The 976,242-nt window shown below is 41.9% G+C and overlaps 29 protein-coding genes, 5 long non-coding RNA genes and 2 pseudogenes across 73 annotated transcripts in view; 24 read left to right on the forward strand and 12 right to left on the reverse strand.

The window, feature by feature from the left end:
• ttll12 (tubulin tyrosine ligase-like family, member 12) overlaps positions 1-20,511 on the forward strand; it is a 20,712-nt gene extending 201 nt beyond the window's left edge. The window contains exons 2-14 of the mRNA XM_086269327.1: positions 179-354; positions 1,770-1,968; positions 2,232-2,391; positions 2,554-2,687; positions 4,259-4,335; positions 6,867-6,983; positions 8,335-8,523; positions 9,565-9,676; positions 17,169-17,320; positions 17,811-17,892; positions 17,984-18,052; positions 18,354-18,492; positions 20,036-20,511. Of these exons, the coding sequence (XP_086125453.1) occupies positions 179-354; positions 1,770-1,968; positions 2,232-2,391; positions 2,554-2,687; positions 4,259-4,335; positions 6,867-6,983; positions 8,335-8,523; positions 9,565-9,676; positions 17,169-17,320; positions 17,811-17,892; positions 17,984-18,052; positions 18,354-18,492; positions 20,036-20,187 (1,758 nt within the window). The 3' untranslated portion in view covers positions 20,188-20,511. The remainder of the gene's footprint in view (positions 1-178; positions 355-1,769; positions 1,969-2,231; positions 2,392-2,553; positions 2,688-4,258; positions 4,336-6,866; positions 6,984-8,334; positions 8,524-9,564; positions 9,677-17,168; positions 17,321-17,810; positions 17,893-17,983; positions 18,053-18,353; positions 18,493-20,035) is intronic.
• Positions 20,512-31,593: 11,082 nt separating this feature from the next.
• On the forward strand, positions 31,594-45,720 carry LOC147309430 (uncharacterized). Of its 2 annotated transcripts, none has more exons than XM_086268609.1 (5): positions 31,594-31,733; positions 38,962-40,006; positions 40,481-43,558; positions 43,679-43,739; positions 44,966-45,720. In XM_086268609.1, the coding sequence occupies exons 2-5, from the start codon at positions 39,475-39,477 to the stop codon at positions 45,003-45,005; spliced, it is 3,711 nt and encodes a 1,236-aa protein (XP_086124735.1). In that variant the 5' UTR covers positions 31,594-31,733; positions 38,962-39,474; the 3' UTR covers positions 45,006-45,720. The 2 variants fall into 2 exon arrangements, with proteins under 2 accessions (XP_086124735.1, XP_086124734.1); XM_086268608.1 differs by having other exon boundaries at positions 31,692-31,844.
• A 148-nt stretch (positions 45,721-45,868) lies between these two features.
• On the reverse strand, positions 45,869-53,923 carry LOC147309431 (uncharacterized). The gene is made up of 4 exons (XR_015125632.1): positions 53,848-53,923; positions 52,909-53,145; positions 51,892-51,953; positions 45,869-47,351 (listed from the first exon to the last, which is right to left on the reverse strand). It is a non-coding gene; the product is annotated as an uncharacterized LOC147309431 (long non-coding RNA).
• A 42,806-nt stretch (positions 53,924-96,729) lies between these two features.
• Positions 96,730-99,219, forward strand: LOC147309432 (E3 SUMO-protein ligase KIAA1586-like). The gene is made up of 3 exons (XM_086269867.1): positions 96,730-97,796; positions 97,895-99,041; positions 99,128-99,219. Exons 1-2 carry the CDS (start codon positions 96,730-96,732, stop codon positions 99,039-99,041), a joined length of 2,214 nt encoding a protein of 737 aa, XP_086125993.1. The 3' UTR covers positions 99,128-99,219.
• A 1,266-nt stretch (positions 99,220-100,485) lies between these two features.
• Positions 100,486-120,371, forward strand: LOC147309433 (uncharacterized). Of its 2 annotated transcripts, XM_086268371.1 has the most exons (4): positions 100,486-100,847; positions 115,578-116,068; positions 116,365-119,610; positions 119,740-120,371. In XM_086268371.1, the coding sequence occupies exons 1-4, from the start codon at positions 100,843-100,845 to the stop codon at positions 119,802-119,804; spliced, it is 3,807 nt and encodes a 1,268-aa protein (XP_086124497.1). In that variant the 5' UTR covers positions 100,486-100,842; the 3' UTR covers positions 119,805-120,371. The 2 variants fall into 2 exon arrangements, with proteins under 2 accessions (XP_086124497.1, XP_086124499.1); XM_086268373.1 differs by lacking the exon at positions 115,578-116,068 and having other exon boundaries at positions 100,488-100,847.
• On the reverse strand, positions 103,972-105,169 carry LOC147309434 (uncharacterized). The gene is made up of 3 exons (XR_015125607.1): positions 104,794-105,169; positions 104,590-104,707; positions 103,972-104,458 (listed from the first exon to the last, which is right to left on the reverse strand). It is a non-coding gene; the product is annotated as an uncharacterized LOC147309434 (long non-coding RNA).
• A 10,003-nt stretch (positions 120,372-130,374) lies between the features above and the next one.
• LOC147309435 (DENN domain-containing protein 5B-like) lies at positions 130,375-212,757 on the forward strand. Of its 8 annotated transcripts, none has more exons than XM_086269010.1 (24): positions 130,378-130,728; positions 164,940-164,999; positions 172,133-172,242; positions 176,650-177,334; positions 185,230-185,417; positions 189,535-190,110; positions 191,013-191,244; positions 195,775-195,925; positions 196,453-196,543; positions 196,806-196,913; positions 198,559-198,690; positions 200,604-200,756; positions 200,949-201,027; positions 201,109-201,190; positions 201,450-201,578; positions 202,160-202,281; positions 202,706-202,851; positions 204,216-204,257; positions 204,584-204,702; positions 205,464-205,651; positions 206,220-206,302; positions 206,776-206,902; positions 207,242-207,416; positions 209,766-212,757. In XM_086269010.1, the coding sequence occupies exons 1-24, from the start codon at positions 130,620-130,622 to the stop codon at positions 209,947-209,949; spliced, it is 4,071 nt and encodes a 1,356-aa protein (XP_086125136.1). In that variant the 5' UTR covers positions 130,378-130,619; the 3' UTR covers positions 209,950-212,757. The 8 variants fall into 8 exon arrangements, with proteins under 8 accessions (XP_086125143.1, XP_086125136.1, XP_086125137.1 ...); XM_086269011.1 differs by having other exon boundaries at positions 198,562-198,690; XM_086269012.1 differs by lacking the exon at positions 204,216-204,257.
• Positions 212,758-218,492: 5,735 nt separating this feature from the next.
• On the reverse strand, positions 218,493-228,626 carry caprin2 (caprin family member 2). Of its 8 annotated transcripts, none has more exons than XM_086269705.1 (22): positions 228,495-228,626; positions 227,694-227,940; positions 227,567-227,629; positions 227,395-227,481; positions 226,785-227,023; positions 226,446-226,528; positions 226,043-226,144; positions 225,363-225,400; positions 225,073-225,255; positions 224,604-224,645; positions 224,382-224,510; positions 224,180-224,264; positions 223,563-223,664; positions 222,552-222,601; positions 222,353-222,460; positions 222,174-222,275; positions 221,949-222,089; positions 221,197-221,338; positions 220,945-221,118; positions 220,577-220,638; positions 219,800-219,851; positions 218,493-219,677 (listed from the first exon to the last, which is right to left on the reverse strand). In XM_086269705.1, exons 2-22 carry the CDS (start codon positions 227,925-227,927, stop codon positions 219,058-219,060), a joined length of 2,838 nt encoding a protein of 945 aa, XP_086125831.1. In that variant the 5' UTR covers positions 227,928-227,940; positions 228,495-228,626; the 3' UTR covers positions 218,493-219,057. The 8 variants fall into 8 exon arrangements, with proteins under 8 accessions (XP_086125831.1, XP_086125835.1, XP_086125833.1 ...); XM_086269709.1 differs by having other exon boundaries at positions 218,493-219,632; positions 221,005-221,118; positions 227,694-227,943; positions 228,495-228,610; XM_086269707.1 differs by having other exon boundaries at positions 221,005-221,118; positions 227,694-227,943; positions 228,495-228,610.
• A 1,153-nt stretch (positions 228,627-229,779) lies between these two features.
• ipo8 (importin 8) lies at positions 229,780-253,284 on the forward strand. Of its 3 annotated transcripts, none has more exons than XM_086268770.1 (25): positions 229,780-230,182; positions 231,814-231,895; positions 232,430-232,586; positions 232,732-232,890; positions 236,476-236,632; positions 237,094-237,183; positions 238,090-238,184; positions 238,280-238,364; positions 239,646-239,780; positions 240,161-240,260; positions 240,600-240,676; positions 240,926-241,042; positions 241,136-241,225; positions 241,716-241,881; positions 242,341-242,501; positions 242,813-242,938; positions 243,025-243,100; positions 243,538-243,663; positions 244,312-244,409; positions 244,523-244,618; positions 244,877-245,097; positions 245,676-245,881; positions 247,574-247,795; positions 250,519-250,648; positions 252,823-253,284. In XM_086268770.1, coding segments are annotated over exons 1-25 (3,057 nt in total). In that variant the 5' UTR covers positions 229,780-230,098; the 3' UTR covers positions 252,824-253,284. The 3 variants fall into 3 exon arrangements, with proteins under 3 accessions (XP_086124896.1, XP_086124897.1, XP_086124895.1); XM_086268771.1 differs by having other exon boundaries at positions 243,025-243,091; XM_086268769.1 differs by lacking the exon at positions 252,823-253,284 and having other exon boundaries at positions 250,519-250,652.
• Positions 253,285-258,053: 4,769 nt separating this feature from the next.
• On the forward strand, positions 258,054-266,162 carry glipr1a (GLI pathogenesis-related 1a). Of its 2 annotated transcripts, none has more exons than XM_086269019.1 (6): positions 258,054-258,305; positions 258,896-259,144; positions 259,257-259,369; positions 261,360-261,445; positions 262,662-262,688; positions 262,857-266,162. In XM_086269019.1, exons 1-6 carry the CDS (start codon positions 258,135-258,137, stop codon positions 263,006-263,008), a joined length of 798 nt encoding a protein of 265 aa, XP_086125145.1. In that variant the 5' UTR covers positions 258,054-258,134; the 3' UTR covers positions 263,009-266,162. The 2 variants fall into 2 exon arrangements, with proteins under 2 accessions (XP_086125145.1, XP_086125146.1); XM_086269020.1 differs by having other exon boundaries at positions 262,666-262,688.
• Positions 264,312-270,459, reverse strand: krr1 (KRR1 small subunit processome component homolog). Its single transcript, XM_086269018.1, has 10 exons — positions 270,355-270,459; positions 269,654-269,829; positions 268,759-268,893; positions 268,489-268,614; positions 268,096-268,179; positions 267,732-267,788; positions 265,298-265,468; positions 265,093-265,170; positions 264,879-264,975; positions 264,312-264,746 (listed from the first exon to the last, which is right to left on the reverse strand). Exons 1-10 carry the CDS (start codon positions 270,428-270,430, stop codon positions 264,586-264,588), a joined length of 1,161 nt encoding a protein of 386 aa, XP_086125144.1. The 5' UTR covers positions 270,431-270,459; the 3' UTR covers positions 264,312-264,585.
• Positions 270,460-272,640: 2,181 nt separating this feature from the next.
• On the forward strand, positions 272,641-275,877 carry LOC147309440 (uncharacterized). Its single transcript, XM_086269870.1, has 6 exons — positions 272,641-272,676; positions 272,799-272,870; positions 272,962-273,080; positions 273,138-273,198; positions 273,289-273,383; positions 274,840-275,877. Exons 1-6 carry the CDS (start codon positions 272,641-272,643, stop codon positions 275,720-275,722), a joined length of 1,266 nt encoding a protein of 421 aa, XP_086125996.1. The 3' UTR covers positions 275,723-275,877.
• A 905-nt stretch (positions 275,878-276,782) lies between these two features.
• Positions 276,783-286,319, reverse strand: LOC147309441 (uncharacterized). Its single transcript, XM_086269879.1, has 19 exons — positions 286,044-286,319; positions 285,901-285,959; positions 285,764-285,824; positions 285,042-285,202; positions 284,888-284,952; positions 284,687-284,780; positions 283,718-283,981; positions 283,198-283,488; positions 282,813-283,064; positions 282,157-282,471; positions 281,957-282,078; positions 281,177-281,390; positions 280,934-281,086; positions 280,608-280,798; positions 279,869-280,020; positions 278,550-278,807; positions 278,073-278,226; positions 277,206-277,335; positions 276,783-276,920 (listed from the first exon to the last, which is right to left on the reverse strand). Coding segments are annotated over exons 1-19 (3,063 nt in total). The 5' UTR covers positions 286,046-286,319; the 3' UTR covers positions 276,783-276,795.
• Positions 286,320-287,483: 1,164 nt separating this feature from the next.
• On the forward strand, positions 287,484-318,303 carry LOC147309442 (cAMP-regulated D2 protein). The gene is made up of 8 exons (XM_086269191.1): positions 287,484-287,988; positions 289,953-290,154; positions 290,584-290,717; positions 292,961-293,088; positions 293,250-293,368; positions 293,844-293,984; positions 294,259-294,431; positions 315,099-318,303. The coding sequence occupies exons 1-8, from the start codon at positions 287,521-287,523 to the stop codon at positions 315,549-315,551; spliced, it is 1,818 nt and encodes a 605-aa protein (XP_086125317.1). The 5' UTR covers positions 287,484-287,520; the 3' UTR covers positions 315,552-318,303.
• Positions 318,304-340,196: 21,893 nt separating this feature from the next.
• Positions 340,197-344,564, forward strand: LOC147309443 (serine/threonine-protein kinase pim-2-like). 2 transcript variants are annotated; one of them, XR_015125825.1, is made up of 11 exons: positions 340,197-340,547; positions 340,649-340,828; positions 341,073-341,261; positions 341,527-341,621; positions 341,707-341,754; positions 342,063-342,284; positions 342,366-342,546; positions 342,636-342,812; positions 342,902-343,017; positions 343,140-343,339; positions 343,849-344,564. XR_015125825.1 is itself a non-coding variant. In XM_086269822.1 (9 exons), the coding sequence occupies exons 1-9, from the start codon at positions 340,475-340,477 to the stop codon at positions 342,991-342,993; spliced, it is 1,257 nt and encodes a 418-aa protein (XP_086125948.1). In that variant the 5' UTR covers positions 340,198-340,474; the 3' UTR covers positions 342,994-344,564. The 2 variants fall into 2 exon arrangements, 1 of the variants encoding a protein (XP_086125948.1); XM_086269822.1 differs by having other exon boundaries at positions 340,198-340,547; positions 342,902-344,564.
• Positions 344,565-346,202: 1,638 nt separating this feature from the next.
• Positions 346,203-351,456, forward strand: LOC147309444 (serine/threonine-protein kinase pim-2-like). Of its 2 annotated transcripts, XM_086268487.1 has the most exons (11): positions 346,203-347,419; positions 347,521-347,700; positions 347,945-348,133; positions 348,399-348,493; positions 348,579-348,626; positions 348,935-349,156; positions 349,238-349,418; positions 349,508-349,684; positions 349,774-349,889; positions 350,012-350,211; positions 350,721-351,456. In XM_086268487.1, exons 1-9 carry the CDS (start codon positions 347,347-347,349, stop codon positions 349,863-349,865), a joined length of 1,257 nt encoding a protein of 418 aa, XP_086124613.1. In that variant the 5' UTR covers positions 346,203-347,346; the 3' UTR covers positions 349,866-349,889; positions 350,012-350,211; positions 350,721-351,456. The 2 variants fall into 2 exon arrangements, with proteins under 2 accessions (XP_086124613.1, XP_086124612.1); XM_086268486.1 differs by having other exon boundaries at positions 346,205-347,419; positions 349,774-350,211; positions 350,721-351,454.
• A 274-nt stretch (positions 351,457-351,730) lies between these two features.
• Positions 351,731-358,879, forward strand: LOC147309445 (serine/threonine-protein kinase pim-2-like). Of its 5 annotated transcripts, none has more exons than XM_086268482.1 (12): positions 351,731-351,889; positions 352,528-352,561; positions 354,706-354,814; positions 354,916-355,095; positions 355,342-355,530; positions 355,796-355,890; positions 355,976-356,023; positions 356,332-356,553; positions 356,635-356,815; positions 356,905-357,081; positions 357,171-357,286; positions 357,409-358,879. In XM_086268482.1, exons 3-11 carry the CDS (start codon positions 354,742-354,744, stop codon positions 357,260-357,262), a joined length of 1,257 nt encoding a protein of 418 aa, XP_086124608.1. In that variant the 5' UTR covers positions 351,731-351,889; positions 352,528-352,561; positions 354,706-354,741; the 3' UTR covers positions 357,263-357,286; positions 357,409-358,879. The 5 variants fall into 5 exon arrangements, 4 of the variants coding, with proteins under 4 accessions (XP_086124608.1, XP_086124606.1, XP_086124607.1 ...); XR_015125615.1 differs by having other exon boundaries at positions 351,732-351,889; positions 357,171-357,608; positions 358,118-358,877; XM_086268480.1 differs by having other exon boundaries at positions 351,732-351,889; positions 357,171-358,878.
• Positions 358,880-360,477: 1,598 nt separating this feature from the next.
• On the forward strand, positions 360,478-365,727 carry LOC147309446 (serine/threonine-protein kinase pim-2-like). 3 transcript variants are annotated; one of them, XR_015125616.1, is made up of 11 exons: positions 361,582-361,690; positions 361,792-361,971; positions 362,216-362,404; positions 362,670-362,764; positions 362,850-362,897; positions 363,206-363,427; positions 363,509-363,689; positions 363,779-363,955; positions 364,045-364,160; positions 364,283-364,482; positions 364,992-365,727. XR_015125616.1 is itself a non-coding variant. In XM_086268485.1 (9 exons), the coding sequence occupies exons 1-9, from the start codon at positions 361,618-361,620 to the stop codon at positions 364,134-364,136; spliced, it is 1,257 nt and encodes a 418-aa protein (XP_086124611.1). In that variant the 5' UTR covers positions 361,582-361,617; the 3' UTR covers positions 364,137-364,939. The 3 variants fall into 3 exon arrangements, 1 of the variants encoding a protein (XP_086124611.1); XR_015125617.1 differs by having other exon boundaries at positions 360,478-361,690; positions 364,045-364,482; positions 364,992-365,726; XM_086268485.1 differs by lacking the exon at positions 364,992-365,727 and having other exon boundaries at positions 364,045-364,939.
• Positions 365,728-367,669: 1,942 nt separating this feature from the next.
• Positions 367,670-372,611, forward strand: LOC147309447 (serine/threonine-protein kinase pim-2-like). Of its 2 annotated transcripts, XM_086269207.1 has the most exons (10): positions 367,670-368,561; positions 368,658-368,837; positions 369,082-369,270; positions 369,536-369,630; positions 369,716-369,763; positions 370,072-370,293; positions 370,375-370,555; positions 370,645-370,821; positions 370,911-371,026; positions 371,149-372,611. In XM_086269207.1, the coding sequence occupies exons 1-9, from the start codon at positions 368,489-368,491 to the stop codon at positions 371,000-371,002; spliced, it is 1,257 nt and encodes a 418-aa protein (XP_086125333.1). In that variant the 5' UTR covers positions 367,670-368,488; the 3' UTR covers positions 371,003-371,026; positions 371,149-372,611. The 2 variants fall into 2 exon arrangements, with proteins under 2 accessions (XP_086125333.1, XP_086125332.1); XM_086269206.1 differs by having other exon boundaries at positions 367,672-368,561; positions 370,911-372,609.
• A 381-nt stretch (positions 372,612-372,992) lies between these two features.
• On the forward strand, positions 372,993-379,217 carry LOC147309448 (serine/threonine-protein kinase pim-2-like). 3 transcript variants are annotated; one of them, XR_015125704.1, is made up of 12 exons: positions 372,993-373,169; positions 375,313-375,421; positions 375,523-375,702; positions 375,947-376,135; positions 376,401-376,495; positions 376,581-376,628; positions 376,937-377,158; positions 377,240-377,420; positions 377,510-377,686; positions 377,776-377,891; positions 378,014-378,213; positions 378,723-379,212. XR_015125704.1 is itself a non-coding variant. In XM_086269205.1 (10 exons), the coding sequence occupies exons 2-10, from the start codon at positions 375,349-375,351 to the stop codon at positions 377,865-377,867; spliced, it is 1,257 nt and encodes a 418-aa protein (XP_086125331.1). In that variant the 5' UTR covers positions 372,996-373,169; positions 375,313-375,348; the 3' UTR covers positions 377,868-379,217. The 3 variants fall into 3 exon arrangements, 1 of the variants encoding a protein (XP_086125331.1); XM_086269205.1 differs by having other exon boundaries at positions 372,996-373,169; positions 377,776-379,217; XR_015125705.1 differs by lacking the exon at positions 372,993-373,169 and having other exon boundaries at positions 374,340-375,421; positions 377,776-378,213; positions 378,723-379,208.
• A 213-nt stretch (positions 379,218-379,430) lies between these two features.
• LOC147309449 (serine/threonine-protein kinase pim-2-like) lies at positions 379,431-960,754 on the forward strand. The gene is made up of 12 exons (XM_086269748.1): positions 379,431-379,525; positions 954,307-954,340; positions 956,486-956,594; positions 956,696-956,875; positions 957,122-957,310; positions 957,576-957,670; positions 957,756-957,803; positions 958,112-958,333; positions 958,415-958,595; positions 958,685-958,861; positions 958,951-959,388; positions 959,898-960,754. Exons 3-11 carry the CDS (start codon positions 956,522-956,524, stop codon positions 959,040-959,042), a joined length of 1,257 nt encoding a protein of 418 aa, XP_086125874.1. The 5' UTR covers positions 379,431-379,525; positions 954,307-954,340; positions 956,486-956,521; the 3' UTR covers positions 959,043-959,388; positions 959,898-960,754.
• Positions 469,776-470,908, reverse strand: LOC147309450 (uncharacterized; annotated as a pseudogene).
• Positions 485,835-499,971, forward strand: LOC147309451 (inverted formin-2-like; annotated as a pseudogene).
• Positions 515,213-517,845, forward strand: LOC147309452 (uncharacterized). 2 transcript variants are annotated; one of them, XR_015125702.1, is made up of 5 exons: positions 515,213-515,247; positions 515,332-515,444; positions 517,095-517,189; positions 517,300-517,358; positions 517,523-517,845. It is a non-coding gene; the product is annotated as an uncharacterized LOC147309452 (long non-coding RNA). The 2 variants fall into 2 exon arrangements; XR_015125701.1 differs by having other exon boundaries at positions 517,300-517,845.
• On the forward strand, positions 528,347-530,715 carry LOC147309453 (uncharacterized). The gene is made up of 4 exons (XM_086269526.1): positions 528,347-528,490; positions 529,113-529,271; positions 529,595-529,690; positions 530,101-530,715. The coding sequence occupies exons 1-4, from the start codon at positions 528,347-528,349 to the stop codon at positions 530,407-530,409; spliced, it is 708 nt and encodes a 235-aa protein (XP_086125652.1). The 3' UTR covers positions 530,410-530,715.
• Positions 536,108-537,160, forward strand: LOC147309454 (uncharacterized). The gene is made up of 3 exons (XR_015125858.1): positions 536,108-536,166; positions 536,394-536,511; positions 536,826-537,160. It is a non-coding gene; the product is annotated as an uncharacterized LOC147309454 (long non-coding RNA).
• On the reverse strand, positions 584,824-590,276 carry phlda1 (pleckstrin homology-like domain, family A, member 1). Its single transcript, XM_086268067.1, has 2 exons — positions 589,580-590,276; positions 584,824-588,423 (listed from the first exon to the last, which is right to left on the reverse strand). Exon 1 carries the CDS (start codon positions 590,069-590,071, stop codon positions 589,619-589,621), a length of 453 nt encoding a protein of 150 aa, XP_086124193.1. The 5' UTR covers positions 590,072-590,276; the 3' UTR covers positions 584,824-588,423; positions 589,580-589,618.
• On the reverse strand, positions 591,401-614,979 carry nap1l1 (nucleosome assembly protein 1-like 1). 2 transcript variants are annotated; one of them, XM_086268065.1, is made up of 16 exons: positions 614,839-614,979; positions 610,825-610,863; positions 609,703-609,791; positions 606,865-606,967; positions 604,530-604,671; positions 602,127-602,207; positions 601,633-601,761; positions 601,407-601,478; positions 601,192-601,331; positions 600,581-600,726; positions 600,460-600,479; positions 599,851-599,973; positions 599,691-599,723; positions 599,554-599,604; positions 595,912-595,948; positions 591,401-593,243 (listed from the first exon to the last, which is right to left on the reverse strand). In XM_086268065.1, exons 2-15 carry the CDS (start codon positions 610,839-610,841, stop codon positions 595,943-595,945), a joined length of 1,152 nt encoding a protein of 383 aa, XP_086124191.1. In that variant the 5' UTR covers positions 610,842-610,863; positions 614,839-614,979; the 3' UTR covers positions 591,401-593,243; positions 595,912-595,942. The 2 variants fall into 2 exon arrangements, with proteins under 2 accessions (XP_086124191.1, XP_086124190.1); XM_086268064.1 differs by lacking the exon at positions 595,912-595,948.
• On the forward strand, positions 658,642-661,289 carry LOC147309457 (E3 ubiquitin-protein ligase TRIM39-like). The gene is made up of 2 exons (XM_086269403.1): positions 658,642-659,151; positions 659,511-661,289. Exon 2 carries the CDS (start codon positions 659,520-659,522, stop codon positions 661,149-661,151), a length of 1,632 nt encoding a protein of 543 aa, XP_086125529.1. The 5' UTR covers positions 658,642-659,151; positions 659,511-659,519; the 3' UTR covers positions 661,152-661,289.
• osbpl8 (oxysterol binding protein-like 8) lies at positions 665,373-763,153 on the reverse strand. Of its 8 annotated transcripts, none has more exons than XM_086269984.1 (24): positions 762,802-763,153; positions 727,536-727,633; positions 703,648-703,684; positions 702,279-702,467; positions 681,431-681,504; positions 680,212-680,292; positions 678,613-678,714; positions 678,203-678,406; positions 676,703-676,787; positions 675,322-675,487; positions 674,996-675,221; positions 674,245-674,429; positions 673,757-673,838; positions 673,566-673,664; positions 673,333-673,429; positions 673,120-673,218; positions 672,525-672,622; positions 671,769-671,858; positions 671,288-671,424; positions 670,817-671,002; positions 670,090-670,243; positions 668,631-668,733; positions 668,155-668,260; positions 665,373-668,068 (listed from the first exon to the last, which is right to left on the reverse strand). In XM_086269984.1, the coding sequence occupies exons 2-24, from the start codon at positions 727,578-727,580 to the stop codon at positions 667,939-667,941; spliced, it is 2,775 nt and encodes a 924-aa protein (XP_086126110.1). In that variant the 5' UTR covers positions 727,581-727,633; positions 762,802-763,153; the 3' UTR covers positions 665,373-667,938. The 8 variants fall into 8 exon arrangements, with proteins under 8 accessions (XP_086126110.1, XP_086126109.1, XP_086126107.1 ...); XM_086269983.1 differs by lacking the exons at positions 727,536-727,633; positions 762,802-763,153 and adding exons at positions 705,667-705,717; positions 705,881-705,976 and having other exon boundaries at positions 670,156-670,243; XM_086269981.1 differs by lacking the exons at positions 727,536-727,633; positions 762,802-763,153 and adding exons at positions 705,667-705,717; positions 705,881-705,976.
• Positions 765,764-801,462, forward strand: zdhhc17 (zDHHC palmitoyltransferase 17). The gene is made up of 17 exons (XM_086270302.1): positions 765,764-765,849; positions 777,652-777,755; positions 778,304-778,426; positions 781,206-781,283; positions 782,279-782,423; positions 782,720-782,784; positions 783,664-783,826; positions 783,982-784,107; positions 785,215-785,357; positions 786,285-786,385; positions 794,166-794,290; positions 794,879-794,941; positions 795,039-795,132; positions 796,803-796,886; positions 796,988-797,145; positions 797,289-797,383; positions 798,564-801,462. The coding sequence occupies exons 1-17, from the start codon at positions 765,787-765,789 to the stop codon at positions 798,700-798,702; spliced, it is 1,869 nt and encodes a 622-aa protein (XP_086126428.1). The 5' UTR covers positions 765,764-765,786; the 3' UTR covers positions 798,703-801,462.
• csrp2 (cysteine and glycine-rich protein 2) lies at positions 801,451-816,315 on the reverse strand. The gene is made up of 6 exons (XM_086270303.1): positions 816,170-816,315; positions 814,556-814,674; positions 812,461-812,629; positions 810,291-810,420; positions 808,567-808,660; positions 801,451-801,641 (listed from the first exon to the last, which is right to left on the reverse strand). Exons 2-6 carry the CDS (start codon positions 814,665-814,667, stop codon positions 801,565-801,567), a joined length of 582 nt encoding a protein of 193 aa, XP_086126429.1. The 5' UTR covers positions 814,668-814,674; positions 816,170-816,315; the 3' UTR covers positions 801,451-801,564.
• On the reverse strand, positions 822,187-832,005 carry e2f7 (E2F transcription factor 7). The gene is made up of 13 exons (XM_086269904.1): positions 831,673-832,005; positions 831,111-831,209; positions 830,346-830,654; positions 829,990-830,149; positions 829,572-829,811; positions 828,809-828,964; positions 828,566-828,709; positions 828,256-828,426; positions 827,790-827,874; positions 825,784-826,108; positions 825,126-825,291; positions 824,486-824,853; positions 822,187-823,920 (listed from the first exon to the last, which is right to left on the reverse strand). The coding sequence occupies exons 2-13, from the start codon at positions 831,207-831,209 to the stop codon at positions 823,765-823,767; spliced, it is 2,379 nt and encodes a 792-aa protein (XP_086126030.1). The 5' UTR covers positions 831,673-832,005; the 3' UTR covers positions 822,187-823,764.
• On the reverse strand, positions 876,778-879,390 carry LOC147309462 (fish-egg lectin-like). Its single transcript, XM_086269680.1, has 5 exons — positions 879,234-879,390; positions 878,863-879,099; positions 878,561-878,778; positions 878,352-878,476; positions 876,778-877,139 (listed from the first exon to the last, which is right to left on the reverse strand). The coding sequence occupies exons 1-5, from the start codon at positions 879,286-879,288 to the stop codon at positions 876,998-877,000; spliced, it is 777 nt and encodes a 258-aa protein (XP_086125806.1). The 5' UTR covers positions 879,289-879,390; the 3' UTR covers positions 876,778-876,997.
• Positions 924,730-927,289, forward strand: LOC147309463 (fish-egg lectin-like). The gene is made up of 5 exons (XM_086268815.1): positions 924,730-924,834; positions 924,972-925,208; positions 925,295-925,512; positions 925,596-925,720; positions 926,929-927,289. Exons 1-5 carry the CDS (start codon positions 924,738-924,740, stop codon positions 927,068-927,070), a joined length of 819 nt encoding a protein of 272 aa, XP_086124941.1. The 5' UTR covers positions 924,730-924,737; the 3' UTR covers positions 927,071-927,289.
• Positions 960,755-968,061: 7,307 nt separating the features above from the next.
• LOC147309464 (uncharacterized) lies at positions 968,062-970,865 on the forward strand. Its single transcript, XR_015125718.1, has 4 exons — positions 968,062-968,534; positions 968,903-969,055; positions 969,417-969,504; positions 970,084-970,865. It is a non-coding gene; the product is annotated as an uncharacterized LOC147309464 (long non-coding RNA).
• The last annotated feature ends 5,377 nt before the right edge of the window (positions 970,866-976,242 follow it).

A 976,242-nucleotide genomic window follows, 5' to 3' on the forward strand; every position in this document is an offset into this window, starting at 1 on the left:
CTGACATCACGAAGCACTGAAACACATGTTCAGTCCTAATAACTGTTTGTTTACTGTTGCAGAAAAAGCTGCTGCTGACATTTCATACACGCTGAGATGCAGCACCTTGGGGTTTGGCGTGCACACATTAAAAGACATTCTCCCAGCAGGCCCCTTCATGCCATGTCTGTTTCCGTAGATTTATGATGCCGGGGAAGTTTTCGGAATAATGCAGTTCCAACAAGAAGATGAAGATGAGAGGGAGGGAGATGAAGAAAACGGAGAGGAGAAGAAGAAGGACAATCCTGGAGATGAGATCAGATGTAAAGTGGTTGTAACCCGGGAGAGTGGTCTGCAAGCCTCGGAGCAGACCAGGTGAGGGCGCCAAACGATAACTCTTCTTCCACTGATTGCATGTTTGTCTTTGTGCTCCTTGGAGAGGAAAGGAATGCTACGACCTTAACATTTAAGTGTTTAAATGTCTTATTTATGTCACTATATACGACTGCAGACTGCACGTCAAAGGTGCGGGCTGCACTTTAGTTGTATTTATATAATGTGTTTAAATACAGGCCTTTTATATTAAAAGTTAAAGACCCTCCAATAGTACAGAGAAAACCTGAGAAACCCTTTGGGAATAGCGGGAAGGAAAAACTCCTTTTTAACCGGAAGAAGCCTCCAGCAGGACCCGGCTCAAGGAGGGGCGGGGCCATCTGCTGCGACCAATTGGTCTGATGGGAGGGGACAATTGAGCAAGAGGACCAGACAATAATAACGAATGATTAACTAATGATGTGGTGTATAAACAAAAACAGTATATTTTTTTTTATTTGATTTCAAACTAAAACTTTTTTAAATTTTGTTTCACTTTTTAGCTCAGTTTTTGTTAACTATAATAGCCGTGCCCGTGATAAGGACATAGCTATGATGATCTCCAGCCTCCAACTAACAAATCAACAAAGTAAAAGATAAATTATTTAACAGAAAATTGCTTTTCCTCTCCTCTTGGATGTTACATCATACTTTTTCATATGTGATATTTTGAGATGCTTTGATTCTGCTCCTCCAAAGCTGTGCCAAAGTCCAGGTATCTGGTATATTTATATGAGCTGAGTACTGTTTTGCTTCATATTTCCAAACTGTTAATCCTTGAACAGGTAGTTAGAGGAAGTGGATGGGGTGATGTTCAGAATAGCTGAAATTAATCAGTTGTCTTACCTCATGGTGAACAAGAATAACTGGATAGTTGTTTGTTGTGTTATTGCTGTGAACATTGAAATCCTGACCTTGTCCTTTACTGTTTTGTATTTATATAAACAAAATGACACAGAAAACCTTAAATTCATTAAAATTATAACAAAATAGTGAGAAGAGAACATCGTTAACAACTGGAATTCTTAAGAAAACCATGGAAATCCCTTTAACCCTTGGTTGTAACTACATTTCATTTTCCGAGCTAAAATGAACTATTGCTTTAGTGACAAGGTTAAAGGTTCATCCAGTAATATTTCATAGACTACAAATGATTAATAAAAGTGCCCTGCAAGTCAGGGTGTCAGCTTGAAGGAATCCAGGGGGAGAGCAGCTGCAGCTTAGTCATATTACACCGCCACAGAAATATTTAACTGCATCGTTTCTGGGCAAATTTCCTGCTGCTACTTTCCATCAGCGCTTTCTTTATGTGAATAAAGAGATTTTTAAGATTTTATTAATCGTCAGCATTTTAAAGCTCTTTAAAGGTAATTTTCCAAACGAACATCTAGCGTGAGATTGTCTCCATATTCCTGCAGCGTTTTCCTGGTGGATCACGCGTGGACGTACCGCGTGGATCATGCCCGGCAGCAGCTGGAACAGATCCCAGGCCTGTTGCCCAGAATGGCGGCCCTTATGGGGCTGGACTTCCATGGTGAGGTCCCCGACCCTGACACGGTGGAGCTGGTGATGGAGCGCATGTGGAAGTACAACCAGACTTATCAGCTCTCTCAGGGGGTGTGTGAGAAAACACTGCTCTTATCACTTAGATATGTACTACACATGATTCTCCTAATACTGTATATTAGATGATTGTGGAGCTACATGATGTGAAACTTATTTCAGTATAAAGCAGCTAATGTGTAACACAAACCTGCTGAACGCTTGTCCTTACGAGGGCTGCGCACACTTTGAACAAAAGGGAGTTTGTGATAATAATGACCTGAAAGCCAGAACCTGACCCTCCTCTGCCTCACTTCCTCCCGTGTTTTCCTGTGCAGTCCCCAGAGGACAAGGTTCCCGTGTGGTACGTCATGGATGAGTTTGGCTCTCAGGTGCGGCACTCTGATCAACCGACCTGCAGCATGGCTCCTTTCTTCTACGTGCAGGGCCAGTTAGCCTACACCGTGCTCTGGCCTCTGCAGGACCTGCACGAAGGAGGTGAAAGCGCACACAGCATACACGGAGCGATCACCATGTCACAATTCAGAAAATGAATACATCTGGTTGTCTTTGGATACAAGATACCTGAAATAGAGTTTCCCTGTTAAAACATGCAACATGATTGGATGACATAATGTTTTATTACATTATTATCCACAGATGAAGTTACCCGTGACTATACATATGGAGAGCCAGACCCTCTGGTGCGGCAGTGCCGCCTGTTACCATGGATACCTAGTGATCTAGAAGAGGTCAGCAGCGTCACAGCTGAGCCCCCGGACTCATTCTTTGAGGTGAGGAGTACCACATAAATTTATCAGCCTCAAGAATTCTATTAAACTTTATTCTCATCTCAAACTCAGATTCAGTCTTTTGGATTCTTGATAAAAAAAAAAAAGTCAAACAGTTCACAAAGTAGTAAATAATGTTAAATAAGTTTCACTAATAGGAGATTTAAATACGACAAAGTATTTTCATTCGGTACCTAAGGCACAGTCCAGTCACCCCTTCCTCATTTCCTAAATTATGATCCAACTGTGATTAACCACGTGTTTTTGAAAGGTGAGTTCAGTTTGATTAAATACACCCAGGCCTGATTACTGGCAGACCTGTTGAATTAAGAAGACACTTAAGTAGAACCAGAACATCTTCCTAACAGTAAAATATGGTGGTGGTAGTGTGATGGTCTGTGTGGCTGCCTGAGAACCTGCAGCACTTGCTGTGGTAAATGGAACCATGAATTCTGCCGTCTACCAAAACATCCTGAAGGAGAATATCCGGCCAGCTCTTTGTGACCTCGAGCTGATGCGCACTTGAGTTCTACAACAGGACAACAACCCAAAAAACACCAGCAAGTCCACCTCTGAGTGGCTGAAGAAAAACAACATATAGACTTTAGAGGCGCGGTCAAAGTCCTGACCTGAATCCGACGGGCGAACAGCATAGTGAAGGACACTCTCCACCCCTCACATGCACCGTTCTCCCTCCTCCCATCTGGCAGAAGTTTTCGCAGCATCAAAACTGTAACGACCAGACACTGCAAGAGCTTTTCCCCCCAAGCAGTCAGAGCCCTCAACTCACTACCACCAGACTGATAAACACAAACACCTTACAGTACTCACCAAAAGACTCAAACACAACACAAACTTCCACAAATGCACTACAAACCGGACCTGGGAACAATCTGCTTATTTGCACACTCAGTCACATAGTTACTGAACACATCTCAAATATATTTGCACATTTTGTCTCTTGCACGTCTTCGTCCGTTCTCGTCTAAAATATCCTGACTCATAACTTCAACCTTGTATTCAGTACCTGCTGCACAATCCACTTCATATTGTCTCTGTCCTGTCTGTGTTTATTACATAGATAAAGTTAGTAATAGTACCTTTTTATCACTTAATTTGACCCAAATTTAGCAAGTTATTATTTATGTGTAAATCCTAGTTTTATATCTCTTGGAGATATATTATTTATACTCATATAAATGCACCAGGGAGACTCGGGGTGAAACGCTGTATACTGTGTATATTGTTGTATTGACAATAAAGTTCTTGAATCGTGAATCTTGAGATGCTGTGGCATGACCTGAAAAACCCTCCAGTGTGGCTGAATTACAACAATCCTGCAAAGATGAGTGGGCCCAGCTGGTTTCCCCTTAATAAGAAACATTTAAAACTGCATTTTTAAAGGAGGTGAAATCTTTGTCCTGGATTTAAATTTGTTTGATGATCTGAAACGTTTAAGTTTGACAAACATATGAAGTCAGGAACACTTTTTCCCACCACTGTATGTGATGTATCCACAGTCAATATCTGAGCTGAACTGAAGCCTAATTGTTGGGTCGTCTCTGTGTCTGCAGAACATTGCTCGGGAAAACAAGGAGCAGCTTCCCGTGGAAATACAGCCTTACACTGTTCCGAAGGACAAAGTCTACAAGTAAGTTTGTCACTGTTACAGAAATCTTTTTTATTATATTTACCTGTAGGGCCTTTCTGAGTTGGGCACTGACTTGCTGCAGACTTCTGTATTTGGATAATATAATAATGATAATGTGACACAGAGAAAGTGGATATCTGAATATGAAGGAGAAATACTGAGCTGGTCCACAGCTTCAGACGTTGCTTGTTCACGCCTGTTCATGTGTGTCAGGAAGGTCGCTGCCTGCCTCCACTCTCTCCCTCACTAAAGATAACACATTTACTTTGTTGGGAATTTGCAGGTCGAGATGATCTCCGTGTAGTGTTTGTCTGACTATAGATAATATTTTAATCTCTACCAACATAGAGGCCAGATTTCAGTGTGTGGTGGAATGTATCTGAATACATAGTTGGTGCTCAACTGAAATCTAAGGTGCATGTACAGGATTCATTGTTTCATGCTACGTCTACAGCTAGAAAAACTTTTCTGAATTTAAAGAAACTCAAAATAACTTCTGCTCAGGGTTTTATACAGCAAATCGCTTCATATATGCTGTCGCTCTTCATCATGTCTCATTCAGTTTATATGCTGCTTTACATCAACATGAGTTCTCATTAGCTCAGTCTCATGTGAACTGAACCTGCTTTTTCCCTTTATGACGCTGTGTTTGTCAGTCACAGCATCACTTCTGTTATTCAAAATCACAGTCACATTGGACTCTGGTGCCTTTCTCACACACAGACACACACACACACACACACACACACACACACACACACACACACACACACACACCACAGAGGGAGCCGAGGACACACTGTAGTCAAAAGAATGCTTCGGGAATCTGGGTGAAAAAGTCAGGCGTTCATTACTCAAACATGATTTTCTTACTCATCCTGGTGATTAGATCTGGTCTTGATTATACTTTGAATTAGAATTAAATATGTTGAACTATTAGCAAAGTCACTGCTAAGTAAACTCTACTTTAGCGCTCTGTGTCACCGTCCCCATAAAAAGGCTGGATGTTTAATCCTTTTCCTCCACTTGTGGGTAAAGATAAGCTGGAAGAGATCAATCTCTTTGAGATCGTATATATCAGATGAAGCCGATTAAACATATACAAGAGTATACAATGAGACTGACTGGATGTTATATTTTAAACCAGACTGTTAACCAAAAACAGCTTCTTGGTTTTTCGTCTCTCCATCGAACACATCAGTCTATTTTTGCTGCGGACATAGTGACAGGATTCGTGCTTCGGTAAGAAGAACAGTTTGTGTTTGTGTTGTGATGCACATGTAATAACCCAGTGGTTCCCAAACCATGAATGGAGATTTTTTTAAAACTCCTTTTTTGCATTTAGTGTGGACGATAAAATATTTGCCTTTTTCCACATCACGCTGTGGCCACGTTATTGTTTACATGAGATGAACTGCAGAATGGCAGATAGAGACAAAATCCTGTTAATCTGACTGTCTGCAGGCTTTACACGCTTACATACACAAACAGTTACTGTCCATTTACAAAGGCAGAGGCGTCACGGTGCCATTATTTTACGTGTAGTTGTTGTTTCCTGTGTAATAATATTCAACATTGCTGTCAATACTTTTTTCAAAATCGCCTCTCTGTGCAAAATGGGTTCAAAAACATAAACAGCTGTAGGATCCTGTTCGTCCGTGATTTAGACAGGGGAACAAATCGTGGCAGGATCAGCCTGATGTTATTTGTATCCAGCTGTAACTTTACTGTATAAAGAGCAAACATCTCCAAAATGTCAGGAGCAGTTAGTCATTGCAAGAAGTGTTTGTGAACTAAAAATCAAGAATGTGGGATCCTGTTCGTCCGTGATTTGAACAGCCCAGTGCGTGCTAGCAGTGTCCAAGCGTTTTTTTTTCCCTTTTCATACGGCGCCCGCCCCCTGCAATGGCCCTGCGCCCCCCCTAGGCGGCGGCCCCACACTTTGGGAAGCTCTGTATTAAGCTGTTAGGTTGTAAACTGTCTGGATGAGAACAGACATTCCTTTATTGCATAAAATACACATAATCGTGTTAGCTGATTGTGCCACTCGCTACATACAAGGAAAAATCTGTTTTTGACTCCGCAGACATCTGACTCAAACAGGCTTTCCTTCATACAGTCTTCATTTACAAAGTGCTTTACAAATCCAAACATTACAGCTAGCAGGTGTATTTTCCCGTTTCAGTATAGCTAACCAAACAACCAAGAGCCACCAGAGACTGATTTTTAGTTTACGTCCCTTCGCTTTCCCTGAGTTATTGGGTTTGTTACCAATTACCTAACATAAACTAATGCAAGTCTACTGATCGCAACCAACCAACCCATGATGTCACATAATATACTGACACAAGATGGCGCTAAACATGTTTTCAAACTTTAAGCCCTAATTTCTTAAATCCAGCGTCACAGACAGTCTGTTTTTGAGAGCAGCGCTCAGTTTATAGATAAAGAGTTTCATGTCCACTTTAAGTGCTAATTAAAAAGCTCAACAAAAAGAGTTTTTTGTTATTGTTTTGTTCATTTGTTTCCAGGGTTTACTCTGAAATGTCACAAGTAACAAACAACCTTAGCCACCCTCGGTTCCAGCTGATAGAGGATGAGGACGAGGCAGATATCATTTGGCGCTATAATCACATCAAAGACTACAGGTGAGCAAGCGAAGCTGCATTCATAACTCGGTGACATTATGGAGCTAGACAGACATGATTTCTTCATAAGTGACTGTTTCATACATGGTAGCTGTTGGATTAAAAAAACATGTGCTCAAGGAAACCAGGAAACACCTATTTCTGCAGAGTCACAGCACACAGGTCCTTGGGGCCTTATACACTAGGCTACAGAATTCAGTGAATTGTGCATAATTCTTATGCACTAAGTATAGTGCTTTTCTGATCATTGTGTCAGTAGGTTGTATTCAGTGAACACAAAACCATCACAGTTGGTACTGGTTGGCGAGTAACCTTCTTTAATAGTAATAAATCACACAGCAATAGTACATTCATGTAGCATGACAATATATTAAGTAATCCAAAGTATTCAGAATACGTTACTCTCATTGAGTAACGTAATGGAATACCTTACAAAATAAATGTTGGGCCATGTAATCTGTAATCTGTAGTGGGATACATTTTAAAAATAACCTTCCCAACACTGGTGATGTCCATGGGTCACGTTGCAAAGGGTTTTCATTCAAGCATTTTAGATATTTTTCAGTTTGAAGTTATTTTAGTTTGCCAACTTATTTTTGAGCTTCTGAAAACGAATATGACTGTGTGTAAAAACGGCTAAACACCTGAACGTTTGTTAAACTCTTCAAAATAACACTGAAAGTCTGCACATCAGTCACATTTTGATTGTTTGATTCATGTTTGTGGTGAACAGATTTATTTATATAGCGCCCTAAGGTGCTTAATATTGTAATGTAAAGATCCAACAATAATAGAGATCAGTTGTCCAAAAGGTATGATCCTGGCTGTGTTATAATATTATTATATGTTAACTCACAGTTTGTGTATTCTGTTGGTGTGTGTGTGTGTTGAGTGACTAATAGAAAGACTTTATTAGACTTTATTTCAAAGCTAACACTGATCTTGACCAACTGTCAGGCAGGAATTATGAAAACAGGCTTTATTGTGTGTGAATGCCAAGAACATGTTTTTTTGTGTGACTTAATAAGTAAATAATTAATAATAAACTCTGTATGTTTGTTGCTAGGCTGCGCTACATTGTTGCATAAACATCCTAATCTCAGCTTTAATTGATTCCAACACAATTTTAAAAAGTGACCTGTTTTCATGCTGGGGAGGTATTTAAGTTCATAAATACCAGAAAGTTAAAAGAAGTCAGAGTTCATGAGTTAATCTCAAACTCAAACATGGGATTATTCTAAGTCTATCAGCAAAGTTATGTTGACACTTGATAAAGCAGCTATGAACCAGCGTTAGGTGAGGTTGCTGTTGGACTGTCTGAAAGGTTAAGTATCATGTTTTGATTTGGCAGCAAACTCAGTGTGGAGCGGCCTCATGTGTTGCTGAACCAGTTTCCCTGTGAGAGCATCATCACGGTGAAGGACTGCCTGGCTGCTGTGGCTCGCAGGGTGAAAGGCAGCCCAGGACCCGACTGGTTACCGCAGACCTTCAACCTACAGACAGAGCTGCCACAGTTCATCAAGCATTACCAGCAACAAAGGTTGGGATTCTGATTTTGTTTGTTTCTAGTCATCTCTAGTTTTTATGACGAATAATAAAAGGAAGGAAGAACTTAACCGCAGTGTTTCACACAGACACCCTGAATAGTATACAGAAACATCTGTGCTGAGTATGGCCTGGAAGTCCTGAGGTCAAAAAGGGACACGCTCCCCTAGGGTGCTTGAGAATGACCGAGCTAAGATCCTGTGGGACTTCCAGATACAGACAAAGTGGTGATGGCTAACATAGTGATGCTGGACAAGCAGAGGAAGACGGTCGTAGTTGTTATCAAATGGCAGCAATATCAGGAAAAAGGAGCACGAGAAGCTTGAGAAGTGCTGAAAGAAGGGAACTGGAAGCTGTACATGTGGGTCACCAGCAACCAAGTATAATCCAGGCTATACTGTAACAGCTTCTGGTAGAGGCAGTGTGATGGTGAGATATCGACCTACTGCCACAGTCTGGGACTGAACTTAAACCCCACCCTGTGTTGTCATCTTTATCAGAGATTAGAGGATGGAAGGGCCTGCCTGCAGTTCCGACCTCCGTCCCATTAAACACTTACAGGGTCTGCTTGGGCATGTTGTGACAAATGCAGATTGAAGGGTGGGATCCCACAACAGTGTGTGACCGTCCTGGTGAACAGGAGAGATCCAGTCTGTGGCTTGGTATGGTTCTTCCACATGTTCCTGTTTATTAATGTTTTAAGCTCTTTACAATGTAAAGCGCCTTGAGGCGACTGCTGTTGTGATTTGGTGCTATATAAATAAAATGGAATTGAATTGTAAAATAATAAACTTTATATTTCTTCTTTCTTCAGACTTCAATCATTAATTTAATAAACAGCAGCAAGCAAAAGTCAATAGCAGCTTAAGCTGTTTGGCATCAGCAGAGATTTTAAAGGGAACAACCCACGAATGCAAGTGTGGACCATAAACAGGCAGTGTTACAATGAAGAAATAATTGAAGTTTCCTTTTATGTATTTATTATTGTTATTATCATTATTAACTGGATAATTAAAAGTTGCCTTATATTTTTCAGGGGAGAAGATAACCACTGGATCTGTAAGCCTTGGAATTTAGCTCGTGGACTAGACACACACATAACCAACAACCTGGATTACATAATCAGGCAGCGAGAGAGTACACCAAAGGTGATGGCACACATACACAGAAACCAAGAATGACACTTATATAAACTTATATATGTATGTGTATGTGTTCAGAAAGGGCCTTCTGTATCACTTTCCAAACCGCTTCCACTTGACCTCAGTGGTGGATGAGGTCAAAGAAAGATGGGTAGAAGACTTGATAATTAATTAGGAAACGAGAAGAGCAGTGTGATGAGAGTGACCATAAACTAGTCTTACACCCTGGACAGGTCGCTGGCCTGTCGCAGGGCTAACACAGAGTTACAGACAACCAGTCACAATGACATTCACACATCAGAATTATGCATGATTAGCTGTTATTAACTACTATTGTTAACTTCATTAACTAATAGATATTCTCATTTTATAACACTGCATTACTTTACAAAAATAATACAGTCATTCTAGAATAGTTCATCTGCTAATAAGGTTTGATTTGATCCCATCTGCTCCCGTGGTGCATGCCAAATATCTCTGGGCAAGATTAACCCCCAAGCTGCTCTCTGACGCGTCCATCGGGTATGAGTGCGAGAGTGTGAATGTTAGATTAGCACAGAAAACAGTGATCAGGTAGAAAGGTGCTGTATAGGGACCACTCCATTTAACCACATAAGACATATATGATGCTATCCTTTCTATCTGTAACTCATATATTTATATTTACTGTTATCAGAACACAGGATCGATACGCTAAGGTAAAACAAATTTCCATCACAGAAATCTTCAAAGGGATACAGAGTTGCAGACTCCGTGCTGCATGACTTTAAGATTCACACGGTGTCAGGACTGTAAAGCTCACAGTTGTCAAAGGAGCTTGCAAAGAAAAGCGTCTGGACTTCTTTAGCCCTTGTGTTGTCCACGGGTCATTTTTGTCCTCTAAAGAAATCTTTTGCTATCAAAAATGTATTTGTTATTCATCAAATGGGCTGAAAATAATAGAATAGATAGAATAGAATTCAACTTTATTGTCATTGCACATGCACAGGTACAGGGCAACGAAATGCAGTTTGCATCCATCCAGAAGTGCTTTAGTGATATAGATATATTACAATATATATTAGCAATAATATAGATATGTGAGTATATTACAGAAATGGGTCTATAACAGAAGTTATTCATTACTATACTATGAATGATTGGAATAAGTTTCAAGTAATTTGATTTATTTATGTGGTTTTTATTGAATTTTATAACGTTGTTTGCCCTCGTGGACAAAAATGACCCCAAAGTACAAAGTGTTGCAAAGAGCCGTATTTTCACACCATACTGCTTTCAAACATCTTTGATCTTGGATCACTGATGTGTGGGGTCAAGCACTGGTCATAACAACCACAACAGGCAGCACAATGAGGAGGCAGGTGCTCTATATTCAATGAAATTTTATTTATACAGCGCCAAATCACAACAACAGCCGCATCAAAGTGTTTCGTATTGTAAGGTAGACTCTACAATAATACATACACAGAAAGTATCCTCAAAAGCCTCCATTGCACTGGAGATTTGCATACTTTGATGAGCATACTTTTTTTTACCATGTTGTGCAAAGCAATGACCAGTAGGACAAAGCACATATTGTCCTCTAGTATAATGAGGAGGGAGAATCAATGTTCAGGAAGATCCAGGGTTAGAAGATATAGAAAATATTGTCAATATTTAGAGCACATGCTACCCTTTCTCTGAAAAAGCACATCAGCCACCTGCAGAAGTGGAAGAAGGCTATGAAGTGAAGAAAAGTGATGAAGAATCTGAACTATGTTCAAGTAGGTTCTCAGGCATCCAGGACATGGTAGTCTGAGGAGCTTGGAGAGAAAGTGACTGGGCTTCTTGAAGTTTCTTGAATTTTCAGAATGTGAAACTGAAATAGAAGATGTGTCAGAGGACTACACATCATCCATTTCAATTATGATGAAGACAAAGAATCAAGCAGGAAAGAGGAATCAGCTGAGACAGAGGAATATTTGCAGTAATGTGAGGAAACACTGATCTGGTCTTCTAACCTTCCCAGTGACAGACGATGCATGACTCTCTCATGTGCCTCAGAGAAAGATGATCTACCACAGTCCAAGCACATGTGCCAGGTCCCATACTCCTTCAGTGGCTTTTCTACTCGAGTACTGAAAGCATTATACACAGTGTATTCTGCTTGTATTCTGCTTTTTAACGTTCACATGCCAATGGATGCATCAGAGACCAAGTTGGGGTTCAGTAACTTGCCCAAGGACACCTTGGTAAGAACTCCAGACTAGAGCACACAGAGATTGAACCAACAACCATCCAATTAGCAGATGACCTGCTCTACAGCCAACTCAATGATGAACAAGGAGGGACAACAAGAGAGGAAGAAAAATGGACCGAATGCAGCTGTAGGCATATGTGGGTGTGTTGATTCTTACTGCCGCGCATCCAGTAGAGTCGCTACGGCCAGTTTATGACATCCTGAGTCTGGTAGAGAAGTTTTCATGCTGACACAAGATTAATCATAGAAGCACAAAAAGGACATAATTTCTTGATAAAGACACAATAGATGATCGTCGTTCATGACACAAACGTGCTCCCATTTGAGGTGTATGATGTGTGTTGGTGTTGACTTGACTTGAAACACAAGTGGGTGTTCCTCCTGCTGTGATGTAAGATCCTGGTACTGATGTGACTGTATGAGCACCAAGTCCCCTTCAGAGGACTCTGTCCCCTCCAACAGAACATCCAAGTAAACCAGGGAACTTTGAGACAAAAACATGGGCAGCATGTGATGCAGGTCCAGCTGTACATGGAACATGCTCGTGTGCGATGGCAAACCGTCTGTCCTGCAGTCAGGACACGAGTTGTCCCTAACATTGCAGGTTTCCAAAAGAAAACAATCACCTTGAAGAAAATATAACCTGATCAAACATTATTCAGCTTTAGATATTGTTCAGCTTTAAAGTTACTGTGCAACTGTGTAATAAAAATGTGCTCACGACTTTGGCCTTGAGAGCGATAAGAAGCGATCGCCTCATCCTGCAGGTGCAAGATATCTGCAAGCGAAGAGACTAGAACACCCAAGGCCGATTTCCTTTTATGGAGTTGTTTTTCTGCTAATGCAGCACTTTCCTCACAACCCCCTCCTGTAAGTTTTAGAGAATGTATACCCATCCTCACAGCAAATCTTGGGAATCTCCTGATGTGAGCTGTGTTGAGAGGTTGTCTCTGTCTCAATAAAAGTTCACTGATTCCCCATCTGCAGCAGGTGTCCGGTTGTCTTCATTCTCCGCCAGCCTGGTTAAGTCAATTCCTCCTTAACATCTAAAAGAACCTATTTAATGAAGGAAGACGGGTTCACTTTGTGTTTAATATTATTCTATTGCTGTTGTTTTTTTTTATATCCTTCAACCTGTAACAGCTTGTTTACTGTATATGCCCCTTGGCCTGCAACTGCAGAAAGAATGCTGTCCATGATGGGACCAGTGCAGAGGAATAAACCTGAGCTTCCTCCTGCACTTGGGTCAAATATGGACACGCCTTTGTCCTCATGAAAGTTTGCCTTCACTCAGACTCATGCCCTCCTACCATGCCAAAATATAGAAAACTGTCAGGCAATGAGTTGGAATAAAGTTGAATAAAACCTTGAAACACAGAGATGGATGATATTTTATACTTGTTGCTTCAAAGCAAACGGGGTCATTTTTGAGCCCTGAGGACCACCAGTGTGATTATGTGCTGCCATTTAAAATTTATAAATGGTTCAAAAAAAGAATTCTCACTAAAGTTCAACATACAGCACTCTGTATGTTGAACTTTAGTGAGAATTTAAAAAAAAATTTTTTTTTTAAATATTTAATTGGGTGGATGCCATAGGCATCCACACTATTGAGATCCTGTTTCTCTTTATTCTTTATCCTTTATTATTCTAGTTGCTCCGTTTCTTTGCCGCTTAACTACTCCCTCAGTTTTCAGCCGATTTTTACCATTCAAACTCTAAACTGTTCTGCTATTTCTGCTTTCGACTGCTATATCTTTTGGTACTTATTACTATTATACTTTTTAAAATATTACACTTTTTTCCTTTAATTTGTCCCATTGAAATGAATGGGAAACTTCTACAATTCTGCTAAAACTTGCTTGTCTTTGAAACTTAACTACTTCCTCATACTTTCACCTAGAAACTCCATTCAAACTTTAAAACGTTCTCAGATGATTGGGCTATTCCTGTGTGATTCAGCTTTTTCATATCTGTTACCGTTTTCATGTAATGACTCTTTAAGTTTTCAGTTACAACTTTGTGATTTTTCAGAAAATACATGTGTTGCTATGGTTGCTATGCAATTAACTCCCACTGCACACTCGTCCGTTCTGAATTTTCTCTTCATGTCTGAACAACTCCTTGCTACTCGCTCAATTTCCACTCAACTTCCACAAATTATACATCAAAACGTAGGTATTTTTGCTGGCTTTAAGACAGTGTCACTATAATTATTGTGAGAGTTACGTTTTTTTCACAATTTGCCTCGAAGTGACACATGGTCTAAAAACTCCCCATTCAAAGTCTATGGGGAGGTTGTGAAACTCAGAGCTGAAATACTGAAACTGAAGGCATTTTCAAATCGTCATATCTCCTTAACGAAGCAAAGTTAAGACATGAGGCTTGTCCCTGTATATCTTCAGACACTCCTGACACTCACAATTCAAGAATTATTTTCTCACCTATTACCGTTCTGAGATGAGTTAGACTTGTTTGAGGGGTGGAAATCTGTCCTCCTCTCATTTTTCAAATTCCGAAAATGAAGCCGTTTCTTCTCTCGTCATATCTCCGCGACGGAGATACAAAGAGCTATGTAAATCGCAGTCAAAGTACACCAAAGTCCGCTGATTCACCCAGTGCAAGAATTATGCTTCTATCCCACCTAGTTTTTGAGTTACACGACGTTTTGTAACTCCAAAAAACGGCGTTTTTCGCGTCTCACCGCGATCTAATTCTGACTCCTCATCACCCTTTTTTTCAAAGCGCCCGCCCCCTTAGAGGTGGCGCGATTGGTAATGACACCGCTCTTCAGACCAGAGGTCGTGGGTTCGATTCCACCTTGGCCCACATGTTTTTTTTTAACTACAAATTTATACACTATCACAGACCGGTAATTCATATTGATAATTTATTACAATTCTGCAAAGTTTAATGATTTTAGCAGCTTTTCTAATATGGACCTCAGATTCTGGTTAACAGTCTATGGCAGAAATACATACAAGTACACAGCCTGATGAAGCAGACAGAAGCAGTACCTCTGATTGGTTCCGCAGTTTCACCTCTTATCAGCACAAATCTCACCCTCTTCTGCTGTTTTCACCTCTTTTCTGCTAATTTGAGCTTCTGTTCCACAGTGCACTCAGCCTCTTCTGCTGTTTTCATTAGAATTTTAAGCTTTTCCACCTTTTTTCAGTTACGTGAGAACCAGTTTGGCTCAATGAGTAGCTGAAAAATATCAGCCTCTTCTGCTGTTTTAGCAGGATTTCAGAGTTCAGCTTTTTCACTTGTTTTAAGCACAAATTTCAGTTTCTTTACCTCATTTCACAACAAAGTTCTTCCTCTTCACCTCTTTTCTGCTAATTTGAGCTGCTGCTCCACAGTGCACATTTTCCCTCTCATCATATCTTTGCTTGTGACCAGAACTCATTTGGCTCAGAGGGTAGGGCATCTGTCGTGAGACCCGGTGGCAGAGGTTCGAATCCTACCTGTGACAGCTGCTACACATGTTCACTGCTTGCATGCGCTCTGCTTTCTTGACACTCTCCAGTGTGTCATTACACATACAGCCATCTTCAGCAAGCACTTCTGCTTCTACACTTCTTTTCAACTCGGCTTTTTGCTTCTTTACCTCTTTTCAGCAGAAATTATTCCTCTTCACCTCTTTTCTGCTAATTAGAGCTCCTGCTCCACAGTGCACTTAGCCTCTTCTGCTGTTTTCATTAGAATTTTAAGCTTTTCCACCTTTTTTCAGTTACGTGAGAACCAGTTTGGCTCAGTGAGTAGCTGAAAAATATCAGCCTCTACTACTGTTTTAGCAGGATTTCAGAGTTCAGCTTTTTCACTTGTTTTAAGCACAAATTTCAGTTTCTTTACCTCATTTCACAACAAAGTTCTTCCTCTTCACCTCTTTTCTGCTAATTTGAGCTTCTGCTCCACAGTGCACATTTTCTCTCTCATCATATATTTGCTTGAGACCAGAACTCATTTGGCTCAGAGGGTAGGGCACCTGCCGTGAGACCCGGGGGCAGAGTTTCGAATCCTACCTGTGACAGTTGCTACACATGTTCCCTGCTTGCATGCGCTCTGCTTTCTTGACACTCTCCAGTGTGTCATTACACATACAGCCATCTTCAGCAAGCACTTCTACACCTCTTTTCAACTCATCTTTTTGCTTCTTTACCTCTTTTCAGCAGAACTTCTTCTGATTCACCTCTTTTCTGCTAAATGTTTAGCCTTTTCACCTCTTATTAGCACAATACTAAGCAGCTTCTGCTAATTTCACCAGAATTGTCAGTCTCTCCACCTCTTCTTTGTAAGAATCAGTTTGGTCCAGTAAGGTGAGACGCCGCCTATAGATCAGAAAGGCCAGGTTCGAATCTCGCTCAGGGCAATGTTTTTTGTTTTTTCAACTTTTTCTGCTTTTTTCAGCAGAAATCTTCAGCGTAAGGCATCCACACAGCATTTTCGCAGGAAATGCAATTTTTTCTAGTTTAATTAAATATTTAATTTTCTTGTTTTATTTTCGCTAAAAAACAGGGTGTATTTTTTGTAAACAAGGTCTGGTGGCCCTAAAATGTAAAATGTTGAGTAAATTTTGTGTTAATGTGTTGGTCTTAAGTAAAACTAAGGTGTAACACTGAATTGATTGACAATTTATACTTTTTACTTTAAAAAACAGTCAAATGAAGTGGAGACACTTTTGACCCCTGATGGCTCACATTGTATGCAAATCGGGAGGACATCACAAGGGTTAAGTTGCTTGAAGACGTTTCACCTCTCATCCGAGAAGCTTCTTCAGTTCTAAGGTCAAATGGTGGAGAGTCCCAGATATAAACCTAGTGGGAGTGACCCCCCACAGAGGGACAAAAGGACCCCCTGATGATCCTCTAATCGCCTGAGCCAAGGTGTGAAACTGGGTGTGGGTCCCAATCAGCCAGAGTTTCGGGTGTGTTCATTGTGAAACCTGGCCCCACCTTATCATGCGAATTCCTGAGGTCAGATGGCCCAGGATGTGAGTGGGCATTAAGGCGTCTGGGAAGGGATCTCAAAACTGGATTATAGATGGCAGAGAGTTGGTGTCGTAAACCCCCGCCTCTGTTCAAAGATGGTCGCTCACAGTGGACATAGATGGCTTCTTTCACTCCTCTTTCAAACCATCTGTCCTCTCTGTCCAAAATGTGAACATTGGCATCCTCGAAAGAGTGTCCTTTATCCTGTCATGACCTGGATGACTGAGAACCTTCACAGACAAAGCTCACAGTTGTTTTCATGTTCCAGGTGGTGTGCAAGTATCTCGAAGATCCAGTCCTGTTCAACAGGGAGGAAGTGGGAATGGTGAAGTTTGACATTCGCTACATGTTGATGTTGCGTTCTGTGCAGCCTCTGCGTCTCTATGCCTATAATGTCTTCTGGCTGCGCTTTGCCAACAGGTAAGAAATGCATACATACAGAAAGAGTTCTTTCCTGTAGGGTACCTTTCTCTGCACAGTCTGATTCCTCAGACTTTGCTTAGTGTCCACAGATTATTAAGTATGGATTACTTAATAATCCATACATCCATACTTAATAATCTGTGGACACTAAGCAAAGCGAAGTCAGACAGGAAAAGGCAGATGATGGCTCACACTGCTTTTGTGGCACTCATTAGTTTGTTTGTTCTTGTTCCATTTGATGTAAAAAATAACAGCACAATTTAATTAAATATATCAAAAGTTAACATAGAAGTTACAAACCAACCAAAACTAGCAAAATAATGTTTCTGTCTATTCTTTCATATTCAAAGATTGTCTTGTTTCTTATCCATCGATTGGCTCTTCACGAAGTTAAACCTGTTTGTTGTTAAACCTGGCAGTTTGTTGTTGCTCCTCCATCCTTGACCCTTTGCCGTGCTGGTGCTGATCTTTCGGTGTTTCTGCCTAGACCGTTCTCCTTGGACCATTTTGATGATTACCAAAAGCACTTCACTGTCATGAACTATGCCGAGGGGGTGGAGCTTAAGCAGGTATCTTCTCTATTTTAATTTGTATGTCTTGCCATAGCTGTTGTCGTCATCAAAGTCTAGTGATAACAGTTTGGATGGGTCCCTTTCGTAGGTGCACTATGATGAGTTCATCCCAATGTTTGAGAAGCAGTACCCACAGCATCCATGGAAAGAAGTGGAAGTGAGTGAAAATGTTAAGTGCTTTTCAGTTTAGGATGCTCTTTCTGAGAGTTTAGGGAAATGGTTTGTTTATAAGAAGTGATACCAAGCTGGTCACTGATGTTTTCAGTCATCAGTGGCATGTCAGCACAAATTATGATTCTTCCAGGAGTATCTAAAGCCCTCACACCACCTGTTGAATCTGCAGATTAGGTAGCAGCATCTGCACAGATTATGAAGCACGTGTGACAGTATCTCTAAGGCCTTAATCCTAGTATGGTTATCGTACTCAAATCTGGGTTTCTGTCCATTTTTCTTTACAGGGAGAGTTATTTAAAGCTTTCAAGGAGCTCTTTGAGGCAGCCACTTCTAGACCGGCACCATATGGTATTTGTCCCTATCCTTCATCCCGGGCCATCTATGCTGTAGACCTCATGCTAAAGTGGAGTAGAGGACAAAATGGTGAGCATTTATCCTACTGATCATCAAAGCCAGTAACATTTGTTTGAGCCTCAGAGGAATGGCACCTTAACCACATTTGTTTCAAAGGCAAGCTCTCTTCATTTGACCTGGCTCATGTTTTTTCTTCTGTGACCTTTGGGAGCATCTCTCTACATTTATTTTGTCTCCCCAAATTCATTAACACAAGATTCTGTAACTTTGAGATTCTGCTTCAATCAAGGTTGAGAGGGCGGAGGAGAGGTTGCAAATTTGTCCCGTTATGCATTCCCAGGGAGAAAAGAATCACACAGACTCATTTAAAAGCTGTGCAAAGCATGTTTTACCATCATTCAACTTTCTGGAAAGCTCGGAGGAAATCCACACTGTACAAGTACAGATTGCAAGATAAAAAGGATCATCATGTACAGCAGCCCTGACAGTAGAAAAGAGGTTAAAGTGGGTTATAAGTTTAAATACTTAACAAGCAAGTTGCATTTTAGCAGCATCTCTTGCAGCAAACTGGCTCTCAGAACCACCATCACAAGTTCAGATCAGGCTGGTGTCAGGCTGCATGAGAGGCATTTCCATCCTTCGCTCCACGTGTGAAGAAATCAGGATGTCAGTGACACAGGACGTTAGCTGTCCAATTCTGATACAAGGTTTTTTCTCTCTTAAATGATTTAGCTGCTTGGTAGACTCTTCCATGTGATTAACACTCTCCCTGATGCACAGCTAGAATTGAGTGAATGTCTGTATTTGTGTAGTAAATATGTAAAAGAGGTCGCTTTCACGACTAAATCAAAATGAGCCCTTGTAGTATCTATTAACATTTCAGAGGCCTTATTGAGCTCGAGGTCTTTTGAAGACAAAGGCTCAGAGTAAAACAAGGATTCATGAAAGTGACAGGAGAAGGGTACAGATTAAAGAAAAGAAACTCAAAACCCCTTTTTTACAACAAAACATGCAGACCCTACCCCAGAGTCTGAATCCTTGTAATCGTGCCTTGGTGCATCTGAACCAGAATAAAGTGTCTGTATCTAGACTTCAATTCAATTCAGTTTTATTTACACAGCGCCAAATCACAGCAGCAGTCGCCTCAAGGCGCTTTGTATTGTAAGGTAGACCCTACAATGATACATACAGAGAAAAATCCAACAATCACATGACCCTCTATGAGCAGCACTTTGGTGACAGTGGGAAGGAAAAACTCCCTTTTAACAGGAAGAAACCTCCAGCAGAACCAGGCTCAGGGAGGGGCGGGGCCATCTGCTGCGACCGGTTGGGGTGAGAGAAGGAGGACAGGATAAAGACATGCCATATTTTGCAGTTATTTTCTGCTTATCCAGTCTTCTTAAAATATGGCATCAAGAAATGTGTTTACTGTGAGCTTCAGAGAGCTTAATGAGACAGTGTCTTTGGAAAGTGTTTGGCTATTTCGGCCCATTTACAGTCTTTTTACAAAACTACACCTGTTGGCGGCACAACAGGTGTAGTTTTGTAACAAGACATTGCACATATCAGCTTATCAGACTAAAACTTTATTTACTGTGTTCTCATCCTTCAGGTGAACGTATAATACAACCTCAGATCCTAGAGTTGAACTTCAGCCCAGACTGTGCCCGGGCCTGCCTCTACCACCCTGACTTCTACAACCACATGTTTCAGACGCTGTTCCTGGATCAGCCTGAGGAGTGCCCTGTCACGCAAATCATGTGATTAACCGAACATGATGGAGTGTCTTTAGTTTATGTTTTCATGCTTCAAGTTGCTGAAATCTTCCCCTTATCCATCTGCGCTGCATAGGTTTGGTGGAACTCCCTGTATGCGAGATAACAACTGTGCATACTCTGCTGGTTGTGTGCTCGTAGAGTCGTATAGAGGAACACCTTGTCAACTCTGTGTTGCACAGTGAGATTAAAAATGGATAAACTTCAGTTTCTGTTAATGATTTCTCTTGATGTTCTCTCTCAGGCTTCTCAGAGAGTATAAATGTAATCTCTTTAGTTTCACTGTTCATTAAAGCCATATTGTACTCTTTCATCTGTGTCATTATAATTACTTTTTCTTTCTTTTGCTGTATGTTTCCTCATGCACACACGGCTGACATTGTTCTGCAGTTCCTGCAGACAGTAGCTCAGAAGACGTCACACATATACTGCATACAAAAAATGAAAGATATAGTTCGAAACTCCATCAAAGAAAAAATCCTACTGGACATGTGATATGTGTTGATGCAGGCCCTATTAGGATCCCAGAAAGTTGATTCTGTTTATCTGGATGCAGCGTGTTCAGTGGGAGAAATGTTTCGTCCCAAGTGACTTTTTTTAGTCTCAGGCTGAGACTGTGAAATTGCCATCAGTAATGGGAGCACCAACTGGGTGAATCAGGTCATAAAACCTGTTTTCATTCTATGCTGTAGTGTTGTAAATAGACAAATTAGAAAAGTGTAACATCATAATTCTAGAAAATAACCAAAAATATGCTGTTATTACAACTATGGTTATTTTAGGGGTGCTCTGATGATACTCAAGCACCCCCAAATGGGTCTAAATTGGCTATGTGTCAGTATAATACAACACCGACTGAACACCATCCCCACGGATACAGCAGCCAGTGGATTGCTGTGTTTTATTCATCGGGGGAACCAAACAGCCTCTGGCTAAGAGGATGACACACCACAGAAGAGCTAACTCATCAGGCCAGGACTCTGCAGTGTTTACACCTACACTCAGTGGCCAGTCTTTCAGTGATGAGGATGTACACATTCTGAACAGGCCTGGTTTGAGTCCAGGCTATCCTGAAATGTGAGGGGTAGAGTTGGTTGTAGCTCAGGAGGCAGAGCAGCATCTACTAATGCATGTTAGCTAAAAGTACTTCAGCCTAGAAAAAAAGCGCTTGTATGAAAGGGTAAGTCGGGTTGCATAATGCCTTGAGTGCTCAGGTAGAGTAGAAAGCAGCAGTGAGTCTAATGTGTTAGGAATGATGGAAACAAAGTGGAAAGATGCTGCAGCAGAGGGTCCACTTTGGTAGAAAAATGATAGTCAGTACTTTGTATGACACCCCCCCCACACACACACACACACACAGTCTTGATGCTTGCTCAGTCATCCAGGTAAGGAAATCCAAAAAAGCTGATTCTGTCGTTGTCAGTGGGAGAAAACACTACGTCCAAACGCTGTATGACTGACTTCTCCTACTGACGTCTGATATTCAATGTCCCAGAAGTTTTCTATAGGCCAGCTGAGTGTGAGGGGCAGTAACTGGTATCAGTTCCTTCATCCTCCATTACAGTTCACAACATATTACCACACACACTCACAGGCCCTTGAGGGGCCCCCCCAGAGGCTTGTGGGTGGGACTGCTGCAGTGGCCCCGTTCACCCCTTAACTGTTATCTGCCCTTCATTTTTATCTGCATCTTAGACAATGACAGGGGATGTGCGCTACTGTTCAACAGTTAGGCTAAACAGTCTGCTTGCTGGGGGGGCAAGTGGTCATTGTGTCTGCATGTGTGGCTTCGTGTGTCTGTGTGTCATTGGTGGGTATGTATGAGTGAGTGAATGGTATGTGTGGCTGGGCCTGGGTCCCTGTGGGACATGGTCACAGAGGAAAAGCAAAATGTGTTTGGCACAACAGTGCAAGCAGATCTTAATCGCAAAAGCTGCCAGACAGGACAGGGTTAATTAAATCATGTGTTAAAATTCAAAAAAGCAGAGGTTTTGGTTTCTTTGTTTTTCCCCCTTTTCCCTTCCCGCCTTTATTCTCAAATATTCACAGGAGGAATTGCCGGGCTGTCTCCACCTAAAGGCAGACCTCAGTGTTAGACTACAAGCACAGGTTCTGTTGACAGAGGAGGCCGTGCCTTTGCCGTTGCTGCACCCAGGCTATGGAATACTCTCCCTCTTCATATTCGCGCGTCAGATTCCATTCAGTCTTTTAAATCACGTTTAAAAACGTATTTGTTTGATCTGGCATTTAAGGCGAATTAGGGTAATTTACATCTGGCTCTGTATTTAGATTATGTAATTATCTTATTTTATATATTTGTAATTTATATTTTATTGTGATTTTATTTGTACTGCGATTTTAATGGAAAGCACTTTGGTGTACTTCGGTCTTAAAAATGTGCTATATAAATAAATTTTGATTGATTGATTGATTGATTGATTGATATGGTGAATCTTAAGCTGCCTCATTAACTATAAGATGACATAAACTACACAAACAAGTTGTTTTTGTAAAGTTTTAATTTGCCCTTGGAAGGGGATCAATTCTGTTCTTAGCTATAAGAATAGAATAACAGAGAAGAGCTGCCTCGACGGGGCAAGACTCGGCTGTCCATCTGCATCTGAAGGACAAAGGTCAATGTTCACATTCTGGACAGAGAAGACAGATGGTTAGAAAGAGGAGCGAAAGAAGCATCTATGTCCACTGGGTCCGTGAGTTGTTTGGTACCGGGCCGCGAGAGTTGAGGCTCAGGTGTGAAATGTTTGGTTTTCAGGGTTTTTATCAGTTTCCAGCGTGATTTTGTTATCGTTTTTATCGTTAACTCGGTTTTCCTGGGTCTTTTCACGTGTGTTATGAATAAATCTTCTTTTTTTCGGTACCGGTACTAGTTTTATTTTGTTGTATTTAAGGCCGGTCTGTGAGAATATTGTCGGGCATAAACCGGTCCGTGGCGCAAAAGAGGTTGGAGACCACTGAGGTAGAGGATCAATAAGGGGTCCATGACCCTCTTGGGGGGACACTCCCACAGGATTTAAATCTGGGACTCTCCACCATTCAACCCTAGAACTGAAGAAGCTTCTCAGATGAAACATCTTCAAGCAACTTAAAGAAGTCCAGACGCTTTTCTTTCCAAGCTCCTTAGACTACAGAGAAGGCCGAAATCCTAAAAAGAAAAACATCTATTCAAGTATGTACAAATATAGCACAACCATCACACCTACAACTCCCAGCAGGTTCAAACAAGGTCACATTGTGTCATACAGAAAGCATAGAGATGTTTTTGTGGGTCTCAGACACCCCTGGTGGTATAGCAGAATAGAAGGAGAACTAAAATAAAAATAGGAATTTTACACTGAAGTTTAAGATTCTTCAAAATCAGAAAAGGTGGAATCCAATCAGGGATTGAGGACAGGTCAGTCAGAGACTGTAGTTCAAAGTCAGGTGTACTCGGAACCAGCTGGGCTGAAAGAGATCTCTAGGAATGGACTAGGTGGTCTGTTCCCAGAGAGCCAAATAGAGATGACTTGGGGTCCAAACGGTCAGTCCTCTTCAGGTAATTTAATGGTTTTACAGGTGGAGGCCACTGACCTTTCCCTCCTCCTTTGTGTATACTCATGCACTGTATATAATGTTCTGTCTCTCTCTTTGTCTTTGCACAGTCAAGGAGCGTATCAGGTCACATTTCACTGCGTGTTATACCTGTATAACTATGCACATGACAAATAAAGAATCTTAAATCTTGAATCATTTTTTCTGACGATTTTGTTTTCACTAGTTTTGCATTTGGCTTCTAGTTCAATTCAATTCAATTCAATTTTATTTATATAGCGCCAAATCACAACAAAAGTCGCCTCAAGGCACTTCATAGATACAGAGAAAAACCCAACAATCATATGACCCCCTTATGAGCAGCACTTTGGCGACAGTGGGAAGGAAAAACTCCCTTTTAACAGGAAGAAACCTCCAGCAGAACCAGGCTCAGGGAGGGGCGGGGCCATCTGCTGTGATTGGTTGGGGTTAGAGAAGGAAGACAGGATAAAAGACATGCTTTTCCAGTTTAAGATACTCCATAACTTCTGTGATCCATTGTGAACATGAAGGGGGTGAGGAGTCTTTCAGTGCAACAGCACAAGTCTCCTGGCTAACAGAGGACAAAAGCATCTTCAGCTTGTGTTTTTTCAGATGCCTCCCCTGTGGTACCAAATAGAGCAACAAAGCAACATGGATCAAATTTTAAAAAGAGTAGAGAATTGCCAAAACTGATGTAGCATTGAATGTGTCCAGGACATATGTAGGAGGATCGCTGGAGCCTGCCTACATTTATCACAGGTAGAATCCAGATCTGGTCTAAATCAGGACAAATCTTTGACGAGTATGACATTGGCAAATTGATGATGAACAAATCTTACTTATAATTTTTAGGCAGTCTTCCCTGGAGATTTCAACATTTAAATCCACTTCAAACTTTACTTTTACGTGATTAAGAGTGGTTGAGCTGTGGATTTGTTTTTTATAAATGTTACCAATAATTCTGATCAAATGCTACTTTAAAAGTATCATCTAGCAGAGAAACAGCTGGACGAGAGGGGAAATGTCAATATAAAATTGTACTTATTAGTCAGTATAAGCTTTTAAATGATATAAGTTTGCATATGATAGAATACTGCATGATGACCTTTTTATGACTTAGACTGTTGTCCACTACAAGACTGTTTCTCACAGCGATAATAGCTGAACAAGCTGTTATTATTTCACTCCTGCTAGGAAGAGGAGAGCTGGACACTTTTATCTGCGCTCCCTAACAAGAAGAGGGGCCACGTCCTTCACAATCACACACACACACACACACACCTACATACACACTAACATTCCTCTTCCTATGAATAGACGTATTCACTGTTGTATTATTTTTGTATATAAATAAAGACAAGTGCAGGAACGGAGCGCAGATCACAGGGCCCCCACTCTGGTGTGAGCGTTCTGTGATCGCCCTTGCAAGTAAAAGCTGCAGCGTCTGTGTGTTTCTTTTTTTTCTTTTTCTTTTTTTGTTTTTTGGCCTGTCCCGTTTGGCTCTTTTGCATCAGAATTGTTGTCTAAAGGCAAAGAAAGATGCCCAACGGATTTACTTTACCAAACTGACCATCCCAGCCTTGCCGTAATGGTCCATTTGATTCACCTTTTATTGTTTATTTTATTTTCACTTACTGAATATGGGACAGACTTGACTGGGGGAAAGAAGGGGAGAAAGAAAGAGGGAAAGAGAAACAGCTGAGAAGAGGGACGGGGGAGAAGGGCAAAAGACAAAAACCAACAGAATGAGCAGAAAAAAAAAAAGAAATAAAAAATGCATATATCAATCACCTGGATCACCTGCTGAGAAAGAAAAAAGAAAACAAGCAGAAGAGAACAAGAGTAATAGAATAAACAACATCACAATGATATATGGGAATATGACAGTAAATACTAAATATTAAACATTATTGTGCAGCACATAAGATCAACAGAACACAGTGTGCTTTGAGGTAGGAGCCAAAAAGGGTGTAGTTTGTGGGTGTGATCACCCGTGTGTACACCTGTGAGCATGGACGCGCTTGTTTTTTTTTTTAAAGGTTCCTTCATGTAATGATCTGCTAGAGGGTGGGGGGGGGGGGGGGGCACAGCCACGTCCTCCAGGGCATGAAGCAGGTATGGAGGAGATCAAAACTCCAGACATCCAGAGGCCCCCAGAACACAAGAGACCAAGGACGACCAACAGAGGGGCAGCCGCGCCACTGTCCCAGAAAGAGCTGAGGAGAGTCCCAGATGAGGGCTCACTCAGCAGCCGCGGAGCAGAAGCCAGGGGGAGTTGCAGTGACGCGCCCGTGAGCTCCGCCGGCAGCCAGCCGTGCCTGAGTGACCGAGCCCCAGGCCGAGAGGCCGGGGGCACCCCACCTCCGAAGTGGCCCGAGCGAGCCCCAGGCTCCAGGCCCCGATAAGCGGCCGCCAAGGAGTGAGCCGGTGTGTACCCGGACGCCCATCCCCAGACACAAAGAACCACCAACGCACTGATGTCTGAGGGAGTCCGCCACTGGCAGGGGAAGTGGTGGTAGGGGGAGATAGGCCTCCAAACCTTGGAGGGCCTGAGGTGTCCCCAGAGAGGTGGCGCCTGACACCCAACCTGACATATAGACACAGACATACAGGCACACACATATACAAACATCCATTCCCACCCTCATGCTCTCATATGCACTTACTCCACACTCAACCAACGTGGAGACAGACATAAAGAGACGCTGTACACACGATCACACTCCCCAAGCGTACTCTACAAACCGGGTCTAGGTACCCTTGCCCCTGGAGGGGGGAACTGCACCCAGACCCAGGTGGTGTTACCCTTTTCCCTGCGGTGGGGGGAGGCAGACCGCCCCGACTCCGCAGCAGCAGGAAGGCTCCACACTCCAGACCGCAGTCGGACGGCCAACTCCTCCTCCTAGCCCCCCCGCTCCAGCAGGTCGCAGAGAATGTCTGTGTGTTTCTACCTTTAGATTCTCAGCTGAAGAAGTGTCTTTAGAATAAATCTCTTGACAGGAAGCAATCTGTATGTAAGGATACAAAGTTTTGTAATTGTAAGCATAAAAAAATAGATTTGGGTATGGAAAACCTGTTTACCAGCTGATTGAAAGAGGGAAAACTGTTTCTTATATAAATGTCCTGTATTGACAGAATACTATTTTTACACAAAACCTGAAAGCCTCCACCTGACAGGGAGGGGATGAACATGTGGTTTCCAGTAACTGGTCCAAAGAGAGAAAGACTGTGTAGCATGAAAGCCTTCTGTTATGGATTTTGTTGACAAAGTATGCAAACACAGCCAGCTGAAGTCAATACCTTTATTACCACACGTGTGAGAGCAAGCCGACAGTCAATGATGGTTACAGAGTCATGAGTGCTCCGCTTTCTGGACCCAATTTAGACACATTTTTGGTTTGCAGGGGCCCTCTATTGAAGCACCATTAATAGGGAACCATCTGTTTCCCCATCTCTACAAGACAGTGTATTCACTGGATGGGCCAGGTTGGGCATTGGGACTTTTGCAGATCTATATTTAGATTCATCTTTTGCATCTTTTCAACAATTGATCGCAAAATTTGCATTACTTAGGAGCCATTTTTTTCAGATACTTCCAGGTCCAAAACTTTGTTCACCGTTCATGTAAAGATTGTCCTGTTCTCCTTAGTCATCTATTTATGCTAAACATTATTTTGCTCGGTTTAGGATGATACACCGTACTCATTATACTAAGGACTGGCTCACTAAAATATATAATCCAATGTCTCCGTCATTCTTCTGCAAATTATGCTCATATATTCTGGCACTCTCCATCTTTGAGGGTGTCCTGATCTGGAGTCTTTGATGCCCTGTCCAAGGTAACTGGGAGAAATATTGTTCTAAATGCTGTGACTGCATAATTTGTGTATCATGAGCTTCACTCAATCTACATAAAGACTCGATAGCATCCTTAACTTTGTTGGCCAGCAGGCTGATCTTTTTGAGGTGGTACTCTTCAGTTCCACCTTCTCATATGGCCTGGGTTAAGGAAGTGCTCTATCATCTGAAGCTGGAGAAGATCAGACTGACCCTATCTGGTACTGGGCACAAATTTGAAAAGACTGGGAAACATTTTTTTTCTTATGTGAACAGCACATCTTGTCCTGTTACCCGAGCTTGTCTTGTGGGTGTATAACAAACCTTAATAATAATACTTGTTCTGTTTATTATTATTGCTATTTTTTACTTCTTTATATTATTACTTTATATTACTAAAAAAAGATTCCAGATCACCTTTTGTCTCCTTTTTGAGAGTGTTTACATGTACCCTTAGTGCAAATGAATTCCGAAAATCATTAACAAACCATTCTTTTAAAATGAATCAAAGTTTGGAAATGGGCCTGCACTTGTCTTAAAAAATCTGGAAACTTTTTGATAAATGCATATGAGTTTTAATTTGTTTCACGTTTGCTATTTCATGCATTTTTTGCAACTTATTCCTTAAAATGCAATTTATTTAGGTTTAGTTAGAAAAAAAAGACGTTTCAAAAACTCATAGATCAAATATGATAAAGTTGGAGTGAACAGGTTAAACTATGAGTAAATGGTAAATTGTGGGTATTGGACTTCCTCATTTGGTTGGACAGTACACATATAGCTGACAATGCCATTTCACAAGGGAGTGTGTGCAGCTCTTTATGGCTTAACAAAAGGACGATGGTGATATATTTTAAAATATACTTATAAAGTACTTTCTACATATTGAGAATACACACCACACTTGCAAGAATCATAGTGTCTAACTTAAGGCTTTCTGTCAAATTTAGACCAATAAATTTATTACAGTGATCTCACTCTACAACATAGGTGTCAAACTCTGGCCCGCGGGCCAAATTTGGCCAGCAGCCTAGTTACATTTGGCCCGCAAAGCCACACCAAATTATTATTAGAGCTGGCCTACTGGTATTATACAGCTAATATATATATTGTTTAGTATTAAGCTTTGCTTGTTCCATATTCAGTTTTTCAGCAAAACGTGTTTGAGTCCATAAGAAAAGATTCATTCTGGAGGAATAAATATATTTCAATAAATATTAGCGTTAGCCTGCGACTTTGTTCCAGTTTTGAATTTTGGCCCACTGTGTATTTGAGTTTGACACCCCTGCTCTACAACATAACAACGTTTCACAATTTTTTCAAAGCTTTAGTTATTGTGTTTACAAACAGAATGACGTACATGCACACACACGCTAGCAAAAACATTGTGACCTTGGCAAAGGTGGTTAAGTCTGATTGTGTCATTGTCACCTATTCCTCCCTGAAAATTTGTTAAACCATTAAACCACTTTCTCTTGTTCCTGAAAAAAAATCAAAAAGAATATCAGAAGGTGCAATAATACAAGTGTCATGAAATCAATATCCTTATTTTCCTATTAGATTGTGTTATGTACTTTAATAATGAAGGCTTGTAAAGCAAGGCCACTTTTGACTCACAAACTAAGTGCTCAGCCAGACTGAAAAACAGGAAATTTTAGTGCACAGCCATATTAATAGCTAAGACACAGAAAAGAGGAACTTTCCATATAAGCAATGTTTGAAACTGTGTGACGTCTGAAGTACAGAAATAACACCATATGAGACACATGTTGAGCTAAAAATGTTAGAGCTCTTGCAACTGGCGTTTGAGCTGTGCAGGGGTCTCTCTCTTCCGGAAGATGATTGAATAAAAAGAAATATAAATGTTTTAACACACTATGAGTCGGTTTTCTCTGTTCTGTCATGGGGACAAAAGAATCGGGGTTTCCGCCCGGTTCTTCGTGTAACAGAGAGAACAAATGTGGCCGAAGGTTGGATCTGATATGAGGCGAACAGAAGACCGGTCTAAAGAGATTTAAAGGTAGGCACAAACCTGTTCAAAAAGCAAATTTGTGCATATTGGCTGAATTCTAAATTATCTGTTCGCTGAGTGGATGATCTTAACTATTAAATTGGCTCAGTAGTGGTAAAACTAAATTCTTGAGAATAAAGTGAAGCTTTGAAGTAAGGATAATGACACTGTGAGAAAAAGACAGTACTGAGATAAAAGTAACATGAGATGTTGTGGTAAGAGAGAAAAGAGACCAATGTGTGTTTAGGAAAACACAGGATCATAGGTTATTGGTCATTTTATGGGTTAATAAGTGTCAAGTTCAGGATATGCGCTACCCGTTAAAGGGGACGAAGAAACCAGGACTAAGTTTTAAAGATGAAACGGGTTAACTTTATAGAGGTTGTTTCCAAACCAGTGACAAGAGTAAAGTAGGACCTTTTACCAGGAAAAGCTAATTGTATCTTTTGGAGTTTACAGTGTACACTGAGGGAAGTCAGGAATAGTTTTAAACTGGGATTCTAGTTGAAAAGGGGGTGAAGGACGTAGATTTAGGGCAGCTCACAGCCTGGCGTAAATGCAAGGTGCTGTCTCGCAACTTGATTTATTTGTTTGATTTATTTTTATGACAAAAATAATAAGGAAACATTGAAAACATACAACCCGTTGAGGGGACAGATAGGGTTGGGCAATTGAAAGGTTTTGTTTTGTTTAGCATGATTTTTTTTGTTATATTTTAGCTTTTAACATGGAACACGCCTCTCTGCAGCTTCTCTCCTAATGCTACCCCAAATAAAACCCATCTCCATAGAGACTGTGTCAGCTCCCAAACAGACAAAAACAAACTAAAAGCCAGCAGTAAACAACGTAAACATAAACAATCACAACGAAAGAACAATACAGAATCCACATCTGAACCAAAGAGTAAAACAGTGAAATGTGGATTATTAAATATTAGGTCTCTCTCTTCAAAGTCTCTGTTATCTCACCCCAACCAATCACAGCAGATGGCCCCGCCCCTCCCTGAGCCTGGTTCTGCTGGAGGTTTCTTCCTGTTAAAAGGGAGTTTTTCCTTCCCACTGTCACCAAAGTGCTGCTCACAGGGGGTCATATGATTGTTGGGTTTTTCTCTGTATCTATGAAGCGCCTTGAGGCGACTTTTGTTGTGATTTGGCGCTATATAAATAAAATTGAATTGGATTGAATTGAAGTAAACTTAATGGGATAAATTAGGAATTATGTTGTGTTTCTTCTGTCATGGGGACAAAAGAATCGGGGTTTAATACAAGAGTATAAAGATCAACAGCAATTCAAAGAAAATATATATTTACTGATGAGTACTGCAAGTACTGTTTTTTATATCCCTCAATATGTAGCAGTGAAGAATAGAACAGATCTTTTTTCAGGATACAGCATAAAAGTAATGGGAATAATGTTTGCACTGCAGTAGGTCAAAGAAAGTAACCAAAATCAAAGTTCCATCATACATATAGCTTTTCAGCACATTTCAATCAGTCTGGAAAATTATCATGTAGACTGAATATTATTATTATCACATCTTTCACATGCTTTTGGAATTCCACAGCAGGGTTTCAGAAATGTAATTTACCCAAATTATTGCTCATGTACTGTTAAAGGGAACGGAAAGGTAGAGATGCAAATGCACATTTCATTAAAATAATAGGAAGTTAACAAGCAGAGCTGAGGATAAAATATAATTTAGAATCATATATGGAAAATTACTGGTGTATATAACTAACAATATCCAAAAGGAGTTGAATATAATAAGGCAGGAACTCAAAGAACACGATGCTTATTACTCCCTTGAAAAGAGAACATATAGGATTAAACCATGTACTCCATAAAAAAGCAAAACACCCAACAGGTCTCTGTCTTTAACGTAATACACCAGAAAGCGTTAAACATGTATGGACCAATTGCACAAAGCATGTGGAAGAGAGACGAGAATTAGTTATATTCCCCACCGCACGCTGTACTCCATCACCACGCCCTTCCCGTAGGTGGCGCTAATGCGCATGCCAGTCGGTTCTCCACTCGCCATTAACGTCCGAAGAAAACGAAAAGAAACGGAAGAAGACAGTTCAGCGGGACCAAGATATAAAAACGTATTTACTGTGGTACGTAAGTTTGCTGGTAGCAAGCATCATCATTGAATTTGATCTTTCAGCCGTTGCATTGTTTTGTGTGCACGCTTCAAAGACGATGAGAATTGCATTGTGAAAAACGCGGTAAGGATGAGTGACATGAGCACCTCGACGTGTTTGTTTTTTATAACCTTTTAATTACCGTTCAAAAGACATAACACGCCTCTGTTTGCATGTGACGCAGCGTGACTGGCGCGTTTTCTTTAAAAAGAAGAAGAAGAAGAAGTTAAAAATATAGAATGGAATAGAATAGAATTCAACTTTATTGTCATTGCACATGCACATGCACAGGGCAACGAAACGGGACGTTAACGAATCACACAGCCCCGTTAGCGTAGGTAGGTTGAGCCAAAGTCTTTGTTCTTGAGCATGTGACATATTCTTAATCTGAAATGCGAAAGTCAAGAGCTGCGTTCCTGGTAACCAGTTTAACTCAAATGGTTCCCCAACGTACTCATGGTTCCCCTTCAGTCGACCCACTCCATATGGGATCACGCTTCCGGGTGCCCTGGCTGAAACCCCACAGCTACGATGACGTATGTGGCTCCCGCTCGTGGCATCATCCCTCAGTTCTTGCACTCTTCACCTTAATAAAGAACACCTATGCTGAACTGGGCTAGATAACTACTGCTAGTTAGCTCCGTTGCCTGCCGCCCCTGTTGTTTTACTGGTGTTTTGATGGCAGAGCTGCGGGGGCGCGTTCGCTGTATTGTTCCTCTGCTGTCAGATGGAGGCAGTGTAGGAAGTCTGTGCTGGTCAGTGGACGGCTCTTGCTCCAGCTGCGGAGGAGAGGGAAGTTATAACGTATAGAAGGCCTAAGAGAAACAGTGTTTGACTACAATGACCTAGATGACTGAGAACCTTCACAGACATAGTGTTAAACATTGAAAATTGTAACTACGGCCACTGGCTGTGCTACTTTTTTAAAATCTTTCAGGCTGTAATCAAATCTACTGTCTTTGGCTTTACTTTTGCAAGTAGATGGAAAGCATTCCTCTGTTTCAGAGACTTGGAGAGCGATCCATGCTTTCATTGTATCTCGACTTTTGTCGTCTGTTAGCTGACTGCAGCTACATTGGTTAGCACCCTCATACCTTTCTGATCTTTTGAACTGGTAGATCTTTCAATATCATCTGCAGACTACCAAAGCACAGAGGAGGTCGGCCTTTGCTGTGACTGCTCCTAAACTGTGAAACAAACTGCCTCTTCACATCAGGACCTCCCCAACATTAGGCACTTTCAAAACATGTTTGAAAACCCACATTTATTCCTTGGCTTTTAAAGCAGAATGAGTTCTGACTACTTGTTCTTGTACTGCTTTACTGCTTGTTCTGACTGCTTGCTGCAGCACTTGAGTCAGCAGCAATGTGCTATATAAATAAATGTGACTGACTTTTGTTGTTGTACGCTTGTTCATAATATCAGTCTGTACATGCTCCAGAGAGCTTTTCTTCAAATTCTTTAATTCTCACTCGCTTTTGCAACTTTGTACTTTTGTGTTACTCACAGCAACAACTCCACCTCATTGTTAGTCCATTTAAAAAGCTCGCTGCTTTTCCTCAACATTTTGCTGCCACATTTCAACAAGTAAATAAACAGCAGACGGAAATGAGGCAGGTCGAATCTTCTTGCGTTTCACGCATGCGCAGGACTGGAACGTAAGCGTTTTCAGCCGTTTCAACTCCGTGAAAACGACTGAAAATGCTAGTGTGGACGCGGAGGCGAAAACGCCGTTTTCACATTTATCCAGGCTAGTGTGGTTGTAGCGTCAGTCTCTACCACTCAAAGCGGTTGGTGCCTGCAGAGTGCTAATTCAGAATCATCTTGTGCAGCATTTTTGCTTTGATCCTTTTGGTACTCATTCCACATCTCTACCAACTGCCTTTGGGTTGTATGCCTCTCCCTTCTTAAACATGAGCACTGTCTCCATGTCCAAAGAGCTCTAGTTTCATCTCATGTGAGAAAGGAAGTGCTACCAGTGTGTAGAAGCTTTCTCCCAAGTTATCCTTAGCATACTTTAGTCTGGCTTGAAGGTGTTTCTTCTACAGAAGTGTAGTTTTTCTTGCTCTGCATTCTCAGTCTCTTCCTGTACAGTGTCCTGGTGATTGTCTTCGATCCATCTTAGTTTAATAAATACCACACATTATCTGAAGTTAATTTTGAACTTTTCCATAACTTTGTTGTTCTACTGTAGTTAAATTACTTAGATGGGTTAGCTGTTGTTTGTTGCATCCTTTGCAGATTCATGAATTTGAATATATATTTAATATTAGTCTGTAATGAAATAACAGGGCTCGCAAAATCTCTATTTTCCAGTCGGGCCCTGCCCTGCCCATCGGGCTATCATAGGAAGGAAAAATATATGTCAATGCTTTTGTGTTCTTTCAGAAATGTAGCTGGGTAATTATGTCATTGACATCGGTGAGCCACTGTCAATATGTGACATATTGAAATCGTGTTTGAATTTGCGCTTGTTTTTTTGCTTTCACTTTGCAATCGCGCGAACTGTGTATAGAGAGCGACAGCACTGATCTGTGAGTGATGATAATTTGTGCACCAATCCCTCTGACGTCGTCTTATCAATCGTTAGCTTACTATGCAAACATGACAAGTGAAATCTCCCGCAGCAAGCTTAAACATGTGAGAGGTAGGGCTGGGCAAAACGATTATTTTCCTAATCGATTAATCTAACGATTCATTTTTCAATCTGATTCGATTTCGATTCGATTCGATTAACGATTTTTTTTCCCCATTATTTGACTTGTATAGCAATTTCACATTTACTAATTTATGTATATAAATGAAAAACACAAATTTATTCATTTGAAGACCTTTTAATAAAAAAAAATTGCAAAATAAAGTTGTAGAGGTCGTACAATCAATACAATAGAGATAGCATTTAACAAGAAATGAAATGTGCAAACATATATAAAATTAAGGAAAAGTTAACAAAACATTTCAAATAAATAGCAACAATGGTGTCTTTAAACAAACAAAATGTAACATTCACTTTGCTTTCTGCCAAAAAGTGCTCTTCATTCACAAAACAAAATCCACAATAACATTGTACTACAATCTTCTGTTTTTAACAAAAAATTAAATGTTTTGCAAAACAAATATAACAAAGGAAATCATAGCAAAAAATTTATAATATACAAACAGCAGAAATGGCGTCTTTGAACAAATAATGAAATGACAAGTTACCCCTAAGTAGGACTCTGTGACCAGACTTGTCCAAGCATCAGTGGTAAGGGAGATTTTGGATGTGGCTTTTTTTTAGTTCATTCCTTAGTTTCTCCACTGAAGTTTCATACTTTCTCTCCATCATGCTTGTAAAATGACGCTTAGACGGCAGAGTGTAACCTGGTTGGAAAGTGGTCAGCATTTCTTTGAATCCCTCACCCACAGCAAGTGGTCTCTTGTCTTTTAAAATCATAGATAAGACGCTCTCAGTAAGTACAGCCACCTCCTGGGGGGTGCATGGTGTACTTCGTCTCTGACAGTAGTCCTCCAGACTTCTCTGTTTATTCCTGAAATCATAAATCACACACAGCACACAGATGTGTGCTGTGTGTGATTATCTCTGTGTTTATCTCTGTGTCTATGAGTGAGTGTACGTCTACGTGGGGGGGGGGGTCTGGATGAATTAACGGGTAAAAACTAGCGTTAGTAAACAAGTTGAAAACTTACGGTGGTTTGTCCTTTGCAGAAGCGGCTCCTGGATGCAGTCGTTTGAGGTGCTGGTGTATAGCCGTCGTGCTTTTATGATAGGCCATTTCCACCTCACAAAGCCGGCAAACGACTGAATCACTTCCTTTTCTGTTAAAATATCCCCATACTGTAGAACTGCGTGTTCGGGTGGAGTGATTTAAGTTGACTGCAACGGCCTCACTCATGATTCCGCTACTCGCTGCCGCCATGTCTTTTTTTGAAAGTGACGACGCATCGACGCAGATTTTTTTACGTCGATGTATTTTTTGCGTCGACGTAATCGATTACGTCGACGCGTTGTCCCAGCCCTAATGCGGACCACTTATGTGCACCCGTGTAAATAACATAATGTTCTGCCGGGTGTGTTGTTGGTTTTCTCTCGATTTCTGAGTCGACAAGCGCCTTTGTTACTGGGACCAGTCATTTTAAGAAAGGCCCCATTAGAACCCATGAGAAATGCAAGAAATGCATTATTGCTCAGTCTGCAATATCTTTCCCAGAACAAACACCAATTGCAAATAACATACTAAAAATAAACCTGAAAAATCAGTTTAAAACAGCTACTATGTTGCAAAGAGTGAACTACCACTGGCACAATTTAGCAGTCTTTGCAAACTTTAAAAAGCAAATGGCCTCGATCTTGGTTCCACTTGCCTCTTACCCGAGACTTCAGTGGAAATTTCAAATTCAGGATCTGACACAGACTGATTCATGTCCTACACAGTTCTTACAAGTTCATAGAAATGTCTGTTCAATCAGAACCAAGTATTTGAGTTGATGATTGTAATTTTTATACAATGTTGTAATTTGTGTTTCAACAATTTTTTGATTAATATTTTGTTTCCGTTACAATATTATACATTAATGTATAATATTGTACATTAATGTATAATATTGTAACGGAAACAAAACAGGAAACAAAACATCAATCAAAAAATTGCTCTTTTTTTTATTCGGGCTACTTAAATTTATTTTGGGCTACCAAAAACTGAAGAGTCCCTGCCCGAAGGGCTACCAGGGATTTAGAAATTTTGCGAGCCCTGAATAATCAACATTTTTAAGCTAACAAAACCTTAAAACTGAACCTTAAATACCTTTTTGTGAAATTTTGGTTATCGTTATTTTATAAAATTGAAAGTACATCAGAATTAACAACTTTGTCCAAAATTAGTTTCTCTTGCCATTACTGCTGTTGTTGCAGGAAATTCGTCAGTATGACCACCACAGATAGTTCCAGAGAGTTTCTGGGAGGTTTAGCGTTAGTAAAGTATCTCAGTGTCTTTATAATATTTTTTTAATAAAGTTTTAGTTTCTATCCTTAGGCAGGGAGGAATTATAGCATCATCTGAGAATTCTGAAGGCCCTTTCACATAAGACACGGCATGCTCTGCGCTGGCTGCTGCCCTCTGCTTGTACGTCGTTTTTTTGTGCCCGGTCTATAGCTACTTTTTTCATTAGTACTTATTAAGATCAGCTCGCCGTGACTAAACTCAGATCGACTGGTTTTCCATTACAATGCATGTTTGTTGTTATAGCAATGCGGCCAAGTGTCCAATGACGTAATTAGTATGTGACATGAACCCTACAACAAAGGTGGACGTCGAGGCAACGATATACCCGGTGCTCGATCTATGGCTGTTTGTCAGACTCGGGGGACCATGTCCTTGTTTTGTGTTTTGTTTTTTTGCTTTTTTTGTAGCCATTTTCCCTCATTGCCAGGTTTCAAAACTGGCAGTTTTGATTTGCATAAGTAAGACTTTCTCATGACTCATTGAATGACGCCACTGATCAGCCAATCGGGGGCACGCAGTCTGACTCTAAATATTGTGGCAAATTGTGGCGAGATGATCCAAGTAGGTACTAATGAAAAAGAGGTTATGTACCAGATTGCTTTGTTTCCACAACACTGCTTTCCTTCCAAGGTCCCCAGAGCTGTTGAATGGAATGACTTACTCAACGGCTTGGAGGGAAACTTCTGTCATAACGTTCATTGAACTGCACAGAATGTTTTCGTTGCATGCTTGAACTTAGGGTGACTGTAGTTTTAGTTTCAAAACTTGTGTGAAGGTATGTCAGCAGGCATGAGGACTCCTCGCTGGCGTGCTTGTGCTGTGCTTTGCTCGCTGCCGCTGGAAAACGTCCCAGGATTCCAAGTTTATCCGCTCTGCACAAAGCGCTCTGCCTCCTGTATCGTAGATGTACACACTGAACACGATGAATGCAGGGTTAAAGGGTTTGTCTGTGCTAGGGGTGGGTGATAGAGATTTTGACTATACCGCTCTATCGCGATAGCGCATGTTGATGATGTCATCAAGCTGCGCCTGTTTTGGTCGAAAGCATCGCAGCGGCTACAACCATTATCATCTGCAAATTGTGGCGGGCGACAGTCACAGCAAAGAGATGAAGCACTTCTGGAATATGGGGAAAGCTGAAAACTGCGCTTCCTCCACTTCCATAACATTGATTCATTAATGTTGAATTCTCTCGCAGCTGCTCTGTTCCCATGTTGTTGCAGTATATTAATAACTAACCTCGTATTGTGGATGAATGATCTCAGTTGTTCTCTTGACTGAAGTTTGGCCCGTGTACAGCATCCTGCTATGCGACTGCATTTGTCCTTGACCACCAGAATCCGTCACGTTAACTTTTATCGAGTGGGAAAAAAAGTTGGCGTTCATCCTCCAGCTTCACTGTGCTAATGTTATGCTAACATAGCTGTGTCGCTAGCAATCACGTAGCACATCATTATATACCAGGTAGTCCAACTTCAGTAACCCTGCAAACGCCACTGCTGTTTAGTTTTCTGTCTTCATTTATGTTGGAAGTGGTAGCAGAGCTGTACGTTTGAATTAGTTTCAAAAATCTCTGTCAGAACATGGTATGAAATGTTTAGGTGGAAACTAGCGAGCCAACTTCCTGTTAACTTCTAACTCCGTTAAATTTAATAAATTCTGTTTTCATGGATGCATGGATGTAAAACTTAATTGTTACACCAGATGATTTAATTAAAGATGAAAGAATTTAGACCGTTTTTAACTCTTAGTTTTCGTTTGACTTTGGGACCTGATTTCTGCACGCCAAAATCGGTTCGAGGTCAGTAAGCACAACCAGAATTCATACATAAGGCACACTCGATTTTTGAGAAAATTAAAGGATTTTGTGTGGAAAATACGTTATACAGAAGAAAAGAATATATCGTGATATATATCGTTACCGCACGTGCTTCAAATTATATCGCGATATGGATTTTAGGCCATATTGCCCAGCACTAGTCTGTGCTACACACAGCTGGATCATGTTTGTTCCTTCTCAGAACGTTGTGGACCTTCTGCTCAGTCATTTCTGATTTAATTTTGTACAGTTTAGACATGTATCATGATTGCTGTAAAATTTCAGCTTCATAGATCAAAAATGTTTTTTAAAAATGGTCTATTGTTAAATATATGCAGATTTTTAATTTTCACTTTCATTTATTTGTCTTGTTTCCTAGACAAGGGGACTACTTAACTGAAGTCATCGTTTGAAAGACTGCTCTTCAGGCAATACTTTCTGAATGTTCCAACAGTCAAGGAAGTCTCAGGACAGCCTGGTTCTCCTGACAATTGGAACTCAAATCAGGGTAGCCTTTCTGCATCTTGAAAAATCAGAAGTGACTTGCTGTCAAGAAAGCAGTGCACAATCCCACCAAAATTCCATGGAATCCACTGTCTACAAAAATCACAATTGTGCACTGAATTACAGCACCCCAAACCCAAGGATTTTGCATTTAGTGTGTATAGCAGTGACAATCAAACAAAAAGAAATACTGGCTTGAGTTCATCAGCACATGTCCTTGTTTAACACAAAGGAATATCCTCTCTTGAGAACTTCATAAGACAGCCTTCTAACAAAAGTGGACAGCTTGTGGGATTTTTAACTGAGACTTTAACTTTTCCTAAAAGTTTCTAATATACAATGCTGGGCTGAAGCAAGGGCTGCTCCACTTCATAGAGAGAGAGCCCAAATGTTTTCTTTACAAGATCAGTCTTCTTCTGTACCTGAGAACAACGCCTCCACATCATCCCCATTATTTTGCATCTCTCCAAAAAAGGAATCTGCTCATTTCAAATCTTCCAAGATTGAACCTAATGTTGATGATTTTTCAGAGGAAAAATGTTTCGAGAATCAGGAAGTGGGAAGTTTCCTCCCACGAGTTTGTGAGCAGAAGGAACAAATCCTAGATCATTCAGAAGGAAATGTTTCCACCCCTTCTCAGAAGCTCTCCCCTTCTTCTCTCAGGGATCAGCCAGCCGAAGGTGAAGTCTTGGAAGCTAAAAAAACCAAACGGATCACAGATGATGAAATATTAGACTTTATCGAGAAAGAGGTTGCGTTACTATATTCTACCAAGCGGCAAAGTTTCAGCCCTGTTCTTACTGAGCAGTGCACTACTGCAACTGGACAAGAAGATGAAGTGAAGGAAAGCAAAGGAGCTGAGTTCTCTCCCACGTCTCAAGAGAAATGTGATATATCTGCATCAGAGAAACATGTAGCAGGTACACCAAACTCTGCTGTTGACAGCTCAAGACATGTTCATAAAAATGTTGAGAAGTATTCCAGTGTAAATTTTACCAGTATGAAAACATGACCTTGTTTCATGGCAAACCCCCAAAAGTGGATTCTGTCCATCTGGACGTAGCGTTTTCAGTGGGAGAAACGTTTCATCCAACTGACTTCTTCAGTCTGAGCTGACTGCAGGTTTCCCCAATCTTAATGATCAAGGAACTGACCCCCTAGCCCATTGTTCCTTCGGTGCTGCTAGTGTCAGTCATTATGCAAATGTACTGTTTATAAGATTGGGGAAACCTGCAGTCAGCTCAGACTGAAGAAGTCAGTTGGATGAAACGTTTCTTCCACTGAAAACGCTACGTCCCGATGGACAGAATCAACTTTTAGGGATTTACTTATCTGGGTGATTGAGCATGCATCAAGACATTTCATGGGTAACTTTCATCTCTTTACATCCACAGATTATCAACGTGTCGTCTTGGACGTTGCTCCCACTTGCATAAATAATGAAGCAGAGCATCCAGTGACTGTGACAGCAGTTTCTGGAGTCACCGTGCCAGAAGAGACTGAGAAGTACCCAGGATTAACGGTCAGCTGCAGTTCCTCACAAGGAGAGCGTGAGAGAGTCAAAGAAACCGAAGGCACTGGAGATCAAGATCAAAATGTAAACGAACAGACACCTCCATCTAGACCTGAAGGTGCAGATACATTCTCTGCTGCAGTTAGAAATGATCCAGAATATGAACAGGGTTCATCAAAGCCAGACATGCATCTTTTAAACACAAACCAAGAGGAAGTAAGGTTTGAGGACCCTTCATATGAAGATATAAGTGAAGATGAGAATCCAGAAGTTGATAATAATGACGAGGAGATGCCTTCACCTTCATGTGACGTGTCTGAAGCCAGTAATACGCAGTTTGGACATGTGCAGAGTCAGGCCGAGCTTCCAAAGAACCAAACACTTGGCATAGCACAAGATTGCTCTTGTCCATGTTTTGTTGAAACTGAGGATGGGTTTGAACGTTTCTTATGTCCTAAATGTGACGGTGAGAAACATTTAGATTGGCAAGCAAGCTGCTCTTTGAGCCCCCTTTCTGACGCGCAAGATCAAGAGGAGACTGATGAGGACGATGATTGGCTTGTTATGCCTATTAGCGTATTAGATGTTAAATGGGAACCAGCAGATGAAGGCCAGGCTGACCCAGAAACTGTTTCACAGCATGATGGTGAGCATGAAGACCAGGTAAAACAAAGTGACACAAATCCAGCTGTCTGTGAGGTACCCGGATCTGTTCCAAACCATGTTCCAGCTTCTGCTTTTTCCATGATGGAGGTTTTTGAAACACCTTCTCATCTAGCAAAAGTCATACAATCTAGAGAGACAATGCAACAGTCCTTCATGGTGCCTTCTTCCTGGGGCACAACTGAGACTAAAGCTCAGAGACCACAAAATAGGGAGTCACATAGTGCTCCTGATGACAGTTGTGAAACTGACGATAGTTCCGATTACTCTGCTGATTCAGGACGTAACTATCTGACCGTGTCCAAACAGTGGTTAAGTAACCTGTCAGCGCCTGCGTCAGCAGAGAAAAATGACTCTGGTTCTGTAAAAGAAAATGAAGACCATGAGATGGCAAACTTACAACCAAGTCAAACGGGGAACAGAAGCAAGTCTTCAGAAAAGGATGACATCATCAACCTTGATTCTGACACCGAGGATGAAGGTGTCCAAAGCTGTCCAGAGACAAAAACAAAGAGATTATTCTCTACGCGCACAGAGAACAGTGGAGCTGCCAGCCTTAATCAACTGAAGAAACCTTCTCCTGAAACTGTGGAAGGAAACTGTCAAACCAATGGACGTACATCTATAGATTTATCCAGATGTTGTAATGAAGTGATCCAGAGTGGGAACCCTGACCTTTCACAAAGGACAGAAAAGTGTAATAATACTGGATCTCACCATGGTAGAAAAGCACGAAGCATTTCAGATGATCCTGCTGTTATAGTAATATTTGACAGTGATGATGAAGAAAAACAAAGCAGCAGATGGGTAAAGAGGAAAGGTGCATTCTCTGAGTCAATGAGTGGAGGCAGTACTTCATGTGGAGAACAAGTGAGGGATATTGAAAAGAAGGGAAGTCCTAAAGCAAACAGCAGAAAGCCGAGTATGCCTTGTGCAGATTCACCAAAGTCACAGCATCAGTCCAAACCTCAGCAAACACAGATAAAAGAAAAGAAACAGGATGTAACCTTTAGCCAATCAGATAGTATAAAGAAGAGAAAACTGATTAAAGTTAAAGTGCGTCCTGAGCGTGTTCAACAAAACGACAACAGACAGACTACTTCAAAAATCATGGAACAACATCGTGATGATGCACAAAATAGTCTTCATGTCAGCCAAAACACCCAAATCAATTTATCATCAAAGAACCGCTGTGAGAAGCAGTCTGTGGACACGGAGGTAGACATCACTAAAGCTCACTATCACCACGTTCAACAAAAGGCACAAAGGCAAACCTCAGAAATGGTGCAAAGAGAAGTAGAAAAACACCTTAACAACAAGGAAAGAGAGACTAGAGTTCTCTCGTCAGAAACGGAGGACAGCGATGATACCTTGATTTATATACAAACCAGTCCACCGTTCATGAACTACCAACACAAGAACCCCCAGTCTGCGGACAAGGGAATGGGCTCCATTTGCCATCAGCATGTTGAACAAAAGGCCAGTGAACATATGACATCAAAAACAATGGACAGGAAGGTTAAACAAGCCTTGAAGAAGCAGAAGAGAAAGACTAGAGTTCTCTCATCTCAAACTGAGGACAGCGATGATACCTTAATTTATGCACAAACTAGTCCATCCTGTTCTGATAGCGAGGATGACTCCACTATGACTCCCGTGATTCCTCGCTTTGTTGTTCAGAAGTCTTCTTCATCTAGTGATTCCCTTAAACTTCTAAAACAGTCTACAGTCCAAAGGCGAGGCAAAAATGAATCCCAGCCAACTCCAGAGACCCCCACAGAAACCAGCAAGACTGACTCTAAAAAGAAGAAACAACAAGGGGCTAAAGGAAAGCTTGTATCCAACCCAAAGCCTATAAGTGATGCACACCATACAGAACCGTTGTCTAGGTCTGCGGATAGCTCATCTAGTTCCAGGCACTGCTCGTCCTCATCCAAACTACAGCGATCTCACTCTGACAGAAACTCTTCAACATTACATCAGTCTCGCACTCCTACAGAGGGCCCGTCATCTTCCACATCCATGCAGTCATCAGCAAAGGAACAAGTGTTCAGTGACTGGCGAAAGAGCTTTGTCCCAACCAGGAGAGACCGAAAGAGTAGTCTGGAGAGTAACCTGAGACCAAGGCACAATTACGAGTCGCTAAGAGAAGCCAGAGCTGGACCAAGTCAATGTGACAAGCCACACAAACGGAGACACAGCTCCTATGAGTCTGTACCTCCTCTGATGAAGAGGCCCAAGGATGAAGCCATACAGATAACGAAGGCCAGACATCAGGACGCTCCATTAGTGCGAAGTGTGTACTTTTGAAGTCTCTAAAATGTTTTAATTGATTTGATTCATATATTAATAATAGTCAAGTTCCAAATTGTTATTTTAAATGTGTTTGATCTTGACTGCATGTTTCTAAATGTAGGATTTCCTCTGAGACAAGGCTACAAGTGGAAGAATGAAACGAGCGTCATGGCCGACAAAAGGTGATGCTCAACATTTAATATCGACTGCATATAAAAGAGTGGTCAAGCCTCCGGGTATGAGCAGTAAAACCAATACGGAGATCCCTCTAACTTTCCTTTGGCCAGCAGAGAGAAGTAACTTGTGTAGGGCTGTGCGATATGACCAAAATCTCATATATATAGATGTCTTAATATCCCAATATTAAGACATCTATCGTCCGATAACGATATAAATCACAAAAATGTAACATTTTCTGTAAATTCTGTGAATCTCGGGCAGCTCGACTTGCGTGAAGTGTTTCCAGCTGCGCGTCATGTACCTGGAGTCCAGTGTTTTAGCCGATGCATGAAACGATACATTTTTAGACATAAGTTGTAACGGCCGCAGTTTTCTTTGTGAGTATTTATTACACGGCGTGCTGCGGGGAGAAGCCTGTTCTGACGTTTGAGTCTAAGGTTTATTTTTTAGCACCTGGCGGCTCTTTTTTACTTCTCATCCATAAACAATCTGCTCTTTCACGTGATTCAGTTTATTTTGAAAAGTCTCAACAGGATCTTGAGCTTTATTGTGAAAGGTTTATGTGGAACAAGCGGACACGCGGTGGTTTTACCGTTGTTGTTGCTAACGACAACGCATAAAAGCAGGCGCTTGTCCGTCCGTAGTGTGGTTATATTAAATATAAGAGAAAGAAGAAATGAATATAGCCGCTACAGTGACCATAATGATGATAATGAAAAAATATCGCTGTAAACAGTTTATTTTGCGACACCACGAAACAATCGACAGCGTAAAATGAAACGACAGACGTTTTTATATCGTCATCCGATATATATCGTTATATCGAGCAGCCCTAACTTGTAGTTGTTTCGACATGTGGGAAAACTGCCTTGGCTCCGGACTCTGAGTATTTGATCTGCTGCTGAATTTGAATCTGCTTTTTTAACTCATGCTCAAGTCCAAAAGGTTTATTTAACCAATTTAACGTCCGTGTAAAATCACTAGTATTGGTCAGTTTACAGGTTGAATGAGGCCATGTCAAAGATAATGTGAAAATTGTGGTCTGGGCTTGTTATGTCTGGTTTTAAATAGCTAAGATAACACGTGAATATGCTTAGCTTGAGGCTTCACAACAGAGCTTTAGTAAAGAGTCATTGATAACTTGCTGTTTTGTTTTCAAAGTCAAAGCAATGCAGTGTACAGTATGACCAGGTTTTCTGAGGTGTGTCCTGTGTTTCACTGTGTGCAGACCAAGGAAAAGGTTCAGCTCTCCAAGACCTCACCACTGAAGGGAAAAACGCTCTGCCAAAGAGGCATTCTGTTGTTTTTGTTATGACTGGTTCTGTGTTTGATTTAATAAAGCACTTGTGTAAAACAAGTGACGTTACATATAAAACTATAAGAAGTTCAGCATTTTATGTGTTGTACTTGCTATATTATATACACTCAAAAAATACAGGAACACTGAAGTTGCACACCAGACAATCTTGAAAATGAAAGTTGGAAATGGGATGGAAACTAAAGTCATCAACGTTTTGATGGGTCCATTCTAATTCTAAGCAAACACTGACTTGTTCCCGTATTTTCTGAGCAGTATACAAACATTATTCTTTGTTTTCTTTGGAAACAGAAGTGCCTGTATGAAAACCCAACATGCAGCTGTTTACTGTATTTTCTCTGAATACTGTTCATACTTGAAACTTTGTAAATAGTTTGTTGAATTTTTTTATCTATTCATTTATAAGCTTTTTTTCTTACTCAGAAAATTCTATGCACCACTTAAAATAGCTGCATATAAAAAAAAAAAGAAGCCTTATTACAAGAAGTGCTAATAGATTCACAATTGTTTGAATGTCTGTTTCACGGGATTTTAAATGCAGTATTATGCTCACTCTGTTTAAGTGATGTTCCCCAGTGCCTGTGTGAGTCCTAAACCCATCAGAAGGTTTCAAACCGCTGACAGGTGAAATGAATAAAAGTTGGTACAATGTTCTGCTAGAAAAACATGGGCGCTGTTATTTGCGTGATTGTTATTTCCTCATGTATTGCTCACCTGTGGTTGGGGAAATAAGTACTTGATCTGTTGCTGAATTTGTTAGTTTGCTCACGTACAAAGAACTGAAAAGTCTCTTATTTTTATTGTAGTTTTATTTTAATAGTGAGAGGGGATATCTGAAAAATATAGCAGATTCTTTGCATAATCGCAGAGAATACAGATGTAAAATCCATAGACATGGACATAGCGATAGACAGGAAAACAGCCCCAAAGCATGTTTCCATGTCTGCGCTTTGCTGTAATGTAATTTGAGGTCATACTCTGCAGGCCAGTTGTCAAGTCCAGAAGGAGAAAAAATAAAAACGACAGGTGCAAAGGAAGCGGTTCCAGCCCATTTTAAGATAAGATACCTTTATTAGTCCCACGAGTGAGAAATTTCATGTTAAGGCTGCCGACCTATTGCACGCGGTGCCATCTTACCCTCCGACCATACATACGTTACACAAAAACATCACAAGGGGAAGACAGGTCAGAGAGGTACAACAATGGAAAATGCACCACATGAGGAAAGATAAGGAGAAAAAAATAACTCCCCCCAGACTGAGCTCCAACAGGGAGATCAGTTTGAGAACAGAGAAAAACACCTCTGCACATGAAAAAACTCTTAATACACCAAAGAAGCACATGACAAGCAACAGGGGGGGTAAAGGTGAGAGACAGCCAATGTAGACAGGACATCCGGGCCTGCAGCCTGTGCGCTGGTCTCCTTGATCCACCGTCAGCATCGGAAAATCAAAACTTGCACCGTAACCTGCACATGACCAGGTTATGTGGTAAATATAATGCTTTATTTGTCTACACCCTGTGGGCACTTTTTCGTAGAACTGCAATAAACTTTGACCCAACTGTAGAACCTCTGGAGAAAAGCAAAAACTGAAGCTGTAGACTATTGCTACTTCAGTCAAAACCAAACTAAATGAACATTGGACATGCAACTTCAAATTTGCAGAAAAATAGTTCCTCGAAATACATTTTCACTAAACTCAAAAGCATAGACAAAATATGTTAAGGCTGTCCAATTTTCTGAGAAGCATACCGAGTTGCCCAAATGGTGACCTTCTCGCCCTGCCGGATTCAGAAAATTTGGTACTTTCCAGTTCTCTCCCTATTTCTCATCCCTATTTGGGATCTCTGACAAGTGTCTGAAGGTTGAGAAGACCTTGAGGTGTGCAAAAAATTAAGTTAAATACTGCAAATGTATAACTAAGATTATGAATTATAGAATTGTGCATCATAGTTAGATGATCAATGTGTAAAATAATAATGGCACAGTGGTTAGCACTGTTGCCGCACAGCAAGAAGGTCCTGAGTTCAATTCTACCATTAGGTCTTTCTGTGTGGAGTTTGCATGTTCTCCCCGTGTTTGCGTGGGTTCTCTCCGGGTACTCCGGCTTCCTCCCACCGTCCAAAGACATGCAGCTTGTGGGGATAGGTTAATTGGATAATCCAAATTGTCACTAGGTGCGAATGGTTGTCTGTCCCTGTGTGTTGGCTCTGCGACAGACTGGCGACCTGTCCAGGGTGTACCCCGCCTCTCGCCCTATGACAGCTGGGATAGGCTCCAGCGCCCCCCGCGACCCTGAAAGGGATAAGCAGAAGTGAATGGATGGATAACATAATAATAAAACTTTATTAGAAAACTAAAAACGGTTGTACAACAACTGTTGCTGCGTGAAAACATTTATTACTTCCTGCATAATGCTTTGTGTTATGTGTGACCCTGACCCGTAAAACTGTAAGGTGAATATCAATACATTTTCTCTAGTGCCTTTATGAATTAAATTATTGAATGACTGAAAAGGTTCAATATTGAATCAGCTTATTAACTCAAAACACTTGCAGAAGCCTTTAGATTGTATCTCAGTCTAGTTCTGTAGGCTACACAATCATGGGGAAGATAGTTGTCCAAAAGACGACCATTGACACCTTGCACAAGGATGGCAAGACACAAAAGGTCGTTGCAAAAGAGGCTGGCTATTCACAGAGCTCTGTCTCCAAGCACATTAATAGAGAAGCGAAGGGAAGGAAAAGATGCAGGGCTCGCAAAATCGCTAGCCCGATGTCCCGGGGCTAGCGATTTTTCCAGTCGGGCTACCAAAATCTATCTCTGCCCTGCCCGTCGGGCTATAATAGGAAGGAAAGATATATGTCAATGCTTTTGCATTCTTTCGGAAATGTCTTCTACTTCTGCTTCGAATGGTTTGCATTTTAAACTCCCAGCCTTTCAGGTTGTTATGAACGGCTTATATTTCTAACATTTTGTGATGTAAAAGTGAACCACGTGGCTTTTTTTATTTTCTGTGTGATGGAAGGACTTAAGACACGAGTTATTTAAACAATTATAAATGACAGTGTGATGGCCATGGTACTTTATGTGGACCAAATATGTTAAGGATAATGTTTATCAATGTAAAACTGCAAAGAACCTTTGGTTAGATTATAACATCCAAAGGCTTTAAACATGTGCTTTGTCTGTAACGACGGCATCAACCTACAGAGCATTGTTTTTACTAAAATTCAGCATCTTCAGATTAAAATTTGGTTGCTTTTTTTTTTCACTGTAACACCCCCTCAATGCTATTTTTGTGATATTCTTCTTTTTTATATTTATAAATGGCCTGTATTTATATAGCGCTTTACTAGTCCCTAAGGACCCCAAAGCGCTTTACATATCCAGTCATCCACCCACACACACACACACTGGTGATGGCAGCTACATTGTAGCCACAGCCACCCTGGGGCGCACTGACAGAGGCGAGGCTGCCGGACACTGGCGCCACCGGGCCCTCTGACCACCACCAGTAGGCAACGGGTGAGGTGTCTTGCCCAAGGACACAACGACCGAGACTGTCCAAGCCGGGGCTCGAACCGGCAACCTTCCGATTACAAGGCGAACTCCCAACTCTTGAGCCACGATCGCCCCGATTGCTTTTTGGTGTGAGGGACGTAACATTTTAACAACAAAAGTATAGCAATCCAAAATGGTTTCTTCCAGCTCGCCTCTCCCCTACTGTGATTCTAGCGCTCGAGTGGCTGAGATGCAGCGCAGCGGAGGTGTGAGTGTCTGGCTTAAAACAGGACATATTAGCTGCATTTAACATTCAGTTACTCTTTATATAGTTAGGTAGTTATCAGACCATGTTTCTTTTTAGCTGAAAAACATTACACCAGGTAACCTGCAGTGTTGAGTGTGTGTGTGTGTGTGTGTGTGTGTGTGTGTGTGTGTACAGAGAGACAGGTTCATAATGGATATAAGGAAGTTTTTTCAAAAAAGGAGCCACATTCAGGTAAAAGTGTAAAATCAAATGACCTGTGATTCAGGAATAATGTTGGATCAGTGTTTCAATATTTATATCTTTTATTAGATGTTCGTGTGGTTTGGTTATTTTCCTTTTGGTTGAAAGTACACTGAGAGAGGACTTTTTGTTAGTGATCTTACAGTTTTTTCTGAATGCTTAAACCCTAACTGTGATTCCTGTAGCACAATCTCTAAAACTATTCAGACTTATAGCAAAACCACTCACTGAGTTTGCAAAACTAAAAGCACAAAAACTGCTTTGCACTCAGTTTGCAATTTTGTAACACACACTTTGCAAAACTGTAGGCACAATTCACTGCACAACACTAAATTACCAAATTTCCAACACACTCCTAGCAAAAGTATACACATGTATGGCTATCATTAACACTAATTTGCCAACTGTCTGGCACACTTTCACATGTGAAAACTTTTTTAGATAATTAGTTCACTTTGCAATCAGCCTAAGCACTATAATACAGGTAAGCTGTGTGTGCGGAGTACAATGGAGGGAGCAGGAAGAGTGAGAAGTAGAGGAGGCCGAGGAAGAGGACGTGGAGGTGAAGAAGTAGGATGAAGAGGACGACAAGGACAAGGAGGAGCAAGAGGAAGACGAGAAGGGGGGAGAGGAAGATGAGGAGGGGGGAGAGGAAGGGTAGGAAGAGTAAGAAATAGAATTGCTGATGACATCAGAGCTACAATAGTGGACCATGTCATCAACCGTGGAATGACCCTGAGGGTAGCTGGCCAACGGGTCCAGCCTAACTCGAGCCGCTACACTGGAGCAAGCATCATAAGGACATCTTGAAATGAGAATCGGTGAGTACAGTCACTTCGCACTAAGATCTGTAGCACTGCCGTATGCCAATGAGAAACACACCAATACCATTGATGTAAAAATACTGAAATTGTTACTTTACAGAATTGCTAGATGACCAGATGCTGGGGCAGAGGAAGCATGTTCACTGCAGACCAAGTAACCCATAGAGTCATTATGGCGATTGCAAATAATCCTATACTTGGAAATAAACACTTGTGTTTGTTTTGATGTGTGTGAATAAACAGCAGTACTTGAAGTTTGGATCCCTCTATGCTTATGGATCTATGACAGAAGTATGAGCTCAAACTGACATAGCCTACCTTGTGCACAGAGAAAGCAAAAGCCAGATGTGTTTTGTATTCATACCATCAGTGTGCAGTTGGCGCATTGTGTGCTTAGTAGATGATGGCTTGTGTGTACTGTTTGATACGGAAACACCATTTTTACGAAGGTGTGAAGAGTTAATCTAGCTGTGTTTGCTTTTGCAAGAGAACTACAATGTTTTGATGATTGGGTGACAGGTTTTCTTATTTGTGTGAAGAGTTTTGCAAAATTAGCCAATAGTTACAAAAAATGTGCTTACGCAATCAGAAAAAACTGTAATAGAATTTTTTCATATTAATGTAATTTTTCATCTAATTGAATACAATCTATTTGTGTATGATTGTCAGTCCAAAGAGGGAGAGAGGAAAGAGGGAACGTGAGGAGAAAGTACAAGGTCAGGAAGAACCAGGTAAGCAAACAGACAGGGAGCAGTGACAGGCACAACACAAACTGTTAAACTGACAAAGAGAAAAAACCTGATTTTACTCACAGTCTGGAAGTTGTGTCCTCCCTATATTAAAGCTGCTGTACAGAATCTGCTAAACAAACTGGGTTGAAGCATTTTGACCCTCTTTAACAACATTCCAACATAACATTATCACTGATTGGGGAGATTAAAATTAATGATATATTTTTATGTGGTTCAGCCACAACTCTACTGAAACCTCAGCCAGTAATAGGTCGGCCAACCTTTGGACCGTCCAGTTGTCTGTATGACTGCCGCAGTACGTGCATCACATGTGCTCACTATCAGAAAGAGCCAAACAGCCCTGGTGGAGTGAGCAGCTGTAAAGAGAAGCAGATGCTCTGTTTCTAAAAATGTTTTAAGCTTGTTTCAAAGATTCTGTACAGCAGCTTTAAATGTTTTCCAAAAGCACACAGACACTTATCAGTGTTTCTCACACTTTTTACAGTGTGGGCCACCTGATAACAATGTCAAGCTCTCCCAAGCACCACTATGAAAGCATGAAACTCATAAATCTTGCAACACAAAATTAGTATTATTAAATTAGTAAAATTAGCATCTGCAGTAACGATTTTTTCATACATTGTAGACATTCTACCACAGGCAAAGTTGCCTCCATTTTTATAGTTTTTTTAAATTAATATTTTGTAATAATTTATTTGTAATAATTTATGCTGTTTTGGGAGTGTTTTTGTATGTATCCAAAAATGCACTCAGTTTACTTCTTACTCACTGTGAGCATCGTTCATTATTCTCCCCCAGTAATTAAGGTCAGGATGTGTATTTTTCTATTCCAATCCATTCTTCTTTTGCAGCATTTAAATAACCTTTATCAGATTTGATGGTTTTGTTACAGACTTTTCAAAAAAGTGTTTTGCTTTTCTTTCACAAATGTGGGATTAAATTGTGTTAAAATGTACAAAACAGTGATGTCATGTTTTGTGACGAGGACCCAGGCACAGAGAGACTTGATGAATTTAAGAATCTTATGATTTAATAAAGAAATTTGCAGACTTGCACAGAGATGGTAAAATTATGATGACTGATAGCAGAGACGAAGATAACAGACGACAAGGACAGGGAGGAACAGGGGTTTAAATGCACCAAGGAGACATTCAGAGACAACTTGGGACAACTGGAGACATTTAAGGATGCAGGGACTGACAGAGACGGGGAAGACATCTCATCGTGATGAGTAAAGTTTATCTTACCTGGCTGGGCAGCTCTCTGGGTGCTCAGCACCCCCAAAGCTCTGATCCTAGAATCGCCCCTGCTGCAGACAGTGAGAGTCTGGTTTATTTCATGAATACAATGAAACATTTTACAGTCCACAGAGCAAAGTAGCATACATGATAATGGATACACATAACACGGACAGTGAAAAGTAAATCTCATCGTCTTACCAGTTGTTATATTCTGTAAACTTAAAATAAACCATTGAAATTAGAGTTTGGTGTTTTAAGTCGTCCATTACTGAAGTCACACTTTAACAATGCTTCATTTCACAGTCTTTATGATGACAAAACATGCTTTCGCGTTAGCAAATGTCTGTGCTGTCACTTGAACCCTGGCTCAAATGTCCAGAGCCAGGGTTCAAGCTTCCTCTTCAATTATCTTTGATCATTAATAGGGACACAAAAGATTCGTCATATTATGCCCATAAACAACATGTTTTTATAGAAATCATTGTGACACAAATATTTATATTCTTGTTTCACAATGTGCATGAACTCAAAATCTTCAGAGTTTCATATTTTTAAAGTATTGAAAAGAATACATTTATACCATTGTATGAGCTACACTTCTTGTAAAAAGAAAAACTGATTGGAAATGCACTCAAAAAAGCAGGAGCTATGACCTTCCTTCTGTGAGCACAGCACACACACACACACACACACGCACACACACACGCACACACACACACACACGCACACACACACACACACACACTGGTTGGTCATACCAGTCTCTTTGTTTTCTTTGAAGTTAAGTTGTTGTCCTGCAACCCAGAGACTTTACAGTTCATCCTTTAACCACAGGTGTATGTTAAGTTTCCCTGCTTTAATCTTGCTGAAAAAATCTTCACGTGTCCATGAGTGTAAGCTGCTTTTTCATTGCGTGTGTGTGCATTTGTAGGCGGGTTACTTTTAACTTTTTCTCCAACAAGGCGTTTCCTTAAAAGGTGCTTTTCTCTCACATTTCTCTGCTTGTGTGTGTTTTTGTTTCACCTTTTGTTGCGATGCTCCGGACGCTTTCCCAACCTCCACAAGTCCCTTGGCCCAAAATCCAACCCAATTTTGTGTACTCTTAAAGCTTTAGTTTCTCCTTTAATTCTCTCCTCGCTGCAGTCTCTTCCACAGCTGCTGATTCTTGCTGGGTGTGGCTCCCATTGCTATCATTTTGCTTCGGCCACTGTGCTTGTGGTGGGCGGTTGGTCCAGGTCTGTAGCCTCCTGTATTAACACACTAAGAGATTTCTTTCTTTCATTTTCATCACTGTTAAACAGACAAGCAGGCAACACGCCCACCTTTACAGCGCAAACTGCACTCTCACAACACATTCCTCTCTCTGCTTCTCCATAATTCTCCACTCTCCCTTTATTTCTCCATGTCAATGGAAAATTGTACTTAGTAGTCAGTATAATCTTTTAATGATATAAGTTTGCATATGGTAGAATGCTGCATGTAATCATTTGTGTTTAGAAGTATATAGTTGGTGGCATATTGAAAGAATGTCTCATCCTAGGAGGTCTGTAACATTCCAGGGTGTTCACCCCCACATTCTGGGAGCATGGGAGAGGTCGTACCTTGTCTTATTGTTTTACGGTAGGACTATGTCAGTTTTAGTTTAAGTGCTTCTTTACATATAGATGAACTGTTGGATTTTCCAGACCAGCAGGTGAAAGGAAGTCGTTTATGGGGCCACACTCTGACCCCACACACACGCACACACGCACACACACGCGCACACACACACACACACACACACACACACACACACACACACACACACACACACACACACACACACACACATTCCAATGTAAGGAACAAACGCTCACTGAAGTATAAATAAAGACCAGGGCAGTTTCTCAGTGCGAGCCTCAGTGCTGGAGGCTGCCCTTGCTAGCAAGAAGTTGTATGCCGATGACTGTCAGCTTTACTTACCTTTTAGTCATTTGGATACCTCCCCATGTCAATCACTGCTTGACTGTCTTAGCGATATTAAATGTCATGGTCCCTGTGCCCCGCTGGTCAATCCTCTATTGGGCAATATGTTTGTGGTTTGTTTGCTCTCTCGCTCTCGCCCTCTCTCTCTCACTCTCTCTCTCTCTCGCCACGGCGATGCTCACTGCGGGCTCCCGCTGCTGGCCCACACACCTGCTCATCACCACACCGGCCGCTGATCCCAGCTGATTACTGCACTACTTAGATGGCGAGTCTGCACTAGTCTTCGCTGGATCGTTGAGCTATCAGTGTCAGTTAGACTTGTGTTTCTGCTAACCTGTACTTTGAGAATTTCTTATAATTATCCTGCTAACCCGACGTTTTGTGTGTAGATCGTTTTTGGAACCCGATGCGGAGAGGAGTGATTGAGGGGGAACGTTTTTGTACAGAAAGTGTGGAACACCCTTCTCCCAACCCTGTTTCCCACGGACCCTGGCGACCCGGACCCGTTTCCCCTGCATGTTGTATATAGCCACTTGGTGTATGTGTTCACTGTAAATAAACGCACTGTCCTTCGCTTAAAGGAAAACCCTGGCCTGCGCCTGAGTCTCTTTCGGAAACCTTATCAGAACGATCCAGCCATTATGGACTCAGCAGGACAGGACCCCGTGGGCCGGGCTCTGGCCGCCCAGGAAGCCGCGCTGGCCCGCCATGAACAAATGCTCGGGCAGCTACGGCAGGATGTCGCCGCATTGACCCTGGCGGTGGCGCAGTTAATACCGCTGGAGGGAAATGCGCAACCAGGGAATCCCCAGCCACCCAGCCCGGCTCCCCAGGCGGCACCGCCCGCCGTAGCGTCAGGTAGCTCACCGTGGGTCGGTACGCCGTCTGATGGACCTTTACCCACACCGGAACCATTCTCGGGTGAGTCTGACAAATGTGCCGGATTTTTGGCTCAGGTGTCTCTGACGTTTCGCGAGCTGCAGCGTTTTCATAGCAACGATGGGGCAAAGATCACTTATTTAGTTCAACTTCTGAGGGGCCGCGCACTAAAATGGGCCCAGGTTGTGTTGAACTCTGATCCTGTCATCACCTACGCTGACTTTCTCTCCAAATTTAAGAGTGTGTTTAACCCAGGCACCGGGGCAGAGGCCGCTGCTCTCCGTCTCCTCAACTTCAAACAAGGTAGGAGAAGCATGTCTGAATACGCTATCGACTTCTGGATTCTGGCAGAAGAGGCAGGGTGGAATCAGGAGGGGCTACGGAGCACGTTGCTGAACAATATCAGAGAAGAATTAAGGGACGAGCTAATCATGCGTGATCTCCCTGCCTCCTTTAATGAGCTAATGTCCCTGTGCATTAAGGTGGATGAGCGGCTACGGGCTCACCGGTCGCAGCGGAACTACAACTTCCATGAGGCTGCGGGAGTCTCTGGCACCGGCGCCATGGCGGATGCCGGCCCCTCCCGGACTCACGAGAGCGGGGACGGAGAGGAACCCATGCAGCTGGGCGGCTCCCATCTCACCGCAGCGGAGCGTCAGCGCAGGATTACGGCCGGTGAGTGCCTCTATTGTGGTCACAGGGGACATGTTGTGGCTACCTGCCCTTCGCGGGCAAAAGGGCGCGCCCGCCAGTGATGGTAGGAGTACTGGTGGGCGAGCTGAGCCAGGAAGAAGCTCCTACCCGTTTAACACTACCGACCATGCTTTCCATTCACTCTAAGAGCCGCTCCCTATCGGTGTTAATCGACTCTGGGGCGGAACAAAACTTTATTGACTGTCAGTTAGCCCGGCAACTTGGGTTACTATTGGAGCCCCTGCCTCATGCATTACGTGTTACGGCGTTGTCTGTCAGGTCAACGCCTTCCAGACATCACTCTGGTGACGGAGCCTGTCGAGCTCACCCTCTCTGGCAATCATTCTGAAGAAATCTGTTTTTTGGTGTTTAAAGCAACTCGCACTCCACTAGTTCTCGGCCATCCTTGGCTACAACAGCACAACCCTCACATAGATTGGCTAAAGGGGCGTGTCACTGGGTGGGGGGAGGACTGCCACATGACCTGCCTTAAAGCTGCCTCGCCTCCAAGCACTGAAACGCCCTCTCCTGGGGAATTGAAATCAGCTGATTTAACTAATGTGCCCTCTGTTTATCACGACCTAGCTGAGGTGTTTCAAAAGGCCCGCGCCCAGTCACTTCCTCCGCATAGGCCCTATGACTGTGCTATCGAACTGCTCCCGGGAGCTCCTTTACCCACCAGTCGGCTCTATAGCATCTCACTTCCAGAACGAGACGCTATGGACAAGTACATCACGGAATCCCTGGCTGCCGGCCTCATTCGGGCCTCCACCTCTCCAGTCTTCTTCTTTGTCGAAAAGAAGGATAAAACCCTCCGGCCATGCATTGACTATCGCGGATTAAACAACATCACAGTAAAAAATAAATACCCTCTGCCGCTCCTCAGTTCGGCCTTCGAGCTCCTCCAGGGGGCTACTGTTTTCACCAAACTGGATTTGCGAAACGCATACCATCTGGTTCGCATCCGTGAGGGCGATGAGTGGAAGACCGCCTTCACACACACTCCGGCGCCCCCCGTGTGCGGCAGCCTGTTACAGCAGCTCTGCTCATTCTGAGTTTCTTTCTTTCTTATCTTTTCTTCTCGTAATTTTTTATAACTAACGTATCAGTAATTAGACTCTGCAACCATGTTCTACCGTTTTGTGCTAGTTCTGGTCGTTTTTCTTCGTTTATTTCTACTTTTTTCACGCGTGTCTGGGGACCCAGAGCAGGGATCCTTTGTTTACAGTAAGGATCAGCTGTTAGCGCTGCGTCCCGCAGCGGTACTGCCGGCGGACAGACCCGACATTCCCAGCGAGCTGAGGAGGAAAAGACGGGGGTGTCGTGCTGGGAAGGAGCGCCGTCGCCCGAGAAGGAGACGTTATCGACCATCTCTTCCTTCTGTAATCATTGGAAACGTAAGATCTTTGCCCAATAAGATGGATGAGCTCACGTCGCTAACCTGGTCACAGAGGGAGTACCGGCAATGTAGCATCATGATGCTAACGGAGTCGTGGCTAACACCGCTAACTCCGGACACAAGCGTGACACTACCGGGATTTCAGATGCTGCGAGCGGACAGGACGAGAGAGAGCGGTAAGAGGAAAGGAGGGGGACTGGCAGTTTTTGTGAACGACAGATGGTGTAACCCTGGGCACATCACTGTGAAAGAACAACTATGCAGCAGAGACATTGAGCTGTTAGCCGTTAGCATGCGTCCGTACTATCTGCCCCGGGAATTCTCGCATGTTATCGCAATAACAGCGTATGTCCCCCCCTCGGCCAACGCGGATGCAGCCTGTGACTCTCTCCACTCAGTGGTCAGCAGACTGCAAACACAATCTCCGAGAGCCCTTCTCATAATATCAGGGGACTTCAATCATGCCTCTTTGGACTCCACACTGCCCACCTTCACCCAGTATGTGACCTGCTCAACCAGAGACAATAAAACACTGGACTTACTGTATGCCAATGCTGAAGAGGCATACAGTTCATCACCTCTCCCTCCACTGGGCAAATCTGACCACAACCTGGTGCACCTTGTCCCTGTGTATGAGCCCTTAGTGCGCAGGGTGCCACCAGCCACCCGCACAGTGCAGAGATGGTCAGAGGAGAGCGAGGAGGCTCTTAAGGACTGTTTTGAGTCGACTGTGTGGGAGGTGATCTGTGACGACCATGGAGAGGACATCGACAGCCTTACTACATGCATTACTGACTATATTAATTTCTGTGTGGATAACACCGTACCTACCAGGACTGTACGGTGTTTCTCCAACAACAAACCTTGGATTACCCCAGAAATTAAAGCTGTCCTCAAGCAGAAGAGGGGGGCCTTCAAATCCAAAGACAAAGAGGAGTTGAAAAGGGTGCAGAGAGAGTTGAGGGGACTGATAAGGAATGGGAAGGACAGCTACAGGCAGAAGATGGAGAACCAGCTTCAACAAAAATCAAATCAAATCAAATCAAATCACTTTTTATTGTCACATCACATGTGCAGGCACACTGGCACAGCACATGCGAGTGAAATTCTTGTGTGCGAGCCCCACAAGCTTTTTACAAAACAACGTTGGTGAAGTCTGGAGAGGCCTCAGAACCATCTCAGGCCACAAACAGCAGAACTCTCTGCCTGGGAGGGATGTGAGGTGGGCAAATGAACTGAATCATTTCTTCAACAGATTTGATTCAACCATGAGACAGTCTACAACATCGGCTGCAGACTCACCCACCCCCACTGCTGCTGTTCCACCTCTGACACCTCAGACACTTCACACCTCCTCTATTCACCCTGCTCACTCCTCCCCACCCCCAACAACAGCATCCAATACACACTCAACACAAGGCTCCAGCCTGTCTCTCTCAACCACCCAGGTTAGGAGGGAACTGAGGAGGATTAATGGCAAGAAGGCAGCGGGCCCAGATGGCATCAGCTCGAGGGTCGTCAGGTCCTGCGCGGACCAACTGTGTGGGGTGATGGAGCACCTCTTCAACCTGAGCCTGAGGTTGGGAAGAGTCCCACAGCTCTGGAAAACCTCCTGTGTTGTACCAGTGCCAAAGACTTCACGCCCCAAGGACCTCAACAGCTACAGGCCGGTGGCTCTGACATCCCACCTGATGAAGACCCTGGAGCGGTTGGTCCTGGCTCAGCTTCGGCGCCTAACAAGCTCATCACTGGACCTACTTCAGTTTGCCTACCAGCCTGGCATTGGAGCGGATGATGCCGTCATTCACCTCCTACATCGTTCCCTCGCTCACCTGGAGACCGCTGGAAGCACTGTGAGAATCATGTTCTTTGATTTCTCCAGTGCCTTCAACACTATTCTTCCCTCGGTTCTGAAGGACAAGCTGGAGAACTCTGGAGTGGACCTCACTACCTGGATTTTGGACTACCTCACCGACCGACCACAGTATGTGAGGACTCAGGGCTGTGTGTCGGACAGGGTCGTCTGCAGTACGGGGGCCCCACAGGGAACGGTTCTGGCTCCGTTCCTCTTCACCATCTACACTGCAGACTTCTCCCACAATTCCACCCAGTGCTTCCTGCAGAAGTTCTCTGATGACTCTGCAATAGTCGGCCTCATCACTGATGGGGACGACAAGGAGTACAGAGGACTGACTCAAGACTTTGTGGACTGGTGCCAGCTGAACTACCTCCAGATCAACGCCAGTAAAACCAAGGAGCTGGTGGTAGACTTCCGCAGGCACAAGCATTCTCCACTGCAACCACTGAACATCCAAGGTATGGACATTGAGGCTGTGGACAGCTACAGGTACCTTGGTGTTCATCTGAACAACAGACTGGACTGGACTCATAACTCAGACGCCCTCTACAGGAAAGGGCAGAGCAGGTTGTACCTGCTGCGGAGACTCAGGTCGTTTGGGGTGGAGGGCCCACTCCTGAAGACCTTCTATGACTCTGTGGTGGCTTCTGCTATCTTTTATGGTGTGGTCTGCTGGGGCGGCAGCATCTCTGCTGGGGACAGGAAGAGACTGAACAGGGTGATCCGAAGGGCCAGCTCTGTTCTAGGATGCCCTCTGGACCCAGTGGAGGTGGTGAGTGACAGGAGAACGGCGGCTAAGCTGTCATCCCTGATGGACAACATCTCCCACCCCATGCAGCAGACTGTGACAGCACTGAGCAGCTCCTTCAGTGGGAGACTGCGGCACCCACGGTGTGGGACGGAGAGATTTCGCAGGTCTTTCCTCCCCACTGCTGTCAGACTCCACAACAAAGACTTTAACTGAACAAACACACACATCCACACATGTGCAATAACACTAAGTGCAATAATCCTTTCTGGCATCGTTGTATTTTTACTCAGTTGTATATAGCATTCGTATTCTATTTTTATCTTATTGTATATTTTTATTCTATTTTATTCTACTGTATATAGTATATTATTTTATTCTATTCTGTACAGCTGTGTACTGTATTTATTCTTATTGTATTCTAATTTTTGCGTCATAACTTTTGCACTGTCCACTTCCTGCTGTGACAAAACAAATTTCCCACGTGTGGGACTAATAAAGGTTATCTTATCTTATCTTATCTTCAACACCCACCTTGGCCACTTCGAGTACCTTGTCATGCCCTTTGGTCTCACTAATGCCCCTGCGGTGTTCCAAGCCCTGGTGAATGACGTGCTCAGAGACTTCATTAACCGTTTTGTTTTTGTCTATCTAGATGACATCCTGATCTTTTCCAGAAACCAATCCGAGCACGAGACCCATGTCAGACAGGTCCTGCAACGACTCCTCGAAAACCGATTGTTCGTCAAAGGAGAAAAGTGTGAGTTCCACGTCTCCACCGTTGCATTCCTGGGGTACATAATCGACCAAGGAAACCTCCGCCAGGACCCAGTGAAGGTAAAAGCCGTTGTTGAGTGGCCGGAACCTCCTAATAGGCACCAACTGCAACGGTTCCTTGGGTTTTCCAACTTTTACCGGCGGTTCATTCGGGACTTCAGCCGAGTTGCCTTTCCGCTGACCCAGCTAACCTCTCCCAAGCTTCCTTTTCAGTTGAACAAAGAAGCTCAGGTAGCTTTCCAAGAACTGAAGAAACGATTCGCCTCAGCCCCCATCCTGATCCAACCCGACCTCACGCAGCCATTTGTGGTCGAGGTCGACGTGTCCGACTCAGGGGTTGGAGCGGTTCTGTCGCAACGGAAGGATGGTAAGCTCCACCCTTGTGCCTTCTTCTCCCGCCGTCTGTCCCCTGCAGAGAGAAACTATGATGTCAGGGATCGGGAACTGCTGGCGATAAAACTAGCCCTGGAGGAGTGGCGGCACTAGTTGGAGGGCACGGCTCAGCCTTTCCTCGTCTGGACAGACCACAAGAACCTGGCATACCTGCAATCAGCTAAGAGGCTCAACGCCCGACAGGCCAGGTGGGCCCTGTTTTTCACCCGTTTCCACTTCTCCATCTCTTACAGACCCGGTTCCCGGAATGTCAAACCCGACGCCCTGTCCCGTCAGTTCTCAGTCTCGGAGGACCCCACTGAGCCCGCTCTCCCCGCCACCTGTGTCGTGGGCGCCATCTCCTGGGGGATCGAAGCAGCCATTCGGGAGGCTCATATCAACTTCCTCCAGCGCTACTTCTGGTGGCCCTCTCTGACTAAAGACGCTCGGGAGTACGTCTCCGCCTGCGCGACCTGTGCCCGGAATAAACCGTCTCATCAGCCGCCCGCTGGACAGCTCAATCCCCTGCCGACTCCGTCCAGGCCGTGGTCCCATATAGCTTTGGACTTTGTGACCGGACTGCCGCCATCAGCAGGCAACACTTTCATACTTACTATCGTAGACCGTTTTTCTAAAGCTGCCCACTTCATAGCTCTACCCAAGCTTCCCACGGCCATGGAGACCGCACGACTGCTTACCCGTCATGTGTTTCGTTTGCATGGGATCCCGGAAGACATTGTGTCTGACAGAGGCCCCCAGTTCACGTCTGGCGTCTGGAAGGAATTCTGCTCCTCATTAGGAGCAAAGGTCAGTCTGACCTCCGGTTACCATCCCCAAAGCAACGGTCAGTGTGAGCGAGCTAATCAAGAGCTCGAGGCAATGTTGCGGTGCATAGCGTCCTCCAACCAGTCCATCTGGAGTGATGAACTACCCTGGATTGAGTACGCCCATAACAGTCTGACTTCCTCCGCCACTGGTCTGTCTCCCTTCGAGGTCTCACTGGGTTTCCAGCCACCTCTCTTCCCCTCTGTCGAGGGTGAGCATTCTGTACCATCTGTCCAGGCCCATCTACGTAGGTGCCGACGAGCTTGGCGGGCCGCACGGACGGCGTTGCTGCGCACAAAGGACCGAACCAAACAGACCGCAGATCGCCGCCGCACACCAGCTCCAGCATACAGCGTGGGACAAAAGGTATGGCTGTCCACACGCTTTGTTCCTCTCAGGACTGAGTCCAAGAAGCTCAACCCAAACTTCATTGGTCCGTTTGAGGTTTCGGCGCTGATCAACCCCGTCTCTGTGAAACTCCGGCTGCCGCGCAACATGAGGATTCACAATGTGTTCCACGTCTCCCAAATCAAACCTGTCCGGAATAGCCCTCTGTGCCCTCCTTCCAGGCCCCCTCCACCCGCCCGGCTTGTGGACGGCTTGCCTGCCTATTCCATCACGCGGATTATGGACTCTCGCCGCCGCGGGCGTGGCTTCCAGTACCTTGTGGACTGGGAGGGCTATGGCATTGAGGAGCGGTCCTGGGTTCCGCGGGCCGCTGTCCTGGACAAGCGTATGCTGCAGGCCTTCCATCAGTCTCATCCTGGTAAGCCTGGTGGGTCGCCGGGGGGCTCCCGTTGAGGGGGGGGGTACTGTCATGGTCCCTGTGCCCCGCTGGTCAAGCCTCTATTGGGCAATATGTTTGTGGTTTGTTTGCTCTCTCGCTCTCGCCCTCTCTCTCTCACTCTCTCTCTCTCGCCACGGCGATGCTCACTGCAGGCTCCCGCTGCTGGCCCACACACCTGCTCATCACCACACCGGCCGCTGATCCCAGCTGATTACTGCACTACTTAGATGGCGAGTCTGCACTAGTCTTCGCTGGATCGTTGAGCTATCAGTGTCAGTTAGACTTGTGTTTCTGCTAACCTGTACTTTGAGAATTTCTTATAATTATCCTGCTAACCCGACGTTTTGTGTGTAGATCGTTTTTGGAACCCGATGCGGAGAGGAGTGATTGAGGGGGAACGTTTTTGTACAGAAAGTGTGGAACACCCTTCTCCCAACCCTGTTTCCCACGGACCCTGGCGACCCGGACCCGTTTCCCCTGCATGTTGTATATAGCCACTTGGTGTATGTGTTCACTGTAAATAAACGCACTGTCCTTCGCTTAAAGGAAAACCCTGGCCTGCGCCTGAGTCTCTTTCGGAAACCTTATCATTAAATTATGGATGGCAAATAATTTTTTGAATTTTAATGGTCGCCCACATCACTCTACTGATTCTCAAGATGTTGATTTTGGTGATTTGACCTCTCATCTGAAAAGTTCAGTCACTAATCTTGGTGTTAAACTTGATTCTGCGCTTACTTTTGAAGGTCATGTAAATGGGGTGGTGAAATCAGATTTTATCACCTCAGACGCCTGTCGAAGGTTAAGCCTTTCCTTTCCAACCCCAATTTGGAAACTCTTATTCGTGCTTTTATCAGCTCACGTCTGGACTATTGTAATTCCCTTTTAAAAGGGGTCGGGTCGGGCACCTTGTCACGCCTGCAGTTGGTGCAAAATGCAGCGGCGCGATTTTTAACCGGTAGTAGGAAATTCGATCACATCACTCCGGTTCTGGCTTCCTTGCATTGGCTTCCCATTCAATTTAGGGTTCGTTTTAAAGTCCTTTTATTGGTTTTTAAATCTTTAAATGGTCTGGCTCCTGTGTACTTATCTGATTTGCTGAAGCCACATGTTCCTCCTCGCTCGCTCCGTTCAGCTGAGCAGCTGCTGCTGTCGGTCGCTAAGTCGCGGCTGAAATGCAGAGGAGACCGAGCGTTTTCAATTGCGGATCCGATGCTCTGGAATAACCTTCCCCTCCAAATTAGACAAGCGTCATCAGTGCAGGTCTTTAAGTCCAGATTGAAAACCTATTTTTATTCCCTGGCTTTTAACTCTGTAGGAAACTGACACCTTCTTATTAATTTTATTGTATGTAATGATTTGATGGTATTTTTAATTTGGTTGTTGGTTTGATCGGTGTTGTTCAGCACTTTGGTCTGCCTGGTGTGTTCTTAAAGTGCTATACAAATAAACGATGATGAAGAAGTTCTGTGTTTCTCTTCTCTGACTCTTTACTGAAGAAGTGTTTTAGAGTATATTTCTTAACACTCCATTCTCTACGTCAGATTTATAACCCAATATATTTCACACCACTACTCACCTCTTACAGTTTTTTACACCACAGAGTATCACACCCAATTACGCCCGTCTATCTCTATGTGGCTCCAAATTTCCCTCTTTACTCTCTGTTATTTTAATTTTCCACACTCGTCAGGGGACAGGCACAAAGCAATCAACAATTTCAACCACTGAAACGAGGAATGCAACCTTTTCGACTAATATAGAACTTAACCTTTGATTTCAAAACGTGTCTTGCTCTAGTCCAGAATAAATGTAAACCCGTGATTGCACAGCGGTTTCAGTGTTATTCTGTTATTATTTGAGAGCCCTGAGTCCTCAGGTTATAAACCTGGATCACCAGACGCCGCTGGACCGTACCTTGTGTCCAAAGTACGGTGAGGGAACCAACCCCAGGACAAAGCTTTTTTAGGTGTCCTCACCTCCAAGGTTGCTATCCTAGTTACATCCGGGTCGCGTCCGAACTACCAGTTGAGGGAACCACTCCTAGGACAAAATCCACAAGGCCCACTAGGCGTCAACCTTAGATCCTAAAATGTGTCTCCGCTCTAGTGCCCTCCAATTCACACATCAACCGTCACTGTCACCATGTTCATATTTCACACACAGAAACACACACAGAAACCTCTGAGCTCACCTTTGAAATGCAAGCGCACCACAAGCCAGACTCTATTTCATATGTTGAACTTTGGCCGCGTCTTAGAAATTTTCCCCGTTTCTTGCAACAGAAGCCAGTCATACACAAAATTAAATGTGGAAGGTAACGTGGGCTGCAACTCTAGTCTCAACGTAGAATGTTTTTAGTTTCTTGCTAGAGCCAGTTCCTATGACACTGGAATTCAGCCTCAACTTATGATGTTAGTATCTCACACCGAAAACCAGACACCGACAATTTAATGCGAAAATACGTGTAACTCAGCGAACACATTAATTTGGAAAGCCCAATATGCACATTTGGTATTTACAACAGGCTGTGCTTAGCTTTTTATATTTGGACCGGTCCTCTGCTCGCCTCGCCTCACGATCTCACCACAGGCCAATCTGCCTTCCTCAGCACACCAAAGATCCGGGTCACCAGGCACCAAATTGTTTAATTCTCCCAATTCTTTCGCTCTTTGGGCTGAAGGAAGGACACTACTCGGCATATAAATGCTCAATCAACAATCTTTTATTCCATACAATTCAACACTTCATGAGCATAAACCATCCGGATGGGGAGACATGCATGAAGAAAACCTAAACATTCACATTCTTTCTAACTCCCAGCGAGCCTGACTTATGGCCTTGGCGCCCTATTTTGTCTGCCTTCAACAACGGTGGGGGTGATGTGCTCTCTGTCTCCTCTACTATCAGAAGAAGCAAAGTCCTGACTCTCTGAAAACAGCAGTATAATGCATCATAAACAATATCATTCACTCACACTGAATCAGCAGTCTAATGTAATACAAATCAGTTTAATAACTGTAATAGTTATCACCTTCTAATTCAGGAGAATACTGCAAACTAAAACTACATAATAATTTCACAATCTTTAATTAGGGGTATAAAATAGCATAAGAGAATATTATAATCCCACAGTGTCCATGTGAAAAATTCTACAAGCTCTAGAAAAGTGCCAACTGAGGTGGCAACAGTGCAGGCACTTTTTTTTTTTTACTTAAGTAGAAGTTTAGCTGCTAGTGTCAGAAATACTCAAGTAAAAGTTTGATCATGTATGGGCTCAGAAATGTAAAGAAAAAAGTAAGAAAGTCAAAGTGGTAACCTAACAGCACCTTACGCTGTAATAAAATAATATTAGCAGATCAGACTACAAACTTAGTCTGGTGGTAAAAAGAAGGGCCTCGCAGGCACATTTGGCAACCAGGGTTAGAGGTCAGACACCTGGAGCCTGCGGGTTGGGGGTAGCAACACGGTTTGGTAAAAGAGTCATCATCCATGTTTTGCATGGTGTTGCGGCTGATAAAGAGCCATAACCTACACCCCTTGTTTAGAGGTGATTGCCAGTTTGTTGGGTTTTTTAGAGACACAGAGAGTGAGAGAGATCATGTTCTACATTACTTTAAAAAAGGGGGTTTTCAGAGCTGTTGATATATGAAGCAGTGTTTATAGAAACACAGAACAACTCTGTTTATGGCATTGAGTGTTAAATTGTGACAGTTTCAATAAAGCCTGCAAATTCATGCATTTAAACTGGAGAGCAAAGAAAAGTTAGACGCTAGTTGCACTATTGAAAATCAGTTTCATAAAAACCACATAAACAGACAAGACGACGAATGTGTTTGTGAAACGAATGGTCACGTGTGAGAACTATGAGACAAACTGTTTCAGCCATCGAAACAGTTTGTGTCGTTAATCCTGAATGATTCTTGGTCACTGCATTTGCATGATCAGAGAATGGTCGTTTTACTCCACACACATTTGGAAAATCGCAGTTTGACAATAAAAATCCCAGAATAATTAGTATTTGAGATGGCTGCAGCAACATCATTAAGGAAAAATATCTTTCCATGTCACTTTGCTTTCATTTTAAAATAGAATTTTTTTAATGTAAAACATAAAAACAGCAAAACTTAAGACATTAAAGATGGACTGATGAAATTTGTGAATATTTAAATCATTGGTGTTTCCATCTGAGAGTCTACAGGGCATATGCTGTTAGATTTGTATTGTTGATTCTCATTTATGCTTAGAGTTTTATAATCAATGTCATGTTGGTAGAGCTTTGATCCTTAGTAGTCTGTGGAGACTCCCAGAGCACTCTGGCATGCACACACAACTGCAGGTCAGGAGAGAGTTTACTGCTCTTACTGATTTATGGTATAGAAGGACACCTACTCTGTATCTGGTTAAGTATAAGAGCCTTTTGTTTAGATGGACCACTAGACTCCTGATGGACCAGCTTTGGGGAGTCTTCATGGGGTCACATCTTGACCCCCCCCCCCACACACACACACACACACACACTTACACGACACACACAGACAAGGTATTCTTTGTCCACATGTATACCTATATGAAACGTCATATGTTAATGAACCTATGCATATTCATGTAACCACAATAAAAGGAGTGTTACAGGGAACCTGGCTGAGAGTCTGACGGAGGTCAAGTGGGTGGAACGACACTTGGCTCCAGGCAGGCCTCCCTCATGCATGAGTAACACAAAGAACTTTGCCTACTCGTGTCTTGCTTTTGCTGTGTAGTTAAATTGTCTTGAACGTTCCAGCGAATAGGTTTAAGCTACAAACCTATCATATGCCAAGGCTGTGTTTTAGAAATACAAGATGGTAACATGAGACATGTTAACTTCAATAGCACTAACATCAAGTTTAAGGTGTGAGAAGTATATGCATCACAGAAGCTAAAAAGGAGTTGCTTCTCCCTTGATTTGATCAAATAAGTGACAACTGATTTGCGTAAGTTTGATGCATAATACAAAAAAAAGGTCCATGAAATAGTTCACATCACCTAAGCAAGACTTGTTCAGAATCTCAAATGTTAAAGTACATTTACTGATTGTACTTGAGTACATGAGCTAGTGTAGATGCTCTAAAAGTACACTGACTGAAAAAGAAGCTCTGCTGTAACTTCACATATTGGGAAGTTTTCTGTCTTTTGTTTGATAAAAACTGCTTTCCATACTGATATTAAGTAATGCACACAGACATCGTATGATAAACAAAATAGGTGAGCTTCACAGTTAAGGTACGGTCCCCCACACAGTCCATACATGCTTTGTCGTATATGTAAGAGCACTGGAAAAAGGTGTAATAATAATAAATAAAAGCATAAATGTTAATTGAGTCATTTTCTTTTTTTCTAAATTCAAAAATTACTTTCTGTCCACCATGTGTGTGACTAACAGTCTCACTATCAGGTGACTGTTGTAATTTGGTGCTGTATAGATAAAAGTGAACTGAAATTTCTGCTGTACAGCTTACTAGGGGTCCTGTGATGGGCCATGTGCAGTCACACAATAGAACAACTTAAAGTTCATTATAACCCTCACTGGAGAAAAGGGCAGTTTGGAATTGTAATTGACATTACAACTGTTGCACATTACTGTAAAATCAGTGCAGTGAGAGTGACTGTGAGCACGCACACACACACACACGCGCGCACACACACGCACATGCACACACAGAGAGCGAGACATCAATAATACAAAGGATTGCTGCAGCTTTTGGATTTTCACTCTTTGTTGGATTTACAGTTTTTTCTGATGGCTTGAGCACATTTTTTGTAACTATTGGCTATTTTTGCAAAACTCTACACACAAATAAGTAAACTCTTCACCCAATCAGCAAAACATAGTTTCCTTGTAAAAACGAACAACCCTTGCTTATCTCTCCACACCTTTGTAAAAATGGTATTTTTGTATCCAACAGTTAACACAAGCCATCATATTACAGTTTTTTACAGACGCTAGGACACATTTCTCAATACTTCCAGTTTTTTTCTGATTGCTTACAGTTTTTCTCAAATGCTAAAACACAAAAGCCAATCCTGTAACCCAAATGACCAGTAGTCTAAACACATTTACTAAATGTAGCCACCATATTCCAGTACCATAAACACATGTCACATGAAGACACAAAACACAACCCTCTGTACTCATAAATCTAAACACATTTTTCCTTGCTAAAACACATGTTGCAAAACAACTCTGCTCATATTCTCAAATGAAAGCCCATGTGATGCAAAATGCTTGCCACAGTCACCAATCTTTGAACACAGGGAACACACCTGGCGTCAGTCACTACACACAATGACTCAAAATTGAAGACACTTGTTGCTAATGCTGTACCCACATGTAAAAGCAAGTTCAGAGTGCACAGTATGCTGAAGGTTCCAAACAAACACAATGGATGAAGGCAGAGTCAGGGGAAGAGGAATTTGATGCAGAGGAGGGAGAAGAGCTGGCCCTGGAAGAAGAGGAGCAGGCCAATGAGGAAGAGGAGTTCAAATGAGAGGAGGAAGAGGAGCGACCAACGAGGAAGAGGAGAAGGCCAACATGGGAGAGGAGAAGGTCCAGGAGGGAGAGCAAGACAACCTCGCACCATCATTACGGACGAGATGCGAGCAACAGCTCAGCGACATGATGCCGCACAGTGATTGTGGTGTGTGTGGTGTGAATAACGTAAATAAAAAAACTTCACACCCTGTTCATGTTTTCAAGATTACTGTTGTGTGCAATAGATTCTGTTTTTGCATTGAGTTGTGTTACAGTAGTGTACGTACATGCAGGATTTTCCATAGATTTATACTACTCATATGAAACTCACAAATCTAAATGCCTAATCCTCTGCAGAGATCTACGACGATCCGTTACTGTATAGTTTCTAAAATATGCATTGGCAGTTATGAAACAAAGAACCTTCTCACAAATTGAGCATTGTGTTTTCAATTGTTTTGCTGTAGTGTGTAATGCTGTGTATAGTGTTTACAGTTTTGACAGCTTCGAGCTGCTCTCTTGGTGTGGGAGTTTGAGTTTTGCAGTGGGAAGGTGTGGTTGTGTTTATGTAGCTTTAGAGAAGGGTGTTGTGTTTGGACATTGGAGAACATGGTGGTAACGTTTGTGACATGTGTTTTAGCATTTGAGAAAAACTGTAATTACACTGTATTATGGTTGCACCTTAGTAACTAGCTGATAATTCACCAGCTGTCCCAAAACGTCCAAATATGTTCATGTCTATTTCCAAAAAAGGGGGAAAAATCAAGATGGTGATGGCCCACTTGCCAAACAGCAATCCACACACCAGCAGATGATCTGATGTGTGTGTCTTTACTCCATCTACACATCTCTGATCCATGTTCCCTTTTCTACCTTTCTTTTTATTCTTTAATCTTACACCCCCCCCCCCCATTTTCTCTTCCTCAAAGTAATACCTGTTATTTTTCATCCTGTCATTGTTGCTCGTTTTATTTCTTGTCTGCTCAGCTCCCCTAACCTTCTTTCCAATTGTTCATCATTTTCTCCTCATTTCCTCTCCTTTCCCTCCTCTCGTCTTCTCACCTTTCCTTGCCACCATTCGTTTTAATCTTTATTCCATCCTTATTCTTCTCCTTTGAAGACTTATCATCTTTTCTATCCGCCATTGCAGTTTTTCTCCTCCTACCCTCTTTTCATCCTCTCCTATTTTCCAATTCTCTTCCTTCTTCGCTGTCGTCTCATTCCCTCCCGATTCCTGTTAGTTCACCTTTCATTTTCATTCCACATTCCTTCTCCTCACCCCTCCCCAGGCCGTCCTCCTGTACGCCGCTGTGTCGAAGGACAATGATCTCATTCACGCCCACCTTGGGAAAATGTTTGACGCTCCCGAGTGCTGACAGGTACTCGTGCAATGCCACTGGATGGCTGGGGGACCCTCACTGATGGGGAAAAATTGAGATGGGGCGAGAGTCAGTATGTTGAGATGGATGATGTGTGGGAAGTGAAGAGTGCACAGAGAGTGAATCATGGGATAGAAAGATGGAGTGAAAAGGGACAGAGAGGCTTCTTTCAATGTCACCCTGTAATCCAACACACTTTATCGTTGCCTCTCCTCCCCCACTTTATTTCTTTTCCTCTCTCTCTTTCACTTACATATTCCCTCTCACAGACAGGTACATGCATTTTTCTCACAGCAATACTGTCACATTTATGAATGTTCACAGACTGCAGAGTGAGGTACGTGAGCGAAAAAGAGGCCGTCTGTGTGAAATTAAAGTAATTGTCACTGCGAGGGCTGCTGCCAGTGACGATTCAGCTATAGCTCAAGAGCAGCTGACCCGGAACTGCTTGATTTTACCAGTTTTAATCCAGAGTGTGTCTAATTGCACCGAACTGAAGAAGAAGTCTGTCTTTCTCACTCACCTCTTGTCCCTCTCTATATCTTTATATACCACTCTGCATTTATTATTATGAAGAAAAGCATCATTTCTATGTGTGAATTTATACATGTGTTTACTAAAAGTAGTTCAGTTATTATTAATCTCTGGCTCTCTTCCACAGTGTGCCTTTTGTCCTGTCTCCCTCCCCTCACCTCCAAGCGGTCGTGGCAGATGGCCTCCCCTCCCTGAGCCTGGTTCTGTGGAGGTTTCTTCTTTTAAAAGACAGTTTTTCCTTCCCACTGTCACCAAGTGCTTGCACATAAGGGTTTGACTGATTGTTGGGGTTTTTCTAATATTTTAGCGTGTTTACTTTAACATTATAAAGGACCTCGAGGCAGCTGTTGTTGGGATCTGGTGCTATATAAATTAAACTGAACTGGATTGAAGTGAAATGTGTTTGGGGCTGGACCCAGCTGAGTCCACAGTTTTCTTAGTTATCTTTAGTTTTGTCATCTTCAAGTTTGAGCTTTCCCGTTTATTTTTTACATTTTTCTCCAGCTTTTAAATTTTGTCCAAACTGCAACTAGTCAGCAATGAACCACTGTTGCAATGACAAATCAAAAGAAACCTGGACTCTTAAACTGTTTAACAGTTTCACCACTCAGTTGATCATCACATACTGGAAGCACCGAGCTATGAGAAACTTGAATTTTTGTAACTTTACCAAAAAAGTATCTTCCAATTTCAAGCAAAACAAGAAGGAAGACAGGACGGAGCGAGGCTCCTGCAGTCAGCATTTAGAGAACTCGAGCACCACTTATTAACGCTGACACATGCAAGAGTCATCCTGTAGTAAAAGACTGAACCTGAACCAGTCTGTGGGAGTCATTCGTACATCTCCAAGTTCTTTCAGCAAAAATCCCATTTCATGCTGCTTTAAACTCAATTCTTCAGCAAGACATCGATGAATTTCAGCTCACATTTACATCCGTGAATTATTCTGAAACTCTCTAGCTGCAAGCTGATTTCTTTCCCCACCACATGCTGTAACCTTTTTGAAACAGTAATGACTCTAAATGGTTATGGCATTTTTCTCTGAAAATCTACAACATTTGGGAGCCCTAGACACACTGACATGCAGTCAGTGCGCATATACCCCATGTATAATTCATCATCCTCTCTGAAGCCTTTTCTGCACATCTATCAACATCTGACTTTAAACTCATTCTGTTTAGGCTGCTGCATCAAACATTTCTGTTTTCAAGCGCACCCTGCTGCAAATACGCGAAAGTGACGTCTCATTGTCTGTAACTGAAGTGCTCTGTTTATTTCAGCGTTCCTGTAGAACGGCGGGGGGGAAATGAAGACGCGGAAACAGGACAAGCGACAGTTACATCACAACTTCATATGTTGTGAAATTGTAAATGCAGCATGTGTGTGCTCTGGGCATGGCTGCTACACACTTGCGATGCAGGCAGTGTTTGGTAAATGAGCTCTCAGACAACGTGCACACTCCGACTGTGAGTGTGTGATCAAAATTAAACCAGCGTATTCTGAAACAGGGGCAAGCCATTCATTATTGATGATCCCGTCCCTCTGAAGATGCCCTAAATAGGCTTGTGTGGTTGCATAACAAATGTGTAGCCTGTGAGGCACTGATGAGACTTCACTGCCATCAGCAGCTTTTATGAATGAGAGCAACATGTCACACCTAGCTGCAACTCGATAAAAGTAAGGAGCCCCTTTTCTCCATTTAATTTGTTCATTTCTGCTCTGTTAGCCAGTTAGCTCATGATTGCCTACCTCCTTTTTGCCTGTGTTAATAACATATGCTCTTTATGTTGCGCTCTTTTCCCTTCCTGCTTGCTGCTTTAATGCTTCTTCAAAGACTCTTTTTGAGTCTTTGAACAAAGAAAAAAAAACAGGCTTTGCTTTCCTTTCAGCGAGAACTTACAACAAACCAGTGACTGACAGGCGGCTAAAATTTGAGCTTCGATTTTACGGCATATCTCCCCAAAACCCAGCTGCCTGCAGTGCAAGGATAAACGCAGAGGAGTGGGACCACTGCGATGACTTTTGTTGTGTTACAAAAGCTTTGGTGGCAAAGCTCGAAACCTTTATTTATGCTGTGAAATTCGACATAACAGGCTTACACTTTTCCAGCAGTGCCCTGGGTGTGTATCAAACTGCTCCCCACACTAATGCGATAGTTGGATATTCACTGTCTGGCAGAGAACAACAAACCACAGTCAGTTGTATGTTAACTTGGCTCACATCGTGAGTGAGGAAAGATAGTCACTATGCAAGTATATCAGAGTAGTATTCCTACCAGTACTAACACTGGTATGAATACTATCAGTATCTGGAACCAGTCTGTGCTGGTCTCACTTGTGCTGGTGTCGGTCCATCAGCCAGCTGGAAAGAAGAGCTGACATTTATTTTAATGTTGTTTTCCTGTTTCTCCCATTCACAGCGATCTGTGATGGGATTTCGGAGGACTACACTGGACCAAGTTTTGTTTGCTGTCCAACATACGCAGACGGACACATTTTTGTGGGGGCATAAATGACACTTGAGCCTTACGGCATGTGGGTCATCTGCTCTGCCTGGTCAGCTCAACCAGCCCTCAGAATGCATGTTTTAATTGCTCTTTTCAAGTCTTGAAATGAATACACAGAATTGTTAATTAGTTAAATTATGGTCCCTGTTACTGATCAGAAATCCTTTTAGATGACTGACAAATCCACTCTGAGCTTGCAGTACCCCTCAGTAAGAGCCAGCATAAAAACAAGACTGTGAGATGGTGAGGCTTCAGTATGGAACCTTACTAATAAATTGTTGCCTATGTCCATCTTTTATATCTACGAGCAAAACACATACAAACAGTTGCAATGCTCAGCTTAACAGCAACGTTGTAATGTGCAAGCTTGTGTTGCATCTCCCTCCAGAATTGCTTTTGGTTTTGCAAATGTAATTTAGCAGATTTTTTTTCTTATCTTGATCATACGCAGTTCTACCCTACTCATATTTATTTAGTGGAAACATGTGACAGAAAAACGGGAGAGTATTGGGCTGCTAAGCTCTAGTTTCCTAGCTGTAGACATGCAATGGTTGTCCGATACAAAACAAGCCTGACTGTGCCTGAAACATTTAAACCGCCCGTGTACTTTCTGCACTACACGCTGTTCCTGGATGTCTGGGTGGAAGGGAATGGCTAAAGTGTTATTACTGTTATTACTTCATACTTTAATGTTCTAAAACCTCCAGAACCTTCTGATTATCTGGACATCAGCAGTAGACCCCAAGGATCCTCAGACCCTTTTTCACAGCTGCCTCGCAGTGTGGCATGGCCAAATATCGCTGTCCTTTACCCAGAGAATCCACTCACTTGTACTTTTCCACAGCCATCGGTTTCTATGGCAACTAAAGGGGAGGAAGATGATGGTGGGGCTTGACAGAGCACTGTCAAGCAGACAGCACAGGAGCGGCTGGGATCGTTGAGAGGTAGGAGAATACCCACAGGGAGGACAGAAAGGAGGAAGAAAACAGGGAACTGGTTAGAGAAAGAGAGCTCAGGAGAAACAGAGCTGCATGATTCAAGCTTGTTCTAAGCTCTTTGCCGACCTTATGCAATATCAGTCAAATCTGACTCTCAGTTTTATATCATATAAATAGATCTAGTGCTCAGTGGAAGTGCAAACCTAGCAAAAAATCACAGTCTGCAGACATGTTAATATCAAAGTGCTGTGTCTTTTTGCACTTTCACTCGGCTAATTATCAAAGCGAGACAGAGAGGCTGAAAAGTACACAGCCCATCAGGTATCAAGGGTACATTTTTTTATAATTGCGTGCACAAAGTAGCAATTTGTTCCCTCAAATTAATAATTTGCAGTTTCCAATTAAATTACCAGGTTCTTCAAATGACTCACTTCCTCAAATGAATGGCATGAGGTTTTGATCGTAGTTGGTAGCAGCAGTTGGTGCTGGTCTGACAGAAAGGAGAACCCAGAGTGTTAGCAGGAGTCAAGCAGATGTTTTTAATGTAAACTAAAACACTTGAGACATGTAAGAACCTTGGAGTGGAGCGATAAACAGAACACTTTGAAGGTCAGCAGTAGTGATAACTCATTCCCCCGACCCGTCTCATCAAGTGCAGCTAGAACTGGAACTTGCTTATCCAGCTGCTTATCATCACACTAAACTTCACCCTAGAAATTTTAATTCTGCATTACGTGGCGGTTATGGTGGTTATAAATCTAAAATGCTCTATGAAAACAAAATACATTTAAATGTTTATCTAAAGATGATGTTTTAGATCTATGTAGTTACAATGTTCAGGCCCTTTGCTCTGCTGAGCAGGACAACAGGACAGTGAACCCACACACAAAAGACTCAGGGTGGTGGAAAGGCCCAGTCCAAGTCCAGACTGCCGTCTGACTGAAATGCTGTTGTTTGACCTCAGAGACCTATGCATAAATGGAGCTCACTGAACTGAAGCATAGGCCACTATTCTTCCACAGTAATGTAAGAGGCTTACTTTGTGTTACTGCAATAAAGGAGGTTCTCCAAGCTGCAGAATCATGGGGTGTACTTAGTTGTTCACAGGACTTTTTCTGCAAATATCAGTGTGTGAGAGTGATTACACCTGCAACACTCACAAACTCCAAGTATCCCAAGACGAATATGATGAGAACACGGTACCAGCTAGACTTTACATGTCTCTTACATTAGTCCTTGGCTCAGATTGTGTTGCAGATGCAATTTGTTTCCTATTCTAGTGGTCAATTCTTTGAGCAGTGTCTCTAGTCTTCTTTTAATTACTTTTATTTCTTTCCCCCCCCAGTCCTCAGTTTTCTCAGCTTTATATCCGCCCACTTGATAACAAGCTAGTTAAAATCAAACTGGGGGGGGGGGGGGGGGGGGGGGGGTCTCAGAGAGAGAGAGAGCTCTGAAATGAACATCAGATTGGTGCAGTCTGTAAATTTCTGAAGTCGTTTTTGATCCTTTGTGCTGCCAACATATGCACAGAACAAACTTGCATCTGTTATGATCACAGATGTCTTAATGAGTTTCTTTATTGTAGTAAACACACCACTGTGTTTGTGTAACACAGTCGCTACAAACTGTTGAAATGAAAATTAAGCATATGAGTCACTGGGAAGCATGACTTGCCTGAGCACTGCTAACTCTGGCTGAGCTTATATTACACTGGAAGTGTATCAGTGGCTTTTCAAGCTTCTCTGCACCACAGAGAGAGCAGCTCTCAGAGGATTTTTATTTTTTTGCTTCTACCTGCTCTCTAATTCAACAAATGCAGATCTGATTTTTTTTTCTGTAGTCAAAAAGTTTGTCTCCTTTAAATTTGTCACCATTAAGAGAGCTGAACATATCCTCCTCTGCAGATGTATTGTGGGATATCAATTATGGCATTCCTGCGATTACGATGATGTGACAGAAGCCCACAAAAATGAAACTCTGACAGGATAGCCTGCATGTCACGGAAACAGTCACATTATGTAAAACGTGTAAGAAAACAAAAGCAGGATATTATAGAATAACATACAGATTTCTGTCGTACTTCATATTTGGAGAAGTACCAGCGAGCTAAAAATAGCTCCATAACAATTGTGGCACGGCCTACTGAAGAAGAGAATAATGACGCTACAGCTCTGAAAGAGAGCTTTTAGCTCATTTAACCTCCTAAGACCCGAACTCTTCCAGAGCATGCATTTTTAATTTCTCTTTGATCTTTGGGCATATTGGGGCCCGATGAATGTAAAAACAAAGAATTATCAAATGTTATTTTTATTTTACCTGATTTTTGTTTCTAAGAAAAATGAGAGCCACAAATGAGGATATTTGTTAGAATTTTGATAGAACAGTGGCAGCATTATCTCCTCGTAAGTGGACATCAGGCCCTTGTAGAGCAAAATTCAGTATTTTGGTCTAAATAACCCAAAATGTGATGTCCACATATGTGGACGCCAGGTCCTAGGAGGTTTAAAGTTGCGACTCTAAAGAAATGCTACTGATATGGGTAGCACAGTCAGTAAGTTTAACGGTTATTCTAGCAGAACCACTAAGAGGTGCTCATTAGGGGTGGGCCGACTGAGCCAAATAATGATGATATCAGACCGATACTAGCACCATAGGGTCAATACTTTACTTCCAATAAGTTCAGTAGTTTTTTCCCATTCATCAGAAAGTAGACATGTCTGTGCAAACACCACTCCTCCCATGTATTCATAGTTTGCTTCATTGTGTTTAGTTGTGCGGCCACACGACTCAGTGGCACTGAGCCGCCAGTAGGCTCCAGTGAGTGAGAAAGCAAAGCATTATGCTTCAGGGATGTGAAAGGAAAAAACTGGAAACAACGATACATGCTGGAAGGAAATTCTCCACTGTGGAAACACCATCGACTTGTATAAAGACACAAAAGACCATGAGAAAGAGGGTTTTGCCCAGAACAAACAGCAAAGAAAGGAAGAGAGGAAGATGGAAATCCCTCACACAGACCCCAGTAATTAGACAGAGCCCACTGTCACAGTCAGAGACAGAGAGGCAAAGAATAACCAGGTAGCTCTTACTTGCATTAGTTATTGCTCATCATAGTTGTTACAGCTGATTCTACATAGAAATTCAATGAATATATTCAACCAACTGAATTGTTTTAATTTACTACATTAAAATAAGTTATTTTATTGGAAATTAATTAATTACCCCAAATAGAAACAACTATATTTAAAAATATCTGAATGTAATTTCCTTTTTATGTTGTCAACATGTGCAATCAACAGACGTTAACTCAAAGTGCTGTAAAGACAGGCACATTTACATTCCAGGTCTTTGAATACATGAAAAGCTGAAAGATGTGTTAACTTATGTCTATGGAAAGTGAAAATCAAAGGTAAATGTGTTGGACTGGTTCTTACATAGTGCTTTTCTACTCTATCTGAGCACTCAAAGCACTTTATACAACTTGGCCCATTCACCTATTCACACAATAACTTTTTTCTTTCTATCTGACATCCACATGCATTCCTACTCCAATGGATGCCATTAAATTGTGTTTAGATTTGGCAAAGTGATGATGATTCATCTCATAAATCATGACAAATTAAAAGTAATAGTATCAGTATTAGTACAAGTAATACTGGCTGTGTATTTACTTGGTACTCGGTACTTGGTATTTGCAGTATTGCACACCACTAGTGCTCATTACACAAACAAATTGCTTTTCTCAGTAGGTTCTGAAGACTTTTTAAAAGTATTTTGTTACAGTGTAATGTGGTAAGTTACTGTTAAAAGTAATATACCCACCACTGGTTACCTGCAATAAAAAACCACCTTTTTGAAATGCTGAAAGAGGAAGCTGCTTCTATATTTTTTAGCAGCTAGCACATGATTGGCTTAGGTGTGAGATCTGCTATTTAGGTCACTACAAATGTGGCTTTTGAAAAACTTCCAGTGGAAAAAGTAAAGATTCTGTCTTGCAGGGTCAATAATAATTTAATAATCAAATACTGGAAAAGATCCACTGCTGTGTGACTGTGTGTCACACGGCACACACAAACACATTTATATACATCCAACTTGTAACCCCCCTCCCCAGCTTCCAGACCTGTTCTGCCTCTGAAGAGCTTTAACATGAACAGGAAGTGAAGGCAACATGTGACAGCCACTGGCCAGCAGGCAGCTGTCAGGGAGCAGCGGCGAACACTCCAGAATTAGATCAGACAGAGCCGACACGCTCATACTTACATAGGGGGAAGCACAAACACAGAAGAAAGGAAGCAGAAGGCCAGTTAGAGCCATTTCCTCTACTGCTGAGTGGGCTAATTGGTAAGTAAAGTCGTTAATCTGCTCCAGGGCTCTGGTTGCACCCTCTATAAACAGTGTGTGTGTGTGTGAGTGTGTGCTCACACATTTGAATTTGCACTATAGCTGTCTCTATCCATCAGCAGCATTTGTGTTGGCTTGTACTGCAGGAGCTTGCAGTGTTTGACAGGTAGATGGGAGGAGAGTGGAGGAAAAAGGCAGATCTGAGGAACACGTCTGCAGCTCGAACAGTCTGCGAAAATATAACCTGGGGCGCCAGAACACAGGCTATAACACTTTGCTAGGAATCACGAATCCACCTTGATACATCATAGATAAGAGTTAACATCCCCGAGGCCATTGCCGGCACTTAGTTGTGGCCGGAAGACAGCAGATATCTGTTTTAAATACCCTCTTCAGGGATTCTATCGAAAGACTCATCATTTAGTTACTGTCATCTGTGCAGCGGTCAGCTCAGGCCTCAGATCGATATTTCACCAGAGCCCTCCATGAATCCGAGAGGGCTGAGTGGAGCTGGGCCTGGCAATTTAATAAAAATGAGCTTGTCCATGCTTTGGTCTATTCTCAAACACGATGAAAAACAAGTTTAGAGGTTATGACGGGCTGATTTTTATGTGGTGCTTTTCTACTGTGCTTGGGCACACAAAGTGTTTTATCCCAACAACAGACTGTTCTCTCTGTTGAGGTCAGGAAAGCGATTCCGCTCCCTGAAGACCAACACAGAGAGACTGAGGAGGAGCTTCTTCCCGCAGGCGATACGGTCTCTCAATCACACCACCACACAGTACTGACCCACACATACAGTTCTTACACACACACTGGACTTTCTGGACTTTGGTTTTGCACAACACTGGTCACTATAGTCTTCATTTCCGGTTAATACTTGTACAGCTGCTGTTATTGTGTATATATTTATTTATATTTAGATTTCTTCATACATTCTTATATAGTTCTATATTGTGTATTGTGTATTTTGTTGTACAGTTATTTTATTTTCAACTTTAATTTATATATTTATCTTTATCTTATTCTTCCCAGTTAAATTTACCCTTCATTCTAATTTGTGTTGTACAGTTATTTCATTTTTAACCTTAATTTATATTTTATTCCTTCCTAGTTAAATTTACCCTTTTTAATTTTTCATATTTATTTCCTATCTTATTCATAGCCTTTTCCTTTTTTGTTCTCTTTAGGTCACGAGCAGTTGTCCAAGCATTTCACTACATATCGTACTGTGTATGACTGTGTACGTGACAAATAAAATTTGAATTTGAATTTGAATTTGAATACAGCATCCCTCATTTACCTGTGATCTCACACGTTTTTCTACATCTTTGTGTTTTCTATCTACTTCATGTGCTGACTGGAGAAGTCAGGAATCGAACCACCAACTTTCCAATTAGTTGATGACCTGTCTACCTCCTGAGCCATGGCTACCCAGTGGACAGCGGAAATAGGCAGAAATGCTGTAATGCGATTACTTTTTCAAGTAATGAGTAAAGTAAGGGATTACTATAGCAAAAAAGTAATTAGATTACTGTTACTTTCCCTTTAGCACACTGCGTTACTGTGTTACTAAACCGTGATTTTGTTTGTGAGAGTGTCTCATGACAATGACATACGAGTCAGATCAACAACAATATGGAGAGAGTACAACCATTCAGTGTTTAAAGCTGGGAAGCACTGACATTATATATATCTATATTACCGTTCAGTTCAATTCAATTCAATTCAATTCAATTCAATTCAATTCATCCATCCATCCATCCATCTTCATCCGCTTTATCCGAGGCCGGGTCGCGGGGGCAGCAGCCTAAGCAAAGAGGCCCAGACCTCCCTCTCCCCAGTCACCTCCTCCAGCTTATCCGGGGTAATACCAAGGCGTTCCCAGGCCAGCCGAGAGATATAATCTCTCCAGCGTGTCCTGGGTCTTCCCCGGGGCCTCCTCCCGGTGGGACATGCCTGGAACACCTCACCCAGGAGGCATCCTTGTCAGATGCCCGAACCACCTCAGCTGGCTCCTTTCGATGTGGAGCAGCAGCTGCTCTACTCTGAGCCCCTCCCGGATGGCCGACCTTCTCACCCTATCTCTAAGGGAGAGGCCAGCCACCCTTCGGAGGAAGCTCATTTCTGCCGCTTGTATCCGCGATCTCGTTCTTTCGGTCACTACCCACAGCTCGTGGCCATAGGTGAGGGTAGGGACGTAGATCGACCGGTAAATTGAGAGCTTCGCTTTTACACTCAGCTCCCTCTTCACCACGACGGACCGGTGCAGCGTCCGCATTACTGCAGCTGCAGCCCCAATCCGTCTGTCGATCTCCGGCCCCCTTCTCCCATTACTCGCGAACAAGACCCCGAGATACTTGAACTCCTCCACTTGGGGCAGGAACTCATCCCCGACTCATCCTATATTTCCGTTTTTATATTTCTAATGTTTGCCTTGTTTTCTTCACTGTCTAGTCTGCCTCTGTCTTGCCTGTATGGATGCATTTACACCGAAATGTCCCCAACAAAGGATGTTTTAATTCACCACTATTCCAGTGAAACACGAGTCTCCCATCTTCCTGCTACCAGTCTGGAGTTTTTGTTCACCAAAGCACACACCAACTTCATACTGACGGACAGATCACTGCCCTTTTGCCGCCTTGTCTGACCGTGTTTTGTGGCTGTGGTTCACTTCACCTCACTCTTCCCCATTCTTGTCATTAAATCAGGCTGTTCTGCAACCATGGCAGCCATTCACTCTATGGCTTTATTCATGGTGTATTTTACCCCTTCACCAAAGGCCGTTCTCTTTTCCAACATTATATTTGCAGTGTTCGTCTATCTATCAATATCTGCGGAGTATTTTTTTTAACGAGTATCCTATTTTCTAAAGCACAGCATGTAAAGGGTAGCTCGGTTAGCAGGATGCTAGCATGTAGCGCTTAGTGAGACACGCCTCAGACGAGTTGAGCAAAGACCCCGTCTGTGTACTTTATACGTGAGCAACGGATTTAAATAAAATTAAGGTTTCAAAAGACAAACTTGAAGATAAAAAAATATATATACTCACCGGAGAGCCGCCAGGGTTTGCCGCTGCCATCTTGGCGCTCCTAAATTCAAAACTGCCTCTGCAGTCAGGCAGGGGAGGCGTGGAAATTGTCTTTGAGTTAGTCAAACGTTTTCCTTAGTTCGAGTAGATGATAAAAAAAAAATAATAATAAATGGGATTTTAAGTAGGACTAGGCGTTCTGTAATGATCTCTATTTAGGAGAAAAACTTAATCACTCACCTTTAAACAGCTCTCTTTTAGGAGACACACTGCTGGCTCTACTTCTCACTCTTCCTGCTCCCTCCATTGTACTCCGCACACACAGCTTACCTGTATTATAGTGCTTAGGCTGATTGCAAAGTGAACTAATTATCTAAAAAAGTTTTCACATGTGAAAGTGTGCCAGACAGTTGGCAAATTAGTGTTAATGATAGCCATACATGTGTATACTTTTGCTAGGAGTGTGTTGGAAATTTGGTAATTGAGTGTTGTGCAGTGAATTGTGCCTAAAGTTTTGCAAAGTGTGTGTTACAAAATTGCAAACTGAGTGCAAAGCAGTTTTTGTGCTTTTAGTTTTGCAAACTCAGTGAGTGGTTTTGCTATAAGTCTGAATAGTTTTAGAGATTGTGCTACAGGAATCACAGTTAGGGTTTAAGCATTCACAAAAAACTGTAGGTCACTTTTGCAAAACTCCTCACACAGTGAGCACAACAGAAGTCTATGTGGGCTAAACTGAGGATCAGTTATCATTGTTTTGGCACAAAATGCATTCAATGACTACATCTCTCAAATTTCATGAATTATCTTCTCACTCAGACACAACAACTGCCAATAACCTTTGTACGTACAGGACATTTTGCATGTGCTTACATACTGTTTTCAAAAATGTTAAACTTATGGCCAAAACAATAACACAATGCAAAACTTGAAAAGAGCAAAATCCAACAGCAATATTTTATTGAAACATATTTTAAATCTAAAAATGCAGTTTAACCAGCCACAGCTGATTCTCATTGTAGATGAACATCTGCACAGGTGTTACTCCTTCAATTTTTCAACTCCTTCAATTCTGGCAGCCAGAAGATTCTTTCCTAGGTGTGTTGCCCAAGATGACATAAGATGTGATGTGGATGAGAACCTGTGGCCAAATGGAGAAGACCGAGTAGATTAGCATTACTATTGTATGTGTATCAGTGGATGGTGTGTATACAAATTCTTGTATTTTGGGATTACTTAGTGCAAAAACATAAAAATACATAAATTCAAATTCAAATTCAAATTCAAATTTTATTTGTCACGTACACAGTCATACACAGTACGATATGTAGTGAAATGCTTGGACAACTGCTCGTGACCTAAAGAAAACAAAAAAGGAAAAGGCTATGAATAAGATAGGAAATAAATATGAAAAATTAAAAAGGGTAAATTTAACTAAGAAGGAATAAAATATAAATTAAGGTTAAAAATGAAATAACTGTACAACACAAATTAGAATGAAGGGTAAATTTAACTGGGAGAATAAGATAAAATATATAAATTAAAGTTGAAAATAAAATAACTGTACAACAAAATACACAATATAGAACTATATAAGAATGTATGAAGAAATCTAAATATAAATAAATATATACACAATAACAGCAGCGTGATTTAAGTAATGAAGTGAAAACAATGTCCAGAAAGTCCAGTGTGTGTAAGAACCATATGTGTGGGTCAGTACTGTGTGGTGGTGTGATTGAGAGACCGTATCGCCTGCGGGAAGAAGCTCCTCCTCAGTCTCTCTGTGTTGGTCTTCAGGGAGCGGAATCGCTTTCCTGACCTCAGCAGAGAGAACAGTCTGTTGTTGGGATGGCTGAGGTCCTTCACCATCTTCCTGGCCTTGGTCCAGCACCGCCTGCTGTAGATTGAGTGCAGGTCAGGGAGCTCGGAGCGGATGGTGCGCTCAGCTGACCGCACAACCCTCTGTAGAGCTCGTCTGTCCTGCATGGTGCTGTTCCCGAACCAGGTTAAGATGTTTCCCGTCAGGATGCTCTCTATGGTGCACGAGTAAAAGTTCCTGAGCACCTTGGAGGGCAGTTGGAAGTCTCTCAAGCGTCTGAGGTGGTAGAGACGCTGACGGGCCTTTTTCACCACGGTGTTGATGTGACAGGACCATGACAGGTCCTGCGTGATGTGAACTCCGAGGTATTTGAAGCTGTCCACTCTCTCCACTGGGCACTCGTTGATGACGGGGGTCTGGTAGTTCCTCTCCTGCTTAGTGCTGAAGTCCACTATCAGCTCCTTTGTCTTACTGACGTTTAGAAGGAGGTTGTTCCTCTGGCACCAGTTCTCCAGATTCCTAATCTCCTTCAGGTAGGCCGTCTCGTTGTTATCAGAGATCAGGCCCACCACGACGGTGTCGTCAGCAAACTTGATGATGGTGGTGGAGCTGGTAGTGGCCACACAGTCATATGTGTACAAAGAGTACAGCAGGGGGCTCAGAACACACCCCTGGGGGGCTCCAGTGCTGAGAGTGGTGGAGGCTGAGACATGTCCGCCCATCCTTACTGCCTGTGGTCTGCCAGTTAGGAAGTTGGAGATCCACTGACACATAGATGAGCTGAGTCCCAGATGCTCCAGCTTGGTGGTGAGTGTGGAGGGAATTATGGTATTAAATGCAGAGCTGTAGTCTATGAAGAGCATTTTAACATAATTCCCCCTTCTAGTGTCCAAGTGAGTGAGTGATGTGTGGAGGAGATGAGAGATGGCATCGTCTGTGGAACGATGTGGACGGTAAGCGAACTGTAGTGGGTCCAGTGTGTCTGGTAGTGAAGAAATGATGAAGTCTCTGACCAGGCGTTCAAAGCACTTCATCACTACTGAGGTGAGGGCTACAGGGCGATAGTCATTGAGAGAAGCAGGGTGGGGTTTCTTCGGGACAGGAACAATGATGGACTCTTTGAAGCATGTGGGGATCACCGACTGAGATAAAGAGATGTTGAATATCTCAGTGAACACAGGAGCTAGCTGGTATGCGCAGTCTCTTAGGATACGACCTGGGATGCCGTCTGGTCCTGCTGCTTTCCTGGTGTTCACTCTCTTGAAGGCTCTCCTTACTTCATGCTCGGAGATGACGAGCACGTTTCTGGTGCTGGCAGTATCTTCCTGTCTGCAGCCGTTAGCGCCGCTAACACTAGCATTGTTGGAGACCTTAGCTGCAGCCTCGAAGCGAGCATAGAAAGTGTTCAGCTCGTCTGCCAGAGTCACGGCCGCGTTCGTCATACCGGTTGTTGGTGCTTTATAGTCCGTTATTGTCCTTAGTCCCCGCCACAGGCTCCTAGAGTCACTCTGTTGGAGTTGTGACTCTAGTTTCCTCCCGTAGCGCTGCTTCGCCTCTTTCACCGCCCTCCGCACGTTATATGACGCGGCTTTGTACGGGTCCATGTCCCCCGTTGTGAGTCCCGTGTTGTAGGCAGCGGTGCGGGATCTCAGAGCGTTGCGGATGGTTTTATCCACCCACGGCTTCTGGTTGGGAAACGTTGTGATAGTCTTTGTCTCCACGGTATCATCCGCTAGTTTCCCGATGAATCCCACAACTGCTTCCGTAAACACGTTGACATCATCATCGGAGCTGTTTCTGAACATGCCCCAGTCTGCGTCATCGAGTGCGTCCTGTAACGCGGCCACCGATTGATCCGTCCAGCGCGCAACCTTCCTCTGAACCGGAACTTCCTGTTTCAGCCTTTGTTTATATTTTGGCATGAGGAAGATGGCGGCGTGATCAGATTTGCCAAACGGAGGGCGGGATTGTGCCTTGTAGCCGTCCTTGACCGTAGTGTAGCAGTGGTCCAGTGTCCTTTCACCTCTGGTGGGGCAGGTGATGTGTTGATAAAAGTTCGGCGCTGCGCGTTTGAGGTTGGCGCTATTAAAGTCCCCCGTCACAATAAGCGCAGCGTCCCGGTGTTGTGTCTGGTGCTGTGTGAGTGCCTCATGCAGCTCGCATAAGGCGGTGACCGTGTCCGCTTGTGGTGGAATATAAACGGCACTTACAATGACCGATGTAAATTCCCGAGGTAGATAAAAAGGACGACACATGATGGACAGTAGTTCCAGATTTGGTGTGCAGGAGCGTGTAAGAGGAACAACGTTCGCACTGTTGCACCAGTTGTTGTTCACCATTAAACACACGCCGCCTCCCCTTGACTTCCCCGAGTCCCGTGTCCTGTCCATGCGGTGAACCGAGAAGAACTCGGCCGGCTGGATGGCGTGGTCCGGCACCGCTGGGTTCAGCCATGTCTCGGTGAAGCAGAGGAGATTGCAGTCCCGAATGTCTCTCTGGAACTTTATCCTGGCCCTGAGGTCGTCAAGCTTGTTCTCCAGTGACTGGACGTTGGCGAGCAGGATGCTAGGCAGAGGTGTGCGGTGTGCACGAGCTCTCAGCCTGTTCCTGACGCCGGCTCGCTTCCCTCTAGGCCGCCGCCGCCGCTTCCCTTTGTTCTCCCTCGAGATCTCACTCGGCCAGCTCGGATCCGGAGTTAAAAACTTCGAATTGTGAGTACATTGTATACCAATAGAAACAAGAGTGTCACTGTCATACCTAATGTACCCAATGGTGATGATTTTGCCGATTTAGAAACGCTGAAAACTAACTTAAAAAACAAAGACAAAGAAAAAGTGGTCGGAGCAGTCGTGACGGCAGCCGACCTCACCGGCGCCATCTTCATTTAAACAAATATTAACGAATTCTGCATGATGTCTGATTCATTCCAGTAACATATATTGAAATTATAAACAGAGATGTGTCCTTGTTTTAGACAACAACCTGGACCTCAATACCACCAAACAAAAGAACTGGTAGTTGACTTCAGAAGGAGGAAGTCCGAGCTGCAGCCTGTCAGCATCAACGGGGAGTGCGTGGAAAGGGTCTCCAGTTTCAAGTTTCTGGGTGTGCACATAGACACAGACCTCCAATGGAGCTCTAACACCTCTGCGGTCTTAAAGAAGGCCCAACAGCGTCTCCACTTTCTGAGAATCCTCAGAAAAATGGACCTGAAGAAGGAGCTGCTGACCGTCTTCTACCGCTGCTCCATTGAAAGTGTGCTGACATATTGCATCGGTGTGTGGTTCTCCAGCTGCACCACAGCACACAGAAAGGCACTCCAGAGGGTCATCAACATGGCCCAAAAAATCATTGGACATCCTCTTCCCTCCCTGAAGGACCTGTACAGCACTCGCTGTCTCAAGAGGGCACGCAGCATCCTACGGGACTGCACACACCCAGGACACCGGGTGTTTAAGCTGCTGCCGTCTGGCAGGAGGTTCAGGCTGCTGAGGTCCCGAACAAATAGACTCAAGGACAGCTTTTACAACAGGGCAACAGCCCTGATCAATGTAAATAGCTGACCTGACTGGATACCTCCCTGGACTTTTTAGGGGGAGGTAACAATGTTTAAAACAATAACAATAATATTTATATTTATAACAAGGTGCAATAATAATTAATGTGCAATAATAACAGTGTGCAATACACTTATTCTTCTTTTTTATACTAAGTTACAGTTTTTTCCAGTCGCTAACAAGTGTTTGTCCAAACAGTTGTCACATTTGCAAAACTCTAAACACAATTAGCACAGCATCGGTCTGTTGTGGCCATACCATTCACACATTTCATGTCGTGTTCACCCAATATGCAGTCAGTGAACACATTTCCACAATGCTTACATTTTCTTAACAGACAAGCTATACCTCCCAACAAAATTATGGACTGTTTTTGTAGTATTTACGAATGTTAACACACAACATCCCACAATAGCAAAAACAATATTCCAAACCGTAGATACAGTATAAAAACCTCTGCTTCTGCAATGATATCAGTACAAAAACAATATCAATATCAAAAATATATCTCAGCTGTAAACAAACAAACAATTGAATAATTGACACACAGCTGATTTATGTTGGGTAAATTGGGCCAACCACACCTTCTTCCATTCTGGCTTAGACTCAGTGGGGTTTATAAGGCAAGACCTTGAGGAGTGATGTTTTTGGAAACAAAAAAAAGACAAACACTGTAATGTCTGGTCGAGGAAGAGTAAGAGCAAGGGGCCCAGGGAGAAGAGCAGGCCCAAGGAGAGGGCAAGGTAGAGGTGTAAGAATGCGTGGTGGTGGCATTCCAAGGGCTGCAAGAACAGTAGTCAGTGATGAAATTCGTGCCACTATCATTGACCATGTAATCAACCATGGTCTTTCACTAAGAGAGGCTGGTGAAAGAGTGCAGCCCAATTTGAGGCGGTCAACAGTTGCCTCCATTATACGCATCTTTCAACAAACCAACAGGTAAGTATTGCATTTTACATGGATTGTTTCTATTCTCACTTGACATGTCAATATGGTCATACAGTAATGCATATGTTGAATTTTTTGTCTTTCTAAAGAATGCAATGTCTTCCACCCTCTGGGGGAAGAGGAAAGCTCCTCAGTAATGATCAGGAGCTTGCCATTGTAGAAATGGTTACTGCAAATAATGCAATAAAACTGCGTGAAATTCAAACTAGAATTGTGGCGGACCATGAGATATTTGACAATATCGATAGAATCAGCCTCACAACCATTACGCGGACATTGTCCAAACACAGAGTGCGGATGAAGCAGCTCTACACTGTTCCCTTTGAGAGGAACAGTGAGAGGGTCAAGGAGCTACGACGACAATATGTCCAGGTATAGTGTATATTCAATCCAATGTCCAGTTCTATAAGCTTTGCACTTTGCAAGTAGGTAACCTACACAATACTAGGTTACAGTACAGTATGGTATACAGTAATAACATGACTTACATAAACTTTGTTTCAGAGAGTTATGGAATTGGAGGCCAACCAGGCCCCTCATGAATTCATATACATCGATGAGGCAGGATTCAATCTGGCCAAAAGGCGTCGACGTGGACGAAATGTAATTGGAAAAAGGGCCACAGTTGATGTGCCAGGACAGAGAGGGGCAAACATTACCATGTGTGCAGCAATTGCAAATGCAGGATTACTCCTTCACAGATGTCAGGTTGGACCCTATAATACAGAGCGCTTGCTTGCCTTTCTCAATGATCTCCACCAGCGCCTGGTTCCAGAGCAGGGTCAGGAGGGTGAAAACATGAGGACCTTTGTAATTACCTGGGACAATGTGGCTTTCCATCACTCGCAAGCAATAACAACATGGTTTGAAGTCCACCCAAGACTGGTGAGTCTCTTCCTTCCACCCTATTCACCTTTCCTCAACCCCATAGAGGAGTTCTTTTCTGCATGGAGGTGGAAGGTTTATGACCATCAGCCACATGACCAGATGTCCCTCCTTGAAGCCATGGATGCTGGCTCCAGGGACATCACAGTTGACGATTGCCAAGGGTGGATCCGACATACCAGGCGATTCTATCCCAGGTGCATCGACTTGGATAACATCAGATGTGATGTTGATGAAAACATGTGGCCTAACCCTGAAGATCGCAGAGATTAGATGCAAAGTTTTTGCCTTTTTTTAGCCCCCCTCCCCCCCTTTTGATCTTGGCTTTTTGCTGTTGTTTTTTTGTTCAGAATGCTCTTGTGTGTTTCATGGATATTTTGTTCACTGTAAGCAATACTGTAAAACTTTCTCTGTCCTATCATACCGTGTTTCTACTGTACCTCCTGTAGTAAACAGTAGAGAAACAAAAACTTGTTTGCTTTTTACTGGAATGCTTTTGAATGTGAACATTACTGTACATGTGGACATACAGTTACCAACCAAGACATTTCTGGTGTCAATATGGTGGATTGCATGTTTCGCATGCAAATACCTGTAAAACTGAAACATAAAAGTCTATGCAGTTTTTGTAATGTCAATAATAGCCAGTATTTTGAAACCTGGTGTACTTTGATTGACTGCATGTACCTTGTGAAGTGAAAACAAGTGTTATTCTTTGACAGACTAATTTCATTTTGAGTCAGATTTATAGTGTTTTTGTACAGTTAGTGTGTGCAGAGAAAGATGTGTTCTATTTTGAAATGAAGAGGTAGTATATATTTAACAAAATGTATTTTTGAGAAGAAAATTATCCATTTGGCCAATTGTGTTTTGTAGGTGTGAGTCTGTGTTAAGAGTTTAGAAAAAGTATCTGAAGTATGGGTAGGCGCTTGTTAGCGATTGAAAAAAACTGTAATATACTGTGTTGTGTTGTTTGTTACGTTGTGATGTGTCATATCGTGTCGTGTTGTGTTATATGTAGTGCCGACGTAGGACAGTTTTTCCAATTTCATTGTACTACTGTATTATGTATGGCTGTGCAATGACAATAAAGAGTTATCTTATCTTTTCTTATCTTATCTTATCTTTTACACAAGAAAACACTGTGTAATGCTACATGTTGTTAGTGTCTTTAGGTCATTGTTTTGTGGGTGACAAAGTGTGTTTGTCGGCTGTCAACCTTTGCTAGTGTTCTGGAAGAATGAGTTTATTTGAGACCTGAATGAAGTGTTTTGGTAGTTGTAGTGCATTTTGAATGTGAAATGAACTGCTTTGCCAAGCTGACGGTCAGTTAGGAGGATTGTGTGAAGAGTTTTGCAAAAGTGACCTAAGTATTGAGACATGTGTCCTAGCTTACCTGTATTATAGTGCTTAGGCTGATTGCAAAGTGAACTAATTATCTAAAAAAGTTTTCACATGTGACAGTGTGCCAGACAGTTGGCAAATGAGTGTAAATAATGGCCGTAAATGTGTATAGTTTTGCTAGGAGTGCGTTGATCATTTGGAAATTGAGTGTAAAGCAGTGAGTTGTGTTTACAGTTCTGCAAAGAGAGTGCTGTGCAGTGGATTGTAGCTACAGGTTTGCAAAGTGTGCGCTACAAAATGGCAAACTGAGTGCAAAGCAGTGTTTCTGCTTTTAGTTTTGCAAACTCAGTGAGTGGTTTTGCTATAAGTATTAATAGTTTTAGAAATTGTGCTGTAAGAATCACAGTTAGGGTTTAAGCATTCAGAAAAAACTGTAACATACAGTTGAAAGGCCTGCATTTGTGTGCATTGGTGCATGCTGAGGTTTTCTTTTGTTCAGCATGGTTATACCATTGTGAATTTTGCTATATAAATATGCTTCAGAGTCTTTCATATGTTTGACATCCAACTAAAAAATTTGAAAATATATAAATGTTTTAAATCAGTAACATTGCATATCTGGAGGAAATGTTTTTGTTTTTTAACAACAAATGAGTCACGTTTTAAACACACTTTAAATAACCAGCACTGGCAGTCAGACATTGATGAAGCGCTGCCTGTAACAGACGTGGTTTCCGTGTGAAAGGACCGCGGATGTGTTGGTGCAGAGACACACGCTGTATTGTTGCTATTCTCTTTTGCATAATCAATGCCTAACTGCCAGAAATGCTCTCATTTCACAAGTTGGCATACGTTTTGCCAGAAAGACGGTAAGACTACACAGTTAAAAACTGTAAAAATGCTGAATTAAGAAGAAAAAAAAAAGATTTACACTGTTTCACCAAGTTAAAAACAAATCCAGCAAAGCTGCTTCTAACACACACTTTTATATTTCAGATCAGTGTCTAAAAAAGCACCATTAAATTAATTTGATGTTGTCTGCAGGTTACTGAGAAGTTGTTCTGAACCTGTCTCCTGGAATACGATATAATAGTGCGGGTTTTAATAGAAAATGTTTTATCTCGGTTGTCTAACAAGATCCTTACTCTGGTTGGCATTGCCTTGAGCCGACTGCTGTAGTGATTTGGCGCATTATAACTAAAATTGAAGCACACAACGGCAACATTTATTTATATACAAAAAGAAAAATGCTTTTTTACATAAAAGAATTCTTACTTCACAATTCATCACCATACTGAAACCGATTTTGTGGATACATAGTGTAAGTCCTCATCTTTAACCCATAGTGATTTGGGTAATTTCTCAGGGACTTGGAAGGGTGGCCATGCCCAGTCTACCTCATCGATGTTGGGGGAGTCGTCAAAATACAAAAAATCTTCCTCATCGTCGGTGTCCATAGTCCAGAGTTGTGGTGATGAGGAGGGTGCGCTCCACTTTGACAATATGGTGCATCTTCAGTCCAATCTTCAAATGTAGGGTTCGTGGACAGACCTTCAGAGACTGAAGTTTGGCCAGCATCCCTTTCACAGTCTTTCTGTTGTGGTGCTGCTTGTACCCAGTTCTGCCAATTTGATGGCTGTTTGAGCAGAAGGGCTACGAGATGTCATCGTTTGCTGGCCCATTCTCACGTGCTCCTACAAATCAGGCTTTTGTTTTAGAAAAGAAAACAGATTGAATATCCTATGATATACATTTAAAAATTACAATAATAGTCTTGCTTTACTTACCATTTATGAAGTCCATGTTAAAAAAAGAACGATGTTGGCCTCGCTGACCGACCGACCAAAATGCTGTAATCGCGAGGGCAGTTATTGTTGTGATATTTTGATACCATGGTAGCATTTACAGGATATTGCTTTATAGTGATATTATTAAACAGGAAAACTGTTACTCAATAAGGCCCATTTACTAGTTGTTTTTCTCTTTCTCTGTGACCCAAGAATTAATGTGTAAGAATCACAGGCTGGTACCAAGGTCGAAAATACCACAGCGATCACTTCCTTACTCCCATCTTCCCTTCTTTATCTCTTAGAAAAAGGCTTGTTAAAGGCCAGGTGGTTTGTTTCAGAATTCACTAATGAAAGAACTCTGTATTCTATGTCTAGGAGTGTATTTTGCTGGGATAATCATAAATTGTAGCTGAACTGATAAACTACACAAAGGATACTTCTTTGCTCAGAGGGCAGGAAGACGTTTCCTTATTTGGTCTGTATCGGTTTGAACTGAGAATCTGCTGACACACGAACCTTTTTCCTCTATATAAACTGTTGTATGATGAATAAACCTTTGAGTTGATTTTGGGAAAGCAACCTGAACAGTCTCTGTGTCACTTTGTTCTCCTAACTACTCCCGACGTCGTAACTAACCTGCTGAACGGCATACCTGTGTCATGGTTCGGCTGTGTGGCAGGCAGGAGAGGACCCAAACGCAAACTCACGGAGACAAAAACGTAAACTCAAAACACAGCTTTAATGCTGGCATAAAGTGAAACACAAAAAACAGTACTAAACTTAAACTGGGGAGACTAAAGTACAAGGAGCCACAGGGGAAAAATCACACAGCTATGAGGGAGAACGCGACGCCGAACAGAGGGAGACGCAGACAGAAATACACAGAGGGTTAACGAGGAAAGTGGGAACACACGGGGAACACAGCTGACACAGATAACCATAACGAGACAGGGCGGGGTGAACATAACACTGACGGGAGACGGGCAGAGTCAAACAGGAAGTACAGAGGTTCAGACAGGAGGAGAGAGCACGGGGAGAACACAGTCATAACGGGCTGGGGAAACATGGAATAAAACATAAGGAGAGACGAGGGCTCACAGATACACAGAGGGGCACACAGGGGGTAAAAGCCACAAAGGGAAAACACTTAGGGAACAACACAACAGGGCAACTCAGGAAACATGGCCTAAATAGGGAACAAAATACAAACATACAAGAAAACTAAGAATACTGGGCCAACATGGCCCAGGACCATGACAACCTGAGTGTTACTTTGAATAATTTTGAATCTTATAGGGTAAAGACAAAAACTCTGCTTATAGGTGCCCACGCCTCGGAGGAAAACCCGATCCACGGATGACCCGGGACAGAGATTTCTTTCAGTTATGAAGTAGGAAAATGCCGTGTGTCTGATGGGGTGTTTTTATATAGGTGGGTATAAACGACCAGGTGCAAATTCATTCTTTCCAGCATACTTTATTGACTCACACGGTTGCTGTTCACAATGCTCACAGAGCTGCAGCTCTCCCGCTGCCCGCTCAACATTATCACCACAACAACCCAGCCACAGGACCCAGTACAATATTTAATTCGGCGGGGCGTGATTGCGGTGCCGTGCAGAGGAGGCGGACGCACCTGCACGGCACCGCAGGCCACGCCCTGCCACAGTGAGCTTGGTTTCAGTTGCCCTCTGACATGCAGAGATAAAGAGCAGGTTGTAAAGAAAAGGTGGAAACTACAGAGGTGCAGTTGGGGAGTGTACCTTTCTTTGTGAACGTTAGGGTGTGTGTCCTCAGATGCTCTTGATAAGGAAACAGCATGTATTCTTTTTATGACTTGTTTTGATGACTGTTGTGGACCCACCTGTAACCCATGTGTCTAATCATTGAGTCTTATTGTTGCAGTATGTTTGTGTGACTAGTAGATAAGGGCTTTGGAGTTGACGTCACGCCGCAATGCATTGTGGGAGCGCGGCACCATTTTCGGGGTCTACGAATCAAAACAAACACACTGTGTTGGATCGACGATTACAAGATGCTTAAAAGCAGCTCAAAAGAGAATGGACTGCATAGAGACCGATTGCGTCCAGAGGCGAAGCAGCGGTACTTGCAGAAAATAGCCTGCATTGGAAATGTGGACCCGTATGAAATACGGCCGTGGAGTAAAAACCCTGGAGACCAACCGCTATTGACGTAGCCTGACATATTCTCGTACCTTATCTGTGGAGTCAGCGCGTACAAGTCGTCATTCAAACAAAGGTAAGTCAGCTCGAGTACTGCGAGTGAAATGCGTTTGATTTCCATCCGAACATTCACATTAGTGCAGCATAAATTCATTCATACATTTTATTTTAATTTTATACATTGATTAATGACCTGCAGAATCTCCTTATCATATTAAGTGGTTCATAATTGTCACTTTATGCTTTCTCCATCTCTAAAGTGATGACATCCTTGCATTACATACTTTAGGTTCATTTTCTGCAGGCAGGTTTCTGACAGAGAACAGGCAGGTTTACACTATAACCTGCAGCGATGGACACATAAAGAAATGAAAAATGACATGTATGTGCTAACTTTCTAAACACTTTGTTACATTTATGATAAAGTAGATTAAGCACATTTGTGTCGGCCTTGGCTCATAGTTCTTGTCTTTAAATGAACTTTGTCTGTGTGTGTTTCAGGTCCTGCACTCTAAGACTGAATGAACCAGCATTGCAGCCATGGGTCACTGTGAGCATCACAGGGAAGGTTGAAGCCGCCCGCTGCACCTGCATGGCCGGAGTCGCAGAGACCTGCACCCACGTCACTGCTCTTCTGTTTAAAGTAGAAGCAACAGTGTTGATCCGTGGCACAAGGACTGTTACAGATGAACCTGCATACTGGGTTTTGCTGGGTAATGTGACCAAGATACAGTCAGAGGTTGGCCATAAGATAGACTTCTCCTCTTCAGCTGCCCAAAAAAGGCTCTTGATCAAAACATTCACAGACCATCTGTAGTGACAGGTAAAAGGAGCCGTCCTCAAAAAAGAAAAACCCCACCTGCTACTGTGGAGGAGTCGTCACTGCTATAATGCCATCATGTTTTATCTAGGGGTCTAGATTTATGCCTGTAGTGCACTGCCGTGTAAATAATTTGCATTTACTGAATATGTACTGACTGAGTCCCGCTGTTCAAAAGTTGAATAAAGAAACAAAGTAATTTTTGCCTCTTTTTTTAAAATTAAAACCACTTCATAGAACATCACATCAGTTACAATGATGATGTCATTTATAGTTTACAAATGACAAAATGTTTACACAAAATCATGACAGTGTTTACATGATATCACCCACTACTAACATTACTTTATTTACTGTGTCTTTTGAAAAAATACAGCTATTTATACAGCAAAAGACTAAAGAATATTTAACAGGAGCAGGTTTCATTTTCCCTGGTTTTATTATCACACTGTTCACTAAACGCAGCAAACCTTCACCATCTTATCCAGAAGGGTCACCTCTTCACCCTCACATGGAAGAAGTAATCTGATTGGCATGGTGGTATGTTTGAAGCAGGTCCCTCGTGTAGCGCTGGAACTCAGTCACGATGTTTCATCCATTTCATCGGCTGGTTTGCTGCAATAATGCCAAATAATTAGCATCTCTATAGATAGAAGGTAGTTCTGCAAAATCACTCAGTAGGATGTTTGTTCTAATTTGCTATGAGCTCAGAGCGCATAGAAAATAAAACTAAAAGGCTATAAAGATATGAACATATTTAGAACTTACCGGAATGAAAATGTCCGGAGCACCAACAGATATTTGGAGATGGAAGAGAACTGGATATCAGCTCGTCTCACCGCTGCTATCCAGGCTGGACGCCTTCGTTTGGTAACATCGATACACGAGCTGCCTCATGTTGCTTCCAGGTTGGGGAAGAATGAAAAGATAAACCCTTTTCGAGCTTATTCTCTTGCCGGTCGTGTGATCGAACATTGCAGCGGACCACACAGCAAGAACGAACCATGGCTATGCTTTCGCTCCTTTTTCACTTAGACCCCCAAAATGGCGGATCGGGCCAAAATTCTTTCCACGCCCACCCCCGTGACATCACGCTCCAAAGCCCTATAAGGGCAAGAAAAGGTACAGGTATATTACTACTCATAATAATAATAATAATTGATTGGATTTATATAGCGCTTTTCTAGGCACCCAAAGCGCTTTACAATACCACTATTCATTCACTCTCACATTCATACACTGGTGGAGGCAAGCTACAGTCATCTGCTGGTGTTGCTCCACTGTCAACACAGCCATAAACCAGGAAGTTTTAGAGCACTTCATGCTTCCTGCTGCTGATCAACTTTATGGAGATGCAAATTTCATTTTCCAACAAGACTTGGCACCTGCACACAGTGCCAAAGCTTCCAGTATCTGGTTTAAGGACCATGGTGTCCCTGTTCTTAATTGGCCAGCAAACTCGCCTGACCTTAACCCCACAGAAAATCTATGGGGTATTGTGAAAAGGAAGATGCGATATGCCAAACAGTGCAGAAGAACTTAAGACCACTATCAGAGCAACCTGGGCTCTCATAACACCTGAGCCAGTGCTTTAAGTGGGCCGGTACGCGCCGGTACTCAGTACCGCCACTTCTAAATATAGCTCTTGAGAGTACCGCCACCTCTCCATGCGCCCAGGACGTGCTTTTAGCGTACCGGTACTCTCATTTGCACATCTGTTATAATCGTTTGGCTGCGCTGCCGCTTTTCAGAGCGCCCTTCACAAGCACGCTTCCTAATTCGTCCCACCGAGAGCAGAGACTACATTACCCATACACCAATGTGTTTTACAAGTGAAAAGCGCATGCGTCGCTTTTGCCGTTGTCATGTCAACAACTCAACGTGGTCCGGAGAGGGTGTGTAAAACGCGTAAACAGCTGCTCGGTTAAAATACAAAAACAATGAACACTTAATATGCTCTCCTGGCATCAGACTCTGAGTAGTAAAAGAACAAGGTCAGAATCAGAGGACTCGCTGGCTGACACCCCACCAAGCCAGAATGATATCGCTGCAGGTCAGACGCAAGCTAATGAAAGCTGCACTAGTGCCGCAGCCGCGGACGACGGCACTTTTTGCGACGACGAGGACGAGAATGACACCATTTCTACCGACGACAACAGCCGCGTTAGCGAGCATGAGTGGCCAGAATGTTGGTCCCAAGCACAAGTCCCGTATTTCTCCACAAATTACAAGTGGCTGATCAGCAGAAATCAAAAGTTGGGTTGTAGTGTGTGTAGTCAAGTTTGTGCTCGCGTGGATATGCAGCAAGGGCAGAGAGTGTCGCAGGAGTGGAGTGGGTGCTTAATGTCGTCTTTTGGAAGGGACAAGGCTGCACAACAAAACTCACTACGAAAGAAAATAAAAGAGCACAGAGACTCAATTTATCACAAGAAAGCAGTTGAAATAAAAGAGAAGGCAACACAAAATACAATGCAAAAACACACTGAAGATATGAGAAAGGCTGACTACGCTTCAACTTGCAATGTGTTTAGAACAGCTTATAAGATTGGCAAGCATGGGCGTCCCTTTACAGACATGCCAATAGATGTCCAGTTGCAAGTTTTAAATGGTGTCAAGATGGGCAGAGTTTTGCACTCTAATAACTCATGTGCAAATATACTGGATCACATTGCAGCTGAAATGAAAAAGAAGGTAGTCAATGACATAGTGATGAATGAAAGAAAATTGTGTGTGCTCATTGATGAATCCACTACAATAAGTGGAAAGTCTGTGCTTGTCGTGTGCCTGCGGTCAGCTATTTCCAGTGAAAATCCAGACACAATATTTTTTGAACTGATTGAGCTGCAGGGGACCACAGCAAAGGACATCACTGAAGCACTGTTAGGATGTCTTCATAATAATGGCTTTGACCCTCACTACCTACAGGAACATTTGTTGGCATTTGCTTGTGATGGAGCCTCAGTGATGCTTGGGAGGAAAGCAGGAGTTGCTGTGCAGCTTTGTTCCAAATTCCCTTACCTGTTTGTCTGGCATTGTTCCAATCAATTCAATTCAATTCAACTTTATTTATATAGCGCCAAATCACAACAAAAGTCGCCTCAAGGCGACTCAATCACAGACTGGAACTGGCAGTTTGTGATGTTTTGAAGGAGGTAGGAGGAATCAACCACTTTAAAATATTCTTAGATCAGCTTTACTCCCTCTACCATGCATCACCAAAAAACCAAAGGGAGTTAACTGAGAGTGCTCACAATGTTGGACAACGTCTCCTTGTGATAGGCCGTGTTTTATCAGTGCGTTGGGTTGCTTCAAGTGAGAGAACAGTGAAAGCAGTATGGGAGAACTACCAAGCTCTGCAGGTACACTTTACAAGTGCTGCTGCTGATAGCAGCAGGGACTCAAGAGAGAGAGCAAAATACAAAGGACTCAATGATGTTCTCACTACTGTTTCTTTTGTGGTCAATCTTGGCATCATGTATGACGCTCTCACAGAACTCAGTGACCTCTCAAGAATGCTCCAGAGACGGGACATGACTTTGGATCAAGCCGACAGGCAGCTGGACCGACAAATCCGGGTGTTTGAGTCAATGGTATCCACACCTGGTCCCTACACACAAACTGCCATTGAAGCTGAAAGGGAGAAAATCTTCAGAAATGTATGCCTGCATGAAAATCAGAGGGTTATAAAAATCAACCATGGCCAATTTTTCCATAGCCTGGCTGAAAATGTTAAGTGCAGGATGACTCCAACAACTTCCTTGCATGTCAGTAAAACCTCATCTGAAAAGACAGATAGTCACCTCCTCTCAGACATCAAGGTCCTCCAGTCTGACTCCTGGCCTGCATCTCTAGATATTCAATATGGGGATGCAGCGGTCAGACGTTTATGTCAGAGATTCAGAGTTGGGGAGAGGGAAAGTGTCCTAGGATTTAGGGAGTATAAAGACCTTAAAGCTTCCAAGACACCAGCAGCCCTGAAGCCGCTTCTTACAGCTGTCCACACCATTGCAGTATCAACAAGTGAATGCGAGCGAGCTTTCAGCTCAATGAATGATACTTTGACAGATAAAAGAAACTCTCTCGACATCAAAAGGCTTTCAAATATGATTTTCCTGAAATGCAACGGACCACCCTTGGATCAGTTTAACGCACAAACATATGTGCAGACATGGCTGGCACTAGGGAGGAGAAGTGCAGCATCCACAAACTGCGAAGCCCAAAGTGAAAGGAAAGTGGAGCCCAAAACGTGCTGGAGCCTTTTCTAGGTAAAATGATTTGTACAGTATTTCTCATTTTTCATTTGGTGTACTGTGATTGTATTTTGCTGAATCTGCTTTTGTATATTTTTCAGGGGTAAAGAAATGAACCATCTTCAAGACTCAAGATTATGTTCTACTGTTCTATGGTTATTATGTTTGGGTTGCTTCAAGTGAGAGAACAGTGAAAGTAGTATGGGAGAACTACCAAGCTCTTCAGGTACACTTTACAAGTGCTGCTGCTGATACCAGCAGGGACTCAAGAGAGAGCAAAATACAAATTAGTTTATAATTTATTTTATGTACATTTTGTTAAAAAAAATTTTTCAATACCTTTTTGCACATTTTATTTATGTTCAGTAGCTCTTTCTAGCTCAAGCAAATCCACAAACTAATAAAATGATTTATTATTTTGTATAAGGTTGTCTGTTGACTGTTGTATATAAAACCCATTCAATATAGTTGTTGTTACCTCAGGGGAGGCGGAAAAAAAATAGAGTACCGGCACCTCTTTTGGGCCACTTAAAGCACTGACCTGAGCAGTGCCGCAGACTGATCGGATCCATGCCACTCCACTCCGCATTGCTGCAGTAATTCAGGCAAAAGGAGCCCCAACTTTGAGTGCTATACATGCTCATACTTTTTATGTTCATACTTTTCAGTTGGCCGAGATTTCTGAAAAACCTTTCTTTGTACTGTAATATTCTAATCTTCTGAGATACTGAATTTGGGGTTTTCATTAGTTGTCAGTTATAATCATCACAGTTGTGAGACATAAACACTTGAAATATGTGAAAAAAAAGGAAAAAAAAGAAATGTACATATCTTCATGCATGCTTTGCAAGCTCAGTGGATGTTTTTTTTCTTTTTTAGAGAAAAGCCTGTCTGTATAACGGAATCATTAAAATGTTAAAGGTTAAAAAAAATAAAAAGAAAGAAATATGTGTGGACTGAATGTATACATCATACAACTTTCATTTTTTGAATGGAATTCGTGAAATAAATCAACTTTTTGATGATATTCTAATTTTATGACCAGCACCTGTATATATATATAAATTCCCCACCACAGGGAGAATTTGTGTTAAATTTTTCATTGATAGTATATGGATTTGTACACTTGCAATTCTGGATACTAGTCTGTGTTAAATCAATAGTAATATATTTTTAAATATTGTGTACTTAGATTAGGAACAGCAGCACTTTTACAGTTGTTACATGTTTAGTGAGCAGCTGCCAGATTGTGATGTCATGCATTAAGATGTCAGCTGTCATAATGTGAATCCACCCGAAAGAAACAGAACCAAGCTTGCACACTTGGATACAGGATTTCTGGATTAACGTCTTCGATCCTGAGGACACCCCTGCTTACATGTAATTCTAGATATTTATTATGCTCCACCTCGTACGAGTTTATCCCCGCCTACCAAAAACACACCAATCAGAGTTGGCTCACATGACACATAAAGGCTCCGTTTCGCCCTTTCATTCCTTCAGGGAGAGGGACAGTTAAGAGGAAACGCAGCAGCTGAGTCATTCCTGTTGTGTTTGTTTGAAGTGTGTGGCCTAGGCAGCGTGCGTGTTTGGTACACCGCCGTTCGCAGGAACACGGACTCTGTCGACAAAATTCCCTTTGAACAGAAGCGGGTGTGAGGAAAATATAAGTCCTAATTATTAATTTATAAGGAAGCATGGACTCTTGCTGATGACAACCAACATTCTCGTGGATTTCACTAGTCTGGAGTGGAAATATGCTGCTGCGTTCATGTGGAAGCCTCGAAGTAGACGGAAATTGTCATAAGTAAGGCGAATGTGGTAAGTTAACTGACAAGGTGTGTGTGTGTGTGTGTGTGCGCGCGCGCATTTTATGTTAACTTTATATGTAAAACAAAATGTATTTCACTTTTTGTGCGTCATCTCTTCAAAAGAAGTGAAACTGTAAGTCAGTGTTTGTATGTGTTTTACATGCCGGTGTGGCTGTTTACTAATCAGAAGCTTTGTTCGAACCAGCTCCAGTTTGCATGCCAAATATCATTGGTCAAGCTGCTCCCGATGCACTGGTCGGAGTGTGAATGTGTGTGGGGAAAAGCAATTAACTTCCTCGCGCGTAAATTCAACAAACCGCGCGTGTTGAACTTGTCAGCCGCGTGCGCAAAGAATTCATCGTGCACACCTTGAAAATTTCCATGAAATTCCAAATCAAAACCCCATAAACTATGGTATGTTACAATAATATTAACTCTGAGTGGTAGATGCTGTTATTCATTAATGCCGCATAGAGGTGGGTCAGAGTAATAACAGAAATTAAGTTTGAAATTACATTTTCTATAGTTACCTGACAGCAGCTGAGCTATGCCATTATGGCCATGTCACATGAATGGTGTGACAGCTATTTCACTTCTATAAACTAACAAGTTCATGTTGAATAAAAAAAAAAAAAAAAAATCTTATTCTTCAGTCAAACTTTGAGGCAGTAGCTCTCAAATGTTCTTGTAGATTGTTCAAAAGAACCCCCAAAGTCTAAAGAGTCTTTGAAATGTGAGAGTTTGAGCATGACAGGTCAAAGGTAACAACTGACCTCTTTATATACCAGTGGCCCAGTATTAACTTGTTCCTTGTTCTGCAATTACAAGCTCTGTGTAAACAATCTTGGTATCAAAATAAACTTACACTTGTGAGATTTCATCAGAGGTGTAAAACTTGGAGCAGATGTTACTGAGGCTGAAACACAGAAAGGCAGAAGTGGCTCTGATGTGGCTAGTTAGCTGCAATAGCTCCTGATAATAATTAGTCTATTGGCTGACTTCAAAGATAACTGAGGAAACTGAGAAGCCAGTTTCTGTCTTTTTTCTTCTGTGTTTGGCTGAGATTCTAAGGTTTTAGCACAGTTCTAAACGAGTTACATAGCTGCTTTTCATTTTCAAAACCTACATGCTAAGACACCCAAAAAATATAATGTGAACGTGGTTAGATCCCTTCTTTATGAGGAAACAAAAATGCTCATCATAAGTGCTCAAGGTTATGTTTTTCTGCGCCGAACGGAGCTTCAGAGTACCCAGCCTTCTTGGAGTCACTGAGTGTTTGAGGTAGTTCCACCTGAGACCCTGTTGTCCTGCTGGGAGACTTCAACACTCATGTGGGCAACGCTGGTGAGACCTGGAGCAGCGTGATTGGTAGTGATGGGCAGAGGTGGGACCAAGTCATTGTTTTGCAAGTCTCAAGTAAGTCTCAAGTCTTTATCCTCAAGTCTCAAGTCAAGTCTCAAGTAATGTCAGGCAAGTCAGAGTCGAGTCTCAAGTCACTGGTGTAAAAGTCCGAGTCAAGTCACAAGTCTGAAACTTTGAATTTCAAGTCCTTTCGAGTCTTTAAAAAAAACAAACGAAAAAATAATGTTGCAGTTATGCTAAATGTAAATGTTAGACCATGTAATTTTAAAATCTGTGTTTTTCTCAACACATGACAAAATAGTGAACTTAGAAAATATACACAAATTGTGAAATTGCACCTCTTTAAAATGCAGCTCAATTAAACCTAGCTCCAAGAATAATTTTCACCGACAGTTCTGAGATAAGCTGCATGTTATTCTTGGATGCGGTTGTAGGACCGGCTTTAAAATCACATGACAAAAATATCATACATATTAAAAAAAACTGTATCACCAACGTAGCCTGGAAAACATTTGCTAGTTAGATGAAGTCAGCTATCTCATCTTAGCATATTTATATGCATATTTATAATCATACGGTTCTTGGAGTGAGTGCACACACTCATGAAGTTTAGTAACTTCCGGTCACTGCAACAAGCCCAGGTACAGTTTACCGACGGATGGGTGCAGGACCTTGAAATGCACCGTGTAGAACGAAAGACCATTGTACGTATCATAAGTTTACCAGTCTCACAAATCGTCTTCATAAATACACATTCGTTAACCGTTTATTAATAGGACCTTTGAGCTCAACGGTAATTAATTAGTAGTGGAAATAATTTCTGGTAGCATCACAGAAATGTAGCAGTGACAATAATATTGTATGCTGTAATCGTACTGGGCAATTAGTGATACAAAAAACCTGTTTTATCCTGTGAATAAAAGTATATGTTTTTGTCAATGTACCATAATAACAGAAGCGAAACGCAATATTGTGTCAGGACAATTCACTATTTATGCACAATAAATAAAGGAGCATAGCGCGACAATTTCTGTTCAGCGCCAGACTTGCTTGTAACCTATATCACCAATTATGTTATGAAAATGACGTATTAAGTACTAAAAAACACTGACCTTCGTGTAAATGCTTGGAGCAGACTAACCTGTGAGCTGGAGTGTTCTGGGACGTTATATTTGATCTTTGAATGGCTGCAATCCAGTCGCCTCTTTGTTACTTCGGAAACATGGCTCGAACAATTTCTCTTCAACGACGTAATCCGATAACAACCGATCTCTTTACCCGTCGGCTTCCCGTGGCTGTCATGCGACCGGCTATTGCAGTTAATAATACAACGGCTTCTTGTGTTTCTTTTTATCGCTGTATAACTGATTTTAATTGAAAGCCTGCGTGCGCTAGTACCGCTTGCCACGAGTTCCCAGAATCCTTTGCGGTTCTACCCGTGAATGACGTCACATTTTCAATCTCTATATAATATGCATGTTAAATTTTATATTTGGGGTAAAATATCAAGTCTTTTCAAGTAAACCGGTTCAAGTCCAATTCAAGTCCCAAGTCATTGGTGTAAAAGTCCAAGTCAAGTCACAAGTCTTAGAACATTTTTTCAAGTCAAGTCTAAAGGCATAAAATTAATGACTCGAGTCTGACTCGAGTCCAAGTCATGTGACTCGAGTCCACACCTCTGGTGATGGGCAGATGAAGCCCCATGAAGCACTGAAGCTTTTCATCCAATTGGTTCACCCCAACGCGAAGCTTCATGAAGCTTCATTCGCTCTAGCAGGACACCTACTGGACGTAAAAATAATAGCTGGCATGAATTTGAAGAGTGTGGCATTTTGCACACAGCCTGTAAATGTCAACAACAAAAGGAGTGTGTAAAACATGTATATTGTAGTGATGGCAGTATACTGTGTATATTTATAGTGGCAGTATGGGAAATGATTATTTGGAAATGCTTGAAATGGAAATGATCATTTACTGTGAGGTGAGGTGTGGTTGGGGTGTGGACAGTGGTTGTGCTTTTGTAACGTTGAGGTATGGACAGCTACACACTGAGGCTTTGAGCCTCAGTCCTGCCTGTTCACATTTTATTCTGTAAAAACTAAATTTTCACTGCTTTTATGACCTTTTTAGTGGGGAGAACATAGCTAGGATTTAATGATTTAACAAATCTTTTAAATCCTTTGTCCTCCACAATGCTAAATGGCTGGGAGTCCTCAATCACCATGGTAACCAGGTCTTCATCTATTTGAGATTGTTCTCCTGAGGAAAGACAATAAAGATAAAGCACAAATATAAATATCACATACGTAACTTATAACAGTTGTATAATATTGTTATATCATTTAGTAACATTACTGCATCCTATATTATCATTGCATTTGATGGCTCACCTGGTCTTGCTCCACAATCGGTGTTCCCCTTATTCTCATGCAAAGCTCTGTAGTGCCTAAGCATGGATGAGGTGTTGTTGTTATATCCCAGCTCCCTGGCACATAGCAAACACTTCACCTTGTACAAAAGTAAAGACAGCTCAACATAAATTGTATTGCACCATCAGTATCATGAAAATACATCTTCTGTAGAAATTTACATACCTTGTTGGGAGGAATAAGATCAAAATGTTCCCACACAGGGGAGGACATCCTCCTCTTCTTAGCTGGCTCCATTCTCTCCTGACTTTCTCTCCTCACTCTCATAAACCTCCAAACGGTCTCCAAACTCTCACTAACCGCAACTCTCCATCAAACACCCACATTTTGATTGAAGTCTGAGGGGTTTATATCGCTGTCATATCTCGCGGCAAAGTTCGAACCACTTCATGAACCAGTCACGTGGTACAGCCGGGCAGCGAGGCTTCGGACGTCATCATTTTCAGCTCCTCCCATAAATGAAGCAAGCCTCGATACGCGCTTCGCGGAAACGCCCCCTCCATTACTTGACACAAGCTTCGAAGCCTCGATACAGAACGTCCCATCACTAGTGATTGGGACTGACCTGCCAGATCTGAAGCAGAGTGGTGTCCTGTATGTCCATAATGAACACCATGTTCAAACAAAAGGGCAGCCATAAGTGCACGTGGCACCAAGACAGTTCAGGCAACAGGTTGATGATTGATTTTTGCAATCGAATAATCAGATCTGCAGCTGTCAGGGGTAGACATTTGTTCTATCACAAGTAAGAGAAATAAGACACTGCAGACAAACTCAGAGTTTTAAGAACGTGCGCACGTTCGGTGTGTGTGTCTTCTCAGGGTGAATGTCCCTGAGAAGACACACACCGATTGCAGGCTTGCTTGCTTTATTTATAGGGAAAAGCAGGTTACATAGTACTTCCTCTTCTGTGAGGAGTCGGGGAGAGGTTAGACGTTAGCTCAGCGCTTATCTGACCTCACACACACACACACTCTGAAATAACGAATACAGAAGTATATCATGCTTATCTGACATCTCACACACTGAAGTAAGGAATACATCATGTTCTCTTTAACAATAAGCTTGGTTATGTTGAAATATATGAACACTTGAATATAAGGCACACTTGATTATATTATGTAAAAAATCTTCTTACAGCAGCCATATGTTCTGGACCCTCAGGTGAAGAGAGATACTGAGCCGTGGACCCAAGGTGGTTGTTACTTGACATGTTGGTAACCCCCAAACCAGATAGTGGACACCAGAGGTGAAGCGAACCATCAGGCTGAAGAGTCCTATCAGGCTTGTTTGCCTGTGGGGCTCCTAACACAGCTGATATGTACTGACAGGCCAAGCGGAACGGGGCTCTGGTAGAGGCTGAGGCAAAAAGTAGTGTTGGTGAGGCAAGGGCGTAGATTTGGTCATATCGCACAGCCCTAACCCCCGGCCTGTTTCAGGCTGGACAATAATAACGGTGGCATTTAACTTATTTTATCCGATAAATAAACACTGTAAGATACAAGTTTTTTTGTACATGCATATGTATACCACTCCACCCCAACAGCCCTTTTGAATGTCTCCCTAATTCTGAGGTCTCAAGGTTGGGAAGTATGTGCTAGGCTTTGGCCCACATCAGTCGAAAATTGTATATAACCATGAATAACGTGTTGCCATGTCCACCAGGAGAGACTGGACAGTATAGATGTAAAACAAATATGCCAGCAGTTTCTCAGTTAATGAGAGGAGAAGGCCTCGCAAAATCGCTAGCCCGATGTCCCGGGGCTAGCGATTTTTCCAGTCGGGCTACCAAAATCTATCTCTGCCCTGCCCGTCGGCCTATCGTAGGAAGGAAAGATATGTCAATGCTTTTGCATTCTTTCGGAAATGTAGCTGGGTAATTACGTCATTGGCATCGGTGAGCCACTGTCAATATGTGACACTGATTGGTGAGTGATGATAATTTGTGCACCAATTCCTCTGACATCGTCTTATCAATCGTTAGCTTACTATGCAAACATGACAAGTGAAATCTCCCGCAGCTTAAACATGTGAGAGGTTGATCGCGCAGAGAATCGCTGAGCTTATGTGAGTCCGTGTGTAAAAGCAGCAGGATTTATATTTGACTACGATGACCTGGATGACTGAGAACCTTCACAGACAGATATATATTTTAGTTCTGCTGAGCCAAATAAGACAGGTCAGGGTGAAGAAGTGACAGCCAAAGAAAAGCTTACCACAAAACGGAGCAGTTATGACAAATCAGACTATAAGGCAAAAAGAAAGTGCAGTTTCATGGACAAAAGAATTTCTGTGGCTGCAATATGACAAGCGAAATAACCAGGGCTGCACATAAGTGGTCCGCAGGTGCGCATTCGCTGTCAAAATAAAAAACACGCACAAGATATGAAGTTGCAACGCGTGTTTGCATACATAAGATTTTCTGGAGGAGGACAGACATTTGTTTAGAACTCTTAAAGATGTCGAAGAAGCTCCTTTAAGCAATTACTGTGGTGTTCCTCCACCTCCAAAGAAATGTCAGAAGGAGTCCGAACCACAAAAGAAGCACGTGTTCTCGGAAAAGTGGTTGCAGGAGGTGAGCTGGCTTCAAACAAATGATGAACGCACAGAGATGTGGTGCAGAATGTGCCGTGAAAATCCCACTCTAGCAGACAAAAACAGCTTTTTATATGGACGCAAACGCGTGTTGCAACTTCTTATCTGGTGCGTCTTTTATTTTGACAGTGAATGCGCACATGCGGACCACTTATGTGCACCCGTGTAAATAACATAATGTTCTGCCGGGTGTGTTGTTGGTTTTCTCTCGATTTCTGAGTCGACAAGCGCCTTTGTTACTGGGACCAGTCATTTTAAGAAAGGCCCCCATGAGAAATGCAAGAAACGCATTATTGTTCAGTCTGCAATATCTTTTCCAGAACAAACACCAATTGCAAATAACATACTAAAAATAAACCTGAAAAATCAGTTTAAAACAGCTACTATGTTGCAAAGAGTGAACTACCACTGGCACAATGTAGCAGTCTTTGCAAACTTCAAACAGCAAATGGCCTCGATCTTGGTTCCACTTGTCTCTTACCCGTGACTTCAGTGGAAATTTCAAATTCAGGATCTGACACAGACTGATTCATGTCCTACAGTTCTTACAAGTTCATAGAAATTTCTGTTCAATTAGAACCAAGTATTTGAGTTGATTGTAATTTTTATACAATGTTGTAATTTGTGTTTCAACAATTTTTTGATTAATGTTTTGTTTCTGTTACAATATTATACTTTAATGTATAATATTGTAACGGAAACAAAACAGGAAACAAAACATCAATCAAAAAATTGCTTTTTGTTTTTTTTTATTCAGGCTACCAAAAACTGAAGAGTCCCTGCCCGAAGGGCTACCAGGGATTTTGAAATTTTGCGAGCCCTGAAGAGAAAGCAAACACAAAAAGAGCAACAAACTAGCTAGCAGTAGATGACAGTAGATACTAAATATTAAACGCTATTGTGCAGCATGCAAGATAGACGGCGCACAATGTGCTTTGAGGCAGCAGCCAAGAAAGGTGTAGTCCGCATCTGTGTACACCTGTGTGGATCAGCATGCTTGTATTCCAAAGGTTTGTAACGATCTGCTAGGGAGTGTAGAGCCATAGCCCCGTCCCCCAGGGCATGAAGCAGGTATGGAGGAGATCAAGACTCCAGACATCCAGAGGCCCCAGAGTACGAGGGCCACCAAAGGGGGGGGGACCGTGCCACCCTCCTGGGAAGAGCTGAGTAGAGCCCCAAACAAGAGGTCACGGAGCAGAGGCCAGAGGGGGTTGCAGTGGCGTGCCCGCGGGCTCTGCCGGCAGCCAGCTGTGCCAGAGAGGACTGGGCTTCAGGCCCAGAGGCCTGAGGGCACTCCACCCACCGCCCAGGCACACAAGCACTTTTATTAACATACAGCATAGATGTACATGAAAAAATTACTCAAAACTAAATTATTAGCATTCATTAAATGATAATGCTCCAAAAATAAAAGAAAACAATGTTTTTTCTGCATAACAAAAAGCTCACAATTGTGCAGTCAAAATGTAAACTAAAACACGATGAGCATAATAACAAAGACAGATTTCACAGCTGCTCTGTTCCCAAGTTCGTGACTGACAGCCTGGAGTTTGAAATCCTCTTTGTAACCATGTTGCTGAACAGGTGCAATTTATGGTCCTTATACACACACGTACGGTAATATTACGTTGAAGCACAGTACGTATCACTCCGCGAGGCTCCTCGGTAGCCGTAATGCGCCGATAATCCATAGAGTGGTGCAGCTCCGTAGCGTACCAAAGTCGTACTAAAAAAATTTTTGACGTATTGCTGAGCGCCGTGTACCACATAAAATCTGTTTGCGGTCATCAAGCACAACCAGAATTCATACATAAGGCGCGCTGTCAACTTTTGAGAGAACTAAAGGATTTTAGGCCGTGCAGCCCCTGTAAGCTGCATGGCATTAGTGCGGTTAGCTCGCTAACACGTTCATGCCGTCCAGCCCCACGCACGGGGCTATGTGCAATAGCTCGTTAACGGAGGTTTGCCGTGTCCATCTTGTCCTTACCTGAAGGTGAAGCGGTGGGGGAGGAGGGGGAGTTGTGTTCAGTGAAGGAGAGAGGCGAGGCGCCGAGTAACGTTGTTTAGAGACAAAAGTGGACGAAAGGGAGGCAAACTTGCAGCTCCACCATTATAATTATAACGTAACCTAGACTTTATTGATATAAAGGATATTGTCACAGCTTATATCAATATTTTTAAAAAACGCGATATATCGCCCAGCCCTAATCTATACCCACATCACTCATGGGAAGCATTGCTTCAATAAAAATGATGGTCTTGCCAAAAATTAAGTGATTTCAGGTAAACCATCTTTGTATATTTCCAAATGCATTTGGAAAGATAAACCCCTGCGTATCAGCTTAAAAACACTACAAGGGACAAAGGAGGACTAGATCTGCCTAACTTTCAGCACCACTACTTAGCCAACAGGCTTCAGTTCATCACAGGATGGTTAAAACACACCCTCTTAGATGAGCCCTGGCTGGATGTAGAATGGGCACTATGCAATAATTTAGAGATTTCAGATCTACCATTTATCAGCTCAAACATCAAACGACATGAATGCCTTAAAACATCAACGTCAGCTCTTCTCTGACAGCTGGTGGGAGTTTCTAAGAAATGACTGAGTCTTCATTAATCCCATGCAAACTTACACCTATGAATGAAAGGCTTTATTGGCCACATGCAGGTTGCCCCGCAGTGGAATAGAACCCCACTGCGAGGTGTGTAAGTCGGGGACACACACACACACGGACATCACATGGGAATACAGGTCGGAGATCGGCAGCGTTACAGAAAGACACTGAAAGTACACAACAATGGGAAAGTAGAAGAGGAAAAAGACCTACTCGTGCTGAGCACCTATGGGAGGACAGCATGAGAACAGGAAACAAAAAAAAAAAAAAAAAAAAAAAAAAAAAATCTCCTGGACAGAGAGCACATGAATGTCCACAGTACAACAATGGAGTACGTGACAAGCCACAAGGTTGGGTAGGGGGTGAGGAGTAATCCGAAGGAAACAAAGCAGTCATCCTGCACAGCGCTACCATTCCAGCGCGGCACACGGACCCGCCGTGTTCCCCCACAGGAAACAAGCATCGAAGGTGTTTGGAAAGGGAGGGGGGGGGGGGGGGTGTGGGTGCGTGTCCAGAGTTCAGCTGAGACGGTGTCCTCCGCCCTATCAGGCTAAGTAACAACCCTGACATACTACAGAATAATAAGATTAACATCCCTTATTAACAAATTGTATTAACAAATTAAGTCTGTAATAAAAAGGAAATTTAAACCTTAAGTTGAACTACAAACACCGGGTGTGGTACAATTTCTTTATCTTAAAACTCTCAAATTACTGTCTCAAATATACCGTATTTTCACGACCATAAGGCGCACATAAAAGTCTAAGATTTTCTTTAAAAAGTGCGGCGCGCCCTATAGCGCAGTGCGCCCTGTGTGTTGTAAGGAGGACGTAGTAGAGAATACCATGAGAACGCTAAAGGGTGAAGTGTGGGCGTTGATCGTATATACCGGACAATCGCACATACCTGTATAAAAGGACAGGTATGTGCATTATGTGGAACATCGTTGTTTTAACAACCCTGGAAATGGCAAAGAGACACGCTTATGAAGCACAGTTTAAACTGAAGGCCATCAGCTACGCGGAGGAACATGGAAATCGAGCAGCCGCGAGAGAATTTAAGATTAACGAATCGATGGTTCGCAAATGGAGGAAGCAAGAAAACAAGCTCCGGCAGGTCAAGAAAACGCAGCTGAGTTTCCGCGGACATAAGGCGAGGTGGCCCGAGTTGGAGGAAGGACTCGAGCGGTGGATCATCGAGCAAAGAACGAGCGGGAGAAGCGTTTCGACGGTCACCATTCGACTAAAAGCAGTTTCACTAGCTGAAGAGATGAACATTGAACATTTCCAAGGAGGTCCGTCTTGGTGCTTTCGGTTCATGAAACGGTGCCATTTTTCCATCCGGACCAGGACTACGGTAGCGCAGCAACTTCCAGCGGATTATACCGGTAATGAAAAGCTGGCCATCTTCCGCTCCTACTGCAGCAAACACATTGGCGACAAAAACATCCAGCCCAGCCACATCACTAACATGGACGAGGTCCCGCTCACTTTTGACATCCCGGTGAGTCACACTGTGGAGAAGCAGGGGACCAGCACGGTAGCGATACGCACAATGGGGTATGAAAAGTCTTCTTTTACTGTTGTGCTTGGCTGCCATGCTAATGGACAGAAACTGCCGCCTATGGTGATTTTTAAGCGAAAGACTTTGCCTAAAGAGAAGTTTCCAGCAGAAATCATCATTAAGGCAAATGAAAAGGGCTGGATGGATGAGGAAATGATGAAAGACTGGCTGAGGGAGGTGTATGTAAGGAGACCAGGTGGTTTTTTCCACGCATCACCATCGCTCTTAATCTGTGACTCTATGCGTGCCCATCTCACAGCCGATGTGAAAAAACTAGTGAAACAAATGAACTGTGAGCTTGCTGTCATTCCGGGAGGCCTGACAAAGGAACTCCAGCCGCTGGGCATCGGTGTGAACCGAGCGGCGTGGGAGCGATGGATGACCGATGGGGACCACAGTTTCACTAAGAGTGGAAGGCAGCGCCGGGCGAGTTACGCCACAATTTGCGAATGGATTGTAGATGCTTGGGCTAACATGTCTGCTGGCACTGTTGTTCGAGCTTTCGCAAAAGCCGGCATCATTTCCGAGGCGCCGCACGGCACGGAAAGTGACTCTGACAGTGAAGAAAGTGAACTTGGCATGTTTGATGGAGATTTAGCGCAGCTGTTCAATTCAGACACAGAGGATGAGGACTTCGATGGGTTTGATGACAATTACCGGTAATAAAAATGTGAGTACCAAACTCAGTTTTGCTCCCGCTTTATTTTTAAACACGCATACTTGTATGCGCCTTATAATCAGGTGCGCCTTATGTGTGTCTTAAATACATTAATGGCACACATAACTGAGACGGCGCCTTTTAGTATGGTGCATCTTATGGTCGTGAAAATACGGTACAGGACACTCTCTAAGGTAGATCAGAATCACTTCAGATTACAAAATGGGAACCATCAGTCAGCTTAGACCAAACCTTCTGGTCTCAGGTATGCTTAAAAACCTTTTAAATTGATTAGAAATCCCAGTCTACAATGAATACAATACAAAATATTATATAGTGCACTATACAAGTCATCGGATGTTCACGATGGACTTTACGTCTTCTAACAACTCCTCACACTGTCAAGGCAATCCTATCCCCCAGTCATGTCTGTTCAGTTTGTAATCAGGACTGCCACAGTTAGTCGTTTAGTCACGATTACATCGACTATTAAAATTGTCGATGCGTCGTTTGAAGCTTTGTAAGATGCAGGAATAAGTAGTAGGATTTAAGAGTATAATAACAGACTGGAACAGAAGATGGCAGCAATGCATGTGCAAGGATGTCAGCTGCCGTTAAACCCCGAAGAAGAAGAAGCTGTCTCTGGTATCGTAGCTGTGTCCAGATTTTGTGGTGGCATCCTTCGGAGGCCGCATTTGTAGGTAGAGCTGGGCGATATAACGATATGTATTGCGAAATAACTTTCTCGATAGAAAAGTTAAACCATTGCGATAGATCTCGCCGCTCTTGTCCTCTTAAAAAAAAAAAAAAAAAAAGAACAGCCAATCCAAATTAAGTAGCGCAGAGCTGAACCAATCACAGCCGCAGCGTCACGTCACGTGACTTGTTACATACAGCACAAGTGCCAAGCCGCACATGTGTATTTGTTTGGGAAGCAGCCAGCCGCCGTACTGCCCGGGTAATGGAGGAAATGAGTGCGCCGACTAGAGAAACATCAACCGAGCGTGACCGAAGGTTACCGAAGAGAAAACAGATGATGGTTCCAACGCCGGAGAGATTGTCGAACGGAAAGGCCAGAGAAGTTCCGTAGTGTGAAGGTATTTCGGCTATTTCAAGTCTGACAAAAAACAGAGCAGCTGCACTGTAAATGTGCCGAACGCAAGTCTGGAAATACAATAAAGCGGTGCAGCTCAGTCTCTGACTGGAAGCGCTGATTCGTCATTCGGCTTTTGTCAGACTGAAGTAACTGTTACAGCTGTTTGAAAAGCTCAGCTATACAACAAGGAGAGATCGAGAATTTCCTTTTAGTTCTCAGTTTATTTGATATTGACTGTTGAAAGATTTTATTATGTTTATGTATAGAAGTACATTTCATTTGAGGTCCTCTAGATGTGTTTGCTCTTTTTACTAGAGAAGTTACACTGTGCAAAGCTCAGCATAAAGTCTCTACCTTTGTATGTTATCTCTTCCACTCATGTGTCTGTGACGCAAACATGCTTGAGTATAAATAAAGGGTGGCAACGGCTGCGGAGTGTGAGTCTCCGTTTGAGCTCTCACCCGTGTGCACGTTAAACCTGCAAACCTGTCTGAGTGTCATTTATTCTGACCTGAGTTGCATTACAGGAAAACTCCTGACATTGACAAAAGTTAGTTTTGTCTGTTCTTCTGTAAAACAAACTAAGATTTATTTTTAGAATTAATATTTTGTTTCTAAGTGGAATTGACAGTTTAGTCTGTTTCGTTTGTTCTATTTTGAAACTTAAACGCTTTAGCGGCTGCCTTTTGTGTAGTTTGCTATATTTGCCTTTATTTATCTGAAAAAGTCTCATGTTCCTTAAGTACATCTACCCTGTTGAACTTATTATGGGAAATAAATATTTAAATAAAAACAAGCTGCTGATTATTTCACATTTTACTTGTGAGCAACGGCACATTTAAATCTTACAAATATAGTTATTTGGCTGATATCGTGATAGATATCGTTATCGCCTGAAATGAAAAAAAAACATATCGTGATATGAAAAAAAATCTTATATCGCCCAGCTCTATTTGTAGGCTGATTATGTTACAGTGTCGCAACAAAGGCTGTCCAAATTCAAAGACTGCTCCAAATGCAGCCAACAAATGTGTCCTCCTTTTCCCCCAGATTTGAAGGATGGGTCGGGTGTATCCTTCTTGGCCCAACCTATCCCAGAATTTATAGCATGGCCCAGCCAATTCCAGTTTCCAACAATGGTAGCAGCTACCTAGTTTTAATATTACTCTTATTTCTCTTTCTGGGTCACAAAATAAACTTTAAAGATATTTTCAAGTGTAACTGTGTAAACTTCAAATATCTGCTCAGTTTATCAAGACATCATATACGTGCAAAAGTGCTCTCGGGTTTTTGGAGACGTCTGTTACCCACTGGCTCGATAGCTAGCTGGGGGGTTCAAGCCGGCGTAAACAACGAACTCCCGGCGCATTGTTTTCAGACCCCCCTCGGTCTTTGGCTACTCAGGTTAAACATGATAGATAGATAGATAGATAGATAGATAGATAGATAGATAGATAGATAGATAAGTCACTTAGATAACTTTAAAATGTTTTTGGCATTTTTCAGGGTTTTATTTGTCCCTGAGTAAATCGGTTTGCTGAGATCAAAGTTGGTTTTCACACAGCTGAATAAACGTTAAACAGAAGAGTGAGACTGTAGAGAATTTACTCCGGTGTCCTATTTATATTTCTCCACAGAGACAACCTGCAAATGTCATTAAAGGTTTAATAAACCATCATCTTGCCTTTATTTTTAGTTGGCACATACCTTAAACACTTCAAGCTGTAAGCTAATGATAGTTAAGAGGAGACTGAGAGCGGTGAACCCCGGGAGAGCTGCCAGTCTCAGGGGCTGTGGTTAAAGCCTGTGCATCCTCTCCCTGACTCATGGCACAGTTCCCCGTCTACCTGTCTGAAGGCCTCCACTATCATTCACGTCCCCAAAAAGCCTGGTATAGACATCCTGAATGACTACAGACCTATAGCCCTTACTTCTATAGTAATTAAGTGTTTTGAGTGAATACTATTTCAGCACATCAGAGACTGTCTACACCCAACACTTTGCATCCTCCGTGGACTGATTTGCTCTGTAAGCAATCGCCATCACTTCACAGAGAGCTGGGTCATCTGGAGAAGAGGAAGGGCTCCGTAAGGATGCTCTGCATGGACAGCTCAGCATTCAATAACATAATATACGACATCTTCAGCTCAACTCTGATGGAGATAAGACTGTGTACAGGGTGGAGGTAGAGAACTTGTCCACTGAAGCTGATCATCTTTAAAATAAAATAACTCTTAATGGGCTTCAGGAGGCACAGACAGGTTCACTGCCCTCATCTTAAATGGAGACTGGTGGCATTTGTCTCCATGTTGGCCATTTAAACTGTTAACAAATTGTGTGTGTGTGTGTGTGTGTGTGTGTGTGTGTGTGTGTAATTGTATAACTATAACCCAGATTTTGGTTTACATTGTTTTTGCAGGATTTATGCTCTCCAGGGCTTAAGAGCAAGGTGTCCACATCATGCCCATTGTTGTAGATCCTTAATTACCACCTCATCATCTTCAAGAGACAAAATGGGTTCCAATGTTGAACTTGATATTGGAGCTGATATTTCAGATGAACGACATTGTAAGAATCAAGAAGTGAGAAATTCAACAAACTGTGGACTGAAGAGGAAACGACAGCGGAAGATCTCTCCTTATCCTCACAGCCGTCAACCAACAAAATGTGAAGATTTTGAAGTTGAGAAAGCCAAATCATGGACAGATGAAATGTTTGACTTCATCAATAAAGAGATTGCCTTTTACAAGTCAGACGTAAAGAAGAAAGAGACTTCCAACGCTTCTGGGATTCAACACTGCACTGGACAACCTCTTGACCAAGACGGGTTGAAAAGCAGCAAAGGAACAGAATTATTTCCCAGCTCTAACAAGAATTATGATACATCTGCATCAGAGAACTGTTTAAAAGGTACACTAATCTCTGCTGTATAAAGTTTAAAACATTCTCCCAAAATGCATCTGCTTGGATCGAATTATGTCTGTAAAGGGTTGTCAGTCATGTTCTGATAACTGAAGGTAAAAGACATGCCAGTGTTGATGAAATAATGTATAACCACTCCTAATTATTCAGTACCTGCACCAAAGAATCCAAATGCTAGACTGAAGAATGTAAAACGAATTGCAGAGCTGGACAACTTTTCTGAATCACACTGCAACAAACCTGGAGTGGCGATATAAGTAACTTTCATCTCTTTATGTCCACAGATTATCAACATGTCATGTTGGATGTTGCTGCCACTTGCACAAAGAATGAAGCAGAGAGTCCAGTGACTGTGACAGCAGTGTCTGGGGTCACCGTGCCAGAAGAGACTGAGAAGTACCCAGGATTAACGGTCCGCTGCAGTTCCTCACAAGGAGAGCGTGAGAGACTCAAAGAAACACCAGGCACTCTACCTTTGTTATCCAAGCATGTGAGATGGGAGAGGGAGGATGTTAGCCTCAAACCAATTGAAGGAGTAGGTTTAGGCAGTGGGCCTTGTGTGATTGGTGGAAATCAAGATAAAAATGTAAACCAACTTCAGAAAATTGAAGACCAACACTACTGCCATGTTGAATCTAAGGATGCACTTTCCAGCCTAGATTCATTAACTGATAAAACTGAGCTTGGCAAAACGCGAGTCTCTATGTACCAAAGTGAACAATCGGTGCGCAACCAAACAAGCTATAAAAATGCTGAAGAGGATACAACTGGTGTGTGTTTACAGGCTTGTTTAAGCGCATCTCTTCCTTTGAATAAAGTGAGCAGTGGAGAGCTGTTCTATGTAACGGTTGTAAAAGATCCACAATATGAAGATATTTCAGACACAGAAAATTTATTGAATATGGACACGAATCTCCTAAACACAAATCAAAGGGACCCTTCATATGAAGATGTGAGTGAAGATGAGAATCCAGAAGTTGATGATGATGATGATGATGATGATAATGACGAGGAGATGCCTTCACCTTCATGTGACGTGTCTGAAGCCAGTAATACGCAGTTTGGACGTGTGCAGAGTCAGGCCGAGTTTCCAAAGAACCAAACACTTGGCATAGCACAAGATTGCTCTTGTCCATGTTTTGTTGAAACTGAGGATGGGTTTGAACGTTTCTTATGTCCTAAATGTGACGGTGAGAAACATTTAGATTGGCAAGCAAGCTGCTCTTTGAGCCCCCTTTCTGACGCGCAAGATCAAGAGGAGACTGATGAGGACGATGATTGGCTTGTTATGCCTATTAGCGTATTAGATGTTAAATGGGAACCAGCAGATGAAGGCCAGGCTGACCCAGAAACTGCTTCACAGCATGATGGTGAGCATGAAGACCAGGTAAAACAAAGTGACACAAATCCAGCTGTCTGTGAGGTACCCGGATCTGTTCCAAACCATGTGCCAGCTTCTGCTTTTTCCATGATGGAGGTTTTTGAAACACCTTCTCATCTAGCAAAAGTCATACAATCTAGAGAGACAATGCAACAGTCCTTCATGGTGCCTTCTTCCTGGGGCACAACTGAGACTAAAGCTCAGAGACCACAAAATAGGGAGTCACATAGTGCTCCTGATGACAGTTGTGAAACTGACGATAGTTCCGATTACTCTGCTGATTCAGGACGTAACTATCTGACCGTGTCCAAACAGTGGTTAAGTAACCTGTCAGCGCCTGCGTCAGCAGAGAAAAATGACTCTGGTTCTGAAAAAGAAAATGAAGACCATGAGATGGCAAACTTACAACCAAGTCAAACGGGGAACAGAAGCAAGTCTTCAGAAAAGGATGACATCATCAACCTTGATTCTGACACCGAGGATGAAGGTGTCCAAAGCTGTCCAGAGACAAAAACAAAGAGATTATTCTCTACGCGCACAGAGAACAGTGGAGCTGCCAGCCTTAATCAACTGAAGAAACCTTCTCCTGAAACTGTGGAAGGAAACTGTCAAACCAATGGACGTACATCTATAGATTTATCCAGATGTTGTGACGAAGTGATCCAGAGTGGGAACCCTGACCTTTCACAAAGGACAGAAAAGTGTAATAATACTGGATCTCACCATGGTAGAAAAGCACGAAGCATTTCAGATGATCCTGCTGTTATAGTAATATCTGACACAGAGGATGATGGAAACCAAAGCAACAGACATGTCAAGAGGAGAAGTGGACTAATCTCTGAGTCGATGGGGAGGGATGGTACTTCACAAGGTGAAAAAAGGAAAAATAATAAAACGCAGGACGGCAAGCATGAAAGTGCTAAAACGGAGACCAAAGAGCCTGGTATGTTTCCTGCAGACACAAAGTCTCAGCATCAACCCAAACTTCAACATCCACAGTTGAAAGAAAAGAGACGGGATGTAAGTTTTAGACTATCGCACAGTGTAAAGAAGAGAAAACTGATTCAAGTTATAAGGCATCCTAAGCATTTTCAGCAAAAAGCCAACAGACCACCTACCTCAAAAACAGTGGAAACAGACATGGAAAAAGTCCTTACCAAAAGGAAGACCATTTCTTTAGACATGGAGAATAGCAATAGTACCTTCATGGAAGCTCAAACCAACATTTTTGCCAATGAAAACTCTCAAATCGGTCTGTCATCCAAAGACTCATCTGAGAAGCTTCTGATGTCTGGGGAGCGGGAGGTATACTCCACTAAAGCTTGCCACAAGCATGTTCAACAAAAGGCAAAAAGGACTTTGGAAAAAGCATTAGAAAAATGCGTTAACACACAGAAGAGAAGAACCATAGTACTCTCATCACAAACTGAGGGCAGCAATGATGCCTTACTTTATGCACAAACTAGTCCATCCTCCAAGTACATGCCTAAGAGGTGTCTCCAGACTCTGGATTTGAGTCCTAATCCTGTGAGTCCTCACTTTTTTGTTCAGAGAGCTTCTCAGCCTAGTGAGCACCTGAAGCACATGGAGCAGTCTACAGTCCAAAAAAATAAAACTCTGGTGACACCAGAAACCAGCAAAAACACTCGCTCCTCTAAAAAGGAGACGCAACATTTTTACAAAGAGATAAATGACAAGACTGGATACAGAGGAACGCGCCACACTGATACACACCATACATTACTTTCTAAAACGAATACCAGCTCAGCTAGTGCCAGACGACATTTTTCTTTATACAGTTTACAGCAAGCTCATTCCCACAGCAGCACCTCAACATTAAGTCAGTCTTACACTCATACAAAGGACCCATCATCCTTTACATGCATGCAGCATTCAGCCAAGAAGCAAGTGTTTAATGACAGTCAAAAGAGCTTTGTCCCAACCAGGAGAGATCAAAAAACTAGTGTGGAGAGTAACCTACGAGCCCAGAACAGTTTCAAGTCAATGAAGAAAGGTAGATGTGGTGATGATGTGGCACACAGGCGGAGACGCAGCTTCTATCCGTCTGTACCTCCTCTGATGAAGAGGACCAAGTGTGAAGCCATTCAGCTGACCAAGGCCAGAAATCGGGACACTCCACAGAAACAAAGTGTGTACTTTTGAAGTCTTTAAAGTGTTTTGGATTATTATTCATTAATTATTCATTTAGGTAAAGTAAAAAATTATTTTAAATGTGTTTAATCTCACTGCATGTTCCTAAACTTGATTCTAAATGTAGGATTCCCTGTGAGTGAAGGCTATAAGTGGAAGAATGAAACAAGCTTCATGGCTAACAGAAGATGATCCTCAACAATATATACACGGACTGCATATAAAACATGAATCCGGCTTCTGGCCCAAATGTAAAACTATACATTCTTACGTTTCTTTTTTGCTAACAGCCCTGAGGGAACTATTTTGAGTTGTTTCAGATGTTTGTAGAGGTGCCACCATTTCTGTCTTTGGTTTATCAAAAGCTCTTCTGTACAGTACAGCGGCATTCATATAAAACTGTAAAATATTCAATATTTTACCTGTTGTCAGTGTAAATATGTACGTTTAATTAATGTTATATTGTTAACATGTGTCACCGTTGTCATTGTTTGTTTAAACAGGAATCTGTTTGCAAAGGCTACTTCATGCTTCACATTTTTACCTTGAAAGCTTATCTAGTACACACCAACTATAACTGTATTTTCAATTATACTGCTAAACAAATATGAGAAATGAGAAATTGACAAATGAAGTGTACATGTTGCAAATTTATGCCATAAAATGTGCACTTTATTAAGAACATGGCACTGGTCAATGAAAACCAGAACCATCACCTATATATAAACCGTACATTAAAAATCACACCGAAACTTAAAATTTTCCTTGAAGTCCTTTCAAAGCACTTTATACAACATTCTCACATCTCAAAGGCTGATGGGGTATTGTCACCCTGCCAGGCAGTCGGTGTGGATACTCAAGTCAATGCGAGAACGAGGCAACGTAGGATTTTTAAATTGATACCATTAGTTTGAATCCTACAGGTAAAGTTTTCTGAAAATCTCGTGAATCAGTGATTCGTGAGATGAGAGAAAAAACATGTTCGCCAGATAAAATCCAAATGAATTCATATGGTTCAGAAAAATTATAGTAATTACAAAATGGTATGTTTCAGGCTAGAATGGCAAAGGGGAAGCTGTCAGTAGAGGAACGAAAGAGGAGGAACAGGAATGATCAAAAAAGGAGAGAAAAAATTAACAGCCAGCCTGAGTTGAAGAAAGAGTTTCTCATAAAGGGAAAGATGGAGAAATAGAGTGAAAGAGGGAAAAATAAAGAACATCAGTGATCTGAAAGAAAGAAAAAAGGCAGAAGAGAAGGTTTTGGAAACAAGCACAGAGACAAAAGGAGAGAAAGTCCAGCAGGGTCTAAACACAACCACAGAGAACTTTAGGAATCAAGGAGCAGGCAGCTACTGGCTGGTGAACTATTAAGATGTAGAACTTGACATGTGCAAAAACAGAATTGTTATGATGTGTCTTGTGATATTATGTAAGTTAAGGTTTAATTGTCATTTTGAAAGAAATAATATCTTGTTTTCTACTAGTGTGTCACCACCGTCAGATTTGTGTCACCACCGTCAGCACCTTGTCAACTCCATAATATGGAGTTTTTCTTTATTTTTCTCTTTTGGAGAACCATATATTTTCCTCCCTCATGATCTTCCAATAGAAATACGTAGTTTTCTCAAATGTGTAATTTGCATGCTGCTAAATATGATTGTTTCTTATAGAGATTAAATACAAGCTTCTGAAAATATGTATGACTGTAACTCTAATAATAAAAAGCCAAAGAATCTTACTCTTAAACATGGTTTTTAGTTTGAAAACATATGTGCATAAACAGTAGAATAGACAAGCTACTAATAGTCAAAATAGCTGAAACAACTTAATTTAGAATATGTATTTTTGCATTTCTTTGTGTCTGATGGTGTTGACTAAACGTTGCACTTCTCCAGCAAAAACATAAATTATTAAAAAATGTTACACCTGGGAGATTGTACCAAAACACGGTGAGACAGCCAAAACTTTGTGTAACAATTATATGTAAATATGTTTTTGAAAAATCAAAAAATATATTTTAGAAAATTAAAACCTGTTTTGTCCCTAATCTCAGGAATCACTGGAATGTGTTAACTCAAGAAGGAAGTAACAGGATATCCAAAGTCATCCCATAGGGGCAGCTACTAAAATATTGGAAAGCGTCAAATGCCTGTCAACTTTTCTGAAAAACACCTAGGACTCTTAAAATTATACCATGGGTTCATCTACTAACTGCAACCACCATTATTTTCTTTTCAACCGTCCTCTTACCAAATATCGTGTAGTGTTAAATGCAGGTAAACTAAATTAATAATTCATTACAAAGGTTGGACTTCAAGGATTTTCTTGTAGTCAGGGAGATAACCAAGAACCCGATGTTTTGACAAAGCTGCAGTATTGTCCTGTGAAGACAGGAGAACCTCCCAGAAGTACAACCATTTCTGCAGCACTCCACCAATGTGGCTTGTATGGCAGAGTGGTCAGTTGAAAGCCACATTTCAGTAAAAGACACCTTTTACCCTTTATACTGCCAGACCATGAATTGCAGCCTTTCCCCAAGCTGTCTGTGAATGGTACTCTTGGCCATTGATAGCAACAAATACTTCTGGCACAACTTCACCTACTTCCAAGGTGCATGAAGAAGATAAAGATAAATAAAAAAATAAAATATCCTCACATGAGAGCTATCTTTTATGTAAGAATTTAGAAACCAAGAAACCTCCAAAACTTAAATCCAATCTTGTGTTTTGCACATCCTTCACACCAAAAACCAGAAACATTAAAGAAATTATTTTAAAACATTGGATCATTTTGAAGGATATGCCAAACTTATTAGGGACCTTTAAAGAACCACCAATGATAACTCATAAGAGAGGTAAAAATATTAGAGATGGGCTAAAATGCCTTGATGCATTCACAATCATCCAGGTAAGTAAATCTCCAAAAGTTGATTTTGTTCATCTGGACGTAGCGTTTTCAGTGGGAGAAACATTTCGTAACTCATCCAAGTGGAGTCTCAGCTGACTGCAGGTTTCCCCAATCTTATAAACAGTACATTATGCAAATGTGCAAAACATTTGTAAATGTGCATGGAGTTATAAAAAACATTTATAACTGTACATTTGTAAATGTACAGTAAATGTGTCCGGCTGGGATAACCACAGTTACTCAGGGCCTTCTTGATGTTCTTCTGCCTCCCTGGCTGCTGTGTCCGTGGGGATGGTGTTCGCTCTGTGTTGTAGCGTCCTGATGACGCCCAGTTTGTGCTCCAGTGGATGATGAGAGTCAAACCTTAAATACTGACCCATATGCGTAGGTTTCCGGTACACGTCAGCTTTTAGATGTCCCCCATTACTGATGGAAATCTCACAGTCTAAGAAGGCTAACCTGCCACTGTTCATATCCTCCCTGGTGAATTTGATGTGTCGGTCCACCACGGTTTCATCTGCCTCCATAATGACATCTCTCACCTTCTCAACAAAATCCAAAGTGTTCTGGATGTGGTGTTCAGAGCTGCCTACCAGCGGGTTGAGGATTGAAGGCAGAAACGTAGATGTTATAGGTGACCGAGTTGATTATACAGACAGTTGGCCTTAAAGGTGCACCCTGTTTATGTATCTTCGGTAAACCATACAGACTTGGTGGGTATAGCCTGTGGGATGAGGTCCGGTCGATAGCCTGACTTTGCCAAAGCTGGGACACGTAGTTTAATGCCTTTATTTTCAGGGCCGTGTCCACTTAATACTACACTATATGATTATATGGCACTTTAGTTAATATAAAGCATAGAATTGAGGCACTTCAAATAATTCCACCCCAACATGCCCTATGAAAGATTGAATTAATGAACACAGAAGTTTAATTAACTAGTCCTGTTGCAAGACATTTTAATAAAAAACATTATAAATCAGCTTAATTTTATAGGCATTGAAGCCATTAAACCCAGTCAAAGAAGTGGTAATATTAATTTTATCAGAAAGAATTGAAGCATTCTGGATATTTCGTGTTTTCGAGTTTACATCCTATGAGTGAGGATTTATTACTGAGTTTCTGTGAACTGTACCTTTTGTGTTTTTATGTTTTTTAACTAGATGTTTTGCTTTGTCTCCCTCTTTTAATGTTTGTGTATTTATATTAACTTTTAATTTTTATCTTTTTTTATTTTTATATTAATTTATTTGCATTTTTCTGTGTAATTTTGAGCATTATTACTATAATACATGTGAGGAAATTTTATTGATGTATTTATTTATTTATTTTCCCCTCCCCCTTTTAATCTTTAATGGTTTAGTCTAGAATCTATTTGGGCTGTGACCTAACCAATTAACCAGTTAGCCAATACCACCTCATTAAATATCAATTGGTCAGCTGGTTTATTTGTGAAGGTGTGATTGGTCCATTTGAATTTTTTTTCTGTTTCCAGACTTTTATTTAAACACAAATTGTTTCACATTTGACAATGACCCTGATGAAGGCCACAAGCTGAAACACGTTGGTCACTTAATAAAGTTGTTTCTTATTACTTTTAAGTGTTGCTGGAGTCTCCGTGTCGTTTAACTCTTGGATATTGATCAATGATCTTTGATCAGTGGTTGATGATCAATGGTCATGACAAATGTATATTACTGATCAAGAAACTGACCTCACAGCCCATTGTTCACCAGTGGCGCTAGTTTCAGTCATTGTGCAAACATCGTCCTTGTAAGGTTGGGGAAACCTGAAGTCAGCTGAGACGGAAGAAGTCACTTCGTTGAGTGACAAAAAGTTTCTCCTACTGAAAATGCAACGTCCAGATGAACAAAAGCAACTTTTTGGGATGGATGAATGAATCACCTGGATGATTGAGCATGCATCAAGATGAGCAATCGTTAAGGATGGTAAATGGTAAATGGCCTGTATTTATATAGCGCTTTACTAGTCCATGTACAGTGTTGTACATCCTGAGAAAGACAGAAAGCACTGGTGAACTCAATGCAAAAAATATGCAATGCTTTTGTTCAACCCTCTGAATTAAAGCTGAAAGGCTGCACTTGAACTGCATTCAAGTGGTTTGATTCGAAGATCATTGTGGTAATGTATAGAACCAAAATTAGAAAAAAATTGTCTCTATCCAAATATTTATGGACCTATCTGTACATCTCACTAGTTTTCTTTCTTTCCAGTCTTTGAAATCAGATCAGTTTAACTTGATTTTTTACTCTAAAAACTAAGGTTTAATTAAACCATTGTTAGGATGAAATATTTTCATATATGGTTAAGATCTCCTTTTATACTTTCATATTTTTATAATGCATTTCACTACTTGTTGCCTGTTTCAAGTTCAGGGCCTAATATATATAACCAACAGCATGCCCCTATTAGGGTGAGTTCAAGATTGATTGATTGATTGTGTGATCATACTTTATTCATCCCAAGGGAAATTGGGTTAAGGCTGCCAGCCATGCCAGCGCCATCTTACCCTCCGACCATACATACATTACACAAACATCACATGGGGAAGACAGGGATGTATAACAATGGAAAATGCACCACATGAGGAAAGACGAGGAGAAAAAAGAACTCCCCCCAGACTGAGCTCCAACAGGGAGATCAGTTTGAGAACAGAAAAAAAAAATACCTCAGCGCATACAAAAAGCACATGACTGTCAACACACCATTGAAACACAAGACGTGCAACAGGGGCGGGTAAAGGGTAAGAGAGAGCCGGTGTAGACAGCGCATCCGGTCCTGCAGCATGTCTGTGCTGGTCCAGTTGACCGCCATCTTCCCCGGGAGGGGACAAGCATCGAAGGCGTTTGGAAAGGGAGGGGGATGAGTGTGTATCAGTGTATGTGTGTGTCCAGAGTTCAGCTGAGACAGTGTCCTTCGCCCTGCCAGGCTTAGTAAACAGTCTTCCAGCCAACCCAGGTGGCCTTGCATGGGGGAGGAACAGTCTAAACACAGTCGTTATCAGGGTGTTGTTGTTCGGCTCCAGCCTTGAGACCACAGCTGGTGCTGAAGCAGTATCCACATGAAGTGATGGTGGTTTTTACTTTAATGCGAACAACTCATGTGAATTTCAAAGCTGTTCTGACAGTCCGACACTGGTCTCTCAATCTCCCGTTGGAGAGCTGCGAGCTTCTCCATGATCTTATCAAACTTACGCTCTGTGATGTTGTCATTCTTGTGCTCAAAGAGCCGATTCTGAGAACTCACGACCGCAGTGAGCTTCTCCAAGATGTGATCAATTTTCGCTCAGAGGTCTTATTCTGAGTGTTCACGGCAGCCGTAAGCTTCTCCAAGATCTTATCCGTGCTGCGCTCAATGAGCCCATTTTGAGAACTCACCACTCGTCCCATCGATTCAATCCCAGCGGGCAGCCTTGTGGGGTTTTTTGCTTTCTTTAATCTTCGATAAGCCAGCTCCGGTCAGCAAGAACCCTGTTATCATGGTTCCAAATAGGTAGATATCTTCAGCACTCAGGCTCACCCGAGCCCAGACTTCTCGTTGAGAAAAGGGTGTTAATTGCATTTAGGGACCAGTTGATCAAATCCATAATTCCTCTTTAGGTTTTAGAGAACAGACTGAGAGAGAGTGTTCCAGGGAAAAGTAATACAAAACACACAAGACTAGACAAGGACATAAGAGGCAAAGCAGGGAAGATAAGTGTTGTGATATTTTGATACCATGGTAGCATTTACAGGATATTGCTTTGTAGTGAAAACTGTTACTCAATAAGGCCCATTTACTAGTTGTTTTTCTCTTTCTCTGTGACCCAAGAATTAATGTGTAAGAATCACAGGCTGGTACCTCAAGGTCGAAAACACCACAGAGATCACTTCCTTACTCCCATCCTCCCTTCTTTATCTCCTAGAAAAGAGCTTGTTAAAGGCCAGGTGGTTTGTTTCAGAATTCACTAATGAAAGAACTCTGTATTCTATGTCTAGGAGTGTATTTTGCTGGAATGATCATAAATTGTAGCTGAACTGATAAACTACACAAAGGATACTTCTTTGCTCAGAAGGCAGGAAGACGTTTCCTTATTTAGTCTGTACCGGTTTGAACTGAGAATCTGCTGACACACGAACCTTTTTTTTCCTCTGTATAAACTGTTGTATACTGAATAAACCTTTGAGTTGATTTTGGAAGGGCAACCTGAAGCAGTTTCTGTGTCATTTTGTTCTACTCCCGGCGCTGTAACTAACCTGCTGAACGGCATACCTGAGCTTACTTTGAATAATTAATTTTATACAGAACTCTGCTTATCGGTGCTCACGCCTTGGAGGAAACCCGATCCATGGAGAAACCCGGGACGGAGATTTCTTTCAATAAGGAAGGAGAGGAGAAGAGAAAAGTGTGACCGCCTTTGCCAAGAGCCAAAATTAAAGTGCTGCATGCTTATACAACAGTTTCAGACAGGAGAACCTTCCTTGGCATTGGGTGTGATTTGGCGCTATATAAATAAAATTGAATTGAATTGAAAGGATAAGCGGAAGCGAATGGATGGATGGATGAATTGAATTGAATTCAACATCACAGCAATCAGCTGCATGTGACACTCACACTGTTCTGTCATGAAACAACATTTCTCAGGAAGTGGACCCCAGATGCAGGACTCAAAACCCTAACCTTTATCAAGGTTGATTGCAGAGTGCAGCAAAGTTCAAGATCCACGAGAACATGGGGCAGAAAACAGAAACTCACAAGGACAGGACACAATTCTGTTAGCTGGAATCAAGAGTTGTTCCTACCAGCTACTTTGTAATAGAATAGAATAATCCTTTAATTGTCCCACAAGGGGAAAATTGGTTGTGACAGCAGCAAAGAAAAAAGCACATATACAAACGAAACAGGACACAGAACAGAAACACACACAATTTTTACAGAAAAAATATTTAAGTCATGTACAATAATTACAAAAACAGAGTACTGTACATATTAAGATTAAATAGGAGAGGGATCAGCATTTATGTTGTTAAATGTTTTTGCTTGTAAGACTTGAACATTTAACTGTAGGATAGTAGATATTATTGGACAAAGGATGCTAGAACCAGAGCTTCAAAGAAGGAGGATAAGAAGAAGATCACAGAAAAGGATAATGGAGTACATACAGAGGGTCGGTGTGACCGAAGACAGGGTGAGATGGAGGCAGATGATCAACGGGAAGAAGAAGAGTTTAAAGATTTGTCTTTACTTTGAAAAGGCACCATTTCAAACCATCTCCAGCTATCAGCTGTTGAAACTGCTGTTCTTCTTGTGCGTCCATGCATTTGACCACCAGAGGGAGACAACGCAATATATAGTGCACTCGCCGAATTATTAAATTGAGACGATGTATAAATCTGAGGACCTGCAATTACAGAAATTTGTGTTTATCAGAGTCAGCACGTGAATGTTAAATCATGTAGATTTTACTGTTCTGGGTGGAGGGTCAATGACCATTGCAAGTTTTGTGTTTTTTAGCACACATGCAACAAAAACTCTATTTTTCTATTAAAATCTATTAAAATCATCGTTCTTCTGTGTTGTTTTTCAGAACAATACACTCCCTACACGCTGCAGTTTACTGTTGTCTGTGGCTAAATTACCTGTTTTTACATGGAAGAAAATTTTGTCTCTTTTCTAATTTGTCATTTTCAAAGGTTGGTTTTTATGTGCCTTTAAAAGTTAGTTGGACACAACTTCTTATTATTTGAAAATGGAAGCGACATAATATGCGTATGGGTGATGAGATCTTTTAAAACTATTAAATTGTGCTGAAAAGTCATGAAAAGGACCTTAAATCCCTACAAAAATGCAAATAGTCAGTCATATTTTTAAGTAGGGTATTTATTTAATTATTTATAAACGAGTAGCCGTGTGTTTAGGGTTGCCAACCGTCCCTTAAAAGACGGAATCGTCCCGTATTTAGAAACAAAAGTACACGTCCCGTATTGAGCTAATAAGGGACGCACTTTGTCCCGTAATACAGTGAGAATCAAAAGTAGTCTATAAATGTTAATGGAATTAACACTTTGTTTGAAAACATCATTCCCAGCCCCTCTCCTGCTTTGTGACCAATGAGCTGACAGCACACTTATGACAATTCGAGTATGACAAGTCAGATTACCGCTCATCTCATTGGTCGAGGAAAGGTCGCTTACGGAGAAAATACCGGAAGACAACCGATGACCACAACAAGAAGCATGGCCAACAGGGAAACAAACGCCGACACTGCGGTGCAAGTCTCGGACGGCACACTGTGCGTCCATAAAATGAAGGTTATAACAGAAAATCTGTCGCTCCCTCTCTCTGTCTTTCACTCACACAGACACACCACCACCATCAACTTTGCTAAATTGCTAATGAAAAACATTGATCAGGCAGCTGTGATTGAGCAGCAGTGTAAATCCAACTATTTTCACGGTTGTTGTGGTCGTGATAATTTTGTGAGGCCACATGGAAAAGGCTCGGATGAGCTTTCCAAAGTTCTACAAGTTGTGCCTCCATCGCTTGTGTCCAGATCACACGCTGCACTGCCGTGCTGCTCCGTCTTTTTCACCGACGTTTACGTGTTTGCGCGTGAGCAGCTGTGGTGACACCCTCACGAGCGATTGATGATCGGGAGCTGGTCGTGAGGTGTTAATCGCTTCTCGTTACCCCACGTATACTACACGATGCACGATGAAGGCCAAAATCGGTCTGATCACCAAATCGGTCGCACGACTCAAAAATCGGCTCAAAATGGGCCAAAAATCGCACAGTGTGAGCCCAGCATCAGAGCAGCAATGTTTGTTCGCTCAGAGAAAGAAAAAAAAAAGGCTGCAAAAGTACAGGGAGGAATGGGAAAAGGAAAACACCTGGCTGGAAAAGTGCACTATAAAGCGCACTGCACTGTGTGCTGGCGCACTTTTTCCATAGGCATGCTTCTAATGGTGGGCACATGAAGAACATGAGGGGCGTGAAAGCTCGGGGAACCCTTTACCAATTTTTTGTCCGCCAGGCCACGGCAGAAGCAGATATGGTATGTAAACACTGGTTTGTTTTTTTTAAACCCTCTGGTTAAGGTTAATATGGGCATGTGCAGTGAATATCAGCGCTATGTGGCCAGAAGTGTGATAATATAATTTATTTTGTGTAATAAACAAATGCAAGGATAGATGATTACAACAAATAGATGACTAATACATAAAAGTAATACATAGATGAATAATGATGATGAGTTATGATGCGTAATCATGGGAACAAGTGGGTTTACAAACAGGAGCAGCTGATTAGCATTAGAAAAGCTGAAATAATACCTCAACTGAAGCCGATTGTACTAAATGCACTAAATGTGCACTGTTACAAGAATGTTTTTCTTTCTATTGTTTTCTATTAATTTATATAATTTTAAGTTAAGCAGGACAGAGTTCTTTTAAAGAAAGATTTACTTATATTCTCAAAAGTTAAGCATGACAGGCTTCTGTTTAAGAAAGAGACCTGTTTTACTGTGTTAATGTTGTCATTGTGAGCTAAAAATAAATGGCTAAATGATCATTTGTTTCCCATATGGTCATATCACAAAGAATATGCATCTGCTTAAATCAAGTTCAAGTCAAATGGTTAAAAAATAATTTCACACACAAAAAAAGAGCTACCACACTGGGAAGGGTGAAGACAACTGGGTTGCCCGGCCCTGGCCACGAGGTGTCCCTTATTTATTTTTCAGGGAGTTGGCAACCCTACGTGTGTTGCAGTCTGTCAGCTTGACGAATATGAGGACCATAGGTCGTATTTGAATATCCCGCCTCGTCACCGACTCCTCCGAGCTTTGCCGAGGCGGGGATTCACACAGCTCTCTTCTCCCGTAGAGTTAGTAGTGTGTTGGGAAGCTGCACAGAAGCTCCGGTCACTGAAAGGTAACTTTTTTAAAGCAGCTCTTATACTGCGAATGTTTCATTTTCTCATACGACGCGCAGCAGTGGAGCGTTATCAAAGACTGGAGCGTTTTATTTAGCCCCCCGCCTTTTCCTCTTGGATGTATCGCTTGAAGAACTAGGAACGGACCGCGCAGCTCACCGAAGCCGGGATGAGCGGGACCTCCGCGGGGTCGGCCGCGGCGCCCTGCCGCTTCGCGCACTACTTTGTTATTTGTGGAATAGACACAGAAACGGGACTTGAACCGGACGAGTTAGCAGGTATGTGGCTTCTTTTCTGTTGTTGAGTTATGAACGTGTTTTAAAGTCAAATGGAACCGCAGCGGTCCCCTCTCGCTTAACACGGTGTTGTTAACTGTAACGATCCATCCACCGCTATGGAGCTCTGGCTTTTTATTGTAAACCATTTAATACATTTATGTGACATATAGTGAGATTTCAGAACACCCTAAAACACAAGTGACACACACACACCTTTACAAATAAGTGGAATGAAACAGTTACTTCAAAGAGTTACTACAGGGCAAATAAGCAGTGTCTATACATTAGAATAAAGATATGCATCATTCCTGTCTGATCACAGTATATGAGCTGCGGAAACCAGTGTCATTTAAGGTAATAAGCTTTTGAGAAATCAGCAGTAACCTATCTTTTCCGAATCCTATAATCTGATCTGGGCTTCCTGTGCTGTGCTACGTCTCAGAGCTGCTCTGCAGCTTCAGTGTCAGTGTTTCCCAAATGAATCGATTTTGACTTTGATGCTTGTTGTGGCTTAAAATTATACATTTTAAGTAACTTTTACAGCAAAATAAAGACATGTTTGGATATATTACGCGTTCTTCGCCGGTTTGTTTGTATGAGTTTTAATAGTAAAATAAAAAAGCATAGTTACGTTCAGTACTACCACAGGTGTGGACTAAGATGGGGATTTTGTCTCCACAGCAGAATGTATTTTTTGACATGTAATTCCGGCAGGATCCCTGTTGTGTATTCACAGAAATCTTTTTCATCCTGGTGACTGAAGGAGAGCCGATGTCTGCTCTTCAGTGGCACCAACCTCAGTTTCAGCACGTTTGCTTTGTCACCAGATGCATTCACTCACGGGCTCAGTTTGTATTTTCTCCCTCTGCAACAGCCAGAGTGGAGGTTTTTTTTAAATGCACTGTGGAAAGCTTTGCTTTGTGGATCAACAAGAGAGTTGCTTGCTGTATTGCATCACAGTTGAATTGTAACTTTTGCCTCTGGGGCAAAGTTGCGAATCGTAAAGTCAATGTGTTCATGTTGCACACAAGTGACTTGGCTTAAAGCCTGGATGATTAAGTGAAACGAGTGAAGTTAATCTAGAACAAACGAAACTGAACATATACACAGATATATATTAACATTTTATTGAAAGGGGGAAATAACTTCCCAGCACTGGGTTTCATAAACCAATTGCTTATCCTTGCTTTCCATAAAGACACTGCTTGACTGTGGCCATCTGCTCAGCAGTGATGCTCCTCTGCTGCACTGCTGAGATACAAACTGTAAAGGCATCATTTGTTTAAAAAAAACCCTTATAAGTAAGTATTTTAAAAATATACTTAAAACTACTGTGGTGGGAAGCTACAGTTTTATACCAAAGATGCATTATATGCTTCCTATGCTTTAAACTTCATTTTCTTATAAATGAACTAAATGTTTATGAATACAACGATAGTAAAAAGTGTGAAATAGCTGCTCTGACTGTCTGTAATCAGATCTGCTGCCACGGTCTCTGGTGATCTCCAGTTGTACACAAAGATAATGTTGCAACGATTGATTGTTTGGTTGTTTTTCAAGCTTAGGCAGCATCTCAGCACCCCACTTATTCTTTTGCCCCTAAGTTAGAGGCAGAAACAAACAGAGTGACCCACATTAGGCTGTTTTTGCTTTTTTTAGGCTGCGACTCCCCTCCTCCCAGCTTTTTGTGCGCTACTGTGGCCTTATTTCCGTCTGCTTATTGTTTTACTAAGAGGACCCAACTTCCTGCAGACCTGCCTCAACCTCCTTTTAGAGTTGGCCGTACCTTCTGTCTATTATCATACAAGTGTTTCCCACATGGACTTTGGTGAAAAATAAAGTCCATGTGTGGGTAATTGTATCAGTTTGTATTTTTAATTATATTTTCATTAATTTATACGTCAGAGAAAATAACATCATGCACAATTTATGTCCTCTTGGACAATGCTCACTCTTATTTTTAAAAGTTTCGTTGTTGGTAACCAGCCAATCCTAAGCGTAGTATATCCTAGCTCATTGGCCACTGTGTTGTTGTGGCAATCCTTGATATCATCCACCTGCATCCTTCAAAAGGGGTCTTTTGAGTATGTGAATGTAGTCAAACTTATCTTCTGCTCTTGAGCTGAAATCTTCAGAATCGATCAGCTGGTGAGGAACTTTTTCTTAACTGGTTAATTGTCTCCTGTAAGAGGTCACTGTCTCAGCCCGGGCCCACAGCCCATACCACACCACTCAGCCTCAGGGGTATAAATACATCCTGGCTGTCATACAGGCCCTAAAATAGTTTGTGCATTCTAACACCAGATGCATTCTGGGTCAGCAGCATTGTGGAGTTAAAGTGACCAGCCTGAAAAGCTAACTTTGGGGTGAGAGCTGTCACGTGTAGATTTAGATATGAGGTCATGGCTTGCACATCTCTCTTCTGTCTCTCGATGTAAGAAAGGTATGCGCTCTTGGTGGAGGGGAAGCAGCTGGTGGTTTCAGACCCCTGTAGCCTAAATCTTCCAGGTTACGAAAGACACTTTCATAACCTTTCATTACCATTCCTGTTTGCAGGAATGTATCTAAAATGTTTTCATTACCAGTTCAACTGTTTATGTTAAGCTTGCTCAACTATAAAAAGAATAAACATATATGATGTGATTTCAACTTTCATCTTATGGCAACATTTATGGCAGGTTGTAGTGACAGCGCTGATATGCCTGAGAATCTCATTTTGTAGCAAAAATAACTTTTATCTTATTGGATACAACAGAAACTGACGAAGTTAACCGTGAGAACAGGATTTGCGGTTGAAATAAGGTGATAAATTTGAAATATATGTTATTGCAATACTCAGCATTGCAAAATGTTAAAAATCTCAATAATAATCTCTCATTGTGATAGTGTCATATTGTGAGATGCTGTGTGATCGATCCCTGGGGAGATTTACTTCTCCGATGGGCCATTCTATACCCATTTATGACTCTTAATATTGTGTTTGCACAGTAACCTCCCTTGCTACCAGCTTGGAAGCTGCCCAGTGCAGGTTTAAATATCATTGAAGCACAGGGGCTTACAGGACAGCCGTGACGTGGGAGTGTCTTTGGGCTGCTGCTGCAGGCCACAATGGGATTTAAACTGCTAAAACTCCCCACTGGCCTGGACCATCTGTCTGCACCAGAGCAGCCTGAGAGCAGTCAGGACAACGACTGCATCATAATGGCCAACATGACAAGTATGCTAATGACAGGGACTAACAACAGTAACGGACGCGTCTGTTGACTCACGTTAACAATAGCGTGCATGGGTAATGGACAGATTATATGGCACAGACACTTACAATGGCTAATGACTGCTAACATCTCTGCAGTTCTTGTATTGTAATAATAATGTTGATCTCATTTTAGAATTTTTAACTCCTTTTTCTTTCCGAGTTTTTGGACGGTGACTCCACTTTTGCCACGCTTGCTACAGATCTGAGTCTTTCTGAATGTGGGTTTCTTTCTTCCACGCATCATTACTTCCTTCTCCTCTCTTCTAGCCTCAGTCTCTTTTACTTTGCTGTCCCCCATTTGTTGCCTCGTGTTCTGTCAGCATGGCCGGCCTGTCGTTAAGCTTTTTAGAGTAATCTGTTTGGACACTTCCTCCAGGCTACACTGAGCACATCTCTGTAATATAACACAGCCAGGCCTAAGCAGTGCCTCCTCTACTCCCCTACACACACTCAGGCTATTGACTCCACTCTGCTTTCTTCAATCTTTGACCAACAGCATCCTCTTATTATAGAACTTGTCACTAAAGGTGGACTTTTTAATGACTGTGGAGGTTTTTGCCTCACTTGACATGGAGACAAAAGCTTTCTCCTGGCTGAGTTCTGATGCTCCCAAAAGAACAACAAGCACTTGTATGAATGTGTGTGTAAATGGGTGAATGAGACATGTTGTATAAAGTGCTTTAAATGCTTGAGTAGAAAAGTACGATATCACAACCAGTTCATACCATTCTGATGGTTCCTCCTTCATTTATTGTCACATGCTTTGACCAAACTCGCTCAAGCTGGCGGAAGCTCTGCCTTTGGTTAAAAAGATCTATCCAGAAAAACCAAAAACCATTGAAGGTGTTGTTTGGTGAACCTGTGGAACATCGAGCTTTCAGGTAGACTTTTGAAGTGTTTCTCCTCAATCAGATTAGATCCCACTCAGTGATTTAACCATATTTAAATTTTTGGGCCAACATATCATGTCAGATCTCGTATAGATTTCCTGGAATAATAATCTGTTTAATTTTGCTTCACTTAACCAAGTAGCATGAAGACAAACAAATGAAATGATAAAATGAATTCTATGGCGTTGTGAACTATGAAATAATTGTCACCTCTCGACTCTACGCGTGCCACATAGTTGTGTCGGATGTTCAGTGTTGAAGAAGATCCCAGATCTTGCTCACAGATGTTGGATTTAACTTTTAAAAAATGCTGCTGTCTTTTTCTTAGTCCTTTACATTTTAGATTGTTAGTTTTACAGGGATTTTATAATTCTGTGTTAAACTTTGCTATAGTCACATCATAACCACAGACCATTCTGAAATCCTACAATTAGAGCTGGGCGATATGAGATTTTTTCATATCACGATATGTTTTTTTCATTTCAGGCGATAACGATATCTATCACGATATCAGCCAAATAACTATATTTGTAAGATTTAAATGTGCCGTTGCTCACAAGTAAAATGTGAAATAATCAGCAGCTTGTTTTGATTTAAATATTTATTTCCCATAATAAGTTCAACAGGGTAGATGTACTTAAGGAACATGAGACTTTTTCAGATAAATAAAGGCAAATATTGCAAACTACACAAAAGGCAGCCGCTAAAGCGTTTAAGTTTCAAAATAGAACAAACGAAACAGACTAAACTGTCAATTCCACTTAGAAACAAAATATTAATTCTAAAAATAAATCTTAGTTTGTTTTACAGAAGAACAGACAAAACTGACTAACTTTTGTCAATATCAAATAAACTGAGAACTAAAAGGAAATTCTCAATCTCTCCTTGTTGTATAGCTGAGCTTTTCAAACAGTTTTAACAGTTACTTTAGTCTGACAAAAGCCGAATGACGAATTAGCGCTTCCAGTCAGAGACTGAGGCTACGTCCACACGTACACGGGTATTTTTGAAAACGGAGATTTTCCGTTTTCGTTTTAAAAAATAATCCCGTCCACACATAAAGGCAGAAATGAAGGAAAACGCTGCTATGAACATGCCAAAGCACCAGGTGGCGCTAGATTCCTAACCGTGCAGAAATGTTGGCCAATCAGAAGTCTAGAAGCCTCGGTGGGAAAAAGTAAACAAAGCTGGGGCATAGAAGCAGAACCGAGTCGTATGTGTGGAGGGACAGTAACTGTGTGTATATGTAAGCATTTAAACACTGCAGAGAGTAGAATTAACAGTAACAGTATTGTAGAAATTCATTTCACTGAAACAATAACGCGGCGCACAGTGTGACGCATGCACCAGTTTATTGTATTTCCAGACTTGCTTTCGGCACAATTTACAGTGCACGCTACTCTGTTTTTTGTCAGACTTGAAATAGCCGAAATACCTTCACACTACGGAACTTCTATGGCTCTTCCGTTCGACAATCTCTCCGGCATTGGAACCATCATCTGTTTTCTCTTCGGTCACGCTCGGTTGATTTTTCTAGTCGGCACACTCATTTCCTCCATTACGCGCTGGCTCCATTACCCGCTGGCTGCTTCCCAAACAAACACACGTGCGGCTTGGCACTTGTGCTGTACGTAACAAGTCACGCGACGTGATGCTGCGGCTGTGATTGGTTCGGCTCTGCGCTACTTAATTTGGATTGGCTGACCTTTTTTTTTTTTTTTTGAGGACAAGAGCGGCGAGGTCTATCGCGATAGCTTAATTTCTCTATCGAGTAAAAGTTATATCGCGATAGATATCGTTATCGTTCTATCGCCCAGCTCTACCTACAATGTGAGGTGCATTTCCCTGGAAATGTAACTGCATGTTGCACTGGACTGCACAGATATAAATGCTGGCAGTGGCATGGGCCATGTGTGTATGCTGTACATAGATTCAGCCTACAACGTAGGTATAAATGACACTTTACTGTTTGGAGCAGCGCTGCATTGATAAAAGGGAAGCAACGAGTCAGGAGATATGGGGCCCCATCCTGGATGAGAGGCTGCTAATCAAAGTTAAGAGTCAGGGGGTGGTAATGGTCCATCGCCTGCTTGTGGGAGTCAGCGGGGCCTGCCAACCTCAAAGGATGCTGGGAGCTGTTGCCGTAATATCCCTTCACAAACCCCTCTCAGTCTCTTAAACCAAAGTGAGCAGTTGCTCTTGAAAGGCCTGAACAACCATCTCATCGCCCCTCCCTTGAAGTGACCTCTAACCCCAAGCGCCATATGTTCTGTCTCAACATGACCTTAAAGAGACAAAAGAGGCAGTGAAAGCCGAAAAGATTGTTTCTTGTAGATTTCTGCAACAGTTGTAGTTGGACATGACCATGATGAGTCAGCTCCACTGACTTTTTTTCTGTTGCTGATTTTGTGTAGAGGCTTGAGGTTTTGTTCTTTGATTGCAGCTGTTCAGAGCGGCTGCATTTAATTATGGAATAAACAGGCACGAGCCTGAAGAGTTAAAAGGGAAGCTGCAGAGAGAGACTGCAATGGTTGTTGGCAGAAGCACCCATGCATTTACAATTTACATGTGAAATAAATGGAAATTCTCTATGTTCTCCGATAGAACTCAGCATCTTCTTCCTGTATTTACTGTTGTTACTACCTCCCCAGACACTTCGGGCCAATGAGCAGGCTGAACATTCTCACATGGTTTCTAGCGACGCATTTTGGTTCGCTTGGAGTTCACTTGGGTTTTTCTCTGTGTGGAAACAAACCAAAACCATGGGAAAAAGCTACAAGTTTACTCATCAACTGATTCACGTGTGTGTGTGTGTGTGTGTGTGTGTGTGTGTGTGTGTGTGTGTGTGTGTGTGTCATCCTATCACTTTTGACAGAAAAATAAGTTAAAAATAAGCAATGAAAGAAAAATCAATAGCCACAATTTAAACAGAAGCTACTGGGAGGAGCTAACTAAAAAAGGCTGAACAGAGTACACTGGAAGCTAAGCTTTGACTAATGAGTCCAAATTAGTTTTCATTGATTTTAAATATAATGCTCCAGCATTATACAGCCAGGGGACATATACAGGCAGTATTGGCTCTGATAAACTTGATCACGGTAACTGCAGAGTGTGGTGTTATGGCAGAGTGCCTGTAAATCTCCTTACATAACTGAGATAGACTGCCCAGTGGTAGCTAAGACCCTTATGACGGATTAGAGCTGCTGCTGACATCACATCACTGTAGCTGTTTTTGTTCATGGATACCAGAAAATGTTGGAAGAATTTATACAAACACCATAAAGCCTGTCATATGAGACAGTCGGGATGTGTAATGAGCTCACTTTACCTTTGTGAGGTCACAGTGCTCACAGGGACTTTTTTAAAATGCTTTTTAGTAGAGCAGGGCGATATGGCCAAAAATATTTATCACGATATATATTCGAAAATTTGCGATAACGATATAACCGACGATATAATTGATGCGAGACAAAATACAACTCCACAACATTACTAGCGCAAAAAGACAACCTTCCATTTATTTTCACTTAAACAAGAAGCTGGTTTTTATGTACATTAAAGCTTTATAAAAATGTAACAGTGCAAATGCAAATTCCTTGCTGAAAGTTTAACCAAAAGGCATTTCCAGTAGAAATGGGCTGACATATACTGAGCATAACCATGTATAATATCCACTGAAGTTAAAAAGAGGTGCTTTGCAACATTAAACTGCAGTGTGCAGTGCGTATTTTTCGGACCATAAGGTGCACGGGATTATAAGGCACATTAAGCGAAACAAAGCAGTCAGATAAATCAAACTTTATTAAACTCATTCTTCTTGCTTCCTCCACTTCTGTACCATTGATTCATTAATGTTGAATTCTCTGGCAGCTGCTCTATTCCCATGTTGTTGCAGTATATTAATGACTAACCTCGTATTGTGGATGGATTATCTCAGTTGTTCTCCTGACTGAAGTTTGGTCCGTTTACAGCATCCTGCCATGCGATTGCATTTGTTTCTAACCATGAAGAACCTTCACGTTAACTTTTATAAGTGGAAAAGTGTTAGTGTTCGTCCTCCAGCTTCACTGTTTATGTTATGCTAACATAGCTGTGTCGCTAGCGATCACGTAGCACATCATTATATACCAGCTAGCCCAACTTCAGTAACCCTACAAACATCACTGCTGTTTAGTTTCCTGTCTTCATTTATGTTGGAAGTGATAGCAGAGCTGTACGTTTGATTTTTTTCAGAAATCTCTCAGTCAGAACATGCTATATCATGCTTAGGTAACTAGCGAAACTAGCGAGCTAACTTCCGCTAGCTTCCTGCTAACTTCTAACTCCGTTAAATGTAATAACTTTTGTTTTCATGGATGCCTGGAAGTTAAACTTTATAGTTACACCTGGTAAAGCAGCAATGCTGATCGTTTTATTAAAGATGAAAGAATTTAGACAGTTTTTAACTCTAAGTGATGCTGCAGTGTTGTTTGACCTGAAGTATACGGAGTTTAGGACCCAGATTACTCCCAGATTTAAGAGCATCTTAGTCCGACAAATACGACAATAACAACGGCCGCTTGCATGTTCTGCAAAAAAATGTGCTTTGTTGTGTATCTGACGGACAAACACCAAACCAGTTCCACATCACGGAAGTTGCACCATTTTTACAAACCAATGCTGGTTCATCTGTTTCACTCAACAATCGGCCATGTGCGTATGAAAACAAAGGCACTGCGCATGCGCGTTTTACTCCCATTCTATCGCGATATTTCATTTTCCTATCGTTGCCTAACATTATACCGGTATTACCGTGAACGGTATAATATGGCCCAGCCCTACTTTTTAGATATTAAGTTGTCACTTTTGATTGCTTCTGCTCTTATAGAATTATATAATCCTTTCTCAGAAACAAAAACCAGGTTAAAAAAAATCAGGTAATTTTTTTGTTTTTACATTCATCAGGTTCCAATCAGCCCAAATAGCAAAGAGAAATTAAAAGTGCACACCATGAAAGAGTTTGGGTCTTAGGTGGGTAAGAGAGTTTTCTAGGGTGAAAACTGCATCCTCTCATTTGTCAATCCACAGTGTGTGTGTGTGTGTGTGTGTGTGTGTGTGTGTGTGTGTCCTGATCCTTTTACTAGCCGAATTGGACTTTGATTTTTCAGAGAATGAGCTCCAACTCATCTACTGACCTCTGGTCTGTGTGATAAGGCTGAATAAACAAAAGCATGACCTCTCTCAGATAAGCAGTTCATGTCATATTCTCTCTCTGTCTATCTTTTCTGTTGTGAAATTTGATCTACCATAACTGGTACCAGTTTGAAATCATTCTTTGACCTTGATATTGTCTGATGTAAAACTACAGCTTCTATCAGCTGTCTCTATTAATCTTAGGATGTTAAATACAAACGATTGGTAAACCCTGCTAATCCCACATTGTTAGCATAAGTACCTTGATGGATTGTCCTATTATTTCACAGCCCACATTAATTCCCCTACAGCCAAAATCTCCTCCATCATCACATCATTACCTCGTAGTTAACTGTGTTTCAATCTGTGTGATTGAGCTCGAGCCACATTCAGTCACATACAAATAAAGCCCTCTCTCCTACCCTTAAAGCAACACCAGGTTATGTAATTAGGGTGTTGGTGTACTTGTCAAGGCAGATTAGAGCAACTCAGCTGCTATTTCTGAAAGACTGGCTTGGATTGTTTAGTGCAGCAGTGAAACGTGACAAAACGGTCAAATCTGATAGGTACGCAGTCTGATCGGGAGAGAAGCTGATGAGCAGGGATTTAAAAAAAATAAATAAATAGTGAGAAAATTGAAGAAAATCACTCCAGTCTGCGACTACTGTCACAGAAAGAGATGAAACCACTAAAAACTGTAGCCTAAAAAATGTTTTTGCCTGTTTTATTTCATTTTTAGTTCATTGTTCCAGAAGCTACAGACCCAGATACAAGTATAGTAATCATAGTAAAGCGCTTAGCAGCTAAAGAGCTAAATATTTCGCTCAAGACGTGGTGGATTGCAAAGATCAGAATGAATAATATGAACTTCACTCAAGTGTTTCCATAAAGCAATTTGTTGTATAACCTTCGACTCTCAATGGCTGCAATTAGATCACCCAGACGACATCACAGTTATATCAGGGCTATTTTTTAAGACTTTAAAAACTTGGGCTCACGCACAAAATCAACTGTGTTGTCTTGTTTTGTTTCTTATATTTAGTTTTCTTCTTCAGTTTTACATTGATTTAACTAGGTGCTATGCTAACACAGGTGGACGTTCTAAATGTGTTTGTTTGCTTTGTCTAAGCTGCATCTGTGGCACGGAAAGCAGAATATCATGTTGAATCCCTTGTGTACAGATGTTTTTCAGTCATTTCTAAGAGTTTCAACCAGAATGCATATTTGCATTGGGCGCTCCAGTGAGCTGTGTCTCTATGCTCCAGTGTAGTTCGAAGGTTAGTGTCAAGGCAGCACAAAGATAGATATACACTTTACCCACTGAGCGCACACACACACTCTCTCTCACACACCAGCTGTTTTTCACCGGTCTTTTGAACAAACATGTCGTTGTCTATGTCTGTTGTTATCATGGCTCCATTTTTTCTATAATGTGTTTTCCAGGTAAAGCCTTATTAAGCCTCAGGACGCTCACAGTACTCTAGGTTTAACGGAGCCATTGTGTCATTGTGCTTTGAAGGCTCAGATGGAATTTTCAGTTCAATTTCATTTATACAGCACCAAATCACAACAACAGTGGCCTCAAGGGGCTTTATATTGTAAGGTAGACCCTACAATAATACATACAGAGAAAAACCCAACAATCATATTACCCCCTATGAGCAAGCACTTTGGTGACAGTGGGAAGGAAAAACTCCCTTTTAACAGGAAGAAACCTCCGGCAGAATCCGGCTGTCACTAAGACCAACATTCCACATAATAGGGCTTTGTTGTGCATGACTAATATGATTGTGGTTCATCTTAAAGATATATGGTTAAACAAATTCCAGATGCTTATGCCTAACTGGGAGAAGCTTTAGATACAGCAGGCTGACCTAATAGCACACTGTTGGAAAAATTGCGCTACATTAATATATATCACAAAGAGACCCAAACCAACAATATCTTAGTCTTTCTCTCGGGACTATGCGATTTATGTTTCGTATTTTTGGGTCAGAGCACCACACCCATTGGTTCTGCTCCCAAGTATGTATCTTTAAAATTGTTTTTATATATGCATTTTTTTAAAAACGTAGTAATTTCTTAGCAAGCAAAACACAACCTCGTTTACTCCTTTCTTGAGAAGTAGTTTTATTGGTGGATTAAAATTAGTTTAAACTAATTAAAGCAATAAAGAAACTAGACACCAGGATGCTCTAGGCTGCAGGTCGATGATCGACTTTGTAATCGTATCACCAGACCTGCGACCATATGTTCTGGACACTCGGGTAAAGAGAGGGGCTGAGCTGTCAACTGATCACCACCTGGTGGTGAGTTGGATCAGGTGGCGGGGGAGGACGCTGGACAGACCCGGTGCACCTAAACGTGTAGTGTGCTGGGAACGCCTAGCAGAGGCCCCAGTAGGTGAGACCTCTGCTAGGCAGAGGTCCCACATCCCTGTGGGTACAGCTGCCATGCTAACAGCTGACTATTGACACACGTACACAAAGAAATGCACAGTTAGGAAGTCGGCTCTCTACCTCGTAGTTTTTGTCCTATGAGATGTAACAGGGTGGCCAGAGCAGTCACTCTTCAGACTGAGTACAGATTGAAGGAGCTTTGCTTCTTACCTCATATATATTGATGTATACATCAAATGGTTTTGTAAACTTTTGCTAAAATGCTTTTTAGTAATGGCTTAATTTGATGGCGTGAAACCATCGTGTGGCGGGGCGTAGTGTGTGGCGCCGGATCAGCTCGTCACGCCTGCCCTGTCTGTACTCGGTCCTGACTGAAGTTGTTGTTGTTGGTGTTGTGTGTGGCTGACAGCTGAAAAGCTGCAGCCGAGAGTTGTAAGAAACAAAAACTGTAATAAAGCATGCTGAAAAGTGCGAATATGTTGTCGGGTCTGCCATGCTTCATTTACAAACCCTTAAGCATGAAGTGATGTGTCACTTCATGTTTAAGGGTAGGCTTATGATTGCTTTTGGCTTTGATGATCAGGCCAGTGATGTGATGTGTTTTAGTCTTGTTTCCTGTTTTGCTTTGTTTTTTGCAACATTGGCTGCAGTGTTTATATCTTCCTTCGTGTTGTTTATTATATCTGTCAGCAATCCTTCATCTTAGGTTATTTTTGGGTTGGGTGTCTGCTAGGTAGTATTTAGTTAGTCCCTTTTTGTGTTCCAGTCTTGTTTCTCTGTTTTCGTGTGTCCATTTCTCCTCTGTCAAGTTGATCTTGGTCCCCAAGTTTAGTTGTATTTTACTTCCTGTTTTATTTTGACAGCGATTGTTCTCTGTGTTTTGTGTTACGTATAACTTCCTCCTGATGTTTTATGTTGTGTCCTGGACACTTGGAGTCCCTGCTCTGCCAATGTTTTGGACTAAGGTTTGAGTTCACTGAGTCTGAGTCCTGTATTTGGGTCCTAATTATTGGTGCAACAGATCAGAAATCTGACGGTTTGGATCGGATCACGGTTTTAAGTCACGGATCGGATCAGTTTTTTGGATCAACAAAAAAAGAAAAAAGACAAAAATTTAGCATTTACTTATTTACATAGTGAAGTATTTTTTGCCTGTTAATAACATTCAACTCAATACTTATTCCACGAAATTATATAAAAACAAATTATGGTACAATATAGGGCAGTATAGGGCTTTGCATCTACCACTCACTTCAATTCAATTCAGTTTCATTTATACAGCGTCAAATCACAACAACAGTCGCCACAAGGCGCTTTATATTGTAAGGTAGACCCTACAATAATACATAGAGCTCATTATATCGCACTCCGCTGTGACATAATGAGCGGTCATGTAGCTTTCCGTTGCCCTGGAGGTCCACCCATTTGTAGTTGGGCAACAGAAGATGCCTGGGACAGTTCAGCCATAACTTAAATCTTTTCCTGCTCATACATGCTTGGAACGATCTTGCCACTGAAGTGGACGCGTAGCGTGGCTCAAGCACGTTCATCATACGGCCTCCCGTCTGCAGCTAAACACCCCAGTAGCTTTTGTAATAGCTTTAGCCCGGTCGGACTGGGCAGGAAAGGGCTGCTTAAATACCGCATACCCATACACATACTTTTTTTTTTTTCTTCTTTTTCGAATCTTCGCATCACGTGCGTGCCGAACCGTGGAGTGGGATCGGTTCGGATTACGGATCAACCGTGATCCGTTGCACCACTAGTCCTAATCCACAAGATATGAAGCTGATCCATGACATCATGAGTTTGAATATTTAGGAGGAGCAATGCTGTTTTCATCCTGGTCACACTTACCAAACATTGTAAACTTATATTTTTCCCTTTACAACTGCACTGAGAGCTCTGTTCATAGGTTTTGTGGATTTCAGGCACAGCCAAGGGGACAAAGCTGTCTGCTTCAATCATCTTGGGATTATGCTTTTTGCAAACTACATGGTGATGATTTCTAACTCACCTTTGGGTTGCTTGCAGCTCAGTTTGAGATTTCCAGTTACTGAGTTTTTAGTTTCGTTTTGATTACTATTGTACGCCGAGTTTTGTTATTTCTCTTGTTCTGTTAAGCTGCATACTCACTGAGATCACTTCTAGCTGGCAGATGCCTGTGTGACCTTCTGATATATTAACTAGCAGCTCATGTATCAATCAATGGGATCCACTCACACTGGTGTTCGCTCGAGCTGCTCACCTGAAAGCTTATCCTGGCTCCTGCCCACCTTGTTTCACCACCAGTTATTTTTTACCACAAAAAAAATCCTAATTCTCGTTTGGCAGCTTTGCAAACAAAATTAAACTCCTAATGTGATGTTGTGCCAAATGTAGTTTTGCTTTTCCAAGATGAGGTCTCCTCTTGTTTGTGTGGTTTGTTTATCTGTGTATTTATTCATTTCTATTATTGTTTAAGGAGATGGAGAGAACCATTACTGTAATTTCAGTTATTACAGTATATGTGTAGTATGACAGTGACTAAGCTGACAGGCAGAAAAAGGAAGGGGGGAGAAAATAGGAGAAAACATAATAAAAGGATATCACACAAAGAAAAACAAACATTGCACCTGGAACAGAAAAATGTGAAAATGCCGAGATAACACAAATCCACAATCGTCTTATGGTCTGCTCTCTTGATTGTCCCCAGAGTGCATATTTGTGTTTGTATATAGTTGTAGTTTCCCTGTCAGCGTGACTGCTAACATGTCCTTGTGTGTTCCCTAGTGATGGACAAAGCAGTGTTTTGTGAAACACTGAAACGTTTGAAGCAGTTGTGCTGGAGTTGCATCGAGTTTCCAGAACAATTGGGCGCCTTTCTCCACAGTGACACCTGCTGGCCACTTTTGCTGTTGTCTCATCTCAACAATAGTGTTTATGAAACGATGACACCCACAGCATTGCACATTGCAAGTCTAAACAATGCTATTTTATTTTAGATCTGACTAACAAGAATTATGATGAAACAAATTTTCTAGAAATCTCCAAACAAACAAGGAAAGAAAACAGATTGTTAAAGATCACTGTAACAATATGCCTCAGTGCCTCAGGCTTTTTCAGTTGCTGAGTAATTCAGTGCACAACAGATCAATACATAAAATATATTGAGCCAACACTGCTTTGTTTATTGTGACAGACACATAGGTTTCCAGCTGTTTTTGAGATAAGTTCCAAATAGGGCTGAACGATTATGGAAAATAATCTAATTGCGATTTTTTGCCCCAATATTGCGATTGCGATGCGATATGCGATTATTTTTTAAGGTATTTGTCTTCTGTATTATTAAACAAAGACAAGCAATACATCATATAGTATGGCCAATACTATATTACATTAATTTTAAACTGTTCTTTCCTGGAAGACAGACCTCTGTTATGATGACATGAGGTGATGCATGAATTGATGACTGACATTTTTATTTAACTTCTTCAATCACAACAGTATATTTGAACATACACAATAGTTTATTTTTAGCTTACAAACATCTGAGCATAAAGTGCTGACAAGGAACCCTGGTGTAAACATTAAAATGAAAGTCAGTACAATGTGCAGATTGCAGAAATATACATAAACAAAATCAGTGGCTTTACCACACTCAGTTTTTCGACATCTGTGAACTACTAGACAGTCATTCAATTAAAAAATAATATTAAATAAATAAAACTAATAAATAAAAAATACACACATCTTACTGATCTCTGCAGTCAGTAACATTACACATAAAGTGCAAACATAATAGCAATTGTATAAACACACACACAAACACGCCTTTAAAGTTTAAAGGCGTGAAATTGGACGGTCTAGTTCTGATTAGCGTCACCGCTGTCTCGGTGGAGTTTAATAAACTCGGCCGTCTGCTTCTTGCTATCTAAAATATAACCAGACACTGGTGTAAATTCTCGACTGTCTCATACTTCTGTTTAATAAGTTTTCTGTTTGACGTTTAGTCAGCTGTGTGAAAACCAAGGAGGAACCCACCCGGGGGATTAATAAAGTTTTATTTTATCTAATCTAATAACTTTAATCTCAGCCAAACCGATTTACTCACGAACAAACAAAACACTGAAAAAAGCCCAACAATAACATTTTTAGGTTGTCTAAGTGACTTATATATCACGTTTAACCCGAGCAGCGAAACTCCGCGGTGATCTGAAAATGATGTGCCGGGAGTTGTGCCGTTCTCGGCCGCATCAGTAACCCTCGAGCTCCCGGCTAGCTGTCGAGCTGGTGGGTAGCAGACGCCTCTGAAAACGTCGAAGCACTTTTGCAAATATGGGATATCTTGATAAACCGAGCAGATATTTGATGTTTACACAACTACTTTCTCGCCTGAAAATATGTTAAAAGTTTATTTTGTGACCCAGAAAGATTAGTATGAGTAATTTTAAAACTTAGTAGCGGCCGCCATTGCTGGAAACTGGAGTTTGGCTGGGCCGCGCTATGAATTCTGGGATATGGTAGTAATTTGGACAGCCTTCGGCGCGTCGCTGTGACGTAATCGGTCTACAAATGCGGCCTCAGGAGGATGCAGCCCATGAATTGTATAATATAATCGCAGTATAATCGCAGCCTTTGCGGTTAGAAAATTGCACTTGATCATGTCGCGATATTATCGCAAATGCGATATATCGTTCAGCCCTAGTTCCAAATTACTTCCTTATCCTCAGAAAACAACTGCGGACTTCTTGGGAGTTTGTATCATCAGGTTTGTACACTTTCAAACACAGCTAGTAGCAGATGTGACATTATATTTCTATTAACTAGAAACAACTAGAAACAAAGATCAAATTTCTCTCATTTTGCTTCTCTTTAGTGTAGAAATAACATTTAAATCTTTCTCTTGTCTCTTTCTGACAGGATGCATTGATCCAATTTTTCCATGTTTAAAACCATCCCAATATCTTGACTCAAGCATCTGATAGTACATGATAGCACCATGTACTGATGAGATGGTAAATAAAATAAATAAGCTGTAAACAAACCAGCTATATTCCAGACTCTGGAGAATCTTTTTTTTATGTGCAAGGCATTATCAGGCCTGACTTTCTCCTAAATGAAGATAAATAATAAAATCCTCCTGAAATATAAATAAAAATATATAAATGTGTTGAATTAGTGTTTATTAATTTATTAGCAAAATAACAACAAAACACAGAAGGGCCAAAGATAAATAACATGAAAACTGGTTCGCCTCCTCATCATTGTTGGGGTTTTCTTTCTAATATTTAGACTCTTTTGATAGAATCTAAAGTTACTTGACGCAATAGTTCTGGCCACTATGTAAATAAAACAGAATTCAGTTGAACTCTTACTGGTTCACCAGTGATGTGGTGGATACCATAACAGACTTTGTAGTAAACTGATGGATGGTTGGTGTGTAGGTCTTCCACCCCTCACAGCCCGACATTTGGCTGTGTGCCGACACAGCTGTGTCATAAGTAAAGAATGCTGAACACAAGCTACTGTGGTGCCTACAGCTTAGCAGAGATAAAGGGACTTGTGGGCTAGCATTTTCCCTTCCAAATCCCACAGCATCCTGACACATTCCTTCTCTCTTTTTGTGTATGTAAATGCTTCCTTCTTCATTGTGCCCATGAAGGATTTCATCAGTCTCCGAACAAGGGGTGGCTGTAGCTCTGGAGGTAGAGCAGCTCATCTACTAATTGGAAAGTTAGTGCTTTGATCCCTGGATGCTCCAGTCTGCATGCCAGATATCCTTGGAATCCTTGCAAGAGAACCCCAAGCTGCTCTCTGATCCATGGGAGTATGAATGTGTGTTTATGTTAGATATAAAGAACTTGAAAAATCTGCTGCAGATTGTATAAAGTGGTTTGAGTCCTCAGGTATAGTAGAAAAGCACTATATAAGAACCAATCCATTCACCAATGACAATGAGTTGACCAGGCTATTCCAGAAACCTAATGCTAGCCTGCTTTGCTCATTTCAAAAACACTTTTGATGGGATCATTGTCCTCTAGGAAAACACCACCCAACTATTGAGCTGAAGTTAAAGAATTTGGAGGTAGTCCTTCTTCTTCATTATGTACCACTGCCGCTGGCAGCTAAACACCTGCACAATATGACACTACCAACATTATATTGACAGTTGGTAGATTGTTGTTCGGTCTGAAAACCTGGCCTCGCCTCAAACATTTCTCTTTTCATTGTGACAAAACAGTTTAATCTTTGTCTCATTTGACCATAAAACCTCTCTCCAGAAGCCATTTGGCTTGTTGTTGGCAGCTGCAAATATCGATTTTGACACAGAGGCTTTTTTTTTCATGGCTGGCACTCTCTCGATGTATGGGGAGAAAAATCATGATGCTGGTATTCCAGCAGTTTCCGTTCCATGGCAGGCTTGAGCCTTGGTGGTTTCTGAGTCATTTCTGAACACCTTAACCAACTTCCTGTAATCTGGGGGTGAGATTTTGAGTCTCCGTCCAGACGGACAAGTGGTGACGCATCCAAATAACTTGTATTTAAGCACATTTGCTTGAACTGAGCCTAGTCACTGGTACACAAGAGCACTGTAGTACACTGGAGCACTGACAGCTCCAGTAGGTGCTTACTACTCACTGACACAAGTAAAAAAAAAAGAACAACAACTACCTTAGAACCATTGAAATATGTGCTTCTACCAAGGGGGGGGGGGGTTGGAATGGCCTCACACCCTCCCAAAAGTTGTATTGTCATATCACATGGTACTGCCATGTGGGAGCATGTGATGCTGTTTTTTTTCCACAGTCAAATGTACGCTTTTGCAAACTCATTTTTTCAAATTTGATTAAATATCAAATTTAGCATCCCCACCTACAGACCTACACTTTGGCACACTGTACACACAGACTCAGTAGCGCCCCCTGCAGGCCTCATCTTCTAAGCATAACCCATCATGATTAAGAGATTAGAAGTTATTAGCCCGACCTCCTCCCTGCTCCCCTTCCTTTCCCTCTGATACCTCAACAACAATCCCCATTTGTAGTTGTATTGTCGCTAAGGAGACGGACTTGGTGCTGCTCTCACCCAGTCAGTGCCAGTCGCTGGCAGCTGAGCTCAGCACAGCAGGCGCTGGCTCCGTTTAGAGAGAATCTGTGTTCCATGCACATATGAGATGTTTGTGTGGCTGCCAAAATGTAGCAGGTGCTGCTTGTAGAGCACTGGGGTCATGGAATGTGTGAAACGCTGCTGGAGCACATGAACTCTTGTCTGACGTGAGAGATGGATGAATCAACCAACAGCTAAAATCAAGTGAGAAAAGAAGCCATGAATCATAAACGCTGTTATGCACTTTCCCCCCCCTTTTTAAAAAAAAACATCTAATTGGTACTACACAGCTGCTACTGTTTCAGCTAATTCACTTTAAAAGCCAACTGTTATTACATTTTAATTTTTTATTAGCTAACAATCCAGGATACTTCAGATTCTTTGCTCATTGGTTTAAAAATAAAAGATTCTCCACTCCACGTATAAGTGCAACACAAGCACAAAAACACAAAATAACAAATCAAAACTACAAAAGATTTTTTATTAGTGCTGTTCTTGCATTTCTGTAGCAAATGCTAATTAATTAATTGTGTAGCAAAGACTACTTAACTGCCAACACAGCTGATTGAAGCCCTACAAAAACCGATGCAAGCCAAAAGGATGGGCCAGCCTGCCAACCATTGTCAGGGAAACTGGTTGGACAAAGAGTGTTTTCACACCTGCTGTGTTTGGTCCGGTGTGAACTCGGGTATGGACAACAGCCGCACTGAGACCGTGTGGAGAAAGTGGTTCAAAAACTCCAGAGCAGTTAGTTTGTGGTGTGAACGTAATCCAACCAACTTCCAAATGTAAATGTGCGTTACAAGTACCAGAGCCACATAGCTTTATGTTCTCATTACGGGAAGGTGTAACTGTCCAGAGCACAGGACCTTCTTCCTGTATTTAATTTTGTTGTTCGTACCCCAAACACACCTGACCAATGAGTGGACTGAACATTCTCACGTGGTTTGTAGTGACGCATTTTGGTTCACTTGGATTTTTCTGTGTACTGTGGACAACAAACCAAACAACAGGAAAAAGCTACAAGTTTGCAAGCGCATCACTTGATTCTGAACTATATGTGTTTGAAAACACCCTAAGAGCCCCAAAATGCTGCTTGTCTACACAATACAAATGGACAAGAGAAGACAAAGACTCTCTGTGTTTGTCTGAATGAGTTCAGTACGGTTAGAATTTAATTCCATTCCATTTTATCTGCATAGTGCCAAATCAAAGGAACAATTGCCTCAAGGCATTTTACATGGATCTGTGCCGCGGAGAACAGGCTGAAGTCTTGCAACAGGAAGAAGCTAAAGGCTAAACTAAAATCTACTGAGGAACATGTAGTGTTGGCAGAAAAGAACTGTTCCACAGTAGACCTATGGTTAGACGAAGTTTGATTGAGTTGGGACATATGTGAGCCATCTTTGTGAAAGCCATGTAGTTTTAAAAGGAGGTGTCATAGTTGAGAAATGCTTTCTGCAACAAGTTCTGCAGCAACGAACTCCAAATCATCCTGTAAATTTTATGATTGGGTAAGAAACAAGGATAAAGCTCCTACTTGAAGCTGTGAAAGAATGAAATTAAATGAAACCCACTACACACTCCAAATTGTGGAGCATCGGTTGTCTTAAATATGATGCCAGGAGCTAATATTCCTTCACAGTATTAATGAATTTCCTCTCCAGCTTCGATGTGCTGTGATAGCTGGTGTAGTGTTGATTCTTCCTGTTCAGATAAAGGAAACAGCTGAGATCTGTCTCAGACTGTTCTGTATCCCCATGATGCATTGTTACGTCTACATATGATAGACTTTGTGTAGAAAGGGGCTAATTTACATGAGATATTCAGGAGATATCCAGGATATTCAAGATGAATCCTTTTTTATGTATTATGCTGTAGTATGAGACATAAAAGCCCCGAGGTTTGAGAATAGTGACAGGTGCAGCCCAGCTTCCAAATCCATGGGTGCACACCTTTCATGCTGGAGGTGAGATGCTGACAGCCTCTTCATAGTTCGGCACAGAGGAACAAAGCCCATCACTCATGCTCCCTGACTGTGATCCCACACACACACACACACACACACACACACACACACACACACACACACACACACACACACACACAGTGGGCCATCTGATTACCTGGTTGCCAGGGCAATAGGCTCCATATGCATTATTCATCAGTGTCTGGGGGGAACATGATTATGCTGTTTATCTTGTATGTGTGTGTGTGTGTGTGTGTGTGTGTGTGTGTGTGTGTGTGTGTGTGTGTGTTCAGGAACATGTTTTATCTCACTTGTCTATATGTATTCCAGCGATATCTTCCTGGGACCTATTTCATGTAATCAGAGGGACTTTTAAATAATTTGTGTGTCTAATGTTGCTTTGTGTGTCACATAGTAGCCTAGCTCTTACACTTTGGGGTTGGAAGTCCTTGTGGAAGAGTGAATTGGCTGTTTGTTTGTCGATTAATGAAAATTCTTGTGATACTTGTCAGGAGAAGATAAGATAAAGAAGCATTTAATTGTCCCACAGGGGAATATTCACACTATTCCAGCAGCAAAGTGGAAAGAGCAGGAATAAATAGATGCAGCATAACCTAAAATGTACACTATACAAGGTAGAAGAAATATATTTTAAATAAATGTATCTGTATGTATGCACAGTGCTCAGGAACAAGGAACACACCAAGTCAATTAAACTTGATCTGATCAATAAAACAGATGCACCCACCCCCCTCAGTTCTTTTTACTTTTTCTAATAATATTAATTAAATTATCAATGTTATCAGTTTTGAAGTAAAGGCAGTGATTGGCTTGGTCTTTCACAGTCGTTATGCTAAAATTAAAAAAATAAAGACTAACTTATACCACACTTTATTCATTTTTCCATGATGCCTTTCTTCTGCAGTGATTAAATTATTTATATGTTTTAGGCGATGTGCTGTTGAACCCCTTTTTTATTGGCATGTTCTAAGGTATATTTTATTTTCATCATCTGTACATTACCACTGTATGTTTGGGGGCGCCAGGTCCGTCCAGCGTCCTCCAACTTACCACGAGGTAGTGATCGGCTCACAGCTCAGCTCCTCCCTTCACCCACGTATCCAGAACATGCAGCCATGTGATAACCTCATAAATCGTTGGGGTTTTTAAATGTTAGGTTTTACGCATGACGAGTCTAGCCAATGTACTGTGTTTGAGTTCCTATGCAACTCTCATCAGTCTCATTAATATATAACCTGGACAATAAAGGTCCAACAACTGATGCTTGTAAAATCTCAGTTTTATTTTTCACAAAAGGGAAAAAACAACAAAAATCGACTAATCATGAAGAGATTTTTTAAAACTCCTTTTTTGTGTTTACGTGTGGACGAGGAATAGAGTTTGTCACGCAACGTCAGAGGTATGTGCCTGTTTTCACGTCACGCTGTGGCCACGTTATTGTTTACATGAGATGAACTGCAGAATGGCAGATAGAAACAAAATCCTGTTAATCTGACTGTCTGCAGGTTTTACACGCTTACATATACAAATGCAGTTACTGTCCCTCCATTTACAAAGGCAGAGGCGTCACGGGGTGATTATTTTACGTGTAGTTGTTTCTTTCCTGTGTAATAATATTTAACATTGCTGTCAGTACATTTTTCAAAAAATGCCTCTCTGTGCAAAATAGGTTCAAAAACATAAACAGCTGTGGGATCCTGTTAGTCCGTGATTTGAACCGGGGGAACAAATCGCTGCAGGATCAGCCTGATGTTATTTGTATCCAGCTGTAACTTTACTGTATAAAGAGCTAACATCTCCAAAATGTCAGGAGCAGTTAGTCATTGCAAGAAGTGTTTGTGAACTAAAAATCAAGAATGTGGGATCCTGTTTGTCCGTGATTTGGAGAGCCCAGCGCTGCTCCCGACGAAGGGAAAACCAATCCTGCAGGGAGACCTACCTCGGCACTTGTGCAGGTGAAGCCAAAGGGAAGATTTGCTTCACCATATTTTCTAGTCTTTGGCTTAGAATGAAGTTGGTTTGGAAACATATTCAGCGACGCTTCATCTCCTGCTTTGCGTTTGTGTGAGAGCCCCGTCAAAAACCTGTCCATGATGCTAGCAGTGACCAAGCGTTCCTTTTTCTTTTTTTTTCCTTTTTCATACCGCGCCCCCCCTGCAATGGCTCTGCGCCCCTCTTAGGGGGCGGGCCCCACACTTTGGGAAGCTCTGACTTAACCTGAGGGGGGGGGGTGTGACAACAGAGTTATCAGTGGATAATGAAAACGTCTGGTTGGGACTTAGGTCAAAAATGACTGAGTAAATGAGCGAGTATAATGACTATACTCGCACTTAGAATGACCAAAGTTGGACTTGATATTTTATTTAGCATGGCCCATAATGAGAGCAAATGAAGTCATCAAGTGTTTGGTTTGGGCTGAGGACTGTTTCCTAGACTTCTTGCAGCCACAAGTGGTTGCTTTGTTTGCAGTTTATGGCTCTCAGTATTCAGGACGGAGCAGAACAACAGTCAGATTAAGCTGAATTAGTTCACAGTCAGGCTTTTAAGTCATAGTCAGAACTGAGGCTTGTTAATCCTCTGCATCAATCTCACAGAGGTGGTTGACCGACTAATGCAAATGCATCTTTTTGCTGTGTATTCAGCTGTGGGAAGATTTTTTTATGTTTTTTTAAGAAATCTTGTTATTTTTAGGGCAAAGTTGTTTTTATGAACCTCTGTTCACTATGTAAATATAATCCACATATACACAACCCACTGTATATTACCTTAGCTCTGCAGTTTTAGCACTTTTTAATTGTTGCTGTATTTACTCTGTGTGTCTCTGAACGTTTCTGTATGAAGGGAACCTGGGACACGAGCTGAGGGGAGCGAACAGAAACAAACAGAAAGAGGTGCCATGATGTAATAAAGAGATAATGCCAGCAAGCACTGTGTATGTGGTTTTCCTGTCACACGGCAGAAGAAGAACAGTTCACTCCACTTCTTACTACCTAATGATTGAACTAAGTGACGCCTGATTTTTACAGAATGACTGGACAGACTTTCGGTTCAGGCCTTGTGATCTCAGCATGCAAAGGGGAAAAGAAAATGCAAAATGATGACGACATGGCTTTTTGTGGACAGGCCACACTTGTAAATAACTATACAATGAAATCTTTTTAGTGGATGTGTGTATGCATTAGCACTAAATTCATGCTTTTTGTGTGTGTGTGTGTGGGGGGGGGGGGGTGTAATGTGTGTAATGTCACAACAATGTCACACAATTAAAATAACTTTTCATTATCATTTACATATATACCTGTAAAGTGTGCAAGCTGCATTCTGTTCATGTCTCTTTCACGTTGCTTCTCTATTTTTGTGGGCGATGTCGCTGGTTTTTAGAGCTTCATTAGGAAGGACCTGTTTCACTGTTTGGTTGCCACACTTTGTACCTAAGGTAGAAGGTTGCACCTTTTTTTTTTACATTTTTTTTGTAAAAAGACTTTACAGTTTGCTTGCTTTGCAACATTTTCTACTAAAAATAACCAAAGACTGACAAAAACAAGTAGTCTATGATCTCGACACAGTATTCACGTGTAGCATTGTTGTTACATTACAATTCTACAAAGAGATAACGTCCTACAGTTGTCATAAAATCCAAACAGTTCATGCTTTGTTTTAAAGATATGATCGATGAAAAGCAGATTACTCTGACTCTATAATCAAAGTTGATCATTAAGGCAACAGTTCAGCACTACAACTTCAGGAAGAAACAGACACAGGAGTAGTACTTGCACATGTGTTGTATCAGTAAAAGCAGACAAGTATCAGAATAGACAGGACAGTGACGGAGAAGGAAGCTGCAGCGGTGCACACTAATGCATGTTCTAGAGTTACATAATACTGATGGGGACGTGTAACTGTGCATCTGTGTCACTGATTGGCTGATGCACAGTTACAGATCATGCTCCAGCAGTAAGATCAGATAAGAGTATGGTGTTGTAGAGAGAACAGCAAATGCACATAGCGTGAACTTCAGTCTAGGGCTGCTCGATTATGGCAAAAATGATAATCACGATTATTTTCACTGAAATTGAGATCTCGATTATTTGACGATATTTATTTAAAAATAGTCACTGTCCTCTCCAAATAACTTCTGCTTAGCTTTCTGAGCTTCCCTCGAGTCCTCTTAATCAGCGGTCCCCAACCCCCGGGCCTCGAACCGGTACCGGTCCGTGAGTTGTTTGGTACCGGGCCGCGAGAGTTGAGGCTCAGGTGTGAAATGTATAGTTTTCAGGGTGTTTATCGGTTTTCAGCGTTATTTTGTTATCATTTTTATCGTTAACTCAGTTTTCCTGGGTCTTTTCAGTGTGTTATGAATAAATCTTCTTTTTTTCGTTACCAGTACTAGTTTTATTTTGTTGTATTTATCTGCGACACCTTAAAGGCCGGTCCGTGAAAATATTGTCGGGCATAAACCGGTCCGTGGTGCAAAAAAGGTTGGGGACCGCTGCTCTTAATTGTTGTGACACGTGTTCGAAATGCAGAGAGGTGCGCTCGATTTGCCACACGGAGCAGCGCGAGAGTAAAGCAAGAGGGAGGGGCTAATAATCGGCTCAGTCATTTTTAATGATCGTTGAAAGCCCAGATCGTAATCGAGATTAAAATTCGATTAATTGAGCAGCCCTACTTCAGTCTATTGTAGCACGTGAGCAGCTAAAGGTCATTGAAAAGTTTTTAAAATTTTGAATTTAAAACAAAGAAAATGAAAAAAATGTTAGTTGCACATAGTATGTAAAAACAAACAAACAAGACTGTTTTTGTATGAGTGTTTTTGTGCGACTCTCTCATCCACATTCAATCACATCAATCTAACACGCTAACCAAACAGCCTAGTTCAGGGGTGTCCAAACTTCTTGCAAAGAGGGCCAAATTTTATGAAGTGAAGATGCCCGGGGGCCAATGGTTCCTTTTGACATTTTTTTCCATAACAAAGTTACGTGAAAACGTAATGAAGAACAATTTTAATAGTCATTACCTTTATTTTTAAAATGGAAATGTACCTAAATAAAAGCCACTCAGGCAAGCATGAACAACTCTAAAGACACAATTCTGCCTTTCATTTATATCTGGAGAGTCAGATAACATTGAACAAACTGTATAGAATACCCTAAATTTCCATGAGTTTGCAATATCGTTGCCTCATGAACATTTTAAACAGGAGTTATAAGTAATGAAAAGTGGTCTGTTATCAATAAAGTTTAAAAAAAAGTGAATTTTGCTCTTGACTTTTACAAGATCTTTCCAGAAGTTTTTCACATCAGATCTTTCAAATCTTCACAGGAAGATTACACAACTGGGAAGTTCACTTGCCACAAGAAATAAACACACATGTAAATATACACAATATGTACAAACAAACAAACAAAATACATTTTCCTTTTGTGAATTGCATTAGTGTGCTTTATTCTTTTTACTGTTCAGGAACACATGACTAATGCAGGGATGTCACTCCTGCTCTTCTGCGTGTTTTAGTTCTGTTTCTGGTTTGCAGTTGAATCAAATAATGGCTCATCAGCACATCTCCTCATTTACCAAAGTTCTGCACAGGCCTGAGACATCATTTGATTCAGCTGTGCTAAACCAGAAAGAGACCCAAAACATGCAGGATAGCAGCTCTCCAGTAATTTGGACATCCCTGCTCTAATGAGAGGGGTGATACTGAGATCGAGATTTTAGTAAAGCGATCAGGTCTGGTTTGAGGGCAGTGGTTGAGATGCACAAAATATCAAGCAGGTGGGAGTCACTCATCCTGGATCTCAATTTCATGACAGAGAATGTTTGCTCACACAAGTATTGGAACCAAATAAGCTCAGCTTTTTCTTAGCAAGTGATCGCACTTCAGGAAACCTGTCTTTGTCCAGCTGCCAATAAAAGTCAACAAGAGAAGACTGCCGGTGTTTTCCGCGGCACTCATCGTCACACTGCAGCTCAATGAGCTCCAGCTGAAGCTGCAGAGGAGCATCATCAGGGTCCACGGAGAAGGGAGATGAGAAAAGCAGCATGTCTTTTTCAAAAACTGCAAAGTCCTGAAAGCGTTTGTTAAATTCCCCAGAAAGAGACGCGATAGCTGTTGCGTAACTCTTCACGTGGACATTAATGTCCTCTGGGAAACTGTCAATAACGTCTTTCAAAGCTGGGAAGTGTGCGGTACAGGGCTCTGTTAGGGACACGTGTCTTTGGAAAAGTTACAGTTTGGGTCCAAAGGCCTTGATGTGAGCGTATAGTTGGCTCCCCACTGCGTCTTTTCCTTGAAGATTAACATTCAGCGCATTCAGATGCTTCGTAACGTCGACCAGAAAAGCCAGATTTGCCAGCCATACAGGATCAGACAGTTCTTCCATTGGTTGTCTCGTCTCATCCAAAAACTGTCTAATTTCGCTGTAGTGCAGACCACCTCACATCGTTGTGATAAATTACGTCACCGTATTCAGCCTGGATGTCATGCAGAATCTGCTGAAACTGTCGGTGGTACGGAGCTTTAGAGCGAATACAGTTGATTGTCTTTGCTACTGGTTTCATAACATCATCAAATTTGAGATGTTTGGCACAGAGAGCCTGCTGATGAATGATACAGTCAAGTCTAACAGTGTTACCTGCTTCCTTACTGACTTCATTGCAGATCAGTGTGGACAGTCCGCTTCGCTCACCAGCCACGGCAGGTGCACCATCAGTAATGATCCCAGAAACTTCACTCCATGGTAGCTTCGTATCATCAACAGCTTCGCAAACAGAAATGAATAAATCCATTCCTCTGGTTTGACCCTTAAGGCTTTTGAGATCCAGCAGCTCCTCTGTCACGTTCATCTTGTCGTCGACTCCTCGTAAAAGAATCAGCAGTTGCGCGGTGTCAGATGCATCGGTGCTTTCATCACAGGCTAATGAAAAATATCAACTCCACTCCTCTGTCCCGCAGCTGTCTGTGAATGTCTGAAGCAAACATTCAGAAATTCTTGCTTCTTCTCGGGGCAAATGTTCTCCACCATTTTCATGACACAGTCTTTGACAAACGTACCTTCAGTGAAAGCTTTGCCATGTTTAGCTGTTAACATAGCCACTTCGTAGCTGGCTTTCGTGATATTTTCATGTGTCTCACAGGCCCGCGTAAAAAATCACTGTTGCAAAGCCAGAGCAGCTTGGAGTTGCTTCACTTTTTCAGCGCGCTCACTCCCTGTTAGCTTGTTATATGTTGCAGCAAGTTTAGTCTCATAGTGTCTCCTAATGTTGAAATCCTTAAACAAGGCACCAGTCTCTTTACAAATAAGACAAACACAACTGCCTCGAATTTTAAGTTAAAAAAAAGCAGAGCAGAGAAGGGCGGACTCGCAGCTCAGGTGCAGGTAGCAGAAAAAATGTGCTGCCACCATGTGGTGAAAAAGGGAATTGCATTTTTAAAGTCATGAAGAAAGTGAGCCATAAATAATACGTGGCGACCGTGGCTCAGGGGGTTGGGAAGCGTATCTGTAACCGGAAGGTCGCCGGTTTGATCCCCGGGCTCTCTGTCCTGGTCGTTGTGTCCTTGGGCAAGACACTTTACCCTACTGGTGTTGGCCAGAGGGGCAGATGGCACGATATGGCAGCCTCGCTTCTGTCAGTCTGCCCCAGGGCAGCTGTGGCTACAACTGTAGCTGCCTCCACCAGTGTGTGAATGTGAGAGTGAATGAATAGTGGCATTGTAAAGCGCTTTGGGTGCCTAGAAAAGCGCTATATAAATCCAATCCATTATTATTATTAATCACAACAGCTATGTATTATCACAAAGCAGCAGAACAGAAGCAATTAAATTAGATGCCTAAATTATTACTAAAACTAAATTACATTTTAGTCAAAAGACTATGACTAAAAGAAAATCAAAGTTTGCTGTCTTCTAGCATGCCTTCTTAAATCTCTGCTGCTTTTTTAAAGACGTTTTTGGCGTTAAAGTTTTGCCGTTAAACACAACATTAATAAACCAGTTTGCACAATTCAGTTCTCCTCCTGATATTTTGGCTTGCTAAAGGAGTCCCCATATCTGCAAACTTGTCACTACACTCACTGTAAATACCAACAGCACTTTTTTCCCCAACAAATAATTTGCACTGACACAACATTCTAGCAGATCTACTAAGGTTGGAAATTATATTGGATCACAGATTAGAGGAGGCACTTTTGTAAATTAGCTAAGTTATTATGAATTAGCTCATCTACAAAGTTAACACAAAACAACAGATTAAAACTGACATCAACTAGGCCAGGCATGTCCAAAGTCCGGCCCGCGGGCCGTCAGATTTCACATGGCCCGCAGCTTCAGTCTAATTATGTATTGATAAAGCGCTTTACAATGAGCTTGAGGGTCCTGTGCAGTATCTTAGCTGTTCCCAGGACTGCGCTCTTCTGGACAGAGATCTCCGATGTTATTCCCGGGATCTGCTGGAGCCACTCGCCTAGCTTGGGAGTCACCGCACCTAGTGCTCCGATTACCACGGGGACCACCGTTACCTTCACCCTCCACATCCTCTCGAGCTCTTCTCTGAGCCCTTGGTATTTCTCCAGCTTCTCGTGTTCCTTCTTCCTGATATTGCTGTCATTGGGAACCGCTACATCGATCACTACGGCCGTCTTCTTCTGTTTGTCTACCACCACTATGTCCGGTTGGTTAGCCACCACCATTTTGTCCGTCTGTATCTGGAAGTCCCACAGGATCTTAGCTCGGTCATTCTCCACCACCCTTGGGGGCATCTCCCATTTTGACCTCGGGACTTCCAGGTTATACTCGGCACAGATGTTCCTGTACACTATGCCGGCCACTTGGTTATGGCGTTCCATGTATGCCTTGCCTGCTAGCATCTTGCACCCTGCTGTTATGTGCTGGATTGTCTCTGGGGCATCTTTACACAGCCTGCACCTGGGGTCTTGCCTGGTGTGATAGACCCCAGCCTCTATGGATCTTGTACTCAGAGCTTGTTCTTGTGCTGCCATGATTAGTGCCTCTGTGCTGTCTTTCAGTCCAGCTTTGTCCAGCCACTGGTAGGATTTCTGGATATCAGCCACCTCCTCTATCTGCCGGTGGTACATACCGTGCAGGGGCCTGTCCTTCCATGATGGTTCCTCGTTTCCCTCCTCTTTCTTGGGTTTCTGCTGCCTGAGGTGTGTATGTATATATATATATATATATATATATATATATATATATATATATATATATATATATATATATATATATATATATATATATATTAGGGGTGCAACAATACACAAAATTCACGGTTCGGTTCGATACTTTGGTGTCACGGTTCGATATTTTTTCGATACAAAAAAAATGTTCATGCCTTTTTAATTTGTCATTTATTAAATTTTCACGGCACATTCCGCACCACATCTCTGTGCGTTCATCATTTGTTTGAAGCCAGCTCACCTCCTGCAACTACTTTTCCGAGAATACGTGCTTCTTTTGTGGTTCGGAAGCAATTTTTTGATTGATGTTTTGTTTCCTGTTTTGTTTCCGTTACAATATTATACATTAAAGTATAATATTGTAACGGAAACAAAACATTAATCAAAAAATTGTTGAAACACAAATTACAACATTGTATAAAAATTACAATCAACTCAAATACTTGGTTCTAATTGAACAGAAATTTCTATGAACTTGTAAGAACTGTGTAGGACATGAATCAGTCTGTGTCAGATCCTGAATTTGAAATTTCCACTGAAGTCACGGGTAAGAGGCAAGTGGAACTAAGATCGAGGCCGTTTGCTTTTTAAAGTTTGCAAAGACTGCTAAATTGTGCCAGTGGTAGTTCACTCTTTGCAACATAGTAGCTGTTTTAAACTGATTTTTCAGGTTTATTTTTAGTATGTTATTTGCAATTGGTGTTTGTTCTGGAAAAGATATTGCAGACTGAACAATAATGCGTTTCTTGCATTTCTCATGGGGGCCTTTCTTAAAATGACTGGTCCCAGTAACAAAGGCGCTTGTCGACTCAGAAATCGAGAGAAAACCAACAACACACCCGGCAGAACATTATGTTATTTACACGGGTGCACATAAGTGGTCCGCATGTGCGCATTCACTGTCAAAATAAAAGACGCACCAGATAAGAAGTTGCAACGCGCGTTTGCGTCCATATAAAAAGCTGTTTTTGTCTGCTAGAGTGGGATTTTCACGGCACATTCCGCACCACATCTCTGTGCGTTCATCATTTGTTTGAAGCCAGCTCACCTCCTGCAACCACTTTTCCGAGAACACGTGCTTCTTTTGTGGTTCGGACTCCTTCTGACATTTCTTTGGAGGTGGAGGAACATCACAGTAATTGCTTAAAGGAGCTTCTTCGACATCTTTAAGAGTTCTAAACAAATGTCTGTCCTCCTCCTGAAAATCTTATGTATGCAAACACGCGTTGCAACTTCTTATCTAGTGCCCGTTTTTTATTTTGACAGCGAATGCGCACCTGCGGACCACTTATGTGCAGCCCTGGTTATTTCGCTTGTCATATTGCAGCCACAGAAATTCTTTTGTCCATGAAACCATAAAGCTGCACTTTCTTTTTGCCTTATAGTCTGATTTGTCATAACTTTTCCGTTTTGTGGTAAGTTTTTCTTTGGCTGTCACTTCTTCACCCTGACCCGTCTTATTTGGCTCAGCAGAACTAAAATATTGTGGCGAGCTCAGACAAGGAGGAGACGGAGGTATCGTTTGGTCTTGCTTCCCGTGAGCTAGCCAAGGAGCACAGCCCTTTATTGACATCTGCAGAAGAACACTGCCGCTAGCTAACTGCTCAGCGCGGCAACAGCACAGCAACAACAACAACAACAACACACAGGGCGCCCTCTGACCCCGGAAGGACACACCGTCGCAGCGAGAGGGCGTCACCCGTCACTATGGCAACATAAACAAAACATAACTGTACAAACAGAACCCCGAACAGCCCTGATCCGCTACAATATATATCCTGCTGCTTTTACACACTCACTCACATAAGCTCAGTGATTCTCTGCACGATCAACCTCTCACATGTTTAAGCTGCGGGAGATTTCACTTGTCATGTTTGCATAGTAAGCTAACGATTAATAAGACGATGTCAGAGGAATTGGTGCACAAATTATCATCACTCACCAATCAGTGCTGTCGCTCTCTATACACAGTTCGCGTGATTGCAAAGTGAAAGCAAAAAACAAGCGCAAATTCAAACGCGATTTCAATATGTCACATATTGACAGTGACTCACCGATGCCAATGACATAATTACCCAGCTACATTTCTGAAAGAATGCAAAAGCATTGACATAGATTTTTCCTTCCTACAATAGCCCAACGGGCAGGGTAGCCCGTCTGAAAAAAAATCGCTAGCTCTGGGACGTCGGGCTAACGATTTTGCGAGCCCTGTATCTGATTGAGGAATCACTCATCTTTGGAAAAGAGAGTTTATTACAGAGAAATGCCTCTTTCCAAAATAAAAGCTATACTATCCGCTTCTTCTGGGCTATATTCTCAGCAGCATAAGGAGAATCACGTGCTAACAGCTGTCTAAATGACTCGGCTAAAGTTAGTAGCATGCTTGTTGTTTTTGTCTTTGCACTAGGATGATGTAAATGTGCAGTCATATTCGTTGTGTTCCCACTAGTGCTTTCAGGTTAATCTCGTTGAAATGACCTTAACGCCACAACACGGCAAATCTCCGTTAACGAGCTACCGCCGATCGCCCTGTGCATGGGGCTAGACGGCCAACACGTTAACAAGCTAACTGCGCTAACACACTAGTTCCCACCCATGTAATTGAGCATTGCATGGCACATCCAACATACTGTTTTACTTTAGTCCATGACTCGCTTACCTTCAGGGTCATACGTCACATGAAAACCAAAATAATTCCAAACGCCAGATCTGAATGAGAGTGGGGGAGGTCCATGTTGCAAGGAGAGCTTAACTTCTGTCTTGCTAGCTTGCCCTGCGCTCTTCCTTCTGACGATGCTGTCTGTGTTGAGCGCTCAGTGGATCTGCGCTCGACAGTGCAGCCTAGGCGGAGTAGTCGAACACAGATTCACTGAGCGCTCAGCACAGACAGAAGGAAAGTTGATAAAATAAATTACAAATGTTGTATTGTTCGATACATATGCGTACCGAACCGAAAGCACTGTATCGAACGGTTCAATATCGATACGAATATCGTTGCACCCCTAATATATATATATATATATATATATATATATATATATATATATATATGTATATATGTATATATATATTTTTTTTTTTTTATTGAGCGTCAAGAATGTAATTCAAAGATATACGTGTAACAAAGTCACAATGCTCCTTTTTATATATGTACCCCACCCAAAGAACATACACAATCCAGAGAGACAGAAAAATAAAGAAATAAAGAAAGAAAATAAATTTAAATGAGGTACATCAACATTCACCATATATAAAGATGTGCACTTAAAAGGCAATAGTTTGCACAAAATTAATCACCTTCACAACAATAAGGGTATACGGTAGCTGCCAAGTGAGTATCAGATGGGAATGGTTTTAATTTTCTCTAAATGTTTTAGCAAAGTATCCCAAACGGCAAAGAATCTCTCGTTCGAGCCCTTGAGAGTATACTTTATTTTCTCCAGCTGTATAAATTGTGTCAGGTCACTGAACCACAGAGCCGTCTGTGTTGGGTGGCTTTTGTGACTTCCAATGCAATAATATCCTTCAGCGCGCAAGCAGTGTAGTCAAAGTGATTATGTTTTTGTAGCTTTTCCTTAATGTTCTATGTCCTCTATCTGTAGCACCAAATATACCCATAACTGAAATAAATTACTGCGACACTTTTTGTGAATCAACAACAACTAACCACGTCTATCGGCGCTACTTCACTCTTTAGAATTCTTGGGAAAAACACTTAAACAGACAGTCACTTTTATACGCTGTCAAATTTACATTACAGATATGAACTGTCATCTCTGTGGTCTCTTCTATGTGAAAATGGTAAAGTTATTTGACTGCAATATAAATATGGTACACTTGCTGCTTCTGTAGTTGTGTTTTGGATATGCTGCTTGGTTTGACTCCAAAGAATGTGTTACTCACTTGCCCTGAACCTCGAGTTTCACCGACAGCTTCAAAAAGAGGTCACTAACATGAATCTAAGCATTTTAGTTGAATCTCTTGTTTCTGTTTTGTAATGTTCGAGTCCTTATTAGGAAAAAAGTGTCGTTTTACAATGTTACCGCTTCCATTTGAAGCATGTGTGTTGCATCCTTAATGGCATGCTATCATCTATTGTGTCATGTTCATGCTTACCTCATTTTCATGCATTTAATTTGCTTTTCTGTGTCCATTTATTATGACATTGCGCTCTTTTTCTGTGTTTTTTGCTCCATGTCTTGCTGCATGTGGTTCACCTCTAGCTTTGCACCGGTGGCTAGAAGCAGACCGCCAAGGCAGGGATCCAGATACTGCATCTGCAGGTAAAACACACTGCCTGTACTCCTCGATTCTGAGCTTACACTTCACATTATTTTCCTGCAAGCCAGCTTTGTTCTCACTCAACTGCTCTCTAAGTGTGTGTGATGTCAACCTTTACATATAGTCAGTGGTCCGTAGGTGCGCATGCGCTGTCAAAATAAAAGACGCGCACCAGATAAGAAGTTGCAACGCGCGTTTGCATACATACGATTTTCTGGAGGAGGACAGACATTTGTTTAGAGCTCTTAAAGATGTCGAAGAAGCTCCTTTACTTTGGTGTTCCTCCACCTCCAAAGAAACGTCAGGAGGAGTCCGAACTGCAAAAGAAGCACGTATTCTTGGAAAAGTGGTTGCAGGAGGTGAGCTGGCTTCAAACAAATGCCAGCGGACCACTTATGTGCACCCCTGCATGTAGTATTAATTTTCAGCAACTTCCTTATGAGGAAAATAAACTGGACTGTTGTATATTAAAATAAATATTTTATATAAATATATTTAGATAAACTAGGTGTGGGTGATATAGCCTCAAAATTATATGTTTTTAAAAATTGTTAATTTCAGTGATTGCAGGCAGCAGCATTTATTGATGTCATCAATCAGCTATTTTCCAAAGAGCTCACTGATGACAGATTATCTAATATGAAGTATGAACTGATTACCAAACAGTGCCAGCGGCAGAGTATACGCCGTGACATGGGATAAGTCAAAATAGCCTAGGTTCTGTTTTCCATCGAAATGTTTAAATAAAACTATGACATTACTGCTTAACACTTTAGTTTAACAAAAACAAGAACTAAAGTACCCTTACTGTGTAACTTTGGGAGCCTGCACGATATTGTCACATAGGAAATTAGAGAACAAATAAATTAGAGAATAAATAAGTAAATTTAAACTAATTAGAAATTTGAAAAAGAATCTTGCTGGTATGTTGTATCTTGGGTCAAGTTTTTAACCACTTGTTTAAAGCCCTGCTTTTTCATGCAGTTGCACCAGTAATTTCCATCCAAGCAGCTTGTTTCTACCTTTAGTTCAAACAGATTTGTAGCATATTTTGCAAAGTAATGTTCTTTGTTTGCAGTCTGATTTTTTTGCAGCTCCCAAAAAATTACGTGTGAGATGAGATGACACTTGTTTTGTATTATTGTATATGTTCTTCATATAATGCTGTGATCCAAACAGTCCCTTTCACCAGTTTACTACCTTTACTCATGGAATGAAAACTCAGTATAGCAAGTTCCACTTATTATACCAGTTGTTACTTATCAGCAATATTATGCTAACAGCGTTAGCTATAAAACCTGTTTGCATGTTTGAATTGGTCTTTCTGCACATCTGTTCATACTTCACTGTGTTTCCTGAATTATGATGAGTTTCTCTTTGCAATTAAACACATCTGAATAGAACTAAGAAAATGTGTTTATTATGTAAACCATATTCATGATTATGTCCATTAAATCTTTTCACAGTTTTAGTTTTAGGTTAATATTATTTACCAGCTTTAGGGAGTTTAAAGGCCAGCATGAAATTCTCCACATAGCACAGGGCGCATCGTACCACATATTTAGCTTCAAATTAAACTTTTGGCCCTTTTGGGGATAGAGAAATCATGTCAGTCCCTATCTGTTTGTGTTAGGCCAACATTCCTGTGCTTTGTAGTAGGGCTGCTCAATTAATCGAATTTTAATCACGATTACGATCTGGGCTTTCAACGATCATTAAAAATGACTGAGCCGATTATTAGCCCCTCCCTCATTTATCCGCGACACCTTAAAGGCCGGTCCGTGAAAATATTGTCGGGCATAAACCTGTCCGTGGCGCAAAAAAGGTTGGAGACCGCTGATTAAGAGGACCCGAGGGAAGCTCGGAAAGCTAAGCAGAAGTTATTTGGAGAGTGACTGCCGTTGGTTGAAAAGAGAGTTTAAAAAAAAAAAAAAACTTCAGTGGTGTTGCACATTATTTTATATTATTTTTTAAAGTCATTGTTAACCCTTTAAAGCCGGTCAGAGCAGCACGCTCCGTTTTGTGTAACTATTTTTAAATCCCTGTAGAACCTGAACCGTGTAAGCTAGCGCAATAATTTGTTTTGCATATGAAACCGGAGGAGTTGTACTTACATCTGATGCCATCAGCTTGTCCTCGGTCACGGTTTCCTTCCACATATAGCTTTGCAAAAACTGCATAAAAAGCTCTTGCAGGAACAAAAGCATAATATTCCAGAAACACGCTTCGCCGTTCCTATCAGCTGTTCATAACACTTCCCACAGTGAAATGATGCACATGCTGTTTTCTTTGCAAATTTGCATCATAGGATTGTTTTTTGTTTTTCCTGCAGTATATAAAAATTGCTGTATCTCCAAAATAAAACTATGAAGACACTCAAAATAAATTTCCTGTGGTGGGAAACTATTTTTTGCAACTTTATTGTATTTAAAGTTTTGAGGGATAAGCCTCTTAAATTTCTCCAAGTAGAAATATATGTAAACAAAACAAAAGCGATTTTCAATTTTTTTTGTAGTTTATTGCACTTTTTTGCAATTTATGTAATTACTATGGACTTAATGCATACATATTATTAAAATATGGGCTATAACAGTTGTATTGATGTATAGCAACTTGAAATGCTCCCACAAATGGCACTACAGCATGTAAAAAAAATAATATAAGCTCTGGTGGACTTGGTTCTATAGTAGGTCTTAAAGGGTTATATAAATATCGTCAAATAATCGTGATCTCAATTTCAGTGAAAATAATCGTGATTATCATTTTTGCCATAATCGAGCAGCCCTACTTTGTAGATCCCCGTGGATCACCTCACCACCTCCATGTGGATTACAGTCTTCAATCCATTTCATCCTCTTAGCCAGTCGCTGTCTCTCATTTCCTGTCTGCATTCTACAACTGACAATGCTGAATGTAGGTCAGCTTATTTGAACTTGTTATCCAAATCAGTCCCTCTTGTCTTCATGACTAAAGCGAGTTATTGTTTTGGGGTTTTTTTTAGTTATTGTGCTTATGCCTGACTTCTCTTCTCTTCTGCCTTAGAGTTGACAGCCTTATAGTAAAGCAGTTATCTCCTGGGGTAGACAGTCAAATGTCTATAGCACAGGTGTCGAGGGCCGGTGTCCTGCAGGTTTTAAATGAGTCCTTGATCCAACACAGCTGATTTAAATGGCTAAATTACCTCCTCAATATGTCCTGAAGTTCTCCAGAGGCCTGGTAATGAACTAATCACTTGATTCAGGTGTGTTGACCCAGGGTGAGATCTAAAACCTGCAGGACAGCGGCCCTCGAGGCCTGGAGTTCCCTACCCCTGGTCTATAGGTATGAGAGAGCAGAATGGGCCAGTTTTTTCCAAGTTTCTCTCCTTTGTATATTAGATGTTGCTTTAGTGATTGTTGTAAATGTTATCCCTGATGCACAATAGCGAGTATATTGCAGTATTGCAGTACCCATGAGAGCACTCTTAAATGCGTTGGCTTCAGGCTTGATGGTGCCCTTCACATCTGGTGAAGGGCACCATCAAGCAGAAGAAAGAGTCCTATCGGGCTTGGTTAGCTTGTAAGATTTTGGAGGCAGCTGGCAGGCTCCTGCAGTCCAAGTGGAACACAGCTCAGGCAGTCACTGGAAAAAAACTTGGGTGTAGGAAGACTTTGTTATGGGAAAAGAAAAAGACTTTGATCTGTCTCAAAGCAATTTTGGCAAACAGTCGGGTGACTTGGGAGAGGAAAACGGCGCTCTATTTACATGGTACATGGCGTGAGGTGCTACTGACCTCAAATGAGGATATAGTCGAGCCTCCTTAATCCAATTGAAATGTCTTCTATAGAAAAAGCAGAGTCTGGGTGGTCACTAGACAGCTTGTTGGTGGTAGGGTCCCTGGGGTGAGGTAGCCATGGTCTTTAAGGCCCTGGATGTTGTAGGGCTGTTTTGGTTGACATGCCTCTGCAGTGTCACCTGGAAACGTGGGGCAGTGCCTCTGGACTGACAGACTGGGATGTTGGGTCCCATCTTTAAGCAGTGAGACTGGAGACAGTGCTCTCAGGTGCAGCCTCAATGGGATGGTCTACATCAGGCTAAAGGAAAGAAGAGTCTATCTGTTAGTCGAATTAGGATTCAGGCAGAAAAACACAGTTTTCGTCCTGGTCACAGAATGCTGGACCAGCTCTTTATCCTCTTGAGGATATTGAAATGTGTGTGGAAACAAGGTGACCGGTCTACATGTATGTTATGGACTTGGAGAAGACATTCGAGCATGTCCCTCTGAGCATTCTGTCTGAGATGCTTCAGGAGTATGGAGTGTCCGGCCTGTTGCTACGAACCTTTCAGTCCTTGCACAGCTATTGAACTTGGTTCACACTGCGAGTCAGACTCATTCCTGGTGGGTAGTAGACTCCACCTTCTTATCAAAATTGTTATGGACAGAATTTCTAGACAAAGCCAAGTGAGTATGAAGCAGCATCAGTAAGAATTGGCACCTCCAAGTTTGAGACTATGGTTCAACCAGAAAAGAGTTAAGTGCCCACTCTGGATAAAGGACAAGTTGCTGCCTCAACTGGTATCTTAGAGTCTTGTTGGGCATTTGACAGTGATGACCCCTGGGGACCTCCTGAGTGAGGTGTGCCAGGCATATCCTACTGGGATGAGTAAAAATCACCAGTATTGGTTTGGCTTAGAAGAAAAGGTTTGATTTTGGAGGAAGTGTGGACATACCTGGTGATTGGGGATAGGGAGTAAGGGCTAAGGGCTTCTATTAGAGTAGAGTAACATTGACGCAGAGCTCCTGCCAAGAGCAGTTGAGGTCTCCCAACTGGAAGCAGTGGTAAAAGAGACACTTCTTTTGTTAACTTAATAAAAACAGGGATGTATGCATGTGAAGACTGGGATGCACAGAAGTGCTCACTAATAAACTCCTTTGTTACCCAGGAGGTGTCCAGGCATTGACAAAACAGTGTTCACCTGTCCCTTTAGCCTTTCCCAGTTCAAAGTTATGCCTTCAAAATGAGGAACGAGCCAGCTAGTTTCCAGAGGCTGATGGAGATAACATTGGGTGATCTCAGAGGTTGGACCTGCTTTTTGTACTTGGATGATTTTTTGATCTATTCTCCAACCAGAGAACAGCATTTTTTCATCTTTGGGCTATATTAGACAAATTAAGGCAGACAAAACTCACTGTTAAGATGAAAAAAGCCAGCTATTAGAAATGGCAGGCTGGTATCACAGGTTTGGTATCTCTCAGATTGCTGAGCCACTGAAGTGAAAAGGACCCAAAGTCCATTGGACTCCAGAATGTCAGCATTCCTTTGATGTCTGATATCTCAGGCCATCCCAACCCTGACCTAACCTTTGTGGTGTATACAGATCCCAGTGATGTTGGACTTGGAGTTGTGTTTGTGCAAACAAAGTAGATTATGCAGAGAAATTCTGGCCTATGGCCTGCATTTATTCCACTACAGAAAACGAGTGCTAACTGTAGTGTGGCCATTCAAGAAATGGAGATACCTGATCACTCCTCCTTGGTTTGGGTGTTCAAAACCTAAAAGGGATCTGCACAGTCACTTGCTGGATCCTGTATCTGCAGAAGTTCACCTTTACAGGTGAGTACAGTAAAATATAACACTGCTAAATGCTTTATCCAGAGCCCCTAGTGACCCTGCCAGCAATGAAACCCAGGTTGCCAGCATATTATCTGTTAAAGGGGAACCTCGCAAGCACATTTCATTATCAGATGAGGACATATGGAGAGCCAACCAGAATGATGCAAAAATACAAAAGATTTACCATGCTAAAATAGATGATGGGAATCTCACTGTGACTGAGGCTACCAAGTTCACCATCCTGGAAGACAAGGTCTACAGAGTCTTACAGCTTCAGGTTTGCATACCAGATTGTCTCTGGGAAACCCTTCTACAGTTGTTAGTTGATGACCCTACATTTGGCCACTTTGGCAGATACAAAGCCTAATAAAGGGTGCAAACATTGGTATACTGGCCAGGAATAGGTTTGGATTCGAAAAAGTATGTACAAAAGTCTCATGTCAGCCAGAAATAGAAGCCAGAAACCCGTAAGGTGGTGGGAAAACTGCTACAAATCCTAGTGACGAGGCCCTGGGAGATGTTTGAAGAATTCCCTTGGATGACTGACTAAACGTTTCTCCCAGTGAAAACGCTACATCCAGATAAACTGAATCAACCTTTTAGGATTTTGATTTCCTTCTTTTGGGTTCTCTTCGTGGATTAAAAACCCAAAGTGGGGTATTTTACATTCTATGATGTAGACTTGAATTGACAGAGGATAACCAAAATATAGAGATTTTTTTTCTTTGTGAATGAACTGAGTTAACTGGAACTGGGCTCAGCTAGCCAGAATTGAGAACAGTTATTTCTATTTGAGGTTTTTCATATATTGTTTTCCTTTATGAACCACTTGAGTGGTGTTGTTTTTTCTATTATATAGTATTTAATAATCTCTTTGAAAACATCTTTGATTGCATCTTCAGGAAAGCTCACTGCAGAGCTTCCAGGTGCACAAGTGTGAACTTGGTGTTATCTGCTTTGCAGTTCAGTCGCTCACAGAGATATTCTGTCCATTTGGTTTACTGAGCCAGTGCTACTGATTCTGCTAAGCTTTATGTTCTACTTCTGTATCTCATGTCCAACATAATTGGAACTGTGTCAGGACCACTTTTCAAACTAGGGTTGATATTTTATTTGGAGTAATGTGTTTGTAAAATCATATGCCTATTTTCTGGAACCTCCCAAAACCTTCTTGCAAATTCTAAAGAGGGGAAAGAACCCATCTCTGCGTTTTCACCTGCATACATGACAAGCACACCAGACAAGCATCGAGTTTAGCAGCAATAGCCCTCACAGAACAAAGTAGGCATTAATATAACAGATATGGCATTGCTTAAGTCAGAAAAAGCATGGGGAAGCATCCTACAGAGTCACCAGCAAACAGTATCCTGCTATTTGTGAACAGCACGCCAAACGGGTATCCGTTTAGCTAAAACTGAGGTGGGCTGGCATTGAGCTCAGCTGATCTGGAGCATGACTCTGCAGCTTCAGGCCCAAGTTGTTTGATTTTTTGTTTGTTGATGCATTATTACCTTTTTATTTTCCCTTTCTCATTTGTCCAGGTGAAAACTTTGAGCAGAGTCCCCTGAAGAGGACATTCAAGTCCAAAGTTCTGGCACGTTATCCAGAAAATGTGGAGTGGAACCCATTCGACCAGGATGCTGTTAACATGGTATGTGGACTGTGATTTCTGGAGAAATGATAGGCAGAGGATAAAGGAGGCTATGGATTCTATCAAAATTACGGCGGGAAGAGCCCAATGGGATCATTTCTAGAGGAAATGGGGCAGATTAGTGGTTTTGGCCAGAGGCAGAGGAAGAAGCTTTTGAGGCTTTGATTTAAAACACAGTTGGGCCTCAAGGAATTGTGGGTAACAAAGCAATTAATACAAATCCCCTCCAAAAAGTTTTACATTTAAAGCTGTACTGACAGTGGCAGAGTTATGGTTTTGATTTAGGTCTTTTAAAATCTTGTCAAGAGAAGAGTTCCACACTGCCAAACAGTATTTGGGATAGAGATACCAGACATATACAGCGGGGAAAATAAGTATTTGACACATCAGCATTTTTATCAGTAAGGGGATTTCCAAGTGGACCATTGACACAACATTTCCACCAGATGTTGCCATCAAGCCAAATATTGACGTCATACAAACAAATCAGAACATATAAGTATACAAGTTAAACCACAATAAATAAAGTGAAATGACACAGGGAATAAGTATTGAATACATGGAGATAACAAGGGGCAAAATGACATAGAAAGCCAGGAGATCACCTGAAATCTGTCAGTATTGATAGAGAAATCCTGTCCCCTATCAGTACTAATTGATATCAGCTGCTTTAGTCCTAATTGATGGCCTATAAAGGCTTCTCATTACCCAGAAGGCACACAGGAAAGACTTCATGATGGGTAAAAGCAAAGAACTCTCTCAAGATCTTCGTAATCTTATCGTTGAAAAGCATTTTGATGGGAATGGTTATAGGTGCATTTCCAGAATGCTGAATGTTCCTGTGAGCACTGTGGGGGCCATTATCCGGAAATGGAAAGTGCATCAGTTCACCATAAACCTGCCACGATCAGGTGCTCCACGCAAGATCCCTGTCCGAGGAGTCCAAAGAATAATCAGGAGGGTTCTCCAAGAGCCAAGAACCACTCGGACAGAACTTCAGGAAGACCTTGCATCAGCAGGTACTGTTGTTTCAAAGAAAACTATAAGCAATGCACTGAACCGCCATGGCATCCATGCACGCTCACCACGCAAGACTCCATTGCTGAACAAAAAGCATGTCAAGGCTCGGTTAAAATTTGCGCAACAGCATTTGGAGAAGCCTGTGGATTATTGGACGACTATAGTATGGTCAGATGAAAGCAAAATTGAACTTTTTGGCAGTCATTCTACACACCATGTTTGGAGAAGAAATGGCACTGCTCACCACCCCAAGAACACCATACCAACAGTCAAGTTTGGGGGTGGAAGCATCATGGTTTGGGGCTGCTTTTCAGCAAGGGGTACTGGCAGACTTCATATTATTGAAGGCAGGATGAATGGAGAGATGTACCGGGACATTCTGGATAAAAATCTGCTGCCATCTACCAGGAAGCTAAAAATGAAAAGAGGGTGGACATTTCAGCAAGACAATGATCCCAAACACAAGGCCAAGGAAACAATGAAGTGGTTTCAAAGAAAGAAAATCAAGTTGCTTGAATGGCCCAGTCAATCACCTGACCTAAATCCCATAGAAAATCTATGGAGAGAACTGAAGATTAAAGTTCATAAAAGAGGCCCAAGGAACCTTCAAGATTTAAAGACCGTTTGTGTGGAAGAATGGGCCAGAATCACTCCTGAGCAATGCAGACGACTGGTCTATCCATACAAGAGGCGTCTAGAAGCTGTAATCACCAACAAAGGCTTTTCTACAAAGTATTGAATAAAGTGTGTTCAATACTTATTCCCTGTGTCATTTCACTTTATTTATTATGGTTTAACTTGTATACTTATATGTTCTGATTTGATTGTATGACTTCAATATTTGGCTTGATGGCAACATCTGGTGGAAATGTTGTGTCAATGGTCCACTTGGAAATCCCCTTACTGATAAAAATGCTGATGTGTCAAATACTTATTTTCCCCGCTGTATGAACAGATACGAATCACATGTAGATGAAGAAATAATAGATTTTTAAGTTTAGACATCTAGGAAGATCTATAGCAACACAACAGTTAAAAGGGACAGGCTATGTACTGAATATATAGCTTTACATTCTACCTGTGGCAAAGGTGATGCGCACACATGCAAATATGTGCCTTAAAGGGAGTTTCTACTCTGCAAATAAAATATTTTTAAAGTGCTTTCATATAAATAAATTACTAAGTAGTGTAATCAGCTGCCTTTCGAGTGAATCTCTCATTTTATATGCTAAAGTAAACTTGATGATGGCAGTCCCTGCTCTGCTCTGAAGCATAGGTGAGCCCAACGTACTGGGCCGTCAGCTAGTTCTCCACCTGCTGCGAGCAGAAGAAATCCTACCATCTCCAACTGTAGTCCTAGACAGCAGAGATGGACCACATGTGACAGCAGGACAGGAATGAAGGAGACATGACCAGCACAGTGTTCGTGATGGAAACAAAGGCGTGTACTCTCCGTGTGGATAAAGAGTACACACCTTGTTTTCCACCTCACCCAGCACCACATCTTTTAAATAATTCAGCCGCGCATCTCTCCTTACATTGACATGGAAACAGTCCATTATGCAGCAGTGCAGCAGCTGAAACCTGATGATGCCATGTCAAGGGCATTTAATGACAGAAATATCATTCTTTCTTTTCCCATGTTTTCTGATCATTACAGCTCTTTAAATCATTATCATTATAGCCTTAAATCTCCTCTTCTACCTACATACCTCCATCATCTCTTCATCTTATTACCGTCTCACCGTCTGTGGAATCTAATCTCCTCCTCTTTAGGTTTCTGCTGGGAGGGAAAATCATATATTTGTAAATGGCAGGGAGGTTTGCCCACTTCTTATGGATATGGTCCTGTCAGTAAAGAGAATAAATACAACCAAATGAGTATTAGCCCATGTTCTGCAGGCACAGAAATCGCACACTTTTCAAAACTTTACATTACACTAATATATATACTAGTATACATATATACTGATATACTAGTGTATATATTCCCATTCTTGCTCTTTAAGTTAAACCACATTTTACATACTAGATCTCTGATGTGTTGCAGTCTGTGAGCAGCAGTTTTCCTGTACCATAAACAATAAACCATGCACATAGGTTGAACTGCTGCTGTCCTCATTTCTTTTTCACATCAGTATTATAAACAGGAAGACATTTAAATTTGGTTGTTTTGTCCTTTAACTGCTACATCGTGGAGCTCATAAGTATATTGGCTCCTACATGAACAGCCACCCTGCACCGGTATCTCCTGTGTTGCTCCTCACTCACGTAGTTAGATGATTGTTACTGCTTCCTGGTTCATTCTGCAGGCTTGTACTGAAGCCTGGTTAATGCTTATTTGAGACAAGACTTGCCAGATGTCATCATTTATATCATTATCTTTCATTGCTGACTGAACTGCTCATTAAGAGCCATGGATAATCCAATCAGGCCTAAATATTTGTTTAGATGCCCGTCAGCACAGAGCACAATAAGGAAGAGAATTCAAAATGTCAACAAATCGTCAAAACAATTATTGTGGATAACAGTTTGTGTGCATGTACACATGCATGGACATGGTGACTTGAGACTTGTCTCCACAGTGTGTCCTTCGTCTCAGCAGCCAAGTAAACCTGATGATGGCAGTAACTGATAGAGTTTGGCTGTGAAAGCAACAAGTGATCAAGTAATCATATGACACGTGATTGCTATAGAGAGTTAGCAAATTTATTTAATAATTAATCTTCTCCTCATTTCTTGAAAATAGTGGATGTGTGGTATAAGACGCCATGAAAGACTTCCTCAGTGCCGTAGTTAACATATTCAGGTATTTTGTTTTGTCACAGCAACAAACAAATGAGTTCAATAAGGACAGATCATTAGAAAGAATCACAGAATACTCTGATGGTCTGTCTCGGCAAAACAGAACCCCAGCTGTAAAAAGGATTAGGTGAGGACCCCCTGGAGCCTAGACACCGTTGGTGGAGATGAAGGTGGCTTGAATGGAGCTTGAGTGATGAGATGGAGAGGTGGTGGGTTGCACAAAGACGCAGTGAGAGTACGTGGCATGAATGGAAGTGATGAAGCTCAGATTTAGCCGGCAGCACCTTGGAGCGGACAAATGTGAGGCCATAGATCTTCCTTATTGAACTCATTATAACAATAAAATGGAAAACAAAAGCATAAAACCGCAGAAATTCAAATTTGAGAATGGTCATGCAGAGAATCGCTGCCTTTTTCTTGTAAGATTTTCAGCTGTAGAATTAAATGTAAGAACCATTTTTACCGGTGTTTGAAAATCCTACGAGATCTGGAAAAGTGAAAGATTATGGACACATAAAAAGATTCCAGCGTGAGTGAATCAGAACTGACGCGATGACTTCTGTTTGCCCTTTCTCTCCGCAGCTCTGTATGCCCAAAGGTTTGTCATTCAGGACACAGGCAGACCAGCGCGAGCCTCAGTTCCACTCCTTCATCATCACCAAGGAGGATGGATCTCGAACATATGGTTTCGTTCACACCTTTTATGAGGAGGTGACCAGCCCACAGATCTGCTCTGCCATGCAGACTCTCTACCAGATGCACAATGCCGAGCAAACAAATGCCGCTTCTTCCTCCTCCTCTTCTTCCTCCAGCATGGACTCACTAGCCAGCAGTTTAGATGATGGTTACTCCCCCACCTCATCATCCTCATCATCTTTATCTCGTGCAGCGGGGAGCTATGACTCGTCACGGGACACGCTCTATGTGTCCAAAGCCTTGTGTCTGATCACGCCTATGCCCTTCATGCACGCCTGCCGGCGCTTCCTTGCACAGATGCACTCTGCTGTCATAGCTGCAACCGCACCCCCCTTGCCACTGGAGAGCTACGTTTACAACATCCTGTACGAGGTGCCGCTGCCTGCTCTGGGGCGTTCACTCAAATTCCACGGCATATACGAATCCATTGTCTGCCAAAGGCCGGGACCAGGAGAGCTTCCCCTGGCCGACTTCCCCCTGGCAGAGGCCTTTTCTCTGCTAGGCGTGGAAAACCTGGTCCAGGTGTTCACCTGCACCTTGCTGGAGATGCAGATTCTGCTGTACTCACAGGGTAAGTACATTCTACACATGCTGTTGGATTTCTGGTGCTATTACACTTTGAATTGGTTCTGCATACAGAATACAAACAGGCTGTGTCACCTATACCACACATTGTTAGATAGTTCCATTAACCTATTCTCTAAACATGCTTCCAACATGGTTTCAATGGACATTTTAACATGTTATAGGACCTGGAGAGTCATTGATAAGTTAAATGTCCAGTCATTAGCTTCAGTTTACCTTATTTTAGTAATATCTTATGTTGCCTTATGAACAATTGTTACACTACTGTAACATTATACAGTAGTGGGAAAAATGTTTGCCGCCTTCCTGATTTCCTATTTTTTCTATGTTAGTAACACTTAAATGTTTCTAAATTTCTAAATGAAGGTTTATTATTATTAAAGGGGAAGAAATCCAACCCTGCACAGCCCTGTGTGGAAAGTGGGAAAATACTTTCAATTCAATTCAATTTTATTTATATGGCACCAAATCACAACAACAGTCACCTCAAGGGGCTTTATATTGTAAGGTAGACCCTACAATAATACATGCAGACAACAATTATATGACCACCTATGAGCAAGCACTTTGGCAACAGTGGGAAGGAAAAACTCCCTTTTAACAGGAAGAAACCTCCAGCAGAACCAGGCTCAGGGAGGGGCGGGGCCATCTGCTGCAAGTAGCCAGGACCAGTAGCAAAGGTAACTTTGTGGACTCACGAGACAAAAGTTGAACTTTTTGGAAGGCGTGTGTCACACTGCATAATGCAGCGTTTCAGAAAAGGGACATAGCAGCAGTAAAAGATGGTGGTGGTCGTGTGATGGGGCTGTTTTGTTGCATCAGGACCTGGAAGACTTGCTGTGGTCCCTAGCTTTTGGTCACTGTAAGATGATGGCACATTTTCATTTTTAATCATTGTTATGTTGCCAGTTTGTGGGTAGCTAACATATGATCAGCATATTTTGGTTTCATTTCCAAAATTGGGACAATTCAGCGTCCTGGGTGCCGGCGGAGTTAAATTATGTTAAAGATGCATCTGTCTTGGCAGTAGTTGGATCTCCACTCCACAGCCATCTGATAATCTGCTGGTCTGGCACACTGTGAGGATATGGGCTCAGATGACAAAACACTTCTGTCTGACTGATTTGTCTTGTTTGAGTCCAATCGCATCAAATGACCCTTTCTAACCATCTACAAGCAATCCTGTATTTCAAGATTGGCGTGGACGGAGCACTAGGTGCTTTAATGATTTGTTCACTGATAATAACTTAGCATCTTTTATGAAACTCTCTGAAAATTCACATTTATTCAGGCGTCTTCAGATTAGACACTTTCTTCAGTCTTAGATGTCGAACTTTCCTGAGGTACTTTGAAGACGGCAGATATGTTCCTAACTTTGCGTCCAACTCAGAAAGGGTTAATATCTGCTATCTGTCACATGCTGGTGGGCATTAAAGGCCCTTCGATTGTCAGGCATTAAACTGCTTGTGAGCAGGACTTAAGCATGTCTCTGTCTGAGGATATGTGAGATTCAATATTTAAGTTGATAAATTCAGCATCCTTCTGTCCCGACCCACTCGCACTGGCTGAGAGATCTGATGTCCTGTCTAAGCCTGGAAAAGATCTGTTCTGATTAGCGATACCAGCAAAACATACAAACAGCTGTGAGGGTCCTTGCTGAAATATTTGCAAATCTCCAGGCCCTGAGTTCATCACTGCTCTATGAGCCTGCATGTAGATATTCATTTGTTTATTCTTATATATTCTTATTCTATATTATTTTTTCTACATATATATTTCTCTATTTAACTGCCACCTTAACAATAACTAAGTTTAGCTCTGTTCTTTCTTAGAATCTAAGACCTCATTGCAATATGCTTTTTTCCCCTTTCACAACCTCTGCGATGTTTTCTTTTTTATTGTGCTTGTTATTAATGTGTGTGTATTCTGTTTGGTTAACCTCAATAAAAATATTTGAGAAAAAAATGAAATCAAATTCAATTAATCAACTTCAGAGGTTTCAGTGGATACATTTTTGTCTTCACTCTATTATGCTATGACGTCGTTTCTTACTTTGAGGCCTTTTAGCCACTGGAAGCTATTGTAAGGCTTTCTGTCTGGTTGCCAGAAGTTGTGGATGTCTGTGGAGAAAATTTGTTTCAGAATCAGAATACTTTATTCATCCCGAGGGAAATTAGGGTTACAGCAGGCAGCACGCTAATGGCGCATGCGCACTCACAAAGGAACCTTCTGACCAACTTTACACAAACATCACATTGGGCAGACATGTCAGAAGGTAGGCTGATAGGAAAAAACAACGAAAATACACTACATGAGGTAAGAGGAGGAGAAAAAAACTCCACTCAGACTGAGCTCCTAGTGGGAGAAATTCAAATTCAAATTCAAATTTTATTTGTCACGTACACAGTCATACACAGTACGATATGTAGTGAAATGCTTGGACAACTGCTCGTGACCTAAAGAGAACAAAAAAGGAAAAGGCTATGAATAAGATAGGAAATAAATATGAAAAATTAAAAAGGGTAAATTTAACTAGGAAGGAATAAAATATAAATTAAGGTTAAAAATGAAATAACTGTACAACACAAATTAGAATGAAGGGTAAATTTAACTGGGAAAGAATAAGATAAAATATATAAATTAAAGTTGAAAATAAAATAACTGTACAACAAAATACACAATATAGAACTATATAAGAATGTATGAAGAAATCTAAATATAAATAAATATATACACAATAACAGCAGCTGTACAAGTATTAACCGGAAATGAAGAATATAGTGACCAGTGTTGTGCAAAACCAAAGTCCAGAAAGTCCAGTGTGTGTGTAAGAACCATATGTGTGGGTCAGTACTGTGTGGTGGTGTGATTGAGAGACCGTATCGCCTGCGGGAAGAAGCTCCTCCTCAGTCTCTCTGTGTTGGTCTTCAGGGAGCGGAATCGCTTTCCTGACCTCAGCAGAGAGAACAGTCTGTTGTTGGGATGGCTGAGGTCCTTCACGATCTTCCTGGCCTTGGTCCAGCACCGCCTGCTGTAGATTGAGTGCAGGTCAGGGAGCTCGGAGCGGATGGTGCGCTCAGCTGACCGCACAACCCTCTGTAGAGCTCGTCTGTCCTGCATGGTGCTGTTCCCGAACCAGGTTAAGATGTTTCCCGCCAGGATGCTCTCTATGGTGGACGAGTAAAAGTTCCTGAGCACCTTGGAGGGCAGTTGGAAGTCTCTCAAGCGTCTGAGGTGGTAGAGACGCTGTCGGGCCTTTTTCACCACGGTGTTGATGTGACAGGACCATGACAGGTCCTGCGTGATGTGAACTCCGAGGTATTTGAAGCTGTCCACTCTCTCCACTGGGCACTCGTTGATGACGGGGGTCTGGTAGTTCCTCTCCTGCTTAGTGCTGAAGTCCACTATCAGCTCCTTTGTCTTACTGACGTTTAGAAGGAGGTTGTTCCTCTGGCACCAGTTCTCCAGAACAGTTTGATAACAGAAAAGAAAACATACTGTTCCTGTTTTCTATACTTTGAAGCGGAGAAGCATTAGAAACTTGTAAAGTAAAAACTCAGATGAAAACAGAGAACACTGTAATGAGGCTTTATGTGCATATCACACTCAGATACACAGTGATCAGATTTCCCTGCTTCTAGGATTCCTTTCATTTATTATTGACAGCTGCAGTGAGACGCAGTGTGTGCGTTCCTCACTGTGTTAGAGTATTAGAGCCAAATGCAGAGAATCTAGTGTGTAGACTGAGATCATTATTTGTCCTACATTCCTCAGTCATACTCTTTTGCAGTTTCAGTGCAGCTTCAGCACTCTCTCTGCAGCTTGTTTATCTTCTGTGCATGATGAGTCATGCAAAAAGAAGCTGTTAGCTCATATACCAGACCTTCAACTCCAAATCAAAAAACGCCAGTTTTAAAGGCGGCATTCATAACAACCATCAGAAACTACCTCTAGGAGGTCCAGGTTCTCTGTAGGCACGTAGAAATCGCTCGTGTAAATAAATGAAGAGGAAAACCCTTTTTTAGTTTGTGAGTCACGTTTGATTAAATGGGATTCTGATAAATGTCGTAAGGAGTTATCTGTCCAGACAGAACAAACTCTGCTGAAAGAGGGACATTTAACTTCTCAACTTTGAGGCAAGCAATTGAAGTGGGCATCAATGAGAGTGACCAAAAACTCGACTCCCTCACTATAGATGTCAAAGTTGTCCCAGTGATCCTTTCTACATTTGTAAAATCTTGTCTGGTTCCATTGTTCTGGCATCTTCACTCTCTGGATCTGATCACGCACCTCACTGTGTATTGTTCTTAGTAAAGAAAAGGTTTTTCAACACATTTTAGTGTGAGCTTGTTAGTAAAGATGATTCTTGTGGCCCTTCCGAGTCACATTTATTCTGCAAAGGAGATTTGCTGCGAGAATGTGAGGTTTGCATTTAAAATGTTTGCATTACAAAAAAAATTATATTAAAAGTGTCAAATGACATATATGATAAAACATTAATAGCTGCAAAGACGGTGTGCTTAACCGACTGAGTTAATGATGTCAGACTTTAACAAGCACTGAAGCTTTTGCTCCAAATTAAAGGCAAATAAAAACCTTTTCATCTGTGCAGTCATGAAGACACTATGACTGTGCATATGTCAACGTGATTTCCTTGTTTCAGCATGTTCTGAGGTTACCGTCAAAGTCAATTTAGGTCAACAAACTTTCTTACAGAATACAAATTCACGAGTGCAAATTCCAGAAAGACTGTGTGTTTAAGCTGCAGTTGAACTGCTACATTTAATGTTAGCTTAAGTTTAATATGCTTATAGGTACTTTTGTTTCTGCCACAAGTTTAAAATCAAGGATTTGAAATCATGAATTAGGCCGGTTTCTGCAATTACTTTCTTTGAAAATCCACAATAATACTCAATAATACAAACTGATTAAAAATGAGCATATTCCTCGTCTTTTTACATTCTGCACAGATTACACAAACACGAGTGATCAAAAAAAGTTGAGTAATTATGTGCGTACAGAAATATACCAACTTCATATGTAATGGCGCTGTAGGCAGGGAAACATGGAACAGTGCTACACGTTAATGAGCTGCTGTCCTGCCGTGTCGTTATTGATTGCGTTAATAATAAGCTAGCCGTTATTATTAAGCACTGTGGCATGGCGGTTAGCACTGTCGGCTCACAGCAAGAAGATCCTGAGTTCAATTCCACTATCAGGGGTCTTACTGTGTGAAGGTTGTGTGTCTCCACGTGCTCCAGCTTCCTCTCACAGTCCAAAGACATGCAGTTAGAGAACGGAAGGATTAGTCAAGATTCTATATTCGTCACATGCAGTGAAAGTGTTTAATAATGTTCACATTCCTACTCAGAGTCTCTGACTTTGGCAACCACTCAAAGAAAGAAAAAAATGTGTAGATGCTAAAAAACTTCCAGCAGCAGAAGGTCGGTGGATCAATCACAGGCCAAAGATGGAACCACTGACCTCACTGGATGTTGATGGGACCACTGCAGGAGATTCACAGGTGTTTTGTAGATACACCTTAAGAATCTGTCTGCAGTTATTCTCTATATACAGAAATTGCTTGAACTGCTTAAAAAGCATCAGACAGAGCCAGGTGCCTGTGTGCACTAACACTGCACTGATGCAAATGTCATTTCCTGTCCTGACCTTCACAAGAACTGTTAGTCTGTTTGCTGTTTAAGGTGCGGCCAGCGTTTTCACACAGTGTGATTAATCAGCGTGTTTGACTTGTCATGGGATGACAACTTGCTTCCTGACAGTAACAGCTGTTTACCACAGACTTGCTCACTTCTTGCCTTGTGAGACTGAGCTGCTGGTCTTTATCAGGCCCTAATGCACCGTTACAGTTTCACAATGACTTGACCTGTTTCGTCTTGTTTTTCAGTTCTATAACAACAACAGCAACCCTGAGCCCTGTCACTGCTGGGGCTTTCCAAAATATATCTGAAGGTGCCTCGAGTTAGCAAGTTTAAAGTCTGTCAGTGTGAGTAAAGGGAAGAGGAGGGAATTTATGAGATACTGCACCTCGCCACTTAAGTCAGATTAGAACAGCAAGTGTTGATGACTAAAGTAGAACAGCTGAACTTGTTATTTTAAAGCTAAAGAGAGCAAATAGGATGAGACATGCTGCAACATTAAGAAACAGGAGTGTTTCTGTGAGATTTGCTTGCTGTGTTCCCCACACAAAGGAGAAACTTTGAACATGTACAGACATATGAAAAATATGCTCACACGCCTACAGGTAGGAGCTTCAAAACCTGGCTTGTCTCTTTCCCACAAAAACATTTATTATTTACTCAGATTTTCACTTTGAGAATGCGTCCTTATGCCTCATTCACCCCTAAATTTAACACTTGCCTCGGATGGATCGGAGAGCAACTTGGGGTTAATATTGCCAAAGGCAATCCCCGTCTGCAGACTGGAGCAGACGGGGATCAAACCACCAGTCTTCTGATTAGTAGTAGCTCAACTTCCTGAGCTACAGCCAACCTGTAAATCGTGCTTTGATTAAGTGCAGTTATTTTAGATTTGCATGAAAGGTAATCTTCATATATGTGTTATAATGCAGTTTAAAAAGTAGGCCCAAACCTCAGCACTGCGCCAACTTAGCCCCACATTTTACTCCGTACCATATGGCCCCGTATGCCAATAGTGCCCAGTACCATGATGTGTACGAGGGGCTTTGAATACCACGAGAGCTTTAACATACACAAGTGTCTGCTGTGGTAGCAGCTTTAGTAACTTCTAGCAACTCTGCCTGTGGAGGTTCTTAATGACGATGGGAAAAGTGTTTGCCCTCTTCCTGATTACTTCTTTTGGCATATTTGTCACAACTTTATGTTTTAGATCATCAAACAAATTTGAATCTTAAACAAAGCTTAAGTAAATACAAAATGCACTTTTTAAATAATGACTGAAAAAAGGCGATCCTGACCCACTTGATGCTGTTTGAAAAAGTAATTTCCTTGTAAACCTAATCAAGCCTTTGTGATAATTGGTCATGAGTCTTTAACATCAGTTGCCATTGCAGAATTGCAGAAGCTGGTTCCACAGAAGAGGGGCCTGGAAACTGAAGTGCTCCTAGCTGCCGTTCTTCTTCTTCTTTATTTAAGAACAGACTAGAATACGTGTATATGCTGCCCCCTTTAGTTTCAGAACAATTGCACCCTTGGTTTGCTGCCTGTGGTATTTACCTTAGTAAAAAAAACATCAAGTACTATTGCAGATTCCAAAATTTGCCTTTGAGAGGAATCACACGTATTGGTTCTTTAGACATCACTAATTCTCCCAACACAAAAGAAAAAGACCTATTGCCTCACTTTTTATTTGAGTGTGTGACATTTATTCTAACATGTATTTTACACACTTACCTAGAGCAGCTGTGCTTATAATTGTTTCCAAGTGTGTGTGTGTGTGTGTTTATATAGACATTTAAACACAATTGTAAATACATTCTGCTTCTAGAAACGGACGTTTTCCGATAAGTGAACCAGCTGTATCTCCGACACGCAGACTGTGGTTAAGACTTTGGAAACCTTCAGTGAAGGTGCACATACAGATCGGGAGATGCTGGCTGAGCCAGGGGGAGTGGACCATAGGAGAGGAGAGGATGATGAATTCATGAAACCTTAGTTATGTTTCCTCCAAGTGGACTTTTCACTCAGGCCATAATGATGAAATCTGATTGAACTGCTGCTGAACTCAGCCTGCAAGACACTGTAGCAGTGCTTGTGTGGTGTTTGGTGGAGCTTAGCGTGAATTTAGGATCATCAGAGTGCAATTTTACAACTGACATGAAACTACGTGTTGCTGTAATGCTCTTGTCTCACATCACACTTCTTTCTCTGTGTTTCTCAGACTACCAGCGGTTGATGACAGTGGCAGAGGGCATCACCACCCTCCTATTTCCCTTCCAGTGGCAGCACGTCTATGTTCCCATCCTGCCAGCCTCCCTCCTTCATTTCCTAGATGCACCTGTTCCCTACCTGATGGGCCTGCAGTCCAAAGAGGGCACTGACCGCTCCAAACTTGAGCTTCCTCAGGAGGTACAACATCAGCCTGGGTAGCGTTAATGCACAGACCAGCCACAACATTAAAACCAGCTGTATAATATTAATTACTATCGACCAGGAGTCCTACCAGGCAGGGTACCAGTGTTGGTGTCTATGGTCTGGCACAGGATGCTGGCCGCAGATCCTTTGAGTGCTGTAGGTGTATGGTGCTTCTGTCACTGGGCTTGATCAAGCTGTGGATTCATGAAACTGCATCAACAATGGTCAGAAGGCAGCCAAGTTTGTGAACGCCGTAACTCGAGAATGAAGGATTTTCATAGTTATGTCACAGGTGCATCTCCTAGAAATTTGGGACTAGTTTAAATCTGACTCTGGGTCAGGCAGAGGTGAAAAAGTACAGACGTTCTGTATTTAAGTAGAAGCGCAGATACTCCGGTAAATATCAAATTACTGAATCAAGAGGATGACTTCACACATGAGTACTGTCAGGGGTCAACGTGAGATACAGAATGTGCTGTGGCTCAGCACAGGGAAAAGAGTCACAGCTCACAGTCATTTCTAATGTGAGTTTCAGTAGATTTCCTTTGGTCTGCTGCTCTGTGTGGATTTACAAAACTGATTTCAACAAGATGTAAGCAGATGTTTCACAAGCTATAAGACAAAATGTCTTAAATTTGTCAGTTACTGAGCCGTCCTTACCTTTAAATCCAACCTCTCTTCTTCCTCTCCTGTCCTGTCTTTCTCATCTTTATTTCTGACTGAAGTTGTCTCTCACTCTTTCTCTGTGTTTGTTGATGTTTGTGCAGACATTGGATGCCCCTTAACCCTTTAAAGCCGGTCAGAGCAGCACGCTCCGTTTTGCGTAACTATTTTTAAATCCCTGTAGAACCTGAACCGTGTAAGCTAGCGCAATGATTTTTTTTGCATATGAAACCGGAGGAGTTGTACTTACATCTTATGCCATCAGCTTGTCCTCGGTCACGGTTTCCTTCCACATAAAGCTTTGCAAAAACTGCATAAAAAGCGCTTGCAGGAACTAAAACATAATATTCCAGAAACAGGTTTTGCTGATCTGATCAGCTGTTCGTAACCTTCCCACATTGAAAAAGACGTCAACGCGAACGATCGCATGTCCGCCATTTCCTGCCCAAAACCGGAAGTGACACCATTTTGCGGAAAATGTAGGTTTTTTTTTACTTGTAGGCCTTAAAAGCCTATACTGGTGTTTTTATAAGTCATGTTTGACTTTATGCTTTTCTGAATAGTTTCTGGGATGTTTAGAACTCGAATTGCACTGCTGGAAATAGTTTATTTGATGCACCTGCTGTTTTCTTTGCAAATTTGCATCATAGGATTGTTTTTCGTTTTTCCTGCAGTATATAAAAATTGGTGTATCTCCAAAATAAAACTATGAAGACACTCAAAATAAATTTCCTGTTGTTGTAAACTATTTTTTGCAACTTTATTGTATTTAAAGTTTTGAGGGATAAACCTCTTAAATTTCTCCAAGTAGAAATATATGTAAAAAAACCCAAAAACGATTTTCTAATTTTTTGTAGTTTATTGCACTTTTTTGCAATTAATGTAATTACTATGGACTTAATGCATACATATTATTAAAATATGGGCTATAACAGTTGTATTGATGTATCGCAACTTGAAATGCTCCCAAAAATGGCACTACAGCATGTAAAAAAAAAAAATAAAAATAATATAAGCTCTGGTGGACTTGGTTCTATAGTAGGTCTTAAAGGGTTAAAAAAACATTATTCTCTTTAAATAAACCTAGAGTAACAGGCATGTTTAAAATGTAGGGAGTAAAAGTTGTCAGAAGAAAAATACAGATACCTGAAAATTCTACATAAATACAGTAACGAAGTACTTTGTTATGTCCCACCTAAGAGGTCAGAGGTCAGGTTTTCTGAAACTCTTGTGAACACAAAACTCCAGAAAGATGTCACCTAGGATTTTTGCATTTACACCAGATCAGGATGTCATCTGTATTTTTATAAAAATGTTCCTTTTCGGAGCACCCAAACTGAAAAGCTTGTAACAGGAAATTGTAATAACATAGAACTTAATTTATAATTTCACATCTTCTAGTTTCTGTTCAGGTGTGTAGGTAACCTCCTTTAAGTCTAACCACACACACACACACACACACACACACACACACACACACACACACACACACACACACACACAAAACAAACACACTTGCACATTTAAATGAGCATGGCACACATTTTACTTATTAAACCAGAAAAAAACTGAATCAAACTTTATTAATAATGGTTCCGTTTGATCAAGTCTCTATAAGGACACAGCAGCCAGCTCAGCTGGATGAAATACAGTCTTTATGTTGTCTTTGTTCTGGATCTGCTATCTTTATCTTTGTATTTATTGTAGTTTTAGTTTATAAAAGCCTAACATGCAGTTTTAATGCTTTATAATGCTACAATGCTGTTCTTCTTTATTGGATGAGGTGATGTTTTTTTTAACTGTATCATCCCCTGCACTATATTCAATTCAATTCAATTCAATTTTATTTATATAGCATCAAATCACAACAAAAGTCGCCTCAAGGTGCTTCATAGGTACAGAGAAAAACCCAACAATCATATGACCCCCTATGAGCAAGCACTTTGGCGACAGTGGGAAGGAAAAACTCCCTTTTAACAGGAAGAAACCTCCGGCAGAACCAGGCTCAGGGAGGGGCGGGGCCATCTGCTGTGATTGGTTGGGGAGAGAGAAGGAAGACAGGATAAAGACATGCTGTGGAAGAGAGACAGAGATTAATAACAGATATGATTCAATGCAGAGAGGTCTATTAATACATAGTGAGTGAGAAAGGTGACTGGAAAGGAAAAACTCAGTGCATCATGGGAATCCCCCGGCAGCCTACATCTATTACAGTATAACTAAGGGAGGATTCAGGGTCACCTGGTCCAGCCCTAACTATATGCTTTACCAAAGAGGAAAGTTTGAAGCCTGATCTTGAAAGTAGAGATAGTGTCTGTCTCCTGAATCCAAACTGGAAGCTGGTTCCACAGAAGAGGGGCCTGAAAACTGAAGGCTCTGCCTCCCATTCTACTTTTAAATACTCTAGGAACAACAAGTAGGCCTGCAGAGCGAGAGCGACGTGCTATAGACATATAAATAAACTGATATGAAATAATTAAATGAAAAACAGTCAGTTTCCTTGTTATCGTTAAATTCACCTCAAGGCAGAGCCAGACAGGAGTAGTCTTTTATTGCTTTGTCACTTTTCAGCCTCAGTCAGACAGTGAGGAGGTGAATGTGTCTTTTTCTAACCCTGTTTATTAAAAACGTGAGCATGAGAGATGTTTGGCTCTGTTACACTGTGCCTTTCTCTGCCTGCAAGTATAGCTATGAGAGGCCAGAGCCAAACGAACGTTTCTGTAAACTTAATTCAACAAGTTGGTTTTTGGTTGTGTCTGTATGCTTACAGTCTCATGGGCTCACGTGCCTTACTGCTATCTCACAGAACTCCACGTACATCTCACCTAATTTCGATGTCTGTTTTTACACTCATTCAATATTCTCACCCAAACCTTCTTTTACTTTGCTCAGTGAGATTTACTACATTTAGAAGTCAGCAAACAGGAATTGCACTTGGACATTCAATCAATTAACAACTAAGAAATTCCCCCAGCTGTGGTGTACGTCGGTCTGTTTGGCAACATTTTTATAGTCCTTGTAAAACGTTTTAAATTGAGAGGTCCTTTAGCAGTCTGTATTCTGTGATATGTAGAAGCTCATTTCTACATGTTTAGTGTTTCTAGAGGTTTTGCTTTAATCCCCCATGAGGCGTGATGCAAATTCCATCCTATCACATTTGGATTGGTGTCTGAATATATGCTGTTATTCCATTGGCCTATATTCTCGACACTCCATATCCCAACCCCCATCATACCTCCACCTCCTAAAAACGATCTGTCTTTACTAATCCTGCCTCCACCAGCTGTTTCTCCTGTCTGCAGTGCACAGAAGACACATCGATCCAATGTCTGCGGTGAACACATTTGAATTCACTTGTTGTGCCAACAGAAATGCACATCACAGAACTGAAACTTGCACCATTAGAGTTTATTTCAGAGCCTAATAAAAACGTGTTTTCCTCTCACAGGCCAACCTGTGTTTTGTGGATATTGACAACCACTCCATCGAGCTTCCAGAGGACTTCCCTCAGTTCCCAAACAAGACCGAATTCATCCAGGAGCTCACTGAGGTGTTATTAAGCTTTGGCTTCTCTGCCAACACTGGCGCCCCGCCCCGGACCCGCTCCAGTCCTGGCAGCACCTCGTCCACCCCAGGAAGGGAACGCAAATCCGCCACCCTTCGACAGCTAGAGGACGATGGACGTAATGGCAATCTGGCAGGAGAGGAGTTAGTGGTGCTGGAGCTGCTGCAGGGAAATGCTACGCTGGAGAGACTGCAGGCACTGACTAAACGCACTGGGGTGACTGTGGCACGTGTGGAAGCCCTGAGGGCTGGAGTCAAAGGTCAGCCCACCGACGGAGGAAACCAAACAGGAGGTGAAGAAGAGGAGCTAAGGAACGCCAAACTGAACGTTCAGCTGAGGGAGGTGTTCGCCAGCCGCTTCACTACCATGTTTGCAGACTATGAATCGTTTGTTATCCAGAGCGCTCCTGATCTGGAGTCCTGGCTCACTAACAGGGAGCAGATGCACAACTTTGACAAGGTGATCAAGGTTTTCTTTCCCGTTGTGCCTCAGTCAGAAATATGTTTGTAAAAAGGTCGTACCTTATTGGAAAACAAGTGTTGTACTCAACGTTTTCATGGTATTTGTAAAAGAGGCATTTTTCTTCTTACCAGTTCCTTTTTTTCCAAGTCCCAAGATGTTTTAGTTATTATTGGACAGAAGTACAAAATGATATCAAAAGAACATGAGGCCAAAATAACAAACAAACCACAATATAACCAAGAAATAACTAAAAAAAACAGCAGCTTACCTCCCTAAAATGACATAAACAGGAGGAAACAGTTTCCAAATAAGTTGTAGTTCATCTCACTTGGTAGTGATTTAAAAAGCAAAAGAACAAATGGAAAGAAGGGCATATCTAAGGGAAGGACAGTGGATCATAAGAAAAGCCAGAGGATTTATCATGAATTAGCTGGAGATCATCCATAATTGGAAGAAATGATAGCGTAGTCTCTTTGGACTCTATTTTCTTTGTTCTGTTTATTTGTGAAACCTGTTAGTTCCTGTTACTGTTTCCTATTAAAGTATTTTATGTAAGAATGGACAGTATTTTAAACTGAAGAATCAGTCTGCATATTTTCAGTCAATGTTTAGTGCTGATTAGACTTATTTATTTCATTGTGTTGTTTTCCTTTCTGTTAAAATTCTATATTTACATTTTCCTGGCATTTGTGGTTTAAGGCTAGCTTTGTTTATTACAAACAAATTGTTGTCTGAAAGTGGGCTCTTTCTCCCTGTGCTTGCCGTAGGGGATTGTTTTATAGTTGAGGTTTTTCTATAATATTGTGCTGTCTTTACCTTAAAATCTAAAGTTACTAAAGATGCTATATAAATGACATTGAACTGCACAGTACTGAAAATACATATGCTCTTGTGAACAGGCTTCATTCCTGTCAGACCAGCCAGAGCCCTACCTTCCCTTTCTGTCTCACTTCATCGAGACACAGATGTTTGCCACCTTCATCGACAACAAGATCATGTCTCAGTGGGAGGAGAAGGAGCCTATGCTCCATGTCTTTGACACTCGTATTGACAAGGCACGCCTCTATAATATCCGTGCTCCCAGTCTCCGGTCGTCCTGCTACCAGAGGTGCTCCATCCTCAAAGAGTCTGGTAAGCTCAGATGGGGACGTGTGTGTGAGAGATTTATTTCTGTGTGAACATGGTTCAGATTGTTGGTTTGAGAAGCATGTGTTGTGAAAATGAAAATATTCCAGGCTAATTAACTTTCTCACTGAAGTGAAATAAGTCTTTTCAGTGCCTGCTTTCAGTGGAAGAGTTGTTATATGTAAGTAGTGTTTGCTCAGAGATTATGCAAAAATGTTGATACATTTCTTTATATTTTGCTTATGAAATGGGAATTAGCTCAGTGATTGATGCAAAGTTGCAGTTACCATGTAAACCATGTACAAACATAGATGGAAGATGTTTGTACAGCTCTTATCAAGTTTGAAAGCCAATCTTTATTCTTCATCACAGCTTGTTTTGGAATTTCTTTGAATATTCTTCAGGAATAGTCATCTAGACTCCTTGAAGGACATGCTACAGCTCTTCTTTGGATGTTGTGTGCCTGTTGTTACTTCTCTGTCAACATAATCCCATACTGCTTCAGTAATGCTGAGGTCTGTGATTGTTGTCATGCTGAAAAATGAAGTTGTTGTCTGTTAACCCTTTAAAGCCGGTCAGAGCGGGCACGCTCCGTTTTGCGTAACTATTTTTAAATCCCGGTAGCACTGCAACCACGTAAGCTAGCGCAATAATTTTTTTTGCATATGAAACCAGAGGAGTTGTACTTACATCTGATGCCATCAGCTTGTCCTCGGTCACGGTTTCCTTCCACATATAAAAACTGCATAAAAAGCTCTTGCAGCAACAAAAACATAATATTCCGGAAACACGCTTCGCCGATCCGATCAGCTGTTTGTAACACTTCCTACGTCCATCAGCGCGAACTATCGCATGTCCACCATGACCTGCCCGAAACCGGAAGTGACGTCATTTTGCGGAAATGTAGTTTTTTACCATCAGGGCCTTGTGAGCCTATACTGGTGTTTTTAAAAGTTATGTTTGAGTTTATGACTTTCTGTGTCGTTTCTGGGATGCTGAGGACTCATATTGCACTGCTGGAAATAGTTTATTTTGATGCACATGCTGTTTTGGGTTTTTTTTGCAAATTTGCATTATAATATTTATTTTCGTTTTTCCTGCAGTATATAAAAATTGGTGTATTTCAAAAATAAAACTATGAAGACACTTAAAATAAATTTCCTGTGGTGGGAAACTATTTTTGCAACTTTTTTGTATTTACAGTTTTGAGGGATAAACCTCTTAAATTTCTCTAACTAGAAATATATGTTAAAAAAACAAAAACGAATTAAAATTTTTTTGTAGTTTATTGCACTTTTGCAATTTATGTAATTTCTATGCACTTAATGCATACATATTATTAAAATTTGGGCTATAATGGTTGTATTGATGTATCGCAACTTGAAATGCTCCCAAAAATGGCTCCACAGCATGTAAAAATATACTATAAGCTCTGGCAGACTTGGTTCTATGGCAGGTCTTAAAGGGTTAAACACTGTCCAGATTGTGTGGTGGATAAAAATTTGACTGTACTTTGTCACTTTCATAATTCCATTTGTTTAGATAAGATCATCTTCACACTGGCTGAAATGCAGCCCTGCACCATGACAGAACCGCAACCACAGCATAGTTTGGCAAAGCGCAACATTTTCTTCCTGTTTCCATTAGAGATGGGCTGATCCGATATTACGTATCGGTATCGGTCCGATACTGACCTAAATTACTGGATCGGATATCGGAGGGAAATAAAAAATGTAATCGATCCATTAAATATCAAAAAAGCACCTCACAAAACTTGCGACATGGCGTAACTCGGCTCATAACCGTAGCACGTCGGAGCAGTATGCATCACGTGATAGAGCGGCTGTGGCGTGTGAGACCTGTCGGCGGTCTGGTTGAGCATTTCATCTCCGAGGAAGTTATCTCAGACAGAAGTAAAGCAAGTGTGTAAGTTCATCTCTGTTTGTAAAGCATTCCCACGTTAAGCTTAACAACCGATATATGGAGCGACTGCCTCTCTCTCCCTCCCTCTCCTGTTGCTACTTTAATCATGAAACTGATCACTGATCAGCTGATCGGCTTTTCTGTCGTGAGTCTGTCTCTCTTGTTTGTTTTTGGCCCACTTTGCACCAGAAAGAGGAAACCAGCGGCTGAACAACAGCAGCACGTTTAAGCTTGATAAGCTGTTGTTAGAATTTATTTAATATTACTTTCTACACCAGGATCTTTTTCTACGTAGCTGACGGCTGGTAACTGTGCAGGGGCGGATCTAGCAAAGTTTAGCCAGGGGGGCCGATAGGGCATGAACAGGGAAAAGGGGGCACAAAGACATACTTTTCTTTCTTATTCTCATTTAAAATGTCTCGCTTTTAATAAATAATTATCTGAATCTTACATCCAAAGTTTTAATCTGATGTAAAATATACCCTAGTAAGCTATAGTACGTTTTCCTTTGGGAAGGTACCATCTGTGCAGTCTGCAATTCTGCAGAAGAAAGATGTTGAATCTATTTAATTATTCTTGGAAAATAATTTATTTCTGTGCATTTTTTTTCCACACTGCATCAAATTAAAGTTGATTACGTCGATTAAGCATCATGGGGTGGGGGGTGGTTCCTTATTTTTTATTTATTTATTTATTTTTGCTGGGAGTTTTAGAACCCTATTAGTCAGGTTGCTTACTCTTTAAAATACCAGAATAGGGAGGATGGAGCAGGTTTAAGTTTATTAGATTGATCAGTTTTGCTGAACTATGAAATATTTTGGGTGCAGTGTATTTTTTGCATACAGGTGTAACAGAATAGCTTTAGTGTTTGTTTTAAACTTGAGTATGAACTTATACAAAATGCAGCAAGATATTAAAAAAAACTGTTTTATTGATTAAAAAACACTATATCGGATTCATATCGGTATCGGTTGATATCCAAATTGATGATATTGGTATCGGACATAGAAAAGTGGTATCGTGCCATCTCTAGTTTCCATACTTCAGTTAATCCATGCACTGTCTCAGTGGAAGAATATTTGTTAAGAAGCCATTCTGAAGGGCAGGTCTTTGCTGGATTTCTTCCAGTTTCTTTAGGATATAATTTTGAGATGCTATTCATCTGCTGTGGGTTGTTTTTAGTCCTTTTGTCCCCCTCTCTAGTTTTTTTAAAAACACAACTAACAGCTCTTTGGGATCTTTTTGATGCTGCAAAAGACGATGTAATGCCTGTCAAACTGTGATTCAACTATAGAAATGAAAAATAAATTATGACTTTTTGCAAAGGCTAATGGTATCAAAGTCCTAAAGACACAAATTAAAATTGGTTCTTTGCTAAGTTACCCATTAATCTGTTGTCTATTCGTCATTGTCAGACAGTTTTAAAGTGCATTACCTCTGCCTTTGTCCGTAGTAGCTTTTTGAATCCTATCAGGCACCTGTTTAAAAAACTGTCTTGAGGCAAAGTTTCTCCCCCTTTATGACCATTTAAAACATATAAACTCATTATTAACAATTGCAAAGAATAATAACCTGGCCTTGTCTGGAATTTCGCAACATTTAGAAGACAATAAGGAGTAGTCTCTATCAGACCAGTTGTTGCTTCTAGAAATAATCCCCTTGGATGAAGTGTGGGCTGGTGCCTTGGTAGCATGCTAAAAATGCAGGACATGACACAAGAATTAGAAAAAAAGCAGGGAGCACAATGTTCTGACAGTGTTGGTGTTCTTCTGGTTTCCTGCCAGTTCTCATGATCATTGCTGAGATCGACAACAGTGGCTTATAACTCTTCACATGTCAGCTCAAGATAACGCTGTTTGTACGAGTGAGCTGCCGTGGCTCAGTGTGTTCAGTGATTCCGACTTCCATGCACTAATAGGCCAGTCCATGTGAACTGCAGTTGCCAAGGGTGACTTCATTTGCAATGGTCTGCATACTTAATTATGCAGACAATGGACAGGCCTTTCCTCTGCCTGCCTCCCTCCCTCCAGTGCCTCCACTCAGAGAACACGCCACCTGCTCTCTGAGGACTTCAGTCAGAGACAAACGCAGTATAACCACATGACAGATGAAGATGGAGTGTGTTTGCAGTCGCTGCTGTTGATGATGTTTAATCTTTAGAAGGATCAACAAGTAAGAGTCAGTCAGACCAGGTCTCTATAGAGAATGAACCACAACGTCATACATCATGCTGTGATTTAATATATAAACAGCCTGTTTTGAAGTACAGCCTAGAAGTGACACAGAATAGAACAAACAGGAAGCTGAGTCACTCTTTGCAGCAAAACGTATCTGTGAAGGACGGCGACATATCACTCAATGTCTTACATCTTAATTGCAGTTTTTTTTCCAGTGGTGTGTGTGTGTGTGTGTGTGTGTGTGTGTGTGTGTGTGTGTTCAGATAAGATGCGATCTAGATGGTGGAATCAGTAATCACATAAATCCACATGCATGCCTGCAGCGTTTAAATCTGAAATTACCTTCAGTAATGTGACACCTACTGGAATTCTCCAAATGCCATGATGGTTTCACGTCCTTACAGCGTTGTCTGAATCTGTACCGTCTTTTGTTTAGCTCAGGCCATTGAGCAGCGGCTGATGAAGATTGACCACACGGCCATCCACCCACACCTGCTGGACATGAAGATCGGTCAGGGGAAGTACGAGCAGGGGTTCTTCCCCAAACTGCAGACCGAAGTGCTCAACACAGGACCGAGCAATAACAAGTGAGTCAGCCTCCACTGTGGACAGATTTCACAGACGACAGCAGAAGCTTCAGGCTGTCTTTGTCAGAATACTCCAGTACAGTTTGAATGTAGGTTCAACAGAGATTGGTTAGATCAGGTTACACACATACAACTGAAAGCCCAGCTAGATGCACTCAGATCCTATTTCCTTTTCTCCATTTTATTCGTGTGGCATTCCATAATCAGTGATACATAACAAGCAAAACTTCAAAAATGTTGACAAATCTGTTTGCACTGCTGAAAAATCTTTATAGAATAGTTTAATAGGATTGTTTTAAGCTGCTCGTAATAATATCATCAATGTTAAAATGCAGTTCAAATCAAAGACGAAGTAAAACATAAAAAACTGTTGTGAATTAACTGCTTTACTGTTAAAGGCAAAGTTTACCTTAAATCTTAAAGTAACTTTATACAACTGATGTACTTTCTTCTCCCTTCAGTTTGACTCACAGGAGCACAGATAGTTAAAGGCTACGCAGTATATTCACAGCGTGTTTGTTCTGCAGGTGGTGTCACAAGGCAACAACAGCTCAGCGCAGAAAAGATCGCCACAGACAACAAACGGAACATCTAACCCTTGATAATGACCTGAAAGAGGTGAAAAACCATGACTGCTCCCTGGTCTCCACTGTTCTCTAACTCTCTCATCTTTATTTTCTGCTTATTGTTTTGTTCTGTTGTGTAACTACATTTATGTTTCCTTCTGTTTGAGCTTTCTTTGTTTGGTTTATGTTATGTTTATGCTACCTTCACTGTCTTCTTATGTTCCATTCTTTTGGCTCTGTCGTCTTCTATCTGGCTGTGTGTCCTGTTCCGGTCCGTCTGGGGTCGGGTTGTACCGCTCTTCCTCCTCGAGCAGGTGGAGGGCTGCCTGGTCCTACAGAATTCCATGGCATTTTGGGAGTGGGACAATGCATCCCCTCCTCCTGTCAAACCACCTAAAAAATCTGCTTCTGCTTCCTGCCTGGTATGTGCAGGAGATGCTTGTGTTTTGGATTCCCTCTCATAGCCTCCACCCTCACTTCCACCTACTTTTCCGAGGTTCCCACATTCTCTAAGGCACAATTCCTTGCTGAATAGTAAAAAATATAAAATTCTAAAGGAAAACAAGAATAAAACAAGCAAAATACAATCTTTTTGCATATCTGAGGGGTGTTTAGGCTCGGTGAGCTGCACAGTTAGCAAAGGCATATCTTCCAATTCTTTGTTTTGAATGTGCAGCAGTCAAAAATCCAGAGAGATTCACTTTTAAGGTACCGCAAGTAAATTTTTAGGTCCTTCAAGAGGAAAAAAGTTGCACTCATATGTAATTGTGTGTTTCAAAAAATTTACATTCTCATAAACTTGTGAGTGAATCCATCAGAAATATATTGGACCTGGCACCGAGTTATGGAAACCACCATGTTGCCCTCCTGTCTTGAACACAGCGGTCGAGATTTACCTAAATGCGTGTTATCGTTTCATGTATGTGTATGTATGTAGCTACTATGTATGTATGTATGTCATCCTCTTCTGTCTTACCTGAAGCCTCGTCTCCTGACTGAAGTCCGGGCAATAACACAAAAACGTGCATAAACAAGCTTGTTTTTTCTTCATATTGTTGCAATTTGTCACTGTGAGTAGATGAAGATGTGACCATCCCATATCCAGACAGTTATAGCCATTACACCAGTATACCAATGTTAGGCCTCAGTGTCATAAAAAGTCCCATCAGTTTCACTGATGCCATCTAACAGCAGCTAACAATGGCAAAAACAGCAGCTCTTACCAACAGAAACATTTATGACATCTTCAAAAACCTGCCTCAGACAGACTTGAGCTGCACTGACTCATCAACACATGTCGGACTCTTCCACAAAGTTGTACAGCCTCCTTCAGAGTAAATACACATGCAGGCGTATTGACAGCTGAGGGGAACAGCAGAGTGACACCCTACGTTCACTACAGCAGCCTGAGTTGTTTGTCCTACAGCAGACACCATAGCTAGAATTTTCCTCTTAAACTGGGATGGTAAAAAAAAAACAGAATTAATTTAACTGCAATCTCCTGACATCTAGTGGTTAAGATTTTAGACACTGAACCTTTAATTTGAAAAAAAAAAAAAAGGACATCAAATACATCATTGACAGTATTTCCAGCTATTTCCATGTCATGTTCTGCTTTGAACACTTTAAATGTGAAACAGCAGCAGTGGGAAATCTTCTGTTTGTGAGAACAGTGATGTAAGAGCATGGATTTCTCATTTCTGCGAAGCACTCAGAGCTCATTATAGGAAACATTTTGAATTTGGTATGCCATGCTCCAGACTGAGTGATACTTCCTGCCAACACAGCCTTTCTTTTTACTCGCCTCCTGTGTCACACCCTTTAACTTAACTCACTTAAGTTCCTCGAAGTGTCTCACATGAACAAAATTACCATTAACAGTCACAGAACTACTAGAACAGGTTATTAACAGTGTATAAGGAAGGCACGTATTTGTGAGATTGTGCCAGGAGTGAGGATGCTTACCTCAACCTCTAATACGTGTTAACTGCAAACATTCATACAAAAGAATGACACTTTCAGTGCCTGTTATTTAAATCTCACTAAATATCTTCGTCTGCACTTCAGAAGTACATGCAGGAGGCCCGCAGCCTCGGGAAGAATCTGCGACAGCCTAAACTCTCCGACCTGTCGCCTGCCGTGATCGCCCAGACCAACTGGAAGTTTGTGGAAGGGTTGCTCAAGGAGTGTCGCATGAAGGTGAAACAGAACCCCAGCAATGCTTCTGCACTTGGAAATGACCCATGATTCTTGATTCTTGCATGCACTCATTCGCTGTCCTTCATTTACAGAAGTTATTACTGAAAACTGTAAATATATATACAGTTTATACTTCTCAGTTAAAGGGTTACTCTTTTAAACTTAATTATTGACATTTTGCATAAGTGTTTCCAGTTCATTACAGATTTTCTGATGCTTGTTTTAATCAGCTATCATGACCATAGTATTAAATTGCTGCTTATTACACATAAACTGCCACAGGAGTTTCCTGGTAGTCATTACTATTCTTTAAGTTTGTTTCCAAGGGTTTTTACCTGGTTATTAATATGTTATTAAATAGAAACGGGCAGTTTTGCATTTTGCAGCTCTGTTTCCTGTTTATAAACTACCATGGTGAATGAGTGGTAATAACTGTGAAATTACCACATTATTGCGTTCTATCAAAATGACTCCTGTAATGTTTAACGATGAACTGCAGTGTGTCGCATAGAGTACCTCCAAATCCATACTAGAGATGGACCGATCCGATATTACTTATCGGTATCGGTCCGATACTGACCTAAATTACTGGATCGGATATCGGAGGGAAATAAAAAATGTAATCGATCCATCAAATATCAAAAAAGCACCTCAAAAAACTTGCAACATGGCGTAACTCGGCTCATAACGTTAGCACGTCGGAGCAGTATGCATCACGTGATAGAGCGGCTGTGGCGTGTGAGACCTGTCGGTGGTCTGGTTGAGCATTTGGAGCCTCGCTACCAAACGAGCATTTTATCTCAGAGAAAGTTATCCCAGAGAGAAGTAAAGCAAGTGTGTAAGTTCATCTCTGAATGTTTGTAAAGCATTCCAGCGTTAAGCTTGACAACCGATATATGGAGCGACTGCCTCTCCCTCTCTCTCCTGCTGCCACTTCAATCAATGATCAGCTGATCGGCTTTTCTGTCGTGAGTCCGTCTCTCTTGTTTGTTTTTGGCCCACTTTGCACCAGAAAGAGGAAACCAGCGGCTGAACAACAGCAGCACGTTTAAGCTTGATCAGCTGTTGTTAATGTATTTAATATTACTTTCTACTCGAGGATCTTTTTCTACGCAGCTGACGGCTGTAACTGTGCAGGGGCGGATCTAGCAAAGTTTAGCCAGGGGGGCCGATAGGGCATGAACAGGGAAAAGGGGGCACATAGACATACTTTTCTTTCTTATTCTCATTTAAAATGTCGAGCTTTTAATAAATAATTATCCGAATCTTACACCCAAAGTTTTAATCTGATGTAAAATGTATAGAAGTCCATTACTGTATATAGTAACTGTTAAGTCTAATATACCCTAGTAAGCTGTAGCACTTTTTCCTTTGGGAAGGTACCATCTGTGCAGTCTGCAATTCTGTAGAAGAAAGATGTTGAATCTATTTAATTATTGTGGAAAAATAATTGATTTCTGTGCATTTTTTTTCACACTGCATCGAATTAAAGTTGATTACGTCGATTAAGCATCATGAGGTGGAGCGTGGGGGGTGGTTCCCTATTTATAGTGTTTTTTTTATTGATTAAAAAACACACTATATCGGATTCGTATCGGCCGATATCCAAATTTATCGGTATATCAATATCGGTATCGGACATAACAAAGTGGTATCGTGCCATCTCTAACCCATACACATAAAAAGTTCCTCAACTATGACACAAATTCTCCACAATACAAAGCAAGGCTCTTCTACTCCAGTTTGCCCATTTAGCCATCATAAGAAATGATGAAGAGGCACGTCCATCCACAGAATGCAGTGGTTTTTAATATAACTGGAGGGTAGGTTACATGGATGTGTCATATGCCTTGGATTTTAAGTATGTTCATAATATATCACAGTGATTCCTCTAATTGTATGTGGGTGTGTAGACCAAGCGTATGCTGGTGGAGAAGATGGGCCGCGAGGCGGTGGAGCTGGGTCATGGCGAGGCCAGCATCACTGGATTAGAGGAGAACACTCTGATCGCCAGTCTGTGTGACCTGCTAGAGAGAATCTGGAGCCACGGGCTGCAGGTCAAACAGGTCAGCACACACACTGAAGTAAAGATATATACAGTGCTGCACAAATGTTAGGTTTCTTCAACACGCTATAGATGTTGAGGTTCCTCCCTCTGTGTCTGTGTATAATGTGATGCCTCATCCATCGGTGCAATAACTGCTGTTATGTGTGTCATTTCTGTCCTCGGCTCTCTCATGCTGATCGTGATGTTTCAGGGGAAGTCTGCTCTGTGGTCTCACCTGCTGCACTATCAGGCCCGGGAGGAGATGCTGGCGCAGCAGGCTGACTCACCAGGTAACATACACGAACACACACGCAGTCGAAAGCCTCAGTCACATGTTAAAGCATCAACAAAAAATCCATCTCTCCTTGTAGCGCCTCGCTTTCTTGAGAGGAGGAAGTCTGATAGTTCCATAGCGATGCCTTCTCTGCGTGTGTCTCTCATTCAGGATATGAGGTATGACTTTGTTGTCCTTTGCACTGTCCAAGCCTCTTCTACAACAGGTAGACTAGAGTAACACTGTTTAGGTGTTCCTGTTAGTATTAAACATCATATTATATACAGTATACTCGCTGCACGTACTGTAAACAAGTAGTTTGTATGTCCGTGTTGGTGCATCTGTGAAAATGTATAAAATCTGTAAGTGAAGTTAAAGTAAATAACTTTTCCTTCATCTTAAAACCACAGCGTTATTCTTCTTCTCCGTCTGTCTCAGGCATATCCAGAGTATGTCAGAGATCAAGACGGACGTTGGCCGAGCCAGAGCCTGGATTCGCCTGTCCCTGGAAAAGAAGCTGCTCTCTCAGCATCTCAAACAGTTGCTGTCGCGACAAGCCTTAACCAAGTAAGCATTTTGGTGACTGAATCCCACCTTCATATTTACATGTCGTGCACTATTAAACATACATTTTGCAGTCGTTTTCACAGTAAGGGTTTGCATACAGTTAAAACACATGACACAAAGTTGTAGAAAACCCTCCGTTTTATACGATGTGGGAGAAAGTGGCTCTTTTTTGTGTGGCTTGATCATGCCACAGGGGGCAGCAGTGAGCACCCTGAGCCACACCAGTGCAGCACTGGGAGTATTTTTCTGCTGTATTCATTTACAGGAGGTAAAAGGTCCATCTGGCCAAATGACATTCCCACTTGACTTCCACACATCCATTTCTGAGTGAAGTATAACTGTAAGCTTCCCTGCACGCCTCCATTTTGCCCCTTCAAACAAAACAGAAGCGTTTCAGTTCATTGCTAGTTTCATGGTCGGGCTCTCTAATTGTTAGTCTAGAAAGATAACGTTTTATTTTGTTGTTTAGTTATTAAGGGTGCAAAAACTGTCAAACTAAAAAGACTTTTGACATGGATGTTGATGAGGAGAGATGTGATGTACTTTGCTGTATCTGAACCTGACTTGACTGACCGCCACAGGAAGCTGTACAAACGTTACGCCTTCCTGCGCTGTGAGGAGGAGAAGGAGCAGTTCCTCTTCCATTTGCTCTCTCTCAATGCTGTTGACTACTTCTGCTTCACCAGTGTCTTCACCACCATCAGTGAGTTTTCCATCAGCTACACATAACCTCTGACCTCTGGCCACCCACAGCAATGCTTTTCTTGAACAAAAGAAACGTTTTAAGACGAGAAGCTTTAGGTGATTGGAAACAGCAAATTATGCTGTTAAATATGTCACATATCAACGTGTATTTTTATGAACTGTATATATACACTCACACATATAAACGTATATTGGAACTGAAATTGTGTGTCAGCAGCATTTCTATGAAAAGAGGTCGTGTTGTTGTTTATAATGAGGTCGTGTTGTTTATAATGGCATGACATCAAACTCCTGGAAAGCCCTTCAGCCCTCCTGCACCACCTACTGAAGCCTTACAGTAAAAATGTCAGTTACTTTATTCATAGAGCTACGGATCAATAGCTGACTGTGAAATTGTGAGGCTTTTTTTGTCTTTTTTGCAGTGATCCCATACCGAGTCGTCATCATCCCCATCAAGAAGCTGAGCAACGCTATGACCACATCCAACCCCTGGGTGTGCGTCTCAGGGGAACTGGGAGACTCGGGCATCATGCAGATCCCCAAGAACGTATTAGAAATGACCTTTGATGTGAGTACTGTGACCTTTGACCTCCCACAAGTTGATCATGCTGTCAGCCACTCTGATGTTGTGTGCAGGCATTGAGTTTGTGTTTTCTATGTTTCACTCCTTGTCACTGTTTGTCAAACATCACATGGTGCACTGCAGCTTATTTAAAGCCACAGTAATCAAAAATCAGTGTTTCTTAAAGGTGCTGTAAAGAGAATAGTTCATCCCAGAAGTCTCGGGACAAGGCTCCAAAACATGAAGTGATATGTAAAATGCTTCTTGCTTTGGCTTCAGCATTTCTTGAATAGGCAATATTGGACTGGAGAGTTAGTTCCCATAACTTCTGGAGAATTTCTCCTGCTCTGTGTCCACGTTGCACGAGTTTTGCAGTTTTAAGAACTAAGGTTGGGCGAGTGGATGAATGCATCGACCATCGACGATAGGCCGAGCCTTTCGCCGATCATTTTTACAAGAGCCATTCATTTATTCGCCCATGAGTAAGTTTGCTAATAATTTTGGTTGAACCCAGTAGAAGGAGCCAATGGAAAAAAAAATAACACTGTTTTAACGGCACTGCCTTCCATCTGCAGGCACATGCAGCCTCCTCAGAGTGCGCCCAAATTCAGCCATTCATTTCCTCAAACTCATGTTAAAAAAAACAAAAACTTTATTATATTATTTACATTTTAAAAACCCACAATGGAGGGAGGGAAACAAAGAAACTGGCTTCTTTTCCCCATTGTAACTGTGTTTACAGGTCGTTCCAGTGTTTATCCGTCTTACACACCCGACCAAACAACAAATACAAAATGAAACACAAAAGTAAGTTCAAAATAAAAATGTCTCCTCCAGCTAACATAAAAATAAATCTTTGATGTAACGTTAAGTCTTTTGTGCGATTTGGTGCATCTTAAATAAATGAATAATCCAAAAAGTAGCTATAATAACTCTGAAACAAACAAGAAAAGAAAGTAAAATATTCGCTGCAAACAAAACGTATAAATTCACAAAAAAGTCGCCTGCGCGAGTTTATCGCCCATCCTGACTAAGAAGCATTTAAAGCTGCTGTTTTAGTTCTAAAAGTGAACCAGTTGTGGTGAATTTCAGCAGCATCTGCCATCACATTCACAGCAGTCTACTTCCTAAGCCCTAAACAATTCTCCTTTTACCTCAAGAAATTTTCCATCAAGCAAGATCGATTATGAAGTGATGTAGGTCATGTGAAGACTGCCCTCTAGTTGCACTTCTATGCAGTGCACTCCAATTTTGTTTTACAGTGTCAAATCATGCAAGTAGGATTTCTGTGAGCCAAGCCTAGTTTGCATGCATGAGTGAGTTTTATTGTCCTTTCTTTGTGTCTTAACGTATGTTTCCATCTCCCTCAGTCTGCTTTCAGGCCTCACACGCACATCTCTGCCATATTCAAGGTTAGACAAAGCCCTTGCTCTACAGCTCCATCTCCCACCATCAAGCGTATCCCTTTGAAATGCTTGCTTTTCTTTTCTGTGTTTGACTTGCTCAAAGTTGCTCCTTTACCCTGCGTACATGAGTGCTGACTGAAGTTGTGCTCTGTGTGTCTTTGCTCGAGCTATTAGGAAAATATGCTGAAGGAAATGTAAAAAATAAATAAAAAGTAAAACGTTTGTGCCCAAATAACTGAATTAACCAGAGACAGACAAGTATATCATGCACAGTAATGAAAGAGAGTAGGATCTGATATTGTATTGATTAACTAGTTGCTCTCTGTGTTCAGTGTCAGAACCTGGGGAAGCTCACCACGGTGCAGCTGGGTCACGATAATGCCGGCCTCCTGGCTAAATGGTTGGTGGACTGTGTGATGGTGCGGAACGAGATCACAGGACACACCTACAGGCGAGTAGAGGACCTGTCTTTGTTCTGTTGTTGTTACTCATTTAGTAAACTTCCCTCACATGCTTTTCTGTGCAGCCAAATTAGATTGTTGTAGACCTCAGACAACATTACGACCAATAAGAGTGCAGCTAGCAGCTGATAACCGTCCTGTCATGAGTGTAACTGCTGGCGCACGCGTGTCACACTCTGGGCATTTAATAGTTTGCTGTTTCTTGGCAGTTTTGATGAATTTAAAATGAAAATTAATAAAGTGTTTTTTGTTGTTAGTGAGTTAAAAAAGGCATATTCATTCAGCATTATATTATATTATAGAGACATTTGTTAAATTAACTGGAATGTGTGGCTCACTGACAATATTGGAGGTCAATTTTGTTTGTATAACCCAATCGGAGAAAATATTAAATTGTTTGTTTCTCATAACGTCAAAAAGCAGACAAGAAAAGAAACAAGACACTGAAAAATACAAAATATAAAACATACGAAAGACAAAGAGAGAAGATCAGAGCGGAGACGTGTGGAGAAAGAACAAACCGATATACGGATGGAAAACGCGTAGATTTCGCCCGCCTGTGTGTCTGAACCACATTTAGTACATCACCCTCTGATGCACACCAAGTGCTAGTTAGTAGGAACCATTCTGCGTGTTTGTTGATAGCAAGTCAAATATAAAATATCTCCCCTGAAAATCAGAAGAACAAATAGAAAGATGCCAACAGATGTAGAGCGTTGATGTGTAACCTCAGCACCTTGTTGTCCATCAGGTTCCCCTGCGGTCGATGGCTCGGTAAGGGTGTGGATGACGGCAGCCTGGAAAGGGTCCTAATCGGGGAATTAGTGTTGCCCAGCGGAGAGGATGATTCTGCAAGGGCCTGCCGTACACCCCCGCTACAGCGTTCACCTTCCCAGGGCAGACGCATCAGCATCACATCGCTCACCGGACGAGATACCAGTCAGTAACTGTCAGCGTTCTCACACAACAGGAAATCTCTAATACTGAGAATGAAATGTTTTCATTTCCTGACAGGTTTTGCCGCACTTTCTGATATTTGAAGTGCAGGATTTTAAATAGATTTTATCCACAGTAGGAACAAAAGATGGTCTGTGTGCAATTACTCAGTCATCCACCACCTCACTAAACACTTTCAGAAGGCTCTATCGATGTTTTCGTTATTTTTGAGCTTTTATGTGCAATGAATCTCATAATATCATCAAAATAAGACTGCCAGGCTTCCATTAAATGCTTTTTTAAAAACCCTTTCTGCAGTAGTTTTTTGGAAACTTTAAGGCATATCAACTTCTATAATAATAATGATAATCTCTTTATTAAGCTGCCAGGAACTCAATTATATGGGTAATTCTTAAAGTGTGGTTTAAAGCTCAGACTTCCATTGCAGCTCAAAAATGCAGCGTTTCCAGGAAGGATGGTAGCTACAGACATTAGCTGTTGCTACCTCAGGCTGTCAGGGTTCAGAGGTCTGTAGCAGTCTGTACTGATGCAGATGTTTTCCCCATTCTAGAGCTGAATTCAGCACAAATCCAAGAGGGGATTGGGGAGGCAGTGAACAACATCATCAAACACTTCCACAAACCAGAGAAAGAGGTCAGTGACTTTCAGCACTCTGAAATCCTTTTCTAATGAGTGCGTGCCTTATAGCTTAACTACTGCTATGCTGTCTGTGAATTCTGAGTAGTGTGGGTTCTGTTTTCCTGTTTCCATCAGGGAGTGCATTCATTATGTGTCCATAAGTAAAGTTGTGCTTTGACCATAGAAAGTCTGAAAGAGTGATGATCTTTCAAGTTGTAGTCATTTCTCTTCAGTGACAGTCTGTCACAGCACATTGTTGAATCGAATTTTAGAGGTACTCCAACGTTCATGGGAATAGTGTAATTAGCAAAAAGTGTTAAGCCACTTAGATGACAGGGTGCCAAGTTACCTGCCCACACAAGCAAGCTTCGTTACATGTGTGTACTAAGTAACAGACAAAGTAACAGCGTCACTTGCTAAATGTCAAACTTCTTACATTGTATCAACATTTGCTTTTGTGCATTGACGTGTTGATGTGTGTTGCACAGAGAGGCAGTCTGACTGTTCTGCTGTGCGGCGAGAATAGCTTGGTCGCGGCTCTGGAACAGTTCTTCCATCACGGCTTCAAATCTGCCAGGCTCTTCCAAAAGACTGTGTTTGTGTGGGACTTTGTGGGTGAGTGTGAAGAGACGGCACGCTCTGCTGCTGATGAGGAAAACTGTTCAGTTTGGCCCATGGCAGAAAATCAAGGGCTAAACTGTGTTACAATGTGTACTGGTTTTACTGGATTAAAGAAAAAATGTGGAATACCTTTTTATTCATGTGTCATGGTTTTTATACATGTTTGTAGAGGATTATACAACATTTACAATTATTTTTGTGTAATCTGGGCTTTCAAATGAATTTGTAACATAGCCTTCAGCCTAGTGTTCTCAGTTTGTTGAGCTGTTACACAACAGTAGAGAGCTTTAAGTAAGCTGATATGGTGTGTGATGCTCCTCTAAAACCCTACAGAGAAGGCTGTTGCCTACATGGAGTCAGCTGACCAGGTGGGAGACCTTCAGGAGACCACTGAGGCCATGAAGATGACCTGTCAGTCACTCTGTCATTACTTCAATGCGATCAACTCCACCTCCAGAAACATCGGCAAGGACGGAAAGTTCCAGTTGTTAGTCTGCCTCGGAGCCAGGTCAGTGTGGAGACAACGAATTAATGTAAATTATGTTGTGAGCTGTGATGGAAGCTGTTCCTGCGCAGGTGTGGGCTCTGATAGCATCTTTTGATTTGTGATTATTCGATCAGAAATTTGACATATTAAAAACATGTCACGATTGTGGTCAGAAGTTTTCATTTGTCTTGGATTTCCTCTAGGGCAGGGGAGACAGGACAAAATAAATGCTCACTGTCGAGGCGAGTGCTGTGTGGCTGGCAGCAAATGCAGGACTCTCAGACGTCAAGAGTGAAACTCTAATAGCAGCTTTCATTCAAACAAAAAAAGTAAAACCTCAAACTAGATATTAAACTGGACTCAAGAACTAAATACTAAGAAACATGAACTAAGCTTTAGTCATGAACACAGACAGGAAACCACCAGCATGGTGAGGGTACGCCACGACACAAAGCAAAGAAAACACAGGGCTTAAATACACACCAGAGTGATCAGAGTGGGAAATGGGAGGGAAACACAGCTGGGATTAACTAGCCAGAACGAGACAAAGGAAGCAAAACTAGATACATTGACATGAGACGAGGGACCGCCAAAATAAAACAGGTATAACAAAGATGTGGACTTGACACTGAGACAGAGAGACATGGCTGACCGGGAAGACAGAGGGAACACGAGGACGAGTGTGACAAGACGAGGAACACGAGACAGCCTAATGACAGAAACCAAAACCATAGGACTAAAAATATAACACAGCAGAACCAAAACCCACGAATTACAATAATTAAAGAATATAACTAAAGCACACAAACACTGAGTCACAGGCCACAGGTGACACTTGGCTTGTTTTCTTTTTTTCTTTGTTTCTCTTCACTGTGGCAGAAGTTAATGATAATTAAATGCAAAGTGGTGTATAAATACATGGTGAGTGAAGAAGGAAGGCACAATGTATCATGGGAAGCCCCTAGGAGCCTAGGCCTAGTGCAGCATAATTAAAGAAGGGTCACCTGATACAGCCCCAACTACAACCTTCATGAGAAAGGAAAGTTTTAAGCTTAATCTAAGTAGAAAACCTGCTTTTCTCCTGAATCCAAACTGAAAGCTGAGGGTTCTGCCTCCCATTCTACTTTTAATGCCCTAGGAACTAAAAGAAATCCCACAGTCTAAGCGCAAAGTGCTCCTTTGAGATGATATAGTACTTTGAGCCAGGGAGCCGATCCTCTTCATTGGGCATAGATCCTAGAAGGAACCTTCAGTGGATTCTGCACAGGCTGAACATGAGCAGCCAGAAGCTGAGCCAGAGGGTCCCATGTTGTCTGAGCCAGATGGCTGCTACTTTCAAAACTAGCAGATTGTTGTGCTTCACCATCAGTTGTTTTAAATTCAGCTACCAGCTCGGCTTTCCCTCAGCCGTTAGTCTCCCGGCCTTTCTCCTTGTCTTCGGCCTCCTCCCAAGCATTGCTGGCCTCCTGTTGGGCCACCAGATGGCCTCTGCCGTAGCTGCTGCTTCCCTGTCTTGCCTCACCATCGCTGGCCAAGTCATCTCTGGTAGTCCACCGTCTTCATTGCTGGGCTCCTGTTCTGTCTTCTTATGGACAGCCTGCTCTCAAGACTCCTGAGGGTTTCATTTGTTCTCCAGAGGGGCTTCAACTTGTCTTCTTCTGGCCTCTTTCCCAAGTCTCTGTCTTCATTGCCGGCCCTGTGTTGAGCCTCCGGATATTCCACCTGTCATGCTTCATCTCAATACCAGACCCAGTAATCCACATTGCTTATCTTTTTAGTCCTGTTGAAAATCTGCAGTCTCACCACTGATTAACATTTAAGTCGATTTAACTCTTACTACGTTTAACTGACACAGACTGTTTACTTACATATTGTTCATAGCATAAGCACACACATTTACTATACACTACACATATTAAATTGTCTGTCTCATTATTACAGTTAATAAAACTAAAGCTAACACTACTGTCGGTATGCAGAAAAACATTGTTCACTGAAATTAAAATTAAACTGGACTCTTGAATAAGACTAAACCAAATCATATTGTGCGTTCAACTAAAACCAAACTAAACAATAATTAGGAGATGTCCTTGGGTTGAGTCTCTGTCAGTGTGGTCAGGATTGTCACCTCAGCAATGGGAGGCTTTGTGTAGCAACTCAAACTGAAGCTAATTCAGTTCAGTTGTGTTTATATAGCAACAGTCACCTCGAGGCGCTTTATCTTGTGACATAATGCTACAATAATGAATAAAAATAATCAAACCAAACTGAAACTAACATTTTTTAAAAACTAAATTGAATTAAAAATTGAAATTTAAAATGCGATAAACTGTGAAGTTTTAATAATTCTGATCACTGTTGGCCCCACAGAGACCGCCTGCTGCCCCAGTGGCTCCCCCTGCTCGTGGAATGTCCAGTGATCCTGCAGATGTATGAGGACACAGCAATGCTCAGAGACCCTTCCACTCTCAATACCCTTATAAGCGTCCTTGAGACACTGCACGACTTCTCCATCACACTGGAAGCCTCACTGGTCAAAGGCATCAACCTTTAGCTCCACAGGACTCTGGTTAATTTTCTGTCCTCCTCTTCAGTTCACTCTGTCCGTCTAACTGTTAGCTCCTTGGCCTTGTGATTAGATGGATGATAAGGTTTGGAGGACATTAAATTGAAAGGACAATTTGGAAACCAAAGCAATAAGTTCCACATGTTCTCATGTTGCTTGATTCTTCATGAGACACGTTAAAATTTGTGGGTGACCCATGAGCTTGCATGCAGTATTTCCACTCTTCCTGTGAATTTCAAAGACTATTTAAACAAAAGATCAGACCAAGGATCTGTAGTTTTTTACTTGATGAACTAATGCTGTTCATCACAGTGCACAGGTTTCTGCAGACATATCAGCTTTTAGAAGCACTTCCTGCCTTCCATGTATTTGTTATTTCAGTACACTTGGAAAATGACTGTTTGGCTTCCTGCTCACATTAAACTCAAGCTGCAAGTCAAAAATCTGTTCCAAAAAGACTTTTGCAAAGCAGTTATTCACTGTCATGTTTGAGGGAACTACTTTTTTATATTCCCAAAAACTGTTCATCTGGACGTAGCGGTGGCCAAGCGTACGACTGAAGAAGTCACTTGGATGAGTGACGAAACGTCCAGATGAACAGAATCCACTTTTTGGGATTTCCTTACCTTGATGATTGAGCATGAAAATACTTTCTATATTGTTTTTGCTTTAAGGTCTTTTCTAGGCTGCAGGATTGTCGTTGCTGATATGAATCACAGCATCTTTCTGCCTTATTGATTCTCTTAGTGTACTGAAATATGGCTGCTTGGAAGAAAAACAAAAAATTGAGTGCATGCTGAAATGACAGCATAGAGACATAGCTGTAGCAGCAGACATGTAACAGCTGTGTGTAGCATAGCCCCCTTCAGTTGGTACGAGTAGATGCATTATCTTACCTGTAACTGTTGGTTATAGTAGCATCAACCTAACTGTTGTTAGCGTGAGCAACAATGCTTTTGTGCACGGAAAGAGTACGATGCCATGAAGAGACTGAGCTGAGGGATCACTGACACAATGACAGACTCAGTGTTAAGAGTTTAACCTGTGGCTAACATTCCTACCTACATTATACATCTATGTCTCACTTCACAGATGTGCGCATGTAAGATCAGGTTTTAAGGCTGTGTGCCTTACAAACACAATTACACCATCTGCCTACACACAAATTCATGTAGGATTTCTTGCCAGTTTGCCAGTTTCAACAACTAAATAACAGCTAAACTGTAACACACAGGCTCATCTAAGAATGAAAAATGAATTTCAGCTGATTTATGCCTTTTCCTTGAAACCAGCGTGTGTGGGCCAAAAGTGTGAACTCCTACACTATGGAGATACCTGACACATTAACAATATACGACAGAAATTAATTCAAGTATAACATTAATGAATTAAAGTCCTGGCAGTTATTAAACTTTTCCACAAAACAACAAAACGGTTCTTTCAAAAACAATAATCAGTATACACAGTTCAGCTTTTTACTGCATTCATATCAAACATCAGGAATAAGCTGAAATTTTAGAACGTTTACTTCACGTTTCTATAAACAAGACTGAGTGTAATAGCACCCATTTGTCACCAATTAGCATAGGAAGCGAGAAGTAGCAGGTTTATGGTCTTAACAACTTTCATGCTTGTGTGTGTGTCATGATTCCCGTAAAGTCCCACTTCAAGCCAGTCACAGGTTACGTTTTTAGTCCCTGTGTAACAGCCGCAGTAGCACTGGCTGTTTATACACTGTTTAAAATCTAGATTTTATTTTTTGTAATAAAGCAAACTAGCCTATGCTAAGCTAAATGTTCTTTAATTGTTTAAAGGGGTTTTTATGTAAACTGCAGACTTGGCATAAATGGATGAATTTCACAATTAGAATTGTTAACCTTGTTTTCTGTGGTCCATAAATGTGTCATGAAGGGACGCGCCATATTTGTGTTTCACCTCCTCTAAATGCGCTCAAAATGTAAATATGTTTGGCAGCAGAGAGTAAAATGTTTGGAAATGTGTATCTTGGGCAGATGTCCTATCTTTGAACTTTTGCAGCATTAGCAGTTTTGTGTTGCCTGTTGCTAAATGGATACTTTCAGGTGTACATATTGTCAACGCACGCTGTCATTTAAGCTGTATTCATGTGGCACTCTAATGGATTACAAATAGCAGGGGAGTTTATCTGCTTTGTTACGACAAAATGTGGACACGGTTGCATTTCTGCTGTTTCCAGAACGGCGTATGTGATGGGCAACACATCCTGCCTTCCTGTGTTTTTAATTTATATTGACTTTGACTGGCTGACAGCAGCACTGGTGTTTTATGGTGGACAAACCTGTGGAGTAAGTCGATGCGTCCTAAGCACCTTTAAAGTAGCCACTATTTCTCCTTCATGTGCCCCTGCTGATTAACCTGTGGGACTATTGACAGCTCCAAAGCACAGACATGGATTCCTCCACCTCTTCCTGGACGTCTTTATGTACGGACTATTTTTCTGGCAGCACCAGAAACGACGTGTGGAAGATGACCATCCACCCTAGTAGTCACACTTCATGCCAGCGTTGGGACTGACTGCTCTCTACTGATATTTATTGTTCCTCAATAAAACACCGAAGTCTAAGATGTGTGTGTGTGACATGTATAATTTTGAAATATAATAATATTATAAAATAAAATATATTTCATGCCAGGAAGTCACCACTTTTAGACTCAGTTGCTTGCTAATCTTGAGCAAAGTTTTAGTAGAGGTTACACTGGCTGTTGCTTATTTTGTTTTGCATGTGTATTGCTTATTGGTTAAATAAAGTATTTATCTCATGTCAGTCAAAAATGTTGCTACAAATACTCTTTGTAACAGCTGAAATTCTAATCTTGTTATCCTGTTGTAACTAATGAATTTCTCCTTTGGAGGAGTAGAGTTTTTCTTTTCAGTTTCACAGATAGTTATATAACACATGCAGTGCTTTACCTGCTTGCAAGAGAGAGACTCATTAGAGATCATGTTTAAAAATTCTAATTTTATTTGTCACACACACAGTCATACACAGTACGATATGCAGTGAAATGCTTACACAACTGCTCGTGACCTAAAGAAAAAAAGAAAAGGCTATGAATAGGATAGGAAATAAATCCATCCATCCATCCATCTTCATCCGCTTTGTCCGGGGCCGGGTCGCGGGGGCAGCAGCCTAAGCAAAGAGGCCCAGACCTCCCTCTCCCCAGCCACCTCCTCCAGCTTATCCGGGGGAATACCAAGGCGTTCCCAGGCCAGCCGAGAGATATAATCTCTCCAGCGTGTCCTGGGTCTGCCCCGGGGCCTCCTCCCGGTGGGACATGCCTGGAACACCTCACCCAGGAGGCGCCCAGGGGGCATCCTTGTCAGATGCCCGAACCACCTCAGCTGGCTCCTTTCGATGTGGAGCAGCAGCTGCTCTACTCTGAGCCCCTCCCGGATGGCCGACCTTCTCACCCTATCTCTAAGGGAGAGGCCAGCCACCCTTCAGAGGAAGCTCATTTCTGCCGCTTGTATCCGCGATCTCGTTCTTTCGGTCACTACCCACAGCTCGTGGCCATAGGTGAGGGTAGGGACGTAGATCGACCGGTAAATTGAGAGCTTCGCTTTTACACTCAGCTCCCTCTTCACCACGACGGACCGGTGCAGCGTCCGCATTACTGCAGCTGCAGCCCCAATCCGTCTGTCGATCTCCGGCTCCCTTCTCCCATCACTCGCGAACAAGACCCCGAGATACTTGAACTCCTCCACTTGTGGCAGGAACTCATCCCCGACCCGGAGTGGGCACTCCACCCTTTTCCGGCTGAGAACCATGGCCTCAGATTTGGAGGTGCTGATCCTCATTCCCGCTGCTTCACACTCGGCTGCGAACCGTTCCAGTGCGAGCTGGAGGCCCTCACCCGATGAAGCCAACAGAACCACATCATCTGCAAAAATCAGAGATGAGATTCTGAGGCCACCAAAGCGAAAGCCCTCCGCCACTTGGCTGCGCCTAGAAATCCTGTCCATAAAAATTATGAACAGAACCGGTGACATAAATATGAAAATTAAAAAGGGTAAATTTAACTAGGATGGAATAAAATAAAATATAAAACTGAAATAACTGTACAACACAAATTAGAATGAAGGGTAAATTTAACTGGGAAAGAAGATAAAATATATAAGTTAAAGTTGAAAATAAAATAACTGTACAACAAAATACACAATACACAGTATAGAAATATTTAAGAATGTATACAAATATAAATATACAATAACAGCAGCTGTACAAGTATTAAATGGAAATGAAGAAATAGAAGATTTTTAGGCCAAAGTGCAATAAACTCAGAGTTCTCAGAATTTAAAAGTAGCAAGTTATGGATGCCTGTAGTTAAACTAGTTGATTTGTGTCATCTGGATGTGTGTATCACCTCCATAGAAAAAAACATATTCAATTCAATTTTATTTATATAGCGCCAAATCACAACAAAAGTCGCCTGAAGGCGCTTCATACATACAGAGAAAAACCCAACAATCATGTGACCCCCTATGAGCAAGCACTTTGGTGACAGTGGGAAGTAAAAACTCCCTTTTAACAGGAAGAAACCTCCGGCAGAACCAGGCTCAGGGAGGGGCGGGGCCATCTGCTGTGATTGGTTGGGGGGAGAGAAGGAAGACAGGATAAAGACATGCTGTGGAAGAGAGACAGAGGTTAATAACAGATATGATTCAATGCAGAGAGGTCTGTTAACACATAGTGAGTGAGAAAGGTGACTGGAAAGGAAAAACTCAATGCATCATGGGAATCTCCCGGCAGCCTACGTCTATTGCAGCATAACTAAGGGAGGATTCAGGGTCACCTGGTCCAGCCCTAACTATATGCTTTAGCAAAAAGGAAAGTTTGAAGCCTAATCTTGAAAGTAGAGATAGTGTCTGTCTCCTGAATCCAAACTGGAAGCTGGTTCCACAGAAGAGGGACCTGAAAACTGAAGGCTCTGCCTCCCATTCTACTTTTAAATACTCTAGGAACAACAAGTAGGCCTGCAGAGCGAGAGCGAAGTGCTCTAATAGGGTGATATGGTACTACAAGGTCATTAAGATAAGATGGGGCCTGATTATTTAAGACCTTGTATGTGAGGAGCAGGATTTTGAATTCTGGATTTAACAGGAAGCCAATGAAGGGAAGCCGAAACAGGAGAAATCTGCTCTCTTTCTAGTCCCTGTCAGGACTCTTGCTGCAGCATTTTGGATTAGCTGAAGGCTTTTCAGAGAGTTTTTAGGACTTCCTGATAATAATGAATTACAGTCGTCCAGTTTGAAAGTAATAAATGCATGAACTAGTGTTTCAGCGTCACTCTGAGACAGGATATTTCTAATTTTAGAGATGTTGCGCAAATGGAAGAAAGCAGTCTTACATATTTGTTTAATATGTGCGTTGAAGGACATGTCCTGGTCAAAAATGACTCCAAGGTTCCTCACAGTGTTACTGGAGGCCAAGGTAATGCCATCCAGAGTAAGAATCTGCTTAGATACCATATTTCTAAGATTTTCAGGGCCGAGTACAATAACCTCAGTTTGATCTGAATTAAAGAGCACAAAGTTAGCGGCCATCCAGGTCTTTATGTCTTTAAGACATTCCTGCAGTTTAACTCATTGGTGTGTGTTATCTGGCTTCATGGACAGATAGAGCTGTGTGTCATCAGCTTAGCAGTGTAAATGTATGCTATATCTTCTAATGATGCTGCCTAAGGGAAGCATGTATAATGTAAACAGAATCGGTCCTAGCACTGAACCCTGTGGAACTCCATAATTAACCTCAGTGTGTGAAGAGGACTCTCCATTTACATGTACAAACTGGAGTCTATTAGATAGATATGATACAAACCACTGCAGCACAGTACCTGTAATACCTACAGCATGTTCTAATCGCTCTAATAGGATATTATGGTCGACAGTATCGAACGCTGCACTGAGGTCTAGCAGGACAAGCACAGAGATGAGTCCACTGTCAGAGGCCATAAGAAGATCATTTGTAACCTTCACTAAAGCTTTTTCTGTGCTGTGATGAGCTCTGAAACCTGACTGAAACTCTTCAAATAAACCATTCCTCTGCAGATGATCTGTTAGCTGTTTGACAACTACTCTTTCAAGGATGTTTGATATGAAAGGAAGGTTGGAGATTGGCCTATAATTAGCTAAGACTGCTGGGTCTAGAGATGCTTTTTGAGTAAAGGTTTAACTACAGCCAGCTTGAAGGCCTGTGGTACATAGCTGATTATTAGAGATAGGTTTTTATGATTATTGGTAATTTTTTCTCTAATGATAAGAATTTTATTTGTGAAGAAGTTCATGAAGTCATTACTAGTTAACGTTAAAGGGATGGTTGGCTCAACAGAGCTCTGACTGTTTGTCAGCCTGGCTACAGAGCTGAAGAGAAACCTGGGGTTGTTCTTATTTTCTTCAATCAGTGATGAATAGTAAGATGTTCTGGCTTTGTGTAGGGCTTTCTTATAAAGCAGCAAACTATTTCTCCAGGCTAAATGATGACCCTCTAAATTTGTGACACGCCATTTCCTCTCCAGATTACGAGTCATCTGCTTTAGGCTACGTGTTTGAGAATTATACCACGGAGTCAGGTACTTCTGATTAGAGACCTTAGTTTTCACAGGAGCTACAGTATCCAGAGTCGTACGTAGTGAGGAGGTGAAATTATTAACAAGATAATCGAACTCTGTTGGGGTAGCGTTCAGATAGCTGCTCTGCTCTGTGTTGGTACAGGGCATTGAAGATGATAACAGTGGGTGGATTATATTCTTAAACTTAGCTACAGCGCTTTCAGAAAGACATCTACTTTGATAAAGTCTACTCTCCACCGCTGTGTAATCAATTATTGTAAATGTAAATGTTATCAGGAAATGATCAGACAGGAGAGGGTTTTCAGGAAACACTGTTAAATGTTCAGTGTCTATGCCTTATGTTAAAACAAGATCTAGAGTGTGATTAAAGTGGTGGGTGGGTTCTTTTACATTTTGACAGAAGCCGATTGAGTCTAATAACAGACTAAATGCCATGTTGAGGCTGTCATTTTTAGCATCTACATGGATGTTAAAATCACCCACAATAATTATTTTATCTGAGCTCAGAACTAAATTAGATATAAAGTCTGAGAAATCAGAGAGAAACTCTGTGTAAGGCCCAGGTGGACGATAGATGATAACAAGTAAGACTGGTTTCTGAGTTTTACAGCTGGGGTGGACGAGGCTAAGCATCAGGCTTTCAAATGAATTAAAAGTCTGTCTGGGTCTTTGGTTGATTAATAGGCTGGTGTGAAAAATTGCTGCCACACCTCCCCCTCGGCCTGTGCTTCGAGGTTTCTGGTAGTTAGAATGACTCGGGGGTGTTGATTCATTTAAACTAACATAATCATCCTGCTGCAACCAGGTTTCTGTAAGGCAGAGTAAACGATTTGTTGATCAATTATTAAGTCATGTACTAACAGAGACTTGGAGGAGAGAGACCTAATATTTAATAATCCACATTTCACTGTTTTACTCTTCGGTTCAGATGTGGATACTGTATTGTCTCTAGCTTCACATGTCTGAGAACAGAATCACCAATTACCAGAGTTTGACCCCCGGCGGGTGTGTCGCCGAGTGGGGAAAAACGGTTAGACACATGAACAGGTTGGTGGTGTACCTGGGGCTTCTGTTTAGGACTATGCTTCCTCCTCACCGTCACCCAGCCGCCCTCTTTCCCCAGCTGCTTGGGATCTGCCGGGGAACAGCCAGCGGGCCTACGCCATCTTCGGCTGCACCAGCTACAGGGGCCTGGCTAGCTACGGGTGAATGAAGGGTGCGAAGCAGAGTCTCCAATTCAGTAATCCTGGCCTCCAGAGCTGCAAATATACTACATATTCTTTTCATTGTTTTGTGTAAGGGAAACTCTGATCATGTGAAAAGCATTGGTCCCAGCATAAAACTAAGTTAAATTCCATAACCAACTTTTTGTGTCATCGAGTTCCTGTCTGTCTACATCTCAGGATTTCTTTCTGGTATCTAACAGCAGAGGGGGTACTTTTTGGCAAACTGTCCCCATTACCAAACCGATTATACTGGATGATGTTGCTGGCTGCACAATGTTGACTCCTCAGACTCATTTAAGTAAAATGCTAATTTATGCTTCTTAACTGGACAGATTGGTACCCTCCAAGTTTAGCCGACTTGTGTGGGAAGTGTACTTCACGTGGAGCTCTATATCACCACCTGTTTGAGAGAATAAGCGTCACTGTGGTTACAACCACTCACCAGTGGCTTTATGTTTAATGACGCACTTAATACTCATGTGCGGAATGGTTCTTATAGAGCATTTTTGTATGTACTCGAGTAGGGCTTTTTGAAGTTTTGTGAAGACATTTCACCTCATCCAGGAGGCTTCTTCAGCTGTGAACTGGCTCTTAAACAAACCTGCTTAAGTAATGTAACCCAAGAGTGTTTTTGGTTTTTTTAGTTTTTTTTTTTAAAACTTAAATAATAAAAACACAAAAACCACTACACTTCACTGCTCATCTTTTATTTCAGCAAGAGACCTCTTTTATACCTTCACAGTAGACAGTGCTACAATTTTGCCTTTAGTGTTTGACACCACACCCACCACCAAGAACAATCCTTTCCTCAGTAAGAATGAATGATAGGAGCACAGCATCAAGCAAAGTGCTGCAAATACAGTTTGTCAATTCACCTGATATGTTGAACTAAATGAATGACTTGAGGTTAACATCTGGTCAATGCAAACATTCATTGAACAAAAAGGCACAAAATGATTCCATTCTTGCAGGTGCCGCTTTACAGCAGACGGTGTAACTGTATCAGTCAAAGTGGGAGTTCATCACAATGGTTTTTATTTGGTCTGCCTGGTTTGTCAATTGGTAACAGACCCCATTTGAAAACAGGTAAGTTGTGTAAGTGGTCAAAGTGTATAATCTATACTCTCACCCATGTTGTGAACAAGTTTTATGCATTAGCATGCAGCCTGACCACTATACTCAAACGTCAGTGCAGTCACCATTCAATGCAAAGCAAACAGTCCACACACTGGAAGAAGAGTCCCATCAGGCTGACTGCTACTCAATCCTGGTACAGCAGAAACCCAGAGAAGGTGCTGTACTTCCAAGTGCTGCCATAGATGGCTCCACGATGCAACCTGAGCCACACCTGGTCTCCTTGGAAAAGCGGCAAAATGGCGTGGTTGCTGGCCGTTTCATGGTCTGGGGCTCCATCGTTGGCGTATGCCGACACCATCACCTCCTCGTTGCGCATGAGGTTAATGTAGAGTGGCACATTGATGGCAAGCTTCAGGATGTGGAAGATAAAGACATAGGTTCCATTCACAGGGCAGGTAAAGCGGCCAATGTGGGTATCGTACATCTCCCCTAGGTTGCTATGGAGCTGGTCAAATACAATCGGCTGGTCGAGATTTCCTGGAGCGAAGTTGGCAGTGCGAGAGGCAGTGAAGGCCACTCGCAGAGGCTGGGAGAGTGGGTAGAGCTGCATAGGCAGCAAGGCGGTGTGGTGGTGTCCATGTGGAGTGAGTGGGACCTCCACAGTGGAAACAGACAGGGAATCCCCATGACCCGAGTCCACAATTGTGAACGCTCCCTCCCTGTCTGGGCTGCTCACCTGAGAAGAATCACTCCAGGCTGCTGTGGAGTTGAGATGACACAGAATGCCATGTTGATTATTTTTAACTGCAGGAAGAAAACATCAAATCCCAAATTTGAGAATTTGGCTGTGGAAATATGTTGGTGGCACCAAACTTAAAATCAAAAATGGAAGTGGAAGCTGTAGCAGAAAAGACAATGGTTCCTACCACTGTTGTTATGTCTCCCTGCTCGCCTGTAGTTGTGCTGGTACCCCGAGTCCTGAGAAAAAGGCCACAGAAGCACAACAGTGACTTTTACACAGAAGGAAACAAGGACAGAAGATGCACTTGGTATAAAATCTAAGTTGAAAAATAAAAATTCTGTAAAATGGAAAATTTTGCATCTCTGTGGTTTTCTCTTTTCAGTTGATTTTCATGGAATGGGCCCTCTATACTTCCTGCTTTGAATCTAAATTGTGAGCAGCTGTCTGACACAAACTGGAATTTTATATTTTGTTATTACCTTTAAAAAATGATTTTATATAAAAGTCAGGCATTGTTCAAAGCTTTTGGTGAGTGCTGATGATTACTTGTTATGGCAACCAACACAGTCAACATACCCCACAACTGTTTGCGATTGTGCAGCCTACTTTGTATAAGCAAATACACTTCTACACACCGCTTCTGATGATCTACTTGATTATGAATTTTAAAGCTGCAAACTTCCTCAAAACAGATTGTGCTTACAGAAAAACTGCCCCCATATAGAAACAAAACGTGTTCCTTTTCCACATGAACAGACTAGTATGAAAACTGCAGGACTTGAATAAGTTGTGCTTTTACTTAGTGAGCAGCTTCACTTCTGTAAATAAATTTATTTGCTTGTCAAGTAGGTTTCCCATCCTTTGCTTGGGTCATTTAATGAAATGCCTTTTTGGTTTATGGCCGTATTTAATCCATCATTTGTGCTGGGATTATAAAATGTTAAAAGATAGGTTGACTTACTCTAGCTGCATAGAGGAGGGGACCAGAGTCCCTGAGATGAGTTGGAGAGATGTAGGATCCTCCTGTAATCAGAAACTAGTTTAAGAAAACCTCAGTTTAAATTGTGCCAGTTCACAAAGATGCTTGATGAGAAGGTCATAACCCCACAATATTAAGGAAAACTTCACACATAAAAACACTTTGTGGTTGTAGGGAAGAAGAACTCCCTTAGAACAGGACGAGCCCTTCTGCACAGAGGCACAGCCACAGCTTGGAGTGGGGTGAGGAAACGCACAACAAAAAAACCACCACAAACAAACCAAAAACGAAACAAAAAACAAAACAAACAAAAAAAAAACAAAAAAAAAAAAAAAAAACAAGACCAATACCTCGTTGCCACCCAGAGGAGCGAAAGGTTTGAGCCAGTGCCTTGCCACCACGTGCCATACCTCTCACAGAGCCTCTGGTGTAGTATGATTGGCTGGGTCGAGTCACACCACCCGACTGGCTTGGAGACTGAAAGATCTGTCCACCATGACCCACCGAGTAATCCGACTGGTACACTAGAGAAAATGCATCTCGATGATGACGACCGGTCTAGCAGTGAGGACACAAAGCCAAGAATGCAAAACTCAACATACCTGGCTGTGCCTCCTCCTCTGAGAGGGCAAACTCGGGTGGTGTCTGGGTGCTGGCAGTGGTGTATCTGGGCTCAGTGAAAACAGAATCTGGTTTATAGGTCACCTCCCCCGTCTGAGTTAAGGAGGTGCTCACTTTAAAGACCTACAGAAAGCAGAAAAAACACAACCAACAAAAACCTCGAGGAGCTGGTTTTTTTTGGAAGTCACAAAACAGACATTGAGAAAATGTAGGCTAATGAGCTTGTTTAGCATTCATACATCCATAAGCTGTATGGGTGTTTAATAGTTTGTGGTACTAACTATTAAAATATTAGAATCTTACTTTCCAGAACTGAACCACAAAAATATTTTAGATGAGATGTCAATTTTAAATATGATGGTTCATGCACATGGTTCTCAAAAATTACCCATCTTAAGACTTCCACCAACTTTAAGTTTGTGAACACCCAGAGACTACAGCTGGAACAGCAACACATGTTCAGACACCCAGTAAAATGGAGATATAATACCCACTAACAGCCTTTGACCCATTTGCTGACACCACAAGATCTTTAATCAGAATCTCTTATCCTGAGCTGCACCATGTGTGAGAAGTCTCAGCTCTATTTCTTGCGTACAGTGAGATCTTATCTCACCTCATTTCTTTTTATATCAACACCGTCTGAATCGCATCTCAGAGAGGAGCTACAGCCCTGCACTTTGACTTTAGCCACCAATGATCAAAGTCTGAATGATACTTTGATGAAACTTACTGACTGGATGTTCTGAAACTGTGCAGAGGTCAGAGATCGCCTGGTGGGCGGTGTAGAGAAAGTCTGTCCCTGAGGGGGGGTGGAAGTGCAGGATGTTACCCCATTACAGGGCGACTGCTTCCCTGAATCTGTTACTGGTGTCTGGGAAGGTTAAAAGAAACAAAATAAAGTATTCTGGCAACACTTCACAGAAGAAGTTCTCCGATGGTGGCTAAACTAATCTACCATAGGACAGCTCTTCTCCTCCAGATTGCTGGAGGCAGTCGACTCCCGGCGAAACAGTGGCGGTGAAGGAAAAATCTCTTTTTCAGCCAACTGGAGAGACTCCTAGATTGACAACAAAGCTTAAGAGAGGCACACAGAATGCAGAGTATAACTTTATATTGAAACGAATGGCTCCTTACATGAGGTAGGGCCTTTGGGGAAAGTTCTATGTCACAGGTCTCCAGGCTCCGATTTCCATTGGTCAGACTGACTCTGCGCTCTGTAAGCCTGGTGGGCAGTGGAGTGGACTGAATATAGGAAAGGTGGATATGTCACAACTAAAAACTGTTCTCATTTTTAGTCACACCTGCTTTGTTAAAAAGGAAAAGAGCTCCTTACATGCATCGCTTTGGGTAGGACATCAATTGGGCTTCTCAAACCTGCTTTAGCTGTTTAGGTGAGATGGAAAACAAAACAAAAAATATTAGGAAATTTATTCAAAAAAAATCTAAGCAATATTTCTTTTGTATGACTAAAAGACCGACAAACTGCTAAAACACAAATCACATTTGCATATACTGCTAGTACATTTATAGGCCACACCCAAGCCTGCAAGCGCTTTCCTGAATATTACGTTTAGAATAGATTTAAATGTCTTTTTTTTAGTGTATTTCACAGTTCTGTCTTAATCCTACATCTCCCTATAGCAGCTCAACCCCTTCATAGGAGCATTGCCACGCTAAATGATGAACACATTTTTATTGAGTACTCAAATGGCTTTTTAGTCACACTGAATCGGGGGAATTTGAGGTTCAGCATCGAGCCCTAGGATGGACGTGGAGACTAGATGAGCTGGGAAGTCAAACCACTGATCCAAGTAGAATGCAACCTGCTATACCCCCTGAGCCACAGCCAGCCACGCTGACAATCACCTGTACACCTGGTAAGGTCCAGCACACTCGAAAAGCCTCCCATCAGTGATGTTTCCAACACCAGTCAAGTTCATCCATCTCAACCCTGACAAAACAGAATTCATGTAGTCATCCTTTAAACTCTCCCAGTGAGTTTATTACTACACCGGCCCCTCTCACCAGTGACACCAGATCATCAGCCACCAAGACTCTTCCCATCCAGGTTTGCTTCTTTCAATTTAGATTGTTTTATTTTTTAAATTTAAACAAAACTATATTGGATCTTTAGTACACAATCTAGATAAGGTTGGTGTAATTATACCAGACTAAGATGACTCCATCCTAACCACCATCTATTCAACATTCTGCCCTCTAAAAAAAAAAACAAAACAAAAACAAAGTTCAGATCCATCAGGTGCAAAACCAACAGACCAAAGAACAGCTTCTACCCGTGGGCTGTGAGAACCATAAATGCAGAGTGAGCAGACCTCTCTCATACCATCACTTTGCCGCTGCCATTCATTCCAGTCCCTGTGCAATATTTCAGCAGATGTGCAACTTCCATCCCTATCCTTCGTGACCAAAGCCCCCACAATGCTTCCTGGAAGACAAACATTGTGTAGTGTTCTTATATTTTTTTAACTTTTGTGGTCTTGCTACCTTATTTCGCTGTGCGAGCAACCCTACGATGACAATAAAAGTTCTAATTTTTCTCTTTAAGTACCCAGTCCTTCCAAATTGATCTTTATATTGCATCATGAGAACTATTAATCACTGCTGCATTAGCAAGCTTTACAATGATCCCAAACACACGGCCAATGCAGCAAAAACATACCTTTACCATTAAAGAGTACTTTGGTTGGATCTCTTAGTTTTCAGAGTTCAAAGCTGTGCTGGTCAATGCTTGTTGGTGGCACCTTCGCCTAGATAAGGACAAAAGGACCTCCTTCCATTGAACGTAAGCTCTGTTGACCTTTGATAAGCTTCTTTTAAAAAGGTAAGGCCCACCTGTGCAGTTTCTTTCATCTATGCCATTTTAATTGTTGCATTTTATATGATAAAGCACTTTGTGACACCTGAGAATAACAGACCTTGTTAATTTTTTTCTCAATTTACCCAGAATGGAGGGAGATCCAGAAGGCTGTCTCTTCAGTCGGAGCTGGTCATTTGTAGGCGAGCTCTCACCATCTAGGAGAGAGTCCTGAACAGGACAGCATTAAAAAAAAAAAACAGAGCAATAAACCTTCAGTCACTGGCAAAGCTGAAAACAACAATAGTACCACCAGTTACACACAGAAAGTTGCAAACCAAAGTCCACCTGCATAAAACTGAAGGAGCCATGGATCTTTGTCATGAGCTCCTCGAGGTGTTGTCTTCTCAGGATGGGATCTTTAGGTAAGGCAGATGCAGAACTGAAAACTTCCACAGGTATATCCATGCCAACTACCTGTCAGGAATTACAAGGGGCTCATTTGTACACCTAAAAATATTTACAGAGCATCAATGTGCGTGTCTGGTGAAGATCAGCTGTTCAACTCACCAACTTTGAATTTTGCTCCTGTTTGGCCTTCTTCTCTTTCCTCTGGGAAGAATAGGATTTGAATCACCTGAGCTTTTGAGCCAATACTGGCAGATCAGTTCTTGTAATTTAAGATCAACGGACTACTTTCAATAAGTGCGCTCACCCCAGAGAATTACAGTACATCTGCAGCCCTTCCTTATAATAGCGAGTCTTTGCTGTCCCCTCCCCCGAAGTAATGCAGTCACTGGAATGTTACCTTTGCTAAACTACAGCATTAATGTTTCGTTTTATTCGTATCTCTACCTACTGAGCTGTTGTTCACAGACAGCCTGTTCTTCACCATGAGAAGAGGAATGCATAAATCATGTTATACTTCCGTTCGATTCATTCTGATACTAATATAATGAATAGTCGTCATCAAGTCACCCAGTTTTACTCGTCATTGCAGATGACAACTGAAGAGCAAAAATGTTTGACTATATTTTACCAGTTTGCAGTCTGCAGACTGCTTCCTTGTGGTGGATGGAATGACTTTAGGTATTAAAGTGGCAGCTCCTCTCCATGGTTTGAGGACTGCAGTTTGCGGTGATGAAGGTTCCCCTGGGAGCTCCATATCCCAGCAGTCAGGAGGGTCCTGCTCCTTCTCACTCACGTATAGTCTATTGAAAAACTGGCATACAACAGAGCAGTGGGTTGGGAACTGTTTGTATATAGAGCATTGAAATGCAGTCGAAGGAAAGGGTGGGGGAGGGGACCCTAAATGAATATTGGGCTTACCTCCTTTGAAACTTCATTTGATTTTGACTTTAGTATGGCTGACAGGGCAAAGCAGAAAAAGAAATATGGAAGTCAACTTTTTCAGGGAAAATATGGCAGTTACAGAAATACATTTCATGTAGTGATGCCTTTTAAAGCTCAGCTTAAGCAGAAACAGGGCAGGAGTGGGATCACAACACTGTCAAAACTAACCTTGGAGCTGTGCAAGGGCCAGAGAACTGTTAAACAGGAGCCCGAGGTGGGACACCTGATGCCAATACAACTACACAAAAGGAATGTAGATGGCTGCAAGTCGCAGTCTAAACAAGCAAGAAATCAAAGCCAGGAGGGGCCGTAGTCTGAAATCTCTCACCTCCCTCTATACGGTCTTATATTGCAGATCGACTAACTCATTTTTCAGCACATGAAGTTGTTCTTTGCCTGCTACAGGTTCTGGTACTTCTAGCTTACAGAACACAACAAGGACTGCCATGGGCATTTCCAAGACAGTACAGTTTGTGTCAATTCCTGGACAGGAAACTCAGGAAGCACCAAAACAATGTCAAGGACCACCAAAACTAACCTGGTCAACCCGCTGGTAGGAAAGTACAAAATAAAAACCTAAAACACCGATCCTGTAACACATGCAAGGTTTTTCATGGCTGAAAAGTTGCTATTGAAATGTAATTATGGAATCTTACGAGTGTGGCTGGCTGAGCTCAGGACCACCTCTGGAGGAGGTGGAAGACAACTGAAGTACTCGCAATTCAACAGCCTGGTGAGCTCCTCTTTCAACTGTTTAACTGAAAAGGAAAAAGAAGGCAAGTAGTAGGGAAGATATTCTTAGTAAGGTAAATCTATATGCAAGAATATCCATGTATACCCTGAAAGGCTGAAATAAAAGCTGTGGATTAGAGAAAAACAGAAACAAAAACCTCCAAACACCTTCAAGAGGCTGAGGTGGAGGTTTATGAATATTTTGCTGTGTTTTTCTTGCTGTTCTTTGAATTGTAGACATTGCTTTTTGCAGCTGGTTGTAGGGCTTTGTGTCTAATATGTTAGAATTACAGGAGCTCTAGAGATCTTTCCGGTTTTTGCACTCACACGAGGATCCAGCCACCGGCTTGTCTTTTCCCTCCAACAGGTCCATGTAGGCCAGAGCCGCCTGCTCCATTTGCTCTTGTAAACTACAGCGAACAGAAAAGAGATGTCAGTAGCTATATCCTGAAATTCAAGCCACCCTGTGCCTGACATCTACAAAAATTCTATGTCAACACTCAACTTCCACTCAAGGGCAGAAAACTTGGCTCAGAATTTGTGGCCTCCTGAAAATATTGTGACATGACCAATGAGAAGTGAAAGACTCGGGTCAGAAGTTTCAGTCATTTCAGTTGCTACGTCACCTTCAAAGGAGGAAGTTCACCATCTTATGGTCACTCTCACCTCAGTCTGTTATCTCTCTTGACTCCAAGCAAGGTGGTGAGCTGGCTCAGACTATGTAGCTGCTGGCCTGGAACGCATGGTGCCTGATTCTGGCCGGCCAAAAGGTCTCTCCTGACATGCTCCTTTTGCAGGCTAGCAAGGAGGTGCTGGACCTGGAGTACAGTGGCCAGACGTCGCCTCTCTTCCTCCACTATAGCTACTTGCTCCTTCTTCATGGCTTTCCTCTGGGCCTTAATCAGCTGCAGGGGAGGATTAAAGGAGTTTTCAAATTCTATAGCTAGTTGTGAGACTTCTGACTATACAACAGTTTAATTTATATAATGCATGTGAAGACATGAACGTGCATTTATTTACAAAGTACAGTTCAAATGCAGTTTTAGACCAGATCGACATCAAAACAAAAGGAAAGACAAAAACAAAACAAAGAGCACAGGTTACATTTCTAACTGGGTGGGCAGCCTACAGCCCACCAATATCATCAGATTACCAGGTGTAATTTTGGATATGCTTATCTAATGCACCGGAGCCAAACACAGCACAAGCAACCTAATACCCAGGGCATAATAACGCCTCGCCAGGATATAAAGACAAAGTGACCAGACACATTTACATTCTGAGTCAAGCCATCCAGGGTTTTGTGGAGCTCTCGTGCAAAGTCCAAGTTGTGCAGCACCTCCTCATACTTTTCCACAGCCGCCTAAAATGGAAATGGAAAGCTCAAATCACCAGTGCAGGTTCTAGAGACAGAGCTCATTTAAGAAATCACTACTAGCTGGACTCACCATTTGATCTTTGTTTAGAACCTCACCCTGCTTCAGTCTCTTCCTGTAGCCGAGCAGTTTCAGCTGTGGGGACAACACGCGTCACAAACAGCAGGCGCCCACTTTTACAGCACTGTCAGAAACTTACCTTCTTTTTCTCTAGGTTGCGAATTTTGTGTTTGAGGCAGATGAGGCCATCTTCTATGTAGGTTTCATAGCCGTAGTAAGCAGTGGAGATTTCCATGTTGAGCTGCAGCGTGTTCAACCCAGCAGGTGAGCCCATCTTCAGGATACCATCAGTGACCGAGTCCTCTTCTCTTCCTTTTGACTTCTCAGGTGGAAAGGTGATATCCAGGGTAGGTGAAGGAGATAGCTGCACCATAGTGAGCTCCACACTGCTATGAAAAAAACAAAACATCATCAAAGCTGGAGAGGAAAGATCCTGTTGTTGCTTGCAGTGTTTCAGTAGAAACAGTGGCTGGGTGGACAGAAGAGTTTGGGCAGCCGCCAACCCCGTGACAAAGCATTTATCCCGGCCACTGAGCAGCCGGCTGTCCCTGGATGAATCATGAAAGGAGCAGAAGCAGAAAGCGCAACAACGCGAACAACGTGCGCAAAAAGATGGTTTTTGTACATTTTCATTTGAACTAAACAGCCTTGTTTAAAACATCCACGTGATTCATTTTAGCCTCACTTGTTCTGCTGACTTGTCAGGGATTCATATCAGCAGAATGGGCTTCATTAAACAACATATGAGGAATTACAACGTTTGGCTCAAGGTTCCTCAGGCTGCAGTCAAATCCCGATTAAAAATCCACGCAAACTTTCCTGCAGATATCGCGTCAAAAGAGCAGACACTTAGCGGATCAGAACTTTGCCTTCATATTGTCATCATTTCAAATTGTATCACTACAGACGCAGCAGCGTATCATTTCAAACAAACACCCACCTGGTAGCTTGTAAAAATTCCCACAGGAAGTGCCGCCGGACAGCTGCAAGCTCCAAACCAATCCCCCTCTTTTCTAACCGCGATGTTCAGCTGGCAGAGGCCACGCGGGTGTCGGCTCACACCTTTATATACTCTGCCGCTTTACACATGCCCTGCTGGGGCCGAAAGAAATCAGCCACCCCACATCCGGTTCTAGTACCTGTCGGTGACCAGACCGGATTCTCTCTGAAACATCATTACATCACTTTATAACAATATTTCACAAGTGAGTTGATGGATGGAAGCATTTTGTGTGTTTTGTTGTTGGTATAAATAAATAATTCAACTGAATCATGAAACGAGTTCACACGCTGTTCGTTCATGACATAGTTCTGTTTAAACCACAGACTGTATTTAAAAGATAGAAGTAGTCATCTCTGCATTTAGAAACATCACCTTTACCTTTTCACTCAGGTTATTTGATGTATCTGTTTATTCATTTATGAGCAAAACGTGACCGTATTCGTACAAGAGTGTAGGAGTGCAAGGTTATTAGTTATTAGTTAGCTGTCTCCAAAAACTATTTTTGTCACACAAAAATAGTTAGTGACAAAAAACTAGTTTGTGACAAAAAGCAATTTTTGTCCCACATAGAAACATGCATCATGGCAACTTTTGGAACCAGCCTCAAGTGACCACTGGAAGAACTGCAGTTTTTGGAACTTTCAACACAGATCTTTCTGCTCTGGAGGTTTGTGCTGCGTCTCTCTCTAACATACATTTACAAAGCTGCACAAAAGTCTGTCATGACTCTTGTTTATTCAGATCCTCATATTTTTGTGTTGCTTTGCTTCCATATTCAGAACTTCTTCAACATGCTGAAATTTATTTATTATTTATTAAACAAATTAATTATTGAATTGCGTGATAAATATATTATATTATTATTATATTATTAATACTAATATTTATTTTCTTTCACATCTAATGTACAATGTCATTCATTTACGTGTTTAGTTACTTATGTATTAATTTTACTTACTTATTTGTGCTGTTTCTCCACATGTGTGGATTTTCTTTGAGAGACTGAAATTATAGATACAAACGGTGTGTAACTGTGTGTAACTGTGTGCTCATTTAAATGAGCATAACGGCAGGAAAAGGGAATAATCGCGGGTTATAGGAACTTCCCATTCCTTGCAGAAATATTGCATTTTGGAGTCACGTATTCACACTCCAGCCCAGCAGGTGGCGGTAATACAATAAAATGTTGAATGTCAACCGCCTAAAAAAAGAACTCGAGCCAATATTGACAGGTCGTTGCCTGCAGCACTGATGTGAGCGCTGTAAAGGTGTCGGGACATTAGCAGAAAGAACACCGACGTGTCTTTAACAGAAACTCGCCTCCGCTCCTTTAAACAAAATGCTGAACATGTGTCCGATAACAAGCCTTTTATTTTGAATGCTCTGACCGGACGTTGTGTTTTTTTACTACCGGAAGCCTTTTCGTGTTTAGGCCACACTGGATGCAAAAGGCACGAATTTTGGGTGCAGAAACGTTAGCTTCTGTTAGTTTCATGAATGTGAGAATAAAAATAGAAACGGAACCGTGGAACTAAACACACATGGATCCCAACCGTATAATCCAGGCTCTGAAGGGAACCATCGACCCCAACCTGAGGATAGCGGCAGAAAATGAACTCAATCAGGTGGGTGAGCTAAATAGTTTTTGGTTTGCTTGTTTTCTTTTTTCGTTCGAGCCGAGGAGGGCTGCTGGTGTTTGTGGAGGATGGCGGACCGTGTTTTGGGGCTTGCGCTCGGCTTTACCTGGTTAACGTTCAGATGCATATATTAGGCCTAAGATCAGCATTTAGTCTAACCGGTACCCCGACAGTCACTGCGGCAGCTGCCCTGGAGAACAATAGCAGGCAGTTCTGACAGCCATCACGAGCTGACGGTCAGCAGCGGGGCTTCCCAAACTTTCTCATGTCAGCACTGGAGTTCAGGACTTCCTCCAGTTCTCTGTTGTTGCTCCTGCCTTCAATGGCCGAATAATAAAAAGGATCGCAATATTTGGCGATTGAGAGCTTTGCTGAGTTACCCAGAATGATGCAGAAACCCACTAATGTTTATGCTGTGTTATTTTAACGCTGGCTGCATCATGACTGAAACTTGAATTGGTAAATCTTAAATGGGTTTGAGCTGTGGGCATTCACACTGTGTAATAACTCCTTATTTAATTACACATGCATTGTGTGATTATATAAGCTTTACATCGAAGCTCTAAACCCCCCGTTTATCAACTATCACCTGCTGGGCAATCCTCGTTTTTTTTAAAGGAAAAGAAATCATCGTATCTTCTTCTGTCCTCTTTTTCTTTCTCCATCTCTGAGATCGCACATTACTTTGTGTTGTTTTTCTTTCTCGGAAACGGATCTATTGCACTGTTAGTTTGCAAAGCTATACAGAAAAGGTTGGTGTGTTTGTTGAAGTTTCATTTTAATTTGTCTGCAATTTCAAAAGAAATAACTGTGATAAGTCTTCGATGTCACAACTTTGACATCTTCCTGGATGAATTCATGGCAGGCATAAGATGTACTTCAGGATGCAGAAGACTGAGTAAGACAAAAAGTATTTAACTCCAAATCTTGGAAAGGGGGAGCTGGCCGGAGAGGAGGTGGAGAACAACAGAAGGTTTGATGTGGGATTGGAAAGTTTACAAAGGCCAGAATACATTCACTGACCAACAGCTGAGAATTGCAATCCTCTAGAAAACATCTGTCTAGGATCCAATATTCTCTTGCGAGTGGACCATGAATGGACTTTGACAGAAGTACAAATGGTAATAAAATAATAATAATAATCAATCTCGCACTGTTCAAGACAGAAATGTTAGATGGCGCCAAATTATAAAAACAGTTAGACTGTATATACTGTGATGAAGTGATGCGACAATAAGTACTGATGGCCTGCAGTGTCTGTGGGGTGCTGCAGCTGCATGAGTGGGCCAATAAAAGAGAATCACACCACTAATGCACATAGACCTGCACAGCACAGTCTTTGCATGCGCAGGCTGCAGTCAGCAAAACAGGTAGAATTTTCATATCAGTGTTATTTTCACTCATTCACTCACACTTTCCTCTTTATCCTTTGTCTTTGCAGTTTAAGTGCCTTTACCGGTCACACAGTTACACACTGGTGAATGCTTCAGAGGCCATTTTTAAGAGCTGCAGCTTTGGCATCTTACATTTCATTTCCAAAAACTTTGGGTTTAAAAATGTTTTAATATTGTTTTGAATACATACGAAATTTTGAAGCTGTCCATCTGTCTGTGTTTCAGTCCTACAAGATCATTAATTTCGCCCCTACCCTGCTTCAGATCATTGTGTCGGAGCAGGTAGAGTTTCCTGTTCGCCAAGCAGGTAAGATGCTAACTGGTTTTGGTCACTCTGTTTCCATCATTATTTAGTAGTTAGAAAAATAGCACTGACCTGCTGAGAGACTGTTGTATGAGTATGTCTAAAACTAGCTGCCATGGCCTCCCATTTGGGAAGCACTTCACTAGTAAGTATTTGGAGTAGCAGAAGTGTGTCGGAGTGTGTCGGGGTTTTACACCAAACTTGAAAGGTTAAAGATTTGGATTGGCACGTGTGGTTTCTCAGCCTTAAGAAAATATTAGATATCAACAGGCCCTGTGTGTTGGCCCTGCGACAGACTGGCGACCTGTCCAGAGTGTACCCCGCCTCTTGCCCTATGACAGCTGGGATAGGCTCCAGCGCCCCCCGCGACCCTGAAAAGGATAAGCGGAAGTGAATGGATGGATGGATGGATCAACAGACCAGTGTTTTAAATGGAGTCTTTGTGATTTGTAGAAGCACATAAATAAATGAACAGTGTGAAACTACATTAGCTATATGACCTGTGTGATGATGGTCTGATTGTCTCGGTGTGTGTAGCTGCAATCTACCTGAAGAACATGGTGAGTCAGTACTGGCAGGACAGGGAACCATCTGTCGGGGAGGTTGTCTTTCCCTTCAACATCCATGAGAACGACCGGCAGCAGATCAGAGATCAGATCTTGGAGGGTATCATCCGCTGTCCAGAGTCCATACGGTACATGCACATGTGCATACACCTGCTCACTCAGGACAGCTTTTCCCCTTCTCTTAGATCTTAACCTATTTCAACCATTAAAAGCCCTTTGAATAGTGCCCACGACATGATAGTGACGCCACATATTGTTTTCTTTTTTCTGTAGTGCCCAGTTGACCATGTGTTTGCGAGCCATCATCAAGCATGACTTCCCCGGCCGCTGGACTGCCATTGTGGACAAGATCAATATGTACCTGCAGTCTCCAAACAGCGGCAGCTGGTATGGAACCCTGCTGGCTCTCTACCAGCTGGTCAAAACATACGAGTAAGTAACCTGTTCATGTTCAGCCCACCCACCAATCACGTCTGGAGAGCAGAACGGGTTATTATTATTTTTTATTACATCTGAAATCCTTTATTTGAAAAGATAGTGAAATTGAGGTCAGGGCCCCTTTTTAAGAGTGATATGTGTGCAAAAGAAAAATTGAGTCTTAGGCCAGCGGCCCCCATCCTTTTTTGAGCCACGGACCAGTTTAATGTCAGGCAATGTTTTCACGCTGCGGCCTTTAAGGTGTCGCGGATAAATACGACAAAATAAAATCCTACGACCGAGACAAAAACTGGTATTTTGTAAATATAATAATAAAGATGAATTCACTGTGTAACTTTATTAGCAGCGTCCTCCTGAAATGCTGAAATCCTGAAACAACATGGAGAGTAACATCCTCCTCTCTGCCCCTTAATGCTCCCTGGTCACTATGGTAACATGTAACTATTTCTTTCAAAATAAGACACATGACTACAACACAGGAAAAGACCCAGGGAAGCTGAGTTAACGATAAAAACCCCGAAAACCATAAATTTCACACCAGAGCCTCAAGTCTCGCGGCCCGGTACCGAACGACTCACAGACCAGTACCGGACCGTGGCCCGGGGGTTGGGGACCACATGACTTTTTTAAAGTTCATCTGGCATGAAGCTGAAGTTTTATAAGAATCAGCAGTTTTAATCTGACGGCCATGAAGGATCTGAATATGGACTGTAGGCTGGATACTTTTTGGTGACCTCATAAATATTGATGTAGAAAAAGATTTCTGAAATTTGTCGAAAGCAGACTGTGGATTTTCAGGCTTGTCATCTGCGTATTTGCCTGTAACACGTGTTACATTAAAAATCCAAGTTACAGGAGCAGTGATCATATCAGCACTGAGGCGAAGGAGGGACAGTTTACTGTAGACCATCGTGTGGTTTATCGAGGTAAACGCAAATTAGTTTTTACAGTTCTGAATATTTGGTGGAGAACATATAAAATTGGAGATACTGTGTTGTTAGACAACGAGTATATAAAGCAAATTCCCAGCGTGAAAGCATTCCAAACTGATTCCCGAAGGAAGTGATGTAGGTACGTTTTGAAGGCTTTCCAGAACTCGGATGCTTTTCCTGGATGTTTGCAAGAGATAACCAATAGAAATATGATTTCTGTTGTCTAATTTTGATGATGAAATTTGGGATTAATCTGTGTTTTTCCTCTCCCCAACATACAGGCTGTGTCTTTAGCATTGAGATCTCTGGAAATGACTAATGCAAACCAAGGCTTGTTCTGTTTTAAAAACACTTTCAGAACATTGAAACTTTAAATGTCACAGTGGGGCTAGTCATTTTTGTCCTTATCTGTAGCAAAGCTAGCAACCAACTAAATCGCTTCATTTGAGGTGCATTATAAATCTAGTGGAAGCCCGGCTTATGAAGACCCCATTTAATGAAGAATTCATGTTACGAAGGCCTGTGGTACGGCAAAATGCCCGCGTAACGAAGTAGATAAAACAGAAAATATTAAAAAATTAAATAAAATTCCATAATGTTATGTACATGTATACGTACATATGTATGCATGCATACGCATGCTTTCTTCAACCTCCTCCTTCGTCTTCAGCCAGCATCGCCTCACTCAAAAGGCGATGGAAAAAGGTGCTTTGCCTTAAGAAAAATTGATTCACGAAAGACCCTCTGGAACGAATTAATTTCGTAAGTCGGGGTTCCACTGTATTAATTATTTTACAATTAGTAAAAATGTGCAGCTAGTTACAGTTTACATCTTTGTGCCAGAAAATATAACATTACAGTATGGAAGCCCGTTTCTGCCACTAAAAAAAAGGATCCATAACTCGAAATTTGGAGTTATTAACTGTGACGTCTTTTCCTTGTCACCCGGAAGCTGAAGCCCTCAGGCACAAATGCTACAGCTAAGCTGTATTACATCCAGTCATGAATGCACAGATTGCTGAGTGTTTTCAGCCTGGCTTCAAAAATGATGAAATCCTTGTGTTATTGGCTGAATCACATGGTGTTACTATCAGCAGACGTACTTGCAAAAGCGCCAGTTTTGAGTGCGCGTTGCTCTGCGCCATATGCTTCCGGGTAGGGCTGCTCGATTATGGCAAAAATGATAATCACGATTATTTTCACTGAAATTGAAATCACGATTATTTGATGATATTTATTTAACCCTTTAAGACCTACTATAGAACCAAGTCCACCAGAGCTTATATTATTATTATTATTATTTTTTTACATGCTGTAGTGCCATTTGTGGGAGCATTTCAAGTTGCTATACATCAATACAACTGTTATAGCCCATATTTTAATAATATGTATGCATTAAGTCCATAGTAATTACATAAATTGCAAAAAAGTGCAATAAACTACAAAAAAAATTGAAAATTGCTTTTGTTTTGTTTACATATATTTCTACTTGGAGAAATTTAAGAGGTTTATCCCTCAAAACTTTAAATACAATAAAGTTGCAAAAAATAGTTTCCCACCACGGGAAATTTACTTTGAGTGTCTTCATAGTTTTATTTTGGAGATACAGCAATTTTTATATACTGCAGGAAAAACAAAAAACAATCCTATGATGCAAATTTGCAAAGAAAACAGCAGGTGCATCATTTCACTGTGGGAAGTGTTACGAACAGCTGATAGGAACGGCAAAGCCTGTTTCTGGAATATTATGTTTTTGTTCCTGCAAGAGCTTTTTATGCAATTTTTGCAAAGCTATATGTGGAACGAAACCGTGACCGAGGACAAGCTGATGGCATCAGATGTAAGTACAACTCCTCCGGTTTCATATGCAAAACAAATTATTGCGCTAGCTTACACGGTTCAGGTTCTACAGGGATTTAAAAATAGTTACGCAAAACGGAGCGTGCTGCTCTGACCGGCTTTAAAGGGTTAACAATGACTTTAAAAAAATAATATAAAATGGTGTGCAACACCACTGAAGGTTTTTTTTTTTAAACTCTCTTTTCAACCAACGGCAGTCACTCTCCAAATAACTCCTGCTTAGCTTTCCGAGCTTCCCTCGGGTCCTCTTAATCAGCGGTCTCCAACCTTTTTTGCGCCACGGACCGGTTTATGCCCGACAATATTTTCACGGACCGGCCTTTAAGGTGTCGCGGATAAATGAGGGAGGGGCTAATAATCGGCTCAGTCATTTTTAATGATCGTTGAAAGCCCAGATCATAATCGTGATTAAAATTCGATTAATTGAGCAGCCCTACTTCCGGGTAACAAGAAAGTGACCTCATTCACGTAGATTACTGATTGGCAGAGCTAACTCGAAATTTTTAGTTATTAACTCGAAATTTGGAGAAATATAAGTCGAAATTTCGAGTTATGGATATTTGTCTTTTTTCTGTTTGGGTGTTTTTTTAGTGGCGGGCTTCCATATTACAGTGTAATGTCATTTAAAGAAATTCTCTCAGACCAGCAAGGCATTATAGAGACAGAAGCAGATAAGGCACTCTCTGCTTCAGTCTAACAGCTGAAGGAGAATGACGTGTACAACCTGAAGCACGTTCTGATTTGAACTGAGATCATTTAGTAAGTATCACGCATGTGTGTGCTTCAGGTACAGGAAAGCAGATGAGAGGGAGCCGTTGCTTGCAGCCATGCAGATCTTCCTGCCCAGGATTCAACAACTCATCAGCCAGCTTCTGGTTGATGCCACAATCTTTTCAGTCCTCATTCAGAAACAGATCCTGAAGATCTTCCATGCTCTTGTACAGGTGTGTGCACGTGTGTGTGCACGTGTGTGTGCACGTGTGTGTGCACGTGTGTGAGCTTTTTTTCAGATGTTTTCATGTGCTAAAAAGCCAGACACTGAAACTTTGAAATGTCTCATGTCAAAACATGTAGTTGTAGTTGTTGACACATGTAGCTCTAAATTGATATGTTTCCTTCAGTTGTCTTATGCTGAGCTTACAGAATGTGACTGTGGCCAGACTGAATGCTAAGAGGGTGAGAGGGACTACAGTCCTGCACCTTTTTATTCCTAATTACACACTTTTCAATGTGCCCTAAACTCCACTACACTGGTACAAACAGCAGCAGTTGCTGTTTATTCAGATTAACTGTCGTCGTCCGCTGATGTGACTTATGTATTAAGGAAAGGCTCAGAGATGCTTTCAGAAAGTAGACAGGTGGTCGTAATGGAAAGGAGTAAGAACGTACTTCTTCTTTCTTGCAGTATTCGCTGCCTCTCCAGCTGATCAACAACACAGTGATGACTCAGTGGATGGAAATACTCCGAGCCATAATGGACCGAGACATCCCAGCTGTAAGATCCCGAATCATATAGACACAATGTGATTTAACAAATCCAACAGTATGTGACGTCTTGATGCATTCTCAATCATCTAGATAAGGAAATCCCAAAAAGTTGACTCTGTTCATCTGCACGTAGCGTTTTCAGTGGTCACTCGTCCAAGTGACGTCTTCAGTCTCTGACTGCAGGTTTCCCCAATCTTATAAACAGTACATTTGCATAATGACTGAAACCAGGACCACTAGTGAACAATAGGCTGTGAGGTCAGTTTATGAGCTGACCTCACAGTTTCTTGATCATTTTCACATTACGGATCATTAATATGCAAATTTCCAGATGAACAGAATCAACTTTTACATGGTAAATCCTTTTAAGGTTTGGGATTTTATTTTCAAAACTTGTGTATTGCACTTTAATTCTAGTCACAGAATGATCATTAAAGTACTAGCATGCTTATTCTATGCGCTTTCAGCCCTTTATCTGCCTCGCATTACCAATCAGCCCAGCATGGATGCTTGTGGACTGTGGGAGAGTCACACAGACACAGAGAAACCAGCAAACGTTTTGTGCTGAACATTTGTTTTAATAAAAAAAAGTCTATAATGAACTTTTTTTTTAATTAAGTCCAAACAAACCACATTCATTTGGTTTCATATTACACAATCTTACAATTACACACGTGAGCCTGAACTGTTAGAAGCTTACTTCTGCTGAGACATTCAGTTATTGTGAGAGCTGAGTGGCACAAAACGGCATCATCAGTGCAGAAACGTTTTTCCACTGACACAAGTGCTCCACAGTGTAGTTAAAAACCCCGTAAATAAAGGTTTCTATAGTATTTCTAGACGCACGGATTAAAATTCTAATGAATGTGTTCTTCACGAGGACCTAGTGCTGACCATACAGTGTGTTTGTTAGGAGACACTGGAGGTGGATGAGGATGACCGTCCTGAGCTGGCGTGGTGGAAGTGTAAAAAGTGGGCGTTGCGCATCATCACGCGACTGTTTGAACGGTGAGTCCAGAAATGCTGTTAAATCATTACCGAGCAGATTTGGGTTTGGCAGAAAGACCTTTTCAGCATTCCTGTATTTCTGATGTGAATCACAGATATGGAAGCCCAGGAAACGTGACAAAAGAGTACTACGAGTTTGCAGATTTTTTCCTGAAGACATATGCAGTGGGGATCCAGCAGGTAAATATGTGTCACTGAGTCTGTTTGAGTTATAGGGAATGTCCGGTAAATAACACTCTGACTTTGATCTTTAATGTAGATTCTGTAGTTGATACGTATCTTTGTGGTATTTGTGCGTTACAGTCAGTAAACATGCACTCTTGTTGTTTTACGTGCTAATTGGCTTTGTTCCTCAGCATGACAGCAACAGGTTAACTCAAGAGCTCTTCAATATCTACTTGAAAATGCTATTTTATATTAGGTGCATTCCAAATTCAAGGTTATGTGATATTCACAAGGCGTTTATGCTGTGCCTAAAGGCAGACAAAAGAACATCTCCTAGATTAAAGGATGGTCGTAACAACCGGAGAGTCCAACGCTAACAACATGACTGGGAGCTGAGAAACTTTTATTAGTGAAGAATTCTGTGCAAGTAAAGACTCTACAGACTCTACCTGAAATGCCTGAAGGATATTTTCGGAGGGAAAAGTGAAGAACCGCTCTGGACTTGCTTGAACTTCAGAGGGAGCTGGAGACTTGGATGACTGCCCAAGAGAGACGGGAAAATATGAGAATCCCTGGTATTACAAAACAGAACCTTGAACCTTGAACAGGCGGAAGATAACTTCCTTGCCATGGTGTTTTTGGAAAACATTAAGAGAGAGGTTGGAAATTCCTGAGATAACGGGTTTGAAAATAGAGCACATGAAAGTTTGGCTTCACAGCCCGACTGAGCCACGAGCGCCCAGCCCCGGACGCCGAGAACCACCAATGCGCCGGCGGCTGAGAGCATCAGCCACCAGCAGGGAGTGTGGTGGGGGGTCCCCACAGATGGGGGGTCCTGAGATGTTACCAGAGGGGCAGTCTGCCCCCAGAGCCAGGAGATGTTGCCCTCTGCTCTGGGGTGGAGACAAGCAGACCACCCCCGGTCCTGCAGCAGCAGGGAGCATCCCAGACGCCAACTCCTCCCCTCAGCCCCCCACCCCCCAACAGAGAACGGGGGTGTGAAGATCGCAGCAGCGTATTTTACACTGACCAAGCCAGATGAGTCTGCCTGTTGCTGTCTTTACCAAGTCATGCTGGTGATGCTGCCGGCTCTGCATTGCTGGGACAGGCTGAAACGTTTGTCCGCAGTTGCTCTGCTTCGACATCTGCAGTGTTGTTGTTTTCAGATGAACAGAATCAACTTTTGGGGATTTGCTTACCTGGAGTATTGAGCAAACATCAAGACTAACAGTTTGTTGCAACTAATCCTATGAGCGACGGTGGTTATTCATCCTGTGCGGTGTGTTATCCATCCAGGTCTTGCTGAAGGTGGTGGACCAGTACCGACAGAAGCAGTATGTTACTCCTCAGGTCCTACAGCAGTGCCTCAACTACCTCAACCAGGGTCTGTCACACTCACTGACCTGGAAACAGATGAAGCCGCACATGCAGGTAGGACATGCATGAAGGAATATGATCTTTGCCTGTTCCTGATCGGACCAGACCCTCTTATTCAGTTTAGAGCGATCTGAATTTAGTTTCACCAAATACTTAAAGGTACTATTCCACCAAAAATGTCAGGAACTTTAGAGAGGAGTCCTTCGGACTCAGTTCAAAGTTGACTTTATTAAAGAGTAACGAATGGATGCTGACTGAAAGTTGTTCTGTCTGTGATTTCATCATTTAATCATTCACATAGTTACAAATTTCTGCCCTACTTTTTCCACTCTGGTCATTTTTATTGTCTATTTATTTTAATAAAGCCAGTCTTATTTCTCCCTCTTGAATCATCTTTAATCTCATTAATATTATGAAGATTTTGTTTCATGTAGACCATATGCCAGGAGGTCATCTTTCCTCTTATGTGCTACAAAGACGAGGACGAGAAACTATGGCAAGAGGATCCATATGAGTATATCCGTATGAAGTTCAGTAAGTGTTCAAGTATCCTGGTATTAGGGTTGTAATGATACTAGAGTTTTAGTCTTGAATTACTTGTGCACACTCTGGAGTCTCTGCTTAGTGTTGCTGTGGTTCCCCTACTGCTCTGCACAGGAACAGGGGGTCCCCATGTGTCTGTAATCTGCAGATTGCAAAGGCAACAACAGCATATCTGAGTTTGGAGTTTGCCTACCAAAGAAACCCAAAACCCTAAAAGTGAAACTGAGAGAAAGTCATTTTTGGCCATTGCTATAACATTGAGTGGTGAAGGTGAGTGCATGTCATGTCTGGGAATATGTTATTTTTGAGAGTATCCATCTTTGTATCTAGACCTCTATGATGACCATGCTCTCCCAGTCACTGCTGCCCAGAGCCTGCTGTGTAAAGCTGCACGCAAGAGGAAAGAGGTGAGCGGGGGGGGGGCATGATAGCGCACATCCACAGGAACCAGAGTGCTTGTACACAGTATGTGGCAACTAGCCCTTTGCCCAGGGATATTGATATTATATTATAGTTTATTCCACCACATGAAAAAAGGGCTCTTTCTCTTTTCCTGCCAGTGTATTTTATTTTTATTACCACAAGCCACAAGCTTTAGTTTCTGCACACAGATCTTGTAAATGTAATCTGCAGGATGTCCTGTATTCATTTTACAGGTCCTGCCTCAAATGATGGAGTTCTGCCATCGTATCCTGATGGAGCCCTCTGCTGATCCTTGCAGGACGGATGGAGCGCTGCACTGCATCGGAGCTCTGGCTGAGCTCTTACTAAAGGTACACAGAGACAAGCACAGGAACTCTAACGAGCACTTTTATCAAGTAATCAGCTTCAAGATTCGCTGCATTTCTGCATGTCTGGTCCTACAGAAGCGGCTGTACAGGGAGCAAATGGAGCTGATGCTTCAGAACTACGTCTTCCCCTTGCTTAACTCTCCTTTGGGTTACCTGCGTGCCAGGGTGAGTGAACCTTCCTCCCTCCTTGGTAGAGCAGTGTAAGAGTGTCATGATGGCTAATAATGTGTCACCACTGAATGAATAATGTGGGTGCAGTTTAATCCTGTATGTATAATTTTCACCCTGTGTTTATTTCATAAAACTAAAAAAACCCCATATTATATCCAGTTAAGGTATTTGAGTTCTATATTAAATTGAACTGCGTGTACAAACTCATCATTTAGGTTTAGGACCTAAACTGGAATAATTCCAGTTTATTTGAATCATGTATTCCAGTGGCTATTGAAACTAATGAAAAGTATGCAATAACCACTGGTAGGGCATATATTCATTAAATGAAACTTAAAGATGACCTTTTTTTGAGGAATTATTTACATTATTTACAAGCTGCACTAGAAGCTGATGTGGACTAGTGCTGTACTGCTTTCACAAATTTGACCAAGGTGGAAATTGTATGGATGCTGTACAAACTTGGGATACTCTCCTTTGTTAGTCCTGCTGGGTGTTGCACTCCTTCAGTCCGCTGCGTTTCCATGACGAGCTGGTGCTGAGGAATGCTGTGGAGTTGGTCAAACAGGATCTGATAGATGACAAAGAGATGCCTGTCAAGGTGGAGGCTGCCATCGCTCTGCAGACGCTGGTCAGCAACCAGGAACAAGGTCTGTGGAGGACAGCTGATTCACTCCTGTGTGTTAAAGCTGACATTTGTACAATGCACCTTACCAGCTTGACTGAAATCAGAATCAGTCCCATCACAGGGTTGTGAAAATGAATGTTTTGAGGGAGGTATTAGCAGGAAGTTATAATAACTTTGAAAAGTAACGTGATATTGGCTTCGATTTTTCAGATTTTTTTTTCTTGTAAATTTCTCTCGTTTTTCAAGTTTGGTTTTATTTTCTTTCCCATCACAGGCCCAAGCTTCTATTTAAAAATAATGTGTGTGTAAGAAAGGAGACATGGGTATTCCTTTAAGTAGGGATTAGAGACTGGTTGTCATTGTAGTAGTAGAAGCACTTATGAATATTGGTAGAACATAAACACTGATAAGTGCAAATATGATCATCTCCCATACACAGATTTAGTCTCATTTTCTCACTCAATCTTTTCTCATTATAAAGCCAAGCTGTACATCAGGCCTTACATTCGGCAAGTCATGCAGGAGCTTCTGCATGTGGTCAGAGAAACGGAGAACGATGACCTGACCAACGTCATTCAGAAAATGATCTGCGAGTACAACCAGGAAGTGGCCGTCATCGCTGTAGACATGACACAGAACCTGGTAGGACGACAACACAGACTTATTTTGTAGCTTAATCAGGTATTAAGGAAGCATGCAGCATCCAGGTGTGTGTGTGTGTGTGTGTGTGTGTGTGTGAGTGTGAGATTGTGGGTTTGTTTTTCTTCTCCTGAGTAAGACACAGATGAAGCTACTTTTAGGTTAAGTTAGTTTTATTTTAAGTTTAGCTGTGATCTGGGGTAAAACTCGTGAAAAACATCAGGGCAAGGTAAGAGTTAAGATTAATGTGGATGTCCACAAAATGAATCAAGGTCAGTGAAGTGATGGGAAACACCACTGTGTGTGTTCGGCAGGCAGAGATCTTCACAAGAGTTCTACAGAGTGAGGAGTACGAGGAGAACGAAGATAAGACTGTCATGGCTCTTGGTATCCTCAGTACAATTGACACCATCCTCACCGTAATGGAAGACCACAAAGAGGTCTGAGGCGCACACAGCAAGAAGTATTTGAATTTGGGACAGTGGTGAATGTAATATTTGACGCATTATTTCTTTTCATCTCTCAGATCACACAGCAGCTAGAGGGGATCTGTTTGCAGGTGATTGGCCTGGTCTTGCAGAAACCCATCATAGGTATGGCAGGTGTGTGTGCACGGGCAGTCCAAAGAGTGTGTTTTGTTTTGTTTTTTGGCGGGGGGCGGGGCCTCCCTTTTCAAATTCTGTCGTCCTGCACATTTTCACACTTTTCCCTCGTCCTAGATATTGCAAGTGTTCCAAATTTTGTTAATGAATTAATTTTGTTATTTCAAGTAAATACATTCCTTGCTATCTTTATCAAGAGCCACAGTGATCTCTAGATTATTTTTCCATGTCTACTCAAAGGGAAGCAGTCTCATACACTGGTGTCACGTTTTATCTCCTGCATTTAATGGAAATATGTGTAGAGATTGCATGTTCATGCTGAGTGGTCTGTAAACAGCACCGAGATGACTCTGTTTCCTGTTAGTGGTGTTGGATTGTCTTTCTCTTGTATCTCAACGATGTGGCAGAATATCATTGTCATTCTTTAACCACTGCAGAATTCTATGAGGAGATCCTGTCACTGGCGTTTGGCCTTACCTGTCAGACCATCTCCCCCCAGATGTGGCAGCTGTTAGGCGTCCTGTATGAGGTCTTCCAGCATGACTGCTTTGATTACTTCACAGGTATGTCCTAAACCCAGTTTCATCTCCACTAACTCTTGACTGTATGTGGTATTTTCCTCCTAGATACGTGCAGAAGTTGTATTTGTGTTGTTTTGTCCATAAATTTTCAAATTATATAAAATACGTCTGCTTAAGTTCCTTCTAAACGTGTTATTTAACCTAATTAACCGTCTGCAGCTGCCCAGAAATTCAGTTTACTGTCCAACAGGAAATAGAGGAAATTATCTCCCCTGAGAGGCAGAAACAAGCACATATTTCACACGTTTAAAATATTAATCATAAAACAGTTTTTTGTTATCACAATAGCTGTGAAACCACAAATTGGTAACAACAAAAAAAGTGACATGTAGCCACATTAAGACAGTGACACATCAGCCTATTACCATATTTGTTAAAGAAATACACATTTGTGTTTTGTAAGTTTGACTGCTGTGTTGGAGTTTTTACACGTCTGTGAAAACCCCAGACAGCTGCAGATGATTCAAATGATTTTTGTGTGAATACACAGAGGTTGTGTCACATAGTTCCAAGAATATGAAACATAAATGACTATTAACTTAATAATAATAAAACTCTTGATTCATGTTGGGTAAAGCTTATATGAAAACACTGTTGGAGTTCAAAGTATGAATTGTGTTTATGTCACAGATATGATGCCGCTTTTGCACAACTACGTTACTGTGGACACGGACATGCTTCTGTCCAGTCCGAAGCACTTAGAGGTCATCTACAGCATGTGCAAAAAGGTCTGGCTCCAGATGTGTTGAACTGTGGTTCACAGAAATATCATCAGGAACAAACATGCAGCTTTTTTCCAATGTTGTTGCTGCATTGTGACCAGTAAGCCTTTTTGTTTAAGGTATTGTCCATGGATTCAGGCGAGGATGCAGAGTGTCATGCAGCCAAACTGTTGGAGGTTATCATCCTGCAGTGCAAAGGCAGAGGCATTGACCAGGTCAGGTGCAGCTCTGTACCTTTATTTTCTACTTATCACACAGCCAGCACCGTTTCCTTTATTTCTAACGTCCTGCAGCCAGAACACTGAAGTGTCGCTAAGTGTTTCTCTCTGTCGGTGTAATTATGCCCAAAGCTGGGAAGCCAGAGTCATGCCAGTTTGTTCACCTGCATGTTTCAAGCACACTGTGCTTCAAACCACATGTTGCTGACATTCTGAGGAAACAGTGCAATGTTTTCTGCTCTTTTGTTTCTACAGTGCATCCCTCTTTTCGTGGAGGCAGTGCTTGAGCGTTTGATGCGGGGGGTGAAATCCAGTGAGCTGAGGACAATGTGTCTCCAGGTTGCCATTGCTGCTCTCTACTACAATCCAGCCCTGCTCATCCATACGATGGACAACATGCACTTTCCACACAACCCGCAGCCCATAACCACACACTTCATCAACCAGTGGATGAATGACACTGAATTCTTCTTGGGGTAAGGCAGCAAAGAGAGTCCTTTGATGCTAACTACTGAGTTAGGGTAGAGAAATTCTGGATCAATGTTCTCTTGTGATTTTAAAAATTTCATGTTGTGAAGTTTTTGAGTGAAGCTGTGATTGCTATGAAGGGAGGGACAGTTTAATTCAGTTTTATTGCTTTATATATTTATTTATATTGTGATGTAAAGATCCTGCAGCAATAACAAGAAAGTCCAGACGGTTTGACGAGTTGGAGAAAGAAGTCGTTTTCCTGTGGCTCTATATCAGGAAGATTTATGTTTTCATTTTAAACACAAATTAAATAAATTCGACAGCTAATCAGTGAGAAATGTTGATCACTGAACCATAGAGACACCGTGTCATAGATTTAGAACTGTTTGGATCTGTTTTTCTGAGCTTTGAGCAAAGCCAGACTGTTTTCCACCTACTTCCAGTCTAGCATCACTGTAACTCCAGCTCTGTAATGGGCACCCACATACCAACAGGTGTTCTTTCATTAATTCTTTTAATTAACAGATGACAGTTTAATTTGTATGAACACTCAGAAACTGCCTTGTTCTGATTCACTCTACAGACTCCATGACCGTAAGATGTGCATCATCGGACTGAGTGTGCTAATCGAGCTTCCTAGCCGGCCAGCAGTGCTGGATGCAGTGGCTGCCCAGATTGTCCCCTCCATTCTCCTCCTTTTCCTGGGCCTCAAGCACATTAATGCCTCCCGCCTAATCAACAAACCAGAGCTGCTTGCCCGTGCAGGGGCTCAAGACGAAGACCAGAATGGTGAGAATAGAGCAGAAAGCAGGAGGTTGGCACCAACAACAGAAGAAAGAGTCAGTCAAATTAGCCACTGAACTCACCAGCGCTGAGTGTAAATTAGCTGCACTATGTTTCTCACTCTCTGCTCTACTTTGCTTCGGTTAAAAATAAAGGAATTGGGTCCTTAAACCTTCTCTACCTCTGGTGGGTCACACTCATAAATGTATTTGCTGTTATTGTTGTGATTGAGGCGTCATTCTTTTACTCGGACATGTAAATATTTTGATTCGAGTGTATTAGTTTTCTCTTAACTGGGCTGTCAAAAAAATTGATGCTAAAAATTAATATTGAATTCAGATACTCATTTGCAACAATATCGATATCAACTGTGCCGTCTTTGCCCCTCCAGCTGCACACAGCTGCACACAGCTGCACACAGCAGTCAGACAAACAGCTCCTCCCCTCACTAACAGCTGAAGTAGTTTTTCAAGAGGTCAGTAAAGCTCACGGTTCAACAACAACGAAGGAAACGGTTATCATGAATGTTAACTTGACCGTTACATTTTAACATTTAATGTATTTAAAATGTGTTTCTTATTTAGTTGTAGCCAGCTGTGTGGTCAGTTTTAAAATGCAGGCAGTGACTGCATGTGTTCAGTGAGCGTTCTGAATAACCTGGGGTATTATTTAAATATTTAAATGTTAGGTATTTTGCTGTTTGGCCTTTGTTTTTATTAGTAAGTTCTAAAATATTGAAATCATTTGTCAAATGAAAACCAGCACAGCTGTTAACGGAAGCTGAGCGGGAGGTCGAGGCACGGTGTGCCGGGAGTGCGGTGTTCCCCCTGGCTCTAGTGGGCCGCGACCTCCCGGTCAGCTTCGAGCTGGTGGGTAACAGACGTCTCCGAAAACGTCGGAGCACTTTTGCAAATATGTGATGTCTTGATAAACTGAGCAGATATCTGAAGTTTACACAGCTACATTCACGGCTGAAAATATGTTAAAAGTTTATTTTGTGACCCAGAAAGAGAAACATTAAAACTAAGAAGCTGCTGCCACTTTTGGAAACTGGAATTGGCTGGGCCACGCTATGAATTCTGGGATAGGTTGGGCCACAAAGGATAGCAACTTGGCCTTCAAATGTGACCTGCAAAGGATGTGACCTATTTTACGAGATCTTGCAAGAGTAACTCGACATGATCTTCATGTGTTTTTTTTTCTCCACTGTCCCTTGCAGGGCTCCATATTTAACCACTTCAAAGCTAAAGATCCAATGTTACCAAAAAATAAAAAATAATCCTGATTGTGTGGAAATACATAAAAGACTGAGCTGACTATAACTGTCAGCTTCTTTAGAGATTTCAGCAGCAACTAGTACAATGTCTCATTAGACTGCACTGTGCTACCAGGTTTCCTACCGGCCTAGCTTGTAATTTTGTAATAGCTACAGACTAAAGGTTACATTACACCCTTACAAAAAGATGCTGTGGTATTCTTTCACATAGGAAAACTCTTGGGAAGATCCTGTTCACAAAGTTGCTTTGGTGTCAGAACCATAAGCAGTTGGTCTGTTGACCACGACCCACCTATAGTGACTCCCCTCTTCTGGGCCAGCACTAGTTTGTGAGCCAGTCCCCAAATCAAACTGTACGCTGAAAATAATCTCTCTTTAAATCCTGGTACCTCACTCTAAATGGCTGTGTTTGTTTACGGCAGAGGAGATTCCTAGTGATGAAGATGAGGTGAATGAGAATTGTAACACCATGCAGCAGCAGTCCAGCATGCCAGCAGGCCAAGGAGGCGATGATGATGACGACGATGAAGATGACTATTGGGATGACGATGGTTTTGAGGGAACGCCTCTGGAGGAGTACAGCACGCCTCTGGACTACGACAATGGAGAGGACGAGTATCAGTTCTTCACGTCTGCCCTGCTCAGTAGGTCATCATTCACGTGTTAGAGAGAACCTTACTGTTTGTTTCCGGGACACTGGGAGCAGATCTTCGGGTCCTTTAGGAAGCAGCATGGTGCTTCATGGACCGGGCTCATTCAGGTGCAACCAAGATCTAGGAAGTTTCGAGAAAGGGTCAACAGCGTGGCCCCTTCTTCAAACCATCTGTGTGTAGTTTTTGTGCTGCTGTTAGAGAATATTGTTGACTTGGAGGTGGGTGATGCTTCTTAGTTGTCTCACTTTCACTCCCCTACTCGTCCACGCCCTGCTTGCAGTGACTGTGGTGCACTACAGTTTGAGGCCCACTGCCTCTCCTTTTATACCATTTTATTCTTTACTTAAATATTTATTTGTTCACTCACTGTGACAAATACAAGACATTATCGTAACCTTCAGAAACCAGCCTATTGCAACTGCATGTTTACATTCTTGCTCTGATTGGATTCGTTGAAGTTGAAACTTTTTAATATCACATACAAAAACATTGCAGTGGGATCAGTTCATTGCTCTGCTGTATTTATGCTGTTATTTTTCCACATAGTTTGGTAACGAAACAGGATAAACACAGATGGGACCGTCCTTGACAAAAATGTGATTCTCAGTAACTTTTTTGTAAAGCAGTATAACCCATTTATAGCAGCATATAACGCCTGCAAAAAGATAGATTGCATGTCTCCCTGGAAGCCCTAAAGATTAGTTGGAAAACTTATCAGAGGGCAGTTAAGGCCGATAAACACTCCTACTTTTCTCAACTTATTTCGGCCAACTCTCATAACCCTCGTGTTTTATACAATACTATAAATTCTGTACTTAACTTGGAGGGTTATGACCTGTTGCCGTCCTCTGAGGCTATGTGCAATAAGTTTATTACCTTGTGGACAAGATTGCTAGCCTGAGGCCTCTGATCCCACCTATTGTTGAGCCGGCCATGTATGCTCCTTGCTCAAGCCTATTCTCTGCTTTTGCACCGATTTCTCTGCGTGATTTAGAGGAGTTGGTGCTACATGCTAAGCCCTGTGGCTCCCCGAACGATGTTGTTACTCCCCGCTTTCTCCAAAAAGTATTTCCCATCATTGGATCTTATATCCTGAAAATTATCAATACTAGTCTGTTAACCGGTCAAGTTCCTAGTGGGTTTAAACATGCAGTCATACACCCCTTACTTAAGAAACCTGGCCTTGATAGTTCTATTATGTCAAATTTTAAACCTCCAAGCTTCCCCTTTTAAGCAAGATCTTGGAGAGGATTGTACATACCCAGCTGTTGGATTATTTGAATGACTCGCAACTGTCTTCCAATCTGGTTTTAAGCCCTTTCACAGCACAGAGACAGCTCTTGTTAAAGTTATGAATGACATTCTTGTTGCTACTGATCCTGGTAAATATGCTGTGCTTGTGTTATTGGACATGACAGCTGCATTTGACACAGTGGACCACGACCTGCTGATCTCCTGCTTACACCACTGTGTGGGAATTTCTGATTTGGCATTGACATGGATAAAATCATATCTTTCCGAAAGTAGTTTTTGTGTCAAGCTGGGGCTGGCCGCTTCCTCTGTGGCCCCTCTGCTTTGGGGTGTGCCCCAGGGACCTATCCTTGGGCCATTACTTTTCTCGCTGTATTTACTCCCCCTTGGTGCGATTTTTCGTAAACACGGAGTGTCATTTCATTTGTATGCCGATGACTGTCAGCTTTACTTACCTTTTAGTCATTTGGATACCTCCCCATGTCAATCACTGCTTGACTGTCTTAGCGATATTAAATTATGGATGGCAAATAATTTTTTGAATTTTAATGGTCGCAAAACGGAAGCAATTTTATATGGCCCGCATCGTTCTACTGATTCTCCAGATGTTGATTTTGGTGATTTGACCTCTCATCTGAAAAGTTCAGTCACTAATCTTGGTGTTAAACTTGATTCTGCGCTTACTTTTGAAGGTCATGTAAATGGGGTGGTGAAATCAGCTTTTTATCACCTCAGACGCCTGTCGAAGGTTAAGCCTTTCCTTTCCAACCCCAATTTGGAAACTCTTATTCGTGCTTTTATCAGCTCACGTCTGGACTATTGTAATTCCCTTTTAAAAGGGGTCGGGTCGGGCACCTTGTCACGGCTGCAGTTAGTGCAAAATGCGGCGGCGCGATTTTTAACCGGTAGTAGGAAATTCGATCACATCACTCCGGTTCTGGCTTCCTTGCATTGGCTTCCCATTGATTTTAGGGTTCGTTTTAAGGTCCTTTTATTGGTTTTTACATCTTTAAATGGTCTGGCTCCTGTCTACTTCTCTGACTTGCTGAAGCCGCATGTTCCTCCTCGCTCGCTCCGTTCAGCTGAGCAGCTGCTGCTGTCGGTCGCTAAGTCGCGGCTGAAATGCAGAGGAGACCGAGCGTTTTCAATTGCGGCTCCGATGCTCTGGAATAACCTTCCCCTCCAAATTAGACAAGCGTCATCAGTGCAGGTCTTTAAGTCCAGATTGAAAACCTATTTTTATTCCCTGGCTTTTAACTCTGTAGGAAACTGACACCTTCTTATTTATTTTATTGTACGTAATGATTTGATGGTATTTTTAATTTGGTTGTTGTTTTGATCTGTGTTGTTCAGCACTTTGGTCTGCCTGGTGTGTTCGTAAAGTGCTATACAAATAAAACGATGATGATGCATGAAACCACCGTGACACTAGAGCTGTGCTGTGTGTTTGTCTGTGTCTGTAGGGGTCCAGAGTACTGATCCAGCATGGTACCATTGTTTGACGGCTGCGCTCAGCGATGACCAGAAAAAACAGCTTCAGGAGATCTACAGCATCTCACAGCAGAGGAGGAGCACTGCAACTAAGGGCCAATGGTGAGAGACGACATGAGGAGAGAAGTTAGAAAGACGGGAAGAAACATGCTGAAAAAATTGTAATTGACTCGGTGCATGCGTTACCGCATCCAGGGGTCCGGTTCAGCTGTTCAGCTGTTCTGGCCGTTTGCTTAAGCCCACGGTCCTGGACTACAGGGAGTGCAGAATTATTAGGCAAATGAGTATTTTGTCCACATCATCCTCTTCATGCATGTTGTCTTACTCCAAGCTGTATAGGCTCGAAAGCCTACTACCAATTAAGCATATTAGGTGATGTGCATCTCTGTAATGAGAAGGGGTGTGGTCTAATGACATCAACACCCTATATCAGGTGTGCATAATTATTAGGCAACATCCTTTCCTTTGGCAAAATGGGTCAAAAGAAGGACTTGACAGGCTCAGAAAAGTCAAAAATAGTGAGATATCTTGCAGAGGGATGCAGCAGTCTCAAAATTGCAAAGCTTCTGAAGCGTGATCATCGAACAATCAAGCGTTTCATTCAAAATAGTCAACAGGGTCGCAAGAAGCGTGTGGAAAAACCAAGGCGCAAAATAACTGCCCATGAACTGAGAAAAGTCAAGCGTGCAGCTGCCAAGATGCCACTTGCCACCAGTTTGGCCATATTTCAGAGCTGCAACATCACTGGAGTGCCCAAAAGCACAAGGTGTGCAATACTCAGAGACATGGCCAAGGTAAGAAAGGCTGAAAGACGACCACCACTGAACAAGACACACAAGCTGAAACGTCAAGACTGGGCCAAGAAATATCTCAAGACTGGTTTTTCTAAGGTTTTATGGACTGATGAAATGAGAGTGAGTCTTGATGGGCCAGATGGATGGGCCCGTGGCTGGATTGGTAAAGGGCAGAGAGCTCCAGTCCGACTCAGACGCCAGCAAGGTGGAGGTGGAGTACTGGTTTGGGCTGGTATCATCAAAGATGAGCTTGTGGGGCCTTTTCGGGTTGAGGATGGAGTCAAGCTCAACTCCCAGTCCTACTGCCAGTTTCTGGAAGACACCTTCTTCAAGCAGTGGTACAGGAAGAAGTCTGCATCCTTCAAGAAAAACATGATTTTCATGCAGGACAATGCTCCATCACACGCGTCCAAGTACTCCACAGCGTGGCTGGCAAGAAAGGGTATAAAAGAAGAAAAACTAATGACATGGCCTCCTTGTTCACCTGATCTGAACCCCATTGAGAACCTGTGGTCCATCATCAAATGTGAGATTTACAAGGAGGGAAAACAGTACACCTCTCTGAACAGTGTCTGGGAGGCTGTGGTTGCTGCTGCACGCAATGTTGATGGTGAACAGATCAAAACACTGACAGAATCCATGGATGGCAGGCTTTTGAGTGTCCTTGCAAAGAAAGGTGGCTATATTGGTCGCTGATTTGTTTTTGTTTTGTTTTTGAATGTCAGAAATGTATATTTGTGAATGTGGAGATGTTATATTGGTTTCACTGGTAAAAATAAATCATTGAAATGGGTATATATTTGTTTTTTGTTAAGTTGCCTAATAATTATGCACAGTAATAGTCACCTGCACACACAGATATCCCCCTAAAATAGCTAAAACTAAAAACAAACTAAAAACTACTTCCAAAAACATTCAGCTTTGATATTAATGAGTTTTTTGGGTTCATTGAGAACATGGTTGTTGTTCAATAATAAAATTATTCCTCAAAAATACAACTTGCCTAATAATTCTGCACTCCCTGTAGTAAGAGACCCTACTGGGTGTTTGCAGAGGGGCGGACCACTAGGGGGCTCCATTCACACCCAGTGAGAAGGGAAGGAGAGGGCTAATGTGTTTGCCGCCTTGTGAGTTCAGTTGTGTGAAGCCGAGATTCAGCGTGTTAGTTCAAAATGTGTTAGCACCAGTCACAATTGCAGTGTTGGCGGCCATGGTCTTTCCACACTCGCCACAGCTGGCGATTGAAACTAGGTCGCTCTAGAGCCCTGAGCTTTTCCACACACAGCATCAGGACACGGCACTGACAGTGGGCTATTTTAGCAATCTCTTATCAAAAGCCTCCAACGAATTTAACAAGCAAAAACAGTAGAAAATAAGTCATTCAGTTTACAAATCTTGTGGGTTTTGTCGTAGCAGAGGGAGAAGGATGCAGTTTTAAACGCGTCGCTCAATCCTGAGCCGAGTTTCATCTTGTGTTTTCAGAGCACTGAAGAAACAGATGGGCTGCAGAATCAGGAGAGGGGTCAAAGAAGAGAAACGCTGCTCTGAGCTGAAGTGTACTTCAGTTCAATCTGAACGATGTCAGTCTACATCCAACCATATCTGAACAGATCCCACCAGAACCAGAGTTTCAGTAGACCTGGATGGAGTAGCAGGGGCTGGTTTCAAATCACAATAACTGCTGATTTGCTGCACTGCTTCAGACCCCCACTGGAATAATGCTTTCACTGGGACAGGTCCACCGGCCTGTGAGTGTGTGACGGTGTCTCTGTGTATACTTGAGGAAAAGATCTGCATTATAAATATAAATGTTCTTGACCAGCACAATTCACAAAATATTTTGTACAGTGCAGTGCTTTAATTTGTAACTAAGTCAGTTGTGTTTTGTGTTTGTCTCTCAGCGAAAGTGTAAAAAAGAAAACAATAAAACTGCGTCGGAGTGTTTTTGTATGTACTCTAAGAGCCTCTTTCTTCTCTGGGCAAGAAGAGTCCCTTTCTGTCTGCCTGCGTTGTACATAGACTGTGAATGGAAACGAGATCAGAGGTCTTGTAGATCGACTGTAATGTTACATATGTAATGTAAAGTGGGAGAGGAGGAGCTTTTAGTCATGTTGGATTTGTTTTTGTGAGGTTTTTTGAAACTGATTTAAGAAAACCATGGATGTTCACGCAGTAGCATCGGAGTTTTTTCTTTACTATCGTTACTCTTTACCGTTACTAAACCAACATTTCTGGTGTGTTGTTAAATAACCTGCTGAAATAGTGCAGTTAGTCCAGCTATAAAGAATTTAGTCTTTGGAATTGCTCAGTTTTTATTTATTTATTTATCTTTTTTTGTGGATTACTCAAAAATAATAATAAAATTTCAGTTAAGTTAAAGAACTAAACTAATAACACAAAAACACTTTTGACATCAGTAAGAACCACAACCGAATTCATGCTTTCTGTAGCTGCATAAGAGTCGTCAGTGACAAGCAGGGTTTAGGGAACATCAACAAAACGATACTTTTGGGATGTTTCGATTCATTTTTCATTCTGCTTTTGCTTCAGTGCTTTTGTTCTACAAATTCTCATAAGTTGTAGAAGTCCTGCTCCTTTGGGGGGGACTACACATTGTGCTTCTGTTATGATCTTTACAGAATACTTGCCACAATGAGTCGTCCTGAATTTACTCAATTTGTGCTTTTGCAAATGGATCAACACAATAGTCTTTTGCATTGATTGTAAAAATCACCACAGCAGTTTGCTCTGGGTGCTTTATATTGGAAAATACAGACTATACAATATTACCCCTCTACCAATGCCAAGCAAGCATTTGACAATGCTGGGAAGAAACTCCTCTCTTTAAAGAGACTTCATCCAAGTGACGAACACTACAAACGCTACGTCCACATTTGGGGAATAGTAGGACTTCTTTGTGCATTTTTGAGGGAGTAAGCTTTTAAGAGATACACAGAGGAAGTAAATACTGAAGTTAACAATTGAAAGCACCACTCAGGTGCATCCCAGCTGGTACTGTAAGGGTTTGCTCACTGTTTTCAATAAAGATCTGAAAAGTTTCAATGTTTGCATTAGTTTAGTCAGATTGAGTTTGTTTCTACTTTGTGAAGATGGACCACATTTTTAGTTATAAATTCAGAAATTCCAAATTGTTCACATCTTTCTTCCAACGTGGGTATGCGCTGAAGAAATACCTCTGAGACAATGCTGTATGTGCAACACTTTTAGGAGATGGTGCCATTGTATCGCTGTACTGAAGAGGTTTCAATGACACAGTGAAGCCTAAGTGAAGATGATGCTTTATCTTCAGCTTTGCAGTTGTACAGAAGTCCAAAGAACTGAAATTTTTAAGATTAAAAATCTTAATTGTGATAATGTCCTAAACAAGTAAATGTAACAAAAGCACAGGCTCTGAATTTTACTCAAAGTAAGTAAGTTTGCTCTTTGCTCCTTGAAGGACGGTTTTACTACCAGCTGTTTTTATGCAAGGGTAACTCAGCCTTGTGCTATATTAATATTATAATAAAATAATATTAGTACATAAGAATGCAAATTGAAATTCTAATTCTAATGAATGTACTCAGCTTGAATCTATTATGTAGGACACAAGCAGTAAAGCAGAATTTGAAAAAAATAACCATTTTCTGTTGATTACATCGTAGACGGTGACTTTAAATTAAATTAAGATCCCTAAAAACCCAAGTAGCTCAACATAGGGAAAAGAATCATGACTCATAATCATTTCTATTGTGTGCTCCAGTAAGTTTTCTGTATACAGCTGGTATAAAGGTGCAATTCAGTTAATTTACCATCATCATTAAATGCAAATTAATCTTGATGTAATCTGACACTTACCATGAGCACCAAACCAACACAGGGCTTCACTCTGAAATCACCACAGTACTACAAGCTAACCTTTTTATCCAGAACAAAAGTACCAGTATTGTCATGCAACATTTCAACATCACAAAGTTACGTTTCAAGAGGTGAGATTAAGAGAAAATGTCTCCCCAACTTAAGATGCAAAAGGTCTTAAAAGCCACCCTTTTATGATTAAAGTGAGTGCTATGGAGGGTTTCTGTGTGTGATTTTGCTAATACTTCAGCTGCTTAAATTTAATCAAAATATAATCAAACATTAGTCTAATAAAATATAATTAGAAAAGTCGAATGAGAATTTAATCATTGGAATGAAATGTTTTTAATACCCGAGTTCTGACATTTTACTGATATTGTGTGTGTACTTCTTTGCTGGGACTGTTTGTGTCGATGGAGAATGTAAGTTAGTAAAACTGTATTTATATGGCACCTTTCTAGATAAAAAGATCACAAAGTGCTTCACACAGGGATGACAAAGTATAAAACAAAAACAGACAGAAGTTAACAAAATGCAATTCTAAAAAGACGTGTTTTTAGTTGTTTTTTTTAGTTGTCCACAGATCTTAAGCTCAGTGGGAGAGAGTTCCACAGTCTGGGAGCCACAGTGGCAAAAGCTGTGTCTCCCTTAATCTATCACCCCAGAACAGGGGTGACAGATTCTATCACCCCTGTTCTGGCCAACTTACATTGGCTTCCTATTAAATACTGAATTGATTTTAAAATTTTATTGTTTACTTATAAAATCCTAAACAATATGGCACCTGACTACCTAGCTGATCTCCTCTGTCTGTAGCCCTCAGAGAGCACTAAGATCATCGGGCCAACTGCTCTTAGTGCAACCTAGGTCTCGGCTGAAGACCAGAGGAGGCCGTGCCTTTGCCGTTGCCGCACCCAGGTTATGGAATATTCTTCCTCTTCATATTCGCGCATCAGATTCCATTCAGTCTTTTAAATCACGTCTAAAAGCGTATTTGTTTAACCTGGCATCCAAGGCTAATTAGGGTAATTTACATCTGGCTTTGCATTTAGATTATGTAATTATTTTATATTTTATTTATTTTATTTATATCTGTAATTTATATTTTATATTGTGACTTTTTATCTGTATCATGATTTTACTGGAAAGCACTTTGGTGTACTTCAGTCTTTAAAATGTGCTATATAAATACATTTTGATTGATTTTTGATTGATTAGTTCTCTGCCTTGTAGGCTGAATAACCAGTAGTCCCTGATCACATGACCTCAGAGACCTGCTGGGGACATAGGGCTGTGAAAGTTCAGTGATGTAGGCTGGCGCTTGTCCATGAAGAGCTCTAAAGGTCAGAACCAGAATCTTAAAATGGACTCTGAATTCGATGGGGAGCCAAAGCAGCTGTGTTAGCAACGGTGTCACATGAGAGTACTTAGATGTTTTGGTCAGAAGCCTTGCTGCAGCCTTTTGGACAATCTGTCGCTCCAGGGAGTCCTTGTTAGACATGTAAAGAGGGAATTACAGTAGCCCAATCGTGATGAAATGAATGCATGGACAACAATCTCCAGTTCAGTACGAGATACAATAGGACTTCATTTAGAAACGTTTCTTAAATTATAAAAGCAGGACTGAACCAGAGATTTAACGTGAACATCCAGAGTGAGATCTGGGTCAAAAGTTACCTCTAGGTTCCTGATAGATGATTTCACAAATGTTGAAAGAGGACCAAGAGCATTCATTATGTCAGGTACATGTCTGTCAGGAGCACATACAAGGACTTCAGTCTTTCCTTCATGAAGTTGGAGGAAGTTGTTGGCCATCCGACCTTTGATGGATTCTAAGCACACATTTAGAATCTGCAGCTTAGAAACATCTTGGGGTTTAAAAGAAATGTATAACTGGATATCATCTGCGTCGCAGTGGCAACAAATGTCCTCAAAACGCCTCAAAATATGCTGGAGAGGAAGTGGATATATTAAAAACAATAAAGGCCCCGGCACAGAACCTTGTGGCACACCATAGGTGAGAGAAATGGAAGATGACCTGTACCGAGAAACTGCCACAGAAAAATATCGTTCAGACAGATACGAGGAGAACCACTCTAAGGCAGATCCAGATACACCGACCCAATATTTCAGCCTCTCAAGCTGAATGTGATGGTTAACGGTCACAAAGGCCGACGTGAGGTCCAACATCAGGAGAACAGAACATTTTCCTGCATGTTAGACTGAAGACTGTTTCAGTAGAATGAGCTCTGCAAAAGCCAGACTGAAATTTGTCAAGGATATTGGGTTTGACGGTATTTTTGAGATTGGCCTGTAAGCATTTGGCAGCATTTTTTAAAATAAGCAGGGACTTTACCAGACACCGGTGAAGTGTCAATTATGGTGAGCACACAGGGGCCGATAGACTGGAAGACATTTTTGAATAACGATGCAGGTAAAATGTCAAGTGAACAGGACGATGCTTTCATTGAAAACTACTTTTACCAGCTCTGGTAGTGAGATGGGTAAGAAACGTTCTAAGATAACAGGCCGAGCTGGAGAAGGAACCGACTATGCAGATGCTGATGGGGAAATTTTTTTTTCTTACATCACTATTTTTTCTAGAAAGAAAGAAAAAAAATGTAAACATGGCACACAGGCCAGCTCTTGTCTGAACATGTCAGGATAACTAGGCAAATATTCAGAGAAAGTAACAAATTCAGACTTCAAAAAGGCGAGAAGAAGCATAAATGAGCCACATCTCTGTTTTATCTCAGTTTAGCAGATTCTTTATGTATGTATACATGAACCATTCTGAACATGTTTTGGTTTCTTAGGTGTTGTAAGAACATCCTGTTCCTCTTCAAAGTGTAATTTCCTGCAGCAACTTGACAGATGTCAAAGCGACAACAAACCACAACATCACCGCTTTAGCTTGTTTCACTTTACTGATCTGGAGCATGGCGAGTGCAGTGGAGAGGTTGCTGTGGGCCTGCATTATCCTGGATTCTGGTGTGCGCTCGATTTCACTGCCAGAAATCAGTGATTTGAAGTTCATTGAGGAATGTGTGAAGGAGCACAACTTGGCGCGGTCATCTGTCAGTCCCCCTGCTACCGACATGCTGTACATGGTACGTGAAGAAATGGCGTTTGTTTCCTCTCTCTAGTTCTGGAAAGCAGTAATAAAATCACAGTGAGTAAGCAGTGATAGAAAAAAATGACTTGTTCATGTCTTCTGTGATCTGTCTGCAGACTTTGTTGGGAATGAGGAGGTGAGGGAAAGAAAGTTATTAAAGCATGTACAGTTGTACAAAGCTTCATGCAACACATTCACAAAGCAGACTTGACGTTATTAAGCAGAAGTCAGAGGAAGTAATATAAAAGACAGACAAAGCCACCGATAGTCACAGATAGAAAAGATCTTCGGTAAGTAAAGAAATAAAGAACAGTTCGGTGACAACAAAACTGTGCAATAGATTGCACTCAAACTGCCTTTCTGGCATGGCTAAAGTGCACTGCAAATGTTGTGGCAAAAACCTCGCCACAAGTTTGGAAGTCGACTCAGCCATTTGACTTTTTACTTCTGCTTGTGTATCACAAATAATGTACTGACTGAAGTCAGAAATGTGTATGCACGAAAATGAAACTAGCGTGTTAGAAAAAACTGAATTAACAAAAGATGAGGTCTAATGCTTCAAATCTTCTGTATCTGCTTATCCAGACGTGGGATGAGGCCTTAGCCATTACTGCAAAAGCGTGGGCAAAGCGCTGTATATTTGATCACAACATTTACCTCAAAGATGCTTCCCGCGTGCACCCTATCTTTCTCTCTGTGGGAGAAAACATATGGACAGCCCATCCACCATCACAATTTAATACAGCAAAAGCCATAAAGAGATGGGTGGATGAAGTAAAAGACTACAGCTACCAAAAGAACAGCTGCAATAAGGTTTGTGGCCACTACACACAGGTATGTGACCTTTCTACTGCATGCATAATGTGGAGAAAAAAAAGAGAAAAAAGTGAACCATGATTTTTATATTTTTCTGCATGTGACACTTTAACCTCTTTGGTCTTTGCAGGTTGTGTGGGCCAGCACCTACAAAGTTGGATGTGCAGTACAGCTGTGCCCAGATGGCATCAAGCACTTCACTAATGAAAAAGGTGTCCTCTTTGTATGCAACTATGCCACAGCGTAAGTTGAAAACATGTTTAAATAACACAGTGAAATTAGCAAATGAAAACTTTTGTCTCAGCAGGTTATTCTGGGCTGCCCTGAGTGTCATGTGAAAAAAGGAATTTGTTTATACGTATGTGTTATGCCGCAGTCAACTCATCCAAAATGCTGCTGTGAGAGTACCCACAGGAACTAGAGCCAGGGTGGAAACTCCAGGCCTCGAGGGCCGGTGTCCTGCAGGTTTTAGATCTCACCCTGGGTCAACACACCTGAATCAAATGGTTCGTTCGTTACCAGGCCTCTGGAGAACTGCAAGACATGTTGAGGAGGCCATTTAGCCATTTAAATCAGCTGTGATGGATCAAGGACACATCTAAGACCTGCAGGACACCGGCCCTCGAGGCCTGGAGTAGAAAGACTGAGCATATCTCTCCCATACTGGCTTCTTGTCATTGGCTCCCTGGCCCCGTCTTATCTCAAAAACCTTATGAAAAGTTACCTCCTTTGCACAGTGTCAGCTTAAAGCACTTGTTGCTGCTGAGTTTGCATCTTTTGCTGTGGAGTACAGCCAGACTTTTGACTGCTTCGCCTTGGGCATTTTTAATCTGTAGCTCTGCTCTAAAAGAATGTACGTACTTGGGCCCGCCTACTATCCTTGAAAAGGTAAAATGATTGGCTAGAATTCAAAGTGTGTGACATCTCAGGGAAAAAAAAGCACCGAAATAAAGCACCAAAATGTGCGCTGCTTGTCGGTCTGGTTACTACCGTTTATGTCAGAAGCGGTGCCACAATGGCACTGGATACGGTACCCATCCCTAGTCATAACTTCTTACCTGAAGTTCAGTTCACCTGACGCTCGGACTGGCGGCCACCTCGGGTCTCTGCTCCTCCTGCCTAACCTTTCCCTCATCCACCTGCTGGCCTCTGTGGAAGCTCCGCCATAGCCACCACCAAACAACTGAGTTATTTTTACACACCGGTCAGCATCTGGACAATCCAACACCTTTCATTGTTTATACCGTCACAAAAAAACCCTCCCAAAAAAATCATCGGCCCATAAAAACTAAAAATCACCATCGGCCCACCGGGCAGATGCCTGGTGGGCCGATGGCCAGTCCAGCTATGGTCTCTCCCTAACAATGTGATGCTGGATGTCTGCCGTTCTGAAACTCCTGTTTGCAGACTACAAAATCTTACCTGGGACAATGTGTTCTAACCCCGTTGTTTTATGGAAGTCATACAAACGAAAATAGTCTGTAAAAAATATCATTCAGTATGATTCAAAGGCGAAATTTTAAAGACTAAGGAAAGTTTAGGGCCAGTCTGCCTGGGCCAGGCAGATCCTCATGTACTAATGAGAAGTGAATGAACTAAAAAAGGGAGCAAGGGTGCAGTTACAATGATCTGAGACACTTTTTTAAAAATAATGTCTGTTGTTTTTATGAATGGCCACAATTAATTATGGGACAGTGTTTTCTCCTCCCCTTTCATAAAGGTCCAGTGTATCCTATGCTAAAGGAAGCATGTTTTTAGCAAGGATGTTTGCAGCTCCAGAATTGGAACAGCTCTTAGTATGGATGCCACACAGATACTCACAGGTCACTTCTCTCACTTTTAGGACCCTCCCTAAGCAGCATGGACTGTTGGAACGAACCCACTGTGTGTTAAGTTATTAATAATCTTTGGCTCTTTTCCATACCTTCACTTTTATCCTGTCCTTCTCCCCTAACCTTTTTTGTGGTATAAAGAGGTTACTATAAGCAGAAAGTACTGAGAAACAAATTAATATCACTGATTTATATGTTTTTCTGGGATCTTTTGACAATAACAATGAAAGAAAGAAACGTCATCTTTAAAATGACCCTATGTTGAAGCAAGCAGATGTGTGTGTGTGTGTGATAACGTGGGAGGCGGAGGTAAGATGATAAGGGGAAGTGAAGATAATTCCAGAATATTTCCACCTAGAGTGTGGTGAGGTGACTGAGCCTCTGTTTCTTTTCTTTTACAGGGGTAATATAATCGGACAGCACCCATATGCATCTGAGGGGGGAGCCTGCTTGAGGTGCAGTGGCACTTGTGAGAATAAACTCTGTCGTAAGTATCAAGTGTCTCTGGTTCAGTGTGAAAAGTTGCTGCTTATCTTCAATCAAACCACAAGTTCAAATTTCAGCCCAGCTCATTTTAAAGATGTGAAAATTCTGATTAGAAATCAGCATGGATATTAACTCTTTAACACAGTGGGCCTCATTAACTGACATTTGCACAGTAATGTTCTTGCTGTCATTTTCACAAACCTACAGGATTCATGAATCGTGTCCTGTGTCAGCGAATGTGAATCATTGTAAATAAACAAGTTCATGCTTGCTGTCTGCGGGTTGTAATCTGCAACCTGGAATGTTCACCGTGCATGCTGCCCAGGCCCTCTGTTATAGGAAAACACATTTAGGGTGGTGTGAAGGAGCTCCAAGAGAAAAACTCTCATCCCTTCATCAAAAAAGCAGAATTCTGACTAAAGGAGGCCAAAAAAGTCAGTGTTTTCTTGGAAGTGACACTGGTTTTAAACATTTTTAAAGTATTTAATAATAATATAAAACCCCACTTGGACTGCATGTATCCCCTGAAACTAAAAAGAGAAAAGGTATGACATAAAAGCTGGTGTAGGACAAACTTATAAAAGACCAAACAAAAAGAAGGAAGCAGGTGGAGGACGGGGAGCACCTAATCTTCCACCATGACTAACCCCCTTATCTTTTTACCATGAACCATGAGGTCCGTTTTACATCCTCTCTTTAAATGACCGTAACTTGGTTACCGTTGCAAAATTCAAATGGTTTCAGAAAAAAGAGACAACAAGCTTCATGGTGATGTTCACTTTAGCACAAGGCAATCACAGGGTAGCGTCTGAACAGAGACAGGGAACTCCGCTCCGCCCAGGTTTTGCTTCACATTTCTGCAACTCCTCAACTATTTTGGGCTGGAGAGAAAATTACATTTTTTTCCTATTATTTTATAACCAAAGTCACTAAATAGGTCCAAGTAGCCTGTATGCTACTTGGATGATTAAGGATTAATGAATGAATGACGGGGAGCACCTAATCTTCCACCATGATTATCTTTTTATCTATCTATTTTGGGCTCGAGAGAAAATTACTTTTTTTTCCTATTATAAGTCCAAGTAGCCTGTATGCTACTTGGATGATTAAGGATTAATGAATGCGGTAAAATACAGTTATTACTCACAGTCACTGAGCTGTGCGTTTACATCTTAAAAAATGTCACCTTGTTCTCTTGTGTCTTAATGTTGTTGCAGGTAGTCCTGAACGTGATTCACAGAAAAGTAAGTCTGATGGTGATTAAGCCAAAAAATAATAGCAGTGAAGGGTAAGGTGTAGCTCACATGGCTTTAAAAGTCCACAGCTGAAGTTTGTCAGTGTGTAGTAATGAAGTAAGCAGCACATTCCACTGCACTCAGAATTTGTCATAAAAACCATTTTTGCATTTCCAGGCTACAACTGGAGCCCAGACTGGGACACCTCGGATACCAGCAGCTCTAGCCCTGTCAGCGTTCTGATCGCTCGGCCGGTTGCCCTCAGCTTTACTTTCATTACAGCGTATGTAGTCCACTACTTCTACCCTGATGCATTCTGCTATGAATAAAGCAGCTTGGCCTGAGCAACACTGATTTCCTTTAGACATTAAGCAAATTATTCTGTCCATGTGAGGCTTAGGCCCACAAATGGAACATGTATGAAAATTAATAAAATTACTTTTATCTCTGCTTAATTATTATCAGCTATCAACTCCACTATCAGTCTCACATTATAGCACCAACAACAAAGTCAGTGCTCAAAAGTAATCTTTCATTTGACAGCACGTTTAAGGTGGTCAGGCCAGAGATGAATGGCCAGACCGCTACGAGCTGATGACAACAGTGACTCGGCCACGCGTTCAAACCGGGGCGTGCATAAGAGCATTTTTTAATGCACAACACAAACCTTGTATCAGTTGGGCTCCAGTAAGAGCAGAATGGGGGATTTGCACCATTCATGTACAGACAAGCAACTGTGTGATGCTGTCATGTCCAAGGACCAAGATCTGTGGTCACTAGGTGGTCCAGCACGTGGTTAACGTCCACGATACTCCCAAAAGTATTCGCTCATTTGCTTTCACACACATATGAACTTGAGACTTGAGTGACATCCAGCTGCAGAGTGGGGGGCACAGTTAGGCTCAGTGGGGGAACAGGCGACCATATGGCTTATAGCCAGAGAGCAGTAAGCCTGGGTTCAACTCTTCTAGGAAGGCTTTCCACAAGGTTAAGGAGTTTTATTTTAAATGGGAATTTGTGGCCATTCTTCCAGAAGCCCATTTGTGAGGTCAGACACTGATGTTGGATGGGAAGGCGTGGCTCGCTGTTGCTAATTCATCCCAAAGGTTTTCTGTTGGACTGAGGTCAAGACTCAAGTCAAGTTTACTCACACCTCATTTGCTTGTCCAGGTCTTTCTGGACCTTGCTTTGTGCACTGATGCACAGTCATGTTGGAACAGTCCCTAAACTGCTCCCACAAAGTTGGGGCCATGAAAATGTCTGTAGTGATCGACTCTAAAGAAAGATGGTGATCTCTGCGTACTCTGCGCCTCGCCACTTTGATGTAATACCAATCAACAGTTTACTGTGAAATATTTAGGAGCATAGCATTCCTGAGAGCAATCCATTCTTTCACAAATACAGGTAGAAGCAATCTGCATGCCCAGATACTTGACTTAATACACCTGTAGCCATGGAAGTGATTGGAATGCCTTATTCCCATTATAGTGCAAATCAAAGAAAGCACTTCAGAAGGCAAAAAGGGTCCAACCCAGGCCTTGAAAGGTGTGCCTAATAATGGGTGTATTTCTTTAAGGTTTTGGAGACTGGGCATCTATGGTAACACAGCAAAAATGGAAATTAAGGGAAATGTAAGAAAACAAGACCTAGTTTATTTAAAAAAGAAAAAATAACTCCTTTAATTTTACATTTTTTTCCCTCTGGAAATAATTAATAGCAAGCGAGTCAAACAGAAGGAAAAAACCAACACATTCCCGTCACTGTGTAACACTGTAAAAAGGAAAGTCAAGACAGACGAAGCATCATCTTGATCCACGCTCTACACATTCACTGAAATTCTTCTTGCTGTGAGCTCAGAGTCTTTTCTCTGTCCAACAAGTGCCATAGCACAGGGAACAGTGCACAGTTAGCCTTTGCTTTTCGCTTTGTTGCTCTTCTTCTTCTTCTTTTCAGTGGTGCTGCTGGTGGGAGGTGCAGGGTTTAATGGTGGAGCACCCAGTTTCTTTGTTTTGGCTTTTTTTACTTTGTCCTTTATAGCTTCGATGTCCAGCTTGCCTTCTGTAGGAGCTGTGGATACATAGATGAGACAAGAATGGACAAATTAAGGGCAAAGCTATACCAAGTGCTCGAGAATCCAGGTTTTTCCTTTAATTTGTCACTGCTAGGTTCTGAGATCAGTGCTTGTTTTAATATTTCTACCTTTAGCAGTCTTCTTCATCAGAGGCTTCTCTTTAGGAGGAATGAAGGCTTTGTTCCGCTCTTCTTGCTTCTTGGTCAGTGCGGTGGCCTGTTTCACCTACAAAGAGGAAGGAAGTTTACAAAGGCGACGTTACACAATGCTTGGTTGCTGCCACTGAAACTCAAAAGCAGCCTGAAGAAAACCGAAAGAGACAAAGCCACCATAAATTCTCACCTTGATTTCTTCCATCTTCTTCCTTTTCTTCACACTCTCCCGCAGGAAGAATTCTCCTGTGGCCAGCTCCTGGTCAACCTGCATAGGAAGTCCACATATTTGAAACGTACTTTAAATTGCCTCAACATGCAATTTAGTCTCAGCGGTTGTGTGTGTTTGTTATACATTAGAAACACTGAAATTCTTCAAACATGCTTCCCCTGACCTTGCTCTCTGGCTGTGGAGGAGGGAACGGGGTGTACTCCTTCTTCACGCTCTTCTTCTTGGGTTCCTTGCGCTTGGCAAGATTCTTGTGTCGGAACTTGGGCAGAAAGCGCTCCCAGTTTTGCATCCGCAGTTCAGGGTCTTTGGACAGCTCCCGTTTGATCATCAGAGTCTGATGGTTGCAGCCGTGGGTGGTGGTGATGGAGGGGCAGAACAGCAGTTATAAAGATGCAATACTTTGGTCATGTTGTGTATTTACACCTTATGTAGTGACTGCAGTAAAATGCTGTTTTATTAAAGACTGCACTGTGCAAAAGTCGCTTATTTCGTTTTTTGCTAGAAAACTGGGAAATAAGTGCAGCGGTAAGTGGAGGGATTTACTGAAATGTGCAAACATAAATGGAAACCAACGAAACCAAAGAACATTTCCAACAAGTCAACGTCTCAGAGGAAATTCCAAGGCTCTTCTTTTGTTCTGTTCACAAGATGATCCCACACAGTTTGAATAACACTGATCTGCTTTTCCATCAGATATGCTTTTACTTAGAGCTGGGCGATATGAGATTTTTTCATATCACGATATGTTTTTTTCATTTCAGGCGATAACGATATCTATCACGATATCAGCCAAATAACTATATTTGTAAGATTTAAATGTGCCGTTGCTCACAAGTAAAATGTGAAATAATCAGCAGCTTGTTTTTATTTAAATATTTATTTCCCATAATAAGTTCAACAGGGTAGATGTACTTAAGGAACATGAGACTTTTTCAGATAAATAAAGGCAAATATTGCAAACTACACAAAAGGCAGCCGCTAAAGCGTTTAAGTTTCAAAATAGAACAAACGAAACAGACTAAATTGTCAATTCCACTTAGAAACAAAATATTAATTCTAAAAATAATCTTAGTTTGTTTACAGAAGAACAGACAAAACTGACTAACTTTTGTCAACATTAAATAAACTGAGAACTAAAAGGAAATTCTCGATCTCTCCTTGTTGTATAGCTGAGCTTTTCAAACAGTTGTAACAGTTACTTTAGTCTGACAAAAGCCGAATGACGAATCAGTGCTTCCAGTCAGAGACTGAGCTGCACCGCTTTATTGTATTTCCAGACTTGCTTTCGGCACATTTACAGTGCAGCTACTCTGTTTTTGTCAGACTTGAAATAGCTGAAATACCTTCACACTACGGAACTTCTCTGGCCTTTCCGTTCGACAATCTCTCCGGCATTGGAACCATCATCTGTTTTCTCTTCGGTAACCTTCGGTCACGCTCGGTTGATTTTTCTAGTCGGCGCACTCATTTCCTCCGTTACCCGGGCGGCACGGCGGCTGGCTGCTTCCCAAACAAATACACATGTGCGGCTTGGCACTTGTGCTGAACATAACAAGTCACCTGACGTGACGCTGCGGCTGTGATTGGTTCGGCTCTGCGCTACTTAATTTGGATTGGCTGTTCTTTTTTTTTTTTTTTTTTTAAGAGGACAAGAGCGGCGAGGTCTATCGCAATAGTTTAAGTTATTTCGCAATACATATCGTTCTATCGCCCAGCTCTACTTTTAGTGCATTGGCAGTGAGTTTGAGATCGCTGTCATGTCTTCCAGATGGTATTGCATGACAGCTCAGAATCTGATGGTATTTTTCTGCAATCAGCAGACCACCACCATTTTTGACGAGACCTCCACCACTGAAACCACGACAGAACCTCCAGTGTGTTTTACAGACGCTGGAAACTCACTGTTGTATCTCTGTCCTAACCTCTAATACGAGCAGGAACATTTAGAGTTTCAATCCATCAGACCTGTTGACATTTTTAGTTCAGGGCTTGTGTAATTTAACCCTTTTTCCCAGTTAATTTCCCTTAAGAATAGCTTCTTCAAAGCCTGGAATACTTCAGTTAGAAGGTTTTCAAGGAGGCATTATGTTGATGCCTGAACCAGCTCAACAGGCTCCCTTTGATGTTCTGTACAGGAGGAATATTTTTCTGTTGTAAAATATTGGAAAAACATTCCTGTGAAAATGATCAGGTACCTCGACTGTAAAGGAATGAGGGAAGAAAAGACCCCATGAAAAGAAATGTAGAGCTACTATTCACACTTTTACAAGAAAGTCTGGCTCCATGGAAGTAAAATATATTAAAATGATGGCTGGCTAAAGACTTCTGCACAGTGCTGTAAGCTGTAACTACTGGTTAGGCAATTTAAATAACATTCTGTGACTCATACAAAACAGGAAGTCCTATTTTAAATAGTCAGCTCTGTGAAGCATGCTCTTTCATGCCCTCAGCTCTGGGCTGAGCCAACCTTGGCGTGCAAACCCAGAGAGATGGACTTCAGTCAGGAAATCAAGAACAAGGATGGAAAACATCATCACTGGGCATAAATGCAGCGCAGTTTCACTCTGACTATTGTTTCTGCAGCAGTTTGAACACACCTTGATGTTGTAAATGGGATGAATGTTCTTCATGGTGTCCAACACCACTTTACGAACCTGAAAAGCAGAGGCAGAAGAAAATCATAAATGCTTCAACATTCTTTGTCTCATTACAGTAACAGTTCACCTCTCCATCAGGTTTAGCTAAACCCAAACTGAAGAGCGTTTGTATTACACCAACAACTTCTCTCTTTTACTCCCACGCATGAACCCACACAGTGGGCTCAGATGTTTAGCTGTCAGGAGGTTCTGTATACCCTGATGTCACAGGATAAACAAACACACTAAAGTAGTCAGCGTAGGCACCTTTTCATTAATACAACTGATCTTATTATGTTTAGTCGCCCATTACTGACAGTCTTACCTCCTTTAATCCGCTGTAGGGTCCCAGTGCAGACACCGTGTTCCCCTGCACCATCACATAGCAGTTGGTCAGTAATTCCAGTGCCTGCAGAGAAGCAACAGGCAACATGAAGCACACAGACAGAACTTCAAAAGAAATCATCTGTTAACGAGAGTTGCAAAGACACATGGGCCGATAAATGCTGCCACCTACTGACGTTGATTCAAAAGTACACAACACAGACTTGTTTACATTGCAGACTGGTGAAAATCAGTGACACAGATGCACAATTCATGATTTAGAAACAAATTGGATTCTCCTACTTTTTCCTAACATCCATCACAACACTCTGTGGAAGCCGTGATTAACTTCAGACAGAAAGACCTCAGAAAGCTGGACTCTGGTGTGACTCACCTTTAGGGTGGAGCCTTTGGGGCCAATGAGTCGCTGCCTTCGCTTCACAAACCGCTCTCTACTCCTCACCATAGTGCCAATTTTGATGATGTCACAGGCGATGTCATCCTGTAATATTCTTACAGCCTGGAGGCAACAACACATCACTGAGGTATCAAAAAGTCTGCATCACTCTGAGTGCTTAGTGACAGCAATCACACACATACTCGAAAACATTAAAGGATGAAATCTACATGTTGTGCATGCTGCAAACTGGCACAGTAGTGTTACCTGTTCAAATGGCACACTCCTCGCCAGCAGCTTAATAAGATCTCTGGCTCTCACAATGGCATAAGGGTCAAAGGTCTTCTTAGTGGTGCAGACTGTCATGCTGCCTTCTATTAGGTCCAAAGAAGGTTTAATGTGCTGAGAACAACAACAAATGATTCAGTATGTGAACAGCTCAGGTCGGCAATTCAGCCTCGTAAAGCTGCCAATGTAAGAGCCAACTTAACACTTAACTGTGAGAAAATGTTACAGAGGAGAGAAATAAAACCAAAATAATGTGTGATAATAACTGGGGATGTGGCAGTGTTCAAAATGAATTCAAATATAGTTCAGCTGTAGGACTTTCTGACACTGTGGACCGTGGCCTTTGCTGAAAGACACAAAGAGCTTACAAAGCATCAAAGAAGTCTCACTGCTTAAAGGTGTCGTGGGCATCTTTAAACAGTGACACATTCCACAATTTCCAATGCTGACCACACAACCTCCTGAGAGGTTGTGTGGTCAGCATATGTTGTTGTAGCGATTTGGCCGAGTAAAAGAACACAAACTAACACATTTGGACCACTAGTGCTGAATTTCTCATTTCTATTCCTCCGCTTACAAGATTTCAGTGTTTTTTCATTTGAACTTACAGGTGATAGGTCACAATAAAATTTTAAAACCCTGAAATAATTTATCCTGGAACCTTTTTTACATTGTAAATCTGTTAACAGGGGAGTGCAGACTTTATATCCACTATATGTGTACATTAATACAAGATAGCATACAACCTGATTAGACTAAAGAAAGTGGTAAAAAAAAGGTTGACTTTCTTCATTGAGCTACATTATAATTGAGATACAGCTGACAGACAAGTATTATCATCTGTGTTCAGTGCAAGCAGCTTGTTCTGACTCACCACCTCTCCTAAAGCCTTCTCCACCAGAGGCCAGCACTCTTTCAAGTAGGCCTCCCTGTACTTGGGGAAGAGGGTGGCAAAGCTACTCTCCTCCAGCAAACCGCGGGGGTTATCCTCTTTGGTGAACAGTGGCTCCTTCCATCCATCGGGAACTGTCAGGAGTTCGGATTCATCCACTGCAGGACGCACGTGAAGTCACGTTACTACAACGTTACTACAACGGAGGCATGGACTACCAACACGAGGTATACTTAAGCAAAGGGAACAGGGTGAGTTAGAGACAGAATATTGAAAAGATATACTGAAGGAACGCGGAGAACAGTCCACTGACTAAAATAAGACACGTTTGAAATTCTCATCATCGACGTGTTCCCCTGGCTGAGGCGACTCAGGCTGCAGACTTTGGAAACGTGTTTGAATCCCGGCAGGTAATAGCTAGCTGCCCGGCGTCAGCAAACACTTGTCAGTTTAAGTATGTGAAAAGTAAATGTTCGGGTTATTTTTTCTTGATGCGACCATTTAGCGAGTGAGGGTAACTGCACTCACCAAACAATCTGTTTACAATGCGAGAGCCGCCATGCTAGCAGAACTCCAGCATGGCTCGCAGCCGTCGTCTAAAGCTGGGAAACAATCCTGTTGTTCACGCGGGACGGCTCGCTGGTGTCACTTAACCTCATCTGACGCGAAACAATCAAACTCACCTTGGCTTTTAGTCTTCTTCGATTTTTTCCCCGTTTGCTCCTCACTCACGCCGTCACTGGCTGTGGAGGACGCCATTGCTGAGAAGAAACGGAAGTGACGTACAGTACTCTTCCTGGTGCAACCTGGAGCGTCTACTAAAATAAAAATAAAAGCTTTCTAACATCTCACCTGTTTGTTTTTATTCAGGCAAACATGGATACCATTTTTAATGATAGAGCGATTAAGCTTGTGTTTCTGTCATGTAGTGATTGTGCTTAACTGTACGAAGCTTACTGTGTGAATGCTGTAGGCATTCTCTGTGTGTGTGTGTGTGTCCCAAATTAAAGGTAAAAACATACACACACTCTGACACACAGATGCAAACGCACAGATAGATTCCTTGCATGCGTCTTCAGCATTACTGGGTTTCTGCAGCTCCTGTTTTTCGTGTTTAATCCATCCGGCACACAAGCAATCAAACACTATGAATCTGTTCCACAATATTTGCAGTCACTTTACAATGGGTCACTTTAAAAAGGCAGTCACGGATCACCACTATAGCATTTTGACAATATTTTGACAGTATTTGAATAAAACTGTTTCCTGTAGCCTAAATACGTCTCTGTACCTGAATAGAACTAAAGCTTTTTCTCATAGGGTTAATAATATGTCTACCAACTATTTCACGTCCACATTACTGCTGAGAGTTATTCCAAAAGCTTCCTTTAGTGGCTCTTCATCAGAATATTTATTTACTTGTTGACATGAAAATCAGTCACTGTGTATTTTTAACACCTAAAATTCAATGTGATGCCATTATCCTGCCAAACAACATAAAAGTCTCCAAAACGGTTAAGTATGGAACATATTATAAATGGAAAATCTTATATTGCACTCTAAGCACAACAAATGTGAAATGGCAGGAAAGATCAGTGCTCTGTTGCTGTATGCAGAGTACATGTGTACATTTTTCGGAGTACCAAAAAACACATTGCCTTTGCAGACTGATGATCAAACACAGAGATAGAGGTCGCAGAAAAATTACAAATACCTGCACGTTGCTGTCTTATGTCATTCAGTCACCTAAAGGTGGTAAGTTTGACCTTTGTCATCATGACTAGGTCTGCATGCCTACTGTAAATGCACCGATTTCCAGTCATGTGACTGGCTGATTTGTCTTAATGAGCAGTTGAGCAGCTGTACCTAAGTTACCTGATTTTAGTCATTAGGCCTTTTATAAAGTATTACTGCCATTTGTGTCTTAATATTTCTAGTAACACTACTGTAACTGCAGTGAGCACGTGAGACATCCCTTTTTATGGAAAAGGAAGGAAAAGTCATATTTATTATTATTACACGACTGTTTGTGCTGACTGAACAGGCTCAGGCTGAAGCAGTGCAGATCCTGGCCTATTTTCAAGTATCATTAAAGTTACCACGTGTTTAAATGTCACCATTAGATGTCAGTAGATTGCAGATTGCAGTCAATTCAGGCACTTTTCTTACCCCTCCTGACTCAAGTGCATAAACCGATCTACGTTAGCTCTGGTAATTCTGACGATCGTTCAGTAATTTTTTGTTTATTCTCTTTATTTGCTTTTTGGAGAAGTGAAGTTACAAAAAGCTCTTCAAACAAATTTGCTTTGGTGGAGAGAAAACAACCGTTGTAGACTGTTTGGGGTTACCTTTTATAAATGTGGGACTAGTATTGAATTTTCAAAAGTGAAGTGAGTTCTTCTGACCAGGTTCAGACCAGGATGAACACAAGTATGATACTGAACCCACTAGAGAACCGCTCCCAGCTGTGGGTTCACCTCCTCCTGCTGAACTCATAGAGAAGCAAACAACCAGTCCAGGGACAGACTCTAACGTAGCGTCACTTTCATCGGTCACTCCTGACCTCCTGTGAAGCATGACGAATGTGGCCTCTCTAAATATGAGTAACTAAGAAAACATGTCAGTAGGCATCCTAGTAGTTAATGACTTAATTATTTGGGGTATTATTGCTATAAAAAATAATATTAACAGTATTATTATTATTGTGCTTCTGGCTTTAGGCTCTACTGATAACGCAGAGGTCTCTTCTTCCTCTGGGCTGTTTAAAGGGCCAGTTTATCCAAAGCTGTGTATATACCAGCTGCTGTCAGGCTTCAGATAAATAAACCTAAATAAACATCAGACTGTCAAAAGAGCTCATCTGTGCGAGACCACCGAGCTGAGAGCATTTTCAGGTCCAGATCCCCCGTACGCCATCGTTGGAGAGCAGTTAAAGTTTTTCTTCCCGACTGTGATTTGAAAACGTCGAAATGGAATCAAGTCAAGGAATCTATAAGCCTATCAGGGTATGTGGCCGTTTTAGTTTTTACTGCATTTCAATAATTTGAAGAATTTGTTGTAGTTTTAAAAGTTGACAAACTGAGAATCATTTTAAGTAACAATGACTAAATTGCTATTTCTTTGACAGGTGTTGTTCAACACACCGATTTATGAAACTGCTGTAAAGATCTGCTGGCATCTTCCGGGCTACAGGACTCAGGTTAGACCCAGATTCATGCAAACCAAAGCTGACAGAAAATATCAGGTCATTTCTGAGAGTGGTGGTGATTAAATGTCTCCTTTACTTTTAGATTGCGATTATGACGGAGTTTCTCAGACTTCAGCAGGAAGATCTAATTCCACCGAACCTCACTGCTGAAGATCTGAGAGATCTTTTGGTGGAGAAGAGCAGGGAGACGCTCAGAGAGCAGTGAGTTACTGTCACACCTGATGACGTGTAAAACCTCTGCTTTGCTCTCTTTTGAAGGCTGTGGGAGTTTGAATTAGAGGATTTTGAAGAAGAGGAAGCCAAACCTCTTCTAAGGCTGGTAAGACGAGAAAACCCACAAGACTTTTTTTTCATTATGTTCACATAACCTTTAAACATAAGCGCACTGTAAATGTGTTTTCTGTTTCAGGTGTGGGCGGTGAACGTCATCAATAAAATGAGGGACGTTGAATTTGAAGCCAGAATGCTTCTTCAGTTCCCAGAGGCCGTGCCTCCTAAATTTCAGTGAGTCACATGTATACAGTCATTAACCCTGTAAGACCCAACCCATCAAAAAACAGCCAGAAAATTCAGATTCTTTGGAACTGAGATGTTTATTAACCCTTTAAACAAAAGCCACAAATTAGTTCTTTGCTATGTCATGTTGTGTATGATTTACTTTTATCATGTATTTATCATATTTTTTGTATCGCATTTGATACACTGGGTGTTTTTGGCAACTTTTTGTTAACGACAATGTTAATTTTAGACAAAAAAAACTTTTTTTGTCCATAATATTTTGAAATTATAGCAAGTATTGATCATGTTGATGAGATAAGATAAGATAAGATAAGATAAGATAACCTTTATTAGTCCCACACGTGGGAAATTTGTTTTGTCACAGCAGGAAGTGGACAGTGCAAAAGTTATGACGCAAAAATTAGAATACAATAAGAATAAATACAGTACACAGCTGTACAGAATAGAATAAAATAATATACTATATACAGTAGAATAAAATAGAATAAAAATATACAATAAGATAAAAATAGAATACGAATGCTATATACAACTGAGTAAAAATACAACGATGCCAGAAAGGATTATTGCACTTAGTGTTATTGCACATGTGTGGATGTGTGTGTTTGTTCAGTTAAAGTCTTTGTTGTGGAGTCTGACAGCAGTGGGGAGGAAAGACCTGCGAAATCTCTCCGTCCCACACCGTGGGTGCCGCAGTCTCCCACTGAAGGAGCTGCTCAGTGCTGTCACAGTCTGCTGCATGGGGTGGGAGATGTTGTCCATCAGGGATGACAGCTTAGCCGCCATTCTCCTGTCACTCACCACCTCCACTGGGTCCAGAGGGCATCCTAGAACAGAGCTGGCCCTTCGGATCACCCTGTTCAGTCTCTTCCTGTCCCCAGCAGAGATGCTGCCGCCCCAGCAGACCACACCATAAAAGATAGCAGAAGCCACCACAGAGTCATAGAAGGTCTTCAGGAGTGGGCCCTCCACCCCAAACGACCTGAGTCTCCGCAGCAGGTACAACCTGCTCTGCCCTTTCCTGTAGAGGGCGTCTGAGTTATGAGTCCAGTCCAGTCTGTTGTTCAGATGAACACCAAGGTACCTGTAGCTGTCCACAGCCTCAATGTCCATACCCTGGATGTTCAGTGGTTGCAGTGGAGAATGCTTGTGCCTGCGGAAGTCTACCACCAGTTCCTTGGGTTTACTGGCGTTGATCTGGAGGTAGTTCAGCTGGCACCAGTCCACAAAGTCTTGAGTCAGTCCTCTGTACTCCTTGTCGTCCCCATCAGTGATGAGGCCGACTATTGCAGAGTCATCAGAGAACTTCAGATCGAGGTCTCAGAAACTCATGTATGATACAAAGGTGGTTACAGGGTTAACAGTCCAGCTACAGTGTTTCAATATTTAAGTGATGCTTTGAATATGTTTAAAAGATACCTCTTATCATGTTTTTCTACAGAGCACCTAAACTCCTGAGCGTGGTGAAGGATTACGTTGAAATCCTAAAAGAGAAGCAGCAGGAACAGCATAACAGCAAACTGCTCACCGTGCAGGAGGTAGTGATCGAGGTAGTTCCCCGTGTTCTCCAGGGCTTCTGGGAGCTTCCTCCTCGTCCCCTCCTAAACATGGCCTCCCAGAGTCTAAGCATCCTCTCCACGAGTGTCACCAAGGCCACTTTAGATCGTGTCTCCAGGAGTCTCACGGCGATGGAAACACAGGCCATCTTCACCCGCTCCATCCGAGACGATATGGTCAACAGCATCCTGACGGAGATCAGGCAGAAATTTCCTCAAGAAATTCTGTCTATCAAAGTTGCAAACTTTGCACCAGTGTTGCTGAAGACCATTGCTGATGTAGCAATGATCCAGATATGTGAAATCTTTGAGCCCCCTTCAAGTCTTCCTGATGTGAAGAACACAAATGGAGAGCGCTCCTCTCATGGTCTTTCAATGGCAAATGTTCCACCAGCCGAAGGATCTTTTTCAGAAAGTGTTCCAGAGCCTGACGTTCCCTGTGAGGAACTTCTTGCTGAAAGTTCTTCTAGTCTGAAGGCTGAAGACCTTACGATTGAAGGTCTTTCGGAAAGTGTGGCAGTGGCTGACGTTCCCCGTGAAGAACCCTATGCAGAGTCCAAATCCAGTGTTAAAGGCGAAGAGCATAAGATCAAAGGATCTCGTTTGGAAATTGGGCCAGTTCCTGATGTTCCCTGTGAGGAACCTTTTCCTGAACCCGAATCCAGTATGAAGTGCAAAGACCTTCAGATCAAGAAGAAGAAAAAGGGCTTCTTCAAAAGACTGAGAAGTCTGCTCTGCTGTTGTTGCAGACCAAAGGACACCGACTGACATTGAAACTGTGACCCAGTGTTGGTGTTCCAGTAACTGTAAATATGTAAATATGTTCCTTGATGATTGCTGTTCATGATTTTGGGGTTTCTTAAGTTTTCAGTGGGCTGGGTGTTTTTTCCCCCCTTCGTGTTCTTTACTTAATTCTTGTTCATAGTTCCTGATTTGTTTTCCTAGTTTTTAGTTTCTGGAGTTCAGTTGAGTTGCTATATGAGTTTTGAGGTTTTTGTGATATTTATCCCTAATGAAGATGTTTTTCCAGCAATAAAAGCTGCTGATTTAAGTTTCATTCCACCTAAGAGTCCTGTGTTTGGGTCCTACTACCTGCCTGTCACAACACACCATGACAGTTTGACCAGTTTTATGAACTCATTCACATTTCTACACGAGTCTCCATCTAGATTCAAGATTTTTTTCCCTTTCAAACATTTATGTCTCTTATGGTTCTCAAAATACTTCCACAAGTCCAGTAAGATAACACATTGATGGTATTCATTTAATACAATTTCAACCCATTCTGATAACATATGAACAACAGTAACTGAAACTGGTATATAAAATGCATTTCCTGTCAAAAATGCAGTGTGAATGCTAATAGCTGAATAGTTTGAATTTTTAGAATTGCTAAAATCTTTGGTGAAAAACATGTTTCATCTGACAAATTTTTCTAGTTAGACATTATGAAACATGACATGTAAAAGTGAATTTTGCCAAAGTTCTAGTCAAAGTTCTAAGATAGTAGTTTTGTTTTGGTTGTTTTAAAAACAAACAAACAAAAAAAAAAACAATAAAAACAAAAAACTACTACATCATGTATAATTTTCTCATGTCATGTGTAATTTCCATTGCAAATATTAATCACAGTTAAAGTAAGAGGGGAAGGCAGTAAAAACTCTGGAACGGAGACGTCATCAAGTACACTGTCGTTCCAATTGTAAAATGATCGCGCTGTGTTCCTGGGAAGTCCACACTCGCGTGCAAACTCATTAGCGAGAACAAGTACAAACTACTTGAGAAACAGTCCGAGAGTTTACAGCAGGAAACAACAAGTTACACATACTGTTTCAGACACTTTATTGGGACCGTAGCTGTTCATAGTAAGTCATGATTGCTTTGGTAGCACTCACTAAGAGCACCGTTACTCCCAGAAAGCCTATTGATCCAGCCACAATGGCTATTACAGTCATGTACTCTGCCCCTGGAAAGAGATGGATATAGGTTCATTTCATCACCCCTGTATTCACAATACACACAGCTACACACATGCACAGCAAGTCAAGACATATTAGAAGATCAGTGACAGTGTATATCAGGACTGCCTTTTTTATATGAACCAAGTAGAATTGAAGTTAAAACAAAAAACTAACAGAAATGCATTGATGCATTGTAATCTAAGAACGGTTATGGAAGCAGATGCAGATTCTTTTAAGAGTTCAGTCTTAAATTTGAATGAATGAACTGAATGATCCCTTGACAAGCTTACAGTAAGACGGTGTAGCTGACTTCACTCTTGTGTTGACAATCAAAGGTCCAGCAGACACGACAGCAGCGTGTTTCCCCTCACTCTCCATTTGACTCACGGACCTCTTTGTGTGCTGCTTGCCAGTGCATTTCTGCAACAGAATGAGAGTCAACTTTAGACTCATGCAGAAACACAAAACAAACAAATAAACTTCTGAAATCTGGATAGAATAAGGTAAATAAATTTAACACCAATCTGACTGAACCACAGCAGCATGTTAAATGAGCAATAATGGTCACCTAAGGGAATTTCATGTACCTGTAGGTTTTTGTAACCTAAAAGCTTTGAGCTCTTGTCTTCAGAGTGTACCGGCACTTTAAAGATTCCAACAGCTGATATCAAATCCAAGTGCAAAGCTGACCACCTCAAAATGGGATTTGGCTGAATCTCACTGTGGCCTTATTTGTCAAAATATCCAAACTAAATGTTCCACAATAAATGTTTTGGAAACTTACAAAAAAAGATATTTTTTCCTCTATTCATAGAAACCAAACTAAAATAAGAGTCCTACTCCAAATAAAAACTGAAGTGGCAAAGTGCATGAAAAACAACCTGTCAAAACTTACAGCCATGACTATATGAATGTCGTTTCAGTATAATGACAGCCAAGCAGGAAACAAAATGCACTGCGACTGACATGCAGTGACACACACGTGCAGTAGTTGTTGCATGCCAAGACACAATCAGAGTGGGGACAGAAACAAGACAATGTTCCCACCTGTCCGTCCCTTTTGTCTGAGTAACCTGTAGCCAGACACTTACATCAAATGGATGAACTACATTATTTTACCAAGTGCATCTCAAGCTTGAAACAATTGGCCATTTTACCAGTCGACAGTCTTCATCATGTCCACATATGCTGGCCAGGCAGTGGAAGTAAAGAGGTAACTTCTTAGGCATGTTGAACATCTGAATGGAAAACCTGCTTCTATGTGCCAGACCGTTCACAGACAGCCAGTGGAAAGTGGGGTCAACAGGACAACTGAAAGGCATACGCAACAAGGAAGAAACATAAGCGTGTGGTTAGATTTAGCAATCCCAACCTTTCAAAATGTATCTTCTGAAAGTCATCAAGTCTGTGGGCACAGAGGAACCAGACTTAACAGAGCAACTGAGAAAGCTTGAGACATACACACGCACACAGTATGATATCTATAACCATAAAGTTTTAAAAAGGTTTATTCTAATAATATAAAAAAAGAGGAATAGGTATTTGGTATGTTCAAAGTCTAGCCCATTCATTGCCAGCTGCATGCTCAGCAATGGATCCTAGTTGTCAAACATAAAACGAGATTTCATGAATACCCATCTTGCAAAAGGACGCCCTGGGTAGGGTCGTGAGGGTCGATGCTCTCAGTCGTCCAGCACGACTTCACCTGCAGGAGCAGGTCTACAGCAAAAGAGCCGTTTGTCTCCAGAGCCACCTGGAAGAACAGTGTGTCCTCGAGTTCCAGGGTTATGGCATCCCTGTAACTGTTTGTGTAAGACTCATCCCTGTACAAGGTCATTTTCAGGCCCAGGTGCACTGACGAGTTAAACTCCACAAAGGTCATGGAAGTGAGCCTACAAGCAGAGAGTCAGAGAGCTGAATCAGGATCAGAGAGACTTTATTTATCCCCAAGGGGCAATTAAGAAGTCATTTTCTTTCATGTTGCCCTGATTTACAGTACATTATGATAAAAAGAAAGCACACCTGCCTCACTTCACTGAAGTTTGCATGGATTTGTTCATGCACAGCCCGTGAAAGCACTACCACAGCATTCCCAACAGGTTTAACCTCTTAATTTAAACGTATTCCAGTATTCCTCATCCTACATTAAAGATTACTACTACCCCCCTCACCTTCATTGCAATGAGTTTCTCATCTAAGGCCAACAAAACATATTTTGGATGCATCAGGGGAATAAATATTCAGACACATCATGATTTTAACTGGAATAACAGACATTTTTTGGTAAAACTTTTGGCTTCATATTTGTCTTTACAATAATTTGGTAAGGAATGTATGGTCAACTCGGGTCCTGTGGCTACATAACTAGACAAAATCACCAACCTTCCAAAGGGTGTACATTATGGCAAAACATCCAACTTTGGTTTCATCTGTCTAAAGTCTTGCAGTTGGTTCTACGAGTTTTGTAAACATAATCCATGCTTCCATATTTACAAAAAGGCTGAACAAGTCATATCTGCTCAGCCTTTCCCCCCCTAACTGTATTGTTCTGAACTTTGAGGCCTGTAGAGTCTGAGATGCATCTCTTGGGCGTTTTGCAGTTTCTGAACACTGCAGTGTGACCTTGGGACAGATTCTACTCCTGAGAAGATATGCAAACATCTTGAATGCTTTCCATTTGTGATACTGAAGACTTCAAATTGCTCCCACTGATCAAAGATCAGAAGATTATATTGATCTTTGAGAAACAAACTTTGCTGCTGTTGTCTTACATTTTTAATCCCTATGGAAACATTAACAGTGTTTTCACACATTGCTTCTGCATTTTGGCTTAATTTTTGTATATAATGTAGTCTAATATGTTTTGTAGTTTCTGTGAGGTTGCATTTACTTAAACCCCAAACTGGTAATTGTATGAATATTCCTACAAACACTGGGATTTGATGAATCTCACCATTCCATATCCACGCTGACTTGAGCATTGCGGACATAATGTCGTGGGTAAACGCACTTCCACACCACTTTTAGGTCCCGCCTGCTGATCATCTGCCCTTTGGTCAAAGTGACACTCAGAGTATTCTGGAAGTTGATGTGAGTTTTGTTAACCTAGACAAAACCGACAAACAGAAATAAAACTCAAACCACAGGTATGAGGGGAAGGAGTAAAAAAGAAAAAGAAAGAAAGAAAACTGTAAAATTAAATCCATTATTGTAAAACTCAGCTAATTTGACTGCACACAGCTAAACAGATGCATTCAAGTTGGGAAAACAAACCCTAATTTGAGTATACATCATATCACTTGGAGAGCAACAATTTTCAGACTATTGTTAAATAAGATTATAGGACTCAGGATGCTTTATGCAGACTATGATTCATTAATTATCCAGCAAATATCCAGTCATGAGGTAGGCAGTGGCACCCACCACATGCGTTTGCCTTACAAAACAAAGATCACTAGGACTGCACAAAAATACAAAATCTTTCCATCCCTCACCTGTGGCATGACATGCATATCACATAATGCTGTGCAATCAATCCTGTCGAGGGCAAATATTCAGAGGTCACCGGTGTATGCTAGGCTGACAACTTAGGATACTGAGTGAAAACTAACAGAGTGTCTTTTTTAATATTGGTAAGAAATCTGTCTGGCAAACAAACCTTTCAGAGCTTCTTGCTGAGCTTAGTTACTCACCTGCTTCTCGGTTCCACATTCAGAGACTTTTCGTGAGGTACGGAAGTAGTACAGTGTCTCACTCTCATTCACAATGCAGCGACCATCATTCAGCTTCACTGCAACTGCTCCTCCCATGCGAGAATGCAGGTAGGGCTTTGCTATTGCACCAGCCATCAATTTATCCAGACACCGGCTGAAGAGACCTTTTTCTGTTTGAAATCGAGGGTCAAAAAAACAAAACAAAAAATCAGCAGCTGTACTACTACACAAGCAGTTTTTTTTTAAAGGATGAGCTTTTAAAATAAAATACATAGGTTTAAGAGATTGATGAGAGGTCTCTGTACCTTGGCAGACTGGATGTGAAGCTGGAGCACGCTCAGTCACAGAGCTGACGTCATAGTAACCATGCTGGCATACACAAGAATATGAGCCCAGAGTGTTGATGCACAGAGAATTGTGAGAACATAAAGGCTGTTTGGAAGCACACAGGTCTGGACCTAACAAGGCAAGCAAAGAAAATAAAATTCCACTAAAAACATGAAGGTTTTTACTGGCAAGGGCTGAGCCAGCTTTTTACCAACACTTACCATCCCAGTAAATGACTCCACCTTTAACAGTGATGTTGGTGGCATTTAGAGAGCCAGTGTAATACAGAAGATCTTTAATAGGTACGGGCACATTTTCTTTAGTTTGGGAGGCATCAAAAGCCCTGAAGAAAATCTCAGTTTTGTCTGGCTCATCTGCAGGTTCAAAAGAGTCCAACTTTATCCGAACTGGCTTATCTTTCAATAGCTCCTGCAGCTGGAGGACAATACAAAGTTTCAACTTGGCAAGTCATCATAAATTTAAAAAACAAAAAGAAACAACAACCTTAAATTCAGTAACCCTCATAAGAAACTAAAAACCTTGATTATAAGTTTTAAAGTTTAAATGGAATAGCAAGCATAGAGAGTGAGGTTACTCATGTATGGCACCTTGCAGTCTGCCAGCTTTTAAATATGAACGTCTCAAACCTGAAAGCTAAAAATTTATATTAAAACATAAAAGCAAAAATTTCTGGCACAACTTCACCTACTTCCAAATATGAGACCGATGAGAGTCTAGTGAGCTAAACAAGGTGTTGCTGACCTTTTTTCACTACTCTGGAAACAGAGCTACTATTAGCAGGTAAATTAGCACACTCAGATCTGTCATCTTAAGGTTTTTCCCTCTCACTATGCACCCTAGCTAACATTAGATGTAGAAGAGTGGGAGATATTTTAAGCCGGGTTTTCACTTTTTATACAGAATTGTATAAAATTAAGATGAGCCAATTACAGAGTTTTTAGTCCATAGCTGCTGATATTAATTTTTGATGTTTTGCTCACCTTGTTGTTGAAGATCTCCTCTATTTTATCTTTAGCTTCTGATGTGCCGTTGTCTAGATCCTCAGGCAGTTTCCAGGGTACAACCACTGTGAGACCTGTGTTGTCATAATCTAACTCTAGTTCTAAAGACACCAGGAAATGGGAACAGTGGGTAAAGGTTTACATCAAAGACTATTGAAATAAAGGTATGTCAAACCAACCCATGTCGTGAGCAGGTCCACCAGCCTTCACATGGAGCTCTTTAGATGAATTGGCTGCCATGAAAAACAAATGCGAATGTTCAGACTCCAGCTGGTTGTCACATTCTTCCCACACATTGAGAACATAAGTTTTCCCTTCTTCCAGCCCGAGGAGGCGTAGCTTTGTGACTGACACACGGCTGCTGTCGATGGTGGTGCCGTTCTTCAGGGACAGCTCATATACGAAGCCCACAGCTTGCTGCTGTGGGCTACTAGGGGTCCACACAGCAGCAGAGTCATTAGAGTGGTACGTCAGCTCAGACACACCGTAAGGTCCTGGATTCACATGCAGAATCAATACAGAGGACACAAAGACAAGTAAATAACATCATACATATGAAGCCCAACATGTTACAAATAGCAGCAGTAAGATAAGTTGACAGTGAAAATAGAGAGAAGCTAATAGAGCAAACATGTCTTTAGCTGACTTACTGAACCATCCTGAGACAGCCGTTTTAAATTCAGTAATGTATGGCAACTACCAGTTTACAATATAATTATACTTATAATTCAATATTTCATTAATCCCATTAACACTAGAAGTAGTTACATTATTAAATGCCAAACACCACCAGTTACACAACTTGGCTGGCCAACGCACACAGGTCATGTTTTACCTGTTTGTGCTGTGACCGTCTTAGGACTCATGAGCACACCATCTCCACAAAGTGCCTCCACCCTGGCCTGGTACTGTTGGCATGGCAGCAGCCCCCTCACAGTGTAGCTGTTCATGAGAGTAGTACCCTGCAGCACACCTTCATGAAACACTCTGAACATGGAGATGGAAGAGGTGTTCCTCACCTCCCAGCTCAGGGTGTAGTTGGTGGGGCCAAACAATGTTTGACGCAAGTCCTCAATGTTGGAATGGACTGAGGGAGAAGCAGAAGGGGCTTTCACTGAAGGATAACTAATAGCTACTCTGCATGAAGTTTTAAATTTAAAAATGCTATTCTATAGGGAGATAAGTGAGTGCCAGTACGGTCAAAAATGTGAGTCACATACAAGAGTTTCCATCATTCAGGACCATCTTGCTGTAGCGGGACTCGATTCCTGCCTGGCAAACAGTCTGTAGGCCAAACTTCACTCTGCTGCAGGGCTGCAGGTCAGACAAGCTGACCTCAAAGTTATCTTTGTGCCAAAACGAGACCTCGTCTGTGATGTGGTTTGTACCGTTGAGGTGGAAGGCAGTGAGAAGGAAGACAGAGTACTTGCTGTTCACAGGGCAGTCCCAGGATAAAGATATGCTGCTGCTGTTCCATGATGTAACCTCAAAGTTCTCTGGAACATCTGGATCTGACGAGAAACAGAACAAGAGCTACAGCAGCAGTTTTAGCATGTGTTGAAAACAACTGATAGCAGTGTCACTTAAAACAAAACAAAAAAACCCCCAAAAAGCTTTGAGGTAAAAAAAAAAAAAAAAAAAATCATAGTTGGCGCCATCTAGAGGTTGTTATGTGAATTTAAGGCCTTTAACCTTTGCAAATGTACTTTAATTAACTAAACATCACTCATTAGTCCATACCAGTAATAGTAGAGAGGCATGCTAAGGAGAGAGTGTCTGCAATCTCCACACAGGCCATGTAGAGGGTGCAGGGGTCCAGAGCAGAGAAGCGGTAGTGGTTGTGAGTGGTAACATCCAAAGTATGCGTGTTATAGGAGCCTAGTTCAACATGGTACAAAGTCACATTGTGACTATAGATGACATCTGGTTGATTCCTCTCCCAGGAAACCAGCAACATGGAGGGACTGCGGGACACCAGTTTGCAAGCGAGGCGCATTGTGTGACCTGAGGAGAAAAAAATAGTTTTAAAGATGCAGAAAACTGCAGCAGTAACGCACACGTTCATCTTAATCATCATAATAGTTTGAATGGTAAACATTTTTACAGCACAACTGGGTGGCTGCAGCTCAGGAGGTAGAGCAGGTCATCTACCATTTGGAAGGTTGGTGGTTTGATCACTGGCTGCTCCAGTCTGTATGCTAAGTATCCTTGGGTACTGAAGCCCAGGTTACCCTCCAGTGCATTCGCTGGAGTGCAAATGTTAGATAGAACAGGTGAAAAACACATGTTGTATGAAGAGCTTTGAGTGCTCGAGTAGAGGTGAAAAGCATTTACTTCAATGATATCCACGCTAGGGTAGCCTAGCTACAGGTCACGTGGTCTCCAAACAACTTAAATATCAACTGGTTAGATACTGGTTGGATTAAGTTAGCAGCAAACATCAATGCAAGGCAGAAGAGACTAGAACCTTTCCTGAATATTCAACATCAGTAATGGTCACTTACCTTCTTGCTAATAGTTAAATGACAAAATTGGCATCTTTTACCAGTTTATTATAAATACAGGGTATAAACATTAGGAAACAACTAACCATGTATAAATAACACCCTGTGGTTTTATACAATTCTGTTGCTAAGGACTATTTCATAGCTGGTTCAGGTGACTTCCCAGTTTTGCTGTCTAAAGTGCAACTATAGGAACGACACTCACCCAAAGCAAGGAAGAAATTTTCCTCCTGTTGGAAGTATACTGTTCCATTTTCACATGCAAACACTTCAGTGGGACTCAACAACTTGAGGAAATCCTGAGGAACGATCAGATCCAAACAGCAATCAAACTATGCAGTGAGGTGGACTGTGCATGAAATCTAACATAACCACTCATCTGTGTAAAAGTTGTTGTCAAAAGTACCTTAGTGGCATTTGTTGGATGTTGTAGTGGCTGCTTTCGGCCTCTGACTTTAGTAAACTTTATACCTTGGGGTGAGGTAAACACATTTAAAGGAACATTAAACAAGAGGTTGGGGTGTCAAATTAAATTGGGATTAAGAAGGTATGTTGCTTACGTGGGCTTTGGGGAACTGTTAGAGTCCATGCCTGGACAGAGCCACCATATTGGAGGGTTAGCTGGTTTTCAACACCCGGCGACAGAGTCACAGAAGTCACTTTGCCCACCTTTCTGATGGATTTCAATGATGTGCCATTGAGCCATATGTCTCCATTTTTCCTTCAAGAATGGGAAACAGTACACCTCATTTTCTCCTGTATATTACATGATCATTCCATGTGACTGATTAATAGCTGCCTGTTTATCGTCACCCTTATTCAGAAATGGGCAGCATAACATGATTCGGTCACATTTGAAGTTTTAACAAGCCGTTCTCTTTATCATCTAATACAGTAAGTCATCTTGGCTAAGCTCATTAGACCTCTTTGATCAAAACTAAACATAGTATATTTACTCAGTTACTTCAGTTGAGTAGTTCTAATGTAATAGTGGGACGTTTTGTCATTGGTGTATGAATTCTTGAGGTTGTAGTGACCTTAAAAACATTTGTTACATTAAACTTTAATAAACAAACATTAAGAATTATTTGATCATAATGTATGCAGTTCTGTAAATACAGGTACTTTTAATTAAGGTACCTGACGCATATTTTTCATGTTAAAACCTCTGTACTACCAACTTATTTAAGAAACTAAATACTTATTTCATCCCTTTTACATTTGTCCTGAGGTCTCTGAACAGCACAGGGGGAGATTATGCAAATCTATGAATCACGTTTACCTGTCCAGATCATTCCCTTTGCTCATCCAACACAACGAGAAGGAAATATCGTTGCAGCGTCCTGGAAGAAAGTCGATGAGAATACCTCCAGATGTCACGTTTTATTTTCACCATTTTACCTCAGCAACCAAACTCACCGAGCGATATGACATGAGGCACCAGGATGAAGAAGACGAACGAGTACTGTAAGGAGTTCCTGAAAATATTAGAAGCATATGAATCCGCTGAATTTGAGTGAGATAAGTTTGTATGAACCGGTAGTGATAAGTTATTTCCTTACATGTTCGTTGGAAATCCAGCAAAGGAAAGTAGGTCGCGTTTATTAAAAGAAGGCCGGGGGTTGAATCAGCAGGCTGTTAATAAGTGACAGGTGTGCACTTTCAGCTCACCTGCTCAGATCCTCGGTGACGGATTACTGACGTAAAAAAGTCTTTTTTATTTGTTAGAAACAGAAAAAGCCCGCCTAGTATTGCACCAATAGCGATACGTTGTATTATTCTTTATCTGCTAATGCAGAGGGGAAGACCACGAAGGATTACACAACTTGATTGCAAATGTGCAAATGTTTTCATCTCCTGTTCAGCGACCTGCCATCGCGCACGCTGGTCGACACTCCGCTATGGTTAAGGATATGATATGTACACGTCTGTTTCCAGGATTTTTTATAAATGTCTCAACAGGTGAAGCCAAGTGGGTCATACTTACCGATTCATTAATGTGTAGTGCATCACTTTATATGTTACAGCTGGAGATTATTTTAATTGCTTATATTCTGCTTTCCAGCTTTATTGTAATAATACGCATTCGTTTATTTATAATAACATATTACTACAATCAATTATCGTCAGAATGTTAAGTAATTAACACTTTGAAACAAAAAAGGGTTAATCTGAAAAAAAAAACATACCATCTATATGTTTGATGGTGAAATTACACGAGAAACTGCTTCCGTCATATAAGTGATTCTACAGTCTGAACTCTGGGTGCAACTCAAAAAGAAATATCACACTGTAATCATTATTACTGGAAACAAGAAAATTATCTAATCCCATACTTTAAAAAAAAGAAAAAAAAGCAGGTTTTACGAATTTTCTGGATTTAAATTCGACTTTTAATTCTTTTCGAGAACAGCCGACATGCTAAAGATTGAGATCTTCCAAAAGGGGGAAATGTGTGTTAATAAAATAAAATAATAAAAATTAAAAATCAAAGCATACTTTTCTATGACATAACCCCAATTACAGAATAACTGTGGCATGTTGTTGTACATAAGGCCTGTAGATGGCACTGTGTACCTTGTGTTTGCTGTCCTCTGCCTGTAAAGAAAAGCGTATTAATAAATGTATTGGTTTTAATTATACATCAGTGACTGATAAGTCTGAATGGTAAAGGAGAAACAGATTTTTATATAAGCACAGAAACCGGCGTTCATGGAGCCCACTGCTTGGCTCATCCCTGTTTACCATTTGTGCGTGACTGCGATTACATTAAGCAAAGGAAAGACGACTCGTCCTCTATTAGTGGTCCTGCACCGCAGAGTCTGCATCCAGCTGTTCAGAGTCTACTGGACAGCACTCAACAGTAAGACAGAGCAGCTTTTGTCTGTTTAATCTTAATAAGGAACCAGGCAAATTGGAGTCACAAGCATGCAGAGTGTGCAGAGAGTTTCAGGCGTATGAGGGCCGCAGCCATAAGTCAAGTCAAATCATGATCCAGGCAGCTGGTCTGGGGAAGTATTAAGAGTATTCTATCACAATATGGAGAACTGGCACTGTTTGCTGCTGCTGTGCACACTGAGTTTAGAGCTTTCCTCTGGAGGAGTTACAAAAAATGATGATGACATCGACCTTGTCAGCTTTTTGAGAAATGTCTACCCCGAGCCGTTCATCATCAACCGAGACTTTGAGATAAACTCCGTCGAGGAGCTGGGACGCCCGGGGGACCCTGCAATCATACAGCAAACCAAGGACAAACCTGTCACTCAGGATACAGATGGGGCTGCTGGACCAGTGGTGATAACCAAAGATGGCCAGATCAAGGGGATTACTGTGGATAAGGCCCATGTATTCTATGGTGTTCCGTACGCAAGTCCTCCTGTTGGGGCTTACCGCTGGAAGCCCCCCAGACCTGTGAGTCCTTGGCACGGGGTTTATGATGCCTCCTTTCCCAGGGCCGCATGTATGCAATTCTGCAGTAAAGCTATCACTGAGGAGTGCCCTAAGAGTGTAGGTGTATTACAACCTTGTATTTCTTTATATCCTGCTACGATGTTTTATATCACTTTAATGTTACAGCTTGAGGTTATTTTAATTGCTTCTGTTCTGCTGCTTTGTGATAATACATAGCTGTTGTGATTAATAATAATAATGGATTGGATCTATATAGCGCTTTTCAAGGCACCCAAAGCGCTTTACAATACCACTATTCATTCACTCTCACATTCACACACTGCTGGAGGCAGCTACAGTTGTAGCCACAGCTGCCCTGGGGCAGACTGACAGAAGCGAGGCTGCCATATCGCGCCATCGGCCCCTCTGGCCAACACCAGTAGGCAAGTAGGGTAAAGTGTCTTGCCCAGGGACACAATGACCAGGACAGAGAGCCCAGGGATCGAACCGGCGACCTTCCGGTTACAGATGCGATTCCCAACCCCCTGAGCCACGGTCGCCCGTAATGTGCTGACATGCTAATTATCATAAAATGACACTAACAGTATAACACTGAAATTTTAATTTGCATAGGCTTAGTGCACGCAAACTTTCACATGTCAAAGATATTTCATATCCAGTTCAATTAGACTGGTTAGATGCAGCAGGTGGATCAAAAGAGCTGCCACTGACAGTGTGATGAAGCCATGGATGCTAAATTCTGCACTTAGAGATGAAACCAATTTCATTAGAGTAAAAGTGAACAATCCAGCCCAGTGAAAGTCGTTAGAGTCCATGTTGTAAGGCTCACGTCACATGGAGCGGCGTCACTTTATGAGGCCATTGTTAATAAATTATATTTAGCAAAAAGATTCTCAAAGTGACAAATATCTACAAATAAAAACCTATGTATATTTGTTTTTTATATATTTAAATTGTATTTACAGAATACAATTTCCAAACTAGTACAGTTATTTACAATGAGGGAGAGCAGTTATGCTACTTTGCTGTATGCCAGATTTTTAAGGACAGCTGATAATAATCTTGTGTGAGTAGAAACGTAGTCAAAATCCAAATGTAATTTAAGTTAGCGATATTAAGAGTTTTTAACAACATGCTCCAGTTATCCATCTGTTTGTTTAAACCGGCAAACCTACCAAGACTATTAACAATATCTGTGTATATAAATAAGAACTATGTCCTTACACTAATACAATAAGCTTTCTGAATCAACTTTCTGTCTAAATATGATTTAAAAACATAACAACAACAAAAAAAAGTGCCAGCCACTTAAAATAACTGCAGAATGTATGTCGGTAAAATGACAGCAGATAACTGAGGCGATGAACAGTCTGCAGCTCAGGAGGTAGAGCTGCTCATCCAATAATTGGAAGGTTGGTGGTTCGATCTGGCTGAGATCACCAACCACCAACCAAGATACTAACCCCAAGCTGTTGCACAGTTGGAGTACGAATGTGTGTAAATGGGTAAATAAAGTATGTTATATAAAATGCTTTGAGTGCTCCAGTAAAGTAAGAAAACATCATATAAGAACCAGAACATTTAACAAAAAGTGGAGAATCCAAGCACTCGTATATGCAGCACTGGGACTACCTAACCTCTGAGAAATTCAACTTTATTAAAAACAACTAACAAACAATATCAATAAAATTAATTCAGAAAATGTGAGTAAGCAAACTGAGTACACTAACCAAGAGACGGTGCTCAAAGGGGACAAATGTCCTTATTCAGTCCTAAATAAGGTGTAAGGAGTATAAGAAACCTGCTGTGTGAGCCTACTAATTAGTTTGTACCATAAACACTAAATAAATAATTTATATTCTATCTGCAGTTTTTACCTTTCACCTGGCTGGCAATTGCCTCCTAACTCGTATCCATGTATCCGTGTATCCATGTATCCATGTATCCATGTCACACACGGCCAGAAGTATTAAATTCAAAAGAAAAAAACAAAACAAGATAAAAGTGACAACAAAAAGTGAAAAATTGAATGACCTGCATCCTCTAATGTCTCCAAAAAGGTCAGTGAGGATTGTCTCTACCTCAACATCTTTGTACCACTGGATGTGGACTTGAGCTCTCCTCTGCAGAGCCACCTGCCTGTCATGGTTTGGATCCATGGTGGAGATTTCATTGCTGGTTCTGCCTCCAAGCCTCTGTATGATGGACGTTTCATTAGTAACTTCACCCACAGTGTTGTTGTAAGCCTGGAGTACCGACTGGGTAAGAAGGATTACGTTTAAATGGACCCATTAGTGTGTAACAGCCTGTGTATTTGAATCTCAGTGCCTGTGTCACTCTATGATCCCACGTCAGATTTCACTGTGCACACAGGGATAAAATTCAGATGAACTTTAGCAGTGGACGTCTCAAAGGCAACAACAAGAAACTCGTGGAATCACTTAGTGAAAATAAGAATTTACTTATTATAGAGAGCATGTGTGCGTCTGTGTGTGTGAGACAGTACGAGCCTGAATAATGCTTGTGTGCCACTTTAAAATGGCCGAGCCTGTTGGTAATTACTCTGCTTTCCTGCAAGACTGAAAACAGGAGCTCTGATATGTGAACAGTAATTTGGAGCTCGGAGGAAATGAATGTCTTGCCTGAGTCAATTACGTCTTGTTGATCATGTGAAATCCTGCATCATTAAAGGTGCATTTGGGTTCCTTGTGTCGGGAAAAGATCCTCACACATCAGCTGCAGGGAATTATGGGATCCTGGACCAACAGGCAGCTCTTCTTTGGGTCCAACAGAACATTGCTGTGTTTGGAGGGAATCCCGCCAAGGCAAGCAAGCACACAGACACACACACACACCTAAGATAATTATTTTAAAATGAGGCATTTATTAATAAGGTGGGAATAAACATTGTAAGAAAACAGGACAAAAGAAGAAAAAGGGGAAAATACTGAGAGAATGACCACAGTGGGGAAAATAGTGAAGCAGTTGCTTCCAACAGTTAAAGATACTCATTGTAAACTTTATGCTCAGAAGCTCCGACATATTTTCTCAAATTCATAAAGTATAAACATTTAAAGAAAAGTATAATCTCAGAGGGAAAAAAAGGAAACACATTTCCAAATTTGATAACTCACTTGGTTTGGTTTAGACCAAAAGTTTCATGCTATTTCCATATTTAATTCTTGGACTTTGCTAGAGTAACTTTTACAGTTTAAAGTCATTTTTGTTTATCTCCTGTCAAATGCAGCATCTTAATTAACCTTCTACTTAAAGCATGCTATTTGAACCTCTTCCACTTTTCTTTTAATCCAACTTTGTTGTGATTTGTTGCCCTTCACAAACAACAGATTGGAACAGCATTCAGGTGCCCTTAGATGGCCATTTTAAGGAGATCTGCTTTCAGTGACATCATCTGACATCACAATTCTTACCTTTTTCTGTCCTTCTGTTGTATACCTGCTGGTGTGGTTGGGATAATTGTCCTCTTGTAAGACCGAGGCCAAGCTTTAGCTGTCAGACTCACTTTTCTCTAGAATACTTTGGTAAACAGGAAAGTTGACTCAATAATGTGTCTGCAGAATAAGCCCAAATCATCACCTCTCTACCACCGTGCTTGACATTTTGTTTGAGGTTTTTATGCTGATATGCTGTGTTTTGTTTTGTTTGGCAAAAACAAACAAACAAACATGTCAATGTCCATTATAGCCAAATATCTGCACTTTGGTCTCATCTGTCCAAAGGACGTTGATCCAGAATTCTTGTGTTTCTTTTTCAGATGCAACCTTCCAATACTTGCAACCATGTTCTTTTTAGTGAAAAGAGACTTTCTCCTTGCAACTCTTATATTCCTTTATCATTATCATATTTACCATGCTAACTGAGGCCTGTAGGGCAATGTTTGTGGCCCACTATTGTTGATGCTGTTTATACCTGAATTATCCAGACCAGCAAAGCGCCAGAACTTCTGCTCTTATAGCAGAAGTTTTTTGCTGATGAACAGTTTGATGCAGTTTGGTGCATTTGATTATCAGCACCGGTCTACTTTATAATTTCACTTTCTATGGGCATGCTCAGTTTTTCACAAACGTCTTCTACATTTTGGCTTAATTTAATTTTTGTTAAATAAATAATGACATGGTATAATATGTCCTCTTTTGTTGCTCATCTGAGCTTATTTTATTACCTGGTAAGGAACAGGTTATTTCTGTTACACCCTGATTGTCATGGATCGCTGTGTGGCAAGCAGGAGGGGGACCCAAATGCAAAACTCACAGACACGGGGATGAACTCGAGAAACACAGCTTTAATGCTGGCACGGCAGAACACAGGAAATACAAAACTAAACTGGGAAAAGTAAACTAACACTCTCAGGTAGACACAGGAAGATCCACACAACATGAGGGAGAACGCGACGCCGAACAGAGGGAGACGCAGACAGAAATACACAGAGGGTTAACGAGGAAAGTGGGAACACACGGGGAACACAGCTGACACAGATAACCATAACGAGACAGGGCGGGGTGAACATAACACTGACGGGAGACAGGCAGAGTCAAACAGGAAGTACAGAGGTTCAGACAGGAGGAGAGAGCACGGGGAGAACACAGACATAACAGGCTGGGGAAAACATGGAATAAAACACGAAAGGGGACAAGGGCTCATGAATACATAGAGGGGCACACAGGGGGTGAGAGTCACAAAGGGAAAGCACACAGGGAACAACATAACAGGGCAACTCAGGAAACAGAACCTAAACAGGGAACTGAATACAAAAATACAAGAGAACTAAGAATACTGGGCCAACACGGCCCAGGACCATGACACTGATAAGTTAAGCCTTTCTCAGGTCAAGCCAACTCCAAATTACAAAGTTTCCTTGAAGAAGCAAACTTGCTTTTCTTTCCAAGCTCCTTAGACTACGATCACCTGGATGTAGATGTCGTACATTTACTAAGCCTAACTTTCATTGTTCTGTTTGTATTTCGTTTGATATGAAATTAATATTTTTTGCAATATTAACAGAAATTAAGTTAAAGAATTTTAAGTAGCGACATTTTTTTAAAATCAGGTCACAGTATTTGGGGAGAGTGCAGGCGCTCAGTCGGTAAGCCTTCACCTGATGATCCAAAGCAGCAAGCCTCTGTTTAACCAGGCCATCCTGCAGAGCCTGCCCTTCTCCATCCCTCTGAAGACCAGGTGAGGAACTAACAGCTCAGGGCAATACTGGGCATGGATGTGAGATAGATGCATGCTTTGATTTAAAGCTGAGCATTAGATTACGTGAAAGATCTTGATCACATTTCAGGATGACTTCAAGCTGAAATGTAATTTTCTTTTTTTCTGCACATCTTTCCCAGACATGATGCCCTGAAACTGGGAAAAGGCTTTGCTAAACAGACGAACTGCTCTGTGAGCGACTTTGTCTGCCTGCTGTCTCTCACTCCGCAGGCCATCCTGGCCGCCCAGATGAAAACAAGTAGGACGCCACAAACCCCAGATTTAGAGCAACACTCATTGCTGCCCACATATTACATAAGGAAACAGGATATAGTATATTTGTCTGCAAATGACTGTGAAAAACATGTTCATAGTGAGATACTTGTAAACAAAATCATTATGACTGAACAATGAGCCTCTAAAGGGGCAATTAGAGTAATTTTACTGTCTAACAGCAAGGAATAAATTTGATATATCTGCAGGCCCGACATTGTTATTGATCTGTATCACTGTGATTACATCATCGACAGCAGTTTTCAGGATGGATGAACTCACGGTTATAGCTTATAATTGAGGCAGGAAAATGCACTCTGGAGAAGAAGTTTAGCTCCCTTCCTTAGACAAACAAATCACATTAATAGGCTTTTGAGTTTTTATAACACTGCATACGATGCATTGCTTAATATACTTTTCTCCCTCTGTGTTTTAACTTGCCAATCTGTTTTTGATCCCAGGTTCCAAGATTTTGAACCCATTCAGGTTTCTGGAGGTTTTTGAGACGTGGGGTCCGTATATCGATGGGGAGTTAATCAAAGAGCAGGCTGTCACTGCCTTTCAAAAGGGGCACTGGCAGAAAGAAAAGCCAATACTGCTGGGTAAGAGCAATAAGAGAAACCACATTGTATTATTACTGTTATTATTCAGGATTTATATTTTATTCTCTCAGCTTTCTGCTTAACTCCCACTGGTTCTTGTTATACAACTATTTGATATGAAAATTCCGACATCATGACAAAGCTGAAGGCAATGTTTGATTTTTAAGTACAGAGACAATCAGAAAAGCCATTGGGCAGAAGAATCACAGCAAGTCCACAGGCAACACAGACATCTACTTGTTTCTTTAGAGTAATGTTGTTTTCTGTCCTGCAGGTACAACGTCCGAGGAGGGGGTTCTGTTTGCGTATGGGGTCTTCAACAAGCCAGTCTCCACAGTGGAGTGCACCGTGTACATCACAGCCATCTTTAAACAACACACCCTACAGATCCTACACAAGTACCTGCCCCTGTACAGGGATGCTGACCACAGAAATATGCTGGCTCAGGTAAGAGGAGTTTAATACCGTCTTTTTAGTGTTAGTATTGCTCTTAAATTGGAAAAGAGTCTTTCACATGGCTGGGGAGGAATTTCGGCCTGCTTTTGTTTTGCAGAATTTTGCAGACGTTTTCAAACTTGAATGACCCGTTTAAAGCCCTGCTAAAGCATTTTGGCATTTCCTTCAGCACTTTCTGGCAGAGAGTCTTGTCTTGTAGCAGCCCCGATCATCACACTACCACCACCATGTTTGACTATTTGATATTTTTTTAATGAAATGCCAGAGATTACTGGACACAAAACTTGAACAAAAGTTCATTTTTGTCCCATCAACCCAGAAAATATTTTCACAAAGTCTTGGGGATCATCAGTTTTTAGCAAATGTGAGTTGAGCCTTTATTGTTCTTTTTAGTAAGCAGTGATTTTCGTCTTAGAACACAGATGCCATTTCTGCCAAGTCGCTTTCTGATTGTAAATGATGAACACTTTGACCTTAACTGAGACAACAGAAAACTGCAGTTGTTTAGATGTTGTTCTCAGTTCTTTTGTGGTCTCCTGGATGAGTTGTGTTTGTGCTTGGAGTCATTTTGAAGAGAACTTCACCACTGTTCAAAGTTTTCCTCCCAACGACCTTGTAAACTTTTCCAGAATGTTTTTCTCATCTATTCTCAAGTTTCCTCAAAATATGGCATGATGGTGGTGTTTCTTTGAGATTTTTTACTTTCTCACGTATGACTTTAGATAGCTTCTATCCAGAGGTGTGGACTCGAGTCACATGACTTGGACTCGAGTCAGACTCGAGTCATTAATTTTATGACTTTAGACTTGACTTGAAAAAATGTTCTAAGACTTGTGACTTGACTTGGACTTTTACACCAATGACTTGGGACTTGAATTGGACTTGAACCGGTTTACTTGAAAAGACTTGATATTTTACCCCAAATATAAAATTTAACATGCATATTATATAGAGATTGAAAATGTGACGTCATTCACGGGTAGAACCGCAAAGGATTCTGGGAACTCGTGGCAAGCGGTACTAGCGCACGCAGGCTTTCAATTAAAATCAGTTATACAGCGATAAAAAGAAACACAAAAATGTCAAGAAGCTGTTGTATTATTAACTGCAATAGCCGGTCGCATGACAGCCACGGGAAGCCGACGGGTAAAGAGATCGGTTGTTATCGGATTACGTCGTTGAAGAGAAATTGTTCGAGCCATGTTTCCGAAGTAACAAAGAGGCGACGGATGGCCTGGATTGCAGCCATTCAAAGGTCAAATATAACGTCCCAGAACACTCCAGCTCACAGGTTAGTCTGCTCCAAGCATTCCCACAAAGGTCAGTGTTTTTTAGTAGTTAATACGTCATTTTTCTTAACATAATTGGTGATATAGGTTACAAGCAAGTCTGGCGCTGAACAGAAATTGTCGTGCTATGCTCCTTTGTTTATTGTGCATAAATAGTGAATTGTCCTGACACAATATTGCGTTTCGCTTCTGTTATTATGGTACATTGACAAAAACATATACTTTTATTCACAGGATAAAACAGGTTCTTTGTATCACTAATTGCCCAGTACGATTACAGCATACAGTATTATTGTCACTGCTACATTTCTGTGATGCTACCAGAAATTATTTCCACTACTAATTAATTACCGTTGAGCTCAAAGGTTATATTAATAAACGGTTAAGGAATGTGTATTTATGACGACGATTTGTGAGACTGGTAAACTTATGATACGTACGATGGTCTTTCGTTCTACACGGTGCATTTCAAGGTCCTGTACCCATCCGTCGGTAAACTGTACCTGGACTTGTTGCAGTGACCGGAAGTTACTAAACTTCATGAGTGTATGCACTCACTCCAAGAACCGTATGATTATAAATATGCATATAAATAAAGAAGCTATTTTGTGCAAAGATGTCAACTGTAAGAATGCTGTGCATAAACATTTACTCTGCTCCATGTATGATGATATAGTGACTGCTCTGTATAAAAGTGGCACACTGCTTGATAAACAATATAAGCATAAGAAACCTAACATCAGACCTGGCTGGAAAGAACATGTATCCATGTACCATGATGAAGCTCGCATAGCTTATAAATGTTGGGCCATGGCTGGAAGACCTAAACAAGGCCCAGAATTTGAACAGAAAAAATGTGCGAATGCCAGATATAAGTACGCTGTTCGCTTTATAACTAAAAATGAGCAAATGCCAAGAGCAGATTCTTTGGCCAGGAAAATGCTGTGTAATAATACGGCAGATTTTTGGAAAGAGGTGAAAGCTCTTAATAACTGTAAACCATCTCTACCATCAACTGTTGAAGGTGTTTCTGGGGCAGATAACATTGCAGCATTATGGAGACAGCATTACAGTGCGTTGTTTAACTGTATAAAAAGTGAACCATATGAGGACAATCTTGACATGAGTAATGACACAATAAGTGTAAGGACACATGAAGTATATGAAGCCATTCATAGGTTGTCTGATAATAAATCCTCTGGTTTGGATCACATCACTGCAGAACATTTAAAACATGCTAGTGTAAGGCTAGCTCCTCTTCTAGCGCTCTGTTTCACTGGGTTTATGATTCATGGCATATTACCAGACTCAATGCTGTGTATTTTACTGGTACCAGTTATGAAGGACAAAGCTGCAAAAGTGAGCTGTTTGGATAATTACAGGCCAATTGCACTAGCCAGTATTTTATCTAAGGTGTTAGAAAGAATTTTGTTTGACAGAGTTAGTGTGTTCATCTCTTCTCTGGATAATCAGTTTGGCTTCAAAGCACGGCACTGACATGTGCATATATGCACTCAAGGAAATAGTCAGTTTGTACAGGGCTAAAAATTCATCTGTCCTCATGTCTTTCATTGATGCCTCTCAGGCTTTTGATCGAGTGAACCACAGAAAACTTTTTGATAAAATGAAGAGATGGGGAGTTCCTCAGTACATCGTGAGGATTCTCTCTTACTGGTACGCTCATCAGAACATGCAGGTTAAATGGGGAAGCAGTATTTCTGCCCCCTATGGTGTCAAACAGGGTGGGATTTTGTCTCCAATTTTATTTAATTTGTATGTTGATGATTTGTCCATACAACTGAGAGCCTGTAACACTGGGTGTATATTAGGTAAAGCACTGATAAATCATCTTATGTATGCAGATGACCTGGTTGTTTTTAGTCCAAGCAGTGCTGGGTTACAGGATCTTCTTAATGTCTGTACTGAATATGGTGTGCAATATGACATTGAGTACAATGCTGCTAAAAGTGCTGTTTTGATATGTAGAACCAAGCAGGATAAACAGCTAAATTTCCCTTTGTTTAAACTGGCACAAAAAACTCTTGAAGTTCATAAAAAGGTGAAATACCTCGGTCACTTTATTACTGAGCAAATGAATGATGATGATGACATATACAGACAACGGTGTAAGCTCTATGTGCAGGCAAATACTATTGCACGCAAATTCAGCTTTTGTTCACTTCCAGTTAAAGTGGCTTTGTTTAAAGCGTATTGCACACCGCTATGTACTGCCCCCTTGTGGTCATCCTACAAACAATGTAGCATGCAGAAGCTGCATGTTGCATATAATGATGCGATGAGAATCCTTTGCAGGATACCTAGAAGTGGTAGTGCCAGCCAGATGTTTGTAGCTGTGGGTGTTTGGACTTTTAAAGCACTTTTAAGGAAGTTAATGTTCAATTTTAGAGAACGACTGGATGGTTCGAGTAACAGTATAATTTTAGCACTTACAGATCCGACAGTGAGTGGTTCCCGTTACTCATCCAGTCTCAGAAAGCACTGGTTAAAGTGTTTGTGTATTTATTGATTTATTTTAAGTAATTGTGTTTTATGTATATTATGGTTTTATGTTTTTACAAATGTTTTAGATACTTATTTATATACATATATATATTTAATGGTGTATACCTTGTGTTGGGGGGGGGGGGGGGGGAGTGTTGTGTGTGTGTGTGTGTTTTTTTTTTTTTTTTTTGTCTTGTTTTTATGGACATGAAGTCTGCCAATTAAGATTGAATTGAATTATAAAGATCCATTAGAGTGTTCATCATATCGTCCTATATCACTCTTAAATGTAGATTTAAAAATACTGTCAAAAACACTTGCTCTCAGGCTAGAGCAACATCTACCATTGTTAATTTCTCCAGATCAGACAGGTTTCATGAAGGGTAGGCATGGTTTTTTCAACCTGCGCAGGTTTTTGAACATATTACACACCAAGTCAACTACAACCCCTGAAATTGCCTTATTACTCGATGCTGAGAAGGCATTTGACCGGGTGGAGTGGGATTATCTGTTTTATACTCTGCATAAATTTGGATTTGGCCCTAATTTCATTTCATGGATTCAGTTACTTTACTCCTCACCTATGGCACGTGTTAGAACAAATTCGTTATTCTCTTCTTATTTCCCACTTCTCCGTGGTACGAGACAAGGTTGTCCCTTATCCCCTCTTCTTTTTGCATTATCAATTGAACCACTGGCGATTAAACTGCGAGCTGACAGTTGCATTAAGGGCATCTTCAGAGGTGACCAGGAGCACAAAATATCCTTATATGCTGACGACCTCCTGCTGTATATGTCAGAGCCTTTATGCTCTCTTCCCCGTGCTCTTGCCATTTTTGAATGTTTTGGTAATATTTCAGGTTACAAGTTAAATCTGCATAAAAGTGAACTTCTCTGTGTCAACTCTATAGCCAGAAAGATTTCATTTTCAGATTTTCAATTTAACGTTAAATCAGGGTATGTGACCTATCTGGGGGTTAAGGTTACCCACTCATACAAAGATCTTTATGAAAGAAACTTTGTCCCGCTGCTTAAAAATACTGAGACAGATCTTCAGAGGTGGAACAATTTACCACTGTCATTAATTGGCCGCATCAATTCTATCAAAATGAACATACTACCCAAGTTCCTTTATTTATTTCAATGTATCCCATGCTACTTACCCAATAAGTATTTTATAACACTGAATAAGCATATCTCTGCATTTATTTGGAATGGCAAAAGTCCACGAATTCGTAAAGATTTCATGCAGAGGACTAGGCCAATGGGTGGATTAGCCTTGCCAAACTTTCAGTCTTATTATTGGGCAGCAAATATTCGTAATATGCTGTACTGGATGAGTAATGTTACTACAGAGACTCCAGCTTGGCTCCAAATTGAGTCATCCAATTGTGGCAAAATTTGCCTATCAGCTTTGTTGAGTTCAGCTCTCCCATTAGAACTATACACCTATAAACGTAACCCTTTGTTGTATGACTCGCTCAGAATCTGGGTGCAATGTAGGAAAAGGTTGGGGTTACACTTAATGTCAATTAAAGCACCTATCTGCTCAAACCATATGTTCCCACCCTCCATGATGGACTCTGCCTTTAAAATATGGGAAAGTAATGGCCTTAGAAATATCAAAGACCTTTTTGTAGATGGGATTTTTGCCTCATTCACGCAGCTCCTGAAGCAGTTTAATGTTCCTCGGCAACATTTTTTACGCTATTTACAAATTCGTCACTTTGTAAAGAGTCGATTTCCTTCATTTCCGGAACTACCTGAGGAAACTTCTTTGGATAAAATTATTAATATAAACGTTCATAAGAGAGGGCCGATTAAAGAAATCTATGCTATACTATTAGATCTTCAATCTCCTTCTCTCTTCATCCTTAAAGCACAGTGGGAGAAAGACCTTGGGATGACTATAACAGATGAGCTCTGGCAATCTTTTCTCCAGAGGGTACACTCTTCTTCGATATGTGCCAGGCATGGGCTCCTTCAATTTAAGGTCCTACACCGATTACATATCTCCAAGGAAAAGTTAGCCAAGTTCTATCCAGGAGCTGACCCTCTGTGTAACAGATGTAAAGCAGAAACAGGTTCGCTCCTTCATACCTTTTGGACATGCCCCAATCTTCATACCTATTGGGTGTCTATATTTAACACTCTGTCAGAGATGTATAACGTTAAATATGAGCCTTCTGCTCTAACGGCTATCTTTGGGGTGATACCTCAAGACATCACTTTGCCAAAATGCTATTCGAATTCTATTGCCTTTGCTTCACTTATCGCAAGGCGCCTTATACTTTTAAGATGGAAGCAGGAAGCTCCTCCCACACATGAACAGTGGCTTGCGGAGCTCATGAGGTTTTTACATTTAGAAAAGATGAGATATACACTGGCAGGTTCAACCACCAAATTTCTTAGGGCATGGCAGCCATTCTTGATGTACATGGAAACATTTAAAATGACCACCTTATCATGACCAGATACCATATCTATATCGCTATCATAGCTAACTGTACGCTGAATGTCCCTTATACATTTTATTTTTCTATTTGTTTGTTGTTGTTTGTTTGTTTTTTGTTGTTTTGTAGGGGTTTCTTTGGTTTGTTTGTTTGTTTTTTCCTTCTCTATTTCTGTTATCTTTTGGGGTATTGTAAATACTGAACAGCAAACTACTGTATGTTCAATGTTTTGTTGTTAACATGCTGCTGTGACTGAAAATAAAATTTATAAAAAGAAAAAAAAGATTGAATTGAATTGAATTGAAATAAATATGCTACGATGAGATAGCTGACCTCATCTAACTAGCAAATGTTGTCCAGGCTACGTTGGTGATACAGTTTTTTTTAATGTGTATGATATTTTTGTCATGCGATTTTAAAGCTGGTCCTACAACCGCATCCAAGAATAACATGCAGCTTATCTCAGAACTGTCGGTGAAAATTATTCTTGGAGCTAGGTTTAATTGAGCTGCATTTTAAAGAGGTGCAATTTCACAATTTGTGTATATTTTCTAAGTTCACTATTTTGTCATGTGTTGAGAAAAACACAGATTTTAAAATTACATGGTCTAATATTTACATTTAGCATAACTGCAACATTATTTTTTCGTTTTGTTTTTTTTAAAGACTCGAAAGGACTTGAAATTCAAAGTTTCAGACTTGTGACTTGACTCGGACTTTTACACCAGTGACTTGAGACTCGACTCTGACTTGCCTGACATTACTTGAGACTTGACTTGAGACTTGAGGATAAAGACTTGAGACTTACTTGAGACTTGCAAGACAATGACTTGGTCCCACCTCTGCTTCTATCCCTCATTAAACGAAATCATCATTTAAAAAGTACATTTTGTATTTAGTAGTAGTAGTAGTAGTATTTATTTATTGTCATTGTCAAGAACAATGAAATTGCGTTTGGGGCTTCCATACAACCCACTATCTTTGTCTAATATTTATATATGCAAAAAAGAAAAAAAGAAAAAAAAAGAAAAAATCTAAATGATCAAAATTTACACCTTTTACCACTTTAAATATATAAAGTGCACCATACTGGCAAATATTTAAAAGTGCCAGTATGGTGCCATATTATTAGGATGCAATGTTTGACTTTAAGCCTCAGTTTTATATAGGTAGGGCTGGTGTGCAGTTTAACACTGAAAACAGGTCAAATGTAGTCCACATGTAAAAGAAGTTCAATTTCTGGTTTGAACATGCTGGTTGGTGCGTAGGTCCTCTCTGTGCTAGCTTGTTAGTTTTTTCAACAGCTCTCATGGTTTTGATCTCTATCTCACACACTCATACTTAACAGGTGGAGAAAATCCATGTCACTTACATCGTCTTGATGCATTCTCAATCATCCAGGTAAGTCCATCTGGACGTAGCGTTTTCAGTTGGAGAAACATTTCGTCACTCATCCAGGTGACTTCTTCAGTCTCAGCTGACTGCAGGTTTCCAATCTTATATCACATAAATGGCCCCATGAAAAGTGGCAGGTTAGCCTCCTTAGACTGTGAGATTTCCATCAGTAATGGGGGACATCTAAAAGCTGACATGTACCGGAAACCTACGCATATGGGTCAGTATTTAAGGTTTGACTCTCATCATCCACTGGAGCACAAACTGGGCGTCATCAGGACGCTACAACACAGAGCAAACACCATCCCCACTGACACAGCAGCCAGGGAGGCAGAAGAACATCAAGAAGGCCCTGAGTAAATGTGGTTATCCCAGCTGGACTTTTGTCAAAGCTGGACAGGCACCTAAAGAAAGCTCCAGCCGATCCAGGAGAGAAGGACAATCGCTGCCTAAGCAAAAACCTGTAGTGATCCCATATATGTCAGGAGTATCGGAGCAGTTGAGATGCATTTTTTCTAAACACCGGGTCTCTGTGTCTTTTAAACCCCAAAACACGCTGCGCCAAAAACTGGTCCACCCCAAGGATCGGGTCCCCCGACACAAACAGAGTAACATAGTGTACGCTGGTAAGTGCAGGAGGATTGCCAGGATTTATACATCGGGGAAACCAAACAACCTCTGGCGAAGCAGATGGCACAACACAGAAGAGCCACCTCGTCAGGCCAGGACAGAATCAACCTTTGGAGACATGTCACTTACAGCTGTTTGTAGTAGTCTTTTTTTTCATACCAGCAGCATGAAGTAGCAGATTTAGATCAATAATTATTCATGACTGCTTAAATTTCCAGCGGACACTAATTTTATGATAAATTGCTTCAGATATTTGTAATGGTTAACATGATGGTTGGTAAGCAAACCAACATTGTCTGATGTTGGCATGTGCTAGCATAAACGTCTTTGTGTGCTGTGTTTATCATTAATTTTGATGAGGGAAAAATGAGAAAACCCCCGAGCAGTATTCTGGCTGCGATTTTGATGAATAGTGTAAGGTGTCAGCCTCTGGGAGCGGGTCAGGAGGTGACACCTATTTAGTATTCAGTCACAGCTGACTGTGCAGTGAGGCTGTCCTGCATTTCTTCGTGAAGGGTGCTTCTTCACAGGACCGGGGGTCAGTGCAAATATCCGAGCATTGCTGGGAAATGTATTTTAAAGAAGCTGTTTTGAATTTTTCCTGCCATGCTACTGTGATTTATTATTGCTGTTCCTATATAAAGAGGAAATGTTTTCCCTCACTCATTAAAAGTGTAACCCCTAGCCTCCATTGCCAACCTTGAAATTATGACAATAATTATGGTTGCCTGCCAGAGACAAAGTTTTGAAGAGACCAAAGGCTAATTATCTAGAGTCCCTTGCTTGCATTTCCTCTGCTACAGGGTGCACTGGTTAACACTTGAAGAAGAGTTCACAGAAATAGAGAAATATTCAGTTCACAGAAGGGGAAGTTTCTGAAGCATGCTGCTTTTGATCCGACAAATTGCATATAATTAATATTCCTCCATTTGCTGTGGCTTCGTTTCTATCGTTGTTCTATCTGGTGGCTGTCAGGAAAGTGTCAGGGAGCTTTACATTCAGCCAATAATTTGCAAGAACCTGCAGAGCCGAACATCTCTACAAACCTAATGCGCTGTCTGTGTTCAAGAAGTCAAACAGCTTATGTAAAAGAAAAAAAGGATGCATTTACATAATGAGCTGCATCTGAAGAGGTTTTGTTCTGTTCCATTCCTCCTCTTGCTCACAGACTGAACAGTAAATCCTCACACACACTCTGCCACACACATGCATCAATAACTACTCATTGCGTGGCTGTGTGAGGCAGGACATCACGTATGGATCGATAACCCTCCTGGCCAGTGCTTGGTGTGTAATGAGGACCCAGCTGTGTTGTACTGTCTGCCGCCTGTCTGTGTGTAATGAGTGATGGGAAACTGAAAACAATTGAACTCTTGCTGCTGAAGTTGGTTTGAAATAAATGTTGCATTTCCTTATGACCAGACTGAAAAGACAGGAAGATTTCACCACGCATCAAACTTTGGCATTATAAGTAACCTTCCAGATTTCAGTGGAAATCAAACAACATGCTTTAACGCTGCCTACAGAGGGAGCTACAGCTCCACTGTCTCTCATTCAGTATTTTTTTTCTCACCTCCATCATTTGTATGGGTGAATCATTGGGACCACCTGGAGTCAGGGAGGTTGTCTGCTTGAGATTCAGCTTGACTGCTCCACTAAGAAGCAACTCGTCTCTCCTGAACATCTACAATGACAGGGGGGACGAGCTGAGGAATCACAGATGAAGTAGAGGACAGGCTTCCAGAGGAGGAAGCAATGACTGGAGGAAGACACCCTGTGTGTATTAATGCGAGTAGAGTGAATAACAAAAACATCTCTTAGAATGACGTACTCTGATTGGCCTTCAAAATGATTATAAGATTGTAAACTCCATAAAGGTACAATCTCTTGCAGCCTGTGTTATACTGCATCAGCTCAAATTAAGTATATAAAAACAACTGTCACCTGAGTGTAATCTTAAATAATGTCATAATCACTGATGTTAAAAACTGTAATACGTTTGCTACATGTAATATGAGCAGTGTTAGTCATTGTGACTGACCCACAGAGAATTAGCTGTTGACTTTGCAGTTCCCCACTGAGTGTTTTAGCATCACTTACATCATTGTTTTGGTTCCTACGTCCAACAGCTATGGTTTAGTCTCACTGATGTCATCAACCTCATTTTCAAGTAGCTGCTTTCAGAGAGGGAGCTTTAATAAATCCAGAGTAAATAGCCTGAGGTATACTCAGCACTATCTGTCGGGAGCAAATAAAGTCAGGAACTAGCTGGCAAACATGCTGGAGATTTTTCCAGTTAAAACGCCAGCTATTTCCAGAAAGACTAAACAAAGCAAAAAATGAAATATCCAAAGTCAGAATGTATCTGTCCAAAAATCAAGATAAACTGCAATAAATACAAGTGCCAGATTGAGATTAAACATGCAGCTAGCCAGCTTTTTATCTTGCAATATGTAGTAGTACCATTACTGGTAGCATGTTTTCCAAAATTGTGGCTTTGAAGCAAAACGATACTGAGCCATGGGGGTAACTTCGACTTACTGAAAAGTAAAATATATATGTTCTACCTTATAAATAACCATCATCATATTTGCAATAATTCAGAATGAACTATTAGAGGTATAATTGCCACAAAATTAAAGAAGCATACTGATGACATGGCATCAGTCTTGTTTTGCCATTTTGAGCTGCGTTTTTCACACGTGTGACACTAATGTTTAGCGTTTGCTGCGTTTTTACTAACTGGAAAGTTTCTTTTTCTGTCCAAACGTATGTTTGGAAGACTTGGTTCCACACTTCAGTCTCAGTATGGTGTACAGAGGTTAGCACTGTTGCCAGCTAGAAGGTTTTGGATTTCTGATCTTCCAGCAGTGTTTGTTGAGTTTTCATGTTCTTCATGTTTCACTGTGGCCGTCTCAGGTGATGTTCTAAACGGGCTGTAGGTGTAGATGTGAGTGTTTGTGGTTATGTGCTGCCTTTTCCCACCCAAGGAAAATCATGCAAAACATTTTTACCTTTCAGAAAGATGCATTTATTGCTTGAATTTAAATCATAAACACCAATAAAACCAGCAAACCTCATATATTCCTTAGCTATACACATGAGGAAAATGAAGTACAACCTTACAGCTTCTATAGGAATCAAGAGGCTGATAATCAAAGGCACTTCATTAGTTGATCATTAGCAGCTGTGCCCACTTCTGCACTGAAGCAAAAGATTTGCTGGTCTGAAGCAGTCAGGTGTGTCTTAACTCAATAGCAGAAATGATTTTTCCAGCAAATTCACCCCAAAGTCAGATTGTGAAATGCTCTGTGAACCATGCACCTCAGACTTTACAGGTCTGAGTTAGCATTTCAAATATAAAGTTCATGGCAGTGCAGGACTCTTCTTTCTTTCAGCAGGTTTCTGTCACATTTTTCAATTCAGAATGGAAGGTATCTTCCCCCAGGGAACTCCAGGGGGGTCAGGAGGTGACACTGCTGGATATATTTAATATTCAGTCGCAGTTCACTCTGCAGCAGGGAGTTGGTGAAATTACAACAGGAGCTTACTCTTCCACGTACACACACTGTGTGTCTTTATAATAAGTTAATATACTGTGTTGTGTTGTTTGTTGCGTTGCGGTGTGTCATATCGTGTCGTGTTGTGTTATATGTAGTGCCGACGTAGGACAGTTTTCCAATTTCATTGTACTACTGTACTATGTGTGACTGTGCAATGACAATAAAGAGTTATCTTATCTATAAATGCCACTTTTCCTGAGGCCCGCAGGGGTCAGCACAAACCAGTCACAGTGGAAGCAGATGTGGAGAGCTCAGCTTTAGTCCTACAATTTTTATATTTATGGAGTATATACATTTTCTCTGCATTAGACAAACACAGTATTTCTGAGTGCATTTTGAACAATACGACTAACATAATCAACTTCGTTCCCATTGAAAACCCCACTAACCAAGTCTATGAGCTCTGTGACAAGTCTCGCTATGGCAGAATTATAAACACCTCTGCTGTCCTAAGGAAAAATGAGACTTGATTTTGTAAGCGAGGGAATTTCAGCTGAATCACTGACAAACTCATCGACTCTGTGTGAAGTGCTGCCATCACTATGAGCAGTTTCAGTAAAGCGGCAGCTTCTGTCAGACTACTAGAAATGACGTGGTACAGATTTTTATGTCTGTGAAGGTTCTCGGTCATCCAGGTCATCGTAGTCCAAGGAGCTTGGAAAGAAAAGCGTCTGGAGGTTGGCGAGCAGCCTCCCAAAGAGAGAGTGAAGGCCAGAGAGATTACAGGATCTAGCTTTTATACTCCGGTCATTCCCACCGCTCATGTGCTGTTAGATCATTAACGATCTGACCAGTGCTGCGGGGAGGGAACACAAAAGGGCCCAAACAGTGCTACCAGGCCATCACGCGCCCACCCATAAAAATAGGGCTTAGACAGCCATGACGTTAGTTAACATTTTGCCAACACTTGAAGTTGTATTACTAGGACACAGCCCTTGATAATGCATCAGCCAAAACATTGTCTGCTCCCTTTATGTGTCAAACTTCCAGATTATATGGCTGAAAGAAAAGGCACCATCTCAAACGCTGATTGGGATTCTGAAGAAAATGAAGGAAGGTGAGGCGATTGTGATCTGTGTAAACTAAAACAGGATTCCCCCTGCCCCTACATACACTTCAAAATGTTGTAGAGCCCATATTAAAGCCGATGCGCCCTTCTCCACTATCGAGTAGTTCATTTGGTATAATTTGAACTTCTGGGAGAAAAAACTGACAGGAAGGTCCACTCCATCCTCCCCCTCCTGCAACAGAACAGCTTTGGCTCCCACCATACCAGTATCTACCTGTAGTTTGAGTGGCTTATCCATGCAGGGAGCCGCTAGAGCAGGTACAGAGGAAATCAAAATTTTCACTTCCTGAAAGCCTTCCTGACAAGGTGGTGTCCAAAAAATCGTAAGCTTGTAGCCGAGAAGGTTAGAAGCTACAGTGGAAAATTCTTACAGAATTATCTGTAGTAGCCAACAATCCCAACAAAGCAACCAAGTTACTGGGTGACTCAGATGTCCCTGTAAAATGGAATCGCCAGGCGCGCATTGGTGTAACATCCTCTGCACCACTTGCACAGACATAATAAGGCTTTAACAGGTATGCATGAAAAAGTGATTTCCTTCTGTGGTTGGGAGTAGCAACCAGATGATTTCGATCTGACACCTGCCGCAGTGTCTTCCAATCATCCTGTAAAACTGCTAGTCGACCCTGAACAGTGTGACCACAAACCAATTAATTTGGGCTGAACCCAGTCCCAGCCTGAGTAACTTCTCGTACCACTAGCATGAGCCAGTCCCTCATTGTTTTGGTTTCTACGTCCAACAGTTATTGGTAGGCAGTCCCTCCTTCCAGTCACGATCCACTTCCGTACAATAAGCACGCAACAGGACTTCAAGGTTTGGTGAAACCTTTCGATAGCTCCCTGACTTTGTGGATGGTAAGGATTGGACTGGGCATGTTTTACCTGAAGGAGCTTCAATATTTCTGTGAACATACTTGATGTGAAATTTGTCCCTCGGTCACTCTGAACAATCTTTGTGATACCAAAAACCGAGATAACCTGTGACAGGGCTTTAACCACTGCTCTCTGGTAATGTTGGGTATTGGGTAACCAGCTGCGTAGCGAGTAGTTAAACACATCACTGTTAATAAGTACATATTTCCTGCCTTTCACCTGGGTAACGGCCCCACACAATCAATCGGCAAATGCTCAAAAGGTAGGGCAGCACGGTGGCACGGTGGTTAGCACTGTTGCCGCACAGCAAGAAGGTCCTGAGTTCAATTCCACCATCAGGCCGGGGTCTTTCTGTGTGGAGTTTGCATGTTCTCCCCGTGTTTGCGTGGGTTCCCTCCGGGTACTCCGGCTTCCTCCCACCGTCCAAAGACATGTAGCTTGTGGGGATAGGTTAATTGGATAATCCAAATTGTCACTAGGTGTGAATGTGCGAGTGAATGCGAGTGTGAATGGTTGTCTGTCCCTATGTGTTAGCCCTGCAACAGACTGGCGACCTGTCCAGGGTGTACCCCGCCTTTCGCCCTATGACAGCTGGGATAGGCTCCAGCCCCCCGCGACCCTGAAAAGGATAAGCGGAAGCGAATGGATGGATGGATGGATGGGACATAAAGCACACCCAACATGCTCCTCTGACCATTGACGGAGCGTCTGTGGAGAGAGTGAGCAGCACCAAGTTCTTGGGTGTGCACATCACAGAGGATCTCTCCTGGACGTACAACACCACAGCACTGGCCAAGAAATCACAGCAGCGTCTCTTCTTTCTCCGCAAACTAAGAAGAGCAGGAGCTCCAGCCCCCATCATGTACACTTTCTACAGAGGCACCATCGAGAGCATCCTGTCGAGCTGCATCACTGTGTGGTTTGGAGCCTGCAATGCGTCCTGTCATAGAACCCTCCAACGCATAGTGAGGGCTGCAGAGAGGATCATTGGTGTCTCTCTCCCCTCCCTCCAGGACATTTACAGCACCCGTCTCACTAAAAAAGCCCTTTGCATAGCGGCTGGTCCCACGCACCCAATGCAAAGCTTCTTCAAGCTGCTGCCGTCAGGGAGGAGACTGCGGAGTCTCCAGGCCAGGACCAGCAGACTGAAGGACAGCTTCATCCATCAGGCTGTCAGGAAGCTTAACTCCCTTCCGATTCTGCCCCCTCTCCCCTCTCTCCTCCACGGTCTCACTGAACTCTGTCACACACACACACACACTCTCTGACTCACTCACTGGCCTGCACCAGTTACCAGTCACTTTGTGGAGCATTGGACTGCCATTACCTCATAAGACTTTGTTGTTACACTATCTCTTACCGTATATTACTAAATCTCCATTTGCACTATTTGCTTATTTGCACTACTCTGCCTGGTTTACACTCAATGTCATTTACCCTTACTTGAATATTGTATATTGTATATTGCATAGCTTTCTTGTTATACGTAAAATGGTATTGTAATTATTTAAATTTTTACTTTTTAATTATTTTATTTGCATTTTTTAATCACTCTCTTATATTTAAATGTTCATTTGCTATTTCATCTAGGGTTTGAGAGTAACGAAATTTCTATTCTCTGTATGTCCTGTACATGTGGCAGAATTGACAAATAAAGTTGACTTGACTTGACTTGACTTGACTTGACTAAAGGTGCTCAATTGCTTGGTTGGGCTTTCCAATCACTTGACAAATGTGACCTGTTTTAATGAACAAGGAAATGAACTTTTTCAGTTTTGGCCCAAAAAAACGGCAAAGGACTCTGTCATAAGTTTTCTGAACACCTAAATGTCCAGCAGTGGAATCATGAGCCGTCTTCAAGACATCCGCTCTAAGTTTATGTGAGATGACAGAAAGCATGTCCCATTAAAGCTGGGCGTACACTGTGCGATTTTTGGCCCATTGTGAGCCGATTTTTCAGTCGTGCGACCGTTTTGGTGATCGGCCCGAGTTGATATACTGCTTAACGATGGTGGCCAAGAGCAACTTCACCCTGTACTAGCTCTAATGACAAAAACAGATGATGTAACGGTACAGTCATTACATTTCAACTCATACCCAGGACTTTAGAACAGCAACCAGTATCAATTTCTGAGGGCAACACTGGGATAAATAAATGATCAATCCAAAGCACCTCTGTCTCTAAGAATGTTTACAGCTATCTTCTGGTCATGACCCACCAATGAGACTAAACCTGCAGATACGTATGGTCTATACCCTGGGTCAGTGAACTGGAAATCCAGTGGATTTCTTTGAATAATCCCAGGAGTAATCGCAGACCTAGTGTGAACCTGCACAGCAGCTATTACCTTATTCCTTTCAATGGGGGCAGCCAAAACTGCAAAGGCAATGTTTCACTGAACGAGTTCCCTGTGCAGATTTAGCCTCAGCCTGCAACAAAGGGCACTCATTTTCCCAGTGCCCTTCACCTAAACAGTAATTGCATGTCCTACTTTAGTTTCAATTTGCGCTGGTAGAGTCTTGTTTAGTAATTGCATTCTGTTGGCCCTTTCTCCCAACTAACAAGACAATCTCCCTGCTTCCAACCACAACCTCCTTTGATTGTCAAAGTAAACTCATCTGCCAACACTGCAGCATCAGAAGCATTTTTCACTTTCTCCTCATTCAAGTATGTAGCTACTCGTTTAGGAAGAGTGGACCATAACTGCCCAGCAAAACAAGCTCCCCCAACTGTTCAAATGTACTTACTCCAGAGGCAGACCACTGTCGTATCTTAGCCAACCTCTCAAAATGCAATAAATAAATAAATATTGTCATAAGCTAGTAGAGACATCAAAAAGTTCTCTGAAGTCTGGTGAGCTAGTCTGACAAGAATCAGGAAGCTGACCCTTAACCAGGTTTAGTCTATAATGCTCTAAAGTTAGTGAGAGGCACACAGCAAGCTAGAGTTCAGAGTTTGGTCTTGAGCTTGTTTTTGTCCTACAGCACAGTGTGAACAGTACTTTTTGGGGTGCACCATGATGAAAGAGCAAACCTGACATGCCTAAGCTGAAAAAGCTTTGCCTAGTGAGGCCAAAGCTTGGACTGTCCTGCAGTGTGCTTTATACAGAGTGATGCAACTTGGGTAGTGTTGTTTCTGTGTGATTTCTACTGATGACTGGAAAAATCTCATACTTGGGCTCTGACGTAGATGCTGCACCTCTCCTCTCTGGTGCACCTTGAGATGTTTTATCAAACAACCTGAATGAAAAAGAGCCATAACCTATTTTTTACTCCCAAGCTTGGCATTTAAGCAGATTGCTGTTTGCTATCTGTCTTTCGTCTTCATCTCTTACTAAAAAAAATTCCCAAAAGGAACCTTATCAGGATGTTAAAAAACCCCAAACATTATCTCCATGGCACCAATGGTGCCATGACACAGAACAATATATTGAACACAATCAACTTTACTGAAAAGAGGCAAGGGCAAGTTATTCCAGGGGTAGAAGATGAGGATCGGTCTGGGTGGAACACTCTAGGTCTCAGAAGTGGTATTTACCAGATGTCATCATGTGGTCACATGTAGGAAATAAAACCACAAAGGTGGAACTAATAGTAAAACAGAAGGTGGGATATTAGGAAAAAACAATCTAGTATCAGCAAATGGTCCAGCATTACATGACTGCTTACAATGGAAGTGGCCCAGCTCAACCATTCTGGAATCTCCAGATAACATTAGGCTTAAGGGTTCCCAAGAGAAGAACTCATTTAGGAAAGTGGTGGAAAGAGCTTCCTGGTGGCTGTGGCCTAGGAGAGATGTCAAGGCCTGGAAACTGTATGGAGATGAGTAGTGTTCATTGCTGAACAGCCAACTCATGACCTCAGTGGCCACATTTACTGAAAATGGTTGTGATATGCCTTCTCTTATGTAAATAAAAATGTCAGTAATTGAAATTGAAATGTCCTTTGGTAACATGGTAATTTTGCATTGTTCCCTCTTTTGCTGCCACTGCTCCTTCCTTGGACGACTTTTGATAGATACTAACCACCGTATCCCACAAAAGCTGGAGCTTTGGAGATGTTCTGCCCCGTCTTCTATCACAGCTTGGCTCCTGTCAAACCAGGTCAAATCTTTACACCAGCCCATTTTTCCTGCTTCTAACACGTCAACTTTGAGGATAAAATGTTCACTTGCTCCCTGATATATCCCACGCACTAACAGGTGCCACAGTGAAAAGATAATCAGTGTTATTCACTTCACCTGTCAGTGCTCAGAATGTTGTGCCTGATCGGCATCCATAGATGAATACGTTCAAATGCACAACAGTTACTGAATGGAATTTTTAAAGCATTTGTTCTTTCTGAACATGACAATAATCTGACACTGGAGAAAAGAAGCGTGCCCAAAAACAAGAACAGATTTTAGCAACGAGAGAGCAAGTTGGACGGGGGAGAGAGAAGAATAGAATAGAATAGAATAATCCTTTAATTGTCCCACAAGGGGAAATTTGGGTGTAACAGCAGCGATAAAGACACATAAACAAACAAACAGTACACAAGACACAGAACAGAAACATACACAATTTTTACATATTTACATCAAGGACAGTGGTTACCAAAAACAGAGTACTGTACCGTTATTAAATTAAATACAGATAAGAGGCAAACCCAGGTTGTAGTGTGAATCGGTTGATAAAATAGTGCCAAGTTGTGAGGAGAAATTCTTTTCAAAAGATATAATAAACATAACTTGTGCTCGTATTGCCTTGAATGTGTGAGACATGATCATAAACCTGTGTGGCAAAAAATAAATAAGTAAATAAAAAGAATTGAGTGAGAGAGACAGAGAGAGTCCCGTCAAAGTCAGCAAGTTGTTTTCAGCTTTCAGATGTTCAGCTGTGTGGGTGCAGGTTGTGTGCTGCTGAAAAAGACACATTGGTTTCTAGGTAACAGGCAGGAGAAGACAGTCTACCTTCATTTTCTTTGCTTCTTTTTAGCCGAGAGGGAACAACATTTTCGCTGCTCTGCCCTTAGCCCATCTCTTTGTAGATGCAAGGCTAATTAGTTATTCTTTTTCTTTTCTACACACGGCAAACTCCACAAGAATCGCAGTAAAGTACCGACTTGGATGTTTCTTTAATTTTAAATCAGATTGGTTGTTTTCATTTTGTTTCCAGGCTTAATACTATTCAATACTAGTATCTGACTAGTTAATTAATATAGAGCTACATATCCAGCATATGGAACATACAGCCATGAAATTTGTCCATACTTAACCTTAACCCACAGGTTATTATGGCTTTAAGCAAAGGGTAGGCAGTAGGCATCCATCCATCCATCCATCCATCCATCCATCCACCCACTTCTGTTTCCCCAGTTCAAGGTCATGGGGTGAATTGAGCCTATCTCAGCTGTAATATGGCGCGAGACAGACATAGTAATATAATAAGAATATGGTAATTACTAGGGTAATCTTTGTGTGTGATCTAAAATGAGTTGGCAAATTTGCAAAAAAGAATTCAGAAGGGAGCAAATATTTTACACTGCACTGATGGGTAAAGTGCAGAAATAAAGTACTATTTGAAAAGCTTGAGTGGTCATAAGTAAATGACAGTTTTCGCAAAGGTGGGCTTACCTACCTTGACATGACCCTTGCCAATGTCAAACTTTAGGTGAGCATCATAGATGTGAATGGTGGATCTGACTGCAAATCTAAAGGACTTTGTGGTAGCAACTTGTCACTCAGAAAGCAGCACCCAATAGACACAGTGCTTTTCTCTAAGCCGTAAATGGTAAGGTGAACATCGAGCTTTACTGAGATTTGAAATTCACAATTGAGACTACAGCAGAGGGCCAGAGACATGAGTGCGAGTTTAAGGCAATTCATTAGTAACTTCACTTTGAAGAGTGAGATGATGATGACCATTTATTGTTCCAGAAAAAACTGTTTGATGAAGATTTGATCCATTACTGTAGGAGGAATATTGAGTGAACTGCATGTCAAGCAAAAGGCTTGTTTTACAATTTTGAATAGCGTCTTTCATACACATATAAACCTCATCTTATCGATTCTCTTATCGACTTTCATTAGGTTCTCAGTGGCTGCACTTTGAGAGTGGCCACCATCGTTAAGCAGCATATCAAAGACATGACATTCATGTATTCGTTCTTGTTGTGCATGCTGTGTGGTCAAATGTTTCTGCATGTTCAAGGTATTTCAGCTGTTTGTTATGATCAGTGTTGGCGTTATTGCTCAAACAAGTAATGTAGTGCACATATTACCCGGAACACTTAAGTGATGCAGTTGTTACAAAACAACCTGAAACGCATAATTGTCAGCTAACAATATAAACCTATAGACTACAGTTCCACACACTCCCCTGGTACATTTCCTACAATGAGCAGACTATTGCACAAGTTCAGATAGAACCGATAGGCAAGCAGAACAACAATTTCAAGGAACTAAAGTACTAGGAGCTGGTCCTTTACAAGAACCGGTTCTCTATTCCCATGCCTCATAAAGCTGATAAAAAGTCCAGGTTTGTGAAAGTCATTACAAATCATCCTGAGAGTGTAGATTTGCCAAATTTCATTATAGTTCAGGCACTAAGACAATTTTGTGCCAACCCACCCATGGGATGTCTGATTGGACTTTGGTGGTACTATTAGTAAGGTTGTGTTTTCTGGAGTTATATAATTTATGTTTTACTCCAGTCTTATCTGATCTTAATCTGCAAAAACCACAAAGATCAGGTGGTGTTACTACAGGAAAAACAATGCTGATCATCAGAGTTAGTGGGTTTTATCTTCATGCAACATGCTTGTTTGTAAAACATTTAATAACAAGACAATTAAGACATAAATAATGTGACCTCACCATCTCCCTCTTATTTTCCTTTCCTCAGATTGTTACGGATTTTGTCTTCTTATGTCCATCGAGGAGGTCAGCATGTGCTGGCACAGCAGCGGGGAGCAAGTTCTGGATGTATGTTTTTGACCATGTGATCTCGGACCGCAGTGTCTGGTCAGGTCTCACTTTCTGCTATGAGCATTCCTGCCATGGTGCAGAGCTGCCCTTTCTTTTTCATTCAGCCTCTGTGGCCAACTTCACCCTGTCACCGTCGGAGAAGCTGCTGTCCAATCGAATGCTGTGCTACTGGGGTGCCTTCGCTCACACCGGCGACCCTTCCTCCAGGAGCCAACAGACAACTTTCTGCCGGGAGCAGCGTCTGCCTATTTGGCCGCGCTATTCTGACACCAGTGGCTTTCTGGTCATGAACCTCACTGTGCGTTCCCATACGCAAGCTGGAACCAGAAACCATATATGTGATTTCTGGGACCAGCTGGGCATCTACTAGAGAGGGAACAGGCTGGGCATGCTGTTCTTTTGTTGAAACTAGAGTCAAAAGAATGGCTCTTTTCCCTGCATTGTTTTGTTTCTAAAAGTAGGATGTGTAGATGTCTGCTCTAGCTTTGCTCTAGAGTTAGTTAGTTAGTTAGTTGATGGAGTTTTGCTAGTTACTACAGTACTGCCCTTTTGTCTTTTGTTTGTTGCAAGTAAACCATGTATTTGTTTGTATGCGAGATTTCTTTTCTAATTGAATGCAAGTCTGCATGACTTGAATTGTTATCTAGGAGCAAAGCAGCCAGACGGTACTTTTTAGCTATATCAGTCACCAGACTGGATTATTACAACAATTCACAAATTCATTACCATAATGTTTGGTACAAAAAATCATTGCTTAGGGGGAATCCTGCTCATTCTGTTCTGTTGTTTATTAGGGATTTGCATATTTGGACTGGAGTGAAATGTCTTGTCAACTATGTGGTGTGGTCCAAAATATTTTTCTGCCCTGAAAACACATCACTGAGTTATTTCTGCTCACAACTTATTAGGACCTGCAGCCATGTGTTGTTCTAAGAGAAAAGCCTCCCTTTACAAAATGTTATGACTCATAAGACACTGGCATCAAACACTTAGCCAGAAGAAAGCTGGTTCTATCTGGCAAAAGGGGAAAACGAATGCATTTGGTAACAGTGGTGAACATCAGTAGGACGATTGGTTGATTGAAGGCTAGTTTGGTTTCTGGGATCACGTCTGCTATGCAGGCTAATGTCAAAGAAATGCAGAATATCTCAAACAACAGGAAATTGGATTTATGTTGACTGAGCAAGTTAGTGGTGAGCTGGTGAACCATATCTTGCTGCCTATCTGTAACCAAATCCTTCCTGGAAATACTATTTACCTTATATAACCTGCGACTTTAAGGCAAAGTGATTGAAGATTAATTGAACTAATAATGCTGGTAGAGAAAACCACTGACCGGCATATGACAGTATGGTAAATACTCTACTTTATTAAATGTGGGTCACTGGAACTAACTGCCAGTCACAAAGCAATGGTAAAGAGGGAATTGTTGCATATGAGCCCTAGAAGGCAGCATGGTACTACTCAAATTTGGGCTGCCAGTGATGTTTTTTGCTTTTCGCACCCCCCTGCAAACCCCAGTAGTCTTGCAGTGGCACCATTTCTCACACGTCATTGTTATGCTCTCCTGGCTATTGTTTCTATCTTAGATTATTAAGTAATTAAGAATTAAACCCATGTCAGTCTCCACTTTATATTGTACCTTATGAGCCAGGTAATAACCCTAAAGGCCATCAGCAACACATCTGCGTGTTGTGAAAAGTAAATGGCTTGACGCTCTCAGCTAAGTCACTGACATTTTGTTTGACATGTTATGTCAAAACAATTCAGTTATGATTCTCATCATATCAGTCTTGCCAGTAAGTGATATGGGTCCACAACGAATGCTAATCTAAATTTACATAAATAAGGGTACAGCTTGTCATATCATCCAAGAACAGAGGAGGCAGTAATTTGTGTGAAATAGTTGTAGTTTATGAGTTTTACGTTCCAACAGAAGTGGTTTGAAGTCTTTCAAATCCTTCACTTGATCTGGGAGCTTAACTGGCAAATGTCCAGTCATAAGCCTGCTTCCTTAGCCTTCAGGCGTTCACCACTCCTGTCTCTTTCTAGAGCAACTGAAGTGGCCTCTCTCCCTACTGGCACAAAGGCCACAGTGAATTGTCCTGTTTCCTTTGGGGCCAGTTTAATATATGCCACAGACACACATGACCATTTTTATTGGCTGTTTACACACGACTGGTAGCGCGCTGACACACTAGGGTGTGTTGAGGCCACCTCATTATCTCAGCAGACATTTACTTTGCTGTCATCCAGTATCAAAGCACGGCCCTGTCTGAGATGGCCGCACAGCTAATCAATTGCTGTTCATCCCAACACTGCGCCAAAGGCTGTGCTCACAGGCTGTCCCCCTCCCCCTAAAAAACCCTGCTGCTCATTATTGTGACAGCTGATAAGAGGGAGATGGAGTGAGAGCGAGAGGGGACAAACAGACACAATCCTTTCTGTTGCCTGTATAATTTAGAAAAGGTTATGGAATCAATGTCTGGCTGTCTCCAGCTCCAGATCAAGGTTGTTGGCTTTGCACAGACATTCCAATAAGATCTGATTATGGCCACTGCATTTGCAATTAAAAATCAGATGACAGCCTTCGCTGCCCAGTATGCTGCTTGGGACAGTTAGAATACAGCAGCACGCTGTCCACTGGCGTCCTTCTCAAAACAAATTGGGCTCGTTCAACTTTTAACCTCCTAGGACCTGGCGTCCCAATATGTGGACATCACATTTTGGGTTGTCTAGACCAAAATACTAATTTTTGCTCTACATGGGCCTGATATCCACTTACGAGGACGTTATACTGCCACTGTTCTTTCAAAATTTTAAATGAATGCCCTCTTATGTTGATCTCTTTTTTCTCAGAAACAAAAATCAGGTAAAAAAAAAAAAATCAGATAATTCTTTGTTTTTACATTCATCAGGTCCCAATCAGCCCAAATAGCAGAGAGAAATTAAAAATGCATGCCATGACAAAGTTTGGGTCTTAGGAGGTTAAAAACAGTTTGACATAATAAGTGTATTATGTGTTCTTGCTTTCAGTCAGTGAACTGATTTAAAATGTATGCCACTCTCACATCTGTGTATACTGTTGTGGAAGTTTTCCATTAAATAAAGCCTGCAGACGAGCGGTGAGCGGTAGCTAACATTCTTTAATCAAACACACAAAGAACAGACAACCAAGCTTGATGAAGTCCCTGCATGACCGCGGGACAGACGGTCAGCAGAGTCTCCCTGAGCCCAGCATGGCTCTCAGTTAAATACCTTCTCCAGGAACAAAAGGCAGGACACAGCTGTTTCATACCTTAAGGTTCACACTCCCTTGCTGCCTCCCAGAGTCCTCGAAGAGACAAAAGACTCTTCCTGTGGAGTTGTCTGCTTCCCCCAGCTTCCTTACTACACCCCCACCATCTGTCTTACTGTATGAGTGTGAGACATGTTAAAATCCAGTGGCACCAAGGTATCATACAATAAAATAATCTGATTAATACATAAGTAAAATAAATTCCTATACAATACCTATAAAGTTAAATGTGAAACTGACATAAGGAAAATACATAGCACTAAGCAAATCCAGAAACAACACTTCTGAGGGATTCAGTTTCTGAAAAACAAAACAAAACAAAACTCTCTAGAGTTCTGGGCTACACATCAAATCCGACTTTTTTGACCCTATGCGACCCAAATCCGATCATGGTGTGACAGTGTGAACGGCACAAATCCGACCTGGGTCACTTTCATATGTGGTACTGAATCCGAGACATATCTGATGTTTCAGAAAGCGACTGCTGTTTGATGGTCACGTCGCATTAAATTAGTCTTTTACGTCACTGACACGAGACAGACGCCAATTATCAGCGCCGGAGAAGACATGGTGAACGCTTCCTGGCCATCCAGTGTAGATGTCAGTGAAACTGCTGGGAAGACAACGTTGGAGAAACGTGAACATTTTATTTGTTCTGTATAATCTGCAGATTCTGACAGAAATCTGCAGCTATCCTTTGAAGCAGCGCTCCTCTAAAACAGCAAAAAGGATCATTATTAGGCCAAATGTAAATAACAAAATAACTTTAACTTAAAGCGAAATTGGGAAACGAAAAGTCCGAAACAAGTCTTTATATGAAGGCCATCAGTCACACAATACTGTTGGTCTGGGTCTAAACAGAGCGCGTTGTGTGTGACGTCTTCTTTTGCACATGCGCCGCTTTGAGCGTTCACACTAGAGCTATGCTTCTCTCCTCTCTCTCCAGCTACCACCTGTAAACCCTAGACACCAGGTGTTCTAGACCCAAGACCAACAGTCTGTGACCTGGGTTTGCCCTTGGTTCTCCTCCCAGCAGGATATGCCAGGACACCTAGTCTGATACCTGAACCAACTTAGCTGTCTCCTTTTCAATGTGAAAAAGCAGCAGTTCTACTATGAGCAACTCTTGTATGTCATCCTTGGATTCTTCATCTCTACGGTTTAAACCTCAGGCATAGGAATCCCCTATCTCTAAGGTTTAGGAATCCCCTTCAGTCTCAGTCTTCAGACTGAAGAAGCCACTTGGTTGAGTGAAGAAACGTTTCTCCCACTGGAAACGCTACGTGCAGACAAACATACATTTTTGTGATTTCCCTACCTTAATTAATAAACATGCATCAAGACACTCTGGAGGAAGTTTATCGCTGTCACTTGTATCTGTGATCTTACTTTTTTGATAACTGCCCACATCTTGTTGCCATATGATGTAGGGACATAGTTCAAAAGCTTTGTCTGTGTCTGTGATTCCAAAATACTAGAGCTCCTCTAACCTGAAATGAGCACTCCACCCTTTCAATACTGAGAACCTCTCATAGTGAGGTTGTAAACCACCTCCATCCTGGAAGTCACTGGTGGTCACTGCCCAAGAAGCTCATACCTTTCCAAAAACGGTAAGAATAATTCTGAGAATACCAAATTGAAAGGTGTAGCCGATATCCCTGTGTTGCTGTTGTTCCTGCATCATAATGATAATGTTTGTAATTGAACCAGTTACACTGTTGTGATGTGATAGCATTGCAGTGTGAAGAGAACAACTGTTTATATAAAAGTCTGTACAGGAACAAGTGGTAAGCATGTCAGCTGCTTACTTTATTATTTGATATCATTTACTCATGTTGGTTTGCTCATGATCATTTTTAAAAGCATTAGCTCACTTCTTGGCTAATGCTAACTGCTCAGACAGCATCACTGGTCAGTTGATGATCCTGGACCAAAATTATTATGAGGATGTAGGAACAACACTAACACAGGGATGTGAGATTGTGAACTTGGATACCCTTCAGTCCTTGGATTCACCTGGAAATCCTGCTTATTAAAGTAATGAATGGAGATGATGACAAAGACCATCCCTGGAAAAATACATCTCCCCATGGGCACAATTCCGACTCTTTATCAGCAGTGCAAACTAAATTATTTCTACAGGAACTGAAAAAGCTGTAACAACAGGCCATAGAACTTCTCCAAATCAACAAAGCACACTGGGTAATTTCTCATGGACCCCAAAGTATCATTAACAGGCTAAAGAGCTGGTCCAGTGTTGCAAACCTTATTTTGGGATAAAGTTACCTGCAGAGTTTTAACATGTGTTTAATATTATTTGACCTGTGATTCTATATAATAATGTCCAGATGACTACAGAAATTAACATTGTGACTCTCTTCCGATTCATTTGGATAAGGGCTTGGTCTTGTAGCCTGGAATAATTTATTTCTAGAAGGACTTTGACTGAGCTCAGACCCAGTTAGCATAGCTTAGTAAGAAAATTAAAACCAACCTGACTCTGTTAGAAGTTAATGAAACCTACCTCTACACTGTGAAGCTTATAGTTTGAACTATATGATCAAATAAGTTTCAAAATCCTTATTAATAATCTGGAGAAGTGCTGCCAGGAGGAGTTTGTTACATTTTGACAGAATTGGGCTACAACTTTCTTCCATTGTTGTACTTCTAAGTGAAACTAACCCAGCAAGAAGGTAAACAAGTGTTTTTCTCAAAATGTTAAACCTTTCTCTTAAATTCTGAAAAGGGCCACAAAAACTGTTTAAAATGAAAGCATGGCGTTCTAACACTTGTGATATTCTGTTTGAACTTAGCTAAAAGAAAAAAAATGTGACAAGTTTGCTTGTAGATTATGGCTTTGGAAACCCCCCACAAATGACACTGCAGACAGATAAGACTGTTCATTTCTGTTTGTGGCTGCCTCTTCTCTTTCCTGGCTTTGCTCTTGGCTACATGAATAAAAGCAACACAAGCACATCTGTCTCAACACAGTGAAGGCTCAAGGGCAGATACGAGAGGTGAGATGAAATTAGGACTGCTGCTGTTTATTTCCAAGATTAAAAACAGAGCACAAAGGCCTTTTGGCTGAAATATCACATTGTATATGATAGTTACAGTTTCGCTTTGAATGTGGAAGTGATATTCTCTCTTATATTTCCTTTTAGTGCTGTGGGCAGATATCACCGTCGACAAACTCCTGCTTGAAGATGTGCCATTTATCTGTCTTGTGCTCTAAACAAAGCAGCCTGTGAAGGATAATCTTTTATTCTGCTGCAGACTCAGCAAACGTTTCACAGAAGGCAACAAGACCAAGTTTCCTCAAACAAGTGCAAACTTTTCTGCCTGTTTAAACTGAAGTTATGGCCTTCTCATGGACTTGGGACATATTTTAGTTTACCACGAGCATGTAGGCAAGCATAAACAGCTATCAATACTTTAGTGTAAAGTATTATATGTGGTATATTCCTACTGAATTTTGAAAGTATTCAGAACCTTGAGTTTCAATTGCACATTTCAGTCAATTAGCAGCCTTGGATATCTTTGTATGTACCTTTTAATATTTAAACTTGGTGTCTCTGCAGATTTTGGGTATATACTACTCCTATCCAAAAAATCATTACAGTAAGTATTTTCAGCTCAGCTCAGTTTATTCATTTATTTATTTTTTCGGTCTAAAGATTTTCGTAGCACTTTCTATTACAGCTCATTAATAAAGTGGTAATAGTAGCGAGGCAGAAATGAAAAAAAAAACCCCACTTTGTATCTGACCTTTCCATGTGCGTGAAAGTGCTGCGAGGACCTAAAACAAAAGAAATATAAGATATTAAAAATGTCCTTTTAGATATAGTGGTCACTGAACTAATATTGTTTAAACTATTACACCTGTCTGAGATTTGCTGGATTTTAAGGAAAGACTGTTTTTGTTCTTTCTTGGAATGAAAGAAATCTCAGAAATCACCAAAAGAAATTCCACAATATTATATTTTCTTTAAAACACTTTTTTTTTTCAATTTGTCATAATACGTTATTGAATCACATGACCAAACATGGTATTGATTGTTACATGGTATGTCATTTGTATATGATCCCAGTTGGATATATTGTTGGATATATACAGTATATTGTAGCTGAACAATCCCTCCCTACAGTAATTAGTAACATACTGACAACCACCAATAATCCCACTGCTTTTACATTTCTAGTGCTAAACATGACATTTTATGAGCTACGTTTCTGTACCATCAGGGATTAACACAGGATGGATGGCTGTCAACCAGGATGCATGAGACTAGAATAAGGTGCAGACATACATTACTTTGCACAGCTTTGTTTAGTTGTTTACAGTCAGTCATCACTTCACCATAAAAAATAAACACAAACACTTCAAATGAAGGACTGTTAGTCATTTATGCAAATAATAAATAAATAAATCTGGTGAAGTATTGGTTTCAGCCAACCTCCTGGTTCAGTGCAGTGATGCTTAACATTGCTTGATGACAGAGAATGAGTAAGCATATGGATTACAGCACAGATGCATCATGGGACTGAGACATACAAATATTGAAAATCACTAGCACAGTCAGAACCAAACAGAAACATTAGAAGCAATTTGGATTCGAACCATGAATTTCAAGTTTTGAGGAGGTAGACTGTGGAATAATTTTCTTCACTTTAACTTTTATGTAACAATTACTTTACTTTATTTTTCCATTATCTTCTTACTCCACAGGGAAACACATATTCTTCTATAATTCCTTATTACCAAAGCCATCCCCTCCATATGTTTTGAAAAACACTTGCACATGTTTAGTAGGACCTTTAGGCGTAAGGCCCAGTTAAGTGCCAATTAAAAGCGAAAAAAATAATTGAATCAGCTTTTTTATTTCAGTATTATACAGAAACCATGTGCATACAAATGACCTCATTCAGAATATGGAGCTTTCTGCTGACCTGCGAGCCTGTGTCTCATTCTCTGGAGATTTACTATGTTATGGCAATGCTGCTGCCAGAGTTGTTGTTTTTTTTAACTTCCCCAACCTCAACTGAATCAGTCCGAAGAGCTTACAGTGTACATATAGAAGGTAGACTATGGCGTTATTTTTGTGCCACTATTCTGAGTGCACGTAAAAAAAGTTTGCAGGTGCAATTGTTGCATTTTGAGGAGAAATTTATTTCGAGCGAAGAAAAGCTAAATTTGAGTGAACAAAATTCATTCCTGCGTGCAAAAAATGTATTTCAGTGTTTGCTATTATCCACACACCAAAGCAGCCCCTCTCGCTCAGTTTTTGCATTTGCGCTCGCTCGCAATGTGTTGCTCGCGCTCTCAACATTTCTGCCTCAACTCTTTCTCTACACCAGGGGTCAGCAACCTTTAGCACCCATAGAGCCATTTGGACGCGATTTCCACGCAAAAGAAAACACTGGAAGCCGCAAATACTTTTTGACATCTAAAATGAAGAGAACACTGTACATATTGTTTTTTACTTTTATGCTTTGTGTGAACAACTAAGGTGTGTTGCTTAAATCCATGAAGTGCTACAGAGAAAATTACATTTTATTTATGTAATTAACACATTTTGAACTCTTAAAGAAATATAACAAAAGGAAAGACACCCAGCTGAACTAAAATGATCCATGTAGCAAACAAAAACTGCTGTGAGCCGCCCCCCTTATATCGCCTTTGGGCTTTTGGAGCCTTGACCTGACTTTTAAAAAAAAATAATTGGAAAAAAAGCACTATGCTGCTGAAAAAATGAAAAATAGATATTTGCAAAATTCTGCCTAAATATGTATTTTACCTGGTTAATGTGTGTGGCGGGGCATGGTCTGCAGCGCCGCTCCAGGGGTGGCAGACGCACCTGAGCGCCACCCGCAATCGCGCCTCCCCGCCTTAACGTCTGTGCTGTTGTGTTGGTGTGTGTCGGGTTGTGAGCTGAAAAGCTACAGCCGGCTGTATGCGTACAGCAACTGTGTGTGAAAAGTGGTCAATAAAGAGATGCTGAAAAGCGTGTTCATGAAAACATCGTCGGGTCTGCCGTGATATGTTTACAACGGGACTTCTGCTCCTGAACCTCTGCGCACAGCGTCTGCAAATCGGGGCTGTACGAAGTCACATTCATCTTTACGCAGGACTGTAAGCTGTCGTCTGTGAGGCGTGAGCGGCGTTTGTTTTAACATAGTTCACAGTGGAGAACAGCTGCTGACATAATGTGGATCCAAAGATCCATAATTAGCCTACCTGGGGTGGAAATTCTCGATAAATGCACGGCGTTTCAGCGGGTATACCGGTGTTCTGGGAATCCATCCTACCTGGCAAACCATCCTACCCGTTGTTTCTGCACATGCGCACAACACGAAATTCAGTGACAAATTGTCCTACCTTTGTGAATATTAGCTAGAAAAATACTCTGACCGGTAAAAGTAACTGCCAAACCAACCTACCTTTGTGAATGTCACCTACAAGCAAACTTTAACAGCTAAAATTCAGTGGCAAATCATCCTACCTTTGTTAATAACAGCTAGACACATACTCTGACGGGTAAAATTAAGTGCCAAACCATGCTACCTTTGTGAATGTTACCTACAAGCATACTTTAACGGGTAAAATGAAGTGGCAAACCATCCTGGCTGTTTGCATATGAGCTACAAGCATACTCTGATGGGCAAAGTTAGGTGGCAAACCGTCATACCTACTTAAATTGGTGCTGGAATTACTCTGTGACAGCAGAAATGTGCATAAACTACTTACGGTAGGACGTTTTGCCAAAGTAGGATGGTTTGTCAGAACACCGGCTTCCACGAGTGTGACGCTTATTTTGAGCGATCAAAAACTAATAGAATATAATTTTATTTTTATATTTGAATATCACAGTAATCTTCCAATTTAGAACTACAAGTTAAAAAAGAACTAACATAAAAGGCATCTCCGAAAACGTTAGAGCACTTTTGCAAATATCTGATGTCTTGATGAATCGAGCAGATATTTGAAGTTTACACAGCACCAGTCTCGCATGAAAATATCTTAAAAGTTTATTTTGTGACCCAGAAAGAGTAATATTTCAAACTCCGCCACTCTGTGTTCCTCCGCCACTGCCTCGTTTGAGCTTTGGACCAAATGCATTCTGGGATATTGCATTTCGTCATTTCGAGCTGATTGGAGACCAGAACAGCCAATCAGATTTTTTGCATCCAAGTCTGTGATTGGCTGGTTTTGTGGCACAAATATAACGGTGTAGAGAAAGAGTTGAACGCGCTCGCTTGCAATGTGTTGCTCGCGCTCTCAACACATTGCGAGCGAGCGCAAATGCAAAAACTGAGCGAGAGGAGCTGCTGAAATACATTTTTTGCACACAGCAATGAATTTTGTTCACTCAAATTCAGCTTTTCTTCGCTCAAAATAAATTTCTCCTCAAAATGCAACACTTGCACCTGCAAGCCTTTTTTTCGTGCGCTCAGAATAGTGGCACAAAAATAACGCCATAGTAGACTACAGTGCATTTTGCTTATAAATCCAAAAAGGGCTGTAATTCTGAGCTGAGACTTATGTATTAAGAAAGTGTAGGCGGGTGAGAAGAGATAGCAGAGCATTCAAACTCCAGTTTGCTACAGCTTACTGTAACAATAACACTCGAGAGGGCACCTTTTACTGTATTGAACCAAACATTTACAGCATCAACACAACACTGATCAGAGTTTCTGAAAGCTCCTTTGTGTTTAAAGCTTTAAAGCAGCTTTGACCCAGTATAAGTGGAGCAACTGTGTTTGAACTATCCATAGTGAGAAATTCAAAATGAAAATCCTCTGTTGCTTTAGTTCTGCGTGCAAACTCACGATCTGGTTAATCCTGTGTATTGTAAAAACTGAAAGACAGCTGTGATTACTAGTAGCTCAGTGCTGCCTGTGGTATTGGACTCAGCCGTAACAGTATCCGCCTGGTTTTGTGGTTCATTGTTCAACGTTGAATTGCACACAGGTCTCAGAGCTTCAAAAAAAATGTTTTCTCGCCTCACAGTGAGCCATGAGACTGTGAGGCTATTCAGAATACATTCGTCAGTCATAATTACCAGCTTTCTGAGCAAATACCGGGATGTTTCTGCAGCTTAGTCACTCATGGGCAAAGCACTAGTTTTTGAACTTCACAGTTAATCATTTTTCCTATGGCAGCTTTTGATTTTCAGTTTGCTTTAATACATGATGCAGTTACTACAGTAACCATCAAGTACAGACGTTTTGCTCGCCTCTTTCAGTAACTTTGGTTAAATCTCCATTAACCGACCTTTTTTTTTAAGTCACTTGTGAGAAATGCAATAAGCTGTAAGCATCACCTGCACACTTTCTAGATGTTGCACATTTACTGTGCAAGAGTGTGGGTGGTTCTTCTGTAAATCTGATTTTGCAGACTTATTTTCACCATCCTAGATAGTACTGGAGCCCCAAGAGCAAAGAGAGAGAACTGTTGACCAAAACAAATGTCTTCTTAAATATTTTTCATCTCTTTCAAAAAGTAAAACAAACACACACACTGTCACATGTTTTCCCCACAATTTTTGGTTCTTTGAACCGATAGAGCAAAAACAATAATGGAACTTGAATTTTTCTTGCAAATTCTTTTTTTCCAATAAATCAAATACACAACAGTTTAGATGACATGCAGAAAATGTCTCACCAGAATTTTCTCCACATAACAAGAGGGGTCATAACAACCATCTGCCTCTCTTCATTGGCAGTGAGGCGGTGGAGAGGGTGAGCAGTTTTAAATTCTTGGGGGTAACTGTGACCGAGGACCTGTCCTGGGGCAACCATATCACCTCAGTTGCACGGAAGGCCCAACAGCGCCTCTACTACCTGAGGAGACTGCGGAGCGCACACATTCCCAGATCTCTGATGTTGAACTTCTACAACTGTGCCATCAGCAGCGTTCTGACGTATGGATTTCTAGTGTGGTTCCCCAGCCGCACCAAGGCCGATCAGCAAGCACTCCAGCGGGTGGTGAAAGAAGCTGGCAGAATTATTGGAACAAGTCTGCCAGAGATCAGTAATATCTTCCCCACTCGCTGTCTGAGGAGGGTGCACAGTATCCTGCGGGACCAACATCACCCTGCGCGCCACCTTTTCCATCTGCTGCCCTCAGGGAGAAGGTACAGGTCTATACAGGCCAGAACATCCAGACTGGCCAACAGCCTGTATCCACAGGCTGTGAGGCTCCTGAACTCTCTGCCCCCCTCTCACGGACAATAACCATATCCAACTTCTTAATAGCAATGAACTGGTCTGCATTGGTGCATCATATCTTTATTCTCTTCCCCCTCCTGCCCCCCCCCCCCTCTTTCTTAAATAGATAACTATCATATCTGATATCATATCTCACAGTACAATAATATTGAATGGGTTGCATTGTTGTATTTTGTCATGTTTCTCAGGTCTTTGTCTGAATTTCTACGAACATTATTGCTAAGGATTGTCTTATTGCATTGGAGTCACACTGGGTTAAATATGTACACTTGGGTTTTAAGGGGTATTTATTATTTTCTTCTTTTTTTGGGGTTGTATGGAAGCCCCAAACGCAATTTCATTGTTCTTGACAATGACAATAAATAAATAAATACTAAATACTAAATACTTGCATCTCAAAACGCTTCTGCACTTGTCCTCTCCCCCCAGCTTAAAGTTACTGACTCACTCTCAAGCTGTCAGATGCACTTAGTATGCTCAGATATGAGTTCCCACATTGGGGATATTGAGTATTAATTAATTAAGTAAAATGAAGAAGCATAATAAATGAAAATCTGAATCGAATGCAATGTAAAAAACACTCAATACAGTCTCTATAAAGTAAAATAGTTCAACAATATAGCTCTAAAAAACGGAATAATACCAGCTTACAAGGTGTAGTCCTAAAAAGGAACACAGGAAATGTGAAATGGCATTGAAGTTACTCAGAGTGTGAAGTGTAGTGGACACTGCAGTGCAATAAAGTGGCTCAATATACACAGAGTGTTATGTTTAAAGTAAGAGCTGAAATAAAATTATTCAGTTGAATTCAATTCAATTTTATTTATATAGCACGAAATCACAATAAAAGCTGCCTGCTCTATGTTGCAAGGTAAAGACCCCACAATAATACAGAAAAAACTCCAATTATTATATGATCCCTTATGAGCATGCACTTTGGCGACAGTGGGAAGGAAAAACTCCCTTTTAGTAGGAAGGAAACTCTCGCAGAACCAGGCTCAGGGATGGGCGGGGCCATCTACAATGACTGGTAGGGGGGGTGAGTGGAGGAAGACAAGACAGAGAGCCAGAGATGAATAACAGCTAATGATTAAATGGAGATTGGTGTATAAATACATAGTGTTGTTGTCTGAAGTATGAAAGATATCATGTACCCGACCTTGTGGCGGCTGAGCTGAATCAGTCTGTCTGCCTGTCCAGCAAGTGGTGCAGAGGGTGGTCAGGCTTATCAGGTGACCTCTTCTCCACCGCAGCTTCAAAAGAGTCAATTTTGTAGAAAATCACAGAGCCAGTCTTCCCAATCAGTTCATCCAGTCTGTCGCTGTCACCTTGTGCTCTCCCAGCACACCACAGGAAAATGCACTGTTACAAAATCTCCAACATTTTGCTGTACACATTGAAGAATCTGATTTTCCTTAGGATATAGAGCCTCGTACACAGCCTCAATACTGGTCTTTGATTTTAGTCTTTATGAGTGTGGAATGTCCTGGTACATTTAAAAAGATTAAAGCCGCTGGCTTATAACAATTAGCTGTCATTATTTTTTGGGGGGGGAGTTTAATGAAAAATACAAAATGGGCGGCTGCAGCTCGGGAGTTCGGTTGTTTGATCCCTGGTTTCTACAGTGTTTTCATATTTCTTAAAAGCATAGAATAAAGTGCTGTATGAATGTAGCTTGTAATAAAAAGGGCTTTAAGCGCTTATGTAGTGTTTTTTTTTTTATCTAAGTCAGTCCATTTAGCAAAGTAGCACCTATGACAGACATTTTACTGTAGTTATTCCAAGGGAACACTTCTTGGCCTCATTTCCCCCAGTACAAGTGCATGCATGTTAGTAATATTACTTACTGGTATTATTAATACTGCTTTTAACATGATTGTTGCTGCTACTGTTATAGCTACTGTTACTACCATTATTATAACTTAATTTCCACGGTGACCCGAGAGGTCAAATGAATTGCAACTTCAAAAAAACACCAGTAATTAGAAAAACACTTCATAAGCAGGCAAAACACAGCATTAATAGAATTATAACATCAGTCAAAGTATCAAAAAAACTGAACAGAATCGTGGAAGTCACAATTCAGTTCGTTCAATTCAGTTTTATTTATCACAAAAGTTACCTCAGTACAGTTGCACAATCAGATGAACCCCTATGAGTAAGCACTTGGCAACAGTGGAAAGGGAAAAAATCTTTTAACAGGAAGACCCTTGTGATTTTTATTATGTTGCTGTGCATTCAACCTCTCACAGTCACTGTAAATTTCCCAGGAATGAGACAAATATTCCTATTTTCTTCTGTTATCCTGTAATCCTCTATCAGGATTACTAAAGCAGAAAATAAACGAACAAACAACCAAACCAACTGTGAAATCCCACTGAACATGCTGAAAAAAGACAGCATTTGAGATTATTCTATCTCCAAGCATGAAATTAGCTTTTACATTAATTTTTGGAGGCTTCCTTCTGCTTTGTAGCAGGTACTAATTTTGTTGCAGCATGTCAAAACAAGAATGGCATTTTAACACAATTAGGCATTCATTTCAATGATGATGACACCACAGACCTTCCAAATAACACAGAGCTTTATGACTCATTTATTCCTGTTACTATCTAAAAGTCTAGAACAAAATGGCAAAACAGAGTAAATGCACTACCAAAAACCAATCCAGTGAAGAATGTTCAGTTACGTGTTCAGAGTTTAGATCTGTCCTGGATGTTGATGCAACTGTCATTAGCAGTTTATAAAAGAACAGCACAAGGGCCAACAGAAGACAGGTGATGGACAAGGGAGGCGGCAAAGCCAAAAGGTTTGGCTGTGTTGAGTAAATTTATCGTCCCGTCCAGGAGCCTGGAGCTGCGCTGCTGACGGGCGAGACAGTTCAAGGTGCACCTGGCTGCTCCTTAAGTTAACTGCACTGCTCATCAGTGACAGTCCCAGAGGCCGGTGGGTTTTATGGACCCTGAAATAAAGTTAGTTTATGAGGCCATTTCCTCTTTATGTGGAATAATCGTGTCAGTAAGCACTCAGAGCAGCACAGAATTTTAATACAGAGTCTAAACAGCTGTGGCCCTGTCCTTGAGGTTGAATGAAAATGACCTGCAAATGCTCCAATCTGTCAACAAGTATTAGCTCCTCATCTTGCCTCAACCTGCTGGCCACTCAGATCTTTCTTCTCTAGAGCACTCAGTCAAATGAATTGCAGTCAGAGCAAAACTGCTCCATTTGTATTCACCATTTCTCTCCAAGTGTTTTAATATAGGGTTAAGTGTCTGTCAAATTATTGGAGGTTGGGCCCAAACAACTGCATCTGCAACCTCCTTCTGGTTACATACTACTGCCTCTGCACACTGTTGTAAACTAATGCAAGTGTTTTAGGAGTAAACAATGTTGCTGACACCATGATCTGGATTTTTTATTAATTAATGTTAGGTTCTTTTTGCAGTGATTCATGCTCTTTATCTAGTCCTCTTGAGACATGAACCAGTGCAGCAAATTTTGACTGGAGCACCATTTTTGTGTATTAGCCCAAATGCAACAGCTGTATTTCATCTGTAAACTTGCAAATATACTTATATTTTCTCATTTTTGTCTATTGAGAAATTAGAGGACTGGAAGCTGAGCTGGAGATAGCATTGCTCAATATGTTAAGATTAACATTAAGATTGGAAATTAGAACATCAGAGGGAAAGCTTTCGGGACAAAGTTAGAGAGTCAAGATTGAAATGGTTTGAATATGTGCAGAGGACGGATATAATGTTGAAGATGGAACAGTGAGGCAGGAGCAGAGTAGCCACAGTGGCTGGCCACAGTATTTTATTATGAAGTACCTATGTTCAGAAATGTCAGTTTTGCACATGTAAAAAGGACTTTCATGCTTATGAATAAAAATAAAATGTCAAATCTGACGTCATCTTCAAGATCAACAGATTTATCTGAGGGTCACAGTGACACTAATACTACATAGAGCTATTTAAACATTGCTCAACATATAGACATATAGGAAATTACACATGGAGGATTCTAAATATCACATTACTTTGAACCTTTGACCTCTGCGTCAGTGTCACGTAGTCAAAATTTCATAAAACGTCTTATTTAGGGCTAGACAGATAAGATAAGATAACCTTTATTAGTCCCACACGTGGGAAATTTGTTTTGTCACAGCAGAAAGTGGAAAGTGCAAAAGTTATATAGCAAAAATTTGAATACAATATGAATAATATATTGTACACAACTGTACAGAACAGAATAGAATAGAATAAAATACTATATACAGTAGAATAAAACAGAATAAAATATACAACAGGATAAAAATAGAATACAAATACTATATACAACTGAGTAAAAATACAACTTTGTCAGAAAAGAGTATTGCACTTAGTCTTATTTCACATGTGTGGGTTTGTGTGTGTTTGATCAGCTGCAAAAGTCTTTGTTGTGGAGTCTGACACCATGGGGGAAACCTGTGAAATCTCTCCGTCCCACACCGTGGGTGCCGCAGCTGCCACCGAAGGAGCTGCTCAGTGCTGTCAGAGTCTCCTGCATGGGGTGGGAGATGTTGTCCAACAGGGATGACAGCTTAGCCACCATTCTCCTGTCACTCACCACCTCCACTGAGTCCAGAGGGCATCCTAGAACAGAGCTGGACCTTCTGATCAGCCTGTTCAGTCTCATCCTGTCCCCGGTAGAGATGCTGCTGCCCCAGCAGACCACACCGTAAAAGATGGCAGAGGCCACCACAGAGTCATAGAAGGTCTTCAGGAGTGGGCCCTCCACTCCAAACGACCTGAGTCTCCACAGCAGGTACAGCCTGCTCTGCCCTTTCCTGTAGAGGGTGTTTGTTGTTCAGATGAACACCAAGGTACCTGTAGGTGTCTACAGCCTCAATGTCCATACCTTGGATGTTCAGTGGTTGCAGTGGAGGATGTTTGTGCCTGCGGAAGTCTACCACCAGCTCCTTGGTTTTACTGGTGTTGATCTGGAGGTAATTCTGCTGGCACCAGTCCACAAAGCCTTGGGTCAGTTCTCTGTACTTCTTGTCGTCCCCATCAGTGATGAGGCCGACTATTGCAGAGTCATCAGAGAACTTCTGCAGGAAGCACTGGGTGGAGTTGTGGGAGAAGTCTGCAGTGTAGATGGTGAAGAGCCAGAACCGTTCCCTGTGGGGCCCCCGTACTGCAGACGACCCTGTCCGACACACAGCCCTGAGTTCTCACATACTGTGGTCGGTCGGTGAGGTAGTCCAGAATCCAGGTAGTGAGGTGATGGTCCACTCCAGAGTTCTCCAGCTTGTCCTTCAGGACTGTGGGAAGAATGGTGTTGAAGGCACTGGAGAAATCAAAGAACATGATTCTCACAGTGCTTCCAGCGGTCTCCAGGTGAGAGAGGGAACGATGCAGGAGGTGAATGACGGCATCATCCGCTCCAATGCCAGGTTGGTAGGCAAACTGAAGTGGGTCCAGTGATGAGGTTCAAGGTTCAAGGTTCAAGGTTCTTTATTTGTCACATGCATAGTTATACAAGTATAACACACAGTGAAATGTAGCCTGACACGCTCCTCGACATGTTCAAAAATTGGGGGGGGGGGGGGGTGTAGAGGAAGAACATTATATATATATATATAAAAACACCCAGCACGCCCCTGCGGGCGGTTTATCCTTCAAGCTCGGGTCCTCTACCAGAGGCCTGGGAGCTTGAGGGTCCTGCAGTATCTTAGCTGTTCCCAGGACTGCGCTCTTCTGGACAGAGATCTCCGATGTTGTTCCCGGGATCTGCTGGAGCCACTCGCCTAGCTTGGGAGTCACCGCACCTAGTGCTCCAATTACCACGGGGACCACCGTTACCTTCACCCTCCACATCCTCTCGAGCTCTTCTCTGAGCCCTTGGTATTTCTCCAGCTTCTCGTGTTCCTTCTTCCTGATATTGCTGTCATTGGGAACCGCTACATCGATCACTACGGCCGTCTTCTTCTGTTTGTCTACCACCACTATGTCCGGTTGGTTAGCCACCACCATTTTGTCCGTCTGTATCTGGAAGTCCCACAGGATCTTAGCTCGGTCATTCTCCACCACCCTTGGGGGCATCTCCCATTTTGACCTCGGGACTTCCAGGTTATACTCGGCACAGATGTTCCTGTACACTATGCCGGCCACTTGGTTATGGCGTTCCATGTATGCCTTGCCTGCTAGCATCTTGCACCCTGCTGTTATGTGCTGGATTGTCTCTGGGGCATCTTTACACAGCCTGCACCTGGGGTCTTGCCTGGTGTGATAGACCCCAGCCTCTATGGATCTTGTACTCAGAGCTTGTTCTTGTGCTGCCATGATTAGTGCCTCTGTGCTGTCTTTCAGTCCAGCTTTGTCCAGCCACTGGTAGGATTTCTGGATATCAGCCACCTCCTCTATCTTCCGGTGGTACATACCGTGCAGGGGCCTGTCCTTCCATGATGGTTCCTCGTCTCCCTCCTCTTTCTTGGGTTTCTGCTGCCTGAGGTATTCACTGAGCACTCGGTCAGTTGGGGCCATCTTCCCAATGTATTCTTGGATGTTCGTTGTCTCATCCTGGACTGTGGTGCTGACACTCACCAGTCCCCGGCCCCCTTCCTTCCGCTTAGCGTACAGCCTCAGGGTGCTGGACTTGGGGTGAAACCCTCCATGCATGGTAAGGAGCTTTCTTGTCTTTATGTCAGTGGCTTCTATCTCCTCCTTTGGCCAGCCTATTACCCCAGCAGGGTACCTGATCACGGGCAGGGCGTACGTGTTGATGGCCCGGATCTTGTTCTTACCATTCAGCTGACTCCTCAGGACTTGCCTGACCCTCTGCAGGTACTTGGTGGTTGCAGCCTTTCTAGCGGCCTCTTCATGGTTCCCATTTGCCTGCGGGATCCCCAGGTACTTGTAACTGTCCTCTACGTCTGCAATGTTGCCTTCTGGTAGTTCAATCCCCTCAGTTCTGACTACCTTCCCTCTCTTATATATATATCTATATATATCTATATATATCTATATATCTATATATATATATATATATATATATATATATATATATATATATATCTATATATATATACATACATATATATATATATATATATATATATATATATATATAGATAGATATAGATATATATATAGTATATACACTGGTTGAATGTGCAGTAGTAGCAGCAAGCAGGTGAATTCTGTACATTAATATGAATAGACATCTGACTATTTTACAGGATAGACAATATAAACAGATTTAAAATTAAAGGAATTGAAATGTACATTGTGCCTTGGTTTAGTGTCTGGAAGAGAGTCCTGTCTCAGTCAGTTATAGATGATGTGAGCGGGCGGGTGTGTGTGTTTAGGGCACGGATGGCTTGGGGATAGAAGCTCCTCTTGAGTCTCTCTGTCCTTGCCCGGATGATGCGGAACCTTCTACCAGATTGCAGAAGTTGGAACAGTTTGTTGCCAGGATGGGACGGGTCCTTCAGTATCTGCGCTGCTCTAGTCCGGCATCTCCTGGTGTAGGTGTCCTGAAGCGGGGGGAGAGCAATCCTGCAGCAGCGTTCTGCTGTACGGATCACTCTCTGGAGAGCTTTTTGGTCCTTCACACAGCTGTTCCCAAACCACGATGTCATGTTCTGTGTGAGGATGCTCTCCACAGCCCCTGTATAGAAAATCCTGAGGATCTTTGGAGAGACCCTGAACTTCCTCAGTTGTCGTAGGTGATACAGGCGCTGCCTAGCCTTTTTGGTCTGGACCTGAATGTGGGCAGCCCATGTCAGGTCTGAGGAGATGTGGACACCAAGATACTTGAAGGACTGCACCCTCTCCACTGGAGCTCCATTGATGATAATGGGCTTGTAGTCTCTGTGCTGACCCCTTCTGAAGTCCACCACCAGCTCCTTGGTCTTGCTGACGTTCAGCTGGAGGTGGTTGTCCTGGCACCACGATGCCAGATTCTTCACTTCATCCATGTAGGCCGCCTCATCGTTGTTGGAGATGGCACCCAACACCACTGTGTCGTCAGCAAACTTCACAATGGTGTTGGAGCCATGGGTGGCCACACAGTCTGAAGTGTAGAGGGAGTAGAGCAGTGGCGAGAGGACACATCCCTGAGGTGCTCCTGTGTTGATGGTGATGCTGTTGGAGAAGCACCTGCCCACCCTCACCACCTGAGTTCTGCCAGTGAGGAAGTCCAACACCCATGCACACAGACGGCTGTTAAGTCCCAGATCCCTCAGCTTTGTGAACAGTCTGCAGGGCACTATTGTGTTAAACGCTGAACTGTAATCAACAAACAGCATTCGCACATAGTTACCCTGTTTCTTGTCCACGTGGCTGAGAGTGGTGTGTAGGACGTGGGCGATGGCATCCTCTGTGGATCTGTTGGATCTGTAGGCGAACTGCAGCGGATCTGTGGTGTCTGGGATGGAGGAGGAGATGATGTTCTTCAGCAGCCTCTCAAACACCTTCATTACTACCGAGGTCAGTGCAACTGGCCGGTAATCGTTCAGGGATGAGGGTTTGCTGTTCTTGGGCACAGGGATGATGGTGGATCTTTTGAAGCATGTGGGGACCACAGACTTCGCCAGGGACTCGTTGAAGATGTAAGTGAACACACCTGCTAGCTGGTCAGCACAGCAGCGCAGCAGACGGCCGGTGATGCCGTCTGGCCCCGCCGCTTTCCTTGTGTTCACTCTCCTCAGTGCCGCTCGGACGTCATGCTCCGCGATGCTGGTCACTGGTCTCTTGCTGATGACGTCACTGTCCTCACCATGCGCCGAAGCTGAGCCAGGACCAGCCGCTCCAGGGTCTTCATCAGGTGGGATGTCATCCGGGCTGTAGCTGTTGAGGTCCTTGGGGTGTGATGTCTTTGGCACTGGTACAACACAGGAGGTTTTCCAGAGCTGTGGGACTCTCCCCAGCCTCAGGTTGAAGATGCGCTCCATCACCCCACACAGTTGGTCCGCGCAGGACCTGACGACCCTTGAGCTGATGCCATCTGGGCCCGCTGCCTTCTTGGCTTTAATTCCCCCTCAGTTCCCTCCTAACCTGTGTGGTTGAGAGAGGCAGGCTGGAGCCTTGTGTTGAGTGTGTATTGGATGCTGTTGTTGGGGGTGGGGAGGAGTGAGCAGGGTGAATAGAGGAGGTGTGAAGTATCTGAGGTGTCAGAGGTGGAACAGCAGCAGGGCTCATACACAGGGACAAGGTGCACCATGTTGTGGAGATCAACTAAGTAATAAGGCACCATTTTATTATTTACATATTACAACCATTTAAATACAATTGAGGCTTGAGCCTAAATACAGTTTGCATACATGTAACTGTACAAGTTTTGTTTTTTGGAGGTTTGTTCTCTCAAAGTGCTTCGTGTTTATTCTGGTTGGGACAAAGTAGGCATCATTATGTTAGCTTGTTAGATTACTCAACACCATCCTCGAACCTCTCCTACAAACTGACACCTAGTCACAACCTGCTGGTATCATATTTTAACATCATTTGATTTAGTTTGATTGAACTGTCTTGATACAGATAGAGGGCATGAGGAATTATGTTAACCAAATTAAATGCTGGAGAAGCTTGTTTCAGATGGGAAAACACTGTGAAATTTTGTATTTTAACTTAACTAGGATCTTTTACTAAAGCTAACCAATTAGTTTGGACACCCAAACCTAACCAAAGTGACAGAAAACAATATTAAAAATGTAAATGCAAAATTTTATCGGCTGTTCTCATCTGACCCACCTGGACTTGCGTTGGTTGTTATTCTTCATCATCAATTAGGATGGTACTGAGGAGAACTGCGCTACACTAAAGCTAACTGTGTATAGCCCTGTAATGCCAAGTGCATTAAGTTTGATACATTTTTTGAGACCTGCACATCATCAGTATGATTTTTCCCCTTTAAAAAAAAAACATAAAGAATTGCATGCACAGTACATTTTTCATCAATGAATTGCTTTAAAAAATTGCAAAAACTCTGGCAAATACAAAAATAAAAACTGGATAAGCTCTGGGTTTGTTCAAGGAACGTTATATTAATCAGAAGGTTGGAGCTGCACTTCTGACCTTCTTATACTTTTTTTGTTGTTGGTTTGTGATTTTTTCTAAGGATATTCTGACAGAAATATTCTCTGAGTAGAGAATCATGGCACATGTTTTCTGCAGTAAAATTACCGTATGTTAGTTCAGCTGCAATTAGAATATTATCCAGTTTTCCCAACAAAAACTCTTATAATCACTGGCAGATACAGAGAGACAGTGACAGCTCAGTATAGATTTGAAAGAAAATAAATAGTGCTTTCATTATACTTGTTGGAATTGTCTCTCCTAAATTCATCCAGAGTCTCTCTAAGGCACAATCTAGCCCATCTTAATAGTAAGGCAATATACAGAAACAAGCCGAAAAGAGTAGAAATCAGATTTCATTTGAATATTAACTGTAGTTTTTGCCCCCTGGCAACAAAATTATTGAGTGGAACACCATAAATTGTTTAGAAATGAACATCTGCATATTTTAATAAAGAGATTGTTTTGTAGCTTGAAATGACTGACAGTTTCCACATCCCACCCACTCAGTGCAGTTCCAGCTCATTATGAAGTGACTGATGTGCGCATAAAAGCAGACAGACGTTGTCAGTCACACAAAGAGGAGGAGAAAGAAGAACTAAAAGAAGCTAGAAGAAGACGCTAGTTTAGAGAATAATGAAGACTGACTGGAAACTAGTACAGCTCCCACAGAACCCAGTCTGTTCCTAGAAACCCTTATATTGTTGTGGCTTGCCTGGTGTGGCAACACTCTCACTATCATCCTGCATGTAACCACCCTGACCTTCAAAGATGACCTTCCATCTAATTACTGCCATCACAGCAGGAGGGACACTGCTGGGAGCTGGATGCTCTAACCCATCATCCTATAAAGCAGTCTAGCACAAGTGCTGAATGGAAACCTCAAGCTGAAGTAATCTGCAGTTCTGTGGAGCTGGCTGGTTGCAGGGACAGTCGTGACTCAACTGATAGACATTTCCTCTGCATCATAATGATGTCATTAACCACTGTACTCTTTACTTCTGTTTGACATTTTTTTTCAAGATTTCTCACCATTTGTTCAATAAACTCAAGCCCTGTGCAGTGGCGTCTTATATGTTATACCATCTATATTAGGTAAATTGGCACGAGGTAGATGTGCCCAATGTTTTCTATGCTAAATTTGTAGTGTTTGAATTGAATTGGCATCCACAGCCTACATTTTATGTCGGTATATACTGTCTTTCAAAAATTTATTTTAGTGTTCTCATACATACAATACCATCGTCTTTTTTCTTGTGTTTTTCTCTGTCTACATTATCTCATTCAGCAATACATATGTGATGTAATAACTAAATGACAACAAATTAATCTGAATCTGAAGAGTTTGTGCATACCTATACATCAAATCTCAAAATATTGCGCATTTATCTGGTGCACCTGGTGGTTTATTATTTTTGAAGTACTGATGTATTATCAAAGGTGTTACCAAAATGTCAACTATAAACAACTGGGTAAGCTAGATGTAAGTCATTGTCTCTTTAGGACTTTATTTATTACAGCAAAATGTCAGCTTGATATAACCATGACTATAAGCATTAAAATGCACTTTTTAGAAAATAAATATATATGTTTTAAAATTGTATTTATCCACTGTATTTATGCAGTCACTTAACACTTAACCTGTGCTGTTAGCTTTTAGCCTGCAAAGCTATCCATTCACTACTGCCTTACAAGTAAATGCTGCCCAAAGAGAGTCCTTCTTGTTGGTATAATAGCTACAATTGTTAGGTGACGGCTGTGTGCAGACAGGAATAGGACCCAAGGTGCAGACTCCAGAGACAGAACTTAAACCAAAACAGCTTTAATGCTGAACGCAAACATAACATAACTGGAAAAAAAGTCAAAATAAACTAACACCGGTGGATGGGCAAAACACACAGCAAACTAAACGGTAGATCGCGACACGGACACAGAGAAACACAGGGCTTAAATACACAGAGGGAGCAATCAGGGAATGGGTAACAGGAGGGAAACACAGCTGGGGCAAATCAGACACATTAACATCAGACATGGACTTTCAAAGTAAAACAGGAAACACATAAAACAGACTGAACAAAGACACAGACTCGCACGCACTGCAACAGAGGGAACAGAGACGTGGGACCAGGGCAGACACAGACACTGACTGGAGACGGGGATATAGCCACTAAGGATACACAGAGACGCGAACTAGACAAGGGGATACAGCTGACAGGGGAGACAGAGCAGCTAGAGAAGACAGAGACATAAACTATAAGACAGAACTCAAAGAAACCAAAGACTAGAAAGTATAAATAATATAATAAACTCAAAACCCCAGGGTCAACGACCCAGGCATCCTAACAACAATATTATCTATAATATCCATTGCTTGTTCCTAACTAGTTTTATGGCCTTTGTTGTAGAAGCACAGTTCCCACCTTGAAGCAGCCCTCTATAAACATGCATTTATGCAGCTGCGCTACAGTTTTTGCAATATTGCACCCCTAAATAAATCTTTACAGAACTTTGCCTTCACCAGAAACTACTGCCTAGCCCAGGCTGATGTTCTGTAGCTATGGAAACCAAGAATTCCAAAATCTTGTGATGTCATCACCTCGTTGTTATAAGACATTGTTATAAGACACTAAAGATCATAGTTCTCACACACAGCTCATTGCATCTTTGCAGAGTGAAGAGTGAAATCCTGAAACTAAATTAACCTAAATGAATCACACAATGTCAAAGTCTTGGCCAACTTATACTGCACCACGTCCTGTGGATCTGAATAACCCTCTAGGTAAGTCAAATGGGATTCATATGGTAATTATGCATGCTTCTGGGTTTTTATTTGAGGCAACTGAATTTGACTTAAACAAAATCATCTTTTGTTGATTTCAGGACACCAAACAGAGCCTTGCATCTCCACACTGGTGAAGATGACTCCAGATGGAAGAATAGAGGGAAGAAAGAGAAGGGACTTACCTGAAAGACTGGACAAATCCCCCAAAAAAAGCAAAAGCAGTGGAGGTCCAAAACCGGGTCCCAGCCACTTTGTTTCTGGGGAATCCAGTTTGAAATGTAAGTGATAAGACCTGTTTTAGCTGTGACATTATCTTGGCTATGTAGTTTATTTTGTGACTTTAACTGTGTACTTAACGGTCTTTAACTTTGTAGTTGGTTCATTTAGCCTTCTTTGTGTTGATTTTCAGTGTGCAGTTATTGCTTTAATGCACGATTGCCAGACCTTAGAAAGTCAGTAGAAAGCAGTTGACACAGAGTTGGACTGAAAATGCTTAAAGTCAAACTACTTTTTCCATTTTAGTTGGCCTTCTCATAGTGCCTTCAAGCGACTCTAGTATAATTAAGAGGAGCAACAAACGGAAGAGCACTAGTGACGAATCTGAGGGACCATCCAGCAAAAAAAGCAGGACAACGAGCCCAGAGGAGAGTCCCACCCAGGAACCCTCTGAAACATGTGACTCACCGAGGATATCCGGCACTGACAGAAAAGGTAAGATAATGGCAATATTTCTGAGCTGGATCACAAGATCCTTTAGAATTTGTCCTGGGGTTTGAGATTGGGTTTGATTCCTGTGGGACCAATCGACAATAAGAGACACTCTGGGCAGTAGTGACGTTACCTACCTACTAATCTGCTAAAATGTAGCTGCTATTTACCAATTAATAGAAATGTTATAGCAAAGCTCTATAGGACTGTGCCAGCTGTTTTCTGTGTAACAAGTCATAACCTGTATGTTTTTCCTGTGTGTCTGCAGAAGACTTCCTGGAAAAATATCAAGAGCTGGAGGTGCTGGGTCATGGAGGCTTTGCCACCGTGTTTTCTGGAATACGCATAAAAGACAGTTTTCCAGTATGGCTTCTTACATTTGCATTTCACAGATCTTCAGTTTATTCCTGTTTGTACTTCTCTAACCCAGAAAATGTCTTTAATGCAGGTGGCAATCAAACATGTTCAACAGCGCAGACTTGCGCGCACAACAATGGTAAGCGTCTTTTCTTATTCCAGCAGGTATTTATATTATTTCAGGCCTTCTCAGGCATCAAGCATAAGGCACGTATTTCCTCCGTGCATGAACCAGACTGGTCTCACAGTTGTGTGTGAAATCGTCAGGAAATATGGTCGAATTCTATGAACAGTGGGTCACCTTATTGTTTAAACTGACATGTTTCAGTGGAAAGAATGCTTTTTAAAGATCAGGTCATTTTGTGACTATTTCAAAACTGTCTGTACGCTGATAGCTACTTTTGTTGAAATTCTGAATACTGACCTGAAGTAACTTTCCTTCTGAAGGATTGGAATGGGAAAAGTACTGATGTTCCCCTGGAGGTGGCGCTACTGATACAAGTTGGGGCTGGACCACACGATACGGAAAGCAGTATAACCCCACTTCTACTTGACTGGTTTGATCTGGAAGATGAACTTATTATGGTTTTTGAGAAACCAGAAAATTGCATGGACTTAGACAATTACCTCAAAACTACAGATAAACCTCTGTCAGAGACACATGTTAAGGTAAGTGACGAGCATTTGGAGCTTACAGCAGTTTTTCATAGAGAATGTCCTGTGCTCCAAATATGGCTTCCTTTCTTTTAGGTCATAATGAAGCAACTAGTTGACGCAGCCATTACGATGGATAACAAGGGGGTTTTCCACCGAGATATTAAACCACACAACATTCTAATTGAAACATCTTCGGAGGAACCCCGAGTGCGATACATCGATTTTGGCTGTGGAGTCACGTTTACTCCGGGACAAAGGTTCAGGAGGAACGCAGGTATGTTTTCAGCCACAGCGTTGTGCTGTCATGAACTGTCTCCACATCATGTTCCCTCCCCATTAATTCTTCTTATCTTTGTGTTTTAGGAACCAGGATCTACAATAGTCCAGAGTGGTTCATGTACGGCTTCTGCTCTGCAGAATATACTACAGCCTGGCAGCTGGGTGTTGTGATGTACCAGCTGTTACACAACAAGTTACCATTTGACTGCGACTACAAGATCATCAACCAAAACCCACCGATTTTAGCTGACATTTCAAACAGTAAGATTTCTGCCAAAAGGGCTGTTGATATAAGAAAGGTGAAATAACTTTGTGGATAACTTTAACAAGAGTATTTCATTTCTGTAAAGAATGCAGGGATTTTTTGACGGGGTGTCTGAGGAAGCACTACAAGGACCGCTTCACCCTGGAGGATCTTCGGAATCACATGTGGCTCAAATGATTTCTGCGCACCATGAACTAAAAGGTTATGGAGCAAAAGCTCCAACACATCACAAGTCATCAACAAGTCACTTTTCAAATTTAGTAGCAATGTTGCAGTTGCTGTCACGTGGCTCTTTTTTGGTGTTTTCTTTTCCAATCCAGCAGCAAGCAGTCTGAGACCTCCATCTGACCTTCATCTAAATATAGTGTCAAGCGGCGGCTGTGTGAAGGCAAGAGAGGACCCAAATGCACAGCTCTAGACACACGGTGATGACCTCAAAGGCAGGTCTTTATTAACAGGAACGTAAGAAGCCATACAATAACTAACCTGGGAGCAACTAAAGCTGAGGCGCTGGGAAGACACGGTAAATGCACACAACCTAGAGGGACGACGCAACACAGAACAAAGGGACACTCTGACATAAATACACAGAAGGTAATGAGGGAAGTGGGAACACACGGGGAACACAGCTGAAGACAATTAGCGAGCAGGGAGGACACGAAACTGAAAATACTGACACCAAGATGTGGACCTTAAACACAACACAGTACACAGAGATGAGCACAGAGAGAGAGAGGCAGAGAAGAAGGATGAATATGGGGGGATGAGGAGAACGCAGAACACAAAGGATGGGAACACGGTACCAGAACAAACACCACAATAAAAACATGGACACAGGGGGAATCCAAATACCAAACCAACCAATCCAATGGACATAAGGAACAAAATACAAAACTACAGGAAAACTAAGAACACTGGGTCAAAATGACCCAGGACCATGACATATAGGCTTTTGTAGGCTTGCTTTATGAAAAATGTCATTGATGAAAATGTAGTGTATATCTGTTATTAACCTCTGTCTCTCTTCCACAGCATGTCTTTATCCTGTCTTCCTTCTCTCACCCCAACCGGTCGCAGCAGATGGCCGCCCCTCCCTGAGCCTGGTTCTGCCGGAGGTTTCTTCCTGTTAAAAGGGAGTTTTTCCTTCCCACTGTCGCCAAAGTGCTTGCTCAAAGGGGGTCATATGATTGTTGGGTTTTTCTCTGTATCTATGAAGTGCCTTGAGGCGACTTTTGTTGTGATTTGGCGCTATATAAATACAATTGAATTGAATTGGGCAGCACGGTGGCACGGTGGTTAGCACTGTTGCCGCACAGCAAGAAGGTCCTGAGTTCAATTCCAACATCAGGCTGGGGTCTTTCTGTGTGGAGTTTGCATGTTCTCCCCGTGTTTGCGTGGGTTCCCTCCGGGTACTCCGGCTTCCTCCCACCGTCCAAAGACATGCAGCTTGTGGGGATAGGTTAATTGGATAATCCAAATTGCCATTAGGTGTGAACGTGAGTGTGAATGGTTGTCTGTCCCTGTGTGTTGGCCCTGCGACAGACTGGCGACCTGTCCAGGGTGTACCCTGCCTCTCGCCCTATGACAGCTGGGATAGGCTCCAGCGCCCCCCGCGACCCTTGAATTGAATTGAATTGAAGTGAGGCCATGATGCATTTTATTGTAGCTCATCATCATCCGACCCTGCCCTGAAAGTAGCTGAAGAAATGTTGGCATACCGAAAGGTTTGCTTTGGGGGTACTATTTGGTGCCATTTTAAGTTAAAAACTATTAAAAAAAAAAAAAGAGTCATATTTTGTGTGATTTTTTCATTACTGTTGTATATACTATATTAATGTTTGACCACATTTGGGAATCAGAGCAGAGAGAAGATGACAACAGGTGGCGCCATATTGCCAACTGACTAGTCTTCTTCATAAAATATGATACAAAAGCATGATTACAAATACAATAAATGCTTCTGGATGGCAAATGCTCTGTTCAGTACACACGTTTTACTTTGAACACATAGGTATGCAGCATGCACACAACATGCATTCATCCTTTTTGGTTGAGTCCATGGTGATGGCCTGTGTCTTTCCGAGTTCTCCTCAAACACTTTGGCTTCCCTCTACAATGTTAGGCCTCTTATTAACCTTTGTCATGTCATGCACACATTGCTCAAGAGCTGTTGCCATATTGGATGTGATAACCTGTAGCGATCACATCCAATAACTCATGTGTTGTTTACATACAAATGATCACTGCTTTTTTTTCACTGCTGTGCTGCTGGTTGCAGCAATCACCAGGGATAGAGAATCTTTTTTGTTGCCTTTCAGGTGATTTGGATAGAAGAGGAGCATCACATAAATGGTAGTATCAGTTCTAAATTATTTGAAATCCAAGTATCTGTTTCAAACAATATTTGACTGTGAGGCTTGGTTACCGGTTGTTGCTGGTTCTCACTGGTTGTCACTAGTTGTTACCGCTTGCTGCTGGTGCAGCAGCACTGACAGCTAACATGGCGGTTAAATCGACACATTTTGCTGCACCCATTTTTAGTTTTAATTGTTTTATGTCAGCTTTTCAGCTCCACCTTCTCCACTTCTTCCACACTAAACTTTTTCTACAAGCTGCGTGAGCGCACACCAAAGGTAGGGGAGGTGCTCAGGTTCACTGTCATTGATCATAATCGATCGATAGTGAAAAGTCCCCGCTCAATGCTCAGCTCAAATGCACAAATATATACAATTATGAGATATTCATGAAGTATTTTTATTTTATTTTGCCATTTATATATGTTGGCACTAACAGTGCTCAAGACAATACTTATATACTGTCAATATGTGACATATTGAAATCGCGTTTGAATTTGCGCTTGTTTTTTGCTTTCACTTTGCAATCGCACGAACTGTGTATAGAGAGCGACAGCACTGATTGGTGAGTGATGATAATTTGTGCACCAATTCCTCTGACATCGTCTTATCAATCGTTAGCTTACTATGCAAACATGACAAGTGAAATCTCCCGCAGCTTAAACATGTGAGAGGTTGATCGCGCAGAGAATCGCTGAGCGTTATGTGAGTGCGTGTGTAAAAGCAGCAGGATATATATTTTAGTTCTGCTGAGCCAAATAAGACAGGTCAGGGTGAAGAAGTGACAGCCAAAGAAAAGCTTACCACAAAACGGAGAAGTTATGACAAATCAGACTATAAGGCAAAAAGAAAGTGCAGCTTTATGGTTTCATGGACAAAAGAATTTCTGTGGCTGCGATATGATGAGCTAAATAAGCAGGGCTGCACATAAGTGGTCCGCAGGTGCGCATTCGCTGTCAAAATAAAAAACACGCACAAGGGTTAGGGTTAAATTTAAAAACTGTACTTTTGAGTTAAAATATATATTTATAATTTTAATAAATGACAAATTAAAAAGGCATGAACATTTTTTTTGTATCAAAAAAATATCGAACCGTGACACCAAAGTATCGAACCGAACCGTGAATTTTGTGTATTGTTGCACCCCTAATATATATATATATGTGTGTAATTTTAACAAGAACTTTATTGAACAATCAGTGAGTATACAACATACAAACAGATGAGGTATACAAGTGGAACATAAATATGAACAACCAGCGGTTAAAGAAAAAAAGAAAAAAAACCACACCGATAGAGTTGGGAAGCAGGTACCATGCTTGTTACATCAGCTAACAATACTAACTTCCACAACACTCACCAAGACAGTCGGAGGTTAGGTAAAACAGAGCAAATAAATTATTGAGAAATTATAAGAAAATACATTAGGCAGGAAAGGAAAAAGAATAACTGTGGAAGTTCAAATTCACTGGGCTACACGTGCTTTCTTTCTATAGCCTTTGAACCTTGAAAAATATAACCTCATCACAGTAACGCATAATTTTATTATGCATTACATCCAATACTGCTCATACATTTAGTGAGTAACTAGTCACAATAATGCGCACAGATACGATTTATAGATCAGTCAACACATTCCAGCACCTTTAGGCAACTGTTTTTGTGATTTGGTGCTGTAAATAAAACTGAAATCAAGTGAATTTTGACTTAACCTGTGCTGCTAGCTTTTAGCCTGCAAAGCTATCCATTAGCCTTCACTACTGCCTTACAAGTAAATGCTGCCCAAAGAGAGTCCTTCTTGTTGGTATAATAGCTACAATATTATCTATAATATCCATTGCTTGTTCCTAACTAGTTTTATGGCCTTTGTTGTAGAAGCACAGTTCCCACCTTGAAGCAGCCCTCTATAAACATGCATTTATGCAGCTGCGCTACAGTTTTTGCAATATTGCACCCCTAAATAAATCTTTACAGAACTTTGCCTTCACCAGAAACTACTGCCTAGCCCAGGCTGATGTTCTGTAGCTATGGAAACCAAGAATTCCAAAATCTTGTGATGTCATCACCTCGTTGTTATAAGACATTGTTATAAGACACTAAAGATCATAGTTCTCACACACAGCTCATTGCATCTTTGCAGAGTGAAGAGTGAAATCCTGAAACTAAATTAACCTAAATGAATCACACAATGTCAAAGTCTTGGCCAACTTATACTGCACCACGTCCTGTGGATCTGAATAACCCTCTAGGTAAGTCAAATGGGATTCATATGGTAATTATGCATGCTTCTGGGTTTTTATTTGAGGCAACTGAATTTGACTTAAACAAAATCATCTTTTGTTGATTTCAGGACACCAAACAGAGCCTTGCATCTCCACACTGGTGAAGATGACTCCAGATGGAAGAATAGAGGGAAGAAAGAGAAGGGACTTACCTGAAAGACTGGACAAATCCCCCAAAAAAAGCAAAAGCAGTGGAGGTCCAAAACCGGGTCCCAGCCACTTTGTTTCTGGGGAATCCAGTTTGAAATGTAAGTGATAAGACCTGTTTTAGCTGTGACATTATCTTGGCTATGTAGTTTATTTTGTGACTTTAACTGTGTACTTAACGGTCTTTAACTTTGTAGTTGGTTCATTTAGCCTTCTTTGTGTTGATTTTCAGTGTGCAGTTATTGCTTTAATGCACGATTGCCAGACCTTAGAAAGTCAGTAGAAAGCAGTTGACACAGAGTTGGACTGAAAATGCTTAAAGTCAAACTACTTTTTCCATTTTAGTTGGCCTTCTCATAGTGCCTTCAAGCGACTCTAGTATAATTAAGAGGAGCAACAAACGGAAGAGCACTAGTGACGAATCTGAGGGACCATCCAGCAAAAAAAGCAGGACAACGAGCCCAGAGGAGAGTCCCACCCAGGAACCCTCTGAAACATGTGACTCACCGAGGATATCCGGCACTGACAGAAAAGGTAAGATAATGGCAATATTTCTGAGCTGGATCACAAGATCCTTTAGAATTTGTCCTGGGGTTTGAGATTGGGTTTGATTCCTGTGGGACCAATCGACAATAAGAGACACTCTGGGCAGTAGTGACGTTACCTACCTACTAATCTGCTAAAATGTAGCTGCTATTTACCAATTAATAGAAATGTTATAGCAAAGCTCTATAGGACTGTGCCAGCTGTTTTCTGTGTAACAAGTCATAACCTGTATGTTTTTCCTGTGTGTCTGCAGAAGACTTCCTGGAAAAATATCAAGAGCTGGAGGTGCTGGGTCATGGAGGCTTTGCCACCGTGTTTTCTGGAATACGCATAAAAGACAGTTTTCCAGTATGGCTTCTTACATTTGCATTTCACAGATCTTCAGTTTATTCCTGTTTGTACTTCTCTAACCCAGAAAATGTCTTTAATGCAGGTGGCAATCAAACATGTTCAACAGCGCAGACTTGCGCGCACAACAATGGTAAGCGTCTTTTCTTATTCCAGCAGGTATTTATATTATTTCAGGCCTTCTCAGGCATCAAGCATAAGGCACGTATTTCCTCCGTGCATGAACCAGACTGGTCTCACAGTTGTGTGTGAAATCGTCAGGAAATATGGTCGAATTCTATGAACAGTGGGTCACCTTATTGTTTAAACTGACATGTTTCAGTGGAAAGAATGCTTTTTAAAGATCAGGTCATTTTGTGACTATTTCAAAACTGTCTGTACGCTGATAGCTACTTTTGTTGAAATTCTGAATACTGACCTGAAGTAACTTTCCTTCTGAAGGATTGGAATGGGAAAAGTACTGATGTTCCCCTGGAGGTGGCGCTACTGATACAAGTTGGGGCTGGACCACACGATACGGAAAGCAGTATAACCCCACTTCTACTTGACTGGTTTGATCTGGAAGATGAACTTATTATGGTTTTTGAGAAACCAGAAAATTGCATGGACTTAGACAATTACCTCAAAACTACAGATAAACCTCTGTCAGAGACACATGTTAAGGTAAGTGACGAGCATTTGGAGCTTACAGCAGTTTTTCATAGAGAATGTCCTGTGCTCCAAATATGGCTTCCTTTCTTTTAGGTCATAATGAAGCAACTAGTTGACGCAGCCATTACGATGGATAACAAGGGGGTTTTCCACCGAGATATTAAACCACACAACATTCTAATTGAAACATCTTCGGAGGAACCCCGAGTGCGATACATCGATTTTGGCTGTGGAGTCACGTTTACTCCGGGACAAAGGTTCAGGAGGAACGCAGGTATGTTTTCAGCCACAGCGTTGTGCTGTCATGAACTGTCTCCACATCATGTTCCCTCCCCATTAATTCTTCTTATCTTTGTGTTTTAGGAACCAGGATCTACAATAGTCCAGAGTGGTTCATGTACGGCTTCTGCTCTGCAGAATATACTACAGCCTGGCAGCTGGGTGTTGTGATGTACCAGCTGTTACACAACAAGTTACCATTTGACTGCGACTACAAGATCATCAACCAAAACCCACCGATTTTAGCTGACATTTCAAACAGTAAGATTTCTGCCAAAAGGGCTGTTGATATAAGAAAGGTGAAATAACTTTGTGGATAACTTTAACAAGAGTATTTCATTTCTGTAAAGAATGCAGGGATTTTTTGACGGGGTGTCTGAGGAAGCACTACAAGGACCGCTTCACCCTGGAGGATCTTCGGAATCACATGTGGCTCAAATGATTTCTGCGCACCATGAACTAAAAGGTTATGGAGCAAAAGCTCCAACACATCACAAGTCATCAACAAGTCACTTTTCAAATTTAGTAGCAATGTTGCAGTTGCTGTCACGTGGCTCTTTTTTGGTGTTTTCTTTTCCAATCCAGCAGCAAGCAGTCTGAGACCTCCATCTGACCTTCATCTAAATATAGTGTCAAGCGGCGGCTGTGTGAAGGCAAGAGAGGACCCAAATGCACAGCTCTAGACACACGGTGATGACCTCAAAGGCAGGTCTTTATTAACAGGAACGTAAGAAGCCATACAATAACTAACCTGGGAGCAACTAAAGCTGAGGCGCTGGGAAGACACGGTAAATGCACACAACCTAGAGGGACGACGCAACACAGAACAAAGGGACACTCTGACATAAATACACAGAAGGTAATGAGGGAAGTGGGAACACACGGGGAACACAGCTGAAGACAATTAGCGAGCAGGGAGGACACGAAACTGAAAATACTGACACCAAGATGTGGACCTTAAACACAACACAGTACACAGAGATGAGCACAGAGAGAGAGAGGCAGAGAAGAAGGATGAATATGGGGGGATGAGGAGAACGCAGAACACAAAGGATGGGAACACGGTACCAGAACAAACACCACAATAAAAACATGGACACAGGGGGAATCCAAATACCAAACCAACCAATCCAATGGACATAAGGAACAAAATACAAAACTACAGGAAAACTAAGAACACTGGGTCAAAATGACCCAGGACCATGACATATAGGCTTTTGTAGGCTTGCTTTATGAAAAATGTCATTGATGAAAATGTAGTGTATATCTGTTATTAACCTCTGTCTCTCTTCCACAGCATGTCTTTATCCTGTCTTCCTTCTCTCACCCCAACCGGTCGCAGCAGATGGCCGCCCCTCCCTGAGCCTGGTTCTGCCGGAGGTTTCTTCCTGTTAAAAGGGAGTTTTTCCTTCCCACTGTCGCCAAAGTGCTTGCTCAAAGGGGGTCATATGATTGTTGGGTTTTTCTCTGTATCTATGAAGTGCCTTGAGGCGACTTTTGTTGTGATTTGGCGCTATATAAATACAATTGAATTGAATTGGGCAGCACGGTGGCACGGTGGTTAGCACTGTTGCCGCACAGCAAGAAGGTCCTGAGTTCAATTCCAACATCAGGCTGGGGTCTTTCTGTGTGGAGTTTGCATGTTCTCCCCGTGTTTGCGTGGGTTCCCTCCGGGTACTCCGGCTTCCTCCCACCGTCCAAAGACATGCAGCTTGTGGGGATAGGTTAATTGGATAATCCAAATTGCCATTAGGTGTGAATGTGAGTGTGAATGGTTGTCTGTCCCTGTGTGTTGGCCCTGCGACAGACTGGCGACCTGTCCAGGGTGTACCCTGCCTCTCGCCCTATGACAGCTGGGATAGGCTCCAGCGCCCCCCGCGACCCTTGAATTGAATTGAATTGAAGTGAGGCCATGATGCATTTTATTGTAGCTCATCATCATCCGACCCTGCCCTGAAAGTAGCTGAAGAAATGTTGGCATACCGAAAGGTTTGCTTTGGGGATACTATTTGGTGCCATTTTAAGTTAACAACTATTAAAAAAAAAAAAAGAGTCATATTTTGTGTGATTTTTTCATTACTGTTGTTGTCCCAAGAAGCAAGATGGCGCCTGTGTTTGGCTGTGCCGCTGCCTCCGTCCGTGTGTTTGTTTACTTCATATGTTATGCAAGTGTTCTTGCTACAGCTTTGTCCGATGTCATCTCCCTTCGGATTTATGATCGCCATGCGTTACTGCCGATCAAATCTGCTATGGATAACTTTCAGAGTCAACGATACGACGTTGTTTTCCCACCGCCGCTTGAGCGCGACGCAGCACCCGGTTGACCTCCACTCTTGCCGGTCAGCTCAATTTTGCTTCAGAGGCCTCGTCGGAGGAAGCGGGGGAAGAGAGCCGGCTTTGTTGTCCTGCTCCGTCGTCTTCGGAAAGAGGCAGATCTTCGGGGGCTTTATTCCTGGGCTGCTAGCGGTAAGATCCGCCTGAGACTTGTCGGAGCTGGATTAATCCCCACAACCCACTGTGTTTGAACTGAGCCCTTAGCCCTATATGTGCCTTTAAATGAGCACATTGCCCCAGAAACCTTTGTTTCTCCAAGTACTTGTGTATAAAAAACTATATATTAATGTTTGACCACATTTGGGAATCAGAGCAGAGAGAAGATGACAACAGGTGGCGCCATATTGCCAACTGACTAGTCTTCTTCATAAAATATGATACAAAAGCATGATTACAAATACAATAAATGCTTCTGGATGGCAAATGCTCTGTTCAGTACACACGTTTTACTTTGAACACATAGGTATGCAGCATGCACACAACATGCATTCATCCTTTTTGGTTGAGTCCATGGTGATGGCCTGTGTCTTTCCGAGTTCTCCTCAAACACTTTGGCTTCCCTCTACAATGTTAGGCCTCTTATTAACCTTTGTCATGTCATGCACACATTGCTCAAGAGCTGTTGCCATATTGGATGTGATAACCTGTAGCGATCACATCCAATAACTCATGTGTTGTTTACATACAAATGATCACTGCTTTTTTTTCACTGCTGTGCTGCTGGTTGCAGCAATCACCAGGGATAGAGAATCTTTTTTGTTGCCTTTCAGGTGATTTGGATAGAAGAGGAGCATCACATAAATGGTACTATCAGTTCTAAATTATTTGAAATCCAAGTATCTGTTTCAAACAATATTAGACTGTGAGGCTTGGTTACCGGTTGTTGCTGGTTCTCACTGGTTGTCACTAGTTGTTACCGCTTGCTGCTGGTGCAGCAGCACTGACAGCTAACATGGCGGTTAAATCGACACATTTTGCTGCACCCATTTTTAGTTTTAATTGTTTTATGTCAGCTTTTCAGCTCCACCTTCTCCACTTCTTCCACACTAAACTTTTTCTACAAGCTGCGTGAGTGCACACCAAAGGTAGGGGAGGTGCTCAGGTTCACTGTCATTGATCATAATCGATCGATAGTGAAAAGTCCCCGCTCAATGCTCAGCTCAAATGCACAAATATATACAATTATGAGATATTCATGAAGTATTTTTATTTTATTTTGCCATTTATATATGTTGGCACTAACAGTGCTCAAGACAATACTTATATACTGTCAATATGTGACATATTGAAATCGCGTTTGAATTTGCGCTTGTTTTTTGCTTTCACTTTGCAATCGCACGAACTGTGTATAGAGAGCGACAGCACTGATTGGTGAGTGATGATAATTTGTGCACCAATTCCTCTGACATCGTCTTATCAATCGTTAGCTTACTATGCAAACATGACAAGTGAAATCTCCTGCAGCTTAAACATGTGAGAGGTTGATCGCGCAGAGAATCGCTGAGCGTTATGTGAGTGCGTGTGTAAAAGCAGCAGGATATATATTTTAGTTCTGCTGAGCCAAATAAGACAGGTCAGGGTGAAGAAGTGACAGCCAAAGAAAAGCTTACCACAAAACGGAGAAGTTATGACAAATCAGACTATAAGGCAAAAAGAAAGTGCAGCTTTATGGTTTCATGGACAAAAGAATTTCTGTGGCTGCGATATGATGAGCTAAATAACCAGGGCTGCACATAAGTGGTCCGCAGGTGCGCATTCGCTGTCAAAATAAAAAACACGCACAAGGGTTAGGGTTAAATTTAAAAACTGTACTTTTGAGTTAAAATATATATTCATAATTTTAATAAATGACAAATTAAAAAGGCATGAACATTTTTTTTGTATCGAAAAAATATCGAACCGTGACACCAAAGTATCGAACCGAACCGTGAATTTTGTGTATTGTTGCACCCCTAATATATATATATATGTGTGTAATTTTAACAAGAACTTTATTGAACAATCAGTGAGTATACAACATACAAACAGATGAGGTATACAAGTGGAACATAAATATGAACAACCAGCGGTTAAAGAAAAAAAGAAAAAAAAACCCACACCGATAGAGTTGGGAAGCAGGTACCATGCTTGTTACATCAGCTAACAATACTAACTTCCACAACACTCACCAAGACAGTCGGAGGTTAGGTAAAACAGAGCAAATAAATTATTGAGAAATTATAAGAAAATACATTAGGCAGGAAAGGAAAAAGAATAACTGTGGAAGTTCAAATTCACTGGGCTACACGTGCTTTCTTTCTATAGCCTTTGAACCTTGAAAAATATAACCTCATCACAGTAACGCATAATTTTATTATGCATTACATCCAATACTGCTCATACATTTAGTGAGTAACTAGTCACAATAATGCGCACAGATACGATTTATAGATCAGTCAACACATTCCAGCACCTTTAGGCAACTGTTTTTGTGATTTGGTGCTGTAAATAAAACTGAAATCAAGTGAATTTTGACTTAACCTGTGCTGCTAGCTTTTAGCCTGCAAAGCTATCCATTAGCCTTCACTACTGCCTTACAAGTAAATGCTGCCCAAAGAGAGTCCTTCTTGTTGGTATAATAGCTACAATATTATCTATAATATCCATTGCTTGTTCCTAACTAGTTTTATGGCCTTTGTTGTAGAAGCACAGTTCCCACCTTGAAGCAGCCCTCTATAAACATGCATTTATGCAGCTGCGCTACAGTTTTTGCAATATTGCACCCCTAAATAAATCTTTACAGAACTTTGCCTTCACCAGAAACTACTGCCTAGCCCAGGCTGATGTTCTGTAGCTATGGAAACCAAGAATTCCAAAATCTTGTGATGTCATCACTTCGTTGTTATAAGACATTGTTATAAGACACTAAAGATCATAGTTCTCACACACAGCTCATTGCATCTTTGCAGAGTGAAGAGTGAAATCCTGAAACTAAATTAACCTAAATGAATCACACAATGTCAAAGTCTTGGCCAACTTATACTGCACCACGTCCTGTGGATCTGAATAACCCTCTAGGTAAGTCAAATGGGATTCATATGGTAATTATGCATGCTTCTGGGTTTTTATTTGAGGCAACTGAATTTGACTTAAACAAAATCATCTTTTGTTGATTTCAGGACACCAAACAGAGCCTTGCATCTCCACACTGGTGAAGATGACTCCAGATGGAAGAATAGAGGGAAGAAAGAGAAGGGACTTACCTGAAAGACTGGACAAATCCCCCAAAAAAAGCAAAAGCAGTGGAGGTCCAAAACCGGGTCCCAGCCACTTTGTTTCTGGGGAATCCAGTTTGAAATGTAAGTGATAAGACCTGTTTTAGCTGTGACATTATCTTGGCTATGTAGTTTATTTTGTGACTTTAACCGTGTACTTAACGGTCTTTAACTTTGTAGTTGGTTCATTTAGCCTTCTTTGTGTTGATTTTCAGTGTGCAGTTATTGCTTTAATGCACGATTGCCAGACCTTAGAAAGTCAGTAGAAAGCAGTTGACACACAGAGTTGGACTGAAAATGCTTAAAGTCAAACTACTTTTTCCATTTTAGTTGGCCTTCTCATAGTGCCTTCAAGCGACTCTAGTATAATTAAGAGGAGCAACAAACGGAAGAGCACTAGTGACGAATCTGAGGGACCATCCAGCAAAAAAAGCAGGACAACGAGCCCAGAGGAGAGTCCCACCCAGGAACCCTCTGAAACATGTGACTCACCGAGGATATCCGGCACTGACAGAAAAGGTAAGATAATGGCAATATTTCTGAGCTGGATCACAAGATCCTTTAGAATTTGTCCTGGGGTTTGAGATTGGGTTTGATTCCTGTGGGACCAATCGACAATAAGAGACACTCTGGGCAGTAGTGACGTTACCTACCTACTAATCTGCTAAAATGTAGCTGCTATTTACCAATTAATAGAAATGTTATAGCAAAGCTCTATAGGACTGTGCCAGCTGTTTTCTGTGTAACAAGTCATAACCTGTATGTTTTTCCTGTGTGTCTGCAGAAGACTTCCTGGAAAAATATCAAGAGCTGGAGGTGCTGGGTCATGGAGGCTTTGCCACCGTGTTTTCTGGAATACGCATAAAAGACAGTTTTCCAGTATGGCTTCTTACATTTGCATTTCACAGATCTTCAGTTTATTCCTGTTTGTACTTCTCTAACCCAGAAAATGTCTTTAATGCAGGTGGCAATCAAACATGTTCAACAGCGCAGACTTGCGCGCACAACAATGGTAAGCGTCTTTTCTTATTCCAGCAGGTATTTATATTATTTCAGGCCTTCTCAGGCATCAAGCATAAGGCACGTATTTCCTCCGTGCATGAACCAGACTGGTCTCACAGTTGTGTGTGAAATCGTCAGGAAATATGGTCGAATTCTATGAACAGTGGGTCACCTTATTGTTTAAACTGACATGTTTCAGTGGAAAGAATGCTTTTTAAAGATCAGGTCATTTTGTGACTATTTCAAAACTGTCTGTACGCTGATAGCTACTTTTGTTGAAATTCTGAATACTGACCTGAAGTAACTTTCCTTCTGAAGGATTGGAATGGGAAAAGTACTGATGTTCCCCTGGAGGTGGCGCTACTGATACAAGTTGGGGCTGGACCACACGATACGGAAAGCAGTATAACCCCACTTCTACTTGACTGGTTTGATCTGGAAGATGAGCTTATTATGGTTTTTGAGAAACCAGAAAATTGCATGGACTTAGACAATTACCTCAAAACTACAGATAAACCTCTGTCAGAGACACATGTTAAGGTAAGTGACGAGCATTTGGAGCTTACAGCAGTTTTTCATAGAGAATGTCCTGTGCTCCAAATATGGCTTCCTTTCTTTTAGGTCATAATGAAGCAACTAGTTGACGCAGCCATTACGATGGATAACAAGGGGGTTTTCCACCGAGATATTAAACCACACAACATTCTAATTGAAACATCTTCGGAGGAACCCCGAGTGCGATACATCGATTTTGGCTGTGGAGTCACGTTTACTCCGGGACAAAGGTTCAGGAGGAACGCAGGTATGTTTTCAGCCACAGCGTTGTGCTGTCATGAACTGTCTCCACATCATGTTCCCTCCCCATTAATTCTTCTTATCTTTGTGTTTTAGGAACCAGGATCTACTATAGTCCAGAGTGGTTCATGTACGGCTTCTGCTCTGCAGAATATACTACAGCCTGGCAGCTGGGTGTTGTGATGTACCAGCTGTTACACAACAAGTTACCATTTGACTGCGACTACAAGATCATCAACCAAAACCCACCGATTTTAGCTGACATTTCAAACAGTAAGATTTCTGCCAAAAGGGCTGTTGATATAAGAAAGGTGAAATAACTTTGTGGATAACTTTAACAAGAGTATTTCATTTCTGTAAAGAATGCAGGGATTTTTTGACGGGGTGTCTGAGGAAGCACTACAAGGACCGCTTCACCCTGGAGGATCTTCGGAATCACATGTGGCTCAAATGATTTCTGCGCACCATGAACTAAAAGGTTATGGAGCAAAAGCTCCAACACATCACAAGTCATCAACAAGTCACTTTTCAAATTTAGTAGCAATGTTGCAGTTGCTGTCACGTGGCTCTTTTTTGGTGTTTTCTTTTCCAATCCAGCAGCAAGCAGTCTGAGACCTCCATCTGACCTTCATCTAAATATAGTGTCAAGCGGCGGCTGTGTGAAGGCAAGAGAGGACCCAAATGCACAGCTCTAGACACACGGTGATGACCTCAAAGGCAGGTCTTTATTAACAGGAACGTAAGAAGCCATACAATAACTAACCTGGGAGCAACTAAAGCTGAGGCGCTGGGAAGACACGGTAAATGCACACAACCTAGAGGGACGACGCAACACAGAACAAAGGGACACTCTGACATAAATACACAGAAGGTAATGAGAGAAGTGGGAACACACGGGGAACACAGCTGAAGACAATTAGCGAGCAGGGAGGACACGAAACTGAAAATACTGACACCAAGATGTGGACCTTAAACACAACACAGTACACAGAGATGAGCACAGAGAGAGAGAGGCAGAGAAGAAGGATGAATATGGGGGGATGAGGAGAACACAGAACACAAAGGATGGGAACACGGTACCAGAACAAACACCACAATAAAAACATGGACACAGGGGGAATCCAAATACCAAACCAACCAATCCAATGGACATAAGGAACAAAATACAAAACTACAGGAAAACTAAGAACACTGGGTCAAAATGACCCAGGACCATGACATATAGGCTTTTGTAGGCTTGCTTTATGAAAAATGTCATTGATGAAAATGTAGTGTATATCTGTTATTAACCTCTGTCTCTCTTCCACAGCATGTCTTTATCCTGTCTTCCTTCTCTCACCCCAACCGGTCGCAGCAGATGGCCGCCCCTCCCTGAGCCTGGTTCTGCCGGAGGTTTCTTCCTGTTAAAAGGGAGTTTTTCCTTCCCACTGTCGCCAAAGTGCTTGCTCAAAGGGGGTCATATGATTGTTGGGTTTTTCTCTGTATCTATGAAGCGCCTTGAGGCGACTTTTGTTGTGATTTGGCGCTATATAAATACAATTGAATTGAATTGGGCAGCACGGTGGCACGGTGGTTAGCACTGTTGCCGCACAGCAAGAAGGTCCTGAGTTCAATTCCAACATCAGGCCGGGGTCTTTCTGTGTGGAGTTTGCATGTTCTCCCCGTGTTTGCGTGGGTTCCCTCCGGGTACTCCGGCTTCCTCCCACCGTCCAAAGACATGCAGCTTGTGGGGATAGGTTAATTGGATAATCCAAATTGCCATTAGGTGTGAACGTGAGTGTGAATGGTTGTCTGTCCCTGTGTGTTGGCCCTGCGACAGACTGGCGACCTGTCCAGGGTGTACCCTGCCTCTCGCCCTATGACAGCTGGGATAGGCTCCAGCGCCCCCCGCGACCCTTGAATTGAATTGAATTGAAGTGAGGCCATGATGCATTTTATTGTAGCTCATCATCATCCGACCCTGCCCTGAAAGTAGCTGAAGAAATGTTGGCATACCGAAAGGTTTGCTTTGGGGGTACTATTTGGTGCCATTTTAAGTTAACAACTATTAAAAAAAAAAAAAAAGAGTCATATTTTGTGTGATTTTTTCATTACTGTTGTATATACTATATTAATGTTTGACCACATTTGGGAATCAGAGCAGAGAGAAGATGACAACAGGTGGCGCCATATTGCCAACTGACTAGTCTTCTTCATAAAATATGATACAAAAGCATGATTACAAATACAATAAATGCTTCTGGATGGCAAATGCTCTGTTCAGTACACACGTTTTACTTTGAACACATAGGTATGCAGCATGCACACAACATGCATTCATCCTTTTTGGTTGAGTCCATGGTGATGGCCTGTGTCTTTCCGAGTTCTCCTCAAACACTTTGGCTTCCCTCTACAATGTTAGGCCTCTTATTAACCTTTGTCATGTCATGCACACATTGCTCAAGAGCTGTTGCCATATTGGATGTGATAACCTGTAGCGATCACATCCAATAACTCATGTGTTGTTTACATACAAATGATCACTGCTTTTTTTTCACTGCTGTGCTGCTGGTTGCAGCAATCACCAGGGATAGAGAATCTTTTTTGTTGCCTTTCAGGTGATTTGGATAGAAGAGGAGCATCACATAAATGGTAGTATCAGTTCTAAATTATTTGAAATCCAAGTATCTGTTTCAAACAATATTTGACTGTGAGGCTTGGTTACCGGTTGTTGCTGGTTCTCACTGGTTGTCACTAGTTGTTACCGCTTGCTGCTGGTGCAGCAGCACTGACAGCTAACATGGCGGTTAAATCGACACATTTTGCTGCACCCATTTTTAGTTTTAATTGTTTTATGTCAGCTTTTCAGCTCCACCTTCTCCACTTCTTCCACACTAAACTTTTTCTACAAGCTGCGTGAGCGCACACCAAAGGTAGGGGAGGTGCTCAGGTTCACTGTCATTGATCATAATCGATCGATAGTGAAAAGTCCCCGCTCAATGCTCAGCTCAAATGCACAAATATATACAATTATGAGATATTCATGAAGTATTTTTATTTTATTTTGCCATTTATATATGTTGGCACTAACAGTGCTCAAGACAATACTTATATACTGTCAATATGTGACATATTGAAATCGCGTTTGAATTTGCGCTTGTTTTTTGCTTTCACTTTGCAATCGCACGAACTGTGTATAGAGAGCGACAGCACTGATTGGTGAGTGATGATAATTTGTGCACCAATTCCTCTGACATCGTCTTATCAATCGTTAGCTTACTATGCAAACATGACAAGTGAAATCTCCCGCAGCTTAAACATGTGAGAGGTTGATCGCGCAGAGAATCGCTGAGCGTTATGTGAGTGCGTGTGTAAAAGCAGCAGGATATATATTTTAGTTCTGCTGAGCCAAATAAGACAGGTCAGGGTGAAGAAGTGACAGCCAAAGAAAAGCTTACCACAAAACGGAGAAGTTATGACAAATCAGACTATAAGGCAAAAAGAAAGTGCAGCTTTATGGTTTCATGGACAAAAGAATTTCTGTGGCTGCGATATGATGAGCTAAATAACCAGGGCTGCACATAAGTGGTCCGCAGGTGCGCATTCGCTGTCAAAATAAAAAACACGCACAAGGGTTAGGGTTAAATTTAAAAACTGTACTTTTGAGTTAAAATATATATTTATAATTTTAATAAATGACAAATTAAAAAGGCATGAACATTTTTTTTGTATCAAAAAAATATCGAACCGTGACACCAAAGTATCGAACCGAACCGTGAATTTTGTGTATTGTTGCACCCCTAATATATATATATATGTGTGTAATTTTAACAAGAACTTTATTGAACAATCAGTGAGTATACAACATACAAACAGATGAGGTATACAAGTGGAACATAAATATGAACAACCAGCGGTTAAAGAAAAAAAGAAAAAAAACCACACCGATAGAGTTGGGAAGCAGGTACCATGCTTGTTACATCAGCTAACAATACTAACTTCCACAACACTCACCAAGACAGTCGGAGGTTAGGTAAAACAGAGCAAATAAATTATTGAGAAATTATAAGAAAATACATTAGGCAGGAAAGGAAAAAGAATAACTGTGGAAGTTCAAATTCACTGGGCTACACGTGCTTTCTTTCTATAGCCTTTGAACCTTGAAAAATATAACCTCATCACAGTAACGCATAATTTTATTATGCATTACATCCAATACTGCTCATACATTTAGTGAGTAACTAGTCACAATAATGCGCACAGATACGATTTATAGATCAGTCAACACATTCCAGCACCTTTAGGCAACTGTTTTTGTGATTTGGTGCTGTAAATAAAACTGAAATCAAGTGAATTTTGACTTAACCTGTGCTGCTAGCTTTTAGCCTGCAAAGCTATCCATTAGCCTTCACTACTGCCTTACAAGTAAATGCTGCCCAAAGAGAGTCCTTCTTGTTGGTATAATAGCTACAATATTATCTATAATATCCATTGCTTGTTCCTAACTAGTTTTATGGCCTTTGTTGTAGAAGCACAGTTCCCACCTTGAAGCAGCCCTCTATAAACATGCATTTATGCAGCTGCGCTACAGTTTTTGCAATATTGCACCCCTAAATAAATCTTTACAGAACTTTGCCTTCACCAGAAACTACTGCCTAGCCCAGGCTGATGTTCTGTAGCTATGGAAACCAAGAATTCCAAAATCTTGTGATGTCATCACCTCGTTGTTATAAGACATTGTTATAAGACACTAAAGATCATAGTTCTCACACACAGCTCATTGCATCTTTGCAGAGTGAAGAGTGAAATCCTGAAACTAAATTAACCTAAATGAATCACACAATGTCAAAGTCTTGGCCAACTTATACTGCACCACGTCCTGTGGATCTGAATAACCCTCTAGGTAAGTCAAATGGGATTCATATGGTAATTATGCATGCTTCTGGGTTTTTATTTGAGGCAACTGAATTTGACTTAAACAAAATCATCTTTTGTTGATTTCAGGACACCAAACAGAGCCTTGCATCTCCACACTGGTGAAGATGACTCCAGATGGAAGAATAGAGGGAAGAAAGAGAAGGGACTTACCTGAAAGACTGGACAAATCCCCCAAAAAAAGCAAAAGCAGTGGAGGTCCAAAACCGGGTCCCAGCCACTTTGTTTCTGGGGAATCCAGTTTGAAATGTAAGTGATAAGACCTGTTTTAGCTGTGACATTATCTTGGCTATGTAGTTTATTTTGTGACTTTAACTGTGTACTTAACGGTCTTTAACTTTGTAGTTGGTTCATTTAGCCTTCTTTGTGTTGATTTTCAGTGTGCAGTTATTGCTTTAATGCACGATTGCCAGACCTTAGAAAGTCAGTAGAAAGCAGTTGACACAGAGTTGGACTGAAAATGCTTAAAGTCAAACTACTTTTTCCATTTTAGTTGGCCTTCTCATAGTGCCTTCAAGCGACTCTAGTATAATTAAGAGGAGCAACAAACGGAAGAGCACTAGTGACGAATCTGAGGGACCATCCAGCAAAAAAAGCAGGACAACGAGCCCAGAGGAGAGTCCCACCCAGGAACCCTCTGAAACATGTGACTCACCGAGGATATCCGGCACTGACAGAAAAGGTAAGATAATGGCAATATTTCTGAGCTGGATCACAAGATCCTTTAGAATTTGTCCTGGGGTTTGAGATTGGGTTTGATTCCTGTGGGACCAATCGACAATAAGAGACACTCTGGGCAGTAGTGACGTTACCTACCTACTAATCTGCTAAAATGTAGCTGCTATTTACCAATTAATAGAAATGTTATAGCAAAGCTCTATAGGACTGTGCCAGCTGTTTTCTGTGTAACAAGTCATAACCTGTATGTTTTTCCTGTGTGTCTGCAGAAGACTTCCTGGAAAAATATCAAGAGCTGGAGGTGCTGGGTCATGGAGGCTTTGCCACCGTGTTTTCTGGAATACGCATAAAAGACAGTTTTCCAGTATGGCTTCTTACATTTGCATTTCACAGATCTTCAGTTTATTCCTGTTTGTACTTCTCTAACCCAGAAAATGTCTTTAATGCAGGTGGCAATCAAACATGTTCAACAGCGCAGACTTGCGCGCACAACAATGGTAAGCGTCTTTTCTTATTCCAGCAGGTATTTATATTATTTCAGGCCTTCTCAGGCATCAAGCATAAGGCACGTATTTCCTCCGTGCATGAACCAGACTGGTCTCACAGTTGTGTGTGAAATCGTCAGGAAATATGGTCGAATTCTATGAACAGTGGGTCACCTTATTGTTTAAACTGACATGTTTCAGTGGAAAGAATGCTTTTTAAAGATCAGGTCATTTTGTGACTATTTCAAAACTGTCTGTACGCTGATAGCTACTTTTGTTGAAATTCTGAATACTGACCTGAAGTAACTTTCCTTCTGAAGGATTGGAATGGGAAAAGTACTGATGTTCCCCTGGAGGTGGCGCTACTGATACAAGTTGGGGCTGGACCACACGATACGGAAAGCAGTATAACCCCACTTCTACTTGACTGGTTTGATCTGGAAGATGAGCTTATTATGGTTTTTGAGAAACCAGAAAATTGCATGGACTTAGACAATTACCTCAAAACTACAGATAAACCTCTGTCAGAGACACATGTTAAGGTAAGTGACGAGCATTTGGAGCTTACAGCAGTTTTTCATAGAGAATGTCCTGTGCTCCAAATATGGCTTCCTTTCTTTTAGGTCATAATGAAGCAACTAGTTGACGCAGCCATTACGATGGATAACAAGGGGGTTTTCCACCGAGATATTAAACCACACAACATTCTAATTGAAACATCTTCGGAGGAACCCCGAGTGCGATACATCGATTTTGGCTGTGGAGTCACGTTTACTCCGGGACAAAGGTTCAGGAGGAACGCAGGTATGTTTTCAGCCACAGCGTTGTGCTGTCATGAACTGTCTCCACATCATGTTCCCTCCCCATTAATTCTTCTTATCTTTGTGTTTTAGGAACCAGGATCTACTATAGTCCAGAGTGGTTCATGTACGGCTTCTGCTCTGCAGAATATACTACAGCCTGGCAGCTGGGTGTTGTGATGTACCAGCTGTTACACAACAAGTTACCATTTGACTGCGACTACAAGATCATCAACCAAAACCCACCGATTTTAGCTGACATTTCAAACAGTAAGATTTCTGCCAAAAGGGCTGTTGATATAAGAAAGGTGAAATAACTTTGTGGATAACTTTAACAAGAGTATTTCATTTCTGTAAAGAATGCAGGGATTTTTTGACGGGGTGTCTGAGGAAGCACTACAAGGACCGCTTCACCCTGGAGGATCTTCGGAATCACATGTGGCTCAAATGATTTCTGCGCACCATGAACTAAAAGGTTATGGAGCAAAAGCTCCAACACATCACAAGTCATCAACAAGTCACTTTTCAAATTTAGTAGCAATGTTGCAGTTGCTGTCACGTGGCTCTTTTTTGGTGTTTTCTTTTCCAATCCAGCAGCAAGCAGTCTGAGACCTCCATCTGACCTTCATCTAAATATAGTGTCAAGCGGCGGCTGTGTGAAGGCAAGAGAGGACCCAAATGCACAGCTCTAGACACACGGTGATGACCTCAAAGGCAGGTCTTTATTAACAGGAACGTAAGAAGCCATACAATAACTAACCTGGGAGCAACTAAAGCTGAGGCGCTGGGAAGACACGGTAAATGCACACAACCTAGAGGGACGACGCAACACAGAACAAAGGGACACTCTGACATAAATACACAGAAGGTAATGAGAGAAGTGGGAACACACGGGGAACACAGCTGAAGACAATTAGCGAGCAGGGAGGACACGAAACTGAAAATACTGACACCAAGATGTGGACCTTAAACACAACACAGTACACAGAGATGAGCACAGAGAGAGAGAGGCAGAGAAGAAGGATGAATATGGGGGGATGAGGAGAACACAGAACACAAAGGATGGGAACACGGTACCAGAACAAACACCACAATAAAAACATGGACACAGGGGGAATCCAAATACCAAACCAACCAATCCAATGGACATAAGGAACAAAATACAAAACTACAGGAAAACTAAGAACACTGGGTCAAAATGACCCAGGACCATGACATATAGGCTTTTGTAGGCTTGCTTTATGGAAAATGTCATTGATGAAAATGTAGTGTATATCTGTTATTAACCTCTGTCTCTCTTCCACAGCATGTCTTTATCCTGTCTTCCTTCTCTCACCCCAACCGGTCGCAGCAGATGGCCGCCCCTCCCTGAGCCTGGTTCTGCCGGAGGTTTCTTCCTGTTAAAAGGGAGTTTTTCCTTCCCACTGTCGCCAAAGTGCTTGCTCAAAGGGGGTCATATGATTGTTGGGTTTTTCTCTGTATCTATGAAGTGCCTTGAGGCGACTTTTGTTGTGATTTGGCGCTATATAAATACAATTGAATTGAATTGAATTGGGCAGCACGGTGGCACGGTGGTTAGCACTGTTGCCGCACAGCAAGAAGGTCCTGAGTTTAATTCCAACATCAGGCCGGGGTCTTTCTGTGTGGAGTTTGCATGTTCTCCCCGTGTTTGCGTGGGTTCCCTCCGGGTACTCCGGCTTCCTCCCACCGTCCAAAGACATGCAGCTTGTGGGGATAGGTTAATTGGAAAATCCAAATTGCCATTAGGTGTGAATGTGAGTGCGAATGGTTGTCTGTCCCTGTGTGTTGGCCCTGCAACAGACTGGCGACCTGTCCAGGGTGTACCCTGCCTCTCGCCCTATGACAGCTGGGATAGGCTCCAGCGCCCCCCGCGACCCTTGAATTGAATTGAGGCCATGATGCATTTTATTGTAGCTCATCATCATCCGACCCTGCCCTGAAAGTAGCTGAAGAAATGTTGGCATACCGAAAGGTTTGCTTTGGGGGTATACTATTTGGTGCCATTTTAAGTTAAAAACTATTAAAAAAAAAAAAAAAGAGTCATATTTTGTGTGATTTTTTCATTACTGTTGTATATACTATATTAATGTTTGACCACATTTGGGAATCAGAGCAGAGAGAAGATGACAACAGGTGGCGCCATATTGCCAACTGACTAGTCTTCTTCATAAAATATGATACAAAAGCATGATTACAAATACAATAAATGCTTCTGGATGGCAAATGCTCTGTTCAGTACACACGTTTTACTTTGAACACATAGGTATGCAGCATGCACACAACATGCATTCATCCTTTTTGGTTGAGTCCATGGTGATGGCCTGTGTCTTTCCGAGTTCTCCTCAAACACTTTGGCTTCCCTCTACAATGTTAGGCCTCTTATTAACCTTTGTCATGTCATGCACACATTGCTCAAGAGCTGTTGCCATATTGGATGTGATAACCTGTAGCGATCACATCCAATAACTCATGTGTTGTTTACATACAAATGATCACTGCTTTTTTTTCACTGCTGTGCTGCTGGTTGCAGCAATCACCAGGGATAGAGAATCTTTTTTGTTGCCTTTCAGGTGATTTGGATAGAAGAGGAGCATCACATAAATGGTACTATCAGTTCTAAATTATTTGAAATCCAAGTATCTGTTTCAAACAATATTTGACTGTGAGGCTTGGTTACCGGTTGTTGCTGGTTCTCACTGGCTGTCACTAGTTGTTACCGCTTGCTGCTGGTGCAGCAGCACTGACAGCTAACATGGCGGTTAAATCGACACATTTTGCTGCAGCCATTTTTAGTTTTAATTGTTTTATGTCAGCTTTTCAGCTCCACCTTCTCCACTTCTTCCACACTAAACTTTTTCTACAAGCTGCGTGAGCGCACACCAAAGGTAGGGGAGGTGCTCAGGTTCACTGTCATTGATCATAATCGATCGATAGTGAAAAGTCCCCGCTCAATGCTCAGCTCAAATGCACAAATATATACAATTATGAGATATTCATGAAGTATTTTTATTTTATTTTGCCATTTATATATGTTGGCACTAACAGTGCTCAAGACAATACTTATATACTGTCAATATGTGACATATTGAAATCGCGTTTGAATTTGCGCTTGTTTTTTGCTTTCACTTTGCAATCGCACGAACTGTGTATAGAGAGCGACAGCACTGATTGGTGAGTGATGATAATTTGTGCACCAATTCCTCTGACATCGTCTTATCAATCGTTAGCTTACTATGCAAACATGACAAGTGAAATCTCCCGCAGCTTAAACATGTGAGAGGTTGATCGCGCAGAGAATCGCTGAGCGTTATGTGAGTGCGTGTGTAAAAGCAGCAGGATATATATTTTAGTTCTGCTGAGCCAAATAAGACAGGTCAGGGTGAAGAAGTGACAGCCAAAGAAAAGCTTACCATAAAACGGAGAAGTTATGACAAATCAGACTATAAGGCAAAAAGAAAGTGCAGCTTTATGGTTTCATGGACAAAAGAATTTCTGTGGCTGCGATATGATGAGCTAAATAACCAGGGCTGCACATAAGTGGTCCGCAGGTGCGCATTCGCTGTCAAAATAAAAAACACGCACAAGGGTTAGGGTTAAATTTAAAAACTGTACTTTTGAGTTAAAATATATATTTATAATTTTAATAAATGACAAATTAAAAAGGCATGAACATTTTTTTTGTATCGAAAAAATATCGAACCGTGACACCAAAGTATCGAACCGAACCGTGAATTTTGTGTATTGTTGCACCCCTAATATATATATATATGTGTGTAATTTTAACAAGAACTTTATTGAACAATCAGTGAGTATACAACATACAAACAGATGAGGTATACAAGTGGAACATAAATATGAACAACCAGCGGTTAAAGAAAAAAAGAAAAAAAACCACACCAATAGAGTTGGGAAGCAGGTACCATGCTTGTTACATCAGCTAACAATACTAACTTCCACAACACTCACCAAGACAGTCGGAGGTTAGGTAAAACAGAGCAAATAAATTATTGAGAAATTATAAGAAAATACATTAGGCAGGAAAGGAAAAAGAATAACTGTGGAAGTTCAAATTCACTGGGCTACACGTGCTTTCTTTCTATAGCCTTTGAACCTTGAAAAATATAACCTCATCACAGTAACGCATAATTTTATTATGCATTACATCCAATACTGCTCATACATTTAGTGAGTAACTAGTCACAATAATGCGCACAGATACGATTTATAGATCAGTCAACACATTCCAGCACCTTTAGGCAACTGTTTTTGTGATTTGGTGCTGTAAATAAAACTGAAATCAAGTGAATTTTGACTTAACCTGTGCTGCTAGCTTTTAGCCTGCAAAGCTATCCATTAGCCTTCACTACTGCCTTACAAGTAAATGCTGCCCAAAGAGAGTCCTTCTTGTTGGTATAATAGCTACAATATTATCTATAATATCCATTGCTTGTTCCTAACTAGTTTTATGGCCTTTGTTGTAGAAGCACAGTTCCCACCTTGAAGCAGCCCTCTATAAACATGCATTTATGCAGCTGCGCTACAGTTTTTGCAATATTGCACCCCTAAATAAATCTTTACAGAACTTTGCCTTCACCAGAAACTACTGCCTAGCCCAGGCTGATGTTCTGTAGCTATGGAAACCAAGAATTCCAAAATCTTGTGATGTCATCACCTCGTTGTTATAAGACATTGTTATAAGACACTAAAGATCATAGTTCTCACACACAGCTCATTGCATCTTTGCAGAGTGAAGAGTGAAATCCTGAAACTAAATTAACCTAAATGTATCACACAATGTCAAAGTCTTGGCCAACTTATACTGCACCACGTCCTGTGGATCTGAATAACCCTCTAGGTAAGTCAAATGGGATTCATATGGTAATTATGCATGCTTCTGGGTTTTTATTTGAGGCAACTGAATTTGACTTAAATCATCTTTTGTTGATTTCAGGACACCAAACAGAGCCTTGCATCTCCACACTGGTGAAGATGACTCCAGATGGAAGAATAGAGGGAAGAAAGAGAAGGGACTTACCTGAAAGACTGGACAAATCCCCCAAAAAAAGCAAAAGCAGTGGAGGTCCAAAACCGGGTCCCAGCCACTTTGTTTCTGGGGAATCCAGTTTGAAATGTAAGTGATAAGACCTGTTTTAGCTGTGACATTATCTTGGCTATGTAGTTTATTTTGTGACTTTAACTGTGTACTTAACGGTCTTTAACTTTGTAGTTGGTTCATTTAGCCTTCTTTGTGTTGATTTTCAGTGTGCAGTTATTGCTTTAATGCACGATTGCCAGACCTTAGAAAGTCAGTAGAAAGCAGTTGACACAGAGTTGGACTGAAAATGCTTAAAGTCAAACTACTTTTTCCATTTTAGTTGGCCTTCTCATAGTGCCTTCAAGCGACTCTAGTATAATTAAGAGGAGCAACAAACGGAAGAGCACTAGTGACGAATCTGAGGGACCATCCAGCAAAAAAAGCAGGACAACGAGCCCAGAGGAGAGTCCCACCCAGGAACCCTCTGAAACATGTGACTCACCGAGGATATCCGGCACTGACAGAAAAGGTAAGATAATGGCAATATTTCTGAGCTGGATCACAAGATCCTTTAGAATTTGTCCTGGGGTTTGAGATTGGGTTTGATTCCTGTGGGACCAATCGACAATAAGAGACACTCTGGGCAGTAGTGACGTTACCTACCTACTAATCTGTTAAAATGTAGCTGCTATTTACCAATTAATAGAAATGTTATAGCAAAGCTCTATAGGACTGTGCCAGCTGTTTTCTGTGTAACAAGTCATAACCTGTATGTTTTTCCTGTGTGTCTGCAGAAGACTTCCTGGAAAAATATCAAGAGCTGGAGGTGCTGGGTCATGGAGGCTTTGCCACCGTGTTTTCTGGAATACGCATAAAAGACAGTTTTCCAGTATGGCTTCTTACATTTGCATTTCACAGATCTTCAGTTTATTCCTGTTTGTACTTCTCTAACCCAGAAAATGTCTTTAATGCAGGTGGCAATCAAACATGTTCAACAGCGCAGACTTGCACGCACAACAATGGTAAGCGTCTTTTCTTATTCCAGCAGGTATTTATATTATTTCAGGCCTTCTCAGGCATCAAGCATAAGGCACGTATTTCCTCCGTGCATGAACCAGACTGGTCTCACAGTTGTGTGTGAAATCGTCAGGAAATATGGTCGAATTCTATGAACAGTGGGTCACCTTATTGTTTAAACTGACATGTTTCAGTGGAAAGAATGCTTTTTAAAGATCAGGTCATTTTGTGACTATTTCAAAACTGTCTGTACGCTGATAGCTACTTTTGTTGAAATTCTGAATACTGACCTGAAGTAACTTTCCTTCTGAAGGATTGGAATGGGAAAAGTACTGATGTTCCCCTGGAGGTGGCGCTACTGATACAAGTTGGGGCTGGACCACACGATACGGAAAGCAGTATAACCCCACTTCTACTTGACTGGTTTGATCTGGAAGATGAGCTTATTATGGTTTTTGAGAAACCAGAAAATTGCATGGACTTAGACAATTACCTCAAAACTACAGATAAACCTCTGTCAGAGACACATGTTAAGGTAAGTGACGAGCATTTGGAGCTTACAGCAGTTTTTCATAGAGAATGTCCTGTGCTCCAAATATGGCTTCCTTTCTTTTAGGTCATAATGAAGCAACTAGTTGACGCAGCCATTACGATGGATAACAAGGGGGTTTTCCACCGAGATATTAAACCACACAACATTCTAATTGAAACATCTTCGGAGGAACCCCGAGTGCGATACATCGATTTTGGCTGTGGAGTCACGTTTACTCCGGGACAAAGGTTCAGGAGGAACGCAGGTATGTTTTCAGCCACAGCGTTGTGCTGTCATGAACTGTCTCCACATCATGTTCCCTCCCCATTAATTCTTCTTATCTTTGTGTTTTAGGAACCAGGATCTACTATAGTCCAGAGTGGTTCATGTACGGCTTCTGCTCTGCAGAATATACTACAGCCTGGCAGCTGGGTGTTGTGATGTACCAGCTGTTACACAACAAGTTACCATTTGACTGCGACTACAAGATCATCAACCAAAACCCACCGATTTTAGCTGACATTTCAAACAGTAAGATTTCTGCCAAAAGGGCTGTTGATATAAGAAAGGTGAAATAACTTTGTGGATAACTTTAACAAGAGTATTTCATTTCTGTAAAGAATGCAGGGATTTTTTGACGGGGTGTCTGAGGAAGCACTACAAGGACCGCTTCACCCTGGAGGATCTTCGGAATCACATGTGGCTCAAATGATTTCTGCGCACCATGAACTAAAAGGTTATGGAGCAAAAGCTCCAACACATCACAAGTCATCAACAAGTCACTTTTCAAATTTAGTAGCAATGTTGCAGTTGCTGTCACGTGGCTCTTTTTTGGTGTTTTCTTTTCCAATCCAGCAGCAAGCAGTCTGAGACCTCCATCTGACCTTCATCTAAATATAGTGTCAAGTGGCAGCTGTGTAAAGGCAAGAGAGGACCCAAATGCACAGCTCTAGACACACGGTGATGACCTCAAAGGCAGGTCTTTATTAACAGGAACGTAAGAAGCCATACAATAACTAACCTGGGAGCAACTAAAGCTGAGGCGCTGGGAAGACACGGTAAATGCACACAACCTAGAGGGACGACGCAACACAGAACAAAGGGACACTCTGACATAAATACACAGAAGGTAATGAGAGAAGTGGGAACACACGGGGAACACAGCTGAAGACAATTAGCGAGCAGGGAGGACACGAAACTGAAAATACTGACACCAAGATGTGGACCTTAAACACAACACAGTACACAGAGATGAGCACAGAGAGAGAGAGGCAGAGAAGAAGGATGAATATGGGGGGATGAGGAGAACACAGAACACAAAGGATGGGAACACGGTACCAGAACAAACACCACAATAAAAACATGGACACAGGGGGAATCCAAATACCAAACCAACCAATCCAATGGACATAAGGAACAAAATACAAAACTACAGGAAAACTAAGAACACTGGGTCAAAATGACCCAGGACCATGACATATAGGCTTTTGTAGGCTTGCTTTATGAAAAATGTCATTGATGAAAATGTAGTGTATATCTGTTATTAACCTCTGTCTCTCTTCCACAGCATGTCTTTATCCTGTCTTCCTTCTCTCACCCCAACCGGTCGCAGCAGATGGCCGCCCCTCCCTGAGCCTGGTTCTGCCGGAGGTTTCTTCCTGTTAAAAGGGAGTTTTTCCTTCCCACTGTCGCCAAAGTGCTTGCTCAAAGGGGGTCATATGATTGTTGGGTTTTTCTCTGTATCTATGAAGCGCCTTGAGGCGACTTTTGTTGTGATTTGGCGCTATATAAATACAATTGAATTGAATTGGGCAGCACGGTGGCACGGTGGTTAGCACTGTTGCCGCACAGCAAGAAGGTCCTGAGTTCAATTCCAACATCAGGCTGGGGTCTTTCTGTGTGGAGTTTGCATGTTCTCCCCGTGTTTGCGTGGGTTCCCTCCGGGTACTCCGGCTTCCTCCCACCGTCCAAAGACATGCAGCTTGTGGGGATAGGTTAATTGGATAATCCAAATTGCCATTAGGTGTGAACGTGAGTGTGAATGGTTGTCTGTCCCTGTGTGTTGGCCCTGCGACAGACTGGCGACCTGTCCAGGGTGTACCCTGCCTCTCGCCCTATGACAGCTGGGATAGGCTCCAGCGCCCCCCGCGACCCTTGAATTGAAGTGAGGCCATGATGCATTTTATTGTAGCTCATCATCATCCGACCCTGCCCTGAAAGTAGCTGAAGAAATGTTGGCATACCGAAAGGTTTGCTTTGGGGGTACTATTTGGTGCCATTTTAAGTTAACAACTATTAAAAAAAAAAAAAAAGAGTCATATTTTGTGTGATTTTTTCATTACTGTTGTATATACTATATTAATGTTTGACCACATTTGGGAATCAGAGCAGAGAGAAGATGACAACAGGTGGCGCCATATTGCCAACTGACTAGTCTTCTTCATAAAATATGATACAAAAGCATGATTACAAATACAATAAATGCTTCTGGATGGCAAATGCTCTGTTCAGTACACACGTTTTACTTTGAACACATAGGTATGCAGCATGCACACAACATGCATTCATCCTTTTTGGTTGAGTCCATGGTGATGGCCTGTGTCTTTCCGAGTTCTCCTCAAACACTTTGGCTTCCCTCTACAATGTTAGGCCTCTTATTAACCTTTGTCATGTCATGCACACATTGCTCAAGAGCTGTTGCCATATTGGATGTGATAACCTGTAGCGATCACATCCAATAACTCATGTGTTGTTTACATACAAATGATCACTGCTTTTTTTTCACTGCTGTGCTGCTGGTTGCAGCAATCACCAGGGATAGAGAATCTTTTTTGTTGCCTTTCAGGTGATTTGGATAGAAGAGGAGCATCACATAAATGGTACTATCAGTTCTAAATTATTTGAAATCCAAGTATCTGTTTCAAACAATATTTGACTGTGAGGCTTGGTTACCGGTTGTTGCTGGTTCTCACTGGTTGTCACTAGTTGTTACCGCTTGCTGCTGGTGCAGCAGCACTGACAGCTAACATGGCGGTTAAATCGACACATTTTGCTGCAGCCATTTTTAGTTTTAATTGTTTTATGTCAGCTTTTCAGCTCCACCTTCTCCACTTCTTCCACACTAAACTTTTTCTACAAGCTGCGTGAGCGCACACCAAAGGTAGGGGAGGTGCTCAGGTTCACTGTCATTGATCATAATCGATCGATAGTGAAAAGTCCCCGCTCAATGCTCAGCTCAAATGCACAAATATATACAATTATGAGATATTCATGAAGTATTTTTATTTTATTTTGCCATTTATATATGTTGGCACTAACAGTGCTCAAGACAATACTTATATACTGTCAATATGTGACATATTGAAATCGCGTTTGAATTTGCGCTTGTTTTTTGCTTTCACTTTGCAATCGCACGAACTGTGTATAGAGAGCGACAGCACTGATTGGTGAGTGATGATAATTTGTGCACCAATTCCTCTGACATCGTCTTATCAATCGTTAGCTTACTACGCAAACATGACAAGTGAAATCTCCTGCAGCTTAAACATGTGAGAGGTTGATCGCGCAGAGAATCGCTGAGCGTTATGTGAGTGCGTGTGTAAAAGCAGCAGGATATATATTTTAGTTCTGCTGAGCCAAATAAGACAGGTCAGGGTGAAGAAGTGACAGCCAAAGAAAAGCTTACCACAAAACGGAGAAGTTATGACAAATCAGACTATAAGGCAAAAAGAAAGTGCAGCTTTATGGTTTCATGGACAAAAGAATTTCTGTGGCTGCGATATGATGAGCTAAATAACCAGGGCTGCACATAAGTGGTCCGCAGGTGCGCATTCGCTGTCAAAATAAAAAACACGCACAAGGGTTAGGGTTAAATTTAAAAACTGTACTTTTGAGTTAAAATATATATTTATAATTTTAATAAATGACAAATTAAAAAGGCATGAACATTTTTTTTGTATCAAAAAAATATCGAACCGTGATACCAAAGTATCGAACCGAACCGTGAATTTTGTGTATTGTTGCACCCCTAATATATATATATATGTGTGTAATTTTAACAAGAACTTTATTGAACAATCAGTGAGTATACAACATACAAACAGATGAGGTATACAAGTGGAACATAAATATGAACAACCAGCGGTTAAAGAAAAAAAGAAAAAAACCCCACACCGATAGAGTTGGGAAGCAGGTACCATGCTTGTTACATCAGCTAACAATACTAACTTCCACAACACTCACCAAGACAGTCGGAGGTTAGGTAAAACAGAGCAAATAAATTATTGAGAAATTATAAGAAAATACATTAGGCAGGAAAGGAAAAAGAATAACTGTGGAAGTTCAAATTCACTGGGCTACACGTGCTTTCTTTCTATAGCCTTTGAACCTTGAAAAATATAACCTCATCACAGTAACGCATAATTTTATTATGCATTACATCCAATACTGCTCATACATTTAGTGAGTAACTAGTCACAATAATGCGCACAGATACGATTTATAGATCAGTCAACACATTCCAGCACCTTTAGGCAACTGTTTTTGTGATTTGGTGCTGTAAATAAAACTGAAATCAAGTGAATTTTGACTTAACCTGTGCTGCTAGCTTTTAGCCTGCAAAGCTATCCATTAGCCTTCACTACTGCCTTACAAGTAAATGCTGCCCAAAGAGAGTCCTTCTTGTTGGTATAATAGCTACAATATTATCTATAATATCCATTGCTTGTTCCTAACTAGTTTTATGGCCTTTGTTGTAGAAGCACAGTTCCCACCTTGAAGCAGCCCTCTATAAACATGCATTTATGCAGCTGCGCTACAGTTTTTGCAATATTGCACCCCTAAATAAATCTTTACAGAACTTTGCCTTCACCAGAAACTACTGCCTAGCCCAGGCTGATGTTCTGTAGCTATGGAAACCAAGAATTCCAAAATCTTGTGATGTCATCACCTCGTTGTTATAAGACATTGTTATAAGACACTAAAGATCATAGTTCTCACACACAGCTCATTGCATCTTTGCAGAGTGAAGAGTGAAATCCTGAAACTAAATTAACCTAAATGAATCACACAATGTCAAAGTCTTGGCCAACTTATACTGCACCACGTCCTGTGGATCTGAATAACCCTCTAGGTAAGTCAAATGGGATTCATATGGTAATTATGCATGCTTCTGGGTTTTTATTTGAGGCAACTGAATTTGACTTAAACAAAATCATCTTTTGTTGATTTCAGGACACCAAACAGAGCCTTGCATCTCCACACTGGTGAAGATGACTCCAGATGGAAGAATAGAGGGAAGAAAGAGAAGGGACTTACCTGAAAGACTGGACAAATCCCCCAAAAAAAGCAAAAGCAGTGGAGGTCCAAAACCGGGTCCCAGCCACTTTGTTTCTGGGGAATCCAGTTTGAAATGTAAGTGATAAGACCTGTTTTAGCTGTGACATTATCTTGGCTATGTAGTTTATTTTGTGACTTTAACTGTGTACTTAACGGTCTTTAACTTTGTAGTTGGTTCATTTAGCCTTCTTTGTGTTGATTTTCAGTGTGCAGTTATTGCTTTAATGCACGATTGCCAGACCTTAGAAAGTCAGTAGAAAGCAGTTGACACAGAGTTGGACTGAAAATGCTTAAAGTCAAACTACTTTTTCCATTTTAGTTGGCCTTCTCATAGTGCCTTCAAGCGACTCTAGTATAATTAAGAGGAGCAACAAACGGAAGAGCACTAGTGACGAATCTGAGGGACCATCCAGCAAAAAAAGCAGGACAACGAGCCCAGAGGAGAGTCCCACCCAGGAACCCTCTGAAACATGTGACTCACCGAGGATATCCGGCACTGACAGAAAAGGTAAGATAATGGCAATATTTCTGAGCTGGATCACAAGATCCTTTAGAATTTGTCCTGGGGTTTGAGATTGGGTTTGATTCCTGTGGGACCAATCGACAATAAGAGACACTCTGGGCAGTAGTGACGTTACCTACCTACTAATCTGCTAAAATGTAGCTGCTATTTACCAATTAATAGAAATGTTATAGCAAAGCTCTATAGGACTGTGCCAGCTGTTTTCTGTGTAACAAGTCATAACCTGTATGTTTTTCCTGTGTGTCTGCAGAAGACTTCCTGGAAAAATATCAAGAGCTGGAGGTGCTGGGTCATGGAGGCTTTGCCACCGTGTTTTCTGGAATACGCATAAAAGACAGTTTTCCAGTATGGCTTCTTACATTTGCATTTCACAGATCTTCAGTTTATTCCTGTTTGTACTTCTCTAACCCAGAAAATGTCTTTAATGCAGGTGGCAATCAAACATGTTCAACAGCGCAGACTTGCGCGCACAACAATGGTAAGCGTCTTTTCTTATTCCAGCAGGTATTTATATTATTTCAGGCCTTCTCAGGCATCAAGCATAAGGCACGTATTTCCTCCGTGCATGAACCAGACTGGTCTCACAGTTGTGTGTGAAATCGTCAGGAAATATGGTCGAATTCTATGAACAGTGGGTCACCTTATTGTTTAAACTGACATGTTTCAGTGGAAAGAATGCTTTTTAAAGATCAGGTCATTTTGTGACTATTTCAAAACTGTCTGTACGCTGATAGCTACTTTTGTTGAAATTCTGAATACTGACCTGAAGTAACTTTCCTTCTGAAGGATTGGAATGGGAAAAGTACTGATGTTCCCCTGGAGGTGGCGCTACTGATACAAGTTGGGGCTGGACCACACGATACGGAAAGCAGTATAACCCCACTTCTACTTGACTGGTTTGATCTGGAAGATGAGCTTATTATGGTTTTTGAGAAACCAGAAAATTGCATGGACTTAGACAATTACCTCAAAACTACAGATAAACCTCTGTCAGAGACACATGTTAAGGTAAGTGACGAGCATTTGGAGCTTACAGCAGTTTTTCATAGAGAATGTCCTGTGCTCCAAATATGGCTTCCTTTCTTTTAGGTCATAATGAAGCAACTAGTTGACGCAGCCATTACGATGGATAACAAGGGGGTTTTCCACCGAGATATTAAACCACACAACATTCTAATTGAAACATCTTCGGAGGAACCCCGAGTGCGATACATCGATTTTGGCTGTGGAGTCACGTTTACTCCGGGACAAAGGTTCAGGAGGAACGCAGGTATGTTTTCAGCCACAGCGTTGTGCTGTCATGAACTGTCTCCACATCATGTTCCCTCCCCATTAATTCTTCTTATCTTTGTGTTTTAGGAACCAGGATCTACTATAGTCCAGAGTGGTTCATGTACGGCTTCTGCTCTGCAGAATATACTACAGCCTGGCAGCTGGGTGTTGTGATGTACCAGCTGTTACACAACAAGTTACCATTTGACTGCGACTACAAGATCATCAACCAAAACCCACCGATTTTAGCTGACATTTCAAACAGTAAGATTTCTGCCAAAAGGGCTGTTGATATAAGAAAGGTGAAATAACTTTGTGGATAACTTTAACAAGAGTATTTCATTTCTGTAAAGAATGCAGGGATTTTTTGACGGGGTGTCTGAGGAAGCACTACAAGGACCGCTTCACCCTGGAGGATCTTCGGAATCACATGTGGCTCAAATGATTTCTGCGCACCATGAACTAAAAGGTTATGGAGCAAAAGCTCCAACACATCACAAGTCATCAACAAGTCACTTTTCAAATTTAGTAGCAATGTTGCAGTTGCTGTCACGTGGCTCTTTTTTGGTGTTTTCTTTTCCAATCCAGCAGCAAGCAGTCTGAGACCTCCATCTGACCTTCATCTAAATATAGTGTCAAGTGGCAGCTGTGTAAAGGCAAGAGAGGACCCAAATGCACAGCTCTAGACACACGGTGATGACCTCAAAGGCAGGTCTTTATTAACAGGAACGTAAGAAGCCATACAATAACTAACCTGGGAGCAACTAAAGCTGAGGCGCTGGGAAGACACGGTAAATGCACACAACCTAGAGGGACGACGCAACACAGAACAAAGGGACACTCTGACATAAATACACAGAAGGTAATGAGGGAAGTGGGAACACACGGGGAACACAGCTGAAGACAATTAGCGAGCAGGGAGGACACGAAACTGAAAATACTGACACCAAGATGTGGACCTTAAACACAACACAGTACACAGAGATGAGCACAGAGAGAGAGAGGCAGAGAAGAAGGATGAATATGGGGGGATGAGGAGAACACAGAACACAAAGGATGGGAACACGGTACCAGAACAAACACCACAATAAAAACATGGACACAGGGGGAATCCAAATACCAAACCAACCAATCCAATGAACATAAGGAACAAAATACAAAACTACAGGAAAACTAAGAACACTGGGTCAAAATGACCCAGGACCATGACATATAGGCTTTTGTAGGCTTGCTTTATGAAAAATGTCATTGATGAAAATGTAGTGTATATCTGTTATTAACCTCTGTCTCTCTTCCACAGCATGTCTTTATCCTGTCTTCCTTCTCTCACCCCAACCGGTCGCAGCAGATGGCCGCCCCTCCCTGAGCCTGGTTCTGCCGGAGGTTTCTTCCTGTTAAAAGGGAGTTTTTCCTTCCCACTGTCGCCAAAGTGCTTGCTCAAAGGGGGTCATATGATTGTTGGGTTTTTCTCTGTATCTATGAAGCGCCTTGAGGCGACTTTTGTTGTGATTTGGCGCTATATAAATACAATTGAATTGAATTGAATTGAGGCCATGATGCATTTTATTGTAGCTCATCATCATCCGACCCTGCCCTGAAAATAGCTGAAGAAAAGTTGGCATACCGAAAGGTTTGCTTTGGGGGTACTATTTGGTGCCATTTTAAGTTAACAACTATTAAAAACAAAAAAAAAAAGAGTCATATTTTGTGTGATTTTTTTATTACTGTTGTTGTCCCAAGAAGCAAGATGGCGCCTGTGTTTGGCTGTGCCGCTGCCTCCGTCCGTGTGTTTGTTTACTTCATATGTTATGCAAGTGTTCTTGCTACAGTTTTGTCCGATGTCATCTCCCTTCGGATTTATGATCGCCATGCGTTACTGCCGATCAAATCTGCTATGGATAACTTTCAGAGTCAACGATACGACGTTGTTTTCCCACCACCGCTTGAGCGCGACGCAGCACCCGGTTCACCTCCACTCTTGGTCAATTTTGCTTCAGAGGCCTCGTCGGAGGAAGCGGGGGAAGAGAGCCGGCTTTGTTGTCCTGCTCCGTCGTCTTCGGAAAGAGGCAGATCTTCGGGGGCTTTATTCCTGGGCTGCTAGCGGTAAGATCCGCCTGAGACTTGTCAGAGCTGGATTAATCCCCACAACCCACTGTGTTTACCACCCAAGCTTCCACCTAAAAGTATGGAAAGCAATGCCTCATCGTGGCAGGAACCCTGTTTTGCTGCACAGCTTACCGCATAGTACGAACTCTGTTCCTGGAAACTCTACCCCTGTCCCGGTGGGTCGCAGCGTTAAATGGATGTTAATTAATGCGCGCTCAATTGCCAACAAGTCTTATATCTTAAATGACTTGTTCTGTGCGGAGAAGCTTGATTTTATGTTTATCTTTGAGACGTGGCAGCGTGAGAATGAAGTCTCACATCTTTTAGAGCTGTGTCCCACTGACTGTTCATTTCTCTGTGTGCCTCGGATATCTGGACGAGGGGGTGGAACAGAGGTAATTTTCAAAAAGACATTCTTATGCCAGATGATCTCCTCAAGCTGTTACAACTCTTTTGAGATGATTATGATAAAAATTGGACGAGAACAGCCCATATACGGCATTTTAATTTATCGTCCACCTGGGTCTGCTGCAGCTTTTCTGTCAGACCTACAAGAATTTTTAACTTCCACGATTAAACTGGGCGAGGTCATCATTGTTGGTGACTTCAACATTCATGCAGAGGACTCATCAAATAGTACCACTAAGGAGTTCCTGAGCATTATGGACTCTTTTAATTTTGTTCAACATGTATCAGGTCCTACTCACACAGCTGGGCATACTCTGGACTTTGTCTACACCTGTGGTGTTTCCCTTGACCACATGAACTTAAATGATGTTTCTTTTAGCGATCATAAGTCAGTCTTTTTTAATGTATTGTTCAATTCAGAGTCTCTTCCCCAAAGTTTTATTAGGCGCAGGCGCATTATTGATGACTCTGTCATTTTAAAGTTTTCTTCTCTTTTTAATTTTAAACCTTCTTCTGACGAGGTTGACATCCTTATTAATTCTTTTAATGAACACTGTCTTGACATTCTTAATCAGGTTGCTCCTTTCAAAACTAGTCATTGCACTGTTAGTTCCTGCACACCATGGTTAAATAATCAAACCCGTGGTCTTCGACGCTCCTGTCGAAAAGCAGAGCGTCTCTGGAAGTCCTACTCACTGTCATTGTAAGCTGTATATATAGAACACCAGGTTCTAATATTGAAATTTTTAAGGAGTGGGTAGATAAAACATTCATTAGGACAAATCAAAAAGTCATGTTCATTTGTGGGGATTTTAACATAGATCTACTAAATCCAAACAAGCAGAGAGCGACAGAGGAATTTATTAATACAATGTATAGCTTGGGACTTTTTCCAGTGATCACTAAGCCCAGCAGGATTATATGGAACGCCAGGACTGCCATAATGAATTAATTAAATACACCATTAAATAATTAATTAAATGTGGCAATAATTAATTAAAATTGGAATTAATTAATTAAATAAATAGTTATGACACATGTAATTAATTAATTATTGACACATTTAATTAATTATTTATGTATTTCACATTTTAATTAATTATTGACACATGTAATTAATTAATTATTGACACATTTAATTAATTATTTATGTATTTCACATTTTAATTAATTATTGACACATTTAATTAATTATTGACACATTTAATTAATTATTTAATGATATATTTATTTATTTCATTTTGGCAGTCCTGACGCCTGGCTCTCGTCATGAAATAATTTTATCTGTCAGCCTCACCCATCAAACTCAGGGGGCGGGGTTAACGCTGCCCATGCAGCTTCTCTAACATTTGATTGGTTGCCGTGCAAAGTAAGTCAAAACAGGTCGATCCTAGAAAATCGATTGCTTGTGTAGACTTGGGGCAGCCAGTTATCCCAGAATGCAGATCAAATCACAAGCAGCAATGGTGGTGGTGTAGTTTTAAAATACCCCGTTTTTCTGTCACCAGCTACACTTTTAACAGTGTTTTAGCCACGAATGTCGCGACGTATGTCTGGTCAGGTTGTCAACATAGAACATGTTTGCAAAAGTGCTCAGATGTTTTCAGAGATTTCACTAGCTCTGCTAACAGTTAGCATGCAGAGTGCACCGAGGGGGTTACGTTAACCGGTTTGTTTACATATTCCACTCTCCGTGTTCCACATGTTGCATTCGCAGATTCTCATTTTCACCGAACGATCGTCTCTTTCCGCCTGGTCTTGTGTCTCTGTGCTTCTGTAACATAAAGAACGAGCTGACATTTTTCTCACGAAACCAGCGATCAGCTCAACAGACCCTCAGTTTACCTGCATGCATCCTCCTCCTCATCTGTCAGCTGTTTAACACCTGCTGCTAATTCAAGAAACACGCCTAGTTACCTGGTGATAGTCACAGTTTAACTGGGCAGCCGGTGCTCGATATAACGCAATGTCAGCGCATTTTTCTGCACAAGATAAGTAAATATAGTGTTTTCCCCGAGCGCAGAGCTGCTGGAGCTCGTTTCCTTACAGAGCACTTTATAGGCGAACAGCTTTATCAGCGGCTGATGTCCAATCACCGGCACACAGCTTTCAAACCTCAGCTGAGTTTTAGCTCTCAGTGGTTAAACGCTGGACTTCATTCACTCAGGTTCTGTCTGTCGGGTCACGTTTACTTCGCTGTTTTATTTACAACTGAGCAAATCGGTTTGGCTGAGGTTAAAGTTACGTTTCATAACTGCATAGTTTCACAGACGTTTAATGGTTCAGTGGCACATGTGTTAGACTGAACTATCATCTAAATATCATCTGTTTTTTAATAGTTATTCAACTGTATTCTAAGCACCAGCTGTCTGTTAGAATGTGATTTTTTTCTCTCTCTCTGTTGGCAGAGGTATAAAAATGCGCAGGAAAATCTGACGTGCATGGCGAACTTCACCGACGATATTTAGGGAGGAATAAACACACATCAAACATAAATGAACCATTTGTCTGTCTCCATAATTGAGAGAATTTTCTCTTCTTATGTCAACACTCTCTCTCTTTTTTTTTGCTTTTTTTTTGCTTTTTCGGTCATGTTATGTTTACCTGTCAAAGGCTTGTTACAAACTATGAAACACATCGTGCAGACTTCTGGATGTTAGAAGAAAACTAATACTGCTCATGAATGAGACTAAAGGCAGGAAGGTGTCCTTTAAAACTAAACATGTTAATAGGACCTCCCTGTTTATATCATAGTTTATGATATAGCACGTGTATTTCAGTAATAGCCTGCTGAGGCCACTATACGTGCTGGCCTCATATCAAATGTGAAGGCAGACTGAGTCTATGTTTGACGTTTTTTATATCTAATCTTCCTTTTCAAACATTTAAACAGCAGCGAGTCTGCAGCTGAGGGAATACAAATTCAAATTGTCGGAACAGGTTTGCTCGTTTCTTGGATTCATTTGGTGATTTATTAAATGTATAAATGTTATTCTAATCTGCTGCTGAGTCTCTTACACTTTTCTTTATGCTGTATATTTTCACGTCTCTGGAATAGTTGGCAGTTAGATAGTCAGCTGGGAAACTTTGTGTTAACTCATGGAGCTGAGGATATCGTGGATATGCTGACCTCGCTGCGTGGTGTACAGAGCGAGGTCAGCATGATTAATATTCACAATAAAAATATTAGCCGAACATCATGAAGTCTGTATGTGTTTCATAGTGTCGAACAACCTTTGTACAGTTAAAGCCAGCAGTTACTACATGACGGAAACACCAACGTTATCTCTTTTATGTGTTTATACACAGGTCACGCTGATTACTGAACAAAAACCCAAAGATCAGATGTTAAACAGATTTATTTGCTCTCTCTCCTCCTTAAACATGTTTTTAATGTTAGTTATAATTCAGAATTGGCGACTGAAACATGTAGGACACATAAGAACATCAGGAAATAAAACACCGATAAATATAACCTCAGTAAAAGAAGTCAGCGGGGGTTACTACAGCTGTGTACCGGGGCCTGCACTTTGTCGGTGGGATTGCTTGCGAGGCGAGCGGGTCTATCCCACGCTTTGCCGTGAGACTGGGCAGACATCTCCGAAATCCTCGAAACACTTTTGCAAAGAGGCTGTATCTTGACAAACCGACCAGACACATGAAGATTAAACCACTACATTCTCGGCTAAAAAAATATTAAAACGGTATTTGGTAACACACAAACAGGGTTTTTCAAAGCTCAGTTCTGTTAGCTTCCACATGCCGGTTGTTGTGTGCTAGAAACAATGGCCACCAGGCCAAAGCAATGGTTTTGACTCGATCAGCGTTAACCCCGCCCCCTGAGTTTGATAAAATTATTTCATGATGAGAGCCAGGCGTCAGGACTGCCAAAATGAAATAAATAAATATATCATTAAATAATTAATTAAATGTGTCAATAATTAATGAAATGTGTCAATAATTAATTAAAATGTGAAATACATAAATAATTAATTAAATGTGTCAATAATTAATTAATTAAATGTGTCAGTAATTAATTAAAATGTGAAATACATAAATAATTAATTAAATGTGTCAATAATTAATTAATTACATGTGTCATAACTATTTATTTAATTAATTAATTCCAATTTTAATTAATTATTGCCACATTTAATTAATTATTTAATGGTGTATTTAATTAATTCATTATGGCAGTCCTGGCGTTCCATAGGATTACAGCACAGTCGGCAACCCTAATAGACAATATATTTACTAATGAAATAGAAAATAGAACCATAAGTGGTCTCCTAATTAATGACATCAGTGATCATCTACCTGTTTTTATAGTGTATAACAGCAATTACAGGAAGGTTAAACAGCAAAACACAATAAAATACAAACGAGTGAGAACAGAAGAGTCAATAAACGCATTCAAAAGTGATTTACTCAAGCAAGAATGGGAGATGCTGTATAAGGAAAAAAATATTGATAAAGCTTATGAGATTTTTTTAGGAAAATTTAAACTGTTATATAATAGTCATTGCCCAGTAAAGAAATATGGTAAAAAACAAAAATATGCAGAGTGCCCATGGATTACAAAAGGATTGCAAAATGCATGTAAGAAGAAAAATACCTTATACAGAGAATTTATAATGAACAGAAATACAGAAGCTGAAAATAAATACAAGAAATATAAAAATAAATTAACGAGTATTTTAAGGTCATGTAAAAAGGAATACTATGAAAAATTACTGATTATGAATAAAAATAATATTAAAGGGATCTGGAAAACATTAAATACCATCATCAAAAAGGGCTCGGGGCAGGCAGACTATCCTTCGTATTTCGCAAATAATGATAGAAATATTACTAATATGAGCGATGTGGTAAATGATTTCAACAAATTCTTTGTAAGTGTTGGGCCAGACTTGGCTGAAACAATTCCTGATATAACAGATTCTGTAGAGAAAGAAACCAGACTCATTGACCGCAATCCTCATTCAATGTTCTTAAAGGTGGTGGAAGAAATGGAAATCATTGATATTGTTGGGAAATTACAAACAAAAAACTCTACAGACTCTGACGACATTGATATGGAAATCGTTAAGAGAGTGATAGAGGGCATTTCCAAACCCTTAACACACATTTGCAATTTGTCCTTACAAACTGGTACATTCCCAAAACAAATGAAAACAGCTAAAGTAACACCACTGTTTAAAAATGGTGACAGACACCAATTCACAAATTATAGGCCTGTCTCTCTACTTTCTCAATTTTCAAAAATACTGGAAAAAGTCTTTAGTAATAGACTTGAGAAATTTATAGATAAACACAAAATAATAATGGATAGTCAGTATGGTTTCAGATCAAATAGATCAACATCATTGGCATTAATGGAACTGATCGAAAATATCACCAACAATATAGATAAAAGACAATGTATAGTTAGTGTATTCATTGACCTAAAAAAAGCTTTTGACACAATTAATCATGACATATTACTTGATAAACTGGAGTACTACGGCATTAGAGGAGTGGTGTTAGAATGGGTAAAGAGTTATTTGAGAGACAGGCAGCAATTTGTGAAAATTGGGGAATATCAATCAGAGTGTATGGACATTGTTTGTGGAGTTCCGCAGGGGTCAGTATTGGGACCAAAGCTGTTTATCCTCTATATCAATGATATATGCAGAACATCAGATATACTACAGTTTATTCTATTTGCAGATGATACAAATATTTTTTGTACTGGAGAGAACTTACAGCAGCTTTTGGAAATTGTCACACAAGAAATGATTAAACTGAAAACATGGTTTGATAGAAATAAGCTATCATTAAATTTGGAAAAAACTACATTTATGTTATTCGGAAATTGTAAAAAAGATGCAGGAGCAAAATTATTAGTAAACAATGTTGAAATAGAGCAAGTTTCGGATACAAAATTTCTGGGTGTGATAATAGATAACAAAATCTGCTGGAAACCTCACATAAAGCATATACAAGCCAAACTGTCAAGAAGCATCTCCGTACTAAGTAAAGTTAAATATTTTTTGCCTTCCAAATCACTCCGGGTACTTTATTGTTCACTTATATTGCCATATTTGGAATACTGTGTGGAAATTTGGGGAAACACATATAAAACTGCACTTCAACCAATATGTAAAATTAAAAAAAAAAGCAATCAGGATGATTAATAAAGCAGGATTTAGAGACCATACTAACATCATGTTTTTGAAATTAAAAATACTGAAGTTTATGGATCTTATAAAATATAAAACTGCAAAAATTATGTACAAGGCCAGATACAATATGTTACCAGGAAATATACAGAGGATGTTCTATGACAGAGAAGGAGACTATGAATTGAGGGGGAAATTGAATCTAAGGATTCTTAAAGCACGGTCAAAGGTTAAAACCTTTTGTGTCACTATTTATGGGGTAAAACTGTGGAATAGTTTTACTATAGATCTACAGCAATGCTCAGGAATTAGTAAGTTCATGAAAATACTTCGAAAACTGATTTTGGAAGAATATGATACCGATAAAGATGATCACCCATTGTATGTATAAAAATATCAAATTATATCCAAATTATATCAATCACGGTAGCCAAGTTTATATAGGTTCTCCTCGTGTATCGTGTGGAGTATGTGATGATGGGAATTAGGTGAATTATGTGGGATCAATAAGATGTTGAGCAGGGGTAGGAATTAATAAGTATGTTCATACTTCTTCCTACTCCTTTTCAGACCAAACATTGTTACATTATGTCAGACGATTTTGTTTTATTTCATTATATATTTTTTGTTTATCTGAACACATACGTGTGTGTGTGTATTAGGGCTGCCACGATTAGTCGACTAGTCACGATTATGTCGACTATTAAAATCGTCGACGACTAATTTAATAGTCGACGCGTCGTTTGAAGCTTTGTAAGATCACAAAGGACGCAGGAATGCGTAGTAGGATTTAAGAGTGTAATAACGGACTGAAACAGAAGATGGCAGCACTGCATGTCCAAGGATGCCAGCTGCCGTTAAACCCCGAAGAAGAAGAAGCTGTGTCCCAGAATTCATAGCGCAGCCCAGCGCAGTTGTCAACAATGGCGGCAGCTAGTTAGTTTTAACTTTACTCTTATTATTCTTTCTGGGTCACAAAATAAACCTTTAACATATTTTCAGGCGAGAATGTAGCTGTGTAAACCTCAAATATCTGCTCAGTTTATCAAGACACCGCATATTTTCAAAAGCGCTCCGACGTTTTCGGAGACGTCTGTTACCCACTAGCTCGTTAGCTAGGCGGGGGCTAGGCTAACTAGAGCCGTGAGAACACCGGACTCCCGGCAAATCGTTTTCAAACCCACCGCCGTCTTTCGCTAGTCAGGTTAAACATATATATAAGTCACTTAGATAACTTAAAAATGTTATTGTTTGGCTTTCTTTAGTATTTTATTTGTTCCTGAGTAAATCAGTTTGGCTGAGATTAAAGTTATAGTTTTTGCACAGCTAAAACTGTCAAGCAGACAGCTGATTATCAGAAGTGTGAAACGCTGGAGAATATACTCCGGTGTCCTGTTATATTTTAGAAAGCAAGGAGTTTATTAAACTTCACCGAAACAATCTGCAAATTTCATTAAAAATTAATAAACTACCATCTTGTCTTTATTTTTAGTTAGCACAAACACTTCAAGCTGTAAGCTAATGATAGTTATGTAAGACCAGATGCTGCTGGTGCAATAAGCTGTACGCTGTACGTCCAATGGATGATGATCTGATTAGTCGACTAATCGCAAAAATAATCGGTGACTAGTCGACTATCAAAATAATCGTTTGTGGCAGCCCTAGTGTGTATATCTACATATATATTCGTATCTGTAAATGAAAATATATGTAGTGTGTATATATTGTTTTTTGTTTTATATGTCTGAAACAAATAAAGATACAATACAATACAATACAATACAAAAAAGTCCACTGGGCTGGTTGTCCATCGGGAACACTTCAAAGAACTTCTTCACTTATATAATGAGTCAGTTAAAGAGGCCAGATCCTGTTAGAAAAATAAGTTCAGTATTATGGAAAGAAACCAAAGGAACCCGCAGGTGACGACGTTTCGTCGACACTGACGTTTGTTTGGGAGAAAACTTACAAACATACAGTACAGCACTTCAGAGTCACACTGCTAGGATTGAAGATTTATGTAAATTAGACAAGCTGAACGCGTTCTGTACTGTACAGGAGACACGGCACAAGACTGACAGTGGTCTGCAGCCAATCAGGACGCAGAGCAAAATACGCTGTGTAAAAAAAAAAAAAAAAAGGCATGCAAAATTCCACACACACACACAAAAAAACAAAAATCTGCAAGATTGCGAAAGGTGAACCGCGATATAGTGAGGGACCACTGTACTGTGAAAGGATATAAATTTGTTTTTCTTTTCAAAGCATTGGACTTTGAAGGTAGGCAGCAGAAACCATTCATTATCACACTCTTAATTATTATTATTAATCCTGTCACCCTACTGCATATGCAGTATATTACGGGTCAGTATATAACTTAGTTATGGTGTCATTTAGTTCTCTGCTCCCTGAAAATGGGCAGCTGGGGCACATGTAAGCTCACTCACTTGACAGAAAGCCAAACAGATGACTGTTCTCCGAAACTAGCCAACTATGTGAGTGTGGCTGCAGTGTTTTTCACACACTGCTCGCCCTTCCTTCCTGTTTAGCCCTGAGCTTCTATCAAAACACATTACATTTGCCTGTGTCAATGCTCGCTCTGGAGTCTGATGCTGTTTGTTGCAGTGCCCTTACCATGGAAATCACGAGTGTCACTGTATGTGTGTGCAGGGCAGATCTAGAGAAATTTCCTTAGGGTGGCATGAGGGTGGCAAAGAAATCAAATGGGGTGGCAAAATCGAAGCCCTTTTTTTCATACACATATGCAGGTGGTTATATGCGGTTAAAATAGTTCAAATGCAGTAAGTATACACGTTTTTCATATAGATAAAGTCTATAACTAAATTATTGTCTGTAGCCCACATAATTAAACACTTTAGTTACATAAAACATGTGAGTTTTGATGTTATGTACTGTACAGCCTGTATAATAAATAAATATGTAGCCCAATAAGTATAAAATCCAGAAAGCTACACAACATGTTTCACTGTTTTTTGTCAGAAAACAGTCACATTGTTACAACTTAAATTACACAAAATGTCAGAAATCTGCACTGTCATGAACAAAAATTTAAACCTAATTTTTCATGATTTGTTGGATTAACCCACTGAGGTCTGAAATACAACTGGTCATTTTTGACTCCTTTTGAGTTTACGTTTGTATTTCATTCATTTTATATTATATCCCCTTTCACATTAGAGCCACAACAGGACCCACTAGAACATGGGAACAAGTAAAAGTGAAATATAAGAATATTCTACAGAATGGTAATATTTATCACTTATATTGCTTTTCGTCTCTTGGAAAGAGACCCTGGAATAATCTGTTTGTTTGTTTATAACAGCAACCAAGAAAAGGGGCAGAGCAAAAAAAGACAGGTGGTGGTCCTGCACCTCCTCGTCAACAAGTTGGTTAAGTAAATAATATCCTCACGGGAAAATCGATATCTCTCTATGAGCACACTGTCGCGCTGAGCTAAAGGATCCTGTCTGTCCCGCAATATACGCTGAATTCTGAGGACTCTCCTTATCAATCTTGCACCTTCCGCAATGGGTGGCTCGCGTAAACGGACAGGACATGGCTGCGACAGGCTTCCCAAATCCACCTTCACTTTTATAGCCGTGGTCTCCCATCTTGATTACACGAAGTAATTTACAATTACTACTCTGAAATATGAATTACATCTGTAATAATCACATACATGTAATAGAATGTTAATAGTACATTTCCCTTTTTTAGGAAATGACCTGTATGTATCTGTGTGACATCAATAAATGGATCAGGTGCTGCATTGTCTTTAGTTACATTGATGTTATTTATTTATGGTGAAACAATGGTGGAATATCGCTGTTGCTTTCGTATAAATGAAGCGGACATACCTGAGTGGCCGCGATCTAATCCTGTTTACATAAAGTAAACCTGCTCCCGAGCAGGTTTACGCTTACGGCTCTGTTGCTATGACAGCAAGTCCCGGATGGGCTTCGAAGAACCGAACGATCCAGGATCACGCGAAATCGTCAACAGTCAAATCCGGCTAACTTACGTAGCGAGGTACGAAGAACGGGCCCCTGGTAAAGACCTATAGTAAACGTTTGACCTCTGTTATTGCCAACAAAGGTTATGTTACAAAGTATTGAGTTGTATTTTTGTTATTGACCAAATACTTATTTTCCACCCTGATTTACGAATAAATTCTTTACAAATCCTACCATGTGGATTCATGGATTTTTTTTTTCACATTCTGTCTCTCACAGTTGAAGTGTACCTCTGGTGCAAATTACTGACCTCTGTCATCATTTTAGGTGGGGGAACTTGCACAATCGGTGGCTGACTAAATACTTTTTTGCCCCACTGTAAATGGCCCACCCTGTACTGTATTAACACAATTGATCTAAAATCAGACAAAAAACATCAAATCCGAGTAGAAAAAGTGATATTTTCACTGTAACAACCACAAACATGTTCATTGAATCATATTTCATAACCTTAAATGCAAATATAAATTGTGAATTTTAAAATAATATGCACAAGTTTTGCAAACAAGTTATTTGCAGCCATTTACCTTTTACTCTTTTTTTTTATTATAACCATTTCACACTATTTACACAACAATCAGGTGTTCTGCATTCAATAAGATGCCACAAATTATTTGTGCCACTCCAAAACAATAATTTCTGTCCACTATAAAGGAGAACATCACAGCCTGATACCTGCAGCTCTGACAGCAGCAGGTGTATCACTCCTGTTTCTACCTGGAGACAGCCATCACCTCATTGTTCTGACACACAACACAAAACTATCCACAACACTACACACTAACTACACAAGACAACACATGAACTACACACTCAAAAGACGCTAAACGTCACAAATCTCTCAACATCTCAAAACTCGCTCTCTCTCATTTTCTGCTGTCTCTCTCTCTCTCTCTCCGTAACTCCTAAAACTTCCCCCTCTTCCCTAAACAACCAAATGTCATGTCGCCATATCATTTTTTGATTGGTCGACATGGTGCATTTTTCCACCAACACGAACAGGCGTTTTTTTGTTTTTGTTTTTTTTACTTTTTGGTCATAAGCAGAGAGTGCTTGCTAGCACTGTCCTTAGACAGTAAACGTGACGAAACTATTGAGGAAAAAACAGGCGTATATATTGTTTATCATGACTCTGGTTTTACGTGGCCTATCAACACAATTTAAAAACTGATATATATCACCTTGTTGCTTTGTCATTTTGAAGTGGTCATGTGATTCGCTTACCACGACTACTTTATTCTTCCTCAGTCAAACAGCAGCACTCATGCAATTGTTTTCCCTCTAGCTCAAGGGGGTTGTGCCAAAAAGTGATTTGTCTACCAGAAAGTGACTGCCGTCCGCAGGAGCGCGCAGCTGCTTAAAGCTGTAGTGTCCAGATTACTTACAGCTACTTCCGTGCAACTGATATAAGCTGTGGTAACCTGAACACAGCTTCAACCGTCTGTTTGTTGAAAAATAGTAACGCGACCGCACCGCATTTTCTTGTTAGTAACAGTAACGGCGTTGTAACGATAGGAATAGTAATTAGTTGTAACGCCGTTACCTGTAACGCCGTTACCTGTAACGCCATTATTCCCATCACTGGTTATCAGTGTTTTCTGTTCAGAATTGCCACTCACTTATGGCATAGTTGGACCACACTGGCAGCATGGTGATTGTCCTTGAATGTGTAGTAGTCTAGAGGCCGGTTGGCCTGTCAATCAGATCAACAACCAATGACAGAGAGTCTGGAGGAGAGCATGTGTGTGGTTGGCTGAGAGTGTTTGGGGGGGCGGGTGTTAGAGAATGTTGTTGTGGGTGTGTGTGAAAAAAAGAGAGTGCGCTTTTCCTTGTTGTTTTGGCGTTGACTACGGCCCACAGTAGCCTGTATTACTATTCTTAATAAACACCGGTAACCGGAGCACCGATCGTCTCTGTCTTGTGCCGGAGGGACGCTACACTACGTTAAACACAAGAACACAAAACCTGAGAACAAACCCTAATATTCAAAACAGGGTAACTAAAGAATCAGAACATAAATCATAATACAAAAGAATACCAAAACATAAGAAACTCAAAATGCTGGGTCAAAATGACCGGACAGTCTTGGTCGTTGTGTCCTTGGGCAAGACACTTCACCTACTGCCTACTGGTGTTGGCCAGAGAGGCCGATGGCGCAATATGGCAGCCTCACTTCTGTCAGCCTGCCCCAGTGCATGCCCTCATTAAATATACCGAAGATATTTTATTTTCTAAATCAGCTGACTATGACAGTTAGAAATTGTTACAGATTTAGATTTGATCCTATATATAACAACGTATGTGTGAGATTATGTCACATTTAGGGAAGATTTTTTCCATAATACCATGAAATGTCATCTATCACTTTCAACCACAAAAGTCTAACCTGATTATCCCAAAGTGTAAGTGAACATTTGATCTAAATGACATTCCCTTGAAACATTCCCGAGATATCACATACGACAAACAGATGGATAGGCTGTGATAGTTCCACCTTCAGATACAGCAAAGAGGGATCGAATGAAAATTTGTGGAGACCTTCATGGGAGCAATTTGTAATAAAGCAGCAGTTCACACTTCATGACAAATGACCCAATGTTATTTCATCAGCTCAACAGAATTTTAGAATGAGTGCTAAATTAATATTGTTTGCATATGAACATGCTAGGTGAACGTGGTTAACAACATACACAATATTGTCGTGTTACAGTTTGTTTCTGTGCTTGTTATCTCTTTACTGAAGAGCTACTGATGAGATGCTGAGGATCCCTGAGCAGTTGTTTAACACAGGAGGTTCATATGTCCACAGTAAACATTGGTAATTCAAGTGTTGATGTAAATGAGCCAAGTTCATTCAAAGTCAAGAAACAGCAGCAGACATTATTATGTTTCCTTCTGCAACCAAGTGGCTTTCCTGTGAACAACAGCCTTTCTTTGCCTCCTCCTTCACACAAGGTTCCCGGGGGGGGGGGGGGGGGGGGCAGAAAGCTGACAGCTGCAGACCACAGTCTTTTACAACCTGCTACCTGATAGCCCCTTATTTTAAAGTTCTTCAGCAGCCATCCTTTACTGGTTATTCATTCCCTTCTCTTCTTTAACACAAATACCCAAATGGGATATTATAATGATGACCTTCATTCATGTTTTTGCTGCAGTTTAACACAATTTCTTGATTCTATAAGATGTGCCTGAGAGGCATTTTGAAATTTCAATGATTTCAAAGAATTTGCATCTATTGGTTTTTTTTTCCCTCTAAAGAGCTAAAAGCCATTTGGTGGCGTGATCCTCACAGCTGGGAGCGGCTGCCCTGATTGCCCAGATGATGGTAGAAGGCCTTTACTTTTCTAAATTGTAAATCCTGACTCTGAGGTCAGTCCTACAAAGTGCTCCAAACAGCTGTGTCATCTGCATGTACACAGTGATAGACAATAATGATTGCAGGTGAAGTCACCTATGCTTCTGTATCCACCACACAATCCATTACCTTGTTACTTAATACCTCCACCCCCACACATGTAGCTGGGGACTGAAATTTTATACTGGTGGGAAACCATTAAGAGGAGGGAGGAAACTGCACAACAATAAAACCCTTTGGTGTATTTAGTGACTGTTGAAAAATCTCTGTGCCACAGTTACAGCAGATGAGGCGGGCAGCACAGCTCTATCTCAGCAAAGGCTCAGCAGCTGCAAAGTGATTTGTCAGGTTTCCATTTGCAGAGTACAAGGAAACATACAAATCAAAGAGACAAGATAGTGACATACTTGGCAGAGATGAAGTGTCAGAAACAGAGAGGAAGTAAGACGGCATGCTGAAGAGGATAAACTCAACAAAAAGCATTGTGTGTAATATTAATGTCACTCTGTTGCAGTTTTCCGAATGGATAGTAACAAGTTATTTCCACTTCCCACCTCCTCCTTATCCCCTTAACTCTGTCACACTGGTCTATTTCCACTTTCCCAACAGAGAGGAAGAACGAGAAGGAAGCGTTGATGTGACGGGCAGCTTTGGCAGCTGCTCCAGTCTGCTCTGCTTCCAAGTGTGTTCACACTTCAGATTGTGTGAAAATGAGAGAAAGAAAAAAGACAGAAAAAGCGCCCACTCCTCCCACCCTTCTGCCCCTCCTCCATCCTCTCTGCCTGAAGATATTGAATTCAGTACAGAAAGTTTTCTTCTGATTCTCCCCTGCTGGGATTGTGTGTGTGTGTGTGTGTGTGTGTGTGTGTGTGTGTGTGTGTGTCAGAAGGGCAGCCTCCAACACTCATGCCTATCAAACAGTTTCCATAGCAACCTCTAAGAAAAGTTTAGGCACAAGGACACTTAAAGCTCAGAGGAGTCATCACCCCTTGACCCCAGAGTAAACTGTCCAAAGCTGGGTGACTTTAATGAGACAGGTGGAGGTTTAATGGAGGACTGTCATGGTGTGCTAGCAGAATGGCTTTCAGGGAAAGCAATTGACGCACTGCAATGTTAGATGAGTGGCAGACAGGAAGGATGGATAAATAAGGCTCTCATATATTTTAAATAATGTTTAAGCCTGGGATAATTTCAGAAACATTTGGAGTGTAAAGTAGAGAGCACGTGCACAGGTTACAACTGAAATTTTATGTTTGATTTTATAAAACAGTTATTACATTAATGAAACGCATGTATTTCATGTCGAGGGGCCCCGTTTTAGTGTGACATATATAAAAGATGGACATGGACACTGTGACATCACTCCCTATTTTTTGAACTACAGTTTTCCAGCAACAAAATAATACAAAAATGTATTTACTGAAGGCCTTAATAAATAACTACATATAGTATCTTTCATTTCAACCAAATAAAGTGAGCAGGACAAAACATTCACTAGCTGGGCCCACGTCCTCATTTTAGGTTTGACAGTGTTTTAGTAGGTAAAGGTGAATGCTTGGACATGAACTGGGCTGCAGTTTGGGGAAGGCCTTGAAGGGGACTGGCAACGGCTCCCGGGCCTGGCAGATCCCCAAAGAAGACATCCCCTAGAAGCAGTATTAACTGTGATTTACGAAAGTCCAAGACCTCAACGGTAACAATTCAATTATCATTTAAACTTATTCATACAGGACCAAATCACAGTGACAGACACCTCAAGACCCTACAATAATGTCTAGAGGAAAAACCCAACAATCATATGACCCCCTGTGAGCAATCACTTTGGCGACAGTGGGAAGGAAAAACTCCCTTATAACAGGAAGAAACCTCCAGCAGAACCAGGCTCAGGGAGGGGTGGGGCCATCTGCCGCGACCAGTTGGGGCGAGAGAAGGAGAACAGGACAAAGACAAGAGCAGAGAGAGCAAATGCCAGATGACATCGCCACCCAAAGGAGAGGAAAATAACTGGTGGCAGACTAGCGAAGATGAACAGCGCTTAATAAGGTGGTCGAGGATTCCATAGTGTGGAGTGGATGAGCTCGGATAATTAGGAAGGAATGGCAGGAGAAGAGATCAAAATTGTGAACAACGGAAATCTTAATAGTGCGCTGCTTGTGCTGTTGTTGTTTTTGGTGGTGATGTGTACAGCTGGCAGCAGGAGGGCTGCAGCTGTTGAATGTAGGCTACTGTTACAGCAACCGGGTGATCACTGTAAGTGTGGCAGGATGAATGTTATCCCTCGGTCCAACCCACTTTCAGCCTGGCCCATTAGGGGGCGCTGGTATAAATAGTGGTCATTTGAGTGTCTCTGCGTCGCTTGCCTGTGATCTCCTTTTTGGTCACCTGACTTCCTCTCGCTGTGGTAGAGATCATTTGCGGGTTACTCTTCTGAAGCCTCCATCGCGGCTGGTCGTAGCTATAGAAGCCTCCTCTGAGCTATTCTGCTTATGTTCTATGACACGGCTTACTTGGTACGTAATCAACTTTTGTTACGCTCTCTGCCTTCTACTGTTCTTTTATAGTAATTATTTATTATGTTTCGCAGGAAGTGTGGGCCTTTTGTGCCAAGCTACGTGAACTGAAGTGCTGCTGTTTTGCCTTGCTGTGCTTTTATCGTCTGTTCCCGTTGTGAGATTTCTTTCCCTGCTGCTGTCAGCTTTTACAGTGGACGTCGGCGTGGACAACGGCCATATGCATGCCGGTTATCGGAGTCAGCTGGCGTGCATATTGATTGACTGTTAACTTGTCGTCGTGTGACGGCAAGTTGGAGCAGTACGGCGATTCCGTTTGCTCCAGATTTTAGAGTTTTATCCAGATTGTATGTTGTTTTATTGCTTTTGATTTGTAGTTTGGATTTTTGTTACACCACTGGTGGGAGGCCCTTTTTCTAGCTGTAGATCACCAGTGTGGTCTTGCAGTTGGGTTATCCCCCGGTGCTACACATTAGTTTGTTGTAATATATTAAAATTTTCTTTGTTTCTTTTATTCAGATGCGGAGTGCCGACGTGGAGGAGACTAGGGTGCCTTGGTGGTGGGATCCCTTGAGTGTACACACCTGCCTTGTTTAGTTTATTAGTATGATAGTGTGTTGCACCTGTGTGTTGGTGTGTTTTCTTTCTTTAGTTTGTGTGTGGCATCCCTGCCCCTCCACTGGTAAGCCTCAGCTCTGGATACCTTTTTAAGCATATTTGTACTTGAATATTTATGATTGTGCTTTTATATGGTATTTTAAATAATTATTAATAAATTGTCAATTTGTTGATCATTGAACCTCGTCTCTGGACTGAGTATAGCGAACGTAAGTGCCTTTTCGGTGATTTAGTGTTACTTACAGTATTCTCTGGGTGAAATTCCCAGGGTGGCGTTGTCATTCTTTAAAACTGTGAAGAGTAATTACTTTATATCCCATCCTCGTCTCGCCACATAAGGGTGGACAGCGCGGCTCGAGGCTGGCGCACCAGCAGGACCTGCCAAGCCGTAGATGGAGGTCGAGGTGCGCGGGGGTCCTGCCTGAGGGCGGCATGCTGTCCGCTTCGGCATGCAGGCTGCATGGTCCTGCGTGCCGGCTGTCTGCCCAGCTGCCTCTGAGCCCTTCCTCACTTCCACTCCTGCTGCGCCCCCGCTGCTTGCCATATGGGTGGCCATCAGGCCAGCTCCCGGGCTTCCGCTGGAGGCGCGGGCAACCGCCAGAGTGGACACTTCCCCGTCGCTGGGCCGGGGCATGGGGCGCCGATGGTCCAGGCCGATTCCCTCGCCTGCTCACGGGGTGGGGTGAAGTGGGTGATGGGGGGTATGTGGCAGGGCGTGTTCTGCGATGCCGCTGCAGGTTTGGTGGTGGAGCAAAACAAAACAGACGCACTAGAAGGCAATAAACAAAACATGAGTCCAAAACCAAAAAAAGACAACAAAGAAACACACCAGAGCTCAAGAAAACAAAGTCCAAAACAGAACAGCTCAGGGGGCCGACTGTGCGGACGGCAACGGCGGCGACGAGCAGACAGTTCAGGGTGCCGACCGTGCGGACGGCAACAGTGGCGAAGGACAGACAGTTCAGGGGGCCAACCGTGCGGACGGCAACGGCGGTGATGTGGAAGCAGTTCAGGGAGCCGACCGCAATGGCGGCGACTCAGGCGAAGGGGGTCTGGGGGCTGCCCACGATGGCCATGGCGCCCGACCAATAGCCTGGAACGTGGCCGGTTAACTGCAGACCCAGACATAGAGGCTGGACCAGGCGACGCAGAGGCAGAAGCTGGACCAGGCGAGGGTGAAGGCACGGAGGCTGCTGCAGGCGAGGCTGAAGACTCGGAGGCTGCAGGAGGCAACGGCGTGAAAGCCGGAGACGGAGGTGCTGCAGGCGGCGGCGTGGAAGCCGGAGGTGAATAGCTGTTCATTTTAGTGTCTGCCACACAAAACACAGCCCCTGAATGAACAGTCACAAAGTCCGAAAAAGAAACAGAGTCCTCACTCACCACAGCCGGCGATTTAGAAGTCCAAACGTCCGGCTGTGGGGTGGCGCGCCGGTGGCGCGATCGACGTTTCCTCCCCGCAGACGGCTCCGACGGGCCGGGCAAGATCACAACCGGCGAGTCGGGCAGCGAGGCAGGAGTGGCTGAGAGAAGGTGAAGGGTGTGCGGGAGAAACGCCTGCATGGTCAGAGGAATTGATTTCAGAAGCCATGGCAGGCCAGAAAAGAGCCGTTGTAATCAACTTTCAACGGCGCGGCAAAGCTCCCCTGAAGGGTTCTCTAGCCACAGCCCGAGGAGGATCTCCACATTATAACTGATGTCGTCTTGGAGCTCCTCGGACTGATTAAATGCCGCAGGGTCCATGTTGGCTGGTTCGTACTGTCACGTCCGGTGTGGCAGACGTGTGGGGTTGAAGATAGGACCCAAAATGCGGCAGCTCTGGTGCAGGTGAGTATTTATTAAACAAAAGAAAATACAAACAGCAATGGCGCGGGAACATGAAACTGGAACCTAAACTGGGCAGAGCTAACAAAACAAACCAGAAACGTAGATGCAGGGAGGACGGATGGAGAGATGCAGGGAGACCGAGGTAAATAACACAGATGAACCAGCCACGACTAAGACAGAAGACACGACTTAAAAACACTCAGAGAACACAGGGAGATTACACACAGGTGGGGGACACAGCTGGGAGTGATTAACGTGACGAGACTAGGGAGGCGAACTGAAAACACTCACATAAGACGCAGACCTTTACAATAAAACAGGAACTTACACATGCAAGGACACAGACTAAGAAACGCAGACTTGATACAGGAACACACGGGCAGAACAGAGTAAACACTAAACAGAGGAAGAACAGAACCAACAATCACACTAATAAAAACACAAAACGCTGGGTCAAAAGGACCCAGGACCATAACACATATTCAGTCATGCTTCATCTCCTGCTTTGCGTTTGTCCAAGTGTTGTTGTTTTTTCCCCCCCCTTTTCATACCGCCCCCCCCCCCCTGCAATGGCTCTGCGGGCTCCACACTTTGGGAAGGTCTGTGTTAAGCTATGCCCTCTCTATTTATGGTAATTCCACGTCGGTGGAAACTCAAACAAAACACGCATTAAGAGGCTCTAATGCCTGTGTCTCAGTCTCGCGGCCCATGTCACCCCTATGTGCGGCTCGCATAATGACGTGAAGAAATATTTGTAAAGATTATTATTCAAAAATGATTTAATAAGAAGGCAATAGGCAGAGTGTTACAGGCATAGCCCTGCAGAATGTAGCCTGATGGGCAGTGTAGTGCGTGCTGCAGAATGGACTGCCATACCCGTTACGTGTCTGTGAGCTCGAGGGAGGGAGAAAAAGAGTCGAAAAGTGCGAGTTGTCACCGAGCAGAAACAGGAGATGGAAGCATGTAAATATAATAATAACCACTGCAGCCAAAAAGAGTGCCTGACGAGCCCAGTTGTAAGTAAGCTATTAAAACTCGACTGTACACCGTGTTCGTGTTTTCCTCCAAAAACAATAAGTTCCGTTGGAGCAGCCTTTCAACGCCTCTCTCTGTCTCTCGCTAGCAAAGTTGGCCCAGAAAACAAAATAAAGCTATTGTCACAAGCACAGGAGGGACTCAGACGCAGACTAGAATCACAGAAATCAGTTAGTTTATTTTCTTCACACCGAGTGCCACTATGTACAGGTGATGGAATGGGATTTGGGGTCTCCAGGGGTCACAAGGGCAGTGAGGGGAAAACACGCACGGGTAAGTCACACACAGGACTTCTCCCCCCGGGGATTCCTCTTCGCGCTCACACCGCACCAACACAATACACTCACAACAGGTCAGCAGCAGGTCCTCAGGCAGGGCATGCAGAGTCTGGCACGAAAAGAGGAGATGGGTATTAGAGTAGCGCTTCAAAGAGAAACTTGAAGAAAGCTAATGACTACAGGAAACACTGACGAGGGTTACACAATAATCCAGCGACGAGGCATTCCCAGCATCTGACTTAAGTAGTGAGCCCGTGAGAGTGTTGATCAGATGATTGTTTGCAGGTGCGGGAGCCAGTGGCGGGAGTCACAATGAACTCCGCCCTGGTAGAGCGCAGGGCACGAGAGGGGAGCGAGAAGGGACAAAATAAACAAAAACACTTGTAGCCATTCTGAGTCAACCGAACGGGCACAGGGACCATGACAGTATCTCCCCCCCCCCCCCCCCCCCCTTCAACGGGAGCCTCCCGGCAACCCACCTGGCTTACCTGGATGCAGACGGTGTAAGTCACGGACCAGTCCTGCAGCCAGAACAGCTGACCGGGGCACCCAGGAACGTTCCTCTGGCCCGTAGCCCTCCCAGTTCACCAGGCCGAGAGTCTGTTATCTTTGTACACACAGACATAAGCTTGTATAAATAAAGAACGCAGACAGTGATACAGCGCGAGTCTGGAGTACGAGTGCTCTATGACCGTCCTTGCAAGTAAAAGACAACTGCAGTGTTTGTGTTTTCTAACTCAGGTGTCTCAGCTGAAGAACTGCGGGGTGATTTTTAGAAATCCCCTGTCAAGAGGCGACGAGAAAAAAAGGCACACGGGTGAAGTTTATCTTCAAATTGCTGGGATAGTACCGCTCCCGCCCCCGTGTCTGATGTGTCCACTTCCACCACGAAATGCTGCTTGAGGTTAGGCTGACGGAGGATGGGAGCTGTGGCAAACTTCTCCTTCATCAGGGAAAAGGCCTCCTGCACAGGCGAGTCCCACTGAAAAGGAACCTTTGGAGAGGTCAGTTTGGTGAGGAACACAGTTTGTCCCGTACTTCAGCTAGAATGGAAAAAGACACAAAGCTGGATTTATTCTGTGTGTTTACGCTGCACAGCTGCTTCTTCTTCTCTCATTCTCTCTCCCTCCCTCTCCTGTTGCTACTTAAATCATGAAACTGATCAATGATCAGCTGATCAGCTTTTCTGACGCAAGTTCCGTCTCTCTTGTTTGTTTATCGCCCACTTTGTGCCAGAAACAGGAACCCAATTTGCAATTGCAAATGATGGAAATAGGGAACCTAGCGTCCCAGCGCTAAGAATCACTGCTGCTTTTGTGATGCAAATGTAGAGAAACTGGCAACTTGTTGATAGAAGCTTGCTGCTGCATTTGCGTCAGGGATAAAGAGAGAACCTGGCATCTCGGTGCCAGAATGGTTTAGTACTGATTTTTGTTTTTTGGGTTTTTTTCTTTTATACTGACGGCCAAAGAACCTGCCATCCCACTGCTAGTGGCATTTGTTGCTGCTTTTGCAGTGATGAACGGAGAGAAACTGGCAACGTGATTGAAGAAGCTTGCTGCTGCATTTTGTGAATGACAAATATAGAAGAACCTGGCATCCCAATGCTAGAAGGATTTGCTGCTGCTGTTCCCTTTGATCTTTAAACGGCAAATGTAATGTTAAATAATAAACTGCATGTAGGATGTGTCATCCATTTAGCAGAGAATCTTGTTTTCTTTCATAATAGAATTCTAACAAACCTAAAAAAAAAATGTTTTATTTTGTAGGACATGTGGAAGTCCAACTCTACCAGAGAACTTCAAATTAAAATTCTTAAAAATGTATTTTAAAACATTTATATAAAAAATTGTTAGACCGCTGTGTCAACTACAGGCAAATTGTCTTACATGAAGTTAACATTGTTTTCCTCTGTGGTAGACAATGGGAATCCATGTAAATGTATTACACTTCTTCAATCTTTCTTATTTGAGTGAGCTCAATAAAAATTTCTGGGCACTTGAATAACAGCCCTTTGTTTACATCTCATGGTTTGGTGCCTGTCCTGATTTTGAAAAGGCAGTTTTGTGATTGGTGACCGATGTTGTACCTAAATCATTTGATTCAAGTTATCACTCGCTAACACTGACAAACAAGGAAGGGCTGATGGTTATCTTTGCCTAATATTCACATTTGTTTAATGATCTGAAACATTTAAGTATGAAAAACATACAAAAATAGGAAACCAGGAAAAGACCAAACACCTTTTCACACCACTGAATGTACAGTAGCAGTCTTGTAAAATGGTTTAAAAAATCCTCTTCACCCTATCGCTGATCTCTGCCACCCTACAGAGAAAACGTATTTATTTCAGCTGCTTCATTCTTCCAGACTTTACCAAAAGCTCATAACCTTAGACAATGGTTGAACTGGAGGTTGGTTTGATTAATCAAAACAATCCAGTCCAGTACCGATACCATACGAGTCAGCTAGTCCATCACACCCTCCCGGGTGAATTATGTCTCAAGAGAATTGAGAGTCACTACAAAAAAGGATTTTTTCACATCAGTGTTTCCTGCTAACATCACTAGCACAGAAATACAATCTGGAGCTACCGTACAAAAAGGTGTATTGATTCACACATAAGCACACATAGTGCTCATTATGCATTTCCACATTTTGCTGACATTTACCATAGGCAGGGTGGCAATCTGTGGCAGAGAGACAGCCTATCAGAGGCTGAGTCTGCGTGGTGCATACATCACAGGAAAAACCCCTCCCAAAACACTGACAGGTTCAGTAATTGCATTCAGTGGATCATAAAATTGCAGGAATTGCATCATTCTTCCCTGATGATGGTGGGGGAGGCGAGGGGGGAGGTTAGGCCAGGGTTTTAATGCACAGCGCGTTCCAGTGCAGTTTCAGTTAATTAAAAACCAAGAGGCGCTTTGTGCATAGCAATGGATCGCCTTCCACACTGGCCTTCTCTGAAGCCCAAAGGGGTATTTACTTTTTTGCATGATATTTTCACCTCTAACCCATGGATACCAGCTTGCCTGTGCTTTCATCTATATAAATACAGTGGTCACATATGGGTGTTTGCAGTGGTCAGTCATTTAGTGTGTCCTTGCAGACATAGCAGCTGTGTATGTTTAGCATGCAAAGGGCAAGTTACCCTGACCCAGAAACCAATCACAAAACCTCTCATTAAGAGCAAAAACCCCACCAAAAAATCACAGCTTAGAATCTTTGTTTGCTTATTTATTATATAAAGGTGCATTGAATTGATACTGAACCCTGATGCAATCATGAGAACATTGATGTTAGATAAAAGTATTTGTATACAGAAGACAGTGTTTAGATGAATGAGGCATGTTGTATAGAGCGCTTTAAGTGCTCAGGTAGAGAAGCGCTGTACAAGAACCAGTCTGTTTACCATTTATCCTCTTCTGCTTATGTCTAAACTACAAAAAGCACAAATCCTTTTATCGGTCATAAAGCATCAGGTCTCTTTAAACACAGATGCACTTCTGAGATGATAAAGGCCAAGACTATATTCTGTATTTGCTTCCTCATAACCAACAAGCTCTGTGTGCTGTATACTAAACTGTTATCCCATCAGATGCCATTATTGTTTCCTTTTTCACAAACAATTAGCTGAAGGTTAATGACAATTTGAGAAAAACGCTGCCGCCCACCTTCATTGATATTCCTTATAATGAGCCTCCACTGGCTCTCGCATTGTTGAGGTCAGGGGATGATGGTGGCCGCACCATGAATTTTTCACCTCTCATTCCCATAGCAACCCAGCAGAATCTTGCATGGAAATCATTTCAGGGCCAATTTTAGCCAGCTGTAATAGCCTGCGCTTGTACAAAAAATAGGTGAGAAAACTGAGGGGTAGGTGTAATTGCAGATGAGAGGTCTGGACAGCGAAGTTGTAGTTTGAATGTCACTGGTTTCAGTTTGTCCAATAAATCCAGAAATATGCATAAGATTAAATCAAAAAATAATTAGAAGCCTGATTTGTCCCATTTCTTATAGAAGTTGGAACAGGTTACTCATTTGAGTGTGATTTTTAATGTGCAGCAGGAGTGTGTGCTCAGTGTGAGCTGTCAGGTTTCATTAGTTCTGCCTATTTTAGAGCTGCTTATCAGAATCAGAATCAGAATCAGAATCAGAATCAGAATCAGAATACTTTATTGATCCCTGGGGGAAATTATTTTTTGTTACAGTGCTCCATTTTAAACCAACATTAAGACAAGACAGACAATACGCTAACTAAGAATAGTACAATATATACATATATATACATACATAAGTCACTTATAAATAAATATTTGGAAAAGAAACATGTGTAGTTGTAGCAGCAAACAGTGTGTTAAGTGGATGCGTTGTACAGGGAGCCACAGGCAGGAATGATTTCCTGTGTCGTTCAGTGGTGCTTTTCAGTAATCTCAGTCTCTCACTGAACGAGCTCCTGTGACTGACCAACATGTCATGGAGTGGGTGGGAGGTGTTATCCAACATTGTCTTTATCTTGGACAGCATCCGCCTCTCCGACACCACCTTGAGGGAGTCCAGCTCCATCCCCACAACATTGCTGGCCTTACGGATCAGTTTATTAAGTCTGTTGGCATCTGCGACCCTCAGCCTGCTCCCCCAGCATGCAACAGCATAGAGGATCGCACTGGCCACCACAGACTCATAGAAAATCCTCAGCATTTTCTGGCAGATGTTGAAGGACCTCAGTCGCCTCAAAAAATAGAGACGACTCTGGCCCTTCCTGTAAAGTGCTGTGGTGTTTTTAGCCCAGTCCAGTTTATTGTCAATGTGTACTCCAAGGTATTTATAGTCCTCCACAATGTCAACACTGACCCCCTGGATTGAAACAGGGGTCAAGTGTTTCCTGGTCTTCCTGAAGTCCACGATCAGTTCCTTGGTCTTTGCCACGTTGAGCTGCAGATGATTCTGCTCACACCACGTGACAAAGGAGTCGACCACAGCCCGGTACTCTGTCTCATCATCCCTGCTGATGCATCCAACCACCGCAGAGTCATCAGAAAACTTCTGAAGATGGCAGGTCTCTGTGCAGTGGCTGAAGTCTGTGGTGTAGAGGGTGAAGAGGAAGGGGGAGAGGACAGTCCCCTGTGGTGCCCCTGTGTTGCTAATCACCTTGTCAGACACACACTGTGGGAGACGTACATATTGTGGTCTTCCTGTCAGGTAATCAACAATCCAGGACACCAGAGAAGCATCCACCTGCATCGCTGCTAACTTATCACCCAGGAGGGTCGGCCTGATGGTGTTGAAAGCACTGGAAAAGTCAAAAAACATGACCCTCACAGTGCTCGCCGGCTGGTCCAGATGGGTGTAGACACGATTGAGCAGGTAGATGATGGCGTCCTCTGTTCCGAGACGAGGCTGATAAGCGAACTGAAGGGGATCCAGATGTGGTCTTACTATGGGTCGCAGCTGGTCCAGGATGAGCCTTTCCAGGGTCTTCATGATGTGGGAGGTCAGTGCCACGGGCCTGTAATCCTGGGGGCCACTGGGACGAGGTGTCTTTGGTACAGGGACGAGGCATGATGTCTTCCACATCACCGGGACCCTCTGCAGACTCAGACTCAGCATAAACAGTTTATGAAAGACTCCACACAGCTGGGGGGCACAGGCCTTGAGGACAAGGGGACTCACTCCGTCTGGTCCAGCAGACTTGCCTGAGTGAAGTCTCCTCATTTGCATCTCAACCTGGTATTGAGTGAAGGTGATGGGTGGGGGAGGGGTGTCAGGAATCTCACAGGAGGCAACATGTGAAGAGAGAGGCTGGCACAGTGGTGTGGCTCTGGATTCCAGGCTGACTGCAGGTGAGGTTGTGGGGGTAGGAGCAGACACTGTGGTGTCGAATCTATTGAAAAACAGATTCAACTCGTCGGCTCTATTCTCACCTCCCTCAGCTCCCCTGCTGTTGGTTGGCCTGAATCCAGTGATGGTCTTCATGCCCCTCCACACCTCTCTCATGCTGTTCTGCTGGAGTTTCCACTCCAGCTTCCTCCTGTAATTGTCCTTAGCCTCTCTGATCTTGTCCTTTAGTAACACCTGAATCTTCCTCACCTCCTCTTTGTTGCCCCCTCTGAAAGCCCTCTTCTTGTTGTTGAGGAGGGCTTTGATGTCCTTAGTCACCCACGGCTTGTTATTTGGGTAACAATGAACAGTCTGAGCTGGAACAATGGAGTCGGTGCAGAAAGTTATGTAGTCTGTGATACACTTAGTAAGCCCATTGATGTCCTCGGCGTGAGGCTCACAGAGTGTTTCCCAGTCGGTCACCTCGAAACAGCCCTGTAGTTCCGCTATTGCCTCCTCTGACCACCTCCTAACAGTCATGGTGGTCACAGGTTCCCTCCTCACAATTGGCACATAGCGGGGGGGTGAGGTGAATCAGGTTATGATCTGACCTACCAAGTGGGGGGAGGGAGGAGGAGCTGTATGCATCCTTGACGTTAGCATACAGTAAGTCTAAAGTTTTCTCTCCCCTGGTGGGACAGTCCACATATTGTTTGAATGTTGGTAGTGTATTGTCCAGTGATACATGGTTGAAGTCACCCGAGATCACAATAAAGGCACTCGGGTGCTGAGTCTGTAGCCGAGCTATGGCAGAGTGGATAGTGTCACATGCAGCTGTGAATTTCGTGATACAGCAAGAGGAGGGCATGAATAGTGGTAAAGAGACTGCCACCTTAAACAGAAGCTACAGACGATATTCAGAAGTTTTTAAACTTTTGATTTGATGGGCAACATACATGTTTGGGTAGGCAGAGCTCACACCTGCTCATAGGTTTGTGTGGCCCGTAGATTTAATGTGCTGAGCAGGCACATAATAGCATTTACTATAAATGTACTATGGATGCTATGTACTATGAATTAAAACATGCAGGATGCTCATAGCCTAAAACAATACCTTCAGGCTTGAAAATGGCATGCTCTATCAATGCATGATTCACATCTCAGAACAAAATCCACATTAGATTAGGATTAAGATTCTTTATTTGTCCTTGTAGAAACAGACCACAAAATTGTGTTTGGTGACTCTCTTGGGGAAGGCCCCTGGGCAGATCCAGGACACATTGGAAAGATTATATCTCTCGGCTGGCCTGAGAACACCTTGGAGTTCCCCTGGACAAGCTGGAGGAGGTGGCTGGGGAGAGGAAGGTCTGGGCTTCTCTGCTTAGGCTGCTGCCCCCACGACCTCGCCCCGGATAAGTGGAAGAAGATGGATGGATGGATGCACTTTCTTTCAACCAATGATAAGTGATAGAAATAGATTTAAAATAAAGACAAAAGCACAGGAGCAATAAAAGGAACTTTAAAAATAACAGTTTAAAAAAGCTATAAAAAAAACAGGAATCCATACAAACATTTCCTTCATTATGACAGCAAGTAAAATGCAGACGTTATTGTCTGTTTCGGTTATTTACATGAGTGCAAAGATTGCAATACTGTTCACTGCTCATCCTCCAATGGCTCCTTGTCTCCCGTGAACACAGACCAGTGGTGACCAACCATGCTCAGTGACGGGATAACACAGAGTTCACGAGTAGGCATCCTACCTCTGTTCACCGATCACTTATGGAAAAATTCTTTGTGAAAACTTCTGGAAAACTCTGGCCGGACTAACCTTTCTCTCTCCCTCCTCAGAGCATGTCCTCCTTAGACCTGTACTGTCCCCAGATGTCCCCTCGCTGCCACAATCCTTTATTTGCCACAATACTCAAATAAAGACAGTTTAAGACTATTCCACTCTCCTGATGCTCTGGCTTGGGTTTAGCGCTGGAGTCCACGTGCCTCCGAGCCGGCTGGACATAACAGCCATATCTTTTAAAATGTTCTTTTCATGGTTTCCACGGTGATACCTCCCAGTTTTCTCTAAATGTGTGCTTCTGACAGGAAATAAAGTCGATATTGAAATACATCCTTACAATGATACAATGATTCTTTGGTGATCATAACAATTTGTCCATCAACATGGAAAAATAGACAGCTTTATTATGACTATATGTAAGAAAAAAATATAAAAAACAATAGATGAAAAAATCCTCAATAAATCCCCCCACATTAGGTTTCCCTGATCATTTGAACAGACCTTTATTTTCTCATTTTATGTACAGCATGCACAGTGTGTGGAACAAAGTGAGAATGATTAATGATTATCTGAAGCGTGTTATCCTTTGGGATGTTCTTTAGCTATGTGTAGTTGAGTTTAACAGGCGATAGCTGTTAGGAAAGGTCAGAAAAAAAGCTCCCTCCAACTTTCAGTATTGAGCTGTTCTTCTGTCTGCTTGAGCAATCAGGCGTGTGTCGTGCTTCAGTAAATACAAGGCTGCTGTCACAACACAGACAGTATCAAGTGTGGAAAGCAAGGACTCATCCTTCATGCATTACACATAAAAGTGGGTGACAAATGTGCTCGGCAACATTTAGAGATATCTGTTTGGAATATGAGTTTAGTCACATTAATAACCTTTAGCCTCCTTTATGACAGTTAAATTAAATTTCCATGTGCAGTTCTAACTCAGTCAAGTTCAGACATCACATCACAGAGCTAGAGTACTAAAAGGTTCACGTCTTTCTGTTTGCCTTTCTGCAAGTCAAAAGTGGTTCAGTCCTCGGAAGGATAAATCTTTTAATGAATATATTAATAAATTACTATACCAGCACTTGGCACACTTTCTTATTGTTGTGTCTCTGCCTGGGATTTTTTTTCTAACAGCTTTTCTCTAAAGCAGCTGAAACTTTCAAAAGAGGCCTCCACTGTTATATGTACAGGTAAGCTAAAGCTCTGATGGGGGAATGACATTGAACTTAGTGATGTGATGACTGGAACCAGGATGTTGGGTTTCAGAGAGGGGCTCCATGGATTGGATCTGGTCCTGTTTTTTTGTGTTTCTCAACCTATAAATGAACAGTTTCTTTAGTGTGGCAGCAAACATTTTGGTACATCCAGTCTGTGGGCTTTTCTTGTTTGTGCTGTTGTTGATCAGGTAACCAGCCAGAGAGAGGACTGAAGGTATATGATACACCTAAGAGCTGATTTAAAGAAACAGTGAAAGTATATGTTTGGTTTTTTGTTTTGTTTTTTATCTTTGAGCATTCTTTCACTGTTCTCCCATTACCGGTGAGCTCTGCTATCGACCCCTGCTATATTTTTGGTATATTCTATACATACACACACACTTGTCAACCAGTCAGCATTCGACAGGCGTTTACATCATGCGTACTACATTTGCGGGATCACAAAACCAGCTCGTCGAAAGCTCGTTTCTGTGCTGTTTCCACCTGCTTCCCATCCTCTTGTTATCCTGTGTATTTAAGCATTCCCTCCTCATGTGTGTGCTCAGTCATGTAACTAGTAAATTTTAAATTCTAGGTTTAGACAGCATGTTCTGTTGTTTTGTGTTTAGGTTTCTGAGCTCCAGCAATAAAGCTTTGTGAGTTTAGAATCTGTCTCTGAGTCTCTGTTTGGGTCCTCTAACTGCCAGCCACACATGGTCCAAGTATCATGATTTCAGTCAGAATGCGTTTCTTCCTCAGCACCTCTATGAACTCTTCAGATGACCAGCAAATTCAAAGTCAGAACCTTTTTCTGGTGAAGCAGAACTAATCACCCCATCACCATGCCGCCCTAGCACGTGCAATATCACATGCTTTTTGACTGTCCAGCATCTCGTGCAAATAAGCTCATCATGCAACACACAATGATCATATAAAAAAATTTCCATGCTTCCCATTTATTGGTTTTCTAGTCACCCATGAAACGCAGTTACTTTATGCAAATGAAAGGCATTCAATGAGAAATCACAAAAAGGCCACTCCCTGTCAAAAATGTCCTCATTACCCTGTGTGTGTGTGTGTGTGTGTGTGTGTGTGTGTGTGTGTGTGTGTGTGTGTGTGTGTGTGTGTGTATAGTGTGTGTTTCCCTCTGTCCCTCGTTGTCTGTTTGTCATCCCCGGTGTTTCATCTGTGTAACTCTGCTTGTCTTCACGTTTCCTCTGTCGATGTTTCTACGTCTCAGGTTCCTCATTCCCTGTTTCAGGTTTTTGTAATGTTTTCTACGCTCCTCGTGTTCTTTAGTTTAGTTTCTCCTAGTCTAGGTTTTGTTAGTGTTTTCAGTTCCCCCGTTGTTGTTGCTTTGTAGTGTTTTTGTTCTGCCTAATAAATAAACACTCGTTTAATCTCCGCCTACACCTCCGTTTGTCTGCACTTGGGTCTACGCTCTCTCATCTCCACATGGTTTGCCTCTCAAACCGTGACAACTATAGGACAAAAGAGGCTCACCCTTTAAGTATTCTTTGCTGGGAAGTAATGTATCAAGACTGGATATGCGATATGCAAAGCTAACTTATGGTCTGTGACTGAGAGGTTCCATTTATACACCACTTCACATAAACAGTAACTTAAAAAATATCAGTTTATTGTAACATCTACATAAATGCCATGATCAGTGGTGTTATTAATTTCAAATATCCATCCATCCATCCATCTTCATCCACTTTATCCGAGGCTGGGTCGCGGGGGCAGCAGCCTAAGCAGAGAGGCCCAGACCTCCCTCTCCCGTTCCCAGGCCAGCCGAGAGTTATAATCTCTCCAGCGTGTCCTGGGTCTGCCCCGGGGCCTCCTCCCAGTGGGACATGCCTGGAACACCTCACCCAGGAGGCGCCCAGGAGGCATCCCTGTCAGATGCCCGAACCACCTCAGCTGACTCCTTTCGATGTGGAGCCAATTTCAAATAATGTTATTATTTTTACTGCTGTGCCTGATGAGTATTAAAGCCTCCTTTTGTTAAACATATTGATGTTTTTTATGCTACAAGATGTGTCATCACCATCATCTGAGTATTTCAGAGATGTTTACAAGTCATTTTTTGCGAGTCCAAGTCAAGTCTCGAGTCTAGCTTATCCGACCGTGGCTTGTGCTGTATTGGTGCACCAAAGCATTTAAAATGAGCATACTCGCTTAAGTTTTTGAGAACTGAAAAGTGACCTGCTCTACCTCCTGAGCTACAGCCACCCAGTGAGTAACCCGTCACTAGGTTTTGGATAAAGTGTACACTCACAAACCTGCAAACCTGCATTTGAAACATTGGCTACCATAGCTGTATAGTATTGAAACATGGCATTTGGGTCTTCTAACTAAAATAGGAAAATAGGAACATAAATAGTGCCATCATTGCCAGACCTGGCCCACATCTGGTTGACATACACCCTGCCATGACACCAGTCAGTCAGAAGTGCCAGCTTGATGCCGGAGCCAGGGAAGACCTGTTTTCTATGGGCCTGGGCCACATAAACCAAACCACAATCCAGCCAGATGTGGCACACCATCACATAAACAGTCCCATCTACGCCAGGCCTGGCCCATATCTGGATGACATACATCTTATCGTGCCAGAATTCAGCCAGCAGTGCCGGCTTGATACCAGATCCAGGCCAGACCTGCTTGCTACATGGGATGTTTCATCGTAGTCATGGTGTCCTTTTTTTTAAGCTGTTGCTATTTTTTAAGCTGTTGCTTCTATGAACATAAAGTAGATGTAACTTACTTGCCTTTATTTCTCCATGTGTCCAGAGATCATTCTCCCAGAAGCACGGTGACTTCCAATTGGCATCTCGCTTTTATGGGCTTCTGTTGAGTTTTCTTCTATGGAGCCCACTTTCATTCAGGAAGCAGTGTAGGTATGGGAGACACAGCTGCACTTTGATCCTGGAGCTCTGCTTGCATGTGTGAAGCCTTTCTTGGTTCATTTTCCACATATCTCATATCTCACACATCTCAAAGAAAAAGTGTTCAGAGTAATTTTGACAAATGAGCGCAACTTCTCTTCCTACAGCACATAGAAACTTCTTCCAGTTCTCTACTGTAAAAACTGATTTATGTGAGAAAACATATAAAAAATGACAAGGTGGCTGTTTCATCCACGTCCAATATATCTTTGCTTTTAAGGAAAGAAGAAAAATAAAATAACAACCGGCTGTTGGTTAATGCGTTTTCTAATCCACTGCAGTGGTGTATGATGTTCCCCTGTTTAAATCTGACTGTATTATTTATCTAAAATGTATTGTGCCTCCAGGTTAGTTAACAAATGCAAATAAACATTTGTAACAAAATATAAAACAAAGGATACTGATAACAAAAATAGTTTTGCAAGGTTTTCTCAAATACAGTTCAAAGACTTTATATGAGGGTATAACCATATCATTTATACATATATAAGTTACATATATTACAGCACTCTACTTAGGGGTTAAAGTGGGCCAGCATGAACTGCAATGGAGTTTTTGGTGCAGGTGCAACAGCATCTAGCTAGCAAGGTACGTGTAAAAGGAGGTATACAAAAGGTACAGCTGCTGTAGTTCCCAAGAAGAAGAAAAAATGTGAGAAAACTTCATTAACAGATAGATAAAGATGTGAGTGAGTGAGTGAGTGAGTGAGTGAGTGAGTGAGTGAGTGAGTGAGTGACAGAGAGAGAGAGAGGTAAGGTAAAGACTGCTGAATGGGATGGAAAATAAAACTAACTGTGGTGAAGTAGTATTAGCAGAACAAGACGAAGCAGAAGATGTTGTTTTCCAGATTTAAAAGAAAGGAAGACACAATTTTAAGGAATATGGATTCTTCAGTATTTTTTTGTTGAGTTTTGTTGAAATGCACTCTGCCTATCTGCCTCTGAGCACAAAATGATCATTTTGAAGGAATATAATCTCAAGCATCATTATGTAACTAAACATGGAGAGCCTTATGAGAAGAACAAGGGAAATGAGAGGAAAAAGGTAACGAGCAGCTACAAGGACGACTACTATCCCAGTAAGAACTTTTACACAATGTTGGCAAGGACACTGATGCTGCAGTTGAAGCAAGTTATGTGAATAAATTGGCAAAGTGGGAAAGGCAGTTTCTGAAGGATTGCATGTTGGCAGTTGCTGATATCCTTTGTCCTGAAAAAAAGAGCTTGTTCAACAGTGTGAATTAATGCGTCATCAAGTAACAGCTATGAACAGTTACAGGGCAAAGGTTCACTGCAAACTTTGTGGCACTTGATGGGGTTTCTTTCTGGGGGGTTTTGATTACTTGGGCACTAAAAGTGGCCATCCAATGAGACAATGGTGCAACCAGTTGCTCATTGCCCACAGCTCATTTAAGTAGGATACTCCTGGAAATTATCCATGACCACTCATTTAACATCAGCTTTTATCTTGTTAAATTCAGCTGTGTAAAACACAAAAAGCAGGAGAACAACTGATCAGAGCTTGCATACAAAGTCTCCTGGAGCTCACAATAGAAATTATTGTAACATGTTTCTAAGTGACTCTTTTCTTTATGCTGCACCCCGACAATTATCAATCTTAAATTACCCTCGCTATATTCATTCTCCTGTTTAAATATGGAAGCAAAGTCTCCCATCTAAAATGTAGGCAACAGAAAACAGTACTTATGTACATGTCTACTTAATTCCTTTTGTTTTTCTCTGCTTGTATTCATCCTAATTAGCAGTTGAAATAAAACTTGCATTCTCCTGTATTAATATTACTTTATTATTACATTAATATGGCAGGTGGACACAGGAACTCTTATTTAGCTTGGAGCACTATTGCGCCTGTCTGGATGAGATACACAACAGCAAAATCATCAAAGAACTCCAAGACACTATTTTTAAATAAAATGTAAAATGTTGGCATTCTCATGTTTAACCTGAAAACTGGACCTTTTCTAGTAGTTATCCATTGATGAAGCTCTACCAGTTGTAGGAATCTTAAAAACCTTAAAGTGTGCATTGTAAGTGAGTGCTAGATTTGAATGTGATAAATATTCTAGGTTTTGTGTCATAAACACGGACTTTAACATTAGTCAGACTGTACATAATAATATTTTGAGTTCCATGCAGACTGGGATTACATAGCACTCTTCTAGTCTTACTGACTCAGAGCCTCATTTAAGCATAAATTCTTACAGGGTTTTATTGCACAGACTTTAAGCACTTTATCTGCGAAAAGCCAATTCTGAAAAAGTTGGGGTGTAAACAAAAAGAGAACACAATGATTGCAAGTCTAATAAAGCCATATTTTGTTTGTAATGGAACACAGAAATCTTCCAAATGTTTAAACTAAGAATACCAATGAGAGTACCATTTTAAGGAAAACGTTTTGAATTTGATGGGAACAACATGTCACAAAAGGGCAACATAAAGCTGAAAAAACGTGTGATTCTAAAAAGAAACAGCTGGAGGAATATTGTGCAACCAACTGGGTTAACTGGGAACAAGTGGGTAACATGACTGGATATTTAAAAAAAAAAAAAAAGAATATCTCAAAGTCTGAATTTTTCAGAAGCAAAGATGGGCAGAGGTTCACCAATCTCCAAAAAAATGTATGCAAATTGTGGGGAAAGTACAGTCAGGATTACGTCTTCCAACACATTCAGTACATTCAGATGCTTGGTCAGAAAACACGAGTACATGGACTGGTTCTTATAAAGTGCTTTATACAACATGGTAAATGGCCTGTATTTATATAGCGCTTTACTAGTCCCTAAGGACCCCAAAGCGCTTTACATATCCAGTCATCCACCCATTCACACACACATTCACACACTGGTGATGGCAAGCTACATTGTAGCCACAGCCACCCTGGGGCGCACTGACAGAGGCGAGGCTGCCGGACACTGGCGCCACCGGGCCCTCTGACCACCACCAGTAGGCAACGGGTGAAGTGTCTTGCCCAAGGACACAACGACCAAGGCTGTCCAAGCCGGGGCTCGAACCGGCAACCTTCCGATTACAAGGCGAACGCCCAACTCTTGAGCCACAATCGCCCCCTGTCTCTTTCATCCATATATTCTAGGTCTAAGTGCTTTCTAACATTCACACGCAAATGTTCAACTCATCCTTTAAGACCTTGCCCAAGGATACTTTGGCATGGAGAACTGGAGTAGCCAGGGATTGAATCCATAAACCTTCCAATTAGTAGATAACCTTCTCTTCCTCCTGAGCCAGAACCAAAGCTACAGCCACCACTCTTTTTTATCATTCTGTGGAAACTTCAACCAGGAAACCTGCTGAATGTGAAGCATATGCTCTAAATAAGAATGTCATGACATAAGCATGAGAAAAGATTGTATGTTTACTCCATGTCCTACTCCAGCCACCGAATATGGCCATCATTACATCAACCACTTCCACACTAAATTCTGTCTACATGAGTGGACAGGGAAGGTAAGGGAGGGGCAGGTTGTGTTAAGAGATTTGATTAAAATCTGAAAATAAACAAATGGGCCATTGTCAGTGTTTGTAGGGCCAATGGGCAGTGGCATACAAGCAGGTTTGTAGCTTCTATGCTGACATGCTGTTCTTCCACAGCATGTCTTTATCCTGTCTTCCTTCTCTCACCTCAACCAATCACAGCAGATGGCCCCGCCCCTCCCTGAGCCTGGTTCTGCTGGAGGTTTCTTCCTGTTAAAAGGGAGTTTTTCCTTCCCACTGTCACCAAAGTGCTTGTTCATAGGGGGTCATATGATTGTTGGGTTTTTCTCTGTTTGTATTATTGTAGGGTCTACCTTACAATATAAAGTGCCTTGAGGCGACTGTTGTTGTGAATAAATGTTGCTGGTTTGACAAATAAAATTGAATTGAACTTAATTCTATAATTACATCTCCAAAGAAAATAAATTATACTGATCCATTGGGTCGCAAATGCCCAGTACGACAGATTACTAGTCCCTCCGCCCTGAATATAGATGAGGTTTAGAACGTGGATAGAAATCAAACACTTCGCCTTTTGGTTCAGATCTGTCTTCACTACAACAGTCCAATAGAATGCCCAAATAACTGCTGACATCACACCCATGTACCAATCCAACTCATGCTCCACCTTCCAATCGCTTGTGTATACTATGTGTTTACTCGTGTGTACATCCTTACTTGGGGCAACCCAGAACAAGCAAACCCCTATTTTCTGGCAGCAAATCATGGCCTCAGAAATGAAGGTGCTGACTCTCGTCCCAGAAATTTCACACTTGGCTGTAAACTGCTCAAGTGTATGCTTATGGTCGCGCTCTGATGAAGCACAGAAGCACATCATCAAATGAGTGCCAACTGACTATTTGGCAGAATGAGGTTTGTCATTCACAGCAATCTAAAAACCTCTGTTTAAAACTGTACATTTAGTAGTAGTTGTATTGGTTTGCATGAGGCAGATAGTGTGAAGTCTTACCATATTTTACGTTTTTTAATTATTGAAACTTGATTTTTATTTTTTTAAGCAATTTCTGACAACCCTGTTCTACAATGGAGAAGACATTTTAACCATAAATTGCAAACTAACAAAGGCCTTGGGAACTGTCCTCTAGTTTTCTTGCCGGGAAAGTATTCTTATAGTCTCTCTTTGTCACAGTGCAGATAATGAGAAAACAAATGCGTTGCTCCTGAACAAAAGCAGTTGCTCTCTCTTTACCCCACAAAGAAGACAAAAGAGTTATTGACAGGCAAAAAAGAAAAAGAAAAAGAGCTTTCATATTACTTGTATGCAGGAGTCTAGTTTTCAACTAAAGATGAAGCATACTGCAGGCAGCAAGCCTCTGGCAGCCATCTGCTTTTTCATGAATTTATCTAATGCTGCAGCATTCACAGGTAATGAAAGCCTGGCCGTGTACATAAAAAGGACATACTCTTGGGAAAGAAAGCATAAATCCCAGTTTATTAGTAATTTCTTTTCTTTTTTAAAAACATCAAAAGGAGACTGAATAAATCAAATTCTGATCGAACATCCTTCGTGCCAGACGCCCACATGTGTTTTGTCATTCCTTGCGGCCATTTAATAAAACAAAAGCTTCTCTGCAACCTTTGAGTGTTGCAATTTCCATGGCAACCACATGCACCATCACTATAAGGTTTGTGAATGCAACCCAGATCTCACGGAGGGTCATAGTGAAGCGTAGCTGTGTGGAGCAAGTGTGTAAAAAACACATGCTTCGCATTTCAAAGACAGATTCGATGAGTTTTAAAGACATGTTAGGGCATCGGAGCAAACCAGAGAATGCTTTAACGTTCCATTCTTTAATTATTTTATCTTCTTACAGCCCTGAAAATCAAACTAATTTCATAATCTTTTAAACATTACCAGGATTTCAATGTTTTAGCATCCTTCAGTTATTTTCTCTGGTAATCGTCATGCCCAGTATATAGTTGTAACATATAAGCAAGTATACATATATATACCTTCTCTTAGCTTAAGTTCAGTTCTAATAAATGGTAGCATATATAAATGTTCTGTATGTATAACAGATGTGCTGCCAACAGTTTAGAGGCTCACAAGTAATTTCCCAAAGCAAATGTCTCGTACATGAGTGGGTTTACTAACGGCATCATAACCATATTTATGCAAGTCCAAAAAGTCTGTCAGATAAAAACATGGCAATTCAATATGATGAAAAGCTGCTGTACAGCTAAATTCAATTACTATGGATTGGTAAGTTGCTGTATTCAAGCAAATATGAAAGTATTTCCAATGCAGCAGGATGAAATCGATGTTTAGGGAATAAAAATTGGTTTCTAAATCGATTAAATCCAGCGTGAAGCGTGAGGGAGGGTTCAGGGGTAGAGATCTCTGCACTGTAAACTGATTACACCTGTCTGTCTCTGAGGATTCACTTTGACTTCAGATCAAATAAGATTCAGATGGACGTTTGAAATAGAAGGGCACATCTTTCTGACTGAGTCTATTCAATCAGAAAGACTCAACGACGGTTTCAGTTAAAGCTATCGTGTTGAAAGTAGTCACATATATTATTATTGAACAATAAACATTACTAGAAGTAGAAATTTACAGTAATGATTTTCACAAAAGTCGAAAAACTAGAAAAACATTTGATTTCTGTCCACTTTCTAAACCTCACCTGTGGTCACTAGTAATCTGTCATTTGCCCAGAGGGCATAATATGTTTATTTTAAAATCACAGTTTTCCATTACAGATATATTCTTCATGTAGGCAGTGGATTTTGTTTATGTGGGAGTGATACTGGTAATAGGTCACTTTTTTAACTACTATTAACCTATCAAGTTTTTAAACTAACCCGATGTATTGTTACAGGAAAAAAAATGTCTCCCTCCCCCGATGCAGATATCCCCAGTTTTTGCGGATGTTGAAATATGGCTCACTGTTGATCACATACAAAGTGTGGTTTCACAAAAAAATATACATTAAAAAGCAATATTTTATGTCATCACAGTTTTCTGAAGTACTCAGGTTTGATCAAGGCAAAAGAAATAACACAAAAGCACTGATGCTACATTTTAATTACCATTAAAGCAATATCTGCAGACCATAAATCTGTGTCATGAAATAAAATCATCAGACCTACTAATACTACTTCCCATTACCCACTGGGGCAGAGTTAGAGCCCAAGGACACAATTAAGAGAGAACCTGTCACACTTGAATTAGACTGAGCAGTGAGTGCTTCCGCTAACCAAGATAACTTTAATCTTTACATAACGCACATAACTAATTTTGTATTCTCTTTGAGGAAATAATAAGGAATAATCTGACATGGTTAGGAGTTTATAAAAAAAAGTCTATGGACCCCTCTGAAGTAGTAGTGTGTAGTGTAGCCAAATGCTGGGAATAGCTGGTAAGGTAGTCCCACCCCGAGCCTCCCCCGATATCAGTTCAATTGAATAAACAGACAGCACTAGATATGCAATTTTTTTAAAAGTCTAATTTAAGTTCCTTTGTAAAAATGTGTGACTACATTTTTATCTATTTGGTCTTTGGGTTTAGTCTGTATCTAGCATAGATAGCTGGCGGTTTTCTCCTGTAGAAACCAGGAAGCAATGTTTTTCCCTGCAGTACTTCAGACATTTCTGAGCAGCTACCCAGTGACTGAATAATGCATAAAATCTGAGGGTTCAGCATAAAGAAATACTTGCCTTGAAAGAGATCTTAAACTGTAAAGGCAATTAAAGGATGAAAAGGTGAAGAGTTGGTTTAATTTTTTCAATAAATATATTTGCATTAAGGAGAACATTTTAGATCTAGGTATACACTATGTAGCTGAACGCAAGTGAATACAAGTAACATTAAGAGAAAAAAGTCTGGTGCAGTTTGATATAAAGAAGACAGGAAATGATTAACTTGTCATTTGAAACACAAATGTCAACTGAGTCATTATTGTCTTAAATGTTACATTTTCCAATGAGCATATTTTTGCCTGTTATAGCCGGAGCCTTTATTAACAGGGAAGTTGAGCATACCAAGCCTAAGTAACACAGACATAATTTCACCCAGTAACTGCCAGAAACGACTCATCTGGTTGGAGAATGCACATTTTTCCCTGGCAGCTAGAGGTCACCGGGGGGCGGGGGGTCACCAACTGGTCTCCATGGCTTAGTCCTTACAAGCTAAGCAGTCACACAAAGGTGGTTGTGCACACAACATATAGCCACTTGTGGAATGTCTAGTTTTCAGTATAGAAAACTATAAGATTAGAAAAACAGTCAGAGGTCAAACCAGTAATATTGCTAAAGCCAAAAGCAGCAATGCCAAAAGCAAGAGTGCTGTAATGGAATTAATGTGTGAATGTAGTTCTTTGCAATATGAAACCCACTGAATGTCAGATATACAAATAACACTTTAATGGCAGTAAACAAAGCTATAGAAAATGGAGACTGTGTAAGTGAATACACATCTTGGCTCAAGAGTTGGCAGTTTGTCTTGTAATCGGAAGGTTGCCGGTTCGAGCTCCGACAGTCTTGGTCGTTGTGTCCTTGGGCAAGACACTTCACCCGTTGCCTACTGGTGGTGGTCAGAGGGCCCGGTGGCGCCAGTGTCCGGCAGCCTCGCCTCTGTCAGTGCGCCCCAGGGTGGCTGTGGCTACAATGTAGCTGCCATCACCAGTGTGTGAATGACTGAATGTAGTGTAAAGCGCTTTGGGGTCCTTAGGGACTAAGTAAAGCGCTATACAAATACAGGCCATTTTACTTGTAAATCTCACAGCCCCATAATTAAGGGCCTAAATCTCACGGTAACTGCATTTTTTTAATTAAATTTTTGAATTAATATTCTTACGGTATTCTTACATCTGTGCAAAACTACCACTGAACTGTCCAAAAACAGGTAGCCAAATCTAACCAAAAAGAACAGTTCAAAGTAATTAGTAGGCTGTCTCAAGATAATATAATGCTATTAAAATTGCCTCTAGTCGGCAGGACAAAATTAAAGAGGAAATAATGATCCCTCCAATGAGACTCTGCATTTTTCATTTTTGCTTGTCAGTGAAAAAGACAGCATTTGGGCTTTAAAATTTTAAAAACTATAGACTGTTTTACTATCTGTGTACCAAGGTACGAGGAACCTTCTAAGAAATTTGACATTGAAGTGAACCACATTCATAACACATACAACTCAGGGTTAAATGGAAGTTATCTTGCTAGGCAACAAATCCTGTTTATAGTACAGGCTTCAAGTGACACACTTGGCAGCATTTCTTAATTAATACATTCTGACTCCAAACAGAAACATGATACTGACCATGTGGTGCAACTGCAACTCTGGTCAAATTGAAACTGACCTTTGGGTAATTTATGGAAAGTGATTTTAGTTCATTGTTAAGGGAACATCAGTGTTTTAGTTTGGTGTTACGACCCGGCTCAAAAGCCACAACATAAAAAAAGGAGACGAATACCAGAGTGTTAGTGAGAAGAGGTTTTATCTTAAAATGGCATAGCAGGCTGGCTAAAATGGCTGGTGCCACCAAGGTAAAGACTACTGAGCTCATAGGAAGCCGGCTGTGTCCGAAAGCCTCCTTATATTTCAGTCGCATAGTTATAAGTGCACTGGTAATGTCTGCCAATAAGTTCCACTTTGTCCTTACTGTTTGCTGCGGTGATGACGTCACATGCTTTTACGACGGCCCTGCCGTATCACGAGTCCGAGGAGCACTAGGCATGTTTTTCTCCATGAGTGCGGGGGAATAGCGATCTCCAGCCGTGTGCGTTCCTGTGCAAATGTGAGTCAAAATCCCTCCAGTTCTACGAGTCCATTCCCACTTATAGCACGGGGTGTACTTTGACGTTAATTACAGGGGGTTTATGCTAGGAGATTTATCGAGATTGGTAGAGGCATGTGACTTTCCACCGTAGCATTTGTTGAGGGTTGGATCTGTGCACCGCAGTTGGGTTATTTAGCTACTAGAGGGCACTGAAGACCATGTAATTGCTGACCTTTCCTAATTTGGGGGCATTAGGTCTTTTCTGTTGCCTGAGATATGCAGATATTCTTGTTTCCTGCCTGTTCAAATGGGATTGTGGGACTTTCTTATGTCAGAGCATTCAGCTGATTATTTGTGTTACAGTTCATTATATTGGCATGATGTTGGGAAGTGACGATTGTTATATTTACATGTGGTAATTGTTTCTCCTTGTTTCTTGTTATTCAGAACCACACGTCTGTCCACCCCTCCCACACTTGTTAAGTATGCCTACTGCTGTACTGTTGAGCTGCTGTTAACTTCCATTAAAGTATATCCGGACATCACTCTCTGTGCCCCACTCTCTGACCGGAGTTTAAGTCCTGAGGGAGCTATCATCCCAGCATCCCAGAGATAACTCTCTAACAAGTGGTCCTTCAAGCCGGACAGATAGCTACACTGAGGACGACATGGAGTTTAAGCACCAAGATATCCCTGACATATCTGTGCGACGGAAAACTCAGCGAGAGAGACATCTCCCGGCTTACTTTGATGATTATGAAGTTGAATATCAACCCAAAGCAGGTACATCCACTGATAAACCAACAGCAGGTGCAGAGGCAGGGATGACTATAGATCAGCGCGCTGCCAAGCAGCGCTCGACCTCTTCACGATCACATGCCTCAGGTTCTAAATGCAGCAAACCTAGATCCCAGGCTAGTGGACACTCACCTTCGGGAGGCTCTATCATCGCAGGGCTAACCGATTTGCAGACAGCGATGTTGGAAGAGAAGATGAAGGGCATGGAGCTAGCAGAATTGCAGTGGCAGATGATGGAAGAGAGTCTAGCTGAGGAACAGTGTTTAATCTTGGATGCTCAGGCCCGGGAAGCCCTCAGTAAGAAGGAAGAACTATACATGCAGCAAGAAAGGCAAAGACGTCAATTAGACGAAGAGGCACGTACTGCTCACAACACCAGAGAATCTATTACCGGACGTCTATCAATGCAGCGTCGACTCAAAGAGAAGGAGATGTAGCTGAAGAAAGCTTCCCTCATTGCTGCTTTCCTTCGTGATCAAGAAGATGGGCTGCCACCACCTAGACCTTTAAATAACTGTGAGTATGACTCGGGGCTTCAGGCATGCAGCAGTGGTGTAAACTCGCAAGTGAATCTGTCGGAGCAGCCAGCACATAACGGACAGCGACGTAATATGACCAGCTATGCAAATGCTTTCCCACCTTCGATCTTGCCAGTGGATGCCTCAGTACCAAATACGCAGCCCTTACATCCCACCAGCTCCTCGGCTGACCTGGAGCCAGTATCTGAACCTCTCCATGGGTGTCCAATGCAGCATATCAGTCCTGCTATGGATACCCCCTCAGCTGGTCGTCAGTATGGTCTGCAGCTAGGTGTAAATCACCCCCCTACCATCTACTTAACTCAGACTCTCCAACCTGCAGCAGAGGACAGCTCTAATATCCCTAGCAGACAATCACAGGCTCCGGGAAAGGTGAAACATCAGAGATCACTTTCTCCAGTGCCATACTCAATACCCAGTCAGTTTCTACCGCTTCCTGATTTACAGTCCCGCCTGCGGGATAAAGTCGGACCAACTGGCTGTGGGCCTATGGCCTCATCTTTACAGTCCGAGATACCGTTGCCACCTACTGACAGCAAGGGAAACAACTTGATGGAACTGCTAATTGCCAGCTCGTATGGGATCCCCAAGCCAGCACTGCCTTCTTTCGCCAGTGGTAAGGAAAGTGATTTTGCGCTTCTTAAAATGGCTCTAGACAGTCTGCTTGGCAGCCGTACTCATCTCACAGAGCTGTTCAAATATCAAATCCTTCTGGAACAGTTAAAACTACCAAGTGCTTACAAACTAGCACAAGCATATATGCATGATCCCCTGCCATATACTACAGCACTCCAGGCTCTCCAAGACAAATATGGTCAACCTCGCCAGCTCGTACAGAGTGAGCTTGGATCTATCCTGAACTCTCCCCAAATCCGGGTGGGGGACCCAGAAGCCTTTGACAATTTTGCTCTGGATGTGCAGGCTTTGGTAGGTATGCTTCGATCACTGGAAGGTGAAAACGGCTACGAACTGCGATGTGGCTCTCATGTTGATAAGTTACTGAGCAAGCTCCCAGCAAGCTACAGAGATGTGTTTGTTGAGTACAGCCTCAGTCATGGGATACTGAGAACTGGAACTGACAAGACATATACCCTGCGAGATTTTTCGGCCTGGCTCCAAGTGAAATCGCAGGCCAAGCGCATATCCAGTAGGGCAGCCGACATGTTTCAGGACCAGACCAAACAAGGTCAGAAAGGCAGGAAAAGCCAAAGATATCCTTCCACTGTGTATTACAACACAGACAACAGGAAGGGGGATGGAGCTCATCTGGAACCAGGTCATCGGACACCTCCCATTAAAGGGAAGATTAAGCCAAAACCTTACTGTCCATACTGTGACATCTTAACATTAACTGTGACATTGTACATCTTAATTGTTGCCCCAAATTTAAGACACTGTTCACCACCCAAATTGCAGAGTGGATCAAAGATAAAGGTTGTTGGCGTTGTGGACGGAATCACGCACCTGATGTATGCACCCTGAAGGCACCCTGTAAAGTGTGCAAACAGCAACATCTTACAGGTGCTGCATGAGGTTTGCCAACAGGAGCCCAGGAAAGTCCTGATGGTTGGCACTGCCCCAGATACGTCCACCATCTACATTGATCACCCAAACCATCCTCATAAGGTCCTGCTAAAGGTTGTGAAGGTGTATCTGTACAATGCTGAGTATTCATTAGAGACCTTTGCTGTACTAGATGACGGTTCTGAACGATCCATCATCCTACCACCAGCTGTGCAGCACCTCAATCTAGGGAAGGAAGCCGAGACACTTCCATTAAGAACTGTTCGTCAGGATGTGATTCACCTGCAAGGGGCCTCGGTCTCCTTTGAGATTTCCCCTGCCCATGATCCTAAAGTGAGATACCACATCCATCATGCCTTCACTGCTGACAAACTGGGCCTCTCTGAGCACAGTTATCCAGTTAAGGCACTCATGCAAAAATGTGCGCACCTGCAGGGACTCCCACTTTCCACTACCGACAGGGTGCAGCCTTTAGTCCTTATTGGCTCAGACTTCTGCTTGTCCCAATGAAACCTGTACGATCTGGCCCTCCTGGGGGTCCATTGGCAGTCTGTAGCCGCCTTGGATAGGCTCTGCAGGGTCCAGCTAACTTAGCCCAGTTCGCTGTGGAAGAGCAACAGTGTCTCTTTACTGGGTCCCCAAGCAATGATCTCCTTCAACATGTAGAACAATTGTGGAAGGCGGATGTACTCCCATACACAAATGTGAAGACCGCGACACGTTCTAAGGAAGATCAGAAAGCACTTGAAGCTCTTGAGCAGCGCACTACCACAGTGCAGGTGGAGGGAGTGACAAGATATGCAACGCCCCTCCTCCGTCGCAAAGACAGTCCTCGCCTCTGGGCACCCAGGCTTCCCTTGCTACCACAGTTACGGAGTACTGAACGTCGGATAGCGAGAGACCCAGGGCAGGCTGAAACCTATTGTCAGGAAGTACATAAACTGGAGGTGGTAGGCTATGTTGAGAAACTATCACCTGAGAAGGTGGATTGTTCGAGCGAGTCATGGTATCTACCCCACCATGTAGTTCACCACAACAACAAGGCTAGACTTGTATTCAACTGCTCATATCAATACAACGGGCTAAGCCTCAACAGCCAGTTGCTTCCAGGTCCAATTCTGGGACCTTCACTGCTTGGGGTCCTTCTCCGCTTCAGGTAGCATGCTGTGGCCATAAGTGGTGACATCAAGGCAATGTTCCACCAAATTCGGTTGCTGCCCAAGGACAAACCTCTGCTCCACCTCCTATGGAGATCTATGAGGAAGGATGAAGAGCCAAGCGTGTACGAGTGGCAGGTTCTGCCTTTTGGTATAACGTGTGTTAGGTATTTTAGTACCACGGTTAGCATTTACAGAAGATTGTTTTATACAGAAAAGAGTTGCTCAATAAGGCCCATCTACTAGTTGTTTTTCTCTTTCTCTGTGACCCAAGAATTAATGTGTAGGACTCACAAGCTGGTACCCCAAGGTCGAAAACACCACAGAGATGAGACCACTTCCTTACTCCCATCCTCCCTTTTTCTTTATCTCCTGGAAAAGGCTCGTTAAAGGCTAGGTGGTTCGTTTCAGAATTCACTAATGAAAGAACTCTGTATTTTATGTCTAGGAGTGTATTTTGCTGGGATGATCATAAATTATAGCTGAACTGATAAACTACACACAGGATACTTCTTTGCTCACAAGGCAGGAAGACGTTTCCTTATTTAGTCTGTACCGGTTTGAACTGGGAAAGCTGACACACGAACCTTTTTTTTCATCTATATAAACTGCTGTGTATCAAATAAACCTTTGAGTTGATTTGGGAAGGCAACCTGAAGCAGTCTGTGTTTCCTTGTTCTCCCAAGCTGCTCCCGGCGCTGTAACTAACCCAGCTGAACGGCATACCTGAGTGTTACTTTAAATAATTAGGAATCTTAGAAGGAAAGGACAGAACTCTGCTTATCGCTCACGCCACGGAGGAAACCCGGGAAGGCAATTTCCTTCAACGTGCAGTCCTTGTTGTGCCACCTATGCCATCCAAAGACATGTCAGGGACAACAGCCAGGGTAATGAAGATATCTTGGACACGGTGGAGAGGGCCTTCTACGTCGATAACTGTTTGCATAGTCTCCAATCTGGAGAGGAGACTAAGACACTCACAGATCGGATGCGGGAGTTACTCACCAAAGGGGGATTTGAGATTAGGCAATGGGCCAGTAACGTTCCATCGGTGGTGGAGCACCTGCCAGTGGAAGCCAAAGCAGCCAGCACAGAGCTTTGGCTCTCCCAGCACAGCCAAGACCCAGAAGAACCAGCTCTGGGCCTTCGTTGGAACTGTCTCACTGACCGCCTTGGATACAGGCATAGATTTGTGGAGTACTCTCTGCCCACACTGAGAAATATTTACTGGGTGATGGCATCGCAGTATGATCCTCTGGGCTACCTCATACCCTTCTCAACTCGAGCGAAGGTTCTAATTCAGGATCTTTGGAAGGCAGGAGTTGGATGGGATGAACAAATCCATCCTACGGCCCTACTAGACAGATGGACACAGTGGGAGAAGGAACTAGTGTACTTGCCACAGGTGGAATTACCAAGATGCTATGTCCCACCAAGAGCAGATACCGGAGACCAGGTAAGAGGGGCTCACATATTTTCTGATGCCTCCGAAAGAGCCTATGGAGCCGTAGCCTATCTGCGAACACAGGACTCCCAAGGTGACGTCCACGTGGCATTCATGATGGCGAAGTCAAGAGTAAGCCCCCGGAAACAGATTTCTATGCCACGTTTGGAGTTATGTGCAGCTCTTGCCGGAGCCCAACTGGCTAGAGTACTCGAGACCGAGCTGGCAATTCAACCCAGTGACATCACCATATGGAGTGACTCAACAACAGTTTTGACCTGGATCCAATCCGATTCGTGCCGCTATAAGGTCTTTGTTGGTACCAGGATTGCCGAAATACAAGATCTTACTGAGGTGTCAAGTTGGAGATATGTCAACACCAAGGACAATCCGGCTGATGACCTCACGCGAGGGAAAACCCTTTTGAGCTGAGTCAACCAAACCGTTGGACTCAGGGCCCACCTTTCCTTTTAACGAATAGTGATACCTGGCCAACTCTCCATGAAGGTGAAGGTCAAGAAGACAATGGGGAGCTGAGAGCAACAGCATTCTGTGGAGCCACCACCACATGCATTCCACAGCTAACGGTACCAATTTCAAATTTTGGCAAATGGAGTGAGGTGGTTAAGGCTACCCATCGGATCCTTCATGGGGCGGCTGCTGATCACAAAAACGATGTCATGACTGCTACAAATGTATCAGCTGCTAAGCTGCATCTCCTGAAACAAGCTCAAAATGATAGCTTCCCCGAGGAATTACAGGCCCTGGCTGCTGGTAAGGCAATTCATAAGCAGAGTCGCCTGCTAACACTCGCTCCGGAGTATGACCCGGCTATTGGGCTGATAAGAGTTGGGGGCAGACTCCGAAGAGCAGAAGGTTTAGACTTGGATGCCATGCACCCCATAGTCCTTGACCCGCAGCATCCGGTGACAAAACTACTGATCAGAGAATATGATGATCAGCTGTTGCACCCTGGGCCAGAACGAGTGTTCGGGGAGATGAGGAGAAAATATTGGATTCTCGGAGGAAGGGAGGCAATCAAGCGGCACCAGCACAGCTGTGGTGAGCGTCGAAGGTGGCGAGCCTAATATTCCTCGGATGGCAGATCTACCCCCCGCGAGGCTGCGCCTATACAAACCACCCTTTTGGTCCACTGGAGTCGACTGCTTCGGCCCTTACAACATCAAAGTAGGACGGCGCACCAAAAAGCGTTGGGGTATCATATTCAAATGCATGACTACAAGCTGTGTGCATCTTGACCTGTTGGACAGCATAGATACCGATGCCTTTCTCATGGCTCTGCGTTGGTTTATTGCACGCTGGGGCAAGCCATATGAGATCCTATCTGACTGTGGCACCAACTTCAGGGGAGGAGAGACTGAACTGCGGTCTAGTTTCTCAGCTCTTGAAGCCCCCATTAAAGAGCAGCTGGCGAGCGAGCAACCAAGATGGACGTGTAGTTGGGTGCCTGGCAGCAAACTTTTCCAATTAACCCCCCAAATTCAAGAATATAAACATTTATTCGTGAATCCTGATTGGGATGAGTGGGGGTATGAAGACTAGAAGTCACACAAAACGAGCAGCATACCAAGAAAATAAGGAAATGGATAACTCTGATCAACGACGGGACTCCGAGAGCGTTAGCGCAATGCTAAAAGACATCAAGATGGAGCTGCAAACATTTCGCACTGAAAGTAAGCAAGATATGCTAAAAATGAGAGAGGAGCTGAGACAAGACGTGAGAGCTGAATTGGCATCACTGAAAGCAGAAGTCTACCAAAGTATTTCTGCAAACACCGAAAAAGCTAACTCACTTGAACGCAAGCTAATGGAAGCAGAGACACGAATCGCGGAAGCGGAGATATTAAACGCAGCCATGAAAGATGCTTTAGCCAAAGTTATGGAAAACTACAAATCTATACAAAGAAAGACGACAGATCTGGAAGGACGATCCAGAAGGAATAACATTCGACTCTATGAAGTCCCGGAAGGAGCAGAAGGTGATTCGATGCCACAGTTTGTGGAGGATTTACTGAAAAAAGCCCTTTCATTGCCACATGATATGAGCCTACGGATACAACGAGCCCATAGATCTTTGACGGGAAAACCGGGTCAGAACGCACTGCCCAGGTCAATAATAATAAACTTCCAGGAATATATACGCAAGGAGGACATCTTAAAAAGAGCCTGGGCTGGCAAAGTTGTGTACGAAGGTCAGCATATATCGTTTGACCATGACTATGCCACAGAGGTGGCCCAGAAGCGTCGGGAATACGGAAGCATCAAAAGGGCATTGAAAGAAAAAGGCGTCAGATTCCAAACACCGCTCGACAAAATTCGTATCCACTGGGATACGGGTCTACGCACCTACGGCAGCGCACGGGAAGCTGCGCTTGAGTTGAGAAAGAGAGGATACACCGTGCAGCTGCCAGGAGCGGATTCAACGGATTTGGGACCGGAGATGGAGCATCTGTCACGAGCTACACTATGGCAGTGAATCGACACGATAAGAGGACAGTATATGCTGCTTCCATAGGGGATGAGGATATCATCTACGTCACTTAAGGTATCGATTACATTTTCATCGAGTTATTTAAGTTTAGAGCTACGAGTTTTAAACTACTGACCATCCAAGTTTCTTTATTTTCATACCTGATATTGTCAATTCCTTTTTTTTTTTTTTTTTTTTTTAACCTGAGAGTGACAATTTATTTTCATGTGTGAGAGCGATGATCAAAAAGAGTGCCTCACTGAATAGTTTAATACAAATAAATAGACTTCGCTGTGACCTTAAGTATTGCTGCCAGAGGTTGTTGGACTTTTGGATGTGTGAAACATTACGTATCACCGCCAAGGAGGGGCCCTCTGTGAAGAGACTTTCTCCTCAGCCTGCCAACGGGGACTCGGGGTGGGAAGTATTCACCCCAATGTGGAAGTCGGGTGTTGTAGGGTTTGTTTTCTTTTTTTTTCTTCACCGTTGTATTGTTTTATGGTAGTTGGCCAAATGTTAAGGCCACAATTTTTTTGTTGTCTGGAGATTTACGACCCACAATTGTGCAGATTATATGCCTTTTAATAATATTAAACTGGTGTCACTAAATGTGAATGGATTGAATAACCCAATCAAAAGAAGTAAAGTGGTAACAAAACTCAAAATAGAAAAGGCACAGGTAATATTCTTGCAGGAGACCCACCTGCCTCCACAGGAACATGAAAAATTGAAAAGATTTGGCTATAAAAACACTTATTATAATTCCTATAGACAAAGTCAGAAAAGAGGAGTAGCTACTTTAATAGCAAATTCTGTCCAATTTGAATGCCACAAAGAGGTGTCTGATAAGGAAGGTAGATACTTACTAATTAAAGGGAAATTGGAAAATAAACTAGTCACCCTGGTCAATATCTATGCCCCACCAGGAAGTAAGAAAAGTGATTTCAAAGATTTATTCAATTTAGTGACACAAGAATCTGAAGGTCTGGTGGTATGCGCAGGGGACTACAATGTTGTGTTAAATCGGAACATCGACACAACCAGTGTTGCAACATGTAAACATCGCCTGACAAATTTTATGAACACAATATTACAGGAGGTGGGATTGATTGATGTATGGAGAACACGCAATCCTCAAACTAGGGACTACACCCATTACTCTGTCCCTCACGCTACATATTCGAGAATTGATTATTTTCTAATTAGTATTGAAGAAATTCATAATGTTACAGAATGCAAAATAGGTGTGGCCGATGTTTCAGATCACAGTTTGATTAGTCTAGAACTCAGCCTTAATAATAGGAAAATATATACAGCATGGAGACTTAATTTGGGTATTCTAAATAGGGATGAATATGTTAAGAAAATCAAAGAGGACATTAAAACGTATATAGAAGACAATGATACTGGAGATGTGAGCCCAATCATACTTTGGGATGCACTAAAGGCAGTTTTACGGGGAAAACTAATAGCTCTAACAGCAGCACAAAAAAAAGTGCGACTGGCTTTATATAAAAATTTAACAGAAAAACTTAAACGTCTTGAGAAGGAACACAAACAATCTAAAAATTCACTAATTCTAGAAGAAACATCAGATATTAGAAACCAAATTGATGAATTACTAAAAGAAGAATTAGAAAAAAAGGCTAGGTTCATGCATCAAACTTATTACGAATCAGGGCCCAAAGCAACTAAAATACTTACAAGAAGACTGCGTAAAAAGCAGGCATCAATGATTATTAATAAAGTAAGAAACTTAGATAGTAACAAACTACATTATATGCCTAATGAGATAGAAAATTAGTTTAAAAAATACTACACGAGACTGTACACTCAACCGGCAGCTGCAGACCTTGAGACAATTAAAAATTTTCTTGACCCGCTCGACTTGCCCTCCATAGGGGATACCCAAAACAAATTATTGATCTCACAGATTACTGATAAGGAATTAGATACAGCTATTGTCGAGCAGAAAACAAACAAAGCCCCAGGAAGTGATGGCTTTCAGTCTGAATTTTATAAAGTGTTCAAAGAAGAACTCAAGCCACTTCTTCTATCCTGCTTTAACTGGACTCTGAAACAGGGAATAGCCCCACCATCATGGGGAGAAGCCATCATCACAATCTTACCTAAAGAAGGTAAGATCAAAGAGTATTGCAAGAACTATAGACCCATTTCCCTTCTTAATAATGATTACAAACTGTACGTGTCACGGTTCTGGGTCCGTTGGACCCAGTATTTTGAGTTTATTGTGTTTTGATTTAAGTTTGCATCAGGGATTGTGTTCTTGTTCTCTTGTCGTGTTATGGTAATGTTTATGATGTCTATTATTAGAGTTCCATGTTTCTGTTTATCTGGGTTTAAGATGTGGGTTTAGTTTCATATGTCATTTCCTGTCTGTCTCTCTATGTCGAGCCTGCGTGTGATGTTTTATTGTGAAGGTCTGCGTCTTATGTGAGTGTGTGATGTTTTACCTCTGTCTCGTCTTACGGATTATTCCCAGCTGTGTCCACCACCTGTGTGTAATTCCCGTGTTTCTCTGTGTGTATTTAAGTCGTGTCCTCCGTCATTGTAGTTGCTGGTCCGTCTGTGTTTCCACCCTGCTTCATCTGTGTGTTTCCCTGCAGTCAACCATCATCTGTTTCCGCCCGCTCTCATTCATGTCCAGGTTCGTGTTCTATAGTTAGTTTGTTCCCAGTTTAGTTTAGTCATTGCTCCGTTCGCCGTTTGTCCATTTCCTTTTTGTGTTTAATAAACCACCCTCACACCCATACAAGTGCCTGCGTTTGGATCCTCCTTTATTTTCCACACGGCTCATCTCACTCGCCGTGACAGTACGCCTCGATTATTAGCAAAAGACTTCAAAACTTTGTACCAGATTTGATAGAAGTGGACCAAACCGGATTCATTAAGGGACGTCAGGCACAGGATAATATAAGGAGAGTCCTTCACATTATCGACAATGCAGAAAAGACCAATATCAGTACTGTGTTAATAAGTTTAGATCAAGAAAAGGCATTTGATAGTGTTAGTTGGCTCTTCCTATTTGAAGTATTGAAAAAATTTGGGTTTAAGGACAGTTCAATACAATGTATAAAGACAGTTTATAATCAACCTACAGCCAGAATCAAGGTGAATGGTAGCCTGACGGACAGAATTCGGCTACATAGAGGTACAAAACAGGGCTGTGTCTTGTCACCAATTCTTTTTGCTTTATATGCCGAGCCACTAGCGCAAGCAGTGCGGCAGCATCCAAATCTGGAGGGGGTAACTCTTGCCGGACAAAAACATCTTATTGGATTATTTGCTGACGATGTCATTGTTTTCTTACGAGATCCTGACAAGTGCTTTCCAACTTTGATGCAACTATTCCATACTTTCGAACACTGTCGGGCTACAAAATTAATGTATCCAAAACACAAATTTTATCATTCAATTATACACCTTCTCAAAAGATTAGAGATGAATATAAATTAAATTGGCACTTGAATACCATGAAATATTTGGGCGTAACCTTGACAAAATCATTATCTGCTATGTTGGACACAAACTACAATCAGGTGGAGGGTAACATAAAAAAAGACCTAGAACGGTGGTCAACAACACCTACAAACTTTTACTCTAGAATTCAAATAATAAAGATGAACGTTCTCCCAAGATTGCTATACATGTTTCAATCACTCCCACTTCCTATACCTCAAAGAAAATTTAAAATATGGGACAAGATGATCTCAAGGTTTATATGGGATGGGAAGAAGCCCAGAACAAGGCTAACAACACTGCAACTCCCGAAGTGTAAGGGAGGGATGGCTTTGCCTAACCTAAGGGAATACTTTTACGCAGCCCAACTTAGACCTCTTGTTGGTTGGTGTAGACCAGAATATGAGGCACGGTGGAAGGAAATTGAGAAAGAAATTGAGGGAAACAAAATTCAAATTTGTATCTCTGACAAACAATTAATGACCTCTTACAAAAGTAGAATGAATCAAATTGTGAAATTTACATTAGACATATGGCACACAGTAATAGAAAAACATCAGTTAAAAGAACAATTATTTTTGCTGAGATGGTTTAGACATGATAAAAAATTTAAGCCGGGACAATTGGACCAAACATTCAAACAGTGGGAGTTAAAAGGGATTACAGCAGTTTGTACTCTAATGAAAAAATGGAAGACTAATGAGTTTCCAACAATTAAAAAATAAATACAAATTGGAAAATAGAGATTTTTTTTAGATATTTGCAAGTTAGGGATTATTGCGTAAAGCAAATAAAGTCTGACTGGCTTGAAAAATCATTGGGTGTTGTTGGAATAGTAAAAAATTGCTATGAACATAAACAATTTAAAGCCATTTCCACTTTCTATAGATCATTAGAAGAAGATAGACAGGACACAACCTTTTACCTTAAAAAAAAATGGGAAGCTGAACTGGCCATAACTATAACAGAGAAGGAATGGCTCAGTATGTGTGAAATACAACACAGCACAACGAATTCGCCGTTGTGGAGGGAATTTTGCTGGAAAAATTTGACACGTTTTTTCATTACACCCAAAACAAAAAGCAAACAGACCTCAAGTCCACAGAAATGTTGGAGACTGTGTGGAGAAACAGAAGCAGATCATTCACATGTATTCTGGAAGTGCATAAAAATTAAAAAGTATCGGGAAGACCTTAAAATGACCATGGATAATATTCTGGGTTATGCACTTCCAAACACCTGCCAAGTGATGTATCTAGGAAACATAAGAGAACAGATACAAAAGGAGGACTTATATCTAGTTAAAATAATTCTAGCCGCAACCAAAAAAGCAATTACAAAGAAGTGGTTACACGCAGACCCTCCCACTCAGCGAGATTGGATCAGTATTGTAGAGGGTATCTCAGAGATGGAAAAAATAACATTCAATATTAGACTGATGGGATGTAAATACGATAGACAATGGAGGAAGTGGAAAGCATTCCGAAGTGACACCAAAAACACAACATAACAAGAAATTTTCATGTGACAGATGGAAAAACAAATGTAAACTCCAGACCGTTTGTATGTTTGTTTGTTTGTAAATTTCTTTACTGTATGGTTTTCAATGTTAACTTAAACTAATAAAAATTAAAGTTGAAAAAAAAAAAGAAAAGAGCAGCTGGCAGAGCAGAGGATTGAGTTCCGGTTCAATCCACCAGGTTCCCCCCATTTTGGAGGTACTTGGGAACGGGAGATAAGATCTGTGAAGACAGCTCTTCAAGTGGTGCTGGGAGGCAATACAGTCACAGAGGCAGTTTTGCAAACTGTGCTGGTCGAGGTGGAAGGGATCATTAATGCAAAGCCTCTTGGCTATGTCTCTTTGGATGTAGCGGATCCGGATCCAGTCACACCCAACTTATTGCTAATGGGGCGACGAGATGCATCACTCCCCCAGGTGATTTATGCTTCGAGTGAGATGCTGGGAAGACGGCGATGGCGCCATAGTCAGATTCTGGCAGACCATTTTTGGTCCAACTTCCTGTGTCACCATCTGCCTGATCTTCAGAGGAGACAAAGATGGCAAGGGGATACTGACAACTTAACCACAGGTCAAGTGGTTATAGTGGTTGACTCACAACTACCGCGAGCGCAGTGGCCTGTTGGAAAGGTGGTCAAGGCCTGTCCAGGGCCAGACGGTCGGGTGAGAGCGGCTGAGGTGACAATCAAGGGACAGACATATCTTCGACCAGTTGCCAGATTAGTCAGACTCTCAGCCTGGGAGGATGATGAGGACTGTAAACCCAATGATGCTTCGACTTTCAGTTGAAGAGAAAATTTACTACTTAAATTTGGGGGCGGCTGTGTCCGAAAGTCTCCTTATATTTCAGTCGCATAGTTATAAGTGCACTGGTAATGTCTGCCGATAAGTTCCGGTATGCTTTTATCCACACCTGACTCCATTGCACCAGCTGAACACATTAGTAAGTAAGTAAGTAAGTAAAATTTATTTATATAGCACATTTCACAGATAAAAATCACAAAGTGCTTTACAGTAAGATCAGACATACAAGTTAAAATTAATTAAATTAGTTAAAAGCCCGTTTGTATAAAAATGTCTTCAGCTGCTTTTTAAAGGAGTCAGTAGAGTCTAGACAGCGTAAAGACAACGGCAGAGAGTTCCACAGCCTAGGTGCCAGTGCCTGAAAAGCCCGATCCCCACGTGTTTTAAATCTAGTACGTGGGACCACCAGTAGCCTCTGACCTGAAGACCTAAGTGCTCGGGATGAAGCATGAGGTTTCAACAGGTCAGAGATATACTGGGGAACTTCACCATGCAGAGCTCTAAAAGTTACAACTAAAATTTTAAAATGAACCCTAAAATTTACAGGCAACCAATGAAGAGAAGCCAAAACTGGAGTAATGTGTGACCTCTTGTTTGTACCAGTTAAAAGTCTTGCCGCTGCATTCTGTACAGACTGAAGGCGATCCAGAGCTGATTTGTTAAGACACGTAAAAAGACCGTTACAATAATCCAAACGAGAAGAGATAAAAGCATGAATAATCATCTCAAGTTCTGCCTTTGACACCAGTAGCCTGAGTTTAGAAATGTTTCTTAGATGATAAAAACAGTTGCGGACAAGTTGTTTAGAGTGTTTCTCAAGAGACATTGAACTGTCAAATATAACACCTAAGTTTCTGAGACTCGACTGAAATGAAGGGTCTAAAAAACTGATTGAACATTGAGGAGATTAGGGGCTGCAGAGGGTCGTAACATTGGACCGAAGCAGACCAACTAACAAGTGTATCTTTAGAGTTTTGTCTCTAATATAGCGAAGTATAGGTTCATGTGCTGAACTGTTCAAGAGCTCTAGCTTGTTCAACTTAATTCAGGGAACCTGCTGATAGAAGGAAATATTGAACATTTGTAAAGAAAATTTTTTTTTTATATCTACAAACCCATTAGCAATCTCACGTATTCAGCGGGACTACTGTAGCCCAGCATCTTGCAGGAATTCAATGTTTGCAATTTACTGAGCTCCAAATAACCATCTTTTAATTTCCCCTAAACCGTATGATACTGTTTGTCTTCTGACGGCTATTGCATCTAATTAAGATAACTCTCATAATACAGGGAGTGCAGAATTATTAGGCAAATGAGTATTTTGTCCACATCATCCTCTTCATGCATGTTGTCTTACTCCAAGCTGTATAGGCTAGAAAGCCTACTACCAATTAAGCATATTAGGTGATGTGCATCTCTGTAATGAGAAGGGGTGTGGTCTAATGACATCAACACCCTATATCAGGTGTGCATAATTATTAGGCAACGTCCTTTCCTTTGGCAAAATGGGTCAAAAGAAGGACTTGACAGGCTCAGAAAAGTCAAAAATAGTGAGATATCTTGCAGAGGGATGCAGCAGTCTCAAAATTGCAAAGCTTCTGAAGCGTGATCATCGAACAATCAAGCGTTTCATTCAAAATAGTCAACAGGGTCGCAAGAAGCGTGTGGAAAAACCAAGGCGCAAAATAAGTGCCCATGAACTGAGAAAAGTCAAGCGTGCAGCTGCCAAGATGCCACTTGCCACCAGTTTGGCCATATTTCAGAGCTGCAACATCACTGGAGTGCCCAAAAGCACAAGGTGTGCAATACTCAGAGACATGGACAAGGTAAGAAAGGCTGAAAGACGACCACCACTGAACAAGACACACAAGCTGAAACGTCAAGACTGGGCCAAGAAATATCTCAAGACTGGTTTTTCTAAGGTTTTATGGACTGATGAAATGAGAGTGAGTCTTGATGGGCCAGATGGATGGGCCCGTGGCTGGATTGGTAAAGGGCAGAGAGCTCCAGTCCGACTCAGACGCCAGCAAGGTGGAGGTGGAGTACTGGTTTGGGCTGGTATCATCAAAGATGAGCTTGTGGGGCCTTTTCGGGTTGAGGATGGAGTCAAGCTCAACTCCCAGTCCTACTGCCAGTTTCTGGAAGACACCTTCTTCAAGCAGTGGTACAGGAAGAAGTCTGCATCCTTCAAGAAAAACATGATTTTCATGCAGGACAATGCTCCATCACACGCGTCCAAGTACTCCACAGCGTGGCTGCAAGAAAGGGTATAAAAGAAGAAAAACTAATGACATGGCCTCCTTGTTCACCTGATCTGAACCCCATTGAGAACCTGTGGTCCATCATCAAATGTGAGATTTACAAGGAGGGAAAACAGTACACCTCTCTGAACAGTGTCTGGGAGGCTGTGGTTGCTGCTGCACGCAATGTTGATGGTGAACAGATCAAAACACTGACAGAATCCATGGATGGCAGGCTTTTGAGTGTCCTTGCAAAGAAAGGTGGCTATATTGGTCGCTGATTTGTTTTTGTTTTGTTTTTGAATGTCAGAAATGTATATTTGTGAATGTGGAGATGTTATATTGGTGTCACTGGTAAAAATAAATCATTGAAATGGGTATATATTTGTTTTTTGTTAAGTTGCCTAATAATTATGCACAGTAATAGTCCAGCCTAGAATTAGAAATGCTCAAACTAAAATATGTTTCTAGTTCTAGCAATATTGCACAGTGAGCGGAGTCAGTGCTGCATTTATGTTTCATATCTACATTGAAGGACATATCCTGGTCAAAGAGTCCTTGCAGTGTCTAAGTATCTGGTTAGACACCATGTTTCAAAGGTTTTACAGGGCCAAGTACAAAAATATCAGTTTTATCTGAATTTAGAAGCACCAAATTAGAGGTCATCCAGATCTTTATATCTTTAGTTAAACTGCATGGATTTCTTTGTGTCTGTGTGTTATTGGGCCTCACTCATAGATAGAGCTGGGTATCATCTTCCTTGCAATGAAAATATATGCTACATCTTCTGAAAATGCTGCCTTAGAGAAGCATGTATAATGTAAATCAAAATGGTCCTACCACAGAACCCTGTGGAACATCATAATTAAATTTACTGTGTGAAAAACACAGCTTTGTATGGCTTGTATGAAACAGATATGATTCACATCACTGCAGTGCATTTCAACCTGTCCCAACATTATTGCGATGTGTTGCAGCCATCAAATTCAAAATGGGGGAATAATTTAATTTAAAAAATGTGTTTGTCATTTTAAAGATTTTATATATTTTCTGTGCGCTATTGTAAAAGAAATGTGGTTTTATTAAATTTGCAAAACATTGTATTATTGCTTTTATTTATATTTTACACAACATTCAACTTTTTATGCATTAATTTTATTTGAACATCTTAGTTTTTGTTCTGGTAAGATGCAATTTGGAAAATTGGCTCAACATGAGTTCATTGATGCAGTCACATACAAACAAATCAAATCAAATCAAATCAAATCAAATCACTTTTTATTGTCACATCACATGTGCAGGCACACTGGCACAGCACATGCGAGTGAAATTCTTGTGTGCGAGCCCCACAAGCAACAGAGATGTGCAAACACAACAACACAAACGAGCAAAATACAAGAATGGCCAACCTGAAACTAATAAATATATGTACAATATATAATAGTGTATGCATTTCTGGATGTGTATACTAAATATTTTCCTACGTGTGTGTGTGTGTGTGTGTGTGTGTGTGTGTGTGTATACACATTTTTACAAATTAAATAGTAAAAAAATAAAATAAAATAATAATAATAATAATAAAATATATAAAATATACAGAGTTGAATATGTGCAAAACAGTGGCATTACTGTACAGTATGGAGTGCATAATGTTGAAGTTCCAGTAGTGAAGCTGAGGTGTCTATGACGTGTTCAGCAGTCTGATGGCCTGATGGAAGAAGCTGTCTCTCAGTCTGCTGGTACGGGACCGGATGCTGCAGAACCTCCTTCCTGATGGAAGCAGTCTGAACAGTTTATGGCTGGGGTGACTGGAGTCCTTGATGATCCTCCCCGCTTTCCTCAGGCACCGCTTCCTGTAGATGTCTTGGAGGGAGGGAAGCTCACCTCCAATTATCCGTTCAGAGCACCGCACTACTCGCTGGAGAGCTTTGCAGTTGTAGGCGGTGCTGTTGCCATACCAGGTGGTGATGCATCCAGTGAGGATGCTCTCAATGGCACAGTGATAGAAGGTCCTGAGGATGCGGGGGCTCATGCCGAATCTTTTCAGTCTCCTGAGAAAGAAGAGGCGCTGCTGCGCCTTCTTCACTGTTTTGTCAAACACAGCATACATGAAACAACCAAAGCTACTTTCAGCATTCGTCCACCATCTCTTGCTGTGTTGACCTTAATGTTTTCCAAAGGGGAGTAATGAATGTGTATATATGTGTGTGTGTGTGTGTGTGTGTGTGTGTGTGTGTGTGTGTGTGTGTGTGTGTGTGTGTGTGTGTGTGTGTACTTTTTTTCATGACATCTTAGGACAATTAGAACACATGCAATAGTGCTTACAGCATGAAACATTTTCAAAAATCTTTCAATGATATAATGAATAAACAATTTATTCCCACATTCATTAGTATAAAGAGAATAATCCACCGTCAGGCTGCACAAGCTACCCCGACTATCTCCAAAAATAAATAAATAAATAAATGCCTTTCAAACCCAATAACCAATAATCTATATTATATCATAATTTGCTGGTTTACAGAAGCTGTAATTTGAAAAGAAGATCTGCTTTTATAAAGTAGTTTAGACAAACCCTTGTAGCAAAGCCTTAAAGGCAGATATACAAAATGTGACTCAGTTAAACAAACACTGTATACCAATACACAACCAACTTCTAAATACATGTCTGCCATTTTTCATTTTCCCTTTATTCACCAGACAAACAAACTACAGATGTCTATAAAAATAACTTTGAGAGACTAGGAGGCACCACTCTCTGATTTTAATATCAACAAATTTTCGAATAGATTGATGCATTACAGCAACATCTGTCATCCACATCTGCTTAAAGGGCATAGCACATTGCAATCAACACATGCCAGATGCACAATACAACCAGCAGTATCTTTGCAGTTGAACCAGTTTAGCTGTTTAAATCTCTTATCAGCTGTTTGCCTGGGCTGTGGACATCTAATATGGTCACATGACAGCCTGCTTATTTCCTCCATCAGTCTGGTATCGAATTATTTCTGCGAGTGTTAACATGGTGGCTGTTTCCATTACCTTGTCAAGATGTTTTGACAGGTGCTTGCTTCCCAGCTCTGGTGTAGAATGCACTGACATTACATGGGATTTGTAGAGGGTGTGTTATTTCTCCAGAGGCACTCACTATGTTTTCTCTACAGAAAACAAAAGCTCAGTGGATGAAGGTCTGTCGACATGAACAATACCTCCTGATACGTACTCGGCACAATCTGCCGATTCAGGGACTGGACCATAACCTTGCAAGAGAGAGATAATGGATGTGTGTGTTTATGTACAGAAGTAGTACAGAAAGAGGGCAGAAGAAGGAAAACTAAGTGAGGCAAAATACAGCGGCTCTTGTTTTTAATCTTTAGTCACCTCTGCATGAAAAGTAGCCTGGAAAGCTATAATGCGGCACACAATACTAAAGTTCCAAACATTTTTAGTGGGGTTTCTTTTTTTTCCTTTTAGAAAGAAAGAATATTTGATTTCCAAATGCTGTCAGGTGGTAGTGAGGGAATAGCCTACTGCTGCTCTCAGAGTAACAAAAGCTTTTTTCTTTTCTTTCTTTTTTTTTTTTTTTTACAAAGAGGAAAGTATTTGAAAGTTTTTAACCACACCAAACTCACAGTTTTGCTAGGCTAAGATTTCCCTTTTCGGGTCCTGGTGGATTGGAGAAAAAAAGTTATACTTCAGACACATAAAATGATTTTGACTGAACTACGCAAGTTTAGAGAAGGCTTCCTGTAGAAATACTGTTGAGGTGAGGATAATCACCCTGCAAATACTGTCTATCAAATCCGTTAGTAGCTAATGTGCATTATAGCCTACTTACCACCCATACATCGTATTTGATCTGCAAATGTAAATGCAAATGTACCCAAATGAAAATTTTATTTCTGTAGAATTCTAGACTAAAATGTGTGTAAGAGAATGAGGATGTTTTCTCACCTACAGTGTGTTTACTCTGATCCATGGTTTGGTTTCTTTTGACACAAACAATAATCCTATCAAACTCCAAGAGAACCATAATGCATCACTACAAACCAAGAATATTCCGTCCCCTTATTGGCCAGATGTGTCTGGGTAAACACAGAATGAAGGTGTTGTGTTCTGGAGAACAATGAGAGTTTACATTCATTTCACAGCTAGTTGCTAGCCTGTACAGAACCTTGCACATCTATAGCACCTTGCCACATCCCAGAATACAAAGCATACATGGCTACAGGAAGTTCTTTAGCTGAAACAAGGTTGGATCATGTTCACAGCATAAACTACTACTCGAGTTCATTTGGAATTGCACCTCCTCCAAGGCATCTCAGGGCAGCTGTTTTGGTCCACATCTAATTGTAATTGTTGTGTTCACATGTGCATAAATGAGCTGTGAAAACAAACTCGAGTTTGATTTAAACAGAGTTTAATTCACCACAGGTGTGAAAACACTAATGAGTTGCGCCAGCACAAACTGGGTCTTGGCAATAAAGAAGTATTGTCAGTATTTAGAAAGATATCGCAGATTGCAATAAGGGGTGGGAACTTGTGACTGAACATGTTGTATATGCTGGGAGTTCATTTGAACAAAATGTAGGAAGGAGGAGAAATATTTAAATCAACTGCACAAAATGATTGACTGCAACACGCAATTTACTGCTAATCGCCCTCCCAAAAACACGTCTTATTTTTTGTGTTGATATCAAAGTGAACTGAATGCATCCTGTAACTAACTGTTTAGAAAGCAGAACTTTTGTAATTGGAGATAAAGTATCTGAATTTCAGGAGCGGGGCCACGCCTCCAAACACACTCCTTCAGCTGTTTGTTCTTGTTTTCGTGCCCCACCCTCCCTCACCTTTTCAATTCTTTCACTTCTTCACTTCTGATTAGTGCATGGGGATCTGACAGGCCGCCAGTCCCCTTCGAGGCCTTCCCCAAACAGAGCTCAAGTCATGTTAAAGCCATTCACCTTTATCTACTAAAATGCTGTCAAACCTAAAATGAGGTTGTGGGCCCAGTGGAGTGAAATTCCCTGTAAAACTAACCACACCTATGATGCTATTTGGGGACTGGGCTCACATGCTATTTTGCCATTTTTAGTAAATTAGACCTTTGATTTAAGCGGTAGCATCCTCCAATTCCTGAAACTACCTATCCCTACCCCTGTTACATAGTTGCCAGTGACCTGGTGAATGTTAAGAACTTATAAAATCATGAAGGTTGCTAACAGAAGGATTCTGTAACTTAACCAACAGAATGATGACATCAATTGTTTTTCTGACCATTGAAAAAGACCAATGGAACCACTTCTGAAAGGAAACATTTTCACTCGTGCTATTTTGACAAAATCCATAAGAAGTGTTAGAAGGTGGGTCAGGCAGTAGTAAGTACTAGTAGCGAGTGGCACATGCATCGTATTGAGCAGGAGACCGGAGTTTAAGTATGGTAACGACTGAAAAATGCACTGTCATTGTGAAAGAAGGAATTCATGTTTCACGTGGCTGCTGGCAGGTAGCATAACAGCTGCCTGCCAGACGAGTTGGATTTTTGTATGGCCATATGCTCTAAGTCTGCAAGGAGACAAATATTAAAGTACTTGTGAACCATGTAAGTTTTGTATGTAAAACGTAAAATATTCAGTCATGCATTTTAACATTCACCACAAGCTTCTACAGTGGGGCAAAAAAGTATTTAGTCAGCCACCGATTGTGCAAGTTCCCCCACCTAAAATGATGACAGAGGTCAGTAATTTGCACCAGAGGTACACTTCAACTGTGAGAGACAGAATGTGAAAAAACAATCCATGAATCCACATGGTAGGATTTGTAAAGAATTTATTCGTAAATCAGGGTGGAAAATAAGTATTTGGTCAATAACAAAAATACAACTCAATACTTTGTAACATAACCTTTGTTGGCAATAACAGAGGTCAAACGTTTACTATAGGTCTTTACCAGGTTTGCACACACAGTAGCTGGTATTTTGGCCCATTCCCCCATGCAGATCTTCTCGAGAGCAGTGATGTTTTGGGGCTGTCGCCGAGCAACACGGACTTTCAACTCCCGCCACAGATTTTCTATGGGGTTGAGGTCTGGAGACTGGCTAGGCCACTCCAGGACTTTCAAATGCTTCTTACGGAGCCACTCCTTTGTTGCCCGGGCGGTGTGTTTTGGATCATTGTCATGTTGGAAGACCCAGCCTCGTTTCATCTTCAAAGTTCTCACTGATGGAAGGAGGTTTTGGCTCAAAATCTCACGATACATGGCCCCATTCATTCTGTCCTTAACACGGATCAGTCGTCCTGTCCCCTTGGCAGAAAAACAGCCCCATAGTATGATGTTTCCACCCCCATGCTTCACAGTAGGTATGGTGTTCTTGGGATGCAACTCAGTATTCTTCTTCCTCCAAACACGACGAGTTGAGTTTATACCAAAAAGTTCTACTTTGGTTTCATCTGACCACATGACATTCTCCCAATCCTCTGCTGTATCATCCATGTGCTCTCTGGCAAACTTCAGACGGGCCTGGACATGCACTGGCTTCAGCAGCGGAACACGTCTGGCACTGCGGGATTTGATTCCCTGCCGTTGTAGTGTGTTACTGATGGTGACCTTTGTTACTTTGGTCCCAGCTCTCTGCAGGTCATTCACCAGGTCCCCCCGTGTGGTTCTGGGATCTTTGCTCACCGTTCTCATGATCATTTTGACCCCACGGGATGAGATCTTGCGTGGAGCCCCAGATCGAGGGAGATTATCAGTGGTCTTGTATGTCTTCCATTTTCTGATGATTGCTCCCACAGTTGATTTTTTCACACCAAGCTGCTTGCCTATTGTAGATTCACTCTTCCCAGTCTGGTGCAGGTCTACAATACTTTTCCTGGTGTCCTTCGAAAGCTCTTTGGTCTTGGCCATGGCGGAGTTTGGAGTCTGACTGTTTGAGGCTGTGGACAGGTGTCTTTTATACAGATGATGAGTTCAAACAGGTGCCATTCATACAGGTAACGAGTGGGGGACAGAAAAGCTTCTTACAGAAGACGTTACAGGTCTGTGAGAGCCAGAGATTTTCCTTGTTTGAGGTGACCAAATACTTATTTTCCACCCTGATTTACGAATAAATTCTTTACAGATCCTACCATGTGAATTCATGGATTTTTTTTTCACATTCTGTCTCTCACAGTTGAAGTGTACCTCTGGTGCAAATTACTGACCTCTGTCATCATTTTAAGTGGGGGAACTTGCACAATCGGTGGCTGACTAAATACTTTTTTGCCCCACTGTATGTCCATTGCTTTAAAAAAATACAATTCTTTTTGATACACCATGTGTTTTTACTACAGAGATCAACTCTTCACTTATAGGATCCCTCCAAATCCCTCCCTCAAGAATTGTGACGGGCTGCCAGAGTCAAGCAGGAGTCTGGCACACAAACACCATCAAAAAATATCCTACTGGGTCTAACTGCCACCACCTGTAACAACACCTGAAGGACAGGAAAACCTGAGGTTTGATAATTGACATTTTTGGCCATTTGAAGTCCCAGAGGAAGGACCACCTGGAAGGATGATCATGGTCAGTTTGATGACAGTGAAGATGATAACATTTTAGGGAAAACAATGAATGAAAAACTCTTTCACTGGCATGAAAGCTGTGAGGTTTATATACCTGTCATCTCTTAAAGAGATTTCCACCATAAAGTGACAATGTACAAACTGGTGTCTAAAAATTGACCTGGATGCAGTTTGTTGACCTCAGACTATTGACACTGATCCTGCCTGAACCTTTTTTCCTCCCTACGTCCTACTGATCTGAGAAAAACAGATTCCCTTTTCACTGGTTAACACCCTTTTTTGAGCGCTGACAGCACAATCCAGCAACCACAGACGCATTTTACACTACTTGCTGAAAATGTGATGGGCAAAGCCCAGAGTCAGTCCTCCAGGGTGATTGCTTCTGGCACAGGGCCCAATGTCTTAGTTTTTTTTGTCAATGTCAACATGGAGCTTTGAGTGTTCCTCTTCAGAACTTTATAGCTTCTAAAAAGGATTTGGTTGTGTAACAGCTATTTCAGACAGGTTGTTGTTTGAACTCTCTTACACCTTCCTCACAGAGTAAGTCATAGTGAGTTACATCAGCTTCCTCCAGTTGGCCAAGTTCTTACGTTCTTGAGCAGAAGAATAGTTTCCTGAGAGTGAAACTTCCACCCTAGATGGAGTCTGCTGGCCACTCTGTTCTCTCAGATGCTCCTGAGACAATGTGGTTAAGGGCCTGACTCCAGCATGTGAGCCACCACCCTGCTCCCTTACTGGACACCAGATGCATCCATAATGATCCTTCGTTTGCTAGTCTTTACAACAGCTAACCTTTAACCAACTAGCCAGTCACCTGGCTTCTAAGTGATCCAGCCCTGGACATTTCCATAGAAGTCAAGTTTCAGAAAGTTCTCCAAATGAAAGCCAGGCTCTCAAACACGTAGGTAATCTGACCACTGAAGCTGCTATGCTTTCACAGCAGACATCCTGCTTATCCTTTAGTCTTATTTAACACTGTTCCTGTTTGGTCTATTAGAAAGTTCACCTTTACCACAAGAGTTTTTTCCCATCCTCCTGATGGATTTCTCCTCCAGGTCATCTTAAATTAGTTCTGTCATGTACCTCTGTATACCTCAGCATTCCCGCCTCTCGATCCAGCATCTTGAAAGGAAAAATACCAGAATGAGAATATTCCCATGAAAGTGTGAATTTGTACATAGCTGCCCTTCCCTGTGCCTGGTTCTGCTGGAGATTTCTTCTAGTTAAAAGATAGTTTTTCCCTTCACACTGTTGCCAAGTGCTTGCTCACAAGGGGGTCATCTGATTGTTTTCAATCTGAGGGTTCTCTCTGTATTATAGTAGGAGGTTTACCTTACAATATAAATCACCTTGAGGCAACTGTTGTTATGACATAAATAAAACTGAAGAAAATTAAATGGAACTAAAATAGGCTGAGCAGTTAAAGACCACGGTTTCTTATACGTCTACTGTATGTGCATCAAAGATTTGAAGTACAGTCTAAATATGAGCACACAAAAATTCAGGCACAGGCAGAAAACAGCAGTAAGCACACTTGAAGCTCTCGGGAGATAAATATAATCAAGGAGGATATAAATGTGATCCATTTTTATAATGCGTCTATGAGATGAAGCATGGAGGAAAAAGAGACATATTTTTAGGTCACTGTGGAATCCGTTCTTGTACTGTAGACTCAGCAAAACAGCTGAATTCCACTCATCACTAACCAGAGAGAGAGACACTGGAATCCAATTTCATGAAAGCAAGTACACTCTGGGTTTACAAGTACCACCCCAGTCCATTACTGAATCTCGATGTTTATAGCAGAGAGCATCTTATTGGCACCATAAAACACCATCACTGTCACATTGATCCAGTTTTATCCACTGGCTGACTGGTCTGGGCACCAGCAGCCACTATCACTCAGACATGAGGCACTTCAGAGAGGTTGTCACAGCCCCAGAAAAGATGCGTTGAGACGGTTTCATCTCCACTTGCCAAGCCAACAGACTGCAGCTTTTGGCAGCAGATGTTCAGAGAATTCTCTTTTTCTTTTATTTATTTATCTGTTGAAGGTTAACTGATAATTTATGCTCTTTTTAACATCACACAAACACAAATCAGACCCTCATTTTCATGCCTACTAATGGGATCTATCCTACTTTTTCTGACTTCTAACTGCTATTTTTTATGTTAAAGCAGCATTTAAAGTTTTGCTGCATGATCATGCCCACTGCTCACCACCAGGACCTCAGAGGACTGGTAATAATGGCTCCTGAGGTCAGGTCAGAAGGCAGTAAGTACATAAAAACCTGACTTGGGGTCATAGCCTGGAGAAAATCCTTCATTGAGCCACATCAAGGGGATGTAAAAAATTTGTGTAATTCAGAAAAGTAGCTATCATTTAAACAGTCTCATTCAGAACTCTGTCATGCTCTTTCTTTGGATAGAGAATATTACTTTTTTCTCTACTCTCCGGGGTCTTTACGAAACACAAGTTATGTAATTTTAGTGTCATTACAGAGTAACTTCAACTGCCAAAATCACAAGGGGGCGCATGGTGCAGAGGCGATTTTGTCAGACCACATATGTCTGTGAAGGTTCTCAGTCATCCAGGTCATCGTAGTCAAAGGAGCTTGCAAAGAAAAGCGTCTGGACTTCTTTAAGTTACTTGAAGACGTTTCACCTCTCATCCGAGAAGCTTCTTCAGTTCTAAGGTCAAATGGTGGGGAGTCCCAGATATAAACCTAGTGGGAGTTTCCCCCCACAGAGGGACAAAAGGACCCCCTGATGATCCTCTAATCGCCTGAGCCAAGGTGTGAAACTGGGCGTGGGTCCCAATCAGCCAGAGTTTCGGGTGTGTTCATTGTGAAACCTGGCCCCACCTTATCATGCGAATTCCTGAGGTCAGATGGCCCAGGATGTGAGTGGGCGTTAAGGCGTCTGGGAAGGGATCTCAAAACTGGATTATAGATGGCAGAGAGTTGGTGTCGTAAACCACCGCCTCTGTTCAAAGATGGTCGCTCACAGTGGACATAGATGCTTCTTTCACTCCTCTTTCAAACCATCTGTCCTCTCTGTCCAAAATGTGAACATTGGCATCCTCGAAAGAGTGACCTTTGACCTTAAGATGCAGATGGACTGCTGAGTCTTGTCCTGTGGAGGTGGCTCTTCTGTGTTGTGCCATGCGCTTGTGAAGTGGCTGTTTGGTCTCTCCAATGTAGAGGTCTGGGCATTCCTCGCTGCACTGTACAGCATACACCACATTGTTAAGTTTGTGTTTTGGCGTTTTGTCTTTCGGGTGAACCAGTTTTTGTCTGAGTGTGTTGCTGGGTCTGAAATACACCGGGATGTCATGCTTGGAGAAAACTCTCCTGAGTTTTTCTGATACACCGGCTACATAGGGGATGACAATGTTGTTGCGTCTGTCCTTCTTATCCTCCCTCGCTGGTGTCTGGTCTTCTTTTCTGTGCCTCTTTGCTGACTTTAAGAACGCCCATTTAGGATAGCCGCACGTTTTGAGTGCTTCCTTTACATGTGTGTGTTCCTTCTTTTTCCCTTCAGGCTTAGAGGGAACACGTTCTGCCCGGTGGTGTAGGGTCCTGATTACTCCAAGTTTGTGTTCCAAAGGGTTATGGGAGTCAAAGAGGAGGTACTGGTCCGTGTGTGTGGGCTTCCGGTAAACTTCGATGTTGATTTTGCCGTTCTCTTCGATGTGCACAGCGCAGTCCAGGAAAGGCAGACAGTTGTCCTTTGTGTCTTCCCTGGTGAACATACTGACATAAAAAAGTAAAGATGACACATTAGAGAGAAGGGTGCATCTAGACCCTTTCATCATACCAAATATCAGACTTAAAGCTATTGCTTGGACACATTTAGACTTTGCTTTTTAAACCACCTAAGAAATCCACCTGAGCTCAGATTGGTATATTTGGGGTAACTGTACTATGGCAGCTTGAAATTTTGGATTTTGATTGATTGTGAAAAAGGTGTTTGTTTCCGTTTTAAAGTAGAATACATGTTTTATAGCCTGCTTCTTTAGTTTTATTGTTAATGTCATTTTTGCGGCTAAAATGTGCAGACAGTGCTATTTTTGCAGTTCATCTTATTGCATAATTTGTAACAGTTTTACAGCACAAACTTTTGGGATAGTTTTAAAAATTACAATTTGTATTTACCCAGGTTATCTTTCTCTGATATTAAAACTTGTTTAATACTCTGAAAAATTGAAGTGTGAGAAATATAAAACTGCAAAAAACTAAGAAATCAGGAAGGGGCAAAATACTTTTTCACAGCACTGTACAGGAGTCATACAAATACGATTCACTGAAGTTTAGTAAACAGTGATTCTAAATTGTTCATTACTGTGTCAGAGTGTTGTGTCTGAATGTTTAACCCTGTGATGGACTAACAACCTGTCCAGAGTTTACCGTGGACAGCCAGGAACAAGGATGACTGATGGATGAGTGGAATATGTTGAGCTTTCTGGACCGCTGTTGTACACAGTTTAGAGATGTGAACAGAAAATCTAATTCTAGCAATTTGATTCTAATCAAGTGTTTATTCTCAGGAAAATAAAACTTCTGTAGTCCAGTTAAAGTGTGGGAAATCAGTGATTCATCATTCACGCTCATGTCTGGCTGTGTAATGGCTGACTCAAAGTGCTGTTTCTCAACCCCCGTGCACTTAAGACAGCCAGACGAAGGAATACAAAAAGGTTGTTTTTCTAATACATTACACATGTTGAAAAGCAAATATGTTTTACTGAAATTTGGAGTTAAACTGGTGTTTATGTCTTGTAAGCATGACCCTCCCTAACACAACAAATGTATAATTATCATTAGCATGAGTGATCATAAGCTGTTACTGTATATAAAAAATGGAAGTACCCAACATTGCCCTTTAATAATAGCTTTTTTAAACCTGAGTAGTAACCTCTGCCAGGTTAGTTTCTTGGAGCCAGAAGTAACCAAGTTTGGAGGCTGGAGTTCCAAGTTTTGGCAAGTAAGCTTTTCTACAGGTTGCATGAACAGTTAAACATTCTGACACCCATACATTCCTCCACAAACCCAGTTTGTACTCTACTAATAAAATATTAGAATTAAATCAAATTAAATGTGGCTTACCACAAAGTGCAAACTACAAAATAAATATTGTTTTCTACTATTCCTGATTTTGAAGTTTTTGTGAATAATATTCAGGATAAAACTTGACAGTGCACAGTTGGGATTAGTAACCAAACCCAGAAGGTCCGATCCCGCAGAGAATTACTTTTCAAAACAAATACCAACGATAAAAGATGGAGGCTGCCCGTGTGGTGTCTGTGCACAGTGCCTAATCACAACAAAAGGTGTTTTTTCCAAGAACAGGTGGGAGATTCCTAAAAAGGGGGTAGTGTTTTTGTGAAAAATGCATTTGTGATTAAGCATTTTGCACACGCAAAATTTAATGTAACACTGCTGTGCAGTGTTAGGACTACCTACATGCTTTACATTTCGAGTGATTTGGCCCAAGAACCACAAAGGAGCAGGACTGGCCAAAAAGTACATAGTCATGTATATGTAAGTGTCAGAACTCTGTAAAAATAATAACTTTTGAACTTCTTTTTTTTTTTTTTTTTTTTTTTGTCCATTTGATTCACCTTTTATTGTTTATTTTATTTTCACTTACTGAATACGGGACAGACTTGACTGGGGGAAAGAAGGGGAGAAAGAAAGAGGGAAAGAGAAACAGCTGAGAAGAGGGACGGGGGAGAAGGGCAAAAGACAAAAACCAACAGAATGAGCAGAGAAAAAAAAATGCATATATCAATCACCTGGATCACCTGCTGAGAAAGAAAAAAGAAAGCAAGCAGAAGAGAACAAGAGTAATAGAATAAACAACATCACAATGATATATGGGAATATGACAGTAAATACTAAATGTTAAACATTATTGTGCAGCACATAAGATCAACAGAACACAGTGTGCTTTGAGGTAGGAGCCAAAAAGGGTGTAGTTTGTGGGTGTGATCACCCGTGTGTACACCTGTGAGCATGGACGCGCTTGTTTTTTGTTTTTTAAAAGGTTCCTTCATGTAATAATCTGCTAGAGGGTGTGGGGGGGCCACAGCCCCGTCCTCCAGGGCGTGAAGCAGGTGTGGAGGAGATCAAGACTCCAGACATCCAGAGGCCCCCAGAACACAAGAGACCAAGGAAGACCAACAGAGGGGCGGCTGCGCCACTGTCCCGGAAAGAGCTGAGGAGAGTCCCAGATGAGGGCTCACTCAGCAGCCGCGGAGCAGCATAACTTTGGAACTTCAATAAAGTTAAAATCCAGTATATGGAATGTAGACATTGTGTGCCTGAAGATGAATAAATATCTGTCATAGCTGAGAAAATCCAAGTCCACATATAAATGTAAATATAGCTGAGAAGGAGTTTTATATTTTTTTTACCGATTTCTGGTATTGAGCAGGGTCGGGATCATCAACAGGGAATATTCTTTACAGGAGCTAAATGAGATGACACATGGCAGGAATACAGAAGACAGGCTTAGACTTAATTTACTGGCTCCTGTGCAAGCAGGCAGCTTGACAAGGTGAGAGAAAGCAGAGAGAATTTATTCAACTGAAGAAGATTAGCTCCTTTGTGAATATCTCACATTTTCTAATAAGTAACTTAACACCTCCTTCTGATTCAGATATTCTCTGCCGAAGGATTTGAAAGCTAACTGATTTATGGAAAAGACATACACTCTTGTCTTACACTTTAGGCATGGATCACATTTATATGGCAAGTGAAGAGTGAATACCTGAGTCTCTGCAAGAGGGATTACCTATATAATTAGTGTGCAGCTGAACTTGTCAGAAAATGTGACACAAGTAGATTTTCATCTAAATCAGCTCATCAAATCAGGTTGCATTAACTTCTCAAAGGTTGGAACAATTTAAATTCAACTTCCATCCAATTCATGCTGTCCATTTAAAAAAGAAGTGGATTTTTTAAACATCAGCCAAAAGTCATGTTTCCACTGCAAAAACTTAACGAATACAGGAAGTTGTAGTTCCCCCCTGACCCCCTTCAGCTGCCTCTCTGCCCTGTGATGGTGACGCTGCTGCTCAGTGGCTTTTATTTTTCTTTCCTTTCAAATCAAGCCACTGTTACAGAATGCACAATTAGCATATTTAACAATTATTTTGCTACTGCTGCTGCTGCCATGGCTGTCCTTTCATTATCATCAACTCAGCTGATGTTTTGGTTCATGTTACTTTATTTTTCTAACAATGCTTATGCAAATTCATCACCTCTTACCCATCTCTAGCACCATGTTGGTATTACTGACTAGTTTTCCTTTTTTCCTCTCCTCGTCTTCCTCTTTTTCTTTTCTCTTCTTCGTTGTTGGTTTGTTATCAATTTTGCATTCCTGCTCATCACATCTCATAGCTTGCGCTCAGACACACACACACACACACACACACACACACACACACACACACACACGCACACACACACACACACACACACACACACGCATATGCATACTTCTAAACTTTCTAATCTAAGTTATAAAGGTGTTTATCAATGATACAGCACATCCATAATGCATATAAACTTTTTCTTGTCTTCCACTGTGTAATTTTTAAGTGCTTTTTTATATACGGGGGAGCATACACAATCTACTACAAAGTAAATCTTTGTATATTTTCTGTGCAATTAGGAAATAAAATGTGCTGGAATTTTCAGGTTTACTGGTTGTGAAATTAACACTAATCAAAGTAACCTCCAATGATATAATTATAAATAATTATTTGCAAATAATGGCATTTGGCTAAAATAATTATGCAAAACTTCAAGTAAACAGAAAGGACAATGCAGAAAGAGGGATCTGAAAGCTAAAAGCTCTGCCTCCCACCCTACTTTAAAGACTTGTGCAGCTGTTGTTAATCCCAGCAGTGTGTGTGTGTGTGTGTGTGTGTGTGTGTGTGTGTGTGTGTGTGTGTGTGTGTGTGTGTGTGTGTGTGTGAGTGAATCAGTGACTTGGTTCTGTAGCATCATTTAAATACTTGAAACACAAAGAAACTAAATGAAGCCCCTGTGGAATGTCAAAAACAGGTTTCCTATCTGTCCGTCTGACTTGATATTCACAGCTTCTAGTTGTCTGTAACGGGCCATATGAGCGCAAACTGAAACATAACTAAAAGCCACCGATGTGCCTTTTTCCCCATAGGTCCGTCTCAAATGAAATGCTTTACAGGTTTTAAAGTGCACTTATGGTGAGTGCAGAACCACTTCTCCTTCTCAACAGGACAGTTTGTTGGTTGATCCATCCCAGATATACATGCAGCTGATGAGCATGCCCCTTGGATGGAACCCTGTGGAGGTTTCCATGCATGTCTAACTAAGAGGAGATCCCTGAGCAGGCTCTGAATATGTTGCAGGGATTATACATTCCATCTCGCCTGACCTCAGAATCTTAAATGAGATTGTGGATTTTGTTGCTACAGAGAGAAGTCCTAGCACCACGATCCAGACCAAGTAGTCCGGGAACTAGACGCATGTTTCTGATAGCGTAAAGCTAAAAAGAATATTTATATATAATACTGAAAGTTTCACTTCTTTCTGTGCACATGGACTGAAACCTTTTCTCACTCAGAGACAAACAGCCCTCTTAAAAGTGCAGCACATCTACAGCCCTTCACAGATTCTAATGCACTGTGGCAGTTCTGCTGTCTATAAAAAGCTTTATTTTGCCACACAGTTGAAGTCTGCAGCACATCAGACAGACACACACTGGACAGCAGGGCCTGTGTAAGGCTAGAAGGATCGAACCCAGATGGTCCAGTTCTTTGTCAACTGGCACTGAGTTTCCTAATTATTATTCGTGTGAAGAGAGGCTCCTCTTTGAGCCTGATAGAACTGGCTGACGTGGCCTGAGGCGAGGCCAAGGCTGACCCTGAAAACACAGCAAAACAACAGAGCCATTCTCCATGCCAGAAATATACACACACGTTCAGTGGCCTGTTTGATTAAGACTTATCTAAAAAGCCGAAGCATCTGTGGTGGATGCTACAGCTTAAAATGCCTGTTTCAACTTCTCAACACCATTTCATGAATCTACAAAAAAAGGCAAACACTCTAAATTTAGAAAAAGAGAAATCAGACTCACACACTGAAAAGTACACACACAGTCACGTGCTGGCACTGAAACAGCAGCAGTTATTTATGTCAGTGAATGAAACTTTTATAGTCTTCAGCCTTATTCTGTGTGAAGTGCGCTGATCTTCAGTGTCTTTGTTCACTCACACTTTGCAAAACACAGTTTAGCCTACAATGAACACACTGTGTAAGCTCCGTCATGTATATACACTGATATACAGGGCTCTTTTTAGACAAACACCATACTGAATGAAGCCTTCTAGACTACAGTGTGTGCGACTGAAGCTGGAATCTGAAAATTGGTGACATGGGTCAAATTATTTTGGTCTTGAATTTATGCACCCTAACCCTAAAATTCAACTGAACCTCAAAAGTGAGGTAGAGTTAAAATAAAGAAATTAAGTGGACTGCCATTAAGTTCACATTCTTGCTCTGAGGCAGCATTGCTAACCAACATGCCGTCATGCCGCTGTGTGTTTTTAAATGATTTCATTTAACCCTTTAAGACCTACCATAGAACCAAGTCCGCCAGAGCTTATATTATATTTTTACATGCTGTGGAGCCATTTTTGGGAGCATTTGAAGTTGCTATACATCAATACAACCATTATAGCCCAGATTTTAATAATATGTATTCATTAAGTGCATAGTAATTACATAAATTGCAAAAAAGTGCAATAAACTACAAAAAAAATTGAAAATCGTTTTTGTTTTTTAACATATATTTCTAGTTAGAGAAATTTAAGAGGCTTATCCCTCAAAACTGTAAATACAAAAAAGTTGCACAAAATAGTTTCCCACCACAGGAAATTTATTTTGAGTGTCTTCATAGTTTTATTTTTGAAATACACCAATTTTTATACACTGCAGGAAAAACGAAAATAAATATTATAATGCAAATTTGCAAAAAAGCAGCATATGCATCAAAATAAACTATTTCCAGCAGTGCAGTATGAGTCCTAAGCATCCCAGAAACGACACAGAAAGTCATAAAGTCAAAGATAACTTTTAAAAAGACGAGTATAGGCCCTGAGGACCTGATAGTAAAAAAGACTACATTTCCGCGAAAATGACGTCACTTCCGGTTTCGGGCAGGTAATGGCGGAAGTGTTATGAACAGCTGATCGGACCGGGTGTTTCTGGAATATTATGTTTTTGTTCCTGCAAGCGCTTTTTATGCAGTTTTTGCAAAGCTTTATGTGGAAGGAAACCGTGACCGAGGACAAGCTGATGGCATAAGATGTGAGTACAACTCCTCCAGTTTCATATGCGAAAAAATTTTTTGCGCTAGCTTACGTGGTTGCAGAGCGTGCCCGCTCCGATCGGCTGTAAAGGGTTAAAGGCAAAGAAGCTACCTAAATTTACCAGGCCATTTGTGAAAAAGTCATCATGAACCTGTAACTGGTTGTGCCACCCTTGACAGTAAGAGCTGCAGTCCAGCATTTGCGATAACTGGCAGTGAGGCTTTCACATCCCTGTGGAGGAAGTGCGATGTAAGTGCGATAAATATGCAAAAATTAAGAAATCTGGAAGGGGGCAAATACTTTAGGCGATCGTGGCTCAAGAGTTGGGAGTTCGCCTTGTAATCGGAAAGTTGCCGGTCCGAGCCCTTAGCATAATCATAGTTAGAGGGAATACAAGAGTGTAAGGAAAAGTCAAGGACGTGGCAAAGGTGGCATTAACAAAGGGCACAGTTATCCATCCAATTAAATTTATAACCCACATTAAGCACTTTTGGCAGTCTGCGTTGTAGAAATTGAAAAATGGAGGATGTGTGTCTTCGAGCATGCCCCCTTAGCACATACACACACTCTGTACTCCTCAATCAAAGTCCTGGAAGAACCATTTTAAGGGAAACCAATATGCAAGGAAAACGTCATTAGCAATTTTACAATTTCATGCATCAGTGCTGGGAACATGTCTCTGGAAGACAGGAGGGCATGGACAAAAGGTAAGAGGCCCCACTCTCTCTGCGACAAACACATGAATGAGGTAGAGGAAAGTGAATTCTCCCCCTTCACTGCATCAGTGGAGTACATTACTCAGCTCTTGCTTCTTGCAGCCTTAGTTGGGCAGAATCAAGAACTAACATCTCCTCTTTGCGCATGTATAATGGGGAATCTAAAGGTGTTCAAACAGGACTTTAATATCACCAACCATTCCCATTTTATTACGGTGTATCCATATAAATGGCCCACCCTGTCCAGTACCATCACTGCAGCTGACCAATCACACTGCTGTATTGTCATAGCTTTCCAAGTTAAAAAACAAACAAACAAACAAACACCCCACCATAGAATGGTCAGTGTTAAAATTGTGTCTTCAGTGCATTATGGAAGTTATACACATTGAAATGATAATCGATGGTCATGGCGATATTTGTAGAACAACCAGTCATTTGATCAGGCCTAGTTCCTGTGTACTTTCAGTGAAAAATTACAGTTGGACATCAATCTGAGCTTCACTTATACACAAGTCTACTGCAACTCATTTGTCATGCATTTCTTTGCATTAGGGGACTCTTCTCCACTGGTTGCCCAGTGGTTGTACTCTGGTTATATTTCTAAATTCAAATTCAAATTTTATTTGTCACGTACACAGTCATACACAGTACGATATGTAATGAAATGCTTGGACAACTGCTCGTGACCTAAAGAGAACAAAAAAGGAAAAGGCTATGAATAAGATAGGAAATAAATATGAAAAATTAAAAAGGGTAAATTTAACTAGGAAGGAATAAAATATAAATTAAGGTTAAAAATGAAATAACTGTACAACACAAATTAGAATGAAGGGTAAATTTAACTGGGAAGAATAAGATAAAATATATAAATTAAAGTTGAAAATAAAATAACTGTACAACAAAATACACAATACACAATATAGAACTATATAAGAATGTATGAAGAAATCTAAATATAAATAAATATATACACAATAACAGCAGCTGTACAAGTATTAACCGGAAATGAAGAATATAGTGACCAGTGTTGTGCAAAACCAAAGTCCAGAAAGTCCAGTGTGTGTGTAAGAACCATATGTGTGGGTCAGTACTGTGTGGTGGTGTGATTGAGAGACCGTATCGCCTGCGGGAAGAAGCTCCTCCTCAGTCTCTCTGTGTTGGTCTTCAGGGAGCGGAATCGCTTTCCTGACCTCAACAGAGAGAACAGTCTGTTGTTGGGATGGCTGAGGTCCTTCACGATCTTCCTGGCCTTGGTCCAGCACCGCCTGCTGTAGATTGAGTGCAGGTCAGGGAGCTCGGAGCAGATGGTGCGCTCAGCTGACCGCACAACCCTCTGTAGAGCTCGTCTGTCCTGCATGGTGCTGTTCCCGAACCAGGTTAAGATGTTTCCCGCCAGGATGCTCTCTATGGTGCACGAGTAAAAGTTCCTGAGCACCTTGGAGGGCAGTTGGAAGTCTCTCAAGCGTCTGAGGTGGTAGAGACGCTGTCGGGCCTTTTTCACCACGGTCCTGCGTGATGTGAACTCCGAGGTATTTGAAGCTGTCCACTCTCTCCACTGGGCACTCGTTGATGACGGGGGTCTGGTAGTTCCTCTCCTGCTTAGTGCTGAAGTCCACTATCAGCTCCTTTGTCTTACTGACGTTTAGAAGGAGGTTGTTCCTCTGGCACCAGTTCTCCAGATTCCTAATCTCCTTCAGGTAGGCCGTCTCGTTGTTATCAGAGATCAGGCCCACCACGACGGTGTCGTCAGCAAACTTGATGATGGTGGTGGAGCTGGTAGTGGCCACACAGTCATATGTGTACAAAGAGTACAGCAGGGGGCTCAGAACACACCCCTGGGGGGCTCCAGTGCTGAGAGTGGTGGAGGCTGAGACATGTCCGCCCATCCTTACTGCCTGTGGTCTGCCAGTTAGGAAGTTGGAGATCCACTGACACATAGATGAGCTGAGTCCCAGATGCTCCAGCTTGGTGGTGAGTGTGGAGGGAATTATGGTGTTAAATGCAGAGCTGTAGTCTATGAAGAGCATTTTAACATAATTCCCCCTTCTAGTGTCCAAGTGAGTGAGTGATGTGTGGAGGAGATGAGAGATGGCATCGTCTGTGGAACGATTTGGACGGTAAGCGAACTGTAGTGGGTCCAGTGTGTCTGGTAGTGAAGAAATGATGAAGTCTCTGACCAGGCGTTCAAAGCACTTCATCACTACTGAGGTGAGGGCTACAGGGCGATAGTCATTGAGAGAAGCAGGGTGGGGTTTCTTCGGGACAGGAACAATGATGGACTCTTTGAAGCATGTGGGGATCACCGACTGAGATAAAGAGATGTTGAATATCTCAGTGAACACAGGAGCTAGCTGGTATGCGCAGTCTCTTAGGATACGACCTGGGATGCCGTCTGGTCCTGCTGCTTTCCTGGTGTTCACTCTCTTGAAGGCTCTCCTTACTTCATGCTCGGAGATGACGAGCACGTTTCCGGTGCTGGCAGTATCTTCCTGTCTGCAGCCATTAGCGCCGCTAACACTAGCATTGTTGGAGACCTTAGCTGCAGCCTCGAAGCGAGCATAGAAAGTGTTCAGCTCGTCTGCCAGAGTCACGGCCGCGTTCGTCATACCGGTTGTTGGTGCTTTATAGTCCGTTATTGTCCTTAGTCCCCGCCACAGGCTCCTAGAGTCACTCTGTTGGAGTTGTGACTCTAGTTTCCTCCCGTAGCGCTGCTTCGCCTCTTTCACCGCCCTCCGCACGTTATATGACGCGGCTTTGTACGGGTCCATGTCCCCCGTTGTGAGTCCCGTGTTGTAGGCAGCGGTGCGGGATCTCAGAGCGTCGCGGATGGTTTTATCCACCCACGGCTTCTGGTTGGGAAACGTTGTGATAGTCTTTGTCTCCACGGTATCATCCGCTAGTTTCCCGATGAATCCCACAACCGCTTCCGTAAACACGTTGACGTCATCGTCTGAGCTGTTTCTGAACATGCCCCAGTCTGCGTCATCGAGTGCGTCCTGTAACGCGGCCACCGATTGATCCGTCCAGCGCGCGACCTTCCTCTGAACTGGAACTTCCTGTTTCAGCCTTTGTTTGTATTTTGGCATGAGGAAGATGGCGGCGTGATCAGATTTGCCAAACGGGGGGCGGGATTGTGCCTTGTAGCCGTCCTTGACCGTAGTGTAGCAGTGGTCCAGTGTCCTTTCACCCCTGGTGGGGCAGGTGATGTGTTGATAAAAGTTCGGCGCTGCGCGTTTGAGGTTGGCGCTATTAAAGTCCCCCGTCACAATAAGCGCAGCGTCCCGGTGTTGTGTCTGGTGCTGTGTGAGTGCCTCATGCAGCTCGCATAAGGCGGTGACCGTGTCCGCTTGTGGTGGAATATAAACGGCACTTACAATGACCGATGCAAATTCCCGAGGTAGATAAAAAGGACGACACATGATGGACAGTAGTTCCAGATTTGGTGTGCAGGAGCGTGTGAGAGGAACAACGTTCGCACTGTTGCACCAGTTGTTGTTCACCATTAAACACACGCCGCCTCCCCTTGACTTCCCCGAGTCCCGTGTCCTGTCCATGCGGTGAACCGAGAAGAACTCGGCCGGCTGGATGGCGTGGTCCGGCACCGCTGGGTTCAGCCATGTCTCGGTGAAGCAGAGGAGATTGCAGTCCCGAATGTCTCTCTGGAACTTTATCCTGGCCCTGAGGTCGTCAAGCTTGTTCTCCAGTGACTGGACGTTGGCGAGCAGGATGCTAGGCAGAGGTGTGCGGTGTGCACGAGCTCTCAGCCTGTTCCTGACGCCGGCTCGCTTCCCTCTAGGCCGCCGCCGCTTCCCTTTGTTCTCCCTCGAGATCTCACTCGGCCAGCTCGGATCCGGAGTTAAAAACTTCGAATTGTGAGTACATTGTATACCAATAGAAACAAGAGTGTCACTGTCATACCTAATGTACCCAATGGTGATGATTTTGCCGATTTAGAAACGCTGAAAACTAACTTAAAAAACAAAGACAAAGAAAAAGTGGTCGGAGCAGTCGTGACGGCAGCCGACCTCACCGGCGCCATCTTCACTTCTATATTAAGAACTTGGAGTCTGTGACATTTTGCAGTTAAATTGTTTTCCTGCAGCAATTATGTAACTATTTGTGGAGGAATTTCTGATTTTTTGTTTCAAATCTATGATGTTTGGGCTGAACTTGAATGTAATGTAATTTTTTGTTTAATGTGAATTTTTGTATGTTACTGTGTATGTAGACAGCAGCAGGTTTGTGAGTTTCACTAATTTGTCAAAACTGATTGCCCTACAACACAAATAGAATGCACCAATACAGTCATTGTTTTCCATAGTCTGACTGTAGTTGCTAAATAAGATTGTACACTTGTTAACTTTCAATCAAACTTGGAAACAATTGCAGCCAGAAGCTGAATGGAATGTTTGTTAAACTGTATGAACAGATATTGGGGATTGTGCCACAAGCACTTTAGCTAAGTCCTTTTGGACAGCTCAAGCAAGCGTATTGTTTTCTCTGACACACTAAGTTTTACATTAAGTTGTTTGTTTGTTTTTGATGTTGTTTTGTTTCATGGATTCATTTAGTTTCTTTGGAGTCAGCAGAACTAGCAGTTGCATGAACACTACACAATTATGAGAATGAAGCACCAAAAGTAAACCGAGTCATATTCCTTGTTTGTGTGCACAAACTTAGCCAAATAAAGATGATTCTGGGTATTATGAGAAAATGCTGACTTCCCGAGTTGACACACTACTAGGTTAAACTAAATATGAGTACATTTCGGATTATTTTTTAATCAGACTTTGATTAAACCTTTTTCATGTGATTTTGTACATTTTCTTTATATCTATGCAGCAGTATCTTTAGTAACTTACTACAGCCACCTTGCCCAAGACCCCATGTACTCCTTATGGGTTTAAAAAAGTATGAAAGACAAGAACAGAAATCTGCATAGCTATGAGTGTCAAACTGAGTGGGCAGAGGAGATGGATGATTCTCCTTCCACAGAGAGCCAGATTCTGCCAGAGTTTGTGGATCAAAAGAGGTTATAATTAAGTCAGAGACGTACTGGAGGGATCAACCAACAAGCTGTCAGTGCTGTCAGTCTTTTGGAAGAGAACACAGTACTATAATTGAGCAGAGTTGAATGGGTACAGTGGGGACACTTTTGACAAGAATCAGAATCAGAATCAGAATACTTTATTGATCCCTGGGGGAAATTATTTTTTGTTACAGTGCTCCATTTTAAACCAACATTAAGACAAGACAGACAATACACTAACTAAGAATAGTACAATATATACATATATATACATACATACATACATAAGTCACTTATAAATAAATATTTGGAAAAGAAACATGTGTAGTTGTAGCAGCAAACAGTGTGTTAAGTGGATGCGTTGTACAGGGAGATGGCCACAGGCAGGAATGATTTCCTGTGTCGTTCAGTGGTGCTTTTCAGCAGCAACAAATTAAATATAATGCACAAAAGCATTGTGCGCAGGAAACACAGCACTTGGAATTGACAGTCTGAGTTTGTTATTGCAGCTCTAACAAATTGGGGAAACCAATGACCTATCTCTTGATTTAGCACAGTTGATGTTGTATGTCAAAGAATGTCTAATGGGGAGGGGTGGATTTAGGGGACAGTACCAGGGGAGACTAATCACTGTTTCCCCGATGCAGTAGCTACTGGGTCTGGTGGGTTGCAGTATGGGGCGAGAGAGGACTGTGGAGCAGAGCTGGGCTGAGTGGGAGGGAGATCTGGAGAGGAACCGAGCAATCACCTCTGGACAGTATATAAATACACATCACCTAAAAGTGCAACTGAGAGCTGTGTATGTGTGTGTTTGTCATGTTACAGTGGCGCCCAACTTACTGGCACAACATGTCAAAGGATCGGCCCTCTGCTTTCGCCCAGTGGCTCCGGGGCACAGCGGGAGTGGCTCCCAGGGGGAACAGAGGAATGGGTCAAGTGTCACCGTCTGGAGTTGGTTGCGGCAAGGGGAGGGGACAGGCCAGCCGCTTCCTTTCACCAAGGATGGTCAGCCATGATCCAACAACCCCTCTCGGCTCTCTCTACCCAGGTACCCAGCTCACCAGGGGCTGTGCTGATGCCAGGGCAGGAATGTTTTGGGACACTTCTGCCTGGAGTGCCCACTCATGAAAGTCAGCCAGGCGTTCTGTGCCAACAAACTCCCCCGAGCCAGGAGGGACACATTCCAGTGCAAAGGGGGTTTACACCAGGCTATCGTGGACTCAAGCTGCACCCAGACCCTGGTCCAACAAACCCTGGTTGAGCCAGGGGTATTGTTGGAGGAAGGGTGGGTTGAGAATAGGTGTGTGCATGGGGACATTTACAAATATCCTATTGCGTCACTCCGGTTGCCTCTGGTAATTCACTCCATGGGATTTTTCCCACTAGAGCAGTTTCGTGATGACACCCTATGCCCAGCCTTTGCAAAAACAGCACCTGTGCAAAAACTGTGGCGCAGGTGCTGTTTCAGGTCATCTCTCAAGTCGCCCTCCTGAAAGAGATGCTGACCGACCAAGGCATATCATTCATGTGTCGCACCCTAAAAGAGCTGTGCAAATTACTGGGCATTAAATCTATTCAGACCAGCATCTATCACCTTCAGACTGACAGGCTGGTGAGCTCCTGAATGAGACTCTAAAGTCTATAATTCGTAAGTTCCAAGGATGGGATGGCTGGTTTGACCCTGTGTTGTTCGCAATGCAGGAGGTGGCCTCCAAGGGTATGATTTTCATCATACTAATCACACTTTCCCCTATTGCATTGCTGCTGGGGCCTGGGGGGTAGCAGTACGGACTGAGCGCGAACTGTGGAGCAGAGCTGGGCTGAGCAGAAAAGGGGATGCATATGATCATCAACAGTACAATGACACTGGTCCAACCAGGCCGGCCAGTCTGGTTGGACCAGCGTCACTGGTCACTGATGTGAATCTGATGTTTTATGTGATCACTAATTGAAGCTTCTGAACTCTAAGGAATTCTTCAGGTAGAGATAGATGGATTATGGTCTGGGGCCAGGCATGAACCGAACTGCAGATCCTTTGCCTGAATTCCTCCTTTTCCTCCAGGCGAAAAGGAAACAACCACCGTCCAGGGCAAATGAGGGGCTGGTTAAGAAACTCCTGGAAATTTTCAAAAAACAAATTCTGCTGGGTCCAGTCTGGCTGGATCGTTCTGTCACAATCTGCCAGCAGTAAAACACGCCACTTGCCCTATAGAACAATAACCAGCAAAAAGCACTGGTCATCGTGTTTCCAATACAATTAATGCTTTAGCCACAGAATAAAAGCAGTGTAGCCCTACCTGACATCTACAACAGAGTATTAGGGCCACGTTAAAAACAAAAATATTTGAGAATAAAGTCAAAGTCTATTTCAAGAAAAAAGTTGAAATGTGAAGAGTATAATTGTTGTTTCAAGACAAACTACCATGGCTGCTTTCTCCTCTATATAGCAGCCATGGCAGCTATCAGAATCTGTTATTTATAAGGAAATGATTTCTCACACAGTGTGGTGATAAGTATAAGAATGTTTAAAAGATGGTGCAGAAAGCTGCAGCTGGTCAGAAGAAAAAAAACACACAAACTTGGAAGAGTTGTCTGGATTAGTACAAAATAACATGGCTGACAATTGACAATGATACCGATGGTTGTGTCAGAAGACAAGATAGCCTGGCTGGTCAAGTTGTTTCACTAACTCATCTACACAAGACATTTTGTAGAAGGCATAGGAGCTGTGAAAGTTTGCCTTGAAACAATAACTGTAAGCTCCCCATTGTGACTTTTTTCCTTTTTTCTTGAAGTAGAATTTGAATTCCAATCTCAAAATTTCAACTTTATTCTTATCTCTATAATTTTACTCAGGTGTCAGTGTGTCATCAGTTAGCTGACTGCAGCTGGTCCAAAATGCTGCAGCACGGTTACTAACTGGCACACGCAAGCAAGACCACATATCGCCTGTACTAGCATCCTTACACTGACTGCCAGTTAGTTTTCAAATTGATTTTAAGATTTTATTATTGGGTTTAAAGGTGTTGCATGGGTTAGCACCCTCATACCTTTCTGATCGTTTAAATTGGTACACTGCTGCAAGATCGCTGAGGTCTGCAGATCAAATGCTCCTGGCTGTCCCAAGGTCCAGATTAAAGCACAGAGGAGCAAAGTTTCGGGCCTTTTCTGGAAACTGCCCCTAAATTGTGGAATGAACTGCCCCTTCACAACAGGACCTCCCCAACATTGGACACTTTCAAAACCCGCCTGAAAACCCACTTTTATTCCTTGACTTTTAAATCAGAATGCATTTGTACTACTTGTATTTGTCTTAATTCTTCCTCAAATCTTCTCATTTTATGCTTGTTTTTCTTAATTTTTATCATGTCTTCCTATGTTTTTATCTCTTTTGATTATCTTAAATGTACAGCACCTTGATCAACAGTTGTTGTTTTAAATGTGCTATATCAATAAATTTGACTTTGACTTTCTAAATACAATGTACACAGTAGTTTATTTTATCATACTGACCTGGTAGGGCAATATTTTGACAGCATAGAATGAAACTATCCATGTTTATCCCCAAGATTAAAGGCCTCTTGTATCCATTTCTACTAGTCTGTTGTTGTTCAAGCACCAAATTTTCTTTGGTAAACTCTGCCAAGTCCGCTGAGTCAAAAAATCGAATAAATAATCCATAAAGGTCATTATTTCTGCATATCTGAACACATGCATGCTTGCAATGTACTTGTTCTTAGATTGATATTTAAGAAAGAACAAAAGTAGCAGAGACAGTGAGATGATGAGGGATCTGTTGCTTCTATAGTCAGCATTTGATTTATGTTCATATCACTATAATTACAGTAAATTTATTCCTCGCTTTGGCACGAGGCCATCTTGCAGCTGTGTTAACAGCCCCTCTAAATCAAATTTGGGCCTGAAAGCTGGCTTGTGTTTGTGTCACGGCACGGGAAAGAAAGGGCCTTGATAAAGCTACTGTATCATAGCCACCTTCAGGCTATTTCGCAACAAAAGCACATTGAGGGAGAGTGCTTCCATAAGCGTGTGTCCCAGAGGTCACACACAATCAGTATGACGTCAAAGCCCATGGCTATGGTGACACAAGGAGGTATCAGCAGAAAACCCTCTGCTGAGTTGGAAAACATCAATGACGTAAAGGGCAGAGTTGCTATAACGCCCAAGGGAGATAGAGTTGTCTTTGCGTGCTACAAGGTGAACTTAGATATAGCCAGTGCTTTCCACCTTTGAACCTCCAATGATTGACTGGAGACATAGATACAAATCTTTCCTTTCTCCAATACTGACCGTTTACTGTATATATCTGTATATAATGATACTGGTCTATGTAAGTTAAGTCTAATTGCATAGCCGGACCCCGTGTATACAGCGGAATGCAAAGGGTTGGGTAACTCTGAGTGAGTTAACTTCAGCGGCTCAGTTATTTATGCATTCCATGATATTCTCTCAGTTTTCATATTGACAGTTTGGACCCAAGCAGCACCATCTACAATTCAGCCTGTGGTGTCCTTATATAACCAATCTTTAAAAATATTGGATAAAAAAATCTGTTCGGTGGCATCACTGTCACATTTTAAAGAAATATAATCTACTTAGTTTTAAGAGTTTTAATCATTTTGTGTTTTCTTAAATTAGTTTTTAAATGTATAAATAGGATGGCCCCAGAGTGTCTCAATAGATACATCCAGAGACAAGATAGTAATCGTATTACTAGGAGCAAGGTGAACGGCAACTGCAAGATATCATATCGCAGATCTACATTCGGTTAGTCAGCTTTTTCCATACAGGCCTGCCATCTGTGGAACACACTTCCAACCGAAATCAGATTGATTACAGACACCAGATCCTTTACATTGAAGGTTAAAGTTTGGTTAAAGGGAAATCAGAGATGTAGTCATTTTAACTAATGATTTTAATTTTATTTTAAATTATTATCTATTAATTGTAATTGTATTCATGATGTAATTTGGTTTTATGAAAATGTATGTTTTATTGTGAAATGTACCTATTTTGATTGTAAGCCCAACAAGGGACAATTGTTGAAAATTAGCAATAGCTATAAACGTATGTGTGTTACATCAGTTTCATGTTTTGTACTTGCACTATGTTAAACTGCACTGTCCCTTTTAAATAAATAAAGTCAAATTCAAACACAGCCCATGACAGAGAGCCTGGAAAGGGGAAGGTATGCTCTGGAGAGAAGAGGAATGAAAGTCAGTCAAGCAAAACAAAATACTTGCGTGTAAATGAGAGGAAGATGTGTATCTGTTAGTAGATAGTAGAGGTGGGGAAGAAGAACGAGTTTAAATACTATATTACAAATACAAAGCACTGGACAGAGCACAAAAGGGGTGAAAATGAGAGCGCAGGCGAGGTGGAGATGAGTATGAGGGTGACAGGAGTGAAAGGGAAGGTTTACAAGATGGTTTTGAGAACTGCTGTGATATATAGTTTGGAGGTTTGAATGTTGTTGTGGACCGAAGATAGATCGATAGATATATCTATATCTATCTATATATATCTCTATCTATATATATATATATATATTATCTTTTAATAAAAATGTTATATCTGGGGATGAATGGAGTGCTCTTGCAGCTCACTCTCCCAGAGACCAGAAAGTTGTAATGCTCTTCTTGACTGCTAATGAATGGCAGAAACTGCTATTTAACAACAGGCACAAAGAATAATGAAAAAGAAGCGAGAGCAAAGAGAAGATTGCACACCGGCAAGCATTGTGTAAACAACGGCTCCAAATGACCTGCAAAACTGGCTTTAAAATTGAGGTGAAAACTGTATATTTCTTAGACCTCGAAGGTATGTGCATGGTGAGCAAACGCTGAATGTAAGTATGACTTTGTTTGCATGAAAACTCCGCAGGGCACCTTTTCCCCCTGCTAAATCAATCTGTATTTTCATTACGCACACACTTTATGAAGGAAAATTACAAAAATAAATCATTGTTACAATGCCAGCAGGAACTAAAGAGTGCAGTGTTGATGGGTATTTTTGTCCCAGAATGGAGCACACAAAGACACTGGAGCCAACGCTTTTAAGCTACAGCTTAAATAAAATGTGAAAACCAAGCTGAACTCACTACATGAACTTGTAAAAATGCTTTTTTGGCTCTGCAGCCCCTCTGAATCTTTTCATGTCATATTGAGTATCCGGTTCCACAGTAATTACTTATTTGCTGTCGTAACTGTGCAGGTTTTGCTTCGTATAATAGTTTTGGATGTGTAGTTGGTGATCATAATGCTGTTTTGAGTTATAAAGTTTACTTCCTCTGTTCTGTTTCACCCGCTCCATTTGAGGTTTGACCTAACAAAGATGATATCAGTGAACTATTTGATAACCAAACCTCACACTGCCAAGAATGATTAAAGCATTTCACCTCTAATTAGAGCAATAAAAAACGACCCTCACTGCTGTCGTCTCTAAGAGCAGCCTGTATATCCACCGTGCTGTGGGGACAGTGATACTCTTACTTTCAGCTTGATCAACAACATTGGCAGATGGGGCAAGTGGAGAGCTGCACCTCAAATGAGAAGCATTGTACAACTGCCATCTGGTGAAGTGATTCCAGGTCCAGTTAAAGGAAACAAGTCTCTCGCTAACTTCGGGGGAATATGGAATGCTGTTCCTGCTTTTCTGACCTCGGAAATAACAGTTTGTCTCCACACACCTGTGGCAGGTCACATCAGGCCTGACCTTGCTAGTTGTTAGCATTCAGTCCACTTTTGTCACGCTGACCTCAGGTGAATTGCACCTCCGGTGTCGCTGATAGAAAAATATAAAAGTCATTAAGCTAAGCCGACTGCTCGCACACTCACATAACAGTACATTGGTGTGGTGTTAAAGTAAACAAACCCACTGGTAAACAACCTTAATTATTTATCACAATAATGCAGCTAAACTGGCTCCGTGAGGTGCCTCCGTCATAGCACAGTCAGAAATAAAATCCATTCAGACCGTAATTTGCTCGCCACAAGCCAGCTAAGCTGCCTAATTGGAGGCCCAAAGCAACAGGGTTTTGTTATGAACAGCAGATTGGATTAAGGCTTGGCTGTAGAGAAGAGATTCTAAAGATACTGTTCAGGGGATTGCTCTTAAGGATGTGAATATCACATCAAAAGGGATTTGAAAGTCAGTTGGCGGTGGATGTGTGCACTGAGGCTGTGCGTCTTCACGTTCCAAAGAAAAGGAGCGGTGGAACTCAAATCTGGAATCACAATATCACTGTGGAGCAAGAATATCAGCACATTAATTACACCTCGGCCAAATAAACTCAGTCCTGACTTGCTTAATAAAGACCACATGCATAATGCAAGGATTGTGTCTTTAGCTGAGGTAAAGAGGCAGCCGTAACATAGAGGGAGAGGGAAAACACCGATGGGACACAGTAGAATGAAGCCTGAGCTTAGCTGTTGTTATATAGACAACTGGGCAATTAGAGTTCAGCAGGTGGGTTTTAGAATATAAAGGCTCATGATGATGTTGTACAAAAGTCTCAAGACACCTTTTTGAAAGGAATGTTTTTTGTTTAACCACTAAATACTGACCTATGTATCATTAAAGCATGATAAGGGATCTGCAAGTGTTGTGTCTACACATAACAGAGAACTTGGCAAATACCAGATTTTAAATTGTATCTTTAGGCACTCTATTACTAGCAGCCTGTTGCAAAAACACATTTATTCCACTGTCTTTAGCCAAAGATAACACAACTTGGCAGACACCAACAAGGTGATTCTCAAAATGTATTAGGCAAAAACCTGGCATACCTCACTGTGGTGTGCAGCGTGTCCTTGATAAATTAGAGACAACTGTACAAGAGGAGGACAAAAGAAGTGACAGAGCTAAAACAAACAAAAAAAACAAACTATGAACAGTTTCTGAAAGCCATGTACTTAAGAAACAGGAAAAAAAAATTAAAAAAAAAAATTAAAAAAAAAAAAAAAAAAAATCCAGCAACGACCTGACACAGGACCTGAGAGATACATCTGGACCTTCAGTAGATCCATGTACTGTTCACCAAAACCTCACCACAAATGGTCTCAGTGAAAGGGTGGCTATCAAGAAGCCATTTTTTTAGGAAAGGAAACAGGGAGAAAAGGCAGATTTCTATAAGAACTGAAACTACAATCCATGCCTGACAGAGTGGTGAATCCAAATTTTACATATTTGGTTAAAAGTTTACTAAAATTAATTAAAATACAAAGAATATCAGGAGAGAACGCTCAACAGTGAGTGTCTGCAGACATCTGTAAAACACAGTGATGCTGTCATGATCCAGGGCTGCATTTTGTCAAAATTCATTGAATTATGAACACAGAAAAGTACCATCAGATTCACCATGCAATACCATATGGAAAGCACCTGGTTTCCAACAGCTTCAGTATTTAGCATGATTTAGCATTTTAGGGAGCATAAAGGCAGTAATGTTTTTTTAAATGTAACATCTACTTATATCTTCTTAAATTCAGTTGGGATCACAGATCCTGAAGTTCAGTTCACCTGACACTCGGACCGGCAGCCGCCACGGGTGTTATGAGTGGCTGTGTGCAGACAGGAATAGGACCCAAGGTGCAGACTCCAGAGACAGTCGTGAACTCAAAACAGCTTTAATGTTAAACTCAAAATATAACATAACTGGAAAAAAATCAAAATAAACTTAAACCGGAGGACTGACAGAACACACAGCTAGGTAAACAGTAAATCGCGACACGGACACAGAGAAACACAGGGCTCAAATACACAGAGGGAGCAATCAGGGAATGGGTAACAGGAGGGAAACACAGCTGGGGCAAATCAGGCCTAACGAAACAAGGGGAAGCAAAACCAGACACATTAACATGAGACATGGACTTTCAAAGTAAAACAGGAAACATAACACAGACTCACAGGCAGGCACTATAACAAAGGGAACAGAGACGTGGGACCAGGGCAAACACAGACACTGACTGGACACGGGGATATCGCAACTAAGGATACACAGAGACGCGAACTAGACAAGGGGATACAGCAGACAGGGGAGACAGAGCAACTAGAGAAAACCAAACAAGGAGCCAGAAACAGAAACAAAAAAAAAAAAAAAAAAAAAAAAAAAGCCCGGAAAGCAACATAACAAAACACAAGCTCACGACAGGCGCAGGCGGCCAGGAAAAACAGTTCACAGAAAGTTCAGGGGGCCGGCCCGGCGGCTGACGGCCCAAGAGCCCAGAAAACAGTCCAGGGGGCCGGGAAGGCGGCAGGCACCGGCGGCGAGGGAGCAGACCAGGAGGCCGGCCGGGCGGGCGGGAGGCACCGGCGGTGACCGAGCAGGTCAGGAGGCCAGGCGGGCGGGCGGGAGGCACCGGCGGCGACGTAGTTCAGGGGGCCGTCCATGACTGCAGCGTAGTTCAGGGGGCTGTCCATGACGGCAATGACGTCCGATCATTGGCCTGGAAAGCGGCCGAGCAGGACGAGCAAGACGAGCAGGACGAGCAGGCCCAGACGGCATGGGGACCTCAGGCACAGACGAAGCTGAACACTCGGAGGCTGGACCAGGCAGAGCTGCAGAGGCTGGACCGGACCAGGCGGAAGCAGATGCTGCGGGCGGCGTGGATGTTGAGGTTGCAGGCGGTGGAGCCGGTGGTGGCTGAATGGCCTCGCCAGAACCGTCGGCAGACACTGGGATGTGCTGGCTGGGTCCTCCCGGACCCCCAGCTGACAAGGCAAGAGGCTGAACGGGCCCCTCGGACCCTCCAGCGAAGACAGGAGGCCGAAGCGGTTCCTCGGACCCTCCAGCAGGAAGAGACGGCTGAAGCAGTTCTCCAGAACCCCCAGCAGGAGCAGACGACTGAAGGGGCCCCTCGGACCCTCCAGCGGAGACAGGAGGCTGAACGGGCCCCTCGGACCCTCCAGCGGAGACAGGAGGCTGAAGCGGTTCCTCTGACCCTCCAACGGGAACAGACAGCTGAAGCGGTTCTCCAGAACCCCCAGCGGGAACAACAGAACAGAAGATTGAGGAGAGGAGCGACGGTGGCGTCGTTTCCTTCTGAATGAGGGAACTGGCGGAGAAACAGAGACCTCTTCATCGTCCGACCACATAGCTGCCAGGAAAAACGCAGGCGAACGAGAACCCGGCTGGTGTGGGGAGGGAGAGGAAGTCCGTGGCAATGTTGAGACAGAAGGAGAATGTGTGTTGTCCTGGGGGAGCGGTGGGGAAGATGTAGTGAGTGAGAGAGCAAGCTCACCAGCCTTGACTTGCTCTCTCCAGGCAGTAATGGTGCTGTCCAACTTAGTGTCCTTAGTAAACTGAGAAAGCTGAGGGTTATGGCGAATGATGGCATCTACTGCACTTAGCCCGACTACCATAGTCTGTAAATCCTGTGACTGGGCAATGCGGTCGAGCAGGCTCACCATCCGCATCATCTCACCGTTGAACTCCGAGGAAAAAGAGTCTGCAGGGTCCATGTTCTGGTCGCAATCTTCTGTTATGTGTGGCTGTGTGCAGACAGGAATAGGACCCAAGGTGCAGACTCCGGAGACAATCGTGAACTCAAAACAGCTTTAATGTTAAACTCAAAATATAACATAACTGGGGAAAAAATCAAAATACACTTACACCGGAGGACTGACAGACCACACAGCTAGGTAAACGGTAGATCACGACACAGACACAGAGAAACACAGGGCTTAAATACACAAAGGGAGCAATCAGGGAATGAGTAACAGGAGGGAAACACAGCTGGGGAAAATCAGGCCTAACGAGACAAGGGGAAGCGAAACCAGACACATTAACATGAGACATGGACTTTCAAAGTAAAACAGGAAACATAACACAGACTCACAGGCAGGCACTATAACAAAGGGAACAGAGACGTGGGACCAGGGCAGACACAGACACTGACTGGACACGGGGATATCGCAACTAAGGATACACAGAGACGCGAACTAGACAAGGGGATACAGCTGACAGGGGAGACAGAGCAACTAGAGAAGACAGAGACATAAACTATAAGACAGAACTCAAAGAAACCAAAGACTGGAAATAATAAATAATAAACTCAAAAACCTTGGGTCAACCACCCAGGCATCCTAACAACGGGCCTCTGCTCCTCCTGCCTCCCCTTTCCCTCATCCACCTGCTGGCCTCCACCACTTGCTAATGTTACTGAATCTGTGGAAGCTCCGCGATGCCACCACACGAAGTAAAGAATAACGAGCCTATCTAAATCCCAGTAACGATTAATGCGTTCCTGATTTTGGCATAATAACTAGTTACCGTGCTCGTTACCACAATAATAACGTAGTTACTGTAACGCGTTACTTAATAAGTCCCTACACTGACCTCCATCCATCCATCCATCCATCTTCATCCGCTTTGTCCGGGGCCGGGTCGCGGGGGCAGCAGCCTAAGCAAAGAGGCCCAGACCTCCCTCTCCCCAGCCACCTCCTCCAGCTTATCCAGGGGAATACCAAGGCGTTCCCAGGCCAGCCGAGAGATATAATCTCTCCAACGTGTCCTGGGTCTGCCCCGGGGCCTCCTCCCGGTGGGACATGCCTGGAACACCTCACCCAGGAGGCGCCCAGGGGGCATCCTTGTCAGATGCCCGAACCACCTCAGCTGGCTCCTTTCGATGTGGCGCAGCAGCTGCTCTACTCTGAGCCCCTCCCGGATGGCCGAACTTCTCACCCGATCTCTAAGGGAGAGGCCAGCCACCCTTCGGAGGAAGCTCATTTCTGCCGCTTGTATCCGCGATCTCGTTCTTTCGGTCACTACCCACAGCTCGTGGCCATAGGTGAGGGTAGGGACGTAGATCGACCGGTAAATTGAGAGCTTCGCTTTTACACTCAGCTCCCACGACGGATGGACCGGTGCAGCGTCCGCATTACTGCAGCTGCAGCCCCAATCCGTCTGTCGATCTCCAGCTCCCTTCTCCCATCACGCGAACAAGACCCCGAGATACTTGAACTCCTCCACTTGGGGCAGGAACTCATCCCCGACCCGGAGTGGGCACTCCACCCTTTTCCGGCTGAGAACCATGGCCTCAGATTTGGAGGTGCTGATCCTCATTCCCGCTGCTTCACACTCGGCTGCGAACCGTTCCAGTGCGAGCTGGAGGCCTTCACCCGATGAAGCCAACAGAACCACATCATCTGCAAAAATCAGAGATGAGATTCTGAGGCCACCAAAGCGAAAGCCCTCCGCCACTTGGCTGCGCCTAGAAATCCTGTCCATAAAAATTATGAACAGAACCGGAGGCAAAGGGCAGCCCTGGCGGAGCCCATCACCCACCAGGAACGAGTCCGACTTATTGCCGGCAATGCGAACCAAGCTCTTGCAACGGTTGTATAGGGATCGAATGGCCCGTAGCAATGGGCCAGACACCCCGCAACACCTCCCACAGGACACCCCGAGGGACACGGTCGAATGCCTTCTCCAAGTCCACAAAACACATGTAGACTGGTTGGGCAAACTCCCATGCACCCTCAAGTATCCTGGAGAGGATAAAGAGCTGGTCCAGTGTTCCGCGACCAGGATGAAAACCGCATTGTTCCTCCTGTATCCGATGTTCGACTAACGGACGAACTCTCCTTTCCAGCACCCTGGCATAGACTTTCCCAGGGAGGCTGAGGAGTGTGATCCCCCTGTAGTTGGAACACACCCTCCGGTCCCCTTTCTTAAAGATGGGGACCACCACCCCGGCCTACACTGACCTTAATATATAAATGTGCCACTTTTTCAACATATTTAATACTACTGGCCTTTGGCTTACTGTATCTAAGTCATGCTGGCATTCTGAGAAAAGAAATGCTGCCCACCCCTGATATCCATGAATAAATGCATCACAGCAAATGGATATATTAAGAAACTAATCCTAGGAAAGAAAAGCCAGTCTCTCTCAGTGGGAACTAAAAGTTATTGTTATTGCCCACTGTTGTTCATTTTTCACATTTTCATTAGTTTTATTTTACAAATACTAAATAAGCAACTGGTGCGTGAGCGTGTATGAACTGTTGAGTAATAAACATATTCTAAAGTGCTTTGTAGAATCTAGCAAAGGTAAAAAACAGCCATATAACTGTGAAGCATTTCCCATTTATATCACTCTAGTGTCAGCCAGGATTATTTACTCTGCTGAAAACATTGCCTTATTTTTTCACTTTGCAATTTAAAAATGTTCCACTCTACTTCTTTTTTTAAAATGGAAAATTTATGATGCCATCAACAAGTACAAGCTGATTCCCACCTTTCATTTATTTTCATTCATACCGTATTTCCACCCTTAATTAGCTGGTGCTGAAATATAATTAATTAAAGACCTGCTTCCAAGTCTAATGAGTGAGTCAGGGGAATTATCTAAGAAACTGATGGCCACACACATTCCAACATCAATCCAATTACCGCAGTCCCCTGTCAGTTGTGTCCCTGTGCAAATGGACCAAACAATCAGATTCCAAAACCTTGTGAAAAACACTAAAGTGTGGAGGCGACACTTTGCAGTGCACCTGGTGCACTTGTCAAAGCTGACAGGTCACAGGATGAGGTTATTACAGTCTATCAGTATGCTTGCCATGTAGGAGATTTCCATTTGGAGCACAGGACAGTTGTGGGAGACAGAACCTTCATTTAAAAAGGACAATAACCTGTATTTACATTCAGTCCTGAATTTGTGTGTGCACAAGCTGCATACACTGAATCTATATGAATCTATTTAACATGATGACATGAACCACAAACACTTACCGGACATTCTTTTCATGTATATTGTATGTATAGCAAATTAGATGGCAGAAATTCAGTGCATTTAGATATGTGGACGTGGAAATGCAAAATGGGCATCAGAATGGGGAAGAAAAGTCACCAGTGATGACTGAATATTAAGGTATTCATCATATTAACATATCCTAGCTTCACAAAGAGCTTTTTTTATAGAGTAATAAACAGTTTTTCTAAATGAGTGCGATGCCATTTCCCCTCCAGTTAGCATATTATCTGCATGTCTGTGTCTCGTCTCCCTTAACTGTTTCCGTGTCGCCCTCTTTGTTTCCTCCCGTTACCTCCCTTGTTCCCCTCGTTTCCCTGAGTGTTCTTTCCTCCCAGCTCCCGTGTCATGGTGTATGAATTAGTATGAGTCTTAGTGCTTCCTGTTTTACTTTGATACTCTCCTGTCTGATGTGTGTCATGTTCAGTTTTGTTTCCCCCTGTCTATTTAGTTAAATCATGTTCATCTGTGTTCCCTCCTGTGGTTTGTTCCCTTATTTGCCCTTGTGTGTATCTATGTCTGCGTCGTAATCTTCCTCATGGCTGTGTGTTTTTCTGTGTGTTTAGTTTAGGTTCCTGTATTCCAGTTTAAATTAATTTGTATTCCCCAACAATAAAGCTGTGCTTTGAGTTTAATTCCTCTCTGCGAGTCTGCGTTTGGGTCCAATCCTGCCAGTTTATAACAAAACCTCTGTGGGGTTAAAGTTTAGGTGGCTGCTCTATATTATCTTGCCACATGGCACTGAAGAAGATACGTGGTGGAATCAGTTTTGTAACCTACTGTAGATACTTTCAGATACTTACAGCACTTTCAGAATGGCATCAAATTTGTTGTCCAGTGCTGGGTTGTGATAACTGTTCAGTTTCTATGCCAAGTGTTACGACCAAATCCAGAGTGTTATTAATGCCCCCTCCCTCAGTTCGAAGATGGTCATTTGCTTTTCACATAAAACAGCCACCTTGACTCCCCAAACAAACTAGCAGTCCTGCTTGTCCAGATGTGGACTGTAGAGTACTGATCTGAACAGTTAGCTGTTTTATACCATGTGCTTAGCCAGAGGTTTGCTGGCTTATCTGTTGTTGGACTTCAGCCAACACCTTTCCCCATTTAATCCAGCAAAAAGAACACATCAACTTATGGCCACATTAAAGCCATGCTTCCATACCGGGAGTTGAAAACAGGGCAGCTGGGTGAAAACCAGGACTCCTAACCAGTAGACCATATGGGACTGCTCTGCTGTCATGAAATCAAGGTCAGTCTTGTCACTCTGCAGCCTTGGTGATAGCCTTAACCGATTATACAGCGGCTGCAGGTTCTGGTCAAAAGCACTTTACAAAGGGGTGGACTTGAAGCACACTTGAGTGGCATGCAGGGAAGTCTACTAACCAGTGAATAAAAAGACACGAAATGCCTGCAAGTTGTAAATGACTTTACAGCAGCCTGACTAATCTGGTTTGGAAGAATTCCTCTTGATGAGATTCCTCCATGTTTGGACTTGACAGACATTCTATAACAGATTTGATTTCCACTACAGCCCTTTATTGGTGAGGCATGGAACCAACACAAAAAGAACTTTGCCGTTGGAACACTGTGGAGTGACATTTTTGCACTCACTTTCATAATTAATTTTAAAAAAAGGATTAATCATACAGAAAATTAAATGTGTAAATATAAATCCTTAGAATTGATTCAGCTGTACCAGATCAAGTTCCCATTTATGTCTAGACTCTTTCTACACAATCCCAGTTTTGAACAAACCATTATCAGGCTGTGCAATATGCTTACACAAAGTTGTCCACAGTGTCAGGGCAGGCAGGCCACCAAATGAAGTGTACCCAGAGATATTACACTTAAAAACGTTACTGCCTTTATTACTTGCTTCGTGCTGAGGTACTGATACCACAGCTTACGGATATCTGTACCTGGATTGTTCACTTTAACCCTTTGATATAGCTTTTTTGTAATTTCTTTAAATAGTCATAGGGAATAGTTTTCCAGAATACTTGAAGGGCATTCAAAGTTCGTCTTTGAATGACGGCTGAATTTTGTTGCGCTCTCTGTCAGGACAGTACTACAGTGCTTCAGTAATGTTGGGATACGGGCTCTAAAGAGGCTAAGTGAGAGATCATGTTCTATTGTTTGTTCTATTGAGGTTTGTCCATACGTGTGGATGATGATGTTAACCAAAATTTTCAAATTTAGATTCATCACTACTAGGGCTGCCACAAACGATTATTTTGATAGTCGACTAGTCACCGATTATTTTTGCGATTAGTCGACTAATCAGATCATCGTCCATTGGACGTACAGCGTACAGCTTATTGCACCAGCAGCATCTGCTCTTATATAACTATCATTAGCTTACAGCTTTAAGTGTTTAAGGTCTGTGCTAACTAAAAATAAAGACAAGATGATAGTTTGTTAAATTTTAATGAAATCTGCAGATTGTTTTGGTGAAGTTTAATAAACTCCTTGCTATCTAAAATATAACGGGACACTGGAGTATATTCTCGAGCATCTCACACTTCTGATAATCAGCTGTCTGCTTGACGTTTATTCAGCTGTGTAAAAACTATAACTTTAATCTCAGCCAAACCAATTTACTCAGGAACAAATAAAATACAAAAAAAAGGCAAAACAATAACATTTTAAGTTATCTAAGTGACTTATATATCATGTTTAACCTGAGTAGCGAAAGATGGCGGTGGGTTTGAAAATGATTTGCCGGGAGTCCGGTGTTCTCACAGCTCTAGTGAGCCTAGCCCCCGGCTCGCTATCGAGCTAGTGGGTAACAGACGTCTCCGAAAACGTCGGAGCGCTTTTGAAAATATGCGGTGTCTTGATAAACTGAGCAGATATTTGAGGTTTACACAGCTACATTCTCGCCTGAAAATATGTTAAACGTTTATTTTGTGACCCAGAAAGAATAATAAGAGTAATATTAAAACTAACTAGCTGCCGCCATTGTTGGAAACTGAGCTGGGCTGCGCTATGAATTCTGGGACACAGCTTCTTCTTCTTCGGGGTTTAACGGCAGCTGGCATCCTTGTACATGCAGTGCTGCCATCTTCTGTTTCAGTCCGTTATTACACTCTTAAATCCTGCTACTTATTCCTGCGTCTTTTGGGATCTTACAAAGCTTCAAACGATGCGTCGACTATTAAATCAGTCGTCGACGATTTTGATAGTCGACGTAATCGTGACTAGTCGACTAATCGTGGCAGCCCTAATCACTACACTGATTTCAATCCAGTTCTTCTCCCTGCTTCCCTTCCTTAAGAATGGCTTCTTGACAGCCTTTTACTGAGACCACGTCTGATGAGGCTTTGGTGAACAATAGATGGATCAGCTGAAGTGCCAGATCTCTCTGGTCCTCTGTCTGGTCTTTGCTGGATTTTTTCCCTAATTCTTAAGGATATGACCTTCAGATATTGTTCATAGATTTCACAGAACTGCCACTTTGGCTAATGATTCTTTGGGAATAACCTTGGTGGTACAAAAATACTATTTTATGCCTGTCAAACTGTGTTATCGTTGGCATTTTCATAGATTTCACTTAAGGAATGGGAACAAATGATATGTCTTTGCAACAGGCTGTTAGTAACAAACTGCACAAATATGCATGTGCATTAAGTTAAAAAATGGATGTATCACTTATGTTTGATCTTCTAAGCTTTTTCTGATATTTTAGGTGTGCAAGTACAGCGTACCAAGTGGTACCAAAGAATTTGTGACTTTATTACTGAATGGTTCCTGTGTGGACGTAGATGGTACATTAGCTGGTCAGTGTTCTGTAGAGGACCTAATGCACAAACACGTTCAGTAAGTAGGAAGCTAGCTAACCTTGAAGACAGTGCTGTTTCCAACTAAACAATCAGCAACTTCAGTACAGTATTTTACTGCTTTACAAAAAGAAAGGTTTTATGAATACTTGAGATTTATATAATGCCGTCAAAGCATTGTTTTTGTATTTACAGTCTTGAATGAATAACAAACATGACATATCAGAATCAGAATCAGAATCAGAATACTTTATTGATCCCTGGGGGAAATTATTTTTTGTTACAGTGCTCCATTTTAAACCAACATTAAGACAAGACAGACAATACGCTAACTATATCCTGATATCTTAATGCAAAAAATTTTTGTATAGGCACAACACACAGTAATGCACCAACACAGCCCACTTCTGTCACTTCTGGAGCCACACTCTCTCTTGTCTCCTCCAGGGGAAGCTGTTTGTGTGTTTGTGTGTGTGTGTGTGTGTGAGAGAGAGAGAGAGAGAGAGAGAGAGAGAGAGAGAGAGAGATGGAGTGAGAGAATGATAGGGGGTTGTAGTGATCGTAAACAACAGCAGGAGTGAAACAAATGGGTGGTCCCCGGACAGCTTCATCCCCGAGCCTAATCGATGATGCACGATAAGGCAGCAGAAAGGCCTCGGGAGCCGGGTGGGGGCCAGATGGAGTCCGGTGTCTGCAGCAGAGTCACACACCGAGACACAGAGAGAAAGTCCCTGTTTTACATTTCTGGTAGAGGTGCTTGTTGCTGTTAATTAAAATGCTCTAACGTGTATGAAATGCAGTGTGCAGACAGGGCCGGCTATATTAGATAAGCTTCATGTGAGTATTTTTCGAATTACCAGGGACAGCTTTTATCTTTGACTTTGAAAACAGATGAGCTTTTTGTTTTTTGTATCTTTTTGAAGCACACTGCTTTTGGTAATAAGGCAGCAGTAAACGTGGTTTCCCAAGGGAATGATAGATTCCCCCAGTGAGCCAGTCAGTGACAAATATGTCACCTTGTTTTTGTTTGTTCTGCACTGCATGCTTGAAGGCTAGAACAGAGGAAGGCAGGATCTCAGCGCCTACTATATGCATAAATTTACCAAAATGTGTAGTTCTGATTCAATTTAGATGTTACAGGTTTTGCATTACACTACTCGACTGTTGAGATTTAGACATTCTTACAACCTGCTAGTAGAAGGAAGATGATGCGGTGGAAGTTTTTTGGGTGACCCAGCCTGATTGATTCTGATATATATATATACATACATACATATAGATATATATATTTATATATTTATATATATATATATATATATATATATATATATATAAAAATATAAATATATATATATATTTTTATATATATATATATATATATATATATTTATATATATATATATATATATATATATATATATATATATATATATATATATATATATATATATCGCTAGCCCGACGTCCCGGAGCTAGCGATTTTTTTCCGTCGGGCTACCAAAATCTATCTCTGCCCTGCCCGTCGGGCTATTGTAGGAAAAATATATGTCAATGCTTTTGCATTCTTTCAGAAATGTAGCTGGGTAATTATGTCATTGGCATCGGTGAGCCACTGTCAATATGTGACATATTGAAATCGGGTTTGAATTTGTGCTTGTTTTTTTGCTTTCACTTTGCAATCGTGCAAACTGTGTATAGAGAGCGACAGCACTGATCTGTGAGTGATGATAATTTGTGCACCAATTCCTCTGACATCGTCTTATTAATCGTTAGCTTACTACGCAAACATGACAAGTGAAATCTCCCGCAGCTTAAACATGTGAGAGGTTGATCGCGCAGAGAATCGCTGAGCTTATGTGAGTGCCTGTGTAAAAGCAGCAGGATATATATTTGACTACGATGACCTTCACAGACAGATATATATTTCAGTTCTGCTGAGCCAAATAAGACAGGTCAGGGTGAAGAAGTGACAGCCAAAGAAAAGCTTACCGCAAAACGGAAAAGTTATGACAAATCAGACTATAAGGCAAAAAGAAAGTGCAGCTTTATGGTTTCATGGACAAAAGAATTTCTGTGGCTGCAATATGATGAGCTAAATAACCAGGGCTGCACATAAGTGGTCCACAGGTGCGCATTCGCTGTCAAAATAAAAAACACACACAAGGGTTAGGGTTAAATTTAAAAACTGTACTTTTGAGTTAAAATATATATTTATAATTTTAATAAACGACAAATTAAAAATGCATGAACATTTTTTTGTATCGAAAAAACATCGAACCGTGACACCAAAGTATCGAACCGAACCGTGAATTTTGTGTATTGTTGCACCCCTAATATATGTATATATATATATATATATATATATATATATATATATATATGTATATATATATATATATATATATATATATATATATATATATATATATATATATATATATATATATATATATATATACATATACATATAAAAAGAAAACACCCAGCACGCCCCTGCGGGCGGTTTATCCTTCAAGCTCGGGTCCTCTACCAGAGGCCTGGGAGCTTGAGGGTCCTGCGCAGTATCTTAGCTGTTCCCAGGACTGCGCTCTTCTGGACAGAGATCTCCGATGTTTTTCCCGGGATCTGCTGGAGCCACTCGCCTAGCTTGGGAGTCACCGCACCTAGTGCTCCGATTACCACGGGGACCACCGTTACCTTCACCCTCCACATCCTCTCGAGCTCTTCTCTGAGCCCTTGGTATTTCTCCAGCTTCTCGTGTTCCTTCTTCCTGATATTGCTGTCATTGGGAACCGCTACATCGATCACTACGGCCGTCTTCTTCTGTTTGTCTACCACCACTATGTCCGGTTGGTTAGCCACCACCATTTTGTCCGTCTGTATCTGGAAGTCCCACAGGATCTTAGCTCGGTCATTCTCCACCACCCTTGGGGGCATCTCCCATTTTGACCTCGGGACTTCTAGGTTATACTCGGCACAGATGTTCCTGTACACTATGCCGGCCACTTGGTTATGGCGTTCCATGTATGCCTTGCCTGCTAGCATCTTGCACCCTGCTGTTATGTGCTGGATAGTCTCTGGGGCATCTTTACACAGCCTGCACCTGGGGTCTTGCCTGGTGTGATAGACCCCAGCCTCTATGGATCTTGTACTCAGAGCTTGTTCTTGTGCTGCCATGATTAGTGCCTCTGTGCTGTCTTTCAGTCCAGCTTTGTCCAGCCACTGGTAGGATTTCTGGATATCAGCCACCTCCTCTATCTGCCGGTGGTACATACCGTGCAGGGGCCTGTCCTTCCATGATGGTTCCTCGTCTCCCTCCTCTTTCTTGGGTTTCTGCTGCCTGAGGTATTCACTGAGCACTCGGTCAGTTGGGGCCATCTTCCCAATGTATTCTTGGATGTTCCTTGTCTCATCCTGGACTGTGGTGCTGACACTCACCAGTCCCCGGCCCCCTTCCTTCCGCTTAGCGTACAGCCTCAGGGTGCTGGACTTGGGGTGAAACCCTCCATGCATGGTAAGGAGCTTTCTTGTCTTTATGTCAGTGGCTTCTATCTCCTCCTTTGGCCAGCTTATTACCCCAGCAGGGTACCTGATCACGGGCAGGGCGTATGTGTTGATGGCCCGGATCTTGTTCTTACCATTCAGCTGACTCCTCAGGACTTGCCTGACCCTCTGCAGGTACTTGGTGGTTGCAGCCTTTCTAGCGGCCTCTTCATGGTTCCCATTTGCCTGCGGGATCCCCAGGTACTTGTAACTGTCCTCTATGTCTGCAATGTTGCCTTCTGGTAGTTCAATCCCCTCAGTTCTGACTACCTTCCCTCTCTTTGTTACCATCCGACTACACTTCTCCAGTCCGAACGACATTCCGATGTCATTGCTGTATAGCCTGGTAGTGTGGATCAGTGAATCGATGTCTCGTTCACTCTTGGCATACAGCTTGATGTCATCCATGTACAGGAGGTGGCTGACAACTGCTCCGTTCCGTAGTCGGTATCCGTAGCCAGTCTTGTTAATGATCTCACTGAGGGGGTTCACACTACACACTACAACGGCAGGGAATCAAATCCCGCAGTGCCAGACGTGTTCCGCTGCTGAAGCCAGTGCATGTCCAGGCCCGTCTGAAGTTTGCCAGAGAGCACATGGATGATACAGCAGAGGATTGGGAGAATGTCATGTGGTCAGATGAAACCAAAGTAGAACTTTTTGGTATAAACTCAACTCGTCGTGTTTGGAGGAAGAAGAATACTGAGTTGCATCCCAAGAACACCATACCTACTGTGAAGCATGGGGGTGGAAACATCATGCTATGGGGCTGTTTTTCTGCCAAGGGGACAGGACGACTGATCCGTGTTAAGGACAGAATGAATGGGGCCATGTATCGTGAGATTTTGAGCCAAAACCTCCTTCCATCAGTGAGAACTTTGAAGATGAAACGAGGCTGGGTCTTCCAACATGACAATGATCCAAAACACACCGCCCGGGCAACAAAGGAGTGGCTCCGTAAGAAGCATTTGAAAGTCCTGGAGTGGCCTAGCCAGTCTCCAGACCTCAACCCCATAGAAAATCTGTGGCGGGAGTTGAAAGTCCGTGTTGCTCGGCGAAAGCCCCAAAACATCACTGCTCTCGAGAAGATCTGCATGGAGGAATGGGCCAAAATACCAGCTACTGTGTGTGCAAACCTGGTAAAGACCTATAGTAAACGTTTGACCTCTGTTATTGCCAACAAAGGTTATGTTACAAAGTATTGAGTTGTATTTTTGTTATTGACCAAATACTTATTTTCCACCCTGATTTACGAATAAATTCTTTACAAATCCTACCATGTGGATTCATGGATTTTTTTTTCACATTCTGTCTCTCACAGTTGAAGTGTACCTCTGGTGCAAATTACTGACCTCTGTCATCATTTTAAGTGGGGGAACTTGCACAATCGGTGGCTGACTAAATACTTTTTTGCCCCACTGTGTGTATATATATATATATATATATATATATGTATATGTATGTATATATATATATATATATACATATATATATATATATATATATATATATATATATATATATATATATATATATATATGTATCCAGTACAACCTGGAAGTCCCGAGGTCAAAATGGGAGATGCCCCCAAGGGTGGTGGAGAATGACCGAGCTAAGATCCTGTGGGACTTCCAGATACAGACGGACAAAATGGTGGTGGCTAACCAACCGGACATAGTGGTGGTAGACAAACAGAAGAAGACGGCCGTAGTGATCGATGTAGCGGTTCCGAATGACAGCAATATCAGGAAGAAGGAACACGAGAAGCTGGAGAAATACCAAGGGCTCAGAGAAGAGCTCGAGAGGATGTGGAGGGTGAAGGTAACGGTGGTCCCCGTGGTAATCGGAGCACTAGGTGCGGTGACTCCCAAGCTAGGCGAGTGGCTCCAGCAGATCCCAGGAACAACATCGGAGATCTCTGTCCAGAAGAGCGCAGTCCTGGGAACAGCTAAGATACTGCGCAGGACCCTCAAGCTCCCAGGCCTCTGGTAGAGGACCCGAGCTTGAAGGATAAACCGCCCGCAGGGGCGTGCTGGGTGTTTTATATATATATATGTATGTATGCATGTATATATATATATATATATATATATATATATATATATATATATATATATATATGTATATATGTATGTATATATATATATATATGTATGTATGTATGTATGTATGTATATATATATATATATATATATATATATATATATATATATATATATATATATATATATGTATATATGTATGTATATGTTAGGAACACGAGAAGCTGGAAGGAACACGAGAAGCTGGAGAAATACCAAGGGCTCAGAGAAGAGCTCGAGAGGATGTGGAGGGTGAAGGTAACGGTGGTCCCCGTGGTAATCGGAGCACTAGGTGCGGTGACTCCCAAGCTAGGCGAGTGGCTCCAGCAGATCCCGGGAATAACATCGGAGATCTCTGTCCAGAAGAGCGCAGTCCTGGGAACAGCTAAGATACTGCGCAGGACCCTCAAGCTCCCAGGCCTCTGGTAGAGGACCCGAGCTTGAAGGATAAACCGCCCGCAGGGGCGTGCTGGGTGTTTTTATATATATATATATATATATAAATATTATTTATATATATATATATATATATATATATATATATATATATATATATATATATATATGTACAGGGAGTGCAGAATTATTAGGCACGTTGTATTTTTGAGGAATAATGTTATTATTGAACAACAACCATGTTCTCAATGAACCCAAAAAACTCATTAATATCAAAGCTGAATGTTTTTGGAAGTAGTTCTTAGTTTGTTTTTAGTTTTAGCTATTTTAGGGGGATATCTGTGTGTGCAGGTGACTATTACTGTGCATAATTATTAGGCAACTTAACAAAAAACAAATATATACCCATTTCAATTATTTATGTTAACCAGTGACACCAATATAACATCTCCACATTCACAAATATACATTTCTGACATTCAAAAACAAAACAAAAACAAATCAGCGACCAATATAGCCACCTTTCTTTGCAAGGACACTCAAAAGCCTGCCATCCATGGATTCTGTCAGTGTTTTGATCTGTTCACCATCAACATTGCGTGCAGCAGCAACCACAGCCTCCCAGACACTGTTCAGAGAGGTGTACTGTTTTCCCTCCTTGTAAATCTCACATTTGATGATGGACCACAGGTTCTCAATGGGGTTCAGATCAGGTGAACAAGGAGGCCATGTCATTAGTTTTTCTTCTTTTATACCCTTTCTTGCAGCCACGCTGTGGAGTACTTGGACGCGTGTGATGGAGCATTGTCCTGCATGAAAATCATGTTTTTCTTGAAGGATGCAGACTTCTTCCTGTACCACTGCTTGAAGAAGGTGTCTTCCAGAAACTGGCAGTAGGACTGGGAGTTGAGCTTGACTCCATCCTCAACCCGAAAAGGCCCCACAAGCTCATCTTTGATGATACCAGCCCAAACCAGTACTCCACCTCCACCTTGCTGGCGTCTGAGTGGAACTGGAGCTCTCTGCCCTTTACCAATCCAGCCACGGGCCCATCCATCTGGCCCATCAAGACTCACTCTCATTTCATCAGTCCATAAAACCTTAGAAAAACCAGTCTTGAGATATTTCTTGGCCCAGTCTTGACGTTTCAGCTTGTGTGTCTTGTTCAGTGGTGGTCGTTTTTCAGCCTTTCTTACCTTGGCCATGTCTCTGAGTATTGCACACCTTGTGCTTTTGGGCACTCCAGTGATGTTGCAGCTCTGAAATATGGCCAAACTGGTGGCAAGTGGCATCTTGGCAGCTGCACGCTTGACTTTTCTCAGTTCATGGGCAGTTATTTTGCGCCTTGGTTTTTCCACACGCTTCTTGCGACCCTGTTGACTATTTTGAATGAAACGCTTGATTGTTCGATGTTCACGCTTCAGAAGCTTTGCAATTTTGAGACTGCTGCATCCCTCTGCAAGATATCTCACTATTTTTGACTTTTCTGAGCCTGTCAAGTCCTTCTTTTGACCCATTTTGCCAAAGGAAAGGACGTTGCCTAATAATAATGCACACCTGATATCTGCCTATACAGAAGCCTATACAGCTTGGAGTAAGACAACATGCATGAAGAGGATGATGTGGACAAAATACTCATTTGCCTAATAATTCTGCACTCCCTGTATATATATATATATATATATATATATATATATATATATACACACATACATATTAGGGGTGAAACGTTACTCGTATCGATATTGAACCGTTCGATGCAGTGCTTTCGGTTCGGTACGCATGTGTATCGAACAATACAAAATTTTTAATTCATTTTATCAACTTTTCTGGCGTTTGGAATTATTTTGGTTTTCATGTGACGTATGACCCTGAAGGTAAGCGCGTCATGGACTAAAGTAAAACAGTATGTTGGATGTGCCATGCAATGCTCAATTACATGGGTGGGAACTAGTGTGTTAGCGCAATTTGCTCGTTAACGTGTTGGCCGTCCAGCCCATGCACGGGGCGATCCGCGGTAGCTCGTTAACGGAGATTTAACGTGTTGTGGCGTTAAGGTCATTTCAGATTTACGCTGACAGCACCAGTGGGAACACAACGAATATGACTGCACATTTATGCCGGCATCATCCTAGTGCAAAGACAAGTGGAACAACAAGCATGCTACTAACTTTACCCGAGTCATTTAGACCGCTGTTAGCACATGATTCTCCTTATGCTGCTGAGAATATAGCTCAGAAGAAGCGCATAGTATAGCTTTTATTTTGGAAAGAGGCATTTCTCTGTAATAAACTCTCTTTTCCAAAGATCAGTGATTTCTCGATCAGATAGATTTATTATTTTATCGCTTTGTTGTTTCAGCAACATTAAATTTAAAAACTGTACGTTTGAGTTAAAATATATATTTATAATTTTAATAAATGACAAATTAAAAAAGCATGAACATTTTTTGTATCGAAAATATGTATAAAAAATATCGAACCGTGAATTTTGTGTATCGTTTGCACCCCTAATATATACATATATATGTGTGTGTGTGTGTGTGTGTGTGTGTGTGTGTGTGTGTGTGTGTGTGTGTGTGTGTGTGTTTGTGTGTGTGCGTGTGGAGGGACAGAGAGAGAGGAAGAAAAATGGCCAAGTCCCTTTAACTGCCAGCTTGGAGACTGAAAAATGATCCCCTCAGCTGACTGGCTGATAAGAACAGAAACTGCAAGGGGAGGTCACCTTCAGATAAACTAACCTCTGCTGAATCATTTATCACAGAATATGATGGATGGAAAACTGAGACCTGGACATCAGAAATCACGGCACGCGACTAGGAAAACTAATGAGTGCTCTAACCCTGTTGGAGCTCCCTGCCAAAACCAAACAAACAGCCTGCAGTCAGAAAAGTGAGATGACTGAGCAAATTGAGGTAAAGTGAGTTGATGTAGAATCTGATTACTCCCAGTGAGGAATTAATTTGTGGATCAGTTATTAGCCCAGAGGGACGTGGAATGAAGAATAACTTGAATAAATATGAATTAACTTCTGGAACTGAAACCAAATGAACAAGGATGCTTTACTATTCAGACAAATGGTATTGGAAGCTGTTTGTGTTTAATGTTCACTAAAGGAAAAAAAATATTCCAAAGCCTGGTTTTCTGGATAAGAGGGTGCAGGATGGAAATGTGTGCACAAGACAGACTGCTGGGTTTTCTTTGGTGTGAAGGCATGAGGTATAAATTTCATTGTCATGGTTTATTCGTTCTTCTACTTTTATTATTCTGCATACTTAGAGTTTTAGGGAAGGTTCAGGTTAGCATAATATAAACAGTGAAGCTGGAGGATGAACGCTAACTTTTTTCCCACTTGATAAAAGTTAACGTGAGGGTTCCTGATGGTTAGGGACAAATGCAATCGCATGGCAGGATGCTGTAAACGGACCAAACTTCAGTCAGGAGAACAACTGAGATAATCCATCCACAATACGAGGTTAGTGATTCATATACTGCTGCATGGGCTGGGCTGTAGTCAGTGTTGCCAACTCCTCAGTAAGGACAATCGCTATTGGTTGTCCTAAAAGTCGCTAAATGACGTCATCGCCTAATTTGCATAATTGGTCATGCTAATCTAATTGTAACCTATGTTGTTGGAGAGAGCAATAACATTGTGGAAGAGACATAAAGGGAGTAAAAAACGTCCTAAATGCATTTAGAGTTTATTTAGAACTACAAATTAAATTTCTTTTAGCAATTATTGTTTTTTTAATGTCACAATTCCAACCCTGCTCCTTTATCCGGGCTTGGACCGGCAAAAGTGACCCGAAATAGGCGCTCTGGTGAAGTTACTTTGTGTGTGTGTTTATAAGTAGTTTTAAACCTTGTGATCCACAAAACAGCATAAGAGTAAAAGAGTAAAAGAAGAACTGACTGCGTTACAGCACCCGCTGCTTGTTGAGAGTTATGCGATACGTGCTTTCACGTCTTTTTTTAGCGTGAGGGGTCTGGGTCTGAAAACTCGCTAAATATAGCGACAAAGTCGCTAAATTGGCAACACTGGCTGTAGCTACATCGTAAGGTTTTAAAAACTGAGCCTTAGAATAAATAGCGGTAATACAAACCGAGAGAGAGACAGTGATCACTGACTGTTTTTAGGGGCCTGGAAGCAGGACTCGTCACGTCATCACTTAAAGACTGGATTATGGAATTTATTTATGGGCATTTCCAAAAGTGTTAAATGGTAAAATTCAATGTGTGGTTAAAAAAAACATAAGATGGAAAACTCCTGCATTTGAAAACAATACACTGTACTGTATTTTTACAGATTTGTTTTGTTTTGTTTTACTCTAATGGTTACATTCGATCCCTATACAACCGTTGCAAGAGCTTGGTTCGCATTGCCGGCAATAAGTCGGACTCGTTCCCGGTGGGTGATGGGCTCCGCCAGGGCTGCCCTTTGTCTCCGGTTCTGTTCATAATTTTTATGGACAGGATTTCTAGGCGCAGCCAAGTGGCGGAGGGCTTTCGCTTTGGTGGCCTCAGAATCTCATCTCTGATTTTTGCAGATGATGTGGTTCTGTTGGCTTCATCGGGTGAGGGCCTCCAGCTCGCACTGGAGCGGTTCGCAGCCGAGTGTGAAGCAGCGGGAATGAGGATCAGCACCTCCAAATCTGAGGCCATGGTTCTCAGCCGGAAAAGGGTGGAGTGCCCACTCCGGGTCGGGGATGAGTTCCTGCCCCAAGTGGAGGAGTTCAAGTATCTCGGGGTCTTGTTCGCGAGTGATGGGAGAAGGGAGCCGGAGATCGACAGACGGATTGGGGCTGCAGCTGCAGTAATGCGGACGCTGCACCGGTCCGTCGTGGTGAAGAGGGAGCTGAGTGTAAAAGTGAAGCTCTCAATTTACCGGTCGATCTACGTCCCTACCCTCACCTATGGCCACGAGCTGTGGGTAGTGACCGAAAGAACGAGATCGCGGATACAAGCGGCAGAAATGAGCTTCCTCCGAAGGGTGGCTGGCCTCTCCCTTAGAGATAGGGTGAGAAGTTCGGCCATCCGGGAGGGGCTCAGAGTAGAGCAGCTGCTGCTCCACATCGAAAGGAGCCAGCTGAGGTGGTTCGGGCATCTGACAAGGATGCCCCCTGGGCGCCTCCTGGGTGAGGTGTTCCAGGCATGTCCCACCGGGAGGAGGCCCCGGGGCAGACCCAGGACACGCTGGAGAGATTATATCTCTCGGCTGGCCTGGGAACGCCTTGGTATTCCCCCGGATAAGCTGGAGGAGGTGGCTGGGGAGAGGGAGGTCTGGGCCTCTTTGCTTAGGCTGCTGCCCCCGCGACCCGGCCCCGGACAAAGCGGATGAAAATGGATGGATGGATGGATGGATGGTTACATGTTGATTAGAGTATCTAAATGATCCTGGTTAGGAAAACTTGTTGTATTTTTCTCCAAGTGATTCGGTTGGCTTATAAGTTCACCCTGTCATTCACTTATTTGCACTGGAAATCATACTGAGAAAACTGCTCAAAAGGCTGATACCATGAAGTAAGTTCCTACTGCTATTTTCTAGGATTACATTTTTGTGGATACCTTCCTGTTGGAATACTTAGCATACTGTAGGTGATTTTCATTAGAGATTTCTCTTTATCTGCTTCAACTTTCATTTTTGTCAGTGAAGAAGTGTATAGGGTTCACTAGAGTTTTCGGGAGGTCTCTGTGGATCATTTTAGCCCTGAGCACTAGCCGCTGATGCTAGGGAAATCTTAATTACCATGCAGCAAGATTCAGCATTCAGACCGTCCTTTTTCTCTCTCACACACACACATGGGGACACACTTTTCAGGGCTGCTGCCTCTGTCTCTGCTTCCTTCTCCAACGGTGGATTTTGGAGGTAGTGATATACCAGCAGGACACACCACGGTGCGTCCCACAGGCACAAAATGTTCTAGAAACTTCCACCGTCTCTCATCGTGGCTTCATTTACTAGAATGTACCGGTGTTCAGCTGCTAAAATAGGAACTACATAAACAGCATCCTTTTGGAATATTTGTAGAGCTAAACTGTCACTTTAAAAAAAAGTGTACAAAGATGTGTGAATACAGAATTCTGAGTATTACCATTAGAACTTTATGCTAGAATGTTGATATTGATTTGTGGATTTAAAAGAAGTATAACCGGAATGATTACTGGGCCATCTCTGTCTGTCTGTCTGTCTGCAGCTAAAGTTGATAATAATAAGATGTGGTTTGTGGAAATGAAGTGTGTTATTGCTATGAAAAAGCTGCAGTAACAGTATTATGAGGGAGGTTCTATCAGTTTTTAAATATATGGTGTTGGGGGTCTCCTACAGAGCAACAGCATTTGATTGATTACTAACATTTCCATAAAATTTCTCATGTCCAAAGACATTCATAAACGGAGCCAACGGCCAGTTGAACTGATTCCTCTCTCACCTTGAATAATTTTTTCCAAATCTTTCTCTCGAACTCATCTCCAGACTGCCTCTTGGAGTTCATCATCTATGACAGCTGTAATCTGTTTCTTTTTTAGTTCATTTGCATTTGCTTCATGGTTTATCTGTATTTAAAGATGTCAAGAAAAGATTTGAACCAATTTCTGAAGAAAATAGTTTTCAGGGCAATTAACTCACAATAAGCTGATGTCAGAATACCAGCTAGCCTTGCAAAATTAAGGCTACAAATACCTCTTAATGCATCAGAGATTTTGACCATAATTAGACTGGAATTCCATTTAGTAACAACAACTGACTAAGCAGTTACCTAGTCTCCAAATATGGTAACCAGTGTGCATAAATTCCACCTACTAAATGTTAAACACGTGCAACAGCTGCCACAGTAGACAGAGATGGTAGAAATCTGAAAGTAATTTGATACTAGGCTGGTCATTAGCTAGACATTAACTAAAGGAGAGAGAGGGAGAGCTTAACCCTCTAAAATCTGAAAACAGAACAGCAGCTGTTGAACTGAACGCCATCATCTTTGGATCAAAGCACAGTGGTAAGTCGCACAATGATGCCTCTTGTTTCCTTCTTTCTACTGAGAGCGAAGGGCTCAAACCCTCACATCAACACACTGCCTCAAATAATGACAGCAAAATTGAAGGGCTGGCAGTGAATGAGAGAAAAGCACACATGGCGTAAACAGACTTTAAAGGCAGGCATTGATGGGCTGTGACATAACTGGACACTGAAACCAGATGAATCTTTTTTTAAGGTTCCTTTTTATTTCAGGACACAGTGATCCATGCTTTTTAAAGGAAACTGAAGAAAGTGTTCCAGGTTTCACATGCTAACACTTTTGGTGTATGTTTGCCAAGCTAGTGTTTTCAAACAGTGTTATAGTCTCTATAATTTCTTTAATTATATTTTTTTCCATTGTTTGCCTGTAAAAACTAACCGTAGATTGCTCCCACACTGCTTGAGACACAACAACAACATAAAGTTACATAGTTACATATTATTTAAAAAATCTACAAAAAAGAAGGATGTGAAACATCTTTCACAACAACAACATATTTCGCAACAAGAAAGACTGGTGTGATCAAGCACAGACCAAAGATTCTGGAACCATCAGCTGTGGAATCACAAATACCTGCAAAAAAAGAGGGAAAAGACAGAAAAACCATCAAACGTGAGAGAGAAGACAATTATTGGCATATAAAGACCGAAAGAGAAGAGGTGCTCAGTGCATCATGGAAAGTTGCTTGGCACCCTGACAACAGCATAACTAAGGGATGCTTCAAAGACACCTGATAGTCCTCCATTATCTGTACCACTAGCAAAAAAATTTATTAACAAGAAAAGTTTGAAGTCTAATCTTGAAATGTAGAGACAGTGTCTACCTCATAAACTTGAATCTGGCTTACAAGAGAGGGACCTGATCACTGATCTCTGGATAGTATGAGGTCTTTAAGGTGTGGAAGAGCTTTGTCATTAAGAATCAGAATCAGAAAGGGTTTTATTGCCAAATGTTGAGCGGGTTTACAACATTAGGAAATTGCTGCGGTGCTTCAGTGCAAACATACTGTTATAAATACTGTTATAAATACTGTTATTAAGGGCTCATTATGTGAGGAAAATCATTGTTAATTCTGTATCAGAGGCAGCCAGTGAAGAGTAGCTAATATAGACGAAGAACTATAATTTCTCTCTCTAAGTACTTTCACTGCAGCATTTTTAGATCAACAATGGGCTTTCTGGAGACTTTTCTAAAAATGTGGATATTCACTAATTACAACCCTATTTAGTATGAACTACTTTTTTATCATTGCTGTAGACATGATGTTCCTAAATCTGACAATACAGTGCATGCAAGCAAAGACAGACTAAGATACTTGTTTTATGTGTGAGTTAAGAAAGAAATCCTAATCAAAAAATAATTCCAAGGTTTCTCACAGCAGTACTAAAATCAAAAATCCATTTTTTAAGTGTGTTTTGGAGCTTTTAGGGGGAAGTTCCATAGCTTCAGAAGTAGAAAATCCTGGGTCATCAAAGCCTTTATGTTTTTAAGCCATCCCAGTTATTTGCATCACCTAGCAACATAGATAAATAAACTTGGTTATCATCTGCATAGCAGTGGAGGACTGTAACAGATGAAAAGTATCAGTCCTAAAACATGTCCATGTGGAACTCCGCGGGTAACCTTTGTGTCTGAGGAAGACACATCATTCAACAAACTGAAATCTATCACATAAATATGACTTTAGCCTCTAATCTCACTGATTTTTTGCATCTTTAGCAAAATGTTGGTTTCAAACACAGTTGTGAGATTTGATAGAAGAGAGAAACTTAAATTAAGTAAGGCATTTGGAGACACTTGTGCTTTTTGTACACTTTTTCATGTACTTTAAATCCTGGCTGAAATTAATTAACCAAAATTCATTTTTAAGGATTTTGCAAATATTTAAGAGGTTCGTTGCAGTTAAATGTAAAGTTTGCTATATGCAGCATATCAACAATATTGGATCAATGGTAAAACATCCTTGAGCAGTCCAGTTAGGGTGGGTTTAGACCAGCGGTCCCCAACCCCCGGGCCTCGTACCGGTCCGTGAGTCGTTTGGTACCAGGCCGCGAGAGTTGAGGCTCAGGCGTGAAATGTTTCGTTTTCAGGGTTTTTATCGGTTTTCAGCGTTATTTTGTTATCGTTTTTATCGTTAACTCGGTTTTCCTGGGTCTTTTCACGTGTGTTATGAATAAATCTTCTTTTTTCGGTACCGGTACTAGTTTTATTTTGTTGTATTTATCCGTGACACCTTAAAGGCCGGTCCGTGAAAATATTGTCGGGCATAAACCGGTCCGTGGCGCAAAAAAGGTTGGAGACCGCTGGTCTAAGCAATCGGCTTGAGTAATGGGCAGAACAATTACATTAACTTCCACTAGAGGGGAGTACAACTACCTGCTCTAATTAAATTGGTTGCCGACTGCCAGTAAAACAGAAGAACATGAAGAAGAAATTATATAATAGTCATGCTGTGAGTGAGACGACGCAGCACGTAATAGCAATAAATAAATATTTGAAAAGAAAAATAGTGAGTCTGACCTGGGTCCTTGAGAAAATTCCGACCCAGACGAAGGCCCTAGCATTAGTAGTGGTCAGAAGAAAGCAAAAAAAGGGTAGATTGGGGACAAACTTGTTAGTCCAATAATCACACAACTGGTATGTTAACTCCAACTTGAATGGTTGCCTTCTTTCGTTCCTCCACACAAGAAAAAACTGACACTCCAAAAAACTCCTACTTCCCCTTCCCGCCTGCGCGTAGCCATGCCCCCCCTTCACTGGACACTTGCGCAGTGGGACAGATACATCTAAACAAACTGAACCAATTCTGCTATACATGGTGCGCGGGGAAAAATTATCAATATGCTTTTTGTGACATTTTTGTTTGGTAGTATGTTGTGTTATTTTTCTAACGTGAAATATGTACCGTGGCTCCAAAAGATTGGGAAACACTGGTTTAAACTACAGAACCCAACACTGCCACCTTCAGAGCGATTGGCGCAGCATCTGTGAAAGTGACACTGCTGGTAGTTCTCTTTTCAATGATAGAAATGTAAGGAGACAGACGCTATGTTCACACTGCAGTCGAAAGCGCATCAAATCCGATTTTTTTTTTTGACCCTATGCGACCCATATCCGACCATGGTATGACAGTGTGAACGGAACAAATCCGATATTTTCAAATCTGATCTGGGTCACTTTCGTATGTGGTGCTGAATCCAATACATATCCGATGTTTTAGAATGCGACTGCTGTTTGATGGTCACGTCGCATTAAATCCGTCTTGTACGTCACTGACACAAGACAGACGCCAATTATCAGCGCCGCAGAAGCACCCGAGAAGACATTGCGAACGCTTCCGGCCATCCAGTGTAGATGTTAGTGAAACTGTTGGGAACAACGTTGGAGAAACGTGAACATTTTATTTGTACTGTATAATCTGCAGATTCTGACAGAAATCTGCAGCTATCCTTTGAAGCAGCGCTCCTCTAAAACAGCAATAAGGATAATTATTAGGTTATCTACATTATTATGTAAATAACAAAATAACTTAAAGCAAAATTGGGAAACGTAAAGTCCGAAGTCTTTATATTAAGGGCCATCAGTCAAACAATATTATTTGCTCTGGGTCTAAACAGAGCGCGTTGTGTGTGACGTCTTCTTTTGCGCATGCGGCCGCTTCGAGGGGTCACACTAGAGCGCGTTTGCTGTCCCATTTTATTTGTAGTGTGAACGAGCAGACAAAAAAATCGGATTTGATCAAAAAATTGGAATTGAGCATTAACACCTGCAGTGTGAACGTAGCCAAAATAACCTGTCCTGACCCTCTCTGCGTTCAGGTGTCCAGCCATCCATCCTCCGTGCAGCTGCTGTCCATCCTTCAGGCCTTGTTGCTGGTGGGTCCGGACAGAGCTGAGGTCTGGTGTGCTCTGGAGCTGCTGATGGATCGAGCCACCCTGCTGGCTCAGGATGGTAAGTATGAGGGTGCATCCAACATCAGATCACTGGGTCCAGCTCTGATTCCACCTCTTTGTAGAAGTGTCCTCTCTATATAAAAGATGACCCCTGTAAAGAGTCCCTTAAGGTTCAGATGCAGGCCCTGTTTTATGTCAGTTTGTATAAATGACAGCAGGCAGAGTATGATCAAAGCTGAGGGCATTTCACAGGATCAGGCGAAGGTGAATTCATCGGCTCTGTTTTTCTTGATCCCAGCTGAGGTAGACTCTGCAGATCACCTGCTGGAGAAACTCCTCCCCCGAAAGACTTACTCAGCCAATCTTACCATCGACAGGGCGGTCCAGACTAGACTACCAGACAGTCCTCCCAGCCAATCAGAGGCACTCACCAAAGATGCTCCGACAGCCCCCAGTGCAGCAGCACTGCCTCCGGCTCTTCCCACTTCCTATACCCCCCTCTTCCTCCTCCCTTACCCGGTGCTATGACTCTTCCCCTTCCACCCCCTCCACTGCCGCCCACACCCTTGCCTGGTGCTATGGCTCCTCTCCCTCCACCCCCTCCACCCCCACCCTTACCTGGTGCTATGGCTCCTCCCCCTCCACCCCCACCCTTACCCGGTGCTGGACCTCCACTCCCTCCCTCTCCTCCAGGTGACATCAGAGCTGAGACAGTTCAAAGTCTGGGCAGGTTATATAGCAGCTCCGCTCCTAATTCAAGCCACACCCCCTGCCCAACACTGCGGATGAAGAAGCTGAACTGGCAGAAACTTCCATCCAGACTGGTGTCAGGTGAGGCCTGGTATTGGCCCAGGTCAGGTGCAGGATTCATCCAAGCTGACGTCACTCTGTGTCCACAGGCCACGAGTCTCTGTGGACGTCAACATCTTTGGACTCCATGGAGCCAGATTACTGCAGCATCGAGCACCTCTTCAGTCTCCCTCCGACTGAGACCAAGACCAGAACCAGAACCAAGTCAAAGACGGAGCCCAAAGAGGTGCTGCAGCTTTCTCTGTCTTCACCTTACAGGTGTGGCGTTACACGTTTTACCTTTTTCACATCCACATGTTCAATTCTGTCCACAGGTGTCCTTCATCGACGCCAAGAAGAGCCTTAACCTCAACATCTTCCTCAAGCACTTCAAATGGTGACTGTTCTTTTTCTGAGTCTTGCAGCCAATAAAAACACCTGTGCTGTGACATCACCATCCCTGTATCACCTGACCTGTCTCACCTGCAGTTCCCACGAGGACTTTGTGGATCTCATCCGAAGAGGAGACCGATCAAAGTTTGATGTTGAGGCCCTGAAACAGTTCATCAAACTCCTCCCAGAGAAACATGAGGTCACCTGCGCTTCACCTGTTCTCCACCTGTCTCTCACCTGTGCTTCAGTTGTCCTTCACCTGTACTTGACCTGTATCTCATCTTTCCCTCCTCAGGTAGGGAACCTGAAGTCTCATCTGGCAGAGCAGGACAAGTTGGCATCAGCAGATCAGTTTTACCTGCAGCTCATTGATCTGCTCAGGTGTGAGGACAGCGCCAGCTGCAGCACACATCAAGCACAGATAAATAAGCACAGCTCACCACAGATCCACTCACACTGTGTGTGTGTGTGTGTGTGTGTGTTGCAGTTACTCTCTGAGGATTGAGTGTATGTTGCTGTGTGAGGAGAGCAGCTGTGTGTTGGAGACTATGAGGCTCAGACCTGAGCTGCTGGACCGCGCCTGCCAGAGTGTGTATATACATGACAAACACACAGCAGCTACACAACAAACACGCTGGCTGCACACGCACGTTTGGCTGCTGTGGTGGTGTTCTTGTTTCTGTTTGTGTGTGTTGTTTTGTGTGCAGGTGTGAAGGAGAGCGCTCGGCTGCCAGTCTTCTGTAAACTAATCCTGAGTGTCGGAAACTTTCTCAACTATGTGAGAATCTTTTTTTTACTCCTTGTAATCTGATTACTTTGTGTGGCATGCTCAGTGACGGTCCTAAAGCAGTTCTCTTCCCGAAGACTCAAACCACACAAACAAACTCTTCCATCTATATGAATGAGCGATATTTTTTTTTTATTAAAAATTTGAACATAATTCAACACAAACTCTTGTGAAGGACACAAAGTCAAAGACTTCCAAGCAGAGCGCATCGGCCAGCACAACACAGAGTTTGGGTCCTTTACGCTAAGCGAGACAGGTGGAGAACAAGCTAGCGGTCAGTGTGCCGCATCCTATGCGAAAGGGCCTTAAGTTCTTGGCTAGTTTAGCATCAACATGCTGTCTGTGCAGATGTTAGCAGTATAATGCAGCTGTTTATGTCCTGGATGCTGGTTCCACTGCACCATGATGCTTGTCCTTTCGTGCAAGAAAAATAAGTCATGTCCGTGTCTCTGCTGTGGAGTGGGCCTCTAGCAACTGCTGGACTTCACCTCAGCTAACTGGAGCCTCTGATGAAGTTTTTATGAAGTTATCTAAGCAGTAATATCACAGCTGTGAGGTTGATTGCACTAACAGTTCATCCGAGGATTGTTTTGTTTTGTTTTTTTGTTTTTATTTGTTTGCACATTCAGGCAGGTGTGACTCAGCACCAACTATTAGCTCAGCACAAATCTACCAACAGACTGTCTACCAAGACAGTTCATTTAGTTGCCAAATCATAAATCAGTCTGTTATTTAGCTGAAATAAAATGTAAAGGCTGGTAGTCTGATTTAGTCATGTGATGTATGGTCCATCAGGGAACTCACACGGGGAATGCTGAAGGCTTTAAGATCAGCACTCTGCTCAAACTGACCGAAACCAAAGCCAACAAGTCGAGAGTCACGCTGCTGCACCACATCCTGCAGGTAATGCTGGGAATACTACGAATACTGGGGAATACTGCAGTATTCTCATAATAATTCAGTTGCTGCTGTTTGTGACCCTTAGGAGGCTGAAGAGAATCACCCCGACCTGCTCAACCTGCCCGATGACCTGGAGATCTGTGCAAAGGCTGCTGGGTAAACACATATAGGAGTTCAGTCACGTACAGACTGCTGGGTGGAGTCTGTGACGTGGTAGCTCAGGTGTTTCGCCTGCAGCGGTGTTAAATGTTGCCCTCTGACTCCACCTGCAGGCTCAGCTTGGACTCTATTCAGTCTGAAACAAACACTCTAAACAAACGGCTGAAAAACTCAGAGAGGAGCGTTTCCTCCTCATCTGACGACATGAAGGAGCAGTACCTGTCCACCATACAGGTGAGTCACTCAGGATGAGGCTGTCACCTTTACGGGCAGATAAATCCAGTCTGTACACTCACTGACACCGTTTTAGTGGGACAGACCTGCTGTTCCAGGTGAACTTACCTGTTGTTCTTATGTGGTGTTACCAGGAGAGCCTGCAGGCTGTTGAGCAGCTGCAACTCCTGCTGTCATCTGTGGAGGAGCAGAGGAAGCACCTGTCCGCCTACCTCTGTGAGGACAGCAGCAGCTTCTCCCTCGAAGAGCTCTTCAGCACCATCAAGGCATTCAGAGACCTCTTCCTTCGAACCCTCAAGGTCAGCGCCAATCGCAGTGCGGCTCAGTCTGCAGGACTCATACCCTGCCGCACGTTTGCATGTGTCATTTAAACTATGTCTCAGCCAGCCAATCGGCTCTGACTTTAACCGTGACAAAGTGTGGTAGCTGCCACACATTAGTCCTGTTTCCCTGTAAATGTTAAGCTCCGCCCTCTCTGGGGGGCCGGTTAGCCTGCTGAAGTTTGAACTGTGTGTTCCTTTTATTCTTCGATCAGGAGAACGAAGGTCACAGGGAGCAGGAGAAGAGGAGGAAGAGGTTGGAGGAAGGGAGGAAACTGAGAGAAGAAGCCCCCACCAGAAAGATCAGTAAGTCAGACACCATTATTTCACCTTATATCCTCCCTCCTTAAATGGAGAGACAGGTGTCCCTCACCTGTCTCTCCAGGTGTGGCAGGTGAAGGACAGGTCAAGTACAAGTGGAGGGCAAGTGGAGAACAGGTGAGACATGTGAAGGGCCGGTGACGGACAGGTCGAGAATCAATAGCTGACATCAGCAACATCGTCGACAACCTGCTGGCCGAGATCAGGAAGGGCTGCAGGCTGAGGAAGACAAGGCCACGGGCAGAGCCGGACGGTGGGGTCGAAGGTGAGAGCCCGGCAGGACTTCTGCAGACTTTCTTGTCACTACTGCTCGTTTGATCAAGTTCTCCTTTTCAGGTCACCCCGGGGTCACGCAGATGTCACCGGCCCAAGACAAGCCAGATTTTCCCGAGAAGCCTCGGGAGGAGGTCCGGACTCCCACACATTCACCTGCTGGAACCAGACCAGAACCGGAGCCAGCAGAGCCAGACAGAGCTGCCTCAGAGCTCCAGGCCCTCGGTGAACGCCCCGCAGCTGAGGTCCAGGGTCCGGAGTCTGAAGTGGACACCAGACCGGCGCAGCAGGAAGTCCAGCACACAGCTGGTCAGCAGGATGTGACCCAGGTCAACAGGAGCAAAGATCCTAACCCGGAAGATTCTGCTCCCCAGAACGCATCAAACACCTTAGACACCAGCCCAGCAGGTAGAGTGAGGCGCTGTGCTCTCTGCTTCAGGCTTTGAGCACGCTCAGTGCTGCTGTTTGTTTCTGAAACATGGAAATTTTAATGCTTCCTGTCCCACAGCCCACCCACACAGATCAAGTTGTGTTCAGTGTTTGCAGCAGAGTGACGGAGACTCGGCCGCAGATTACAGTTGAGTGGAGTCGAGATTGCCATACCATGGTGATGTAGCCGGGTCAGTCTGGCTGTTGTGATGTAGCTCTGAGTCTATGAGGTCACTTCCTGTTCCTGAACATTAGTGTTTCCTGTGACATGGTGAGCTGAGGCTCAGGCTGTAAGGTCTCATCAAGACGATGATAGAACATCCTTTAGTGTTGATGATGAAATAAGCTTTATATCTAGAAACCGACCAATCGTATCCTCTCTTTGATCTCCAGAAGGCAGTGGTCACACAGGAAGAAAGCATTTGAAGAAAAAGAAAAAATGCATCCTTCAGTGAGGTGAGCTCACCTGCAGCTGTGCATAAATCCACGTCAGCGGCGATTCACTGCTGTCCTTCACTCTAAAGCATTTCATTGGTCGAAATGTTTTTATGTTGTGGGATTTAAGGTCTTTTTTTAAATATCATTTATTATTTTATTCTTCTATGGTTCCAGGTACATGGGTCAGGACTTGTTTCTGTGGCGACAGGACTGGACCTGCAGGAGAACAAAGTGTTTAAAAGGGAAACACAATCATAAAGAACGAGGAAGCAGCAAGGATTCTGGGCGGAGCTTCCTGTGACTGACTGATCTAACCCTCGCTCACCTCTCAGTGGCGCCGAAGTAACTGCGTCCATTTGTGATGTCAGCAAGGTTTCTGTGTGCACTTCCTGTCAGGTCGAGGCGCTGCACTGTCTCTGAGCTCAGGTGGTCTGATGTGGGTGTGGCTCAGAAAGCACAGCAAATAAACTCTTTCCAGGTTAATGCCACCTGCCTGCTCACCTGGTTTCTTGCAAAAGACCTTTTAGATTAAAAGCCTCGCATTGTTCCCGTGCAGGTGTTCAGGTTTTAGACTTTTCTGTTCTTATTGTTGATTAAAGTTCGCTGAGACTTTTACTGTTAGAATAAATGTTGTTCTAGCTCTTTGATGAGTCCTGTTTTTTGTTTGTTTGTTTGCTAAAGTACCGAACGGGACAGAAAAACAATCAGAATTGTCTGAGGGCCAGGAAAGATGCCCAACGGGTTTATTTCTTCAAGTGGAGAAAACGTGTCAATGTGATATTGGTCCACTTGATTGATCTTTATCATTATTATTATTATTTATTTATTTTAAGTTATTAAAAATTGGACAGACAATTAGACAGAAAAGGGGGAAAGAAAAACAGAGGGGATCGGGGGACAGTAAGAGAAGACACTGAGAAAATCCATTGGGTCACCTGTTAACAGAAGAAAAAAGAAAACAAACAACAAGAGAACAACACAAAACAGAGGTCAAAGCAACAACCTATCTACGTGTAAGTAACAGTAAATACTAAATATTGAATGTTGAGCAGCACGCAAGATCAACAGCGCACGATATGCTTTAAGGTAGCAGCCAAGGAAGATATAGTTTGTGTCTGTGAGCACCCATGTGTACAACCCCCAGACCCAGGAGATGTTACCCTTTTCCCTGGGGTGGAGGCAAGCAGCCCGCAGCCACAGGGAGGCCAAGCGTCCTGATGGTGTACAGAGAACAGGGGTTGTGAAGACCCCATACCTCACTCCGCTTGCTCATATGTCGTGTTGCTGTGTGCTCTTCTAAGCGAGCAGCTCCTGTGCTCACCTGACGGTCACCTGCACCAAGGAGCTGCTGTGATTGACGGAGCAGCAGCTCTCCGAGAACCAACATGTTGTTGGACTTTCAGTTCCAGGTTTTGAGCCACAAAGTACTCATTGCCATATGCAGTAATCTGATTGGTCAAATCTGAGCCTGTTTAGAAAAAATAACTCCCAGATGCATCCACCCATGATGGATGTTTCTTTTTCAATCACTATGTGCTAAAAGACCTCCCTGCACTGAATCATACTTGTTATCAATCTCTGGCTCTCTTTCACAGCATGTCTTTTGTACTGTCTTCCTTCTCTCACCCTAACCAGTCGCGGCAGATGGCCGCCCTCTCACTGAGCCTGGTTCTGCTGGAGGTTTCTTCCTGTTAAAAGGGAGTTTTTCCCTCCCACTGTCGCTAAAGTGCTTGCTCATAGGAGGTCATATGACTGCTGGGTTATTGTAAGGTCTACCTTACAATATGAAGCGCCTTGAGCTTGTATAAATAAAACTGAATTAGTGTACACCCCCCCAACATACACACACACACGCACACAGCGCAGGTAAGCAGCTGAGTCACATGTGAGGTAGACTCTTCATCTGCAGCTCACAGACGGTCACACGCAGAGCCATGAACCGGAGACGTGCACGTGCTTATTCCCGCGTTTACTTTTTTCCTTTTTTTTTTTTTTACAATAGATGACGTCATCATCCTCATCCCCGTGTCAGCGTTGCGGTGACGTCACGCAAAACCGGCGCTTCCCGTACTGAAGCGACGGCGCTCCAAATCATGTGACCTCTGCCCGGCGCACGCTGAGCTGATCGATCAGAAGAATCTGTGCTGATTACCGATGAGCGGGTCTTCCGAAAACCCTCACACTGCCGAGCGCGCGACCGGAAACCGACCCGCCTTCACAATAAGAGTAGGCCAAGGGCAGCCGTTCCGTCACGGTCACACCTGCAGTCAGGTGTGCTGTGACGAAGTTACTCGCGTGGTCACACTTTTTACTCGTACATGAGTTATCCTCCATCATCGCTCCTCAGCAGACCAACGCTGAGGGGGCCGTGCTTTTCCGTGCTCAAGTCTTACAGTATGTAAAAGGGACTCTGAGCTGCTCTCCGGTTTAAGTCTTGCTGGATCATGCAGGTCTGACTTGCCACTGAAGGATACAAAAAAAACAACAACAGCAATAGAATAATATTAAACACAAAGTGAACCCGTCTTCCTTCATTAAATAGGTTCTTTTAGATGTTAAGGAGGAATTGACTTAACCAGGCTGGCGGAGAATGAAGACAACCGGACACCTGCTGCAGATGGGGAATCAGTGAACTTTTATTGAGACAGAGACAACCTCTCAACACAGCTCACATCAAGAGATTCCTAATATTTGCTGTGAGGATGGGTATATATTCTCTAAAACTTACAGGAGGGGGTTGTGAGGAAAGTGCTGCATTAGCAGAAAAAACAACTCCATAAAAGGAAATCGGCCTTGGGTGTTCTAGTCTCTTCGCTTGCAGATATCTTGCACCTGCAGGATGAGGCGATCGCTTCTTATCGCTCTCAAGGCCAAAGTCGTGAGCACATTTTTATTACACAGTTGCACAGTAACTTTAAAGCTGAACAATATCTAAAGCTGAATAATGTTTGATCAGGTTATATTTTCTTCAAATCCCCCTTTTGACCCATCTTAAATGGGTCAACACACAAAAATAAGTAACATTCAAAGGAACACAGAGACGTGTCGAAGCCTGGCTCGAAAAACTCCTCGGGTCTTATCATTTGTCTTTATCTGTCATTGCAGATGAGGAGAAAAGAGTCCAGGCACCACCCTGCCCAGGGGTCGGCTGCAAGCAGTCTCGGTTCCCGACGAAAGCAGTAACAGCTGTCCTGCAACCAAGGATACAACGAGTCAGTGCAACCAGGGTAGTGACACAAAATTAACAGTTCCTGTAACCTAGCAACCAAAAAGCATAAGTAATGATAAAAATGTGGAGAGTACAGAGTATACTATAATAATGAGAGATATAAACGTGAAAATGTGAAAGAATAAATCAACCGTAAAATAAACACAGAACGGTAACTGCTAAGGACATTCAAAAGTGAATATGTTAAAAAGTGAGGAAGGGGTGTGGAATAAAACAATTTATATCCAGTGGTGGGAGTACACATTCGCTCAGGCTTAAGTCCGGAGACCCTGAGAACATCGCTTAACCCTCACAACCCGACCAGACACAGTTCAACCAGATATATCCTTCAAGAGGAAGTGGGTGAGGGAAACAATTAATAACAAGCCTAATACAAAACACCACAGAGAAACAACCATTCTAGAAGCATTTAAACAAGAGAAAGACGATAATGTTCGTCACCCTCACGATCAGAGTTTTCATCATCCGTTGGCGAGGAGGTGGGAAGTTGGCCAGCCAATAAAGGCATAGACGCAACATCTTTGCCTGCCTGTCATTTCAGGGGGAAAGGGCCAAGACATGTTTACTTAGCTTGGATGTCTTCTAATAGAGGATGATGGGGCACAGAAAGGTGGTCCAGTTCCCCCCACCTCGCCAAGGGCGTGTTCTAGGAGTTAAAGAGCAACAAAAAGTATCAGTGACACAACTTTAAATGAGCTTTCAGCGGTTAAAACTATTGCAATGTAAAATGTAAATCTTAAAAACTCAAGCCAATATAAAAGCAAAGTCATAAAAGATGTTAAAAATAGAAAAATAAAAATGTTTAGTTCAGTATGAAGAACACCCCCTTTTGTAACCAGCCGGCTTGTAGGTTGAGCTTTGGCTCCCTCAAGTGGTTGGTGATGCTGTTGCAGCTCCTTCTGACAGGTCCTTCTGCACCTCTCTCAAGGTTCTTCCTGGTTCGGTGGCAGCAGCGCACTGTGTGTAATGAAACCAGGTGTCACCTTTCCCTTCGAGCCTGACAGCGTGGGAGGTCCGCTCTGTTATGCGGTAAGGGCCTGTCCAGCGAGGCTCAGCCCACTTTCTCTTTGTGACTTTCAGGAGGACGTAGTCCATTCCAGGTGTAGCCGCCTCTTTCAGCTCTTGCTGGTTTCTTTCAGCGACCTGTGAGGAATACTGGGCAACAAAACTGCGGAGCATGTTATAATATGTCCTCGGATCGAGGTCTGAATCAGCTTCATCCGACATTAACAGGCGAGAGGAGGGGCCAGGAAAAGGCCTGCCATGCTCCAACTCAAATGGAGTGTAACCAGAGGTTTGATTTACTGAGCATCTTATGGACATTAATGCAAGAGGCAATGCCTTAACCCAATCTAATTTGGTCTGTGCACAGATTTTAGCCAATTTAGTTTTTAGAGTTTGATTCATCCTTTCCACTTTCCCCTGGGATTGGGGGTGGTAAACTGAGCCAAACTTGTGTTTCAAACCTAATGCGGCTTCAACCCTCTGCAGATCGTGGTTCCTGAAATGTGAACCATTGTCCGACCTTATGACCTCGGGAAACCCATGCTGTGGTATATAATGATTAATCAGACACTTCACCACAGTTCTACTGTTTTCACTTGCTGTCGGCCAGGCTTCTGGCCAACCTGAAAATGCATCCACAGCCACCAGCAGGTACCTGTAACTACCTACTCTGTCCACCATGTCTGTGTAATCAATGATTATTTCTTTCCCTGGGCAAAGTGGGATGGGGAAGTACCCTGCTATTGGCTTGAAGGCGGGCTTGATTCCAAATTGGTTGCACTCCTTACAGGTTTTAACCATGTATTTTGTCATGTCTTTTAGATAAGGGTGCCACCAGGCGGCTAAGTTCCTCATCATTTGTGCAGGTCCCACATGCCCCACTCCATGTGCCTCTTCCATTGCTGTCTGTCTGACCCCTGGCGGTAGAATGGGCCTTCCATCTGGGCCACGCCAAACATCTGTGTTTGTGGCCCCTCTTGTTACCCATAATGATTTTTCCTGGGGGCTGGCTTTGTCCTGTAACTCTCTGATTGTGGCTAGGCCTAGTTGTATGGGTGGTCTTTCTGGAGGGGGTGTGGCTTCTGGGTCCATTACCATAATCAGGGAGGGTAAGTAACCAGCTGTCTGCTTAGCTACTAAGTCGGCCTGTTTGTTACCTAATGCCACTAAGTTCAATCCGGCACTGTGTCCTTTGCATTTTACCACTGCCACCTTAACAGGTAACAACAGTGCTTCCGCTAATTCCCTCATTTCTATCTCATGTTTAATAGGCTTTCCGCTGGCTGTCAAAAAACCAGCTCTTAGCCACTGCTTGAGCTCCACATGCACTGCTCCCACAGCATAAGCTGAATCACTGTATATATTCACTTTCTGTCCCTTTCCCATCCTTAAGGCTTCAATCACCGCTCTCAGTTCAGCTCTCTGTGCAGACTGTTGTCCTGTCAACTGCTCTGCTTTCACTGTTTTCCATCTCATGTCTGTCTGTTCCACTATTGCCCATGCAGCCTTCAACATTCCACTTTCAGTTCTGAAACAACATCCATCTGTGAACCAATCTTTTTCTGCATCCATTAGAGGTTCTGCCTGCAAATCTGGCCTGATTTTCTCCTGTACCTGCACAACCTCTTCACACATATGTGGTTCCCCTGATCCCATGTGATCAGCCATGTTTATGCCTTCATGTGAGTAGGTGATGTGTGGTGCTTCCAAAATGGTACTGAGGCGTCTCTGCCTGAGTGAAGTGAGTGTGAAGGCCTGTGAGGAGACGTAGGCCACCACACTGTGTGATGTCAAAATTTTTAGTGGGTGGTTCATCACTATGTGTGCTGTTTTCTGAATGATTTTTGCAAGTCCAGAAACGTGTTGTGTGCACGGTGGGTGGCGTTTTTCAGTGTTGTCAAGCATTACGCTTACATATGTCAACACTTTTCTCTCTCCCCCTTTTTTCTGGAACAGGATACCATTGATATGGGTTCCAGTTCCAGAAACATCAAGATGAAAAGGCAAAGCATAATCTGGCACAGCAAGGTCAGAGGCGACAGAAAGCTGTTGTTTTAACTTTATAAACGCCTGTTCTGTTTCTGTAGTCCATGAGAGGCGAGCAGAGAGGTTTCTCATGCCTTGTTCATTTACCAAAACGCGCAAAGGGGAAGTAAGGCCAACATAGTCTGGGACATAGGTCCTGCTGTAACCAGTCAGGCCCAAAAATGACAACATGTCTTTTACAGTTAGAGGTTTTGGATGGTGCAAAATGGAGTTCCTGTGTTCTGGGGACAAGGAAATACCGGACTGTGAGACCATACGGCCTAGAAAAGAAACCTGTTTTCTTGCAATCTGTAGTTTGTTTTTGCTCACTTTAAAACCTGTGTTGGCCAGGTGGTGAAGTACCACTCTGGTGGCCTCCAAACAGATGTCAGCCGTGGGGGCAGACAGCAAAAGGTCATCCACATATTGTATTAACACACAGTCAGATGGTAGTGGGCTGGTTTGTAAAAGTTCTTTCAAACACTGATTAAACAGTCCTGGGGAGAGGGCAAATCCCTGTGGTAAGCGAGTGTAACGCCATTGTCGGCCTCTAAATGTAAATGAGAAAATGTCACGCAGTGACTCACGAAGTGGGAGGCAGAAAAAGGCATTAGCCAAGTCAATGCAGGTGAACCAGGCATGAGATGGTGGGAGGTTGGTCAAGGCAACATAAGGATTAGGCACAGGCAAAGTAGGAGTGCCAAGTAAGGCATTAATCCTTCTCAAATCATGTGCCATTCTGAACTTCCCCGTGCCTTTTTTCTCAACGGGTAGGATGGGCGTGTTCCACTTAGAGCAGGAGGGCTCCAAGACACCGGCAGTGACCAAACCAGAAATTGTTTCTGCAATCCCAGCCTCAGCCTCCGGTCTGTGTGGGTACTGAGGCTGCCACAAAGGGGTAGCAGATGACAGTTGAAAAGAGACTGGCTCCACATCAACTAAACCTACATCTGTGGGTCCAAGGGACCACAAACAATCTGGAAGAGAGTCGAGTAAAGGCGCAGCATCACAGTGGTCTGTGTGTTCTCTTCCATGTGACCCGCTGACCACTCCATGTTGCAGTGTTGAGGAATTAAAGCAATCATTTAAAATTTGGTATGTCTTGGTAGATGGAGAAAACAAAACCTGTGGGAGTTTTGTAGGTGTCCAGTCAGTGGCCGCAAGGGAACGTTTAACCATTCCACCCAGCTCCTTAGCCTGGTGTCCAGGATGTAAGGCCAGTGACACATGGGGAGCTGCCTCATCAGACATCATGTACCACTGTAATTGATCTGTTGTAAAAGTAACCGCTGCTGCCACTCCCTCCGGTGCCGCAAAAATGCACGACATGTTCAGAGACCAAGCCCGCCCCTCACACTGCTCTTGGAACATGTGCTGGTACCAGGTGGTGTCATGCCTGTCATAAAACAGTGTAACATGAGGTGGGTCAGGGGGAGGGACATAAGGATGTAGGAGTGAGAGCCACGGCCGCCATTGCTGAAAAGCAGTCCAAACTCCTGGTTCAGCAGGTGTTTCAACTTCCAATAATGCCCAGTAGATGTCAGCAGAGTCCGCCAAACAGGAGGAGGGTTGCAGCAGAAACTGACCACCTCCCTCTGGCCCCTCAGAGCAGGGAAGTACAACCCCAGTAGGGAGAGTCACAGTTAGGCCTTGTGAAGAGCAGAGTATTGTGGCTCCTAATTTAATCAACAAGTCTCTTCCCAGTAAATTCACAGGCGCCTGTTTTGAACAAACATAGGTGTGTAACAAGGTCTGATCTCCAACCGTTGTGGGGAGGGGCAAGGTGTAAGGCAGAGTTTTAGGTTCCCCAGATATGCCCACCACTGTAATCACTCTGTCAGTAAGTCTTTCACGAGCAACATCCTTAATGGTGGAGTACGTAGCTCCAGTGTCCACTAAAAAGCTGCTTCTTCTTCTATCTACAGTTATGGACAGCATAGGGTCCGCCGTTGTCCCTTCACCGTCCTGGGCAGTCTGTGGGGTGTCCTATAGCTGGGGACCACCCTCGTAGTACTCCCACCCCATCACAGGCATCTGTGGGGCCGGGGGCACTTCAACTAAAGCACCACGAGGTCCACCTCTGTGGCCAGGATGCTGATAGGGCCCACCACGGGCTCCCCTGCCTCTTCCAGCAGCCGGGTTCAAAGGGCACGCTTTAGCCCAGTGTCCAGGTTGTCCACACCGGAAACAAACATACATCTGGCCTCCCCTACCACCTCCCATCTGACCCCTTCCCCTGAAACCACCTCTGTTTCCTCCAAATGGGGAACCTCTCTGCCCATAAGGGGCCGGGGAGTGATAAGCACCATACTGGGGGGGCTGTGGATCAGTTGGCCATGGGTTCGGATACAAATCAGGGGCAACTGGACCAGGAGCGGGAGCCGCAGCGGCCACAAGCTGCTTTTTAGGCTTGTCACCTTTTCCACCCAGGTCGTTTTTAGCTTTCTGCAGCTGAACCTTCAACAGTTGCAACTGTAAATCTTCGACGCTCTCCGCTTTATCATCAGACTTAATCTGCACTTTGTTAAGATTAAAAATCAAATGTTTCTTCCAGATTGCAAAGTCACAGTCCTGCAAATCAGGATTATCCTCCATTTTCTGGCTTACTGACTCCGGAATGCCCCTCAGCACCGCCCTTCTAAACCACATGCTCTGTGAACAAGTCCTACTGGGGTGATGACCTGTATGGTTCACCCAGTCTTCAACAGCCTGATTTAGATACTGGGTGGGATTTTGCTTTCCCTCCCATTTAAATTTCTGTAAGGTGCCTTGATTTTTGGGTGGGAATTGTTTGCGCAGGGCCGGTCCAATAAACCTCAAGGCCTGCATTAGTGGCACCTCGTTCTCATGCATGGTAGTACCCGCATTTTGTTCCAGGTCCGCTGCCTGAGATCGGGATGTGCACCTAGTTATAATAGCTCTAAAATCTCCCAGTGCGAGGTCCTGTCCAGCTGTGTATTTATCCAAACCAGCCAACCAGGCATTCCCTCCCTCCGTTATGTCAGGGAGTTTGTCCACTAGGGCCTGGACATCTCCGAATGAATAAGGTTGATACACTGGTCTACGTTGCGCTTTAGTCTGGACCAGGGGAAATATGCCTGGAGGCTGAGGCACAGGGCCCTTAGATCTAGTCTGATATCCTAAACTGGGAGGGGTAGAGGGGCGTGTATTGTTAAGGTCACTGAGTTCATCATCAGTATCCTCAGTTTCTTCCCCGCCTGGTGGGGTAGCAGTGTCAGCAAAAACGTGGGCTAAACTCATCTGTGTTTCCGGATCCTGACGGCCTACCAAAGACATGGTAACTGTGACATTTGGTGAAGTGCCAGGCTCAGTTTTTGCAGTAGCGGTCAGATCTCCTTTAACAGCGACAGGAGTGCTGGCAAAGGGGTTGGACCGGGAAAGAGGGGCTGACGCAACACGATTATTCACCTGGACCACTGACCTATGTTCATTTAAGCAGCTGCGTAATGCTGCTTCTAGATCAGTTAATTGTTGTTCAGTGGGTTCCTGTCTGTTCATTCGAACCGCAAATGGTGCGCTCGCAAATGGGTCAGTTAGGCCCTCAGATCCGGTTCCAAAACAATGGGACATAGAAGAGGGGGCTCTACTACTAGCTGAGGATGTCGCCGACAGAGAGGAGCTTCCTGGGCAAAAATGCTTGGTATCTATGGGAGTTGGAGTTACGGGCGGTTCTTCTCCAATAGTCATTATTCCACCAGAGATATTAAGTACCGGATATATGCCTGCTGAGGGAGGAGTTGAGGCAGAATAGGGAGGTGGCTGAGACCTATTTTTCTTCATGTGTGGTTTTGCAGTTTCCCATAAACACACCCAGTGATTAAATTTAGCTTTGCGGCCTGCGTGCTTATCTGCTTCCTTTCTGTGTCTCACCCCGCTCATCACACCTGCACCTGCTGCTGCTGAGTTGGCTTCTTCCTCTTTCTCTTTTGCCTGCATAGCCTTATTCTGCCAAATTATTCCCCAGTTACCACTACTCCCCTCGTCCTTTCCCTTTTCTTTCATTAACCTTTCAGCTGTTTTCCTCAATGACTCTTTCTGCTTTTTTGCTTCTTTAGGCTGGTGTGTGGAGTTGATGACTGTCTCAACACATGTTAATTGTTCTCCCAATGTGCTAAGAATAACACCGGGACCCCAACCATCATCATTAGTTTCTCCATCTAATTCTCCATCCATTTTACTGTCAATGGAGGAGTGTTCTTTTATTGATTTTAAAGGAGAATTTGGGCCAGCTGGGTTTCTGCCTCTGTTAGGCACTAACAGCTGGGGCGCTGCTTTAAAGGTGAGTCAGCACTGAAATATCCCTTCAGGTGTTACCAAGCTTCTACCAAACCGGGGTCTGGCGGGTAGCCTTGCCTAGAGCTTCCTGATAGGGGTGCTAGTTGGTTGTCACCTTGTTCACACGTCTCATTCACACTTCATACATTACCTGCAGTCACTCATTACCCTCCTTATGTATGTAATAAATGTGTAAAAAATTCTATGTGTGGTGTATTATTTTAACCAAAAGAGGAACCTAGTTCCTTTAATTGTGTAATCTGTGAACAACGGAGAACCAAACTGTCCTGCCCAGTGTTTCACAGCAAGCATTCAGCGTGTATTTATGTGTGTCCAATATCAAACAGAACATCAAAACATTTAAAACACTAAAATCATCAGGGTTTTAAGAAGAGATCCGTTTTCTCCTATTGATCAAAGGGACCCCTCCTTTGGACTCCAACCAGTACTTCTCCTTTTTAAGTTTTAGAGGATCTTTTCTAATAAAGTCCTCTGGGCCTTCCTAACCCTTCTGTAGTTTAGAGAATATTACTAAAAAATATTCTCAAGGCCTTTAACCTTTTAATTTGTTTAGAAAGGCGTTACTAATAAACCCTTTCAAGGTCCCAGACCTGCACTGAGGTATGTATCCGACACCGGAGAGCAACCCGTCGGCTGCAACCGTGGTCAGACCTCAGTTCACTCTTATCTTTATTCACTTATTCACTTATTTCTTATTCACTTATCTCTTATTCACTTATTTCTTATTCACTTGTCTGATTCTCAACAAGCCTTAAGTAAGCCAGACAATTTTGGTTATGAATTACTAGGAGTTTGGACACTAAGTATTTTTATAATGTTCAATATAGCAGAAATAAAAGGTCTGCTTACCTTGTTTTTGTGTGCACACAGCTTTTGTCCAAACTCCGTTCACTCAGACCACGGCCGAAGTCCTCCCATCCGTTCCAGTTGACCTGGAGCGGATCCTGTTCCGTGACGCCAATTGAAGGATACAAAAAAAACAACAACAGCAATAGAATAATATTAAACACAAAGTGAACCCGTCTTCCTTCATTAAATAGGTTCTTTTAGATGTTAAGGAGGAATTGACTTAACCAGGCTGGCGGAGAATGAAGACAACCGGACACCTGCTGCAGATGGGGAATCAGTGAACTTTTATTGAGACAGAGACAACCTCTCAACACAGCTCACATCAAGAGATTCCTAATATTTGCTGTGAGGATGGGTATATATTCTCTAAAACTTACAGGAGGGGGTTGTGAGGAAAGTGCTGCATTAGCAGAAAAAACAACTCCATAAAAGGAAATCGGCCTTGGGTGTTCTAGTCTCTTCGCTTGCAGATATCTTGCACCTGCAGGATGAGGCGATCGCTTCTTATCGCTCTCAAGGCCAAAGTCGTGAGCACATTTTTATTACACAGTTGCACAGTAACTTTAAAGCTGAACAATATCTAAAGCTGAATAATGTTTGATCAGGTTATATTTTCTTCACCACTTACACAGCCATTCGACTCAGTCGTGTGAGGTGTGCACCGCTGGATTGGCTCAGCACACACCATCCCTATCGGTACAATCTGCAGAATCCTGCCTACCACGTGACTTTAGCCAGCAGGTGAACCACTGTTTCATTTTAATCAATGGCTAGTTTTGTGTGAACAAAAACAACATGAAAATTCAGTCTGACTCACCGAAATTACAACATAGTGCCTCTAACTACTGACCACTGCCAAGCCAAATGTATGATAACAGAGCTCCACAGCGCCCTCTGCTGTGGCAGTACCAGGTAATTTGACAGCCAGCCCCGGTGTGCCTGCCTCAGACTCGGTCAGTGCTGCAGTGGACTGTAATATTCTATTTTTTCTAATAAAACCTGTTCGAACCTCACTGGGCATGTTATCAGGTGCGGGCTTTAATTGTGAAGGTCTCGGCAGCTCTTCCGGTGCGGTGGTCGCTGTCGCGGTGCGTGTTGACGCAGCGGGTGCGTCAGGAGGAGATGTTGTAGAGCATCATCAGAGCCGAGCCCCTACGGTGGCCCCTAGAGACAAAGCACGTACAAACTCCAAAACACTTACAAAATCCAAAACACGTGCAAAATCCAAAACACGTACAAAATACAAAACACATGCAAACTCCAAAGCACTTACAAAATAAAAAACACATGCAAAAGACAAAACACGTACAAAATACAAAACACGTGCAAACTCCAAAACACGTACAAAATACAAAACACATGCAAGCTCCAAAACACTTACAAAATAAAAAACACATGCAAAAGACAAAACACGTACAAAATACAAAAAACATGCAAAATCCAAAACACGTACAAAATACAAAACACGTGCAAACTCCAAAGCACTTACAAAATCCAAAACACGTGCAAACTCAAAACACGTACAAAATCCAAAACACATGCAAACTCCAAAACACGTGCAAAATACAAAACACGTACAAAATACAAAACACGTGCAAAATACAAAACACGTGCAAACTCCAAAACACGTGCAAACTCCAAAACACATGCAAAATCCAAAACACAACGGAAGTGCTCCAGGACGCTAGGGGCAGTGTTGAGCTTTTGTTACCTAGTAACTACACAAGCCAGGAAGTACCAATGACCGGATTTGGGGTCTGCAGCCTTAAAGGCCGCATTTTAAGGCCGATTATGTCACAGCGACACGACAAAGACTGTCCCAATTCAAAGGCTGCTCGAAATGCGGCCCTCAAATGCGTCCTTAATTTCCCTGAATTTTAAGGATGGGTCTGTGTAGCCTTCATGGCCCAACATATCCCAGACTTCATAGCGCGGCGGTGGTTTGGATAATTTTGCCGAAAAAAAACGGCGGAAGCGGAGCGGACGAAGAGTAAACTTCCAGAAGTAAGTACTGAATATTATGTCACTTATTTATGCGCAAATGTTTTTATAATGAAGAACATTAAAACATTACTGTTGGCAACATGTCGGGAAAGTTATGTGACATTAGCGACGTTTGTACTAACTTGGTTTTAAAGCCTTTACTTCAAAATATTCGCCGTTCAATAGCTGACTTTAATCTTACAGAGAATGTGATGATTTTATGCGTAATTAAAGTCAGTCATGTCAGTCAGCTGACGGTTCACTCCTTAAGCTGAAAGAAAGATGCTTTAATCACAGGAGTCACACATGTGTCCACTGTACCATCTGGGAACTCTTCTTGTTTAGCACTCGTAATGACACAAACACTAAATCCTCCTTCTCTGGTGCTGTTTTGTAGCAGTGTGTACACCTGAGACTGTCACCTGTCTGTCTGTCCTGCACTCTCTCTCTGTTTCTTTCTCTCTGATTGTGGAATAAAAGTATGAACATGTATTTATAAGTCACACTTGTGTTTGAATCCTGCAGCTTATCACACATTTGATTTCTATGTGTGACACCTGCAAGTGTCCAGAGTGAGGACAGGCTGAGGGACCCACTGCTGCACATCATCTGTGAGGCTTTGCAGCCCTGATGATCCACCAGGACAAACTCAGCAGTGTGTGAGGAAGAGGAGGAGGAAGAGCCAGCAGCAGCTGACAGATGGAGAGAATAGACAGACTGTTCCCTGTTTGTGAAGGACTGCTAGAAAAGTTTAAAATAACTAATTGTCTGTCCTGAATCAGTCTTATTAGGTAATGTTCAAATAATTTTATCATTCCAGTGTTTCCAGTGTGGGAGAAAGTACTCAGGGCCTTCAAGTTACGCACTATGAAAGGCAGCAACAAGTTTAATGTTCAGAAACCTAAAGTCTGTATCAGCAGCAGAATGGAACTAAAAATAAATGTTTGTTTCAGTTCTATGAAGCTTTGAGTATTTTGGATCAGTAGCACTGCTGTGTTTGTTGCATCATATTGCTGTGATTGTTTATATGCTTTATATATTCTGAGCTAAGTTGATCTATAGTGTTACATCATATTCTATAAGGATGTTATGTGTTTGTAGACTTTCTGCCCAGTTTGACCCATTTAGCAGACGTCAGCCTGTTTAAGGCTCTGATGTCTATTCTGTGTGACTTACAGCAGTTATGACATGGTCTGATTTTCTCACCCAATACAGGAATATTTAATACATCAGTCTACTCTTCATTTTATCAGAAACATATATATACTATTATATGTAGTATAATATGTATATATCTCATGTATATCTCATGCACATATCTTTCCACGTAGCACTTTTAATTCTTATCCCTACTTTTATTTTTTTCCATGTCTATTTAAGTGCTATTTATGACACTATGTTTGCACTGAAGCACCGCAGCAATTTCCTAATGTTGTAAACCTGCTCAACATTTGGCAATAAACCCCATTCTGATTCTGATTCTGATATATTGTACATATATTTATTAGTTTCAGATGTAGCCATTCTTGTATTTTGCTTGTTTACATTATTGTATTTTGCACAACTCTGTTGCTTGTGAAGTATGGAAGAAATATAGTATCATCAGAATTCAAGTATTTTTAGACATTGAATTTATGACACTGAATTTTTATCCTCCAAATTTCCCTGCAAAAAAATTCACCTGCAAAAATTCACCTGAAAAAAATTCACCTGCAAAAATTCACCTGCAAAAATTCAACTGCAAAAGTGATGAACTTTAATGACCCAAGCCAGAGCAATCAGCACCAGATCGAGTCGAGTGGCTCTCAGCCAATTAAATTACGCTGTTTGATCACATGACACCGTTAAGCCAGCAGTGTGTCTCCTAAAAGAGAGCTGTTTAAAGGTGAGTGATTAAGTTTTTCTCCTAAATAGAGATCATTAAATCCCATTTATTATTATTTTTTTTTTATCATCTACTCGAACTAAGGAAAACGTTTGACTAACTCAAAGACAATTTCCACGCCTCCCCTGCCTGACTGCAGAGGCAGTTTTGAATTTAGGAGCGCCAAGATGGCAGCGGCAAACCCTGGCGGCTCTCCGGTGAGTATATATATTTTTTTATCTTCAAGTTTGTCTTTTGAAACCTTAATTTTATTTAAATCCGTTGCTCACGTATAAAGTACACAGACGGGGTCTTTGCTCAACTCGTCTGAGGCGTGTCTCACTAAGCGCTACATGCTAGCATCCTGCTAACCGAGCTACCCTTTACATGCTGTGCTTTAGAAAATAGGATACTCGTTAAAAAAATACTCCGCAGATATTGATAGATAGACGAACACTGCAAATATAATGTTGGAAAAGAGAACGGCCTTTGGTGAAGGGGTAAAATACACCATGAATAGAGCCATAGAGTGAATGGCTGCCATGGTTGCAGAACAGCCTGATTTAATGACAAGAATGGGGAAGAGTGAGGTGAAGTGAACCACAGCCACAAAACACGGTCAGACAAGGCGGCAAAAGGGCAGTGATCTGTCCGTCAGTATGAAGTTGGTGTGTGCTTTGGTGAACAAAAACTCCAGACTGGTAGCAGGAAGATGGGAGACTCGTGTTTCACTGGAATAGTGGTGAATTAAAACATCCTTTGTTGGGGACATTTCGGTGTAAATGCATCCATACAGGCAAGACAGAGGCAGACCAGACAGTGAAGAAAACAAGGCAAACATTAGAAATATAAAAACGGAAATATAGGATGAGTCGGGGATGAGTTCCTGCCCCAAGTGGAGGAGTTCAAGTATCTCGGGGTCTTGTTCGCGAGTAATGGGAGAAGGGGGCCGGAGATCGACAGACGGATTGGGGCTGCAGCTGCAGTAATGCGGACGCTGCACCGGTCCGTCGTGGTGAAGAGGGAGCTGAGTGTAAAAGCGAAGCTCTCAATTTACCGGTCGATCTACGTCCCTACCCTCACCTATGGCCACGAGCTGTGGGTAGTGACCGAAAGAACGAGATCGCGGATACAAGCGGCAGAAATGAGCTTCCTCCGAAGGGTGGCTGGCCTCTCCCTTAGAGATAGGGTGAGAAGTTCGGCCATCCAGGAGGGGCTCAGAGTAGAGCAGCTGCTGCTCCACATCGAAAGGAGCCAGCTGAGGTGGTTCGGGCATCTGACAAGGATGCCCCCTGGGCGCCTCCTGGGTGAGGTGTTCCAGGCATGTCCCACCGGGAGGAGGCCCCGGGGAAGACCCAGGACACGCTGGAGAGATTATATCTCTCGGCTGGCCTGGGAACGCCTTGGTATTACCCCGGATAAGCTGGAGGAGGTGGCTGGGGAGAGGGAGGTCTGGGCCTCTTTGCTTAGGCTGCTGCCCCCGCGACCCGGCCTCGGATAAAGCGGATGAAGATGGATGGATGGAAATATAGGATTAATATAACATACAATTAGGGAAAATGTAAGGAACACAATGTAAATGATATTGTAAAGTCATTAAAACAGCATACTCTGATTAAAAGAAACACATAATTGGGTAGGATAATAACAATAATAATGTTAAAAAACATGTACAAGATGGGTATGTATACTTGTAGCCAGAATACTATAAAGTTGTAGCATGCCAGACCATCTTGATTGAATGTAACTTCGCTCCACACAAGTTTTATGGTAGACATATTCATATTGGTATCTAATAAATGATTAATTCTTAGATTTTATCGAACGTTAATTTATAAATTGTTTCTGTCTTTATGTGTTTGTTTCAGATTATGCAAGATGAAATTATTCAGTCAGCAAGACACTTGCTGCAGTTGCTGACATCATCCAACTGAACTGCTGCTGTGATGAATCAGAATACAAGGTTTACTTTAGCAAGACTTATGAGTTAATGCTACATTTAACTAAATTGTTATATATTTTTTGTGTCCAATATTGTCTCCATATGATTTTGTTTTTTGCAACATCTTGCAGAGAACAGAGTCAAGGTACCAGCTTGGTCAACCCTAAAAGACCATCTGTTCAATGACCAGGTGAAAAAGTCATAAACTAAACACTCTGCATGAGCATGGAATTTAGGATGCAACTTTATATCTTACCTGCTCTACACTCAGGGCTTGAATTACAACAACAGTCAATCACATAAAAAAAATACTTTTGGTAGTTCTGTGTCTCTGTCTCTCTCCTCCAAACCCAGATGGCTGCTGGTACTGAACCGGGTTCTGGTTCTGCTGGAGGTTTCTTCTTGTTAAAGGGGAGTTTTTCCTCTGCACTGTCACTTCATGCTGCTCAGTGTGAGGGATTGTTGAGGTTGAGTCCATATGTCCTGCGAACAACTGCTGGGCAATGACACCATGCAATCTTCTGGGATTCCTTGGATAGAAAACCTGTGAACTGCACTTGTCCTTGGTCTTCACAGCTCACCTTTTTACTGTTTATTGAATCAAAATTCTCCAGTGACATGGATTCTACATTGTAACTGATGTGATGTTCTATAAAGTGGTTTTAATAAAAAAAAGGCAAAAATTAGTTTGTTTCTTTATTCAATTTTTGAACAGTGATACTCATTCAGTAAATGCAAATTATTTACATGGCAGTGCACTATAGGCATAAATCTAGACCCCTAGATAAAACATGATGGCATTATAGCAGTGACAACTCCTCCACAGTAGCAGGTGGGATTTCTTTTTTGAGGACGGCTCCTTTTACCTGTCACTACAGATGGTCTGTTTATGTTTTGATCAAGAGCCTTTTTTGGGCAGCTGAAGAGGAGAAGTCTATCTTATGGCCAACCTCTGACTGTATCTTGGTCACATTACCCAGCAAAACCCAGTATGCAGGTTCACCTGTAACAGTCCTTGTGCCACAGATCAACACTGTTGCTTCTACATTAAACAGAAGAGCAGTGACGTGGGTGCAGGTCTCCGTGACTCCGGCCTTACAGCTGGAGTGGGCGGCTTCAACCTTCCCTGTGATGCTCACAATGACCCATGGCTGCAATGCTGGTTCGTTCAGTCTTTGAGAGTGCAGGACCTGAAACACACACACAAAGTTCTTGTCTTTAAATGAACTATGAGCCAAGGCTGACATAAATGTTTTATCTACTTAATCATTAATGTAACAGTGTTTAGAAAGTTAGCACATGTAATTTTTCATTTCTTTATGTGTCCATCTATAGAACGCTGCATGTTATATTCTAAATCTGCCTGTTCTGTCAGAAACCTGCCTGCAGAAAATGAACCTAAAGGATGTAATCACTTTCAAGATGGAGAAAGCATAAAGTGACAATTATGATAAGGAGATTCTGCAGGTCATTAATCAATGTATAAAATTAAAATAAAATGCATTTTTAGTGACACAAGATACAAATATGGAAGCAAGATGTATAATCGCTCAGTTTGGGGAAATTGTGGGTAGCCTGCAAGAGCCTCAACTTCTCCATACCCACAATGTGCAACAAATGGGCACAGCTGATCTTCAACAGTGGAACATCGGCCAGTTACTTCCAACTTTAACGCAGCTTGTAGTCTTGGAGAGCAGCACACCAAAACTGCATGCACAACTTCTGCTAACAGTGGAAACAGATTAAGAAATCCATGCAAACAGATTCATAAACAGAAAGAATATTATTTTACAGGATTAATGATCATATCAGCCGCTGGCTGATCACAAACCCTGAGGGTGTATACGAGAAGCAGAAGAAGCAGAGGGAATATCCAGTTTAAGTTTAGATAGTATTTGTAAAGATATTGACCATATCCTTTTCTGAAAGTGTGGATATAATGGATGGGGTAAGGTACTGACATGCTACAACTTTATAGTTGTTAAATTCTGGCTACAAGTATACATACCCATCTTGTACATGTTTTTTTTTATTATTATTATTGTTATTATTATTATTATTATCCTACCCAATTATGTGTTTCTTTTAATCAGAGTATGCTGTTTTAATGACTTTACAATATCATTTACATTGTGTTCCTTACATTTTCCCTAATTGTATGTTATATAGGGATGGGTATTGATAAGATTTTAACGATTCCGATTCCATTTTCGATTCTGTTTAACGATTCGATTCCTTATCGATTCTCTTATCGATTCGTTTTTTTAAAAAAGGAGAACACTAAAGTCGATTAGCTTAGAACTGTGTTTTATATCTTCTCTTTGAACAAGATAGAAATTTAGGAGTAACATGGCCTTACAAACCCAACAGTGAGATCTTAAGAGATCCACAGCCTACGGCTCTTCAATGGGGTGTCACAGGGTCCCCAGGAAAAAAAATGTATATGTAAAATAATAAAATAAATATTCTCCTGTAGCAATAACAAAGTTTAACATAAATTATTCTGTAGCAATTACACAAGAATATCCAGTAATGTCCCTGCCTACAATTAAACACATGCACTTACCAAAGTGAAATCGGGGGCATCTGCTGTGGCAAATGGGTGCAAGCCTTTGACCACAAACTTAGACACTGCTCGGTGACATTCGTCTATCCTGGCCTGAAAGGAGACGCTACCGGTAGACTGCAGAGAGAACTGCCAGCATCTGAGCCAGCCAGACTCTGTCTCTCTCATCATGGTTATCTAAATGCAACGCACAGTAATAGCAGGTTTTGTAATAAGGTAAATCAATGCTAATTGATTAGTTACCTGCAGTATTAACGGGAGAGGACGTGGAAACGCTACCGCTGCTGCTGGGTTGAGCTTCGCTAGTCCGGAGCGGATCAAAAACACGACATTCGTTGAACGCAATCGCGTGTTTTTTGAGCAAATGCTTTTGCATGTTCGTAGTGTTTCCTCCCTTTGATGAAATCTCTACTTTGCAAGTATTGCACGTTGCCCTGTTGTCATCCTTTCTCATAAAGTGTAACCAAACTTTTGAGCGTTTGTGCCGCTCAGGCGCCGTGTTTCCTACTGGGTAAAAGACGCTACTCAACGTGATGACGTCATTCGGGGCGACTGGAATCGATAAGGGAATCGTTTATAAAAGTGGCAAACGATTCCAAGGAATTGAAACAGTGGGAACCGGTTCTCAACAAGAACCGGTTTTCGATACCCATCCCTAATGTTATATTAATCCTATATTTCCATCCATCCATCTTCATCCGCTTTATCCGAGGCCGGGTCGCGGGGGCAGCAGCCTAAGCAAAGAGGCCCAGACCTCCCTCTCCCCCAGCTTATCCGGGGTAATACCAAGGCGTTCCCAGGCCAGCCGAGAGATATAATCTCTCCAGCGTGTCCTGGGTCTTCCCCGGGGCCTCCTCCCGGTGGGACATGCCTGGAACACCTCACCCAGGAGGCGCCCAGGGGGCATCCTTGTCAGATGCCCGAACCACCTCAGCTGGCTCCTTTCGATGTGGAGCAGCAGCTGCTCTACTCTGAGCCCCTCCCGGATGGCCGACCTTCTCACCCTATCTCTAAGGGAGAGGCCAGCCACCCTTCGGAGGAAGCTCATTTCTGCCGCTTGTATCCGCGATCTCGTTCTTTCGGTCACTACCCACAGCTCGTGGCCATAGGTGAGGGTAGGGACGTAGATCGACCGGTAAATTGAGAGCTTCGCTTTTACACTCAGCTCCCTCTTCACCACGACGGACCGGTGCAGCGTCCGCATTACTGCAGCTGCAGCCCCAATCCGTCTGTCGATCTCCGGCCCCCTTCTCCCATTACTCGCGAACAAGACCCCGAGATACTTGAACTCCTCCACTTGGGGCAGGAACTCATCCCCGACTCATCCTATATTTCCGTTTTTATATTTCTAATGTTTGCCTTGTTTTCTTCACTGTCTGGTCTGCCTCTGTCTTGCCTGTATGGATGCATTTACACCGAAATGTCCCCAACAAAGGATGTTTTAATTCACCACTATTCCAGTGAAACACGAGTCTCCCATCTTCCTGCTACCAGTCTGGAGTTTTTGTTCACCAAAGCACACACCAACTTCATACTGACGGACAGATCACTGCCCTTTTGCCGCCTTGTCTGACCGTGTTTTGTGGCTGTGGTTCACTTCACCTCACTCTTCCCCATTCTTGTCATTAAATCAGGCTGTTCTGCAACCATGGCAGCCATTCACTCTATGGCTCTATTCATGGTGTATTTTACCCCTTCACCAAAGGCCGTTCTCTTTTCCAACATTATATTTGCAGTGTTCGTCTATCTATCAATATCTGCGGAGTATTTTTTTAACAAGTATCCTATTTTCTAAAGCACAGCATGTAAAGGGTAGCTCGGTTAGCAGGATGCTAGCATGTAGCGCTTAGTGAGACACGCCTCAGACGAGTTGAGCAAAGACCCCGTCTGTGTACTTTATACGTGAGCAACGGATTTAAATAAAATTAAGGTTTCAAAAGACAAACTTGAAGATAAAAAAAATATATATACTCACCGGAGAGCCGCCAGGGTTTGCCGCTGCCATCTTGGCGCTCCTAAATTCAAAACTGCCTCTGCAGTCAGGCAGGGGAGGCGTGGAAATTGTCTTTGAGTTAGTCAAACGTTTTCCTTAGTTCGAGTAGATGATAAAAAAATAATAATAATAAATGGGATTTTAAGTAGGACTAGGCGTTCTGTAATGATCTCTATTTAGGAGAAAAACTTAATCACTCACCTTTAAACAGCTCTCTTTTAGGAGACACACTGCTGGCTAACGGTGTCATGTGATCAAACAGCATAATTTAATTGGCTGAGAGCCACTTGACTCGATCTGGTGCTGATTGCTCTGGCTTGGGTCATTAAAGTTCATCACTTTTGCAGTTGAATTTTTGCAGGTGAATTTTTTTCAGGTGAATTTTTGCAGGTGAATTTTTTTCAGGTGAATTTTTTCAGGTGAATTTTTTGCAGGTGAATTTTTTCAGGTGAATTTTTGCAGGTGAATTTTTTGCAGGTGAATTTTTGCAGGTGAATTTTTGCAGGGAAATTTGGAGGATAAAAATTCAGTGTCATAAATTCAATGTCTAAAAATACTTGAATTCTGATGATACTATATTTCTTCCATAGTGAAGCTCGCACACAAGAATTTCACTCACATGTGCTGTACCAATGTACCTGCACATGTGATGTGACAATAAAAGTGATTTGATTTGAAACGGTTATCACAGCTTGTACATTTTCTTTTTACACATGCACTGTAAAAACGATAACTAGCAATTGTTGATTTCACTAAAGTTTTTAAATTAAACTGACTTAGAAATAAAACTTTCTATTTACAACCTAAAAAAGCTTGTCTACCCAACAAATTTCTTTCATTGTTGTCCTAACTAAGATTTTCTAGACAGCATAACAAAGATTATCAACTTTTGAGCAGAGTTTCTGAGTCAAGTTGGGAACCAGTGGGAAACCCCGTAGATGACTGGCACATGTGGTCTGAACAAGTTTGAACTAAACCAAACGGACTTTCAACTGAGCCTGAGCAGACCTGAGCTGTGTGATAGTGGTTTACCATGTGTTCTAGACTAAAAACCTCCTAAGAAAATTTGAACCATCGTGGCTGGATTTGGATGCAAATTGCAATTTTTCGACCATTGAGGATTTTCACTTCTGCAGTTGGAGTGTATAATTCTTTTGGACAGGTGCTGGAGCTGCCGACCATTTACCCTAGCAGGTAAGCTAACTACATGTGTTATTAAGATTTTCTACAAGCGCCTAGGCTGCATCCTCCTGAGGACCCGGGAGAATGGAACTAATAAAACACTGAAAAAGCATTTTTAAGTTATCTAAGTGACTTAATTGACACCCCCCCCCCTTGGCTAGCTATCGAGCTGGTGGGTAACAGACGTCTCCGAAAGCGTCGGCGCACTCTTGCAAGTATATGTTGTCTTAATAAACTGAAACTGAGATATTAGCAATTTACATAGCTACATTAACGCCTGAAAATATCTTAAAAGTTTATTTTGTGACCCAGAAAGAGTAATATTAAAACTAATTCCACAGGTAGAATTTGCACATGCGCAATAAGGATCGGGGAGTCCGATCCGTAACTTTTTTTCTCTCGTTTTTTTTCTACATTATATTGAAATGTTTCAATATTGCAAACATTTTAAGAGATGCTTATTGTAAGGAGGACGTATTTCTCGGACAAATTTAGAGGAGTCCACTATGAATTTGGGCAGCCTTCGTCGCGCCGCTGTGTCGTAATCGGGCTACAAGCAGCCTCTGAAGGCTTTAGCTCAGAGTAGTGGCCAGCGCAAAAAGTAATGTTTAATGTTAAACACTCTGATATTTAGACAGACATCACTAAATGACGGTATCTCACGCTGGCTTTTTACAGCACTTCTGCCATGGTAAAACTTATTAGCTTATTACCCGTTTTGTAACCAGTTTCAATGTTATCTTTGCATGAAAACGTTATGTTAACATTGACAACAAACTGGGCCAAGCACGCGTTGTCATGGAGACGCTTTCATGGGTCGGTGTAGGATATGTGCGCCAATTATATGACAGTGATATAAGTAACTTGCATATTGTCTAATATTGTTTTTTCACTTTTTCAATAGTCACCCTTTATCCGGTGCAGCACTGTTACTTTAAAGTAATGTTTAAAGCTGACTTGACAGTTTGTCAGCTGGTGTAAGATTGCCTAATGTACTGTAAGTTAATGTCACACGCAAATTAAAGTTGTACTTCATGCTCTGTATTATAAGATTGCTACATTTTCAGAGCTTTTTACATAATGGGGAAGGAGACAATATTTAAGGAATGATTGTGTGTTGCTGATGTATATTGTGTTACAGATAGTATTATTTTTTTCTATAGTTATTGCATTTTTTTATCATAGTAACAAAAAAAATGTTTGAATTCAAGCTTGCATTTATGTTACATGTCATGTATGTTATCAATCATATACTTGATATAGTAGACAAGTGGTCATATGTAAGTTAATATGATTCCTTACATATTTTTTTCATGATGTCTCTGGTTTTGGCTTGTTGATGTATTCAGCTCCTGCATCTATGGATTCCTTCTGTGTGTTAGATATGGATGTTTTATCCCATTGCAAAAGTGCTTTTGGCAAAATTGACTATGTCTCTTGTGTTTCAGGGGTGGATTTCATGCAGTGCCGATTTTACAAATTCACAAGCTCCAGTCAAGAGACTCTTTTGAAACATTTCCGCCTTCATCACGGACAAGGTGCACATTGGCCATGCATTCACACAGACTGTGTATGTGTATTTAAAACACCTGGAGCATTACGATCACACCTCTCAAGGTCACACTCAATAGTAAAAATCCACAAAAATTCCACATTTCAGTGTGAATTGTGTGACTTTAAGGAGATTTGCAGTGAGAAAACCTTTTGGAACCATCTTGGACATCATTTAAAGAACCGAGAAACCGTACAATGTCCCTTTTTAAGGTGTAATTTTAAAACAAACATTTGCCCAACCTTCAGTTCTCACAGAAGTCGAAACCATAAAAATTGTACACTTGAGGATTTTCGAACAATTGCAAGAACTGTTTCTGAAGATGAGATAATTGAAAGTGAGCAATCTGATTGTGAAGCAGGAACATCAGCTTATAATTTTGTGAGACCAGATGAGCTTGACAAGATTGTAAAGGATGTGGATAGTGAGACACTTGAACACAAACTGGCATCTCTCTTTCTGTGTATGCAAACAGTGTTGCATGTTTCTCGAGCTGCAACACAAAAGATTGTAGAGGATTTCCATAACCTGCTCTCTTTCTCTAACATTCATACTCTCACCAGTGTAAAAGAGATCCTTTCAAAGCATGAAATAGAAGTAAATGATTGTGTTTTGCAAGACATTTCTAATGCCCTAGTTCAAACTAATCCACTGCTTTTAACAACATCGGAGAAAGGTTCCCTATCTACAGATCACAGAAGGAATATATATTTCAAAGAGCAGTTTTCTGTTGTAGAACCCACAGAGTATCTGTACAACACAGCTCATAAAAACTCTTTTGTTTATATATCTGTCACTAAGATACTTGAGACTTTACTGGGACGGGCAGATTTTTTGGACCAAATTGTATTTAATCAAGAAGCTTTATCTGGACACTTTAAGTCATTTCAAGACGGCAAGTACTACAAGGGCAATAAGTTACTGGGACAACAAAACTTATGTATCAGTTTGGGGTTGTATATTGATGATTTTGAAGTTTGTAACCCACTGGGCACCTCTAGAAAACGTCACAAGATTACTGCAGTATATTGGGTAGTTCTTAATTTACCACCCAGATTTCGATCTAATCTTTGTTCAATTCAGCTTGCTCTCTTAGGTAAAAGTGTGGATGTCAAACAATATGGTTATGAAAAGTTTTTTGAGCCACTGATTAAAGATATAAGGTGTCTAGAAGAAGAGGGAAATTTTGTGGAAGTTGTAAGCCAGTTTATTAAGGGCACTGTATATTGTGTGAGCGCAGATAACCTTGGTGCACATGGTCTGGCAGGCTTTTATGAAAGTTTTACTGTTGACAAGTTCTGTCGCTTTTGTTTGATAAGTCGGGACAAAATTGCAACGACTGAAGTTAATGACTTCCAATTGAGGGGTGTTGATCAACACAATTCATTTCTGGAAGAGCTTAGGCAAACTGACAACCTCCAAAGTGTTAATGGGGTAAAAAGGGAATGTGTACTGAGCAAACATTTACTATTCTTTCACCCAATAACCGGATTTCCTCCAGATATTTTGCATGACCTTTTTGAAGGCGTCATTCCTTTGGAGTTGTCCTTATGTTTAAAAAAGCTGATCTCAAAAGGGTTCATTACATTTGATACATTAAACAACTTCATAAAATCATTTCCCTACAAATATTCGGACAAAGTAAACAAGCCTCAAAAAATTCCAAAAACAAGCTTTGAGAAAGGAACAGTTTTTGGTAATGGACATGAAAATTGGACACTGCTGCGCTTACTTCCTTTTATAATTGGATGTAAGATACCAGAACAGGAGCCAGCTTGGGAGATTTTAATGGACCTCAAGGAAATTGTTGACATTGTTGTCTCAAACAGACTCACTGAGGAAGCATTGTGTTATTTATCTTGCAAACTACTGGATCATCGCTTGTTGCTTACCAGTACCTTTCCGGACTTCAGACTAAGGCCAAAACACCACTTCATTGACCACTACCCACATCTTATACGCTGCTATGGGCCGTTAGTGGAATTGTGGACGATGAGATTTGAAGCAAAACATAGCTTCTTTAAAAAGGTGGTCCATGACACTCACAACTGGAAAAATGTGCTGCTAACTCTTTCCTTGAAACACCAGCAAATGATGGCATACCATCTGGATAGTGGGAACCTTTTAAAACCAAAGCTCTATGTTGACAATGTGAAAGTGGTCAGGGTTTCAGAATTGGATCCATCAATCAAGTGTGAAATACAAAAGAAGTACCCTCATCTAGACAGTGTGTCTCTGTCTAAAACCGTTCATCTTTTTGGGACACAGTATGTGGCGGGCATGATTTTATCTGCTGGGCAATGCAGTGGCCTCCCAGAATTCCACAAGATTGTGACCATTCTTGTCAATGCAGAGGAGGTGACATTCATTTGTAAAAGACTGAGTTCCTGGTACATTGAACATTTCAGGTCCTATGAGCTTGTTGAACACACCTGTGCAGACCTTCTTGTGCTGGATCCAGATGTGCTGACGGATTATCACCCTCTAACAGCATACACAGTTGGTGGAAAGCTGATGGTGACCCCAAGGACGTACCTTCTCTATTAAAGCAACTTTATAATGGTATGTTCTCTCCCCTCCACCCTGTCTCCTATTCTGATCTCCCCTCTCACCCACCCTTTTTCTCTATTGTCCTCTACTTCAAAACTCATTTCCCCTTGCTTTTTCTTTTCTTCTCCACACACTTCTTTCTTCTATCACTCTGCTATCCTCACCAAATTATCTCTCTCTCCTTTGTTTTCTCCTCATTAAGCATTAGTTTTGTGCTGAATGAATTGAAGGTTTTCCCAAGTGTAGGCCAGTTGAGTACAGTGGCTGAAGAAAATGAAAACTTGGATATAGACTTGAGCTTTATTTAAAAAAAATTTGTGTGTGTGTTTTTTACATTTGTAGACTAAATCATTTGCAAATCAAATGTAGTCAGCAGATTCATCTGGAAAAAGGCAGCTGTATGGTATAGGTGTCAACTGTCTTCTAATTGTGTTTGGCTATTGATTTTCTGCCAACTTTTTTTTCTCCTCTTTTCAGACTTTGTTACTTCGGGTAGTTCTTTCCTCCAGAGAAGCCCGGCGAGTCCAGCTTCCTGAAGTACCAGCATCTGTGGGACAATTGATTGATATACTTAAAGAAAGACTTGAACTTGCAGGTGACTTCTCACTACAGTTTGAGGATCCAGATTTCGGAAATGCAATATGCAATCTTACAGCAATATCTGAATTACCAGCTGAGCGTGCAGTCCTGCATATAATGTGGAACTGTGATTCATCTACACTTAACCAATCCATTGCTTCAGTGTCCTCTGCTTCAGTCTCTTCCCAGGACACAATAAGTGTGCACTCTGATGATTTCAGGCCTAGCTGGACCGATACTATCCAAATGAACTTAAGACATGTGTCAGAGTGGCCCTCTCCATTTTCTATTCCCAAGTTTTCACATGATGTTGAACTGAAATTGTGTAAGGCTAATGTGACATATGAAAAATTTAAGAAGGGCCTTGCAGTAACAAGAGACATGAAGATGGAGATTTTGGATAAAATTGCAGAGGCAGTGTTTGAAATTAAAGCCTACCCTGAGAAAGATGAGGTTGAGTCAGTGACTTCTGCACTGGTTCTCAAATATCCATGCCTGAAGGAGCCAGGTAGCATCACAGGCTACGAGGGATGGAAAGCAAGTATCAAGCACAAACTTGGAAACTACAGATCAAAGCTTCGTCGGGCAGGCTGCAATGAAGTAAATGTAAACAGGAAAAGGAAAGGAGAAGATGAAGCCAGCAGTCCTTTCACCCTTAAAAAGCCCAAACGTGGAGAGGTCAATCATGTCCCAGATTATCCACAGCACCATGATGATTCTACTCTTGAAGAGGAAAGAGTTGCTCTGGTCAGTGAAATGAAGAAGAAACAAAAGAACTTGAAAGTCATACAGCAGAAGATGGCGCTGACATTTTCTCTCAGGCGGAGAGAGGTTGTGGAGTGTCAACCTATGGTATCTGAGGTCCAGGAGAGATGGCCTGGGCTGTTTTCCTCTGAGGAGGTAAGAGTGTCCAAATTTATTTATAATTTAATTATTATTCAAATTGGGCATGACTTATACTAGATGGACTATTATTGAAGTAGTACAGTATTTGCTGGTGTAATGCATTGGCCAACTTTATTATACCTTGTGCAACCAGTCCACATTGAAATCTGTGACCCATTAGATTATTTGACCTGTCATAATATTCTTACCCTGAACATTTCTGCCAGTACAAGAAAAGAGTCCCCATGCTAAATCAAAATTGTTCTTCCTGTGAAACAGAAAGTCAATCACATAATTTTTGACTTAGCATGTATGTTTTTTTTATTTTAGTGCTGGAAATAGGACTTCTATAGACTGAAATTTTTAGGGAAAGAATACTAAGGCAGGTCACATAATCTGATTCGTCACAGATTTTGGTGCAACGTAGAACATAATATGTATTTGCATATTGATACTGTTTTTTGTGGAGGGTGTTTCTATTCCTGTGCAAAATGTGTATTCATGAGAGATTTTTGAAGTAGGTTTTGCGGTTGATAACACAGTCAGGCATATAACATGGTGCAGACTGTACAAGGCAGCTACCCAGAAATTTTCTGTGCTGAATAAATGGCAATATTTTGGTTATTGTCTTGTTTAGATATCTGAAGAATTTCATCGGATCACAAGCAAAGACCTCCTAGGGACGTTCAATGCATCCCTCAACAAATTTGTGCCTGGCCTGCTGAAACTATACCGGTCTAAGAAGGGAGCTCTTGGTGAGGACATGGAAGACCTCTTGGATAAACTTGATGAACAGGTAAGTGCTCCTTTACCTGACATTTTTAGAAGAGAGTATACCTTTGTCATAACAGAAAAAAATGTTGGCTTCAGCCAAAACACATCAATGGAAATGAATGTCATCAGTCATTACTTTGTTTTTATTTGGCGGTATTTTATTTAATTTGTAAAAAGAAAGTAAAATCGTTAAAATGGTGTTTTGTTTTTTTAAGTTTTACATGTTGCTGGGCCTGATCTGTATTTTATTTTCATTACTATAAGAGTTCTGATTTTGCATTGTGTGTAGGTACACCACGTTACTATACTAATTTAAATGCTTGTTTTCCACTGAATGCTCTTTAGACATCTGACATTGTGTCCCACCGAAAGACAGCAGCACTGAGAGGCCTGCCCATTTTCCTCGGAGAGGATGCAACACAGGTTTTCCTGAAGTGCTTAGTAAGTACAAAAAAGTAATGCAAGCAAAACTAATTGCTATGAGATGTTTTTAAAAGATGATTTAATCCAAAATGGAAATGTCCACTTCCTCAGTGCAGTCCAGATAATTTTATGGTGAGGATTGCAGTTGTCATAACTCTCGCTGCTTTTTTTTCTGCTGAGGAGCACCTGGGCATTGTTAGTGGGTGTTCAACAGCAGAAAATATTTTTGTACAAAACTCATCACAAGGTTGGTTGGTGAAAGATATTGTGCTGTTAATTAAAGGAAAATAAGCTTTTTCTTTTTAAAACCTCCATGAGTCAAATGAGCATCATGGTATAGAGGTTAAAGTTAAGATCTTTAGAAATGTATTTTGTCTTTAATTTTTCTTAGCTTTCAATAATTCATATTTTACTTTTCTTCTCTTCAGGACAGTGACATTTTGGAACCAGTGTTGAACGGTGCATCAGTTGCCATCCTCACCATCCTGCAAGATGACGATGCCGATACGTCTGTGCGAGAACATGCTGTTGTGTTGGAAGGGGACATCGTGCTACATAACATTCCAGACCTCTCTACTGCCTTGGCATACCTCTTTGGCCTTCTGTATGCCCTCAACATTGATTATCCAAAGCAGATGAGTTATACCTTTGAAGCAATTCAGGGCATCTTTTTTGAACTCGGTGGCTCTCGATGCTCACAGCGCATAAGGTCTCTAAAAACAAAGCTTTTGCTGTGACTGTTAATGGGGAAGCCAGACATGAGTTTAACTTGTTCTTAAACATGTTCAAGTGCATTGTAGAGTCATGTAAAAAAAAAAAAACAGTAGTTCAACCCCTTTCCCTCTATATAATCGTTCACCTGTTACAAAGAGTTGCATATTTAGTGTTTGAACTGTTAAAATTAATTAGGAATAAGTGAAGGAAAGAGGGAGGAAAGGAAGAAGGGAGAAAAGAAGGAACAGTCAAAACAGAATGGTTCATTTTGACCTGGTCGGTCAATATGAAGTTGAAGTGGATAAGGGATTATTTGAAATGTAAATATTAGTCAGATGAATCTGTATTATTGAGAATCTATGGTGAAATTTTGTCTTGTAGGATTTTAAAAGATTTGTTATAGTGTTTTTCACTCCACCTGAAGTATGGAACTGGTATTTTACCTGATAGTTCGCTGTTCATTGATGGTAACATTTCTAATAACTTTTGACTTCTGTAGTTCATCATAGTAAGCCCATGTAAAATGTCGATGTCTGGGTACATAGGCAATTGTTTGTTGCACTACCCTATTTAGTGTGCAATAGTTAAGTTAAGCTTTTACAGGACAGTCAGGGTGTGAACGTGAATGACTAAGCTGCTGGACACTTTTCTTTTTTTCGGGACTCTGGAATTTTAATGTCTCTGCTGGGGTGCTCAAAGCACCCTAAAGAAACTGGCAACACGTTTTTTTCTGTTTGTTTGCTTTTTTACAGAAATTCACCCCACTGCCCATGACCTTCTGAAATATACTGAAAGCACTGTTGAAAAAAATAAATACGTTTTTACATAACATTCAGTTGTGCTTTGTTTTATTCTATATCTGTTTGAGTGTTTTTTCAAGTACGATAACAGCATACATTTTTCTTTATTTATATTGGTAAATTTTCAACTCACTGGAGTAAGAATTGTATGATTATTCAACAAGAATATCTGCGTTTGGTGAATTTAGGAATACATGGCCTTGGAGGGAATAATTGTATGTTAATTCAACAGGAATATCTTTGTTTGGTGAAGGCAGAAATACATGGCATTGAAACCAGAATTTCTTTGTTAGACTTAAAGGATTATCCTAATTAGGTGAACAAGTAGATCCAAGTTGGCAGAACATGAAAATATTAGTTAAGTCAACTACAGTTGGCAGAAGTTGAGAAAACTCAAAAATCTCTTGCATCATGTTGCCTTGAAATTTTAAGTTTTCTCAACTTTTTCTTTTTTACAGTGTGTATGTAAGCATTTGAGCCAAATTTAGTAATGCCAACATACTGAAGGAACAACATTTGTCTCTTATATATGATACACCTATATATGCACTGTCAATATACATTTTGAACCAGCTGCAGATGTCAGAGTAACAACTGACTGACCCCCACATAAAGTGCGTTACAGTAGTCCACAGGGGAAGAAATAAAAGCATGGATCACGGTTTCAAAGTGCTGCCTAGAAAGAAAAGATTTCACTCTTGCCAGTCGCCTTAAATGATAAAAATGGACTGGTCCAACTTAAAACCAAGGGCAGTAACAACAGGTTTAAAATAAACCTCCAGGGGTTCCAAATGAAAAGAAGAGGACTCACAGGGGCCACTGGGTCCAAACACCAACAAATCTGTTTTCTTTTCATTCAAATTTAAAAAGTTTAGAGCCAACCAAGCTTTAATGTCATCTAGGCATGTCAAGAGAGGTTTTATTCAGATGCCATCCTTCGGCTTCAGTGGCAAATAAATTTGGCAGTCATTCCTATATACTTGTCTTTGAGTAAAGATTTAAGGTGGTAAGACATGTAAATAACTGCAACTTGAATCTGTACTGAAGCTCAGTATTTGACACAGAGTTCATGTTCACTGCTATAATGCCTAATAATGACTAATATAATAACCATAATATTGGCCATATTATATTTACATTACCAAAGTGATATGACTTTAGTCTCATGAACAACATTAGCTAATTGTTATTTACTAGCTAATCTTAAATGACTGTTCAGTACAGAAATGAAGCCCAAAAATCATGTTTTACTGTCCTGTGGTCTCAGCCTCAGATACTTATCAAATCACACAAAGCTCTTGTAGAAACAAACAAACAAATGAAAAAAAATATGTTCTCCTTCATTTCTGTCAAAAAAAGTTGTATGACACGTTTCCAGCTGTTAGTATCATAGTTGCTAGGCAACCTGGGAAGCGCAACGGAGACTAGAGCCCATGTGTTTGCAACAAACTTGCCGTTTATTTTACAAATCGAGCTCAACACTGCCCCTAGCGTCCTGGAGCACTTCCGTTGTGATTTGGAGTTTGCATGTGTTTTGAATTTTGTATGTGTTTTGGAGTTTGCATGTGTTTTGAATTTTGTACGTGTTTTGGATTTTGCATGTGTTTTGGATTTTGTATGTGTTTTGGAGTTTGCATGTGTTTTGAATTTTGTACGTGTTTTGGATTTTGCATGTGTTTTGGAGTTTGCACGTGTTTTGAATTTTGTATGTGTCTTGGATTTTGCACGTGTTTTGGAGTTTGTATGTGTTTTGGAGTTTGCATGTGTTTTGAATTTTGTACGTGTTTTGGATTTTGCATGTGTTTTGGATTTTGCATGTGTTTTGGATTTTGTATGTGTTTTGAATTTTGTACGTGTTTTGAATTTTGTACGTGTTTTGGATTTTGCACGTGTTTTGGATTTTGTACGTGTTTTGGATTTTGTATGTGTTTTGGAGCTTGTACGTGTCTTGGATTTTGTACGTGTTTTGGATTTTGCATGTGTTTTGAATTTTGTATGTGTTTTGGATTTTGTACGTGTTTTGGATTTTGTACGCCTTTTGGATTTTGCATGTGTTTTGGATTTTGCACGTGTTTTGTATTTTGTACGTGTTTTGGATTTTGTATGTGTTTTGGATTTTCTACGTGTTTTGGATTTTGCATGTGTTTTGGATTTTGTACGTGTTTTGGATTTTGCATGTGTTTTGTATTTTGTACGTGTCTTGGATTTTGTACGTGTCTTGGATTTTGTACGTGTTTTGGATTTTCTACGTGTTTTGGATTTTGCATGTGTTTTGGAGTTTGCATGTGTTTTGGATTTTGTATGTGTTGAGGAGTTTGTGCGTGCTATTTGGAATTTGTAAGTGTTTTGGAGTTTATACATGCTTTGTCTCTAGGGGCCACCGTACCGAGCCGCCCCAGTCCGTGTGAGTCCGGATAACGGGACCCGCTCATGCTCTGCCCGCAGCACGCCAGCCCCAGATCCAAGAAGCGAAGAGCAGCGGGGAAGAGCCCGGAGGTAAGAGAGGGGGAGGGCAGGGCGTGGAGGAGGAGAGCCTGTCTGTCAACTGTCTGTAACTCCCCCACCCTTCACACAAACACGTCCGTCGGTCTGTCGGAACCGGACAGGAGGAGCAGCTCTGGGCAGCAGCCGCCGAGAGGCGCTGAGGCCTGGAGAGATGCTGCTGAAGAGCCGCTCCTCTCCTCCAGCATCAGCTCAGTGTCTGTGGTTGTCTGTGTGTATGTGCATCTGAGTGTGTGTTGTGCACACTTGTCCACATCATGAGCAGTTTTCTTCACTGGTTCTATGCCGTGATGAAAAACAGGAAGATCCCCCCCTCCCTTCCCCAGACTTTTTACCTATGGAACCCTTTGGAGTGAGCTGTCCAATCACCTCTGACCTCCTGAGAAGGGCAGAGCTTCACAGAGTGAGCTCCAGAGTGGATGTGAAGTCTCAGTGACTGATGGAGGAGCTGATCTACTCCATGTGTGCCCGTGTGTCAGCCTCTGATTGGACAGAGCGTCTGTGGCACTGCTGTCTGTGCTGCAGAGGAGCTTCATCTATCCTTCAGCTGTGTCTGCAAGAGCTCCTGCATACAAAACCCAGTGCTCAAACTCCAAACTCTCACTTCATCTGTTCGTGTGGTTCACACAAAAGTATTGACAGTACTGATGATACTGCAGTATATGTGCAGAAAAACACTAAAACTGAAGTTTTAATGTCAGTGACTCTCACCTGTGCGAGTGTGTGTGTGAGATCATGTGGTCATTTGACAGTTGGATATTTCCTGTTAGAAATAGGAAATATCTTTAACCCGTTCCCAGGAAACAGAATCATCTCTGAGCCGTTATTTCAAATTAGAAGTTTTATAAAGCGCTTGTGTTTTATTTTCTGCTGGTCAGTGCTTTAGTTCAACTTTTAACTCTAAAGATGAAATGAACAGTTGATTTGCTCATGCTCTGTGTTTTTAATAAATATCACATATTTGACTGCATGACCCCGTTTCTGTGCCGAACCTCTGTAATCAGAGCACTGTGAATAAAAATGTCTGTAGGAGTTCATTCAGTGCTTAATTGAAAGTTGAAGGTGTTTGAACCTCAGACTCAGGCTGGTGTGGACAACCTGCAGGTCCTTTTGGACCTGACTACACACCTGCAGGTGCCTCAGCTGTCAGGATTCAAACACACACAGGATCGTCTGAAATTACTCATTTTGTCTGATTAAATATTTAAAATCTGTCACGGTGGCACAACAGGCCCGCACAAACCCACCTGTATCACCTGCCTCTGTCTTCATTTCCCAGGATGCTCTGGGGTTTCTCAGCAGGCCTGTGAAGATGAGTGTGACATCATGGTTCCTGGTAAGCAGTTCGGGGACTCGACACCGCCTCCCCCGAGAGATGATTTTTGTGGGCCGAGAGGACTGCGAGCTGATGCTTCAGGTGAGGCTGACCTGTGCAGGTGTTCGGGTTAGTAGAAATTGCCTCCCTCTAGGTTGGTCTGAAAAAGGAAGTTGTAATGGTGTCTTGTTTGAGTCGCAGTGAAAGTAAGCAAAAAGAGTTGTATGTGTGTGTGTCTCAGTCTCGCAGTGTGGACAAACAGCACGCTGTCATCAACTACAACCCGACCACTGATGAACACCTGGTGAAGGACCTGGGCAGCCTCAATGGGGTGAGCCATACACAACATATCAGTACATTATCATAGGTATCCACCAATCAGCAGCAAACACAGGTGGGGGGTGGTGATGCCTAAAGTCACAGGTCACAGGGTGGCTGTAGCTCAGGTGGCAGAGCAGGTCAGCCCCTAATCAGAAGGTCGGTGGTTCGATCCCAGGCTGCATCCTGGCTGCTTGCCAAATATCCTTGGGCAAGATACTAACCCCGTGTTTGCCTACTGGTGGTGGTCAGAGGGCCTGGTGGCGCCTGTGTCCGGCAGCCTCGCCTCTGTCAGTGCGCCCCAGGGCAGCTGTGGCTACAATGTAGCTTGCTATCACCAGTGTGTGAATGGGTGAATGACTGAATGTAGTGTAAAGCGCTTTGGGGTCCTATGGACTAGAAAAGCGCTATACAAATGCAGGCCATTTACAGTACAAAGATTTTTTTTTTTTTTTTATTAACTTAAAAAAATTTAATTCCACTTTAATTTAAACAGGCAAGAACTGTAAAATCACAAAAGAGTGAAAACCTTCAGAGTGGACTTCAGGATCATAATCAGAAACTTTCACCTGGACGTTTGTTTGTTTGTTTCCTGCAGACAACGACCTTCGGATTCCTGATCAGACCTACATCACCCTCAAACTGTCCGACATCATCCGCTTCGGATACGATATCCTTCAGACGCACACACGCACTGTTTGTGTGCGTGTCTGTGCGCGCGTGTGTGTTTCTGTGCGTGTGTGTGTGTGTGTGATAATTTTAATATTTTTCTGAGCTGTTGTTCACATTCTCACGTCTATGTTCTGGAGAAAAGTCAACACAAAGTCCCAGAGGAGGCCCTAAAGGTTGGTGTTTGTGGGTGTGTGTTTTCTATTGTACAAATTACTGCATAGAGGGTGTTATTTAATTTCCTTGTTTAACTGCATTTAGTTTGCATTTCCAAAACTACTCAGAGCGTCATGAATTTCTCATGACTACACACAGCATGTACAGTACCGTGAGCACATGCAGTACCGTGAGTACATGCAATTTGCAGTACCTTGAGTACGTTTGCCTCATTCTTCTGTTTCAGCATGAGAAGTACAGCAGTCAGCTGCAGATGAGCCTAAAGCCTTCAGAGGGGAAGAAGAGTGACGTGGATGAGCGGGCGAGAGGCAAGAAAGCGCAGAGTACCAAGAGCCTCGCACAGGGTAACAATAATACAGCAACAGTACTGGCAGTAAATATACTGTGTATCAAATGTACTCCTAACAATACTGGGCGTAATACAAGCAATAACACAAAATTTTGACATCACACAGGGTCAAAAATATACTGCACTGTACAAAACATAATGTATCACAAAACCCTGCACCAGACCTAGACAAACCACAATACACAATTGAAGGCATGTGCTTGTATTATTTTGGCCAATCTTAGTAGTGTTTCAGCCTCACTGGATGGAATGCTAAGCAATTTTCCTCTCATTCATACACATGTGCTAACATGCATGTCTTGCCTGCAGAGCTGCTTGGGCGGCTGAATGTCTTGCTCAAGGCAATGTGGACTGGAGGAACCAAGGACTTAAACTGCCATCTACTACTGTCTACTGCTCTACCTGCTGAGCCACAGCTGCTGAAAGACAGCAGGAGAGGCAGGTGGAGCCACAGGAGTGTTACAGCGTACAACAAACACACACAAGCTCAGGCACACTCAACCAGCCAATATACAAGAAGGGCCTCCAGTACACTAGATCTTCATTTCCCTCTGCTTTTAATTTAAATTCCTGTACTCTAAATATTTCCTGTCATACCACAAAAATAAAGATCCAGTGCTTTGGCCTGTAGGGCTGTCCATCACATCACAGTTTTGTCAAATATCTCCTTCCAGCACCATCTGTCCTTGATGCCCAGACAAGCAAACGTGGCTCCATAGGAGCTTTCTCTTCACTGAGACCAGAATATGATCAGAATAGGATAGCTATGCTCTCGCTGTCCACAGCCTTCAGTCACAAATTGTTACTGTCACTCACTTCTGAGGAATTTACCACCGGAGAATCAGAATCACCACATCCCCATAAGTCATCATCTTCTCTGTAATTCTGTTTGTGGATTTATTGGCTGTGTGTGTGTGTGTGTGTGTGTGTGTGTGAGAGAGAGAGATTAATGAGGGTGATAAAGGAACTGTAGGCCTCCATATTTCCTGAGTGATCAAAGGAGCTGCTCTGATGAGTCAGAAGGAGCCACCGTCCCCACTGTGCAGCATACTCAGCGTTTCCATACATCTGACATCCAGCTGTGTTTTTGTCATTTATTTTGGGGGAGTTTATCTCATTAAAACAGGTCTCAGGAGGAGTCAGCACTGATAACAGAAGGACTCTGTCACACACACACATGCAAACAAATATATTTGTACATGAGTGATGCAAAAATTGTTCTACAACTCTCCGCTTTAAAACAGAACTCACAAGGCCTCGGTCAAAGTTTAGTTCATGTTAAACAAAAGGCTGCAATGCTCACAAATACACAGGACACAAAGGTTTCAGCAATGTTGCGCACAGTCCTCGGCCTCCTGTGATGTGTGGTGCAGTCTTGCGGTGTAAACACCCGGTGTCCACATGTTTTATGACTGTAGCTGACAGTAACTGTAAACACATGCTGCTGCTTTCTTTTATGGAGTCAGAGACAGGCTGACTGGTAGTGGGAGGAATAAGTACAAGCTTCCACCTTTAGCTTCCGTCCAGCTTCTCATTATGTTCTCAGGTGTCTTCTCTGCATATAAACTCCTCACACTGCACTGATGGCAGGACAAATCGTCTATCTCCAGCTGAGAGCGAAAAGTTCAGCTTCACGGTGCTGCGAAAAAGTATTTGCCCACTTCTCAATGTTCTTTTTTGTTTGTTTGTTTTTTGTTTTGGGGCTTGTTTGTTTTTTTTGGCATATTTGTGACTCTTACATGTAAAAAGGAGCATTAGGTTCACAGTAAGAGAAAAAAGCTGAAATATGGAGATTGAACGTTTTATTTTAGATCATTAAATCAAAGTTACTATTAGACAAAAATAGCCTGAGTAAATACAAAAGGCAGTGTTTTTGTTAACTCATAAATGAACCCTGAATGACGTTTGTTTGGATCCCTGAGTTCAGTTTCAGTAGCCACACCCAGATAAACGAGACACGCCTGACAAAGCTAAGTAGGTTAGAAGAGCTCATAAAACATCACAGCACAATCGAAAGAAACAACCGAGAAACAAAGTAACTTCTCTCGGCCTGGAAAGGGTCACAAAGCCATTTCCTCGAGGTCATTACTATCATTTCTGCTCCTGACAACAGAAGTCATTTACAAACGTTGTTATTAACAGTTTCATTACTAGTCATTTCCTACAACTGCTGGAGACTGTTACTCAAATATGAAGAATGTTGTATCACAGTTTTGTTTTTCCTTGAAGTATTTTTAGCTGCAGGTCCGTGTATTTCAGTGTGGTTTATTATACTGAATGACTAAAAATAAACTACACTGTGTTTTTCTGATACACATCCAATTAAACAGCTAGCTCATTAATATTTTTTTAATTTTTTCCGGGTACAAGAGATACCTGGTGCGCAGATGTGGGATTTTTGAATTTAGGATTGTTTCACACATTTCCAGAGATAAGAAACATTTTGTCAAACTGGACTGTCAAGCACAAACAATTCCATGCCAGCTACAAACAGACTCTTGGCAAATGCAAATACAGTCAAGGCTTTCGTTTTTGATGCTTTTTATAGTCCCACTGTTGCAAAGTGCAAATGGTAAATGGACTGATTCTTATATAGCACTCCTGGAGCAGTCAAAACGCTTTATGCAATATGCCTCATTGACATAAGCTCTTCTTCTTATGCTTGAGTGATTCCTAACATTCACACACATTTATACTCCAGTGGATGCATCGGAGAGCAACTTGGTGTTAGTATCTTGCCCTAGGATATTTGGCACACAGACTGGACAACAACAACAAATGCTTGCTCAAAGAAGCTCCTTTGATTGTTGGGGTTTTCTCCAGTGTAAGGTCTTTACAATATGAAGCATCTTAAGTGTTCTGTGTTGTTGTGATTTGATGCAAAATATGTATTGCCTGGACCCTTCTTCTATGAAGCCCTACTGTTTTAACAGGTCCAGCATGAGGTTTAGGGTTGTCTTGTTGAAATATAGAAGGCCTTCCCTAAAAAGGAGCTGTCTGTGCTGGAGCATGTGTTTCTCTGAAACCCATGTGTATTTTTCAGCATTTTGCTGGTGACGTTCCACATGTGCAAGCTGCCAGTTCTATAAACACTGATACACCATCAGAGCTGCTGGCTATTTAGCTGAGTGCTAATAACAAGCCAGATGGTCACTTTACTTTTCAGTCCGGAAGATGAGGTATCTATGTTTTCCAAAACAAATTTCAAACTTTGGTTTGTTTGAACAGTTATCCATTTTGCTTCAGTGTTCCTGAGTCCATGCAGTGATTTCCATTACAGAATCATATCTATCATTACCAAACTGATTCTCATTTTGTCCTGTACGCACAGAGATTCCTCCAGGTGCTCTGAATTTTTGATAATATTATGTAGTGTAGTTAACACGGCATTCAGAGTCTTCCCAGTTTTACACTGACAAACATTATGCTCACATTTTTCACAGACTGATGAACCTCTGTCTCTCTAAGATGCGCTTTTTTATATCCAATTATTTTGCTGTCCTAATGTAAGTAGTAAGTACTGATTATGTCTGTGAAGGTTCTTAGTCATCCAGGTCATCGTAGTCAAAGGAGCTTGCAAAGAAAAGCGTCTGGACTTCTTTAAGTTACTTTAAGACGTTTCACCTCTCATCTGAGAAGCTTCTTCAGTTCTAAGGTCAAATGGTGGAGAGTCCCAGATATAAACCTAGTGGGAGTTTCCCCCCACAGAGGGACAAAAGGACCCCCTGATGATCCTCTAATCGCCTGAGCCAAGGTGTGAGTAAGTAGTTATTTTATTAATTAGTTACATTTTAAAAACATGACGCACAACCTGAATACGTAATAACGCAACAGACATTTCAGCTCAATTCAATTTTTTCTGCTTAATCCAGCATATAAAATTTAATCAAATAAAAAAGTCTCTTTTTAAAGCTTGTTTTATTAGTTTGAACCTTTTGGCTTTATGCAATATGCATAAAGCCAAAAGAACAGCAGTGATCAGTGAGATGCTACAAGTTGAACAGCCACAAGGGGCAGTATCCTCCATGGAGAAGGAGGCTAGAGGCTAAGATCAAGGTAGCACGGAGGGAGGTTAGCCAACTATCGGAGTTGCAGAAAGGCGCGATGAGGATGGTGCCTAAGAAGTACAGGAAGCTGTCCACACCTGAGGCCCTGGAAACTGCCAAGCAACGACTTACAGCCTTGGCCAGACGCTTGAAGAGGTACACCAGAGAGATAGAAGGCAGGAGAATAAACCAGCTGTTCTCCACAGAACCAGCCAAGGTGTACTCTCACTGGCAGGGGAACAATATGAGAACAGCACCACCAAGGCTGTAGACAGAACAATACTGGAAGAGCATATGGGAGAAGGACACAACCCATAACACAGAAAGGGATGGGCAAGAATACCAGAGGCGCAAAACACCAGCTACTGGCAGACCAAGCAGTCAGCCGAGACTGCAGGACCAGACTGACCAACATGTGCACTGCCTGGATTGATTACAATGCCCCACACCTGGATCCTGGAATGCCTAGAACTATATAAGATCAACAGGACCCTGAGAGCCTTCATCAGGAACTCAATGGGGATGTGGCGGACAACACTAGAGGCCAACTCCAAGCCCATAGCACAAGTCACCATCAAGTGCGGGATCTACCACGGAGATGCTCTGTCCCCACTGCTGTTCTGCATAGGCCTGAACCCCCTCAGTGAGATCATTAACAAGATACCGACGACGAAATGGAGAAGTTGTCAGCCACCTCCTGTACATGGATGACATCAAGCTGTATGCCAAGAGTGAACGAGACATCGATTCACTGATCCACACTACCAGGATATACAGCAATGACATCAGAATGTCGTTCGGACTGGAGAAGTGTAGTCGGATGATAACAAGGAGAGGGAAGGTAGTCAGAACTGAGGGGATTGAACTACCAGAAGGCAACATTGCGGACATAGAGGACAGTTACAAGTACCTGGGGATCCCACAGGCGAATGGGAACCATGAAGAGGCCGCTAGAAAAGCTGCAACCACCAAGTACCTGCAGAGGGTCAGGCAAGTCCTGAGGAGTCAGCTGAACGGGAGGGAGAGAGGGAGGGAGGGAGGGAGAGCCTTCAGTTTTCAGGCCCCTCTTCTGTGGAACCAGCTTCCAGTTTGGATTCAGGAGACAGACACTATCTCTACTTTCAAGATTAGGCTTCAAACTTTCCTTTTTGCTAAAGCATATAGTTAGGGCTGGACCAGGTGACCCTGAATCCTCCCTTAGTTATGCTGCAATAGACGTAGGCTGCCGGGGGATTCCCATTGTAACACTTATGTGCGTGTCTCAAATACTCCCAGATCAAAACAAGAGTATGTCACCCAAATTTGACACCAAAGAGCTCAAAGATTTGGACCAGTAGGTTCGGCTACGTACAGGAGAGGCGAACTGAATGAGACTCAGACAACCGCGAGTTTTGAAAAAATAGCCAGAATTGTATTTTTCTTTTCAATTAGAAATAACAGGACATTATGACAAACACACAAAACACTTACAAATGAAATTATTCCCTTTCGGTACCGGTACTCTCTCAATAACACCTTTTGGCAACATCACAGTGATCACTCGATGAAAACAAAAAAAGAAATCTTACCTGGGTGCACCCTTTCTAGAGGTACAGTTCACATCTAACAATGAACCACAATGTCAATCATCAGCATATAAATGTTAACACTTATTTGCATTTTCACAGACTTCGTTTACAAATAGCAACAGTTAATCAGCTGGAGGGTTATTTCCGACCGCTCACACTCACTTTTGTCCACATTCATGGAATGTACAGAGTCCGTAAAACGTGTCCTTAAAACAACCCGCCCGTGAGTCCAGGGGGATGTGTGTGAAAAAAGGGGACTACGAGTACAAAATGGCGTGGTGTGTCTCTGTTTTGTTGCATCTGGCCTACCACACTCTGATGTGCAGGACAGAACAAAGTCATTTGGTCCTTCAACGGGGTTGGCTCGCCATCAATCTCAGGATCCGTTGGAATGCACCAGGAAGATACAAACCAAAGAAACAAAAAAACAAAACCAAACAAAAGAAAAGAAAAAACCTGACCGATCTCAGAATTAGAAAGACGGAGCAGCGCGAGATGGCGCACGACCGATGAAATGGCGTCGTCTCTAACTCCCGACCTTTCTCGACTCGTCTCAGTAAATCGCTGTGTCTCGTTTCCTCACTAGCTTGCTCATGGAAAGTTCGCGAGCGGAAGAGAGAAAAGAAAAATCTGTGTCCTCCTAGGCAGGGGCGGCAGGCGGAGCCTGTACCACGTTTCAGCAGCTCATTGGCCTAGAGTAGCACATGTCTAAACCAGAACAGTTAACTCCTTAACTGCTGCACCTATGGTTTATTCATTACAAATGAAGTGTGCTGCTTAGATTAATGATTCTTTTATTCTGGTGTATTCTAGTTAAGCCATACTCAAATATGGGTTACACCCTCCCCACTTGATGGTATGCACGTCCCTGTGCATCCAAATGGTTAGACTGCATAGAGCTTGAAATGGCTTCGTTTAGGCTATTAAATACTGCATTAACAACATACAGTAAGGGGTTACCTAAGGTAGAATACTGCAACCTTTCTGGTGTCTGACGTGACCTTTGAGATCGACGAAGAATGTCATGTTCTTCCCGAGAGCTGTTCTGTGAACCAAATGAACTGGGCTGCTCAGTTATGACTCTTTCTTGGTCATTAGGACGCTCTAGCATCGTCTCATCCACTTCGGGCAGGACTTGCTCACTAGGTTGCTGGGTCCTTTCCACAGGATTTTCAACTTGAACGTTGGTCTCCCGCAAACTAGGCTCAGGTAAGTCCACATGTTCGGGTAAGTTCTCAGTTGCAGTTTCAGGTAAGTTCACAACTTCAGTTTCCTCAATTTCCTCTGATTGTCTGTCACATTCGGCGGGGTTGTCACGTTCGGCGGGGTTGTCACGTTCGGCGGGGTTGTCACGTTCGGCGGGGTTGTCACGTTCGGCTTCACCATAAGCTGGAAATTGTCTTTGCACACTTTCAGTGCGGGGCACAACGAGAGTTGGCTTGACAGAGCTGGTAATGGAGATTGGTATCCAGGTAGGTACTGGTAAATACTCGGAGTCGAGGTCGTCGTCGTCTTCCTGAACAACAGTTTGCCTTGTGTTCCGCCGAGCCTGGGGCTTTTTGGGACTGGTTTCAGTTGACTCTGTGACCGGTATGAAGCTACAAGGAAGGAGCAGGTCTCTGTGCAATGTTCGGACTGGTCTTTCTTTCGCTTCCGGTTTGACCGTATAGACTGGTAGTTCGCCTGCTCTTCTCAGAACTACGTACACATCATCTTCCCATCTGTCTGCCAACTTATGCTTTCCCCTCAGTTTAACATTACGCACGAGAACCCTGTCACCCACGTTGAGAGTTGAGTCAACCACTTGCTTGTCAAAGCGAGTTTTATTGCGCTCAGCATTCTTTTGTGCGTTTGAGGTTGCGATCTTAAAACTCTCCTCCAACCTATGTTTTAGATCACTGACGTACTGGGAGTGTGACTTCTTCTGAGCATTCACAGGCAACCCAAATACTAGATCAATGGGAAGCCTTGGTTGTCTCCCAAACATCAGCACATAAGGCGAATAGCCCGTCACATCATTCTTGGTACAATTATATGCATGTACTAGAGGTTTTACATACTCTTTCCAATGCAACTTCTCATTGTCATTCAAGGTACCAAGCATTTGGAGAAGTGTTCTGTTGAACCTCTCAACTGGATTGGCTCTGGGGTGGTATGGCGTTGTGTGTATCTTTTTCATGCCAATAATTTCGCAGAGTTGTTTTATTGTCTTCGATTCGAAATCGGGGCCTTGATCACTTAAAAGTCTCTCTGGGACACCATAATGAACAATGAAGTTCTCCCAGAGGGCCTTTGCAACAGTGCGCGCTCGTTGGTTGGGTGTAGGGACAGCTACTGCAAACTTAGTGAAGTGATCAGTCATAACTAATACATCCTTAGTGTTAGACTGATCTGGCTCAATAGATAGATAATCTATACAGACCAGTTCAAGGGGCCTGCTTGTCTTGATGTTCATGAGGGGAGCTGCCCTCTCTGGCCTACACTTCCGGCGAACACACCGTTCACACGTGTTGATCATTTTTTCAACTGACGTCTGCATTTTTGGCCAGTAAAACCAAGTTCTGAGCAGGTCAATAGTGCGGTCAGTTCCTAGGTGGCCCATGTTACTGTGGAGGTGTTGGAAGACTACTGACCTCAACTCCTCGGGTAACACGAGTTGAAAGGAGATGTCTGGACCGGTTTGCCTCTTTCGGTAAAGAACTCCATTCTGCAGTTCAAGACGACAGAGCTCACGCAGCAACAAGGGAAGCTCAGGTAGTTCTGCTCTAAGACTGGGAGGTGGGGTCTGACCAGTTTCTAACAGAGTGACTATAGCATCGAGAGCTGGGTCTAGCCTCTGTTTCTGTCTGAGCTCATCCTCTGCCATAGGCGGGGGAAGAGGAGAACCATTCAACAGCTCCCCTGCAAAGCTATCAGGGACAGCTGTAGCATGTAAGGCTAAGGACTCAACTAAAGCCAAACCTGGGCAAGTGAATGACCCTGAATCCAGGCCTGCAGAATTAACTGAATGCCTTTCGCAGATGGCCTGTACAACCTCCCTAGAAACCATTTCTTTGTCATCGCCACTGAGGTGAGTGAGGGCGAATTGCCGGATCCTTTCACTTTCCTTCTGTGAGACAGGATCATCACCTGGGCTACCATGGGGACGACGAGACAGTGCATCCGCGTCTACGTTTTGTTTGCCAGCCCTGTACTGGAGTTGGAATGAAAAAGTAGACAAGGCTGAGAGCCAACGGTAACTCGTTGCATCCAACTTCGCTGATGTTAGGATGTACGTTAACGGATTACTGTCTGTCACTACTGTGAATTCTGTACCATACAGGTAGTCTGAGAACTTTTCGGTGACAGCCCACTTAAGGGCCAAGAACTCCAGCTTGTGGGCTGGATATCTCATCTCACTTCTTGAAAGTCCTCTGCTAGCAAAGGCTATGGCCCTCAACTGTCCATCCTGGAGTTGGTACAGAGCGGCACCAAGGCCAATGGTACTAGCATCCGTATGGAGGATATATGGGAGTCTGGGGTCGGCAAAGCCCAACACTGGGGCTGAAGTTAGCCTACCAATGACTTGTTCAAAAGCCTCTTGACACTTTTGAGTCCACCTGTCACCAAATAGCTCTTTCGGGCTATGGTACATGGAGCTTTGTTGCTTCGTGGGTCTTTTCTTTCCTTTTCTCAATGGTGGGTAACCAGCGGTTAACTCATTCAACGGCCTTACAATATTAGAAAAACCCTGGATGAATCGCCGGTAGTACCCAGCAAAGCCCAAAAATGACCTTAACTCTTTAAGGTTGGTGGGGACGGGCCAACTCGTGAGGGCTTTGATCTTCTCTGCATCAGTCTCGACTCCACGCTCTGACACCACGTGGCCGAGATATTTAACAGAGGTTTGGAAAAATTTACACTTCTCGGGTGCTAATTTTAACCCAAACTCTTTCAGCCGCAACAGGACCTTCTTCAGGCGTTGCTCGTGTTCTTCAAGAGATGATGAAAAGATGATGAGGTCATCAATAAAGACAAGGACCTCCTTAAGATTCATCGGACCCATACACCGCTCCATGAGCCTTTGAAAAGTGGAGGGTGCGTTGGTGATCCCTTGGGGCATCCTATTGAATTCCCAAAATCCTAAGGGACATACGAAGGCTGTTTTCTGCTTGTCTGACTCTGACATCTCAATCTGATAATATCCCGACTTGAGATCTAGGACCGAGAACCATTTCGACCCTGCTAGAGCGGAAAAAGCCTCTTCCAGATTCGGGAGTGCATATGCATCTTTGATGGTTTGGAGGTTTAACCTCCGATAGTCAATGCACAAGTGAACTGAACCATCTTTCTTTTTGACTACTACGATTGGGGAAGCGAATGGTGATTCAGATTCCCGTATCACTCCCACGTCGAGCAGTTCCCGCAGGTGCTTCCTCACGGCCTCCACATCGTGTGGATGTATTGGTCGGGGTCTGGACTTGAATGGGGTTTCATCACTAAGCTTGATGTGATGTTGCACCTTCTCTGTGTGTCCAAAATCCAATGCATGCTGTGAAAACACTCCAGGCATTGAATTTAGCAACTTTGTGACACGATTTCTCCATTCATCAGGTAGGTCATTTCCAAAGTTGAAACTGATTTCTTCAGGTTGAGAAGAATTTCCTGAGTGGTCTGAAGAGTTTGACATCTTCTCTGTCTGTTCTTTACATATGACTCTGGTCACAGCATTAATGTCAGCTAGCACACGGCCTGACGGGACAACAATGTCGTGATCGGTTTCATTTTTCACTACAACCGGCAGCTTACAAGGCCGCTTGGCTGGCAGGTTGACAAGACCAGTTAACACAAGCAAACCACTGGGCAAGGGAAAATCTGATGACGATTCGACAACTGCACATTTCTCATTAATGGAGTTGGGAATGTACACCGAAGCTTCTAAAACTGCCGTCTGCCCTGCCGCCACCACAGCTTGCTCTTTACCCGTTAACTTTGCACACCCAAGGCTGCAATTGCTAGCGGCTTTTCGACGTACTCCAAGGATTTTGAGGAGCGCTCTGAAACCATGGGGGACAGGCTGAAAGTTCGCACTGGACTCATGGAAGTCAGCATAAAGGGCATCTAAGGTATTTGTACCTATCAAGATCTGTTCTCGCGCCTCGGCTCGCAGAGGGGGGATGACTAATGCTAGGGTATTAACACTAATATCCGAACCCACAAAGTTCTTGAGAAAGGTGATTGAGAGTTCTACATAACCTAGGTAAGGGACGGATTGGCCGTTTGCACACTCTACATCCAGGAGATCGCCCAACGGGTTTATAGGCAAGTCTGAGAGATGCTTCTCATAAAAACTCTGAGGCACGGTTGTCACTTGTGACCCTGTATCAAGAAGACAGTTCGTTTCTCTGCCAGCGATAATGACAGTAGCAGAAGTTTTGGTTCCGACCAAACCCTTTGGAAGGTGTATAGACGGCGCTTTTGACTGAACTTCCCTTGAAAAGGCACGTTGAGGCTTGGGACGAGAATTGTCTCCGGCAGCCCCCACTTGTCCCACACTGGAGGCTGGGATTAGTTTAAAGGCGGCTCATCACTGGCCCTAGTTGATGCTTCCCAACTAGATTGCCTTTCTCTCAGCTGTTTTCGCTTCATGGCCACTAAGGATGGATTTGGTTCGTTTTCACATGATGAGGCAATATGACCGTCCTCACCACAGTGAAAGCAATACCAAGGACGCGGCTTTGCATTGGCTTTTGTAAAGTTCTGTGCGGTCGAAGCCTTCCTTTTCGTGGGGTAGACTTCGACTTTGGCATTAACTGTGTGGCACTCTGACTTTGAGTGCTTGGGCTGATTTTGCTTTTGGCTTTCTATTTTCCAACTGTTAAGTTGTGCACTCAAATCAGCAATTTGTTTCTTTAACACATTGAGGTCAGACTCACAGCTACTTGCTGTTTGTACATTTGACATGGCCCGGTGCTTTGGATTGCTAGGGCCAGGTTTGCTCTGACCAAGATGTTGTCTCATACGACGGACTTTTGAGGCTTGCTTGTCCTCTTCAGTGCGTAGAAGCAAGAGTAGCTCAGAGAACGAAGGTGGGCTCTCTTTTCTTTGTCCTAGCTGGAGGTCGCTGATGAGACTGTCCTCCCAACAGCCACGAAGGAATTGCTTTAACAATTGCTTGTCAAAATCCGACACATTGACACCTCCTCGTCGCATTGCTTTGGTCAAACAGACATGTAACCTTTGCAAATAGGCTGATGGTCTTTCTCCTTCATTCTGAAGTGTGTTCATGAATCGCGCATAGAGCTCATCGCCATCTTCGACGGCTCCAAACGCAGAATCGAGTACTCTCAGGTACTCAGAGGGTCTAGCATTTGGACCTAAATGCTTAGTGACGTCTGTGGCAGGCGACAGAAGACTGTCAAGGATCCTCTGTGTGCAGTTCAAGTCAGAAACGGCTGGATCACTCATGAGGACTTCAACACTTGTGCGCCAGGTGTCGTAATCAGCTTCACTGTTAGGGCGAGGAATGCGCCCAGAGAAAGCTCTAATCCTACTCGGCATGGGCGAGTGTGAAGAAACTTCACTACTGCGCACCACATGTTCAACTACCACCCGCCGGACATTGGGCGGGTTAAGCTCAAGTGTGGGATGGAACTGGGTCGGTGAGTCAGGATCGATCAGGTTTTGATTTAAGGTTGGAATCGAATCCGTAGACTGTGAAAAATCAGCAGCAGGTTGACTGGGGGAATGGTCACCCTGTGCATGCAAACTTGTCTCGCCTCTGTCAACAGGGGGAGAAACTGTAGGCTGAGGAGGTAGGGGGGGCACGTTTAAGCTAGCCAGTCCCTCTTTGAGCATGTTTTCTAGTGAATGGCCACTAAGATTGGCCATTTCAGACAGTTGTCTCATGTATGCTCTTGTGACATTCCTCGCATTCGCTGCATACGCCTCAGTTAAACTCCTAATTTCAAACGTGACTTCAGGCTGAGCAGAGCTTTGAATAGTCTGCGGCAAAAGAGGATTCAAAGTATCCATTGCACTGGCATGATTGAACTCAGCTATCATCTGCCTGTGAAATTCAGAATGCGGATCATCTATACGGATGTGGCGGTTAACTGAACCGTGTTTCCCCAGGTAAATAGCTACTTCTTCATCGAGGTCGCTGTTAGTAAGCCCTTTTATGATTACTGCGTTGGGGATTTTAATTGCCTCTTTAAGTACTACGTCCATTTTGTCAAACTAGGTTTTGATTGTTTCTTATCGTTGTAATACTTAATAAGATGAGTCTCATGCAGTTTCACAATAACTCCTGGCTGCTGGCTCGCCAACTTGTAACACTTATGTGCGTGTCTCAAATACTCCCAGATCAAAACAAGAGTATGTCACCCAAATCTGACACCAAAGAGCTCAAAGATTTGGACCAGTAGGTTCGGCTACGTACAGGAGAGGCGAACTGAATTCAATTCAATTCAATTCAATTTTATTTATATAGCGCCAAATCACAACAAGAGTCGCCTCAAGGCGCTTCATAGATACAGAGAAAAACCCAACAATCATATGACCCCCTATGAGCAAGCACTTTGGCGACAGTGGGAAGGAAAAACTCCCTTTTAACAGGAAGAAACCTCCGGCAGAACCAGGCTCAGGGAGGGGCGGCCATCTGCTGCGACCGGTTGGGGTGAGAGAAGGAAGACAGGATAAAGGCATGCTGTGGAAGAGAGACAGAGGTTAATAACAGATATGATTCAATGCAGAGAGGTCTATTAATACATAGTGAGTGAGAAAGGTGACTGGAAAGGAAAAACTCAATGCATCATGGGAATCCCCCGGCAGCCTACATCTATTGCAGCATAACAAAGGGAGGATTCAGGGTCACCTGGTCCAGCCCTAACTATATGCTTTAGAAAAAAGGAAAGTTTTAAGCCTAATCTTAAAAGTAGAGATAGTGTCTGTCTCCCGAATCCAAACTGGAAGCTGGTTCCACAGAAGAGGGGCCTGAAAACTGAAGGCTCTCCCTCCCATTCTACTTTTAAATACTCTAGGAACAACAAGTAGGCCTGCAGAGCGAGAGCGGAGCGCTCTAATAGGGTGATATGGTACTACAAGGTCATTAAGATAAGATGGGGCCTGATTATTTAAGACCTTGTATGTGAGGAGCAGGATTTTGAATTCAATTCTGGATTTAACAGGAAGCCAATGAAGGGAAGCCAAAACAGGAGAAATATGCTCTCTCTTTCTAGTCCCTGTCAGGACTCTTGCTGCAGCATTTTGGATTAGCTGAAGGCTTTTCAGTGAGTTTTTTGGACATCCTGATAATAATGAATTACAGTAGTCCAGCCTGGAAGTAATAAATGCATGAACTAGTTTTTCAGCGTCACTCTGAGACAGGATATTTCTAATTTTAGAGATGTTGCGCAAATGGAAGAAAGCAGTCTTACATATTTGTTTAATATGTGCGTTGAAGGACATGTCCTGGTCAAAAATGACTCCAAGGTTCCTCACCGCGTTACTGGAGGCCAAGGTAATGCCATCCAGAGTAAGAATCTGATTAGATACCATATTTCTAAGATTTTCAGGGCCGAGTACAATAACCTCAGTTTTATCTGAATTAAGAAGCAGAAAGTTAGCGGCCATCCAGGTCTTTATGTCTTTAAGACATTCCTGCAGTTTAACTAATTGGTGTGTGTTATCTGGCTTCATGGACAGATAGAGCTGGGTGTCATCTGCATAGCAGTGAAAATGTATGCTATGTCTTCTAATGATACTGCCTAAGGGAAGCATGTATAATGTAAACAGGATTGGTCCTAGCACTGAACCCTGTGGAACTCCAGGTAGGATGTTAGCGGTTTATTTTTGAATATCAATGGTTATTTGTAGAAAATGTAATTTAATGTATAGGTGAATGAGACTCAGACAACCGCGAGTTTTGAAAAAATAGCCAGAATTGTATTTTTCTTTTCAATTAGAAATAACAGGACATTATGACAAACACACAAAACACTTACAAATGAAATTATTCCCTTTCGGTACCGGTACTCTCTCAATAACACCTTTTGGCAACATCACAGTGATCACTCGATGAAAACAAAAAAAGAAATCTTACCTGGGTGCACCCTTTCTAGAGGTACAGTTCACATCTAACAATGAACCACAATGTCAATCATCAGCATATAAATGTTAACACTTATTTGCATTTTCACAGACTTCGTTTACAAATAGCAACAGTTAATCAGCTGGAGGGTTATTTCCGACCGCTCACACTCACTTTTGTCCACATTCATGGAATGTACAGAGTCCGTAAAACGTGTCCTTAAAACAACCCGCCCGTGAGTCCAGGGGGATGTGTGTGAAAAAAGGGGACTACGAGTACAAAATGGCGTGGTGTGTCTCTGTTTTGTTGCATCTGGCCTACCACACTCTGATGTGCAGGACAGAACAAAGTCATTTGGTCCTTCAACGGGGTTGGCTCGCCATCAATCTCAGGATCCGTTGGAATGCACCAGGAAGATACAAACCAAAGAAACAAAAAAACAAAACCAAACAAAAGAAAAGAAAAAACCTGACCGATCTCAGAATTAGAAAGACGGAGCAGCGCGAGATGGCGCACGACCGATGAAATGGCGTCGTCTCTAACTCCCGACCTTTCTCGACTCGTCTCAGTAAATCGCTGTGTCTCGTTTCCTCACTAGCTTGCTCATGGAAAGTTCGCGAGCGGAAGAGAGAAAAGAAAAATCTGTGTCCTCCTAGGCAGGGGCGGCAGGCGGAGCCTGTACCACGTTTCAGCAGCTCATTGGCCTAGAGTAGCACATGTCTAAACCAGAACAGTTAACTCCTTAACTGCTGCACCTATGGTTTATTCATTACAAATGAAGTGTGCTGCTTAGATTAATGATTCTTTTATTCTGGTGTATTCTAGTTAAGCCATACTCAAATATGGGTTACACCATGATGCACTGAGTTTTTCCTTTCCAGTCACCTTTCTCACTCACTATGTATTAATAGACCTCTCTGCATTGAATCATATCTGTTATTAACCTCTGTCTCTCTTCCACAGCATGTCTTTTATCCTGTCTTCCTTCTCTCACCCCAACCAATCACAGCAGATGGCCCCGCCCCTCCCTGAGCCTGGTTCTGCTGGAGGTTTCTTCCTGTTAAAAGGGAGTTTTTCCTTCCCACTGTCGCCAAAGTGCTTGTTCATAGGGGGTCATATGATTGTTGGGTTTTTCTCTGTATCTATGAAGCGCCTTGAGGCGTTTTTTGTTGTGATTTGGCGCTATATAAATAAAATTGAATTGAATTGAAAGCCCTCAGCCAAGTGGCGGAGGGCTTTCGCTTTGGTGGCCTCAGAATCTCATCTCTGATTTTTGCAGATGATGTGGTTCTGTTGGCTTCATCGGGTGAAGGCCTCCAGCTCGCACTGGAACGGTTCGCAGCCAAGTGTGAAGCAGCGGGAATGAGGATCAGCACCTCCAAATCTGAGGCCATGGTTCTCAGCCGGAAAAGGGTGGAGTGCCCACTCCGGGTCGGGGATGAGTTCCTGCCCCAAGTGGAGGAGTTCAAGTATCTCGGGGTCTTGTTCGCGAGTGATGGGAGAAGGGAGCCGGAGATCGACAGACGGATTGGGGCTGCAGCTGCAGTAATGCGGACGCTGCACCGGTCCGTCGTGGTGAAGAGGGAGCTGAGTGTAAAAGCGAAGCTCTCAATTTACCGGTCGATCTACGTCCCTACCCTCACCTATGGCCACGAGCTGTGGGTAGTGACCGAAAGAACGAGATCGCGGATACAAGCGGCAGAAATGAGCTTCCTCCGAAGGGTGGCTGGCCTCTCCCTTAGAGATAGGGTGAGAAGTTCGGCCATCCGGGAGGGGCTCAGAGTAGAGCAGCTGCTGCTCCACATCGAAAGGAGCCAGCTGAGGTGGTTCGGGCATCTGACAAGGATGCCTCCTGGGTGAGGTGTTCCAGGCATGTCCCACCGGGAGGAGGCCCCGGGGAAGACCCAGGACACGCTGGAGAGATTATATCTCTCGGCTGGCCTGGGAACGCCTTGGTATTCCCCCGGATAAGCTGGAGGAGGTGACTGGGGAGAGGGAGGTCTGGGCCTCTTTGCTTAGGCTGCTGCCCCCGCGACCCGGCCCTGGACAAAGCGGATGAAGATGGATGGATGGATGAATTGAATTGAATTGAATTGAATTGAATTGAATTGAACTGAACGGTAATATAGATATATATAATGTCAGTGCTTCCCAGCTTTAAACACTGAATGGTTGTACTCTCTCCATATTGTTGTTGATCTGACTCGTATGTCATTGTCATGAGACACTCTCACAAACAAAATCACGGTTTAGTAACACAGTAACGCAGTGTGCTAAAGGGAAAGTAACAGTAATCTAATTACTTTTTTGCTATAGTAATCCCTTACTTTACTCATTACTTGAAAAAGTAATCGGATTACAGCATTTCTGCCTATCTCCGCTGTCCACTGGGTAGCCATGGCTCAGGAGGTAGACAGGTCATCAACTAATTGGAAAGTTGGTGGTTCGATCCCTGACTTCTCCAGTCAGCACATGAAGTAGATAGAAAACACAAAGATGTAGAAAAACGTGTGAGATCACAGGTAAATGAGGGATGCTGTATAAAACACTTTGTGTGCCCAAGCACAGTAGAAAAGCACCACATAAAAATCAGCCCGTCATAACCTCTAAACTTGTTTTTCATCGTGTTTGAGAATAGACCAAAGCATGGACAAGCTCATTTTTATTAAATTGCCAGGCCCAGCTCCACTCAGCCCTCTCGGATTCATGGAGGGCTCTGGTGAAATATCGATCTGAGGCCTGAGCTGACCGCTGCACAGATGACAGTAACTAAATGATGAGTCTTTCGATAGAATCCCTGAAGAGGGTATTTAAAACAGATATCTGCTGTCTTCCGGCCACAACTAAGTGCCGGCAATGGCCTCGGGGATGTTAACTCTTATCTATGATGTATCAAGGTGGATTCGTGATTCCTAGCAAAGTGTTATAGCCTGTGTTCTGGCGCCCCAGGTTATATTTTCGCAGACTGTTCGAGCTGCAGACGTGTTCCTCAGATCTGCCTTTTTCCTCCACTCTCCTCCCATCTACCTGTCAAACACTGCAAGCTCCTGCAGTACAAGCCAACACAAATGCCTGGTTGCTGCTGATGGATAGAGACAGCTATAGTGCAAATTCAAATGTGTGAGCACACACTCACACACACACACACTGTTTATAGAGGGTGCAACCAGAGCCCTGGAGCAGATTAACGACTTTACTTACCAATTAGCCCACTCAGCAGTAGAGGAAATGGCTCTAACTGGCCTTCTGCTTCCTTTCTTCTGTGTTTGTGCTTCCCCCTATGTAAGTATGAGCGTGTCGGCTCTGTCTGATCTAATTCTGGAGTGTTCGCCGCTGCTCCCTGACAGCTGCCTGCTGGCCAGTGGCTGTCACATGTTGCCTTCACTTCCTGTTCATGTTAAAGCTCTTCAGAGGCAGAACAGGTCTGGAAGCCGGGGAGGGGGGTTACAAGTTGGATGTATATAAATGTGTTTGTGTGTGCCGTGTGACACACAGTCACACAGCAGTGGATCTTTTCCAGTATTTGATTATTAAATTATTATTGACCCTGCAAGACAGAATCTTTACTTTTTCCACTGGAAGTTTTTCAAAAGCCACATTTGTAGTGACCTAAATAGCAGATCTCACACCTAAGCCAATCATGTGCTAGCTGCTAAAAAATATAGAAGCAGCTTCCTCTTTCAGCATTTCAAAAAGGTGGTTTTTTATTGCAGGTAACCAGTGGTGGGTATATTACTTTTAACAGTAACTTACCACATTACACTGTAACAAAATACTTTTAAAAAGTCTTCAGAACCTACTGAGAAAAGCAATTTGTTTGTGTAATGAGCACTAGTGGTGTGCAATACTGCAAATACCAAGTACCGAGTACCAAGTAAATACACAGCCAGTATTACTTGTACTAATACTGATACTATTACTTTTAATTTGTCATGATTTATGAGATGAATCATCATCACTTTGCCAAATCTAAACACAATTTAATGGCATCCATTGGAGTAGGAATGCATGTGGATGTCAGATAGAAAGAAAAAAGTTATTGTGTGAATAGGTGAATGGGCCAAGTTGTATAAAGTGCTTTGAGTGCTCAGATAGAGTAGAAAAGCACTATGTAAGAACCAGTCCAACACATTTACCTGTGATTTTCACTTTCCATAGACATAAGTTAACACATCTTTCAGCTTTTCATGTATTCAAAGACCTGGAATGTAAATGTGCCTGTCTTTACAGCACTTTGAGTTAACGTCTGTTGATTGCACATGTTGACAACATAAAAAGGAAATTACATTCAGATATTTTTAAATATAGTTGTTTCTATTTGGGGTAATTAATTAATTTCCAATAAAATAACTTATTTTAATGTAGTAAATTAAAACAATTCAGTTGGTTGAATATATTCATTGAATTTCTATGTAGAATCAGCTGTAACAACTATGATGAGCAATAACTAATGCAAGTAAGAGCTACCTGGTTATTCTTTGCCTCTCTGTCTCTGACTGTGACAGTGGGCTCTGTCTAATTACTGGGGTCTGTGTGAGGGATTTCCATCTTCCTCTCTTCCTTTCTTTGCTGTTTGTTCTGGGCAAAACCCTCTTTCTCATGGTCTTTTGTGTCTTTATACAAGTCGATGGTGTTTCCACAGTGGAGAATTTCCTTCCAGCACGTATCGTTGTTTCCAGTTTTTTCCTTTCACATCCCTGAAGCATAATGCTTTGCTTTCTCACTCACTGGAGCCTACTGGCGGCTCAGTGCCACTGAGTCGTGTGGCCGCACAACTAAACACAATGAAGCAAACTATGAATACATGGGAGGAGTGGTGTTTGCACAGACATGTCTACTTTCTGATGAATGGGAAAAAACTACTGAACTTATTGGAAGTAAAGTATTGACCCTATGGTGCTAGTATCGGTCTGATATCATCATTATTTGGCTCAGTCGGCCCACCCCTAATGAGCACCTCTTAGTGGTTCTGCTAGAATAACCGTTAAACTTACTGACTGTGCTACCCATATCAGTAGCATTTCTTTAGAGTCGCAACTTTAAACCTCCTAGGACCTGGCGTCCACATATGTGGACATCACATTTTGGGTTATTTAGACCAAAATACTGAATTTTGCTCTACAAGGGCCTGATGTCCACTTACGAGGAGATAATGCTGCCACTGTTCTATCAAAATTCTAACAAATATCCTCATTTGTGGCTCTCATTTTTCTTAGAAACAAAAATCAGGTAAAATAAAAATAACATTTGATAATTCTTTGTTTTTACATTCATCGGGCCCCAATATGCCCAAAGATCAAAGAGAAATTAAAAATGCATGCTCTGGAAGAGTTCGGGTCTTAGGAGGTTAAATGAGCTAAAAGCTCTCTTTCAGAGCTGTAGCGTCATTATTCTCTTCTTCAGTAGGCCGTGCCACAATTGTTATGGAGCTATTTTTAGCTCGCTGGTACTTCTCCAAATATGAAGTACGACAGAAATCTGTATGTTATTCTATAATATCCTGCTTTTGTTTTCTTACACGTTTTACATAATGTGACTGTTTCCGTGACATGCAGGCTATCCTGTCAGAGTTTCATTTTTGTGGGCTTCTGTCACATCATCGTAATCGCAGGAATGCCATAATTGATATCCCACAATACATCTGCAGAGGAGGATATGTTCAGCTCTCTTAATGGTGACAAATTTAAAGGAGACAAACTTTTTGACTACAGAAAAAAAAATCAGATCTGCATTTGTTGAATTAGAGAGCAGGTAGAAGCAAAAAAATAAAAATCCTCTGAGAGCTGCTCTCTCTGTGGTGCAGAGAAGCTTGAAAAGCCACTGATACACTTCCAGTGTAATATAAGCTCAGCCAGAGTTAGCAGTGCTCAGGCAAGTCATGCTTCCCAGTGACTCATATGCTTAATTTTCATTTCAACAGTTTGTAGCGACTGTGTTACACAAACACAGTGGTGTGTTTACTACAATAAAGAAACTCATTAAGACATCTGTGATCATAACAGATGCAAGTTTGTTCTGTGCATATGTTGGCAGCACAAAGGATCAAAAACGACTTCAGAAATTTACAGACTGCACCAATCTGATGTTCATTTCAGAGCTCTCTCTCTCTCTGAGACCCCCCCCCAGTTTGATTTTAACTAGCTTGTTATCAAGTGGGCGGATATAAAGCTGAGAAAACTGAGGACAGGGGGGGGAAAGAAATAAAAGTAATTAAAAGAAGACTAGAGACACTGCTCAAAGAATTGACCACTAGAATAGGAAACAAATTGCATCTGCAACACAATCTGAGCCAAGGACTAATGTAAGAGACATGTAAAGTCTAGCTGGTACCGTGTTCTCATCATATTCGTCTTGGGATACTTGGAGTTTGTGAGTGTTGCAGGTGTAATCACTCTCACACACTGATATTTGCAGAAAAAGTCCTGTGAACAACTAAGTACACCCCATGATTCTGCAGCTTGGAGAACCTCCTTTATTGCAGTAACACAAAGTAAGCCTCTTACATTACTGTGGAAGAATAGTGGCCTATGCTTCAGTTCAGTGAGCTCCATTTATGCATAGGTCTCTGAGGTCAAACAACAGCATTTCAGTCAGACAGCAGTCTGGACTTGGACTGGGCCTTTCCACCACCCTGAGTCTTTTGTGTGTGGGTTCACTGTCCTGTTGTCCTGCTCAGCAGAGCAAAGGGCCTGAACATTGTAACTACATAGATCTAAAACATCATCTTTAGATAAACATTTAAATGTATTTTGTTTTCATAGAGCATTTTAGATTTATAACCACCATAACCGCCACGTAATGCAGAATTAAAATTTCTAGGGTGAAGTTTAGTGTGATGATAAGCAGCTGGATAAGCAAGTTCCAGTTCTAGCTGCACTTGATGAGACGGGTCGGGGGAATGAGTTATCACTACTGCTGACCTTCAAAGTGTTCTGTTTATCGCTCCACTCCAAGGTTCTTACATGTCTCAAGTGTTTTAGTTTACATTAAAAACATCTGCTTGACTCCTGCTAACACTCTGGGTTCTCCTTTCTGTCAGACCAGCACCAACTGCTGCTACCAACTACGATCAAAACCTCATGCCATTCATTTGAGGAAGTGAGTCATTTGAAGAACCTGGTAATTTAATTGGAAACTGCAAATTATTAATTTGAGGGAACAAATTGCTACTTTGTGCACGCAATTATAAAAAATTGTACCCTTGATACCTGATGGGCTGTGTACTTTTCAGCCTCTCTGTCTCGCTTTGATAATTAGCCGAGTGAAAGTGCAAAAAGACACAGCACTTTGATATTAACATGTCTGCAGACTGTGATTTTTTGCTAGGTTTGCACTTCCACTGAGCACTAGATCTATTTATATGATATAAAACTGAGAGTCAGATTTGACTGATATTGCATAAGGTCGGCAAAGAGCTTAGAACAAGCTTGAATCATGCAGCTCTGTTTCTCCTGAGCTCTCTTTCTCTAACCAGTTCCCTGTTTTCTTCCTCCTTTCTGTCCTCCCTGTGGGTATTCTCCTACCTCTCAACGATCCCAGCCGCTCCTGTGCTGTCTGCTTGACAGTGCTCTGTCAAGCCCCAGCATCATCTTCCTCCCCTTTAGTTGCCATAGAAACCGATGGCTGTGGAAAAGTACAAGTGAGTGGATTCTCTGGGTAAAGGACAGCGATATTTGGCCATGCCACACTGCGAGGCAGCTGTGAAAAAGGGTCTGAGGATCCTTGGGGTCTACTGCTGATGTCCAGATAATCAGAAGGTTCTGGAGGTTTTAGAACATTAAAGTATGAAGTAATAACAGTAATAACACTTTAGCCATTCTCTTCCACCCAGACATCCAGGAACAGCGTGTAGTGCAGAAAGTACACGGGCGGTTTAAATGTTTCAGGCACAGTCAGGCTTGTTTTGTATCGGACAACCATTGCATGTCTACAGCTAGGAAACTAGAGCTTAGCAGCCCAATACTCTCCCATTTTTCTGTCACATGTTTCCACTAAATAAATATGAGTAGGGTAGAACTGCGTATGATCAAGATAAGAAAAAAAATCTGCTAAATTACATTTGCAAAACCAAAAACCATTCTGGAGGGAGATGCAACACAAGCTTGCACATTACAACGTTGCTGTTAAGCTGAGCATTGCAACTGTTTGTATGTGTTTTGCTCGTAGATATAAAAGATGGACATAGGCAACAATTTATTAGTAAGGTTCCATACTGAAGCCTCACCATCTCACAGTCTTGTTTTTATGCTGGCTCTTACTGAGGGGTACTGCAAGCTCAGAGTGGATTTGTCAGTCATCTAAAAGGATTTCTGATCAGTAACAGGGACCATAATTTAACTAATTAACAATTCTGTGTATTCATTTCAAGACTTGAAAAGAGCAATTAAAACATGCATTCTGAGGGCTGGTTGAGCTGACCAGGCAGAGCAGATGACCTACATGCCGTAAGGCTCAAGTGTCATTTATGCCCCCACAAAAATGTGTCCGTCTGCGTATGTTGGACAGCAAACAAAACTTGGTCCAGTGTAGTCCTCCGAAATCCCATCACAGATCGCTGTGAATGGGAGAAACAGGAAAACAACATTAAAATAAATGTCAGCTCTTCTTTCCAGCTGGCTGATGGACCGACACCAGCACAAGTGAGACCAGCACAGACTGGTTCCAGATACTGATAGTATTCATACCAGTGTTAGTACTGGTAGGAATACTACTCTGATATACTTGCATAGTGACTATCTTTCCTCACTCACGATGTGAGCCAAGTTAACATACAACTGAATGTGGTTTGTTGTTCTCTGCCAGACAGTGAATATCCAACTATCGCATTAGTGTGGGGAGCAGTTTGATACACACCCAGGGCACTGCTGGAAAAGTGTAAGCCTGTTATGTCGAATTTCACAGCATAAATAAAGGTTTCGAGCTTTGCCACCAAAGCTTTTGTAACACAACAAAAGTCATCGCAGTGGTCCCACTCCTCTGCGTTTATCCTTGCACTGCAGGCAGCTGGGTTTTGGGGAGATATGCCGTAAAATCGAAGCTCAAATTTTAGCCGCCTGTCAGTCACTGGTTTGTTGTAAGTTCTCGCTGAAAGGAAAGCAAAGCCTGTTTTTTTTTCTTTGTTCAAAGACTCAAAAAGAGTCTTTGAAGAAGCATTAAAGCAGCAAGCAGGAAGGGAAAAGAGCGCAACATAAAGAGCATATGTTATTAACACAGGCAAAAAGGAGGTAGGCAATCATGAGCTAACTGGCTAACAGAGCAGAAATGAACAAATTAAATGGAGAAAAGGGGCTCCTTACTTTTATCGAGTTGCAGCTAGGTGTGACATGTTGCTCTCATTCATAAAAGCTGCTGATGGCAGTGAAGTCTCATCAGTGCCTCACAGGCTACACATTTGTTATGCAACCACACAAGCCTATTTAGGGCATCTTCAGAGGGACGGGATCATCAATAATGAATGGCTTGCCCCTGTTTCAGAATACGCTGGTTTAATTTTGATCACACACTCACAGTCGGAGTGTGCACGTTGTCTGAGAGCTCATTTACCAAACACTGCCTGCATCGCAAGTGTGTAGCAGCCATGCCCAGAGCACACACATGCTGCATTTACAATTTCACAACATATGAAGTTGTGATGTAACTGTCGCTTGTCCTGTTTCCGCGTCTTCATTTCCCCCCCGCCGTTCTACAGGAACGCTGAAATAAACAGAGCACTTCAGTTACAGACAATGAGACGTCACTTTCGCGTATTTGCAGCAGGGTGCGCTTGAAAACAGAAATGTTTGATGCAGCAGCCTAAACAGAATGAGTTTAAAGTCAGATGTTGATAGATGTGCAGAAAAGGCTTCAGAGAGGATGATGAATTATACATGGGGTATATGCGCACTGACTGCATGTCAGTGTGTCTAGGGCTCCCAAATGTTGTAGATTTTCAGAGAAAAATGCCATAACCATTTAGAGTCATTACTGTTTCAAAAAGGTTACAGCATGTGGTGGGGAAAGAAATCAGCTTGCAGCTAGAGAGTTTCAGAATAATTCACGGATGTAAATGTGAGCTGAAATTCATCGATGTCTTGCTGAAGAATTGAGTTTAAAGCAGCATGAAATGGGATTTTTGCTGAAAGAACTTGGAGATGTACGAATGACTCCCACAGACTGGTTCAGGTTCAGTCTTTTACTACAGGATGACTCTTGCATGTGTCAGCGTTAATAAGTGGTGCTCGAGTTCTCTAAATGCTGACTGCAGGAGCCTCGCTCCGTCCTGTCTTCCTTCTTGTTTTGCTTGAAATTGGAAGATACTTTTTTGGTAAAGTTACAAAAATTCAAGTTTCTCATAGCTCGGTGCTTCCAGTATGTGATGATCAACTGAGTGGTGAAACTGTTAAACAGTTTAAGAGTCCAGGTTTCTTTTGATTTGTCATTGCAACAGTGGTTCATTGCTGACTAGTTGCAGTTTGGACAAAATTTAAAAGCTGGAGAAAAATGTAAAAAATAAACGGGAAAGCTCAAACTTGAAGATGACAAAACTAAAGATAACTAAGAAAACTGTGGACTCAGCTGGGTCCAGCCCCAAACACATTTCACTTCAATCCAGTTCAGTTTAATTTATATAGCACCAGATCCCAACAACAGCTGCCTCGAGGTCCTTTATAATGTTAAAGTAAACACGCTAAAATATTAGAAAAAACCCAACAATCAGTCAAACCCTTATGTGCAAGCACTTGGTGACAGTGGGAAGGAAAAACTGTCTTTTAAAAGAAGAAACCTCCACAGAACCAGGCTCAGGGAGGGGAGGCCATCTGCCACGACCGCTTGGAGGTGAGGGGAGGGAGACAGGACAAAAGGCACACTGTGGAAGAGAGCCAGAGATTAATAATAACTGAACTACTTTTAGTAAACACATGTATAAATTCACACATAGAAATGATGCTTTTCTTCATAATAATAAATGCAGAGTGGTATATAAAGATATAGAGAGGGACAAGAGGTGAGTGAGAAAGACAGACTTCTTCTTCAGTTCGGTGCAATTAGACACACTCTGGATTAAAACTGGTAAAATCAAGCAGTTCCGGGTCAGCTGCTCTTGAGCTATAGCTGAATCGTCACTGGCAGCAGCCCTCGCAGTGACAATTACTTTAATTTCACACAGACGGCCTCTTTTTCGCTCACGTACCTCACTCTGCAGTCTGTGAACATTCATAAATGTGACAGTATTGCTGTGAGAAAAATGCATGTACCTGTCTGTGAGAGGGAATATGAAGAGGGGGTATGTAAGTGAAAGAGAGAGAGGAAAAGAAATAAAGTGGGGGAGGAGAGGCAACGATAAAGTGTGTTGGATTACAGGGTGACATTGACAGAAGCCTCTCTGTCCCTTTTCACTCCATCTTTCTATCCCATGATTCACTCTCTGTGCACTCTTCACTTCCCACACATCATCCATCTCAACATACTGACTCTCGCCCCATCTCAATTTTTCCCCATCAGTGAGGGTCCCCCAGCCATCCAGTGGCATTGCACGAGTACCTGTCAGCACTCGGGAGCGTCAAACATTTTCCCAAGGTGGGCGTGAATGAGATCATTGTCCTTCGACACAGCGGCGTACAGGAGGACGGCCTGGGGAGGGGTGAGGAGAAGGAATGTGGAATGAAAATGAAAGGTGAACTAACAGGAATCGGGAGGGAATGAGACGACAGCGAAGAAGGAAGAGAATTGGAAAATAGGAGAGGATGAAAAGAGGGTAGGAGGAGAAAAACTGCAATGGCGGATAGAAAAGATGATAAGTCTTCAAAGGAGAAGAATAAGGATGGAATAAAGATTAAAACGAATGGTGGCAAGGAAAGGTGAGAAGACGAGAGGAGGGAAAGGAGAGGAAATGAGGAGAAAATGATGAACAATTGGAAAGAAGGTTAGGGGAGCTGAGCAGACAAGAAATAAAACAAGCAACAATGACAGGATGAAAAATAACAGGTATTACTTTGAGGAAGAGAAAATGGGGGGGGTGTAAGATTAAAGAATAAAAAGAAAGGTAGAAAAGGGAACATGGATCAGAGATGTGTAGATGGAGTAAAGACACACACATCAGATCATCTGCTGGTGTGTGGATTGCTGTTTGACAAGTGGGCCATCACCATCTTGATTTTTCCCCCTTTTTTGGAAATAGACATGAACATATTTGGACGTTTTGGGACAGCTGGTGAATTATCAGCTAGTTACTAAGGTGCAACCATAATACAGTGTAATTAATTCAATTCAGTTTTATCTATATAGCGCCAAATCACAACAACAGTCACCTCAAAGTGCTTTATAATGAACAGTAGACCCTACAATAATAGATACAGAGAAAAACCCAACAATCATATGACCCCTTATGAGCAAGCACTTTGGCGACAGTGGGAAGGAAAAACTCCCTTTTAACAGGAAGAAACCTCCGACAGAACCAGGCTCAGGGAGGGGCGGGGCCATCTGTCGTGATTGGTTGGAGTGAGAGAAGGAAGACAGGATAAAGACATGCTGTGGAAGAGAGACAGAGGTTAATAACAGGTACAGGTAATTGGCATTTAGATGCTGATTAATCCTGTTTCAGTGTCAGTGGATATTTTAGTACCTACAACAAAAGCGCCCTTTGAACATCAGGAACTATGCTTCCCTAAGCCTTTTGGTCCTCTTTCTCTGCCCTCTCCATTGCATCCACCACCAACCTCATCTGAGTTTTCTTGGCTTTCTGGTGAAGGAAACAAACGAGAATCAAAGTAAAACTGCTCTCACCTTCTAAATTGTCCTGTACAAGTGAATCTCCAGTGGGTACTTTAATGGTGAATTTAATAAGGTCACTTTTCTGGAAAAAGACATATGTACTGTACACACAACTCTAGTATTATGGTTCATAATACTATATATTATTAAAGGGTACTATTTGGCTGCTGTTTTTGCAGAGACATTTTAAAAGCCATAGACAGCAGTCTGTTGCTCTGAAAGAACTGCCCTGATTGCTGAAATTTTCTGTCACATAGAGATCTTAGTTTAGGGGGACATTCAGCGAATGGCTTGAGCTGGATTCTTCCATATCTGCAACAGGCCCTGAAGTACTTTGAATTACCATGAACTTTGGAAGTCTCCCAAAGTTCACTGCAGCATTAAAGGAAAGGACACACTAAATATATCTTGTAGGAATGAAATTCAAGTACCTTTGTGACTTGTTGTGGCTACTTTTCCAGAATCACTTTTGTAAGGTCAGACACTGATGTTGGACAAGAAGGCCTGGCTCACAATCTGCTCTAATTCATCCCAAAGGTGTTCTAACAAGTTGAAGTCAGGCCAGTCAAGTTCTTCCACACCAAACTTGCTCATCCGTGTCTTTATGGACCTTGCTTTGTGCACTGGTGCACAGTCATGATGGAACACGAAGGGGCCATCTCCAAACTGGAAGCATGAGAATGTCCAAAATGTTTTGGTATGCTGAACCATTAAGAGCTTATTTCACTGGAACTAAGGTGCAGAGCCAGCGCCACACCATAATTTCCCCTCCACTAAATTTTGAACAAGGCACAATGACTCATCCATCAACGTTCCAGATTTAGAAGCAGAGAAAACATCTCCACTGCTCTAGAGTCCAGTGGTGGTGTGCTGTGGAATATTTGGCTTAGGGAGGAAATTTAACAGCTGGACTTGCACAGGTGGTACCACACTGGATTTCACTGAGTTCCTGAGAGCAAACAATTCTTTCACAAATGTTTGTGGAAGCAGTCTGATAACACTTAAGGACATCAAGAGAAACAATGAACAGTTCACTGCAGCCACTGTCTCTACTGTTCATGCTGTATTTTTGGTCTTTCGTGTTGTTTTCATACTGATCCCATTTCTGTTGAAGTCTGCCTTCACTCCCTTTGTGAAGGGAGTGAAGCCCACTTGTTAACCCAAACAGCATTCAGCCGACACATAGGTCATCCACCTCAAGCGGAGTGCAGCTGGAAACCCATTTTAGCAAGCTTGGGAACAAAGAAAATAATCATTCAAACTGACACACATCAAAAACTATTCTTTTACTTAATTTTATTTCTCAGAAGTTGATACTGTTCATCTGGACGTAGTGGTTTCAGTGGGAGAAACATTAATTTTATTCATTTATTCTTTTTATTTATTGCCACTGTATCAAAATACGATAGGGTTTGGTTTAGGATTACCACCTAAGACTTAGCCTTCAGAAGAAGTTAAAAAAATCATCATTGGACCTGTTACAGCCTCAATTTTCTTCTAACTCTATATAGGTGTATTTAATCTGTAACAGATGGCAAAATCTAGAGCAAATGTAATGGTGTAACACATAATTTACATCATATGTATATACAGTGGCACTCAAAGATAAAGATAATCAACAAGCTTATCTGCACTGTTATGAAATGAAGAAGAAATGAATCTGCTTGATGCCAGTGTTCAGTACCAGGATGCTGATAGTGTCGTCTGAATATTAAACACTCTACCAGGCTGGAACAACAATCACCCATATCAGCATTACAGGCCTGATATCAGATGCAACAGCAAACAAAGAGTTGAATCTGTTTCCACGACGTTCTGTTTGCCTTTGAAAGAAAGACTTTTATTGTTCCACATTATCAGATGACAGCCTGGGAGCTTCAACCAGTTCTGAACTTGCAACAACACGTAAACTTTCAAAAAATACAAAAGCAACTTTTTTCTTGAGCAGTTTTTTATATGACTTAGTCATATAAAGTATGACTAAGTTAGTATGGCTTAGTCAACAGGTACTGATACCCACTGAAAATATTAGGTTATATATTGTAAGAAGACTCATGTATAATCTTTATTTATGTGCGCATAAACTCTTGCCATTACTCCAAACCTTTAGTATGTATTACGTTAGCTGAGGAGGGAAGATTTAAAATGTATTGGCATGGTGTTGCTAGCACCAGGCTAATAAACCTCTTAATTTCCTACTACTGATTTATGTAGGGATGGGTTATAAGCAACCAGTTTTACAAAACGTTTCAGTGTTTGGAACACCCAAACATCAAGAAAACACAAAGACCCCAATGAACGAGATTTAATATAAAAGGTAAAATATTGAATATAGGACTAAAGCAAAGCCATTTCTGGTTGACTTTTAAGGTGGCTTTATTCTTACTTACAGGATCAGTCTTTTAGTATTGGACAGTCACTGCCATCTTCTATGAAGATGATCTGTGGGGTACCTCAGGGCTCTGTACTCAAAACTCACCTGTTTTCTTTTTATGTTACCTGTTTATGTCATGTGGATCAAGGCAGGTGAACTCAGTCACAGACTTGGAAGGGCAGTTCAGTGCGTTTATTTGAAGAGTGCTATGCAAATACAGTTGTATTATTATTATTGTTGTTGTAAGGTTGCCAGAGTAATGAGTTCAGAAAGTATGATTGGCAAAAAGGAATATTTGTTTATATAGACGTCAACAGAAGTGCTTGATTATTCTGAATATATGAATTCCTGCTTTGTAACTATTAAAAAAAAAAAAAACAAAAAAAAAAACTCTTCCCTCTTTTCTGGAGCAGAGTGATCTTGTGGTAAGACTCGACTTAAGCGGTCAAAGAAGTGCAGGAGACTGATGCTGTCCAGTGTAGCAAGTGATTTATTCACCATTCTGTGGCCCAAGAATATTTACAAAGAAACAAATAAGAAACTCAACTCTATAATTAACTCAATTCAAATAAACATAACTGAACTTAAATCAACGGAAATTAAGGTCAAACTGCACACAGCTACACTGACCTGAACCCTTCTTCTGAAACACCTGAGTTCGTCTGCTTAAATAGTCCCCTTAATCAAACACTTTCTCCTCTGGACTATTCCATTCAGTAGGTAGGTGAGATGAACATGATTATATTCATCCTCTACTACTCTTGACTGGCAACATAAACTCTGGTGTAATCAATACATATCACAACATTAAATCTATTTCTTTATAAACCCTTTAAAATCAACTTTATTAAATTATAAGAATTCTTCCCCTCCTGCCCTTGGTCTCTTCCTGTGACCTCAGATGAACCCAGAAGGTATAAAGCAGGAAGTAGAACTACATTTCCTCCTTTTGCTTCTGGAAGACAGGTAGGTAAAGGTAAGTTCAAACAATACAAATTAACAGTTGAAATAAATAACATGTTAACTTAACAAACTTGTATGAATTGATTTAAACCAAGATGTTATATTATCTGTAAAAGTGCAGAACATAAACCCGGGATAGTAGATGTTTGCCTATTGCAGATTACATGTGAAATATGGTTAAATCAAAACAAGAATGTTAACTAAGAATGTAGACAAATGGTCTTCTCACCCACTTTGTCACACTCCCCCCCCCTTAAGACCGTTACTCCTCTGAGTCACGGGACAGGAAATCAGCAATGACATTCTTATGTCCAGGTCTATACTGGACCTGGAAACGAAAAGGCTGGAGAGATAAATACCATCTTGTTATCCTGGCATTAGTGTCTTTCATATTATGAATCCATTGCAAAGCACGATGATCAGTCTCAAGAACAAACTCTTTCCCAACAAGATAATATCGCAAGGTGTCTAGAGCCCATTTAATCGCCAATGCCTCCTTTTCAATGGTCGAATACCTCAATTCCCTTGGAAAAAGTTTTCGACTGATGTACTGGACAGGCAACTGCTGCCCTTCCTCTCCTTGCAGTAAAACAGCTCCCAGACCCACCTCAGAGGCATCTGTTTGTACTGTGAATGGAAGGTTAAAATCTGGACACTGCAAAACAGGTTTCTGACACAGTCTTTCAAATCATTAAATGCATCCTCAGCATCTTTCGTCCACCTGATCCTTGTAGGACTAGATTTTCTTGTCATGTCAGTCAATAAAGCTGCTCTTGATGAAAAATTTGGAATTAGTCGACGATACCAACCTACTAATCCCAAAAATGATCTCAACCTTTTCTTTGTGTTTGGCAAGAGTGCTGCAGCAACTGCATCCACTTTTCCAACCTGAGGGCGAATGCCTCCACCCCCTATTACATAACCCAGGTACTGCACCTCGGGCTTGGCGATGTGACATTTCTTGGCATTTATGACAAGTCCAGCATTTGCGATACGTCGAAACACATCAGCAAGATGTTTCAGATGATCTTCCCATGTACCACTATAAACAACAATGTCATCAATGTAGGCAGCTGCATATTGTTCTGCACCCTTCAACACTCGATCCACCAACCTTTGGAATGTAGCTGGTGCTCCATGCAAACCAAAGGGCATCACTGTGAATCTAAACAGTCCACTCGGCACTCTGAATGTTGTTAAGTCCTTAGATGAGTCTGTCAAGGGAACCTGCCAATAACCTTTACAGAGGTCAAGGGTAGTCAGAAATTTAGCATTTCCCAAACGATCAATTAGTTCATCAACCCTCGGCATTGGATAAGGATCAAAAGCAGACACAGAATTTAACTTAGAAAAGTTTACACAAAATCTAAGCTTAGGATCATCTTTCTTTGGTACAAGCACAACAGGGCTACACCACTCACTGTGCGATGGCTCAATGATTCCTGCAGCCAGCATCTCCTCCAGCTCACTTTTCAACTCAGGCAATAGCTTAGCTGGGATACGGCAAGTGGTATCTCTAATTGGCCGTTGGTCTGGAGAATGCAAAGTGATTTTGTGTTCAATGAGGTGTGTACGACCTGGCTTTAGACTGAAGAGTTCTTTGGTCATAAGTGATTGCACCTCCTGACGTCTTTCCAAAGGCAAATGGTTTAAATCTGGAAACACAGTTTTGACAGCTGAAGGGAAGTACTGCTCCTGAGGCTCTTCCTCATCCACAACTGTACATGCCCACATGGATGTTGAGTCCTGTGGCTGGTCAGTCCACTCTTTCAAAAGATTGACGTGGAACACTTGATGATTCTTTCGACGGTTTGGTAAATGAAGCTCATATGTGACTGGGCCTGTCTTCTTTGTGATTTCATATGGCCCCTGCCACTTTGCAAGAAGACTGCTCTCAGAAGTTGGCAAAAGTAGAAGAACTTTCTGTCCCTCACGGAAGACTCTTCTTCTTGACACTTTATCATATCTTTGTTTTTGCCGCTGTTGCGCATGGGCCAGATTGTTATTAGCAAGTTCTTGGAAATGTTCTAGCTTGTCTCTCATTTTGAGGACATGTGAGAGTTCACTAAACCTCTGCTCTGACATCGAACCCTCCCAAGCTTCTTTCAGAACATCCATTGGACCTCTGACAGGATGCCCATAAAGTAGCTGGAATGGTGAAAACCCAGTAGAACTTTGTGGAACCTCTCAGTAGGCAAATAACAAAAATGGGAGCCATTGGTCCCAATCTGACCCCGTTTCATTCACAAATTTCCTGAGCATTGATTTTAAGGTCTTGTTAAATCGCTCCACAAGGCCATCAGTCTGTGGGTGATAAGGACTGGTCTTGACACCCTGGATCCCTAACAAACTATATACTTCTTTAAGCATCTTAGAAGTGAAATTGGTCCCCTGATCTGTGATGATTTCTTTTGGGATACCTACTCTGGAAAACAACTGAATCAGGCAGTTAACAATCTGACGAGCCTTTATTTTCTTCAGGGGGAAGGCTTCAGGACATTTTGTGGCATAGTCACAAACTACAAGTATGTACTTATGACCTGCTTTACTCTGTTCTAGTGGGCCAACAATGTCCATGGCAATGCGTGAAAAGGGTGTATCAATGATGGGCATACTGATAAGCGGAGCTCTATCTGCTTTCCTGCCTGGAGCTGTTAACTGGCACTGTGGGCAAGCTTTACAGTATTGTACCGTATCACTGAACTGTTGGGGCCAGTAAAATCTGGGAATCATTCTAGAAAATGTTTTAGATTGTCCCAAATGTCCTGCCCAGGGAATGGAATGACTCATTTTCAAAATGGTAGATCTCAAACTCTGGGGGATCACCAACTGGTCACCAATCTTGCTACGGCGATGCAACAAATCTCCCTTAACCACAAACACTTCCTGCCTTCCCTCAACTGTAGTTGACTCTGGAACACATTTAGAGAACAATGGTTTAAGTGTTAGATCCTCTTTCTGAAGCCTAGCAACCTGACTAGCACTGGGGAGAGACTCAGTCTTTAAAGGATCTAAAATGTGTTCAGCTACTCTTGTTCCCTTCACCTTTTCATGTCTTCTCTGTCTCTTGCTCTTTTTTGGTTTAGAACGAGTGCTAGACTCGTCCAATGGGGCATCCTCATTTGCAAAAGGTAATTCATCCCAACCCAAAGCATTAACCTGTAGCTCCTTAGCTTTTGACCTTGTGACTGCTAACAAACTTTCAACGGTTTCAGTCTGACAGGGATGCTTGGCTATTAGCTCTGTGAGTATTGGGAGATCACGGCCCAACACCACTTGATAAGGCAGCGTTTGCAGCACTCCCACTGAAAGAGTGTAACACTGGCCTTCTACTTCAATTGCAACTTCAGCAACTGGGTATGATACCTTATCACCATGAATACAGCACACATCCACTGTTGCTCCTGAAAAGATCACATCCCTGGGAAGACTGTCTTGTCTAACCAGAGAGCGATTACTTCCTGAATCTAACAGAGCTACACAGGGTTTGTCTTCAACAAATACCCCAATTGATGGCTCACGTTGCTGACATTCAATTTCATTTTTGTGATTCTCACTGACTTCAGTTTGTCTAGCAGAACACATGTAATTTTTACTAACAGACATCTTTGTACACTGAGCTTTAAGATGACCTATCTGACCACACAAATGACATGCTTTATTGGTTTTATTTTTTGTCTCAGATCTGGCAGGATCTGAGTTATACCAGTTCTGTCTTGTGTGCTTAACTTTCAAGTCAGGGCCACCACCTAACTTGTTGAATGGCACGTTGGAATTTGACTTAACTGGTGTGAAGTCTTTTGATGGTCGACGAGCTGCTAAGAAAGCTTCAGCCAGTTCTGCTGCTTCCTTGGAAGTCTTTGGGTTACGTTCCTTAACCCACGTCCGAAGATCAGGATTCAAAACCTTGAGAAACTGTTCCATGATGATGGCATCTCCGATTTGATCCTTTGTCTTTGTTTCAGGATTCAAAACCTTGAGAAACTGTTCCATGATGATGGCGTCTCCGATTTGATCCTTTGTCTTTGTTTCAGGATTCATCCACTTGATGTACAACTCCTTTAGGCAGACCTGCAGCTCCCTTGGTGTTTCCTCTGCTCCAAAGGTACTAGAACGAAACCTCATTCGATAGGTGTCAACACTTATTTCATATTTCTGCAAGACAGCACACTTTACTTTTGCATAGTCCATAGTGTCATCAATATCCATGGCTACATAAGCGGAACGTGCTTTACCAGCTAGCAGTGGTGCTAGGTGAAGAGCCCACTCATCTCGCGGCCACTGGCAAGCATGAGCAATTCTTTCAAAGGTGATTAAATAATGTTCAATGTCCTCACCTTCATTGTAAGGTTGCATTTTTGGCCCCTTCCAGCCTGAATGTCTCACCAGTGTTGAAAGCTGTGCCTCACTGCGTTGATGTGCCGGCTCAAAGTCAAGCCTATTTGATTCTTGTGTGCTGGCAGATGGTTCTGGAGTAGGTGCTCTCGAAGAAGCCGATGTAGATGCTTGTACTTCAAGTAACTGATGCTCTAGATTGCCATACTGCATCTGCTGTTGAAGCTGGGCAAACTGATGCCGGATTTGCCTCCATCTATCATCCTGGCGCTTGTGCTCTTGCTCCAGTTTAGCAGAGTTTGCAAAAGTTTGGACAACTCAGCCACATTCTCTTGTCCAGAAATATGGCCACTTATTGCCCCTTGTTGGTCGCTGCCATCTTGTAAATCATCTGCTTCACATTCTGGAACATGCCCTCTCTTTGCTCGGGTAGACATCTTCTCCACTCCTTAATTGGCCTGGAATCCCACTGCTGCTGCCACCAAATGTGGTAAGACTCGACTTAAGCGGTCAAAGAAGTGCAGGAGACTGATGCTGTCCAGTGTAGCAAGTGATTTATTCACCATTCTGTGGCCCAAGAATATTTACAAAGAAACAAATAAGAAACTCAACTCTATAATTAACTCAATTCAAATAAACATAACTGAACTTAAATCAACGGAAATTAAGGTCAAACTGCACACAGCTACACTGGCCTGAACCCTTCTTCTGAAACACCTGAGTTCGTCTGCTTAAATAGTCCCCTTAATCAAACACGTTCTCCTCTGGACTATTCCATTCAGTAGGTAGGTGAGATGAACATGATTATATTCATCCTCTACTACTCCTCTTGACTAGCAACATACTCTGGTGTAATCAATACATATCACAACATTAAATCTATTTCTTTATAAACCCTTTAAAATCAACTTTATTAAATTATAAGAATTCTTCCCCTCCTGCCCTTGGTCTCTTCCTGTGACCTCAGATGAACCCAGAAGGTATAAAGCAGGAAGTAGAACTACATTTCCTCCTTTTGCTTCTGGAAGACAGGTAGGTAAAGGTAAGTTCAAACAATACAAATTAACAGTTGAAATAAATAACATGTTAACTTAACAAACTTGTATGAATTGATTTAAACCAAGATGTTATATTATATAATCTGTAAAAGTGCAGAACATAAACCCGGGATAGTAGATGTTTGCCTATTGCAGATTACATGTGAAATATGGTTAAATCAAAACAAGAATGTTAACTAAGAATGTAGACAAATGGTCTTCTCACCCACTTTGTCACAGATCTCCAGTGGTGGACGGTCAAATTAAAAGTGACTGTAGCTCAAATTTATTGGTAAACAGGACAAGCTGACATTTCCAACATTGTTGTAAAACATTCCTTCACATTTTACATTCCCACTCAAACAATACAACTCAGCGCAATAAGTGCAATTAATATAAGTTGGTGACAAGACTCTATACCATGTTATAACGTGCTTTAATAAGACTCTAAGACTTAAAAGATTACATCATCTTCAGTAAGGTACTGTTTGTGTTGTATCAGCTTATTCTTATTCATATGAAAATATCAGTATTCATTACCATCATATTTTTTTATTAGAGAATCCATAACAAAAGACAACAAACAGTCACTGGAACAAAAGGAAACTTTGTCCTGGGGCTGTTTTCTTTCACCACATTGTTTAGCCTTGAAATATACACAAGGTAGTATCAAAAGCATCAGTCTCATTACACACACACACACATACACACACATTACAAGCCTACCTGTGTGCTGTGAAAAGCCACAGTCAGACTACTTTTGTATCAGCTTGGGTGCTGATTCACAGTGTGCGTCACCGCTTATTCGCATTCCTGGAGACTGAACAATGTCTGTGTTTATCATGACGATATGTAACACACAGGGGGGCCTCCTGCCAGGAAAAGCAATAAAGATTAGCTGTAATTGGAGAGGATTGAGTGGAAAATGTTGTTGCTTTTTAAGGACAAATGGTTGGGTATTCATACAGATTTGGCAAATGTCAAGTCGACTACTGTTGGTACACCCTAAAATTACCCCTAATCTCCTGTGTCTTGTTCTGTGTTTACATCTTTGAAAAACAAAAAACTCACAGTCCCACCAGGAGTCACAAAAAATAAGATGCGATTTAAGCTAACGTTAAAATCTCCACAGATTTAACAAAGCTTTACGGTGACAGTGGAAGAATTTTCCCAGTCATAAAACAGATCCAGGTCTGAACCACTTTTTGTATCCAAAGTACACTTCTAGCTGCCAACTTTACTAACAAACCTTCCAAGCACAGTACAAAAAGAACATTTGCTTTCCAACAAGGTGACATCTCAGGGAGCACTTGCAAACAGGCTATGTATCGCTGCAAAAAAGTATTTTCAGCGTGTTAGTGGAGCACCACCGCACGGTAGCAAATACTAATGTTACCTGATAGACTCAAGTAGAAGCAGACTGTTTATATTATGATGCAGACCTGGCCAGTGCATGTGCACGCACTTTCTTTACGAAAACTAACTGATAAGGTAGATTATAGACTGATGAAGGTGGACAACTATGGGTATCTGTAATCATATTACGTTTCTCAGTCATGCTATATTGTAATGTATAACTGTATTCAATTTGACAGGTACTTTACTACTTGTCTTGCAAAGTTTCTTCAGTTATCCGCACACCAGGTGGATAAAAAGGAAAAAAAATCAACAAATATGTTTTTTTTTCTTCCTGTTGCACCACAGTCAGCTGATTTAAGTTAATGTGCAGATGGAGGAACATGATGGAGCGGTCACAGCTTTGTGGAGTGGCGATACGGGCACGCTTATTTTTATTGCACAAAAGGGTAAGAATGTGATGGTGAAACTGTGTCCAGGATGTAAAAAACATAAACCTGCTATTACAACTTCAGCTCTTTTCAAGCATCTGCATAGATCCCATGCTAAGGCAAAGCTAGATGAGAACCCAGAATCATGCAGGTCTGTACATTTTTCTACAGCAGAGTCATTGTGGTGATTTAGTGTCAGCTTTGTGTGAAAATGTGTGAAAAATAAAAGATTGTACACGTGTCCTTATTAGGATAGGGATTGTGTTGGTGTGGGGGACTGTAGCCTACTTATATTGCTAACTGCTACTTATGTGACAGTGCGTTTCAGGTCATTTTGCACTGTAACAAGAAAGTAATGTAACAAGTAGTGTAACAAATTCCTAATTTACTGCACTAGATAAGGTCTAATACATTACTTTTTTCCTGTAATAACCCAACACTGGTTGTGACCTACTGTTTTCTGACTTAGGATTTGTTGTTGTTTGTGAAGTAAAGCTAAGGTAATGTTGCCCAAGCCTTCTACTTTTGAGCCTACTTTAAAAACATGTCTGAATTTAAAAAATAAACAAAAAAATAAACAGACAGTTTTGAAAATTAACAGAAATCTCGCTGCAACACAGCCAAGCTAGTAGCCCCCGAAAGACGATGGTGAATTAACCGGTGCACCATTATGAGGACAGTCAAAAGTCATTTCAGTTTGATGGTTGGTTGCATTCATTAAAAACGGGGCTAAATCAAATAGAAAATGAGGCTCAGAGGCACACATAAGACGGGCTGATCTGAAAGATGGTGCATGTTGGCTCTGTGCTCACTGCTCTGCTGCAAAGAAGGAGACCTGCTGATGCCAGACTTATCAAATAATATGAATGAGAGTAATCCCGGTTATGGATGCCTGACGACCACGCTACATGGACTAGTTGGTATCTAACATCAGTGCTCATCTTAGAGCTTTTTCTTCATAACATAGAAGTGTTGTGGCATTTATTGATGACAGCATAGCATGCAGCATAACGCGCACATACACCTTTAACATCTGTTAAAACTGGCACAGATAACGGTATGAGGGGGGTTAAGCAGATTAAAGTGTCTTTTAATCCCATGGTTGGATGCTCACATCTTGCGCACTTTTTGCGAGTGGGAATTCCTCCCACTGAAGTAAACAGCATCACAGCACTCGCACATTTCCTCCTTAGATCTACCACGAGCCACTATTAGTGCTCAAGGTGAAGATATGAAAGTCATATTAGGGAAATCATACCAACTGCTGTGTGTTAGAATAAGATTCTATATAACCAATGCATTAAAGTGCATCTCAAGCACTGAGAGGGATTTTAATGAAGGCAGGACATTGATGGGGCCCAGCTTCACCTTCTTCTTTACCTGATCGTATAGTGTTTGAAACAGAAACATGTCTGTTCACTTGTCTCCAGTTTTGTTTAGAGCAATTTCATGGTTCTTCACGGTGCATGAACCGCAAAAAGTATTTGATTATTTGATTAACAGCTACTGCCAATATCTATAAAAATAAATCCTGCCGTTGTAATCATGAAAACGTTGTATCTTTAGTTGCCAAACTGGTTCTGGCCAACATATATTCCCAGATTAATTTACCTGCAAAGTGCTTTGGGGTCTCAGTTTACATTATTCAGAAACTGCCATTTGGCTACTGGCAGAAGATAATCCCAGTATAACAACAACATTATCTCATGCAAAAAAGGAACTGTGCTTTTCACACAAACAAAGGAGGTACGTCATTGGCTGAGACACAGCTGTGCCTGCTGTTGCAGGCCTATCGCTGACCTTGATGGTGCAAGGAAGGTTGAGTCAGCTCAGCTGCTGGACTGCTGTTATCATAGGCAGACACACCTGTGTGTGTGTGTGTGTGTGTGTGTGTGTGTGTGTGTTTTTCCCTGTCAAACAGACTGTTGGTGTATATTTGCATACATGAGTCTAAAGCTTACACCAGCTGCATATTCATTCTGATAAAGGAATGAATACTGTGTGTGTGTGTGTGTGTGTGTGTGTGTGTGTGTGTGTGTGTGTGTGTGTGTGTGTGTGTGTGTGTGTGTGTGTGTGTGTGTGTGTGTGTGTGTGCGCGCGCACCCAACTGGCCTCCTGCCTACATTAGAGGACATAAATGTCACATAAATACATTTGATCGCTGTTTTGTAGACCTCGTGTTTTCGTTACCACTCAGCTAAAAGGGAAGAAAAACACTATAATTTTCAGAAGGATTTACTTCATTCTTCTCACCCATGTACGCACAGTACTGGACAAAACACACACAAAGACGATGCAAAAAACATATTTTGAGAGTTTTGCTATACTATTAAAAATAAAAGAGCACACTCTATAATATGACACTTGCTGTTCAGCTCTACTCCATTCTACTTCTATCAGTTCAATTCAGTTCTCCTATATAAGCAGCCATTTGCAATAACAGTCACCTCAAGGTGCTTTAGGTAAACCTCAACAGTCAAAGCCCTATAAGTAGTCACTGGGAAACAGTGGGAAGGAAAAACTACCTTTTAACAGGATGAAACCTCCAGCAGAGCCAGGTTCAGGGACAAGAGAGGGAGTGTCATGGCCCCGGGTCTTGAACCCCGAGTTTAAAGTTGTATGGGTTTGTGATTTCTTTTGGGTTTTGTGTGTATCGTGTTTTTCTCTTGTTCTCTGTTATTTGTGCTCTTTTCACTATGTTCCTCCAGTCCTCTCCTCTCAGTGTAAGCTGCTTCTAGTTTTATTTTGATCATCTCTGATCTTGTGTGCCTTGTATTGCATTTAATTTGTTTTCCACTAGTCTTATTACCTTGTGTTTATGTTGTCTGAGTGCCCCCTGCCCTTTGCCCTTCCTCAGTGCTGTGTGTCTACTTATGACGGTTTTTTGTTGTTCAGATCTGCAAACATTTTGGACTTTCTATATTTCAATATGTCAAAAACCTGCCTGTGTGAAAAAAGCAGCCAACAAAAGAAGAAGAGACAGACAAGACCAAACATGTACCAAGTGATTGTATTTTCTTTATTACTGCAATAGTCCTGAAATGACATGATTTCATATCAGTGTGGTTCAATAAATCTTCATTCATGCAGATTTAGGGATGAAAAGTTTTGTAACGCTCTTTTATTTAAACCAGTCTGTATGACGCAGCGCTTACAAAGGATTTAAATATGTGTGGGGGGAAGGTCAACAGGCTAGTTAACTTCAGTTCATTTGATAAATATCACCATGAGACTCTGGTAAGTCAGTGTGTTGACCTAGATGTGTCAGTAAAAATATCTCACTATGTTTCTCGTTTTTTTTCCCTTCCCCTAACATCCACTCAGTCATGGCCAAGGAGCAGCCCAGGAGCCGAAAAACAAAGCCAGCACCAAAGTGACAAAAGCTGCAGTTCCTCTAGTCACAGCCCATGGCCTCAGCAGCACTTACACGCATATCAGAATCAGAATCAGAAACTTTATTGTCATTGTCATGAGAACAACGAAATTAAGAATGGTCCCCGATCATTGCATCATCCCTAGCAATATCAAAATATAAATAAAACAATAAAATTCAATAAATAAAATAGATAGAATACTTAAAATACTAATAAGATATAACAGTAAAACATTCACATACATTCCCACACACATGCTTCAGACCGTGCATAGATTAACACAAGAGTGGTGTGATGGACATTTTTTTGTAGTATTCAGATGTGTTATTGCAGTTGGATAACAGCTGTGTTTGAGTCTATTAGTCCTTCACAGTTTTGCTTTCTGTGGATAGTTTCCTTCTTCACATTTTGATTGGGGTGATTATTTTGTACTTTTTCCCCCTTAATTGCATAAGGGCCACACTGATTAACCTAATTCAGGAGCCGGTTGGAATCTGCTTTTTCAACTCACTAAACTGAAATACTGATTTTGTAGCCCTCTTACAAAATGGCTTTGATGAGACAGATCTGTGCTGAAGCTAAACTGCAAGTTCTGTGATTTCTGTAACTCCCAAAGGTCGGTTGGTCATAAAAAATTTGATCTCATAAAGTTCGGTTTTACAGCCAACACATCTCTGTGTCTGTAAACCCTCACTCAGGATTTTATGGAGTTTTTTAGCAGGAAGAAGGACCAAGGTGACATTTCTACTCTTATCACCAACTTTCTTCTCTAATCACTGAGAAAGGAGAGCTGAGCCAGCTGACCAGCTCTGCCTCTGCTGGGTGGTTTGGCAACAGGTGCTGCTGTGTGTGGGAGGTCATGTAGGACTAAAGCCAGCAAGTACGGAGAGGGTTGAAGTGCAGAGACAGGTAGCAAAGCCAAATCTACAGACGCTCCAGACTCAACACATACACAGAGTAAAGAACAGTTTGAATTACACCAACACCACCCAGGGCTGGAGCAAAAAAACACCATCTTTTCCTATTTAAGGACACAGTATTTACTTTTTTTAGAGGGCATGTCAACATCTAACAAGGTGCAATGACTGAAAATGCATTTTGGTCCAAATATAAAAGAAACAGGCTTGAAAACAGAGCAGCACGAGTTTGAATAGAAAAAGACCCACAGGTGCATTAACGGTCACCTGACTGTGTTGAATTTTAGAAATTACATTTGTCTGAGTCGATAAAGAAAATCTACTTCCTTCTGGCTTTAATTATTCAATGTGCCGTGTCATTATTCAATTCTAATCTAAAATTCATGCTTTTTTTATTGATCGCATGAAAGGCCACTAAACTGTTGCAAAGCAGCGTGGCTTTTGGGAGTTCCTTTTTGCGACACAGAGAAAAGGTGTATTTGAGTAGCAAACATAAAAGCAGAGATAAAGGCACGGTGTTAAATATTAAAAAATAATAACTCCTTTACACCCTCTGGATTTCCAAAACACTTTGATTTTCAAAAGAAATATTTGGCACCATCACATGCAAGTTACAAAAAAGTGAATCAACAAGAGAATCAAGCTGATGACAGCAACCCAAAAACACCCGCAAAATTAAAAGATGCATTTACTCCATTGTTGTCCTAGCACTTACTTGGCTCGCTCGCCTCAACTTGACTCAGTTTTTAGGGTTTTCCATTAGGTAGTAGTTTTTAGTACTCGGCAGGAGTAGGTACTAGTGGAAAAGGGCTTCAAGTGTTCCTAGTTGAAATTCAAAGAAAGCCATACAGTTTAGAACAAGCTTGGCAGAGGTAGGAAAGGAAAGACTTCAAAGACTCTGGAAGGAAAACTAGTGAGAGAAGTCTCTAAAGACCCCGGAATAACTGCCAAGACAGTAGTGAGTGACTTTGTAGTGTCACAAAGATGTTCACCAGAACCCAGCACGGGAATGGACTGCCAAAAAATCCACTTCTCCTGATGAGACACCTTTGGGGGAGGCTGAAGTATGCCAAGGACAACCTGGAGAGTCCCGTGACGTCCTGTGGGGTGGATCATTTTGTTTCTTTCCGCAAAATAAAATAAAAGTAAAATATAAGCATGTGAAATAAAATCAAGATGTTTGGAAAAGCAGAGCTCAAAACGTCCTGCTCTGTTGAACAGCACTTTTTAAATGAATTTCACATTTTACACGGAAAGCAGGCTAATGATTCTGTCCTCATCTGTAACCAGCTCACAGTTCTAGTTTGGAGCAATCAATGAAACACTGTATTGAGATGTAAAAGCAAAATAATAAATATTCATTTTGTTGCCGCACATATTTTTCACAGCCTGAATATCACAACTCAAACTGGCAGCACTGAAAAGGCAAATATTGCAAAACTGCAGTTTGTCTGAAAATGCTGGACTCAGCTGTTTCCTCTGCTTTGATGAAACTTGCCTTGATAAGTCACATTTTGAAGTTTGGGCATTGAAGAAATATATCTTGGCCATGGTGCATGCTTCTTTTCAGTTTAGCAACTTTGTGAAGCCTCTGTGTTCTGTCCATGGCTTTCTGACGATGCACAGGTTGACCAGGTTGCTGTTCACTGCTGTAATTATGAGGGACAGAGTACACTGCAAAAGCTGAAGTGCTAGTACCGTATATGGGACGTTAAAATAATGCATAGACGCAAAAACTGTTTGTTTGTTTTGGATCAGGAGGTAACCGTGCGACGTTTTAACGGGGATTGATTGCTTTTGGAGCCAACCTCAAGTAGCCACTAGAGCAACAGCTATTTCAAACACTTCAATGTTGGCTTCACTTCTCAGCCCCAAAGGTTGCTGCTTATTTCTCTTTTATCTTAACCTAACATTCTCTAACAGGAAAATCTGTGATATAACTCAAGCAAAGAGGCTATAAGGAATACAAAGCTGTAGCTATCTGATAAAAACCAACTAAACCCCAAACACGTCACAGTGTCTATGAATCACAGAGAAGCCCAGCGATGATTTTATATTCCACGGCACTTTTGCCTGGAGACATGTTTGCATAACTGAAACTCCAGTCTGTGCCCACACATACACACATGGAATGAAATGGGCAAACTGACAAGCTGAAATACTTTCTCAAAGAGCCAGCTTGCCTTGCTCATTATAATTATTATTTTTTTCTTTCCATTTGGGTCATTTACATAGAAATTATAAAACACACAGTTTATGTACTACTAAACAGATGGTTCAGTATTCCTGGATTCTTTATATGGCTTTACCACACTGCACAGCCGGCTAATAGCTAATCACATGAAGCATAATGGTTTAAAAATGCTCAATAGTTCAAATGAAGGTCTAAAATATGGCAGCATTTATTTTGCGTTCCGACTACAGAATAATGAAACTTAGATTAAACCAACAAAAAAAAACAGCAACTTGAGTGGAGCACTCGCTGGTGTGCAGTCCATCAGGAATACAGACAAAAGCTCAAACAAGTTGGCTCTGATTGTAACGTGCAGCATGAACAAAGCACCGTATAGCAGTCTTACACCTATCTATCTTCCACCCACACAGCAGGGAGAAAATAAAACAGCTACTGTGTGAACAATCTGCACTTCGTTCTCTCCGCTGATGAGCTGTTTCCCCGTCTGACGAAGCCCGTGGAGTCGGGCTGACGCCAGATGTCCCAGAATAATGGGCCTTTCTTTGTGTACCTGTTATCGCTTCGCCACTTTGAATAACGAAGCAATCTGAGCGGCTGCTACACGAGCCGTGATACGACGTTGATGTAGCACAATAAGAGTGGCAGCTGAGGATGATTATGGCTTTTAGACAGTGGTTAACAACACTTGTGGACCAAACCTTTTTCTATGATCAAGCAAACAAATATCAGAATAAAAGCAAAACAAACCAGGAAATGTTCAGAGCAAGCGTAAAGCAGTAGAGCATTTGACTCTCAGACTGCTTATGAAGAAAAGCACAATACTGCTCGTGAAATGCTGTCACTTGTAAAAACCATGCCATATTTCTGCACACTGTATAAACAGTGAGTTAAAGTATGCTGTGTGCGTCAGATAACAGAGGCACATTAGCAAAATCAAAATGTTATATGAAGGCGGGGCATAGTTACTACATGAGGAAGAAAACTGGTTTGCTGGTCCAGTGGCAGGATGTGTGGCTCATAAATATTTAATCAGAGGTTGCCTGGTCTGCTGACCTCACCTTTTCATAACTGCTGAGCATAAAGAAAAAAAATCCTTAAAAACTAACAATCGAAGGGAAAAATATACTCTATGTATTAAAGTATGAAGGTGTCAGAGGTGTTTCAGACGCCTGCTGTGCAAAGTCTAACAAACATGATGACTGCATGCAAATCCACACTCCTCAATTTGCAAATGAAATGAGATTATTGTATCCATGTTGCATATCTTTGTATAGCTGCAGCATATCATTTAGCTGAACATTATAGTAACCCCAAGATGGACAGTTCCAGTCTGGCCTGTTAATCTGTTCAGGAAGTTGAGCCAAAATCGGGGAGCAGTCCCAGCAGGCGACAGGGTGCACCCTCGTTTCCCCTGGGAAGAGTGGGCTCAAGGAGCTGGGGCAGCAGAAGCCTCGGATGAGCACAGGCACGGAAACTCCAACAAGCTGCACAGCATCCTAGGCCATCGCGGGCAAGAAAACCCAGAAACTAAAACAAAAAAAGAAGAAGAATGAAAAAAAGAGTCTATTCATAATCCTTTTTTCATCACCGAGGACCCCTCATTTTTGGACGGGGCACAAGAGGCAGCGGTGGAGGTGAGCTGGCACTTAGGCAACTTTTCAGAAGTACTTAAGGTTTTGTGAGGGTACAAAACCCTGTTTACTCTTTCCCTCCTAGGCTCCTGGACGTCTGATTGGCCAACATTTTGTTTTTAGCGTTTACATGTGTTTGAATTTAACATGTACATATGAAAGTTACTGTTGTCTCAGACCCTGAAAGGCAGTGTTAGGCTGAGCCAGTGGAATAGTTAAATTTTGCCGTTTCACTCAAAACTACAGAATTAAAACTGTGCTCCTCCGAGTACAGTCGGAGAATAAAAAAAGCCCACAAAAGAGTATTTCCTGTGTCCTGTCTCATTCCCCATGACCGGGCCACACATGGGAACGGAGATATTTTTTCAAAACTGCACGTGTGGACGGGATATTTTTTTTAAAACGAAAAGGGAAAATCTCAGTTTTCAAAAATACCCGTGTACGTGTGAATGTAGCCTCAGTGACTTGTAGCAAAAACAGGTTACATAATCGTTCGCGACACAAACTAAACAGGTACTGAGTCAAACTACCTTCAGCTAGGAACTGCGATTGAAGCCACAACCAATGGGAGTAAAGAAAACCACTGACTGGCATATATTGATTGGCAACCCTCTAAAAGAATCGGAAGAGTGTGTGACAAGTGACTTACTCTTTTTGTGGACAGGAACCAGTGCCACCACTTCCAGTAAGATAATAGCAAATACAGCTAAAGAACATTATGGAGGAAACAAGTTTACTAATAGACGCAAATTCATCTGGTGGTCAGAAACACAGCTCCACAGCTTTTACTCTCCTGGAACTGTGTTTCCTTACAGAGTTGGTGGCAGGAGCAGACAACGCCCGACTGTCTGCTAAAGTAAAACACAGACAATGTAGCAAATTTGTAACAACTTAAGTGGTCACACCAATTTAGAATACTAAGTTATACTAAGCTAACCTGAACTATAGCTTAGGTTAAATTAAATCGACTTTCTCAACAAGCGTATAAGCTACTGTACATGAGTGATATGCAGTCTGAGGATCAACGACTGCCCGAGGCACTCATATACTGCAGTTCTCACAAAGACATTTAGCCTAATCATATAATAGTGGATCCAGGGAAGGTTGCTGGTTACCCGGAATATTCTGCAATTTATGGACACATGAATTCACTACTATAAAATCAACAAGGCCTGACAATTTTTATGCACCATTTGAGTGCCAGTATTGTGGCATACATACAAATGGTCTGCTTAAAGATCCCGGGCCAGAGTGTACCTGCTCCAAATGCAATATATAAGACTCAGCTTTGGAAGGGATCTCGTAAAGAATGTACTTTTAAGACTTGAAGCGTTGTAGGCAGAAAATCCACCACAAACTAAATGCAACAGATAAGGACACACAGACACACTAAGTGATGAGTTTATGCTCTTTTTACATGTTTATACTATAGAAGGGAAGGGGATAAAGACTTCTAGGCATGTCTGCCAGCTGAACTTCATCACAGCATCACCTGAAGCAAGCAGGCTCCATTCAAATGTAACATACAAAATCCTGCACTGTCTTCATCCATCTTAACCTGTGCAGGTGGTCGGACATGAAACCAACCTTTAAACATATATATATTTGTCTGTGAACTTCAAGTCTGGGAAATAGACCTGAATATCTTAGACTTGCTGGCTTAGTTTCTACCTTTAAATCCTATTAGCTGTTCTTTTTTTAACATATAAAGACTTTCAACGAGCTAGTTTAGTGTCTTAAATTGTTATGCTGCATTGTTTATTGCATTGCTTGTGCAACACCTTAAAACTTGTATTATTCATCCAAAAGGGTCTTATGAAATCGCTCACTGTGGAATTAACTTCCATCAGCACCAAAGATGAGCTTCAAGTTTCAGTACAATGTGTGTGATTTTGTTCTGTTTCGTGCCCTTTTGTCACAACTGAAATTATTCATTATTCCCAAATTTGTCTGTGCGGGATACCTGTAGGAAAATACAGAATACAGAGAACTCTGGTGAAGGTATTAAAATGTGACACTGATATACTGATTCAATTTATATCACAGTCAACTTTTAACTTCTGGACTTGACATATAAAGGATAAGCCAGAATCCAGTCGCCCAAAATAGTCTTGTTTTGAATCAGCTTCTTGTTTGGAGATATTGAGTGAGCATCTTGATAAATAGGCTGGATACAGAAGAAACCTTTTTTTTTTTTTAAATTGTCCTTTCCTGTGAGTAGCCCGGTGGTGGAACAATGGCAGCGGAGTATCCCGAAGGGACCCCACAAGTTTGGATTAGATGCTCTTCCTAAATCACTCGCAGCCACATGCACCTATATGTGGCACGATATTCCTCCATCGTGAAAACCAAGTCCCCCACATCATACTCCAGATCAAAGAGAGCTGCTGATGGTGAGGAATGAGTTAGCGCTCATCCTACATGCCAAGACGGAACTACAGAGGCTTCTTAAGTAATGTTTGAAGAGCAGCTGCCGCGGCTAGTTCAGAGGGGCCGGCTGCCATGTTGGACGGTCTCCAACAACAGCAAGAACTGTAATCGTATCCTTGTTGATCCTTTCTCTGCTTTGTAGGACAGTCTGAACACAGAGCTACAAATGAACACAGAAGCTAACCACTTTTGTTAGGTTAAGAAGAAAACATTGACTGTGATGCACTTATTGTTAGCAGTAAAACTCTGGAATTAACGTGTTACTGGATGGAAATGAACAATGCGATCTCTTTAACTAGAAAGATCATTCTGGATACTTGTTAAACTTTATTCTTTCCTTCAGCAAACTGAGTATTTTCAAAACTGTATCCATAAGTAGTGCCAAACACTGAGTTTGTTACCCTTTTCTATCTCTTCTTGTTCAAAGTTGGTGTTCAGAATAATGTGTAAATTGCCAAAAACAACAACGAAAGTACAAGTTCGGCTCAGAAGCAACAGAACCTTTTAACTTAAGTATTTTTGCTGTTCCAAACTTGTCCTGGTATGACCAGTGGGCTAATGTCACAAACTTACTGATAATTACGCAACCATTCTGCCTGTACTGCTGTTGTCACAGCTTGTAGCACTGATCATCAAGGAAATAAAAACATACTTAGCCTTCACCTTAGAGCCTCTGCTCTGTTTGATAAGAACATTAAGTAGAACAGGTAATGAAGGACATGGTTCACACAGAGTAGTCCAGCATTCCTGTGTTGGAGAGAGTGCTGCCTGTCACATGCACCATGTTTAATGAAATTAACTCTGCTTTGAACAGAGGAGGAGCTGGAGCCACGTGCGCTTTTGACATTACACGCTCAGTTTATCTGAGCAACGACAACTGCCAGTGAAACCCAATTCTCTCTGTGGTTTCTACTTTTAGAGCAGGAAACATGGGGTGAGAGGTTCAGGGGTTGTAAAGCACTGAAAGGCTGGAGACGGACAGAGCAGCAGCTAGTTAAACAGGTCACGGAAAAGTCCCTGCAGGGCTGACATTCATCTGCCGCTACAGGAGAAGAAAGCACAGGAGACAACAGACTGAGTTTGGTTTGGTTTTTTCTTGCTTTTTTGTTTTTTTTAATGGAATGTATCTTGTATCGAGGTATGAAAATAGATCTCACGTTGAAATAAGAAATTGAACAGTGGCTACAAAGGGCACAGCTATAACTGTGTGTAATGATGGCAACAGGAAGGAATGTCAGAGAAGCATCACACCAGTTGCATTAGATAAAGGGCAAAGCTGTGACCCTGTGTGGGAGATGACAACAACACGGAGACATGTGCTGGTCTGCCGGTGATACGCTGGCAAGTGGGGATAGCAGAGGGAAACTGCCAGCTAACAGGAAACGACATGAGCCACAGTGAGATAAAATGTTTCCTGACAGCACGATATTCCTCCATCGTGAAAACCAATCAAGGACATTTCTGAGCCCATTACCCAGCATGTCCCTGTAAATGTTGCCATGTACCACACCGTTTCAAAGTATTATCGGTCTGTTTGCTTTCACATGAAAAGTATGTCATGCCTATTAAAACTTTGCAAACGAGTGTTGTGGTTTTACAAACATTTCTCAGAGGCAGAGCTGCTACAGAGACAGAAAGAATCTCAGTGGTCATGATAAATGTCTGTTAGCACAGCGAATGACGGTGCTTTAGCTTTACTTGGATGGCTGGCTAGCTTAAATTCACAAACTCCTATCAAAATACAGCTAACTGGGAAAACAAAACCTATCAGGTCTAAATGCCACAATATTTTGTTGTGCAACATGGACATTAGAGAAACATTTGTACAACTACAATGCTTGTTGATACATTACTTACTGATAGTAAGTATCACAGTGAACAACTCAAAATCTGGACCTGCAGCACTTTTTTCAATTTCTCCGTCTTTAGCAGTGATTTGAACAAATGGTAAAATGGTAAATGGTCTGTATTTGTATAGCGCTTTACTAGTTTTTACTAGTTGATTCTTTCAGTTACAAAGTTTCTAAAAGAATCAAATTCTGATGACCATTAAGTTTTACACGGGCCAAGTAGGTTTAACGTGACACATGAAACCAATTGCAAGTGGAGAAGGTAACATTGCATTTGGGGAGACTATGAATATGGAAATCAAAAGAGCTGGCATTTAAAATAGGTCTTTTTTTATGTATAAATGTCAATAATCTCTGTATGAGTGTCTGTGCAAAGTTTCGTTCAGATCGGCCCGCCCCTGAAGGAGGAGGTAGGGTCCATACAGACATACTACAATCACTATAGTAATACTGTTAACCCAATCATGCTTATGTAGTCACTTAATACGCCAAGTAATAAGGACTTGGATTTCCTATGAACCTGAAATTTCAGAAGTTGGTAAGAAACTTAATATAACTTAAAAGCCACATGAGCTCTCTGCAAAGACTCGCTTGGCCCCTAACAGGACAGTAAAACTCAAAAACAGAAGCTTTACAATCTCTGATTCCACACAACTCTGAGAACGTTGGGACTGTCTGCTGTTTCTTTAAGTTTTCCTTCTCTGTTTCAGCCATGCCAGAAAAGATTTAGCACAACCACTGAACCTGTCTCAGATTGCAGCTCAGATTCTGCAAACTGGTGTTGTAACTCACACACATCCACTTTACTTTGCACTAATAATCTTCTGCTGTTACTAAGCTCTGCTCTGTAACCACTGAAAACCAGCTGAGTGTGATAAGCTAGCATCTTCTTTAGTTTTAAGACTCACATAAAGCAAAGATATCAGACAACTTCTGTATCTATGAATGCAGCAAAAAAACAAAAACAAAATTACGATCGATTTACACCGTAAAACACTCCCATATACTGCCACTATACAAATGAAGAGCGGAAAATAATGTTTGTATATACTGAGCAGGTATATCAGCTTATAGACTCCCTACAGATCTTCAGTATTGTGAGTTATAACACTGCACAAGCGAAAAAAAATTGTTTTGAAATGAGTCTTTGGTTCAGTTGAAAAATAAAACAATGGACAGTGACACATTCTACTAATAGTGAACTGGTTTGGCTAACCTACGATATCCATCCTAATACATATGCAAGCTTATTTCCAATGGCCTTGTAGGCTATGAACCGCAAAGCCACTCCTTCCTCTTCCATTTATCAACAATGTAACATTTTTATAGAAAATATATATATACACTTCTAATAAATAAGAGATAAACCCATCGCATGGTAGAACACAGCTCTTTTTTTCTCACATGCTTTTTGTCCATGAGTCTTTTGTGAAACAAGTCTCTGTACTGAAAAAGGGCGAGGCGCAGGTCTGTGGAAACCACCGCATGGAAGAGGGGTTCTCCTGGAGAATGGAGGCTCGGTGGGGAAGCGGCAGGGAGAGATGCACCTCGGGTTCAGATTCATCCACCAGCTGAGTTAACCTGCAGATGCAATCAGTTAGTCAGGCTATTGCGCGTGTATGCATTATTTATATCATTATGCTTTTGCATGGAAAAGAAAGAAATAAACACAAATAGCAAAATATACAAAAAGTCATATTTCTGCTGAGTTTTTCTGCTGTCACATAGTCTAACAGTATTAGCATCAGCAAATGCTATAATCTCCAAATAATGTCCTCAGTCTCCTCCTCTGCAGTGCACTTAATTAAGACCACAGAACAGCAAAATCCTGATCTATGGACATTTACTGTGGGGGAAGGATCGCTTTTGAAATCTATTCCTCTTACAAAACCAGTGAATGTGTTTTAACAGCGGTTTGGGTTTAAACTAAAGATAATGCACTCTAATGACTCTTCAGTAAGAGGGTTTGTGCCATATTTGTAATTGATGCGGATTATTTTTCACCGTGAATTGGGAAAAACAAACATCTGTGTTGGTTCAGGCTGGCTTTGAGTGTTTGACTGGACCAAAAGCTGCACGTGCTCCGTCCAGCTGCTCCTACAGAACACTTTAAGACGCATTTGTGGGCTTCACGTCATGTGCGCGCGCACCTTCACGAATACGCCTGCAAAGTCTGCGCATATCTACGCGTAATTTGGCACGCGATGTTTCACTTCAGCTTTACTTAAACTTTAGTGCATGAATCTTTACACCAGTTTAAAGTTAGCTTAAATTTAGATTTAGACAGATGGACTACTATTTTAAATCGCACACGAGTCTTTCGGTTATGTATGGATGAAGTGAATTGTCGGAATTACTTAACTGTAAGTGATTATGTCAGGGGCATCATTTCATTTTACGGTTATCAGAGCGAAAGGTAGGTTTTGGTGAGAAACCCTTTTATAAAATGTCAAACCTGCCGTCGAAGTCTCTTTTCTTGTGAGCGAATTCACCTCCACGAGGGGGGGGTACAAGGAGGCCTAAAGCGCGCGGGGGGCTCCTAAACTTTTTTTTTTTTGTTTCACCAAAATAAATCCTGGTTTCGTGGGATTAGTTGGACCACTGACAGTAAAACACGCGTCCCTGCTCTTGGTTCAAACATCCAGAAGATAAACGCTTTTTAATTTAAAGGGTACCCCCGGGTGGTCCGCGGACCCGGGGGAGCCCCCTCCACCGCTTTCTCCTGTAGCTGTCTTACCGCAAATCGTGCACCAGTGTCTGCGGGACTCGCCGCAGGTCACGCTACGTTCGGAGAGCTGCGCACGGTCTTTTGTCCGGGCATCTGCACCACGAGCAGCTGCTGCTTCTGCCGGGTGGACTTGACGGCCAGGATCGCCTGCCGGTTCTTGTACTGGACCATCTGCAGAGTGATCTCCGCGTTCCAGCCCTCGTCTTGCGGGCACCTGAAGTCGATCTCCTTCCCCTCCGTCATGACCACCGTGAAGTACACGTATTTACCCTTCCGCTCCACGCAGTCCACCGTCTTCATGTTGGCGAAGTGGAGCTCCTTGACTTTGCCCGCGTCCCCGCCGCCGCCGTGATGCTGCTGGTGGTCGTGTTGCTTGGGCGGCAGCAGCAGCACGCCGTCCTCGGTCAGGACGCAGTGTTTCTTCTTCCAGAGCTGCAGCAGCCCGTCGCTCCGTTTCTCCAGCAGACCCTCCTTGAACACTTTCCTCCCGTTTTCCAGCATGTTTACCCGGACGCCTCGGTGCTCCTGCCCTTCGTGGCTGCTTCACGGACTGGACGCGTGTTTTACTCCCAAGCAGGTGAAAGGCATGGGATGCTGCTTGTGACTGCGGCTCCAAGAAGCGCTGGCTGTAGTGAGAAGGCTGCCAGCCTGTCTGCTTGCGGTGTTTGTGTGTTGTGTGTGTATATGTGTGTGTGTGAGAGAGAGAGAAGTGGGTTGGGGGCGGGAGGGGTCTGAAGAGGTGCACCGCCCCCCTGAGTAACATCCAGCCTCCTGGGATGAGCACAAAGCAGAGTACTGATAACGTCAGTATTTTCAGTTTAGTATGGAAGAAGAGATTGAAAGTCTGCCAGTATGTGCAGACGCATCAGAGGTGCTTTAAGTTGCACTGCGCAGAGCTGAGATTTCGCCTTCATGCATAAACACTGTAACACCGCCTAGACTGAAACGCAGGCAAATTATTGTAGTCAGTCATTCAGATTCACTGCCCTCCAAGTGAATCACAGTGACAGTAAGCACCTGCAGCCTGCTTTACATGCACTCAGTTTTCATTTGCATCACTACTGCTGCCCTTCACTCTCCATTCAATTGACCTTTTGGTTCTTGTGTGGGGTTCTGTGTGCTCATGTTCAGTTTCTATTACAAACCGCACTCCCCGGGGGACATGGTTTCAAATGTTGCACAACTGCGCCATCTGCTGGAACAAGCACTTCATAGGCCACATTCCCAGTGTAGTTTGAAAAGTAATTTCTGGGGCTTGTGTTTTTTTTTTTTATTCAGTGTGTTTTGTTGGTAATCATAATGAGTGGGTTATTTATAACACAAAGAAATCACCTGCTTTTCAAGTATGATGGCTTCATTATAACCAGTCCAGTTCTTTTTTGGTCCCTTAAATGACATTTATAAAACTGCTGTGATATTTGTTATTCAGAATTTCTGACACTCTTGGCCAAATCTGTTTTGACAAAAGACATTTTTTCATGTCAATGAGACTTTAACAGGATAAATGAAGGAAATACAAGTCCCTTTCCCAAAGAACAGGTATATTCAAGGCAGTAAATGAAGCCGACTCACGTGCATAAGACAGTTTAAATTGGAACGCTTATTTTAAACACAACACTTTGTCAGGACCATTTGTGATATTTTATGATGCACGACTACAAGTTTAAAAATAAGTGTCAGGGCATGCAAATATACTTTGATGGCAACCTAATAACCATGCTGTAGTTTCCGGGTGATAACAAGCAAAGCATTGTGTTGATGTGACAGATTGAAATATTCTACAAACAAAAACTTGATGGGGAGGAGAGAGAGAGAAAGTCAGCCATCACATACATGTTTAACCAATTTATTCATGAACATACACGTACAGTTATTGAGTACATTAGTATTTTGTAGCATAGCATTTTGCCTTGACAACAGCTGCTCAGAAGGACGCCCCCACAGAAATCCAGTCAGTCCATTTCCAATGAACATGATCTGGACACTCCCTGCAAAATGCCAAGTACCCTGGATCTCCACAGTGGACATGATGATGCCCCAATGACAACCAACAGATGGCTGTTCTCACAACCGAGGGGAGAGAAAGGGGGGGGGGGGGGGGGGACGCTAAAGGACTGGGGGGAGCAAGGCTGCTGTTACATTTCAGTTCCTCTCCTGGCTTTAAGTATTGCTCCGACAACCTTTTCCAAGGCATTCTGGGTAACAAAGGAAGCAGGTTTGGGTGGGCAGGGTGGTGGGTCATGAGCCAACACAATGGCCTTTATCACACTCCCCCATTTCTTTCACAGTGATAAAAATGAACCGTGACCTCAGCTACTGGGCTCAGGTTCACATGCGACATGAATTGGTTACATGATGGGGGTGAACAAACCGAAGAGGGAAAAAGTGAGGTGAGCCCAATCTTGACACTCCACCCCTCCCCTTGTCATCCACCGTGCTACATCTGCCCAACACTGTTCCTATAAAGCTTCCCTGAATGGGACTAGTGTGCCTCCCTCGACAACAACGGTAATGCACTTTAAACCAAATAGCACAACTTGAACTCTGCAGAGCGGGGCTACAGCAGCACCCCCTCTCACATCCCCCCAGGTATGGGGTGGGAGGAGTCAAAGGGCTGCTCACATTGAATAATTGGACAGGACACCACTGGTACACCACACAAGTAACAAAGTGCTATAGAAAAAGACGACAGCCACACTACTGCGAGCCTTCGAGGAGCCTGAAGCGTGAGGTTACTACGCCATCCTGACAAACTGTCTCACCCCACCTTCCAGAGTTTTCTTAAGATAAGGAATGTTCGAGAGTCGGCTGTAGAGAGCCACAGGAGCGAAGAAGTCACTGCAAACGTCAGTTTTGATATCATTTTAACAGTCCGTCCGGAGGAAGAATGGCAGACTCTTTAAGAGGTTCACTAATGGGGCCAGCCAGTCCGTTTACCGGAATGTTTAAGCGGAAAGCAGTGGAGCACAGGTGGCACAGGAATTCCCAAAGAAATTGTGGGGGAGTGGGAAAAAGAAAAGTCAGGTGAGGGGGTGGCAACTGTGGATCCCACAGAATAAACTGGACTGGACACTCAGGTGCAGCTAACACATCCATCCTGTCTGGAAATGCTACAGTGCTTTGTGAGTTCTCTTTTAAGTGCTCAAGTCCCCGCTAAGAGTTTAGAAAACAAAAGCTAAAATAAATCACTGGGACAACCTGGAATTTAGCTTGGAGGAGAGGATATATAGATTGGTGTCGCCGCAATGCCAGTCTAAACCACAGCTGTTGTCTAAGAGCAAATACAACAAAAGACTTCACAAGAACCCAAACTAGTTTAGCAGTGAAGAAACAAGTTCATGCTTTTTGAGGGAGGTTATCTTCCTGCAGTCTAACTATTGTACAGAGAAGGAAGAGAGGGGAAAACAGGTCTAGTAAAATACTATGTATATCGAGCCACACTGCTCCCAGTATATTACCATGAGTTTTTGTAACAAAAATCTTGAAACCTTTTTTTCTCCAAGTTCTCTACCAAGAAAAATACAAAACATTATAAGGCGGTAAGTAACTATTTTTTTATTTTTTTTATTTATATATTTCTTCTTTTGAGAAGCTGTTACAGTGCAGTTGATCCTCGAGGCAGCCGGGTCAGGCTTCACTGCTGCTTGCACTCAGCTGGGGGGGCTGCATCCTTCTGTAAGAAACAGGATGGTGGGTGTTAAGATGAAGGTCGCTCCATACAGACTCATTCAAACGGCACGTACGCAGTCACGCCACTCCACCACTCAAGCAGCTACAAACTCAAACTTCTCACCTCAGCTATTTTTAAATGCAACAGAAATGACAAGGATGTGATGACTGACACATTCACATTAGACAGACAGCAGTATGAAAATACTTTTTGTTAAACAGTATTGATGCAAATAAACATCAGGCCAGGGATTCTTTAGGGTGCTGGTGAGACCATTTGAAAGTGACATGACTTTCAGAGGATCGAGTGCACTCCCGTGGGAAGCTCCAGCAGCAGGTTAGCTTAGCAGTAGGCTGGCTCTGCTAAGCTAACATTTTTTTCTAATTATCATATGCAACTTGTGACCTTTAAGTGCTTCATATAAATCTTTCCCCATATGTCTTTGTATCAGCATGAGGCAAAATAGTGACAAACCTTAGATGGCCATTTCAAGTTTTTCTTCTGGAGTGTAAGTGTAAGAGCACTCATGATGAAAGCTAAGCTGACCACAGGTGTGAGGGAGATAAAGTGCTTAAATGGATAAAATAAAGCCCGATGTGGATGGCTTGGAGTTTTATAGTGCCCTGAGCGAGCTGTAGGTATTGCAAGTTTCTTTTACACAGCTAGGAGGTTCCTGTCATTTTTACTTTACTGCAGTCGTGACTGGGAAACTTCAGGGGGCTGTGCGCTCATGTCTGAGTAAGGACCACTTCCCCACCCACCAGCCTCTACTGCACAAAAACCATCAGCTGCCAGCATCCCCAACATGCCAGCCTAACATGCTAGTTTCAGCAATATTACGGTTCCTGCTTTAACGCACATTAGTTGGCATCTACCAGGAGCATGTCAATCTTATGCAACTCTTAAAGCACCCTCAGACATCTTTCAGCACTCGCATGTTACTAAGCACTTCAGAAATCAGTGTGAAGGGTTTCCAACATCATAGAATACACTTTGATTCTCTTATTGTCAGCTGTGCCAAAGGATTAAAGGATTATTCTGTTCCATTTATCAGCACATTCATCCAGTAAACACATTTCTACTCGTCTACTTGATGCATTCTGAGCAACCAGGAATGACAGGTAAAGGTAATTCCTCATGAGATAAACAGTTTGCTCATTTTTCTGAGACTTAAATGTTGCCGTTTGAGAACGCCGAAATGTATCTTGGTGCCTTAGGAAATGACAACTTTCAGATCTCTCTGAAACATTAACGACATGATAGATCTCATTTTAAGACGAGCTGGTGGATCTTCTTGATGGGGTGTGTCAACAGAACAATCTGCTGTCCTCAGTTTGACTTATGGTGAGGAAAGAAACTCGCTCAGTAATCTTCAACAAATGCAGACAAATACTGGAGTTTCGAGGCCTCCATCACTGTGTGAGATAATCTCATAATGAGTCCTGTGGAGGACAAAATAATAATGATTGTTCACTAAAACAAAAAAAAGAAATCAGACATTTCTGTGTAACTTGTTGATTAGAGGGTGATATACCAACATCCAACAAGCTAACTGCCAGAGATTCAGTGACTGAAAATTTAGCTTCAGAATCTCCGCTGGTTAATTAAATTAACAATGGCTGGGGTATTTTTTTTTTTAAACCAGCAAAGTTGAATAATGGGACTCCGTATCCACAGTACAAACTTGGGAGAGACCCAAACATCTGCCATAGGAGCCCATTTTCCATTAGCCCTTTCAAAATAACAAATGTCGACACTTTAAACATAAACTCAAGGACTTCAGATCAAATCAATTAGCTGCCAAATAAATGAAACACTGGGGCAACTTAAGGTTTAAAACCACACAGAGGATCATTAAGCCCCCGGCACACTCAGGGTGGGACATCCTTGGACATTACACACTTGCAGAGGTGATGATGGCACGCTGCAGCTGTTCAAGGCTGCTCTTCATGGCCTGATGCCACACATTACTACAGAGTGAGGTCGTTGCTGCCACCGTTCAACACATGTGGCTTTTAATGAGCGACTCAAAGTACACATTCAAAAAACGAATGCCCTGTCTGTAACCAACACCACTGCTGCAGCATCTGAGCTTCTTTCTCCATATACTACCAGAACTCCAGTTTCTAATGGATCGTAACAGGCCCTTTAGAATTAAAAGCACTTTTGGGGACATTTGAGAGCCATTTAACCAGACATTAAGACATCACAGCAGCCCTGTATTGGGGGCATGTAGATGAACAGAGGTCATGAAGGAAAACAAAGGACGTTCATGGACGAACAGACCAATGACATTTAAATGGGAACTCACACATAAACAAAAAGGACATTTTTGCCAAACAAATCATCACCCTGATGAACTAGCCTGTGTTTGTGCATGGGAAGAGTTCAACATGGTGGGGACAAAACAAAGAAGGTTGGGCTCGCTTCAACATACAGAAATGATACAGGTGCAAATGCAGAGCTCTAATATGGGTTAAACTTCATGAAAGAAAAAATAAAAAAGCCAAACCAGTGAGTTAGTAAGTCAGGATAGTGTTAACACAGCAGCCGAGGAAGGGTGGAGAGAGACAAAGATGGAAAAGCCATAACCCAAAATCAAAAGGTGTGGGGGTGGAGGGTGGTGGGGGTGTGATGGTGGAAAAGCTGACAATTAATGAGCTGTACCTACCAGGATAGGGTTATTTTTCTACAGTCACCACTTAAACCTAGTGAGGAAAAATTTAAAGAGTAGCTGACAAAATATGCCAAAGTGACAGGTGATGAAGACACATCAATGAATAGGAGGAAAAAAAAGAAAAAGCCAAACTCGCAGAATACAGAATGTCAGATGTTTTAGTTGAGCAAAGCAGCAGCAGAGCTCATGCTTGTTTACATGCTGTGGTGTCAAACTCAGCTTCTTCAGTTTGGTGTAATTCAAAGTTACTAGTCTCAGGCCAAATGAGTCAACACGCAAGGTCATGCAGGTAACCCCTCAAAAACCCAACCGTACAAATATGACTACCTACAAAAGGACACTTTGAGTCCATTGATCACAGACGTTCATGCATCTTGCTGCAGTTTCCAGTGCTTTTGTTTACTCAGTTTTTTCCAGCTGCATTACCTTCATCAAGAAGGATGCAGAGAATCTCAGTGAACAAAGAGCCCCGCAGGAGACAACCTGTTATTTTGTGTCTCGGGGGGACTAGGCCAAATCTCATCAGATTTGCACTTCATTTGGTGTGTGCATGCCCACTTCTATTCAAATGGTTAAAGATGGGCACAGAATTTCTGGCCCATTAAAAGCTGCTGACCATGACGGGTGGTTCAAGCAATGTTAAACTGATAAATACTGTATAATGTTGTCTTTACATTCCATGCATTTTCAAGTTTATTTCTAATGCAGTGAATGTTTGCTGACAGGTGATGAAGGACCCCTGGCTCTCAGTCACAATACTTTACAAAGTGGTCTGGCTCATTGAGTAACCTGCTGAGTAACCATAATGTAGTAAAGATACATAGTAGTAATTGGACTGTCACAATAAACACAGCTGATGTGTTCAGGTTACAGTAAATTTGGAATCCTGGGACGTAAGCAGCCTCGGCAGCTCTGGGTGAGGGGGGAGAAAAGCACCTACTTTAACTTGATTGATGACTTTAATATTGCAGTCATTTGTGACTTAAATTAATGTTTTATATCCAGTCTAAGGTTTAGACCAGGGGTCGGCAACCTTTCTGATGGCGAGTGCCATTTAAAAATTCCTCAGAAGTCAGTGTGCCATATGATTGCATTAAGAATAAATTTAATAACACTCTATGAAGTTACACAATAAAAACAAAAAAAGACACTTTTTATCCATAACAGCAAATGAACTGTACAACAGAAAATACAAACGCTATTTATGGTCTCCTCACAACAACAAGAAAAATAAACTGGGCCAATTTGGCATGTTTGTTAATACAGAGACATGTTAATGTGATCTCTGGTCTCCCACTCAGACACACAGGTCTCCGGGTGTCCAGCGGACAGCTACCTGAGGACACTCATGTGAGAGAAAATCTGCTCACACAGATATGTAGAGCCAAATAATGTCAATAAGGCCTCTGCAATGTTCTGAAGACAGTTAAGCTTGTCAGGTAGTGATGTCCAGCAGGTGAACATGCAGCTCCATGAACACTCACAGCTGTGGATTCCAGCTGCTTCGATGTTGCATTAACTGGCATTACCTCAGCCAGTTAATGCGAGACAAATCCAGCTGCTCATTAAAGATTTCTGGTTTGTTCAGAAAAGAAAACATTGGTCCAAACGCCTGAAAGTCCCAAAAATGCATTGTGTCTCGAGTCTACGGATGTATCCGTGTATCTCCGTGGTGCTGATGCTGTGCTGAGTGGACAGCTCCTGAAGCTTTTGAAGTGTTGGAATGTGGAAAGCTAACAACGTCCCTCTAAGTTATTTTTAGCCAAATACAAGTTGAATCTGGTAGTTGGGGTTGTTAGCTAAGATACCGTCATTAAGAAGCGACACAACTAATGTGTCTATGCGAGCTAATTTGCGATGTGCACCGCTGGCCCAGCCATTTATTTTTTGATGCACCTTCTCAGATTAATTCACTGCGTGTCGTGCTCAGGGCTGGACTGGGACAAAAACACAGCCCAGGCTTGACTAAAGACCGGCCCACCAGGTATTAAAGCCATAAAGCCTTTGAATGAAAGCAAATGCTGTTGTGACTGTGATGTACAGTCTTGTTGGTATATGTATGATTTCTATACATTTTACATCAGATAAACACTTTGGTTGTAAGCTTCAGATAATTATTTAATAACAGCAAGACATTTTAAATGAGAATAAGAAAGTATTTCTTTGTGCCCCCCTTTCCCTGTTAATGCCCTACCTGCCCCCTGGCAAAACTTTCCTAGATCCGCCCCTGCACAGTTACCAGCTGTCAGCTACTTAGAAAAGGATCCTGGTGTTATTTAGCTCTCAGAAACAGCTCATAACTTCAACTCATTCATGAGAGAGAATGAGAGAAGAAGCAGCTGAAGCGTAACGACAGAATAAATCCAGCTTTGTGTCTTTTTCATTGTAGCTGAAGTCCGGGACAAACTGCGTCTCTTCTCAGCTCAACACGAAATGCGTAATAATTTCTCTGAATGCAGGACGATTCTGTCTTTTTACGGGACGGTTGGCAACTCTACTAACTAACCTTATGAATAAAATAAAGTTCACTATCAGTAACATCACAGCACCCACCCAGCTGTATAGAAACTCCATCATGCTAGCTAGCACGCAGTACGAGTTATTGTAAGTGACTGTAAAAAGTCAGCACAACAAAAATAAACTGCACCTAAACTTGGTTTATATCTGACCAAGATAGACTGCAGGTCATAATTTCAGTTCACCTGACACTCAGACCGGCGGCCGCCTCGGGTCTCTCCTCCTCCTGCCTCTCCTTCCCTCATCCACCTGCTGGCCTCCACCACTTGCTAATGTTACTGAACCTGTGGAAGCTCCGCGATGCCACCACCAAACTACTGAGTTATTTTTACACACCGGCCAGCATCCACCACCTTTCATTGTTTACACCATTGCAAAAAACAAAATAAAAATCTGGCCAGTCCAGCTATGGTCGTGCCATCAGTAAACCCTTCGCGTGCCGTGCCTAGGGTTGCCGACCCCTGGTTTAGACTAAGATTGACGTGGTTTCCAGATGAATTTGTTCATTAGGTGATGAAGTAAAGATAAATGAATGAAGATAAATTGCTTACTGGCAGATAGATTTTGATACGTTTCTGGGCAGTTACCATAAAATGAGGTAAAATCGTGTCCAAATGTGGCAGAAAGCCTATTGGCTAAAATTCTGTACAAACTTGAAGGACTTTTTTTTCCTTGTGTCCTTTTGTTTCTGGCATACTGTATCTGTGTTACTTTAGCTTTAACAACAACAACATGCAGCATTCAAATTTCAACAACTTGTAAAAGTCAAGCGGAAAATGGAGCGCTGAAAAGACAAAATATCAACTGGATGCATTTTCTGTCTTAACCAGAGAACCAAACCAAGGTCACAACAGAACAGAAGCTGAAGCAAATTAAAGCTGGTGTAAAATGAGATGCATTTGTTGACAGTATGTATTCTGTATGTTGAAATCAGCTGTTCTCCACCTGCAGCTCAGGATCCTCAGGTGACAGAAAATTATGCAGAAAGATTCTGAACGCAGTGACTCGTGAAGCTATCCATCGCCTTAAGTAAGAAAATCCTGAGCCATCAAAGTTGAGAACTGCTGAGTAAGGTCTTTTCTCACAGCACCAGAGATCTTTACAGACATGTTCTCTCACCTTGGGATCATAGTCGGGGTCGTTCTCCTCGTCAGCCTCCTCTTCACCTTCCTGAACACACAGCACAGGGCAACTTCAGTCTACAACTTCCAAAATGTAAGCTTTAGTGGCCTGTGGTAGTTTTTTGGTGGTTTTACCTCATCATCTGCCTCCTCTCCCTCTTCATCATACTGTAAAAGAAAAACATTTGTTAAGAGCCAGGATCATGCCAAATTAAAATGCTTATCTAAGTTGAATTAATTCTTACAACTCAATCACTTTGTAACCCCACCCAAGATATCAAATGCCCACACTCACATCATCGTCATCATCCTCTATGGCCTCTCCTGTGAAATACAGCACCGCTCGGGGTACGATACGTTCGCGGATGAAGTGGCCAATTTCAAAGTCAGCAGCCAGAATGGCTTCCGAATCCTCATCCTGAAATCAGACAGTTTATTCATGCATTTCCTGAACAAAGTGAGAAAGCAACCAGAGCTGCCCCTGATTCAGCATTTCTATACAAATGGCATCTGAAGTGCGTTTCCTCCTTGGAGGGAAGAATGGGTACAAAACTGATTACAAATCCTCTGGCCTGTCAGGCACTAAGGTTTGCCTTTAAGATGTGCCAAGATGCAGCTGGAGTTAGTGTGTGATAAAATTTGAATTTTGTCAAAATCAAAAGTTGAGAAAACAGTTTGTTGCCAAACTGTAGTGGCTTTGCTTCTAGTATTACTCAATATTAAGATTCACAGACCAGCCCCTCTGGCAACCTTGACTGTAGTTACTTATCTGGGTCACCAAATCATGTTTTTAAGTCACTACATGATGTTTGAGGTTAATGGAAGTGTGCGTCTCATATAAAGAAGTTCAAGTTAATATCAAAAGACATCCCAGGTGAAATGGTGTGTAAAAGCACCAACTTACCAACTCGCCATTTTCTGGGACTGCAAAGAAAGCACAGATCAAAATGAAACAATGCAAACAAACTCAGACTGGAGCAAACTCTGTATAGCAACGGTCAACTTCTCTGCCATGTCACTCTTACCCTCTGGTGGGGTGAAGAAGTTGAAAAAGGAGTCGTTGGGGACCGTTTTGGTGACCGTCCTGACCGTGCCACGGCCCTTGTGCTTTTGTTTCTTTTTGATTGTTTTCAATGTGACGTTCTTGCCCTTTGTCCATTCAATCGTGCAGCTGTTGTCAAAAACAAGGAGCAATGGAAACAAGGTCAGGAGGCAGCATTTGAAGTGTCAAATCTAAAAAACATCTGGGATGTACGAATTATCCAGTAAGGACTTTCAATTATCCTCTGCCTCTCTGGTTGGAGAGCAATACTGGTGGCCACCAGTGCTCACCCACAACCTCCAAGTTAATACGAGTTTGGTATACATTTGATTTATAAATTGTGACCTCGAGGTCACAGAGTTCAGACTCATCTCAGATATTTGGTCGGTGCACCTATGGTATGACTTTCAAAGTCCTATGTCAGTTCACAAGCTGCCACGTTGCCCACTCAACAGCACCACTCCATCAGCCTGTGACAGCTGAGGTGCAAAACTGAAGAAATGATAAGCTCTTTGGCAGCATTTCATTATGTGCATCAAAAGTTGCTTAGAAAACAAAAACCTGAAAAGAAAAAAAAGAATCGCCGACACTCACCCTGTGCAGCTCATGATCTCTGGCCCATCGAAGGAGAAGGGGTCGTTCTCATCGGGCTCTGACCTCATCTTGTAGGTTTTTGTCAACACTGTGTTTGTGAAGAAGTCGTTTGGCTCAAACTGGAACTCTAATGTGAAGCTCTGGTGAACACAAGAGGCTGATGAGCAAACAGTCAGACTGGTTTTAGCCATTTAAAGTATGAGAAGCACACTTACCATTGGCTGTCCTGGATCTGAGAATTTTACTTTAATGTCTTGTAAATGCTTAAGGATGGGTTCATCATGTTCCTGAGGGGAGGGAAGAAGTGGTTTAGAAGCAAACACAGAAAACCACACGAGCCAGCCTATACAGCTATTGGCCAGGAGGTGGAAGCAAACCCTGATTATTGAATTAGAGAAGTAGTCGCTGTCTGTGACCCATTTTCTGTGTGCGTAAACATACCTGCAGCATGTCACTGAGCAGATCCACATTTTTGAAAACCGTTAACCAGAATTCAGGAATGCCTTTGGGGTCTTCTTTTTCCTCATCCTTCTTCTCTTCCTCCAACTTGGCCTTCTCCTTCATCTCATCCTGGTTAAAAGAGGTTTTCTTTTAAGTATTTGTATGTGTGTTTGGTGAATAAACAAACCAAAACATTTTATGCCCCGTCCACATATACAACCACACAGCACTGAACAGTAATGACCAAAAGGGGATGTTAAAAAAAACAAACAAAAAAAAAACAAAAAACCTAGCTTCACATGCAGCACCATAGTACAGATTTAATCCACTCTGAAAAGCAGTTGTCTGAAATCAGTGATGGTTGGATGCTGTGCTGTCACTTTGGGAAGACAATTTGGTCCACGTATGAAATGTGAAAGCAGAAAAATGCAGAAAGCCAAGTATTTGTACAGTAAGCATGCAGGTGTATTTGTCATTTGTCCCTGCTTACGTACCGTCAGCTCTTCCTCTTCATCCGCTTTCCATTCACATTCCTCATCTGTGGGCTCATAAGCTGCTTTCACTATGTCACTTCTCTGTGAGGAAACGAGAGAACCATCTGAATTACATATTTACACATGCATTTATTTTATACTGCAAGTTATACCACAGCAAATCAGTTCTTACAAAATAAACAAATCCTGCATTCTGTGAGTTGTATGAGAACAAGCGATCTCTGGATTCAAATGGCAAAGTAGTCATTTCAAACAGTGTTACTTTACAGGAAAAGGTGCCTTTAACACTGCATTAGTGACATCAGAAACACCCAGAACAGCAGCTTGAAAGCAGTCCTCACTGCAAAGGTGAAGGATCGTGCTAGGGCTGCCCAATTAATCGAATTTTAATCACGATTACGATCTGGGCTTTTAACGATCATTAAAAATGACTGAGCCGATTATTAGCCCCTCCCTCATTTATCCGCGACACCTTAAAGGCCGGTCCGTGAAAATATTGTCGGGCATAAACCGTCCGTGGCGCAAAAAAGGGTGGAGACCGCTGATTAAGAGGACCCGAGGGAAGCTCGGAAAGCTAAGCAGAAGTTATTTGGAGAGTGACTGCCGTTGGTTGAAAAGAGTTAAAAAAAAAAAAAAAAAAAAAACTTCAGTGGTGTTGCACACTATTTTATATTATTTTTTAAAGTCATTGTTAACCCTTTAAAGCCGGTCAGAGCAGCACGCTCCGTTTTGTGTAACTATTTTTAAATCCCTGTAGAACCCGAACCGTGTAAGCTAGTGCAATAATTTGTTTTGCATATGAAACCGGAGGAGTTGTACTTACATCTGATGCCATCAGCTTGTCCTCGGTCACAGTTTCGTTCCACATATAGCTTTGCAAAAACTGCATAAAAAGCGCTTGCAGGAACAAAAACATAATATTCCAGAAACACGCTTTGCCGTTCCTATCAGCTGTTCGTAACACTTCCCACAGTGAAATGATGCACATGCTGTTTTCTTTGCAAATTTGCATCATAGGATTGTTTTTTGTTTTTCCTGCAGTATATAAAAATTGCTGTATCTCCAAAATAAAACTATGAAGACACTCAAAGTAAATTTCCCGTGGTGGGAAACTATTTTTTGCAACTTTATTGTATTTAAAGTTTTGAGGGATAAGCCTCTTAAATTTCTCCAAGTAGAAATATATGTAAACAAAACAAAAGCGATTTTCTATTTTTTTTAGTTTATTGCACTTTTTTGCAATTTATGTAATTACTATGGACTTAATGCATACATATTATTAAAATATGGGCTATAACAGTTGTATTGATGTATAGCAACTTGAAATGCTCCCACAAATGGCACTACAGCATGTAAAAAAAATAAATAAAAATAATATAAGCTCTGGTGGACTTGGTTCTATAGTAGGTCTTACAGGGTTAAATAAATATCGTCAAATAATCGTGATCTCAATTTCAGTGAAAATAATCGTGATTATCATTTTTGCCATAATCGAGCAGCCCTAGATCGTGCACTTATGTTACACGCAGTACAACAGTGTGATCCAAATCCATAAAGGGGCTTTTTACAACCTCTTCTTTCATCACCTTCTGATGCAACACAAAGCAAACCTTTCAACACAAGTCAGCTTAAAGCATTTACTTGACTATCAGTTAACATTTAAGAGGAACTATTTTTATAGTTGAGAAAACAACTCATTTCATTTCCCAGAAAAATTCTGGTCCCAGATTATCAAAGGTTTGCAGCATATCTGAGAAAAGCTGCTTTCTTGGCTCCACCACAGATGGAAGAATGATGAAAGAGCTATGGTTACTATAGATACACTGACACACATGGAGTGTGCTCAAACAGCAGACCAGAGCCATACGTTTTCTATGCAAGCTCCAAGTTCCCTGAGCTGCTTCTAAATCCTGATGTAGCTTCACAGATTCAAGAAAGTGTGCACTCGAGACAAATGATGCTCAAGGAGAAAGCGTCAAACACATCAGTATCAATGCAGGTCTAAACCTACTCATGTCCAGTTACAACGTGAGAGCTGCAAGTCTTGTTCAAATCGAGCGCTTTGGCCCTCAGGAAGCGCTCAGCAGATTCTTGTATTTAATCAATGTTTAGGTAAATGTATATGCAACCTGTAGGCTTATGAGAGTTTCTTCTGAAGAGCAGAATTTGTGATTCAACCGTTCTTCAAAAAAACAAAAATAAATAAATACATTCTAAAAAGAGTTTTTAAATTGTCATTTATGTCCTAAGTCTCTGTAAAGGAAAGAGCCATACAAAATTAGGCTTCTGGTCTTACTGTGAGTGACTAAAGAGTGGCTGCATCACACTGGAACACATAATACGCAGTAAGTTTTACTTTGTGGTGACAAACCATGACTTCTTTACACAAGACCAAAAACATACTTTGTCGAAGAGGGGCTGGTAGAGGGCAGCATACTTTCTTTCCAGCTCATGTACTTCCTCGTAGAACTTCGCTTCAATGTGGGCACATTTGACCTGCAGGTTCTTGAGAGCATTGACACGTCTCTTTACGACCTTTGGTAAACTGAGGGAGGACACATGAACAGAAGACATGAGGACAATCCTGGTTATTGAAAAGTAATATTTAAACTCCAAATAAAAAAAGTAAGTATAAATATATATATACTTGATTGTCATTCGTTTTCTAGCCCTTACAAAAAAAATTTAAGTCACAGGGGGGAAAAAGTGATTGAGGCAAAGAGCGGCCCCTCTTCAGAAGTTAATCTGCAGAGAGCTTTAGAGAATGGCAACAAAGTGCAGACATACTCTCCCCAGAGGATCCATAGTGAGTCAGGATGGCCTTCCAAGAAAACATTTTAAAAACAGTAAAAAAAAACTATGCTGAGAACTGCTTTTATTCAGATTTGCTTCATTTAACACCAGCGTCGGTTTCTTTTGCAGATTTACTTGGTGGACACTTGGGGAACTTGTGGCCTGGGTCTTGCTGTAGATGAGAGAGGGGTTCCTCCTCATGTCTTACAAGGTCACTTCCATGTTTGCTTTTAATGACAGACAGTTTATATTTTTAAAACGCAAACTGAAATGAATATGAAACCATTTCATCACATCCATGCTTCTCATTTCCAACTCATCGCAGACTTATTTTGTAGGATGCTACCGATTCCATTCAGCTAGCTTTCAATATAGTGCATTTATCTGATGGTGGAATAAATTCTCCTGTAATGCAAATCTGCTCTTTCTGCTTGTTCTTTCACATCAGACCCCATGTTTCTGCTTTTGAAGGTGCACATCTCTGCGGTCCCATTTGGACACCCTGCAACTTTAACATCCTAATTACATCTTTAGAATCTGTTGAATGATCAGTTAACCAGACTCAGAAGTGCAGAGAGACTGCACCCAGTCAAGTTTCTCTGCAGTGTGGAAAATTAGAGATGCCTGCACTAGTCTGGCAGGGGAATGCGTGTTTGAGTCCCAAGTGCTGGGATGCAACCAGTGAGTTTGGTGGTGACTGCCAAACACTTGACATGTTGATTAAAGAGCTGCTTGCTGATGGTTTTGCTGAAGAGAGGAGCAGTGGGTGGCTCAGCCCTGTAGCCAAGATGCACAGCGACGCTCACAACCTAGCATCTCAGAAGCCCCAACCACTGACTGAACTGTCGCCGTTTCAGCAAGCATCCTTCAGTGTGGTTTTTGTTAAAAGTATCTCCTCCACTTGGATTGTTTTCGTTTTAACTATGACTCACGTCAGCTGCGATTACATTTCCTGGACTCAGGCAACAAATTGATCCATGTTAACTCAAGTGACTACACAAAATAAAGTCTTTGTGCAGCTATTCGCCCACTAAAGCAGCCCTCATTATTTACAACTGATGCCAGTACTATGCCCTGAAATGCGGTGCCCCACTGTCCTTTTTCCACAACATCATTGTATGCATTTATTTTAAAGGCTCTCTGGTATGCTGTTTTATGAAGGACACCAGGTGCTCACAGCCACTTACACTGAGAAAGCAGAGCTAGACTTTGGATTTTGCATTTTAAAACGAACAGACAATTTTGTCTTGTTTGAACTTCTGTTTAATGTTTCACTGCCTACAGTCTGGAAGTGGTCTGTAAGACATTAAATGGGTTTTCCTATTACCATACATCTCACCTTTATGTGCCTCAGCATACCCAATTTAAAACCAGCTGTCCTTACAAAGTGATGTTTGAAACTCAACATGCGTTCTTCCTTCATCGCATCCGAGACGATAATAGCTGACCTCGCCAGGGGCTGAGGCTTCCCACTTCAATGTAAGAAGCCCACCTGCTTCACACTGAAACCCGGTTGTATTTCTTGAGCCATGTAGTGTCACACCGGTAGATGCTCATCAACTCATGACTCGCTGGTTTTGACTGCACCGTTGGTGTTGACCTCAACTTCAAAGTCATTTGCATTTCTACTCAACAAGGTGTCGTCACCATTTCAGATACTCATCAGTATGCTGAAGCATGTAGATTGTAGGTGGATGTTTTTGATTGTCTATTTGCAAGGAAGTGATTGCTGTAACTGATGGAAAGCCCACAGCAACAGTTGCCAACAGCCAGACTTAAAAAAAAAAAAAAAAAAAAAAAAAAGCAGGATCTACTGAACAAAATTTAGTGAATACCACTCTTGCATAAAAACCTTAATATAAAAACAAAAACAAAGTCTGTACATTATTCTCAATTCAGAGCTGCCTGTGTGCTGCTCAGGCAAGACAAATGAGCCATCCCTCACCTCTCCATGTACCCTGATGGTGAGCCATTCAAACCATCCAGCCTCTCCTGCAGCGCAGCCAGGATCTGTGGATTCTGCATCATCTGGACAGTCAGCTGACGAGCTGAAGAGAAACATACAGTGAAAAGAAATCTATGAGCAGAACTTGAGCATCATCTCAGAACTGATGTTGAGCGGGATTCACTTAAAACTACACTCAAATATACTGATTTATAATTGAAACCCAAATCAGGAGCTGCACAATAACAATTTCACGATTGTTTTTGTAACCATTCCATCACTGCTCGGTGGAGTGCTCTTAAGTACTTTGCTTGTTGTATGCTTTAAAGTGTGGAAACAGAGGTTGATGTCTGGTTATGTGCATTATGAATGTTGCATATACATATATGCTCAGCAGTCAAAGAGTGCTCTTTGTGCAGCCAGACAGGTGACAGATGGTACAACCCAAGTGTCCGACACATTGCTCACACCTATCAAAGCTCAGTCAGATTGCTGCTGGCAGGTGAGAAGATTAAAAAGACTGGAAGTCACTTTTCTCTGCTGGCACATCCTGGACATTTTCCTTGTGTTACAAGCCAAAAATCAGCGAGCTGTCTGGGATGCTGCACCGAGTCAAATAAATAAGCTTCTCTGAATTTAGACAAAATCAGCTCCTTAAGCAGATGCTTTAATGTAGAATTCTGTAGTAGACCAAAAACACAAGAAGGGGGCTGTTATGAAGTGACAAAACAAATGTTGCTCCCCTTGTGACAAGGGGTCACCACAGCAGGCAGCGCCACATGTTTTTATTTGGTATAGTTTAACCCTGGATAACCTTTCTGAAGAAACCTGAAAGTGGATTTGTGTCTCTGACTGAAACTGAACCACTGAGCTGTGTGTAAACCACCACATTAGATTGTTTTAGAGAAGCATCACTACACCTTTACAAACTGATCCCCCTGTGGTCTTCAACTGTTACATTTGAGGTTTTAAAGCTATACACACTTAAACCGGGTCACTGAGGGGGATTTGAATTATGTTAAAACCCATTTGCAGCACTGTCAGAATTAAGTTAACTAGCAGCTGTAGCACATTCCTCAAGTTATGTAAATGCAGGGGCAAGTTGAGCAACTATAACTGCCCATGTTGTTAAACTGACACCAAAAAAAACAAAAAACAAAACCTCAAGTCAAAGTCTATCGGCTCAGCTTACTGGAACGACTGTAGGTAGGGCTGCTCGATATAACGATATATATCGGATGACGATATAAAAACATCTATCGTTTCATTTTACGCTATCGTTTGTTTCGTGGTGTTGCAAAATAAACTGTTTACGGTAATGTTTTTTCATGGTTCTGATGTCCCTGTAGTGGCTATATTCATTTCTTAAAGTTCTCTCTTTCTCTTATATTTAATATAACCACACAGATGGACAAGCGCCTGTTTTTATGCATCGTCGATGCAACAACGACGGTAACACCATCGCGTGTCCGCTTGTTTATTTTCCACATAAACCTTTCACAATAAAGCTCAAGATCCTGTTGAGACTTTTCAAAATAAACTGAATCACGTGAAAGATGCAGAATGTTTACAGATGAGAAGTAAAAAAGAGCCGCCAGGTGCTAAAAAATAAACCTTAGACTCAAACGTTAGAACAGGCTTCTCCCCGCAGCACGCTGTGTAATAAATACTCAAAGAAAACGGCGTCGTTACAACTCATGTCTAAAAATGTATCGTTTCATGCATCGGCTAAAACACTCGACTCCAGCTACGCGCAGCTGGAAACACTTCACGCAAGTCAAGCTGCCCGAGATTCACAGAATTTACAGAAAATGTTACATTTTTGTGATTTATATCGTTATCGGACGACAGATGTTTTATATCGGGAGATGAGATTTTGGTCATATCGCACAACTGTAGTAGTAACTGAATTTCAACCAAGGTGCCGCTACTACACAACCAGCAATAAAAACTTGTTTTTAATCATTACCAAATCTACCAACCACAGGAACTGCTCTATAGTGCATCCACACACTACAGAAACTGTACTACACCACAGTACCTGTGCAACTGAAGCTACAGCATTACTGAAACCCTACAATAAAGCAGAGGAGTATCTGCAGGGCGTGGGGTGCTTCATGTAATTAATAGATTTACATTCAGCTCAAACATCAGTTAAAAATCTCAAATGTTCAGAGCTTGTGATTCCCAAGTTACAGGTGTTCCACAACAGCCCTCATGTGTGAAATCTCAAAAGATTTCTTAATGAGGGTCTACACTGCATGTTAACGCCAGCAGGCTGCAACCATGTATTACTCATGCATTTATAATCCTCCCCCAGCTTCTAGGTCTTGTGTACAGACTTCCTTAAAGTGTGGCCGCTGTGACAGATCAGACGTAGGCAGCCAGAATCAGTCTTCTTTCAAGTCTGGCTTTTAAAACACTGCTCAAACTAGCTATAAAAAGATAGGCCCAAGCAGCAATCTATATCTAGCCACAATAAGCCGGGAGTAGGCCAATATGTGAGGAGTCGTCAGAACCATTGAGGATCAAAGAATACATAAACAGCATCGAGATCCCAAAATAAAACGGATCAGTGCTCCCAGCTCTCAACTGTTAAGTCTATTATGCTGTATTCAAGTTTATGTGCCACTTTGTTCACCCACTGATACTGAGTGTTTGAATTGCCATCTTCTCAATGTTATCACTTGGCTATTGATATTCCTTTGGCACTGGCTAAATAGCTTTTTTTGAGGGGGGGCACATGTGACCCCACATTCCCCCACTTCTACATTTCACCTAAACCACAGAATATGCGCAATTCAACTCTAGACTGTAAGTATACTGAGACTGCCTTACCTTTGCTGTTTTCATCTTCTCCCGTCTCCTCCTCTTCCACTTCCTCAACATCCTCCATATCTGCTGGGTCCATCTCAGCCTGATCTTTGCTGCTCAAGGAGAGAGGGGAAGGACAGAGGGTGGAAATGTTAGCCAAAACAAAGCAGTACTTATGAAGGAACATTTAAGATTGGCCAAACACTCCTGCCATCTTTTGGCTGATCACTGACCACTATGCCAGCCACATGTGGCAGTAATAGCATGACTAACAATGAAGAGCCAACTGCCATGCTGACACACCTTGCCCAAGATCATCCTGATACTGAGTGAGGGCCAGCAGTGATGCGGTGCAGCTCTAAAAATTCACTAGTAAACAAAACTGGAGTCTGCCTTTACCCATGATGCTGCTCAAAGCAGTGAAACATGATGCCCAACTTCAAGATGCAGCACTATCACAGTTCAATACCGAACATAACACAGCTTCACTAGCCCGTCTCATCCTTCCATCAGGCTGCAGACTATTGTGAAAAATCAATGCCCAAGAGTGGAAGAATTTAAGAGTCAAAGAGACAGCTTCCATCCGATTGGGCCATTGTTACATGTTTTAAAGGTGGCCTGTAAAACACTCATTTAAAGGGGGAAAAAAAGTAACCCTAGGTGTTGGAGAGGTGTGTGGAGGAGCTCCTACTGCACTGCACCCTTAGATTTAACCTGAGGGGCACTTTCTGAATCTGAAAACTCAGTACCAGAAACTGCAGTTCCTCCAATGACCACATGAAGCTGGCTCCAAAAACAAGTCCAACTACTGTAGGCTTCATGTTAAAAAGTCCCATTTCATATCATAATGAGTGTGCAACTATAAATCACTGCCTCTTTTGCAACAACGACACAGGAATTTTAGAATAAAAGGCTGGGGTGTGGATGCTTTGACAGGTGTCCCACCTGCAGCAAACCCTTTGTCAGGCTTTACCGCAACTAATCTGGACCTCTCCATGGTTCTGCTTTTGGTATATTCAAGGTTTACCTTATAAGCACAAAAAATGTCACCTTCAACTTAGAAAAGAAAAAAAAAAAAAAAAAAAACAAGTTGACAGAGAGGCCCAATGTTTAATTTTAGTTATCAACACCACATAATGTACTTACTTGTCGATGTCTGCCATATTAACCGAGTCTCAAGTGATGCTAGAAAGAAAGAACAGAACCAGTTAGCTTAGAAATCCTGGATTACATGTTATTGTTACCAGAGGGGTGCACTACACAGGCTTTTTGCAAAATTGTTCAGCCTAAAGGCAAAGCTGCATCTATCCTAACCAGGTTAGGAGATGGCAACTTATTAACACAACCTGCTCAAAATGACTAGTTTCAGTTTAAAAACTGGCTGCAAGAGCCAGAGTAAATCATTTAATGACAATAGAAATTTCATACGCACAAAGGTGTAGTGCAATTTGTATAAGTACCAGAGGGCACCGAAGACACATGCATGAGGTTACGCATGATTGAGCTAGAGCACACTTTATGTTATGCAACTTCTGTTCTCACAGTGGAAAGTTCAGGAGTAATGACCACAACCAAAATGCGGCTCTTATCAGTAGTTCATCCGTCTGTTGAGCCTCATCTCTACCTTTACACATCTTTTTCTAGTAAGCAGTTAAAGGGTGAATACCACCACTCTGAACAATTTTATGTAATATACTTAAAAACAAAAAGCCTGGCATGTCCACTAATATTAAGAACTTGCAGAAAGGAAAGGTATCTGTGGGGGCATTGAGGATATTAATGTGCATTCATGTTTTTAATTAGTACACTAAGATTTCTGTTGAACACCGTTTACAACCAACTTCTAAGCTAATATAAAGATACTGGTTTAAATTTAACAGTCCTTCATTGTGTTGTTAAACAGCTACTGGAATGTTACTGAGCACCTCCACAGTAAAAAAAATAAATAGAAAAATTTCTGCAATAAGCGCCCCACAATGTTGTTAGAGAACGCTAATAATAAACCACAAAAACTCGAGTTACTTCATATCAAGTCCCTTTCCCTTCTTATTACCACAAAACTAAAATGATATAGTTTTTATTGTATAATTTTAAAAATGTAAAACTGCAGCCTCACCATTTTGATGCAAATGAAACTAAACTGGCTGTATAAGTAATGCTACTCCTGAAAATAGTGCACACACAGCACTACCCTCCACTCCAGAGGAAATGCATGAAAAATGCATATAAAAGGAACCCTAGGCTGCAGTCAACACAGCACTGACAGCATCTCACGAAAGATCAAAGCAGAGCCTTATGAGGCATTCACACACTGATTAAAAACAAAAGACTGAAAATGACTTTAGTGCATATGAATGTCATCTTTCCCTCATTAGTCCTTTGCCGATCAGTACAGCAGTCTGTTTAGCACTGTGGCTACTATTACCTGCTATGATCGATATTCAAATAAACTTTACTAATCTCTAATAACACGCCCATCCCCAAATAATTAAGTAAATAAATAATTAACTTCTTTTTCCAAAGAATTTTTATTAAACACTCAGGATTTGTCTAAATCCATCACATGCTTATTTTAAGAGTCCCATCCCAGTCTACATGGGATCAACCCTGGCTGTTAGTCAGTCACCTCCTTGCCACTCAGCCAAGGCCACCTTCCCCTGAGAGACTGATTAGGGTGGCGGGTCCTTGATGCAATTCAGTTGCCTCTCCCTACAGACATATTCCAACTCCACCAGCTGGGAGTTTAGCTGCTTGACAGCAGTCCCTTTTCTACTCCTGTAGCCTGGTACAGTTTGGTTTAGCACTACAGGAACCAGTTCTCCACCAGCTCTAGGATGCGACTTGCATGCAATTGCTGCTAAAACCCATAAAGGATGGACCCGAGACTCACCGAAGAGGCAGCTGAGTGCCATGGAGGAACACATGAGCCAAAGTATTTTTTTCCCCATTAAGAAAAAAAAAAAACAATTATTCAATTTTTTAAAAGTCTAATGGACTTTGACTACCACTACTTTATCATGACAATGTTACAAGACACATTTTATATGAATCATCACTGACCTAGCAACACATGAATGACACGACGGCATTTCAGCAGAGTGCAGATGATGGTAAAAGGTCCATAATCCTTTTCCTGACTGCCATGTTCTTGCTGCTGTCCCAACTCATTAACTACATTCAACTGTCATCCCAGGGGCAAATCTGTCCCTTGTTAGCCTGTAACACTAGCAGCTGCAGGGCTTCAAGAACTAAAGCCCAGGAGCTTATAATCTATTACACTTAACTTTTGACAAATTAGAATCGAAACCAAAAATCTATGTAGGTCTTTCAACAGAGCAAGGAAATTATTTCAACAAAGCAGCATATCATAACTGTTTATCTCAGGTGGGCTATATTCAGCCGATACGCCAAGATTATTCAGCTGCAGAGCTGATGTGACACTTTTAGTTTGGAAAAGTCACATGACAGATCAATGTGTTTCTTCCCTCTTGCAGAGGATAACTGATTTAGGGAGAAGCCTGCCTTGTTGGCTGGTTTGTGACTTTAATTACATCCCATTTCTCAAATGAAACCTGCAGTCTGCCACTTTTGGAATAGCAAGAAACGTTTTTAGGCTTTCACTTTTTAAGTTTACACTGACAAATGAATAAATCTGAAAGTGTCTAGGAATAATAAAAGCACATGTGCTTTGTTACTCTAGGATGACACCCACCATCCCTACCACCTCTCTATTTCTCCAAATTATTGATAAGTACTGGAGAAAGCTCTTAGGACAAAAAAAGAAAAGAAAAAAAACTTCCACTGTGCAGAATGAGATGACAGTGTTTTTAGTTGGGGTAGTTGACTTATAATGCACAAAACAAAGACTTGGGTATATTACGCACAGGATAATACCAGCCTGGAGCATTTTCTATCAAATTGCCGAGGCCAACCTGCGTCAATATCAACAGCATGCCTCATTGTTTAAGTCCCTAAAATACCTCAACTTGTTTTTTCATTGTGAAAAGTGATAACAACATCAGCGCTTCCAGAGCTATATGTGGCGATTCATTTGAACAAAAAAGATTTAAGCTGCTCCCACTTTGTATGGTGTGTAATTGCCATTAAAAAAGAAAAAAAAAGACAACTTAAACCCACCTACGTCTTCCCTAGAGAAGACTAATTGCAACACGGAGCAGCTAATTGATTACATTCTCCTAAAACCATCAAACTGGCCCAAAGACAGACCCTTACTCAAGATAGCCATTTCTTCTATCCCTGCCCAGCGACCACGTGTTGCATGCTGAAGTCATGTCGACCCATTCATGACTAACAAAAAGCCCCGGGTGGATGCCTGCCTGCTGAAACCACATTTCGGCTTCATTTGGCAGCCAACCTGTTGAAACGTTTACTCATTTTACCCACATAAAACAAGCCGGACTCCGGCTAGTGTACAGACCAACTTTAGCCGGCCTGCCTCAGTCTAGTATCAAAGAGCTCTTGTGTGTGCGCTGCTAGTTAAAGCTAGCTTGCGTGCTGCTAGCTCGATGCGCACTACTCGGGGAGAGCAAGTGGGAGGAACAGCTTCGACAGACACGGTGCTGTAACTAGAAAATATGGGCCAGTTAGGAAGTGGTGTCAACGCTCCAGCACCACGTTTTAACCAGCTTCCCCTTATGTAATAGAACCGACTATCCAATTCAACCAAACGCCGCGTGCCGTTATCAGTAAAGCTCAGTCTCGTGAACAGTCCCCCGTCCCCCTCCATCTCCACCCACCCATCCTCCACAAAAATAAAAATAAGGTCAAGTCCAAAATTACAAGAAAGGAGACACGTGTCAACAAATGTCGAAAAACGCCGACAAGTGCCGGACTTAGCCAGCGTTTTGTCCTCTCTGCGAATGCAATGACTGGTCAAACAGTCCGGTGGAAGCGGACGAACATAAACGCTGTTTTATTGTTTTTTTTTTTCCCCAAATCGCGTGTAACGTTAACACACATCATGGTGGAGCCAGTCTCAATGGCTGCTGCCACTGTCTGACTTGACTAGCATTAGCAAAAGCAGCGCTGTCACCCTCTTGCCACCGTTCGCTCATACAGTGGGACTGAAATTCAACTTCGGGGACGACGACCAAGTTTGGGGCGTTAGCGCCGAAGCCATTCCCAACTCCCGTCTCTTACCTTCGCTGTCTAGCCGGAGGCTGGTTTGGTTAGCGGCGCTACGCAGTGAAGCGGTCTCGGGGAAGAAAGAGACTCCGCTCCGATGGCGGTAAAAGGGAGAGAGATCCCGCCGCCTGCGCTCATATACATCCGACGTCATCACGTAAACCGGCAATCACCGAGGCAACGCTGTGCATGGGAGGGGCGGCGGTGAGGTTGCCCCTAGGGGGGGAAAGCAGAGGATGAGGAAACATCGTTCCAGTCCTCCTTATAGTCTTCTAATCATCTGGTTGCTGCTCTTCATCACCTCATTCATTCATTATCGTCACAACTCTCTCTTAATCAGCGTCTTAAACTTCTTCACCATGTCATTTCCAGTCATTATCTTATACCACGATTGTCATGATCGCAGCTACCAGCTCCATTGCCTTCATCGTGCAAGCAGTCGTCTTCATCATCACTGCCTGGGGAACTGATTACACTCATCATCAAATCAAATCAAAATTTATTTATATAGCATATATTAAAAACAACAGTGTTGACCATAGTGCTTCACTGTCAATAAAAACATGAGACAGTTAAAACAAACAATAGAAGAGGACAACAAACAATAGGTAACAACGCAACAAGCTAAAACAGCCAACTAGACAGAATCAAAAGCCAAAGTAAAAAAATAAGTTTTAAGACGTAATTTAAAAGACTGGATAGACTCGGCAGTGCGAATATGAACGGGGAGGTTATTCCAGAGTCTGGGTGCCACGGACGTCATGGATGTTGTGACGCTCGTCCTTTTGCCATAATCTTCATTCTCAGTTTCCCCAGCAAGATTCGTGCTCCCCCTGTTATTAGCATCAAAATCACCATGTCTTCACCAGCATCCCCAGCCACTTTGACTACAACAAACCACACTTTGGGACCTTTTGTTGGCGGTATCTATTTTAGTCATAAAAACTCTCAGACTTCAATGCTAATGTGTTTCAGCTGTTCTAGCTATGTTTTAGCTTTTCTGTGAAGCACTTTGTGGTTTTTATCTTGAAAGGTGTTATGCAAATAAAATGTTACTTACTTTTTACTTTACTTACATGGTGACCCAACAACGTACTCACACTTTATGGTGGTTTGCTTAAAAATGAACTGTGTGTACACCGCTGTTACACTGAACAATAGCACACCCAAAAAAGTTTTTTTTATAGATTGAGGACTTAAAATCTGAGATAGGTAATGGTTAGCAATGGTTAGCACTCTTGCCTGGCAGCAAGTAGGTGCTGGGTTCAAATCCACCATCTGGCCAGGGCCTTCCTGTGTGGAGTTTGCATGTTCCCCTTTGTCTGTGTGAGTTCTCCCTCTGGGTGCTCTGGTTCCTCCCACAGTCTAAAGGCATGCAGTTAGTGGGGTTAGGTCCAGTGGTGATTCTGTCCATCAATGTCCCACCATATAAGCGAAAATTTATCAGGTGGTTTTTGAGGGAAAGTGTATGCCGCCGGTTAAAAAAAATAGCCTACACACATTTGAGTGATGACATATCTCAAAACAGAGACAGCCGGATAGAAAACCTCTTCCTAGTGACCCGGAATGAAGCCAGAAGCAAAGACTGGAAGGATTTCACTGTGATTCATCCATCAGGCAGCACCGGACTCAGTGTTACTAACACCAGGCACACTGCTTGGCTTCTACCCTCCTCTGAGCAATACCTGGCACCAGCCCAGAGGTCGGATCTCTCTCATTCCACACTTTCCCAGAAGACAAAGCCTTCCCACATGTGTCTTTGATGGCACAAAACTCAAAAGTGAATATTTCCCTGAGTCATGCCAGCCAGAAGCACAGGAACAGAAAGCAGATAAAAACAGTGAGAGGAATTGTTTTCCAGCTTTCACATTATAGGTCCACGTGAGAGCTGCCAGGTAAACCCCACTTTGAAACACGTGTATTTTTATTGTCAAAACCTACCAAAAGCCTTTTCCCCCCCAAGGACACCTATATCCATTTCTGTTATATTAATTCATTTTTATTTCTAGTGTTACTTTTTTCTTGCAAGTTTTGTGCTTTGCTTGTGTTTTCTGTTTCTTCTCTCTTTTCAGTGACTTCCTTCATCTTTTGAAAAGTCACTTACATTATGCATCTTCTGCGCTTTTCCTTCCTGTCTCTGTGTCTGTCCCTGTGTCTCTGTTTTTGTCCTCTTGTGTGTCCTTCTATTTTTCTGCCCTGCCGACTGCTTTCCCCCCAGTTTGTTGTCTTGTGTTTCTGAGTTACTGCTGAAGACTTTTCTTTTTCCTGTTTTGTGCAGTGTCTTAAGTTACTAGTTTTATACAAACAGTTCACACCAGGGGCCTTAAAGTTGCTCTCTGAATGGAATGTAATCACCATTAATGTTAGCAATTACTTCTGCCAGAGAGGTTGTGTTTTTGGTAGTGTTTGTGTGCATGTGTTTCATTCTGTCTGCAAATGTGGGATTTCAAAAAGTTCTAAATTAATTCTGGTAAACTTTGTAGAGTGGGGTGATGTTAAAACTCCATTAAAATTTGCTTTACATCCACCAAGGCCTTCAAGGGCAGCGTAACTATTCATTGGTCAAAAATTGACAAAAAGCCTTAAACTTAGAAACTATGAGTGTTTGACTTCTTATCTCTCCTTCAAGGTCAGCAGATTAATCCGAAGGTCAAAATGATTCTATACAAATTAGATGTAAAGCTATTTAATTCTTACTCCCATAGTTTGTAATTACAACATATAGGCATAAGGCATATAGGGAATATAGTGGGAATTTAAATATCACATTACTTTGGACCTCTTACCTCTACTTCAAGGTCAAATAAAGTCAAACTTTCATGAAATGCCTTTTATTTTTAAAACATTAGACATGATTTACATCCAAATATCATGTCACCTTTGACCTCTGACCTCACTTTTACATTTCTGGCTTCCTGTCATGTTGATCCCAAAATGTGTCATATCTTTAAAGAGAACCTTGACTAGAGAATGAGCTGCTTAGAAATATACTGTAGTATCATTTTATGGGTAAGGGTTAACCCTAACCCTAGGGACAGTTATTCATGTCCAGTTATTTACAAATCAATATTAAGTTCCTACTCCTACATAATGTTTATATACGAAATATTCTACTATTGCCTTAAAAGTAAATAAAGCCGAGCGAGTGAGCTTTGAGCTTTGATGTCAAAAAAATGGTCATCATTAAAAACTGTAGTCAACCAACCAACAGGGGCTGACCTGCTGGCTACCCATGATGTCTTATTCCATTGCACTGTTAGCAGCATTTCTATAAACAATAATTACATTTCATTATATTTTTATTCATCCATTTTATGTTGTACAGGAATGATTATTCACTAACATTTGAATATATCACCACATGCTCTTTTAGCTGGAGTGTGGATATGGGACTCCAGACTGCAAATCTGCTCCAACAAATGGGAGCTTCGCCTGCTGCAAAGAAACTGCCCTGTTCTTGTCATCGTTTTTCACACCACTGACTGTTATCTGGTGACATATCCACCAGTCAATAAGACCCAAACCATTTTTTAGCATTTTTTCCCAGTCAGTAGGAATATAGTATTGTGAAAAAGCCAGCCATCATTTCTTCATATCCTGCTTCCAACGAGACTTTATTTTTATGTCATTAGCAGCCTGATGCAAAAACACATAATTTGTTCCCATTTCTTCAGTTAAATCTTTTTTTTTAAGACTAAAAATAACAGAATTTGACAGGCATAAAATAGCATTGTAGCACCAACAAGATGATTCCCAAAGAGCTTCTTGATAAAAACTTGACATATCTCATCATGGGTGTGCAGTAGTGGACAAAAGAAGAAGTGGCAGGCCTAAGATTCTACAGCATCTGAGAGTCATAGCATTAAGAATCGGGAAAAATCTCAGCAAAGAATATATATAAACAAGAGGTCTTAGCAGAGAGTGTCTACAGATGTGGTGAAGGGTCTGTCTGCATTTCAGTCAGTGATTTTGAGGGGATCTTTTAAAATTGACAGAATTATTAATGCAGAAAAATACAATCAGATTTTGAGCCACCATGCAGATCCAGACAGTACAAAGTAAACCCATAGACCACTGACCCCACCACATGCTGTTGAGAATCATTCCTCTAGAAAAAGTAAAAACAGGCAAACAGGCTGAACTGCACACCTGAGCAAGTCAAGTCAGCATCAGACACGAGTTAGAGGCAACCACATTTTTACTCTCTAGCTTTTAATTGTGACTGAGTTTTGTTTTGTTCTTTGTGTGTGTTTGATCTACTTTTTTACTATGTACAGCACTTTGGCCAACCTGTGTTCTTTTTAAATGTGCTGATTGATTGATTGATTGATTGATTGATTGATTGATTGATTGATTGATTGATTGATTGAACCATAAGATAGCTGTGGTTGATCTGCCCCCAAAAAAGTATTATTCCAAAGTATAACATGTACCTTGACCAGAGATGGGGCACAGTAGCATCTTTATGCATGGGATGGTCCAGCTTAAGACTTTAATTTGTGGCATTTCTGAATTTGAATGCATGTTTTTCCAGTAAAAGCACCAGCAGATGAACCTGACTGTACTATTTGAAATGTTGAAGCCTTAAGTTTGGCATTTTTGTCTGTTTCTCCCAGCAGTCTTTCCAAACAACCCATATTCGTTCAGACCTTTTCTAGTTTAACTGGGGCCCTCAGAATCTGAGAGGTAGCTCTTAGGTATTTTGCAGTTTTTCTAAGCATTGCACAATCTTACCTTGGGTTGGATTTGCAAGAATGTCCACTTCTGGAAAGATTATTGCCCTGTATTTAGACACACCTGAATACACCAGCTGCTACTTTTCCTCTTAAAGTGAGGATGTGCTTAATTTTTCTAATGTTATTTTAGTAAGGACTATATATACACTGTAACCTTGGGATGCATTGCACACAAACAGATGCTAACATAGTTCGTGAAACTAACAGTTATTGAGTTGATTTTATTCACTGAGAAAACTTCATTAAGTTAACCAGACAAGCATAAAAAGATGCCGTGGCAAATCAGGGCTAACGAGACAAGGGAAACAAAACCAGATACATTAACATGAGACACGGACTTTCAAAGTAAAACAGGAAACATAACCCAGAGACGTGGACTTGACAAGGGGACACAGCAGACAGGGGAGACAGAGCAACTAAGAAACACAGACAGAAACCAGAACATTAATAAAGAAACCAAAAGACTAGAAACAATAAATAATGGCAGAATCAAAGTACAATAGTAAAGAAAACTCAAAACTCTGGGTCAGCGACCCAGGTCTCCTAACGACTGGTGACCGAGGCTACCAACAACTGCAAGGAGGCTTTGCAAGCAATTTCACCCTAGCAACCGCCAATAAACGTCACTGACGGGTATCTATGCCTGTGTGATAGGGCCCAAGTTAAAACCTGGGTAATTTATTTTTAACAATTCATTTTAAAAGTTACTTAATAACTACAGATATACTATACATCTCTGAAACTTGTGAGTGTTTTATAGGGGCTGAAGCTATTCAACTCTTGAGCCAGATAAGAGTGCTGTTCTTGCTAGAAGTAATTATATTACTGCTTATTGGAGAGGAATAACGTCACAATTTTTGCACACTGTCAACACGTTATTCTTCATTTGATGCATAATTAGCTGCCGAAGCTTGCAGGCGTGCCTCCTCTCAGTCACACGGTGTCCTTCCTCTGTTAGTAATACTGTGGGGAATTGGTGGAAATTTAATTTTCAACTTGAGTGCATTTGCAGTAACTAACTGGTGTGCACTCCCCTCCTCACACAGTCAGCTCACTGTCAGTGTGTGTACACAAAGCAGGACTCTTCATAGACATAACACTTGATAGCTCTGTTGAATTGTCATTAACAATATGATAGTGGATCTAAAAAAAGAGAAGAACTGACTGAAGTACTGCTGCTGTGGCATTTCTCACAACTTCAGAGACCTGCCTAATTAATATGGTGTGTTTCTTAACCTAGTCCACTTAGAAAACTCTAAAGAACTGCTCTCTTAATAGGCCTGACTCACTCTTCTACGCTGCTTTGCTTCCCAGCATGTGTCTTGTCACATGTGCTGGCCCAGATAGGCAGTTTACAGCTCAAATGCTGCTTATTTACTATGGCCTCTTAGAAGTGACACAGTGATGCTTTTTGAAGTTTCTCCCTGTATTTTTGTCTTTCATTCTATTGCTAATGCATTGCTCTACAGAATTTTGTACAAAAAAGTATTGGACTATAGTTGGTTATAAGAAAAAATTAAGCTCTCTTTAATTATGTGAGAAAGAATAGTTAGTTTGACAAGTTGGCCTGTGATGTGAACCGTTTCCTCCCATGAATTAATTGCTATTGGCTGAAAGCAGTGACCCACACCAAAATGGTCTGCTCCCTGAGCAAAGGGCATCTAACAAGGTGACCCTGACTCCAGGCTTCGCTTTGTGTTCATTTTCCCTTCACTACTACTCACCATGACATTTTTCTGGTGGCTGTGGAGGTCAGTCATGCATGACACAAGATGATTTCCTAATGAAAATAACCAATAGAAGCTGGGTAAAACATAAAGGCATTGATTAGTATTTGGTGCAAAACTGGTCATCCACCACATGATTAGAACTCCATCCACTAACTGAACTATTCGTACAGCACAAATTAAGATGTATCAGACCAGGCTGGTACATTTGTCCAGTCTTCCATTATCTGGTGTTGCTGACTTTATAGCAACTGTACCTTCAGTTTCCTGTTCATATCTGACAGGAGTGGCACCTGCTGCTGTTGCCTACCTCCTTAAGGGTTAAATGTGTTGTACATCCAGGTAGGCTCATTGGCATCAATTGACTGTAATGAGTGTAGCCTTTCTGTCAGCATAAATGTGTCTCACCATTCCTCTTTCACCTCCACCACCAAGAAAGAGAACCACCACTCAGTGGATATTAATCTGTAAGCCTTAAGTCCACTAAATGCATGCTGATTGGCTGTTTAAATATTTGCTGCCACAAGTAATTAATAAACTGTCTGGTGCAAGCATATTTCATTTAAAACATTTTTAACTCATTGCAATTATCTGAGATCTGTAGTTACTTTAAATGATTAGTTCAAGTACAAAACTTCTGCATTAGATTACCCAAACAGCACAGAGACCGTTTAACTGTGCTTACACTCATTCTCATGGACACAGGTGTATAAAAATCAAGCAAACTGTTTAGCAAATATCTGTGAAAGAACGGGTCGCTGTCAGGAACTCAGTGAATTCCAGTGTTATAGGATGCCACCTGTGCAACAAGTCCATTCATGACTTCTTTTGGACTCCCAAATTTGTGGGAACAGTGTGGGGCTGGCCCCTTCCTCTTCCAATATGTTCCTAATACACATCAGTGTAAAAAGCAAATGTCCTTAAAGACATGGATAAGAGAGTTTGGTGTGATGTGGAAGAACTTGACTGGTCTGCACAGAGTCCTTGTCCTAAATCCGATACAGAATAACTTTGGGGATGAATTAGAGCAGAGACTGTAAGCCAGGCTTTTTTTGTCCTCATAACTTCATTATTTAAAGTTTCTGGATGCCTTCTTGACCTCATTAATAGGCTTCTGGATGAATGGTCAAAGATTCCCACAAACACACTCCTAAACCTTGTGGAAAGCTTTCCCAGAATACTAGAACCTGTTATAGCTACAAAGGGTGGCTGGCATCATGCTAAACATTATGGATTAACAATGGGACTCAAATTCTGCCACAAGCACACTTAAAATATAGAACTTGGGCTATTACTCGAATCTAGAGGAAGATAGTACAAAAGCACTGTCATAGCCTGGCTGTAGTGCAGCTTTATAATATATTTATTAATGCTAATTAGATGACATCATTATCAGAGGCAGAATTTGTAATTGTGTCCAAAGTGCAGCCTGATATTAACCTCTCAGACTAAACATTGTTCCCAAATGCTAACTGTGAAGGCTTCATCAGGAGGAGAAATGCCATCAACTTCTCAAGGTCACCTGGTAGAGCAGCGCAGGAACGCACCCCATGGCCATCAGACTGCAAATTGCCACGAAAAGTCTCCTGTCCGCATAGGAAGGCTTCCTAATGGGCTGTTTAATGAGACCATCAAATGCAAATGGGACCTTAGTTGTGAGTCTTGAGCACCCAGGCAAAGCATTCTGCTTGAGAGTGTGTGGGGGTGAATATTCCACCTCTGCAATTTTCCATTCAGCTAGTAGACATAACACTTGGCTCCAGAGTGATTACTGTGGGAAGCACAGACTGGTGTTATTGCACAATGATAAGCACTGCTGTCACAGTAATCATAAAGGAAGACTCAAATCCCAGCTGATCAATAGCTAGCATCTTTCTCAGTAGCCTATTTGCGAGAGTGTGTGTGTGTTGACTCTCATTTGTAATATTTAGCAGTGCTAATTCTTGACACAGTAATCCACCATCTGCTCACAGTCTGTTTAGAGTCAGCCTTCTATTTTTCTTACCTGGGGAAAAAATGCCTCATCGAGTCTGTATAGATAACCTCCCCACTGGAAGCTTTGCCAGGCCAGAAGCGCTTGTTCACTTCCATCATGTATGAAGACACAGACATGTATATTAATTTATTATGTTAATTATTTTTATGTTCATTATATCACTGTATATAGTGAGAGATGGCAACAACTGCTGTTCATAAAAATCAAACAAATAAAATAAAAGTTTGATTTTATTAATCTGCTGAGATGATGGTCTGTACTTGTCATGATGCCTTAGACCATGGGGGCCCCGGCAGTACCCATCTAGTACTGAAGGTTGCCTCTTGGTGTACTGGCATGCTAACACTTGCTTATTAGCTCTATTAACCCAATGTTCAATTCCATTAAATAACATTTTATCTATACAGCATCAAATCACAACAACAATTGGCTCAATGACCTTTATATTGTAAGGTAGACCCTACAATAATACATACAGAGAAAAACCCAACAATCATATGACCCCCTATGAGCAAGCACTTTGGCGACAGTGGGAAGGAAAAACTCCCTTTTAACAGGAAGAAACCTCCGGCAGAACCAGGCTCAGGGAGGGGCGGGGCCATCTGCTGTGATTGGTTGGGGGGAGAGAAGGAAGACAGGATAAAGACATGCCGTGGAAGCATACACGTGTACAGATGATAAAGCTCAGAAGATCTCTTGACGTTAGGTAAATGGGTAAAATAACACAATAACAGCTATATCCATTAAATATCGAAGCAATATTATCTTAACCTGACTTGTTATCAGCATTGCTGCTAATAATGACCTCTTATTACTTATTTAGGTCGCTCTAAATGAACAGCAGCTAATGGTTAAAACACAACTCTACTTTACAAATAACTGTGGGCAAATAAACTGATATAAAATGTATGCATTTCCAACATTTCTCCACAGTTTGTAACTATAAGCCAAAAATTGACTTTGTATGCCATGTTTCTGTCTGTATATCGACGTCTTGGCAAGTAGTGAACAAAAATGAGGTATTTGAATTAGGTTTGTACCCAGAAAACAACCTTAACTGCATGTTAATTATTGTTACCATGGCATCAAGGTAAGCTAAGTCCAACATGTTTTAGTGCATTTTCACAATTATAATTTCAGGACATTTCAGGATACAAACCCTGACACAGGGTTATGCACAGGTCAGTCTTGGTAAACAGAACTTATTTTTAGATGTTGTAATTCTCAGTTTCAATGGTTCTTGGTCTGCAGGATGGAACTGATGACACCACTGTCATCGAGTGCAAAGATGTCACTCGACGTCTTCATGGATGCTGTAAGGAGAGATGGCCTTCGACGAGGCATATTTAAATATTAATGGCAATTAAAAGCTCCCTTTTCCCCAGCTTTCAACGTCCTCTCTTTCCCACAGCAATGATAGATATTACTGGCCTGGTGAAAACCTGTTATTTGCTGAATGAACAAGCAGGAGGTAATGAAGATGGTGCTATGTTATCAGCCTATATCAGCAGCCCTATAGTTCATTAATGGATGCTAAAAAAACTAAAAAAACAAATGGACTCTTGGAAAAATGAAATAGATTTTCTATATAATATCTGGACAAAGTATCTGCAAACTTATTCAGATGGATACCAAAAACCACAAGGCACAGCCAAGCTGACTGAACACTTATCTCATTAAGATGAGTGACAAGCATCCACCACAAGAATTCCACCCACTAAGGGCAGGAAAGGTTGAATTGTAGGACATGCAGATTTTTTATTATATTAAGGTTTGCCTTGAAAACTACATATTGAAATATGTAGATATGGCCAAAGTTGAACTTTTAAAAGCTTCATAGACAATAAATTAACTTCATTTTATTCTTAGTAATTAACTTTATTTGGTTCATTAATGGAGATTAAGACTCAACCTTACAAGTTTAACAATGGAATTGTGCCTGAACTAAAAAACCAACAAAGAAACTTACACACAGATCAGAGTGTGACCACAGGGTGCAGAGGCTCACCTAAAAGGCAACGAGCACATCTCCCCCAAATCCAAAATCTCAACAATAGCAGGGTGGTATCACAGTCTAAAACCTAAAAACGACATAATTTGGTAGTGTTATAATAAGCCAAGAGGTCACCAAAGTCAGAGATAGTTCATCTCAGGACTTCACTAAGTTCTAGAGCTATTAGGACTAGTGATAAAGTGAGTGACAAACTCACTCACTATGTTGGGGTGGGGGTGGATGAATGGGTCAACAAAACATTGAACTTCAACAGAGAAGGTGTTTGGTCTCCCATTTAATCATGAAAGCCTGTAACCTTAACCACATCGTGGTAAATATGACAACACGTGTTCAGTATCTTAACCCAAACCTTGACTGATCCTTCATTTTCTTCCATTTATTTAGGGTTATAAATTGAACAGGTGGAACATATGCCAGCTATCATGAGGCGAAAGGCAGGGTAAACCCTCAACAGGTCAGGAGTCTGTGACAAGCAGGCAACCAGTCACACGTTTATATCTATGGTCAATTTAAACTCCAATTAACCAAACTTTGATCTTTCCTTCATCAGTAACCAGGTTGCTTTTGTGCCTACAGTACTGTGCAAAACTGGACCCATCCCTCATTTTTTGATATTTTGCTAGGAAATGGGAAATACAGGGAGTGCAGAATTATTAGGCAAATGAGTATTTTGTCCACATCATCCTCTTCATGCATGTTGTCTTACTCCAAGCTGTATAGGCTCGAAAGCCTACTACCAATTAAGCATATTAGGTGATGTGCATCTCTGTAATGAGAAGGGGTGTGGTCTAATGACATCAACACCCTATATCAGGTGTGCATAATTATTAGGCAACGTCCTTTCCTTTGGCAAAATGGGTCAAAAGAAGGACTTGACAGGCTCAGAGAAGTCAAAAATAGTGAGATATCTTGCAGAGGGATGCAGCAGTCTCAAAATTGCAAAGCTTCTGAAGCGTGATCATCGAACAATCAAGCGTTTCATTCAAAATAGTCAACAGGGTCGCAAGAAGCGTGTGGAAAAGCCAAGGCGCAAAATAACTGCCCATGAACTGAGAAAAGTCAAGCGTGCAGCTGCCAAGATGCCACTTGCCACCAGTTTGGCCATATTTCAGAGCTGCAACATCACTGGAGTGCCCAAAAGCACAAGGTGTGCAATACTCAGAGACATGGCCAAGGTAAGAAAGGCTGAAAGACGACCACCACTGAACAAGACACACAAGCTGAAACGTCAAGACTGGGCCAAGAAATATCTCAAGACTGGTTTTTCTAAGGTTTTATGGACTGATGAAATGAGAGTGAGTCTTGATGGGCCAGATGGATGGGCCCGTGGCTGGATTGGTAAAGGGCAGAGAGCTCCAGTCCGACTCAGACGCCAGCAAGGTGGAGGTGGAGTACTGGTTTGGGCTGGTATCATCAAAGATGAGCTTGTGGGGCCTTTTCGGGTTGAGGATGGAGTCAAGCTCAACTCCCAGTCCTACTGCCAGTTTCTGGAAGACACCTTCTTCAAGCAGTGGTACAGGAAGAAGTCTGCATCCTTCAAGAAAAACATGATTTTCATGCAGGACAATGCTCCATCACACGCGTCCAAGTACTCCACAGCGTGGCTGCAAGAAAGGGTATAAAAGAAGAAAAACTAATGACATGGCCTCCTTGTTCACCTGATCTGAACCCCATTGAGAACCTGTGGTCCATCATCAAATGTGAGATTTACAAGGAGGGAAAACAGTACACCTCTCTGAACAGTGTCTGGGAGGCTGTGGTTGCTGCTGCACGCAATGTTGATGGTGAACAGATCAAAACACTGACAGAATCCATGGATGGCAGGCTTTTGAGTGTCCTTGCAAAGAAAGGTGGCTATATTGGTCGCTGATTTGTTTTTGTTTTGTTTTTGAATGTCAGAAATGTATATTTGTGAATGTGGAGATGTTATATTGGTTTCACTGGTAAAAATAAATAATTGAAATGGGTATATATTTGTTTTTTGTTAAGTTGCCTAATAATTATGCACAGTAATAGTCACCTGCACACACAGATATCCCCCTAAAATAGCTAAAACTAAAAACAAACTAAAAACTACTTCCAAAAACATTCAGCTTTGATATTAATGAGTTTTTTGGGTTCATTGAGAACATGGTTGTTGTTCAATAATAACATTATTCCTCAAAAATACAACTTGCCTAATAATTCTGCACTCCCTGTAGGTGGACCTATTTATTGAAACATGTTCAAACATACATGCAAACACAGATTATCAAGCAGAAACTTCATTTAGCAGTTACTTTTCTCGGCTCCTCTAATCACCAGAGGTGTGGACTCGAGTCACATGACTTGGACTCGAGTCAGACTCGAGTCCAAGTCATGTGACTCGAGTCAGACTCGAGTCATTAATTTTATGACTTTAGACTTGACTTGAAAAAATGTTCTAAGACTTGTGACTTGACTTGGACTTTTACACCAATGACTTGGGACTTGAATTGGACTTGAACCGGTTTACTTGAAAAGACTTGATATTTTACCCCAAATATAAAATTTAACATGCATATTATATAGAGATTGAAAATGTGACGTCATTCACGGGTAGAACCGCAAAGGATTCTGGGAACTCGTGGCAAGCGGTACTAGCGCACGCAGGCTTTCAATTGAAATCAGTCACACAGCGATAAAAAGAAACACAAAAATGTCAAGAAGCTGTTGTATTATTAACTGCAATAGCCGGTCGCATGACAGCCACGGGAAGCCGACGAGTAAAGAGATCGGTTGTTATCGGATTACGTCGTTGAAGAGAAATTGTTCGAGCCATGTTTCCGAAGTAACAAAGACGCGACGGATGGTCTGGATTGCAGCCATTCAAAGATCAAATATAACGTCCCAGAACACTCCAGCTCACAGGTTAGTCTGCTCCAAGCATTTACACGAAGGTCAGTCTGCTGTTGTAGTTAATGAGTCATTTTCATAACATAATTGGTGATATAGGTTACAAGCAAGTCTGGCGCTGAACAGAAATTGTGGCGCTATGCTCCTTTATTTATTGTGCATAAATAGTGAATTGTCCTGACACAATATTGCGTTTCGCTTCTGTTATTATGGTACATTGACAAAAACATATACGTTTATTCACAGGATAAAACAGGTTCTTTGTATCACTAATTGCCCAGGACGATTACAGCATACAGTATTATTGTCACTGCTACATTTCTGTGATGCTACCAGAAATTATTTCCACTACTAATTAATTACCGTTGAGCTCAAAGGTCCTATTAATAAACGGTTAACGAATGTGTATTTATGACGACGATTTGTGAGACTGGTAAACTTATGATAGGTACGATGGTCTTTCGTTCTACACGGTGCATTTCAAGGTCCTGCACCCATCCGTCGGTAAACTGTACCTGGGCTTGTTGCAGTGACCGGAAGTTACTAAACTTCATGAGTGTATGCACTCACTCCAAGAACCGTATAATTATAAATATGCATATAAATATGCTACGATGAGATAGCTGACTTCATCTAACTAGCAAATGTTGTCCAGGCTACGTTGGTGATACAGTTTTTTTTAATGTGTATGATATTTTTGTCATGCGATTTTAAAGCCGGTCCTACAACCGCATCCAAGAATAACATGCAGCTTATCTCAGAACTGTCGGTGAAAATTATTCTTGGAGCTAGGTTTAATTGAGCTGCATTTTAAAGAGGTGCAATTTCACAATTTGTGTATATTTTCTAAGTTCACTATTTTGTATGTGTTGAGAAAAACACAGATTAAAAAATTACATGGTCTAATATTTACATTTAGCATATAACTGCAACATGCTTTTTTTTTTTTTTTTTTTTAAAGATTCGAAAGGACTTGAAATTCAAAGTTTCAGACTTGTGACTTGACTCGGACTTTTACACCAGTGACTTGAGACTCGACTCTGACTTGCCTGACATTACTTGAGACTTGAGGATAAAGACTTGAGACTTACTTGAGACTTGCAAAACAATGACTTGGTCCCACCTCTGCTAATCACAAACAGGTAGGTCTGCATGTTTCATCTGGCTGCACTTACCCTTCATGGCACAACCCCAAAGTCAACATTTGGTTTGACCACCTTTATTCTTCAACACAGCCTGAACTCTCTTAAGCAAGTAACGTGTAATTCTGTCTTGACTTTACAAAACTCTTCTTTGGATGTTGGCTTTGGTTCTGTTACCTCACAAGATGATCCAATCCTGTTTCAGTAATGTTGAGCCCCGGTCCGATGTTCCATTATCCAAGTATGTGTTTACTCCATTGCCAGTGTGTTTGGAATCATTGTCAAGCCATGGACAAACAGACACTTTCCAGATGGTATTCCACAGTGGATCAAAATCTGACTGTACTCTGTGTTCCCAACTCTATTTAGAAAGGCAGCCCCAAACCATGATAGAGCCTCTACCATGCTTTACACACAGCTGTAGACTCTAACTGTTGTACCTCTCTTCAGACCTCCTCTGTACATATTGATGATAATTTAAACCAAAAAGTTACATTTGGATTGATCACTTTCTGTTACCACTGATTTTTAGTCCAGTTGCCTTTCTTAACAATTGCTTCTTGACAGCTACTTGACCACTGAGACCATCACTGATGTGGCTTTAGCAAAAAGCAGATGGATGAGTGGAAGGGCCAGAATCATCTCTTAGGTCCTGTGTCAGGTCTTTGCTGTTTTTTTCCTATTTCTCTCAGATATTGTTCTTCTGCTAGAGATGTTTTATTACAGCTATCTGTTCTTCACACTGAAGACCGTGTTGACATACATTAGGTTTTCAAATAAATACTATTTAGTGGCTGTCAGACTGTGGTATCGTTGGCATATTTTATAGATACAATGAAAGAAATGGGAAACATTAGAAATTCTATTTATTTATTTATTTATTGGCAGGCTGCTAGTAACAATGTTCCTAAAGATAGTAGACAGAACATTGGTCCATCCCTTGATTAAGGTGCCCTTTTAAATACTTGAATCAAGGTGGAGGGGTGGTCTTAAACCAAGTAAAGAAGGTGTTTAGCTTCTCAGTGAGTTTGAGGCTGCTTTGGAGGATGCATGGCTTTGGCCTTTGCAGTTGGTGAATGCTTGGATGCCACTCCACACTTGGTGGGGGTTGTTATCAGTGAAGAACCCCCCTGTCCTCCTCCTGTAGGCTTCCTTTGCCTGTTTAATGCCCTCCTCAGGTTGGTTCTGGAAGTGCTATACAGAGAAGTACAGTGTTTTTGCAAATAAATGTGGCATGACTCAAAACTTGCACAGTAATGTGCTAGATGAATTATAGCCACATCATTCTCCAATAGTCTTATTTTGCAGGTACGGACACACAGTCGTTCATGATTACCTAATTCTGATTGATGCACAGAGGTATGAGAGTTATAAAGTGAGTGAAAACACTGAGTAGAGCCTTAAACTAGCCCATTAACAACTTAGTTCTGTTTTTTTTCTCTTCTTTGGTCAACCAGGCTGCCCACATCTTTACAAGACAGTTTTAATTCCTCTACAAATGCTCCTATAGGACAACCTTAGTCCTCACCTTGCTCATACTGCATCAATAAGACAAAGCCGAACCCTGGGGATGAGTTTTACCTTCTCACTCACTGCTCTGCCCCTTCTCCAAATGGCTCTGCTGACAGGACTTGTGATGGGTATAATCCACTGATCTCTTGACAGACTGGATCCTGGCCTGCTCTCCCCATCTACCACCACAGAGCACAATGGGAATTTCAGTTTGATCTGCCAGCCGAGATTTTCATCACAAACCAGCGCTATAAAAACCACCTTGACTTGTGGCAGCAGAGGAGCTCAATCACTACTTGTTAGATTTTCTGTCTCGGCTTCTACTTGTCCCGTGGTGATTTACAGCTGGGCTTAAGCTCACATTATGAGGAACGTGGCACATCCCTCAGAGGATGGCAGGTTAAAGTTATGATGCTGCATCAGAATCAAGCATTATCATGAAATATCACATCTTGAGTTCAACACATGCGGCGGCACACACCGCAGCTGAATTGGAAGATCTGGTGGTGACATCTGGGTATCCTGTAAACACACACATAGTCAGCAAATAAGAAGAAAAATAGATCGAGCTTGGCAGGAGATATAGAAGAGAGAGAAGCAACTGGCAGGTGCATGCCATCCGGAGCTTACACAAGAAGCTTGATAAATACTTAACTAGCTTGTAGCACATGGCATAAACCCCTGTTGGGTAACAATCAGTGAATAAGGCACGGGAGGCTGACAGCATGGTGCAGGTCAGGGACGAGGAAGAGGGGGTAATGTTCTGAGAGGTTACATCTACTGTGTCACATCCTCTGCCTGTTTGTGTCTGTGCAGAGCTTCCAGCTGTGATCTTCAGGACATTATTCTGATGTTGCATCACAGCCTCATGCCTGCACCACGATAATCACCAGATTCTCTGCAGCAGCACAAACAAACCTAACAGGTACAGAAACTAAATAAGAAAAGCCACATGTAATGATCATGTAATGTCCACTTAAAACCAAATTCCCAAAAGTATGTATGTATGTATCTATCTATCTATCTATCTATCTATCTATCTATCTATCTATCTATCTATCTATCTATCTATCTATCTATCTATCTATCTATCTATCTATCTATCTATCTATCTATCTATCTATCTATCTATCTATCTATCTATCTATCTATCTATCTGATCATGAGGCCTGTTGGAAATCACACATCACTCATGTGAGGGGAAAGTTAGCTCGGGGCATTGCTGTCTTGGGGAAAGCAAAACAATTCCTGGATAGGAAAACATTGTACATGTGATATTGTGCTTTACTATTACCATACATGAGTTATTGTGTAGAGGTTTGGGGAAATACATATAAAAGTAATATTCAGACTATAATCATAATGCAGAAAAGGGCTATTAGACTAATAAATCAGGAGGGGTATAGGGCTCACACAAATGCACTCTTTCTTAAGACGCAAGCTACAAAATTCCAGGATCTGGTGAAGTTTAAAACAGTGCAAATAATATATAAGGCAAGGAAAGGGATGCTCCCAATCGAAATAAGTAAATGGTTCTTAGAGTGAGAAGGGTGGTATAATTTAAGAGTGAAGTGGAATTTAAAACTACAAAGAGTAAGAACAACATTGAAAAGGATGTCTGTTTCAATAGCGGGAGTTAAATTCTGGAACGAGTTAGAAGAAGAAATAAAGGTCAGTAGTGATATAAACTAGTTTAAAATAAAACTCAAAAAAGAAATTTCAAATAAGTATAAGAATGAAGAAAATGCAATTAACGCAACACAGCAGTCAAAGTGATGTTTATTTTCTTTTGCAAATCAGTAAATCAAACATATTTTTATTTGAATATGAGGAAATATTTTTGTGATGTTATGTTCTAAGTTGAAACCATTGTTTTAGTTTTGTTGTTCAAATTTAGATGATGAGGAAATAATTAAGATGTAAACAGGAAGTAGGGCTAAACACTTCTGCCTTTTCAAACAACTGCATGGAATGATATTATGAAATGTTGGTGAACGTATATGTTTGAAATAAAAATGAACTCTGTCAGGGGCTGGATCTGTGACCCAGTGTTTTGTGTTATTTTGTGTTGTTGATCTCTTGTGTTAATATTATGTTAAAATCATGTGCTAGTATTCTTATTCCTATTATTAGTTTGTCTTGGCTGAGTTTTAGACTGGTTTGTTTTTTCTATGCTTCCTCATCTATATAGGTTCCCCTTGTGCCGCTCTCCTGTGTCCCTCTGTCTCTTGTGTCAAGCTTGCGTGTCCCAGTTCATGTCTCTTCATGTTTCCTGTTTTATTTTGAAAGTCTTGTTTCTATGTTCTTTGTGCTTAGTTTTACTTTTCCCTGTGACGTCATGATTATTTGTGTCAGCTGTGTTTTCCCAGGTGTTTCCACTTCCCTTATTACCCTTCGGTGTATTTAAGTCCTCTGTCTTCCTCTGTTCAGTGTTGGTCTGTCTGCTTATCTCAGGTCACAGTAGGTTTCAGGATTGTTTTCATGCGTTTGTTCAAGTGTCATGGTCCTGGGCCATGGTGGCCCAGTATTCTTAGTTTTCATGTATTTGTGTATTGTTCCTTATTTAGGCCATGCTTCCTGGGTTTCTCTGTTACGTTGTTCCTTATGTGTTTTCCCCTTGTGACTCTTACCCCCTGTGTGCCCCTCTGTGTATATGTGAGCCCTCGTCTCTCCTTGTGTTTTATTCCATGTTTCCCCAGCCCGTTATGTCTGTGTTCTCCCCGTGCTCTCTCCTCCTGTCTGAACCTGTGTACTTCCTGTTTTACTTTGACAGTCTCCCGTCAGTGTTGCATTTACTCCTGCCGTGTCTTGTTATGATTATAAGTGTCACCTGTGTTCCCCGTGTGTTCCCACTTCCCTCGTTAACCCTCTGTGTATTTATGTCTGCGTCTCCCTCAGTTCGGTGTCGCGTTCTCCCTCATGACTGTGTGCCCCTCCGTGTGTTTCCTCGTAAGTCAGTTCCTTAGTACATCCCAGTTTAGTTTCATGTTATTTTGTATCGCTGTCATCTTTTGTCAGCAATAAAGCTGTATTTTGAGTTCAGTCCTGTTTTCCCGTGAGTTTGCGTTTGGGTCCTATTTCCTGCCTGCCACACAGCCTGATCATGACATCAAGTCCTTGTTCATATTTCGAATCACAGTTTTCATAGGTGCCCGTTCAGATTGACATCACGGTCATGTCAATGTGTTCATGTTGAGTTTAGTTTATCCCAGTTCAGGTTTTAGTCTTGCCTTTGCTTTAAACTTCAGTTCATCTTTCTAGTGTCTGCTTTTGGGTCTGTATCACAAACACACCGGTGTACCCCACCGTGACAAATTCAGTCTATGATCTATATTTCTTGTGTATACTACTGCTTCCAAGGAAACTGACTTTCTTGTGTTTCATGTTTACAGTGGTGTTGAGCAATAGTTCTCCAGGCTTTTATTGGCTTCTTTTTCACTCATTTTCAGTGAAAAAGTGTTTGTTTGTGTGCTTGTTTACTAAAGTGCTTAACACTGACATATGAATCATTGAAGCATTAAAAAAAATCCACTTAACTAAAATGATAAACCAGTGTTATATCTACATGCACTACAAGGATGACAGCTTAACACAGAAACAAATTGTGTCACAAAACACATCTTTTGGTTGTTGTTTTGTGGTTTTTGTTTAGCTGAATCTATAACAAATGCTGAGGGTAACACAGTTTGACAGGCAACTAACGTTTTTGCACCAACGGTGTTATTCATACATTATTGTTGTTGTATAAAGCACTTCGAATGCTCTGAGTAGAAAAGCGTTACATAAGAACTGGTCCTTTTACCACTTTTCTCCCCAAAAGCGTCTTATAACCCCACTGAGACACCGAAATAGCAGTAAAGATAATGACTAACTGATGAACATAGTCTAACATTTAGCAGCTAAAGACCTAAATTCTTTCAGGGGTTAAAAGGAAATAAAATATTGATCTACCTAGAAGCCTTACCTTCTGTATACTACATCTCCAGCACTGAAATATATGCAGAAAGTTAACAATTACTGAATGAATAATAAAGAAATTAGCATTTAATTAGAATCTGTTGTTGGCAACAGGTAATAAACTTCACAGTATAGGTCAGAGCTGTAGTACATTTGATGATTGTACCGGACACAAGTGCAAGAAATGCTGATGTTGCTTTGTTCCTGCCTAACGATAATAAGCAAATGTTGGCTGATATTATCTGCTAACACTGTACCAGTTTGATCTCACTGCTCTTTTGTGCATACTGGCATGACTTTATCAGACACTAGATGCCATTATGTCCAATGTTTCCAATCCAATGTTTCTGAGTTTATAAGAAAGAAAAATTGACTAATGGCAACAGAAAAAATCCCTTTTTTTTCACTGTCATCTCTACAAAAACACAGCTTTCATAATCATCAAAGGACTGCGCTCTTTGCAGGCAGGTTTGACAACACTTAAAAATAGCTCTTCAGTGAAATGAAAAAGCCTCTCTTCCAGAGCTCTGGTTTGTGCCATGAAGCTCCTCTGTAATCCCATTCACCACTGTCACTACAATAAGTTGCCACCATCATCGCTGGCCAGCGAAATAAGAGGCCGGCGTCACTCCTGTAAGCCCTGCTCCACTGACATTAATCTGTGAAGCCGACAAGGATGACTGAGAATATTAAAATGACCTTATGGATGTTGCTATTTTAAAATGTCAAGCTATGATTGAAGTGTGTGTGCGTGTGTGTGTGTGCGCGCGCATATGCATATTATGTACTTGAGAAGGGTTTAAGCCATTTCAGCTCGGTTATTTTCAGCTGCAGTGTGAAGACAGACAAACCAGTAAGAAGAAAACATGATTGATTTGAAAAGCAATGGAGGGTGTGGTGACTGATACTTGCTAAAAGCCCTCATATATCAGTGTAAATAATAAAAGAAGACAGTAAAGCGAAGAATCATTTGATGATGGCAAAATGTATCTGGCATTTTTAACAAGAACATGAAAATACTTTGGACAAAAATCTAAATATTTTTTAACTCTTATATAAACATTAAAAGTTCTTCAAAAGCAGTGTTTCAGTAAAAACCTTGAAGCCGGAAGTCATTTTTGAATCTACCTCCATGCATTATTCATGGCCTGGCTTCTGCCATTGGACTGCTCGTGTGCCATGGCCTATTTAGAGCCACTCGTGAATCCATTAGCCGTGAACGGTGAAGTGCCAAGGCTCATCTATAAGCCGCCTCACAGGCACATGAATCCATTCATAGCCTCTTACACAATAACAACAATGAAGAACAGCTGGGCTTTTTTTAACCTGGCTGTGGCTGATTAATGGATCGTGTAATTATAGTGTTGATAAAAATATAAGCAAAACTCATACCAAGATTAGATCATTACATTTGGATTGCTTTTTAACAAGCAATTACCTCGGGATGAAGAAAACGTCAGTGAAACTGTAGTTCCTCAACAATTAAAACAAAACTGACACAAAAAATATAAAATTTATGCTAAAGTTTGTCCCCACAGCCAAGATGTTAAAATAATCTTTACAGTAAAAGAACAACAAAAACACCAAAACAAAATATGCAATCTGATACAAAACCTAAAAAATCTATTTTCCCCTTCTTACAAACTGTATGTAAAATTAAGTGTAGCTGCTGCTTTTAGTCACACGTCAGCTACCCAGAACTAGCGCTACTTGATACCATCTTATCCAAATATAGTCACATTTGGTTATAAAAAACAAACAAGCAAGAAAAATAACCCCAAAAAACGATGGCAGCTCCCAAAGCAGCAAGCTGAACAATAGTAGTAGTAGTAGTAGTAGTAGTAGTGTATATACATAGATATATATGTGTGTGTGTGTGTAAATTTCCCACTCGCCCTGTGGACGCTCGTTATCCTTCAAGCGTGTGCACTACCAGAAGCCTAATTTTATGCATACACTACCAGTCAAAAGTTTGGACACACATTCTCATTTAATGGCTTTTCTTTATTTTCATGATTATTTACATTGCAGATTCTCACTGCAATTCTTCAAAACTATGAGCAGATATGAAAGTATGTAGTAAGCAAAAAAGTGTGAAATCACGCAAAACATTTTTATATTGATATCTGTATCACACAAAGACACCTCAGGTGGAACCAAAGATCTCAAATTTGGACTCATCAGACCAAAGCACAGATTTCCACCAATCTAAACAAATCTCTTCTGCTTGTTGCTTTTCCTTAGTATTTAGCAGCTATTTGACCATGAAGACCACATTCGTCTCCTCTGAACAGTTGGTGTAGAGATGTGTCTGCTACTGGAACTGTGTGTGGCATTTATCTGGACTCTAATCTGAGGTGCAGATATGGAAAGATGGAGCGCCCCTTCCAGTTCGGGAACTAATTGCTATCCAAAGCGGAAAAGTTAAAGTATATTGAGGTCTTGTTCAAGGAATGAGGGGAAAGTGAAAAAAGAGTTTGACAGATAGAACCTGCCATTTCTGAGGCTGGTGACTTGGATGAATTTATCCTCAGCAGGAAAGGTCGACTCTTGGTCGTCCTTTCCTGGAGCGGTCCTCGTGTGAGCCAGTTTGATGGTTTTTGCAACTTCACATGAGGACACGTTCAAAGTTGTAGCAATTTTCCGACTGACTGACCTTCAGTTCTTAAAGTAATGATGGACTGTCGTTTGTCTTGACTTAGCTGACTGGTTCTAGGTCATCATATGAATTCTAACAGTTGTCAAATAGGACTGTCAGCTGTTTACCAACCTGACTTCTGCACAACACAACTGATGGTCCCAACCCCATTAAGAAGACAAGAAATGCCACAAATGAACCCTGACAGGTGACTACAACATGAAGCTCATTGAGAGAAGGCCGAAGGTTTGCAGCACTATCAACAAAGCAAAGAGTCGCTACCTTGTGGAATCTAAAATATAAGACTTAGAGTTATTTATGAATTTGTTTTTGCTACATAATTCCATATATCTTGCTTTATATATTTGATGATATATTGTTAGCGAATTGTAAATATTCTAACTACAATTCTTGAGCCCAGAAGGTGCGGAAAAAATGAAGATATCCATGCAGTGCAGCACAAAATCAGGACAAGTTTTGTTTTCATCTGGTCCAGTTTGTCTTGTTAATCAGTGGAGGAAGATTTGTTTTTCTTCTTCTGCAGCAGAAAATCCAATCTCTGCATGCTACTACTGCACTACTACTACATTAATACTGGGATGTTAACTTGTTAGCAAGCATTTAGCTGTACCTAATACTACACACAATTCTGTCACAATAGAAGGAACAGAAATATATCCAAACATTCTGACTTGGAAGTCAATTTTACCCTCTTTAGAAACGTTAAGCCAAATAAAATACACAGCAACACTGTATCCGTCTACGGCTTTTCCACTGATCTTATGTGATGTTATGTGTGTTGTGTGAGTTGGATGGGCCTCTGAGGAAGCGAGGGACCACTGGATTCTAATCCTCATGTTCAATGAAAAGCGCTTCATCGGCTGGTTCGGGCAGAGCGATGTCATTGTCAGTGGCATGTGGGTTGTGGTTGGTTGGGAGAGAGTATTCTCACGCTACATCCAGAGCTGCTGCTGAACACTGCAAACATGCAGGCCGTTGTGTGCGCCATCAGGCTAAGTAAAGTACACAAAAAGGCTCCTGAAAAAGGATCTGAAAAATGCATAAGTATAGGTGCAATTTTTGAATCAACACAAAAAAGAATAAACTTCAAGGCAAAGTATAAAGCTGTGTAATGCAGGAAGTGAGTGAGGTCAGTGTCAAACAGGGAAAAATGAGTCACTGTTTTCACACAGATGGCACAGCTGCCCACCAAGGCCTTTTCTTTTATGAAAAACATCACTTATCGTTTCAGAGATAACACCTGAGAGCACATTTATCACTGTTATTACTGCTACAAACAAAGGCTAATGATGTTCTCTGATATATTCAACGTTCAACAAAGCAGCTTGCAACATGTGCTCTCACTGACACGTGATGCCCATGGTTTGTTTTTCACTGTTAGCCATCACTGTGGTGTAAATATTGTACGAAATGGCAGTGAGTGGTGGAGGCTGTTGTGCTTACATGTCCACAATGACCGATTCAGACTGGCCTAAAGTACAGAATTCTTGTGGACTACATTTTTGACCTGAGAAAGACCAGGATCCTGTGTCTGCTTTTTTGAGGATAGTGTGGTTCTGTTGGGTTCATCTAGCCACAATGTCCAGCTGCGTGAGAAGTGTTTGGGATAAGAATTAGCACCTGGCTTGGAGATAGCGAGAGAAGCTGCGTCATTTATAAGGAACTCAGAGTCATTCCTCCACATCCAAGGTAGGTAGTTCAGGCATCTTACTTGGATGCCTTCTGGGACCTCCTAGGGTGAGGTGTTTCAGGGATGTCCTACCAGGAGAAAGTCCAGGCCAGACCCAAGCCACACTGGAAAGATTATATCTCTTGACTAGTGTTACGCCCCTCTGCAGCCCCTAATCTCCTCAGTGTGTTCAGATGGTGCTAATTGATCACACCTAGTCAGGTGTGGATAAAAGCATACCTGAAGCAGGCTTTCAAGAAGGCTCGCTGGTCTTTGCCTTGGTGGGACCAGCCATTTTAGCCAACCTGCTATGCATTTTAAGATAAAACCTCTTCTCACAGATACGCTGGTATTCGTCTCCTTATTTGTGTTGCAGCTTTTGAGCCGGGTTGTAACAACTAGCTTGGAAATGCTTAAGTGTTCCCCCAGAAGAGACTGATGAGGTGGCCTGCGTTTCTGCTTAGACTGCTGCTCCCGCAAACTAGACCCAGATAAACAGCAGCAGATGGATGAAAGTGTATTATAGTGTCCTTTAAAAGAAATCTTTTGGGATAAAATGATTCTTCTTCCCTGTATATGTACTATACACAGCAGTAATATGTGGTGCTGATATTTCAGTAATGCGAAGTTGTTAAATTTATTTTTGCAGCCTTTAAGCCAAGCACCTACATATTCAGCTGCTAACGATGGATTTGTATCTGTTTCCACAACACCCACCACGTTAAAAATAGTTCCTGCTATTCCAAACCAACACTTCTTTTTTCCCTTCTTTTAGAGTTGCTGTTATCTTTCCCTCAACCTGTGAGATAAGTGCCCATCATCAGTCACCACATACTGCATAGCGTACCACCCAAACGAGACACACGGATAGTTTAGGGGTCTGGAACTTCTCTCTATTGTATCGACACCCACCTTCTGAAACTCTCTGCCCTCCACTGCCTAAAAAAGGCTAAAATTAATCAAAAATAATATTCAGATTCTTAAATTCTAACACTGATACTGCTGAAACATGCTGCTGTTTGCTGCAGGACTGTAGAAGCGTCTGGAGCTTTGGTAATGAAAAGCTTCCCTGGTCCACAAGCTCTCAGGAGTGTCCTCTCCCAACCTTTCCTCCCACATGGATTTCCTCCACTCTGACTGAGTCATCCTGCCATTGAGCTTACAGTGTTCCACCTACAATGGCAGATCTCTATATCTTTTTAATGCAAGTAACAAACATACACTCATTCAACTGAGAATTCTGCAAAGAAAACTGTTTAAAATGGTGGAAAAATGTATAGGTTCTTGTTAATCAAGGTAACAGATGCCATAACTGTGCATAGTGCATATGTGCATAGTCAACCACCAAAGGCCCATTTTGAGCCAGGAAAAGCCTGAACATGGTGTGTTGGGAAATGACCACCAGGAAACACAAAAAGACCAAAAGAGATTCACAACCTTTCAAGTGCATGCTGTGATTAATCTGCACAGATCCTATCAGCTTTTTCATCACGAGATGTAATCACAAACCTAGACTTTAAACATGGGAATCTATGCAGACTCACTTGGTTTTGGCCTTCTTGAAATCAGAACTGGATTGGCTGGATGATCCTGCGAGCCTGTGCTCTGAGGGAAGTGGTGCAAAGTACAGAAAATACAGTGGGGTTAGTTTAACTGGTAATTTTGAGTTGTGCATAAGTGTGAATGTGGGTGCGAGTGGTTGTCTGTCTCTCTGTAGACCTGCGACAGACTGGTAACCTGTCCCGGGTGTACCCCACCTCTCACCCTATGGAAGCTGGGATGGGCTTGAGCCTATCTGGAGGAGTGGAACAAAAGGAGGGATGGATGGATAGAAAAGTATGTTTGCTAAATTCGCTATATTCTGGTTCAGACAGCAGAGTCACTCAGAGTGTCACTTTAAATTTGCATTCTCTCTTTTGTGTCTTAATCTCACCACTACACCTTACAGGTCACTGTCTCAGGTGTTTTCATCATTTGTGGAAAAGGACCTTGTGGTCAGAGTGCAAAAATTGCATTTGTTGAACCCACTTCTAATGTAATCCAAATTTTAATCAAAGAAAAGTTAACTGAACACTTGTGTCTTATACCTGGGACATTCCTGGTGTAGCACTGTCTGGCTCCTTGCTGTCAGCACCTCCCTCATGGACACCTGTACAGTAGTTTCATGGAATTCTACCACCTGCATTGTGCCTGTCGTTAACAGGCACAAAAAAACACCATTCTTGCAACAAGTCCACGTCTTTAGCAGTCTTTTCTCTCCTTGTATCAAACATGAAGTAATAATGATTTCACAGCCTGACAGGTGGCACCTCGCTGTTGAATATCTTAGACAGGAGAGTAGACTGAAAAGCTCACACCATCTTCTTCTTTCACAGGTTGTCAGCTTGGTGAGAAAAAGAAAGGTGGTTATGTAAACATAACTCTGTTAGTAACCATGGCACCTGGGAAATAACACTGTGCACAGAAAATATGCTCTGTGTGTATGATATGTGATATTTTTCATTCTGAAGCCAGCCAAAGCAGAACCTAAATATAAAAACATAGATACTCCATACACAGACATTGTAGTGGAATCTGGATTACATAACTGATCATAGTTCATGTTTCCGTTAAATAGACTCAAATGAAAGGAAAACACATGTTGTATATGAAGGCGTCAATTACTTTGTAGCTACTATGAGGATATTAAATACTATGAGGAGTACTACACTGCATTTCTACTGACATTTCTGCTAAAACAAGATGTTTTGCCAGTGTAGTGGGTCAGACAAAACCTTTAAGTTAAAACTTTAACTTTATTGTGTTGTGTTGGAAGTAAATTAATTCCAAAGAACAAGAAATACTTGAAACAATTACTTGAAAAGTAAGTACTTGAAAAGATTATCCATGTAATTATTAAATAAAAAGCTAAGTTTAGCATTTCATGCAAGGCACACAGCTCTGGCTGTGAGCACAGAAACCCAACCCACCTGTTGTTTAAATCTTCTGTTTCCGAGGAGTGACTTAAGCCAACTTTCGTATTAGATGAAAGTTGGCTTAAGTCAGCAATTAATTCCTCAGGCAAAACTCACCCACAGTTTGCATGGGAGACGCTAACTTGTTGGCACACTCTCCAAGCTGTAGTGAAATTTGTAAAAGTGTGACAAAAACAGAAATCGAGCAAGTTCGCCTTCAAAGTAAAGCTTGTGACTTACCATTACAACCAAAACATTTCAAAAGGTACAAGCTTTATTTTGAAGGTTCCCTGTTTCTGGTTTATGCCACACTTTTCACAGTTTCAGTACCAATTGGGGATTAATTAGTGAGTATCTGCAGACAATTCATTGTCTTGCATGCATTCTGCTGGTGACCAAAGGAATCACAAGGAAGTTTTCTGTGCACCACTGTATACTTTTTTGGAACCAATTTCATCCAAGCAAATGGAAGTCTCAGTTAACTGCAGGTTTCCCCAATCTTATAAAAAGTACATTTGCATAATGATTGAAACTAGCACTGCTGAAGGAACAGTGTACTGGGAGGTCAGTTCCTTGATCATTAATATGCAAATTCTCTGAAAACGCTACATCCAGATGAACAGAATCAACTTTTGAGCATTTACTTACCTGGATGATTGAGCGTGCATCAAGACGTTTGTAAGGAAGCTGGAGCATCCAAAGGAAACTCTCGCAGAATGGCCACAGGCAAAGAGGAGGTTAGAACCCAGAAGCTTCACATGCCAAGGTCACAGTGCTAACCCCTGCACCACTGTGCTGGTCCAGTTTAAGTTTATATAATATGGATTATTTTCAATGGTACATAATGAAGAGAATAAAAAGTTCAGACCTCTAAAGTTGACCACCTGCAGTTCTTTCAAACTTCCCAGGACTGAGTGTTTAAAAGATAGGTCATGAAAGAACACTTTGATATTTTCACCACCCCGCTGAGGATTCCTTAAAAAGATCAATACCACTCTAGAAAAAAAGTAGAAAGACGGGGTATGTTAGCATAAAAAGCATAATGGAGTAGCCTGGCCTTATTACCACATTAGTGAACATTTACATTGTACAAAATGCCAGTATGTGATTTTGTCCCCACAGCATTTCTTAGCTGATGACAAACAGTCATTTTTAGTGTTAGTGTTAGTGTGTGAGTTATACACAGAAGACTCAGTGTTTGAAATAGCGAGTTTAAAGGTGCTAGCAGGTGTACTGTTGATCTATGGAAAAGCCAAGCTAGCTGTTCCTAGCTAGCTCCGTTTATTATGCTAAGATAAGCTAAGATAATTACCTTAAAGATCCATCTCTTTGTGCTTAGATGGGAGAGCAATCTTTTCATCTAACTTACTGCAAGAAATGTAATCACATTGTTTTTTACAAAAGGAACTTAAATATTGCTAGCCTAACAATGTTTGACACCAAACTAAACACACAGATAGATGCACCGATACTTAATGATAACATGCTGTGTAATGTCTGGACAGCAGTGACAGATGTAGCTTAGAAATTTCCTTTTAGGGTCAGCCTAAACTTTATATGAGCACATGCAGACGATAACATACATCATATATTCCTGTATTTATAGCAACACAGTTGGCCCCTAAATTGGTCCAAAATGTGAGCATGCAAGAAAGGACTGTCTGGGTCGGGACAGAGCGTAACCAAACCGAGCCGAGACCAACCAGGGTATCCGATAAGGTGGCGAGGAGTCAGCATATTGTCAGCCACACAGACAGGCAGGCTGGCAACCAGAGAAGGCTGCGCTTCAAAATCTCTGAGTCATCGCCTGGCCTCCTTTGATTGCCACCCCATACACACACAGACACACACACTTCCAAACAGTACCACCACCTCCCCTCCTCCCGATCCCTCTCTGTTGTGTCAGCCATCAGTCTCACTGACAGCGCATGCAGATAGAGCTGTTAGGAGTCAGGCAGCAGCCATGAACATCAGCTAACTGGGAGAAGATTTCAGCGTGCATGAGTAGAGGAGAGGAACAGAGACAACTCTGACAGTTCAGGCAGTTCATTAGCAAGTGCAGAGTGGGCACGAGGTGAGAGGTTTGAAAGGGCACAGCAGGGATTTAACGGGCGCAAGCGTGTAGTGATCTTTATATCCTTGGTCATATGAGAGAACAGCACTCTGCAGAGAAAAGAAAGTCCAAAAGTACAGTGGAAAAATACTTGAAGCTGAATGGGAATCAGAATATTGGTGAAAAAGAGCAAGCTGACCTTTCTGTCATTAAGTAGTTCTCGACAGGTCTGCATTAAGAAATGATATGGGAGATACAAATCTGAGCAGATTCCACTTTTCTCACAGGCTGGGGCAGAAACGATGTGCAAACCCACACAAAATATGTCAACAACTCAAACACAGACGAAATCACCAGCGACGTGAAAGCGATTGGTCTATTTATAGCAGCATGCTCCATTAATGCAGCCACTGACTGCCAGCCAGGAGAAAGACGAGATAAAGAGGGAGAAAAGAAAGTGTTTACTTGGGCTAAGATTTCCCCTGTGAGAGAGTCAGACTCATATTTGTATAAGGCAAGAACCTCCAGCTTACATACCATGGAATACTTTTTATCACAGGAAATTACACATATTCTAGTTGTCAAAAGGAATGTTGCAGACGATGACAAAGCATTTGATTTTAGTGTTGTGTGACATTATGTTGCATTATGGGAATTGTCGGAGCCAGTGTTTTGGGGGGGGGAAACGAAATTCAGGATATCGTGATCTCTAATGATTTGATTTCTGACACTTTTTTTACTCCAATGAGCTTCATTCCAAATGTGTTTGCAAACAGTAGCAAAGTAATCTTTCTTTTCACTCATCACAGTCACATGTTTAATATTAGACAAACGCGACACGAGTAAATGATGTTTTCAAACTATCCAAATCTGCCCGGCGCTGTGTGAAAAAGCAATTGAGCATCTGTGTCTTTATGCATTCTCCAGCATCCTCAGAGGTTAAAATTCACCAGCCAGGCAAAATCCCATCCCGGTTGTGGACATGCAGATCAGGTGTAACACACCGTCCAAGGCCTCTGCTAAAATGCTGGAGCAGTGAAACCCAATCTGAGCAAACTGTGCAGCGTTGATGATCTCTGCCTTTACGCCAACATTAAGTCAGCTTTTGTTCTTATGCAAAGCTAAATGATGGAAACCTGAGAAAGGAGCCAGGAGTCTATTAATGAAACAGAGAGGATGACGATGTATGCAAAGATTTTGTCTTCGGTGATGTTTCTGTTTCAGCACAGGAATGACAGATGTAGTTCACGACACAATAATTATGGATTCCCTGCCGAAATGGAAGTAAAATGTCAGTTTCCAAATAGATGGCCGTTTGGCAGTGCTAGCAGCATTGATCTAGGCCTGATTAAATTGGGCATCCCTTCACTTCTTAACCATCACAACCAACAGGTCAATGCTGAACGTTTAGAGACCTATAACTTGATGGATTAGCACAGAATTAAATTCATTTTTACGCACTAATGCCCAAGACCATGGAGTTGGTGATGGGTTATAAATTTACTTCAGCTTTTTAAAGAAGTACATTGACCAGGGTTCCTGTGTCGCTGACCCAGTGTTTTCAGTTTAGTCATGTTCAGTTTATTTCTCACTCATTCACATTTCCTGTTTTGCTGTTCCAGTTGCTTCCATGTGTCATTTCATGTCAAGTTCAGCTGTTCACTCACTGGTCTCTAAACACCAATCATTCTGTGTATTTAAGTTCCTCGGTTTCATCAGTTCATTGTCTTGTCATTGATGTCGTTGTTGCCGTCGTCTCTCCTGCATGTGTGCTCTCAGTTCATTGTGTCATTATAATAAATTAAATAATGTTACATTGAAGTGTAATGAATGAATGATAATCAAATACTGTAATGCAGGTAAGTAATTTATTTATATAGCACATTTCAAATAGAACAGTCACAGTGTTTCGCATTATAAAATAAGATTTTAAGCAATTAAAAAAGTTTAAATATAATCTTACATATGAATCTGCGTAATATCTATATCATTCTTTGCCATTTCTCACCAGTGTATTTACTGTGTGTACTATTTCCATCATCTGCTATTTTGCAGACAAACTTTTTTGTGAGCAGCGTAATGTTTTGCAGCTTCACAGCAGCTGGTGTGTGTTCATCAGCAGCCCTGTGCCAAGCAGAAACGTCTGAGTAACTTATTAGCCCGACAGCTTTCTCAGCTACTGTCAGTCCAACACGTCCCTTTCAGCAGGATAAACCTCGTCTGTGCTTTGGAGCAGACGGTCCTCAGGTGATGCATATGTTTCGCCAAACATTGTACAGTGTTGCCAAATGTCAAAGAATACATTGCATTTTGCAGGTTTAACAAACCTTTTTATTAGGTGGTGTGAGCTTAGTATGTTTTTTATGCTGCATAAAGTAAGAAATCCCAGGAAGGGTTTTGCTCAAGAGTATACTTTGTGTTCAGGGAGGGAGAGGGGAGACAGAGAGGAAGGCAGCTGTACTTACAGGGGTTCCCCAAAGCAATTCCTCTTTCTAAAAATAGCTGCAGCTCTGCCAACCTGGACAAGAGGGGGGAAATCATCATCCGAAGCATGCATTCAAATGAGAGAGAGAGGGACAGAAGCAGGACCTGAACTCAGCTTTCATAATATTTGTCAATGAAAAATGTATATATAATATTAATCTACAAAAAAGTTCTACAAAAATGACTTTCAAATATACATATATATATATATTTTTATATATATGTATATATATTTGGAATGTCACATTTTCTTATCTTTGCCCCAGATGTTACAGGAGGAGATGTGAAAGCTGGGATGGAACATACAGAGGTGGTGTTATGGACAGCACTGCCTCTAGTTGCCTAGGTCACTCATGTATTCATCTGTGTGCTGTCAAGGCACGCAGGGTAAAGAAAAAAAAGAAAGAAGGAAAAAATCATAATAAAAAGACGACTAAACGCTCCACTAATCCGGCCGTGAATGAGAGCGGCTCGCTGCAGCAGTTCTTTTATGCTCTGTCGACAGCACAGGGGGATAAACACAACGCTGAGCCAGCACCCATCGCAACCTCACCAACCCCGCTGCACTGCAAACACTGCAGATTACCTCATTTTATGTCTGTTAACCCATTTAAGCCTACTGACTAGTACAGCTGCCAAAGTGGGCAGAGGGGGCTCGGGTGATGGAAAACACCCTCTGGCGGCCATGCTTGATGTCTCCCACCGCTCACCGCTTTTATTTTAGCCGTTTACACTAACTGCCTGTGTGCTGTGATACAGAGCACATCTTGTTCCAGAATGACATGAGAAAGCTGCATAAAGACTACAACTACAACTTTTTAATACTATTATTTGTGGTGTTCTTGTATTTTGAATTCTTAGTTAACTCATGAGCTTTGAGTTTCTGTTGGTTCCAGTATTATTTTTGAATTGTGCTTCTATTAGGCTTCTGCTCTTACTATTATATTATATAGATTTTTGAAATACAGTATTGGGGCAAAGACGTCTTGCTCTTGATTCCACAACACTCCAGTCGCTTATCAGCTAGCTACTAAGCTTCTTTTCATTTCTAATTTGCACTGATACTATTTGCTGAACAGGTGTTTAGAGAGTTTCTACCTCCGTGCTTGACTGTGTTGTACTGTGTCATTCTCAGCATTTTTCTTCCTCCAAACAGGAGGAGTTGCTGACATCAAAGACCTCAAATTTAGTTTCATTTGACCAGAACAGATCAACGCCTTCCCTGAATCATTAAATGCTTACTGTCAAACTTAAGATGGGCTTGTAGATGGGTCTTTTTGAGCATGAGGACCGTGCAGTCCAATGCGGTGAAATGTGTTACCAATGTGGTTCCATCTGCCATCAGATCATTAACCATTTCCTCCTATGTAGTTCTCATGATCTTTCTCACCTCACGAGAGAAGATCTTGCATGTTGCTCCATACCAAGAGCATGATTTCTAAATAATTGTACCAGCAGTTGTGACCTTCTCACCAATAATCTTGCTTGGTCATGTAGCCCATTCTAGCCTTGTGCAGGTCTGCAGTCTTGTCCCTGTTGTCCATGGACAGCTCTTTGGTCTTGTCCTGTGGTGTGGAGAGTCTACAGTGGGAGAAATAGATTCTGTTGACAGGTTTGATTTAAATACATAATGGGCTGAGATCAGGAATGTCTGTAATTGATTGACGGGTTGATTGTAATCAGTAGTTCTTTCTCAGTGGCGTGTCCAACCAGACTGGCCACCCCAGGTGCCACCCCGAAGCTAAAACAATAAAATTCAATCAAATATCAAATGTACGATCATGTTTTCACAGCGATGCTCAGATATCCGAGTGTAAGTGAATGCAGCATCGGCTTCTGCACTATGAGCATCACCTTAGCAAAGGTAGGAGAGCCAAGCATGAAAGACGGTGTTCTGTGAATCCATCCTACCTGGCAAACCATCCTACCTGTGGTTTCTGCGCATGCGCACAACACGAAATTCAGTGGCAAACCATCCTACCTTTGTGAATATTAGCTAGAAAAATACTCTGACGGGTAAAATTAACTGCCAAACCATCCTACCTTTGTGAATGTCACCTACAAGCAAACTTAAACGGCTAAAATTTATTGGCAAATCGTCCTACTTTTGTTAATCTGAGCTAGAAGCATACTTTAATAGCTACATTTAAGTGGCGAACCATCCTACCTTTGTGAATATGAGCTACAAGCATACTTTAACAGCTAAAATTCAGTGGCAAATCATCCTACCTTTGTTAATAACAGCTAGACACATACTCTGACGGGTAAAATTAAGTGCCAAACCATCCTGGCTGTATGAATATGAGCTACAAGTATACTCTGATGGGCAAAGTTAGGTGACAAACCGTCATACCTCCTTAGTTGAGTTATAAGATATAATCTAAGTCGTAACATTGCTGTATGGAGCTGCAGATTTGGTTGCAGGTTAACATAGCTGGACTGACCATCGGGCATACCGGTGGGCTGATGACTTTTTTTTTTTTGTAACGGCATGAACAATGAGAGGTGGTGGATTGGCCAGATGCAGGTTGATGTGTAAAAATAACTCAGTTGTTTGGTGGTGGCATCACGGAGCTTCCACAGAGGCCAGCAGGTGGATGAGGGAAGGGGAGGCAGGAGGAGAGACCCGAGGCGGCCACCAGTCCGAGTGTCAGGTGAACTGAACTTCAGGTAAGAAGTTATGACCTGCAGTCTATCTGGGTCAGATATAAACCAAGTTTAGGTGGAGTTTATTTTCATTATGCTGACTTTTTACAGTCAGTTACAACAACTCGTACTGCTACTAGCTAGCATGACGGAGTTTCTATACAGCTGGGTGGTGCTATGACGTTACTGATAGTGAACTTTATTCATAAGGTTAGTTAGTAGAGTTGCCAACGGCTCCTTAAAAATGGAATGGTCCCTCATTCAGAGAAAATAGGACTTCAGCTACAATGAAAAAGACACAAAGCTGGATTTATTCTGTCGTTACGCTTCAGCTGCTTCTTCTCTCATTCTCCCCCCTCCCTCTCCTGTTGCTACTTCAATCATGAAACTGATCAGTGATCAGCTGATCGGCTTTTCTCTCTTGTTTGTTTATCGCCTACTTTGCGCCAGAAAGAGGAAACCAGCGGATGTCGCGCTAAACAACAGCAGCACGTTTAAGCTTGATCAGCTGTTGTTAGAATTTATTTAATATTAATTTCTAGTATCAGCTGATGTTTGCTGGAGCCACAGCTGTAAAGCTGCTGGTCATGATATGGTTTGGTTATCTGGTGAGAGGGAAACATGAAGATGAAACCAGGAGATGTCCTTACTGAACCATCAGAGCTGAACAGGTGATGGAGAAACAGGTTTACCTTTTAGGTGACATGGATGAGTTGAAGTTATGAGCTGTTTCTGAGAGACAAATAACACCAGGATCCTTTTCTAAGTAGCTGACAGCTGGTAACTGTGCAGGGGCGGGTCTAGCAAAGTGTTGCCAGGGGGCCAGGTAGGGCTTTAACAGGGAGAGGGGGGCACAAAGAAATACTTTCTTATTCTCATTTAAAATATCTAGCTTTTATTAAATAATTATCTGAATCTTGCAAACAAAGTGTTTATCTGATGTAAAATGTATAGAAATCATACATATACCAACAAGACTGTACATCACTGTCACAACAGCATCTGTTTTCATTCAAAGTCTTTATGGCTTTAATACCTGGTGGGCCAATCTGTAGTCAAAATGCCAGATTTTCTGTCCCAGTCCAGCCCTGCAGGTTAATACTGGCAGTGTCACCATGCCAGCTGACTGTATTTCATCATCAGCCAGTGTTGTTCTCAATATTACCAAAGTTTACCATAAGGCAGCATAGAAAGTATTTACTTTTCTTTCAGGTTTCATTCAAATGTTAGTCTTTTCATTTGTTTCCCCACTTTTTTCCTGTTTCAAAATCAAACACCAGTTTGTGAGAAGATTATCTTCTTTTTTTAAATAGGCAGATAAAGTTAACATAATAGTAAACACTGACAAAGCACTGATTGTATCTCTTGTACTTTATCAATGCAGTATCTAAAAACTTTGCACCGTAGTGGTTAAAATCTCATTCTAATAAGAGTTAAAATGTCATGGTTTGCTGTGTGGCAGGCAGGAGAAGGACCCACAGAGAGATGCAGACTCACAGACACGGGGATAAACTCAAAAAACACAGCTTTATTGCTGGCCACGAGAAGTAATACACAATAACCTAAAACTGGGAAAACTAAAGCATGAGCTGTACAAGGAACCGAACCACGGGGAGAATTACACACAACATGAGGGAGAACGCGACGCCGAACAGAGGGAGACTCAGACAGAAATACACAGAGGGTAAACGAGGAAAGTGGCCACACACGGGGAACACAGGTGACACTGATAATCATAACGAGACAGGGCGGGGTGAACTGAACATGACATGTACAGGCACAGAGGTTCAGACAGGAGGAGAGAGAGCACGGGGAAACACAGACATAACGGGCTGGGGAAACATGGAATAAAACATAAGGAGAGACGAGGGCTCACAGATACACAGAGGGGCACACAGGGGGTAAAAGCCATGAAGGGAAAACACTTAGGGAACAACACAACAGGGCAACTCAGAAAACATGGCCTAAATAAGGAACGAAATACAAACATACAAGGAACTAAGAATACTGGGCCCACATGGCCCAGGACCATGACATCACCCCCCCTAAAGGGCTGGCTCCCGACAGCCCAAACCCGAGAAACAAAACAAAAACAGAAAACAACCCACCCAGGGCGGGAGGCGGGGGACCAGGACGGAGGGACCAGAACGGGAAACAAAAACAAACAACAGAAAACACAGGAGCACATGACCATAGTCCAAATAAAGTTCAGGGGGCCGACCCAGAGCCCACAGGCACAAGAGTTCACGGGTCACACGGTCGGGGGGCCGACCAGGCGGGTGGCACAGGTGACAGAGCTGGTCCGGAGGCCGGCCGCGCGGAAGGCAGCGGCGGCGGCGAAGGAGACGACGGAGCAGTTCAGGGGGCCGACCGCGCGGAAGGCAGCGGCGGCTCTCCAGTCTCAGGCGTGCTGGCCATGGCCTGGTGGGCACAGGACCAGATGAGGCAGGACCAGACGGTGGCGATGCGGGGGCCGGACCAGCAGAAGCAGAAGGTGGCTGGGTGGGCTCCTCGGGCCCTCCAGCTGACGTGACGCGAAGCGGTGGCGTCGCCGCAGGGTGCCAGATAGGCACACCAGGGAGTCCAATAGCAGACGCAGGACAAACAGTTATGAAGGCCCCTGGCTGGACTAGGAGCTGAGGAAACACAGGCTGCTGAGGCACAAACCCAGAGAGAGAGAGAGCAGGTAAAAAAACAGTCCATAGGGCTTAACAGCTTAACACAAGAAACCATGAAGTGGACAGTGGTAGGGACCACCAGTTCTGAGCCAGCAATCATTAGGTTCCCAGAGTCTACATTAGTCCGAAGTGGCTCAGAGGTTACTAGCCCAGTCTGTGTAGTCCTAGGAGAGGTCAACATAAGCTGGTTGGACTCAACCGGTGGTAGTGTGCGGCTCAGAGGAGCTGGTTCGACCATACGGAAAACAAGGACCGCCACTCGATCCACAAAAACAAAGCTTAGATCATCAGGAGCTGACTCCTGGAAAAACAGTAAATACACAGATATGGACCTAACCATTGGCACCGTGGTAGCATGACTGTGGTGTGTTGGATGGACGTGTTTGTTGGAACCCGTACCCGCAGTGATCTGTGGCTGCAGAGTGTTAACCCTATTGAGTGGAGAGACAGATACAGGTGAAACGGTACGTGAACCATTAACTGAAGCAGGTGACGCTTCAGGCTGAGAGAGGGTGGTTATGACATTGTTCGGGGCCAAAACCCTATCTAGTGACGAGTTCATAGAGGCAGGAGAAAATGGTGTCACATAAATCCTGACCCCAGCTTCCATCTCCTGAGTGGTGGTTATGGTGCTGGAGCAAAACAGTTCAGAACCACCTGGTTTGTTATCTATGGGGAGACAGGAGACGTGTTGTGACATTACAGTGTCCTGGTCACCATGATCTGCTGTTATGTGTGCATCTTGGTAACATGCTAGGGGTTCATGACCAGTGTTCACAGTCTCTGGTTCGTGAAAAGCAAGTGTAGCTGGGCACACCGGAGCACTAGCTATGCTTTCGTTGCCTTCATTCAGTGACTGATGGAGGAGCAGGGCCGGCTCAGGAGGGAAGAGAGAAACCACAGGCAACTCAGATTTAGTTGGAACTGCAGACACGGAAAGAGACACCAAAGGAAACACCTCCCTACTGCTATTAAAACCAAAGGCGGTGGGAAACCTTGTCAGTCTGTGAATCGAGTCTGTGGTCCCTGCCGGGTTGAGTGAAGCGGGAGCGGAACTGTCTCTGGCCTGCGGCTCGGTGAACGGCTCATTGCTAGCCACCTCACCGGCTAAGTCCGTAGCCTCCTCACATGCCTTCTGCTCAGAGGTAACTTGGAGCGACTGGACAGTTTCACTCACCTCCGAGCGTCAGGCGATGCGGTGGCGACGCGAACGCCGTTTTCTTTTGGCCGTGGGCCCCGTAGACGTGGGAGATGGAGGCTCCTGAGGCGTCGCAGCGGCTGAGGAGGCGGTAGTTAGCGGAGTGGCAGGCGGAAGTCCCAGGCAACTCCGGGGGCCCCCAAGGGCTAGCCGTGTCCCGCGGAAAACCTCATCGTAGGGGGGAGCGAGCCATGGCTCCTCTCGTAGCTCTTCCTCCGGTTGCGCGCATACGGCGCGCTGCCGCTCCTCGAGGTCGGAATCCGCGCCCCCCACAGCCACCTCGTGTTGCTCAGTGGAGGGCAGAACGGGCCGTGGCGGTGCGCGACAGCGGCGGGAACGCAGTTTCCTCTTAGGGGCGGCCGTGGGCTCAGCCTGGCCTTCCGTGGCGACCGGCTCCTCGCCCTCAGACCACATCCGTGCCAGGCAGGAAGCAGGAGACGAGTAGCCCGATCGCGGCGGCGAGGGGGGGTGGTCGGTCTGTGGTGGGACAGCTGACGAGAGCTCCTCCTCGGTGATAAGCCAGGGCTTCCAACGGAGCTCGTCCTCCCGATACGCCCGTAACACCTGCTGCCGCTCCTCTTCACCGAAGTCGCTGGCCTCTGGCATCTCCGTGCGCCACGTAGTGTAGACAGGCGGTGGCGGAGATGTAGAAGCCGATGAGAAGCGAACAGGCGGCGTAACGGTGGTGAGCCCCATGGTCCCGATCCTGACCGTTTCTGGTTCTTTCTGGGACAGCTGCCCCGGACGGATGCCCACGGCGGACACAAGAAAGTCCCGGATGTGGGGGCGCAGCGCGCCGAATAGCCACGGGAGCCCGGACACCATCCGGCTACGGTCTCCCGGTATTCGCCTCGAGGTAGCGTCGCCCATTCCTCACAGTGGTATTCCACCGTGTAGACCAAGTCGTCCTGGAGGTCCGCGGAGGGGTTGTGAACTGCTGGGTCCATGTCGCGGTCGCGTTCTTCTGTCATGGTTTGCTGTGTGGCAGGCAGGAGAAGGACCCAAGATGCAGACTCACAGACACGGGGATAAACTCAAAAAACACAGCTTTATTGCTGGCCACGAGAAGTAATACAAAATAACCTAAAACTGGGAAAACTAAAGCATGAGCTGTACAAGGAACCGAACCACGGGGAGAATTACACACAACATGAGGGAGAACGCGACGCCAAACAGAGGGAGACTCAGACAGAAATACACAGAGGGTAAACGAGGAAAGTGGCCACACACGGGGAACACAGGTGACACTGATAATCATAATGAGACAGGGCGGGGTGAACTGAACATGACATGTACAGGCACAGAGGTTCAGACAGGAGGAGAGAGAGCACGGGGAAAACACAGACATAACGGGCTGGGGAAACATGAAACAACCACAAAGGGAGACGAGGGCTCATAAATACATAGAGGGCACACAGGGGGGAGAGAGCACGGGGAGAACTTAGACATAATGGGCAGGGGAAACATGGAATAAAACATAAGGAGAGACGAGGGCTCACAGATACACAGAGGGGCACACAGGGGGTAAAAGCCATGAAGGGAAAACACTTAGGGAACAACACAACAGGGCAACTCAGAAAACATGGCCTAAATAAGGAACGAAATACAAACATACAAGGAACTAAGAATACTGGGCCCACATGGCCCAGGACCATGACAAAAAGCGCATTTGGTTATCAGGTTTATAGGATTATTGAATTATGGTTAACGGTTGGTAGATTTTTTTTTTTAACATTATCTGCCAATTACATCTGCCACCCTTCTCCAAATCTGTGCCCCTACCTGGCCCCCCCAACAAAAATTTTCTAGACACACCACTGTTCTTTCTAGGTTAAAATACTGGGTTCTCATACTTAATGAGATGCAAATCAATATCTGACTTTTATGCAATGTGTTTTTTCAAGATTGTTGGACCCCAGTAGGACCCCAGTAACCCTATCCTGGGCGGGGTGAACTGCTCCTTTGGTGTTCTACTCATTGGGGTATTCTGAATCGCTCTTTGTCTGTTCCCTCACTCAGGACCAGTTTGCCATGGGAAACCCTACACGAGACAACGTAACCAATGGAATTCCTGGGACAAGAAAACCCTTTCACCACGATAAGGAAGCGAATTGCAGAGGGGATGAGTCGGGCATCTCACAAGGATGCCTCCTGGGTGAGGTGTTCTGGGCATGTCCCACTGGGAGGAGGCCCAAGGGCAGACCCAGGACACATGGAGAGATTATATCTCTCGGCTGTTCTGGAAATTACTTAGTGTTCCCCAAACTGGAGGAAGTGGCTTTGGAGAGGGCGGTCTGGGCTTCTGTTCTCTTAGGCTGCTGCCCCCGCGACCCGGCCCCGGAAAAGCTGAAGAAGATGGATGGATGGATTTCTTTGTAAGTAAGAAAATTTACACATTCATTACAGCATCAATTAATTCTTTTCCCCGCTGTACCTATTTTAGTGGTATTCTAATCTCAATCCAGCTAGCCAGCATTTGTACCTGACCTGTTTCACAGCACTTAGCAATGCAAAATATTACTGTTGAGTCACTCTCAGCAGCATCAGTCTGACAGCCAGTTGCCAGGAAAATGCCAAAGGGGAGGATTCTGTGCAAAGGACAAGGATGATGACTACACAAAGGCAGATTGCATAATGATAAAACAAACACAAGTTGTTTCCATTATTATTTATCACATCCCCCTCTTTCCACTTTGTTCTTTTCCCTGCTTCTGATATCACTTTACTATTTAATCACTCCTTTTTTTCCCTCCTTCTCTTTTTTGTCCTTTTGTCCTGCTCCACCTCTTACCTCTCACTCTCAAACAGGTGATGCCAAAGCATCATAATGCACGTGCTTTTTAAGACTCTTTATGCCCTCCTTCCTTTCCGATTACTCCTTCTGTTAGGTCATTTGTTCTTTCCCACGATCTTCCTTACTTTCTCTTTGTTGCTTTTACCCCTCATCTCCTTTAAACAATTATTTTTACTGCTGTCCTCCTTGCTTCTTTTCCGCCTGCAATCATTATCTGCCCTTTCTTATTCCCTCCTCTCTTATTCCTCTGAGCCTCCAAGGAAAGCACCCAGTTGCCAGAATGATGTATCCTAGCAACAGTGACATCCCACCCATTCAGCATCAAGATGAGACGAATTTAATTTTTGGATGAAGAGGGAAGAGATTGTGATTGGACAGAGTGGAAAGGAGAGTAGAGGAGGGGGGTGAAGGGATACCCATCAGCTGATAATGGATCAGCTTTTAATGTCAGTACCCCATCTTCAATCTTAGCATTCAACAGCACTGCATGGGTGGCAGCTTTACTCAGATGCTTTCATTAAACCTAGTCCATGAATCCCTTGTTCAGTATTTTGCATAAGACAGTAACCACTAAGCAAAGAAATAATTAGCTCAGAAGCATAATACCCAAAGATACTTTTTGTTTGTTTGGTTTTGCATGAACAGGAACTCCTACTGGCAAATAAACAGCTCTTTCCAAAGATGCTGAAAAGAAATTCTCACTAGCTTGAATGAGCATTAAAAATGTCCCCTGGTTGGGAAGAAAACAGAAAGGCTGTGCTAATAGAGACTGAAAGCAGTGGTGGTTCCTTACTCTAGGACTACTCTGTAGTCCAGATGTCAGTGTACTGGTAAAAGTAAAATCCATTTGAAGAAGGTCAGCAGCTTGTTTGTACATATGTGATTGTCAGTTTGTTCAATCCTAGAACAAAGAACTCTCCTTAAAAATATACAGTATATCAAACTTAACACAACATAAACATGAGCAGCAGAACTTTAGTTAGTGGTGAAGGAGGGCTTTCCTTGTTTTCCCATATAAAAAATATAGTTGGTAGGATCCAAAGACCACTACAATGCTTATTCTCTTTTTTATTTCAATTGCTAGACTCGTAAATGTATTTTGATACATGAAAAGGATAAGCGGAAGCGAATGGATGGATGGATGGATGGATATTGATATTATCCAGACACATAAAGGATTTATGCATTTAAAAAACAAAAGCAAGGTCTGCCTCACAAAGCACTGGATCATCAGTGTCTGGTGTGAGTTAGTTATAACTGTCTATCTGCTCTCAGACATGGGCTTTTGGGCGACCGTGGCTCAGGGGGTTGGGAATCGCATCTGTAACCGGAAGGTCGCCGGTTCGATCCCTGGGCTCTCCGTCCTGGTCGTTGTGTCCTTGGGCAAGACACTTTACCCTACTTGCCTACTGGTGTTGGCCAGAGGGGCCGATGGCGCGATATGGCAGCCTCGCCTCTGTCAGTCTGCCCCAGGGCAGCTGTGGCTACAACTGTAGCTGCCTCCACCAGTGTGTGAATGTGAGAGTGAATGAATAGTGGTGTTGTAAAGCGCTTTGGGTGCCTTGAAAAGCGCTATATAAATTCAATCCATTATTATTATTATTTTGGGTCCTGTTGAGAACTTTGAAAATGGTAAATGGACTAGTTCTTATATAGCGCTTTTCCACTCTTCTGAGCACTCAAAGCGCTTTACACAACTTGTGCATTCACCCATTCACACAAGCACAACTGACATTCACACACATTCATACTCCAATGAATGCATCGGAGAGCAATTTCAGGTTAGTATCTTGCCCAAGGATATTTGGCATGCAGACTAGGGGAAGCCGGGAATCGAACCACCAACCTTCCGATCAGTAGATGACCTGCTCTACCACCTGAGCTACAGCCACCCAAGAAAGCACAAGAAGAAAAGTAAGAAGCACATCCCATCTTTGCTTTGAAAGATGAGGTAAAGAAGAAACTTAAGAATTTGAGGAGAAAACTGTTAAAATTCAGTAGATCCTGAAGAGAAGAGAAGAGAAGAGAAGAGAAGAGAAGAGAAGAGAAGAGTGTTCTGGAGGTACTTCCTAGAATATATAAACACAGTGTGCAGAAGGTAAATTTTTAAGGTAAATTGTAAATGGACTGTTACTTATATAATGCCTTTTTGCTCTAACAGAGCATGCAAAGTGCTTTTCCCCACTAGCCTCATACAACCAAACACACACACACACATTTATGCAGGTGCTTGTTTCTACCCCTCAGCCCCTTGTCTAACATTTGTGCACAGATTCACACTCCGACTCTGGGTTTAGTATCTTGCCCAAGGATACTATGGCATGCAGCTAGAAGACTCAATCCACTGACAGAAGGTAAAACAGGCTGACACTGGCTCTTTTGTTGCATGTAAAAAACATAACTCCTCTAATTATCTCTGCCAATAACAATACATAGCTGGCTAATGTGTCGATCTCTTGAAGGACAGATCAAGATGCCAGAAATAATTACTTTGATAGTATTCAATATAACTTGATCAAATACGCCAAGAGGAGAGCCTTATTATGTAAAAAGTGAAGATACTGGTTGTGGTCTAATCTTGAGTCGTATTGTATCATTATATCAAGAAGCCTGTAGCTTTGTTCCACAACAGGAAGTTAGCATGGTGCTAGTAAAGCTTGGACACAAGCCTCTGATTTTAAAAGGGTGCGTCTGTTTTGCATATGTTAACAGGGAGATTGGGCTGGACAGCTGAGCATTGCAGTGAAGACTGAAGGCAGGAGGAGGGGAGCTGTGACACTGAAATGCCAAAGCCATGAATGAATGAAAGAGCTAAAGATTAGGGAAACAGTACAGAATCCATCTTCAGCTTAATATAGGTTCATATATAATATATATTGTAGAACTGATCTCAACCAGGGTTTTTTTTTTTTTTGTTTCATTGCCTGATTTTGACCCAAAACATTTGATTGTTTGGTTGCTTCGTTTATTGTCTCGTTCTCTATATTCTTGTCTTTTGGGTAAGAAGACAACTCAAAATCTACAGCTAGGAGTGAGAAACTCCTGGTGCTGGCAGCAGGGCTGTTATGTAATTCATCTGAAATAATATTATTCACATTGTGTCAAAGAGCACTATGTCTTTAAAATGATGACAGTTTACCTGCAGTGAGAGGCGGAGCTTCACTGGAAAGAAGGAAACATGAGAACATGACTGAAGGAAAAATGAAAGTAAACACAAGACTCATCTGAACCCAAGGTGAGGCTGATCCTTACAACTCTCTGAAAAACTTCCAGTAAAGTGTCGCTGACACGACTAAATCTTCGACAAGTACGCGCAAGTAGAGATTTTTTTTAATCCAAAGAGCTGTTTAAACAGCCAGCATTCACACATATTCAGCATATTACAAGATGTGAATCTGTCTCCTGAATAGTTTTGCTTTTAAATAATTTCCCCCAGGGATCAATAAAGTATTCTGATTCTGATTCTGATTTCATTCTTAATTCAAAGAAATAAACTCATAGAATTCTTTGAAAATTATTCAACAAAATGTTGGTGCATACTTTAAAACGTTTTAAATTTACTGCTGCCAGTCACACTTTCACTTTTGCTCTCAGCGTGACACCATGGCAACCAGCTATCTGTCTGAAGATCAGTTTCTGTGCTCCATCTGTCTGGAGGTCTTCACTGATCCAGTCACCATCCCGTGTGGACACAACTTCTGCAAGACCTGCATCACAGAAAACTGGAATATTAGTCTCTGCTGTCAGTGTCCACTGTGTGTTAAGGTTTTCCACAGCAGACCAGAGCTGTGCGTCAACACCATCTTATCTGAGATGGTGGATATGTTCAAACAGTCCACCGTAAAGAAAAATGGCAGAGCAGAGGAACAGCAAGCCGAATCAGGAGAAGTTTCATGTGAGGTGTGCAGTGAAACCAAGATGAAGGCTGTGAAGTCCTGCCTGCAGTGTCTGACTTCCTACTGTAGGACTCACCTGGAGCCTCATCGCAGAGTCACAGGCCTGAAAAGGCATCAGCTGATTGATCCTGTAAAGAACCTTGAAGACAGAATGTGTAAGGAGCATAACAGACCTTTAGAGCTCTTCTGCAAGACTGACCGGATGCCAGTGTGTGAATTTTGCAAGCAGTCCAATCACAAGGGACATCTCACCATTCCTTTGAAAACAGAATATGAGCAAAAGAAGGCCGAAGTGGAAGCAAGAGAGGGTAAAATTCATCAGATGATCAGAGAAAGACAAAAGAAAATAAACAACTTCAGAGAATTGTTAACATGCAGCAAGGAAGCTGCAGAGAGAGAGAAAACAGTAAGTGAGCAAATATTTGACAGTCTGATCAAGTGTATAGAAGAAAGTCGGAATCAGCTCGATGGTGTGATCGAAGGGATGCAGAAAACAACAGAGAGCCAGGCTCAAGGCTTCATCAAAGAGCTGGAGAAAGAAGTGTCTGAGCTGAGGATGAACATCTCTGAGCTGGAGCAGCTCTCACACACTGGAGACCACCTCCAGTTTCTCCAGAGTTTACCATCCCTGAACCCTGTTCCACCCACCAAAGACTGGACCGAGGTCACAGTTCACTCGTCATACGAGGGGACTGTGAAGAAAGCTGTTGCTCAGCTGGAGCAGACACTCAGTAAAGAGATGAAGAAGCTGCACGATGATGTGGAGCTGAAGAGGGTTCAGCAGTACGCAGTGGATGTGACTCTGGATCCCGACACAGCACATCCTAACCTCGTCCTGTCCGATGATGGGAAACAAGTATCTAGTTGTAACAAAAGGCAGAATTTCCCCGAGACCCCCAAGAGATGCATTTATTATGCAAATGTTCTGGGAAAGCAGGGGTTTTCCTCAGGAAGATTTTACTATGAAGTTCAGGTCAATGAAAAAACTCAGTGGGATTTAGGAGTGGCCAACGAGTCAATAAACAGGAAAGAGAAAAAGCCACTGTGTCCCAAAAATGGCTACTGGACCATTCGGCTGAGAAATGGAAATCAGTACAAAGTTGTTGTTGGCCCCTCAATCTGTCTCAGTCTGCAAGCAGAACCACAGAAAGTGGGCGTGTTTGTGGACTATGAAGAGGGTCTGGTGTCTTTTTATGATGTAGGAGCAGCAGCTCTCATCTACTCCTTTACTGGCTGTAACTTCACTGAGAAACTCTACCCATTATTCAGTCCTTGTTTTGATGAAGGTGGTGCAAACTCCACCCCTCTGATTATCTCTTCTGTTCTTCCAAAACATTAGACGCAGTATTTATTTCTTTTTAGACAAACTACTGGTCAAAATATGTTCGTATGGCAAAAGAAGTCTGTGTGAATGAAATGACTTGGTGTGGTGGTGGGAATGTTGTGTTTGCTTCAGTGGAGTGGGCAACTTTAAATTCTGTGTTCTGTGTTTGTTTTAAAGCTGAAGCTGAACTCTTAAGTTCTGTACTAACTTATTTGTTTTCATATATTTTTGTTCAATAAATTATTCAAATATACAGTTTGCTTATCCTTGTCAGTATGCAGTATTTCAACTCAAAATGGGGAAAAGAAAAATCAACTTGTAGATCAGACAATTGAAGACACGAGAAAAGAAAAGTGTCATGGTCCGTTGGAGTGTCTGGAGGTTTTCCATCTGTGGCTGCGGGTCCTCCCCTTTTGGATGGGACCTCCCCTGCCTCACCTGCAATCCAATCTGCAAGCAATCAGCGGGAGAGCGATTTAAACCTGTGCAACCTGCCTTTCCTCGCCAGTTTATTATGCTCACTAAGGCAGTTTTAAGTTAGCACTCATAAGCTGGGAGGTCTCTTTAGCCTGGAGGCTGTAGTATCCATGTTTTCCAAGAGCAATTTTACATTTGAATTACTCTGAGCACATAACGATTTTTCACTTTGCCTCAGTCCATTTTTAAATTAACTGTGACCCAGTTAAGACATCCTACATTTTTTACCCAAATCATAAAATATGTTTCATAAAATGTGAGAATGTCTCAGTTTAAGCTTTTGATATGATTTCTATGTTGTACTTTGAAAACAAATGTTTTATAAAATCAGTGCATTCTTCTTTTATTTACATTTGACATTGCCTCCCAGCATTTTCTCACTTAGGTCTCTAACGCGATGCTTGGAAGGAAAAGTTATCTGCAACTTAGTCTATCAGTCTGGGAAGGTTTTAAAGCCATTTTCTTATAATTTAAAGTCCATCATACAGGGACAAAGATACAAGTGGAGAAGCATGTTAAATGTTAGAACTGACAACAAAATACATCTTCATACCTCCACAGGTATGTTATGTGGACCAAATGCCTTTTTCTCTAGATCCTCTATATAGCTGTTCTCACTTCCTCCTTCTAATTTCCTGCACTTCCTGATTCACCATCCTCCATCTGTCCTCTCATTTTCATCTTTTACCAGCCTCTCAAAGTACTCCTCCCACCTTCCCAGCACACACTCTCCACTCGTTAGTGCATTTCCATCTCCATCCTTGATCATCCTAACCTGCTGGACAGCCTTTCCAGCCTGATCTCTATCAATGCAAGTTCCGTTCTCCTCCCTTATGGTCCAGCCTCACATATAACTCGCTTTTCTTTGCCTCCTCTCTTTGCAGAACACCTAGCCTTCCAGTACTCCCCTCTATCCTTTCCCATCTCTTTGCTTATCCTTCATATTCTTTGGCAACCTCTTTCTTTGAATGCTTTTCTGTTCTTCCCCATTGCCCCACCATGTCTCCTTGCCTTCTTTCCTCTGTCCAGAGGATACATCTTGGCAGTTTACCTCTCACCTTTGTGAGGAGATTTAAATCTTCATTCCTTTTTAAAATCTGAACTCCTTTTAGTCCCGGTTTCTTAGTGACTCCCTGCTTCACTCTGACCTCCCTCCTTCCCTTCATCGACTGATCAGTGATGATGCAAAAGAACAGAGCAGAGCAGCACAGGTACAGGTTGGGGATTGATATCAGATGTTTTGCCGTTATCTGAGAGGGACAGGAAGGACAGCCCTTCTCTGTCAACCCTCACCAACGTCCTTGGAAGAGGAAATGATAGAACGGATGACTACTCAATGGAAGCGTGCAACTTGGAAGTCACTTTCAAAGATGAGGCATCTTTTTAATGAACTAAAATAAGTAGCAATCTCACACACCATTACAGAAACTTGCAAAAAGGCTTAATATAAAGCTGCTGCGTTATTCACAAGCTGTCATCACAGGAAGCAGATCTGCGTTTTGGTTTGGCAGCTGACGCAAACCCCAATGATGCGCTTCATCTCTCAGAAATGAACCGAGGACCTTTCGCTTGTTAGGCGAACGTGTAAACCACTACAGTAAAAACCCAAAACACTGCAATGAAATGACTGTTATATGTTTATGTGCCCTGTGACACATGTAGTGGCATACAGGTGCAATAGTGTAATCATCGTGATTCATTTGTTATAGCCGTGGCTTATGTTCTTTGTGATGAAATGAAACAGCCCGGTGTCAGTTCATACCTTAAAACTACTGTTGGGTAGGTGGGGTGGTTGGCTTAGGGGTTGGAGTTATGCTGGAAGGCTTTACACTGCCCTCTAATGGAAGTCCAGCTGACTTACACTGAACTAAATGCTTTCAAATCACTCATGGTAGTTTTATAGTGGCATTGTAAAGCGCTTTGGGTGCCTTGAAAAGCGCTATATAAATCCAATCCATTATTATTATTATTATTATTATTATTATTATTTATATTATTATCAGCTGAAATATAAACCTGTGCAGACAAATCAAATAACCAGGGGATGATTTAAAAATGGGAATAAACAGAATGAATGAGGGCTGCATTCACAAATATTTATTCGTAATATTTGGACATTGTTGTCCTCGGGTGTGTGGATGAAAGGAGCATGACAGCTGAAATGACAGACTTTATCGGGCTTGTCCAGACTGGAGTCACTCAGTCCATCATGACCATATAAAAATACATGTAAACCAGTCCTCTTTGGGGTTTTTTTGCTTTGCTGATGTTATTTCGATTATTTTCTCTAAGCTAGCCGCTCAGCATCGGCCTGCATTTGGATGTCTTCGACCACACCTTCACTTCGGAGCGTTCTACATGACACATTATTCCCATTGTGAACTTCTATGCAGTAACCAAAACACACACAACATGTGATGATCTCATTAAATTCAGTATAAACACGTAAACGTCACAACATTTGGTTTTGATAATAATGTGTCTTTGCAGCAAATACAAACACCTTACGTCACTTGTCCATTTGTCTTTATTTTGTGTTATGTTACATGTGAACATAAACTTCCAAGAAGTTATAGTTGCCATGGAGAAACAGTAAATATATTCAGGTACTCGGATATGAAAAAAAACAAAACAACCCAAAGTGTGTGAGTATTCGGGGTGAGGAACAGTGGGAGCTGACCATGTGTACGCTGATGTAACGAAGAGTAAAACAAAACCAACTGTGTGTGAATTTAAAATCAATCAAAAAAAACAAAAACATCATAGAACAAGGAAGAAGAACAGTGACCTAAAGCTATGAGCAAGAAAAAAAGGTAAACATGAATCCAAATATAAAAGAGGAATAAATAAAATGTATTAATTTACAGACACGGCGACAACAACTGACAGCACAGATGTTTATTTCCCTCTGAATTTGGTGCGTTACAGAGCGAGAGAGACGAGGACGACAGTGAAGAGGAGGGCTCTCGCTCCCTCGCTCCCTCTCTCTCCTGTGGCAGGAATCGGCATCCGGAAACTGAAAGGGTGCGTTTCTATGGCAACGCTTCAGGAGGGGAGGCAGGAGAAGCCAGGTGGGGTGGCGACCTGTGGAGCTCATTTCTAAGGCTAAGTATGGCACATTCACTCAAACAACAGAGTCCCATTTCACCCCAACTGCACCGCTCCCTTCATTATTACATCACCTTAAAGGGGACCTATTACACCTCCTCCCAATAACAGACGCTCATTTTAAACACGACCAATGTTTACGTAAGTGTGAGTCCACAGCTCAGACTTGAGACTGCTCTGAACACTCCCAAGTTTTCTTGAGGAGGAGGTGGGGCTTACAAACACAATGTTAGTCTGTAGAAGACAGGGGTAGCCAATCAGAATTAAATGGATGTTCAGGGAAAGTCCCAAGAGCTAAAACCAGCAGTTTCACACACACAGCAGGAAGTGAGGGACAGAGTTAAGTAGGAATTATGAAATAATTCCATTAATAATTACTAAATGTAACTATAAAATACCAGAATAGGTCCCCTTTAATACTCTGGCTATATCTGTGCCCCTTCCCCCCCAAAAAACCCCCACTGCTTATCCTCTTTTACCTCCACTGCCTACACTTAATCCCCCCTCCACAGTCCCACTCTAAAAGGCACTGGTATATACTTATTTCTCCAAACTCTAACATCTAGATTCTCGATTTAAGATGAGCGATTGAGGCAATGACGATGCACAAAAACACAGATACGCACACGGGCCAGCCGGGTAACTCGGGGGGGGGGGGGGGGGGGGGGGGGGGGGGGTAGCTGGCTCTTGCCAATGCTACCATTCCTTCTTCATACCTGTGTGGGAGTTACAAAGTTTAAATCGCTTAACAGTCTGCTGACGGCGGAGGCAATCAAATATGTAAACTTCAACAAGGCTAACATCATGACAGGCGAAGAGATTTACAAAATGTTCAGCTATGGTCCACAAAGCGGTCTGGATCTTTCTGAATGGCCTAGACTGGTCTTACTTACTAGCACCTGATACGCTGTTTGTCAGAAGGTCAGGTAGCAGGGTTCTTCATCCTCGAATCAATCACATATGACTACACCACTGCTACTGCTAGCAGATTGCTGGGAGTTGTTTTTATGTGCGGTAATGCTAAACGCAGTCCTCACAGGGCTGTAACTTTTTAAACTGTAAAGCTGGATGAGTGCGGGGGTCATTCGAACCATCTCTGAGACTAATTTCAGCATCCGCACGTCCAAAGACAAAGGCAACAGACTAGAACCGCAATGTAACTTCTACACCTCTGTAACATCGAGGTCCCTGGGATCCTTTTCTCTCTCTCTTTTTTTAAATGGGAGTTCTAATTGTGCATCCCAATATTAACTTCTTTTTTGTATCGACCTACATGCCTGTGTATCTACAGAGCAGTGGAGAGACTGACACACAAGGTTAAAAGCAATGGTTTGTGCACAGAGCGAGTGTCTGTATTGCAAACCTCGGTGTTGAAATGCCGTCAGATATTTACACAGTGAAAAGGATCGACTCCTACGCTACACACTGAGCTTGGCTGGTACTTGCGTACGTTTGGAATGGTTTACTATGAAGACGGTTTAGGAGTCTACATCCTCCTCTTACTAGTAACTTACTAAAGAGTCTACTGTAGTTGTCCTGGTTAGTATTTGGGGCTCAAAAGCACTGGAACGAGGTGACTGATGTTCTCAACTGGACTCGTCATGAAGGCGCTGCACGAAGTGGCAACTTTGCTCAACTGTAGCCTGATCTGGAGGCTGTATTCACATATAGAGACCATTAGGCCAGCTCATGTATGCAATTTTAATATTTTCTCTGAAGGAGTAGTCCCAGCTCAGTTTGGGAAATATACCCGCTCAGTTTTTTGCTGTATGTTAGATAAGAAGATCAAATACCACCAAAGGGGGCTCTAAAGAGCTGACCAGCTCTTTGAAGGCTGGTGGATTATTACCAATTCTGAGCCACAGAAGGGAACCGCTCAGGTCCCCTGCTGGTTTTATGGACTCTTATACACTTTGGTTTTTGTGCAAAAGCAATAAGATAAAACATGTTGACTAGTGAGCTTTTCTGGTCAGACCATTACCCACGCTAGCTCTTTTTACCAAGCAGCTGCTGGCCAATCCCGTCGCTTATCTCGGCAAAGAAAGTCAAGTTAATTCCTGCGCTCTTCCATTGAGAGGAGCGACTACATCATTCAGCCTGGCTGACTCATTAGAGTTGCTAAATCCAGCTTCTTACAGTGAGCTCTCAGATAAAAACATGTCACCTGCTTTTACCTGAAATCTAGGGCAGTGATCACTGAAACGGCCAAAAGAAATGCATCTTTTTTTCCTCCTGTTGATGAGAAAGAAGTGTAAAAGCATTTTCATGTCCACAGATAAAAAGTGTATAAATCATACAAACATCTGACATTTCCAGTGCATTTGTGCCTTAAAACAAAATACAAAATACATAGGGCTAGTGTCCTAACCTTGCTCCTGTCTGTACATGCTACCTACAGTATACAATGACATTGTGTCAAATGTCTGACTTTTCTTTTAAACACTGACTTTGTATGCAAAATGTGGAGTTTTATTATACAGCAGAAATTATAGCTTTAATTCCTTACGACAATGTCCCTTGTGAGTTTTCTGTCGCGGTTGCCACTTCTGCGTGTGGAATCTCCAGCCGTTACAATAAAAAAAGTCCCACAGACTGGACTGCGTCCCCCAGCCCCGTCACCCTCATCGCTAGTTTTCTGCTCTGAGCAGACATCAACTCACAAAGGATACGCGAAGTGAAGACGCAAAAGAATAAAAACAAAAACATTAAAATCAGAGATCTATTTGTCCTCTGTTACGATCTGAGTTGTGGTCCTTGATTGTGTGGTAAACGATTACCTGTTTGAGGTGAAATGTGAACCGACAGAGTGATTTCACTCCATCAGAAAAACAAACAAACAACAGGTTAAAAATGGCTGCTGTCTCTGCCGCTTACATCAAGGCAAATCAACACGCCTCCAGGTGGCAGTCAACATTTATTCACACCAAACTCTCGCCTTTGACTTCTCCTTACCGCTGCTCCTCTCCACTTTGAAATCTGAGGATCTCTCCAGATTTTCCAAAAGACTGGTTCCAAATAAATATGTTTTTAAAAAGTCTCTCTTTGTGTTGAAGAGTCTGCTTTTCTGGATACATGTAAGTGAGTCTAATAAAGACAGAGGAGAAGAGAGTTGGAGAGGACTGTTGAAGTCACTAACTGTGAGAGGTCAAAGTCCGCCCCCATGAAGCTCAGAGGGCGTGTTTGTGTGAGGACATCACTGTCTCTGGGGGTATGGCTGCTACTTGAAGATGTAGTTGATCAGGACCTGAAGGAAGATGAGAAAAATGATGATGATGTAGTCACGCTGCTGGAGGAAGGAGCTGCCCTCCACCCGACTCGCGGCACGACTCCGCAGCACGGTGATGGTCCTGCAAACACACAGATGCTACGTGTGAGTGCTAAAAGGTCCAGCGTATTACCACAGTCGCCTCACAGTGTGACTTATACTTCCCACCTGTTAATGTCCTCCTGCGTCTGCTTTATGGATTCAATGGCACTTTGAAGTTCGCTGAGGTCTGCTCCTTTTTTCCTCAGCCGATTGTTATGCTTGCTTTTGTGTCCTGCGATAAAGTAGAGCAAAACAAGTTTAAAACCATAGACGCATGGGCACTTACATAATGCAGATGTATGTATTTAAGTCAGACTGCTTCTAAGCATTTGTACACATGAGTCATATGATTCATGGGTGTGTCACAAAGTCTAATTTCTCATCAGTAGCAACATCTACATATGCAAAGCTGTTGTCATCAAGACCCTTTATTACCTGTATCACAAATTCCTCATCTAACAAGAGCAACAACAGACATTTAGATGAATAAATTCACAGCTGTAGGTATAAATTTTGTCAATGAACATTGTTGACTGACTATATTGACTGTTCAGCCTGCGTATGTGCGTATTGAGATGTGAGTTTTAGTGTGTGTGGCTCACGTTCGCTGCCGGATGAGTCCTGGTGGTCGGGTTCAGGTGAGGAGCAGCCGCTCTCTGGACTCTTGGGCTTGTCACTCTTGTGTTTCCTCTTTGGCACCGTTACCTGTCGGCACATGTGTGGATAAATACACAAGCGTGTCAGAAAAGAAGGCAAATTTCAGCATCTTGGACTGACAAATCCAAAATAAACACACAGACAAACATGCTATTTAGTGTTGATGCAAACGGCGGTTGTGCGAGGCATGCTGTTAGGCTAATTTCAACTGGTCAACAAAAAACACATACTCAGCATCCCAAATGAACAAACCTGCCTTGAGCTTGTTTATTCAAATCATTTCTTCCACAGATGTTTAACTCTGCCAGGTAAAGATCTGGGCCATAGAAAAGCATGTCAAAGTTTGCCTAACAGAAGCGTGACTGACTCCAACCGGGGGACAGCGTCAGCCCTGTTGGACAACATTTGGCAACAGTTAAGCAAAAGCCTGAAAGCACTGATGGTGACTGATTTATCCACCAGGGACAAACTTCAGATCCTGGCAGGTGGTTACTCTGAACACATGTGGATGCAAAGAGGCCAGACTGACTGGTCCACAGAAACCTTTAGCCTCTTCTTACGACTAACTAGCGAATTTAAGAGTCCAACAAACACTGCACAAAAACAGAATGGAGTTGGGTGAGGAAGGCGTGACGATCAGGATTAGACTGATGAGGGTGAAATGGTTCTTGCTTTTGGGTGTAATGTAGGAAATGACCACTTTCACGTTTTGCAAATTTTAGAAAACTAAAAAAGTTTTTTCTCCTTTTATCTCTGTTTTGGTCTCCTCCACATCCTAAAATAAATAATTAGCCACGAATTATTACGCTAAGTTAAATGAGATTCTAACTTTTTGAGTGTTATTTGGTGCTGATAGGTTGTGAACAACGTAGCTATCAGGAGAAGTAGCCACCTACTGAAACAAAACAAAGAGCTAAATAACAGTAAAAGTTCCAGTCTGAGCTCCAGCAGTGATGTTTTGTTCATGTGGAAGAATTTTGCTGCTTTCTGTTGAACTTTTTAATACTATTCTGAAATTTCACAACGTGTGGAAGAGCCTGCAGCCAAACAATGTTTCCAAATACTGCTCGTGCACTCCTTCATGCTGAACAATGCTCGTCTCTTCAGAGTGAACAAAGGAAGAATGCCTTGTCATCCATTTACTACAGCATGCAGTCTGACAAGACCTTCCGTCGCATTGAGAGCGAACAGCAAGAAAGGTAAAAATAAAGGTGGTGGCACTAAGAAAAAAAACATCACAATAAAGTGGAGCAGAAGCGACGATGGTGGTGGCAGCACCGCGAAGACAACACAGAGAAGTCACAATGAAGGTGGTGCGCAGGGTGCTTTGAGATGCATGGATGGAAGATGGCTGAGACGGCGAGATGCATTGCTTCACAGCGGTTTTCGATTTGGACAACCTACCTGGCATTTGCAATTGTCCCTCCGCGGCCCCTGGTTACTCAGACTAATAAGACTGCCAGAACGTACCATAGGGGTGCGGTGTCGGACCTTGGTCTGGATACAGCCATCTTTCTCGAACTGGATCAGGTCATTGAGTGGATCCCAAGGCCTTGTGCTGAGGAAGAAAAGGATGATAGAGACGAAGAAACACAGTAAGGATGAAAAAGAAGAGGGACAAATATAACTTTTCTGATATAAATACCGCTCACAGTTTTTCTCTTTCTCATCTAGCATACTGTATCTTACACACAAAAACATTCTCATTATAACAGTAAATAACTGTAAACTGGACATCATCTATGCATATAGGGGATCACCACTAGATGGCAGCCTGCCACACTAAAAAATTCTGAGACTGAGGCAAAAAATAAAATGTGCCTTTAGAGGGAAATCTATTTAAAACCAGCTGACTGCAAATACGCTTGTAAAAGACTTCCGGAAGTGACGTCCAGTGCATGCAAATTCTGTCTCCAATGACGCCAGCAGAAGGTGAACACATCAGAACACAAGCTTAACTGTTTTTTGTCATTTTTACTACAGTTTCACCAGCTCTGCTTTGTCGGTATCTCCCAGCAGAGACATGCATGAAGCTCATACCTCAGCGCTTTCTTATCTCCATTAAACACACAGTTGAATTTAATGTGATTTCAAACCACACCCGCTTACGAGCAACAGAGGAGTCACTCACTCGGCATATTTGTAATGCCACTCTCCGGTGATGGGGTCCTGCTCGAACAGGGCAGGACTCCACTCCTCACATTTGGCTTTCCGCTCACGCGCCGACTTCCTCTGAGCTTCCTCCAGTATGAACTTCTCATTGGTGGCTTCGGTCTGGTCCTTGTTGTTGATGGCTCGTGTCACGTGTTGCCACAGTCTGCCGGATTGAGAAGGAAAAACAAAGCATTAATGAAAGACTAAAAGATAAGACTCTTTGTTTCAATCAGGACCACTACAGCTGAAACAAAGCTACAGTTCCATGTGCAGTAACATGGATTTGGCTATGTAGCTCTGATCCAGAAGCAGCAGCAATACTCCGGCAAAAGGGGTTGCAAAGTGGTTTGCAGAAGCATCAAACCTTTGCACAATGTAGTAAGTGCATTTCAGATAATCTATTACATTTGACAGTCAATACTCTGATAATAGTCGAATCAAAGCTCACCTTTCTGACTCAGACTCTCCCTGCTCCTCTAGTGGGACGGTGCAACGAGTCAGTCGGCTCTGCCTCAGCTCCGTCGTGGGGTTCCAGAAAGTGTCCACTATCCCAGTCTTCTTATCATTAATGAAGATCTCACTATCCTGAGGGGGAAAGTACAAAAATAGCTTTTAACATGGTAGTTTTGAAACATTACCCAACTAACAAAGGGAAGGTTTTACTAAGAAGTTAATTTTTTCTGTGGGTATAAAGTCGTGTCTAGCTTGATAAAATCTGCCAGCTTTTCTTAAACCAGAAGAAAACACAGCAACTTGTATTACTGGTTATATATTTCATTTCTGTATAAGGAATTAATATTAGCAAAATGTCAACACATCAATCCAATAATGATTTTAAAGACACAATACAAAATATATACAGATACATGTTGTATCTGTGTTTTTTATGAAACAGGCAGTGATTACAGGAACACAGACACACGTCTTACCCAGTGTCCTTCTAGTGTAGCTAACACCTCCTTTCCCAGCTTGATCTTTCCAGAGATTTGATTAACACAGTCACTGCTGCCCAGGAAAGGCTGCAGGAAAAACGGAAACAACAGGGCGGGAAATGGAGGAATGAGAAGGAAGAGGAGGCAGAGAGGAAGGGATGGGAGAGGAGAGAGGAGAAGAAATAGGAAAGGATATAAAGCAGTTTACTTGCTGCAGTTACTGTACGAGAAAAAGATCCTGTGACTTACTATTACTCATAGAGATTTTACTAATACGACCGCTTTTCATTGAAGACCAATTAAAAGAAAACAACATTGTAGAAACTGCCAATGGCAATCGCTTACATGTTTAAGGTACCAGAAGGTACACACAACCCAAGGTTCTGTTTGCCTACTTTAGGGATATAAAACTGAGGGGCAGCAATTACTAAATAAATGGATTTCTTAAACTTTTACTATCTTTACAAATTCGCTACCCTGTTTGCTTTATCATAAAAGTACCTGTCGCTAGTTGGTAAATGATGATGGAGCGAGGCGTGGTTGGAGGGGGTGGGATGTTTTTTCAGGAAGGGTGGAGGAGATATTCAGAAAAATCATGTGAGTCTGAGTTTTATTCAAAGTCTTAAACAGCTACTACAAAATCTAGGACTTCACAAGCCTAAAGGCCTCCCCTTACACACTATTTACTACTATTAAATAAGTACTTTAGTTAAGTATTTTTTAAGTTTTTTAAACTACAGAACAAAGCCATACCTTCAGTTTGAACTCCAGCTGTGCACTGTAGCCTGTTTTCTCACAAGCAATGGTGACATGACCACCCAGCTCCAGAGTCATGGTTCCATATAGGATACCTAGCAGATTGTTTTTATAAAAGAACGCACAGGTTACAGGTAAACTCAAACATATCTAAAATAGATCAGCACCTACAAAGCAAAGTTAATTTGGCAGGTTTTTGCAAGCTAATGTGGTAAATGGACTGATTCTTATATAGCGCCTTTCTACTCTCCCGGAGTACTCAAAGCGCTCTATACAACACGCCACATTCACCCAGTCACACCCATTCTCACAAGCACTACCTCTATACTGAGCGCTTTCTAACTACACTCACACACATTCATACTCCGATGGATGCATCGGAGAGCAACTTGGAGTTAGTATCTTGCCCAAGGATACTTGGCATGCTGGAGGAGCCTGGGATCGAACCTCCAACCTTCCGATCAGCAGGTGACCTGCTCTACCTCCTGAGCTACAGCCACCCCTGTGCTTTGGATGTCCAACAGAACAGTGATGTTACAGCACTGTTCACACAGCATGAGTGACATGTGAAAGGAAAAAGATTCATTCGAACCTTTACAGTGAGCATAGGGCATGTTCATCACATAGTCCTCCCCTCGGTTGAGAAAAGTGAGGCGAGCCTCCCCGTCCAGTATAGCCGACAGCGAGTTTCCTAAAACAATGAAACAGTACTGATAGTCAAAAGTAGATAATAGACCAAAGAGCTAAAATGTCAAAGTAATATTAGAGCAGCACTAAACAGTGAGTGTGCTGTGCGTGTTTGTACCATAGAACTTGGACTTGGCGAGGATGCTTCCACTGAGGCAGAATCCGTCCTTCCTGTTACTGACATAGAAGGCCGATACTGGAGGGTGATGAGATACCTATAAAATAAATAATGTAAACTGTCAGTCATCGATTTACCCTGTCAACATTATCTGATATGTACTCCTCATATAGCCAAATTCAGTGTAACAGATGAACCTATCAGGCAGCTCTCGGTAGCAGTATTGTTGTTACCTGTTCTGCCATGTAGAAGGTCTTGCTATTGGTCTTCTGATGGAGCCACATGCAGCGGAACGTCTCTCCAATAATGGGATTGTAGGGCTTCTTCAACCCCTGTGAATTCAAAAGCACCATAAAACATGATTTTAGGGTCATGTACATACAAAACATGTGACCAACAGCTGACGCAGAAAAGCTATGCTGACCTTTGGCTTTTTGTAAAATCCAGAGATGTACCACTTTACCACCTTCTTCATCCGGTTATAGGCATTCTCTTCAATTGCAGCCCTGAGAATGAAGCAAAAGCTTGAACTGATGCTCCTCCATCACACAAACACTCTTTTTTCTCTCTTTTGAAAGTCAAAGCCAGGCCAACTTGTTTACAGTCTAATGGTAAATGGTAAATGGCCTGTATTTATATAGCGCTTTACTAGTCCCTAAGGACCCCAAAGCGCTTTACATATCCAGTCATCCACCCATTCACACACACATTCGCACACTGGTGATGGCAAGCTACATTGTAACCACAGCCACCCTGGGGCGCACTGACAGAGGCGAGGCTGCCGGACACTGGCGCCACCGGGCCCTCTGACCACTATCTGCAGGCTGAAGTCCGATTACCATTGATTCACATCAAATTACTCCCAATTGATAAGCCTGTTTCACAAAGGTCAAGGTAAATGGAATGTCTTACTCTGACAGGAAGTCTGCATGGAAGTAGTAATCAGAGAGTTTGTCCAGAAAGGATCTTGGCTCCAGGATAAAAGTGGGTAACACAACCTTGGACAGGTCCATGCCAGGTCGAACCTGCTTCAGCAGGGTCCAGATCAGAGACTTGTTCTCCTCTGATACGGTTTCTGTCTGAGCAGCTTCACCAGCCTGAGGACACAGTCAGAAAACAGCAGACAGGTTAAGTAATTGCACGTGTCCTGTTGTAACATATATGACAGATTGACACTTGTCACTTTTTTTTTTACTTTTGTTAACGCTACTTTCAAATTTTATGCATGTCCACAAGCTTCAAAGTTCACATGGCTTTTTGTGCAAATGGTGCTTTCATTAGCTCGAGTGTAAACATTTTGCTTCAGTCAGTGTTTAATTATTGAGTTGTCTCGTTTAGATTTCATCAGGACGGAAATCTGTGTTTTCACTCTCACACTTATCCTCACATCCCTCGCAGACACCCACGCACACTGCGATCAAAGCTCGTCCATGTTACAGGCTGAATAGCCCTGCAGAGGAACATGCTAATTTCTCCTCATTATGTGAGAAACTTTATTAAAAACAAGCCTTCAGATGAAGTTTTAAAGATGAAAATTGCTGCTACAAATCCTAGGAGATTGTATCCTAGTGGTACAATCACATCTCATCTGCAATGCTTTTTCTTGTTGACGTTCAAAGGAGAGCAAAATTGCAGCCTCCCACCCCCACCCCCTGTTCCATACCTCTCCTAACTCTTCCTGGGACTGTTCCAGGTATGGGGTTTCACGCAGATGCTCATTTGGGTCCAGGTCAATGTACGAGTCGTCCTGACGCTCTGATGTGTCGCTGTCACTCTCCTCACTTTTCTCCAGCCCCTCTGGATCTGACTCCTCGTGGTCCTGCTCTCCTTCCCGATCTGACTTGTCTGAGTACAGGTCCGGGTCTTTCAAATGGTCGCTGTCATTGAACCTGTAAGAAGCAGGGGAATATCATAGAAAGAATTTTTAAATCCATAAAATCAGTAATAGCTGAGCTCTACAATCTAATGTAAATGACATTTCCAACTCACTGGAAACCGTGTATGTTGTGGGCTCTGAGGAGGCTGTAGAAATTAATGGAGTGTTCCCCACCAGTGCCTACAGTGCTCATGTCATCCTTCCCCTCACGGATCATGGTCCTCTTCAGCAGGCTGGAGCACTTCAGGGCCAGCTCCAAGGCATCCATCCAGCATCGGCCTGGAAACAGGAATTAAGCTGATAAACAAGACGCAGAAACCATTTTGTGAATTATTGTTTTCATGAAATCTATTCATGGTGAATCACAACAGCCCCTCACCACACATCAGAATCAACTCTGGGTGAGTTAAAAAGCTTTTTCACTTTGGAAGTCTTCCTAAAACAGGAGTTATTTCAGCACCATGGAGAGGGACCGAGTGGATGATGGAGAGGCTGGAATGGATGTTTCAGCACCACGGACAGAGACACAGAGGACACGCTTGCTGTGTCTCCGAACAGCCTTCGATTTATCACAAAGTCTCCTTTTGTTTCATTTTCTCACATTTACACAGACATAAACTGAGATTCACATATACACACATCCGCCCTCATAACAAACAGCCATTCCAGCCTTTCCACATCCCACCTTATTCAACGTTAAAGTCTCCTATGTTGGCATTAAAGCAAACAGAGCATTTAACCATATTTCTTATTGCTTCTTTATCACTACCTGGAAACTACATTACAAATTATTCTAACAGCCTGATTCAGATAATAAAGGTTAATGTACCTTTGATTAGATTGTGGCCAGAAACGCTAACGTTGTTAGGCCACGATTGCCCGGTTCCTGTTTAAAGTGGGCCCATTATGCTTTTCCTTTCTGTCACATGTACACACATTTAAATGTTGTTTTATGTTAAACTTTTTAAATAACAAAGTGAGTGTATGTACAAGAAATCACTGTAAGCTGAAAAGAGTAAAAGGAATAAAATTCTGTCTACCAGCACATAAGCCTTTCCCACCTTTTGTTCAAATGTTCTATTTTAAGAACAAAACAATGACGAAAGATCACAGGACTCGAAGGCAAACAGCTACAGATGCTTGTTTCAGACAGAGGCACCTTGACCCAATATAAGATAAATAATGATTCATTTGCACTGTGAGTCATACACATCTACTGTAGTTAAGACAAAAAGAAATATGAGGCTGGAAATGAGCAGAACAGGTCTCCTTTATCAGCGTGCCGGAGACAAAACATAGCAGATGGTTTATAAAACAAAGATGATCAGTGCCTCTTCCAATGAAGGCCACTCACTGTCAGATCATCTGCTATTCATCTGATACTAATACAGCTTTGTTAATGCCAATATTATGCAAATTGATAGTTTATCTCAATCAGTCAGTGTAAGCGGCTGCTGACAAAAGTCAGAGAAATGGCTTTAAATGACAGCCTACCATCAGACTCAGAGGCAGCACGGAAAATGAGGTGGCTGCTGGGTAACGGCTGCGTGATGGAGCCGACTGCTTCTCCTTTAGGACCCTGATAACAATAAGACACAAAAAAAGGACGGGAATGCACGTTAAAAACATTCACCTAGTTACTCAGTTTCTTGATCTGTGTTTTACTTCTTCTTTTAAAAAGTCTTTCATTGTGATTTCTTTATTTTATCTCAAGTTTTTTATATTTTCTCTTTTCGTTTTACATCATTTCATGCGCAAACAGAAACAATCCAGCATTACAGATATGTAATTATGCAAATGAGAGAGCATAGAGGGCACAGAAACAGAGCCGGTGAAGTGCTTATTTCAATAGTGGAGAGCAGGAACGCTGTAATGCAAAACAAACTGGTAATTTTGATTCAAGGTTTTGTTTTTTTATAATACAAACAAACGAAAAATGAGGCTTGAAATGCAAGGTCAGCGATGAATACTAAATTACTGGAGTGGACCGAAAGCAGGGCGAGCTGAAAACGGGGACAATGGAAAATGAGAACTGCCAAAACTGAAATAGGCTGGCTGGAGGTATAATTTTCTCTGTGTGTGTCCTAAATGAAACAAAGACATGGCTTTCATTATACAGTTAACATCCACATCTGCTTCGCTATTGTAACTGCAGGGGACAAATGAGTGTTTTTAACTGAAGGGCCCTTTCAGTCCTAATTATGTGTAAGAGTTTATTCTGCTTTGCTCATCGATGGACAGCAAGCAAAACTCTGTCTGCATAATGAACCAGTCTGGCTTTGCATTCATGATTACACTGTTATAAACAATGCGAAACAATTTCTAAGAAAATTAAGCCAAAACCAGCAGACACTGGTTTAAAAACACAAGTGTGCTGTAGTGGCACTGCTGTGGTACCACTTTCTAAGGTAAAATGATCATACGCCTGCTGTTTGACATGATAGAAAGTAGCTTATGAACTCGCTAGATGCCTGAAAATACCAGCAATTGATGACTAGCAAACAAACACATGCAGGCTTCTATGTAAAAATATATATTGAGAAAAATCATGTCATAATCAAATGCTATATGTCAACTGTTTTCATGGTGATTTTTTCATTGAGTACACGAATCCCTGTAGACCTCCATATGAAGTAGAATGCAGTCTAAGAGATGATTCCAAACGGAGCCATTTTTGAGCAAATAACTGTTTTGTAGCGTTTTTGTTAACTGTGCACTTGCTGCATACTTTAAACTAATTGTTACAATGTGTTTAACAGTGAACATGCGCTGTCAGTCTTGCCTGCTGCACAATAACATTCAATATTTAGTGTTTACTATTATTTACACTTAGCTAGATTATTGTGATGGTGTTGCGTTTATTATGTTGCTCTCTTAGTTATTTGTTACGTAGTTTTCTAAAAAGGTGTCTGAAAATCATAATTTAATTAAAAAGATGCTACATTAGGATCATTTACATAACTGACTTAATGCTTTTTAAAGGTCCACTCTGACCTTGACAGCCCAGATGGACTGCTCCAGGGGGTGAAAGAGTTTGAAGCAGAAGCCGTCTTTCTTGGAGGGCCTCTCGATGAGCTCGCAGGCATTGAGCAGCACCGTTCCCACCCACTGCCCGTTTTTGTGAGTTTTGTAGATGAGCAGGACGCCCGGCTTCAGCACACACCACAGCTTGGTCCAGCTTTTCAGAGTGCCACGGATCTGCAGACAGTTGCAGGAAAAAGTCAGGTACTCAAAAACGCTACCAAAACCTGAAGGGATTCTTTTATTCTTTGTCTTACTGTTACAGCTGGGAACACTATTTTTCCTAATGCAAAAGTAATGTTATATTTTATGCCGGCCTAAGGGCAAGTTGTCAATGCAAATATATAGAGCACAAGGCAGACACTGAATGTGGGATGCGCCACCTTTAGCCAGTCGGCCATGACGATGACAGAAGGATCAGTGATGGTGCTGAGCAGCTCCTTGGTTGCCCTCTTCTTTTCTTCCCTGTAGTTCTTCTTCTGCACCTACAGGGAACGCAGAGGGCGGGACAATGCAAAGACATCATTATGTGGACATGGCTTCCCACTGAATTCCATTTGGCAACAAAAACTATGAGTGAAATCACACTCCTCTGTGTCCCTGTCACATTAACACCAGGGTGCTGTTCGACTGTCGAGTACACTCTTTTACATTTAATGGCTCCCTTTAAGCCTGCACATGTGCATGACACCAGTGCACCACAGGTTTAAAAATCTGTGTTTTCTATACATCATCAGGTAGAGTGTGGCCCAACATACACAACTTCCCGAAAGAAAACATTTGTACCGACTGGATTTTGATTAAAACAAACAAACCCCCCAAAAATGAAATTGATTAGAAATATTCGTCGGAAAGAAATCAATTATTAGGATCTAAAGCATCATCTTAAAAGACTGATTCTAATTAGACTGTATTTTTCCAATTAAATTAGTGCTGCAGTACACTACTGAGTAAAGAAAAAAAGACCAAGCACACATACTTTGCAATATGTTCTCACAAAATTCAGTTCCAAGCAATAATTCCTAAAGCACTTTTGCAAAAGCAATGTTTTTATGATTAAAGAAGCAATCCGTCTGACTAATGTCTACAGCTCAGCTTACAGGGAAGTAATCCGTTTCCAGAAATGAAAGCTACTACAGGTCTTTAAAGGTAGAGTTTGAGTTGCATCCACTCCATTTTCCAGTGTTGTGCTATAATCCTGTGGATAACTGATATTCTGTGTGCCAGAACAGTCAGCTGATCTCAACCGTATTGGCCTGTTGTGAGTACAGCTGTAACCTCCTAGGACCTGGCGTCCACATATGTGGACATCACATTTTTGGGTTATTTAGACCAAAATACTCAATTTTGCTCTACAAGGGCCTGATATCCACTCACGAGGACATTATGCTGCTACTGTTCTATTGAAATTTCAAACGAATATGTGGCTCTCATTATTGTTAGAAACAAAAATTAGGTAAAAAAAATAACTAAATAAAAAATCTGGTAAATCTTTATTTTTACATTCATCAGGTCCCAATCAGCCCAAATATGAAAGAGAAATTAAAAATGCATGCCGTGGAAGAGTTCGGGTCTTAGGAGGTTAAAGTGTGGAAAAAGCGCACATCAAATTAATGCAAGCTGTGGGAGCTGAAACGCATTTATATTCGGAGGTCTGCAAGACTGTGCCTGCGGCAGGTGGACTAAAGTAAAGTTTGAAGGACAAAATCATCACCTCTGAGTTTTTTTCAACATGTTTGACTACACTGTGTCCTACTCACTCTAACATTTGTTACATGAAGAAAAGTATGAGCTTTTAACGAAAAACATGACCTCTAATGGCACGCAGTTTGAATACAAACTGCGTTGTCATGTTGACAAGCATCAGTGATTGAGCTATACGTAACACTCTCCATGAAAGAGCCTCATTAAGACTTGTTATGCCTGCCCTTAGAATTAAGCGTCTGGATACGCAAGACTTAAGCCGCTTTGAGCTCACTTACCTTGAGGGACTCCTTTTTGGTGAGCTTCCCCCCAGACGCCGACACATCCTTGTCTGAACCATTGTACAGCTTTGTTTCAGACTGAGAACACAGGAGAGAAAAGGCAGATCTTGGAGATGTCACATCAAGATCTTTATTCTTCATTTTTATACTCAAATGAGAAAAATCTGTTCTTAAGCCACATGTTTGTTCATTCTAACGGTTAACACACCCTTGAAAGGTTGGAGACTTCCAGTGGGGTCACCTTAAAGACCCTTAGTAATACTAATGCTGGTAATCTGGGAATTTCTGTTCCAGGCAACTAAAAGAAAAATCGGTAAAATGCCTAATGTAGTCTGTAAAGTGCAAACGTAAATGTCAGCAAAGTTTTGCCTCTTAATTACAAATTGGTTATCTGAAATCACACAACCAACACAGTCTACTAAAACACGGGGACATTATTTGAGGTTAGCAGATCTTTTTCCGACCAAGCTCATGCGTTTCCATGGTAGAACCCAACTTAGCTCTGCTACTAGGACAAAGCTTAAAATTGCTGGTGTGTCTCTGCCAGATCCCGTCACATGCCAGCCGGAGCGACCTATAGTGGCCACATAGGTGTGTGTGTGTGAGCTATTTAAAGCTGTAAACACACACACAAGCAGTGTAGGTGACAGGATGGAGGTTACGTGATAGTAAGCAACAAAGCTAAAACCCTCCTTCCAAATCTTTTGTACTTTTCACAAACGTTCAGATTTATTTTGCTGAGAGTACGACTCCTGTGAGGACTGCTGTAAACCACAGCTTGGGCTTGATTCTGCATCTGAACTAGTCATCTAAGATGTCATCTGGATGTTTTTAATACACACACACATTATTTTAACTCTTGTTTTCCTCCTGGCAAGCCTCTGTGAGAGATTCTTTTAATCTCTAAATTAACCATCATGCATGGATCATCATCTCTTCATACTTCATGAAAACAATTTAGACGAGCCTCCACGCTGAGCTCGCTTGAAAGACGGGTCGAGTCCGAATTTTAGTTGATAAATGTTTGATGTTTAGCAGCGTATGCGATGTATGATTCATCTCAATGTAGGCTCTCTCACGCCTTAGGCTAGACTCGGAAAAGGAAAGGAGATGTGCAGTAATTCCCTTATTCTCTGGTCTCATTACACACTGAAGCAACCCATCATTCCTTCTTAGCCTTTACGGTGCATCAGCTCAGTGGAGTGAGTTTTCTTACCTTGCTCTTAGATATGGAATGAGAGTCCTCTTTCAAAGGCAGTGGCAAGAGGTCCTCCTTCCCTCTCTCAAAACCTGTAACCATAAAGAAAGTCCTAAGTTCATCTGGTTCCAGCAGCACCTCCTTATTCTCTATTCCTGTTATTTTAAAACACTATCCAGGTGCACGAACCGTGGGCAGGTATGCTTGATTGCTGTCATATGAATGAATACTGAAGACTTCTCCAAATCTTATAAGGGGCTTCTGATTCCCAAAAAAGAACCAATCTAATAGTAAATACTACCAATGCCTATCAAATCACTTTCATACACATGATATCAAAATGACAAAGTCAGAATTATAGCCATGATGATGTTGTGATACAGAAATTCTGTCACAGACTTGCAGTCAGTCATCAACAATACGTCCAGTTCCAGTTGGCTTCACTCTGTATGGCATTTTCCAAATCTGTCATGTATGTTGTGCTGGTTCTTTCGGAGCATTGTTGGTGCAGCTATCTAACAAATAATATCACTTTCTTAGTGGTTAATATTCTAACAGTGTGTTCAATAAGTCTGTGCTTCAGTTCTGCTGAGTGCAGTTTTAGTGTTTTATGTGTATAATATTAGAGTTTGACAGTACTGACCGCGATTTGCCTAAAATTCCAAAATTTTGGAAATCTGTTTATGTGTAGTTATCCATCGGCTGGTGGATTATGGCATTCAAAAGATGTCACGACAACAGGACAAGCTGCACTCTGGTGGACAAACTATGCAACGTCAACATTGATAACATGGAAGGCTGATTCTCCCATCCTCTTCATTTACCAGCAAATAATAAGTCTATAATATCAGCCCGCTGATAAATGTGTTGGACTCTACTTAGTACAAATTAACAGTTGTTTGTGTCTCACACTGCATGTCTACAGTTTACGGATGATTATAACCTGGCACTCAGCCCTCTCATCCCAGTATGGTCACTACTGGCTCCAAAGAAACAACATGACAGCAGACAAAACGCTAACAGTGAAAATAAGCTAAACAAGCTGTCGTAAAACACTGTGAGTAACACAAATCTCTAAATACACTGATAGAAATAAGTTTGGTTCAACTAATCGCTGGACGAATCAATTTAGAGCCTGTATGTTCAGACAAAGTACTGATATCGAGTGTGTTAATGACGTATCACAATAAGAGGCATTAATCTTTATCCTCTATCCAGAATGTGCTTCTTATTCAAAAACAGACGTTTAAAGTATTTGTTACACTGCTTGTTTTAGAAATCCTAACTAACCAACAAACTTGTCTTAGCTAATAATTATGAGTTGCAGCTCTTTTTGCTCTCTTTTCCAGTTTTGTGACATGGTGACGATTTCAAGTCCAAATGTCTGCCTTCCTAACTGGAATCCCATTACATAATGTCACAGGAGCACACTGTCCTTTGAAGCCACTGGAGGAAAGCCAGAGAAGCTGGATGGCAACAAGCTAGCACCGGTGACAAGAGCTTAATCTGAACTGAGCTCAAATCTGCAATAAATTAGTTGCTGAAAGGAGCTAAAAGGAGGTTCCCCGTTTCAGTCTCAGACAGTGTAGCTTTGAAAAGTGGACACAGAAAAAGTAGTAAGTTGTTGAAAGGAATGTGAGTTCACTACAGAGATAGTGTGTCTTAAACCTACGCAGAAGGAAATTTTCTGTTTTTTATTTCAGCTCTGCTTTAGCATTTCTAATCCTAATTACTGAGCCAGCTTCTAAACAATAAGCCAAACCTCATCAACAGATTCCCCACTAAGATCACTGCAGTGTGTGGCACACGAGGTCTCAAGGTGACAGTGAGCCTGTAAATATTTTATGCTTTCCTATCTTCAGGTCATCAGTATTCAGCTGTGAGAAGGAACAACTGCAGAGCTTCATTTCTAAGTGAGACATTCATCATGTGAACAGAAGTCAGATTCTATTTGAGCATCCATTCCCTTTAATAAAAAAAAAAGTGGGCGCGTGTCTTGCTGCAGCGAAACAGGACTGTATTCTTACTGCATGCCTCATAAGGTTTTTGTCAAACCTACTTTTTATCAGCCAGCTTTATTTGCTCTGAGTCTTCCATTTCCAGTAAAGCTTTTTAGCAGCTGCTTCCATGCTGCTGGTGCTTTTACGTGGACATAGAATACTCATGACAGCAGCAGCAGGCAAACTCCAAACCAGCATGTACCTTGAGATGGAACGTGCAGGAGTGCCTTTGTGTCTTGGGGGTGGGGAAGGGGGGTCTACTTAGAAATGTATGGCTTGGAAGGCTTTTTCTCAAACAATACATTCAGGGTACGGAAAAGGGTACATCCACAGGTCAACAAGCATGCTGCTTGTGTAAGATTAATTCAGAATCAGCAATCACAAGCAAAATTTCCCTGCATAAATCATATCCATTCAACTTGATCTCCAGTTTTCTCCTGCATTAGACATCCAGACTGAGAACCTGCAAACCTGACAGGTTGTACTTGCCTTCTCTCTCAGCCTGCGGACATGAACTGAAAACTAAACTACAAACATAAATCTTTTAGCTTATTTGTTTCGATCGGTGCAGTACCAGCAGAAGATGCGGCTGAGAGGAAAGTGGAAGATGATGAAAGAATGATAAAAGGGATTCAAACAGTGAAGTTTGAATGAGGATGTTAGTCACTCAATTTGCAATCACTGATGAACAGAATCACCGTGGGCCACTGGGATGAAGTGCCTAATTTCAATTTAAGACACCTTAATGTGCCACTTCTCCACTCACACAACTGCGTCACCATGGAGCAGCAGCAAACAGAAAGCAGAGAGGATGATTTCATTGTATTACGGCAGCTTATTTAACGATTGTGACTAAAGACAAATTAAATATTAGAGGGAAATGTGTGAAGTTTACTCCATTTTTACCTGAAAATCAGACTTTCATTTTTGAAACTTGACACTTTGAGTTAAAAAAGCAAAGATCAGCCGGAAAACAGTTGACATGCTTGTTACCATGTCACAAATGTGACAGTGACACTGCTGACAGTCACTGTCTAATGACTAAGGTTAGAGTTCCTCTTCCAGGCAGAGACCTGAGAGACTGCCCATCTGCTAATGAGCTCATGTAAAATCAACACCTTCCAGTGTTTGTGTGTTTCTTCATTAATGTCATATCATGAAGGCACGGAGCGTTGTCTGTGACATGTCCTCTGCTTTTAATCTAGACAATCTCAGAAATAGAAATTCACCCTTGGGGGAAAGGTTTTAGCCTTTTTAAAATAAACTCAGATGAGCTTTATTTTAATATAAGACACTGCAAGAAGAAAAACCTCATGATAGTCAAAACTTTTGCAAGCAGATTGCTTCAAAAGAGCTCATAAACAAAACGACTACAAATGAGAAACATGTAGAATTGATTACAGAAGTGAGATGCAAAGACAATAACATGGGAATCCCTGTTATGTATGTGGCTGGAAATCAGTGACTGTGTGTTTGTGTGTCTGGCTGAGAGTGTTGGAGACTAACACACCACTGCAGACTGAAAGGAGCTCCAAAGATCTCAGTGTGCATCAAACATCATAGACTGAAGAGATAAAGAGACAGAGCGAGTGAGAGAAAAGGGAATTAAACAGCAAAGAGACAGAAAGAGCTGTATCCTGCTAAATCCAAAGCCTTTACACTTTTCTAAAATCCCTCACTGAATGAAATGAGACTGCATCATTAGAAGCACAGTGTACGTCAGACAGCAGACGCATTAGTAAAGGGTGAGCACGACAAAAACACAGTACTTTAACCTCCCTGGTTTTGTAGTTTGCTGCTTAAATGAGGCGTTACGTCAGCATTCTTTGATATCCTCCAACCTATAAAAAGTCACTAGGAATTTGACATAAGCAAACCACTCATTTTCAACTTACATCCATAGAGATACAGGTCTGGCCCTGAAAGGTCCCTTCACTTCTAAGAATCATCTGCAGTGTTGGTATTCAGCACCTCAACTTGGAGCTACACCTCTGTTTAATGCAACCCTGAAGCTGCTTCTCCCACCAGAAGATGTTTTTATTGCAAGCACTTGGATTCCTACAACGTCACATTCATTAAATCAAGTTCATTTAAAGCTCATAAAACCAGATTGATCCAGGGAGTTAATCAATGCAGTCTCTAGGTTTCTTCAAAATCGGCTTACGCGCAGCTTTCTATGATGCTGCTCTATTATTCTGGTAGGAAATATGAACGCTGCCATGGCAACAGGTGAGCTAAGAACAACAAATCGAGAGGGGGGGGAGCCTGTGAGCAGAGTGACTTTTCAATTTCAGGGAAGCAAACTGCCTGAGTGTTTGCTACTGTGGGAAACCTGCCATAGCAACAGCATCTCTATGGTACTGGTGACACATCATAAAAAATTGAAAGACGTCTGGTTCACTGAAAGGGAAAGAAACACCGGCTGGAAAAAGTCATGGATACTGTTTTAGTGTAATTTAGTATGCGTGGACAAATCTGTAGAGTAGCTCAAAGCAGTGCATGAATTCACGTAACTGGCAAGCTGCTCCCTTATTTCCCAAGGGGTCACCACAGCAGATGGATGCACAACTTTGATTTGGCACAGATTTTACTTCCTGACGCAACACTCCCATTTGTCCGAGCTTGGGACTGGGACTAGGAGCACACTAAGGTTGTGACCTCTTGATTTCTTTCCTGATCTTAGACATGTAAGGCAAATGTGTTAACCACTACAAATTTAATTTCAAATGCTCTCTGTTCCTCCACAAAGACGTTTTTGCTGCATGTAGCTGCAATTGCTTTGCGAGGAGAGGTGAGGATGATATGCAGAACCAGCTAGCGTGGATTTGAATCACTCGATGCGTGCATTCATTCAGGTTGTGTTTGATGTTGACAGAAACTGTTTTATTCCCACAGTTACTGGACCACAGATGACATTGTTCAAATGTTTTCTTAGGCCAGGTCATCTTTCCCGTGACAACTGAACTAATCCCTTCATGTTTCGAAAGGAACTCCCGTTTAAACTAAAACAAATCGGCATAACTATGCATAGACACTGTAATGTGCCACTTCCTCTTGATAATCTAAAAAGAGTATCCTATCCACCATACAATGTGCTAGGTCATGCTGACCTGAAGATGAGCAGGGACTATCTAATTATGGACCGCAGGCATCCAGCTTTTTCCACTCTCTTATTAGTTTTGCCAAAGCCAAGTTTCAACCTCTAAATCAATTTCCGCTGCACTCAATCTCTGACTACCGAGGAACTAAGGGCGTGCTCTCTCACTTAGTGATGGGCTGATGAACAATACAACGTTTCAATACAAGGTTAGAGCATTAGGTGCAGCTGAGCCCAGGTTTCTTTTAAATCTCCAGGCCTGGTTGGTGGCCTTCAAACCTGCTTATTATGCAGCCTTAGCTTACCACTGCAAAAGCAGGCACATAAACCTCTGATCCACAGTGCTGTACTTTTATCCTGATGTGAGGAGACAACAGCATATTATCTTTTAAAAAAGGTTGGTATTTCAAACAGGATGTGTATGGATGACAGAGAGGGCATTAGGCTGGTTGTATTACCACAGCTGCTGTTTTTTGTCTTGGTCTATTTATATTTCACCTGAGCTTATGTACACTGGCAGATGCTGGTACTGTTCCCCAGACCGCAGGTAATGACATTTTGGCTTGTCAGCTGATAAAGTGGGAGGAAGGTTTAGGCAGATCCAAATGTGGAACTCAGGATGGTGTCACGACTTCTAGTTTTATTTTTACTTTTTTATTTTATTTATTTTTGGGTTTTTTTTCGAGGCTTCCAAAACAACCAGTGGATATCTGACCCAAGATTTCCTGTTCCACCCACTAGCCATCGTTTACAAATAGAGATACATTAAGGAAGATAAGAAAAGTTGAAGGTTTTCTCTTAGTCACTATTCAGAGAGTTTACCTTCAGTTTCAATGAATCTATCGCCCCTTTTTAAGGTCGTGTTCTTTTCTGCTTCTAGGAAACTTCCAGAGTGTTTTTATGCTTGCCATGCATGCTGGGTTCCTCCCAGTCTGCCTCTTTCATTTTGTTTCAATTAGTGGAAGAGGACACAAAATTACAAGTATTCTCCGGATCTTCGTCCTCGCCTCAGGCACTGTGGACACCTCCACTTATAACTGCTGCTTGGTGACTCTGCCTTCATCAGCACTGATTGCCTTCAGAGTTTTGGGACAGCAGCTAACTATTTGTTTTAGCACCTGTTGTGTCTCACAAACACAAGTGTAAAGACAAAGCAGAGAAGAAAAATCTTCTATTTGACAGATTGAAACAAAGAAAGAATATTCATTAGTAATTTCGCCCTTATCGGTTTTGTTAAACAAAGTGTTTGTCATTGAAGTGGTACGGCTGCTCCTAGTAATGAAAATACAGAGCCCCAACCTCAAAAGGAAGTGAAAAGACTAAAAACACCAAGTCAGCTGGCAAGCATGTATTTCAGTGTACAAGGAATAACACAGAACAAGGAAAAGTGTCTCAGAGGGTCATGTCAACTGGCAACTGGAGGAATGTGGGTGTAAAAAACAAAACAAAAAAAACATGTAGATATATTAAGAGATTGTCAAAAACACAGAAAATGAATGAGTCTACCCGTCTGCACCACATGTCTCCTGCAGCAGAATGTCTAAAATAAAGATGAATGGAGCTAAGGCTGGGAGCTGACTGTGAGAAACAGAGTATGACTCAGACGATGTCTCGTAGCTCCAAATATACACGTAGCTGCAGAAGCTGCTGTTTTAAAGGGGAAAGAAGCAGACGCAGAGCCACCCGAGGAGAGCAAGACCACCACTGTGACCATGGTACTGACATGGCTCAAAGTGCTGAACTGGGAGAGCTGCACACTAAGAAAACAGTAGAGGACTGAGGTCGTTGTGAAAGTCTGAATCACAGTATGATGCTGAAAAGAGTTTGTGCACAGTAGGGCCGGGCTATATCGTACCGTTCACAGTAATACCGGTGTAATTTTGGGCAACGATAGGAAAATGAAATATCGCGATAGAATATGTGCAGTGCCTATGTTTACATACGCACATGGCGGCGACTGAGAAGAGCGAAAGCGGATCGTTGAATGAAACGGATGAACCAGAACTGGTTTGTAAAAATGCTGCAGCTTCAGTGGTGTGGAACTGGTTTAGCTTTCGTCCATCAGATACACAACAAAGCACTATTTTTGGTAGCGCATGCTAGCGGGCTGTCGTTATTACCGTGTTGTTTGGAAAATACAGCACACTTCAAATCAATCCTTTGATTTTTCTGAAAGTCGACAGAGCCCCTTATAATCCCGTGTGCCTTATGTATGAATTCTGGTTGTGTTACTGACCTCGAAACGATTTTATGTACACGGCGCTCGAAAATCTGTCAAATGTTTCAGTACGACTTTGCTAAGCTACGAAGCCGCACCGCTTGATGGATTGTTGGAGCATTACGGCTATCATAGGCGGAGCCTCGCGGAGTGATACGTACTGTGCTTCAACATAATGTTACCGTATTGTGTGTGTAGAACCTCTTTTTAAGTTTTGTGGATATTATACAAGGTTATGCTGAGGATATGTCGGCCAGTTTCCACTGGAAATGCCTTTTGGTTAAACTGTCAGCGAGGAATTTGCATTTGCACTGTTACATTTTTATAGAACTTTAATGCACATAAAAAACAGCTGCTTGTTTCAGTGAAAATACATTGATGGGGTTTTTTGCACTAATAAAGTTGTGGAGTTGTAAAGTATTTTGTCTAGCGTCAATTATATCATCAGTTATATCGTCATCGCAAATTTTCAAATGTATATAGTGATAAATATTTTTGGTCATATCGCCCTGCTCTAGTGCACAGTCAGCCTTTCCTGGATTCATAAAGGTTAAAACGGTTACTTGTGAAAGTGGAACAGAGGACGTTCACTCTCTGAAAGCTCTTGCGCCTGCCAGCTGTCTGCCTCCAGGTTTACATCATTTTCAGCAGGATAAACAAAAGGAAGTGAACACAAAACTGATTTAATCCTAAATGTTCTCTGGGATTAAGTGTACTTTCAAAAATAAGGATTATCACTGCACTCTAATAGAGGTATCACAGGAACCCGCGTAAAGCTAAACCAGTTGAAGGGAAGGCTATCTCCTGACTCTGTAAATGGTTGTGTGTGTGGCTCTGAAAGAGGGGAGAGCAGGAAAAGTCCTCTAAGACAAGCATCATCTCTCAACAATGACCAAGCAAAAAAGAAATGCATACGTAGGATAAAGCCCAGTGCTGCACTCTTCAAAGAGAAACAATGCCTGTTGCGTTGCCTCTAATCTTTTGACAGCTCTGTTGTTGACAGCAACAGTGTCCTCTGCTCTCGTTGCTAGTTGATTCAATGTGCCTCAGAGCTGAGGCAAGTTTAAGTTACAACCAATCAAAGTGAGTGGCATGGTGTTTGATAATGACTTATCTTTCAACTTTGTAATCCCCTGCTTTGAACATGAAGCAGAATGATTTGAGTCTTCATATGTTTCAATTCATGTATTTGCTGAATGTTAAAAATGACTTTTTCACTGAGTCAACTGACACACTTATGCAGTGATTGTCTGGGTGTGAGAATAAAAGCAGTCGACACTATAAATGCCTTTGAGGAAAACCTAAAAGCATCAAATAATGTACCCATTTTAAGAATTCTGGTGTTTTACCCCATCCAAAAGCTTGTCTCTGCCTTCACACGTATCCCTTCGAAACACCTACAAACAAATCCTTCTATGATGCAGTCGACAGAATCGGTTCCTTTCATGAATACATCCCATTGCACAGAATTTAAGGTGGTTCTCGAAACTCTCAGGACCACAGTAAACCAATACCAACAGTACAACTACTGTATTTAGGACACAAGGCCAAAAAGTAGTCAATCATCTGCAAACCTACTAATAAGCCTGCATCACTTCCCAGCGTTGAGCTTTGCGAGACGTTCCACGCCATTGTGCACCCACCTGGCAGCGAGATGGGTGACAGCTCGTTATAGCCCCCGAACGAGGCATTGCGGATGAGTTTGCGTCCGTCCGGGCGTGGAGGTCGAAGCGATGCCGTCCCGCCGCACGTGGAGAAACGGCGACGACTAAGCAGGCCTTCCTCCTTCATCATGGGGCCGGCAGGAGCTCCCCCGACGGGAGGGGAGGAGTGAGGGGTGGGTAAGGAAAACTTAAAGGTGGAAGGTCGAAGGGTATCGGGATACAATCCGATCTTCCCCACACAGCTAGTGTGCAAGCGAATATCCCAACCAGCAACACATACACACACAAACAGAAACACAGAGCGGTTCAGATAGCAGGCATTGGACCGGTGCAGTCGCTGCTTTCCTTTACGCTTCCTTCAGCCGACTGCTTTCTTCCTCCCTCTCTCTCTCTGCCTCCCTCTCTCTCACTCAATCTGTGCCCTGTGAGTGTGTATGAAAGCAGCAGCCTGTAAGTACTTAATAACGAATAAGCTGAGCCCCTCCCACTCCCTCTCCTCGGGATGGGTAGTGGAGCCGCATCTTAGCTTGAAAACAGCCCTTATGTTCCGCATCTCATCTTTCACTTCAGCTCAATCTCTTGCTGCGTCTCTTAGTCATTATTTCAGATTCAAAGGGACACTTCACCGCTTTTCAACCTTACTCTGGATTAGTCACTGGGGTGGCATGTCTCTGACGTCTACCATACTTATTATTGTCAAAATATTTCTCCAGCTGAATTTAGTGTCGTCGTTCAATCCTTTGACATCAGCAGATGACGGTAAATTACAGGAAGAAATATGAGGATAAGGATCCCTTCATGCCCTCACAACAACTAATGAAGACACAGAAACAAATTAAAAGGATTAAAAATAAATGTAGTTAACATGGCAAATAATAGACTTTTATAAGGCACAGATGCCAGATGATAAGCTCAACCTCTTACCAATACTCCTGGCTAACGCAGCAAAGTAGAAAGTCTTGCTGTGGAAGCAGCTGTGGCATCACTGCTGTTAGCCAGCATGACAGCCACTGCGAATGAAAAGGTGGGATTGCCAGATAATAGTTTGATTCATCTACTCTGCCAGCACTGAGGCAGGGTTGGGAAAATATTTAAACTGTTGAGTGTTTATATTTGCCAAATTCTGAGAAGGTCAAAGCTGCATTAAAACATTTAACAGTAATTTAGAAAATTTGGGTATAAACATAGGACTCATATTCAGCTTCAGTCCATTATAAACGTATTACATGATTGCCACGTGGTCAGCAGACATCTTAGTCTGAACGTTAGAAAGTAAGAAATCAATCAGTAGCTGTTGTTTTTTCAGCAAATGTCGATTAGCCAGTTATCAAAGTTTTAATTTTTGATTTTCCTTTTGCACTGAAGCAAGTTTTGTTCACAAATGTATAAGGTCTAGAGTTTGTTCATGACCTTCAGAATAAAAAGTAAAAAAATTATGACCACGTTACTTAATCAAACTCTCCTGAAGCTGCTGCAGAGTCAGTGGCTTCTAGGATGGTTTTTTTCACCATTGCCCTTTTCTGTTTACATTTAATATGATGGGCAAATGTGAATCCAAAAAATATCTTCTTTGTTAATACTGTGATTATTCAGGCTGAATAATCATTATTCAGATGTTCTAATTCACTAACTGACCTAGCTGTGTTCCCCCCCCCGATCCATGGGGGGGCTAACGATTACTAAGTCACTCAGGGTACAACAGTGATGTTTTAATCACTCAGTTCTTGGTTGTTTTGATGGAGACACATGCTGAACCATTCTTTGAATGCTCCGCTATGCTGGTCTTCAAAGATTAGTAAAAGAATATTCAATTCCCTTCTCCATAGCCATCAGAGAAGAGGCAGTGTTAGACTGAAGATGGGAACGGTGATAATTCAGTCCAGCATCGAGCTAATGACTTCAAATTACTCGAAGCATTCACAGCAGTAAGCAGGCAGGGTTAATAAGAGCATATCTGTACAGTCGATGTACACCGTGTTGTCCGGATTTGTTTAGTATGACTGAGTCAGAAAAGCTTCCTCGCTGGCTGCTGCTGCTTTAAATGGCCAAATTAATTTGCAGTGAAATGTCCCTTTTTCATTCCCTATTCTGTCTGACAACACAAATAACTACAGCTTGTAAACCATACCTGCTATGCTATAACGAGTCATCAGATTGCAAATATGTACACACACACACACACACACACACACACACACACACACCAGATGCTCTGAGGACAGAAGGAAGTTTGTTGTCACACCACTGCTCAGACCACCCTTTTATTCCCACATTGCACAGGGAAATAAGAAAGCCTGTCAGCACTGCCGGGTTAAGCTTTAGTGTTCAAAGGCACAGAAGGCTCCGGGCTGCAGCGCGGCCACTGAATGCCGCATTGAAACATGTGCTTCTCCTGGACACAGGTACAGTAAATAGAGCTAAAACCAGGTGCATTGTCTGTGCCTGTAGGTGACACTGACTGTGAAGTGCTTTGTTGGCACACATCTGTGACACACTGAGCACTTTCTATAAATGGTACCTCTGCACCATGAATCTAGCTGACCTCTGGTCTCGTCTGAAATCTGACAGAAGCTGATACATGTGGATTATTTTAGATTTAGTTCTCTTATACACGCAGTGAATGTGTTCAGGATTTTTTAAAGGATAAACTTTTTAGGTTCAAAGCTGAAGGCCAATGAAAGATAAGTGTCATCAGTATGGTTCATATAAACACAGTCACTGATAACTCGTTTATTTATGTAAGAGCGAAGGAACACATTTGGCCTGAGTCTTAGATTTGAAACCCAACACTGAAGAACATTATCAGCTCTTGTTCCTTGCAGTCTTCTGCCACCTTTAATCTCACCCGTCCTATTCATTCTTTCATTCTAGACCTTTGCAAGGAATCTAGAAATCTGCTGGCATCTCGCAAAGCCTTGCCTGCCAGCTGTCCATGGACATTTCAGCCGAGATAACTTGTGAAGTACTTGTGAGTGTAATCCCTTCCAAAACATCTGTCCCCAACGTAGCTAATCAATCTACAGCTGATAAATGTGAGCGCTGCCTGCCTCAACCGTGCTTTAATTAATACAGCTAATTAGATGGTCTGCGTGTATAATTCACATCCTAGACCTCATTAACCTGCTTGCAGAGGAGGAAATGCCCATTTTGGTTACTCCAAAGGCATTCTGAGTCACATGATAGTCTTTTTCTAAATTTAGTCATCATCTGGGTCATTTTCCCAGCTATATCCAGGCTACCCAGGGCGGACTCTTCATACATTCAAAAGAAAAGAACAAAAGCCCCACCTTTAATTAACAAGATGTTTCTGTTTTATAATCACATGACAGCCTGGGCTATTAGCTAACAGAAGCTTTTCAGTAATTTTACACATTTGTTTCTTATAATTTAAGCCTGACACTACACTTCTGTTTCCTTAAATATCTAACGGATTAAATGTGTATTTAAACTTCTTTATGTCTGTGAAGGTTCTCAGTCATCCAGGTCATCGTAGTCAAAGGAGCTTGCAAAGACTTCTTTAAGTTGCTTGAAGACGTTTCACCTCTCATCCGAGAAGCTTCTTCAGTTCTAAGGTCAAATGGTGGAGAGTCCCAGATATAAACCTAGTGGGAGTTTCCCCCCACAGAGGGACAAAAGGACCCCCTGATGATCCTCTAATCGCCTGAGCCAAGGTGTGAAACTGGGTGTGGGTCCCAATCAGCCAGAGTTTCGGGTGTGTTCATTGTGAAACCTGGCCCCACCTTATCATGTGAATTCCTGAGGTCAGATGGCCCAGGATGTGAGTGGGCGTTAAGGCGTCTGGGGAGGGATCTCAAAACTGGATTATACATGGCAGACAGTTGGTGTCGTAAACCACCGCCTCTGTTCAAAGATGGTCGCTCACAGTGGACATAGATGCTTCTTTCACTCCTCTTTCAAACCATCTGTCCTCTCTGTCCAAAATGTGAACATTGGCATCCTCGAAAGAGTGACCTTTATCCTTAAGATGCAGATGGACCGCTGAGTCTTGTCCTGTGGAGGTGGCTCTTCTGTGTTGTGCCATGTGCTTGTGAAGTGGCTGTTTGGTCTCTCCAATGTAGAGGTCTGAGCATTCCTCGCTGCACTGTACAGCATACACCACATTGTTAAGTCTGTGTTTTGGCATTTTGTCTTCTAAACTTCTTTACACTGACAAAGAGGAGTTTCACTGGTAAGGCCTACTCACACTTTTGCACTGAGGTGACAGCTGCTTTTGAGTTAGTGCTATACAAGTGACACTGAATTGAATGAAGATCAAAGTGTTCATGACACTGTACGTGGCCCACAACGTAAAATCGGTATGATGTCCTTGTTCTGTTTCGTCATCAGGAGAACTGAACATAAACCGTCTTGAAAGCCACTGAATGCTGCTTTAAATTTGGAGATAAGGATCCAGTGCAACCAATACAACCATGTATGTGACATTTACTTAAAAAAAAACAGAAAAGATATTCTTGTCACGCTCTGGGATGTTTTTGATGATTACTTGGCACGTTATGATAGGCCATCATTGAGGCACAACTTTACATTTGATCAATACTGTTTCTATTAGCTGCACATGAACTTAAGCTGAAGATGGTGAATATTCTGCATTGTGATGATAGCAATAGCACACCACTGTTAGCATGTCAGCTCGAGATGTTCCTATGGCTAAATACGGCCTCAAAGAGCCACTAAGACTCTTAGTCTTATTTGTCCAGAGCAAAGTTGCTATTACATTAAGTTGATCTGACCACTGTTGATGCTTTACATGGTGTCACGGTTCAAAACAAAGCAAAGTTCATTAACTCTCCTGTTATTCTTCACTATGTTTGCAATAAATACAGCTGTTTGTTGAGTTATTGAAAAAATAAAAGTCAGAAGTTATTATCATGTTTTGTAGTCAATCACAAAAGTGAACAAAAACCTATTGATAGAATAGTAAGACTCAAACACCTTCAAGAGTCACACGCAGTAAAACGTCTATAGTCTTAGACCCTGTAAGCCTGAGATTAGCTGTGGAGCACGGAGGCTTTTTAAATCATTCTTCTGCTGTACTCCTCCTTCCTACAGTAAATCAAACAACATGCATATCTCTTGTTTCAGTCCACATTCATACTCTGATGAGTAAAAGTGGTTTTATGTTGGTGTGAGCTCCCTTCTGTCCTCGTGAGAGCAACCTTACATGGAGTATATAAGCACAAAAGCACACAAGACAGCACAAATCACTAAACAGGCTAGCGCTGGAAGTCAGGTGAGTGGCTTCAAACTACGTTACTCTTCTGCCTTCACTGTCTCCAATTCCACCAAGCACTACTTCAACTGCTGTGACAGCTTGTACTACTTAATACTATACCTTGGACTCCTTAAGGTTAAGTCTTAAAAGAAAATGTTCCAACGTTAAGTACTGCCGGCAGTTTAAGATCCCAAATCATGCTTTACACCCAAGTCATGTCAGTCCAGACAAGCCTTCAGCCGTCCGAGCAGAGCTCAGGCTGCAAGCAGACATATTCTCCATCATGTCTTCGTGTCCTCCAGCTCTCTACAGACAAACCTTGGTCAAACTCGCTCAGTGCTCTTGCCTTTCAGGGTCAGGCACTCATTGGATGAGAGCGTAGGTGGAAGAAGGGACACTGGATTGGCAGTGGCTGTTAACCCTGTCTGACGCCATAATCCCTGCGGCTGAGCTTAAATCCGCACCGACTCCACCTGCTCTGGCACTGTAGCTTAACTTCCTGCCTTTCCTCTTTTTTCCTTCTTCTACAATTCCTCTTCATTTCTTTATCAAATCTTTATCAAATTCTCTCACCATCTTATCCTCTTCATTATCCGCCCCCTCGTATGATTCACACATGCATCTCTTTCAAACTTTCCCAGTAGCAGTCTGGCAAGAGGAGCAAGTGAAAGTGGCTGTGTGAAGTTTCCTTTAGTGATGAGTTTATTTCTTTAGGGAACACACCGAGTTTGTGCGCCTGTTTTTATGCTCTGTCTCTCACTAATTAAACTAAATAATCCAAACAGCACACAGAGTCATGAAAGCAATCTGAACTAAACACAAAATTAAAACTTGCAGGTATAGTTGGATTTTTTGTCCATCTTTCTTCGATCAACAAGATTGTTGAGGTGACCCTGAATCCTCCCTTAGTTATGCTGCAATAGGTGGAGGCTGCTGAGGGATTCCCATGATGCATTGAGTGTTTCTTCTTCAGTCACCTTTCTCACTCACTATGTGTTAAGAGACCTCTGCACTGAATCACACTTGTTATTAACCTCTGTCTCTCTTCCACAGCATGTCTTTATCCTGTGTTCCTTCTCTCACCCCAACCAATCACAGCAGATGGCCCCGCCCCTCCCTGAGCCTGGTTCTGCTGGAGGTTTCTTCCTGTTAAAAGGGAGTTTTTCCTTCCCACTGTCGCCAAAGTGCTTGCTCATAGGGGCTCATATGATTGTTGGGTTTTTCTCTATTTGTAGTGTTGTAGGGTCTACATCACAATATAAAGTGTCTTAAGGCGACTGTTGTTGTGATTTGGTGCTGTGTAAATAAAATTGAACTGAACTGACTTGAAAGATTATTACAATCTATAAAGTCAAAAATCATCCTTTGAAAATTCAAAATTTTAGAATTCATATTTAGAGAGCACACATGATAGTTTATGGGAAAATCCCACTTTCAAAGTGAGCTGAAACTATCCAATCAGTGATAGGAAATACATACTCTAGGTGGTAAATCAAACATCTAGTCACTTTTTCTGCAGATGCTGCAGTAATCTGGTTACCTCCAACCGTTCTAGCAGTAATTAGATTTCCAAAAAGTCAATTTTGCAGTCAAATTGGATTCCCTTTGTGTAGAAATGTAAATACACTACATGCTCACGCATATATTTGGATCAATTCATGCATCTACAACTAAATGTGGGGATAGCAGTTTAAGCACTGATCTCCCCAGCCACCTGCTCCAACACCTCCATGGGGACACCATTATGTTCCCAGATATAATCCCTCCAGTGTGTCCAGCATCTGTCCCAGGCAGGACAGAAATGCAGAACTGCGTGATCAATTACAATACAATACACTTAATTAACTTCAATGATGAAAGGTTGACAAAAGCAATGAGGAGGAGGATCAGAAGACAGCAAAGAAGATGTAGAAGAAGATTATTGACTAGGTTGTAGCATCTAAGCAACGTATGAGGACCAATTTAATCTAGACATTCTCTGCTTTCAGATAATGTGGATATGCATGGACTGCTTTCAGTGCTGCATATCTACAGTTTTAGTAAGGAAATCAACTTCAGTGTCAAACTGACCCAATTGTTTTCAGGATCTTCACCAGTGATGAAAATCAAGCCTCAAGCTCCATACCAGAGATCTGAAAGTGGTGCATCACATCAGGAGATCAAGCACATAAGCTTTCGACAACAGAGGGGACTTCAACTAAAAACTAGAAGCCACACTGAAACGCTGAAACTTCCAGGAGTATGCAAGGAGGTGCTTTTGTGCACATTTCTTTATAAAAACAATCAAATGGTTGCTAATGAGGTCAGAATCTGCTATGAGGAGGATAAGAGGGATTTCATCCATCATGAACATGTAAACATGGAGCTTTAAGCTCTAGCCTTTTAAAACGATTACTATGTATGCAAATGTATCACGAGGGTTAGTCAGCACATCGCAGCTGGGGTACAATCAAATGTGATTATGTTTCAACACAAGTTGTTATCCTCCAGAAATCCTGCTCTGCAGCAGCGACACACCAACACAGCAATTCAAAATCACATTCCATCTTCACACCTTAGATGTGAATGTTCTCACAACTCCTGCAGAATATTCTTCCAGAAAGATCTGTACCACAGCAGCAGTCGTGCCCTCGTGTATGGGGTGGATTCATTCGTGAACTCCAATATTAAGAAACTGCCTATTTTAACCCAAGGACATCAGGCAGAATCTATGTTAACACTGGTCAAGAGAAAACACGTCAAAGCAAACACTGTCATCACTTTGACACAAGACCATCGGCTAGACGTTGAAGTCAAATCGGTTGCCATGGATACCCATTCTGGACTGCAGGGACTTGAGGGTCATATTGGGTATATATTCTTACAGACTCTTGTTTCTCTGAAGCAGTGAGGACTAGAATGTGAAGTAAGTTGACTGCTTTTATTCTGTATGCTTACACCAGGAAATGAGAAATATTAGCCAAGGGCTGACTAAGCACTTCTTACTCCAGTATGTATACTAATACATTTCAGCTATACCATAAACACAAAACATGTATCTCATTCAACGTCTGACAAAGATTTTAATGGACCGATCCCAAAAGCCTGCTGATGTGTTGAGCCTATATCCACACAGCAACACACAGATCACACTCTTCAGCGATCACTGCATACACCTAGGCTGATAAGCCTGACACAGAGAGCGTTTCTGCAATAACAACACAGTCATTAGATTCTCTGTACCGCTTGCTCTCTCTTGTGGTAAGAAAGTGAGTTCCACCCTAGAATAATGTAGGAAACACTGACACAGAGATTCAGTTTTTCTTGTATACTATAAGCAAGATTTGCCAGAAAATATTTTTCATTTAAAAATAAAAATCCCACATTGGAACATTTTTCACTCACAGCAATAAAAACAAAGGATCTGTCACAGTTTACAGTCTCAAAATCAAAACTATCAGCCTCCGCTTCTTTGTCCTTCATGCTCTCTGTGATCTTAAGAGGAATCAAACTAAATTTTCTGATACTAAGAACACACACTGAGAACAAGGAAATCTAACAACACTCTAGTAATTTTCTAATCACAGTAAGGTGTCCACAAGAGGGCGCTGTAATACAAGAATAAGGCATGAGCAATGATGTAAGACCAATTTCCTCAAAGCTATAGAACCCCCTCTTTGATTTGTTCCTATTCTGCTGCATGGGAACTTCCATCCCTGAGCCCATCAACAGTCCTGAATGAGATGGTTTCCAGAAAGGAAGCTCAAATCTCGAGTGGAACAGGATGAGCAGGTTTGAAGTTGGGATCTCCTAAAAAGGTCTGCAGTTGGCTGGAGAAAAAAAAAGAGAGAGACTAAGCAAATCCCTGATAGCTATCCTGAGGCTACAAATGGCCATTGCTTCTATGTCTTAAAGTGTCAACATAACACGCAACAGAATAAAAGAAGACAAAGGAAACAGGATTATAAGAGTTAAGAGGCTCAGCGTGTACAGTATGCAGCTCTATTTAGAACTCAACAGCAACTACAATGATTGTAATGGTCAGAGTGTGTGTGTGTGTGTGTGTGTGTGTGTGTGTGTGTGTGTGTGTGTGTGGACCTATAGTGTACAGTATATGAAGTATATGGTGTTTTTCAAGCATGTTGTGTAGCGATTGAGCCGGTGATATTTTAACGCTCCCGTCTGGGACAGCCATTCTGGATATCTAACAAACAATTAATAGTCGTGTGCTTTATCAGAGCAACTGCTGCAGAGGAGCTCAGTTCTGCATTCAGCCTCATTACACAGAGCTGGTTAGTGAAGAAAATGGTCAAATTTGAGGAATCACATGAAAGACATCTTATCATTTCATGCCATGTGATGCTGCCCAGAAACAAACCTCCTCTCTTTGACTTGCTGGTTGATTTTCAAAAAAATTCTTTGCTCCATCTGTTAAACAGGCGCATCAGACGGCAATCACGAGCGCCACCGCACAGTCAAAACCACGACACAATGTTTGCTACTTTGCTAATATTATCACAGGCAATATGTCATGTCAGGAGCACAAAAGTCCTGGTTGTACTGAAGAGCATATTTTATCCCTTAAAGACACGATTTCTAAAAATACTGGAGAGAGAGGAATGCGTCTGATTAGTATAACTTTTCATTTAAAGGAAACAGAGAGCTGATTTTTCCAATTATAAACATGTACTTCCAAACAAATCTGAATAACTTAAACCAAAGACACACAAATGAAAAGGTCTGCTATAAACAGATATGACTAAAAACCTGCTCAATATACTGGTTAGTCAGTAGGAGTTACCATCTTTCCTGTGATGGATCTCTTATTTTTGGAATTAAACTTCTCTTATTGGTTCTTTCCTGCAGTAAAAACACATGTAGGAAAATGATAATATACTTGAACACATACACCAGACTTTAAAATGTACTTATTAGGGTGGTACAGTGACGCAGTGCTTACAGGCACACTAAGATAACTGCTGTTTTTAACTTGGCAGTGGATGTAACATTTGACGTAATCTATTTAAATGAAAATGACTTGATTGGTATAGTTTCAGTTTATATAATGCACACCTTTGAATTCATATATTTCAGTTGTATTTCTCTCAGAACCGTTGCTTAATGTGATTATTGAGGGTAAAGAATCTTCTGTTTGAGTCAGTCTTTAGTTAGTTTCGAGTTTGTAAGTTCGCTTGCTTCTTTTTTCCAGGTGAGCGTGCAGTTCAGCATTTGTTATGATGGCTGTTCTCCCCCTTGGAGACAGCGGGAGTCTCCAAAAATGTTTTTAAGATTAAATAATATACCATGTTCTGACTGAGGGATTTCTGAAAAATTAAAACGTACAGCTCTGTTATCACTTCCAACATAAATGAAGACAGAAAACTAAACAGCAGTGACTTTTGCAGGGTTACTGAAGTTGGGCTAGCTGGTATATAATGATGTGCTACATGACTGGGCTGGGCTGTAGTTACATCGTAAGGGTTTAAAAACTGAGCTTTAAAATGAACTCAGAGAAGATACAAAACATGTTAAAAACACAAAAGCCTTATTAAATGCAGAGTAGTTTTTTTCATATGTAATCAGTTAAAGATTGGATATCCCACCTGCTGTGAATGTTTTAATGCAGAACAGTTGTTATTATTATCACTCGTCACATCCTGTTTATGACAGTTAAAATTAATAAGAGTGCCTCATGTAAACTGTGTGTAGTGTTAAATAGGCCTATACTACTGTACTTTAATGTCGGTCATAAGGGTGGTACTTCAAGAGCCATGTATTTTATGCTACAGGCTACAGGAGATCTAAGACAGAATTTCACTACAGAAATCCCACAAAGACTGGAGGAAGCACTGATTTTAGAAACTGATGTAAAGTTACTGTGGATTCCTGTGATGGCTGAAAAACAAATTTATATAAAAAAAAACATTTAGAAGCACAAAGCAGAACATGTTTGTGCAGGATTAACTGTCTGCCAGTCGTTATCAAATTTCTTGGCATAACACATCTGCTTAGAAAGTACATGTAGCAATGCATCAACAATCTGCTCAGAGTTTAAATTCAGTATTATACAGATATTTACTGCACTAGCATTAAGTACAACAGCAATAATCAGGAAAGTGCTGCATGATGACTCTGAGAGGCTGAATGGGAAAAAAAATCATGACTTGTTCAAATAGGCAGCACAGGTTGCTTTTATTATGATTGAGGACATGTAGTGATGTGAGGGGGTGTGGAGTGGGGGTGGTGTTAGTAATTTACTTTATCCTGTCATTACCATAGCAGCCAAAAAATAAGGAGGAGGTCAAACGTTTGCATAAACAGTGAGCAGCATGAAGGGGTTAGGGTTTGAAAAGTACACGTTTCTGCACTTTTACAACATTTGAACCAACTAAAATATCCTGGCTAATTTTTTAGTGTGAATGTGATCTGAGAGCACGTCATAAAGCACTTTTTGGGAGAATGCGTTACTACTATGACATAACGTACAGTAATGGAGACACGCTAAATCATGACCGAACGCGCTGATCTATAATAACCATGATGGACATGATTTCATTTCAGCTGCGTGCCATAACCCTCTCTCTCTCGCTCACTGTGCACTCAGCTCTCGAACAAGAACAAAGTGCAAACTAATGACAATAATAACAAACCAGTGTTTTGGAAAGCAGATCTTACCGTGGCTGTAGCTGACTCCTGGGCTGAGGGTAGAGGGGCTGGCAAGCTGCTCCCTGTTGGGTGTTTGGAGGCCTACTTCCTTCTCCCTCTCCTTCTCCCTCTCCTTGTCCCGCTCCTTCACCTGGCGCTGGCTCATCCTGCTCGGGGTCTGTGTCAGAAGGACGGTGTCATCACCGCACACTATGGCAGCTACATAAAAGGAGAAGGAAGAAGAGGTGAGAGATGAAAAGGGAAGACATCAGAAGAAAAATCTGACATGTTGCCACCTTTCTTGAAATCAGAGCACATCCACACACAACCCTCTTGTGGAGCATCTGATAGCTGCAGCCTTCTGTTTCATAACCTATTTTGATAACTTACATAATATTTGTTTTCAACATTATCATCATGACGGTTTTCATGAGAGCTGATAACCTGAAGATGTGAGCCTCTCCCCTATTACTCCACCTTGTTTACTGAGCCCTAATGAAGCAGGCAGGCAAGTTATTGCTTAGCAATGGGAGCCCATCTCGGATGAAGTGTGACCAATCCCATTGCATTAAAAAAACAAAACAGGACTCATGCATAAGTATGAAAACACTTCTACCATTTATGGTTCTAAAAATATTTGTAACAAGAAAAAACAACAACTGCTCTGGTCTTACTGGGGTCAGCAGCTAAATGTCTCTTGTTATCCCATCTCTATTTAAATAATGTGTTTACTCATTTATCTTTACACACACCATCTTGCAACAGCAGAAGTTATTGTTTTAGTTAAAATGGTTTCAGTTGCCAGTCTTGGGCAAGATATTAAACACCTAATGGCTCCACAATTCATTCATCAGAGTAGGAAGGTGTGGGAATGTTACACAGAAAGCACCTGGGTGTAGACAAAAGTGCTTTATGGGACATTTTGTATAAAGCTCTTCGAGTTCTCAAGAAGAGTAGAAAAGCACAATATGTGAACCAGTCCATATGGCTCTGTGCTATATTTGAAAGTGGAATTTACATATTAGACAAAGGAAAGAGCAACACAATCACATCGTTTTGCTTTAACATCTGAAGTTAAGGGTGAGCGTTCTTAATATCAGTTTATATACTACATAGAAAAAGTTCATCTTTGCACTCTGTTCAAAAGAATGGACTTTGTTTGCTTTTCCAAATGCAGATACATTTTGTTGTGAAGCCATATATGAAGTGGACAGTGACACACTTTCCCAAAATACATAATTAACTAACCACTAAAACTGACTTTAAATGCTCAATACTTGGGAAAAGCAAGAGCACATGCATTCTTTTCTAATCAATTTCAGCCTAAATATCAGTCCTGGCCAGTTTGCTGACTGGGTACACTGGCCTTAGCCCTTCGTCTGAAAGGTCACTGGCTTACCGGAGGTGGCATGCTGCTCTCTCAACTCTGCGTGTTGCTAGCAGGGCGAAAGGGTGGAGATGAGGGGGAAGGGCAAGACAGTGATAGCAGATAAAAACAGAGGGAAAGACAGAAAATGAAAGGGATTGGAAAATGTGTCAGAGGATTTTGGATAGAGATTAAAGGGGACGAAGGGGTGTCCGCCATGTGTTGTTCACCAGATGTTGGCAGTGGTGGGTTTGCGGGCAGTGGGGTTGGTGTATAGTGGGCAGCATCAGCATCAGCAGCAGCATCAGCAGCAACAGCAGCACAGCAGGTGAAGCCGCAGCCGCACAGGACGACAACAGACAGACAAACACACACACACACACACACACACACACACACACACACACACACACACACACACACACACACACACACACACACACACACACACACACACACACACACACACACACACACCAAAAAACAGAGGAGACAAGAGACAGAAAAAAAACACATTAGTTTAACCAAAATGTGGATGGAAGACAACTTAACATAAATCTGTTGGGTGATGGAGGCAGTGGGAGGGAGACTTGGTGATACACAGCAATGGATAAAGTTACAGCGCACACACAAACATGATGGAGAATAAATGGTCACATTCCCAATGACTACCAATCAGCGGCCCATTAATTACAACAGCTGCTGCCGGAGAATCCCAAAATAATAATTAAGGGCCATCTCAGTGGTTGATCCCACACTGCAACTAATAACTGCTTTGCATTTAAAATGTCACTGAACGGTTGTAGCTCTTTAACATTTCCCAGAGGTCGTGTCTACCAATTAGTCAAACTCAAAAGACACAGTTTTATTGATCATCTGGGTTTCAGTTAGTGTCACATCTGATATTGACTATATACCTCAAGGCAACGTGACAGTGGGAACTGATTTTGATTAATGATGAATGAAACTGGTTTTACAAGATGAGTTTAGAAATCTTCAGCAAACCGAGTGAGTGCACATTCATTTTGAAAACTTAAAAATCAAATGTAAAATTAAAAAAAAACATGATTTTAATAAACCCAACGCTGCTTTGTGCAATGTGATAATGTCCTCATGCTAACCTGCTCTTAGAAATATTATGCACCAGCTTATTCTTACAGATTATAGTTAGCAGCTTCTGTCATTGCTAGGATATGCTAGCTGGCTAGCTATATGACTAAACCACACATCATATAAGGAGGAGACCTGACTCCTGAGCAGAAATCTATAGGAGATGGGGCAAAGAAGACAACTGTCATGTCTAAGCTCCCCAAAGAGCCAAACAACAGCCAAAGAAGCTATGTTAGCAAACATTGCGCATGCATAGTAGAAGTATAGAGCTGTGATCAGATGTTTACATACACTTATCATGAGCATGTTATGGTAATTTGAGCTTTGAGCTGCTCTTTTTCCAGGGTTGAATGATTGATTTAGCACCATACAACTTTAATAAGTGGTGCTGAAGGTTCTTCGATGTCTTTTAAGGGACAAACTCCAAACTCCAAAATTAATTCAAACTTGTGCACCCAATTCTTCAAAGAAATCATTAAAAGCCACAAATTATTTAATTAAGCAGGAACGTCTAAATAAGTGCTGGAGTAGTTTCAAAGGTTCCTGCCAAGTGACAAGAATCACTTTTAAAAGAACTTTGGCCAAATGAAACTTTCGGGATTATTCACTGGTTGCATGACATGTCATCCCTGCAGCATCAGCCTCAGAATAGCACAGGAGAAAAATATTAATGATTTGTGGATGCATCCTCTGGGTACAATAAATATCCATGTAACAGCACAACCACTTTGTTACTCAAGTGTTTTATATTTTCAGTACAGTACACCATTTACTTTGCAGGTAGTTATTAATGTAATGTCTCATAAACAGGAAGTTAATCATTACAATCAACTTAAATATTTCAACCATTGGTTTATATTTCTTATTAAGTCCTATCCGCAGAGCAATAAACATTACAGTGTAATTGGTAAGCAGCTCTGACCACAAACAACAGACACTCACCCACATGACTCCCTCCACCTGTGCACAGCGGAGAGTGGAAGCATTTAACAGCTGACCAAAAGCAACAAACAGGCTCTGATTAGGTTTGCTCACCATGGCCTCTCTTTATCTTAAAAGTAACAGCTCTGCAACAGTAAGGGCGCTGTTTCTGTTCAGTCATGACTCTGACACAGCAAATATCAACACGACTGCAGAAGATTCTTAATTTCACTACCTCCAAGATACCGTCTGGCTCAGGTTTACAGAAACCCATCATATTAGTCCAGGCAGCTGCAGTGAATAGATCTGGTGTCATGGTCACCGCCGGAGTGAAGCAGGATCCTATATAATCTCTAGTCAGACAAAACAACCATAGGCAGCTCAGTGAGAAGGAAGACGGGGAAAACAGGGCCACTGATTGGTTATTGCTCAGATAATCCTACAGATGAAATCAAATTACAAAGTTCTGATTGGTTAGAACCCAGAGACCTACTGGCTGAGAGGGCAGACGATACTGAGAGCTGCTCACAACAATAAGGGATTAGCAAACTGTCACTGAACGCCAGAGATCTATTAACGAGGCTTTGTGAAGAGGCACCAACAGAGTGCTTTCCTAATTTAATCTTGGCTCAGTGTGCTGTCTTACCATTACACTGAGGCCACTCCCACCAAGTTGCAAACAGATGACCCTCAGTCATTGGGGCAAAGAGGTCAGAGGAATTTGTTCCTGGAAGGCTGGTAGTTTTCTCTAAATACAGCACACAGTCTGATCCCAAAATAAACCACTTTTCCTCAAACTGTCTGTTCAATAAACTCACAGCAACTGTCAGCAGCTTCCGTGACTGACAGTCTTTGTGAACCCGGGGTGAATGCTGTTTATAACAACCTCACCTGGTGATTAGTGCTGATTAATTATGCAGATGAGAGTGTGGGTGGTGGTGAAGAGGCTGACAGAGACACAAAGTGAAGGGCCAGCAACAATCTCCAAGTGATACTAATAGAAAACAGAAACTGCGACAGGCAGCCCGAGAAAGAGTTTTAACAATACAGTTGAATAAAAGCGCACTTGCTGGACCACAGCAAGTGGCAAGAGCACATTAGCATTTGAAAAGCTTTTGTCACTATAAATTGATCATCAAAAAAAGGGTGGTGGGAGGTTTGCATGCACTAAGCTGACCTAAAGCATGAATCATTCAAACTCAAACTTTTTGTGACCAGGTTTTAATATTCTATAAATCCTCAAAAATAATGTCTGTTGTCAAGTTGTCTGTGAGATTTGTACAGTCTGCTGTTTTCCCAGCACAAACATTTGTGTGGAGAATGAGAATCAACAGTGTACAACCCACATCCTCACAGCTGAACTTTTAGTGTCATGAATAATCTAACACGTTCATCTTTTTGGGGTTTCTACATGGAAAACAAAGTGAGGTAGAGATGGAGGAGCACTGACTCAAGTTCAGAGAGATAAAGGATGGAGGGGATTTCACCACACATGAGCCCATTCTGAAAACTCGCAGTTTTAAAGCCAGCAGGATTTTTAGCATTTGTCTGTATTTTGCAGTGCACTGCAATTATTTTACAGATAATCCTCTGTAAAATAATATTCTCACAATCATCATAATTAATATTACACTATTACACTGCTCAAAAAACATCCCAAAACTAAAGGGACACGTTAAAACCACATCAGATCTCAATGGCGACGTGCTGAATACTGATTTGGACTGAGTAATGTGAGTAATCTTGAGACTACGGTGAGAAGCAACAAATCCTCCAGCCATGGCACATTCTGATGTGCCTGGAGGAGTTGGACTACCTGTGCTGGAGTCCAGGTATCACCTCATGCTGCCAGTAGTAACACTGATATGATCCAAATGCAAAACTGATGAGGAGGGAAAAATGTCCTCCACCTGTGAAACCGTTAGTGCTTTGGGAGTAATCTCGTTGTTGCTCCTCTAGTGCCCCTGCTGTTCATTTCTTTAACACCACAAAGCAGCTTTTTTTTTTCTACAGTGTATATTAGCAACCTAAAAATCACCTTCAGTGAAGCTATGAGTGACTGTAGTTGCTGAAACACACACACACACACACACGCACACGCACAACTTGTATTAGACTTTGGGAAAGCTAGCAGCTGACAACCATGTTTGGTTTGGAAACTTTTGATACTAAATTCCATTCCCAGTCTCGTACACGTACTGTGCTCTAATGCAGCGACCCCCAACCTTTTTTTTGCACCACGGACCGTGTGTCCGACAATATTTTCACAGACCGGCCTTTAAGGAGTTGCAGATTAATACAAGAAAATAAAACCAATACCGGTATCAAAAAAAGAAGATTTATTCATAACACACGGGAAAAGACCCAGGGAAATGGAGTTAACGATTAAAAAAATAACGCTAAAAAAACGATAAAAACCCTAAATTTCACACCCAAGCCTCAACTCTCGCGGTCCGGTACCAAACGACTCACGGACCTGTACCGATCCGTGGCCCGGGGGTTGGGGACCGCTGCTCTAATGCACATTGGATTTTTGAAGCTCATACAGATATCTACATTTGTATGCCGGATATATATCATACCATATCATATATAGCCAGCAATATTTCCTCAACATAAACTTACATTAATGTAAAAAAATATATAATAAAACAATGCATACTATCCAGCTATTTACAGGAGCTCCAGTAAGAGCTCTCTGATGAGCAAACCAAGCAATGTCTGCTGCACCTCCACTGCAGTGACTCTACTCACAGGCCTGAGGAGGAACGTACTGCATATCCACTGACAACAAGATCTGCAATGAGCCTGTGCTGGTGTATTAATGTATGCATTAACATGTGCATCATAAGATGTCTAAAATCCTTCACTAAAGTAGATGGATCTTAAAAGCATGGACATAGATGTGTACATTTTACTGTCAGTGATATTTCCCATCATTAGAGAGAATAAAAGTTTCGAACCCATCAGCCTTATATTGCAAGAGAAAAATCATCATCATAATATTTTCATGCGGGTAGTGTTTCAGTTTCCACTGACAGGTTAATCAAAACAGATCTCAGATGAGTTGAGCAATCACAATTTTGTGTGCACGATCGCAGACGCACATGTAATACTGTAAGAATCTGAAGAGTTCTCACAGTCTGAAAATAAAGAAAACATTGGCAGCTATTGCTGCAACAGCTTACTGTGTTTGATTAAGGCAGATGCAAATAAAAAGGTAAACTCCCTGTGACAGCTCACCTAGTTTGATCCCACTGTGGTCTGTTCAGACCTGCAGGCTCAAACACAATAGATGTGCAAGTCAAGCCTGTACTTCAACCTCAGCCGCCGACATAACTGGATGACACCAGACAACCTTGTTTGAATTAATGAAGGAAACAAAGACGGGGGCAACGTTCAAGGTGTCCAGCTCCCTTTTAGAGGGGGTGAAAAGCAAGGTGACATTTTACTGTCTGACTCTTTTCAACTCGTTTTCATTTCAAAGCCAGCAGCTTGCTGTGCCGATGACATGACAAACAAGGACACTGCAGCAGATGCTGTGAGAGAAAACTGAAATACATTTTAACCACAGACACAGAGCAAAGCATCTGGGCTTTTTACACTTAGCAAGAAACGATTTTGAGATTATTAGTCTTTAATAAATTAAATCAACTTTCAGATAACAGTAACAGTATGTGGTTAAAGTCTGTATAGCCAAATATCCAACATTTAAGGCCTTGCGTCTGGGGAAGAGGCATAAACTTAGAGACAACCCTAATTTTGTCCATTTCCACATTTATTCAGAACAAACCCAACTCCTACATAAACGGAGGCAGTGCATTAAGAACACTCAGGCTTATCTACACAACGCTGGGAAACAAATGCTCATCCATATTCATACAGCTATAAAAGGTGATGATGTAACTACCTAAACAGATTCCACCCAATCAGAACGCACCAAACCTTCCAAACCTAGACAGGAAACATGGCCCCAAACCCCGTCTCTGCCTGTGAAAGGATGGAGTGCTAATTCAGGATAAAATGCCATGGCATATTACATAATGTTAAAACATGACTCGCAGCAAGTTCTGACCCAGTTTCTTTTTAGCAGCAAGGAGAAAAAAATACCAACAGTTTTTTCCCCTATATCTGAAAGGCACCTTTAGTTACTAGAATCAAAATACAGCCTAAAACTCTTCTATATAATCTATATAATGAAAAAAATCCACAGCCTGTATGTTAGACGCCACAAAGGTGTTTGTCACTGAAGAAAGACACAATTACAGAGGCTAAAAATCTCAATAGGGAGCGACAGAGACAGAGCTGCAGGTTTCCAGGTGCTAGACTGCTGCTGGATGGCTGAGTCATCACTGGCAGCTATTTTTAAAGCTCCACATAGCCACTGTTACTGTATGAAACTTTGTTTATTTTGTATAAAAGCTGATATTTTGAAATGTCACATGCACAACTCATGTCTGTCGATGTGTAGCCTTTATATTGCATTTATGTAATATATATTTATATTGCAAGTGTAACGTGTGGCTCTAAAATCTCTTATGTTCCACTGTGTTGTGATATAGTTGTGATATGAGGCCATGGCAGGGTATTTACATAAACTTGTCCCGTTCATACTATACTTAACAATTCCTCTTTATACAAATATGCTGGTTTAGCTCAATAACACAATCCAGAATTCTATTCCTCTTGATTCAGCTAATATGTTATCAGACAGAGGCTTAGAATTAAACAGCACAGCACTGATTTATAATTGTGTCAGCAGGAATAATATTGTTACGATTTTAAAAGTACTGGAGATTACTAAAACTAAAACATCTCTGAGCGTTTCATAAATTCAATTGCACCATTAACATACATACACATTTTATTCAATTAAGAACGAGCTTAGCAATCGAAACTGTGAGTGTCTCCATTTGAATGTTATGCTTTTGTTTTTTCCAACAGCATTGTGCATGCTATTGCAGTGCACACACGCACACACTCCCACACAGATAGGATTTCTCTAACCCCGATAGCAGGACCGAGCAGAGACTGTCCTTCTAGCTCCTTTTTGCTGTCCACTGCTCTCCACTCACCAGCTGCCTCATATCCTCAAACCCAAACAGTAAAGCTGTGGGCTGTAAAAGCAAAACAACAAGCTGAAAGACATCAAAACAACTGATTACTAAATAATTACTAAGCACGCCAAACCTGAAGAGCTGCAAACAAAACTCATTATTTAATTTTCAGGAAAACCACTGCATGCTTAAGACATGAAGTGAAGAAAAACCTTTCATATTAGCCATCACAGCTAATATGGAACAGCAGCTGTTGTGACTCTGGCTTAATCACTACTGTTAGATTAGAAGCTTTGCCAGCTGTGTATCAAACTAATGGTCGCGTTCACACTTATACTACCCATAGTGTATATCAGCAAAGGAGTTTCGAAATGCATGTGCTAATGTGCTTTCAGCAATTCAAATAGTTTACTAACTGAAGAGTTCCTCATAAAAAACACCTCACCCTCTTTTCCCAGAACTGTGCTGTCTATAAAAACCCTCCCTCAGCCAATAAACTGCAAATAAAACTCATCATTTATTATCAGGAAAACCACTGTATGGTTATCACATTTCTTATTTGTAGACTCTGCAACTGAACAAAACTAAACAGTCTGGGAACCCAGTGGTTCTTAGTTCACTGGTTAGTTTCTTTAGCCAGTAAGAACCAAGTCTTAAAATGATTCGATTTTTATTCCAATGTAACAGCACTTTGTGTCACCTGTGGTTGTTTTAATGTGCTTTATAAGTAAAGATGGATGGATGCAGTATATCAGCAGAGCGAACAGTTCAAATTTTGTTGCAATGTGCCAGTCATCATAGATAAACTTTACCAATAAAATGCTAAGTCATCACCAGACAATAGGCAGTGGTTTCAAAATTTCTGCTCTCCACACAGACAGCATGCAAACCAGTTTTTACATAATGACATTAAGATATGCATTTTTAAAAGATTAACCTCATACAAGCTGGTTCATGCCAAGTCCTATCCATCATAGACTGCTGTATGAAAGAATGTAAATTCAATTAAAACCTAATTCCTGACGTGATAAGCACTAACTGAAACCTCCTGACGTTCAAACACAGAGGACAGCAGGAACAGCACTGGAGCCATTTAGACTTCAGGTTCTGGGAAAGTAGAAAAACACTCCAACTGTATTTTGCTTAACAAATGACCAATTTGTTGATTAGCAAATTATATTTTTTTAATGAATTAATTAACTGCTCTAAAGTAAAACTCCCTGAAGGGAACAACCTAACAGGTTCAGGGGTTTTCTAGTAGACGTCCTGATGGACGGTAGAAAGAGTCCTGTTACATTAAACATCAAAGCAACACAGAAGCACTTATTCTAATAACAGGTTTGTTTTGTCTCATAAAATGATTTCAAAAGTGACTTTTTTTTCAGAATGCAAAGCCAATTTCACTGGATAGTTACAAAGTTAGAAAGTGCGTTCATTAGATCTGCTTACACTTAGTTTGCTCCTCGTTTACAATAAAGAGGTTTCTGGGCTGCCTCAAGTGATTGATGGAAGAAATATCTGCATAAAGAGGAGCAGTACAATAAAATGTTACATCATAACAGAGTACTTCACATCTCATTTGTGCAATACACTGTTTAATCATGTAAAATATTCTAAGCTGCAATCTAATGAAACTCAAATATCCCTTCTGCAGCAGTCTTAGTGTGAAACCACTGCAGGCCAGCACGCAGTCCTGTCAGAGTATCTTCAAAGTCTGGCACATCCGTCAGAAAGTCCCTGGCTAAAGGCCGACTTCAGAGGTAGAGAGCTGCAGTATGGGATGGTGCTCATGGGTGCTGACCAAAGGGTGGCTTATTTACAACTGGAGTGGAACTACAGCAGGCATCACAAATGAAACGTCTAATGGTATGGGCTCACAGAGATCTGTATGCACTGGCCAAGATACTGCCAAAGTAAGGCAAGAGCCAAGCCCATAACCTGAATTTACAGGGTGAGCCAAGGTATTTATTTCAGTAAAGAGGGAGCAACCATCATGCAAGTCTGTTAAAAAGTGAATGGCAAATGTTTTATTGTTTCATCTGTGTCAATTCCACAGAATAACCAAAAGCAATCGGGCAGAATGAATGATGACCGTGCAGAATTTCCTTCCTGGTCAATGATGTAATTGGAACATCGCTGCTAAAACTAGTCCGGTTTTGTTTACTGCACTTGATTTCCACATGCTCAAACACAGGTGTATAATCCTTCTGTTTAATGTTTTGGGAGAGCTGTAGGTGTTAGGCTTACATACTAGAAAGAAAGGTGTGGACAAAATGATGAACACTGCGTGCTGGGATACAGTACCAATGCAGTTTGAAACCTGTTTAAGTCGGTAGCTTTTCAACCCTGTGATAGGGAGCAGGTGTGGAGACCCACAGGGCTGCCTGACAGTGAGGCTGCTCCTGTTAATTACCCTGCTGAAACCAAGCCGTGTCATTATGCCGTCTTTAAGTACATCTCTGTGCCCTGGAAATTCTGATATAGCTCAGAATGAAATACATGCTCCTCTAATGCCTTGCCTGATGCTAATCATGTAGTGGAGCCAAGCTTTCAGACAGATGTAACAGAAGCTGCTTAGAATGGCTGTTGTTAAAGTCTGAAACTGTGGACTACAGCAGACGGTGTGTAAAAGAGACCCAAAAAACAAAACTGGGGATAAAAGTTCTTTGCATTTGGCACTTTGAGGAATGTAAATATTAAGCACAATACTGCTATACAGTGGGGCAAAAAAGTATTTAGTCAGCCACCGATTGTGCAAGTTCCCCCACTTAAAATGATGACAGAGGTCAGTAATTTGCACCAGAGGTACACTTCAACTGTGAGAGACAGAATGTGAAAAAAAAATCCATGAATCCACATGGTAGGATTTGTAAAGAATTTATTCGTAAATTAGGGTGGAAAATAAGTATTTGGTCACCTCAAACAAGGAAAATCTCTGGCTCTCACAGACCTGTAACGTCTTCTGTAAGAAGCTTTTCTGTCCCCCACTCGTTACCTGTATGAATGGCACCTGTTTGAACTCATCATCTGTATAAAAGACACCTGTCCACAGCCTCAAACAGTCAGACTCCAAACTCCGCCATGGCCAAGACCAAAGAGCTTTCGAAGGACACCAGGAAAAGTATTGTAGACCTGCACCAGACTGGGAAGAGTGAATCTACAATAGGCAAGCAGCTTGGTGTGAAAAAATCAACTGTGGGAGCAATCATCAGAAAATGGAAGACATACAAGACCACTGATAATCTCCCACGATCTGGGGCTCCACGCAAGATCTCATCCCGTGGGGTCAAAATGATCATGAGAACGGTGAGCAAAGATCCCAGAACCACACGGGGGGACCTGGTGAATGACCTGCAGAGAGCTGGGACCAAAGTAACAAAGGTCACCATCAGTAACACACTACAACGGCAGGGAATCAAATCCCGCAGTGCCAGACGTGTTCCGCTGCTGAAGCCAGTGCATGTCCAGGCCCGTCTGAAGTTTGCCAGAGAGCACATGGATGATACAGCAGAGGATTGGGAGAATGTCATGTGGTCAGATGAAACCAAAGTAGAACTTTTTGGTATAAACTCAACTCGTCGTGTTTGGAGGAAGAAGAATACTGAGTTGCATCCCAAGAACACCATACCTACTGTGAAGCATGGGGGTGGAAACATCATGCTATGGGGCTGTTTTTCTGCCAAGGGGACAGGACGACTGATCCGTGTTAAGGACAGAATGAATGGGGCCATGTATCGTGAGATTTTGAGCCAAAACCTCCTTCCATCAGTGAGAACTTTGAAGATGAAACGAGGCTGGGTCTTCCAACATGACAATGATCCAAAACACACCGCCCGGGCAACAAAGGAGTGGCTCCGTAAGAAGCATTTGAAAGTCCTGGAGTGGCCTAGCCAGTCTCCAGACCTCAACCCCATAGAAAATCTGTGGCGGGAGTTGAAAGTCCGTGTTGCTCGGCGACAGCCCCAAAACATCACTGCTCTCGAGAAGATCTGCATGGAGGAATGGGCCAAAATACCAGCTACTGTGTGTGCAAACCTGGTAAAGACCTATAGTAAACGTTTGACCTCTGTTATTGCCAACAAAGGTTATGTTACAAAGTATTGAGTTGTATTTTTGTTATTGACCAAATACTTATTTTCCACCCTGATTTACGAATAAATTCTTTACAAATCCTACCATGTGGATTCATGGATTTTTTTTCACATTCTGTCTCTCACAGTTGAAGTGTACCTCTGGTGCAAATTACTGACCTCTGTCATCATTTTAGGTGGGGGAACTTGCACAATCGGTGGCTGACTAAATACTTTTTTGCCCCACTGTAGATACAGTGAGGAACACTGGAACTCACGTTTTGATTTTCTATTGATGCTACTGAAAGTATTCAAATTAGCTACTAGCAGTTCCTCTTTGCAATGGCTCCACGAATATAGAGAGAACCACTGCAGGAAGTTCAATTTTGAGACTTGAGTTATTCTGATTCTAAAAACATCATTAAGTCCGTGTCTTAAGATGTGACTGTGTTATGATTCAGAATGAGTCTGACTTTTGACTCAGTCTTCCCCTCGCCTCAAAATCTTTCCGTCCACTTACAAGCTACAGTTACTGCCTCATATTATATGAACTCAGTGATGTAAAATAACAATTGTACGCCAAACAAATGCTTGGATCAGTGCAAACCTGACAGCTTTACGTAGTTTAAGTAGTGACAGTGTTGCAGAACGAGTCTCTTAAATGTTTGCCATTTTTAGTATTTTCTCAATATTCCATTTAAAACACTTAAATTGATACTTAGCAGGCAATGGCTTTAAATATTACTTGATAGACAGTAATTTCCAGATGGGCAGAAAACAACAACTGGCTGATCAACATAGCTTTAAGTGCTGCTTCACTCTAAATGTTGTTTATGATAAAGCAGAGTTTACAGTGTAGACTGCTGAATATATTCAGCACACCACTGGATTTTCAACATTTTTTTAGGGTCAAAATTCGATTTCCACACAAAATAGCATGCCTTGGAAGATGCTCAATTGCAATTAAATGTAAGCTTTAACTTCTACTCGAGATAAACTGAAGTAGTGTGTGACACAATGGAAATTGGAAGCAATGCAGGGTCAGACAGGAAATCCATACAGAGATAATTCTAAGCAGAAACACTGGAGCAAACAGGAAGAATCCCAGTGCGTTTCTGTTCATCATCCTGTCTCTCCATTCCTAACTCTAAGTCTGATAACAACCCCTTGTAGGTGTCGCAGAAGTAAGTAGATTAAAAAAAATATCGGTTTTACAATATAAAGGAGTTTATACAATCATGTTGGGAGATGGGGGAGAAATGTGAAACCTGATACAGGTGATCAACAGCATTTCATGAAATTGTAGCATTTCATCACGCAAGTCTTTAAAACTGGGAAAGTGGGGGTGACTGGGTGGATTTCACACAGAATGGAATCTCAGTTTTATCAAGCCCAGAGCAGCAGGGAGGTGAAAGGGAGTTCTTATGATAGACCGACATAACCAGCACCAATTGATTAGTTAAGTCCTGTCATGGAACACCTAGTTCTTCACTACCTCAGCATCTTAAAAATCAGTTGTTCCAGACACAGGGTAAATTATTGAAGTTATTAAAAAAAACAGCACATCACAAACCTGAAGGAGGGTGAGGCGGACATAACTTCATAGGCCTGTTGAAAGTTGACTTAGGTAAACTGCATTTCTGAAATTGACCCAGTTCCCCTTCATCACAACAAACGTCCAGCACATTTCTACTAGCAACCACTAACACTACCTGCTTCTTTGTAAAATGAAAACGCCCCAGGACAAAAAAGTAAATACAGTTTGGTAAAGCGCCTTACAATGTGAACAATGTAAATATCAATATTTATGTTACTGTATCAGGCACCATGGAGCCCAACTGGCATTAGCCATATAATACTAGAATTAGCAGCTCCACCAGTAGCGTCCTGTGTTTTTCACAGACGAGAGCAACATCATTCGGCATGACCAGTTTGGTGGTACGTCAGTGATTGTCTGGGGAAGCATATCCATGGAGGGACAGCACCCTGACTGCAGCTATCGGGATGAAATCTTGAACGCACTGTCACACAATACACTGGGCAGTGTGTTCTGAGTTACTCCTGGACAATGCCTGACCTCATGTGGCTAGAGTTCCTGGCAGTTCCTGGAGAATGATGGAATTGATACTACTGACTGGCCCCCATTAATGCCTGACCTAAATCCAACAGAACACCGGGACGTTATGTTTCAGTCCATCTGATGCTGCAAGGCTGCACCTCAGACTAGGGCTGTTCGATATAACGATATATATCGGATGACGATATAAAAACATCTATCGTTTCATTTTACGCTATCGTTTGTTTCGTGGTGTCGCAAAATAAACTGTTTACGGCGATATTTTTTCATGGTTTTGATGGACACTGTAGTGGCTATATTAATTAGTTAAAGTTCTCTCTTTCTCTTATATTTAATATAACCACACTACAGATGGACAAGCGCCTGTTTTTATGCGTTGTCGTTAGCAACAACGACGGTAAAACCATCGCGTGTCCGCTTGTTTATGTTCCACATAAACCTTTCACAATAAAGCTCAAGATCCTGTTGAGACTTTTCAAAATAAACTGAATCATGTGAAAGAGCAGATTATTTACGGATGAGAAGTAAAAAAGAGCCGCCAGGTGCTAAAAAATAAACCTTAGACTCAAACGTTAGAACAGGCTTTTCCCCGCAGCACGCCGTGTAATAAATACTCACAAAGAAAACGGCGCCGTTACAACTTATGTCTAAAAATGTATCGTTTCATGCATCGGCTAAAACACTCGACTCCAGGTACACGTCCAGCTGGAAACACTTCACGCAAGTCGAGCTGCCCGAGATTCACAGGTTTTACAGAAAATGTAACATTGTTGTGATTTATATCGTTATCGGACGATAGATGTCTTATATCGGGATATGAGATTTTGGTCAAATCGCACAGCCCTACCTCAGACTGTTCAGGAGTTCAGCCCTGGTCCAGATCTGGAAGGAGATCCCACCAGACACCATCCATCGACTCATTAGGAGCATCCCCAAATTTTGTCAGGCATGCATACAAGCACGTGGGAGCCATACAAACTAGTGAGTACTATTTGTTGTTGTGGCCCACTGAATTTTCATTCCCATCAAACGATGTGGCATCCTTTAGTTCCTCAAACATTACACTGTCCCATTGAGAATGGGGGGAAAAAAATCAGCGTTTTCCAAGAGTTTCTTTAATTTTTTTGATCAGTGTATTTATCTGATAACGCTAGAATTTGAGTGATTTTGGAATTGGAAAGTCACTTAAGACCTCTGTGTAATACTCGCTAAATGCGCGTTCACAATTCATTCTTTATCCTGTTTCTTTATTCTAAGATCTGGCTCCAGACGCCAGCAGCTGTTCAGAATGAACAAGCTCAGGGCTTGGCCAGTACTGTCAATCTGATTACACTCACTCCAGTCCTAGCTGCCTGCAGCCCTTGGATAGCTCCAAGACTCCCGCAGGGTTTCTTTTGCAGGAGGGGAATATAATTAAACAGAAACACAATCATTCCTGGAAAACACTGCTGTTACATAACTCTAGTGCACCAATACATAATTGGGTAATTTGCCTTTAAATGAGACACACACATGGTCAGACAATTAAGAATCTGGTCTGCCGTTTCTGCTGTTAATTGATCTGACTTAAAGAAAAAAATGCTTCATTGTGATCTCATTGTAGGCCTCATTAGGGTTTTAATTGGACTTGAGAGGGTTGCATTAAGGAGCTATTATGCTGTTATAATGTAGTTGTATTCCTGCCTGTGGCTTGCTTGCAAGCAACTAGAGTCAGCCCCCCTCCCATCATTAGGCTTGAGTGGATACATGCTTCAGCTGCAGCAGCCTTCCTTATTCTTACACTTGAGAAGAAATCTGTGAAGACACATACTGAGCCATCTAACTCTTCATTACAGCTCCAACAGAAGCAATACAATCTGAGTTGGCTGTACCCACAGCCCTTGAGCAAAGCACGCAGTGAGAGTTGGCCTTCATTCAGTGACAACACACTAAGTAAACAAACAGAGTGGAAACAACAAGGCAGGCTCTGTGTTTTTGTGTGAAACCTTATCACAAACAGTTACATGTAGAGCTTCAAATTACTTACTCTTACTGCAGCAGTAGTTCAAAGAAACAAAGCATCTTCTAGATCAAAGCTCTTCTAAAGCGACACTGTGATCAACTGTAACTGCAACCAACCCAGCAGACACACATGCAGTGTTAAGGTTCACTTACAGAAACAAAGGAAATGCGTACCATGTGTCAGTCAGCAGAGGGATGTGAGCTTGTCGCTGCTACCACGTCTTGATCGGACTAAACCTGGTACAACAAGCCACTGAGCACAGCCCGTCTCTGTCTCCCACACACACACACACACAAACCAAACACTAAAGGGAGGAGACAAGGCAGCACCGAGAACAAGCATGCAAGAGAATTTAAGCCTCTCTATGATGAACGCCGTTTCCTCTCTTGGCCAGTCCTTTTCTTCCTCTTCTCATCACTCACAGCCTTCAGTAAAATTCTTATTGTCCCACTCAAGCATTACATCGCAGGCATTTATTTACTGTGTCATGAGTGCTTTTATCTATCCTCAAAAGCACTCATGACTGTCTCTCTTGATATCTCACCTTCCATCTTCACAAAAAAACATGAAACAATGTTTTTACTCTCCGTTTTACAACAACGCAAACATGTTTTTCAGCCCAACATCATCTGACTGACACGCAAAGCAGCAAAGCACCCGCACAACTGCAAAAACAAGGAAGTAGGCTGTCTTCTGTTTATAAAGGACTGAACTGGCAGCCACAATTAAAACGTAGTGCGCTGAAGCAGTTATTGCAGAAAGGCATGCATCCCCTCGAGCGTGGCTACTGTAACCACACGGCTCTTCTGCACCAATAAACCAAAGTGCCGATTTCCGAAGCCATCGTGGAAAATAACCCCAAAGGAGGACGCACACGCGCACGCATGCACGCACGCGCACACTCCAGTTTCAGTCTGATTGCTGTGGCATCTTCAGTAAGCGCAAATAATCTGCAAAACAAGACTCAGCCAAACAGCTTCCACGCCAGTCTCATCAGCAAACGCATTTAGACTTGTCCAGTGTCTCATGAGGTCTGCAGCGTTTACTTTATAAATACTTCGACATCTTTGCAAGTAGCCTAGAAGAAGGTTTCAAAGGTTGAGCGATGGGGGGGGGGGGGGGGGGGGGGGGGGCAAGTACAGTCAGCAGTAGCTGCTGAACAGAGCCTGTTGTGGTTCTCATCTAATCTGTTGCTAGCTAGCATGTAAACCTTACTGGTGACAGGACAATATAACATGGGAAAAAACAAACTTAATGTGGGTGGAAACTTAGATGTGCCAACAGTTTTTCCCCACCCTCTTCTCTTTGGCAAGTCACAGTGCTCACAGGCACAATGTATCTGTTACATATAATATAATACATACTGTATAATATGCTGAATAAACCTAATTTCTGTTTACTTAAATATATTAAAAATAACATAAAATTGAATTACTTTTGATTATCTTGAATTTATTATTAATTATTTACAAATTAAGTTAACAGGACTTCAGAGTACTTGTGTTACAACCCCAGGTACTACTACTTTACAGTCCACCCCCCCCCCTCTAAAAACGTTTATAACTTTCTATTTTAACAGTTCAAACACCAAATATATCTTAAACGATCATCCTAATGAAAATAATTATCAAACATTTTAGCTCTATGAAAATTAAAAAAAAAAAAAAAAAATCAGCAAATAGGCGAATTATCCGAGCTATGTTCCACAGAAAAATCCAGGAATAGGTGAATTCACGAATACTGAACCGCAAATCGATGGAGGTCGCTGTACAATTAAAGAAAAAAGAAAAAAGATGGCTTCTTCCTTTTTCTGTACTCTCTGTACCTCTACAAACTTAATGCATGGATGCTACATACACATGTTAACACAGTGTGCAGAGCATCATTCTTGTGCTTTTAGAATAAAAGACAGCGTTGCTTACTAGTGTTAAGATAGTATCAATAACTACCAGCCTGTCAGGACCCAACTCTCAAAGACTGGTTGGATCGGTGGTTGAAATTCTCCCCATTCCTCCACATACCTCTCTGAGGGAAGATAAGTGAGTCTGTGTCTAAGCATTTCTGAATTAACACCAGCCCAATACGGTGATCGGTCACCTACGTGGAACTGAAAAGCAACCAAGGACTGAACTTTTTCTTCACATTTGATACAGCACTATTTAGGGCACATTCTATGTGAAAGACCAGATGCCACACTGTGAATGTCTTCCAGGAGAGAGAGACGTGCAACTTATTAACCCAAAGATGTGAGGAACTGAAAAAGACTAAATTAGAGTAAGAATACATCTGCTCCGAAATCTGGAAATAACCTTTCAAAGAAAAGTGGTGCACATGAATAAAAAAAAATTTAAAAAAAAGCTCTGTCATAACAGAGGTAGCTGATTGTATATGTTGGTAGTCTTAAGGAGGCAGTCAGCATGTAGCCTGCTGGGAGAGATGACTGTGATTCATAAGTCAGGGTTCAAAGTTATTTTCAGCTTCACAAAAAACGCCTGTTTCTCTCACTTTGCAGTTCAAATAGTGGAAGCAACCAGAGTCTTACGCAAAGAGCATGAACAAAGTCAACCAGCTCTATCGAACACACTCAGACACGTAAAACTCATTTGCAGCACTGGCCATTAAAATTAGACCAAAAAGTTCATCTGCAGACAGCGTTTTCTCAAAGAAGAAACAAAGCACTCTTTATACTAGAGACACGAGCTGCACTGTTAACCCATTAATATCATTTAAGAAATCTGGTTTTACAGGGTTTTTTTACTCTTTTTTTTTTTCTTAAGAAATGTTCAGAGATCGTTTTTAAAAGAAGCAGAGCTTTCTAATGACAATTTTAAAAACTTTTTTTAAAAACTCACACACATTAGTTTTATGGGTAAAGACACGATTGTTAGCGGTTTGAATGTAAATCAGGTTTCCCCATTGGTGATGACTCTATATGTGGCACTTGTAGAAATCAAACATTTCAATGTTTCTCTTAGCGAAACTTCTTTATGGAGCCTTTAATGTAAATAGTAGTGACAATTCAAATATTAAATGTTTGGGTTTTTCCCACAGTGAAACTGTGAAGTTAGCTTTACTGTTTCAGTCTACTCCTTAACATGAAATGCAAGCAAGCCTGTAATTATTACTTGTTTTTGTTTGTTTTTTTTGTTTTTGTTTTTTTGTTGTTGTTTTTTTTTGGGGGGGGGGGGGGGGGGGGAATTTTCTGTAACCTGTCAGAACACTACATTACTTCATGCTAACAAAGCTACTTCTTACCTGACAGTTTGCATCAAAAATAGAAAACGTTTGAACAGGATTAAGGAGTAATAGTAGCTCCAAAACTACATGCAGTCTGTGGTATATGTTCAGCGGTGTTATCAAAATTCAGATCTTAGACAAACACAGACACAAACCACTCGCTAAAGAACTCAGGAAATGACTATATAGGAAATAACAGCCCTCAGTACAACTTACTACTTACTGCTAAACTCTGCTGAAAAGCTCTGTTTGTCAGCAAACTGCGTAAGAAGGCCTGACATAGTGAAAAATACTCAACTCAGTATAAAAACAGACTGGTTAATGCTTCACATAAAACTATGCGAAAAAAATGTCTTCAAACACCGATATGACACACGAGAAACTGAAAAAAAGGGTATAATTCTTAGAGTGAATTGTTAAATGTTGTCATTTTATGCTTGCCAACTCTGATGAAAGGAATTCCACTGTCCTTCCCCCCAGATTCTCGAGGTTCTGGGTGGGGGGGGCTGTAATGTTTTATTGCAGATGCATCCTATCTGGAAGATCTGCTTCTTGTGATGTTGCTCCTGCTTTTATGACCCTTTGGTCAGCAGGAGGTAACACACACACATTCTTACACACACACACAAGCACACACACATTCTCACATAACACACACACACACACACATTCGTACAGAAGTTCACACATATACATACAATGCCTCGTCTTAGAACCATGCGGCCGTTGCTTTGCTGTGATGTGTTTTGTGTGAACTGTCTCTCAATAAAAGGCAGTGAGAGAAGGCCGCCGTCGGGGTCATTTTCGTGGTGGACACAGACGAGGCCTCCCTTGCGCAAGTAATCGATCGATCGACTGTCTTGTTTTCTTCATGATGAATAAGTCACTAGCATTAGCGGGGCTTGTGGAAACACAGACCCAAAAATAATGTATTCATTTAACTCTAATGAACTCTGTGAATCTACTGCTAACAAATTTTAAGCCCAAGCATTGATTCAGCATCTAGAATACTCAATAGGGAGATATTTTTTCTTTGCATGGGTCGTCTACCAATGGGAAGGTCGGCAGATCGATCAACGGCCCTTATACGATTTGCCCTGATGCATCCATTGGAGTGTGAGTGTGTGTGAATGTTAGATAAAAGTGCTTATGTATATATATAAATATATATGCACTTTGAGTGCTCAGAATTGAGTAGAAGGCTGCTATACCAGTAGCAGACCACTTATTTATAAGTAACCTTCAGTTCCTCTGATTGTTTTTCCACTTCACTTGTTCTTTGTCTGTTGAAAACAAAGGCTATAATTTGCACTTCAGTGGTCATAACAACAACGATCTGTAAAAGTGCCATGTATCATATGTGACACTACACAGGACTCCGAGGACAGCTGCCACTCTTCTAGCATCATAACTACAGCTCATGAGCAGACAATCAAGTTGAGGAAGTCGATACTCCAACAGTGGTGTTCACCTGTTTGTCAATGTGCACACCAGCAAAGAGGAAGGGAAGCTTTATCAGTTTAGAAATCAGCTACAGCTGCCACATCATCTTTTCAAAGTTACTGTTTTTTTCTAGCTTTCAGTTTCAGTTTCTGAGGTCAACGCTGTGAAAGATGAGCTCGCTTTTCCTGTTTACTTTAACCAGTTTGTTTTAGTGGTGACAATGTGTTTAATCAGCCCACGCTGTCACCTCTGCTCTGTCAACACCACCCTCATCTACACAGTGATGCTTACAAAGTAAGGCAGCCTCAGTTCCTCACTCCCCAAGAGGAGCCTGAAGCCAATTTTCACCTCTGGTTCCTTGAAGCCTCCTGTTGCTTCTTCCTCCTGTGACATTATGTGGCATTTTGGATTTCGGTACAAAGAGTCTCTATAAGCTCTGCTAGTTGAAATCTTTTCATCAGAGCCGCTCTGTTTATTTTGCCGATACCTGGGGCAAAATAAATATTCCTGACTATTAGTCTGAACAGTGTTCTGAACGAAGCATAATCTGACTTTGAACTTGCATTTGAAGTCAGGGCTGTGGTGGGCAACTTTCACAGCTGAAAGTTTAAACAACTGAAGGTGCTGTTTACATAGGTGCTCATTCCCTTAACTTACCAAAAGGCTTTTTTTTTTTTCGACTGGTAGGAAATTTAATCAGTCAAAAGCTTCAGGATAACCTAGAACTGGAAATCTGAACGTATACATACATATAGAAACAGCTGGAAAGTGTTTCCATTGTGCAGCTAGTATCGGTACACTAATGTTCACTAATTGCAGTCAGTTACTATCTGTTCATGATAAGAGACGCATACTTGCTGGTGCAACATAATGTGCCACACAGTATATGTGACAGCGCTAGTGCTATGTTAACCAAGTTCTCCCCTGAACACCCTGCTCCCTCAAAAGTAGATCAAAGTGGTTCAGCGACTGTGCAGGGCTTCCTGACATGCATGAGAAGAGTTCACTAAGGGCTTACAGCATCTGCAGATTTTTATTATCAAAGTAAGAAACAGGGTGGAAGCAATTTTGACCGCAGTTATATCCATACATATTCACGTTGATACAGGCAATTTACTATTTATGTAGAGAAGAGGAGCAGACACTTTTGTAACTGCGCTGTAAAGGGTTAATGTTACTCTCTCCCCGTGTAAACCACTGATGGTGACTGAAAAGATGAGTTCAGGGGGTACACTGCCCCTTACCCAGTGTCAGTTAAAGAGAGTCTCCAAAATTTAATTGCTCATAATTCAAACCTCTTTGCTTATTACCTTAAAGAAAAAACCATCTCACCATTTTGTAAACATTCATGTTGGAGTTGGCCTAAACTTCTAAATTGTGCATTCTAATTGGCAACTAAGAGGCTCAGTTGTGGGGGAGGATTGGGGAGTGGTGCCATGCAAAAGGCCATGAAATAAATGAGCTTTTTCTCATTCATTTCAAATACCTTAGCTGATGATCTCTGAGCCACAGACTCTCTTCTTCTACCTCTGAGCTACCTCAAACCCATTGTTCAACTGCATAATGGTTGTTGTGCCTTTTCACTGCTGCCTATTATGACCAGCAGGTCACCAGTGCTTTCATTTCAGTATGTACAATGTAAATGACAGCAGACTGGATGACGGTGGATGTTTGAAACAGGAGGGGGTGGGCTGCCATACACATTCCTGAAGTGTCTCCTGACTGTGAGGATGTCAGAGTTAAGGGAGAAGCGGCAGACACCCGGCATGCTTCCCAGAGCCTTTCATCTGGGGTTGGGAGGCACCCTTTTCAGGCAACAGCGGGACGAGCCTGCAGCAAAGTACATCCCACAGTTTAAGTCTCACACCATTCTGGCACTGTAGTCACTTATAATGTGTGATGAAGTGATAACACGCAGCCCCAGAAGCTCAACAAAGCAAGTTTATGCCTAAATCCCAGAGTAGTACAGATTCATTAAATTAAATTCACTTTTTAAAGAACAGCAGTTCAAAGCCAATATTAAAACATGGCTTTCAAACTAATTTATGCATCAGCAGTTTTATTATGCAGTCCCTAAAACAGGCTGTGAGAAATTAGCTTGGGCTACTAACAGCGACTGAAGGTTATCAGAGCTCACTCCCACTCTTTGCAAGAATCAGAGAAGTAAGGCAGGGCTTTTAGCTCCGCTCCCATTCAGTGGCATTGTGTTTCACTGTATGTGGAGGCCTGTGGGAGAGATAGCCTCCACTCTTGTCACCCCAGTTATCTGCAATCATAATTGCCCTCCTACTGGCTGCAAAAATGGCTGCTCAGGATTATGACTAAGGTGAAATGAAAGGGCAGAATGAGAACAGAGGATAGAAGGGGTGTTTTATGAGAGCGGGGGGGGGGGGACGCTAGCTACCTGACACTATTATGGAGATACAATTTTCATTGATTTTTACTGTCTCTATCAACAATGATCTTATCCTAATACACCAAACAAAAATATGTTTATGCATATGACACAAATGTATATGCATATATTTCTTCAGGCTGTGACTGGATTTCACCCTGCTTTCAAAATAGTTACTAGGAAGTTACTAGATTACCGGACTGTGATGATCTAACATCTGTCCGTTAACTAAAGCTGCAGTTTTAAAAGGCCCAGCAAGTAGCATGATAATGTTTCAAGGCACACATGCATTAATATACACACAACATATCGTGGACGATGATGTGTTCTGAGCGCTTCATGACTGTATCCTCAGATGAGAGCACGTTTGATCTTCAACATCTGCACCCAGCACACCACCTGTAGGCTCTGTTTTTTTTATAATGAAAGCGTGTCAGCACTCCATGCCTTGTCACCCTTGCCATATTTGAGTCCAATCATCAAGAACAAATGGACTGGGGTTCCCCTTTGACACGATTGTATATGAATTGAGTTTCACACTGCAATAACAGAGTGTGGCTGTCACAGCTTCCCACAGTACAAAAGAACTTGCCTCATCTTAAACATTTCAGAAACTATTGGAACTGGATTCAATTTCATGCAGCTCACCATAAATAACACAATTACTGTGTAACATATAAAATATAATAGAATTACTGCTTAGTGCGCAACATCTTTGGGGGAAAAATATCTAAAAAAAACAGCTGTTTGCCAACCAAACAGCTTAAATCCTTTGGCACTTGACAAGCAAACACAGTGCTGGCTTTCATGTGCTTTGAACCACACACATTTTACAAAGAACTTAAACTTAACGTCTCCCTGGATGCATTTATACTTTAACATCTAATGTTTAGATGAACCTGATGATGTGTGGCTCGTAGTACTTTTCTAATGTCCTAAAATCTCTCCTCCAAAGAACATCTAACTTGAAGTTTATATGTTACACGCTGCCACTGCTTTCCAGCTTTTTATTTTATTAACTACATTTCTGAATGTAGACCCGCTGTGTGCTCTGTTAGGAGTAGAACAAATGAAACTATAGACATAAACATCTTTTCTTCTCAACTTTAAAGCTGGATTTTTACTTTGCTACTTTCAACAAGGAACGCCCAACAGGAAGTTGCAACAGCTTTACATTGCAGCACACAACAAAGAACAAGAACTGCAGATGACCGTACCCTTTTCCTTTTCAGTAGCTGAAATCATGATTTCTGTTTGTTGAGGACATTTTAATGACTCATATCTGTGTGACCTTTAATCAAGTGTCAGTTTTGTTGAGCCTGAAAAGTCTGTGGCAGGCTGGTAATATTAGCACCTTACGCTAAGTGTAAATTGTACTTTCTGTCACATAGGCCAAGAAAACAGTGAAGCTTAAAGTTAAGGTCACTTGCCAGATTTGTAATCTTGGGTGTGTCAGTTGCTTGCCACAATGTCTGAAAATATAGCACTTTTACATACTTTATTGTCCTTATTTATATTTTTGGATAATAAATCACATTAGAAATTTTGCTTAAAATGTTAAAAACACATGCCTACCCAGAAAAGTACCCACTTATGCATTATGACTTACCAAAGTTTTCTCAGGTTCCTGCTGGGACTCAGAGGAGGACTCCATGGTTGTGTCAAACCAGAGTTAGGCCTGTCAGTGCTGCTCTGAAGACTGCATATCTGTGAAGAAGAAGATGAGATCAGAGACAGGAGGACTTTACAGCAAGTGTACTAATGTGGACATGTGACTAAAATTCATTTGGGAGTTTAAAAAAAAAACGGACTATTTTGAAAGCAGTTATTTCTTTCCTTCATTTGCATGTTTCTCAAAGTGTCCTTTCACCTTATGTGGGAAGTCTAGTTTCAAGATTGGACTTATTTTCCGCATTATGCCTACTCATTTTTTTACAAGTGAGAAAAACCTGGTTGTGATGGCCATATAGAAGCAGAACAAAGGCTCTCTCTTATTTTTGCCATTGTATTCTAATGAATCAGAAACCTCCTCACCATCCACCATTGCCCTTTCCACCCAAACAAGGGTGCTATATCTCCAGGCCTTCAATAAACAGCCCGTTTCCAACACACGTGGGGGAGGATGGAGGATTAGCTTTTCTTTCAGTTCCCTTCCCCAGAGAGCCCTGAAAAATTCATCCTTTCAATACGTCTTTTTCTGTCTGCCTTGAGCTTGTTTTCCCTATAGAAGTGTTGGAGCGTGGCATTGTTTTTAATCTTAATCTATCCAGGGGAAGGTTGTGCTGGTTACCACTTAGCTGCTCCACTGGACCAGATGGGGATTTACTCAAGGGTACATCAGTAGAGTAAGTGTTGTAATGTACTCTTTGGATTTACAGAAACTTGCTACTGCTTATATATTTGTCAAGGAGTGGGGCAAAATATTGATTTGGCAAAATATTGTGAAATGTTACAAATAACAGTGGCACATGATTTGAATAGATTTGCTGGAACGTATGAGTGTTTCTAAATTTCTAGACCACGTCTCTACATCAACCCTTCTTATGAAATTAATGAGGATGTGAATAGAAGTTAGCTAACTTGCACAGACATTATTTACGTAAAAAAAACTGATATCAAACTGTGTGAATAATGTATGATTCTGTTGTTTATTTGTAGGGTTATTTATTCTTGTTCATTCCACAATTAGTGTACTGCATCGTGCATGATTGACTTGCTTTGTATTGCACATTGCAGAATAGTAGTATCATGACAACATTGTTATCATTGATTTCTATGACACCCAATCCTGATATTTAAAGTGGTGGGAGTGGGTTAAAGTGTTTGTGTGGGTGGTTTTATTTTTTTTTATATTTTTTTAGCATTTAACTCATTTAGAGGTAAAAAGTATCAACAATAAGTATCTATACTTATCCACCCAAAATAAATATGCGATTGATGAGGTCAACAACTGCTGTAGCAGTGAAATATTTTTCAGAAATTGTTGTAGTAGATCACATGACTAGATGCAACACTGACATTTTTAATGACATTAATAAAAAAAATGTAATTAATATGGACTTGTCTAACTAACTCTTATCTGCAATTCATCCCTAAATGGAAAACCTTGATATCGGTTTGCTTTCCACTTTGTCACTGTATCCATGCAAAATATTTAAAAACAATAATAATAAAGTCTTGCTCCATTGTATTCAGCTGTGATGCTACTGTTTGTTAAATCCTGAACATCAGTTCCTGAACAAGCGAGACCATCTGGTTAATTACACCACGCTTTTGGGGAGATGATTTTTTTTTCTTTTTTTTTTTAAATATCAGTCACTTACACCGATTGCCGTTTTATGTTGATATGTTAATGTTATGAATCTGTTGGCCCCACCTGAAAGAACACCTGAACACACTATGGCCAGTGGGACACACGTTTTTCTGAAGCATAGCCCTCTTTATAGGCTGATGGTCATTTTAGAAATGATTCCTTCGTTAATAAGAACTGATAGAGTTTTCACAAAGTTTGCTTCATTATCTGTTTACTTTTTGGCATATTTCAGACCAGAATACAGAACAAAATGACTGAGTTTGTATCAGAGGTTAGTGAGGGTGGTCTCTGCCTATGCAGCAACCTATGGAAAGATGCCAAAACTATTTTAATGATTATCAAACCACATTTTATTGATATATACTGAGGTATCAGTATATAGGGAAGAGGTCATCAAAATATAGGGGGAAAAGACTCAAATATATTTTATTCATAAAATTTCCCCCCAAAATGACATATGACAGAATTTTTAATTAAATCTCCATATGTGGACATCTGCAGTCAAATCCATTTTGTACAGGATGTACTGCAGATTTTTAGCAGCAGCACATGAAACGTCATCGCACACACCCGCTATTCAGAATGTCCCAGGACAGACAGCACCAACCATCTCTTACAATTCTGGGTTTTATATTGTTCCAATAGCCAGTGGGTGACATCATCCATAGTTACAACCAGTTATACAGTCTGTGAGTGCTTTATTTATTTATTGAGAAAACTGTCTGATCACATTCTTAACTGGATATATAAAGGTTAAAGATTACAATTTGATGTGTCCCTGCCTGAGAACAGTAATCAGACCATTCATCAAGAACAATCAAAGCTCAAAAGTGTGGAACAAATGCCTTCTGAGGACATAAAAGGACAGTTTCAAGCCCAATGTTAGTGAGCCAGATTAGTGAGAAACAGAATTGTGTGTAGGAAATGTTCAGGAAATCCCAAAGGCTTTCAAAAGGTGGTGCACTGCTTCATTACAGGTAATATCATAAGCATAGAATACAATTTTATTTGACCCAATTAACCACTTCCCCACATAAGCCAGCAGTTTTAGATAAATAATCACAGACTAAAAAAAGTGCTTTTTCCTACTAACATTTTGGCAAAGTCAAGTGAGCGGCTGCCAATTTTAAACCACGTTTCCTTATGAAGGTGCCAAGAGGAGAGATGAAAAAAGTACCAGGAAGGAAGGAGTCAAGGAAACGCAAATAGTACCCAATATCAGACCGAGGACAAGAAAACAGCCAGAGTACAACACGGTCATTAAATCCCACCACCAGTCGTTCAACCAATGAGACGCTCCAATGCTTCGACAGCCTCAGTTCCAGCCAGCACACACACTTCATGTGGCCTCAATTCTCAAGGACCCATCAAGCTGAGACAGATGCTTTCCACTCGTTGTCAAAGTCAGCTTTAGAAATCAGCACATGACTCAGCTGGGAGCAGCAGCTGAGGTAGGAAGAATTATTAGAAATATCAGAATGTTCTATAGCAGTGTGTAGGAGGGTTTTTTCTCTATTGTGATGATTGCTAACACTTACTGCTATTACATAGTCTGAAGCAGTAACAGGAATGGTGACAGAATTTCCCTCTGGGGTACATAAAATGTCAAATACAGTTGGCATTTTGACACTGACTTACATTTTCAGTTGATACATTCTCAATTCAACATACGCCTAGCCCATCTTGGGATTATTAAATAAACAATAGCTTTTTATTTGCCCTAGATTTGTTCATGTTGGGCCACGTAATACATCATTATACTAACTACTTTTTGTTTTGTTTTTTTATATGGTGAGTTTGCTGGAATAAGGAAGCCATATTGTTAAATATGAGCAAGTCCCTGTACCTAGAGTAACCTGGTGAAAGTGGACAACGGGAGACTTTGCACTGTGGCACTCAGTGCATGGCTACTCATGGCTATGTAAAAGCTGGCACTATAAAGAATCCCCATCCAATTTCAACTTTGCATTAGTATTCTTTCTGCTAACAATACTTGTTAACAGTATTACTTACTGCCTGATAATTATTATTATCTTCAGTTAACAGCATGTCAAATTGCAGATTTATTAGAGTCAATTAATAAAACAGAAGGCACGCCAATGACAGGAACTTAATCTTCTGCTTCTATTTTCTGGACTTCGTCATATCGTTTGCTGGCACTTGTTTCAGTTGGACCACAGCAGTCTGTGAGCAAGGAGCTATGCATCATTGCCAAAGATAGAGGGCAAACACAGAGGGAATCCTAAAATTGTGGCTTGGCAGCGGGCCCCAAAACAAAGCCAGAAATACAAGCAGGGTTGGGCTTTTTTTCCCCACAGACCCCCCAAAAATGATAGTGTTGCATATTTTCAAACACTACAGAGGCTAACTGTTGGTTTTACAAGGTACTTCCAATATGATGAGGTTCTTAAAGAAAATCACTAGGATGAAATACCACTGATGTCCTTCATAGTTGGATGTGTCCCTCATACAGTTGATATGACGGTACAGTCATGGGAAAAAGAACATTTTCAAAAGACTATGCAGTCCTGTTCTTGAATCGTTTCTTTCCTAGTTCTTATCTTGTAGATTTGCTGCTGTGTTTGCATGATAGTCTCATTTGACTCTAGAATACTAGAGTTCATGGTAAACTCAATAACTGCAAGGTGCCCTGGTCCTGTGGCTGCAAAACAAATCCCAATCATTACCCGTGGTCAACATGCTAGGCAGTTGGCATCAGACATTTGTGCTGATGTGCTGTGTTCAGTTTTTGCTGTGGTGGCAAAACATCTCTACTCATCTCGTCTGATTGTCCAGATTCAACCTTGCAAACCTAAGCAGTGCTGCCATCTTCGTTTTAGAGAGCAGAGGCTTTCGTCTAGCAGTTCTTCCAAACAAGTCATATTTTTCACTACCGCTTCTTTTGCTTCTTTAATTTCTAAACATTGCACCGTGTGACCTTTGGTGTAAATTTCCAATCCCAATGTCCCAAAGCTAAGCTGGTTGTATTGATGTTGCTGTCCACTGTCCAAAGGTGAGACAGCTCTCTGACATCTGGGGAGGCACATTTACACTGCTGTCACTGCTGAATACTTGGAAAATGAATGCCAATGGTTAAGTGACTCATACAAGTCTACCATGCTAGCTGAGAGAAACCATGTGACTATGTCATAAGTTGGGTGCTGATATGAGGAGACTTCACTCAGGCAAGTCTGCTGGACCAGACGGAGTGAGTCCCCTTGTCCTCAAGGCCTGTGCCCCCCAGCTGTGTGGAGTCTTTCATAAACTGTTTATGCTGAGTCTGAGTCTGCAGAGGGTCCCGGTGATGTGGAAGACATCATGCCTCGTCCCTGTACCAAAGACGCCTCGTCCCAGTGGCCCCCAGGATTACAGGCCCGTGGCACTGACCTCCCACATCATGAAGACCCTGGAAAGGCTCATCCTGGACCAGCTGCGACCCATAGTAAGACCACATCTGGATCCCCTTCAGTTCGCTTATCAGCCTCGTCTCGGAACAGAGGACGCCATCATCTACCTGCTCAATCGTGTCTACACCCATCTGGACCAGCCGGCGAGCACTGTGAGGGTCATGTTTTTTGACTTTTCCAGTGCTTTCAACACCATCAGGCCGACCCTCCTGGGTGATAAGTTAGCAGCGATGCAGGTGGATGCTTCTCTGGTGTCCTGGATTGTTGATTACCTGACAGGAAGACCACAATATGTACGTCTCCCACAGTGTGTGTCTGACAAGGTGATTAGCAACACAGGGGCACCACAGGGGACTGTCCTCTCCCCCTTCCTCTTCACCCTCTACACCACAGACTTCAGCCACTGCACAGAGACCTGCCATCTTCAGAAGTTTTCTGATGACTCTGCGGTGGTTGGATGCATCAGCAGGGATGATGAGACAGAGTACCGGGCTGTGGTCGACTCCTTTGTCACGTGGTGTGAGCAGAATCATCTGCAGCTCAACGTGGCAAAGACCAAGGAACTGATCGTGGACTTCAGGAAGACCAGGAAACACTTGACCCCTGTTTCAATCCAGGGGGTCAGTGTTGACATTGTGGAGGACTATAAATACCTTGGAGTACACATTGACAATAAACTGGACTGGGCTAAAAACACCACAGCACTTTACAGGAAGGGCCAGAGTCGTCTCTATTTTTTGAGGCGACTGAGGTCCTTCAACATCTGCCAGAAAATGCTGAGGATTTTCTATGAGTCTGTGGTGGCCAGTGCGATCCTCTATGCTGTTGCATGCTGGGGGAGCAGGCTGAGGGTCGCAGATGCCAACAGACTTAATAAACTGATCCGTAAGGCCAGCAATGTTGTGGGGATGGAGCTGGACTCCCTCAAGGTGGTGTCGGAGAGGCGGATGCTGTCCAAGATAAAGACAATGTTGGATAACACCTCCCACCCACTCCATGACATGTTGGTCAGTCACAGGAGCTCGTTCAGTGAGAGACTGAGATTACCGAAAAGCACCACTGAACGACACAGGAAATCATTCCTGCCTGTGGCCATCTCCCTGTACAACGCATCCACTTAACACACTGTTTGCTGCTACAACTACACATGTTTCTTTTCCAAATATTTATTTATAAGTGACTTATGTATGTATGTATGTATGTATATATATGTATATATTGTACTATTCTTAGTTAGCGTATTGTCTGTCTTGTCTTAATGTTGGTTTAAAATGGAGCACTGTAACAAAAAATAATTTCCCCCAGGGATCAATAAAGTATTCTGATTCTGATTCTGATTCTGATTTCAGAATTCAAACAGCAAACCACAGAACAAAAAGTTTTCATATTTTAATTTTCTTTACTTATGCTTTTAGCATGTACAGCACTTTGTGAACTCTGGTTTTATGTTAAAGTGCTTTATAAATAAAGGTGGTATGGTATGGTATGGTATATTCAGATTTTTGATGATGGGTTTAATCGCTCCATTATTTAAAAAAAAAAATTGGATTCACCGTTTGTTCATGATAGTAATGCTTTATCAAAACCTTATTATTTAAATGCTCAAAGATTAAATTATTCAGAATATAAAATACATATAAAAAGGAAAAATACTAATCCATGAAAAAAGGAGGAGGAAAATAAGAAAAATGGCAGATGTCATTTCTGGGATGGCAAATATTGTCATCTGCCATCCCAGAAAGTGATGAGGCCTGTGTAACATCGTAGACTCAGCTGTTAACTCATATTGCACAATAATAAATCTGAATAATTAAACCAGTTATAGTATTTCTGGACCAGACTGGGGAGGCTGTCAACCTTTATTTTTAAGAAAGACATTTTTGAGCAATAACTGAGCAAACAAATCGATATCGAGCTGCAAAACATATTTCAGCTTTACAATAAAGCCTAATTTAGCAGAAATACAACAATAAAATACAAATTAGTCTAACATTACGAATAGGGGTAAATAATTAAAATCTTTTACTACAATACTGTTATTGCCAACAAAATGGTATAATTGTGAAATGGAGAGGGGGGGGGGGGGGGGCAACGATTTAGGAGAGTCCAATTTACCCGCACAATCCACCAATATTAAACCAGTCTGTCGGTATTGGAATTTATCAACCAGTAAATGAAAATCGGAAAACTACATTACTGACAGCAAAAACAGTGTTGATACACAGTTTGGTCTGTAGGTCTCCTGTAGACGAGACCTATGCTCGAAACTCTACAAACACAACAACAGAGTTGGGCAAAGACTAAATAAGTAAGTAAAGAATGGCGCACAATAAATGTCAGGGGAGTTTACATTTCTTGAATATGGAAGGGAAAAAAGATATCTGCAAATATACTGTTAAACCACCAAATATCGGTATCGGGATTAAAAACCCTATATCGGTTAGACTGCAATAGCGCGAGTCTTAGTATCATAGGTTGATAAGAAATGAAACCTCTAGCAGGCTACCAGCTTTGAGTAAAGTACAATTTCTTATTGTTTAGATGTTTCCTGTACGAATCCTGTGTATGCACCGAAATCACCGATTCATCTAAATAAACTACTGGCACCTGCACCGACTCCACAGGTGCCATGTACATCATTTGGCTAAGGCATCCAAACAACCAGCAATTGCTAATAAAAGTCATCCAGCTGCTCAACTGTTATTGGATCCAGTCTCTTAATCTCAGTGAACCTATATTATTATATTATACTATATAAATTTGAATGCACCCTTTATTACAATATTACACACTAATTGCTGCTTCACAGTAGTAGAAGGACTCCACACTACTGAGAAATCATTCAGTACAGACATGTTGAACTCTGCACACATCAGCTTTTTAAAGCTAAAATAGCCCAAGTCTGTGTCAGACTGAAAGAGAATAAAATCATGTAGGCCAAAGAGTGACTAACATTAAACATGTAGGCACAGGCAAATGAGAATCCAGCACTTCACTCTGTCATTGTTCTTCCCCTTAGTGAGAACAGAAATAATTAAAATTCTGACAGTGTACCTGTGAAAATACAGAGAATGAAAGATAAAAAGCAGCATCTGTATTGGGCTATGAAACTAATAGTAACTTTGCACCAATAAATATCTGTCAGCCTTTCCTGTAGCACAGATTAAATCTTATCCATAAACAAAACCAATCTTATAAATATAAGAAGCCTTTAAATAGCACCTCTGTGTCCACATTTGAGTAGCTTAAACTCTTTTAAAGGTTCGACTCTAAAGGATGCGCAAGCTGATCTAACAACGAAGAAAAAGACAGGAAAATGGTGTTTACACCTCAGGTTGACTCACTAGGAAGACCTGGCTAAAAATATTCTTCAGTTTATTTCAGATTTTAGATCACCCTCCCCTCAGACAGCTCAAAATAATATGATGCGTGTCGAGTAACTACTTGTCTTTAAAGAGTCTCGGTATGCACTTTCAGTTTCTGTTAAACAGTTTGTGTCACCGATGTCAACTTTAATACCCATTTGTCTGACACAGTCTGCGTTTGTCCCTCAAAAGGACAAGTTCTGAGTTTGCAGTAGCAGCACTACTGAGTTATAAGGTCCATTAAGTTAATTTGCATTTGCTTTACCTTTATGTTAAGATAGTAGTCTGTGATACCATGGGTGCAGTGGGTTGCATGTTAGGACAGACAAATGTGCAAAGAGAGGATGCTCTCTAGATTGTTAAAATAAATATCTTTAAAGCCAACCTGAATCTTTCAATAGATGAACAGACATAATCCGATTTATGCCAAAGTGCCTCACACACACAGACTCATGAGGTGAAAATACCAGCCATTCCATCACAGCTAGTATTCAGAGCATCCAGAGCTGTAACTTCACTCCAGACTTTTTTTCTTTCTATAATCATCGCAATTACTCGTGGGAGAAAAACGTGAAGCACCATCATCAAGTGTGTGTCCTTGCATGAATAAAAGGCTTCTGGATACAACAAGGAGACTCAGCATCAGTAGTATAGATTTATCTGCTCTGTAACAGCAGCATGTGGATGGGAATGCTAAAGAATGCTCCTAGAGTGTCAAGGAGACTGTGGTGACCTCACAGCGTTAAGTGTGATTATGGGAGAAACACTGCGGCTGCCTCAGTCTGGCTCATAATAGGCAGAATAAACCATCCCTGCTACAGAGACAGGGAGAAAAATCACAGAGAGAACAGAGCCACGAATCCACTACTGAGCTGCACAAAAAATGTGTATGACGCATGCAGCTTCAGTCAAATAATGTGTGTCTGTTTGTGTGCGATACCTCTTGCATAACAGAAACAGCCGGCACATTCAGCTTAAGGTTGCAATCATTCTACAGTATATATGGAAGGATCACTAGGGAACAGACATCACTGGGGAAGTGCAGAGGCTACAGAGATGAGTGATAACCTTGTGACCCTAGAATAACCTTTAAAGAAGAAAAAAAAAGTGCAACCTGAAGATCCTAATCATTGTTTCTGCACGATCGCTGCTATCAGCAGCTTCATCTAAACGTGGAAAATCATCAGCTACCTCTATTCTGAAACTGGACAAATTCTGAGAAACTAGCTGGTATCAGACCACGTCATCAAGCTGTAGTGAGATGTGACCTCAGTACATCAGAATCTGATTTTAACAGAGCCATTCTACATATACAGAGATAACGAGATGAGGTTAATACACGCAGGAACATAACAGAATACATTTATCCTCGTGACATGCAGGTAAACTGAAACGGACAATCGGTGTGCTTGTTCTGAATCTGAATTCTGAACAAGCACACAGGGAACCACACCGATGCAGCATGCACGTGTGCTACACGACAACAGCGGAGCTGAATGGAGGACCTACCTCATGCGGCTCGCGCAGCAGAAAGCACCATCGCATTCACAACACAGCTTCTCAGAGACGGAGAGAGAGAGGCAGAGAGAGAGAGACATGGAGGTGACATCACCATATTTCTCTCCGTCTTGCTCTGAAATGTAGGCTAGTGCTGCAGGGCTGCCGGTGTCAGCAGCAGAGCAGCAGTGAGAGCTTCCTCTGTGCGTGCGAGTGCAATGACAGAGAAGAAGAGTCCGCTCTACGGAAGCTACGACTGCTGCATGTGACTTAAATATACTCAAGGGTCACAATACTTAATACCAAAGTATTAAAAATACCTGTGTAAGAAGTGCATCTGAATCAACTGAAAAGCAAATACACAAAATCACAGGTACACCCAGTCTGACTCATGAACATTCACTATCCAGCAGGTGGCTTCTACGTTTATTATTATTATTATTGTTATTATTATTATTATTAGGGCCGTTCGATATAACGATATAAAAACATCTATCGTATCATTTTACGCTATCATTTGTTTCGTGGTGTCATAAAATAAACTGTTTACGGCAATCATGGTTTTGATGGTCACTGTAGTGGCTATATTAATTTCTTAAAGTTCTCTCTTTCTCTTATATTTAATATAACCACACTATATTAAGCGGACAGACAAGCACCTGTTTTTATGCGTTGTCGTTAGCAACAACGACGGTAACACCATCGCCTGTCCGCTTGTTTAATTTCCACATAAACCTTTCACAATAAAGCTCAAGATCCTGTTGAGACTTTTCAAAATAAACTGAATCACGTGAAAGAGTATGCAGTGTTTATGGATGAGAAGCAAAAAAGAGCAGTCAGGTGCTAAAAAATAAAACTTAGACTCAAACGTTAGAACAGGCTTCTACCCGCAGCACGCTGTGTAATAAATACTCACAAAGAAAACGGCGTCCGTTACAACTTATGTCTAAAAATGCATCGTTTTATGGATCGGTTGAAACACTCGACTCCAGCTACACGACGTCCAGCTGGAAACACTTCATCAAGTCGAGCTGCCCGAGATTCACAGAATTTACAGAAAATGTTACATTTTTGTGATTTATTGGGACGATATATCGGGAGATGAGATTTTGGTCATATCGCACAGCCCTAATCATCATTATCATTATTATTATATATGCTCTTCATATGAAAAACCTTGCTACACACATTAGATAGCACCATGTACCCCTACAGTAAAGCTGCCAAGTGAAAAAGTCAACAGAATCAGAATATTGTATTCATCACTAAGGAAATTATCTAAAGCAACAAATGCTAGAATTAGAAGAAGATGCAGCTTCAAATTGTTCAGTAATTTCTCCCTGTTCCTGAAGCCACGAGTGACATTATTTATAATAACTTGTATTGGTGTTATTACAGCTGTGTTATTGAAAATAGCAAATTCTGAAAAAAGAAAGTCACCTACAAACAGCAAAGGAAAAGGACCCGGACAGCAGCATTTTAAAAAATGTTCCTCTTGGGGAAGATGCCAAGAAATCATTTTATAGGTTTCATAGTTCTATACTTACGAATAAAAAGAAACCCAGCAGTTAACAAATCATAGTGGTTGAAAATATTTTTCGTTATCCACATCAACATCTGCTGCCCCATGTGTGAGTGACAAGAGAAGCTCAAACCTCCGGTAAAGTGATACTCCTATTACCAAGCCTTTCACTTTGGGTAAGCAGTGTTGAGGTAAGTCAACAACTCCACTGTGTAATCTAATGTTACCAACAGCCACCGTGAAGGACATGTTGACAGGGGTGATTAACTTAGTAATATCAAGTGACTGGTGTACACAAGCCAGAATTTCATTCTAATATCCTTTCATTTTACCACAACACTGAAATAGGTGAGTGTCATAGTGATGAAAGATGTCAGTAATATTCACCATTAGTTGTTCAAGTTGAGCTTGATCTTTAGACGAAAAGATTCACAGTTGCATTTATTTTGAGCTGATATTGTTCAGCTTTGGTAGAGTGTATGTGTGACAACAATAATAGGAAAAATGCATTAATTCAACATCTAACATCTTTCTTTTGTTACCAGATATTTCAATATTTTAAACTTTAAAAGAAAACTACACTTTGGGTAAACGTTCAGGTTTCTCCTGTCCCCCTGTGTTATATGTGGCTACTTTTTACCTGCATTTTGACACCAGTCTCATCTTCACGTTGATACTTTGGGTGTCAGGTCATTTTTGAACATGCCATTTGTCGAATGGAGAAACAACATTGGTGTTCATGTTCTTTAGTTGTACTCATGTGCTAGATGCATTTTTGTCTTTAGCAATTGATAACACCCTTTGGAAATAAAAAAAAAAGAACATTATGGTTAACAATAAACACTCATTCATATTTGACTGGGTATTTCCAGAGCAAAACTACACTACAAAAGACCCACACGGATCACCAGAGCTGGCTATAATGACTTCACAATTGTTCTTCTAATTTCCTGGCTAAGTGGATTCAGCTTTCACCCAGAAGCCCCTCACAGGTAATACAATCTTGTGTCTCATCGCATTAAAATAAATCTTCCCAGTCTTGCCCTTATGTTGTGTTTATACACCAGCCTTCCATATGTCTGAACCCCAAAAGCTCTGCCCTGGTGTTTGCTAATTTTGGAAGAATTCTGTGGGAATCTCGTGGACACAGAGAAATAACACAGTTGGTTTGGATATTTTAAGATTAACGTCTCAGTGCTCTGGGTACTAAAAGTGTATGCACAGCATGCAGGATGTGTGTGTTCCTATATTAGTGAGTGTTTGTGTGTACTGGTCCAGCTGTGGGGGGAACAAGCTGCTCACAAAAGCACCCAGCTGTGTGCTTCCTGAGGGAAGAACAGTCAGGTCAGAGCTGAGGTCATGACGATTCTACATGTGCAAAAAGTGAGCACACACAAACCATACCTCAGCCCTGTAGATGAAATGTCAACAGACACGCTGATCAAATGGTAAACTGTAAGAGGAAATTTGATTATTTTATCCATAGCACCTGAGAGCATCCTGAGGGCACCAGCTATTTTTAGCAAACAGAGCCATTCAGCATTGTTGACCTCTGTAGCCCTGTGACACATTTTTCAGTGAATTTACATAATTAAGTCGGAGCAACTTCATGACCTGTATTGTTCTTATGCTTGTCTGAGTGTTGTTTCCCTGAAGGGGTAAACAGTCTGGCTTCTATAAGATTACACAAATTCTCTGGAAACTTTATCAAATACCATTAAAGGGCCAGAATTTTCCTCAGTTATTACAAAAAATAAATTAAGAAAAAAAATTAAAACCTCCTTAAATAGGAGGAATTAATGAGCTGAATTACACAACTGTGTGGAGCAACAGTAACAGAAATTCGAGGGAATCTTCAGGACCTGATTTGACGCACAAATACTTTTATCAGATTCACAACTAAATATTCCACAAAAGTTCAAAATGAAATTAACCTGAACAATTTCCTGATGTATTAAAATCTTAACACACAATTAACTCTCATTCTGAAAGGATGTAAAAATTAAAAACATAAAAGCACATGACAATCACGTTTTTTCCTACACAGACACTTTCACTGGGTCCAGATAATGGTCACTCAACTCCATTCAGTGACTCGTTTTAATTCATTTTTTTAATATGGTGCCAAATTACAACAGTCCCTTCAATGCGCTTTATATTATAAGGACCCTACAATAACAAAAGAGAAAAGCCCAATATTGAAACAACCCTATATGACCAACCACTTGGCGATAGTGGGAAAGAAAAACACCCTTTAACAGGAAAAAGACCTCCATCAGAGGTTCAGGGGGTGGCAGCCATCTTCTGCGACTGACTGGGGGTGAGGGGAGGGAGACTGAACAAAGGAAAATGAACACTACCTTGACAGCTTAGCTATTACCAATCACATTTACCCAGCCTTTCCAGTCTTGTGTTTCCCTATTGACACAGTGGGCGGGTCGCTGTTGCAAGGGCCCTCGATATCAGTGAGTCTTTTTTTATTTCACAGCCAAACCAAATCAAACTCCAGCTACAGTTCTTGGTCTACTCCAGAGGTCGGCTGTGAGATCTGCTGAGTTAACCAGTCTAAAGGGAATAGCATGGTTGTGCACTCGTGCTGCACACTGTTTTGCAGAATGTCTTTCACATGTTGTAACTGTTACGCTCACCAGGGTGAAGTGTCAAAATATGTGGGACTACATTTAGTGAGCTATTCCAACCAAAGCTATAACATACGGACCTGAGTGTCAGTAAAAACTCATACTCTGTCCAATACAGCCACTGTGTATGTTTCTCATGCTGCTTTTTTTTTTTTTTTAATCTTTGATGTTTACTTCTTCCCATTCTTGAACCGCTTCCATTGCTTTCTTTCCTGTCCACTTTCAATCATTCAGCAATCTGCACCCTTTGTGTTTAATTCACACCAAAAATCTACCATGTGTAAACAAACACAAACACAACTATGAACTAGGGCTGCCACAAACGATTATTTTGATAGTCGACTAGTCAGATTATTTTTGCGATTAGTCGACTAATCAGATCATCATCCATTGGACGTACAGCGTACAGCTTATTGCACCAGCAGCATCTGCTCTTATATAACTATCATTAGCTTACAGCCTATTAGTGTTTAAGGTGCTAACTAAAAATAAAGACAAGATGATAGTTTATTAAATTTTAATGAAATTTTCAGATTGTTTTGGTGAAGTTTAATAAACTCCTTGCTATCTAAAATATAACAGGACACCGGAGTAAATTCTGGAGCATCTCACACTTCTGATAATCAGCTGTCTGCTTGACGTTTATTCAGCTGTGTAAAAACTATAACTTTAATCTCAGCCAAACCGAACAAATAAAATACAAAAAAAAGCCAAACAATAACATTTTTAAGTTATCTAAGTGACTTATATATCATGTTTAATCTGAGTAGTGAAAGACGGCGGTGGGTTTGAAAACGACTTGATAAACTGAGCAGATATTTGAGGTTTACACAGCTACATTCCTGCCTGAAAATATGTTAAATGTTTATTTTGTGACCCAGAAAGATAACAGGAGTAATATTAAAACTAACTAGCTGCCCCCATTGTTGGAAACTGAGCTGGGCTGCCTATGAATTCTGGGACAGAGCTACTTCTTCTTCTTCGGGGTTTATCGGCAGCTGGCATCCTTGTACATGCAGTGCTGCCATCTTCTGTTTCAGTCCGTTATTACACTCTTAAATCCTGCTACTTATTCCTGCGTTTTTTGGGATCTTAGAAAGCTTCAAACGACGCGTCAACTATTAAACCAGTCGTTGACGATTTTGATAGTCGACGTAATCGTGACTAGTCGACTAATCGTTGCAGCCCTACTATGAACCCCTCTTTAGAGGGTCAGAGTTCAGAAACTTGATTCTTAAAAGTATCGGCAGAGGAGCAACAGTCTGGAGTTGCCCCTGGTGAAAGGCGGCGGGCTACGGTATGTTGGGGTTTCTCCCAGTGGACGAGACGGTTTGTTCCCTTCGCCTTTGGGTCAAGGAACGGGTCTTGACCGTTGTCTGCGCTTATGCGCCAAGCGGCAGTTCAGCGTACCCAGCCTTCTTTGAGTCTCTGGGTGGGGGCACTGGAGGGTGCTCCTCCTGAGGACTCTGTTGTCCTATTGGGAGACTTCAGTGCTCACGTGGGCAATGACAGCGAGACCTGGAAAGGCGTGATTGGGAGGAACAGCCTCCCAGATCTGAACCCGAGTGGTGTTTTGTTATTGGACTTCTGTGCAAACCACAGTTTGAGGCGACTCAGGAGGGGAAAGCGGTGCTCTACCTGGAGTGCTGCCGACTTTGACTGAGAAAATTGGCGGGCGGTCGAAGGAATACTTCGAGGACCTTAATCCCACTGGCACGTCTTCTGTGGCAGAAGCAGAGTCTGGGGACGAAGGGGATGACCCGCCAATCTCTGTGGGCGAAGTCACTGAGGCAGTTAAACAACTCCTTGGTGGCAGAGCCCCTGGGGTTGATGAGGTCCGCCCCGAGATCCTGAAGGCTCTGGATGTTGTAAGGCTGTCTTGGTTAACACGTCTCTACAATGTTGCGTGGAGATCAGGGGCAGTACCCCTGGACTGGCAGACCAGGGTGGTGCTCCCCATCTTTAAGAAACCTCAGATGCAGGAGAAACAATGCGGTTTTTGTCCTGGTCGTGGAGCACTGGATCAGCTCTTTATCCTCTCGAGGATACTTGAGGGTGCATGGGAGTTTGCTTGGAACGGTTCGCAGCTGAGTGTGAAGCGGTGGGAATGAGAATCAGCACCTCCAAATCTGAGGCCATGGTCCTCAGCCGGAAAAGGGTGGAGTGCCCACTCCAGGTCAGGGACAAGTTCATGCCCCAAGTGGAGGAGTTTAAGAATCTTGGGGTCTTGTTCACGAGTGATGGGAGAAGAGAGCGGGGGATCGACAGACAGATTGGTGCAGCGGCCGCAGTGATGCAGACGCTGCACTGGTCTGTTGTGGTGAAGAGAGAGCTGAGTGTAAAAGCGAAGCTCTAAATTTACCAGTCGATCTACACCCCTACCCTAACCTATGGCCACGCACAGTGGGTAGTGACTGAAAGAATGAGATCGCGAATTCAATTCAATTTTATTTATATAGCACGAATACAAGCGGCGGAAATGGGCTTCCTCCGAAGGGTGGCTGGCCTCTCCCTTAGAGATAGGGCGAGAAGTTCAGCCATTCAGGAGGGGCTCAGAGTAGAGCCGCTGCTCCTCCACATTGAAAGGAGCCAGTTGAGGTGGTTTGGGCATCTGACAAGGATGCCCCCTGGGCGCCTCCTGGGTGAGGTTTTCCAGGCGTGTCCCACCAGGAGGAGACCCCGGGGCAGACCCAGGACGCGCTGGAGAGATTATATCTCTCGGCTGGCCTGGAAACGGCTTGGTGTTCCCCCGGACAAGCTAGAGGAGGCGGCTGGGGAGATGGAGGATTGGGCTTCTCTGCTTGGGCTCCTGCCCCCGCGACCCGGCCCAGGATGCATGCATGCAGTCGCACCCCCCCCACACACCTTTCCCACAGATTGAATCTAAACCTGTAGGAAACACTTCAGATTTTATACTTGCAGTCTATAACCTGATAATCTATTACTCGTGGCATCCATTAAAAGTAGGTCTCATTGTCAAGGGTGACCTGACTGCATTAATTAGAAGACCACTACAGTCAAGTTCTCCCTCAACACTTCCCTAAATCTTTGCTAAATAAGCTTTGCAATGAGAGGCTATCTGAATACATCTGACCTTGGTGGATGGTGCAAAAGTCATAGCCATGTAAGAAGATTACACCACTGTAATAGAAAGCCTTTGAAGGGTGTTAATAAGAATGCAGGCATTTTAAGAAAGAACAAAAAATGTATAAAGCAGAGTCGGTTTTCCTCCCTTTAAGCTCAGCTAGAACACTGTAACCAAAGTCTAATCAAGAACAGAGCACAGTCAAAGGCTTAACCATCCAACAATACCTCAGTTCAACTTCTCATTGTTATTGTTGCTGGCGACTTCAACCACACCAACTTAAAGTCAGTCCTCCCCAGATTCCACCAACATGTCTCCTGCCACACCAGAGGAGACAAGACTTTAGACCATGTGTATTCCAACCTGGCTGGAGCCTACAAAGCCACACCCCTCCCCCACATTGGACAATCGGACCATCTCTCCCTGTTCCTTACACCTAGGTATTCACCACTCATCCAACGTGTGAAACCTGCTGTGAGGACAATTAAAGTGTGGCCAGAGGGGACAGAGGCAGTGCTCCAGGACAGATTTAAAAACACAGACTGGAATATGTTCACCCACACAGACCTGGACCAGTACGCCTCATCTGTACTGGATTACATCTCCGAAACCACAGACAGTGTCACCACCCAGAAACGGATCACCATGTACCCCAACCAGAAGCCTTGGATGAACCGGGATGTTCGTCTCCTCCTGAAGGCCCGCAACACTGCCTTTAGGTCAGGAGATGCACACGCCTACAGCACAGCCAGGGCTAATCTAAAGAAGGGCATCAAAAAAGCCAAACACCATTACAAAAAGAAGGTAGAAGAACACTTCTCCAACTCCAACCCCCGACGAATGTGGCAAGGACTCCAGACCATTACAGACTACAGGACCACCAAACCCTCCCCCGCATCCTCTGATGTCTCCTTCCTCAACGAGCTCAACAACTTTTATGCTCGTTTTGAGCGAGGGAACCCCACAACCACAACCAAAGCAGACATGACGCCAGACCACCAACCTCTGACTCTCTCCCCCACCGATGTAGGAGCGGTGCTGAGCAGGATCAATGTCCACAAGGCTGCAGGTCCTGATGGCATCCCCGGGCGTGTTCTCAGAGCGTGTTCTGGGGAGCTTGCAGGAGTGCTCACAGACATATTCAATCTGTCCTTGGCCCACGCTGTGGTACCGGCCTGCTTCAAATCCACCTCCATCGTCCCGATACCCAAAAACTCCAACCCATCTTGCCTCAATGACTACCGCCCAGTAGCACTCACCCCCATCATCACTAAGTGCTTAGAGCAGCTGGTCCTAGCACACTTCAAATCCTGTCTCCCCCCCACCCTGGACCCCCACCAATTCGCATACCGCCAGAACAGGAGCACAGAGGATGCAGTCTCCATCGCACTGCACTCTGTCCTCTCACACCTGGACAACAACAACACCTACGCCAGAATGCTGTTTATAGACTTCAGTTCAGCATTCAATACAATCCACCCCTCACAACTCATCAGGAAACTGACAGACCTGGGCATCAGTTCCCTCATCTGCAAATGGTTACTGGACTTCCTGACCAACCGCCCCCAACATGTCCGGCTGGATAACCACTGCTCATCTACCATCACAATGAACACCGGTGTACCACAAGGCTGTGTGATGAGCCCTTTCCTCTACTCCCTCTTCACCCACGACTGCAGACCTGCTGATGGTTCCAACACCATCATTAAGTTTGCAGATGACACCACGGTGATTGGCCTCATCAGTGACAACGATGAGGCCGCCTACAGGGAGGAGGTGGATCGTCTGGCTGAGTGGTGCGACACAAACAACCTGCTGCTTAACACCGAGAAGACCAAGGAGCTCATCGTGGACTACAGGAGGAATGCTGACCCACATCCACCCATCCACATTAAGGGGACGGCTGTGGAGCGTGTGAGCAGCTTCAAGTTCCTGGGAGTCCACATCTCCGAGGATCTCACCTGGACGACCAACTGCTCCAAGCTGGTCAAGAAGGCTCACCAGCGCCTCTTCTTCTTGAGGACTCTGAGGAAGAACCACCTGTCCTCAGACATCCTGGTGAACTTCTATCGTTGCACCATCGAGAGCATCCTGACCAACTGTATAACAGTCTGGTACGGGAACTGCTCTGCCTCGGACCGGAAGGCGTTGCAGAGGGTCGTGAAAACTGCCCAGCGCATCGCCGGAGCACCACTTCCTGCCATAAAAGACATCTACAGGAAGCGGTGTCTGAAAAGGGCTGGGAAAATCATCAAAGACCCCAGTCACCCATCACATGGACTCTTCACCCTCCTGCCCTCTGGGAGGCGCTACAGGAGACCACCAGGTACCGGAACAGCTTCTTCCCCACAGCTGTCAGACTCCTGAACTCTGCCTCCTGACATCTGACCCACGTTAAACTCATGGACTGAACATACACACACACACAATGGACAACTGTACCCTCAAACACACAATAATAACATGGAGTGAACCACCACTCACAACCACTAGCACTTTATATAGCCTCTGTAGAAACTATCTACACCCTCACTTATCTTAACTGCACTACTGTATAGCTCTGTGTAAATAATCATTCTGTACATTCAATAATCTTTAATCCTACAACTGTTTACAACTTGCATAGTTCCCATTTCTGTATAGCTGTATATCTCAGATTTCTGTAAAGTTATTTATTTCATATTCTGTATAGTTTTTCATATTTATATCCTGTTCATAGCTTGTACTCACTACAGCCTGTACATACTTAGTTATAGAATATTCACAACATACTTCATACCGTGTACATTATAACATACCATAATAGACCCATTTCTGTAATATACTTACATATCTATACTATTGCTAATATATATTGTAATATACCTATATCACTAAAGCACTTCTGGATGGATGCAAACTGCATTTCGTTGCCCTGTACCTGTGCATGTGCAATGACAATAAAGTTGAATTCTATTCTATTCTATTCATTGTTGAAGAAATAACTACAATCGTCCCCCCAAAGCCTTGAAAAGAGACTCAGTAAAGGCTGCCTAATCTGGAACAAAGGTGGACGATGCCCCCACAAAGCAGCAGTTAAAGGACTGTTGAGAAGACAGACAAGCTGCACAACAAAATATTGACAATAAATAACAAACTTGACATGTAAAAATACTGACTTTATTAAGTTTCTTTGTTAAGGCCTGTTTTTTTCTTTTGTCATCACTGCATTTCAGGGAAGTCAGTGCATCTTTATTACAGCTACATTATGATGATTATGACACACTGGGGATCCAGTGCAGATGAATGACCTCTTAATAAGTTGCTCTGGATGACAGTATCAGCTAAGTTTAGCTCCTTTCTTCCTCACTGGCCTATCATGAATAGCTGTGATCACTGGTGCCGCGAAACATTAGTAAGAAAAAGCTTATAGATGTGACACTCCAAGTGGAAAATCCATGTGATGTATTTGTATGTGAGTTTACGTCACAGCCACAACCTTTTTCTCTCAGGTCACGGCTTAGCCCGGACGGATTACTGCAGCCGGACTTGTGGAGATTTCCGAAGTGCTTCTGCCAACAGCACGAAGGAGATGCAGAGGACTCAGTGATTGATATAAATGTTTGGCAAAAGCTTAAAATAGGTAAGATTTTGTTGACTACAATAATGGGTTCCAGGATTCTGGTGTAATATAAAATTTGATATTTGGTGAACATTGTACACTCTCTGTGAACATGAGCTCAGCAAAACAATGCCTTCCCGTCCTGCTGTATCAAACAGCAACATCAAAAGCGATGCATTGTGCATCCCTCAAAGAGCTGCAGCTGTCTGCAGGACTCAAGAGTTCGGAATGTGTGAAGCAGGACACCGGAAAGCAGAGCATGCACAACACCTGTAACTCCTTCAGCTCAGTAAGAGAGATTCAACTGAGCAGACTATAACTGTGTGCACCAATAGATCATGACTGGGTTGTAAATTGTGAAACCAGCCCACTGAAGGGACAATGGGCTGGGAGGAATAATTATGATTCAGAACTGACCTCCCAGCCCATTGTCCCTTCAGTGGGCTGGTTTCAGTCATTATGCAAATGTACTGTTTATAAGATTGGGGAAATCTGCAGTCAGCTGAGACTGAAGAAGTCACTTGGATGAGTGACGAAACGTTTCTCCCACAAAACGCTACGTCCAGATGAACAGAATCAACCTTTGGAGATTCAATGAGAAGGAATCTCCTTGTGGGGTGAGCTCAGTCACACAGGTTTGATCTGACCCTGGAAACAGAACCGCCAACTTCCATGCTCTCTGTTTCTCATGAAAACGAGACACAGTGTCAACACTTGGAAGAAAGAGAAGAGAAGATGTATGGACATATTTCATGTTTAATGTCAAGGAAAATAAAACACTTTGTAAACCATGTGGAGTAACTCTCATCGGTAGAAATGCGGAAAAAAATGTACACGTTATATTTTACTCAACTGAATCATTAGTCTGTTATAATCTTATGATATTTTCTCAGCTAAAACTGAAAGCTTAGCTGCCTAAATGATGACTAAAAGTAACTGACGTTTTGGTCAAAAGACTGTGACTGCTGTAAAAATGAACACTGATTATGAATCACTATATTTTTAAGTACTATTTGTAATATCAGTGTGTACCAATTGCAGGGTTTTCCTGGTTCAAAATAAGCTTTTGGGCTGATTACATATGCATGATTGATCTGCATATAATTAAGACAAAGACTCTGTTAACAATAACATAACAAAAGCCAATAATATTTTCACACATTCGACAGGGGAAAAACATTTCCAAGTTGAATACATTAAACCCTACTTACAATAAGTAAATAAAGAAATCACAGTCCTGGTGATTTTCAATTGTTGAAAGACCAGAACCTCTTCGGTCGGCACCAGTTTCTCTTTCTTTTTTTATATCATGAAAAATTGTGGTAAAGGCAATAAGAACATATAGCTATATGCATCTTTTTTCATAATTCTTGCTATAATTTTCCTATTCTGGTAAATCCCAGCAGTCTAACACTAGTGTCTGCTAAGTTGGATGAAGAGCCTTGCAACTGAGCTGTGAGACGCTGGAGACTTCAGAGGTGTGGATGTCTGTGTATGCTACAGATGAAATGTCATGCTTTCAGTTGAGGACAGAAAAATTCAACGTCATCAAGGACTGCTCATATGCATCCATCTAACAGATCCTTGATGAAAAATCATGACTTTTGTTTTTGCTAATAAGAACAAGGCAATTTTGGCCTTCTTTTTTGCCTTGGTATTTTAAAAACACATCATAGCTGCATCACATTTTAAAATAGAAGAATGGAAAAGAAGAAACACCAGAAAATATGAAGTAACAACATGGAATTTAGCTTCCCGGTGGGGTTGTAAGTAAAACATGAAGAACACTGGGAACTAGGGCTGCCACAATTAGTCGACTAGTCACGATTACTTCAACTATCAAAAATTTAATAGTCGACGCGTCGTTTGAAGCTTTGTAAGATCCCAAAAGACGCAGGAATAAGTAGCAGGATTTAAGAGTGTAATAACAGACTGAAACAGAAGATGGCAGCACTGCAGTGCACAAGGATACCAGCTGCCATTAAACCCCGAAGAAGAAGCTGTGTCCCAGAATTCATAGCGCAGCCCTGCTCAGTTTTCAACAATGGCGGCAGCTAGTTAGTTTGAATATTACTCTTATTATTCTTTCTGGGTCACAAAATAAACATTTAACATTTTTTCATGCGAGAATGTAGCTGTGTAAACCTCAAATATCTGCTCCGTTTATCAAGACACCGCATATTTTCAAAAGCGCTCCGACGTTTTCGGAGACGTCTGTTACCCACTAGCTCGATAGCGAGCCGGGGGCTAGGCTAACTAGAGCCGTGAGAACACCGGACTCCCGGCAAACCATCGCCGTCTTTCGCTACTCAGGTTAAACATATATAAGTCACTTAGATAACTTAAAAATGTTATTGTTTGGCTTTTTTTTTAGTATTTTATTTGTTCCTGAGTAAATCGGTTTGGCTGAGATTAAAGTTATAGTTTTTACACAGCTGAATAAACATCAAGCAGATTATCAGAAGTGTGAGATGCTCGAGAATGTACTCCAGTGTCCTGTTATATTTTAGATAGTGTAGAATGTTTACCTCAACGACTTCTACTGTCGTTTTGACGAGCCATCAGGCAGCCTTCACACCTCCAACGACCCCAACAATAGAGGCACTTTGGACACTCATTCCCCCACCTCTCCCCCCTCCATAGAGCCATCACCACCTTCAAACTGTTCACCGGCAACACCCGCCCCCTCACCCCACACAAAAGAGGATTTCACACCACCTCCTCCGACCACAACTCTTCATATTCATGAAGCAGATGTGAGGAAGCAGTTTAGGAGTCTGAATGCTCGGAAAGCTCCCGGCCCAGACGGTGTGTCTCCTGCCACCCTCAGACACTGTGCAAACGAGCTGGCCCCAGTGTTTTCTGGCATCTTCAACTCCTCACTGCAGGCATGTCATGTGCCTGCCTGCTTCAAGTCCTCTACCATAATCCCTGTCCCCAAGAAACCTAGGATCACTGGACTAAATGACTACAGACCCGTGGCTCTGACATCTGTGGTCATGAAGTCATTTGAGCGCCTAGTTCTCTCCCATCTCAAGACCCTCACGGCCCCCCTCCTGGACCCCCTGCAGTTTGCATATAGAGCCAACAGGTCTGTAGACGACGCCATCAACATGGCCCTACACTTCATCCTGCAGCATCTGGACTCCCCAGGAACCTACGCCAGGATCCTGTTTGTGGACTTCAGCTCTGCCTTCAACACCATCCTTCCAGACCATCTCCGAGGCAAGCTTTCCCAGATGAATGTGCCTGATCCCATCTGCCGGTGGATCACTGACTTCCTGACGGACAGGAAGCAGCACGTGAGGCTGGGGAAGAATGTCTCGGACTCCCGGACCATCAGCACCGGCTCCCCTCAGGGCTGTGTTCTTTCTCCTCTGCTCTTCTCCCTGTACACCAACTGCTGCACCTCCACCCACCAGTCTGTCAAGCTAATCAAGTTCGCAGGTGACACCACCGTCATTGGGCTCATCTCTGATGGGGATGAGTCTGCCTACAGGAGGGAGGTTGAACGTCTGGTGTCCTGGTGCAGCCACAACAACCTGGTGCTGAATGCCCAGAAGACAGTGGAGATTATTGTGGACTTCAGGAAGCACACAGCCCCACTCCCCCCCATCATCCTGACTGACACCCCCATCACCTCTGTGGACTCATTCCGCTTCCTGGGTACCACCATCACCCAGGACCTGAAGTGGGAGCCCACCATCACCTCCGTCATCAAGAAAGCCCAGCAGAGGATGTACTTCCTGAGGCAGCTGAAGAAATTCAACCTGCCAACACGGACGATGATGCAATTCTACACTGCAATCATCGAGTCCATCCTCACCTCCTCCATCACCGTGTGGTACGCTGGAGCCACTATCAGGGACAAACAGAGACTGCAGCGTGTTGTGCGCTCTGCTGAGAAGGTGATTGGCTGCAGACTCCCATCTCTGCAGGACCTGTACACCTCCAGGACACTGCGGCGTGCAGCCCGGATCTCAGCTGACCCTTCTCACCCTGGACACAGTCTGTTTGACCTGCTCCCCTCAGGCAGGAGGCTCCGGTCCATTCGCACCAGAACCTCTCGCCACAAGAACAGTTTCTTCCCCTCTGCTGTTGGACACATGAACAATAACCACATGACTGTCCCCGCCACTAACACATGACCCTACGCTGTGTCACTGCATCATTTCATGTCTGGCACTGATCACCACCTGCACTCATGTATATATCTTTCTACGTAGCATTCATAATTCTTATTCTCATGTATATATCACATGTATATCTCATGCACATATCTTTCTTTCTACATAGCACTTTAATTCTTATTGTTTGCACTGAAGCACCGCAGCAAATTCCTAATGTTGTAAACCTCAACATCTGGCAATAAACCCATTCTGATTCTGATTCTGATTATTTTAGAGTTTAGAAATGTGTTATCATAGAATGTAGAACTATTGTAGAGACATTGATACTGCCCTTAAAGTAATAAAGGCCTCACTGTGTCGTGAACTTAGGAGTAGAGTGTAGGAGGCCTCTCCCCCACTGAGTGGAAATTCCCCAGAGGATGTTTTAGGGTGGGGGTCTCAACATTTGTAACTGGATAACTGGTCTGGAAGGGAGAGGGGTTTTATGACCTCTAGGGAGTTACCTACACCGATCAAAACACACACATCCACACGCACACTCACTCATGTGCACTCACACATACACACAGGTATGCGTACACAGTCACACACGAGCACTCACATAGACACGAGGGAACGAGCACATGTAGGCATTCATGTGCTCGTGCACATAGACATAGTTTGCAGCACACCGTGGGGGGTTTTATGATGGGGTCACCTCTATAAAGCTGGCTGTAACTAACAAAGGGGTGAAGATTTAGAGAGGGACACCGGCCTCGTCTTCCCTTCTAGAAGTGCATGCTTAAATGAAGATGAATAAAGATTTTGTGAAAATGACTACTGAGTCCGGTGCCATCTCTGGATGTTCGAGGAATAAAAAGAACCGGGGTAAAACAGATTTCCCAACAATAGCAAGGAGTTTATTAAACTTCACCGAAACAATTTGCAAATGTCATTTAAATTTAATAAACTATCATCTTGTCTTTATTTTTAGTTAGCACATACCTTAAACACTTAAAGCTGTAAGCTAATGATAGTTATATAAGAGCAGATGCTGCTGGTGCAATAAGCTGTACGCCCAATGGATGCATGATCTGATAAAATCATTTTTCTCTTTGTTAGCCACTACACGTGAAAAATGTTCCAAACATTTTGCCCAAAGAGTATAAGAACAATACACCCATAGCAGTAGCAGAGGTCAATTATATAACACGTTACTGACATATAACACAGATCCCTTCTTACAGCTTTACCAGAGGATCGCTGTCATTCAAGCTGAATGTTAAAAACAGGATTCACAGGTAATCACATGTGCCTCCTGTCAACTGTTTTATCCTGAACTTTTTTTTTTAAACACAGCTAAAACATTGTCTGTATAATGTCAGGTGTGGTCACTGGTTACACACACCTACAGCTCCACTCCCTGTGCTAAGACGAGCTTTATGCCATTCATGAGTCAACCTATGAGCTCAGACAGGGCATGTTTTTTGGAGGAAGATTTGAAGCACTAACTTGTAGATGCCAAGAAGCTGGTAGTGACAGTTCTGAAGGACATCAAGGTTCCACGGTGATCACAGTCTCACTCACTTTAATAATAATTTAACTAACAATTTTGAAATGACGCTTTATTGTCGAACACGTGGAAGTAGGGCTGGGCGATATGGCTTAAAAAATTCATATCGCGATATAATTTGAAGCATGTGCGGTAACGATATATATCATGATATATTCTTTTCTTCTGTATAACATATTTTCCACACTAAAAATCCTTTAATTTTCTCAAAATCGACAGTGTGACTTATGTATGAATTCTGATTGTGCTTACTGACCTCGAACCGATTTCTGCGGAAATCTGTTAAAAAAATGTTTTAGTACAACTTTGGTAAGCCGCACAGCTTGATGGATTGTCAGAGCATTACGGCTGCCGTAGTGAGGAGCTTCGCGGAGTAATCTGGGTCCAAAACTCCGTCAACTTCAGGTCCCAAAGTCAAACGAACACTGAGAGTTAAAAACGGTCCAAATTCTTTCATCTTTAATAAAATCATCAGCGTTGCTGCTTTATCGGGTGTAACAATTAAGTTTTACATCCATGCATCCATGAAAACAGAATTTATTAAATTTAACGGAGTTAGAAGTTAACAGGAAGTTAGCTCGCTAGTTTCCACCTAAACATTTCATACCATGTTCTGACAGAGATTTTTGAAACTAATTCAAACGTACAGCTCTGCTATCACTTCCAACATAAATGAAGACAGAAAACTAAACAGCAGTGGCGTTTGCAGGGTTACTGAAGTTGGACTACCTGGTATATAATGATGTGCTACGTGATTGCTAGCGACACAGCTATGTTAGCATAACATTAGCACAGTGAAGCTGGAGGATGAACGCCAACTTTTTTTCCACTCGATAAAAGTTAACGTGAGGGATTCTGGTGGTCAAGGACAAATGCAGTCGCATAGCAGGATGCTGTACACGGGCCAAACGTCAGTCAGGAGAACAACTGAGATCATTCATCCACAATACGAGGTTAGTTATTAATATACTGCAACAACATGGGAACAGAACAGCTGCGAGAGAATTCAACATTAATGAATCAACGTTATGGAAGTGGAGGAAATGCAGTTTTCGGCTTTCCCCATATTTCAACAGTGCTTCATCTCCTTGCTATGACTGTCGCCCGCCATAATTTGCAGATGATAATTGTTTTAGCCGCTGCGATGCTTTCAACCAAAACAGGCGCAGCTTGATGACATCATCAACATGCGCTATCGCGAAAGAGCGATACAGTCAAAATCTCTATCGTTGGCCAAATTTATATCATTTCTATCGTATATCGTTTATATCACCCACCCCTACGTGGAAGTTCCAACTGTACCCTTTTTAATGATGTTTCTCATGTTTTGCAAGAAAAAACTAACTCAATTTAAACTATGCACAAGGCTTCACCCATCACGTGTCTAACAAAACAAGAAGCAAATCTTTATGGTAAATGGCCTGTATTTGTATAGCGCTTAACTAGTCCCTAAGGACCCCAAAGCGCTTTACACAACCAGTCATCCACCCATTCACACACACACACATTCACACAAGCGACATTATAGCCACAGCCACTGACAGAGGCGAGGCTGCCGGACACTGGCGCCACCGGGCACTCTGACCCCCACCAGTAGGCAACGGGTGAAGTGTCTTGCCCAAGGACACAACAACTGAGACTGTCCAACCCGGGACTCGAACCGGCAACCTTCCGATTACAAGGCGAACTCCCAACTCTTGAGCCACGATCTCCCCAGCAACACAATCAGGTGGACATTTATGAGGTCTCCCTACTTCCAAAGCTCTGCTCAAAGCCCCAGTGAGGGTGGACACTGAATTTAATTGGCTGGGACACTTAAAAAGATCTCCACAGTCCCGCTCTCTTTTGGTCAAATGACAAATCTGGCTTGGCATTGGACTTGAAGCAAGGCTGATACAAGAAACCACACAGATCTGAATCCTTTCATCACCAGAGACTAGGGCTGTGCGATATGACCAAAATCCCATATCCCGATATAAGAATTCTATCGTCCTGATAACGATATAAATCACAAAAATGTAACAAGTGTTTCCAGCTGGACGTCGTGTAGCTGAGTCGAGTGTTTTAGCCGATGCATGAAACGATACATTTTTAGACATAAGTTGTAACGGCCGCCGTTTTCTTTGTGAGTATTTATTACATGGCGTGCTGCGGTGAAAAGGCTGTTCTAACGTTTGAGTCTAAGGTTTATTTTTTAGCACCTGACGGCTCTTTTTTGCTTCTCATCCGTAAATACTCTGCATACTCTTTCACGTGATTCAGTTTATTTTGAAAAGTCTCAACAGGATCTTGAGCTTTATTGTGAAAGGTTTATGTGGAAAACAAGCGGACAGGCGATGGTGTTACCGTCGTTGTTGCTAACGACAACGCACAAAAACAGGCCCTTGTCCGTCCGTAGTGTGGTTATATTAAATATAAGAGAAAGAGAGAACTTTAAGAAATTAATATAGCCACTACAGTGTCCATCAAAACGATGAAAAAATATTGCTGTAAACAGTTTATTTTGCGACACCACGAAACAAACGATAGCGTAAAATGAAACGATAGATGTTTTTATATCGTCATCCGATATATATCGTTATATCGAACAGCCCTACCAGAGACAGCACAAATTAAACAAATTGAAGGTGCGTTTGTTCACTTCTGTTTGATGTCTGAGCCCAATGGCAGTCAGGCAACAATGAAAGGTCCACACAGTTATGTGGTTTCACTGGAATTAAAACAGCTGTTTGTTCATGTTTTTTTTTTTTTTATTGGTGAGCCTCAGATAACCTTCTTACAGATGGCAATAAAGGCTGTTGAGCTACACCCTAGGGAGAAGTATGCCAGAATGTAATCTTATTTTTGTACCGCTGATGGATAAATCCACGACAAAAAAATGAGGGCCCACTATCTCACTCTGAGCACATCTGGTATTTGTCAGAGCCAATGCATCGAATCAGCCAAACCGCATCCAGTTGCCCGGACATCCCAGCTGGGGAGATTACTCCGCTCTGATGCACTTATCCTGGCATTTCAATAACTTGAGAATCAAAGCATCATTAGTTAGAGCTCCTAACACTGTTCAAATAGTGATGCAACAATCACATATTTATATTAGACATTCATCCTTTGATAGCCACAGTGACCTTATTCAATTCTTTTATGAAACTGATCAGGTCAGTAGTTTGTAACATTACAGCTATTTAATTACAAACACCAGTCAAATAGGCCGATGATGAAAAAATTGCCATGGGTGGTGCTTTTCATGACCACATTCTCACTTTTTTAATTTTGCTGGCTAGTTTGCAAAACTGTTGGAAAACTCTTATTGCATTTAAATGTTTTTGTTATTTTGATTTGCATCTTCTGTCTGCCGCACTCTGCATGCTCACACGGTGAAACAACGAGCACAGGAAGAGAGGAGAAACAAAGCACTGAAATGAAATCTAAAGAAAAGTAAGCCTGGGACAAAGTAATATCACTATTAGCTGAATTATTTTGACTTTTGTTTATTTGGGTTTCTTTGCTCACACATAACAGACACTTTTGTCTATCAAATGGTCAGAAATAAGGAAATCTAGATTTCATATACATATTGTGGTTACTTGTGTATTCATTCCCAAAGGAGCTTTCTGAGCTAGAAAAACTGCACAGTCTCTTCCGCACAGTGTGGAACCACGTTTATTAATTCAATACTAGTATCCAATGAGTCTTTGGTACCGGCCAACACCCAAAGCCAAGGTATCTGTATCAGGACTGAAAGTCAGATGAGTGCATCCCTACTTGTTTTCAGGTGAGTCTGTGCCTGTGAGCAGGGGAGGCTGTCGGTGATGTTGTTGCTGTGATTCCCTTTAAAGACAGTAAATATGATTAGAGCCTATAAAAGCATACTTTATTTCCCCAGGCTCTAGGCTTATATCCGGTATCAGCTGAGATAAGCACCACCTGTTCTCGGTCTACGTTACAAACACACATAGCAGCAATTTTTAACTATTTCAATTTCAAAGTTTCAAGCTGTACATTTCACTCATTCATGTGTTCACTGATTTCCTTCCTTATCCGCTTCAGGGTCAGGGGCTTGATGTCTATCCCTGCTATCATAGCATGAGAGGCAGGGTACACCCTGGACAGGTCACCAGTCTGTCACAGGGCATTTGTCTAGAAAATGTTAGCACTGCACAGCAGTATAATTTAGGAGATATGACGGGTGGGAAGCAAACATGCTATGAGTGTCATTATTTAACTGGAAAGCAATATGCTTTTCAGAGAAGTGCTTCAACAGCAAACACTAATAACAACTACAGAATGTTTGTAGCAGATGAAACGTCTGAAAAAAATAATAATTTTAGTGCATCCATAGAGTTGGCAGCTGGCTATTGGTACTACTATTCTGTGGGTGACAATGACAATGTCAGCATCATGTCAAATATACAGCAGAACCACTGACAGTTTCCTCCGTTTCCTATGGAGACTGTAGAAATGAAATAACAATAGGTGACAAAATTATGAGCCTACACTTCACAGCTCCACAGAGAACAGCTGTACAGGCGCCCTGTCCCACAAATAAAGGCTGATTTGCTTAGAATTTTAAGCATAGCTAATTTACCTATGTATTTGAATTGTGTGGAGTAGGGCTGCCACGATTAGTCGACTAGTCACGATTATGTCGACTATTAAAATCGTCGACGACTAATTTAATAGTCGACGCATCGTTTGAAGCTTTGTAAGATCACAAAGGACGCAGGAATAAGTAGTAGGATTTAAGAGTGTAATAACGGACTGAAACAGAAGATGGCAGCACTGCATGTACAAGGATGCCAGCTGCCGTTAAACCCCGAAGAAGAAGAAGCTGTGTCCCAGAATTCATAGCGCAGCCCAGCGCAGTTGTCAACAATGGCGGCAGCTAGTTAGTTTTAACTTTACTCTTATTATTCTTTCTGGGTCACAAAATAAACGTTTAACATATTTTCAGGCAGGAATGTAGCTGTGTAAACCTCAAATATCAGCTCAGTTTATCAGGACACCACATATTTTCAAAAGCGCTCCGACGTTTTCGGAGACATCTGTTACCCACTAGCTCGTTAGCTAGGCGGGGGCTAGGCTCACTAGAGCCGTGAGAACACCGGACTCCCGGCAAATCGTTTTCAAACCCACCGCCGTCTTTTGCTAGTCAGGTTAAACATATATAAGTCACTTAGATAACTTAAAAATGTTATTGTTTGGCTTTCTTTAGTATTTTATTTGTTCCTGAGTAAATCGGTTTGGCTGAGATTAAAGTTATAGTTTTTGCACAGCTAAATAAACTTCAAGCAGACAGCTGATTATCAGAAGTGTGAGATGCTCCAGAATTTACTCCGGTGTCCTGTTATATTTTTGAAAGCAAGGAGTTTATTAAACTTCACCGAAACAATCTGCAAATTTCATTAAAAATTAATAAACTATCATCTTGTCTTTATTTTTAGTTAGCACAGACCTTAAACACTTAAAGCTGTAAGCTAATGATAGTTATATAAGAGCAGATGCTGCTGGTGCAATAAGCTGTACGTCCAATGGATGATGATCTGATTAGTCGACTAATCGCAAAAATAATGGGTGACTAATCGACTATCAAAATAATCGTTTGTGGCAGCCCTAGTGTGGAGCATAAACATACAACCAGATAACCACCTTGGTAAATAATATGCAAAAAAGCCTCTCTCATTGCAGAGCTCAAAATAATTAACCAGCTTCAGTAACACAAGGTGAATGTTTAACTACAGCCCGCATGTATCCAAAAAAAAAAAAAAAAAAAAGCTATTAAATTTAAAATTACATCGCCATGGTAACTTATGCCGTAGATGTTTAGGTTCCAGATTAGAGATTAACAGACGTGAAATCACTACTGACCAGTATATTCTCTACAGAACATCTACCCTAAACTAAGCTTATGTTAAAATTGTGAGTTTAGATTTTATCTTTACTTCCAAACCCTTAAACAGCACCGAGTCTGCAGTGAGAGAATCAAAACTAAAACTGTCAGGAACAGGTTATGTTCCCCATTTTTAAAACACCATTTAATGCCTAACCCTTCCAAACTACACTGAAATATTTCAATTTATGTAAGCTTAGCTGTAACACTTTTTCCCTTTATGGATGAAACTTTACCTTCATTAGATTTGGAAAGCTGCCCTCTATTTTTTTTTAAGTTAGATGTTAAACAGTTACAATTGCTCAACTCTTAGTATTAACAGTAACTCAGTAAAACATCTCTACTGTGGCTTTAAAACAGCCATATTGACTAATATTAGTCAGTGAAGTCTAATATTAGCAATTACACATGGTTAAAGTCAGGAACATTAAAGCAAAGTTTTTTCTGTAAATGTCATTACTCATTTTTATCCAGTGAAATTTTTTTTTTTTTTACAAAGTTAAATTACTGGGAAAAAAAACACTTTTTATTTAATAAAAAAAACTTGCTTGGGGGCAGATCTGGAGCTTTGAAAATTAAATGTCAAATCAAGATTCAAGCTTAATCTAATGAAAATTCAGGTTGAGTAAATAATGACCCCAAATTAGATGCTTTATAACAAATTTTTATACTCTCACAGATGATGACAGTGTGGACAAAGCTAATAAAATAACTCCCCCCCCCAAATTTTTGAGATAAGTATCATGGTCGGGCATGTGTTCATTTACTCGCTCCGCTGGATTAAAAAAAAAAAAAAAAAAAGGAGATTCTGTTCTTTATCTGCCCGTTGCCATGGTGAGTCGTGGTAGCAGATTCCACTGAAGATCGCTTGCTTTCGCTACTTTACGTACACACTTAACTCAAGGTGAGCAAACTCAAGAGCTGATTGAAATAACTCTGATCAGTCTTCCCAGAACAAGAAAAATCAACCCGGCATTTATTATTAGACTCACAGAGTTTGCTGAACCTGCTTCCTGGTCTCCACCCCAGAACAACATGGGTCAGAATCACACCAGACAAAAAACTACATGCTCTGACTTGAGACCACAAATATACACTGAAATGTAATAAATTAGTCAAATCAAAAATAAATGAAGGCTGCGATAACTGACAGATACACTTTTTAAGTTAAAAAACAAACTGTGAGGTCGACTTATTGCAGGGATGTCAAAGTCATTTTACACCGTGGTACATACAGCCCTACACTTGGCTCTTAAGTTCACCAGACCACTGAACCTATGTGATAAATGTGTAAAATTACAGTCACTTTTGGTAGTTCAATGCCCAAACTGTCCAATAATATCAATAATGTCCTGTAAAAAAATAATCTATATCATAATGGAAAAACAGGAACTTTTTGTCATGTTTATCTATTACTTAATTACTTTGGTGTAGTGTGAATGGTAATGGAGTGGTGTGTGTGTGTGTGTGTGTGTGTGTGTGTGTGTGTGTGTGTGTGTGTGTGTGTGTGTGTGTGTGTGTGTTGGGGCGAGATGGTCTTTATCAATAGGAAAAGCTGTAAAACTTCTAAAAAATATATGGTTACAAATCTATGTACTTGTTCACAATTTCTAAGGCTGTCCACTGGGCTGGAATCCTTGCCTGGCCGATTCTGGCTTCTAGGCTTCATTTTTGACATGTCTGACTTATTGAGGAAGAAACAACCACTTATTTTTTCACGCACGGAAATACACCTGTGGGAAATCATCTCGGCTTCCTTTTTTCCAGGCACTGCTGACGCTTATATCACCGTACAAACAAACAAAAGTGAAATGAGTTCTCTATTTTTTCCTCTGCATGTCAGCATTAATATCATGCCTGCGCTCTCAAAGTAGAACTAGCATTCAAACTGAAAGCCATATGTGTGCAGGGAACAAGCAGTGCTTCAAAAAAGGTCTGAGTGGAAACTCCTTTTGACTGGCAAATGAGCTGGTTACTCCCGTGACCTTGGACTGCACACCTCAATAAAGGTTTGCCATGGAAAGTGTGGGATTGCCCTTATTTACATGCACACTGGCACAGGACGGAAATATGGAAATATTGCAAATATAAATTTATGAGTGCCAGATGCCAAGTCTGGTCCCAAGATTTAGTTCCCAACATAATTTCACCATCTCACTGCATATTTTGAGTAGCAAGAAAAAAAGGAGTATGGCATAGAAAACACTGTTAAATCGCAGGTGGACACCATGACATGGTAATATCAGATATCAGACACCACGCCAGGATCCACCGGATGCATTGCTTGTCTGACACAGTTAGCAAGAGCTGCTGCTACCCTGTGATTCTCCTGTTTCAGTGCTTGTCTCCTGTCAAGTGAAAGTGGAAACAGAGCTGCAGACATCCAACACTGCAGCGAGATATGACTGAAAGGCAGCATGGGTGGGGTGGGGTGGGGGTTAGAAAAGCAACAACATTATCAGCACTAGACCCGCTGAAGTGGCAAAGGCTGGTGTGGTTTATAATCCACAGCTTCTCCCATACATCACCCGGATACAGCGGGCGGCAGGAAATCCAAATTTAGCCAGCCTCATCACTCAGCGCGTTGCCCTGGGGTGCATTCGCGTTGAATTAACTAACACCAACAGGCTAAATGTGGAGTTTTATTTGGGACAGATGCCGGGGGCACAAGTGCAGCGCATGAAGATGCGGGAGCTGCTACGGTCCCTACCTCTAATCCTGATTTATTACACAATAATACGCACAAACCGTCTGTAGTCACGGCTGTCAGTCAACCACAAACACAATTAGCAATTATGCTAGCCGCCTGTAATCAACAGCAGGCAGTGGGGTTAGCTTTCATTTCGGTGTTTTTCTTTGCTTGTTTGAGCTTACCTTGGCTCCACCGGAGGTCTCCTGTTATGCTGTGCCACGAAAGGAAAAGGCTGTCTGTAAATATTTAAAAGCAGTCCTCCGGGGCGTGTGTCGGTCTGCTAACAGTTAGCTTTAGATGTGTTAATGTTTACGGGTGGTACTCGTCTTTGGGCAGCGTCAGCGAGTGATGACTCGCGGTTTCCTCAGCCCGCTGGCTTCACGTAGGTCCAGTTTTAATGTCTGAAATGTTTAAAATCAACTTTGACAATGCTAACACACTTTCTAATATTTATTTACCAGCAGTCCGCGGTCTATTTGTTAGCCACCAGCGTGCCTGCACGATTCTATCAGGACTGTTTTTGTGGTAAATGAAGTAATGTAACCGGAAAATGCACGACTTCCGGACGCTGATTTCAAACTAAAAGGTATTTAAAAATTTTAAGACGTCCGCGTTATGTATTTATGTATTACGTATTTCAGTCAAAATTATCCAAATAAGACAGTTTGGGGTCTCCTATCTGTTTGATTTAATTCATGAAATCTACTTCAGTGTGGGCTTTGCTTCAATTTTTTAACTTTCACATGGCAAATAAAAGTTTATGTCTTGTCTTTATCGTATTTGTCCAGTTTTTCTTTCTAAATCACCTTCTCCTATAATGTTTTATATGTGAATAAAATATAATTTTTTTATAAAACAGTTATAGTTTATTTTCATCAAGAGTTGATCGTTTTACGTTTGCCCTGGCTCTCTTTGGGACTTTATTTTGAAGAGCCAACAGCTAATATCCCGTGTACGGGTTGTTACTGGATAACTTGACCCGTCAGCTCGAAAATTCCCCTCTGCTCGGGTAACGTCTGATTTCCCCTTGCAAACGTGTCAAACGTGTAATCGCTTTGGTGCACTTTCAAACAGCTGACAGTTACAGGTGCCTCTGGTAACACTACTTATTGGAATTCGTATATATAACTCATCAGGTTATTATTATATAGTCATGCTTTTTTGCTGAGATTAAATTTGTTAAGGAGACGTGCACATTAATTAATTGTGATCAATTCAAACTTTACCTCTGCCGGGTTTTCGTGAGTCACAACTACCATGAGCACCCCTGTGTGTTTTTGGTCGACCTTATTTTTAATGTAGCTGATCATTTTTCTGCCCCCAGTAATAACTACAATGATTATTGCAGCTGCTGCAATTGAGGAGCCGCAAGTATCCATGCCTGGGTGTGCGGTGACATCTAGTGGTGGTTGGAGTTTTGGGTTCGGTAAAGGTGCACGTGACAGGTAACATCTACAGGCGCAAAGCGGTATAACGGTAGTGTCATCGATGGTTTCACATAAAAATTCGACCATCAATCAGTTTTGTCATCATGGATTTTCCCCTAAACCAAATAGTACTGGACCATTTACAACCCGGAAATTTTTTTATCTCGATTTATTAAGAATTATGTATTCTTAATAAATCACCTTTGCTGGCATGATGCCAGATCTCTCTTGGAAATTAGATTTTTAATCTCGGTGACATTTTTACCAGGATAAGCAAAGGATTCATTAAAAAATGAAATTAATAAATAACTATCTCTCTCTCTTTATACGACTGTTATGTTATAAAAATGCTGAAAACTACAATGCTCATGAGATACTGTGAGTATACCAGCTGGGTGGATATATATACTTAACTCATACAGTTGCTCAGATTTTAGATCTGATTCAAAACTAATAAGATGTTACATTGTTGGTAATATTGTAATGGCAAAAACTGAATTAATCAAACTGCAAATCAAATAAGTGGAACTAGAAAGAGTTTTCTATTTAATTAGCTGAGTCTGCAAAATCAGATTTTGCCCTAGAAGGAAACCCCCAGGGAGTTCCTTGTATTTGAACTCACCTTTCCGGAGGATGGCTTATTTACACTAGTGTGTAATTACAAATGCCAAAAATAAAGACTGTATATCCTAAAACCTGTTTTCAAATTTGAAAAGCTAACTTTCACTTCAATATACACTGCTCAAAAAAATGAACGTGACACTTTGAAAACAGAGCGCACTGGGCGCCAGCGTTGGACTGCCAGTATCCTATAGCAAACACCAGTCTGACTGCCTGGTGAGCACACAGCCCACTAAAGGTCACTGGGCCTCAGGCCACCCTCACGAAGTCTGTTCCTGATGGTTTGTTCAGAGACATTCACACCAGTGACTTGCTGGAGGTCATTTTGTAGAGGTCACTCTGGGAGTGCTCATCATGTTCCTCCATGCACTGCTCCACTGCTGATCAGAATGAAGGGCAACCAGATGTCCCACATGCTACGGAAATGTCTCCGTCATTTGCAAGCATTACAGAAACCTGGGGATCACAAAGACCTGTGCCAGTTGATGGGTACAGATGACAACAGTTAACAGTAAGTTCAAATGTTACTGTTATGTAAAAAGAAACCACATAAAAGTAAAAGGACAGTGTCACCACTGTTTAACATCCTTCCCCCTGTTGGGCCACCAGACCAGTACATTAGACATTTTACTGGCTGCTTGTATAATTTTAGTAGCCCACAAAAAAAAATCCAATTTAATAAATTTTTATCCTACTATACAAATATATATTTTACATTGTAAACCTATCTCAGAAAAAATAGTAACTAAAACATACAAAATCAATGTGGCAGTCAATCACGTGCTACTCTGCTGCAGGTACTGCTGCTGGTTTTTCCAGCAACCCTGAAAAAGATGAGAGGATGGATGGATGGAAAACAAACCATCATCCTTACACTTCCCACCCCCAGAACGGGGTACTAACACAAAAACCCCCGAATAATTTTATAGGAAACATAATAAATCACAGTAAATATATTTTTGCTGTACAACTTTAGACATCCTTTCTATTATGTGCTGTGACCTGTACATCACCAGTGTTTCTGACAGATCCTCTCTTCTCTTCCTCCCCTCCTCCTCGACTGTTCCCCCCTGCACTGCCTCCTGTTTCCCACAATGCTCAGCGAGCATCACCACCAAGATGGCCGACGCTATGGAGGAATATGAGAAAGAAGCTGGCTGCGTCCCTATTCTCCATCCTGAGGTATGGTCACTTGGGTTCACGCCTTCGGACGAACACATGAACGCAAAGTAAAGGCGTCACCTCGCCCTGCGTGCCGGTGGCTCTGTGTTTTCCCCTTTCTTTCTTTTTTTGGAAAACCCGATGCCCCCTGCAAAACCACCGGTGGGGGGGGGTGGCAGCCAGCTAACGATGCTAAAGGTGCTAGCGCTAGCCCCCTCTCGCTGCTGCATAGCCTTTAACGCTGGGCAGATGTTCGTGTCATTGGTAACAAGCCAGGTTGTGTTTTCCCTGGAAGTGATCGTACAGCGAGTAAACAAGCCTGTAGTCTCCGTTTCAGTTCATGTGGGAAGAAGTAAGGTTACTGATTAATCTTGTACGACGTTAGCTTTGTAGCTAAACTGACAGGACTCACGCTAGCTGCTGTGATGTATATGTAGTATAGGTGGGTATGAAGCTGTTGTGTACTGTCGGTTGTTATAATAATAATATTAATATTAATAAAGTGTGAACAGCTAAAAATGGAGATTTAAAAACTGCACTCTGTGCATACAACCAGTTAGCTAACACAGAAGTAACAGTTGTCAGTAATGGTGTTTGTGTAGGAGCGGACCACCCGGGTCACAATGCTTTCTGTCACCTAATATCATTAGACATGGTAAGTTATTACTGGGCTGGTTGTAACTCCCTATATTACCGTAAATACTGTACCTCAGTAGAGATGTGAGGTGTTCCAGTGTTTCCTTTCTGTTAATATTCCACAACAATTCAGAGGGAAATGGCACGTTTCACTTCACTACATTTATCTGACAGCTTTTCTAATGGACGAGTTTTCTTTACACAGAACATATTAAGACTTGTTGTTGTTTTATTAACTAGAGATGTCCTAATATGTGAGGCAAACACTGGTGTTGCCCTGTTGGTCAGTGTTTATTGTGTCACATAAGTTGTGCATTGATTAGTTTTTAGGAGCTATTGTATCCAGAGCCAAAACAATTATTTGACTAGTCAAACAGCTGGTTCCAAACATTTGCTGGTTCCAGCTGTCATGTTCAAAAGTTGTAGTCGAATGTCAGTTTTTGAACTGAACAGTCAGCTAATGCAGAAAGCAATTAAAAACACTTAAAATTATTAAAAAGATATATATATATAGTCTGCATTGAGTAATTGTTGCTCTTTGTAAGCTGTTTTTTTGGTTAATGCTTACATTTACAAGCACAGAACTATTAAATTTGTCCTTTTACTTAAAGAATCTGAATACTTCATCCGCCTATGTATTTTTGTAATATATCAAGATGAACTAATTATTATTATTTTTGTTAATAATAGAGGATAATTTGTGACATACTTGTCTAACTGAAGAAGTATTAAAGTGTTAACTAATTAGCTAGCCTGAATGCAGCATATTTGTAGAAAGTTTGTCCATTTACCTAGATCTTTAAGTTGCAAATCTATTCAAGGCCAAGGTGACCAGCTTACCATTATTTAGCATTGTAGAAAGTCACGTTTAAGGAGTGCTATATAACAATTTAACATTTCATACCTCAGGGTAGTGGTATATTTTGTTAGGTTAGCTATTGAACACAGCCTGTCATTAGTTGCCATCTGTGCTTGGCAGGTAATCTAATCATCAGGGAGAGTTTTATTTGAATGTAATGCAGTCTGGTAATGCTTCAGTGACGGATGGCTTGCTTTTCACTCTCAACAGTTCTTTTTTCCTTTTTTTGCTGGCCAGCAGGTCAAGCAGGCTTGTTTACCCTCAACCATGCTCAGTAACTGTTAAAGCTGGCAGTGAAAAGACTTCATATCTTAAATGTCTCCAAGATGCTGGCAGGATGAGTTGATGTACTTGGGCTGGTGATCCAAATAGTAAAATTCAAGCTCTGAATTTACGAATCTTCTTCAGATATTGGGCCAGTTAGAGCTCAAATAGTAATATTGCATGAACAGGCAAGTGGCCACTTTTGAATGGGTTTGCATGAAGGAGTCAGTGTTCTGCTGTCTTTTGACTGATCCTAGGTTCTTTACAATATTAAAGACTATTTTGCCGTACACCCAGCAGTGAACTATAATACCACTTTCAGTAGTAAGAGCAGGAATGATGGCAGACTTGCAGTTTAATAAAACCATGTGGTTAATAAACTGCTTTTGGAGCTTGAAGAGTTCAACAGTGGTCTAGTTCATCTTTATCATTGGAACATAATCCCAAACTGGGGCAGAGACAGTTTTCTGGTGTACTAGTCCCATCACATTGTCCCCAGCAGCTGCGGTTGCTGTCTTTCTCAGCTGTCCTGCCTGTTTCAATAGTAGAGATTGACCTATAAGGGCCCTATCATACAGTAGTATGCAAAAGTTTGGGCACCCCTGATAATTTCCATGATTTTTCTTCAGAAATCATTGGTTGTTTGGATCAGCAATTTCAGTTAAATATATCATATAGCAGACAAACACAATGATATTTGAGAAGTGAAATGAAGTTTATAGGATTTACAGAAAGTGTGCAATTGTTACTTAAACAAAATTAGGCAGGTGCAAAAATTTGGGCACCCCTGCCATTTTATTGATTTGAATGCTTTTAGCACTAATTATTGGAACACAACATTTGTTTAGTAAACTCATTGACCCTTGACCTACATACACAGGTGAATCCAATCATGATCAGTCAAAGAGTATTTAAAGTAACCAATTGCAAGTTTTCCTCCTCTTTGAATCTTTTCTGAAGAGTGGCAACATGGGAGTCTCAAAACAACTCTCAAATGACCTGAAAAAAAAGTTCAACTATTCAGCGCAATTTGCACAAGGAGATGCTGTGTGGGAGAGTAATGCAGAAGAAGCCTTTACTGCGCACATGCCACAAACACAGTCGTTTGAAGTATGCTAGAGCACATTTGGACTAGCCACTTTCATTTTGGAATAAGGTGGTGTGTGGACTGATGAAACTAAAATTGAGTTATTTGGACATAAGAAGAGGCGGTGTGCATTGTGGAAACATAACACAGCATTCCAAGAGAAACACTTGCTACCCACAGTAAAATTTGGTGGCAGTCCATCATGCTGTGGGGCTCTGTGTCCAGTGCAGGTACTGGGAATCTTGTTAAAGTTGATGGTCACATGGATTCCAGTCAATACCAGCAGATTCTTGAAAACAATGTTCAAGAATCAGTGACGAAGTTGAAATTGTGCCGGGGTTGGATATTTCACCAAGACAACAACCCTAAAAACTGCTCAAAATCTACTAGGGCTGCCACAAACGATTATTTTGATAGTCGACTAGTCACCGATTATTTTTGCGATTAGTCGACTAATCAGATCATCGTCCACTGAACGTAAAACGTACAGCTTATTGCACCAGCAGCATCTGCTCTTATATAACTATCATTAGCTTACAGCTTTAAGTGTTTAAGTTCTTCTACTGTCTCCAAAAGGAAGTCATTTAAAATACCCAACTTTAGAGCAGTAAAAAGCATGTTTACTGCTTGTTGCAAAAATGCTTTTGCCTTAAGGATAGTTCCCCTCTTTGAGCTGTTTGGACTGACAGCTGCCCAGACACAGGTAGCTCTATCACTTTCTGCTAGGCTTTATCTCTGCTTGAATTTGGGTGAGTCACTGAGCTGGACTTCACCCCTGTGTTTCTGTGTGTGAAATTCTCATGTTTTACTTGTCTGATAATTAACAGTAATTAGCCGTGCATTACACTTTATGGATACAGCTTGCTAAGCAAGCTAGCATTTCCTCATAAGTCAACATTCCATCTTTTTGTCCAAGTATGGTTACTTTTGGCTTAAAAAAAACCAACAACATTAATGCTGAGCCCAGAACTGATAGGTGATGTCACAGTGGCCAATCATGGATGCTTTCCGTGCTCTAAATGTTGCATTTCAGACAGCTTGTTAACGCTGGATCTGTATGTTGCCATCAAGTCCAGATATCTTTAATATACCGCTCTCAGGCACACAGGTGGGGAAGAGAAATTAAATTGGCTTGGTTTGAGTGGTGGCACAAAGGACCAGTATAAGATAAATAAAGATTATTTTGAATTTAATTGGAAGCAAAGCAAAGCATAAGTATATTTGACAGTACTGAAACTCATCTGGATGTTTAATATCTCAGTGTTCTTTCACTGTTCTGTCAGACCCTATCAGATGCATTCATTGTGTATGAAAGCTGTATGGACTGGAGAGTTTATTTTAAAACTCACTAAACTGACTCAAGTATGAGCCTCCAACTCATAATTTGCAGTCTGGAGACTGCATTTATAGACATTTAAGTGATAATAGACAAAAACATCCCTTGAAAAGGTGAAGGGCAAGTGGTTTTCTCACACAAAGCAGGTGGTCTTTCTGTGTTGTCAGGATTATGTGCATCCACACCCACTGGTTCCTCCATTTAAATACATAAACAGAGTACTGCTTTTCTCCTCTTTTCCTTTCTTGTGTGATAGATTGAATGCTTCCTCTCTGTGATGGTGTAACAGTGAGCTGTACAATGCCATAATGAGCTTGCTGTTACTATTATTGCAGATTATACTTGGTAAAGATAAGATTTAAAAAATTAAAGACTCTCCTCATTAATGGAAATGAAATGAGGAGAACCCTCGTCTTATTTTCTCCCCTAACACAGTCCTTCCTGCGTGTTTGTGTGGAGTTGCCACTTTCAGACTAACTTAGTGAATAATCATTCTGTGCTCACTGCAAGTAAGCTAGCACTTTTATTATATGCAGGAAGAGAAGGCCAGCTAAAGTTCAAACCAACCAATAGAAGAGATTGCGATAGGTAAAAATGTGCTCATTACTTTTATATATTAAAGCTGATAAAGTTTTCCATTCAATAATAAAGGCAAGAACACAGCTGGGTCTCTCTTTGTCTAAACGTGGTCTTTCTCAATTCTGTGTGCCATGAATTCTGTGTTGTTTCCTGCTGCATCATTGCTCAGGAGCTGTCACAAAATGACCTTTGGCTTCACATCTACATGTCACCAGTAGTAACTCATCATAAACTGTGTTTTTCCTGTATACATAAGTAGGCTTGGCTTGAATTTGCTCCTCTCTTTAGCACAATCTGAGTCATTCTGTAGATCATGAAGAGCCGAGCAAGTCTAAATGTGTGAGACACCTGAAATCAAGCATCAAGTTTAGTTGTATACTTAGAAAGTCCTCTATTTTGCTTTTATTTTGCTTTGAACCAGCTCAGCCTGCCACTTGGAAATTTCCTCTCTTGAGGAATGTAAACAATAAAGGGTTATCTTATTTGGAAATTCAAATTAGTGTTGTTTTGTCCATAAAGCACTCATAAAGGTTGATGACATGCTCAGCTACTTGCAGTGGTAACTTGGAAAATGCTTGGAGCCTTCTTATTATTTCTCTCATAAAAATGGTGTTTCTCCTCTGCCCCGCTTCCTGATCCATGCATTCAAACTGTGTCTTGAATATTAAATTAACTCCTTGAAATAGCTCTAATTGCAGACGAAACCCAATTGTGATCTATGGCTATAGCCAGACAGAACTCCGGTCTTGGCAAACTAGGCGTTGCAGATGCGATACAATTTTTGCCTAATGCACTTCAGATTAAAATCAAATTGCTGGCCTCATACTTTGATTTGATTCCCTTTATTGAAGTATTACTACAGTTATGTCAACTGATTTTGTTGATTCTACTGTCATAATACCTGCTTATTTTTAATAGTGATACTGTCCAAGGCACATGATCACCACCACCCCCTGTAGAACTGTTGCCATATGTCCTACCAACCAGCTCCACTAACAGAAGCCAAGTGTCCGCCCTCAAAGGATAAGGTTTCAACCTTAAATCAATGGCATTAGTGAAGTAGATGCTGTTTAACTGGTAATGTTATCCCGCCTTCCTCCTACCTAACTGTTGTATTCATCACAAGTCAGCAGGTACACAATGAGGAAGCTTAAAGAGGCACAGGCTGCAATTATCACTAGAGTCACAAATGTCATCCTCGGCTTTTTTTTTTCTGATGCCAGGAGAGACAGAGATGGTGGGGGTGGCCACAGAGACATGCGAGGGGTCAAAGGTTACTCACAAAGAAAGAGATAGTGCTGGAGAAAGTGATGTAACATCTGGTGTCTGTGAGTCTATAGATGAGCCCGCTCTTCCCGCTTCCCTCCGCTAACAGGAAAGCAGATTCCTTAACAGAATTGCACACAACTGAATATTCAGGCTTTGAGTTTCACATTTAGTATCCGGCTTCTGTTTGTCAGCCAAACAGAAAAAAAAAAGTTCAGTGCAGTCATGATCATATTTAAATCATTTTCAGCAGCTCTTTACTCCCACTTTTTTATTTCCTCCCCTTGGCAGTTGGACTAAACTGAGGAACACATGGGGTTATGTGGATTTGTCAAATGACTAAACCTTGGCAGTGAAAGTACAAATGAATTTTGGCAGCTTTGATGCTCCTAAAATAGAAAGAAAAAAGCAGCAAGTAGTCACCTTAATATCTCTGCTCCACCCTCGTCTTCTATCCTCTCCCTCAACCTGATTTACCATGTAAAACAAAGTTATAGGTTGTAGCTTGTTTTTCCTTCCCTCATCACTGTTTGAATGGTGGTCTCTCTGATGATTTGCAGTGCCTGAGATTTAGGAACCATAGAGAACTGCCTCAATCTAAAGAAAGCAACATGATTTCCTTTCCGAAACCCTAGACTTAGTTGTATTTGTTTTTAGTGCTACGTTTTTTGCACTTGATACGTATGGCTGATGTTAATATTGCTAATACTGGTTTTTGAGGCCTGGTTCGAAAAGCAGACAATGCCATATTGCTGTATGTTAAGCCAGACAAAGTAAATAATACCATTTACTGTAACAGGGCTAGAAGAAGAAGGTTCCGAGTGTTTGGAGTTTACATTTACTCGTCCTAGTTTCCTGCCACAGTCCAGAGGCACATGTGTTTGGTTAATTGCTGATTACAAATGTGAGTGAGAATGATGATCTGCCTCTTTGTGTTAGCCCTGTGATGGACTGTTGACCTATCCAGTGTGTACCCCACCTCTCACCCTGTGACAGCTGGGCTAGACTCCAGGCGCCCCTGCTACCATGAACTAGATAAAAAGCAAAGAGGTTGGATGGTTGCATTTATGCTTTATTTTCTGAAAGCCATAAGTAGGCTTGGATACTACTATGGTATACCAGGGTATTTAGAAATTTTGATGGTAAAGTTTTTAATACCATCAAAAAACACAAGTAGGGCTGCCACAAACGATTATTTTGATAGTCGACTAGTCACCGATTATTTTTGCGATTAGTCGACTAATCAGATCATCATCCAGCAATAAGCTGTACGTTTTACAATAAGCTGTAAAACGTACAGCTTATTGCACCAGCAGCATCTGCTCTTATATAACTATCATTAGCTTACAGCTTTAAGTGTTTAAGGTCTGTGCTAACTAAAAATAAAGACAAGATGATAGTTTATTGAATTTTAATGACATTTGCAGATTGTTTCGGTGAAGTTTAATAAACTCTTGCCATCTAAAATATAACAGGACACCGGAGTAAATTCTCGAGCATCTCAAAAAAAGCCAAACAATAACATTTTTAAGTTATCTAAGTCAGTGGTCCCCAACCCCTGGGCCTCGGACCGGTACCGGTCCGTGAGTCGTTTGGTACCGGGCCGCGAGAGTTGAGGCTCAGGTGTGAAATGTATGGTTTTCAGGGTCTTTATCGGTATTCAGCGTCATTTTGTTATCGTTTTTATCGTTAACTCTGGTCTTTTCACGTGTGTTATGAATAAATCTTCTTTTTTTCGGTACCGGTACTAGTTTTATTTTGTTGTATTTATCCGCGACACCTTAAAGGCCGGTCCGTGAAAATATTGTCGGGCATAAACCGTGTAAACCGTGGTGCAAAAAAGGTTGGAGACCGCTGCTCTAAGTGACTTATGTATCATGTTTAACCTGAGTAGCGAAAGACGGCGGTGGGTTTGAAAACGATTTGCCGGGAGTCTGGTGTTCTCACCGGCTCTAGTGAGCCTTGAACCCCGGCTAGCTATCGAGCTAGTGGGTAACAGACGTCTCCGAAAACGTCGGAGCGCTTTTGAAAATATGCGGTGTCTTGATAAACTGAGCAGATATTTGAGGTTTACACAGCTACATTCTTGCCTGAAAATATGTTAAATGTTTATTTTGTGACCCAGAAAGAATAATAAGAGTAATATTACAACTAACTAGCTGCCGCCATTGTTGGAAACTGAGCAGGGCTGCGCTATGAATTCTGGGACACAGTTTCTTCTTCTTCGGGGTTTAACGGCAGCTGGCATCCTTGTACATGCAGTGCTGCCATCTTCTGTTTCAGTCCGTTATTACACTCTTAAACCCTACTACTTATTCCTGCGTCTTTTGGGATCTCAAAGCTTCAAACGACGCGTCGACTATTAAATTCGTCGACGACGATTTTGATAGTCGACGTAATCGTGTCTAGTCGACTAATCGTGGCAGCCCTAAACACAAGTGCTTCTTATTTTATTAAACAGATGTGAAGATGCCATGTTGAGGTCATGTGTTGTAGTGCGCTTCATAAAAATGCCATTACCATCAACTCTACTTTGTCAAACAGTCATCTGAGCTCTTTGGGCTTTAAAGGATGGACACAGTGATCACTCAACCAAGTGCTCTGGTTGATTGGTTTTATAAGACTATCCCACCATATGTTTCATAAATGTCTGGAAGATATAAATAAATAGATAGCACTGAGTGCTAACACAGGAAAATATGTTTATTGCTCATGCAGTTCAACAAAAAGATTCAGAGAATGCTGTTCAAAAGACGATCACGTGTGGACACTTTGTACATATTTTTTGTATTAATTATACGTCGCTGCTCAGTAGTGTTTAGGGCGACCGCTGGCAGGCTGCAGTCACAGCTGTCACTGGCAGATTTACTCAGCTCTGATGCATCTAACTCTGTGGGCTAATCAAAATAAAGTAAATTGTGATTTTTGTCTTGTAGCTCAGCATGCTACTGTTTGTACAGATGGCTCTATGGGAAAAGAAGCATCTCACTGAGCTGTGTATTCTTTTTTAAATTGTTATAAACTAGTGAAGTTCTTATATTCTTGTTAAACAAACCTGTCTGTATTGCTTTTTCCTGTGCACTTTTCTCCTTTTCCCGAAGGTGGGAGACACACGGGTTCCACAGATAGATCCCTGTGACTCTGTAGGGAAGTTAAAGCTAAACACTGAACATAATCATGAGCTTGTAGTCCCTGTGGCCACTGAGATCTCACCTCAAGCTACCTAGCAGCTCTACACAGGTCTGTCGTATCCTCAGCCACCTCCCCAGAGGATGCCTCATTATTTCTCAATCTTAAGTGCGTGGCAGCAGCAGCACAGCCAAAAAGACATGAAAGGCTGTGTAAAAGTCAAACCATGGGATTTTAAGGTGGTAATGTTGCTGGAATACTGTAAGGTTGGTATCTCTTCCTGAGACATGATCGCAGTTTAGACTCTAAATTTCATACATAATTTGTTTCTCTCTCTGCCTTGTGTTTATGTCCTTTTTCATTTTAAAAGGTCTTAAAAGCAATGAAGAAGAAGCAGCTTACCCCAGTTTAACATTGGGCTCAGTGCCCACTCTCAAAGTTACGAGTCTCACTGGCTAAAGGCAGAGTGGAAGCCTCTGTGTTTACCAGATGCAGCTCTCATTTCCGGGTGATCGAGGCTAATTGTGGTTTCTGAGGCGTTACCATGGAGGCTAATTGAATGTGAGTAGCACAGTCACCACATCCATGTGACAGAAGAGATCCTCAGCAGCTGCAGGACACAACAAGCTGGTCTCCTGCTGCTTTTATTCTCTTTTTATAATTGAATACTGTGATTAGCTATTTATATAAAAGCTGAAGTGTTCTGGAGCACTACACTGTGTGTGCATTTCCAGGAGCCTGTCCCCTGCAGTGCACTGCGTCCTAAACTTGTTTCTGTCACAGTGGTCTTTTCAAAGCCTTTTTGGCCTTTATGGGCCAGATATGCTTGCTGCATTGGTCACGGTGCATGCAATCAGTGACATTGCTGCAGCTCCTCAGTGTCAGTGCTGAGGGTGCAAGTAAGTTTAGAAAATGTGTTCAAATGAAGGCCCATGCAGACACATTTTCTCCTTAAGTCATCTGTTTTCATCTCTTGTTGAAACAAATTTATGAAATGAATCTTGACTGACGTCTTTATCATGTAGTTCTGTTGCAAATGTCTACAGAACAGTTGTTGTCCTCGCTGATCTTACATGCTTACTTCATAGCATTTGGTTATAGTCATCTAATTCCCCGTCCAAGTTTTTACTCCACTGCAAGTTTTGTTCTATATGTATTTTGTCACTTGTGCCCTTGTTGACCCTGCTGTTGTCGGATAATGACCATCTGTTTATGTTTTTGCAGCTTGAACCAAGCCAAACCAAAACTGCATCTAAGAATCAGTAAACAACTGTTTATGTGTGGTGTGGTATCTTGAACGTTTTCCCAGTATTCCAACCCAGTGGGGATATTTTCTTCTTCTTTTTTTGCCTTTACGTTGTTGGTGGCAATATCTGGACTTACTTGGACTCAAACATGAACAGAAGTTTGGTGTGACTGGCAGATCACCTTTTTGGTCGTTATGACCACATTTCAAACAAATGTCCAAAGAAAATACAGTGAAGTGATGTCATTTCATTTCCAAAAAAGGCAAGTCTGGTAGTAATTCTAGATAATATTGTCAGGGTTGCAGTACACTTGATGGCCTGTGTCCTCTCATCTTTTGACAGTTTTGAATTTGACACAGTTTGTTGTCAACTTTCGTCAAACAAGTCTGTGCACAAACAATAACATGAGGCAAAATGGATCCATGCTTTCACACTCTTTACAGCTAATTCTGCTCCTGCTCTCCAAATGTTGTTCTCCGAATGTAGTCTCAGTTTACTGATCTTAGGAGTAGCACCTGATGTGTCTTCATCTGCTTCAAGGTTCATCCTGTTGTTCATTCAGAGATGCACTTCTCCATTCCTTGGTTTAACAAGTGGGTTTTTTTGAGTTACTGTTGCCGTCCTATTGGCTCAAAGAAGTCTGGCCTGCTCTGCCCTCTGATTTCTGATATTTACAAGTCTTTTTCGCCTTTACAAATACCATCATGCTACCTAGTTACTCGACTCCATGCTGTCCAAGTCCAACTTCTTAGAGGGACAAATGGCGCTCAGCCCCACGAGATTGAGAAACGGGTGGCTGTGGCTCTGGAGAGCAGGTCGTCTACTGTTCGGAGGGTTGGTGGTTCGATCCCTGGCTCCCCCTAGTCTGCATGCCAAATATCCTTGGGCAAAGTATTAACCTCAAGTTGCTGTCCAGTGCATCCATCGAAGTATGAATATGTCTGAATGGTAGTTAGTAAAACTTAAAAGCATAGAAGACAGTGCTTGTGTGAGTAGGTGATGGGTGGTATGAGCGCTTTGAGTACTCCGGAGATTAGAAAAGCACTATGTAAGAATCAGTCCATTTACCAGTTTGAGCAAACAAGTTCAAGACGATCTGTCTGTAGTCATTGATTTTTGTCAGATTCTTTTATTGCTACTGTATTGACGGTGCTTACGGTCTTTAGCTCCTTTTTAGCATGATAAGAAGAGTCACATGTTATTCTGCAGCCTTGCTTAATAGCATTGTTTTACTCCCAGAGATTCTAAACTCTTCAGCTTTTTGCTATAAAATTGTCAGTATCGTGATGTGAGCTCTGATCCCTGGACTTGCTTTTTTTTATTAATTGGAAATTTACAATTTTAGTACAAAAATCCTGTGATGTCACCTCAAACATAGGCAGGAACTTAACTGTCTTTTGTCCTCCCTGTTTACTTGTAGGAAATCAAACCCCAGAGTCATTACAATCACGGCTACAGTGAGAATGTCAGCCGTAAAAACCACGTGGATGACTACAGCACCTGGGACATTGTCAAAGCCACACAGTAAGTGGATTGTGTGTGTTACTGTTATCACACCAGTGTGACTTATGAAGGTGACATTGTTGTCTAGTTACCAGCTGGTCTAATAGGAGCCCGCATCTTTGCGTGTTTGTTTCTGTGTTTTTGTGTTGTCAACATACCGCAGGTTTTAAATCTGAAGCCCACCATGTTTTCATCTGTGGTTTTCTGATTCACTGTATGTAAAGAAAGTCATTTGCAAGGTCAGGACATGAGATGACTTATTGTTGGGAAGAGACGAAGCTTGAAAATATGTTCCTGATGGAAAAAAAGATATATATAGCTCTGAGTGGCTGTAACACTGGATACTAGATTTATGTTATTTTGATTTGAGGTTGAGATTATTCACTTGCCATTTTATGCCACAGTGTGGGTGTCTTGTTTGGGTGTTTGCTTTTTTTTATTTTCCAGTTTTGTGTGCAGATTTTCTCAGCATCTCTTAGTTTTATGTATTTCACGCTGTGTTTGTTTATGTTTGTGCATTTGTATATCTGGCATTTGTACATACTTTAATCCTCCCCCCTCTGCCTTAGGTACGGCATCTTCGAGCGCTGCAGGGAGTTGGTGGAGGCAGGTTTCGATGTTCGGCAGCCAGACAAAGAAAACGTAACGCTCCTTCACTGGGCCGCCATCAACAACAGGATAGACTTGGTCAAGTGAGTTAATTCAGATCATGTGTTGAGGTTGTCAGGTAGTCAGAGATTACAGTGTAGCTCTTTGGTCAACTCAACAAAATGTACAAGACATCTTCTGGTTTCATATAAAGAACTGAATTGAAGAAACCAAAACCAAGTTAGTCTTACACATTTCAATATTTTTGTAAAACTGTAATACTTCGCACCCAGTGAGTCAAACAATGGCATTGTTTCTATTTGTGTTGATCTCCATTCGTTCATTTACGTTTTCATCTTGCTTTTCATTTTATTGACTTCCACTTCCTTTTTAATAGTTTATGTTGATGCAGTAAAATATGTGGATATTCATTACCTGCGGTGCCATTTACAGGATTATAAACTACAACTATAACTAGAAAGTGCATTTTCTGAAGAAACTGCAGTGTGAATGCTTGAATCTGAATGTATGCACTGAAATGAATTAATTACAGAATTTAAGTTAAAAATTTTGAATGAGATAAAAAAAAAAAACCCGAATTTAACCTGAAAACAAAAGTGCTGAACTGCTAAAAGCTGAAGGTTACACAGAAGAAGAAGTTGGAAAAAAGCTGAAAATGTTTTAATTGTAAATTAGAAAAACCTAAGAAATGAGAAAAGAACATTTAGAGTCAGAAAACATCTGAAAGAATATTAAAAGGTCATATTCTTTGAATCACTGAATGACTAAAATGTGATCCCTCCACTTGGACCCACACAGTTTAAAAAGTTTACATCTCTGAGCTTTGAAAGACAAGATGTTGGAAAAAGAACAACGATGGCGACGTTTTGAGGGTAAAATGATGGCTGTAACACTGTGGACATAGCAGCAGTTGAAAGAGAAGTGCTTAAGATGAATCTTGGCACAGTGGCAGGCAGAGCTCGTTAAGCAGGCAGGTGTGAGCCTGGTTGCTATAGTGACCGCACCCAATGGCTCCATACACACGTACACAGACATGCGCCTCACTTTTGCTGCTTAAAATGAACAGAAAAGTCAGGCCGAAACAAATCGTTCCCAAATGAAAAGTAAAAGTCGTATTGACAAAATTCTTTCACCGTGAGCGACAGCAGCTTCTAGTCTACCTAATTCTCAGTTTTCATGTCTGTGGAGTTTATTATATGGACGTGGTGACAGTGGAAAGACACCATGCTCTTCTGATTTTCAAACGAACCTTCTGAGCCATTTTAACATTAGAGTCTATGGAAGAGTTGGAGGGAGGAGGCTGTGCATTGGTGACATTTATGAAAGAACCATAACACCTAGTACAATAGTAAACACATTGGATGAAAGAGGACAGCCATGGCTACGTTTTGAGGGTAAAATCATACCTGTAGAGCAAACGCTGCGGACACAGCAGCAGTTTTAAAAAAGATTTTAAGATTATTTTTTTTGCTCCTCTCACTCTAGCAGTTGAGCTGCCTCACTCTAGCCCCAACATTCCGTCCCATACACACCCATTATAAACTCTGAAACGGGTGAAAAAACATCATGAAACTTAAACTGGAACTGAAGAAAAAGTATAATAGATATTGAAAAGATAAATACAAGTTGAATAGTTGAATGTCTTGTCTTCGTTTTAAAGTTTGAATGGTGGCTCTATGTGAACGTATGTTGAAGTAGTAAGAGTTTAAAAATGAGTAAGTTGAATGAGAATTTGAAGGGTCTCCCCATTGAAATACATGGGAAATTTTTGTTGAATAAAGTTGAATAAAATTAAAAATATAAATGTTAAAAATGAGAAAAATACAAGCAATCATGTCCAAAAGAATAGGAATCTAACGATGTTTGAATGGTTTTTCTAAGTTGAACGGTTTTGAAGGAGTAGGCTTTCAAAAAACGTACGGAATAGATAAAATATAATAATAAAGATTAGAAGAACAATACTGTGAATGCTTTTCAAGCATTCACACTAATTAGTTTCAGGTATGGAGGCAGCCTTTCACAGTATATCCCATCACATTGCCATTGACCTCTGTAATATACTTCTACGCTTATTTGTCAGCTGCTTTATGAGTCTTCCTTTTTAGGTAAACTGGCATTAAAATGACAGGGAATTGTACTGGTGCACTTCCATGGACAGATGAGGCACAGATGTTGGGTTTAATGTAACTGCTCTTGACTCGGTGGCTGTGTTTGTGGTTGTGAACAGCAGGTCTCTTTCAAACTTGGCTCACCTGGTTTTCAGAGAACCCAGGTTACACCAGTAACCAAACTTTCAACTAAGAAAAATCTTTTTGATTATACTACACTGACAAACTTACAGTGTAATCAGATTAAATGCAGCATTTCTGCTTACAACAATGTGAAATACCTGCATATCTAGCAGGCTATGTAGCTTATAGACTTAAATATTTAAAGAATGACCTTTTCCTAAATGAATATAAATCTGATATTAAAATCTGATTTTATTTTTTGAAGCTTTAAAATGTGGTTGAACAGCCTTATAAATTAGCTTGTTTCTTATGAAAATTGTTTCTTTTTCAATCTTTTCGTTTAAGTGACACAATTTAAAAGTTTACGTTCAGTTTAAAACCTCACAAAAACATGTTTCAACTTGATTCTTAATAATGGAGAGATTGTCAAGATGCCAAATCTTGCCAAGTTGGTCGAGCATTTCGAGTGCCAGGTTGTAAATAAAAATAGTGAAAGAACTGTGTTGAGCAACCATAAAAGACTGAAGAGGGGATTTATATTTCTTATACAGCCACACCTATTAATAGGAGGTCCATATCACAGGTATACAAAGTGTAATGCTTCACCTGGTGATTGTGTTTGTGTGTGCAGGTACTACATATCAAAGGGCGCTATAGTTGACCAACTGGGAGGAGACCTCAACTCCACACCTCTGCACTGGGCTACCAGGTGACACGCTGATATATGCTACTCAGTGGCCTGAAATCGTCCACAGATCAGTGTTTTTATGTTTCGTCATTATGTTTTAATTAGAAAGTGACTAAATCTGACAGACACATTTTAGCTTCTCTGTGTTACGTTCAACAATGCTAGAGCTTCACTCGAACAAACATTTGTGAACTTGAGCCAAATCTATTGTTTATTCTTTTTTCTTTTTAAACCTTAGTGTTTGACAGTTAAATATCGATTTCCTTTGTAATGACCACTAATAACAGGGAAGAGCTCACATGACATCCACACCTCCTTTTCGCATGTAGACAGGGGGCTGAAGCTGTCTCCTCATGAATTATTGATACATTTAACGACAGGCATCTGCACCGTCACTGATACACTGACACCAAGGAGTCGTGTGTCACCCTCTGCTTTGACCCCCAAACCACCCCCATAGCCTCCTCTCCAGCGCCCAGTAACCTTAAAAAGCCCCCAGCCTCCTCAATCTGGATGACCTCAGAATAATAAGCAAATAACAGTCACGCTTTTGTGCAGGGAAACCGATACACACTTTAACTCTCTCAGGCAATAAAGTTAAACTGAAGCTGTGAATTTCTGTCTTTTTCACCTGTAGTTTCTCAAATCTTTATTGCCCTTTCTGAGACGTTTATATCGTAGACAGTGTTGGTCATAAAAAGCCAGTTTTAAGATCCAATATACTGTATGCAGTAAAAGCATGCAGCCACCATAGAAATAAAATGATAAGAAGAGCCAGGCAGTCAGCCTCAAGGCTTCATCAATCATGTGAGGGCCATTTGAGACTGTAGATGTTTACCTTGGTCACCAACTCAAAGCAAGTAAGGAAGCCGGGGCCTCTAAAAGACACATCGTTTTATCTTGTGCATGCTAACAGCTGTTTTTATTTGTTACTTTCTCTAGCTGTGGAGTAAAACTTCAAGATCAGTTTGTGCGTCTTTTAAATGATCCCTTTATTGTGTGTTTATCTTTTCTAGACAAGGCCATCTATCTATGGTGGTGCAGCTCATGAAATATGGTGCTGACCCGTCTTTGATCGATGGCGAGGGCTGCAGCTGCGTCCATTTGGCCGCCCAGTTCGGCCACACTTCCATCGTGGCCTACCTCATTGCCAAAGGACAGGTAGAGAACGCTGCAGCTCAGTATTTTCACAAGAGCGAATGTGCTTATGTGGATTTTTCTGGCATATGTTTAAAAGTCTTGTTGCTGCCAGTGTGAGATACAGTAACATATATCCCTCCGCTGGTTTGCTTTCTGGTTGTTTGTTTGTTTGTTTGTTTTAAAGCCACTCTGAGAGTAGTCTGTATTTTAATAATGCCAGTTCTCTCCATCAGGGGGAGCCTTATTGCCTCTCTTTTGCCTCTCCATGGCTTTTTCAGCTTCTTCAGATGTGGTCATTTGTCTTCCCTCTGTAACAGGATGTGGACATGATGGATCAGAATGGCATGACTCCACTAATGTGGGCGGCTTACAGGACACACAGGTGTGTTTGTTTTAAATGTCTGTTTTTACTTTGCATCTTTAAATTTGTCCCATCGTTATTTAATCCACAATTATGTCCAAACAGTTTATTTTAACTGGCAACACTTCACTGGTTTGTATTCCCAAATTTATTGAGGTCTTTTACAAGATGATGTCAGGGAAGCTCTGTAGCAGGACAATGGCCCTAAACATCAAACTAAATCCACCACAGAATGAATCCAGACTGAGAAAATGTGTCTTTTGGAGAGGGCCCCATTAGGAAGAGAGTCATCTCGGAGAGCTGTTGACATCAGACGTCCTTAGAATTCGCTCCCAGAGATGCTAGTGTGCTGTTATTGCTGCTGAAGGAGGTCTGCAGAGTTATTAAATCCAAGACTTTCCACCAGCAATGCAATAAAGTTCAGTAAAACCACAGAAGATTCTAATTGTTTCTGTGTTTTCTTGTGTACTTGTGGCTTATATTAAGATCAGGTCCCGTTTTACAACCAATCAATTGAGGAAAAAAACAGGAAATTCCATTGGGATTGCATACTTTCCCTTACCGCTGTAATTTACCACTGACAAGATATGTTAATTCTATAGTAGAACTTAGAGTTAGTTATAGTATTTAATAATTATATACACACTGGTCACACACAGGCGGGTTCTTCATGTTGCTACTCAGCTTCATATGAATATTCCCTAATCAGCTGTTTTTCTGGGATTTTGCATTTTAACTTCGTGGTTCATATAGAAGGAAATGGTCGCAATGTAACAGCGCGAAGCTTTCACGATTAGGAAGTGTGTAAATAAAACCATTTTTTTATGAAGAGCCTGTTTGTAAGATGCCCTTTACTTTAGTTTGACTCATCTTGCCTGGATCTCCTCCTCTGTGTGACAGTGTGGATCCCACCAGGCTGCTACTCACCTTCAACGTGTCTGTCAACCTGGGTGACAAATATCACAAGAACACGGCGCTGCACTGGGCCGTGCTGGCCGGCAACACCACCGTCATCAGCCTGCTGCTGGACGCCAACGCTAACGTCGATGCACAGAACATCAAGGTAAGCCACGGTTCTCTGTGAACCAGCGTCTCCCTGTAAGCATGCCAGGCTGTTAGCCAGGATGGCAGCCTCTTCTGGATCTTCTTTCAGTGCGCACACAGCTAAAATATGTCTTTTAAATGTATGCAGCAGCTGTTCTTTTTATTATTTTTCAGGGCGAAACACCACTGGATCTTGCCAAGCAAAGGAAGAACGTTTGGATGATCAATCACTTACAGGAAGCACGGCAGGCCAAAGGCTACGACAGCCCGTCCTACCTGAAGAGACTGAAGATGGACAAGGTAGAAACAGACATGGTTACGCTAGCCAGAAACCAAGCGCAGAGGCTTTGTAAATAAGTGAAAGGCACAACATCAATGCTACACAAAAAACGATTATCATTATGTAGCAGTCCAAGTCGCATTTGAAGAATAAAATCAGGTCCAGCTGTCTAAACTTTGCCATTAAAGCTCTTTCATCTTTTCATTTCCAACAGACATGCTCAGACCAGCCTGCTCAGGCTTAGCCTCTTTCTGCACTGCCACAGCATGTCTGCAGTTGCCAGAGAGTCAGATCTGTTATGATGCGTCATCATGGTCATTCACTTCCATCGTGATAAAGAACCTTTTTCTGATCAAAGTCTGAGCTTGACTGAGCCTGAATGCTTGAATGTGGGATGTGTTAAGTGGGCGTTAAAGCCAGAGTGACCTATGTCTGTGGTTAATAATTCCCACTCTCATAGAAGATACAGACTTTTTTCCCCTTTCTCTCAAGAGATTTTTTAGAACAGTAGTTATTAACAGTGCTTAAAATTCTGTTTGAACTCTGCTTTCATTTTTCTGTTTCCATCTTTCTGTCTGTCTCCCTGGATACTCTTAGCTAATTAAGGTAAATTAGACAGAAATCTAGAACACAAACAAACTGAATATGTTTATAGATTTGAGAAGTAGAAGATAAACTCACCATCCCATTTTGGGGTGTCCACATTAGTGCAGCCTTTAGTTTCAGGCTGTGTGCTGTAGTGAGCTTTAGTTGTAGGTTTAGTTGTGGAATGCAGCTAAATTGATTAAATTGCTGCTTGAAATTGAGATATTTGCCATGGAAACCTTTTTTTTTTTTACCTTCTGGTCTAAAAAGCTTTAAAGTTATGGAAAATATCAATGGAGATTAAAAAAATCTGGTCAGGCTATCAATATGGATTCATTACGCAACCCAGGATCAAAAGGTCTTGTGCATTTTTGTCAACATCAACTATCAAGGAGAGGGTCAAAGGACTTACAGCTTTGAGTGGTATAAACAGACAGTTAATTGAAAAATACACTTTGAAATCATGGCATCTGTCAGAAAAGTCAAACTTACCATTTCTCCCTCCCCCTCATTGTCCTGTCCACGTGTCTCTGCTCCTCCAGGAGTTCAGGCAGAAGGTGATGCTGGGAACGCCCTTCGTGGTCATCTGGTTAGTTGGTTTCATCGCTGACCTGGACATCGACTCCTGGCTGATAAAGGGCGTCATGTACGCCGGTGTCTGGGTTGCAGTGCAGTTCCTCTCCAAGTATGTCTCAATCACAACAGTACAGAGATTACTAAAGAGATTATTACATCATATTTAGCACATTTGTTATCATTAGGTAATTTTGTGCATTTAAATGTTGGTTGATTAGATCTCAAGTGTAGCAGTTGAACTGGAGTTCACATGAGGTGGATTTAAGAGAAAAAGTCTAACTGTTTTTTTTTTTTTTGCTCATAAATGTTTCTGTTGTGCTTTTAGTTTTTCACACCACAGGAAACATTGTTAGCTGCCAAAAGATTCGCACTCAGTCAAACACCTGACAAGGATGTGTCATTTTTAATAATCAGATAGAAATGTGTGTTGCACTAGGATGAGGAAAAATCTGTCTGTAGAGTTTAGTGTGACCATCGCGCACACCCAAGTGTCGTCACACTGCACATGAACAGAACAGAATCACAACTTGACACAGATTCATCTCTGTCTCATCCTTTTTCAAACGCTCGGCCCCTTCTCCATACACACAGACACTATGTTACTCATTGTTTGATCCCCATTACCACCACCATCTGGGCCTGTTGGTAGGATTCACTGTGCCTTGCAGTTAGCTCTCTGGCTACAATAACATTCATCATCCATGGTGTCAGCTTCATATTTACTGACAATCTTGGAATTCTTACTTGGTTTAACAAATAGTCGTGTGAGTAAATGCTGTTGAGTCAAGCTGCAGTTTGTCATCAGCTAATGGCTTCGTGTATTTTTGCAGCTGTTTGACTGCAGCACAGAGAGATGAAGCGTCATACTTCCTTGAGTCCATATGTGGTCAAAAGAGCAGGGTTAAATGTGTCATTCAGTCTAGCAACAGTGAATGCATCACGCTGATGTGTTAAAAGTTTGCACAAATAGCATTCATGGAAAGTGTAGTGAGGTAGTGCCGCCTACTGCTAAACAGCTTCTCTTCTCTCTCTGTAGGGCTTTTTTTGACCACTCCATGCACAGCGCTCTCCCTCTGGGAATCTACCTGGCGACCAAGTTTTGGATGTACACCACCTGGTTTTATTGGTTCTGGAATGATATCCTTTTGGTTTTTCGTGGACTCCACACTACCCAATGCACAAAATATCAAAGGAACTGAAATTAGAGCACCAAGACAGCCTGCCTTTACAGGTCATGCTCACTGAGAACATATTCAGGAAGATGAAATTAGCAATTTTTGTAAGAAGGGTAAAAACAAAGCTCAGTAAAACTGGAAACCTGATAGGTCATCACTGTGACATTGTTGACAGTGACAAAAGAGGAGTAAATGGGAGTGATTCAAACAGCTGTCTAAAGCCAAAAAACAGAAATGTAATAAAATAATGTCGATGCTTTCATGGTCTGGAGTTAAAAACACTTCTAGAAACACTTTCTGTGATGAGCCGCTGTGCGAGGACATCAGTCTTTACTCTCTCTGAGGAAAATTTAGTATCACTCACAATATCTGTGCAAAAAAAGTGTAAAAACTGTTTTCGGAGCAGAAAGCTGTGATATTATTTGGAGATGGTCTCAAACAGAAAACTTTCAATGAACGGTTATGTTGAATTAACTCGTGTGTAGTTTTGGACTTTAGCTGATTTAAGAGTCTTTTGCAGAGAGAGAGACTTGCAATGTGGGGATTCAGTGTTTGACTCTGCTTTATTATCAGCACTGTGGCTGCTGCTTTGAACAAGCACTAAAAGATTTAAAAAATTGTCTCTGAGGATTCAGCTTGACGAATTCCTCAGCATCAACTGCTGATCTATTTGTTAAAAAAGGCGATCAGTTAGCTTCTTGTGAAGCTCTTTTCAGCCCACCGCTGTCATATTTTTCTTGGACTTGTGTGTGTGACACATCATTTAACTGTAAAAATTATTGTCCACATTTTTGGGGTTAGTTCACTTATATGTTAAAGCAGTATCTTTAATCTTGATTTACGGATAAGTCATGCTACAAAGACCCTTTCATGAATCAGTCATAAATACGAGTACATGTTTTGTAAATGTGATTGCTGGGTGTGGAGAATCTTGTACAGGGTGGGCCATTTGTATGGATACACCGTAATAAAATGGGAATGGTTGGTGATATTAAAGTCCTGTTTGTGGCACATTAGTATATGTGAGGGGGCAAACTCCTCCAGATGGGCGGTGACCATGGTGGCCATTTAGAAGTCGGCCATCTTGGATACAACTTTTGTTTCTTCAATAGGAAGAGGGCCATGTGACGCATCAAACTTATTGGTAATGTCAGAAGAAAAACAATGGTGTGCTTGCTTTCAACGTAACTTTATTCTTTCATGAGTTATTTACAAGTTTCTGACCACTTATAAAATGTGTTCAGTGTGCTGCCCATTGTGTTGGATTGTCAATGCAACCCTCTTCTCCCACTCTTCACACACTGATAGCAACACTGCAGGAGAAATGCCAGCACAGGCATCCAGTATCCGTAGTTTCAGGTGCTGCACATCTCGTATCTTCACACCATAGACAATTGCCTTCAGCTGACCCCAAAGATAAAAGTCTAAGTGGGTCAGATCTGGAGACCTTGGGGCCATTCAACTGGCCCACGACGACCAATCCACTTTCCAGGAAACTGTTCATCTAGGAATGCTCGGACCTGGCACCCATAATGTGGTGGTGCACCATCTTGCTGGAAAAACTCAGGGAACGTGCCAGCTTCAGTGCAGAAAGAGGGAAACACATCATCATGTAGCAATTTCAAACATCCAGTGGCCTTGAGGTTTCCATTGATGAAGAATGGACCCACTATCGTTGTACCCCATATACCACACCAAACCATCACTTTTGTTGTTCCAACAGTCTTGGAGGGATCCATCCAATGTGGGTTAGTGTCAGACCAATAGCGGTGGTTTTGTTTGTTAACTTCACCATTCACATAAAAGTTTGCCTCATCACTGAACAAAATCTGATGTTTCTTCATTAGTGACAGTTTTCTTGCGTCCACATTTTGGCAAATCCAACACTGAACCAGTTTCACGAAACTTAGCAAGCAGTTTGCTGACTGTAGCATGGGAGGTGGGTGGTCTCGTAGGGTGTCTTGCATTGAAATCTGCTGCAATGACCCGGTTACTGCGTTCACCGGATATCAACACGATTTCGGTCCGCTCCTCACGTGTTAACCTCTTCGACATGTCAATGGCTGTGAACAAAGAGTAACCTGTAAATAACTCATTAAAGAATAAAGTTACGTTGAAACCAAGCACACCATTGTTTTTCTTGTGACATTACCAATAAGTTTGATGTGTCACATGGCCCTCTTCCTATTGAAAAAACAAAAGTTGTATCCAAGATGGCCGACTTCTAAATGGCCACCATGGTCACCACCCATCTGGAGGAGTTTGCCCCCTCACATATACTAATGTGCCACAAACAGGACTTTAATATCACCAACCATTCCCATGTTATTACGGTGTATCCATATAAATGGCCCACCCTGTAGAATAAAGCTTATACTTTTGGCAGACGCTAACTAAAGATTAGCAGGAAAATTGCTTGTGTGAGCAGGTTACAGAGCAGTAAGTTGGAATAAAGGTGCGGTCAGAGGAGAGAGATGTTTATGCAAAGAGCAGAAGGAGCTGATTGAAAATACATGAAACAAGTGGAACCATGAAGCTCGAGCGTGTCTAAATGAAGGAGCTCTTTAGTTTTCTGCAGCTGTGTTAATATTTGTGAGAGCGTGTAGTGTAGCAGCTGGTAGGTGAAGGCTAACAGAGCGAGTGCCTGTTGCTCCCAGCACTGCTGCTTTTTTTTTTAAATCAGTGAAAGAATTGGCTTTCTGTTCCGAAGCTGCTTATTACAGGAAATGAAAGCAGAGGTCTCGTTTGTGGACGGCATTTAATTTTCTGCCTCGTTGCTCCCCTAATGGGAAGCGAGAGCAGGATACCTTTGGCCTGAGTTTGTTGAAAAAGATAACGCTGCTCTGAAGATCGTTTTGGTTATTTTTTTTAAATGCTGCTGGTGTCCTCGGCAGATTTCTCACGCATGTTTGGTGCACTTCGATTGCATTGACCATATATTGCTGAGACAGCTCTATTAGAGCAGCAGACAAGCTCTTGAGCTGCCAGCTTAGCATGTGTGCATTCATCTTGAAAAAGAGCAAAGGTTTGCTGGTGATACATTGTGTTTGCACATGAATCATTTACCAAAATAAGCCCTTTGAAAGATTTCAGATTTAACCATAAATCTGCATGCAGTGAGAGGTCTCTTCTGCTTATTCAGTTGAAGGGCATGCTGATTCATGTCCCAGAGTGTGTAGGCAGGTCAGCTTTTCTTGTGCAGCGCTGCAGAGTGTGGCATGTCTGCTGGAAACCGGTCAGCCTGTCACCCAGTTGTCAAGTCGACTGCTTGTTTTATACATTAGTACTCAGAATGTTTCTAATCTCATTTATGGAAATGAAGTGGTGTGCTCTCGACAACACTGGGTGGCTGTAGCTCAGGTGGTAGAGCAGATCAGCTACTAACCGGAAGGCTGGTGGTTCGATCCCAAATATCCTTGGGCAAGATACTAACCCCATGTTGCTCTGTGTATGAATGTTAGACAGTAAGCACTTAACAGTTTAGAAAAAGTGCTTGTGTGAATGGGTGTGATTGGGTGAAGGAATTGTATAAAGTTGTATGAAGCGCTTTGAGTGCTCAGAGTAGATGAGCGCTATATAAGAACAAGTCCATTTACCATCATTTATAACTAGAACTTAATGATAAATGTAATGTCACTGTTTACACTCCTGCATAGCAACAGCAGGAGACACAGAAAGGTTTTAAGTAAGCATTTCTCTGATGCTGTTAGCTAAAAGAAAATTAAGATTAAGGATGAGCTGGATGTATTGTTTGCCCACATGTGTAAAAGTGTTTAAAGCTACTCAAAGCATCTCTCGAATGTTTTCTCTAAAGCTTGCCATAAGCGCTTGCTGCTATAAGAGACTAACAGCCACAGTTTTAGCCACTCTTTCCTGGACTTTCTAACAATTTCATTGTGTTCAGTCTTTTTAATGCACAAAAAGAGGTACAAGTAGACATTCATCTCCATATTTGAGGAAGAAAGTTTAATGAAAGCAGGCTTCAAAATAAACCAGATCAACCATAAAGTCCATTTAGTGTGACATTTTTGTGTTACTAGAGGCAGAAAATAGCAGCTGATATACAGTATATCAATGTGAAAATGTCATATTTCCATCATGTCTTCACTCCACTGACTGCATGTCTTGCTTCACCCAGCTCTTATTCCTGTTATTTATGCAACTGTGGTGGACGGAGATCAATTCAGATTTTCCAAAAAATGAGTTTAACATCGATGGGTGACTCATCTCGTCCCTCACCCATATGCTTGTCAGAAAGTTGTTCCAGCTCTATCTAGCACTTTGTTTAAGGCATACTCGAATGTCCTCTTTGTATTCTCCAGACTGTGCTGTCAGGGGAGGCATTGGCTTACCCTCTCTGACCCTGCAGGGCCCGGTTAAACAAATTGCGCACTGAGGCCCTGCACTGGAGGTTGGACGACTCCCCAGCTTCATGCATGCCTGCAGCTCAGATGGACTTGTTTTGAACTTTGACGTCCCACCACCCCCACCCACCTGATGCTGTGGGGAAATCCACAGATTCACACAGACTTGTAATAAGCAGGCAGTCAAAATATTAATGACCAGAATTGGACAGAAAGAGTTTGACAGACACGTTGCACACCTTTCTTCTTCCTCCCAGGTTTAAACTAAGAGTTCTGACCCACTTTCTGCCGTTGTGAGTCCATTATTGTTCTCAGGCCTGCTGTTGAAATGGGATCAAGTGACGTGGGTGGAGCTCTGTAAGAGCACGTTTAAGTCTTTTCCAGACTTGGATCATATTTCCCTCAGTACTAAGAAGGAAAAGAAGGGAAGACATTTCTCCTAAGTGGGTTTCAAGCAGGTGAATGTCTGAAAATGGTTCAAATATGGCATTGAAATGGAAGGAGAGTATAGAGACTTCATGCAGATTTTTGTTTATAATCAGTATGACTATGCACCATTTATCCTGCACTTGCTTAATTATACATCCTCTGCATGCTGTCATTAGTGACATGTATGACTCTGTGTCAGCTGCCTTTCCACCGCCGAGGCCTTCTAAAGAAAAATGGCTGCTGTGGGGACATGCTGACCATCACTCCCCAAGGAAGCATTGAGACCCATTTGTCTGAGGATTGGCATTGATCACCGGCCCCTCTTCAGCATCTCCACTAGTCATTGAGTTAGTAGACCAATTATGTGGTTCAGAGAGTGTTTAACTTAGCGGGTCATCTGAGCGGGCGCAGTATCAGCACCCAGGTCTTTACAGAGACACTTATGAAGATCAATGCGCTCTAAGGGATGTATAGGCCTCTATCACTTAGTCAGTGCAGTCATGAAGGTGCTGGAGGGTTTTTCTCACCAACAAAAACCACAGTGGTCATAGTGCTTCTTCATAGCTGCTTACAATAGTGATTTGCTGCTGATCTCTGTTATCCTGAACCCTTATTGCCGCTTCAGTGTTGTCAGTTAGGAGGTTTGGTGTAACCTGTCACGTCTCTTTTTTACATGCAGCTTTTTTTGACAGAAGATTCCAGAGTTAAGCATGAAATGTTTGTGTGCATCCTCTGTGTCCAACACTTAATTTTTTTTAAAAAGGATCAGGTTGTGCAACTGTAGCCACTATTTGAGTCAGAAGATGATACAGCTTAGATGGTTACAATAAACATGTGCTTTTTTTGAAGGCCAGTAAAAAGGCCAAGCTCTCTCTTCTGGTTAAAAGGCCTAGCTTGTGGCTAGAACTGCCTGTTCTCTGTTCGGTCCATATTTCATGTACCAACTTTTGGATCAATTGCAAATTAAATTATTGTTTTTCAGTGAAGTTTGAGATTTTGAAATAGGGGATTCTGACCAAGCCAGGGGGTAGTTCTGACTGAGAAACTGAGCAATGCTCGCACAGCGGTGAATTTTCACCCACAGCATGTCAGCTGAAAATTCACCGCTACTTTATTGCTTTAGTGTAAACAGAAAATGATTTGGACCATAAACTATTTAGGAAAATCTTTATTAAGGTCATAAGGTCATTCTCTGCACTTAAGTATGTTTTTACAGCCAGAAGAGTCGCCCCCTGCTGGCCTCTAGAAAGAATGTAGGCACTTTTGAAAGTGCAATAGTTCTGTGATGTATCCTGGCGACTTTGCTGATGCTTTGACTTTTCCGGGCATCAGTGTGAGGCTCACATGAAATCCTTGATACATATTAAATATCCTTCAGGCGTTCAGGCTCCTCTCTGCTCATTTTCAGGTTCAGATCTTGGTAGATGGCTACATACCTGCACAACTCCAAGTGTTCCCATCAGCCTCAGTGCAGCTGTGGTCATGAAGTTAACTAATTTTACCAGATATTAGTGGCGCCATCATATAGTAGTATACACCTTAACCCAACAACCAAACGATCCTGTGTTTGGTCCCGGGTGGTGACAGATCTCTTGGAGGTTATGGCAGGAAGGGCATCTGCCAAATCAAACACGGTGGTCCACCCTCTGTGGTGACCCCCTGTGAATAAAGGAACAGCCAAAAGAAGCTTTCTTTCTAGTCAGCAGTTACTGTAAACTAAGATGTTGAACAAATAGTTAGCAAAACTATGTTATTGGTTATAGAATCTCTTCTTTCTGGATGCCTTAACAGACTGATACTTTATTGTGGAAATCAGCTAAATACCAAATCTAGGATCCCTGTACGTTTGGATTATAGTACACTTGAGTTAGAATCAGTTCAGATGTTTCAATTTCCCGAATATGATCTCAGCACATAAATGCAACACATTTGCCACCTTTTAGAAGGATCACCGTGATGTTGAGCACAGTTAATGTGCTGTTGATGGGCATCACAGTCACTAGTGTGAGGCCAGTTACACCAATTAAACCAGCTGCTATGAAAGAGTGTTTATATCTATAGACTGAAAATCACGTGGCTGTAGTTTGTTGAATCACTTTCTGCTTCATGCTTTAGTGTTGGTCTGAATTTTCTGGTACTTTTTCACATCTGCATGTCACTCCAGGTTTTTCTCAGACACAGAGGTGAGTATTTGGCAGTTTGGACTTCACAGTGTGACTCTGCTGTTTTCTCTGGGATTCAGCTGAGTCATGCACACCTGCAAAGCTGACTTAGACTGCAGCCAAAAGCTGGCACAGCGCACACTGTCTACGGGTAAACACAGGACCGTGAAACAGGCTGCTGATTTGCGTATTCGCCGAGGAATAGAGCATCTCTGTTATGATGAACTGGCCTTACATGCTCTTAGATGGATGTGTTAACTCAGTTATGTAATAACTCTGATTCTCTGTGAAATACATTAACTGTTTAAATCAGAAGCTGCTACGAGCTGCTTTGACAGGCTGACGCTCCCTCTTTAGCTTGGGTGGGTGGAGATGAGACAGAGCTGCTCCCTGCGTCACAGTTCACCTCGTAGTCAAGCTGCTATGACGAGAGAAAGTCTAACTCAAGCTGCCGTCAGTGTAGTAACACTTCCTGAAGCAACAGATCGGGCCGGGTGTTTCTATTCTCTTGCACAATAATGCAGTAGTTTCCAGGGAAAGTAAATTCCACGCTGCTTCTCTTATAACTCAGGAATGTGAAACATTCCCAGCTTAGAATGGGTTTCAAACAGTTTGCTGATAAAGTGTTACATCTCCAACAAGATAAATGTGTCTAGACGTGGCTGAAGCACGATGCTGTTTCTTATCGCCTTGCATCGGCCACCGGGGCTGTTACACTGGTTTAAACCGAGGAGCTCACCGTTAAAGTAACAAATGGAATCCTGTCTTCTTCCTTGACCTCATGCACATCTCCCCTTTGCCACCGTCCACGTGCCCTTCCTCATTAACACCCTGGCTCTGTTCTACAACTTTGGTAAATCCTGGAAGTCTGATCCAGGAATCATCAAAGCATCCGAGGAGCAGAAGAAAAAGGTAAAACCTGTTAATTTTTCGGGGGTGTATTTCACAGAGAGGCTGTTCTTGTTTTGACGTGTTGGTGTATGCTGGCATGAGGGCTAATGTCTCTCTTCCTCTCATTATCACACACTAATAGGAGACAACAGAGGCTCTTCTTGTTATCGGGCCCCACATCCCCATCCTGTGATTGATGAGAGCTAAATTTACCCTGCATTGTTAGCACAGTGCAGCGGCTGGGCAGTCACCTCAGAACGAAGGCTACGGAGCCCTCTGTTCCCTGTGGAGGATCCCCGTCCAACTCTTGCTGTCCTTTGATGTCGAATTTTGGATTTATTTACTTTGAGATTTGTTGTTAAAGCAAGCTGATAAAACACAAGAGGAACAACATTAGCTAACGCAGGAACTGGGCCGTAAAAAGAAAGGCATTGAAATTGAATTGAGATCTTAAATTCATACAAGCCTTTGTCCCAATTCACTGTGAGTCAGCCAAGCTTCCAGTGTGAGCTTTCAGCTTCAGCTTGGTCTTGTGTTGCAATGCCAAAGATGAATTTCTAGGGTTTTCATTCTCTCTCTCTTTCTCTTTTTTTTTTTTAACCTCCCCAGACAATTGTGGAGCTTGCAGAGACAGGCAGCCTGGATCTGAGCATATTCTGCAGCACCTGTTTGGTAAAACTCTTTTGTTTGTTTGTTTTTGCCCCCAAGCATCTGTAACTTCCAGCAAAACAGATAACGCTAAAGACGTATCATTTGTTTTTCCCCGCAGATACGGAAGCCCATTCGGTCCAAACACTGCGCCGTGTGCAACCGCTGCATTGCCAAGTTTGACCACCACTGTCCCTGGGTGGGGAACTGTGTGGGTACGTTAAGAACCAGCACTGCAGATTTACGAGGATCACAACAGCACACGCACTTCCAAAGAGCTCATGTTTTTCCTCCCCACATTCACAGCTGTCTTTTTTCATTGTGTTTTATAAAAGCTACAGCGAAGCTGTTCTGACTGAAGGCTCTGCTTTCAATTTACTCTGCTGCCGCACAACAGAGAGGCAAATTAGTGTATATAGGTTTTTACTGCCACGTCGGGGAACACTAGCAGGGCCGTAGTGTAGATCGCCTTAAGGTTAGAGTTAATGCACAGCCACTAAGACAAATAAACAAGCAGGTAATAATTTGTCATAGAAAGTAAAGAACCTGTAAAAACAAAGAGTCGAGGCAACAATGACGAATGGTTTAATGACAGGGTGCAGGAAATGAAGAGGAGCACAAAGCAAACCAGCCTTAAAATGAAGTGCTAATGGGAAGTATGTGTGCTGAGGATTGTGGTGTGAAAGCAGTGTGTAGATAATAGGGGAAGGAAGGCGTGGCAGAGGGCTTGTAACACTTTGAAAGCATGCGGTCAGAATGAAGCTTTGAAAGTGAGGAAACAGTCTGAACAAACAGCAGGTCCCTCCTCCTGACAGTCCTCTCAGCCTGCTGGCACCACAGAGCTCATAAACCCAGTCAATACAATTATATACACTGAACTGAATATTACTAATATTAAAATATTGTATTTTTACCCAGAAACTGCTGCGCAACTGTAGCGTAACAAATCATACAACATGCCTGCATACCCCCAAGTTAATGAATGTTTTCCTGCACAATAAAACTGGGTCCTTAAATCCTGAAGTGAAAGAATTCAATATTTTGATTAAACAAATGTAACCAGTAATGTCAAGCTCTGCTTTTGGCCCCATCTCTCTGAACACTGGAATAGTTATTTAAGGTTATTTTAAAGCCTGTCCTACTCAAATATGTGATTCTCATGGACATTTCATGCACAGACACTCAGGATGGTATACATGTAGGTTGAAAATGTATAAAAGCAATCAGATGATGCACCGTGTCTCTGCTGGTCCATCCATCCACATTTTAAAGTTGTTAAGAAGTATTTTAACAACATTTAACTTGTTAAAACCTGCAGATATGTGTGCAAAACCTTCAGTAAAAATGTAGCTGAACTTCAAGAGAAAAGGATGAACAGCTGATATTTTTTGTGTAGCACATGCCAAAGTTTCCTTGATCTCTGTAGAGAGTCAGAGTCCAGTATTTGGCAAAAGTCTGGGTTAGAGTTGATGTCAAGACTGTTATCTACAGAGATACAGTCCATCTTCATTTCAGAGAGAGTCAAGTGGATCAGAATGCTCTTTATTGTCCAGCACAGCACGAGTCCAACCAGGAACTTGATGCTCGGAGAAGAAAGAGAGCTTAACCTGGAGCACAGGAAGTGCGGGTGAAAGTAAAGGTGCAGGTTTGGGGAAGAACAGAGCCACGTGTGCATGAGCAGCGATTATTCGAGTGACAGGGCAGAGTTTTAAGGGAGAAGCTCAAATCAAGTAATCATGTTCTTAACTTGAAGCACTGCATTAATGAATGATGGGAATTACTTCTGCATTTCTCTGTTGTCTAACCTTCAGTTCTGTTCAAACAATTAAACTGAGAACTGGACGTGTATCGCTGTGACATTAGGACACTTGCTTCTTGTGTACAGGAAGTGGGAATCACCGCTACTTCATGGGTTACCTCTTCTTCCTGCTCTGCATGATCTGCTGGATGATGTACGGCTGTATCTCCTGTAAGCAGAACATACCGCTTTTAAAAATGTTGCTCATTTCTCACGCCGCTCCTGTTTCTCTGCTAACGCCTTTGATTCTCCCTCGCTCCTCCCCCAATCAGACTGGAGGATCCACTGCGCCACCAGTTACGCCAAGGATGGTTTCTGGCTCTATCTGACACAGATCGCCTCCTGCTCCCCTTGGATGTTCTGGATGTTCCTCAACAGTGTCTTCCACTTCATGTGGGTGGCCGTGCTCATCATGTGTCAGCTCTATCAGGTACGAGTTTACGCCAAGTTTACATCGGAAAAAGCAGAGAGGTGTTGTTGTGATATAAGTGAGAACAGCTGTAATCGCTTTGACTCTCAGTAGCGAGTTACGTGCTACATTGCGGCTCACCTCTTTGCTCTGACATCTTGTAGATCGCCGCTCTCGGAATCACCACCAACGAGAGGATGAACGCTCGGAGATACAAGCACTTTAAAGTTACAGCCACCTCCATCGAGAGCCCCTTTAAGTAAGCGACCTTCATTCTCACCAGCTCACTGAAGCTGCAGCTGAGGTTAAACCATTGTCTCATCCAGCTTTGGAGCAGAGGATGCTTCTGCACAGTGAGGGGAAAATGGAGTTTGTGGTTTTCTTACATTCTTAAAAGTTTAACGACACCAACTTCTCCCAGCGGTGTTGTCTTTTTTAAACTCACTTCAGTGTAAGCATCATTTTAAATATTATTTCCAAAGAAACTATTGAGGGTGAGAAACACAATTTTTTAAGTCAAAAAGTGAAAAACAAGAAAACAGAAGCAGGTTTTTTCTATTTAGTGATTTCTTTCTAAAATGGAATATTAGCAGCTGTTCAGGTCAGTTTCTCGGCTTTGAATTTCCTCAAAAAGTAAATGGTAAATGGTAAATGGCCTGTATTTATATAGCGCTTTACTAGTCCCTAAGGACCCCAAAGCGCTTTACATATCCAGTCATCCACCCATTCACACACACATTCACACACTGGTGATGGCAAGCTACATTGTAGCCACAGCCACCCTGGGGCGCACTGACAGAGGCGAGGCTGCCGGACACTGGCGCCACCGGGGCCCTCTGACCACCACCAGTAGGCAACGGGTGAAGTGTCTTGCCCAAGGACACAACGACCGAGACTGTCCGAGCCGGGGCTCGAACCGGCAACCTTCCGATTACAAGGCGAACTCCCAACTCTTGAGCCACAATCGCCCCGTGAAAGTGAAAAGTGAAAGATTTTTGGTTGTTAGTTGGTACCATAACAGGAAAATGCATCAATTTGAAATAAGGCTAAATAGATTCAGGACCTTTACTGAACTGATTAAGTTTAGGGGGAAAAACATTTCTAAACAGTACTGGCATATAGTCGAACACTAGATATTAGTACTAGATAGTGCAGGTAATTTCACTCAGATGTATCATTGTATTAAATTCGGAGGGTTGAATTTCTGATGTATAGATTTCTTTGGCCTGTATTTGTACACAGAGAAAGAATTAAGCTCTGTTTTTGTCTCAGTGTACTTAACACAGCAGTATAGCATTTTTATACGTGCAATGGTGCAGAGTGCAAAGACGTTTGAATAAATTAATGAATAAATAGAGGGCAGATAACAGGCTGCTATATGTGTATGTATAGAATGCTTAAGCTTGCAGCATTAATTCCCCTCTCATGTCTCTCTGTAGTCACGGCTGCATCAGAAACCTCATAGATTTCTTTGAAATCCGCTGCTGCGGCCTGATCCGGCCCGTCACGGTGGACTGGACCACACAGTACACAATAGAATACGACCAGACGTCTGGCTCGGGCTACCAGCTGGTGTAGAGGAGGAGGAGTAAGAGGATGAAGAGGGAAGGGGAGTGTGAGCAGAGCGTGGATGGATAAATGGACGACCCTCACTCTCCCTCTCCACCCCTCCTCTGGCGAGCATATCTGAGTGATGGCGTTCTTGTGAGCACCTGCTTTTTGGACCATCTCTCCCTCACCGATCAAACAACAACAAAAAGAATCAGCCAGGACTAGCATGCTGTTACGGGGCAACACCACACCCACCCCCTCCCCCTGGCCTTCACCACCACCACCTTTACTACTATTACTACTACTATTACTCTACCTTTGCCGCTGACCAACTCTCTTCCTCTCTTCTCCTGAGCTCTTTGGACGGTGCGTTGCTGCCAGGCACAAATGCCGAGGAGAGAGGAATTACAAAACTTAAAAGCTCTTCTATCCGGAGACTCGACACTGCAGAAAAAGTAGAGCCACGAAGAGGCGACGCTGTTCTTTCCCCGTCCCCCACTCGATATCTTATTTATGGTGTCCCTGTCCGTGTGCCCCGTACATGTCTGTTTCTGATTGGTCCGGGCGCTCTGCCGTTCCTGTCACATTAACTGTGGTGAAAGATAAAAGAAAGTTGTTTTTTTTTAAATATATACGTGTATATGAAAAAAAGCAAGAAATCGTTTTAAAGTATGATAGAAATAAGGGAATGTCTTTTAAGGTCTTGTTTTTTGTTTTTATTCTGCACCGTGATGAGTTTCCGGCGCAGCTGATGATTTGCCAACCAGTGCTGAACTTGTCATAGGAGAGAGTTTGGTTAGAGGGAGCCGCTGCAGAAGTCCCACTTCTCACCTGCTCGAGTTAAAGCTGCTTTCCTCTCGAGACACAGGCTTAGTGCGAATAGGAGGGGTTTAACCCCAGAGTAGTTGCTGTGCAGTAAGAACGCAGGATTGGGAGCGCACGGAGAACGACTCCTTCAGCGGCGACCGCTCTAGAAACGTGACAGAAACGATCCTACAGACAATGTGATACTATGTGAGGTATATTTATTTTCAAGCTATTTATAGAGAAAGTAACTATGTTCTAGCAACATCATCTTTACATTTCAGATCAACTTAGCTGAGTAGGTTTTATGAGTTAAAAAAGGCGTGCGTACGTGTAGCTGTAGAAGATGGAGGGCAGAGAAGCTTGCCTGCAAACCCCTGTAGGCGGCTACAGCAAGTGTATTTATTACCTGCAGAGTTTAAGAGAAGGCAGCGGGAGGACAGATGAGTTTACAAGGGTTTCATTCCGTGTTTTTCTTCAGAAGCTGTACAGTCTTATTTGTTTGTCGTGTCATTTGTCTGCCTACATTATTGCACTGATTTTTTTTTTTTTTCAAGTTTGAATTTTTTTTAAATTTTGGCCATTACTGAACAGAAGCAGAGCTTCACGCCGACGCTTCCATTGTTTACACAGAAGGAAAAGGACGGGCCGCCTCACATCGCTTTCTGTCCGGACCCCCGCACACGCAGCCTGCTCCACAGCAGCAGGAGGATGACCTGAGATGTCAAGAATGTGCATCTGTACATAAACATCATCTCCCTCTGCTTTTTCTTTTCATCAGTGTTAGCCCAACAGTGCTCCTGGACCTTTTTTTTCTTTTCTCGCGTTTGGGGGATTTCTTCCAAACAAGCCGAAAAAGGAGAAACTCGAGTGACTATACTCCAAGTGTATGACTGTAGCTTTTAGTGATGTCCGTCACTGCTGTCTATAGGCGTTTTAACTCTTACGAAGCTCCACTGCATGTATGATGCTTGGGACAGCCGGGCTGTCGCCGCCCCTGTCGTCGTCGTCTTCTTCATGGTGACAGCCAAGCGAGCCCTGTATCTGTATATAGTGAATGTTAAGTATTTGCAAGTACTTTTCTGCATTTTGTTCATTTGTCCTTTTTTAGGTTTCTTTCTCTCAAATCCAGTGTATTTAGTGAAAGTTGTCCTTCAGGTCGCCAGCTTTCCAGTGGGACCCTCCCTGTGCAAGCGTGTAATATATTTGAATGTTCCATTTTTTGTTTGTTTTATTTCTACCTTATATACCGCTGGGTTTGTTATTACCACTGGATGTACAAATTGTAAAGCAAAGACACTAGAGAACTAAGGCAGATGCCATTTTTGTTTTATTTTGGTTCTGTTTTTTAAAAGCTGAAATGTGATCATGCAATAGTTTTAAGGATAGAGGGAGGTTATATTATATAAAAGGCCTCCGAAACTTTTGAGCCTAGTGTTTGCATCATCAGAAGGGGACGGTTATGTCATCATTACATGTTTCAAGCCTCCATCTTTACTAACCACTGATGTCACTGCTGCCCTAAGAACATGACACACAGCAGCTTTGTTTTGTGTGCTTTAATGGTCAGAAGGCCCTGACCCAGCTGTACATTTCATATCAGTAACTAGCCTCTTGTGTTCTAATAATGCCTTTTAAGTGAACATAGATATATGCAGGCTAGTTTTGTTTTTTGTTTTTCTTTAGGGCGGTTCACCACTTCAGGCTCACACAGGACATGAATTCAAAGCCATCTCAGTCCTCACTAGTTCTTCCAGCAGCCTAAAAAGTCTCTTCTGTCTCCCCCCTCCCCCGCCTCTCTCACCTTCACCATGTGGGATAGTAAAAGCAGAAAAAAAGAAAGCACATAATCATATCCAGTGCCTCTCTGCCCACCTCCAGACATCACTGTTACTCCGCTTCAGATGTAAACATATGGGCATGGTTCAGTTTTAATGGCTTTAATAATAAAATACAGTCAAATGTGACCCGTTGGTTTGTTCATGTTTTTTATTTTATTTGTATCAACAGCACCTTTTAAGCATCAAAGCATAGAGGATGAAATGTGTTCATGTTGGGCAGAGTGACTGTGGTCCCACCGAGCCATCACTGAGCGTGAACCAGAGCACCGGCTCCTTGGCCATAACCGAACCCTTTGGGGCCAAAGTTCTTGGCATAACATGCTGTGGAGGGAAAGAAGAAACATCAACAAACCTCTCTACTTCTAATTGTCATTCTATTTGAAAGCTTCTTAAATCACTGCTACCAGTAAATTATTTATTGTTGTGTAAACCTGAAATGACACACAACACAAGCTAACAACACTGTGTCATGTTAGCACAACTTGATTCTTGGTGGCACAGGTTCAACAAAGTGCTGGAAACTTTCCTCCGAACGTTGATCCATATTGTTTCACAGCATCACAGTTTGCTTGGTTGCACATCCAGGTTGTGAATCTCCCATTGCACTACATCTCAGAGGTGCTCTACTGGGTTGAGATCTAGTGACTGTCAAGGCTGTTACATGCAATGAAATAATTCATATTCAAGAAACTATTTGGAGATGGTGTGTCATCCTGCTGGAAGCAGCCATCCACTGTATTCACATAGGCAGGGTCGCGGTGAACAAAGCTCATTTGATACTAATGTGCCAAGAAAATCCAAACTATTACCCCACTATGACCAGCATGAAGCGGGGATAAAAAGCAGGCTGGATCCATGTTTTCATGGTGCTTATGCCAAGCGCAGAGCCTACTGTGCAGAAATCAAGATTATCAGACCAGGGAATGTTTTTCCACGCTTCCGTTGCTCAATTTTGGTGAGCTCATGACAACTGTAGCCTCATCTCCAAAAGTTGTGTCTGTTCATCAGGACGTAGCGTTTTGTGGGAGAAACGTTTCATCACTCATCTCAGCTGACTGCAGGTTTCCAATCTTATAAACAGTACATTTGCATAATGACTGAAACCAGCCCACTGAAGGAACAAACAGCTGGGAGGTCAGTTCCTTCATCATGATTATGCAAATTCTCATGAAATGTGTCTCCCACTGAAAACGCTACGTCCAGATGAACAGAATCAACTGTTGGAGATTTACTTACCTGGATGATTGAGCACGCATCACGACGAAACTGTAGCCTCAGACTCCTGTTGTCAGCTGACAGGAGTGGTACATGATGCTTCTGCATACCTTAGCTGTAATGAGTTGTTATTTGAGTTGCTGTTGCCTTCCTATCAGCTTAAAGCAGTCGGGCTATTCTCTTCTTTTTGGACCCTTCTCTGATGAACTCTAGAGATGGCTGTGTGGGGAAAATCCAAGCAGATCAGCAGTTTCTGAAATGCTCAGACCAGCCTGTCTGGCACCAACAACAATGCAACGTTCAAACTCACTTAAAATCGCCTTTCTTCACCATTCGTTTGGTCCATTAACCAACCAATATCATGAACCAACAGGACCTCCGTAGGTGGATTTAACCATTAACACAACTGTGTCAAGATGTCTGCTGTGAAAGCAGTTTGTTTTCCTGTCGCTTGCACTTACAGTTTTGACCTCTATGACCCAGTGACTGAGCAGATCTAATCACTGCAACAGAAACCTCCTGTGTGTACGTGTTTCCAGTCCTTTCAGTAGCAGCAGCGCCTGCTTTCCCAGCTTTAGCTGTTTATTTAACATGCACGTGTTAAGGTTCAATACCCCCGCTCTTTGGATTGTGGTAAAACAAAGACCTGCAGAATTTCCATTCTCTGTGTAGCATTCCTAGATTTCATTCAATAAACCGCAGCGTTTCCTTGAGCTCTGTCTACAAACATCGGATCTGCTGTCCACATCTGTCTTTGAAACACTCAGGCGGGGCACCGTAACAACATCCAGATGTTGCTGAAACAGAGAGCGGACATGTCTGTTAGAGGACAGCGAGCTGTCAGATTGATTGATAGCGGCAGCAGAGCTGAGGGTGTTTGTCTTTAGAGCCGAGTTGCAACATTCCTGCCCATCAGTGCACGGTTTCCTTGTGACGTACAGCAAACAAGATCTGCTGACAGTTGTGTTTACGACTGTTTCTGCCAGCGTGTATCACTCTTCTGTTCAAGCAAAGCATCCCATTGTGCTGAGAGGAGAGAGCTTGTTGTGGAGGTCAAATTGGTGAGGCTCTGTTAATATGACAGAGCCAAACCCACAGAAAACATGCGACACAACACCAGCTACAGCATGTTTCACTTCAGAAAGTCCATCCCATTTGACTTTTTGCTGATATGGTCACATTCACTGGCACAGGAGCAGAGAATAATTTGCATAATGCCGTTACTGATCTAATTAGCTGACTTTGTGTTTGTGAGTAACAAGTCGACCGTTCTGTCTCTTTTATGCGAAGGCATCATCCCTTGTGCAAGTCACAAGACTAACAGGACACACAGCACAATCTTAAAAGTGAGCAGCTTTAAATGTTCCCCTGGCTCAGTCCTGAGACTGATGTATGTAAATGCAATGGCATTAGCATGCTGCCAATAGGGTTGCCAACTCCCTGAAAAATAAATAAGGGACACCTCGTGGCCAGGGCCGGGCGACCCAGTTGTCTTCACCCTTCCCAGTGTGGTAGCTCTTTTTTTTGTGTGTAAAATTATTTTTTAACCATTTGACTTGAATTTGATTTAAGCAGATGCATATTCTTTGTGATATGACCGTATGGGAAACAAATGATCATTTAGCCATTTATTTTTAGCTCACAATGACAACATTAACACAATAAAACAGATCTCTTTCTTAAACAGAAGCCTGTCATGCTTAACTTTTGAGAATATAAGTAAATCTTTCTTTAAAAGAACTCTGTCCTACTTAACTTAAAATTATATAAATTAATAGAAAACAATAGAACGAAAAATATTCTTGTAACTGTGCACATATAGTGCATTTAGTACAATTGGCTCCAGTTGAAATATTATTTCAGCTTTTCTAAAGCTAATCAGCTGCTCCTGTTTGTAAACCCGCTTGTTCCCATGATTGCGCATCATAACTCATCATCATTATTCATCTATGTATTACTTTTATGTATTAGTCATCTATTTGTTGTAATCATCTATCCTTGCAGTTGTTTATTACACAAAATAAATTATATTATCACACTTCTGGCCACATAGCGCTGATATTCACTGCACATGCCCATATTAACCCCAATGTTTACATACCATATCTGCTTCTGCCGTGGCCTGGTGGACAAGAAATTGGTTAAGGGTTCCCCGAGCTTTCACGCCCCTCATGTTCTTCATGTGCCACCACTAGAAGCATGCCTATGGAAAAAGTGCGCTGGCACACAGTGCAGTGAGCAGAGTGAAGCTGACCCCCCACCCACTTAACGTAAAGGCAAATAGGCGGAGCGGTTGGTGCTACGTTTGTGCTGATTTGTGCAGGTAAAATTAGCGTTTGTGCTGCTACGGTTTCCGAGATATTAAACTTTATTTTATAGGTCATTCAAAGGTCACCATCCCCCCAGACTGCTCCAAAACGGGCCAAAATGGTCTACTTTTTTAGTGCTACGTTTGTGCTGGTTTGTGCAGGTAAAATTAGCGTTTGTGCTGCTACGGTTTTAAAGATATTAATGAAAATGTAAAGGTCAACCAGCCCCCCCACATTACCCAAATCCAACAAAAGTGGTATCAAACGTTTGTGCTACGTTTGTGCTGGTTTGTGCTGCAGAAATTTTTGTTTGTGCCGTTATTATTTTAAAGATATTAACAAAAATTTCTAGAGGTCAACCAGTCCCCCCATATTAATGGAATCAAACAAAATGGATGTCAAACGTTTGTGCTGGTTTGTGCTGCAAAAATGTTTGTTTGTGCTGCTAACATTTTAAAATGTTTAATAAAATAACGTCTTGATGCGTGCTTAATCATCCAGGTAAGTAAATCCCAAAAGGTTGATTCTGTTCATCTGGACATTTTCAGTTGGAGAAACGTTTCGTCACTCATCCAAGTGACTTCTTCAGTCTCAGCTGACTGTAGGTTTCCCCAACCATATAAACAGTATATTTGCATAGTGAAGGAAACTAGCGCCACTGAATGAACAATGTGCCGGGGGGTTAATTCCATGATTGTTAGTATGCAAATTCTTATGACCATTGATCAATGACAACTAATCAAAGCCTATTGATCAATGGCCATGAGTACCATTCACAGAAAGTGGGGAATGGCTACAATCACAGCATTGTAGGATGGCGAAAGATCAACCTTTTGGGATTTACTTACCTGGATGATTAAGCACGCATCAAGACGTTATTTTATTAAACATTTTAAAATGTTAGCAGCACAAACAAACATTTTTGCAGCACAAACCAGCACAAACGTTTGACATCCATTTTGTTTGATTCCATTAATATGGGGGGGGCTGGTTGACCTCTAGAAATTTTTGTTAATATCTTTAAAATAATAACGGCACAAACAAAAATTTCTGCAGCACAAACGTAGCACAAACGTTTGATACCACTTTTGTTGGATTTGGGTAATGTGGGGGGGCTGGTTGACCTTTTGACCTTTACATTTTCATTAATATCTTTAAAACAGAAGCAGCACAAACGAAATTTTTAGCAGCACAAACCAGCACAAACGTAGCACAGTTGATTGACACCCATTTTGTTTGATTTAATTAATGTGGGGGGGCTGGTTGACCTCTGATGACCTCTAGAAATTGTTATTAATATCTTTAAAATGATAGCAGCACAAACGAAAATCTTTGCAGCACAAACCAGCACAAACGTAGCACAAACGTTTGATACCACTTTTGTTGGATTTGGGTAATGTGGGGGGGCTGGTTGACCTTTACATTTTCATTAATATCTTTAAAACCGTAGCAGCACAAACGCTAATTTTACCTGCACAAATCTGCACAAACGTAGCACTAACCGCTCCGCCTATTTGCCTTTACGTTTCAAGTGGGTGGGGGGTCAGCTTCACTCTGCTAGTGCAGTGCGCTGTATAGGTGTTATCGTGCACTTTCCCAGCCAGGTGTTTCCCTTTTCCCATTCCTCCTTTTTTTCTTTCTCTGAGGGGAACAAACATTGCTGCTCTAATGCTGGGCTCACACTGTGCGATCTTTGGCCCATTTTGAGACGATTTTTGAGTCGTGCGACCGATTTGGTGATCAGCCCGATTGTGGCCTTCATCGTGCGTCGTGTAGTATACGTGGGGTAACGAGAAGCGATTAACACCTCACGACCAGTTCCCGATCATCAATCGCTCGTGACGTGTCACCACAGCCGCTCACACTGCTCGCGCGCAAACACGTAAACGTCGGTGAAAAAGACGGAGCAGCACAGCTGTGCAGCCTGTGATCTGGACACAAGCGATGGAGGCACAACTTGTAGAACTTTGGAAAGCTCATCCGAGCCTTTTCGATGTGGCCTCACAAAATTATCACGACCACAACAACCATGAAAATAGTTGGATTTACATGCTGCTCAATCACAGCTGATCATGTTTTTCATTAGCAATTTAGCAAAGTTGATGGTGGTGGTGTGTCTGTGTGAGTGAAAGACAGAGGGAGCGACAGATTTTCTGTTATAACCTTCATGTTATGGAGGCACAGTGTGAGCACTCGGGTCGCATCAGAGCATCGGGCGGTATAGTGTGAGACCTGCATCGTGACCTACCAGCTTCTAACCCCTGCGAGTCAATCGTGCAGTTTGAGCAGGAGCTGAATAACGTGACTGAAAAAATCGCACAGTGTCTGCCCAGCTTTAGGTGTACTGTCGTCCGAGACTTGCACCGCAGTGTCGGCGTTTGTTTCCCTGTTGGCCATGCTTCTTGTTGTGGTCAACTGTTGTCTTCCGGTATTTTCTCTGTAAGCGACCTTTCCTCGACCAATGAGATGAGCGGTAATCTGAATTGTCATAAGTGTGCTGTCAGCTCATTGGTCACAAAGCAGGAGAGGGGCTGGGAATTATGTTTTCAAACAAAGTGTTAATTCCATTAAAAGTTATAGACTACTTTTGATTCTCACTGTATTACGGGACAAAGTGCGTCCCTTATTAGCTCAATACGGGACGTGTACTTTTGTTTCTAAATACGGGACGATTCCGTCTTTTAAGGGACGGTTGGCAACCCTAGCTGCCAATGAACATGCTAACATACTAGCATGCTAAAAAGCGTTTAACCAAATGTACATCAGAGACAGATGGAATGTTATCTGCTTTGCAGGTATTTGGTCACAAGCTGTACTGTTTCAATAATGCTGATGGCAGCAGAAAGTTAAAGGAACACACACATTTACCCCAAAGAGGCTCTGAAACCCTGTACCAAATGTCATTGCACTCCAATACCACTTGTCAGTCTTCCTGGTTAGATATTTGAGGACATGGGGAGTCCAAACAAACCTGACTCCAGTTTCTGCATTAAAGCAAATCTACCACAATCATTTCCAGCTCCATATTTTTATTGTTATTCCTGGACTTTACTCAACTTTACTCTGTGTTATTTACTTAACACGGAGCCTTGGTGCAGCTGTGTGGAAAATAAAAACAGTTTTAGTTCTCCTCCTTTTGGATTACGAGGAGGTCCTTTTAAGCAAACTTTAATCTGACCGGTTCCCTCACACAAACAGGTTTGAACAGCAGTGTTCTCCAACATACATTTTCAATCTGACTTTCGAGCCATGAAGTGTGGTATGCCACACATTTCCTTCTCTCACCCCAACTGGTCGTGGCAGATGGCCCCGCCCCTCCCTGATCCTGTGAGAGGTTTCTTCCTGTTAAAAGGGAGTTTTTCCTTCCCACTGTTGCCAAGCGCTTGTTCATAGAGGGTCGTCTGATTGGTGGGGCTTTCTCTGTATCATTGTAAGGTCTGGGCAACTGAACTGAATTACTGAATTAAAACTGAACTCAGTTAAAATTGAATTGAATATTATTCATTAACTGATTAATGGAGTGTCGATCTATCCAGTGGGAAAATGCGCTGGTGCTGGGATTGCTTTGTAGAAGCTGTAAGTAATCTCTCTTAATTCCTGGGTGGAGTTATTATGGTAGCGGAGACGTTTCTGGAAACCTTTTCAGGAAATCTAAATTGTGTCTGAAGCACTCTGTTGTAATGCTGGAATGAAGCATTGCAAATTATTTAGATTTGTCTCACCTTTGCAGTAGATTTCTCCATCTTTCTCAGTCTGGGTGGTCGACTCCAGGCTCTTGCCACATTTTGCACAGCGGAAACAGTTCTTATGCCATGGCTGCAACGAAAAGCAGGAAGATTTGATCTCATTTGATCAGCTATTATGCTTTTATGCCACAGCTAGATTAAACTGCAAGGCTCGTACAATGTCAGGTCAATTCTATAACAGCTGATACCTGCACATGCTTCTTGGATCATGTATCATCAGTGCTTTTATTAAATCCAATTAAAGCAACTTGGCTTTCCCACGGCCTGGGGCGTTTTCATTACACAGAAAATTACAGGTCATGTCTTAGCCAATGAGAAGAGCCTCTCCTCCCATTAGGAAACACATTAACAGCTCTGATAACGTCACCAGCTGTTACTCAGCTCATGCATGAAGCCACAAGTGATCACTGACAGGAAATGATCCACTCCTCCCACTTTGAGAGGCAACAGAAATCCAGCACACAAATCGTTTGTCCTCCATGGACAGCTTTTCATATGAGCAACTGCTCTGAGAGTTATTGATTTCTGAAAACATCCTGCCGATACGTCCCTAGACGTAAATCAGAGCACTGACAATAGCAGGCTTAGTCCGATTAACACCAGCTGTCCGGAAGCTCCCATCCAGACTCTGTGGAACGGCTTCAATCAGAAAAACAGCATTCGCGTTCTCTCATTAGGAGAAACCGCAGCAAACCTCCAGCGTGTGGTTCAGCACAGGCAAGACCATGTGTGTTCAATCCAGTCAAACCAGTCTCACCCCTGTGGTTTGCAGACTGTGATCCAGTGGAGTTCAAGGACCTCATTTGTGCTGGGACTGTTCATGCTAAAGCTGTGTTTGATGAGAGTTGTGTAGCGCTGAGTGGAGTCTGCACACTAGAAAAGTGTTTTCTGAATAACATTAAATCACACTGCAGATTGCCATCGATCAAACTGATTTAAAGGTGTCTACAGTGCAAACAGAACAAAAACAGCACAAAGGTGCAGTTGTGTGTTCTTGAAGCAAGTCCACATTAACGTAATAATAAATTCATAACATTTTTGAAACTTGGCTGAACTAGTGAAAGTTAAATAGCTGACTTGGACAATGTCTTGAGCAGATGCCTCAATTCAAAGTTCATATTGGATTCATATTCAGAGATGCATCTTTCTCGTTTAAAGGGCAGCTAATATGCTGATTTCAACTCTGTTTGTTGTCATCTCAGACACTTCGACTGTAGCTTTGCATGAGCCACAGTAATCCTTGTTGCAGATCTGCCGTAAGCACTCTCTGATTGGCTGCCTATCACAAACCAGAGTTTAGTGCCTGACACGACCATATTAGGCATATCCAATGTCAGCTGAAGCCGAAGCTTTTGATTCACTGGATTGCTTGTGACTTCAGTATTGTGAACCTTGAGCAACCAACTATAAATGACGCAAAGTAACACGTCCCTGCTGTTGTGTTTTTATGTCCAAGACTGGATCGATCAGCATTCAGTGATGTGCCAGCTCATGGGGGTCACGATCCATCAAACCACACAAAACTTTAGTTCTCGTCACTACTGAGAACGACAAACGTGTCCTTGACATGAAGCATTTGTGTGATTTTGGTGAAGCCCTACAAAGTGGACACTGTGTGCCAGTTTCACTAAAGCCTGAAAAGCAGAGAGACTGAAGGTCTGTGGTGTGATCTTTAAACACACTTCAGGTAAAACTCTCACCTTGCCTGCCCCCATGATCTTCTCGGCTGCGTAAACCGAGTCTCCACACCGGGCGCATTTCTCCGAACCGCCAAACTTCTGAGCAAATTTGGATGGGTTGGGGTTGGTCGTGGGTCTGTGAGTCTGGGTCCTTGGGTGGGAAAGGGCAAATAAATATACGGCAAATTATTTCAGAGGAAAAGTTAATTTATTGTTCACATGTTCAACTCTCATTTCAGTCAGACTGACATTGTTCTGTAAATTCAAAGAGTCCTAAAATCAACATATCAGACTATTTGTGGTGCTAGTATTGAACAAAGTAGGATCCAAAACATTAAGATCCAGAAAACAACCTGACTGCTCTGCTGTCTGTTCTCTGCCAATGGTGGGAAAATAAGCAGGGCACCATGGGGCCCGGAGGAATGCTTATCGAAGGGTGACTGCCAGCCTCAGTGGCCCCTGAATGAAGGTCTTTGTGATGGAGGATACAGCAGGGTGAGCGAGATCCTTCTGGTTGCATAATAACTCTTTCATAATCGAATCACCTGACGTCTGAGGCAGGGTAATAATTATGCAGTGTAACAAAACCTCGGATGCAATTTTGCCTTAGGAGCGTCCAGAAAATATCCCCAACCCATTCCCGGGCTGCAGGCTGGAAGCTTGATGGAAAGCAACGATCCTGTTCGGTTAGATGATGTTTTTCACTCTTAGATCTTTACTTTGAATTTCAGACTTGCCTCATCTTGTACTCTGGGTCCCTTTTAAAATGACACCATTTCCAAGATTCATGTCTGCAGACTTCATGGCAGATGAATCAGATCTTATCAGACCTCAAAGGACAAACATGTTTCTCATGTAAAGGAATGGATTTAAACCCACTGTTACAATGTACTGTGTTGTGAGTTACTGTACATGCAAACTGTACTAACATTATAACCCAAAAAGGTTAGTGCATGGCATTTTACTGTAGCTAATGGTCGACAGTGAGAAGCCTGTATCCTCTTCAAAGACAGGTCCCAGTCTCACAGTTTTAAAGCAACCCAGCTCTGCACCAAAACCTGTTGAATCAAATGATTATTATTGGAGGTAAACACTGGTTATAGAATCTATTTCCAGAAATTCTCATTTTTAAAGACAATATTCGCATTAGTGTAAAAACAAAAATATGTTTCCATACTCTTTTTTTGTCTCTTTATCCAGATCCAAATTCTATACTACTCCTTCCATACTGTGTAGGAATCTTGTGGATCTACATCTGGGAATTGACTTAGCCAAGCTGGATTTGATAAAGAAGTGGAGTTTTGCCAGTATTCCTGTAAGGTTTCTTTCCTCTCTCAAAGCGCTGTGGTTCTTGCAGAAAAGGGCCGGGACTGTGAAGCGCAGAGGCTTGTTCATGGTTATGAAATCTTTACTCTGAACGACACTACTCGGGCAAGCTGATCTGTATGCAAACATACAGATTGTCTTGTTATTGCCATTTGTACGCATTTAAATTGCATCTGGTGATATTTTCAAATCAGGCAAAGATTCATTTTACAGGACAGCGCTCACCTACATAGCTACATAATAACCTCTATTTCTGGTTTTTGTGTGAAGTAGTTTGTGTATTTGGGATCAGCTTCAACCTCAGTTCCATAAGTACGTGCTGACAATGGCACTGTGACAGTCAGCAGCCACAGCTTATAAAGATCATTACAAATAATGCAACACTACACAGTGGCCTCGACAACCACACCGCAGCATTACATCTGTGCAATTATAACTGATGAATGATGCTTTGTTAAGATATTATAGTTTCATAGTTACTGGCAACACTGTTGGGAATTTACACAAAGTTAACACTTTTTAAACTCCCACAGAAACAATAAACATCACCAGAACTCAGACGAGAGCCAGTATACAGCAAAGTTACATCACTGCATACAGTAGTGATGTCATGAAATACCATGTGCACATGTTAACTGCAATAACCATTGTGATCACAGTTAGTCAGAGTTACGCTTTAATCATTATGTAAAGGGAGTGTTTCCCTGACTGTCGCCAAAGTGCTTGCTCATGGGGTCATTTGATTGTTGGGTTTTTCTCTGTATGCATTATTGTAGGGTCTACCTTACAATATAAAGCACCTTGAGGTGACTGTTGCTGTGATTTGGCACTCTATGAATGAAACATTCATTGAAGTCCAGCTTACTCTTCAGGCTTGATTCCCAGCCGTTCTCCCCGATCCATGTTGAGTGTTCCTGCTCCCTGTCCATAGCCATAGCCTTTAGGACCGTATTTTTTTCCATAGCACGATTTGCAGTAGATCTCCTGGTCATGACTGGCCAGAGTGGTGCTGTCCAAACCCTTCCTGCAGACCACTGTGGACACACACACAGCAGCAGTTAAGTGAGAGGAAAGGTCTTCTAAATTCTTTTCACTTGGTTACATTTACATGTATTTACTGCCTAAATGTAGCACATGACATGTCTGAAATACTATAAAGATTTTAAGTACTAGATGAAATTCTAATATTTATTATTAGACTCCTTTAGAGTAGCACAGATCCATCCATATTCAATCTTTTACTGGCTTTTAGTGCGGCCCCTCAGTTCCTCCTCCTTGTTTCTTTCCCTTTACAGTCATTCTTCCCTTAAAGTCAGTGTTCTAAAAACTGCGTCCCTCTCACAAGCAGCACACAAAGTGCAGGTGAGTTGTGTGTCTGTGGTCACCTATTATGCTAACTTCTAACTCTGTATTCTTTGGGATTTCCTAAATTAGCCATGCAGGGCTCAAATTCATTTTTTGAGTACTCCACCCAGGGTCCGAAACATGGCCCTCCAGCTCCCCTCGTAACTAACTTTGTTCTGAATGGCTAAATTGACATAATGTACCTGGAAGGGTAATTTACAGTGTCAGCTGAAAGCAGTCCACTTTCTGTCAACAACAACTGTGGGAATGAAAAGAAGATTGTTTGTAGTTTCTGTTTTATCCTCCCGTGTAACTTTAATGACCAGTTTTGACACCTCAGTATACATCAATAAACATGACGAACATTAGAATATCTCTCCCACTGAAAACGCTACGTCCAGATGAACGATATGACAGAAACAAGGGTTACTCCTAGTAGGTGTCCAAGGGGGGAAAGTAAAATATCTGATAGCCACAAAGGTCTGAAGAGCCAGTTCAAGAATGTGAACCAGCTGCTAAGAATGAGAGGTTCAAAGACCTCTGGCATTTAAAGTTCACATCTACAATAATCAACAAAACAAGAACAGATTCTTCAAATTCCAGTGTTTTCTCTTATGACTTTAACACCATTTTGATTGCAACTGCAGGTATTTAAATAACATAAAGTAAGAGGTTAAAGAAAATCAATTCCAGCTTGAGTCTGGCTGTATACCAAAGGTGTTGGAAAAATTGACAGCATCTTGGCAGGTTTGTCTTAGCAGAGAAAGCAGCGTCTGTAAAAACAAAGGCTCCACGGGTGCTTTAGGCTGCACGCTTGTGCCCACGCTGGCTGCTGGGATTAGCTGAATTCTTTACACAATGGCCTTCGCTACGAGACTGTCTGAATCTGGTTTCAGATTTCACACAACCGGCAGGAAAAATGTCTCCATTCACGTCTGCACGTCTCCCAGCCAACACTGTCAAAACAAGACTTGCATGTCCCATTGAATGGCACCTAAATCCTGACTTGCCCTCCTCAGTTTGTGATGCACTTTTAGGTTTTTTGACAGTACTTCCTCTTTGCTTCAACTACATGTACACTAGTATTCCCCATGTGTTGCCACAGGCACTGACTGTGAATAAATAGGTGAGACAAAGACACAGATAGTGTACACAGAGTCATATGAGGCTGTGTGACTTCTCTGTCAGCATAAAGCTATCTTTCTTAAAAATCAGTGAATGTCGGAAAACAGAGAATTTGGACAAAAAAGTGCCCTTGCTCATCACCTCCTGGGTCAGACAAAGCTGTCTTTGTAATAGAGCTGCTCAAAAAGAAGAAACCCGCCTTTTGTGGCTCACACTGTTTTGCTCTTTTCTTGACAGCAGCTCTATGGAGAAATATCCTGATGTCTTCGCGAGGTCTTCACTGGAACATTTTCACTGACATTTTGAGGCTGGTTTGGGGTGAGGATTAGTGAGCGAAATGTCAGAGCAAGCTTTCTTAGGTGACCCGAGGAGGCGAAACAGAGTTCAAGCGCTGTCCTGCTTCGGCGGGGTCTACGCTGATGACAGGAACGTTGCTCAGTCTTATTCCAGATAAAGTTATATTTGCATTTTGATGCATTTGATGTACTTACTGCAGAGAAAACAGCATTTATGGAAGCTCTTGCCATCACACTGCACTTCCTCCGCGTGGTAAACCGTCCCGTGGCATGCTGCACACTTGTTGCCTCCGCCCCAGTTTGGCATGGTGTTTCTGACAAGACACAGAGATGATGAGAAAGGTTAAACATCTCGTCTGTTCCTCCTCTGAACTTCCAAACACGAGTGAGTAAAAAAAAGGACAGCTGTGTTTTCTGTCATATTAAAGCACTGCAGGATTTATATCACAATAGCAATGATTCGACTGAAAATTACAGCTACAGGCCACAACGTCTATCCCAACTGCATAAACAAAGTCAGCCTTGACAAAAGGGCAGACTAATACCCAGAGGAATGCTTGCGGGCGCCATGCCTCAGAGCTTTTGTTTCCTGATGAGCTGTGGCTGAAGGATGCAAACATTAACTGCACAGAAGAAGTGAGAAATAAACAGTGTCTTGTCACACCATGCGTCTCCCTAACGTTTGTCCATTTGCCTGTAATTACAGATTAAATCCCACTAAATACAAATGCAACATTTTAAGTTTCCCCTCACATGTCAGCACAAAACAAACCTGCTATGATATCATAGTTTGGAAATTAAACTTGAAAATGGCTGTGATTGTTCATTACACTCGAGACTATTAATCTTTTCTGTCACAGGTCTCCTCCCTGTTGGATTAGAGACTGCAGCACAGGCCCCCAGCATGAGAAGGGATCAAAGCCCACTAATGCTATACTTCAGCAGCTGATGAGAAAGTCGGTGTGGAAGTGCACAGGCCAACAAGTCTGCTGGTACTGGCTGTGGAAGTGTATTCCAGTCTATCTGAGAAAGAGTCTGAGCTTTGAGATCATGGCTGGACACGAAATCTTCCAGTGAAGCAAGACTAATGAAGCTGCATGGAGCTCCTCAAGAAAGATTCACTGAACCCTTTTCAAGAGAGGAAATCTGAAACTTATTATAAAATAAGAAATTAAGTGTTTTTTCCTGCCATTTCTCGCATAGACTACAGACTGCATTGGGACAACTGAAACAATAAGGCGACTCCATAACATATCAGTGAATGGTAATGACCTTATTTTATATTATTCTGGAATATGAACATATTGAAAAAAGACAGGAGTTAAATTCTCATTCTGTCAGCCACGAGCTGTAACGTTTTTGTTTTCATTTTTACAGTGAATTTATATTATTAATAATATTGTCACCCTTACAAAAAAGCTGCAGTTAAAGTTAAAGTTAAAATCACAAAGATGCATTTGTCTGCTGGCTTTGCCCTTAAGGCACAGTTTGACCAGTCTGTGCGATACTTGATTACAACTGGCTAATGAACAGCTGAACACCGAGCAAAGAGTTTTGTATTAACGTTAGCTCACTGCTGTTTCTGGCATTGAACCTCGTTTCTTAAGTATATCTAAGTTATCAGTGAAACGCACAAAACAGTCTGCGCAAAAGTTGCCCGATAACTAGTCTACAAACATTTTGCACCAAAGACCAACAAGATTAATTCAATAATTTCTGTAATTCAAAAGTAATCTTTTTATCTTATCTTGTCACTGGAACAGTGAGTAATTCACACCGCGAACCCAAACCGGTTAAACAAAAAATTACCTTAAAATATTTTTTAAAAAGAAGAAAAAACAGCCAATATCCAAAACTGGTTGAGCTCGACCTCAGAGTCTGAATGGTATATCAAGAAACCTCCGTGGTACCTCCAGCACACACACGCCGTACTGCCACACAGCGCTCTGCTCCGCACATTTACAGAGAGAGGAGGGGTTTCACCCAGGGGCGTGAACTCAGCACTGCTGCTTTCCCGTGCGGTCGGAAGAGTAACGATTTATGTTGACACTGAAGGTAGACTGATTAAAACAAACAAACAAACAAACAAAACGTGGGTTCAGTGACAAGCCAGCTGATAATAGTTTCCCTTCGAGTAACCAAGTTGGAAGAGGTTGTGAAAAGTGTTTAATTTGTCTTTTGTGTGGGATAATTATGGTGGCAGTAGGATTGTATAATGATGGTGGATTATTCCTATAACAAAACCCCAAAAGACTTATTGTTTTATTTTATGTCATGTCACGTACCAGTGGCTCGGATTTCAAATATAGAATTATTGTCTTATCCATTTATACTGGATCATGTGGTTGAATATATTACTACAGAGAGCATGCAGAACCACCAGCTGTGTGCCTGAGTGCAGTCTGTCTTAAAACTCATGGATTTGTGCAGGAAAAAGGAAGCTGGTCTTCCTGTTAGGATTACAGGAAAGGAGACAGAGACAATAGACTTTAGTACAATAGACAATATTATATCTCTGCATTTGCGCATGCATCCATTTACAGGGAAATCATTTGCAGTATCCCAGAAAATTTGTCAGGGCTTAAATCACCACTGCTGTAAAATTTGCTGTAATCTTGCACCCTGCTGGACACAGAATGTAAAAACCACTACCAGAAAATTGTTGTTGTTGTTGTTTTTGTTTTGTATCACTCAGGCAAGATAAAGAAAGAAATCAGTTATATCAGACACTACAGCTCTGGAGACAATGGCAGTGATGCGGCACTCGCCAGTACAACACTCTTCGATGACTACATCATAAACCTCAAACATAAAGGACCGACGATTCTTATAAATAGATACCAAACTATATATGAAAGCTAAAACTGATACAAAGCCGTATTCTAAGTGAAAGATTGACTTCAGCACAGTTCAATAAGACACACAACAGTAATTAATTAAAAAGTCAAATCACAGAAAGAATCGCTCTTGAAATGAGTGGACTTGAGTTATGCCCTTCAAAGAGGACCTGTTATCGTTTCCTGTTCTGTATTTTTTTCATCCTTATACAGTGGCTTTGCATGACTCAGTTCAAAATAATCCTCATTTATCTTGATGCAGTCTTATCTGCCTTCCCATTCCCTTATAGCATCCTTGTGATTGGCTGCCTCATGCAAACTGAAGATTTGAACTGCAGGTAAGCGGGACTGTGCTCACAACCAGCATCTGAAACAAAGCAAGGAGGGGGAACTGGAATTTTTTATGGCGTGTTATAAATGAAGTGCGTACTGGGACACCTGAAAACAGAAATCAGCTATAATTATAAAGTTGCTATTTTCACATTTCATTTATGTTCCAAGTTATACTGTCGATTGTGTGAAAATAAAAAGGTATAGTCAAAGCTACAGTTTCAACACAAAAATACATTTTACTGCTGATGTTGCCCTTTAGGCACCGAGTAGTTTTTGTGAAACTTGGTTACAACTGGCTAACAAACAGCTGAGCACTGAGCAAAGTGAGGAGTTTGACATGAATGTTAGCTAATCGCTATTCTGTGACATTTCCCTGTGTCGTTAATGAAACATCACTACTACAGTAAAGAGAACATTCTGGTAGAGCCTGCAGATAAGGTAAATGCAGAAAAGCTTACAAACCGACGAGATAAATTCCAGCTTGATTGCTTCCAGCTATACCTTACCATTAGCCCACCACAAACTTGCTACAAATAAAAAAATCCCTCCATTAAAATTTAAAGTAAATGGGAAAAACTGTTGTATCTCATTAAAAAGGCATTTCTGAAAGCTGGACAGAACTACTCGGGGCATGCTGTAATAACTAAATGAATTTTCAGAAAGTATTCAGGAATCTCAAGCTTTAGCTATAAGGTCAGGGTACCTTGCTCCACTATAAGAAACATTCTGGGTAAAAATAAAAGTAGTTAGAAAGAGGAAGGCTGGAACTATGAGTAACCAAAGGAACTAACAGGATGTGCTCCCCGAGGCTTCTGGGACAATTTTCCATGATTGCATATAGTGATAGGAGAAAAATCAAGACCCAGAATATACACAAAAGAAAGAAATGCATTGATATTATAGACTATATTGTTAAAAAACAACAACAACAAACTTAGTGAGCTGGAGGAAAGTGTACATGGAGTATGAATGATGTAAACACCTGATGTAAAACTACAAAAAGTAGCAACGTTAGTTTAAAAAATGAATTCAATAAAGAGCTCTCTGTTGTTTTGTGACAGTTTTAGGAATGTGGCAGCACACCTGGGTTTAATAAGCCTCGTGTTCAGAAAGAATTTCTAAAAGCAGAAACTAAGGCGCAATAATAAAGAACAGATTTAGGCAGGTAGAGCTGCTGCTAATATGGTCACAAGTATTTGAGAGGAGAAAAGCCATGCCCTCATAAACGGAAATGAAATGTGTTTTTCACAGCGTTAAATGTTGAGCATTCAGAGAAGAAGCAGAGAAACTTGCCTAACCCTAACCCCCTAACCCTCTCTGGAGTGGAGTGGAAAAAACAAATAACTGGCCATTAAGCTTAAGCTGGACAAGTACTTTAAAGTCAATACTATTACTACACTTTTTTGGTGGCTATACTTCCAGAGACAGAATAAAACAGGTTCAGGAATAAAACTATATGTTTCTGATTTTAAGAAAAATGCAAGAGTTAAATCCATAAATACAAATCAATAAAAACCAATGCTGATGTTACTGTGTAGCAATTTCCTGTTAAAAATGTTCAAGAAGCATTCAACTGTTTGGCGCTTTCATCTTTTAATATTTAATGTGCTCATGTACTGTGAATGGAACCTGGCATTAAGATGGGATCCAGGGGGTACGTTCTTATTAGATTTTGCCCCCTGATAGCATCCAGACAAAGAGCAATTCAGACGACCTCTTTGAAAAAGAAAAAATCAAGGGTCCAGTGTCCCCTGCCTGGGCCCCACCCTGAAGCCAGCCTGGGGAGCGAGCTTGAGTGCCCCAACCTGGCAACATGGGCCTGCCTTTGTTTGGGTCCACCACCCGCAGGAGGTGGTGAAGTGGTTGGCTGCAATGTGTGTCAGGTAGCACTTAAGGAGGCCCTGGCGGTGGGCAGAGCGGGTATGCTTGTATCATCTTGCTGCCTGTATGTTGTTTTTTTCCCAGTAGACAAGAACGTTGCTTCCTTGTACCTTCACATTGTGGATTGAGTCCTGATGTTGTTTATACGTATGTGCCAAATGACAGTTCAGGGTGCCCAGCCTTCTTGGAGTTACCCCAGTGCTGTGGGGGTACCTCACCTCAGAGGCTTCTAAGCTCACAAGAAGAACAAAAGTAAGAATAGGAGGGGTGTGGGAGATTACCCAACTAGTCTACGTGTATTTTTTTGACTATGTTCTGTGGGGGATCCTGCGAGAAGTTCTCAGATGATCTGAGAAGATCTCAGATGATCAGCCATCAGAAGATGGGTACACTGTACTGTAGGGAGATGGTCAGCAAGAGTACTCAGGTAGGTTTTGGTCTTTAAGTAATGCTCATTTAGTACCAAGGGGCTTAAAGTGTAAAAGAAAAATCCCCCTAACCATCCCACCACCAGCAACTTGAACCGTTGACAAAAGGCAGGATAGCTCCATGCTTTCATGTTGTTTACCCCAAATTCTGACCCCCACCATCCGAGTCATCAGACCAGGCAGATTCCAATCTTCTAATGTCCGGCCTGTGTGAGTGTTGTGAGATTATTACACTGTTACATTATACCTCTGATTTAAGCTTATGAAATCATTATGTAGTTTTAGGTTGCATTATACTCCTGAGTTAGAAGGTGAAATTATTAGATTGCTTAGGCTGATTTGTATTACATTAAACTGCTGATTTACTGTGAATGAATCACACTGTTCTATGGTACTTCATACTGCTGATTTATAAAGAGAATACTGTTTGCAGAGAATCATGGCCGTGCTTTTCTGATTGTAGAAAGAACAAAACATACTGCACAAGAAGCCAAGGCCGTAACCTAGGCTCACTGAGAGAGAAAGAATGTGAATGCTTAGTTCTGAGGGGGCTGAAGCTATAAGAATGTGAGAAACGGTCAGACACTTCGAGATTTTGCCGGACACCCTCCCGTTCACATCTCCCGTCCGGACGTTGGTAATGCTGAGTGTTGTATGGAATAAAGAGAATTGTATTGATTAAAGAGGTTGTTGATTGAGCATTTATACACCGAGTGTTGTTCTTCCTTCAGCCCAAAGATCAAAGAATTGGGATATTTAACAGTGGGTGTGATTGTAGCCTCGATATTCAGTTCTTATGCGGGGCACCTGGTGTGGTCTTCTGCTGCTGCAGCCCATCTGCTGCAAGGTTTGACCTGTTGTTCATTCATAGATGCTCTTCTGCATCCCATGACTTAGCAAGTAGTTATTTTAGTTACTAGTGTCTTGCTACAACTTCAAAGCAGTCTGGACTCATTAAGACTCATCAGAGCAGGAAATGTCATTTCAGTCTTGCATCATCTAATTGTGGTCAGCCTGTGAGAACTGAAGCCTCAGATTTCCTGTTCTTAGCTGACAGAAATGGCACCCACTCTGCTGCAAGCTTTGACATTTGTGCTTTCAGAGATGTTCCTCTCACCGACTGACTGTTGCCTTCTGATCAGGTTGAAGTAATCTGGCTATTCTCCTGATTTCTGGTATCAACAAGGCATTTTTTATCTTGACGACCACCACTCATTAGATATTTCCCCTTTTCCAGACCATTCTATGTAATAAACCCTTGGGATGGTTGTGTGGGACAATCCCAGTAGATCAGCAGTTTCTGAAATACTCCAATAACCATGCTACATTCAGAGTCTTCCAGATCTTTCTGCCCCATCCTGATCCTACATTGAGGTTGTAGATAAATGCAATAAGTTGCTGCTGTGTGATTAGCTGCTGGATATTTGTGTTAATGAGCAGTTGAGCAGGTGTACTGAATAAAGAGTCATGTGAGTGTAACAATATTACCTCTTCGAGTGGAAGTAATAATTTCTCTTTTTTGTAGTGGTAATGGTCGGGGTGGTACTAACAGTAATGCATATTTAAATGCCAATTTCTTGCTTTTCCCTCTGTTTCCGGTGTTTTTGGTCAAAGCAGACACTTGGCTAAACTGTCTGTCTATTTAAAGTTAATTGTTCCATCTGCTGAGTTTTAGTGTCATAAATGCCTCACAGGGGCCAAAGAGATCCATCGAGCGCTCACTCGGCTCACTTTTACTGCTGATATAAAAAGGCTTTGATAGCTACATGTTTGTATCCACAGATGGTATGTTTTCTAATTGCTACGCACTCAGCCCGATCTGACCCTGAGATCACACTTGATGTGTTAAATGTGTTGTCCAGCATTGAAACTCCAATTCATCGCAGATAAGAATCGAAACGCCAGGTTTTTTTTTTCCTACATGTGCAGCCTGAATGTTAAGTCTGCACTGCCTCTGCTAGACGTGAACCATTACATATATTTGGCTTTATCATACTGATTATCACATGGATCATATGTGACTGTTTAATACACAAATCAGTACAGTTTGCACCAACAGGAGTTGTGTTACAGATGAAGCGTCATCTGTCTACACTAGCATCGCTTGTTTCCATCTGCTGGGCCACTATGAATTTGAATTATTAGTGGCATCTGCACATTCCCAAATTGGTAAACTGAAGCCATCTGTAATTGTATTAACATTGGGATTCTTGTGTTAGTTTATTTCCTGCCCCTTTTGATTGTAGATTAGAAAAACAAAGCGTTTAAATCATTTTTTTCTTCTTTGACATCCTCACGATAAAATGGAGCTGTTAGAAATACAGACAAAGACTGTAAAGCTGGTCTGAATCATTTATTTTGTTTCAAGTCACACAGAAATGTTTGGCTCTGAACTACATCGTGTGTGCAGAGTTACAATGAAAGAACAGCAATGAGTTTCCAGCTGTTGCAGCTCCTAAAAGAACCGTGCAATAACCATTATTTTTAAAATCAGGACAAAGACAAACACTGTAAATGACACTATGGATAAGTCATTAAAAATATTGACATAAACGACACACCCACTGGTTAGAGTGGATTATCTGTACAGCCTTTGGCGTGACATAGCTAAGCTCTCCTGAATAACTCCTACTATTGGGTTGTCTGGGCCTCGTTCACTGACAACCTGAGAAAATCTGTTTTGAGGCAACAACGATGTTCTCTTAGCAACATGCCCCGTTAACTAAGGCACTAGTTTCCCTGTATAAACAAAGGAGGAAAAACACTTTACAGTACTCTGATACTTTTCCCAATCCAACTGTAGCACAGTCACTAGTATTCAAGTACCTGAGAGAATTGCCACATTGTCTTTCAGCACTCAGTAACAGTGGTTACACATAAGAATGCACATAGCACCAGCCGGGTACGTCTTCCTGACGAGAACACGAAACCACCCGTAAGCATCGAGAAATATAACAACTGTTCCTTCAGATACTTGTCTGGCTGTAAACGTTTAAGGCTTTAGTGATCATTTTCTTAATGTCTAGAATGGAAGGATTGTCCAACCACCGTCATTGTAAACCGGCGTTCAGCAGCTCACACGTGTCCTTTTACACCTGTTTTCGTGTATCTAAATCTGAATGGGCCGATTACTACAAAATTACGGGTACATTCTTCAAATACTTAGTGCTAAAAACTTAATGTTTCATTACAGACCCTGTAATCGACATATTTTCACTAAGATATAAATAGCAACTGGGCTACAACAAAGGGTGAAGAATTAGCAAGGGTGTAACGATTACAAAGCAAAACTCGAAACAGTGATCGAATCATCGGCGATGCCGTGTTGCATGCCTGTTTTCCTGTGCTGTGATACCCATGCAGAGAAGTTAATGCCTGAAGTGTGGCAGTGTGGTGAAAGCTGTAACATTAAAAGACTGTTTCTGGTTATTTGTCCCCTTTAAAATAATATTATTTATGTATGTATGTATGTATGTATGTATGTATGTATGTATGTATGTATGTATGTATGTATGTATGAAAAGCATAAAATGAAATGTGCTTTTGGATAATCGTTACAGCCCTTGTAAATAGGTAGCTTGATCATTCTAGGAGGAAACATAAAATGCAGCTGTGACCGGCTCCCATCACAGGAGGGCACTGTTGCATTGGTAATACTGCCTTACTCTTAAACCTAACCTTGAGGACGTCTCGATAGTTTTGAGTGTCTGATTTCACAGTGTGACACCCCTTTCATAAAACTCAGTCAATTAGCAAAATATGAGACTCTCCAGGATTTACAAGAAAACATTCGATACTCTTGGAAAGTTCTTAATTTATCTTTAGAAACATAGCACCAAAGGTTTAAAACCATATTCTTTGTTTCATTTTCGGTTCACCGCCCTCAATTTTTAAGACGGCGCGTTCAACACAAGCTCCCGTCTCTTCAGCTGGTTGGATGGTGGCCAATGTCGAGTCTCCTCTGTGCTGATCCCCTTTTTCGGACAGCTGGCGCAGCACTGACTACACTTCCCAGAGTGCCCGGGGTCTGAAAGAAAGCCTTTGAAGAAGATGCTGGGGTTTCCTTGGGCGTATGTGGAGTCTGTAAAGAGACAGAATGCATTTAGGGAACATTTAGACAACCCAACGCATAAACAGCAGCCACTGCCAGCAGTAGATGCAAGCTCACTTGCTGAAAGGTCAGTGGAAGTCAGGAGACTGAATATTATCTAAGAAAATGGGTGGGTAGACATGACTCTACACACTGAAAGTGAGAGTGGGATTAATGCATCATTACAACGTGGTCATTAACTTGTCCTATTGTTCATAACGTCGCGTGAATTTGCTGCCCAGTAACTCTATCAGAGCTAAACCAGCATCACTACACTGGTCTTTGCAGGCAGTAAAGTTCATTCCCATTTAACAAGCTGGAGATTAATCAGTCTTAACTGCTGTGACACAAAGTGTCCAGATGAGTAAATGAGGGTAAACCTTCCATAAAACAGATGCTGCACTTGCTCTCGTGTCAAGCTGTGTTGTGACATTTTCCAGTGCCTGATACGAGAAAGGTCATGTTTCATTATGAAGGCTAATTACATTGATGTATTTTAGGGCAGACAGCTGTGTGTGAGAGAGAGCAGGGTTACAGCAGTACAGTCAGTTCTTACCAGTGGTTCTGGCGTGTTGATGCTGATGGTCTGTTGTGGTCTCGAGGGAGAATGTGGCGTGCCAGCTGACGACCTGTAAAGCCCGCTCTGTTCTGGAGTGGACGGCGGTGGAACCGGCACCACACTATACGGCGCCCCCCCCACCATGAAGTGGGCAGGTGACATCATGGCAGGCAGACCAAAGCTCAGTTTTGTGTGAGCATCAGAGCCTTGCTGCTGTAGACTGCCGGCCACCAGGGGGTAATGGGAGAGGGCAGCAGATGGTACCAGGACATAGGGCAGTGCCAAGGTGGGAACACTGCTGGGAGGAAGTGCTAGACTGGCCGCTGGTTGTCCAGCTGAGAGCAGGAAGTTGAGGCCATTTAATCCTAGAAAAGAGGACAGGAGACCGATTAAAAGGTTTGAAGGATTTCTTTTTCTTCTTCTTCTTTTTTTTTTTTTTTTTACAAAGCAAAGATAAATAAAATTCAGTTCCCAAATCCTGGGAATAAAGCGCTCTGGATTTCCAGCACTGAAAGGACCTGCTGCAGGGAATATTCTCAGTAAAAGAGTGAAAGGGTGCAAATCATAGTGTCCCTCTACTATCACAACAAATCATAGTTAACATCTTGCTCTGCGTGCTGCTAAAACAGTGCATTACCTGCATTGTTGGGGACATAAAGGTAGTGCGACGGCTGAGCGTGCTCACTGCTGGTGTTGCCACCCCCACTCTCGCCGATCACCTGCTCTCTGCAGAGGCCTGCTGCTGCTGCTGCTGCACCAGCTTGCGAGCACTCTGCTGTTTCCCTGCAAGCTTCAGCTCGAGTCTGGAAAGAGCAGGAATGACATCTGATGTTACAGCCTTATGAGCTGCATTTGTTACAGTCCTTAAAACTCAGACTATAACACGTCTCCCCTTCTAGTAACAAAGTCAAGTCATGTTCCTGGCTTACGGTTTATTTTCTCAGGCAACCTTTTAAAAAGACCAACCTAGCATGTGACACCGAACCATCCAGTTACTTTGATTTTATGTATCCTGATTAACTGCACCAGGTTTTCAAATGATCAATTATCTTATACTCTACTGAGATGAGAAGTCTTTAATTACACCACACAAGACTTATCCTGATCAGTGAGCATGGCACATTTTCCATTTTCAGTTTAACTGTCTGCCGTGGTGAATTACTAACAGGATTTTCTGACTGTCAGAATTACGGCACCGAACCGAATAATTAGCTTGGAGTTAGTTTTTAACTGGAACAAGAATAGCAATTAGCAGCAGAAATTAAAATCCACATCGCCACAGAATACCATCTCACCTTTTCACATTTCTCTAACGCAGAATTTCCCTTCTTTTTAAGTACCATCTCCTCCTCCTCTCTTTCTTCCTTCTTCCTCTTCGTTGCCTCCAACCTGGGTGAGGTGTGACCTTCAAGCATCTGGTTTGGCGTTTCTGGCGGTCTGTACAGCATGACCACGGAGGGTTGGGACAGGCTGGGCAAGTAGGCCAAGCAATGGGAAGACGGGGAAGCAACAAACAGGTGCTCCGGGTGGGGGAGTGGTGCCAGAAGGGTGGAGGACGGGGAAAGGGCAGTACTGCTGTTGTGCATGAGCCGAGTCTGCGGTGGTGTGCCGGGTCGGTTGCTGAAAAGGGGGGGGGGGGAAAGAAAAGTAAGCTATATTTCTCCTGCTACTTGTAGACTGAGTTTTTGCCAAGAATCTGATTGAGAAACATTTGTTTATGACTACAAGCATTAGATACTGCAGTGTTCGACTAAAGTGGAACACTGCTTCTCAAGCCTTAGCTTCTAAACATTTTGACCAAATTGTTCCTGATACAGAGGAACCACAGAAAGTTAAGTCACAAATCAGTCTCTTGCACACGTCAGTAGCCCCCTATCTATCTCAGATAGCAGGCTTACATGTGCTTAGGCTTAAAACTTTCCTTTTAGATAAAGCATATAGTTAAGCTGGATCAGGTGACCCCGAATCCTCCCTTAGTGACCCTGCAATAGGCCTAGGCTGCTGTGGACTTCCCATGATGCACTGATGTGTATTATGGGAAGCCCATGGGAAGATGTGTTGGTTATGATCAATGTGTTTTGTTTTGGTCCCATCTTCCTGCCATCACCCTCAAGTGCTCACAGCGGTTGGCTGCCCCTCGCTGGTTCTGCTGGTTTCTTCTTGTTAAAAGGGAGTTTTTCCTTCCCACTGTCACCATGAGCTTGCTCAAAGTGGGTTGTCTGACTATTGGGGTTTCTCTCCATTATTGTGAGGTCTTTACCGATATTAAGCGCCTTGAGGCAACTGTTCTGATTTGACGCTATATAAATAAAAGTAACTTAAATAAAAGTAACTTAAATTGAAGGTGAAGGCATATTTGTAATGGAGCATGAGCTTTACGCACATGACTAGATATTTGAAGTTAAAGGGTAAAGTGTGCAGGATGCAGACATAACAAGATGAAATAAAGTTTTTTTCTTAAAACTTTGCTCTCGCATCAGAACACTTTTTTTTGTTAAATAGCATAACATTACAGGGTCCTGGCCATAACAAAGCCTCCAGTGGCAATGAGTGAGTAAATGACAAATAAGCAGGTTTCAGCAAACTGTACAAACTGTGCAGTTTTTTAAGCACAAGCTTTATGGTCCTGAATCCTGCTTTCCATGGTTTGAAATGCAGGTAAAAAAATTCCTGACCTGATCAAAAGGTTACTGTGTTAGAGCTGGGTCTGTGTGCCCCTACAATATCTCAGCTGAAACGCAGACTTGAAACTGGCCACAGGCATAAACTTCTAGCTCTCATCCTGTGGGCTACCACTGCCCCCGGTGCACTTTTGCCTAACTTCATTTTTAAAATATTCCTTTTCAACACACACTTCCATGTCTTATTATCTTACTCCCCCACAAAACACTTAACAGCCACAGCCTTGAGGCAGCTGTGGTTTGGCCAAGAGTAGTTTAGTTAATAATAGGAAACAACATGAACTACTGTGTACTCCATGTATGCCGCCAACTTATACACTCATAGGAGACAAAAACTATTAATGTCCACAGAGTCAGCTCCTGTTACATGTAGCCTTGAGCGAAACACATCAGCCAAATCAAACACTGGCACTGAATGTAAAACATAACGAATAAGAGAAGGTTGCAAAATAGACTCTGTAAGGGAGAGGGCAGCATCTTTTAACCTGACAACAGAGATGACTTTGAATGTGTCATGTATAAAACTCAAACAAAAAACTTTTGGTTTAATAGTAACACTTCAAATGGAGAAAGCTGATCTTTGAGATGACCCAAGTATCTGTGTGTTAGCGTTTACTCACTCAGCATTACTTCCAAACTGCAGCTGACACGCTGCACTGTTGCTTGTAGTCCTTCTGGAATAATCCACAGGCTGGTTTTGCAGGGCTGCAGCATAGAGACAACAAACAGACAGGATATTGAAAAAGCTCTATGCCAGTGGTTCTTAACCTTGTTGGAGGTACCGAACCCCACCAGCTTCATATGCGCATTCACTGAACCCCTCTTTAGTGAAAAATAAAATGTGATTTTTTTACTGGTGCACAAAATGAGCCATGCATGTCATGGCGAAGGCTCTGCCGAATCCCTGAGACCGACTCACCGAACCCCTAGGGTTCGATCGAACCCAGGTTAAGAACCACTGCTCTATGCTGTTCCGCAGAGTCAAAGCGCACGACTTGCAGATTTAAAAAAAGGCTCGGGGACGCTTGGCCGTCTCCCGCCACCCGATTGGAAACAAACAACTCCCCCAAAAATAAAATCTCTTACCGGTTACTTCACGTCTCGGGCTGCTGGGTGCGGAGCTGACCTGCCGTTGGACTGCAACAGATGTTGGCGTGATGCTGAAGGAGGCATGACGTGCCATTTTTGCTTTTCTGAGCTCCTGTCCTGGCTGTGCAGACTCAGATGAAGCGATGGCTGCTACATTCAAAGTGTTTCCTACAGGTAGATGGATGACGACTGATTTAGGGTAAGAGCAATGATGACAAACGCAGTTCTTAGATTGACAAAGGTCTGGACTGTCTTATATTTTCAAGTTACTCTAGCAGAGTTCACTGAAGTCATCTTTAACTCTCACCAGCATTCACAGAGCTGCTGAATTCAACCGGGCCGAGCCACTTGAAGGCCGGCTTTCTGCCCCTCTCCTCTCTGACATGAACCTTCTTTATGAGGCTGAGGCTGGTCAGCACGTTGGCAATATCATACAGACGCCGCACCTTAGCTGGAGATCACACAGACACAGTGTTTAGTTTGGTGAAATACTGTTTCCTGGAATCTATACACGTCACTATACACGTTGCAGCACTTCTGGATTTCTTACTTTTGTACTTGCTGTGACTTGATGAGTCCTGACTCTCCTCGATGAGGACCTTTGCTGCTGCATCCAGGGTAACAGTCTGAGTTTTGGACACCAGGAAAAGCATGACAAACTTCTGGCTCATGATGCGCAGAGATTTGTCTTTCCTGTTGCTACCGGCTGCAAAGACAAGCAGAAGAAACGGACAGTGTAAAAAGCTACTGCTTTCTTAATTAGCAGTGAAAATCAGCCCACTAAAAACCAGTGAATCGTATGTTTAATTACATTTTATTCATTAATAACAGGCACCAAAACTCCAAACAGAAATTCAAAGTACTTGTCAACATAAACTTGTTTCTTCTGTACATCCTCAGTCTGAATGAAAACATTTCAGAGACGTGAAATCAAACCTGAAACCTCAGTACAACTTTTACAAACTAGATCTTTATTAGAATCCAGCCACATTATAAGTCTGCAAACGTACAACCTCTTAATGACAAGCTGTGAGCAGACAGAGGCAGCGTCGCTACGGTAACCAGGCTTGAATCCATTCCTGTGGGTTTAAGGCCTTATTCAGCTTTAGTGTTAAGCATTTGCCCGTGAAAATAAGCCTACACCTAAACTGTTACATGCAGGCAACTGAAGTGATACTTAGTCTAATGAAGACTACGGTTAACGTCTAATCTTTATTTGGAGCCAATATGGAAGAAAAGGCACACTCTCCTTATAGTGTTCATTTTAAACACTCAAAACTCTTCATCTCCAGTCTTATTTTTCAGTTTATTACCGCTTCCAGCATCTCCTTCCCCCCCGTCATCCTCTCGGCCCGGTCCGGTCTCCCTGGCCTCGTTGGCCTGCTCCATCTGGAGGTGGTAGCCCTGCTGTCGGCCCTCACACTGCAGCTCCTCCAGGGTGGCTTCCAGCCGCTGACGACCGTACCAGGTGTAGCTGTTTTTGGCTATCCGCCCCACAATCGTCAGGGACTCCAACACATTCACGATGTCGTAGATCCGCCGCCGTTCCACCCCTGACAGGATTACAGCAACATTTCTCTAAAACATGTGCACGATTTGAGCAGCAGTCATTCCCAAATTCAATAGCAGTGTTTTCCTGGCCCCATGAAGAGTTTACAGTGAGACAAATTGTAGTCATCTCCTTCTCCTGTGTCCAACTGCTGCTGCTGCTCTCAAATTACTGGTTCTTACCCAGATTGGCTGCCACTTCATCCAGCGAGATCCAGATGGGGCTGTGAAGCGGTGGGTAATCAGGATAAAGGGCAAGGAACTTCTGGCAAAGCAGACCCAGACTTTTCTGCTTTCTGCTCGGCTTTTTCTCTGCATCGTCCTCTTCATCAGCGGCTTCAAACTGGACAGAGATCAATGCCGTTGTCTTTTGGATTAGTCAACCAATCCAACAATCCACAGCTTAAATGACTAGTCTTTAAACAGGACTTCAATAAAATATATTTTTCGGAGAATATTAATTTAAACTACAACACAATAAATCCAATCTGTGTTAAAATGTCCTTTTAAAACAAACAAACAAAAACAAAACACCACACCTGACAAGAATCTTCCACCTCTGGATCCTCCACCACATTATCTGGGCTCGCTGGCTGGTCTTTATCATTCTCTATTGGTCTAAACAGCACCTTTTTCATCTCTCTGTCCCGGATGTCTGGGCTCGCCGCGCTGATCAGCATCTTCAGGTTAGCCGTTGGTGTCCAGGGTTCGGTCAGAGACGTGTGTTTGATGGGGGTAATGTGGGCGAGCTCAGAGGGAGCACCTTTTCTGTTGATCAGCAAAGTAGGAAGGGTGGACTCTGCAGATTTTAGCGGTGTTGATTTTCTCTTCTCTGCACACATGTTCTCCTGTGATGGAGACAGTTATGTGATCGAATTAGTGCAGGTTTGCCTTAATAAAGGCTCAAATATCCTCTCATACAGAATGAATTGCAAAGGGGTCATTTTATAGCAAAGAATGATGAAAGAAAAACATGTAATCCTGGTTGAATTTATTCATACCAACTCATCCACTATATAAACACACATCTCCAAAGATCCGAATAAGCCATCCATATGCTGAATCTGAGACCGGAGGCCTGCTCCTGAATCTGGAGGAATCAAGCAACTCACACTGATTTGTACAACCCTCAAGATCTTATTTAGCACTGTAGCCCACAGCCCTTGCTGCTGAAAGCCAAAAGCAATAAGCTCTCACGTGACTGAACACAGCGCTCTGATTGCGCTGATTTCAAAGCTTTCTTTCAGATGAATCTTATAAAACCTGCCTCACCTGATTTAAAGCAGGGTGCCACCTTAGCCTACCTTTTGTTCCCCGCGAGCCCCATCCTCCTCCTCCGGCACCACCGTTGAACTCTTCCTTGGACTTGAGAGGTCTTTCAGTGCGAGGCATTGAACCTCCATCTGGGAAAAATGCGTTCCAAAGTAAAGACAAATATTGAGAATGGGAATTGTAAAGTTACACTTAAAAGTAAACCCAGATCCGTGGTCAGCTGAATTTGGCGCAAAGAGCATCGGCTAACTAGCCTTCATAAAGCTAACTGCGCTGCTCTTCCTCAACCCTGTAACTTTACAGCTGAAGTGCCGCATTAACTTTTTAGCTGACAGTAATTAGTTTACAGCTACAGGTATTAATATACAACGTTAGTAGAATGTTATTTCTAAGTTGCAACACGAGTTGCGGCCGTAAATTATTTTATGCAAATGGTCCACAGCTTTAGCCGTTGCTGAGCCTGTGAATAGAGGTAAATGCGTTTCTGATGGATGTTATAAGTCAGTAAGACTTAGCATTAATTAGTTACCTAGCCAGGGACACTGTTATAGCTGTGTTGCAGAAACCCTCCGGAGGGAAATCACCACTCTTTACCTTCGCTGTTGAATGAATGAAATCGTCAAGTGTGGCTCTGCGTCCCCGTTTTACACACTTGTCAGGGCGCCGCTCCTTCAGACCGACATAGCAGTTTATTTCCCTCTTCAGAAAGAAGCAGGCAGTCCTTCTCAAATCCTTTCTTCAGACTCCTGTTCAGCTATACTACTCCTTGGAGAATCCAACATCACCCGCTCAAGCTTGTTTTCTGGCGCTCTCCTACAGCTGGGTCACTCAGCCAATCAGCGGTCAGCTGACTGACTCCGTCATACGGCTCCAGCCACTCAGTGCTATTGTACTCGGGTGCGCGCCTCAGATAATACCAATGAGGGACCGGACGTCCACGCCTCCAGATCTGTGTTGGCGGGGCAACCGGCGCGTTTATGTTCACGAAGATGGTCATAAGAAGATGTCTCACTCTAGTGATTTTATTTTCCTACATGGAACCTGAAGTTCTGGCTGATTAAATTTGAAGGTGTTTGATGTATTCTAAAAGTTTTTGTTAGGTTTTTAATTAAAAGAATTTACACGACTCGAAGTCTAGACAGCGAGTAAATTTGATGGGGAAAGTACAAAAGAACAACAACAATAATAATAATAACAATAAAAAGCCCAGCCTTCTCACTACAGTGTGGAAATTCGTGGGTACCCTGTGCTCATGGTTTGCGATTTCTTTAGTAAGTATTTGGTAATACCTAAAATTTATTTAAAATAAAAACTGACATTTATTTCAGAGCCTGTTCCTTTTAGGCATACTGTGAGTAGCCGACACTTGAGAGGTCAAGGAGTTACTTCTATAGACGATCTTTGTTTCTCAGCTGAGAAGTTTGGCTTGTCTGCGTCTTCTCCCACGGTCCTAGCAGCGGCAAGTAGAACTTTTTTTGCGCCTACAAAGGCGCTTTTAATATGTTCAGCTTAATCACTCCGGCGCTAGTCTCTGTGGACGGCTGTAATTAGCTGATCAGCTGCTGAAACAGACAGATGGGAGGCGGCGGAAGGGGGAGGAGCGCGAGTGGCGCTAACAGTACCTGGGCCATAGCGGGAAAAGCGGCGGTGGGAAAGTGGGCTCACTTTCTAGCAGCCGGGATCCCGCCCTGTATGCAAACTGGTATGCAAACTGGCAGAGGACGAGCTCTCAGTCACGAACCCCAAATGCTTGCATAATAGCCCCCAATACACACAGCATGCCGCCAGCTCCCAGTCAGATGTGAGCTACAGCAGAAAACGTGTAACCTCAAAGGTGTTTATGTCAAAGCGCAGGAAACGTGCCTGTATTTCAAGACTGTAGGGTTGCTAAATTTGAGTTATGTCTATCACAGAAAAGGTCAATGACAGTGGCTTGCAAATAATGACTGTAGCAGACTGCTTTTCTCAAGTTTGAAGAGATGAAGAGATAAAACAAATAATTTAATTACTAAACTACATGGTACATCTGGGGACAAAAATGTCGGTGTCCAATAATTTTGCTGGATTTCTAGTGCAGTGCAAGAATTTGTGCTTTTTATGCATCAATTTACAATTTGTTTTCTCGCTTTTTAAGGGAAAACATAAACCAGGTAACAATTCAAATGAATGTAACATATCGATCTCAGGCATTCTGTGGTTTCTCAAATAGTTGTTAGTTACTACTTTCACTGTCACTCACAGACAGCATGCTGTCACCAAAAAACAAAGAAGAAAATCTTGCTGTCATTCAAATTCACGTCATTCATGCATAAAAACTCGCTTTTCCTCCCCCGAGAGGCTCTAGGGCAGAGATTATATCTCTTGGGTTGGCTTGTTAACACACTGGTGTTCCCCCTAAAAAGCTGGATGAAGTGGCTGGGGAGAGGGAGGTCTGGGTGTTTCTGCTTAGACTGCTAACTCCTATCACAGGGACCTGGGTAAACTTCAGATAATGGACGGATGGATAGTTACTTGTGACAAAATGACTACTGCACACTCTGTTAATCATTTTCTTTGCAAAATGACACAACGATGATTACCTTTATTTATCCTGGTGCTACTCTGATAAACCTATTCCCTCATTTTGACTGTAGCAATGAATTGAAGGCCAACAGTAAAAAAAGCAACCAGTGTTTCTAACTGATCCAGTTGCATTCAAGCCTTTTGTTCTGCTGGTGTTTGGCTTGATTTGAGGTCAGCAAGTTCAGGCATGTTCTGTGGTGGTTGTTAATGCAATATAGTCAGAGAATTGTTTAAATTCAGTAAACGAAACAGCCCCACTCAGGACAGCATATACATTTACTATGGGAACACAGTAACCATTAGACTGAGAGTAAACAACAGGCTAGTGGTGGAGATTTCCTTTAAAGCTCAAAGGTAAAATCCGTTCTGTCGGACTCCCTCCACTTCTATCTGTTTCTGCCCTTTATTACCTTCCTCTGACTTGTTGTCACTCTGACAGACTTGTTTTCTTGTCCCAGCTTTGCTGCTCTGACCTTTTATTAAACTACTCCCCTGGAAAACTTGTTACAGTTCACACTGATCTCAGTAAAGACATCTGACACTGGCATTTAGGAAAGGTTTCAGACATAATCCTAAAAAAGCATCACCAGTAAACACACAAGAAATAATTTTGGAGAATGTTACTAATAATGGAGGGAATCACAACCTGACATGACAGGAACAACATACAGTCATGTGAAAAAAATGTTTTCACAGCATTCTGCAGTCCTGTGATAAACTAAGTACAGCTTGTTATTTAATAGCTCGTAGAACCACATTTAGCAGCAATAACCTGAAGTAACTGTTTTCTGTATGACTCTATCGGTCTCTTCAACGAGGTTTGTAGGTGTCCGTTTGTGTTCAGCTCTCTTAGACTTTGACTGGATTATTGCTTCCCCTTAATTCTTTTCTTTTTCTGACATTCTGTTTTAGGTTTGCTGCTATGCTTGGAGTCATTGTCCCGCAGCATGACCCAGTTTCAGCCAAGCTTTGGCTTCACATTTGACTCTAGAATACTTTTTAATAAAGAGCAGTTTGCGATTGATGTAATGACTTCACAGTGTCCTGTTCCTGTGGCTGTAAAACAAGCCTGAATCCTCCCTTAGTTATGCTACTATAGGTCTAAGCTGCTGTTCCCATGGTGCATGACGAGTGTTTCTTCTTCACTCACCTTTTTTCACACACTGTTTTTATACACCACTCTGCATTCATTCATTAGTTATTATTAATCTCTGGCTGTCTTCCACAGCATGTCTCTTTCCTGTCTTTCTCACCTCAACCCCAGCTGGTTGTGGCAGATGGCCGCCCCTCCCTGAGCCTGGTTCTCCCAGAGGTTTCTTCTTTTTATAAGGGAGTTTTCTCTTCCCACTCTCACCAGTGCTTGCCCATCAGATGATTGGGGTTTTCTCTATTTTCTCTGTATTATGGTAGTGTCTATACCTCACAATATAAGGTGCGTGGAGGTAACAGTTGTTGTGATTTGTGCTATATAAATAAAATTTAATTGAAAGTTGGTGATTTGATCGTTGGTTGCTCCAGTATGTATACCAAATTAATCTTGAGCAAACCCAAGTTGCTCTCCAGTGTGTTGCAATCTAACAGGGTGTTAATGTTAGATAGAAAGCACTTAGGCATAGAAAAACGTGCTATATACAAACCAGTCTTTTTCTAATTGTACTGTCATAACTCTAACATTGTTGTGTGTTGTGTTGGCAGCGAGCTTTTTAAAAGCAGCCTGCAAACTAAAACAAACCACAACACCCATGTAACACATTATTTTCTGACACTCTCATTAACTGATGACTGACTAGATAAATCATTAATCATCATTGCCTGAAATGGCAATGAGATACTGCTAAGATGTATTCTTTACATTAATGAAGAACATTTCACCCATGGACCCCAACAAAGAGCACATTTTATTTCAATTCAATTCAATTCAATTTATACAGCACCAAATCTCAGCAACAGTCGCCTCACAATAATACATACAGAGAAAAACCCAACAATCACATGACCCCCTATGAGCACTTTGGCGACAGTGGGAAGGAAAAATTGGTCTTTAGCCAGAACGTGATGTTTCTCAAACCTTTCTGTTGAATTCTCACAAATTGTTCCTTACACACACAAATCTGGCATTCATCAGTATTTGGTTAGCTGAATTCAAGAGCAATGCAAACAAATTAAGAAGTGCTTTACTCCATGCAGTACATGCAAATGTTGAAATTCCCGATGTCTTAGGAAATGGAAACCGCATTTTTAAACATTTAAAAAAAAACAACGTATATTTCATTCACTGCTTACATTTTTCTAAGATGCCAACAAAAATCCCCAAAGTGTTAAATAAGAATATGGAATTAGGAATAAACTCAAAGAACATAAAATGTAGTAGTACACTTAATTTATCCTTACAAATCGTCATGGCAACACTAACTTTTTTTTGAAACACTTGATAGCATCAAATTTAGAACAAAGAAACTTTGCACTTTCTTCGTTTCAACATTTCAGTGCTATTGTTACAATATACTGAGAAAATGTGTGTTTAAGGAGTTGGATCCTTCTGTGTTTGTGTTTTCAGCTGAGCAGGCTGTGATTTGTCCGTATTAGGCTGTCGTCAGTTGAGTTTGTTGGGTCTGTAGCGGCCCAGCGTTTCTCTCTCCATTTGCCTTCGCCGATCTCTATGATAAGGCTCACAGTGCAGTTTACCATGCTGAATTTCTCCAAAACGGAACTGGGAAATTTGGATTTGAGGTCAGGGATTTTAGTTTCCCTTTTCATGAATATTAGGATATCATTGTTTCTATATTATAGGTAAAACGGCTGACATCCCCCCCTTTTGTTTAAAGTTCAAGTTTGAGAGTTTAAAGTAGTTTGTCCACCAGAGGGCACTCTGCAGCTTCCCTGTTGGCAACGCACCTGTTTGGACTACAAATACAACAACCAGCTGATCGGAGCAGAGTCGGGCACAGCATAAAGGAGTAATCCAAGACTTGACATTGACATTGTTGTATTGTCTTAACAAGGACCCATAAATAACTACGCATAACAAATTCTATGGAAATTTTATGCATCTGAAAGAAAAATTAAACAGATATCTCCAGACACACTGGACATTTGAATTAACCAGTCGGGGCATTGGGATGACTGTTGCATCCCAAAATCTTAGAGTAGACATGCAGTTATACAAAAATAATGGAAAGTCATCAGAGGCCACAGATGTTACAGTCTTTATTGCATTAGTTCCATTTCAACTGTCTGTAAAAACTAAAACACGAGGAGGCCAGAGGCCGATTTACAGACAGATGATACATTACACAACATGAATAATAATAGATGAATGGCGTGGATAGAAAATAAACCACATCTGAGAGAGGTATTCTCTATCATGAGCGCCTTTAGTGTAAATGGTAGTGTTTGATGCTCACATCTGCAGAGGGACGTGATCCGATTCTACCTGGCAAGCAGGACAAAAGCAGCATTAGAGGAAAACAATCTGCTGCAGTTTGATGTAGTGTCGACTGGCCAGATGCTCGTTAGGGTTCATATGTGTGTGTGATGTATGGGTAATGGAGAACGTCGGACGTCTGCAGGGGGCTGAGCTCAGTGGATTCAGCACAACTCTGCAGTGAAACAGATCGTCGCACGAGGGCTCGATTTCTCAACACATTGCCTCAGCAGGGTCACCACTGAATTCCAAATGTTAGCAGGTGCTGAAAAGTGATCTGTCTTCACTGCCTATGTTTTACATTATTTATATTATCTGAGTAATTTAAAGTAATTTGTACTCCTAGCATATGCTGTCAGGCTTTTAAAGCACTGGGTGCTTATGTGCATATGTGTGTGTGTGGGTATCTGGGGGTGGTCCTGGGGGTTTACTGCCACTGCCAGCAGTTACAACCTGGAGAAAGTTTGTGTCTAAATGAAATAAGACTACTTCGTTTATGTGTTTTGTTTTGGCCAAACCAAAAATTAATTCAAAAGATGCTGAGTTTAAAATAAAAATATTTTTTAACATCACTTTTGATATTTTTTTTTAAATTAAAATCACTCATTATTTTCAAAAACTTTCAAACTCTAAAGCAGGGGTGTCAAACTCAAATACACAGTGGGCCAAAATTCAAAACTGGAACAAAGTCGCAGGCTAACGTTAATATTTATTGAAATATATTTATTCCTCCAGATATAAGAATGAATCTTTTCTTATGGACTCAAACACGTTTTGCTGAAAAACTGAATATGGAACAAGCAAAGCTTAATACTAAACAATATATATATATATTAGCTGTATAATACCAGTAGGCCAGCTCTGATAGTAATTTGGTATGGCTTTGCGGGCCAAATGTAATTAGGCTGCGGGCCAAATTTGGCCCGTGGGCCAGAGTTTGATATTGTTGAAAACACGCAGTTCTTTGAATCTTTGGGCTGAAGGAAGGACAATACTCGGTGTATAAATGCTCAATCAACAATCATTTATTTGCATACAATTCAACAATAAGAGCATTAGAACGTCCGGACGGGAGAGATGCTACCAGAGGGTCAGGCACATGTCTCAAAATGGTGACGGGTTGCTCAGCTTTTTATAGTCTCTAGTGGCCCCCAGCTAGTCGTAAAAGCCAAAACATCACATTTTTTCCTCTGTTACAGCGCCTAAGTTATGACCTCGGCAGTTGTTTCTCTGCTTTCTGTAAGGTGGGGGTGTGGAATGTGGTCTATCTATCTCCCCTGTCTTTAGACACAGAGTCTCCTGCTTACAACCTTCTCTTCATGATTCAACAATTAAGCATGTCAAGAAAACAGTGTAACACATTCCCAGCAGATCAAGGATACAGAGTGATGCACCTTTATCTAATAAACTAATATGTGAATATGTTCTGTTAACTCAAAAGTATAATGAGAACTAAACTACATACAGATCACACACTCTATTTTAAAGGGTATAATATGATCTACAACAATATCATAATTCAACTATTTTGATTACATCTATAAGGTAACATATAATAACAGAATAATATCACAATACCCTCTTTTGATCTCTCATTAAAGAGATCACTAATAACAAGCACTCCAGGGTCGCAAGGTCCAGGTTTTCTTGATCCTGAGGCCCTCTGTCCCCCTTTAACGGGTGGACCATATGGGGGATGACCTCTGTGTTCACGCAGTTCAGATGCAAGCAAAGTTAGATTTACAACCATAACAGCAGTTACAGATGACACTCCCATCACTCCCCATTTCTCCCACAGCTTTATTTTGGTGCTCCAGTTTTCCACTCCCCTTTTAATGCCCCCTTATACCTTTCAAATGTACTTAGACTAGAACCTCTGTCTAAGGAGCTTTTAACCTTTATTTTTATTGCTGCAGCTACCAGTGTCTTCCAGTTGGGTGATTCTCAGCTTCTTTCTTCGACCTCCGGGGTTAGACCACCCTTTAGTCATTGCACAGTTCTGGGGATTATTCCGCCCCGATTTCAAACAAGGATCTGTGTGTTTTGGGTTCACCGGCGTGTCCCCCTTTTTGCCAAGAGCCTCTCGAACCTCGTTGGTCTGGTGTTCCTGGTTTTCGCCAACCCCTTCATGGTTATTGCTGTGTTTGTGGGATCCATCTTCTCCAGGAGCCCAAACGTCATGACACTTGACCCCAGTTGCTGTCTCGGCAGTCCCTACATCTGTCTCTGCTGTGAAGGGTCCTCACATCTCCGTGTCCCCGTCTGGTGTCTGTTCCTTTCTCTGCAAGAGACAGAAAACCAAAACACCTCTCTCCCTAGCCTTGATAATCTAATATTGTTATCCATTGTTGTTCTAATGATTCAAATTTGGTTTAAAATATTATGTTCAGGACCTATTCTAATCATAATCTATGTGTGTGTAAAAGAAATCAAAAATTAGTGAACCCTTTCTAAGTCTAACACATTATAAGCTTAAGTTTTACCATAGCTAAATTATTAAACACAGAAATAACGTCATAAGATGTTCATAAAACCATTGTTTGATGTTCGGACTCAACTCCCCCTTTTTGACACACTCCCATGTGTCAATTCATTGGAGCTAGACAATTAAAAGAGAAGGTTAGTGACATCATATCTCAGAAAGTATCAGAAATTCTTCTCTCGAGTACCGTTGCTCCAGCCTTGTCATCCCTGAGGATCTTCGATCCCGAAAATGTCCCTTCTCCTCATGTAATAAAGTCTGTCATCCTTCCATGCCCTGGTAACTGGTCCATCCAGAGCTGTAACATTTTGAAATGTACATACAACAAGCCAAACCACACCTTGGTCACACCAACCCTTTTCTGCCCCGAAGATGTCCAATGCCATCCTAGTATGGACTGTCAAAAGTGGCTTTAACGCTGACTATCCTGACAATCCATTTTATAACGTTTCCTGGTCAGATTTGCCAATCTCTGCACCAGGGTTGTAATAGTTTTGCAATTTTCATCAGTTTATATTAGTTTTTACCAATTCTTTGCTAGTTTAGTGTAGTTTTTATTTTCTGAAAATCCTTAGTTTCAATTTAGTTTTATTTGTGTTTTGCAAAAATTAAGTGTAACAAAATCCCAGTCCCACCATATCAGTCATGCTCTTCTGGTTATCCTTGGGTGTTGAGACTAATAACTATTAACTCTTGCCGCACCGAGTGGTCCTAATTTTGGTTCAAGTGAATCGATAACCTTTTGAAGGCGATTGTTTCACACCTTTATTTAGATGTCCCAGTCCTGTTGTCTCGGGATACATCACGCTGCCTTATCTGGGGTTAGCTGTTTTCTGGGGATGCGGGTTGAGTGGGTGAGCTCTTCAAGGAGGGGGAGTGTGCTCCCCCTGATGAGGTCTTCTAGGTAAGCTAGGTTAACCTTCTTGTGTGGGCTTTTCAAGTGCACTTTAAGGTTAGTGGGACTTTTAGTTTTATAAATGTCCCTCATGTCCCCCTGATGACCCAGTATTTCATTTTTGCACACTGTAGTACACATTTTAGTTTTTGCTTGTAGCTCGCATACTCTACTTGCCACTCCTCTAAGTCCTGATGTTTCTTAGAGAGGGCAACAGTACCTTTAAAATTATATCACACGTGTGGGGGTGTGGCCTTGCCAATTGTTTTGCCCACCTTTTCAAAATGGCTGGCGTGCCCACAAGCATATTTCATGGAAAAAGAAAGGTAAGCTTGATATTTACATTTAAAATGTTTTGTTAAACTCAGATTTTTATTTTATTCTTTTTTGCAAGTACCCCTCCTCGGTGGCGAGAAACTGTTGGTGTGGTCAAGTGGGTGCTCTAGAAACAAACGCTCAGGACAGAACAGTTATCAGTCATGTACTTCCTACAAATTTTGCATATGTTTTATTCCATATTGATCCTCTGAGTGTAATGGTACATTTTAATTTGAATTTATCCAAACTAAACACAATATTTTCTTTATTTACTTTGCTCTTGTTCTTTTGCAGTACCACATCCTATCAAATGTCCCTGTCGATTATATTCTACATTTAATAACTTACTATTTCAAGTGAGAACCTAAATCATGTGGACCAATGTTTATTATTGCATATCTCTATTCTGAATGTGGCCAGTCATTCATAGGTATTGTTCCATTTTGGCGATTTTCCTCTATAAAATTTAATTGACTTTTTACAGTGGCCTGCTATGGTTAATAATAACATATTCCAGTCATGAGTGATATCAATAGTTATCTCCACTGTAGCATTTGGCATTCCCAATAATATAACATGATACCTTAGTCCAAACACAGCTACTATAGCACAGTTTTCTTAATGCAAACATCAGTAACTCAAAATCAGCAACCACAGTGTTAAGTCTGCAGTTCATACTTATGTGAAGCTAGAGTCTCCTCCTCCAGTCTCTCTTATCCTCCTGCTCCTGAAAAAACAAAACAAAACAAAGCGAAGCATCCACCCTTCTCTTGTCGGCTGGGTGCATTGTTTATTGGCATTTACTAATCCTAAAGTTGGTGCAGTCATTGTCTCAGTATCAAGTCAGTCAAAACTTTTAGTTGTCAGTCCATCACAGTCCATTCACATGCATACCTCCACACACATTCAGATGTTGCTGATAATGGAGTCTCACGCGCAACCTATTCGAGCATCCATCACCAGCAAGATGACGTCATCATTTTAAAAGGAAAACAATTCCTTGTTGTTTTTTTGGGCCGGATTGACTCGGTGCAATCCTTTTAGATCAGTGTTCCCTATAAGTGAATTTCTCCCAAGCCAATTACAATCATGGAGAAGCACACTTTGCAACTGTTTACAGTAATAATTTTTTATAGCGCTTTAAATTTCAATCTTTCAGGCCTTGTTTAAAGAGCCGATTGTTAAATCATGAACTCACAAAATATCAACATATCACCACCGGTGGATCACACCTCTCAGATGTTTTTTCTCCAGTGCACTGTAACAAAAACGAAAACAGACATAACCAACAAAATACTACTAAAATAACACAAACTAGGGCCCGTTGCAGACATGTCCAAGCATAAAACTATCCCTCTCTCGCTTACGAGAAAGAACACAAGCCAAAGCTCACTGATAAAATCAAGCTAGCGCTAAACAAAACCAAACAATCAACCAGAAATTCACAGGAACATTTTGCTTCCTGCCGGGACAATATTGTGTGGGAATGAGAAGCTCAGGTGCCGTAACACCTTTTGTTCCTCCTTGAATTAAAACTCAATCACAGAAAATGCCGTACTCCAACCTAAACTTACACTATTAATTCATCATTTTTCACTCTGTGCCACTGTTCCTCATCAGGGCTGTGTGAAGCACAGCAAAGAATTCAGTCAAGGCCTTGAGCCATAAACAGACATCACGCACAGACATTGTTTTCCATAACCAAACCGTTTTAGAGCTTATTCCTAAAATCTACATAAATGCCCTCTGGGTGACATATAACGCATTCTAAGTTTTTAATGGTAATCAATGGCTCCTCATAAAAATTATGCATTGGGATGTTTGTGTGCAGCATTTTGCATATCAGCATAAGCAAAGCATTCTTCATTGCATCAGCGTGTATGTGTGTGTGCGTGTGGATCACTCTTCATTGCACAAGCGTGTGCATGTGTATGTGTGTGCATCACTTCTCAGTGAATCAACATTCCCGTGTGTGTGTGTGTGTGTGTGTGTGTGTGTGTGTGTGTCATTTCTCACTCACTCAACGAGTGCACGTGTTCATGTGTGTATTTCACTTCATTCTGAATCTGTGTGTTTGGAGACGTGTGTGTGTGTGTGTGTGTGTGTGTGTGTGTGTTTCTCTTCATTCTGAGTCAGTGCATGTAGATGTGTGTGTGTGTGTGTGTGTGTGTGTGTGTTCATCACTTTCCTGTTCTGGTGTTCTGGGTAAACCACGGCCTGAAGCATGCCCTGGGGTCCTGCCCTCCTCCTTTTCAGTTTGTTTGCGACCATTGCTGCTGCTGCTGCTCAAAATTCAGTCCGTCCTGGTTCTGACCCCAATTGGGGCAGTCCTTTCTCCAGTGTCGATGTTCACCGCAGGTGAAACCTGCATCTTCTTCTGTGTTTTTGTCCATTCTGAGGTGCCTTCTGACCTCAGTTACTCCTCCTGTCTCGGTCACGCCCTTTTTCGCCACCCGATCATCCGTGTTGGTCCATCACTGTCCTGCACAGTGTGAATGCAAAGTTATCAAGGTCAGCATTCTTTCGCTCGGCCTTACTTTTCATTCGGGCTTGGCGGGCGTCTCGTCACAGCTCTGTCAGCTGACGCAGTCTGGGAATTTTTCCCCCGTGTAGTGAAACGGGCCTTAGGTTTAGTGCTCTCCGTCTCGGCTGCATGAGATCACATTCCTGCAGGTCTGTTGACATTCTCAGGTCGTTGTTGTGGGTCCAGCTGTTGCAGCATTTGGTCAGTGTCACGTATGGGGGAGAGCAGGAGTCCAGTCAGCCTCGGCTTTCAGGGCCGGCAAAGCAGCCTGTAATTAAATATGTATAGAAAAAACAAAAACAAAACAAAACAAAAACAAACAAAAAACAAAAAACAAATGAACAGGAAAATGATGTTGTGTTGGCTGTGTTATTCAGAGGGGAGACACACCGGGACCAGGCCCTGTGTCAGCCTTCTCTCCCCCTTTTTTTTTGTTTTTTCTCTCCCGATATAATCAACTCCTAACCCACCAAGTTGACAGGACAACACCGGTATATGTTAAAATTCTTAAGATCATGTTTAAAAGCCCAAAAAAGGAACTTTCTTTCATTCAGTAATCACTTTTATTAATCAATCAACAGAAAACATGTCACAATTTGAATCTTTTAACCACTAAATTTGTTGTGTCTTGCCTGGTTGGTTAGACCAGTGTTCCTTTTTTTTTTTTTTTTAGTTAAATTGTTGTCCTGCAACCCAGAGGATTTCTTTGTCAGTAATGTATAGACTTCATCATTTAAGTATGTTAATTTTTCTTTAACCTTGCTGGAAAATCTTCACGTGTTCATGAGTGTAAGCTGTTTCTTCATTGCGTGTATATGCATTTGTATAAAAGCAGGTTAATTTTATCTTTTCTCAAACTAGGCGTTACCTTAACAGGAGCCTTTCTCTCAGATTTCTCTGCTTGTGTGTGTTTTTGTTTCACCTTTTTGTTGTGATGCTCCGGACGCCTTCCCAACCTCCACAAGTCCGTTGGCCCCAATTTTATGTGTTAAAACTTCTCTTAATTTCTCCTCTAATTCTCTCCTCGCTGCTGTCTTTTTCACAGCTGCTGATTCGTGCTGGGTGTGGTTCCCATTACCTATAATTTTGCTTCGGCCGCTGTGCTTGTGGGGGCAGTTGGTCCAGGTCCGCAGCTTCCTGTATTAACACACTAAGAGATTTATTTAATTTCATTTTCATCACTGTTAAACAGATAAGCAGGCAACACGCCTACCTTGACAGCGTAAACTGTACGCCAGTCTCCCAACACATTCCTCTCTGTACTCCTCCATAATTCTCCACTGCACACCTCTTACTATCTCTCCTTTTTATTTTTATTACACCACAGAGTAATACACCCAATTATGCCCGTCTATCTCTATGTGGCTCCAAATTCCCTCTTTATTTTAATTTCACACTCGTCAGGGGACAGGCACACAACAATTTCAACCACTGAAACGAGGAATTCAACCTTTTTATATTTCTTTACTAATCTAGACTCAACGTTTGTTCGCAAAATGTGTCTTGTTCTAGTCCGGAAATAAATGTGAACCCGTGATTACACGGCCGTTCCAGTGTTATTTCCGTAGCTATGCGGGGGCCCTCACCTCCCCAAGTCACCACCTCGGCATCCGGACGCCGCCGGTCCTGGCCACGCGTCCACGGACAGGAGGGTCGCCACTCCTAGGGCAAAGTTCCACAGGTACACTAGGCATCAACCTTTGATCCTAAAATGTGTATTTGCTCTAATGTCCTCCTAATCAAACACACCAACCGTCACTGTCACTGTGTTCACGCTTCACACTCCACACAAAACACACTCAGAGCGCGCCTCACTCACACTCTCACTCAGTGCGCGCTTCACCCACAAGACAGCACCCAGAGCGCGCCTCGCAGCTTCACACACACTCTCTCACCCAGAGCGCGCTTTGACACTCACACACAACACTTTTCCTCAGCGGGAATTTTACACAGAAACCTCTGAGCTCAACTATTAGATCTTCTTAAAGCACACTGCACCATAGACCAAAATACCCTTTTCTCTGCGCTTATGACCGCCACAACGGAGCAAAGTCGCATCATAAAAGTGATGCTTGCATCCCCGAAGTTATACCAGACATCATAAACCAGGTTTTGCTCTATGTACTTCTTGGCAAGTAAAATTTTACTTTGTTTTATGACTGCAGCCCTTAAAAAAAACTCGACTGACGCCACAAACCACCGTCAAACCTCTGTTCAATGTACTAAAATTAGCACCAACCACTACTGCACTTCACGGCCGCATCACCGGAACACGCCGTATCATAAACCAAACCTACGGACGTGTTTCGCTCTCGCGTTGCCAGTGTTTAACCGCACCGTGAAGCCAGCATCTGCTTTTCCTTAAATCAACTTCTATTTCATAGCCGGCAGGAGCAAGGACGTAACCGACACCATAAACAAACTTCAAACCTCGACTTCAATGTACTGAACTAATGGCCGCGTCTTCAGAATAAATTCTAATGTATTATTGCTACAGAAGCCAGTATTAGACAAAATTAAATGTGGAAGGTAAAGTGGCTGCAACTAGCTCAACGTAGTATCTTATTAGTTTCTCGGTAGAAGCAGTTTATTTAACACACTGGAATTCAGCCTCAACTTATGTTGTTAGTATCTTGCGCCAAAAACCAGACACCGACAAATTTACTGTGAAAATACGTGTAACTCAGTGAACAGATTAATTTGGAAAGCCCAATATGCACATTTGGTATTTATAATACAACAGGCTGTGCTTACCTTTTTATTTTTGGACCGGTCCTCTGTTCACCTCGCCTCACGATCTCACCAAAGGTCAAATCTACACCTCCTCAGCACACCAAAGATCCGGGTCACACGGCACCAAGTTGTTGAAAACACGCAGTTCTTTGAATCTTTGGGCTGAAGGAAGGACAATACTCGGTGTATCAATGCTCAATCAACAATCATTTATTTGCATACAATTCAACAATAAGAGCATTAGAACGTCCGGATGGGAGAGATGCTACCAGAGGGTCAGGCACATGTCTCAAAATGGTGACGGGTTGCTCAGCTTTTTATAGTCTCTAGTGGCCCCCAGCTAGTCGTAAAAGCCAAAACATCACATTTTTTCTCTGTTACAGCGCCTAAGTTATGACCTCGGCAGTTGTTTCTCTGCTTTCTGTAAGGTGGGGGTGTGGAATGTGGTCTATCTATCTCCCCTGTCTTTAGACACAGAGTCTCCTGCTTACAACCTTCTCTTCATGATTCAACAATTAAGCATGTCAAGAAAACAGTGTAACACATTCCCAGCAGATCAAGGATACAGAGTGATGCACCTTTATCTAATAAACTAATATGTGAATATGTTCTGTTAACTCAAAAGTATAATGAGAACTAAACTACATACAGATCACACACTCTATTTTAAAGGGTATAATATGATCTACAACAATATCATAATTCAACTATTTTGATTACATCTATAAGGTAACATATAATAACAGAATAATATCACAATAATATCTATGCTCTAAAGCAACTGTGGAGCAACTGGACCATTCTGTAGCTGAAAAAGGAGACGGCAATTGTTGGTATTTCTTGTTATTTTGTTCTTCTGAAGAGCCACCTAAGTCTTGCTCTACTCATCTAGACAGCTCAGTCAAATTCTTTCACATATACAGTAACTTCTTTTACTATCTAAAATATATGAATTTTGCAGCATTAACAACATATGGAGGTTTTTGTCAATAGTTGTTAAAATAGGAAGTACTGCCTTATTTTTGATTAATTCCCAAAAGTGCCATTGGTCAGCATGGTGCCAATGGAAACTATGGGTTTGTGTGACAGAAGAGGATGCCAAGTATAGGTGGAGCCAGAGATCTGATGTGGCAACTTCCATGGCAACAGCTGGCATAAAAAGAGCATAAGAGCTTAGCGATGGTAGTTAAGGGGCCGGTGCAGATTAAAGGAGGAGTGGGTAAGGTAGAAAGGTAGATGAGGGTTGGAGTCCAAGTTACTTTCTCCTTCTGTGCTTCATTCACACACTTTGTATGTTGGCAGGAGAAGTGGGGGTGGGAGGTGAGGGGAGAAGGGTTGGGTAACTGTGATGGACCGAGTTGAAAAAAGCAGGAGTCATCTCAGGAATGAGAAAAATAGGGTTTCCATTTATTTAATTCTATTCCATTTCTATTTATTTAATTCTATTATTCTATTCTACTCTATTTAACCTAAAAATTATATTTACAAAAGTAATAAATGTTGAGCTCATAAAAGAGGTCAAAGAAACAAAACTGGACTCAGGCAAAGAACTGTGAACTTAGCAAACCAAATGACTGCCCCAACAAACATAACTGACCTAATTACACAAAAGGGTTTTATAATGGCTGATCAGACCACTACGACACACGAGGGCTAACTACAAAACACAATCATAAACCACAAAAATGATGCAGTACAGTCTAGTTTTTTAAATAAACTAAACACCGAAGAAGAAAATCAAAAACCACTAAACCCTAAACTCCAATATTTAATTTAATTACAAAAGCTTTTTTTAATTAAAGAAAATAGACATTCTCCCCATTCAGCAGGAAGTGGTGGTGCGTTCAATTATCCCTCTTTGTATTTAACAGCTTTAAGCCCTGGCCACCAAACTCAAGGGTGTTATTGTGTTCAAATGAAAAATACACAGGAGTTACCGACTTTAGACTGTGGCCGTGGGTTTGGCCATTACAGTAACAGAGAGAGGGGACTACACAACAGGAGTCTCTGTCCGCCATCTCAGTCGCTCTCTCTCCTCATTCCTCTGTTTTCTCTTTCATTTGTTACTTCTCATTTTTCTCTACTCCTCCTTTCTTTTTTTCTCAACCTGGTGCCGCTCCTTGGCTTTTGTCTCTCATGTCACCGTCTGAACAGAATTCTTTCTCTTTGTAATTCACACGTAAACCTCTTCCTTGTATACACGGAAACACAAGTCATAACCAAAGGTCATAAAAGACTTTAATGAGTGTTCCTGTGGAATGTAGCCGATTCACACCAGGCAAATTATTCAATTCAAGTATAATCTTATGAAATATTACATGCTTTAACATTTCTGTAATACGTTTGCAAGATGAAAAGGTGCTGTTGATGTCCCAAAACCTACCTATGACAAGCATGGCCTTTATGCTGTGGTAAAGAGGTAAAAAAAATAAATAAACCTGAGAGGTCAACACTGTGGACACATTTGAAAGAGGAACTAATAGCGTCTGATGTTGTTGCAGTTTCTGTGCCTGTGACAAAGTGGAGCAGTTGCAATGCTCTCCATTTGTCCCATATGTTTACCTTTTTTTGCACACTGTACACATTATTCTGTTTCTATAATAATAATGGATTAGATTTATATAGTGCTTTTCAAGGCACCCAAAGCGCTTTACAATAGGGCGATCGTGGCTCAAGAGTTGGGAGTTCGCCTATAATCGGAAGGTTGCCGGTTCGAGCCCCGGCTTGGACAGTCTCGGTCGTTGTGTCCTTGGGCAAGACACTTCACCCGTTGCCTACTGGTGGTGATCAGAGGGCCCGGTGGCGCCAGTGTCCGGCAGCCTCGCCTCTGTCAGTGCGCCCCAGGGTGGCGGTGGCTACAATGTAGCTGCCATGGATGACTGGATATGTAAAGCGCTTTGGGGTCCTTAGGGACTAGTAAAGCGCTATATAAATACAGGCCATTACAATAGTGATATTACGTTCTGTATCGAGGCTTCGAAGCTTGTGTCGAGTAATTGAGGGGGCGTATCGAGGCTTGCTTCATTTATGGGAGCAGCTGAAAATGATGACGTCCGAAGCCTCGCTGCCCGGCTGTACCCGACTGGTTCATGAAGTGGTTCATGAAGTGGTTCGAACTTTGCCGCGAGATATGACAGCTAGATATAAACCCCTCAGACTTCATTCAAAGATGTACGTGTTTGATGGAGAGTTGCGGTTAGTGAGAGTTTGGAGATTTATGAGAGTGAGGAGAGAAAGTCAGGAGAGAATGGAGCCAGCTAATGCTGGGCTACACTGTGTGTGATATTTATATTTGTGCTTTGTCTTTATTGTCTTTCATCAGGAGAACAATCTCAAATAGATGAAGACCTGGTTAGCATGGTGATTGAGGACTCCCAGCCATTTAGCATTGTGGAGGACAAAGGATTTAAAAAATTTGTTAAATCATTAAATCCTAGCTATGCTCTCCCCAGTAAAAAGGTCATAAAAGCAGTGAAAATTTAGTTTTTACAGAATAAAATGTGAACAGGCAGGACTGAGGCCTCAGTGTGTAGCTGTCCATACCTCAACGTTACAAAAAGCACAACCACTGTCCACACCCCAACCACACCTCACCTCACAGTAAATGATCATTTCCATTTTAAGCATTTCCAAATAATCATTTTTCATACTGCCAGTATAAATATACACAGTATACTGCCATCACTACAATATACATGTTTTACACACTCCTTTTGTTGTTGACATTTACAGGCTGTGTGCAAAAGGCCACGCTCTTCAAATTCATGCCAACTAATATTTTTACGTCCAGGTGTCCTGCTAGAGCGAATGAAGCTTCAAGACGCTTTGTGCTGGAGTGAGCCAATTGGATGAAAAGCTTCAGTGCTTCATGAAGCTTCATCTGCCCATCACTACTTTACAATGCCACTATTCATTCACTCACATTCACACACTGTATTTGCTATGATTTGCTATTTGTCAAGTAACATTGCTTCACTCACTATCCCGGGTTTGTTTGTGTAAGCGTTTTGTTGCCGGCAAATCCAACATCATTGTGAAGTTTGCGGACGACACTACAGTGGTGGGTCTTATCACCAATGGTGATGAGACGGCTTACAGGGAGGAGGTCAGCGCCCTGACCCACTGGTGTCAAGACAACCATCTCACCCTCAACGTCGCAAGGACAAAGGAGTTGATAGTGGACTTCCGGAGGTGCAGAGAAGTACACACCCCCATCACCATCAACGGCGCTGCTGTGGAGAGAGTGAGCAGCTTCTGGTTCCTTGGCGTACATCTGGCTGAGGATCTTACGTGGTCAGTACACACAAACAAAACAGTGAAGAAGGCGCAGCAGCGCCTCTTCTTTCTCAGGAGACTGAAAAGATTCGGCATGAGCCCCCGCATCCTCAGGACCTTCTATCACTGTGCCATTGAGAGCATCCTCACTGGATGCATCACCACCTGGTACGGCAACAGCACCGCCTACAACTGCAAAGCTCTCCAGCGAGTAGTGCGGTGCTCTGAACGGATAATTGGAGGTGAGCTTCCCTCCCAAGACATCTACAGGAAGCGCTGCCTGAGGAAAGCGGGGAGGATCATCAAGGACTCCAGTCACCCCAGCCATAAACTGTTCAGACTACTTCCATCAGGAAGGAGGTTCTGCAGCATCCGGTCCCATACCAGCAGACTGAGAGACAACTTCTTCCACCAGGCCATCAGACTGCTGAACACTTCATAGACACCTCACCTTCACTACTAGAACTTTAACATTATGCACTCCATACTGTACAGTAATGCCACTGTTTTGCACATGTCTCAACTCTGTATATTTTTATATATTTTATTTATTGTTTACTCTATTTAATTTGTAAAATATGTGTACACACACACACACACACACACACACACACACACACACACACACATCCAGAAATGCATATACTATTATATATTGTACATGTATTTATTAGTTTCAGATGTAGCCATTATTGTATTTTGCTTGTTTACATTATTGTATTTTGCACAACTCTGTTGCTTGTGAAGCTCGCACACAAGAATTTCACTCACATGTGCTGTACCAATGTACCTGCACATGTGATGTGACAATAAAAGTGATTTGAAATCAAACATTCTGCAAATTACGCTAAATACTTAGTTACATGTTTCTTTATATTTTATTATGTTACAGATTAAGTCATTTGTTCATACTTACTTTGTTTGTCTTTTCAGTCTTCATGAGGATCAGGTGTGGGGAAACGCCCACCTGGCATTTCCTCATTTTAAAGTCCTGATGATGTCACACATGACATCATCAGGTCAAACCAAGTGGAGGGGTTTCTTTTTCCATAGAGATGCTTCCTTTTGTTTGTGTTAAGGTTTAAAGGGATTTGTTGAATGATTTTCCTTTTGTTAATACTGCCATTTAGTTGTGTAAATGTGCATATTAGAAGTGTGTAGAGGTTTTGTGTTTTTAGATAATCTGTGTAGAATTTTAGATCCCTCAGTTGAGTGAGTGGTACTGGCTGGGCAATTGGAGGGGAATTGATGGCCCTATTTAACGCCAGTCTCTACCAGATGCAGGAGAGAAAACTGTTCTGACCCACACCCCTTTCTAGAAGGTGGTGGTAAATACACCTCAAAGTTGTTTGCCAACTGTTGTTAAATTGTAGGAGAAGAAGGTGGGGTGGGGTGGGGTGGGGTGAGGTGAGGTACCAGATCCATGGTCTGTTTTTTGTTAATTGAGTTGATTTGGGGCGAAGTTTTGTTAAGTTAAACATTAAATTAAGTTCACTGTAAATAAATTGCTCACCTCTGGAAATCTGAAATGTCTGCGTAGTCTGCTTCCTTGATGTTCGAGTCTGACTACTTCAGTGCCTTTTTTCTCACTGCGCTTATGATCTATAACTTGTACAAATGTGAATCAGATCATAAAACTGAACCTAACATGAACTAAAATATTAGATTTATCAAAACGCATCAGATGATAATCCACCCACAAAGCTTTTGGTATGAGTGAAGAGGAAGGTGGCAGTGTCATGTTGCAGGGATGCTTGACTGTTTACAAAGTGTCACAGAGATTTTGCATTTAAGAAAAAGATTCTTTTGTTCTGAGAGTTCTTACAGTAGAGAACATCAGGCAATGGTGCAACTGGGCAATGCATGTTTTAAGCGTTATATACAGAGATGGGAAGTAACAGGTAATCCGATTACTTTTTTCAAGTGGGTAAAGTAAGGGACTACTTTTCCAAAAGTAATTAGACTACTGTTACTTTCCCGTAGCACTGAGTTACTAAAGCGTGATTTTGTTTGTGAGACTGTCTCATGACAGTGACGTGCGAGCGTGCAACATCCGTGGCAACAACAGACGTGTGTTGATCAACAATGGCTAATATGGAGTGCAGGAAAGAGTACAACCATGCAGCGTAGAAGTACTTATTTTACTTTGAGTTTGATTCTGTAAAAAGTGACAAAAACATTAGCATCCACTGGTACACTCTGCGTGGGAAGAAAACTTCTTTCTGTTAAACTCTGAATCTGAGCAAGCACCGAGCAGACAGCCACGGGAGTGTTTTACGTGCATATATTTGAAAGTGAGTGTAAACACAAAAGATTATCATATTTTATATGCTGGAATATGCAGAAAATGAGTTAAACGAACTTCAAGTCAAAGACTGTTGCGTGCAATTAAATTTTTGCTTGATGCATTGTGCATAAAGTTAAAAGATGAAAAGAAAAGGTCTGTTGCTTTTTATGTATTCAGGTTGTGTATCATGTTTTTTAAAAGTAACTAAGTAATAAAGTAATTTGAAAATAAGTAATCAGGAAAATAATGGGATTATTTTCTTGGAGAAGTATTCCATAATTAGTAACTAATTACCTTTTTCAAGTGACTGACACTTGGCATCACACTATTTTCCACATATTTCCATTTTTCTATTTTATGAAATACATGAAAGGCTAAACGTGGTATATTGTTGGTTAAGTGACAGATTTATAAAAATCTGCAGCTTCATAATTAAAACTGTTTGCAAGCACAAAGAAAAGAAAATGGCTTTTTAGATTTATAAACTGTGCAAATGTACATTGTATTTTATGTACAAGCATTTATAAATTGTAAATATGTCTCATTTCCTTTCTGATAAAGAATAGATTTGTACCTCGATTTATTTGACCTTTTTGAAAGGAAAATGAGACCTGATTTGGGGTCTAATTGGGTCGATTCTCTTTTGGATCGTGTCAGTTAGCTTTACCTCTCAGGGTTTCCCATAGACTGCTCTGTGTGGCTGGACGGCATTCTTTGTGGCACCACTCCCTTCAGTGTAGATAAACACAAGTCGCAACTGCCAGTAAAAAAAGAAAAGAATGTTCCAATGGAATGAAGCATCATCTCACCAAGCAAGTGTTTTTGTACTGAAGCAAAAAGTTTATTCCAACTGTGTGATTAAAATATTAGCCCATGTACTTGGTAAAACCTAATAAATGACACCGGTATTAACTGCACCTCACACACCCATGTCTGATCAGCAGGTGAAAAAGGAGAAAACAAGACACTGCAGGCCTCACCTCAGTCCTTCAGAGAGTGAGGACTGGTACTTAATGCTTTTCCACTCTGATCACTCAAAGCTCTATTTTACTACAAGCCTCATTTACACAAAATCACCTTTTTCTATACCTAACCAATCTGTCTAACATTCACGTCAGCGCTCACATGCAACAGGGGCAATCGGGGTTCAAGGCAAGTTTATTTGTATAGCACAATTCAACAACAAGGTGATTCAAAGTGCTTTACAGAGACATTAGAAACAAGAACAAATAAAAAGCATGATTTAAAATTGATTAAAACAAGCAAATAAACTAATTAACAAACAAACAAAACAGTATATAAAATCAGAACAGTAGATAAAATCAGTAGTTAGTGTAAGTTTTGAAATTTAAGCTTAAAAGTGTGGATTTGGTGCTTTATTCAAATGCAGCTGAGAACAGGTGAGTCTTCAACCTGGATTTAAATAAACTGAGTGTTTCAGCTGATCTGAGGCTTTCTGGGAGTTTGTTCCAGATATAAGGAGCATAAAAGCTGAATGCAGCTTCTCCGTGTCTGGTTCTGACTCTGGGAACTGATAAAAGACTGGATCCAGATGACCTGAGGGATCTGGAAGGTTCATACTGGGTCAGGAGGTCATTGATGTATTTTGGTCCTAAACCATTCAGAGCTTTATAGACCAGCATCAGAACTTTAAAGTCTATCCTCTGACGGACAGGCAGCCAGTGTAAAGACCTCAGAGCTGGACTGATGTGGTCCACTTTTTTGGTCTTAGTGAGGACTCGAGCAGCAGAGTTCTGAATGAGCTGTAGTTGTCTGACTGATTTTTTAGGTAGACCTGTAAAGATGCTGTTACAGTAATCAAGCCTACTAAAGATGAATGCATGGACTAGTTTTTCCAGGTCCTGTTGAGACATCAGATCTTTTATCCTTGAAATATTCTTGAGGTGATAGTAAGCTGACTTTGTTATTGTCTTAATGTGTTTTTCTAAGTTTAGGTCTGCATCCATCACTACACCCAAATTTCTCGCCTGGTTTGTGGTTTTTAGATGTATAGATTGAAGTTCTCTGGTGACCTGTAATCGTTTTTCTTTGGCGCCAAAGACTATTACCTCAGTTTTGTTTTTGTTTAGCTGGAGAAAATTGTGGCACAACCAGTCATTGATTTCCTCAATGCATTTACCAAGAGCCTGTACAGGGCCTCGGTCTCCTGGTGACATTGTGATATATATTTGTGTGTCATCTGCATAGCTGTGGTAGTTTATAATCTGTGCCAGTGGGAGCATGTAGATGTTAAACAGAGGGGGTCCCAAGATGGAACCTTGGGGAACTCCACATGTGATACTTGTCTGCTCAGATGTGAAGTTACCTATTGATACAAAGTATTTCCTGTTTTCTAAGTATGTTTTGAACCAGTTTAGTACAGTTCCTGAAAGACCTGCCCAGTTCTCCAGTCGTTTGAGTAATATGTTGTGGTCAACTGTATCAAATGCTGCACTGAGATCCAGTAAAACTAGGACTGACATTTTTCCACTGTCTGTATTCAGACATATGTCATTAAACACTTTGGTCAGAGCGGTTTCAGTGCTGTGGTTCTGTCTAAAACCTGACTGGAAGGCATCGTAGCAATTATTCTGTTTTAAGAAGTAATTGAGCTGTTGACAAACTGCTTTTTCAATGATCTTACTTAAAAATGGGAGATTTGAGATCGGCCTGTAGTTGTTCATTTGTGTCTTGTCAAGATTGTCCTTTTTCAGTATAGGTTTGATTACAGCAGTTTTTAGTGGTTCTGGAAACACGCCTGATAAAGAAAAGTTGACGATCTGTAACAGGTCTGACTCTAGTCTTTGAGACCTTTTTGAAAAAACTTGTTGGCAGGACATCTAAACAGCAGGAGGAGAAGTTCAGTATTTTTCCTGAGGATACTTCAAAGCGTGCAAACCACTGACCTTTTGGATTGGGTAGATGCCCTGCACGAGCCCCTAAGGGGAAATCTAAAAGCTTTGCTAAAACATCTCTTGATGAGCCTCATCAAAGAGGGCAGAGAGGTGGCAGCTGTGAGGCTGCCCTGAGTAGAAAGTCAGGTGTTAGAGCTTGAGTGTAACTGGCCAATGCAGTATGATGATGATCTAAAGCAGCAAATAAGATAATATGTGCTTACAAACCTTAGATCAGGCAGCACTAAAGTAGATACTACACAAGACAAAGGGTGAAAACTCCACAAAGTGTCACAGTGATCTGCAGGTATCAAAAACATTTAAATTGTGAGGAAGCTGAAGCTAGTCTTTCCTGAGAAAAAGCAGTGCTGTGCTCAATGACCGTGAAAGAAAGATATTAAGACTAATCAGACTTTTTAGTTCAGTTTTCTCTCTCACACACAGGAAGGAAGGAGTGCCTTGAGGTGACCTTTGTTGTGATTTGGTGCTATATAAATAAATTGAATTGAAGGAAGCAGATGAAGCACATATTTTCTTCAAAATCTCTTTGTGAAGGGGAATATTACTACACAAACTATATTTCAAATGTCTACAAAACCCCCCAAATACTTTTTTTTTTTTTTTTTTTTTTTTTATTGCTCCCCTGAAGTTCTACTTGTACTTATGATCCTGCAGTGCTGCTGGATCCCCCTCCTCCGTGTATGAAAATACAAACCCTTCAGCTCGAGCTACATTTAGGGAAAGTCGTCAGACTTGTAGGACAAGTTCTAGTCCTACAGGGAGCATGCTGGCATGCTGGCGGCACCACAGTTCAGTTCATTTAAAAAAACAAAACAAAACTTGTCAGGGTGACTTTGATGGGAGCGGAGGTGTCTTGGTAAAATAAATGATCACACTGCCTGGATTCTCTTCTGCTCGTTTCTTTATCCTCGTTTGGTTGTTGGATTTCATTGTGATGCTGTGATGAGGGATATGGATATTGGAGTTTAAATACTGGGGAAGATCACATGCACGTTTTCACAAATTCCACAAAAAAAAGAAAGAAGCAGCAGCTTGTTAGTTTCACTGTTCACAGGGTTGTTGCCCTGTGAATGTTGACCAAAAGTGAACACAGCCCTTGCAGGGACTTCACATCTAGTGCCATTCTGTTTGAACTATTTCACAGATGAATTTCACTGTAAAAAAGCCATTACTTAACACTGCATCTGCATTTCTTTATTACAGTCCTTTAAATAAAATATGCGATTTGAAAGCATCTCTAGAATCCAGAACGTTTGTATGACAATTTCTCCCTATTTTTCTTTTTCAAATTCAACAAAATCAAGAGTTATGAATAGTCTGAATTTCCTCTGGGTTTATATTGTCATGTAGTTGTACAGTATGTCAGTATGTGTGCTATAGGTCGTATATGTGAACCAATCTGGTACATTTTAGTTATATTTTAAAGAAAAAATTTCATAAAATGAATTTATCTTAAAAAAGTATAGTTTTAATTAATTAATGTTGAACAACAGACATTTGAGCCTGTGAGGTATGATACCTAACTACTCGAGTGTGTTACAAGCATGTATTACTGTTTCTTATAAATACAATCACAGACTTCCCTGTTACTAAATATTCTCTCACTGCTTGGAAAAAATACAGAGCTTCTATATCTGCTGGGAACAAAAAACAACTTCCTCCTCTTCTAGCTATTCAGAACTGCCGGAAAAACCAGTTCGGTCTCATGGTTCACATACTTTGACATGCACATAGGCATATGCATCCTGGTACAGTAGTTCAGCAAAGATGCAGAGATTTTTTTTTTTAGAATGTTTAGTGTGGTGGAATTTTTTCAGTTGCAGTTTTAAGACATTTAATTATTTATTTCATATGCGAACACAAACATTTGATGCTTCTTTGTACTTATTTTACAGGCAAATCTGACCAGCTTGATCATTTAAAAAGTGCAAAAGCATATCAGCATTTTTTTCCCCCTGTAAACTAAATGTTTCCCGTTTTTAATTTTGTTTTTATTGAACTTTAATGATATTTTGCAGTCTCTGTGACTGAATTCATGATTGTGTATCTTTTTCACGAATTGTGACATTTCACCGTTTTAATGCCAGAGTCTCTCGCCAACCAGCTGTTACGCCAGTAGCTGGACTCATGTGTCTGGGATCCGTGCAAAAATGGTTGAAGTTGTAACAGATGGGAGTGTCTTTGCAGTGAGTACGTCTGGTCATGTGTACCAAAGGTAAGATTGTGACCCGTGTGTTTTACTGCCAAAATCAATAAAATTACAGTCTAGTTTCACGTTAGTGTCACCAGTAACTCTGGAGCAGGGTTTCAGTTTAAGCACCACATGTTCACAGATCCTTTTCATTTTCAGTTTGCTCTAAGGGCGATGAAGGAAAATATTTTTTTTTTTTAGCTGTCCACACAAACACTTAAGAAGGAAACTGTGCAAACCGTGCATTACATTACATTGTCACTGGATCTGTGTTTGGCTAGTGATAGCAAAAATGCAACTCTTTTCATGTTTGGCCCTGTTTTGCTGCAAATAATACACAGATTAGGAAATTGATCTGTTATTTTGCAGACTCTAAAAATACACATAAACTAATCTGTCATTATGCGGGTCATTTATCACATAATATTAAATCTGTAGAAATAATTTACAACTTAATTTGGCAAAATCAGTTATTTTGCCATGTTCTTATAGACCAGGGGTCGGCAACCTTTCTGATGGCGAGTGTCATTTAAAATTTCCTCAGAAGTCAGTGTGCCATATGATTGCATTAGCAATAAATTTAATAACGCTCTATATTAACAGTTACACAATATATAGAACCACTTTATAGAATTATATTTGTTTGCAGATGTTGGCAGCTATCAGCGAATAGTTATCAGCTATTTGGAAACAAAAAAAGACACTTTTTAATCCATAACAGCAAATGAACTGTACAACAGAAAATACAAATGCTATTTATGGTCTCCTCACAACAATGATAAGAAAAATAAACTAAGCCAATATGGCATGTTTGTTAATACAGAGACACATGTTAATGTGATCTCTGGTCTCCCACTCAGAGACACAGGTCTGCGAGTGTCCAGCATTCAGACGGCTACCTGAGGACTCATGTGAGAGAAAATCTGCTCACACAGATATGTAGAGACAAATACGCTGCAGCAGCATGTGAGGTCCTGCACACTGTAACCAGCAGACTCCAAACACAGCACCCTCAGGCCCTTTTCCTGATCTCTGGGGACTTTAATCACATCTCCCTGTCCTCCACTTTCCCCACCTTCACCCAGTATGTTACCTGCCACACCAGAGACAATAAAACATTGGACTTATTGTATGCCAACACCAAGGAGGCATACAGCTCATCACCTCTTCCTCCCCTGGGGGGCTCAGGTCACAATCTGGTTCATCTCCAGCCTGTGTATAAACCTCTTGTACACAGAGAACCAGTAGTGAAACGCACAGTAAGGAAATGGTCGGCAGAGACTGAAGAGGCCCTGAGGGACTGTTTCCGTTCTACTGTGTGGGACAACCTCTGCAGCCCCCTGGAGGATGACCTCAACAGCATCACAGACTGCATTACGGATTACATGAACTTCTGTGTGGACAACACCATACCCATCAAAAAGGTACGGTGTTTTTCTAACAACAAGCCATGGATAAATCCTGAAATTAAGGCTCTCCTCAAGGAGAAGAAGAGAGTCTTTAGATCTGGAGACAAACAGGAGCGGAGAGTTGTTCAGAAGAAGCTGAAATAGAAGATAAGGCAAGGAAAGGAAAACTACAGGAGGAAGATGGAAGAGCAGCTGCAACAGGACAACATCAGAGGGGTTTGGAACAGCCTGAAGACAATCTCAGGACAAAAACCGACCCCCCAGGCTGCAGGAGACTTGGGGTGGATGAATGACCTAAATAAATATTTTAATAGGTTTGATCAACCACCCACCCCTCCCACAGCATCGTCCCCCTGCTGCAATCTCCTTCATCTTCAGGGCCTGCCTGTCCTTCATCTCAGGACTTCACACCTCTCAGCTTCACACCTCCCAGCTCCCAGTCATTACACCCACCCCTGGCTTCTGTGTACTCCAACATACACACCACTCCCCCAAAATCCACTCTTTCTATCTCAGCACTTCAAGTGAGGAACAAGCTTCGCAAGATCAAGGTGTGGAAGGCTGCAGGTCCAGATGGCGTCAGCTCCAGGCTCCTGAGATGCTGCGCAGATGAACTGTGTGGCATCCTAGGATATCAACCTGAGCCCGTCACTGGGGAAAGTACCACCGCTGTGGAAGACCTCCTGTGTGGTACCGGTACCAAAGACCTCCCATCCCAAGGACCTCAGCAGCTACAGGCCGGTAGCCCTGACATTGCACCTGATGAAGACCCTCGAGAGGTTGGTTCTAAATCATCTGCGCCCCCTGGTGAGGTCTTTATTGGATCCACTGCAGTTTGCTTACCAGCCTGGCATTGGGGTGGAGGACGCCATCATCTACCTCCTGCACCGAGCTCTGACTCACCTGAAGAAGCCTGGAAGCACTGTGAGGATCATGTTCTTTGATTTCTCCAGTGCTTTCAACACCATCCAGCCACGACTTCTGAGAGACAAGCTGGAGTTATCGGGAGTGGACCACCACATGTCCCAGTGGATGCTGGACTACCTCACAGAACGTCCAGAGTATGTGAGGTCACAGGGCTGTGTCTCTGACACGCTGGTCTGCAGTACGGGGGCCCCACAGGGAACTGTGCTGGCACCGTTCCTCTTCACCCTCTACACTGCAGACTTCTCCATCCACTCCCCACGCTGCCACCTACAGAAGTTCTCTGACGACTCTGCCATAGTCGGCCTCATCACAGGTGAGGACGACTCAGAGTACAGACAGTGGACTCTGGACTTTGTGGACTGGTGTCAGCAGAACCACCTGCTGATCAACGCCGGGAAAACCAAGGAGTTGGTGGTGGACTTCCGGAGACGCAGACCCACCACACTGACACCAGTGAACATCCAGGGAGTGGACATTGAGATAGTGGACTCTCATAGGTAACTGGGAGTTCACCTGAATAATAAACTGGACTGCAGCCACAACACCGATGCTCTTTACAGGAAGGGTCAGAGCAGACTCTACCTGCTGAGGCAGCTCAGGTCATTTGGAGTCCAGGGAGCGCTTTTAAAGACCTTCTATGACTCTGTGGTGGCATCTGTCATTTTTTTACAGTGTTGTATGTTGGAGCAGCGGTTTAACGGCAGCTGAGAGGAAGAGGTTGGACAAAGTCATCAGGAAGGCCAGCTCTGTTCTGGGATGCACCCTGGACCCGGTGCAGGTGGTGGGAGACAAAAGGACTCTGGCCAAAATAACATCTCTGATGGACAGTCTCCCACCCCATGCATGTAAATGCTGCTGAACTGCAGAGCTCCTTCAGTGACAGACTGATGCATCCTCGATGCATGAAGGAGCGTTTCCGCAGGTCCTTCCTCCCTGCAGCTGTCAGACTGTACTACCAGAACTGCTCCCAACAAACATAGATGTTCACATCTGCGCTGTAACTGCAATAAGTTAATTAACCGATTCGCACTACAACCTGCTCTGCCTCTTATCTGTAGTTATTTTTATTTAATTTAACAACTGTACAATACTCTCTGTATATAGTAACCATTGTCCTTAATGTAAATATGTAAGAAATTCTGTATGTTTCTGTTCTGTGTCCTGTGTACTGTTTGTTTGTATATGTGTCTTTTTGGCTGCTGTTACAACCAAATTTCCCCTTGTGGGACAATTAAAGGATTATTCTATTCTATTCTTCTATCTATTCTAAATAATGTCAATAAGGCCTCTGCAATGTTCTGAAGACAGTTAAACTTGTCAGGTAGTGATGTCCAGCAGGTGAACATGCAGCTCCATGAACACGCACAGCTGTGGATTCCAGCTGCTTCGATGTTGCATTAACTGGCATTACCTCAGCCAGTTAATGCGAGACAAATCCAGCTGCTCATTAAAGATTTCTGGTTTGATCAGAAAAGAAAACATTGGTCCAAACGCCTGAAAGTCCCAAAAATGCATTGTGTCTCGAGTCTACGGATGTATCCGTGTATTTCCATGGTGCTGATGCTGTGCTGAGTGGACAGCTCCTGAAGCTTTTGAAGTGTTGGAATGTGGAAAGCTAACAACGTCCCTCTAAGTTATTTTTAGCCAATTACAAGTTGAATCTGGTAGTTGGGGTTGTTAGCTATGATACCATCATTAAGAAGCGACACAACTAATGTGAGTATGCGAGCTAATTTGCGATGTGCACCGCTGGCCCAGCCATTTATTTATTTTTTTTTTGATGCACCTTCTCAGATTAATTCACTGCGTGTCGTGCTCAGGGCTGGACTGGGACACAAAATCGTTTTAATTAGAGACCGGCCCACCAGGTATTAAAGCCATAAAGCCTTTGAATGAAAGCAAATGCTGCTGTGACAGTGATGTACAGTCTTGTTGGTATATATATATGATTTCTATACATTTTACGTCAGATAAAAACTTTGGTTGTAAGCTTCAGATAATTATTTAATAACAGCGAGACATTTTAAATGAGAATAAGAAAGTATTTCTTTGTGCCCCCCTCTCCCTGTTAATGCCCTCCTTGGCCCCCTGGCAAAACTTTGCTAGACCCGCCCCTGCACAGTTACCACCTGTCAGCTACTTAGAAAAGGATCCTGGTGTTATTTGTCTCTCAGAAACCGTTCATAACTTCAACTCATCCATGTCACCTAAAAGGTAAACCTGTTTCTCCATCACCTGTTCAGCTCTGATGATTCAGTAAGGACATCTCCTGGTTTCATCTTCATGTTTCCCTCTCACCAGATATACAAACCGACATCATAACCAGCAGCTTTACAGCTGTGGCTCCAGCAAACCTCAGCTGATACTAGAAATTAATATTAAATAAATTCTAACAACAGCTGATCAAGCTTAAACGTGCTGCTGTTGTTTAACGCGACATCCGCTGGTTTCATCTTCATGTTTCCCTCTCACCAGATATACAAACCGACATCATAACCAGCAGCTTTACAGCTGTGGCTCCAGCAAACCTCAGCTGATACTAGAAATTAATATTAAATAAATTCTAACAACAGCTGATCAAGCCTAGACGTGCTGCAGTTTAGCGCGACATCTGGCGGTTTCCTCTTTCTGGTGCAAAGTGGGCTATAAACAAAAACGAGAGAAAAGCTGATCAGCTGATCATTGATTAGTTTCATGATTGAAGTAGCAACAGGAGAGGGAGGGAGAGAATGAGAGAAGAAGAGGCAGCTGTGCAGCGTAACGACAGAATAACTGCAGCTTTGTGTCTTTTTCCATCCCAGACAAACTGCGTCCCTTCTCAGCTCAACACGAAACGTGTAATAATTTCTCTGAATACGAGACGATTCCGTTTGTACGGGACGGTTGGCAACTCTAGTAACTAACCTTATGAATAAAATAAAGTTCACTATCAGTAACATCATAGCAACCACCCAGCTTTATAGAAACTCTGTCATGCTAGCTAGTACGCAGTACGAGTTATTGTAACTGACTGTAAAAAGTCAGCACAACGAAAATAAACTCCAGCTAAACTTGGTTCATATCTGACCCAGATAGACTGCAGCTTTGGTGAGGCCAAATGGCATGACGAGATACTCGAAATGCCCCAGGTGAGTGTTAAATGCAGTCTTCCACTCATCCCCCTCCCGAATGCCGACCAGATGTAGGCGTTGCGGAGGTCGAGTTTAGAAAAAAATAACGGCACCCTGCAGGAGCTCAAACGCGGACGCCAGCAGTGGGAGAGGGTACTTGTTCTTGACAGTTATGTTATTTAACCCCCGAAAGTCAATGCAGGGGCGCAGGGTCTTATCTTTCTTCTCAACAAAGAAGAATCCCACCCCGAGGGGAGACGTGGAGGGCCGAACAATACCTGATGCGAGGGAATCTGTGATGTAACGCTCCATGGCCTCGCCTTCAGGCTTAGAAATACTGTACAAACGGCTGGTAGGTAGGGACGCTCCAGGAAGAAGATCAATACAGCAGTCATAGGGGCGGTGGGGTGGGAGCGACAGTGCTCGGTCCTTACAAAACACTGGAGCAAGGTCGTGATAATCGCTGGGAACTTTAGAGAGGTCAGGGGTCGTGGAAACCTCTGCTGGGATATTATCTGTGATGTTAGGTAATGCCGACTTTAAACATTGCTCGTGGCATTTAACACTCCATCCTGTCAAGCAGCTGTGAGACCAGTCTATTTGGGGGTTGTGCTGCTGTAGTCACGGATAACCTAATACCAGAGGTGTTTCAGGGGCTTTGAATAAAAACAGACTGATCTTCTCAACATGGTTGCCGGAGAGTAGCAATTGGATCTCCTGAGTACAGTGAGTCACTTCGGCAAGTAATTTCCCATTCAAGGCTGACACTCTTAAAAGAATGCAGCGACTGTATCTGTGCACTGTTCAGAACTTGTGGAGGTCTTGGCAATCAGATGCAGGCCGTTTTACATCCCAAGAGAGTTTACTGTGATGATCATCGTTGCTGTTTACATCCCACCTAGTGCTAGCACAAATGCTAAAGCTAGTGGAACACTCAATGAACTCTAGAGGATTATCAGTGATCTGCAAACAGCCCACCCTGATGGCTTCTTCATTTTCGCTGGGGATTTTAACAACACCACACTTAAATCAGTTGTACCCAAATTTCACCAGAACATTAACTTTGCAACAAGAGGAGACAATATGTTGGACCTTGTTTATACAAACATTAGTGGTGCAACGGATCACAGTTGATCCAAAATCCGAACCGATCCCACTCCACTGTTCAGTATGCACGTGATTCGAAAAAGGAAAAAAAAAAAAAAAAAAAGTATGTGTATGGTGGTCAGTCTGTCAAGCGATAGTTATGGTCAGCGCTAGCGGTCCAAGTGGTGAAGCAGAGGAGTTTGCGGCATTTAAGCAGCACTTTGTTGCCCAATCCGACCGGGCTAAAGCTATTACTAACATATTGGGGTGTTTAGCTGCAGACGGGAGGCCGTATTCCGTTGTGCAAAACAAGGGGTTTAAACTGTGATGAACGTGTTTGAGCCATGCTATGATATCTCGTTGCGCGTCCACTTCAGTGTGACAAGATCATTCCGAGCATGTATGAGCAGGAAAAGTTTAAAGTTATGGCTAAACTGTCCCGGGCATCTTCTGTTGCTCTGACTACAAATGGGTGGAGCTCCAGGGCAACGGAAAGCCACGTGACCATGACCGCTCGTTGCGGAGTGGTAGATACAAAGCCCTGCACTGATTACATTAGATTAGATGAAACTTTATTTATCCCTCAGGTGGGTTCCTCCGGGAAATTCAGTTTCCAGTAGCACAGCACCGACAGAAGTTGCAGAATGTGAGCAGAAATATACCACATATGCACATATATAAATACAGAGTATACAAAAGGGATAAATAGAATAAATAGGAATAAGAATACAAGGGAACGGCACATTTCAAGTGAGTCTATTACACCGTTGGATATTAACAAAAACGATTGCACAGTGAAAAGGCACTACAGCTTACTTGTTCCCCCCTCCTTTGTTCCCGTTTCCCCTCCCTCTCCCCTCCAGCGAGGAGTTAAACAGTTTAATGGTATGTGGGACAAAGGACTTTTTAAGTCTGCTGGTCCTTGACTTTAGGAGAAGCAACCTGTCACTGAACAGACTCCTCTGGTTGTTTATAGCCGTGTGCAGAGGATGCAGAGGCTGCCCAGCATGGTCCACAATGTCCATATTGCACCTTAATTTGTTTTTATATAAGTGTGTAGAATGAGTCTTCAGTTGAATGTTTTTAATAGGCAAAAAATACTTAAATAAGTAAATGGCGAGTCGAATTTTTGTCTTTTTTTTTTTCTATTTTTGCTGATCCGAAAATTTATCCGATCCTTGACTTAAAACCGTGATCCGATCCGAACCGTGAGATTTTTGATCCGTTGCACCACTAACAAACATCCAGCATGCATACCAGGCTTCACCCCTCCCCCACATCGGACAATCAGACCACATCTCCATACTTCTCACTCCAGTCTAGAGACCCATCAACAAACGGATCAGACCAGCCTTCAGAGAAGTGAGAACATGGCCAGAGGGGGCCATACCTGTTTTGCAAGTGTAATACTCTGATAAATATCAGTGGTATTTATTTTGTTTTCATGAGAATAAGTCGAAGAGAAAATAACGGTTCATGGTGAGGTTAAGAGTGGTATAGATATGTGATATAAATGTTTGTATTAAAATGCATAAATAGTGTGTGAAAAAATCAGTTACGTTAAAAAACCATAATTTCATGGAATGTGAATGTCTGTTAAAAGAGAAGAAGTGTAACTTGTTTTGTATGCTACGTCACGAGAGGTCATGACTTGCAGATGACTTCCGGGGGAAAGAGACTCGCGAGGAAGAGAGGAGAAGAAAAGGAGGATTACTAAAATGGCATAGACGAAGCATGGACTTCGGGACTGCTTATGTCACCAAAGTTGTTCGGCAACAACATATCACCCGTCTGCGGACTTCCCGGTAATCATTCGGAGCGTTTGAGCCGGGCTTCCCGTATCTTTTGTGCTTGACTAAGCACGAGGCACATTTGGCTACGTTGGCTAGCTGGAGCTAGGCTAACGCCACGGTCCTGGCTAACGGAGATTCCGCCGGAGCGAAGAGACGGAGTTTGAGAGTTGTCTCAGGAGAGAGTCGCTAACCGTGGATGATTTGCTGCTATCTAAGGAACCGGAGATTCGTTGCTCGCTGCCGCGAGTGGAGACGGTTGCTACCACAACGAGCGAGTTATTCATCGGAGGAGGTGGAGACATCACGGATACTCGGAGGTATTGTTGTTATTATTAAGAGCTCCAACTAAAGCGCGCCAACAACAAAAATAAACTAAGAGTGCACTCTGGGGAAAGAATAACATTGGACAGGTTAAGGGAAAAAATACTAAAATCTATCCCCCGGGGGTTTATTGTATGTTTTGTATATGTGTTTTTTTCATGAAGAAAAAAAAAGGGTTGGATGTGAATTTCCTGCAATTGTTTAATACATTTTCTAACCCTGAGATCCTGTGTTGGGTTTATTGCATGGTGTCTTATCATTTGAGTATTCACATGTATTAGCCTCAATCGGTTAAGTGTATTTCCTTAGCCTCCGCTTGTCTGTGTAGACACGAGAATCATATGAACCTTAGACTGATATTTATTTTTCGAGATGTATCTTTTATCACAGAATGTTTAAGTAGAGTCAAGACTGCACCCGAGGGCATAAGGGGGGAGTCTTGTCACACGAGCCGGTGGTAAAAGTGTTACATTTTTGGGGGCTCGTCCGGGATTGTATGTAATTTTGTTATGACTGACCTGGTTTTCCGTCATTCACCAAAGAGAGGGAACTAATGTTTTTTTGAGATTGCTAAGGAAATTATTTTTATTGTCAAGTGTGGTTACATTTATTGTGAGATCTCTTACTGTTTGAGCTAAAAAAAAAAAAAGAAAAAAAGAAAAATGGAAGCAGTTGAAATTGAAGCTTGGTGCAAAAGGAAGCAGTTAGCTTATGGACATGCAGTTGTTTTGAGTGATGTGGACCCCGATGTCACAGATGCAGTTCTGCTATCGGCCTTGAGCCAGGTCAAAGTATTTGGAAAATCCGAGATAGTTGACCGTTGTCTTGATGTAGCTTCTAAGACACAGTTGGTACTGATCAAGACTTCAACTGACTTAAAAAATCAAACCGTACCGGATGTTGTTGGACTTCCTGGGGAGGCGGGTCCATGGCCAGCTCATGTGCTCACTGCTCCTGCAGAAAATGATGAGTTTCAATCTAAGCTAATGTCATTCCTGAATGCGGAAGGTAAAACTCTTACTGACGTTGGTGGCTTACTTCAGCCTTCACCCCTTGATGTGAACACGGCTTTGATACATGCTATCAGTTCCTTAGTGGATAAATGTAACACCACATCTGTTGATTCTCAGAGCTATCGTAAGCTGCGCATGTTCTCTGGTGTGAAACCTACGCCCAATGGGGAGGAAGAGTATGATGCCTGGGCAGAACAGACAACACATCTGCTAGATGAGTGGCAGTGCAGTGACAACATAAAGAAACAGCGAATAGTGGAAAGTCTGAAAGGTCCAGCTGCAGACATTGTAAGGTTCTTGAGAGTCCAGCAGCCCACTGCAACTTCATATGACTACATGCAGGTTTTGGAGACGGCTTTTGGAACAACTGAGAGTGCGTCCGATCTTCTGGTGAAGTTCAGACATACCTACCAAAATGTGGGCGAAAAGTTGTCTACTTACTTGTTGAGGTTGGATAAACTGCTGCACTGTATTTTCAGAAAAGGAGGCGTGGCACTGTCTGACATGAATCGATTACGGATGGAGCAGGTTGTGAGGGGAGCACTGCAACAAGACATGATTGCACTTCGTCTTCGTATGACTCACAAGCTGCGGGAACCCCCTTCTTTCAGTGAGTTGCTAAAAGAAGTAAGGGAGGAAAAGGACATGCTCCAAAGCAGAAACGATAGTAAGAACCCAGTAATGTCACAGTCTGTAACTCCTATTTCTAAGTCGGCACCTGAACAAGAAGTTGATCCTGAAGTGGCAAAGCTGAAAAAAGAGTTAAGTGTCATGAAAGCTGAGATGCTTAGTCTTAAAGCTGCTACGGTTGCATCACATCCAGACACCCAGATTTCACAACCAGAAGTCCCTGCCAAGCCACCTTATAAAAGAAATGCTACCCCACAAAGGTCTGGCTATCAAGAGGATAAACCTGGAATATTTTGCTACAGATGTGGGGAGGATGGACATTTTAAGAGAGAATGTGAAGGTGAAGAAAACCTACTCAAAGTCAACAAGCGCCTCATTAAACTGACAAAGAAATCGGGAAACTACCGCGGGGTCCAGTAGAGGAACGGCCTGGCATCCCGGTGGTTGTAAAACGTTCCACCAAGTGCAGCACCTTAGAGGGAAAAGTGAAAGACACTGTACCTGCAGGCTTAGTGGGCCCTAGCTCTGTAGTGTCGGTACAGATTGAAGGCATCTACTCTAAAGCCATACTCGATTCTGGTTCTCAAGTAACCCTGCTGTACAGATCCTTCTACGACAGATATTTGACACACCTGCCATTGACGTCTATCGACACGTTGGCGATATGGGGTCTCAGTTCCGCCGAGTACCCTTATGATGGCTATTTGTCACTTAGGCTGGAGTTTTTGGAAGCAGATGTAGGTGTGAGTGAGACCATTGATGCACTTGTGTTGGTATGTCCCGACCCAGTTGTGAGAGGTGAAGTTTCCCTGCTTGTTGGCACCAACACACCCACTGTGAGGCGATTGCTTAGCCACTGCAGGGAAAAGGGAGGAGAAAACTTTGTGAGATCCATGCACATTCACCCAGTCTTCAGAAAAGTTTTCAGTGAGATCTCAGTGTTACCACCTGATGCTGACAGTAACCAGAGGGGAACGGTGTGGTTCACCCAAGCCAAACCTGTCACCATACGGCCTGGGGGAGTCGCCCAAGTGGCTGGGGCACCAAAGTTTCATGGAGTGCTGGGCACTCAGACAATCCTTGTAGACTCACCTGATGACCCTGCGAATGAGTCACGGTTTCCCGATGGACTCCTGGTGAGACCAGAGTTGCAGACCTCCACTGGTGTGACGGCCAAAAGAATTACTGTTCTAGTTAGAAACATGTCAGCACGGGAAATTACCTTGACCAGAGGGACACCAATAGCTCATCTGTTTCCAGTCGACGTTGTGTCATCTCTACCTGGGAGAGAAGAGTCTGAAGTCGAGTTCGCTGGGAAGCTGAGCCCCTTTTCTTTCAACTTTGGAGACTCACCAGTTCCTAAGGAGTGGAAGGAAAGGTTGGTGACAGAAATGATGGAGCGGAGTGAAGTTTTCTCTCTGCATGAGTTTGATGTCGGATGCAGTAAGAGCACCCAGCACACTATCAAAACCACAGAGGACAAACCATTTCGGGAGAGGTCTCGTCGGTTGCCGCCTGCTGACGTGGAAGCATTGAGACAGCATCTAGCGCAGCTAAAAACTGCTGGCGTTATTACAGAGTCACGCAGTCCTTATGCCTCACCCATTGTGGTCGTGAGAAAGAAGAATGGGAAAATAAGGATGTGTGTGGATTTTCGGACTCTAAACCACCGCACCACTCCCGACCAATACACGGTGCCAAGAATTGAAGATGCTTTGGCATGTCTCAGTGGAAGCAAGTGGTTCAGTGTGCTTGACCTTCGGAGTGGATACTATCAAGTGCCCATGGCAGACTCCGACAAGGAAAAGACAGCTTTCATTTGCCCAGCTGGATTCTTCCAATTTGAAAGAATGCCACAGGGAGTGACAGGGGCTCCCGCTACATTTCAGCGGGTAATGGAACAAACTGTTGGAGACATGAACTTGCTTGAGGTGTTGGTCTATCTCGACGATCTCATTGTGTTTGGAGCCACGCTTGAGGAGCATGAGATCCGGTTGCTGAAGGTGCTTGACCGTCTAAAGGACGAAGGACTGAAGCTGTCACTGGATAAATGTCAGTTTTGTCAGCCATCGTTGACTTACGTTGGGCACATCATATCTCAAGACGGGGTGTCTACTGATCCAAAGAAGACTGAAGCTGTAACCGCATGGCCAAGACCCAACACTGTGACTGCATTACGATCGTTTCTTGGATTCTGTGGGTACTACCGGCGTTTCGTGAAAGATTACTCCAAGGTAGCTCACCCATTGAACCAACTGTTGTCTGGTTACCCTTCAACTGCAAAGAAGAAAGTAAAGGACAGACAGGATGGTCCGTACCTTAACCCTGCAGAGCCCTTTGGTGGTCGCTGGAGCGGAGAATGTGAGGCAGCCTTTGAGGAGCTGAAGCGACGACTTACCCAAGCTCCTGTGTTGGCCTTTGCCGATCCTCAGCTACCTTATGTGCTACATGTAGACGCTAGCCGGGAGGGGCTAGGAGGAGTGCTGTACCAGGATCAAGGTGAAGGATTGAGACCTGTGGCTTTCGTCAGTCGGAGTTTGACTCCTTCAGAAAAGAATTATCCAGCCCATAAATTGGAATTTTTGGCGCTGAAGTGGGCGGTAGTGGACAGACTGCATGACTATCTGTACGGGACCAAGTTCGAGGTGAGGACAGACAACAACCCTCTGACATATGTGCTAACGTCTGCCAAGCTAGACGCGACGGGTCACCGTTGGCTTGCTGCCCTGTCTACATATGACTTTAGTCTCAAGTACAGAGCAGGAGTCCAAAACATTGACGCTGACGCTCTCTCTCGCCGGCCACAATCGGGGTCGATATCCAAATCCGAGTGGGACGACGTTCCTGCAGCAGGAGTGAGAGCCTTGTGTCAAATGTCTGGGGTGATGAAACATAAAAACCCACGATCCGGAAGAGCCATTGACTCTTTTGGCACTTCTCCACAAGCTATCCCACAAGCTTATTGCAATCTGGCTTCTTTGAGTGTTAAGAATATGCCTTTTGTGAGTCTTGCTGAGTTGTCGACCGCTCAACGGGAAGACCCCGGCATAGGACAAGTGTGGACAGCTCTGAGTAATGGGAATAGTAACCAAGTTGACAAGACCAAGCAACCAACTTGCTCTTTGCTGTTGAGAGAGTGGGACAGGTTAAAGATGCAGAAAGGAGTGATGTATCGCATTGTAACTCCTCCCGGAAAATCACGCTGTTCTCAGTTGGTACTACCAGAAAAGTATAGAGTCCCTGTACTGAAATCACTGCACGATGACTCAGGTCATTTGGGCCTCGACAAGACATACGGCTTGGTAAGAAACCGGTTCTACTGGCCTCGGATGAAGTTAGAGATTGAAGAGTATTGCAAGTCTTGTGAGAGGTGTATAAAAAGAAAGACTCTACCCAAGAGAGCTGCACCTTTGTCGCATTTGCAAAGTGAGGGACCGTTCGACCTTGTTTGTATGGACTTTTTGTCCATAGAGCCTGATTCGAGCAGCACAGAAAATGTTCTGGTCATTACCGATCACTACACTCGTTATGCTCAAGCTTTTCCAACAAGAGACCAGAGAGCCTCTACGGTTGCAAAGGTGTTGCTGGAGAAGTATTTCGTTCATTACGGACTGCCACGGAGGATGCACAGTGATCAGGGCAGAGATTTTGAAAGTCGTCTTGTTCATGAAGTGTTGAGTTCGCTTGGAGTTGAAAAATCAAGAACGACGCCCTATCATCCTCAAGGAGACCCTCAACCCGAGAGGTTTAATAGGACGTTGTTGGACATGTTGGGGACCCTGGAACCGAACAGAAAGAAAAAATGGAGTCAGCACGTCGTTCATTTGGTTCATGCTTATAATTGCACTCCAAATGAAGCTACAGGTTTCTCTCCTTATTTCCTTATGTTTGGGCGTGAAGCTAGGTTACCTGTGGATTTGTGTTTCGAGACTTCTTGTGATGGCACACCACAGAAAACTTACCTCAAGTACGTTTCTGACCTGAGGAAGGAGTTAAAGGCTGCCTATGAACTAGCAGAGTCCGTCGCGGCCAAACAGAATGAGAACAATAAGCAGCGGTATGACAAAAGAATCAGGTTCGCACAGTTGTTACCTGGAGACAGAGTCTTGCTACGAAACCTCGGGTTACAGGGGAAGCATAAACTGGCCGATCGCTGGGCGTCAAAACCATATGTTGTGGAAAGCAAGATGCCGAACCTACCAGTGTTCCGGTTGAAACCTGAAGATGGTGATGGACCAATCAAGATCCTCCATCGAAATCACTTACTGCCTCTTGGGGAGAGGATATGTCTAGACTCTGCATCCCATACGGATCTCACCCCTACAAGGAGAGTCTTGCGACGGAGGAAACAGAAAGACAAGCCTGGAAAGGAAAAGACACTATCGCAGAGAACGGCAGATAAAGACTCTGAAAGGGAAGGAGTCACGCCCAGTGATAAAGATGAGAAAGAGTACACTGACTCCGAAGATGAGGATTTTGGACTTTGGTGTGATCTGACTGTTGAACCTCTCAGGTGCAACATGGATAGTGATACTCTGGAACCGTTCAGTCTGGATTTGGGTATTTCCTTAAGCGACGTAGCTGAACAACCAAAAACAGTTGGGCTGGGAGTAACACAGGAATGTGTAGAGGAACCTGAGACGGACAGTGTAAATGAATCTGAGTCTGTTGAGATCACCGAAGCCGAATCACCTGATACTTGCGAGAATCCTGAGGAGGCAGGGAAAGAGAAAACACTGAATGCAGACCTTATTTCGCAAGAAGAAGATACTGGATTTAACTCTGAGACTAATCTTGATGTTGACATTAAGCCCAGACCTCAGCGGTTGAAGAGGGCTCCTTTGAGGTTAACTTATGATGAACCAGGTCATCCCAGTGTGGTAGCCGCCACAACAGTGAAATATGTCTCTTGTTTTTATAAATGGATAGGCACACCCATCTTTGCTTAGTTGTGTGTTTTACTCACCTGTTGTGCCATAATGGTTTATGTTTTCAAGGTACAAAGTCATGAGGGCATGCTTTTCTTTGGTGGGGGGAGAGTGTAATACTCTGATAAATATCAGTGGTATTTATTTTGTTTTCATGAGAATAAGTCGAAGAGAAAATAACGGTTCATGGTGAGGTTAAGAGTGGTATAGATATGTGATATAAATGTTTGTATTAAAATGCATAAATAGTGTGTGAAAAAATCAGTTACGTTAAAAAACCATAATTTCATGGAATGTGAATGTCTGTTAAAAGAGAAGAAGTGTAACTTGTTTTGTATGCTACGTCACGAGAGGTCATGACTTGCAGATGACTTCCGGGGGAAAGAGACTCGCGAGGAAGAGAGGAGAAGAAAAGGAGGATTACTAAAATGGCATAGACGAAGCATGGACTTCGGGACTGCTTATGTCACCAAAGTTGTTCGGCAACAACATATCACCCGTCTGCGGACTTCCCGGTAATCATTCGGAGCGTTTGAGCCGGGCTTCCCGTATCTTTTGTGCTTGACTAAGCACGAGGCACATTTGGCTACGTTGGCTAGCTGGAGCTAGGCTAACGCCACGGTCCTGGCTAACGGAGATTCCGCCGGAGCGAAGAGACGGAGTTTGAGAGTTGTCTCAGGAGAGAGTCGCTAACCGTGGATGATTTGCTGCTATCTAAGGAACCGGAGATTCGTTGCTCGCTGCCGCGAGTGGAGACGGTTGCTACCACAACGAGCGAGTTATTCATCGGAGGAGGTGGAGACATCACGGATACTCGGAGGTATTGTTGTTATTATTAAGAGCTCCAACTAAAGCGCGCCAACAACAAAAATAAACTAAGAGTGCACTCTGGGGAAAGAATAACATTGGACAGGTTAAGGGAAAAAATACTAAAATCTATCCCCCGGGGGTTTATTGTATGTTTTGTATATGTGTTTTTTTCATGAAGAAAAAAAAAGGGTTGGATGTGAATTTCCTGCAATTGTTTAATACATTTTCTAACCCTGAGATCCTGTGTTGGGTTTATTGCATGGTGTCTTATCATTTGAGTATTCACATGTATTAGCCTCAATCGGTTAAGTGTATTTCCTTAGCCTCCGCTTGTCTGTGTAGACACGAGAATCATATGAACCTTAGACTGATATTTATTTTTCGAGATGTATCTTTTATCACAGAATGTTTAAGTAGAGTCAAGACTGCACCCGAGGGCATAAGGGGGGAGTCTTGTCACACGAGCCGGTGGTAAAAGTGTTACACAAGACTGCTTTGAATGCTCAGACTGGGATATATTTAGAGAAGCTGCTACATACTCAGACACCGTGGACCTGGAGGAGTACACAACTTCAGTGACCAGCTACATCAGCAAATGCATTGAGGATGTCACTGCCTCCAAGACCGTCATCACCTATGCAAACCATAAACCCTGGTTCTCTGCAAAGCTACGCAACCTGATGAAAGTCAGAGACTCTGCCTGTAAGGCCAAAAATAGAGAAGCTTACACTACAGCCAGAGCAGATCTATCATGGGCCATCAAAGACGCAAAGCGGCAGTATGCACATAAGATCAACACACATTTCACAAGTACAAAGGACACTCGGCGCATGTGACACGGCATCCAAACAATCACGGGCTACAAGCCAACACCTCCAGCATGCAGCAGTGATCCCTCTCTGCCAGACCAACTAAATGACTTCTTTGCACGTTTTGAGACAGAACAAAGAGCCAGAAAGGAAGATGCCCCCCTCACCCAATGACCAAGTACTTTGTCTGTCCACAGCAGATGTCAGGATGACACTTCAGAGTAAACCTGCGAAGGGCTGCAGGACCTGACAACATACCTGGCCAGGTGCTTCGGGAGTGTGCTGACCAGCTCGCAGGCATCCTCACGAACATCCTAAACACATCACTGAGCCCAGCTGTGGTACCTGCATGCCTCAAAACCACAAATCATCCCAGTGCCAAAGAAGTCCACTGTGTCCTGCCTCAATGACTACCGGCCGGTGGCACTTACGCCCATCATCATTAAGTGCTTTGAGAGGCTGGTATTGAGGCACATGAAAACTCAGCTTCCACTGAATCTGGACCCGCTACAGTTTGCTCATCACCAAAACCGCTCCACAGATGATGCCATCTCATCTGCTCTTCACCTTTCTCTCTCCCATCTCGACAAAAGGACACTTATGTCAGAATGCTGTTTATTGACTTCAGCTCAGCATTCAACACAGTCATTCCCCAGGAGCTGGTAAAGAAGTTGGACTCACAAGGAATAAACACCTCCCACTGCATTTGGATCTTGGACTTCCTAACTGACAGGCCATAGTCTGTCTTCATAGGAAATAAAACCTCCAAAGTCGTCAGACTGAGCACAGGATCGCCGCAGGGCTGTGTGCTTGGTCCACTGCTGTTCACCCTGCTAACACATGACACTGTGCAGTACAGCTCATTTTTACCGAAACATAGCATGTTATTTATTTGTAATTCCTAGTTATACATCTCTTGAAGATATATCCTTTATATATTTATAAATGCACCATGGGGGGCTTAGGGTGAAACAGCATTTCGGTACACTGTATACTGTGTATACTACTGTACTGACAATAAAGCTCTTGAATCTTGAATCTGAAGTAAGCCTGCAGAGCGAGAGCGAAGTGCTCTAATAGGGTGATATGGTACTACAAGGTCATTAAGATAAGATGGGGCCTGATTATTTAAGACCTTGTATGTGAGGAGCAAGATTTTGAATTCTGGATTTAACAGGAAGCCAACGAAGGGAAGCCAAAACAGGAGAAATATGCTCTCTCTTTCTAGTCCCTCTCAGGACTCTTGCTGCAGCATTTTGGATCAGCTGAAGGCTTTTCAGCGAGTTTTTAGGACTTCCTGATAATAATGAATTACAGTCGTCCAGCCTGGAAGTAATAAATGCATGAACTAGTGTTTCAGCATCACTCTGAGACAGGATATTTCTAACTTTAGAGATGTTGCACAAATGGAAGAAAGCGGTCTTACATATTTGTTTAATATGTGCTTTGAAGGACATGTCCTGGTCAAAAATGACTCCAAGGTTCCTCACAGCGTTACTGGAGGCCAAGGTAATGCCATCCAGAGTAAGAATCTGCTTAGATACCATATTTCTAAGATTTTCAGGGCCGAGTACAATAACCTCAGTTTGATCTGAATTAAGAAGCAGAAAGTTAGCATCCATCCAGGTCTTTATGTCTTTAAGATATTCCTGCAGTTTAACTAAATGGTGTGTGTGATCTGGCTTCATGGACAGATAGAGCTGGGTGTCATCAGCATAGCAGTGAAAATTTATGCTATGTCTTCTAATGATGCTGCCTAAAGGAAGCATGTATAATGTAAACAGAATTGGTCCTAGCACTGAACCCTGTGGAACTCCATAATTAACCTCAGTGTTAAGCTTGAACATGAACAAACTGTAAATGACTTGTGGTTCAAACTAGCCTACCATCTATTACCATTAGTTCATCTATAAATTCAGCATCAAAAGTAACAAATTCTTGACTTTGACATAATTATGACATTTACGGGTCAATGTGAAGCACTTCTGTTTGAACTGAGGTGGAAAATGGGTGCAGCTACTCTGCTGTACAGGAGGAGGTGTTGTTGCATTGTGCATCTCCCATAGTGGGATTTATAATAAAAGAACACCAGAGGTCTGGACCCTGTTAAACTGGTGAATATATAACACCATCATAATCTCATGTAAGCTTGTCTACTATGTGCAATGATCACAAAGCAAAGAGCCAAAACAGTGACAGGAAAGCCAGTAACTGTGCTGAATAAAACTTGCAAAAATAAAAAACTGAATCCAAACAGTCTCAGCGAATCAAGAGTTTATGAAAGGATGGCAGGTGAATGATACAGAAGTAAATATCTGACAGCATTCTAGTAGTTATGCATGTTGTTGCTGAATCACTTAAGATGTAATCACAATAAAACAATCAATTATTTTCCCACGTGAATTTTTCCATTGTTGACATAATGCTGATCAGTTTTTACATTGTTTTATGCGACAGAAGAGGAAAGACTACAACCACTAGCATAAACATTTCAGGATGGTCCCATAGTCAGTCACGGCCCACAGATTGCCACGATCATAGCTCACATGGTTGATGCGAGAGGGCATTGGTATTTTGGTCCAGCTCGTGCCTTGTGGAGTGCTGCTGTCGATGCCTTGTCTGTAGAGAGAAGACATTGATACTTAAATCATTGGATCTGTTTTATTTGTGCAATTGAGGGTTTGGCCTCAGCTCCTCGCCATATTATCTATCCTGAGTTAAGAGTTGTAAGTCTCATGGTTGCTCGGTCTGGTGACCCAAATATAATGTTTTTGATTACTTCATGTTCTGTGATTTGGGGGTTTCTCGTGGTCTAGTCTGTTGCATTTCTAGCTCCTTTGGTTATTCCTTAGTATTGTTGGTGATTTCTAGACTTTAGATTTTGTTAATGTTCTGTGTTACATCTAGTTATCTAGGTTTCTATGTTCGTGTATTTCCTGTTTTACTTTGGTAGTCTCATGTCCTGTGTTAGAGTTTTCTGTTTTGCTTCCTTCCTGTCTCGTGTGTCAGATTAGGTTAAGCTGTGTCTCTCTTCTGTACTTATTGTGTGTTTTCCTTTGTTCTTTGTCGGGTCGTCTGCATTTCCTCTGCTCTTCTTCACTCCACATTTCCAGGTTTCATGTTTTCTAGTTCAATGTTTCAAGTTTCATGTTCACCTTTTCCCAGTTTAGGTTTTGTTAGTTTCCTTTCTGCCATTTGTTTTGTAATATTTGTTGCAGCCCTAAATAAAGGCTTGCTTTCTGTTAACATCCACCTCATTTGTCTGCATTTGGGTCCGCATTCTCTTCTCTCCACGCCGTCTGCCTTAGCAGGCGTGACAGGAAGAGGTAAATATGTTTAACAGATGTGAAAAATGAGATTTCTATGATTTCTTTTAAGTGAACACCTAAATGTATTATAGAGGAGAGACAGATCATTCAAAGAATCCACAACTGAAATCTGAAAATTCTTAGTTACTGAGTTTCTGAGTTACAGAAACTATGATGATTATAAGTAAACATTACTAGTTTTCTTTTGTAGCATTTGACTGGTGATTCTACACATGAACATTGTATGGCTCAGTGATCATTACAATGAAAGTCGCTTCTAGAAAGATTTAAGCACAAATTGCCTTCGTGAGCAATTTGTTATTCATTTGTGGAGAGGTCATTCTAAGGTTGAAGAGCAAAATAGTGGTTGATCCATTGCATGGATAACAACAGAGGAGTCAAAAACACAATAACCTGATTCAAACAGAGACTGAAAGAGTCAAAGCAAAAAGAAAGAAAGAAGAAAGAACAGAAATACTGCCAGGGCTAGTTAAAATGCTTTCAGACTAGATTAAGTGTTTACCTTTGGAAGACTTCTCCTCCTCTATTTACAACAAAGACGCTTCCATCAGTCCCAATTTCAACCATTACTGCAAGACCATCCACTTGTATCCAGCCACTGATGCCACAGGTGCTCGGTGTTACTTTCTGTCACGAAAAGCAAATATGGTGAGATGTCTTGATCATACAAATAACAACACAAATGATCATTAAAATAAAAAAATAATTTACTGTGAAGTAGATGTTTTGACCTGAGTTCACTCCCCAGCATCCATATTTTGAGCTGCAACTGACATACATTAAAAGCCCAGGCAGGGTTGTCCAGCTCAGGGTGCTCTGTTCCCTGTAGGCTGAGGCAATGGTGCTTTTCAGACAGTGGATGGTGGACTGGTAGCTAACTCCCACCACCTGACCATCTCCTCCAGCATCCACCTGCTGTAACCTCTCACCTGAAGACACAGAGGTACAGATCATTCATTCAAACAGCTGCTACCGCGCACACTCTACTGTCTTAAGTCTGTGATAAAGCTCACCATTCTCAAAAACAAAGCTGCCAGCTACGTATTTGTAGACCCTGTCGTCGAGCTCAACACCCCAGATTCCTGCAGGTCCCACTGAGACATGCTTCAGGGTGAGTGAGCCCATTTTGTACCACTGTGATCCAATCAGAAAGTATGCATAATTGTTGATGTCTGTCATCACAACGTTCCCCTGCCCAGCATCAATCTGTACAGCAGGAAACTGTTGTGGACCCTCCGTGCAAGTGCAGCCTGTGAAGAGAAAACCATCAGTCATATGAATGGAACCTTTATTTATTTTAAGGATAAAAATAATTTGCTTCTTGGTTGGTTTAAACAAATATAGTAAATGATAGTGTAGTTTTATTTTGAAAAACTGGACTTACCATGACTGACTGACAGGTAGTTTAGCATTAGCAGCAAGGCTGCGATAGCTTTCATCTTGTTTCTGAGTCTGTCTGCTGCAGGACTCTTCTGGGTGTGTTACTGGATGTTTGCTGAGCTACTGCACTGCACCGTTTGCGTGAGTGTGCATTTTATAATTTACCAATTATTGTGAAACATGAAACAGATTTTCTTTCTTTTTTTTTTTCTTTTTTTTTTTTTACACAATTTAGGCAAAGGAGGAAGTTGTGAAACAGGGATTTTTTTCAAGTACAACCACAAAGCAACGACTGAGGATTCTTCCAAGATAAAATGATTTCCATAAAACGTACAAACCTTCCTGGGACATATTTCTATTAGTTGGGGAAAGTTACTAGTGGCAACTTAACTTTACTTTGAAGTTATTCCATCTTATTAATTAGTATTAGGTCCAAGCTACTCATGATTCATAATCATCTTTTGGTTGTTTATATATTGAAAACCCTGTTTGTGCAGCTCTCTTGAAATATATACTCTAATCTCTGTTCCTTTCATGGGGTCTTACTTTAGATCCTGAGTTCCACCATACTACTGCAGGTAAAGTTGTTAATAGTACAACAATAGCTGAGGCTGTGATTATGACTCAATTCCAGATTCTGTAAATCCAAACCAAATCATGGCTGATTCTGTAAATGTCTTTGATTATGTAAGAAGTCTGTGTAATTTGTTTGTCTTCTGTAGAAAATAAAAAGAACAATATCTGTTTTGTCTCCTTCTGCCAAATGAACTGCTGCTCTAAAGAAAATTCAAAGAGGATGGAAACAGTTTCTTTTAAAAAGCTGTACAAATGCATTAGTTTGTCTTTTTAGAGGCTTTGGTATATTATGTATGTTATTAACTTTAGTTTTTATTTGTAAATATAATGATAATCTTCAATACTAGTTTGTGGACGGAGACCTCCTCCCTAAGGCTGAAGTTTGCCCCTGCTCACTGAGGATGAGGGTTATCCAGAGTAATGAGTTAAAAATCTAGGTATACCATCAAAGACCAGTGTTGGGACCAACGCGTTATTAAGTAACGCGTTACAGTAACTACGTTATTATTGTGGTAACGAGCACGGTAACTAGTTATTATGCCAAAATCAGGAACGCGTTACTCGTTACTGGCATTTAGATAGGGTCGTTACTCGTTACTTCGTGTGGTGGCATCGCGGAGTTTCCACAGATTCAGTAACATTAGCAAGTGGTGGAGGCAGCAGGTGGATGAAGGAAAAGGGACGCAGAAGGAAAAGAGACCCGAGGCGGCCGCCGGTCCAAGTGTGAACTGAACTTCAGGTAAGAAGTTATGACCTGCAGTCTCTCTGGGTCAGATATAAACCAAGTTTAGGTGGAGTTTATTTTCGTTATTCTGACTTTTTCCGTACTGCGTGCTAGCTAGCATGACGGAGTTTCTACACAGCTGGGTGGGTGCTATGAAGTTAATGATGTTGAACCTTATTTTGTTCATAAGTTATTAGAGTTGCCAACCGTCCCGTCTGGTATTCAGAGAAAATATTACGCGTTTCTTATTGAGGTGAAAAGGAACAGTTTGTCCCGTAATTCAGCTACAATGAAAAAGGCACAAAGCTGGAGTTATTCTGTCTTTACGCTGCACAGCTGCCTCTTCTTCTCTCATTCTCCCCCCTCCCTCTCCCGTTTCTACTTCAATCATGAAACTGATCAATGATCAGCTGATCGGCTCTCTTGTTTGTTTATCGCCCACTTTGCGCCGAAAGAGGAAACCAGCGGATGTCGCGCTAAACAACAGCAGCACGTTTAAGCTTGATCAGCTGTTGTTAGAATTTATTTAATATTAGTTTCTAGTATCAGCTGATGTTTGCTGGAGCCACAGCTGTAAAAAAAAAAAGCTGCTGGTCATGATATGGTTTGGTTATCTGGTGAGAGGGAAACATGAAGATGAAACCAGGAGATGTCCTTACTGGATCATCAGAGCTGAGCAGGTGATGGAGAAACAGGTTTACCTTTTAGGTGACATGAATGAGTTGAAGGGAAGTTATGAACTGTTTCTGAGAGACAAATAACACCAGGATCCTTTTTTAGGTAGCTGACAGCTGGTAACTGTCCAGGTGCGGATCTAGCAAAGTGTGGCCAAGGGGGCATGTAGGGCATTAACAGGGAATGGGGGGCACAAAGAAATACTTTTCTTTCTTATTCTCATTTAAAATGTCTAGCTTTTAAAAAATAATTATCTGAATCTTACAACAAACGATTGATAGATTGATACATATATACCATCAAAACAGTGCACATCACTGTCACAACAGTGTTTGTTTTCATTCAAAGGCTTTATGATTTTTCCTATAATGGTGGGCCAGTTTCTAGTCAAAATGCCCGGGCCAATTTTCTTTCCCAGTCCAGCCCTGTATGCAGCTCATCTGCAGTCTGGTGTTACCTACATCTTCCTATTCAGAAGGCAGAATTTCAGAGTTCTGAGTACAATCGAAAGCACCACGACTGCAGTTTTTGTGTTGGATGTAAAAGGCGCACATGACGCTGTGACGTAGGCTAGAATCATGGCAGCAGTCAATGACGGTCCAGGCGTGGGATTTCTCTCGTGGAAATATGCACGTTATCATATCCTTTCTATTGGTAGGTGGCACAGTGCACTTGTGGCAAGTAAGCAAGCTAGAAGACTGGCAAAGTTATGGAAGAAACACATTAACAAGAGAATTCTGAGTAAAACCAAAGTTACTTTCCCTAGTAACTAGTTACTTTGAAAGTAACGAGTAACTTGAAGTAACTGAGTTACTTTTGAGAGAAGTAACTAGTAATGTAACTAAGTTACTATTTTAAAGTAACTTACCCAACACTGTCAAAGACTGACTGAAAAACACTGGTTACAAAACACTTTTAAAAATAGTTCAAAAGTGCTGTCACGAATGAATAGCACATCCCAAAAGAGAAAGCCACAGATGTGGAAAAAATTTGGATTTCTAGAATATCAGTATGAAAGCCATGAATAACTGTTTAGAACAATAGCTCATATCACGATCATTTTGCTTTGTGTTGTAATCAAAAGATGAAACAGAAGTAAAGAATAAAAGGAAATGAATCAAAGACTTTATTGAAGATATAATCAAGGGGAAAAAATGCCCACTCTGGGTCAGGGACGAGTTCCTGCCCCAAGTGGAGGAGTTTAAGTATCTCGGGGTCTTGTTCATGAGAGACCGGAGAACGACAGACAGATTCATGCTGTGGTTGCAGTCATGTGGACCCTGTACCGATCCATCATGGTGAAGAGGGAGCTGAGTATAAAAGTGAGACTCTCAATTAGCCGGTTGATCTACATCCCTACCCTCACCTATGGTCACCTAAGCTGTGGGTAGAGACCGAAAGAATGAGATCGCAGATACAAGCACAGGAAATGAGTTTCCTCTGAAGGGTGGCTGGACTCTCACTTAGAGACAGGGTGAGAAGTTCAGCCATCCGGGAGGGGCTCAGAGTAGAGCTGCTGCTCCTCCACATCGAAAGGAGCCAGTTGAGGTGGTTCAGGCATCTGACAAGGTGGGCGCCTCCTGGTGAGGTGTTCCGTGCATGTCCCACCAGGAAGATATATGTATGTGTATATGTATATATGTATGTGTATATGTATATATATATATATATATATATATATATATATATATATATATATATATATATATATATATATATATATATATATATTAGGGGTGCAACGATACACAAAATTCACGGTTCGGTTCGGTTCGATACTTTGGTGTCACGGTTTGATATTTTTTCGATACAAAAAAAAAATGTTCATGCCTTTTTAATTTGTCATTTATTAAAATTATAAATATATATTTTAACTCAAAAGTACAGTTTTTAAATTTAACCCTAACCCTTGTGCGCGTTGTTTTTTAGCTCATCATATCGCAGCCACAGAAATTCTTTTGTCCATGAAACCATAAAGCTGCACTTTCTTTTTGCCTTATAGTCTGATTTGTCATAACTTCTCCGTTTTGTGGTAAGCTTTTCTTTGGCTGTCACTTCTTCACCCTGACCTGTCTTATTTGGCTCAGCAGAACTAAAATATATATCTGTCTGTGAAGGTTCTCAATCATCCAGGTCATCGTAGTGAAATATATATCCTGCCGCACTCACATAAGCTCAGCGATTCTCTGCGCGATCAACCTCTCACATGTTTAAGCTGCGGGAGATTTCACTTGTCATGTTTGCATAGTAAGCTAACAATTAATAAGACGATGTCAGAGGAATTGGTGCACAAATTATCATCACTCACAGATCAGTGCTGTCGCTCTCTATACACAGTTCGCACGATTGCAAAGTGAAAGCAAAAAAACAAGCGCAAATTCAAACACGATTTCAATATGTCACATATTGACAGTGGCTCACCCAATGACATAATTACCCAGCTACATTTCTGAAAGAATGCAAAAGCATTGACATATATTTTTCCTTCCTACAATAGCCCGACAGGCAGGGGAGAGATAGCCCCGGGACGTCGGGCTAGCGATATTGCGAGCCCTGTATCTGATTGAGGAATCACTCATCTTTGGAAAAGAGAGTTTATTACAGAGAAATGTCTCTTTCCAAAATAAAAGCTATACTATCCGCTTCTTCTGGGCTATATTCTCAGCAGCATATTAAACATATCAGGTCTCCATAAGGAGAATCCTGTGCTAACAGCTGTCTAAATGACTCGGCTAAAGTTTGTAGCCTGCATGCTTGTTGTTTTTGTCTTTGCACTAGGATGATGTCGGCGTAAATGTGCAGTCATATTCGTTGTGTTCCCACTAGTGCTTTCAGGTTAATCTCGTTGAAATAACCTTAACGCCACAACACGGCAAATCTCCGTTAACGAGCTACCCTATACAGAGGGGCTAGACGGCCAACACGTTAACGAGCTAACTGCGCTAACACACTAGCTCCCACCCATGTAATTGAGCATTGCATGGCACATCCAACATACTGTTTTACTTTAGTCCATGACTCGCTTACCTTCAGGGTCATACGTCACATGAAAACCAAAATAATTCCAAACGCCAGATCTGAATGAGGGTGGGGAGGTCCACTTCTGTCTCGCTAGCTTGCCCTGCGCTCTTCCTTCTGACCATGCTGTCTGTGTTGAGTGCTCAGTGAATCTGCGTTCGACTACTCCGCCTAGGCTGCACTCTCGAGCCTAGGCGGAGTAGTCAAATGCAGATTCACTGAGCGCTCAACACAGACAGCATCGTCAGAAGGAAAGTTGATAAAATAAATTACAAATTTTGTATTGTTCTTTTTTTTTCTCCCCTTTGGTTTTCTTTCTTTCTCTCCCCCTCTTTCTTTCATTCTTTCCCCCTGTCCTATCCCACAGTCATGTCTGTCCCGTTTGCAACTGAAAATAAAATAAATTCATAATTATAATAAAGGTCAATCAAATGGACCAATATGATGATCCACTTAAAATAAATCCTCTTGGCATCTTTCTTGGCCTCAAGACAACAATTCTGATGGCTATAGATCCAAACGGGACACAAAAAAAAAAAAAAATTGAAAAAAAAAAAAATTGAAAAAAATTGTATTGTTCGATACATATGCGTACCGAACCGAAAGCACTGTATTGAACGGTTCAATATCGATACGAATATCGTTGCACCCATAATATATATATATATATATATATATATACACACACACACACACACACACACATACAGTGGGGCAAAAAAGTATTTAGTCAGCCACCGATTGTGTGTCTACTCATTTTAACCCTTATAACCTCATACGTACAAGAAAGCTTTATGGTCTTCATTTAGGATTAAAAACATAAATCAATTTTGCTGATCTGTCAAAATCAAAATCACGTTTTTGGTCAGGATGACTTTTTTATGACTAACTTCAAACATCCATATCTTGGGAAACATGGATATAATTTTAGTAGCTGAATTCCATCAAATGAGTGTAACAGAAACACAGCAACAGAAATTAGCATGGCTGCTTTAGATCTTTTATTTTTGGAACCTTTTTTAAACCTTTATTACCAGCATCATGTTCTACATGTGATTCTCCACTGAGCTTATCGTAAAGCATAGAGCTGAGCCCAAGCTAACTGTTGTGTGCTGTTGAATGCAAACCGAATGACTGTCTCTGCAGTGATTAATAACCGTTCCACATGTTCACTTATTGTACACCAACCTTGTGAGATTGATCTTTTTCACCAGTGCCTCCCTGTTAGTCATCCTGCTCAAGCTGCACTTAAAAATAGGTGACCTTGAGCTTTTTGGGAGGGAAGAAACCATGCAAGAGTGTACTTGACTTACAACCACAGAAAAGAAGAAGAGCTTAATAGTAAACGTTTTTTACAATGATTTTCTATTCACAATTGTGGAAGCCAAAATCACGTCTGAAAGTAAGCTGGTTCTACCTCAACATTACAATACTAGCCATACTTGGCTTTTGGAGCAAGGAGTGATCATATATTTATATGTATTGGGGACATATACAGTGGGGCAAAAAAGTATTTAGTCAGCCACCGATTGTGCAAGTTCCCCCACTTAAAATGATGACAGAGGTCAGTAATTTGCACCAGAGGTACACTTCAACTGTGAGAGACAGAATGTGAAAAAAAAATCCATGAATCCACATGGTAGGATTTGTAAAGAATTTATTCGTAAATCAGGGTGGAAAATAAGTATTTGGTCAATAACAAAAATACAACTCAATACTTTGTAACATAACCTTTGTTGGCAATAACAGAGGTCAAACATTTACTATAGGTCTTTACCAGGTTTGCACACACAGTAGCTGGTATTTTGGCCCATTCCTCCATGCAGATCTTCTCGAGAGCAGTGATGTTTTGGGGCTGTCGCCGAGCAACACGGACTTTCAACTCCCGCCACAGATTTTCTATGGAGTTGAGGTCTGGAGACTGGCTAGGCCACTCCAGGACTTTCAAATGCTTCTTACGGAGCCACTCCTTTGTTGCCCGGGCGGTGTGTTTTGGATCATTGTCATGTTGGAAGACCCAGCCTCGTTTCATCTTCAAAGTTCTCACTGATGGAAGGAGGTTTTGGCTCAAAATCTCACGATACATGGCCCCATTCATTCTGTCCTTAACACGGATCAGTGGTCCTGTCCCCTTGGCAGAAAAACAGCCCCATAGCATGATGTTTCCACCCCCATGCTTCACAGTAGGTATGGTGTTCTTGGGATGCAATTCAGTATTCTTCTTCCTCCAAACACGACGAGTTGAGTTTATACCAAAAAGTTCTACTTTGGTTTCATCTGACCACATGACATTCTCCCAATCCTCTGCTGTATCATCCATGTGCTCTCTGGCAAACTTCAGACGGGCCTGGACATGCACTGGCTTCAGCAGCGGAACACGTCTGGCACTGCGGGATTTGATTCCCTGCCGTTGTAGTGTGTAGTGTGAACCCCCTCAGTGAGATCATTAACAAGACTGGCTACGGATACCGACTACGGAACGGAGCAGTTGTCAGCCACCTCCTGTACATGGATGACATCAAGCTGTATGCCAAGAGTGAACGAGACATCGATTCACTGATCCACACTACCAGGCTATACAGCAATGACATTGGAATGTCGTTCGGCCTGGAGAAGTGTAGTCGGATGGTAACAAAGAGAGGGAAGGTAGTCAGAACTGAGGGGATTGAACTACCAGAAGGCAACATTGCAGACGTAGAGGACAGTTACAAGTACCTGGGGATCCCGCAGGCGAATGGGAACCATGAAGAGGCCGCTAGAAAAGCTGCAACCACCAAGTACCTGCAGAGGGTCAGGCAAGTCCTGAGGAGTCAGCTGAATGGTAAGAACAAGATCCGGGCCATCAACACGTACGCCCTGCCCGTGATCAGGTACCCTGCTGGGGTAATAGGCTGGCCAAAGGAGGAGATAGAAGCCACTGACATAAAGACAAGAAAGCTCCTTACCATGCATGGAGGGTTTCACCCCAAGTCCAGCACCCTGAGGCTGTACGCTAAGCGGAAGGAAGGGGGCCGGGGACTGGTGAGTGTCAGCACCACAGTTCAGGATGAGACAAGGAACATCCAAGAATACATTGGGAAGATGGCCCCAACTGACCGAGTGCTCAGTGAATACCTCAGGCAGCAGAAACCCAAGAAAGAGGAGGGAGACGAGGAACCATCATGGAAGGACAGGCCCCTGCACGGTATGTACCACCGGCAGATAGAGGAGGTGGCTGATATCCAGAAATCCTACCAGTGGCTGGACAAAGCTGGACTGAAAGACAGCACAGAGGCACTAATCATGGCAGCACAAGAACAAGCTCTGAGCACAAGATCCATAGAGGCTGGGGTCTATCACACCAGGCAAGACCCCAGGTGCAGGCTGTGTAAAGATGCCCCAGAGACAATCCAGCACATAACAGCAGGGTGCAAGATGCTAGCAGGCAAGGCATACATGGAACGCCATAACCAAGTGGCCGGCATAGTGTACAGGAACATCTGTGCCGAGTATAACCTGGAAGTCCCGAGGTCAAAATGGGACATGCCCCCAAGGGTGGTGGAGAATGACCGAGCTAAGATCCTGTGGGACTTCCAGATACAGACGGACAAAATGGTGGTGGCTAACCAACCGGACATAGTGGTGGTAGACAAACAGAAGAAGACGGCCGTAGTGATCGATGTAGCGGTTCCGAATGACAGCAATATCAGGAAGAAGGAACACGAGAAGCTGGAGAAATACCAAGGGCTCAGAGAAGAGCTCGAGAGGATGTGGAGGGTGAAGGTAACGGTGGTCCCCGTGGTAATCGGAGCACTAGGTGCGGTGACCCCCAAGCTAGGCGAGTGGCTCCAGCAGATTCCGGGAATAACATCGGAGATCTCTGTCCAGAAGAGCGCAGTCCTGGGAACAGCTAAGATACTGCAGGACCCTCAAGCTCCCAGGCCTCTGGTAGAGGACCCGAGCTTGAAGGATAAACCGCCTGCAGGGGCGTGCTGGGTGTTTGTGTGTGTGTGTGTGTGTATACAGTGGAACCCCGACTTACGAAATAAATTCGTTCCAGAGGGTCTTTCGCAAGTCAAAATTTTTGTAAGTCGAAGCACCTTTTTCCATCACCTTTTGAGTGAGGCGATGCTGGCTGAAGATGAAGTTCGTGGTGGAGGAGGACCTCGCTCATATTTATCAATAATTTCTCTTTTTGTTTCCATCGAGAGCACTTTATGCTTCTTCTTTTCACTCGAATTACTTGCAGAAAGTTTTTTTGGCCCCATTTTGAATGAATGATAGGCTAATTGCAAACAAAAAGCAAACAAAATAGCGCACTGCAACAACAATACGTCTTTCACGTGGAACAGCGAAACGCAAGTACGAAAGCCAAGGGGTTATCACATGATTCGGAAGGCATTGTGGGCATTCTGGACTAAGCCAGCGGATTTCGTTACGCGGGCATTTTGCCGTACCACGGGCAGAAATATTGCCGTTAAGTGCCTTCGTAGCTTGAATTTTTCGTTAAATGGGTTCTTCGTAAGCCGGGGTTACACTATGTATGTGTGTGTGTGTGTGTGTGTGTGTGTGTGTGTGTAGAACTGAAACTGAAGGAAATGAAGAAGTGAAAATGTTGTGAAAGCTAACAAAGCCCAAGAAATATCTGACTCAGGACATTGAGCGATGTGTTTGTGCCAGTTCTGCTTTTGTGCAGAGTATATTTTGTCCTTTTTTTTCTCTTCAGTGTTTTCAGAAATTGGTGTTCTGTAAGGATTTTGCTATGAATGTTAACAGCTATCTCGCTTGGAAAGATGGCTGAACAAGGTTACTAGCATATTTTGGTTTTGGTTATATTTAGGTCCAGGCTGATGCCGCCATACTGCCACAGATGCCAGACCTCCTCTTTGTAGTTCCTACAATAATGGTGTCATCTGCAGAGTTGACAGTGCTGTTACTGGTGTGAATAGCAGAGGAGTCATGTAGAAGGAGGAATTGAGGAGGGGGTTGAGGACCAGGTTGATTAGCTTCTAAACCAGTTTTTGTGGTTGTACTTTAATAAAAGTTAAGCCAAAGCCCACAGACAGAATCCTCACATCGGTGTTACTGTTGTCAAAGTGTGTGAGGGCTGATTGAAGGATTATGGCATCCTCTGTTGACCTGTTTGCCCTATATGTAAACTGTTGCAGACTGAGGTCTACAGGAATAGCAACCTTAATGTAAGACAGGATAAGTCTCAAAGCATTTAGTGATGATAAGAGTTAAAGCAACTGTGCAATAATAATTCATTCTGCACGTCTTTAATAGCCTTCCTGTAATTCCGTCTGGCTTTTGTCAGGTTGACAGATTTTGCTGCACCTGGATGAGGTGGACACCTCTCTAGAGAAACAGGATAGGTGTGCGCCTCTCTGTCGTGTTGATCAAAGTAGACAGAAAATAGGTTCAGGGTTTCAGTTAGGGTGCTGTTTGAGTAGTCTGATGATGAGGGATGTTCTCGTAGCCTGTGATGCCCGGCCGCATGTCCGTGGAGTTGTTGGTCTTGAAATTCCCCTTGATGCACTGTTTGTATTTACCCTTGGCCCTTTTGATGCCCATCAGCAGGGAACACTGGTGCCCGCTGATCGCCTGCCTTGAATGCATCATTGTGTGTCTGAGCAGGGCATGCACCTCACTGTTTAACCATGGCATCTGATTCTACAATGCAGTTTTTGTTGTAGTTACAAGGATGCTGATGACTTTGTCCACACCTGAACAGGTAGAAATGAAAGCTGCAGTGTGACTAGGGTTGCCAACTCCCTGAAAAATAAATAAGGGACACCTCGTGGCCAGGGCCGGGCAACCCAGTTCACCCTTCCCAGTGTGGTGAATTTTGTCGCTCTTTTTTTTGGTGTGTGAAATTATTTTTTTAACCATTTGACTTGAATTTGATTTAAGCAGATGCATATTCTTTGTGATATGACCATATGGGAAACAAATGATCATTTAGCCATTTATTTTTAGCTCACAATGACAACATTAACACAGTAAAACAGGTCTCTTTCTTAAACAGAAGCCTGTCATGCTTAACTTTTGAGAATATAAGTAAGTCTTTCTTTAAAAGAACTCTGTCCTGCTTAACTTAAAATTATATAAATTAATAGAAAGCAATAGAACGAAAAACATTCTTGTAACAGTGCACATACAGTGCATTTAGTACAATTGGCTTCAGTTGAGGTATTATTTCAGCTTTTCTAATGCTAATCAGCTGCTCCTGTTTGTAAACCCACTTGTTCCCATGATTACGCATCATAACTCATCATCATTATTAATCTATGTATTACTTTTATGTATTAGTCATCTATTTGTTGTAATCATCTATCCTTGCAGTTGTTTATTACACAAAATAAATTATATTATCACACTTCTGGCCACATAGCCCTGATATTCACCGCACATGCCCATATTAACCTTAACCAGAGGGTTTAAAAAACAAACCAGTGTTTACATACCATATCTGCTTCTGCCGTGGCCTGGTGGACAAGAAATTGGTTAAGGGTTCCCCGAGCTTTCACGCCCCTCATGTTCTTCATGTGTAGAGAGCAGCCATTTGGCTTTTCTACTTATAAAACCCGGAGAGCTGCCAAATGGCTGGTAGGCTTTTAGCTAAGCTTTAGCTTCAGCCAAGTGGAAGCTAAATTGGCTAGTCATTCATATGTATATTAGGTTGTTACCTGGGAATTCTGGAGGGAGGGGAGTGGGGGTGTGTGATTGAGGGCGTGGGGGAGCTGCTAAAAGCTGTGCACTTCCTTTTGTGTTTCATCTTGATGCATTCTCAATCATCCAGGGAAATAAATCTCCAAAAGTCACCAACTTGGAGTGTTTCAGTTTGCCATCTTAGGGAGAAATCAACACACATGGGTGTATGTCCTTTGTTGCTGAGATTTATTGATAAAAACAGTACAAAAAACCAACCATTTGTACACATATTTACAAATAATAATAAAAAGTGAGTGAGTACATTTCAACATTTTGTTTTGTTGTAAAGGGTGACAGGGCTTGGCTTCCTTTTGGTAGTGGACCATTGATCAGGAAGCCAAGCCCTATATATATGATACAATCTCACTGCACTTAGCCTAATCCTTCATTGCCCTGAAGAATTCTGTGGTGTACGGACCTCCTCTCCAAGGAAAGAAAATGCAGAGAAGACTCACCACTCAGCAGGCCTTGGAAATGATCCTGAGGGAAGTCGACCCTTGTGACTCGGATGGAGAAGACCTAGAAGTTCAGCCGGATTCGGACTCAGAGCTGTCTGATCAGTCTTCCGGTTAGTTTCATTTCATGTTATTTCCTATTTCATTTCAAACAAGTAAGTGGATGTAGTTAGTAAGTAAGATATTTCAGACATTATTCTGATACAGAGGAGGAGATACTGGAATTATAATTAGTATCTATGCATGCATTTGTGATTTTGTTTGACCTTCCCATTGCTCACAATTTGAATTTGTTCACACTGCAGATGAGGAGACTGCTTCTGCACCTAAAAAGAGAGCTTGTTTGGGGACTGAGACAGCGAAACCTGGCACAGTGTGGCGTGAAGAACAGGTGGGAACCTGTCTCCCTTTCACCCCAATAGAAGCGTATGCTGCAGATGGAGAGCCAACGGCTAAGGCCAGGAGAAGTATCTCGAGTCGCCTTCAGAGCGTCCTGTGTTTCATCACTCTTGACATGCTTCATAGCATTCAAGAATGGACTGTTCAACATGCACAGCAAACGGAGCATGTTCATTGGTTCATGGACCTCCCTGAACTAATGGCATTTATTGCAATTGTCATCTTGCGGGGGGTTAACAGGGTTCCATCTCTAAATGACTGCTGGTCAGCAAACCTGGGAAACCCACAGATAATTGGAACTATGGCACGAAACCGCTTCCAAGACATCATGAAACACCTACGCTTTGATGACAAGTCCACCCGCAATGATCGAGCAAAGTTCGCTGCAATTTCCAGTGTGTGGGGATCATTTGTCACCAACTGCATCACGTGCTACAACCCTGGTTTACATATCACCGTTGATGAACAGCTTTTCCCATCAAAGACTCGGTGCTGTTTCCTGCAGTATATTGCAAGTAAACCTGACAAGTTTGGGACACAAACACACAAATGCAAGAACAATCATGCCACTGTGCGATGTGTTCACTGCAACAGATACACATGTGGTAAATGCAGACTACAGATACCATGGCAGTGCCAGGATTGTGAGTGATTGCTGAAAATGTTGAAATGTACTTGTAACACTTCTGGAGTCGTTACAGTATACTAGGACCAGTTAGGTTCGACTACTAGAGCAGTAATGAGCGTAGCATGTAATAAAGACCACAGACCAGTAAATACGTTTAAATTGCCGGCTTATTATTTTGTGAAGACAGAGAATAGACAGTTATAGACACATTACATAAAACATTCAACATCACACATTTAAGGAAAACAAGATGTTTTCTTTCCCCTTCTTAGTTCAGTATGTTCTGTTAGTTCATCCTATTTATCTCAAAACCTTTTATTTGGCTTTAGAAGGATGTTATTCTCAACCTAGGTTATTGTTTTATTTATTTCAAGTTCTAAGTTCAAGTTTATCCTTTGATCTATTTGCATTAACACTGTGTTATTTTAAATCAAGTTCAGTTCTTTAGGCCCAAGATTTAATTTAATCTTGGTCTAGGTTCACCTTTAAATTCTCAACCAGTTCTTATTTTGTTTTAACCCAACAAAATTATTTACATTTCCATTAACACCATTACAGCATTAAAATGTAAGGTTGACCAAAATAAATTACAAAAATAAATAAATAAATGTAAAACTGAAAACAATTCAGCAAAAGGCTGAATAAATCCCTTAAACAAACAAATAAACAAAAGAAAGTTGTCTTTGTGTCCTTTAACTATTAGTCCTGGAATTACTCCGAATGATTATCCAGTGCTTTGAAAAGTCCGCTGTTCTTTTGCAGAGGTGTATGGATTAATCCTACCAGTTTTTTCAGCGAAAGAGCTCAACGTCCAGCAGGGGGCGTTTTCCTTTTTCCTGCTCGGTACAGTTCAATGGGTCCGTGGGTGGCTCGCCATCTTGTTTCTCGCTCAGCGGATCAAACTCCGATTCTAGCTCAGCATTTCCCGATCCAAACCTTAATGGCCAAGTCCCGTTCGGTTATGTTCACAACGTCACCAAGGCAAGGACAGGTCGGAAAAACAAAAATACATTCTCCAGAGTACAAAAATGGCTTTAAGTAGATTTTTGGCTTATTTTTACTATTTTTTCACTCATTTAAGCAGCAGCTCTGCAAGGACTGTCTGCATTTCTCCCTCTCGAGCATCAAAAAGAAGGAACAACCCGATTGGGTGTGGCTAATCACAGGAGTCACGCTGCAGCGTGCCCTTTCACAATAAGAGTCTCAACACATATTTTAGCCATTTTACCTGAATTAACATAAAACACCATGAATTAGCAAGTTCTGTACCCTTTTAACATGTTTTTAAACACAAATGAAATCCTATACCATGAATTATATCATTGCTGATGTTTTTAATGAATTTTCTAACCATTATGATCTATTTATTGACTATTTATCACCTGTAATATATTTCTTATGACTGTTTTTACTAACAGGCTTTTATTTGTTGTTAGCTATGTTAACCAGGGTTACACCCTCCCCTCTTAAATGTATGCAAGTCCCTTTGCATAATGCATACTCAGACTACCTGGATATCATGGATTTCAATAGAGCCTGTGACAGCTTCACTTAAGCTTTGGAACAAAGACTGAACTATGCCAACAAGAGGGTTGCCTAATTGAGGGTATGTTAAGTGCTTGGGCTTTGTTCTCTCTCGGGATGATCTTCTGACTGATTGCTCTGCTTCGGGGTCATTTCTTTCAGTTTCATTGTTTACAGGTTCAGTTTCATTCACGTGAGTTTGAGTTGCTTCCTCATCATTAGTTTTCGTTGAATCCGATGCATTGTCCTTTTCATTTGGTGGAGTTATTTGAGCTCCTTCCTTTGCAGGTTCAGGCAAGTTTTCCATTTCAGGTGGTTTCTCCATTTCAGGTATTTTGTCATTTTCAGGTAAGTTTTCCATATCCGGTAGGTTTCCACAATCAGGTAAATTTACAGTTTCCGTCATGTCCATGTGCTCTTGAGCAATATCAGGCACTGTCACATCTTCTGAGACTTGAGAATTGTCTGATTTGGGTTGCTCATTAGCATGGTTTGACTTAGCCTTGGGAGGAAAAACTACCTCGTATTCCTCAATCGACCTTGAGATCTCCTTGGGAGGAAGTGGAGGGTAATACAGAGGGTAGTTATCCTCCTCAGAGTGGTATTCAAGTTCAGGTTCATCAGGATCAGTTGTTGGGTGTTGACGTGTGCTTGGCCGATGAGGCTTTACTTGGACTGCTGGAGGATTTTCAGGGGCAGTTGGCAAAAACCCACAAGGTAACAAAAGGTCTCTGTGGAGAGTTCTAGTGGAACCTTGGTGATGCTCAGGTTTGACTGTGTATACTGGGAGGTTGTCTTTTTGGCTTACAACCACGTGGACGACGGACTCCCACTTATCAGCCAATTTGTTTTTTCCCCTAATCCGAACATTCCTTACAAGCACGCGATCTCCGACACCTAAGACAGATTCGGTTACATGTTTGTCATATCTAGTTTTGTTACGTTCAGCAACTTTGCTTACATTTTTGGTAGCCAGTTGGTAGCTCTCCTGAAGGTGAGATTTGAGGGCTTTAACATACTGTGAGTGAGATTGCTGCTGGCGATGGTTCAGGGGGACATTGAAGGCAAGATCAATGGGTAACCTAGGCTGTCTGCCAAACATTAACTCGTACGGCGTAAACCCTGTACTTTCATGTTTGGTGCAGTTATACGCGTGAACGAGTGGCTTAACAAAGTCACGCCAATGTTTCTTGTCTTCGTCTTTGAGTGTACCCAACATGTTTAGCAGGGTTCTATTAAACCTCTCCACAGGGTTTCCCCTGGGATGGTAGGGTGAAGTTCTGACCTTCTGAATCCCAGCTAGGTCGCATAACTCTTTGATAGTTTTTGACTCAAAGTCTGCTCCCTGATCGCTATGCAACTTCTCGGGAAAACCGTAGTGGATTATAAAGTTTTCCCACAGGGCCTTGGCTACAGTTTTAGCCTTTTGGTTGGGAGTTGTCATTGCTACAGCATACTTCGTAAAGAAATCTGTAATAACTAAGACATCTTTAGTGTTGCTGCGATCTGGTTCAATTGTCAAGAAATCAATACACACCAACTCTAGAGGTCTGGTGACTTGAATGTTTACTAGGGGCGCCGCCCTCTCTGGCAGGGTCTTTCTGCAAACACACCTGCTACAGCTTTTGATCTTTTGCTCTATGTCTGAGGCCATTTTTGGCCAGAAAAATCTGGTTCTGGTTAAATCAAGGGTCCGGTCAAGACCAAAATGACCCATGTCATCGTGAAGGCTTTTGAAAACCATAGATCTTAGACTTTCAGGAAGAACCAGCTGGTACTGTGTCTCTTCACCTACTTGTCTTTTTCTGTACAAAATCCCGTTCTGCAACTCAAGTTTGTTTAACTCACGCAGAAGGATGCTAAGTTGTGGGATCTCGTTGCGTACAGTAGGAGGAGATGTTTCACCTGTTTCAAGCTGGTGTATGATTTCACTGATAGCAGGATCGTTTGTTTGACTTTGTCTTATCTCTTCTTCTGACAAGCTTGGAATGACAGGAAAAGCATCACACTGGTCGAAACTGTCGGGAACAGCATCAACGGACGTAGACAGTGAAGTTACGAGTGGGCAGGCGAGAGCATGGTCTGTGTCAAGAGACTGGACTAGATGTTTCTCACATATTGCACTGACAGCTTGAGTGGGAACGTGAGTGAAAGGATCGGTGCCAGGCAAGTGGTGTTGCACAAACTGACGGATCCGCTCCTGTTCCTTCAGGGAGACAAGGTCATTTAATGGCTCGAGATGCGGACGACGAGATAGGCCATCTGCGTCCATGTTTTGTTTGCCTGCTCTGTACCTAAGCTGGAACTCGAAAGAGGACAGGGCGGACAACCAGCGATAGCTCGTCGCGTCTAGCTTAGCGGTGGTCAAAATGTAAGTTAGGGGGTTGCTGTCAGTTATTACTGTGAAAGGACTGCCATACAAGTAATCACAAAACTTTTCCGTTACAGCCCATTTGAGGGCAAGAAACTCAAGCTTATGAGCAGGATAACGGCTTTCGCTTTTGGATAGTCCTCTACTTGCGTATGCAATTACTCGCAACTCTCCCTCCTGCTCTTGATAAAGAGCTGCCCCTAACCCGATTGTGCTTGCATCTGTATGTAATACATAAGGCAACTTGGGATCGGCAAAGCCTAGAATTGGGGCAGAAGTCAGTTTGTCTATAATAGTCTCAAACGCTTTCTGACAACTCTCTGTCCATCTCTCCCCGAAAGGAGCTTTTGGCTGAAAGTATTGGACGTAGTTGGACTTAGAGCTATTGTTTTTTCGCAGTGGGGGGTATCCAGCAGTTAGGTTGGTAAGGGGTTTTACGATCTTAGAAAAGTCCTTAATAAACCGCCTATAATACCCCGCAAACCCTAAGAAGGAGCGGAGTTCTTTCAAGTTCTTGGGACTTGGCCATGTTTTTAACGCTGCTACTTTCTCGGGTCTGTTTCTACACCGTTTTGGGAGACAATGTGCCCCAAGTACCGAACTGACGTCTGAAAAAACATACATTTTTCAGGCGATAGCTTCAGACCGTATTCTTTGAGACGATTAAGCACATGGAGAAGGCGGGTCTCGTGTTGTTCGAGGGTTTCGGAGTAAACTATAAGGTCGTCTAGATAGACCAGGACTTCCTTAAGGTTGATGTCGCCCATACATTTCTCCATCAGCCTTTGAAATGTGCTGGGAGCGTTTGTTATGCCTTGAGGCATCCGGTTGAACTCAAAGAACCCCATCGGACATACGAAGGCTGTTTTGTGCTTATCTGCCTCATCGACCTCAATCTGGTAGTACCCACTTTTGAGGTCAAGGACCGAGAACCACTTCGATCCTGTCAAGGCGGAGAACGCTTCTTCCAAGTTAGGAAGCGCGTAGGCGTCTTTGATGGTGTTCAGATTCAACTTACGGTAATCTACACAGAGTCTTACGTCTCCATTCTTCTTCCTTACCACCACTATCGGTGAGGAAAATGGCGACTCGGATTCGCGAATGACACCTGCATCGCTTAGCTCCTGCAAATGCCTCCGTACGGCGTCAAGATCTTGTGGTCGTACAGGACGGGGTCTGTGCTTAAAGGGGGTTTCATCGCTCAGTTTGATTTGGTGTTTTACTTTGTTAGTGCAACCAAAGTCTGTATCGTGTAGTGCAAAAACCTCCGACATAGCACTTAACTTTTGTGTGATTCGTTCTTTCCATTCAGCAGGGACTGGAGAATCAGCAAAGTTAAGATTAAGCTCAGCAGGGTTTGAGCTGGGAGTCTGTTTGGACTGCTCTGTGATCTGACTGTTTGGTATGATCTCTTGAATAGCATGCATTTCAGCTATGACACTTTTCGCAGGGATAACTATGTCATGCTTACTTTCATTTCGCAGGACCACTGGAAGCTTTTGTGAGGGTTTCTCAGCAAGGGTAAGTAGACAGTTGGTGACCAAGACACCACCTGGCAAGGAGGATGTAGAGGGGGTCTCGACTACTACCCACCCGCCTGAGTGTTCAGTTTTTGCGTGGACTAAACCCTCTAACACTCGAGTTTGGCCTGCAGGAATGACTTCAGGCTCTTTCCCTGACAGAGTGACAAGACCAAGGCTGTCGTCCTCTTTTTGCTTGTGTCTTTGTTGTAACACGCTCAGCACTACTCTATAACCATAAGGCAGGATACTGAGGTCTGTATTAGCCAAGGAGAGGCTTTCAAAGACAAGGTCAAGAGTGTTAGTGCCAATTAAGAGAGAAGACTGAACACTAGAGCGTGTGTCTGGAACAATTAATGCAAGAGAAGACACAGTAAGTTCAGTACCAAAACAGTTCTTTGGAAAGGTAATGTCGACACAAATATAGCCTGAATATGGAACATTCTGACCATTTGCAGCTTCGACTTCTAGCAGGTCCTGTATTGGATGGATTTCAAGGTCTGCAAGATTGTTTTCATAGAACGATCGGGACACTGTGGTCACTTGCGATCCGGTATCAAGAAGGCAGTTGCAAGCTTGATCATTGATTTTCACTTGAGCAGTGTACTTAGCTCCAATTAGACCCTTGGGTAGTTTCACAGTGACTGATTTATTGTTTGAGAATCGTTTTTTTGGGTTTATGTGAAGGCTCGGTGGGACTAGTTTTGTCCGTAGCACCCATTTGTCCCGCAATGAGGGCTCCCTTTAGTTTAAAGGCTGTGTTTGCTTGTTTTGTCTATCCCACAGCAACTGTTTTTCTTTCAACTGTTTCCTTTTGTCAGTGACTAAAGACGGGTTTGGGTCATTTGGGCACACAGAGGCAATATGGCCGTCTTCGCCGCACTGGAAGCAGTAACCAGGCCTGGGCCTACTCTTCGCAGCTTGGGATGTCAAAAGGGTTCGTTCGGGTACTTGAGAGTTGGTCTTAGCAGTAGCTTTTGGAGGGTTAGACTTTTTCCTAGGAGGGTTCGGGGTTAATGTTGCGAGATGGCTTTGAAGCTGACTGATTTGTGCCTTTAATTCTGTGACCAGATCCTTTTGAGCATCTACTGGTGGGTCTACTTTCTGGGGTTTCAATCTCGTCAGTTCACTCTGAAGCGCAGTTATTTGTGTTCGCATTTCAGTGAGATCGTCTTGCATGGTGAGCGCAGGAAAGTCAGCATTTGCAGCAATAGAGTGAGAGGCTACTTTTGGTCTGGTGGCAGCAAAATGTTTTTTCATTCGGCTTTCTTTTGCAGTATGCTTGTCCTCTTCCACTCTCAACTGTAGCAGCAGCTCGGTGAATGAGGGGGGTTTATCTTTTTTCTTTTCGAGCTGAAGATCTGTTAACAAGGCATTATCCCAACACCCCCGACAGAATTGACGCAGAAGGTGTCGGTCTGCTTCACTAGCTACGACACCGCCTCTTTTCAGAGCTTTTGAGAGAGCTGTTTGCAAGCGATGGAGGTAGTGTGAAGGCTTTTCACCTGCATCTTGTAATGTGTTGAGGAATTTGGCGAAAAGCTCGTCGCCATCCTCCACAGTGCCAAAAGCTGAATGGAGTAGTTCAAGATAAGCTGAGGGCAAGGCTTCAGGGCCCAGAGGTTTCACCACGTTGGCAGCAGGCGGTACAAGACTGTCTACGATTTTCCGCGAGCGGTGCAAGTCAGACAGATTGGGATCTTGAAGTATGAGCTCTACACTGTGGCGCCATGTATCAAAGTCCACCTCATGACTAGGACAGGGCAGTTTGCCTGAAAAATTTCTGAGGCGGAAGGAGGCGCTCACTGGTGAGACAAGAGCTTCACTTCGCACTATGTGCTCTACTACAACCTTTTGCACATCAGGGTGTGTTATAAAGCTCTGTGGAATGGTAGTTTGTAGATCTGGCTGTGTCTGGTTGACTGACTCAGAATCGCTGATGCATATGTTAGCTTTGATCAGTTCTGCAGTTTCACTTTGGATAGGTTGGTCATTTGCTTGTACTTGGGTTGTTAGTTCACTTTGTGCGTCTGGGGTAGGAGCTTCTGTGCTGTGTGTGACTGACTGAGCACATTGGGAAAGGTGTTCATGCAGAACAGCTTCAAAAGATTTGCCACTAAGTCTAGCAATGCTTTGCAGTTCATTGAAAAAACTGTTGGTGGCGACGTTGGTAACAGCTGCGATGTACTCAGGTGACAGGGCTCGTATCTGATAAGTGACTTCATTCGGACATTCAAGTGTGTAGGGTAGTAAGGGTTCAAGTGTCGACAGAGCAGATCCACTCTCATACTCTACAATAGCATTTTTGTGGTAAGAAGACTTAGGGTCATCTATCTTAAGGGTTCTTGCTGTTCGACCATATCTGCTTAAAAAGTCTTTTAAAGCTTCATCAGCATCTGTGCCTGTAATCCCACTAACAATAACTGAGTTTGGGATTTTAACATTTTCTCTGTCAACTATTTCCATTTTGCCGGACTTGGCCTATTTTTGAGGTCTGGGTCAGAAAAAAAACTTGAGGGATCAATTACTACTCCTGGCTGGCTCGCCACTTCTGTAACACTTCTGGAGTCGTTACAGTATACTAGGACCAGTTAGGTTCGACTACTAGAGCAGTAATGAGCGTAGCATGTAATAAAGACCACAGACCAGTAAATACGTTTAAATTGCCGGCTTATTATTTTGTGAAGACAGAGAATAGACAGTTATAGACACATTACATAAAACATTCAACATCACACATTTAAGGAAAACAAGATGTTTTCTTTCCCCTTCTTAGTTCAGTATGTTCTGTTAGTTCATCCTATTTATCTCAAAACCTTTTATTTGGCTTTAGAAGGATGTTATTCTCAACCTAGGTTATTGTTTTATTTATTTCAAGTTCTAAGTTCAAGTTTATCCTTTGATCTATTTGCATTAACACTGTGTTATTTTAAATCAAGTTCAGTTCTTTAGGCCCAAGATTTAATTTAATCTTGGTCTAGGTTCACCTTTAAATTCTCAACCAGTTCTTATTTTGTTTTAACCCAACAAAATTATTTACATTTCCATTAACACCATTACAGCATTAAAATGTAAGGTTGACCAAAATAAATTACAAAAATAAATAAATAAATGTAAAACTGAAAACAATTCAGCAAAAGGCTGAATAAATCCCTTAAACAAACAAATAAACAAAAGAAAGTTGTCTTTGTGTCCTTTAACTATTAGTCCTGGAATTACTCCGAATGATTATCCAGTGCTTTGAAAAGTCCGCTGTTCTTTTGCAGAGGTGTATGGATTAATCCTACCAGTTTTTTCAGCGAAAGAGCTCAACGTCCAGCAGGGGGCGTTTTCCTTTTTCCTGCTCGGTACAGTTCAATGGGTCCGTGGGTGGCTCGCCATCTTGTTTCTCGCTCAGCGGATCAAACTCCGATTCTAGCTCAGCATTTCCCGATCCAAACCTTAATGGCCAAGTCCCGTTCGGTTATGTTCACAACGTCACCAAGGCAAGGACAGGTCGGAAAAACAAAAATACATTCTCCAGAGTACAAAAATGGCTTTAAGTAGATTTTTGGCTTATTTTTACTATTTTTTCACTCATTTAAGCAGCAGCTCTGCAAGGACTGTCTGCATTTCTCCCTCTCGAGCATCAAAAAGAAGGAACAACCCGATTGGGTGTGGCTAATCACAGGAGTCACGCTGCAGCGTGCCCTTTCACAATAAGAGTCTCAACACATATTTTAGCCATTTTACCTGAATTAACATAAAACACCATGAATTAGCAAGTTCTGTACCCTTTTAACATGTTTTTAAACACAAATGAAATCCTATACCATGAATTATATCATTGCTGATGTTTTTAATGAATTTTCTAACCATTATGATCTATTTATTGACTATTTATCACCTGTAATATATTTCTTATGACTGTTTTTACTAACAGGCTTTTATTTGTTGTTAGCTATGTTAACCAGGGTTACATACTCACTCACTTTTTATTATTATTTGTAAATATGTGTACAAATGGTTGGTTTTTTGTACTGTTTTTATCAATAAATCTCAGCAACAAAGGACATACACCCATGTGTGTTGATTTCTCCCTAAGATGGCAAACTGAAACACTCCAAGTTGGTGACTTTTGGAGATTTATTTCCCTGGATGATTGAGAATGCATCAAGATGAAACACAAAAGGAAGTGCACAGCTTTTAGCAGCTCCCCCACGCCCTCAATCACACACCCCCACTCCCCTCCCTCCAGAATTCCCAGGTAACAACCTAATATACATATGAATGACTAGCCAATTTAGCTTCCACTTGGCTGAAGCTAAAGCTTAGCTAAAAGCCTACCAGCCATTTGGCTGCTCTCGGGTTTTATAGGTAGAAAGGTAGAAGCCTGGCTTTGCAGGTGTTCGGGTTCCCCGAGCTTTCATGCCCCTCATGTTCTTCTTGTGCCCACCACTAGAAGCATGCCTATGGAAAAAGTGCGCCGGCACACAGTGCAGTGCGCTTTAAAGGTGTTATCGTGCACTTTCCCAGCCAGGTGTTTTCCTTTTCCCATTCCTCCCTGTACTTTTGCAGCCTTTTTTTCTTTTCTTTCTCTGAGCAACAAACATTGCTGCTCTAATGCTGGGTTTACACTGTGCCATTTTTGGCGTGCGACCGATTTGGTGATCGGCCCGATTGTGGCCTTCATCGTGCATCGTGTAGTATACGTGGGGTAACGAGAAGCGATTAACACCTCACGACCAGCTCCCGATCATCAATCGCTCGTGAGGGTGTCACCACAGCCGCTCACACTGCTCATGTGCAAACACGTAAACATCGGTGAAAAAGACGGCGCAGCACGGCAGTGCAGCGTGTGATCTGGACACAAGCGATGGAGGCACAACTTGTAGAACTTTGGAAAGCTCATCCGAGTCTTTTCGATGTGGCATCACAAAATTATCACGACCACAACAACCGTGAAAATAGTTGGATTTACTTGCTGCTCAATCACAGCTGCCTGATCAATGTTTTTCATTAGCAATTTAGCAAAGTTGATGGTGGTGGTGTGTCTGTGTGAGTGAAAGACAGAGAGAGAGAGGGAGCGACAGATTTTCTGTTATAACCTTCATGTTATGGAGGCACAGTGTGCGCACTCAGGTCGCATCAGAGCATCGGGCGGTATAGTGTGAGACCTGCATCGTGACCTGCAACTTCTAACCCCTGCGAGTCAATCGTGCAGTTTGAGCAGGAGCTGAATAACGTGACTGAAAAAATCGCACAGTGTCTGCCCAGCTTTAGGTGTACTGTCGTCCGAGACTTGCACCGCAGTGTCGGCGTTTGTTTCCCTGTTGGCCATGCTTCTTGTTGTGGTCATCTGTTGTCTTCCGGTATTTTCTCCGTAAGCGACCTTTCCTCGACCAATGAGATGAGTGGTAATCTGAATTGTCATACTCGAATTGTCATAAGTGTGCTGTCAGCTCATTGGTCACAAAGCAGGAGAGGGGCTGGGAATTATGTTTTCAAACAAAGTGTTAATTCCATAAACATTTATAGACTACTTTTGATTCTCACTGTATTACGGGACAAAGTGCGTCCCTTAGCTCAATACGGGACGTGTACTTTTGTTTCTAAATACGGGACGATTCCGTTTTTTAAGGGATGGTTGGCAACCCTAAGTGTGACTGCTCATCAGTTTATTACCTGTTGATGTTTAGAGTCTAGCTGAGTTGGCTGGAGTCAGCATTTACTCAGCTTTAGTGCCACACTGGGTTCTTTGCTAGCTTAGTGTTAGCATGCTTGCAAAGAGCCGAAGTTATATTTAAACAAATATATAAGACTGCTTTCTTCCATTTGTGTAACATCTCTAAAGTTAGAAATATCCTGTCTCAGAGTGACGCTGAAAAACTAGTTCATGCATTTATTACTTCCAGGCTGGACGACTGTAATTCATTATTATCAGGATGTCCAAACAACTCGCTGAAAAGCCTTCAGCTAATCCAAAATGCTGCAGCAAGAGTCCTGACAGGGACTAGAAAGAGAGAGCAGATTTCTCCTGTTTTGGCTTCCCTTCATTGGCTCCCTGTTAAATCCAGAATTGAATTCAAAATCCTGCTCCTCACATACAAGGTTTTAAATAATCAGGCCCCATCTTATCTTAATGACCTTGTAGTACCATATCACCCTATTAGAGCACTTCGCTCTCGCTCTGCAGGCCTACTTGTTGTTCCTAGAGTATTTAAAAGTAGAATGGGAGGCAGAGCCTTCAGTTTTCAGGCCCCTCTTCTGTGGAACCAGCTTCCAGTTTGGATTCAGGAGACAGACACTATCTCTACTTTCAAGATTAGGCTTCAAACTTTCCTTTTTGCTAAAGCATATAGTTAGGGCTGGACCAGGTGACCCTGAATCCTCCCTTAGTTATTGTTATGGTCTGACCAGCCCTGCTGGGCGACCTGATTTTATGTTTGAGTTTATTTTGATGGAGCCGCGCTCCCCCGGAGGCAGGTCCGTCAACCTGGAAGTAGCTCCATTTGGAGCTTCGGCATATAACCAAAACCAAAATATGATAGTAACCTTGTTCAGCCATCGTTCCAAGTGAGATAGCTGTTAGCATTCATAGCAAAATCCTTACAGAACATCAATTTATGAAAACGCTGAAGAAAAAAGGACAAAATATACTCTGCACAAAAGCAGAACTGGCACAAACACATCGCTCAATGTCCTGAGTCAGATATTTCTTGGGCTTTGTTAGCTTTCACAACATTTTCACTTCTTCATTTCCTTCAGTTTCAGTCCTACACACACACACACACACACACACACACACACACACACACACACACACACACACACACACACACACACACACACACACGTGTATATATATATATATATGGGTCAAAAGAAGGACTTGACAGGCTCAGAAAAGTCAAAAATAGTGAGATATCTTGCAGAGGGATGCAGCAGTCTCAAAATTGCAAAGCTTCTGAAGCGTGATCATCGAACAATCAAGCGTTTCATTCAAAATAGTCAACAGGGTCGCAAGAAGCGTGTGGAAAAACCAAGGCGCAAAATAACTGCCCATGAACTGAGAAAAGTCAAGCGTGCAGCTGCCAAGATGCCACTTGCCACCAGTTTGGCCATATTTCAGAGCTGCAACATCACTGGAGTGCCCAAAAGCACAAGGTGTGCAATACTCAGAGACATGGCCAAGGTAAGAAAGGCTGAAAGACGACCACCACTGAACAAGACACACAAGCTGAAACGTCAAGACTGGGCCAAGAAATATCTCAAGACTGGTTTTTCTAAGGTTTTATGGACTGATGAAATGAGAGTGAGTCTTGATGGGCCAGATGGATGGGCCCGTGGCTGGATTGGTAAAGGGCAGAGAGCTCCAGTCCGACTCAGACGCCAGCAAGGTGGAGGTGGAGTACTGGTTTGGGCTGGTATCATCAAAGATGAGCTTGTGGGGCCTTTTCGGGTTGAGGATGGAGTCAAGCTCAACTCCCAGTCCTACTGCCAGTTTCTGGAAGACACCTTCTTCAAGCAGCGGTACAGGAAGAAGTCTGCATCCTTCAAGAAAAACATGATTTTCATGCAGGACAATGCTCCATCACACGCGTCCAAGTACTCCACAGCGTGGCTGGCAAGAAAGGGTATAAAAGAAGAAAAACTAATGACATGGCCTCCTTGTTCACCTGATCTGAACCCCATTGAGAACCTGTGGTCCATCATCAAATGTGAGATTTACAAGGAGGGAAAACAGTACACCTCTCTGAACAGTGTCTGGGAGGCTGTGGTTGCTGCTGCACGCAATGTTGATGGTGAACAGATCAAAACACTGACAGAATCCATGGATGGCAGGCTTTTGAGTGTCCTTGCAAAGAAAGGTGGCTATATTGGTCGCTGATTTGTTTTTGTTTTGTTTTTGAATGTCAGAAATGTATATTTGTGAATGTGGAGATGTTATATTGGTTTCACTGGTAAAAATAAATAATTGAAATGGGTATATATTTGTTTTTTGTTAAGTTGCCTAATAATTATGCACAGTAATAGTCACCTGCACACACAGATATCCCCCTAAAATAGCTAAAACTAAAAACAAACTAAAAACTACTTCCACAAACATTCAGCTTTGATATTAATGAGTTTTTTGGGTTCATTGAGAACATGGTTGTTGTTCAATAATAAAATTATTCCTCAAAAATACAACTTGCCTAATAATTCTGCACTCCCTGTATATGTATATATGTATATACAGTACAGAGTATACAAAAGGGATAAATAGAATAAATAGGAATAAGAATACAAGGGAACGGCACATTTCAAGTGAGTCTATTACACCGTTGGATATTAACAAAAACGATTGCACAGTGAAAAGGCACTACAGCTTACTTGTTCCCCCCTCCTTTGTCCCCGTTTCCCCTCCCTCTCCCCTCCAGCGAGGAGTTAAACAGTTTAATGGTGTGTGGGACAAAGGACTTTTTAAGTCTGCTGGTCCTTGACTTTAGGAGAAGCAACCTGTCACTGAACAGACTCCTCTGGTTGTTTATAGCCGTGTGCAGAGGATGCAGAGGCTGCCCAGCATGGTCCACAATGTCCATATTGCACCTTAATTTGTTTTTATATAAGTGTGTAGAATGAGTCTTCAGTTGAATGTTTTTAATAGGCAAAAAATACTTAAATAAGTAAATGGCGAGTCGAATTTTTGTCTTTTTTTTTTTCTATTTTTGCTGATCCGAAAATTGATCCGATCCTTGACTTAAAACCGTGATCCGATCCGAACCGTGAGATTTTTGATCCGTTGCACCACTAACAAACATCCAGCATGCATACCAGGCTTCACCCCTCCCCCACATCGGACAATCAGACCACATCTCCATACTTCTCACTCCAGTCTAGAGACCCATCAACAAACGGATCAGACCAGCCTTCAGAGAGGTGAGAACATGGCCAGAGGGGGCCATACCTGTTTTGCAAGACTGCTTTGAATGCTCAGACTGGGATATATTTAGAGAAGCTGCTACATACTCAGACACCATGGACCTGGAGGAGTACACAACTTCAGTGACCAGCTACATCAGCAAATGCATTGAGGATGTCACTGCCTCCAAGACCGTCATCACCTATGCAAACCATAAACCCTGGTTCTCTGCAAAGCTACGCAACCTGATGAAAGTCAGAGACTCTGCCTGTAAGGCCAAAAATAGAGAAGCTTACACTACAGCCAGAGCAGATCTATCATGGGCCATCAAAGACGCAAAGCGGCAGTATGCACATAAGATCAACACACATTTCACAAGTACAAAGGACACTCGGCGCATGTGGCACGGCATCCAAACAATCACGGGCTACAAGCCAACACCTCCAGCATGCAGCAGTGATCCCTCTCTGCCAGACCAACTAAATGACTTCCTTGCACGTTTTGAGACAGAGAACAAAGAGCCAGAAAGGAAGATGCCCCCCTCACCCAATGACCAAGTACTTTGTCTGTCCACAGCAGATGTCAGGATGACACTTCACAGAGTAAACCTGCGAAGGGCTGCAGGACCTGACAACATACCTGGCCAGGTGCTTCGGGAGTGTGCTGACCAGCTCGCAGGCATCCTCACGAACATCCTAAACACCAGAGGTGTGGACTCGAGTCACATGACTTGGACTCGAGTCAGACTCGAGTCATTAATTTTATGCCTTTAGACTTGACTTGAAAAAATGTTCTAAGACTTGTGACTTGACTTGGACTTTTACACCAATGACCTGGGACTTGAATTGGACTTGAACCGGTTTACTTGAAAAGACTTGATATTTCACCCCAAATATAAAATTTAACATGCATATTATATAGAGATTGAAAATGTGACGTCATTCACGGGTAAAACCGCAACGGATTCTGGGAACTCGTGGCAAGAGGTACTAGCGCACGCAGGCTTTCAATTAAAATCAGTTATACAGCGATAAAAAGAAACACAAAAATGGCAAGAAGCTGTTGTATTATTAACTGCAATAGCCGGTCGCATGACAGCCACGGGAAACCGACGGGTAAAGAGATCGGTTGTTATCGGATTACGTCGTTGAGGAGAAATTGTTCAGCCATGTTTCCGAAGTAACAAAGACGCGATGGATGGCCTGGATTGCAGCCATTCAAAGATCAAATATAACGTCTCAGAACACTCCAGCTCACAGGTTAGTCTGCTCCAAGCATTTACATGAAGGTCAGTCTGCTGTTGTAGTTAATACGTCATTTTCATAACATAATTGGTGATATAGGTTACAAGCAAGTCTGGCGCTGAACAGAAATTGTCGCGCTATGCTCCTTTGTTTATTGTGCATAAATAGTGAATTGTCCTGACACAATATTGCGTTTCGCCTCTGTTATTATGGTACATTGACAAAAACATATACTTTTATTCACAGGATAAAACAGGTTCTTTGTATCACTAATTGCCCAGTACGATTACAGCATACAGTATTATTGTCACTGCTACATTTCTGTGATGCTACCAGAAATTATTTCCACTGCTAATGAATTACCGTTGAGCTCAAAGGTCCTATTAATAAACGGTTAACGAATGTGTATTTATGACGACGATTTGTGAGACTGGTAAACTTATGATACGTACAATGGTCTTTCGTTCTACACGGTGCATTTCAAGGTCCTGCACCCATCCGTCGGTAAACTGTACCTGGGCTTGTTGCAGTGACCTGACGTTACTAAACTTCATGAGTGTGTGCACTCACTCCAAGAACCGTATGATTATAAATATGCATATAAATATGCTACGATGAGATAGCTGACTTCATCTAACTAGCAAATGTTGTCCAGGCTACGTTGGTGATGCAGTTTTTTTTAATATGTATGATATTTTTGTCATGTGATTTTAAAGCCGGTCCTACAACCGCATCCAAGAATAACATGCAGCTTATCTCAGAACTGTCGGTGAAAATTATTCTTGGAGCTAGGTTTAATTGAGCTGCATTTTAAAGAGGTGCAATTTCACAATTTGTGTATATTTTCTAAGTTCACTATTTTGTCATGTGTTGAGAAAAACACAGATTTAACACAGGTGAGAGTTTACAGCAGGTGGATGCTGGAGGTGATGGTCAGGTGGTGGGAGTTACCGACACCTCCACCATCCACTGTCTGAAAAGCACCATTGCCTCAGACTACAGGAAACAGAGCACCCTGAGCTGGACAACCATTACAGGGGGTTTAATGTATTTAAGTTGCAGCACAAAAAATGGATGCTGGGGAGTGACCCCAGGTCAAGCCATCTTCTTCACAGTAAATTATTTTTTATTTTAATGATCATTTGTGTTGTTATTTGTATGATCAAGACATCTCACCATATTTGCTTTTCATGACAGAAAGTAACACCGAGCACCTGTGGCATCAGTGGCTGGATACAAGTGGAAGGTGTTGCAGTAAAGGTTGAAATTGGGACTGATGGAAGCGTCTTTGCCTTAACTAAAGAAGGAACTGTCTTCCAAAGGTAAACACTTAATCTAGTCTGAAAGCATTTTAACTAGCCCTGGCAGTATTTCTGTTCTTTCTTCTTTCTTTTTGCTTTGACTCTTTCAGTCTCTGTTTGAATCAGGTTATTGTGTTTTTGACTCCTCTGTTGTTATCCATGCAATGGATCAACCACTATTTTGCTCTTCAACCTTAGAATGACCTCTCCACAAATGAATAACAAATTGCTCACGAAGGCAATTTGTGCTTAAATCTTTCTAGAAGCGACTTTCATTGTAATGATCACTGAGCCATACAATGTTCATGTGTAGAATCACCAGTCAAATGCTACAAAAGAAAACTAGTAATGTTTACTTATAATCATCATAGTTTCTGTAACTCAGAAACTCAGTAACTAAGAATTTTCAGATTTCAGTTATGGATTCTTTGAATGATCTGTCTCTCCTCTATAATACATTTAGGTGTTCACTTAAAAGAAATCATAGAAATCTCATTTTTCACATCTGTTAAACATATTTACCTCTTCCTGTCACGCCTGCTAAGGCAGACGGCGTGGAGAGAAGAGAATGCGGACCCAAATGCAGACAAATGAGGTGGATGTTAACAGAAAGCAAGCCTTTATTTAGGGCTGCAACAAATATTACAAAACAAATGGCAGAAAGGAAACTAACAAAACCTAAACTGGGAAAAGGTGAACATGAAACTTGAAACATTGAACTAGAAAACATGAAACCTGGAAATGTGGAGTGAAGAAGAGCAGAGGAAATGCAGACGACCCGACAAAGAACAAAGGAAAACACACAATAAGTACAGAAGAGAGACACAGCTTAACCTAATCTGACACACGAGACAGGAAGGAAGCAAAACAGAAAACTCTAACACAGGACATGAGACTACCAAAGTAAAACAGGAAATACACGAACATAGAAACCTAGATAACTAGATGTAACACAGAACATTAACAAAATCTAAAGACTGGAAATCACCAAAAATACTAAGGAATAACCAAAGGAGCTAGAAATGCAACAGACTAGACCATGAGAAACCCCCAAATCACAGAACATGAAGTAATCAAAAACATTATATTTGGGTCACCAGACCGAGCAACCATGAGACTTACAACTCTTAACTCAGGATAGATAATATGGCGAGGAGCTGAGGCCAAAACCTCAATTGCACAAATAAAACAGATCCAATGATTTAAGTATCAATGTCTTCTCTCTACAGACAAGGCATCGACAGCAAAACTCCACAAGGCACGAGCTGGACCCACATACCAATGCCCTCTCGCATCAACCATGTGAGCTATGATCGTGGCAATCTGTGGGTCGTGACTGACTATGGGACCATCCTGAAATGTTTTTGCTAGTGGTTGTAGTCTTTCCTCTTCTGTCGCATAAAACAATGTAAAAACTGATCAGCATTATGTCAACAATGGAAAAATTCACGTGGGAAAATAATTGATTGTTTTATTGTGATTACATCTTAAGTGATTCAGCAACAACATGCATAACTACTAGAATGCTGTCAGATATTTACTTCTGTATCATTCACCTGCCATCCTTTCATAAACTCTTGATTCGCTGAGACTGTTTGGATTCAGTTTTTTATTTTTGCAAGTTTTATTCAGCACAGCTACTGGCTTTCCTGTCACTGTTTTGGCTCTTTGCTTTGTGATCATTGCACATAGTAGACAAGCTTACATGAGATTATGATGGTGTTATATATTCATCAGTTTAACAGGGTCCAGACCTCTGGTGTTCTTTTATTATAAATCCCACTATGGGAGATGCACAATGCAACAACACCTCCTCCTGTACAGCAGAGTAGCTGCACCCATTTTCCACCTCAGTTCAAACAGAAGTGCTTCACATTGACCCGTAAATGTCATAATTATGTCAAAGTCAAGAATTTGTTACTTTTGATGCTGAATTTATAGATGAACTAATAGCAAAAGATGGCAGGCTAGTTTGAACCATACGTCATTTACAGTTTGCTCATGTACTTATAGCTTACAAGCTGATGTCCTCATGTTTCCTATTCATGTTTTACATCACAATGACATGAGGCTACATCTGTTCTGCAACATGTAAAACGTTCTGTTATTGTATATCCTCCGTGGTAACGGTATAAACCTGAGATTATGGGACTTGAAGTAAGCACAGTCATGCTCATCCATCATGCTGTCATCTGCACTTTTATCTCCAAGCTATTCCTTATCCTTCCACACTGTTGGGGTTTCCTGAAGCCTCGCATACACATTAGGTTTTTACTTGTGTTTGTGTTCAGATATTTCACCTTGGGTGTGAGAAAACACTGGCCAGGGTCTGCTTTTATAAGACATGAAATCCTGCACCAGAGCTCATCCTAATCTATTCATTGTCACTCTGGGCCTGCTCACATAAATGTCAGAGTAGTTCTCATACACTAAACCTTACAGGGTTAAAGTAACAACTTCTCTCTGGATAAAGTGATTCAGCTGAAAGATCAAAAAGTAACATGCCACTTTGTCTTACTTGACAAACTTTCACCATATACAGTAGCACTTAATATGCGAGAATGGACATCCATAAGTAAATTATACAGGGTGGGCCATTTACATGGATACACCATAATAAAATGGGAATGGTTGGTGATATTAAAGTCCTGTTTGTGGCACATTAGTATATGTGAGGGGGCAAACTCCTCAAGATGGGCGGTGACCATGGTGGCCATTTAGAAGTCGGCCATCTTGGATACAACTTTTGTTTTTTCAATAGGTAGAGGGCCATGTGACACATCAAACTTATTGGTAATGTCACAAGAAAAACAATGGTGTGCTTGGTTTCAACGTAACTTTATTCTTTCATGAGCCTCTGTCAGTGCGCCCCAGGGTGGCTGTGGCTACATGTAGCTTGCCATCACCAGTGTGTGTGTGAATGGGTGGATGACTGGATGTTTAAAGCGCTTTGGGGTCCTTAGGGACTAGTAAGGCGCTATACAAATACAGGCCATTTACCATTTATTTACAAGTTTCTGACCACTTATAAAATGTGTTCAGTGTGCTGCCCATTGTGTTGGATTGTCAATGCAACCCTCTTCTCCCACTCTTCACACACTGATAGCAACACCGCAGGAGAAATGCCAGCACAGGCATCCAGTATCCGTAGTTTCAGGTGCTGCACATCTCGTATCTTCACACCATAGACAATTGCCTTCAGATGACCCCAAAGATAAAAGTCTAAGGGGGTCAGATCTGGAGACCTTGGGGGCCATTCAACTGGCCCACAACGACCAATCCACTTTCCAGGAAACTGTTTATCTAGGAATGCTCGGACCTGCACCCATAATGTGGTGGTGAACCATCTTGCTGGAAAAACTCAGGGAACGTGCCAGCTTCAGTGCATAAAGAGGGAAACACATCATCATGTAGCAATTTCAAATATCCAGTGGCCTTGAGGTTTCCATTGATGAAGAATGGACCCACTATCGTTGTACCCCATATACCACACCAAACCATCACTTTTGTTGTTCCAACAGTCTTGGAGGGATCCATCCAATGTGGGTTAGTGTCAGACCAATAGCGGTGGTTTTGTTTGTTAACTTCACCATTCACATAAAAGTTTGCCTCATCACTGAACAAAATCTTCTGCGTGAACTGAGGGTCCTGTTCCAATTTTTGTTTTGCCCATTCTGCAAATTCTGTGGCCGATCTGGGTCATCCTCGTTGAGATGCTGCAGTAGCTGGAGTTTGTAAGGGTGCCATTTGTGAGTAGCTAATATCTGCCGAAGGGATGTTCGACTAATGCCACTCTCCAGTGACATGCAGCGAGTGCTATGCTGTGGGCTCTTGCTGAACGAAGCTAGGACAGCCACTGATGTTTCTTCATTGGTGACAGTTTTCTTGCATCCACATTTTGGCAAATCCAACACTGAACCAGTTTCACGAAACTTGTAAATAACTCATGAAAGAATAAAGTTACGTTGAAAGCAAGCACACCATTGTTTTTCTTGTGACATTACCAATAAGTTTGATGTGTCACATGGCCCTCTTCCTATTGAAAAAACAAAAGTTGTATCCAAGATGGCCGACTTCTAAATGGCCACCATGGTCACCACCAGTGTTGGGACTAACGCGTTATTAAGTAACGCGTTACAGTAACTACGTTATTATTGTGGTAACGAGCACGGTAACTAGTTATTATGCCAAAATCAGGAACGCGTTAGTCGTTACTGGGATTTAGATAGGGTTGTTACTCGTTACTTCGTGTGGTGGCTATCGCGGAGCTTCCACAGATTCAGTAACATTAGCAAGTGGTGGAGGCCAGCAGGTGGATAAAGGAAAAGGGGACGCAGAAGGAAAAGAGACCCGAGGCGGCCGCCGGTCCAAGTGTGAACTGAAGTTCAGGTAAGAAGTTATGACCTGCAGTCTCTCTGGGTCAGATATAAACCAAGTTTAGGTGGAGTTTATTTTCGTTGTGCTGAATTTTTCCGTACTGCGTGCTAGCTAGCATGACGGAGTTTCTATACAGCTGGGTGGTGCTATGAAGTTAATGATGTTGCACTTTATTTTGTTCATAAGTTATTAGAGTTGCCAACCGTCCCGTCTGGTATTCAGAGAAAATATTACGCGTTTCTTATTGAGGTGAAAAGGAACAGTTTGTCCCGTAATTCAGCTACAATGAAAAAGGCACAAAGCTGGAGTTATTCTGTGTCTTTGCTGCACAGCTGCCTCTTCTTCTCTCATCCTCCCCCCTCCCTCTCCCGTTTCTACTTCAATCATGAAAACTGATCAGTGATCGGCTCTCTTGTTTGTTTATTGCTCACTTTGCGCCGAAAGAGGAAACCAGCGGATGTCGCGCTAAACAACAGCAGCACGTTTAAGCTTGATCAGCTGTTGTTAGAATTTATTTAATATTACTTTCTAGTATCAGCTGATGTTTGCTGGAGCCACAGCTGCAAAAAAGCTGCTGGTCATTGTTGTGATATTTTGATACCATGGTAGCATTTACAGGATATTGTTTTATAGTGATATTATACAGGAAAACTGTTACTCAATAAGGCCCATTTACTAGTTGTTTTTCTCTTTCTCTGTGACCCAAGAATTAATGTGTAAGAATCACAGGCTGGTACCTCAAGGTCGAAAACACCACAGAGACCACTTCCTTACTCCCATCCTCCCTTCCTTATCTCTTAGAAAGGAGCTTGTTAAAGGCCAGGTGGTTCGTTTCAGAATTCACTAATGAAAGAACTCTGTATTCTATGTCTAGGAGTGTATTTTGCTGGGATGATCATAAATTGTAGCTGAACTGATAAACTACACAAAGGATACTTCTTTGCTCACAAGGCAGGAAGACGTTCCCTTATTTGGTCTGTACCGGTTTGAACTGAGAATCTGTTGACACACGAACCTTTTTCCTCTATATATACTGTTGCACAGAGAATAAACCTTTGAGTCAGTTTGGAATGACACCTAGAACAGTCTCCGCGTCTTCTTGTTTTTCCAAACTGCTCCCGGTACTCCAGCTGGTACCGTGATTAACCATTGATCATGCATGAGAATATTTTAATTTTGTTTATGTTAAAGGATGAACTCTGCTTATCGCTGCCCATGTCTCGAAGGAAACCCGATCCACGGACGGAGATTTCTTTCAGTCATGATATCGGTTTGGTTATCTGGTGAGAGGGAAACATGAAGATGAAACCAGGAGATGTCCTTACTGAATCATCAGAGCTGAACAGGTGATGGAGAAACAGGTTTACCTTTTAGGTGACATGAATGAGTTGAAGGGAAGTTATGAACTGTTTCTGAGAGACAAATAACCCCAGGATCCTTTTCTAAGTAGCTGACAGCTTGTTACTGTGCAGGTGCGGATCTAGCAAAGTGTTGCCAGGGGGCCATGTAGGGCATTAACAGGGAGAGGGGGGCACAAAGAAATACTTTTCTTTCTTATTCTCATTTAAAATGTCTAGCTTTTAAAAAATAATTATCTGAATCTTACAACAAATGATTGATAGATTGATGCATATATACCATCAGAACAGTGTACATCACTGTCACAACAGTGTTTATTTTCTTTTTTTTTGTTTATACAATTTTTATTCATTTATCAAGAATAGCATAAAACAACACAACCAAACAGAAGAAAGAAAAAAAAAACCACCCCAAAAAAAAACCCCACATCCACACAGACACACAAAAAAAAACATATTTTCACTCAATTACCCACAGATATAGAAAGAGAAAAAGATAAACTCCAAGAATGAATTGTCCTTTACACTTGCTTCCTATTTGACTGAGAGCATCTTAATCGCAACCACCCCCCTTCAACAGTTGGGATAAATCATTTGGCAAATAAGAAAGCAAAGGGGACCAAACATTGAGAAAGAGACCCTCATTTCCTCCTAAAATAGCAACAGTTCTTTCGTAAGGAATAACTTTAAATAATTCTCTGTACCACAACGTCACAGAGGGAGGTTTATCCTTGACCCAATTAATGAGAATACATTTCCTAGCTACCAGCAATAGTTTGTGACATAATTTGCGCTGCAAGTGATTCAATGTTAATTGTTTTGAGGGCAGGCCAAGAAGAAAGTACCCGGGGTCCCTTTGAATCAGGTTGTTAAAAATATTACTTAGTTCTTGAGATATGAAGCTCCAAAATCTTTTGATTAATTTACATTCCCAAAAGTAATGAAAAAAAGTGCCAGTTTCTTTTTGACATTTACTACAAAGATGGGAAATATGAGGTGCAATCTTATGCAAGACATTAGGAACTATATAAAGGCGATGTATAATTTTGTATTGGGTTTCTCGCAAGCGGTTACAAGTAAAAGTGGAACTACTCATGTTAATGGCTCCTTTCCACTCCTCTTCGGTATATTGATTATTAAGATCTCTCTCCTATTTATAAATAGCGCTCAGTGTGTTGCTACTAAGACTATATAGGAGAGAGTAAAAAGCTGAGATAAAATGAGTTCTGTCTTTTCGCTTAATGAGAAATGTCTCAATATCATCATATATAACTATTTCTGAAGACTGTGAAATTCTAGAATGAACGAAATTACGAACCTGGAGAAAGCCAAAAAAGTGGTCTCTAGGAATATTAAAATTTGACTGCAATTGCTCAAAGTTCATCAGTGTGTTGTTTTGATACAAATCGCCAATTACCCTTAATCCCTTTTTGTGCCACTTATCGAACATGCTACAAGACATTCCTGGAACAAAATCTTTGTTTCTCAGTAAAGGAGTCAAGAATGAAGTGCAATCTTCTCTACCCAACCTTTTACGCATTTCCCCCCAGACCCTTATTGTATTATAAATGATTGGGTTATTCTTCATCCCCATTTTTAATATTGTTTTTTTGTCACAGACAGCTAAGCTCCAAAGGGAATAAGGTAAAGTGGACCAAGAGTCTAGGTGAGAGTGAGAATTTAGATAAGCATGTAGCCACTCCCATAAGATACGGCTATGACATGCCCAATTATAAAAAATTAAATTTGGTAAGCCTAAGCCTCCCCTATCTATAGGCAATTGTAGAGTTCCAATCCTTAATCTAGGTTTCTTGCCACGCCAGATAAATTTTGAAAAGGCTTTTTCTATATCACAAGAAACTTTCTGAGTGATCAGTAAAGGTAGCATTTGTAGGGGATATAATAAACGCGGGAGAATACTCATTTTGATTAAATTCACATGCCCCATAAGAGAAAGCGGCAGTTTTTGCCATCTATCTAAATCTTTTTTAATTTTTATTATAACGGGTGATAAGTTCAGTTTCCATAAATCTTTAAGAACTGGTGGAATGTTTAGCCCAAGGTATGAAAAGCCGCTGGGGGACCATTGAAATGGATTAGAGATATCTGGCAAAGAGTTAATCTGATCACCCAGCGGCATAACTTCTGATTTCCCAAAATTAATTCTGTAACCAGAGAATGAGCTGAACTCATGTATGGTGGACATAATAGCTGGTATTGATTGTTCTGGTTTTGATAAGAACAGCAAAATATCGTCAGCGTACAATGCTATCTTATGATTTGTTCCACCCACTGTTATACCATGCACATCTTGGTGCTGGCGAATAGCCTCAGCTAGAGGTTCAAGTGCTAATGCAAAGAGGAGAGGGGACAGGGGACAGCCTTGCCTCGTACCTCTTTGCAATGGAAACGCTGAAGATTGTACACCATTAGTTATGACACAAGCTTCTGGAAGTTTGTAGATAGTTTTAATCCATGCAATAAAACCCTCGCCTAAGCCAAATCTCTCTAATACATTAAATAGATATGTCCACTCGATTCTGTCAAATGCCTTTTCGGCATCTAAAGATATAACATAGGCTTTATGATTTGTCTGATTCGAGTATTGTATAATATTTAATAGTCGTCTAATATTTGTAGATGAGAAACGATTTTGGATAAAGCCTGTTTGATCAGGGTTTATGAGCAGTGGGAGAATGCCCTCAAGCCTCCTTACTAATAGCTTGGAGAGTAATTTAGCATCGACATCGATGAGACTGATCGGTCTGTATGATTCACACCTATCTGGAGATTTATTTTTCTTTAGAATTAACAAAATATTAGCCTGTCTGAGTGTTGGGGGCAATTGTTTATTCTTAAAAGAATCTAAAAACATATCAGTCAATGGTCCTACAAGAAGGTGACTTAGTTTTTTATAAAGCTCTGGGCAGAAACCATCAGGCCCTGGTGCTTTTCCTCCTTTAAGGGAGTTAATAGCAAGGCGCACTTCCTCCTCTGTCACAGGGTTATTTAACTCTTTTCTGTGACTTTCTGATAACGATACAACAGGCACCTTCTCTAGAAATTCCCGCATCTTCCCATCTGTATTACTACACTCTGATGAGTATAAGTGTGTATAAAACTGCTTCATAATTCGATTAATATCCGTTGTTTTATAATGCTTAACATGTTTATTATCAAACAGTGATTGTATAACGTTTGTATCTGTCCTGCCTTTTGCTATTTTTGCTAAGAGACGGCCAGGTTTATTCCCAGATTCATATAATTTATGCTTAGCAAAGAAAATTGCTGCCTTTGCTCTTTTAGTCAGTAATTGATTTAAAGCTGAGCGGGCTGCTTCTAACTTCTTAAGTATAGTTTTGGACCTGGAGATTTTAAACTGCACAGTGTTTATTTTCATTCAAAGGCTTTATGATTTTTCCTATAATGGTGGGCCGGTCTCTAGTCAAAATGCCCGGGCCAATTTTCTGTCCCAGTCCAGCCCTGTATGCAGCTCATCTGCAGTCTGGTGTTGCCTACATCTTCCTATTCAGAAGGCAGAATTTCCGAGTTCTGAGTACAATCAAAGCACCACGACTGCAGTTTTTGTGTTGATGTAAAAGGCGCACATGACGCTGTGACGTAGGCTAGAATCATGGCAGCAGTCAATGACGGTCCAGGCGTGGGATTTCTCTCGTGGAAATGTGCACATTATCTTTTCCTTTCTATTGGTAGGTGGCACAGTGCACTTGTGGCAAGTAATCAAGCTAGAAGACTGGCAAAGTTATGGAAGCAACACGTTAACAAGAGAATTCTGAGTAAAACCAAAGTTACTTTCCCTAGTAACTAGTTACTTTGAAAGTAACGAGTAACTTGAAGTAACTGAGTTACTTTTGAGAGAAGTAACTAGTAATGTAACTAAGTTACTATTTTAAAGTAACTTACCCAACACTGGTCACCACTCATCTTGAGGAGTTTGCCCCCTCACATATTCTAATGTGCCACAAACAGGACTTTAATATCACCAACCATTCCCATGTTATTACAGTGTATCCATATAAATGGCCCACCCTGTACTATAAGGAACTTGACACACAGTCAACATGCTAACATTATTACCACATAGCCATTGGATGCATTTTTGAAATCCATTTTTCTCCTTGAAAATAAAAATATCAGAGTCCAGAGGTAGCTCTCCTGGGAGGTGATATACAGCGGCTTGCAAAAGTATTTGGCCCCCTTGAACTTTTCCACATTTTGTCACATTACAGCCACAAACATGAATCAGTTTTATTGGAATTCCACATGAAAGACCAACACAAAGTGGTGTACACGTGAGAAGTGGAACGAAAATCATACATGATTCCAAACATTTTTTACAAATAAATAACTGCAAAGTGGGGTGTGCATAATTATTCAGCCCCCTTTGGTCTGAGTGCAGTCAGTTGCCCATAGATGTTGCCTGATGAGTGCTAATGACTAAATAGAGTACACTCGTGTGTAATCTAATGTCAGTACAAATACAGCTGCTCTGTGACGGCCTCAGAGGTTACCCATATGGACATTGAGATATGTTGACGTAGACCGATAATTAATGGACACTAAAAAGCGGAAATTGACCACAGATATTTGTCAAAGATTTTATAACAGATTGGAGAGCAAATACAGTGAATTTTTACAGGTTTATACAGATGGGTCAAAAGATCCTAAGACTGAAGCAACTAGTGTAGCAGTGGTAATTCCGGAGTTAAATTTCAAGATTGCAAAAAGAACATCAACTCGTCTGGGTGTATATGCAGTTGAATTGTATGCCATACTGCTGGCGCTAGAATGGGTGGAAGACAGCAGAGTCTCAAAAGTACTGATATGCAGTGATTCATTGTCGGCGTTATTAAGTATTGAACAAGGATACACAACTACCATCCATCCATCCATCTTCAACCGCTTATCCGAGGCCGGGTCGCGGGGGCAGCAGCCTAAGCAAAGAGGCCCAGACCTCCCTCTCCCCAGCCACCTCCTCCAGCTTATCCGGGGGGATACCAAGGCGTTCCCAGGCCAGCCGAGAGATATAATCTCTCCAGCGTGTCCTGGGTCCCCGGCCTCCTCCCGGTGGGACATGCCTGGAACACCTCACCCAGGAGGCGCCCAGGGGGCATCCTTGTCAGATGCCCGAACCACCTCAGCTGACTCCTTTCGATGTGGAGCAGCAGCGGCTCTACTCTGAGCCCCTCCCGGATGGCCGAACTTCTCACCCTATCTCTAAGGGAGAGGCCAGCCACCCTTCGGAGGAAGCTCATTTCCGCCGCTTGTATCCGCGATCTCGTTCTTTCGGTCACTACCCACAGCTCGTGGCCATAGGTGAGGGTAGGGACGTAGATCGACCGGTAAATTGAGAGCTTCGCTTTTACACTCCCTCTTCACCACGACGGACCGGTGCAGCGTCCGCATTACAGCAGCTGCAGCCCCAATCCGTCTGTCAATCTCCGGCTCCCTTCTCCCATCACTCGCGAACAAGACCCCGAGATACTTGAACTCCTCCACTTGGGGCAGGAACTCATCCCCGACCCGGAGAGGGCACTCCACCCTTTTCCGGCTGAGAACCATGGCCTCAGATTTGGAGGTGCTGATCCTCATTCCCGCTGCTTCACACTCGGCTGCGAACCGTTCCAGTGCGAGCTGGAGGCCCTCACCTGATGAAGCCAACAGAACCACATCATCCGCAAAAATCAGAGATGAGATTCTGAGGCCACCAAAGCGAAAGCCCTCCGCCACTTGGCTGCGCCTAGAAATCCCGTCCATAAAAATTATGAAAAGAACCGGAGACAAAGGGCAGCCCTGGCGGAGCCCATCACCCACCGGGAACGAGTCCGACTTATTGTCGGCAATGCGAACCAAGCTTCTGCAACGGTTGTATAGGGATCGAATGGCCCGTAGCAATGGGCCAGACACCCCATACTCCCGCAGCACCTCCCACAGGACACCCCGAGGGACACGGTCGAATGCCTTCTCCAAGTCCACAAAACACATGTAGACTGGTTGGGCAAACTCCCATGCGCCCTCAAGTACCCTCGAGAGGATAAAGAGCTGGTCCAGTGTTCCGCGACCAGGACGAAAACCGCATTGTTCCTCCTGTATCCGAGGTTCGACTAGCGGACGAACTCTCCTTTCCAGCACCCTGGCATAGACTTTCCCAGGGAGGCTGAGGAGTGTGATCCCCCTGTAGTTGGAACACACCCTCCGGTCCCCCTTCTTAAAGATGGGGACCACCACCCCGGTCTGCCAGTCCACAGGTACTGCCCCTGATCTCCACGCGACATTGCAAAGGCGTGTCAACCAGGACAGCCCTACAAACGTCCAGAGCCTTCAGGAACTCGGGGCGGACCTCGTCAACACCAGGGGCTCTGCCACCAAGGAGTTGTTTAACTGCCTCAGTGACCTCGCCCCCGGAAATTGGCGGGTCATTCCCCTCATCTCCAGACTCTGCTTCCTCCTCGGAAGACGTGTCAGTGGGATTAAGGAGGTCCTCGAAGTATCCCTTCCACCGCCTGACAATTTTCTCAGTCGACGTCAACAGCGCTCCACCAGCACTATACACAGTGCAGGTAGAGCACCGCTTTCCCCTCCTGAGACGCCTGACGGTTTGCCAGAATCTCTTCGAGGCAGTCCGAAAGTCTTTTTCCATGGCCTCTCCGAACTCCTCCCACACCCGAGTTTTTGCTTCAGCCACTGCCCGAGCCGCATTCCGCTTGGCCTGTCGATACCTGTCAGCTGCCTCCGGAGTCCCACAGGCTAACCAAGCCAGATAGGACTCCTTCTTCAGCCTGGTGGCTCCCTTCACCTCTGGTGTCCACCATTTGGTTCGGGGATTACCACCACGGCAGGCACCAACCACCCTGCGGCCGCAGCTCAATGCAGCAGCTTCGGCAATGGAGACGCTGAACATGGTCCATTCGGACTCAATGTCCCCAGTCTCCCTCGGAATGCTGTTGAAGCTCTGCCGGAGGTGTGCGTTGAAGATCTCACGGACTGGGGCCTCTGCTAGACGTTCCCAGCACACCCTCACTACGCGTTTAGGTGTACCAGGTCTGTCCAGTGTCCTCCCCCGCCACCTGATCCAACTCACCACCAGGTGGTGATCAGTTGACAGCTCAGCCCCTCTCTTTACCCGAGTGTCCAGAACATATGGTCGCAGGTCTGGTGATACGATTACAAAATCGATCATCGACCTACGGCCTAGAGCGTCCTGGTGCCACGTGCACTTATGGACACTCTTATGTTCGAACAGGGTGTTCGTTATGGACAAACTGGGATTAGCACAGAAGTCCAATAACAAAGCACCGCTCGGGTTCAGATCAGGAAGGCCGTTCCTCCCAATCACGCCCCTCCAGGTCTCGCTGTCGTTACCCACGTGAGCATTGAAGTCTCCCAGCAGGACAACAGAGTCTCCAGGTGGAGCACCTTCCAGCACCCCTCCCAGGGACTCTAAGAAGGCTGGGTACTCTGAACTGCCACTCGGCGCATAAGCGCAGATGACAGTCAGGACCCGTTCCCCGACCCTAAGGCGCAGGGAACAAACCCTCTCGTCCACCGGGAAAAACCCCAATGTACCGGCAGCACAACTACCCATCAGCAAATTAGGTATGACATTCTTTTTGCTCATCATAGACTGTCTGACCGAAATAAACATGTAGTAATAATGTGGACTCTGGCACATGTGGGTATTTTGGGTAATGAAAGTGCAGATAGGTTGGCCAAAGCAGCTGTTAAAAGAGTCGATATAGATGCACAGATACCACTGTCAAAATCTGAAGGGAAAAGTGTAGTTTGGACAGAAAGTAGGAACTTCTGGCAAATGGCATGGGATAATGAAACAAAAGGGAGACATTTATATGGGGTGCAAAACACAATAGAAGCTAAGAGGAGTGGCGGATTGCAGAGACAGGAGGAGGTTGTTGTCAGTAGAATACGAACAGGCAACCGCCTTTTAAATGGTACTCTTTTTAGGATAGGAAAACATCCGACTGAGTTGTGTGATGGGTGACGGTTGAGCATGTACTCCTTAGTTGCAGGAAGTATGCAAGTCACAGGAGGGTGATGTGGGGTAAAATGAGTGGTGGAAGGGAACTTACGTTTGAACGAGTGGTTAAAGAGTTGAGTCATGGTGAAGGGAAAGTGGTGGTTTTTCGTTTTTTGAGAAATACTGGTCTCATCAAGAGGATCTGAGGATTCAGGAATGACGGACGATTAACAGCCAGGAGGTGGCAGTAATGCAACAGTTTTGGATGCAAGCTGCTATTAAACTTGACAGAAGAAGAAGAAGAAGAAGGCCTCAGAGGTTGTCTAAGAGAATATTGGGAACAACAACACCATTAAGTCCAAAGAACACAGCAGACAGGTCAGGGATAAAGTTATTGAGAAATTTAAAGCAGGCTTAGGCTACAAAAAGATTTCCCAAGCCTTGAACATCCCACGGAGCACTGTTCAAGCAATCATTCAAACATGGAAGGAGTATGGCACAACTGTAAACCTACCAAGACAAGGCCGTCCACCTAAACTCACAGGCCGAACAAGGAGAGCGCTGATCAGAAATGCAGCCAAGAGGCCCATGGTGACTCTGGACGAGCTGCAGAGATCTACAGCTCAGGTGGGGGAATCTGTCCATAGGACAACTATTAGTCGTGCACTGCACAAAGTTGGCCTTTATGGAAGAGTGGCAAGAAGAACGCCATTGTTAACAGAGAACCATAAGAAGTCCCGTTTGCAGTTTGCCACAAGCCATGTGGGGGACACAGCAAACATGTGGAAGAAGGTGCTCTGGTCAGATGAGACCAAAATGGAACTTTGGCCAAAATGCAAAACGCTATGTGTGGCGGAAAGCTAACACTGCACATCACTCTGAACACACCATCCCCACTGTCAAATATGGTGGTGGCAGCATCATGCTCTGGGATTGCTTCTCTTCAGCAGGGACAGGGAAGCTGGTCAGAGTTGATGGGAAGATGGATGGAGCCAAATACAGGGCAATCTTGGAAGAAAACCTCTTGGAGTCTGCAAAAGACTTGAGACTGGGGCGGAGGTTCACCTTCCAGCAGGACAACGACTCTAAACATAAAGCCAGGGCAACAATAGGATGGTTTAAAACAAAACACATCCATGTGTTGGAATGGCCCAGTCAAAGTCCAGATCTAAATCCAATCCAGAATCTTTGGCAAGATCTGAAAACTGCTGTTCACAAACGCTGTCCATCTAATCTGAAAATCTAAAATTGATTCATGTTTGTGGCTGTAATGTGACAAAATGTGGAAAAGTTCAAGGGGGCCGATACTTTTGCAAGCCACTGTATTTCCCAACATGAATCCTCGTGGTTAGTTTGGCTGAAAAGGCAAATGAACGAACAAAAACATTTATATCTCAGAGAAGAGATCTCTATTAGATATTTTTTTACCCACTTGAATGGGAACTGTTGAATGATAACATTTCATACGGTCATTGTCAGCACGACGTGATTATATCGCAACAATAGAAGAAGAAAATAATCTGTTTAGCACAGATCACTACACCATGAGCCGATTTAAATCCATTGTAGATTCTAGTAAATAATCTCCAGGAAGTTATCACTTATAAGTTCTTATTCTTAGTTTCTAGTAAATGCTAAAACATTTCCTCCTTTATTAGCTCTGGAAAACTGCCTGGAAAACCAGGTCAGACTCACAGTTCTAATGTTTCAGCGTGCTATAAAAGTAACACAAACCGACCTATCATAGGGCAGTAGCTCAGCAAAGATGCAGAGATTCATTCCTTTAACACACAGACTCACAGACAATATGAAATCTTTTGCAGCCTTCTTGTTGGTCCTTAGTTACCCGTTTGTCAGTCATGGTAAGTCCTGATTTTAAAATGTGACAATGCAATATTTCTTGAAGCCAATGAAGGTAAAATAAATAGAGCAAAATAAAAAGTTTCCCTTAAAAGTGATACATCATGCATTGAGTTAACTTGTGCTTTTTTCTTCACAGGCTGCACTTGCACGGAGGGTCCACAACAGTTTCCTGCTGTACAGATTGATGCTGGACAGGGGAACGTTGTGATGACAGACAGCAACAATTATGCATACTTTCTGCTTGGATCACAGTGGTACAAAATGGGCTCACTCACCCTGAAGCATGTCTCAGTGGGACCTGCAGGAATCTGGGGTGTTGACCTCGACGACAGGGTCTACAAATACGTAGCTGGCAGCTTTGTTTTTGCGAATGGTGAGCTTTATCACAGACTTAAGACAGTAGAGTGTGCGCGGTAGCAGCTGTTTGAATGAATGATCTGTACCTCTGTGTGTCTTCAGGTGAGAGTTTACAGCAGGTGGATGCTGGAGGTGATGGTCAGGTGGTGGGAGTTACTGACACCTCCACCATCCACTGTCTGAAAAGCACCATTGCCTCAGCCTACAGGGAACAGAGCACCCTGAGCTGGACAACCCTGCCTGGGCTTTTAATGTATGTCAGTTGCAGCTCAAAATATGGATGCTGGGGCGTGAACTCAGTTCAAAACATCTACTTCACAGTAAATTATTTTTTATTTTAATGATCATTTGTGTTGTTATTTGTATGATCAAGACATCTCACCATATTTGCTTTTCATGACAGAGAGTAACACCGAGCACCTGTGGCATCAGTGGCTGGATACAAGTGGATGGTCTTGCAGTAATGGTTGAAATTGGGACTGATGGAAGCGTCTTTGTTGTAAATAGAGGAGGAGAAGTCTTCCAAAGGTAAACACTTAATCTAGTCTGAAAGCATTTTAACTAGCCCTGGCAGTATTTCTGTTCTTTCTTCTTTCTTTTTGCTTTGACTCTTTCAGTCTCTGTTTGAATCAGGTTATTGTGTTTTTGACTCCTCTGTTGTTATCCATGCAATGGATCAACCACTATTTTGCTCTTCAACCTTAGAATGACCTCTCCACAAATGAATAACAAATTGCTCACGAAGGCAATTTGTGCTTAAATCTTTCTAGAAGCGACTTTCATTGTAATGATCACTGAGCCATAAAATGTTCATGTGTAGAATCACCAGTCAAATGCTACAAAAGAAAACTAGTAATGTTTACTTATAATCATCATAGTTTCTGTAACTCAGAAACTCAGTAACTAAGAATTTTCAGATTTCAGTTGTGGATTCTTTGAATGATCTGTCTCTCCTCTATAATACATTTAGGTGTTCACTTAAAAGAAATCATAGAAATCTCATTTTTCACATCTGTTAAACATATTTACCTCTTCCTTTCACGCCTGCTAAGGCAGACGGCGTGGAGAGAAGAGAATGCGGACCCAAATGCAGACAAATGAGGTGGATGTTAACAGAAAGCAAGCCTTTATTTAGGGCTGCAACAAATATTACAAAACAAATGGCAGAAAGGAAACTAACAAAACCTAAACTGGGAAAAGGTGAACATGAAACTTGAAACATTGAACTAGAAAACATGAAACCTGGAAATGTGGAGTGAAGAAGAGCAGAGGAAATGCAGACGACCCGACAAAGAACAAAGGAAAACACACAATAAGTACAGAAGAGAGACACAGCTTAACCTAATCTGACACACGAGACAGGAAGGAAGCAAAACAGAAAACTCTAACACAGGACATGAGACTACCAAAGTAAAACAGGAAATACATGAACATAGAAACCTAGATAACTAGATGTAACACAGAACATTAACAAAATCTAAAGACTAGAAATCACCAACAATACTAAGGAATAACCAAAGGAGCTAGAAATGCAACAGACTAGACCATGAGAAACCCCCAAATCACAGAACATGAAGTAATCAAAAACATTATATTTGGGTCACCAGACCGAGCAACCATGAGACTTACAACTCTTAACTCAGGATAGATAATATGGCGAGGAGCTGAGGCCAAACCCTCAATTGCACAAATAAAACAGATCCAATGATTTAAGTATCAATGTCTTCTCTCTACAGACAAGGCATCGACAGCAGCACTCCACAAGGCACGAGCTGGACCAAAATACCAATGCCCTCTCGCATCAACCATGTGAGCTATGATCGTGGCAATCTGTGGGTCGTGACTGACTATGGGACCATCCTGAAATGTTTATACTAGTGGTTGTAGTCTTTCCTCTTCTGTCACATAAAACAATGTAAAAACTGATCAGCATTATGTCAACAATGAAAAATTCACGTGGGAAAATAATTGATTGTTTTATTGTGATTACATCTTAAGTGATTCAGCAACAACATGCATAACTACTAGAATGCTGTCAGATATTTACTTCTGTATCATTCACCTGCCATCCTTTCATAAACTCTTGATTCGCTGAGACTGTTTGGATTCAGTTTTTAATTTTTGAAAGTTGTGATCATTGCACATAGTAGACAAGCTTACATGAGATTATGATGGTGTTATATATTCATCAGTTTAACAGGGTCCAGACCTCTGGTGTTCTTTTATTATAAATCCCACTATGGGAGATGCACAATGCAACAACACCTCCTCCTGTACAGCAGAGTAGCTGCACCCATTTTCCACCTCAGTTCAAACAGAAGTGCTTCACATTGACCCGTAAATGTCATAATTATGTCAAAGTCAAGAATTTGTTACTTTTGATGCTGAATCTATAGATGAACTAATAGTAATAGATGGTAGGCTAGTTTGAACCATAAGTCATTTACAGTTTCTTCATGTACTTATAGCTTACAAGCTGATGTCCTCATGTTTCCTATTCATGTTTTACATCACAATGACATGAGGCTACATCTGTTCTGCAACATGTAAAAAGTTCTGTTATTGTATATCCTCCGTGGTAACGGTATAAACCTGAGAACCTTAGTTCAACCTGATCTTGAACTAAAGTTATCTTTAGTTCAAGATCAAATTTCCTCATTCACACACTGCAGGCTGTCAAAATGGTTGATTTGGTGTGTCAGTTCTACCATTTGACACCTGATGCTGATGTGATTTGACATCAGTTTCGACAAGCTTTGCCACACTCCTTTAAATAAACTGACAACTATCTAATGTGGTGTCTTGATGCATGCTCAGTCATCCAGGTAAGGAAATGCAGAGAGTTGATTCTGTTCATCTGGGCATTGCATTTTGAGTGGGAGAAACATTTTGTAACTCAAATGACTTCTTCATTGACTGAAGATTCCTTTCGAATGAATCAGTTCATTTTTTTGGCTGCATTTTTACCTGTCAAGTTGTCTGAAAAAGTTTCAAGCAATGCCTTATCCTCTTGAATATTGAGAATTTGTTTTATTTATGGGCCAATGGTATATATTTTCAGAGAGATCTTTAATGCAAGCTGGAGAGGAAATAGCGTGTCACAAATTTAGAAGATCTGTCTCCACAGACCGTGCAGTGGTGTGTGTGGTGGACCCAGGTGTGAACACAGGTGAGGAGACGGGGGTGAACTTAAACTGAAAGCGAGCCTTTATTATGGCTGATGACATAGAGTTCAAACAAGGCAGAAGCACAGTGACTGAACTAAACTATAACTAAACTGGGAAACTGATACTGTGATAAACTATGAAGGCTCAGAAAACTATGACTATGAATGCAAAGACTGGCCGTGAAAACATGGAGGGTGGGAACACAGACGACACGGCACAGACTGTGTCCAAATTAAGGCTCTGCACGCTTGAAGTACGCATTTTAAGCGCGGTTACGTCACCGCCACGCGACGATGGCTGTCCCAATTCGAAGTGTACTTCAAATGCATACTCCAAATGCGCTGTCGGTTTCCCCAAATATCAAGCGTAGTCCGGTGCACGCTTCGTGGTCCCATATATCCCACAATTCATAGCGCGGCGGTGGGTGGGTGTGGAGAATTTTGCCGCAAAATACGGCAGAAGGGAGCGGCCGAAGAGGTTTTTTTTTCTTCTTCCAAACTTTATTGAAATCATAAAGCGAACAGTCAGTCATTCCAGTTCAGTTTGCACAGTAGGCATACAAGGCAAATAAGAGTAACAATATACAGTACAATGAAATAAGAAGGATAAATAAATAAAGGAAAAAAAGGAAAAAAAAAAGGGGGGGGGGGGGGGGTGTGACAGACTTCATAACAACTTTGTACTTGAAAGTTGTGGCAGCTCATTCCTTAAACATTTCTGAATGAATTTCAATCAATGATAAACCGTTTTTATTGGAAGTTAATTTAAGAGAGTTTAAGTAATATTCATTTTCAATCAAAAACAAATTAAATGATGGGGTTGAGTTTTGAAATTTACATTTATGTATGTGGCATTTCCCTAATAAGATGGAGCGGCCGAAGAGTGAACTGTCAAAAGTACTGAATATGACGTCACTTATTTATGTGCGAATGTTTAATAATTAAAGTCAGTCATATATCCACAAACACAACAAGCTGAAAGTCAGTGATATATGTATATATGTGTATATATATATATATATATATATGTGTATATATATATATATATATATATATATATATATATATATATATATATATATATATATATATATATATATATATATATATATATAACACCCAGCACGCCCCTGCGGGCGGTTTATCCTTCAAGCTCGGGTCCTCTACCAGAGGCCTGGGAGCTTGAGGGTCCTGCGCAGTATCTTAGCTGTTCCCAGGACTGCGCTCTTCTGGACAGAGATCTCCGATGTTATTCCCGGGATCTGCTGGAGCCACTCGCCTAGCTTGGGAGTCACCGCACCTAGTGCTCCGATTACCACGGGGACCACCGTTGCCTTCACCCTCCACATCCTCTCGAGCTCTTCTCTGAGCCCTTGGTATTTCTCCAGCTTCTCGTGTTCCTTCTTCCTGATATTGCTGTCATTCGGAACTGCTACATCGATCACTACGGCCGTCTTCTTCTGTTTGTCTACCACCACTATGTCCGGTTGGTTAGCCACCACCATTTTGTACGTCTGTATCTGGAAGTCCCACAGGATCTTAGCTCGGTCATTCTCCACCACCCATGGGGGCATCTCCCATTTTGACCTCGGGACTTCCAGGTTATACTCGGCACAGATGTTCCTGTACACTATGCCGGCCACTTGGTTATGGCGTTCCATGTATGCCTTGCCTGCTAGCATCTTGCACCCTGCTGTTATGTGCTGGATTGTCTCTGGGGCATCTTTACACAGCCTGCACCTGGGGTCTTGCCTGGTGTGATAGACCCTAGCCTCTATGGATCTTGTACTTAGAGCTTGTTCTTGTGCTGCCATGATTAGTGCCTCTGTGCTGTCTTTCAGTCCAGCTTTGTCCAGCCACTGGTAGGATTTCTGGATATCAGCCACCTCCTCTATCTGCCGGTGGTACATACCGTGCAGGGGCCTGTCCTTCCATGATGGTTCCTCGTCTCCCTCCTCTTTCTTGGGTTTCTGCTGCCTGAGGTATTCACTGAGCACTCGGTCAGTTGGGGCCATCTTCCCAATGTATTCTTGGATGTTCCTTGTCTCATCCTGGACTGTGGTGCTGACACTCACCAGTCCCCGGCCCCCTTCCTTCCGCTTAGCGTACAGCCTCAGGGTGCTGGACTTGGGGTGAAACCCTCCATGCATGGTAAGGAGCTTTCTTGTCTTTATGTCAGTGGCTTCTATCTCCTCCTTTGGCCAGCCTATTACCCCAGCAGGGTACCTGATCACGGGCAGGGCGTACGTGTTGATGGCCCGGATCTTGTTCTTACCATTCAGCTGACTCCTCAGGACTTGCCTGACCCTCTGCAGGTACTTGGTGGTTGCAGCTTTTCTAGCGGCCTCTTCATGGTTCCCATTCGCCTGCGGGATCCCCAGATACTTGTAACTGTCCTCTATGTCTGCAATGTTGCCTTCTGGTAGTTCAATCCCCTCAGTTCTGACTACCTTCCCTCTCTTTGTTACCATCCGACTACACTTCTCCAGTCCGAACGACATTCCAATGTCATTGCTGTATAGCCTGGTAGTGTGGATCAGTGAATCGATGTCTCGTTCACTCTTGGCATACAGCTTGATGTTATCCATGTACAGGAGGTGGCTGACAACTGCTCCGTTCCGTAGTCGGTATCCGTAGCCAGTCTTGTTAATGATCTCACTGAGGGGGTTCAGGCCTATGCAGAACAGCAGTGGGGACAGAGCATCTCCTTGGTAGATCCCGCACTTGATGGTGACTTGTGCTATGGGCTTGGAGTTGGCCTCTAGTGTTGTACGCCACATCCCCATTGAGTTCCTGATGAAGGCTCTTAGGGTCCCATTGATCTTGTACAATTCTAGGCATTCCAGTATCCAGCTGTGGGGCATTGAGTCATAGGCCTTCTTGTAATCAATCCAGGCAGTGCACAGGTTGGTCAGTCTGGTCTTGCAGTCTCGGCTGACTGTTCTGTCTACCAGTAGCTGGTGTTTTGCGCCTCTGGTATTCTTGCCAATTCCTTTCTGTGTCCCGCTCATGTATTGACCCATGTGCCTGTTCATCTTAGCCGATATGATGCCTGACAGGAGCTTCCATGTAGTGCTGAGGCAGGTTATTGGTCGGTAGTTGGAGGGGACCGGTCCCTTCTTGGGGTCCTTGGGGATCAGGACCGTCCGACCTTCGGTTAGCCATTCCGGGTGTCTCTCGTTAACTAGCAGCTGGTTCATTTGTGCTGCCAGACGCTCGTGGAGTGCAGTCAGCTTCTTTAGCCAGTAGGCGTGAACCATGTTGGGCCCTGGTGCTGTCCAACTCTTCATACTGGAGACCCTTTCTTGGATATCTGCCACTGTGATGGTTACTGGACCCTGTTCAGGGAGGTCGCTGTGGTCTGCCCTCAGATCCACTAGCCACTGAGCATCGCCGTTATGGGTTGCGTCCTTCTCCCATATGCTCTTCCAGTATTGCTCCGTCTCCAGCCTTGGTGGTGCTGTTCTCTTATTGTTCCCTTGCCACTGAGAATACACCTTTGCTGGTTCTGTGGAGAACAGCTGGTTTATTCTCCTGCCTTCTATCTCTCTGGTGTACCTCCTCAAGCGGCTGGCCAAGGCTGTGAGTCTTTGCTTGGCAGTTTCCAAGGCCTCAGGTATGGCCAGCTTGCTGTATTTCTTATGCACCTTCTTTGTCGCACCTTTCTGCAACTCCGTTAGTTGGCTGACCTCCCTCCTTGCTACTTTGATCTTGCCCTCTAGCCTCCTTCTCCATGGAGGGTACTGCCCCTTGTGGCTGTTCAACTTGTAGCCAAGCATCTCACTGATCACTGCTGCCGTATTGTAGATCAGCTTGTTAGTGTCGGTAATCGTGGTTGTAGGTATTGTCCGTAGTGCTGCATTAACATCATCTAGCAGACCTTCTGAGGGTACTTCACGTAATCTTGGTAACCGGCTACGGGGGATCCAGGTTTCAAGCTTGGCCATGATCCTATTTTTCAGGTCAGTTCCTCTCGCACTCAACGATTCTTCTCCTATCACACTTGGGGCTATGTACCCAATCTCGGGTGGGGGTGATGATATCTCCCCCCTGACCTGGCGTCCTGACTCCTCCTTGCCGTAGCATTTATGTTGTACCTCGTCAATCTCTAGCTGTGAGAGCAGTCCCTTCTTTTGAATGTTGGAACACTGAGCTACTAGTTGTTTCGCCGTCATTGTGGAAGTTGGGTATCGAAGAATCCATAGGTCCCTCATCCTATTCATGTAGCCCCTTCCGCCGGGGTTACTTGCATAGTAGCATACTATAATATTGGCCATATTATATTTACATTACCACAGTGAGATGACTTTAGTCTCATGAACAACATTAACTAATTGTTATTTACTAACTAATCTTAAATGACTGTTCAGCACAGAAATGAAGCCCAACAATCATGTTTTACAGTCCTGTGGTCTCAGCCTCTGATACTCAACTAATCAAAGTGATGTCATGACAAAAATGAATGACCAACAAAACATTTTTCTCCTTCATTTCTGTCAAACAATGCTGTATGTAACGTGTCTCGCGGTTAGTATCATGGTTGCTAGGCAACCTGAACAGCGCGACGAAGCGTATACCGTCCCATTTCACAAGCCTCTCACTTCCGCACTTCTCGTACTTATAGTACGCACCGTACGTAGTACACGTAGTGCGCGTATTTCAAGCGTGCAGACCCTGAATTGGGACACAACCACAGACTGAATGAAACACAGAAACTAAATACACATGAGGGATGATCAAGGGAAGTGGCCACACATGGGATCACAGCTGACACACATGAACCTAAAGACAGGACAGGAGAAGTGAAACTAAATACACTGACATTGGACACAGACTTTGAAAGTAAAACAGGAAACATGGAGATTAGACATGACATGAACTTAACATAACCACACAGACATGACTCATGACAGGTAGACAGGACGCACGAACCAGGGAGACTGAGTACAGGAGGAGATGACATAAACAACTAAGAAACAAAGGACTAACCAGCAACCTAGAAATTAACTAGATGAACTAAACTAGGGCACAAATGAATACCAAAGATACATAAAAAACTCAAACACTGGGTCACACGACCCAGGACCATAACAAGATCATCATTTAGCCTGGAGAAATAGTTTGTTGCTTTATAAGAAAGCCCTCCGCAAAGCCAGAACATCTTACTATTCATCACTGATTGAAGAAAATAAGAACAACCCCAGGTTTCTCTTCAGCTCTGTAGCCAGGCTGACAAACAGTCAGAGCTCTGTTGAGCCAACCATCCCTTTAACGTTAACTAGTAATGACTTCATGAACTTCTTCACAAATAAAATTTTTATCATTAGAGAAAAAATTACCAATAATCATCCCACAGATGTAATATTATCTACAGCTACTCTTAGTACCATTGATGTTAAGTTAGACTCTTTTTCTCCAATTGATCTTTCTGAGTTAACTTCAATAATTACTTCCTCCAAACCATCAACGTGTCTTTTAGACCCCATTCCTACAAAACTGCTCAAAGAAGTCCTGCCATTAATTTATTCTTCGATCTTAAATATGATCAACCTATCTCTAATAATCGGCTATGTGCCACAGGCCTTCAAGCTGGCTGTAGTTAAACCTTTACTCAAAAAGCATCTCTAGACCCAGCAGTCTTAGCTAATTATATGCCAATCTCCAACTTTCCTTTCATATCAAACATCCTTGAAAGAGTAGTTGTCAAACAGCTAACAGACCATCTGCAGAGGCATGGCTTATTTGAAGAGTTTCAGTCAGGTTTCAGAGCTCATCACAGCACAGAAAAAGCTTTAGTGAAGGTTACAAATGATCTTCTTATGGCCTCTGACAGTGGACTCATCTCTGTGCTTGTCCTGCTAGACCTCAGTGCAGCGTTCGATACTGTCGACCATAATATCCTATTAGAGCGATTAGAACATGTTGTAGGTATTACAGGTACTGCGCTGCAGTGGTTTGTATCATATCTATCTAATAGACTCCAATTTGTACATGTAAATGGAGAGTCCTCTTCACACACTGAGGTTAATTATGGAGTTCCACAGGGTTCAGTGCTAGGACCAATTCTGTTTACATTATACATGCTTCCCTTAGGCAGCATCATTAGAAGACATAGCATACATTTACACTGCTGTGCTGATGACACCCAGCTCTATCTGTCCATGAAGCCAGATAACACACACCAATGAGTTAAACTGCAGGAATGTCTTAAAGACATAAAGACCTGGATGGCCTCTAACTTTGTGCTCTTTAATTCAGATCAAACTGAGGTTATTGTACTCGGCCCTGAAAATCTTAGAAATATGGTATCTAAGCAGATTCTTACTCTGGATGGCATTACCTTGGCCTCCAGTAACGCTGTGAGGAACCTTGGAGTCATTTTTGACCAGGACATGTCCTTCAAAGCACATATTAAACAAATATGTAAGACCGCTTTCTTCCATTTGAGCAACATCTCTAAAGTTAGAAATATCCTGTCTCAGAGTGACGCTGAAAAACTAGTTCATGCATTTATTACTTCCAGGCTGGACGACTGTAATTCATTATTGTCAGGATGTCCAAAAAACTCACTGAAAAGCCTTCAGCTGATCCAAAATGCTGCAGCAAGAGTCCTGAGAGGGACTAGAAAGAGAGAGCAGATTTCTCCTGTATTGGCTTCCCTTCATTGGCTTCCTGTTAAATCCAGAATTCAAAATCCTGCTCCACACATACAAGGTCTTAAACAATCAGGCCCCATCTTATCTTAATGACCTTGTAGTACCATATCACCCTATTAGAGCACTTCGCTCTCACACTGCAGGCTTACTTCAGATTCAAGATTCAAGAGCTTTATTGTCAATACAGTAGTATACACAGTATACAGTGTACCGAAATGCTGTTTCACCCTAAGCCCCCCATGGTGCATTTATAAATATATAAAGGATATATCTCCAAGAGATATAAAACTAGGAATTACAAATAAATAACATGCTATGTTTCGGTAAAATTAAGGGATAAAAGGGTACTAACTATACAATTCTATACAATACTATAATGGTAACTATACAATATTAACTGTATGATAAACACAGACAGGACAGAGAAAATACAAAGTGGAATGTGCAGTAGGTATTTAATACCAGTTTCAAGTTATTGTCGGGATATCATTGACGAGACATGACAAAGACATGTGCAAAATGCAAAATGTGCAAATATAATATAATTTAGATGTGTTCAGAACTATGTTACTGAGTGTGCAAATAAGCATGCTGTTCCCAGGTCCAGTTTGTAGTGGATTTGTGGAAGTTTTTGTTGTTTTTGAGTCTTTTGATCAGTATTGTAAGGTGTTTGTAAAGGCGTATGTGTATATCAGTCCTTTTGTGGTAGTGAGTTGAGGGCTCTGACTGCTTGGGGGAAGAAGCTCTTCCAGTGTCTGGTCATCACGGTTTTGATGCTGCGAAACCGTCTGCCAGATAGAAGGAGGGAGAACAGTGCATGTGAGGGGTGGAGAGTGTCCTTCACTATGCTGTTCGCACGTCGGATGATGTGTCTGTCATAGAGTTGGGAGGTGGATGTGAGAGGGCCTCCAATGATCCTCTCTTCTGTCCTCAATATGCGCTGCAGACACTTGTTTTCAGCGAGGGTGCAGTTCCCGTACCACACAGTGATGTAGCAGCAGAGGACGCTCTCAATGGTTCCCCAGTAAAATGATGTGAGGATAGGAGGAGGGAGACTGGCCTTCTTCAGTTTCCTAAGAAAGTGAAGACGTTGTTGGGCTTTCTTCATGATGGTGGTGGTGTTCAGGTTCCAGGAGAGATCGGCTGACCCAGGAACTTTACACTGTTGACCATCTCAACAGCAGATCCGTTGATGTGCAGAGGGGTGTGAGCCATTGAGGTCTTCCTGAAGTTAACAACCATCTCTTTAGTCTTCTGAACATTTAGAGACAGGTTGTTATTCTGACACCAGTCCACCAGGTGTTGTACCTCCTCTCTGTATTCACACTCATCGTTGTTGGTGATGAGACCCACCACTATTGTGTCATCTGCAAACTTGATGATGTGGTTTGAGCTGTACTGTGCAGTACAGTCATGTGTTAGCAGGGTGAACAGCAGTGGACCAAGCACACAGCCCTGCGGCGATCCTGCGCTCAGTCTGACGACTTTGGAGGTTTTATTTCCTATGAAGACAGACTATGGCCTGTCAGTTAGGAAGTCCAAGATCCAAATGCAGTGGGAGGTGTTTATTCCTTGTGAGTCCAACTTCTTTACCAGCTCCTGGGGAATGACTGTGTTGAATGCTGAGCTGAAGTCAATAAACAGCATTCTGACATAAGTGTCCTTTTGTCGAGATGGGAGAGAGAAAGGTGAGGAGCAGATGAGATGGCATCATCTGTGGAGCGGTTTTGGTGATGAGCAAACTGTAGCGGGTCCAGATTCAGTGGAAGCTGAGTTTTCATGTGCCTCAATACCAGCCTCTCAAAGCACTTAATGATGATGGGCGTAAGTGCCACCGGCCGGTAGTCATTGAGGCAGGACACAGTGGACTTCTTTGGCACTGAGATGATTTTTGTGGTTTTGAGGCATGCAGGTACCACAGCTGGGCTCAGTGATGTGTTTAGGATGTTCGTGAGGATGCCTGCGAGCTGGTCAGCACACTCCCGAAGCACCTGGCCAGGTATGTTGTCAGGTCCTGTAGCCCTTCGCAGGTTTACTCTGAAGTGTCATCCTGACATCTGCTGTGGACAGACAAAGTACTTGGTCATTGGGGGAGGGGGGCATCTTCCTTTGTTCTCTGTCTCAAAACGTGCAAAGAAGTCATTTAGTTGGTCTGGCAGAGAGGGATCACTGCTGCATGCTGGAGGTGTTGGCTTGTAGCCCGTGATTGTTTGGATGCCGTGCCACATGCGCCGAGTGTCCTTTGTACTTGTGAAATGTGTGTTGATCTTATGTGCATACTGCCACTTTGCGTCTTTGATGGCCCATGATAGATCTGCTCTGGCTGTAGTGTAAGCTTCTCTATTTTTGGACTTAAAGGCAGAGTCTCTGACTTTCATCAGGTTGCGTAGCTTTGCAGAGAACCAGGGTTTATGGTTCGGATAGGTGATGACGGCATTAGTGCTAGCACTAGGTGGGATGTAAACAACAACGATGATCATCACAGTAAACTCTCTTCGGATGTAAAACGGCCTGCATCTGACTGCCAAGACCTCCACAAGTTCTGAACAGTGCACAGATACAGTCGCTGCATTCTTACACCAGCTGTTATTGATGTAAACACACAGTCCACCGCCGCATGTCTTACCCGATGATAGGGGATCTCTGTTGGCATGGTAGCTGGCTAGCACGTCTAGCTGGATAGAGCGGTCTGTGATGCCTCTGTGTAGCCATGTTTCAGTAAGAATAAGGACGCGGCAGTGTCTTATTTCTTTCCGGGTGTTTAGCAGCAGTCTCAAATAGTCCAGTTTGTTTTCTATGGAGCGCACGTTGGAGAGCAGAAGTGATGGGGGGGTGCCGGTCGACTACGGTTGGCTTTTAGCCTAGCATGGATACCGGCACGCTTACCGCGCTTCCGCTTCCTTGCACACCGTTCTCGATGTACTTCCGGGCGGATGCTGAGATGTTGTGGCTCCATAGCCCGTTTTTTTCGGCGCTTGCAGAATGCCGCTGCGGCACAGTTTCTCCAGCGTGTCTCCATTTGGCTGAGTTTGGTGGCGTTTTTCTAAATCCAGAAGTTGTTGATGATTGTAGATGTGTTTGACTGTTGTTCCAATGCACATTACAGCTGTATAATAGACCAAATTCGAATAGAACTTGAGTTAAAAACAAAATTGCACCATGGTTTTGGACCCGGTGTGGCCGCTGCGACCTAGTGCGCCGCCAATCTTGGCCTGCCAATCTTGGCCTGCCAATCTTGTTGTTCCTAGAGTATTTAAAAGTAGAATGGGAGGCAGAGCCTTCAGTTTTCAGGCCCCTCTTCTGTGGAACCAGCTTCCAGTTTGGATTCGGGAGACAGACACTATCTCTACTTTCAAGATTAGGCTTAAAACTTTCCTTGTTTCTAAAGCATATAGTTAGGGCTGGACCAGGTGACCCTGAATCCTCCCTTAGTTATGCTGCAATAGACGTAGGCTGCCGGGGATTCCCATAATGCATTGAGTTTTTCCTTTCCAGTCACCTTTCTCACTCACTATGTATTAACAGACCTCTCTGCATTGAATCATATCTGTTATTAACCTCTGTCTCTCTTCCACAGCATGTCTTTTATCCTGTCTTCCTTCTCTCACCCCAACCGGTCGCAGCAGATGGCCCCGCCCCTCCCTGAGCCTGGTTCTGCCGGAGTATTCTTCCTGTTAAAAGGGAGTTTTTCCTTCCCACTGTCGCCAAAGTGCTTGCTCATAGGGGGTCATATGATTGTTGGGTTTTTCTCTGTATGTATTATTGTACGATCTACTGTACAACATAAAGCACTTTGAGGCGACTATTGTTGTGATTTGGCGCTATATAAATAAAATTGAATTTAATTGAATTAAAAATAATAACTTTCATTATTTCATTATTAATCTGTCTGTAGTGTACAGTATTCTGCATTTTCTGTGAGTGTCCTAAAGTGTGGCAAAATTGAATGACAGCGGGAGAAATGTGCAGTGAGTTGAGATTTTTGACTGTATTCTGCCCAGAATGTTTTCTGTCAATGAGGATAAAGTTGCTTTGTAAAATCAGAAAATCTATAAATTGAGTTGACACAAATCCAGTTTTAAACTGAGGGTGGACAAACTAAACTGAAGCAAGATGGCATACAGGCTGTATGTATGTGATACAGAGGCAGGAGTAACACTGATTGTACCTTATGTGACAACACCAAGGTGATCCAGACATCGTGGTGAAACGGTGGTCTGAATGTTTTTCCTGGATGGGTGTACGCTGGTGAAGATGTGGTGGTGGCACAGGAGGAAGAAAATCAGGAACTTCAGCAGAGGCACATGGACCTGAGAAAGGGGAAGTATTGAGTGAGGAGTCCACAGCAATGCAGGACAAAATGATTTTGTACAGTCGTCGCAGCTAAACCTTGACCTTTCTCTTGGTAGAATCAAGATCAGATATCCTCTTTAATAGCAGTTCTCTCATGATGCATATATTATGAAGTCAGTTTTGATTCAAGTTTACCCGTAGTATATTTTGCCATGTTTTTTTTTTAAGCACAAGCACATTTCCTCTGGCTGGTTTGTTTTCGACGTCTTTGTAATGCCCTTTTCACCACATGGTTATTTGTTTGTGGTTTGAATGAACCTTTCCCTAAATTCCTGGACAAACCCGACTCATTTTAGTAACATGGTAGATAAATGAGCTTCATGGCAGACTAATAAAACCTGCAAAAGTATCCATGTCAGCATCAGGTCAGATTCTTTTTTATTGTTAATTGTCAACTGTTTTAAGTATTCTTGGAAGAAAAGAGTAATGGGCAGTAGCCCAATGAGCCTCACTTTGTAAATCCAAAATATTTATTTTTCCAGCATGGTGTTATATAACTGGGGTATGTTTCTTTGCATATACCAGGCATTTACTGTCTCACTAGTTATGAAATGCACTGAGGATGAAAGTTGAATATGTTTAAAAGCTGACAGTCACATACAGTGGGGCAAAAGAGTATTTAGTGAGCCACCGATTGTGCAAGTTCCCCCACTTAAAATGATGACAGACGTCAGTAATTTGCACCAGAGGTACACTTCAACTGTGAGAGACAGAATGTGAAAGAAAAATCCATGAATTCACATGGTAGGATTTGTAAAGAATTTATTTGTAAATTAGGGTGGAAAATAAGTATTTGGTCACCTCAAACAAGGAAAATCTCTGGCTCTCACAGACCTGTAACGTCTTCTGTAAGAAGCTTTTCTGTCCCCCACTCGTTACCTGTATGAATGGCACCTGTTTGAACTCATCATCTGTATAAAAGACACCTGTCCACAGCCTCAAACAGTCAGACTCCAAACTCCGCCATGGCCAAGACCAAAGAGCTTTCGAAGGACACCAGGAAAAGTATTGTAGACCTGCACCAGACTGGGAAGAGTGAATCTACAATAGGCAAGCAGCTTGGTGTGAAAAAATCAACTGTGGGAGCAATCATCAGAAAATGGAAGACATACAAGACCACTGATAATCTCCCACGATCTGGGGCTCCACGCAAGATCTCATCCCGTGGGGTCAAAATGATCATGAGAACGGTGAGCAAAGATCCCAGAACCACACGGGGGGACCTGGTGAATGACCTGCAGAGAGCTGGGACCAAAGTAACAAAGGTCACCATCAGTAACACACTACAACGGCAGGGAATCAAATCCCGCAGTGCCAGACGTGTTCCGCTGCTGAAGCCAGTGCATGTCCAGGCCCGTCTGAAGTTTGCCAGAGAGCACATGGATGATACAGCAGAGGATTGGGAGAATGTCATGTGGTCAGATGAAACCGAAGTAGAACTTTTTGGTATAAACTCAACTCGTCGTGTTTGGAGGAAGAAGAATACTGAGTTGCATCCCAAGAACACCATACCTACTGTGAAGCATGGGGGTGGAAACATCATGCTATGGGGCTGTTTTTCTGCCAAGGGGACAGGACGACTGATCCGTGTTAAGGACAGAATGAATGGGGCCATGTATCGTGAGATTTTGAGCCAAAACCTCCTTCCATCAGTGAGAACTTTGAAGATGAAACGAGGCTGGGTCTTCCAACATGACAATGATCCAAAACACACCGCTCGGGCAACAAAGGAGTGGCTCCGTAAGAAGCATTTGAAAGTCCTGGAGTGGCCTAGCCAGTCTCCAGACCTCAACCCCATAGAAAATCTGTGGCGGGAGTTGAAAGTCCGTGTTGCTCGGCGACAGCCCCAAAACATCACTGCTCTCGAGAAGATCTGCATGGAGGAATGGGCCAAAATACCAGCTACTGTGTGTGCAAACCTGGTAAAGACCTATAGTAAACGTTTGACCTCTGTTATTGCCAACAAAGGTTATGTTACAAAGTATTGAGTTGTATTTTTGTTATTGACCAAATACTTATTTTCCACCCTGATTTACGAATAAATTCTTTACAAATCCTACCATGTGGATTCATGGATTTTTTTTTCACATTCTGTCTCTCACAGTTGAAGTGTACCTCTGGTGCAAATTACTGACCTCTGTCATCATTTTAAGTGGGGGAACTTGCACAATCGGTGGCTGACTAAATACTTTTTTGCCCCACTGTATGTCAACGTCCACTGTGGTTTGCATGGACGCACCACTTGTTCTGCTACCTCTGCAACGTCACATGAGCTGTAAACAGCTGGTGGGTTCTTCTGGGATTTTCTCTTTCTGTTGTTTATGGCAGTTTTCTCACTTTTTATAGGGAACCCAAATATTTTGGCACACAAGCTTCTTTAGTGAGTTCCTCCATCCAAGGTAATTTACTGATGGGCCAGAAGGGTGGCAACTGATGATCTTTCTAGAAGAACAGTTTTCCTCATAATATAAAGAATGAAAACCTGGTATCCTCCCTGTTTTCCTGTTTGTGCACATTTTTTCTCCCTGAATGTTACATTTAGTTTATGAAGATCCACTTCATATTATCTATGTTGAACAGTGTGGTGGCAGATTTCTTTTCTCATGTATTAATCGCATATTTAATCATATCACATTAGTTATAGTAATGTCACTTTCTCACTCTAGTATAGTAAGAGCACTCCTGTCACCAGTTTGTATGCATGTGGAATGTGATCACAAGTGAGGGCCAAGTTTTATTTCACCTTCACAGCAGACTCATTTTCCTCTTGAGGGCTCTGGACATCCTGTTGCAGATGAGGTGACGGTTGGTTGGAGCTTTTCTTTGATTGAACAGTTAAGGATCTGCCAATAATTGATCTGCTGTGGAATGTTTTTTGTTTAAGAGCGTCTGTGTCTGCGTATATAAGATGTAAGGGTGGTGGCCACAATTCAGAGAGCATCCCAGTGTTTCACTGGGATGCTCTCTCCACATTGCAATGTGTTGATTAAACCCACTTCAAATCAAGCTCACTGGGTGTGTTGCCAGTTCCATAACAACAGTTACAGCTTCATTGGTACAGCCTAAGTCCACAAAAATGATCTTCTTCTGTAATAAGAAACTACACTTCCTGCAAGTTTAATGGTACTAGTAATAAAAATATTAGTAAACAAACTGTTAAAATCCACTGATTATTCTAGTTTGTGTGTCACTTTAAGGGTTCAGTGTCGTCATTAATTGGAATCGTCTCACAATTCAGGATAAATGAAATCATTGCTATCCTTGGAACTTGTGTTGCTAACAAACATGTGATTGAGGCTCCATAACCTTCATGGGAATTAAACTTGCTTGGGATTTGTGCTTCCAGACACTCTGCATATTTTCCATAGGTACACCAAAGCAGGGCTCTGTGATTCTGCCCTTTATTTTTGAGGGTGCTGATGAGATAACTGAAAGCCTCGAAGAAACAGTTTGGGAACAGTCTATTAAATGATAATGGATACATCTGTGGAATTTGCAAGTCTAAAAACAATTATCTCAGTTTGTCTCTTGCATTAAAATGCTCAGAGGAAGCAGGAGTCTCTTCCTATTAAAAAGCCTACAGAGACTTTCCCAAAAAGAGATATACCACTTAAGGGAAATAGTACTGTAAGAAAATATTAGCATTTTGTAGTGTTGCTAAAAAAAAAATTTGAATGGGTGTGTGAATAAAGATGCTTTCCTGATACTTTTTACTTTTAGTCATTGGTGCTTTAGCTGACAATGTTAATTAAGGTACCAAGGCATGTCAGTTTCAATCTAGAGCTCCACATCCATGAGCATTTCCAGTAACAGACATTTTTGAGTCTTTTGTTGGTTGTTGTAAAGTTTGTTGAAAGGTTCACATCAGTTCTATGGACACATATATGTATTATGAGCTGAAGGTCAGGGAACCCCTGGGTTTATCAAACATGGAACGTATCAAAAAGCTTAGAAAAGGTTTACTTGAGAAGTCTGGTGCAGAGTCAAACTGCAAACCTTGCACACTTTAAAAGTAAATGCTTTCTAAATGCTTTGCCTAATGAGGCAAAGCTGCACAAAAAACACTGGGCATGCCTATATAGTAAAGAAGCAAATTTGCCCTTTGTTCTCCTTATCTAATGCTTGAACTAGTTCTTGCCAAAGTAGCTGTATGGCTGCCAACCAGTAGGGTTACACTTTATATACTCATCTGTCTGGGTTCATATAGCAGGCAGACACCAAAAATACTGCTCATAAAATGAATAAACACTTTTTAAATCACAGTATAGTATGATTATAATTTAGTACATTGAAGTATATAGTTTCTAAAATTATATATACATATAAAATATAAAATTAAACAAAATTACCTCCAAAAGGCCATCAGTGTAAATGCCTTTGACCAGACCATCTGCACCGGCATACATGAATGTGGGGGCCACACTGAGTACTATTTTGAGATGCTGTAATGAAATTTTGGCAAAATGAACTAGCCTGTCTTATTTTTTTTCTACTTTGATTTCCTGTGTGTCTTTGAATTCATCCCTCTTTCAGTAGAGATTGAAAATGTGATGTCATTCAGGGGTAAAAACAGCAAAGGATTCTGGGAACGCGTGGCAAGCGGTACCAGCGCACGCAGGCTTTCAATTGAAATCAGTTACACAGCGATAAAAAGAAACACAAAAATGGCAAGAAGCTGTTGTATTATTAACTGCAATAGCCGGTCGCATGACAGCCACGGGAAGCCGACGGGTAAAGAGATCGGTTGTTATCGGATTACGTCGTTGAAGAGAAATTGTTCGAGCCATGTTTCCGAAGTAACAAAGACGCGATGGATGGCCTGGATTGCAGCCATTCAAAGACCAAATATAACGTCCCAGAACACTCCAGCTCACAGGTTAGTCTGCTCCAAGCATTTACACGAAGGTCAGAGTTTTGTAGTAGTTAATACGTCATTTTTCATAACATAATTGGTGATATAGGTTACAAGCAAGTCTGGCGCTGAACAGAAATTGTCGCGCTATGCTCCTTTATTTATTGTGCATAAATAGTGAATTGTCCTGACACAATATTGCGTTTCGCTTCTGTTATTACCATGGTACACTGACAAAAACATATACTTTTATTCACAGGATAAAACAGTTGTTTTGTATCACTAATTGTCCAGTACGATTACAGCATACAATATTATTGTCACTGCTACATTTCTCTAATGCGAACCAGAAATTATTTCCACTACTAATTAATTACCGTTGAGCTCAAAGGTTATATTAATAAATGGTTAACGAATGTGTATTTATGAAGATGATTTGTGAGACTGGTAAACTTATGATACGTACGATGGTCTTTCGTTCTACACGGTGCATTTCAAGGTCCTGCACCCATCCGTCGGTAAACTGTACCTGGGCTTGTTGCAGTGACCTGACGTTACTAAACTTCATGAGTGTGTGCGCTCACTCCAAGAACCGTATAATTATAAATATGAGCGTGGTGAAAGTTGGGCAGCACGCTAACGTATTTTGTCCCTCTGTGTGCTCGTAAGGGTCTAACTCGTTTGATTTTTTTCCTCATATCTTTTCTTTGACTTTTCATCAAGTCTGTCTTTGTACGGACCGGCATTGTTCTCCTTCATTTTGTACATACCTTTTTTTGGGGGCAAAGAAAAAACAAGAAGGTATTGGAACCGGAGAATGAACGTTTTGCGGTGCTGCAAATGCTTGCGTTTGATGCATTGCTTTGATTGTTTTGCCACTAGTACCCGGCATGCAATGCGTGAAAGTCACGTGGTCTGTCAATCTCTGTTGATAATTTTAATTTCCATCAAACAATGAGAGATCCTTTTGTACTTCACACATTACCGAGTCCATATCAATACAGATTTTCTCCCCTATGATTTCTAACATTCACAATGTGTTTCTTTAATTTGTTTGAGGAGTAAGATATGATCACAATCTCTACTTCTGTGTCACATCACCCTCTGCAACCCAATATGATTCCACCGTGTCATATTCATGGTTAGCTTGACCTGTTGGCACTTTTTGGTCCTTTTCTCTCCATCTTCTCTCTATTTCAGTTCTGTGTGTGTGTTGTGTGCACACGCTTGACTCTTTGCTGAAGGACTGGAGATGCATTGAGGTTTTGCTTTACATCAGCACAACTGACCAGTAGCAGAGCCTCAAAAGCTGCGTCTTATCACAGTAATAACAATAATAGCAATATTACAGTTTATTTATAGGTGCCTTTTAAAACACTCCAGGCAGCCATATTTCATCTAGTCCTTCTGTTCATCATCTGTTCGACAGTCCCCCCCACCTTCTGAATTTACTCTCTGATTGCTGGGCTCCACCTCTGGCTCAGACTTCCTCACTCTGCCACTGGAACCCAGCAGTAGTTATTAGCTCAGTAACGCCAGTTATGAAGCATATGTGTAAGTTCAGTAAGGAGGATCCTGTTCTGTGATATGGGTCATTAGAGTCTAATCACCAGTCACTTTCTCTAAATCGTAGGTGTCAAACTCTGGCCCGTGGGCCAAATTTGGCCGGCAGCCTAATTGCATTTGGCCTGCGAAGCCATACCAAATTACTATTAGAGCTGGCCTACTGGTATTATACAGCTAATATATATATTGTTTAGTATTAAGCTTTGCTTGTTCCATATTCAGTTTTTCAGCAAAATGTGTTTGAGTCCATAAGAAAAGATTCATTCTTATATCTGGAGGATTAAATATATTTCAATAAATATTAACGTTAGCCCGTGACTTTGTTCCTGTTTTGAATTTTGGCCCACTGTGTATTTGAGTTTGACACCCCTGCTCTAAATGATATATCCTTATTGAAATTCTTTCAATAGTTTTGAGGATGACCAATTAAATAAATAAAGTAAGATCAACACATACGGAAACCATTTCTCCCAGTAGAAAGCTGCAGATTGGAATCTCCTCTCCCAGCATCTTTGTGAGAAAGTGTCTGGCAGTATAATATTGTCTGCAATTCTGAACTTCTTTTCAGTGTAGATGTTATGTTAGACATGAAGAGTTTAGATGTTTAGATGCAGTAATAAGGACAACATGCCCTCCTGACTGATGCACTGACCTCTTCACAGCTAAAACTATGGAACGCCAGGACTGCCATAATGAATTCATTAAATACACCATTAAATAATTAATTAAATGTGGCAATAATTAATTAAAATTGGAATTAATTAATTAAATAAATAGTTATGACACATGTAATTAATTAATTATTGACACATTTAATTAATTATTTATGTATTTCACATTTTAATAAATTATTGACACATTTAATTAATTAATTATTGACACATTTAATTAATTATTTATGTATTTCACATTTTAATTAATTATTGACACATTTAATTAATTATTGACACATTTAATTAATTATTTAAAGATATATTTATTTATTTCATTTTGGCAGTCCTGACGCCTGGCTCTCATCATGAAATAATTTTATCTGTCAGCCTCACCCATCAAACTCAGGGGGCGGGGTTAACGCTGATCGAGTCAAAACCATTGCTTAGGCCTGGTGGCCATTGTTTCTAGCACACAACAACCGGCATGTGGAAGCTAACAGAACTGAGCTTTGAAAAACCCTGTTTGTGTGTTACCAAATACCGTTTTAATATTTTTTTAGCCGAGAATGTAGTGGTTTAATCTTCATGTGTCTGGTCGGTTTGTCAAGATACAGCCTCTTTGCAAAAGTGTTTCGATGATTTCGGAGATGTCTGCCCAGTCTCACGGCAAAGCGTGGGATAGACCCGCTCGCCTCGCAAGCAATCCCACCGACAAAGCGCAGGCCCCGGTACACAGCTGTAGTAACCCCCGCTGACTTCTTTTACTGAGGTTATATTTATCGGTGTTTTATTTCCTGATGTTCTTATGTGTCCTACGTGTTTCAGTCGCCAATTCTGAATTATAACTAACATTAAAAACATGTTTAAGGAGGAGAGAGAGCAAATAAATCTGTTTAACATCTGATCTTTGGGTTTTTGTTCAGTAATCAGCGTGACCTGTGTATAAACACATAAAAGAGATAACGTTGGTGTTTCCGTCATGTAGTAACTGCTGGCTTTAACTGTACAAAGGTTGTTCGACACTATGAAACACATACAGACTTCATGATGTTCGGCTAATATTTTTATTGTGAATATTAATCATGCTGACCTCGCTCTGTACACCACGCAGCGAGGTCAGCATATCCACGATATCCTCAGCTCCATGAGTTAACACAAAGTTTCCCAGCTGACTATCTAACTGCCAACTATTCCAGAGACGTGAAAATATACAGCATAAAGAAAAGTGTAAGAGACTCAGCAGCAGATTAGAATAACATTTATACATTTAATAAATCACCAAATGAATCCAAGAAACGAGCAAACCTGTTCCGACAATTTGAATTTGTATTCCCTCAGCTGCAGACTCGCTGCTGTTTAAATGTTTGAAAAGGAAGATTAGATATAAAAAACGTCAAACATAGACTCAGTCTGCCTTCACATTTGATATGAGGCCAGCACGTATAGTGGCCTCAGCAGGCTATTACTGAAATACACGTGCTATATCATAAACTATGATATAAACAGGGAGGTCCTATTAACATGTTTAGTTTTAAAGGACACCTTCCTGCCTTTAGTCTCATTCATGAGCAGTATTCGTTTTCTTCTAACATCCAGAAGTCTGCACGATGTGTTTCATAGTTTGTAACAAGCCTTTGACAGGTAAACATAACATGACCGAAAAAGCAAAAAAAAAGCAAAAAAAAAGAGAGAGAGTGTTGACATAAGAAGAGAAAATTCTCTCAATTATGGAGACAGGCAAATGGTTCATTTATGTTTGATGTGTGTTTATTCCTCCCTAAATATCGTCGGTGAAGTTCGCCATGCATGTCAGATTTTCCTGCGCATTTTTATACCTCTGCCAACAGAGAGAGAGAAAAAAATCACATTCTAACAGACAGCTGGTGCTTAGAATACAGTTGAATAACTATTAAAAAACAGATGATATTTAGATGATAGTTCAGTCTAACACATGTGCCACTGAACCATTAAACGTCTGTGAAACTATGCAGTTATGAAACGTAACTTTAACCTCAGCCAAACCGATTTGCTCAGTTGTAAATAAAACAGCGAAGTAAACGTGACCCGACAGACAGAACCTGAGTGAATGAAGTCCAGCGTTTAACCACTGAGAGCTAAAACTCAGCTGAGGTTTGAAAGCTGTGTGCCGGTGATTGGACATCAGCCGCTGATAAAGCTGTTCGCCTATAAAGTGCTCTGTAAGGAAACGAGCTCCAGCAGCTCTGCGCTCGGGGAAAACACTATATTTACTTATCTTGTGCAGAAAAATGCGCTGACATTGCGTTATATCGAGCACCGGCTGCCCAGTTAAACTGTGACTATCACCAGGTAACTAGGCGTGTTTCTTGAATTAGCAGCAGGTGTTAAACAGCTGACAGATGAGGAGGAGGATGCATGCAGGTAAACTGAGGGTCTGTTGAGCTGATCGCTGGTTTCGTGAGAAAAATGTCAGCTCGTTCTTTATGTTACAGAAGCACAGAGACACAAGACCAGGCGGAAAGAGACGATCGTTCGGTGAAAATGAGAATCTGCGAATGCAACATGTGGAACACGGAGAGTGGAATATGTAAACAAACTGGTTAACGTAACCCCCTCGGTGCACTCTGCATGCTAACTGTTAGCAGAGCTAGTGAAATCTCTGAAAACATCTGAGCACTTTTGCAAACATGTTCTATGTTGACAACCTGACCAGACATACGTCGCGACATTCGCGGCTAAAACACTGTTAAAAGTGTAGCTGGTGACAGAAAAACGGGGTATTTTAAAACTACACCACCACCATTGCTGCTTGTGATTTGATCTGCATTCTGGGATAACTGGCTGCCCCAAGTCTACACAAGCAATCGATTTTCTAGGATCGACCTGTTTTGACTTACTTTGCACGGCAACCAATCAAATGTTAGAGAAGCTGCATGGGCAGCGTTAACCCCGCCCCCTGAGTTTGATGGGTGAGGCTGACAGATAAAATTATTTCATGACGAGAGCCAGGCGTCAGGACTGCCAAAATGAAATAAATAAATATATCATTAAATAATTAATTAAATGTGTCAATAATTAATTAAATGTGTCAATAATTAATTAAAATGTGAAATACATAAATAATTAATTAAATGTGTCAATAATTAATTAATTACATGTGTCAATAATTAATTAAAATGTGAAATACATAAATAATTAATTAAATGTGTCAATAATTAATTAATTACATGTGTCATAACTATTTATTTAATTAATTAATTCCAATTTTAATTAATTATTGCCACATTTAATTAATTATTTAATGGTGTATTTAATTAATTCATTATGGCAGTCCTGGCGTTCCATATAAAACTCTGGTCCTGTGATGAATAGTCTAAATCAGAGATAGTCATCATTCTAATAACCCTCACTGGCTGTCTGTGAGGTTTTGCGAAGCCTCAAATTACATCTGTGCTCTTCCCTGAGATATGTGAAGTCATTCGGCCTCATTGGAATTGGAGGTTCCCATTAAAGCTGACGTCAACTATCAGTCTGTGGATGTGAAAAGTGAAAGGACATTGCGCATATAAACTTCCTGACATGTTTTTCAAGATACATGTTCATGTATGAGAGCCTGTTAAAACTTCTAAAGGTACCAAATTAAACTAACTACTGCATTATAAATGGAGAAGAAGAAAAAGACAAAGCTAATAAGAATGTGACCTGCAGCACAGTTCAAACGCTAAAATGGTGCAGTGCATCCTGGACGATTTATGAGTTTATACCTGACACCTTATAACTGCTGCGGTGCCCATTAAAAGTAAGGCTGTTTACTCTTAAAGAGTATGTAGCTGTGTTTGTGTTATACAGAATCAAGGTAAAGAAAAACATATATCACCTTATTACCCTCTACGAAGGAGACAGAAGGTGAATAAATTAGATGTGTGGAACTGCAGAAATATGATAAGAGAAGTCTTTTATCCTTGAAAAACTGAGGTTTAATGACCTTTACTGAACTCATTTGACCCTTATAAGATGCATGTGCACATACATACATCTACCATAAAAGAGAAATGTTTAGGTCTGGCAGTGCCAGCAGAGATGTGTAGATGGAAAAGGAGGAGGATGAGGAGGAGGTGAAGGACTGCAGTCTCTCTAGTAAGCCAGCAAGAGCCCAAATTAAAAATTAAAAAGCCAAAGCAAGTCCAGGACACCTGCACCGACTCGCACACTTCTGTCAAACTCCAAAACAAAGTTCTGCTGTCCCCAGGGTTGGCATGTGGAGCTCAGTGACCGTGGACCCAATACTTCTGTATAAATGGAGGAGAGTATGACAAAACTTGGTGTTCGCTTGATGAATTTGTTGTTTTGTTTTCTATGTAAATGTGTGCCTGCTTTTCCATGCTTTCTTTCTGTGTCTGTACTATGATGATAAATGTGTGCTGGCAGTACAGAGGCACTGTACTGTATTGCATTAAATAAATATACCACTTTTGTAAAGTGTGATTACTTTCAAGTTACTTTCCTTTCAATGCGTTTTTTAAAATGGGCTTGTCTCAGTCCATTACTTCGACATTTAGCGTTGCTGTGAGGACATATGCTTTACAGATGGGGAAACTGCTCATTTACCACAAACATGACTCTATTTCTTTAATATTTTAAATCTTTTAACAAGCCTCCTCTCAGCCTAATGCCAAGATTGTCTTTTGCCTGCTGCATTTATGCTGCAATTATAGACCAATGCTGCTGATTTTCAACAATTTACCATTTTATTATATATGAGTCAAGTGAGTCAAAATCAAACATAATTTTAGAGTTTTCTCATATATGATGGCATAATTTGCTTGATATAAATCATATCATTATATGTATTGAGATGCACATTGGAAAAAATATTCCAAAATGAGATCACGACCAAGCATCAGATGACTGTGTCTGTAAAAATAATGTGTTTTTCTGTAGAGCTGGTTGTAGAACAGAGACAAGCTGGTATCACATAGTTCCTGCAGATTTTTCAGCTGCACATCCAGGATAAAATCCTTTCAAAAACAATATAATTCAACATTCAGTATTCATTTCCAAGGGATCAGCTTATAGATATATTACACAGATTACGGTGAGTGTACATGTTTTCAATATACAAACATTAAAAATGTTTCAGTCCTTTACAAAAATGCAGACAAACTACTCACTCGTCAGAACTTCATCTTTTAGGTCATGCACTCAGCAGGTCATTGCCATCACTGCTCAAATCTAAAGCCCTGGTTGATCTCTCATCCTGCTCTCTTTCCCCCATTCTTTCTTTGACCACCACTTTTTACTTTGGCTTCCTAAACATAATTTATATTGCCACTCCATCACTGCACTAATTTACAAGACACTTGCCAACAAACAAATTGTTGCACAGCTGAGGCTCAGACACTTTTTCCACAAGACGTAAAGTAAAAGTAATCTACTTCCTAGCAATCATAACTTTTTTCCAAATGCCCTTATTTTTAATCGATTGAGTGTCAACTGATTGAATGAATATTTGCAACTTAAATTCACTTTATACGGAAAATGTGTACTGTATAAATAAAGTTAGGCTTTGGATCACAAGGTAGACCCAGTTAACCTGGAATCTGTCCAACTTTAACAACAGTAGTGTATGCATGCTTTATAACAGAGGGGCTAATTAAACTGTGATGTTAACTATTGTTATTCCTGCCCCAAGTGGAGGAGTTCAAGTATCTCGGGGTCTTGTTCGCGAGTGATGGGAGAAGGGAGCCGGAGATTGACAGACGGATTGGGGCTGCAGCTGCTGTAATGCGGACGCTGCACCGGTCCGTCGTGGTGAAGAGGGAGCTGAGTGTAAAAGCGAAGCTCTCAATTTACCGGTCGATCTACGTCCCTACCCTCACCTATGGCCACGAGCTGTGGGTAGTGACCGAAAGAACGAGATCGCGGATACAAGCGGCGGAAATGAGCTTCCTCCGAAGGGTGGCTGGCCTCTCCCTTAGAGATAGGGTGAGAAGCTCGGCCATCCGGGAGGGGCTCAGAGTAGAGCCGCTGCTGCTCCACATCGAAAGGAGTCAGCTGAGGTGGTTCGGGCATCTGACAAGGATGCCCCCTGGGCGCCTCCTGGGTGAGGTGTTCCAGGCATGTCCCACCGGGAGGAGGCCCCGGGGAAGACCCAGGACACGCTGGAGAGATTATATCTCTCGGCTGGCCTGGGAACGCCTTGGTATTCCCCCGGATAAGCTGGAGGAGGTGGCTGGGGAGAGGGAGGTCTGGGCCTCTTTGCTTAGGCTGCTGCCCCCGCGACCCGGCCTCGGATAAGCGGTTGAAGATGGATGGATGGATGGATGTTAACTATTGTTAGGAGATGGTTGATAAATGCATGAAGTTTAGTTTTCAGGTAGGCTGTTGCATTTAAATGATTCACAGCTCTTAGTAAGTGGCCCAACGTGTGCCAAGAAAATATTCCCTCCATCACTCTGCCACCAGCCTCAACTGTTGATACATGGCAGGATGGATGAGGAGGAACTCCTGAGGAGAATGTAAGCCACACCTCTACCCTCTTTTTCCCTCTAACCTTTTAGATGTGTTTTAATGTCAACTTCACAATGAACAGACTCCCACACACTGTGAACCTTAATTACATTTCATTACTAAACATCCTTTGTGCAAAATAGGTATTTAAGTGAATAATTGCCTCATAATTGTCTAGTATCAAAACATATACAAAAGAGATTTGCTAAACAGATGCTGTGCTGTGAGTCTGTTTCCATTGCTGGGCCTGTTTATTCCTCTGCTATGCATCTGTTTTCTGTAATAGATGTAAAAGGCATCTCCAGCACCACATTTTGTCGTTCAAACTGGGAAGACTGTACTTGTGAACTGGGGCTATATAAATTGAAATGAAATGAACTGAAAGCACACAATTTCGGCATGTTGGGTCTAAATTAATACATGGATTAATAACTTGATTTTATTGTCCAGCAGCTTACAATAAAATGGTAAAGGGCCTGTATTTGTATAGCGCTTTACTTAGTCCCTAAGGACCCCAAAGCGCTTTACACTACATTCAGTCATTCACACACTTCCCCAGGGCGGCTGTGGCTATAATAACGCACTGACAGAGGCAAGGCTGCCAGACACTGGCGCTACCAGGCCCTCTGACCACCACCAGTAGGCAACGGGTGAAGTGTGAAGTGGCTTGCCCAAGGACACAACGACTGAGACTGCCGGAGCCGGGGCTCAAACCGGCAACCTTCTGATTACAAGACGCCCCATCGCCCCAGTGGACTTATACTATACTAAAATGGAGTTATGGATTAAGCTGTTTCAATAGGAATAAAAAAGAGCTCAGATTTTAAGGGAATTCTTACTGATTCAGAGGTTTTTGTGTCAGTCTCACATTGTAATCAGCTGTAAATGACTGGTGACATTTTTATATTGACATAAACAATGATGTTGGTGTTTCAAACCTGTCAGTGTTAGCAGACATATTACAAGACTTATGATACAAAATATGATACAAAAGCATGATTACAAATACAATAAATGCTTCTGGATGGCAAATGCTCTGTTCAGTACACACGTTTTACTTTGAACACATAGGTATGCAGCATGCACACAACATGCATTCATCCTTTTTGGTTGAGTCCATGGTGATGGCCTGTGTCTTTCCGAGTTCTCCTCAAACACTTTGGCTTCCCTCTACAATGTTAGGCCTCTTATTAACCTTTGTCATGTCATGCACACATTGCTCAAGAGCTGTTGCCATATTGGATGTGATAACCTGTAGCGATCACATCCAATAACTCATGTGTTGTTTACATACAAATGATCACTGCTTTTTTTTTCACTGCTGTGCTGCTGGTTGCAGCAATCACCAGGGATAGAGAATCTTTTTTGTTGCCTTTCAGGTGATTTGGATAGAAGAGGAGCATCACATAAAAGGTAGTATCAGTTCTAAATTATTTGAAATCCAAGTATCTGTTTCAAACAATATTTGACTGTGAGGCTTGGTTACCGGTTGTTGCTGGTTCTCACTGGTTGTCACTAGTTGTTACCGCTTGCTGCTGGTGCAGCAGCACTGACAGCTAACATGGCGGTTAAATCGACACATTTTGCTGCACCCATTTTTAGTTTTAATTGTTTTATGTCAGCTTTTCAGCTCCACCTTCTCCACTTCTTCCACACTAAACTTTTTCTACAAGCTGCGTGAGCGCACACCAAAGGTAGGGGAGGTGCTCAGGTTCACTGTCATTGATCATAATCGATCGATAGTGAAAAGTCCCCGCTCAATGCTCAGCTCAAATGCACAAATATATACAATTATGAGATATTCATGAAGTATTTTTATTTTATTTTGCCATTTATATATGTTGGCACTAACAGTGCTCAAGACAATACTTATATACTGTCAATATGTGACATATTGAAATCGCGTTTGAATTTGCGCTTGTTTTTTGCTTTCACTTTGCAATCGCACGAACTGTGTATAGAGAGCGACAGCACTGATTGGTGAGTGATGATAATTTGTGCACCAATTCCTCTGACATCGTCTTATCAATCGTTAGCTTACTATGCAAACATGACAAGTGAAATCTCCCGCAGCTTAAACATGTGAGAGGTTGATCGCGCAGAGAATCGCTGAGCGTTATGTGAGTGCGTGTGTAAAAGCAGCAGGATATATATTTTAGTTCTGCTGAGCCAAATAAGACAGGTCAGGGTGAAGAAGTGACAGCCAAAGAAAAGCTTACCACAAAACGGAGAAGTTATGACAAATCAGACTATAAGGCAAAAAGAAAGTGCAGCTTTATGGTTTCATGGACAAAAGAATTTCTGTGGCTGCGATATGATGAGCTAAATAAGCAGGGCTGCACATAAGTGGTCCGCAGGTGCGCATTCGCTGTCAAAATAAAAAACACGCACAAGGGTTAGGGTTAAATTTAAAAACTGTACTTTTGAGTTAAAATATATATTTATAATTTTAATAAATGACAAATTAAAAAGGCATGAACATTTTTTTTGTATCGAAAAAATATCGAACCGTGATACCAAAGTATCGAACCGAACCGTGAATTTTGTGTATTGTTGCACCCCTAATATATATATATATATGTGTGTATTTTTAACAAGAACTTTATTGAACAATCAGTGAGTATACAACATACAAACAGATGAGGTATACAAGTGGAACATAAATATGAACAACCAGCGGTTAAAGAAAAAAAGAAAAAAACCCCACACCGATAGAGTTGGGAAGCAGGTACCATGCTTGTTACATCAGCTAACAATACTAACTTCCACAACACTCACCAAGACAGTCGGAGGTTAGGTAAAACAGAGCAAATAAATTATTGAGAAATTATAAGAAAATACATTAGGCAGGAAAGGAAAAAGAATAACTGTGGAAGTTCAAATTCACTGGGCTACACGTGCTTTCTTTCTATAGCCTTTGAACCTTGAAAAATATAACCTCATCACAGTAACGCATAATTTTATTATGCATTACATCCAATACTGCTCATACATTTAGTGAGTAACTAGTCACAATAATGCGCACAGATACGATTTATAGATCAGTCAACACATTCCAGCACCTTTAGGCAACTGTTTTTGTGATTTGGTGCTGTAAATAAAACTGAAATCAAGTGAATTTTGACTTAACCTGTGCTGCTAGCTTTTAGCCTGCAAAGCTATCCATTAGCCTTCACTACTGCCTTACAAGTAAATGCTGCCCAAAGAGAGTCCTTCTTGTTGGTATAATAGCTACAATATTATCTATAATATCCATTGCTTGTTCCTAACTAGTTTTATGGCCTTTGTTGTAGAAGCACAGTTCCCACCTTGAAGCAGCCCTCTATAAACATGCATTTATGCAGCTGCGCTACAGTTTTTGCAATATTGCACCCCTAAATAAATCTTTACAGAACTTTGCCTTCACCAGAAACTACTGCCTAGCCCAGGCTGATGTTCTGTAGCTATGGAAACCAAGAATTCCAAAATCTTGTGATGTCATCACCTCGTTGTTATAAGACATTGTTATAAGACACTAAAGATCATAGTTCTCACACACAGCTCATTGCATCTTTGCAGAGTGAAGAGTGAAATCCTGAAACTAAATTAACCTAAATGAATCACACAATGTCAAAGTCTTGGCCAACTTATACTGCACCACGTCCTGTGGATCTGAATAACCCTCTAGGTAAGTCAAATGGGATTCATATGGTAATTATGCATGCTTCTGGGTTTTTATTTGAGGCAACTGAATTTGACTTAAACAAAATCATCTTTTGTTGATTTCAGGACACCAAACAGAGCCTTGCATCTCCACACTGGTGAAGATGACTCCAGATGGAAGAATAGAGGGAAGAAAGAGAAGGGACTTACCTGAAAGACTGGACAAATCCCCCAAAAAAAGCAAAAGCAGTGGAGGTCCAAAACCGGGTCCCAGCCACTTTGTTTCTGGGGAATCCAGTTTGAAATGTAAGTGATAAGACCTGTTTTAGCTGTGACATTATCTTGGCTATGTAGTTTATTTTGTGACTTTAACTGTGTACTTAACGGTCTTTAACTTTGTAGTTGGTTCATTTAGCCTTCTTTGTGTTGATTTTCAGTGTGCAGTTATTGCTTTAATGCACGATTGCCAGACCTTAGAAAGTCAGTAGAAAGCAGTTGACACACAGAGTTGGACTGAAAATGCTTAAAGTCAAACTACTTTTTCCATTTTAGTTGGCCTTCTCATAGTGCCTTCAAGCGACTCTAGTATAATTAAGAGGAGCAACAAACGGAAGAGCACTAGTGACGAATCTGAGGGACCATCCAGCAAAAAAAGCAGGACAACGAGCCCAGAGGAGAGTCCCACCCAGGAACCCTCTGAAACATGTGACTCACCGAGGATATCCGGCACTGACAGAAAAGGTAAGATAATGGCAATATTTCTGAGCTGGATCACAAGATCCTTTAGAATTTGTCCTGGGGTTTGAGATTGGGTTTGATTCCTGTGGGACCAATCGACAATAAGAGACACTCTGGGCAGTAATGACGTTACCTACCTACTAATCTGCTAAAATGTAGCTGCTATTTACCAATTAATAGAAATGTTATAGCAAAGCTCTATAGGACTGTGCCAGCTGTTTTCTGTGTAACAAGTCATAACCTGTATGTTTTTCCTGTGTGTCTGCAGAAGACTTCCTGGAAAAATATCAAGAGCTGGAGGTGCTGGGTCATGGAGGCTTTGCCACCGTGTTTTCTGGAATACGCATAAAAGACAGTTTTCCAGTATGGCTTCTTACATTTGCATTTCACAGATCTTCAGTTTATTCCTGTTTGTACTTCTCTAACCCAGAAAATGTCTTTAATGCAGGTGGCAATCAAACATGTTCAACAGCGCAGACTTGCGCGCACAACAATGGTAAGCGTCTTTTCTTATTCCAGCAGGTATTTATATTATTCCAGGCCTTCTCAGGCATCAAGCATAAGGCACGTATTTCCTCCGTGCATGAACCAGACTGGTCTCACAGTTGTGTGTGAAATCGTCAGGAAATATGGTCGAATTCTATGAACAGTGGGTCACCTTATTGTTTAAACTGACATGTTTCAGTGGAAAGAATGCTTTTTAAAGATCAGGTCATTTTGTGACTATTTCAAAACTGTCTGTACGCTGATAGCTACTTTTGTTGAAATTCTGAATACTGACCTGAAGTAACTTTCCTTCTGAAGGATTGGAATGGGAAAAGTACTGATGTTCCCCTGGAGGTGGCGCTACTGATACAAGTTGGGGCTGGACCACACGATACGGAAAGCAGTATAACCCCACTTCTACTTGACTGGTTTGATCTGGAAGATGAGCTTATTATGGTTTTTGAGAAACCAGAAAATTGCATGGACTTAGACAATTACCTCAAAACTACAGATAAACCTCTGTCAGAGACACATGTTAAGGTAAGTGACGAGCATTTGGAGCTTACAGCAGTTTTTCATAGAGAATGTCCTGTGCTCCAAATATGGCTTCCTTTCTTTTAGGTCATAATGAAGCAACTAGTTGACGCAGCCATTACGATGGATAACAAGGGGGTTTTCCACCGAGATATTAAACCACACAACATTCTAATTGAAACATCTTCGGAGGAACCCCGAGTGCGATACATCGATTTTGGCTGTGGAGTCACGTTTACTCCGGGACAAAGGTTCAGGAGGAACGCAGGTATGTTTTCAGCCACAGCGTTGTGCTGTCATGAACTGTCTCCACATCATGTTCCCTCCCCATTAATTCTTCTTATCTTTGTGTTTTAGGAACCAGGATCTACAATAGTCCAGAGTGGTTCATGTACGGCTTCTGCTCTGCAGAATATACTACAGCCTGGCAGCTGGGTGTTGTGATGTACCAGCTGTTACACAACAAGTTACCATTTGACTGCGACTACAAGATCATCAACCAAAACCCACCGATTTTAGCTGACATTTCAAACAGTAAGATTTCTGCCAAAAGGGCTGTTGATATAAGAAAGGTGAAATAACTTTGTGGATAACTTTAACAAGAGTATTTCATTTCTGTAAAGAATGCAGGGATTTTTTGATGGGGTGTCTGAGGAAGCACTACAAGGACCGCTTCACCCTGGAGGATCTTCGGAATCACATGTGGCTCAAATGATTTCTGCGCACCATGAACTAAAAGGTTATGGAGCAAAAGCTCCAACACATCACAAGTCATCAACAAGTCACTTTTCAAATTTAGTAGCAATGTTGCAGTTGCTGTCACGTGGCTCTTTTTTGGTGTTTTCTTTTCCAATCCAGCAGCAAGCAGTCTGAGACCTCCATCTGACCTTCATCTAAATATAGTGTCAAGTGGCAGCTGTGTAAAGGCAAGAGAGGACCCAAATGCACAGCTCTAGACACACGGTGATGACCTCAAAGGCAGGTCTTTATTAACAGGAACATAAGAAGCCATACAATAACTAACCTGGGAGCAACTAAAGCTGAGGCGCTGGGAAGACACGGTAAATGCACACAACCTAGAGGGACGACGCAACACAGAACAAAGGGACACTCTGACATAAATACACAGAAGGTAATGAGGGAAGTGGGAACACACGGGGAACACAGCTGAAGACAATTAGCGAGCAGGGAGGACACGAAACTGAAAATACTGACACCAAGATGTGGACCTTAAACACAACACAGTACACAGAGATGAGCACAGAGAGAGAGAGGCAGAGAAGAAGGATGAATATGGGGGGATGAGGAGAACACAGAACACAAAGGATGGGAACACGGTACCAGAACAAACACCACAATAAAAACATGGACACAGGGGGAATCCAAATACCAAACCAACCAATCCAATGGACATAAGGAACAAAATACAAAACTACAGGAAAACTAAGAACACTGGGTCAAAATGACCCAGGACCATGACATATAGGCTTTTGTAGGCTTGCTTTATGAAAAATGTCATTGATGAAAATGTAGTGTATATCTGTTATTAACCTCTGTCTCTCTTCCACAGCATGTCTTTATCCTGTCTTCCTTCTCTCACCCCAACCGGTCGCAGCAGATGGCCGCCCCTCCCTGAGCCTGGTTCTGCCGGAGGTTTCTTCCTGTTAAAAGGGAGTTTTTCCTTCCCACTGTCGCCAAAGTGCTTGCTCAAAGGGGGTCATATGATTGTTGGGTTTTTCTCTGTATCTATGAAGTGCCTTGAGGCGACTTTTGTTTTGATTTAGATTAGATTAGATTAGATAGAACTTTATTAATCCCTCGGGTGGGTTCCTCTGGGAAATTCGATTTCCAAAAAAGCACAGTACCGACAGAAGTTACAGAGTTACAGAATATTATATATATATATATATACACACACACACACACACACATATATATAAATACAGAGACAATATAAATAAAATATACGAAGGGGATAAAGTGAATTGCACATTTCAAGTATTGAGGTCTGATTTGGCGCTATATAAATAAAATTGAATTGAATTGAATTGAGGCCATGATGCATTTTATTGTAGCTCATCATCATCCGACCCTGCCCTGAAAATAGCTGAAGAAATGTTGGCATACCGAAAGGTTTGCTTTGGGGATACTATTTGGTGCCATTTTAAGTTAACAACTATTAAAAAAAAAAAAAGAGTCATATTTTGTGTGATTTTTTCATTACTGTTGTTGTCCCAAGAAGCAAGATGGCGCCTGTGTTTGGCTGTGCCGCTGCCTCCGTCCGTGTGTTTGTTTACTTCATATGTTATGCAAGTGTTCTTGCTACAGCTTTGTCCGATGTCATCTCCCTTCGGATTTATGATCGCCATGCGTTACTGGCGATCAAATCTGCTATGGATAACTTTCAGAGTCAACGATACGACGTTGTTTTCCCACCACCGCTTGAGCGCGACGCAGCACCCGGTTCACCTCCACTCTTGGTCAATTTTGCTTCAGAGGCCTCGTCGGAGGAAGCGGGGGAAGAGAGCCGGCTTTGTTGTCCTGCTCCGTCGTCTTCGGAAAGAGGCAGATCTTCGGGGGCTTTATTCCTGGGCTGCTAGCGGTAAGATCCGCCTGAGACTTGTCAGAGCTGGATTAATCCCCACAACCCACTGTGTTTACCACCCAAGTTTCCACCTAAAAGTATGGAAAGCAATGCCTCATCGCGGCAGGAACCCTGTTTTGGTGCACAGCTTACCGCATAGTACGAACTCTGTTCCTGGAAACTCTACCCCTGTCCCGGTGGGTCGCAGCGTTAAATGGATGTTAATTAATGCGCGCTCAATTGCCAACAAGTCTTATATCTTAAATGACTTGCTCTGTGCGGAGAAGCTTGATTTTATGTTTATCTCTGAGACGTGGCAGCGTGAGAATGAAGTTTCACATCTTTTAGAGCTATGTCCCACTGACTGTTCATTTCTCTGTGTGCCTTGGATATCTGGACGAGGGGGTGGAACAGCGGTAATTTTCAAAAAGACATTCTTATGCCAGATGATCTCCTCAAGCTGTTACAACTCTTTTGAGATGATTATGATAAAAATTGGACGAGAACAGCCCATATACGGCATTTTAATTTATCGTTCACCTGGGTCTGCTGCAGCTTTTCTGTCAGACCTACAAGAATTTTTCATGTCTGTCCCGTCTGTAACATCTGAAAATAAAATATAATAAATAATAAAAACAAAGATCGACCAAATGGACCAATACGGCAATGCCACGATGATCCATTTGGCAAAGTAAATCCATTGGGTATCCTTGTTGGTCTTCAGACAACAAATCTGATGGCTAAAGAACCAAATGGGACAGGCAGAAAAAAGAAAAAAAAAAGACCTACAAGAATTTTTAACTTCCACGATTAAACTGGGCGAGGTCATCATTGTTGGTGACTTCAACATTCATGCAGAGGACTCATCAAATAGTACCACTAAGGAGTTCCTGAGCATTATGGACTCTTTTAATTTTGTTCAACATGTATCAGGTCCTACTCACACAGCTGGGCATACTCTGGACTTTGTCTACACCTGTGGTGTTTCCCTTGACCACATGAACTTAAATGATGTTTCTTTTAGCGATCATAAGTCAGTCTTTTTTAATGTATTGTTCAATTCAGAGTCTCTTCCCCAAAGTTTTATTAGGCGCAGGCGCTTTATTGATGACTCTGTCATTTTAAAGTTTTCTTCTCTTTTTAATTTTAAACCTTCTTCTGACGAGGTTGACATCCTTATTAATTCTTTTAATGAACACTGTCTTGCCATTCTTAATCAGGTTGCTCCTTTCAAAACTAGTCATTGCACTGTTAGTTCCTGCACACCATGGTTAAATAATCAAACAGGGTTCAGTTTTGGGTCCATTATTATTTTCTTTTTATATGCTTCCTTTAGCTGGCATTATTCAGTCTTTTAGTGACCTGTCTTATCATTTCTATGCCGATGACATTCAGCTGTATATGTCCTTTAAGCCTCATCAGCTGGATAGGCTGTCCACCCTAGTCCAGTGCTTAACTCAGGTTTCTGACTGGCTTTCTAAAATTACCTTGTTTTAAACATGAACAAGACAGAGACCATGATCATCGCTCCTCCTGATCTATATTCTAAAATCAGTCCGGTTCTTGCCCCTTTCTGTTCTTCTGCTAAGCCAAATATTTGAAATCTTGGAGTAATATTTGACTCTTCTCTGGGCCTTGACTCACACGTAAAATCTCTGTCTCGTTCCTGTTTCTTTCATTTAAGGAATATTTCTAAATTGCGACATATGGTCTCCTTAGCTGAACTGGAAAAAATTGTCCATGCATTTGTGTCATCGCGTTTAGATTATTGTAATTCCCTGTTTACCAGCTTGGATAAATCATCTCTTTCTCGACTCCAAGCTATACAAAACGCAGCAGCCAGACTACTAACTCGCTCTAGCAAGCGAGCTCACATCACTCCTATTTTATGTTCTTTACATTGGCTCCCAATAGATTTTAGAATTTGTTTTAAAATTTTTGTTTTAACGTACAGAGCACTAAATGGCCAAGCCCCAGATTATTTATCCAAGCTTCTCACAAAATACACTACTGTTCGCCGTCTCCGCTCACAGACTCAGAGTTTGTTGGTTGCTCCCAGAACACGTCTGAAGACGAAAGGGGACAGAGCCTTTCAGTCTGTGGCACCAAGGCTGTGGAACAGTCTACCTCTACAACTACGTTTGGTTTGGCTTTTTACATTTTTATATTTTTAATCTACATTTAAACTCTTGTTAGATTATAATATTATTTTATGACATGTTATACCCCTAACTAAAGATTGTGAATTATTATGTAGTTTTAGTTTGCATTATTTTCCTGAATTAGAAGAAGCTGATAACTATTGCATTCGTTAAACTGATTTGCATTACATTAGACTGCTGATTTATTGTGGATGAATGATATTGTTTTATGATGTTATAAGAAATATTGTTTGCAGAAAGTCATCGCCTTATTTGTCTGATTAGAAGAGAACGGAACATGCTGGAGTTTTCTGCCCCAACTCAGCAGGAGCAGATAAACGGGGAGCCAAGGTCGTAGCTTAGGCGCCGTGTGAGAGAAAAGCATGTGAATGTTTAGGCTTTTATGATAAAGTGGGGGCACCAGAGGCTATAAGAGTTTGAGTAATCCTCCACCATTTTGAGATCTGAGGCTGTCTGCATACAGTGTCCATCTCCCACGTGTGTGATCATTAAAATCATCGTTTGACTCGACCCGACCGGACCAGTGTTGTTATTGTGGTTTTTCTCTTGTCTCCATCCCCAATATTTTGAACCATAACACTCTATGTTGTGTATATTGTGCATTTTGCTATTTATCGTACTGTTTATTTTAATCTGTATGCAGCGCTTTGTGACTACCTGTCTATCAAAAGTGCTTAATAAATAAACTTTACTTACTTACTTTACTTCATCTGAAAAAGGGTTGTTCAACTGAAATCCCCCTCAAACTGAATACTAAACACAAAACATGAGTCTTAAGTTCTCAAGTGTTCAATCAAACTGTCAGTTGCACAAATATATACCACTGTGGAATTTTATAGATGTCGGCACCCAGGCAATATTTATACGTTTTATCAAGATTTGTTTGACCGTCTTGAGGAATATATGGAACATTTAAACATATGCTACAGTCATTGTACGGTCATAGCTAGAGGTCACTTAAAATCCATCACTAAGATCCATTCATCCTTTATCACTTTCACACTTGTGAGTTTTGTGCTTCTCCCATTATTATTAACATTGTGATTCTTTTTACGTGGATATTCACTGCTCGTCCAAAGCACACAGCATGCAAGTGAGCTGTCTGAGCTATGACCCTCAGACTGATGTCTCAAATCCAATGAGTCATCGAAGACTTAATATTTGTGAAAGTAGCCTAATGAAGTGGTGTCTTCATTTGTATATAGATTTACATTTACAGATCACCCCGTCCTTTGATTTTTCAGTGCTCAAAATCAGACATGTTTTATGTGGGTTTAACACTGGGGCAACCATTTATTTCCCATAATGTTTTTTTTTCTGCTACGTATTTTGCCAGCAGAGAAAATTAAGTCTTCAACACATCACTGACTTTTACAGTAGATTAATTGCGACATTCTTGTAAATGATTCAGGAATGATTAAGACACTCATTCATCAGAAACACAGCAAGCAGCTACGTTGGTAAGAGAACGTGTAAATAAAAAATGTTAAAGGAGTAGTGAGAAATGGGTAAGCTTTTGGAGATTTCTCCACATACAGTAGTGAATAGATGTGTGGCATGCTGTAGCAAGAGCGATACATGGAAGATGGTCTTGCTCAGTTCAAACAAACAGTTCTTGTCAGTTTGCAGATTTTACAAAACACCTTTTAACAGAGGGTAAAACTGAAAGTTAAAAAAACGCAGCAGTCTCTCTAAAAATGTATGAAGTTCTCTAATACTTCTGGTAAATGGACTGGTTCTTATATAGCGCTTTTCTACTCTGTCTGAGCACTCAAAGTGCTTTATACATCTAATTCATTCACCCAAGCTTAAGTGCTCTTTCTAACATTCATACTCCGATGGATGCATCGGAGAGCAACATGGGGTTAGTATCTTGCCCAAGGATATTTGGCCTGGGATCGAACCACCAACCTTCTGGTTCGTGGCTGCCCTGCTCTGCCACCCCCTTCTGCTCTCGCCTCCTAAAATGTGGACTTTGTTGCTCTATAAACGAGGATTCTTAACGGCCGGTGTCCAGTATTGCCGCAGCAAGGCTCCACCACCGGTGCATGGATGACTTGGCAAGAAGACAGCATCTTCCATGGAAACAATGGGTTGCCAGGCCAACTGGTCTCTAGGTCTGTGCAACTGAGGCCTTAACTGGGAAGCATTTTTTGTGTGAGCCTTCAACAGACCAATATCATTAGACAAAAGCTTTGGTTTTGAATCAAAGTTGTTGTTTTTTTTTACCAGAATGAACTGAGCCCTTAGCCCTGTGTGCCTTTAAATGAGCACATTGCCCCAGAAACCTTTGTTTCTCCAAGTACTTGTGTATAAAAAAACTATATATTAATGTTTGACCACATTTGGGAATCAGAGCAGAGAGAAGATGACAACAGGTGGCGCCATAGAGCCAACTGACTAGTCTTCTTTTTCTGCTGATGTCGCCCAGCTTCTGTAGGCTGCCACTGCCACTGGAGTGGAAAACTGCTGCCTACCTCCACTGTCTGTGCCACTATCAAAGCCCTACCCACCATGGCCACCTACTTTTGACTTCCATTGTTATATAAATTTAGCTGTTTGCTTCTTTGCTCCTTTGTTCATTCGCTTCTCTGGGATATTTCCCCTCTTTTGAAGGAAACAGATCAAGCAGGCATAACTGATTGTGTTAGTGACAGGAAGTAAAGCTAAACTAAAGACATATAAGACAAAAGACAAACAAAGCCAACTATTGACACTATCAACAGACGAACGTCTTATCAAACTGGGATTCTGGATGGTAAATTGAAATCACAAACAAAGCTGTTCTGTGAGTCTACATGGGTCTCTCTCTGTTTCTTTGGGGAAAACCAGAAATCACTGGTAAAATATTTATTCAATAATAGCAATTGCATAATTGTTTCAAATATGGAATTGGAGATAGTAATTCACAGGGTTGGATAGTAGATTACATAAAAATCAGAAATTCAAATGATAGAAAATATCTTACTTTAGTAATGTATTTTGTATTTGTGTAAGCACATGTGCACCTTAATCCAGCTCAAAAAATATTTCAATTGATCATATTTTAGCTAGAAGCCAGGTCAGGTTTGCTCTCATCAAAACTTAAATGCAAGTGTTTTCTCTCCAGAAGAAATGCCGAGATTTTTTGGAAAGTTTCTGCCCAAAAATAAAAAGCAGTTCTGCCAAAATGTTCATACTAAATTTACTAAATAAGATATTACTTTATATTCTGACAGTCCTTTCTCTCTTTACTTTCCCTTAACTAGTCACAGCAGATGCCTGCCCTCGCTGAGCCTGGTGCTGCTGGAGGTTTCTTTCTGTTAAAAGGGAACTTGTTTTTTCGCCTCTGTCACCAAGGACGTATAAGAATGATTTTGTTTTTCTCTCTGTAATAATGAATGTGGAATCCCTTGTTAATACAGTTTGCTAAGCCTCTGAAACTGAAAAGACTTATTCACTAAATCCATTACTAAGTGACTCAAAATTTGGCAGTTAATTATCCCAATATTGTTCTTAGCAATAAACCTACCCTTCCTCTAAACTGAAAACAAGGCATTTGGAATTTTCTTTAACATATCCACTCTTTTTAAAATCTTTGAATGTAAAAAAGTCACTGTATGCTGCTCATAAGCAGTATGTCATTATCAATTTACCATAATATCAGAAACTTGGATCAATATGGAAAAAGGAACAGACTTTGAACTGGAGGATTATGAATTCACATTTATAACTAGGCGAAACAAAGGAGGAGGAGGAGTGGCCTTGTATGTGGACAAATCCTTGAAATTTAATGTGGTGGAAAAGATGACGATGGTGATTGATAATGTACTAGAATGTATTACAGTTGAAATTTGTAAAGAAAAAAGTAAAAATGTAATCATTAGCTGTATATACAGAGCTCCAGGTAGTAGTATTGAGACATTTAAAGACTGGATAGAAGAAACATTTATTGAAATAGCTCGCAAAAAAGTTTTCATTTGTGGAGACTTCAATATTGATTTGCTAAACCCAAATAAACATAAAACCACTGAGGAATTTATAAACACAATGCACTGTATGAATCTATTCCCTAAAATTACTAGACCTACCAGGATTACATCACATTGTGCAACTCTCATAGACAACATTTTTGCAAATGACATTGAAAATAAGACTGTAAGTGGACTCCTGATTAACGACATAAGTGACCATCTTCCAATTTTTACAATCTATGATAGGAATTACAAGATCAATAAAATGGACAGTAAAAAAGAGTACAGACGAGTAAGAACAGAAGAAAGAATGAATGCATTTAAAAAAGATTTATTGAAGGAAAACTGGGGTGAAGTATATCAGGAACAGGACGTTAATAGTGCTTATAATAAATTCCTTAGAATATTTACATTACTGTACAATACCAACTGTCCAATAAAGCAATATAGTAGGAAACAGAAATATATGGACTGTCCATGGATAACAAAAGGTCTGCAAAATGCATGTATAAAGAAAAATGCTCTATACAGAGAGTTCTTAAGAACGAGAACTAAAGATGCTGAAATCAGATACAAAAGATATAAAAATAGGTTAACTAATATACTTAGATTTAGTAAAAAGGAATACTATAAGAAGCAATTAGATATAAATAGAAATAATAATAAAAGATTATGGGAAATCCTGAACAGTGTTATAAAATGTGGGACTGGACAAAAGAACTATCCCAAGTACACTGAAAAAAAGGGACTGGCCATCTCTTGGATTTATGTAAGCATCTTGCATGTATTTAACACAATTGCCTCATGTTTTAAAGATAAATGTAACTATATAGTGTAAAAACTACATGATATGCAGAAAGGGTGTATTAAATTGTTTATATCATGTTCAGGTGAAGTAAGTCAATAAGATAGCAACGTTAAATCTCGTGAAACCACGCGTGATTTCATCTCGCGGGCTTTGGATCGTGGTTTAAAAAATGCATCCATCTCAGTCAAGTCGAGCAGCCAACTCTACGTTTTTTGGTATGTCTTGATTTTTTGAATTAATATTTACCATATTTCAGCCAAATGTAGTTAAACGTCTAAAGTGCCGCCATGTAACATGCTAAAAAAAGAGCCGTTAGCTTATTTGCTGTTTTATCTGTTGTCAAAGAATTGGCGCTTTTTCATTTGAATTTGTCTTTGGCACAAGAGCCGTAATATCACATTAAACCTAATTACGAGGCACTCATAACATAATTTGGTTTTCTGTGTGAATAGATTTGTCAACTGACTCTTCAGTTACATTGTGTATTTACTGCACCGTGGTGTTAGTGAGATTTTGGACATTGAACAGCTTTAGCTAATATCATCAGCGGCATTATGCTAGCTTACATCCCTACCCCTCCTGCCCTCACCTGCTGTCCTTTTGTTTTTGTTTTTGTTTTTGTTGATGCACATTGAGAGACCACATCTATTCTGCATTTCACCAGGAGTCAGCTGATGGATTGTGGGTTCAAGGTGTTATGGTAAGAAAGTATATTCTATTTTCGCTTAAGGTTTCTGTAACTTAATTATAATAGGTTTTTTATAATTATTAGGTGCATGCATACTCAAATAGACCACCCTATTAATACAACTGAGAAATCCAAAATCTGCCATAGGTTTAACTTATACCTGTATGTATTGTCAGAAAGGTGATTACTGGACTCACATTAATGCACACTTGAACTAAAATGAGGTTGTAACTTGTGGGTTCTTGGGTTGCAAATCAGAAATAAACATTTTTTTAATCCCATAAGATCTGGAAACACAGTTTTTATTCAACAAAACATTACTGATTATTAACCAAGCACAGTGCCTGCTGTTATTTCAAAATAATTTTATGTCATTTCAGATGAAATGCAGCATTCCAGTGCATCCCAACCATGCCTTTACAGTCAAGGTTTCTGACGGAGCTGAGTTTCTCTCTGACAGTCTGCTGAAAGTGTTTGCAAAGTGATCGGGGGAACAGGGCACAAAGCTAAAGGATGTAGCTGCCATGATGACAGTAAGAACTTTAAAATTCTTTAACTACAAAGTGTATATGTATTGCATTAGGTCAGTAAAAGATTTTTATGCTGCATCCATTGAAACAGTCAACTATTACCTGTGAGTACTGATTCCACCGAAAGGATGCCATAATTTTCGTCATGCATTTACTGGCCCACTGAGAAAAATTGATCTTTTTAAAAAAATAAATGTTCTGGAAACTATATATCCATAAAGTTGATGTCAAACAGGAACTTTTGATATTGCTTTGTAGATGCTGGTGTTGCATGTTGACTGGTTTAAGTTTTGGTCTGGGATCATTTTCTTCTGTGCTACTGAAAAGTTCACAAATCTCTGTTTTCTTTGTTATAATACTTTAGGATGACATTAATGCTCAAAGGGAGTCTCATCAAAGTGCTCCGCATCTGTGTGAAAGACAATTGCAACATCTTGGTGCAGGAGTTCATGGTGTTTTATGAGTAGATTGTGGCTTTGCAACATTTAAAAATGCATTTAGTTATCCACTTGATCCTCATTGGACCAGTTAGGACCAGTAGTCCTCTTTAATAATTTGAAGTTCACATGAGGCCTGGTAGTGAACTCAGCCGCCGGCCCTTGAGGCCCCACCCCTGTATTAGGGGTCACATCAGTGTGAAAAAACTTTAAATTTGTCATTCTAGTGAACAAAGGAAAATCCCACCAATATTTACATTAGCTTTTGTTTGAAAAAAAAAAAAAGACCAACAGCTAACCAAATTGTGGGGCTGAAAGTCTAAATTCTAACATCTTCTGAGTGACAAAACCTGGATTTCTGATGGGCCGGTGTCTTTCTAAGAAAAACTAATGTAAAGCATTTGAAATTATGTTTTTCACCCTCTCTTAGAAACTCTGTTAGACCATGAATGGCAGCATGGCAGGCCACTCTTTGGCTATAGCTATTTACTATGTTGCTTGCATTGGTTTAAATTACTCTAACATTAGAACTGGTAGATTCAAAAGAGATGAGTTTAAAAAGGAATCTTAAAGAAATGTTTTGTTTTTAACCAGGACTTGACTGAGGGCCACTGCACAGATTGAGAAAACCACAATGAACATCTGTCTCCAGAGGATGCACCAGGCAATGACTTTTCTGACGTTGGCATCATCATCGAGGGTATAGTAGTTCTTCAAGATCTGGATAACGTGACCTTTGCAGTAGCCATGCTGTTTGGACCTTTTTTATTCCTTCAATATGAGTTACCCATCACAACTCTGCTACACTTTTGAGGTGATTCAAAGGGTGGTAATGGAGTTGGAAGCAACTCAGCTCTCAAGAAAAGCTCACAACTAAGACAAAACTGCTCCTGCAACGAAGCTCACTGTTATGCATGTGAGGTGACCAGCTCTAGGTGAGAAGACATTTAAATCTCACACTTGTTCTGCTGCATTTTTGAAGCTCAATTCCAGGAACAGATCGCAGGGTTCATTTTTATATACACTGCAACTGCCATGAGGACGAGCCGTTTTTTTGTTGTTGTTGTTGTTTGTTTTTCCTTTTGCTCTGTACAAGTTCTCTGTCTGTTTGGCAGCATTTTTAAATTTCTCTTTGTATTTTTTCTTTCTTTTACTAGTGAAGAGATGTAGCATGAACAGTTATGCAGTCTAAATATCCCATATGGGTCGTGTGAAATGGTATTTTCAGTTTCATTCAGTTGAAGTAAGGAACGTTGAATATTTCTAAGCTTGCTGTTTTGAACCAAGATGTCACAGTATGATCAGTGCTGTAATTTTTGACAGTCACTGTATCAATGTTATTTTTGCATCTCTTGAATAAAGGTTTTGACCTGCAAGTGCTAATTTCTTTAGTTATTGGGGTAAAATGGGTAATGTTAATAGGAAGGTGTTTGCCAATTCAGTAACCTAATTTAATGTTAATGGAAACTAACATTACCTCAAATTGTTTAGTTATAATTGTTGTTTAACTGAATCTTGACGTCAGAGGCCTTAAATAGAATGTTTTGTATTGTTCTTTCCCAACATTTTTCAAAAGAAACAGTCTAATTTCTTTGCTGTGATTGATTCCAGAGAACACGGAAGAACTGACATTATTTAACTGTTGGTTTATATAGATTCAGTAGAGGAGTAATGTCAGTTTAATTCTTTACCTACTGTCAATGCAGTGAAATTAGACATTTTGTTTTGAAAGGTTACTGGTGGATGCCAGCAACCATCTTGGAAGAGAACAATATAATCTGTTATAAGGCCTCCATTTGAAAATTGTGTATTTGATACTAGAATATAATAGCAAAATGTAATTTGAAGATAACATGTAGTATTTAAGTGACCAAGTAGTATTGGGTAAAAGTTATTGAATGGTGTTGGGATAAAGTGAGAAAATTGTGAAGGATTAAAATATTTCAAGAGCTCAAATTACTTCATCAAAACATGTTTAAGTCACATTTTATCAACACAAATTGCACAGGTTTATTGAACATGAATAAATTGTGTTAATTTAACTCAATTGTTTAAGTTGCTGCCAAAGCAAAACATCTGTGTGCAACAAATGTCCACCATTGAATTAAGTAAATCCAACAACATATTTTTTTCAGTGTATTTCATTTGTAATGACCATGAAGAATACAATATGGATGTTGTGGCAAATAGTCTCAATGAATTCTTTGTAACTGCTGGACCAAATTTAGCAAGAACAATCACTCATCCTGGGAAAGCACAGGAAAAACCCGATACACTGATTGACAGAAATCCATATTCTATGTTTCTCACAGCCGTTGATGAAAATGAAGTTCTTGAAATTGTCAAAAAATGTAAAAATCACAAATCTTTGGATTGTAATGATATTGATATGATAGTGGTTAAAAGAGTCATTGAGGCTATTATAAAACCATTTACATACATCTGTAATTTATCATTTCAAACTGGTCGATTTCCAGACAGAATGAAAATAGCAAAAGTTATACCTCTATACAAATCTGGAAACAAACACCATTTCACAAACTACAGGCCTGTCTCTTTACTACCTCAATTCTCAAAAGTTCTTGAAAAACTGTTTAAAAACAGACTGGAAAAATTTATAGATAAACATAAACTACTCACTGAGAGTCAGTACGGATTCAGATCAAGCAGATCAACATCATCGGCACTATTAGATTCAATAGAATACATCACAAATTCCATAGACAAAAAGCAATATGTGGCTGGGTTATTCATAGACTTGACAAAGGCATTTGACACTATAGATCATGATATATTAATAAGAAAACTGGAACGTTATGGTGTCAGAGGGGTAGTTTTAGATTGGGTCCGGAGTTATTTAAGTGACAGAAAGCAGTTTGTGAAAATAAATGGTGGTTGCTCCTTATGTATGGACATTGCTTGTGGTGTACCCCAAGGGTCAGTTTTGGGTCCAAAATTCTTCAACTTGTACATTAACGACATCTGTAAAGTGTCCAAAGTATTAAAAATGGTTCTCTTTGCTGACGATACAAACATTTTTTGCTCTGGTGATGATCTGCAGAATTTATTGGAGGATATGACTAATGAAATAAGTAAAGTGAAGTTCTGGCTTGATAAAAACAAATTATCATTAAATTTGAATAAATCTAAACTTATGTTATTTGGAAATAGTAGTTTAAATACAAATGCAAAGATTCAAATAAATGGTGTTGATATTGAAAGAGTCAGTGAAAATAAATTTCTGGGGGTAATAATAGATGAAAAACTTAACTGGAGAGCTCACGTAAGATATATTCATTCCAAAGTATCACGAAGCATTGCAGTACTAAACAAGGCAAAACAGGTATTCGACAGAACATCACTTCATATTCTCTACTGTTCACTGGTTTCACCATACTTAAGCTATTGTGCAGAGGTCTGGGGCAATAACTATAAAACCACATTACATTCACTTTTTACTCTTCAAAAGAAAGCAATTCGAATCATCCACAATGCAGGTTATAGGGAACATACAAACTCACTATTTTTGCAGTCTGAAATATTGAAAATTGACGATACAGTGAAATTCCAAACAGCACAAATTCTATTCAAAGCAAAAAATAAAGAACTGCCAGGTAATATTCAGAGTATGTTTTTTTTGAAAGAAGGAAGTTATAATTTAAGGGGTTTTTGTAACTTCAAAACAATGAAGGTACGTACTACAAGAAAAGGCTTTTGTGTTTCTGTTCAAGGAGTGAAACTATGGAACAAACTGAATATGGAATTAAAGCAATGTCCAAACATAAAACTGTTCAAAAAGAGTTATAAAAATATGATCTTCTCGATCTATAAAGAAAAGGAAAATATTTAAATTAAGTGAATGTCTCTATTTAAAAACAAACAAACAAAAAATTCATGATGTGATATTATAGTATATAGTATATCAGAAATCTGTTCACTATTTTTATTACAAATTATATCAGTAAGGAAGCTGACTAAATATTCACTGATAATTTATGGGACAGGGGTGGGATTAAATAAGTGTATACTTCTTCCCACTCCCTTTCAACATGTAAATTAATCAGAATGTTTTTTTGTATGTAATTTGTATAGTATATTTTTTTTCTCTCATTTCTTTTCTAAATGTACTTGTATATTGTTCACATGTTGAAATAAATTACCAATCAATCAATCAATCAGGTCAGTCTTTTTTGGTGGACTCTAAAGGAGGGTCGAGAACACAGCCTGCACTGCCTTAAAGGTTTATTGTGTAGAAAAACTGGTTAATGAAGAGGTATCTGCAGTGGGAAGAATCAGCTCACTGAGCAGGAATCTTCTTCTGCCAAAGAGGAGAAGCACATTTTGGTGGATGTCATTGTTGCAGTGAAGAAATGTGTGTTATGATCTTAACTCTGATTGAGTTTCTTTCTGTACCAGATTTCATGGGGCAGTGGGTGACAGGCGAGAGTTTTCCCAAGATGTATGAAAGGCAGGTGAATTTTCGATAAGTGAAAACACAATTCTGCTTTCCATGGGAACAGATCAGCTGGGGTTTGGTTGTGAGCTCAGTTGGAGAGTTGCTGAGAAGCTGAGAGAGATTGACTGGGGTTATCAATAAGCATCAGAGAACCTCAATAACACATGCATTACAAAAACGATCTGACAATGAGTGAGAGCTCGAGCTGGTGCTTGCATACAGGAGGGCAATAAACTGGTGATGAAGAGGCATGTTGTAGAGCGGGAACCTGTCAGTGGACGGAGTCAAAGGTATGAACTGCCCAACTCCACTTGAGAGCAGAAGAGATAGGAGAGAAAAAGCCTGACCAGTCCTGGACCGTGACACCAACATTATTACAGAAATCATAAATGTTTAAAAATGAAGAACTTCTTAAATAGTCTTTCAAACCACGGTTTGCTTATTTTTAGCTTCTATGGGAGACTATAAATTATAAGTTAATAATTCCTTAAAAGCCTTACGTTCCACTCTGCTTCTACTGCTGTAACTTTAATCATTGCATAATTCACAACCTCCTGTAAACATATACCTGCAAATATTACTCGCCCAAGTCTTTCTGCTTCCCTCCCTCCATGCACTTTAATCTACAAATCCGCCACTGTTCAGCAGTTCCCTCCTCTAAGACTAATCTGGGAATTCAAGTCACCACACACAATAACATTTTGTGTTGCAGTATGCGTTCTGCTGCTATGTTTTAGTATCTCTCCCCCTGGGGTGTGTAATGTGTCTTTTTCCCTCAGTGTTTTTCAGTTGTCTCATCACCCTCCTGTTCCTGAGGAACACCTGGGACACTTGTACAATGAACCAAGTTCAGCAAATCCAGGTTATCTTTACAATACCTGGATTCATTCATCTTATCTCCCGCCTAATCCTAACCACATGAAGCTGGTTATCGGCTCCATTAGCCAACCCAGTGTTTCCCAGTCAAACCATGACCAAGTTCACGTACAAGGGAGAGCTAATTAGCACCAAGAGCAATCATAGACACAGAAAGGTCTGCAGCAGCAAAGCAGTGTTTTGAGTGTGTATTACAAGATAGAAACAAATATTTATTTATTTATTTAAATATTTGTCTGTGGCTTACAATGTAAACAGCCAATGCCACTGTATGAAATCTTTCACAATGTGAATGTGTGACGAGTGGCGATCAAGAATTAGAGGGTATGAATGAAGGAGGCTCTGTGTGCTGTGGACACATCAGAAAGGAAGTGACCATTATCCAGTTCTGAGTAATGAAAGCTGCAAACAAGCAGTAAACAAAGTAGAGATAAATGTTTTAAATGAGTTGAAGGAACCCTTCATTTACAGCAGGTACAGCAGTACAAGAAATCCTAAACAGTGGTTAGGAAAACTATGCAGCACGTAAAAGGTCATACTGGAGAGAGTTCTGTGGGACAGACTGGGGGAATGTTAAAACCAATGGAAAGAGGACAAGACCAAATGTTTCCAGTAGTCTGGATAAGTGGCTGACTAACAAGGAAAATGCATTATTACAACCAGTTCCAAGACAACTTGTACAAGCCACCAATACCAATACCAGCATGTTTGTACGTGTTCTAACCCTCCTGGAAGACATTAAGGAGACTCAGAGGATCCACAGTCGAATGCTACAGTCTCTCCTCAGTGCAATGAAGTAGTGGAAGGTGAGCTCCACAAAAGTTGCTGTTTTTGAAAATAAAATAGATAAAATAAAAGAAGTGATGTCATTTTCGCGGAAATGTAGTTTTTGTTTTTTTTTTACCATCAGGGCCTCATGAGCTTATACTGGTGTTTTTAAAAGTTATCTTTGACTTTATGACTTTCGGTGTCGTTTCTGGGATGCTTAGGACTCATACTGCACTGCTGGAAATAGTTTATTTTGATGCATATGCTGCTTTTTTGCAAACTTTCAGTATAGTATTTATTTTCGTTTTTCCTGCAGTATATAAAAATTGGTGTATTTCAAAAATAAAACTATGAAGACACTCAGAATAAATTTCCTGTGGTGGGAAACTATTTTGTGCAACTTTTTTGTATTTACAGTTTTGAGGGATAAGCCTCTTAAATTTCTCTAACTAGAAATATATGTTAAAAAAGCAAAAACGATTTTCAAATTTTTGGGAGTTTATTGCACTTTTTTGCAATTTATGTAATTATTATTCACTTAATGCAGACATATTATTAAAATCTGGGCTATAATGGTTGTTTTGATGTATAGCAACTTGAAATGCTCCCAAAAATGGCTCCACAGCATGTAAAAATAGAATATAAGCTCTGGC

This window comes from Aulonocara sp. 'chitande type north' Nkhata Bay, linkage group LG17 (assembly GCF_057382095.1).
Source record: "Aulonocara sp. 'chitande type north' Nkhata Bay isolate Kocher_YH1m ecotype deep benthic linkage group LG17, A_spYH_male_GT1.1, whole genome shotgun sequence".
Lineage (NCBI taxonomy): Eukaryota > Metazoa > Chordata > Actinopteri > Cichliformes > Cichlidae > Aulonocara > Aulonocara sp. 'chitande type north' Nkhata Bay.

Coding starts and splice junctions, on each gene's coding strand:
- LOC147309430 (XM_086268609.1), top strand. CDS start 39,475: ATGTTTTCTTTACAAGATCAGTCTTCTTCTGTACCTGAGAACAACGCC. Junction 40,007..40,480: donor ATCAGAGAAACATGTAGCAG/GTACACCAAACT, acceptor TTACATCCACAG/ATTATCAACGTGTCGTCTTG. Junction 43,740..44,965: donor AGCGTCATGGCCGACAAAAG/GTGATGCTCAAC, acceptor CACTGTGTGCAG/ACCAAGGAAAAGGTTCAGCT.
- LOC147309432 (XM_086269867.1), top strand. CDS start 96,730: ATGCTCTCCTGGCATCAGACTCTGAGTAGTAAAAGAACAAGGTCAGAA. Junction 97,797..97,894: donor TGTTCCAAATTCCCTTACCT/GTTTGTCTGGCA, acceptor ACTCAATCACAG/ACTGGAACTGGCAGTTTGTG.
- LOC147309433 (XM_086268371.1), top strand. Junction 116,069..116,364: donor ATCAGAGAACTGTTTAAAAG/GTACACTAATCT, acceptor TTATGTCCACAG/ATTATCAACATGTCATGTTG. Junction 119,611..119,739: donor GGACACTCCACAGAAACAAA/GTGTGTACTTTT, acceptor TTCTAAATGTAG/GATTCCCTGTGAGTGAAGGC.
- LOC147309435 (XM_086269010.1), top strand. CDS start 130,620: ATGAGCGGGACCTCCGCGGGGTCGGCCGCGGCGCCCTGCCGCTTCGCG. Junction 202,852..204,215: donor TATTAGAAATGACCTTTGAT/GTGAGTACTGTG, acceptor CATCTCCCTCAG/TCTGCTTTCAGGCCTCACAC. Junction 207,417..209,765: donor TTAGTCTGCCTCGGAGCCAG/GTCAGTGTGGAG, acceptor TTGGCCCCACAG/AGACCGCCTGCTGCCCCAGT.
- caprin2 (XM_086269705.1), bottom strand. CDS start 227,927: ATGGTGCAGCTATCTCCTTCACCTACCCTGGATATCACCTTTCCACCT. Junction 227,630..227,693: donor GCAACCTAGAGAAAAAGAAG/GTAAGTTTCTGA, acceptor TTGTCCCCACAG/CTGAAACTGCTCGGCTACAG. Junction 226,145..226,445: donor GCCGGTGGCTGGATCCTCGT/GTGAGTGCAAAA, acceptor TTTCCTTTTCAG/TTAAACAGTTGAAAGAGGAG.
- ipo8 (XM_086268769.1), top strand. CDS start 230,099: ATGGATCCCAACCGTATAATCCAGGCTCTGAAGGGAACCATCGACCCC. Junction 239,781..240,160: donor AGATGAAGCCGCACATGCAG/GTAGGACATGCA, acceptor TGTTTCATGTAG/ACCATATGCCAGGAGGTCAT. Junction 242,502..242,812: donor TAGACATGACACAGAACCTG/GTAGGACGACAA, acceptor TGTGTTCGGCAG/GCAGAGATCTTCACAAGAGT.
- glipr1a (XM_086269019.1), top strand. CDS start 258,135: ATGGCGAGTGCAGTGGAGAGGTTGCTGTGGGCCTGCATTATCCTGGAT. Junction 259,370..261,359: donor GTATGCAACTATGCCACAGC/GTAAGTTGAAAA, acceptor TTTCTTTTACAG/GGGTAATATAATCGGACAGC. Junction 262,689..262,856: donor TGAACGTGATTCACAGAAAA/GTAAGTCTGATG, acceptor TTGCATTTCCAG/GCTACAACTGGAGCCCAGAC.
- krr1 (XM_086269018.1), bottom strand. CDS start 270,430: ATGGCGTCCTCCACAGCCAGTGACGGCGTGAGTGAGGAGCAAACGGGG. Junction 268,615..268,758: donor GGAGTGTGCCATTTGAACAG/GTAACACTACTG, acceptor TGTTGCCTCCAG/GCTGTAAGAATATTACAGGA. Junction 267,789..268,095: donor CCTACAGCGGATTAAAGGAG/GTAAGACTGTCA, acceptor TCTGCTTTTCAG/GTTCGTAAAGTGGTGTTGGA.
- LOC147309440 (XM_086269870.1), top strand. CDS start 272,641: ATGGAATCAAGTCAAGGAATCTATAAGCCTATCAGG. Junction 272,871..272,961: donor TTCCGGGCTACAGGACTCAG/GTTAGACCCAGA, acceptor CTTTACTTTTAG/ATTGCGATTATGACGGAGTT. Junction 273,384..274,839: donor GCCGTGCCTCCTAAATTTCA/GTGAGTCACATG, acceptor GTTTTTCTACAG/AGCACCTAAACTCCTGAGCG.
- LOC147309441 (XM_086269879.1), bottom strand. Junction 281,391..281,956: donor AGGAGATCTTCAACAACAAG/GTGAGCAAAACA, acceptor ATTGTCCTCCAG/CTGCAGGAGCTATTGAAAGA. Junction 276,921..277,205: donor GTCAGCTACACCGTCTTACT/GTAAGCTTGTCA, acceptor ATCTCTTTCCAG/GGGCAGAGTACATGACTGTA.
- LOC147309442 (XM_086269191.1), top strand. CDS start 287,521: ATGGAGAACTGGCACTGTTTGCTGCTGCTGTGCACACTGAGTTTAGAG. Junction 293,089..293,249: donor TCCATCCCTCTGAAGACCAG/GTGAGGAACTAA, acceptor CATCTTTCCCAG/ACATGATGCCCTGAAACTGG. Junction 294,432..315,098: donor ACAGAAATATGCTGGCTCAG/GTAAGAGGAGTT, acceptor TCCTTTCCTCAG/ATTGTTACGGATTTTGTCTT.
- LOC147309443 (XM_086269822.1), top strand. CDS start 340,475: ATGAATCACACAATGTCAAAGTCTTGGCCAACTTATACTGCACCACGT. Junction 341,622..341,706: donor GCATAAAAGACAGTTTTCCA/GTATGGCTTCTT, acceptor TCTTTAATGCAG/GTGGCAATCAAACATGTTCA. Junction 341,755..342,062: donor GACTTGCGCGCACAACAATG/GTAAGCGTCTTT, acceptor TTCCTTCTGAAG/GATTGGAATGGGAAAAGTAC.
- LOC147309444 (XM_086268487.1), top strand. CDS start 347,347: ATGAATCACACAATGTCAAAGTCTTGGCCAACTTATACTGCACCACGT. Junction 348,494..348,578: donor GCATAAAAGACAGTTTTCCA/GTATGGCTTCTT, acceptor TCTTTAATGCAG/GTGGCAATCAAACATGTTCA. Junction 348,627..348,934: donor GACTTGCGCGCACAACAATG/GTAAGCGTCTTT, acceptor TTCCTTCTGAAG/GATTGGAATGGGAAAAGTAC.
- LOC147309445 (XM_086268482.1), top strand. CDS start 354,742: ATGAATCACACAATGTCAAAGTCTTGGCCAACTTATACTGCACCACGT. Junction 355,531..355,795: donor ATCCGGCACTGACAGAAAAG/GTAAGATAATGG, acceptor GTGTGTCTGCAG/AAGACTTCCTGGAAAAATAT. Junction 357,082..357,170: donor TTTAGCTGACATTTCAAACA/GTAAGATTTCTG, acceptor ATTTCTGTAAAG/AATGCAGGGATTTTTTGACG.
- LOC147309446 (XM_086268485.1), top strand. CDS start 361,618: ATGAATCACACAATGTCAAAGTCTTGGCCAACTTATACTGCACCACGT. Junction 362,898..363,205: donor GACTTGCGCGCACAACAATG/GTAAGCGTCTTT, acceptor TTCCTTCTGAAG/GATTGGAATGGGAAAAGTAC. Junction 363,956..364,044: donor TTTAGCTGACATTTCAAACA/GTAAGATTTCTG, acceptor ATTTCTGTAAAG/AATGCAGGGATTTTTTGACG.
- LOC147309447 (XM_086269207.1), top strand. CDS start 368,489: ATGTATCACACAATGTCAAAGTCTTGGCCAACTTATACTGCACCACGT. Junction 368,562..368,657: donor GGATCTGAATAACCCTCTAG/GTAAGTCAAATG, acceptor TGTTGATTTCAG/GACACCAAACAGAGCCTTGC. Junction 370,822..370,910: donor TTTAGCTGACATTTCAAACA/GTAAGATTTCTG, acceptor ATTTCTGTAAAG/AATGCAGGGATTTTTTGACG.
- LOC147309448 (XM_086269205.1), top strand. CDS start 375,349: ATGAATCACACAATGTCAAAGTCTTGGCCAACTTATACTGCACCACGT. Junction 376,629..376,936: donor GACTTGCGCGCACAACAATG/GTAAGCGTCTTT, acceptor TTCCTTCTGAAG/GATTGGAATGGGAAAAGTAC. Junction 377,421..377,509: donor AAGGTTCAGGAGGAACGCAG/GTATGTTTTCAG, acceptor TTTGTGTTTTAG/GAACCAGGATCTACTATAGT.
- LOC147309453 (XM_086269526.1), top strand. CDS start 528,347: ATGAAGAAGAAACAAAAGAACTTGAAAGTCATACAGCAGAAGATGGCG. Junction 528,491..529,112: donor GGCTGTTTTCCTCTGAGGAG/GTAAGAGTGTCC, acceptor TGTCTTGTTTAG/ATATCTGAAGAATTTCATCG. Junction 529,272..529,594: donor TGGATAAACTTGATGAACAG/GTAAGTGCTCCT, acceptor AATGCTCTTTAG/ACATCTGACATTGTGTCCCA.
- phlda1 (XM_086268067.1), bottom strand. CDS start 590,071: ATGCTGGAAAACGGGAGGAAAGTGTTCAAGGAGGGTCTGCTGGAGAAA.
- nap1l1 (XM_086268064.1), bottom strand. Junction 600,727..601,191: donor GAGATCATGAGCTGCACAGG/GTGAGTGTCGGC, acceptor TTTTGACAACAG/CTGCACGATTGAATGGACAA. Junction 600,480..600,580: donor CTTCTTCACCCCACCAGAGG/GTAAGAGTGACA, acceptor CTTTCTTTGCAG/TCCCAGAAAATGGCGAGTTG.
- LOC147309457 (XM_086269403.1), top strand. CDS start 659,520: ATGGCAACCAGCTATCTGTCTGAAGATCAGTTTCTGTGCTCCATCTGT.
- osbpl8 (XM_086269981.1), bottom strand. CDS start 705,961: ATGACACCAGATCTATTCACTGCAGCTGCCTGGACTAATATGATGGGT. Junction 705,718..705,880: donor AGCCAGACGGTATCTTGGAG/GTAGTGAAATTA, acceptor GCTTTTGGTCAG/CTGTTAAATGCTTCCACTCT. Junction 673,219..673,332: donor CGCCAAGTCCAAGTTCTATG/GTACAAACACGC, acceptor TCATTGTTTTAG/GAAACTCGCTGTCGGCTATA.
- zdhhc17 (XM_086270302.1), top strand. CDS start 765,787: ATGGCCGACGCTATGGAGGAATATGAGAAAGAAGCTGGCTGCGTCCCT. Junction 783,827..783,981: donor TCGATGCACAGAACATCAAG/GTAAGCCACGGT, acceptor ATTATTTTTCAG/GGCGAAACACCACTGGATCT. Junction 784,108..785,214: donor AGAGACTGAAGATGGACAAG/GTAGAAACAGAC, acceptor CTGCTCCTCCAG/GAGTTCAGGCAGAAGGTGAT.
- csrp2 (XM_086270303.1), bottom strand. CDS start 814,667: ATGCCAAACTGGGGCGGAGGCAACAAGTGTGCAGCATGCCACGGGACG. Junction 808,661..810,290: donor AGATCATGGGGGCAGGCAAG/GTGAGAGTTTTA, acceptor TTTTCGTTGCAG/CCATGGCATAAGAACTGTTT. Junction 801,642..808,566: donor TGGAGAAATCTACTGCAAAG/GTGAGACAAATC, acceptor TTCCCTCCACAG/CATGTTATGCCAAGAACTTT.
- e2f7 (XM_086269904.1), bottom strand. CDS start 831,209: ATGGAGGTTCAATGCCTCGCACTGAAAGACCTCTCAAGTCCAAGGAAG. Junction 830,655..831,110: donor GGGCTCGCGGGGAACAAAAG/GTAGGCTAAGGT, acceptor TCTCCATCACAG/GAGAACATGTGTGCAGAGAA. Junction 824,854..825,125: donor TTATGTCCCCAACAATGCAG/GTAATGCACTGT, acceptor CCTCTTTTCTAG/GATTAAATGGCCTCAACTTC.
- LOC147309462 (XM_086269680.1), bottom strand. CDS start 879,288: ATGAAAGCTATCGCAGCCTTGCTGCTAATGCTAAACTACCTGTCAGTC. Junction 879,100..879,233: donor CTACCTGTCAGTCAGTCATG/GTAAGTCCAGTT, acceptor TTCTCTTCACAG/GCTGCACTTGCACGGAGGGT. Junction 878,779..878,862: donor CAGCTTTGTTTTTGAGAATG/GTGAGCTTTATC, acceptor CTGTGTCTTCAG/GTGAGAGGTTACAGCAGGTG.
- LOC147309463 (XM_086268815.1), top strand. CDS start 924,738: ATGCAGAGATTCATTCCTTTAACACACAGACTCACAGACAATATGAAA. Junction 925,209..925,294: donor CAGCTTTGTTTTTGCGAATG/GTGAGCTTTATC, acceptor GTGTGTCTTCAG/GTGAGAGTTTACAGCAGGTG. Junction 925,513..925,595: donor TTCAAAACATCTACTTCACA/GTAAATTATTTT, acceptor TTTTCATGACAG/AGAGTAACACCGAGCACCTG.
- LOC147309449 (XM_086269748.1), top strand. CDS start 956,522: ATGAATCACACAATGTCAAAGTCTTGGCCAACTTATACTGCACCACGT. Junction 957,804..958,111: donor GACTTGCGCGCACAACAATG/GTAAGCGTCTTT, acceptor TTCCTTCTGAAG/GATTGGAATGGGAAAAGTAC. Junction 958,334..958,414: donor TGTCAGAGACACATGTTAAG/GTAAGTGACGAG, acceptor CCTTTCTTTTAG/GTCATAATGAAGCAACTAGT.